We start from the raw sequence: 1,099,900 nt of genomic DNA, 5'->3' as shown, positions 1-1,099,900 counted from the left end.
GGTAACTTTGGCTAAAATAAAATAAAAAACTACAACAAAAAACGTGGGTGAATTTTGTAAACCCACATTTTTTAATCAAAGCATTTTATTTATTTTTATTTATTTTTTGGGATGGAATTTTCTTATCTAATCGGATTTATTTCAGTACCCATCAACTGACCTACTATGTCTATCATTTAGTCGGTGTACCAGAAAATTGCACACTGACAAATGCGTGTTTGGAGAAAAACCTGCCATAAAAATGTGTTTTTTTTTTTTTTTTCTTTTTAACTTGTTAACCATCCATAATGAATACATTATAAGGGGAAAACAGTAACAACAAAAACAGTTTATTTAACTGTTGCTCCCACAAATTATCTAACACGAGTCTAATTGTTGTTGATGGTGGTGTGTATTCGAGCCAGTTACAGTGTTGATTATACTTGGTAGTTGCATGAACATGAGGTTTTGGAGCATTTTCTTGTATGATATATTTTAAAACTTTGAAACCCTGAAACTTCTGACCAAAACATCATCTGAGCAGCTTCCATTTCATTTGCACCCTCTGATATTCTCCCCGCTGTGTACCAGTTGAATAATGGAAATATCTACAGCACCTTGCCATACTAGCTGTGAGTTTGAGGTAAATTATATTTCTAATTCGCACATAGGCTCAGAAGGACATTACATCGCCGTTGTGCAAGAAACCCTGTAGATTTATGTTTACTTTATGTTCGTACGGCCTCATTCTAATGTTTGTGTGGATTCTAAATTCATAAACTCTAATGCTGAGTTGAGGCACTGTTGTACAGTGCATGTGTGAAAATAGCCCTTACAGAGCGATAACACACATTATAGATTCTATAGAGCATTTCGAATGTTATCTGCACCTATGAGATGCAAAATAAATTTGAATTCATTCAGTTCATGATCTGCTCCTGATTTGTAACTGCAACTGAAAATGAGCCCGGTAAGTATGATGCAAGTATAACAAAACCAAGCAGCATATAAAGCACTGTGCTTAATACCTGTGCTTGAAAAATAAATAAATCAAGACATGAAGGCAAAACGGGGAATTACCAGTATAAAGACTTCAGTGAAGATGTATGGTTTTGCCCAAATTTTAAAAATATATATTTTCCTATAGTAAAAATTTTACAAAAAACTGCATTGTATTGTTTTTTTTTCTATTTTCTGTGGGTTATTGTGGTTTTCCGGTTTGTCACGGTTTTGCATGATTTGTTTTGTTTAGTTTTTTTTTTTTTTTTTTTTTTTTTTTTTACAAAAATGGGAGATAGCCACTAAAACATTTTTCAGTTGCCACCTGGTTTTCAAAGACCCCTAACCATCAATGCCATACAATAGATACCCTAGTAGTTAATCAATGGTAAAAACAGTTTAAAATACCGATTTAAAAATGTAATTGTGTATTCATATGCAAATAACTAAAGGAAATCAAGGTGAACAAGATCAATATTTTGTTTAGGCAATGTAAGGCTTTTTTTTTTAATTTTGAAAAAAAAAAAAAAATCTTTTCTATTGAGCAAATTTTGATAAAAACATTGAATATTTCATGGTTATTTTTTTTGGTCAGGGTTTTACATTTTTGTTGTTGTTTCTTTTCATAATTTGTATGTTTTTTGATAAATAAAAATGCGAAAAACACCAAAAAAATGGGGGAAAACGAAAAAGGTTTTTCACCAGTTATCACCTGGTTTTCAAAGATCCCTAACCATCAATGCCAAACATTGGATACCCGAGTTGATCAATGGTAAAAACAGTTTAAATTACAAATTTCAAAATGTATCTCGCGCAACATTTTTTGTGCAATTCACATCATTCATTTGAAAAAAAAAAAAAAAACTAAAGGAAATCAAGGCGAACAAAATCAATATTTTGTTTAGGCAATGTAGGCTCTTCTACATTTTGAGAAAAAAAAAAAAAGTAAAAACATTCTTTTCTATTGAGCAAATTTTGATATAAACTTTGGAATTCACTACCACCCAACCTCAGGAACACACTCACTCCCCCTTTTTCAATCGAAACTCAAAACTCACCTGTTTAATTTGTCTAATTGTTTTTTAAATGATTGTACGGCAACCTTGAGTGCCAGAAAGGCGCCTTCAAATAAAAATTATTATTATTAAATATTTTAATGTTATTATTTTTTTCCTTCAATTTGTCGTGTTTTTTGTTTTGTTTTTTTTTCGCAGTGTTTTTATGAATAAAAATGCATAAAACGCCCAAAAATGGGGAAAACCGAAAAACGTTTTTCACAGTTTGTACCCAGGTTTCAGATTTCAAAGACGTCTATAACTGCCAATGCTAAAGGTACATCAGTGTGGATATATCTCTCAATTCAAGTGGGGGTTGTGAAAAGCTACAGAATAGCAGAAGAAACCATCCCCAGAGTTTCTCCAGAAATTGCATTCTCTAGTTTAAATGAGTTGGTAACCAGTAGACATCCAATACATTTGAACTGGGAAGCCTGGGCTGCCAGACCCTCCAGTACAAATGGATTGTACGTTGTCTACTAGGGACAAACTCATTTAAACTCATGGCGGAAGTATGTAAAGAACTACATGATTGGACCATCTATCTAATACGTATAGCATAAGTTACCTACGTACTGTATCTGTTTGGAAAGTCATCTCGTGTTGGGTTCCATCCCAGAGACTGCGACAACAATGCATAAAGACCGTACATTTGTAAGCGTGTTTGGGGCACGCTGCCTTAAATTCAATCCCTATCACTGGGAATTAATTCATCTGGCACCAGATAATCACATTTGCACTTGTTGGTAGGGGAACACAATGAAAAATCTGCATCCTGAGGTGTAATCCTGATTTACTTCTCCAGGCAACCATTTTGCTTTTTTATTGTTGTAACTGAGAACATTGTCAGAATTACAGATGGCACCTTTGGCCAAACACATCTAAGTAGTACTAGACATTTTATTTTAGCTTTGAGTGCTGCTTAAAATGTGATTTTATTTGCCGTCAGTGGTGGAGGATTACCACGCCGTGTTTAAGAAGCATACCTACATCAAGTCAGCGTCAAAGAGTTTGAGATATTGCTGAGAGAATTTAATTAATCCACACAAACTTAATTTCATCAAAGGGGAAGGAACTTGTCTGGTTGGAGTTAATTGCTTTTTTAAATAAATAAATAATTAAACGCATGTCAGTCGTAGCCACAAGGGGTAGAAAACAGAAAAGGAAAAAAAAATACAGTATGCTATCCAAAGAGTGGCAAGTTCAAGATGATCAACCTGAGGGACATTATTCAAAATCCAATGTGGTAATGGATTCCCCTATATTTGTTGTAGAAGTCCTGCAGTGGTGAAATAAGTTTTATAACTTTTATCTTCCATTTTGCTTATCATCACGTGGGTCGCAATGGGGATGGAGCCTATCCCAGATAGCTATGGGCAGTAGGTCGGGTACACAAATAAATTACTGTAGTGATCCCCCGCCAGTGGTGGAATGTAAGAAAGTATATTAATTTCATTACTGTACTTACTGTAAGTACTTTTTTGTGTATCTGTATTTTACTTGAATACAAATATGAAGTGAAACTTCAAATGGCTAAATACCCCCTAAATATGGAACATGATTCCATTTCTTGTTTTATTTGATACGATTGGTGCATGTGCAAAACAGGTCAATAAATCACATTCATAAAATTATTAGAAAAATATTAACGAAGGTGAAGCCACAGACTTCATAACCTATTGACATGACACGGGAAACGGGGTCGATCCGTAGGGGGCCTATTTTCCAAAACCAAAGCTACTACCGACTTAAAACCAAAATAGCCACCTACCTTCGCCATATATGAGTCTCCATGAGCAGCGGCATGAAAAAAATCCAAGTCGTTCCCTTATAAAATCCCAACTAATTAATTTTTATGTAAGTATAACAAAACTTAAATGGCTGTAAAATTCTCAGATTTTACACTAGATGCACAAAAATCCCCAAATGCAGAGGTAATCGCCTATATTTTCAGGATCGATAGCAATATCTAACATATATAAGCTTTTGACCAAAATAGCAAACATTTTTTTTTTTTTAATTTACTGCAAGTTTTTAACAGCTAATAAATCAACTAAACACCGGAACTTAATACTTGAGGAAAAAATGCACAGCTTATTTTAGACATAAGCGGATTTTAAAGGGGGGCCGGGGGGGGCGGCCCCCTCTGGTGGCCAAAAAGTGTCATTGCATGAAATTGACTTTCTTATATACATAAAAGTTGTAAAGCAATAAAACTTCAACCAAAATGAGTGAAATGAACAAAAAAAAAAAAAATTTTATAATGGGTCAAAATTATTTTTGGAACAGATCATGTGACTAACACCTTAAATGGTCATTTGCTTTGCATATAATTTAAAAAAAAATAAAAAATGAGAGGGCAATTTTATTTTTCAAATGATTTTTTTCTTTTCCTACCCATAATATGGCCCAAACACGAAAAGGATTGCTTAAATTAAAGAAAACTTTTTTAATGAAAAATTGAGTGTTTAAATGCAAATGCATTTTTCAATCTCAAATATGTTTTCGCATTCAAAAATGTTATCAACGATTGAAATTTTATTTTTTGATTGAAGTGATTTTTCTTTTTGAAAATATATTTTTTTAAGCAACTTATTTTTTGATTGAATAAAAATACAAAAACGTCCTAGCCAAAATGTGGCCCAAACACAAATCAACATTAATTCAATCAAAAAAGTTGCTTCAATCAAAAAAAAAAAAAAAAAACTTTAATCAAAAAAATAAAAAATAAAAAATCAGTCAACGAAAAATAGCTTTCACATGCTTTTTTTTTTTTTTTTTTTTTTTGAGTTTCAAATTTATTTTTGCAAACACTTTTTCTTTTTTTTTTTAATTGAAGCGACTTTTTTTGGGATGAAAATATATATTTTGATTGAAGCAACATTTTTTTGTTTGTTTGAAAGCAACAGTTTTTTGATTGAATAATAAAGACACAAATCTACCTCCATATGGCTCTGCCCAGGGGATACAGTTTTTGACTGGGGTAACTACATTGGCACGACACCAGCGGGCGTACCATATTCAATGGATGACTATCTTGGCGAAAAGTTGCCTCAGCAGCCTGATTTAGAATTCCCCTCAAGAACTCAACTTATTATTATAAATAATCTTGTAAGTTTATTTTATTGCTGACACTGCGTTTCGGGGTCATCAACATGGTGCCCCCCCCCCGCCCCAAAAGTCAAACTCCGCCTATGATTATAGAATAGAATAGCCCTTTATTATCATTATACAGTTATACAATGAAATTGTGGAACATTCCTTTACAGTGCAGGATAAGTTAAAATCTCAAAAGTGACGTGCAAGTATGAAATCTAAATAAACATAAATATGAAATGCGTATGAGATAGTCCTATAATTCAGGCAGTGCAAATAATTGATGTGGTGTTACCAGGATGTGAGCCTCATCTTTCAACAATCACATAACCTTTTTCTATGCCTGTCACCTCGACTTGTACAAGTCCCTGTTCCTCGCCGTCTCCTTTCTGCCCTCCTCGACTCTGCTCCTTTTCCTGCCAGCCGGCCACTCCAAGACCTTGTTCTTCCTCGCTTCTGAAGTCACATCCTTGAAGTTTGCACCAAAACAGTTTAAGAGGACCGCCAGGAACTCTAGCAGGTGCTCTTGTGCTTCCTGCACATCAGGGAGTCTCACAGCGACATTCCAAAGGATGCCATGTGGTTCATGGGGAGATATGGCCACTTGAGGACCACCCGGCCCGTCTCCAGGTCTCCCTTGTCCTCTGGAACATCTCCAGGATGTCGGCTCTGTGTGTCCCTGTGCTCATCCTTGCCCGTGCGTGTTGGGGTTGACGACCGCCATGATGAGCCCGACGCTCTGCTTCTCAATCGAAGAGCGCACCAGCACCTTCTGGGTCAACTTGTAGCCGGCCTTGACAGACTTGTTGTTCTCCCACCTGGCCAGCACCCTCTGACTCGAGAATCGGGCTGTCCTCATCCTCTCAGGCTCCTAAAAACAGGTTTGTTTTACAAAGACAGGTGTTTTGATTCATCTTTTTTTATAAAGTGAATAATGCTGGCCACTGACTTCAGCCCCAGGACACCTGGGCAGCACCACACAGCCGTTATTGTGGAAGCTGCTTTAGATGTTCTTCCAAAGGTGCATGGGGTCAAAGTAGATGAAGATGTGCTTGTTGCCATCGGCATAGGGGTTGGTGTAGGACCATGGTATTTCACTGAAAGTTATTAGGTTGAAATATTACATGAAATAAAACACGTAAAAGCTGATTGTTTTTTAATATGGATGCACAAATGTCTAAAATAAAATCTAACAAAATCTCTACAAAATCCAACATGGCCACCGTAGCAAAACAATAGGCTTTTTCCGTTGAAAATTCTTGTGAATAAATGCTCAAACCCCTGAATTCTTTATAGATATGGATTTAAAAAGTCTCGATTCTCGAGTCGAGGTGACAGGCATAGAAAAAGGTTATGTGATTGTTGAAAGACGAGGCTCACATCCTGGTAACACCACATCGATTATTTGCACTGCCTGTATACACATTTTATATTTATTTAGATTTCATAGTTGCACGCCACTTTTGAGAATTCAACTTATCCTGCACTATAAAAGGATGCGCCACAATTTAATTGTATAACTGTATAATGATAATAAAGGGCTATTTTGTAATAAATTGTGATTGTATATAGAATTTATTAATCTATTTACATATTATTTATCATTGATTCTGCATGTTTTCCTCAAGTACCTGTATTAAGTTTCTGATGTTAAATTGAGTCATTTATTAGCTGTTGAAAACTTGCAATAAATAAGAAAATATGAAGTTGCTATTTTGGTCAAAAACTTATACGATATGTTAAATATTGCTATTGATCCTGAAAATATAGGTGATAATCTCTGCATTTGGTGATTTTTGTGCATCTAGTGTAAAATCTGAGAATTTTATAGTCATTTTAATTTTTGTTATACTTGTCTAAAAAATATTTAATCGGGATTTTATAAGGGAACGACTTTGAATTTTTTTATGCCGCTGCTCATGGAGACCCGTATATGGCTAAGTTAGGTCCCAGTTTTGGTTTTATGTTGGTACCAGCTTTGGTTTTAAAAATATTTGAATTTGAAGTTTTTTAAAATAGGCCCACGACTCTTGTTTAGCCCAAAGTAGCGGACCACTGGGCTCTTGCCTCATGCACACCTCAGCGCACATTCTGGACAATCAGGTCTTCTCTGTTTTTAAGAGATCACATGAGGGTTTGTCTCACACAGCTGTGACTGCTCCAATACCAGTTTGCGTGTTGATACCCGAAACTGTTAGCAAGGTAATCGAACTATACAGAGAACAATACTTCAGTTTAGAGCTGTCAAATTTATCGCGTTAACGGGCGGTAGTTATTTTTTAAATTAATCACGTTAAAATATTTTACGCATTTAACGCACATGCCCCGCTCAAATAGATTACAATGACAGCACAGTGTCGTGTCCACTTGTTACTTGCTTGTGTTTTTGGGTGTTTTGTCGCCCTCTGCTGGCGCTTGGGTGCGACTGATTTTTTTGAGTTTCAGCACACTCTGCTGACGTGATTATATGTCAACGCGAACTCATACAAATACAGTGCTATACAGACCAGCTAATGTCTGCATCCAGTATTCAGTGGCAGTTCTCACATTCTCATCACACTGTTTGTGTCTTATACATGCGTTGCTTGTGAGTTGCATTCTTTCTTTGTATATATTCATGAGCATTGTGTAATTATTGGTGATATACATTTCATTTTGTTTACATATATGGTGCAATGTAGTTACATTATTTGTTGCTTTGTTAGCTAATTGGCTAGTGCTACTGCTCAAATGGACACGTGTGTGTATACTTTGTGTTACTTTGTGACTTGTGCAAGTTATTGACACAATGTTTATTATTTTCAGTTTTACAATAATCGAAAACGTGCTCATGTCAAGAGAATTGATGACTACAGTAAAGCCCATTTAACTTTGCCTCAACGTCTGATTCCTCTTTGGAGCTTGTATTGTTCGCTATCTGTCAATTTGTGTACTCACAGACATTGAGGACAGAATACAGAGCAAAAATATTATTCCTATCTCTCAAAAAAAATAATGTTCACAAAAAGAAAAGTGCTTCTATCTGTATTAATGAGGCTCAGACTTTGGACAAACTATTCAAACATTTCGTTTAGCTGTCGTTTAGCTCGACAAATAGACTGGATGGCAATATTCAGTCACAATTTACAAACGATCAGAGGTCTCGTACGTTGTGAAGCCAGCACTCAAATGATGTATAATGGATGAACAATTAAACAGGGAACTACGGCGTCGGTTGAGGGACAAAACACACTCATTGGCTTGATTTCTAAGTAATTTAAAACTCGCCATTGACACCTTGTGGTGTATTTCAATCACTACCTTACGTAGTTAAAGACACTGTGGAAGAACGGCAGGGAGCCCATGTGACGTTACCGCTCGGCGACATCAACAATGGCGAGCTACTAGTTTATTTTTTGATTGAAAATTTTACAAATTTTATTCAAATGAAGACATTAACAGGGGTTTTAATATAAAATTTCTATAACTTGTACTAACATTTATCTTTTAAGAACTACAAGTCTTTCTATCCATGGATCCCTTTAACAGAATGTTAATAATGTTAATGCCCCCTTGTTGATTTATTGTTATAATAAACAAATACAGTACTTATGTACAGTGTGTTGAATGTATATATCCGTCTTGTGTCTTATCTTTCCATTCCAACAATAATTTACAGAAAAATATGGCATATTTTATAGATGGTTTAAATTGCGATTAATTATGATTAATTAATTTTTAAGCTGTGATTAACTCGGTTAAAAATTTTAATCGTTTGACAGCCCTACTTCAATTATTTTTCAATATTTTCCTTGAGAAAATACAATAACTAACAAACAACGCTGTTAAAATCATATATCAGGACTACCAAAATTGACAGCATGCCGGACAAATGATCACAGATTAGTTGAAGGATTTATTAGACCTGATCATGATGTGTCTGTGTATGAGGCAGAGGTGGAGTAGAACATCAAAAAGCAGCAGGTGATCCTCACTAGGCTCACACCAACTTGCATGTAGTCACAGCATGCAGCTGGCAATCTCCACAAGGTCCCAGGAGTGTGCAACCACTCCTTCAGTCTAAAAATAAAAATGCACTCATCCTTGTGGATGATGTACAGTTGAGTTTTTCGAAAAAAGCAAATACATGATTGGACGTCTTTGAATAGGAGGCATATATATTTGTGCCTTCCCGTATTTTGGAATTTGGAATGTAAAAGATTATTCCTGTTGGATAAAATATCCGCAGAGCAAAGCTCCCCACATAGACAGTATTACTGTTTTTATATTTTTTTCACGTCCACTTATGGCAATGCGATTTGACTGAATGACACTTCCAACTTCAACAAGCGCCCTTTCGACTTGACCCCAAAGTTAATAGTTGCGTGAATAATCAGGTTTGTTCGACAAAAAAAGCCCCATATGTTTTCAATGGCAAAACCTAAAATTTCTAAAATTAAGTAGTCTGACATTTTTTGTGCCATTCCCATTATTCACTTCTAAAAGAAAGAAAATCAGGAGAGCAAGGTAAACCATGCAATTATTTTTTTTTGTTTTTTTGTTTTTTTACAAAAAAAAAGCAGTTCTGATAAAATTTGGTCAAAAAACATTACTATTGTTTTCCAAGGGGAAAATTTTTGATATTTTTGGTTTTCCATTTTTTGGCGGGTTTTTGTGGTTTTTGAGATTATCGTGGTTTTCGCGTTTTTTGATTTTTTTTTTTTTTTTTTTAATCACCTTTCTTTTGTTTTTTTGTTTTCCCTCACTGTTTTCACGAAAAATGCAACCAAAAAAAATCGCAAACACAACTTTGGCAGTTTCCCTGTTTATTTTGCGTTGCTCCTGTTTTTACTGTTTTTCAATGCCTTTAGCGGCTATGTCAGTCAATGCCAAATGATTGATTCATTAGTCAGTTTCATCAATGGAATCAATATCTGTTCATTCAAATGGGAATTGAGGAGAAAGTTACCGGCCAGCAGGGCATAGCAACCCCAAGCAATTGCTCCGAAAATTGCATCTCCTAATTAAATTAGTCACTAGTTGTCATTAGCAGACAGTGTAAATTTTGCTCATTTAATACCATCATTAACTCAGTGCCATAGATGATGATGGATGTCTGAATATGTGGCTGTTTTCATCCTTTTGCTGTGAATCTAAGGGCGCATTTACACAAGCACTGTTTGCTCCGTTTTAAACGGACCAGAGTCCTTTTTCTCAGATAGTCCGCTTTGTTTTGTAAATGCGAACGCGCATCCGAACTCATATTCGGACCAAACAACCGAACTCTGGTCCACTCAAAAATCCTGGTCCTCGGTCAGCGTAGAGCTGTGATGCTCTAGGCCGTGACGGTACACACGCAGAGCATCCTGAGAAGCTATTCAAAATCATTGATGGCAAGATGACAGACAGTTAGCTCCGGCCAAGTGTTGTTTTGCCGCACTAAGCAGTTGCATTTGATACACAGAATCAGGTTCTAATGTAGCGATTGTGTTTTGCATGCTGTTGCTTAACGTACCATGTGTCTTGCTCTCCTGGAAGTGGCGATAAATTCACAGATCACAAAGTCATGAAAGTGAGACCAAATGCATACCTACGTGATTTGAGGTACCCTTTTGTGGTTTAATTTTCCCCTATGCATATTTTATATTCTCCAGTTCGCACGGCATTGAGTCGGGAGGGAGCGATCCCTCCGCTGGCCGAGTGGCGACTTGGTATGCTATGCTACATTACATTTTTTGTTTTGTTTTGTTTTTAATTCGAACTTACATGCATACAAACTGCTTCACAAAACAGTCATTCGACAAAAAATCGATACATACAGATGCACGTTTATGTTAGCATTGCAAAATAAAAGAGTAATTTTTAAAAAATGGAAAACTATATGCAGTTTAACATGTAAAAATAATGCTATGCACAATTACGTGCAGCATCACAGCACCACACTGTGATGCGCCACGCTTTCTTCGCTCCCAGGAGTCAGGTATTTCCTTTTCCATTGGTCCAATCAATGAGTGTGCCTTTCGTCCACGTGATGCTACTTGGAAGGTTCGGTTGGCACAGTGTGAAGCTGAACTTTTTCAGAAACTCATTTGCAAGTAATGCTGCAAGGTAGCTCTCCAACTGGACCCACTTGGTCTAGTGTGAAAGAACCCTAAATTAGCTTTGCACTAGTAGACATCCAATCAATTGAAATAGGGGTCGGCCACCCCCTCCCACTTGAAATGGGATGGTCCTCTATTGCCGTCAATGGCCTGAGTTACGCATCCGTCCTGTACAGAGGTTGCGCTAGACATTTTCGTTGTCTGTCATTTTGAATGACAGGGTCATAAAAATCCGGTCATAATCTATTTTTACCAGTCACTTAAATTTTTAAAATGACAATGATGACATATTCAATAGTATTTAGTTTTCATTCATTTTAATCAATATTGTAACGCTTGCTTGGCGGCGAAAAATTAGATACGGAAGTCGTATTTTTCTCCCTCTTTTTACTCTGCTTACCGCCAACAACACCAACAAAACAACAACTCCACTCCCAAAGAAAAAGAGGCAACTATATAGACCCCAATCACCAACGTCACACAATGATCTTAATTGTGGTTGTCAGCCCAAAATCTTCTAAATATATATTAAATGCATCTTACCAGATATAAAATGACTACTACATAGTCTGTGGTGATTGTTTGGTGCCCAGATTTCTTGTCGAATTACAGCAGTCCATCTTGCTCTCCTCTTCAGGTCTCTCAGAATACGGTAGAACTTTAAGTCTCTCCGTCTATCTTCTCTGTTACTGCAACCTACCGCCACACACGCCTTCACCATTTTGATCATTAATGTTAACGAGCAGAAAAACACGCCGTAATAGGAGGCATGTACGTAGCGGTAATGTGTAAACACGACGAGCTGACGGACAATATGGCGGCTCCAGTCAGGGGGGCGGAGTTGTGACGTTATGTGATTGGGGTCTATAGACAAGTTTCCTGAGCGAAATATGGGCGCCGCCATCTTGGAAAATGTCTGCTTCGCACTTCCGGTCCGGTTGACGTAGCAGTGTATTAGCAGTGTATTGACGACAATAAAACTACGAAATCAAGCCAGAGCAACCCATGGAATTTTCAAAAATTGATTCAGCACGAAGATGAGATTGGATGGCAGTTCGTGTCACTTCGTTGATCATTCGTGGACAAAATTATTAACAACGGTCAGCCTGTGTTAACGTGAGGAATAGATTGATACTACGGCCATTAGTGACCAAAATGTGGTGAAATTACAAGTTATATTACATTTGCCGACTGCAGAAGGGCTGACATGGATTGTTCTGTTACAAGGAAATGCTACAAGGTTATGTACATATGATATAAACACAAATAGTATGTCATTCTTTTTTTATTGCAGGCATTGATCGCAATAAAACATTTTGACATGATTCCATTTCTTGTTTTATTTAAAACGATTGGTGCACTCCAAAACAGGTCAATAAATCACATTTATAAAAGTATTACAAAAATAGCATACGAGAATGTGATATCAGACCGCAGAGCTCCGGAGCCTCTTGAACAAATAGCGACATCACGGAGGCCCTCGGCGGCATTTAGATGTGCTTTTTTCCCGTCCTCGGTAATTCCAGCTCCAATAGCACATATTTAAAGATGCTGCCGTTCACAAGTTCGTAGTTGGATCACGGCGATCTCGGCGAACCACCGTCTGTCACAATTCCTGCCTTTCTCTCGGCCTCTCCCGGGAGTCGAGCTGTCATCATCATTGTGGAACGCAAACGATATATGTTCGATATATGTCCATCAACGTACAAGTCAAGTTGTCTTCCCTTTTTAGCGTTTCCCAGCTGTAAACAAATGAATAAAAACTTGTAGCACTTGGATTTATGCGGTGCATTCAAACACGATTAGCAACAGGCAGCTAGCAGCAGTAGCAGAAGGTAGTTGTAGTAAAAATGATTAAACTTCGTAATTACAATCATCATCGTAATATCAATAGCAAAGGCAACAAGTCGTTTCATGCGCCAGATTTTAGGTTTCGTTTTTAGAGCACATTACCTTCCATAATAGCGGGGGCATGACTGCAGGAGCTGTCAGTTTTGTACATCTCCTTCCCTCCCTCCTGTATGACGAGTACGAGCACCCATGGTTTGGAAATCGACATGGTACGAAGCATGGAGGCCTTGGCTTGGTTCTCCACCCGCCTACATCAAAATAACATTCCCGGGATCTTGTATAAAGACCTTCCAACTTCGATTCCATCGCCATTGACTTCAATGGTAAACAGGCGGAAACGGAAGGGGAAGGAAGACATAAGGAAGTAAACCGGAAGTACCTCGGAAACTTGTCTATGCACAGGTGGCAATCTAGTCCACCAATTGGATGACGTGCTGGCACACCGGGTGCACCAATAAGAACCTCGCGTTGATGTGTCAATCACGGTGCCGCCGCCGGACCCCGGTGACGCTACAATATTCTGACAGAATAGCCAACGACGTCATGCATTAAGAGAGACAATAGCTAATTAATATGCTCACTCGCCACCCTGTGGTCTGGGGTGTGAATTGCAACCTGTCAAAATGACGGACGGACTTCAGTTTTTTTCCGTCACCGTTTTAAAAAACCGGTCAACGACGGAAAATATTCGGTTAACGCGACCCCTGGTCCTGTAGTACTGCTGATCGGCAAATGTGCAGACGACGTCACAAACAATTAGAGAGGAAATATCCATAATACAGTATTGTTTAAAAATCTAAACCTCCAACTCTACTAGGACAGGGGTCCCCAAACTTTTTTGCACCATGGACCAGTGTGATTTGGGTCTTTTTTTTTTCACGGACCGGTGTTCCGTCAAATTTTGCACCCTTATAAAATTTTCCTCCCAAAGCTTTTGTGGCGGTCAAAAAGCCCTCTTTTATATTCAGTCGGACTCTCAATGTTATCCAACGGTGCTAAAAAACTATTTACATCATAAACATACATGTGCAACACGAAAATGGCGTAAATCAACGCTTAACGACACGGCAAAGTCATTAAGTGAGAGAGCTGCGTGCAGTTGTGTGCAGCTAACATAGCAAACGTAAGTTAATATTCCTTTCTTTAAAGAAAGTTTGTAGTGTTTACTTTTGAATCGCTGCATTTGCGGCCATTTTTAACGTCACGCGCATGGACAATTTGTCAGAACACTGGCAATGTGCAGCAGAAAAATACAGCAAATATAAAAATAACATTTGCTTTTAGCCCCGTTGTGTTAAGTGCAGGGAAAAAATAACTCACCCGCTGAATCAGTGGGAGGCCTGAGCTTGTTTCGTTGAGACGAGTTGGTCCCATCAAGTGTGATTGGAGAGTGAGAAAGCCCGCTTCACAAAGATACGATGTTGGAAATTGTAGCACGGTTTTTAATGCTCTCCTCGCAACGTCAGGATATTCCGGAATGACTTTAAACCAGAACCTCGGTAGAGTTGTTGTATCAAATGTACGATTAAGGTCGCCGTCATTTGTGATACAAATTGATCCTCCAGTTGCACAGACATGCTTGAATCACTCGTTTTATTCATAAACGGGTCACGAATCCACTCCTTTGCAGTTCGTGTATCCTTTGGCTCGTCAGGTGCCCCTTTCCCCGTAAAAAATCTGTCCAAAGACGTCTGTTTTTCATTCATTCTAGTGTGGGGGCTAATTATTTCTGGGAACAAATGTGATGCGCCTTCCCTACGTCAGACATTATCATCGAGGACAAGCACACATAGATATACAAAACAAGATGTACTGCTAGCAGTCCAGTCAATGGATTTCTATGACGACATTCCATCCTGTAGTAAAACTACAGGATGACAATGTCTGACGTAGGGAAGGCGCATCACATTTCTTCCCAGAAATAATTACCCCCCACTCTAGAATGACTGTTAGTGGTTGCCTAAATACATATTTGCCCCACTGTATATAGAGTAGAAAGGGATACTGGTGTGTTAAGGGGCACAGGCCATTATGCAGTCCTTAATAAATCATTATTTCTTTTGCGGCTCGGTACCAAATGCGTCACGGACCGGTACCGGTCCGCGGCCCGGCGGTTGGGGACCCCTGTACTAGGACATAAAAAATAGAAGAGCTTTTAGTTTCTCGTTTTTCTCTTCCCTTAAAAACGGAAAGTGTACATTTGAGAGTTCTACCGTGTCTCATCTCAGATCAATATTGTCTTTCTAGTGAAAAGCTTTTGATCAACTGCAAGTTTAGTGTTCCACCCGCTGACTGTCGTTCTTGGTGCGCTATCAAAGAAAAAACTTGAACGCTTATTATATCTGACCTTCTCCAGAGATTTTTTTAGTTAGCAGATGATGAGAGCTAATAGTGCTCTGAAAAGTCATCTGGGATGAGTCAGATTTGATGCTGACAGCAGCAGTGTTGACCCTAATGTCTTAATTATTACACTAAGGTGCATTAAAGTATAACTTGTCATGCAAACTTCATGAACTTTTTTTTTTGGTTTGAAATACTTCAAATTATATAGTTCTATGTCTTTCTGATTCTTTACCAAAACATATTAAAATAAATGACGCAAAAGAGGCCCTGCAGTGCAGTAAGAATCAATAAATAAACAGAGCTTGGCCCAACAAACTGAGCTGTCATTGAAATCTAGTTAGAAAAATGGCATAAATAAGAGATGCAGGCACCATTAGGTATTACTTTATTAATCTTTTATTGTAATAGATGGGCTTGGATAAGGGCTAACTTCGGAATGACATAAGAAAACTGAGTTTAAACAGTAATGATGTATGGTAGAAGACAATGAAAAATAATATTTAAATGCAACATTGACGAATGACCTCCCAAGAATGTGAAAATTGCGTGTAGCTTCTTGGAAATGAACTGTGAAGGTGAACTCTGTGCTCGACTCTCACGTGCACAATGCAGGTGTGAAGGGGGACAGTGTACACACATTTTTTGTTCCTCTTTTTTTTTTTTTTTTTTTTTTTAACACACGTTCATTCGCCCCGCCCAGTCAAAATCGATTGGATGTCTACCGCCGTCAATGGCACTGAAATATGAACATTCACAGCCACTCCTCTCATATCAAATAGATGAGGTGTCTATAACTGTCAATGGCAGTGAAAGAGTACAGTGGCATAAAAAAGTATCTGAACATTTTGGAATTTTTCACATTTCTGCATAAAATCGCCATCAAATGTGATCTGATCTTTGTCAAAATCGCACAGATGAAAAGTCTTCTTTTACTAAACCTATAAATGTTTGGGTGTATTTTCATATTTTAATGATAGTATGCAAACAATGAGAAGAGGGGGGGAAATAAGTAAGTGAGGCATCAAATTTAATATTTTGTGCTCCCCCCCTCCTTTGGCAGCAATCACTTCAACCAGACACTGCCTGTAACTGCAGATCAGTGTGGCACATGGATCAGGACTAATCTTGGCCCATTGTTCTCTAAAAAACTGCTGTAGTTCAGTCAGATTCCTGGAATGTCTGCCATGAATCGCTGTATTTAGGTCATGGTGCAGCATCTCAATGGGTTTCAAGTTAGGACTTTGACTTGGCCACTCCAGAACTTGTATTTTGTTCTTCTGAAACCATTCTGAAGTTGATTTACTTCCGTGCTTTGGTATTGTCTTGTTGCTGCATCCATCCTCTTTTTAACTTCAACCGTCTGACAGACAGCATCTAATTTTCCTGCAAAATATCCTGATAAATTTTTGAATTCATTCCTCCATTAATGTTTGCAAATTGTCCAGGCCCTGAGGCAACAAACAGCCCCAAATCATGATGCTCCTTCCACCATGCTTCACAGTGGGGATGAGGTGTTGATGTTGGTAAGCTGTTCCATTTTTCCTCCACACATGACGATGTGTCTTACTCCCAAACAATTAAACTTTGGTTTCATCAGTTCACAAAGTATTTTGCCAAAAGCTCTGTGGAGTGTCCAAGTGCTTTTTTGTGAACATTAAACGAGCAACAATGTATTTTTTTTAGATAGCAGTGGCTTCCTCCGTGGAGTCCTCGCATGAACACCATTCTTGACCATAGTTTTACATATAGTTGATGTGTGCACAAAGATATTGGACTGTGCCAGTGATTTCTGTAAGTCTTTAGCAGACACTCTAGGGTTTTTTTTTTTTTTTTTTTTTTTTTTTTAACCTCTCTGAGTATTCTGTGCTGAACTCTTGGCGTCATACTTGGTGGAGGGACACTCCTTGGGAGAAAAGCAACAGTGCCAAACTTTCTCCATTTCTGACAACTTCTCTGACTGTCAATTGATGAACATCCAGAGATGGTTTTGTATCCTTTCCAGCTTTATACAAATCAACAATCCTTGTGATTGCAGGTCTTCAGACTGCTCTTTTGACCGAGCCATGGTGCACATCAGACAATACTTCTCATCAAGACATTTCTTACCAGGTGCATGTTTTACAGTGGGCAGGGCAGCTTTAAACCATGCATCAATGATTGGGCACACACCTGATTTAAAATGTTTGGTAAAATTGGTTTCAGTTGCTCTTTAAGTCTCCTAAGGTAGAGGGTTCACTTACTTATTTTCCCCTTCTGTCATTGTTTGCATGCTATCCTTATTAAAATATGAAAACCTATAAATCTTTGTGTGGTTTTAGTTAAAGCAGACACTGCATTTTCAACTGTGTGATTTTAACAAAGATCCGATCACATTTGATGGTGATTTTATGCAGAAATGTGAGAAATTCCAAAAGGTTCAGATACTTTTTCAAACCACTGTAGATATTCAATTAAAAAAAATGTATTACTATTACTAGTAGCTTCCAAGACTATTAGTAGTATTAATACTTTAATGCTAATTAACTATAAACACACAAAACTCATTTTACCATTGCTTGCTAGCTTACTGGCTGCTAGCTACACATCAGGACAGTTGTTCAATCCTGGCTGTTATGTGCCAACGGCACCATAACGGAGAAAAAAACTTGGCCGGGCGTGGTACAAATGATGGCGCTGAGCGGGGGTTGTAGCAAACAGAAAAAAACAATTTTATTTCCAAACAAAAATCAAAATGTGCAAAAGCAAGTAGTTACAGAAAAATAATTGGCAACATAACTAACAAAAACATAACTGAACCCAAATTGTTTAGCTGGCAGCAGGCAGTATCCAGCGCCCGTCAGGCTGGCCGGCCAGTCTTATATACAGGGCTGATGACAATTAGCAGCAGCTGGGCGACCTGGGGAGAGAAAATGAGGGAGAGTGACAGAACTACGGCCTAGTGCCGTAACACTGGCAATAAATAAAGCTCTGTAATATATTGAAAATTGTCATCTCGATGAATGAAGATGCATCTATCGGATTGGCATATGCGAGTAATATAGATTGAACATTTGTCAGTACTAGCGTTTGAATTAGCTATGAATGGAAGCCTATGCTACCATTTGTTTGTGTTGTCCCTCCAACATACGCTATGCATAACTGTTTGTCAGAAGCGATTGCTCTAAGCCTGCAAGGGAAGCTCAGCTTCCCTCAAAATGTCATAAAATAAGTGATCAAAAGTATACTGTTGTGTGTACATGTCATTGACTAAACATGCGCTACAACGCGCTCAGCTTTTGTTGAGAATTAACTTATCATTGGTTACGATGTGGCTTGCTTTTCATTCATTAGCACAGCTTCACAGTCATTGAAACAGTGTGGAAGCAGTGCTTGTCCAGAGTTAGGAGTACATTTTTCCACTACAACAGAACAAAAAGAGTCATTGGCTAAAGGCTAGTTTATCCCGCCTATCGGGCACTCTGTATCTTTGGGGATCTACTGTATGGGCACACTGCAAAACACACCTTCTTAAAATTAGTTAAATTCCTTTGTTTTCAGTGTAAATCAACTAGAAATAAGTGATAATATCTGCCAGTGCTTCCACAAAATTTTACTCAAATTTCCCAAAAAGAGAAAAATAGCTAGCTGAAAATAAGCATAACAGATTTATTTTAAGCAATGCATCAGTATATTCAATCTTAAAAAAAATAAAAGCTTGTCAGAAATGTTCTCAATTCAATAAGGGATATTGTTCAAAACATTATTTGAAAGGACATTTTTCGTGATTTAGGTGAAAAATGGCCAACATTTAGATGTATGAGCTTAATAAGAACAAATAGTACCGTATTGGCCCATATATAAGACGGTGTTTTTTGCATTGAAATAAGACTGAAAAAGAGGGGGTCGTCTTATATTCGCAGTCTAGACATTATACCCATTCACAACGCTAGATGGCGCCAGATATCATTGAAGCGATGTTCTGTCATGACAGATATCAGCTACTCTCAAGTTTAACCAGTTTGCATTATTTTATTGCAATGTTTTTCCTTATTCAGATTTGTTTCAATACTACAGTTACAGTTAGACTTCACTTTGATGGTCAAAGCAGTTATTGCAATTTTGTTGTTTTATCACAATAGATTGGTTTATTTACATTTCAAAAACCAGAAGCCATTCATTTACGAATGTGATTGCACTTTAGTTTACATATTTAAATGTTCAGATATTAAGATTTAAATGAGGCAAAATAACATGCTTTTTCTTTCAAATATATTGTTATAATCATTTGTTTCGGATGTACTGTAATTATATTCTGTATAAGAATTAATTTGTTCAAAAAGTCTCTTTTCAAACTTGAGTCTTGAAAAAGAGGGGGTCGTCTTATAATCAGGGCCATCTTATATTCGGGCCAATACGGTAATATTTACTTAAAGTAAGTGGAATAGTCTGAAGCATTAATCTGTATTCTTTAATACTCAAAACAAGATGGAGAAAACTATTTGACGCAATTAAGAAAAATAATCTGATTAAGACCTGGCCCGGATATTCTGCTTCTCTGCATGATGATTGGATGACCTCGCTGAAGCTGAATCCCTTTTAGATTGACAGGGAAATGACTAAATCGGTGATCTTGTCGTATTAAAATCCGCAGGAGGCATTTTTTGAATTTTCATTCTGTTGTTCTGAGTTGAACTGGAGACTTTCATCATCATCCTAGCGACACTTGCATTGTTAAAAACGAATAGCGAAAAATCGAGATTATTTCTGCTGTTTTTTCTTTATTAGCTACTTGTGTTTCGAGACTTGACTTTTGGCAGTCTAGTTTCTTTCCCTACTAAGTAGCGGGTGCCGGTGAGCCCCTCAATCACAAAACACTCACAGAAGGACACACTTTGAGCTTCCCCTCATTGAAAGACCTGTATCCGCCACTGCTGTTCACATACTGTAATTGTGGGTAGTATAAGTATAATTGCTCTAAATCAGTGGTTCTTAACTGGTGTTCGACTGAACGCCAGGGGTTCGGTGAGTAAGTTTAAGGGGTTCAGCGAAGGTAAAGAAATGCAAAGCCCTATTTAATACGCTGAATAAATCTTAGCAAAGTGGCTTTTTAGACCAGGTTTGGACTGGTTTGCTCCCAATTTACAGGCTTGATCCATTTCTTTTAACTGCTAGTCTTCGATCTGATGGGAGAAGGAAATGGTTTGTTCAGTGGAAGGTTTACTCACACTTGGTATGAGGGAATACAACAGACCAATGGGCAGCTTGGTCTCATATTTTGACCTGTTTATAAAACATGCTGTCAAAATGAGAAGATTTTTAATTAGGATTTCGCTAAATTATTAGCTTGCTAGCTGAGATAGATTGGTTTTAAATTTTACCATTATCTTATTCCGAAGGGTTCAGTGAATCCACATGTGAAACTTGTAGGGTTCGGTACCTTTAGCAAGGTTAAGAACCACTGCTCTAAAGGCCAGCTTCTTTCATGACGGATTACAGAGGTTCATTACAGAAAACTTTACCAAAGACAAGGGTCAGAGCATTATGATTCAGTGGTTACCTTGTTTTCTATTATTTCTGGTTGATAGAAAATCGAGACAACCACAAAAATGTGGACAATAGCTTAGACCAGAAAGGCAGCAACAAGCCTTCTCGCTCACTTTGCAAGCACAGAAACACAATAAAATACCACCTCCATAGCTATGTGGTTTCACAGCAGAGGTGTTGGCTCTGCACTATTGATTGGACAAATGAACAAAATAAAAATGGAAGTGAGCAATGGGAGTTTTCACACTTATTAGTCTCTTCTGAGGAGAGTGGCAACATACAGAGCACCTCTGGGTGTCTTGTGTCAACACCTCCCTTCCATAAAAAAAAAAAAAAACTTAGTCATGGGAATGAGTCAGTGGCGGAAGGAAGACTAGAGGGTGGAAAGTCACATTATGAAGTCATAGGTAAACCCGCTTCAATTCTGTGTAACAATTTGAGTATTTTAATTGGAGCATACACACATTCCCATTTTGAAGTTGCATGAACAGTTCTTAAAGTGAATTGCCACAGTATAACTTCGTAACTGGTCTAACTGTTACAGAAACTTAAGCTGAGGGAGAGTGGAAGAAAGTATGTCGACCAAGGTGAGGAAAAATGAAAAGATGATGTTGAATTGTAATACTTAGATGATTAAATTCCAAAGAGTGGTCAGTCCTGGTTAATGTTTTTGAGTTTCTTTGAGCAGGCACGTCAGTATTTGGGAGACATTGCTAATGACCCCCCTATTACAGCCTCATTATACGGTGCTGTGTGGCATTTTCACAAAACCTTTCTCTTTTTTTTTCATTTTGAAAACACGATGGCTTCCGATTGCAAGCATGTTAAAAAGGTCACTCGTCCAAATAAAGGCCAACAATGCCAAAGAATTTCCCCATACGTAAACACTCGACAACGCATGGGGCTTGCGGCACACACGGAGATCAGCTTGACGTAATACAAGCTTTGGCCTTTAATTAAATAGCAGTGAATTGATTTTTTTTCCTTCTTCCAAAAAAAGGTTTGCAAAAGTAACTTCTCTTCATTGTGGCGTAATGAAATTGTAAACAAATATCACTGGAAAATTTGATGCATGGAAGTCTTCGTTCTGTTTAGTGAAGTTAAAATATTAATTTTGGTAATTTGACGTCTATTATAATTCCTGATGGTTCAATAGGACACTGGCATGCATGATGCATTTGAGAATGTCTGCCATTGACAGTAACAGATGTCCAACCCATTTTAACCTGGGAGGGTGTGGAAGCAAAGGATTTAATTTTTATTTTATTTTATTTTATTTTTTTTTTGCCGTTTTTGCAGGCAAAAAAATAAAACATTTTTAGTTTTTCAGGGAAACCGGGCAGGCAGGTGGTGTGGGACCAAATGCAGGGAAACAAAAGGCAGCAAGGCAGGTGGCGGTGAACTCAAAAAACGTTTTAATAAGAACTAACAAAAGCACAAAGTACAACCAAAAGTACTGGGGATCAAAAATGCAAGGTTCAAACAAAACTTACTTTATCGGAGGAACTAATACATGAGGGCTTGGACAGGACTTCGACATCGACGTTGACATAAACAATGATGCAACAAGGAGTGAAAAGAAACTGGGAGCTTATAAACACACACACACAGACAAGGGGTAACGACGCCAAGAGGAACAGGTGAGCACAGGAGGATGCAGATTGGAGGATACACTAGGAGGTACAACAGGTGATATCAATGGGCAATCACAGGGACAAGTCACACTAGGAGAAAACCAACACAAAAACTAACATAGTTGAAATGAGGAAAATAGGAAAAACCATAAACGACGTCCAATCCATTTGAATTTGGAGGGCTGACATTCATTCATTTGTTGCCAACCCTACAAGTTCAAATGAATTGGACGTCCAGTAGTGACTCTCATTTAAACTCAAAACAGAAGACTTGGATGCTAAATACAGTGGGGCAAATAAGTATTTAGTCAACCACCAATTGTGCAAGATTAGAGAGGCCTGTAATTTTCAACATGGGTAAACCTCAACCATGAGAGACAGAATGTGGAGAAAAAAAGAAGAAAAAAAAACAGAAAATCACATTGTTTGATATTTAAAGAGTTTATTTCCAAATTCGAGTGGAAAATAAGTATTTGGTCACCTACAAACAAGCAAGATTTCTGGCTGTCAAAGAGGTCTAACTTCTTCTAATGTGGTCCAACGAGGCTCCACTCGTTATCTGTATTAATGGCACCTGTTTTAACTCATTTTCGGTATAAAAGACACCTGTCCACAAGCTGAGTCATTCACAGTCCAAACTCCACTACGGCCAAGACCAAAGAGGTGTCGAAGGACACCAGAGAAAAACATTGTCGACCTGCACCAGGCTGGGAAAACAATCTGCAATAGGTAAAACGCTTGGTGTAAAGAAATCAACTGTGGGAGCAATCATTACAAATTGGAAGACATATAAGACCACTGATAATCTCCATCAATCTGGTGCTCCATGCAAGATCTCACCCCTAGGCGTCAAATTGATAACAAGAACGGTGAGCAAAAATCCCAGAACGACACGGGGGGACCTTGTGAATGACCTACAGAGAGCTGGGACCACAGTAACAAAGGCTACTATCAGTAACACGATGCGCCGCCAGGGACTCAAATCCTGCACTTCCAGACGTGTCCCACTGCTGAAGCCAGTACACGTCCAGGCCGGTCTGCGGTTTGCTAGAGAGCATTTGGATGATCCAGAAGAGGACTGGGAGAATGTGTTATGGTCAGATGAAACCAAAATAGAACTTTTGGTAGAAACACAGGTTCTCGTGTTTGGAGGAGAAAGAACAACATATTGCATCCGAAGAACACCATGGCCACTGTGAAGCATGGAGGTGGAAACATCATGCTTTGGGGCTGTTTTTCTGCAAAGGGACCAGGACGTCTGATCTGTGTAAAGGAAAGAATGGGTGAGGCCATATATCGAGAGATTTTGAGTGAAAATTTCCTTCCATCAGCAATGTCGTGGCTGCGTCTTTCAGCATGATAATGATGCCAAACACACAGCCAGGGCAACAAAGAAGTGGCTTCGTAAGAACCATTTCAAGGTCCTGGAGTGGCCTAGCCAGTCTCCAGATCTCAACCCCATAGAAAATCTGTGGAGGGAGTTCAAAGTCCGTGTTGCCCAACGACAGCCCCAAAACATCACTGCTCTAGAGGAGATCTGCATGGAGGAATAGGCCAAAATACCAACAACAGTGTGTGAAAAGCTTGTGAAGAGTTACAGAAAACGTAACGTTTGGCCTCCGTTATTACCTACTACGGGAACATAACAAAGTATTGAGATGAACTTTTGGTATTGACCAAATACTTATTTTCCACCATGATTTGCAAATAAATTCTTTAAAAATCAAACAATGTGATTTTCAGTTTTTTTTCCACATTGTGTCTCTCATGGTTGAGGTTTACCCATGTTGATAATTACTGGCATCTGTAATATTTTCAAGTGGGAGAACTTGCACAATTAGTGGTTGACTAAATACTTATTTTCCCCACTGTAATTGGATGTCTATCATAGTTGATGGCTATGAATTTGCATTTATCTTGTTCATGAAGTTAACTTGAAAGACTCGCACTCATTTCCACTTTAAGTCATAATAGCATGCCCCAGTATGAGGTACAGAACACGTAAATGAGCCATGAGATGCATTAAAAAAAAGTGGCAGGTGCTGGCTATGACCATGGATAATCATCGTGTTGCTTGCGTGAAATATGTAACATCAGTAATGGGAGGCCATGGTGAAGTCAATGATGTGGTAATAAATACATTTATTTGTGGGAATGGCTTTCAAAATAAGCAGGTGATGAGGTATAAAACTATTTGCATTTATTTCTAATGGATTCTTCAGTGCAGAAAAATAAGCAAGTTAAAATTTTTGGAAAATGGGGCCAACAGATGAGATGCAGTGATCACACAACAATGGTAGCAACCAATTTTTTTTGTCAGTTTTGAGATGCCAAATGAAATATTTACTGTATACCTTTTATGTACATGAGTGGTTTTTATGGCCTTTTTAAAATTGGGGCGTTTTTCTTTTTCTTATGACTATTAGCCATCAAGGTGAAAACATATGTAGGTTTATACCAGAAGCCCTGAAGTACAAAAGATTTCACCCTCAATATATCCCCTTTTAAACTCACTCATTAGCACCTCCTATTCCTGTTCTAACTAGACTTTAACACTCAAAGCAAGATGGAGAAAATCATTTGACTAGATTCAAGAAAAATAATATGATTAAGACATAAATTTGCAGTGCGTGTGGAGTTTGCATGTTTTCCCCGTGCCTGCGTGGATTCTCTCTACACTGCAAATTTATATCTAAATCTAGTCAAGTAATGTTATCCATCTTGTTTTGAGTGTTAAAGTCTACTTAACAGATGAATGCATCAGATTATTCCACTTTAAGTAAATATTACAGTGTTTCCCCTAGGATTTTTTGAAGCTGTGGTGGTGGTGGGCCGAGTCAGTCGGACAACACCATCATGTGCCGCGGCGAATTTGTTTCATATCATGACAAATAAGATTTTTTTGACATTTATGTTTTTTCTAAGAACCTTAACCTTTGCAAAGTTTGCATCCTGCCTGCGAATATTTGATTTTCCTGGACATAAAAAATAAAAATAAATAAAAAGGGAAATCAGCAATAAATGGTCCATTTTTAGTGAGGCGTGCTGCAAGATTGTCCCCCTGATTCTCAAGTCTGTCTTCACCTACACAGGAATAAGAAAATCAAATATGTCTAATTTACATTAGTCAATCCAACATCAGTTCAAACTGAAGTCTTTGTTGGAGTTATTTTTCTGATTGTTAGTGCAAATTCATTTCATGATTTGTTTCAATGAGATGAAAAATACTTCTTTCAATGTAAATGCGCCATCTGTCTTGTAATTTTTTGTATAAGGAATATGCCAGGTTATAGACAATAATAATAATCTCTATAGTTTATAGACAATGAACCTTTTTCAACACCAGAATTTAAGGTAAAATAATACATTTATGAATTTATGGCTATTAAAAATAATAGGTACAGGATTCTTAACAGTCATCTTGATTTGTGTGGTACAGCCACGGCTTGAACTTTGCCATTTCTGTCCATGTTGGGTCCCTGCTAGATTCTCTGTTTTTCTTTTTTTCTTAGTTGAGAGTTCTCCTACACCGAACTGTGCACTTTCCTGATCTTAGTCTCCAGCTGTGATCTTGCCTCATTTGAAAACTTTATATAAACATTAAAATACACCGCTTGCCATAACCATTTCTTTATTTCTACTCCTCAGAATGTGAGAGCTAATATCTTCGTAACTGGGGAGCGTGAGCCTCCCGTTCTGAAATATTTAATTAGCTTCAGACGCTAATTAATTATTTAGGAACGCGACGGTCCAGATCACCACAACAATAATTGTCATTTTGTTAGCGGACCCTCGTATTCAGGAACATTTGTCTTTCCAAAAAACTGTACTTCGAAATCCTCATCTGAAATTACGAGTGACGTCAGCGCCGAGCAAATGCTATGCTAGGAGGCGACGATTCGGGTCAAAGACACGCCATAAAGAACTTAAACGTTACGTCAATGTCAATATTAAGGTCGTTTTTACAGTATAAGACAGAAGTAAATTTCCTAACTTCAAATGCCTCTCTGTGGATTTTTTTCCCCATTTCAATCCCCGTACCGATGTACTCGAGGCGCAAACTTTCAGTAGGAGAACGGATGCGCTTTTCAAAATAAAGCGTGTAAAGGAACAATTTATGTTTGTCGTGCTATTTCAGACGATTTATGCATAAAAATGAGCTTCTTGTGTCCATTTAGACGTCATGTTGAATAATACAAATTAATAATTAGAAGATTTTCCAAAAAAAAAAAAAAATCTCATTTGCAAAGTGTGGCACCTTTTATTTTGGTGTGGCGCAGCGCCACGATTTTTAATATACGGGGGAAGCCTGTATTACTATTTGTTCTTCTTCAGCCGTACATCTAAAAGATGGTCATTTTTCACCTAAATCAAGGGAAAAAAATTTCAGCAAGCTATTATCCATATTTCAAGAAATCTAAGTGCACTTGAAGCACTGGTAGATAACTCATTTCTCGTAGATTTACACTGAAAACAAGGGAATTTAATTCGTTTTAAGGAAGTAGGTTTGGTTTTGCAGTGTGGGTACTAGGGGTGTGGATCTCCATTACTGTGGCGATTAGATATGCATCTCGATTTCCTGCCAGCGATACGATATAATTTGCGATACACAAATCCCTGCCCGATACGATACTTACAATTAATCCATGTTTTCGATACGATGCGATATGATTCACCCTCCATCCCAATTTGATATGATACAGTACAACCTGTTCCCGATACGATGTGATGCACTTCGATAAAGTGCGATACACCTGTTTGTGGTGCTTTTTGATAAATTAGTTCAATCAAATGCGATTCAGTGTGAAGCAATAATATATATCGCATTTTATCTACTAAGCAAGCAAACAAACAAAAAATAAGATGGCAATTAATGTTACAAAAGGCTTTGGTTTATTAATATAAGAGTAAAACAAAACAAATAACGATAGCTTAAACGTGTAAACGGTACAATAACATTAATCAGTCTTAATGAGTGACTTAAAGTAATACTTTGCAATGTCTACATCCCTGTTTGCCAGACAAAACCTAATATGAAATGCACACAACTGCATGTGCAAAGAAAACGACAAACAACTTGGTAGTGGCATCTGCTGTATACTGACCACTCTCACTGAGTGTCTTAAGTGCAATGTCCACCTATATCCCAAATAGTAATATGAAAAACAATAACAAATAATGGCCTTTCACAATTAGGTCTATCTTTAACAAATCACAACTGCTTGTGAAAAGAAGAATACAAAAAACTTGGCAGTGACATCTGCTGTAAACTGACCACTCTCACAGAGGCTAGGTTCATACTACAGGTCTCAATGCACAAATCCGATTTTTTTGTCATATCTGTTTTTTTGGCGTGCCCGTTCAGACTGCCTTTGTCAATTGAGACCATTCAAATATAACGCATGCGCACTAATTCGCAGTCCGACACGCGCTGAGCAAGAAGACCCGCATGCGCAGAAGCATCAAAACAAATGGCCACACATGCTGGCTGTCATCCGTCATTCCAGGGATATCATATTTTGCTTTTCAAAAAGAGGACACAAATAACGGACATAAATAATCCTCTTTTAGGCTTATAGTCAACGTTTATACGGATCGATAGCATGCACTGTCCGTGCATGTCACACACACATACGGGCAGTTTGCCCCGACTCTCGGCCGTGTAGCAATGTTGAAATATTGCTCATATAGAGGAGAGAGAAAACTGATCATTCTCAGGCTTATCCTCAATCCATTTTTATTTTTTTTATGACTGTTGTCAAGCCTGGCCCTTCCCCAAAAGCCGTGTTCAATGCAAGCTAGGCGCTAATAACGCACAGCTGTACCGCTACCGTAGCATCTCTCTCGCGCTTTGATATTGCTGCATGAATTCCGATTTGGGAGACTTGACAGTACAGCCAGCCACGACATTATGGAAAAATGTGGCCCAGATCGGATTTGAACCACATACGAAAGTGACCCAGATCGGATTTGAAATGGTCCAGTTCTATGCGACTTATCACGTTCAGACCGTCAAGTTAATGCCTCACTCGAGTCGGAAAAACACAAAAAAATTGGATTCGTGCATAAAGACTTGTAGTATGAACCTGTCTTAAGTGCAATGTCCATACATAAAAAACTATAACAAATAATAACCTTTCACAATTAGGTCTAACTCTGACAGCATTGCGCAGTGACGCAGTCATCTCCGTTTTTACTTTTTCATACAGAGCAGGGACTTCTGTGAAAGTCGACCTATCTGGTATTTTGTATCTGGGTTCTAATACCTTATAGTCTAATAGAATAGCCTTCTCCTTCAACAACATTATGAGGCTGGATGTCATTGCAGATGGAAAATGCAATGGCCTCAGTTATCTCTTTAGCACGGGTAGCGCTCGCTGGAAAAGTAGTAGCTTTACTGTTCTTGCCATAATAATCAGTTATCTTCTCGTTCTTCTCACCAGTCTTGTTGTTAGCCCGATACCATACTGTCTCTTCAAGTGAGTTCCCATGTTTGTTGTGCTGCCGTTGTAAGGTTTAGAAGCGCTGCATTCTTTACAAATAACGCGAGTCTTATCAAGTCTGCCATCTTTGTTGTAAAATCCATAGTACTGCCAAACGACATATTTGAACTTTGAGGGTGCATTGAAAATCTGATCCGCTTCAGCGCCACTGCTGCTACCCTCCGCCATGTTAACTTGTAGCACTAGCTAACAGAGAGAGTGTGTGTGCCCTGTCTACGGCTTCCGTCCGTATTGAAACAAATCACAAAATAGTGATGGTCCATTCAAGACACCTCGGAAAAAAGGACAGAATGCAGTGGTAAATATCGATGAAACATTGAAGATTACCGATGAAAACACAGCGAACAAATATATCTTGATTTTACGCCGTCTTTGCACCGATATACACTGAATGAATCAATACACTCGCGTCGCGCACCTTTTTATCTCGACCACAATCCATATCGATTATTTTCCACACCACTAGTGGGTACCCAAATAGCAGGCGACTGCTGATCATCGTCAGCAGCTTACTTAAACCGGTCCTTGGCCTCAAATCATCGCCAGATTAACAACTCACCTACAGGTATGGGACTTTCAGCTAACAAAGAATCTTGTAATTCTGATACTGATCTAATTTTTGTGTTTCCTCCGCACCCCTAGATCCTGTACTGCTTGCCTGGCAAAACATCTTCCTGCCCGTTCACCTGTTCTATCACCAAACTGCCCACCGGATTCTTTGGACACTATCTACCACTCCCTCTCATCGTCAATGAATTAAGTCCCCCGTTACCCCAGAACCTTAACAAATATGATATGTTGTATACATTCTAAAAATGTCATCTATAATGTGAAGTTGCTTGTAATTTGTGAAAAACAATGTTGTATTATTGTTGTATGTTGCATTGATATGTTAGCATTAATAAATGGCATGAAAAAACTTCATTAATGCTAATAGACAAATTTAATTTGCAATATAAACACATTACAGTATGATACATTGGACATTTAATACTGAAAACGGTTTTGGCCCAGATTGGGTAACGTGTGCCATATTCGGGCCATACATTAATGTCGTGTCTGCTACTTTGGACCAATTCTGGCCCAAAACTGGTTGCTGATCCGGCAAGTGACTCCTTATTGAGTTTGGGTCATTCTTCAAAGAGACGCTGGGGCGGATTGCGGCGGCCCATGTCCGCTCCAGGTATATTTTGCTATCTGGGTACTCCGGCTTCCTCTCACATTCAAAAAACATGCACGGTAAGCTGGTTGAAAACTCCAGATTCTTTCTCTTTTCCAAATTGTCTGTCTCTCTGCCCTTTGATTGGCTGGCAACCAGTTTAGGGTGTATAATGCTTTTTGCCCGTTGTTAGCTGGGACAGGCTCCACCACCCCGCAACACTCTTGAGGATAAGCTGTCCATTTGATGAACGAAAAAATGAATTTCACCAACCAAAATTCGTTTGATTCAAACTCAAATCACACATACAGTGGGGCAAATAAGTATTTAATCAACCACTAATTGTGCAAGTTCTCCCACTTGAAAATATCAGAGAGGCCTGTAATTGTCAACATGGGTAAACCTCAGCCATGAGAGACAATGTGGGGGAAAAAAACAAAATCACAATGTTTGAATTTTAAAGAATTTATTTCCAAATTAGAGTAGAAAATAAGTATTTGGTCAATACCAAAAGTTCATCTCAATACTTTGTTATGTACCCTTTGTTGGCAATAACGGAGGCCAAACGTTTTCTGTAACTCTTCACAAGCTTTTCACACACTGTTGCTGGTATTTTGACCCATTCCTCCATGCAGATCTCTTCTAGGGCAGTGATGTTTTGGGGCTGTCGTTGAGCAAAACGGACGTTCAACTCCCTCCACAGATTTTCTATGGGGTTGAGATCTGGAAACTGGCTAGGCCACTCCAGGACCTTGAAATGCTTCTTACGAAGCCACTCCTTTGTTGCCCTGGCTGTGTGTTTGGGATCATTGTCATGCTGAAAGATGTCTCATCTTCAATGCCCTTGCTGATGGAAAGAAATTTTCACTCAAAATCTCTCGATACATGGCCCCATTCATTCTTTCCTTTACACAGATCAGTCGTCGTGGTCCCTTTGCAGAAAAGCAGCCCCGAAGCATGATGTTTCTACCCCCATGCTTCACAGTTGGTATGGTGCAATTCAGTATTCTTTCTCCTCCAAACACGAGAACCTGTGTTTCTACCAAAAAGTTCAATTTTGGTTTCATCTGACCATAACACATTCTCCCAGTCCTCTTCTGGATCATACAAATGCTCTCTAGCGAACCGCAGACGGGCCTGGAAGTGTACTTTCTTCAGCAGGGGGACACGTCTCGCAGTGCAGGATTTGAGCCCCTGGAGGCGCATTGTTTTACTGATAGTAGCCTTTGTTACTGTGGTCCCAGCTCTCTGTAGGTCATTCACTAGGTTCCCCCGTGTGGTTCTGGGATTTTTGCCCACCGGTCTTGTTATCATTTTGACGCCACGGGGTGAGGAGGGTGTTGAAAGTCCGTGTTTCCCAACAACAGCCCCAAAACATCACTGCTCTAGAGGAGATCTGCATGGAGGAATGGGCCAAAATACCAGCAACAGTGTGTAAAAAGCTTGTGAAGGGTTACAGAAAATGTTTGGCCTCCGTTATTCCCAACAAAGGGTACATAACAAAGTATTGAGATGAACTTTTGGTATTGACCAAATACCTATTTCCCACCATGATTTGCAAATAAATTCTTTAAAAATCAAACAATTAGATTTTCTGGGTTTTTTTTTCCACATTCTGTCTCTCATGGTTGAGGTTTACCCATGTTGACAAGTACAGGCCTCTCTAATATTTTCAAGTGGGAGAACTTGCACAATTAGTGGTTGACTAAATACTTATTTGCCCCACTGTATGTGTGACCTTGACTTGTGACATCACATTGTCGGATGGCATCATTGAGGAACAATCCCCCAGAAAATGTATATTGATAATAATGAAGTTTCTTAAAAAAATATTTACACAATACATTGGAAACTGAACATAACGTATTGTGATAGTGCGTATTGTCACTTCATATCATACCATAAAGATGTACCAGTAATATTGCCCTTCTTTAAGATTCAATGGACTTGGATAGCTGACAAAGACATGTTCCTATCCAGCCAAGGGTATCCTAGACAAATGCCTGGCGGAAAATTCTTGGTAAATTCGAAAGTTTTCTTGTTGTATTGTTTAAAATGCCCTCCAGTCAGTCCCCTCTTGAGCCACTCTGTGAATTGTGTTTTTCTCCAGTGGCTCTGTGTCTCAGATTCGTCCTCCCCCTCTGCTTTCCTTAATGCCCGTCCTCTCGTGCTCTTCTCGCTCCACTGGCCTCCTCTGCCTCCGTCTTTAGCTCTCAGCTCTTCATTTCCTGGAGCTACACCAGCCAATCTGGCACCTCTGCGTTTAGTAACTGGTGTGTCCTCCTCTTCAAGAATTGTACCTCTGTTTTTTTGTTGTTGTTTTTTCTGGCGCTTGGAGCGTCCTTGGGGCCGTCATCGCGCTGGGGCTAGAGAATTAATGTGATGTTTAGATATGAGCGTATCGTCCATCATCGTGAACTATTTCTAGTGCTTTCTCTTTCCTCTGCTGTCTTTGTGGGTGGGTCCTTTTTTAGCCACTCAAAAGACAAATGATGTTATAAATTTAAAGATGCCATCAAATGTGTTGTCACTGGATAAAAAGTTGCATTTACCATGTAGCAATTTGTATGCAGAGGAATCTCTCGACCTGGAATGCCTCAACTTTTTCAGTGCCATTGACGGTGATAGACGTCCGATCATGTGGCTCTTTTCATCCTTCTGTTGTGAATGGAAATTAGTTCGTCACTAGTAAATGTCCTATCCATTTGCAGTGGACTGACATAAAATGTAAAATTCATTAGTTCAAATGAATTACACTTATAACCGTACATGCCAGCTGATAAAATGTGTTAATAGCAGGGGAAAAAAATCTAAAGAGTAGGAAAGTGAAGGGCAGATAAATCCATCTCAATGTGGAATAAATAACAAGCAAAAAATGTTTTGGGGACACTCCAAGATCACTTCCCTTTTCCTATTGATTTTTGGGGCATTCCTGGTTAACTTCCTGGTGGTTTTGTTGTATTTTTGCATTCAAACACTTTTTTTTTTTTTTTGATTGAAGCGACTTTTTTTTTTTGATTGGAAAATACATATTTTGATTGAAGGAACTTTTTTTGTATTTAAGGAACTTTTTTTATTTGATTGAATAATTAAAAAAAATCTATCTCCATATGGCTCTGCCCAGGGGGTACAATTTTTGACTGGGATAACTACATTGGCACGACACCGGCGGGCGTACCATATTCAAATGGATGACGATCTTGGCGAAATGTATTGCCTAAGCATCCTGATTTAGAATTCCCCTTAAGAATGATTGGAAACAAAAAATGCTCATTGTAAACTTATTATTATATATATTCTTGTAAGTGAATTTTATTGCTGACACTGCGTTTTGGGGTCATCAACATGTTGTGCCCCCCCTGCCTCAAAAGTCAAACTCCGCCTATGGTTTGGTGACATTTATAGGTCTCTGTTGATTATGGCTTGATGCATTTATGTGTCACTTTAATTTTTAATTTTTGTTAATTAAGTTAATTTAAGTCCATTTTTAGTAATTTTCAGTTGATTTTTGGTTATTGTCACGTCGTCGAAGTTGGTTTCCTAATTAAAACATATTTATTTATTTCATAGTATTTAACTCATTGCCTGGTAATGAGTTAAATACGAGCCCCGGACAGCAGTTTTTCAACCTTTCATGAGCCACGGCAAACCTTTTTTATTTAAAAAATCCTAAAGCACACCACCAGCAAAGATGTAAAAAATAATTTCTGTAGCCTATATTAACAATTTAATGTCATTTATTGAATAGGATTCACAGAAACACAAAGAAAACCACATTTTGTCATCATATTTTTAGTCACTCAGTGTGACACCAGGCCTTTTTCTATTGTAGTAGGTATCACTGCATCCCCAATAAAAGTTAATCCCTCTATGCTTAGTTCTTCTTTACAGTCCAGTGTAAATCCCAATAAAAGATTTGCTTGTTTTGCTAATTGCCTCAGACAAGAGATACTCTTCGAGAGGAAAGTCTTTGCTTCCTTTTGATCACCAATTTTGTCCATTGTCCAGTTCTGAGTTGGCATCTTTCCTTTTTAACATCTTTCCTCAAACCTCTTACATCGCTGTCACCGTTATAGTTCCGCTAGCTAGCCGCTAGCCCCAATTCCACTCTTACCTCATACACATTACTAAACAAAGTAATTAGTTACCTATTGACACCTAGTGATAAGGAAGAGTATTACATGAATACCACCCATTGTCCGGCCAAGACACTTCCCAGATAGCAAAATTGAACTGGAGCGGACATGGGCCAGATGTACAGCCAATTTTGGCCCATTTTCGTGAAACGGAGCCGCCCAAGTGTTTTTTTTTTTTTTTTTTTTTTTTTTTAAACAATGGGCCAAACTCAGTATGGGTTCACTTGCCAGATCAGCAAACAGTTTTGTGCCAGAACTGGTCCAAAGTAGCAGACACAACATTAATGTATGGCCCGAAAATGGCACGCGTTACCCAATCTGGGCCAGTACTGGACAAGATGTAGTCCAGATTCCCAGAAAGCAAAATATAACTGAAGTGGACATGGGCCAGATGTAATGCAAATTTCGGCCCAATTTCGTGAAACTGATCCACCCCAAATTGAATTCACTTGTCAGATCAGAGAACAGTTTGGGCCAGAACTAGTCCAAAGTAGCAGAAACCCCACTGTATGGCCCAGATAAAAAGATTTCATTTACAACTAGCAATTCCACATTTAAGATGATCCATTTTTAGACTGTAAACGACATATTGTATTTGTTAAGGTTCTGGGGTAACGGGAGACCCAAGCACAGAGACGGAAGCCAAACTTGCAGTGATAGCAAGAGTTTATCGTCAGTGAGATGGAGTGTTCGATAGTGTCTGAAGAATTCGGTGGGCAGTTTGGTGGTATAACGGGAACAGCTAGGCAGGTGTGCTGGCAGGCAAGCAGTACAGGATCTAGGGGAAAAAAAACAAAAATGAGCTCAGTATCAGAATAACAAGGTGCTTTGTTAACTGAAAGCTGGAGTCGCAAACTAGTAGAGTTCAGTTATTGATCTGGTACTGATGTGATGCCAGTACCGGTTTTAGTTAGCTGCTGACGATAATCCCTAGCACCTGGTCCTTGGCTCACCCATCTGAACAATCCTGCAATAAAAGCAGTGACACACATAAACACACACAAGGAGGAGGCACGGGGCTCAATGAGCAGCGGCCCTAACAGTATTCAAACATTCACAGCAATACAGAGTAACTGCTTTCTCCCTTCATATGTTGTTCTGCAACAAATTTTGAATCAACTCGCAGACATGGCAGAACACTTGAATACACCGGCCACTGAGAGAAAGCTAAAGGGTTTCACAAGTTACCTAGCAGCCTAAGGTTCTGAGCTGTAGACCTAGGGTTGACAAATATTTGTGATTTCTAATGATTTAATGATAAAGGACTATCAATAAAATACTGAAACGGTTTGGTAAGATGTTTGCCATATTCGTGCCATTCATTAAAGTGGAGGGATGACAAATATTTGTGATTTCTAATGATTTAACAATACAGGACTATCAATAAAATACTGAAACGGTTTGGTAAGATGTTTGCCATATTCGTCCCATACATTAATGTGGTTTCTGATACTTTGGACAAGTTTTGGCCCAAACTGTTTGCTGATCCGGCAAGCGAATCCATAGTGAGTCTGGCACATTGTTCAAAAAGACACTGGGGTGGATCCATTTTATGGAATTCGGCCAAATTTTGCAGTACGTCTGGCCCATGTCTGCTCCAGTTATATTTTGCTTCCTGGGTAATGTAAACGCTCAATTGAATAACTTGTTTAACAGTCATGCAGTAACTTCAAAACATGATAATGACTTTGAATAAACCACTCACCATAAAAATTTGCCGGCCGCCAGGATGTTTCCTGACTCCTGCGTGTTTTCCTGTTTAGGGTCGCAGCGAGAATGCCCACTTTCAGAGTGCACGCTACTGTGATGTCATACATTGATCGTTAAATATAGATTTTTACCGTGTCCGGTCTGCACTGTCCGCCCTGGGACACTGCGTAACCCATCATCTGGACTGTCAGATTGATTATCCCAGCCGCATTTGGCGCACTGACATTCATCGAGTGGTATTGCTATGTGAATCTGCCGAGCTGAGGCCGGAGCCGGCACACAGTCACCTCCTATTGGGGTTGGCAATAAGCACATTTTTTGATTCATTCTCAAAAAACGTTTTAGAGCAATTAGGTAAGAGTGAATTTTCCACGGCACACAAGACACTACGCCAGGGCACAGCAGTGTCTTGAAAAACACTGCTCTACAGGGTTAATTTATAAAAATGGAATTGAAAAACTCGTCATGTATTTTTTTTTTTTTTGAGCCCTCATCCAGTTTGAAAACAGCATCTGAAAATATTTCACTCCCTATAGCCTAATTTATTGTTGTAATGCCACTGTATAGCATAATCTAAGACGCCAATTAACACATGTTTCGTTCCTGAGACAATAACCACATTGAATGTTAGGGTAGCGTGTAAATTTAATCTGCAGACACTCAAAAGAAAGCCGAGGCAGAAAAGGGAGCAAGGACTGTGACAGCTTAAATAAGCCGCTCAATTGTTTTAGTGGCAAAATGCAAGCGCAGCACAATGCGCCACCTGAATGGCGAGGACAATAACACGACAAACAAAAATGCAGACGCTGACGTTTCTTCTCTTCAAAGCCTTTTATCAAGTTGGAGCAACGTTACCTAGAATGTATTATTTACGTTTGGGTTCTGATTTTAGCTGCAAAGCTAGTGTGGTTTTGTAATATTTTCTTTTTTATTATTTATTTATTTAAAGAAAAGCTAGCCGAAGCCGATTTTATGTCAATTTTTCGATTTGAGCTTTAATTCGGAAGGGTTTTCTGTCCTTTTGAAAATCTGTAGAAACTTCACTCCCGTCTCCTGATATTTGCTGCCGTGGATCCGTCATCATTTATGTTTGCCAAGGCATTGAAAAGTCTTCATTTGTAAATCTTGGCAAAACAATAGCTGACCAGTGTTTTCTCTGTCTTTGCTAAGTAGCTTGAGGCTTTTCCGCACATTCAAGTTCTTTCATCATTCCTCCTGTTAGATCTACAGTTGAGCAAGCCACCTTTTATTTCCATAGGAGCCTGGCGTCGTTCCACCAACAGTACTTGGGCCCAAGGGGATTCCATCTGTTCCCTATCCTCAAGGGCCGATGCCTATTAAAGATATAATGATGGCGGGTCCTCATCGCAAACTCTTTTTATGCCATTGAATCTCAATGCTCCATGGCTAAATGTTTTCTTTTACATCTCGTTAATATGATTTATAACAAAAGAATAAGTGGGAGGGTTGGCAGCGAATTAACACAGATCCAGTGGATTGGCCATCTACTCGTGACCAGTGTTGTCAGTAACACGTTACTAAGACTGATTACTTTCTTTGAGTAACAAGCAATCTAACGCGATCATTTTTCCAAACCAGTAACCTGATTAGTTTCCTTAGTGTCTGTGCATTACGACTTTGTGACACCCTCATAATGTATGCAGAATGAAGAATACTGTAGTCAAGAGCGAAGACCATTTTGAATAGAAAATGTTGCTCTTGAGTTTGGGAATGATATCACATGTCACGTTTTCCCATCGGAGGACAAAAACAGGTCACGTGTATTACCATGCCATAAGCGCTGACAGTCTCCGACCATAACGACTTAGCCTAGCTACCTCATCAGAACCCGAACAGTCAAAAGAGGCAGGAGAGGTACCACAAACGGCTGCATTTTCTCACTGGAAATACAGCCATCACTTCACATTTTTGTCCAGTAAAGATGACAAAAATATCTCCGAGCTTTGCGAACTTTGCACTGGCTCAAAAACACTGTGGACCGCTAAAAACCACTTGGAATTACAGCACAGGGTTATTCAATTCAAAGCAAAGCCAAGGTTGACATTTGTTTGGGGGCAAAACATGTTGATGGACAAACCTCATCATTTGTGCATTTTCTATATTTTCACTACTATTCAACATTGTAAATTCTCACTGAATATATCAAAACTATGAATGAACATGTGGAATTATGTACTTGGCAAAAAAAAAGTGAAATAACTGAAAATAGGGTTCATATTCTACTTCAAAGTATCCAACCTTTGCTCATATTACTTTTTTGCACAATTTTGACACTTTCAATAAGCTTCACTTCACAGGTATGCCTAATTAGGGTTAATCAGTGAAATTTGTTGCCTTTTCAGTGGGTTGGGAGAATAATTTGTATTGCTTTGAATGAGGTGTGTCCAAACCTTTGGCCTGTACTGAATATATGTATATATATATGGCGTAAAACACTCAGGTGACTTGAAGTTCAGCTCTGAGACTCCCAATTTGGCCAAATTTCAAAATTGTCCGATATGCATGTGTGATACATCATTGGAAAGCTTAAAATCTCAATTTTCTGGGGGAAGAAAATTTTGAACAGGAGGGCATTTAGAAAAAAATAAATAAATAACAGCAAAACTCTATCTGGAGGTGAGAACACGCGAGAGCAGAATTACAGACGCCATGACTTTAAGATATTATTGCGTACTTACCTTGTTTCGATCCAAAAACTCCATGTAGCATGTATCACCGAGTGTCAAGACACAGCTGTGAATAGTCACAGCTGGATTATGGGGGGATTTTACGGGTGAAACATGGTAATATAACAAGGGTCGCGATGCAGAAATCGCAGACATCAAGGAGTGGTCGAGATTTTCTTTTTCATATATTTACCCAATTAAACTTTTTTTTTTTTGATCGATTATTAATCATCTAACATATCAGAGAAAATGCGACAATAACAAAAAATAAATAAAATTAAGCGATAGTTATGAGGTAAAGATACGTGACTTTTTTTACAGACACCATTTTCTTCATTTTGACGTATTTTGTTTAAAAGTTTAAAATATGCGAATGAACAATTTTTTTCAAAGTTGTTTTTTTTTTTTAAACGAAATTTTAGACATCAATTAATGATTCCAAGCTAAAAATGACAGACATTTTGAAAAACAAATATAATTAATTACCTTTGTTTGATGGCTGGGTTGAAACAAAAGCGGTTGTGCGACGTCTGTAAACGGGGGTTTCCAGGGTAAAACGGAAAAATTAAAAATAGTTAGGGGGCTTAATGCACCATGAATCTGCTATGGCAGTATATAGACATATTGTTTTATCAAACACAACAGTTGTTTTGGCTTAAAATACAAGTTTTTTTTTAAAGAGGAGTGCAAGGGCAGAAACTGCTTTTTCAGTCTGGTCTGTGTTTTCCGCCATATACATCTTGACACTGTTGGTTTTCAATCGTCGGTTCAAGCTCAGTTGTTATTGAAGCTTTTGAAAGCTTAGGTTTAAAGAAATTCTAAATATCCATCTTTCTTCCTCAGGTGTGGTTTTGGCTAAGCAAAGCAAAGGACCGTCTCTAAGGTGCTAGTCACATGATCTGTTCGAAAAATAATTTAGGCCCATTATGAAATTCTTTGAAGGATTCTTGTTCATTTCGTTCATGTTTGTTGTTTGTTCATTTACTTTACAACTTTTATAGACAACATTTTTACAGCCTGATCTTTATTCTAAAGGGGAAGTTCAGAATTTTTGACATTAGGTTTTGAAGCAGCAAAGCAAGAAAAAAAAAAAAAAAAGGTAAAAAGTATAATTGATAAATTACTTTTAAAGTAACAGTTACTTTGATGATAAAGTAATCAGTGAACTAACTAGATCACTTTTTTTAGGGGGAATCGGTAATCAGTAATTAAATTACTTTTTCAAGTAATCTGTGACAACACTGCTTGTGACAAACTCAATAGGTTTGTTCCCGTTTTTCATTTTTTAAATTTTTGGCTTTTTTTGTTGTTATTATATGTGTTGTTGATTTTTGTTGGTTTTCTTTCGGTTTATTTGTTGTTTCTGCGAGAGGTTCCTCAGTTATTTTTAGGTTTACCATTTTTTGTGGCTATCCTGTTTTGCATTGTTGTTGTTTTTTTCAATTTTTCATGATTTTTCACTGAATTTTGTCGTGATTGCCATTTTTCATGTTTTCTGCGATTTTTCTATATTTCTCAAGCTTTTCACAATTTTTCACCTGGATCCAAGTCACAAAAAAAAAACAAAAAAAAAAAACTGTAAAACCGCAAAAAGAAATTTGAGGGAAAAAAAAGTAAAACCTAAAATACCGTGAAGAAAAAAAAACAACATTTGTAACATTAATATGCGAAAAAAGATGAAAGGGGAAAAAAGGAAAATGTGAAAAAAATGAGCATCACTAGTAGACGTCCATTTCATTAGACCTGTGAGTGCCTTGCAGCCAATTCGTTCAAAAAGAGCCACGTGAATGAATGTAATTGCACAGTATTCTGTACATGTAACTCAGGTTGCTGTAATTTGTAAGTTTTTATGCAAGCACTAATGAAGGCATATTTTTATTTTTTATTTATTTATTTTTTTACTGTTTTCCTGTCTTTTTTGGGGGGCTATTTTTCAATCAAATATTTTGAAAAATGACAAAAATGGCAAATATATGTTTTTTTAAAAAGCCTGCAAATGGGGAAAAAAAGCTTATACCAGAAGAAAATAATAATAATAATAATAAAATAAAACCTGCAAAACAATGAAGATAAAAAAAAAAACTCCCAAAACGCACCAAAAAATTGAAGATCCGTTTTCACTGTTTAAGTTTAAAAAAAAACAACACTTTTCTTCTTTTCTTCTTTTTTTTTTTTTTTTTTTTTTTTTTTACTCTATTTGCTGCCATTTCTCCCTGTTTAAATCAATTAGACGCCGATCCCAATCAGTGAGAGTGAATGAGTTAATGATATCATAGGAACAATATTTATAATTGTCTATAAAAGACAATGGCTGTCATAATTGAAAAACCATTGTGCAGTAATTTGGTTATCGCGTAGCAGATGGTGAATTTTGCTGCTCCAAACGTCCCATATGTGAAGAGCATGTCACGTTTGGTTCCTGCAGTATTTGTGTGCAGGTAGAAGCGCCCACAGCGAGAACCACCTGTTCTCTTTTGTCCCACTAAATCCCATCCCACACTGGGTGGTAAATCCCCCTTGGAGTTGAGACGGTCAGCTGCACTGGTCATATTTTCCCAGTCTATGTGACAGTGAGGCATGGAGGTCATTAGCTGTTCGTGCTTTAGTTGTACGAAGGTAAACCCATAGGAGGTTTAGAGTGGATGGACGGTGCCTGGAAACCTTAGTCCATGGCATTCCTAAGAGGTTTTATGTCTCTACCAGTTGATATTTGTCTTCATTATCCTTTCAGAGCTTGTGTTGTTATCTCAAATTTCTTATTTGTTCTGGAAGTATTAAGGGAAGTTTTTGTTTTATGTCAAAGCTAAAGCTGTGGTGTCTTCTTACTCTAAGTGGAAATGGGAAATGATTTAAGATACACAAATGGACAAAATTGGTACGGGAAAAAAGCAACACAGACTGGTTAGTGCAATAACATCAAGATGCACAGAAAGAAATTTAAGGAAATGTGGTACATTCATACAATATCTATGAAGACGTCAAACCGAGTTAAAGGGGAAGTTCAGAATTTTTGACATTAGGCTTAATCTTTGAGTTAGCGAGAGTTTAATTAGTCTGTGGAATTGACTTCAACAATTTCCGTGCAGGTTGCCAGTTATTTGTTAGTCTCAGTGCTCTGGAGTGGCTAAGCTACTGCGAGTCAATGGTCCTATCTTAGTATGCCAATAAAAAACAAGATATGCACGCATGAGAATCATTGATGACCCGTGCAATAAATAGTGTTGGCCATGCTTTCAGGAGAAAGTTATTAAAACTTACCATTGCATGTCAATAATGGTAGTATGAACAGCAACATTTGTAATCCAGCAGCTCTGCAGGGAACAGGCTGCAGATTGGTGTGATATTTTTTCCACCGGTGTGTAGCCAGCAGCAAGTAACCACAGCTTATACTGTATTTTTCCTCGTTCTTCATAGGGAATTTGTGGAAACTTTCATTTGGCCATTTCTTCTGTCTGTTTCCACAGCCTCTAAATGCACATTTCACCATGTTGCCGTTGTTCAGTCAAGACTCAGTAAACTGATGCTGCATTTGAGGAAGGTGGGAAGTTGGACTTTTCCAACCTCCGACCAGGAAAAGTATAACTGAAACGCCACTCGAACTGGGAGACCCTAGTCGCAAAGTCGGAAAAAAAAAAAAAGTACCCCGACTTCACGAGTTACTTCAATCTGACGTCATTCGACAAAATAATGTTGCCCATTGAAATCAGACTGTCAATTATAAAACTAAAGAAGGCAGTTTACACTGTGTGCTGTTTACCCCAGCAGTCGTTTTTCCTCCATTATTTGATCGCTTACTAGGAGGAAGGTTTGCTGGAGGTCAAATGTCTTTTGATTGCCAAAATAAAAAAAATAAAAAACTTGTTGTGATCAACTATCTTGCTGTTTACATTAGCTTAGAACGCTTTAACCCTTTAACACCTAAGCCTTTTTTGGTCGAATTTGCATGCATTTGATGTTGCCTTTATATTTCAAAGAAAACATTGTTTACAATGGCCAAGTTGGGTCCCTTTTTTCAGGACACATTGAACTTCATGTCTAAACTGTTGTTTTCTTCACTGACCAATTATAATCCACATTTTGGACCCAAACAGACAAAAAAATTTTGAAGTTTTGAAGCTTGATAATATTTATTCAACTTGTTAGGATAAACATTCAATAGAAAAAAATAAGATTGAATAGTTTTATGTTTGACAATTCAACACAAACAGCAGGTATGGTCATAGGCGTTTTGGCCTTTACACATACTATGGTCAAAACAGGTTATATACTGTGCAAAATAGTAAGAAAAAAAATTATATTTTCATCTAACACAAAAAGGGTTTGGAAGATATCTCTTTGTGAAGTTAGGTGTTGTACCCATCACCTTATCAAAAGTATATACGTACATGCAATCAAGCTTCTCGAACACACATCTACATAAAAATTGAAAAGATTATAGTGAAGAAAAAAATATATATAACATTTTAAAAAAAGCATTTTAAAAAATATTGACAAGTAGTTCAGTTCAATTCAAATTTTTCAGGCATGCGACCCAATAAAGTTATTATTATTATTTTCTTTTTTTGCGCACTCAATAAAGCTTCTTCTTGAAAAGGTCACGGAGCTGCGTCACACACAACGTCACACAGCCTACTCTTTCGCCGTTTGCGCGCTGCTGTCACTTCTACTCGCCGAGACGCCAACTCATCCCAAGAAAACAACGACAAATACGGTTCATGTTCTTCCTTGAGTTAATGAAATAATGCATTAGCTTGCGCTAAATGTAGTTTTAGATTCATTCTGCACGTTTCAAAGTCGCTCGCTCAAACCAATCGGCCGTTGCTTGCTTCGCATGCTTCCCTTTCAATAGTTGGCGCCTCGCTCAGAAATTTATTAAAAATGATCACATTCGGTTCGTCCTTCTTGACATCACAACGGCTCTTGGGATATGTAGTCTTTTGTGCTGCTTTCGGTTTTGAAAAAGGACAAGAAATGATGGAAATATGGAGATGGATACACGGTCCATGCAGCGTTTTAATGCATATTTATGAGTGCAATAAAACTATAAAACTCAAATGACATTATCTCCGGTTTTTCTGGGCCGATTGACTTCAAATAAAAACTAGTGTGGACATCAACTTCCGCACTTTCAAATGAGACCAACCAGCGGCACGTGGGTGGGTGACGTAATTACAGCGTGACAAAGCTTCAAAGACGATATGCGTAAACGCGTCGCTGCCAACACGTTCAGTGTTAAAGGGTTAAGGTCGCAACTGGTACCATCCGAGTGGGATAAGTCCAACTTTCCACCTTCCTTGAATGCAGCATGAGCACGATTGGCCGAAGCACTCCTCTCTATTGTTGTCACATTAAGCAGCTAAAAAAAAAAATAGTCCTGCAGAATAAAATAAATTACGGCAGTTTAGTGTGACATTGTTTTGGCCGCATGGATATTTGGAACAATGATCTGCATTATGAAATTATTTGACCATGTTAGATCCGTTAATATAATTGACTCGCGCTAGCTTAGCCACTCCAGAGCCCTGAAACTAACAAATAACTGAAAAACTGGACGGAATTTGTTGAAATCAACTCCGCCAACTAATTAAACCGCCACTAACTTGAAGTTTAAGCCTTCTTAACCACCACTTTAAAATAATCGAGATTTAGATTATTCAGATTTTTTGGGGCGTTCGTTTCTGTTTAAAAGTAGAGTTGTCAAAAGTATCAAAATATGGATACTGAAATGTTGTGTCCAGATATGATATTTAATGGCAAAAGCATCGGTACTTGGTTATTTGTTTTTCACATTAAGGGTCACCACAAATTTTTTGTTATTGGGTAAATTTGATTTTGCACTATTTCTAATAGTGATCGTAATGGAGTATGTTTTTGCAATTTGCATCTTAACCCATTGGCTGGAATTGACGATGCGATACGTCCAATTCATTTTGACTGTTCTTTCATCACTCCCAGTCAAAATGAAAGGGACATCTAGCGCCGTCAAGGTTCATGTTTCAAAACTGGGAGGACTGGCTATGAATACTCACCTTTCAGTGCCATTGACGGCGTTAGATGTCCAATTAATTTTGACTGGGAGGGACGAATGAATTGTCAGAATGAATTGGGCGTCTTGCACCCTCAATGGCACTGATAGGTGAGCATTCATAGCCAGCCCTCCAGTTTCAATGAATTTGACCAAAAACTATTAACTGCCACTGACAAAAATACACACTTTTTTCCCCGCACTGAAAAAATAACTGGTGAATTTACTTGATAAAATCATTGTAATAATTTGCACTTACTTTTATCAAGTAAATTTTACTGCTTGCAATATTAAGTTCAGTTCACTTAAAATATACTGGAAGTGACTTAAAATCAACTGCACTGAAAAAAAAATACTGGTGGATTTACTTCATAAAATCATCAACAATTTGCACTTACTTCAATTAAGTAAATTTTACTGGTTGTGAACTGAACTTAATATTGCAAGCAGTAAAATGTACTTAATAAAAGTAAGTGCAAATTGTTGTAATGATTTTATCAAGTAAATCCAACAGTTATTTTTTTTTTTTCACTGCAGTTGATTTTAGGTCACTTCCGGTACATTTTAAGTGAACTGAACTTAATATTGCAAGCAGTAAAATTTACTTAATATAAGTAAATGCAAATTGTTACAATGATTTTATCAAGGAAATCCACCAGTTATTTTTTTTCAGTGCAGTTGATTTCAGGTCACTTCTGGTACATTTTAAGTCATTGTGGGATCACTTCCATTACATTTTGGGCAACCTCCTGTTGATTAGAGGCAAACATCTGGGTAATTGCTCTATCTGGTGGTTTTAGAGCACTTACGGTTCACTTTTTGATGATTTTTGTGTCATTCTCGGGTCACTTCTTGTTAATTTTGGGGAGGCGGGAGGGGTTCAAGAAAGTTTGTCACCAATGCCTACCAATGGAGAAATATTGAAAGAATTAAAATGAACATTTAATGTAGTTTTTTTTTTTCTTTATTGTTTACACAGTATTGAAAATGGTATTGAACATTTCTTTGTATCGATATTGAATTGAAGACTTTAGTAGCATGACAAAAGTAGTTAAGTCAATTAAAATGATTAATTGTCGCAGTGAATCAGCACCGTTTGAAGCGTCACCTTCCATTATTATGTACATTCTCTTAATTGCTAAAAGTCACTATGCCATGTAATAAATAATTTGCATTTTATAGTTAATGAAGAGTTTCAGTAAGGGAGGGAAGTACTTTGGTTCATCTTGGATGCCATCCACCATAATTAGTTCCTGAACAAAGTGGCTGCATCCTCAGGCTTAATAGGGAGCAATCAATGCCAACACAAACAGTGTGTCTGTTTTCTTGCGTGTTGCTATGATTGTTGTTTGGTTGGTTGACATTGCTGATTCCTTTATAGGCTGTGCTTATGAATGCCACTGGCAGATCGAAAGCTCCTTGCTCTGAGACAGATCCATGCACACACCTACGCACACCTATTCCATGATTCATGTCAGACACTTGGTGACAAAGATGGGCACGATGTATACAATGCAAACATAATTTCTTCCCCTGTCAGTATCTTCTCTTAAGAGTGAGACGTAAAATTTAGCTAACACCAATTGCACATCTACATCGAAATATTCCACCTACACGCGCTTTGAAAATCTCATTTATTTTCTATGGGCATCCGCGAGCACTCCACAATGAACTCTGTGAACAGAATGAATCATTTTTGTGTGCGGGTTTCTTTTATGTTACCTCTGTAATGTTCCGCTTCTCAAATGAACATTATTCATTAAGTGTACAATGGCATTAAACATATTAGATATATTGTGTATTCTGAGACTATAGACAGTCTGTGAATATTATTGCTTTGACTTTGTAATGCAGAAGGTTAAATTGAAAATGGATTCACAATTTGTATGTCAGGGGTTGAACCGTTTCCTTGCAATAAAATGGGATTTCAACTAAAAATAAAAAAATGCTGTTGACCTTCACAACTTGGAAAAACAACAACATTAACATTTAATGTGCCTTCATTAGTGCTTGCATAAAAACTTACAAATTACAGTGACCTGAGGTACTTGTATAGAATACAATTATATTTGTTCATGTGGCTGTTTTCATCCTTCTGCTGAGAATGTAAATTCGTTTTTAATAAGTACATGCCCAATCATATTTAAACGAATGTTCATTGGCTGCCAGGCCCTCACCGGTTTAGTGGATTGGACGTCTGCTAGTAACACATAGGTTTTTCCATGTTTATTTGCGTTTTTTTCCCCACACATTTTTCTTTTTCTTTTTTTTTTGGTCGGTTTTTCGAGTTTCAAGGTTTTTTTTTTCTTAAGTTCCCTTTAGTTTTTGCCTTTTGTCTTCAATTTTTTTTGTAGTTTTCCTTTTTTTGTGTTTTTTTTGTTGTTGTTGTTGTTTTGTTTTCAATTGTGATTTGGATCTGGGTGTAAAATTGTGAAAGCGTGACAAAAAACTGCAGATAACACGAAAAATTTCAAATGCAACAAAATTGATTGAATAATTGTAAAAATCGAAAACCCGTAAACAGGATAAGCACATAAAATGGAAAACCTCATAACTCTGAGGACCCCTACTCTCACAGAAAGTGTAACTAAAACCGCCAAAAAAAAAAAAAAAAAAAAGAAACCTACAGAATTTTTTTTTTTTTTAAATACAATTAATTTGTTGCAAATATACGTCCAGTCCATTTGAACTGGGTCAATTTGGTTATTCTAAAACATTTATTTCAACCTGTTAATGTGATGACTCATAAGCCTGCACAATATATCGGTGAAACATCGCCATCACATTGTGCGCATGCGTAATAGTGTAATCGCAGGATGTGCGATTGTTTTTTTTTTTTCTTCATAAAAGCAGCAATTGTCAAAGACATGGCTTCCTGGATCGCCTTTTATATACACCAATTTTCATCATGCACAGATAAACCCCCTTTGCCTGGATTAAATGGTATTAAATGGAATACTAGGGATGTCCCAATTGCATATTTTTGCGTCAGAGTCCAAATCACCTGATTGAGAATCTGTCGATACCGAGTCTCGATCTGATAGCGAAAAAAAGGTTTTGTTTTTTTTCATAGTCTCTAACCAGATCAAAGCTACAAAAAATTGTTAACTTTAAGTACCGAACGCCAGCTGTGCTGGTGACACTAGTGACCAAGAAAAAGTGTGGTCTCACTGCTTTTCATGAGGGAAGGGAGAGAGGCTGCATGAACATGAAGCTGAAAAACATAAATGTATTTTCTTTTAAGTTAAAAACCCTATCCTCCTAACCCTATTCAGAATCTCTGAAAAATGGCGCGATTTCTGATGAAGTAATCGGATCGGGACATCTCTAATGAATGCAATGTTCGCATAGTGAGTCAACCCTTTAAGTGCCCCTAAATACCCCTAAATCTCAAAATAACTATCCAAAAACATGCATCATACGTTATATTAATAAAATAAAGTTAAACATAAGATAGATATAGATAGGCGGAATTTGACTTTTGGGGCAGGGGGGCACAACATGTTGATGACCCCGAAACGCAGTGTCAACAATAAAATTAACTTACAAGGATATTTATGATAATAAGTTGACAATGAGGCTTTTTTGTTTCCCCTCATTCTTGAAGGGAATTCTAATCACGCTGCTTAGGCAATCATTTTTGCCAAGATCGTCATCCATTGAATATGGCACGCCCGCCGGTGTCGTGCCAATGTAGTTACCCTAGTCAAAAATTGTATCCTCTGGGCGGAGCCATATGGAGGTAGATTTGTGTCTTTATTATTCAATCCCAAAAAAGTTGCTTCAATCAGAATATACTGTATATTTTCAACCAAAAAAAGTCGCTTCAATAAAAAAAAAAGTGTTTGAATGCAAAAATAAATTTGAAACTCAAAAAACTAAAAAAATAAATGCATGTGAAAGCTATTTTCTTTGCTTTTTTATTTTTTTATTTTTTTTAGATGAAGTCCAGTTTTTTTTATTATCATTATTATTATTAAAGCAGCTTTTTTGATTGAAGTAATGTTGATTTGTGTTTGGGCCACATTTTGGCAAGGACATTTTCGTCTTTAGTATTCAATCAAAAAATAAGCTGCTTCAAAAAATATATTTTCTAAAAAAGAAAAATCACTTCAATCACAAAAAAGAAAAATTTCAGTCATAGAAAACGTTTTTGAATGCGACAAAATATTTGAGATTGAAAAATTTGCATTTGAAGACATAAATTTTCATTGAAAAAGTTTTCTTTGATTGAAACAATCTGCGTTTGGGCCATATTATGGGTAGGACATTTGTGTAAAAATCATTCAATCCCCAAAAAAGTTGCTTCAATCGAAAAAAAATATTTTCAATCAAAGAAAAAAAATCATTTGAAAAATAAAATTGCCCTCCATTTTTTTTTTTTATTATTTGCAAAGCAAACGACCGTCTAATGTGCTAGTCAAAATATAATATAATTTTGACTCATTATAAAAATATCTTTTTTTGTTCATTTCATTCATTTTTGTTGCAGTTTTATTGCTTTACAACTTTTATATATAAAGGAAAGTCAATTAAATGCAATGACACTTTTCGGCCAGGCCTCCCTGCCCCCCCCCCTTAAAATCCGCTTATGCATAGTTCTTCTTACAACTGACATTTATTAGTTATCGTCAAACTATGAACACACAATTAGAAAAATACAATCATGACAGCATACAATAACACTATAAAGTAAATTAATAAAGACATATTTGCTTAAAAAAAAAACATACCTTAATACCTGCACAATAATACCAAGGGAAATTATTTCCAAGTCTTGGGCAATTTAACAAGGAAAACGGTAGCTACTAGTGGCACCGGTCGGTCCAGCGGTGAAAACAAACTCTGCTCAAAAAGCTAGCAAACTAGTAGGGGAACGGGGCATCGCCGTGCCCGCGCCGTTTACCATCTCTCTGCCATCTTGAAATGTTAACTGGCATCCACCCCCACTTCCCAACATGAAAGCAACACTTGAAATTAAAAAAGTGCTGGTGTGACACCAAACAAGTCCGAGTCCAACAAAGAAAAGCGGACTGCACATACGTATAGCATAATGAAATACAAGATAGGCATAGCAATTAGAGCTCAACCATTTAGATTAATTAGACGTAATAAATAACCAAATTAAATGACAAATAATATAATGTAGCCTATTTACTACCATCAATGCTGAGAAGTGGCGGACGAGACACTGTTACATGATTAAAAAAAAAACAAAAAAACATGGGAGACACATTGGCGCACGAGACTCCTGCATTGTGAAGTCGAAATCACATAAGTCGTGTACGTCGTAACCCGGGGACTACTTGTATATCATAAACTCCCCAAAAATCATAAGTCAGTTTTTTCTAATATCGTTCAGCCCACTTGCATTTTTGTTGAAGTAATCAAAAAGCTAAAAGCTTCAAGGTCCCGAGGTATCCCTCTGTTGTGCAGCTCTCCAAACAACACTGGTCCCTTTTCATAAATCTCGTATAAGTGAACATCTGTTGAACAATATCGAAGAATGAGAGGTTACTCTCGGGAGGCTATTTGAGGGGGTTTAAGTGCGTATGCCTCCACCCTTGTTAGAGGAACGCCAAAAATGCTTAGCTTGTTAACCTGCCTCACTGTGTCGTCAGGAGACTGAGGTTATGATGACTTTCCTTTTTGTTTTAATGTTATTATTTCTACTCCTACATCCTGATGTTAGGCCAATTACAATAGAGCCAAAAGAAAAAATAAATATTTGCAAGACTGTTGGCAGTGGTTGCCCCATTCATTGACTGTACTGTATATTTTCTTGACAGGGACTCTACACGTTTTTAATTTTTTTTTTTTATTTATGCTTCTGCGTTGCGGTGACTGCGCAGCCACAATGTAGAACCTACGTCATGATTGAGCATTTGAAGGTCTGCGTCAATGGAACGCGTTGCTTCGTAATTCACAGCCAAGCCACTAGAGGGGTGTGGCTTTGTCTTTGTACGGTTTTGGGAGACTTGTCGAATTCCATCAGTTTTCCTTAGGTCATGGACAGCAATGGATCGCGTGTCTTTGGAGTTGCAGCTAATCAATAGTGAACAGCAAATGTTGTTAATGCTGCTGTTGAGTCGTAGGCGACACAGACGTTTGCGGAGGTGTTTGAATGTTTGAAAAAGGCGGTATTGTGCTGAACCGGAGACAAAGTTCTGACCGGACCATTCACAGTCCTTTGACATCCACATCACGATGCGTTGAAGTGACGCATAGTCAGGATTTTTTTCACCGCAACGGAGAAGCATAAATCAGCCTCAATAGTAACTTTAAAATAAAGAAAGCAATTTCTGGAGACATTGGGGGAGCTTTACTCCCCAACAGAGGTGGGTAGTAATGCGTTACATTTACTCCGTTATATTTGGTAACTTTTTGAGAAAAATGTACTTCATAGAATAGCTTTACCATGCAATAGGCATATGCCAGTATGAGATTTTGCCGGTATGATAACCTTAAACAAAAATACCGCAGTTTTACTGTATCACGGTATTGCAATTATGTCTCTAAAATGTGTTGAGATGGAAAAAAAAAAAAAACATTTCTATTGAACAAGATTTTATTTTTCGCAACATATTTGCTAATTGGAACATCAACATAAATACAATGTTAAAAAATATAGAAGATTTAAAAAAATAACTGAAATACTTTAAATAAAATTGAAATCAATAGAACCTATTGACTAAATCCAACGCTACAGCTCAAGTTGCTCAACATTCGAACAAAAATAATTATTTTCCATAAAAAAGTCAAAACACTTCTGAATAAAAATTAAAAAATATATTATATTGCAGGCACTTCACTGACTTTAAAGCTGCATCTCAACATTTTTAGAGACTTGCACATTTTCTACATATTTCTCTCAGTCCAAGTGATAATGCAGGAATGTGAGTATATTCACTCTTTCGGGGTTAATATACCATTACTATTATTAATATTAATTGAATATTAATGGAGAGTGAGAGCAAGAGACAGAGCGCGTGCGTTTGCCAGGCACAGCCAGACTGTTGTCCCTGTATTTTTCAAACACTGCGAGAACAGTCTGGGATCCAGCCCATTAACGGCCTCTCGAGCAAGCACAAAATGAACCGTCCAATCACATTCGTTTATTTGCGTGACGTGCTCTTAACGAGCAACGTCACTCTTCTGCCTCAGAAGTTGTCTCCACAACAACACAGATGGCGAACAGGAGAGCCGAGAATATGTTCCAATCCACGGTAAAATCAGTTTTAAATGACAAAAAACACATCGACACAAGTCATTGACAACAGTCTGTCTCGCGCTAGCCATGTTGAATAAACTTCGCTCTCCTCGTATGTTTACTTCCGCGCGCAAGTCCCTCGTCGCTTTACTAATGTCACGTTCGCCCGTCGCTGATTGGTCCACTCTGCTGTCTGTTTGCTGTGCCTTGCTCTGCCCTGGAAATTTTATCCGCTGAATGGTGGCCAGACTCATTAGCTGGAACAGCGGTGAGTCTGGTGTACTAGGCTATCCGTGCGTATGACCCGTATCATTATTTACACATTAAACACATACACACCCTCTCTCAACACAGAAAGTCGCCTGAGAGAAAAAACACCACAGGCTGTAATATGATGAATGTTATTTTCAACAGATGTTTACAATGGCGGAAAACTTTACAAAAGTACTATTATACCCCTTTCCCATTAGCCATAAAACCCATGTCAACCCACTAACAATCGGCTTTTGGTGACAGTGGGAAAGGTGCAGCGACCCGCCTCAACCCGTGTCAATCAACCCGCCAAGCGACCCGCGTTAAAATCACCTCGGCTCTGATCGTCATGCAGTGTAAAAGTAAAACCCCGGGTCAACAGTCAACACCCTAATCTACGTGGAAACGTAGGCTCTTACGTGATGCGTCATAACAACGTGCCAGTCGCCTCCCATTTAACATGCCCCACAACCGTAGTTACGTCGATGCTCATAACAAAGCTAGTAGAAGAAGAAGAATTAACGTCGCCTACGTTGCCTCAGCACAAGCAGAGCGTTGATCTTTTGCTGCATTTCGATCATTTTGAGGGCAGTAAAAAGCATGAAAACAGAGAACACAAATGGAAAGTAGGCTTCCATGTTGCTCTGCATTGTTTACGTAATTGAACTGAATGAATTCGGTCGCATTTGTCGACGCGCATTTTAGCGTGGTGACGTCACGTAACCTTACGCACGGCTGAGGAGGGGTGGGTGGTTAGACGGGTGAAAAAAAAAAAAGAAAAGGCACGGCTTTTTTTTTTGTCAATGGGAAAGATGCCAAATGCCAATTGCTAGTGGGTTGTATTGGCTTGGAAAAAACGCGCGTTATTAGTCGTCTTGCATGCTAACTAGCCACGTTAACACGCTTACGTCATGTATTTTTTTGACCATCGCTAGACACACGAAACATACTGGAGTGAACTCTCGTAGCTGGTGGGAAACGTTCATGACGACGTACACTCATGTTAAAAGTTGTATAAAGTGAAGGATAATGGTCATGTAAATGTGAAATCATGTTGGAGGAGTTGCCTTCACGTTGGCTGTCCTTCCTCCTCTAAGCCGCGGCCGTCTGTTTCTTTTCAGGAGCTGAAATACTCCCATACAAAACTAGACTTTTTGAGGGGGTTTTGAACAAGCTAAGGTGTATTTTTGACAGGACTGTCACCGACAGAGCAAAAACTGGAGGGGAAGGGGTGAGCGCTGTCGCTCCAAGTCATTTTTCGCTGCATTTTTGGAACATAAAAAATAGCTAATACCGTACAACGGTATGAAGGAAAATTTTAGTGGTTTTGAAACCGTGACATTTTCATACCACGGTAAACCTTGAAAATGGTAACCGGCACATGCCTACCGAGCAACACTTTTTACTTTTACTTGAGTAGATTTGAAGAAGACAAGCTACTCTTACTCCACTACTTTGAGCTACACTACAGCTGTGGCATTTTTCCTCTTTTAGCTACAGTTCATATTGACTTCATTTTTCCCAGAAATGCCAGCAGTGTATGTCTCAGTTTCACCAATGAGATGTCACATCAATAAACACATGAATTCATTATACCATTCAGAGGTAAGAATGTTTTTCTCCACCTGAGGACACTCATGGTCTTTGGACAGATAATTGGTCATAGTGTTGTTCTGGTCTGAATTCAATGATTGTTGTGTCATCTTTTTGGCATAATATGGTCATGTAATAGATTACAGCACTGTATAATAATAACAGTTCATAGAGTTGTGCTGAGAAAAAAATGCATACCATCATTAAAAAAAAAAAGAAATTGTAAGCAGTTGCTCACAATGTTACTCATTACTTGAGTATTCTTTTGAAATGACTTTTTTACTTGTTCTGAGTAATATTTTGGATAACAACCTTTTCTTTTGAGTAATGTGATTTAGAAGGAACACCACCCTTACTTGAGTAAAAATTTTGTCTACTCTACCCACCTCAGCTATCCCGTTTCTGTAAATTTTAGGTCACTTTCTAGTCATTTTGGAGCATTTTTTTATGTTACCTCCTTGTCCACTCTTTAGCAATTCAATTGGAAATTTAGTGTGGTCAATGGCACTGAAAACTCACAGCCAGCCATTCCAGTTTATATGAAATAAATATCGTTGTCAATGAAAGGCAGTGAGTTCATTTTGGATAACTACCTCGTTTAGGGTAGTTCTAGGTCACTTCCTGTTGATTTTGGGTCACTTCCTGTAAATATTAGGGTGTTTCGTATTCACTTTCTGTACATTGTGGATGATTTCCTGTTAATTTTGGGTCATTTCCAGGTCACTGCCTGTTGGTTTTGGTGCACTTAAGGGTCAATCGCTGCTAATTTTAGGTCACCTATACATTTTCAGACATTCACAGTTGAATTCCTGTTAAATTTTGAGACTATTCGAGTAAGTTTTCTTATTCAAAAAAAAAAAAATTAAAAAAAAAAAAAAAAAAAGGGTTACCGTTTTATTTGTATTGCTATACTTCCTTTGGAACAAAAACATTTTGCTTTGTGGAGAGCTTTATTCTAAAAACAAAAAGAATAATTGTTATTAAAATCTCTGCAGTATTAGAAAAATACACATATACAACCTTTATTTTGCATGACATCAAATTAGTTATGCTTCTCAAAATGTTATATCTTACAACATTTGAGTGGAATTGGTTGAAGCCCCCTCATAGCATTAATGAACAAATCAAAATTGGTGTTGGTAATTCAATTTATATCTAACTGTTCTTCTATGGATGCGGACGTTAGGTGGTGATTATGCTTAATTACGTATTTAAATGAATTGCAACGAGACAGTGCACACGTTAATTCTCAACAGACGTGCTCAATAATTCGCGTTCCTTTCACAGGGACAAGTAAGGCCCTGCTTCTGAAGACATTGGAACTGCTGAATTTTCCACACTTGAACACACACCGCTACCCAAGAGTTCAGTGTCAGCGTAATTAAAATGCATGACTACCCACGCAGTTGTACCTTGTGTATGCGCAAATTAGCATGAATGATTTCGCTCTGCATTGTCCTCATTAAAGACCTTACATGACTGTACTGTTAACTCAATGCTACTACTTGTTTTCAGAGCTGAGAAGTACTTGTAGATTCTTCCAGATGGTTCTGTCATCCAAAAACAGATTTCATTTAAACTTATTTGATAAATTTTGCTAGTGTTGTACCCAGGGGCGTCACTAAACCTGAATCAATACTGGGGCACAGCGGGGCACTGGCGAACAAGCCACAAAAAACAAAAAAAACAAAAAACAAAACCTGCACTTATCTATCATAAAAAATCAGAAATAGCAATTTAAACTATATACAATCAAACCAAAATACAAGTTTCTGTTAAAAAAAAGTGACATTTGTTTTTCAGCTGTCAGTATTCAAAATAAAAAACGGGACATACCATGTTAATAGTCATTTCACCTCTTCTAATGCTCATCAACTTCCATCTCTCCTTTACCTCTTGCTACACTCTGCTGTGTGAGGTATGTTAATAATCAGTGTTTCTCAACTTGTAGGTTGTAACCTAAAAGTGGTTTATGTTGTCTAGGTGGGTTACCTAACTTACCTCTCTCATTCCTCCTTGCTAATTTATCCTTGGTGCGAGCAAATAACTTTCTAATATCCTTTTGCAAGAGTAATGCTTTTTGAGTCAAATATAAATTAAAAAAAATAATGCATCTTGTTACAAATTACAAAGACTGCAGTAAGAAATAACATACTTGTAAAACTACAGAGCCCCCCAGGTGCCAGGGTAGAAAAAACAACAACAAAAAATCATAGCATATCTGTACCCACAGTTTAGTCATCTGTGGGTACCGATTACTAATCTGTGGGTACCGTTTACTAATCTGTACCCACAGTTTACTAATCTGTGGGTACCGTTTAGTAATCTGTACCCACAGATTACTAAACGGTACCCACAGTTTAGCCATCTGTGGGTACATTTTAGTAATCTGTACCCACAGTTTACTAATCTGTACCCACAGTTTAGCAATGACCCAGAAACAGTAGTCACCAACGTTTGGTACAGATTAGTAAACAGTGTGTACAGATTACTAAACAGTGTGTACAGATTACTAAACTGTGGGTACAGATGAGTAAACTGTGGGCACAGATGAAAAAACTGTGGGTACATATTAGTAATCTGGTGGTACAGATTACTAAACTGTGGGTAAAGATTAATAATCTGTGGGTAAAGATTACTAAACTGTACCCACAGATTGCTAAACTGTGGGTACAGATTAGTAAACAGTACCCACAGATTGCTAAACTGTGGGTACAGATTAGTAAACAGTACCCACAGATTACTAAACTGTGGGTACAGATTAGCTATGATGTTTTTTTCTTTTCTACCCTAGCACCCGCGGGGCTCCGTATAAAACAACTGGAAATTGTGATGTACATACAAAATTGTTAGAGGTTATATCCCAAAGATAGGCAGATAATTCATACATATTGCTTCCATTCATTTTGGTCAGATAAAAAAATAACAATAAATAGCATCAGTATTGATAGTTTAAAATACCACATAATGTATTAACACAATATTAAACAAAACTCGAGTGAAAGCATGTCAATCAAATCGCAGTTAATTGTCATTTTATTCATAGCCAGTTAGCGAAAAGATGGCAGCTAATCTCATACTTCAACTTGCGACCAGAGTAGTTTACCGCAGTTCACTGCCTAATACGTAAAGAGTAAAGCTGAACCATTTAAATTCACAAGGGGAACATGGGAAAAGGTGACCAAACAAATATCAACAAGGATGGGCAGTTTATCTGGCACTAACCTGTAAAGCAGATTGGAAGAAAGTAATTTGAACTGTCAACGGTATGATTGGCACACGCACCGTAATATTGATGCTGCACTAACGTGTTGTTGGAGTAATGGAAAAGATGATTCTCTATTAAATGGTGTCTGTAAAAAGAGATGTGATGTATTGTTGGAGCATTAAAATAGGTTACTCTTCTTTGCAGCAAGTTATGTTTTTAGCCCACATTATGACTTTACAACACATAAGAACAATTTTCCCACTTTGGAACTCAGGTGTCCAGACACATATGAACGCAGCATATCTCTCCATTTCTCCGTTGCTACCCCCTCCCTTTGGAACTCTACTTTCTAAACCCATCCGTACCTGTTCAGACCTTCCTACATTCCAAAAAAATCATTCAAAACTCTCCTTTTTAAACTAGCTCTTAACTTGTAATTATTTTCTTTGTTGTTTTGTTCTGCTCACGATGTTAGCTGTTTTTATTTGTTTCAACTGTAAAGCGTGTTTGAGCATTGGTAAAAGCACTCTACAAGTAAAATGTATTATTATTGTTTTTATTATTATTTTACTGGTAAAATTTATACTGGGGCAAAACAGATCAATACTGGGGCACTTGCCCCAGTGAAATATGTCCGGCGACGCCCATGGTTTCACTCATACCATTTTTTGGGGGCTCCTTATACAGATTTTGAAAGCTGACTGTGTGGTATTGGCCAATACCATACTGATAACGCAATTTTTCAGAAAAAAAAAAAAATATACAAAATACATAATTTTTTTCTATATACACTGAATTTCTCCATGCTCATTTGAATGTTTGAATGTCTGCCATTGACGGCTCTAGACGTCCAATCCTTTTGAAGTGGGTGGGCTGGCAGCGAATAAACAAATTCTCATTCGCTCCCACTTCACTCTAAAAAAAAAAATCCACTGGCTCTACTTAAAAAAATGATTGTAACAATTTGCATTTAATTTAATTTGCATTTTAAGTAAATTCAACTAAGCCATGATTAAGTACTTCCCTTATAAATTTTATAACTGGACTAACTCAATTAGTATAGTTGAACCATCATTATTTATTGTCCTCTACAAGCTTTATTGTGTAGAACCAACTCAATTTTTAAGTCCAAGTTTAAGCATTAATAAGAGGTAAAATTACTTCATTTAGGTTGCTATAACTCCTTCATTTTAATTTCTCAACTCAAAAGTTGATGCAAAATGGTACTTAAATTTATTGAGTAAGAGTAACTTATTTTTCTAAAATAAATTGGACATGGCAACTCCAGTTTTATTTGGAAAAAATATATATATATTTCAAAACTCAAAAGAATGGACAAAATAAAAGTGCAGAGCAAAACCAATATAAACATCCTAAACATTGTCAACAGTTCACTTCAGGTGCAGGTATAAACGAAAAGTGTACATCCAGTACTTTGATACACAGATATGGCACAACAACACACAGTGCAAAACAAGTGTACAACAAAATGTTTGCAAATGTACAAACAATATAGGGTGATTGAAAAGTAACTCCTGTTTTAAGATAATTTATTTAAATGTTGTAAACATTTTTGTAATTTTTTGAGTATGCTGCTTGATGTATGGCAATGAAATCTGTTTTCATTTTCTTTCTGACTGCAAATATTGTAAGGATGTTTCAAACCAGTTCAGCAGTTTCTGCAAAAGAAAAAAACGTTAGTCCACTTATATGATGCAAAAAGATAGTTGACCAACAGTTAGAAGAAAAACAAGCTGTCACAGGTGGGCAGCTATGTCTAGTGCAGCAGTCTTATAGTGATAACTTACTGTCTAAAACTTTCTGAACAGTTGATTGCAAATATTGCCAGGTTGTTTCAAACCAGTTCAGCTGTTTCTGCAAAAGAACGGGAAAAAAAGTTAGTCCCTTTATATGATGCAAATAGATTGTTGACCAACAGTTAGGAGGAAAAACAGGCGATCACTGCAGAATCAGCAGTTGCTCTAGTTTTATTTGCAGAATATATTAACTGTTCAACTTTTACCGTAGTCTGTAGGTTGTCCGTAACCTACTACACAGTACACACTGTGGTAAAGAACTGCTACACACTGCCACCACTGAGCAGAGAGCCGGAAAACATGGATGAATAACAGACAATTATTGCAAAAGGTTGATACTCCCCCCATTTTTTTTTTAAAATTGCAAAGCACTCCTTTCTCATCTATACAAATCTTTAAACAAAGTGGCTTTATTATTTTCAAACAACTTTGCATACCCTTTATTTACATCACTCAAACACTGTTTGACTCACTTAATAAGGTAAGATCAATAATGGAGAACCCTTTTTGGACATTACTTTCACAAACAACTTGCACAAACAAAAAATATGAACATTGACATTCTTTGTAATACTAGATAAATTCATTTGAACACCGATTTTCTGGATAAAAAAAACAAACAAACAAACAGATAGCCAATTTTGCCTACTCCATTAATTTTATTGTCAGGGGTAACTTATTCAGTGTGGTGTTGTGATATCTGAAGTCGAGGATTATACGACTTAAACTTGCTAATTTAACAAAGAATATCTTTACGCACACACAAAACGACAATGTTTGCATATGTGCAAGTGGACTGATGGTTACTGTTGTACATAAAGTTCAGAAAATAAATAAAAAATATATTTACTCACCGAGAGAAGTTCATCCAAAGGTGAATTCGAGGTTCGTCCTAATTGCCGTTTTCTTCCACCTGTTGGCTGGCGCAAGCTCGAGGCAGAAAATGGCCAATTCTTTTCCCGTGGTAATATACACATGTGATGGGAATTTAGGAAGTTGCACCAACTTAATAATGGAATAGAAATTAAATTTCACTCACTTAATCTTTCCCTTTGTTACGTGAAAGCAGAAAAGCTTATTCAAAAACAATATACTTTTAAGTTAATACGTCTTTCTTAATATTTAATTTTGATTAACTCCATAAAAGAAGTTACCAACTTAATAAAACAATGAATAGTAAAAAAAAAGTCATTTTTATGTTGAAAAAGCTTATGTTTTCAAGTCATACCAACTAGCCTCATGAATCATTTTTTAGAGTGTTCCAAAGGTTTGTACATCGACTAGAGATAGACCCATTTAAATTCACAGCAGAAGGATGATTGGACACCACACTATCAAGGGAAGGGCTGTTTTTACACAGAGGTGCGGAGCTGGCGGCCATCGAGATCTCGGAAACTAGACCTCAAAGAGTACATATTGCGCAACATCAGCACATTATTTCATAGTACTACTGATACCAATGACATAATTTTAGTGCCGTATCAATACAGATACTAGTATCCGTATTGATAGAACACTAATCCTTGGTCAGCTTGAGTATCAGAATTGATTATTATAATGATTAAAGTTTTAAATACCATACAGATCTGGGCTGCTTCCAATGCAACTCATCAGTCAGATTTTATGAATCACAGCGAGGACATTTTACTCTCTATTGGACTTCACGCCGGAAAGACAGCCAACTGGGGACACAGGCGCCTTTTTCAGGGAAGCCAATTTGTCTTCGGAGAATTTAATTTTGCATTTGCAGTTAAATTAGGAGATGTTTTAATTGCATCTGACAATTGAGATGAAGTCACTCACTGTTGTATGCAATAAGTGAAAAGAACTTTTTTGGAAGGACAGTGGAGAACATTTTGACAATATTTGCTCCCATTTCCAAAGTATCATCCATATATTCTGACATTTTCTACACACCTGCACCAATAATTTGGAACTTGATAACACCTAGAAGAAAATATTCAGACCAGGGGCGGAACTTAGGGGGGCGCTTGGGGTGCCTCTAAAGGGCCCGGTTTGCGGACATAAAGTGGGCGTGATTGGGAGAGGGGAGGGTCAAAAAGAGAGGTAAGATGATGCATACAGCTGTAGTATAGTTAATTTCCACTTGCAAATACACACACACACGAGGGACGTTAGTCTTGAGGTGCCGGTGAATAATTGTCCACTAGTGCTAGTTCACATTCGTTCCGACATTGATATACAGTAGACTTTAGATGATGATGCACTTACTGTATTATTACAAAAGTAAAGCCATCTGGTAACATCTTTCATTGCCATTGACGATGATAGACATTTAATCATAAATGTTTTATCACGAGTAGACGCCCAGTTAATTTAAACTGGGAGTTTAGCAGTGAATTAACATTTGTTCATTTGCTGCTAACCTTCCTACTTCAAACTGATTTCTATTAACGTAAATGGCAGCCAATGAGATGAAATATTATCACCTTATTCTTAAATTATGGTAATTATATTTTCCTATGAGTCAATATGTTTTCATATATTTACACCCCATCTGACATTAAATTGCAGTATTTTGTATGATAATTAACTTCTTTGTTTGAGTTAAGACATGCAGAGAATGACTAAAAATAGAGAAAAATGCCAAGTTGGGGCCTTAGGTCATTAAATCATAGGTTTAAAGTGGCAGGACGGCTTGATTTTAATCCATATAATTTTAATAATGATAAGGGATGTACCGATCGCATATTTTTGCCCCCGTGTCCCATAATACACTGTATTATGGGATATTTACACCAAACGACATTAACCGGTAACACTTTGACAGTGGCATCATACGACTGTCATAAGACCAAATGGACCACCATGAAGCTTTGAACCAATGAGCTGCAAAGGTTCATTACTTCAAGAATTGTCATTTGGCCATCACTGCTCCCATGGAGGAGAGTGTCAACCTCTGCTGCCACCTGCTGTCAGCACTGTTGTTGTCCAACATGCCTCCTAGCATGCATTGCAGCGTTAGACGTAAATAACAATCTAAATTGATGTTCTATGCTAATTGTTTCTTCAGTTACTGTTACAGTTGTTTCAGTAATTGCTAGTTATGGTATTTGGTAACATTTAATTTTACAGTGGCGCCATAAGACTGTCATTAGACAATCATAATTAGGACATGATACTGTCATGAGCATTAATGAATGCTTATAACAGATGTCATTTAGTGTTATCTGGCAAATTATCTCACTTTTGAATAGATGGAAAAGATCAAAGCTGGACATAAACAGAGTTAGTGACATAATTTGCCAGATGACACCTAATGACATCTGTCATAAGCATTCAGTAATGCCCATGATAGTGTCATGTCACAGTTATGACTGTCTTTTGACGCTGCTGTCAAATAAAGTGTTACTTACTAACCCAAATAAATCAACAAATAAGCCGCACTGGACAATAAGATGCAGGATTCAAAATGAAAGACAAAAGGAGCGGCTTATAGTCCGAAAATTACAGTATGTATTTTTTTAATTAACAAACCCGATCCTTTTCACCCGATTTCGATCCCCTGAAAAATGGCGCGATCAGCACGAGTTCCGAACATGTGATTGGATCAGGACAGCCCTAATAATGATAATAATAAAACAATAACTTTCTACGTGAGTTTCATTATTAATTTTAAAGACCAACTATTATACTTTTTTTTAACCGCCCCAAAATCTATAGTCGCTACACCGCAAATTTATAATGTCTTAATCAGATAATTTTTCTCAAATCTAGTCAAATAATTATCTCCATTTTGTTTTAAGTGTGTAAGACTTGTTAACAGATTAATGTTTTAGATTATTCCACTTTAGGTAAATATTACTATTTGTTCTTAGAATGCCCATACATCTAAAAGTAGGTAATTTTTCACCTAAATCAACAAAATATTTCTCTCAAATAATGTTTTGAACAATATTTTTTTTTAATTAAGATTTCTGACAAGCAAGCTTTTTTTCAAGATCAAATATACTAATTTACTGCTTAAAAGAAGTCTTCTTTTCAGCTGGCTATTTTTCTTATTTCAAAAAATCTGAGTTAAATTTACTTGAAGCACTGGCACATAATTTCACTTATTTCTAGTAGAATTACGCTGAAAACAAAGGAATTTAACTAGTTTTAAGGAGGTGTGTTTTTGCAGTGTATGTCAACTAAGTATGTTCCCAAACCTCAAGGGTTTAAAAATAGCCGCACTATTTTGCAGACGCCTTTCAAAAAATGCCTCGTTTTTTGAAGTTCGTTTATTATTTGAATGATTAACATCACGGCAAATCCATCTTAATTAATTTGGCATTGCCAACGTATCACCAACAACCACTAAAACAGTGCTTTTCCCTGTTCATATATTAATATTTTGCTAACCAATTTATCAAAGAAAGTTAACATTATATTCATGTTTTGTTTTTTGTTTTTTTGTTTTTTGTCGAATACGTACAGCTCCAGCCAGAAATGTTTGTTGGAACAGCCAATTTGCAAATGTTCTTTTTAACTCCCGGTTTTGAAAAGAAGGGAAAACAACAAATTTACTGGACCATTTATCTTCGTATTTATGGCTTCTAGAAGTTTTCCCTTTCACGACAATGACATACAGTATATTTAGGTTAAATAGGGTGAACAAATACAATAGTTGGGCTTTAAATGAGGTAATATTTGCAGCAAAAAGGACGCTGTGGGCTATAGTACTGCGATGTCCAAAGCGAGGGCAATATCTAAGTGTAAAATTAAAAAAGGAAATAATACCTCAATGCAAGTTTTTAATAAAAGTTTTTTTAAAATCTTGTATCAGTCTCTGGGCAGGAAGCATCTATTATTTTACTAAGAAAAATAACCTGCAAAGACAAGTCGCCTCCGCCTGAACCAAATTCATTTAGTTGCATGTCCGGTTATTCGAAATGTGTCTTCGGGTCTGTGTGATTTATAGTCAGATGGTGGGCCAGGAAATGGTAAATGCACCGATGTGTGTTGTGCCAGCTCAGGCGCCACCTGCTCACCAGCATGTCCACGAGGAATCGCCGCAATCTATTACAAGCTCTCTCTGGAGCACAGCTTGCTGTGTCGCTGCATACCCAGTGGCTAACTTGGAAGACGGCCCACTAATTGCAAAAACATCCCCGATACACACATGGCAAAATACTTCTAACAGATACATCGTCTTTTATATGGAAGCTCAATTCACTCTGCTTCAAACATAAAGGTACATTATGGAGGTTCATTCAAATGATTTACTCAATATGGAGACACATTTAATGCAAGGCATGATCCACAACTGATAACGCGGTTACACTTACACATCAACAGGATTGTTTTTTTTTTCACTTTCACTCAACAGTTACCCTTCGGCATTTAAACACTGCAGCTGTCCTACAGTATATGTTAAAACAAACACTATGTCAACAAATCCTTCCATACGGGATTTGAAGGAATAAGACTTGCCTCTTAATCCAATTGTTAACAGCAAATATTTTAAAACTAACTTGACTTTACTTTGTTTCAGTTCTGTGGCTGCCATTGACAGCAATACATGTCCAATCCATTTGAACTTATGGTGCTTGCAGCGACTGAGCAAATGCTTATTCACTGCAAGCCTCCCAGTTCAAATGGATTGGCTGTTTAACAGTGATTATTGATATCATATATCGTGAATTCATTGGGTATATAAGCATTTCCCAACCTTTTTGATCTTAGTTACTCTTTTTACATTGAAAAGATCTGAAGTTGGTGTGCCACCAGCATTTTAAAAACTCTGGAGCCCATATTAACACAAGGCAAAGCAAATTTAATTGTATAGCACAATTCAACACAAGGCAATTCAAAGTGCTTTAGATGAGGATCATAACACTCCCATTAAATCAAAAGAAACTAAAAACAAAGACAATCAAAACAGGAAATAAAATTATACATAAAAATCGCATTAAACCACGCATGGAAAAAAAAACTAATAATAATTGAAATCAGAAATGGAAATAAAGCAGAGAAGGAATTAAAAGCAAATAGCTTGGAATTTTGAAATATACAGACAGTTATGGATATGCTGTGATTAAAAAAGAAGAAGAAAAAACATTTTTATGACTGATTTAAAGGAAATAACAGTTTGAGCACACTTCAGATCTTCAGGTACAGTGGGGCAAATAAGTATTTAGTCAACCACTAATTGTGCAAGTTCTCCCACTTGAAAAGATTAGAGAGGCCTGTCGTTGTCAACATGGGTAAACCTCAACCATGAGAGACAGAATGTGGAGAAAAAAAAACAGAAAATCACATGGTCTGATTTTTTTTAAAAGAATTTATTTGCAAATCATGGTGGAAAATAAGTTCCACCTTTTTTTCCTTTTTTGGCCCAAAAACTTCTGTGTTCTCCACATTTAACCGGAGAAGATTCTGGCACATCCATTCATTGATTTGATGAATGCATTTACTCAGGGAGACTAAGGGACTATAATCATATAGGGATACAGAAATGTAGAGTTGTGTGTCATCTGCATACTGTAGGTGTCAGAGGAGATGTCATAGTCTTCCATGACCTGAGTTAAGGGAAACATAGATGTTAAATAAGAGTGGTCCAAGAATGGACCCTTGAGGGACCCCGCACGTGAATTTGGTTCGTTCTGACTGATGGTTTCCGATTGACACAAAGAAATCCCTGTCATGTAAATAACATGTGAACCACTGAGGAACTGTGTCAGTGAGCCCCACCCGCTGTTCCAATCTGCTTAGTTGTGATCAACCGTGTCGAATGCGGCACTGAAATCCAATAGTAACAGAACAGATGATTTGCCTGCATTGGTATTCCGACAAATATCATTTAGGACTTTGATAAGCAAAAAAGGTGCTTCAATATCTCTTGCTTCATACCAAATTTACGTCGGCAAAAGTAGTATATGTCTGCAAACCTCAAAAAACTTGTGCTTCACGTAGCGTAAAGAATAAGTCATTTAATGACAATCTAGTAACTTTAACTTTTTTTTTTCCTCCTCATATTATGGCAAAAGCAGTTTTGTGTTCACACAGCCCTTACATCGCCAAACTTTGTAGCCCATGAAACCAAACAACTTCCGGTTTACGGGACGTGAAAATAAGCAACAAAACTTACATTCCGCAAATGCTGATAATAACATTTGGCCCAAGATCAGACAACAATTGAGAGGGTGCGTACATGGGTTTATTATTGCAAATAATACAAACCCGCGATCGCGGAAAAGGGGGAATAACAAAATGGGTTAGTTGACAATAGGTCAATTGGGATCAAATAACATTAAACTAAGCGGTGGGCAGTGAGCCAATAAGACAACAAAAATGAAACACTCAATACTTGCACAAGGTAGAGGAATCACAAAACAAAAAAACATCTGACGAGCAAGCCAGCAAATCCAAGGAACCTTGAGAGCACAAGTGTCGAATGGCGATCAGCAAGTTATTATCTCGGTACCGTTATCTTGGATCGCCGGATAAATTCTCTTTGACATATTAGTGCATTTATTTTCCAAGCAAATTTGAGCACCAATCATCGCAAAGCAGGTTCAACATCACTCCCCAGGTTGCCAGATTGTAATCACAAGAAAATGGATTTTTGCATAGATAAACGACAATGCGCGCCACATTATTCACGATGCTCTATTAACAACATATAAAATGTGGTTGCCAGATTGGGGGCCCCCTAGTGATGGCCCTAAGCAGCTGCATAGTCTGTGTTTAGGCTGGGCTGGCCTTGCTCATAACTATCGCTTAATTGTATTTTTTTTTTTGTTACTGTATCATTTTTTCCGATATGTTAGATAATAGATAATCGATCCAAACCAAGAAAAACTGAAAAAAAAACATTTAAGGGGTAATTATATGAAAAAGAAAATCTCGACCACTCCTTGATGTCTGCGATTTCTACAATGCGACCCTCGTTATATTGCCATGTTTCACCCATAAAATCCCCCAAAAATCCAGCTGTGGGCATTCACAACTGTGTCTTGACACTCAGTGATACATGCTAGATGGAGTTTTTGGATCGAAACAAGGTAAGTACGCGATATTATCTTGTTAAAGTCATGGCGTCTGGCTGTTTAAATTTTTTTTTTTCTAAAAATGCCCTCCTGTTCCAAAATTTTCTTCCCCCAGAAAATGGAGATTTTAAGCTTTCCAATGATGTATCACACATGCATTTCGGACAATTTTGAAATCTGGCCAAATTGGGGGTCTCAGAGTGGAACTTCAAGTCTCATGCATCTTTTCCGCCATATACAGTTATCAATATGCTGTCATGGTAAACAATTACGTTTTTAGCCCTGATTGAAAGTAGCTAACAGTTTGAGCACACTTCAGACCTTCAGGTAACGTGTTCCAGAGGTGACGAGCATATAATTAAATGCTGCCTCACCCTGCTTGGTTCTTGTTCTTGGAGCATCCATCAGACCGGTTCCAGACCACCTTAGGGGTCTAAATGCTTCATAGGGGTCAAACAAGTCAAGCATGTATTTTGGTTCAAGGCCATTAAGTGTTTTGTAGACAAGCGTTAGTATTCTATAGTCTGAAACTGCCCATATCGTATTTTTTTACCATATCAGCAATATTTAGAGACCACATAAAAATATGACTTATAGTTGAAGTGCAACTTTAAGTGATAGGAAAACATACAAGACTTCAAATATGAAACGGTGATCTTTCTTTCAAAGTCTAGTTTAATGTTGTGTGTTTTTCTGCTTTTTGTTTGTTAGCATAAACCATTTGCTATTGTATTGCCTCCAGATTAAAAGCACAGGCACCACAGGAGGCTCACACATTTAGTTTTTTTCCTCTGGTTATTGTTTACTGCTTTTGATTCTCAGAAGGCACTTTAACCTACTCATCAAAAAATTTCCTTTTGATTCACCGGCATGGGTTCTAAATAGGAAAAAAAACATACCGGTAGATACATATATTTGCTGTCCCTGCAAACAGAAAATAATGTCATATGCTTACAAAAGCCTGATTGTTCTTCTTCCATGCTGAGATTTTCACAATTATTCTGGCAATTTCAAGGTGGTTACTATTTATTTCAAGTAACTATTGTTCAGGGGGGAGTACTTGTTTATGCCATTTATTCTCAATATAAGAGATGAATTCTGGCTCGTTTGAAAAGTTCTGCCTTAACAGCATGTTGCTTTCAATGCAATTGACAATGATAGACATCCAATCATGTGGATCTTTTCATCCTTCTGCTGTAAATCGGAATGAGTTTGCCATGGGTAGACATCCAATCCATTTGAACTGAGAGGGTCATTGGACATCTAACACTGTCAATGGTAGCAAATGCGTTAAAATATGATGACCTTATTCTTAGGTTATGGTGATTGTATTCTTCTAAGCTTCAAGTATTTTGCATGATAATTGCTTCCATATTTTCCATATTTTAGGAGTATACTGTATATACTGTACTTGTGCATGCTTGTTTACCACTATTTTCAATGGGCAAGATTTGCGAAAAACTTTTTGTTTTTGAGGTTTTTTGTTGCGTTTTTGTTATTTTACGCATTTTTCAGCAAAATCCGCAAAAAAAAACGGGGATACCTTTCTTTCACAACTTCTGCATTTCGCAAAAATGAGAGGAAACCTCAAAAACAGTTTTTAGGTTTGGTTCCACCCAATCGGTGCCGTTTTATAAGATGTTCTAATACTACCCGGCATGCACACAGATGCACCAGGTGGTGCTCAAGCACTGGCCCTTGCCCTCTTAACCGAGCAGGTGCCCCTATCAAGGTTATTAAGTCATGTTAGTAATGCGTGAGCCCCCAAGCGCCGCAGCCATAATCACTGTGACAGCGCCCTCTATCCTCCAAACGGGGAAACACGTCACAGCACAGTAAAATAGCTTACATCCATGCTCTCTCCTCGCCCCTGCCTGCAGCCCCGACACAGAGGTAAGAAATAATGTGAATGTGTATATGCCGTCCTAAACCTCAGTTGCTTAACTATTTGTCTCGTGAAGTAGCCATTGTCTATGTGCAACTCTCTAAATTAGACGAATGCCCAGTCCCACCTTTTAAAAAAGCTAGGCTAGCCGCTCGCCATAAATCAATTAATAGCTGTAACATGGCGACTAGCACACAACCAGAGGGCAAAAACCACAAAAATAAATAAAACTATATCCTGTAATGCCCTCGGCTGGGAGAGGAGAGCAGTCAGGAATGGCTTCGCTCACTTTACTGTGACAACAATGAAAACAATAATACAGTGGGGCTGCTGCGGAGTGCGACTGCTATCACTACCTCCCAGTCAGTTCTCTCTCACTCGCTCGCTTCCCCCTACGTCACAGCCAGGACGTCCAGAGCATCTCTTAAAGGGGCTGCACATAGTTACGGACATTATAGACTTATAGCTCAATATTTAGTCATGTGTTTGCATGTTTAGTACGAGTACTGCTACTTCGGGGGAATGTTGCTGCTAAACAAAAACTAATAAGACTCAAAGTAAACGCACACAGAAAACATTTTCAGGTAGTCCCCGGGTTACACCGTATCCGACTTACGTAATTTCAACATCACGATGCCGTGTATAGTATTGATTTTTGTTTTGTGATGCATGGTTTTATTTTGCGCAAGAAGCATAGAGCAGGTGGTACTTCTGCAAACGAGTAAGAGCACATGTACACACTAAGAGGAACGTATTTGCACACACGAAGAAGAGCGTGAGTACACACAAAGAACAAATTTGCGCACACAAAGAGGAGCGCATGCACACACATGAGGATACGTCATTTGCTCCCACAAAGAAGGGAAAAGAGCTGCAAGCCTGCGCGCACAATTGTTGCTTGCGAAGCATCCACAGAGGCAACACCTGTGTATAACACTTTTTAGTACTGTTTAATGTGCGTTTTCAGTTGTGGTCGAATACTTGGGGCGAGTTGATGTGATTGTATTTGATGATCTGCGGATGCTAACTGATGCACGCTAATCTTTCGTGTGAATTATTATTGCTGTATCAGCAGCTAGTTATAAACGCAGTTTTTAATTGCTGTTATTGAAGATTAAACTGATTTAATTTCATTTTTATTTTAGTTTCATTATGCACGTGTTGATGTCGTGAGCAGCTGAATGCCCAGAGGAAAAGAAAATCTGAAAAGAGATCTCCAAAATATCTCATTTATTTCTCCTAGACAGCTGTGAGATCTGTGTGACGCCAAACTGAGACTAAGGTTTATTTCTCCTGTGTCTCAGTTTTTTCTCTGGAGCAATAAAATGCACTAAATCTCAATTTAGTCTCCTTTTAAGTTTCAGAAGAGATCTCAACGAGCTCTCATATAATTCTCAGAGTTTCTCAACTTTTGTGTCTATTTGTGATCTCAGGCAGAGAAATCAGAGAGATCTCTCGATGAGCTCAGTCTACTCTTATCACAACTTCCGTTCATGCATCTCATTCTGAACTCAGACAGAGCAAATGAAGAGCTCTCCACAAGCACTCGTTGGATTCTCAGGCAATGCAAATTTATTTTTATAGAGGTTTTTGTATAGCATAATTCAACACAAAGCAATTCAAAGTGCTTTACATCACATGAATAACCACGATCAGAGATAAAATGATTTTAAAAAATTAAAAACATTAGTTCAAAAGAAATTTATAACAAAGACAATGAAAAGTCAATGATAAAAAAACTGTTGAATATTCTATTAGCAGCTTCTAAGAAATCTATTTCTAGGGGGGAAAAAAATAAAATCACCAACTGTTGAGGAATGGATAGATATTGTACATGAAATTTACGTCATGGAAAAGCTGTCATTTTAACTTAAATTAGAGATTGATACATTTTATTTCATATGGTACAAATGGACAAACGTGAAACCAATTAGAATGGATTTCAATTGATGCTCAACAGAGAAAGTACCACCTTACTTTTTGGGGGGTAAGAAAACAATATCAGATGTGCTCCCAAATGTTTTAAGTTGCTGTATGTTGTTTATTTATGTACTTTTTAATTAATTAATTATTTATTTAATTTCTTTTTTGTTGTTGTTTCCGTTAAAAAAGTAATGTATCGAGAAATGGACTATCGTCATTCACTGTTGTAAGTACAATGTACAGTATATTATTGTTGAGAATCTAAATGATATTAAAAAAGAAAAAAAAAGAATTGAAACAGGCAATAAAATTATACTTAAAATGAATAAAAAACAAATTGCTTGAAGGTTAAAATATATAGACCGTTATGGATATGCTGTGATAAACAAAATCGTTTTTAGTCCTGATTTAAAAGGAGCTAACAGTTTGAGCACACTTCAGACCTTCAGGTAACTTGTTTCAGAGGTGAGGAGCATGATACTAAATGCTTCCTCACCCTGCTTGGTTCTTGTTCTTGGAACATACAACAGATCGGTTCCAGATGACCTTAGGGGTCTCTATGATTCTTTTGGTCCAAGGCCATGAAAGTGTTTTATAGACGAGCAGTATCAATTTCTAGTCTATCCTTTGACTCACTGGAAGCCAGTGTAATGATTTCCAAAACTGGTGTAATGTGGTCCAGTTTTCTTGTACTGTATTTGTAAGGACTCTGGCAGCAGCATTCTGTACTAGCTGCAGCGTCCTGACTGATTAAAAAAAAAAAAAAAAAAAAAATCAAGACCTGTAAATATACTGCTGCAATAGTCCAATCTCCTGAAAATGAACCGCACAATCAAACTTATCTGTATCCTTTATAGAGGAGCAATATTCATGCTTTACTGGTGTCAGAAATGGAGCTGCAGGGTCAATGAAGTTGGGGATGACGGGATAAAAAAGCATAGATAGTTCATAAATATGATTTTACATATAGAAGTGCACAAAATATGGTATGCAATTTATTCAGAATGAAAAGGGTTATAGTAATTGAATAATTATAAAGTATATTATATATGAAGAGATAGTTATTATATATAAAGAGAAATTGATTAACATATAGTTAGAAAAAAATCAATAATCATAATGAAAACGATCACGGTGGTACATTTACAAACCGGTAGGTACAAAATGCACAAAGGAAAACTCTTACTGACGTGTAATAATGTTACCCTTCTAAAATTGTTATTATGATGGTGTTATAAGGTCATTAAATTTCATAAAAACTAAATAATATGATATTGAATTAATGAAGATGTAAACATTTCAGTTAGCTTAAATTAAAATGAAAACAAGGCTTTAAAAACTCCAAGAACTGAAAATGTATTGTATATTAATAAAGCCAAATAAACTCAATTTATGAATATTTAAATTTTTTTTTTTTTTTTTTTTTTTAATTAGCCTCATGTAGTCATGCGTATATAAAGAACAGTTTTGTAAATTAATTCTTACTTAAAATGCAGCTGAAATCACTCAGCGTTGACCGGCGCTGCAGCGCTGTTTTCTTCATGCACTGTCAAGCTGTATGTGGCGCGAAACACTGTGAACTTTCAACCCTGAAGATAATGCAGACCTAACGTCTACATTGGAAGAAAGCGCCATCAGTCACAAATGCTGCTTCGTCATTGGTTAACTCATAAGGGGGAGGCTGACCTAACGACGTCAAGTCGTACTACTCATCAAGTTGGTGTCAGGAAGAATGGAGGAAGAAGCCGTTTCAGGACAAAAAAGAGGGTAAGTAACATCTTTGTTGAACGGAATTTGGGTATAATTTATATGGCTTGTGTTTATGCTAGTTCTGATAGTTTTTTTTTGGGGGGGGGGGACTGGTCGGCAATAAGTGGCAAATAGTGAAGCTAGCTAGCTAGCTTGGGGGGGGCCATGAATTTACTGAAGTAAATATATTCATGTAAAAATATTAACTTTGGAATTATTTCTACAAACAGTGGCCCTAGACAGTCTTGGAGTTACATAAATTGTGTACAATTGGAACATCTTCTCATTGCAGTGAGACCCATTTTCTCTAGCTTCATGCAACGAGTTTACATTGGGGTGACCAAAGGGTGATAGAGTAGGCAAAAATTTCACTCATGTAAGAGTAGCATTACTTCAAAATAATATCATTTTTCTTTTTTTATTTATTTATTTTTTAACAATTGTATTTTTTTTCCTGAGCGCAACATTATCTGTATGAACTGTTGTTTTAATGATACTGTAAAATAATCCATTGCATAACCACATTAAGCCAAAGGGGGGAAAAAATCATTGAATTCCAATGAGGAAAAAAAATCTATAAATGAGGCATTATTCGTCCAAAGAGCATGTGTGCCCTCTGGTGGAGAAAATAGTTCCTAGTTTTAATAGTGAAGAGTTCCTTCATAATTACTCATTTGAAATTAAAAGGATCATATCGCCGGTTTTCCATGGTCAATTATCTGCTCAATGCCCCCCTCCCGCTCTCCTTCAATCTCCCGACCCCTGCGCTCGCTGGTTTGTTTTCTCTGAGCTCTATGTTTGACACACACGTTACAATTGTGCCATAAAGCCAGACGGCTGGCGGAAGTACACCAATCGGCTGAATTGGACGGGAGAAGGATGACTTCTTTGGAAACAGCCAAGGGAGATTATTTTTGGCAAAATAAATGTTGCATGTTGAAAAACATCTGGGAAGCCTATCTGAATTTGTGTCTCTGGATATGGAGATTATTTTGTAGTATAACGGAATATTCTATCCATACAGAGAAGGCATACTTTAAAACTGTAGTTATAAGGCATCTTTGAGTAAATTCTGTGTATCATTTAAGTACCCCGAGGACATGCTGCTCTGCCTATTTTTTGGGAAATCAAAATATGGTCACCCTATTAACATTAAAAACTTGAGACATAGGGAATTGAGAAGGTGCATATTTTCACGATATATTAGCAATAAAAAGTTTTTTTTTTTAGGAGCAGTGTACAGAAAAGAAGAGCCCAACAACTTGTCCAATAAAAGTGCAATTCTTACAGAAATCTTAACATCATGGATCATCATGGATTTTTACTTTAATGTATCTTTGTTTTACGATGATTGGTATGGGGGATTTTAAATGATATTTTTCAGTCTTCGGTGGTCTAATATCGTTAAATGAACACAATGTGTGTATCTAAAGATATTAAGAAGTTGCTGTACCAAATTATGAGATGTGATGACAGTGTAAAACCAAATAAGACATTGAACCACTTTTTAAAATTAAAATGTATTATATTTCACAGATTGAATGGCCCAGCAGGAAATAATAAAAAAGAGATGCCCAAAAGAGCGCGATACCCACCGAAGAAGATGAGCTTTTATGACCCAGACCCTGACTCACCCAGAGATGACCAAGGTGGTAATTGAGTTATTATCTTACTACACGGCTTATCCAATTTTTAAAGTGATTGTTATTTTTAACTTGCATTGGACACTATAATAACCATTTTGTTTATTAGTGTCTGATCACTGGGATTATTATCAATATTGGCAGTTTAGTGAACAAATATTGATTTACAGGATTTTTTTAAAAAGAAATGTCTAGAAAAGGGAGCGTAACATCCCTTGAAACTATATTTTGGTGACAGAATTTTGCAACTCCATTCGTACAATTATCTCTACATGGGGGGGTGGTGATTGATTGATTGAAAGATGTTCTTTTAAAATCAAAATTATCTCGTTGAGGATAAGCGACTCAGAAAATGGGGGGGGGGGGGATTCCATTATACGCATCAATTTGCAAAAAGCTTTTTAATTGTTGCGACCTGCAGACCTATTACTACTTGATTGCAATTTTAGACTTTATTCTTTAAAATGTTTTGACAATTTTCTGAACTGTTTTAGCTGCCCATTATTTGAAATGAGAAAAAGTAAAAAATACAATGAAATGCATTTGATATATATATTTGATTTGCAAATTAATGTTTCAACCGGCCTCGAAAAATTTTCCGTTCGCATGTGAACGCTGATTTTTCACACACAAAAAAAGTCATCATTGGGGCATCAAAAATTCTGGGATGATGAGTGGCATAAAAGTTGTATACAGAATTTGGGGGGGGGGAAATTACGGTTCCATGGAAATTTGCCAAAAACGTTCCATTCATTTTTAATGGGATGCCACGTCCTAATTTCTAATTCACTTGTAATGTAATTTACATCGCATTGATGCCGTTGACGGCCATGTATGTCGAATCTATTGATGCCAATGCACCTGGATTCCACCGACGGCCATGGGCGTTTAAATTTCCCATTCATTTCCATTGTCATTCACATTGCATTGACACACAAGTACTCAATTGCCGATGAGGGCTATGTACGTCCATGCCATTGACAGCCAAGTATGTAGATTCTATTGACGTCAATGTACTTGGACTTCATTGATGCATATGTAAGTCGAAGCCATTGACGGTCATGGACGTCCAAATTTCCCATTCATTTCCAACCTCGAAAGGTCCCCAAACCAATCTGGGCAGGGCTAAGATCTGTATCTCCACACAGCAAAGCCCCATAGTAATTTCTCCAGAAATTACAGTTTCTAGTTCAATTTCTAATTTGTGCTTTCTTTTATACTGGCAGCTTACACCATGCGCTGCAGTACGCTGGATGATTGGACACCAGTCGAAAAAAGCCTTGATCAACAAATGTCGCATGAGGGGTACAACATAAATTCTAGATGTACTTAGACATTTGTTGCAGTGTTCAAAGCCCTAATACTGCTGGGCTTAGAGACATAATTTTTGTTTGCTGTCTTAAAAACTGTGTTGAACTTTTGTTAATATTATGGCTGTTAATGTTATTATAGCTATTTGAAATGTTGTAAATTGTTTGCACTTTGTTTTTTGTTGGTGTTAATTAAAAAATGTTTGCCCGCCTGTCTGCCTTGCCTCCATTTGCCTTCGTTTGGGTCCGCACCACTTGCCCGCACACATTCTTTGACCAAAATTCTCAACAGTACTCAATTTTCAAGTACAATGACTGTGTTGGAATTCACTAAAGCCATTTGTTCTAGAATAATAAAGCCTGATGGCTTTGGGTGTAACTTCTGTATCCCTCTGTCCTGCAGTGACGAGAGAGTAGTGTCCACCATTGTTTCTTTGGTCCATCAAGATGTTATGAAGTGGATGATCTGTGTTTAGAATGGTGAATCCAGTCAGGTGGGAGGAGAGGGTCACATGATTTAAGTGTCTCGTGTGTGTGCGCGCAGACGCGCGCGCATGGAAGGGAGAGTGAGCGAGAGACTCGTATATTTCTCCATAGTAGCTCCAATAATGGTCATTTTCTTTTTCAAAGGAGAAAAAGGAGTCATTAAAAACACTGAATTGAGATTAGCAAGGTATCTCCCTTAAGTCTCAAGTATGATTCCCTCTAATTTATTGTCTCACCTATTTCTCCTAGTGAATTTTAGGAGAAACATCTGAGAAACATTTTAGACAAAATAGAAACTGCAATGAGGCTAAGATGAGAATCTCAAATTTATCTCCCGAGCTATAGAAGAGCAAGCTTTGAGCAATAAAATTTTCCTCTGGGTGAAGTCAGCAAACAACACGGACGTCTGACATAGTCATTTTGGAAACTTAGCTCGCTGTCTAGCTAGGACTTAGCTCCAACATCTTGGCGAGGACAGCGCAATGCGGATAATACATGTTTTTGGATAGTTATTTGGGGTACTTAACGGGTTAATTCCAACTACGCGGAAATTCAGGGAAAGGAATTCGTTTGTAAGCCAGAGACTACCTGTATTTGAAACTCACCTGGAGGAAGTGAAACTGAGTGTCTGGCGTAGAAAGTAAATAAGCTCCAAGAAAACTGTAGGCTCCTCGTTTGAGTATGGGCACACAGATACACTGTTATAAAAACAATGCAGGTTTAAAGCAGGCTATAAGCATCATTTGTTTGCTAAATGCCAAACATAAAATTAGCTGTGTAGTGTGTGCCCCTGTTGTAATGTCACCAAGCAGGCTCATTCATATTATTTTTTTGTTTTCATATATATATTTACCACTTGCTGCAGCAACCATGTCTCAAAAGGAAATAAGAACATTAAATTGTTTTGTTGACCCCTGCTAGTTTGGAGTAGGAATAAATATGAAATTGAGTACTACATCTGAAATGTTTTTTTTTTTTTTTTCTTTTTCATTAATTCACATTGTTCTAACGAGGCAGCCAGGCTGGCAGTTACATACACTTGAAAACCCCACCAAATTGCCTGTGCACGCCACTGTATTCCATCAATGTCAAACATGGCTATGTCCATCAATGGCAAACAATGAATACAAGACAACAGATATATCAGCACATACAATGCCTATATCCGTCATTCAAATGGGAATTGGGGAAAAGTGACCGACCAGTGGAGTATATCATGTCTCTAGAAATGGCATCTTCTCGTTTAAATTAATTTGTCACGAGTAGATGTCCAATCCATTTGAACTAGGAGGGTAAATGGATGAGACGTCTATCGCTGACAAAAATACTTTTATATGATATTTAACAGCATTTACACAAAATGTCCACAGCTCAGCAAAGTGAACTTTGATAACTTTGTGAAAAATGAGACATGTACAGTGGTATGAAAAAGTACCTGAACCTTTTGGAATTACTCACATTTCTACATATAATCAACATCTAATGTGATCTGATCTTTGTCAAAATAACACAGATGAAAAAGTAGTTTCTGCTTCAACTAAAAGCACCCAAACATTTATAGGTTTTGATATTTTAATGAGGATTGCATCCAAACAACGACAGAAGGGGGAAAAATAAGTAAGTGAACCCTCTGCCTGAGGAGACTTTTTACCAATTTAACCATTTTTTACCAAACAATTTAAGTCAAGTGTGTGCCCAATCACTGATGAGTGGTTTAAAGCTGCCCTGCCCTGCCTTGCCTACTATAAAACACACAGCTTGGTAAGAATTGTCTTGATGAGAAGCATTGTCATGTGCATCATGGCTCCGTCAAGAGACCTGTCTGAAGACCTGCGATCAAAGATTGTTGATTTGTATAAAGCTTGGAAAGGATACAAAACCATCTCTAAAAGTCTGTATGTTCATCAATCAACAGTCAGAGAAGTTGTCTACAAATGGAGAGAGTTTGGCATTGTTGCTTCTCTCCCAAGGAGTGGCCGTCCACCAAAGTTGACACCAAGAGTTCAGCGCAGAATACTCAGAGGTAAAAAAAGAACCACAGAGTGTCTGCTAAAGACTTACAGAAATCACTGGCACAGTCCAACATCTCTGTGCACTGATCAACTATATGTAAAACTATGGCCAAGAATGGTGTTCATGAGAGGGATCCACGGTGGAAGCCACTGCTGTCTAAAAAAAACATTGTTGCTCGTTTAATGTTCGCAAAAAGGCACTTGGACACTCCACAGAAATTTTGGCAAAACAATTTGTGGACTGATGAAACCAAATTTGAATTGTTTGGGAGTATCACATAACTTCATGTGTGGATGAAACATGGAACAGCTTACCAACATCAACACCTCATCCCCACAGTGGAGCATGGTGGAGGGAGTATCATGATTTGGGACTGACACAAAATATTAAATGTGATGGTTCACTTATTTTTCCCTTTCTGTCGTTGTTTGCATTCTATCCTCATTAAAATATATGTATAAAAAATAAAATAAATAAATAAAACATAAATGTTTGGGTGGTTTTAGTTCTGTGTGATTTTGACAAAGATCAGATCACATTTGATGGTGATTTCATGCAGTAATGTAAGAAATTCCAAAAGTTTCAGGAACTCTTTCATACCACTGTACACGTCTCATTTTTCCAAGTTCAATTTGCTGAGATGTGGACATTTTCTGCAAATGCTGTTAAATATAATGTAAAAGTATTTTTGTCAACGACAGACGTCCAATCCATTTAACCTCCCAATCCAAAAGGATTGGATGTCTACTAGTGACAAATGAATTTAAACGAGAAGATGCTATTTCTAGAGAAATGATCAACTCCACTGGTCGGTAACTTTTTCCCCAATTCCCATTTGAATGACAGATATAGGCATTGTATGTGCTGATATATCTGTTGTCTTGTATTCATTGTTTGGCATTGATGGACATAGCCATCTTTGACACTGATGGTGTCAAAAACCAATAAATGTTTGGGTGGTTTTAGTTTAGTTTACAGTGTTTTTTTATCTGTGTGATTTTGACAAAGATCAGATCACATTTGATGGTGATTTTATGCAGTAATGTGAGAAATTCCAAAAGGTTCAGATACTTTTTCATACCACTGTACATTACTAGCAAGACATTTCTATAAAGACGCTTTTATTTAACAAAACATATTTTACTGTTTTTTTTGTTGTTGTTGTTGGAGGAGGAACAGGACAGTTTCCAGGAAGGTTCCCTGTAATAGATACAAATTTAAGTAAAAAGAATTTGACAGAAAGCAGGTTTTGATGGAGGGTGATGATGCTACTTTTTCCACAACAGAGAAATCTTTTATGGTAGCTATAATATGGCCAGGTTGTTATTTTCTAAAATCTCTTTGATTTGTTTGAGTTATCAAAAAATGAAAGGAAAAATCTGAGCATATTATTGAAGAAAGCAAAAAGTACAAGCTTTGAGGTGCAATTGGATGCTTGTGTTTTGGTCTTTTGACTACATGTCTTTTGAGTTGTATACAGTAATGAACATAAAACATTTCTGAGTTGTGTTGTACCGATTAATTGCCAAAAGATAATGTTACTCTTCAAATGCTACATGCACTGCAAACACAAACCTCCTTATAATTAGCTAAATTCCTTGTTTTCATTGTAAATGTATTAGAAAAAATTGAATTTATCTGCCAGTGCTTCAAGTAAATTTTATTCTTACATTTGTTGTCATAAGAACAATACCTAGCTCAAAATAAGCTTAACACTTATTTTAAGCAATAAATTACTGTATTTAATCTTTTTAAAAGCCTGTTTGTCAGAAATGTTCTTAATTCAAAAATAGATATCGTTCAAAACATTATTTGAAAGCAAATTTGTCTTGATTTAGGTGGAAAATTACCAACTTACAGATGTATGAGCTTCAGATTCAGAGATTTGTCATTGACACCAGCTCTCACAAGATGACAACAGATGCAACAAAATTCCGTTCAATGAGTGAGCATCGGGGCGCTGCAGACTTTGTTCTGCGCCGCCACTTCTCTCTGTTCTTCAGAAATTAGAGAGCAAGTTACAAATAGACACACATATATCATACAACATAGCAATGGTATGACACGACGCACAGGTCACGCGCATGGGTTTTTTTGTACGAAAAAAAAAAAGAACGTCCAGTCATGGCTGGAGGGATTGGGGGGGCATCAGTGATGGTGAGAAAAAGGCAGTGGTAGACTGAAGGGGGAAGGGGTTGTGTGTGAGTGTGTGTGCGCGCAAGTGTATCAGTATTTGTACGTGTCTGTAGACAAAATAAAAGTGGCAGAGACCTGCAACCGGCCTTGGGAAGAGATCAAGGGCAAAAGATAGGAACATCTGCGCGGCTCTCCCCAGGAGAAGGGAGGGATGGCGGAAGATAAGGGAGTTTGGAAGCGAAAGGAAAATTATGATCAAATTAAGCCGAATAAGTAATTTATCATGTCCAAATATTGTTGGTTTCCAGTCAAATTCGCGCTCCTCATGGCGTTGGCGAGATCTCAGGTCCCCTAGGTCATTGCCAATAGTAGCGGTCTGCCACGACAGTTCAGTCACCTGCCCTGACAGTTCCGTCACCTGACGCAAGATAGTATCCACTTTTCTCCAGCCCTCCTCGGACCGAACCGTGAGTCCACGGAGCCAGTTCTCGGTCCGACCCTCGACACAATCTTTCAATGTCTTTAATCGCACTGTTTTAACATGGTCAATTTGTTGATTTACTTGAAAGTTGCCGTCTTGGAAACTTTCCGGTAGAGGAGGGCACCTCCTAAGCCAAGCAAAAGAAACGCCACAACCGTCACGCCAAACAGCCAAATATCCTCGATGTCTTCTATGGACAGGACAGTAAGACACACTGGTTTCCAGTGATCCCATGAATCTCTCACATAACCAGCGGCGAAGGTGCCGTCCGAGCAAAACGGCTCTCCTGGTGCACCGTGTCTTGCTGAAAAAATCTTGTCAATTGCACAGATAGACCAACTAATCAGATCAATTTTTGTATGAAAGACCAGTGCGGTTGAGCCACAGAAGAAACACAAAAAAAAAACAGACGGACTGATTGACGAAGACGAAGATAACAGCAAGCAGCTACAGGGAGGAAAAACATGTCCGCCCCCATCGAAGGCTGGAAGAAGAACATAAGAACAAATAGTAATACCGTAATTTTCGGACAATAAACAGCTACTTTTTTCTCCTCATTTTGAATCCTGCGGCTTATAGTCCAGTGCGGCTTATTTGTTGATTTATTGGGTTAATAGGTACAGTGTATTTGACTGCCAGAAGACATAATTATGACATAACACTATCATGGGCATCAATGAATGCATATGACAGAGGTCATCAAGTGTCATCCGGCAAATTATGTCACTAATTCCATTTATGTCCAACTCGGATCTTTTACATCCCCATTCAAAAGTGAGCAAATTTGCTGGATGACACAAAACGATATTTGTCATAAGCATTTATTCATGCTCATAGCAATGTCATGTCATCATTATAATGTCCTTATTCCAGTCTTATGGCGCCACTGTCAAATAAAGTGGCAAATAATGAAGCAACTGGAATAGTAACTGAAGACATAATTTGCATATAACATGAATTTTGATTGTTTACATCCATAGCGCTGCAATGCATGTTAGGAGGCATGTTGAATGACAACGTTGACAGCAGGTGGCAGCAGAGGTTGACTGTCTCCCTCAAAGGAGTATTGATGGTAAATGAAGCTTTTTGAAGCAATGAAGCTTTGTAGCCAATTGGTTCAAAGCTTCATGGTGGTTCATTTGGTCTTATGACAGTCTTATGATGATTCTGGCAAATAAAGTGTTACAGGTTAATATATTTTGGTGTAAATATCCAATAATACACTGAGCACAGTTGCGGCTTGTAGTCCAGTGCGGCTTATCTATTGACACATGCCATTTTTGTGTCAAATTTGGCGGGTGATGGCTTTTAGTCAGGTGCGCGTTATAGTCCGAAAATTACTGTATTTACTTAAAATGGAATAATCTGACGCAATAATCTGTTCACTCGTCTTTAACACTCAAAACAAGATGGAGAAAATGATTTGATTATATTTATGAAAAACAATCTGATTACCGTACAATGTTCTAAAATTGCAGTCACTTCAATGTAAATTATGTGAATGTACTACATGTACTATGTATTACAGTACATTTCAGATTTGAATAGATCCAAGTTTAATCAGGTGGTGTTATTTATTTGTAAAGTAGGTTTGAAATCATTACAGTGCACATATTGAGGAATAAACATTCACATTTACAACTCGTGTCGGTTTAGTCTTCACTTGGAATGTGGAAAGAAGCCAGAGTAATTGGAGAAACTGTGTCTCCATTCATTTTTGGAGGAAAAGATTTTTAAAACTAGTGATTTGTGTTACGAGTGAAGTCACAGAGATACTGTCTGCATACTGTCACTGTCTCTACTGTGTATACATGCCACACGGTATCTTCCTTATGACACATTCAATTAACTTACCTCCGATTCACACGACGCCAATAGCATCAAATCTCTTTGAAAGTCTAACTGGGAAAAAAAGCGAGAAGGCAGGTTATCAATATCCCAAAGGTACTTTCGAAGAATGACTTTTTTTTTTAATAACAGTAGTGTGCTTTCCTCATCCTTTTGATGTGTGTTGTACACCCTGTAATTGATTCCGCTCACTCCCATCATGCTTTTGCCTGCAATTTGCTTCGCAATATGCCGCCCTGAACTTTGGGAACCCCATAGGATAATAGGAAAGCTCCCCGGCCTTCCAAGTAAGTTTTTTTTTTCTTTTTTTTTTTTATTCCTCTGTACTTCTACTTGCGGGACATGGATGGAATGAAAGGCATTATTTGGAAAGTTAGCATGAGTGACTACTGTTTTGCGGCAATGAAAGTTCTCTGTTAATTCACTGGCTAACAATGGCGGCGTTAGATGTCCAATTTTCGGGGGAAAACAGTGAAAAAAAATTCTCGCTGATCTCCCGTCTTTCGCGGTAGTCGTGGTTTTTGCCTTTTAAGTAGAAACTGCTAAAATTACGTGGACTGAAAGCTCTCTGTGGCTTCTATTTTGAACTCCACTTCTAATTGCCAGCCTTACTGTACTGTGCTGTGCGTGTATTTGTATTTGTTTGTACTATGAGTTGTGGCATTCAATTTGCCCGTTTTTTCACACTAACAATTGGAGGAATCTATTCATGAACGCCACTCTTGGGCATGGATGTTCACATTTGTATACAGCAAAAAATTTTGGGAAGAAAATATCTTGATGCAGAGTTGCAGATATTGCTTATGTAATTAAATGGGCATGTTTGTTACGAGTGTGTGATTTACAAAAAAAAAAAAAGCTGGTATGTTCATTTTTAAATAGGTCACAAATCCTAAGAAAAAAGAGAAAGAACAGGCAATGAAGTTAATCTTTTCTTGTTTTTAAGACTTGAGTGAGGCCTTCCTCTCTACCAGCCAGCAAGGAGGGGGATTAACCATAAAATCTTATTCCAGCAGAAAAAAACCAAACATATTTTTGCCACATACCACCCACATTTTTTTCACAATCTGGAAAGCAAATATGCCAAGTCAAAGTCTAATTGAATCATTGGAATCCCAATTCCAATGATTCAATTAAATATATCTGGCGGAACACACTCAGGTGACTTGAAGTTCCGCTCTGAGACCCCAAATTTGGCCAAATTTCAAAACTGTCCTGTATGCATGTGTGATACATCATTGGAAAGTTTAAAATCTCAATTTTCTGGGGTAAGAAAAATTTTGAACTGGAGGGCATTTTAAAAGAAAAAAAATTGAAACCCCTAAACCCTAACTCGAGAAGAGAGGGCATAATTAAAGACACCATGATGTTAACTGGATATTATCGGGTTATTACCTTGATTCGATCCAAAAACTCGAGTAGCATGTCTCAACGAGTGTCAAGACACAGCAGTGAATGGCAGCAGCGATTTTATGGGTGAAACACGGGAATATATCAAGGGTCGCAAAGCAGAAATCGCAGACATCAAGGAGTGGTCGAGATTTCTTTTTCGACTATTTACTCTTTTATAAGTTTAAAAAAAAAAAAAAATCTTGTTTGATCGATTATTTATCATCTAAAATATAGAGGAGATTGCGACCGTAACAAAAAAATACAATTAAGCGATAGTTATGAGGTAGATATTCATGACCTATTTACAGACATTTTTTTAATGTGATGTAATTTGTTTAAAAGTTTAAAATATGCCAATAATTTTTTGAAGTTTTTTTTTTTTTTTTTAAACTAAATATTAGATATCAATTAATGATTCTAAGCTAAAAATGAGACATTTCAAACAATAAATATAATTACCTTCTAGCTTTTTATGGCTGGGTTGAAACAAAAAGCGGTTGTGCGACGTCTGTAAATGGCGGTCTCCAGGGTAAAACAAAAATAGTTCATGGGCTTAATGCGATATGAATCTGCTATGGCAGCATATAGACATGGTGATGGTGATATCGATATATATTGTGGAAAACACACAGGTGACCCCCAACTTGGCCAAATTTCAAAATTGTCCTTTATGCATGTCTGATACGTCATTGGAAAGCTTAAAATCTCAATTTTCTGCCTGAAGAAACATTTTGAACAGGAGGGCATTTAATTTTTTTGTTTTGTTTAATTTTGTAAACAGCGAAACCCTAACTGGAGGTAAGAGCATGGGAGAGCATAATTAAAGACGCCATGATTGTAACGAGATATTTTCGCGCACTTACCTCCTTTCGATCCATGTAGCATGTATCATCGAGTGTCAAGACACAGCTGTGAATGGCCACAGCCGGATTTTGGGGGGATTTTATGGGTGAAACATGGTAATATTATAAGGGTCGCAATGCAGAAATCGCAGACATCAAGGAGTGGTTGAGATTTTCTATCTCATATATTTACCCTTTTAATTGTTTTTTTTTTTTCCTTTGTTTTGATTGATTATCATCTAAAATATTGGGAAAATGCGACAGTAACAAAAAAAAATACAATTAAGCGATAGTTATGAGGTAGATATCCGTGATTTATTTACAGACACTATTTTTTTCATTGTGATGTTTTTTTTTTTTTTACGTAAATAAGCTCCGGCTGCACTTCCTGGATTTTCCATTTTCGGGGGCTGGGAGGGGGCACTAACCGCGAAAAACGAGAGATCACTGTACATGCCAAACAGCTCCAACTCTGGCTTAATCCATCCAGCTTTCTTTTAAGGCTGCGTACGGACTGCAAGCATCTTACTCCAACCAGATTCCTCCTCAAATCTGATTTTTAGGGCTGATGTTCACACTATTTTAGCAAGTGTACAAATCTGGGCTTGTTCAGACAATGACTTATTATTGACCCATCTGACAGGTTAATGCGGCACTGAAACCACCATCCAGCGTACAAGGACACAGACAATCAAACCCCACCCCCCGAGCTGTTCAGATGGAGAAGTATCTTGTCCATATCGGGATATGAAACTACCTCGCATATGTGGTTTCAATCCGTCTTGCATTAAGACTTCTGTGCTTTGTGACTGTTAACGCTACAAAAGAGTCATCCGGTTTCAATCTCGATGGGGTAAAAATCAAATTCTGGCTGCCAGACTGAACAAGGCCCAAGATGTCTATCTTGCCCCTTTCACACACACCCGAGACAGCCCTTATGTGTGAAAGCAATTTCCTGCGTTGACGCACATGGAGATTACGCGGACATTTACCGAGTCACGTCTTAGGATAAAGTCTGGGACTTTCCCGGGAAGCAGTATGAAGGCTGATGACGTAAATATAATGGCAGGCTGGTTGTAATTTCCTCTTTCTTCGCAGTAAGTTGAAAAGCGGGAAACAGACATCACAATTATCAACATGGAAAACTGGAAATGGCAAAATTAAACTGAAAATATAACAACATTAAATTGCTACAGGATCGTAAAGCTGAGGAAGAGAGTCCATTGTCCATCTTTGGAAATGTGTGGTTTATTGTGCTGCCGATGCCTACCAAAAATGACGTAATGTCCGGGTTATAAAATTGCAACAGCCGCCCTTCCCGCACAAAGAGCGCCGAGTTGGCAACGCGGGACAAGTCTGTGAACGTGTCCAACCTGCGTTATTCCCAGGATACCTCCCCATATCTGAAAGCCATGACACGATCAAATCCCGTGTCACCTTACACAGGAATTTAACGGAATATAAGTCTGAAAGGGGACTCTGTTATACACTTACTTCCATGAAGATATTTGTTTTGCAATGCCAGGGAAAAGAGAAAAAAAAAAAAACAGATCTCGCGATATTGAAGTTGTGATTGACCTGTAAACAAGCGACGGCAATCAATTAAACACTGTCCTTGCTGATCTGTTGATAAAATAAAATAAAAAAAAAAAACGAGTTGGAAGTGGGAGTGGGAACCTCTTGGTACTTTACAATACGATTTGCAATACAAAGCTAACGATAACGCTGATCTGACGATATGGCGATACAACGATTATCAATACACTGGTCAGGAAATAATTCTAGGATATTCCACAAACAACTGAAAAACAGAAAAACAAGATTCTGCTGTGAATTAGAGTTATCACTAGCAGACGTCCAATTCATTTGAAGTGGGAGGGGTGGCAGCGAATGAACAAATTCATTCGCTGTCATCCCTCCCACTTCAAATGGATTGAACATCTCTGGCCGTCAGTGGCAGCCAATGCCAGGCAATGAGGTAATTTTGGGCCATTTAAGGTCATGTACCTGTTGATGTTTAGTTACTTCCTGTTGATTTGGGGGTATTTTATGGGTCACTTCCTGTTTATTTTGAGTTACAGAACAGGAAGTGACCTGAGAATCATCCAAATGAATAGGCAGTGACTCAAACTCAAGAGGAAATGACCTGTAAATGCCCTAAAATGAACCGCAAGTGACCTGTGAATGCCCTGAAAATCGGACAGAATGACTGTGAATACTTTGGTTTCGAATGAACGCTCCCAGTCTAAATGGATTGGGTGTCGTGCACTGTCAATGCAGCCTAAAGCCTGAGTCATGCTCCCGCATTGCGGTGACGGGGCAGCGACTACGGCTTCATTCGACATTCGATGGTTCTCCGGCCAGGTGACGCATTGCTCTGTAATTCACCGCCAAGCCACTAGAGGGGTGTTGTGTTACGTTTGTACGGTTTTGGGGCATGCTTGTTGACTTCCTCTTGTCTAGTTTAACGGAGAAAAAATAAACAATGCAAGATGGAACGCTTCAATGTGGATCTTTAGCTCATCAACATTGAACAAATGTTGATCATACAAATGTTGAGGCGCAGGCGACGCAGAAGACGGTTTCGAGGTGGTCTGTCCAACTTTTGATGCCGCAGAGAGTTCTTCTAGCCTTGGGTGAAAACCAGCTAGCTGTGACGGCTAGCTTCAAACTGGCATCGAGCACTGCGTCCAGCGTTTTGTCCGAGGTCTGCAAAGCCCTCCAGCCCGATTTGTTTGCCGTGTCCTACAACCAGCCAGTGGGAAGCCATAGCAGATTTCTGGCATCTGTGGAACCTCCCAAACTGCGTTGGAAGCCTTGATGTTAACGTTATCATAAAAAGCACCAAGGCACTCTCAATCAGTGATGATGTATCGTGTGTGAACTCTCTGTTATTGAAAATTAAAGATCAAAACAACTCTTTTGACACCAAACCTGTGCTATATTCTTCATATACTTGAAGTGTGACATGTAAATAAGTCACAGACTTGCAGCAAACATATGTACACAATAAATGATGAAATGCTCAAACCAAAAATACAACATAAAGTGATAAAAAGCTGGCAGTTTTTGGCCGACTGGGATACCACTTCGTGTGGCCACTCGATTCTGAACACACACGTCTCGGTGGTTCTTCCATTTTTTTTAATTCAATCGTTGACCTTGCCATTTAGCAAACTTTATGATGTCTTGACAAGACTTGCTCTTCGATGATACTCCCGTCGGCTTGGTCCATTTTTTGTGTCTAGAAAAATGTTTTACAATGGTGGTGATTTCGTGCTGAATCGGAAACAACAGTCTGTGCGAACCAATCACAGTCCATTTCCCCCACGTCATATGCGTTAACGTGACGCTAGGGTTTGAAAAATCAATAGGACCGCGTCAGGCTACGGTGCAGGGTCGTAAATCGGGTCTGACGCGGAAGTATAACTCGGCCTTAAGAGTTAACTGAGACACTATTATGGTGGAAGATTTTGGTAGCAACATGTTGGTTCCTTTTTATTTTTTGACATTGACACCTTTCTAAACGATATCTCGATTCTTGGCAGGAGCATATCGATAACCTTTTGGGACACAAAGTATCACGATATATCACCGTTTTGATATTTTGTCATACCCCTAATCTCAAATGGTGAGGTCTGTTTCTGTTTTTATCTGCTAGCCAACAGGTGAAGACACTGCAGCACTTAGCTAGCTAAATTCAGCTAACATGTTAACCACTTAAAAATGTAGGGTTCTTTTTTTTCATGCTTGCAGCCAAGCAGCATCGCATATATTACGTCTCTGGGTTATCTAAATCGGACTGAGCACACCTTCTTTTGGACCAACTGGCCCTTTTGTCCAGCAGCGCCTCTCCCCGACGACAAGCACTTTCAGTGAAGGGGTTGACTTTGAATAGCATGGAGGTGAGAGCAAAAAAAGAGGCCCAAGATCAGAGAATACAATCAAATGACAAGTAGAAACTAGAGAGGTAAAGACAAATACATTAGTTGAAAGTTCCCAGTAGCTATACAGTATTTAACTATTTCATGTCCGGTTATATGGCTCTTTTCATCCTTCTGTTGTGAGTTTATCACTACTAGACGTCCAATCCATTTGAAGTGGGAGGGTGCTGTCAATGGGAGCCAGTGACTTCAACTACAATCAGAAAGCCGTCCCAATTTTTGTGTGCTTCTTTCATTCATCTTGTCGTGCATTGCAGTTCTCTTTCTGTGGTCAACTGTGACTCACTCACTCAGCTTGTGTGTGTAACTGTGTGTGTGTTTTGCAGTATTGCAAGGAGAAGCACTCAACAGAACTGCTTGTGCATGGACCTCTGCTGCCACCCAGAGGAATGGGGATGATTATTGGTTCCCCTAATTTGTCAGGAGGGAAGTTACTGAGAGGTGTACGGCAATTTTTTGCAAGTAAGTTTCAAAATTCTAATAAGGCAAGGTTTAGATATACTAGTTTACCTTTTGAGAATAACACATTATCCTTACAAAAATCATGAGAGAAATTAGTTTCAAAAGCCAAGCAGAGTAGTTTTTCACTGAAAATAGAGAGATATTAAAAACTAATTGTACAAAAAAATTCAAAAGAAAATATCAATATATAACTTATGATAATACATTTGTTTGTGTGCATATGTGTACATCTGTATCAGATGCCAACTCGGTGTTGAGCAAGCTAGATCTTGTAAAACAGGGGTCCCCAACCTTTTTTGCACCACGGACCAGTGTGATTTGGGTCTTTTTTTCACGGACCGGTGTTCTGTCAAATTTTGCACCCTTATAAAATTTTGCTCTCAAGGCTTTTGTGGCGGTGAAAAAGCCCTCTTTTATATTCAGTTGGACTCTCAATGTTATCCAACGGTGCTAAAAAAAACTATTTACATCATAAACATACATGTGCAACACGAAAATGGCATAAATTAATGCTTAACGACCAGTGTTGTTGATAACGGCGTTACAATATAACGGCGTTACTAACGGCGTTATTTTTTTCAGTAGTGAGTAATCTAATTAATTACTTTTCTCATCTTGGCAACGCCGTTACCGTTACTGAGGCGGGAAAGGCGTGCGTTACTATGCGTTACTAAGTATAACTCAGGCTTTATAAAATTTTGCACCCAAAGCTTTTGTGGCGGTGAAAAAGCCCTCTTTTATATTCAGTTGGACTCTCAATGTTATCCAACGGTGCTAAAAAAACTATTTACATCATAAACATACATGTGCGACACGAAAATGTCGTAGATTAATGCTTAACGACACGGCGAAGTTGTTAAGTGAGAGAGCTGCGTGCAGTTGTTGTGTGCAGCTAACATGGCAAACGTAAGTTAATATTCCTTTCTTTTAAAAAAAAAAGTAGTGTTTACTTTGGAATCGCTGCATTTGCAGTCAATTTTAACGTTACGCGCATAGAAAATTTGTCAGAACACCGGCAATGTGAGGCAGAAAAATACAGCAAATCTAAAATTTGCTTTTAGAATTTGCTTTTTTTTGTGTGTGTGTTAAGTGCAGGGATAAAATAACTCACCCACTGAATCAGTGGGAGGCCTGAGCATGTTTCCTTGAGACCAGTTGGTCCAATCAAAGTGTGATGGGAGAGTGAGACAAGCCCGCTCCACAAAGATACGATGTTGCAAATTGTAGCATGGTTTTCAATGCTCTCCGAGCGATGTCAGGATATTCCGAAATGACTTTAATCCAGAACCTCAGTAGAGTTTTTGTATCAAATGTACATTTAAGGTCGCCGACTCGCCGTCATTTGTGATCCCTACAAATTGATCCTCCAGTTGCACAGACATGCTCGAATCACTCGGTTTATTCACAAACGGGTCAGGAATCCACTCCTTTGCAGTTCGTGTATCTTCTGGCTCGTCAGGTGCCCCTTTCCTCGTAAAAAAATCTGTCCACAGACGTCTGTTTTTCAGTCATCTTTGAGTGGAGGCTAATTATTTCCGGGAACAAATGCGATGCGCCCGCCCTACGTCACATATTCTTATCCAGGTCAAGCGCACATAAATATCCAAAACAAGATGTACTGCTAGCAGTCCAATCAATGGATTTCTATGATGACATTCCATCCCGTAGTATTATATCTAGAGTAGACATGGATACTGGTGTGTTAAGGGGCACAGGCCAAAGTTAATTTGGCCGTTATGCAGTCGTTAATAAATTATTATTTCTTTTGCGGCCAAATCTGCATGGACCGGTACCAGTCCGCGGCCCGGTGGTTGAGGACCCCTGTTGTAAAATACAGCCAAATAGCTCAACTCAAACAAAGCCACTTCAGCTGGGTTGAACTTAACATTGAAAAAGTAATATTGGAGTACAACTGAACCCCAAAATTCCTATCTGTTTTTTTAATAGCACAAAAAGCTGGCATCGGAACTAGGGTCTGTGTAGAATTTTTATATCTGCTGTAAAATATCTATCTGAATGTATGTGTAAATTGACTTTATTCCTAGAAACATTGGTCTTCCTAGCAGATACAGTAAATTATTTTTCAGTTCAGTTCAGTTTCTTGAAGTGCTTGGCAGAGGTGAGGCGTAACCAGGGATGAAAGTGGCTAGAATTTCTTCCCGGAACTCCCTGACATGAAGGTCGCCACGGAGACAGAATTTTTTGTTTGTTTGTTTGTTTTTGGGTGCGGGGGTGTCGAACCTCCCAAAAAAAACACTGAAATGCAAATAAAACTGCTTTTGGCGCAGTTATTTCTATAACACAAACACACAAAAAAAGGGAAAACAAAAACGGCAGTAACCCCAACTTCCAACTCCTAATTTTTATTTTCCCTCATTTCCTCACATCTGAATGCAAACCCTCAATTTTAACTACTTAAGAACATTGAATGTATATTAAAATTAAAGCTAATGCAAACATTTTAATGTTTAAAATGAGAAAGATATAAGTAACATACATTCACAAAAATAAGCACAAATGACTTATATTTTGCACAGTGAAATGGAAAAAAAAAAATGAAGATCATTCAAACATTGACTTTTCTAAATTGTAAGGAAATGAAAAAGTCTAAAAGCCTAAAATAAATCAACAAAAATAAGTCCAAAGTTCACAGTGACAGGGAAGATGTTCTGAACCTCTCCATCAGAGCAATTAACATAAAATAAAATAAGCCTCTTCAACTCTGTCCTTTCTCTTAAAGATCTGATAAATTTTCTGTTGCATTGCCCTTTTTAATTGCATCAATTCAACAAGCTTGAGCTTGTTCTTTGTTTTAGTTTGATGTTTAAGATGAAGTTGTTAACTACTGTATCTCTCCTGATCACATGGCAGTATGTCAAACAATTGAGCGGACAACTGAGTTCAAGGCAGTTTGCTTTGCTGCGCGCATGCGCACATAGACGCGAATCGTCAGACTCTGGTAACTGTAGCAGCCGGGGAAAGCTCCGTGCTGTCCTGGAATACATAAATAATAAATATTGGTGGAAACGGATGACGCTACACAAGCACTTCAATATGCTTGTTGTTAAGACTTGTGTTGTGTGTGAATCTAATGTTGGTAGATTGTTTTCTTCTTGGAGATGAGATGCGTGTGTTGCAGCGTAGCAGGGTTTTTTGTTTTGTTTTGTTTTTTTACATAGGGTTTTGACAATCGCCGTCATGTTTTCGGGATTAAAGCACCATTCCGCTCCTGTTCCGGCCCTGAATCTTATACCGGAACGGGGTTCCGGACCATTTGTTTCACACCTGGTAATAATGTGTTACATTTACTCTGTTAAATTTACGTGAATAACTTTTTGTGAAAAATTTACTTTTTAGAGTATCTTTACCACACATTACTTTTTACTTGAGTAGATTTTTGAGGAATACACATTACCCTTACTCTGCTATTTTGAGCTACACTAGAGTAGTTGCATTTTTTTGTCTTTATTTTACATATTGACTTTACTTTTGCCAGAGATCCCGACAGTGTCTCTCTCAGTTTCACCAATTAGACGTCGAAACAGTAAACACATGACTCCATTAACCCTAACAATGTTTTGCTCCACTCGAGGATACCCATGCTCTTTGGACGGGTAATGGGTCATAGTGTTGTTTTGGTCTGAACTCGATGATTTTTGTGTCGTCTTTTTGGCATGATACGGTCATGTAATACGTAGGTTAAACAGTGATCCCTCATTACTTCACGCTTCAAACTTGTCCATCGTGGATTTTTTTTTTTTTTTCAGTAAAATACATAAATAAATAATTACAGATGAGCTGTCCCGAGCCGATTGCACTTTCTCACGCTCACTCCCTCTCTTCCGCTTCCTGCTCTTTGTTCGCCAGAGAGTGAACTGAACTTGCTTATTAAAGTAAACAATGATTGACAGACGGTTAAGCTTAGATCTTGCCAGAGACTCGACCTTCAAAGCGCATCATACATCAATCATCGTTTAACTTGTTAAACAGTTGTTGTGGCAACTCATTGTACGTAAGTGAGCAGCTGGAGCGGATTTTTTTTCCCTTTTTTCTTTTTTTTTAATGGATTGTACGTGTACTTTATTCCTTGTTTAACAAAATTCCATGGGTCAGTAACATGTTGAAAACTCATCATAATTATTACATTTAAAGTGCTTGCAAAACATTTATCAAAATATATACACTACCGTTCGAAAGTTTGGGATCTAAGCGACCTCAAACATTTGAACCGGTTCAAATGTTTGAGGTCGCTTAAACCCCAAACTTTTGAACGGGAGTGTATATATACAGAAATGTTTTTTAAATTATATTTTAGGGACAAAGGTAAAAAAAAAAGAAAAGAAAAAAACATGTCTTATACTATATGTATCTCTATCCAATGACAGATCTGAATAAACAAATTGAACAGTTGGGGGGCGCTACTTTTGTGGTTTTTCATTTATCGGAGAAGGTTCTGGTCCGCATTAACCTTGAAAAATGAGGGATCACTGTGGTACTGTATAATAATAGCAGTTCATAAAGTTATGCTGAAAAAAATATCTATCCCATTATTTTAAAAAATCTGATATTTTAAGAAGTCACTTTATGCATTACTTGAGTATTCTTTTCAATGAATACTTTTTTACTTGTACTTGAGTATCATTTTGGATGACTACTTTTACCTGAGTAATATTATTTAGAAGTAACGCTACTCCACCCAGTATGGTGCGCGATGGGAATGAGAAAAAAAACTACCTAAAATGCTTTTATTTTTTAAAATATAAGGCGGAAAACACAGACAAGACTGAAAAAAGCAGTTTCTGCTCTTGCACCTCTCTTTAAAAGAAACTGCTGTATTTTAAGATTAAGCAACTGTTGTGTTTGATAGAACAATATGTCTATATAGTGCCATAGCAGATTCATAGCACATTAAGCCCCCGAACTATTTTAATTTGTCCGTTTTACCCTGAAAACCCCCGTTTACAGACGTCGCGCAACCGCTTTTGTTTCAACCCAGCCATAAAACAAAGGTAATTATTTATATTTATATTTCAAAATGTCTTGTTTTTAACTTAGAATCATTCATTGATGTCTCATATTTCGTTTGAAAAAAAAAAAAAGACTTTAAAAAAGTATTCATTGGCATATTTTAAACTTTTAAACAAATTATGTCACAATGAAAAAAATGGCGTCTGTGAAAAAGTCACAGATCATAATTATCGCTTAATTGGATTTTTTTGTTACTGTCGCATTTTCTCCGATATGTTAGATGATAAATAATTGATCCAAACAAAAAAAGTTGAAAAAAAAAACGTTTAAAAGGATAAATATATGAAAAAGAAAATCTCGACCACTCCTTGATGTCTGCGATTTCTGCTTCGCGACCCTTGTTATATTACCATGTTTCACCCATAAAATCCCCCAAAAAATCCAGCTGTGCCCATTCACAGCTGTGTCTTGACACTCAGTGATACATGCTGAATGGAGTTTTTGGATCGAAACAAAGTAGGTACGCGATAATATCTCGTTAAAGTCATGGCGTCTGTAATTCTGTTCTCGCGTGCTCTCGCCTCCAGATAGGATTATGCTGTTTCAAAAATATATTTTTTTTAGATGCCCTCCTGCTCAAAATTTTTCTTCCCCCAGAAAATGGAGATTTTAAGCTTTCCAATGATGCATGCATATCGGACAATTTTGAAAGTTGGCTAAATTGGGGGTCTCAGAGCGGAACTTCAAGTCACCTGAATGGTTTCCGCCATAAACAATAGAACTTCTATAAATAAACAAAAGCAACCCCATTGGCTGATATTTAATACATATACTCAAAGTTTTGATAATAACAAAAATGAACAAATAAAACATCAAATTATAATATATATAATATGAACTTTGAACCCTGTGCAGCAACAGCTTGAACATGAAAATTTAACAATATTCAAGCTTAAAGTTTTGGCTAGAAAAGTTACCTCACCGATATTTTCTGCAGGACTTTTGTTCCAGTAAAAATAGCAAACTGATTTTTCAGGTATAGATGCAACGTTCATTGTTTTAAGAGCATTAACATATTAGATGTAATTCTTGCAACATACGCTGTCTCCATGCCGACACGCAAGTTTGGATTTATCCACTTGCCTTTGTCCATTGGTAACATTAAGGGAGAAGCAAAAAAGTGTTCCAAAACAAGGAGACTAGAACACTAGCACACCCGCAGGCCACTCACACGTAGCCCTCTCATTCAATATTTTCTGGCACTGCAGAGACGGAGCGCTAGTAAAAAGTTTTATGAGAAATAAATGCATAAAACAAACCGAAACTGCGCGAGTGAAGCGAACCGAAACCTTTCAACATAGACTCCACCATCAGTTGACAAGACAACTCCCACAGACATTGCGCCATGCCTTCCCATAGCGGCTCACCCAAGCAAAACGTTGAGTTAGCTTTCACTGTGATTAACTCAAACACACGCTGCATTCTAACGCCAGATTTAGGTGGAAATAGGACAAAGGTTTCCTGCATACAATCAGGCAGGAGTGTCTCAAGAGTGATTTGGTCGAGGATTCAAGGCAATTATTAAATTAAATAGCACAATGCATGCACTTTGAAACCTTGTGAAAAATCAATGGATAAAATTTGTGTAACTTTGGCTTGAAATATTTACGTAAAATGAATGAAAACTGCCTGTTTTTTGCTTTTAACCAAGAAATTAGACTGTTTTACATTCATAATTATAGAAATCCCGCGATTTAAGATTTTATTTACAAGATTTTTCAACTTAAAATGCTTTTTGTTTTGTGACGGCCGCCATGTTGGATAACACAATACCGTAACTTTGGCTTGAAGTATTTGCTTAAAATGAACAATAATGTTTTTTGCTTTTAACCACAAATCTAGACTATTTCATGCCCATATCTATAGAAGTTCTGCGATTTAAGCGGTTATTTACAAGAATTTTCAACTTAAAAAGCTCTTTGTTTTGTGACGGCCACCAAAGTGGAATTCAACCTACCGTAAATAAGTTGTGGTTGTATCTAGAAAAATGCAAATTTTGCTGTTTTGAGCAAAATTAAGCTGTTCTGCATGCTTTCCTCAAGTATTAAGTTTCTGATGTGAAAATTGAGTTATTTATTAGCTGTTGAAAACTTTTTTTTAAAAATTAAGTTGCTAATTTGGGCAAAAAAAAAACTTGTATGTGTGAAATATTGCTATTTATCCTGAAAAACTTGAGACTTTTACAGCCATTTTAAGTTTTGTTGTACTTGTATAAAAAATAATTGGAATTTTATTAGGGAACGACTTGGAACTTTTGATGTCGCTGCTCATGGAGACTCATATATGCCTAAGGGAGGTGCCTGTTTTGATTTTAGGTCGCTAGCGGCTTTGGTTTTATTTAAATTTTAAGTTTTTAAAAATAGGCCTCCTACAGATCGGCCCCGAGCCCTGTGTCGGGTCAACTGATAGTTAAGCCTATGCCTTTCAATACACCAATGTGAATCGCTACAACACTATTTTAGATAGAGATATTGTTTTGTGTGTTGCGCTGTTCGCATCAATTATACGATAAATAGGTAAACACACACCATGTTTTTGTTTTGTTTTTCTTTTGGTCATGTGTGGGAACTCTCTCAAGATAAACATCACTATGTGTGCAATCCGCTTTAGATATTAAACACCAAGTTACCCCTTAGTCTAATGAGGAGAAGCACACACCGCCTTCGTAATCCACCCTTTGCTTCACCACCTAAATAAATTGTGTCGTCTCCACGGAATACAGCAAAGGCCTTACGTTTTAATTTGCCGATGTCGACGCAAATCACGCGAGATAAACCTTTAAAATAATTACAAAGCTGTTAAGCCCTTTAGCTTCCGACGCGCTGAGTTGGGCTGACCACTGGGATCAGGGATTTACAGACCTTCTGCTGACAAATGTAGCGTGAGAACAAAGCATTTGGGCTCGCTGTGATGTCTGTCCTTTGAAATATTTTTGCAGTAAGGTGCTTGCTACTAAGGCAACAAAATGCGCAATTGCATCCACACATGCGACAAGTAAGTGTAGGGTATGCTTTGTTTTTGTTTTTTACATGTGTTATCAATTTGGTAGCTCCTTGCTGACAGCTGGAATACATGACACTCACCGCTCAAATATTGCCTCAAAAAGTGGTTACAATCTTTTGAACATCTGTGGGTGCAGATTAAAAAAGAATAAAATAAAACAAAATAGTGTAAAATAAACGATCAGACCGAGGCAGCTCAATAATGTCATAATAAGAAGACAAAGACAAGAACAACTGTTTGATGATCTTACTTGAGAAACTTTTTTAGAGGCTTAAGTCATGTCAAGACGCCACTCATGTTGTTACAGTTCTAATTTGTGGTTGTGTGTACACCAGTAGTTCTCAAATAGTGGGGCGGGCCCCCAAAGGGGGGCGCAGAGCAATGCCAGGGGTGGCACATGTAACCTCCAGGAACATACTTTTTGGATGGCAGTGGCGCTGTTATTTTCAGAGTGCGAACAATATTTTTAAACCAAGCAAGTGCACACAGCAAAGAGCGCTGGAGAAATGACAAAGCGTATGTAGCATTTGGCTTTGACTTTTATTACAGTAGGAGATGAGGAAATAACATTAATTAATTAAAAAGATTAGACACCGATCACATTGATAGGCCGCTAGATTTTTTTTCAGCGAAGAAATGCCGAATATTGCCAACAATCGTCCCGCTTTATCAGTGTTACATCAGTAACCAGCGAGCGCTGTTACCATCATATTAGGTGGCATAATATGCTCAGTGCAAAATAGCAAAAATAAAAACTGTCCTTCTGTCCAATGACAATGTTGTTTTTGTTCTATTAAATTTAGTTTTTTCGGTCAAATAGTTTGACATATTGTTGTCATGAGTTAAATTGCTATACAATTTGGATTTATAATTATTTATTGATTTTATTAAATTTCATTTTTTCGTATTAAAAAATGTATCCTGAGTGTATTTTTACAGTTTGGATGTGACTTTTTAGGGCCCGAGCACTAGACGTGCGAAGGCCCTATTGTTTTGCAAAGGATTATTATTATTATTATTATTATTATTATTCTTCTTTTTTCAGGGCAAATGAAAATGGCCAATTTGGAGGCCTGAACATGCACGAAAAGTCACCAAAATTTGCACATACGTGCCGCTTCGCGTAAATTTCGATAATCTTGTGTCGTTTTGAAAAAATGTCAAAAAATGGCTCAGTGGCGCCCCCTTTACCCTTAAAATTTTCAAAAAGGCCTCTCCTCTCAGGTTTTCAACGTAGAGCAATGAAATTTGGGGAGTAGATACCTTATGCCTAACTGTTCAAAAAAGCCTCTTGCACCCATATTCCAAATCCAACAGGAAATCGGATATTTTGGATCAAATGTGAAATTTTTATCGGTTCACAGTTGGGGTTTACATTTGGAGGCCTGAACATGCACGAAAACTCACCAAAATTTGCACATACATGCAACTTTGCGTAAATTTTGATAATCTACAAAAAAATTTAACAAAATCGCTCAGTGGCGCCCCCTTGAAATTTTCAAAAAGGCCTTTCCTATTAGGTTTTTTCAACGTAGAACGATGAAATTTGGCGAGTCGATACATTGTGCAAAACTGCTCCAAAAAGTCTCTTGCACCCATATTCCAAATCCAACAGGAAGTCGGAAATTTTGGATCAAATGTGAAATTTTATCGATTTACATTTGAGACCTTGTCGCTGAAGAAAATAGTTGGATCGTCTTCAAAATTGGTCAGAGTATTCAGGAGACATATGAGATCTTAAGTTTTCAAAATGGTGTGTTTTCACTCAAGGGTCGGGCCTGGGCGTGGTCCCAAAGTCGGCCATTTTTGGGCAAAATACCAAATTCAGAAAATGATTAAAAACTCCGTGATACAACGTTCAATCTTTTTCATTTCTAGCATGTATATGAGATATCCCAGCCTGAACACGACTGCATTGAAATATTACCCATTAGGCCTGGCGCCCCCTAGTGGGAACAGGAAATGGCCTTCTTTACGAGACAGGCTCCTCCTCCAAGGGAAAAAAATCTATTGACCTCAAACCTGTTTCAGGGGAGCCTCAAGACATGTGTTCAGGTCCCTGATAAAAAATATTGAGGTTTCGTTGAAGCGGAGAGGTCCAAACTGGAAGTGAAAATGACCGTCAACAATTTGTCTCGCCAAAAATTTTGAACAGTCATAACTCGGCAGATATGCAACATATCTGCGCCAAACTTTCCGTGTTTGTTGAGAGTCATACCCTGAAGGTTCTTGTAGGGGTCATTTGCATCAACTCTACAGTGCCAACTAGTGGCGAAAGAAAGAAGTTTTAAAAAAGGCCTTTCCTATTGGGTTTTTTCAACATAGAGCAAGGAAATTTGGGGAGTAGATACCTTATGCAAAACTGCTCCAAAAAGTCTCTTGCACCCATATTCCAAATCCAACAGGAAATTGGGTATTTTGGATCGAATGTGAAATTTTCATGGGTTCACAGTAAGAGTTTACATTTGGAGGCTTGAATATGCATAAAAACTCACCAAAATTTGCACATACATGCGGCTTTGGATAACGTTCGATAATCTTGCAACGTTACGAAAAAATTTAACAAAATGGCTCAGTGGCGCCCCCTTGAAATTTTCAAAAAGGCCTCTCCATTTAGGTTTTTCTAACATAGAGTGATGAAATTTGGAGAGTCAAAACTTTGTGCAAAACTGCTCCAAAAAGTCTCTTGCACACACATTCCAAATCCTACAGGAAATCGGGTATTTTGGATTGAATGTGAAATTTTTATCGATTTACAGTGTGCACATTTTACACCTTGGCACCTAGGGAATTAGTTTGATCATTCTCAAAATTGGCGAGCCTGTTCATGAGGCATATGAAATCTTAAGTTATAAAAATGGTGTGTTTTCATTCACGGGCCTGACCTGGGCGGGGTGCCAAAGTCGGCCATTTTTTCGCCAAAACACCGAATTCGGAAAATGACTGATAACTCCCTCATACAACGTTCAATCTATTTTAAATCTGGCATGTGTGTGAGGTATACTAGCCTGAGCAGGACTGGATTGAAAATTTACCATTTGTGCCTGGCGCCTCCTAGTGGGAACAGGAAATGCCCTTTTTTACGGGACACACTCCTCCTCTAAAGGGAAAAAATCAATCTACCTCAAACCTGCAAAAGGGAAGCCTTAAGACCTGTGTTCAGGTGCCTGATGAAAAATATTGAAGTTTCGTTGAAGCGGAGGGGTCCAAACAGGAAAGTGAAAATGACTGTCAACAATTTTTCTCTCCAAAAACTTTGAACAGTCATAACTCGGCAGATATACAACATATCTGCGCCAAACTTCCCGTGCTTGTTGAGAGTCATACCCTGAAGGGCCTTGTAGGGGTCATTTGCATCAACCCTACAGCGCCAACTAGTGGCAATAGAAAGTCACTCGTTTTTCCAATACATGTCCAGTTCTTTTCAGGTTGGTCATTGTAGTTTCAAGACCTATTAAAATACTTATTTACGGCCCATGTCCACGTGTCTCTGTCTGTTGCCGTGACGACCCTTTGTTCGCCATTTAAAGGAAATATTTTTTTTCAGAGACTCAGGCAGCTTATAGAGCCACAATAGTTGGCACACTTGGTCGAATTGGCCCAGTTAGAAGATTAATTTTAGTTTTGAATAAGGGCTTGGCTGCACAGCTCAGTAGTGGCTCCTTTTTTGTAGTACTTTCTCCAATAGGGGTTTTTATCTCTTGGGTGTGGGAATGTAAATAGGCGACTTTCGAGCATGTTAGGTTCTAATGAGATGATTAGAGAGGAGGATCTGCCACCGCCCTGACCTGCACACAGTCCGAGTTGCGTGACGTCCGAGTTGCGCTAGATCGCGAGGGCCCGTTCAGTCCTGCTTGCAGGCCTAGTTTTGTTTGTTTTTTGATACAGGGAAAGTGATGCGCTTTAAGTCTGCTCTGTTACCAACAAAACAATGTTAATAATGTCATACTTTATTGTAAGTTGATCAATATTACTTTTTTTAATATTAAAAAGGGCACAATGTTATGCAGAGGTGTACTTATTAATAATTTTATAAACAAATGGTACTATTGACAGTGGCGGCAGAGAGTTGGGGGGCCGCGAAACGTTTACGTCTTCCTGGGGGGGCGTCACAGAAAATAATTGAGAGGCACTGGTGTACACTATCATTTTGAGCTATTTTTCCGTTATTTGTGGACGGATCACTATGAATTCTGGTAGGTATATTCTAGGAATGTAAACCCTTCAGTCCTAGGAGCCCAATTTATGTTTTTATTCATAGATGATTACCGTATTTTTCGGACTACAAGTCGCACCTGAGTATAAGTCGCACCAGCCATAAAATGGTCAACGAAGAGAAAAAAATCCATATATAAGTCGCACCGGAGTAGAAGTTGCATTTTTGGGGGAAATTTACTTGATAAAATCCAACACATAAAATATCTTGAAAGGCAATTTAATATAAAAATACAATAGAGAACAACATGCTGAATAAGTGTACAGTGTACAGTGCATGAACAACAAAATGCGAATATACTGTCCTCACCAGGACGCTAGGGCTCGGTCCTGGCTATTCAGCGGGCTAAACTCCCAAATGACGATGCTGAACGTCCGTATAATTTGCTGAATCAATTTTGTCCTCGATACCAAACAGGTTCGCATCGACGTAAATAAATGATAATTAGGTGCTTTTACAGCAATGACATGACACAAACAGTTAGCATGCGTTCGCTAGCATTAGCGCATCGTTCAAACAAACACACAACTGGCTCTAAGTGTCCGATCACGGGTGGAAGAAACACAACAACAACAAAAAAGATGATACACACAGGCGTTGCCTCTGTAGAGATATTTTACAAGCATAAACAAGTGTTTCTCTCTCACTAAGTCGCCCACTCACTCAGAGCTAAGTAGCTGTCGGTCTTCTTCTGACGTGTGAGCGCTCTTCGTCACGTAAACAAGTGCGAGTGCGCCCCCACGGGCGTGAAAGTGCCGCAAACTAAAAGCATGCTTTTCAATATAAAAAAGTGAATAATACAATTGAACACACATTGTCAAAGGCAGAACGCGAACGTGGCCATAGCTATTAAGTGTTATTCAGATAACTATAGCATAAAGAACATGCTAACAAGTTTACCAAACCATCAGTGTCACACCAAAACACCAAAATAACATGTGAAATGATATCATAATGTGTTAATAATTTCACACATAACTCGCTCCTGAGTATAAGTCGCACCCCCAGCCAAACTATGAAAAAAACTGCAACATAGTCCGAAAAATACGGTAATTATTTGCTGACTTATTGGTGCTGGTGTTACCTGTAGGTTTTAAGTTGGCTAGTGGAAGGCATGCGTATACAGCGCAGGTAGGTTATGAGTTATTTTGAAGGCCGCAACTCATCCTCATTTGATTTAAGGACAGAAGGAGACACAAAGCTACTAGATAAAACACAGTGGACCCCGTGGGCTGACATGTTGATTAATGTGCAATGTCCTAATCAAACAACTAGCTAAATAAATAAACTAAATAAATAAATAAAAATACAGTGCCATTTTTGGACTGTATAGCGAAAGAAAAGAACGTGTCCGTGCACCACTTCCGGCTTCTCAGCCCCGACGTCGACCAGACCGCCTTATGAGCAGTGATTTCTGGGGAGAGTCGCTGCAATAGACCAGTGACTCTGTGATACCAATGCAGGTGGAATTAATGGGTTGAATTTGTGTCGGATCAGATAAAACAATTTACAAACAGGAAGCGCTTCAACACCAATTTCGTTTTAAAAATTTCATTTAGTTGGAAACAGCACTGAGAAATGTGGTTCACATGTTTTCATCTAGTTTTCAGGTTGAGGTTTCAAATTTCTTCCTGCGTGGTTTCTATTTTTATTACAAGCTGAATGCTTGTCAAGTTGCCACTCAAGCAGTTTTTCTTCTTTTTCTTCTTGTGGACACTAACTATTAGGTCCTGCTCCACCATCATTTATCAACTGATTGCCTTGAAACTTGGGAGGTATGTACAGGGGCGGACTGGAGAGAGGGACTGACCCGGGAGTCATTGAAAGACCGGCCCACTTCATGGACGGTGTTGGAAGCCATCCAGCCGGCAACACACCTACCTGTACCTTGATGGAAAAAAACAGCATTTGTTTGGACAGTAATCATATACCGTAATTTCCCGGATATAAGGCGCACCCGTGTATAATGCGCACCCCAAATTTACTTGTAAAATCTAGGGAAAATTATTGTACCCGTTTATAACGCGCACCCTAATTTTAGCACCAATAAATAGAAGAATACAAGAAAACAGAGCTCGTGTACAGATACAGAAATGTCATTTTACTGACTGGTGAAACAGAGCACAAGCATAGCATATTGGTAGTTCAAAACATTACGATAAACTGACAATATTTACGGTAATAATATGATTTGACAAATTGTCCAACTTACCAAAATCTAGGAGAAAACAAAACAGATGTGACTTTTCTTTTAAAGGCTGCTGTATAACTTGCTCATTTCATCATGATGAATAAATGTTTCTTCTATGGATTGATACGGTAAAATGAAAGTGAGAAAGTAAGTTGGAAATTCGAGAGAGCTCATTGCTGTCGACATGACAGTAACAATATGAACTATTGTTATTTGGGTTTGAGTTTCCTGTGGAACAGATATAGTTGACGGACACACACAGGAAGTCTGTGTTGTTACGTTTGTTATGGTCCGAGTTGCGGAGCTGCAATAAACGTTGACTCAAATGAGTTCAAGAAACTAAATTCTGCGCTTTATGAAAAGTGAAAAAAGCAGAATTTAACACAGATGAAATCATTCGGCCAATCAGAGTGAAGTATTACAGAAACAAAATGGTGACGTCACGTACCGTAATGGTCGGCAACGGATCGCCGCATACGTTTCTTCAACACAACGTGGCCGTGTCAATAAAAATAAAATCGGTATACCGTAATTTCCAGACTGCAAGCCGCTACTTTTTTCCCTTATTTTCTAATGCGGCCAATTTGTGCATTTTTCTGATGGCCGCCCGGGGCGCTCCAGCATGGAATGTGGGAGTCAGACACGTGGAATATAAGTGTCGAGGAAGACGCTTGTTTGCACTATGACCGGTGGTTTAACTTTGTACGTTGTGCATGAATAAAGGTGGCGGACCCTCTTCTTTGTGCATGAGTAGAATTGGCAGATCTGCATCAAGGAGAACGCTAGAAAAAATTAATTTGGCCATCCGAGTTGTATGGGAAGTTTTGACGACTCGCGGCGAGAGATCATTTGCCAAGACTCCCCTCATGCGAAGAGCAGCTATTGCACAGGTATGCCAGGGGAGCCTGGCAGCATGAATCAGTGTGAAAGAAGTCCGCCGTCACCAGCGGGTTTCGAGGGGCCAGTCTGCTGCGTGCCGAAGAGGACAGCACGGGCTCAGGAGTGCATTTGCCTCATTATGGGAGACATTGAAGGCGACGGCAAAGGAGAGACTGAGCAGGTGCGTGGCGAAGTGTATCTGAGCGTCTTCATATCCGACACTGAGGGTGAAGACTTCCATGGTTTGAGTGCACAGGAGGAGGATGAAGATTGCTAACAAAGACTTTTATGTTTTTAATAACCAGCCCAATTTGTGCTGTACCGTCGTGCTGATGCTATGTAACTTCCGTGCCACTGCTATATAACTGTCGTGTTTGCTGGCGCTGTTTGGAACGAAAAGTTAAGGTGTGTTATTAAAATGTTGAAAACTGTGTGTATTTCTTTGTCAATATCTCATGTTACTAAGTGGGCACACGCGGCTTATAGCCAAGAGAGGCTTATGTATGTACAAAATGATTTTTCCTTTAAAAATGTACTGGGTGAGGCTTGTAATCAGGGAAGCCCAATAGTCCAGAAATTACGCTATATAATATATGTGTGTGTGTGTTTATAATGCGCACCGTGATTTTACAAGTTGATTTGGGGGGGGGAAAGTGCACATTATATTCGGGAAATTATGGTAGTTAACAAAAACCTGAGCCCGTAATTATATATAGCTAGTGATTTTAAAGCATGTAGTGATTTTAATATCAACAGGTCATTGATACAATAAACTATAACATGAGTAAACCATTAATTAGAGAACTATGAGGGGCCGTACAAGACATTTTTCATTCTGGCCCTCTCACACACATACATTCTCCTTTCACATACATATATATTCACTCTCACACACATACATTCTCCTCTCACATGCATACATTCTCCTTTCACATCCATACATATTTACTTTCACATTCATACATTTTTACTTTCACATTCATACATTTTCACTCTCACATTCATACATTTTCACTCTCACATTCATACATTTTCACTCTCACATTCATACATTTTTACTTTCACATTTATACATTTTTACTTTCACATTCATACATTTTTACTTTCACATTTATACATTTTTACTTTCACGTTCATACATTTTCTCTGTCACGTTCATACATTTTCACTCTTATATTCATACATTTTTACTTTCACATTTATACATTTTCACTCTCACATTCATACATTTTTACTTTCACATTTATACATTTTTACTTTCACGTTTATATATTTTCTCTCTCACATTCATACATTTTCACTCTTATATTCATACATGTTTACTCTCACATTCACACATTTTTAGTCTGTGAAATGTATGTTTGTATAAATAAAATATATGTGTATAAGAGTGAATATATATATGTATGTGAGGAAAGTATGTATGAACGTGAGAGGAGAATGTATGTATGTATGAGTGAAAGTATAGTGAAAACGGAAGGAGTCTAGTTGAAACGGAAGCCAGCTCTGATTGGCTAGCTCTGACTGGTAAGCTCTGATTGGCTGAGAACCTGACGCGGGTTACTGTTCATAAAATAACAACTAAGGGTCAGCATGGAAGAGGACGCACAATCACTTCGGCAAGCAGTTGGACTTTTGCAAAACATTTTGTCGACCCCAGAAACTGTAACTTCTTTGGCTTCCTGTCTCGAGCGGCGGCAAAGGACACAATCAACTGCACCCAACAATGCTAATTATGACGCAGTTGAAAGTGAAATGAGAGACATTTTTAGACCGAGCAACTCTCGAACCTCTTCAACTGTCCAAGCGAGAGCTAATATGACCCGCTCGTAAACTACTGCGGTCAAGCCACCTTCCACTCGTAAAAACGAAGTCAAGCTAGCCGGCCCTCATTTGGATCATTGTTTGCATTGTGTGCATTACAGTAATGCAACGCGCTGGCTTCATAATGGAACGCGGTGGCTTCACAGCGCAAGTCCCCCGGAGGCTTCACAGCGCTAGTCCCTTTATTGAAAAAAATAAATATGAATATATAAAAAATGGGAAGCCACCCAAGAACGGGTCCACTTGAGAGAGGCACTCAAGCACCCCGAGACCAAAACTAAAGTATTGTGGTATAAAAAATAATTTAGGAATTCCGAGTAATACTACTTAGAAAATTGCTAGTTATTTCTGTCATTTACCCTTATTTCAAATATTAATTAAAAAATATCTGGCTGATATCCCAGGACGGATCCACTTCTGAGGTATACTAGACGACCCCAAGACTCGAACTAAAGTACTCTGATAAAATTCTGATGTATCATTTCAAAACAAAAGTACTTTGAAAATTGCCCATTTTTGCTGTAATTTCGACTGATTTAAAAAATTGATTTAAAAAAAATCTGGCTGATATCCCGGGACGGTTCCACTTCTGAGGTATACTAGACGACCCCAAGACTCGAACTAAAGTACTCTGATAAAATTCTGATGTATCATTTCAAAATAAAAGTACTTTGAAAATTGCCTATTTTAGCTGTCATTTCGCCTGATTTCAAAAGTTGATTAAAAAAAATCTGGCTGATATCTTTCCTTACATACATATATATTCACTCTTATACACATATATTTTATTTATACAAACATACATTTCACAGACTAAAAATGTGTGAATGTGAGAGTAAACATGTATGAATATAAGAGTGAAAATGTATGAACGTGAGAGAGAAAATGTATAAACGTGAAAGTAAAAATGTATAAATGTGAAAGTAAAAATGTATGAATGTGAGAGAGAAAATGTATAAACGTGAAAGTAAAAATGTATAAATGTGAAAGTAAAAATGTATGAATGTGAGAGTGAAAATGTATAAATGTGAAAGTAAAAATGTATGAATATAAGAGTGAAAATGTATGAACGTGAGAGAGAAAATGTATAAACGTGAAAGTAAAAATGTATAAATGTGAAAGTAAAAATATATGAGTGTAAAAGTAAAAATGTATGAATGTGAAAGTAAAAATGTATAAATGTGAGAATGAAAATGTATAAATGTGAAAGTAAAAATGTATAAATGTGAAAGTAAAAATGTATAAATGTGAAAGTAAAAATGTATGAATGTGAGAGTGAAAATGTATGAATGTGAAAGTAAAAATGTATGAATGTGAGAGTGAAAATGTATGAATGTGAGAGTGAAAATGTATGAATGTGAGAGTGAAAATGTATGAATGTGAAAGTAAATATGTATGGATGTGAAAGGAGAATGTATGCATGTGAGAGGAGAATGTATGTGTGTGAGAATGAATATATATGTATGTGAAAGGAGAATGTATGTGTGTGAGAGGGCCAGAATGAAAAATGTCTTGTACGGCCCCTCATAGAGAACTGTAACCTGATAAAAGTACACATGTAGGAATTTCAATTCAAATTTTGTAAATATTGCTGCTGTAAAATGCATACTGTACTTTTAAGTGTGTGAGGAGTCAGAAAGGTCCACTAGTAATGTTCACCACCCTTGGCCAGAGGTTTTTCAGAACTGTGAATTTACAGTCCCACGAAAATGAGAACTGTAACCAGATAAAAAAAAAAAAATCACATGTAGGGTATTTAATTCATTTTTCTAAACATTAGTACTGCAAAAAATGCATAGTTTTGAGTAGCCAGAGAGGTCTACTACTAATATTCACCATTCTTGGCCAGAATTTATTCAAACTAGTGAATTTACAGTACCACAAAAAGGAGAACTGTAACCTACCAGCTACTAAAACGACCTGTTGCTCAGAGGAATCACATAAGATTGTACTGACGTGATAGCACACGTAACGCGAAATGTAGATGGAGCCGTGTTAAGCTCAAGCGACTTTATTTACTCTTTAAATGATGACAATGATGGATGGCGTTATATATTTTGGAGTGTTGAGAGTTTTCTTATCAGTTGGGAAAAACACGACCACATGGCAGTCAACTGCTTGGATTATAGGGTCCGCTCATTTGACCACGGGAACAGTAACGTCTGCTAGTTTGACCGCAGTTTTATGACCCTACGTATTTCTCCCGACACAACCCACCGAACCACCGGGGAAATCCCCGGTATCCCCGTATGCCAGTCTGCCCTTGGCTATGTAGCATGGGCCAGTATCTATCGATCTAAGGAGCCAAATTTTATTTATTTATTTTTTATTTTATGACAGCTGATGAATTAATTGTGGACTTGTTGCTTGTAGGTTACGAATAAGGTTGTAGGGGCAGTGCGGATTTATAGTTGTCTGTAGGTTACGAGTTTGCCAGAAGAGACAGCTGGGAACCTAACTTGTTTTTTTACTCATTGGTTGACATTGATGCCACTTAACGTCTAATCCATTTGAACTGGGAGGTTGACAGTGAATGAACAAGTGTTCATTTGCTGCAAGAACTTCCACTTCAAATGTACTGGCCATCTAGGAGCGACAAACTCATTTAAATTCACAGCAAAAGGAGGACAACAGCCACATTATTGGACATCTCTTTGTCAATGACACTGAAAGAGTTAAACTGTTACTATCACAGTCCACTCTTTGCTAAAACCAATATAGTAGAGGAATACCGGTGAGAGATAAAAAGGAGCCGAGTTATACTTAGATGTCACTTGGATACCCACACTGTAATAAGGACTCCTCTGAGGGCTTGTGTCAAGGGTGAGCGTTGATTGGTTCTAAATGGACTGTGACAGGAGATCACTGAGATTAGTATCATTGATGGCATAGGATAACAACATGAGGCACTAGAAAGTGCAATATCAGGATGAGGTCCGTGTAATGGTGAAGTGATGACGCTGATTTGAAATGTTGTAGATTTAATTGAAACGTAGGAAATTTGCAATGTGAGCACAATCTATAATTTATTTTTAAAAATATATATTCTTCTGGAATGATGTTGGACTTCTGTTTGAAATATTGAACATTTTGAAGAACTGTATGATTTGATTATGAAATTGTGAATCTGGGGTATAATTTTAAAAATATATACCGTAAATTGTGGACTAAAAGCCATTACTTATTCCCCTCATTTTGAATCCTGCAGCTTGTATTCCAGTGCGGCTTATTTGTTGATTTATTTCGGTTAATAGGTAACACTTTATTTGACAGTGGCGTCATAAGACCATCATAATTATGACATGACACTGTCATGGGCATTAATGAATGCTTATGACAGATGTTATTTTGCGTTATCTGGCAAATTTTGTTACTAAATCCATTTTTGTCATGCTCGGATATTTTACATCCATTCGAAAGTGAGATCATTTGCCGGATGACGCTAAATGACATCTGTCATAAGAAGTGCCTTATAGCCTGGAAATTATGGCACTTACTAATTCAGAAAATGTTGGATGCAAAATGTGGAATTCATCAAAAAATGGGAATTTTCCTTACGTAGAGTATAATCCCAATTTTCTTAATGAGAAAGTGAATCGGAGCAAATTCATTGGGGTTTTAGTCCATTTTGAAAAAGACAAGACAAAACAAACATGATTAGTGTATAGAACTAAAGTTTCACATTTGAATTACTGGAATTTTTCTGGACAACAAGGTGCACCTGACTATAAACTGAACCCTCCAATTTTTACAAGAATACTGTATTTATTCATGTATAAACCACACAAGACTGAAAGCCGCAGTTGTTCACATTTTATTAGTGGATATATACTGTATACATCAAAAAGCATGCACCTCATTATCCCATAAAAATCCAGATAAAACATGAGGTACCCTGGACTATAAACTATAGGGTTCAGAATTTTGAGGAGAAGGTAACATCTTATTGTCAGAAAATTATGGTAAATTAAGTACAGTAAGTATAGTGGTATGAAAAAGTATCTGAACCTTTTGGAATTTCTCACATTTCTGCATAAAATCACTATCAAATGTGATCTGATCGTTGTCAGAATCCCACAGATGAAAACACAGTGACTGCTTTAACTAAAAGCACCCAAACATTTATAGGTTTTCATATTTTAATGAGGATAGCATGCAAATAATGACAGAAAGGGGAAAATAAGTAAGTGAACCCTCTGCCTGAGGAGACTTAAAGAGAAATTGAAACAATTTTTTACCTAATACTTTAAGTCAGGTGTGTGCCCAATCACTGATGAGTGGTTTAGAGCTGCCCTGCCCACTATAAAACACACACCTGGTAAGAAGTGTCTTGATGAGAAGCATTGTCTGATGTGCATCATGGCTCGGTCAAAAGAGCTGTCTGACGACCTGCGATCATGGACTGTTGATTTGTATAAAACTGGGAAAGGATACAAAACCATCTCTAAAAGTCTGGATGTTCATCAGTCAACAGTCAGAGAGGTTGTCTACAGATAGAGTTTGGCACTCTTGCTTCTCTCCCAAGGAGTGGCCGTCCACCAAAGATGACGCCAAGATTTCAGCTCAGAATACTCAGAGAAGTAAAAAAGAAAGCTAGAATGTCTGCTAAAGAATTACATAAATCATTGGCACAGTCTAATATTTCTGTGCACACATCGACTATATGTAAAACTAGGGCCAAGAATGGTGTTCATGGGAGGACGCCACAAAGGAAGCCACTGCTGTCTAAAAAACATTGTTGCATGTTTAATGTTTGCGAAACGGCACTTGGACACGCCACAGAAGTTTTGGCAAATATTTTGTGGACTGATGAAACCAAAGTTGAATTGTTTGGGAGTAACACACAACGTCATGGGTGGAGGAAAAATGGAACAGCTCACCAACATCAACACCTCATCCCCACAGTGAAGCATGGTGGAGGGAGTATCATGATTTGATTATCAGGATGTTTTGCAGGAAAACCTGAGGCTGTCTGTCAGACAGTTGGAGCTAAAAAGAGGATGGATGCTGCATCAAGACAATGATCCAAAACAAACTTCAGAATGGTTTCAGAAGAACAAAATACATGTTCTGGAGTGGCCAAGTCAAAGTCCAGACATGAAACCCATTGAGATACTGCGGTACGACCTAAAGACAGCGATTCATGCCAGACATCTCAGGAATCTGACTAAATTACAGCAGTTTTGTAGAGAAGAATGGGCAAAGATTAGTCCTGATCGATATGCCAGATTGATTTGCAGCTACATGGAGCATCTGGTTGAAGTTATTACTGCCAAAGGGGGGGGTGGGTGGGGGGGGGGGGGGGGTGCACAAAATATTAAATCTGATTGTTCCCTCCTTTTTTCCCCCTTCTGTCATTGTTTGAATACTATCCTCATTAAAATATGAAAACACTATTGTTTGGGTGGCTTTAGTTAAAGCAGACACTGTTTTTTCTTCTGTGTGATTTTGACAAAGATCAGATCAGGTTTGATGGTGATTTTATGAAGAATCGTCAGAAATTCCGAAAGGTTCAGATACTTTTTCATAACACTATAGGTTGCAAAATGCGTTACACTGTAGCCATCTATAATGATGTACATTGTTCCACTTTGTCACCCCTACTTCCATTATACCATACGTCTCAAACTAATTGAGCTCTAAATAACGACCATATTGAGGTGGTGCCTTCAGGGTGCAGCACACATGTTCTGATGATCCCGGATGCAGTTTGTGCAAAAGATCAAACCGGCAATTCATCAAATCTTCCCGAGCCGGACATTCATAAAACATGCCTTCCTTCGCTAGCATGTAATAAGTCACATAATACATTTTTTATCATCTAACTGATATTGAGAGCATCACTGAGGCAAGAGGGTTCCATCCATATTTTAAATTATGAATAGCACCACACAAATTTTTACATTCAGTGCATCGCCGCTTTAAAAACACGGTTCCTCTGACCTGTGTAGATACCTTAGCTAATCATTTTACCTTGGACCATAAAAGATAACTGCATTACGACTGCCTTTTTAATTCAAGTAGCCCACGTGGCATGCTCACGCGCATATTTTAACAATTGAAGACGCTTCCCCTTTCACAGCCTTCTTGTTATCGGCGGTAAACTGCCCACCTTGTTATTACCTCCATGTATTTCCAATTATTTTATATGTGAAGAAGGGCAAAGGGACAAACGGAATGGAGAGGAGTGCCTGGTGCGTTCAGGCACTTTTGTAATGCCACGGGCAGGTTATAAGAAAGATAAATAGTGTGACACCTTAATAGAGCAACGCCGTTATCCTTTATGAATAAAGTGAGATTGCTTCATAAAAGCTGCCGTTGGTGATTAACGACAGAGCCGAACATCGTGCATCGATCCTGTATGCTAAAGGTACTCTTGTGTTTGCATCAGTTAACAATACAACAAATGGCATTAAAAGCGGAATGTACTGCAGGTTAACTCATTGGCTGAAAATTGACAGTGATGTTTAATTTCTTAAATCAGTTTATAACTAGCAGACTTCCAATACATTCAAACTGGGAGGGACAGCAGCTAATGAATGTTTGTTTATTCGCTGCCAACCCTCCCTGTTCAAATGGGTGGACATATACTATAGTGACAAACTAATATAAAGAGTTTTTATTTCAATTTTAAGAGCCACATGATTGGATCCTTCTAGTTCAAATGGTTCCATCCATTTGATAGACCATACACGAATTGGTCTATTAGCACCAATGAGTACCGTATTTTTCGGACTATCCGTCGCACCTGAGTATAAGTCTCACCATCCAAAAACTGCGCAATGAAAAGAAAAAAAACATATCTAAGTTGCACCGGAGTATAAGTCACATTTTTTGGGGGGAAATTTATTTGGTAGAATCCAGCACCAAGAACAGACATGTCATCTTGAAAGGCAATTTAAAATACAATAGAGAACAACAGGCTGAATAGGTGTACGGTATGCTAATATTACATGATGCTAGAAGTTAGATCGGGCCTAAAAAAATCCAGCCGGACCAGCCCGCGGGTATAAAGCCCGATGAGGCCCAAGCCCGATCAATTACCGTACTGGCCCGGATATAAAACGGTGTTTTTGCATTGAAATAAGATTGAAAAAGAGGGGGTCGTTTTATATTCGCGGTCTCAACATTATACGCATTCACGACACTACATGACGCCAGATTTCATTAAAGCGATTTTCTGTTATGAAAGATCTCGGCTACTCTCCCTATTCACGACGCTAGATGGCGCCAGATATCATTGAAGCGATGTTCTCTCATGACAGATCTCAGCGACTAGTTTAACCAGTTTGCATTATTTCATTGCAATGTTTTTCCTTATTCAGATTTGTTTCAAGACTACTGTTACAGTTAGACTTCAAATTGATAGTTAATGCAGTTATTGCAATTTCGTTGTTTTATCACAATAGATTGGTTTATTTACATTTCAAAAACGAGAAGCCATTCATTTACGAATGTGATTGCACTTTAGGTTACATATATAAATGTTCAGATATTAAGATTTGAATGAGGCAAAATAACATGCTTTTCTCTCAAATGTATTGTTATAATTATTTGTTTCAGATGTACTGTAATTATATACTGTATAAAAATTAATTTGGTGTTCAAAAAGTCTTTTTTCAAACTTGAGTCTTGAAAAAGAGGAGGTCGTCTTATATTCGGGCCAATACTGTAGTGGTCCTAGCCCACACTCCCCTCTACTGGCTTTTATTGTTTTTACACTTCCTGTTATGTGGCATGAGTTCAACCTTGGCAGGCTGGGTGTGGCAGACCTGGGAGTGCACCTGCGGCTCATCGCAATCAACACTGCTTATAAGGCGCGGCCTGGGCAGCAAGCAGGTGCCAGATGATTCCGCCAGTCACCATTGGTACATCGGCCAACTAGCCTGTAGTTTTTGATGATCATTCATTGAACTCTTGACTAATCTTGTTTTTTGCCATCAGGACACCCACCCTCCAAGCCCTCGCAGCCACAGCCTGAGCCACAGCCACAGCCAAAGCCACAGCCATAGCCATTGTTCAATAAAAACCCTTCACTCCACTTCCGTTTCCTGGTCGCACTTTGGTCCGCATCGACTTTTCCAAGTTTGCCGTAACAAATACAGTAACTTGATTTGCTTCCCCCAACCCGAAAAAGTCGGAAATTTTGTTTTATTTGTCGGCACGAGCCTGGGAAAAAAAATGAAATTTTATATTTTATTTGTGGGGACTCAGGAGAAGGAGGAAATGCGGGGATGCGATGCGTGGTTGCGTTTTGTGTGATCATGTTTGTGACGATGTCAGTGCATATTTGCATAATGATAACAAATTAAAGCCTGTCTTATGTAACAAATTCTCCCAGTTAAACAAGACTGTAAGATGGATATTCAATAAACACTTATATATTTTATATTTGCGCGTCTGTTCTAACAGGCAGATAGTGGATTTGACATTTATTTTAATCTCCACGAGTTGGCAGAAAGTTTTCTCAATGTTTAAATAGTCTACAAATTTTTATGATCATTATAAATGCATTCACATAACGAAATAACGCTGGAAAAGTTAACTATATTTCTCGTATGAGACCAAAGCGCCACATTCGTTTACATTCAGCGAAGACGACACAGATTTCCGTATAGCATCTTCAACAATCAGTTACCATATCCCACTCCTACCGCAGTTGTTTGCTTTTCAATTCCCCTGTCTTTAGTTTTTTTTCTTTCACTCCTATACAGAACGCAGATGGCGAAAAAACAAACTCCTAGTTTTTTATGATATCTACAAAGACAGTCTTCGCAAATACAACCAGGAACTGAAAAATGCTAGACAGTCATATTTTTCAGAGATCATTAGTAGAAACATTAACAATACCCGCACATTGTTTTCTGTTGTTGACAAACTGACAAACCCACAAGCATCAATACCTCAGGAATTGGCATCTGAAGTGTCCTGTAATAATTTCGCAGCATTCTTTACACACAAAGTACTAAAGATTAGACAGACTGTGTGCAACTCCAGATTAACAAATGTTACACTAAATGTCTCCCAAAATGTCCCCCACGTCAATCTTAGACAGTTTAGCCTCTTGGACTATGCCACTTTAACAGAAATTGTGTCGAAATTAAAGCCCACAACATGCTGCCTTGACATCCTTCCTTCAAACTTTTTCAAAACTGTTCTTCATTGCATAGCCCCAGACATACTTCAGATTATAAATACTTCTCTCCAAACAGGAGAGTTTCCTCAGACTTTAAAAACTGCAGTAATAAAACCTCTCCTAAAAAAACCTAATCTGGATGCCTCAACCATTAGTAATTACAGGCCAATATCAAATCTGACATTCCTGGGGAAAATTATCGAAAGGGTTGTGTTCGAACAGATCCAGAATTATATGATGCAAAACAATCTTTTTAACTCATTTCAGTCTGGATTTCGACCACAACACAGCACCGAGACTGTGCTTATCAAAGTCCTAAATGATATTTGTCGGAATACCGATGCAGGCAAATCATCTGTTCTGCTAGCCTGGTACACCAGACTCAACGCTGTTCCAGCGATTGAGTCTGGCCACCCTTCCCACGGAAACAATTTCCAGGGCGGAGCAAGCCACAGCATACAGACAGCGGAGTGGACCAATCAGCGACGGGCAGACCTGACGTTAGAAAAATGGCGACTTCAGGATGACGGACTTGCGCGCGGAAGTAAACATACGAAGAGAGCGGAGTTTATTCGACATGGCTAGCGCGAGACAGATTGTTGTCAGTGACTCGTGTCGATGTGTTTTTGGTCATTTAAAACTGATTTTACCGTGGATTGGAACATATTCTCGGCTCTGCCGTTCACCGTCTGTGTTGCTGAAGGGACGACTGTCGACGCGCAAGAGTGACGTTGCTTGTGAAGAACACGTGACGCAAATAAACAAATCTGATTTGTCGATTGATTTTGTATCTGCTCGAAAAGGCCGTTAATGGGAGGGGTTCCAGACTATTTCTCTCAGTGTTTGAAAAATACAGGGAGAATAGTCTGGCAGAGCCAGGCTACTGTTCTGCTACTATTGGATCTCAGCGCCGCATTTGACACGGTTGATCACAACATACTACTCAGCAGATTGGAACAGTGGGTAGGGCTTACTGACACTATTCTTCAGTGGTTCACATCCTATTTACATGATAGGGATTTCTTTGTGTCAATCGGAAACCATCAGTCAGAACGAACCAAAATCACGTGTGGAGTCCCTCAAGGGTCAATTCTTGGACCACTCTTATTTAACATCTATATGCTTCCGTTAGCTCAGGTAATGGAACAGTATGACATCTCCTATCACGCCTATGCAGATGACACACAACTGTACATTTCTGTGTCCCCACATGATTATAGTCCCTTAGTCACCCTGAGCAAATGCATTCATCAAATCAATGAATGGATGTGCCAGAATTTTCTCCAGTTAAATGTGCAGAAGACAGAGGTGATCATTTTTGGGCCAAAAAAGGAAAGGTCAAAGATAAGCAGCCAACTTAGCACAATGTCACTTACAGCTACAAATCAAGTCAGCAACCTTGGCGTAATTATTGACTCAGACCTAAAATTTGATAGCCATTTAAAGTCCGTCACTAAATCCGCTTATTACCACCTAAAAAATATAACCAGAATTAAGGGGCTTCTGACTCAACAAGACATGGAAAAACTTATGCATGCATTCATTTTCAGCAGATTGGACTATTGCAACGGTATATTTACAGGTCTTGATAAAAAATCAGTCAGGAAGTTGCAGCTGGTACAGAATGCTGCAGCCAGAGTCCTCACAAATACAAGGAAGCTGGACCACATTACACCAGTTTTGAAATCGCTACACTGGCTTCCAGTAAGTCAAAGGATAGACTACAAAATACTACTGCTCGTCTACAAAACACTTAATGGCCTTGGACCAAAATACATGCTTGACTTGTTAGAGTCCTATGAGACATCTAGACCCCTAAGGTCGTCTGGAACCGGTCTTCTGCATGTTCCAAGAACAAGAACCAAGCAGGGTGAGGCAGCATTTAGTTATTATGCTCCTCACCTCTGGAACAAGTTACCCGAACGTCTGAAGTATGCTCAAACTGTTAGCTCTTTTAAATCAGGGCTAAAAACGCTTTTGTTTAGCACTGCATATCCATAACTGTCTATATATTTCAATCTACCTGCTTTCTATTCCTCTTGTTTTTATCTCCATTGCTGATTTCAATTATTATTATTAGTAGTAGTTTTTGTTTTATTTTTATTTTATTTATTTATTTTTATTCCGTGATTAAATGTGATCTTTTGTCTTTGTTTCTACGTTGTGTTGATTTAAATGTGATTTTTATGATCTTCATGTGATGTAAAGCACTTTGAATTGCCTTGTGTTGAATTGTGCTATATAAATAAATTTGCCTTGCCTTGCCTTGCCTATAGCTGCTCCATATCGAAAAGGAAATACCAGGGTGCTTGCAGAAGGCGCCAGGGCGCGGGAGGGGAAGATTGAAAAGAGAGCCACTGCGTTCACGTGTGCAGGCATGCACAGCACCTTCTCTGTTTTATCCAAATTATTTATTTTATGTAACATTCAAACAACGTTTTAGTATAAATATACAGTGGGGCAAATAAGTATCTATTCAGCCACCAATTGTGCAAGTTCTCCTACTTGAAAAGATTAGAGAGGCCTGTAGTTGTCAACATGGGTAAACCTCAACCATGAGAGACAGAATGTGGGGGAAAAAAAACAGAAAATCACATTGGTTGATTTTTAAAGAATTTATTTCCAAATTAGAGTGGAAAAATAAGTATTTGGTCACCTACAAACAAGCAAGATTTCTGGCTGTGAAAGAGGTCTAACTTCTTCTAACGAGGTCTAACGAGGTCTAACAAGGCTCTACTCGTTACCTGTATTAATGGCACCTGTTTTAACTCATTATCGGTTTAAAACACACTTGTCCACAACTTCAGTCGGTCACACTCTAAACTCCACTATGGCCAAGACTGAAGAGCTGTCGAAGGACACCAGAGACAAAATTGTAGACCTGCACCAGGCTGGGAAGACTGAATCTGCAACAGGTAAAATGGTTGGTGTAAAGAAATCAACTGTGGGAGCAATTATTAGAACATGGAAGACATACAGATAACTGATAATCTCCCTCGATCTGGGGCTCCATGCAAGATCTCACCCCGTGGCGTCAAAATGATAACAAGAACGGTGGGCAAAAATCCCAGAAACACACGGGGGGACCTAGTCAATGACCTACAGAGAGCTGGGACCACAGTAACACAATGCGCCGCCAGGGACTCAAATCCTGCACTGCCAGACGTGTCACCCTGCTGAAGCCAGTACACGTCCAGGCCCATCTGCGGTTCGCTAGAGAGCATTTGGATGATCCAGAAGAGGACTGGGAGAATATGTTATGGTCAGATGAAACCAAAATAGAACTTTTTGGTAGAAACACAGGTTCTTGTGTTTGGAGGAGAAAGAATACTGAATTGCATCCGAAGAACAACATACCCACTGCGAAGCAAGGAGGTGGAAACATCATGCTTTGGGGCTGTTTTTCTGCAAAGGGACCAGGACGACTGATCTGTGTAAAGGAAAAAATGAATGGGGCCATGTATCGAGACATTTTGAGTGAAAATCTCCTTTCATCAGCAAGGGAATTGAAGATGAGACGTGGCTGGGTCTTTCAGCATGACAATGATCCCAAACACACAGCCAGGGCAAAAAAGGAGTGGCTTCGTAAGAAGCATTTCAAGGTCCTGGAGTGGCCTAGCCAGTCTCCAGGTCTCAACCCCATAGAAAATCTGTGGAGGGAGTTGAATGTCCATGTTGCCCAACAACAGCCCCAAAACATCACTGCTCTAGAGGAGATCTGCATGGAGGAATGGGCCAAAATACCAGCAACATTGTGTGAAAAGCTTGTGAAGAGTTACAGAAAACGTTTGGCCTCCGTTATTGCCAACAAAGGGTACATAACAGAGTATTGAGATGAACTTTTGGTATTGACCAAATACTTATTTTCCACCATGATTTCTCAAATAAATTCTTTAAAAATCAAAATATGTGATTTTTTTTTTTTTTTTTTTTAACACATTCTGTCTCTCATGGTTGAGGTTTACCCATGTTGACAATTACAGGCCTCTTTAATATTTTCAAGTGGGAGAACTTGCACAATTAGTGGTTGACTAAATACTTATTTGCCCCACTATATGGATATATATTTATTTTTAAAAAAGTTAGAGAGAAAAGTCGGCCCGACCCGACCGTAAATAATCACACATAAGTCGCTCCAGAGTATAAGACACACCCTCTGCCAAACTATGAAAAAAAAACTGCGACTTATAGTCTGAAAAATATGGTAAGTCTCATAAAAAAATGAAAAAAACAAAAACAAACTGTATGTCTTTCAGTCTCATAAACCAATGCTGACTTTGAGTGTCCACACATCAAGGCTTTGGGATCTCCCTCAATAAACATTGCTGTTAATCAATTCTACTGAGAGTGCGGGCTAAATATTGTTGGAATACTGATGCTATAATCACAGCCAATATTGTGAGGCATTTTGGAATGATGCCAGATGTAAAAGCAATGCAGCCTAACAAACTGTGCTCAATTTGCCAACTCATTAGCCTAATTTGTTCAGGTTTCTTGTTTTTTTTTTTTTTTTTTTTTTTTTTTTTTGTAAATTGGCTGCATGCAGATGGGATATACTTAACATTCACTTCAGGTACCTCACTTTTGCCTTAACATATTGTCAGATTAGTGCCTTGTCTCGAAGGCTAATTGTTGGAGGTTTTCATTCTGTCGGAAACGTTTAGTCACTATGATATCACTTATTAAATTACAATATGATTTTTAAATCATTTAGCCTCAAACAGTACCTAGGTTTTAAGACTGATGCTGAACGATGGGATGATTGCTTACAATATACAGTGGTATCTCTACTAACAAACATCTCTACAAATGTCATTTTCAGGTTACGGCACGTTTAAACGGGGAAAATGTTGCCTCTTGTTCAAAAAGAAATTTCAGGTTACTAGAGGTAAAAATACAATACAATACAATACTATAAAAGTAGGGTGAGAAGCTCGGTCATCCAGGAGGGACCCTGTGTCGAGCGGTTACTCCTCCGTATTGAGAAGGGCCAGTTGAAGTGGCTCGGGCATCTGGTTTGGATGCTTCCTGGATGCCTCCCTGGAGAGGTGTTCCGGGCATGTCCCACCGACAGGAGGCCCCGGGGACGACCCAGGACCCACTGGAGAGACTATGGCTAGGTACATACTGCAGGTCTTTATGCACAATTCCGATTTTTTTGTCATATCTGTTTTTTTTGGCGTGCCCGTTCAGACTTCCTTTGTCCATTGAGCCAGTTCAAGTATTACGCATGCACACTAATTCGCAGTCCGACACGCGCTGAGCAAGCTGACCCGCATGCGCAGAATCATCAAAACAAATGACTACACATGCTGGCTGTCATCCGTCATTCCAGGGGTATCATATTTTGATTTCCAAAAAAAGGGACACAAATAACAGACATTAATAATGCCCGTTTAGTTTTATTTTCGAAGTTGATGTGGATTGATAGAATACATGCACACGCATGCATGACGCACACATAAGCCTTATGTGTACGTGTCAGTTTTCCCAGACTCGGCCATGTAAGCAGTACTGAATAATCAGGCTTATTATTTACTTCATTTTATTTATTTATTTATTATTATTTTTTTTTAATGACTATGATCAACCCTGCCTCCTGCGTAGAAGTCGAGTTCAAGCTAGGCGCTATACTGCTAATGCACAGCTCTCGCTCTTTGCTGGCGTCCATTTCTATGCGACTTGTCACTTTCAGACCGTCAAGTTAATGCCTCACTCGAGTCAGGAAGACATGAAAAAGTCGGATTTGTGCATTAAGACCTGCGGTATGAACCTAGCCTATGTCTTTCGGCTGGCCTGGGACCGCCTTGAGATCCTGCAGGAGGAGCTGGTTGAAGTGGCTGGGTGGAGGGAAGTCGGCTTCCCTGTTAAAGCTGCTGCCCCTGCGACACGACCCCGGACGGACGGATGGATGGATGGATGGATGGATGGATGGATGGATGGATGGATGGATGGATGGATGGATGGATGGATGGATGGATGGATGGATGGATGGATGGATGGATGGATGGATGGATGGATGGAATACTGTAAAAGATACGTATGTACTTCCTGCTTTCTACTTTTAAATATCACCTTATAAGATCCTTCTGCCCTATTGGTCATAATCTTTCTCATCATGCCTCTGTATCGGGATTTTGCTCTCCTCTTGGCCTATTGCTGGTGACGTTTCAATTTGGGTGTCGCAGTATGATGGCGTGCACAGGCACGACGGTGTTATTGTTGATGTGGCGGGTCGACGTCTGAGCCAAATGAGCACAAGGCTCCTCATGTTTTTGTCTCACGAAGAGTTTTTTTAAAGTGATCCTCGATTTTAAAGACATGTAGGCTCTAATAAACCACAATTGTTCTCTTGTATTAAAATATGTCGTTAGAAACACATAAAATGTTAAATCAATGGAAATATTTTATAATATTTAGTGCATATTTTGACCGATAGTTGGCGCCATGTTCTGCGGGCGCAGAGTGATGACGTAGATGATATTTTTCCAATCGTGTAGCGTGTGTACAACAACTGTGTATTACTGGCTTAACTCGCGAAGTAAAATGCCACGATGTGCTGCTTATGGATGCAATTTCGAGTCAAATGGAAACAAGGAGAGTGATGCGAGTCTCCACAAATTTCCTGTTGACAAGTAGAGGAGAAAGGTTTGGGAAAATACCTGTAGACAAGCAAATCTTCCCAAACAACCAAGGCTTTGGTTGTCGCCATTTTTCTCCTACCGCGTTTGAGGATTTTAGTAGATGACAACTAATGAAAGATCTCACCGGAGCGGCTAGATATAAGCGCAGACTAAAACCAAATGCTGTTCCAACTATTTTCCCGCACAAGAAGCCTCAGCCTGCTCGGATATCGAGTGAAATGCGCGCAATGAAGCGAGACGGACGAGACACTCTGGCCGCCCTCTTAAGCACCCAAGCCGCTCCTGTCACTACAGCGGGAGGCGAACCTTCGGGCGTACCGCTAGTCACAGAGGAAGCTAATAATTCACCTCTACTGTCAGTTCATCAAGCAGTAAGTGTGTGTGTTCAGTATTCAGCTAATATGAGTGATGCTGCCACTCAAACTGATCAAAGCACGTCCAATGCAATTCATTCAATGCAACACAAATGTCCCAACCCCATTGATAAAGCAATAAATTCTCATCACCGGAATGGTATACATGTGAAGTCAAAATCCATTTTAGGGGACTCCCTCTGAAAGCTCATCGCGAGAATGGCAAGAGTGCCAAACAGTAATCAGAGAAAAGGGTGGCTACTTTGAAGATACTAGAATATTACACGTTTTTAGTACACAATACACACGTGTGCATTTGTAGCAAGTTATAACATAATTCACAGGCGGAAATTATGTTGGCACGTTGTGTGGTTGGGGGGGGGTACTTTGTGAAGGGAACAGCTGGAAATAACGTTACCTTCCGCGGGTCACATGCCAGACAGACACTGCTATTTCTTGCAGCCTAAATGTCAATAAAACAACGCGGATTAGCTCCGTGGTTTGATACTCCGCCTCCTTCCCTAGCTCGCCACACATTCATAGTTTTATTGCCTTCAGTGAGAGTTTATAATGTCAATGGTCAAGAAAATAAAAAGGCACGAATGCCAAGGTGTTTTGGCCTGTACTGTATGTAAAGCATACGACAGCTCTGGATGCTAACAATCTACACAATTATATTGGAATGAGTTTGATGACGCAATAACTCACCTTGAAGATCTGCTGACAAAAACCTGAGTTCTCGACAACATACGGTCTCTCGCTCCGTTTTCATCGAGATGCACTTGCCACAAGTACACCAGAAGTTTAGCCCAACTCTTGCCTCATCAGGTATTTCTTGCTCTGCATTTCGCCTTTGCTGCTCGTCTTGTGAATGACCGACAGTGCTGTCCTGCTCTTCACTTTTCCGCTCTGATTCAAATTGGAAGGGACGAACCGACCACATGTTGCTAATGAATGACACGCTGAAGTCCGGCAGCGGGACTTGTGACGTCACAGCATTGCGACGTCAACAACCATGGCGAACAATCAGTTAAAATAATTTTACAAATTTTATTAAAACGAAAACATTAAGAGGGATTTAATGTCAAATTATTATAACTCACACTAAGATGTATCTTTTAAGAATTACTTGTCTTAAAACTAGAGGATCACTTTAAGACAGTACTTCTCAAATGGTGGGGCGCGCCCCCCCAGGGGGGCGCAGAGCGATGCCAGGGGGGGCGCGAGTGACCTCGGGGAACATGCTTTTTTTTTTTTTTTTTTTTGCCGTACTAGAATAACGTGTACTTGCACATCCACTCCGTGGGTGGCAGTGGCGCTCTCATTTTCAAAGTGCGTGCAGTATTTTTGAAGTAAGCAAGAGCACACGGAAGAGAGTAGAGACTCATGCAGAGCTGGACTCACGCAGCGACCCACTGTCTTCTTCGGTTCTCACGTGTCCGGCCGAGAAGTGCCGTTTTCGGCTTGGGATCGTCACGACCACCGCCCTCACCTACGGTTCTCCCTCGGCCGCCGAGAATGCGCTTTTTTCGGGCCGTTTGCCTTTGACTTTTAATATAGTGGAAAATGAGGAAAGACCACTGTTTACTGAGTCTAAAAATGATTATAGCGGAGAAGCCAAATCAGTTAAGACGCCACTTAAAGACATTAGACCTCAATCTCATTGATGAGCCGCTTGACTATTTTTCAGCGAAAATTTGCCGAATACTGCCAATTTTCACAATCGTCCCGCTTTGTCAGTGTTATATCAGTAAACCAGTGAGCACTGTGGTGAATCAGCGAAAATAAAAACTTTCCTTCTGTCCAAAGACCCCCCCCCCCCCCTTCTATTCAGTTTTGTTTTTTTTTCGGTCAAATTTTTTGGCATGTTGTCCTGAAGAGTAAATGTTTCTAATCAATTTGAATTTGTTATTATTTACTGATTTTATTACATTTTATTTTTCAGTATCAAATGGTCAGAAATGTACCTTGAGTGTATTTTTACAGTTTGGATGTGACTTTTTTTTTAAATTTTTTTTTTTAACTTCAGGCAAATTGATGCGCGTTAAGTCTTTTCTGTTACAAGCAACACAATGTTAAAGAAGTTATACTTTATTATAAGTTGATCTATGTTACTTTTTTTCTTTAATAGAAAAAAAAGGACACAATGTTAGGCTGAGGCGTACTTATAATAGTAATATAGACGAATGATACTATTTACAGTGGCGGCAGAGAGTTGGGGGGGGGGGCGCGAAACATTTACGTCTTCCTTGGGGGGGCGTAACAGAAAATAATTGAGAAGCACTGCTTTAAGACCACACATGGTTCATAACATTAGTAGCACATTAGAGCATAGGTGTCCTTGCGCTTTTGTGTCATGAAGAGTGAGATAGGCAATTGGCACCATCGATCTCGTGAAGGAGGACATTGCCTCACTTAGAAGGTAAGATTTTTTTTTTCTTTGCATTTTCTATTATCTATTTGACTACAGGTACTAACGGGTGGGTTAGGTATATGGAATGATTCAAATGTGTTTGGCCGCTGTTTTATTACGGTTTTACCCCAATTATCAAATTTAACATGGCTTGTCAGTTGTGCTTGGAACATGTAATTTACTATTACTAGTTACGGATTTTTTTTTTTTTGGTTAAAAGACTACTTCCAGAACCAATTAATGTCGTAGGTAGAGGTACCACTGTAATCAAGGTTTTTTTTTTTTTGTATTAAATGGTAATGTGATGAATTTGAAGTTAAGGCCTCTTCACACTTGCTTCAGCCCAGTGTGAAGAGCGGACCACAGAAAGCGAGAAAACGGGAGGAGCCACTGAGCCTGACATAGAAAGGAAGTGAAAAGCAGAAAGCTCTGTAATATAGTCCCAAGCCCCAATGCGTTCATCTTTCATTGTTGCACAAGAAAACAGCTACCTTTCCTATTTCAAGGAGTAGGGGGCATTATAATTAAAGCTGCACCGATACCGATGCCAGTATCGGCAGGGGGCGCCGATCCGGCCCGAATTGGTGGTATCGGTATCGACGAGTACCAACATTTAGGGCGCCGATACCATCTACTGGCATCACTTGAACGCAAATGCACTGTCCTCCCCACGTGAGCTAACTTCCCAAATCCCAATGCATGACATCTGTATGTCTTTGTCTCGAAATTACCAAACGAAATTAACTCATTCGTCTTCAATTTTAACGATGTAAACTACAACGCATATCCGCGATGTTACGCTGCTCATCTAACATAGCATTCACAAACGATTAGCATGCGTAAGCTAACGCCTGCTATTTCAGCGCCGATGGGATCAGAAAGGTTAAAACCGTGGGAGACTAAGCAAACTCATGGTTTCATGATGAACAATGAGTGGCAAATTAAGAGCACCGTACTTCAAACTCGTCCTATTTATGAAAGTCGATTGTCATATGCTGGTATTGTGCAGTAATGAGCAGAAGTGACTTCTGTGGCCAGAAAACACTCAAGCGGCGCAGCGCGCACACTAGATATCATCAAATAGCAGCCTAGATGTCCTATGTTAGATCCCATGCCAACTCTCGCGTGCACAAACTAGATATCATCAAATAGCAACCTAGATGTGTTACATTAGATCCCATGCCATTAGCTGCGTGAGCCCAGAGCGACGCGTAGTCCATATACTACATTGATGAATTAGAAACTGCCATGACTGAATGGAAGTTAAGCAGGCCAAATCAATCCATACTAGTGACTATAGATAATGCTGCAAATACTGTTAATTCAGTACATGTTACAGATGGACTCGGACCACAAATAGGATGTTTTGCTTATATGGTAAATATAGCTGCTAAGAGAGCTGCAGCAATCAACAGTGTGCCCCACTTTACAAACAGTAAAGATTGTTCTCAGCACTTATATACAAAATTTCTCCAGATCCGTAAGAAGTAAGCACATAAATATTATGCACTAAAATGCGTTTTAATATAATGTTATTTTGGCTTGTTAGCAAATAAAAAAAAAAATAATAATAACAGTTGTATTTTCTGTTTCAGAGCACGTATTGAATTGTATCGAAAATCGTACCGAATCCCTTATACATACATACATACATACATACAAACACACACACACACACATATATATATATGTGTGTGTGTGTTTGTGTGTATTTTTATTTTTTTTTTTGCTAACAGAGTGGTATCGGAATGGTATCGGTATCGGCCGATACTGCACAGCCAGGTATCTGTATCGGGCCCAAAAAATGGTATCGGTGCAACACTAATTATAATAGCAGTGTAAAGAGTTTTGGAGAGAGGGTGAATAGTTTTTCTGTTGTTCGTGAACTACGTTTTCACACAAACGCACATCGAGGTACCATTTAGCTTAGCAAGGAGAGGTATGAGAGTAATTTTTCGAGTGTCCCAGACCTCGTGAACTTTTAGAGAAGCGCATTTATCAGGCTTTCGTCAGCCGTGTTTTGCGTATATCCGTCCGCCGAAACAGCCTGACAGCACAGATATATAAGTACGCCTGCCCCGATGCAATTGGATGTGTTATTGATGTCAGCGTGGCGGCGCTCTGACAATAGAGCAAGGCTTTATTTTGGGTCCTGCATCTTGGTGCAAATTCATTCATACGTATTTGCGGTTCCACACAAAACCACCGCCCACCACTCACTTTCGCCCAGAAGTCACTACTTCACACACAATGAATGGGTGCCGCTGAACCCTTCAGACTAGGCGGCCGCTAGTCTGAAACAGCCTTTAAAGTTGGTTAATTTGTGTTTCAGCACAGTACAGAGGTCCCCACCTTGCCAACCTTTTTTGCACCATGGACCAGTTTCACATAAGAAATTGTGATGGACTCGCACTACAACTGGGAGGTCTCAAAAACTTGCTTGCTTTGTTTTTGTTGTTATTGTTCTTGGGGAGGACACTAACTAAAATTGCCTTTCTTCTGTTTATGGTGGATTGGAATGAAATTCAGTGGGTATGTTCTTGGGATGTATATGCATTGATCTTCAGAGCTGGATTTATTGTTTAGCTTTTGCTTGATTAATTGGAGATTTATTGTTCCCTTTAGGTTCAAGGTTAGCAAGTGGAAATAGGTAGAGTGCTCTTTGGTTGTACTTTTAATGTATCTAGGCTGTTTAGATGTTTAGGGAATGAGCTCGGCGGTAGTAAATCATTAAAAAAAAAAAAAAATCAATAAAATTGAACTCACCATTCATGGGAGGCCTATATATATTTCTTTTCAACAACTTGGAATTATTGCTTGTCACACAGCATAGCACAATGTAATACTATAATAATAGAAAGTAATAATGAATAAAGAACAGGTAAAAAGAAAACAACTTTTGTCTCTGTTAGAAACTAAATTTAGACTCTTTAAATTAAGTTATGACTAGTAAACATCCAATATATTTGAAGTGGCAGTTACAGTCCAAAGAACCTGAATATAAGGGTGCCATATAATTTGAACCCATCTACTTGTGATGATGATGATGACGAGGCTGAGATTCAGATCAATGAGCCAGTCAGGCTTGAATCGATTTTTGTGTGGCTTTAGCGGGAACGTGCACCCTTCTAGTTTGCTTTCGTTTACCATGAGAGCTAGGTTCGGAAGGCAAAGCCGTTCTCTCATCCACATCCGCCCACGTTCTTCATCCGCACACCCACTCTGCCCTCTCTCTTACTCTCTCACCAGGCTAAAGAGTTTTGCCAGCATTCCCTACAGCATGGTAAAGTCATTGCACCTTTTGACAGAGATGGAGAGGATTTATTTTCCGGCACTGTTCTGGATTCATGCTGCGAGAGGCGCAGGGGGCATGCGGATCAATACCTCCTCACAAGTGCTGTAGCTGGGATTCTTGTAGATTGTCAGCACTCATATACAGGAGAGTCTGTAGAAGTCTTTAGCAAGTGACGGCCAGTTTCTTACTTTGGCTAAAAGACTGAGGAAGCAGCAACAACCTAACACTATTGTACGCTTTGCAGTATTGGTGCAAGCCCAATAGTTGACCACACTAATGACATTTAAAGCTGAAGGTCAATTATTCACTAATCTTGCATTTTGTCAGTAACTTTTTCAGTGCCATTGACACTTGTCATCCTTCTGCTGTGATTTTGTATTAGTCTGTCACTAGTAGGTATCCAATCAATTTGAACTGCAAGGGTTGGCAGCTAATGACCATCCATCCAGGGCCAGTCCTATGCAATCCTGGGCCCATGAGCAAAACCGTATAGTAAGTGTCATTTGATATCTAGCATAGGGTAGAATATAAGACAGGTGAGTAACTCGATGCCAGTTTTGTTCTGTACAAATTAAAGTTAATAAGCGTAAATTGAATCAATATTTTGGTCACAGACTACCATCTAGACCAGCAAAATGATAACGATGAACATGATGATTCGATTTATTCATTACACAGCCCAAAAACCAACGCGAAATCCTTCATAAATACTGCAGGTACAATCCCAAATAGCAATTACACGTAGCAAAAATTATAAATGCAAATCGTAATAATAATAACAATAATGGAACAAATCGGGTTCTAATGTGGCGGTTGTGTTTTGCATGCTGTTACTGAACACACCGTATGACTGACAAGAGGGTGAGAGAGGTGCGATAGATTGGGAACTTTTTACTTTCTTTTTTCACGTTCTGTTGTTGTTGTTGGCATCAGCTACGGCAGACAGTAGACATGTTGTGTTGCACAAGTTCTTAAATAAATTATTTTAAAGCTGGCGACTTCCTTTCCAAAGTTACAGTACAGTACAGTACAGTAATACAGTAATAATAACTGTCACCTTAAAGTGCCTGTGGCAGCATAGAAAAACAATCTTAAATAGCATTATTATGTGTTATTATGTATTAGAATATTTTAGGACAATTCGACTACAACAATTTGGCAAAGCGCAGATGACGACAAATTAGTCTTTTAATCCCACATTTACACCTGCCTGTCTTTATAGCGCTTTATCGTCCCCAGTTGGATGATGACGTCTGCAGGTCACGATTTCATCTGATTTAGAATTCAGCCCATTGAGGGGGAATATTCAGAACGAGGAAAATGAGCAGCATAATGTCATCATTGTTTCAATCTCTCTACTCCAATATTTTTAAAAGCGCATTCTCGTTGGGCACGTGAACAGAATCAGCCAGCCAAACTGGCTGACGCCAGGGCGGGGGGCTGCTCGTGGCAAGCTGAGGAAAGCATATTCTGGGCAGGCACGTGAATAGGACCGAGCGGACTGGATCTGCCAGCCAAACCGACCGACGTTGGAGCGGGGGGCTGCTCGTGGCTAAGCCGAGGAAGGCGCATTCTCGGCGGGCAACCGAATATGACCAAGTGGGCTGAATCAGCCAGCAAAACCGGCCAAAGTCTAAGCGGGGGGCTGCTCAAGGCCAAGCCAAGGAATGCACATTCTCAGCTGGCACGCCTTTATTGGCCGGCGACCATGGTGTGCGACAATCCGCCGGTCGTTGGCCGTGTGGACAGGGAGTTTTTTAACCCACAAAATGCAAGCCACCTCCTTATTAAAATGTGTGCCATGATCCCAGTATTTGACATAGTATAAAACACGGAGCTTACCCACCTCACAATGGTCCCACAGTTGTCATACTTGTTTTGGCTATTATCCACGGTGAACAGGAACTTTTCAAAACTCAAAAAGGTGCACACACACCTCTCCCTGGTGCAGCAACAAAAGCCTGCAGCACATTGGGCTGGCGTGATGCGAAAAATAAACGAAAAAATCCGCAAAATCATCTGGATGCGCAGTTGTTCTGCATACAGTAGTACTGGCTGTATACTGAAGATGATTATCCCGCTGATGTCACATTCGCATTCTTCATCAATCCAGGCAGTCACTCATTTTCATGGCGCGGGACTTTAAAAAAATTAAATAAATATATTGATCGCTTCCACACACATCCATACGGTCCATTTCATTAAGGAGCAAAAAATACCGCGTGAAATACTAAATAAACATGCTTTTTGCTGTCATAGACACTTTAACTTATAAAGACGATCGTAGACATATTCCAGCCGTATTGTCGAGCCAGTTCACTGACGCGCACACCACGCTCATATTTTAGTATCATTTCCTTATTTATTTTAATGGTAAGCGTCATCCTATTCCTTGTTTCCCCACCACCTGTACTAATCTTCTTGCGACCCATGTTAATTTCTCTCACAAGAAAATCCGCTGTGCTGCTGTCTTGCAGGAAGACAGTGAAATTGTGACGCTGTTATAAATCGTCATATTTGAAGCATGTCATCATATGTCCAGACAAATGACATGTCAGATTTTAAGTCGGATGTCGAAAGGATCTTATGTTGAGGTGTTCATACGTCGCGATACTACTGTACATACATACTTTATGTGTAACAATCCCACAATTCCAACTCAGCAACCTGTTCAGTGACCCTTGTTAAAGAAATGAAAGATGTACTTGGGCAAACCTTCTTTTGGCACAGTTATTCCCAAGTTCTTTATCTTCATGACATGGCCCCAACCTAATACTGTACTAGTATGTACTGTATTTAATTTCCACTTCAAATGAGTCCACCGAGTGATTGAGCCAATCACCGCTGCGACTCCCAGCCATCTGTCTCGCAGTGTGACGTCAAGCGCAAATTTTGCTTGAACAAAATAAAAGTCATCACAATCTGTGCCATCTGCTTCACCCTGCTACCTGTTCCCCGTATTTTACCTGGGTGTTGGAAAAATGGCAACATTTTAATTTTCAAGTATTGATTAAATATATAAGTTATAATGTTTTCAACACTTTGGAAGCTAACTTTTATAACCAACATTTAATTGGAGATTTGAATGTAGCTTCACGTCCAAAGTGCTAGAGAGAATAGATGGTGGTTTTCTCTTATTTTTTTCCTCAGTATTTATTCTACCTAAAGATATAATTGTCTGACTGCTGACAAACAAGTTCTGCAGTTAATTCTTTTTAAGTAGTTTGCGTTCCATTTGTAGCACATTCTCGGCATTCAAAAACAAGATAGCTATGTCCAATTATGTCTTTAATTTGAAACTACTATCATCTGGACTGACATTTTGTCCCTTACTTACATGCAACTCTAATGAAAAGATACGCTAAAATTAAATTGGCTAATGGAGTTGATGTAGAGGGGAATGGCAATAATTACACTGGAATTGGATCTTCTTTCACCATTCTCCCCGAGTCCCCACACATGGGGGGAAAGCCGAACTTGAAATTTCAAGTCGACCTATTTCATTTGCATTTGATGCAAATGCAAGTTATCGTCGAAAACTAAAAATTTGAAGTAAGATGAGCTTATGTTAATGGGTACCACAGATAGAAAAACATGTAGTTCTTAAAAGATAAATGTTAGTAAGAGTTCTAATAATATGATATTAAAACCCCTCTTCATGTTTTTGTTTTAATAATATGTGTAAAATTATTTGAACTAGTAGGTCGCCATTGTTGTTGACGTCGCACGGCGGTGACATCACATGGCCACGCTGTTGGACTTCCAAATGCTCACTCTTTAACTACATTAACATGTCATCGGTTCTGCCCTTCAAATTTGAACCCGAATGGAACATTATTCAGAAGGACAGCAAAAGCAAAATGAACAGGAAAAACGGGGTGAGAGGAGTAGCATTCATGTGTCAAGTTTGCTAGTGACAGCACTCCCGTGCTCTAGTGACGACAGCAGGAGAGTGTTTGATGTCAAAAACTGTTTGCAGATCTTCACAGTAAACTATTGTGTGATCCAACTTATTCCAATATTATTATGGAGATAGTTAGCATCCAGAGCTGTCGTGTGCTTTACATATGATTAGGGTATAAGGTGAAACACAGCAGTTTGATTATTTTTGCTGATAGCCCGGAGCCGTGCATCAAAACACACAAAAACGTTTGCCTCTACCAATACGTCTAATGACGTCTTACCTTATTTTTGTCACATAAAAGCAGATGTCCAGATTGTTGATCATCCTGCTTCCATCATGCTGCTGGTTGCTTCCTGGTGAATAAGCAACACGGAAAACAAATAAATGTATTAAACTTTGGTTGCTGGCTAGTCCTATCATTTTGCACATTGAGATCTAAGAGGCAGAGAAAGGTGAGTGGATACAGGCGCTTATTCGCATAAGCTTCATCAACTCCTTCACAACAAACATACGTATCATATAGTGAAAATACAATAAAAATAATATGTCTCTCAGAAAAATAATGTTCACAAAAAGAAAAGTGCTTCCATCTGTATTAATGAGGCCTTATTCTCATACGGTTATAATGCAAAGAGAACTGGCATTCATAAATTCACAATCAAAATAGAAATGCAAAATACACATAAAACTTACTCAGACTTTGGTCAAACTCAAAACATTTCAGCAACTCGTTTAGCTCAACAAATACACCGCATGGCAATATTTAGTTACAATATACAAACTATGATGCTGAGAGCCATTATTAGGAGTCTTGTTTGTTGTGAAGACAACACTCAAATGAGGGTAACAATGGACCTGCACTAAACAGGAAACTACGGCGTCAGTCGAGGGACAAAACGCACTCATTGGCTTGAGTACTTATTAATTTAAAACTCGCCTGACACCTTGTGGTGGCCATGTGACGTCACCGCCCTGCGACGTCAACAACAATGGCTAGCTACTAGTTTATTTTTTTATTTAAAATGTTACAAATTTTATTAAAATGAAAACATTGAGTGATATTAATATCAATTTTTTTTTATTTTTTATTATTAATATCAAATTATTATAACTCTTGCTAACATTTATCTTTTAAGAACTACATGTCTTTCTATCCGTGGTACCCTTGAAGTACCGTGAACGGAACTCAACATTTTAAGTAAAGTGGACTTATATTATTAACTTTTAAAAGTGTACTTTTAATATTAACTCATTGGCTGCCATTCTGCCATTGACAATGATAGCTGTCCAATCTATTTGGACCGGCAGGGCTGCCAGCAATCGGAAGATCACATTCGATTAACGAATTTTCATTCACTACCAACCCTCCCACATCTCATGGATTGGACGTCTACTAGTGATAAACTCATTTGGGATGAAGATCAGCACCTCCAAATCCGAGACCATGGTCCTCAGTCAAAAAGGGTGGCATGCCCTTTCCGGGTCAGGGATGAGATCCTGCCCAAGTTGAAGAGTTCAAGTATCTTGGAGTCTTGTTCACGAGTGAGGGTAGGAGTGAGCAGGAGATCGACCGGCGCATCGGTGCAGCTTCTGCAGCGATGCCGTCTCTGCACAGGTCCATAGTGGTGAAGAAGGAGCTGAGCCAAAAGGCGACGCTGTTGATCTACCAATCGATCTATGTTCCTACCGTCATCTATGATCACGAGCTGTGGGTTGTGACTGAAAGAACACGATCCCGAATACAAGCGGCCGAAATGAGTTTCTTCCGCATTTTGAGATGAGAAGCTCGGTCATACGGGAGGGACTTGGTGTTGAACCTCTACTCCTCTGCGTTGAGAGAAGCCAGCTGAGGTGGCTCGGGCATCTGATTAAAATGCCTCCTGGATGCCTCCCTGGAGAGGTCATTCGGGGACGACCCAGGACACACTGGAGAGACTGTCTCTCGGCTGGCCGAGGAACGCCATGGGATCCTGCTGAAGCAGCTGGTTGAAGTGGCTGGGGAGAGGGAAGTCTGGGCATCCCTGCTAAAGCTGCAGCCATTGCGACCCAACCACGGATTAAACGGTAGATGATGGATGGATGGATGGATGGATGGATGGATGGATGGATGGATGGATGGATGGATGGATGGATGGATGGATGGATGGATGGATGGATGGATGGATGGATGGATGGATGGATGACTTCATTTTTAAGAGTGACGTGATTGGCTGTTGATTATCATACTATGCGCAACAAACAATAAGAGTTTCACTGTAGCATACATTAAGGCAAACTGCTGCAATCAGGGTCTCTGTAAACTTTTCACTATTCTAAGCACAACACTATTTGCACACAATCACCCAGAGAGCTATTGATTTGGACTGTACTCCATCAATCTTCACAACTGTGACCAATTTTGAACGCGAGGACTAGCAGTAAGATGCATAGAAATCTGACCACTTGCGTTTCCAAGACAACTCGTGTTTGCCTTTCAATAAGGTAGCACGTTAAAAAAAGAATATAAAATATATTCAGTAACCTCCGCATGGACTCAGATTTATGAAATCTACCCTTCAGCTGGTGATGGGGTAAGGCAAAATCCAATTATATATATAAAAAAAAAGGCTTTATACAGAAGTCAAAGGTCTGAAATACAGTATATCAAATTCCAACAAAAAAGACTGCCTTCTGTTTATTAAAAGGTTGGTGTCTCATTTTGTTTGGGGTTGTTGTTTTATTTTGTCTTGGTAATATTTTTGAGTTGCCCAAAGTAGGCGTGGTGAGGAGCTTATTGATCTGATATCTAATTCATTTAACCTCTTGATACCTGAATTTCCATGAAATTACATTTCTAAAGTAAATAAAAAAGAAGGAATTGTTTTAATACATTCCCCCTTTTTCTTCATTTTAAAAATATTTTTCAAACTTTTTTTTTTTAAATTTTTATTTTTAATGAATTTATTTTTAATCAAACTGCTATATTTAGTTTTAGTTTTTTGTATTTACTTTTTTTTTTTTTTTTTTTTTTTAGTCTAAGGACTTTCATATTTTTAGCTGTGCTTTCTTTCTCTTTAATTTTCTAAGTATTTTTATACTCAAACTATTTTTATGTACTCATGTATTCCCCCAATGCTTTTGATGGAAACTAGTATATGTTAAGTATAAATTCAGGCATCAAATGTGAGGTCAGGTTTAGAATGATTGTGTGTGAGTGCCATTGACGGCGCTCGATGTCCAATTGCCTCTCCTAGTCAAAATCAACTGGATGTCTTCTAGTGAGAAACTCATTTTAACTTTACAGCAAAAAAAAATGAAAATGGCAATGATGTCATTGTACATACTTTATTTTTCAGTGACCCTAACCCAACAGAGAAAACTATCGCCAATGAATTGTGTCAATTATCACAGCACACGAAAATGTATTATATTCACGCACATCAGCGGGTTTTAAAGAGCATAGTCGTATTGTTTTGTCAGCTCTCTGAGGCGCCATTCATGTGCAAATCAGCCCTGCCTATTCTTGGAATAGTGCAAAAGAACCTTAGTTTCTGAAGCAAACAGATAATAACAGTGTGCACATGTATCTTCCAAAAGAGAGACATGAACATGCAATGGTCCAGTATTCCCTCTGAGCCTCTGAACCTTTTTTTCATGACGCTTTGATTGTTAGCTATTCCTGTCATGTACAAGCTATTGTCAAGGCTGTATGAGGGCTTTTATTCATGCCCTTCTTACTTTCATTGGCCAAGAGCCGTCATTGCTGTACTTGCCTTGTTGGTAACTGCGAAAAAATATTCTTCCATTATTGTTGGTTACGGTTTGGAAAATGAAATAGTGTAGGGTTATCCACAGTTCACGTGACAAACATTGGTAATATTTGGCAACCGATAGAGAATAGAACAAATGTTTTAGGTTAGGGCGTTTACGTACAGCATATCGAACAATAATTTTTCAAAGGTTTTCTTTTTTAGCCACAATTTAGACGATCGGTTCAAATATGTCCAAAAGCCATGTCTAATATAAAAACCTGAATAATTACAACTCAATTAACATTTTTTTATGTGATCTAATTTATTCTTCTTATTATTTTTTCTCTCTCTAAACAGCAAATAAAAATTTAACATCGAAACAAAATTTTTTTTTTTTTTTTGCATCCAAGCAAAAATTTTTACATTGATGCCATTTCTTAATTACATTGAAGCAAAAAAAACAACATTTTTTTGCATTGAACAAAAAAAATTTTCAAAGCAAAAAAAAGAAAAAAAGTTCAGGTCGCAGCAAAAAAATAATTTAAAAAAACAAATAATTCCGCTATTTTAAACGTGCGTTGTGCGGCTCAATTTTCCAGGTAAAGAATTGCAACAATGGAGCGTGTTCACCCGTGGGGCATGTTAATTGAGTTTTACTTCGAAATAGTCCTAAAATATGATGACATAAGATCAATTCTTGATGCTAAGCACGGTTTCCAAATAAGCAGAAGATATTTGAAGCGAGTCTTGAATTCAAACGGCCATTTTCGTCGGAAAACGTTCTGTGATTTCGCGGTCCTTGTTGATTTCAATAGCAACCAATTGCTATACCGCGCACAGCTACACTGTTACCGATGAATGTCCAGCAAATGCAGAGAACATGGACTACAAGTAAGAAAAGAGGACGTTCGTCTGGTTATTATCTTCCAAGATTTTTTTTTTTGCTTCGATGTTAACTTTTATCTCCCATTTTATGTTTTCTTCAATGAAAAAAAAAATTGCCTCGATGTGAAAAAAAAATATTTTGCCTCAATGTAAAAAAAATGTTTTGCTTCGACCTCTACTTTTTGAATTTTAGTTTTTTTTTTTTTTTTTTTTTTTTTTTTTTTGCTTTGACAGAAAAGAAAACTTTCGTTTCCCTTTAGGAGCACTGTTGTTATTTTTTTCTTTTTTTCAACTTTTTTTTTCCCCCTCTGTATTTTTTTCTTCTTCCATGCCACCTTAGGGGCTCCATAGACTATAAACTAGGGTGACCAAACGTCCTCTTTTGCCCGGACATGTCTCTTACGTGCTCTCTGGAGGGTCCGGCCGGGTTTCATAAATTCATGAAAATGTCCGGTTTTTATGATTTTTCACGGGACCAATTTGAAGAGAATCCCTTCGGCCGCCAGGAGGCAGCGCCTGCCTGCGTTGATGTGGCTCCGACTAGTAGGGGCGGGAGAAGGAGTACATCTTCTTCTTGTTTTTTGTTGGCAGTTTACCCTTTTTTTCTTGTGGAATTACCACCATCTAACGACAGTTGACAGTTTGGGAAGAAATCAGACTACAGCAAGGAGTTTTAAGACGTGGCTCCATACACCTTTCTGTAGGTTTCTCATAGCCTACGGTGTATGCGTATTGACTGGACTACATTTCCATGTGTCTGCATTATATATATATATATATATACATATACATATATAAATATACACGTATATTTTTTAATCATTATTCTTTTTTTATAATTTTTTTTTTTTTTAAGGTTTGATTTTTTTTTTTAGGAAGAATAAAGCCTGTTGAGTAAAAAAAAATATTTTCATATAGTGTATAATATATACTATATGGCAATAGGCCTATGTTTTTTTTTTTTTTTTTTTTTTTTAAATAAAACTGAATTTTTCTAACCAGACAGAGGAGGCACACTTTAAATATATTAGTTAGATAGGCATCTTTGAGTGGACTTCAAGTAAAATTCAAGTATCTCGAGGCCGGGCCGAGGGTCCTCTTTTTTGGAAATCAAAATATGGTCACCCTACTATTAACCTTATTTTAGAGCTTTTATTTTGTCTGTTTTTATGCACTAGTTTCTCCTATACAGTAAAGTAGTTTTTGTTTTTTTGTCAAAAAAGACAAAAAGGTGTCCTTTCAGCATGCACATGAGTGAGTATACAACTGTTAGCCTGTGTTGATGCATTTCCTCTGACATTTAGGATGGCTTTGCTACTATTGTAATGATTAAACGACTTCATCATAATAACCAATTTTGCAGGCTGAAATGAAGGTGCCCCAAGTCATTTGGCTCCAGCAAAAGAACTGTTTTTCTGTATTTTTTTCCTCTTTTGTTCTGCAACCTTTCTCTCTGTAAACATGCTTCACTGAAGTCAGCCTGCAGTCATGGCTTTAAAGGTAGAACAACGTTGCCCCCTGTTGGTGACGTATCAGAATTGAGGAGGGGGGGGGGGGGGCAGCACCGGCTTGGCGGAGAGGTGGCTTGCTGAGTCTCATCCTGGAAAACAGCCCTTGTCTGCGTTTGAAGAGGGTTTGTGCAGTCGGGTTGAACTCAGCCAAGCAGAATATTGCTTTGCTTTGCTGGGGCCGTCAGCAGGTGACAGCTGACCCAGCATATATCACAGGCGAATGATGTGTATGAGTGTTGTGTGGGGAGGGGTAGGATGGGGGGGAGCGAAGGCAGAGCGGGAGGTCACCCAGAGGCTATTTTGGTGGACATTTACAATACACCCTTCTTAAAATGAGCATTCACTTATTCACTTCCAACCATTCCACTTCAAATGGATTGGACGTCTAATGTAGTCAGTGTCTGAATTCAGGGTCTACACACTTCTGTTGAACGGTATGTCTGCGGATTGCAAGATGGGAGCGTGACATAAAATGAGCTGGTAACGTGTCGCTGACATTAGGCTATAGCTAACGCGATTTGTAACCCTAACCTCAACCATGCCCCCCGTCAATGTGGCATCTTGTGGAAGCTAACGGGAGAAAGCTATTTGGCTAATGATTTTCAAGCACAAGAATTTAGCGGAAATTAGGTGCCAATCAGGGAAATTTTGAGGAATGCGTTTATTTGATAACCTATGTGCGTTCTCGTTTTGTTTTGTTGTGACGTGTATTAAGAGCATCGTTAGCGCAGCGCTGTCGATGTTTTGCTAGAACACACAGTGCGTGCAGGCGTTCTATCAACATATAACATTTGAAGAGTAAACATGTATGATTTATGTCTGTTATTTGTGTCCTCTTTTTATGAAATCAAAATACGCTCACCCTAAAACGCCCCCATTTACAGACACGCTACCATGGGCGGAGGTGCCTAATGGATGCAGTTGGCGGAGGATCCTTATCCCTGGTAACCGAATGGAACGGTCTAAACTTTGGTGTATTTACAGAATCCGTCATGTAAAAATGACATTTTCTTTAGATTAAATAAAATATAAACTTATGAAGCAACCTCTGACCCAGGGGTGGAACTTGCGACCACACCCAGGTCCAAGCCTGTATACAGGCCCTGGTTTGCAGGCATAAAGTCGGGGTGGTTGATTGAGGGGAGGGTCAAACAGAAAGCAAAGATGATGCGTGGAGCTATAATATAGTGTTTTAAGTGTTAAAATATTTCTGTCAGGCCCCCTGCTTGGCCAGTTATCTGGTTGTCTCCCATGCCCCTGTTGGACGATCCACTCGGGTGGGGTCCCGTTATTCCTCACCGCCCTGGCCCCTGTTCACATTTGTTCCGCCACTGCTCTGAACTGCAAACATTTTTATAGCATCATTCAAGTTAACCATTACTCAGCACTAATGGTCACTTTTTAAGCGAATTTAAGGATTTTGGTTTATCACGCGGCGTTAGACGTTCAAATAAAGAAAAACAATCCTACCGTTAAAAGCTTATGTGAAATCTTTACTTTCATTTATAGGTCATGGCACCTGTAGATGCCGGATTTAAGATTTTCTTTCAGCCGTGGCAGCAGCACGAAAAGCATTCTTGGTTACTGCTGTTAGCTGAATACATTTGTGTTGCGTCATCCAAAATCGTCTCAAAACGGCTGATGCGGAAGACCTGTTATGAGTGCGTGAGAGGAGTTTCCTTGAGCTTTAATGGATTAGGGCAGACTTTGCGCAGTCTTGTGACGTAACTGTTACTAACTTTTAATGGACACTCTGAATGTGCAGACCCTGAATTGGGACATAGCTAATGATTTAATATCACCACTATGACTACAACGACTGCAACCATTCAACCTGTAAAGATCCAAAGTCAAGGCAGTAGGCAGAGACTGTTTGTGCGTAACAAAGTAGAAAATTAAAAAGTGGCTGTGTTGTGCACGTCCGGCAGCCCCTCGCGACATGCATGATTCAAATGAAAAGGCTGTCATCTAGCCCTGCATGCGCCTGATAACGAGTCATTCGTTTGAACTATGTGTATTGAAGCATATAAAGCAATGAGTGGCCATGCAGGGTCTCCAGGCGCACTTTGGGAAGCACAGTGCACAGACATGTCTTATTTTCATTAAAACATTTGGGAAACTCATGTTAATTTTGGGTTCTGGTAACACATTGGCAATTGAAAACATGTTCTCGCGGAGTTTATATATACAACATCTAGCTAGCTTTGTTGACAAATAAGTTTTTTTCATGCAAACAATTACTGCAACTCTAGGATTTAGTATGATAAAAGCATAGATAAGCAATTGACTGTTGAATGTTTAATGGCATAAATCAACATACTACATCGCCACCACCAAAATAAAACTGTGATAAAGCGAGGACACCTGGACAAAAACATGCAGTTTGTACTATACGTATCAATATTTTTCTAAACATCTAAATTATAAATAAAATGGCAAGTTACAATATACAGGTCGCTCACAACTCTTTTTTTTAATTATATTTTTTTAATTACAAATAATCAAATATTTACACCACGATTCGACCGCAATAGCTTCGGCTAAACGACTTTTGTTACGCTCATATCGCAGTGCATTTTGCCTAATTCAAATTTTTTGTTCAGTCAGATATTGTTATGTACCTGTTCACAAGCATCCGAATTCAAAGGGGGACAGGAACGCGTCTGTGACATCACATGCAAGCGCACGGTGACACATCGTCACCATAGGTGGAGTTTGACTATTGGGGCACTGTTCGTGAGGTGAGGTTCTAGGGCTAGTTCGTGGTAAGGACTAACTGTAGCCAGGATGGTGTGCCGGTCAGAGCACAGGAAAAAAGGCGTTGAAACCACTGCTGCTTTAGAATGGCTTTAATTTGCCTTAAATTGTCCAAATATTCCTTGATGTACAAATGAGGAATTTAACTCCACAGGACGTGAAGTATAAACCCAGGTATAAAACCAGTCTGAAACAATAAAAGGAAAAAAGGAAGGATTGCACAGATTAAAGATGCTCAATGTGCTCAATGCTCAGTTGCTTACTAGCCAACACTAGTAAAAACCAGGCCTTGTCAGATAGCGACACCCACAGGAAAACCGCGGGAGAACAACTTAAGAAAATAAAATACACCTTAATCCAAAAATAATAGGAAGAGGGCTGAGCCTTTATTACAGCCGCCCCCAAATGTGCATGCACATTTGCTTCCAAATAAAGGCATCTTTTCACAGAAAGTCTACTCTTCACCGGATGGAAGAGCTGGCAACGACACCAGGCGAGCAACGGGACGGGTGTAGACATGACCTTTAACGTCCACATCAGCTGACCTAATACACCCATCATCACTCCTGTGGACCTTGGTCACCTGTCCAATGGGCCACGAAGCTCGGGGAAGCTGTGGTTCCACAATCATGACGACGGCCATCTGGCCGCCCCATCAGCAACGTGTTCGGGGTCACGGGATCGATGTCGGCAACATCACTGGAGACGTATCCAAGTGGTTTGGAGTTGAGGATAGATTCTACTTCCAACAGAACGGTGAGGAGGACATCTTCGTGGACTGGTTGTGCTCCAACGCCGGTGTGCAGAGCAGCCTTTACGGAGCGGATCTCCCGCTCCCACACTCCACCAAAATGAGGGGCTGCCGGGGGGTTGAAGCAGAATTTGATCTTTTGAGAAGCAAGTTGTTGCTGCAGGGTGGGAGCCATGTTAGCGAAGGCCTCTTTGAGTTCGCGCTCTCCGCCCTTGAAGTTGGTCCCCTGGTCGGACCATAGCTCGGCAGGGACTCCCCGTCGAGCGATGAATCTGCGTAGAGCCATCAAGAACGCGTCGGCATCCATACTCTGCAGGAGGTCCAGATGAACTGCTCGAGTAGTCAGGCACTTGAAAATTATCCCCCAGCGTTTCTCATGACGTCTGGCCACTTTAACCAGCATCGGCCCAAAACAGTCAACTCCAGTTGAGTAGAAGGCAGGCTTGAAAAGTCTAAGGCGGGCGGTTGGGAGATCCGCCATTTTGGGGATAGATGGTCTAGCTCTCCATCGTCTGCATTCTACACAGGAATGCTGGTGTCGGCGAACTGCTTCTCTGCCTCGGAGGATCCAGAAGGACCTACGCATTTCGGCGTAGACTCGCTCTGGACCGGGATGATTTAGGTCTGCGTCATACTTCTGGATGAGCAGCTTAGTGACAGGATGTGAGGGGTCCAGAACAATTGGGTGCAATACAGAGTCACTGAGCCCTTCAGAACGTCGTAGTCGACCACCTACCCGTAACAAGCCAGAAGATCTGTCCATCTCAGGGGATAAGGTCAGCAGGCGACTTTTAGAGAGGACTGGCTTCCCCTCGCTCAACAGCTTAAAGTCCTCAGGGAATGACTGTTGTTGGGCCTGCAGCAATACCTCTCTCTCAGCACGCTGGTACTCACGTGCACTTGGTGAGGACCCAGGTGAGCTTTGTCCCTGAAGCTCCTGGACTTTGGCTTGGATTAGCTGCTGCCATGTATCATACACCGGACCACTTGAACTGGTGGGTGTAGTAACTGCCAGGGCGCAGAAGGTGGCCTTGCGGAGTTCAGACGAGTCGGCAAGTGGCTCTGTCACGGGCTTCTCGGGCCAGGTGTCCGAGCTCTGTTGGAGGAAGGGGGGTCCCAAAGACCATCTGTTAGGTTTTGCAAGGTCTCGCAGGGACTTACCCCGCGTCAGGTCGTCGGCAGGATTATCGGCTGATCCGACGTAGCGCCAGTTGCAGTCCTGAGTGAGCTCTTGGATCTCAGTTACTCTCGTCCCAACGAACACTTTGAAACGGCATGGCTGGGATTGTAACCATGCCAGGACAGTAGTGGAATCAGACCACAACACTATTTGAGTCACTTCCAGGGTCAACTCTTTCTTGAGGAGGTGGGCGAGCTGTGCCGCTACCAGTGCTGCACAGAGCTCCAGGCGGGGAATGGACTGTGTGCGTTTGGGAGCGACGCGTGATCGTGCAAGGATGAAGGACAGCTGCACGCGACCCTCTCCATCTTCGGTTCGTAGGTAGGCGACAGCTCCATACGCCTTTTCCGAAGCATCAGCAAAGATGTGAACTTCGTAGGACGTGCTCTCCAGCTTGGACTCTGTGGAAACATAGGGACGGGGAAGAGACACAGCAGGTAGGTATTCAAGCTCACCCTCCCAATTAGACCAGGCCTGCACCAATTCAGAGGGGAGGTTTGCATCGTCCCACCCACGCTGTCTGTCCCAAAGCTGCCTAACAATAAGCTTGGCTCGAGTAGAATAGGGCAGCAAATAGCCAAGGGGATCATACTGAGAGGCTAGGACTTTGTAGATATTTCTCAGAGTCAGGGTTTCATAGGATACAGGCCTGTGCTTGTAGCTCAAAGAGTCTGTCTCCCAGTTCCAACTAAGGCCTAGAGTGGATTCTTGGGGGTCAGCATTGTCTTGAGTTAACCACTTGTCCAAACTCTCTGACCGAGCCTCCTGAGGAAGGTGGCTCAGGACAGTTGCGTCGTTGCAGGCCCACTGACGCAAGTCAAACCCCGCTGTGGCTAACAGGGCTCGAAGGCGAGTAACTAACGACTTAGCTTGGTCTGGGGTGCGTAGGCTTTGTAGACAATTATCTACATAAAAACAGTTCTCCACGGAAAACTTGAGGTCGCCCTCAGTCTCACCTGAATTCTCCACATGGCACTGCAGAGCATAGGTTGCGCAACATGGACTGCAGGTTGTGCCGAAAGGAAGAACATGCCACTCAAATACTCGGGGGGTTTCATCCACATTCAAGTCTCGCCACAGGAATTGGAGTAAGGAGCGATCCTCAGGGAGTACGCGGACTTGGTGAAACATGCCCTTTATATCTCCACTGACAGCTATCGGGCGCTCGCGGAATCTCAACAATACCCCCAGTAAGGAAGCTCCGAGGGTTGGGCCAGCCAGGAGGTATTGATTGAGGGACTGTCCAAGGAATTGGTGAGAACAGTTGAAGACTAGGCGGCACTTCCCATAATGGCTGACAAGATGGTGAGGAATGAACCACTCTTCTTCATGTGGCGTCTCTGAGGTGACTTCACGTACTGCACCGGAGTCTAGGAGCTTCTGTATCTCTTTCTTATAGGCTTCAGCCTGGGTAGGATTTTTCTCTAGACGTCTTTCGGTACTGCGCAGCAGTGGCATAACAGAGTCTCTAGTGGCTTTGAGGAGCGGCATGTCTGGATGGCGAAGCAGGAGTGTAGCATACCTTCTTGTGCCTTCCACATTGACACGTACAGTTTTAGCTTTGAGCAGAGCCACCGCCATTTTGTCTTGCTTTGACCGCATTACTTCCTTCTCTGGTCGATGAGGGACCGTGTCCATTTGCCACAGCCCCTCAACATGTTTGTACAGCTCTTCAAGCTGGGGTGGGGAAGAGGTGAACAAACACTGTACTGAGTTGGTGTGCCGCCCCATGGGCTGAACTGGGCCTTGGAGAGTCCACCCTAGTCTGGTGTGGATGGCTGCAGGGCTGCCAGGCGGACCTAACCTGACTGGTTGGATCGGTGTGACTAGGTGCGGCTGATCTGATCCAATCAGAAGTGACGGTTCCGCTTCTGTGAAGGCAGGAATGGGAAGGCCTTGGAGGTGTCTGAACTTCTGCTTAAGGCGTTCCACCGGGTAGGTGTGTTTGGCGAGGCTAAGGCGGCTTGCAGTGAACGCACCTTTGATCTGGTAGCTTGTGTGAGGATTGGTAGCGGAGGAGATGCGGAACGACACTGTATATCCAGGAAGCACCTCAATGTCTTGCCTCACTGTGCGCAAGGGAAGGTCTTCGGGTATGCCTTTAATGCCCAAAGCTTTGACTGCACTCGGTAGGAGCATCGACCTTTCAGACCCGTCATCTAAAATTGCAAAGGTGTTCATGGTCCGGGCTCCGTAGTGAATGAGGATGGGCACAACCTTTAACATCACTTTATTCCCTGCGTCTGGGCGATCGAGGTAGAGGGAAAGTGAGGAAGAGCTAACTAAACAGCTCTCTTCTTTAACTGCCACTTCTTGGGGGCCCCTCTCTGGCTTGGCATTTATCTCATGGAGGGCGAGTAGGTGCTTGCCCTGGCAACGGCTGCAAGGCTTCTTCAATGTGCAATGGACCGCTAAGTGGGCGCGTGCGCAACGCCAGCAGCGTTTATTAGTCTGAATCCATTCTTTCAGCTGCTCTTTGGAGAGCTTGGCAACCTCAGTACACTGACTAAGATAGTGTTCGTTGCTCTCACAGTAGGCGCAGTAGGCATTGGACTTAGACTTCACTTTATTGGCTTTACTCTGTGAGGGGTAAACCGCGGACTCACCGGCTCCATGCAGGACACTCACTGTTTGTTTGGCAGTCCGGCTATCATTCCTCACGTTTGGCCGCTCCCTGCTAGCCTTGATACCAATTTGACTGTCGAACCCCTGACACCACGACTCATAACGAAGCCACTTAGACAGGTCACAGAGGGTGTGGCTAATTCCTGACTGCTTGAAAGTGTGTCTTCGAAAGTCTGCACGCTGTTCGGCGGGAAGTTTGCTTAATAGGCGTGCCACGTGCGAGCCACACTTCAGTTCGATTTCCCCAGCTGGACCGAGGGTCTGCAACAGGCCCACCAAGGATTGTATCTGGAGAGAAAACTTTTGAAATGCGGCAATGTCACCTCGCTTGACCTCCGGGGCTTCTAGGACAGCAGCTATTTTGCGAAGGGCAAGTTGATGCGGTTGACCAAACTTTTCATGGAGGGCTGCCATGGTATCAGAGTACGGAGTGGGTGAGTTCAAATAGGCGTCAGCAATAAGCCTGGCTTCTTCCAACCTAAGGTGATCTACCAGGATTTGGTAACGGAACAGCTCGGTGGCATTGCCTGGAAGCAGGTTTTCTAGTGCTATACGCAGTCTTGCGAACTCACTAGGGTCTGGGTTGCTGAACTTTGGAATAGTGGGATTTGGCCCTCTATAGACTGACTCTGATATCATGGGTGACACATGGCTACTAGGAGGACAACTGTAAAGGTTTGAAGGGTGCTGAGCTGGTCGTGTTGAAGGCCATGTCATGGGGTTTGCTGGAGCGGGCATCGAACACGGAGGAGGTGGAGCAGGCCATTCGAAGTCGTGCGCTTGTTCTTGAGGAGAGGAGACGTGAAGGAACTGATTGGTGACATCTTCTCTTTGATGGAACTGTCTGTTACTTGGCAGATCTGGTTCAAGCTTAGGCCAGGGTGGAGGAGGCAAATCATGTTCTTCCCGAAGGTCTGCTTGGAGGGAGTAGCTAATTGGCGCTACAGCACTGGAGGGATGCTCTGGTATCGCAGCAGTGCGAGGAGGTTGAGCCATGTCCGTCTTCAAAGAGCGGGCAATGTCTATCAGTTCCTTGATCTCATTTCGGGCTTCATTAAGTTGCTGCATGCCTGACTTGAGCCACTGTTGTGATTGGTGCAACTTTGCATTTTCCTCCTGCATTGCTTGGAGCGCTTGAGGAAAGTGGTGGTAGCTGTCATATGAGCTGTCCAAAGGTGATGCTCTAGATGGGGTTCCATGCAGGTTGTCCCATTCTGCGTTGGTCCACCGATGACGACTTGGGGCTAGCTGAGGCGTCTCGAGGTGAGCAGCATTCCCATAAGATTGACGGTGGGGAGGTGTCCGGAATGGGGTGGCTTGAGCTTGGTACTCCAAGAAGGGTTGTGGTGGTCCAGCTCGTGAGTGGCTTCCTATGTAATCCACTTCATAGTCGCGAAGCGCAGGAGGAGGCCGGGTTTGTCTCTTAGGTCTCACAGCAGGGTTCACTTCTTCCACTGGGTCCATCCTGATTACAATTATCCGGCTCGAAGGACCAAAATGTTCGTGAGGTGAGGTTCTAGGGCTAGTTCGTGGTAAGGACTAACTGTAGCCAGGATGGTGTGCCGGTCAGAGCACAGGAAAAAAGGCGTTGAAACCACTGCTGCTTTAGAATGGCTTTAATTTGCCTTAAATTGTCCAAATATTCCTTGATGTACAAATGAGGAATTTAACTCCACAGGACGTGAAGTATAAACCCAGGTATAAAACCAGTCTGAAACAATAAAAGGAAAAAAGGAAGGATTGCACAGATTAAAGATGCTCAATGTGCTCAATGCTCAGTTGCTTACTAGCCAACACTAGTAAAAACCAGGCCTTGTCAGATAGCGACACCCACAGGAAAACCGCGGGAGAACAACTTAAGAAAATAAAATACACCTTAATCCAAAAATAATAGGAAGAGGGCTGAGCCTTTATTACAGGCACAGTGGGGGAGCACAGCATGTTGATGTCCCTGAAACGCAGTGTCAGCAAAAAAATTAACTTACAAGTATATTTATGATAATAAGTTGAAAATGACAGTTTTTTGTTTCCCATCATTCTTGAGGGGAATTGTAAATCAGGGTGTTTAGGACAGCTATACTTTTCGCCAAGATCGTCATCCATTGAATATGGTACGCCCTCCTGTGTCGTGCCAATGTAGTTACACTCGTCAACAATTGTATTTCCTGGGCGAGGCCACTGCTCTGCACTGATTTCTGTGTTTTGGTGATGTAGTCAGCCACAAGGTTTTAAAACATGGCCCATCCATAATTTTCTGTCGTATAATGTAACATACGTACTGAACGTAAAAAAATGTTTTACGGTTTTGCTTGTAGGATGACCTATTACTGTTGTTACTGTAATTCAAGTCCAGTATGGAGTTTCTCGAGCTTAATAGACGTCGATGTCCAAAATATATATTTGTGGTTCTTTTCTGCTTAAATTAATTGCATAACTCATAACTAATGTTAGTGTGTGGGCTCCCGCGGCCAAGGGATACCATTTTTGACAGGGGTAACTACATTGGCAAGAGACCGGTGGTGGCCCTGTTGTACAATTAGCGTCTTTAGTAGGGCAAATTGAAACTCCACTCACCCTTTTTGCGGTGCTCTCTGGCGTTTCATGGTCCACATTTTCAATCGGTGGTTCTTGCTCAGTAGTTGTTGTCATTTTTGAAAGCTTAAGTTTGAAAAAATGCTTGGGTGGTTTTGCCTAAGCAAAGCAAATGACCGTCTAAGGTGCTAGTCACATGATCTGTTAAAAAATAATTTTGAACTATTATAAAAAATATTTTTTTTTGTTCATTTCATTCATTTTTTTGTTGTTTGTTTAATTGCTTTACAACTTTTGTACACAATATTTTACCGGGAAACTCTTAATTTTAAAATACTATCTAGGAAAGTCAGTTACTTGCAATTACACTTTTCAGCCACCGGGACCCCCCCCCAAACTCTGCGTATGATCGTCACGCGTAATGGTGTTTACGGAAGTAAATATGGTCCCTCGGCCATCATGCATTTTTTCAACTTTTGAGGATTTTATGCTCCCAACTGCATGTGCTTTATCAAGTAGCAAAAGGTATTTTTGCACTTTTGTCTGCTGTTGCTTGTTCACGTCTATTGTTTGTTTTTTCAAACAGCAGTGACATATTTCACTTGTTGATGACATATAGATCGGATGTGTACGGATGAACGTTCATAGTGCATCGGATACCTATCTGATTTCTATCCAGAGGCCCAGGACAGATTTGAAAAAAAAATCTGAATTGTACTGTTCATACTTGGGGCTGGGAACCTCTAGGTACTTCCCGATATTATTTGCGATACACTGCTCACGATGATCTCACAAAGTGGTGATTCATTAATTATTAACATGGGTCAGGAAATCCATACATACAGTACACTGTATTGTGATATGTCACCATATCGATATATTATCGCATCTTTAGTTTATACTGCATGAACATATCAGATACGTGTCACATATGGGCGAAGAAATGGAATCGACCTGTTGCATTATTGTAGCCTTTAAAATTGTTTAGTTAACACCTCCTTATGATCAATGCTATCAAGAAGTGGCGAGAGCTGGCAATTAGTGCGATGGTCTGTGCTGCACAGGCAGGGCAGTAAAATCAATCAGTTATCAGAAAAAAAGATAGAAAAAGATATTCTAAGTCCATTTTACTGTGAAAATCCACTCGTGCGGTGTTTGTATTGCTAACTCCCAAAAACCTTACTACACATTGTTTTAAGTGTTGTATTATTCTTCCTAATTAAGATAATGAAGTCCCTCTTTTTAATACCTATTCCCAATATGAACGTTTTTATCTGATGCTGTGGCAGGAAAATAAATGTGCAGGCAACTTATTAGGTTGCTGCATTATCAGCTGCTTTAATTGCATCTGGTGTCCATATAATTAGTTGGCCTTGGTTCCATAGCGGTCAGTGTGTGGGAGGACTTTGTCATCGGGAGCTGCAAATTAGGACCCAGGTCATGCTGATGAGGCAGCGGTGGTGGGGGTCGATGAAGAGGGAGGGTTGATGGGTGTGCGCAGTGACCGTTTGAAAGTGATACTGTAGCTTTTCCAATAATATCTGGCGCATTTGTAATGACTCAATCAGACCTTTTTGTTTTTTTAAGTGCCTCACAGTTACACTAATACGTTAGACATCCAATCCATTTCAAGAGGGAGGACTGACAGCGAATGAACAAATGTTCATTCCAGTTCAAATAGATTGGACTTCCACGAATGATAAAGAAATAATAATACTATCCCCCTTATGCCTCTTAATGCCTGAATTTAGATTTAAGAAACATATATAAAGTAGGGCTGCAACTAACAATAGTTTATAATCGATTAATTGGGAAAATTAATTGGGAAATTAATTAAACGATTAATCGATTAATTGGATAAATGTCCATTTTTTCAATACCTAACCCTAACCCTAAGGACATAAAACTTGTTAAAGTTTTTAAATAAAGGTTCTGAGTATTAACATAAAAATAATTTCTCAGTACACAAATCAGACAAACGTCCTGGTCATTCAAATTGAAAAAAAAAAAAAGTGCAGTGGGATGACATATTTTTTGTTGTGGTCAAAGCGCTGATTTAAATTGTGTCAATTCGCAGATATTTTTTCAAACAGCAAAATCAAATGAGGAGGAGGCGGACTGTAATGGATCAAGTTTCCTTTATCAAACAGTTGTTCATAAATAAATCCAACTGCAAAGCACACTCTCTTGCATGACGATTACAGTTTGAATGGGAGTTTGTGTTGAAAGAAGATGCTAAGGAGGTGCTATGCATATGAATGTCTTTATGTGTGTGGTTTCTTTATAAAAAGAAATGAGACAACTTTACTATTTAACAACAACTCAAGTGCTAATATGCTTTTCCAAAATACATCACAATACAAACGGACACCTAAGACATTGATTAACATAATCGCTATATAGCTTAGCGCTCATTGCTACGTTGTAACATTTCATTAAAAAAAGAATACAAACAATACAATTGGCTTCATTTACTCACCTCTGACGGACGCACAGTGGAACTAACAAAACAAAAGACAATCTAACTCTTGACACGTCGTAATAACATTGATTTAACAACCCAACCTGACTGTAGCAGTGACCTTACTATCTCTCTCTTGCTCTAATCACTGGCACACGCAGCCTCACATTACACACAAACAAGGACTCAAAAGGGACTGCTCACAGCTTCCGGCATAAATCCATTATCAAATTTGTTGGCAACTAAATTATTTATAGATTTTAATCGATTAGTTGTTGTTGCAGCCTTAATATAAAGCATCGTGGAATAAATAATTACATCAAATTAACATTCATTCAAAAAAATATAGAAAATCAATATAAAATGAGCTAAAAATGTCAAATTCCCAAATCAGATTATTAAAATGAAAATAAGAGATAATCAGAATAAACGATAATTTCAAACATTAAAAAAAAAAAAAAATATATATATATATATATATATATATATATATATATATATTCATATATATATATATTACTAAATTCCTCCTTTTAATTTATATTTGCTCCAAAAAATATTATTTTATATTTTGAAAATTGTTTATTTACTTTCTTTGTTTTTTGTTTTTTTTCTTCTTTTTTTCCATTTGTGATTTTCCAATTTTGGTTTTATTTTTCAGTTTTACGTTTCTATATTTTGTTTTTGTTTTATAGAAGTTATTTTCATGTACATACTGTACTTATGTATTCCCCAAGTTCTATTTTATGTATATTTTTTATGTAAATTCAGCCATCCAAGGGTTAATATATTGTATTTTTGTGTACAGCAACAATTTCTGCTCCAACTCTCCAATCATCTTCCCATCACAAGTTCAAATGTAGCAGTATAACAGAGCTAGCGATAAGAAATATGCCTGTGTGTCAGTTAGTGACAGATGGGGAGGTTGGTGGGTGGGAGTCAGTCGGGGTTGATTCTGGAATTAACGGCGAGAAGCAAGGCCAGAGTGTTGAGAGTAAGGCCGCATACAGCAGACCTTGCCGGCTGTCCCGGCGCTACCTTCTGTCACCAGCAAGACAAACGGATGGGCGGCTCAGCGGGCCAGGATGCGCAAGCTATACCTGGCTTGACAAGAGTATGACGGAAGAGAGGGTGAGGCGGGGGGGAAGTGGGTCACCCAGAGGTAGATCTTGTTCCACTTGGAGTCACTATCAATGACGAGCAGCATGGCCTTGGATGACAAGAGTCCATGACTCTGTCGTGCTGTAAATTTTCTTCACGGCTCCACTGCGGCAGCCATAAACATGTTTCTTGCCTCCTGTAATGTGCAAATACAAACCATGACCTGCCTTGGACCCAATGAAAAATACAATTACTGCAATTTTTGGACTGAAAACGGAGACTATTTGAACCTTTCCACATAACAAAGTGGGTTACAGTATTTGAGGATTTTTTTAAAACAAAGGAGCAGAGGTGGGTAGAGTATCCAAAGATTTCAGTCAAGAGTAGTGTTACTTCTAAATAGTTTTACTCTAGTAAAAGTAAGTCGTCCAAAAATTTACTCAAGTACAAGTAAAGAATACTTAACTAATGAGTAATATTGTGAGAAACTGCTCACAATGTGTGATTTTTTTTTTTTTTTTAATGATATATTTTTGTTCTCAGAACAACTTCATCAATATGAACTGTCATTGCTATACTGTACTATAGCCCAGTAGGCCCCAACTTTTTTTGCACCATGGACAGGTTCCGTGCCAATGGAGGTATCCCCGTCAGAAAGTGTTTCCAATAATCGCAGGTTCGAGGAGGAGGTGGAGCCTCAGCGCTGCGCTTGATGTGATTGATTTCAGTGTTTTGATGTTGTAGTTATCTCATAGGTTTTGCAACATGGTCAATCAACAATTAGTTCACCATGGGAAGCACATCCTTGTTTTGATATGTCATGCCTGGCAACTGGGGGATATATGCCGCAGCCAGGGAAAACACTTTCTGACGGGGATACCGACTAATACATTGGCACAACACTGGCAACGTGTGGCAGAAAATTATAGTAAATATAAAATAACACGATGGGGCTAAAACTAACATTAAGTGCCGGGAAAATGTAACCCATCATATGCTGAATCAACCTTTATTAATAAAACTTCATCGCAAATATCCTTGATCGCATAATGAGTTCTTCTCCAATCGTGAAACGTTTCACGAATGATGCTCTTAGTGCATTCTCTTTTGTTGCCTCGTGTGGTAGCTTTTAGCCACATATTATGCAGAATAGACTTGGTTGTAGGCTCCTCTTCTGGCTCAACAGATGGCCTTTCCCCTGTAAAAAAAAAGCTGTCCAAAGATGTCACCGCCAGTAGCGTTAAAGTGTAAGATCGGGCCTAAAATAATCCAGCCCGATCCGACCCGGCCCGCAGGTATTAAAGCCCGATCCGGACAGAGCCCGCTCATTTAACTTGATTTGTAGGCCCGAGCCCGAAAAAAAAAAAAAAAATTGTTTTATTTGAAGGCGCAAGCCCGACCCCCCCCAAATTTTTAAAAAATGTTTTATTTGTATGCCCGAGCCTGGAAAAACCCCTGAAATGTTATGTTTTATTTGTGAGGACTTAGGAGAAGGAGGAAATGCGGGGATGCGATGCGTCAGTCAGACCTAGACAGAGCACTGCTTGGAAAAAGGGACTGGTTATGTTTTGTCTGATTACATTTGTGACGATGCCTGTACATAATGATAACAAATTATAGCCTGTCTTTTGTAAAAAAATTCTCTAAGATGCATAGTCAATGAACATTTATATCTTTTATTTATTTGTGTGTCTGTTCTATTAGGCGTATAGTGGATTTGACAATTTTGTTTGAGTTGGCAAAAAAAGTTTTCTCAATGCTAAAATAGTCTACATATTTTTATGATCATTAGAAAGGCATTTACACAACAAAATAACGCTGGAAAAGTTTGTTAAATATATTTGTCGTATGAGAGCAAAGCGCCACATTTGTTTACATTCAGCGAAGCCGACCACGGGTTTCTTTATAGCATGTTCAACAATCAATGTGAAGCCTTTCCCTACCCCACTCCAACCGGTGCATGTTTCCTTTTTCAATCCCCCGTCTATCTTTTTGTTTTTCAATTCTTGCAGCGCCATATTGAAAAGGAAATCCCAGGATGCAGACTCGCGGAGGGCGCCAGAGCGGGAAGGGAAGATTCAAAAGAGGGTTGGGTCATGGCGTTCACGTGCGCAGGCATGCACTGGCTCGGCGGCTCCTGTTTGCAATTACCATACAGCACTGTCTTTGTTTTATCCAGATTATTTATTTTATAACAAGTATTTCTTAGGTTAACATCCATACATCGTTTTAGTATACATATATAAAAATATATTTATTAAAAAATAGTTAGCGAGAGAGAAGTCCGGCCCGAACCAACCCAACCCGGACGTAAATAATTGACATTTTGGGCCCGACCTGGGCAGAAATTTGGGTTGGGTTCGGGTTTAAGATCTGGGCTGCAAACATCCCAGTAATGGCGGCCAACCACTAGATGGCAACGTACGCAAATCTCTACTCGGATTAGTCAGGAGGCACAGGCCATATTGCGGTCGCTAACAAATTATTTATTATTTCTAAAAGTGTAATGACCCAAAGTACCGGAGTAAGAGTAGTGTTTCTTCTTCACAAATCTACTCAAGTAAAAGTAAATGTATTGTGTGGTAAAACAACTCTAAGAGGTACATTTTTACTCAAAAAGTTACTCAAGTAAATGTAACAGAGTAAATGTATCGCGTTACTACCCACCTCTGCAAATGAGCTTAATGTTTTGGTGTGGCATAGAATTTTTTTGTCTTATGGGCTGACCAGCGTTTAGTCAGGTGTGCCCTAATGTGTGGAAATTACAGTATTTTTTTAAGTAAAATTTGGTGTGTGTGGCTTATAGTCAGTATAGTCAATTATAGTCTAATTTAAAGTGTATTCCATAGAACTTCATAGTAGCCTGCTTATTTTTTGTTGTTGAGTATTTATGATTAGGTGTTGCTTGAATTACTGATTGAATGAATAAAAGTACTTTGACACAAATACACACACACGTCATATGAAGGGTAACATCCCCAAAGGGTAGTGTATACCAAAACTCCCATATGGCACCTTAAAAGTGTCCCATCTCCAAAAGGCATTTAGATCTACTCTCTAGTTCTCACTTATAAGAGACACATCAGTGTGGAAAAGGATCAAGAACAAGAGCCCACAAGGGGCAAAAACACAAACTTGCTGGTAAGGAATAGTTGAAAATATGACTGACAGCAGGAAAATAGATAAAATAAAATGTGGATACACTTCAATTTTACTGTCAATACTAAGGCAGAGTGTGGTGTCTGCTAGATAGACTCTGATTAAGCTGGCTTCACGAGTGAACTACACACAGAAGGCTCTTTGCAGTGAGAAAAATAAAGACGAGCATTTGAACCTGATATTAGGTGAAGGTGTCTAATGCATCTGCATCTTGCTGCCTATGCTGGAGAGTGCATTATCTTGTCAAACTTTTAGTCCCTTCTGAGCGAATCAAAACAGTGTAAGCATAAAACTGTCAGACGACTGCTATAAAGAAACTAGCATCTAGAAATCTGAAATTAAGATAATTATAGGCATTTTAAATGGTCACAGGTGTGATTCTTTTGTACTTGACTTTGAACGTTATTGGTTTATTCTCACCATAGTCACATTCCATTTGAAAGATTGTGCACTATAACTACTGTAATTTCATTATTTTTACTTCCCCTCATGGAAAAAAAAATATTTTACTTTTTCTCTCGTCTGAGTTGTTCCAGTCATAGGTCACATAATAGTCGAGAAAGTTTGACAATTATTTTTCTTGGACTCATTTTTCACAACTTGCAATGCTATTATTAAAAGAAGGGTTATTTAGACTTATTATAGATTCGCTGTACGTTAGCAGACCACTTTCTGGTTCGCAGGATGCTGTGAGAAGACTGGAACATAGTTTTTTTTTTTTTTCTTGATTATGATTCTGCAGCAAATGGTTAAATTTAGTTTTAAAAATCCTTTTACAAAGTGAAAAGTCATGTCTTACCGCAATTATTTCTTTTTCCTATCCATCTGTTACTTGTTACTGTTATTTTGTTCTACTATGACTCACAGCAACATAAAAATAGCTTACCTAAGGATGCTTAACAGTATCTAAAGGGGGAATTAACACTTACAAAGTAGTTACTTCTGATAGGCCGACTGAATATATAGCATTTAATTTCAGTGTTATTAACTCATTGGCTACCATTGACGAGATAGATGTCCAACCTATTTGAACTTGGGGCCCCTCGAATTAAATAATGAATGTTAAAATAATAGTATCGCTAGGCTAACATGAAGTATTAACAGTTCATTTCTTACATGATGACGACAGAGAAGACTTTACTTCAATGGAAGATAAAGGTCAGCCCCCTCAGTTAGAAAATCTGTTTAACATCTCCGTCTCAGGTGAAGCTTGTTGTCCGTCAAATTCAATTTGGCCACATTACGAAAGCCGCCAACGCCGTCTCTTTCAGGTCAAAGCAATTTCCACTGCCATAAATCTCAAATAACCAAGTGCGGAACCTTTTTAAAAAGCTCTCAGTCAGCTAATAAAAATGCAGCTCTTCCTTGTTCCGCTCTCTTGTTTGTTGCAGCTCGCCGACAGACATCGATCCCACATGATGATGTCTTGTTACTGTTTGGCCATTCAAGAGAGACGCGGCTCGATGGAATCTATCAACCCAAGTGTGGCAATCGCTTCCAGGCGGGAGCAGGCCTCAGCACTTTTTACGCACCTTGAACGGAAACGGCAACAAAACTTTTGCCCTTTAGGCTAATCTTTGAAGCTAGCGGCTCAATTAATGAGTCGCTGAAGCGTTTTACATACCGCGGAAGGTAAATAAATGTCAGGGTGGCAATTTAGCGCGTTGACGATAGCTGGAAACCCGCTGACCACATACTTACTGGCATAGAGCAACATTAAGATGAGTTGTGTACATTTCTCTGTTGTGAAACAGCAAAACTTTTCTCATGAAACAACCCCATAGCTAACCTATTTTCCGCACTATAAGGCGCACCTAAAAGCCTTCCATTTTCTCAAAAACCGACAGTGCGCCTTATAACCTAATGCACCTTATACATGGATCAATGCTGATTAATCATGGCATGACATTCTCTTTAGCGAAGCTCCAGCTAGGGGATACAAAATGCAACCCTAACCACTATTACTACTATTGCACCTTATAATGCGGTGTGCCATTAATCTGAATACCGTTTTAAAATAGGCCATTCATCAATGGTGCGTCTCATTTGCCGATGTGCCTTATAGTGCTAAAAATATGGTAGTTTGTTTAACTAATTGACTGCTATTGACATCGCAAGAAGTCCAATCCATTTTTACGGGAAGGTGAATGAACATTCGTTCATATAGACGTCTAGCACCGTCAATTGCAGGTAAACTAGGGCTGCTACAACTGACTAATCGATTTGCAGGTGAATCGTCGCGTAGTTTGACAGTCAATAACCATTTAGAGATATTGCTAACTTAAAAATTGTCCCTTTTTTTGGGATACGTTTAAAAAAAGTCTTTGTTGTTTTCATTTTTATGTCCAAAAAAAAAAACTGCTGGGAAGCATAGGCGGAGCTTGACTTTTGTTTTTTTTTGTTTTGTTTTTTTTTTGTTTTTTTTTAAACCTGTCCTGTTCAGCTGTTTGACACAGAGAATGGAAGTCTAAGTGCCCGGATTCTGAACAGTTTTAATGTTTCACATTGAGAGTCTGACATACTCCCATTGTGATGATTCAAAATACCTTTTTATTATGACAAAGCAGCGAACAGGAAGGGATTATGGGGGGACAGAAGAAAAGAAATACAAGAGAAGAAAGAAAAGAAACACATACACAAACAACAACAAGAAATACATTGAACATCTAAACTAGTTACTAATATGCTGGTGCTATCGTCAGCGAGATGTATTTCCGGTTTACACCATGTGGGGGCCTATTGGCCAGTGAAAGAGGAGAATGGGGGTGGGGGTGTCTATAAGACTATAAACTAAGTGATTGAAAGGGGTAGAGTGTACACAAATCAGTTCTGTGATCTAGAACCCAGTAATCGTGTGAATCTCTTATGAGTGAAAGCCCGTTGGCGACCAACCCTACGCCGCCGCATCGCCAATCCCGGCACCGGAACCCCCAACCCGAGCATGCCCTACCACATCCAGCAGCACGCAAGCCCCACCGGGCGCGCGACAGCCACGCAGACGGGCGGAGAGACCGCGCGGGCACCAACCCAGGGCCACGGCCCACACCCAGCCAGCCCGGGGAGGGAGGGCGGGCGGGGGGGCGGGGGGATCCACGCGCAGCCCATCCCTCCTCCAACCGCCCAGCAAAGGAGCCACCGTCACCCCCCCCCCGGGACCCAGGGTGGTCCCCCGGGCCACCCGCGCGCCCATCAACCGGCCTTCAGGGATGGCAGGAGGGGACGCATCACCAACCCCACGCCTACACCCACCCCCGCCCGCCCACCCGGACCACGAGCCACAGCCACAGCCCCCCAACCGGCACGGCACGCCACGGGGCCCCCAGCGGCCCACCAAGCCCCAGGCAAGGCAGGGTCCCCCGCCGGTGCAGGCGACACCCAGCTGATACACCGGCGCCCAGCCAGCGACCCGCGACGGAGCGCAGGGCGGACGCCCAGCCAGAGAAGAGAGGGGAAGGCGGAGGCAGGAGAACGCCCAGGGACTGCCATGGGGCGACGCAAGATCGGAGACCCGACCCCCCAACCCACTCCCGCGGCCGGCAGCCGAGGCAGAGGGGAGGCCACACCCCGGGAGCCACGCCATATAGAAAAAGTGTGGGACCCACCTACCACCCTATTACTGTGGCTGCCAGGTTCCCGACTGGCAGCCATCACCCAGCACCGTGATGGGGGTGTGAGGGGAGGGTAGTGCAATGTATGCATTAAAATAGGAGAGCTTGGCTTGGGGCAGTGGGACCGCAGCATGGAGTTTCTGTCCAGCCGCCCGTCCCACCGCCCTTTGCCAGAGCTCTCCTGTGGAGTATGATGTGTGTGGTGCATTTAAAAAAGGTGCAGGAATGGCGGGGCCCGTGGTGAGGAGGCAGCCATGAGGGCCCCCCCCCCCCCCCAGCAGGTCCCAACCATCCCACAACCTTGGTGTGTGGTGCATTAAAAACAGGGGGGAGTCGGGCTGGGACTGTAAAGCCCCGTCCCAACTCTCCCCGGAGAAATGTATGAGCATGTAAGTGCCAGGGTGAAAAATATTTACAGTGCCGAAGTGAGAAGTGCGTGAGTTAAGAGGCAGGCTCCCGCGGGCGTGGCCCCGTCCACCAGAACCACCGGCCCCAGGGCGGAAGAAGCGTCAGGGCCCCGATCAATCCCCGCCCCAGAACACCCACGGCGCCTCCGCGACCGCCCACCCCCCTCCCACCCACCAAGCACCCACCCCGCACCCCGAGCAGGCGCCACACCAAGCGCCGGCGACCAGGGGGCGTCCACCCCACCGGCAAGGGACAACAAGCCTCACCCTAGGCCCCGCGGGCCCCAAGAGGCCCCGCTAACGACCCCGCCGGCCGGGGGGCAGCCGCGGCCGCCGCGGCCCAGGGAGCCGGACAGGGCCGGAAACAGACCAAGGGGAGAGAAGCGCACCCCCCACAACCCACCCCCGGGCCAAGAGGGGCGCGCGGTATGGCACCAGAGGGCACCTCCCCGGCACCCGGTACAGGGAGACGCGGCTCCGGCCGGGCGGACCTGGGAGGGAACCATGGCTGCCGCATACACCCCCCGGCCCCCACCCCAACCCCAACCCCACCCCGGCCGGCCGGGGAAGGGCCGCGGCCCCGGACCGGCACCCGCACGGCCCCCCCACCCGCCCACGACACCAGCGCGCGCCCGACGGGACCCCCCGCACAGCCAGACGCAACCGGACAAGCCCCGGCCGAAAATCCCGGGGGCCAAGACCGGCGGCGGGACGGCCCAGGGCAGGACGCCAACAAACTCCACCTGTAAAGCTGATAGAAGAAGAGGTTTATCAAACACCATTAGATGTATGCCAAGGACCAGTGAAGTGTATTATTTACGCATAGTTCCTTAATTGTTCCAAGTCTGATAAGTAATATATAGGGTGTTCCAAAAAAAGTTGCATATGATCCCCAGTAGCTGGGGAGCTTGACTTTTGGGCCGGGGGGGCACAACATGTTGATGACCCCAAAACGCAGTGTCAGCAATAAAATTAACTTACAAGAAAATGTATAATAATAAGTTGAAAATTCACATTTTTTTGTTTCCCATCATTCTTGAGGGGAATTCTAAATCAGGCTGCGTAGGACAGCTAAACTTTTTGCCAAGATTGTCATCCATTGAATATGGTATGCCCGCCGGTGTCGTGCCAATGTAGTTACCCCAGTCAAAAATTGTATTCCCTGGGCAGAGCCATATGTATTTGTGTCTTCATTATTCGATCAAAAAAATGTGTTTGAATACAAAAATAAATTTGAGACTCAGAAAAATGCATTTGAAATCTATTTTTCTTTGGTAAACATTTAGTTCTTTTCATGTTTTAACTGAAATTAAACAAAAACAATGGAAGAAACGAAAATATTCTAAAAAATTAAAATGGGAAAATGGTTAATATTCTCAAATTTTTGGACTTTGGAACTCTTACATCATTTTTATTTTTCTGAAAACATGAAATCAATGCACATGAATTACTTTTACAGGCCACACAAAATGGGAGGATCTGGCCTCCGAACCACCAGTCTGACATCACTGACTTTAATGCTCAATTAAATTCTGAATTGCAGAGTTATAACAATACTAGTGCTGTACGATATGAAGACATGCGTATATCGTCATAAAGATATACAGTGGTACCTCGACATACGATCGCTTTGACACATGATCTTTTCGACATCCGACGTAAAATTTGACTCGCTATTGGTTTCTTTATCCGACGGCATGCTCGAAATACGACGATTTTTGACAGCGCCGCAGTTTCTTTGTGTTGCTGGAAGACGGACGCACAGCAGATTTTCTTGTGAGAGAATTCAACACTGGATCCAAAAAGGTTGGTGCAGGTGGAGAAAAAAAGAAAAGGTGACGCTTACTTTTGAAATGAAGATGTAAATGATGGCAAAATAATATAAGCATGGTGTGTGCATCCATGAACTGGGTTGACAATTAGGCTGTACAATGTTGACTTCGGCCGGCGGCCCTCCTCTGTTCGCCAGTCTTTATTTAGTTTAGGTGACAATTCTTATTGTGATAACATCCCCAAAGAAATCGCCAACTTCGTCAGGTTTCTAATCATTATTCCATCAACTCGCTGAGTGCCCGCTGCTGTTGACGCCAGGATCAAAACAGAAAGTAAAATCGAACCTTCTTGCTCACCATCACGTCAGCCCCAAGGTGCGTTCAGGTACAGCAACAAAAGTACGCCACAATAGAGCCCAATTCGTTACATTATTACTAGGGCTGTTAAAAAGAGTTAATCACAGCTTAAAAAGTAATTTATAATAATTAATCACAGTTCAAACCATCTCTAATGCAATGGAAAGATGACACAGGAGGGACATAAACATTCAACATACTGTACATAAGTACTGTATTTGTTTATTATAGCAATACATCCATAAGATCGCATTAACATTATTAACATTCTCTCAGTTAAATTCTTAAATTAGAGATCTAGCCAAGGAAAAGTCTGAGTAAGTTTTATGTGTATTTTGCATAGCTATTTTGATTGGGAATGCCAGTTCTCTTTGCAATGAGTGCTTTTCTTTTTGTGAACATTATTTTTTTGAGAGATAGGAATATTATTTTTGTTGTGCTTTCACTAAATGATACTGTAGCGACTTAACTGTTCGGCCCAAATGCATGATGGGAAGTTGGGCAACCATGGCTGTCAGTGGTGGCTGCAAATGGTAGAAAGCAGTGGTGTCCAAACTATTCCACATAGGGCCGCAGTGGGTACAGGTTTTTGTTCAAACCCATCATGAGGAAAACCTTTCACCAATCTGGTGTCTCACAAGTGCAATCAGGTGATTGCAGTCAGGTGCTGTTTGTTTTAGCACAGACTTCATTGGTTAAACTGTCTGTGCTCGATTGGTAGGAACAAAAACCAGGACACACAGCGCCCCTTGAGGACAGGTTTGGACACCCATGGTATAAAGTATGTTCTGCGTTGTGTTCAATTAGGTGTGTTAAGAAAAAGAACGTCTCCTGCTCCGCCCAAATGCATGATGGGAAGTTAGGCAACCATGACTGTCAGTGGTGGCTGCAAATTATATAAAGTATGTTCTGCTTTGTGTTCAATAAGGCGTCTTAAGAAAAAGAACGTCTCCTGCGCCGCCCAATGCATGATGGGAAGTTGGGCACCCTTGACTGTCAGTGGTGGCTACAAATGTAAACTGTTTGAGGCAACGCATGAACAGGTCATTCCGTGCATGCGTTAATTGCGTCAAATATAAATATTGTATTATTGTTGTTCTGATTTTTATTCATAATTTATTTGTTTTGCTCTTTGTAATTGCTATTTGCAATAGTAACAGCAGTATTTATTAAGGATTTGGTGTAGGTTTTTGGGCTCTGGAACGTGGAACGAATTAATGGAATTATAATGTATTCTTATGGGAAAATCCTGCTCAACATATGACCATTTCGACTTACAAACAACGTCCTGGAACGAATTAACTTCCTCGAGTGCACATTTTGACCAGGAGATGGCGCCCCAATTTGGACAAAATATGCTGCTATCCATGCGCACTCACATTGTAAATGAGAAGTGTAGGCATAAGAAACAAGCTAGACAAAGCAGCATCCATTTCCACATCTTGACAAGTAGAGGTAGTCTAACCTAAGACGAATCAATGTTTGTAATATAAAACAGAAGAGGTTATTAATTTTGGTTTGATGAGGTCAAAGGTCACAAATGCCAAAAAAGACATTTTGTGAAAAGTACTAGGGTACGATATAAAATACAATAAGAGAGGGTGATTACATGTTGATGCATGATGGCAGAAAGGTCATAAATGTACACATAAGGAGTAAAACATGGGGATGCTTTGAATTTGGCTGCTTAGACAGATATCTGGTCTCTCAGAGCGCTCCTCTTGTGTTTTATGACTTTGCACTATTTTAGTGCTACAACATGTGCAAGGGAGCAAAAAACAAATTCCTGCTTAATGTTAAGTGGAAATTTTGGTGATCCAAAGGTTTGCTGCTGCATTGCTTGACTGAAACAAACAAACAAACAAACAAACAAACAAACAAACAAACAAACAAACAAACAGTGCAAACAAATCTCAGCTTTATGCAAATCTGAGCCCCCTAAAGCGCACTGTGACAATGTTGCCCTTAGGCTTTTTCTCCCTATATTGAGATGTCAAGGTGTGGGATTTTTTTCCCCTTCCTTTTCCTTTCGGTCCATTTCTTTCTTTTTTTCCCCCTGAACATCACACAGTGTACAGCAGGGTAAAAAGTTAAGAGTGTACAACATTCGTGTGTCTTCTTTGTAAATCTAGTCCTCTCTCTTGCGCGAGAAATGAACCAGAAAGACGACACTTGTCGTTTCCCAGCGGGTGAAAGCTATTGCATCAAATATTCTCTATAGAGTGAAAGATACAGAAGAAATGGCTCACACTTGCCATGAGGTGTGTTTTTTCTAACACCTTTCGAGTGGTTAGTCTGCACTCATTCAACTAGAAAGGTAACATATACTGTAGGAAGATCACATATATACAGTATATAATAAACAGTATACTGTATATAAACTGTATATTTGTAAGCTGCCAACATGTCAATATGATCCTGTGAAAATACAATTACTGTACTCAAAAAGCAAAGCAAGAAACCCAATTTAAAACATCCCAAAGACTTAAATTTCTTGTAATTGCCTTTAAGAGGCATGCAAACCTGTTGTTCCAAGCAATATGACGGAAACGATGATGATGATGATGATGCATTTATAGATTGTCTCATTCTCATTCACTGGTGCAGTAAACCAGAGTGAATTCCACCATGGTGGAGTGAATATTCTGTAATTGGAACTGGGACCTCTCAGGTGAAACATTGAGTTGCAACAGTGGGATTAATTTAACTTGCATTTCATGCGTGTTCAAAAAGTTTTGGGAGACCTGTTTAAATGGTAGTATTGTTTGAATGACAACAAATAATGCAACGTGAATGCGGTAATTCACAACCTGACCAAGTTTAGCTTACTACTGTACAGCAAAACTAAAATATAGTAAAATTACTTGTTTTAATTAAAATTCTAACGTTCTGGATTTTCGTACATGTAGAAAGTAAAGTTTATATAAACATAAATATATAACAAGTTGAGTAGGATGAAAGTGTTGTGATCAAAACCAAGACAATTTTTGCTAGCAGATGTAACTTGAGTTTTGAAGACCAACGACCTTTGGGCATCAAGACCAAGAACACGACTCAATTGAGACCAGAACACACGGTAATCAAGACAAGACCAAGACTTTTGGAATTTGAAACCGAGACCAGGACTTCAAAAAGACCAGAATTCAATTGAGAACAAGACAAGACCGAGACTTTCAGCAGCTGTGACCAAAACCAGATAAAGACCGAGATGATATTAATACCGTTAAAGTCCATTTTAAAACATTGACTGCACATTGTCCTTGTTAACTCATTGGCTTCATTGGGGGCACTCGACATCCAATTTTGACTGTGAGGGTATTTCATTCACTCCTCTCAGTCAAAAAATGAATTGGACTTCTAGCGCTGTCTTTGGCACTGAAAGATGAGCATTCACAGTCAATCTTCCCAGTTGAACACTGGAAGTCCCAGGGTTTTTTGGCTATAAGAACCAGAAAGGCATCAAATTACCCCGATACCAAACTAACTACTTGGCTTTGTCAAAAAATAGACCACTCAAACAAGCAATCAAGCAGACAACCCCTACACACTCCCGTGGAGTCGCTGCCTAGGTGTGAAGGCGGGGTTTTACTCTGGATAACTGCAATTAGCATCTTGAATATTTGCAAATCCAGGGCTACCTTGGCTTTGTGAAACACGGAGGAACACAGACATGGCCAGTCGCGTGTTCTACAATAAGATTGACATGGCAGCACTAACTGCATATTTGTTGTATTAGGCATGCACCGGAAGGCAACAGAGACGGGTGGACTCCTTGGTGGGTCTTGCAAAGGATTTGGCTCTCATGTGTGTCGCAAAGAAGGCGCAGAAGGAAAAAATTGCTTCGGCAACAACCTCCAACACCTAGCCCCGGGAAAAGGGCAAAGTGTCATTTGTCACCACGTAAAAAATGTTTTTTATTACATCGTCCCTTGTAAATATATAGTTTCTTTTGTTGTCTTTTTCACATATGTTTCGTTATTGAATAAAACGCGTTTTTGTGCAAAAAATGAATTGTGTTGTGCACCATCAGCAATATGACAATTATAGCTCCATACATACAAGAAACAGTGCAACTAAATATTCAGTGAGATTGAGACAGCTGTTCTTTCTCAATGCTGTAATGTCAGACAGTCCTCCGGAAACAGGCAGACCTGCCCTGCAAACAGTCAAGATGCTAATTGGAGCAATCCAACCCTGTGGTTTTGCGAGTGTGAATGGGAATGACTAATGAGGACCTCAATGCTCACAAAAAATATGCTGATTAGTCAGATAACCCTTCTCTGGATACAAACGTGATTTGTATCAACTGATCCACCCTTGGTAGTTCTTTTTTAAATAACGTATTGGTCCGAATATAAGACAGCATTTTTTGCATTGAAATAACACTGAAAAAGAGGGGGTCGTCTTATATTCGCGGTCTCGACATTAAACCCATTCACGACACTAGATGGCGCCAGATATCATTGAAGCGATGTTCTGTCCTGACAGATCTCAGCTACTCTCCCCATTCACGATGCTAGATGGCGCAAGATATCATTGAAGCGATGTTCTGTCATGACAGATCTCAGCTACTCTTTTTAGTTTAACCAGTTTGCATTATTTTACTGCAATGTTTTTCCTTATTCAGATTTGTTTAAAGACTACAGTTACAGTTAGACTTCACTTTGATGGTTAATGCAGTTATTGCAATTTTGTTGTTTTATCACAATAGATTGGTTTATTTACATTTCAAAAACCAGAAGCCATTCATTTACGAATGTGATTGTACTTTAGTTTACATATTTAAATGTTCAGATATTAAGATTTGAATTAGGCAAAATAACATGCTTTTTCTCTCAAATATATTTTTTATAATCATTTGTTTCGGATGTACTGTAATTATTTTCTGTATAAAAATTAATTTGGTGTTCAAAAAGTCCAAACTTTCCAAACGTGAGTCTTGAAAAAGAGGGGTCGTCTTATAATCAGAGCCGTCTTATATTCGGGCCAGTACGCTAAACGGGATGCCTATTGTTGTCAATGGCTGGCAATGAGTTAGTCATTTTTGGTCACTTTCTGGTTACGGGTCACTTCCTGTACACTTTCTGTACATATTGGCCAAACCATTGTTTTTTTGTCCAAAACTGCCTAATAACTTTTGTGCACCTTGATGTGAATTTTCTAACATGTGGATTATGTGAATTGGACCAAAACTGCAGAACAGATTGGATATTGAATTTTTCTTTTGTAAGCCTGTCCTGTTCAGTTGCTAAGAGACTGAGATTGTTAATCTGAATGTATTTACAGTGGCACCCCCAGCGGGTGGCCAGGGGTGGCCTATAAATTTGTTGGCTACCCCACTGGCCACCCCGCTTGCCAGTAAATTGTAGATTGTTGTAGCATCAGTTATGCACTTCATCCCAAATGCAAATCTGCCAGCACCTGCTTTTCCCCTATAATTATTTTGTTTTGTTAAATGTACACCTTATGCCTAATATATACATAACCCAATAAAACAGAATTGTTGTGGAACTCAAAATGTTGACTGGACAGTTATGGACTATGCACATTAAATCTAATTAATTAGGTCTAGTTAATTAGTAACTAGGAGTGTCAAACGATTAAATTTTTTAATCGTGTTAATTACAGCTTAAAAATTAATTAATCGCAAGTAATCGCAATTCAAACCATCTATGAAATATGCCATATTTTTCTGTTAATTATTGTTGGAATGGAAAGATGAGACACAAGATGGATATATACATTCAACATACGGTACATAAGTACTGTATTTGTTTATTATAACAATAAATCAACAAGATGGCATTACCATTATTAACATTCTGTTAAAGCGATCCATGGATAGAAAGACTTGTAGTTCTTAAAAGATAAATGTTAGTACAAGTTATAGAAATTTTATATTAAAACCCCTCTTAATGTTTTCATTTTAATAAAATTTGTAAAATTTTCAATCAAAAAATAAACTAGTAGCCCGCCATTGTTGATGCCAATAATTACTTACACAATGCTCATGGGTTCTGAAGCTTATAAAATCAGTCGCACCCAAGCGCCAGCAGAGGGCGACAAAACTCCGGAAAACACAACAATTACACATTTCACTGTGCTGTCATTTTAATGTTTGAGCGGGGCATGTGCGTTAATTGCGTCAGATATTTTAACGTGATTAATTAAAAAAATTAATTACCGCCCGTTAACGCGATAATTTTGACAGCCCTATTAGTAACATAAAATATTACACAATACATTAAAGTATATCAGTAGCTGTGTCCTTAAGTCTTTGTGATAGTTTTCCCCAGACCTTTTTACTGCAATAATATAATGAAAACCTGAAATTATGGCTGCTAGTCTTGGTCTGCCACCCCAAGATTGTAAGTGGCCCCATCTGGCCACCCCTATGAAAAATTTCTGGAGGCGCCACTGTGTATTTATGATCTGAAGAGTTTTAATGTGCCACATGGGAGTTTGGTGTACTCCCATTGTGGTGGTTTATATTGTTTATTCAGAGAACACAGTGAACAGAAAATGGTTTTGAAGAACAACAAAAACAGAACATTTAGTGTTATTGCCAAAGAAATTGAATGGTGTTTTTTTTGCCCCCCCCCCCCCCCCCCAAAAAAAAAAAAAAAAAAAAAAAAAATTTGATGTTACTGTGAAGGGCGTGGGGGGCCCCCACAAAAAATATGCATCTGCAATGCTTGGGTGTTTGACATTTATAGAAATATTGTAGAATACAATTCTGTATTTGTTCCCCTTATTACTCAGTGCTGAATGGGTTCAAAATGATTGATCACTAATGCAATGCTCTATTTACTATGGTTGAAATCGAGCCCGCATGACGCGAAAAGGGGGCGACTTGTGTTTCGGATTCCCTAGTTTCCCACCTCCTCGTTCTCACCTGTGCTGCCGCCTCCTGGACGGCCGCGGATCACCGTGTGCAAAGCGAGCGCCTGTTTGGGCTGCTTGCTCCCTCTTCCTAAGTGCGCGACCACTAGGCTAGTCTCTTTCAAAGCTGCAGAAGCGTGCACAAGGAGCTGAGAGGGCAAATGGCAAGCACCGCGCCGCTGATGCTCCTCTTCCGCGTGCTCCTCGCGGGGCTGGCGCCGACCACCGCGGGCGCCGTAGACGAGGGGACGCTCGGCGGAGAGGGACCCGCCGCTGGGACTCCGTGCGAGCTCAAGAGCGTTACCGTCTCCACGCTGCCCGTGCTCCGGGAGAACGAGTTCAGCTTCACCGGTGTAAGCGCCTCCGGGAGCTCGGTCGGAGGAGGCGGAGGGGGCGCCTCTGCCGGAGCAGGTGGCACCGCCGGAGGAGGAGGTGGGGAATCGCGGCTCCTGTTATTCGTCAGGACGGATCTACCTGGGCGGATTTCCGTAATGGATGATCTCGACAACACGGCTCTGCCTTACTTCGCACTCGGTAAGGACCGCTCTGATACTGAATGCCCTCACCACACCATAAATAGCAACACGGGCGCATGATTATGATCATTACGGCGGTCATTCCAAAAAATAAATCTAATTAATGAGTTACGAGTTGGATTAATGGATAGTTATCATTTAAACAATTGATCTTCTCTTCCAGAAGAATTCATTTAGTAAGTACTGGACTGTACTAGTTGTTTACGCAAATTTTAGTCATTATGATTAAAGATAGGGAGCAGTCTGTATTAGGGTTGTCAAAAGTATTGAAAAGTATCAATTCTGAATTGTTGTATCCGGATACGATATTCGATTGCAAAAGTCTTGATATTTATTTTGTTTTTGCACAACCACAGGTCACTAGAAATTTGTTGAGGTAAATTTGTTTTTGCACTACTTTTGGTAGTAATGGTAATAGAGTATATTTTTGAAGTTTCTTGGGAACTCATTAGCTGCCATTGACAGCGCAAGACGTCCGATTCATTTGATGTGAAAGGATGACACTGCCAGTTTCCCAATTCAAATTGATTGGATGTCTATTCGTGACAAACTCATTTCAATTCACAGCAAATAATTTAAACTCTTTGCCTGCCATAGACAAATGAAAGTTTGACGAACAATTATTCACCCCCTCCCAGTCAAAATTAACTGGACGTTTAGGGTTTAGTGCCGTCAATGGAAAACTGGTTTGATTTAGCTGAATCTGGTATAAAGAAAACAAAAAACATGATACATTTCTTAGTATAGTTACTATCCCAACAAGTTTAGTTTTTTTCTCGTAAATATACAACTACGTAATTTTTTATTTACAAAATATGAAAACATTATTCTCTGAGAATTTCCATTTTTTTCACAGCACTTCACTTAAAAAAAAAAAAAAATCAAATTGTATTTTATCATGATTTTATGCTTACACAAACATGAATTTCAACACTAATATGACTTTCCTTTCACCAAGTTCCCCATTTTTCCTGGATTAAATATTCTCATATCACCAGCCCATCGTCACATTAAAACTTTATTGTAATTCCATGTTGTTGTGCTCATGCTATTATTGAATATTTCGTTGACCGCAAACGTTTTTCCTTTAAGTTGCTATCTCGTATCTTCTCTTCAGTACTGCTCTCTGCATGTTGTAGCTCCAATACGATTACATTTCATGCACACCCTCGCCCTCGCTGTGCCCCAATCAAGGGATGCAATTTGGTCCTGCAAATATGCATGAAATTGATATTTTTCTCTCACACTAGTGTAGCTCATGCACACAGTCGCACAGTGGCTGGTGTTAAGTTCCACTCAATGAGATGCTTAGCTAGTGTTTTCACTGTCGAGCAATATGAGAACACAGGCACACGCAGAGATGAGGGAACAGATGTAAATGGCACCCTACTGCTAGTTTGACAGGTTTGAAATGTTTTACTTTTAAAACGATCATGGGTGTAAAGATTTAGAGCACTGCTGTTTGTCCAGCAGCTTTGGGGCGCAGTTGGTTGAGCGGGTTATCTAGTGATCGAAGGGTCAGACTTTTAAATCCTGGCAGTCTACTGTTGAAGGTTCCTTGAGCTAGATGCTGAACCCTAGGAGGAGGAGTGCCAACCGACATGTACATTTTTGCGGCGGATGGCTGCCGAGGAGGGTTTTGCTGTTTATTTATTTATTTATTTATTTTTAATGCCCTCCAGTTAAAACATTTTCTTCCCCCAGAAAAATGAGATTTTAAGCTTTCCAATGATGTATCACACATGCATATAGGACAATTTTGAAATTTGGCCAAATTGGGGGTCTCAGAGTGGAACTTCAAGTCACCTGAGTGTTTTCAGCCATATACAGTGTATATATATTAGGGCTGTTAAAATTATCGCGTTAACGCGCGGTAATTAATTTTTTAAATTAATTACGTTAAAATATTTGACGCAATTAATGCACATGTCCAGCACTGTCCCATGTCAGACAGTATTCTGCCTTTTGGTAAGTTTCACAGCAAGGTTTTTTGTGCTGTCTAACAGCGAACTCTTGTGGTCGCTTTGCGACATGGTTTATTGCTTTCTTGCCAGTTCAATATGGCTGCACGACGTCTCGGGCTGACGCCTACTTTGTAATGTTGTGCTTATATGATCCTTGGACAAGATTTGTCCGTAAGTATGGTTGTTGTAAAGAATGTACATATTATGTTAGTAAGCGAAATGTTATATTTTTTGTATGAGACGCTTTTTGTTTATGTTTAGTGAACCTGTATAGCGTGCTAAGCTAACATTGTTGCTAATGCAATGCTTGTGTACTTTTTTTTGTAGTTTCACTACGGTCTAAAGAGAACAATGGTTTGAGGCCATTTTATTAATAGATCAGATGAAAAAGGAAGAAGTCTGATTATTAAGGCGTCGTTCACTAGCTGTCTAGCTTTGGAAAAAGTAGACGCTTCCGAGTGAGGACAGCATAGACAGATTTAAATGACAGTAGAGTGAAATGCCCACTACAGTCCTTATATACCGTATGTTGAATGTATATATCCATGTTGTGTTTTATCTTTCCATTCCAACAATTTATTTTACAGAATATATATATAATTTACAGAAAAATATGGCATATTTTATAGATGGTTTGAATTGCGATTAATTGCGATTAATTACGATTAATTAATTTTTAAGCTGTAATTAACTCGATTAAAAATTTTAATCGTTTGACAGCCCTAATATATATATATATATATATATATATATATATATATATATATATATTTTATATTTATTCTAACTTGACATTATACTAATGTTCCAATTTGCTAAATACAGTGGGGCAAAAAAGTATTTAGTCAGCCACCAATTGTTCCAGTTCTCCCACATAAAAAGATGACAGAGGCCTGTAATAAACTTCATAGGTGTACCGCAACGATAAGAGACAGAATGAGAAAAAAAAAAATCCAGAAAATCACTTTGTCTGATTTTTAAAGAATGTTTTTGAAAATTATGGTGGAAAAGAAGTATTTGGTCACTTACAAACAAGCAAGATTTCTGGCTCTTACAGAGCTGTAACCTCTTTAAGAGGCTCTTCTGTCCTTCACTCGTTACTTCTATTAATGGCATGTGTTTGAACTCATTCTCAGTACAAAAGACAACTCTCCACAACCTCAAGCAGTCACACTCCAAACTCCACTATGGCCAATACCAAAGAGCAAAGGACATACCAGAAACAAAATTCTAGACCTGAATCTTGCTGGGAAGACTTAATCTGCAATAGGTAAGCAATTTGGTGTGAAGAAATCAACTGTGGGAGCAATTATTAGAAAATGGAGAACATGCAAGACCACTGATCATCTGCCTTGATCTGGCGCTTCCCGCAAGATGTCACCCTGTGGGGTCAGAATTATCCCAAGAACAATGAGCAAAAATCACAGAAGCTCGTGAATTACCTGGGGAGAGCTGGGACCAAGGTAATAAAGGCTACTATCAATACCACACTCCGCCAACACGAATTCAAATCCTGCAGTGCCAGAAGTGTCCCCCTGCTTAAGCCAGTACACGTCCAGGGCCATCTGAAGATTGCTAGAGAACATTTGGATGGTCCAGAAGAGGACTGGGAGAATGTCATATAGTCAGATGAAACAAAAAATTGAACTTTTTGGTAGAAACACAACTTCTCGTGTTTGAAGGTAAAAGAATGCTGAATTGTATCCATACCTACTGTGAAGCATGAGGGTGGAAACATCATGCTTTACCACATTTTTTCTGCAAAGGGACTAGGTCACCTGATTCGTGTAAAGGAAAGGATAAATGGGGCCATGTATTGTGAGATTTTGAGTTAAAACCTCCTTTATATTGCCCAGGAAACAAAGAGTGGCTTCGTAAGAAGCATTTCAAGGTCCTGGAGTGGCCTAGCCATGCTCAACCATATATGAAATCCTTGGGGGGAGTTGAAAGTCTGTGTTGCCCAACGACAGCCCCAAAACATCACTGCTCTCGAGGAATCTGCATGGAGGAATGGGCCAAAATAACTGCAACAGTGTGTGAAAACCTTTGAAGACTTACAGAAAGCGTTTTGACTTCTGTCATTATCAATTAAGTGAATATAACGAAGTATTGAGATGAACTCTTGTTCTTGACCAAATACTTATTTTCCATCATAATTTGCAAATAAATTCTTTTAAAAATCAGACAAAATGATTTTCTGGATTTTTTTTACTCATTCTGTCTCTCATCGTTGAGGTACACCTATGAAGAAAATTACAGGCCTCTGTCATCTTTTTAAGTGGGAGAACTGGCACAATTGGTGGCTGACTAAATACTTTTTTGCCCCACTGTATGTTTTGAAAAATAAAAATCCTGTTCAATGGAAAAAAAAGGTATTTTTTATAAACCCAGATATCTTTAAGTAACACATTTTAGAGCTGTAACTGCAATACCGTGATACGGTGAAATGGTGATATTTTGGTTTAAGGTTATCATACCGTCAGAATATCACACCGCAAATGCTTAAGGTCAGCGAGGATGGGCAACAGAAAATTTAGCACGCGGCAAAAGATAGCGAAGGGTGTCCCAAACAGTTGTTATCAGAATTTTATTACCGTATTTTCCTCACTGTATGTCGCATCGCAGTATTAGGCGCACCTTCAATGAATTGCCTGGTTTAAAACAGTTTTCATATATAGGGTGCACCGCATTATAAGGTACAGTAGTAATAGTAGTGTTTGGGGTTTCATCATACATCCACTAGATGGTGCTGTGCTAAAGAGAATGTTATGCCATGATTGACCAGTATTGATTCATATGCAGTGGTACCTCGTCATACGATCATTTCGACACACGATCTTTTCGACATCCGACGTAAAATTTGGCTCGCCATTTGTTTCAGCATCCGACGACATGCTCTAAATATCTGATGATCTATGACAGCACCGCAGTTTCTTTACAAGACAAGACCTACGCATGGCATATTTTCTCGTGAGAGAAATCAACATGGGTTCCAACAGTGTCAGTGCAGGTGGTGAAAAAAGGAAAAAGCTAATGCTTACTATTGACATGAAGATGGATATGATGGAAAAATATGTGTGCGCATCCTTGATATGGCTCAACAATACAGCTGTAGACTGTCTATCTCGGCGGTCCACCTCTGTTCGCCAGGCTTTATAAGTTGCCAGTTATTATTGTGGTAACATCGCTAAAGAAATCACCAGCTTCTTTAGGGTTCTAATCATTTATTCCATCAACTTGTGCAACACAACACGCCTAGTGTTCCCCGCAGCAAGTAAACAAAACGAAAGTAAAAAGGCTCACGCCGTCAAATCAGCCGCGCGATGCGTTCTGGTACACCACGCAGACATATTTGCCACATTAGAACCCGGTTTGTCACATTATTACATGTATTATTATATTATTATTCCAATTTTTATTCAGAATTAATTTTTTTGCTCTTTGTAATTGATATTTGCAATAGTAACATCAGTATTTATTCAACATTTAGTGTAGGTTTTTGGGCTGTGGAATGAAATAATGGAATTATTATGTATTCTTATGGGAAAATCCTGCTCGACATACGACCATTTCGACTTACAAACAAGGTTTTGGAACGAATTAACTTCGTATGTAGAGGTACCAGATATAAGGCGCATCGGATTATAAGGAACACTCGGTTTTTGAGAAAATGGAAGGTTTTTAGGTGTGCCCTATTGTGCGGAAAATATGGTACAGTACTTTAATTTAGGGTTGTGAAAAGTTTTGAATTCTCTCTTTTCCAAAATGTTGTATCCTGATTTGGTATTTGATTGCAAAAGCATCAATACTCCATACTACGCATGGAGGTAGAGATGTCAGGGTGAAAAGGGCACACAAGCTGTGGTACATCAACTAGAGAGTAGGGTTGGAGTCAGTGCCCAACGCAAGGGTAGTCAGAAAAAAAGAGTAGCATATCTCCAACAACTAGTCTAAAACCCAAGTGTTTACAGGTGCAGTAAGTTACTGCTACAACTGTGGTTCTTAACTGGGGTTCGATCATGAGTAAGCCTCAGGGGTTTGGTGAAGGTTAAGAAATACAGAGCCCTATTTTGTACGCAGACTAAATCTAGGCAAATTGGTGTTTTAGACAAGGTTTTGGGTTTAATTGCCCTTAGTTGTTGGTTGTATTGAGTTCATTTTGCCTACACTTATAGATTAGTCATTTTTTTTTCTTTTATTCCAGACAATAGTAGGTGGTTTAATTACCTGGTTTGCTTGTAATTTAAAGGCTTTATTCGGTTTCTTTCAAATGCTAGCCCGCTGTCTAATGGGAGGAGTAATCGGTTTGCTCAGTGGAAGGTCGACTAGCACTTGATATGAGGAAGTATAACAGACCTACAGTGAATTGCGTGGATAATTAAAAAAAAAAAAGTGTCATTTTACGCTATGAAAATAGTATGTGATGCAAGGATGCGACAATAAAATGAGATTGTAGACATGGAAACAAAAAAAGGAACAGTATGAAATGAGTTTGAGTTCATTTACCGACGTGAAAATCAACCGTAAAAAGAAAAATAATTTGTTGTAAATTAGAAATCTGGAAGAATTTTGAATAGGAATACACTTAGATGTTAGCTTGCTAGGTTTTGAATTTGTAAAAAAAATGGCTTTATTATGAAATTCCGAAGGGTTCGGTGAATGCACCTGTGAATTTTTTTAAGAAAGGTTAAGAACCACTGTGCTACAACATTCCCCTAAATTATTCAGTAATTTTTACGTCTTCTTACTCATTTAATATTATTATAATTTTACCCTTGTTTAATTAATATATTGTTTTTTGAATTTTTAAAATAAAAAAATACAACCTTCCTTGCCACTTCATAGAGAATAGCGGACGGAAAAATGGTAGCCACTGAGAACGCCATGCCTTTAAGTGACTTTTTTATTTATTTATTTTTTTTATAGACTATATTTAGCCTGCTGTGTTATTTTAATCTCTTCCCTTGGTCTTAATTTTCCTTCAGAGCTGCTGCAGGGAGGCTAACAGGCTGGCAGGATGGTGAAGGGCTGCGAGCACTAAGCTAGTAAATCACTTTTTCTGTTCTCTTCGATAGGAGAGAAAAAAGGGGGTTTTCTATGCTGTCGGGCAGCCAGCTAGCAAATTTACAATTCAAACCAGTTTACTACATTAGCTTAGCATCCCTTCATTCATCAGAGTCTGAATACCGACAAACAGTGCTACCTCAGAGGTTGAATATTGTATATTATTAAAACTTTAATTGTTGATGTTGATTTATATTGTCTATTTTCCTCTATAATTAATAACAAGGTACAAATACACTATGCAGACTGCTACCTTACCTTCGACTCAATAGCTAAATACTGGAAAATAAAGGTGCAACAATGAATCGATCAATCGACAAATAATTGATTAGCAAATTAATCTACAACTATTTTGATAAACTATCGTTTAGGACTTTCTTCACCTTAAACTTGTCTAAATTCTTGAAATTATAACATATATATAATTTCTCAGTTCCCAACGAATTTGATAATTGATACAGTTGTTGACTACAGTTAGGTCAGGAAGCTATAATAAAATACTATTTTTAAAGGAAATAGTCATGTCTTCCTTGTTACTTACAACATGCCTAAAACAACTTCAAGGTAAATTGTGAAGGTAATTGAAAAGTGACATTTATCCGATTAATCGATTATGAAAATAACCGTCAGTGGCAGCCCTACTAGAAAAGATACAGTTGATAGTAGTATCTTGGACTGTTAGACTCTACCCGTTCACACAGACGCACACATCACATCTTTAGTCGCTCTGCACCTAATGCACTTTAAAACCCTACAAAATCTTTATGTGGGTGTTCATGAGTGTTTTTGTGCAAATGGCAAACAGCCATAAGCACGCTATTAACGTATGTTTCTGTGTAGCTGCGAGGTCGTCAACATCAGTGCGATGAGTCTCCAACAGCACAACAATATTCCATGTTAGATATCTGATATAATGGAAACAACACAACTTGACATTTTTCGACTATATTAGCTCTTTGGAAGGTAGCAGTTGATGAATAGTTAATATTTTAGGTATAAATAAGTAATGTATAAATAAAGCATAAATAATTTAATGACTAATTAGAGGATTGGCCCAATCACTTATTCTTGTCAGTGTCAACTAATTTTGAAAATCTGCAGATACTTTCAGTATCTCAGTATCCCCTTAACGTTATACTAAAAGATGACATGTTTCTGAAACCCCCAGCACCCGGCCAAGCACCGGGGGAAAAAAGACCACTCAAAAAAGAGAAAGTCACCGGAGGGAAATCCAATATGAAAAGAAATGGTGCGAAAGTTTCAGCCCCAGTGGCGAGACCTCTGGAATTGGCTCGGCTACGCTTAGACATAAAAAAAAAAAAAAAAGACGTTTACTGTGAGGTGTCCAGATCAGTTCCCACATATGCAGACAAGTAAATAACCTATGGTATGAACTGGGGCTGCAGGTATCGAATATTTTAGTAATTGAGTAATCGACTGAAAATTCTATTGATTAATCGAGTAATCGGATGAAATATATATATATATATTTTTAGGTAAAGAGCAAATATAAATATACATGAGAAATCAAGACATTTCAGTTATATATTGAACCACTTTCAGTCAATCATTGTCTTTATTTTCGATGTACATTGTTGAAAACAGCCAACAATTGCATCTCAGATGTGACTAGAATAAATGTTGGCCAATTCTGGAATGATTAAGGGTGTGATTATTGAATTGGAATAGCATTATTTGCACTAGATGTTTTTTTCACTGTTTTGCTGCACTTTTCATGAAATCTACCACAAAAAAAAAAAAAAAAAAAAAAAAATAGTCATTTTATTCAAGCAAATTTTTGTTTTTTGTGATTATTGGGATCAATAACTAACGCGTTGACCTGGGCCAGTGGTTTGATAGTGGGGCCAGTCAAAAGCCGCTGGCCCACAGTGGCTTATTGTCTACCCTAGCAATACATGTCCAATCCATTTAAAGTGGGAGGATTGGCAGCCACCCTCCCAGTTCAAGTGGACTGGACATCTACCGATAAACTCATTTAAATTCACAGCAGAAAGAAGAAAAGAGCTACATTATTGGACGTTCACCCGATTCCGATCCTCTGTAAAACCAATGATTTCTGACCACGTGAACAGAATTGCAGTTACAGTATTTTGTTATATTGTTTCTATGATTTGTAAAGGGATGGCAGCACTTCACGCTTTGACTATTTTCCCTCAGTGACAAATGATAAACCCCTAGCAGAGGTCTGTACTCTCCTGTACACTCCTGGGGGTGTCAGCAGAATTGTAGCAAAAACTAATCAATACAGCAGATTTAAATCAAATGCGTTGGAAGTGATCAGTCTTTAGCTAAGGAAAGATGCCGAGGAAGGGTGTTTTCAGTTGTCTGAAATTTCGTCAAGATTTCAAGAGGTTGTATCAATTTGAGGTTGCTGCTTATTAGCTGAACGCTGCGCAAACCACAAGAGAAGGATTGTCTTGTGTCTCTTCCTCCCATGTTTAAGCACTGTCCTGGTTGAGGGAAGGAATGAATTGTTCAGATGGGACCGCAAGTACTCTTCTGTTTGTGTGCCTGCTCAGCTTTGATTTATGACCACAACTGTCATGGAAAATGGATGAGCAGTGTCAGAGAAAGATATTGGGCTTGCCCCCCAATCCATCCGCTTTCCATGCTCCTTTCCATTTTGTTATGCATGCAAGGTACTCAGTCTATTTGGGCTGCCCTGCCCAAGTGGTGCATTTAGGCACCTTGGTCATGTTGATTCATATTTTGCAGACTTTTTTTATGTGCAGCATAATTGTGCACATAGGGAGTGTGATAAAAACCAGCAAGGCTGTGTAATTTTAACCACACTTTCCGCTCTGGGATGATGGAGAAGAGCTACGTGAAAGGACACCGAGCCTTTGTAGTGATATATATTTTTTTCTGAATGATACTCTTTCAGTGCAACTGACGATGATAGACATCCTAATCATGTGGCTGTTTTCATCCTTCTGTTGTGAATTTAAATGAGTTGGTTACTAGTAGTCGTCCAATCCATTTGAATTGGGCGTTCTCACAGGTCAAGTGGTTGGACGTTTAGAGCCGTTAATGGCAGCCAATGAGTTCAGATGGGAATTGTACATTTTTCTTGATAAAAGGGGCAGAAATTTTCAGATTTGTCATTTTAGTTTGCATTTCCATTCAAACGTGGACGTTTACCTTTATGTACTTACTTTAATTTGGGGAATTTAAAATGCAACCCCCCACACACACATGCACACACACAGAAATTGAACCCTGGTTTATTATAGTCCAGTCTGGCTTAAATCAGTATAGTATCATCATATCTTTTCCATTACCATCACCATTACTGTGAAAGAATTTATACCATATCAATTTTAGAACGTATCGCTCACCACTCTGTCTCTTTGTAAAGCAGTTCCTCTATGACCCACCCAAATATGTATATTTACATGCAATCTGTGTAAAATAAATATCATTATAATATAACTATTACTAGAGCTGTGACCGAAAATTAGGTGCCGAAAAGATTCTGCCGAAAAAGGCTAAAATTGCATTTTATATCTCATAGACATCACATGTATATAGATCTAGATGCAAAATGACACTCGCCGGCGTTAGTAAACAGTCGCCATCTTAAAGCAGTAGACTTCTCAGTGCTGCAGCTTTGTCAGGTTTTTAATCATTTATTTCATAACTTGTGCAACATGAATATTGTCCGCCCCAGCTGAACAAAGTGAAAATAAAAAGTCCTCCCTCCCTCACTCTGTCAAATCAGCCACACATTGCGTTCAGGTACACCACTCAAAACCCATCGGCCACATTAGAATCCCATTCGTTACATATTACAGGTGGAGGTGGGAATCTTTGGGCACCTAACAATTCGATTACAATTACGATTCAGAGGCTCCGATTTCATTATAAATGGATAATTGATGCACCCCCCCGCTTTTAATGTTTTGTACATTGGTTCCAAAATTGTTCATAAATCCTCTCAGGCTAAACCAAACTACTGTTTTAGTATCAAGTTAAAAGTTAAAAACGGTAAATAAAATACTCAAGTGCCCATTCTGTATCAGCAGCTTTAAACTACATACATTTAATTTGATGTTGTGAACTTGTGAATCAACCGTTAAAGTTGTTAAAATTGCTCCCGTTATTCCATAATTTCCCTTCTGTCTACTGTCTACTTTCGACATGTCAAAGTTTCAAAACTGTTTCATCATTTAAAGATAGATTCAAGTCAAGATTTTACCGATTTAGGGGTATTTTAAATAAAAGTAATTAGGTTCGCTACAACAGAGCCTACTAGAGAGGTCTATTGCTTTAAGATGGCGGCTGTTTACTAGCGCCGTCGTCTGTCATTTCACATCTATTTCTAAATACAGTATATGTGATATCTACCCTAGCCGTATGTTGTCGTATGTTTTCGTATGTTTGTAGCAACTAGCAACTGGATGCTGTTTGTAGAGGCTGTCTGCCGCAGTCAGGTATTATTATTATTGTTATTTTTTTAATCTAGCGGCATGAGTTGAGCGTGATATTTACTTTCGGTCCATTCCTCATTGCGTCCCAAAGACCGCGCTGACTGTGTTTTATTTCCGCTTTACCTGGTATAATTCAATAATCGGAATTTGGATGTTTGTGAATCGTTCTCGAATTTTCAACGGCCAAATCGCGAATAATCTAAGAATCGGAAATTTCCTCTAATTACAGGTCTTATTACTAATATTATCTTATTATTCTGATTTTTATTCATAATTTATTTGTTTTGCTCTGTGTAATTGCTATTTTTCAATAGTACCAGCAGCATTTATCAAGAATTCAGTGTAGGCTTTCAGACTGTGGAACAAATTATTGGAATTATAATGTATTCTTATGGGAAAATTCTGCTCGACATACGACCATTTGGATTTACAAACAAGGTCTTGGAATGAATTAACTTCGTATGTAGAGGTACCACTGTAATCAGTTTTTGGTTTCGGCCAAGAATTCTGCTTTCTGTACATCCCTAATTATTACTAGCTAAATACTAGTCTTTTTTTTTTAAACCTGCAGATGGGTTACTCTTCAGCTGTTTCAAACCCTATTTCTTCCATCTAATGTAATCTTGTCCCTCACCTTTGATCCATTTTTCTGAGCCAGAAAGTCTTTTACAATATCCCTTTTCTTATATATTCTTTGAGTGGAATGTCACGCCTTTCTCGCTCTCTTGTTCCCTGTCGTTGCATCTTCTTGAACATAATAAACACAAACATTTTTTTCCTGAGATGGTAGATGAAAAGCAGCTGAGATATAAGAAAAGAAAGGCCTTCACTGGTGAAAATGTTGTGCATTCGGATGAAGTGTTATCTTAGAGCAGCAGGTTCCAAATCAAAATTCATAAACTTACTTATATGTTCAGTATACACTCCCAAGTGTGTGTGCATTGAATACATAATTTGACACTGATTTATAAGGGCAATTTAGTTGAGGCACTTTTTTTCTACCTTGAGACTATTTGATATGCCCCTGCTACATAATGGAACGCCCCAAGTGGCAAATAATGTGTAATGTGTCTCTTAACTTTATACGCGGGGAGTTTGGCTGCCGTCCCATCACGATATGGACACAAACACAGCTGGATACTTATAGCTTAGCTCTAATAAGTAAGAAAAGATGCGTGCATATGTAGACACAAAACATTGACGGCGATAGATGTCCAATCCATTTGAACTGGGAGGTCTGATAGCATAGCCAACGAGTTAAAAGGTCTGAGGTTAATTCGTAAGGATAAGGCGCTTCATCCCGGCCATTTTGGCAAATCTCATGATTCTTCAAGACAAAAGGAATTACCCAAATCGCATCACTATCATAATTGCACACGTGACGGGCGACATGAACAGGAAAAAAGGGGGAGCCTTTGTTCTCGTAAGCCCATCACAATGATGTTTAAGACCCATTAAATTCAATTCCCGCCAGAATTTCCACTGCACCTTGGAAGTGTTCCAGCTGTGGTGCATCATCGTCGCCTGGTCCGATTTTGAATCCTGCAACGGGTCGCATTTGCTCTTGTGACACGCATTTTGTTTTTCCCGTTCGCTTGCATTTGCACATTTGTCCAACTTGGCTTTTATCTGCAGAGGGACACACGCGCCATAAGTCTTCTTTGTACCCTTCCCATTAGTCAGTCGAGTAATATCATCCCATTCACAGTCATGACATTTTCCTTGCTGTGTGCGGTTGGTGAGATACAAAAGAAATCAACCATAATGGCTGAACTGTGCTGATAAGAGTACCAAGAGCAAATCTAGCCTTTTAAAGAAATGACATAATGTCAGGATTTTGATTACAAAATCCTTAGGACAATGCAGTGATGGTTTCCTTAGGAGGGCCATAATGTCAGTCGATCCATATATAATATATACAGTATGTATTAGGGACGCAACGATACAGTTAAGTTACGGTTCGGTACAATTTTCAATACAGGGGACACAATTTTCAGTTCGATTCAATACATTTAATGCTCAGAAACAAAAAAAGTGTTATTTTTTTCCCGATGTTTTATTTTGCTAACAAGCAAAAATAGCAATGCCATCATATAAACATGAATTTTATCGCATAATATTTATGTGCTTACTTCTTACTGATCTGAAGAAATTTTGTATAAAAGTACTGAGGACAATCTTACTGTTGTAAATTGAGGCGGGGTGCAATGCAATGAGCAAACTGCCAAATTTCCAGTGTATGTCAGAAAAGGGAATTTTGCTTCCATCATGGACGACTGCGGATTAACTCACTTCGTGTAAATTGGCTTGAAGTTCGGCGGCTGTCAGACGGTTCTTCACAACTACAAGAATGAAGAGATTTTCCGTGAGGAATTGGGCAGCATGAAGGACATTACAGTGAAATTGCACATTAAACCAGGAAGCAAACATGTGTTTATGAAGGCAAGGACCGTGCCGTATGCAATTCGTGACAAAGTCAAGGCTGACCTGGATGCGTTGGTCAAATGTGGTGTTTTGGAGCCCGTTCTCACCAGCGAGTGGGCAACACCAACTGTGCCGGTTCCGAGGAAGAACGGCGGAATTCACACATTGATGGATGATTTGTTTGCAGGTCTGAACGGGGGTCAAAAATTCAGCAAAATTGACCTCAACGAAGCTTATCTGCAGATGCACATGGACAAAGAATCACGGGAATGGCTGACAATTAACACACACAAGGGAAAGAAATTTCCCAGGAAGTTTACTCTGTTAACGGATCACAGACCGCTGACAACGATTTTGGGACCTCATGCAAGAATCCCTTCGCTGGCTGCTCCACGTCTTCAGAGGTGGGCTTTGTTGTTATCAGCTCATACGACATCAAGTATCGTAAATCTGATTTGCATTGCAATACTGATGGACTTTCGAGGTTGCCGCTTCGTGTCACAAAACATGAACCTACCTCAGTGGACATATTCTATTTCCGAAATGTTGAACATGCACCAATTGCAGCTTCGCAAGTGAACTGTGCAACTCTGAACGACCCCGAACTGTCAGTCATCATGGACATGGTAATTAAGGACAAACCAAGTGTGAGAACACCGCTCTCAAACCTTTTTTGTATAGGAGGTGGGAACTTTCTGTTCAATCGGGTTGTTTGCTGTGAGGGAGGAGAGTGATTGTGCCACAGTCACTGAGTGCTAAAATGCTTGTGCAACTGCATGCAGGTCACAGTGGTATTGTTAAAATGAAAGGAATGGCGAGAAGTTATTTTTGGTTGCCAGGATTGGATAAACAGATAAAAGAGACGGTAAAAAAAATGTTCATCTCACCAGAAGATTCGCAACAATCCACTTGCAGTCCCACTTGGCACAAATCCCACCCGGATTTTCCTCAGGACCCTTGGATATATTGACTTTGCGGGCCCTTTCGAAAATCGAATGTTTATGGTTGAAACCCATAGTAAGTTGCCAGAGGTAGCTATCATGAAATCAACCACAGCGGAAAAGACAATTAAGAAGTTTCGGAGCCCTTGCACAACTTGTGTCAGATAATGGGCCCCAATTTGTGTCAAAATAAATGGTTGAATTCCCGCAAGCCAATGGGGTTCAACACATCAAGTCGGTTCCCTGTCACCCAGCAACCAACGGCTTGGCAAAGAGGTTTGTGCAGACCCCCAAACATGCTCTCAAAGCAACCCAAGGGTAACACAAGGTACACTCCATCAGAGACTACACAAATTTCTCCTCAAATACTGAACATCTGTGCATGCAAGTAACCAAGATATCGCCAGCGAGCCTAACGTTTTCTCGAGAGCTACGTACTGGCATGGACCTGCTGAAACCACCAACCCTGAGAGAGATTGTTCAAATGGATCAACGGAAACAAGTCAAGTCCAGAGACTTGCATTCTAAGAACAGTTCTTGCACCCGGTGACTTGTTATGGCCTGGAGTTATCAGAGTAAGGAAAAGTGGTCCCCTGCCACCATCATTGCTCAAACTTGGCCTGTTTCCTACACAGTTCAGACAGCTGATGGTGTTTGGCGTCACCATGTGGATCAATTGTTGGGAACACCAGACACTACTCCAGAACTGTCTATTGATTGTGATGATCCTAGCAGCGTAATTATACCAGAAATGTTTAGCTTACCGGAAATGCCAAAAACACCAGAAATGTCTAGCTTACCGGATGTGTCAAATCCAAACAATCCTGCTGTAATTGTGTCTAATTCAAACAATGCACCAACGGAACCTGAAACGGTATTGTAACTAACGAACCTGCATAACTAGATGCCAAATGAGAGACTCGGCAGCGTTAGATCATGTAAAGAAAACAGGATGCAAAATGACAGACTTGCTAGCGTTAGTAAACAGCCGTCATTTTAAAGCAGTATATGGCTCCGTTAAAATCAACAGTATTAAAACGATTTTTGTTTCAGAGTAGACATGTGCCGGTTACCGGTTTCACGGTTTACCGTGGTGTGAAAACGTCGCGGTTTCAAAACCACTAAAATTTTCCGTCATACCTTAGTACGGTATTCGCTATTTTTCATGTGCCAAAATGCAGCCGAAGTGGCTTGTTGCGGCACCGCTCACCCCTTCCCGTTTGTTGCCGTTAGTGTCACTAAACAGCCAGCAAACCCAAAAACAAATCCTCCAAACACAAGGCGTACTTTTCTTCAATTTATTGAGCTCTCAAATCGTGGTGAAATATACAAATAAATACATTTAAAACGTTGTGCAATTGTATTTTTCCACGTGTGATTAGGTTCAACAGGATAGCAGTAGCATCATTAAAAAGTTCCCCAAAAACAAAACACACATTTTCCTTTCAAATTCAATATACAAACTAACTAAAACTTACAAAGACGAATGTTAGCCTAGGCTAAACTGGAGAGCAGCTTCTTCTATGTCTCACAGCCGCGGAGTGAGAGAAAAGCTTGAATGAAGGGTGGAAAGAAAAAGAATAGCGTCAAAGATCGCTAATTGAGAGAGGAGGTCTCACTCCTCACTTTTTTTTTTTTTTTTTTTGAGATGAAACCTTTCCTCAACAATATTTACATTTTAACTCATTCATAAAACTAACTTATACATTTTTAACTAACTTATTAACTTATGAATTCTTTGTTCTTTTTAACACAAAGGCATGGCATCATGTAGACTAGAGTTAACACAGTGGCTAAAAATGGCGAAACTTCACTTGAGCTTCCCCCCTCAAAAAAAGTCATACAGTATATATTTTTAATTTTATTTAGAAGTGTTTTTACTTTTTATAGCAATTATTTTGTTCTTACTCTAATATTGAGCAACTTGAGCTGTGGCTGTGGGTATAGTCTAGGTTCTATTTATTTTAATTTTATATAAAATTTGTTATTTTTTGTTAAATTATTTATTTTCACATTATATTCATGTTCCAATTTGCAAATATGTTTTGAAAAAATCCTGTTCAATGGATTTTTTATTTTTTTTTATTTTTTTTAAACCCATACATCTCAAAATTTTGGAGCTATAATTGCAATACCGTGATACCGTGAAACCGCGGTATTTTTGCTCACGGTTATCGTACCGTGAAAATCTCATACCGGCACATGCCTATTTCAGAGTCTGTTGTGTTGCTTATTTGGAAAGATGCAGCCATATAAAGCATTCCATTACTTTTTTTCATGAACTCGTAGCAGTGAAAACATATCTTTGCCAGACGCTCTCATCTCTTCTTCTCCGCATTATACATACACTCCTACAGCACCACTCACTGGCCTAAATGGTATTGTCACAACATAAACATTGCATGTGTCTGTAAACAAAACAGAATCGGTTTTTACAAATAAGGAAACCTTAATATTTGGCCTCATCTACATCTAATTATAATTAATAGAATTTATACTAATGCTTTGTCATAGCTCCCAGCTAAGGTAGTTGTATGGCAAAAGAATAGGATTAATTGTTTTCTCCGTGAGCTTTTGAAAAATAAACATCTTTGTGAAAGTGCACTCCTGTAGAAAGAAACTTGATCACATTCAAGTTCAAAGACTGATATTTATATACAAGTTAAAAATAGCCCTGTGAGAAGTTCATATAATTAATAAATTTCATATTTTATTAATAATAAATAATAATAAAATAATAAAATAACAATAATAATAAATTTTGAAATTCATACAATTAAAAAAAATAGAGAAGACATTTTTAAACTATACATTCTTTGACCCTGCCTCTTTTTTGACCCTGGCTCTTATAAGAATCGGAATCGAGAATCGTTCGGAATTGGAATTTAAACATGGAACCAGAATCAGAACCTGAATCAATTTCAAACGATGGCCAACCCTGATGACAATCAATTTTCATAAACAGGACAAGTTTGAAGTACAGCGTTTTTAATTTTCCACTCATTTTTCATCATGTAATGTACCGTTACCGTGTGGTAGCTCTCAGTGTCCCGGGATGTGCAGCTGTCTGTTGTCAAACCGTGGTTGTTCGTAGGAGCCAAGTCGGTAACAATGTTTTGGCAGACTTCGTTGTAAATATCCGGAGAGACAGTCTTTGTGAAATATGTACGGGAGGGGATAGTATATCGTGGCTCAACAGTTTTAATAATGTACGAAAAACAATTTTCATTGAATTTCATGTTCAACCGCAGAATAAGGCTGCAAAGGTTTGGCAACAAATGTTCCAACAGCATGTGTGATTTTCTCATGTCATTGGAGGTGAAAGTGTACTTCATTTGAAAGGCGTCCGCTATGCTGTTCTGAGATTTGGGGTCACGTTACCGGCTTGTCCTCTGCCCCGCTTGCAGATGACTTGTCTGGGTGATGGTGGCGGAGATGAGTGGTCATAATGGTCATGTTGCCCGGGATGTACGGTATTGTTATTCGGCAATAGTTTTTAAATTTAATCACCATTTTCCATAATCACCCAAAATGCTGCCACACAGCGGATCTGTACAACGTTGAGGACGCCTCCTCAAACTTTTTTTTTTCCTCGTTAGCCATCATTCTCTGTCCGTCACAAAGAAAAGCAGCGTGTTTGACTCTACCCTCGAAGCAGTTTGGGGGAGGAGGGGAGAAGGGCTGCTTGTGGGGAGGGAGGAGCTTTCTCTGAGCTTTTCAAGACAGAGCGCTCGGCTTTGGCTGCGACCCGCACATTATAGCGAGAAAAACGTTCGGAAAATACATTTTGGGAGCTTTTCATTTGGATCGAATGTTTTTGCGTATTGAATCGAAGAGGGCGTATCGAAAGGTTCAATACAAAGTTGAGTATTGTTGCATCCCTAATATATACACTCATCGGCCACTTTATTAGGTACACCTGTCCAACTGCTCGTTAACACTTAATTTCTAATCAGCCAATAAAATGGCGGCAACACAGTGCATTTAGGCATGTAGACATGATTTAAGACAATCTCCTGCAGTTCAAACCGAGCATCAGTATGGGGAAGAAAGGTGATTTGAGTGACTTTGAACGTGGCATGGTTGTTGGTGCCAGAAAGGCTGGTCTGAGTATTTCAGAAATTGCTGATCTACTGGGATTTTCACGCACAACCATCTCTAGGGTTTACAGAGAATGGTCCGAAAAAGAAAAAAATATCCAGTGAGCGGCAGTTCTGTGGGCGGAAATGCCTTGTTGATGCCAGAGGTCAGAGGAGAATGGCCAGACTGGTTCGAGCTGATAGAAAGGCAACCGTGACTCAAATAACCACCCGTTACAACCAAGGTAGGCAGAAGAGCATCTCTGAATGCACAGTACGTCGAACTTTGAGGCAGATGGGCTACAGCAGCAGAAGACCACGCCGGGTGCCACTCCTTTCAGCTAAGAACAGGAAACTGAGGCTACAGTTTGAACAAGCTCATCGAAATTGGACAATAGAAGATTGGAAAAACGTTGCCTGGTCTGGTGAGTCTCGATTTCTGCTGCAACATTCGGATGGTCGGGTCAGAATTTAGCGTCAGCAACATGAAACCATGGATCCCTCCTGCCTTGTATCAACGGTTCAGGATGGTGGTGGTGGTGTAACGGTGTGGGGAATATTTTCTTGGCACTCTTTGGGCCCCTTGGTACCAATTGAGCATCGTTGGAACGCCACAGCCGACCTGAGTATTGTTGCTGACCATGTCCATCCCTTTATGACCACAATGTACCCAACTTCTTATGGCTACTTTCAGCAGGATAATGTGCCATGTCATAAAGCTGGAATCATCTCAGACTGGTTTCTTGAACATGACATTGAGTTCACTGTACTCAAATGGCCTCCACAGTCACCAGTTGTCAATCCAATAGAGTGTTTTTGGGATGTGGTGGAAGATGGAGATTCGCATCATGGATGTGCAGCCGACAAATCTGCACCAACTGTTTGATGCCATCATGTCAATATGGAGCAAACTCTCTGAGGAATGCTTCCAGCACCTTGTTGAATCTATGCCACGAAGAATTGAGGCAGTTCTGCAGGCAAAAGGGGGTCCAACCCGTTACTAGCATTGTGTACCTAATAAAGTGGACGGTGAGTGTATATTTAACTTATTTGGCTGCCATTGATGGCGCTCGCGACGTCAATGCCAGGTGAACTACGGCCTCCACAGGTATTGACAAATTGTTTAGCAAATGAATTCCATCTAAAATCTATTTGAAATCTATTTTGGTAGTCAATAAACCATTTCGAGACTTTGTTGACCTCAAAATTAAATAATATTCGCTTCTTTCCCATTTTTTAAAATTTCTCTTGTTTTGAAAAAAAAATGGGTGGGAAACAGTAAATATATATATGTACATATATATAAATTAGGGCTGTCAAACGATTAAAATTTTTAATCGAGTTAATTACAGCTTAAAAATTAATTAATCGTAATTAATCGCAATTAATCGCAATTCAAACCATCGATAAAATATGCCATATTTTTCTGTAAATTATCTATATATTCTGTAAAATAATTTGTTGGAATGGAAAGATAAGTATCAAGATGGATATATACATTCAACATACGGTACATAAGGACTGTAGTGGGCATTTCACTCTACTGTCATTTAAATCTGTCTATGCTGTCCTCACTCCGAAGCGTCTACTTTTTCCAAAGCTAGTGAACGACGCCTTAACAATCAGACTTCTTCCTTTTTCATCTGATTTATTAATACAATGGCCTCAAACCACTGTCCTCTTTAGACCGTAGTGAAACTACAAAAAAAAAGTACACAAGCATTGCATTAGCAACAACGTTAGCTTAGCACGCTATACAGGTTCACTAAACATGGACAAAAAGCGTCTCATACAAAAAATATAACATTTCGCTTACTAACATAATATATACATTCTTTACAACAACCAGACTTACGGACAAATCTTGTCCAAGGATCATATAAGCACAACATTACAACGTAGGCGTCAGCCCGAGACGTCGTGCAGCCATATTGAACTGGCAAGAAAGCAATAAACCATGTCGCAAAGCGACCACAAGAGTTCGCTGTTAGACAGCACAAAAAACCTTGCTGTAAAACTTACCAAAAGGCAGAATACTGTTTGAGCGGGACATGTGAGTTAATGGCGTCAAATATTTTAACGTGATTAATTAAAAAAATTAATTACCGCGTGTTAACGCGATAATTTTGACAGCCCTAATATAAATATATGTGTTAAGTTTATTTCTTTAACATTTAATGTTTTTGAAAAAAAATGTTGGTGTCATCTATTATGTTAAATTGCCAAACTTACACATTTTAAATGATATTCTAGTTTTTCAGGTAGTACTGTATATATATGACGAAAAATTAGTCTCACGCCTCCAATTGCTAAGCTAAATGAGATCTCTTTGTGTGGAATTATAGTTCACAGCAACAACAACAAAGATGATTCTATTCTCGCTGAAACTACTTTGCACGGCTTACAGTCTCTCCTACTCCTTAAAATAAGACTCGGTGTTTTCTTGTGCAACAACTGGAATTGATCAAGAGCCAAGTGAGTGGACTGAGTTCTAGCGTCGACGAAGCTGAGCGATGTCGCTCCCAGCTGGATTAAATGGTGACTGGCAAGAAGGGATGTTGAAACCGTGGAAAAACGTGACAAAAAGAGGAAGCGGTTGCGCCATAAACTAGGGCTGTCAAACGATTAAAATTTTTAATCGAGTTAATTACAGCTTACAAATTAATTAATCACAATTAATCGCAATTCAAACCATCTCTAAAATATGCCATATTTTTATGTAAATTATTGTTGGAATGGAAAGATAAGACACATGACTGATGTATACATACAACATACTGTACATCAGTACTGTATTTGTTTATTGTAACAATAAATCCACAAATGGCATTATTAACATTCTTTCTGTTAAAGTGATCCACGTATAGAAAGACTTGTAGTTCTTAAACGATAAATGTTATAGTTACAAGTTATAGTAATTTTATAATAAAACCCCTCTTCATGTTTTCGTTTTAATAAAATTTGTAAAATTTTCAATCAAAAGTAGAGTTAATATAATAAGAATAAAAATAACAATAATAAAAATAGAGTGAAAAGTTTTACGTGTATTTTGCATAGCTAAATTGATATGGAATGCCAGTTTATTAAGCATTGTTGTTTAACTGTGTGTCAGAATAGTGCCTCATTACTATAAACTAAGGTACTTTTCTTTTTGAGAACTTTTTTTTTTTTTTTTTTTTTTTTTTTGAGATATAGGAATATTATTTTTTTTGTGCTTTCACTAAACGATACTTATGTTTGTTATGAAGGAGAAGCTTATGCCAATAAACGGCGCGCCTGTGTCCACTCGCCTTTACTGTATAACATATACAGGGGGGAGAACAAGTATTTGATACACTGCCAAAACCCATTGGCAGTGTATCAAATACTTGTTCTCCCCACTGTATCTGTACATATCTTACCCAAAATAAAACAAGAGACACATAATTGCCACCAAAAGAAAGAAAACTTACCGAAATATGTGTGGAGCACAAATAGCAATTTGCATTGCATTGTGAATACAGCATAAACGTCTCACAACTACTAATTCTCCCACGTTTAGAAGACATAACATGAGTATGGAACGGCGCTGCCCCCAAGCGGCCGGTGGCATTCTCTTCACTCTGAATGTCCATAAACGGCGTCATTGTAATGTTTTAGGCAATATGCCAGCGGGTGCGTTAATTGCGTCAAATATTTTAACGTGATTAATTAAAAAAAATAATTAACGCCCGTTAACGCGATAATTTTGACAGCCCTATAAACGTATTGTGTGTGTAGCAGCGATGATGCATTTATTTTATTTACCTTCATTTAATAATTGATATATTTCTTTGATACCTCAGAATACTTTCAAACTGCGAACATATTGGCTGTGAGCCAGTTGTGTTAACTCGCTATGTTTTGATCACGTCATCACAAGAGGACTATGGTTCTTCACACTTTTCGGTGGTAAACTTTCGGTCTTTTAACTAAAAAATTTAATTTTAGCTGTATTTGGCTGAGAATTTACGGTCACATATCTAATATATATAATTGTTATTTTCATTTAATTATGTATTCCCCCAGTACTTTTTGATCTTTATTTGTTAAATGCAAATTTAGGCATAAAGGGTGGAAAAACTCAGGAAAAACCAGCAAGTGTTCTCTAAACAAAAACAGTAAACATTCTCAGATTTTTGTGCTATGGAAACGTTGCATCCATTTTATTTTGGCAAAAAAAACATGAAATTGATGCACGAGAACTACTTTGCTGAACCACACAAAATCAAGCACCCCTCTGGCCCCTCTGCTACGAGTTTGACACCACTGGACTAAATGGTCGAACCAGTATTGACTCTGCAATTACTATCATATCAGCCGTTTGGGATAACGCGCATCTTTCCCAGTATGACAATGCTGAGCGTTCTCAGTAACCCTGAATGGAGGATTAGGCCTCACATGCGCATTGGTATAACAATCCTCATTTTACCTCCGCTTTTCGTTTGAAGACGCGCAACATGAGCATTTACAGGTATTTTTTCTGGAGGTAGATTAAACTCGGATCTGTCAGCAATTGCCCTTAGAAGTAAGAACACAGGCAAGCGTTGCCTCCCGAGGTTGCGGCTCGCTGAGCCGTCTGTAGACATGTTAAATGCCCAAGGTGAGCACTGGATTTGTAGCCCATTATGTTGCCATAGGTATTTATAGAGGAGATGGTTAAAATCACATCATTCACTGTAAGTCCTCCCAGTTTAAATGAATTAGATGGCTGTCATTGTCAATAGCAGCCATTGAGTTTGGTAAATACCCTTTTTAACTCTGAAATAAAATAACTTAGTTTAATTATTTTTTGCTTAAAAAAGGAAATAGGCAGTCAATATTCTTATTTCATTCCACCAAACTAATACCGTATCTTAAAAACAAACAAACAAAAAAAAAAACAAATGCAACTATTCTTTTATTTTTATTCATTTTATTTTTTTTTTACAACGTAAAAAGGACATTTTATTTACCGTAATTTCCCAAATATAAGGCGCACCCATTTATAATGCGCACCCCAAATTTGCTTGTAAAATCTAGGGAAAATAATTGTACCCGTTTGTGACGCGCACCCTAATTTTAGCACCAATAAATAAAGAATACAAGAAAACCGAGCTCGTGTACAGATACAGAAATGTCATTTTACTGACTGGTGAAACACAGCACAAGCATAGCATATTGGTAGTTCAAAACATTACCATAAACTGACAATATTTACGGTAGTAATATGATTTGACAACTTCTCCAACTTACCAGAATCTAGGAGAAAACAAAACAGATGTGACTTTTCTTTTAAAGGCTGCTGTATAACTTGCTCGTTTCATAATGATGAATAAATGTTTCTTCCATGGATTGATACGGTAAAATGAAAGTGAGAACGTAAGTCTGAAATCCGAGAGAGCTCATCGCTGTCGACACTGTGACATATTGGTATTCTATGTTATGTTGTTCTATGTTGTGGCACTGTTGGATCCATGCTGCTTTATTGTCATATCTATGTTGTGATTGTCTATGAGCCAGAGGGCCGCTGAGGCTAGACAAAAGAGCGCCGCATTATAGCCGGAGTGTCGGCATTTAAGTTCATTGAAAGCAAGAAATAAAACGTTGAACACGGCACTCGGAGTATTCTAGTTTTTTTCAAGACAAGATAAAACAGACACGACAGTAACAATAAGAACTATTGTTATTTGGGTTTGAGTTTACCGATGGACAGATATAGTTGACAGACACGCACAGAAAGTCTGTGTTACGTTTGTTATGGTCCGAGTTGCGGAGCTGCAATAAACGTTGACTCAAATGAGTTCGAGAAACTAAATTCGGTGCTTTATGAAGAGTGAAAAAAGCAGAATTTAACACAGACGAAATCATTCGGCCGATCAGAGTGAAGTATTACCGAAACTAAATGGTGATACCACGTACCGTAATGGTCGGCAACGGATCGCCGCATACGTTTCTTCAACACAACGTGGCGTGTCAATAAAAAAAAAAATCGGTTTATATATTTATATATGTATGTATATATGTATATAGATATATATGTATATATATTAGGCATGTGCCGGTTACCGGTTTCACGGTTTACCGTGGTGTGAAAACGTCGCGGTTTCAAAACCACTAAAATTTTCCGTCAGACCGTAGGACGGTATTCGCTATTTTTCTTGTGTCAAAAATGCAGCCAGAAGCGGCTTGGCGCAGCAGCGCTCACCCCCTCCTGTTTGTTGCTGTGTGTGAGAGTGACGCTATCGGCTACACAGCCAGCTAACCCAAAAACAATTACTCCAAACATAAGGCGTACTGTTCTTCAATTTATTGAGCTCTCAAATCGTGGTAAGTTTAATATACAAAATGAATACATTTAAAATGTTGTACAATTAGATTTTTCCATGTGAGTAGCTTCAACAGATTAGCACCATGGGAAAAGTTCGCCAAAAACAAAACACACATTTTCCTTTCAAATTCAATATACAAACTAAGTAAAAGCTTACAAAGATGAATGTTAGCCTAGGCTCAGCTGGGAGAGCAACTTCGTTGAGTGTTACAGCCGCAGAGTGAGAAAACAAGCTTGATTCGCTTTAATGAAGGGGAAAAAGTGATAGCATCAAAGATCGCTAATTGTGAACGATGATCTTGCCCTAAGCACAAATCCACGTTCGCTGGATCAAGGTGAGACCTCACTCCCAATGTTTTTTTTTTTTTTTTAGATGAAACCTTTCCATTACAATATTGACATTTTAACTAACTTATACATTTTTACCTAACTTATGAATTCATTATGTTCTTTTTAACACAAAGGCATGACATCATGTAGACTAGAGTTGACACAGTGGCTGAAAATGGCGAAACTTCACTTAAGCTTTTCCACCCTCAAAAAACAAGTCATGCAGTACAAATTTTTAAAAATTTTATTCAGAAGTGTTTTTACTTTATAGAAATTATTTTGTTCTTGCTGTAATCTTGTGCAAATTGAGCTGTGGCTGTGAGTATAGTCTATAAATTATATTCATTTTAATTTTATTTGAAATATTTTTTTATTGATAATTTATTTATTTTAACAATATATTCATGTTCCAATTTGCAACTATGGTCTGAAAAAAAAAAATCCTGTCAATGGAAAAAAGTTTTTTTATTTTTTTTTTTAACCCATACATCTCAAAATTTTTGGGAGCTATAGTTGCAATACCGTGATACCGTGAAACCGCGGTATTTTTGCTCACGGTTATCGTACCGTCAAAATCTCATACCGGCACATGCCTAATATATATGTATATATATATATGTGTATATATATGTATATATATATATATATATATATATATATATATATATATATATATATATATATGTGTGTGTGTATATATATAATATATTTCAGTCTCCATCCATTTACCCGTTTATAATGCACACCATGATTTTACAAGTTGATTTTGGTGAAAAAAAGTGCGTTATATTCGGGAAATTACGGCAATGGTTATTGATGCTAATTTTAGTGTAATTGGAGGCCATCAAAATAATTTTAATCTTTTTAATTTTGTTTTCATTAACATTTTACTAATGTAGATTTTTATTTATTCATTAAAATAAAATATAATTATAATCCTGGCCTTTATCTATCTATCTATCTGTCTGTCTGTCTGTCTGTCTGTCTGTCTGTCTGTCTGTCTGTCTGTCTGTCTGTCTGTCTGTCTGTATGTATGTATGTATGTATGTATGTATGTATGTATGTATGTATGTATGTATCTGTCTGTCTGTCTGTCTGTCTGTCTGTCTGTCTGTCTGTCTGTCTGTCTGTATGTATGTATGTATGTATGTATGTATGTATGTATATATATGTATGTATATATATATATATATATATGTGTATGTATGTATGTATGTATGTATGTGGAGATCATATTTTGGGTCATGTAGCCCAAACTTTATATGCATTTTATTGAATTCATTGGCTGCCATTGGCGGTGCTAGAAGTTGAATTCATTTAAACTGGGAGGAGGGAATGAACAATCGTTCTAGTGCCATCAGTTGCACTAAAATATGAGCCAATTTAAATAAATTGGACGTCTATTCTTTTCAATAGCAGACATTGAGCGAGTACAACATCAACATATGTGGATAAGTGGAGTAGGGTTTCCCCTTCATTGAAGAGATTGTGGCGCACCGCCACACTAAAATAGAAGCCGCCACGCTTTGCAAATGAGATGTTTTTTTATTTATTTCTAATTTTTTTTTTCAGGCCGTTTCAAACTAGCAGCAGCCGAGTGTGATGGGTTCCGCGGCAACCTATTCATTGTCTATTGTCATGTCCGTAACTAAGCGCGGCCTCCATAAGGGGCGATCATATTGGGGAGCTGTGACGCATGGGGAAGCGAGTAGGAAGAATGGAAGAACGGGACAGTTAGCGAGAGATAGTGGTTGCATGTCGCAGCAGCCGCTGTTATTTTGTTATTGTTTTTCTTTATTATTGTTACTCAAAATAGAACCTTGCTCTATTTTCAGAGCGCCGCCGCGCTAACGTCAACAATGAGGTGCAGGCGTACTTATATCTGTGCTATCAGGCTTTTTCGGCAGACGGATTGACACAATCACAGCTGATGAAACTTTCATAAATGCACTTTTTTTCAAGTTTCGCAAGCTCTGGGACACTTGAAAAATGACTCACATACCTCTCCTTGCTAAGTTCATACCTCCCAACCTGAGGCCGTTGGCAAACTTACAAATAGTGATGTATGCCCTTTCAAAATGGTGACTAATCTTACGTTTTGTAAAGCGTGAAATATGAAACAAAAATAAAACTCAGTTTTTAAAATAATATGAATTTATTGGTAATATTGTCACATATAACCTGGTGCAATCAAAGAACAATATCTTCAGCTACATTATTACTAAAATTTAACAGTGACTTTTGTTATAATTGTATGTAGCTCTTTTAGCAATTTCTATCATGTCTTTTGATGGCTCCACTTCATGGCGCTTCAGCTCGCAATTAATCGACTTGTGGGTAGTTCGTTAGTGTGTCCAATTTTAAATTAAAAAGGTCTATTGATAAAATTAACTTACAGATGCAATCTTTGAGTCAGGGAACATTTCTATTGCTCTGACAAGTGATCAGCAATAGTTGCAGGCAAATTGTGTTCGGCAACAAATTGGTGGAATAAAATCTACGCTTTCGTCACTTTTCATTCGGCTGACTTCATCTTTATGACCAGTGTTGTTAATCTGACTTTAAAAAATTAGTTACAAATTACTTCTCCCAAAAAGTAATTGAGTTAGTAACTCGGTTACCTGAATGTAAGAGCAATTAGTTACTTGGCAAAGTAACTGGTTTTACCTTTCATTTGTAAAAAGTTAAAAATTTACTTAGGTTCGCAAGGAAGGTTCACTACAGCAGAGCCTTTCTGAGAAGTCTACTGCTTTAAAATGGTGGCTGTTTACTGATGCCGCCGAGTCTGTCATTTCGGATGTAGTTCTATATGCGTGTGATATCTAGTGTAGCATCAACTGGGCGTAGATTGTAGGCCGTCGGCTACAGTCAGGAAATATTGGAGCCACCTAGCCTAGCATCGCGTTTGCAACAGGGTCAAAACACTCTTCCCTCCTTCCCACTCCCGCTCTTCTCTCTTCGTGTCTGACATTTCTCACGTCATTCAACCAAACTTAGTAACGCACATTGTCTCTTTGCCGAAACGGTGACAAAATTCGAACGGAGAAAAAAATGTAATGCACGAAAAACATACAGATTTTGAACGTACAGCGTACACATTTAAAAATCAGTGCTCACTTGTACAAATTAAGGTGAAACCGTACAACTTGACAGGTATGTAAGTTAATGGTACCGAGATGTGCGTTTATGTGGAAATGTAGTTCACGAACAACAACAAAAAAATATTCACCTTCTCGCCGAAACTAGTAAAACTTTTTACATGGCTATTAGAATTTCCCCCTACTCCTTGAAATGGTTCCGTTAATGGAAGGAGTATTATTGCTGTGGTAATGTAGTACGTACTACGGCCAAGTAAGAGGAAAAAGAAAGGGGGTCTGCAACCCGCGGCTCTGGCGCTGCCCTAGTGGCGCCCTTGAGCTTTTTCAAAGATTTTTGAAAATTGAAAAAGATGGGGGAGGGAAATATATTTTTGTTTTAATATGGTTTCTTTAGGAGGACAAATATGACCCAAATATTCTTTCAATTCATTAACACCGTAATAAGGTTAAACTTGAGGTGGCATCGTACAACAGAGTAGTCACGTGGTGCGTCATTCTCTATAGGATCCACTGCAGGGAAAATAAACATTTAACCATGAAGGTGAATTATGTAGTTGTAGCCAACTGAGTCATTTTGATAGTAGGCTAATATAGCTAATATTGATATATACAGCTGGTGTTGTTTTCATTATAAGGCTTATACAAGGCTTTTAATTTTTTGCGTCTCCAGGCATACTGTATCAATTTTTTTTTTTTTTTTTTGGCTCTTTCAACATTTTGGGTGCCGACCCCTGGACTACGAGATGTAAGTCGTAGTACTGCTGCGAGAAAAAAAGTCGTATTATTACGTGGGGTAACTCAGTCAACTGTAATCAGCTACGCATATTACGTACATGTACCGTAGCTACGACTTTAGCCTGGCTAAAGAAATATTTCAAATATACTGTATCTTTGTTATGGTTCTTCTTAAAGATGCACGATAATATCGGTTACCGATAATTATCGGCCGATAATGGCACTTATGACGTCAAACCGATAATAGCGATTTTAAAAAATTCAACCGATAATGCAATCCGATAATTCTATACTTTATTTAGCCTTCAAATGTGTGCAACCGACACAGTTTTGGCGAATTCTGGGCCGGCACCCCAACCCCTCCTAAAGGTATTTTTTGTGCAATTAAGTAATTAATTTATAAGTATTATGAATATTAATTAATATACAATGATTCGACGTTGGAATCTACTGCTTGCTCACATTTGATGTGAAAAAAGTAGCAATAAATTGCAATTTTGCATGGTAACATTTCCTCTTTTTTATAATTTAAATTTGTATATCTGTATATCTTCGGCTTGACCTTATCGGTTATCGGCTGGAAGGAGGAGTTGATTATCGGTTATCGGTATCGGTTGAAAAATGCATTATCGTGCATCACTAGTTCTTGTTGGGAAAAAAAAAATCGCCTTTGCATGTCATGGTGAGGCTGTCCGACTCCGATGCCACCCGCCACCACAGCTTCAAATAATCCTAGGGGAAAGCCAGTGGAGTGACAGCTCTTTATCTTTTTTTTTTTTTTTTTTTTTTTTTTTTTTGTTTTGTTTTTTTGTTGTTTTTTTTTTAACTAAAAATGTATTTAATCAATAACTTGTAGGTTTTTTTTTTTCTGGTGCGCTCACATCACGATAAAATGCAATCTTGACACCAAAACAGCAATTTGAGTCAAAACGCAATAAACAACACCAACATTACTCAGCATCTGTCCCTCCTCCCGTCCTGCATCCTCTTTGTTGTGCTGCTGCTGCCACAGTGATTCACAGCCTGCAGCCGTCCTCCATGGAGAGGAGAGGCTGCCAGAAGTTTGGTTTACAAGAGTTGGCCTGTTTTTTTTTTTTTTAAACCTGGATTCTGTAAAAGCTGGAGCAGTGCCTAATTCGAATGAAAGCATGTTTTATGTTTGTTTATAGAAATAGGTTATCCAGAATTAGCTGAGTAAAATAGTCTTTAATGTCATCTATATATTCCAAATAGTCTTAAACCTTTTCAGGACCGCGTTCAATACAGTGGCCAGCTGTTCAAAAGTTAACTTTTAAAGTCCTTTAACCCCTCAAATATGAATCATTATTGTATTTTTTTTTCTTTTTTTTTTTTTTTCTTTTTTTTATTGTTACACAATTAGGTATATGTATAATTAAATGCACCGTTAATCAAAGCTAAACTTATGAAATCAAAATGAATGAAAACAGAAATACACTGGTTGCAGCCTCATGTAACACTCAAAGATTTTTATTTTGTCATTGTACAGTGGTATCTCGACATACGACCCTTTTGACATCAGACGTAAAATTTGACACGTCATTTGTCTCGACATATAACAACATGCTCGAAGCCCGCTGATTTAAGAGAGCGTCGCAATTTCATTGTTTTACCACAAGACTGACGCACGGCGGATTTTCTTGTGAAAGAAATCAACATGGATCCCGACCAGAGGTTGCGCTAGACTTTTTCGTTGTCTGTCATTTTGACTGACAGGGTCATAAAAATCCGGTCATAATCTATTTTTACCCGTCACTTAAATTTTTAAAATGATAATAATGACATTGTGGTGACCCTTTGTTTGGCATAATTCACCTTCCGTACTTGTGTGTCCATTTGGCCGAGCGCGTTACCGGCTACGACACAGTCACGTGACAGAGACACTTAAGAGCCGCACGCGTTCCGGCTTGAATATGAATAGAGAGTTCACAGAGAGCAGCAGAGCTACAGAGGCTGGACACAGCAATTCGAGCTAACAAGACTCTTAACATTGCATACCGCTTCAACATATTCAATAGTATTTAGTTTTCATTTATTTTAACTTAATATTCTGTCCGAACAAGCTTAACAGAGAATCCACACCGTGCCATCACACATCAAGCAGATGAATATGTAACTTTTTCTCCGCAGTGACAAAAACAGCTGACTATGGCCCCAGTAGGTAGGCTACATATGGAACAATGAAATTAACAGTTCACCTGCTGTGGCCTGAACGCAGTCTGACACCTTCCTACTGGTGCGCATGGACTTGAATTGCATGCCTGCTTGTGCAGTCCCTCTTTTTTCACCTCTTTTATCAACACCATCGTCATTTTGGGGCTTTTTGAAGAAACTTCGGACACTCAGTTGCCTTGACATTTTTCAGAGTAAGGCCAACGACGTCATGCATCAAGAGAGACAATAGCTAATTAATATGCTCACTCGCCACCCTGTGGTCTGGGGTGTGAATTGCAACCTGTCAAAATGACAGATGGACTTCAGCTTTTTCTGTCACCGTTTTAAAAAATTGGTCAACGACGGAAAATATTCAGTTAACGCGACCCCTGGTCCCGACTCCCAAGAAGGTTAGTGCAAGTGGTGTAAAAAGGAAAAAGTTGATGCATATCATTGAAATTAAGATGAAAATGATAGAAAAATATGACCGTGGTGTGCGCGTGAGTGAATTGGCTCAACAATAGGCAAATGCCGGTATGATATTCTGATGGTAAGTTAACCTTAAGCCAAAATATCACGGTTTCACGGTATAGCAATTACACCGCTAAAATGTGTTACTTTCAGATATCTGTGTTTAAAATAAAAAAATAAAAAATCCATTGACCAGGATTTTTATTTTTCAAAACATTAGTGCCAAACGTCAGTGCTTGGCACTGACGATGCTAGACGTCCAATCATTTGGAATCCAATTGTCTTTCTTCTGTGAATTTTTAGTAAATTAGTTCTAGGTTATAAGACTTACTTTCATTTATTAACGTAAATGCGATATTAATTATTCAATAGAAAATAGAGCAGATGTTTTACCCGTCACCGTCATATAATTTGATGATTTCAGGAAACTTAGATCATAATAGAGTGCTGGTGTTCGCAGTGTGTGCCTTCCATCCATTAGCCCAATTGCGAGATCTCTGTTCCATAACGTGACCGCAATCGGGACAAATGCACAATTAACTCAGTAATGAGACAGCTCAACAAACAGTATTAATGGGTTCATTCAGAGCAGCGCTTTCAAGCAATCAGCATTTAAGTTTTAGTCTGGTAAATACAGCCTCCACTATCAGATGGCGACTACTTTACCTTAGCTGAATTGACGAATGAGATCCTCCAGTTTGTTAATGAATAGTTTTGAAAATAAGCCTTATTATACATGAGCCTATTCACTGTGACACTTGGAAGACATTTGTGACTCCCATTGTCTTGCACTATTTGTTTACAAATTCTGTCAAAAATTTTCATTATGATAAAAACAGTTGCCTTTGCAAAGTGTGAGCTATTGTTTGAAAGATAATTGCATTGCATTTCTTAACACATTGTACGTCATTCTACTTTTTTTATACCATATTTTTTAGAACACATCACTAATACACACACAATTGCCAAGGGCGTTTCAGTTAACTCATTCCCTGCTATTGACTTCAACAGACATCCAATTCATTGAGACCGGGAGGACTGGCTGTTAATGCTCATGTTTCAGTGCCATTAACGGCGCGAGACGTTCAATTCATTTTGACTGGGAGGGGCGAATTAATATTTGTTCATGCGTCATCAATGTCAGCCAAGGAGTTAATTTAATGTACCGGAAAAAAGTAAATACCTGGGCAATGTCAGTCCAAACAAACATCAGAAGCAGCACAATTTTTCATTATCTCCCGGGAAAATACCCCAAATCTGGGCCTAGTGGGTCCAAAGATTTGCACAAAATTACACTAATACCTAGCTAAAACATTTAAACATCAGGTAAACAAAGTTTATTAGCATCGAAATCCAAATTTTCTATTTTGTGAGGAACAGGTCAACTTATTATTCAAGTACTGCAATTCCTAGAGCATAATGGTGAAAGTTGAGATATTTTCTGTTCCTCTTGGGGTCTAGGTAAAAAAAAATGGGTCAAAAGGTCATTCCCTGAAATGTCCCAGACAGGCATCTGATGATATTTTTATATAAATTGGGAACATTCAGAATGTTACCAAGATCATTAAATTTTATCCAGTGGTTTTGAGTTTACTTTAAAAGAATACATGAATAAACATAGCCAAAAAAAATTGTAATCGTGATCAATTTTGTAAACGGTACGATTGAACTATCATTTTACGTGTTGTCTTCTCATGAGGCCCAACAACCATGCCAAATTTAATCAAAATCGGAGTCTAAAAGTCTAGAGGAGGGGTGTCCCAAACAACTATTTTTGTCCTGATTAGTCTGCTGACTGTTTTTACGATTAGTCGACTTATCTAAAATACAGTATATACAGTGCCTTGCAAAAGTATTCGGCCCCCTTGAATCTTGCAACCTTTCGCCACATTTCAGGCTTCAAACATAAAGATATGAAATTTAATTTTTTTGTCAAGAATCAACAACAAGTGGGACACAATCGTGAAGTGGAACAACATTTATTGGATAATTTAAACTTTTTTAACAAATAAAAAACTGAAAAGTGGGGCGTGCAATATTATTCGGCCCCTTTACTTTCAGTGCAGCAAACTCACTCCAGAAGTTCAGTGAGGATCTCTGAATGATCCAATGTTGTCCTAAATGACCAATGATGATAAATAGAATCCACCTGTGTGTAATCAAGTCTCCGTATAAATGCACCTGCTCTGTGATAGTCTCAGGGTTCTGTTTAAAGTGCAGAGAGCATTATGAAAACCAAGGAACACACCAGGCAGTTCCGAGATACTGTTGTGGAGAAGTTTAAAGCCGGATTTGGATACAAAAAGATTTCCCAAGCTTTAAACATCTCAAGGAGCACTGTGCAAGCCATCATATTGAAATGGAAGGAGCATCAAACCACTGCAAATCTACCAAGACTCGGCCGTCCTTCCAAACTTTCTTCTCAAACAAGGAGAAAACTGATCAGCGATGCAGCCAAGAGGCCCATGATCACTCTGGATGAACTGCAGAGATCTACAGCTGAGGTGGGAGAGTCTGTCCATAGGACAACAATCAGTCGTACACTGCACAAATCTGGCCTTTATGGAAGAGTGGCAAGAAGAAAGCCATTTCTCAAAGATATCCATAAAAAGTCTCGTTTAAAGTTTGCCACAAGCCACCTGGGAGACACACCAAACCTGTGGAAGAAGGTGCTCTGGTCAGATGAAACCAAAATTGAACTTTTTGGCCATAATGCAAAACGATATGTTTGGCGTAAAAGCAACACAGCTCATCACCCTGAACACACCATCCCCACTGTCAAACATGGTGGTGGCAGCATCATGGTTTGGGCCTGCTTTTCTTCAGCAGGGACAGGGAAGATGGTTAAAATTGACGGGAAGATGGATGCAGCCAAATACAGGAACATTCTGGAAGAAAACCTGTTGGTATCTGCACAAGACCTGAGACTGGGACGGAGATTTGTCTTCCAACAGGACAATGATCCAAAACATAAAGCCAAATCTACAATGGAATGGTTCAAAAATAAACGTATCCAGGTGTTAGAATGGCCAAGTCAAAGTCCAGACCTGAATCCAATCGAGAATCTGTGGAAAGAGCTGAAGACTGCTCTTCACAAACACTCTCCATCCAACCTCACTGAGCTCGAGCTGTTTTGCAACGAAGAATGGGCAAGAATGTCAGTCTCTCGATGTGCAAAACTGATAGAAACATACCCCAAGCGACTTGCAGCTGTAATTGGAGCAAAAGGTGGCGCTACAAAGTATTAACGCAAGGGGGCCGAATAATATTGCACGCCCCACTTTTCAGTTTTTTATTTGTTAAAAAAGTTTAAATTATCCAATAAATTTTGTTCCACTTCACGATTGTGTCCCACTTGTTGTTGATTCTTGACAAAAAATTAAAATGTTATATCTTTATGTTTGAAGCCTGAAATGTGGCGAAAGGTTGCAAGGTTCAAGGGGGCCGAATACTTTTGCAAGGCACTGTATGTATGTATATATACTGTATGTATATATATATATATATATATATATATATATATATTACTAATTTAGCAATGCAAATTTTGTTGACGCTTATGAATTCACCAAAAATATTTTGGAACACTTAAAATCTTTATTAAAGTACAAATAAATATGTAAATAACAATAATAAATCACAAAAAAACAATGAGGTCAAATGCTGGTAGCATTAACTAGTGCAAAAGAATGGCATCTCATTTTTTTGTTTGCAAATGCTGTTAACCAGCAATTTTTCATGTTTGTAGCGTCACCTTTTTAACCACAAGTTTGCATTTTGGAGAAGACTGCCAATGTTTTATAGCAGGCTAAAGTAGGTTGGCATTTTTCCCATTTGCCTCAATGTGGCAATGCTAACGTTTACAGTGTAATATAGATGTGTTTACTATTTTACTATTACTATTTACTATTTTGTATGTCTGAACTTTTAATTCTACTGCGTGTTGATGACCAATAAACATCTGTGAAAAGAACTGGAGTCTCATATGCCCTCAACACACACGTGTACACGCACGCACTCAGTGATAAAACGCAGCCGTGAAAATTAACACCCTCATTTTTATTCATCGTGCGATAAATGGACTTATTGCATACCGCGACAAGCTTAGCAACTTCAATAAAAAATGTCGGACTAAAAAAATGGACTTACGATCTGCCCGCTTGTTGTCTCCTGTCGTCTTCCAAAATTACAACTGAGTGACGGCGCTTTAGGTGTTCATTCACGACCGACATGCAGCCAAGCTTGGCATTGACGAGATAGGAGTCATAGGACACAACAGTGTACCCTCCTTTGTTATGTTATCCTGACTGTGGTACTTCCCAAGGTTTCTCATTTCTCCCAAAGAGTTTTGGAGTTTTTCCTTGCCGACATGGAGGGTCAAAGGATGGGGGATGCCCTGTACTTGACCTTTATTTATTTCATCTCTATTTAATTCATCTGCTGTTTCTGACTGTGTATCATATTGCCTCTGCAAAGCCCTTTGAGACAGTCTTGTTGTGATATAGGGCTATACAAATAAAATTGAATTGAATTGAATTATGTTGAAATAAATCAATGTTTTGGCCACTATGGTGTGCTTTTTTGGCTTTGTGAAGCTTTCCCCTATTTCATACCGAGCGTCTGCGATTCTCAACTTTCCACGCATGAATATATTTTTTAAACCCTTCATTAACCGTCAACGGGATGTTGTGCTCGTCGACGCATTTACATCATCGATGACGTCGACTAGTCGGGACAGCTCTAGTCTATAGTGACAAAACGTTTGGGTGTATTGCCTTGGGATGACTCCAGGTGCATTATTTTGCTAAATACATAATCAGAAACTAGGAGGTATTCATAGAGGGCTGATCAGGTAAAGTAAGTGAAGTTAAATATCATGTGAAAGTAAATATCACACAAAGCTCTTCCAGTGGAGTCAAGGGATAAAACTCAAATTGATCACAAAGCCTGAGTTGACATTTAATTTTTCACACCGGGGCTGCGGTTGAAAATTTGGCTAACCCGGAGGTTAGCTGCACTTAATGGAGGCGCTATGTTATTTCTTTAGCCTCACTTAAACCCAGAGTACAGTTTATTGCCTCTATTACTGTCCCAGTTTCCTCATTTACATTCGTAGAACAGTCAGCTTTTGGGGGTACTCAAGAGATAATATTTGAAACCCAAGATGAAATGAAGTGGGCTGCACGGTGGTGTTGTAATGAGTATTGAAGCTAAAAGTATTGATACAATATTGGATTGCAAAAGCATTAATAGTCATTTGGTTATTACTATTTTTCACACGCATGGTCACCGGAAATTTGTTGTCATGGGGCAAATCTGTTTTTGCACTATCTAGTAATGGTAGTGGAGAATATTTTTGCATTTTCCTAGTTAATTCATTGGCTGCCATTGATGGTCGATTCTTTTTGATGAGGAGTGGCGGATGAATGATGAGCCTTTGCAAACACCCCCCCCAATTTAAATGCATTGGATATTTGTCGTTGTCAATGAGAAGCAATGAGTTATTAATTTTGGGTCAACTCCTTGTCAATGTTATGTTACTTGCGGAATCACTTCTCATTTTGAGGGAATTGAGGCATTCTGGGCTCAAAACCAAAACATACAGATTTTTTGGGTCATTTTCTGTTGATTGTAAGGCATTTCTGGGTCAGTCCTAGTTGTTTTGGAGGCATTTGCGGGTTACCTCCTTTTAATTTTGGGGCAATTTTTTTTTTTTTAAGGGGATACAAATAATAGCGAAACACCAAAAGATAATTAAAAAATCAACCATTGAACTTTTGTTTTAATTTGGGTAGTATCAAAAACCTTTTTTGTGACGCGTACTGTGTGGTATTGGATGGAGTCAAAGCCTGATATGCATTAATAATTTCTCTTTTGGAATCAGTCCTCTGCACTCCCAGTCCCACACCACCCAACTAATGGGATTTGTCCTTTTCACTATTATGATGAAGTAGGCAAATGATTGTTTGAATGCTGCGACTCATCAATCATATTAATTGCATTTGTATGCCATTAATGGATGATATCTGCTTGTGGGTAAGCCCTTTCGTCTTTTATCCTAATTGATATGTAACCATACTTTTTTTCTTTCATTTCCCCCTCTCCTGATGCCGCAAGTGTTTTGTGATGGAGCCAAGTTTGGCACTTGCTTTGACTACTTAATGCTATCCGTCAGTGGATTTGAAAAGGCTTCTTAGTTTCCAACCTATTGATCCACTTGCTGTTAAAGGTTACATGGCTTAAGAAAGTCAACATCTCATATACAAGGATCAAAACAAACACATTTTAAGGACATTGATTTTTCTTATGCCTTCCAGACAAGTTGTGGGTGGAAGTGGAATGCTTTCAATCAAATGGCATCTTCTATTTCCTGTCTTACTGAGATCACATTTATTAGATCTAAAATTCATTATATGCTGATAAGGCCTGAGCGATAAATCAATTCGGTGAAATATACATTAAAACTAATGTCTTTTGATATCATTTTTCATTTACAGTGAAGAAAACAAGTATTTTGACACCCTGCTATTTTGTAACTTCTCCCACTTAAAAATCATGGAGGAGATAATCTAAAAAGAAAAATCCAGAAATCACAATACATGATTTTTTTAACAATTTCTTTGTGTAATACAGCTGCAAATAAGTATTTGAACACCTGTCTATCAGGTAGAATTCTGACCCTGAAAGACCTGTTAGTCCGCCTATTAAAAGTCCACCTCCACTCCATGTATTGTCCTGAATCAGATTCACTTGTTTAAGATTGATGGCAGTATAAAGACACCTGTCCACCCCATACAATCCGTAAGACTCCAACTTGTTACATGGTCAAGACCAATGAGCTGTCCAAAGACACCAGAGACAAAAATGTTCACCTCCACAAAGCTGAAAACGGCTACGGAGCAATTGCCAAGCAGCTTGGTGAAAAAAGGTCCACTGTTGGAGCAATCATTAGAAAATGGAAGAAGCTAAACATGACGGTCTATCTCAATCGGAGTGGAGTCTCATGTAAGATATCACTTAGTGGGGTCTCAATGATCCTAAGAACGGTGAGGAATCAGCCCAGAACTACACAGCAGGAGTTGGTCATTGACCTGAAAAGAGCTGGGACCACCGTTTCCAAGGTTGCTGTTGGTAAAACACTAGACGCCATGCTTTGAAATCATGCATGGCACGAAAGGTTCCCCTGCTTAAACCAGATCATGTCAAGGCCCATCTTAAGTTTGCCTATGACCATTTGGATGATGCAGAGGAGTCATGTTTTGTGGTCAGATGAGAGTAAAATAGAACTTATCATAATATCATAAGTCCACTAACTGTGTTCGGAGGAAGAAGAATGATGAGTACTATCTCAAGAACTCCATCTCTCCTGTTAAGCATGGGGGTGGTAGCATCATGCTTTGGGGGCCTTTCCTGCGCATGGGACAGGACGAGTGCACTGTATTAAAGAGAGGATGACTGGGGCGTGCCTGGGTCTTCCAACATGACAATGACCCGAAGCACACAGCCAGGAAAACTAAGGAGTGGCTCCATAAGAAGCATAACAAGGTTCTAGCACGGCCTAGCCAGTCTCCAGACCTAAACCCAATACAAAACCTTTGGAGGGAGCTCAAACTCTGTGTTTCTCAGCGACAGTCCAGAAACCTGATTGATGGGTGGGCCAAGATCCCTCCTGCAGTGTAAGTGCAAACCTGGTGAAAAGCTACAGGAAACGTTTGACCTCTGTCGTTGCAAACAAATTCTACTGCTCCGAATATTACATTTGTTTTCTCAGGTGTTCGAATACATTCAAAATCGTACATTGTTATTTCTGGATTTTACAGTGGACATGCACCTACGATGAAAATTTCAGACCCATTCTTGATTTCTAAGTTTGAGAACCTTTTTTCAAATACTTGTTTTCTTTACCGTATCTTCTGAGCTGCTTATCCTCACGAGGGTCGCTGGAGCCTATCCCAACTAACAACGAGACTGTTTGCCAGGCAGTTGCAGGACACATAGAGACAGACAATCATTCACGCACACACACACTCACACCTATGGACTATTTGGAGCATTCAGTCAGCCTACCATCCACGTTTTTGTGATGTACGGGGAGAAAATTCAAACTCCACACAGGGAGGCTGGAGCCGGGATTGAATCAACAATTTGAATCAACCTGCTGCCATTTGATTTAATTCATTAGAATGAAATCCCCTCAAACATCATTTTGCCTGATCACCACACAGCTACTTATGGTTTTAAGCAAGCTAAAGCTCTTTAATATTTGAAACCTTATCTATCACTATTATTGGCACTTGCTAAAAACACCAGTTTACGCTGATTTGCAGACTACATTAATGGAATTGTAAGCCACTGAAAAAAAATTCACACTTGAGCCCAAAGTATACCGGACACGATTGCAGTGCGTGTCCGGCACAGTTCCGTGTTGACTGCGTGCTCCGCAATACGTCAAAAATTGGCAAAACATACCAGCTGCGCACGGCTGCGATCCGGCAACTCCGTTCTGTCGTGAGCTCTCGCGTGATCACGCACGATAATGTGGCATTAACAACAACAACAAACACACGGAGTCTGTACTCATCAGTGAAGCAGAGAGAAAGGTGGACTTGATTTGACTGAACATTTTTTCCCAGATTTATTTTTGCTTTTAACATAAGTTTGTGATTGCCTTGCACGGCCAGACTGTTTTCCCTGTATTTTTCAAACACTGTGAGAGTAGTCTGGGACCCAGCCCCTTAGTGGCCTCTCGAGACCGAATGAAATCGACCGTGCAATCAGATTTGTTTTTATGCGTGACGTATTCTTAACGAACGTCACTCTTGCGCATCAGAAGTCATCTCCACAACAACACAGATGACGAATGGAAGAGCCGAGAAATTGCTCCAATCCGCATTAAATTCAGTTTTAAATGACCAAAAACACATTCAGTCGCTGAAACACCAGCAACTGTCTCGCGCTAGCCATGTTGAATTAACTTCTCCGTTCTCTGCTCTCCTCGTAAATTTACGTCCTCTTGTCGTTTTACTAACGTCCAGCTAGCCCGTCGCTGATTGGTCCACTCTGCTGTCTGTTTGCCGTGGCTTGCTCCGCCCTGGGAATTTGATCCGCCGAACGGTCTCCAGACTCTATACCTGGAACAGCGGTGAGTCTGGAGTTCCAGGCTTAGTTTGTGAGACTATTTAATTACTGTTTTGAATCACATTAACAACAACAACTTGCATGAAAATTCTCCATCCGTCCTCATAGCTTCTGCTATAGCATTCCACATATATTGTTTCATTGAATGTTTTCCAAGGCACCCTGAAGTGCACGCAACGGTGATGTTGTTTTGGTCATGTGACGCGGGAGTGACAGAGAGAGACACAGGTTGTAGAAGTTATTTTATCGCCGTGTGTTAATAAAAAGTTGTCAGCACGTCCTGTGTTTGATATCTTCACCAGAAAAACACACAAAATAAGACACTATGCAGCTTCCTTTTTAATGTTGTCCTTATAAAAATGATCTGCTGCATCATAATTCACTTTGTGACTTCCCACCATCCGCGTTCTTCGTCCATGTTCCCTGGTATTTAAACCGTGAATAAGCACCTGGGCTCTATGACTGCCATTGACGATGCTCAACGTCCAACCCATTAAGACCAGGAAGTGCGAATGAAAGGTAGGTAATTCGAAACCAGAGCATTCAATTTTCTGGGAATTCCCAGGTCACTTCCTGTTTTGTAACAGGAAGTCAGAAAGAAATCAGAAGTTGGTTTTGGGTTGCAGAACAGCAAGTTGATTTTGGGTTACAGAACAGGAAGTGAGCCATAAAATGTCCCAAAATCAACATAAAGTGACTGAAAATCAAAAGGTAATGACCTGAAATGTCCCAAAATGACCTCGCTGCCTGGCATTAGCTGCCACTGATGGCCATGGAAGTGGGAGGGGTTCATTCGCTGTAACCCTCCCAGTTCAAATGGATTGGATGTCTATTACTGCTAAACTTAAAGCAGAAGGATAAAGATGGCTTTTTTTTTTCTGTTCATTAGTTTTTTTGTAGAATGATTTGCTGACCAATGTATCGTTAATCGTTGTATCGCCATATCGTGAGATCGTCGTTATTGTGAGCTTTGTATTACAAATCGTATCCTATCGTGAGGTACCAAGAGGTTCCCACCACTAACAACAAGTAAATAATAATAATAAAAAAAGATCTTTATATTAAATCTACATTATCGGTAAGGCATTTTTTTGCAGTGCAATAGTACCATTGAGTGGCAAACACTGACTATTAATTGTCAACTATTTTCTTTAGATAATCATGACTATTCGACTAATCTTGGAAATCTTATGCATCACTTTTGGATAAAGATTTCCCTGCCCTCTTGACACACAAAAGTAAACACAAATTGGGTGTAAGCGATGCTCTAGAATTGCATTTCTCGATTGATTACGGTGAAACAAAACTGCAACACGGCCTTTTTTGGTCTGCTTCCTCAGAAATCCTCTTGAATTAAATAGAATTAAGAGGCAGTGCCCCAGTGGCTGGGTACATGCCCCCAATTTAATACAATAACGATTGCAGTTCTCCATGACTGAGCTGATTTTCTTTTTTGGAATCCTCTGTTTTCTAGTGTGAATTTTACTCCAACAACCGTTGAGCAATTTCCACCTTCTCTTAATTTTCAGCGTATTGTGTGAACCTAATAAGATTTGGGGTTTCCAATCAGGCTAATGGTAATTGTTCCAACAGAAGACTACTGTTCATTACTCTTTTGCCGCTTTGGCCAATATGTTTACAACCGTGACTCTGAGCCTTTCCCATTTTTTTCATCATAAAATACAGAGGTATGAAAACATTTGGCACCCCTGATAATTTTCAAGATTTTCCTTTATAAATCCGAGAACATTATTGATAGGCCTGATAATATATCATATTTTTGGCACAATGTCGTTGGATTGGGATGTGCGTGTATTAAGGGTGTAACGGTACATGTATTTGTATTGAACCGTTTTGGTACGTGGTGCTCGGTTCGGAACGGAGGCGTACCGAACGAGTTTGTGATGAATGTAACCCTTACTTTTCGAGGCTGTTAGTCGATCGGGTTACAGTTTATTTGTGTAGATTATATTTACTATGTCTTCTCTACTGTAATGAGGGCCAACACGGTAGGACAGTATAACCCAGGAACGTCAACGGCGCGACAACGTGGCCGCCACGAGAACGCAGTGAAACGCAGGCGTTCAAGTCAATCAGCCAATGCACACCAGTCGCAGTGCGGCCGCGTGTTAGATGCGTCCCAGAAGCCGCTCAACACGACGCACTCGAAAAGAACGGGTTTATTATTTGACGCGAGACGCGACCCTCCTGCGTCAATACTACTACCGGTAGCTAGGATCGGGCAGACCGGAAGTCACTCGTGTAAAAATACGGTGGATTCGGTCGATTTTCAAACTAATATGCAATCGTAACCCATTTTTTGAGTCCATCAGATCTCTTGAGTGGTAGATCGGGGCACAGTTGACTTGTCTTTGTTGATTTACTGCTGTCTTCTCTGCTATAATAATAACCAACACAGCCCCGTGTTCAATACAAAACCCTCCTACCACAACAAAACAACTAAGAACTAATATTCACATAGGAACTAAAGTTATACAACATAAAATATACAATATAAATTTATATTTTATTTGTTTATATTTTACCTCACATTTGTAAAATATGAACACATGATAAAATAAATAATAGCCCATTTAAATAAATTGAAATGAGCTAAAACACCTGTAATTACACAATAAGAATAATACACAGATGCTGCTTACACAATTAAATTTATTAATTTCTGTGTGGCGCTTTAACTTGAGAAAATCCACCAATAGAGCTTTTGAAAACCGTTCATAAGAAAAAAAATGATTCATTGAGGCATTTCATTCGTAAAATACATGTTAAAATCTTTGTCATTGGAATTGCCTTTCTCTTTAGCACAGGACTTCTTTTTTCTTCTTTCTTTCAGAAAGAAAGCTGACCAATATGCAGGGTCTAAATGGCAAATTGTTGTTGGATTATCTTTAAATACCCGCTACATTTTGAGCAGAATTCTAGCTTTGTATAGGCTAATGTTCCTATTGTTGAAAGTACAAAAGTGTGTAATAAACAACTAACACATTTATATTTTGCTTTTTTTTTTTCTTACTGTACCGAAAATTAACCGAACCGTGACCTCAAAACCGAGTTATGTACCGAACCGAGATTTTTGTGTACCGTTACACCCCTAGCGTGTATGTTTCCACTCCTGTTTTGCCAGTATGCAAAGTTTTGTTACTGTTCTATATTTATTTCTATATTTTTCCGTCACTGAGTGATAAACCTTACTATGGCAATTAGCAAATGTTTGCATTCTACACTTACGTTTACAAGTTCTGGAGAGGCCTTTTGGGTATTCAGGATACCCGCGGGGTATTAAAAGTATTAAAAAAGCATTGAATTTAGTTTTCCATCATTAAAGGTATTAAAAGTATTAAATTAGCTGTCGTAAGTCTGGAATTTTTTCACCGTGGTTTTAATTTTTTTTTAATCTCAGTGCAACCTAAATTATATCCGTGACAAAGTTTTTTTTTTTTTTTTTAATCCATAACGAAGATGACGCGTAGAATTTTTACGATGCACTGCACCTCGTGCGCGCGCCGTTAGCATCATTAGCATCAACATCACAAGAGCAGGCAATCGCACAGTACCGCAAGGAACTGCTCAGATGCCTTAGTTGTTATGTTTGACGAAAGCCTCAACAAGACGACCAAGTCCAAACAGTTGGACCAGCATGTGAGGTATTGGATCGGCGACCAAGTCGCATCCAGATACTTTGGGTCGCAGTTTATGGGTCATGCGAAGGCAGTGGACCTGCTTAACATTTCAAAGTAAGTTGCCAATAGGGAATGGGACGTACTACGTCATTGTTTGGACGCGCCTCCATGCTGGTAATATGATTCACTTCCGGTCCGGCAGACTAAATGCGGATTGTAACGTGGGGTAGTGCGAAACTAACTCCTTCAGTGTTTTAGAAAGAAAATATGGGTGCTTATTGTTGCGTTACCGGGTGCAACAGCGTCTCCTACGACAAAAAAAAGGGGTTAGGAAAAATGGACTCACTTTTCACCGTTTTCCTGCATGGAAGACCAAATATCAGATCACGAAGGTACGACGGATGGCTGGATTGCAGCGGTTCGTCGGAAAAGCATTTCTTATGATCATATTTCTGCTGGAATGAGAGTGTGTTCCTGTCATCTCTACTCTTGTAAGTTGAACGATTTATCCACTTTTGGAACGATTTGTCCACTTTTGGTTTCAATACGTTTTTGTTTTTTACACCGTTGTGTAAACCTGCTTCGGTAGCAATGCTTGCCTACTACGACTCACCTACCTGTTGTGTTCCTAGGTAAACCTGCTGACAACACATCCCTATTGGTCACCATCTCTCTTCTTGGATCATTTGACAAAGAACATTTGTTCAATGGAGTGGTTCCATTTGTCCTGTGTCGGACTCAAACAAGCCCCTGCAGCAGACGCCATCTGGGTCTGCCCTTCTTGTCGAAAATCTGCGGGCTTTAACTTGTGAAAATGCAAGAACTTTAATGCACATATTTATTCTGCCTGGCTGTTTAACTAAGGCCAGTGAAGTGTTTTTTTTTTTTTTTTTTAACCACTTTGCTAAAGACACGTTTCATTGTAATGTTGAATTTATATATTCTATTATTATTTTTAATTTATAATATTCTTATTTGCACTAATGTAGACTTTAGACTGTCAATTCAAATAGTGTTGGAAAAGTTGCAATATGGAAAATAGAAATGCAAGAACTGTAAAGTACATATTTATACACCATTATTTACCTAAGGCCACTGGATGTTTTTTAACTGCTTTGAAAAATACAGGTTTTGTTGTGATCTTGTATTTATATTGTATATAGCTTTTTATAATGTATTATGTATTATAATATTTGCTGCCCCCTGCCAGAGTGTGGGCCATTTTGTACTAAAAGGATTTTAAATCGTCAGTTCAAATACTGTGTTGGAGACTAGTACTTGCAATACTTAAAATGGAAATGCAAGAACTTTAAAGCACATATTTATTCTGTCTGGCAATTTACCCAAGGCCAGTAAATAGTGTTTTAAACTACTTTGACAAAGACACGTTTATTGTAGTCTTGTATTTGTGTATTACTTATAATTTATTATATAATATTTGCTGCCCCCGTCAGAGGGTGGGCCTTGTTTGCACTAATTTAAAGATTTTAAACCGTCAGTTCAAATATCGTATTGGAGAAATTGCATTACTTGAAATAAATCTATTGCAATTTATCAATCCCAATTCTTGTCTACAACACTGTCCAAAAATTGTCAATGCATATTCCAAATAGAATAACAAAATTAAGTCACCTGACTTTGTAATTATTACACATGTTTATTATGAAGACCTGAAGTAAACAACAAGCAGTTACAGTTTGTCAAGAAGTTGTTCGAGTCATGTTTTGGTATTCATATTTTATTGACTTTTCACAACAACACTTGGGCTCGTGTTTGTAAGAGCACAGCAAACAGAAGTTTCAGCGTGCACTCTTCGCCTTTCCAACCTCTCATAACACTCTGATGTGGTGCGCTTGACCTCAGAATAACCCAAGAAGAGATATGGTGACCAATCGGGATGTGTTGTCAGCATTTCATATGCAGGTTTTCCTAGGAACACAACAGGTAGGTGAGGAGGAGGAGTAGGTTAGCATTGCTACCGAGGCAGATTTACACAATGGTAAAAAAAAACAACAAAAAAAAACGTATTGAAACCAAAACGGATAAATCGTTCAATTTACAAGAGTAGAGATGACGGGAACACACTCTCATTCCAGCAGAAATATGATCAAGAGAAACGCTGCGCCCCAGCCATCCGTCGTGCCTTCGTGATCTGATATTTGGTCCTCCATGCAGGAAAACGGTGAAAAGTGAGTCCAGTTTTCCTCGCCCTTTTTTTTTGTCGTAGGAGAAACTGTTGCACCCGATAACACAACAATACACACTCATAATTTCTTTCTAATACACCGAAGGAATTAGCTTAGCACTACCACACGTTACAATCCGCATTGAGTCTGCCGGAACGGAAGTGAATCATATTACCAGCATGAAGGCGCGTCCAAACAATGACGTAGTACGTCCCATTCCCTATTTCTCCAATTAAAATGTGTTAGATGCAATAATGTATTTCTGCACGGTTTGCCTTTCGAATGAATGTGAATTTCACAGTTTTAACTCAAGAGTTAGCCATGTTCAATAGTGTATTGGCAGGTGCACTAGCCTTAGCATGGATAAACTGGAGTTGTAGATTCACCATCACTCTCAGATACACAACACGGTTGACACTGTCTATTATTGGAACGAGTGCGGGGTAACGTTGATCTGAATAACATGGCATGGTGATAGGCAAATTATGATGTAGGTGACACCTCCTGGTATATTTAATTGTCTTTCTTGATTAAAAAAGAAATGTCTTCAATAGCTAACAAAGGATTAACATGTGTTTTGTATACTTCTTGTAATGTGATTAGAAAAAAAAACGATTACCAAGGGAAATGGTCATGTGTAACTTTTTTATTTTGTGGTAATTAATGGTAAACTATTGCAATTTTGTGGCTGTTTTTTAAACTTTCACTGCCAATTGCAAGCACTTTACAGTTAAGGTGGCCAACTTGACAATCACCTACCTACCACCTTGACTTGGTCCTCTTAAAAGGGAAACCTGTTGTATTGCAAATATAATTTCTGAAGTTGCTTTACAATAATATTGTAAAAACCATTTTATCCTGGTAAAAAAAAAAAAAAAAAAATCTGAAAGACCTTATATTTAAATGTGTTTTAATTGTATCTTCAATAAATGTGCATTCTTTTGTCAAACACACTTAGTAATTGAGGTTAAATTTGATGTTCAGTGCTTTATTTTTTTAATATGATTCAATATTATCTAAATAATGGGTGCGAGAAAAGTATTAATTTTTAGTTGAAATGGCATTAAAAAAGGTCTTAAAAGTCTTGAATTTAGATTTATCAATCCTGGGGGCACCCTGTTATTGATAGGCTTGCTGTCCTATAATTTCCAAGTTAATAAAGTTATTTCATGGACCAAGACTACAAAAGTCTCCACCTGTTGCACAAATGTTTTATCTGCTGACAAAGCACCATAAAGGTTTATTTTTTATTTACTTTAGTGCTCATTGTTCAGGGGAACACATCGTCAATGACATTGACTGACTGATTGATTGTGATTGACTCAAATTATATTTATTTGAAGAAAATAAATATGGGCACTTTTTTTAAGTCAAAACCAGAGGTTGCGCTAGACTTTTTCGTTGTCTGTCATTTTGACTGACTGTCATAAAAATCCGGTCATAATCTATTTTTACCCGTCAATTACATTTTTAAAATGATAATAATGACATATTCAATAGTATTTAGTTTTCATTCATTTGTAATTAATATTCTGTCTGAACAAGCTTAACAAGAGGCAAACAGACAGCGAAGTGCACCAATCAGCGACGGACAGTTAGCAAAGCGACGAGGGCAGGACGAGGGACTTGCGCGCGGAAGTAAACATACGAGGAGAACGAAGTTTATTCAACATGGCTAGCGCGAGACAGACTGTTGTCAATGATTCGTGTCGATGTGTTTTAGCTCATTTAAAACTGAATTTACCGTGGATTGAAACATATTCTCGGCTCTGCCGTTCGCCATCCGTGTTGTTCTAGAGACGACTTTCGGCGCGCAAGAGTGACGTTGCTCGTGAAGAACACGTCACACAAATAAACAAATCTGATTTGTCGATTGATTTTGTTCCTACTCGAGAGTCTGTGTCCCAGACTTGTCTCTGTGTTTGAAAAATACAGGGAGAACAGTCTGGCCGTGCTAGGCAAACACTCAGTTGCCTTGACATTTTTCCGAGTAAGGCCAACGACGTAATGCATCAAGAGAGACAATAGCTAATTAATATGCTCACTCGCTGCCACCCTGTGGTCTGGGGTGTGAATTGCAACCTGTCAAAATGACGGATGGACTTCAGTTTTTTCCGTCACCGTTTTAAAAAACCGGTCAACGACGGAAAATATTCGGTTAACGCGACCCCTGGTCAAAACTGTTCTTTTCTTTGTTTTGTTCATTATAATAATGTTCATGTCATTATGAAAATTCTTGTTGGGTGAAAGCCAAATCTATGCTGAATCCACCACTAGTATTTTTGAAACTCAAGTGAATATACGTTTAAAAATTATATGTATATTATCGGTTATCGTATCAATATCGGCCTTAACTCATTCACTCCCAGCTATTTTCACCAGCGCAACCCCCTTCGCTCCCGGCCGTTTTACTACATTTTGACTAATTTTGCAAAGCCCACAGAAAAATCTGTTCTACTGCTATATAAACATGGAACCCACCAAAAGAAAGATTAGACGCTCTTTTTTTTTCAGCAGGAAAAAAGTTAGTTCATATCTTTTTGCATTCCTTAGAAATCAGCATCTGAAAATAGCTTAGTCTGATGAACAAAACTGAGAAATTGAGCTTTTTGTAAAAGCATACATTTCAAACAGAACTTTGACTTTAACACAGATATTTTTTGCTTTTTTGACATCCCAAACATCTGAATAATGTTTTCCTTCTACAAAATAACATATACAACAAGACAAATAGAGCTTTTGATACCAAAGTAACAATTTATTTACACATAACTAAACTATTGACCTGAGAGATGAAGTTTAAGATAAAGCTGCAGATACACAGCTGTATCTGCAGATGGGGTAAATTTTTCCCTCATCACCGCCTGTCCTGTCTCATCAAGATAGATTTTTTTTTTTTAATCTTTCTTTTGTAGTGACCACTACCTCATAACACAATTCACCTAGGAAACTTGTGTGGGGCATGTGCCCTGTATTTTCCATCGTTCTCCACATTTTTCTCACGCTTCTTACTACTTCCAACTTCCGTTTCCTGACTATTTCTCTTCATTCATTTCCTTTCATGGTCCGATATGAAAAGATACCAAATGGGCTACTGCCCTCCAGTGGCCAGTTTTATTGCTTTAAAATGTGCTTTGGAGCAAAGTTGCATCAGAACCTAGAGATTTCTCTTGTAAAAAAAAAAAAAAAAAAAAAAAACGTAAAAGGCGTATGAATACGTTTTTGGGACACTGAAACAATTACAAATAGAACGTATTTCTACCTTTTTGGGAGCAAATGAGTTAAGGAGCAGGAAGTTATCGATATGGGTATCGGTTTCAAAAAATGGATATTGAGCACCCCTATGAATTGGTTAGATTGTATAGATGAGCGATCATAGACCTGACACAAAATTAGTCATTTTACCTGGCAACGTTCTGGCTGTATGAAACACCAAAATTAAAAATAAAAAAATAAAATAAAAAAATTGGTCGTTGGGAGAGGCGTTTGAAATTTCCAGTTCTTAGATTATTCGTGATTCGGCCGTGGAAGATTCGTGAATGATTCACAAACATTCCTCCGATTATTGAATTATATACTATAAGTTGCTACAACTAGAGCCTCTATTTCACCATTTTGCAATGATCCCTCCGTTCCCATGCGCTGTTCAGCTGTTTTCGCCCAGTTTGAGCAAGTTTCTTCTTCTTTTGTCGAAAACATTGTTAGTAATATAAAGCCCTCCGGTTCCCCCTCCGATGTAATTCCCCCTCGCTTATTTAAAGAGGTTTTTGACATCATTGCTCCACACGTCTTAAAAATTATTAACTGTAGTCTCCTTACTGGCACATTGCCATGTGACTTTAAGCATGCAGTAGTAGAACCTTTATTGAAGAAGAGAGGAAAACATGGTGTTTCATTTCATTTGTATGCTGATGACTGTCAGATCTATTTTCCATTGGCGCAGAATGGCACTTTCTGTCAACTTATTGAATGCCTCAACGATATAAAGTCGTGGCTCTCATGTAATTTTTTAAGTTTGAATGACAGTAAGTCTGAAGTCATGGTGTTCAAACCGAGTAGCCAGGCCTCCCTGAATGTTGACCTCGGTTCATTGTCTCCGTTTCTTAAGAATTATGTCAAAAATCTAGGGGTCCAATTTGATGCTGATTTTAAATTTGAGAAGCAGATTTCTTGTGTTGTTCGGGACTGTTTTTATCAGCTTCGCCAGATTGCTAAGGTGAAATCTATTGTTTCACGCTCTGATATGGAAAAATTGATTCATGCTTTTGTCACAACTCGGCTGGATTACGGTAATTCTTTGTATGCAGGTGTCGGTCAGGCGGCACTGGCCCGTCTGCAACTTGTACAAAACTCTGCTGCTCGACTCCTAACTAGAACCCGCAGGCGTGAACATATCACCCCAATTTTAGCATCTCTTCACTGGCTCCCGGTACATTACCGAATACATTTTAAGATATTATTATTTGTTTTTAAATGTTTGAATAATCTTGCGCCGCCATATTTGTCAGAACTGCTTCAGCCTTACAGTCCAACCAGAACCCTCAGATCAGCTGACCACCTGCTTCTAGCAGTCCCAAGATCAAGGCTGAAGCTTAGGGGTGACCGTGCATTTGCGGTGATGGCGCCCAGGCTGTGGAACCAATTACCACTTACTATTAGACAGGCCCCCTCACTTACGGATTTTAAATCACGTCTTAAAACATTTTATTTTTCGTCAGCTTTTAATGTGCAATGACAGTTTATGACCTCGTCTTTTATTTATGTTATTTTATGTGTTTGTTTTATCTTTCAAAGTTGACTTATTTTGCTGTGTTTTGCTATGTAAAGCACTTTGGTCTCCTTGGCGGATTTTTAAATGTGCTATACAAATAAAGTTGATTGATTGATTGATTGATTGAAGAAAAAAGTTATGGAATCATGAAAAAAACTACAACAAAAGAACACTTAACACACCACTAGTACTTTGTAGCGTCACCTCCGTCTTTTATAACAGCTGCAGATGGCGTCATTGTGCATCATTCAACTACTTGGCAAACTTTGCACAAGGAAATGCTAAGTAAAGTTGAAGAAGCCTTTTCTGCACTTGAGGTAAAGCATATTTAGACAAGCCATGTTAATTTTGTAATAAGTGTACTGTGGACAAATTTGAATGTGGTTCCATCATGCTGTGTGGCCTGTGCAGATACTAGCAACCTTGTTGAAAGTCACATGGATTACAGTCAGTATCAGCAGATTCTGGAGAACACATTTTTTTGGGTAATTTCTTCTAATTCCCCATGTACTGACCCAGTTATTTATTTTTATTTTGTTGCATAATTAATTCATTGGGTGCCATTGACGGCGATAGACGTCCAATTTGAACTGAGAGAGCTGGCAGCCTCCCAATTCAAAAGGATTGGATGTGTAATTGTGACAAATTCTTTTGAATTCAAAGCAGAAGGATCAAAAGAGCCACATGATTGGTCATCCATCAGTTGTGTTTCGTCCAAATCTAAAACTGCTGCTCAACAGACTGTAATTCTTTATCTACATTTGCAATGTCAGGTTTTGTCACGTCGCCGCCAATGGCTCAAGGGCTATTGCATATTTTATCAACATGGAGTGCCGAACACCTTTGAATTGTGAGGTTGTGACAAGAAAGGTTTATTATACTCTTTTCTTGTCCTCTTTCTAAAATTCTTTGTTTTTTTTGCGCAACCTTTGGGAGCTTAATACATTTCGCCGCAATCCACTTTTCGGCTAAAGATTATAGATGGTGGCTTTCAAACACTTACCGAGATGTAAAAAAAACACCCAGAGGAGCATTTTGTATGTTAATCTAACACTTTAGTTTTTAATGAGTTCAAGAGAGCTTTTGCATTGCTAAAGCAAAAAGCTATACAAATTGTGCCCTTACTTTCCTCATGACTCTGGAGTTAACTGCACTTCTCAAAATTAACTAGATTGACATAAAATAGGCCTTTGATAGCCTTCACCCTGATATGCTTAGAAAAAGTTTGACATTTAATGCTATTCTTGACATATTTATGGGTTCAAAGAGCCTGTACATGAGACGTGAAAGAGACAAGAAATTGCTGAGATTTTCATATTCACACACTAGTAGACAGGGCTGGATGTTGTCTCCCATTACCTTGTCGTGAAACACAATGCAAAATTCCTGCATGACGAGAGAATAGCTTCACAAAAATAATACATTGGGATTGTCAGCAGCCAAGGTTTGGCTCGCCATAAGCAATTGGAAGACAAAAGTGATATATGCTGTATATATGGTGAATTATTTTCAACAAAAAGCATGTGTGTATGACTCATATTAGGCCTGCGCAATATATCGTTTTAATGTCACGATCGCGATATGTGCATGCAGAATAGTCAGGGGTTAAAGTGAGCCAGAACGAGGCGGAACGGCGTACCGAAATGAACTTTTCAGGCGGAACGTTGTTCCAGCTTTCGGTGCTTTGATCCCCAAAATAACGGCAACTGTCAAAACCCCATGTTTCAAAAAAACGCTGCCACACTGTCACACACCACACGCATTTCCAAAAAAAACAATCTGCTAACGTCAGATTTACATTCACAAGTGTTAACAACAAGCATAATAAAGAGCTTGTGTAGCGTCATCCATTTCCACCGATATTTACGATTAATTTATTTACTCTCCGTAGTTCTTTCCAGCGTCTCTCTGTATCTGACAAGTAGGGGTTAGCTTGGGCCTAAAAAATCCAGTCCGACCCGGCCCGGGGATGTCAAAGCCCGACCCGGCCCGGGGATGTCAAAGCCCGACCCGGCCCGATTAATTAACTTGATTTGAGGCCTGAACCCGAAAAAATACCCCAAAATTTTATGTTTTATTTGTTAGGACTCAGGAGAAAGAGGAAATGCGGGGATGCGATGCGTGGTTGTGTTTTGTGTAATCACATTTGTGACGATGCCTGTCCATAAGGATAACAAATTAAAGCCTGTCTTTTTTAACGAATTCTCCCAGTTAAACAATAAACATTTATATCTTTTATATTTGTGTGTCTATTCTATCAGGCATATAGTGGATTTGACATTTATTTCAATCTCTTCGAGTTGGCAGAAAAAAACGCAAATTTTCTCAATGTTTGAATAGTCTATATATTTTTATGATCATTATAAATGCATTTACACAATGAAATAATGCTGGAAAAGTTTGTTAAATATATTTCTCGTATGAGAGCAAAGCGTCACATTCGTTTACATTCAGCGAAGCCGACACAGGTTTCTGTATAGCATCTTCAACAATCAATTTAAAGCCTTTCCATGCCCCACTCTCCTTTTTATATTCCTTGGTGAACATCCATACATCGTTTTAGTATACAGTACATGTATAAATATATATTTATTTAAAAAAAAAAAAAAAAAGAAAAAAGTTAGCGAGAGAAAAGTCCGGCCCGACCCGAACGAAAATAATTGACATTTTGGGCCCAACCCGGCCTGAAATTCGGGTGGGATTTGGTTGGGTTCGGGCTTAAGATCTATCCTTTACAACAACAAAAATAAAAAATGCTTGTTGAATTAAAGGTGCAATGGAACGGAAAATTGATCAGATATTTAAGAGAAAAGAGTTGAGTTGAAAAGAGTTTTATTTTAATTGGGTTTTATTTTAATTGGGTGGTTCAAAACACCTTTCGTGTTAATGTGCACTTATTTTGTTCCTTTATGTAAGGCTACTTATTTCCTTATGATTAAAAAAGGTCTGTTTGCTTTGTTTTCAAAATATATTCCATTTCACTTTGCATAATATAAGTCATTTGCACTTTTTTAAAGAAAACAATGTATTTTATATCTTTATTATTAAAAAAAGAAGTGTTTACAGTATATTATCTTCATTTTTAAATTATATCCTTAGTTCTTGAATAGTTAAAATTGAGGTTTTGCTTTTAAATTTGAGGAAATATTAAAATTAGATGACGTTTTAGATGGAATTTTGTAAATCAGTGAAAAAATACTATTTTGAATGGAAATCAGTTTCTGATTTATGCCTTGTTCCAGTGTAATGCAGCAGCCGAATGCATGTATGAAACCTAATAATTCATTCATTCATTTTCTGAGCTGCTTAAGCTCACGAAGGTCACGGGGGCGCTGGAGCCAAGGGAGTTCCAGCAAGAAATTCTAACCACTTTCACCACTGACAATAGTCCTATCGCAGGATGTGCGATTGTTATTTTTTTAGCTTGAACTTTTGGTGTGCTTCAAAAAAAGCAGTAAGTGTGCCGAGACATTATCTTTTGTATACAGCAATCTTCATCATTTACAGATAAACCCTTTTAGCCCGAATTAAATAGTATTATATGAAAACAACCATATACTGTATCTCAGTTTTGCTCTTTCAGTTCTTAAATGAATGATCCATCCATCCATCCATCCATCCATCCATCCATCCATCCATCCATCCATCCATCCATCCATCCATCCATCCATCCATCCATCCATCCATCCATCCATCCATCCATCCATCCATCCATCCATAATCTGCCACTTAATCCGGGGTCGGGTCGCGGGGGAAGCAGCTTTAGCAGGGAAACTGAGACGTCCCTCTCCCCAGCCACTTCACCCAGCTCCTCCGGCGGGATCCCAAGGCATTCCCAGGCCAGCCGAGAGACATCTCTCCAGCGTGTCCTGGGTCGTCCCCGGGGCCTCCCGCCAGTGGGACATGCCCGGAACACCTCTCCAGTGAGGTGTCCAGGAGGCATCCGAACCAGATGCCCGAGCCACCTCAGCCGGCTCCTCACAACGAGAGGAATGAATGAATGAATAATGAAAAAATTAGGGCTGTCAAAATTATCCCATTAACGGGCGGTAATTAATTTTTTTAATTAAACACGTTAAACTATTTGAGGCAATTAACGCACATGTCCCGCTCAGACAGTATTCTGCCTTTTGGTAAGTTTTACAACAAGGCTTTTTGTGCTGTCTAACAGCGAACTCTTGTGGTCGCTTTGCGACATGGTTTATTGTTTTCTTGCCAGTTCAATATGGCTGCACGACGTCTCGGGCTGACGCCTACGTTGTAATGTTATGCTTATATGATCCTTGGACAAGATTTGTCCGAAAGTATGGTTGTTGTAAAGAATGTACATATTATGTTAGTAAGCGAAATGTTATATTTTTTGTATGAGACGCTTTTTGTTTATATTTAGTGAACCTGTATAGCGTGCTAAGCTAATAATGTTGCTAATGCAATGCTTGTGTACTTTTTTTTTTGTAGTTTTACGACGGTCTAAAGAGGACAATGGTTTGAGGCCATGTTATTAATAAATCAGATGGAAAAGGAAGAAGTCTGATTAATAAGGCGTCGTTCACTAGCTGTCTAGCTTTGGAAAAAGTAGACGCTTCGGAGTGAGGACAGCATAGACAGATTTAAATGACAGTAAAGTGAAATGCCCACTACAGTCCTTATGTACCGTATGTTGAATGTATATATCCATCTTGTGTCTTATCTTTCCATTCCAACAATTTATTTTACAGAATATATATATAATTTACAGAAAAATATGGCATATTTTATAGATGGTTTGATTTGTGATTACTTGCGATTAATTACGATTAATTAATTTTTAAGCTGTAATTAACTCGATTAAAAATTTTAATCGTTTGACAGCCCTAGAAAAAAATATAATCAAAGTAAATTGAAGCACCTTATAATGCAATAATAAAAATTACAGAAACTAAGATAACATTTCGATAATTAATTGTTTAAAGAACATAAAATAAAGACAAAAAAATAAGAAAAACAAGAGGGGAAACTCAGGAAAAACATCTCATAAAATACTGAATGCAATACACTAATACAATAACATGGTAAGTCAACCAAAGTTTTCCCAAACAGAGCTATTTAAGTCATCTGGTGAAAATTCTTCAAGTTTTATTATTGCAATATACAGTATATCGCAATATATCGCAAACCCCCCAAAAGGCGCAAAACCCTAACCTGTAAGTTTTTCCAATATCGTTCAGACCTAACTCATAACATGTTTACATTATACACACACCCTCTCTCAACACAGACGGTTGCCTAAGAGAAAAAAACAAACAAGTTTTACCACCGCAAGACACACTAAACGCGCTGGAGTTTCGTAGCTGGTGGGAATTGTTCATGATAGTGTTTACTAACATTTATTTTGTGTGAATACGAAATCATATTGTAGGTATTGCCTCCTCGGCAGCCACCCTCCGCAAAAATGTTTTACTAGTCGGTAGGCACTCCTCCTCTAAGCCACGGCCGTCTGTAACTTTTCTGTATCCGTAGTATTCACATACAAGCGATCTAGTTTTCTCGACGTGGGGAAAAGTTCAGGAGTTTCACCTCCTCCAGCCATCGTGTAGCAGCGCTGACTCACTGACACTTGGCAACAACCGGTGGGGGAGGGTTGAGCCTTACAGCTGCAAGTGAAGGATTTCTCTCTAGATTTTTGGAACATCAAAAATAGCTAATACTAAAGATGCACGATAATATCGGTTTCCGATAATTATCGGCCGATAATGGCAATTATGACGTCACACAGATAATCCATATAAAAAAAATTAAATGCAATCTGATGCAATCTGATAATTATATACTTGATTTAGCCTCCAAATGTGCGCAAACGAAGCAGTTTTGTCCACTTCTCCAATTACGCCTCCTCAACCCCTCCTCTCTCTGAAGCCCCTGAGGGGGAAGGGGTTGAAGAGTAAGGCGTCATAGAGGAGGCGGAGTTACACAACAGAGTTGAGGCAATATTATGGTGGGTCTCACTATTGTTGATTGTTTTCCGTGTGGTAAACAAATGTCGCTCTCGCCATCTGCAAAACATGCACTGCAGAAGTTCCTTGAGGCGGAAAGAAAGAGTCCTCATTCAACACCACTAACCCAGCAGCCATTTAAAACTGCATCACAAAGATTTTTTGGACGAATACGAGGCTGCTGCTAGCGCGAATGCTACAGCTAAACACACATAAACAAGATAAACTACGGGGCTTGTGACGTTAGAGAGACGCTGCGGCCTTCCCTTCCCGGAGTCGGGTTGTTTAGGAATGCAGCCCAAAGCTGGTGGAAAACTCCATTTAGGGCTAAACACCGGCAAGGTGACTGATAGTCGACAAGTAGCTGTCTTCGGATGGAGCCCGCTGCTCTGGCCGGTCCGGCAGGCTGCCGGCCGGGCGGGCAGGCGGCGTGAGTCCGATTGCCCGGCGGCGGGACCTCCGGCGAACACCCCGGTTTCTCGAGCGTTCCCCCACGGCGTGAGGGACGCGAAGCGCGCGCTTCCGTACGGAGCAGAGCCATGCCCCGAATACGCCGCGGTGAGACGGCCGGGGCGGTCATAACACCAGTACGAGCGTAGTTGCCGCTGCCACTCATCTCCGGTTCACCTCATCGTGCACTACGGCGGCCGGACGGACTGAAGGACACAGACGGGAGGGGATGCCGGACGAGAGACTTTTTTTTTTTTTAATACCGAAGTGACCGGAGAGCCCAAGCCCCGGATAAAAAAATAATGCAATTTATACCACCACCATTTTTCGTGAAAAACGTGCCGATTACATGAATTTTACCACGGACATTTGGACAAGTGATGTCAAGTAAGCATGCTTGGGCACAGTGGTTAGATGATAATTGTAACATGCATCAAACCACTCACAAGAAGTCAGCCAGTCAGTAATGCATTCAGTACGCTTAATCAGATCATTGTTCTTAAATCTAGTCAAATAGTTTTCCCCATCTTGTTTTGAGTGTTAAAGACTAATTAACAGATGAATGCGCCACAATTTTCCACTTACTTGAAGTAAATATTACCATTTGTTCTAAGTACACCCATATATCTCAAAAAGGTCATTTTTCACCTAAATCAAGAAAAAAATGCTTTCAAATAATGTTTTGAACCATACCTATTCCTGAACATTTTTGAACATTTCTGACTTTTTTTTAGGATTAATAATTTATTGCTTAAAATTAGGCTGTTAAGCTTATTTTCAGCAAGCTATTTTTCTTCAAGAAATCTGAGTGAAATATACTTGAAGTGCTGGCAGATAATTTGATTTACACTTAAAACAACCTGTTGAGTTTGAGTCACTACCTATTTATTTGGGTGATTCCCAGGTCACTTCCTGTTCTGTAACTCAAACATGAAGTGACCCATAAATAACTGAAAATCAACAGGTAAATGTCCTTAAATGGCCCAAAATTACCTCATTGCCTGGCTTGGGCTGCCACTGATGGCCATAGACGTTCAATCCATTTGAAGTGGGCGGGATGGCAGCGAATGAACGAACGTTAATTCGCTGCCACCCTCCCAGTTCAAATGGATTGGACGTCTACTAGTGATAAACTCATTCCAATTTACACTAGAAGCTTGTTTTTCTGTTTATTAGTTGTTTGCAGAATATCCTACAATGATTTCCTGACCAATGTACCAATAATTGTTTGTATCGCCATATCGTCAGATCATCGTTATCGTGAGCTTTGTATCGCAAATTGTATCGTATCGTGAGGTACCAAGAGGTTCCCACTCCTAGTTAGGAATGGCTTACTTTTAAAAGCATTTTTGGGCAACTTGGGTATTTACTCTGTAAGTAATTGTTGCCAAAAGTTTACCATTACACAATGTCAGAAAATCTGTCTTTATTTAGATGTTGGAATTTAGTACTTGTTCACATTTGATGGTGAAAAAAGGAGCAATAAATTATATTTTTGCACAGTAATATTTTCGGTTATCGGTATGGGTTGAAAAATGTATTATCGTGCATCACTAGCTAATACCATAGGGACGGTATGATGGAAAATGTTTGCGGTTTTAAAACCATGACATTTTCATACCACGGTATACGTTGAAACTGGTAAGTGGCACATGTCTAACTACCAGATAGTAAATTTTGAATCTACACCAGTAGAAGTCGAACTGGTTGCACATTGAAGTAGTATCATTACTAAACAACCACAAAGATTCATGTCATTCATTCATACGCCTGATAGTGACTGTGCCTGCGTCATTTTCTCTCGAGTCTTAAGGAAGGAAAAAGAGGCCTTTATTAAAGAGAGTAATATCGATAAAAGAGTTTGATAGCTAGGTGTAATAGAATAGAATATACACATTTTAGTAGTCCAACCTTGAATCCATTAAAAATATATATTTCATGCTAGCAGTAGGCAATGGTACTATATGAGTATTCATGGGACAGGTGCATTTGATTATTAATAGACTTGTTCTGACCATTAACACTTGGCGGGCTGCCTTGGATGCATTTAACATTATCATTAAGTAGCTGGGGAAGATTGCGTCAATGCTTCATGGCCATGATGAATAAAGGGTGATGTCCTTTCAGGCATAGGTTAGTCGCATACATAAGTTATTTATGGGGATAGGTTAGCGGCAATAGGGGTGTAAATGATCATGTTTCAGTGCCATTGACAGTGGGAGACGTCCAGTCCATATTGAATGGGAGTCATAGAAGTTTAAAAGAATAGCGTATTGCACGTAACACGTCACTTTTGCTCATTAATATTCATTACGTCAGCAACTGTTGTTGAGGGGGGGTCAAACTTGCGTTTGTCCCTCATGCTAGATGCATGTAAATAGTGTACGAACGAGATGTTTACTGAGCTAAACCTGCCAAATTTAAAGGTAAAGATGTGGAATAACATACAATTGTTCAGTTAAAGAGATGAAAAAGACGGGAAAAAGAGCCCACTTAATCCAGAGGTAGCTTTTTTATCGACACCTTTTTCTTTTGTGCATTGCCGTACGCCACTGACAATGACATTCTCCTGTTTCAACAAGCTAGCCTTTACCACCAGTCTTTTTTATGTTTTATATCTTCTGGTTGTCTTACGTCTCTGACCGTTCTTGGGAGAAATTTATATTGCTATTGTTGTGTAGCGATCGCAAATGCTACTCAGTGACAGCCAACGAACACTTTTTATTTTTTCACTAATAACAAATCTTTATTCTATTCATTTATATACACTTCCCCCTTACTAAGGTTGTTTCTTTACATCAGAAAAGGTAAAGCTTCGGGAAACGTATGAAGAAAACATTCTTCATATGTCGTAATGTCTAGAGTCGTCTCCACAAGTTCCATAGCAGCAGTGTTTACTCGGCATGTTCTTTTTTGAAAGATTACCCACAGAAAACAAGCAGTACTAGCATGGGTTGTATGCGAGCACTCTTCCATGTTGACCCACCTCTCTTCCAGTTTACGATGGTGACGTCACGGAGCCTTGCGGTCTAAAAATAGCATTCGTACGGTACGCTTTTGGATTTCTATTGTTCTCAATGGCAGGCAATGAGTTAATTTTGGGTCACTGTCTGTTGATTATTTGTGAAAGATTTTGGGCTCTGGGGTGAGCCAAAAAAGTGGAGGGGAAAAAATGAATATTGTAATATATATACTTTGGAACGCATGCCCTCATTGACAATCTATATGGACACTAAGTCAAATTTTCTAACATTATTTTGTTGTTGGACTCACTATTAGAACAGATTGCCAAGTGTACACCGTCAATACGAATCAATGCACCAGTCATGCGAATGGAAAGAAATCTACTTCCAGAACTGTGATCCCTATCATTGGAGGAGAAAATACACTGGGGACTTGGCTTCAAATAATAACTCCGGCAGAAAGCACAGTAGGGGAGACAAATCTGGGAAGAGAAAAAAAAAAAAATCACACTGTAAATGTGCATCACTGCGGAAGGCTCCTGGTTGACGCTTAGAAAAGTGTACACCATTGTTCATTCTTTCATCCCTGCCAGCTCTCACGCTTCAAGTGGATTGGACATCTACCACTGTCAATTGCAGCTGTAGAGTTGATATCAACCAATTGATGTACTAATTATGGGATTTTTATGCAAGTGCACCGATACCATTTTTTTGGGCTTCCCAGAATCGATACCAGGCTGTGTGGTTTCTGCCGATACTGTATCGATTTCACATTATTTATTTTTTGAATAAATATTTTTCTTTCAATACTACATTTCTTTATACTCACTTGAATGTGAACTAATTCTATCATGGTTTGGACATACACTGCTTAAATCATTGGCTCTTTCAAAAAAAAGTTTTTCATTCACTGCCATCACTCCCGCTTCTAATAAATTGGACGTCTATGTCAAAGGCAGCCAGATTTCACAAACAAATGCAGGAATATCCTCATTACCATTAATGTCAAGACAACGGCAAAATTAAAATTTACCCCATGACAACAAGTTGGTAGTCATTAGTGACCTGTGGTATGCAAAAACAGATAACTTAGTACTTAGTATCAATACTTTGGAAATTAAATATCTATCCGGATACAACATTTCAGCATCGATCCTTCCATATTTTTGGATATTTTTCAGGCAAGTTTTACTAGCAGTTCTGGCAAGCACATCAGGCTGCAAGGTGAAGACACTGGTGGTCAAACTGTAAGTTCAAGTACCGTAGTCCTATTTTTAGAAACTCATTTTCTTCCGTGTCTTTCTTGCCCACTTTCCTTTTTCTCATTAGAATCTAAAATAGAAAATGTGACCTTTTGCTTTCCACTTTTTTCCTCAATCCAACATTTCCATTTGTGGTACAGTCAGGGGCAAATGGTTGTCAACCTGTCATTTCTACGACAGTTATAGAGTAATGTCATTTCATGTGCCGGTGAGTGGTAAATTACAGTTTTATTAGAATTCTCCAGGGAAGGTATTGGCTTTGTTGGAAAAAAAAACAATTTAATGTCATTGAAGGTGACTTCATTCATTACTTTACAATTTAAATTGGTGATGCACAATAATGCATTTTTCAGCCGATACCGATAACCGATAATTTCCTCCTCGTTCCAACCGATAACCGATAATGTCAAGCCGATAATTTTATTAAAAGATTTATGTAAAATTTTAAAGTATATACAAGAGAAAATAATACTGTGCAAAAATATTATTGCTCTTTTTTTCCAGCATCAAATGTGAACAAGTAGTAAATTCCAACATCTAAATAAAGACAGATTGTCTGACATTGTGTAATGGTAAACTTTTGGCAACAATTACTTACAGAGTAAATACATAAGTTGCACAAAAATGGCTTTAAAAAGTAAGCCATTCCTAACGTATAACATTACTACACAGCAAAAACTTAACTCCTTAAAACTAGTTAAATTCCCTTGTTTTCAGTGTAAATCTATTGGAAATAAGTGAAATTAACTGCCAGCACTTCAAGTATATTTCACTCAGATTTCTTGAAGAAAAATAGCCAGCTGAAAAATTCAAGAATATGTATGGTTCAAAACATTATTTGAAAGCAATTTTTTCTTGATTTAGGTGAAAAATGACATTTTTTTTAGATGTTTGGGCTTAATAAGAACAAATGGCAATATTTAGTTCAAGTAAGTGGAATAATCTGGCGCATTCATCTGTTAACTAGTCTTCAACACTCAAACAAGATGGGGAAAATTATTTGACTAGATTTAAGAAGAATGATCTGATTAAGACGTAATAAAATTAAAGAGTACTGAATGCATTACTGACTGGATGACTTCTTTGTGTGGTTTGGTGCATGTTAAAATTATCAACTAACCACTGTGCCGTCATGATAAACATGCTTTCTTGACATCACTTGTGTAAGTGTCTGTGGTAAAACTGATGTGATCGGCATGTCTTTCACGAAGAATTGTGGTCGTATAAACTGCATTATTTTTTCATCCAGGGGTTTGGCTATCGGGTCATTTCGGGAATTTCCTCCCGCCTGTGCCCTTCAGTCCGCCCGGCTGCCAAATTAGCACCCGCGCCAGGCCTCTGTCTTGAACCGGAGTGGCGGCGGTAGCTAAGTTCGTACTGGATATCCGCCCGCCCCAGCCGGCTCGCTGCGGCATATTCGGTGCATGGCTCTGCTCTGCCCGTCGAGGGCGAGGCGGCGGCGGCGGCCTGCCGGATCGGCGGGCTCTGTCGGAAGACAGCTACTTGTCGACTATCGGTCTCGTGAGGTGTTTAGCCATAGATGGGAGTTTACCACCCGCTTTGGGCTGCATTTCCAAACAACCCGACTCCGGGAGGACCGCAGCGTCTCTGCATCGTCACAAGCCCCGTAGCTAGAGTTGCCACCTGTCCCTTAAAATAAGGAACAATCAGAAATTGGGAATTAAATGTTGCGTTCCGTATTGAACTATTATGGAAGATAAATGAATAGATACATTTCTATGCATTTTAGGAGTTTTGGGGATGTCCCTTTTTTTTTTCTGCCCGTACAGCTTTGGGCGCGAGCGAGGCGTCCCGTATTTCTTATTTCTGAAAGGTGGCAACCCTACCCGTAGCTTCCTTTAGAGTTTATTTGTGTTTACAATAGCTTTAGCATTCGCGCTAGCAGCAGCCTCGTATTCGTTCCAAAAATCATTGTGATGCAGTTTTAAATGGCTGCTGGGTTAGTGGTGTTCAATGAGGAAACTTTCTTTACGCCTCGTGGAACTGTTTTGTAGATGGCGAGAGCGTTGTTTATTTCATTTCACACACGGGAACAGCAACGCACGCTAGTGAGAGCGCCTCAACACTGATGTGTAACACCGCCTCCTCTATGACGCCGTACTCCTCAACCCTTCCTCCCACAGGGGCTTCAGAGAGGGGAGGGGTTGAGCAGGCGGCGGTGGAGAAGTGGAGAAAACTGCTTGGTTGCGCACATTTGGAGGCTAAATCAAGTATATAATTATCGGATTGCATTATCGGTTGATTTTTTTTTTTTATCTGTATTATCTGTGTGACGTCATAATTGCCATTATCGGCCAATAATAATCGGTAACCGATATTATCGTGTATCTTTAATTTAAATCACTTTCCTAGGGTCAATATGTGTAGACAAAATGTGTGATGTTCAGCCCCATTTTTTTTTTTTTTTTTTTTACAAACAATTGTCAATAAATGTAAATGCTGGATTTTCCGTTGTCCATTTGCCTATTACTTTGTACTGAAGCAGATTCTTGATAAAAGGGATAAGTGGAGAAAAAAATGGGGGGTAAATTATAAACATTAAACATTTTAAAAATCAAAAAATGGGAAAATTAAAAATGATTAATAATTAATAGGAACATATTTACTGTAAATGGAAGATTTCTGCTTGAAGTGGACATCTATTTCCGTCAATGGCAGCCAATAGGTTTCTACATGGTAAAGTGTTTTGGTTCTAGCAATGGCTGTGCAGTCGAAGGCAGGTAAACTTAGTACGGGGGTCAGACTTATCTTATTAGCCAGCAGCATTTGGGAGGGGTTGCTGAAGCACACATGTTCAGAAAAAGACACCTCACTAAAGGTTGACTTTAGTTGTGTTTAATTTCACACTTGATGGATTGTCAATATTCCATAATATGCCCTATTCACATTCTCTCTGTCCGAATGTTCTGAACTTCCAATGCTGGTGTTTTGTTGAGCAGAACGTTTCTCTTGATTGTTAAATTGCGGTCTTGTTGTCCAATACAAGTCACAAATAAATACCATGTCTTATGGTCTCTCAAATGGATGAAAATATATTTTCGTTTGGGTTCTGGTGTTCTTAAGTTTAAGACCGTTTTTATTTAAATGCAATGGTGTCAAAGTAGTGGCAGAAAATATAAGATAGAAGAGTAAAATGAAGCAGATACAGTGTAAAGGAAGATATTTCTTCTCCTTTTCCTTATTAAAGAAACAATTTCAAAATAAATGTAAAAATTATATATTTTTACTGTTCCTTACCTTTAATTGGAGTTAATGTCTCTAAATCGTTTTTTGACTATCGAAATAGATTCATTTGTCGATTGTGTTAGCCGTAGTTTACCTGCCAATGACTCTGCAAGATGTCCAATCCATTTTGACTGGAAGGGGCGACTGACAGAATATTCATTCGCCCCTCGCAGTCCAAATGGATGGGACGTCTAGTGCTGTGAATTGCATCAAACCCTTTTATCATGATCATCATTAAGTCAAATCATCATCATCGTATGATTAAATGTACTGTAGACACGAAGTTGGAATTGATAGTGAACCGTAAAATTCAGCAAATAGGTCAAAAATAAAGACATCTCTATGCCAGAGGCGTGATTACAATTTGTTCACAGTAAAGCTGAATTGGATTTCATAGTCATTTATTTAAAAGCGTGATGAATAATGATCAATTCAAAAGGCTAATGAGTTGCAATAAATTGGGTGAAAGACAGGTTGAGGCCGTAAATTAAAAAAAGAAAACGGGAGCTGACATGAAATGACCATAGGATTTTGAAGCATTACTTTCTGTCTACTCCAAAAGAGCATTCGATGCATATAAATTATGGGGAATGTTGTGGTACACCATCAATATAAATTCACTGCTTGGCGTTGGCTGGAAAAGTATACTGTGGCATAGTTCACAGACCATGTAAACCGCTAAAATTGACTTTGTGTGTCTCCACAGTTGATTTGTTAAGAGCTTACCCAGAAAATGGTGATGCATTTGCCATGGAGAAATATTTTGCAACGTTGTGATCCCTTTACAAATTTGTGAAGTGGTGCCCTGAAAAATTTGTACCTCATCTATGGTTTTCTCTTGACCGTATATAAGTATGTATTTCGTTTTTCGGTCTTTTGATATATTGTGACTCTCACATCAATGTGAAATTCTGTAAATCTGTACCAGTACATTCCCCACATGATATTAAAAACATTTTACTCTGAATATCTTTTATACTGACCAGCTTGAATTGGTTTCAGTCACTGTGTCTGTCTGTAATATTTGATAAAGAGCATACTCTGTAAAAATCAGAACTAGCACCTCACTAACGTGTTTACTGGATAGCTTTCCATTTTCCATATTGGAAAAAACTTACAATGCGACTTTTGGGAGTTTGTGATATACAGTGGTACCTCTACATACGAAGTTAATTCGTTCTAGGACCTTGTATGTAAGTCGAAATGGTCGCATGTCGAGCAGGATTTTCCCATAAGAATACATTGTAATTCCATTAATTTGTTCACCACCTATACTAAATTCTGAATAAATACTGATGTTACTATTGCAAATATCAATTACAAAGAGCAAAAGAAATACATTTTGAATAAAAAGTGGAAATAATAATAGAAATAATAATAATACCTGTAATAATGTAACAAACCAGGTTCTAATGTGGGGAATGTGTTTTCATGGTGTACCTGAACGCATCGCGAGGCTGACTTGACGGAGTAAGCCTTACTTTCACTTTGTTTACGTACTGCGGGAGACACTAGGCTGTTGTGTTGCACAAGTTGATGGAATAAATGATTAGAAACCTGAAGAAGCTGGCAATTTCTTAGGCGATGTTACCACAATAATAATTTCCTCCTTAACTTATAAAGACTGGCGAACGGAGGAGGACCGCCTTGATAGACCGTCTACGGCTGTATTGTTCAGCCATATCACGGATGGCCACCCCACGCTCATATTTTTCTATCATATCCATCATATCCATCTTCATGTCAATAGTAAGCATCACCTTTTCCTTTTTTGTCACCACCTGCACTAACATTCTTGGAACCCATGTTGATTTCTGTCACAAGAAAATCCAGTGTGCGTCAGTCTTGCAGGAAAACAAAGTAACTGTGGCGCGGTCATATATGGTATTTCGACCATGTCGTCGGATGTAGAAACAAATGGCGAGTTGAATTTTACGTTGGCTGTCGAAAACATCGTGTGTCGAAGCGATCGTATGTCGAGGTACCACTGTATTTCGATATATAATGCTATATTAAAACTGTAATAATCATACCTGTCAAGTTGTACGATTTCGGCGTGATTTGTACAAGCGAGCACTGATTTTTAAATGTGTACGCCGTACTTTCAAAATCTGTACGTTTTTCGTGCATTACGTTTTTTTTTTTTTTTTCTCCCTTTGGATTTTGTCACCGTTTCAGCAACGAGACAATGTGCGTTACTATGTGTTACTACGTTGGTTGAATGACGTGAGAAAAGTCAGAGACATGGAGAGAGAAGAGTGTTTGTTGTGACGCTTTAGCATATGTGATGCTAGGCTAGGGGGCTCCAGTATTTCCTGACTGTAGCCGACAGCCTACAATCTATGCCTAGATATCACGTCGTAGAACTACATGCGAAATGACAGACTCGACGGCATTGGTAAACAGCCGCCATTTTAAAGCAGTAGACTTCTCAGAAAGGCTCTGTTGTAGTGAACCTTCCTAGCGAACCTAAGTAACTTTTTATCTAAAATACTCCTAAATCGGCAAAATCTTGACTTGAATCTGTCTTTAAATGATGAAACAGTTTTAAAAATTCCACGTCGAAAGTAGACAAGGGAGCTAATGCAAAAACGGAAGCAATTTCAACAACTTTAACAGTTGATTCACAACATTAATGACTTCCAAACATAGCAAAAGTTACGTTTTTTTTTTTCCCATTTTTTTTTTTTAATGAAAAAAAAAAAAAAACATGAAAGATAACACCAGTTACTTTGCCAAGTAACTAATTACTCTTAGATTCAGGTAACTGAGTTACTAACTCAATTACTTTTTGGGAGAAGTAATTTGTAACTGTAATTAATTACTTTTTAAAAGTAAGATTAACAACACTGGTCATAGAGATGAAGTCTGCAGAATGAAAAGTGATGAAAGCGGAGCTTTTATTCTGCCAATTTGTTGCTTAACACAATTTGCCTGCAACTATTGCTGATCACTTCTCAGAATTAGCAAAAGAAATGTTCCCTGACTCAAAGATTGGATCGAGAAGTTAATTTGATCAATTTAACTACCTTCAAGTCATAACTGAATTGCGAGCTGAAGTGCCATGAGGTGCAGCCATCAAGACATGATATAAATTGCCAAAAGTGCTAAATACAATTATAACAAAAGTCACTTAAATTTTAGTAATTATTATGTAGCTGAAGATATTGATTGTTGTTTGATTTCACCAGGTTATCTGTTACAATATTAACAATAAATTCATATTATTTTGAAAATTGAGTTTTATTGTTGTTTCATATTGTACGCTATATACAACGTTGTAAGATTAGTCACCAATTTGTAAGGGCATACGCCACTATTTGTAAGATTGCAAACGGCTTGTTGACAAGGTTGACAAGTATGAATAATTTTCACCAGATGACTTGAATAGCTCTGCTTAGGAAGATTTTGGTTGACTCACTATGTTTTTGTATTATTGTAATGCATTCAGTATTTTATTACCGTAATTTTCGGACTATAAGGCACACCTGACTATAAGCTGCCACCCACCAAATATGACGTGAAAACGACATTTGTTCATAGATAAGCCGCGCTGGACTATAATCCGCAGCTTTCCTCATTGTATTATGAGATATTTACACTAAAAGATATTAACCAGTAACATTTTATTTGACAGCGGCATCATAAGACTTTCATAAGGATCGCGGAAGTGGTGAGGGATTCCAACGCAGACAACAGGGAACGTGAGTGGGGATATACCAAGTTTATTAAACACACGATGATTGCTCAGACGGAAGGAGGAGTTGTTGCAGGGGGAGGGGGGGCACCGTAGATGCCAACGTGGTTTCCCGGCGCCTGTCAGGTTTGGTGGGTCACAGAGTAAGCGGAGGTATCCGACGAGGGGCGCGCTGATCAGGTCCAAGAGGCGAGAAAAGGATGTCATGAACTGGAAGTCAAAATCAATGTGTATAATAGGAGTGCGGGAAACAACTGACTATAAGAAATACGACAAGTTGATCTGGCGATGTGGTGGTGCGTTCGGTGGCTTTTAAAGCTGGCTGATTGTAACTGCTCACAGCTGTGGCCGCTCCACCTGTCTGACCTCCTCACCTGAGGTAGGGCTCAGGAAGGAGGGGAAGAGGCCCTAACAATGATGCTTTGAACCAATTGGCTGCAAAGCTTCAGTGCTTCAAGAAGCTTCATTTGGCCATCACTGCTCCCTTGGGGGAGACATTAAACCTCTGCTGCCGCTTGCTGTCAACACTGTTGTCGTCCAGCTTGGCTCCTAGCGTGCATTGCAATGCTACAGATGTAAATAACAATCAAAATTCATCTTCTGTGCTAATTATTTGTTCAGTTTCTCTCTACCAGTTGTTTCATTAGTTGCTAGTTGTGGTATTTGGTAACACTTTATTTGACAGTGGTGCCTTAAGACTGTCAAAAAACAACCATAATTATGACATGACAATGTCATGAGCATTAATGAATGCTTATAACAGATGTCATTTAGTGTCTCGCTGCAAATGATCTTACTTTTGAATGGATGTAAAACATCCGAGCTGGACATAAATGGAGTTAGTAAAATAACTTGCCGGATGACAATTAATTAGTTAAAAATCCTGTCAGGCTAAACCAAACTACTATTTCAGTATCAAGTTGACAGTTCAAAACAGTACATAAAATACTCAAGTCCCCATTCTGTATCAGCAGCTTTAAACTACATTCAATTAATTTAATGTTGTGAATCAACCGTTAAAGTTATTAGAATTTCTCCCGTTATTCCATAATTTCCCTTCTGTCTACTTTCAACATGTGAAAGTTTTAAAACTCTTTCATCATTTAAAGATAGATTCAAGTCAAGATTTTGCCGATTTAGGAGTATTGTAGATCAAAAGTTAATTAGGTTCGCTCCAACAGAGCCTTCCAGAGAAGTCTACTGCTTTAAGATGGCGGTTGTTTACTAACGCCGGCAAGTCTGTCGTTTCGCATCTAGTTCTCTATACATTTTCTGACGCCGCCGTCGTCTGTCATTTTGCATCTAGTTCTATAAATGTGTATAATTTACTGTAGCATTATGTGGCCGTATGTTTGTAGCAACTAGCAAATGGGCGTTGTTTGTAGTGACTGTCGGCCGCAGTCAGGTATTATTGGTTTTTTTTTTTTTTTTTTTTAATCCAGCGGCATGAGTTGAACATGATAATTACTCTCGGCCCGTTCCTCATTGCGTCCCATAGACCACGCTGACTGTGTTTTATTTCTACTTTACCTGGTATAATTCAATAATCGGAATTTGGATGTTAGTGAATCGTTCTCGAATCTTCCACGTCCAAATCGCGAATAATCTAAGAATCGGAAATTTCATACGCCTCTAGTCATTATCGCCAAAAATAGACCTGTTCCTGCAATGCAGCTTTTGAGCTGATTTGCTCTGACTTGCAATATCAATATTAATGAATTTATATACAGTAAGCAGTCTTAAATGTCACAACCACTAGTCTCAAGTATTCGTAGATATCTTTACATTTGAATAAAAATTTTCATGCTACTGTGGCACTTCTCTTTACACTGGATGGTTTTAGGTTGTAGAACTTGATACATTTAACATTTGTGGCAGTTCAGTTTGTCAATTAAAAGAAAGTGGTTGTGGGGAGGACGTGTCAAAACTGTTTTTTTTCACCAAATAATTAAAAATGTTTTATATCATGGCATATCGATATTGTGATATAAAATGTCCTATATCCTGATTAAAATTTGGTTTTATGTGGAAACATATTTGTTAATTGCATTTTACAAAGCCATGTTTATGATAAGAATATTTTAATAGTTTTAGTCAAGTTGAACAAATGGCCGTGAACTTGGTGATAACAGCCTCGCGTGTGGCCTCTGCCACTTTTGTGTCGAAATCTCCACGGTCCTGCACAGCTTTTCGCTTATCTACTTTTACTTTTCATTTTCATTGTCAATGTTGTCAGTATCTACAGCTGCGGGCTTATACAATAAACGATGATTGTGAAACTGGGCTCGTATGCTGACGATAAGCCTCTTAGGTAAATAAACTATCACGCCAAGTTGACTCGCGTCCCCACCCCGTCATATTGTTGAGTGACAAAGGGGGACAACAACAAAAGAGGAGCATTCAAGGGGATTGGGATTAAGGTCTTTTGAGTGGTATTTGTTACTACTGTTTTTTTTTTTTAAATTTAGCTAAGGGGATTGACTGCATTTTAAAGAATTTGAGGACACCCGTATTTGGATTGGTATTTTAGTACTGACCATTTGACACATTTGTTTATGGAAGACACCAAATGGTCTACGTGCTGACTTTAGAGACCTGAATTTTTGCAATCCCATTAACTCGTGGTATGCACTCTGATAAATGGTTTGGTCAAGGTTGAAATGCAATCAAAAGTTGTTGTTTTAAGGCAAAGAAATAGCTCCTCCACCCAACGCTGCAGCATGCCTTCCATGAAGTTAAGTGACCAAACTGTCTTTATTTTAACTTATTCACTGCCATTTGGGATTGGACGGCTAGTGCTGTCAATGGCAGCCAAAACGGAACTTAAGCCGCTTTCACACTAGCACTGTTTGGTCCATTTTAAACGGACCAGAGTTCTTTTTCTCAGATAGTCAGCTTCGTTTTGTAAATGTGAGCGTGCATCTGAACTCTGGTTCGGACCAAACAACCAAACTCTGGTCCGCTCAAATCATGGCTCTCGGTCCACTTTAAGCAAACCCTGCGTCGCTTGTGAATGCAACCGGACCCGGTTGCACTTTTGCTACTTTATATCTAGCGTCACAGTGCGGAGCTGTGATGCCTGGCTGTGAAGGTACATGCAGGGCATCCTTGGAAGCGGAAGTACAGCGCGGAGGATATTCAAAATCAACAATGGCAAGATGACAGACGATTAGCCATGGCTAAATGTTGTTGTGCTGCGCTAAGTAGTTGCATTTGATACACAGAATCGGGTTCTAATGTTGAGATTGTGTTTTGCGTGCTGTTGCCGAACGTACCGTGCGAGAGTTTGTTTTCCGAAATTTCCAGGTTTGCGGTGAATCAGTAACAGGCACACTTTTGCGCAATAGATGATGTTTATTGATTAGAAAATGCAGAATAAATGAGATTTATTGATTACAATCCCACAAAAGCAAGCAAACGAGTATCAACAAATCTCAACGATGACGCTAGATTTGTGTTTGTCAACCCGTTACAGCACAACAAAATGTCCCTTTAGCAATGAAATTCGCTTACCGTGACAAGTGAGTGGGAAGCCAGCAACACTCCAGTAAAGCAGCAAAGGAACAAAGCCAGGCGATCCGTACGCGACTCGCTGGCGGACTTCACTGGTCGCCCGGAAATGTTCGGTTTTTGTAGGGACGCACCCAACTTCCGCCCCCGAGCCCTGTCCAATCACAAACATTTAAGCTACTTTTGGTTCAGCCCCCTTGAAAAGGGCTTTTCACATGGGACAAATGAGCTGTGCTGCAACAGATGCAACAAATGGTAAATAATGGGTGCAAAACAAGTTATCTCTATGGGACCCAGGCGTGTAACTATGGGACCCAGGCGTGTACTATGGTGAAAAACAAGTTATCTCGTGAGATTCTCAAGCGCATCTCCTAACTTTAGGAACAAGGTGAAAAACAATAGAAGTTGTTACAATCTATGTCACAGAAGCAATCATACATCACTAAAACATAATGTAATATTTTCCCCCATCAGAGTGATAGGCCGAGACAGGCGGAGCCTCTCCGGGCAGCCGTTTTGTGAGTTCCGCTTTCCTGGAAGTGATGCAAATTTGAAAGTCCAAAAAGTCACGACAGTGAAAGTAAGAGCGAAAGCGCGCCTGTGTGACGTGGGTTACTTTGCGGTTTTCTTTCGTGGTTTAATTTTCTACTATGCATTTTTTGTATACTACAGTTCGCTCGGCATTGAGTTGGGACGGAGTGACCCCGCCGCTGGCCGAGCGGCGACTTGCTATGCTATATTACTTTTTTTTTTTTTTTCAAACTTACGTGCATACAAACTTCTGTTTCACAAAACAGTCAGTTGACAAAAAAAAATGACACATACAGTTAGAGCTGGGAATCTTTGGGCACCTAACGATTCGATTACGATTACGATTCAGAGGCTCCGATTCGATTATAAAACGATTATTGATGCACCCCCCTCCTTTTTTTTTTTTTTTTAAATAAAGTTTTGTACATTAGTTCCAAAATTGTTCAAAAATACTCTCAGGCTAAACTAAACTACTATTTCAGTATCAAGTTATCATATAGCAGTAAACAAATATACAAAAATAACATTAAATAAAAAAACTCCAGTCCCCATTCTGTATCAGCAGCTTTAAACTACATTCAATTAATTTAATGTTGTGAATCAACCGTTAAAGTTGTTAAAATTGCTCCCGTTATTCCATAATTTCCCTTGTATCTACTTTTGACATGTGAAAGTTTTAAAACTATTTTAAAGATAGATTCAAGTCAACATTTTACCGATTTAGGAGTATTTTAGATAAAAAGTTAATTAGGTTTGCTTGGAAGGTTCGCTACAACAGCATTGCAGGGAAGTTTACTGCTTTAAGATGGCGGCCGTTTACTAACGCCCGCATCTAGCTTTTTGCAGATGTGCTGCTACCGCTACCGAGTCTATAATCATCTAGTCCTATATAAATGATATCTACCGTAACGTTATGTAGCTTAGCTGTACTTGTAGCAGCTTTTCGGTAGCAGTCAGGTATGTTGTTGTGTTTTTTTATCTCGTGGCATGAGTTGAGCTAGAGCCGTGAGTTGAGCGTTGGCATTACCCAAGGGGCCGGTTAATGAGAAGCATAATGTTTAGCTACTCCCGCTCCGTTCCGTTGTAGGCGCACTATCCTATTCCCCTCACTATCCACTCGCGGGGGCCTGCGCTTGTCAGTGACGTTCCTTATTCTCGGAATGAATATACAACTTTAGCATTTGTTAATAATACGCTCTGTGTGTAGTATCATCCATCGATGTTCCTTTTTAAATTAGCACTTTTAAGCGAACGCAAGAAGTAACAACGGGAACATTTTTAAACAGGCATTTCACGGGAGGGCATTTCGACTCTTCGGCCAATCACGGTAGAGCATTTCGACTCTTCGGCCAATCATATAGCGAGAGCGAGTGGATAGTGAGGGGAATAAGATAGTGAGCCTACACCGTCACGAAGACCGCGCGGCGCGCTGAGTGTGTTGTACTTCCGCTTTACTTGGCATATTTCAATAATCGGAATTTGGATGAACACCATGTTCAAACATAGGGGTGTCCATATGTGCACTTGGCACCAGGACACCCTAGGCCGCAGTTCGATGATCGACTTCGTAATCGTGTCATCGGACTTGCGGCCGCATGTTTTGGACACTCGGGTGAAGAGAGGGGCGGAGCTGTCAACCGATCACCACCTGGTGGTGTGTTGGCTCCGATGGCGGGGGAAGATGCTGGCCAGACCTGGCAGGCCCAAACGTATTGTGAGGGTCTGCTGGGAACGTCTGGCAGAATCCCCTGTCAGAAAGAGTTTCAACACCCACCTCCGGCAGAACTTCTCCCTTGTCCCGGGGGAGGTGGGGGACATTGAGTCCGAGTGGGCCATGTTCCGCACCTCCATTGTTGAGGCGGCCGATCAGAGCTGTGGCCGTAAGGTGGTTGGTGCCTGTCGTGGCGGCAATCCCCGAACCCGCTGGTGGACACCAGCGGTAAGGGATGCCGTCAAGCTGAAGAAGGAGGCCTATCGGGCCTTTTTGGCCTGTGGGACTCCGGAGGCAGCTGACAGGTACCGGCTGGCCAAGCGGACTGCGGCCTCGGCAGTCGCCGAGGCAAAAACTCGGACATGGGAGGAGTTCGGTGAGGCCATGGAAAACGACTTCCGGATGGCTTCGAGGAAATTCTGGTCCACCATCCGGCGTCTGAGGAGAGGAAAGCAGTGCACTATTAACACTGTGTATAGTGAAGATGGTGTACTGCTGACCTCGACTCGGGACGTCGTGAGTCGGTGGAGAGAATACTTCGAAGCCCTCCTCAATTCCACCGACACGCCTTCCTTTGAGGAAGCAGAGTTTGGGGACTCTGAGGTGGGCTCTTCGATCTCTGGGGTTGAAGTCACTGAGGCGGTTGGTAAGCTCCTCGGTGGCAAGGCCCCGGGGGTGGATGAGATCCGCCCGGAGTTCCTAAAGGCTCTGGATGTTGTAGGGCTGTCATGGCTGACATGCCTCTACAACATCGCGTGGACATCGGGGACAGTGCCTCTGGATTGGCAGACCGGGGTGGTGGTCCCCCTTTTTAAAAAGGGGGACCGGAGGGTGTGTTCCAATTATAGAGGAATCACACTCCTCAGCCTCCCCGGTAAAGTCTATTCAGGGGTGCTGGAGAGGAGGGTCCGTCGGGAAGTCGAATCTCGGATTCAGGAGGAGCAGTGTGGTTTTCGTCCCGGCCGTGGAACAGTGGACCAGCTCTACACCCTCAGCAGGGTCCTCGAGGGTGCATGGGAGTTCGCCCAACCAGTCTACATGTGTTTTGTGGATTTGGAGAAGGCGTTCGACCGTGTGGCTAGGGGAATCCTGTGGAGGGTGCTCCGGGAGTACGGGGTACCGAGCCCCTTGGTAAGGGCTGTTCGGTCCCTGTACGACCGGTGTCAGAGTCTGGTCCGCATTGCCGGCAGTAAGTCGAATTCGTTCCCAGTGAGGGTTGGCCTCCGCCAAGGCTGCCCTTTGTCACCGATTTTGTTCATAACTTTTATGGACAGAATTTCTAGGCGCAGCCGAAGCGTTGAGGGGGTCCGGTTTGGTGACCTCAGCATTGAATCTCTGCTTTTTGCAGATGATTTAGTGCTGTTGGCTTCATCAAGCCGTGACCTCCAACTCTCACTGGAGCGGTTCGCAGCTGAGTGTGAAGCGGTTGGGATGAAGATCAGCACCTCCAAATCCGAGACCATGGTCCTCAGTCGGAAAAGGGTGGAGTGCCCTCTCCGGGTCGGGGATGAGATCCTGCCCCAAGTGGAGGAGTTCAAGTATCTTGGGGTCTTGTTCACGAGTGACGGTAGGAGGGAGCGGGAGATCGACAGGCGAATCGGTGCGGCGTCTGCAGTAATGCGGACGCTGCACCGGTCCGTAGTGGTGAAGAAGGAGCTGAGCCGAAAGGCAAAGCTCTCGATTTACCAGTCGATCTACGTTCCTACCCTCACCTATGGTCACGAGCTTTGGGTCGTGACCGAAAGAACAAGATCCCGGATACAAGCGGCCGAAATGAGTTTCCTCCGCAGGGTGTCCGGGCTCTCCCTTAGAGATAGGGTGAGAAGCTCGGTCATCCGGGAGGGACTCGGCGTCGAGCCGCTACTCCTCCGCGTAGAGAGGAGCCAGCTGAGGTGGCTCGGGCATCTGGTTCGGATGCCTCCCGGACGCCTCCCTGGAGAGGTGTTCCGGGCATGTCCCACCGGCGGGAGGCCCCGGGGACGACCCAGGACACGCTGGAGAGACTATGTCTCTCGGCTGGCCTGGGAACGCCTTGGGATCCTGCCGGAGGAGCTGGTTGAAGTGGCTGGGGAGAGGGAAGTCTGGGCTTCCCTGTTAAAGCTGCTGCCCCCGCGACCCGACCCCGGAACAAGCGGAAGATAATGGATGGATGGATGGATGGATGGAATTTGGATGTTTGTGAATCGTTCTCGAATCTTCCACGGCCGAATCGCGAATAATCTAAGAATCGGAAATTTTGCACACCTCTACATACAGTACATATGCTCGGTTACATTGTCATTGCAAAATAAAAGACTGTAATATAAAACAACTACCGTAATTTTCGCACTGTAAGGCACACCTGACTATAAGCCGCCATCCACCAAATTTGGCACGAAAACGCCATTTGTTCATACATAAGCTGCACTGGACACTGGAGCTGTCCTCACTGTATTATGGGATATTTACACCAAAATATATTAACCGGTAACACTTTATTTGACAGCGGCATCGTATGACTTTCATAAGACTCGGGTGTCCCAAATGACTAATTTTCTCCCGATTAGTCAGCCGACTATTTTTACGATTGGTCGACTAATCTAATAATTTCTTTTTTTTAACTAACTTAATAATGTTTTTTTTAAGCTTATTAAGTACCCGTCTAAGTACAACATGTGGAATTGTGTGTTCATAGTCTACTTCTCTAAACAAAAAATAGGGCAATAAGAAAACTGACATTCCAGTCTGTTCCAACCCTGATCTATTGGAAGCCAAGACATTTCCTAGCTGACTTCAACTCCCTATTTCTTACACACAAAACGGCAAGCCGCAAAAACGCCAGCTTAGATGGGTTGTGTGAATGGGGCTATTAACTTTCCTCTCGCCTTCATAAAACTTCATCATTACTTTTTACTATGATTCTTGATATATGGCTGCAAACGTCCTGGACATACTGTCCTGTACCTTAACTCTTTCAGTGCGACTGACTATGATAGACAACTACTCGTGTGACTCTTTTCATCATACAGTGAATTTAAATGAGTTTATCACAAGTAGATGACCAATCCGTTTGAACTGGCAAGGCTATCAGCGAATGAACATTAGTTTGGAGCAAACCAGTCGGCCAAATTCAAAGCATCATCATCTTTCTGACCTCTCTGACCTTTGAACCTTTTTCTTTGCATTACCTACCCTGCCAAGTTGAGTTAACTTGATCACATATTAGCCCATTTATTGTGGAACCTTTTCTAAATCCTGTCACCTTTGACCTCATGACCCCAAAACTGAATCACCTCTTTTGTTTCGTACAGCAAACATATCGTACAAGTATGATAATTAATCAATTCATTAGGTCTTAAGTTATGGTCAAGAGAAATATACAGTACAAACACGTACAGAACTGAATACATACAGTGAATTTTAATGAGTTTTTCTCGTGTACACGTGCAATACATTTGCCTGGGAGGATGGCAGAGAACGAATGAATGTTCGTTCATTCACTGCCAGGCCTCTCAGTGTAAATGTCTATTGCTGTCAATGGCGGCCGATGAGTTAAAGATGCTTTCATGCTATGCACAGATGTATTACTCATTTAAAATTGGTTTAATTTAAGTGTCAAGACACAGCAATCTTTTTTACACATCATTTCTGTATTTCACTTAGTACAAATTGTGAAAAATGTTTGTCCTCAACTGATCCTGCTTTGAGGCTCTTTGCTGTGTCTCATTAAGTAGAAATATTTGTGGAACATTAGGTACTGTTTTGAGTTCCTTCCATGGCCTTGAATGCTAAAATGACTTGGTAAGATTTAAAGTGGTGTCACAACATTGAGATATTTCTTTCTAATAAAGTGCCAAGCCCATTGTTGTATCTGATTGAAGGGCACATCATTTAATTGCAAACTTTTTTTTCTTTTTTCTTTAAATTAATTCTGATTCACGGATCAAGCACCAATTCCAACTCTGCCTAATGGCTTTGCTATAATTGTCACTAAAACTAAAAAAAAATATATACATTGGGTTTCAAATAACTTGTTCTGATTAGATAACGATAAAACCTTAATTCATTCCTAGAGGTAATTTGCAAGAGTAAGTTATGGTTCAAGTGAATGGAAGCAAGATATTGCAAAAGCATTTTTCCTCTACTCTTGATACTAAAATAGTAAAAAAACGATTGAGCCGTAAATGCGCCAAATCAAACAGGAAGTGACCCGAAATCCACAGTGACCCTAAAATAACCTCAAATCAATAGGAAACGACCAGTAGACGGGAAATGACCCAAAATTACTACCTCATTGCCTGCCATTGACAACATCCAATTCATTTCAACTGAAAAGACTGGCTGTGAATTAAGGGAGTGCCAAAAAATCGATTATTGGATGCATCGCGATTCGACATGTGACGATTCGATTACGATTCATAAATGTTCAGAAACGATGATTTTACCTAATAACTTTATGACAGCCGCTCGTAGCGGAATGAAATTCAAGACACGTCTGCATGCACAACGTTATGATGGATGCTGCCGGTTACTGAGTGAGAGATTTACACCTTTTCAAAAGACTGGAAAATAAATTTGTGTATGAGACAGGCAGGGACCCGGTGGTCGTTCTTCTATGCGCAAGTTAGTTTTTAGAGCGAGGGGGGGGGGAGAGATTGTTGCTCCTTGTCTTTCAGTTTTCCAGCAGTAGGTTCAAGTTGTGTTAATTAGATTAAGTCCCTAGTGTTTTGCTAAGTCCCGTGTCCATCTATTAGAGGTGAGTACACGGACCCTCTTGTACTGCCTTTATTACTAGCCTTTATTGTTGTTGTTTTTGAGATGTTACTAATTAGCGACTTGTATTGCCATGTCAAGTTGTTCATTCTTTGGTGGTGTACAAAAATTATTCCAGGTGCAGAACATGTAAAACCAGATTAAGTACAGCAGTAACACTCCAAACATGCGAAACGGTACAGAAATCTGTGAAAACAAAGTATAATGGTTAAAAGAAGTCTTATTTCTAAAGACACTTTGTTTGTTGAAAAATGAAAATGTGGAATTCATTCAACCAGTGTAAATTTTATTGTATTGTTGAAAGAAATAAGTACTGCTGTTTGAAGCTGCTAATGTTTTTGCACCTTCTTGTTAAAAAGAGCATCTTGTTTTGTATAGGCATGTTGAGAAATAAGTACTGCCTTTAAAATGGTTAATGATTTAGCACGTAAAAAAAAAAGCAGTTTAAGGGCAGCTTTTTGTTGTATGAGCATGTTTCCATCGTTCCTGTTTATTCATTAGGATATTTTTTCATAAATAAAGGACATACATTTGTTTGGCTATTTTATTAATTTGTAATGTACGACGCATCGATAATTGTGATAATCGTGATAACCGCGATCATCATCAGTACCGTGATCATCGGTCAATAATCGAATCGTAGCACCCTGAATCGTAATTGAATCGAATCGTGGAGTGCCTAAGATGGAACACCCCTACTGTGAATGCTCATCTTTCAGTGCCATTGACGGCGCAAGACGTCTAATTCCTTTTGATGAACATTCGTTCATTCACTCCTCCCAGTCAAAATGAAGTGGATTTATTATGTTGTCAATGTCAGCCAATAAGTTAACAAGCAAAATATCCTCCATTACTAAGGATGTCACAATCGCATTATTTTGCACCCGAGTCAGAGTCACCTGATTTTGAGAATATGCCGATCAAGACTCCCAATTCAATACCGAAAAAAGTTTTATTAAAAAAAAAAAAAAAAAAAAAAAAGTTTCAAACATGTTACCTTCTCACTGTGCCGCCTTCATAATGTGAATTACTGTTGAACAAGAATGATGTAGGAAAATGCTTGTCTTTATTATCTTAGATTAGATTCAATTTCCTTTTATTGTCATTGCAAAAAAACACCGCAGTGAGGTTTATGGCAGCGAAATTTTGTTGCTTGCTTCCGGCTAAATGCTTCATTGAGTGATTCCATTCAAATCCACTCACACTTTGACGCTCAGGCTGCTGAGCCTTTCACTTACACAATAAGTTGCCACAGCACACTACCGCTAATGTTTAACAAGCTAAATGATGATTGACACATCTGCGCCTTTAAAGGTAGAGCTTGTTCTACAACAGACGTGCCTTACGTCAAAAAGACAACAATATTCTTTGAATTATTTCACTGTGTAAAGACACATAGTTTTCATGGTCAGCAGCATCAACTCCACCATGAATGTCGAGCTCTAGCTGTAGCGATGATGTGCCATATTTTACTTTGTTAAATTTTTTTAAACATTTACTGTCCCACCGTGCCACCTTCAGAATGTGAATTATTTTTAAATAAGAATAATGTAGAAAAATGCTTGTCCTTTTCAAATACTTCATAGAGTGAGTACACTCAAATCCACTGAGAACAGCCTCTCACTTACACAATGAGTTGCCAAAGCACACTACGCGAGCGTTTAACAAGATAAACAATTTTTTTTGTTGTTGTATTTTTTGTTTTTTTTCCTCAAGTGGGAGCTTCCAAGATCCTGGTAAATACAATCTGCATGCCGTGCACAGAGATGTCGAGCTTTCTGAAGCAGCAGCAGAGTAGATTAAAAACGTGAAGTATGTGCCGAAAAAGTTAATGATGCACGTTGATACGACACACATAAATGCAACATCAATTTAAAAAAAATCGTTAGAAAGTTGTATGGACTTACAATCCGTTAGCTTGTTGTTTCTTGTCATCTTCCAAAATTACACCTGGGTGACGGCGCTTCAAGTGTTCTTTCATAGCCGACGTGCTACCGTGGTATGCAAGCTCAGCTTGGGAAAGAGTACACACAGTGGCACCGTCCATATTTTCCTTGAAATAGTTCCAGGCTCTGGCCATTCTGGTCCGCTTTTTGGGCTTTATACTGCTTTCACCGCTTGCATCGCGAGCGCCCGCCATTCTAAACTTTATCCGCATGTATTTTATTCATTACCCATTGACAGTATGTTTTGCCCGTCGACACATTTACGTCATCGATGACGTCGACAACGTCGATTAGACGGGACAGCTCTACTCTAAATCTTGCCAGGTGTGGCTAAAGTGCCTCCAGCACTTGCAAATATAAGATGCAATCTTACAAAAATTGTTTCCTTACCAATACTCGCAAAGTCCAATCTCACAGATTATTTTCTTACAGAGATCAAATGACATTTTGTTTTTAAGAAATGTTTATATAATCACTACCATTTTCTTGAACCATCCTTGACTTTGTATGTTTTTTTTTTTCATGGGTGCGTGTGTGTGTAATTCTCGTTAGTGACAGCCAAGTTAACATAGGTTCACGCACATCTGATGTCACCCACCTCTTGCCTCTGGCCTCACCTCTCCCGTTGGTCAGGAAGCATTGTAAAAAGGGGAGCGTGTTTGACACAGCTGGAGGATGACGCTTTACAGTGTGCCACTGATTCATCTCTCACGACAGGCAACCAAACTCAGCATGCCGGCAGCATCGGCATCATTAATCAGACAGGACGTTGTCGTGACCACTGTAAATTAATGAAGTCTTTAAAAATCAAAGTTGACACATTATTGAAAAGGCGTGATTTAATATTTAATTTTTACTGTGAAAGATGCATGCTTCCAATTGCAAAATATTTTGATCCCCGATCTGGTCTACGACTGAAACTAGAACTCCAGATGCTAAATTTGTCTAAAGCGGTTTAATATCATTGTTCGAAATGGCATTTTACCTGCATAAACCATTTTCTGTTTCACCTGGATTGCTAATCGATCCTATCCAACTGTTTTCTTTGTCAAGGTAATTGATGGAAAAGGTCAGGTTATTGATGACAAAAGGTCAACGGTTTTTAAAACGTTGGCAGCACAAATTGTATCTGCTAAATGAGACCATTTGCATGCAGACTCGTTTTATTCTTAATGTATGAATACATTGGTTCATGGCCCTATCTTAGCAGAATCAAAATACAGTGATTTCAAAGAGTACTTTAAATGAATATCAATAACCTTTTAGCATTGTTATAAAAATGATGTAACTAAAAATGTAATAATGATTTTTTCTTCGCCCGACTTTTTTAAGGGCCCTGCAAATCCAAAATGAATATGACATGTAACTCCACCATAGGCACGTAACATGAAAAAAACAACAAAAGCTTTTAAAAAAAAAAAAATGTTTTAAATGTATTATTATTAATTTTTTAATCATCCGCAATACATAAAAAAAATTAAAAAAAACTCGAATTAATGCATTACATCGATTTATTGCCTAAGCCTAATTACTGTATTACTGAGTTTTACGGGCCGTTTACATTAGAGATCGACCGATATGGGTTTTTCAGGACCAATACCGATTATAGACCCTACCCACCGACGTCACAAAACCACGTGCTCGCTGTATGGCTCCGCCCACTTGTCCGTCATTTTGTCTCTGTATTAGCATTGGTTTCAATTGATCGAGGAATTTAAAATGCATTTCATGGAAGACCCGGTGCTTTCTGATGCCGTAAACTCACTGGATGTGTTGCATAAAAGGCGTTATGTGGAAAAGCTTCGTTCTATACAGTCGCCAGATCCATATTTGATGCCCAAATCGATGTTTTTCGACCCACTGTCTTCGCCCTGTCTGCCTGACATCTGCTACGCTGATATTTACAAATTATCTTGTCCACACAAAATCAGCCTATTCTCACGAAAATTTGAAAAACTTCAAGAGCTTGGAGGCTTATAAATACTTCGTTGCTGGTTGGGTGAAACAGGTCCTCGTCCACGAAAATTCGGCAGGAATCTATCTTGTGCTTGGAAAGGTGAGTTATGAAACTTTCAATTCAAAATCTTTTGTTATTGCTAACATCCACTGTCAAGTCTAATGTATTTCATGTCGTTTGTCAATGGAGTTAAGGCTTTTAATGTTTATATGGTTTAGCGATAGCACTCTCACTACATACATACGTGTATGTTGTCGGCGATTAGCCTAGCAATGATCTTAATTGTGGTTATTTGTCAGCCCAAAACCCTCTAAGTATATCTTAAATGCATCTTACCGGATATAAAATGACTACTACATAGTCTGTGGTGATTTTTTTGGTGCCCAGTTTTCACGTCGAATTGCAGCCGTCCATTTCGCTCTTCTCTTTGGATCCCTCGGAATACGGTAAAACTTCAAGTCTCTCCTTCCATCTTCTCTGTTAGTGCAACCAACAGCCACACACGCCTTCACCATTTTGATTATTAATGTTAAGGAGCAGAAAAACACGCCGTAAATAGGAGGAATGTACTTAACCGTAATAGGTTAACACTATGTTTTGACGGACAATTGGGCGGTACCATTCAGGAGAGCGGAGTTGTGACGTCACGTGGGTAGGGTCTATTAGTAGGGTTGGGAATCTCTGTTGGCATGAAGCCAATTCGATATGTATCTAGATACACAGGTTACGATTCAATTAAAAAACAATATGTTTTTAAGGCAGAGCGATTCGATACGATTCGATGCAGTTTAAGAATGATACGGTTCGATACAGTGAGAAAACGATACGAAACTAAAGATTTGTTGTTTGTTCTCACAGTATTTTAAACGGATAAAAAAAGACCAAATTTCTACAAGCAAAATTAAACAACAAAAGTTCATACCAATGTATGTTTATTTTTGAGACATGAAAAAAATAAGGCCAACTAGATGACCATCATTTTGTTGGCTGGGATTGATAATAAAATAAAACTCCAGTGACAGACAACAATAAAGTGCAGTAATTCAATCTCTGTATTTCCTGGTGTTTTGAGCACAACAGGTAGGTAATTTAAGTGCAACATCTCAACGTAAACATCTTACAAACTAAAATTATTTGCAGGAGCTCTAGAATAAAAGAATTAAACCTGCTAGTGTTATCATAATAAATAAATAAAGCATAATGCTATTATTCTTTACCTCTGGTATAATTGGCGGAATAAAAAGATGGCATTTTAGCCAGATAGGCCAATAGTCATTATTTTAACCTGATACACAGCAAAGTCATTCACTTATGCCTGTGCTTCCACATCACTGTCCATATCTTTTTTGAAGGGCAGATTTTTCTTGAGGAAGATCAACTGATCCACATGTTCATGTTTAAGTAGACTGCATTTCGTGAAAACAATATCTCCAGCAGGTCGTGCCATTGTAGTGGGTTATTTTTCAGGGTTAAAAACGCACGATCTCTGTCCCATACAAATCTGGCTGCCGTCTTCACTTCAAAGTCCAACGTGCGTTGAAAAGCAATCGCCGTCATTCGTAACTTCCGCCCGGCAAGCTGGCGTCAGCACTTATGTTGTTTGTCCATTGTTTTAGCATGCGCGACTGTGGTTTTGTTTGCTCTGGCGTAGTTATGACACGCCCGTCACGATCGAAATGCATGATGGGAAATGGAGGCAACCACGACTGTGGTGGCTGTTCATGTTATGTGATGTGTGCTGTCTCACTTGAAGTGCGGCGATCGTTGAGGTCGAGCAGTGGGGAAGGCAGCCGGCAGCATTATTGAAGTACAAACTAATTATGTGTCATTCATTTACACATTGCTTGGTACATAAAACTAGCAAAGCAATGGTATGAACGCTGATAGCCGGTTTTTGTGCCCCCGATAGTCTAGTCCTTGTTGTACTATCAACACATCTAAGACTTACAGGCTATTTACTGTCGAATAGTTAGGTTAGCTATCGATACAGCCGTATCGCTCGCCTGTAAAACAGGATATCCGGTCGTATCGGTTTATCGTTTTCCAGCTTAATTATTACCGTAATTTCCCGAATATAAGGCGCACCCTTGTATAACGGGCACCCCAAATTTACTTGTAAAATCTAGGGGAAAATTATTGTACCCGTGTATAACGCGCACCCTAATTTTAGCACCACTAAATAGAAGAATACAAGAAAACAGAGCTCGTGTACAGATACAGAAATGTCATTTTACTGGTTGGTGAAACACAGCACAAGCATTGGTAGTTCAAAACATTACCGCAAACTGACCATATGTACGGTAATAATATGATCTGATAACTTCTTGAACTTACCAGAATCCAGGAGAAAACTTTTTTTGACTTTTCTTTCAAAGGCTGCTGTCTAACTTGCTCGTTTCATCATGATGAATAAATGTTTCCTCCATGGATTGATACAGTAAAATGAAAGTAAGAACGTAAGTCTGAAATCCAAGAGAGCTCATCGCTGTTGACATGACAGTAATAATATGAACTATTGTTATTTGGGTTTGAGTTTCCCGAGGGACAGATATAGTTGACGGACACAGGAAGTCTGTGTTGTTACGTTTGTTATGGTCCGAGTTGCGGAGCCGAAATAAACATTGACTCAAATGAGTTCAAAAAATTAAATTCTGTGCTTCATGTAGAGTGAAAAAAGCAGAATTTAACACAGACGGAATCATTCGGCTGATCAAAGTGAAGCATTACCGAAACAAAATGGTGACGTCACATACCGTAATGGTCGGCAACGGATCGCCGCATACGTTTCTTCAACACAATATGGCCGTGTCAATAAAAAAAAAAAAAATCGTTTTTCATATATATATATACTTCTGTCTCCATTAAGAGTGTGACAATATCTCGATACAGCGATATATCGTGATATTTTGTAACCCGATCGGTTAGCGATATGCTCCCGCCAAGTATCGATAGTTTTATTTGACATATTGGCCATTGGATGCTTTAAACTGCTCAATATTTGTTGAGCAATTCCTTGGCAGTCCGCTAGGGGCGCTGAAGAGTGGCGGTGAAGGTAAAGTGCGCACAAGTTGTCTACAGAAGAAGAGAGGAAGCTCCAAGTGGGTTGAAAACAATAAAAAAGCTTTGTGGGAACGGTGGAGGAAAAAGTGACAACAATATTGTTACAAATCACACATGTGGACACACTTTAGATTTTACACCAACAAGAAAGAAAAGAAGTAAGGTGAACAAGGACTTTGCTGTATGCAAGACTTGTCTAACAATAACGTTCACTGGCAGCTGGTGGCAGAGTGGACACGGATTTCTTCTCTGCTTCACTTTCATCACTTGAGGTAAGAAAGGTTTGCAATGTGATTGATTTATTAATTTACATGTATTATTTTGATGACGATTGGTGTTGAGTGATATAAAATAAACCAGGACCCTAAACTGGATGAAAATGAATATCGAACAAGCCTACATGAATTTACTGATTTATTTGATATTATTTGAGAACCACTTTCCATCTAGTTTACTACACAAACTGATATTACTGCCATTTTCATGCAATAAGCTATAAAAATGGTTTGAATAGCTTCCAACATATATAAGGTGATGTGCATGATAATTAATGTAGTGTACACATTAAAAATAGGTAATTGTTGTATTTTTAATTTATATACATTCAATTCATATTTTTAATTCACTTAATACTTCTAACACAAAAAAATCAGGATTTTCACTTAAAAGCTATTAAGTAACTAATATTTTTTGTTTTATTTTGTTGTTTTTAAGGTGAGGAAGAATATGACTGACTGAGTCCGACATCTCAAATGCTGAAGCAGATGGTGGAAGTGCTCAAACCAATGCTTTTGGCAACAAAGGTCATATACGAATAAAAGACCCACCAATTTTATCATTGCCCCACTCCAATCTCAACTGTTGACTGACACCGACAGCACTGTTAATTTTTTTTTTTTTTTAAGATTTAAAACTTTAAAGAAATTAGTGATGCACGATAATACATTTTTTAACCGTTAACGATAACCGATAATTTCCTCCTCATTCCAACCGATAACCGATAATGTCAAGCCGATAATTCTATTAAAATATTTATGTAAAATTTTAAAGTATACACAAAAGAAAATATTACTGTGCAAAATTATAATTTATTGCTCTTTTTTTTCCAACATAAAATATGAACAAGTCGTCAATTCAAACATCTAAATAATGACAGATTGTCTGACATTGTGTAATGGTAAACTTTTGGCAACAATTACTTAAAGAGTAAATACCTAAGTTGCACAAAAATGCCTTTAAAAGTAAGCCATTCCTAACATATATAACATTAATACACTGCAAAACACACCTCCTTAAAACTAGTCAGTTTTAAGTGTAAATCTTTTGGCAATAAGTGAAATTATCTGCCATCGCTTCAAGTGTATTTCTCTCAGATTTCTTGGAAGAAAAATAGCTAGCTGAAAACAATCTTAACAGCCTTATTTTAAGCAATACATTATTATACTTAATCCTAAAAAAAAAACTTGGAAGAAGAAAAGATTTTGAATAATATTTGTGGCTACAGAATATTATTGTTATTTCATTACAACAGAAATGTGCATATTTAAATTGATAAGTGTTAATAAGTGCCAATAAGTTTTGATTATCTACTGTGACTGTAATTGAGCAGACAAATAAGTTAAATTAATTTGAAAAGTGATTGCTAATGTTATATGCTTTGTTGCTCACTGTGAAAATGATTAACTCAAAAGAGCGAGATGTTATGTACCCATTCTGCAGCGCTTTGTTTACATTTGCGGCATTCATGACATTTGCTTTACAGCAGCTAAACTGATACACGGCAGTACTATTTGGATGGTGTTGGAGCTCACATCTCCGTGCGTGTTGTTTTGTGCCTGAGTTTTGTTAAGCCGAAAATAAAGGCAGTGCTACAAAGTCATCTGACCGCTCGTCATTTTACATACTGAATGCATTATTGACTGGCTGACTTCGTTTTCTCCATGTTTAAATTATCATCTAACCACTGTGACGCCATGATAAGCTTGCTTACTGGACATCACTTTTTAACGAAGAATGGTGGTCGTATAAACTGCATTATTTTTTTTATCCAGGGCTTTGGTTCTCGGGTCATTTAGGTTAAAAAAGAAAAAAACAAAACAAAACATGTATTGTCTCGGCGGCGGCGGCAGCTACGTTTGTATTGGATAATCCGCCCGCCCCAGCCGGTTCGCCGCGGCATATTTGAGTCCTGGCTCTGCTCACACGCCGTGGGGGAACGCTCGAGAAACCGGGGTGTTCGCCGGAGGTCCCGAAGCTGGGGAACCGGGCTCGGCCCGGCCCGGCCCGCCAGAGCGGCGGGCTCTGTCGGAAGACGACTACTTGCCGACTATCGGTCTCCAGTCGTGCCGGTGTTTAGCCTTAGATGCGAATTTACCACCCACCTTGGGCTGCATTCCCAAACAGCCCGACTCTGTATCGTCACAAGCCCTGTAGTTTAACTTAGTTAGTGTTTACAATAGCTTTAGCATTCCCACTAGCAGCAGCCTCGTATTCGTTCCAAAAATCTTTGTGATGCAGTTTTAAATGGCTGCTGGGTTAGTGGTTTTGAATGAGGACACTTTCTTTCTGCCTTGTGGAACTTCTGCGGTATATGTTTCGCAGATGGTGAGAGCGTCGTTTTTTTTAGTAACAGCTGCCATAATATTCAACTACTTCTTGTCCTGTAACTCCGCCTCCTCAACCCCTCCTCCCTCAGGGGCTTCAGAGAGGGGAGGGGTTGAGGAGGCGGCGTGCTGAATTCTTCGGTTGCGCACATTTGGAGGCAAAATTAAGTATATAATTATCGGATTGCATTATCGGTTGAATTTTTTTATTATCTGGATTATCTGTGTGACGTCATAATTGCCATTATCGGCCGATAATTATGGGTGACCGATATTATCGTGTATCTTTAAAAGAAATTAAGGGTGCCATTCATCATGATCTCTCCAAGAGATATCAGTGTTTGTGGTTTGTTTCCTCTATATGTGCAGGTACACAATTTGCAGTAGATTCATATTTTACAGCAATGATGCACAGAAAATGTGTCACTGTTTAATAAATGACTTAAACAGTACTTTTTCTATTTTTAAATATCTTTTTTTTCCTTTCAACAGTTATATCGTAAAATATAATGTATCAAATTTCTGACCAATATATCGATAATCGCTGTATTGTAATATCATGAGATAATCGTTATCGTGAGCCTTGTATCGCGAATCGTATCGTATCGTGAGGTGCCCTGAGGTTCCCACTCCTAGTCTCCATCCATGTACCCGTTTACAATGCGCACCATGATTTTACAAGTTGATTTTGGGGAAAAAAAGTGTGCGTTATATTCGGGAAATTAAGGTAGTAGTTAAAGGTGCTGAGTGGCGTGGCTCAGTGGTAGAGTAATTGTCCCCCAACCCAGAGGTTGTGGGTTCGATTCTCCGCCCTGATGAACACGTCTAAGTGTCCTTGAGCAAGACACTGAACCCCACGTTGCTCCTGGTGCTGCGGCACCAGTAGGTGGATGGTGAGATAGTGTAAAGCGCTTTGAGCGCCTTGAAAGGTGGAAAAGCGCTATATAAGTGTAACACCATTTACCATAACCGATTTTTGAAGCCGATATTCATTTGCAGTAAAAGTGTAAAAATCGGCGTTGAAAAATTGAATAATACGAACACTGAACTTCTTTGAAATGTTGAAAGCATGTTTTTTTGAATCACACAAATATAAAATAATAGCTCCAGAAGTGCCTGAATTTGAGGTTTCTCTCCAGAACTTCTCACACAAGAAAACTTTTCCTCTAACTCTCCAGTGTATTTGAGGACAGCTTCTTCTTCGGATGCTCTGCCTCTGCCGCTTGGATGGTTGGGTGGTTCTGTGGTAGAGTAGTTGTTCCCAATCCAGAGGTTGTAAGTTTGATTCTCCGCCCTGATGACCTTGTCTAAGTATCCTTGAGCAAGATAATAAAACCCACATTGCTCCTGGTGCTGCATCACCACTAGGCACAGTAGATGAGGATATAGTGTGATGCGCCAATACAACTCCATTTATCATTACCATTTAACGGATCAGAGGACAGGGTTAATACTAGAGCAGGAGAGAGAGGCGCGGCTGTATCTGAGCCGAAATAACTTAGCTTTAAACTTATTTTTTTTTCATATCGGCCGGTCCGATTAATTAAAAGGGTGATACAGTTATACGTTAAATTTTCAAATACAGTGGTACCTCAGAATACACAAAATCCTTAATAAATATAGCTGCTACTATTACAAATAACAATTCCACAGAACAAAACAAATAAATTATATATAAAAATCTGAATAATAATGTTAATAATAATGATAACTGTGATAATGTAAGGAATCGGGTTCTAATGTGGAGGATCCATTTTGCTTTCACTTTACTTTCACTTTCATGTTCTGTTGTTGGCGTCAGCTGTGGCGGACAGTAGGCGTGTTGTGTTGCACAAGTTCTGAAATAAATTATTTAAAACCTGACAAAGCCGGCCGATTTGTTGGCGGATGTTACAATAATAATAATTGTGACCTTCACTTATAAAGACTGGCGAACGGAGATCTGATTAGGACTGTCGAGATCACAGACATCATTCATGGATGCACACACAGCGCTCATATTTTTCTGTCATTTCCATCTTCATTTCAATGGTAAGCGTCAGCTTTTTTCTTTTTCACCACCTGCACTAACATTCTTGCAACCCATGTTGATTTTCTCTCACAAGAAAATCCACCGTGCATCCGTCTTGCGTGAAAACAATGAAACTGCGGCGTTGCCATAAAGTGTCATATTTTTAGCATGTCGTCGGAAACAAATGGCGAGTTACATTTTACGTCTCATCTCGAAAAAATCGTGCGCTGAAGCGATGGTATGTTGAGGTACCACTGTATCGGTGCCGATTTTCGGCCCGGTAGATAATCTGTCTATATCTAGTTTACATGGAAACGCTCCTAGAATATGAAATATTTCATGTTTGTATTTATATGGTTCCGGCTACATTTGAACGATGTCGCAATTCTGCATTAAAACGAAGTAGTGTTCATGCCAGGCCCTAGGGGGCAGTGCAGTTTTACAAGGCAATAACCAATGATGCACTTCATTGACAACAACCTTGTCAGCCCTGAAGACAACATACACACCCACTTGATGCAATGGCATCTACGCATATTTTTCTTTTGCTTCAAAAGCCACAAAAATGTGAACATTCAATATATTTAAATTAAACATATTATGAAAACAAACAATCCAATATTTGCTGTTTTGAATGTTTAGTAGTAGCGACGGCGCATGCCAGAAGTGACGTGTGCGAGAGCTGACGTCATTGGAGCGAGAGCGCTCCATTTATTTGGTTGCGGAGCAAACCCCGCAATTGAATCGTTCCGCTGTGGAGGCCGCTTTTGCGTCCTCGCCTTCCGTTTTCGCCGTCACCCTGTAAAGGCCACACAATTGTTGCGTCTTGGTGTTGCAACGTCACCATGTAATTGGCCCCTTAGATCAGAGAGATGCAGTGTTTCAGTGTTATGCACATCTTATTGATATGATTCAGTTCTAGCTGTTGTTCAGAAGTACCAAGGGCAGGCAAATATGTATTTTGTTCGCACTTTACAAACACACTGATGTGGTTTAGTTCCACCATAAAAAAAAAAATATATATATATATTTAAATACTGGATTTTCATTTTAGTCTATCTCTGCAGTGCTTGGTAGTAATGTGCTTTCGTAAACACCCATTTGTCTGTCAAGTGGAATGTTTTGCTTGCAAGAAATGAGATAACACAGTCTGCACAGTTGCAGTAAGAATCATGATTTCAATATTGCCAGGGATATTTTTGTTTGTAAGGATGTGAAGTAGCTGCGATCACTCTGTCAATTTTGCAACAGTTTGTTAAATTAATATTCAGTACCTGAGAGTTTTCTAGTTCGTGCTTCAGCAGTCACAATTCTTGGGTACGTTTTACAGTCAACTGAAACTGTAATCAAAAAAGGGGACAGACGCCATCTGACTGTGTGAACATTTTCACCTGTATTGTGACTGGACTGTAAATACAAAACAGCATTCCCCTTTAAAAGGAGCCACGGATAGAATGACTTAGAGTTCTTTAAAGATGAATGTTATTATGAGAAAATAATTTCAAATGCAAACCCCTCTTGATGTTTTCGTTTTTATACAATTTGTAAAATTCATTAAACTAGTTTGTCATCATTGTTGTTGACATCGCAGGGCGGTGACGTCACATGGTTATGTTGCCGAACTTGCAGAGTATGACTAGCTACATAAACAACTCTCTCAATTTGAAACCGAGAGGTCAATCAATGAGCTTGACAGCACTGTCAAGATTCCACAAAAGGAGCAGCAAAAGCAAAATTAACAGGAAATACGGGATGAGACGACACAAGAGTATGACAAAACCGGTGTTCTGCCAAAATGTCCTAAACCGGTGAAATGTCTACAAGAGGCGAATTTGACACGTTACAGTACTACAGTGTGCTTTCAGCTTGTTTTGTTTAGATTCATACAGACGGAACATAGTAAAGATACCTCAAGAAAATACCTACCATATTTTTCGGACTGTACGTTGTACCTGAGTATAAGTTGCACCAGCCAAAAAATGCGCAATGAAAAAGAAAAAAAACATATATAAGTCTCACCGGGGTATAAGCCGCATTTTTGGGGGGAAATTTATTTGATAGAATCCAGCACCAAGAACAAATATATCATCTTGAAAGGCAATTTAAAATACAATAAAGAACAACAGGCTGAATAGGTGTACAGTATGCTAATGTTACCTGACGCTAGAAGTTAGATCCGGCCTAAAAAATCCAGCCCGACCCGACCGGCCAGCGGGTATTAAAGCCCGACACTTTGCTTGCCCCAGCCCGAAAACCCCCAAAATGTTATGTTTTATTTGTAGGCATGAGCCCGAAAAAAATATATATTTGTGAGGACCAGGGCCGGCCTAGCCTATATGCAGACCATGCAGCTGCTTAGGGCCCCTGACCACTAGGGGGCCCCCAATCTGGCAATTGTTTAATTTATATTCTATTTTGTTTACTACAGTTTGCTATATTTGACTTTTGTGAGTTTTGATACATGATTACAAGCTTAAAAAAACATAAAAGTTCTTCTTTAACTTTTCTTTTCTCTTTTAGAAAAAGGTTTGGCGCTATCTACTGTAAGTACTGACAATCATTTGGGTTGAGAAGTTTGAAGTATGCAGTGCAACAAAATCTGATTAATATACAAAATATGGACGTATGGGTTGGATTGCATGTATGGGTTTCACAGTACACTGTGACGAAATGGTGGGCCAAAAATATGGGCCCCTTTGCATTATTTTGCTTAGGGCCCCCAAATGGCCTGGGCCGGCCCTGGTGAGGACTTAGGAGAAGGAGGAAATGCGGGGATGTGATGCGTGGTTGCGTTTTGTGTGATCACGTTTGTGACGATGCCGGTGCATATATGCATAATGTTAACAAATTAAAGCCTGTCTTTTGTAACGAATTCTCCCAGTTAAACAAGACTAAGATGGATATTCAATAAACATATATATCTTTTATATTTGCGTGTCTGTTCTAACAGGCAGATGGTGGATTTGACATTTATTTTAATCTCCTAGAGTTGGCAGGAAAAAAAAAAACGCAAGTTTTCTCAGTATTTAAATAGTCTACATATTTTCATGATCATTGTAAATTCATTTACACAACAAAATAACGCTGGAAAAGTTTGTTAAATATATTTCTCGTATGAGACCAAAGCGCCACATTTGTTTGCATTCAGCGAAGTCAACACAGGTTTCCTATAGCATCTTCAACAATCAATTTGAATCCTTTCCATATCCCACTCCTACCGCAGTTGTTTGCTTTTAAATTCCCCTGTGTTTATTTTGTTTTTCACTCCTATAGCTGCTCCATATTGAAAAGAAAATACCAGAATGCTCGCAGGGAGTGCCAGGGCGCGGGAAGGGAAGATTGAAAAAAGAACCACTGCATTCACGTGCGCAGGCATGCACAACGCCTTCTCTGTTTTATCCAAATTATTTATTTTATTTAACATCCATATCATTTTAGTATAAATATATGACTATATATTTATTTTTAAAAAAGTTGGCGAGAGAGAAGTCGGCCCGACCCGACTGTCAATAATCACACATAAGTCGCTCCAGAGTATAAGACGCACTCTCTGCCAAACTATGAAAAACCTGCGACTTGTAGTCCAAAAAATACGGTAAATGTATTAATATCAAATAAGGGTGGTTTAAATACGCTACGTGACTAATGTGGTCAACAGATGAACAATCTGCTTTAAAGTGCCTACGAAAGGATAAAAAAAGTCTCAAATAGCATTATTATGTGAATTAGAATTATAGTTTGAGATGATTTGGCTTTTGTCATTTCCTTACCCTGGATTCGGAGAACTTAAACAAACCAGGAGGCGTGACGGCTAGCCGACATGCTATGCCATATCAAGTGATGTTTCAAAGTCTATTCTCGGCTTTCGAAACGAAAGTCACTCAAAACTACCTGGGATGAATTCACATGATGGCGGGGTTGACGATTGTCTTCGCCGATCGGTGACCTGCCCGGCGGCGAGCAAGTTACAGCAATTACGTGCAGTTGTTGTGTAGCTAACATGGCATGGTGTCTCTGAGGAGAACTTTTCAACATGTCCGTTCTTGATCAAGCGTAAGTAAATAGTCCTTTATTTAAAGAAAGTTTGTAGTGTTTACTTTGTAATCGTTTTATTCACGGACATTTTTAACACAAAGTTGTAATTTCTCTTCGGGTGGAATATTTGACAGAGCACCGGGCACACGAAGAGGGCAATAAACAGAGTATAGCGCTCTCCCGGCAAGGGGATGTGCGACAAGCCGCTGGTGGTCAGCCGAGTGGACAAGGAGCATGTCAGCCACAAAATGCAAGCCACCTCCGTATTAAAACATGTACCATGATCCCAGTATTTGACATAATACAAAACATGATGTTTACACACTTCCTCATAAGTCCACTGGTCCCACAGTTGTCGCACACTTGTTTTGGCCGATCTCTGGGTGAAACCCAAAAAGCCTCAAACGCCTCTCCCTGGTGCAGCTACAAATGCCTGCAGCCGTTTGGCTGACGTGATGCAAAAAATAAACGAATTAATCATCAAAATCAGCTGAATCCGCAGTTCATCTGTGTGCTTTAAAGCAATGTTGTGTTTTGAGACACTGACCCGGGTGACGCCACATTCACATTCGTCCTAAAACCGACACTGGAGCCGGAAGTAACTCATTTTCATGGTGCGGGATACAAAAATTGAATATATAAAACGATCGCTTCCACACGCATTCAAGCGGTCCATTTCATTCATGAGCGTAAAACACCGCGTGAAATATGAAATAAACATGCTTTTTGGTGTCATACGCACTTTAAAGCTACCACAAGAAAACACATGCTTAAAATATGAGAGGGAAACACATGCAAAAAGTATTTTGAGGCAATGAAAAGGTAATAAAACACTTCATAAGAACACAAATAGTAAGTACTCACCGCTTTTAACCGATGTGCACATGTGTTGGACATCTCGCCGCGTGGAAGGAATTGCGGTAATCTGTTAGTATTTGTCTAGTGACAGGGACAGACAACGTCATCACCCCGAGCATCCATTGCACGCATAAAACATGGCACCCTCCATAGGTCAAAACATGTACTAAATGTTATATATTTTTAAATCAATCAATATTTTATGTGTTTCTAATAACATATCTTAGTAAAAGAGAAAAATTGTGGATTATTAGAGCCTACTAGTCTTTAAATCCTTGATCCTAAATGATCTAAATCCTAACTTTAAAACTGACCCAATCTCTGCTGATTATTAATGCATCGGGGTGATTCCAGTGCACCCTAGTCTTTTATATTAGCAAGGTTTACACGGAAGTAGCCAAAATAAAGGATTAGCCTCTTCTAATGTGTTTTTTTTATTACATTGTATCCACCCACGTTGGCACTGGGATACGACAGTGGACAAGCTTTATATTATGCTAAGAGACACTAAGAAAGATGTGGAATCAGCTGAGGTCTTGTTAATGGGATTGCAGTGCTCTAGAAGACGCCTTATGCACTCAGTGGATAAGGGGATTGTTTATTCCGTTAATATGTCACTTTAAATACATTAGGAGGAGGAGGCTTTTGTTTTTTTTGGCACTTTGCCCCACTAATCCATGAGAGCACAGGAGACAATGTGTGTATAGATTTGTGCATAAATTAGGCTAGAATAGTTTTTCGAGCGTTGGTTAATGATGCTTATTACCTGTTGTAAACCGGCATTATGTTTTGAATTACACAGCACATGGTGCGCAGGGGCCGCTATCGCGCTGTGTGTATGGAATTTAAATGTTGGAAATGACCTTGAAAAATGGGAAAATGTGCGCATAACCGACAAAAAGCAGTTTTTGTGCATTTGGTCGACATTTTTCAAAACTCCCCATTTTTATTTAATCCTTATGCATACACTGTGGTGCTGTATGGAATGACAAAATAATATATGACCAGAATGATATTTTTCTATTGACTTTTTACATGTCTATCTTCAGAATTGCTATAGACCTTTGCTTGCAATGCAAATTTTGACCTGTAGATGGACATTTGCACTGACTTGGTACATTGATGGGATTCTGCATGCCATAGTAGTACCACCATTCTGCCTCAAGATATTTTTCAACAGTTGGCCAATTGGCTCCTCTTGCCAACCTTATGTGAGTAATGCATGCAAGAAAATTGAAAATAGCAACACATCATGCTAAGGGTGGTAAAAAATATCAATTCAGAGATACTGTATATTGCGATATTACAACACACAATTCTCATATCGATTCAAAATCCTTTCCGTGTCAATCCTTACACGTGTGTTTTTGGAGGAAATAACCAATACAGGGGCTGCACTTCTACTCCCATCCTCTAGTTGGCAGCGCACAGGTGCATTGCCTTGCCCTCTGCTGAAGAAACAACAAGATCTCGCAAGAGTTACCCCATAGTCTGGCGGGATTTGGCGCCACGGTGTTTGAATTTAGCAGGAGATATGTGAATCCCCGAAGCACCTTTATACATCTGAAATTTGGGCTCATTTTTGCGAATGTCTTCTGCTGTTCCCGCGATCCGACCCCGGATTAAGCAGTAAATGATGGATGGAAAATACCGTATTGGCCCGAATATAAGACGGTGTTTTTTGCATTGAAATTAGGCTGAAAAAGAGGGGGTCGTCTTATATCCGCGGTCTAGACATTATACTAGGGCTGCAGCTATCGAATATTTTAGTAATCGAGTAATCGACTGAAAATTCTATCGATTAATCGAGTAATCGGATAAAACAAATATATTTTTAGGTAAAGAACAATTATAAATATACATGAGAAAACAAGACATTTCATCTAATCTTGAACCATTTTCAGTCAATCAATGTCTTTATTTTCGATGTATATTGTTGAAAACAGCCAATTGCATCTCAGATGTAACTACAATAAAAAAAGACTAATTCACTGCTTTCACTCAAAAAACTTTTACATCTTATTAAAAAAAAAATATATATATATATATATATATATATATATATATATCTTACCTAAAAATGCCGTTACGCTTGATAACACACATCACTTAAAAGTTAGGATTTTTTTCCCACGTGTTTCAATTGAATTTCTATTTGTGTCAAGCCATTTTTAAGTTCTAGTTAAGTTTTCAGTTAGCCTAAACTGTAAGTCCTGATATGATTTTGAGTTTTTGCAGTGTTCAAAATAAATGTATGATACAGGCTGTATTGGAGCACATTAGGGACCAGTGCTACTTCGTGTTTTTATCCATGAGGATATACAGTATGTACAACAAAATAACAATTGGCTAATGTAAAAAGCAAAAGTCCGCTAGTTTAAATGCTAAATAATGCCAACTTTTTTTTTTATTTTACAATGCTCTTAACAAATAGTTCAAACACAGATTCCCACAAAAAAAAATGACCAAATATACTTTTAAACTAAATAACGAATGCATTAAAAAACATTAGCTCAAACAAAAACTTAGCTTATGTTGTTCTTAAAAGGGAGCAGCTGGATTCAGCTATGTGAAATGATGCAGACTAGAGGGCAGTGTATCCACCCATATCAATAAAACGGAGGGCAAACACTTTCAAAACAAACCATTACAACGCCACTTTATTTAAACGAATACTCGAGGCAGCAAAATTTAATTTGAATATTTTTTTTCTAATCGAATACTCGAATTCATCGATTAATCGTTGCAACACTAGACAAGTGCTACACCGTATGCAAGCTGTGCAATGCAAAATAAATACTGCGGAAACAGTTATTTTTGGGCTGTTGGCCCTTTGTTGGTTGGTATACCTGCTCAAGCTAATGTTTTGACCTGCCATTTTTTTTAATTAACATGCAACATCCTGTGAGATGTTTTTCTCTCTTCTCATTTCTAGAATACTGCATTTAAGCAGGTTTGGATCAAAGATGGTTTGCACTAAAGCATATCTGAAAAAGAGAAAATGTTATAATGAAAGCCATATGTTGTTCAAATAAAACAAAAACATGTTTTTGAGATGACATTTCAAGAATAAAATTATAATAATATACTTTTATATCAATTTCGATTTTTTTTTTCTAACGTTAAATACAAATACAGCAATAATCGCCTTAAAGTGCATTATCGGGATTGCCGATATGCGGCAATACACACCCCTGCATAATACACATAACACCATTCGTTCAAATGTCTTAATCTACAGCAGTCTTAAAAGTCAAAACCACGAGTCGCAAGTATAAATAGGTAATTGGTTATCTTTACATTTGAGCAAAAATATGTATGCTACTCTACTTCTTCTGTTAACGCTGAACAGTTTTAAGTTGCAGCACTACTTGATGCCGTTCTAGTCAGCCCTTAAACTGGGGTGTCAAACTCGTCTTTGGTGTGGGCCACATAGAACAATTTTTTGTTTTTTTTTTCTCAGATGGCCATTATGTCGGCCAACTCATAAATATTTAACTCGAACATTCGTTTATTCTCCCATCCCAGTCAAAATGGACTGGACGTTTAGCGCCATCAATGTCACTGAAAAATGAGCAGTCTTCACAATTTAAATGAATTGGATGTCTATCGTCAAAAGCAAGCAATAAGTTATTTATATACACTGTAAATAAGGAATTGTGGTATCACCAAGTTAAAAAAAAAACGTAATGAAAAAGCTTTCGATAAATTATAAAATATACAATATGGCTTTCACTTTTCTTAGATTTTAATATTATTTTGAGAAGTTTGACAGGCAGTTGGTGCAGAATTTCTTTAAGCCACCTGCTGTTACTGGCAGACCTTGGCTGAGTTTTGTGAGTCTCCTTTCCCCTTCATGCTGAGGCCGTCTCTTAAAATATGATTGCTTTTCTGTCTGAGGTGCTCGGTTCTGCAGCCGAGGAGCTCAGATTGACTGCAGTTGGTGCTGAAGTGGGGATTGAGTGTGGGCCTCAGAGATAAGATGGGAGTGGTTATCAGAAATTACATATTCTGCAAGATGACTGTGTTTTCCACGGAAATGGTGTGTATAATTTTTTGTGTTACAAGAGAATTCTTAGTTTATAAGTCTCTAGAAATAGTCAACTTTCCAAACGTACTTCTTGAACACTTGTCTTTGAGTTGTTGGCGGTATTAGGATCTACAGGCACGATTATTTAAATGAACCTCTTGTTGTCAAAGTTATTATTATTATTATCATTATTATTATGTTTTTAGATTATTGGCTGCCATTGAGAGCCAATCCATTCTTACTGAGAGGGCTGGCAGCAGTCAAATTGGATTGGATGTTAATCATCATCCTTGGCAGTGAAACATGATCTCTCAATGCCAAGCATCCCAATTAAAATTAATATATCTGTCACTGTCAATGGCAGTGAATGAGTTAATATTTGAAGAGTAGGCATGTGCCGGTTTAAGATTTTGACTGTATGATAACCTTAAGCAAAAGTACCGCAGTTACACGGTATCACGATATGGCAATTATAACGCTAAAATGTGTTATTTTGAGATGTACGGGCCATTGAACAGGATTTTTTAATTTTTCACAACAATTTTGCATATTGGAACATTGACATAAATATAATGTTCAAATAAATATATAATATAACAAAAGAATTACAACTGGAATATTTTAAATAAAACTGAAATAAATAGAACGTATAGACTAAACCAGTGCTTCTCAATTATTTTCTGTTACGCCCCCCCAAGCAAGACGTAAATGTTTCGCGCCCCCCCCAAACTCTCCGCCGCCACTGTAAATAGTATTATTCGTCTATAAAATTACTATTATAAATACGCATCTGCCTAACATTGTGTCCTTTTTTTCTAATAAAGAAAAAAAGTAACAGATCAACTTATAATAAAGTATAACTTTATTAACATTGTTTTGTTTGTAACAGAGAAGACTTGACGTGCATCAATTTGCCTGAATTTAAAAAAAAAAAAGTCACATTCTAACTGTAAAAATACACTCAAGGTATTTTTGACCATTTGATACAGAAAAATAAAATGTAATAAAATCCCTAAATAATAACAAATTCAAATTGATTAGAAACATTTACTCATGAGGACAATATGCCAAAAAATTTGACCAAAAAAAAACAAAAATGAATAAAGGAAAAAAAGAGTGTCCTTGGACAGAAGGACAGTTTTTATTTTTGCTGCTCACACTCAGTATTACCTCCTTTGCAATGGTGTGGAGTCATTATTAGTGACGAGATTTGTCGTTCACTTGAGCAAACGAATCCATTCCGGTTCGTTCAGTAAAAAGATTCGTTCAAACAAATCGTTCAACGAATCGTTCGCCCCCCTCATCTCCCTCCCCGCCCAAACGAATCGTTCGGTTACTGAACGGGAAGTGACGTTGCCGAACGAATCACCAAAGACCGCTTCGCAGTATAACTGAACGGGAAGTGACATTGCTTGGTCCCTCCCTCTCTTCCACATTGACCACTCGTCGTAGTTTCAGAAATGAGTGACAGGCGGTATCATTCTGCTTTCACAGACAGCCTCGTCTCCCTCCTGCTGCTGCAAAAGCGAGGGAGAACTTCCGCGTCGTCTGTCCTAGTTCTATGGGCTCAAAGTCATGGCTCGTGCTTGCATTTCGATTTAGGACACGGTTAAACATTTTCCTTTTGTGAGGGGAGTAGGGGGCGGGGGCGCACGGACTTTCTTTAGCAGGTTCTTGATCACACATACAATCACATATACAGCATGTTTGCTGTCACGAAAATAAAAATACATCGAAAGTTTAATTTCTGAATATGGAACGACCAACACATCATATTTACATCTCGCTCTGTTGTATTTTTGTTTTTTAGTATTAAGATGATCGTGTTGAATTTTTGCACTGGTATTAATAAATAAAATAATCCGGTCAGCTCCCCTGTCGTCCCCGCATCTCAGATCGTCAAATGCTGACGAGAAATAATTGTTTGCTCTTTACGATGTCGCCTTTCTACTCTCATTAGTCTGTTAAGAAAAATGTAGACATATTGCGACATCTCCCGTGTCCGCGTGCTTTGTTTTTTGGGCGCTTGAGTAGCACATGATGGACGGATTGACATAATTTGTCAAACCAACCAACACCCGACACGCTGACACGAAAAAAAAAATTAAAACACTCGGGAAAAAATTGACATGTATATACAGTTTCATTGCAAATCAGTATTATGGTGATCATACTAAATATTTTTTTCTGTGCACATATGAGGTAAATATCGCTGCCATGAAGCCTCCATATAGTGACAGTTCGCTGCCCGCTTCACTGCCGTCACGCGACCGCAGCTCAGCTTTTGCTTGCCTCGTAGCTACCCGTGTTTTAAATTACTGTAAATTTGATAGTATGTCGTCATAGGCAGTCACGAGTTTGTTGAGAAAAGTACTACTCTAAACAATGCTCGCTAGATTTGTGTGGTGTTTTTGTCTGTTTGTGCAGCATTTGATAGGCTCCACGTTAACAAATATGTGACAAAGTCATTTCCTTTCATTTTCTGATTCATTCACCGCATAGTCATTACTGGAAAATCAAGTTAGCAGCAAGCTAGGTCAGGAACCGGAGGACCGAGTCACTGAACGGGAAGTGACAAAACTCAGTCTTGCCCCCCTGCCTGCACGCTGGCTGCTTATTGGCCACACGTGGACGTGAGTGACAAACGCCCTGATTCTGTTTCCGGTCCCTCCCCTGCCCGCGATGAGGCTGGCGTCTGATTGGTCGTGTGCGATGTCAGAAGACGCTGCCGCTTGCTCAACGCCCTCCCACGCAGCGAACAAGCACCAACTTCATAGAACGAATCAGTGCAGATGATGATTAGTTCGGTCTCGTTCACCAAAACAATTCGTTCAAAAAGAACGAATCGTTCGCGACCGATACAACACTAGTCATTATGCAATGAGCATGCTAACAATGCTCACTGGTTTACTGATATAACCCTGACAAAGCAGGACTATTGTTGGCAATATTCGGCATGTTTTCGCTGAAAAACAATCAAGCGGCTTATCTATGAGATTGGGGTCGAATGTCTTTAAGTGGCGTCTTAATTGATTTGGCTTCTGGCAGTCCGCTATAATTATTTTCAGACACAGTAAACAGTAGTCTTTCCTCATCACCCCACTGTATTAAAAGTCAAAGCTAAAAGGCAAACGGCCCGAAAAAAGCGCATTCTCGGCGGCCGAGGTAGAACCGTAGGTGAGGGCGGTCGTCGTGACGATCCCAAGCCGAAAATGGCACTTCTCGGGCGGCGACGTGAGAACCGGACAAGACAGCGGGTCGCTGTGTGAGTGAGTCCGGTCGGAAAACGGCTTTCGAAAACGGCGGCGGCGCACTGCTCTTCATGTCTGTTTTCTGTGTGCTGAGTGCTCTTCCTTAGTTCAAAAATACTGCACGCGCTCTGAAAATGAGAGCGCCACTGCCACCCACTGAGTGGATGTGCAAGTACACTTTATTCCAGTCCGGCAAAAAAAAAAAAAAAGAAAAAAGCATGTTCCCCGAGGACACATGCGCCCCCCCTGGCATTATTTGAGAAGTACTGGACTAAACCCACAGCCACTGCCTAAGTTGCTGAACAATAAAACAAAAAGAAATATTTGTCGTAAAAAATGTAAAAACACTTTTAAATAAAATATATGTATATCAGGCACTTCACTGACTTAAAATCTCCATCTCAACATATTTAGAGACTTGCTCATTGTCTACATATTTCTCTCAATCCAGGTTATGATGGAATGTTAGTATGTTCACCTTTTCCGGGTTAATATACCACTACTACTATTAATATTAATTAATTTAATAATAATGGAGAGCGAGTGTGTCGCCAGAGAGAAAAAACATGACAGGCTGTGTTATGAAAATGTTATTTTAAACAGATATTTACAATGACGAAATAATTATGGTTATCCACAGTCCCGGATTGTGCGGGGCATCCCACAATGTAAGAAGTTCCGATCGGTTTCGTCGGCAGCGGCGGTACCAATCGGAACTTCCTATGTTCCGGGTTGTACCGCACAATCCGGGACTGTTGGCAAGTACCCTATGGCGAAAGACTTAAGAAAAGTTGGCTAATGGTAGAGAGGAACCCAATTAGCCGTTTTGGAATGCTCATTAGCCACATTATCTGCCTCATTAACGAGCTAGTTACGTGACGCCGTAGTATTTGTTTTACTTACGCTAGACACACTAAAAACGCTGGAGAGAACTCTCGTACCTGGTGGGAAACATAAATGAAAGGCGTTCACTTATCTTAAATTTTGTATAAAGAGACAGATGATGTAAATGTGTAAATGTGAAATCAAGTTTGAGGTGTTGCCCCCCTTTGCAGCCACCCTCCGCAACCAAGTCTTGCACATGGGATGTCCTTCCTCCTCTAATCTGCGGCCATCTACTTCTTTTCGGCAGCCAAAATTCTCCCATACATCATTGACGGACATAGCAACAACCAGAGGGGGAGGGTTGAGCGCTCCCGCTCCATTTGTCGCTTCATTTTTGGGACATAAAAAATAGCTAATACCGTACTACAGTATGACGGAAAATTTTAGTGGTTTTGAAATCGTGACCTTTTAATACCACGGTAAACCTTGAAACCGGTAACCGGCACATGCCTATGGAAGAGTTCATTTACAAATAAAGATAGCTCCATTTTTGTGCGTGTATATATACAGTGGGGCAAATAAGTATTTAATTAACCACTAATTGTGCAAGTTCTCCCACTTGAAAATATTACAGATGCCTTTAATTGTCAACAATGAGAGAAAGAATGTGGAAAAAAAAAAACCTAGAAAATCACATTGTTTAATTTTTAAAGCATTTATTTGCACATCATGGTGGAAAATAAGTATTTGGTCAATACCAAAAGTTAATCTCAATACTTTGTTATGCACCCTTTGTTGGCAATAATGGAGGCTAAACATTTTCTGTAACTCTTCACAAGAGTTCATCTCATCTTCAATGCCCTTGCTGATGGAAGGAGATTTTTGCTCAAAATCTCTCGATACATGGCCCCATTCATTATTTCCTTTAGACAGATCAGTCGTCCTGGTCCCTTTGCAGAAAAACAGCCCCAAAGCATGATGTTACCCCATGCTTCACAGTGGATATGGTGTTCTTCGGATTATCCAAATGCTCTCTAGCAAACCGCAGACGGGCCTGGACTTGTACTGGCTTCAGCAGGGGGACACATCTGGCAGTGCAGGATTTGAGTCGCTGGCAGCGCATTGTATTACTGATAGTAGCCTATGTTACTGTGGTCCCAGGTCTCTATAGGTCATTCACTAGGTCCCCCCGTGTGGTTCTCGGATTTTTGCTCACCGTTCATGTTATCATTTTGACGCCACGGGGGGGAGATCTTGCATGGAGCCCCAGATCGAGGGAGATTATCAGTGGTCTTGTATGTCTTCCATTTTCTAAAAATTGCTCCCACAGTTGATTTCTTTACACCAAGCGTTTTACCTATTGCAGATTCAGTCTTCCCAGCCTGGTGCAGGTCTACAATTTTGTCTCTGGTGTCCTTCGACAGCTCTTTGGTCTTGGCTATAGTGGAGTTTGGCGTGTGACTGACTGAGATTGTGGACAGGTGTCTTTTATACTGGTAATGAGTTAACACAGGTGCCATTAATACAGGTAACGAGGGGAGCCGGGTTAGACCTCGTTAGAAGGTTAGACCTCTTTGACAGCCAGAAATCTTGCTTGTTTGTAGGTGACCAAATACTTATTTTCCACTCTAATGTGGAAATAAATTATTTAAAAATCAAACATTGTGATTTTCATTTTTTTTTCCACATTCTGTTTCTCATGGTTGAAGTTTACCCATGTTGACAATTACAGGCCTCTCTAATCTTTTCAATGAGGAGAACTTGCACAATTGGTGGTTGACTAAATAATTATTTGCCCCACTGTATGTATATAACTATACTACGTATATAACTAGCATATAACTATACTATGTATACTTACAGTATGGCCTCCGTTATTGCCAACAAAGGGTACATAACAAAGTATTGAGATGAACTTTCAGTATTGACCAAATACTCATTTTCTGCCATGATTTGCAAATAATTCTTTAAAAATCAAACAATGTGATTTTCTGGGGTTCTTTTCCACATTCTGTCTCTCAATGTTGAGGTTTACCCATGTTGACAATTACAGGCCTCTATAATATTTTCAAGTGGGAGAACCTGCACAATTAGTGGTTGACTAAATACTTATTTGCCCCACTGTAGATTGTTTTACTATTACAGGTGATTGCTCTAGGACTTAAAGAGAAGCTCAGCTAAAATAAAAAAATAATAAGTGATCAAATGCATACTGGTAAGTGTTCTGTTGTCATTAACAAAATATTTTCTACAACACGCTCAACTTTTGTCCAGAATCAGCTTCTTATCACTGGTTACGACGTGGCTTACTGTTTGTTCATTTGCACAGTCTCACAGTTCTTTCAAGAGTGTGGACGCTGTGCGTCTCGAAAGTTGAGAGTGTTGTTCCACTACTGCGAAAGGAGACAAGTTATTGGCTAAAGGCTAGGTTTGTGCCGCCCATCGGACGTGGTGCATCTCTGGAGGTCTATGGGCAGAGGCTTGGCTGGTTCCTGTACGCTCTGTCTCTCTGCATGATGATTGGATGATCTGTCTGAGGCTGAATTGCTATTTGACTGATAGCGAAATTAGCGAATCAGTGATCTTGTTGTTTAACATCCGTGGAATAATTTTTAAAAATTTCATTTCGTTGTTCCGTTGAGTTGAACTGGAGACTTTCCTAATCATCCCAGCAACACTTTTGTTGTTAAAACAACCAGAGGAAAATTGAATTTCTGTTTTTGGTGTTTTTTTTATTTTATTTTGTAGCTGCTTGTGTTTGTAGACTGACATCTTTCACTCTAGTTTCTTTCCCTACCGAGCAGCGGGTGCCGTTAAGGCCCCCACTGTCATGGAGCACTCACATGTGTACTGACTACGAGCTTCTCCTTGAAATACCAGCATCCACCACTGGACTTGACTATGCAAATATAACTTAACAAAAATGTTTTTCATAAAGTAACTTGATTAAAAATAAAAAAATTTGCCATTTACATTTAATTTTTTGTCAAAAGCAGATAAATCAAACTCACATTTTATCTGTTTTTTCAAATGCGTTTGTCTAACACAGCATTTGTTCGCTGTGTACTTGAACTGGCCACTTAATCCAAAATTGTCAAACTGTAGATGCAAAGGAATGAACATAACCGATGTGCAACATGATGCCGTCAGAAATGACTGACATTCCGAGAATTGGCAATAAGAAGCCCGAATGAAATGTTTCATTACTTCATAGTTTTGCTTTGCATTTTCCGTTCATTATTGTGACCTCATTGTAACCGTCCCTGCATTCTTGGTGAATTTATCACACTGCCTACTCCTTCTCAAATGAATTATTGAAACTTCACTTGCTTTCTGTGCTGTCAGGATTCAATGCTATAGGCAGACTCAACCTGCAAAAAAATGCTCTGCCACATATTGAATGACACACAGCAGAGTGCCCTCTGGGTTCCAGCCTTCATCCCGGTAAATGCCGATGATGCGGGCTTGTTGCCGAGCTGACAAACTGTCACAGAGCTGTCGGCCTTGAACAATCAGTGAGCGTGTCAGTGCGATGATCACCTTTTACGTAGAGGAAGAGGATTTGTTGTGTGTGGGTGGGCAGCGAAGTGTTCTTGCATGTATGAACCATAGCGTCAGTCATGTCAGGACTGTCTGTCAGAACACTCGAGGTGGCAGGATCCCAATCTTGACAGTTTTTCAACATGCCCTCTGATTATGCCTGACAATCCCGGGTGATTGCTGATCTTAAGAGAAATGGGGAGTAAATGGTCTAAATTTGAACTGTCAACATCACAGTGTAACCAGGAGAAGGTCACTTATGAAGGTCAATGTGAAATAAGAGACTCCGGTAACTCCGGTCTACTAGGTTTAATGAAAACTGACCTTGAAGTTCCATTCCGTTACAGTTGCCAGTGTATTTCTGTATTTTTCTGACACCCTCTTTAGGATGGAGAGCTATGCATACTAATTGATTATTCAATCATTAAGTATTGATCAATTTTGAAACTGATTGTCTAATAATTGCAACTGGCAAAATGACTGCAACAAGGAGAGGCACTATTGATTTCCTCAAGTCATTTGCTGTCTAATGGGAAAAAATGGAACAACCGCTTAAAAAAAAAAACTTTTTGTAAACTAGTATTTGCATGTTATCCATTTGAAATGGGAAGGCCAGCCCTCCCACTTCAAATGGATTGAACATCTCTCACCGTCAATGGCATTGATGAATTAAGCTTTGTTTTTTTTTTTTTTGTACCTTAGTAGTAACTGTGGTTTTTAAACATCATTTTTCTTCACTGCTTGTACGATCGAGGGTCCTGGAGATATAAACCCAGATTTCTTAACTGTTTGGCAAATGTGTTTATCCCCTCCTCCATTGAGAATCGATGAAAAAGTTCATTAATGCGTCACTATGGCCTGTCCTTGGATTCAACCTAGTTTATACGCGCAAATGCACACATGACTCTCATATAGTCTCACAAATGAATTACAAGCAGGCTTTGAGGCATCGCACACCTTTTATCCCAGTGATGTCTGGCATGGAGCCCAATGACATGACTTACTGTAGAAATACAAGGACTAGAGTTTTCAAAAGCAGTGTTGTTAATCTCACTTTACAAAAGTAATTAATTATAGTAACGAATTACTTCTCCCAAAAAGTAATTGAGTTAGTAACACAGTTACCGCAACGTAAGAGTAATTCGTTACTCGGCAAAGGAACTGACGTTACTTTTCATGTTCTACACGTTATTTCATGATCCATTCTATAACGTCTTTCACATCAAATATATTTATAGTAACTGATTGAATTGAACTCTTTTTCAACCCCCCCCCCCCCCAAAATAAAATAAATATAAATAATAAAAATAAAATTTCACCTATAGAAGTGTAATGGTATACAAACTTTAACTTTCAAATGCTGTGAGAAAAACACCTTTTTCTGTTATATTGAACTGTGACTTGTGTGTACCATCATACCCCTAATATATAGACAGTGGTGTGAAAAAGTATCCGAACCTTTTGGAATTTCTTACACTTCTGCGTAAAATAACCATCAAACGTGATCTGATCTTTGTCAAAATCACACAGATGAAAATAAGGTGTCGGCTTGAACTAAAACCACCCAAACATTTATAGCTTTTCATATTTTAATGAGGATAGCATGCAAACAATGACAGAGGGGGGACATAAGTAAGCGAACCCTCTGCCTAAGCAGACTTAAAGAGCAATTGAAACCAATTTTTACCAAACAATTTAAGTCAGGTGTGTGCTCAATCACTGACGAGTGGTTTAAAGCTCCCCTGCCCGCTATAAAACACACACCTGGCAAGAATTGTCTTGATGAGAAAAAATTGTCTGATGTGCATCATGGCTCGGTCAAAAGAGCTGTCTGAAGACCTGCAATCAAGGATTGTTGATTTGTAAAAAAAAAAAAAAGCTGGGAAAGGATACAAAACCATCTCTAAAGGTCTGGATGTTCATCAATCGACAGTCAGAGAAGTTACAGAAGTCTACAAATGGAGAGAGTTTGGCACTGTTGCTTCTATCCCAAGGAGTGGCTGTCCACCAAAGATGACCCCAAGTGTTCAGCGCAGATTACTCAGAGAGGTAAAAAAGAACCCTAGAGTGCCTGCTAAAAAAATAAATAAATCACTGGCACATATCTCTGTGCACACATCAACTACTGTATATGTAAAACTATGGCCAAGAATAGTGTTCATAGGAGGACTCCACGGAGGAAGCCACTGCTGTCTAAAAAACAGTGTTGCTCGTTTAATGTTCGCAGAAAGGCACTTGGACACTCCACAGGAGTTTTGGCAAAATATTTTGTGTACTGATTGAACCAAAGCTGAATTGTTTGGGAGTAACACACAACGTCATGTGCAGAGGAAAAATGGAACAGCTCACCAACATCAACACCTCATCTCTACCGTGAAGCATGATGGATGGAAGAATGAATTCAAAAGTTTATCAGGATGTTTGGCAGGAAGACATGAGGCCGTCTGTCAGACAGTTGAAGCTAAAAAAAGGATGGATGCTGCAACAAGACAATGATCCAAAACACAGAAGTAAATCAACTTCAGAATGGTTTCAGAAGAACAAAATACACGTTCTGGAGTGGCCAAGTCAAAGTCCAGACTTGATCCCCATTGAGATGCTGTGGCATGACCTAAACACAGCGATTCATGCCAGACATTCCAGGAATCTGACTGAACTACAGCAGTTTTGTAGAGAAGAAAGGGCCAAGATTAGTCCTGATCAATGTGCCAGACTGATCTGCAGCTACAGGAAGCATCTGGTTGAAGTTATTGGTGCCATAGAGTTGGCCACAAAATATTAAATGTGATGGTTTACTTACTTATTTTTCCCCTTTCTGTCATTGTTTGCATACTATCCTCATTAAAATCTGAAAACCTATAAATGTTTGGGTGGTTTTAGTTAAAGCAGACACTGTTTTTTCATCTGTTTGATTTTCACAAAGATCAGATCACATTTGATGGTGATTTTATGCAGAAATGTGAGAAGTTCCAAAAGGTTCAGATACTTTTTCATACCATTGTATATACATTTTTCAATATGCAGGTGAAGCTTGAATCTCTTCCCTCTTCTATCTTTGCTCTATTTGTTTTGATTTAAAAAAAAATAAATAAAAATAAAATAAAATAAATCCTACACGGTTTATGGATACTTCATTCAAGAAAACTTTAGGGCAAGTGACTAGTTTTGCTAATCAAAAAGAAATTATTATTATATTGCAGCCTCTACAAGGTAAAGCCCACTCAGGCTACGTCTACACTAGGACAGATAATTTTTCTCCAGGGTATTTTACCGACTATTTTTATACCTGTCCACACTTCGTTTAAGGTGCGTTTAAGGCCCCGCCGCTTCTGCAAGGTATGCCTGCATTTGCGCAAACTACACATGCGTAGAAAGGAGAAGCCTAATGTGTTACATCATCGCCCGTGCGGTTTACTTCTGAACCGGAAACTCATTACTTACCCGCGGCAAATATCGAAATCACAAAATAATGACAGTCTAGAATGTGTAGTGATCACTGTTTTTTTTCGTGATCGCAATTGAACGCATCATTCAGGAGCAAGAGTGAAAGGAGAGCATGCTCGGCTTTTCGCACCAAAAACAGTGATGGCATGACGTCCCTTCCTGAGTATCGGAATGTTGTACGGAGACAGCAGTCCATATTGGGCGGCGCGTAGGCGGTGAGTAACATTACCCGCCTACATTATCCGTCTCACAACTAATCCGGATAAACGGCATACTAGTGTAGCCGACATGCCGTATAGTCCAACTAATTACACGTATAAGGCCATTATCCATCCTAGTGTAGTCCTTAGTGATGATAATGCATTTTGAACTGGAAAACAGTCCATTATTTTAAATTAATCGTACCCACTTGAACGGCACGAACTGTGTGTAAAAAGTTTCCCGTTTAACATGGCACTCGCCATGCTAAATGCTAATGCTAGCGAGAACGTGAATGCTATGCTAATGCTCCGAGCCACCTAGCATCTCGTTTGCAACGGAGTCACAACTTCCTTCTCCCCTCTCCCGCTCTGCTCTCTCAGTGTCTCTCAGACATTTTTGCGTCATTCAACCACCTTAGTAACGCACGCCGTTACATCCTCAGTAACTATAACGGCCTTGCAAAGATGGGAAAAGTAATTAATTAGATTACTCACTACTGACAAAAATACCGCCGTTAGTAACGCCGTTGTACTCTATCACCGTTATTAACAACACTGGTCAAAAGTATTAATACTGAAGATATTAATGATGATATTAATACTGATTGTATCTGGATACAATATTTGATTGCAAAAGCATTGATAGAGTGAGTTTTATTTTGCACTACTTTTGATCGTAATGAATGATATTTTTTCATTTTCCCTGTAAACCCATTGGATGCCGTTGAAGGCGCTAGATGTCCAAATCATTTTGACAGGGAGGGGGTGAATGAACATTTATTCGCACATTCAACTCTCCCGGTCAAAGCTAATTGGATGTCTAGCATGTCAATTCATAGCAATTCCTTTCAGTTTAAATGAATTGGATGTCTGTTGTTGTCAAACCAAAAACTGAAATATATCATGAAAATCAACATTCTTTTTCAAAATGAGTTGAAAATCTTAGCGTTGTGACAACAGTAACAAGGACACACTCGCAATCACCTACTTTTGTGCTTAAATAACACGCTTACAACTTTTGCAATTGCTAGTTATGAACGTAAATAATGCACTCCTAGAAATTTTCCTCGCTGACATCGGTGCATTTGAATGTACTGCAAAACTTTGCTTTTTTTCCCCCCACATGCAAATCATTTTCAATTTGAATCAAAGTGACAAGTTGTTTAAAGCCATCCGAGCAATGTTCCGTAGCAGATTTGACACGAGTGTTAAAGTTATAAGGCAAGGGTACATCTCACTGGCATAAAGTGCTGCTTTTAATGGAGGGTGGGGAAAGGACCAATTGGCACCCTGCCAGTTGAGCGGGACAGGAAAAAAAACAGCTTTGCTTGCGGGGGTTTCAGGTTTTAAAATCTTCACACGCCACAGAATTTTATCATATGTTGTGTCAGCAAAAGCGTAGACGGTCTAACAGGTTTATTACAGTGGCAGAAAGTGCACCTTCTGAGCATTACAAGGACTAAAAGGTGATTTACTGGGAAAATAGCCACATAGGAAATCCATGCTTCTTTTCATTCAGTCTAAAACTGTGACCTTTACTTCTATTTTTGGAGCGGTAGGTAGCGGTTGAAGTTGACCTGTGTATTTTCAACATTTGAAGGAAGTATCGGAAGGCTATTTTATACTGCCTTTAAAACTGACCGACTCGCTAACTGGAGGGCATAAAGTTACCTTGGAGACCTTTCACCTTTGTAGGCGAGATGGCACTTGAAAGGCATTTTTGTAGAAGCAAGCCTTTTTCATGTTTCGCTGTCAGTTATTCAGTGTTACCGCGAATCATTGAAAAGTCCTAAAAGGCATTGATGGCAATATGATTAAATTCAACGAGAATCTTGACTTTGCAGGCCTTTTGATGATGTGTATACATACACTGCTGGCCAAAAGTATTGGCACCCCTGCAATTCTGTCAGATAATGCTCAGTTTCTCCGAGAAAATGATTGCAATTACAAATGCTTTAGTTGTAATATCTTCATTTATTTCGCTTGCAATGAAAACACAAAAGAGAATGAAAAAAAAAAAAAATCATTATCATTTTACACAAAACTCAAAAAATGAGCCGAACAAACAAGTTGGCACCCTCAGCCTATTACTTGGTAGCACAACCATTAGACGAAATAACTGCGAACAACCGGTTCCAGTATCCATTAATGAGTTTCTTACAATGCTCTGCTGGAATTTTAGACCATTCTTCTTTGGCCAACTGCTCCAGGTCTCTGAGATTTGAAGAGTGCCTTCTCCAAACTGCTATTTTCAGATCTCTCCACAAGTGTTCTATGGGATTCCGGTCTGGACTCATTACTGGCCACTGTAGAAGTCTCCAGTGCTTTCCCTAAAACAATTTTCTAGTGCTTTTTGAAGTGTATTTGGGTCATTGTCCTGCTGGAAGATCCATGACCTCTGACGGAGACCCAGCTTTCTCCCATTGGGCCCTACATTATGCTGCAAAATTTGTTGGTAGTCTTCAGACTTCATAATGCCATGCACACAGTCAAGCAGTCCAGTGCCAGATGCAGCAAAGCAACCCCAAAACATCAGGGAACCTCCGCCATGTTTGCCTGTGGGGACCGTGTTTTTTTCTTTGAAGTCCTTGTTTTTTTTTCCTGTAAACTCTATGTTGATGCCTTTTCCCAAAAAGCTCTTATTTTTGTCTCATCTGACCGGAGAACATTCTTCCAAAATGTTTTTGGATTTCTCAGGCTTGTGGGGTATCCTAACATAGAGTCCCTTTTAATTCAGACCCCGGCAGATAGTGCGGGAGAACATTCTCACAAAATATTTTTGGCTTTCTCAGGTAAGTTTCGGCAAACTCCAGCCTGGCTTTTTTGTCTCTGGGTCAGAAGTGGGGTCTTCCTGGGTATTCTACCATAGAGTCCCTTTTCGCCGATGGATAGTACGGGTTGACACTCTTGTACCCTCGGACTGCAGGACAGCTTGAACTTGTTTGGATGTTAGTCGAGGTTCTTAATACACCATCCGCACAAACTTCGGTTAAAATTTCTCATCAATTTTTGTTTTCCGTCCACATCTAGGGAGTTTCGCCACTGTGCCATGGGCTTTACACTTATTGATGACACTGCGCATGGTAGACACAGGACCATTCGGTCTTTGGAGATGGACCTGTCGCCTTGAGATTGCCGATGCTTCCTCACAATTTTGCTTCTCATGTCCTCAGACAGTTATTTAGTCTTCTTTCTTTTCTTCATGCTCAATGTGGTACACACAAGGACACAGGGCAGAGTTTGAGTCAACTTTAATCCATTTTAACTGGCTGCAAGTGTAATTTAGTTATTGCCACCACCTGTTATGTGCCACAGGTAAGTAACAGGTGCTGTTAATTACACAAACTAGAGAAGCATCACATGGTTTTTCAAAGGGTGCCAATACTTTTGTCCGGCCCATTTTTGAAGTTTTGTGTAAAATGATAATGATTTAATTTTTTCCCCCATTCTCTTTTGTGTTTTTCCATTGCAAGCAAAATCATTGAAGATATTACTACCAAAGCATTTGTAATTACAATCATTTTCTGGTAAGAGTAAAACATGCTGGACTTATGTCACTTCCCAGGGGTAGACAATAAGGGAAATTGAAGTTTACTGGCCCCACTAGCAAAACCACTGGCCCAGGTCAACGTATCGGTTATTGATCCCAATAATCATGAAAAAGAAAAATTTTCTTGCAAAACATAAATAATATATATTTTTAGGTGGATTTAATGAAAAGTTCAGCAGAACAGTGCAAAAAACATTAATCTAGTGCAGATAATCCTATTACAATTCCATAATCACATCCATAATCATTCCATAATCACTCCAGTATAGCCAGTTCTCACTCCATATCCTCCATCATTTTGCGCTAAAATGATGTTAATGATTTTGACTATTTTTGTGTATCGTCGGTGTGTAGCAAACTGGCATGTGGCGTCAGCATTTACCCGTTTTCAACTTTACGGGGTGCACCACAGACACATGAACACAAATAACCAACCAGAAACATGAATAAACCCAAATCAACTCCACTGACCACTTACCAATATATTTGAATGTTTTTGGGAAACAAACACACGAAAAAAAAACATTTTCTTGGGAGCTGGGAGGTGGGGCTGCGGGAGAGTTATGTGTGAGAGATTTGCTATGAGAATTGTAAATATGATAGCATTTGTAGCATTTAAATTAGCTGACTTTTTTAGGCAAATTAGGCTAATTTCATCTACTAAATTTACATATTGATCAGACTACATGAACGTTTGAACATCTTTGTGTCAAGTGTTTTATTGTTAAAAGATGTGTCTTTTTAAACATAATCGTACATATGTGTGTTACAGCTTTATAAATTGTAAAACGTAAAGGAAGTAAAAAGTTCCAAAAAGCACAACTGACTTGTTTGCAGTCCGTAAAATGAAACAACTTCACGTTTAGTGAGGACAGAAAATGTCATCTTCATAAAGTAAGGTAAAAAATAAGATACTGCCAGGTACAATAAGGTGCTGTTTATGCAGCTAAAAAAAATGACTGGAGACAAAATGGCGGATGAGACTCCTGCGTCTTAAAGTTGAGATCACGTAAGTCGAGTACGTCGTAACCTAGGGACTACCTGTATTCATATAATACCGTTTAATCCAGATTAAGGGCTCTATCTCTATATATAAAAGGGATCTAGGAGGCCATGTCTCAGCACACTTGCTGAAGCAAAACAAGTTTATGTGTTCAAAACAAACCAAAAAAAAAAAAACTATTGCATGTCCTGCGTTAGGACTATTGCGCACGCGCACATTGCGATGGCGATGTTCAAGCTATATATTGTGCAGGCCTACTGGGGATTTCAGAAACATGTCGTCTTGCCGTATAACGTGAGGTGGATACTGAGATACTGACAATCAATCAACACAAGTAATCAGGTTGTGCATGTTCACGCGGGAGCAAATGAGCAAACGAGGTGTTTTAACGCCCCACGGAGAGCAACGGTTGGCTGCATAGACTGTAAAATTGTCTTTGATCGGGATAGTGTAAGGCCATCAAAACACGGAACCACTGGAAATTAATGTGAAATAATAATTATTTTTTATTTTTATTTTTTTAAATCGACACATTATTTTTACTGCCGCCACCAGGCCAGTGTTGGCGCATTCTGATAGCCCTGACGGTTTTAAAAGTACGTGCGGATCACCGGGCTTGCAATTTTGTAAACCAGGGGTGCCCAAGTCCGGTCCTTGAGAGCCCCTATCCAGCTTGTTTTCCATGTCTCCCTTCTTTAACACACCTGAATCAAATGATCAGCTCATGAGCAAGCTCTGCAGGAGCCTGATAACAATCCTGATTATTTGATTCAGGTGTGTTGGTCGGAGGGAGGCATGGGAAACAAGCTGGATAGGGGCTGTCGAGGACTGGACTTGGGCACACCTGTTGTAGACCCCTGCTTCCTGATTGTCTTTATTACTGACGTGGTGCTAGTTCAGGGTATGTCCTGCAGGTGGGCGTGACATTTAGCAATGACTGGGAGTCACTACTCGACGAGCCGTGTTTTTTCTTTCCGAAATAGGGCTGAATGATATTGGAAAAAAAACACATTGCGACTCTTGGGGGTTTGCGATATATTGCAATATATATTGCAATAGTAAAACTAGAAGAATTTTCACTAGACTTTGGTTGACTCACCATGTTTTTGTATTAGTGTATTGGATTCAGTATTTTATTAGATTGTTTTTCCTGAGTTTCCCCCTTGTTTTTCTTATTTATCCTTGTATTCTAAATTTGTTTCTTCATTTTATATACTTTAAACAATTCACCATATTCTTGATTATAAAAATGTTAGTTTCTGTAATTCTTTTATTGTTGTGTGATAGATTTGAAGCAACACTAGGTAACGTTTCAGTTTTGGTCGATTTTAGCGACGCAAGTGGACAAAAGTGGTAGTGTTTTGCCGTAAGGAAGACCGCGTTTCCCATGACAGCCAGCGCACAGTGTCGTAAAATCCTAATCACCCGGTCGCCTGCACATGGATTGAATGACATTTCTGTTTCCAGCAGCTGTGTGAAGGATGAATAGTAATGAGGTAATGAATCCAGTTGTGGCTAAACAATAGCATATGACATATGTTGAAAATAAGAAAGGTTTGATTTTGTACCTTATACCTCCACCGGCACTCTGGCTAAGGGGTTTATCAGTGAATGATGAAGATTGCTTTATCTAAAAGGGATACAGGACACACTGCGTTTATGAAGCGAACCAAAAGTGTACGTGTTAAGAAAATAATAATAACAATCCTATATCCCGCGACAGGACTATTGCGTATGCGAACATCGCGATGGTGATATTCAAACGATATATTGTGCAGGCCTATTCCAAAATTTTGTTTTGTTGTCGAGCTGGTTTTTATTTTAATTTGAAAATACATTAAAAAAGCTTTTCCGTACAATCCAAATCTAAACTAAAATATAATTTGTGCACAACCTTAGCCGATTCATTTTATAGGTTGAAGATCAGTCATGTTGTTTTTGTAGTTGTTGTTGATGTGTACACTTTTATTTTGAGCTATCCCTCTGTTATCCGTGGACAGCTCACAATGAAATTTGGTCGGTATATTCTAGGCACGTAGCTGCATTGATCTTCGTTACCTGATTTATGTTTTTTTGTATTAGGGCTTGATTGATTAGGATAGACTCAATGTTCTTTGCGAATATGGAGGATAAATAAATAATGGAAGTGTTTCTTATAGTCCAGTGTGGATTATTTATGGATTTTTACAGGCTAATGAGATACATGTATTTTGGTGTAAATACAATGTTGACACTTGCATCTTATAGTCCAGTGCAGCTTATACTCTACATGATTTTTTGGGGTCATTCTTTTTGCTGCAAGTCACTGTTAATTCTCATCATTGACTAAACCCTGCTGATTTTAATAGATAATCTTGGCCGTTTTCTGACACAACTGACCCCGACCACGCACCCTGCCTGCATCTCGAGGCAGATCCCTGCTAAGCCTCCCCTGACACCGAAGCCTGGAGTCAGTAGGTTAATAACCAGCCGCATTTGGCGCCATTCTTGATTTGCTACCTGCCCTGCTGATGGATGCCACGAGATGTCTGCTTCCTTGTCAGCCGGATGATAAAATACCAGATCACACACAGCCACATCACGTGTTTCCCACCCTAAAGCCTTGCTCTGGCACCTTTCTTATACCTCATTACCCTTTTAGAAAGCTTGAGATTCAAGTACAGCAATGCCATATGGTTTGAAGGGGAAAAAAAAAAAAAAAAAAAAAAAAAAAACATTATTTATGAACGAGTCAAAATGCATTAGATATCTTTGGCCATCAATTCCATTGTAACATGAACATTCACAGCCAGTACAGCACTCCCAATTGGAGTTTAATACTGTACTACGAAATTAAGAAGAAAAATACATTTAAAATACATTAAAAAATATATAGTTGAAACTGTGATTTATTTTAAATTGTTTTTTTAATATTTGCCTTTTTTCTAACTATCATTTTAGGTGATGAAGAAAATGTTAATTTTGTGGCCAATATCAGTGTTTTTCAACTGGTATGCCGCGGCACACTAGTGTGCCTGAGAGATTGTCAGGTGTGCCGCGAGAAATCATCCAATATCGCTTTTTTTTTTTCTTTTCTACATCTTCAGGCAGAGTTGCAGTAGGAAGGAAGGAGTAGGTATAAAGTAAGCTTGAGAACGATAAACCGATACGACCGGATATCCGGTTTTACAGGTGAGAGATACAGATGTATCGATAGTAAAGTTACCATTCGACAGTAATTAGCCATTAAATATTCACTGAACCGATAGTAACGTAGAGGTAGAATTCGGCTATCGCGAGCACAAGAATCGGCTTCTAATGCATTGCTTAATATGATAATAATTTAGCTTTTACTTCACATGCTGTGCTTGTGTCATTCACCACACAGCACACTTAGATCGAGACCACATGCATGATATAATATGGACAAGCACTACTCACAGTCGTGGTTGCCTCAACTTCCCATGCATTTCGGCAGAACCGCTACTAGTTGCCGTCATTACCCGATTGTCTCGGGCGTGTCATAACAACGCGAGAGCTAACAAAACCACTGTAATGCACGGTCCGTAGCATTTTCTTTAGAGCCCAAAACGAAACTAGTAGTGGCAACGAAGTAACATGCTAAAACAATGGACATTGTGATCACCGACGCCAGTGACGTGGAGCGATTGATTTTCAACACACCCATGAAAACAAAAGTCGGACTTTGAAGTGATGAAGCCAGCCAGATCTGTTCGCATGGGACAGAGCTTGTGTGAAGTGTGGAACGGTACAGAGATCGTGAGTTTTTAACCCTGAAAAATAACCCACTATGATGATGGAAAGGGCGGCATATTGTTTCCACGAAACGCAGTCTACTTAAACATGAACATGTGGATTAGTTGATCTTCTTCAAGAAAAATCTGCCCTTCAAAAAAGATATGGACAGTGATAAGGAATAAAAAATGAGGAAGCACAGGCATAAGTGAATGACTTTGCTGTGTATAAGGTTAAAGTAATGATTATTGACCTGTCTGTCTAAAATGCCATGTTTTTATTCCACCAATTATACCAGTCGTAAAGCATAATTTATTATTTATTTATGATAACACTAGCAGGTTTAATTATTTTTTTTTCTAGAGCTTATGCATATAATAAATATTGTAAGATGTTTATGTTGAAAGTTTGCACTTAAATTAGTTACCTCTTATGTTAAAAACACCAGGAAATACAGTAATTCAATTACTGCACTTTATTGTTGTCTGTCACTGGATTTATATTTTATTATCAATCCCATCCAACAAAATGACAGTCATATAGTAAGCCTTATTTTTTTTTTTTTTTCATAAAAAAATAAAACATAACATTGGTATGAAATTTTGTTGTTTAATTTAGCTATATTAGAAATGTGGTCTTTTTTATATGTTTAAAATACTGTACAAACACACACAACAAATGTTTACTATCGTATCATTTTCACTCTATCGAACCGTACTGTTCTTACACTGTATCGAATTGTATCGAATCGCCCGGCCTTAAAAATGTATCGTTTTTTTAATCGAATCGTAACCTGTGTATCTAGATACATATCGAATCGGCTTCATGCCAGAGATTCCCAACCCTAGTATAAAGTTGTGGTCGTATGCAGATGAGCGACGTATTGCTGTTGTTGCGTTCAATAACTGCTTGGATTTCTTGCCATCAGCCAACTTGCTGTCCGCGATAATGTGGACCCCAGCACATCTACTGTGCATCATTTGATTAGCTTTGTCAAAAGTCAATATACAAGAAAGTGTCCTTTCCATTTTATCCATATGTGACGACCGTCAATCCTCCCCCTGTGTTTTCTTCCAACACATTGTCGAGGACAGCAAGGTGGCAAATGGCAAGACATCCCAGCAGTTCTTCAACGCATTATGAGCAGCTATCCTAAATGTCATCTCCAAACGAAACACCCGTCCCATCAAAACAAGTCGAGGGATTATTTCGTTCGCCTTCATTAAAACAGAGAAACAGGCAACATTTTTTATAAAAACTACAAAGGTAAATGTTACCTTGAACAGTAACATTTACAAGGTAAATTAACAAGGTAAATGTTAATGCATCTTACTTATTACTTATAAATCCAATCTAGCGGGCGTTCACCTGTCACGTGCAGGATAACGACATTCAACAGTCACTTCAGATTTTTCACTTGTGGAAACAGGTTCCAATACCGTTGCAGGTTCCATTTGTGCATTGTGTGAATTAGACACAATTAGAGCAGGATTGTTTGGTTTTGACACATCCGGTAAGCTAGACATTTCTGGTAGAATTACACTGCAATCATCCCAATCACTAGACAGTTCTGGAGTAGTGCCTGGTGTTCCCAACTATTGATCCACATGGCGATGCCAAACACCACCAGCTGCCTGAACTGTGTAGGAAACAGGCCCAGTTTGAGCAATGATGGTGGCAGGGGCCCACTTTTCCTTATTCTGATAACTCCGGGACATAACAGAGTCACCAGATGCAAACGCTCGATTCTTGGAATATAGGTTTGTGTCCTTGACTTGTTTCCGTTGATCCGTTTGAACAATGTCTCTCAGGGTTGGTGGTTTCAGCAGGTCCATGCCAGTACGTAGCTCTCGAGAAAACAATAGGCTTGCTGGCGATACCTTGGTAGTTGCATGCACAGATGTTCGGTATTTGAGAAGAAATTCATGTAGTCTCTGATGTAGCGTAATTTGCCCTTGTGTTGCTTTGAGAGCATGTTTGAAGGTCTGCACAAACCTCTCTGCCAAGCCGTTGGTTGCCGGGTGATAGGGAGCCGACTTGATGTGTTTGAACCCCATTGGCTTGCAGGAATTCAACCATTTCTTTTGACACAAACTGGGGCTGTTATCTGACACGACCGTTATATATGAAACTGCTAAACATCTCTCCTAACTTCTCAATTCTTTTCCGATGTTGTCTATTTCATGATAGCTACCTCTGGACACTTACTATAGGCATCGATAGTAAGCAGCAACATTCGATTTTCGAAAGGCCCTGCACAGTCAATATGAATGCGGTACCAAGGGTCCTGAGGAAAAACCCAAGGATGCAGTGGGGCTGCAGGTGGAATGTTGTGAATCTTCTGGCAAGGTGAACAACTTTTTCCCGTCTCTTCTATCTCTTTGTCTTATCCTGGCCACCAAAAATAACTTCTCGCCAGTTCTATCATTTTCACAATACCACTGTGACCTGCATGCAGTTGCACAAGCATTTTAGCACGCAGTAACTGTGGCACGATTTCTGTCCCCGTCGTCCGAGCTGCCATAGGTCCAGATGTGTTCGTTGCCAGTTTTTGTTATGTACTTCCTTAATCTAAGTACATGAAAGGCCGCAACTTGAGTGGAACAACATGATAAATCACATATGGGTTCTTTTATATTGTAATACCACACCCACAGGGAGCGCACAGCTATGGCAACAGCAGTGTGACATAAATAGGTTACAATAGTAAAACATACATATATTATACCTCAGCATATCGATATAAAATGGACCATATCGTGATAGCACTAGATGTGATGGTAATTAGTTTGTCCAAGTTTCCATCACTGTTGGTTTAAAAAGCTCCCAGTTCTGCTGAATTTATAGGCACTAGTCCGGAGCTAATGCATTTTTTATATTTACTTCAAATTGCACAGTGATTAATTCAGATAAGACGGATTCCCTGAACGGCGAGCCGGCATTCCTGCCCCTGCAGCAGACAGGCAAATAATTGAGCTTGATACGCCTATTGTTTTTCCATTAGGGGATATTCTTTCTCAAAATGACAAGAACATCAGATATGATATGAAAAAGAAATGTGATTCATTCATTATATTTTTTTATGCTTGAGCAAGTTTTTGAACTCCAACGTAGACCAATTTCTGACTAATTCTGGCTCCTCTTTATCTGCGTGCAAATTTTGCACGTGGTGAGGTTTGACTGTAATTCTCCCTAAGCCAACGTTATGACGGTTCAAATCAGCTTATTCAAATGATCCCTGGCTGACGCATTTATTTTCTGAGTTTGAACTAGAGCTGAAAGATTAATCGATTTTACATTGAAATAGCAGATTTAGACATTACAATTTTCCTATAGGATATGCAGGGCTTACTAATAAATTTGTTCTTTTCTGCCCCTTGTTAACTCATAAATTGCCATTGACTGAGCTAGCTATTTTATTTTGATTAAGAAAAGCGAATGAACATTCACTTTAATGTCTGACCAAATGTGAGCAGTGCATGTTCATTAGCCCCTACCAGTCAAAAAAAATTGGACATCTAGCGCCGTCAATGGCACTGAAAGATTGGATGTCTATTAGAGGTGTGCAAAATTTCCGATTCTTAGATTATTCGCAATTCGGCCGTGGAAGATCGAGAACGATTCACAAACATCCAAATTCCGATTATTGAAATATGCCAAGTAAAGCGGAAGTAAAACACACTCAGCGCGCCGCGCGGTCTTCGGGACGCAATGAGGAACGGAGCGAGAGTAGCTAAACAGCATGCTTCTCATTACCTGGCCCCTCGGGTAATGCCAATGCTCAACTCACGGCTCAAGCTCAACTCATGCCACGAAAAAACACAACAACATACCTGACTGCTGCTACAAAGTACATCCATATAATGTTACAGTAGATATCATTTATATAGGACTAAATGCAATATAGATTTGTTAGCGTTAGCAGCACATCCACAGAAAGCTAGATACGGGCGTTAGTAAACGGCCGCCATCTTAAAGCAGTACAATTCCCTGCAAGGCTGTTGTAGCGAACCTTCCAAGTAGAGCTGTCCCGACTAGTCGACATAGTCGACGTCATCGATGACGTAAATCCGTCGACGAGCACAACATCCCGTCGACGGTTAATGAAGGGTTAAAAATATATATATGTGCGGAGAGTTCAGAATGTTGGACGCTTGGTATGCAAGCGGGAAAAGCGGCACAAAGCCAAAAAAGCGCACCAGAGAGTCCAAAACATTGACTTATTTTTAAAGAAACAAAGGAGGGTACACTGTTGTGTTCTGTCTCTTCAATGCCAAGCTTGGCTGCACGTCGGCCGTGAATGATAACAACAGGAGACTGTAAGTCCATCTAACTAACTAATGACATGTTTTATTAAAGTTGCTAAGCCTGTTGCGATATGCAATGAGTCCATTTATCGCATGGTAAATAAAATTAAGGGCGGTCATTTTCACGGCTGCGTTTTATCGCTGCGCGTGCGTGCATCCATTTGTGCGTGCGTGCTGATGGCATATGAGACTCCAGTTCTTTTCTCTCATCAACACGCTGTAGAATTAAAGTTCAGACATACAAAATAAGAAAACACATCTATATTAAACACTATATACGTTAGCATTGCTACATTGAGGTGAATGGGGGAAAAAAGACGACCTACTTTAGCCGGCTATAAAACAGGCAGCCTTCTCCAAAACTTGCAGTCAAAAGGTGACACTTCAAACATGAAAAATCGCTGGTTAACAGCATTTGCAAAATGAAAAAAATGTATTACTGACACCACATGCAATCACAAAAAGTGTTGTTTTTTTTTTTGCGGAGTGTAAAGTTTAAATTAGCGGTTTAGCTAACGCACTTCTGGTGAACATTTCAAAATAAAAGCATGTTCGTCATATAAATAACGATTTCTGGAGTTAATCCCACATACTTCAGATTCTACACTAAGAATACATTTAAAATGACACCCTTTATGAAAAGTCTGATTGGCAATGAATAATACTATTATATATAGTACTACATTATACTATAATATTAATGCTAGGTATTTTTTTTAAAGAATTGTTTTGAATCATTTTGGAAAGGTGAAGTCAGTGTTCTGAATCTGTTCACATTCCATTCTTTTGCACAAGTTAATTCTATCAGCATTTGAAGTCATTGTTTATTTGTGATGTATTATTTTTATTTATCTGGTTATTTGTACTTCAATTAAGAATTTAAGTGTTCCAAAATGTTTTTGTGAATTGATAAGCGTCAACAAAAATTTCATTGCTAAATTTGTAAAAAAAAAATAATAATAATAATAATTTTAAAAAATTATAAGATTAGTCGACTAATCGTAAAAATAGTCGGCTGACTAATCGGGAGAAAATTACTTGTTTGGGACAGCTCTACTTCCAAGCGAACCTAATTAATCTAAAATACTCCTAAATCGGTAAAATATTGACTTGAATCTATCTTTAAAATAGTTTTAAAACTTTCACATGTCGAAAGTAGACAAAAGGGAAATTACGGAATAACGGCAGCAGTTTTATCAACTTTAACGGTTGATTCACAACATTAAATTAATTGAGTGTAGTTTAAAGCTGCTGATACAGAATGGGGACTGGAGTTTTTTTATTTACTGTTATTTTTGTATATTTGTTTACTGTTATATGTTAACTTGATACTGAAATAGTAGTTTGATTTAGCCTGAGAGTATTTTTGAACAATTTTGGAACTAATGTACAAAACATTTAAAAAAAAAAAAAAAAAAGGAGGGGGGTGCATCAATAATCGTTTTATAATCGAATTGGAGCCTCCGAATCGTAATCGTAATCGAATCGTTAGGTGCCCAAAGATTCCCAGCTCTGATGTCTATTGTTGTCAATGGCAGGAAAGGAGCTAATTTTGGGTCACTTCCTTGTTTATTTTACGGTACTTTCAGTCTACTTCAAGTACATTTTTGGGCTTTCTGGGGCCACTTCATGAACATTATGCATCAACCTGTTGATTTTAGGGCATTAAATCTTCCTGTTGAAATTGGGCCATTCCAGATATGAAAGGAAGCAAACGTAGCTGCCTTTTGAAACCAAAATTAAATATTTGGGTTTCCATGTTTTTAAGGTATTATGTAAATTCATGTTTTTGATATGACTTTGTAGAATTTGCACAGAAAACAATCGTAAATCGAATGGAAATCAATAGGGCTGGGACGATCCGCTTTTGTCATGATCCGATCCGTATCCCTATACCTTTGTGGTGATTTGATACGTATTGCGATACTTCAACTGTGGCAACATATTACCTTTTAAAATTTATTAAAACACAGAGGCATGTATCTTTGTTTAAACTTGATGAGATTTGACATTTATTTATTTTTTTTTACATAGAAAAGTGCAATGGCTGTTGCAGCAACTGTTCCTGTGCAAAATTGAACAAAAATGATTTAAAACACTTCACATTTTATATCGAGTCCCGATCCGATTTCGGAAAAAAATTGTTCAAAAAAAGAAAATAATAAATAAATAGTTTTAAACATGTTACTGTCTCACTGAATTATTTTTAAACAAGAATAACGTAGAAAAATACTTGTCTTTTTTAAATACTTCTTAACTTTAACAAGCAAGCAGCAGTGCACTGGTGAGCAAGAAAAGCAGCAGGAGGGATCGGGACATCTCTAGTTTGTTGGCTTGTTGCCGGTGCTGCGTTGGCGCAACGCATTAGAAGTATGTAAAGTATCGATACTCATAAAAAAGTATCGTTACTTGAATTGTGAGAAAAAGGATTGCGATATATCGCTGGATGATATTTTTTCCCAGCTCTAGAAATCATACTATTGGAAAGAAAAATCACAATTCAGCCTCAGTTTAAACGTAACATTAGAAAAATCTCTGCTCTCTTGCTTTGCAGAGATGTCGGGCAGGGGGGAAGACATTGCCCAGGTGCACTGGAAGCAGCAGTGGCTGGAGAACGGGACACTTTACTTCCACGTCTCCATGACGGAGTCAGAAACAGCGGACCAGACCACACAGGCCTCTGCACGGGAGCCAGTATACGTCACACATGAACACATGCATCTGTTGCACATCTCGGTAATGGTAAGTAGGAGAATATTGTATCTTACCTATTAATTCATTCACTCCCAGCCATTTTCACCGGAGCAAGGCCCTTCGCTCCCGGCCGTTTTACTGGATTTTGACTGATTTTGCAAGGCCCACAGAAAATTCTGTTCTATTGCTTTATAAACATGGAACCCACCAAAAGAAAGACTAGACTCTCTTCTTTCAGCAGAAAAAAAGTAAGTTCATATCTTTTTCCATTCTTTAGAAATCAGCATTAGAAAATAGCTTAGTTTGAGCAATTTTCCACTTTCCGATGAAAAAACGGAGAAAATAAGCTTTTTGTAAACACATACATTTCAAACATAACTTTGACTTTAACATGACTATTGTTTTGCTTTAGTTACATCCCAAACATCTGAATAATGTTTTCCTTTTACAAAATAACATGAATAACCAGACAAATAGAGCTTTTGATAGTAAAGTAACAATTTATTCACTCATACCTAACTGAGAGATGACGCTTGGTGGCCGCGACAGCGGGTTAAACTTTTCCCTCATTGCCGCCTGTCTCATAACGATGGATTTTCTTTAGTCTTTCTTTTGTGGTGACCACTGCCTTATTCGCTTGGGGAACTTGTGTTTCTGGGGGAGAACTGGTTTGGCCTTGCGCATTTCCGTGCGGGAAACAGGAGGGTGCGGGGGACGCGAGCGGCAAGCCTGTGGAGCGGGCTCTGGTAGGCGAGCAGTACGGTCACAACTACGCTGTGCTGGTTGAATCAGGTTGGGGGGATCTTACCAAATGTGCTACTGCCCTCCAGTGGCCAGTTAAAATGGGTTTTGAGCTTTGTGCATTCTATATAAGATACATGGGAATCTGTACATGCCGATTGTAAAGAAAAAATGCAAAAGACGTATGAATATGTTTTTGGGACACTGAAGCAATTAAAAATAGAACACATTTATACATTTTTGGGAGCAAATGAGTTAAAGATCGACTAATGGGTTTTTCAGGACCATTACCGATTATTATTATTAGTAGTTAGAAGGCTGATAATCGATTTTTGGAGCCGGTATTCATTTGGAATAAAAGTTTACAAACTTGCATAAAAAAATTGAATCATTCAAACACTGAACATAGACTTAATGTCTATGCACTGAACTTCATTGAAATGCCGAAAGCATGTTTATTGAATCACACAAATAGCAAATAATAGCTAATAATAGGTTGTGGGTTCAATACGCTCTGCACCCTGCTGAGCTTGTCTGAGTATCCTTGAGCAAGATAATAAACACCACGTTGCTCCTAGTGCTGCGTCACCAGTAGGTAGATAAGGATATAGTTGGAAGCACTGTGAGGACCTTAAAAAGTGGAAAGGCACAACACAAGCGTAACTCCATTTACCATAACCATTTAACCGATCAGAGGACAGGGTAATTACTAGTGTAGGAGACAGCAGGCAGCAGAGAGAGGCGTGGCTGCATCTGAGCCGAAATAATTCAGTTTTTAATTGATTTTTTCATATCGGCAGGTCAAAAAAAAAAAAAAAAGCTGATACTGATATACAGTGGGGCAAATAAGTATTTAGTCAACCACTAATTGTGCAAGTTCTCCCACTTGAAAATATTAGAGAGGCCTGTAATTGTCAACATGGTTAAACCTCAACCATGAGAGGCAGAATGTGGAAAAAAACACCAGAAAATCACATTGTTTGATTTTTAAATAATTTATTTGCAAATCATGGTGGAAAATAAGTATTTGGTCAATACCAAAAGTTCATCTCAATACTTTGCTATGTACCGTTTGTTGGCAATAACGGAGGCCAAACGTTTTCTGTAACTCTTCACAAGCTTTTCACACACCGTTGCGGGTATTTTGGCCCATTCCTCCATACAGATCTCCTCTAGAGCAGTGATGTTTTGGGGCTGTCGTTGGGCAACACGGACTTTCAACTTTTTAGTTGAATTAGCTAATTATGACTTCAGTTTAGGGCTGCAACTAACAATTATTTTTATAATCGATTAATTGGCCAATTATTTAAACAATTAATCAGATAAATGTCACTTTTTTCAATTACCTTCACAGTTTAAGTTGTTTTAGGCATGTTGTAAGGAACAATGAAGACAAAATCCAATTTCAAAGCACACTCTCTTGTATGACAATTTACTGTTTGAATTGGAGTTTGTGTTGAGACTCTTTAAAATGTTATATGAATGGGTTTATGTGTGTGGTTTCTTTATTAAAAAAAACAAACTTTACATTCAACTATCTAACAATAACTCAAGTGCCAATATGCTTCGCCAAAAACACAATACAAACGGACGCTTAGGACACTGATTAGCATTATCGCTAACTAGCTTAGCGCTCCATGATTAGTAGTAATGTCTCATCAACAAAGAATACAAACAATGCAATTACGTAGCTTCAATACAAAGCAATTAGCTTCAGGATCTAACAACAAAAGACAATGTAACACTCGGCATTTCTAATATTATTGATTCAGCAACCCAACCTGAGTGTAGCAATGAACTCTCTCTCTCTCGTGCTCTAATCACTGGCACGCACGCACGCAAACTCACATTACACACAAGAACCTAAACGGGACTGCTCATAGCTGCCAGGGAAAATGGATTCTCAAATTCGTTGGCAACTAATTTATTCATCGATTTTAATCGATTTAATCGATTAGTTGATGCAGCCTCATTAAGAAGCTAATTCAGATAGTAAGATGTCTGAAAATTGGCAAAAATGTGAATTGGTGTTTTGCAGATTTTTACACGTGCTACTTTGACTTAACAATAATATAATGAAGAAATCTGATATTTACAACTGAAAAGTGTTTTATATGTTATAATTTCAAGAATTTAGACAAGTTTAATGTGAAGAAGGTCCTAAACGATTAATCAATCAATCAAATTTATTTATTTAGCCCTTTACAAAACCTGAAAGGTTCTCAAAGTGCTTTACAACAAAGACAAACATGGCTCAAGATAAATAAAAGTCAGATTGCAAATAAAACAATAAAACAGATAACATTTGAAAACATTAACAACCCTTAAAACCAGGCTACATTAATCTGGGGAAAAGGTGTGTTTTTAACCGAGATTTAAAAAGACCTACATTCGTAGTGTTGCGGATTTCAGGGGATAGGCTATTCCACAACCTGAGGGCAGCAGTTTTAAGGAGGTGTGTTTTTGCAGTGTTGCTGCAATAGGAATCTTGATTGTCCTTATTGTCTGAACAGTTTTAATGTGTGAGTTTGTTGTACTGTACTCCCATTGCGGTTGTTCATTATGTTTTATTTATAAAGTCATCTATGCCACAACTGGACCTTACCCAGGTCAAAGCAGGATTCTTCCTATGGTTAAAGCAGGACTCTTACATATATCTAGGAATGGGAACCTCTAGGTACCTCACGATACAATACGATTTGCGATACAAAGCTCACGATAACGATGATCTGACAATATAGCGATACAACTGTTTTCGATACATTGGTCAGGAAATCATTCTAGGATATTCTACAAAAAACTAATAAACAGAAAAACAAGCTTCTGCTGTGAATTGGAATGAGTTTATTACTAGTAGACGTCCAATCCGTTTGAACTGGGAGGGTGGGAGCGTATGAACGGCCATCCCTCCCACTTCATTTTTTTTTTTTTTTTTTTTTTTAAACCTGTCCTGTTCAGCTGTTTGACACAGAGAATGGAAGTCTAAGTGCCCGGATTCTGAACAGTTTTAATGTTTCACATGGAAAGTCTGACATACTCCCATTGTGATCATTCAAAATACCTTTTTATTATGACAAAGCAGCGAACAGGAAGGGATTATGGGGGGACAGAAGAAAAGAAATACAAGAGAAGAAAGAAAAGAAACACATACACAAACAACAACAAGAAATACATTGAACATCTAAACTAGTTACTAATATGCTGGTGCTATCGTCAGCGAGATGTATTTCCGGTTTACACCATGTGGGGGCCAATTGGCCAGTGAAAGAGGAGAATGGGGGTGGGGGTGTATATAAGACTATAAGCTAAGTGATTGAAAGGGGTAGAGTGTACACAAATCAGTTCTGTGATCTAGAACCCAGTAATCGTGTGAATCTCTTATGAGTGTAAGCCCGTTGGCGACCAACCCTACGCCGCCGCATCGCCAATCCCGGCACCGGAACCCCCAACCCGAGCATGTGCAGCCCATCCCTCCTCCCGCCGCCCAGCAAAGGAGCCACCGTCCCCCCCCCGGGACCCAGGGTGGTCCCCCGGGCCACCCGCGTGCCCATCAACCGGCCTTCAGGGATGGCAGGAGGGGACGCATCACCAACCCCACGCCTACACCCACCCCCGCCCGCCCACCCGGGCCACGAGCCACAGCCACAGCCCCCCAACCGGCACGGCACGCCACGGGACCCCCAGCGGCCCACCAAGCCCCAGGCAAGGCAGGTCCCCCGCCGGTGCAGGCGACACCCCGCTGATACACCGGCGCCCAGCCAGCGACCCGCGACGGAGCGCAGGGCGGATGCCCAGCCAGAGAAGAGAGGGGAAGGCGGAGGCAGGAGAACGCCCAGGAACTGCCACGGGGCGATGCAAGATCGGAGACCCGACCCCCCAACCCACTCCCGGGGCCGGCAGCCGAGGCAGAGGGGAGGCCACACCCCGAAACAGACCAAGGGGAGGGAAGCGCACCCCCCAAAACCCACCCCCGGGCCAAGAGGGGCGCGCGGTATGGCACCAGAGGGCACCTCCCCGGCACCCGGTACAGGGAGACGCGGCTCCGGCCGGGCGGACCTGGGAGGGAACCATGGCTGCCGCATACACCCCCCGGGCCCCACCCCAACTGCACCCCACCCCGGCCGGCCGGGGAAGGGCCCCGGACCGGCACCCGCGCGGCCCCCCCACCCGCCCACGACACCAGCGCGCGCCCGACGGGACCCCCCGCACAGCCAGACGCAATCAGACAAGCCCCGGCCGAAAATCCCGGGGGCCAAGACCGGCGGCGGGACGGCCCAGGGCAGGACGCCAACAAACTCCACCTGTAAAGCTGATAGAAGAAGAGGTTTATCAAACACCATTAGATGTATGCCAAGGACCAGTGAAGTGTATTATTTACGCATAGTTCCTTAATTGTTCCAAGTCTGATAAGTAATATATAGGGTGTTCCAAAAAAAAGTTGCATATGATCCCCAGTAGCTGGAAACCAAATTGTCTATGAGTATCCTTGTAAAATAAGGCCATTGACCGACTAAACTGTGAAGGAAGAAAAATTATTTATTACATGCTGTTGGGAGTGTATAAAACAGTTCGGATTTAAACATGTCCAGTTTCCAGCTGCAGAAGGATGCATACAACTTCCCTGGACACCCCGCATACATCCATTTATGTATACATTTCTATTATTTTTGTGGCATTCCTTCGCAGGTGAGAGAGAATCCTTATTCTATGTTCATCATTCTTGCGACCGTTTCCCGCTGTTGTTCGTATTTGTCCATTTTATTTGTCTGTTTGGCAGATATTTTCTCTAATGTTATATATTCAATGATTAGATTTAGCCATTGGTTAATGCTAATGTTTTGTTTGTTTTTCCAATTCAACAATATTGTTTTTTTGGCTATCGTTAGACTTGCTAGTAGTGGACGGGTTTAATGGATAGAGATATTCACTGTATTCAGATCGCCAAGCATACAAAGAGTTGGAGACAATGGAATCCTGCAGTTCAATAGGAAAGAGAGTTTCTTCGTTACCTGTGCCCAGAAATCTTGTATTGGTTTACATTGCCAAAGAGCATGAAAGTATGTATCTGAAGTATCTTCGTTGCAGCTTGTACATTTATTGGATTGGGAGAACCCCATTTTGTGCATTTTAGATTGAGTAATATGCCATCTGTGCAGTATTTTGAACTGTATAAGCTGAAGGTTCTTATTCTTTGTCATTATAAATGCATTTTTACAGATGTTGGACCAATAGTTATTATCTAATGTTACCGAAAGTTCGTTATTCCATTTTTCGATTGGTAGGCAAGTAGAGTTGTTACATGAGAGGGCTTTATATACTTTTGAAAGTATTTTTTTTTGTTGAGGATGTATATTTATTATTTTATTTACGAAAGATGGTGGGTCTAACGTACGCGTTAGTGATGGAAATTTGCTTCTGATGGCTGCCCTGATTTTATTGTATTGAAGGAAATTGACCCCTTTGATCTGGAAATCTTGTAATATTTTTTCATATGACATGAATGTATTATCTTTAAACAAATGCTGTAACTGGTTTATTCCCGTATCATCCCATGTGCTGAAATAAATAGGAATTTTATTAACTCCAAAGTCTGGGTTGTGCCAGATTGGTGAGAATTTACACGGGGCTTGTTGTGATTGCGTAATTTCCATACCTCTCCACCAGGCTTTCAAGGTACATGCTATCATTGGGTTTTTGAAGCAGCTATGGTGCGTAATACTAGAACTAATAAAGGGGAGGTTTGCCAATTGTATTTGGTTGCAGTCTGTTTGCTCTAATTCTAGCCATGACTGTTGTTCAGTGTTAAGGTATAACCACCTAATAAGATATTGTATTTGGTTTGCTATATAATAGTGTTGGAAATTAGGGGCCTCTAGACCCCCCTCTGGTTTATTTCTTTGCAATTTGGCAAGGCTAATTCTGTTTTTCTTGTTTTTAAAGTAGAATTTTGTGACGGCTGAGTCTAGGTCTTGAAACCATTTTTGAGTGGGTTTAAAGGGGATCATTGAGAACAAATAGTTTATTTGTGGTAATACTTTCATTTTGACTGTTGCTATCCGGCCCAAAAGTGAGATGGGTAGATTATTCCAGTGTGTCAAATCTTCACATATTTTTGCTAGGAGGGGTGTATGGTTTAGTTTAGTTAATTCTGTAAGTTTTGGTGAAATGTTGATTCCAAGATACTTTATATTCCCTATTGGAATATTGTGATTTTGATTTGCAGGATTCCATGAGTTTGTTGATAAGGGCATTATAATTGATTTTGACCAATTTATAGCATAATCTGATATTTGTGAAAATGTCTTTATTAGTTCAAAAGTCTCATGTAGGGAGGATTCTGTTTTTTCTAGATATAAAAGTATATCGTCTGCGTATAAGTTAATTTTGTGTTCCGATGTGTGCGAGCAGATCCCTTTGATATTAGCGTTTTGTCTTATTGCAATTGCTAATGGTTCAATAAATAGAGCGAATAATAGGGGTGAGAGTGGACAGCCTTGTCGAGTTCCCCTTTGAAGACAGAAACTTTGTGAAATGACCCCGTTTGTGTTTACAGTGGCTTTTGGGGCGTTGTAGAATATTTTTATCCAGCGGATAAATGGCTCACCGAAGCCAAATTTTTCCAAAACTTTGAAGAGAAAAAACCAGTTGACTTTGTCAAATGCTTTTTCTGCGTCCAAAGAGAGGATAATTGCTTTCTGTCTATAATTCTGTGCAATATTAATAAGATTTAACAAGCGTCTTATATTGTTTGTAGAGTTACGTCCTTTAATAAAGCCGGTCTGGTCTTTATGAATTATAGTGGGAAGAGTTTGTTCTAATCTAGTAGCTAAAGCCTTTGCAATAATTTTAATATCTGTATTCATTAAGGATATTGGTCTATAGTTTGCTGGTTGGGTTAGGTATTTCCCTTCTTTTGGCAGTAGTTTGATTACTGCAGTGTTCATATTGTCTCTAATTTGACCCTTGGCACTGATTTCTTGAACCATTCTATAGAAAAGTGGTGCCAGCATATTCCAAAAGTGTTTAAAATATGATGTCGAGAACCCGTCGGGCCCCGGTGCGCGACCTTTTGGCATGTCCTTTACGGCATTCCATAATTCAGCGAGGGTAAGTGGGGTATCTAGCAATTGTTGGCTTTCTTCAGTTATTTGGGGGATGTCAAGATTATTAACGAATAGGTCAATGTCTTCATTATGATCGTTTGTCCCCGAGTATAAGTTTTTGTAGTAGCTATAGAAAGTTTCGTTAATTTTTTCTGGTGATTGTGTTATTATGCCGGCTGAATCTTGTATTGTTGTAATTAATGTTTTTTCTTTGTTACGTTCAAGTTGGTTTGCTAAATATTTCCCGGATTTGTTATTATGCTCAAAATTGGTAGATCGTAGTTGTTGTAACAGAAACTCAGTTTTTTTAGACAGAATACTATTGAGCCGTTCTTTGGCGCTGAAAAGTTCTTTTGTGGTATTGTCTGTGGGATTATTGGCGAATTCCTCCGTCAGTTGTTTGATTTTCATTTCTAATTCGTTTTCCAGCTTCTGTTCATGTTTTTTTTTATATGATGAATATGAGATAATCTTGCCTCGAATTACGCATTTTCCTGTTTCCCAAAGCAATGACGGTGAGATGTTTGGGGAATCGTTAAGTTCCATAAAGTCTTTCCATTCTTTCTTAACGAATGTATCAAATGCTGGGTCATCTAATAAGGAATCATTACAGCGCCAGGTTGCGTGGGGTATCGTGTGGGAGTCAGTTTTAAGGGCTAAAGAAATTGGTGCATGATCACTGATGATTATTGGATGTATTCTTGGCGAAATATTATTAATAGCGGAATTATTCGCTAGAAAAAAATCGATTCTTGAGCACGAACCATGGGCTAGGGATTGAAAGGTATATTCCCTTTTTGTTAAATGTTTTGCTCTCCAGACGTCACTTAAGCCAAAATCGTCCATATATTTCCTAATGGTTCTTGCAGTTTGTGACTGTTTAGTGAGTTTATAATTGGAGCTATCTATACTTGGATCAAGTGTAGTGTTAAGGTCCCCTCCTATAATAATTGTTGAGTTCACTGACATGTCACTCAGTTTACCAAAGATATTGTGGAAGAACTGTGTATCCTCGTTGTTTGGGGCATATATGTTCACTAATGTGAACAGTTTATTACTTATGGTAGCTTGTACTATTATGAATCTACCTTCCGGGTCAGCAATTGCACTATTTAATGTGTATGAGATTCTTTTATTTATTAATATTGATACTCCTCTTTGTCTGCTGTTATAGCTGGCTGAATACATCAAGTTAAAATTTGAGTGTTTAAGATATTTCTCTTCGGATTTGGCTAGATGTGATTCTTGCATGAAGAAGAGGTCTGCCTTTAATTTGGTGATGTATTCCATAATTTTAGTTCTCTTTGCCTGCGATCGGAAGCCATTCACATTAAATGAAACAAAATTTATATATGTCATATGCGGATATTTCTAAGTATCTTAAGGAAAGTAATGATCTCAGGATGTGTGTTATAATATTTGGTCCTGAGTGTCATCAACCATTCACATTCATTGGAAGCCATACGAGTATGTAATAAATCAAATTCTAATAGAAATGAATGCAATTTTTTGTAAACCGCTTGGCATAATTCACACGACATTAAGACGTTGTTAGAAGGATTAAATACATGGGTAGCATCATCACTAAACATTACAATTTTAAAGCGTGTACTTAGTGTGTGTTTGAAAACAGCGGTGTGGAAAAGGTGAGACAAATAACCCAGAAAAAGAAAAGATATGAGCGCCAGTACAGAAATGTGTAGTGTGAGACATGCGTGACTCTTAAAGACTAAGTGATTATCATGCAACCCTGATCGGTACGTGTGCATTGTTGAAATAAAATCGACTTAATACGGCATTGTGTACATATTGGAAGTGCTTAGGAAGTACAGACAAAGTGATTATCATGCAATCCTAATCTACACATGTGCCTTGCTCAAACAAAAAAAAAACACTTAATTCAGCATTATATACGAACTGGAAGTGTTTCGAAGGTACAGACAAAATAGTTATCATGCAGCCCTAATCTACATATGTGCCTTAATCAACCCAAAACAATTTAATTCAGCATTATATGCATACTGGAAGTGTTTAGGAATAGCAAACTAAGTATTAAGCATCCCTAATCTATACATATGTCTTGCTTAAATCAAGACAGTTACATTCAGCATTGTATGCATAATAGAAATATTTAGGCATTACTTATCGGTCAGAATAGCCATGGGGTGAGCACTTGGTCTCGGTATAGTTGACCATCAATGAAAAGTTTGTCAAGCGTGATAATTGCACGTTTGCCCTCTGCTCTGGACCGCTTCAGAATTGGATAGAGGATTTTCCGTCTTTCGTTGATCTCGCGCGGGAAATGATCATTCATACCGAATCTTGTTCCTTGTAATTCTCTTCCTTTGGATTTCACCAGTACTTTCTGCTGGTAGAGCTCGAACTTGGCGATTATTGGACGCGGACCGCTTCCTCTTGGCTTCCCAAGACGGTGTACCCTCGCAAACTTGATCGAATCCACCATTTCCTTGGGCAGCTTGAGAGATGTTGCCATAAATGACTTAACGAGGGCTTCTGGTTTGTCTACTGTATTTTCTTCGATGCCAGAGAAAATTAAATTGTCCCTCATGCTCCTTGATTGAAGGTCCAAAATAGATTCTTTCATTATCTTGTTCTCTTTTTTCAGGGATTGTAATAGACCTGTCGTCGACTCGAAGGCGCCTTTAAGGATATCGTTTTGCGACTTGAGATATACTACCTCCTGCTGAGTAAACACGAGGCTTTCTTTTAACTCTTTAATCTCGGCTTGAAGGATTTCTAATGCTATCGATATTTTCTTATCGATTGATCCAATTCCCTCGCTAAGTGACTTTGTGTATTCGGGTGGGCTTGCTAACAACAGATCGTCGGTCGATGTAGCCGAATCAATAGAATCTGCCTTTTTACGCTTCGCCGGGAGATCACTGCATTGACTGGATGTTGCCATGGCGTTTCCTTGATGTGTGGCGGAGTCGGAGAAAAAAGGTAAATCACGATCGTGAAAATTTTTAGGGAAAAATTTGTTTAAGTCTTCTTGAGCAAAGTTATTTGCTAGCCTAGCCAGTTGATTGCGTCATGCGTATACGGAGTCTCGCGAGAGTAACGACGTCACAGCATGCTCCTCCTACCCTACTCCATCCCTCCCACTTCAAACAAATTGAACGTCTATGGCTGTCAGTGGCAGCCACTGACAGGCAATGAGTAATTTTGGGCCATTTAAGGTCATTTACCTGTTGACTTTCAGTTACTTCCTGTTGATTTTGGGGTATTTTATGGGTCACTTGCGGTTTATTTTGCGTTTCAGAACAGTAAGTGACCTGGGAATCACCCAAATAAATAGGCAGTGACTCAAACTCAACAGGAAATGACGTGTAAATGCCCTAAAATGAAAAGCAAGTGACCTGTAAATGCCCCAAAAATTGGACCGAATGACTGTGAATGTTCTGGTTTTGAATGAACGAACATTCCCAGTCTAAATGGATTGGTCGTCAAGCACCGTCAATGGCAGCCTTTTTTTTTTTTTTTTTTTTTTTTTATTTAATTGACACCTTTTTAAAACGATATCTCGATTCTTGACAGGAGCATATTGATAACCTTTTGGGATACAAAGTATCAAAATATATCACCATTTCGATATTTTGTCACACCCCTACATATAACACATCTCATGAACAACAAGATTTTTGTCTTTTTCATTTTATGCGGGAATTATATTAAAAGTAAACTAATGAAAATTGCTGCTGTTGTTTCGTTCTTTTAATAAGCCATGTAACTTGCTATAGTCCAGGTTTTTGAACAGGCATGTGTACCCAAGGGTACACATCTGATGTCGCTCACCGTGGTCCGCAGTGTGCTCAGGGAGCTTGTGTGTCTGCTCAGACATATGAAAAATTAGAGGGAACATTGCTATGAAGTGTTCTAAACGAGAGACAAGGACTGTATGGTCGACCGTATCGAATGCTGCTGTGAGGACAAGTAAAACAAGGATGGCTGGGTTTCCACTATCCACAGAAAGAGCAATGTCATTATGCACTTTTAACAGTGCTGAGTCAGTGCTGTGTCTGGACCAGAAGCCTGATTGGAACTTGTCAGGGGTGGAGTTTGTCTTTAAGAATGTTTGCAATTGAATTAAAATAAGTTTTTTTAAACGTTGGAAAGGTAAGACAAGTGGGTGACGGGTCTAAAATTGGACAGCACAGAGTCTAGATGGGTTTTTTTTAAGAAGGGGTCTACTACAGCATGTTTGAAGGCAGCTGGGACAGAACCGGAACTGAGAGAGGTATTCATGAGAGCCAGCGGGCTTGATCCAAGGCAACTAAAGACTTGCTTGAGAAGCTTAGCTGGCATTACATCTAAGGGACAGTCAGTGGCTTTTATGTTTCATTAATTTGTTATCATAACAGTTGTCGATCAATTTGGTAATTGATTAGTCTTGATTAACCGATTAATTGTTGCACCTCTACTTAAATTTAATGTCAATGCATCAAGTTTGATGACCAACATGGCCACCCTAGGCGATTAAAAGGTAAGCAGTGTTCTACCAAGCCAGGATAGCAATTGTTTTACATTTGATTAGGCAGTAATTTTGTATTTAAAAAAAAAAAAAAAATATATATATATATATATATATATATATATATATATATATATATATATATATATATATATATATATATATATATATATATATATATATATATATTATTTTTTTTTTTTTTTTTTTTTTTTTAATTTTTGTTTTGTTTTTGTTTTTGTTTTTTTTTTGTTTTTTGTTTTCAAGCAAACGTGTTACAGGGAAAATGTCAGCATTGGCAGATACTAAAAAAGTATGAATGGGAAAAAAAAAAAAAAAAAACCCTTCATCTTGGGCATATTTTTTTTTTTCAATGGGTCTGTGATATTTGGATTGCACTTTGCTAACGATCAAAATTTAGAGCAGACCTGTCTCAGAAATAAAATAATAATAGTAGTTGTACCATGTCAAACCATATCAAATCATTTTAGCTTGAGATATTAACCTCTTCGTTTATTTTGTGATGAAGAAGTTAAAAGATATACTGTACTGGTATTACCATAATTCTGATGAAATGAAACGTTTTCCAGTGACTAAAATGTCAACTCATGAGCAAATCAAGTCGTTAAAACCCCTTGTACACCATACAGGTAGTGTCATTTTATCCCACATTCTGGCTTCCCTTGTAGCGTAACGTGTGTTTGAGTGGGTGGATGGGGATGGCAAGGAGGAACGTGGGTGTGAAAGGAAGAGAGTTGGGAGAAAGATTGCTTGACTGACAGTTTACTGCCTAGAAGAATAGAGTCCTCAAACTGCAGTCTGGCCCTGAACTGACAGTAGCAGACATAATGATGTTCACTCGAATAGCCAGAGGACACCTTTGGGCTGGTAGGCCAAACAGCCACACGTTAAGATTCCGACTGCCTCTGTGTGATTCCTCATTGGATTTCAGCCCCTATTCCTGAAATGGAATTCTGACACTCTGGTACACTCTTACTTTTTAAGGATGCCTTTTCATATGTCTGAGACTTTACCTTACTCACTGCTGTGTCTAGTTTCTGGCACAAAGATTTTTGCTCAGGGAAACTAAGGCTACGTTCATACTAGGCCTGAACGATATTGGGAAAAAAAAAAAAAAAACTATTGCTGCAATTTTTGGGGGGTTTGCGATATATTGCGATATTATTATTTTTATTATTTATTTATTTTTTAAAATAATTTTTTACTTATTGACTTGAATACCTGTTTGGAAAGACTTTGGATGCCTCATCATGACCACACTGTACTGTATTCCATTGTTTTTCGCGGTTAATAGTGACCAGAACCCGCCGCAATAAGTGAAAAACCGCGAAGTAGCGCATAACCAAATGAGTCCTGTTGTCAGATTATTGACAAAATTAAGGCAAAATTCAAAACACTGTAACTAATCTATGATATTGTAGTAGAAGTACAATTCAACCAAAATTTGACAATGCTCCCCCATACATATTCACTGGCTTCAACACCCATATAAATGTCATTTCACTTTTTGACCAAAACAAATCTTGCGCTATAATCAAGAGGAAATGACCCAGAATTGCCCCAAAGTCAAGAGGAAGTGAACACAAAAACATTCATTCCTATTCAGGGTTTCCCTTAGGATTTTTTTGAAGCTGTGGTGGTGGGCTGCTGAGTCGGACAGCCTCACCATGTCATGCCACGGCGAAATTGCGTCCTATCATGACAAATGAGATTTTCCCCCCCCCCACATTTTTTCCCAAAAAGAACCATAACAACAATATTTTTGAAATATTTCATTAGCCAGGCTAATGTCGTAGCTCGCAGCTACGGTACATGTACGTAAAATGCATAGCTGATTACAGCTGCATTACCCAATGCAATAAAGGACTTTTTTTTTCTCGTAGCAATAGTATGACTTACATGTTGTAGTCCTTTTTCCCCTTTTATTTGGCCCAAAGTTGGAATGAGCTCAAAACCCAGTGTTGAATTCCATCTCCACCTTTAAAACAATGCTAAAAAGCATTCTGATCAGTAAACTATAAATATTCCAACATACCTAGTTTATAAATTCTCCTCTTCTAGGGAAGTATTTCTTTTGTGTGTGTGTAATTAGTATGTTATTGTATGTGGATACTATAATATGTGACAATTCACTCTTTCTGCTCCTCATAATTTTTCTTATGATTGTCTTATGGTACGCAGGCTCCTGGCTATAAGCTCTGAGAAGCTTCTTTAGGAGACCTGACTCACACATGATCCTAGCTCAGCATCATGACATGATGTACACTTTGTGAACATGAATGTGTGTGTGAATAAATTGAAATTAATACGGACGACATTACCACAACAAATACAGTCCTTCTGTTAACGGACCCATTTAAGGAGTAGGGGGAAATTCTAATAGCCGTATAAAGAGTTTTACTAGTTTAGGTGAGAAGGTGAGTTTTTTGTTGTTGTTGCTGTTGTTGTTCGTGAACTACATTTCCACATAAACGCACGTCGAGTTACCATTTGGCTTAGCAAGGAAAGGTATGAGAGGGCATATTTCGAGTGTCCCAGAGCTTGAGAAACTTGAAAAAAAACCCGCATTTATCAAGGTTTCGTCAGCCGTCAGCGCGTATATCCGTCCACCGAAACAGCCTGATAGTACAGATATAAGTGTGCCTGCCCCTCTGTTAATGGATGTGTTGTTGACGTTAGCGCGGTTGCGGTCTATTTTGGGACCTGCCTCTCGGCGCAAATTCATTCAAACTTGCCGTTCCGTCCAAGACGGCCGTCTACCGCTCACTTTTGCTAAAAAGTCCTATCCAAAATACTGTAATGCCCTGGATAGGGGGGAAGAAGGAGAGGAGTCAGTATTGGCCCACTTTATTGTGGCAACAATAATAAACGATAACAAAATAACAGCGGGCTGCCGCGACATGCAACCTCTATCTCTTGCTATCGCTTATGTTCTTCTGTTCTTCCTACTCGCTTCCTCCTACGTCACAGCTCCTCAGTCTCTGTAGGGGGCTGTGCTAAGTTACGGACATAACAATACACAATTAATAGGTTGCCGCTGAACCCTTCACACTAGGCTGGCGCTAGTTTGAAACGGCCTTAAGTTGGCGTGGCGGCTTTTTATTTTGGTGTGGCGGGGCGCCACAATCTGTTATATGTAGGGGAAACCCTGCTATTGATTTTCTACTTTTGCTAGCGAAAAAATTCTCAGTGATGGTCATTATTTTTGTCAACAACAACAACAACAAAAAACTTCCTCAAATTGCCCCCAAATTAAAGGCCAAGCTCAGAATTTTAGACATTAGGCTTCATCTTCGAGTTAGCGGGGGTTTAACTAGTCGATGGAGTTGATTTCAACAAATTCTGTACAGTTTGTCAGTTATTTGTTAGTTTCAGGCTTCCGGAGTGGCTAAGCAAGCAAGAGTTGAAGGAGCCTGCTTAGCGTATCAACAAAAAACGTTAGTAACAGAGCTAACGTAGTCAAATACATTAAAAATACAGATCATTGTTTGAAATACCCATTCGGCCAAAACAATGTCACACAAACAACTATAATTCATTTCATTTTGCAGGACTATTTTTTTCGATGAGTAATACGACCACATAGAGAGATGTGCTTCGACTACTTGTGCTCACTCCAATGGGGAATCCTTTTCTTTCCCATCACAATTAAAAAAAAAAAAAACATTACAAATATTGCTGTTCATACTACAGGGGTTGGACAAAATAATGCAAATGCCTAACAATTTGGCATCATAATCATTGAACATAATTGTTAAAGTACGGCATTCTAATAAAGTTGAGCATCTCGTATGGCGGGCACAATCCCCAGACCTCAACATTATTGAGCATTTATGGTCAGTTCTGGAGATTGACGTTGATTTCCACCGCTGTCGTCGTCGTCAGCAAAGAGGCACAGACAGCCCTCTCCCCAGCCACTTCCAATAGCCCGTCTGGGAGAATCCCAAGGTGTTTCCAGGCCAGCCAAGAGATATAATCTCTCCTGCGTGTCCTGGGTTGGCCCTGGCTTCTCCTCCCAGTTGAACATGCCTGAAACACCTCCCGAGGTAGGCGTCCAGGGGGCATCCTAACCAGATGTCCAAACCACCTCAACTGGCTCCTCTCGACATGGAGGAGCAGCGGCTCTACTCCGAGTCCCTCCTGGATGACCGAGCTCCTCACCCTATCTCGTAAGTCTGAGTTATGCTCCCGCGTTGTGGTGACGGCACAGCGACTACGGCGTCATTCGACATTCGATGGTTCTCCGGCCAGGTGACGCGTTGCTCTGTAATTCACCGCCAAGGCACTAGAGGGGTGTTGTGTTATGTTTGTACGGTTTTGGGGCATGCTTGTTGACTTGCTCTTGTCTAGTTTAACGGAGAAAAAATAAACAATGCAAGATGGAACGCTTGAATGTGGATCTTCAGCTCATCAACATTGAATAAATGTTTATTCTACAAATGTTGAGGCGCAGGTGACGCAGAAGACACTTTCGAGGCGGTCTCTCCAACTTTTGATGCCGCATAGAGTTCTTCTAGCCTCAGGTGAAAACCTGCTAGCTGTGGCGGCTAGCTTCAAACTGGCGTCGAGCACTGCGTCCAGCGTTTTGTCCGAGGTCTGCAAAGCCCTCCAGCCCGATTTGTTTGTGTCAGGTAACGCGGGCGGGCAAGGTGGACCCAAATGCAGGGAAATGTAGGCGAGGCAGATGAGTGGTGCAAAAATGATTTAATTAAAGCCAACGAAAAACAAAGTACAAAACAAAGGATGTGGTAATCAAAAGATAGCACTGAGGCAAACAAAACTATCACTAACAAAAGACTGTTTTGAGGGTTTTGAATAATGCTGACCAGACCATGGACGTGAGACATTGACGTAGACAGGCTTTGACAATGACGCAACAAGGAGTGAAAAGAAAATGGGAGCTTATATACACACGCGTAGACAAGGGGTAACGAGACAACGAGGAACAGGTGGGCACAGGAGGATAGACTGGGAGAAGGCACATCAGGTGAAATCAATGGGCAATCACAGGGACAAGTCACACTAGGAGAAAACAAACACAAAACCTAACAGTTTGCCGTGTCCTACAACCAGCCAGTGGGAAGCCATAGCAGATTTCTGGCGTCTATGCAACTTCCCAAACTGCGTTGGAAGCCTTGATGTTAACGTTATCATAAAAAGCACTGAGGCACTCTCAATCAGTGATTATGTTTCGTGTGTGAACTGTCTGTTATTGAAAATTAAAGATTAAAAAAAAACTCTTTTGACACCAAACCTGTGCTTTATTTTTCATATACTTGAAGTGTGACACGTAAATAAGTTACAGACTCAAAGCAAACATATGTATACAATGAACGATGAAGTGCACCAACCAAAAATACGATATAAAGTGATAAAAAGCTGGCAGTTTTTGGCCGACTGGGTCACCGCTTCGTGTGGCCACTCGATTCCGAACACACACATCTCGGTGGTTCTTCCAACTTTATGATGTCTTGACGAGACTTGCTCTTCAATGGTACTCCCGTGGCTTGGTCCAATTTTTGCGTCTAGAAAAATAATGTTTTACAATGGCTGTGATTTCACACTGAACCAGAAACAACAGTCTGAGCGAACCAATCACAGTCTATTTCCGCCACGTCATATGTGTTGACGTGACGCTAGGGTTTGAAAAATCAATAGGACCGCGTCAGGCTACGGCGCAGGGTCGTAAATTGGGTCTTCTTTGACAGCGCAGGTCTGACGTCTGCAGACCTGCCCCAATTCGCCCGTCGATCTCACGCTGATCTCATGGACCCACCCGCAGGGTCTGGTGCATCGTGGATTGCATAGCAGACCAAGGTGGGGACCTGGGCGGTCTGATCACCGGTTGTGGAAACTGGCTTTTGGATTTCCACCGCCATAATCTCTAAAAGAGTGAGAGGGTATTCTAACGGAAGAAAGGCTTAAAATTCCTTTGGAAACAATTCACAAGTTGTATGAATCAATACCTTGTTGAATTGAGGCTGCAGTTACTGCAAAAGGCGAACCTACGCCATATCAAATTAGTTTTTGTTGATTTTTTAAAGATGTTTCCATTATTGAAATACCAATGGTAAGTTTTAATAACTCCATCATGAAAACATAGCCAACACTTATTGAATTCATGCGTCATTGTTGATTGTCATGTGTGCATATTGTTTTTTATTGGTATGCTAAGCAGCCACCATTGACTCGCACTAGCTTAGCCACTCCGGAGCCCTGAAACTAACAAAACACTAACAAACTCTACGGAATTTGGTGAAATTAACTCTACCGACAAATTCAACCCCTTCTAACTCGAAGATTAAGCCTTATGTCAAAAATTCTGAATTTACCCTTTACCCAAAGGTGACCCAAAATGCACAGTGGTACCTCTACATACGAAGTTAATTCGTTCTAGGACCTTGTTTGTAAATCGAAATGGTCGTATGTCGAGCAGGATTTTCCCATAAGAATACATTATACCGTATTGGCCCGGATATAAGACGGTGTTTTTTGAATTGAAAGAACACTGAAAAAGTGGGGGTCGTCCTATATTCGCGGTCTAGACATTATACCCATTCACGACGCTAGATCGCGCCAGATATCATTGAAGCGATGTTCTGTCATGACAGATCTCAGCTACTCTCAAGTTTAACCAGTTTGCAATTTTTTATTGCAATGTGTTTCCTGATTCAGATTTATTTCAAGACTACAGTTAGACTTCACTTTGATGGTTAATGCAGTTATTGCAATTTTGTTGTTTTATCACAGTAGATTGGTTTATTTACATTTCAAAAACCAGAAGCCATTCATTTACGATTGATATTGCACTTTAGTTTACATATTTAAATGTTCAGATATTAAGATTTGAATGAGGCAAAATGACATGCTTTTTCTCTGAAATATATTTATGTTATAATCATTTGTTTCGGATGTGCTGTAATTATTTTCTGTATAAAAATTAATTTGGTGTTCAAAAAGTATTTTTTTAAACTTTAGTCTTGAAATAGAGGGGGTCGTCTTATAATCATGGCCGTCTTATAGTCGGACCAATACGGTAATTCCATTAATTCGTTCCACAGCCCAAAAACCTACACTAAATCCTTAATAAATACTGCTGGTACTACTACAAATGGCAATTACAAATTGCAAAACAAATAAATTATAAACAAGATTGGAATAATAATATAAGAATACGAACAATTCATGTAATAATGTAACGAATCGGGTTCTAATGTGGCGGATGTTTTTTGCTGTACCTGAATGCACTCCGTGCCTACCTAACAGCGAGAGGGAACGGTGCGGTTCAGAGTTTACTTTCACTTTAAATGTTTTGTTGAGAGCACGGTCAACTGCGGCGGACAGTAGGCGTTTTGTGTTGGACAAGTTCAGAAATAAATGATGAAAAAACCTGACAAAGCTGGCAATTTCTTTCAGGATGTTACCACAATAATAAGTGTCACCTTAACTTACAAAAACTGGCGAATGGTGATCGGAGGCGGACCGTAGAGATATTAGACATTCTACAGCTGTATTGTTGAGCCAGTTCACGGTTGCGCACCCCAGGCTCATATTTTTCTATCATTTGCATCTTCATTTCAATGGTAAGCGTCACATTTCTTCCTTGTTTTACTACCTGTAACAACCTTTTTGAAACCTGTGTTGATTTTTTTTCACAAGAGAATCCACCGTGCGTCCGTCTGCAGAGCTGTCATGCTGTCGTATTTCAAGCATGCCGTCGGATGTACAAACAAATGGTGAGTCAAATTTTACATTGGATATCGAAAAGATCGTGTGTCGAAGCGATCGTATGTCGAAGTACCACTGTACAGGAAGTGAACGGAGACTGTCCCAAAACCATCAGAAAATGACACATAAGTGCGCTAAAACCAACACGTAGTGATCTATAAATGCCCCAAAATAAACAGAAAAGGATCCACAATTAACAGGATGTGACACTAGGACTAACTAACCAGTCACTGACAATGACAGACAGAGAATCAATCTGAACTGGAAGGATTGCTCATCTTTCAGTGCCTTTGACAGCGCTTGTTCATTTTTCCTTACTAGTATAAATGGACTGGAAGCCTAGCTCATGTTTGAGCTCTGCAAATATTTTCATCTTGAAGTATGAAGTCAGATTCTCTTAACTGTGAAAATTTTATCCACATCAATTACAGCATGACACGATAGCCAAACAGTTGTGGCTGCCGGTAAAATAGTGTCAATGTAATTTCAACTCACAAGGCTAACTGTGTTCTAAGTTGCCCACCTCTAAACAAAAATAGTCGGCGATTGTCCATTTAAAAAAAAAAAAATCATATTGCCTCATTTGCTCTACTGTAGTTGCCCGTGCGCCCACGGTCATGTTTTACTATTGAGCGTATGCAGCGCGTAAGGATAGGAGAATATTCTCAGCCAAGCGCGTCCTACACCCCTGAAATGGCCTTCTTATAATTAAACAGTCACGGGTGATGTATGGCCATCCGGTCATCGAGGAAGAGGAAAATTGCAGAATTGGCGGCCTGAAGAGATGAATGTTCGCCACGCTACTTTTTTAATTGCTCCCACTTTTAATTGTTTCAGTCACCTCTGTACACATATAGTTTATTGCACCATATGTCTAATTAAATGTGCACACTGGGCCCTTTTCTTCATTCTGACATTAAAGCTTTTCGATGAAGAATTATTGGACACGTGATTTGTGCTTATTGTTCTAATATGGCACATTAATGTGCTCCTGTCAAAGGGAAGCTTTCATTTTGAGGCATTCGGGTTAAGTGGATTCAAGGCAGTGGCTCCAATATGCCAATTAGCAGCTTTTAGCTTTAACCCACCTAAAAAATGAATCAATAAATAAATAAACTGTGTTAAAGGATTGTCTGTAATCATTTGCTACATACTACTTTCAAACATCCATCCAAAAGTATAAGCAGAGTGAAGTGCCGGTTTTTAATTTTTTTCTGTATTCTGAAAACATTTGTTTTGACAGACAAAATCAGAAAGACAAGAGGTCAGATGTTTTATTCAATGCATTTGCATTTGTGTCTGTTCCACAACTGTGGATAAAAACGAGCTCTGTGAGGCTGCAAGAAGTTGGTAAGCAAAGTAAAGCTTCCTACATATAATATTCGTCATTTTTTTCCCGTTCGCTTTTTCGACAACACACACATTTTAACATATTCTCGCCATTCTGACTTTGAAACGCTCCAAAAATTCATGTGCCGCAGACTTTCAATTTTGTTCCCCACGTTTATTGTAAAAACGTGTGTTTTAATCTTACATTTATATCCTATATCCTAAATGTTAAATCAGGAAATGGTCGGAACTAAATATTTAGCTTAATATGCAAATCCACATGACTGGGGACCTTAAGTAACAAAATAAAAGCTGGTGGAGCAGCTCAGACTGTCTGTTCACGTTGCTTGAAAATGAATACAACCTACTCAGTGGTGGCAGTCTGCTCTTGGACATGAGTCATTGTGATAATAACAATATATCGGTAAAATACATATTTAGGAGAAACTATTTAAAGATTTTTTCGTGTGCTCCAGCTTTTATTTTCTTACTTACGGTCTCCAGTCATGTGAATTTGCATATTAAGCTAAATATTTAGTTCCAACCGTTTCCAGATTTAGCATTTAGGATATAGGATATAGATTTAAGATTTAAATTAAAAATTTAGTTCTGGATTTAAACATCCAGGTCCAAAACCTCTTATTTAAAAATGAATATTTAGGTTGCTAAATAATGTTGTAAATGTGCAAAAAAAAAAAGTGACTCTGTGTGGCGCTAAATGTGAGAAAATTGTCGTAATTTTCAGCATGTGCTGCTTTACAAACGGCGCCCCATATGTGCCTGTATGAGATTTTGACGGTATGATTAAGCCTGTCGCGATATGCAATAAGTCAATTTATCGCACGGTAAATAAAAATGAGGGCGATCATTTTCACAGCTGCATTTTATTCCCGCGTGCGTGCGTGCGTGCATATATTTGAGACTCCAGTTTCTTTCACAGATGTTTAGTGGTAATCAACACACCGTAGAATGAAAGTTCAGACATACAAAATAAGGAAACAAATCTATATTAAACACTGTAAAACGTTAGCATTGCTACACTGAGGCTAATGGAAAAAAGACAATGTACAAACCACTTTAGGCTGTTATAAAACATTGGCAGTCTTCAAATCGCAAACTTGCAGTTAAAAGGTGACACTTCAAACATGAATAATCGCTGGTTAACAGCATTTGCAAATGAAAAAAAAAAAATCTATTACTGACGCCACATGCATGACGAAAAGAGAAGTGCACTCCTTTTTTTACGGAGTGTAAAGCTTACGGTTAGCGATTTAGCGAACATACTTGCGGCAAACATTTCAAAATAAAAGCACGTCATGTTCAACATATAAGTAACAATTTCAGGAGTTAATCTCACATACTTCAGATTATATACTAAGAATAGCTTTAGAATGAAAACTTTTCATGAAAAATCTGATTGACAATCAATAATCTGGCTTCAAATTTGCTATAGTGCACCTTGCAGAACACGATGACAGTTATTTTAGATCAAATACTGTGTAAACACTTTTGACACTAACTGGCAGAGAACAAAAATGGCATTGGGATTCACATCTATTTCATATTCTGCACTTAGCTAGCATTGGCTGTCTGACTTTTTTTAAGGAGGTTTTGAAAAAGCTCAGGTGTAGTTTGGACGGCGACAGCAGTGTCACCGACACACAGGACAGAGCAACAACCAGAGGAGGAGGGGTAAGCGCTGCTGCTCTAAGCATTGTTGGAACATAAAAAATAGCTAATATGGTACTCTTGTATGACGGAAAATTTTAGTGGTTTTGAAACCATGACGTTTTCATACCACAGTAAACCTTGAAACCGGTAACGGCCACATGCCTTGACAAGGAAGTGACCCGAAAATGCCCCAAAATTCATGGAAGTCACTGAAAAGCTATAGGAAATGACCCATGTGAGAGACAGCATAGCATACACATGTAATTCTTTCAGGAATTGCATTTAATTTTTGTACAAAATATTGTTAAACATTATAGTTAAAATAGTGAATTGATTCATGTAATTCAATTAAAGCCGTAGAGTGAATCAAGTGCACTGTTTTATGACATTTTTTTTAATGAATGAGCAATGCACGGTAGATTTGCAGCTCCTTTATGGTAAACTACTGCATACATGCAACCTAATTCTGCTTACTATAACAGAAGAACTTCAGCACTATTGTCATAACGGGGCAATCTATCAGGGCTGTTTTGCGGTTGTCAAATACATGGTAACTATGGCTCCTTTACTTTTAATAGCCTGGAGGGCTCATTATTTATCCAGACTAAGTAGCGTTATATGAGTTACGATTAAAGTTTTTGCGGCTCTCGTAAAGGCTCCTTGAATATGACGCGCTATTGTTTATGTCATCAATCTCACTCGCGCTTGCTAAATTGCTATTGGGTTTAATCATCCGCTTCCAATGGAAGCTTTTTGCTTGAGTGATGCCCCCAAAAAACATCACCGTCACTTAGCTAGCACGATTCGCTACGATTTCTCGTCAACACTGACGGTGGTCAAGGATAGTCTTTCCTGCATTGTTCTACTTCTTACCTACAAAAGAGATGATGAAGAATTGCTATTGACTCTTTCAGTGCCGTTGACGGTGATAGATGTTCAATCACGTGGCTTTTAAAAACCAAATTGAAATTCTTTAAATGAGTTTAAGACTGGAAGACGTCCAATCCGTCTGAACTGGGAGGGTAACAGCGAATGAACGCTAACCAACCCATTTCAAACTGATCACACGGTTGCTAGCGTCAAACTTAAATTCTAAGCAAAATGAGGATTGGACGTTTATCATCAACAAGGCCATTAAAAGAGTTAACCTATCACATATTTTTGCACTGAATCGATGGAATAATATCATAATCTGTCAACTCATTTTCCAATCAGTTTAATTCATGCAATTAATCTACAGTGGTATGAAAAAGTATCTGAAATTTTTGGAAATTCTCACATTTCTGCATAAAATCAAATGTGATCTGATTTTTATCAAAATCACACAGTTAAAAAAACAGTGACACATCGATCAGGACTAATCTTGACCCATTCTTCTCTGTAGTTCAGTCAGATTCCTGGGATCTGTGGCATAAATCGCTGTCTTTAAGTCATGCCACAGCATCTCAATGGGGTTCAAGTCTGGACTTTGATTTGGCAACTCCAGATCATGTATTTTGTTCTTCTGAAACCATTCTGAATTTGATTTACTTCTGTATTTTTGATCATTGTCTTGTTGCAGCATCCGTCCTCTTTTTAACATCAGCTGTCTGACAGTGGCTTCTTCCGTGGAGTCTTTCCATAAACACCATTCCTGGCCATAGTTTTACATATAGTTGATGTATGCACAGAGATATTGGACTGCGCCAGTGATTTCTGTAAATCTTTAGCAGACACTCTTGGGTTCTTTTTTTTACCTCTCTGAGTATTCTGCGCTGAGCTCTTGGTGTCATCTTTGGTGGACTCCTTGGGAGAGAAGAAACATTGCCAAACTTTCTCCATTTTTAGACTTAACTTCTCTGACTGTCAATTGATGAACATCCAAACTTTTATTAACGGTTTCGTATCCGTTCCAGGTTTTATGAAAAAACATCAACGATCCTTGATTGCAGATCTTCAGACAGCTCTTTTGACTGGTCCATGATGCATATCAGACAATGCTTCTCATCAAGACAATTCTTACCAGGAGTGTGTTTTATAGTGGACAGGGCAGCTTTAAACCACACGTCAGTGATTGGGCACACACCTGACTTAAATTGTTTGGTAAAAATGGGTTTCAATTGCTCTTTAAGTCTCCGAAGGCAGAGGGTTCACGTACTTATTTTCCCCCCTTCTGTCATTGTTATCCTCATTAAAATGTGAAAACCTATAAATGTTTGGGTGATTTTAGTTAAAGCAGACACTGTTTTTACATCTGTGTGATTTTGACAAAGATCAGACCATAACTTGTGATGGTTATTTTATACAAAAATGTGAGAAATTCCACTGTATGCAATAACATGTCGTCACTGGTGGAAAAAAAAAAAAAAAAAAAAAAAAAAAAAAAAAAACATGATCATTGGCTGCGAATGAGCCACTGATAGATTAATCTATCACATTTGTTTATGCAATTAATCGATAGATTAATCTCTGGATCCACAAAATGTCATATGACATTGTGAGATTAATTCATATGTACATTCTAACGCGTCAGTGGCACAAAACATGATGATTGGCAGTGAATGAGTTAGTGATGGTTAATCTACGGAATGTTTTAGTTTAATTGATGGATTTCATAGATTCATCTGTCTACTAATTTTCAAATTAATATCATTTTTTGACTATTGTGTGAGTGGCATTAAAACATGATCATTGGCAGTGATAGATTATTCTATGGAATAATTTGCTATTCTATCGCCCTCAATGGTAAAGAGTTAAGTCATAAACCCATTTTATCCTGTGTGGCAGTGCATTATCCTAATATTTTATGCTAAAAAGTCTGCAGTCAGTAAATGTTTTATGATAGCAACACTATGAACTTGGAAGACATTTTTATTTGTGATTTACATTACCTACATGGAAAATAGTCCGAGCTTTATCAGAAATTCCTACCATGAAGTGCTCATTGTACAATTTCATTTTTCTACAAGGCACTACTTTCAAGTTGCAAGATCGTGAATGTCATGAATTGATGAAAGAACCTCTTTGGCGTGCTTTGAGCTTCTAAGGCAAGAGCAGCTGAAATGTGCTCTTTTTCGCAATGTAATGTGTGACATTACAGCTCTCACATCCACTGAGAAAGTAAATTTAACTCATTGCAGGTGCACCCTCTCGTTGGGTTTCCTATTGGAAGTCACAGTGGCTATTTGAGGAGAGACCACTTCTCATTACAGATGCATTAAAGGCATTTGGGTACACCCGCTACTTTCATCTTTTCATATCCCCAGTTTTATCAGGTCTGATTTAATGTCTACCGATTAGGGCTGCAACGCACGATTATTTTCATAATCGAATAATCAGACGATTAATTTAACGATTCATCAATTAATCAGATAAAGCCTCACATAACACACAAAGAAGAACCCAAACGGGACTGCCCATAGCTGCCGGCAAAAATCGATTATCAAATTAGTTGGCAACTAATGTAGGTATTAATCAATTTTAATTGATTTATTAGTTTAAAGTGCGTATGACACCAAAAAGCATGTTTATTTCATATTTCACGCGGGTTTTATGCTCCTGAATGAAATGAACCGCTTGGATGTGTGTGGGAGCGATGGTTTTATATTTTACATTTTTGAATCCCGCGCCATGAAAATGAGTAACTTTCGGCTCCAGTCTCGGGTTTAGGACGAATACGAATGTGTCGTCACCCAGGTCAGCATCTCACAATACAGCATTGCTTTATAGCATTCAGATAGACTGCGGATTGAGCTGATTTTGCAGATTAATTCGTTTATTTCTGACACCACGCGAGCCAAATGTGCTCCGGAAAGTTGTTGCTGCGCCAGGGAGAGGCGTGTAACCCTTTTTGGGTTTCAAAGGTTACCATTTACCACGGATATTGGCCAAAACAAGCCCTACTACTGTGAGTAAACATCATATTTTGTATTATGTCAAATACTGGGATCATGGCACACGTTTTAATACGGAGGTGGCTTGCATTTTGTGGCTGATTGTCCACCGAGAATGCCACTCGGCCGACGACCAGCGGCTTGTCGCACACCCTCCCGGCTTATTGCCCTCTTCGTGTGCCCGGTGCTCTGTCAAATTTTCAACCCCATCAGAAATTGCAGCTTCCTGTTAAAAATGGCGGCAAATACAGTGATTACAAGATAAACACTAAAAACTTTCTTTAAATAAAGGACTATTTACTTACGTTTGATCATGGGCGGACATTTAGAAAAGTTCTCCTCAGTCACATCCTGCCATGTTCGCTGCACAACAACTGCACACAGCTCTCTCACTGTTTACGTCTTTGTCGTGTAGTAAAGCATTATTTTACGCCATATTCGTGTTGACGATGTGGCAGCTACGCGCTCCTCCGACGTTGGCTGGTTTGGCCAGCTGCTTCCCTGGCAAACTAGCTCTCCTGCCCACAGCATGGGAACGAGTCCGCCGAACTTGCAATTGACAATCCTGCCGCCGAGTGATGTGATCCTGGGAAGTTTTGTGTGATTTTTCACTTCGAAAGCCGATAATAAGATTTTGAAACATCACTCAGTTTCTGTTAGCATGTCTGCTAGCTGTCACACCTCCTGGCTTGTTTACCCTCTCCGAAGTCAGGGCAGGGAAATGACAAAAGCCGGACTAACTCCGGTGGCATAAAATATAGTTTGGGAGGTGCGAGAAGTGGACAGTTTTGACCATTATGGAGTAATTTTGCTATGTCGTACTGAATAAATGCATTTTTAATATTTCATATTCCATTTAGCACAAGAGTGTTATTTGTCATGACCATACCATTTACTTAGCAATTGGGGAAAAATGCTTCGATGAAAAGACTATCCTGTAGAAATATTGGAATAGAGAGACTGAAACAATGACATTTTGCGGCTCTCTACGTCACATATTCCTTGTTCTGAATAATTCGCCCTAAATGGGCTGAATTCTAAATCAGATGAAACCATGACCCTGCTGACATCACCCTCCTGTTGGGGACGCTAGAGCCCTATAATGGTAGGCGTGGCTAAATGGCAGATTAAAAAAACTAATTTCTCGTCATCTGCGCTTTTCCAAATTGCTGTATATAGTCGAATGGTCTTAATAATACAGTATGATTCTATTTCGCATGATAATGCTATTTAAGACCTTTTTATCCTGTGTTATCCTTTTATGTAATAGTTGTTACAGCCTTACTACCGATGTTAATTCGGCCTTCTCATTTGAAATAGATTGGACACCTAAAGCAGTCAATGGCAGCCAATGAGTGAAATTAGCATATGTGAACAAGTTTAAGATTTTTTTTTTTCAAATACATTTAAAACAGAAAGAAGAGTTAAAGCAGTCTCATGACTCACAAGTGAAGAGCAATCTGTATGTCGATGGCATTTACAAATTCTGTATAAGAAGCTTTGACATTTAGATAATGCCTAGCATTTGCTTGTTTGTCTGTTGGAGCCTGTAATTACCTCTAAAATAAAAATAAATTAATAAATAATACATTTCCAGATTACCCTGCACCGCTGCTTTGAAGTACCGTATGATTTTTTTTTTTTTTTAAAGGGATACATATTGGTACCTCTACATACAAATGTAATTTGTTCCAGGACCTTGTTTGTAGTCAAAATGGTCATATGTCGAGCAAGATTTTCCAATAAGAATACATTATAATTCCATGAATTTGTTCCACAGCCCGAAAACCTACATTATCCTATAAATCCTTAATAAATACTGCAGGTACCATTAAAAGTGGGAATTGCACATAGCAGAACAAATAAATTATAAATAAAAATCGTAATAATAATAATTCCTGTAATAATGTAACAAATCTAATGTGGCGGATGTGTTTTGCGTGGTGCACTTGAATGCACGGCGTAGTTGACGTGACAATGAGATAGAGAGTGCGGTAAATTTTACTTAATCTTTCAATGTCCTGTTTTTGGGGGCGTCAACTGCGACGGACAGTAGGCCAGTTGTGTTGCAATATGTTGCACTTCTCAAATAAATGATTAAAAACCTGACGAGGCTGACAATTTCTTTGGCGATGCTAACACAAAAATAATTGTCACCTTAACTTATAAAGACTGGCGAATGGAGGTCGGAGGATGACTGTTGAGACGACCGTATTGTCGAGCCAGTCCAAGGACGCGCACTCCACGGTCATATTTTTCCATCATTTCCATCTTCATTTCAATGGTAAGCGCCACATTTTTCCCTTTTTCATCACCTGCACTAACGTTCTTGGGAACCATGTTGATTTCTCTCACAAGAAAATCTGCCGTGCTGCCGTCTTTCGGGAAAACAAAGAAACTATGGCCCTTTCATAAATTGTCATATTTCGAGCATGTCGTCCGATATAGAAACAAATGACAAGTTACTGTTACTGTTACACTGTTATGATGCGGGTATGTTTTGCATGCTGTTCCTGAACAGCATGTGTGTGTGCCTGTGCAACTGACGAGAGTGAGAGGTGCAGTAGAGTGGGAAGTTTTTACTTTTTTACATGTTGCTGTTTGTGTCGGCTACTGTAGTATTCCAAAGATCTGAAATAAATTAGTGATGCACGATAATGCATCTTTCAGCCGATACCGATAACCGATAATTTCCTCCTCGTTCCAACCGATAACCGATAATGTCAAGCCGATAATTCTATTAAAAGATTTATGTAAAATTTTAAAGTATACACAAGAGAAAATATTACTGTGCAAAAATATTATTGCTCTTTTTTTCAACAATTACATACAGAGTAAATACCTAAGTTGCACAAAAATGGCTTTAAAAGTAAGCCATTCCTAACGTATAGCATTACTGCACTGCAAAAACACAACTCCTTAAAACAAGTTAAATTCCCTTGTTTTCAGAGTAAATCTATTGGAAATAAGTGCAATTACCTGCCAGCACTTCAAGTATATTTCACTCAGATTTCTTGAAGAAAAATAGCCAGCTGGAAATAAGCTTAACAGCCTTATTTTAAGCAATAAATTATTATAAATAATCCTACAAAAAAAAAAATAAAAAAAATACCTTGTCAGAAATGTTCTTTATTCAAGAATATGTATGGTTCAAAACATTATTTGAAAGCATTTTTTTCTTGATTTAGGTGAAAAATGACCTTATTTTTTTATGTTTGGGCTTAATGGCAACATGGCAATATTTAGTTCAAGTAAGTGAAATAATCTGGCGCATTCATCTATTAACTAGTCTTCAAAACAAGATGGGGAAAAATTATTTGACTAGATTTAAGAAGAATGATCTGATTAAGACGTCATAAATTTAAAGCGTACTGAATGCATTACTGACTGGATGACTTCCTTGTGTGGTTTGGTGCATGTTACAATTATCAACGAACCAGTGTGCCGTCATGATAAACATGCTTACTTGACATCACTTGTCCATATGTCCGTGGTAAAACTGATGTGATCAGCATGTCTTTCACAAAGAATCGTGGTTGTATAAACTGCATTATTTTTTCATCCAGGGGTTTGGCTATCGGGTCATTTCGGGAATTTCTTCCCGCCTGTGCCCTTCAGTCCGTCCGGCTGCCAAATTAGCACCCGCGCCAAGCCTCTGTCTTGAACCGGAGTGGTGGTGGCAGCTAAGCTCGTACCGGACACCCGCCCGCCCCGGCCGGCTCTCTGCGGCATATTCATGGCTCTGCTCTGCCTGCTGAGGGTGAGGCGGCGGCGGCAGCCTGCCGGATCGGCGGGCTCCATCGGAAGACAGCTACTTGTCGACTATCGGTCTCGTGAGGTGTTTAGCCATAGATGGGAGTTTACCACCCGCTTTGGGCTGCATTCCCAAACAACCCGACTCCGGGAGGACCGCAGCGTCTCTGTAACGTCACAAGCCCGTAGCTTCCTTTATAGTTCATTTGTGTTTACAATAGCTTTAGCAGGGTACGAGGCGCTAGCAGCAGCCTCGTATTCGTTCCAAAAATCTTTGTGATGCAGTTTTAAATGGCTGCTGGGTTAGTGGTGTTCAATGAGGAAATTTTCTTTACGCCTCGTGGAACTTCTGCAGTGCATGTTTTGTAGATGGCAAGAGCGTAATTTATTTCATTTCACACAAGGGAAAATCAACGCACACTAGTGAGAGCGCCTCAACACTGATAACACCGCCTCCTCTATGACACCGTACTCCTCAACCCCTCCTCCCACAGGGGCATCAGAGAGGGGAGGGGTTGAGGAGGCGGCGGTGGAGAGGTGGAGAAAACTGCGTGGTTGCACACATTTGGAGGCTAAATCAAGTATATAATTATCGGATTGCATTATCGGTTGATTTTTATTTATTTATTTATTTATTTTTATCTGGATTATCTGTGTGACGTCATAATTGCCAATATTGGCCGATAATTATCGGTAACCGATATTATCGTGTATCTTTAAAATAAATGATTAAGAACCTAACGATTCCTTGCCGATATTACAATAACAATAATAGTTGTCATCTTAACTTATAAAGACTGGTGAAGGGAGGTCGGAGGAGGACCGTCGAGATCGTACACTTATTCTGGCCGTATTGTCGAGCCAGTTTACTGACGCGCACACCACGCTCATATTTTTCATTTCCATCTTAATTTCAATGGTAAGCGTCACCTTTTTCCTTTTTTGACCACCTGCACTAACCTTCCTGGGACCCATGTTGATTTGTTTGATATTTTCAGTGCAATGTTTCCGTAAATAAATACAGTAACACCATATTATTAAAACATATGTAAACATATGAGTCTTATTCTTAACTCATTGTCTGCCATTGAAAACATTAGATAGCTGCCACCTTCTCAGTTCAAATGGTTTGGACATCTACTTGTGATAAACTCATTTAAAGTGCGTACAAAAGGAGAAAAAAAGTCTTAAGTAGGATTATTATGTGAATTAGAATCATATTTTGAGACAATTCGATTACATACAACAATTTAGCAAAGCGCAGATGACGAGAAATTAGTCTTTTAATTTGCCGGTTAGCCACGCCTACCATTATAGGGCTCTAGCGTCCCCAACAGGTGGATGACGTCAGCGGAGTCACGATTTCATCTGATTTAGTATGCAGCCCATTGAGGGGGAATTATACACAATGAGGAAAACGCGACGAAGAGAGCCCCAAAATGTTATTGTTTCAGTCTCTCTACTCCAATATTTTTACAGGATGACTTTTTATCCAAGTATTTTTCCCCAATAGCTAAATAAATGGCTTGAGAAGGATCAGTCAGCCTGTTGAGGGGGAATTATTCAGAACGAGGAAAACGTAACAAAGAGAGCTGCAAAATGTCATTGTTTCTGTCTCTCTACTCCAATATTTTTACAGGATATTATTTTTATCCAAGTATTTTTCCCCAATATGAAATGGAATATGAAATAATAAAAATGCATTTATTCAAGACAACATGGCAAAATTACTCCATAATGGTCAAAACTGTCAACTTCACCTTTACTGTTGCACCTCCCGAATGATATTTTATGCCACCTAAATCGGGTTCATATCATTTCCCTTCCCTGGCTTCGGAGAATGTAAACAAACCAAGAGGCGTGACAACTAGCCCACTTTCTAACCCGAACCGAGTGATGTTTCAAAGTCTTCGAAGCGGAAATCACACATAACTAGCCCGGATCATTTCACATGACGACTGGGTTGTCGATTGTCTTCGCCGATCAGCAAACCGACCGGCGGACAGAAATTTACAGCTCGTTTCCCTGCTACAACGGACAGGAGAGCTCGCGGGGGAACATGCCCATCCATGATCAAACGTAAGTAGTCCTTTATTTAAAAGTTTTACTTTGTAATCGCTGTATTCACGGCTATTTTTAACTCAAAATGTTGCAATTTCTGATCTGTCTGCAAATTTGACAAGATGCCAGAAACATGAAGAGGGGAAAAAGCCGAGTATAGTGCTCTCCCGGTGGGGGGATGTGCGACAAGCCGCCGGTCATCGGCCGAGGGGGCAAGGAGCATGTCAGCCACAAAATGCAAGCCACCTCCATGTTAAAATGACCCCAGTATTTGACATAATACAAAACACGATGTTTACTCACTTCCTGGTAAGACCAATGGTCCCACAATAGTAGGGCTTGTTTTGGCCAATATCCACCAGTGAATGGGAACCTTTTGAAACCCCAAAAAGGCACACACGCCTGTCCCTCGTACAGCAAGATTTTTCCGCAGCCGTTTGGCCGGAGTGTTGCGAAAAATAAACATATTAATCCGCATAATCAGCTGAATGCTTAGTCCTTCTCATACAACAGTACGGCTGTATAGTGAAGAGGAATCCTTCCTCCGTAAACGTCACAGCGCCCTCTTTCTCAACTCAAGACTATTGCCGGAAGTCACTCATTTTCATGGCGCGGGATTCCAAAAACTAAATACCGTATTTATTGGGCTACAAGTCGCACCTGAGTATAAGTCGCACCAGCCATAAAATGCCAAACGAAGAGAAAAAAAACAAAAAACAATATATAAGTCGCACCAGAGTATAAGTCACATTTTTGGGGGAAATTTAAGATAAAATCCAACACATAGAACAGATATGTCATATTGAAAGGTAATTTAATATAAAAATACAATAGAGAACAACATGCTGAATAAATGGACAGTGTACAGTGCCTGAACAAAATGCGAATATACTGTCCTCACCAAGACGCTACGGCTCGGTCCTGGCTATACAGCAAACTCCCAAATGACGATACTGGACGTCCGTATAATTTGCTGAATCAATTTGGTCCTCGATAGCAAACAGGTTCACATCAACGTAAATAAATGATAATTAGGTGGTTTTACAGCAATGGCATATTTTGGTTAGCGTGCGTTCGCTAGCATTAGCACATCGTTAAAACAACCACACAACTGGCTCTTGTTATGAACGGCAAGCCGTTGATGTGGATCCCAAAAACAGACAAGGAGATCAGGTAGAGCTAATGTTTGTATTTAATAAGTACAACAAAAGGGAGCACGCCAAAATGCGAGTAGAACTGAGAGAGCACGCCAATAAACGCGGATATAATAAAATACAACAAAGGGAGCACGCCAATAAACGCGGATATAATAAAATACAACAAAGGGAGCACGCGAATAAACGCGGATATAATAAAATACAACAAAGGGAGCACGCGAAAAATGCGAGTTTAACAAAGTACAACTAAGAGAGCACGCTAGAATGCATGAATATAACACAGTACAGGAATCTGACTACAAAGCCCAAAAGAGCACTAAAGTAAAGATGACCAAACCAGAATACGACCGTAGAACGTCGGGAAACTCGAAGGATGACGATGAACACACAGGCGGTAAGCAAGGCAAATAGCAAGCAATAGTCCGACACTTGCAGATGGTGACAAGCTTCCTTAAATACTGAGCTTTCCTAATCAAGCACAGGTGTGTCGCATTACCCCGCCAATCTGGCTCAATCAGGTGCTGCATAAAGGAAAGAAAAAGAACTGAGACACACACAAATATGACAGAACCCCCCCCTCAACGAACGCCCCCTGGCGGACCACCTGGTTTCGTGGGATGAAGGGAGTGGAAATCCCGCAGCAGCGACGGATCGAGGATCCAGGAGCGGGGGACCCATTGGCGTTCCTCCGGGCCATAACCTTCCCAGTCGACCAGGTACTGCACCCCCCTACCCCGCCTCCTAGAATCGAGAATGGAACGCACCGTATACACTGGCCCACCGTCGACCACACGAGGAGCAGGAGGAGGCACTGGCGGGGGGTTCAAGGGACTGGTGGAGACCGGCTTGAGCAGGGAGACGTGGAAAACCGGGTGGACCTTCATGGAGCTCGGAAGCTTCAGCCTGACAGAGACCGGATTCACCACAGCATCCACAGCGAACGGACCGACGTATCTCGGGCTCAGCTTCTTAGAAGTCCCAGCGAGGTGCAAATCTCGTGACGACAGCCAGACCATCTGGCCCGGACGATAGACCGGAGCAGGCCTTCTGTGGCGGTCAGCAATCTGGCGGTTGCGGGCCGCCGTGCGGACGAGTGCATCCCTTGCGTTCCTCCAGACTCTATGGGCCCTCCGCAGGTGGACCTGGACAGACGGCACAACTACCTCCGCTTCTTGCGACGGAAACAACGGGGGTTGGAACCCGTACGCGGTCATGAATGGCGACCTCCCAGTGGCTGAGCAAATGAGGGTGTTGTGGGCATACTCCACCCACGGGAGATGTGATGACCAGGAGGCCGGATGCAGCTGACAAACACAGCGAAGGGCGGCCTCCAGCTCCTGGTTGGCCCGTTCAGTCTGTCCATTCGACTGTGGGTGATAACCGGAAGACCGGCTCGACGTGGCCCCCAAGGCCTTGCAGAACGCTCCCCAAACTTTCGACACAAATTGTGGCCCCCTATCGGAGACAAGGTCACTCGGAATGCCATGACTCCGGAATACGTGCGCCACCAACAGGTCAGCAGTCTCCAAAGCAGAGGGCAACTTGGGGAGTGCGATGAAATGCGCCATCTTTGAGAACCGGTCCACGACGGTCAAGATGACAGAATGACCCTTTGATCGCGGGAGTCCAGTGACAAAGTCCAGTGCCACATGGGACCAAGGGCGAGATGGGACAGGCAGTGGATGCAGCAATCCAGCTGGAGGGCGGTGAACTGCCTTGCCTCGAGCGCAGATGGTACAAGCAGCAACATAGTCCATGACGTCCTTGCGCATACCCGGCCACCAAAACCTCTGTGAAATGAGGAAGAACGTGCGGGACACACCCGGGTGGCAGGCGAACTTGGAAACGTGACCCCACTTCAGCACTCCTGCACGTTGAGCATCTGGAACGAATAACTTGCCCGTGGGGCAGCCTCCAGGCACAGTTACACCCCGCAGGGCCTCCTCCACCAGACGTTCGATCTCCCACCGTAGTGCCCCTACAATCAGGTTGTCAGGAACGACCGGCTCGTCGGAAGGCCCTTCCTCCACTGGCTCATGGATCCTCGAGAGTGCATCGGGCTTTCCATTCCTTGACCCTGGACGGTAAGTAATAATGTAGTTAAAGCGGGTCAGGAACAATGACCAACGGGCCTGACGAGAGTTGAGGCGCCTGGCTGCCCGAAGGTACTCCAAGTTTTTGTGGTCCGTGAGTATCTGGAACGGCTCTTCTGTCCCCTCCAACCAGTGCCTCCATTCTTGCAAAGCCTGCACAATGGCGAGCAGCTCCCTGTTGCCGACATCATAGTTCGCTTCCGCCGGGCTGAGGCGGCGGGAGTAGAAAGCGCAGGGGTGCAGTTTCTGGTCGACCGAAGACCTCTGGGACAGGATGGCCCCCACTCCGGAACTCGATGCGTCAACCTCGACCACAAAAGGAAGATTAGCATCAGCATGGACCAAGACAGGTGAACTCGTAAACGCTCGTTTTAGGCCTACAAATGCGGCCTCTGACACCGTTGACCACATAAATGGCCTTTTTTTAGAGGTCAGCCTAGTAAGAGGCTCGGCCCTCATGCTATAATTACGGATGAAACGTCTATAAAAGTTGGCGAACCCGAGAAATCTTTGTAATTGCTTACGCGATGTCGGAGTTGGCCACTCGGCCACTGCCTGGATTTTAGCGGGATCGGGCCTGAGCTGTCCCTTTTCCACAATGAACCCCAGAAACTGTATTGAAACTCTGTGAAATTCGCACTTCTCTGCCTTGACAAACAATCGGTTTTCCAGAAGTCTTTGGAGAACAAGGCGAACATGTTGCCGATGTTCTTGCAGGCTTCTTGAGAATATTAAAATATCATCCAGATATACGAAACAGAATATGTTCAACATGTCACGCAGTACATCGTTTATGAGACTCTGGAACACGGCAGGTGCATTTGTGAGGCCGAAAGGCATAACAAGGTACTCAAAATGCCCGAGCGGGGTTTTAAAAGCGGTTTTCCACTCATCTCCCTCATGAATCCGGACCAAGTGGTAAGCACTGCGCAAATCTAATTTTGTGAAAATGGTGGCTGATTTCAATGGGGCGAAAGCTGAATCTAACAACGGTAGCGGGTATTTGTTTTTAATAGTAATGTCATTGAGACCCTGGTAGTCAATGCACGGCCTAAGACCCCCATCTTTTTTGCCAACAAAGAAAAACCCCGCCCCCAACGGAGAAGATGAAGGGCGAATAAGGCCAGCAGCCAAGGAAGAGGAGATGTATTCCCTCATTGCCTCCTGCTCTGGTTTAGAGACCTGGTATAACCTTGAGTTGGGCAGCGTGGCATTGGGCAGAAAGTTAATGGCACAGTCGTAAGGGCGGTGCGGCGGTAAGGTTTTAGCATGCTCTTCACTAAAAACGCGCTTGAGATCATGATAATCAGAAGGAACATTGTCCAACTTAACTGGCTCTGTAGCAGTGTGTGCTTGACTGGGAAGCAGACACGCCGACCGTAAACAGTGTGCATAACAAAAAGTACTCCAAGTTACCATTTGCGTTTTAGCCCAGTCAATATTGGGGTTATGTACTTTCAACCAGGGGAGCCCCAGCACTACTGGAGCAGATTTACACGGCATTACCAAAAAGCTACGGACCTCAAAATGATTTCCGGACAGTTTTGTTTTGAGCGGAGGCGTAATAAACCTCACGTCCGCCAGGGGTCGCCCATCGAGATCTAAAACCCGTTTGGGCCTAGCGAGTCTTATTAATGTACATTTAAGAGCGTCCACAACACTCTGGTCAACAAAACAATCATCAGCCCCCGAATCGATTAGAGCAGAAAACTTAATATTAACCCCACCGTGTGACAATTCACCCGGCAGTTGCAGTCTCATAACACCTTGGGGTTCGCTGGGTTCCTTTATCACGTCGCGGGGCAATTCACTTGACTGATTACTGTCATGTACGAACCCCGGCCCCCCTCGGGCGAGGGGAACCCCTGGGACCGAAGATCCAGATAGACGCGAAGGGACAGCGTCACAGGCGGCGATATGGTGCCCCGGCGAGCCACAATAAAGACACAAGCCTGCCTCCAACCGCCTCCGTCGCTCCGCAGCAGAAAGGAGCCCGCCACCGAGTTGTGTAGGCTCCCCTCCTATCGGGACCGGACTCCGCGTCGGCGTAGAAACGAACGGCGGTTTGACGAAGCTGTCCCCACGGACCGCAGTCGGACCGCTCCGCGGCGAAGACCAACGACGTCTCCGAGGCTCCATGGCACGTTCCCTCTCACGCGCTTTCAGGCGATTGTCCAAAAGCACGGACAAAGAAATCAGGTCTTCCAGATTCGATGAATCATCCCGAACCGCCAACTCGTCCTTCACCGCAGAAGACAGCCCACGCCGAAAAATCCCACACAGCGCCGCTTCCCCAAAACCGCACTCAGCGGCCAAAATGCGAAACTGAATAGAGTAGTCTGCAACAGTTAGATCGCCCTGAAAAAAATCCAACAGGCGGCTGGCTGCCTCCTTGCCTCTAACTGGATGATCAAAAACTCTTACAAACTCAGTCTCAAAAGTTTCAAAAGAATTACGGATCGCGGGCCTTGTGTTGCTTACCGCCATGGCCCATGTAGCCGCTTTACCGGCGAGGAGACTCATTACATAAGCTACACGGGATCTGTCACTCGCAAACGTACAAGGCTGCTGGTCAAAAATTAGGGAGCACTGATGCAAAAACTGTCGGCAAGCACCTGGCTCTCCCTCATAACGATGAGGGTGTGGCAACATCGGCTCCCGAAAAGAAGCCGACGGGCTCATCGGGGGCGGGGCGGGTAGATCGGGCGCCGCAGCAGCGTCAATTATACCACCGGGCTTCACAGGCGAAGCCATATTCGCAACTCTTGTGGTGAGCGAGCCGATCACATCCACTAATTTGCGTATCGATTGCTCGTGTTGACTGATCATATGGTAGTGACCAACGAGAGCACGGCAAAGACCCTCCGAGTCCGTGGGATCCATGTGGTCGGACTATTCTGTTATGAACGGCAAGCCGTTGATGTGGATCCCAAAAACAGACAAGGAGATCAGGTAGAGCTAATGTTTGTATTTAATAAGTACAACAAAAGGGAGCACGCCAAAATGCGAGTAGAACTGAGAGAGCACGCCAATAAACGCGGATATAATAAAATACAACAAAGGGAGCACGCCAATAAACGCGGATATAATAAAATACAACAAAGGGAGCACGCAAATAAACGCGGATATAATAAAATACAACAAAGGGAGCACGCGAAAAATGCGAGTTTAACAAAGTACAACTAAGAGAGCACGCTAGAATGCATGAATATAACACAGTACAAGAATCTGACTACAAAGCCCAAAAGAGCACTAAAGTAAAGATGACCAAACCAGAATACGACCGTAGAACGTCGGGAAACTCGAAGGATGACGATGAACACACAGGCGGTAAGCAAGGCAAATAGCAAGCAATAGTCCGACACTTGCAGATGGTGACAAGCTTCCTTAAATACTGAGCTTTCCTAATCAAGCACAGGTGTGTCGCATTACCCCGCCAATCTGGCTCAATCAGGTGCTGCATAAAGGAAAGAAAAAGAACTGAGACACACACAAATATGACAGCTCTAAGTGTCTGATCGTGGGTGGAAAACGCACAACAACAACAGAAAAAATGATACACACAGGCGTTGCCTCAATAGAGATATTTTTAAAAAAGCATAAACAATGAACATAGGTCTGCAGCCGTGTTTCTCTCTCACTAACTTGCCCACTCACTCACTTCTTCTGGCGTGTGAGCTCTCTTCTTCACATAAACAAGTGCAAGTGCGCCCCCACGGGGGCGTGAAAGCGTCACAAACTAAAAGCATGCATTTCAATATAAAAAAGTCAATACAATTAAACACACATTGCAAAGGCAAAACGCGAACGTGGCCATAGCTATTAAGTTATTCAGATAACTTAAACATAAAGAACATGCTAAAAAAGTTTATCAAACCATCAGTTTCACTCCAAAACACCAAATCAACATGTGAAATGATATCATAATGTGTTAACAATTTCACACATAAGTCGCTCCTGAGTATAAGTCGCACCCCAGCCAAAATATGAAAAAAAAAAAAAAAAAAAAAAAAAAACGCGACCTATAGTCCGAAAAATAAGGTAAATATAGCAATCGCTTCCACAAACATCCAAGCGGTCCATTTCATTCAGGAGCATAAAATACCGCGTGTATAATGAGATAAACATGCTTTTTCGTATCACAGGCATTTTAAATTAAAAGCAGAATCATGATTAGACATCTACCATCGTCAATGGGACCGAAAGAGTTAAATCATCTTTAAATAAATAGAGCAAAAACATGAAACCGGTGTCCTATGCATTGAGTTCAATGAGCACTAAACACGTGAAAAACATATCTTCAGGTTGAGGTAGTCGCCTCAGCGCTTTGGTGACATTTCACTGTGATTAGACGTGCAAAGTCAATATTTATAGCTGTGTCACAAAGGGCCGATGCTCCAGCGTGTTGATAACGAGGCAATAAGAGAGCCTGGACAATGAGCCCCTTGGGGTGACTGACTGATTGAGAAATGAAAAGGGCAGCGTTTGTTATTGCAACAATACCAATGTCGGCGTATGAAGAAATACACCTTAAACACTCATGGGTCCAACAGCACAATATGTGATTAACAGTTTGAATCCGTGACTAGACCTTCTTGGCGGTGACTTTGAAAGTGATTTATATAATTGGTTTTGCCTTTCCCTCATGATCCGCGACCTACTCTTCGTAGTTGGCTGACCTTTTAGCATTAAAGCATCCTTGTCAGGCAGCTGTGACCGCTTGTTTTCTTCCTTAGGGCTGTAATGATACAAAAACCCCTGAAAGTTCATGCATTCGCACCTACCAGTTAAAATGAATTGGACGCCAAGCCATACACTTCATTATCAGTTGACGGAAAATGGGGCTTCTCCGTAGGGAGCTTGTTTTCAAGAACTTAAAATTCAAATCTTTTTTAAATCAAAGCTGCTAGCGACCTAAAACCAAAACAGGCACCTCCCTTGCCAAAAAATCGATAATTAGATGCAGTACGATTCGACACGTGATGATTCGATTACGATTCATAAATGTTCAAAATTAATGATTTTCCCTAATAACTTTATGACGGCCTTTGTAGCGGAACGAAATTCAAGACACGTCTGCCGCCCGGACACGTTTAACGGACGTACGCGCAACATTATGATGGATGCTGCCGGTTACTGAGCGAGAGATTTACTCATTTTCTAAAGACTGGAAAATAAATTTGTGTATGAGGCAGACAGGGACTCAGCGGTCACGCTTCTGTGCACATGTTATTTTTTAGAGCGAGAGGGGAAGAGAGATAGTTTGTTGCTCCTTGTCTTTCATTTGTCCAGCAGTAGGTTCAAGTCGTGTTAATTGATAAAGTTCCGTGTCCGTCTATCAGAGATGAGTATATGAACCGTCTTGTACTGTTTAGCCTTTATTGTTGTTGTTTTTGAGATGTTACTAGTTAGTACCGAGCGCTATGCTAATTAGCGACTTCGCTAATATGTATTTCCAAGTTGTGTGTTGTTTGGTGGTGTACATAATGTTTTTGCACCTTCTTGTGAAAAAGATTATCTCAAGGTCAGCTGTGTGTTGTATGGGCATGTTGAGAAATAAGTACTGCCTTTAAAAAATTAATGTTTTGGCACCATCTTGAAAAAAAATAAATAAATAAAAAAAAATGTTTAAGGGCAGTTTTTTGTTGGATGAGCATGTTTTCATCCTTCCTGTTGAATCATTAGGATATTTTAAATAAATAATGGACATAAATTGATAAAGTTCCGTGTCCGTCTATCAGAGATGAGTATATGAACCGTCTTGTACTGTTTAGCCTTTATTGTTGTTGTTTTTGAGATGTTACTAGTTAGTACCGAGCGCTATGCTAATTAGCGACTTCGCTAATATGTATTTCCAAGTTGTGTGTTGTTTGGTGGTGTACATAATGTTTTTGCACCTTCTTGTGAAAAAGATTATCTCAAGGTCAGCTGTGTGTTGTATGGGCATGTTGAGAAATAAGTACTGCCTTTAAAAAATTAATGTTTTGGCACCATCTTGAAAAAAAATAAATAAATAAAAAAAAATGTTTAAGGGCAGTTTTTTGTTGGATGAGCATGTTTTCATCCTTCCTGTTGAATCATTAGGATATTTTAAATAAATAATGGACATAAATTTGTTTGGCTACTTTATTAATCAGTAATGTACGATGTATCAATAATCGTGATAATCGTGATAACCGCGATAGCCGTGATCATCGTCAATACCGTGATCATCGTTCAATAATCCAATTTTAGCACCCTGAATTGTAATTGAATCAAATCGTGGGGTGCCTACCCCTATCCCTTAGGCATATATGAGTCTCCGTGAGCAGCGTCATCAAAACATTTTAAAATCGTTCCCTAATAAAATCCCGATTAGATTTTACGCTGGATGCACAAAAATCACCAAATGCAGAGATAATCACCTATATTCTCAGGATCAATAGCAATTCCACATATCATCTAAGTTTATGCCCAAAATAGCGACTACATTTTTTTTCAATTTAGTGCAATTTTGACATTTTTCAACAGCTAATAAATCACCCAATATTCACATCAGAATCTTAATATCTGAGGAAAGCATGCTGAATCATCTTAATTTTACTCAACAAAAGCAAATTTTGCGTTTTTCAATATAATACAATCACTAATTATTTAGGTTGAATTCCGATGTCACTGTTGCCTCAGCGCGTCTTGCCATCTGCCCCTGTCGTTTTTAGATTTGAAATGTTACATAAAATAAAACACGCAAATGGCAATTTTTTTTTTTGTATGGACGCAAAAATGTCAAAATTACTAATTTTTTGACAAAAAACGGGCGGTTGGCCAAAAATTACCTGATTATCAAATGTAAAGTTACACTATTGTGTATGGAAACAAAGTCTTACAAGGCGACCACCACAAAATAAAGCTTTTTTAAGTTGAAAATTCTTGTAAATAAATGCGTAATTCTCTAATTTCTATAGGTATGAATGTAAAACAGTCTAGATTATTGGTTAAAAGCAAAAAAAAAAAAAAAAAAAAAAAACAGGGCAGTTATCATTTAACGTAAATATATCAAGCTAAAGTTAACGCTAATTTTTTCCATGAATTTCATTTTTTTCACATTGTTCAAAGTGCATGCATGGTGCTATTTTATATCATAATTATTTTGAATCCTCAACCAAGTCACTCTTGAGACACTCCTGCCTGCTTTTATGCACTAAAACATTCATCCTGTTTCCACCTAAATCCGGCGTTAGAACGCAGCGTGTGTTTCATTTTACCACAGAGAAAGCTTCCACGACGCTCTGCCGGCCCGGCCCCCTACGGAAAGCCGTGGAGCTGTCTCGTCAACTAATAGTGAAGTCTATTGTCAAACGACGTCAATGGTAGCCAAAGAGTTTAACAAGGAAATTGCAAAAATATCCTCCATTACTATCAAGAATAGTAAAAAATCAAATTTACCCTGGATGGCAACACATTTCTGGTTATACAGCATTTCAGTATCGATACTTTTGACACAGGACTTACAAGAAAATATCTCGAGAAGGTAACACAATAACTGGTGGAGGAAGCAGAGAAAGAAAGCTTTGTCTCTGGCAAGGGAAGGAAAAGTAGAGCTGGGTAAGGAACTCCTAACCCCAAAAGCCACTGAGGTAGAACATCTATCACCTTCAGGGGATGACAGGCGAACAATCCTGTCACTGCCCTGCCACCATGAGATGTTCCATGATTAAAGGGGGCGAAACGTAATTCCTAGCTGATGACCTTCCAGCTGAACTGTGCCTCGCAGGAAAGCCCATCTATTGTACCTGCACATTGACTTTATTTACTTATATATTTTTGATTTAATTGTAATAAGAAACCAATTTTGCTGAATTTGCTCCATTTTCAGCAATGGAGTAAAAATCCCCCGACACTTATATGCCGAAATACAAATGTAACGCTAATATATTTTGCAATCTTTCAGGAGACTATATTGCTCACTGCAGTAATTGTTATGTTTTCATTTCCCTTATAGCGGCAATTAAGGATGAGTACGCTCTTAATAAGAAAACAGACAATTTAACGTACATTGCACTGTGTTGCTAAATAGATATGAGGCTACGCGGCATTACAATTATTGTGAATAAACAAAGCAACAACTATGAATTCAGAATACATGCACTAATGAAAACGTGTTGAAGAGCTTTCATACAAATTAAGTAATTATATTAGTGAAGTAAATTCAACACATACACAGTCAAATAAGAAAAGTGGAATGTTACATGAAAAAACATTTAAGATGGGGTTTAAAGATCTCAACATTTAGTTGCCAGCCCCCCATAAATATGTAATTTCCATTTAACGTCTTTAACTACATATACAGTGGAACCTCGACATATGATTGCATCGACATGCTACCTTTTGACATCCGACATAAAATATGACTCATCATTGGTCTCGACATATGACATCATGCTCGAAATATAACAACTTATAACTGGGTTGGAATTTCATTGTTTTCCCACAAAACGGACATACATATTTTTCTGTAAACTATTGTTGGAATGGAAAGATAAGACTGATATATACATTCAACATACTGTACATAAGTACTGTATTTGTTTATTATAACAGTAAATCCACAATGTGGCATTAACATTATTAACATTCTTTCTGTTAAAGGGATTCACGGATAGAAAGACTTGTAGTTCTTAAAAGATAAATGTGAGTACAAGTTATGGTAATTTTATATAAAAACCCCTATGTTTTCGTTTTGATAAAATTTTAAAATTTTCAATCAAAAAATAAACTAGTAGCTTGCCATTGTTGACGTCACCGAGCGGGACGTCACAGCCGTTTTCCCACAGTGTCTTTAACTACTTAAGGTAGTGATTGAAATACACCACAAGGGGTCAAGGGCGAGTTTTAAAATAATTAGAGAGAAGTTTTTCTAGTTAGTTTTTGCCTTTTACTGACGCCGTAGTTTTAGGGTTCATTGTACCTTACGTTCATTTGAGTGTTGACTTTACAAAGTACAAGACCTCTGAGAGTTTGTATATTGTGACTAAATATTGCCATCTAGTGTATTTGTTTTGTCTTCTTTCGGCAGAAAAAAAAAGGTTGCTTCAAATCTTTTTCCATTCTTTAGAAATCAGCATTAGAAAATAGCTTAGTTTGAGCAATTTTCCAATTTGTGATGAAAAAAAACGGCAAAATTGAGCTTTTTGTGAAAGCATACATTTCAAACATAACTTTGACTTATACCCAGCTATTTTTTGCTTTAGTTACATCCCAATCATTTGAATAATGTTTTCCTTTTACAAAATAAAATAAACAGGAAGACAAATAGAGCTTTTGATCACAAAGTAATAATATATTTACACATAACTAAACTATTGAACTGTTGAACTATTTGCGCACATAACAACGCTCTCAGCTGCTCCCGTGGCTAATCTGATGAGTCCGGATCAAGATTGGTCTCACTTTTTTCATCATCTTCATCATCTTCATCGTTGGTTTCAACCTCGGGCTAAGGAGTAACGCAACGTGAGCTCCGCAGAATGCGTGTGGAGCCTGACGCCGTTGTGGACATCACCGTCTGTCTCATCAAGATAGATTTTTTTGAATCCTTCTTTGACGATGGTTTCATTTTCTTTTCAAGACACTCCTCTAGTGTCGTTTGCCTTTTTTTGCCCAATCATTCTCCACATTTTTCTCAAATTCTCACGCGTCTTCACAAGATCCCTCCAACTTCCGTTTCCTGACTATTTTTTTTCACTTCCTTTCTTGGCCCGAGATGAGTTCTTACCAAATACGCTACTGATCTCCAGTGGCCAGTTTTATTGCTTTAAAATGGGTTTTGAGCTTTGTGCATTATATTTTAGATAGATCGGAACCTATAGATGCCTCTTGTCAAAAAAAAAAAAAAAAAAAAGACGTATAAATACGTTTTGGGGACACTGAAGCAATTAAAAATAGAACATATTTATACGTTTTTGGGAGCAAATGAGTTAATGGCAGCATTGCACTTTCATTGTTTTCCCGCAAGAGTGCAGCACGGCAGATGTTTTTTTGTGAGAGAACTCAACATGGGTCCCAAGAAGGTTAGTGTAGTTGGTGAAAAAAGGTGATGCTTAGCATTTAAATTAAGATGGAAATGATCAAAAATATGAGTGTTGTGTGCGCATCAGTGAACTGACTCGACAATCTAATATGTCTATGATCTCGAGAACGGCTCTCATTATTGGAACATCGGCAAGGAAGTCGCCAGCTTTTTATTCATTCATTTGGAACTTGTCCAACACAACACGGCCACTGTCCGCCGTAGCCGACGTCAACTACAACAGAACGTGGAAAGAGAAAGTAAAATCTCTGCGGCACCTCTCTCACTCTCTTGTCAGTCACACGGTGCGTTCAGGAGCAGAATACAAAACACAACCGCCATATCAGAACCCAAGTCGTTACATTAGCATTATTATTATAATTATTATTATTATTATGATTTGTATTTATAATGTATTTGTATGTATGTGTTAGGGGTGCACGATATCCATTTTTTTTAAACCGATACCAATATTGATAACTTCCTGCTCCTCAAAGCTGATACCGATATCGATAACCATTACTAAATATATAATTTTTTAAATGTATAACCTGAGTTTTTGAACACCTGGACGTTTAAAAATAGAAAAAAATAGATTTGCCTTTGATATCATCAGATTTTACATAATGACATGAACAAAACAGTGCGTTTCACCTCTGCACTGCCCGACAGCCAGCTAAGAATGAATGCATTTCCATAAACCACAAGGATTGGTCTTTTCTTGCTTTTATGGGAAGACACTCGTCTTAATATAGTGAAAGTACAACAGAAAAATACACATATTCAATACTCAATATACAACAAACTGCACAATACACTTATATACACAACTATTATATGTATAGCATAGCACACTAGCTTGAGCTGCTAAAGCATTGGCTGGCTTCTATAGCACAACTTACGAAGTTCTGTACATATGACCCTTCACCACAGAAGTAAACATATATTGCACATCCATATGTTATAGTAAACATAAAATACTTACATATATTTACGAGGCGGAAACGTATCAGAAAGCATTCACGACTGTCAATGCTACCGCTAGACACCACAATGTGTAAGTGATTGAACCAAACTACTGTACCCAAAAAATTGATGCATTGAATTATTCTGACCAGCAGGTGGGAGCAATGCCCAGCAAATGGTCAACTGATTTCCCATACTAGAGTGTAAACTGTAAAGCCAGAACAGTACATATTATCGGTCCTATTATAAATGTTATTGGATTTATCGGGATGACATCATAATTCCTATTATCGGACCAATAATTATCAGACCAATAATTATCCTGCACCACTAGTATGTGTAACTGTTATTTGTATTTGTACCTGTAGTATTTATGAAGGATCTGGCCTAAAAGGATCAGCGTTTGTTGGCTGTGGAAAGAATTAGTCAAATTTTAATGTATATATTATGGGAAAATTCCACTCGACATACAACCATTACAACTTACAAACTAGTTCCTGGACCAAATTAAATTTGTATGTAGAGCTTACACTGTATTAAACAGAAAATTTAAAAAATGTGTACTACAGGAAAAGAGCTGTAACGGTAGAAAATTTGTTTCCAGGGATGATGAATTGAATGAATGAATATGATGATTTTTTTTTTTTTTTTTCTCTGAATATTGGTACAAAATATGACTCGCTCCTCAGTGATACGTTTTTCTCTTCATGGAAACCTTTAATGTAAAACAAATGTGATTTAAAAAAAACCCAAAACATTTAATTATAAAACTGGTAGCTTGATGATAATAATTTGTTTTGGCTTTTGTAAAGTTAAACCCTGGTTCGGCTTGTTAATAGCTGAATGTGTTGTGTGAAAAACGATTAAACTCAAGGTAAACGCTGAGTTGTTTTAACAAATATTTGAAAGATTCTGTCTCATATTGTTGACTAACTGACATAAATTATATAAAAAAATTGTAAGGATACAGTTTCACAGTGAAACAAACTGAAAATGGGTCAGGTATTAAATGGATGTTATTGCTGCCGCTTCAGCTGTCCCTGAGGACCATAAAGGCTTATATCATATTTCTGAACCCCGGAGTCACAAAAGTGTGTTCAATCTTATTAATTTTTTTGGGCCCGTTACCATTTTGAAGGATCTTCCTGCTTGACAAACATGGCATTAACTCTTTCAGTGCCATTGACGTTAATAGACGTCCAATTATGTGGCTCTTAAAAAGCTTGTTAAAACACTTTTAAGCACGTTTGTCAATTTGAGTTGTTCAGTTCGTTTGAACTGGGAGGGATGTCAGCGAACTAACGTTCAAATTGCTTGGACGTCTATCACTTTAAATGTCAGCCGTTGAGTTCGCAAATGAACATCATCAACAAGCCAAGCAGTCTCCTGATCATCCCTATGTAGTGTTAAATTGTGTTAATAAAGTAATAAAGAGTGTTAATAAAATTAGATTAATCGCAAAAGTAGTAAACAGATTAATCAATCAAACTCATGTATTGGGAAAAAAATGATTGCATACAGTACATTAATCCATTGCTGTCATTGTACATGTTTTAGTCCCACTGATGTGTTAAAATTAGATTTTAAAAATCATTTAAAAAAAGAGGACCATGACACCCATTGATTAAGCACAAAGTTATTCCATGTGTTAATCCATCATGAACTCATTAACTGCCCATGATCATGGTTTAATGCCATTGACGTGTTAGAACGCACAGATTCATCTCAATACCAAATCAATGTTTGTCTGGATTCAACAGATTAATCTCTCAGATCAATCGATTAAAATAAAACATCAGACCTCCTAATTCAAATGGATTAGACATCTGTCACAGTCATTGGCAAGCAATGAGTGAATACATAATCAGGCTTTTTTTCTGACTTTAATTGCAGGGAGGGGATTGGTCAAATGTTGTCTAAATATCGATGCTTGCACCCCGATTACCACAATAGAAAAACATTTAATGCACCAGAACATATTAAACACAGGCCATGTCCTTGAACTTGTAAATCCTTGCGCTGTATATTCATCATCGTGATGTCAACCTCTTCTATAACTAAGTGAGTTATCTAAAAGCGAAGGTGTTTAAAAATTTTTTTTTTTAAAATAGACTCCATATACATAGCGGAAGAAAGTCAAGTATGACATTGGCACATAATGTGTTCTCCTTTCCCACAATATAAAGACAAATAAAGTCCAGGTAGTCCCCGGATTACGAACAAATTCCTTTCCTACGCTGGCGATGTAACCCAAATTTCCGTTTAAATCGAAATTAACCCTTTAAGGACCCCACAATACCCCTTAAATCTTTAAAAAATATATATATATATTTATTAAACATCATATTAATAAAATAAGATTCTGTACTTACCATCAATGCTGGTGGATGGTGAACATGGTACACTGAGCGCGCCGGCTTGTTACAATTGGAGACACAAGAGTTCTTTTTTTACTGATGTTTAATGGAGTTTTACTTTTAAACCACAGACACATCGTAGAACACTTTGGCCTTCTAGTGAACAAACAGGTAAGTCGATGTGACCTTAGGAAGCTTATTTACAGTGGAATGAAACATTTTCTGAACCTTTTGGAGTTTCTCATGTTTGTGCATAAAATCACCATCAAATGCGATATGATCTTTGTCAAAATCACACAGATGAAAAAAGTGTCTGCTTTAAGTCAAACCACCTAAACATTTATAGGTTTTCTTATTTTAATGAGGATAACATGCAAATAACTTCAACCAGACGCTTTCTGTAGCCACAGATCAGTCTGACACATCGATCAGGACTAATATTGGCCCATTCTTCTCTACAAAACTGTTGTAGTTCAGTCAGATTCCTGGGATGTCTGGCATGAATCGCTGTCTTTGGTCATGCCCACAGCATCTGATTGGAGTCTTGACTTTGACTTGGCAACTCTAGAATGTGTATTTTGTTCTTCTGAAACCATTCTGAAATTGATTTACTTCTGTGTTTCGGATCATTGTCTTGTTGCAGCATCCATCCTCTTTTTAGCTTCAACTGTCTGACAGATGGCCTCAAGTTTTCCTGCAAAACATCCTGTTAACTTTGAATTCATGCTTCCAATAATGATTGAGAGGTGTCCAGGCCATGAGGTAGCAAAACAGCCCCAAATCATGATGCTCCCTCCACCATGCTTCACGGTGGGGCTGTGTTGATGGTGGTGAGATGTTCCAATTTTCCTCCACAAATGACATGGTGTGTTACTCCCAGACAATTGAACTTTGGTTTCTTCAGTCCTCAAAATATTTTGCCATAACTTCTGTGGAGTGTCAAAGTGCCTTTTTGCGAACATTAAACTAGCAACAGTGTTTTTTTTAAACAGCAGTGGCTTACTCTCTGGAGTCCTCCCATAAACACCATTCTTAGTCATAGTTTTACATATAGTTGATGTGTGCACAGAGATATTGGACTGTGCCACTGATTTCCGTAAGTCTTTAGCAGACACTCCATGGTTCTTTTTTACCTCTCTGAGTATTCTGCGCTGAACTCTTGGCATCCTCTTTGGTGGACGGCCATTCCTTGGGAGCAAAGCAACAGTGCCAAACTCTCTCCATTTGTAGACAACTTCTCTGACTGTCGATTGATGAGCACTCAGACTTTTACAGATGGTTTTGTATCCTTTCCCAGCTTTATACAAATCAACAATCCTTGATCACAGGTCTTCAGACAGCTCTTTTGACCGAGCCATGATGCACACCAGACAATGCTTCTCATCAAGACCTTTTCTTACCAGGTGTGTGTTTTATAGTGGGCAAGGCAGCTTTAAACCACTCATCAGTGATCAGGCACACACCTGACATAGGGGCCATTTACATGGTGACTCTCTGAGAATACGAAAAAATTTGCATTTATATAGTTCCATCTCCATTCAACAATGTCGCAGTTCTGCATGAAAATGATGTAGTATTCATGCCAGGCCCTAAAGGGCAGTGCAGATTTACAAGGCGACAGCGAATGATGCACCTTGACCCTACCAAGCTCCTCAGCCCGAAAAAAAAAAAAAAAACATGCCCGCCCACTCCAAGCAATGGTATTTTTCTTTTGCTCCAAAAAGGCAATGGTATTTTTGTTTTGCTCCAAAAGGCAAAAATGGAAAGATTCAAAATATTTAAATTTAAAGAATATTATTAAAACAGTCAATTAAAGCCGAGGTTCCGCCATTTGCTGTTTTTAATGTTTAATAACATCGCCGTCATCAAAGCAAAGGCGGTGTCAATTCATTTGAATGCGCTGCGACCCCTGTAATTGAATTCTTCCACTTTGGAGGTAGGATTCAGAATTTTACGTCTTCGCCGACACCATATGCACGCGAGGCCATTCCACTACTCAGTCATTGCGTGTTCGTGTTGCAGAGTTGCCATGTAAACTGCCCCTTAAAATGTTTGGTAAAAATTGGTTTGAATTGCTCTTTAATTCTCCTTAGGCAGAGGGGTCACTTATATTCCCACTTCTGTCATTGATTGCATGCTATACTCATTAAAATATGAAAACCTATAAATGTTTTGGGTGGATTTAGTTAAAGCAGACACTGTATTTTCATCTGTGTGATTTTGACAAAGATCAGATCACATTTGATAGTGATTTTATGCAGAAATGTGAGAAATTCCAAAAGGTTCAGATACTTTTTCATACTACTGTAGAGCTTGATTTCAGTAACAGACAGAAAGCGACCTGATTAGGTGTGCACTCACTGTAATTAAACTTATGCATTTCATCATTTTAAATGAACCTTTGAACAAATTATGAACAATACCGTCCCAAGAATTGTACAACGACAACATGAATACAAAAGCACTGCACAAAATAAAAATAATAATAATTATAAGTTGCACATTAGGGCTGCAACTAACGGTTATTTTCATTATCGATTAATCTGACGATTAATCAGATAAATGTCCCTTTTTTTCAATTACCGTCACAATTTATCTTGAAGTTGTTTTAGGCATGTTGAAGTAACAAGGAAGACAAAATGGATTTCCTTTACCAAATATTTTTTTAGAGCTTCCTGACATAACTTGTCTACAAATGTATCAGCTATCAAATTCGTTGGGAACTAATTTATTATTCGATTTAATCAATCAGTTGTTGCAGCCTTATTAAGAAACTAGACAGCAAGATATCTAAAAATTGGCAAAAATGTGAATTTTTGTTCATATCCTACTTTGACTTAACAAAAATGTAATGAAGAACTCTTACAACTGAGCAGTTATATACTTGTTATAAATTCCAGAATTTAGACAAGTTTAAGGTCAAGAAGGTCCTAAACATTTAAATGTTTATCACAATAGAAGATTCATTTGCTAATCGATTAGTTGTCGATTAATCAATTAATTGTTACATTTCGATTGCGCATCATGTAAATTTTCAATTAACCTTAGTGAGACAACGAGTCCTCTTATTGGCGAAAAAAATATTTGCAGGGAAACTTGACAGCTATTACACAGAGAAAAATATGGAGCTCAAACAGACACTCTACACTGTTATGCGTAAAAAAAAAAAAAAAAATGGGGGCAAAATGGCCAACGAGATTCTGGCATCGTAAAATTGAGTACGTCGTAACCCGGACACTACCTGTACTATGTACTATTAAAGTAACTTTTGTCACTTCACTGTCCATTCACTCAATTTTTGATGCTACGAAAATAAAAATCCCTAAATTAAGTTTTATTTTAAATTTAAATTATTTAAATTATTTAAATTTAAAATTATTTTTAATTCTTTCATTGTTTCTCCACTGCAAAAAAATAAATCCTCGAATTGCCTCAAAATTAACACGAAGGGCCCCAAAATCATCAGAAAGTGACCTGGAAGTACCCCAAAACCCGAAAATAACGGGTAGTGATTGGAAAATGCCCCAGAATCTTCAGGAAGTGAACCAAAATTAACTCATTGCCTGCCATTGACAACGAAAGACATGTAGATCATTTAAACTGGGAGAAATGGCTGTGAATGTGCATCTTTCAGTGCCTTTGGCCATAAATTGGACAACTAACACAGTCAATGGCAAGCAATGGGTTAATAAGGGGCAGGAATGAACAAATGAATTAGTTAGCTCAACACATCTTGGGAAGATTGCGATGTCTAAATATGCAATACAGATACAACATTACAGCTTCAATGCCCTATTCTTAACTCTGGAAGCACAACAGCTGTGAAAGGGAAAACGTGAGATGCATGCCAGCGAGCATCCGGAGGATATACAAGTAGTATCCTTTCCCTTTTACAATCACTCCAAGTAGGACCCAAACATGTGAATAATATGATGACATACAGTATGCACTTGGTGGCATTTGGAGTGATATGAGCAGTGCTCTGTAACCAATGAAGGAAATTAAGCTCTCATGGCTGCCCCAAGTGTACTATTCTCCTCATATCTATGCTCAGTGAGAGGGAAAATACCTGTATTGTGAAATTACACAGCTGTTGCATAGAAACACTCGCACATTATAATATAGATATTCCAGACAATGCCTACATGTCATTCAAATTGAAGGTCATGCCCATCTAGGCAACCACAGTGCAGTGTTATGCATAGACCGTAGTTCTAACAAGTGAAATTGAATGTTTTGCTCAAATTACTATCATTTTGGTGGAACAAAATTCATTCCAGTACACTGGTGGGTCTTTCTAAACGGAAAATGCAAATGGGAATAATATAAGCAATGTAAATATCCCATCCCAGGGAATAACCATCATCATAAAGAAAGATTTATTGACCATGCAAACAACATTAGAGATAGAATAGGTTATATGTATATTTGTTAAATGGAAATCCAGGCATCAAGGGGCTTTGTTAATCAGAAAGCAGTAAATCTGTTCTTAAACTCTGATTTATCTTTACATAAATTGTGAACAAACTGCTAACATGATTTAATGAGCTAGAATCCCCCGCCCCTCACCCCTAGCTTCACTTATATAAGTATAACACCATTTGCCATTTTGTTACAAATAAGAAAAAGCAAAACTTTGCACTGTTAAATGTTTATGTTTGCACTTGCTTTTCGAATGCAGTATTTAAAGATGCAAAATCATCCATCTCGATTCATTTTTCTTTATACAGTGGTACCTCTACTTACGAACGTCTCGGCATACAGAATTTTCAGGTTAAGACACGCCTCAATGGGGAAGATATTGCCACTTGTTACAAAGGAAATTTCAGGATACGAGAGGCAGAAATACAGTATTGCTTGTACTCGCAGCTCCTGGAGTTTACTGAATGTAACATACTTATTGCTGCTCTGCCATTGGCATTTGCTTAGCATTCCTGGCATCCAGTTGGCTAAGATGGACCTCTACTGTATGTGTATGTCTGAATCCCAGCATCCTCTAAATTCATCCCTCGTGTTCCGAGAGCTTTACATTAGTATATTAACTTATATTCTTTACTCTATTCTTGGTGTTTTTACATTAAGCATTTGTTACATGTTTTGTTGCTTTTTTATACATTATAAAAGATTGATGTCTGAATTTTGGTGGGCTTGGAATGGATTAGGGCATTTACATGGAAAATGTGTCCCTAGTTCAAGAAATTTCATTAGGAAACTACTTTCAGAACTAATTAATTTCGTAATTAGGTATGAGTTTCTAACGGTATGATAACCTTAAAGTGCCTGTGACAGCACTAATTTTAAATAGCATTAGAATGTGAATTAGAATCATATTTTGAGACGATTCAACTACGGTATATACAACAATTTGGCAAAGCGTAGATGACGAGAAATTAATCTTATATTCTGCCGTTTACACCCGCCTGTGATTATAGCGCTCTAGCGTCCCCAGCTGGATGATGACGTCAGCAGGGTGACGATTTCATCTGGAATTCTGCCCATTTAGGGGGCAAGATTCAGAATGAGGAAAATACGACAAAGAGCAGCAAAATATCATGAATGTTTCAATTTCTCTACTCCAATATTTTTACAGGATATTCTATTTATCTAAGTATTTTCCCCAATTGCGGAGTGCTGCTTGTGGCCAAGCTTAGGAAAGCACATTCTTTGCGGGTACACCTTTATCGGCCGGCGACCATGGTGTGGGACAAGCCGCCGGTCACTGGCCGTGTGGCCTTCTCGGTGGACACTCGGTGGTTTACTGTGGAACCGCTGCATTCGTGGCCATTTTTAACACCAAGCGCATGCACAGAACCGCAAAGTTGCCATTTTTGATGGGGAGCAGCAAAATTTGTCAGACCACCGGCGCGGCACTCTGCTATTCTACTCGGCACTTGTATTCCATGAAGCCGGAGGTGTTTAATCTTACTGGTCGTACAGCCACCTCTGCATGATATAGTTGTATTGCAAATGTTGCACTGAGCTGACTGGCCTTTTTTTTGTTGTTGTAAAGTTGAAAACTTTTGAGCGCCTTGTACCGTGTCCATGGTTGTAATCAAGTTGCAGTGCACAAACATGCGCTTCTTGTGGCATTTCTTTGTGGTTGTCGGCAGCAGTGTTTTCCTGCTCGGCGGTCAGGGCATCCAAACATGGAATTGGAATATAAAAATTTGAACGGTTAGAACCAGGTCCCATCGATGCTCAATGCCCAACCCTACTCACTTATTTGGATTAAATGTCTATTGTTGTCAATGACAGGCAGTGAGTTATTCATTTTGGGTGGCATTTTTTATTTTAAGGGTACAGAGGTCAATTCCTGTTGCTTTTGGTCAATCCCGGTCTATTTTTAAGGCATTCTGGGGTCACTTTCTGTACATTTTGGATTATTTCCTTTTGATTTTAAGGCATTTTCTGGTCATTTCCTGTCCATTGGACACTTCCTGTTAGATTTGGGTCATTAGCTGTTGATTTTCGGTCACTTTCTGATTATTATGGTGTAGTGGAATCAGGTATAATTTACTGCACTTTTTTGCCTTCCTTTTAATTTTAGAGCAATTTGAATATGTTTTTATATTTTTTTTTGTGTCCAAAAATAATGACCTGTCCGTTTGAATGGGAGAGCCCAGTTGTTTAGAGCCATAAAGAAGCCTGAGCTTGGACGTCTATCACCGTCAATGGCAGCCAGTTCGTTAATACGGACATTCTCTGACAAAGTGGTCTTAACACAACAAGCTTGTACCATATTCATCAGGAATGAAAGCAATATTTAAAGAAAACAAATGATTTGAAGGCTGAACAGGAAATTGCACTGGAAGTGAGTTATGGTGAGCCATGCAGCTCATTACTCATCTTCTCTCAGACAGAATGACAGCTGAAATTAAACCACTGCTGCCAAGCATGGTGTCTTACTTCAAATATTCCACCGTTCATATTTCCATTTAGGTTCCCAGAATAGACATTGTTTTAGTTTGATGTATTTAAATGTAAAGGTCTTTCTTTTTTTCTTAACTGTTTACTTTGATGATTTTCTCTCCATTGTTATGCTGCTGCCATGCTGATTCTTCAAAAAACAAAGTTGCTTTTCTTCAAAACAAATGGAAGGGCAACTTGGGGGTTGTGCATTAAAAAAAAAAAAAAAAAAAAAACATATATAAAACATATACCGGTATATATTTTTTCTTTTAAGATGCCATCCACAAAGAGATTAATGACCGCGTTTGTCTTCGACACCAGCCGGCCTAAGGTTGCCTCCGCATATCGGCACAGCATGATTTATAGACATTTACACGCGCACGAGAGTGGAGAGGGTGCTGTTGTTTTTCTTCATGATTATTGTATTTTAAATGTTGTGATAAATGACCCTCCCCGTCTGAATGTTTATTCACATTTCAGTTTCCGTATGTGGCTGTTTACGATTACTAGACCACAGTACATTATACGCATACTGTACATGCTTTGGCTTCTTTATAGCGGCTCTAAACGGCTTATTCCACATTTTCTCTCGCATTATCAACATATGTCACCCTTTAATCACATTGCTGAATCACAAATCTGTTGAATATCACAGCAATATGTTCCTATAGGAATGAAACCCGTCTAAGAAAGGGCAAAGAATTGTTTTCTTATCTGTAGTTACATTGGAAAGCATAACAAAGAAACGCTGCCCTTGGTCCAATAGTAAGAGATGACACAAAGGGATCCTATATGTCACTTTCAGAAAGAATGTACTGCAACATTAGCAGGTAATGCAACATGCTACCTACCTGGATTGTGGTTTTCAAACACAGGAAAATGTAGCGATACTTACAGTACCTGGCTCGATAGCTTTAACCTGCAGTGGGTATGACACCATGCCTGTTTACTTTTATTAGATTCCGTTGAAGAAATAGAGTTATTATATTATATTTCACTTCCTGTTGATATAAGAGTATTTCTCTGTCACTTCCTATTGTTTTTTTCTGTAATGTCCTGTTGATGATGGGTCACTTCCTGTTTTCTCGTATTGATTTTGGGTCACTTCCTTTTCATTTCGGCCATTGCCATGTCACCTCTGGGGCATTCTTGGGTCACTCCCTGTTAATTTAATTTCAATTTTAGCCCAGATAGCAAAATATAACTGGAGTGGACATTGGCCAGATGTATTGCAAATTCCGGCTCAACTTCGTAAAACGGATCCGCCCCAGTGTCTTTTTGAACAATGGCACACCAAAAAAACACCAAAAAAAAGGAGTCACTTATCGGATCAGCAACAGTTTTGGGCCAGAACTGGTCCAAAGTAGCAGCCACTACAATAATGTATGGCACACGTTACCCAATCTGGGCCAAATTTGTATCAAAACCGTTTTCAGTATTGAATTTGGAGTCCATTTTGTTCAACGTATGATACTTTAATGTGTTTGTAATGCAAATTAAATTTGTTGAATAAAAGCAATAATGGCACCACTTCTTTTTCATGTGATTTATTAATGCGAAAATATTATTGCAACACAGCAATATAACATTGTTTTTTTGTTTGTTTGATTGTTTTTAATTGGAACAAGCAACTAAATTAACCCATTAATTCATTTGCTCCCAAAAACATATAAATACGTTCTATTTTTAATTGTTTCAGTGTCGCAAAGACATATTTATACGTCTTGTACGTTTCTTTTTAAAAAAAAGACATCTCTGGGTTGTGATTCAATTTAGCTCCAAAGCACAAAGCTGAAAATCCATTTTAAAGCAATAAAACTGGCCACTGGAGGGCAGTAGCGCATTTGGTAAGACCCATAACCCGATTCAACGGGAACAAACGGCCAAGCCGCACGGCGGAAGACGACCGAATGGATGCCAGGCGGCGGACGACCGAGCAGAACAACTGGTAGGATGCCCGCGATGCCAGGGGCTGGATGACCGAGCAGAACGACCTGGACCACGAGTGCAGCCTTTGAGTCCGTGCTGCTCGCGGGCAGAACCCACAGACTCAAAAAAATTCATCTTTATGAGACAGACAGCAATGAGGTAAAAGTTTAACCGGCTGTCGCAGCCAGAACAGCGTCATCTTTCAGTTAGTTATGTGTAAATAAATTGTTACTTTGCTATCAAAAGCTCTATTTGTCTTGTTGTTTGTCTTATTTTGTAAAAGGAAAACATTCAGATGTTTGGGATGTAACTAGAGCTAAAAAATAGCTAGCTGTGTATAAGTCAAATTATGTTTTAAATGTATGCTTTCACAAAAACCTCAATTTCTCTGTTTTTTTTTCATCAGAAATTGGAAAATTGCTCACACTAAGCTATTTTCTGAAGAATGAAAAAATATATGAACTTACTTTTTTTCTGCTGAAAGAAGAGAGTCTAATCTTTCATTTGGTGTGTTCCATAGAACAGGCATAGACATAGAACAGAATTTTCTGTGGGCCTTGCAAAATCAGTCAAAATCCAGTAAAACGGGCGGGAGCGAAACCATCAGTGTCACACCAAAACACCAAGATAACATGTGAAATGATATAATAATGTGTTGATAATTTCACACATAAGTCGCTCCAGAGTATAAGTCGCACCCACCGCCAAACTATGGAAAAAAAACTTATACTTATATATGCGACTTATAGTCAGAAAAATACGGTAATTCATTGACGATGAGAGGCAGTGGTAGATAGTGTCCATAGAATGCGGTGGGCAGTTGGGTGATAGAACGGGTGAACAGTCAAGCAGGTGTTTTGCCAGACCAGCAGTACAGGATGTAGGGGGGAAAAACACAAAAATGAGCTCAGTATCAGTATTACAAGATTCTTTTTTAGCTGAAAGTCACATATGTGTAGGTGAGTTGTTAAACTGGCGATGATGTGAGGCCAAGGACCGGTTTAAGTAAGTGAAATTCCTGGATCACTTCCTGTTATGTTTGTGTCACTTGCTGTCATTTCCAGATGATGTTCTGTTCATTTTGTTTTACTTTCTGTTGATTTGATCTTGGGTCACTTTTGGTTTATGGGCATTTTATCTCGATATTCGCGAGTGGGAAGCACAAGTTAATCACGTTACTTACGAGTAAGCCTGCACAATATATTGTTTGAACATCGCCATCGCAATGTGCGCATGCGCAATAGTCCTATCACAGGATTTTTTTTTTTTTTTTTTTTTTTTTTTTTTCTGTAAATGTAAAAGTTTGTTTTTCTTCATAAAAGCAGCTTTATGGATCCCTTTTATATACACACCAATCTTCATCATTCAAAGATAACCCCCCTTAGCCTGGATTAAACGATATTATATGAATACTAGGGATGTCCCGATTGCATATTTTTGCACCTGAGTCCAGGTCACCTTGTCCATGAGAAACCAGTTCAAATGGATTAGAGCGCTAAACGAATTTAAAGAATTTTACTTCAGGTCTGAATCTGTTCATTAATTCATTGATTAATGCACAATGTTTTATTTTATCTTTGTCTTCAGGGTGGCCTCATTGCCCTGCTACTGCTTATACTCCTCTTCACCCTGGTGCTGTACACCCGTCACCGATGGTGCAAGCGCCGCAGGATCCCACAAAAGAGCGCCAGCACCGAGGCCACCCATGAGATCCACTACATCCCCTCAGTACTGCTTGGACCCCAGGGCCGGGACAGCTACCGGGGCTCACGGAGCACCCACCAGCACGGCAGCTCCGTCATCGGCGTGCCTATCCGAGAGACGCCAATCCTCGACGATTACGACTGTGACGACGAGGACCCGGTGGGACGCTCGTTGAACTCCACTCCCAACCAGCTGCACAACAAAGTGAACGACGGGACGATCCAGAAGGACTATGGAATCGGCATCAACTATGGCGAACCCACTGATATTAAGGAGGATGATCTCACGCATTCTTTTCACAAACGAAGTAAGTGCACGGGGGAAATATATCATTTCATATATCAGGCAGTACGGGAATAACTAAAAATCAGATGACATAGAAAATAATAGGTTTATATGTACCACAGGATTTAGTTTCTTGAACTCATTTGAGTCAACGCTTATTGCAGCTCCCCAACTCAGACCATAACAAACGTAACACAACACAGACTTCCTGTGTCCGTCAACTATATCTGTCCCTCGGGAAACTCAAACCCAAACAACAATAGTTCCTATTGTTACTGTCGTGTCGACAGCGATGAGCTCTTTCGGATTTCCGACTTCAGTCTCACTTTCATTTTACCGTATCAATTCATGGAGGAAACATTCGTTCATCATGATGAAACGAGCAAGTTATACAGCAGCCTTTAAAAGAAAAGTCACATGTTTTGTTTTCTCCTGGATTCTGGTAAGTTCAAGAAGTTATCAGATCATATTATTACTGTACCTATTGTCAGTTTACGGTAATGTTTTGAACTACCAATGTGCTATGCTTGTGCTGTTTTCACCAGTCAGTAAAATGACATTTCTGTATCTGGACACGAGCTAAGTTTTCTTGTATTCTTCTATTTATTGCTAAAATTAGGGTGCGCGTTATACATGGGTACAATAATTTTCCCTAGATTTTACAAGTAAATTTGGGGTGCGCGTTATACACGGGTGCGCCTTATATTCAGGAAATTACGGTATTTCTTGTATGTATTTTTTGTATGAAAAATAAGTATTTTGTTGTATAATGTACTTTTTTAAATTTTTGTTTTGTTTTGGGTTTTTTAGTTTTATTACGACTACTCTTTTTACCACTAATATTTTACCTGAACCCCTTGATACCTGATTTTCATTTAACACATACACTGGGGGAATACATTTAAGTATACATAAAAATAGTAATAAAAATATATTGTAGAAATGTAGAAATTGAATAAAACAAAGTATATAAAATTATAAATAAAGTATACAGTGGACACGTTTCCTGAGTGAAACATGGCCGGCGCCATCTTGGAAAATTTCTGCTCCGAACTTCCGGTTTAGAAAGAACAACATGCATTGCTGTTGAAGTAAGCAGTATGTTGACAAAGATAAAACTGCAAAATCAAAGCAGAAAAACCCATGGAATCTCCGAAAATGGATTCAGCACAACGTAGATGAGATGTAGATTAGATTGTGTAATTGTGCTAATCACTTCGTTGATCATTCGTAGACAAAATTAGAAAAGCCTGTCAGCGCGTGTTGACGTAAGGTTTAGATCTGGGGTGCCAGGCCCCACCCTGGAGAGCCCCTATCCAGCTTGTTTTCCGTGTCTCCCTCCTTTAACACACCTGAATCAAATGATCAGCTCATCAACAAGCTGTGCAGCAGCCTGATAACGATCATGATTAGTTGAAAACTAATCATATTTTTAATGATAGTGTTATTTCAGGAATAACGTTTAATTATTAACTCTTTCAGTGCCATTGACAATGATATACATCCAATATGTTGTGGATTGAAAGGAGTTTGTCACTAGTACATCCAGTCCAGTCCAGTCTATTCAAAACGGGAGACGGGTAGCACATAGGGGTGTAACGGTACACAAAATACTCAGTTTGGTACGTACCTCGGTTTTGAGTTCACGGTTCGGTTGATTTTTGGTACAGTAAGAAACCAAAATGCAAAATATAAATATGCTAGTTGTTTATTACACACTTTTGTGCTTTCAACAATACGAAAATTAGCCTATACAAAGCTAGAATTCTGCTCAAAAAGTAGCAGGTATTTAAAGATAATAATCCAACAACAGTTTGCCTTTCAGACCCCGCGTATTGGTCAGCTTTCTTTCTAAAAGAAAAAAGAAGAAAAACGAAGTCCTGTGCTTAAGAGAAAAGCAATCCCAATGACAAATATTTTAACATGTATTTTACAAATGAAATAACTCAATGAATCATTTTTTTTCTTATGAACGGTTTTCAAAAGCTTTATTGGTGGATTTTCTCAAGTTAAAGCGCCACACAGAAATTAATCAATTTAATTGTGTAAGCAGGATCTGTGTATTATTCGTATTATTTAATTACGGGTGTTTTAGCTCATTTCAATTTATTTTATTTAAATGGGCTATTATTAATTTTATTATGTGTTTATATTTTACAAATGTGATATAGTATTCATTCACATTGTATATTTTATGTTGTATAACTTTAGTTCCTATGTGAATATTAGTTCCTACTTATTTTGTTGTGGTGGGTGGGTTTTGTATTGAACACGGGGCCGTGTTGGTTATTATTATAGCAGATAAGACAGCAGTAAATCAACAAAGACAAGTCAACTGTGCCCTGATCTACCACTCAAGAGATCTGATGGCCTCAAAAAGTGGGTTACGATTGCATATTAGTTTGAAAATTGACCGGATCCACCGTATTTTTACACGAGTGACTTCCGGTCTGCCCGATCTTAGCTAGTAGTATTGACGCAGGAGGGCCGCGTCTCGCGTCAAATAATAAACTCTGCTGTTCTTTTCGCGTGCGTCGCGTTGAGCCGCTTCTGGGACGTCTAACACGCGGCCACACTGCGACTGATGTGCATTGGCTGATTGACTTTAACGCCCACGTTTCACTGCGTTCTCGCGGCGGCCACGTTGTCGCGCCGTTGACATTTCTGGGTTATATACTGTCCTACTGTGTTAGTCCTCATTATAGACGAGAAGACTGAGTAAATATAATCTACACAAAGAAACTGTAACCCGATCGACTCACAGCCTCGAAAAGTAAGGGTTACATTACATCAGAAACTTGTTCGGTATGCCTACGTTCCGAACCGAGCACCCCGTACCAAAGCGGTTCAATACAAATACATGTACCGTTAGACCCTTAGTAACAAATTAATGTTTGTTCATTCGCAGCTAGCACTCCCAGTTTAAATCAATTGGAGATCTATCGCCATCAATGGCAGCCAATGAGTTATAAAAGTAGATAATGTTGTATTTTGATTAATATATGCTCATTAGTAGTTGTCCTCTTTTCATGGACAAGCTTCCAGATGGTCAAGTTTGCACACTTAACATTGGCTCTGGTTAGGGCCACCCACATTTCCTGCTAGCACAGCATGTACAGCTCATCTTTGGGCAGATATCACAGGGAATGTTCATCCACCCTTCTCAGTCAAAATGGATTGGATCTATAGCACCGTCAGTGCCAGCCAAATAAGTTAAATATATTTTGATATTTAATGACTGCATACACACTTGAATGTAAAGTAATTGCTATCATGGCTTTAACTCATTGGCTTCCACTGACGTTAATAGACGTCTAGTCCATTTAAAGTGGGAGGGCTCGATACGATTTGAATCTGCAATTCATATGTGTTTTTCAGTTCCATATATAGATTTTTGACCTTCACAATTTTTAAATCCACAAATAGGCCTGTCCTGTCGCGATAACAAATTTTAGTAGGCAATCTATTGTCTCAGAAATTATTGCAATATGCAATATTATTGCCTGTTTTTTTTAACCTATTCAACCAGAAATATAGTGACAATATGTCCTAATAAATTACCTATTGAAATGCAATACATTTTTATTCTTACATTACGTGCTTTTATTTTGAAATGTTCACCGGAAGTACGTTTGCTAAGCCACTAACCGAAAGCTTTACACACAGTAAAAAAAACAAAAACAAAAAAAGTGCACTCCACTTTCGTCCAGCATTTGGAGTCTGTAATATAATTTTTTCTTTTGTTCGCATCGCTTGCAAATTATTTTAATCCAGCGAGTTTTCATGTTTGAAGTTTTAACTAAAATTTTAGGTTGTGGAGAAGACTGCCAATGTTTTATAGCAGGCTAAAGTGGTTAGTACATGTCTTTTTTCCATTAGCGTCATTGTAGCAATGCTAACGTTTTACAATGTTTAGTATATAAGTGTTTCCTTATTTTGCATGTCCGAACTTTAATTCAGCGGCGTGTTGATAGCCAATAAACATCTGTGAAAGGTACTGGAGTGCAATCAACACACACGTGCCGAGTGACCGCAGTACACGCATGCACAAATGTATGCACGCACGCACGCACGCACGCAGTGATAAATCGCAGCCGGGAAAATTACCGCCCTCATTTTTAGTACTGTGCGATACTTTGACTTATTGCATATCGCGACAGGCTTAGTGGGAGGGCTCGATGTGATTTGAATCTGCAATTCATGTGTTTTTCAGTGCCATGAATAGATTTTTGACCTTCATAATTTTTAAATACACAGTATATCTGCAATTCCCACGTGTTTTTGAGGTGCGTGTAGGTCTCTGAAGGAAAGCTAAAGAAAAGAAAAAAAAGCCAGCAAAAAGGAAAAAGGAAAACATTTCAGTCCTAGAGATTGTTCTCACTTTAACCTCTGCATTAAAATGTGCACGGTTTAAAGAATGTGCAATGCTAACCATCTTCGTCTTTAGTTTGATTTTGAATGAAGCATCCTATTGAAGAGCCACTCGACAAGAATGAATCAACTTAAAACTGACTACGGATTCAAGATCTTTTTTTATTCATTTATTTATTTATTTTATTTATTTATTTTTTTTTACCATTGCAATTCGAGCTCAAGGTGAAGTGTTAACATTATTTGTTGAAGTTTTCTATTCATTAGAAAAAAAAAACATGGCACAAAAAAATGGTTTAATAGTTACTTGACACTGAAATAACATTCGATAGCTGGCTAGCTTTTTTTTTTTTTTTTTTTACGTCACATTTCCACCAAGCAGCACAATTTGGTATACGACCGCATTTTGTTCTGTTGGGTTAATCTCTGGGATTATTTTGGTGGGATGCAAACTGTGTTATATTATAGCTCTTGGAAATGAATTAGGAAAGCCAAAGAAAGACACTGATGGTGGATTTATGTCTCTAAATCCTCTTTGCCCATCATGGACCATGGTATTCTTTACTGTGAGACACAAAACTAGTGGCCTGTTTACATGGTGATGCTGCGACACCAAAACACACTTTTGATTCCGGCCATATTAATGAAACACTCTCGCTCCGATGATGTCAGCACTCGCACATGTCACTTTGGACATGTTGGAATGTCGGCTTTAGTTTACGGTTTTTATTTTTAATTTAATTACGTATATTTTATGCTCGCATTTTTGTTGCTCTTGAAGCAAAAGCAAAAAAAAAAAAAAAAAAAAAATGCATTAACGCCATTGCTTCGAGCGGGTAGGTATATTGTCTTCCGGGCTGTAAAACTGACCTGCCTTCTAGGGCCTGGCATGAATACTACATCATTTTCACGTGGCATAGCGTACCGCACGTAACATGTCACCTTTGCTCATTAATATTCATGATGTTAGCAACTGTTGCTAATGAGGGTCAAACTTGGGTTTGTCCCTAATCCTAGATGCATGTAAATAGTGTAAGAACGAGATGTTTACTGAACTAAACCTACCAATTCTGTCTGGAAATGTTGTCCCTGTTGCCAAATTCACTGATAAAGATGTGGAAGAACATACACATTTTCAGTTAAAGAGATGGCTTGAGTATTGAGGGCTGAGAAAGACGGGAAAACGAGCCGACCTGATCCATAGGTAGCTTTTTTATCGACACCTTTTTCTTGTGTGCATTGCCTTACGCCACTGACGATGACATTTTCCTGTTTCAACAAGCTATCCTTTACTACCATATGCCCTGTCTTTCTTATATATTATATCCTCTGGTTGTCTTACATCTCTGATCATTCTTGGGGGTAAATTATATTTCTATTTTTGTGTCGCAATAGCAATACTCCGTGACAGCCAATGGACTTTTTAATTTTTTTTCATTAATAACACATCTTAATTCTATTAATTTATTTACACTTACTTCTTTCTAAAGTGGTTTCTTTACAACAGAAAAGGTAACAACAGTGGCAGTCAGATACCATTTTAATTTTTTACAGGTCATTCATTGTCAGACTGAAGCAACACTGCAAAATGCCACGCTAAAAAATAAGGACAAATATCAAAATGGTTTACCTCTTCGGAGCAGGCTGTGGCAGGCAATGGATCAGCATTTTCATCAGTAAGACCATGGCCCCCAACAAAATGTTTACTGCATATGAAGGAATGGCTTCACCTTGCTGGCGTGAAGCTGGTCTTTTGGAAACGGGAAACATATGAAGAAAACATTCTTCATATGTTGTAATGTCTAGAGTGATTTCTACAAATTCCATAGCATCAGTGTTTACTCAGCATGTTGTTTTTTGAAAGATTACCGGTAGAAAACAAGCAGTACTAGCATGGGTTGTATGCGAGCGCGCTTCTATGTTGACCAGCTTCCGGTTAACAATGGTGACGTCACACAGTCTTGCAGTCTAAAAATATCATTTGTGTGGTACGCTATTGGGACAACATTTGAATGTAGAGGAAACCAAGATGGAACCACGTGAATGCAAACAGGAAATTTGTTGTATTGTTGGAGCGTGACCATGTAAACGTCTTCATTCTTTTCACAACCCAACACTAAGGTTGCAAAAGTGTTGACAAATATCGACGTATCGAAAGTTGTATCTGAATATGATATTTGATTGCAAATGTATTGATATTCAGTTATTTATTTCACCTGAAATTTGTTACAGGGTAAATTAGATTTTGCGCTACTCTTGATTGTAATGGAGGATACTGTACAACCTATTGTCCATGTACGCCTCTAGACGTCCAATATGTTTTGACTTGGAGGTTCTGTTAAAGGCACTGAAAATGAGCATTCACAGCCAATCCTTCCAGTTCAGTTGAATTGGACATCACTCGTTGTCATTTGGCAGGCAATGATTTAAGTTTGGGTCACTTGTTATTTTTAGGAGACTTAGAGGTAACTTCCTATATTGATTTTGGGGTCACTTCCTGTGCATTTTAGAGCATTTACAGGTCACCTCCAGTTAGGGGTGTAAAGGTACACAAAAATCTCGGTTCGGTACGTACCTCGGTTTTGAGGTCACGGTTCGGTTCAGTTTCGGTACAGTAAGAAAACAAAATGCAAAATATAAATGTGCTAATTGTTTATTACACAGTTTTGTGCTTTCAACAATAGGAACATTAGCCTATACAAAGCTAGAATTCTGCTCAAAAAGTAGCGGGTATTTAAAGATGATAATCCAACAACAATTTGCCTTTCAGACCCCACATATTGGTCAGCTTTCTTTCTGGAAGAAAGAAGAAAAAAGAAGTCCTGTGCTAAAGAAAAGCAATCCCAATGACAAAGATTTTAACATGTATTTTACAAATGAAATGCCTCAATGAATCTTTTTTTTTTTCTTATGAACGGTTTTCAAAAGCTTTATTGGTGGATTTTCTCAAGTTAAAGTGTCACACAGAAATTAATAAATTTAATTGTGTAAGCAGGATCTGTGTATTATTCTTATTATTTAATTACAGGTGTTGTAGCTCATTTCTTTTTTTTTTTTTTTAAAACCTGTCCTGTTCAGCTGTTTGACACAGAGAATGGAAGTCTAAGTGCCCGGATTCTGAACAGTTTTAATGTTTCACATGGAGAGTCTGACATACTCCCATTGTGATCATTCAAAATACCTTTTTATTATGACAAAGCAGCGAACAGGAAGGGATTATGGGGGGACAGAAGAAAAGAAATACAAGAGAAGAAAGAAAAGAAACATACACAAACAACAAGAAATACATTGAACATCTAAACTAGTTACTAATATGCTGGTGCTATCGTCAGCGAGATGTATTTTCGGTTTACACCATGTGGGGGCCAATTGGCCAGTGAAAGAGGAGAACGGGGGTGGGGGTGTCTATAAGACTATAAGCTAAGTGATTGAAAGGGGTAGAGTGTACACAAATCAGTTCTGTGATCTAGAACCCAGTAATCGTGTGAATCTCTTATGAGTGTAAGCCCGTTGGCGACCAACCCTACGCCGCCGCATCGCATGTTGTAGCTCATTTCAATTTATTTTATTTAAATGGGCTATATTTTATTATGTGTTTATATTTTACAAATGTGATGTAGTATTAATTTATATTGTATATTTTATGTTGTATAAATTTAGTTACTATGTGAATATTAGTTCCTACTTGTTTCGTTGTGGTAGAAGGGTTTTGTATTGAACCCGGGGCCGTGTTGGTTATTATTATAGCAGAGAAGATATAAGATCTGATGGACTCAAAAAGTGGGTTATGATTGCAAATTAGTTTGAAAGTCGACCGGATCCACCATATTTTTACACGAGTAATTTCCGGTCTGCCCAATCCTAGCTACCGGTAGTAGTATTGACGCAGGAGGGTTGCGTCTCGCGTCAAATAATAAACTCTGCCGTTCTGTGTTGAGCCGCTTCTGGGACGCGTCTAACACGCGGCCACACTGCGACTGGTGTGCATTGGCTGATTGACTTTAACGCCCACGTTTCCCTGCGTTCTCGCGGCGGACAAGTTGTCGCGCCGTTGACGTTTCTTACTGTCCTACAGTGTTGGTCCTCATTATAGTAGAGAAGACGGAGTAAATATAATCTACACAAAGAAACTGTAACCCGATCGCCTCACAGCCTCGAAAAGTAAGGGTTACATTACGTCAGAAACTTGTTCGGTACGCCTCCGTTCCGAACCGAGCACCCCGTACCGAAATGGTTCAATACAAATACATGTACCGTTACACCCTTACCTCCAGTACATTTTGGGCCACTCACTGTTACCTTTTAGAGCAATTGTAGAAAGTTTTTGTCGTAAAAAATAATGACCACAAATGCAGGTTTTTGTTTTGCAGGTCCGAATTGGAAATTCAATAGGAGTGAATGGAAACATTTTTGTGGGAGTTGAATGTGCCATTGGAAATGAATGGAGGCATTTAACATTTATTTTGTCAAATTTTGGAAGAAATGTACATTTTTGCCAAAAACCTTTGTGGACCTTGAAAATTAGTTTTTTTTTTTTTTTTTTTTTTTTTTCCCCCCCCAAATGTTTTTGGCATTGGAAATGAATGGGGCATTTTTTATAAATGTTTTTGGCATTGGAAATTGAAGGAATCTGACCTTTCAGCCAGAATGCCGGAATCACGCCAGCCGAACCGCCGGACCCGCGCTGGTGCAGATTTAACGACTCGGGCCGGCGAGATCCCGGCCAAAAGGCCAAACTCTGCATGTTCACCTTAGTCTTAACCCCTTGTATTGACTCCATTTTGAAAGCTGGAAAAAGACTTCGAAGGACAAATGGACAGTTTATTCAGGTCGACAGCAATCATACAGCACGGAGGTACCCAGGTGAGGATTCAGGATCACCATATCCAGTGTTGTTAATTTTACTTTAATAAAGTAATTAATTACAGTTACAAATTACTTCTTCCAAAAAAGTAATTACATTAGTAACTCAGTTACCTGAATGTAAGAGTAATTAGTTACTTGGCAAAGTAACTAGCGATCATTTTCATGTTTTTTTTTTTTTTCCTCAAAAAAAAAAAAAAAAAAAAAAAACAGGTCACAAAATGTGAGGTTTAAAGGGTTTTTGGGACAATTGGCCCTAGCCCAATTGTTTACCCTCCGCTTAACTAGACACAAGGGTATTGCGATAACTAGACAGTAACCTTTGCTATGTGTGGAAGTCATTTAAATTTGTTACTCAATCGTTAAAGTTGTTAAAATTGCTCCCTTTATTGCATTAGTTCCCTTCTGTCTACTTTCAACATGTGTAAGTTTTAAAACTGTTTCATCATTTAAAGATAGATTTAATTCAAGATTTTGCCGATTGAGGAGCATTTTAGATAAAAAGTTACTTTGGTTCGCTTGGAAGGATCTCTACAACAGAGCCTTCCTGAGAGGTCTACTGCTATAAGATGGCGGCTCTTTACTAACACATGTAGTCCTTAAAACATGTTGCCAATGCAGCCGTGTCTGTCATTTGCATCTAGTTCTATAATATGTGATATCCACCGTATCATGTGGGCATAGTTTGTAGGCTATCGGCTACAGTCAGGTATTATTGGAGCCACCTAGCATCTCGTTTGCAACAACGTCTTCCCCACTCCTGCTCTGCTCTCTCATCTCCATGAGTCTGTCTCTCTCACTTTTTTTATTCAACCAACTTAGTAACGCATAGTAACACACGCCTTTCCCGCCTCAGTAACGGTAAAGGCGTTGCCAAGATGAGAAAAGTAATTAATTAGATTACTCACTACTGAAAAAAATAACACCGTTAGTAACTCCGTTATATTCTTACGCCATTATTAACAACACTGACCATATCACAAGCCAACAAAAGGTCTTTTTGAAGGCTCCCGAGGGGCGGGTTGTGGGCATAAGAAGGGTATATGTGGGCGTTGTTTAGGATTATTGTCTGTTTGTGGATTGGACAGGAGGATTCAGGAGTTACTGTTGTGAAGGCAACTAGGGTTGTGGATTTTGCCACCTCAGCACAACGTGAGCGCTGAGAGTTCACTTCTCGGTCGTGGGTTCCTCCTTATCGGATGTTCTTTGTCAAGACAAGATGTCCCGTCATCTGTTCTGGACTGTCCGGAAGAACTGATTGCAGGAGTTAGTGGTGAAAACATGGGCTTGTAGATGTCTTGCCTCGTCAGCGTCTATCTTGCTCAGTCAGTTGCATGACGCACGCGATAAGAAGACGTCATGTATCTCCTATGCCCTATGTCAAATATATTCTGCTTGTTTTCATTAAACTATGATATAACTATTTATTTTATATTGAGTACGTTACAATCAAACTGTAAATATGAAAAGATATCATTCCCTGATTGATTATATTAAGTGTGTTAGACTAATCCAAACAGTTGAACGGTAAATATGAGAAAAGATACTATTCCCTTCAAAATGAATGAGGCAATAACTAAATAAATAAGACTAATATATGTGAGGAACTTCTTCACAAAAACCCCACCTAGGCACAGTTGATCATCCAATGCGGTCATGTAGAGGCAGATAGATGTGAATTATTTTAGGATAAATCAGGAGCAAGCTGCCAGGAAGTCCAGGTATAGTGCTTGAGAAATGAAGACTTAATAGAAATCTGATCTGCCGTCAGATGCAGTTTGGTCAGGACAAACAAAAATATAAAAATAAAAACCTTTCCCAGTACAAATGGATTCACCACAGATCAATATATGCAAGCTGATTGTGCGGACCTTTTGTGTAAGATTGTTATGAGCACTGGCTTCTGCTGTTCACCCACAAAATGACATTTAATAGATCTATAATTAAGTTAGCATGGTACTTTGCACTGCTGTGAATTTCGATGGTTGAAAAACAATAACACAAAGAAGCACATAATTGGTAAGTAGACTGAAACATGTTTATAGTTTATTCATTATTTTTTTACAAACAAAAGTACTAAACAATACACATAATACACAGCGGAAATGGAGCACAGAGACATTATTCAAATATAATTACAACATGGTGCCAATTTTTCACATACCCAAGATGATTCATTACACACAAAGACAATTAGGTTAATTTACTACAATGCAAAGCAACATCGGCCTCCCTGGAATCGCATGTTGACCAATGACAGGTTGCAGGAGGAAGGAAAATAATATTTGTGAATTATCGGTCGTGCATCCTTTTTTTTTTTTTTTTTTTTTTTTTGAAAAATGATGGTGAGTCAATGGGGGGGGTTTATGTGTCGCGGATGGGACATAGATTATCAACATATGTAACGAGAAAATATATCTTCTCGTGAAATTGTGTGGGATGCATGCTCTTCTGATCCATAAACATTTGTGGATTTTTAGTCAGTTTCTGTTTCTGGGTCATTTTCAGTAGATTTTGGGGCATTCCAAGATCACTTCCTGTTGATGTTGGGTCCGTTTCTGTTCATTTCGAGGCTTTTCGAGTCACTTCCTGTTAATTTTGGGTCATTTGCTGTTTATTTTGGAGCATTCCTGGAACAGTTTCTATTAGTTTTGGGACATTTCGAGTCACTTCTTGTCGATTTTTGGTCAATTTCTGTTGTTTTTTTAGAGCATTTGGGTGTCACTTTCTGTAGATTTTGGGGTATTGTCAGATCACTTCCTGTTGATGTCTGGTCAGTTTGTGTTAATTTTGGGGTGGATCTGGGTCACTTTCTGAATATTTTTGAGCATTCCCGGATCACTTCCTGTAGATTTTGGGTCACTTGCTGTTGATTTTGGAACATTCCTAGAACAGTTTCTCTTAGTTTTGGGACATTTCGAGTCACTTCTTGTCAATTTTTGGTCAATTTCTGTTGTTTTTTTTAGGGCATTTGGGTGTCACTTTCTGTAGATTTTGGGGCATTGTCAGATCACTTCCTGTTGATGTCTGGTCAGTTTGTGTTAATTTTGGGGTGGATCTGAGTCAGTTTCTGAATATTTTTGAGCATTCCCGGATCACTTCCTGTAGATTTTGGGTCACTTGCTGTTGATTTTGGAGCATTCCTGGGTCAGTTTCTCTTGATCTTGGGGCATTTCGGTTCACTTCTTGATGATTTTGGGTCACTTGCTGTCGAGTTTGGGGCATTCCGCGATCACTTCCTGTTGATTTTGGGTCACTGTTGATTTTAGGCCATTTGTCGGTCACTACCAATTCATTATGCGCCACTTCATGTTGAGTTCGAGTAATTTCAATGTGTCTTCCTGTTGATTTTGGGTCAGTTTCGGTAGATTTTAGGGATTTCGAGTCACTTCCTGTTAAGTTTGGGTCACTTGCTGTTGATCTTGGAGCATTCCTGGATCAATTTCTCTTGATTTTGGGGAGTTTGGGGTCATTTCTTGTTGATTTGGGGTCCCTTTTAGATTTTGGGGCATTCCCGGATCACTTTCTGTTGATTTTGGGTCACTTTCTGTTGATTTTGGGGCATTAGTCAGTAACTATCAATTGATTATGAACCACTTTAAGTTGTGCTTGAGTCATTTCCTTTTGTCTTGATTTGATCAGTTTTGATTTTTGGCCATTATATTTTGACATGCACAAATTGGAAGTGCAGTATATTTTCAATGGATATTCACTATACTGGTATACATACAGTATATTCACATGTATAATAAATTAGATCTTTCTTTTTTACTCGTTGATTACAACTGAGAGCGATAGATGTCCAATCCATTTGGGTTTGGAGGGCTATTATTAAAAAAAATAAATAAATACATAAAAAATTAATAAATAATAACAAAAAAAAAAAAAAAAATTGATGTCTATCACCGTCAATCGCATTGAAAGATTTATACTGTGGTTTTCTCTCAATTTGCTGCTTTGTTCAAAACGGGCTCGACAGTGTGTTCTGACTGCACTTAACATACTGCCGACGTCTGCATATGAATGAGAACGACGCGTGTCCATTTGATCCCTTTAACTTTTAAAATTGCATTGCGCCACTTACAAAGGCCATCAAAAATGCATGCAAATTTACTCTAAGACTGAACATTTGTGCTTTATGCTCGACTGCTTTTCTTTCAACCGTCTGGCATCAGCAGAATACCACCCTCCCTCAGGACCGAGATGGACTTTCATTTGTTAATTGATTTCACTTTCTTATCCCAAAGGGACTTAATTAGACATGGGGTAATGTGACATTATAGTCATGCGTGGTCAAATGATGGCTCCAGGCATTATTTAAAGCGATAGTAACTCATTTTTATGTTAAAAGCACAATGTGATTTTTGTAAGCAATCCTCCAAAGTTCAAAACTGAGAAATTAGCACTAGAGTTTGTTGAATTTTAAGCAAAATGGATGACATGCAACACAGGTTTCAAACTTGCGGCTGGCAAAAGTAACTGGATGCATCGACTTCATGTTTCTCATGTTCATGTTATTTTCCCTTCTTTTTCTAAACAAAATATGAAAATAAATTTTAAAAAATGGAGTACGGTTTTCCATTTTACCAGTTAAAATTAATTTACCGTATTTTTGGACTATAAGTCGCACCTGAGTATAAGTCACACTAGCCATAAAATGCCCAACGAAGAGGGAAAAAAAAACATATATATAAGTTGCACCGGAGTAAGTCTCATTTTGAGGCGAAATTTATTTGATAAAATCCAACACATAGAACAGATATGTCATCTTGAAAGGCAATTGAAAATATAAATACAATAGAGAACAACATGCTGAATAAGTGTACAGTATGATAATACAGTGCCTTGCAAAACTATTCGGCCCCCTTGAATCTTGCAACCTTTCGCCACATTTCAGGCTTCAAACATAAAGATATTAAATTTAATGTTTTTTGTCAAGAATCAACAACAAGTGGGACACAATCGTGAAGTGGAACAACATTTATTGGATAATTTAAACTTTTTTAACAAATAAAAAACTGAAAAGTGGAGCGTGCAATATTATTCGGCCCCTTTACTTTCAGTGCAGCAAACTCACTCCAGAAGTTCAGTGAGGATCTCTGAATGATCCAATGTTGTCCTAAATGACCGATGATGATAAATAGAATCCACCTGTGTGTAATCAAGTCTCCGTATAAATGCACCTGCTCTGTGATAGTCTCAGGGTTCTGTTTAAAGTGCAGAGAGCATTATGAAAACCAAGGAACACACCAGGCAGGTCCGAGATACTGTTGTGGAGAAGTTTAAAGCCGGATTTGGATACAAAAATATTTCCCAAGCTTTAAACATCTCAAGGACCACTGTGCAAGCCATCATATTGAAATGGAAGGAGCATCAGACCACTGCAAATCTACCAAGACCCGGCCGTCCTTCCAAACTTTCTTCTCAAACAAGGAGAAAACTGATCAGAGATGCAGCCAAGAGGCCCATGATCACTGGATGAACTGCAGAGATCTACAGCTGAGGTGGGAGAGTCTGTCCATAGGACAACAATCAGTCGTACACTGCACAAATCTGGCCTTTATGGAAGAGTGGCAAGAAGAAAGCCATTTCTCAAAGATATCCATAAAAAGTCTCGTTTAAAGTTTGCCACAAGCCACCTGGGATACACACCAAACACGTGGAAGAAGGTGCGCTGGTCAGATGAAACCAAAATTGAACTTTTTGGCCACAATGCAAAACGATACGTTTGGCGTAAAAGCAACACAGCTCATCACCCTGAACACACCATCCCCACTGTCAAACATGGTGGTGGCAGCATCATGGTTTGGGCCTGCTTTTCTTCAGCAGGTACAGGGAAGATGGTGAAAATTGACGGGAAGATGGATGCAGCCAAATACAGGAACATTCTGGAAGAAAACCTGTTGGTATCTGCACAAGACCTGAGACTGGGACGGAGATTTATCTTCCAACAGGACAATGATCCAAAACATAAAGCCAAATCTACAATGGAATGGTTAAAAAATAAAGGTATCCAGGTGTTAGAATGGCCAAGTCAAAGTCCAGACCTGAATCCAATCGAGAATCTGTAGAAAGTGCTGAAGACTGCTGTTCACAAACACTCCATCCAACCTCACTGAGCTCGAGCTGTTTTGCGAGGAAGAATGGGCAAGAATGTCAGTCTCTCGATGTGCAAAACTGATAGAAACATACCCCAAGCGACTTGCAGCTGTAATTGGAGCAAAAGGTGGCGCTACAAAGTATTAACGCAAGGGGGCCGAATAATATTGCACGCCCCACTTTTCAATTTTTTATTTGTTAAAAAAGTTTAAATTATCCAATAAATTTAGTTCCACTTCACGATTGTGTCCCACTTGTTGTTGATTCTTGACAAAAAATTAAAATGTTATATCTTTATGTTTGAAGCCTGAAATGTGGCGAAAGGTTGCAAGGTTCAAGGGGGCCGAATACTTTTGCAAGGCACTGTACATGATGAATGAACAACGAAATGCAAACATGGCCAGTATGTTAACGTAACATAGCTATTAAGAGTTATTCAGATAACTAAAGCATAAAGAACATGCTAACAAGTTTACCAAACCATCAGTGTCACTCCAAAACACCAACATGTGGAATGATATAATAATGTGGTAATTATTTCACACATAAGTCGACCCAGAGTATAAGTCCCACCCCCAGCCAAACTTTGAAAAAAAACTACGAATTGTAGTCCGAAAAATACGGTAATTGACAAAAAGAAAATGTTTTAAAAAAATTTCTCTTTCTGTTAATCATTATATTTTTGTTTACATCTTTTTATTTGAGTTTTTTAACAGAGTTCAAAACATCTCAGCCAAAACGAAAGTAACAGAATAATCTTATTCATGGTCCATTTGGTAACAGCGGAAAGGTAAACGTTTAGTCTTTGTCTTAATTCCAAAGTTGTGTTTGGCTGTGTCATAAACAGGTCCTTATCTTTTTTACACAGACAACATATACATCACTAACGAAAGAAAAAAAAAAAAAAAAAAAAAAAAACACAGGGAGACGACACACACAAACACACGCACCTACACAAAAAAAAAAAAAAAAAAAAAAAAAAAAATGGAAATAAATTTAACCATAAATAAATGAAAGAATAATAACCAAGAAACAAAACGCATGAAGTTTGACAATACAATAGGTAGCAGTGATATTATAATAACAAAAAATAAATAAAAAAAATTCAAAATTCAAAATAAATGTTACATTAATTATTAACTAAACTAACTAAATTTGACGAAATAAAAAGGGAAGTGGGGGGGGCAGGGCTTCTAGTCACTTTCTTGAGAGAGTGTGAGTCCATCTAGGTAGTCCTTAAAGGGCTGCCAGGTTTTGTGGAAGATGATAATAATAATAAGATAATAATAATCTGTTAATCATTATAAAATGTACCGTACATATACAGTGTGACCCCCCAAAAAATGTATACACCCTTTTGCAGCTGGTAACACGACGTGGTCACACTTACTTTTCATACATCAATACATTATTTTGGGATATATTTACTTTGTTTAAAGTTGAGTTTGACTCTCATCATTTATTCAATGGTTTTAATCTCTAAAAATGATTTAAATCATAAATGACATTATTTGTATCACATTTCCTACCGTCAACAATCACACAAACAGGAAGAAGGAGAATCTAGCATGATTAGCTTGCTGTGCCGTAATAATTTCACCTTCGTCACACCAACTGTCTAATAAACCGTGTTAATTTGCGTTCAGCAGAATGAAGGATATTCCATCTGTCCACAGCATGTCTTGGTTAGGTTCCATCTCTTCAGCCTCCTTCAGCGTGAAGGGACACATCCATATTTCATTGTGGCCCTGTGGCGAAAGAAGTGAGCTATAGATAGCACAGGATCCATGCGACATAAACAGAGGCTAGACCCTCAAGTAAGTGGTGGCAAGAGCAGCATAGTGAGTCAACAAACAAAACAGGACGCTGCAATTATAAGCTTTCCGGAAACGAGGAAATGAAATAAATGAGAAACATTATGTTAAAATCTCAGTACTGTATACATTAGGGGTATGACAAAATATCGAAATGGTGATATATCGTGATACTTTGTATCCCAAGAGGTTATCGATATGCTCCTGTCAAGAATCGAGATATCATTTTAAAAAGGTGTCAATTGAAGAAAAAAAACAAAAACAAAAAAAAGCTGCCATTGACGGTGCTCGACGCCCAATCCAATTAGACTGGGAACGTTCATTCATTAGGCTCGAGAGTATGACGTGGCACTCGCGAGGTTTCCGCCCCTATCGCCATGTTGGAAGCAGGAAATTCGGTGTCAGAACTCCGGGAAACATAAACAGTGAGGCATTTCGACTCAGGTCGCTCTTTAAAAATGATTGGAAATTATTGTTTGGTAAAGAATTGCAACAACCGATCGAATAGAAAGGAGAATGTACAGCTCGACGGAACCCCGTTGAGTTTCTTCCGGATCCCTGCATGGAGAAAAGGCGAGGGAAAGCTCATTTCTGAACTTACTAAACGTCCAAGAATGGCATGGGTGGCCTCGATCAGAAGGAAGGGCATAACGTTTGATTCTCCAGTTACACACAGAGTTTGCTCTATGCACTTCCACTCCGGTAAGTTAATTTCGTTTGTCCACGCAAATTTCGGTAACTTTATGCCCCAGTGTAGCTATAGCTACAGATAAACAACTAGATGCATACATGTGCATTGTCTTCAGAAGACATAATTCCTGTCGTTTCTAAATGAAAAAGCTGCAACATGTTGCCGTGAGATAGTGGCAAAGAATTTGTACACAGGCTACATTGTCTGCAACAAATCTGTTTTCTAAAACACAGCATTGATTTGTCACTTAACTATCACAGCTCAGCACAGCACAAATTCAGATGTTCATGACAATGAAAATGTAAGCACACATTGCCGACCTTTGCAAGAACGATGGTGTTGCAGTTTGCTACGGTCATAATGTGCAGGTCCTGCACCGATCCGCAGCAAAACTGTTCATAACTTTGTAGCGATTTGTAGTTTCGGAATTGCTGATGAGTGTAGTAACCAAACACTAAATACAGCATGATGTCCATTTTGCGTAGTGGTGGAAGCTTGTCGACATCTTTATTCAATTTGTGTTCGGCTAACTGGTAAGGGTCAACATTGTTCACATCCTTAAGTTTGCTCACATATCTGTCCTTCGCCGTGGTGACAAGTTCGAACTGTATCGAACTAGCAAGTTTTCCTTACTTTTTTCCACTTTTGGCACTCGTAGTTGAATTGCATTTGCCGTTAAGTTTAAATGTCCCGTGATGCAGACATGCTTCCAATATGGCTGCGTTGTCGCAAATCTCGCATGATCCCGTGCTGCTGTGACGTAAACACTCGAGCCTAATTCAAAACCAGAGCATTCACAATCTTTCGGTCCGATTTTCGGGGCATTTACAGGTCGACGCCCAATCCAATTAGACTGGGAACGTTCGTTCATTCAAAACCAGAGCATTCACAATCATTTGGTCCGATTTTCGGGGCATTTACAGGTCACTTGCTTTTCATTTTAGGGCATTGACAGGTCATTTCTTGTTGAGTTTGAGTCTCTGCCTATTCACTTGGGTGATTCCCAGGTCACTTCCTGTTCTGTAACGCAAAATAAACAACAAGTGACCCCTAAAGTACCCCAACATCAACAGGAAGTAACTGAAAATCAACAGGTAAATGACCTTAAGTGGCCCAAAATTACTCATTGCCTGACATTGGCTGCCAATGACACCATAGACGTTCAATCCGTTTGCAGTTTGAGGGATGGCAGCGAATGAACGAATGTTCATTCACTGCCACCCTCCCACTTCAAATGGATTGGACGTCTACTAGTGATAAACTCATTCCAATTCACAGCAGAAGCTTGTTTTATCGCTATATCGTCAGATCATCAGTATCGTGAGCTTTGTATCGCCAATCGCATCGTATCATGAGGTACCAAGAGGTTCCCACTCCTCGTATACAGGTATACTGGGAATAGGGACCGAGCATTAGGGAGATATGTCTGTTTTGTATGCATTAGGGATGTCAAACGTATCGAAAACTATCAAAGTATCAATACTGAAATGTTGTATCGGCATACAATACTTTAGGGCTGTCCCAAATGACTAATTTTCTCCCGATTAGTCAGCAGACCATTTTTACAATTAGTCGCCAAATCTAATAATATATAGTATATACCAGAGGTTACGCTAGACTTTTTCGTTGTCTGTCATTTTGATTGACAGGGTCATAAAAATCCGGTCATAATCTATTTTTACCCGTCACTTAAATTTTTAAAATGATGATAATGACATTGTGGTGACCCTTTGTTTGGCATAATTCACCTTCCGTACTTCTGTGACCATTTGGCCGAGCGCGTTACCGGCTACGACACAGTCACGTGACAGAGACACTTAAGAGCCACACGCGTTCCGGCTTGAATATGAAGAGAGAGTTCACAGAGAGCAGCAGAGCTACAGCGGCTAGACACAGCAATTCGAGCTAACAAGACTCTTAACATTGCATACCGCTTCAACATATTCAATAGTATTTAGTTTTCATTCATTTTAAATTAATATTCTGTCCGAACAAGCTTAACAGAGAATCCACACCGTGCCATCACACATCAAGATGAATATGTAACTTTTTCTCCACAGTGACAAAAACAGCTGACTGTGGCCCCAATAGGTTGGCTACAGTCAGCTGTTTTTGTTTTGAAATTAACAGTTCACCTGCTGTGGCCTGAACGGAGTCTTACACCTTTCTCCTGGTGCGCATGGACTTGAATTGCGTGCCCGCTTGTGCAGTCCCTGTTTTTTCACCTCTTTTATCAACACCATCATCGTTTTGGAGCTTTTTGAAGAAACTTCGGACACTCAGTTGCCTTGACATTTTTCAGAGTAAGGCCAACGATGTCATGCATCAAGAGAGACAATAGTTAATTAATATGCTCAATCGGCACCCTGTGGTCTGGGGTGTGAATTGCAACCTGTCAAAATGACAGATGGACTTCAGTTTTTTCCGTAACCGTTTTAAAAAATCGGTCAACGACGGAAAATATTCGGTTAACGCGACCCTTGGTATGTAGTTTTTTTTTTTTTTTTTTTTTTTTTTTTTTTTTTTTTTTACTAATTTAGCAATGACATTTTTGGAACACACAGAACACTGACTTCACCTTTCCAACATGATTCAAAACAATTCTCAAAAATTATATCTAGCAATAATATTATAGTATACTACTATATATAATAGTATTATAATAATTATTCATTCCCAATTTAGCAATGAAATTTTTGTTGACACTTATTAATTCACAAAAACATTTTGGAACAATTAACTCTTTATTCAAGTACAAATAAACATGTAAATAACAATAATAAATCACAAATAAACAATGACTGTTCACCAAGCCTCCTCCTAGTCTCTGCTTGGAAAAAACATTTTTCTAACCCACTTAAGACTTGCTACAAAGAGTAAACAACCACGTTTGCTGATTTTACATTATTGGTGTTGATTTGATGGGCCAAATGCACGTTGCTTTTTTTGTTTGTTTTGTTTTTGTTTTTTTGTTGTTTAAAAAAAAAAAAAAAAAAAAAAAAAACGGTCCTTTTCAGCTGCTTGACACGGAGAATGGAAATTTGAGTGTCCAATTGGTCTGAACAGTTTTAATGTATCACATGAGAGTATGACATACTCCCATTGAAATGATTCAACATCCCTCATTTATTAGTAGAAAGCAGCAAACAGGAAGGAGTTATAAGGGGACAGAAGAAAAGAAGGAGAGAGGGAAGAAGTACAAACAACAAGAAGAAATACATGGAACACCCTACACTAACTATGAATATGTTGGTGCTATTGTTAGCCAGTTGTATTTCCAGCTAATACCATGTGGGGGCCCTGATGACCAAAGAAAAAAGAATGGGGGGTGAGTCAGAAAGATTAGTGATTGGGAGGGGTAGATTGTACACAAATCAGCCATGTGAGGTGTAGAACCCAGTACTTGTGTGAATCACTTGTGAGTCTGAATATGCTGGCATCCTATTCTATGCTATCTGATCGCTAATCCTGACGCCAAGTTTTACTACTTGAGTGTGTTTAATTACACCTAGTCATGCGTCAATCCCATCAGACATGTGACATTCATGCAGACGAGTGGGATTGCCGGCGGGAGCTGCCCCAGGGCTGTGACCCTTCTCCAGCCAATCGGGGGGCATCCCATTGCTTTATGTTCTTGCTCGGACAAGCATGCGGCTGTAAAATTTTGCACCCTTATGAATTTTTTTCTCCCAAAGCTTTTGTGGCAGTGAAAAAAACCTGTTTTATAATCAGTTGGACTCTCAATGTTATCCAACGGAGCTAAAAAAAAAACTATTTACATCATAAACATACATGTGTAACACAAAAATGACCAAAATTAATTTTTAACTACACGGCTAAGTCGTTAAGTGAGAGAGCTGCGTGCAGTTGTTGTGTGCAGCTAACATGGCAAACGTAAGTTAATATTTCTATCTTTAAAAAAAAGTTCGTAGTGTTTACTTTGGAATCGCTGCATTCACGGCCATTTTTAACGTTACGCACATGCCAAATTTGTCAGAACACCGGCAATGTGCGGCAGAAAAATACAGCAAATATAAAATAATATTTGTTTTTAGCCCCGTCGTGTTAAGTGCAAGGAAAAAAAAAATAACTCACCCGCTGAATCAGTGGGATGCCTTAGCTTGTTTTGTTGAGACAAGATGGTCCAGAGATGGGGGAATGAGAGAAGCCCGCTTCACAAAGATAAGATGTTGGAAATTGTAACAGTTTTCAGTGCTCTCCTCGTGATGTCAGGATATTCCGAAATTACTTTAATCCAGAACCTCGGTAGAGTTGTTGTCTAAAATGTACGTCTAAAGTCGCCGTGATTTGCGATCTCTACAAGCTGATATTCCTGTTGCACAGACATGCTCGAATCACTCGGTTTATTCACTTACGGGTCACAAATCCACTCCTTCACAGTTCGTGGGTCTTTAGTGATTGGGAAGTAGCTTAGATTTTGTTTTCTTTGTGCTTATAGGCTCATTTTCTGGCTCGTCAGGTGCCCTTTTCTGAGTAGAAAATCTGTCGTCTGTTTCTCAGTCATTCTAGTGTGGGGGTTAATTATTTCCGGGAACAAATGTGATTCGCCCACCCTACGTCAAACATTATTATTAAGGACAAGCGCACATATATATACAAAAGAAGATCAATCAATGGATTTCTATGACGACATTCATTCCTGTAGTATTATATCTAGAGTAGACAGGGATACTGGTTTTGTTAAGGGGCACAGGGCAAAGTTAATTTGGCCATTATGCAGTCATTAATAAATTATTATTTCTTTTGCGGCCCAGGACCAAATGTGCCACGGACCAGTACCGATCCGTGGCCTGGCGGTTGGGGACCCCTGATCGATTCTAAAAAGATTTGAAAGTGACAGCCCTTATTCAAACAAAACCATAGCAGCTACTAAAATTGCACAACCTAAATTGAATATTGTTACCACCACCAATTTTCAAACCTGTTTTCAACAGCAGTGATTCAGTCTTAGCATTTTCTGCGAGAGTACCCTTGTTTGTTCAGTTGCAGAGCTGAGTTGGTGTAGTAGCCAAAAAAACAGAGTATAAACAAATCATGCAGTTAAAAATGTTTTGATTTTAAAAACTGGATTTGTGTCAAAAATCATCTGCATTAACCTTCAATAATACCTAGATGACAATATTTTTGGAAAATTAAGACTGTTCTTTCATGCTTCTTATTGATGATGATAGATGTCCAATCATGTGGCTGTGAATATGAAGTCTGTCACTAATACACGTCCAGTCCCTTTGAACTGGGCTAGTAGCACATATTTGTTCATTCGGATGGATTGGATGTCCATCGCCGTCCCTGGCAGCCAATGAGTTAAATACTATATGCTTTTTAGGTTTCAATACAGAGAATATTGCTTTGACTGCTCCAAAAAGTACCTTTTGAATGCAGTGCCTCTCTGATGTGTGAGCAGTCATCACTGTGAACGTTGCCTGGGGAGTTGATGGGAGTGCCAGCAACAGCGTAGAACATACTCTCCATCATCTTCCGTCTTTTCCCTAGTGGCACCGAAGAGCATTGGGATGCCTTTGAGCATGTCGGTTTCCAGTTTACGACCCATAAAAATATTAGAAGTAGAGGTCAGCGAGAGAATTCCAGACACATTGTGTTGCTTTGTAGTACAACACAATTGGGACTGGACTGTCTACAGTCCTTTCTTTGTTTGACAGTGAGCAATTTGAAGCAAAAAATACATTTCCTTGGGCTATTCTATTTCTTTTTCTATCCGTAACTGCATGAGTGTCTGTAGTTGCCATGATATTATGCGTCGTACACTATGACCATCTCTTAGCACTCATCTGCAATATCTGAGTATATGTTAAATGGTAGTTCTAAGAATAAGAATAGAACCAATTTAGAATTTTACTGGTTAGGGTTGTGACAGATTATATATCAATATGGTGATCAGTGTTTTCACTAAGATTACAGTAACCCGTTAAGCATTACTATAATTTCATTACTTTCTTCAGTAACGAGTATTCTAATGTGTTCATTTTCCAAACCAGTAATCTGATTAGTTTCCTTAGTGTCTATGTGTTACTGTTTTGTTATAGCCTCATAATGAATGAAGAAAGAAGAAGATTGTAGTCATTTATGAAGAGCATTTTAAATTGAAAATGCTAGAAAGGTTCCCGTACGTGTTCGTTTCCATTAGTGCTGCAGCTATCAATTATTTTGGTAGTCGATTAATCAATGAACTAGTTTGTTCGAATAATCAAGTAATCGGATAAGGAACATAAAAAATTAAAATACCTGAGCTAAGCCTCAAACGGTATAAAAAAATTATAAATAAGGATCTAACTACAACGAAAGAACAATTGACTGACTTGCATAACACAAGTCAGCTAGCTTAAATGCTACAAAAAGCTAACTTTTTAAAAAATTTAATTAATTAATTAATTAATTTATATATTTATTTATTTTTTACAATGCTCTTAACAAATGGTTCAGGCAATATACCTATGAACTAAATTACGAATGCATTAAAAAACCTTTGCTCAAACAAAAACTTAGATTACGTTGGTCTTAACAGGGAGCAGCTGGATTCAACTATGTGAAATGAGGCAGACAGTATCCACCATAATCAATAAAATAAAATGCAAACACTTTCAAAATAAACCATTAAAATGCCACTTTAAATGAATACTCGAAGCAACAAATTTTAATTTGAATATTTTTTTCTAATCGAATACTCAAGTTAATTGGTTAATCATTGCAGCACCAGTTTCCATGTTAACCACTCACAGTTACTTCCTGTTTTGGTCTCGAGTTACACGCGCTGAGTGTTTTGGGACCGAGAAAAACGGGTGCCAACACGGGTGCACATTCGAGCCGAGTGCAGCCACTTGTTGAGATGCGCGAGGTTTAATCAGTGGAGTTGATTTCAACAAATTCCGTGCAGTTTGTTAGTTATTTGTTAGTTTCAGGGCTCCAGAGTGGCTAAGCTAGCTCAAGTCAATGGTGGTTGAAATCAATTCCATCGAGTAATTAACCCTTCACTAACTGGGATATTAAGCCTTATATGAAAAATTCTGATCTTCCCCTTTAAAGTGCCTGTGACACCATAAAAAAATCTTAAATATCATTATTATTTGAAATGAAATCATATTTTGAGATGATCTGACTACATACAACAATTGGGCGAAGTCCAGTTAACAAGAAATTAGTCTTTTAATCTGCCATTTAGCCCCGACTGTCATTATAGTTCTCTAGCTCCTCCATCTGGCTGATGACGTCGGCAGAGTATTAGTACAGTAGAGTATTAGTATAGTACGATTTCAGCTGATTTAGAATTCAGCCCATTGAGGGTTACAATTCAGAACGGTGAAAATGCGACAAAATGCCAGTGCAGCAAAATGTCATCATTATTTTAATCTCTCCAATATTTTTGCAGGATATTCTTTCTATGTAAGTATTTTTGTCCCAATTGCGCAATAAATTGTATGGTCATGACAAATATCAGTATTGTGCTAAATGGAATATTAATTATTAAAAATGCATTTATTCAGTACGACAGCGTAAACAAAACAGGAGACATTAAAGCTAGGCGACATGCAAACCCAAACCGAGCGGCTTTTCCAAGTCTTTTCCTCGCCTTTCAAAAACAAAAAAAATCACACAAATCTACCCCGAATCTATATATTTGAGAACCTGAGACGATACGGGGTACTCCCTGGGCCTAAGCCGAGGATAATGCTCTATAGGCCGGCACACCTTTATCGGCTGGTAACCATAGTGTGTGACAAGCTGCCGGTCGTCGGGCGAGTGCCCTTCTCGGTGGACAGGGAACATTGTCATTGTTAGGTTTTGTGCTGGTTCCCTCCTAGTGTGTTTCTGTGATTGCCCATTGATTTCACCTGTTGTTCCTGCTCCTCGTGTAGCCGTCAACCTGCATCCTTCTGTGTCACCCATCTGTTCCTCGTTGTCTCGTTACCCCTTGTCTCTGTGTGTGATAAGCTCCCAGTTTCTTTTCACTCCTTGTTGCGTCTTTGTCTGTGTCAAAGTCAAGGTCCTGTCCAGGCCCTCGTGTACTAAACCCTCCGATAAAGTAAGTTTTGTTTGAACCTTGCCTTTTTGATCCCCAGTACATTTGGTTGCACTTTGTGTTCTTGTTAGTTATTATTAAAACGTTTTTTTGAGATCACCACCACCTGCCTGGCTGCTTCTTGTTTCCCTGCATTTGGCTCCACACCACCTGCCTTCCCGCGTATTCCTGACAGTCATCCACAAAATGCAAGCCATCTCCTTATTAAAACGTTTGCCATTATCCCAATATTTGACATAACATTAAACATGTATCTTACTCACTTAGTCATCCGTCCAATGGTCTCATGATTGTCAGACTTTTTTTGCCCATTATTCACAGTGAACAGGATCTTTTGAAAATCCAAAAAGCCTCAGACCAGACCACTCTCCCTGGTGTAGCAACAAAAGCCTGTGGCACATTGGGCTGGCGTAACGCAAAAAATAAATAAATCCGCAAAATCAGATGAACCCGCACTCCTTATGCATACGATAATAATGGCTGTATTGTGAAAATGAAGTCCACTGACATCACATTCGCCTTCCTCCTCAAACCGAGACCATGGCCGGAAGTCTCCCATTTTTGTAGGGCAGGATTTAAAAAAAACTTCCACATACATTCAAGCGGTCCCTTTCATTCAAGAGCATAAAAATACGGTGTGCAATATGAAATAAACATGTTTTTTTTGTGTCACATGCAGTTTAAATTCAGTTATCGGAGAGTCAATCACATACGATGACATTTACTGTTGTCATTGTTATGTTGAGGTGGCAAAGAGATTAAATGGTAAAAGGTAACTGATAAATTACTTTTAAAGTAACTCAGTTACCTTGATAATAAAGTTATCAGAAAAGTAGATTACTTTTTTAAGGCGTAATCAGTAATTAAATTACTTTTTCAAGTAATCTGTGACAACACTGATGGTGATATGTTGTGATACTTTGTATCCCCATGAGTTATGGATACACTCCCACCTAGAATTGATGTCATGTTTTTTGCAGCAAATGAACAAATGTTCAAATGAATCAGACATGTACTAGTGACAAACTGATTCAAATTCACAGCTTAAGTATGAAAAAAGCCACATAATTGAACGTCTGTCATCGTCAATGAAAGAGTCCCTGAACAAGTGAATAATCAAGCGCTATCTTGAATTAGGCTAGTTTCAGCTAGCTGTTTATTATTAACAATTTGTAAGTAGTGCTCCCATTCTTACCCGCCTGGTTTTTAGGTCATCTGAGGCTGACAATGCTATCTATTGGTGATATATCACCAGTCTCCCCTAGTTTTACAATTACAATATCATTTTTATTTTGAGGGAGAACTCTTATTCCTGCTCATCTCACTTGTTTTTATTTCACTTCAGTTTGTTTTTCCAAAATATGGCATCCGTGTCAAAACAATGACACTACAAAACACGTTGGTGTGTATAATACTGCATTTGCACACACGGCATCTGTTCTGCTTCTGTTTCATTATTATACAAAGAACTTTCTGTGCATGAAAGAGTGCTATATATTTAAAAGTAGGTATTATAATTTAGTTCAGTGTTTGGGTTTTCAGCATTGTTTTGCTTAATTTCAATTTCTGCCAGTCATGTTTTGCCAGCCCTTTTAATTTTTTTCTTTGGACGAAAATAATAACTTTAGTAAAAAGAAAAAAAACAACAGAAGATTGTACTTTTTTGTATTAAATGTGGAAGAAAAAAATATGCTTTTCAATAAAAATTAAATACTAAATAGTCTTAGTCATATTTTAGTCATTTCAAATTGTTTTCGTCTTCATCTAATGTTAGTCTACGAAATCTCATACAAATTTCGTCTAGTTTTAGTCGACAGTTACTCAAGATGCTTTTGGCTGTAAAATTCAAATTCAAAGTTTTAGTCAACAAATGAAATAAAGGTTTCCTACAATTTCAAGTGAAAATAGACAGACAAGCACACATTGCAGCGTCTTCTAGAGCAATGTCCACTTTGTTATGATAATACACACTCAGCAGGGAAAGCAGTACATTGTTTTCAATTAAACTTACCTACAGTGGGGAGAACAAGTATTTGATACACTGCCAATTGGCAGTGTATCAAATACTTGTTCTCCCCACTGTATAAGCCCCGAACTGGATGTAAGAAAAAGTTGTCCGAGCGTTTAACATCCTCTAGACCAGGGGTGTCCAAACTATTCCACATAGGACCCCGGTGATGCTGGATATCACCAATCTATTGTCTTACAAATGTAATCAGTTGATTGCAGTCAGGTGCTGATTGTTTTACCAGAAACTTTATTGGTTAAACTGTCTGTGTTCGATTGGTAGGCACAAAAACCAGGACCCACACTGGCCCTTGAGGACCGTTTTTTTTTTTTTTTCAGTGGAAATGGAACTGGTGCTCGTTCTGTTTTTGTGCTTGGGTGAGCATTGGCCTGTCTCATCAGACCATAGGACATGGTTCCAGTAATCCATGTGCTTTGTTGACATGTCTTCAGCAAACTGTTTGGGGGCTTTCTTGTGTAGCGTCTTCAGAAGAGGCTTCCTCCTGGGGTGACAGCCATGCACACCAATTTGATGTAGAGTGTGGCGTATAGTCTGAGCACTAACAGGGTGACCACCCACCACTTCAATCTCTGCAGCAATGCTGACAGCACTCCTGTAGTGAGTCACATGACATTTTGGAGGGAAAATGACAAGCAGTACTCAATTTGGACATTTAGGGATGTATGTTTTTTCAAATGGGTGTACTCACTTTTGCTGCCAGGGTTAGGCAACAAAAGATATTAGTTTAGATATTAATGGCTATTTTTAAGTTATTTTGAGGTGAAAATAAATGAACTCTGTTATATAAGCTGCACACAGACTACTTTTCATTGTGTCAAAGTGTCATTTTGTCAGTGTTGTCCCATGGAAAAATATACTTAAATATCTGCAGAAATGCGAGGGGTGTACTCACTTTTGTGATACACTGTAAGTGGCTAGGGTTTGGAATCGGATTGCTTCTGCCCAACAAATGTGGTTATTTCCAAACTCTACTTTGCAGGACCCTCTAACTCAATAGTGGATGATAAAATATTCAAAACTTCACATACATTTTGCAGGACTGTATTTACTTGCTTGTATTTACTTTACTTGCTACACTGCTTGGACCTCATTTCTTGTTTCCCGTGTTTTTTAGACACTCCCTATATATCAAGCATCATTTGGCATCTCAACAATTTTGTCTGTCTTTGTACCCGCCTCACCGCTTAGCCTGCGCTCAGGTATCTGTCATTTCTGGAAGTGGTGACATCAGTGCTTCCTCAGAGTGTTATACTTGACTTCTCCTTTTGGAACAATGGCACATCGGACATTTCACATAGGGAATCAAAAGCTTTGGCTTAAAACACCCTCATTTCATCCTTATCGATCGACCGTGCTATCATTTGCTCTCAAGGCGTGAAGGAGAAGGCAAAAACAAAGCAAGAATGACACAACTTGATTACCATGGTTGAGCTGTGTGTGCATGTGTGAATTATAAGCAGCACCAAAAGAAAAAAAAAATGTGAAGATGCAATTTTTTAGGTTCATTTTTTTTCCACTCTGCAGACTTTTTTCTCCTTCAAATTAAAACAGCAGGGTTCCAATAATCTTCAGAAACCTTCCCCGCCATTTCCCTCGTCACTGCATCGGCTTGCTTGAATACAAATGGTGCTCAGCTGGCAGCTCGAACACCACAATAAAGATGAATATAAGAACAGGACAAGACTGCATGTGAAAGGGAGATGCCTTTAATTTGGCATTCAAACATTAACTCATTGACTGCTACTGACGTTGCTAGACGTTTAATTCATTTTTACTGGGATGGGCGAGTGAATGTTCGTTCATTCGCTCCTCCCAGTCAAAATGATTTGGATGTTTAGTGCCATCAAGGGCACTGAATGATGAGCATTTATAGCCATGGAGTCTCCCCAGTATAAATGTCTACAATTTTAATTCATTTTGTTAACAATGATTGGTATTATAATTTATCATTAATTGCATTATGCTAACTTAATATACTGCAGTCTTAAAGATCAACACCACTATTCACAAATATTAGTAGATTAGGTTTGAAATTTTCATGGGAGGTGCATGTCAACTAAGGGAAAATCCAGAAATCACAGTTTATGATTTTTGACAATTTATTTGTATTATATTGCTGCAAATACTGTTAGTATTTGAACTAGTGCTGCAACGATTAATCAATTCACTCGAGAAATTTGATTTAGAAAAAATATTTGAATTAAAATTTGCTGCTTCAAGTATTTGTTTAATTAAAGTGGCGTTATAATGGTTTGTTTTGAAAGTGTTTGTATTTAGTTTAATTGAACTCATTTCACATGTCTGAATCCAGCTGCTCCCTGTAAACTGTGTCTAAGCTTTTGTTTGAGCGAATGTCTTTTCATGTATTTGTGATTTAGTTTATATGTATACTTAGCCGGTTTTTGTTGGAATATATGTTTGAACCATTTGTTTGTTGCAATGCAAGTTAGGTAATTGTTCTTTTGTTGTACTTACATTCTCAATTAATTAATATTTTATACTGTTTAAGGCTCATCTAAGGTATTTTATTTCTTTATGTTCCTTATAAGCTTACTCGATTATTCGGACTAATTGTTCATTGATTAATCGACTACTGAAATAGCCAATAGACCCCACTCACATGACGTCACAACCACGCCTCCGCGCCGTATTGTCCGTCAGCTCGTCGTGTTTACACATTACCGCTACGTAAATTCCTCCTATTATGGCGTGTTTTTCTACTCTTTAACATTAATAATCAAAATGGTGAAGGCGTGTGTGGCGGTTGGTTGCAGTAGCAGAGAAAATAGACGGAGAGACTTGAAGTTCTACCGTATTCCGAGACACCCGGAGAGGAGAGCGAGATGGACTGCTGCAATTCGACGAGAAAACTGGGCACCAAGCGATCACCACAGACTATGTAGTAGTCATTTTATACCTGATAAGATGCATTTAATATATATTTAGAGGGTTTTGGGCTGACAACCACAATTAAGATCATTGCGAGGCTAATCGCCGACAACATACAGTTTCAAATTCAAGATGTTTATTTCTTCCGCCATCATTATTTTTTGAATAATATTTAGCTGGTAACAAGTGAAAGAAGCTGGCCTCGTCTACGGATCATCAGTTAAACGGGTGTACAAACTTTTTGCAAAGGGGACCAGATTTGGTGTGGTAAAAATGTGAGGGGCTACCTTGGCTGATTTACGTAGAACAATATATTTAAACAATTTTTAGCAAGCCCATCAATGTGTCACATTTGCTTTATTATTATTTTTTTAAATTCATAATTTTTACAATTTGCTTTATTATTATTTTTTTAAATTCATAATTTCAACAATCTCGCCTTTGTGGCGTTCTCTTTAGACACTCGGGCTCTTGCGAAATATTGCTGCTGTGAAATTAAACTAGCTTCAAGTTGCTATAATTTCTCACTGCGTATCTTCCTTGTAATGTTGTCGTACATATCAGCGTGTCTTGTTTGGTAACATCGCGTCACATCGAACTCTTTGAAAACGGCGACTGTCTCTGTGCAAATGAGGCAGACACAGTTGTTGCGTATTGTATTGAAGAAATAGTCCAATATCCACCTATCCTTGAAGCGTTGGCCATCGCAGTCAACTTTTTTTTTTATTGATTGTCACCATTTTAGAAAATTGAAAGTAAAGGGTCGCACGGGGTAATGCTGCTTAGAGTGCTGCTCTTAAAATTTTTCAAAGTTTTGTGAGAATAGGCTGAGTTTCTGTTGACAAGATAGTTGTAGATATCAGGGAAGCAGATGTCAGGCAGAGACGGCGAAGACAGCGGGTCGAAAAATATCGATTTAGGCATCAAATATGGATCTGGCGAATGGATAGACTGAAGCTTTTCCACATAATGCCTTTTATGCAACGCATCCAATGAGTTTACAGCGTCTGAAAGCACTGGGGCTTCCATGAATTGCACTATAAATTGCACGACAAATTGAAACCATTGAGAATACGGATAAACAATGACGGACAATATGGTGGCCGGATACAGTGACACGTCATTGTGTGACGTTGGTGAGTGGGGTCTATAGCTGCAACCCTAATTTGAACACATGTCTATTAGCTAGAATTGTGAGCCTCAAAGATCTGTTAGTTGCCTTTTACAAGTCCAACAAATAAGTGGAGTGGAAATACACTTTTTAAGTCTGACTTTTTGACTTCTTTGAGGCGGTTAGCTGCATATAAACACCTGTCCATCCCATACAGTCAGGAAGACTCCAATTACTAACATGGTCAAGACCATTGAGCTGGCCAAAGACAGAATTGTAGACTTTACAAGGATGGAAAGGGTTACGGGGCAATTCCTGAGCAGCTTGGTAATATCCAAGATCCACCATTGGAGCAATTATTAGAAAATGGAAAATGGAAGAAGCCAAACATGACTGCAATCTCTCTCGGACTGGGGCTCCATGCAAGTGACTCTAAGAATGGTGAGGAATACGCCAAGAACTACACAAGAGGAGCTGGTCAATGACCTGAAAGGAGCTGAGACCACCATTTTCAAGGTTACTGGTGGTAATACACTATAACGACATGGTTTAAAATCATACATGGCTTGGAAGTTTCCCCTGCTTAAACCAGCACATGTCCTGGCCTATTTTAAGTTTGCCTTTGACCATTTGGATTATCCAGAGGTGTCATGGAAGAAAGTCATGTGGTCATATGATATCAAAATGGAACTTTTTGGCCTTAATTCCACTCATAGTGTTCGGAGGAAGAAGAATGATGAGTACCATCCCAAGAACACCATCCCTACTGTGAAGCATGGGGGTGGTAGCGTCATGCTTTGGGGTTGTTTTTCTACATATGGGACTATTTGACTGCACTGTATTAAGGAGAGGATGACTGTGTTTCTCAGTGACAGCCCGGAAACCTAATTTTTGTGTGGAGCAGTGGTGCAAAATCCCTGCTGCAGTCCGTGCAAACCTGGTGAAAAGTTACAGGAAACATTTGACCTCTGTAATTGTGATCAAAAGCTACTGTACCAAATATTAATATTGATTTATTTTCTCAGGTGTTTAAATACTTGTTTGCAGCAGTATAATCCAAATAAATTGTTAAAAGTTCTTACACAGTGATTTCGGGATTTTTTTTTTTTAGATTGTATCTCAAAGTAGACAAGCAACTACCATAAAAGTTTCAAACCTGACCAGCATTCCTAAGTAGAAGAACTTCGCAATGTGTTCGAATACTTATTCTCCTCGCTGCATATTGATATGCTGATTTAAAATGGTCCATATTGTAAACAGATGTTTTTTTTTTAAATATATATATATAGCACAGCCCTAAGTTTGTGACGGTAATTCAGGATTTTCCAAATGTCACTATATACTGTAAGGTGCTTTATTTTTCTCGTATCATTTGGACAGGATGTCAGTTTTTGACCGTTTGGATTTTGTGGCTTTTATGAGCACAGCATAATACTTTCCTGTAAATCAAGAAAATTTGTTATTTAACCAATTAGACATCATTGAGATTAAAACCTCTTTTTGTTGATGAGCAGTGTTTATAATGTACGTTAACTCATTGGCTGCCAATGAAGGCAACAGACATCCAGTCCATTTAATCTTGCAGGGCTGTCAGCGAATGGGGGAAAAAAAAAAAAAAATCTGGCTGCCGGCTTTTCCATTTCAAATGCATTAGAAGTCTACGAGTGATAAACTCTTTTCAATTCACAGTAGAAACCAACTACTGACTGGCATGACTACTACACCACATTTACTTGGATTTGATGTGTTTGAACGGTGATGGATTTCCAAACCTGGTTGCGTGAACATATAGAATTTTGATTCTGGCGAGGATTGTTTTTATTTATTTTAATTTTTATGATGCATAATAATGCATGCCTTACCTCACTCACACTTTCTTTGCTTTTTCATGTGATTAGCAAAACAAACAAAGTGACACACAAAGTGAAATATATTAGTGTGACTATGGGAAATCAGATCTAATGATGATGGTTACTTAAATCTATAATAAACTTCTGAAAGCATCAAAATCAGTGTGCATGTTGTGCATGAACGGCATATTTTCGGGCAGCGATGTGAGGGAGGATGGAAGGCTACATTCAGATCTTGCTAACATCTTCAAAACTGTAAACTCTTAATTTGTAGATGAGTCAATTTAGATCACTATAATCCACTCTAAGAGCCTCATTGTGAACTGCTTCAACATGCCTGAGGGGGCAAAGCTTGGTGGGAGAACTTCCGATTGTTACTTAATTTTGCTGACTTTCGGTGGAGAGGAAGCATTCCTTCCTGAGTCAGTAAGGGTCACATGCTATTATTGGAGCGTTACAAAGGTGTGGTTAAAGGTTTTACTGTCTACAGGCGGCATTTCCTATTTGCTGCATTAGCAATTCAGCTAAATTTATTCTCAGTCTTGTTCATTATTCTCTTTTGGGGTCAACATGTTCAAGTCGTAGTCTTTTATCAGATGGAACAGCACGTCCTGGAGCTGTGAATGTTTTTATTTTTGTTAATATGAATCAGTGTTGTTAATAACGGCGTTACAATATAACGGCGTTACTAACGGCGTTATTTTTTTCAGTAGTGGGTAATCTAATTAATTACTTTTCTCATCTTGGCAACGCCGTTACCGTTACTGAGGACGGAAAGGCATGCGTTACTATGCGTTACTATATTGGTCGAAAAGTCTGAGGGAGACGGACTCACCGAGACGACAGAGCAGAGCAGGAGCGGGGAGGAGGCAAGAAACTTGTGACGCCGAGCAAACGCGATGCTAGGTAGCTCCAATAATACATGTTGTAGCCGATAGCCGGTGTTCTGACAAAATTTGCAACCCATCAAAAATTGCTACCTTGCGGGTTTTGCGCATGCGCGTAACGTTAAAAATGGCCGCAAATGCGGTGATTCCAAAGTAAACACTACAAACTTTCTTTAAAGAAAGGAATATTTACTTAAGTTTGATCATGTAAAGACATGTACAAAAGTTCTCAGACACATCCTACCATGTTAGCTGCACACAGTAACTGCACTCCGCGCTCTCACTGTTAACAACTTTGCCGCGTCGTTAAGTATTAATTTACGCCATTTTCGTGTTGCACATGTATGTTTATGATGTATCTAGTTTTGTTAGCACTTTGGATAACACTGAGAGTCCAATTGAATGTAAAAGAGGGGTTTTTCAGCGCCACAAAAGCTTTGGGAGCAAAATTTTATAAGGGAGCAAATTTTGACAGAACACCGGACAAACTACGCCCGCATGTTATGGTAGATATGGTAGACATGGTAGATATCACATGTACTGTATATAGATATAACTAGATGCAAAATGACAGCCGCCATCTTAAAGCAGTAGGCTTTTTAGGACGGCTCTGTTGTAGAGAAGAACCTCGCGAACCTAAGTAACTTTTTATCTAAAATACTTCTAAATCGGCAAAATCTTGACTTGAATCTTTCTTTAAATGATGAAACAGTTTTATAAACTTTCATATGTCGAAAGTAGAGAGAAGGGAACTAATGCAATAATGGGAGCAATTTTAACAACTTTTAACAGTTGATTCAGGGTAAAGGGTAAATTAGGGTAAAGAATTGGGCTCGGGCCAATTGTACCAAAAACCTCCACAAAAAACTTCACATAGTGTGGCCAATGTTTTTTTTTGTTTTGTTTTTTGTTTTTTTTTGAGGAAAAAAAAAAAAAAAAAAGTAATTATCACCAATTACTTTGCCAAGTAACTGATTACTGTTACATTCAGGTAATTGAGTTAGTAACGCAATTACTTTTTGGGAGAAGTAATTTGTAACTATAATTAATTACTTTTTTTCAGTAAGATTAACAACACTGATATGAATGAACAGATGTATCTGATTATAAGCCTACTTTGTTGCCCCTCGTTGTGCATTTTCCAAGTTAGGTTAGGTAAATATTAACGAAGCATAAGGCAACACTTATTGAATACTAAATACAAATGTGATTACTATGATCCAGGTAGCATTTAACATATATTAATATTGCAAAAGGTGAACAGGGATTGTGGTAGAGAGCAGGTTTGAATCATTCACTCTGGTGGAAGGAAAAAAAAACTGCGAAAATCGTATCCGTCAGTCACTGACATGGGGCTGAAATTGGCTGCAGCCCCCCTGCAACCCTGCACAGGATAAGCATTATTGATGATTGATGGGCAGATAGCTGCGTATATGGATGAATGCATGGATGCTGGATGGATTGTGTTTCAGCAAGACACTATAGCATTGTTCGCTCCAGTTATGGCTTTGCTGTGATGTATAAAATATATAGGTTTGTACCAAATGTGAAAAGACAGTTCAAAAAGTTGTAGTTCCTCCTTATAGCTGCTAAAGAATAAAACATGACCAAGCAGTATACTGTTCAGCTGAAGTAAGCTATGACAAAACAGTGAGTCGTCGTTTTTCGCGGTTTATGGGGACACCCCCCGTGCCATAATCGAAGTAGAGGTGTAGCTTATTAACATTGGAAAAAAAAGGAACAATGTTGGCGTGTTCTACTGTATGTATTCATTCAGATTTTGCATTGGAAAGAGATACACATAAGACGTTTTCCCCCTTTTTATCTCCATAGTATAATTCTTAAGATTAAGCACTTCATTGAGTGAGTCCTCTCATATCAACTCATGCTACTTAGAACAGCACACAACACAACACAATGAGTTGCCATAGCACACTAAAGCTAATGGTTAAGTTAAACGAGTCTTTGAAAGGCAGTACTCTCAAGCTTCCCTGGCAAGTTCAAAGCAGCTCCCATGTGACTCATCGTTAACTTTTACAAGCTGCAGCTGCCTGGTAAAAAAGAAAAACATCAGGAAGGCGAGTGAGAGGCTGTACGTGAATAAAATCCTTCTATTTTTTTTTTTTTTTTTTTTTTTTTCAATTAAAAACAAATCTGCGATGAAGTCATGAGGGACCACTGTATACAGCAGTGGTGTCCAAACTATTCCACATAGGGCCACAGTGGGTGCTGGATTTCATTCCTACAAAACAAGATGACATCTTTTCACCAATCTGGTGTCTCATAATTGTAATCAGTTGATTGCAGTCAGGTGCTGCTTGTTTTAGCACACACTTCATTGGTTAAACGGTCTGTGCCCGATTGGTAGGAACAAAAACCAGGACCCACAGCGGCCCTTTCGGACAGGTTTGGACACCCATGGTATACAGTATATCGTCAAAACGAACTTTCTATCGGCATTTTATATGCATATTGTAATTCTCGTGATGAATACACCTTGACTTGCAATGTATATTTTGGCCAGCAGATGGTGCCCAATTTGTGCTGACTTGCTACAAGGATGAGATTTTATATGCCATAATGGTAGTAATCAGCTTCAAGATTTGCTCCCCCTTCCAACCATATGTGAGTAATGCATGCAAAACAATTGAAAATAGCGACTTTTAATCCACTCAACACAGACGACACAATTTGTCCAATATCAATATTAATTAATTTTTTAATTGTTTTATGCTAATATGATACAAAGTAGTCTTAAAAATTAAAAGCAACAGTGACAAGTGGAGTTGTCTGTATATGACTTTTTAACTGATAACCTATGTCCCGATATTGTCCTACTCCAAAAATATGATACCGATATCAAACCGATACCGATACATGCGTTTGCAGACTTAACATAATATGGCTAGTTGTATTGTAATGCCCCACTGGATGCTTTACAAATGATAAATGTAACAATTTTAAGGTTTTAATGGGGTGCCAAAACACCAGAACACAAGCAGGCAATAAGTGGACATGACAGCACTGCCATATGCATATTGGCCCAAAACTGATAAGGCTGATATTATCCGATATCATTTTAAAATGCTTTTATCGGCCGATATTATCAGTTACCCCATAATATCTGACAACTGTAGTCACAAGTGTTAATAGATAATTTGTATCTTTTGAGCTTAATCATGAAAATAAATCCTATTTAGTGCTAGTTTGGATTAAAAAAAAAAAAAAAGAGTCCTGATAGAATTTGACGTCACAACCAGAATGAGCTTTAGATTTTTGCACTCTGCGAGCATGCTACACGAAGATTTTGTCGACTAGGCCTATGTACTAGCGCAGTACAGTGGTACCTCTACATACGAAGTTAATCCGTTCCAGGACTTTCTTTGTGAGTGGAAAGAGTCGTATGCCGAGCAGGAGTTTCTCATAAGAATACATTATATTTCCATTAATTCGTTCCACAGCCCAAAAACTTACACTAAATCTTTAATAAATACTGCTGGTACTATTAAAAATGACAATTACACACAGCAGAACAAATAAATTATAAATAAAAATCGGAATATATGAGAACATGGCAGGGCTTAGAAGCAGACCTATCTTTGTGGTTGACCAATCCAAATTAGTAGATATTTTTTCCCTCCTTTCCCTGCATGTACTGTTTGTCTTGAGAAGAACAGAGAGACAGAAACCATCTTTGGTCCCTGAAGAGCTTTGATAGGCGAAATCCCTAGTCTCAGAGCCCTAATTTGTGTCAGAAAATACAGGCAAAGCTCCCTGTGTCCTGTGTTTGAAAGTGGAAGTAGAAGTGCTCCTCTGTGTAACATGGCCAACACTTGCTTGTAAACCCAGGTACGAGCACTTCAGTTTAAAGCATTGCCAGGAGCAAAAAGATAGTCATTGTCAAGCCATCAAGAATGTTTTCTTAACGGACACAAAAAAGGTGTCAGTCTGAAACGTTTTTTTTTTTTTTTGTGTGTTCTCTCCTTGCCATTAAGGCAAGAAGTAAACGTAGCTCCCCATGGAGTGGATGGAGAAAAACATACTTTTTCTCGAAACATAAACAGTGACACATTACACTATAAAAGGGGACATTATTCTGTCAGATGCGTCCTTCAGGGGATTTAAGATTTGAGATTTAGGGATCCAATACTAAATATGTGCAATTTTATACTACTGCGTACACATGCACAGTTTTGTCTTTTGCAAGAAAATGGATAAATACGCACAGTAAATTTACCATGCGAACATGGAATTGTTCAGTGGATCTCATCTATTGAAGCACTTCAATTTAGTCGTGTTTCAGATTGATTTCTCTTATAGACAATACGAGTACAACTAGAAAATGTAATTCCCGGAGAAATTGCGTGGGGATGCTTTGCCCTCCAATGGGTCACTTCTTGTAGATTCATTTTGGAGGATTTTCGGTTCACTTCCTTGTTAACTCATTGACTGCCATTGACGGCACTAGTGGTTAAATACATTTTGACAGTCAAAATCAATTGGACCTAGCACTGCAAGATAGACATTCACAGACAGTCCTCCTAGTTTGTGAATTAAATGAATAAATTAAATGTCTGTTGTTATGCATGGTGGCGATGAGTTCATTTTGGGTGACTTCTTCATTAATTTTAGGGTGCTCACGGGAAGGCATGTGCCGGTATGAAATTCTGACGGTATGATAACGTTAACTCATTGTCTCTCAAAAACGTATGAATACATTCTATTTTTAATTGTTTCAGTGTCCCAAAGACGTATTTATACGTCTAACTTTTTTTTTTTTTTCAAAAGAGACATCTCTGGTTTCTCATTCAATTTAGCTCAAAAGCACAAAACTGAAAATCCATTTTAAAGCAATAAAAATGGCCACTGGATGGGAGTGAATGAGTTAGAGTGGGTATGACAGGATAAAAAAAAAAAAGTCTTAAATAGCATTATTATGTGAATTACAATCATATTTTGAGACAATTCTACTATATGCAATTATTTTTCCCCAATGCTAAATAAATTGTATGGTCGTGAAAAATAACAGTCATGTGCAAAATGGAATATGAAAAATGAAAAATCGTTTATTCAGTGTGACATGGAAAAATGACTCCATAATGGCTTACTGTCGCACTTCCCAAACAATATTTTATGCCACCGTAGTTAGTCCAGCTTTTGTGTTTTCGCTGCCCCGGCTTTGGAAAATGTAAACAAATCAAGAGGCGTGACAGCTAGCCAACCGAGTGACGTGTCAAAGTCTTATTTTCGCTTTTCGAAGGGAAAAATCACACAAAACTAGCCCCGATCAGGTCACACGGCGGCGGGTTTGTTGATTGTATTAAAAAGTGTGCCATAATCCCAGTATTTGACATAATACAAAACACGATGTTTACTCACTTCCTCGTAAGTCCAATGGTCCCTTAGTTGTCACACACTTGTCTTGGCCGAACTCGGGGTGAACGGGAACTTTCTGAAACCCAAAATGGCTCACGGGCCTCTCCCTGGTGCAGCTACAAAAGCCTGCAGTCGTTTGGCTAGCGAAAAATAAACAAATTAATCCGCAAAATCAGCTGAATACGCAGTCCTGCATCTGCATGCTATAAAGCAATGCTTAATTGTGAGATGCTGACCCGGGTGACGTCACATTCGCATTCGTCATAAACCCGAGACTGGAGCCGGAAGTTACTCATTTTCATGGCGCAGGATTCAAACATTTAAATATATAAAACGACAATCACGATTTTTGGTGTCACACGCACTTTAAGCCAAAACGGTTTCAGGGTATCACAGTATTGCAATTACTGCTCTAAAATATGTTACTTTGAGATAATTGGGTTAAAAATAAATACATAAAACATATATATATATATATATATATATATATATATATATATATATATATATATATATATATATATATATATATATATATATATATATATATATATATATATATATATATATATATATATATATGATAAATGCAGTCATTTAGGGGAGCCTAAACCTACAGCCACAGCTCAACATTATTAGCATCAGAACAAAAATAATGTAATTATTTTCCATAGCAAAGCTCGTGTGTATGTCTATTATCATGTTTATGTTATACACACATTCTCTTTCTCAACACAGAGAGTTGCCAGAGAGAAAAAAACAAAACAAAACACATTTTACCACCACTAGACACACTAAACACTCTCATACCTGGTTGGAAACGTGTTTACTAACCTTTAAATTTTATAAATGCAAAATCATATTGGAGGTATTGCCTCCTCGGCAGCCACCCTCCGCAAACATGTCTGTCGGCCCGCCTCCTTTAAGCCCCGGCTGTCTGTAACTTTTCTGTAGCCAAAGTATTCCCATAACAGAGATTTTGTTTTCTTCGATGGAGGGAAAAAGTTTAGGAGTTTCACCTCCTCCAGCCATCGTGTAGCACAGCTGATTCGCTGACACTGAGCAAAAACCAGTTGGGGAGGGTTGAGCCTCACAGCTGCAAGTGAGGGATTTCTCCATGCATTTTTGGGACATAAGAATTAGCTAATACCTTAGTGACGGTATGACAGAAAATGTTTGTGGTTTTCAAACCTTAACATTTTCATACCACAATATACCTTGAAAACAGTAATCGGTACATGTCTGCTCACGGGTCACTTCCTGTTGATTTTAATCTCACTCTCCGTTGATTATGGGGCACTTATGGCTCATTAAAAAAAAAAAAAAAAATAAAAATATATATATATATATATATATATATATATATATATATATATTTTTTTTTTTTTTTTTTTTTTTTTTACTTTTTATGAATCACTTTCTGATCATTTTGGCACACTCCTGGGTCTCTTCCTTAGTATCCTGGGGCACTCCAAGGACATTTTTGTCAACAATAATGACTGCCAATAGAGATTTTTTTTTTTTTTTGGTCCGCGTTGAAAATCTATGAGAGTGAATTAAAACATTTTTGTGGGAATATTGAATGTGTGTTTGGTAATTATTGGGTTTTTTTTGTTTGTTTTGTTTGTTTGGGTTTTTTTTTTTTTTTTGTATTGGAATTGTATGTTTGCCAAAAACTGGCTGATAACGTTTGTGCTTTGCAAAACATCCCAAAAGTTTAAACACCACAATGATAAAATGCTCACTGCAAATTTATAATGTCTTAATCATATTATTTTTCTTAGTCAAATAATTTTCTCCATAGGTGTGTTTTTGCAGTGTACTCAGCAGGCAATGTTTTAAAATTTAGCTTTGTAAATGTTTACTGAATTGTTGATTTGTTTGATTTTTCTTGCCTAGATTTGCAGTACAACGAAAATTCACGCCCACTGTTCATATCTGTAGTTATGTGAACAATGGTGTTATTGAATTACAGTAGATTTATTAGGTATATCATAATCTAGAGAGTTTGTTTATATTAATTGGTGTTATGGGTAAGATTATACACAAAACCTGTGTAGCAGTAAGACATTTTACCCGCTTGAGCTCAGCTTTTTCTTTGCATGTTTCTATTTACTGAAATGCTTGATTGTGATCCAAATTGAATTCCTGCTGAGAATCCACGTTTGTTAGATGTATAGATCAAAAAATGTTGATGAAAGCTGAGGGGGGTTGGCAAAGAGTCGTGTGATCTTGTTTTGAATGTGCAAATTTATAACACAGTAATTTAGAGTGGACAGTTATTTGGCACTACAGTTACTTGCTTTTTTAAAAAAACAATGTAAACATACAGATATTCAACATATTTGGAATTGTTGATGTTTAAATGTTATATGAAATCCAACATTGTCGGCATTCCTCGGCTGTTTTGAGTTGACCTACAATAGGTCATACCATTATTGTGGGTGGCTTTGCTTTAACCTCAAATGTTCATTTGCCGTTCCCAGTCAAAATGGATTGGATGTCTAGCCCTGCCAATGGCAGCCAATGAGTTGGCAAAGAAGAAAATGCCCCAAAATTAAGAGGAAGTCAGCGAGAATCTACAGTAGGCGACTGATAGGAGAGAGAGCAAAGCAACACCACACAATTGCATCTTGTAATTCTTTGCAAGATCATTGCTATATAGCAGTTGACTTTTATACCCTCCCTTTTTATCTTTTCTGGTTTAAAGGAAAGTGAGTCGAGCAGCCTTTTCTCTCTCTTAACTGTACAGTCACTTTGCCCAAAGCGAGGTGTTCTAGAGTCATCAATCAGAATGACTGAGACTGAGCCACAAGAGGGTGCATTGACAAAATCCCTGTAGAGATGAGGCAATGTTCAATTGATGAAATCCTTTGAAAAGCTGAAAAAAAAAAATCACATGTATATAACTCATGTTAGAAAACTAGTTCTTTTAAACATGCCCATAGACTTCATAATGTATTGACGGGACACGGGGCGCGGGGCCGATAAATAGGGGGCCTGCATTGTTGGCGAGGCCGTCAAAGCTGACCGAGTGGAATCACAAACAAAGAGCTTTTTTCGTTTAAATTTCATAATGAATAAATGCTCAAATCCCCAAATTCCTTATAGATATGGACGTAAAACAGTCTCGATTCTTGGTTAAAAGCAAACAAACAAACAAACAAACAAACAAAAACGTGCAGTTAGCATTTATTTTACGTGAAGATGTCGAAGTACAATGCTACTCTGTTAGTGAATGTAGCTAGCGGCTGCCTAATGTAAACAGAGCTTTTCGGGTGAAAATTCTTGTGAAGAAATTATTAAATCCCCGAATTCAACAGGACAAAGAACTCCTTTTTACCAAGTGCAATTAGGCTGCTAAATTTGCACAATTCTTGCACCGAGATTTGAAGCTGTCTATAGCATATTTTTTTAATTGTTGTCTTTGTTATTTTATGTGTATGTGTTATCGGTTGTTGTGTTATCTGTGTGCTCACCTGCTGTAAGATAAGTTTCCCTGCCTTAGAGGACAATAAACTTGAACTTCACTTCTTTATACTAGTAGATATGGACATAAAAAGTCAATTCTTGGTTGAAAGCAGAAAAAAAAAAAAAAATGGACAGTTGGCAGTTAGTTAGGCAAAACAATCTTGCAGTTAGCATTTATTTTACGTAAATATGTAGAAATACAATGCTAGTCTGTTAGTGAATGTACCTGGCGGCCGCCTTATGTAAATGCTTTTCCGGTGAAAATTATTGTGAATAAATCCTTAAATCCCCAAATTCTTTATAGATATGGACGTAAAACAGTCTCGATTCTTGGTTAAAAACACACAAAAAAAAAAAAAAAAAAAAAAAACACAAAAAAAAAAAAACACAAAAAAAAAAAAGTGCAGTTAGCATTTATTTTACATAAATATTGCCAAGTATTATGCCAATACAGTATCGGCTAATTTCTCCCATTGATTTTTTTCCCAACGTTTCAAAATGCATGCATGCTACAACAAATATATTAATTACCTTGAATCCTTGAACAAATCACTCCTGAGACAATCTTTCCTCTTCGTATGTGGTCCAGCTTTCGTACTTTTTCAACAGAAATCCGGCGTTAGATCGCTGCGTGCGTTTGTGAATAGCTCCTCTTGATGTGGGCGGCCCCCTACTTGAATGCGAGGCGCAGTGCATGACCGATCTGACACGTCAATATCATTATGAAGACTATGGCATGCCCAAGAATTGACTTTAAGGAAAATTCCCTCAGTATTTTCGAAAAACATATTTTGACTGTCATGATGCATCAGACATTTTCACTCATGTCATTCTCTGCTTCAGACACTGACCCAAGCAGAGAGGCAGTGGAAGATTTGATGCAGCGGTTCCAGGAGAGCTTCCGTGTTCCCAAAACACCACCAGACATTTCTCGCTACCAGCACGTCACCCACAGTTCATCTACTGGCCGCAGGAGGGTCCCCAGCCACACAAGAGGTAGGGACACCAGAGGACTTGCTGGTATATACTCTACATGTGTACTGTACTTTATTTTTCCCAAACATTTACAACACATCTTATTTATGAATTCTGGTTGAGTTTACCTCATTGGCTGCTTTTGACGGTATGAGACAGCCAATCCATTTAGACAGTGTTTTTATAAAACAACCACCTATTCTTGGACAACCGTAATTTTCTATAAACCGCTATTTTTTTTCTCCATTTTGAATCCGGCAGCTTATAATCCAGTGCAGTTTATTTGTTGATTTATTTTGGTTTATAGGCAACACATCCCTCCTAGCATGCACTGGAGCGCTACATATGTAAATAACAATCAAAATTCATGTTCTGTGCCAATTATTTATTGTTACTGTTCCAGTTGTTTCATTAATTGCTTGTTATGGTATTTGGTAACACTTCATAAGACCATCATAATTGTGACATGACACTATCATGGGCATTACCGAATGCTTATGACAGATGTCATTAAGTGTCACCCGGCAAATTATGTTGCAAACTCCATTTATTTCCAGCTCGGATCTTTTACATCCATTCAAAAGTGATATAATTTGCCGAATGACACTAAATTACATCTGTGGTAAGATTTCATTAATGCTCATGACATGTCATAATTATCATTTTCTAATGACAGTCTTAAGGCGCCACTGTCAAATAAAGTGTTACCAAATACCATAACTAACAATTAATGAAACAACTGGAATAATAACTGAATACACAATTAGCACAGAACATGAATTTAGGTAAGTTTTTTTCAACCTTTTCTGTGTCACGGCACATTTTTACAATGGAAAAAATCACGCGGCACACCACAAACCAAAAATGTTTCAAAATTACTTTCTGTACAGTATGTTTAATTATAAAATAATTTATCAATATTTATACTTACTCAGTGTGAAACTTGAGCCTGTATGAATGAACACAAAGCCGATATCCTGGCAGGAATCTTCGTCAATAGCGCTTAGTCTCCATTTTTAAATTTTTTTTTTTATTTTTATTATAGCAGTCAGGCTTGAAAAGCTCAAAATTGTCAGACAGGGGGACTTTAGAAATGTCTTTAATCGCATCAGGGGCAAGATTCTCACTGACAATGGCTTTGCAGGCAGGTAGAATTGTCTCTTTTTGAATTCAGCAACAGTTTAGCAGGAGTTCTGCAACAAGGTAACGGGCTTTGAGGACTTTTTCATTTACCTTTCTAGTGTTTTCTCTCTTTCGCCTCATGGTGGCGAACAAAATAGTCAATCGACTTGTTTTGAAACGAGAGCAATTGCAACTGCTTGCATCACGTTCAAGAACTGCTCGGATTTTTAGCCATCAGCTACCTTGCTGTACTCAACAATGACTTGGAATAAAACACAGGGGGAGGATTGACGGTCTCACATACATTATGGATGAAATGGAAAGGACACTTCCATGTATATTGACACTTAACGACTCTAATCAAATCATGTACAGTAGACGTGATGGGGTCCACATTTTCGCGGACAGCAAGGTGGCTAGCTGAAGGCTAAAAATTGGTGCAGTTCTTGAACGTGACACGATCGATATCTTGCTCATTTGCACACGACCGCAAGCTTCTACCTACTCATCCTTTCCGACTGCAACTTGTAACACTTGGTAAGTAGGATGCGTGCCAAAAAGTAACAAAAACGGGAGAAGCTTCCACTTATGCACATTTATTCACAAAATAATAATAAATCCACTTTGACCACTCGTCACTCGGGAGCTCAGCGGTTCGCACACTTCAACATAAAAGTAAGCAGCAACAGTCTCAGAAGAAGACCATAATCAGTGTAAATAAAGCAGTGCCACCGCGTGGTGGATGTCGGGCGGAACATCATTTAAGGAGGTGACTGTTACAAACTCCACCCGACGACGTAACAAAAAAAAAAAAAAAAAAGAAAGAAAAAAGAAAAAATAAATAAATAATAACACTAGTGTGCCGCGGCACACCGGTTGAAAAACACTGATTTAGATTATTTACATCTATAGCGCTGCAATGCATGCTAGGAGGCATGTTGGATAACAACAGTGTTGACAGCAGGTGGCAGAAAAGGTTGACTGCCCCCCAAAGGGGGCAGTGATGGCCAAATGAAGTATCTTGAAGCAATGAAGCTTTGAAGCTAATTGGTTCAAAGCTTCATGGTGGTTCATTTGGTCATATGACGTCATATGTCATATGATGCCGCTGTCAAATAACATGTTACCGGTTAATATCTTTTGGTGTAAAAATTCTATAATACAGTGAGGACAGCTGCGGCTTATAGTCCGGTGCGGCTTATCTATGAAAAAAAATACCGTTTTTGTGTCACATTTGATGGGTGCTGGCTTATAGTCAGGTGCACCTTGTAGTGCGAAAATTACGATAACTACCAAAACACATACTCTGTGAATACTATACATATGATTGAGTTTAAGACCTCTGACCTATTTTGTTGGCGCATAATTGTATGATATGGTTCAAGTAAAGTGCTCAAGATAAAAAACAAATACATGATAACAAAACAAGTAAAAAAAATCAAATAAACAACTAAATAAAAAAAATACATTATATTACAATTCCTAATAATAATATAACAATAATAATGATGTAACGAATCAGGTTTTAATGTGGCGGTTGTGTTTTGCATGCTATTCCTGAACGCACAGTGTAACTGATGACAGAGTGAGAGAGTTGCGTTCAAGTTTTTACTTTCACTTTTCATTTTGTTGTTTTGTTTGCATCGGCTATGGCGGACAATAGCCGTGTTGTGTTGCACACGTTCTCAAATAAATGATTAAAAACTTGACGATGGCGTCTTCCTTGCCAATGTTACGACAATAATAATTGTCAATTTACAAGGACTGGTGAACGGAGGTCGGAGGAAGACCGTCAAGATCGTAGACACATTCCAGCCGTATTGTCGGGCCAGTTCACTGACGTGCACACCATGCTCATATTTTTTGACCGTTCATCCATCCCATTCATTTTCTCCCGCTTATCTGAGGTTTATAGGCCAGATTGTGGTCATTATCAGATTATTAATTTTTTCAAAAATATAACAACTCTAGTGTAGCCCAAAGTAGCGGAGTAAAAATTGTGTTTCTTCTTCACAAATCTACTCAGGTAAAAGTGAAACTACTCTAAGTACATTTTTCTCAAAAAAGTTACACAAGAAAATGTAACTGAGTAAATGTAATGCACTTCCACCCATGTCTGGTTTTCGGTCTGAGAACCTACCCAGAGTTTGTTATTAACTGTTACAAATGCTGGATGAGACATCATCATATAATGTTTAAGAAATCATAACTTGCTCTTATCGTACTTTTATTTACAACAAATGATTCCAAAATTAGGGTTGATCTCATATACCTCGAGTTATCTTTTATGACAGATAATGCAATTATTATTATTATTATATTTTTTGTTGTTCTTGTATTGTTTTTCATTCTGCATAGATAAATATATAAATATGCATTTTCCCTGAATGTCATTGAGTTCTAGTGAAGCAACAAGTATCAATAAAAAATACAGTTACAAGGTGAGGTCGAGGAACTATTATGTATCATTTACAATGAATGAATGTCAATAACACAGCCTCCTACGCAACACAGAGTTCACTAAACAAAGAATGTTTTCTCTCCAGAATTACATTAACTGAAACTACGTTTCATAAGGCTGTTTGTGTGTGCATTGTGTACAGTACATTGCTAATATATGTCAGTGGGAGCAACAGCAAAACAAGCCTGGTGCATTCTGTACAATACAATGTAGAACATTCCGCATTTGAGTAGGTGGAAGAACATGTCGTACAGCATGGATATTATGGATAGGTGGCGGCCAGGGTCTGAAGCCAGAATCACCCCCCCCCAAAAAATAAAATGATATTCTGTGACCAATGTCCTTTGTTTGCGCCCAGTGGGCCTCTGATTTAACAGTAAGTGACCTAAATATGTACAGGAAGTGACCCAGAAATGCCATGAAATCATTAGGAAGTGACCCACAAGTTTCTCAAAACCAACAGAGAGTAACACGAAATCAAGAGAAAGTGACCCGGTGTAGGCGCACTATCCTATTTCCCTCACTATCCACTCGCGGGGGCCTGCGCTTGTCAGTGACGTTCCTTATTCTCTGAATGAATATACAACTTTAGCATTTGTTAATAATACGCTCTGTGTGTAGTATCATCCATCGATTTTCCTTTTTAAATTAGCACTTTTAAGCGAACGCAAGAAGTAACAACGGGAACATTTTTAAACAGGCATTTCACGGGAGGGCATTTCGACTCTTCGGCCAATCACGGGAGAGCATTTCGACTCTTCGGCCAATCATATAGCGAGAGCGAGTGGATAGTGAGGGGAATAGGATAGTGAGCCTACACCGGAAATGCCAAAAAATCAACAGGAAGTGAGGAACGAACGTGAAGCGACCCGGAAATGCCTTACAATCAACAGGAAAATATACAGAAGTAACCCCAATCAACAGGAAAATATACAGAAGTAACCCCAGAATGTCTCAAAAAGTCGGAAGTGACCCAAAATAAACAGGAAGTGATCCGTAGTACCCTAAAATTAACTCGTAACCCACAATTAATATAACTCATTGCCTGCCATTGACGGCGATAGACAGCCAATTAATTTAATTTGGTAGCAGTTAATGCTCATATTTTGGTGCCATTGACAACATGAGACGTACATTCATTTTGACTGGGAGGAGCAAATGTACATTTGTTAATTGTGTGTCATAGACTTCACCATCAGACACGGGGCTCGAGGCTGATCTGTAGGGGGCCCGAACTAGTGACTTAGGTTTTTTTATTCAGTGCAACTTTTCAACAGCTAACAAATCACTCAATTTTCACATCAGAAACTTACAGTGTATTACAAAAGTGAGTACACCCCTCACATTTCTGCAGATATTTACAGTTGTGGTCAAAAGTTTACATACACTTGTGAAGAACATAATGTCATGACTCTCTTGAGTTTCCAGTAATTTCTACAACTCTGATTTTTCTCTGATAGAGTGATTGGAACAGATATTTCTTTGTCACAAAAAACATTCATGAAGTTTGGTTCTTTTATGACTTTATTATGGGTGAACAGAAAATAGTGATCAAATCTGCTGGGTCAAAAATATACATACAGCAGCCAAAAATATACATACAGCAGCGCTAAAATTTGGTAACATGTCCCTTGGCCATTTTCACGTCAATTAGGCGCTTTTGGTAGCCATCCACAAGCTTCTGGCAAGCTTCTGGTTGAATCTTTGACCACTCCTCTTGACAGAATTGTTGCAGTTCAGTTAAATTTGATGGCTTTCTGACATGGACTTGTTTCTTCAGCATTGTCTACAAGTTCTCAATGGGGTTTAAGTCAGGACTTTGGGAAGGCCATTCGAGCCATTCCATTACCACTTTTGATGTGTGTTTGGGGTCATTGTCCTGTAGGAACACCCAACTGCGTCCAAGACCCAATCTTCGGGCTAATGACGTTAGGTTATCTTGAAGAATTTGAAGGTAATCCTCCTTCTTCATTATCCCATTTACTCTCTGTAAAGCACCAGTTCCATTGGCAGCAAAACAGCCCCACAGCATAATACTACCGCCACCGTGCTTGACGGTAGGCATGGTGTACTTGGGGTTAAAGGCCTCACCTTTTCTCCTCCAAACATATTGCTGGGCATTGTGGCCAAACAGCTCGATTTTTGTTTCGTCTGACCAGAGAACTTTCCTCCAGAAGGTCTTAACTTTGTCCATGTGATCAGCAGCAAACTTCAGTCGAGCCTTAAGGTGCCACTTTTGGAGCAAGGGCTTCCTTCTTGCACGGCAGCCTCTCAGTCCATGGAGATGCAAAACATGCTTGACTGTGGACACTGACACCTGTGTTCCAGCAGCTTCTAATTCTTGGGAGATCTGCTTTTTGGTGATTCTCGGTTGAATCTTCACCCTCCCGACCAATTTTCTCTCAGCAACAGGTGATAGCTCACATTTTCTTCCTGATCGTGGCAGTGACAAAACAGTGCCATGCACTTTATACTTACAAACAATTGTTTGCACTGTTGCTCTTGGGACCTGCAGCTGCTTTGAAATGGCTCCAAGTGACTTTCCTGACTTGTTCAAGTCAATGATTGTTCAAGTCAGTCACTCACAAGAAATTGCTAATTCGTGTTGCTGTATGTATATTTTTGACCCAGCAGATTTGATCACTTTTTCTGTTAACCCATAATAAAGTCATAAAAGAACCAAACTTCATGAATGTTTTTTGTGACGAAGAAGTATCTGTTCCAATCACTCTATCGGAGAAAAATCAGAGTTGTAGAAATAACTGGAAACTCAAGAGAGCCATGACATTATGTTCTTCACAAGCGTATGTAAACTTTTGACCACAACTGTAAGTATATCTTTTCATGGGACAACACTGACAAAATGACACTTTGACACAATGAAAAGTCGTCTCTGTGCAGCTTATATAATATAGTTAATTTATTTTCCCCTCAAAATAACTCAAAATATAGCCATTAATATCCAAACCCCTGGCAACAAAAGTGAGTACACCCCATAGAAACTTCGTACATCCCTAAATGTTCAAATTGAGTACTGCTTGTCATTTTCCCTCTAAAATGTCATGTGACTCGATACAAGAGGTCTGTCAGCATTGCTGCAGGGATTGAAGAGGTGGGGGGTCTGCCTGTTAGTGCTCAGACCATATACCGCACGGCCACACTCTACATCAAACAGGTGTCCATAGCTGTCACCCCAGGAGGAAGCCGCTTCTGAAGACGGAACAAGAAAGCCCGCCCGTCTCATCAGACCATACGAAATGGTTTCAGTAATCCATGTTCTTTGCTGACATGTCTTCAGCAAACTGTTTGCAGGCTTTCTTGTGTACTGTCTTCAGAAGAGGCTTCCTCCTCAAAGTGTCATTTTGTCAGGGTTGTCCCATGAAAAGATATACTTAAATATTTGCTGAAATGCGAGGGGTTTACTCACTTTTGTGATACACTGTAATAGTTCAGGAAAGCATGCAGAATCATCTCGATTTTAAAAGCAAAATGTGCATATTTCTATATACAATCACAACGTATCCGAAGTTACTTTTGCCTCAGCACGTGTTTTCAGAATGAAATGTTACATAAAACAAGTAAAATGTGATTTTATTTTTTTTTTTGTATGGATGCAGAAATATCTAAATTACTATTTTTTGGCAAAAAACAGGCAGTTGGCCGAAAATTACCTTATCATTTGAATGTAAAGTTATGCTATTGTGTATTGATACAACATGGAGGCCATCACAAAAGAGCTTCTTAAATTGAAAATTCTTGTAAATAAATGTGTACATCCCATAATTTCTATAGATATGAACATAAAAAAGTCAAGATTCTTGGTTAAAAGCAAAAAAAACGGGCAGTTATCATTGATTTTATGTAAATATTTTAAGCTAAAGTTACGCTAATTTTTTCTCATTCATATTTTTTTTTTTATGTTTCAAAGTGCATGCATGGTGCTATTTTATATAATACGGTGGGGCAAATAAATATTTAGTCAACTACTAAAAAGTGCATGCATGGTGCTATTTTATATAATACGGTGGTGCAAATAAGTATTTAGTCAACTACTAATTGTGCAAGTTCTCCCACTTGAAAATATTAGAGACGCCTGTAATTATCAACATGGGTAAACCTCAACCATGAGAGACAGAATGTGGAAAAAAAAAAACAGAAAATCACATTGTTTGATTTCTTTAAAGAATTTATTTGCAACTCATGGTGGAAAATAAGTATTTGGTCAATACCAAAAGTTCATCTCAATACTTTGTTATGTACCCTTTTGTTGGCATTAACAAAGGCCAAACATTTTCTGTAACACTTCACAAGCTTTTCACACAATGTTGCTGGTATTTTGGCCCATTCCTCCATGCAGATCTCCTCTAGAACAGTGATGTTTTGGGGCTGTCGTTGGGCAACACGGACTTTCAATTACCTCCACATATTTTCTATGGGGTTGAGATGTGGACACTGGCTAGGCCACTCCAGGACCTTGAAATGCTTCTTACGAAGCCACTTCTTTGTTGCCCTGGCTGTGTGTTTGGGATCATTGTCATGCTGAAAGACCCAGCCACGTCTCATCTTCAATGCCCTTGCTGATGGAAGGAGATTTTCACTCATATTCTCTCGATACATGGCCCCATTCATTCTTTCCTTTACACAGATCAGTCATCCTGGTCCCTTTGCAGAAAAACAGCCCCAAAGCATGATGTTTCCACCCCCATGCTTCACAGTGGGTATGGTGTTCTTCAGATGCAATTGAGTATTCTTTCTCCTCCAAACACGAGAACATGTGTTTCTACCAAAAAGTTGTATTTTGGTTTCATCTGACCATAACACATTCTCCCAGTCCTCTTCTGGATCATCCAAATGCTCTCTAGCAAACCGCAGACGGGCCTGAACGTGTACTGGCTTCAGCAGGGGGACACGTCTGGCAGTGCAGGATTTGAGTCCCTGGCGGCGCATTGTGTTACTGATAGTAGCCTGTGATACTGTGGTCCCAGCTCTCTGTAGGTCATTCACTAGGTCCCCCCGTGTGGTTCTGGGATTTTTGCTCACCGTTCATGTTATCATTTTGACACCACGAGGTGAGATTTTGCATGGAGCCCCAGATCGAGGGAGATTATCAGTGGTCTTGTATGTCTTCCATTTTCTACTAATTGCTCCCACAGTTGATTTCTATACACCAAGCGTTTTACCTATTGAAGATTCAGTCTTCCCAGCCTGGTGCAGGTCTACAATTTTGTCTCTGGTGTCCTTCGACAGCTCTTTGGTCTTGGCCATAGTGGAGTTTGGAGTGTGACTGACTGAGGTTGTGGACAGGTGTTTTTTATGCCGATAATGAGTTAAAACAGGTGCCATTAATACAGGTAACGAGTGGAGCCTCGTTAGACCTCGTTAGAAGAAGTTAAACCTCTTTGACAGCCAGAAATCTTGCTTGTTTGTAGGTAACCAGATACTTATTTTCCACTCTAATTGGGAAATAAATTCTTTAAAAATCAAACAATGTGATTTTCTGTTTTTTTTTTTTTTTTTTTTTTTCAAATTCTGTCTCTCATGGTTGAGGTTTACCCATGTTGACAATAACAGGCCTCTACTCTTTTCAAGTAGGAGAACTTGCACAATTGGTGGTTGACTAAATACTTATTTGCCCCACTGTAATTACCTTGAATCTTCGACCAAATCTCTCTTGAGACACTGCTTATATGCAGTAAAACTTCCGTCCTTTCCCACCTAAATCCATCGTTTAAACGAAGCATGTGTTTTAGTTTAGAGCAGTGAAAACTGCACGACACTCTGCCTGGTCGGGCCCCCTACGGGAAGGTGTGGCGTAATGTCTGTAGGAGCTGTCTAGTCAACTGATGGTGAAGTCGATGTGTGTGTTAACTAGAGATGTCCCGATCCGATATTTGGATCGGATCGGACGCCGATATGGGCAAAAAAAAATGCGCATCGGTATCGGATCGGCCGTCACGGAAAAATTCCGATCCAGACTTCCGATCCAGTTTTTTTTCTAAATCCGGTCCGGGTTTTACAGCACACCAACTTACATAATCCATTCCAGTTTTTGCTTCAATTTCCCTAAAATCTGGTCCGTATTTTACGGCACACCTTTAACACACTACATTACTGTCTCCCAGTTTACCGAGAGACTTTATCGGTAAAAATGTCAGCTGTGTGGGATCATTTCACCTTAAAGGACGACAAAGACGAAGAGGCAGAGTGCAACATATGCCACAATAAAGTCAAGCGTGGTGGTAAAGCTGTAAGAAGTTTTAATACAACCAACCTAATCAAGCATTTAGCGAAATACCACCGCAAACAATATAAGGCGTATGTTGAGAAAACCGAAGACAAAAAGAAAGGTCCTACGCAACTAACACTGGCAGAAACTTATGCTATGCGTGACCAACTGGCACCCGACAGTCCCAAAGCCCAGGGAATAACAAGAGTCATTGCCGAGGAGTTCATTCTGGATGACGAGCCATTATCTCTCGTGAGAAAAGACGCACCATCCAACACTTAGAACCACGGAACAGCATGCCCAGCCGTCATTACATCCTTGAGTGATTCGGCCGTGGAAGATTCGAGAACTATTCACAAACATCCAAATTCCGATTATTGAAATATGTCAAGTATAGCGGAACTACCGTATTGGCCCGAATATAAGACGACCCCGATTATAAGACGACCCCCTCTTTTTCAAGACTTAAGTTTGAAAAAAGACTTTTTGAACACCAAATTAATTTTTATACAGAAACGACCACGGAAAGCTTTTCTCTGACTGAGCATTTTTTAGGCGATCTTTTTGAGCTCTCCATCTCCGTACATTACACTCTGTGACACCATATTTCACAGCCGCTTTGCAGTTGTTTGAAGACACCGCCTCATTTATCACCATCAACTTGAAGTTTGCGTCATAACTTCTCCTCAGCTGCCGGTGTTCTGCCAAAATGTCCTACATCGGCGAAACGTCCTACATTAGTCGAATTTGACACCTAAATTACTACCGTGCGCTCTAAACTTGTTTTGTTTAGATGCATACAGGAATAACGTACTAAAGAAATGCCTGCAGAAAATACTTAAATGTAGTTATGTCAAATAAGGACGATTTAAATACGCTACGTGACTAATGTGGTCAACTGCTTCAAAGCTAACACAAAAAAACACAATGGTTAAAAGTATGAGAGGGTAATACATGCAAAAAGTATCTTTGAGGCTGTGAAAAGGTTCTAAATAACTAAATAAAAACAAAAATAGTGAGTACTCGCCGCTTCCAACCGATGTGCGCATGCGTGTGAATGCATATGCAAGCGCCCTGAGCATTGTGTAGGACGTTTCGCCGCGTAGTAAGGAATGGCCAAACACCGGTTAACCTGGCCAATCTTCGACCCACTTTTCTCCAAATTGTCGCGAAGTTTCTCCATTTTCGGTTATCTCTTCTATTACCGGCATTTTCTTCTCTTTTCCTTCTTACCACTTTCTTCTTCGTGTCAGGGGTTCGCTTTGGCCGCCCGAGTCGCGTTCAGCATTCGATTCATTGATGACTGGCGCCATCAAGCGTCGTGAATGGGTATATGTCTAGGCCGCAGTTTTTTTTTTTTTTTTTTTTTTTTTTTTTTTTTTTTTTTTTTTAGACCGCAGTTATAAGACGACCTCCTCTTTTTCAATCTTATTTCAGTGCAAAAAACATCGTCTTATATTCGGGCCAATACGGTAATACACAGCGCGGTCTTCGGGACGCAATGAAAAACGGGCCGCATTGCGTCCCGAGAGTAAACATCATTCTTGTCATAGACGCGGGTAATGCCAATCAATGCTCAACTCACGACTTTAGCTCAACTCATGCCGCTGGATAAAAAACACAAGAATACCTAACTGCTGCTGATAGCCGCTACAAACTACGTCAACATCTTTTACTGTAGATATTCGATTCGCAAAATTAAATGAATTGAATGTAGTTTAAAGCTCCTGATACAGAATTGGGACTTGAGTATTTTATTTACAGTAATGTTTTAAAATGTTAACTTGATAGTGAAATAGTCGTGTATTTAAACTTGAGAGGCTTGAGAGGGGTTTGTGGGATTTTCCACTGAGGTTGTTTGTGTGTTTTGCTTTTTTAAGACAGTTTACAATATTATTTGCACGTTTTACTGACTGACTATGCCATTTCTGTTTGTTATTTATAATGTTTTGTGTTTGTCATTGAATAAACAGGTCAGTTTCTTATTACCAACCGGTGTGTGTTATTCAAACTCACCTAATTCAGCTGGCTAGTCGTTATCAAGAGTACTAAAACTCTTTTCAACATGAGTCTGACATCTAAGTAAAGAGGCTAAATAACTTTAAACTTTAACACATGCTCAGATAGGCCGGTATCGGTATCGGCCAGTATCGGTATCGGATCGGAAGTGCAAAACAATATCGGTATCGGATCAGAAGTGCAAAAACCTGGATCGGGACATCCCTACTAACAGGAGAAATGAAGAAATATTCTTCATTACTATCAAGAGTAGAGCAAAATCTCATTTATTGAATTGAATTTACCCCATGACAACACATTTCTGAAGGCCCGTGGCAGTGCAAAAAAATAGAAATGAGTATCGATGCTTTTGCAATAAAATATTATTTTGCAACATTTCAGTATCAATACATACTCTTTTATATAATGACAAGGTACCAAGGTGTAAGCAGTTGCAATGTATGCACAAGGAGGACATGATGTCTCAACAGTCACTCAGCTGGAAAACTCCAGGAACGGTTTTGTCTGCTCAGCTTAGCCCCACAGCTGTTAGCCTGCCCTAACTCTGGTGTGTCATTAAAATTCTGGTTTGGAGTTTTGCATCGGGATGACAAATTCACACTCCTGTGTCAGCATGTGTTACCCCAGTTTCTTGCTGTATCATCTTTCACACAGACTCCTAAAACCAACAGCAAGATTAGAGTTTAGCGCTAGTGCACAGTACTTCATACTACACAGTATTGAAAATATTTTTTGCTTTTTACACCCTATGAATTTAATTTGAAATGTATATTTGTTTCACCTGTATATTTGTTTCAGCTGTATTCACTTTTGCCTGCGTGTGGGTGTTATTTTCCATTTATTCTGGAAATTGCATCCAGCCACAATATGTACTGTATATTGTATAATGTCACAATACAAATCACCTTCTGCGAATACATTAAAATGACTCAGATGTAAATGGTGTAGTTTTGCCGTTTCAAAATATTATCCCACTCTGGTGTTATACTGTACATATTTGGTAAATTGATCAAATCAGGCGCTTCTCACATTACAGGCATAACCTCATAAACGTGGATGATGAAATACTTTCTGTGATGTTTGTTCAAATATTCTGTGTGAGTTGGAGAGTGTTGGATTGACAGTGATTTGTTTTGGCTAAGCCTCTGTGGTGATAGATTATGAGTAGGTGGGCACTGTGACACGCTGTATACTTTTGGCCATCATGCATGCATGCATGCAAAAATATGCAGAACAGCATAACACCGAAGACAGGCGCACCAGAAGTTAAATACCGGGTCTACTCTAAATCCTTTTTTGTGAATCGAAAGCCCACCGGATGGTCTTTAACAGCTTGTGTTTGCTTTTGATATCAGTCTTACCAGATCCTTCTTAGATGTACATGCCAGCAAAACCTACAAACCTACAAGCAGGTTATCCCTCAATAAATATAATTTCCATACTTACACATGGGCTACATTATACAACATCAGGTAATGACTCACAATCATACACACACCCAAGCACACACATATGCACACACCATTTTATTAGCACAGCACAGTTTCTGAAGACAGTGAAGTGTGTAAAAGGCAAGGAAACTTAAATTTATTTGTATAGCACAACTAGGCATGTGCCAATATTAGAGGTGGGAATCTTGGCGCACTTAACAATTCGATTATGATTACGATTCAGAGGTTACAATTCGATTATAAATCGATTATTGATGCACAACCCCTCCCCCCTCCACAGCTATTAGCTGATTTTATCGTTCCTCGTACATTAGTTATAAAAATTGTACAAAAATCATCTCAGGCTTAAATAAACTACTGTTTCAGTATCAAGTTAACTGTTCAAAAAGGTAAATAAAATACTCAAGTCCCAATACTGTATCAGCAGCTTTAAACTACATTCAATTAATTTCATGCTGTGAATCAACCGTTAAAGGTCTTAAAATTGCTCCCGTTTTTCCATAATTTCCCTTTCTTCTTTCAACATGCAAAATCTTTAAAACTCTTTCATCATTTAAAGATAGATTCAAGTAAAGATTTTACTGCTTTCTGAGTATTTTAGATAAAAAGTTATTTAGGTTGCTCAGAAGGTTCGCTACAACAGCCTTCCAGAGAAGTCTACTGCTTTAAGATGGCGGCTGTTTACTAACACCGGCGAGTCTGTCATTTCACATCTAGTTTTCTATACATGTCGTAACGCCGCCGAGTCTGTCATTTTGCATCTAGTTCTATATACAGTGGGGAGAACAAGTATTTGATACACTGCCAATGGGAAAACCCATTGATACACTGCCAATGGGAAAACCCATTGGCAGTGGATCAAATACTTGGTCTTCCCACTGTGCATGTGATACCGTAGCAGTATGTGGGTGTAGTTTGTAGCGGCTGTCGACCGCAGTTAGTTATTGTTTTTTTTATTTAGCGGCATGAGTTGAACGTGATGTTTATCCTTGATCCGTTCCTCACTGCGTCCTGAAGACCGCACTGTCTGTGTTTTAGTTCCGCTTTTCTTGGCATATTTCAATAATCGGAATTTGGATGTATGGGAATTGTTCTCGAATCTTCCACAGCCCAGTCGTGAATAAGCTCTGAATCGGAAATTTCGCACACCTCCTGCCGGTATGATATTCTGATGGTATGATAACCTTAAGCTAAAATATCACAGTTTCAAGCAGTTACTGCTTTAAAATGTGTTACTTTGTGTTATTTTTTTCCGTTGAACAGGATTTTTATTTTTCAAACCATATTAGCAAATTGCAACATGAGTACAGTGGTACCTCTACATACAAAGTTAATTTGTTCCAGGACCGTGTTTGTAAGTTAAAATGGTTGGATGTCGAGCAGGTTTTTTTCCATAAGAATACATTATAATTCCATTAATTCGTTCCACAGCCCGAAAACCTACACTAAATCCTTAATAAATGCTGCTGGTACTATTACAAATGGCAATTATACATAGCAAAACAAATACATTATTAATAAAAACCGGAATAATGAAATAATAATAATAATTCCTGTAATAATGTAACGAAATGGGTTCTAATGTGGCGGATGTGTTTTGCGTGCTGTACTTGAATCCAGAACGAACTGCGTCGCTGACGTGATAGAGAGAGGGAGCGGTTCGGTTGAGCTTTTACTTTCTCTTTTAATGTTTTGTTGAGAACACCGTCAACTGCGGTGGACACTGGGCAGGTTGTGTTGCACATGTTCTGAAATAAATAATATAAACCTCACAAAGCTGGCGTTTTCTTTGGCGATGTTACCACAATAATAATTGTCAGCTTAACTTATAAAGATTGCCGATCGGAGGTCGGAGGAGGACCGTGCAGATAGGCAACATTCTACGGGCGTATTGTTGAGCCAGTTCACAGATGCGCACCCCGCGCTCATTTTATCCTTTCCATCTTCATTTAAATAGGAAGTGTCACATTTTTCTTTGTTTCAACACCTGCACTAACCTTCATGGAACCTGTGTTAGTTTCTCCCACGAGAAAATTGGCTGTGCGTCCGTCTGCGGCGCAGTCATGTCGTCGTATTTCGAGCATGTCGTTGAATGTAGAAACAAATGGTGAGTCAAATTTTACGTTGGATGTTGAAAAGATTGTGTTTCGAAGCGATCGTGTGTCGAGGTAACACTGTATAATGTTAAGTTAAAATAAATGCAAAAAATAACAAATATTCTAAATAAAATTAAAATAAATAAAATCCTTAAGGTGAGCGTAAACCCACAGCTACAGCTTGACAATATTATCATCAGAATAAAAATAATTAAAATATGTTCCATAATTTTGTGTATGAATTGTATCATATTAACATTATACACACGCTCGCTTTCTCAACACAGACAGTTTCCGGTGGGGGGGGGTTACCACCGCTAAACACACTAAACACGCTGGAGGTAACTCTCTTAGCTGGTGGGAAACGTTTATGATTGTTAGGTTTTGTGTTTGTTTTCTCCTGGTGTGACTTGTCCCTGTGATTGCCCATTGATTTCACCTGTTGTGCCTGCTCCTAGTGTATCCTCCAATCTGCCCGAAGTGCAGTGAATGATAGTGTTTACTAACCTTTAATTTTGTATAAATGCAAAATCATATTGGAAAAATTGCCTTCTAAGCAGCCACCCTAAGCAAACATGTCAGTTGGCTCTCTTCCTCTAAGCCGCGTCTGTCTGTAACTTTTCTGTAGACAAAGTATTACTAGACCACCGATTTCTTCGATGGAGGGAAAAAGTTCAGGAGTTTCACCTCCTCCAGCCATCGTGTAGCACAGCTTACTCACTGCCACTGAGCAACAACCAGTGGGGATTGAGCCTTGCAGCTGCAAGCGAGGGACTTCTCCCTGCATTTTTGGTACATAAAAAATAGCTAATACCTTAGGGACGGTATGACATAAAATGTTTGTGGTTTTGAATCACTGGCATTTTCATACCACTGTATACCTTGAAACCGGTTATCGGCGCATGCCTAATCAAAACTAGAGACCAAGCGCTCATGAAAATCGGCAAGACAAAATTAAAAAATAGGAATAAGAAAATAAATAAATAAAAATTAAAATTTAAAAAATCTGCAAACTATTTGAAGATCATGTGGCCAAAATATATAATTAAAGCAACGTAACTCAGTTATTCAAGTTAAAAATATAGACAAAATATTGTAATATTTTAATGGAAGATAAATTGGGTAAATTAAGGGATGATTTGTTGAACACATTTTTTATGTTAAAAAGTTTTTTCTACAATTCAATCACTGCCAGCCCAGTTCATGCATAGTATTAACAGGGTTTATAAAAAGTGAAAACCATTTATATTAAAAAGACCCACGCGAAAAACAATCACAATATAGACCATGTTATATCAGGATATGGATATGCCAAAATTTAATATATTTTTAGTTATTTGGTGAAAATTATGCAAAAAATATAATAACCACTCACTCACTTTATTTTTTAATTAACATTAGAGGAATACTTGGTAATCTTTCAGTTTTGGTCGATTTTAGCGACACCGATGAACAAAAGCAGTAGTGTTCAGTACTTCTCAAATGGTGGGGCGCGCCCCCCCAGGGGGGCGCAGAGCGATGCCAGGGGTGGCGCGAGTGATCTCGGGGAACATGCTTTTTTTTTTTTTTTTTTTTTTTTTTTTTGCCGTACTAGAATAAAGTGTACTTGCACATCCACTCCGTGGGTGGCAGTGGCGCTCTCATTTTTTATAGTGCGTGCAGTATTTTTGAAGTAAGCAAGAGCACACGGAAGAGACTCATGCAGAGCTGGCCTAGTGGCCTCACGCAGCGACCCACGGTCTTCTCCGGTTCTCACGTGTCCGGCTGAGAAGTGCCGTTTTCGGCTTGGGATCGTCACGACCACCGCCCTCACCTACGGTTCGCCCTCGGCCGCCGAGAATGCGCTTTTTTTCGGGCCGTTTGCCTTTTGGCTTTGACTTTTAATACAGTGGGAAATGAGGAAAGACCACTGTTTACTGAGTCTAAAAATGATTATAGCGGAGAGTCTGAAGCCAAATCAGTTAAGACGCCACTTAAAGACATTAGACCTCAATCTCATTGATAAGCAGCTTGATTGTTTTTCAGCGAAAACGTGCCTAATATTGCCAATTGTCACAATCGTCCCGCTTTGTCAGTGTTATATCAGTAAACCAGTGAGCACTGTGGTGAATCAGCGAAAATAAAAACTTTCCTTCTGTCCAAAGACACCCCTCCCCCATTCAGTTTTGTTTTTTCGATCAATTTTTTTGGCATGTTGTCCTGAAGAGTAAATGTTTCTAATCAATTTAAATTTGTTTTGTTTGTTTTATTTACTGATTTTATTACATTTTATTTTTCAGTATCAAATGGTCAAAAATGTACCTTGAGTGTATTTTTACAGTTTGGATGTGCCTTTTTTTTTTATTTTATTTTTTTTTTACCTTAGGCAAATTGATGCGCTATAAGTCTTTTCTGTTACAAGCAAAACAATGTTAATAAAGTTATACTTTATTATAAGTTGATCTATGTTACTTTTTTTCTTTGATAGGAAAAAAGGACATAATGTTAGGCTGAGGCGTACTTATAATCGTAATATTATAGACAAATGATACTATTTACAGTGGCGGCAGAGAGTTGGGGGGGGCGCGAAACATTTACGTCTTCCTTGGGGGGGCGTAACAGAAAATAATTGAGAAGCACTGCTTTAGGAAGACTGTGTTTCCCATGAGGACCAGCGCACACCCGAACAGTGTCGTAAAATCATCAATGAATGAAAAAGTCAATCTCCCAGTCGCCTGCAGATAAATTAATCAACATTTCTGTTTCCAGCAGCTGTGTGAAGGATGGAAAGTCATAAAGTAATATACACTTGTGGCTAAACAATAGCATATGATAGTTAGCAACCGTGTGGCTTCATATGGCTAACCCCACCACCTCACCCGAACTCGTCAGCGCTGATGAGTTCGGTTGGGGTGCCTTGCCATTCAAAGAGTTGTCAGTCGACATATCACAAATGTCATGAACATATTATATAAAGGTTGAAAAGTTACCTAGTCTTGCTTTAAAGTGATCTGCCAAACATTATTTTTCAAGAAAAGTTTGAATCGTCATTCATTTTCAATAAGACAATGTTTGACAAGACAAACGTTGAATTTATGTTGTGTTTGGGGATCATTCATGGAATAGAGTTCACTTCTAAATTGACCAATGCTCATTCAAAAACAGCAGTCAAAAACACATAAAATGATGGATAATGCAAAAATGCAGTTAGGCTTCATCGATTCATGTTGCCTAAGATGCATTTTTCATGTGCTTTTCAATGATGCAGACTTCTCTTATTAGCACTATCTGCCTCTCAGATGTCATGTTGTGCATATAAGTGACTAATCGGCATACTCCCCCTTTTGTTTGTGATCATACTTGCTGTCGCGCATTGAGTTTGACTAGGACATATTTAGCTGGTGTCAGAGAGGCTGAGATGTCGCCTTAATGTGATTATAGCCATGTGAGGGCCGCTGCTGCTGTCGGCTTCATTTACCCGCTCACTTTGTCCCCAGACGAGCGCACGTGCTCTCAGCGTGACTAACGCACATGCAAAAACAGACTCGAGTTGACACTTGCTGTAAATCCAACATCTGCGGATTCAAGAATAAAATTAAAAGTGTCACCAAAGTCACATCAAACTTTGCATGCGCTTGTGTGCAAAAAGCCTTTCATATACATGCAGTATTTAGGAACACGAGAGCACCCAAATGCAATATATATGCAAGTAGTTGCAATAAAGAATGATGCTTTTCTCTCATTTGGTATGCGGCGCATAATTTTCCGCTCTTCTTATTTATCCTCTTGAAGTAAAGAAGTAAGAAAAGTAAAGAAGACATTGATACTGTAAAAAATAAATAAATGAAATGTATTGAAACCCCTTGATGCTTGAGTTTACATTTAACAAATATACATTAAAAAGGGGGGAAATACACAAAATGCATGAACATGATATATACACACAGAGGTACCTTTACTTATGACATTAATTGGTTCTGGAAGTAGTCTCGTAACCCGAAAATTTCGAAAATAGAGACACATTTTACATATAAATGCCCTAACCCGTTCCAAGCATGACTGATAAGCCACATTAAATTTTAGAATTCGGGTGAAATCGGAATAAAACGACAGCCAAACACATTTGAATCATTCCATATACCTAACCTAACTTTTAATACCTGTAATGAAGTAGAAAATATAGGGTGGGGCAGAGCAGCTTGCTAATTTAAATTTGGCGCCCTGAATTGATGGTTGCTCTGAGGATGGTAGGGATGGATGTATTTGAGTGGGTGGGGCTTAAAATTAGGTTCTTAACTTGCATTATTTATGTTGCATTTATTTTTCAGGAACCCCAGTGAGCATCATGAAGTGGACGAAGTTGGAACACACTTTTGCTGTTGAGGCATTTTTTTCAAATGGCCGCTCAATCGTCGCAACTCAACTTACATTTCGTAAACATTTCAATATAGCCCCCCATGGTCGTGTTCCTGGCTGTCAGTCGTTTTTTTCATGGGTATACAACTTCAGGGAAATGGGTGAAGAAAAAGAAGAAAAAAAAAAAAACCTGGCCTACCACAAACAGCAAGGTCACTCCAAAACATTTACGCGGTGAGACAATCCGTCTTGAGATCTCCCCGGCGGTCTGCCTACAAACATGCATCTGCTCTTGGGTTGTCTGCTTGTTCTGTGAGACGAATCCTCCGTGAAGAATTTAAATTTCATCCCTACAAATTAGCTATGGTGCAGGAATTTATCCACACAATTTTATTGCTTGCTCGAAAAAAATGCCTCAACGGCAGAAGCGTTTTCCAACTTCGTCCACTCCATGATGCTGACAAAGGTTCCTGAAAAACAAACACAAAACATTAACGCACGTTAAAAACCAAACTTTAAGCACCACCCTCTCAAATAAGTCCATCTCTACCATCCTTGGAGCAACCATTGCTTTAGAGCGCCAAATTTGAATAAGCTAGTTGCTTTGCCCCACCCTGTAGAACAAAAGGAAAATATATCTCACCTTTTGAGTGAGGACATGTCCTCTTTCACGAGATCGATGGTGCCTATTGTGGTGCCTATTGCCTATCTCACTCTTTGTGACATAATTATGGGGATACCTAATGTGCTAATGTAATGAACTGTCTGTGCACTTTAAAAAAATGTGAACGTTCGTGAAACAAAAACACAAAGAGCCTTTTAGCTCATTTGGCTCAGACGTCGACCCGTTATGTCAACAATAACACTGTCACACCTGCACACGTCATCATACTACGACACCCAAATTGAAACATCATCAACAATAGGCCAATAGGAAAGCAGAATTCCATTACTAACCATGATGGGAAATATAATGACCAATAGGGCAGCAGGATCTTATGGTGCGATATTTAAAAACAGGAAGTACATACATATCTTTTACAGTATGATATAGTATTTCTACCTCTCGTAACCTGAAATTTCTTTCTTAAGAAGAGGCAATATTTTCCCATGTAAACCTGTCGTAACCTGAAAATAACGTTGGTAGAGAACGTCGTAAGTCGAGGAACCAATGAACTGTACATATTTAAATTTTTTTTTTTTTTTTAAATCACTATTTAAACATCACAAACATTAATAAAAATGAATAATTCATGGATACATTCCGATTCATTTTTGATTTTTTTTTTCTTCTTAATTTTATACATATAGAAGTAAAGTACATTAATTTTATATAATTATTAGAATTTGTAAATATGTTTCTATATTTTCCGAACCTTTTTTCCCAAATTATTTTATTTTATTGTATTTGAGGATTTTCTCATATTTAGCTGTATTTTTCGATTAAATGGTCTCTATTTAGTTTTTATTAACACTGATCCTTTATTTATATTTGTTAAAGATCAATTCGAGCATCAAGGGGGCAAATTTCCTGGAGGCAATAAAAATTGAGATTGTCGAGTTTATATGAATAAAACGAGCTCATATTGTCTTGCAGCTGTCAACCCTTCACATATTTTATTGATCCATAATCATATGGCCTCTCTGGGAGAGACATTACTTAGCCTGCAGAAATTATGTGGCTGTTTCAGTCAACAAATGAGGGTGAATTACATTAAAATGCAACAGTATGGATTATATATCATGCTAAGAATCATAACCTTTAAGCAAAAGAAGAGTTAAGTTTTATGAAGTTTTCGTAGTTCATGAACACTTATTAGCTTACTTCCAATGTAATCAAAGTTAAAACACTGTGTAACACATATTCAAAACCATATTAATATTTCAACTAATTTGACTGGTCACTCTACCCAAAAGGATGATAGACACCCTGGTGACGTCTGGTGTCCAATCATTTATCTGCTATGGATTGGTTTGTTACTCGTAGAAGTCCAATCCATTTGAAGCGGGAAGTTTAAAAAAATTAACATTAGGCTAAATGATCGAGTTAGTGGGGGTTTAATTCGTCTGTGGCGTTGATTTCAACAAATTCAGTGCAGTTTGTCAGTTATTTGTTACTTACGGGGCTCTGGAGTGGCTAAGATAGCATGAGTCAATGGTCCCATCTTAGCATGTCAATAAAAAACAATATATGCACATATGAGAATTACCGATGACCAATGCAATCAATAGTTTTGGCTGTGTTTTCAGGATAAAGTTATTCAAACTTACCATTGCATGTCAATAATTGTAGTATGAACAGCAACATTTGTAATCCAGAAGCTCTGGAAGGAACAGGTCACAGAGTGAAGTCATATTTTTTCCACCGGTGTGTTTATGTTGTAGCCAGCCACAAGTAACCACAGTTTATATTGTTCCTTGTTCTTCAATGGGAATTTGTGGAAACTTTCATTTGCCCATTTCCTCTGTTTGTTTCCATGGCCTCTAAATGCACATTTCACCTTGTTGCCATTCTTCAGTCAAGACTGATGCTGCATTCATTTTTTCGAATTTTCCAGCCTGCGACGAGGAGACATATCATTGGAACGCCACTCGAACTGGGAGGCCCTAGTCACAAAAAAAATAAAATAAATAAAATAAAATAAAATAAAATAAAATAAAAAACGTACCCGACTTAACGAGTTTCTTCAATCTGTCGTTACCAGGCAAAATTTTGCTGCCCGTCGACAAACAGACCGTCAATACTAAAACAAAAGAAGGCAGTTTACAGTGTGTGCTATATACCTTAGCCATCGTTTTTCCTCTACTATTTGATCACTTATGAAAAGGCAGGTTTGCTTGAGGTTAAAATGTCTTTTGATGGTCAAAATAAAAAAATAAAAATAAAAAAATAAAAAACTTGTCAAAATCAGCCATCTTGCTGTTTACATTCGCTTGGAACGTTTTGAGCAACTGATACCATCCGATTGGGATAAGTCCGACTCTCTGCCTTCCTCGAATGCAGAATGAGCACGAGTTGCCGAAACACTCATCTCTTTTGTGGTCGCATTACGCATAAAATTAAAAAAAAAAAAAAAATTAAAAAGTGCTGCAGAATAAAATGAATTACAACAATTTTGTGTGACATTATCTTGGCTGCATGGATATTTGGAGCACTGATCTGCATTTGAAATTATTTTGACTATGTTAGAACTGTTAATATCGTTTTTATTGACATGCTAAGATAGAACTATTGACTCGCACTAGCTCAGCCACTCCGGAGCCCTGAAACAAAAAAAAACAACTGACAAACTGAACGGAATTAAACCCCCGCTAACTCGAAGATTAAGCCTCATGTCAAATATTCTGAACTTCCCGCTTTAAACAATTTCTGATCAAACCATGATAGCAATTAATTTACAGTCTAGTGAATGTGCAGTTATTTAGTTTTATAATAAAACAAAAATATAGACAAGTTTCCTGAGCGAAACATGGGTGGTGCCATCTGTTAAAATTTCTGCTCCGAACTTCTGGTTTAGAAAAAAACTACGTGAATTGCGGTTGAAGTAAGCAGTGCGTTATAAAAGTTAAAACCGCAAAATCAATACACTCCTAGAAGCGCCTATATATATGGGTTGAAGTGGAATGTTTTGAGCAGCATCCAGCTTCAAAGCTGGATCTACCTCGCCTTACGTCTTAGATCGAAACCAGCTGCAGATAAGAAGTTAAGGATGTGATTCAAACCTAAAGATACAGTTGTGGTCAAAAGTTTACATACACTTGTGAAGAACATAATGTCATGGCTCTCTTGAGTTTCCAGTTATTTGTACAACTCTGATTTTTCTCTGATAGAGTGATTGGAACAGATACTTCTTTGTCACAAAAAACATTCATGAAGTTTGGTTCTATTATGACTTTATTATGGGTGAACAGAAAAAAGTGATCAAATCTGTTGGGTCAAAAATATACATACAGCAGCGCTAATATATGGTAACATGTCCCTTGGCCATTTTCACTTCAATTAGGCGCTTTTGGTAGCCATCCACAAGCTTCTGGCAAGCTTCTAGTTGAATCTTTGACCACTCCTCTTGACAGAATTGGTGCAGTTCAGTTAAATTTGATGGCTTTCTGACATGGACTTGTTTCTTCAGCATTGTCCACAAGTTCTCAATGGAGTTTAAGTCAGGACTTTTGGAAGGCCATTTGAAAACCTTAATTCTAGCCTGATTTAGCCATTCCATTACCACTTTTGATGTGTGTTTGGGGTTATTGTCCTGTTGGAACACCCAACTGCGCCCAAGACCCAATCTTCGGGCTGATGACGTTAGGTTATCTTGAAGAATTTGAAGGTAATCCTGCTTCTTCATTATTCCATTTACTCTCTGTAAAACACCAGTTCCATTGGCAGCAAAACAGCCCCACAGCATAATACTACCACCACCGTGCTTGACGGTAGGCATGGTGTACTTGGGGTTAAAGGCCTCACCTTTTCTCCTCCAAACATATTGCTGGGCATTGTGGCCAAACAGCTCAATTTTTGTTTAGTCTGACCGCAGAACTTTCCTCCAGAAGGTCTTATCTTTGTCCATGTGATCAGCAGCAAACTTCAGTCGAGCCTTAAGGTGCCGCTTTTGGAGCAAGGGCTTCCTTCTTGCACGGCAGCCTCTCAGTCCATGGGGATGCAAAACACGCTTGACTGTGGACACTGACACCTGTGTTCCAGCAGCTTCTAATTCTTGGCAGATCTGCTTTTTGGTGATTCTCGGTTGAATCTTCACCCTCCTGACCAATTTTCTCTCAGCAGCAGGTGATAGCTTGCGTTTTCTTCCTGATCGTGGCTGTGACAAAACAGTGCCATGCACTTTATACTTACAAACAATTGTTTGCACGGTTGCTCTTGGGACCTGCAGCTGCTTTGAAATGGCTCCAAGTGACTTTCCTTACTTGTTCAAGTCAATGATTTTTCAAGTCAATAATCACTCACAAGAAATTGCTAATTCGTGTTGCTGTATGTATATTTTTAACCCAGCAGATTTGATCACTTTTTTCTGTTAACCCATAATAAAGTCATAAAAGAACCAAACTTCATGAATGTTTTTTGTGACAAAGAAGTATCTGTTCTAATCACTTTATCGGAGAAAAATCAGAGTTGTAGAAATAACTGGAAACTCAAGAGAGCCATGACATTATGTTCTTCACAAGTGTATGTAAACTTTTGACCACAACTGTATACAGTACCTAAAAGATTGCTTGATTGTTCTTATCACTTCATTGATCATTCGTGGACAAAATTATAACAACTTGTCAGCCTGTGTTGACGTGAAGTTATGCTTTGACATAATTGTGCCATCCTACACGTACTGATTAGCAACAGGCTAGCACCAGATACATCATAAGTACATGTGTTGCAGCCACAGCAGTACAGTAGTTGTAGTAAATAATATTAAAGATCCTCATAATTACAATCATCATTGTAATAACAATATCAAATACAAAAAGTCGTTTCATGCGCAAGATTTTAGCTTGAGTATTTTTTGAGCATTTGACACATGAAAATGCAGCTATAGAAAGAACATACTTTCCATAAGACAACGGCAACTTGGCTACAAAAACACCTGGTCTTTGTGGTCGCACAAGCTCGGTTCCACATCTACCTTCATGAACATGTTGTGCTCCCCTATGGTGATGATGGCAGATGGATGCAGTATTTCCAAATTGTTTTTTTAAGGGGATTTTGATGAGTTATGTTACTCCAGCTCCACTGTTGTTTTGGATGGAAAAAAATGTAAAACGGAAGTCCTGAGCAGAAATGCGGAAGTAAAGCGGATGTACCTCGGAAACTTGTCTATATAAGTACTGTACTATACAGTGGGGCAAATAAGTATTTAGTCAACCACCAATTGTGCAAGTTCTCCCTCTTGAAAATATTAGAGAGGCCTGTAATTGTCAACATGGGTAAACCTCAACCATAAGAGACAGAATGTGGAAAGAAAAAAAAAAAAAACTGAAAATCACATTGTTTGATTTTTAAATAATTTATTTGCAAATCATGGTGGAAAATAAGTGTTTGGTCTATACCAAAAGTTCATCTCAATACTTTGTTATGTACCCTTTGTTGGCAATAACGGAGGCCAAACGTTTTCTGTAACTCTTCACAAGGTTTTCAAACACTGTTGCTGATATTTTGGCCCATTGCTCCATGCTGATCTCCTCTAGAGCAGTGATGTTTTGGAGCTGTCGTTGGGCAACACGGACTTTCAACTCCCTCCTCACCCCGTTGCGTCAAATGATAACAAGAATGGTGAGCAAAAATCCCAGAACCACACGGGGGGACCTAGTGAATGACCTACAGAGAGCTGGGACCACCGTAACCAAGGCCACTATCAGTAACACAATGCGCCACCAGGGACTCAAATACTGCACTGCCAGACGTGTACCCCTGCTGAAGAAAGTACACGTCCAGGCCCGTCTGCGGTTTGCTAGAGAGCATTTGGATGATCCAGAAGAGGACTGGTAGAATGTGTTATGGTAAGATGAAACCAAAATAGATTTTTTTGGTAGAAACACAGGTTCTCTTGTTTGAAGGAAAAAGAATACTGAATTGTACCATACCCACTGTGAAGCATGAGGGTGGAAACATCATGCTTTGGGGTTGTTTTTTTGCAAAGGGACCAGGACGACTGATCTGTGTAAAGGAAAGAATGAATGGGGCCATATATCGAGAGATTTTGAGTGAAAATCTCCTTCCATCAGCAAGGGCATTGAAGATGAGATGTGGCTGGGTCTTTCAGCATGACAATGATAACAAACACACAGGCAGGGCAACAAAGGAAAGGCTTCGTAAAAAGCATTTCAAGGTCCTGGAGTGGCCTAGCCAGTCTCCAGGTCTCAACCCCATAGAAAATCTGCGAAAGGGAGTTGAAAGTCCGTGTTGCCCAACGACAGCCCCAAAACATCACTGCTTTAGAGATGGAGGAGGAGTGGGCCAAAATACCAGCAGCAGTGTGTGAAAAGCTTGTGAAGAGTTAAAGAAAATGTTTGGCCTCCGTTATTGCCAACAAAGGGTACATAACAAAGTATTGAGATGAACTTTTGGTATTGGCCAAATACTTATTTTCCACCATGATTTGCAAATAAATTCTTTAAAAATCAAACAATGTGAGTTTCTGTTTTTTTTTTTCCACATTCTGTCTCTCATGGTTAAGGTTTACCCATGTTGACAATTACAGGCCTCTCTAATATTTTCAAATGGGAGAATTTGCACAATTAGTGGTTGACTAAATACTTATTTTCCCAACTGTATATCAGTATCAGCTGGGTGTTGGAATCGGTACCGGGAGCCAAGAAATTGTATCCTATATGTAACACCAGTTGGCAATTCCCATTTCCTCAACTTTCGGACTTGGAGATTGTCAAATTAGCATGATCATACTTTATTTTATATATGAGTTGCATATGAATAGTTTGAAAACCTGCATTCTGTGCACCGTACGTATCAGTGAACACCAGTACAATTGGTAAATAGACTCCATGCACTGTGAGTACACTCAATAAACGAACTTTCTCAGGTCACAAATAAAAGTCATGATGAAACTATACTTGAGAGAAAATAAAACCTGAAAAAGAGCCATCATGAATTAGCAAGGGGAAGCAATTTCCCTAGTGCATTAGCAGCTCACTGAACATCAAAATCAATTTCAGGTTTATTCACAATACAGTCACAACTCCCTTTATCGGTTCTGTTTGGTATTTAACAGTCAAATATTCCATTGCATTGCTTGCCCTTTAAGTGTTTAAGTGGTTGTCTTGAGTGCTCAATATGCCTAATCCTTCCAGCAACAATATTCGTGAGAAACAAGGGTGTTTATTTTAAATTAAACAACCTATAAGCCTTGAAGATGCATACAGTATGTGTTGTTGTATTAAATAATGGTTGTTGAATTTTAAGAGTACCACAGAATAACAACAACTGACCATGGACGCCACCACTTCTATGTCCAATTCTGCTTTACAGTCTGTTTTTCTGATGATGTAGTAGGATTACGTGATGAAAACGATCTGCTTAAGAGTGAATTTGCGTTTGCCAACCCAACTTCTCGTCTCGCTAATGTTCGTATCATCTGGTAAAAATTGCATCCTTACTATAATAGCCATTACCATTGGTACCTTTTGGGCTATAGAATAGTCAGACTTCAAATACTCCCTTTCCATTAGAGGGGATAATGGCCATTTAGGGGGGTTCGGCTGATAATATCTAGAGAGTTATGAGAGAGTGCGCGTGTGTGGTCTAAGATCTACTGTAGATGACAGTCCAATTGTGTTTCCAGGCTACTGCAGCGTTTTGATGAATATAACACACAACCAGCATACATTGGAGATCACACTGAACAAAAATTGTTTAGTACAGATTTTCTTAGCTTTTTTTTCAGCAGCACTTTTGCATGTTTTTAATGGGGGGGGGGTGACAAAAAGTCATTAATTTCCAAAGGAGTTAAAAAAAAATGCCAATTGTCCTGCAATTTTTTTGTTCTCGTTCACATAAGTCACAAAATAAAAAAAAACGTAAAATTCCACCAGAATTCGCCACTCCCCGTCTGATCGGATTGGATGTCTAGCGCTGTAAATGGCAGCCAATGAGTTAACCAGGAAGTGACCCCAAAATTAGGCAAAGCATCTCCACACAATTTGTCCAGAAATGTCATTTTCCAGTTACTTTTTAAACAACATTATCACTATATTCTAAGAAGCTATCAACTGATTATTCCAATTTTTTTGTACCCAACCCTCCATTTCACCATATCTCCTCAAGGTTCTGCAGACCTGTTTGGTCCTCAAGGAGAATCGGGGTCAGAGCCCGAGGATGACAACCAGATAAAGTTTTACACCGAGCAGAACAGAGGACGACGGCGCAGCAAAGGTGAGAAGTGAGATACCTCGCGGTCGGCGTGAAATGGGAAGGATGAGCAAGGAGAAGGAATTTAAAGATAAACACGTCAAGCTCTTAAGCCTGAACACACATTTGCTGTTGGCGTGCTCGTGTACAAACACTGAAGTGTGTCGGGTTTGCGTCCATAAAGCAAATGTTTGCTAGCGTGAGTGCACATGCTTTTGTCTACTCAGTAGGCTTTTATAGTAATTGAGAGACCCCATTCTCAAGCCCTGCGACATCACCCACAACCTCAAAGGGATTAGCTGGCCCAGCACTTTTCCTGAAGGCTGAACACTTTTTGTCCCTTCCCACTTTCATTCAGTCATTGTCCTCATTCTGGATCCTTCATTTTTGACCTTCAGATGTTTTCGGAATTATCTTTTAGAAACAACATACGTAGAGGTATTTACCCAATTTAACTACACAGCCTATTAAGCCTCTTTTCCATAGGTTGCAACAAAAAAAATAGATTAGATAGATAGATAGATAGATAGATAGATAGATAGATAGATAGATAGATAGATAGATAGATAGATAGATAGATAGATAGATAGATAGATAGATAGATAAAATTGATTAATACATTAGTTGCCAACTAATTTGGTAATCAATTTTTGCCGGCAGATATAAGCAGTTCCGTTTGGGTCCTTGTTTGTGTGTAATGTGAGGCTGCGTGCACTTGCCAGAGATTAGAGAAAGAGAGAGACTTCGCTGCTGCTGCTGTTGGGTTGCTTAATCAATAATATTAGAAAGTGTTGAGCGTTAGACTGTCTTTTGTGTTGTTAGATCCAGTGTGCCTCCATCAGAGGTGCGTAAATAAAGCCAATTTTATTCTTTGTATTGTTTGTTGATGAGACATTACTACTTAGCACGGAGCGCTAAGCTAGTTAGTGACTATGCCAAACAGTGTCTTTGGTGTCCGTTTGTATTTTGTTTTGGAGAAACATATTTGTGCTCAAGTTATTGTTTGATAGTAACGTTTTCTCGTTTCTTTTTATAAAGAAACTGCGTAAACCCATTAATATAACAGCCTAAAGTCTCCTTTCAACGCAAACTTCCATTCAAACTTTGAATTGTCATACAGGAGAGTGTGCTTTGAACTTGGATTTAGATTGTGTTTATGAAGAACTGTTTGATAAAGAAAAACTCATTCATGACAGCCTGCCTCCTCCTTGTTCAATTTTGTTGTTTAGTTTGTTTAAAGAAAATAAATGACTCATTGACACATTTTTTTTTAAATTGTGTGAAATTTCCGGTTCTTAGATTATTCGCGATTCGGTGGCTGAAGATTCGAGAACGATTCACAAACATCCTTATTCCCATTATTAAAATATGCGAAGTAAAGCACAACTAAAACACAGTCAACGCGGTCTTCGGGATGCAATGAGGAACGGACAGAGAGTAAACATCCACATTACACAACTCATGCCGCGAGATTAAAAAAAAACACAAAAAAAAAAACACTGCAGACAGCTGCTATAAACAACACCCATTTGTTACAAACTTCGCCCACATTGATACAAACTATGCCCACATAATGCTACGGTAGATATCACATGTATATAGAATTAGATGCGAAATGATAGACTTGGCGGCGTTAGCACATGTATAGAGAACAAGATGCCAAATGACAAACTCGCTGGCGTTCGTAAACAGCCGCCATCTTAAAGCAGTAGACTTCTCAGGAAGGCTCTGTTGTTGCGAACCTCCCGAGCGAACTTAATTAACTTTTTTTATCTCAAATAGTCCTAAATCGGCAACATTTTGACTTTAATTTATCTTTAAATGATGAAAGTTTTAAATCTTTCACATGTCGAAAGTAGATTTTAACAACTTTAACGATTGATTCACATCATTAAATAAATTGAATGTAGTTTAAAGCTGCTGATGCAGAATGGGGATTTGAATATTTTATTTACTGTTTTGAACTGTTAACTGGAACTGAAATCGTAGTTTATTTAAGCCTGGGAGGATTTTATATACTATTTTTGTAACCGATGTACGAAAAATTAAAAGCAGCTAATGGGGGGGGGGGGGGGGGGGTTGTGCATCAATAATCGATTCATAATAGAATAATTGTACCCGCTGAATTGTAATCGAATTGTGAGGTGCCCTAAGATTCCCACCTATACAATTTATATTAGCGCTTTACCCACAAGAAGAAAAAAAAAATCTCAATCAGCAGCACTTTTTTTTTTCAATGAACAGGACTTTATACTCAGAACCTTTATTTAAAAAAAAAAAAAAAAAAAAAAAAAAACTAGAGGTCGACCGGTTACATGGACTTTTTTCCAACATCACCCATTGGCCGATTACAAAGAAGAAAAAAAAAAAAAAAAAGAGCCGATAAAAAATGATTTTTGTCAGGAATCTGTGTGGGCAACTGTGGCCGCCACTGACTGACGGTAGGACCCCGGAAGGACCCCGCTGCAGCTTGAAGGCAGGCTGCTACAGGAAGCGTAAGGCTTGCCTGTTTTGTAAATATTGTAACATTTTTTTTTTTATCTTGCATGAGAGAATATGCAATTTTGCTATAGCCTTTTGGGGTGTTTACTGAGTGATGCTTTAACTCGAAATGTAACTTGTGGCGTTAGCGTAGCATTCACGTTAGCTTTAGCATACTTCGGTTTAATGGGTTTAATTTATTTGGAAATAATGTACCGTTCTTGCTGAGTGTGTATAATCATAAAAAGAAGTGCTGCGTTCGTTGGTGTGGTAGCACTAGACTGAATTAATCCTTCAAGTCTCAGGTCATCATTGTCAAAATTGAAGCTAGTTTTATGTACTTAGAACAGTGCAGTTGTCGACTACAGTTAAGTCAGGAAGCTGAGATAATTTTTTTTTTTTTTTTTTGTCTTCATTGTTACTGAAAACATGCCTAACACAACTTCAAGTTAAATTGTGAAGGACATAGAAAAAAGTGACATTTATCTGATGAATCGTTTATGTAATTGTCCGATTAACAATTAATTAATTGACAATTACAGGCCTCTCTTTATCTCTTATTTTCAAGTGGGAGAACTTGCACAATTAGTGGTTGAATAAATACGTATTTGCCCCAATGTTTATATGTTATAAAAATAATTGTTAGTTGCAACCCTAATATGCACGGTCAAACACTGAGAGTTGGACCAGGTTAGGTAGGTTATTACATTCCCCGGATGCTTACTTTGGGAAATGGAAGCCGTGACAAAGCCAAAGGGCAACCAAAATAATCAATTTGTAAAGTTGTAATTGGAAATAACACAATAAATCCCATCCGAAAACATATATATTTTTTATTTGCCCCTCAAAGTCCAAATGGATTGGACGTCTAGCGCTGTCAATGCCACGGAAAGAGTTCAATGGGTGTCCTATAATGTTCGGCTGTGTTATTAACTACTTCCATGGTGTGTCTCAAGTGCTGCCAAGGTTCTTTATCCTGTATTTTTTATGTAACTGCATTTTGGTATGAAAAGATATATGACGTGAGTCCACTCATCAGTTGAAGACTAAATAATTGCACAATGAGCAAGCTGCTCATCCTTGTGTCTCTTTGTTTACCTGCAGGCCAACCACACAGCCCTCTAAACAAGGTCACCCTGACGCTGATTACCATCAGCACCTGTGTCGTTGCCATTGTCTACGCCACGCAGGATTCCTGCCCACTCACGGTCAAGGTCACGCTCCATGTACCTGAACACTTTGTCGCAGATGGTAAGTACAACCCATTCATGAGACAAGTTCGTACAGATACTCTGGTCCTCAGTGCTCAGCCAAATATTTTAGCTGCAGACCTGCTGGGCGATGCGGAACAAAAGTCATATCATAATATACAGTGGTATGAAAAAGTATCTGAACCTTTTGGAACTTTTCACATTTCTGCATAAAATCCCCATCAAATGTGATCTGATCTTTGTCAAAATCACATGGATAGAAAAAACTGTGTCTGATTTAACTAAAACCACCTAAACATTTATAGGTTTTCATATTATTATGAGGACAGTAAGCAAGCAATGACAGAAGGGCGAAAATAAGCAAGTGAACCATCACATTTAATATTTTGTGGCCCCCCCTTTGGCAGCAATAACTTCAACCAGACGCTCCCTGTAGCTGCAGATCAGTCTGGCACATTGGCCCATTTTTCTCTACAAAACTGCTGTAATTCAGTCAGATTCCTGGGATATCTGGCATGAATTGCTGTGTTTAGGTCATGCCACAGCATCCCAATGGGGTTCAAGTCTGGACTTTGACTTGGACACTCCAGAATGTGTATTCTGTTCTTCTGAAACCATTCCAAAGGGTATTTACTTCTGTGTTTTGGATCATTGTCTTGTTGCAGCATCCATCCACTTTTTAGCTTCAACTGTCTGACAGACGGCCTCAGGGTTTCCGGCAAAACATACAGATAAACTTTTGAGTTCATTCTTCCATTAATGATTGCACGTTGTCCAGGCCCTGAGGTAGCAAAACAGCCACAAATCATGATGCTCCCTCCACCATGCTTCACGATAGGGATGAGGTGTTGATGCTGGAGAGCTGTTCCATTTTTCCTCAACACATGACGTTGTGTGTTTCTCCCAAACAATTCAACTTTGGTTTCACCATTCCACAAAATATGTTGCCAAAACTTCTGTGGAGTTTCCAAGTGTCTTTTTGCGAACATTAAACGAGCAAGAGTGTTTTTTTAGACAGAAGTGGCTTTCTCCGTGGAGTCCTCCCATTAACACCATTCTTGGCCATAGTTTTACATATAGTTGATGTGTTTACAGAGATATTTGACCGTGCCAGTGATTTCTGTAAGTCTTTAGCAGACACTCTAGGGTTCTTTTTTACCTTTCTGAGTATTTTGCGCTGAACTCTTGGTGTCATCTTTGGTGGACGGCTACTCCTTGGGAGAGAAGCAACAGTGCCGAACTCTCTCCATTTGTAGACAACTTCTCTGACTATCAGTTGATGAACATCCAGGCTTTTAGAGATGGTTTTGTATCCTTTCCCAGCTTTATAAAAATCAACAATCCTTGATCGCAGGTCTTTAGACAGCTCTTTTGACAGAGCCATGATGTACATCAGACAATGCTTCTCATCAAGACATTACTTACCAGGTGTGTGTTTTAAAGTGGGCAGGGCAGCTTTAAACCGCTCATCAGTGATTGGGAACACACCTGATTTAAATTGTTTGGTAAAAATTGGTTTCCTTAGGCAGAGAGTTCACTTACTTATTTTTCCCATTCTGTCATTGTTTGCATGCTATCCTCATTAAAATATAAAAACCTATAAATGTTTGGGTGGTTTTAGTTAAACTAGACCAGTGCTTCTCAATTATTTTCTGTTCCCCCCCCAAGGAAGACATAAATGTTTCGCACAACCCCAAACTCTCTGCTGCTACTGTAAATAGTATCATTAGTCTATAATATTACTATAAGTACACCTCTGCCTAACATTGTGTCCTTTTTTTTCTATTAAAAAAAAGTAACATAGAACAACTTCTAATAAAATATCTTTATTAACATTGTTTTGTTTGTAACAGAAAAGACTTAACGCGCATCAATTTGCCTGAATAAAAAAAAAAGTCACATCCAAACTGTAAAAATACAGTTAAGGTACATTTTTGACCATTTGATACTGAAAAATAAAATGTAATAAAATTAGTAAATAATACTAAATCAAAATAGATTAGAAACATTAACTCATGAGGACAATATGCCAAAAAATTTGACCGAAAAAACAAAACTGTATAGAAGAAAAAAAAGAGTGTCTTTGGACAGAAAGACTGTTTTTATTTTCGCTGCTCACATTATCACATCCTTTGCACTGGTGTGCAAAGCGGAGCCATTGTTGGCAATATTCGGCACGTTTTCCCTGAAAAACAATCAAGTGGCTTATCAATGAGATTGAGGTCTAATGTCATTAAGTGGCGTCTTAATTGATTTGGCTTCCGGCTGTCAGCCATAATATTTTTGAGACACAGTACACAGTGGTCTTTCCTCATCTCCCACTGTATTAAAAGTCAAAGCCAAAAGGCAAACGGCCAGAAAAAACGCATTTTCGGCGGCCGAGGGAGAACCGTAGGTGAGGGCGGTCGTCGTGACGATCCCAAGCCGAAAATGGCACTTCTCGGGTGGACACTTGAGAACCGGAGAAGACAGCGGGTCGCTGCGTGAGTCCGACCGGAAAACGGATTTCGAAAACGGCGCACACCGCACAGCTCGTCATATCTCTTTTCTGTTTGCTCTTGCTTAGTTCAAAAATACTGCGCGCGTACTCTGAAAATGAGAGCGCCACTGCCACCCGCTGAGTGGATGTGCAAGTACACTTTATTCTAGTACGGCAAAAAAAAAAAAAAAAAAAAAAAAGGTCACATGTGCCACCCCTGTCAGCGCCCCACTATTTGAGAAGTACTGAAGTAGACACTGTTTTTTAGAGGTGCCAATCTTGGGGCACCTAACAATTCCATTATGCTTACAATTCAGAGGCTCCGATTCCATTATAAATCGATTGTTGATGTACCCCCCCAAACACACACACACACACACTTTTAACGTTTAGTACATTTCTTCCAAAATTGTTCAAAATCCTCGCAGTTAAACCAAACTAATATTTCAGCATCAAGTTAACTGCTAAAAACAGTAAATAAATAACAAGTCCCCATTCTGTATCAGCAGCTTTAAACTACATTCAATTAATTTAATGTTGTGAATCAACCGTTAAAAGTTTTTAGAATTGCTCCCATTATTCCATAATTCCCCTTCTCTCTACTTTCGACAAGTCAAAGTTTTAAAACTGTTTCATCATTTAAAGATCAATTCAAGTCAATATTTTACCAATTTAGTAGTATTTTAGATAAAAAGTTAATTAGGTTTGCTACAACAAAGCCTCCTAGAGAAGTCTACTGCTTTAAGATGGCGGCTGTTTACTAACGCCAGCAAGTCTGTCATTTCGCATCTAGTTCTCTATACATGTTCTAACGCCGCCGCCGTCGTCTGTCATTTCACATTTAATTCTAAATGTATGTGACATATACCCGTATGTGCCCGTATGTTTGTAGCGTCTAGCAACTGGGCGTTTTCTGTAGCTGCTGTCGACCGCAGTCAGGTATTATTGTACTTTTATCTAGCGGCATGAGGTACACGATATTTACTCTCGGTCCATTCCTCATTGCATCCAGAAGACCGGGCTGACTGTGTTTTAGTTCCGCTTTACCTGGTATAATTCAATAATCGGAATTTGGATGTTTCTGAATCTATCTTGAATCTTCCACGGCCAAACTGCGAATAATCTAAGAATCAGAAATTTTGTACGCTTCTACTGTTTTTACATCTGTCTGGTTTTGAGAAAGATCAGATCACATTTGATGGTGATTTTATGCAGAAATGTGAGAAATTCCAAAAGGTTTGAATACTTTATCATACCACTTTATTCAGGCTGAATATGGGTATACAATTTATATCCCAATACTTTCCTTGCAAATATAGAGCAAATGTTCAGTTCATGTCAAAGCCAAATATGACATGTCACAGGTCATTTTATTCAAACTAGCTTTTCCAGTGAGCAGTGGCAACGTCCAACACATACATAAATAGATCACCTTCTTCCTAGCCTTGTTCATAAAAAATGTTCATTTGTTCAAATATTAAATGTAAACATAAATACTTTATAAGAACAGGAGTACCTTATTTGAAATTGAAGCTCAGTACGGTGTGCATTTCAACTATATCGATTGTACGATATGGTCCAATTCAAAATCACATATAAAAACATATCAATATCATTTTAATATTGATATATCGCCCAGCCCAAATCCTTACTAAATACTCTTGGTCTGTGACATTGTTGACGCATGTACATCTGCTGTGATGTTTTCTGCCACGCGTGACGTCATCATATTAAGATATTTCAAATTTCATATTACTACAATAAATGCAAGGATAGTATCGGCGATAGTGTGATAGTGTGAACATCATCTTATCACCGAATACTAAGTTCAAATTCTTAAATAGGTAGATAACCTTTAGTTGGAAAGAGTCTGAAAGTGCTTTGAACAATATTGTTTTTCTCAGTTGTTGTGCTGCTGTTTCCCAGCAAACATTTGGTATGCTGCAAAAGCAGAGAAAAGCAGTAGTTTGAAAGGTTTGTGGATGTCAGTGGACGATTGAGCGGACAGGTATACAAGCTAACAAACCCAAAATAAATAAATAAAAACAAGTGCAATGTTTTTGTGTATGTTTGAGCATGTAAGGGAGGTGGCGCAGTGTTGGGAGGAATAGACCACTGTTCCACAGCTTCCAAAGATGTAAGCCACACTCTAGAAATTCTTTAAAGTGGGGAAATAATGAGTGATGGAAGGTAGCTTGGAGACAAGTGATAAGGATGTGTATCGGTATAAACAACAAACCTCGACAGGAGAGACTAATGGTCCGTGACGGCATAGCAGGCAGGAGAATGGCAACAAAAACAACAAAAGAACGAAGAATGCATGGTGTGAAAGTCCAACAGTGCAAAAGCCAAAAAAAGGCAGAGCAAACACAAAGGTTTTTTTTACCCCACATAATTTGCTTTACATATTTATTAATATAGTGCAGTGAAATATGTGAAGAAAAAATCCTCTCACGAGCCATTTTATATCACAATATTGATATGGAAAGATTCAATAATTATTCAACAATTAAGAGAGATATCTAGGGCTGCAGCTATCGATTATTTTAGTAGTTGATTAATCGGTGCACTAGTTAGTTCGATTAATTGAGTAATCAGATAAGGAACAGAAACTAATTAAAATACCTGAGCAAACGGTTAAAAAAAAAAAAAAAAAAAAAAAAAAAAAAAAAAAAAAAAAAAAAGATCTATGTACAACAAAAGAACAATTGGCTAACTTACATAGCAAAAGTCAGCTAGCGTAAATGCTATTGAACTAGCGTTATGTATTTATTTATTTATTTACAATGCTCTCAACAATTGGTGCAGACACATATTCCCACAAAAATGGCTATAAATACTTATAAAATAAATTATGAAAAAGCATTAGTTCAAACAAAAAATGTTGGTCTTAACAGGGAGCAGCTGGATTCAGCCATGTGAAATGAGGCAGACTAGAGGGCAGTGTATCCACCCAAATCAATACAACTGTTTTCCGAAATTTCTGAGTTTGCAGTGAGTCAGCAACAGGCACACTTTTGCGAAATATACAATGTTTATTGATTAGAAAATGCAGAATAAATGAGATTTATTGATTACAATCCCACAAGAGCAAGCAAACAAATATCAAAACAAGCATAACAAGTAATAACGTTAACGTTAGATCTAGTTTGTCAATCCCAGAATCCCTGCGCTACCGTTACAGCACAACAAGATGTTCCTTAGCAATGAAAATTGCTTACTGTTGACAAATGAGCGGGGAGCCAACGCTCCGGCAAAGTGGCGAAGGAGCAAAGCCGAGCAACCGGTACGTAATCCTCTGGCGGACTTCACGGGTCGCCCAGAAATGTTCGGTTCTTGTAGGAACGCGCGCCTTGGGGGCGGGGATGACCAACCCCCGCACCTAGGCGGCACGCGCCTTGCCCAATGACAAATATTAAAGCTACTTTTGGTTCAGCCCCTTGAAAAAGGGCTTCTCACATGGTCAACAAGCTGTGCCGTCCAGGTAACAGATGTTCTGTCCCCGCGGTAAATATTATGGGTGCAAAACAAGTTATCTCGTGAGATTCCCTCCTAACTATGGAACCCAAGCGCGTTAAAAACAATTCTGTGGTCCAAAACAAGTTATCTCGTGAGATTCCTTCCTAACTATGGAACCCAAGGTGAAAAACAACAACAGGTGTCGAAGTGGCGGAGTAAACAAGGAGAAGTTGTTACAATCTGGGTCACAGAGGCAATCATACATCACAAAGGCATAATGTGCTAATGTTAAGGCATCACATAATATTTTCCCCCATCAACAACTAAATGCTAACACTTTCAAAACAAACCATTACAAAACCACTTTAATTAAACAAATATTCGAAGCAGCAAAATTTAATTCAAATTGTTTTTCTGAATTTTTTAATTATTTTTTTTATTTATTATTTTTTTTAATCGAGTAAATTTGCTGCAACTTAAATCACTGTAAACATAAGCAGCTAGTAGTTTCGACTTTTAAGCCTGCCATATATGAAGTTATGATAAAATCATTGATTAACAATTTAATATTAAAACTGGAACAAATTATGCTGCCTGTGTTCTGTGTGTATTATACAGTGCCTTGCAAAAGTATTCAGCCCCCTTGAATCTTGCAACCTTTTGCCACATTTCAGGCTTCAAACATAAAGATATGACATTTAATTTTTTTGTCAAGAATCAACAACAAATAGGACACAATCGTGAAGTGGAACAACATTTATTGGATAATTTAAACTTTTTTAAAAAATAAAAAACTGAAAAGTGGGGCGTGCAATATTATTCGGCCCCTTTACTTTCAGTGCAGCAAACTCACTCCAGAAGTTCAGTGAGGATCTCTGAATGATCCAATGTTGTCCTAAATGACCGATGATGATAAATAGAATCCACCTGTGTGTAATCAAGTCTCCGTATAAATGCACCTGCTCTGTGATAGTCTCAGGGTTCTGTTTAAAGTGCAGAGAGCATTATGAAAACCAAGGAACACACCAGGCAGGTCCGAGATACTGTTGTGGAGAAGTTTAAAGCCGGATTTGGATACAAAAATATTTCCCAAGCTTTAAACATCTCAAGGAGCACTGTGCAAGCCATCATATTGAAATGGAAGGTGCATCAGACCACTGCAAATCTACCAAGACCCGGCCGTCCTTCCAAACTTTCTTCTCAAACAAGGAGAAAACTGATCAGAGATGCAGCCAAGAGGCCCATGATCACTCTGGATGAACTGCAGAGATCTGTAGCTGAGGTGGGAGAGTCTGTCCATAGGACAACAATTAGTCGTACACTGCACAAATCTGGCCTTTATGGAAGAGTGGCAAGAAGAAAGCCATTTCTCAAAGATATCCATAAAAAGTCTTGTTTAAAGTTTGCCACAAGCCACCTGGGAGACACACCAAACATGTGGAAGAAGGTGCTCTGGTCAGATGAAACCAAAATTGAACTTTTTGGCCACAATGCAAAACGATATGTTTGGCGTAAAAGCAACACAGCTCATCACCCTGAACACACCATCCCCACTGTCAAACATGGTGGTGGTAGCATCATGGTTTGGGCCTGCTTTTCTTCAGCAGGGACAGGGAAGATGGTTAAAATTGACGGGAAGATGGATGCAGCCAAATACAGGAACATTCTGGAAGAAAACCTGTTGGTATCTGCACAAGACCTTAGACTGGGACGGAGATTTATCTTCCAACAGGACAATGATCCAAAACATTAAGCCAAATCTACAATGGAATGGTTCAAAAATAAACGTATCCAGGTGTTAGAATGGCCAAGTCAAAGTCCAGACCTGAATCCAATCGAGAATCTGTGGAAAGAGCTGAAGACTGCTGTTCACAAACACTCTGCATCCAACCTCACTGAGCTCGAGCTGTTTTGCAAGGAAGAATGGGCAAGAATGTCAGTCTCCCGATGTGCAAAACTGATAGAAACATACCCCAAGCGACTTGCAGCTGTAATTGGAGCAAAAGGTGACGCTACAAAATATTAACGCAAGGGGGCCGAATAATATTGCACGCCCCACTTTTCAGTTTTTTATTTTTTAAAAAAGTTTAAATTATCCAATAAATGTTGTTCCACTTCACGATCGTGTCCCACTTGTTGTTGATTCTTGACAAAAAAATTAAATTTCATATCTTTATGTTTGAAGCCTGAAATGTGGCGAAAGGTTGCAAGATTCAAGGGGGCCGAATACTTTTGCAAGGCACTGTATATGTTGCTATTTTGGATTGTCGTGTATGCATTACTCACATACAGTTGGCAGGTGGTGCCAATTAGCTAAGTATTTAGTGGTGATAGGGAAATCTTGAGACCGACTGGTTGTACAGAGTAACCCAAAAAAACATTAACAATCCAATAAAACCAAGAGTGATGGAAGAACAATAATTTATTCATAGTATTTGAAGGCTTAAAACATGCCATTTTAAACAATTATGGTATTTTCGTTTAAAAATTACGTTCTTTAAAGAAACACTTGGTATTTTTTTCAGTTTTGGTCGATTTTAGCGATGCCGGTGGACAAAAGTGGTAGTGTTATGCCTTAAGGAAGACTGCTTATCCCATGAAGACCAGTGCACACCCGCCAAGTGTTGTAAAATCATCAATCCATCAAAAATCAATCTCCCGGTCACCTCCAGATGGATTAAACAACATTTCTGTTTCCAGCGGCTGTGTGAAAGAAGAATAGTAATAAGGTAATTAATCCAGTTGTGGCTAAACAATAGCATATGATGGTTAAAGTGATCCTCTACCTTAAGTACATGTAGGCTCTAATTAACCACAATTGTTCTATTGTACTAAAATATGTTGTTAGAAACACATAAAATGTTAAATCAATGGCAATATTTTATAATATTTAGTACACAATTTCACCGAAAGTTGGCACCATGTTTTGCGGGCTCGCAGTGATGACATAAATGGGATGTTTCCAAATGTGTAGCGTATACAACAATTGCATATTGCTGCTTAAACTTGTGAAGTAAAATGCCACGATGTGCTGCTTTTGGATGCAATTTCCAGTCAAATGGTAACAAGTTGAGTGACGTGAGTGGTCAAGGTGGAATTATTATTTTTGTGAATAAGTTTGCATAAGTGGAAGCTTCTCCCCTTTTTGGTATCCTACCTACCACACGTTACAACTGGCGCCCAGACATTTTTCCTGGATCTTCAGTCAAGTAAGGGATCTGTCTAATTTCTGGATCAACGGTCCCACTGCGGCGGTAATATTGGTTTCGGATCGGTCTAATTTCTGGATTTGTCGGTCCCACAGCGACTTTTCGGATAGTCTATTTTGTGGATTTGACGGCCTGATCGCGTTTGCATTATTACCATGAGATCGGTCTAATTCCTGAATCTTCGAGTGAGTGAAAAAACGCAGATTTGGATTACTATTGCTATCTTTTATGTTGACTATCGTGGGAGTTTTCCCAAAATCATACCAAATAATTAAAGCACTATGGCACGCTACAGTGACGACAGTGACTCTGACACGGTACTTTTATGTTGGAGTTCGTCTGGGAACGCATGTGTGCGTACCGCTGAGCTCCCGAGTGACAAGTGGTCAAGGTGAAAATATATTTTTTTTGCGAATAAATGTGCATAAGTGCCTGTCGTCGCGGCAATCCCCGAACCCGCTGGTGGACACCAACGGTAAGGGATGCCGTCAAGCTGAAGAAGGAGGCCTATCGGGCCTTTTTGGCCTCTGGGACTCCGGAGGCAGCTGACAGGTACCGGCTGGCCAAGCGGACTGCGACTTCGGCAGTCGCCGAGGCAAAAACCCGGACATGGGAGGAGTTCGGCGAGGCCATGGAAAACGACTTCCGGACGGCTTCGAGGAAATTCTGGTCCACCATCCGGCGCCTGAGGAGGGGAAAGCAGTGCACCATTAACACTGTGTATAGTGAAGATGGTGTACTGCTGACCTCGACTCGGGACGTCGTGAGCCGGTGGGGAGAATACTTCGAGGCCCTCCTCAATTCCACCGACACGCCTTCCTTTGAGGAAGCAGAGTCTGGGGACTCCGTGGTGGGCTCTTCGATCTCTGGGGTTGAAGTCACTCAGGCGGTTGGAAAGCTCCTCGGTGGCAAGGCCCCGGGGGTAGATGAGATCCGCCCGGAGTTCCTGAAGGCTCTGGATGTTGTAGGGCTGTCGTGGCTGACACGTCTCTACAACATCGCGTGGACATCGGGGACAGTGCCTCTGGATTGGCAGACCGGGGTGGTGGTCCCGCTTTTTAAGAAGGGGGACCGGAGGGTGTGTTCCAATTATAGAGGGATCACACTCCTCAACCTCCCTGGTAAAGTCTATTCAGGGGTGCTGGAGAGGAGAGTCCGCCGAGAAGTCGAATCTCGGATTCAGGAGGAGCAGTGTGGTTTTCGTCCCGGCCGTGGAACAGTGGACCAGCTCTACACCCTCGGCAGGGTCCTCGAGGGTGCATGGGAGTTCGCCCGATCAGTCTCCATGTGTTTTGTGGATCTGGAGAAGGCGTTCGACCGTGTGCCTCGGGGAGTCCTGTGGGGGGTGCTCTGGGAGTACGGGGTACCGAGCCCCTTGGTAAAGGCTGTTCGGTCCCTGTACGACCGGTGTCAGAGTTTGGTCCGCATTGCCGGCAGTAAGTCGAATTGGTTCCCAGTGAGGGTTGGACTCCGCCAAGGCTGCCCTTTGTCCCCGATTTTGTTCATAATTTTTATGGACAGAATTTCTAGGCGCAGCCGAAGTGTTGAGGGGGTCCAATTTGGTGAGATCAGCGTTGAATCTCTGCTTTTTGCAGATGATTTAGTGCTGTTGGCTTCATCAAGCCATGACCTCCAACTCTCACTGGAGCGGTTCGCAGCTGAGTGTGAAGCGGTTGGGATGAAGATCAGCACCTCCAAATCCGAGACCATGGTCCTCAGTCGGAAAAGGGTGGAGTGCCCTCTCCGGGTCGGGGATGAGATCCTGCCCCAAGTGGAGGAGTTCAAGTATCTTGGGGTCTTGTTCACGAGTGACGGTAGGAGGGAGCGGGAGATCGACAGGCGAATCGGTGCGGCGTCTGCAGTAACGCGGACTCTGCACCGGTCCGTAGTGGTGAAGAAGGAGCTGAGCCAAAAGGCAAAGCTCTCGATTTACCAGTCGATCTACGTTCCTACCCTCACCTATGGTCACGAGCTTTGGGTCGTGACCGAAAGAACAAGATCCCGGATAAAAGCGGCCGAAATGAGTTTCCTCCGCAGGGTGTCCGGGCTCTCCCTTAGAGATAGGGTGAGAAGCTCGGTCATCCGGGAGGGACTCGGCGTCGAGCCGCTACTCCTCCGCGTAGAGAGGAGCCAGCTGAGGTGGCTCGGGCATCTGGTTCGGATGCCTCCCGGACACCTCCCTGGAGAGGTGTTCCGGGCATGTGCCACTGGCGGGAGGGCCCGGGGACGACCCAGGACACGCTGGAGAGACTATGTCTCTCGGCTGGCCTGGGAACGTCTTGGGATCCCGCCGGAGGAGCTGGTTGAAGTGGCTGGGGAGAGGGAAGTCTGGGCTTCCCTGTTAAAGCTGCTGTCCCCGCGACCCGACCCCGGAACAAGCGGAAGATAATGGATGGATGGATGGATGGAAATGTGCATAAGTGGAAGCTTCTCCCCGTTTTGGTACTTTTATGCACATATCCTACCTACCACGCGTTTCAATGTACAAGACATGGATTACACTAGATTCCAGGATTTGTTCCCGTCAAACTGTTGGCTTGTAATCTATGTAAAACATACGACAGCTCTGGACACTAACAATCTACATAATTATACTGGGATAAGTTTGAAAACGCAATATTTTACCTTGAAGATCTGCCAACAAAAAACAGAGTTCTCAACAGCATACACTCTCTCACTCCGTTGTCAATGAGACGCACTTGCAGCGAGTAGAGTACATCACCAGTGTTGCCCAATTCTTCTCTTATAAGGTACTGTATTTCCTGTTCTCATTTTGCCTTTGATGCTCGTCTTGTGAACGACCGACAGTGCTGTCCTGCTCTTCACTTTTCCGATCTGGTTCAAATTGGAAGGGCAGAACCGACGACATGTTGGGGTAGCTAAGAGTGACACGCTGGAAGTTCGACCCGGTGACGTCACGCACTGCGACGTAACAAGAATGGCGACCTATCACTGAAAATAATTTTAGAAATTTTATTAAAACGAAAACATTAAGAGGGGTTTTAATATCAAATTATTATATCTCATACTAATATTTATCTTTTAAGAATTACTTGTCATAAAGATCGAGGATCACTTTAACAACCGTGTGGCTAACCCCCCTACGTCGGGGGGCGTCACACCAGCAAGTGAAAGCTGGGCCAATGTTTATTTTGTATATCCTAGTAGCATCTCTGTTACTTTTCTTCCTCAGACAGAACTTTTTGTCTCTTTTGTTGCTCTGCCATATTTCCAGTGTTCGCACAAAAGCGTTCGCATCAACTTGTCTTTTTGGGTTCTAAAAGAGGTGTTATTCAACTACAGTAATTTTCACACTTTAAGGTGCACCTGTCTATAAGCCGCCACCCACCAAATTTGACACGGAAACAGCATTTGTTCATAAATAAGCCACACTGGACTATAAGCCACAGCTGTCCTCACAGTATTATGGGATATTTACACCAAACGATATTAACCGGTAACACATTATTTGACCGGTAACACATTATTTGACAGCGGGATCATATGACTGTCATAAGACCAAATGAACCCCCATGAATTCATTGCTCAAAAAGTTTCATTTGACCATCACTGCTCCCTTTTGGGGAGTCAACCTCTGCTGCCACCTGCTGTCAATACTGTTATTATCCAACATGCCTCCTAGCATGCATTGCATCACTACAGATGTAAATAACAATCAAAATTCATGTTCTGTGTTCATGATTTCTTCAGTTACTGTTCCAGTTGTTTCATTAATTGCTGGTTATGGTATTTGGTAACACTTTATTTGACAGTGGTGCTATAAGACAATCATGATTATGACATGACATGACACTGTCATGAGCATTAATGAATTCTTATGACAGATGTAACTCGGTGTTATCCGGCAAATTATCTCTTTTAAATGGATGTAAAAGATCCAAGTTAGACATAAATGGAGTTAGTGACATAATTTGCCGGATGACACTTAATGACATATGTCATAAGCATTTAGTGACGCCCATGATAGTGTCATGTCATAATTATGATGGTCTTATGGCAGTCTTATGACGCCACTGTCAAATAAAGTGTTACCTATTTACCCAAATAGATTAACAAATAAGCCACACTAGACTATAAGCCGCAGGATTCAAAATGAAGGAAAAAAGTAGCGGCTTATAGTCCGAGAATTACGGTAGTTGTCAGTTGACATATTATCGCAAATGTTATGGAAATATTTTATAAAGGTTGAAAAGCTACCTAGTGTTGCTTTAAATGGTGTCCTACAGCATGATTGCATTCTTGAAATCTGCTGTTGACCACTGTTGAAAAAGCGGGTATTTTTGCCTATTGGCAGACATGAGCAGTGGCAACACTGTGAGGCAGTGACCATGACCAAGTAATCAATCTGCCATTTTAATGACCATGGTGAATTAAGGATGAAATTCACAGTATCCCAGCTTAGATAAGGCATCAACGAGGAATATCAATAGGGAGATTTCAAGAATGCATTCTTACAGTTGGATGACATTTAAAGACATCATTAAAAAAAATAATAATAATAAATAAATAATTCCATAATTTTTTTTCTGAAATAGGATGTTTTAAGGTTTCAATTATGATGAATGAAATATTTTTTCTTCCATCACTCCTGGTTTTATTGGATTGTTAAAATGTTCCCCTTTTTTGGGGCCACACTGTACTATTATGACATATTGAATGCAAAAATGTATTAACCCAGCACAAATTGTGCTTCATTTGGTCTATTTATGCCGATAATGACAATTGACATGAAAAATGTTAATTGAAAGTTTTATGTCGTTTTGGCATTACAAATTGCTATCGTACAGCAATATTCCCACCATGTGTCGATATTTATATGATGTTTTAGCACTCTTACCCTGGTAGTGCACCAAGCACGTCTACGGCGCGACAACGTAGCAGCCGTGTCAACACAGTGAAATGCGGCCGATAAAGTCAGTCAGCCAGTGCACACCAGTCGCAGTGCAGTCGCGTCGCACTCCAAAAGAACGGCAGAGTTTATTATTTGACGCGAGACGGGACCCTCCTGTGTCAGTACTGCTAGGATCGGCCAGACCGGAAGTCACATGTGTAAAAATACGGTGGATCCAGTCGATTTTCAAAATAATATGCAATTGTAACCCTTACTTTTCGAGTCCATCCGATCTATTGAGGCTGTGAATAGATCGGGTCACAGTTTACTTGTTTTTGTTGATTTACTGCTGTCTTCTCTGCTATAATAATAACCCAACATGGCAGGACAGTATCAACTCTGCTTTCAATCTCTGTGCGGTGTGCACCAGTACCTCTGTGTTCAATACAAAATCCTCCTACCACAACGAAACAAGTAGGAACTATTCACATGGGAACTAAAATTATACAACATAAAATATAGAATATAAATGAATTAGTGCTGTCAAATTTATCACGTTAACTGGCGATAATTCATTTTTTTAATTAATCACGTTAAAATATTTTACGCATTGAACGCAAACGCGGAATGACCCGCTCCTGCATTGCTTCAAACAGAACACAATGACGCCAGTTTTTTTTTAACATTGAGAGCTAAGAGGCAGAGTAATGCGAGTGGACTCAGACGTTCATTGGACTGCGCCGATTACTGGCATAAGCTTTGGCAACCTTTCACAACAAACATAACTATTGTGACGAGCGACGTGGGAAAGAAAGACCGAAGATGATCTTTTTCTTAACACGCTTCATTGAACACAACGCATAATATATACCATCTTTAGCCACCACTGACAGTCATGGTTGCCCAACTTCCCATCATGCATTTGGGTGGAACAGTTAAGTCGCTACAGTATCATTTAGTGAAAGCACAACAAAAATAGTATTCCTATCTCTCCAAAAAAATAATGTTCAGAACAAAAAAAAAACAACAACTCTCAATTCAAAGAGAACTGGCATTCCCAATCAAAATAGCTTTGCAAAATACACATAAAACTTACTCCGACTTTGGTCAAACTCTATTCAAATATTTCGTTTAGCTCTACAAATACACTAGATGGCAATATTTATTCACAATATACAAACCATCAGAGGTCTCGTACATTGTGAAGTCAACACTCAAATGGATGTAAGGTACAAACGGCGTCAGTCGAGGGGCAAAATGCACTCGTTGGCTGGATCTCTAAATAATTTAAAACTCGGCATTGAGACCTTGTGGTGTATTTCAATCACTACCTTACGTAGTTAAAGACACTGTGGAAGAACGGCATATATAAATATATAAATATATAAATAATAGTCTATATAAATAAAATAAATTGAAATGAGCCAAAAGACCTGTAATTAAATAATAAAATAATACAGAATTCCTGATTACAAAATAAAATTTATTAATGGTGGCACTTTAACTTGAGAAATTCCATTCACAAAGCTTTTGGAAACCGTTCATAAGAAAAAAAAAAAAAAAAGATTCATTGAGGAATTTCATTCATAAAACACATGTTAAAATCTTTGTCATTTCTCTTCAGCACAGGACTTCTTTTTTCTTCTATCTTTCAGAAAGAAAGCTGACCAATATGCAGGGTCTGAAAGGCAAATGGTTGCAGTATTATCTTTAAATACCCGCTACTCTCGCGCGATCTTGCAATCCTCGCGTGAACCGATCGAGCCGCTCCACAGATGCTCTGCTCGGAAAACTTGTCCTATGGAAATTGGCGGCGAGCATCACTGGTGTGTTGTCACGCAGGCATCGCTGACGCGCCGTAGACGTGCCTGGTGTGTTACCGGGGTTACTCTGCCATTGACATCGACGTGCATTGAATGAACAAAATTTCTTTCATATCCATTAAAATGTATTTGACGTCTACTAGTGATAAACTCAGCAGAAATATGAAAAGAGCTACATGACTGGACCCACATATATCAAGCGTTTGGGGTTATAGGGTAAAATATCCGCCCCATACATTTCACCTAACCATAAAATCTGGTAAGCTTACACTGATTTGACACACAGTTGGATCACAAATGTCACACTCCTTGTTAACAGTCGAATCTCAAGTGTCATAATAGTTATATCAGATCACATTTCACAGGTGGTGTTTACATGGCAAAATATATCCCTTCACAATGCTATTTACAATTCACAAAGTACACCGCTAGTGTTCACCCACGTCCAAATGTAGTGTGAGAATGGAAAAATAATTGCTACAAGCAAAGTGAAGCCAACACGGCAGGCCTGTGAATATTGTTGAAATATGTTTGCAAGAAAAAAACAACAACAAAAAACAAGCCAGTAACTTCTCTTGCGCTTTTTTTACATTTAGATTCAGTGGCTGTTTTAGTACCTCCATCTGTATTCATCCTTCCATGACTTGAAAGGGAATATTAATGTGGTTTCTACCTTTTGTGTCCTACTGTGGCTCTGGAATAGGTTTTAAATTGACCTTTACAAAGCGACGTGTACTCCCTCCGAATGCCTTCACCGGTCTACCTACCTTAACCGTAAAAGAATCTTTATGTTCGGCACGATCTCCCTCAGCGCCCTCATTGAAAGTAAAAGTCGTTGGCATCAATTAAGGATAATCTTGTTCAGTGATCAGAGTTTAATGATTGGCCCGGGAGCAATAAGAAAGAAAGGTAACTCAGTGCCAATAAGCACATTCCCTCCACTGCAATTATCAAGGCACTTCCATAAATACAAGCATTATAGGGCTCTCATTTAAATACAGTGGTGGCATAGGGGTGGAAAGAGTACCGAAGACATCTACTCAAGTACAGGTTCAGTGGTACCTCTACATACAGATTTAATTCGTAATAGGATCTGGTTAGTAAGTCAAATTGGTCGTATGACGAGCAGGATTTTCCCATTAATATATTATAAAACGATTAATTTATTCCACAGCCCAAAAACCTATGCGAAATCTATAATTAAAACTGCAGGTACAATTAAAAATAGCTATTACACATAACAAAACTATAAATAATAAATGAATAAAAATCGGAATAATAAGATAAAAATAACTCATTTGCTCCCAGTATAAATATGTTCTATTTTTAATTGTTTCAGTGTCCCAAAGACGTTTTTATATGTCTATTACGCTTATTTTTTATTTATTTTTTTTTTTTCATAAAAGACATCTCTGGTCCTGATTCAACTGAGCTCCAAAGCACAAAGCTGAAAATCAATTTTAAAACAATATAACTGGCCACTGAAGGGCAGTAGCACATTTGGTAAGACCCGCAACCCGATTCAACAGCAATGAATGGCCCGGCAGCACGGTCGGAGTGCTGTCGGAATGATGCCAGGCGGTGGACGACCGAGCAGAACAACCGAGAGGATGCCCAGGATGCCAGGCACTGGACGACCGAGCAGAATGGCTGGGACCACCAGTGCAACGGGCTCGCCGAGCAGACCCCGCAGACTCAAAAAAATCCATCTTTATGAGACAGGCAAGGATGAGGGAAAAGTTTAGCCGGTTGACGCAGCGTCATCTCGGCGACAACAGCGTCATCTCTCAGTTAGTCAAGTGTAAATAAATTGTTACTTTGATATGAAAAGCTCTATTTGTCTTTTTCTTTGATATTTTGTAAAAGGAAAACATTATTCAGATGTTTGGGATGTAACTAAACCAAAAAATAGCTGTGTTAAAGTCAAAGTTTAGTTTGAAATGTATGCGTTTACAAAAAGCTCATTTTCTCAGTTTTTTCATCAGAAATTGGAAAATTGTTCAAACTATTTTCTAATGCTGATTTCTAAAGAATGGAAAAAGATATGAACTTACTTTTTTTTCTTCTGAAAGAAGAGAGTCTAATCTGGGTTCCATGTTTACATAGCAATAGAACAGAATTTTCTGTGGGCCTTGCAAAATCAGTCAAAATCCAGTAAAACGGCCAGGAGCGAAGGGCCTTGCTCTGGTGAAAATGGCTGGGAGTGAATGAGATCATGATAAACGTAACAAATCGGGTTCTAATGTGGCCGTTGTGCTTTGAGAAGAGGTGCTGAAGAGTGGGAAAGTTTTGCTTTCTCTTTTCGTGTTCTGTTGTTCTCGGCGCCAACTATGTTATTGTGTTGCACAAGTTCTGCAATAAATGAGTAAAAACCTGACAAAGTTGGCGACTTCCTTGCCGATGTAAAAATAATAGTAGTGAGAGTCCTACTCGAGACCGTAGACATATTCCGGCTGTATTGTCGAGTTGAGCCAGTTCACTGACGTGCACACCACGCTGATATTTTTCTATAATTTCCTTCTTAATTTCAATGGTAAGTGTCACATTTTTCATTTTTTCCCCACCTGCACTAACCTTCTTGGTACCCATGTTGATATAGCTCAAAAGAAAATCCACCGTGCATCCATCTTGCGGGAAAACAATGAAATTGTACCCCTGTCATAAATCGTCATATTTCGAGCATCTTGTCATATGACGAGACAAATGACAAGTCAAATCTTACGTTGGATGTCTAAAGTATCGAATGTCTAAAGGATCACATGTCAACGCAGTCGTTATGTTGAGGTACCACCGTACTGTTACTTTGGTGAAATTTTGCTCAGGTTAATGTGAAGGTACTGGTGTAAAAATCTACTCAAAAGTTTCTTGGGAAAAAAAAAAATTGAATTGCTCGACAAGGCAAGCACATAGGAAAATGCTCTGTTATTTGCCTGCTTTATTTTAAAACTATTGCTCGGCTTTGTTATGTTTATATACAGTATATTCTGTACATTTGTTATATTTTGTTGTATTTTCATTCAAAAAAAAAAAAAAAAAAAAAAAAAAAAAAAAAAACTCCCAAAATGTATTAAAATGTATATACAGTCATGTGACCACTATATGCATTGTCCTTCATCACCATTCTTTTAGAGAATTTGGGGCAGTTTAAACAATGCCCACATGCCTACTTTTAAAGTTTTTATTGCTGTTTACACAGGAAGTAGCTTCGTCATTGGTACGGGCAGCTCCTTGGATGTTTCCAACTGGCTCAACCCAGCCAAGCTCATCCTATACTATCAGACCAATTCATCGACACAGTGGGTCCGAGACTACTGTGGCCAGAGGACCACAGACCCATGTGAGCAGATTTGCGACCAGGATACAGGTTGGTGAAACCAAACATGCATAAAGTGATTCACACATTTGATTTACATGAGTCAAACCAAGCAATAAATGGATTCATAGTATTATTTTTCAATGCCATTGATGTTTATCGTTGTCAATGGCAGCCATTGAGCTGGTTCATGAATTAACATTTCAGCTGTTTGAACAGTAGGAAACTTGTCGATGTGTTTTCCACATTTGAGTGTTGTAAGTGGAAATAATCTTTATTTATTATGTGGTCAGTGTAAAAACATTACAGTTTTATTTCTTTATAGAGTAAATGTTTATTTTTGGTCATTAAAAAAATGTAATTTCTGAGAAATTGTGTGGGTTTGCTTTCATGCTGGTTGGTAAATCTTGTAGGTCGGTCGATACCACACAGCCGGGTGTTGAAATTGTTATCAGCAGCCAAAAAAATGGTGCAACAGTAGATTTAGGATAATTTCATGGTGATTCTGGGGCAATTGTGAGTGACTTCTTGTTGATTTTGAAGTATTCCATTTTAATAATTCCAGCTATCAACTTAATTTATCAAGTAAATAATGTTATTTTGATTGAGGTTTTAAAATGATACCGCATGATATCGACATCGGTTTTGGGCCAATATGCATATGGCACTGCCTTATTGGCACTATGCACTTGATACAAAAAAATGATGTTTGCACTATTTTGATTTCAACAGTAAATATAGTGATGCAATATAGGCACTTCTCCCAGAACTTGAGTAGTGATGGAGCTTTCGATTATTAGTTCATTCGAATAATCAAGTAATCGGATTACAAACATTTAATGTGTTGCAGAATAAATATAATGAGGTGTAAAACAAAGAAACAAGTGTTTATGCTTGCAATAACATTTACTTTGGCTTGCGAATATTGCACTTTCAAAAGAGCATTAAATGTAAATACAAAATACAATTCCTGAGTGTCTTCAAACGGTGCAAAATTGCACTTTGATTTCAGAAGAGCAAAAGTGAATTTCAAAATAAAGTTAAAATACCATAGCTTAGCCTCAAATGGTAGACAAAAAAAAAAAAAAAATTAGGATCTAAGTACAACAAAAGAACAACTGGCTAACTTGTATAGCAAAAGTCCGCTAGCTTAACTGCTATAAAATGCCACTATTTTTTTTTTTTTTACAATGCTCTTAACAAATCAATCAAACACACACTTCCACAAAACAAGTGCCTAATGTATATATAAACTAAATTACGAGTGCATAAAAAAATCATTTGCTCAAACATAAACTTACCTTAGGTTGGTCTTAACAGGGAGCAGCTGGATTCAGCTATGTTAGATGAGTTATGTCCTTTTTACTGTTCCACTAAATGGCAGTGTATCCACCAAAATCAATCATCAATACTAAATGACACTTTCAAAACAAGCCATTTCAACGCCACTCTTAATTAAATGAATCATCGAAGCAGCAACACTTGTATTGAAGCTTTTTTTCTAATCAAATTACTCGATATAATTGATTAATCGTTGCAGCATTAATTTGGACACCCTCAAAGTTGTTGCATTTAACATTATTAAAGTGCGTATGACAGAATAAAGTCTTAAATAGAACTATTGTGTGAATTAAAATCATTTTTTGAGACAAATCAACTATATACAACAATTTGGCAAAGCACAGATGACGAGAAATGAGTCTTTTAATCTGCCGTTTAGCCCCGCCTGCCATTACAGTGCTCTAGCGTCCCCAGGATGACATTAGCAGGGTCGTGATTTTATCTGATTTAGAATTGGGCCCATTGAGGGGGAGTTATTCAGAACGAGGAAAATAAGACAAAGAGAGACGCAAAATGTCATTGTTTCAGTCTCTCTACTCCAATATTTTAACAGGATATTATTTTTATTCCAAGTATTTTTTCCCCAATGCTAAATAAATTCTATGGTCATGACAAATAACAGTCTTGTGCTAAATGGAATATGAAATATTAAAAATGCATTTACTCAGTATGACATAGCAAAATTATTCCATAATGGTCAAAACCGTCGACTTCAACTTTACTGTCGCACGTCCCGAACGATATTTTATGCCACCGGAGTTAGTCCGGCTTTTGTCATTTTCCTGCCCCTGCTTCGGAAAATGTAAACAAACCAGGAGGCGTGACAGCTAGCCAACATGATAACCTGAACCTAGTGACGTCTCAAAGTCTTATTTTCGCTTTTCGAAAAATCGCGAAAAATCACACAAAACTAGCCCGGATCATATCACACGGCGGCGGGGTTGTCAATTGCCATCGCCGATCGGCAACCTGCCCGGCAGCGAGCAAGTTACAGCTCGTCGTTCCCCTGCTGCAGGCAGGAGAGCTCGTTTGCCGGGAAGCAGTTGGAGAATGACCGCCGGACAAATCGGCCGACTTCAGAGGAGCATATAGCTGCCACATGGTCAACATGAATATGGCGTAAGTTAATGCTTAATTACATGGTTAAGCCGTAAACAGTGAGAGAGCGGCGTGCAGTTGTTGTGTGCAGCTAACAAGGTAGGATGTGTCTCAGGAGAACTTTTCTACATGTTCGTCCATGATCAAACAAAAGTAAATATTCCTTTATTTAAAGAAAGTTTATAGTGTTTACTTTGTAGTCACTGTACCCGCGGCCATTTTAACACAAAGTTGAAATTTCTGATGGGGTGGAAAATTTGACGGAACACCGGAGGGCAATAGGCCGAGTACAGCGTTCTCCCGGCGGCCACACTAAAGGTCGAGGGGGGGGGTGTGACAAGCCGCCGGTCGTTGGCCGAGTGGCATTCTCGGTGGACAAGGAGCATTGTCAGCCAAAAAATGCCAGCCACCTCCGTATTAAAACGTGTGCCATTATTCCAGTATTTGACATAATACAAAACACAATGTTTACTCACTTCCTCGCAAGTCCAATGGTTCCACAGTTGTCGCACACTTGTTTTGGCCGATCTCGGGGTGAACGGGAACTTGTCGAAACCCAAAAAGGCTAACACGCCTCTCCCTGGTGCAGCTACAAAACCCTGCAGCCGTTTGGCGGTGGTGATGCGAAAACTAAACAAATTAATCCTCACCCATCCAAGCGGTCCATTTCATTCAGGAGCATAAAATACCGCGTGAAATATGAAATAAACATCATAAGCATCACAGCATCACAATACAATTAGCCATAATATATTAAGTCCACGACCGCATATATCGGTATTGGTTTGATATTCGTATAGGATTTTCGGAGTTGGACAATATGGGGATATCAGTTAATGGTTAAAAAGTCATTATCGGACAACTCGAATAATGAGTTAACCGTAGCTTAATATGCTACAATGAGCTTCTAATACTCAAAATAACAGGTTACCACCCCCAAAAAATGAGTTGTGCTTAGTTTAAATTTTAGTTTTATTTTTTTACAGTGCATGGTTTAGATGATAAATTAGTGCATGGAAATAATATCAGTTGTTTTGGGTCTGGGGGGAGAAGGAGGTTAGCGTTAAGATTATGAATGTAAATGCAATCCATGGTTCCAGGTATGAAATAAAACAGGTCCACAGTATAAGTCATGAAAAAAAGGTCCGTGGTTCCTTGTTCACATACTTATGCAAGTCAAACATTTCTAAGCATATTTGCACTGACATTAAAAGGACTCTAAGCAAAGCTTTGAGTGCAGAGTGTCATGTCGTCGCTTGAGTGGCGTAAGTCCCGCTGGTATACCGTGCCCACTACATCAAACCTAAGCTCATTAGAATGGATTACATCTGTAATGTATGTGAATTAATGTCACAGTGGTCAAGGACACGTTGAATGCTGATGCATAATGGATTAAAGCAACAGATACTTGCATCCGTCCTTATGCATCAAGATGCCAACAATGAAGTTTGAGGATTTTGCAACATTGAGGATCACCTATTTATACATACCGAGAGCAGTAATCGCCCTATGATTCAATTTTGAAGTGACTTACTCTATCGGAGCTTGCTACATTCAGAGATTCTCCTTGTATCAGTTCTTCTTGTCTCCTTGTCTCTCCCAATTTACTTCCCCTTTCATTTGTCCTTTTTCGGCGGCAAGATTATTTGATGAGTGATTGCCCTCAAGTACGTTGTGTCTCCTCGGGGGATCGACCTAATCTGTCCGCTAGTGAAAATTAAAGGTGCTCTTCACAAGAGCGTTCTATTTCCATCACTCTCCTCTGCCAGCGCTGCAACATAACATCCCAAACAATCACAGCAAAATAATGATTAAAAAACTCACTCGGCCTCTTCTTGAGACTGTATAAGTGAGGGTTACTCTTGATCTTGGCTGGAAAAGTGGCATAAATATTAAACGGCATATTAACTAATGATGTGCTGTAAGATTGGAGTCTATTTTGTGGGTGGTACTAGTTTAAAGGGTGTTGTGAAGACTATTTTGAAAATTAATGATTGGTTTCTATTGAAAATCTCTCGGAGCATTCATAACTCCTGTTTCAGAGGAATGAGCAAAGCGTAAAATGAAAAGTTAGCATAAATTGATGTTACCAAATATGTATGTAAATCTTTCAGTGTCATTGACAATTATGACAATCAAGTGGCATTTAATTATCGTTTTTCTGTGAATTTAAATGAGATTATCGCTAATAGATGTACAGTCCATTTGAACACGGATGATGGCAGCAAAGAAAGTTTGTTCATTCGCTGCCAAGCCTCAAGACTCAAGGCTGTTCGTTTTATGAATTAACAGCAATGTTGTTTCTTATTTTATCTTTAAATTAGACCCAGAATTGTGGTCCAAGTTTTTTAAATTATTATTATTGTATACTAATACTGAACTGTCGTTCAATATTAGTATACAATAATATTACAGCTTGGTTTTTTTTTAACCACTGATGAATAACATTATGGGAGGAATAAGGTGCTGCAATGGGACTTTATATTCAGTGTCTTTTCAGATTTTGCCAGTAATATCTTCAGTTTATTTTTTATCCTATCTTAATTGTTAACAATATCAGCACTTGCGTAGATTTTATTCAGTTCCTCACTAAGATTGAATCTTTTTAAATATATATGTGAATGGAGGCACATTTTAAATGTAAATGCTTAAATCCGTTCCAAGCACTACTATTTTTACTACTATTTTCATAATTGTGGTAAGACTGGAATAAAACAACAGTCAAACACATTTGAATCATTCCATTTTCTAACCCAGGGGTTTGCAACCCAAAATGTTGAAAGAGCCATATTGGAACAAAAAAAAAAAAAAATGTCTTGAGCAAAAAAAATACATAAATAAATACAGGCTTACATAAGCCTTATAAATGGAGGCAACACATGCTGTATGTATCTGTATTAGCTATATTAGCCTACTATATAAATGAAGTTGACTAAAAATACGTAATGAGCCTTCATGATTTAATGTTGATTTTCCCTGTAGTGCATCCAACGCACAATGTGACTACTTGGTTGTATGATGCTACATCAATTTTAACTTCATCACAATGTTAATAGATTGTTTCATTGTTTTTATGAAATTAAAAAAATGCAATAAAGAAATCAGGTTTTTGATGTCATTTTAATTTGAGGTTTCGAAAAACAACAAAATGGAACGTGTGTAACATACCCCTTATACGGGCATGTCTTTGATTTTCTGAATTATCTCGGTTTTGTTTTCGAAGTCTGGAAATAGGTGTTCTGATATGTTTATGTGTCTACCTCCTTCATATACTCACCATCTGTGAACGGTTTTCCATCCATTATTATCTCCCGGGTTGCAGCAAAACTTGCAGAAGTAGTGGAGTTTGGCAATGCAATCCACTTCTTGAATCTATTTTTGTACTTTTCTAAGTCTTTCAGAAGTAATACAATCTCACTTTTTCTCTCACTCCCAACTGGGTACTCGGCAGCAAATGTAGCATGCCTTCCCTGGAAATGTTTTTCCACACGACCTTTTTTGTTATTTGACAACGTCTTGCCACAGAGTAACATTCAGGCAATACTTCCTCATTAGCAATGAATGCAAATGATTCGGTCCAAGAAACGTTGAATCATCTGTTCTCCTCAGTTATTTTTCTCTCTTTCCCTTTCTGATCCATTGCCAATCACAAAGCCGCCGGTTTGTTTAAAATAGCCACCTGCCTGGCATCCAGCCCTGCTGGAAGAAAAGTGTGTTGCAGGCTATGACACAAATCTTCGTTGACAGAAATGTTGTAATGTAATATTTATTCTACACATTTTTACATCATTGGAAAACGTTAAGAATGTTTGCATCATTTTTGTCTTCCTACAGAAACCATATCAAATAAAAAATATATATATATATTTCCCTCAACCATCTTTTTCCAACTTCAAACATTTTTGAAAATGCTCCAGGGAGCCACTAGGGCAGCGCTAAATAGCCACATGCAGCTTTTAAAACACGGGTTGCCAACCCCCAATCTAACCTAACTGTCAATACCTGTAATGAAGTAGATAATAGAACAAAATGCAAAGAGAAAAAAAGAAAAAGAAAAAAAGAAAAAAAATGTATCTTACCTTTTGAGTGGGGCAATGGCCGTATTCACGAGATTGATGATACCTATCTTTTTGTGACAGAAAAATGCAAGGAGACCTTTGCTCTAATGTGCTAGGAATGTAATGAACCGTCTTTTGGCTTAAAAAAAAAAAAAAAAAACTTCGTGAGACAAAAACACGAGGAGCCTTGTGCTAATTTGGCTCAGACGTTACAGCAACAATAACACCATCGCGCCTGTGCATGTCATCACATTGTGACACCCACATTGAAACGTCATCAATAATAGGTCAATAGGAGAGCAGCATACTGAAGGGATTGGGCTGGGAAAGATTATGACTAATAGGGTAGCAGAAGCTAATGGTGCGACATTACAAAGCAGAAAGCATAAAGTAAATACTAGAGATGTCCCAATCACATCATTTTCAAAGTATCGGAATCGGCAAAAAAATATCGGACATGCCTTTTTTAAATATATATATATATATATATATATATATATATATATATATATATATATATATATATTTATTTATTTATTTATTTTTTTAATTGAATCGTTTTCTAATTGTATTTAACGTTACAGACTTAATGTGTTACACTCATCCAGAGTCTTTAGTTTAGGCTTAAAGTAGGGTTATCAAATTTATCGCGTTAACGGTAATTTTTAAAACATTTATCACGTTAAAATATTTAACGCAGTTAACGCATGTGCTGCACGACCCAAGCATTGTCGCGTTCAATCTTTAATGGCGCCGTTATACCTATATATAGAGCTAAAAGGCAGCGTAAAATGAGTGGAGTGAATTTTGGCAGCCTTTGGAGACTTTTTTTAATTGGCTAAAGCTTTACAATCCCTCTCCCAACGATTAGAAATATAGTGGGACGCAATGTGGGGAAGAAAGGTAGTAGTCGATCTTTTTCTTAACACCCTATGTTATTGCCCAACGCAGAGAAGTTATATCAATTGGTACCACTACGCACAGTCATGGTTGCACTTCCCATCATGCATTTGGGCAGAACAGTTAAATGGCTACAGTATAATTTATTGAAAGCTCAACAAATACATTAGATGGCAATATTTAGTCACAATATACAAAGTCACATTTATCCTTTAAGAATTACAAGTCTTTCTATCCGTGGATCCCTCTCACAGAAAGAATGTTAATAATGTAAATGCCATCTTGAGGATTTATTGTCATAATAAACAAATACATTACTTATGTACTGTATGTTGAATGTATATATTTGTCTGAAGTTTATTCATTTTTTTCTTAATGCATTGCCAAAATGTATATGATCGGGAAAAATTATCGGGAATGATTGGAATTGAATCGGGAGCAAAAAAAAAAAAAAAAAAGAAATAAAAAAAAAGGAATCGTACCGGGAAATATCGGGATCGACAGATACTCAAACTAAAACGATCGGGATCAGATCGGGAGCAAAAAACATGATCGGAACAACCCTAGTAAATACAGTGGTACCTCTACATACGAATTTAATTCGTTCCAGGACCTTGTTTGTAAGTCGAAATGGTCGTATGTCGAGCAGGATTTTCCCATAGGAATACATTATAATTCCATTAATTTGTTCCAAAGCCTAAAAACATACACTAAATTCTTAATAAATACTGCTGGCACTGTTACAAATGGCAATTAAACATAGAAAAACAAATAAGTTATAAATAAATAATTCAGAATAATATAAGAAGAAGAAGAAGAATTAATAATTATTCCTGAAAATAATGTAACGAATCGGATTCTAATATGGCGGACACTTTTTACTGTCCCTGAACGCACCGCGAAGGTGACGTCTCCAGTGAGATAGGTCGGTGCGGTAGAGATAATACTTTCGTTTTCCTGAGAGCAGTCAACTGCTTAAGACAATGAGCGTTTTGTGTTGGATAAGTTCTTAAATAAATGATAAAAACGTGACAAAGCTGGCGATTTCCTTGGCAATGTTACCACAATAATAATTGTCACCTTAACTTATAAATAGTGGCGAACGGTGGTCATAAGAGGATCATGGAGCTGTATTGTTGAGCCAGTTCAGGGACGCGCACCCCAAGCTCATATTTTTCTATAACTTGCATCTTCATTTCAAAGGTAAGCATCACTTTTTTCCTTGTTTCTCCAACTGTATCAACTTTTTTTGAAAACTGTGTTGATTTCTCACATAAGAAAATCCACCGTGGGTTCGTTTGCAGTGCTGTCATGTCGTCGTATTTCGAGCAACTCGTCGGATGTAGAAACAAATGGCGGCTCAAATTTTACGTCGGATGTCGAAAAGATCGTGTGTCGAAGTGATCGTATGTAGAGGTACCACTGTACATATCTTTTACAGTATTGAATATTATTTTTGCCTCTTGTAACCTGAAACTTATTTCTTAACTTGAGGCAATATTTTCCTGTTTCAATGTGTTGTAACCGAAAATAATGTTTATGGAGACGTTCGGAAGTAGAGCTACCACTGTAATCATCAGGTTTCTAACTACCGTAATTGGATTATTATTTTTCATTTTTAAAGTCCCACCCTTAATAATTATGCAATCAACCTAGAGCATAAGCTAACAGTTAAAATTAGTAATCAGTGTGCTCTACTTCAACGATGACGCCTTAATAATGTGATGACTCCAGTTATCATTTTACTACGATGAGGTGTCCCCATTATTAGCCAATTCATTCTGCCACACAGTTAAACGCCCTACTAAGGAGGAATATATTGCGGCATCGATCATCATAAGTATCCTCGTAAAAAGACACGTGAACCTCCTTGCTTCCTTTGTTTTCCTAATTAGAAATGATGTCTTTAACTTCACTTGCTTGAACCTAAACTGAATTGCCTCTAAGCACCAACCCCTGTTTTTGTGCTAAAAATGTAAGCCTCCAAATACAAACATTAACTAATGAGACATAGTGAGACTGGTTAGATCATAACCATCAAACACAAAGTAGGGTTTGTATTACATTTATTTCCGACATTATTTATATTCTAGCATTTTTGTGACGATTTAAGGGTTCACTTTTATTAGAAAATTCACATTTTAATGTCTTTTACAAAGAGAGTTGAATCTCTGTAGTGCCAAGCTACCCATCAAGTGTGACATTTTATAGCTGAGTAAATCTCTTGTTATCTGCCCATATCCAGAAATATGTCCAAAAGCAAACCATTCTAAAATTTGCTAAATTGTGACAGCACTGTATCATGCATGTCACATAGATATAAGGATTGACAAGTGTACTTACCAACTTACGTGATTTCGACTTTCCGGCACCGGAGTGTCGTCTGCCATTTAAATTTTTTTTTTTTTTTTTTTTTTAAATAATGTTTACTTTTGTTTTGTGACACATGCTTTTATTTTGGTGCAGGACATATAGAGCAGGTAGTACTTCCACGCGCGAGTAGGAACACATGTACACACAAAGAAGGACATATTTACGCACACGAAGAAGAGCGCACGCGCACACATTAGGAAGAGTGCATTTGCTCCCACGAAGAAGTCGCGCAGCAAAGTAAGAGAGAGAGGGTATATATTACAGCTGCAAGCCTGCACACATTTGTTGCTTGTGAAGCATCCACAGAGGCAACACCTGTATATAAAACCTTCTGTACTATTTATTGTGCGTTTTCAATTTATGTCAAATACTTGGGGAGAGTTTATGTGTTTTTGATGATGTGCGGACGCTAACTGACACATGCTAATTGTTTGTGTGGATTGTTATTACTGTATGAGCAGCATATAAACACAAATTTTAATTGCTGTTATTGAAGATGAAACTGATTTAATTTCATTTTTAATTTAGTTTCATTCTGCAAGTGTCGTGAGTACCAGCTGGGCCTCCGCTGGCAGATTATATTGATAAAATATGAAAACACGGCACATCAAATCAGAGACATGAAAGGCATGTTGCTCATTGTCCATTCATTTGGATTATCTTTAGTAAGAAACAATTTATTACAAACAATTCCACTGCAGTGACCGTTTTCTTTATTTCATTAAATAATATTTTCAAGATTAATAAATAAATCTATGCTTGTTTACATGTATTATTGTATGTCATTGAATACCAGTTAAATATTTCACATTTACTTTACAATTGAAATATGCCTCATCAATTCTCAAAAATGTTCTCTATGTAAGCATTTCCATATTTTGCCTTCACTGTTCATCAAAATAATGTCTTAATAATAGGCACTCTATGACTGACTTAGGTCGCTTGCAGTTGAAAACTATTTACATACACAAAGTTAATATTTACAATCAATGAAAACACATAACGTAACATGGCGACCGTCTCGCGTGTCAGTTATATTACGTTCCTTGAATACTGTAGTCCTATATACTGCATCAACATGCTATTAGTGTTAGCATTGCTGTTAGCTTGCTACATTGCTACATGACTATACTACTTCCCCAATGTTTCATGTGACAGTATAAATTAAAATAGGCCCACAAATGCCCAGGAGCCAAAAAGGTGCTAACAAAATAAAACAAAGTTATGAGGTTAACCTCAAGGATAGCAATGCTAACAAACATTGTACAGGGGTGCTTTAAAACATGCTAAAACGAAAATAACTATTGAAAGCACATCACTCACACATCGTCATTGCTTAGAACTTCATATAGTCATGAAAGAAATGGAAACTAACCTGTTAAAATTCGGGAACATGGCACATCAAATCAGCGACATGGAAGGCATGTTGCTCATTGTTCATTCATTTGGATTATGAGCTTCCACCATTGTACTTGCCAACTGTTCCCCGTGACTCGCTGATAAGTGCTGCCACCCAGTGTCAAAAATCAATATCCCAACAAAATACTTTTGGGGATGTCACGCAAGTGTTGGTGTCATGAGCAGCTGAATAAAGTCAGCAAACCACACGGACGTCTGACATCGTCATTTCGGAGCTTAGCTTGCTGTCTAGCTTAGCTGCAATGTCTTGGCGAGGACAGTACAATGACATACAATACATGTTTTTGGATGGTTGTTTTGAGATATAGGGGTATTTAGGGGTACTTAAAGGATTAATTCCGACTAACGGGAAAATTCGGGTTACGTCGCCAGCGTATGATCGGAACTAATTCATAACCCTGGGACTACCTGTATTTATTTAAATATTATAAGAGACTGAAGGTCTGTCAATTCACCACTCAGGTTTTTGTTGTTGTTGTGGATGCTACATTTAAATCCCAACTTCTCTGTCATATTTGAACTGATTTTCTTGATACCTAGTAGCTATTTTACATGGGGCCGTATCCACCGATCGTCGAGCACATTTTATTGTATCTGGGCTTATTACTTGATTGTAGACCTATTGTACTTAGGCATGTGCTGGTATGATACTCTGACGGAACGATAACCTTAAGCATAAATATCACGGTTTCACAGGATTCACTTTGAGATATCTGGGTTTTAAAAAAAAAACAAAAAAACAAAAACTTTTTTCCATTGAACAGGGTTTTTATTTTTCAAAACATTTTATCGAAATGTAACATAAGTATAGTGTTAAGGTAAAATCAATACAGTTTAATTTTCTAAATAAAATTCAAATAAATGCAGTACTTTAGGTGAGCCGAAACCCACAGCCACTGCTCAACATTATTACCATCATAACAAAAATAATCAAATTATTTTCCATAAAAAGCACGTGTGTATGACTCGGATCATGTTTACATTATAAACACACTCTCTTTCTCAATACAAACAGTTGCCAGAGAGAAAAAAAAAAAAAAAAAAAAAATTACCACCGCTAGACACACTGAACATGCTGGAGTTAACTCTCATAGCTGGTGGGAAACATTTATGACAGTGTTTACTAACCTTTCATTTTGTATAAATGTGAAATCATATAGGAGGTATTGGCTCCTTGGCAGCCATCCTCCGCAAACATGTTTTACATGTCGGTTGGCCCTCCTCCTCTAAGCCGTAGCCGTCTGTAACTTTTCTGTAGCTGAAGTATTCCCATACATTGGATATAATTTTCTTCGACGGTGGAAAAAAGTTCAGGAGTTTAACCTCCTCCAGCCATCATGTAGCACAGCTGACTCACTGACACTGAGCAACAACCGGTGGGGGACGGTCGAGCCTTGAAGCTGCAACCGAGGGATTTCTCCATGCATTTTTGGGACATAAAATATAGCTAATACCTTAAACATATATACATTTCTAACTGTACCATCAGGTTCCAGGTTATCCAGTCGAGTGCATGTCCTTCATCCTGTTAGTGTGCTAAGGCACACTCGTTGCTTGTTATTAATTGGCTACCAATGATGGGTATAGACGTCCAATCCATTTGAACTGCTAGGGTTAGATGAATGTTCGTTTGCTGCCACCCTCAGCGTTGAAATGGTTTGGATATCTACTACTACTGATAAACTCATTAGTGCTGCGGCGACTGATCACCAGGGTGATAGACGTCCAATCCATCATTTAAAGTCACAGCAGAAAGACAAAAAGGGCCGCATGATTGAACGTCCATCATCGTCAATGACACGGAAAGAGTTCAAATAAAAGCTTTACGAACACAGTCTCTTGTTGTTTGCAGCAAGGAAAAAAAATCAAGTACTCCAAATGATTTATAAGATAGGTCGAAGTAATAATCCACTAAAAATACAATATGGCTTTTTATAAAAGTCTATTTTTTCTGTTATGGACTATGTGGTCCAACCACATATCATAATAACAAGACTGATGCTTTGAAACATGCTGCTATTACTCATCAGATGGAATGCTGTCTAGGGTGCAACTATTATCCTGCCTTCTCCAAACTTTATTGCTTCTTATGTTGCTTTTCAGAAAAGCACCATTTACCAGACAAAGGGCAATCGGAATATTTGTTGCTGCTCTTTAACTGCATTCTATATGGCTGCCGCGTCTCCCCTTGAGCGAGCGGTGAGCCTATAAACTCAGCCAGTAAATTATTAAACAGCAGGTGATAAAATGTGAATGGTGTTGCCTGCGTGACCATTACGCATTTTTCCACCGTTGTGCTTCCAAAAGTGCGCTAAGCTAGGGCGGCAATCACCATTTATTCTGAGAACAGTCAAGTGTTTCGCGAAATCTGACCTAGGACGCCACAAATGCCATCTTCTTGAAAGGGCTCATGAATTCTATGTAGCTTTTGTTTTATTTACATGGCAGAGTAAAAAAAAAAAATGTACACACTGATGTATATTGCTTTGGATTGAGTAAACACATTACTGTAGGTGTGGGACAACAACAACAAAAAAATCTACTTAATGTGCAACTTTGTAATTAATTAATTTAATAATAATAATTTTGATTGATACTATTGCCCCCCAAAATATTGAAATATCTTAGTGAATGACTGAATAAAATATACTACATAGGCATGAATTTAGTTTGTATAGGGCTATATGAATAAATTTGATTTGATTTAACACACACACATTTTACACACGCATTTTAAGGGACTATACAGAGTTTATTTGGCCTAAGGTGTAACTGCAGCTTGCGCATGGTGCGCACGCTTGTACCAGCATGAACATAAAGCCACAAGAGTTTATCTCATCAAATCAGCACCAGAAACATGAAAAAATGTTAATAGTAAGTCTTAAGTGGGTCATAAAAGTGCTTTTGCCAAGCGTGTGGACATGCACACCGCACAGGCGCGTGTTCGCCTAGACTTTTTGACCTGAACATTCTCTATTGAAGGTAAGAAAAAAGGATTTTTTTCATGCAGTCTCGGTTACAATATGTTGTGTTTATTCATCAGTGTATTGGTGTCGCATGCATGTCGTAGAAAGGTTTTTTGATCCATTCTAAAAATCCTGTGCAGTCCCTTTTAACAAGAATTGCATAAGAAACAATTGAAAATATCGCTGGCCAAATTTGCAAAGTTACAGAACAGAAAGTGTCATTAAGACATTTTAAAATGATTATATTTAAAAAGCTAAACTATCCAAAAAAAAAAAAAAAAAGTAAATAACTCTGGATCACACAGTTTATTGTCTATTTAGGGCACTTTGTATAAAAATGTATATATAAATATACAGTAAAATATGTATAAGTACAGCCTTGAGGGCAGCAGCAAAAGAACGAATGTTGATTCACGGCCAGCCCTCACATTTCAAATGGATTGGACGTCCACTAATGATAAACTCATTTAAAGGAATACTTGGTAGTTTTTCAGTTTTGGTCGGTTTTAGCGACGTGGTTGGACAAATACAGTAGTGTTTTGCTGCTGTGTGAAGGATGAATAGTAATAAGGTAATGAATCGAAGGAAGGGGGGAAGTGACGTGTGCTGTAAAGCAGTCAGTACATTTTTTTTTTTTTTTTTTTTTTTTTTTTTTTTTTTTTTTTTTTTTTTTTTTTGTGGCAGCATTCCTGCCACCATCCTCAAAGTTAATTAGGGCCAGTGAAAGCAATGCAGACGACCTAAAAATAGAAAAGAGGTGTCATTCAGCTAGTTGTCAGTTGACATATTATCACAAATGTCATGAAAATGTTTTTTAAAATGTTGAACAATTACCTAGTGTTGCTTTAAATTCATATAATTGTCAAGAGCACTGAAAGGGTTAAACCATATGCCATAGCATTCAAATTCATCATTTCTCCTGAATATGGTGATTAGTTGTTGTCAATCTTTTTGTTGTGGAAAACTATAGCTGGTAAATTAAATTCTACTGTTCTGAATGCTAATTTATTCAGCTGCTGTCAATAAACAAATATCTACCGTTTCTTTTGCTTTCCATCTCAGGAGAATGCAGCTGTCACGATGGCTATTCCCCAGATCTAGTCCATACACATCTCTGTATTCGAAGTGACTGGGGTCAGAATGAAGGGTAAGCCCCGCCTGCATGTTTAAATCTACCATACATGATAACACTCAGTTAAAAAATAAACATAAATCAAACAAGGAAAATACAATCCAACAGTCAAGATTGATTATTTGATATTCAAGCAAGAGTAAGCACAATGAAGGAATGTTTTAAATTATTAAATGTTCATGATAAGGATTTTATAGTATGAGTAGATAGCGTTTTGTGAAAGATCATCTGGTGTGCCATACAGTATATAATTTAACAAGTTAGTTTGAAAATCATTCAGATCAAAAATCTGCTTTTTCAAATATATCATTTGGGCAACATATGGAGACATTCAGAACAAGAAATCACACTAGAAGATATAATTGTATCATAAACTCATTCAAAGAGAAAACTATTAGCTACATCGCCATATCATAAGAAGTGGAAATAATATTTAATTGCCCAGTGATGGATGAATTTCTGTTTAGAAATATATACATAAAGCATTGGAGGAATACATAAGCACATCAAAATGGTATTAATAACAATTTTATACAGTGGTGACTCGACATACGAACACATCGACATTCGATTTTATTGACATCAAATATGAATCGTCATCTGTCTCAATATATGACGAAATGCTCGAGATAGGACGATTTACGACAGTATCGCGATTTCATTCTTTTACTGCAAGACGGCACATGTCGGATTGTCTAGTGAGAGAAATTATCATGGGTCCCAAGAAGTTTAGTGGAGGCGATAATAGTGGAGAAAAAAAGAAAGAAGGACATGCTTACCATTTAAATAAAGAAATAAATCAGGAAAATATGTGTGCTCTGTGCGTGTGAAAGAACTGGCTAGAGCTAGACAATCCTGCCGGAATATGTCGACAATATCGACAGTCAACCGTATCGTCCTCTACCTCCATACCCGCCATCTCCTTTGATGACTGTTCACCATTCTCTATACAGTGGTATGAAAAATTATCTGAACCTTTTGGAATTCCACACGTACGCATCTGCATATATTCACCATCAAATTTGATGTGATCCTTTTCAAAATTACACAGATATTAAAAAAAAAAAAAAACAGTGTCTGCTTTAACTAAAACCACCCGAACATTTATAAGTTTACATATTTTAAGGAGGATAGTATGCAAACAATGACAGAAGCGGGGGAAAATAAGTAAGTGAACCATCACATTCAATATTGTGTCAGCAATAAGTGTCCAGACACTTCCTGTAGCTACAGATCAGTCTGGCACATCGATCAGGACTTTTCTTGGCCCATTCCTCTCTTAGAAAACTGCTTTACTTCAGTCAGATTCCTGGTCTGGCATGAATCGCTGTCATTAGGTCATGCCACAGCATCTCAATGGGTTCTGGTCTGGACTTTGACTTAGGCACTCCAGAATGTGTCTTTTGTTCTTCTGAAACCATTCTGAAGTTGATTTACTTATGCATTTTGGATCATTGTCTTGTTGCAGCATCAATCCTATTTTTAGCTTCAACTGGACGGCCTCAGGGTTTCCTGCAAAACATACTGATCAACTTTTGAATTCATTCGTCCTTTAATGATTGCAAGTTGTCCAGGCCCCGAGGCAGCAAAACAACCCCAAATCATGATGCTCCCTCCACCATGCTTCATGTTGGGGATGAGGTGTTGAAGTTAGTGAGCTGTTCCATTTTTCCTGCACTTATAACGTGTGGTACTCCCAAACAATTCAACTTTGGTTTCATCAGTCGACAAAATATTTTGCCAAAACTTCCAAGTGCCTTTTTGAGAACATTAAACGAGCAACAATGTTTTTTGTTTTTTTTTAGACAGCGGTGGCTTTCTCTGTGGAGTCCTCCCATGAACACCATTCTTGGCCATAGTTGTACATATAGTTGATGTGTGCAGAGAAATATTGGACTGTGCCAGTGATTTCTGTAAGTCTTTAGCAGACACTCTAGGGTTCTTTTTTTACCGCTCTGAGTAATCTACGCTGAACTCTTGGTGTCATCTTTGGTGGACGGCCACTCCTTGGGAGTAAAGCAACAGTGCCAATCTCTCTCAATTTGTAAACAACTTCCCTAACTGTCAATTGATGAACATCCAGACTTTTACAGATGGTTTTGTATCCTTTCCCAGATTTCTACAAATCAACAATCTTTGATCATAGGTCTTTAGACAGCTCTTTTGACCAAGCCATGATGCACATCAGACAATGCTTCTCATCAAGACATTACTTACCAGGTGTGTGTTTTAAAGTGGGCAGGGCAACTTTAAACCATTCATCAGTGATTGGGAGCACACCTGACCTAAAATGTTTAGTAAAAATTAGTTTCAATGCTCGTTAAGTCTCCTTAGGCAGATGGTTCCCTTACTTATTTCACCCCTTCTGTCATTGCTTGCATGCTATCCTCATTAAAATATGAAAACCTATAAATGTTTGGGAGGTTTTAGTTAAAACAGACACTTTATTTTCATCTGTGTGATTTTGACAAAGATCAGATCACATTTGATAGTAATTTTATGCAGAAATGTGAGAAATTCTAAAAGGTTCCGATACTTTTTCATACCATTGTAAGTTAAGGTGACTTTTTGATTTCCTATTTATTTATAATTTGCTTTGCTCTTTGTAATTGCTTCATGGAATTGTACTTGCAGTAGATATTAAGGAGTCATCGTAGGTTTTTGGGCTGTGGAACGAATACAGTGGTACCTCTAGTTAGGGACGTCTCTACATACAGAATTGTCAGGTTAAGACACGCCTCAACAGGAAAATATGACCTATTTTTACGAAATAAATTTCAGGACACGAAAAGAAAAAAAAATACAGAATGGCTGTTACTCCAAGCTCCCAGAGTATACTGAACATAACATATGTATAGCTGCTCTGCCATCGGCTACTGTCTAGCATTCCTGGCATCCAATTTGCTAAGAGGGACCTCAACTCCATGTGCGTATCCCAGCGTCCTATTCATATCGGCCCTCGTGTTCCGACAGCTTTACATGAGTGCATCAACTTTTATTCTTTATTCTTGTTTTGTAAATCAGGCACAATTTTATGTTTATTGTGCAATAATCCAATTGTAAAAATATATTAGTTGCAATTTTATGCATTATGAAAGATTTATGTCTGAATTTTGGGGGATTTGGAAGAGATTAGGGCTTTTACATGGAAAATGAGTCTCTACTTACATGATTTTCAAGTTATGAAAGTACTTACAGAACCAATTAAGTTTATGTCGAGGTACCACCGTATTTCAAATTATAATGTGTTCTTAAGGGCAAACCATTTCAACATACAAACCAGCTAAAAATGAGAAAATCCTCAAATACAAATAATAAGATAAAAATAGTAAAAGAAAAATATAAGTTAATACTGCAAGTATGTTTTAAAATAAAAATAAGAAATGCCCCCCCAAACTGTTTTCATTTTCTTTTGTCCATTTTACAAAAATCTGGGAAATGTCTTGATTTTTTACACGAGTCCATAAAACACATTTAAATCTGACCTTAAAAAATGCATGATCCTGGCGAAGAAATAAAATGAGTCAAATGAGCCATGCGGCCAACTGCGACAGTGTTTAATGTTTCACATTGCCATTCACCTCTGCCTGTCACGTCCTGGATCCGGTCCAGCCGCGGATCGAGTTTCCATTCACCGTTTTGTCGGAAGACTGTTGACAGACAGTAATCTTAGCCATGTGCAAACACAGCTTTTGACGTGTCTATTTTATCTAGGTACCATAAAGCCTCTTCCATCTGCTACAATAAATTTGTTGTTGGGTTGTAAGAGTGTGGCTGTGCAATGACATCACTCTTTCTCCTTCTGCAAAGACCTTGGCCATACGCTAACTTGGAGAAAGGTTATGACCTGGTTACAGGCGAACAATCCCCAGAGAGGATCTTCAGGTGAGTTGTGGAATGTTAATACTCAGCTATTTATTTGTTTTAGCACTAAAATGATTGTCCAGAAATGTGTTCTCATGGGGTTAATTTGATTTTGCACAATTCTTCATAGTAAGAATATCATTCTCATTTTTAAGTGTACATAGCATGTAGCATAAACTCCACCATCAGTTGACAAGACAACTCCCATTGACATTGTGCCACGCCTTCCCGTAGGGGGCCGACCCAGGCAGAACCTTGAGTTGGCTTTCACAGTGATAAACTCAAACACACGCTGCGTTCGTGTATTTGAGTTTATCACTGTGAAAGATTTTTTTTTTTTTTTTAATTGTCATCATCATCGGTATCATTGACAATCATTGACAATTACAAAATGTGATATGATTTGCCCGAAGGAACCAAAGAAGAAGACAAAGGCGGATGGGAAGAAGCATATGCTTATCAGTTTCCCGTCCCCCATACAACTAAAGACACACATTCAGACATGGTACATACATCAGATGGCCACAAAACTGTACAATAAACAATCTAGGTTTAGTAACTCAGCGTCCAGTCAAGCAGCTCGATTAATTTCAGGGCGTACAAGGTTATGGCTTTGTCATGTCCCTGATATTTTTGCATCTGTTTGCTGTGGGAACATTTTGTTGTGGTTATGTGTGTGGCAAAAGTGATTATGTGTTATCACAGCCAGTGTGAGTAGCGACTCAAAATGCTTTTCTTATAAGTCTCTTAAAAGGATACATTGCTAAGGTGCACATGGTGGCAACAATTGGCGCACACAAAGATCACTGTAACAATTTCATCAGGCATGACGTCTCCACAGCGAAAAACATGCTTATTATTCGTTTTATACAGTATCGTTTCCATATACTCAGTAAACTAGACATTTGAATCAGGAGCTCGGTAGACACAGCAGATAATTATGATTTTACGTGTCATGTTATATCCGTGCAAATTAAAGTCAGAGCCTTTGTTATCTTTAGTAGATAATCCTTAATGTGTTCAAGATTCTTGTAGAGACTCCTGCCGTTGATAAGTTTCAGTTTACCGTCCACATCCACGAGTTGTTATACTGGTCCGCTGTGTAGTATTTACAGTTATCCAGCTATTGTAGGAGTTTCTCGTTTTCAGCGCGAATTAACTGGAGCTCTCTGACGATTTCTTGATTCTGGTTTTGAATCAAGCCAGTCAAGGAGACCTCCAACTTCTGTATGGAGGATTTTATTTCATCCAAGTCTCCAGGTTTCAAATTCTTTGGAGCCATAGTGGGAGTCGAGCTTGCTGGCCCTGAGCGCTTATCGGTTAAGATAAGAGAGTGCTTCAGGAGCTCAGAGTGCGTATGTACACGGTGAAGTTCAGCCACAGAATGGATTTAGGTGGAAATACGACAAATGTTTTACTGCATACAAGCAGGCAGGAGTGTCTCAAGAGTCATTTGCTTGAGGTTTCAAGGTAATTATTACCATATGTTTCAGACTATAAGTCACAGTTTTTTTCAAAGTTTGTCAGAGGGTTCGTCTTATACTCTGGAGCAGAGGTTGCGCCAGACATTTTCGTTGTCTGTCATTTTGACTGACAGGGTCATAAAAATCCGGTCATTTTTACCCGTCACTTAAATTTTTAAAATGATAATGATGACATATTCAATAGTATTTAGTTTTCATTCATTTTTAATTAATATTGTAACGCTTGCTTGGCGGCGAAAAATTAGACACGGAAGTCGTGGTATTTTTCTCCCTCTTGTTACTCTGCTTACCGCCAACAAAACAACAACTCCGCCCCCAAAGAAAAAGAGGCAACTATATAGACCCTACTCACGTGACGTCACAGCCACGCCCCCGCGCCATGTTGTCCGTATACTCATCATGTTAATGCATTAGTGCTTCGTAAATTCCTCCTATTATGGCGTGTTTTTCTGCTCGTTAACATTAATAATCAAAATGGTGAAGTCGTGTGTGGCAGTCGGTTGCAAAAACAGAGAAGATAGACGGAGAGACTTGAAGTTTTACCGTATTCCGAGAGACCCGGAGAGGAGACTGAGATTGACGGCTGCAATTCGACGAGAAAACTGGGCTCCAAACGACTACAACAGATTATGTAGTAGTCATTTTATATCTGGTAAGATGAATTTAATATATATTTAGAGGGTTTTGGGCTGACAACCACAATTAAGATCATTGCTAGGCTAATCGCCGACAACATACACTCAGACGTTGTGAATGAACTACCTGAAAATTTATAATTATAAGGGGATAATCAGACAGTTGTCATACAATTAATTTGCAATTTCACTATTGAGGTCAAAAGCCAAAAAATAAATTCAACTAGGGACAATCTGGAGTAGTGCTATCGCACTTCGTATTCATTACGTATTATATATGTATGTAGTGAGAGTGCTATCGCTAAACCATATAAACATTAAAAGCCCTAGCTCCATTAACAAATGACATGAAATACATTAGACTTGACAGTGGATGTTAGCAAGAACAAAAGATTTTGAATTGAAAATTTCGTAACTCACCTTCCCGAGCAAACGATAGATTCCTGCCGAATTTTCGTGGACGAGGACCTGTTTCACCCAACCAGCAACGAAGTATTTATAAGCCTCCAAGCTCTTAAAGTTTTTCAAACTTTCGTGAGAATAGGTATAATATTTTGTGTGGACAAGATAGTTGTAAATATCAGGGTAGCTAGCAGATGTCCAGCAAATACGGCGGAGACAGCGGGTCGAAAAACATCGACTTAGGCATCAAATATGGATCTGGCGAATGGATAAACTGAAGCTTTTCCACATAACGCCTTTTATGCAACGCATCCAGTGAGTTTACGGCATCAGAAAGCACCGGGTCTTCCATGAAATGCATTTTAAATTCCTCGATCAATTGAAACCAATGCTAATACAGAGACAAAATGCCGGACAAGTGGGCGGAACCATACAGCGAGCACGTGGTTTTGTGACGTCGGTGGGTAGGGTCTATACAGAAACCTGTGTCGGTTTCGCTGAATGTAAACGTATTTGGCGCTTTGGTCTCATACGAGAAATATATTTAACAAACTTTTCCAGTGTTATTTCGTTGTGTAAATGCATTTATAATGATCATAAAAACATGTAGAGTATTTAAACAATGAGAAAACTTGTTTTTTTCTGCCAACACGACGAGATTGAAATGAATGTCAAATCCACTATCAGCCTGTTAGAACAGACACGCAAATATAAAAGATATAAATGTTTATTGAATATCCATCTCACAGTCTTGTTTAACTGGGAGAATTCGTTACAAAAGACAGGCTTTAATGTGTTATCATTATGCATATATGCACCGGCATCTTCACAAATGTGATCACACAAAACGCAACCATGCACGCATCCCCACATTTCGTCCTTCTCCTGAGTCCTCACAAATAAAACATAAAATTTCATATATTTTTTTCGGGCTCATGCCTACAAATAAAACATACAATTTTGGGTTTTTTCGAGCTCAAGCAAGCAAATCAAGTTAATTGATCGGTCTTGGGGCACGTCGGGCTTTAATACCCGCGGGCCAGTCGGGTCGGGCTGGATTTTTTAGGCCCGATCTAACTTCTAGCGTCATATAATGTTAGCATACCGTACACTTATTCACCCTGTTCTCTATTGTATTTTACATTTCAAGATGACATGTCTGTTCTTGGAGCTGGATTCTATCAAATAAATTTCCCCCAAAAATGTGAGTTATACTCCGGTGCGACTTATATATGTATTTTTCCTTTTCATTGGGCATTTCTTGCCTGGTGCGACTTATACTCAGGTGTGATGCATAGTCCGAAAATATGGTATATTAAATAGCACCATGCATTTAATCTAGCGGATTTTGAAACGTGAAAAAAATCAATGGATAAAATTAGTGTAACTTTGGCTTGAAATATTTACGTAAAATAAGTGATAACTGCCGGTTTTATGCTTTCAACCAAATATCTAGACTGTTTTACGTTCATATCTATAAAAATTACGTGATTTAAGCATTTATTTACAATAATTTTCAACTTAAAAAGCTCTTCGTTTCCTGACGGCCGCCATGTTGGATTACACAATACCGTAACTTTTGCATGAAATATTTAAGTAAAATTAACGATAACCGGCAGTTGTTTTGCTTTTAACCAATAATCTAGACTGTTTTACGTTCGTATAAATAGGAATTCCGCTATTTAAGCATTTATTTAAAATAATTTTCAACTTAAAAAACTCTGTTTTGTGACGGCCGCCAAGTTGGATTTTGTGTCTCTATGCAATAGCGGAATTCAACCTAAATAAGTTGTGATTGTATATAGAAAAATGCACATTTTGCTTTGTTGAGTAAAATTAAGATGATTCTGCATGCTTTGCTCAAGTATTAAGTTTCCGATGTGAAGATTGAGTGATTTATTAGCTGTTAAAAACTTGTACTATACTAAAAAATATTTAAGTTGTGTTTGGGGGGGAAAAAGTTATATATGTTAAATATTGTTATTGATCCTGAAAACAAAGGTAATTTTTTTTTATTGTAGTGTAAAATTTGTGAATTTTATAGCCATTTTAAGTTTTGTCATACTTGTATAAAAAAAAAAATAATTGGGATTTTATTAGGGAATGACTTTGAATTTTTTTTTTCATGTCACTGCTCATGGAGACTCATATATGCCTAAAGGAGATGCCTGTTTTGCTTTTAGGTCGCTAGCGGCTTTGGTTTTGAAAATATTTGAATATGGAATAAGTTTTTGAAAATAGGCCCCTTCGGATCGGCCCCGTGTCCCGTCAGCTGATAGTGAAGTCTATGCATGTAGCTAGTGCTGAAAAGATTAATCGATTAACTCGAGGAATTTGATTAGAAAAAAGCTTAAAATGATATTTTGCTGCTTCCAATATTTGTTTAATTAAAGTGGCTTTGTAATGGTTTGTTTTGAAAGTTTTTGCATTTAGTTTGATTGAATTTGGTGGATACACTGCCCTCTAGTGGCAAAAGTGAATATGACATAACTCATGTAACATGGCTGAATTCAGCTGCTCCCTGTTAAGACCAACATAAGTTTTTGTTTGAGCTTACCTTTTTTTATGCATTTATAATTTAGTTTTGAGGTATGTTTAACTTTTTTGTGGAATTATGAGTTTGAAATATTTTTTTAAGAGCATTGTAAAAAACATTTTATAACAGTTAAGCTACCGGACATTTGCTATGCAAGTTAGCCAATTTTTCTTTTGTTGTACGTAACTCTCATTTATTTATTTTTATACCATTTGAGGCCAAGCTCAGGTATCTTTATTTAGTTTTAAATGAAAGTGCAATTCTGCATAGTTTGAAGAAACATTTTACATCTCCTAAAATATATTATTCAATGCATTAAACGTTCCTAATCCGATTTCTCAATTATTCGAAGTAACTAGTTGATAGATTAATCGACTACTAAAATAATCGGTAACCGCAGCCCTACATGTAACTTTTTTTTTTTTTTTACTACCGTTTGTCTCTGAAGCCTCGTTTTATTTAGTTGTATTCCACTTTTATACAGTATAATAAAAAGGGAAGATTTTCCAAAATTCACAAGGCAAAATTGAAATGGAGCTTTAGGAAGATCTTAGCATGAGGTGAGCACCCGTGATTTTGTCCAAATGGTTTATGTTTGCTAAAAATGGGAGCAAAGAAGGTCGCCCTGCTTGGCCATCGAAGAGAAAAGCTTAATCTGAAAAGGGAGTTGGCTATATAGATAGGAAGATTTGGAAGAATCCAGCAGTTCCTTGCCCGGATGAACTGCAAGGGGGGAAAATAGCACTGTGGCAAATTTAACAGGAAACATTTAATTGTGTTACAAATATATATTTTTCCTGATACTAACGGGTTACTGAAGTGTGGCATCCAAGAAAATATTTTTGGCAAGTAGGGCATTTTACATCTGCAAATTATGATAAGGATGTTGCTGTTTATTTTTTAAGGGTTTTTCTCCCACCTGCTAATAGACATCAAACAGCACATGATAAAAAGTCTGGTCATACGCCGTGCTCTTAGTGAGACCTCATCTCATTTCCTGTCTTTGGCACCTTGGACTCCTGTGGAGTTTAATCTTTTTTTTCTTTCTTTTTTTCCCCCCTTCCTGTCACTTCTTCCAGCAAAACAAACAACATCCCTCTCATTTAAAACCCCTTGATGCCTGAATTTACATTTAACACATCAACAATAACAAAAAATGTGTGGAGTACATACGTTATTACATAAAATTAGTCATTTGTAATATATTTATTCATTCACCCCTCCCAGTCATATGGATTGGACATCTAGTGCCAATAATGGCAGACCATGAGTTAAGTGAGAACACTAATAAGAGTTAAACTGAAGTAAGGCTGGGCGATATGGCCTAAAGTTGAGCAGATTTACCTCGATAATGATAAATGACGATAAATTCGCCCAAGCGGACTGTTATATAATTAGAAAATCTGAATCAATGCGTGAAACATAAATGAAACACAAACACAACTCTTTCTTGTTGATTTATTTACCAGATTTCAATTTAACATATTTAATCAATTGTACATGCAGTCTAAACATTAAGTATGTAACAATTTCTTGTAAACCATAAGAATTCAAGTATGAGCATTTATAACAGCTTGTATGACTTGAACATTGTGCAACATTATAAAAATCAATACAACGACTGTGCAACCATGTCATTGCAACACAAATGACTTGCAATTTGAACAAAACACTTCAAACAGACAATTTATTGTTAATGGCTGCTGTGACATAATTACTCAACACAATTGTTTACTTGAAGGTTTCAGGTTTTTTTCTCCCCAGAGCATTTTTTAATACATGCACGCACACAAGCACCCCCTACACAGACACACTCACGCATTAAAGCTAAATTGCTCTTTTGCCAATAAAACATTTAAAATTTGATCATGGCAGTAATGACACAGAATGAAGCAAGCACATACAGAAAAATAGCTGTGGCCATTAAACGGTCATATTGTAGGCTTCACTGTTGCATTATAATTCATGCTGAATGCTTTACCCTCATAAAATATATCAAATAAATCACACACACACACACACACACGGACACAAAATAATGCAACATACTAATTGCTAGATGCAGTCCGTGCCCAATCCACTCATTAAGTTCAGTTGTTTTGACAAGGTTAGAGCCTCTTTCTGACTCCATCACGTTCATTTTATAGCATTTTATAGCCGCTAGCGTTAGCCTATGGCCTGGCTACCAGTAGAAACCACCCTCTCCTAAAATTGTGAGAACCAGGGAGGAAAGCGGGTGAAAGCCCGTTTGGAGGTCGCCAAGAGTCTACTTAATGTCAGGTGAAAGTTTGGTGAAGCTCCCTTAAGCCCGACTCCATGACATTTGCTTGTAGCAATAGCCGCTAGCGTTAGCCTACCGGGCTTCTGTTTGTTTCAGTTCCTCATAACCACGTGACTTCATACATAAGCTGCTTTCTTAAAGGGGAATGAACATAGTCAAACAACACAGAGTCCAAGTGGGATGAAAAGAGTATATTTTTTGTTTTATTAGATTACCAAATTTACCGACATGGTTAAAATTACATTGGTCATCGTGAAGAATTTCGGTAACGGTAAATTTTCGGTATACCGCCCGGCTCTAAACTGAAGTCCAGTTTACTTAAAATATTGATTTCAAACTACTTTACTTGACCCTATGGGGTCGGTGAACACGCCGGCGCGTCCTGTGCGCATATCATCTTTCAAGCCACATAATTTGGTGATTACATCACCCTCGTGGTTGTGGTACACCCAGAGCCATGGAAAACAGAGTTGCGACACATCCATAGGGATCCATTATACGATTTTACTTCCCGGAAGTGGAGCCTCGGGTAGTTCCAAACATCACTTCGTCGAGGGCGGACCACATTCATATGAATTGCTGGTTGCAAGCATATTAGGAGGTAAGTTAATGAAAAAAAATGATTCCTTTTGAATTTTCAACAGTCTGTATTCTATCATAGGCACTTTATGATGTACGTATATTTTGAGCTTTATTTGGATGTGCGTGGCGTAATTATTCATACATTTTATTATGGTTGACGAGTGATTTTCTCCTACTTTTTAAGCTGACTGCTAACTGGGAAGGTATCGCGAGGGATAAAGCGATTAAGTCACTACCTCTTTTGAATTGTCAACTCCTTTTGTAGGCCATTTGTTACGTACACACTCATCTGTATTTGTGAGTACAGTATTGGTAGACCGGCTTTCACATGGTTATTAGCTCGATCTTCTAAGCTTTGAACCAAGGAGTCACGCTCATGGAAGAGTAGCAAGTCAATGCATGACAACCTGTATTCTTTACAGCAAAGTTTGACATTATAATTTAGAGATGTGTATAGATTGAAAAGTGATGTCAACAAATAATAGACACACATTTATAATAGAAAACTAATTTCATGTATATTATTTTTTTAGGTTACATTTTTATGATCCACTTCATGCTGCTGCTTCTGCTGGGGAAAGCTGCTGGTGCCTGCTGATGGTGACTGCTGGCTGTGGGCACTAAGCCCATTTTTAAAAAAAGTATTTTATTTCATGTCTTCATGGCTGACCATTGCCATCCATTTTTTTTTTTTTTTTTTTTTTTTTTTTTTTTTTTTTTTTTTTTTTTTTTTTTTCTGCTCTTGGTGATTGGGGAAACCATCCTGCACAACCAACCATCACAGGCCACTGATCTATAAAATGTTAGGTGTAAACAATGAACCATGACACCAGTTTCACCAATTGTTAAATAAAAATGTGATTTTCTTTATCAAAGGGTAATAAGTTTTTATTGTTATACATTACATCATGTCAAGGAAAATAATAAAATGTTGTTCATGTCTTGTCATTTTATTTGTGTTGCATGGGTCCAAACTAAATTAAAAATTCCTCTAACAGGTTTGGTTTTGCTAAAATTAGAAGCTATATGCAAAATTTAGTTCAAAAGTCATGCAGGAAATATTTGTTAAATGTCATTTCTTTGTCTTTCAGGTCAAACTAAGTCTATAAAATAAGAAGGGACATGTACACACACACACACACACACACACACACACAGAAGTCGATTTCCCGTGCTAATGCTAACACAAACATGAAACTTTCATTCCACGACATTGGAAAGTTCCTTTCTGCGTAACAGTTTACATAGTTTTCAGTTGTCCCCTTACACCTCCAAATGTAAAACTAACGTTTACGTATATGTTGTATTGCAATGACATAATCAAACAAGTACTTAGATACGTGATTTTATCAATTTCCCATAAATGCCGCAATCACCATTGGAAACCATTACAGCGCTGCTTGTGGTTGGAGCTACTAACCCCCTACATTAACCACGTGATCGCCGGCGGCGATATCAGAGAGTGTCGCAACTCTTTCCACAGCTCTGGGTAGACCTAATTCGAAAGGGCGGAAGTTAAGCTTACACTCTCATTTTTGCTTAAAGTCAATAGACAAAGTAAAACAGGACTTTTGAGTTTTACAGTTTTATTGCCCTCATAAATAAAACACTGCACGGACCATGTGTTTAGGCCCATATTGTTGTCGTTTATTGTCCTTTTTCCAATCGGAAAGCACCAATGAGAACTACATATCCCATGATTCTATTCTGAGTCACACCAGAAACGACAATTGTCACACATGAGGTCGGGGAGGTGTTTTGAGAAGAGGAGAAGGATTGAATATCACCGATAGCGAGTGGGAGTTGTGCGCGATCGAGTTTAGAGCGTTTATTAGGAGGAGATGATCCGTAAACTGCATTGTGCTTTATTTCAACAATGTAATGAAGAGGATGATAGAACCTGTTTTTGATCATAGTTTGTAAGCGGCCAAAATCACCTATGGCCATACCTGCTTTTTCTGTTGAATGATTAAATATTAAACTACAGGTAGTCCCTGGTTTACGACATACCTGCCTTACGTGATTTTGACTTTACAACGCCGAAGTCTCGTCCGCCATTTTATCTCCAGTCTTTTTTTTTTTTTTTTTTAGTACCATACACAGTACCTTATTGTAACTTACAGTATCTTATTTTTTTTACTATATTTCATTAATATGATGTGTTCAGTCCTCTCCAAACATGAAGTTGTTCAGCTTGATAAATAGCAAACAAGGCAGTTGTGGTTTTTGAAGCTTTTTACTTTTCACTTTTGAAAATGTGAAAAGCTGTAACACATATGTACACTTATGTTCAAAACGACACACATTTTAACAATCAAACACTTGACACAAAACCACTGGTGTTCAAATGTCCATCTAGTCTGCTCAATACGTAAAGTTAGTCGATTAAATTTGCCTAATATACCTAATTTACCGCTAGCTTAAATGCTATGAATGCTAACGTATTTACAATTGTCATAGCAAATAACTCACATATAACTCTGCAAACTGTAGCTCTAGACTTAGTTACAAATTCATACAGAAATAAATTAGCTGAAACAACTTACAGCCTTATGTGGGCCAAAGCAGAGCGCAGCTGCCCTTGTTCATGTCAGACGAGTCTGCTCCTGAGTCAATACAAGGTGAGAGTCCAGTCAGACCCAATGCTGCCACCAGAGGGCAGTGTATTCTCCATCATTAAACAAAATACAATACAGTACTTTCAGAGTATTTGGGGGTATTTAAAGGGTTAATTCTGATTCACTCAGAAATTCAGGTTATGTTGCCATTGTAGGAACAGAACTCGTTCGTAAACTGGTCTTTCAAATGAATGTGGAAAGAGGGAAGTGACGTATGCCGTTAAGCAGTCAGCACATTTGTAGTGTTTTTGTGTGGCAGGGTTTCTTCTACCCTCCTCAAAGTTCATTAGTGCTGGTGAAAGCAATACAGACCCCTTCAAGATGTAAAAGAGGTGTCATTCATCTAGTTGTCAGTCGACATATTATCACAAATGTTATGAAAATATTTTCTAAAGGATGAAAAGTTACCTAGTGTTGCTTTAAAGGGTTAAAATGTTTTTTAACAATGTTGATTTTTTTAAGCTTTAAAACTTCACGATCGTGCAACTCACAATTTGTTTAGCGTCCTTCCGTTGTCACCCATATGTTAGATGTTCCACATTCTTCCAGCTTTCCTTTTACATAAACATGGTGTTGTTGCATGGTGATGTTTGTCAGACTTGTGTTTTTGTTTTTTGCTTGAACGACATGTCATGATTGTGCTAACACAGATCACTCTACAGTCTGGGCCAAGGCGTGTGGCTGCCGGTCAGCAAGAGCTTTGTGATGCCGCCGGTGGAGCTGTCCATTAATCCCATTGCCAGCTGTAAAACAGACGTGCTGGTGACCGAAGACCCGGGAGAAGTCAGGTGAGTCAGACCTTGCTTGTTTTTGCTTCGAGATGTGAACAGTCATTCATCTCCAACCAGAGGTTGCGCTAGACATTTTCGTTGTCTGTCATTTTGACTGACAGGGTCATAAAAATCCAGTCATAATCTATTTTTACCAGTCACTTAAATTTTTTAAATGATAATGATGACATATTCAATAGTATTTAGTTTTCATTCATTTTTAATTAATATTGTAACGCTTGTTTGGCGGCGAAAAATTAGACACGGAAGTTGAATTTTTCTCCCTCTTTTTACTCTGCTTACCGCCAACAACACCAACAAAACAACTCCACTCCCAAAGAAAAAGAGGCAACTATATAGACCCCAATCACCAACGTCACACAATGATCTTAATTGTGGTTGTCAGCCCAAAATCTTCTAAATATTTATTAAATGCATCTTACCAGATATAAAATGACTACTACATAGTCTGTGGATCGTTTGGTGCCCAGATTTCTTGTCGAATTACAGCAGTCCATCTCGCTCTCCTCTTCGGGTCTCTCAGAATACGGTAGAACTTCAAGTCTCTCCGTCTATCTTCTCTGTTACTGCAACCAACCGCCACACACGCCTTCGCCATTTTGATTATTAATGTTAACGAGCAGAAAAACACGCCGTAATAGGAGGCATGTACGTAGCGGTAATGTGTAAACACGACGAGCTGACGGACAATATGGCTGCTCCCGTCAGGGGGCGGAGTTGTGATGTCATGTGATTAGGGTCTATAGACAAGTTTCCTGAGCGAAATACGGGCGCCGCCATCTTGGAAAATGTCTGCTTTGCACTTCCGGTCCGGTCGAGTAGCAGTGTATTAGCAGTGTATTGACGATAAAACTATGAAATCAAGCCAGAGAAACCCATGGAATCTTCAAAAATTGATTCAGCACGACCTAGATGACACGTAGATGAGATTGGATGGCAGTTCGTGTCACTTTGTTGATCATTCGTGGACAAAATTATGAACAACGGTCAGGCTGTGTTAACGTGAGGAATGGATTAATACTACGGCCATTAGTGACCAAAAGTTATATTACATTTGCCGACTGCAGAAGGGCTGACATGGATTGTTTTGTTACAAGGAAATGCTACAAGGTTATGTACATATGATGTAAACAAAAATAGTATGTCATTCTTTTTTTTATTGCAGGCATTGATCGCAATAAAACATTTAGACATGATTCAATTTCTTGTTTTATTTAAAACGATTGGTGCACTCCAAAACAGGTCAATAAATCACATTTATAAAAGCATTGCAAAAATAGCATACGAGAATGTGATATCAGACCGCAGAGCTCCGGAGCCTCGTGAACAAATAGCGACATCACGGAGGCCCTCGGCGGCATTTAGATGTGCTTTTTTCCCGTCCTCGGTAATTCCAGCTCCAATAGCATATATTTAAAGACGCTACCGTTCACAAGTTCGTAGTTGGATCACGCCGATCTCGGCGAACCACCGTCTGTCACAATTCCTGCCTCTCTCGGCCTCTCCCGAGAGTCGAGCTGTCATCATCATTGTGGAACGCAAACGATATATGTTCGATATATGTCCATCAACGTACAAGTCAAGTTGTCTTCTCTTTCATAACAGCATTTCCCAGCTGTAAACAAACGAATAAAAACTTGTAACACTTGGATTTATGCGGTGCATTCAAACACGATTAGCAACAGGCGGCTAGCAGCAGTAGCAGAAGCTAGTTGTTGTAAAAATGATTAAACTTCGTAATTACAATCATCATCGTAATATCAATAGCAAAGGCAACAAGTCATTTCATGCGCCAGATTTTAGGTTTCATATTTTTAGAGCACATTACCTTCCATAACAGCGGGGGCATGACTGCAGGAGCTGTCAGTTTTGTCCATCTCCTTCCCTCCCACCTGTATGACGAGTACGAGCACCCATGGTTTGGAAATCGACATGGTACGAAGCATGGAGGCCTTGGCTTGGTTCTCCACCCGCCTACATCAAAATAACATTCCCGGGATCTTGTATAAAGACCTCCCAACTTTGATTCCACCGCCATTGACTTCAACGGTAAACAGGCGGAAACTGAAGGGGAAGGAAGACATAAGGAAGTAAACCGGAAGTACCTCGGAAACTTGTCTATACACAGGCGACAATCTAGTCCACCAATTGGATGACGCGCTGGCACACCGGGTGCACCAATAAGAACCTCGCGTTGATGTGTCAATCACGGTGCTGCCGCCAGACCACGGTGACGCTACAATATTCTGACAGAATAGCCAACGACGTCATGCATTAAGAGAGACAATAGCTAATTAATATGCCACCCTGTGGTCTGGGGTGTGAATTGCAACCTGTCAAAATGACGGACGGACTTCAGTTTTTTCCGTCACCGTTTTAAAAAACCGGTCAACGACGGAAAATATTCGGTTAACGCGACCCCTGTCTCCAACAATACTTGTTGAGATCTAGAAACTAGGGCTGTCAAACGATTAAAATTTTTAATCGAGTTAATTACAGCTTAAAAATTAATTAATTGTAATTAATCGCAATTCAAACCATCTATAAAATATGCCATATTTTTCTGTAAATTATATATATATTCTGTAAAATAATTTGTTGGAATGGAAAGATAAGACACAAGATGGATATATACATTCAACATACGGTACATAAGGACTGTAGTGGGCATTTCACTCTACTGTCATTTAAATCTGTCTATGCTGTCCTCGCTCCGAAGCGTCTACTTTTTCCAAAGCTAGACAGCTAGTGAATGACGCCTTAATAATCAGACTTCTTCCTTTTTCATCTGATTTATTAATAAAATGACCTCAAACCACTGTCGTCTTTAGACCGTAGTGAAACTACAAAAAAAAAGTACACAAGCATTGCATTAGCAACAACGTTAGTTTAGCACGCTATACAGGTTCACTAAACATAAACAAAAAGCGTCTCATACAAAAAATATAACATTTCGCTTACTAACATAATATGTACATTCTTTACAACTACCATACTTACGGACAAATCTTGTCCATGGATCATATAAGCACAACATTACAATGTAGGCGTCAGCCCGAGACGTCGTGCAGCCATATTGAACTGGCAAGAAAGCAATAAACCATGTTGCAAAGCGACCACAAGAGTTCGCTGTTAGACAGCACAAAAAACCTTGCTGTAAAACTTACCAAAAGAATACTGTCTGAGCGGGACATGTGCGTTAATTGCGTCAAATATTTTAACGTGATTAATTTAAAAAATTAATTACCGCGCGTTAACGCGATAATTTTGACAGCCCTACTAGAAACATAACAGTTTATTACATACAATTTATGAAGCACATTTAAATTGTTCCAAACTACAAAAAATCAGTCTTACAATCAATATGTTTAGTTTCTACTGCTCTTACAATACAATACTCCCAAAAAAATAGCCAATACCATTTTTGAAACAGGATTTCACCGTTGGTGATCATTATTTTTGACCAAATTATCAGGAAGTGACCCAAAATGTACAGAAAGTGACTTGTAAGTGCCCCAAACACCAACAGAAAGTGACCCAGAAATCAACAGGAATTGTCAAAAAAAAAAAAAAAAACCTTAAAATCAACAGAAAGCCACTAATAAAAATAATGTGACCTGGAAATGTCCCAAAATGTACAGGAAGTGACCCAAAATTAACTAAATGCCTGCCCTTGGCAACAATAGACATCCAGTTTATTTACACTGGGAGGCAATGTTCCCTCTCATTTTTCACGTCTGATCAGACACACACGCTCCCTTAGCACACTACAGACCACGGTGAGCAACATCAGATGTGTACACGGTGGCCACACACCAGTATCAAGCCAGTTCGAAATCTTGAATCATAGCAAGTTAAATGGCTTACTAAAAGAATGACATTACAATTTTCATTATTTTACTTTTAATATAATTGATTTGACCCACTTAAAATGAAAAAGACCAAAATCTTATTGTTCGTGAGCTGTGTACTATGTTATATATGAGAGTCCTACTTTGGCCTGGGTAAGGTCCAGTTGTGGCATGGGTGAGTTAATAAATAAAACATAATGAACTACCACAATGGAAGCATAGTATATAAAATTCCCACATTAACACTGTTCAGACAACAAGGACACTCAAGATTCCTATTCTCCGTGTCTGAGCAGCTACAGCACAAAAACACCTCCTTAACACTATTTAAATTCCATTGTTTTCAGTGTAAATCTAGTAGAATTGAGTAAAATTATCTGCCAGTGCTTCAAGTAAATTGTAGTCACTTAGAATTCTTGAAATAAGAAAATTAGCTAGCTAAAAATGAGCTTAAAAGACGTATTTTAAGCAATAAATTAGAATGTGGAATCTTTAAAATTCTTTGACAGCTCAGAAATGTTCTTAATTCAAGAACAGCTATTGTTCAAAACATTATTTGAATGCAAGTTTTACTTGATTTAGGTGAAAAATGACCAACTTTTAGATGTAAGGGCTTAATAAGAACTAATAGTATTATTTACCTCGCCTGGCACGGCCAGACTGTTCTCCCTGTATTTTTCAAACACTGAGAGAAAAGTCTGGGAACCAGACCATTAACGGCCTCTCGAGCAGGTATAAAATCAATTGATAAATCAGATTAGTTTATTTGCGTGACGTGTTCTTAACGAGCAACGTCACTCTTGCGCGTCGGAAGTCGTCTCCACAACAACACAGATGGTGAACAGGAGAGCCGAGAATATGTTCCAATCCACGGTAAAATCAATTTTAAATTACCAAAAACACATCGACACGAGTCATTGACAACAGTTTGTCTCGCGCTAGCCATGTTGAATAAACTCAGCTCTCCTCGTATGTTTACTTCCGCGCGCAAGTCCCTCGTCATGCCCTCGTCGTTTTACTAACGTCACATCTGCCCGTCACTGATTGATCCACTCCGCTGTCTGTTTGCTGTGGCTTGCTCCGCCCATGAAATTGTATCCGCTGAATGGTGGCCAGACTCAATAGCTGATTCTGACTATAAATTTGCAGTGTATGGACAGGTTTATTAAAAAAAATATATATATATCTCAGTTTCACTGCTTGTTCTTCAGTTTTCTACTTACTCTGACAGCCATTCCATTTTAAAAGAGCCACATTTTTTTTTATACATTGGCTTGATGAGTGTAGTATAGTTGCCATTCCTTTCGCCACAATAAGGGGTTAGCATTTGCATTTCTAAACTCTGCTGCAATGTTGTTAACTAGCTAACTTGCATGGTGCGTAAGGGCAGGGCACATATGGACAACACTGTCAATGCTGCGATTGGTTGCGTAGTGCAAGTGAAATTAACTGTGTAGTATTAATCGCTAGACACCTGCCGCTCATTGAGTTGCAAAATAAACCTTAGTAGACAATAGTTGAATAAACCTTTGGCTCTCAAAGGTCAAAATATATTGTGCTACATTTGTGAAATTAAAACATGTATAATACTAGCTCAACAGTAAGAAAGTAAAAATAAATTCATAATAATAAACTCTAAACGAACTGAATAAACTTTTTTAAACATCTTAAAGGCCAAACAGTGCAACTTTCATGAAATTGTAAGCAAAAATAATTGACTACAGCATCCTGTCTATTAAGCTCCTTTTCCATGCCCCAGCAGCAACATACATGCTGACTTACAGATTACTTCTACAGCACTTTTGAATAGGCTTGCCACCCGTCTTTTAAAATAAGGAATGGTTCGTTTAAAAGTTGTGGTCCGTATTGAAGCAATACGGAATATATATGAATAGATATATTTCTATACATTTTAGTTTATTACCCTACGTAATAATATGACTTTTCTTCTCGTAGCAATAGTATGACTTCTGTCTCGTAGTCCTTCTTTTTCTTTTTATTTGGCCCTAATATGTACTACATTAGCACAACAATAATAGTCCTTCTGTTAATGGACCAATGGCGTAAGTTTGCATAGGGAAGTTAAAGACGCTCAAATTTTCCCCACCAACTTTTAAGCAACCTTATTTGCATTATATAATGAGTTCAGTTATAGAGGTCATCTTGATTGTCTTCACATATTTTGTAACGATAGAATTGACCCTACCATTATTAAGTGTATTACTTTCATTATGTTCAGACTTATACTGATACCATCGTTTTCCGTCAAACGATTGGCTGATGACTTGTTAAATTCCCTTATTTTTAGTGTAAATCTACTAGAAATAAGTGAAAATATCTGCCAGCGCTTAAAGTAAATTTTACTCAGATTTCTTGAAATAAGATTATTTTCAGATAGATATTTTTCTTAACACATTTATTTTAAGCAAAATGTGAGTATATCTCACCTTAAAAAAAAAAAAAAAAAAAAAAAGCTGTTTTTCGTCAGAAATGTTCTTAATTCAAGAAGTGATATTGTTCAAAACATCATTTGAAAGCATTTTTCCACTTGATTTTGGTGAAAAATGAACAACCTTTAGATGTATGGGCTTAATAAGAAAAAATGGTAATATTTACCTAAAATAAATTGAATAATCTTACCCATCAATCTGTTAACTAGTCTTTAACACTCAAAACAAGATGGAGAAAATTATTCCAATAGATTTAAAGAAAATCATCAGATTAAAACGTTAAAAAGCGCATTTATCAAGGTTTCGTCAGATGTCATTGTGTATATCCGTCTGCCGAAACAGCCTGATAGCACAGTACGCCTGCCCCTCTGCTATTGAATGTGATGTTGACATTAGCGCAGCGGCGCTCTGTCCGCCTCTCGGTGCAATTTCATTCAAACTTGCCGTTCCGTCCAAGACAGCCATCCACCACTCACTTTCGATGAAAAGTCCGATCCAAAAGACTGTAATTCCCCGGATGGGTGGAAGAAGGAGAGGAGTCTGTATTGGCAACAATAATAAAGAAAAACAATAACAAAATAACAGCGGGCTTCCGTAACATGCGACCGCTATCTTGCCCATTCTTCTTCTCGCTTCCCTCTACGTCACAGCTCCCCCTCCGATCGTCTCTTGAGGGGGCCTTGCATAGTTACAGACATTACAATACACAATGAATAGGTTACTACTGAACCTTTCAGCTGCCGCTTGTTTGAAACAGCCTTAAAAAATAAATTAAAAATCTCTTTTCCACGGTGTGGCGGCTTTTATTTTGGTGTGGCGGTGCGCCATAATATTTAATGTGTAGGGGAAATGCTGGATTTCCCCCCGCCAATACTAATTTTGGTATTGGTGCATCTTTAGTATTTTTGAGCATGAAAATGCAAGGATACCTTCCAAAACACAGCAGCAACATGGCTTTTTTGGTGGGACGAGCTTGGTTCCACATCTGCCTTCTTGAACATCTTGTCCTCCCCTGTCGTGATAATGGCAGATGGATGCGGTATTTCCAAATTGTCTTTTTAAAGGGATTTTGATGAGTAATGTTACTCCAGCTCCACTGTTGTTTTGAATGCAAAAATTCTAAAACATAAGTTGCATGCAAATATAAGGAAGTAAAGCGGAAGTACTTCGTAAACTTATCTATATTAAGAATGAAAAGAGCCACATGATTGGACGTCAGTCAATGTCAATGCCACTGAACGAGTTTAACAACTTTAACTGTGTTAAAGATTAATTGCTTTTAAGAAACAGCTACATATTCAACATACAAATACACAAGGACTTTTATTCTCCTTTTAACGACTTAATAAAAGCCCACTTCAGGTAGCACAGGCTACGTGATTAGTTCCTGTAACACGGCAGACATGTCAGACTGTCATGAATAATGCAATGACGTCTCATTATCCAAAGAATTAATGTCCCGCGGGAGAGTTTAGCGTCTGGAGCTTTTGGAGACAGTCACTGATGTCATTTTTGACATTGTATGTAACGTTGATGATTAAAACTGTTAAATCATTCTTTTGTCTCAGTTTATCAACTACTGTAATTTTTCAGACTATAAAGTGCACCTCAATATAAGATGCACCCACCTTACTTCACCAGAAACCTGAATATGTTCATATATAAGGCACATACTGTATATTCACACCAAAAGACATGAAGTTTAATAACCTATAAAATTCCATACATTTTTAGAACTGGACTATAAATTCTTGGGTCCTGAGCAGGGGAAAAAGTGGATTATAATCACAAATTTGTGGTATTTGTTTCATACCTTTTAGCTACTAAATGTAGCATGATTACGGATCCACCAAAATTAAACTTTTTGGCCAAAACCGAAAGTGAAAACTGGAATTCATTATTTTCAAAACTCTTTGAAAACTTTTATTTTACCAGCATTTACATGTGCACATAGTTTTCACGGTGACTCGACTGCAAACGAGCACAACTAAACGGTGCATTCAACGCTAATACCAGAAAAGTTTCAAAATGATCCCTTCAAGTTACCCTCAGGAAGCACAACGTATATTCAGTGCCACCCTCCCACTTCAAATGGATTGGGCGTCTACAAAGATGAACTCAATTTTCAATTCATGGCAGAAGCATAAAGAGACCTTCATCGCCATTACCATAATGGCCTCAGGGTGGTCATGTTGGTAGGAGCGGCATTCCCATCAAAGTCGTTATTGACATAATGGTAAGTCTTAATTAGCTAATTTCTCAACTTATTTTTAAAAAAGAGAATTTTGTCAACGTCAAAACATGTTCAATTAACTATGTGCATTTGCTGCCACCTTCTCACTTCAAATGGATTGGACATCTACTAGTGCTAAAAGTAATTTCAATGTACAGCAGAAGGATGATTGGATGCCACACGATTGGACATCTATAATCACCTTAGGGTGGGTGACAATTGCCCCTTTTATTACAGTTGTGTGTGTAGCTGGTGGCCATTTTGGGTTGGGGTGACCAGATCTGGAAAAGTACATATTGTTTTATTTTGTCATCTGACATATTGTCATATAGTCTTGTTGATACCGAGTTCTGTCTTGGTACCAGTGGAGGATTAGGTGCTCAGTTTTTATACTTAAGTAAAAGTACTGATACAGGGGCAAAAAAATACTTGAGTAAAAGTACAAGTATCAAAAAAAAAATAAAAAAATAAATAAATACTCACGTAAAAGTACAAAAGTACTTGTTAGAAAATGAACTTTTCAATACAAGTATTTTCTCCCGATGCGAAAATGGGATCTACAATGTATATATGGCGGAAAACGCTCAGGTGACTTGAAGTTCCGCTCTGAGACCCCCTATTTGGCAACATTTCAAAATGGTCCTATATGCATGTGTGATACATCATTGGAAAGATTAAAGTATATATTTTAAACTAATTATGATTAAAGAATGTGAATGCAAGATACTGAGAATAAAAGGCTCCATATGCATAAATGAAACATAATACTATCTATGTATTGTATTTAGCCTTGAAGCCTATGGCCTAGGCTTTATGATTTAAGCATGTAATGTATCTAATACATCGATATAATCCCATAATAAGCAATCCAAACGGCAACAAGGGTCGAAAAGATAATGGACAACATGCTAGTCAGTTAGCCTGCTGTGTCGATAATTCTCGCGCTAGCGTTCGACTACAATATACAGTACGTATATATACTGTATTAATATTCTCGAGGTTAGAGCATGAGAGAGCATAATTAAAGACACCGTGATTTTAACGAGATATTATCGCGCGCTTACCTTGTTTCGATCCAAAAACTCTGTCGTATGTATCACCGAGTGTCAAAACACAGCTGTGAATGGCCGCAGCTGGACTTTGTGGGGATTTTATGGGTGAAACACAGTAATATAACAAAGGTCACGATGCAGAATTCACAGAGAACAAGGGGCGGTCGAGATTTTTAATTTTTTTTTTTTCAAATATATACCCTTTTTAACGTTTTATTTTCAACTTTTCTTTGTTGGGATCGATTATTTATCATCTTAAATATCGAGGAAAATGCAACAGTAACAAAACAAATACAATTAAGCAATACTTATGAGGTAGATATCCGTGATCTATTTACAGACACTATTTTTCTAATTGTGACAAAATGTGTTTAAAAATTTAAAATATGCAAGTGAATAATCTCTTATTCTTTTTTTTTTTTTTTTTTAACTTGATAGACTAAATATACTAATACTAAATATTAGACCTCAATTAATGATTCTAAGCTAAAAATGATAGACATTTTGAATAATAAATATATTTACTTATCTTCTTTTCATGGCTGGGTTGAAACAAAAGCGGTTGCACAGTGTCTGTAGACGGAGGTCTCCAAGGTAAAACGGACAAATAAAAAATATGCTGCCATAACAGATTCATGGCGCATTCAGCCCCCAAACTATTTTTAATTTTCCTGTTTTACCCTGAAAACCCCCGTTTGCAGACGTCACGCAACTGCTTTTGTTTCAACTCAGCCATAAAACGAAGGTAATTAATTATTTTTATTATTCAAAATGTCTGTCATTTTTAGCTTAGAATCATTAATTGATGTCTAATATTTCATTAAAAAAAAAAAATAATAAAGACTTTAATCAATTATTCACTCGCATATTTTAAACTTTTGAATAAATTACGTCAGAATAAAAATAATGTTGTCTGTAAAAAAGTCACGGATATTTCCCTAATAACTATCACTTAATTGTATTTTTTTATGTTACTGACACATTTTCTCTGATATGTTAGATGATAAATAATTGATCCAAACAAAGAAAAATGGAAAACAAATGTTTAAAAGGGTAAATATATGAAAAACAAAATCTCTACCACTCCTCGACCCTTGTTATATTACCATGTTTCATACATAAAATCCCCCAAAAATCCAGCTGTGGCCATTCACAGCTGTGTCTTGAAACTCGGTGATACATGCTACATGGAGTTTTTGGATTGAACTAAGGTAAGTACGCGATAGTATCTCGTTAAAGTCATGGTGTCTGTAATTCTGCTCTCATGTGCTCTCACCTCCAGATAGGGTTATGTTTTTTAAATGCCCTCCTAATCAAATTTTTTCTTCCCCCAGAAAATTGAGATTTTAAGCTTTCCAATGATGTATCACACATGCATATCGGACAGTTTGGCCAAATTGGGGGTCTCAGAGCGGAACTTCAAGTCACCTGAGTGTTTTCCGCCATACATATATATTGCAAGCAACTAACAGGTGCATACACCCAGCTACTGTACAAGAGTGTGTTGCACCCATCTGAAGGTGGGCTGCCCTCACTGTAAGTTTTTATTGGTTAGTATCTTGCTCACCTGCCTAATCTTGTTTGTACTCATGTTGCTGGTTCTAGTGCTCAATTATGGTATATTTGCACAGGGCTTATTGATTGTGCTGGAGGCATGAAAACGAAACTGAATTCACAATGAGGAAAAAAAAAATAATAATAAACAAAAGTAACTTGTAACACAGGCAACAATTTGAAAAGTAATGGAATAAAAAGTACAGATACTTGCTGTAAAGTGCAGTGAAGTAAAAAGTAACCACTTCATATTTGTACTCAAGTCAAGTACAGATACACAAAATGTACTGAAGTACATTAACGAAGCAGTTCTACTTCGTTACATTCCACCACTGATTGAAAGACAATGGTAGAAAATACCTATCATTCACTGTCTTGTCTATTCTATTTTCTTGGAACAAAGGTGCTTTTGACCTCTCTGGCATATTTTTTGGTTTGTTTTTGACAGTTGAAAGAGATACTCTAGAGAGGCAACAGCCGCATGACACTATGTGATGAATGACTTCTCTCAGTGCGATCAAGTGAGACATCAAAATGTGACATTAGTCACTGTGAGTGACACCAGAAACAAATACATAAATCCTACCTGCACAATCTCAAATGTTATTTTTTTATTTATTTATTTTTTTACTCTATCCCCTGCTATCTCGCTGATGTTTTTCATTTGCTGCTTTTACCCTCAATGCTGACATAATGTTTGCGTTAAAAATGTGCAATATTCAACACCAGTCAGCATATGCGAAGGGCATTAATCAAGCGTCGGGGGCGCACCAAAAACATGTTCTGTAATCATGGCGGCACACTGCTATAACTTTGGGCAGTACCCCTCGCTCGTTTATCATCTGCACAAGCAAGTGGCACGCATAGAGATTTATAGCAGTAGTACATTAGTCACTGTTTAGATGCAGTGAATATGCTTCGAGGGCAACCGAGTTTTGAAAGAATTGATCTTACTTTGCCCGTTTGGAAACACCACCTGGAATAAAGTGTGTTTGTTCGATATACTCCAGCTTAAAGATTTTAGCAGCAGCAGTAGATCACATAGTTTAAGTAGTGTTTATGTGGAAAATCAATGTTTTGGGTTTTTATTTTGTTTGTGTGAACTCTTGTGTGAATCATTGACGATGATAGACATATATTATGCGGGTGTTCTCATCTTTCTGCTGTGATTTTAAATGAGTTTGTCATGAGAAGATCTGGAAGCTAGCCGCAATAGAACATACGTACACTACATTGATGCTAATATACAATGGAATATGCCACTCAAGCGCGAGCAAAAATTAGCATCAATATGCCTCAGTGTTGTTTTTGGCAGCCCTAATAATTTCTGTCTTAGTTTTAGTCTTTTGTACGATAATACTTATTAGCCTTAGTAATATTTTCGTCATGTCAATATAAGTCTGTCTTTGTCTTGACGAAAACTCTAGTTCTATTCAATGTTGACTATATATGTTTTTGTCTGTAAAATAAAAAAAAAATAAAAAATAAAAAAAACTCCAATAATAAAAAAATTAAATAGAGGTTTCCAATTACCGTAATTTTTGGACTATAAGGTGCACCTGACTATAAGCCGCCAACCACCAAATTTGACACGAAAAAGACATTTGTTCATAAATAACTGGACTATAAGCCGCGTCTGTCCTCATTGTATTATGGGATATTCACACCAAAAGATATTAACCGTATGATGCCACTAACATCAGCATCATAAGACTGTCACAAGACCAAATGAACCACCATGAAGCTTTGAACCAACTGGCTGCAAAGCTTTATTTCTTCAAGAAGCTTCATTTGGTCATCACTGCTCCCTTGGGGGAGACAGTAAACCTCTGCTGCCACTCCTGTCAACACTGTTATCATCCAAAATGCCCCCTAGCATGCAATACAGCGCTACATATGTAAATAACGATCAAAATTTATCTTATGTGCAAATTATTTTTGTTCAGTTACTGTTCCAGTTGTATCATTAATTGCTACTTATGGTATTTGGTAACACTTTATTTGATAGTGGCGCCCTCTGCCAATTATAATTATGATATGACACTGTCATTAGCATGAATGAATGCTGATGACAGATGTCGTTAAGTGTCATCGGCAAATGATCTTGCTTTTGAATGGATGTAAAATATACGCGCTGGACATTAATGGAGTTAGAGACATAATTTGCCGGATGACACTTAATGACATATGTCGTAAGCATTCAGTAATGCCCATGATGGTGTCATGTAATAATTATGACGTTGTTATGACAGTCTTATGAAAACACTGTCAAATAAAGTGTTACCTATGAACCCAAATAAATCATCAAATAAGCTGCACTGGACTACAAGCTGTAGGATCCAAAATGATGGGAAAAAAGTAGCGGCTTATTGTCCGAAAATTACGGTATTTCAAATTAACATTGAGAGACGAGCACATATCGTAGCATCTTCAAGGACAACGCCAACTTGGTGATAACACACACTTATCAGGAAAACAACATATTATTTTCAATTAATTGTACCCACCTGGACGCCATGAACTGTATAAAAAAAATTTTAAAAAAAAAGTTGTCCAATAGTTTTAGAGGACGCTAGCCGATAACATTACCCTAATGCCAACACAAATTCTATACTAACGCTATGATATACATTTAGTGTGTGACTCAGCAAAGACCTTTAAAGGCTAAAGCAACATTGCATGTTCTCGCTGGCCAAACAAATATTACTGTGTATGAATGTGTGCAAGCCTTGAGACTGGAAATTACACTGCACTGGTGAGTGGAGGGCAGCACGTCACATGAGTGACACAACCAGAAACTGCTACGAGAAAGCTGACTACAAATCGAATGTCAGGGGCGTAGGAAGTCACTCACAGCAGGGATTGCTAAGGATCTGTTTTTTTTTTTTTTTTTTACTGTTTCCCATCCAAAAACAACTGTTTCGGTCCAAATTTGTTCGCATTTTCTCCATTTTCCTTTTTGGACTCAACGGTCTAAATCTGCAGCAAACCCTTCCTCGATGGACTGTATTACAGAACCATCATCACTATCATCTTCATTTTCGACCTTGCTGACTGACACCTACAGCACTGTTAATTTTTTTTTAAAGATTTAAAATTTTAAAGAAATTAAGAGTGCCATTCATCATGATTTCTCCAAGAGATATCAGTGGTTGTGGTTTGTTTCCTCTATATGTGTAGGTACACAATTTGCAGTAGATTTATATTTTACAGCAATGTTGCACAGAAAAGGTGTCACTGTTTAATAAATGACTTGAACAGTATTTTTTTCTATTTTGATTTTTTTTTTTTTTTTTCCCAACCGTTGTATTGTAGAATATCATGTATCAAATTTCTGAACAATATATCGATAAGCGCTGTATCGTGATATCGTGAAATAATCGTTATTGTGAGCCTTGTATCATGCATCGTATCGTGAGGTGCCCTGAGGTTCCCCCTCCTAGTTTGTTCTTCCAGCCTGGCTTTCATCTATGGAGATGGTCTGGGTTGATAGGGGGCGAGCCGGCAGTGTTGTTTTTGGCAGCGCTTTTAATTTTAGTCTTAGTCGTTTGAACGATAATGCTTATTCGTCTTAGTCATATTTTATCCATATTAAAATGTGTCTGTGTTCGTGTAGTTTTTGTCGACGAAAACTCAAGACTAATTACGTCTAGTTTTAGTCAAAGTTTACTCAATATTTTTGTCTGTAAAACTAGTAAGTTTCACTCCAAAAATAAATACTTTATTATTATATACAGTGCTGCTCGAAAGTTTGTGAACCCCACAGCGATGGTCAGATTTTTTGTAAAAAAAACTAAAATAACCTTATTAAATGTTAAGTTATACCCAAATCCACAATACTGACATTCCAAATAATGGACTGAAACAAAAGAAATAGTTATATTGTCATTCTTTATTTAACAAAAGTGGTTGATTTAAGAAAAACTCAGATATCATGTGTGCAAAAGTATGTGAACCCCTTCAGTTAATAGGATATTGCGCCTCCTTTTGCAGAGATTACCTCAACCAAACGGTTTCTGTAGTGACTAATCAGCCTCTCACATCTACTTTGGGGGATTTTTGCCCATTCTTCCTTGCAGAACGCAGTCAGTTGAGAGAGGTTTGATGGGCGTCTGGCATGAACAGCTCGCTTCAGGTCCCGCCACAGCATTTCAATGGGATTTAGGTCAGGACTTTGACTGGGCCAGTCCAGAACACGAATCTTCTTCTTTTTCAGCCATTCCTTGGTTGTATTGCTGGAATGCTTTGGATCATTATCATGTTGCATGATCCACCTTCTGCCAAGCTTTAACTTCAAAACAGATGGCGTCAGGTTATGTTCTAGGATTTGACAATATTCCTCAGAATTCATGATTCCCTGGACTATGTGGAGTTGTCCAGGTCCTGAGGATGAAAAGCAAGCCCAGATCTTGACATTCCCACCTCCATGCTTCACTGTTGGGAGAAGGTTCTTTTGGTGGTATGCAGTGTTGACTTTTCGCCAGACATGGCGGTTTTGGTTGTGACCAAACAGTTCAATTTTGCACCTACATCAGTTGATGAAAACTCTTTTTAATTTAGTCTCGACAACACAACTGTTAAAAAAACAAAAAAAAACTACTGAATTGATTGATTAGGAAATCAGGTTGAAATAATAGAAAATTCCAAAATGTTGAGGGGGTTCACAAACTTTTGAGCAGCACTGTATTATTATTATTATATAAATACTACATTATTGTCTCTTCATCATCATGAAAAAATTGTTCATCGACAAAATATTTTCGTTATAGTCATAGTTGATGAAAACAACAATGCGATCCGGTCTCGGTGAAGGACGACCGCCCTGTTTCTCCTCATTTGTGGTTGCCATCCTACATCCCACTTTTGACACCAATATAGCGCGTGTAAGAATTGGCAGCTCACTTTTTACTGTTTATTTTGCTGTTTATTGTGTCACGTTGCCGCATCAAACACACCAATAGAAGGGGGTCGCGCTGACGCTTTGCACCAATTCCTAGTGACACTACAATAGTTTCCTTAGTCATTTTAAGATACTATATTTAATTGTTTAGAGATACACAAGCACTGTACATCCTATGCAAATGACCTATATACATTTTGTTTTGTTCAAATTTCAGTAAAAAATATAAACATTATTTACTTTGAAAGACTGGATCTAGCTGTTTGGTGCGTGCTAAATGGCATGGCTTGATCCGGCCGGAGGTAGACCGACCAGAAAATAGACCTCGTCTGTATATTAGTTTTGACGGACGGGAGAGGCGGGACTCAGGCGGGTCTGGATCTGAGCTGAGCGAATCATGTAGACCACCTCGTATTGACTACAATACAAATGTATTTGTACTTCCTCCCGTGTCACCCACCTGTACCTCCTTGTCTTGTTACTCCTTGTCTGTATGTATACAACCTCCCCGTTTTTGTTGAGTCTTTGTTGCGAAATTGTTCCTACTCATGTCTGCGTTTGATTCCCACATTTCTCTGTGACCTTGTCCTGCTTCGAACCCTGTAAGTTCCTTGATACCAGTTTGCCATTGCCTTTTTGAACGCTAGTCGTCTTGTTTGTACTTTGTTTTTTGTTGGCTATAAATTAAAACATTTTCGCACCGCGCCTGCGTGCCTTACCTGCATGCCATTTTTCTGCGTTTGGGTCCACATCGCCTGCCCGCCTGACATTTTTAAAACAAAATAAAAGTGGAAAAGTGTCCCTCCCAGTCAATAAATATTGGGTGTCTGGCACCGTAAATGGCCAATCGCAAATGAGTTCAATTTGAGCTCTATAAAGGTTGTTTTCAATCCTCTGTTCTATAGTATAAAATATAGTAAAATATAGTATAAAAGGAGGGGGAGAACTTTTAATGGCGTACCGCAAGCAACATGTCACTGCCGCTCATTGATATTAATGTTGTTAGCTACTGTTGCTAAGGGAGGACATACCACTGTTTGTGCCCAATAGGAAATAAATGGAAATCATGTACGAAGGAAATGTTTACAGAGCTAAACCTATCAATTCTCTCCGAAAATGATGTCCCTGGTGCCAAATTCACTTGCAAAGATGTGGAAGAACATAAAAATGTTCAGTTAAAGAGATGGCTGAGTGTCGATGGCTGAAAAAGACGAAAAAAACGAGCCAACCTTAGCATAGCCTTAGATTTTTTTATCGACGCCTTTTTCTTACGCGACTGACAATGACAGTTTCCTGTTTCAACAAGCTATCCTTTACCACCAGCCCGGTCTTTCTTTTGTATATATTATATCCTCTGGTTGTCCTATCTCTCTGACCGTTCTTGGGGGTAATTTATATTGTTAGTTTTGTGTAGCAATCGCAAATGCTACTCAGTGACAGCTAACGAACACTTTTAATTTTTTCATTGATAACAAATCTTAATTGTATAATTTATTCACATTTCCCCCTTACGGCACAAAGTCACTCTAAAAAATAAGTTAAAAATATCAAAATGGCTTACCTCTTTGTCCTCTGAAAGACTACGCCAACCCAACAAAATGTTTACTGCATATGAAATGTGAATGGATTCACCAAGCTGTCGTTAAAAGTCTGTACAAGCTGATTCATTCTTTTACTCATTTTTTCGAGTTTTTGATCTCGGGAAACGTATGAAGAAAACATCATTCATATGTCGTAATGTCTAGAGTCATTTCTACAAGTTCCAAAAAAGAAATGTGTGATCGGCATGTTCATTTTTGAAAGTTTACCGGAGAAAAGTTGCAGAATTAACATGGCTTCTCTGCGAGGGCAGGTCTAGAATGTCCCACTTCTGCTTTACTTCGGCTTTACGATGCGACGTCACGGTCTAAAAATAGCATGCGTGCGGTACGCCATTCATCAATTTATTTATGCTTTTATTTCCTGTTTTGACTTTGTTTTTAACTATCTTACTGACTTAATGTCACATTTATGCATCCTTTTTCATTTTTTTTTCTATTTCTTAATCGTGTCCCGCTGATTTTAATGTGATGTAAAGAATTTTGAATTACTTTGTGTTGAATTGGGCTACACAAATAAACTGTGCCTTGCCTATTCTGTGGTGTAACGTTCAAAATAACAAAATAACAGAATAACATTCTGGCTGATATTTTTTTAATTTGGATTCTTTTGAAACAGGAATCCTGATTGATTGTTTCTATCTTTAACTCACTCTAGTGAAAGCCAGTTAGCATGCAGCTCACAGCTGAGCCAAAGTTATTATTTTTTGGCCTGCTGCACGTTCCCTACCCTGCATTTAGCCGCTATATTAAGGAGTCATTTGTCAGCACGGGGGAGGTCCTGGCATAAAGAATGTATGTCACATATCGCCTTTTCGAGATTGCAAATATTGAGAAGCTAAACAAAAAAAACAAGATGAAGTGGTAGAAGAACATAATAAAGTTCGGTTGCTGTATTACTGTGATAAGCAAACTTGAATCAGAAAACAGCAAGCGGTTTTTAGGTCATTATCTATAAATAAAAATTGCCCATATGGCACATAATTAAGGTCGCTGGAGAGTTTCGAAATGCAACTTTGCATGATACGCTTTATGTGCTTCTGCACATATTTTTGTTGCTGGCGTGATATTTAGGTTTGAAGCTGACAAAGTAGTTGTCACACAATAATGAGATGTTCTTTGCGGAAAAAATGGGGGAGAAGTTGGAGATTGAATTAAGGCTTTGCAGTCATGTTTAAAGAAAAGTTAGTGTTGGATTTTTTTAAACTCTACATCTTACTTTTTACATCTGAAGCATAGCAAATAGTTTTCCTATGGGAGATAAAGTAGAAAAGCATACAGCGAGAAAGCAACCTAAGGCTCCCAATTAGTGCGAGACTATTCAGACCTCTTGGTCTTTATTAGCGTGTATGATAGCAGGTCTCTTGAAATCAGCGTCTATAGAATTTGCTGGTCATATTGTTTGTCTTTGTACTCTGCAATCGTTAATGAATGTACAGTGTGTCAACTACTGTCCAAGTATAAATTTGTTCACCATCATGCATAATTGTGATGGATTCAAATATTTGAGTCTCTGAACAGGGACAAGGACTCATTGGCTGTCATTGACTGTGACAGACGTCTCACCCATTTGAACTGAGGCTACGTCGACTCTAGCAGTGCAACGGTTTGCTGTTCAAAGCCGAACCGTACGGTTCGCCCTGTACGGTTCAATACGCCTTTATGAACCGCGCCTTTTCGGTTTTGCAATTAATTTATTCCGAACGCTTGTGGAATGAATTGGTCGAGCTCTGTGTGCCTGTGTGTGACGTGAAGCACAGTTGTGGAGAAATTCCCGCCCCGCAAGTAAATGTCCGATCGCTGTCAAGCACCTGTGTAATAGAAGCAGAGAAACGCCCTCTCTCGCTTACGAGCGAAATGAAAGTGAAACAAGAAAGAAAACAAAACGCTATGGCGAGTGGAGGAGTGGAGGGACCAAATTTTGAGGAAGCACCGGCCTCTTTCAAATCTGTGTTGTGGCAACATTTTCGGTTTCCCCGTGGACTACAATGCGGAGGGAGATAAAATATTGAAAAAAATAAAAATAAAATAACTACCCCGTAGAGGACACCAGTGAAAACACACGGCAGGCTTCGTTAATTTATTTTGCAACGCTTGACCCGTGTTACATTGTTCCCTCGCGGACATATTTCTCCAACAACGTAATCCCCGACATTTATGAAATGGCACGCAAAGCCATCGAAGATGATTTCGCTAAAGCACATAGTTTCGCCCTGACCACTGATAGTTGGACGTCCCGTGCTACAGAGTGCTACTAACTAACTGTGACGGTCCACTATAATTCATACCTGTCAAGTTGTACGGTCTTGGCGTAATTTGTACAAGTGAGCGCTGATTTTTAAATGTGTACGTTTCTCGTGCATTACATTTTTTTTTCCTCCGTTCGGATTTTGTCACCCTTTTCGGCAATGAGACAATGTGCGTTTATATGTTGGTTGAATGACGCCAGAAAAGTCAGAGACACGGAGAGGGAAGAGTGTTTGTTGTGACGCTGTAGCAAACGTGATGCTAGGCTAGGTGGCTCCAATATTTCCTGACTGTAGCCAACAGCCTACAATCTACGCCTAGATATCTCATGCATATAGAACTACATACGAAATGACAGAATCGGTAGTGTTAGTAAACAGCCGCCATTTTAGAGCAGTAAACCTCTCAGAAAGGCTCTGTTGTAGTGAGCCTTCCTAGCGAACCTAAGTAACTTTTTATCTAAAATACTCCTAAATCGGCAAAATCTTGACTTGAGTCTATCTTTAAAGGATGAAACAGTTTTAAAATGTTCACATGTCGAAAGTAGACAGAAGGGAACTAATGCAAAAACGGGAGCAATTTTATCTACTTTAACGATTGATTCACAACATTTAAATGACCTCCAAACATAGCAAAGATTACTATGTTTTTTTTTTTTTTTTTTTAAATAAATGGAAAAAAAAACATGAAAGGTAACACCAGTTACTTTGCCAGGTAACTTTTTTACTACTGTGTGTGTATTTCAGTAGTTAGTCACTACACTAGCCAAAGAGCTAAGAGGCATTTTAACAGTCGAAAATGTTTACATTTTAAGTGTTTATTTCACTTTCTTAATAGCAAAATAAAGGCAGTTAAAAAAAAAAAAAAAAAAAAAAAAAAAACGCAAACTGAAACCGTGATCCCAAAACTGAGGCTAACTGAACCGTTGCACCCCTAATCGACTCTAGGACGGATAATGCCCTGAGATGTTTAATTTAGTATACCATATGGCATGTCGGCCACACTAATGTACCTCTTGTCTGGATATTTTATTACACAGAGGAGAGGGCCGTCTAATTATCTAAAACTCCAGTCTAAAACGGTCTAGTGTAGCCGGGCAATCTGTGTAAAAATTGTAGCCAACGGTTTAAGTTGTTTTATTAACCGCGTCATCGCCATTTTTTTGTGTGGCATTACGGCAGTGCTTCTCAATTATTTTCTGTTACGCCCCCTCCCCCATGGAAGACGTAAATGTTTCGCGCCCCCCCAAACTCTGCCGCCACTGTAAATAGTATCATTTGTCTATAAAATTACTATTATAAGTACGCCTCTGCCTCACATTGTTTCCTTTTTTTTCTATTAGAGAAAATAACAGAGATCAACTTATAAAGTATAACTTTATTAACATTGTTTTGTTTGTAACAGAAAAGACTTAACGCGCATCAATTTGCCTGAATTAAAAAAAAAAAAAAAAAGTCACATCCAAACTGTAAAAATACACTCAAGGTACATTTTTGACCATTTGATACTGAAAAATAAAATCAGTAAATAATAACAAATTCAAATTGATTAGAAACATTAACTCATGAGGACAATATGCCAAAAAATTTGACCGAAAAAACAAAACTGAATAGAAGAAGAAGAAGAAGAAAAAAAAAAAAAAAAAAAAAAGGGTCTTTGGACAGAAGGACAGTTTTTATTTTCGCTGCTCCCAGTATCACCTCCAGTTTACAATGATGTGGGGTTATTTTGCACTGAGCATGCTAACAGTACTCACTGGTTTATTGATATCACACTAACAAAGCGGGACGATTTTTGGCAATATTCGGCACGTTTTCGCTGAAAAACAACCAAGCGGCTTATCAATGAGATTGGGGTCTAATGTCTTTAAGTGGCGTCTTAATTGATTTGGCTTCCGGCTGTCCGCTATAAATCATTTTTAGACACAGTTAACAGTGGTCTTTCCTCTTCTACCACTGTATTAAATGTCAAAGCAAAAAGGCAAACGGCCCGAAAAAAGCGCATTCTCGGCAGCAGAGGGAGAACCGTAGGTGAGGGCAGTCGTCGTGACGATCCCAAGCCGAAAATGGCACTTCTCGGGCGGACACGTGAGAACCGAAGAAGACAGTGGGTTGCTGCGTGAGTCCGGCCGGAAAACGGCTTTCGAAAAACCGCGCACAGGTAGTCTCCAGTCTCTTCCGCGAATCCATGTGCTCTTGCTTACTTCAAAAATACTGCGCGCACTTTGAAAATGAGAGCGCCACTGCCACCCACTGAGTGGATGTGCAAGTACAGTGGTACCTCTACATACGAAGTTAATCCGTTCCAGGAGCTTGTTTGTAAGTCGAAATGGTCGTATGTCGAGCAGGATTTTCCCATAGGAATACATTATAATTCCATTAATTCGTTCCACAGCCCAAAAACCTGCACTAAATCCTTAAAAAATACTGCTGGTACTATTACAAATGGCAATTACATATAGCAAAACAAATAAATAATAAATAAAAATCGGATTAATAATATAATAATAATAATAATTCCTGTAATAGTGTAACGAAACGGGTTCTAATAAGGCGGATGTTTTTTTCTGTACCTGAAGGCACCGCGGCGCTGACGTGACAAAGAGGGAGGGGAGTGGGTGAAAGTTTACTTTCGCTTTCAATGCTTTCTTGAGAACATCGTCAATTGCGGCAGACAGCAGGCGTTTTGTGTTGAATAAGTTGTGAAAGAAATGATGAAAACGTGGCGAAGCTGGCGATTTCTCTGGAGATGTTACCACAATAAGAATTGTCAGCTTAACTTATAAAGACTGGCGAACGATGGTCGGAGGAGGACCGTGGAGATGTATTGTTGAGCCATTTCACGGATGCCCACCCTACGCTCATATTTTTCTGTCATTTGCATCTTCGTTTAGAAGGTAAGCGTCAACTTTTTCCTTGTTTCACCACCTGTACCAACCTTTTCTGAAACCTGTGTTGATTTGTCACACAAGAAAATCCGCCGTGCATTCGTCTGCGGTGCTGCCGTTGTCGTCGTATTTCGAGCATGTCGTCGGATGTAGAAACAAATGGCGAGTCAAATTTTACGTCGGATGTCGAAAAGTTCGTGTGTCGAAGCGATCGTATGTAGAGGTACCACTGTACACTTTATTCTAGTACCGCAAAAAAAAAAAAAAAAAAGGTCACACGCGCCACCCCTGGCATCGCTCAGCGCCCCACTATTTGAGAAGTATTGCATTACGGCATCGTAAACAATGGAGGCGAATGGTACAGATGTGGCTTTCCTGCTCCTTTTTTACAACTGAAAGGGCTTGTAAATTTGCTGCTTGAATACGTCCAGAGAAGACATCAAACAACGCCGAAAAATTCTACGCTTCCGGTTTAAAGGTGACCCACGCGGACAATGACGTCACACACGAGGCTGCTCTTTTTTGCGCAGGTGTCCCATGCAGGACCGTGGCATTTATAAACCCACCTTAAACGTGGTGCGGACGGGTATAAAATATTGTCCAAATTAAAAGTAAAAAAATTATCCATCCTAGTGTAAACGTAGCCTGAGTGTGCTGGTAGTGAATGAACAAACGTTCATTCGCTGCAGGCCCTCCTAGAGCAAATGGATTTGATGTCTACTAGTGACAAATTATTTTAAATTTCACAGCAGGATAAAAAGAGCCACGTGATTGGACCTCAGTCATCATCAATGGCACTGAATGGGTTAATTTGGATTTTCTTTAGAAAAATGTAGGAATTTTTGGAAAATTGTGGTTTTTCGATTTCTCATGGTGGACTCGTTTTTCAGTTTGCGTGATTTTTCGTGTTTGTTTCCAATTGTTAGCATTTTCTCAATTTTTTAGTTGGTTTATTTTTGTTTTGTTTTGTCTGTTAATATTTTTCTTAAAGTTTGCCGCACCAATTCATTCCAAATCTGAACTTAAAAACCGGAAAATATAATAGTCCTTGGGTTAGGGTTAAGGGTTTGGCGACGAAACCTGAATTTACGTGTAAGTACGAATAACTTTTTAAGTACCCCTACATCTCAAAATAATGATCCAAAAACATGTATTATACATAGGGTTGGGCATTGAGCAACGAGTATCGATGGAAATCGGTTCTAACACTCTGATGCTCCCGGAATCGTTCGAATTTTAAAATTTTGATTCCTTGTTTCGATGCCCTAACCGCCGAGCGGAAAAAAATTGCTCGAGTTCAAAGACTGATATTTATGTACAAGTTAAAATTAGCCCTGTGAGAAGTTTGTTTGATTTAAAAAAATCATTGAGAAGTTATAACTTTAATATCAACTTTAATATACATTTTTTTGACGCTGCATTTTTTTTCTTTGACCCTGCCTCTTAAAAGAATCGGAATTGAGAATTGTTCGAAACCGGAATCGAAATGTGGAATCGAAATCGGAACTGGAATCGTTCAATTTCAAACGATGTCCAACGCTAATTATACATCACTGTACTGTCCTCCCCAGCTGTCGGCGCTAAGTCCTAGCTTCGACAACGAGCTAGTCACACCTCCGTGTGGTTTGACGACTTCATTCAGCTGCTCATGGCATCAACACTTGCAGAATGAAACTGAAAGAAAAGGCAGCTTCATCTTTTATAACATTAATTCAAATTTCCGTTTATAACTAGCTGCCTATACGGCAATAGCAATCCTCACAAACAACTAGCATGCATGAGTTAGCGTCCTCACATTATCAAAAACACATAAACCCGCCCCAAGTATTCAACCACAATTGAAAACGAAACAATAAACATTACAAAAGGTGTTATATACAGGTGTTTCCTCTGTGGATGCTTCACAAGCAACAAATGTGAGCGCATGCTTCCAGATGCCGTCTTTCCCCTCTCTCTCACTCGGCTGCAGGACTCGCTTCTTCGTGTGTGCGCACGTGTTTCTGTGTGCGCAAATACATTCTTCTTCGTATGTATGTGCGCTCTTACTCACGTGCGTAAGTACAACCTGCTCTACGCTTCCTGCGCCAACATAAAAGCATGCATCAGAAAACAAAAGTTAACATTATTTAAAAAAGAATAAATAAATAAACGACCGCCGATAAAATGGCAGACGAGACTCCAGCGTCGTAAAGTCGAAATCACGTAGGTCGGGTACATTTTAAATCAGGGACTATCTGTATAGCATAACTGAAAAAAAACACACAACTCAATCAACAGTAAAAGAAAAAAAAAAAAAAAAAGTAACGTATTGGCCTGAATATAAGACAGTGTTTTTTGCATTGAAATAAGAATGGAAAAAGAGAGGGTTGTCTTATATTTGCTATTTAGACATTATACCCATTCACGACGCTAGATGGCACCAGATATCATTGAATTGATGTTCTGTCATGACAGATCTCAGGTACTCTCCCGCTTCACGACGCTAGATGGCGCCATATATCATTGAAGCGATGTTCTGTCATGACAGATCTCAGCTACTCTCAAGTTTAACCAGTTTGCATTGCTTTATTGCATTGTTTTTCCTTATTCAGATTTGTTTCAACACTACAGTTAGTTAGACTTCACTTTGATGGTTAATGCAGTTATTGCAATTTTGTTGTTTTATCACAATAGATTGGTTTATTTACATTTCAAAAACCAGAAGCCATTCATTTACAAATGTGATTGCACTTTAGTTTACATATTTAAATGTTCAGATATTAAGATTTGAATGAGGCAAAATAACATGCTTTTTCTCTCAAATATATTGTTATAATCATTCGTTTCGGATGTACTATATATATATTTTTTTTCTGTATAAAAATTAATTAGGTGTTCAAAAAGTCTTTTTTCAAACTTGAGTCTTGAAAAAGGGGGTCATCTTATAATCAGGACCGTCTTATATTCGGCCAATACGGTAAATGAAAAACTGCAATTAAATGTGAGAAACTTAAGAGTTTGTAGACATTCAATCCATTTGAAGCTGGAAGGCTGGCAGGTATTGAAAGAATGTTGCTCAACAAATTGTATCACATTTTGTCCCTATATTGAATCTTTTCGCCTCCTAACTGAACCAAATCGTATTCGAACCATTATGGCTTTAAACATGCAACATAATAAATCACAACCCATCTAGATACATGTCAAATCTGTCTCACGCCAAAGATTCCTAACATAGTAAATAGGTTCATGGTCTTGTAGGAGTTCACAATAGTCTCTACAACAACTTTGCAAACTCTTATCGTGAAAAAAATGTTGTTGAGCAGTGCAGATCTACTTTTACAACTTCCCTGCTTCGGACAAATTAACAGCAGTAAAAAAATACGACAAAGACCGTGAAATCCTCCCTATTCAGCAGTATTTCTGTCTCGCCATCATTACGATGTTGTAGCTTTTTATAGAGGTGAGTCACTCTCAGGACACTGGGTGGTCTCTGTTGCGCTATTATTTGTTGTTTCTTTACAAATAAAAATGCAGAGGTCGCTCACCCCGTCAGCCACTCTGGAAAGCAGCCGCGCGAGTATGGAGCATGGTGGGGAATACTCATGTGAAGCCTGACATTCACGGTCGAACTGACTGTTTCTCAGAAGGAATTCATAAAACTTGTTTGATGTTATTGATTTTTTCTTTTGTTTGTGGTGACTGATTCACCTGGCGAGCGCAGTGCTCTTGTAGTTTGTAATGCTATCTCATGGGAGGAAGTTTTTTTTTTTTTAGTTTATGATTGTCCATCTTAGACGTTTTTTATGCAGGTACTTCTTGTGGAAATGCGTGTAGTTGTTTGTGTGTAGTTAATTCAATACTCCTTCTCTATTGCAACTAATCACACTATCAAGTTTAACACATTAGCTGCCATTGACGAAGCTGGACATCCAATTCATTTTGCCCCAAATTGTACATGAAGTGACCCAAAATCAACATGAAGTTACCCAAAATCAACAGGCAGTGATCCATAAGTAACTTAAAATAACAAGGGAGTGACCCACAATTAAATAATTGCCTGTCATTGACAACGAAAGACATCCAATTTATTTAAACTGTGAGGATTGGCTGTGAATGCATGAATCTTTCAGCACCATTGATGGCGCTAGATGTCCAATGTAGAGCTGCAGCTATCGCTAATTTTAGTAGTCGATTAATCGATGGACAGGTTAGTTCCAATAATCGAGTAATCAAATATGGAACATAAAAAATTAAAAATACCTGAGCTGAGACTCAAACAATATTTAAAAAAAAAAAAAAAAAAAAAAAAAAAATGTCCGCTAACTTAAATGCTATAAAATGCTAAGGTTTTTTTTTTTTTTTTTTTTTTTTTTTTTTTTTGTGGTTCAAAGACATATTAAATATAATAACATATAAAAATGGCTAAATATATCAATCAACTAAATTATGAAAGCATTTTAAAAAGCTCAAACAAAAACTTTGTTTGTCTTAACAGGTAGCAACTGGATTGTGAAATAAGTCATATTCACTGTTGCCACTAGAAGGCAGAGTATCCACGCAAACCAATAAAACTAAATGCAAACACTTTCAAAACAAACCATTACAACACCACTTAATTAAACAAATACTCAAAGCAGCTAAATTTAATTTGCATCTTTATTTCTAATCGAGTTACTCAAGTGAATGGCTTGATCATTGCAGCAGTAGTCCAATCCATTGACGAGATGCAAATGGATTGGACGTCTAGTCTCGTCACTTGCAGCCAATGATTTAAAGTTAAACTGGTGAACTTTTTTCAACCATTATAAAATATTTTCATAACATTTGTGAGTTGAACGACACCTCTGTTATGGCCTGAGGGGTCTGTATTGCTTTCACCGGCACTAATAAACTTTGAGGCGGGTGGCAGGAACCCTGCCATACAAAAAAAAAAAAAAAAAAAATGTGCTGACTGCTTTTCGGCATATGTCATTTCCCCTTTTCCCCATCAGTTAAAAAGACGGAAGTCGATGCGAACACTTTCACATATTTTCTGCAAAGATGGCAGAGCAACATTAGAGACGAAAATGTTTGTCCAAGGAGACAAAAAAAGAAAAAGGGCCGCTACCAGGATAAAATGACACTCAAGAATAGACATTGGCCAGGCTTTTACTCACTGGCGTGACACCTCACCCGAACATGTCAGCAGGGGCGTAGGGCCAGTGGGGGCATATGGTACAAAATCAAAATTTTTTTTTTTTTTTTTTCCTAAATTTTAAACAGTGTAAAATGATATTGTCTAGCCACAACTGGATTCATTACTTCATCACCATTCATGCTTCACACAGCTGCTGGAAACAGAAATGTTGTTCAATCCAACTGTAGGCGACCGGGAGATCAGGTTTTTACAACACAGTGCGCTAGTCCTATTGGGAAATGCAGTCTTCCTTAAGGCAAAACACTACCACTTATGTCCACCTGTGCCGCTAAAATCGACCAAAACTGAAAGTGATCGAAAATGCCCTAAAATTAATAGAAATTGATCGAAATATCGAAAATTTGTAGGAAGTGACCCAAGGGAGAGCAAAGTATCCCCACACAATTTATTCAGAAACTGCATCTTCTAGTTGAAGTTTAATTTTCATGGTTTAAGTGTGTCAGTGTTGCATCCTGTCATGAATTAAAGAAATTGCCTTAAGGTAAAAGCTGTGCTGTCATTTTAGAAGACATTTCTTCTGCAGCCTGACATAAGACAAGTGTGCACATTTTTTTTGGTGTGTGGTTTTAGCGTCTTTTTTTCTCCCTCCCACAAAAACAAACAAGCAAAAAAAAACAAGACTCATTCTTTTTCATTAAACATGGATGCATGACTCACATCTTAATTGCACCAGAAGCTGCAAGGTTATAAGAAACTACTTTCCAGCTGGCAAGGGATTATGTTCAGCTACTTAAGCATTCCGTTCCATTTGTCATTTATACTTAGAAAACTTAAGGCATCTTCATTTTTTTTTTGCCTTTATTTATCTTTAAATACAGGGACGAAGCCATGATGTCTACATATTTTGAGACAGTTGAGGACTTGCTAGCGTCTTTTGGCCCTGTCCGTGACTGCTCTACAGACAACGGAGGCTGTAAGAAGAATTTCAAGTGCGTTTCGGACCGACAGTTGGACTCATCTGGCTGCATGGTAAGCATTTTTTTTTTTTTTAATTGATAACTGGATATTTGAAGCCCACTGAACATCTTATATACAGTATATGCTACCTCTGTTGTTCGCAAGGAACCGGTCGCTAGCGAGCTATAGCTAGCTCTAACAGAGTGCTCTGGAGTCATCAATGTTGGTTTCGGGAAGGGTTTTTTGTTGCCATTAAATCAACAGGTTGGGGAGGTGCTTGGCATTTTATTTTTTTAACTATTAGTGAAAACTACACATATTTTTAAAAAAGTAACAGGCAAAGCAAAATCTAGCTAGAATATTTCAAATCCACCATTCGGTTTGGCGCATGTTGCCAGGCAGATTTTGTGGGTCTGAATCCGGATTGTCCGGGATATTTGTGAGAATGCTTTACAAAATTATTGGATAAAATTTGTATTTATTTTCCGTCCACTTTATTCTATACACTGCACAGTCCACACGCTTTGACAGATTTGCATCGCTGCAACTTCCAAAAATTCAGTTTTGGTTGCCCCAGAAACGCCAGGGTTTTTGTCAATTATTGTTTCCAATGACAAAAACATGTAACTTTTTTTTTTTTTTTTTTTTTTTAAACATGGTACTTGTACCACAGTTTTTTTTTTTGTCACAATTACACAAAAGTATTAGCACATTGTTGGGGGGCAAAAATGTACAATTCCACCAAAATTTGACAAAAACTTGCCCTTACATTTTCATTAGCCCCATTTTTTTCCAATGGCATATTCAACTCCCACAAAAACATTTCTATTCAATCCTATTGATTTTCAACTTGGACCTGCAAAAAAATTCAATCGGTGTTCATTATTTTTGCCAAAAAAGCAATCAAATTGCCAAAAGTAATAGGAAGTGACCCAAAATGTCCAGAAAGTGATCCGTAAGTGCCCCTAACCAGCAAAATATGACTCAAAGTCAACAGGAAGTGACCCAAAAATGCTTTACAATTAACAAAAAGTGACCAATGACATGATCTGACCCCTAAAAAAAATCATTGCCTGTCATTGACAATGACATTCATTTCATTTACACTGAGAGGATTGACTATTGAATACTCATCTTTCAATTCATTTGTTTATTTGCCCCTCCCAGTCCAAGTCATTTGGACACCTAGTGATGTCAATGGCAGCCCATGAGTTAACAAGTAAGTGAGCCAAAAATGTGCCAAAATAGTAGAAACTGAACGAAAATCTACTGGAAGTGAGCAAAGCATTACCATACTATTTCTCAAGAAATTAAATTTTCTAGTTAGGAATGTGTTTACTTGACAAGTTTGTCCACTATTCTATATCCTACTACCTTCCTTACTACAAAATATGGACTTGATACAGTGAGGAAAATAAGTATTTGAACACCCTGCGATTTTGCAAGTTCTCCCACTTTGAAATGATAGGTGGGTTTGAAATTTTCATGGTAAGTGCTTGTCCACTGTGAGAGAAAATCACTGTGTATGGAGACTGGCTAGGCCCCTCCAGAACCTTGATATGCTTTTTACGAAGCCACTCCTTGGTTATTCTGGCTGTCTGCTTCGGGCCACTGTCATATTGGAACACCTAGTCACGACCCATTTTCAGTGCCTGAACTGAGGGAAGGAGATTATTCCCCATCTCACAATACAGTATATGGCCCTGGTCATCCTCTCCTTAATACAATGCAGTCGTCCAGTCACATCTGCAGACCCCTATGCTTCAAAGTAGGGATGGTGTTCTTGGGATGGTACTCATCATTCTTCTTACTCCAAACACTATGAGTGGAATTAAGACCAAAAAGTTCAATTTTAACCTCATATGACCTCATGACTTTCTCCCATGACTCCTCTAGATCACCCAAATGGTCAATGGCAAACTTAAAATGGGCCAGGATATGTGTTGGTTTAAGCAGGGGAACCTTCCGTTCCTTGCATTATTTTAAACCATGGCGTTTTAGTGTATTACCAACAATAACCTTGGAAATGGTGGTCCCAGCTCCTTTCAGGTCATTAACCAGCTCCTCCTGTGTAGTTTTTGGCAGATTCCTCACCATCTTAGGATCATTGAGACCCTACAAGGTAGATCTTGCATGGAGCTCTTTGGTCATGACCATGTTAGGAATTTGAGTCTGCCTGATTGTATGGGGTGGACAGGTGTTTATATGCCACTAACCGCCTCAAACAGGTCAAAAAGTCAGACTCAAAAAGTCTACCTCCACTTATTCGTTGGGCTTTTTAAAGGCGACTAACAGGTCTTTGGGGCTCACAATTCTACAGGCATGAAAATCTCTCACCTTTCGGCGAAATTCGCCGTTTTGAAGTAAAAAATGGCGACCTACGTGAATTGCGTAGATCCGAGGAGAAATTATTTTTGGGAGGGGGGGGGGGGTCGGGAGGTTTTATTTAATTATTATTATTGTAACGAATCGAGTTATAATGTGGCGAGGGTGTTAGCATGTGTTCCGAATGCACCGCATGACGTAGAGGGGTGAGGGAGGTGCGGGAGAGCGAGGGACGTGCCTTCCGTGTTTACATTTGTTCTGCCGGGGGGAGATATGTGTGTTGGCTGCGGCAGATAGCAGTCGTGTTGTTCAATAAGTTTCCACAAATAAAGAATTTCAATCTGATAAAACGGTTGACTATTATCAACGTTACATTATTATTATCATCATGTGATTAACTTAGTACGTAAACTGAGCACTTAAGAAATTGGTTCTTTAAAAAATGTCACACTTGGACAGTCAGCAAATCCTTCTAGATGCTTCGCTGACGAGAACCAATCATCGGCCCAAGGTGCGTTCCATTATTCCAAACGCGCGCACTCCTTACTGTACATGGAGTGCTCAGAGAGCCTTTGGGTGGCATTGCGTAGCTGCGAAAACCAAAAGCAGGCCTTATCCGCACCGGGGCAGACCAGAGCGCAGCATACACACTTGCCTGTATTTGCCAGCAGATTGAATTTGGTGAGTAATGGTTTCAATCGTTTTCACATTTTGCGATATAAAAAAGTTACTGCCATTCGTTGCAGCTTGCGTTGAACACTGCCAGAGCTAGCCAAATCTCCCATGAAAAAAAATAGCTCCCGTTAAATTGGCGTCAAGCTTGTGTATTTAGCGGTAATATAAACGAAGAAACACACTGTTGAGTCAAATTAAGCGGCATGCTCTCGGATGGAGGTGGCGCCTCACATCGCTCCCGTCGTCCGCCGGAGACGCGTTATTTTCGGCTTGGATTTGAGCTGACGGCCGGTGTCGGCACAACACCGGCCCGACGAGTGGTGGGAATGAGTCCTGCTTCTTAAAGCTTTTCAGAAATACAGGGATCCCTCGTTTTTCGCGGTTAATGGGGACCAGAACCCGCCGCAATAAGTGAAAACCGCGAGGTAGCCCCCCATTTTTTTGTGCGTGTTCAATGCATTTATTCAGATTTTACATTGGAAAAAAGATACATATATGACATGTTTTTTTCACTTTTTTCACCAAAGTATCATTTATTAATGGTTTTCAAGCACTTCAAAATGTAAGAATTATGATAAGTTTTAAACATGTTACTGCCCCACTGAATTATTTTTAAACAAGAATAAAGTAGTAAGAAAATGCTTGGCTTTATTAAATGCTTCATAGTGAGTCTACTCAAGCCCTCTCAGGCTTTGGTAAACGGTGATTGACACGTGTGCAAAGTTTTTCTTTTTATATATATTTTTTTGTTTGAAGCAACTTATTTGATTGAATAATAAAGACACAAATGTCCTAGCCAAAATGTGGCCCAAACGCAAAACAACATTACTTCAATGGAAAAATTTGTTTCAATTAAGTAAAATAGTTTTCAAATGCTTTTTTTGTCTCAAATTTATTTTTGCAATCAAAAACAATTTTTTTTAATTGAAGTGACTTTTTGGGGATTAAAAGTATATACTGTATTTTGATTGAAGCAACTTTGTTTTTGATAGAAGTAACTTTGTTTTTTGATTGAATAATAAAAACACGATTGAATAATAAAAACACAAATCTACCTCCATCGTTATTGAGAGAGAAAGAAATTAAGAAAGCTTTAAAACTAAAAGCCACCGGGGAGTCTGTTTTTTTGTTTTTTTTTTAATATTTATATTTCATTACATAGACATGCCTCGTAGGGAAGGGAGATTGAGGGATAAAAAAAGGAGTTAGATGAGGCTGCTAAAGGCAGTGGATACCTCATCAGCTGGGTGAATAGCAGACCTGGTAAGAACAAGTTTGCAAGGATAGTCGGGTATTAAATACAATTATAAACACAATTACAATGTTATGTTTCTATAAGATTTTATGTCATTGCTTTATTAATCATTAGGTGCTAGAGTTGTTAAGTATGGATAATAATGAAATAATAGTTTTAAGAAAACTGTGCTGTTGGTGGCTCAGTGACCATCTAATGTGGTTTGTTCTCAGATGAACAAGTTGAGGAAGGAAGTTTTGATGCAGAGGTTGAGGGAAGAAAATAGGCAGACTGACTGAGTCAAAGCCAGAAAGTGTTGATGACAGTTTTGATTTCTATTCACTGTTGCCCCCTCCCAATTAAAGTATGTCACAGTCGCAGCCAATAATTATCTAAAGCTGGTTAAAATTGAAGTTATGTTGTTTTAAGGTGTATTAAATACTTGTTCATGTGCTCCTTTTGATCTACGAGCACCCGCCCCTCCACCGGTCTCTGCACGGCCCTGCTGAAACACAGTGTGGGTCGACAGAGCTCAATATTTTGTTGGGGTGTACAGTGTACTGGAACATATTTCCTCCACACCCTTCTCACCTTTTTAACCCCTGACCCATTTTCATGCCTGAATTCTAGCGACTACACAGGTGTTCAAATACTTATATGCAGGAGTTTAATACAGATCAATTGTTCAAAAATCATACTCTGGGATTTCTGGGTTTTTCTCGTTAGATTGTCTCTGACAGTGGACAAGCACCTACCATGAAAATTTCAAACCCACCCATCATTTCTAAGTAGGAGAACTTGTAAAATTGCAGGGTGTTCAAATGCTTATTTTCTTCACTGTAAATAGCAAAGGAGCACGGTCAAGTCCAACATGGTCAACTTGCATCTGAATCAAGGATCTCAAGTACCAGCACGGCGTGACGACTTAAAGTGAAAACAAGAATTTATTGGATTAAAACACTTTCACATATAGGCAAACAATCTTAAGAAACTGGACAAAAGCCTCGAACACTTGATGCTGTCAAGTTCAAAACCCAAGTACGTAGAGTTTGTAAAGATGCTGCCAAGGTAAAATACTTCCAAACAACATCACACACCATGCACACGGTGAATACAGAAGGAGTGGTGGTAAAATATAATAAATAAATAAATAAAACACTGGCAAAGCCCTCCAGTCTTCAAAGATTAACTAAAAAAATCAGACACCGTATTTTTTCTTCACTTCTTGTTCTCGTTCTCAAAGCTCATTTGGGTGGGTGTTTCAACTACCCTTGTCAGAGTGGGTGCTAGCAAAGCTGGGATATGCTGCATGGAGGGCTTAAAATCCATTATGGGAGTCCTTCAAGGCTGTCGGCAGCACTCAAGACATTTGGAATCCATTTGTAGGGAATTAAATTCTTGTCGGAGACAGTGTAGAAGTTTTCAAGGTATTTTGTCCTTGTCCAAGATGAGGTTTTATTTTGGTTATTATAAGGCGAGCTAACCTTAGCTCAGCAATTCAAAATCACTACTCCTTATGGATCCTCATTACTTGTTTGAGCAATTACTATTTATAGTATACTACATTCTAGCAGGATTTAGAGTGACAATGCAAAGGCTTCCTCAATATCAATATCCTCAATATAATATAGTCATTTGATGATAGTCTAAGTTCACCTGTCTCAGTTTCAACAATTTATTAACACATATTTAATAATAAATAATGGAATTAAATAATAATTTACTCTAATCAAGGGTGGAAAAAGAACACAAAGAAATCTACTCAATGTATTGTTACATTGATGAAATTTACTCAGGTAAAAGTGTTAGTGTAAAAATCTACACAAAGTGAAAGTAAAAATTAGTTAATTTAAATTTACTCAAGAGAGGGCCATTTGCACAAATTGAGTGCTGCTGTTATGTACTATATAGTATGTTAGGCATGCTAATGATTAGCAACAGTATGCCCCTCGGTAGCATAATCATCTCTCACATGTCTCAGATGGTTTCACCAATAGTAGCTAGTAGAGGTGGGAATCTTGGGGCACCTAATGATTCGAGGCTACGATTCGATTATAAATCAATTATTGATGCACCCCCCCCCCCCCCCCCCTGCTTTTAATGTTTCGTACATTTGTTAAAAAATCCTCTCAGGCTAAACCAAACTACTATTTCAGTATCAAATTAAGAGTTCAAACCAGTAAATAAAATACTCAAGTCCCCATTCTGTATCAGCAGCTTTAAACTACAATTCATTTTGTGAATCAACCGTTAAAGTTGTTAAAATTTCTCCCGTTATTCCATAATTTCCTTTCTACTTTCGACATGTCAAAGTATTTTAGATAAAAAGCTAAAAAGCATTCTGATCAGTAAATACAACAACTCCAACATACGTAGGTTATAAATTATTTTCTAGGGAAGTATTTCTTTTCATTTATTGTTATTATTATTATTATTATTATTTTTTTTTTTTTATATATATATATTTTTTTCTGTATGTGTGTGAATTAGTGAGTGAATTAGTGAATGAGAACACTGTAAAATACGACAACTCACCCTTCTGCTCATCTGATCTTTTTTTTTCTTCTTTGCCTTGATGTACGCAGGCTCCTGACTATAAGCTTTTAGTAGCTTCTTAAGGAGACCTGACTCACACATAATCTTGGTTCAGCACTATGATATGATGTACAATTTGTAAATATGAATATGTGTAAATAAATTGAATTGAAATTGAAATTGAAATTGAAAAAAGTTAATTAGGTTCGCTACAACAGAGCCTTCCAGAGAAGTGTACTGCTTTAAGATGGCGGCTTTTTACTAACACCGGCAAGTCTGTCATTTTGCTTCTAGTTCTCTATAGATTTTCTAACGCCGCCGTCGTCTGTCATTTCGCATCTAGTTCTATATATATGTGATATCTGCCGTAGCATTATACGGTCGTATGTTGGTAGCAACTAGCAACTGGGCGTTGTTTGTAGCGGCTGTCGGCCACAGTCAGGTTTTTTTTTTTTTTTTTTTAATCTAGCGGCATTAGTTGAACATTGCTCACACTCGGTCCGTTCCTCATTGTGTCCCGAAGACCGCGCTGACTGTGTTTGAGTTCCGCTTTACCTGGTATAATTTAATAATCGGAATTTGGACGTTTGTGAATCGTTCTCGAATCTTCCACGGCTGAATCGCTAATAATCTAAGAATCGAAAATTTCGCACACCTCTAGTAGCTAGACACACTGACTCATTCCAGTTGCTATTTGAAACAGTGTTATAATAATACTCATTAGCTGTCATTTGAGTTTGGATGGCTGGCATTGGATGGTCATGTGTCAGTGCCACTGATTGCGATCAACGTCCAATCCAATTGAATTGAACAATGAATTGGACGTCTATTGCCGTCAATGGCAGCCAATGTTTATTTCTGAAATAATTTTAAAGTTGATCCAACAGAAGGTTGGCTGTTGATCAGCTTCTTTAGTTTCAGTGTTGGATGTGGTAGTTCAACAAAATTACAGTGTGGTGAATGTAAAAATAGCTAGCTTTAAAGCAAATCTGATCTATCACTGCTTATGGAAGTTGAATAAGAGTTAAAGTGTGTATGACACCAAAAAGCAAGTTTATTTTATATTTCATGTGGTTTTTTATGCTCCCGAACGAAATGGACCCGTTGGATGTGTGTGGAAGCAATCGTTTTATATATTCAATTTTTGAATCTTGCGCCATGAAAATGAGTGAGTTCCGACTTTAGTCTCGGGTTTAGGACGAATGTGAATGTATCGTCACACGGGTCAGCATCTCACAATACAGCATTGCTTTATCGCGTGCAGATGGACTGTGGATTCAGCTGATTTCGCGGATTAATTCATTCATTTTTCGCATCACGCCAGCCAAACGGCTGCAGAAAATTGTTGCAGAGGCGTGTGAGCATTTTGGGGTTTCAAAAGGTTTCCGTTCACCGCGGATATTGGTCAAAACAAGCCCTACTACTGTTGGACCATTGGACTTACAAAGAAGTGAGTAAACATCGTATTTTGTATTATGTCAAATACTGGCATCATGGCAAACATTTTAATACGGAGGTGGCTTGCATTTTGTGGCTAACTGTCCACCGAAAATGCCACTCGGCCGACAACCAGCGGCTTGTCACACACATCCCCGCCAGGAGAGTGCTATACTTGGGTTATTGCCCTCTTCGTGTGCCTGGTGTTCTGTCAAATTTTCAAACCCATCAGAAATTGCAACTTTGTGTTAAAAATGGCTGTGAATACAGCAATTACAAAATAAACACTACAAACTTTCTTTAAATAAAGGACTATTTACTTACGTGTGATCATGGACGGAAATGTAGAAAAGTTCTCATCAGACACATCCTGCCATGTTAGCTGCACAACAACTGCACACTGCTCTCTGTTTACGTCTTCGCCGTGTAGCAAAGCATTATTTTACGCCATATTCGTGTTGACCATTTGGCAGCTACGCGCTCCTCCGACGTCGGCCGATTTGTCCGGCGGTACTCTCCAGCTGCTTCCTCGCGAGCTCTCCGGTCCGTAGCAGGGGAACAAGCTGTAACTTGCTCACCACCAAGCGGGTTGCCGATCAGCGAAGACAATCGACAACCCTGCCGCCGTGTGACTTGATCCGGGCTAGTTTTGTGTGATTTTTGGCTTCGAAAAGTGTAAATAAAACTTTGAGACGTCACTCGGTTCGGGTTAGCATGTTGGCTAGCTGTCAGGCCTCTTGGTTTGTTTACATTCTCCAAAGCCGGGGCAGGGAAATGACAAAAGTCTGACTAACTACGGTGGCATAGAATATCGTTTGGGAGGTTTGACAGTAAAGGTGAAGTCGACAGTTTTGACCATTATGGAGTAATTTTGCCATGTCGTACTGAATAAATGCATTTTTATTATTTCATATTCCATTTAGTACAAGACTGTTATTTGTCATGACCATACCATTTATTTAGCAATTGGGGAAAAATACTTTGATTAAAAGAATATCCTGTAAAAATATTAGAGAGACTGAAACAATTACATTTTGTGGCTCACTTCGTTGCATTTTCCTCATTCTGAATAATGCCCCCTCAATAGGTTGAATTCTAAATCAGATGAAACCATGTCCCTGCTGACATCATCCTCCTGTTAGGGACGCTAGAGCCCTATAATGGTAGGCGTGGCTAAACGGCGGATTAAAAGACTAATTTCTCGTCATCTGCGCTTTGCCAAATTGTTGTATATAATCGAATCGTCTCAAAATATGATTCTAAGTCACATAATCATGCTATTTAAGACTTTTTTTTTATCCTGTTGTACGCACTTTAAATTCAAGTGAAAGTATTTATTTATTTATTTATTTTATTATTATTATTATTATTTTGTATTTTTATAAATTTCACACCCAAAAAGCAAATATAATTACCGTATTTTTCGGACTATAAGTTGCACCTGAGTATAAGTCGCATTTTTGGGGGAAATTTACTTGATAAAATCTAACACATAGAACAGATGTCGTCTTGAAAGGCAATTTAATATAAAAATACAATAGAGAACAACAAGCTGAATAAGTGTACAGTATGATGTTACATGAACAACGAAATATGAATATACTGTCCTCACCAGGACGCTACGGCTTGGCCCTGGCTATCCAGCGAGCTAAACTCCCAAATCACGATGCTGGACGTCCGTATAATTTGCTGAATCATTACCGTCCTCGATACCAAACAGGTTCGCATCAACGTAAATAAATGATAATTAGGTGCTATTACAGCAATGACACAAACGTTTAGCATGCGTTCGGTAGCATTAGCACATCGTTCAAACAACCACACAACTGGCTCTAAGTGTCCGATCGTGGGTGGAAAACACACAACAACAACAGAAAAGATGATACACACAAACGTTGCCTCTGTAGAGATATTTTACAAGCATAAACAATGAACGTAGGCTCTCTCTCTCTTTCTCTCTCTCTCTCTCTCGCCCACTCGCTCAGAGACACAGCATAGCTGTCAGTCTTCTTCGCGTTAACAAGTGTGAGTGCGCCCCCACGTGGGCGTGAAAGCGCCACAAACTAAAAGCATGCATTTCAATATAAAAAAGTCAATAATACAATTGAACACACATTGCCAAAAGCAGAACGCGAACGTGGTCATAGCTATTAAGTTATTCAGATAACTATAGCATAAAGAACATGCTAACAAGTTTACCAAACCATCAGTGTCACTCCAAAACACCAAAATAACATGTTAAATGATATCATAATGTGTTAATAATTTCACACATAAGTCGCTCCTGAGTCGCACCCCTAGCCAAACTATGAGAAAAACTGCGACTTATAGTCTGAAAAATACGGTACTTACTTTGCTCTGCTGACTGTGATGCACATTATACCGTCGCAAACTGACAGCTCGGGTATTGGAGATGAATCTCCCTCTGGATTTGCCCTATTTTTCTTTTTTATATGCCTAACAAATTCTAGCATCAACATTCCAAGTTGAGTATGGTGTCTGTATTAAATATAGTTGTTTTTTCTTTTGAAGATTGAAGTGCACATGATATTTTTGTTGAAACCTAACCTATCCAGTAGTTCCTGCAATTGTTATTAATGCCACTAAGGGATTTTCCTGGTCTGCTGGTTCCCTTGAAGTATTTTCATTTTACTTATTCATGTATTTTTAAGCACCACAATGTAGCAGGGCTCATAATATTTTCGTTTACGCTGTATTCAGCTGTTGAAGGTGTCATCATGCTCGAATGTTTAGATGCCAAAGCAGATGGTGTGATATTAATGGTGCATTCCCACTCAGTTGGTGTTCCTTAAGGGACAGCTCAGCTACAGTTGTTTAATCGCGGATTCAAATCCATCATTTTGACCTGTTTTTAGGGAATTAGCTGTCTCCGATCTCATTTTGCAGCTTCTGTACTTCCGAAATATTTCAATTGTGTGGCCATGACAAAATGTCTGTTCAAAGAGCTTGATAAGGATAACTGTGTGGACCCAAAGAAATATTGTTGCATTGATACAATTTTTTGGCTCCGAATACCGATACGTGTGGTATCGCCCAGTGTGAATACTGTACTGATACCAGGTTTCTAAAAAAAACATACACATTTTCTTTTTCATACTAAATTACTGCATACATAGTTGGCTGCAAAATGGTTGCTATCATGGCCAGTGTTGTTAATCTTACTTTAAAAAAGTCATTAATTACAGTTACAAATTACTTCTCCCAAAAAGTAATTGCGTTAGTAACTCAGTTACCTGAATGTAAGAGTAATTAGTTACTTGGCAAAGTAACTGATAATTTTCATGTTTTTTTTTCCCCCTCAAAAAAAAGAAAGAGGGGAAAAAAAAAAAAAAAATGTCACACTATGTGAAATTTAAAAGCTTTTTGGGACAACTGGCCCTAGCCCAATTGTTTACCCTAATTTACCTTGAATCAGCCGTTAAAAGTTGTTAAAATTGCTCCCATTATTGCATTAGTTCCCTTCTGACTACTTTTTATATGTGTAAGTTTTAAAACTGTTTCATCATTTAAAGATAGATTCAAGTCAAGATTTTGCCGATTTAGGAGTATTTTAGATAAAAATTAGGTTCTCTGCAACAGAACCTTCCTAAGAAGTCTACTGCTTTAAGATGGCGGCTGTTTACTAACGCATCTAGTTCCTATACTGTACATGTTGTTAATGCCCCATGTCTGTCATTTCGCATTTAGTTCTATATCTATGTGACGTCTAACATATCTACCATATCATGAGGGCGTAGTTTGTAGGCTATCGGCTACCGTTAGGTATTATTAAAGCCACCTAGCATCGCGTTTGCTTGGCGTCATAACTTTTTTGCCTCCTCCCCACTCCTGCTCTGCATGTCGTCTCGAGTAGTCCGTCTCCCTTAGACCTTTCTCGCGTCATTCACTCAATATAGTAACGCACGCCTATCCATTCTCAGTAACGGTAACGGCCTTGCCAAGATGAGAAAAGTAATTAATTAGATTACTCACGACGGAAAAAAATAACGCCGTTAGTAACACCGTTATATTGTAACGCCGTTATTAACAACACTGATCATGGCTGTGTCAAACACTGCTTAACTCGTTGTCTGCCATTGGTAGTGCTATATGCCCAATCCATTTGAATTAGGAGGACTGACAGCGAATGACTGGACATCATTTTAGAGCAGTAATCTTATGCATTGGACTTCTCTGCCGCATTTTTCCCTCACTACCCTTTTCAAATTCACCAGTTCTGTGCTTTAAAAAAATAACATGAATTATTCCATCCCTTTACTTTCACACCTTTAGCCAGGTATTGCAAATTGGATGATTATACAGCCAAACTGGAAGAAATACATGTCTGAGTGATGTCTCACATGAATTCTACTTACATACCGCACATATACTGCTCACATAAGTTAAAGGAACAAAGTGTTCCTTTGGGTTCCTTCAAAAAATGCATTTGGAGGCATCCAATGGCAACCATTGCGTTAACTGTATTGCAAATGCAGAACTAAGATGACCACACTTTCAGTTTTTTCCTAAACCTTCCCAGTCAATGAATTAATATTGATTTTGTAGCAAATTGTTTTGTCTGTTTTCTGTGTGGCTTACATTTGTGGCCATTTTAATTGTCTTGCATGCATTCCTCGTGGATGGCAGGTGGGGGACAACAAATTGGCTATTGAGCGGAGATAGGTGATCCCAAAATTTTAGCAAGTCAACGCAGATTGGGCGCTAACAGCTGACCAAAATGTGCATTGCAGGAACAGGCCTCTATATGACGATAATGATAATACATTTGTACAATGTTAATAGAACGTTTTACAGTACATGTATATCGTTTTGGCGTGTATCTAATATGTACTCTGGTCAATGTACAAAACCAATAGTTGACGAGGAATTGGAATGTCTTGTGTTGAGTCACGAGCTTCTTTTGTACTTTGTGAGTTAAACCTTGACATCTTTCCGTACATGGTGTGTTTCTATATAGCACAACAAAAGCAGCTCCCGCTCTTTGTTTGCTGTGTAGCCGCCTTTTCTGAGAAAGCAGCTTTTAAATACCTTTTGCCATCAAGCTGAACTACACAGTCTGATAGAGTTGCAGGACAAAGCAACCTTCAGTCCTCATTTGTTATGTTGTCACCATCGGCGAGAGCAGAGTAAAGCCAAGGCGTTATTTAAGCCACAGCCGCGTTCCTCGGGGCACACAATGAAGCAGTGGTGGGAAGGGGGGATGGATGCAGAATGGAGCCATTAGCTAAGTGTATATATGCACAGATTGTTTTTATTAGCTTGTCGCCGCTTAACTTTTTCAGTGTCATTGCACTGATAGGCATCCAGTCACGTAGTTCTTTTCATCCTTCTGTTGTGAATTTAAATGAGTTTACCACGATTAGACATCCACACCATATGAACCTGGAGGGTAGCAGCAAATGAATGTTCGTTCCATTACCAACGACTGAATGCTCATCTTTCAGTGCCACTGACGGTGCTAAATGTCCCAATTTATTTTGACTTGGAGGGGCAAATGAACGAGCGAATAAATTGGTCTAGCGCTGCCAATGGCAGCCAATGAGTTAAATGTAAGGTGAATGCAAAAATAAGATTATCACACTTTCAACTTCTTCCTACACTTTGTCAATCAATTTATATTATTATTGAAATGAATTGTTGCATGTGTTGTGTGCAGTTGATACTGTATGTGTTGATATAGTCAATTGTCTTGCACACATTACTCACATACGGTTGGCAGGAGGAGCCAATTTGCTAACTATTGAGTGGAGATAGGGACTTTTTTTATGCCGATTCGTGGTACTACTATGGCATATTATATATATATATATATATATATATATATATATATATATATATATATATATATATATATATATATATATATATATATATATATACACTAGTATGTACTAGTACCATCAATGTAGTATGTCAGCGCAAATCTGTGGGCTAAAATGTGTATTGCTGGAGCAGGTTTCTTCACATCGATAATGACAATAACAATGTAATATGGCGATAGAAAGTTTTATTTCATTTTGTCTATATGTACAGTTAGGAAAATAAGTATTTGAACACCCTGCAATTTTGCAAGTTCTCCCACTTAGAAATGATCACTGTGAGAGACAATATTAGAAAAAAAATCTAGAAATCACAGTGTATGATTTTTTTTTTAACAATTTAATTGTAATATACTGTTGCAAATGAATATTTGAACACTTGAGAAAATCAATGTCAATATTTGTTACAATAGCCCTTGATTATAATTACAGAGGTCAACCGTTTCCTGAACTGCAGCAGGAATTTTGCACCACTGCTCCACACAGATCTTCTGTAGACCAATCAGGTTTCTGGAATATCACTAAAAAATAGGGCTGTCAAACGATTAAAATTTTTAATCGAGTTAATTACAGCTTAAAAATTAATTAATCGTAATTAATCGCAATTAATCGCAATTCAAACCATCTATAAAATATGCCATATTTTTCTGTATATTATTGTTGGAATGGAAAGATAAGACACAAGATGGATATATACATTCAACATACGGTACACGAGTACTGTATTTGTTTACAATAAATCAACAAGATGGCAATAACATTATTAACATTCTGTTAAAGTGATCCATGGATAGAAAGACTTGTAGTTGTTAAAGATGAATATTAGTATAGTATAATATAGTTATAGAAATTTTATATTAAAACCCGTCTTAATGTTTTCGTTTTAATAAAATTTGTAAAATTTTCAATCCAAAAATAAACTAGTAGCCCGCCATTGTTGACGTCAATAACTACTTACACAATGGTAATGGATGCTGAAGCCAATAAAAGCAGTCGCACCCGAGCGCCAGCAGAGGGCGGAAAAACTCCATAAAACACAATTGACAAGTTGGCCTTTCACTATACTGACATTTAAATCTGTCTGAGCGGGGCTAGTGCGTTAATTGCGTCAAATATTTTAACGTGATTAATTTAAAAAATTAATTACCGCCCGTTAACGCGATAATTTTGACAGCCCTACTAAAAACAAAAAAAAAGTTTGAGCTTCCACCAAAAATTTTTTTATTGGGTTTAGGTCTGGTGACTGGCTAGGCCCCTCAAGAACCTCGATTTGCTTTTTACGAAGCCACTCCTTGGTTATTCTGGCTGTCTGCTTCGGGCCATTGTCATGTTGGAAGACCTAGTTACGACCCATTTTCAATGCTCTACCTAAGGGAAGGATATTATTCCCCAAAATCTTACTATACATGGCTCTGGTCATTCTCTCCTTAATGCAGTGCAGTGGTCCAGTCCCAAATGCAGAAAAATGCCCCCTAAACCATGTTTTGCCCCCTCCTCCCGTGCTTCACAGTAGGGATGGTGTTCTTGGGATGGTACTCGTAATTCTTCTTCCTCCAAACACTATGAGTGGAATTCAGACCACAAAGTTCAATTTCAATCTCATATGACCACATGACTTTCTTCCATGACTCCTCTGGATGATCCAAATGGTCAGTGGCAAACTTAAAACAGGCCTGGACATGTGCTGGTTTAAGCAGGGGAACCTTCCGTGCCGCGCATGGTTTTAAACCATGACGTCTTAGTGTATTACCAACAGTAACCTTGGAAAAGGTGGTCCCAGCTCCTGTGTAGTTTTTGGCTGATTCAACACAATTCTTATGATCACTGAGCCCCTACACAGTAGGTCCTGCATGGAGCCCCAGTCCGAGGGAGATTGACAGCCATGTGTAACTTCTCCCATTTTCTAATAATTGCTCCAATGGTGAATCTTATGTCACTAAGCTGCTTGGAAATTGCCCCGTAACTGTACAATTTTGTCACTAGTTTCTTTTCACAGTTCTTTGGGGTGTATGGGGTGGACAGGTGTGTATACGCAGATGACCGCCTCAAACAGGTCAAAAAGTCAGACTCAAAAGTCCACTTCCACTTCACTTATTTAGGAGAATAAGTGGAGGTGGACTTTTTAAAGGCGACTAACATGTCTTTGAGGTTCACAATTTTAGCTTATAGACAGGTGTTCAAATACTTATTTGCAGCAGTTTAATACAAATAAATTGTTAGAAAAATCATACACTGTGATTTCTGGATTTTTCTTTTTATTGTCCCTCGCAGTTGACAAGCACTTACCATGAAAATGTCAAACTTATTTTCTTCACTGTATTGTCATATTTTCCAGCACTATCTCAGAAGTTATCATGTAAGAGGACTGTCTGAAGTACAAGGTTTAACTTTAAGAAACTTTTTTGTGTGTGTCTCCATCTAACTGCTTTCAGAGGATTTTGAGCCTCGCTTGTGAGTCGTAAAATGTGTTATGAATTCAAAGGAATGCTAAGTCCTGCTTATTAGCTCATCAGTGTAGTTTCCTATAGATTGACTGTCTCTTAATTGAAATACAAATAGTGTATGATAAAGAAAAATAAAGCTTATTTATCTAATGATGGTAAGCAGCAGTGCCGTCTAAACATTTGTTCATGTGGATCTGTTATGCACATTTGGTTGTTTTTAATGTGTGCTTTGCTTTGAATTGCTCCATTTTTCTAAAGTTAATTAGTGTGTGTGCTTTTTCTTTAATCCCCTCAAGTGTACTCAGGAGTGAAACATAATTTTGCTGGTAATTATCGCCGAAGTGAATGTCTCGTTTGTAATTGCCCTGTGAGATCGTGCGCACTGCAAACACCTTTACCAAGTTTGCTTTATGACAAAACTCAAAATTGGTTTCAAGGGTTTACAGGAGATTATTAAAGAACTTTGAATATATAGTTTGTTCTTTATAAAAAAAAACAAGATGTGCTCTTTGCATATTGTCTTTGTAACCATTATATTCAACTTGTCTTACAGTATAAGCTCTAAAGTTAAACATGGCTTGTTTCAGTTCCGCAGCAAATTTTATAGTCATTTTCCCATCAAGTATTATGTAATAATCACAATGTTTTATAACTACAATTTGGCCAGGCAATTGTTACTAATTTTAATCATGAGTAATTGCATGAAATTGATTACAATTAATCACATTTTGTAAAATGATGAAGTTAAAAGTAAATTATCACATTTTATTGTAAATGAAATTTTTGAAGCCGATAGTCATTTGCAGTCAGTGTAAAAAATTGAATAATGCAAACACTGAACTTCATTGAAATGCCAAAACAGGTTGTTTTTTTTAAATCACACAAACAGAAAATAATACAGTGCCTTGCAAAAGTATTCGGCCCCCTTGAATCTTGCAACCTTTCGCCACATTTCAGGCTTCAAACATAAAGATATTAAATTTAATTTTTTTGTCAAGAATCAACAACAAGTGGGACACAATCGTGAAGTGGAACAACATTTATTGGATAATTTAAACTTTTTTAACAAATAAAAAACTGAAAAGTGGGGCGTGCAATATTATTCGGCCCCTTTACTTTCAGTGCAGCAAACTCACTCCAGAAGTTCAGTGAGGATCTCTGAATGATCCAATGTTGTCCTAAATGACCGATGATGATAAATAGAATCCACCGTTGTGTAATCAAGTCTCCGTATAAATGCACCTGCTCTGTGATAGTCTCAGGGTTCTGTTTAAAGTTCAGAGAGCATTATGAAAACCAAGGAACACACCAAGCAGGTCCGAGATACTGTTGTGGAGAAGTTTAAAGCCAGATTTGGATACAAAAAGATTTCCCAAGCTTTAAACATCTCAAGGAGCACTGTGCAAGCCATCATATTGAAATGGAAGGAGCATCAGACCACTGCAAATCTACCAAGACCCGGCCGTCCTTCCAAACTTTCTTCTCAAACAAGGAGAAAACTGATCAGAGATGCAGCCAAGAGGCCCATGATCACTCTGGATGAACTGCAGAGATCTACAGCTGAGGTGGGAGAGTCTGTCCATAGGACAACAATCAGTCGTACACTGCACAAATCTGGCCTTTATGGAAGAGTGGCAAGAAGAAAGCCATTTCTCAAAGACATCCATAAAAAGTCTCGTTTAAAGTTTGCCACAAGCCACCTGGGAGACACACCAAACATGTGGAAGAAGGTGTTCTGGTCAGATGAAACCAAAATTGAACTTTTTTGGCCACAATGCAAAACGATATGTTTGGCGTAAAAGCAACACAGCTCATCACCCTGAACGCACCATCCCCACTGTCAAACATGGTGGTGGCAGCATCATGGTTTGGGCCTGCTTTTCTTCAGCAGGGACAGGGAAGATGGTTAAAATTGACGGGAAGATGGATGCAGCCAAATACAGGAACATTCTGGAAGAAACCCTGTTGGTATCTGCACAAGACCTGAGACTGGGACGGAGATTTATCTTCCAACAGGACAATGATCCAAAACATAAAGCCAAATCTACAATGGAATGGTTCAAAAATAAACGTATCCAGGTGTTAGAATGGCCAAGTCAAAGTCCAGACCTGAATCCAATCGAGAATCTGTGGAAAGAGCTGAAGACTGCTGTTCACAAACACTCTCCATCCAACCTCACTGAGCTCGAGCTGTTTTGCAAGGAAGAATGGGCAAGAATGTCAGTCTCTCGATGTGCAAAACTGATAGAAACATACCCCAAGCGACTTGCAGCTGTAATTGGAGCAAAAGGTGGCGCTACAAAGTATTAACGCAAGGGGGCCGAATAATATTGCACGCCCCACTTTTCAGTTTTTTATTTGTTAAAAAAGTTTAAATTATCCAATAAATGTCGTTCCACTTCACGATTGTGTCCCACTTGTTGTTGATTCTTGACAAAAAAAATTAAATTTCATATATTTATGTTTGAAGCCTGAAATGTGGCGAAAGGTCGCAAGATTCAAGGGGGCCGAATACTTTTGCAAGGCACTGTAGGTCCAGAAATATCTGAATTTCCAAGACTTAGAAACATCTCTTATAAAGTTGAAGAACAGGTTTGATAAATAGCTTTCTGAAAAGTTTCTAAAGGAAAGAAAGCCCTGATGACTTCGTCTAAGTATCCTTGAACAAGATACTAAACCCCGCATTGCTCCTGGTGCTGCAATCAGGAGTAGGTGGATGAGGATATAGTGTGAAGCACATTGAGGGCCTTAAAAAGGTGGAAAGGCGAAACACAAATGTAATTCCATTCACTATTACAATTTAACCTATCGGAGGACAGGGTATATACTAACGCAAGAGACACAAGGCAAGAGAGACCAGCATAGCTGCATCTGGGCCAAAATAACCCAGTTTTATATTGTCTTTTCATATTGGCCGGTCGCATTATCTCTACGCTATATATTGTCTTCTAAATTATTGCCGATATGCAATATTAATATATATATATATTTTTTTTAACAATTCATCCACTAATGTAGTAACACTACATCCCATAATCACCAATTCAAATGCAATCAATTGCTTATTCTTAAATAAAACACAAACTATATTAAAAAATGATACATATTAAAAAAAAACAAAAAACAACAACAACAAAAAAAAAGACAGACAATGCATAACGAGTCAGCTAGCTAAGAATATGAAATAGGTGAGAAACCCAATGGCATTGTTGTTCTCTGCCCATTATAGCCCATCATGAGTGTTTATTTGATCCAAAACGACTGTCATCTTGTCCAGCAAAGTGCATATGTAAGAAAAATTGGCGCGGCATAATTCATTGCCAATCAGATTTCTCATAATGGATGTCATTTTAAATCTATTCTTAGTGTAGAAGATGAAGTATTGTCACGTTGGGGATCCATGAAGGACCCAAATGCAGGGAAAATGTGGAGGTGTGACAAGGTGAACTCAAAATGGTTTCAATAACAAAAGTCCAAAAAAGCAAAGTACAAACCAAACTCAAGAAGAACAAAAGACTGGGGATCAAAACTTACTTCAACCGGAACGGGGCTTGAATGGAGCTACAGACACATGGGTTAACATGAAATTGACAATGACGCAACAAAAACCAATAGCACATGGGGAACTCAATCCAGACATGGGGTAACAAGACAATAAGACACAGGTGGTTGATACAAGAGGCAGCGGATTGGTCGAGACACAAGGGACAAGCTACAACAGGTGAAACCAATGGATAATCGCATGACAAGACACACTCGGGCACAAACCTAACCCAACTCAAGGCAGGACAAGTATTTGAGATTAACTCCAGAAATGTTTATTTACATGTTGAGCATGATGTGCTTTTATTTTGAAATTTTCACCGGAAGTACGTTCGCTAACCCACTAACCGTAAACTTTGCGCTCTATTAAAAAAAAAAAAAGAAAGATGTTTCGTCATGCATGCATTTTTTTTTTATTTATTATTTTTTTTTTTTTACCCCGAATCGTTTGCAAATGCTGTAAACCAACAAGTGTTCATGTCGAGGTGTCACCTTTTAACAACAATTTTGAGTTTTCATAGTTTTGCTGGGGGTGCGACTTATACTCAGGAGCGACTTATGTGTGAAATTATCAACACATTATGATATCATTTCACATGTTATTTTGGTGTTTTGGAGTGACACTGATAGTTACATAAACTTGTTAGCATGTTTTTTATGCTATAATTATCCGAATAACTTACTAGCTATGGCCACGTTCACGTTCTGGCTTTGGCTATGTGTGTTCAATTGTATTATTGACTTTTTTATATTGAAATGCATGTTTTTAGTTTGTGGCGCTTTCACGCCCCCGTGGGGGCGCACTCACACTTGTTTACGCGAAGAAGAGCGCTCACACGCCAGAAGAAGACGGACAGTTACGCAGCGCCTCTGAGTGAGTGGGCGAGAGAGAGAGAGACGGCTGTTCATTGTTCATTGTTTATACGTGTAAAATATCTCTACAGAGGCAACGCCTGTGTGTATCATCTTTCCTGTTGTTGTTAATGTGTGTTTTCCACCTGCGATCGGACACTTAGAGCCAGTTGTGTGGTTGTTTGAACGATGTGCTATTGCTAGCGAACGCATGCAAACCGTTTGTGTCATTGCTGTAATAGCACCTAATTATCATTTATTTACGATGATGCAAACCTGTTTAGTGTCGAGAACGAAATTGATTCAGCAAATTATACGGACGTCTTTTGGGAGTTTAGCTCGCTGTATAGCCAGGACCGAGCCTTAGGTTCCTGGTGAGGACAGTCTGTTCGCATTTCGTTGTTCATGCACTATACTGTACACTTATTTAGCATGTTGTTCTCTATTGTATTTTTATATTAAATTGCCTTTCAAGATGACATATCTGGTCTATGTGTTGGATTTTATCAAGTAAATTTCCCCCAAAAATGTGATTCATACTCCGGTGCGACTTATACATGTTTTTTTCCTCATCGTAGGGCATTTTATGGCTGGTGCGACTTATACTCAGGTGCGACTTATATTCCGAAAAATACGGTACGTTGTCTTTGTTCCATTAGCCTTAATGTAGCAATGCTAACATTTTACAATGTTTAACCCTTTAAGGTCTGGGCCTAGTTTGTCTGATTTTGCATGCCTTTGAAGTTGCCTTTATATTTCAAAGAAAGAATTGTCTACGATGGCCTGGTTTGGTCCCTTTTTTTGTGACACCTTGAACTTCATGTCCAAACTGTTGTTTCCTTCACTGACCAATTATAAATCATTTTGGGCCCAAAAAGACCAAAAATTCCAAAATCGTTTTGTCAAAATGTTTAATATTGATATCCAATTGACAACCAAACATGCGGAACGAACCGTTTTGAAACTTTGTAATATTTATTCAACATATTTGGATGAACATTCAACCAAAAAATTTTAGAATAAATAGTCTTATATTTGACAATTCAACATAAACAACAAGTATAGCCATAGGCATTTTTTGCCTTTATACGTGCTCTAGTCAAAACAGGTTATATACAGCACACCAAACAGTGAAGAACAGTGAAAAAATATATACCATCTAACACAAAAAGTGTTTAGAGGCCATCTCTTTATGAGTTTAGGTATTGCGGCCCATCACCTGATGAAAACTATGTACACACAATCAAGCTTCTTGAACACACATTTATATACACAAATTGAGAAGACTGATTGTGGGGAAAAAAAATATATATATAACATTGGAAAAAAAAGTATTTTCAAAAATATTTACAATAAACAAGTTAAATTTTTTTGAGGCATGCCACTCCGAAAAGCAGTTTTCGTCCTGGAATTATACACAGGGCTACATCACACAGCCCACACTTCCATGGGGTGTCGGTCCTCTTTCCACCCTTCCATTTTCATTTCACTTTACTTTCATTGTCACTATAAATGTACATGAAAAAAAAAGTCAGTATTTATGAAAATAATAAAGTAAAAAATAAAAATATATACATCAATAAATAATAATGGAAATCTATATGTATGACAATAGAAAGAATACCATAGCTGAATATGTGCTACATCCCTAATCTTCATATAGAAAGAAGAACACCACAAATTATAAATTCCTGCCTGCGATACACACAGTGCACGTACGACTTTGATCTGATATGCACATTTTATTATTATATACACAAACACACACTTATATTGCATCAAAATTAACCTTGTCTCGCAATATCAAAAGAAACTTTCAAAAGAAACTTTTTCAGCATAAAAAAAAAAAAAGTGAGTTGCTTACCTCTGCTCGTCAACGGCGTCACCCACGTGTTCAAATCTGTGACTATCTTCACTCGAGGACTCTTCCGAAGAAGACGATGATGACGAATTTGGACCATCCTCTTCCTCAAGTTGATCAAGAAGCACAATTGCTTGCGCTAAATTTAGTTTTCATTTCATTCTCAAAGTCACACAAAGTCGCTCGCTCGAGTCAAACGGCCGTCGCTCGCCACCTCGCTGCTTCAGAACACCCCTCCCTCTCGTTCGGTGGAACCTCGCACGGCAATTATATTTATAAAAAAAAAAAAAAAACGCATTTTGTGCTTCTACTGTGACTTCGAAAGGGTTCGTTTGATTCGTGTTTTTTTCATGGAGCTTCCGTTTTGAAAAAGGACAAGAAATGATGGAAATATAGACATAAACAAATGATCCATGCAGCGTTTTAATGTTTTTTTGAGAGGACAATAAAACTATAAAACTTAAATGACAATATCTCACGTTTTAGTTGGTCGATTGACGTCAAATAATAACGAGAGTAAACCGCAACTTCGGCACTTTAAAACGAGACCAACCAACGGCATGTGGGTGACGTAATTAAAACGTGAGGGCGCTTCAAAGACGACGTGCGCTGAGGACGCGCCGGCGCGTCCTTCGACTCTCAAGGGTTAATATAGATGCGTTTCCTTATTTTGTACGTCTGAACTTTAGTTCTACGGCGTGTTGATGACCAATAAACACATGTGAAAGGAACTCACATGCAATCAACACGCACGTGTGTCGAGTGCACTCAGCACAAGCAAACTCTCACACGCACAAATGTATGCAAGCACTCGGTGACAAATCGCAGCCGGGAAAATTACCGCCCGCATTTTTATTTACGGTGTGATAAATTAACTAATTGCATATCGCGACATGCTTAGTGTTGTCATAAATGAAAAATAGCCTAGGTATAGTAAATCACAATGAGACAATGAAATAATGCGTATTTAAAATTAACAAACTCTGACTACGAAGACATCTTGCCTGTTTTCGCTGTCTCGCTGACTTTGCATTGCTTCAATAGAAGATTATACAGTTCATATTTCTAAAAACAAAAAAACATATTCAGTCTTGGCTCCCTCGCTTGTCTGCAGAGTGTTTGGTGAGGCACAGAGAATGATTACTAACTTTAACTCATGCTATTCAACTACTGAAACGATGTGAGACCGCAAAATTACATTGCCCGTTATGATGAATGACTCCATTTTAGCTCTGCTAAAGTTAATACTGTATTACATTTTCGAGACACAAAAAATGGATCTAACTCTCTCATCCATGTATTTTTTTTTTTTTTTACCCTTTCAAAAAGGTGTTGAAATACTTGTGTAAAAAGAATTTAATTAATGTGTTGCTTTATGTCTGCTTGCGGAGGACTCCAGGCAATTTACTTGTCACAAAGGTCTGATTTAGAATGGAGGGCCTGGCAGTGATCAAACTATCCCAGTCCAAATGGATTGGACATCTATCGTCGTCAGTGGAACTGAAAGATGATTATTTAATGCCAGCCATCTGAGTTAAACTGGATTTTATCTCTATCACTGTCAATGGATGTGAATGAGTTGTTTTGCGTTGCGATGTTAACAATAGAGTGGTAAGAAGTAGAGTAAAAGATTCCCAACTTGGGGGTTAAAAATGACAAAACAATGTGGCTGACGTGAGTTTAGTATGACATCCTGATTTAAAAGCAAAATGTGTGTAGTTGAGACAAAGCCTTTGTAGATTTTTACAAATTAGGCAAGGGTGTAACTAACATTTGTTTTCGTTCACTATCCTGATTTTTATTCTGCACGCAGCATAGGGATGAATATACTGTGAATAGCTGGTTTTATGTACTTCTCATTAATTTGTGACCAGTCCAAAGTGTCTTTGAAGCGCCTTGTGATCTCCCTGAGAAAGACTGGCGTTATAGAATATGGATGGATAGATGGTTCTATAACAAAGTGGGTCAACATGATTTTGTGTGGATTTATTGCCCGTATGTATTGTTATGCCCCATTTAGGGGTATCCAGGAAAGAATATTAAATATGTTTGTCCCCACGCATAAACATAACAACAACATAAATAGCATGATAAGTGAATTCAAAGATTACATGTGTTTTAATTAATTTATTTATTTTTTGACATTTTTCTTTTTTACATTTTGGGAACTTGAACTCAATTACAGTCAGCCGTCTTCAGAGCAGCCAACTCTACTGTATAGTCGCAGGCCTTATTGAGAATGGGCTTACGTAGGGTGTAGGTGTTAATGGTTGTGAGATCTGTGTGGTGTCCGCACACACACACACACACACATTTCTAACTATTTCTAACATCCTATCTGATTTTTAAAATGTGAGAAATCACACACATGATGAAGAGGAGGTCTCCAGATGACCAACACAGCCTATCACACATATTACGATATCTCCATTAACAATTGTCTCCTCCCACGAACCAGATGTCTTGGCTGATGCTAGAAATTAGTTACATTTTCAATTTTTTCCATTTGAATTGTTACATTTGTTTCAGATACATAGCAAATATATAACCATTTTTCCCTATCATTGTAAATGCGAGTATAATGAGACTGTATCACCTAACTATATCAGGGCATAGACTTCATAATATATTGACAGGACATGGGTTGCGGGGCCGATTAATAGGGGGCCTATGTCCGCCAATGCTGACCGAGTGGAAACACAGAGCATTATACATTAAAAGTTCATGTGAATAAATGCTTAAATCCGTGAATTCTTTATAGATATGTACGTCTCGATTCTTTGTTGAAAGCAAAAAAATGGGCAGTTAGCACTTATTTTACATAAATATGTTGAATGTGCTGCTAGTCTTTAAGCCACTGTGGCGCCGCCTTATCACCACAAAGAGTTTTTTACGTTGAAATTTTTGGGAATAAATGCTTAAATTCCTGAATTCTTAATAGATATGGACATAAAACAGTCTCGATTCTTGGATAAAAGCAACAACCAGGCAGTTAGCATTTATTTTAAGTAAATATTGCGAATTATGATGCCAGTGCCTTAGCGGTTAATTTCTCTCATTGATTTTTTTCAGTGTTTCAAAATGCATGCATGGTACGAAAAATAGAATAATTGCCTTGAATCCTCAAGGAAATCACTCCTGAGACAATCCCTCCTGTTTGTATGTGGTACAGCTTTCGTACTTTTTCAACTTAAATCCGGTGTTGGAGAATAACTGTGACCGACTTCGACCGACTGATGCGGAGTGTAGGACAGCCCCCTACTTGAAAGTGTGGCGCGGTGTGGCAGGAATGTGACCCGTCAATATCATTATGAATCATATCAATCAATCATATGATGATTAGGGTTGGGAAATATCTACTACAGGTAGTCCCCTGGTTACAACGTACCCAACATTTGTTTTGTTATGTATGCTTTTATTTTGGCGCAGGAAGTGCTGAGAAGGTAGTACACACGATTAACCCACGCTCACACACGCAGGAGCATATTTATGCCCCAAAGAAGTGGTCCAGAGACGAGTGAGAGGGGATAGTTGACAGCGGCAATCCTGCTCGCACATTTGTTGCTCGTGAAGCATCCGCAGAGGCAATGCCTGTATATAACACCTTTTATACTGTTTATTTTGCGTCTTTGATTGTGGTCGAATACTTAGGCAACTTTTTGTGATTGTTTTTGATGATGTGCAGATGATAATTTACACCTGCTAACCTTTGTGTGGATTGTTATTTCATTTTTATATCAGTTTCAAGTGTTGATGTCATGAGTAGCTGAATAAAGTCAGTAGATCACATGGATGTCTGACATCGTCATTTCAGTGCTTAGCCCGCTGTCTAGCTAGGACTTAGCTCCAACGTCTTGGCGAGGACAGCACTATGATCTATAATACCTTAATTTTCGGACTATAAGGCGCTCCTGACTATAAGCCGCCACCCACCAATTTTGACACGAAAACGGCATTTGTTTGTAGATAAGCCGCACTGGACTATAAGCTGCAGCTATCCTCACTGTATTATGTGATATTAACACCAAAAGATATTAACCGGTAAACACTTTATTTGACAACGGCATCATACGACTGTCATATAAATAAATAAACCACAATGATTTTTTCAAGAACCTTCATTTCACCATCACTGCTCCCTTGGGCGAGACAGTCGACTCCTGCTGCCACCTACTGTCAACGCTGTTGTTGTCCAACATGCCTCCTAGCATGCAGTGCAGCACTTCAGATGTAGATAACAATCAAAATACATGTTCTGTGCTTATTATTTTTTCAGTTACTGTTCCAGGTGTTTCATTAATTGCTAGTTATGGTATTTTGTAACACTTTATCTGTGGCGTCATAAGATATTAGACCATTATAATTATGACATGACACTGTCATTAGCATTAAAGAAGGTGGAACAGATGTCATTTAGTGTTATCCGGCAAATTATCTCACTTTTGAATAGATGTAAAAGATCTGAGATGGACGTCAGTGGAAATAGTGACATAATTTGCCGGATGACACTTAATGACATAAGCATTCAGTAAGGCCCATGATAATGTCATAATTATGACGGTGTTATGACAGTGTTACGACGCTGTTGTCAAATAAAGTGTTACCCACTAACCCAAATTAATCAACAAATAAGCAGCACTGGACTATAAGCGGCAAGATTCAAAATGAAGAAAAAAAGTAGTGTCTTACAGTCCGAAAATGACGGTACCGTATGTTTCGGACAATATGTCGCAGTTTATTTTCATAGTTTGGCTGGGTGTGTGACTTATACTCAGGAGCGACTTATGTGTGAAATTATTAACACATTATTATATCATTTCACATGTTATTTTGGTGTTTTGGAGTGATACTGAGGGTTAGGTAAACTTGTTAGCATGTTCTTTATGCTATAGTTGTCTGAATAACTCTTAATAGCTATGGCCACGTTCGCGTTCTGCCTTTGGCAATGTGTGTTCAATTGTATTATTGACTTTTTTATATTGAAATGCATGCTTATCGTTTGTGGCACTTTCACGCCCAAGTGGGGTCGCACTTGCACTTGTTTACTACGCAGCGGCTGAGCGAGTGGGCGAGAGAGAGAGAGAGAGAGAGAGAGAGAGAGAGAGAGAGAGAGAGAGAGAGAGAGAGAGAGAGAAACACGGCTGCGAACCTACGTTCATTGTTTATGCTTGTAAAATATATCTACCTGTCTGTATCATCTTTTCTGTTGTTGCTGTGCGTTTTCCACCCGTGTTCGGACACTTAGAGCCAGTTGTGTGTTTGTTTGAACGATGTGCTAATGCTAGCGAAGGCATGGTAAATGTTTGTGTCATTGCTGTAATAGCAGCTAATTCTCATTTATTTACGTTGATGTGAAGCTGTTTGGTATCGCGGACGAAACTGATTTGTATTATTTGTATTTTTAGTTTCACTCTTCAAATGATGATGTCATAACGACAGCCAAAATAAAGTCAGCAAATTATACGGACGTCCAGCATCGTCATTTGGGAGTTTAGCTTGCTGTATAGCCAGGACCGAGCTGCAGCGTCCTGGTGAGGACAATATATTCGCATTCTGTTGTTCATGCATCATGTGACATTATCATACCATACAGTTATTCAGCATCTTGTTCTCTATTGTATTTTTATATTAAATTGCCTTTCAAGATGACATATCTGTTCTATGTGTTGGATTTTATCAAGCAAATTTCCCCCCAAAATGTGACTTGTACTCAGGTGCGACTTATAGTTGGAAAAAAACGGTACTTGTTTTTGGATAGTTATTTTGAGATTGAGGGTACCTAAAGGGTTGTTTCCAATTTACTTGGAAATTTGGGTTATGTCGCCAGCATAGGAACGGAACTCGTTCGTGACCCGTCAACCGCCTGTAGAGACAAACTTAATAACCACAATGGGACATCTGTTATCGTCAATGGCATTGAAAGATGTCCAACAATCAGGTTCAAATTCTGTGAGATTGTCAGTCCAGTATTATATCCTGGAAAGGTCAATTTATTAGTCAAAATGTGTTTGTATTAAAAAAAAAAAAAAAAAAAAAAAGTTGAGTCTTTGATCCACAATGCCATTTTGTTCAATTAACACCGCTCTGATAATATAAATCAAAGAATACAAAAGTATGTGGGGCTGTTGATATGACATAAAACAGTCTTCAAATGTGAAACATCAATCCGTGAACAGGCTGGGGAATATACTAATTTAGCTGTTTTTTTTTTTTTTTCCTTTTTTTTTTCTCTAAAACTTCTTTGATTTCCTCTTTTGACAGTCACTGCTCACTCCTCCACTCTGATCTTTGCTGCTACCTGCACCTCCTTAGTGGCTCCTGATTAAAATGCATGTGCTGACCTGTGTGCCTCGCTCACTTCTTCTGTCTCCCTTATCACCCCGCTTCCCTCTCTTCCTCCCCTTCCTCTTTGCCCGTGTCTCCCATGCAGTGTCCTAATGGGCTGAGGCCGATGAAGGATGGCGCCGGTTGCTATGACTACTCCAGGGGCATCGACTGCACGGACGGCTTTAACGGAGGATGTGAACAGCTATGTCACCAGCAGATTGTGCCCCTCGAAGATGAGCCCGGGTCCAGCAACGTGCTCATGTACTGCGGGTGAGAATTTTTAAAAAGTGATATAACTTTGCCTTCCAAAAATTCCAACAAATATTCATCATGCAGAACAGAACATCAAAATATATTCCAGCGGTCATAAAATGCCGATTTTGAGGCTGAACCAGTCCAGTGCATTAGTTGTCTCTGGGATGTCGTGGTGCAACTCCCTGTCGCTTCGTCGGGATTCTCATTAGAGTGATGTAAATGCCACAGTTCATTGCATATGTCACAGATCCGTATGGTAATAGGGACTGTTAATTAAACTTTGGACAAAAGCCCTTTCATTGACTGTCATCCTTTTGGACAATTTCAAGTGACTTACAAAGGGCAAGAGAATGTTACGATGGCTATCTGTTTATCTAGTTGCATAACTTATTAGGGTGTTTAAAAGTATAGAAATGTATCGAAGCATCGATACTGAAATGTTATATTCGGATACAATATTTGTTTGCAAAAATATTGATACTTGGTTACTATTCTATTTTACACTACCACAGATCTCCAGAAATGTGTTGTCATGGAGGAGATTCGATTTTGCACTAATAATGAGGATGGAGGATATTTTGTCATTTTCCTTGTGAACTCGTTGGCTGCCATTGATAACACAAGACGTCCAATTCATTGTGACCGGGAGTTGCGGATGAACGAATAGGGATTCACTGCCAGTCCTCACAGTTTAAATGAATTGGATGTCAGCCTGAACAATATATTGTTTAAACATCGCCATCACGATGTGCGCATGCGCGATAGTCCCATCGCAAGGACGTGTGATATATATATATATACATATATATATATATTTTTTTTCCAATCCACAAACCTTCGATCTGCTTCATTCGCTCGCACAGCCTCTCTCACCCCCTTTCCCAGCTCTCAGTCACTGCGGCACTTGCTTATTAAAGTTAACGATGGCTTTGATCTGGTCAAAGAAGCCGGGCGGCAATCTGTCAATCATCGTTTAACTTGTTAAACAGTTTCTGCAAAGAAGCGCTGGCTGGGATGAATGTGTGTGTCTGTGGGGGGAGAATGTGGAGACGTTCGAGACATATAAAATACACGCCAGGAGTGATTATGAGGAGTTTGTAATTTCTACATGTCACTCCAAGAGTCACAGCCATGTTAGGTAAACAGAAGCATCTAATAAAGCCAAGCATTTTTCTACTACAGTACTTTATTCTTGTTTAAAAATGATTCAGTGGGACAGTTATGTTTAAAACTGATCATAATTATTACATTTGAAGTGCTTAAAAAGCATTTATTAAAATATAATATATATATATATTTAAAATCATACCTTGGGGGGAAAAAAGTGAGAAAAAACATGTCTTGTGTGTATCTTTTTCCAGTGCTAGATCTGAATAAATACATTGAGCACACACACACAAAAAAAAAAAAAAAAAAAAAAAAAAGAAGGGGGGAGGGGGTGTATGTGCTACTTCGCGGTTTTTCACTTATCGCGGCGGGTTCTGGTCCCTATTAACCACGAAAAATGATGGAATAATGTACACTGTGGTCATGATGAGTCATCCAAAATCTTTCCAAACAGCTATTCAAGTCATCTCGTAAAATTGCCTTAAAAAAAAATATATATATATATATATATACATTTGTTTAATATCGCAATATAATATCGCAATATATCGCAAACCCCCCCAAAAAGCAATACTTTTTTCCAATATCGTTCAGGCCTATTTGGATGTCTATTGTTGTCAATGGCAGTTAATTTTGTGTCATAGACTTCATAATATATTGACAGGACAGGGGGCCGATTAATAGGGGGCCTATCTCCATCAAAGCTGACCCAGCGGAAACACAGACAAATAGCTTTTTCCGTTGAAAATTATTGTGAATAAATGCTTAAATGCTTAAGTTAATTATGTGGCAAAACAATGACCACAATTGAGCATTATACAATCTATCGCCATTAATACCATAAGTCAGGGGTGGCCAACCCTGGTCCTTGAGAACCGCAATTCAGCTTGTTTTCCATGTCTCCCTCCTCCAATACACCTGAATCAAATTATCAGGCTTGTTATCAGGCAATTGCAGAGCTTGCTGATGAGCTGATCATTTGATTCAGGTGTGTTAAAGGAGGGAGACATGGAAAACAAGCTGAATTGTGGCTCATGAGTATGAGGGTTGGCAGCCTCTTCCGTAAGACCTGTTCCTGTAATGCAATATTTTGGCCAACAGATGTCGCAAACATTGTGCTGACTTCCTTCCGTGATTGGATTTCATATGCCATAGTGGTACCACCAATTGGCCTTCCTAGTTAGCCCGTTGGCTTCTCGTGCCTACCATAGATGAGTAATGTATTCAAGACAATTGGCAATAGCAACGCATATAAACACATAAGACAGACATCACAATTTGTTCCATTATCAAGAATAATTTATGCATACATAATTATGTATAAATAATAAATATTTATCAGGCGTGTCACAGTTCAGAAAACTGACCTTACGGATCGGATCACGGCTCGTAAGTCATGGATCGGATCATTTATTGAATAAAAAATTAAAATGAATAGACCACTAAATACATCTTGGACCTCTATTTTTTTTTTTTCTTGTCAGACAAAATTTTCAACACAAAATGTCCACGACGGTCATTTAAATTACAACAAGTGCAAAATAACCCTTGACTTTGTGTTTCAAACATGGACTGCGAATAGCAAAACAACTTAAAAGTGCAAGTGAAGGCACAACCTTGGCACATCTTTTTTAACTATGGAGAACACAAGTGCAAAATATATCCACATCTTAAAAGAGTACAAATAAAGAATAATAGCAAATAGCAAAAAAAAAAATGTTTTCGAAAAGATGAGAATGTCCACATTGTCTGAGGAGAGTGTTGACCTGTTTGCAGTTCATTTGTGCCCTGCTGTAGAAAACACTCTTTCACTAGCCACTGAAGTACCAGGCACAGCGAGATAGCGTCTTGCCATCATCTGTTGGGAGCGCAACGTAAGGCATCAGGGATAACTCGTTCAGAATTCCTTTTCTTTTCATTTTCATAAAGACGCGGCACGATTCTCTCACTGAAGTGGTTGCGCGACGGGATATGATAGATAGCGTTGCTCAATCACATTCATCATATGTCTAAACCCTTTGATTTGTACAACGGAATATGGCCTCAAATATGCAGCAATAAATATCCCAATCGCAATTGCTTCTGTAATGTCTTTAGCCTGGGCAGATTCTGCCTCAAAGGGCTGCTTAAATGCCGTGGCAATGATCGGTTTTTTAGCATTAGCAGCCTTAGCCTTGCCTCCAGCCACGTATGTGGCCATCACGCGAACACGAACACCAACCTCCCCCCCGGTCTGCTGACTACTCGCATCCCGAACCATTGAGAGTGATACGATCTGTTCATTGAAAATCTGTGTTTCGTGACACCTTCAATATTATTATTAAATGGCGGAAAACACTCAGGTGACTTGAAGTTCCGCTGAGACCCCCAATTTGGCCAAATTTCAAAATTGTCCTATATGCATGTGTGAAACAACATTGGAAAGCTTAAAATCTCTATTTTCTGGGGGAAGAATTTTTGACAGACCGGCATTTTTTAACACCTGAAATGCAGGTCATATCAGGTGAGTGAAAAATAGACTTTTTTGAGACCTTTGAGATTTTCTTTAAGTTTCTCATTTAAAAAATGGTTTTGGACACCCATCCTGGTAAATAATAAATAACGAACACTTCAAGAGTATCCCCTTTGTCTACTCAAGTCTTTGATAATCAATATGCATGTATTAAGACATATGGGTGGCTATACAATAATAAAGGAAATTGGTGTGTGAGTAAATATAGATTTAATTTAGCCCTGTGTGGTATTTTGTAAATAAACACGGCTAAACAGGGGGTTAGCTGTATAGTTAATGATAACTTTACTGCATACCGTTTTTGATTTGGCTTGATTTTAATATGTGCAAAGAAAAAAAATTTGCAGGGGAATTATAGGTGTGAAATTCCAATATCATAATATTTTAATTTTCGCAGTGGGTTTTTAAAATATTTTTTTCAATTATGATTAAATAATGTGAATGCGTAATATTTATAATAAAAGGCTCCATATGCATAAAGGGAAAATATACTGTATATGTGAGTACATAACACTATCTAATCATTGTATTTAGCCTTGAAGCATAGGACATAGACTTTATGATTTAAGCATATAATATATCTAATTCATCGATATAATCCCATAATAAACTATCCAAACGGCAAGAAAGGTCAAAAAGATAATGGATAGCATGCTCGTAAGCAGTGTTGTTAATAACGGCGTTACAATATAACGGCGTTACTAACGGCGTTATTTTTTTCAGTAATGAGTAATCTAATTAATTAATTTTCTCATCTTGGCAACGCCGTTACCGTTACTGAGGCGGGAAAGGCGTGCGTTACTATGCGTTACTAAGTTGGTTGAATAAAAAAAAGTCTGAGAGAAACGGACTCACGGGGACGAGAGCAGAGCAGGAGTGGGGAAGACGCCGTTGCAACCGCGATGCTAGATGGCTACAATAATACCTGACTGCAGCCATAGCCGACAAACTACGCCCACATGACACGGTAGATATCATATTATAGAACTAGATGCAGTTTCAGACACTGCTGCATTGCCAACATGTTTTAAGGACTACATGCGTTTGTAAACAGCCGCCATCTTAAAGCAGTAGACCTCTCAGGAAGGCCCTGATGTAGAGATCCTTCCTAGCGAACCTAAGTAATTTTTTAAAATCTAAAATGCTCCTAAATCGGCAAAATCTTAACTTAATTCTATCTTTAAATGATGAAACAGTTTTAAAACTTACACATGTTTAAAGTAGACAGAAGGGAACTAATGCAATAACGGGCGAAATTTTAACAACTTTAACGATTGATTCACAACTTTAGATGACTTCCACACATAGCAAAGGTTACTAGCTAGTTATCGCAATACCCTTGTGTCTAGTTAAGTGGAGGGTAAAGAATTGGGCTTGGGCCAATTGTCCCCCAAACCCTTTAAGCTTCACATTGTGTGACCTGTTTTTTTTTTTTTTTTTTTTTTTTTTGAGGGAAAAAAAAAAAAAAAAAAAAAAAAAAAACTAGTTACTTTGCCAAGTAACTAATTACTCTTACATTCAGGTAACTGAGTTACTAACGCAATTACTTTTTGGGAGAAGTAATTTGTAACTGTAATTAATTACTTTTTTAAAGTAAAATTAACAACACTGCTCGTAAGTTAGCCTGCTGTGTCCATAATTCTCGCGCTAGCGTTCAACTGCAATATATGTCTTTGTGGCTTTCCTGTAACTCCAGGTGAGAGCATTAGTGAGCATAATTAAAGACACCATAATTCTAATGAGATATTATCTCGTACTTACCTTGTTTCTTTCCAAAAACTCAGTGTAGCATGTATCACCAAGTGTCAAGACACAGCTGTGAATGGCCATAGTCAGACTTTGTGGGGGTTTTCTGGGTCAAACACGGTAATATAACAAGGGTCACAATGCAGAAATCGCAGACATTAAGGAGTGGTCCAGATTTCAATTTTTCAAATAGTTACCCTGTAAAACGTTTTTTTTTTTGTTTTGTTTTGTTTTTTTTTTTCTTTGTTTGGATCAGTTATTTATCATCTAAAATATCAGGGAAAATGCGTCAGTAACGATAGTTATGAGGTATATATCCGTGACCTATTTACAGGCATTTGACAGAGACATTTGTCATTGTCACGTAATTTGTTTAAAAGTTTAAAATATGAGAGTAAATTATTTTGAAAAGTCACCGGGGGGGGGGTTTAATAGGGGGTCACCAGGGTAAAACGGACAAATTAAAAATAGTCCGGGGGCATAATTTGCCATGAAACTGCTACAGCAGCATATAGACATATTGTTCTATCAAACACAACAGTTTTTTTTTTTTGCCTAAAATACAACATTTTATTTTGAAGAGGGGTGCAAGAGTAGAAACTGTTTTGTCTGTCTGTGTTTTCCGGCATGTATAACTTATTAATAAGTATTATGCTAACTTAATTTATATCAGATGTAAAAGTTAAAACCATTTGTCGCTGCAGCACCACTTGATGCATTCAAGTTCGTCAATTCAAAATTTAAAGTGATTGGGGGGAAAAGATTTAATTGTTGAATTATTTTTCACCAAATAATAAACATGTATCATAGTATATTGATATTGTGGAATAAAAATTGCCCAAATAGGAGTTGTTGTTTTTTGTTTTCCCATTTTGCACAGCAGCACTAACAGTACATCAATCCCCCAGTTGTGTGCAGGAGTACAAACTGGCGGCAGATGGTCGTTCGTGTCTGTTGCAGTCCGACAACTGCGAGGGTCCAAAGTGTCCACGGCAGGCAGTCCACTTCAATGCCACCTTGTTTGGAGAGATGCTGCGAGGATACAACAACAAAAGCCAACAAGTCAACCTGGGGCAGATCTTCCAGATGACTTTCCGGTAATTAGTGTGCATGTTTACAGGGATATTATTTACAAAGTGGTACAAAGTATTTTTTCAAGACCTGAAAAAAGGTCTTCTTGTTGGTGGCTGCACTCGACTTATATTGTAATTTGTTCCAATGCTTTCATTTAGGAATTCTGGCATCATTTCTCATTTTTGTTTTTTGTTCGGGTTGAAAGTGATTCATATTTTGGATATCATTCACCGTTCAAATGGGTTGGTTGTATATATTGTATTTTTTTTTCAATGAGCGTGCTATTAGCTATAAATATAATTTTTAATGACACAACAAAGTATACAATATTTAAGAGAGTTTAAAGGGGAACTGAAGAGGTTTTCAGATTTCGCTCTTAAGTGTTTTACTCAGTTGAATTGTATTAAATGCGTCATTCGCTCTCTCAAAAAGTCACTTAAAAAAAAAATAATAATAATTGACCGCGTAGTTTTTGAGTTATGGCCATAGCAACACCATAGCAACGAGGGACGCGCCGTCCTGCCGACCCCTACCTCGTGACGTAACTTCCAGGAAGCCTCGCCACCACTCTGAACACGGAAATATAGCACCACGCTATCCTCGCCATATATTGCAAACATTTTCTGGGTTTTACTCGCGGGATTCGTCATGCCATCTCGATGTGTAGCGATATGAATTACTCACAGGAAGACTCGAGACTCTAGGAGTGGTCCAAAAAAAAAACTTCTCCTGCAAAGGTTTGGACCGTTTTTGTTAGCATGCATACAGGTCCCCAATCGGCTCATTGTTTTCATCATTTCAGCCACGACAGCTTTGAAAACCTACAACAATGCAACCTTGGTTTTCCAAAGACGTAAGTAGAACATTAATGGCTTTTTTTTTTTTTTTTATAAACGAGGGAGACTCCTACTGCCAGTTTGTTGAAGTGCGACATTTTTTATTTATTTTTTTGCTGTTGGCCTGTCGTAAGTAGATAGGTTGGCTGACATGTCGTCTACTCATGTGATTTTATTACTATATCAATAGGTGTTATGTAAATTCAAATGTCCCCAGCACCAAATAGGTCCTTGGCTCGTTTTTTTATATTTCAACATCAAGGTCTGCCTATTTGAAGAGGGAACAATAGCATCAAATAGTTGCTGGTATGACTGGGGCATTATTATTTGATCACCAAGAAATTATTATTAAATTAAAATTAGGATTCATCCAATATTTTCATGCTGCTGTGATTTTTTTTTCCCTCCAGGAAGCCAAACATAAAAAATTAAGTGGCGGAAACCCTCAACACGATGAAAAAAGCGTTGCAAGTCAGTTGCCACCCAGTTTCCCAAAATCAAGAGAGAGTGGGTCGAGTCATATGATGACCGAAGTGATGCGGTGTCCAGCGATGACGACTGAAGAGATCCTATGAGGCCTGCCAGATGCTGAATTTCTTCCGTCTGCGACATCAGATGACGATGATTTAGGAGAAATAAATGTAGCAAATTTTGATGACATGAAATCATAAACTAGTCATATATACAGTACACATTTTTTTAAAGAAAAATCAAGTTACCTTCATATTTTAATGATAATGCATTATCTTTGTATAGAGAACACTTCATGCTACAGAAAAGAGTAAATACATATTTCCCACTGCCGTTATCATTTTTCAATGTTCCGCTAGTCCGTTGCTATCCTAACTTTGTGTTGCTTACTGAAATTATGCTCTTTGATGTGTGCCGTTGTGTGCTTGGTATAACATGTTGTGTCACAATCTGACAACGAAAGCTAATGCTGATTCAACATAAACCTGGTATCATTATTGCGGCCTATTGAATATTTTTTCAGAATGTAATATAATTACAATATTTTATATAACAATAGAATACATTAAACAGTCAACAAAATGTGTCAATGTTGTTAACAATTTATGGTTTTATTTTTTTTAATGAAATTCATGCCCCTGTCAGTGCTTCAGCCTCTGCAAGTTTGGCTCTCACGTCTGGGATCTCCTGATGACACAGGCATACTCTTGGAAGGGTAATTACTTGATGGTTTACAGCAACACCTGGAAAATAAAATGGTTTTGTCATTTATTTTAAAATACCAATAACATTTCATTCATTTAGCCACATTTGGGCTAGCTTTACCATATTTAGATCGGTAGGAGCTGTCCCATTACCTAATATCCAGTTTTAGCTATGTGTAGAGCATGGAAAAATATACAACCATGTAATCGCATTCTAATAAAAAAAATCACGATGCTGGACTTACCACTCACTCTCCCGTTCGTGAAGTGTCGAGCTTTCAATTGGCATCATGACGCCATCTGCTGTGTCAAGTAAATCGCCGTCATCTGACGCCTCAGGTTCAAACATGTAGGGATTAATTGTAGTTCATCTTTCCTGGGAGCCTTTGCCATCGGTAGCGTCACGAAAGAGCGATCCTGAATGGTTACCTTTGGTGGAAATATCACTGACATCGTTGTTGCTGCTATGTTAGCTGTGGGTAGTCTTCTGTTGCCTACGTCACACTTCCGGGTTTGCGAAGGGACCATTAACGGAGTGCAAAAAAAATAAAAAAACGCAAATTATCCTTACAATTACGTGTTGATAATGTCATGGTTGTTTTGAGGAACTTGTCCCAAGTTTATATTCATAAAATTACACCAAAATCCGGAAAGGTCTTCAGTTCCTCTTTAAGAGAGAGTAAGAGAATGAATACAAAAATCCTTGTTAGCACATTGATATACAGTTGTGGTCAAAAGTTTACAAACACTTGAAGAACATAATGTCATGGCTCTCTTGAATTTCCAGTTATTTCTACAACTCTGATTTTTCTCTGATAGAGTGATTGGAACAGATACTTCTTTGTCACAAAAAACATTCATGAAGTTTGGTTATTTTATGACTTTATTATGGGTGAACAGAAAAAAAGTGATCAAATCTGCTGGGTCAAAAATATTCATACAGCAGCGCTAATATTTGGTAACATGTCCCTTGGCCGTTTTCCCTTCAATTAGGCGCTTTTGGTAGCCATCCACAAGCTTCTGGCAAGCTTCTGGTTGAATCTTTGACCACTCCTCATGACAGAATTGGTGCAGTTCTGTTAAATTTGATGGCTTTCTGACATGGACTTGTTTCTTCAGCATTGTCCAAAAGTTCTCAATGGGGTTTAAGTCAGGACTTTGGGAAGGCCATTCGAAAACCTTAATTCTAGCCTGATTTAGCCATTCCATTACCACTTTTGATGTGTGTTTGGGGGTCATTGTCCTGTTGGAACACCCAGCTGCGCCCAAGACCCAATCTTCGGGCTGATGACGTTAGGTTATCTTGAAGAATTTGAAGGTAATCCTCCTTCTTCATTATCCCATTTACTCTATGTAAAGCAGCAGTTCCATTGGCAGCAAAACAGCCCCACAGCATAATACTACCACCACCGTGCTTGACGTTAGGCATGGTGTACTTGGGGTTAAAGGCCTCACCTTTTCTCCTCCAAACATATTGCTGGGCATTGTGGCCAAACAGCTCGATTTTTGTTTCGTCTGACCACATAACTTTCCTCCAGAAGGTCTTATCTTTGTCCATGTGATCAGCAGCAAACTTCAGCCGAGCCTTAAGGTGCCGCTTTTGGAGAAAGGGCTTCCTTCTTGCACGGCAGCCTCTCAGTCCATGGAGATGCAAAACACGTTTGACTGTGGACACTGACACCTGTGTTCCAGCAGCTTCTAATTCTTGGCAGATCTGGTTTTTGGTGATTCTCGATTGAATCTTCACCCTCCTGACCAATTTTCTCTCAGCAGCAGGTGATAGCTTGCGTTTTCTTCCTGATCGTGGCAGTGACAAAACAGTGCCATGCACTTTATACTTACAAACAATTGTTTGCACTGTTGCTCTTGGGACCTGCAGCTGCTTTGAAATGGCTCTAAGTGACTTTCCTGACTTGTTCAAGTCAATGATTCGCTTTTTCAGATCCATGTATGTATATTTTTGACTCCGCAGATTTGATCACTTTTTCTGTTAACCCATTATAAAGTCATAAAAGAACCAAACTTCATGATTGTTTTTTGTGACAAAGAAGTATCTGTTCCAATCACTCTATCGGAGACAAATCAGAGTTGTAGAAATAACTGGAAACTCAAGAGAGCCATGACATTATGTTCTTCACAAGTGTATGTAAACTTTTGACCACAACTGTAGCCATTATGTCAACTAACCAGCTTTCATAACAGGGAACTAATGCAACTAATCAAACAGACTTACAAGGTGCACTAAATTTATGTCTTAAATATGTTTTTCTCTCCCTGTATTTTTGCTGTCAGCCCCCAAATACAAAGTAATTACATCACACAGAAACAAACTCTCTCTCGTGGAATAATCTAACAACTGATTATTTCTTGAAATACTTCTCATTTTGTTAGTTTTGAACACTGCAAGATACCGTGTTGTGGAGTGACAAGCCCACTAGTCTTGTGAAGACTTAAGATTGAGATGTTATCCCCTCTTGGCGGTAAAACGGGTCGTATTCCTCATCCCAGGTGTGGCGTGTCGATAAAACTTACATGTGGCGAAAACGCTCCCATAATCACAAGACCGTGATGATGATAAGAGTATCTCTACAGAAGTACGCCCGGCCTGTATCGTGCTATTTACTCACTCAAATGCACACTAGGCTTTTCAAGGACACGGCATCAGTGGGATGCCTCCCCAATTCCCCACCCGCACGCGTCATGATAGCTGTGCTTGGCTAAACACACCCTTAGGCTTACCGGTCAGTGGGTAACAATATGATTCAGGACTGTTTGAAATATTCATGATGCCTATATATGCACCTTTGTCTCATGAAGCAGCCTCAAGGGGATATATTAAACATGTGTTTATATATTCATTTTTTATATGTAGGAATATGTTTTACTAGCCGTATGGCTCGGCGATGCCTGGCATGCTACTTGTGCTAGGATGTTGGAGCAAAGGTTTGTTAAATCGACACATAAGAAACCTCGAAATACGGGCTTCCCCATTATTTTCTTTTTAATGTATGTTGGATGAATTTATCAAGCAGTATGGCCCAGCGTTGCTCAGGTGAAAAAGTGAAAATTGGCATTTTCTATGCTGATTTTTGTAGTTTTGAATATATTTTGCACACTAAATGAAGGCCTACAGAGATCAAACCCATCGAAGAACACTCCCAGACTCATAAAGTACAACTGTGTAAAATTTCATCAAAATCCCCCGAGCCATTTCGACGTCCATAAAACACGAACACAGAGAAAGCCACACAGACAAACTTGCCTTTATAGAGATTAAGATATCAAGCCGAAAGGAATCTCTTTATTAATACAGTGGTCCCTCGACATACAATCACATCGACATCAGAGGTGGGTAGGGTAGCCAAAATTTTTACTCAAGGAAGAGTAACGTTACTTCAAAATAATGTTACTAAAGTAAAAGTAGTCATCCAAAAAATGTACTCATGTACAAGGAAAAAAGGATCCAGTAAAAAGAATACTCACGTAATAAGTAACATTGCGAATAACTGCTTTTTTTTTTTTTTTTTTTTTTTAAACAATGGCAATTTTCTCTCAGCACAAACTTATCTGTATGAAATGTTGGTATGTTACTGTACAATAACCTATTACATAACCACATTAAGCCAAAGAAATACACACAAAAAAATATTTGAATTCCGGCAAGAAAGAGAAAAAAAATAGGACAGAAATGAAGCATTATTCGTCCAAAGAATATGAGTGCTCTCTAGTGGAGAAAATAGTTCCTAGTTTGAACAATGAATACTGTAGTTCCTTCGTAGTTACTATTATGAAATTAAAAGGATCATACTGTATCGCAGGTTGTCCGTGGTCAATCGTTGCCAAATAAAAACTGGGAGAGAGGTTTAAATACATGCTTTCGAGTCATGTTGAGGGCAGCACTCTATGTCAAATACTATGGTACATACAGTGGCATAAGCAGATTTTAAGGGGGGGGGGTGCCACCCCCCCCCCCCTCGGTGGTCGAAAAGTGTCATTGTATGTAGTTGACTTTCCTATATCAGGGTACCCGCGGGTTATTAAAAGTATTAAAAAGTCATTGAATTTAGTTTTCCATTATTAAAGGTATTAAAAGTATTAAATTAGCTGTTGTAAGTCTGGTATTTTTTCACCGTGGTTTTAATTTTCAAGAACATCTCAGTGCAACCTAAATTATATCCGTGACAAAGTTTTTTTTTTTTTTTTTTTTAATCCATAACGAAGATGACGTGTAGAATATTTACGATGCACTGCACCTCGTGCGTGCGCGCCGTTAGCATCATTAGCATCAATATCACAACAGCAGGCAATCGCACAGTACCAGGCCCGGAGTGGCTAATCGGGAGAACCGGGACAGTTCCCGGTGGGCTGGCCTGATGTTTGGGCTGGTCGTAATACACATTTTTAACGAAGCTTTCAGTTCAAGTGCATGTGACACGAAAAAGCATGTTTATTTCATAATACACGCGGTATTTTATGCCCCTGAATGATATGGACCGCTTGGATGCGTGTGGAAGCGATCGCTATATTTATTTAGTTTTTGTAATCCCGCGCCATGAAAATGAGTGACTTCCGGCTTCGGTCTTGCATTGAGGAGGAGGGCGCTGTGACGTGTACGGTAGAAGACGTTCTCTTCACTATACAGTGTACTGTTGTGTATGAGGACGAAGGATTCAGCTGATTTTGCGGATTAATAAGTTTATTTTTCGCATCACGCCAGCCAAACAGCTGCAGAAAAATCATTCTGTATGCGGGAGAGGCGTATGCGCCTTTTTGGAGTTTCAAAAGGTTCCCATTCACTGTGGATATTTACTGTGGGACCAATGGACTTATGAGGAAGTGAGTAAACATCTTGTTTTGTATTATGTCAAATACGAATACAGCGATTACAAAGTAAACACTACAAACTTCCTTTAAATAAAGGACTACTTACGTTTGATCATTGATAGGCATGTAAAAAGCTCTCCTCATGCTCATTAGCAGCATGTTAGCTGCACAAAAACACCAGCCACCCTCCTCCGGGGAACTAACTGTAAATTGCTCTCCGCCGGGCGGTTTGCCGATCCGCAAAGACAATCGACAACCGGGTCGTCATGTCAAATAATCCAGGCTAGTTATGTGTTATTTTCCGCTTCGAAGACTTTGAAACATCACTCGGTTTGGGTTAGCATGTCGGCTAGCTGTCACTTCTTCTGGTTTGTTTACATTCTCCGAAGCCGGGGAAGGGAAATGACATATGTCCGATTTAGGTGCCATAAAATATCGATCGGGAGGTGTGACAGTAAAGGTGAAGTCGACAGTTTTGACCATTTATGGAATAATTTTGCCATGTCGTCTTGAATAAATGGATTTTTATTATTTCATATTCCATTTAGCACAAGACCGTTATTTGTCATGACCATGCCATTTATTTATCAATTGGGGAAAATACTTGGATAAAAAGAATATCCTGTAAAAATATTGAAGTAAAGAGACAGAAACAATGACATTTTGACACTTCGTCACGTTTTCCTCGTTGTGAATAGTTCCCCCTCGACGGGCTGACTTGTCCTTCTCAAGCCATTTATATAGCTATTGGGGAAAAATACTTGGATAAAAAGAATATCCTGTAAAAATATTGGAGTAGAGAGACTGAAACAATGACATTTTGCGGCTCTCTTCGTCGCGTTTTCCTCGTTCTGAACAATTCCCCCTCAATGGGCTGAATAGTAAAACCGATGAGCTCAGTCTACCGCTGACGTCATCCACCTAATGGGGACGCTAAAGCCCTATAATGGTAGGCGTGGCTAACCGGCAGATTAAAAGACTAATTTCTCGTCATCTGCGCTTTGCTAAATTGTTGTATATAGTCGAATCGTCTCAAAATATGATTCTAATTCACATAATAATGCCATTTAAGACTTTTTTTCTCGTGTCGTATGCTCTTTAAACTATTTACTAACGGCATCACGCAACCCCACTTTGCGAGATAAATTGTGGCCCTTCTAGCATTCCGTAGTTTGAAATTCGATACCCCGCAACAGGCACCCATTCTCTAATGCCTCCTGCTCTGCCTGTGGGAAAGAGTAACATGATATCATCCTGTTGACTTGATTCTGGAAAAACTTAATTTTGGGTTTTAATGGCCGAAATGGGACCCGTTGAGGCAGCATGACGAGCGTGAACCTGTCTGGCTGTTGGCGCGACCCATTATCGTTGTTTTTGAGCATGTTTGGATAAAAGTACAGCGATAAACCGTAAATTAACATGCAGAATGAAATAATTTTAATGAGAGCACCACTAAAACTTCCACCATGGAGGCTCCAGGCACTATTTATGGGCACAAAGACGGAGGATTGGGGTGAAATCCACGTTCTCAGGCAAAACATAAGTTGGGCATTTTAACCCAAAACATTGCACTCTGAGGTGGACTGATGAGCGTGAACTGCCCTGAAATACACAGGTGTCTGTACTGTATAAGTGCATTGGGAGACAACCGTTTTGGTGAGTTCAATTATTCTTTCAATCAATCATTCAATCTTTCACATTTAATTGCGGTAATTTTATGTTATGAATAATATGAAAACACTCATAAGTAATGATATATTACATTAATTTTTTATTTATTGAAAACTATATACAGTACGCCCCCAAAATTTTTAATATCAGGTAAAAGTTAAACCAACAAAATTGAGTATGTCAATTTGCATGTACCACAAACCAAAAAAAAAAAAAAAAAAAAAAATGAATATGATGAAAAGCTTTAGTTTTGTACACACTTGCCACATGTGTAATTCAAAACACCTGCAAAAGGTTCCTCATTCTTTAAAAAGTCAGTCTAATATAAGATAAAATTCTAGCTCGTACCCCAAAAATAAAATTGTAACTTCACACAGAACCTGCGCTTGAGCCCTTGATCTCAGAACTGTCAGTAGACATGCTCTTCCTCTGTGCCTCCCTTTTTACAAGTTATTTGGGGAAAATTCATATTTGATTCATCTTTACAAGTGTAAAGGAAAACTGTTCTTGTTTCTAAGGAGGCTTAAATTTGATGAACTCCTGTGCTAATAGGTGTATTTAAAAATTGAAATATATATTTTATGCATTTTTAAAAATTGCAAGTTTACTATTGACAGCATGCGATTAGTCGCAATTTTAAAAAAATTAATCGCTTGACAGCACGATTATTATTACAATATTTTAATAAGGTAGGTCATGACATAAAGAGGGCCGGTCTGTGGCACGAAACTTTTTGTTTTCATTGTATCTTAAATAAATGTGCATTCTTTTGTCAAACACACTTAGTAATTGAGGTTAAATTTGATGTTCAGTGCTTTATCTTTTTAATATGATTCAATATTATCTAAATAATGGGTGCGAGAAAAGTATTCATTTTCAGTTCAGATGGCATTAGAAAAGGTCTTAAAAGTCTTGAATTTAGATTTGTCAATCCTGGGGGGACCCTGTATATATATATAAAAGTTGTAAAGCAATAAAACTGCTATAAAAAGGAACTGAATTGACTGAAAATATTTTTTTTTTTTTGATTGAAGCAACTTTTTCTGGGATTGAATGATTTAGACACAAATATCCTACCCATAATATGGCCCAAACACAAAAAGGATTGCTTCAATCATAGAAAACCTTTTCTATCAAAAATTAAGTGTTCAAATGCAAATTTTTCAATCTCAAATATTTTTTCGCATTGAAAAACTTTTTCTATGATTGATTTTTTTCTTTTTTTGATTGAAGTGATTTTTCTTTTTGGAAATATATTTTTTTATAAAGCAACATCTTTTTTTTTAATGAATAAAAAAAGGCAAAAATGTCCGAGCCAAAATGTGGCCCAAACACAAATCAACACTACTTCTATCAAAAAACTTTTTGGAGTTTCAAATTTATTTATGCATTCATTTTTGATTGAAGCGGCTTTTTTTTGGGGTTGAAAATATATATTTTGATTGAAGCAACCTTTTTTGATTGAATAATAAAGACACAAATCTACCTCCATATGGCTCCGCCCAGGGGATACAATTTTTGACTGGAGTAACTACATTTGCACGACACCGGCGATCACACCATATTCAATGGATGACGATCTTGGCTAAATGTATTGCCTAAGCAGCCTGACTTAGAATTACCCTCAAGCATGATTGAAAACAAAAAACGGTCATTGTCAACTTATTATTATAAATATTCTTGTAAGTTCATTTTATAGCTGACACTGCGTTTCAGGGTCATCAACATGTTGTGCCCCCCCTGCCCCATAAGTCAAACTCCGCCTATGCCGCAGACGTACTCATGGCGGATTTTCTTGTGAGAGAAATCAACACAGGTTTCAAAAAGGTTGATACAGGTTGTGAAACAAGAAAAAAGGTGACGCTTACCATTGAAATGAAGATGCAAATGATAGAAAAATATGAGCTTGGGGTGTGCATCCGTGAACTGGCTCAACAATACAGCCGTAGAATGTATACGATCTTGCAGGTCCTCCTCCGACCTCCGTTCGCCAGTCTTTATAAGTTAAGGTGAGAATTATAATTGTGGTAACATCACCAAAGAAATTGCCAGCTTCGTCAGGTTTTTATCATTTATTTCAGAACTTGTGCAACACAACACGCCTATTGTCCGCCGCAGTTGACGGTGTTCTCAACAAAACATTAAAAGAGGAAGTAAAATATCTTCCGCACTCTCTATCTCACTGTGACATCAGCTACGTGGTGCGTTCAAGTACAGCACGCGAAACACATCCGCCACATTAAAACCCAATTCGTAAGGGATTATTCATTATTATTATTATACTGTATTACTATTATTACGATTTTTATTCATAATTTATTTGTTTTGCTATGTGTAATTGTCATTTGTAATAATACCAGGAGTATTTATTAAGGACTTAGTGTAGGGTTTTGAGCTGTGGAACGAATTAATGGAATTATAATGTATTCTAATGTGAAAATCCTGCTCGACATACGACCATTCCAACTTACAAACAAGAACTTGGAACGAATTAACTTCATATGTAGAGTTACGACTGCACTTCATTTTTTACGGTGCTTTCAAGACACCACGTGATTGAACAGGCTGGCGTGATCGTAGAACGGCAAGCTTGCATCTGATTGGTGTAATGGAGTCATGTGATTGTTGTTGTGATGTCTCATTGGTGAAATTATGAGCGCTACTCTTGGCATCGCTGGCAAAATAAATAATAAATCTAATAAGTAGAATAAAGAGAAAAAATATAGGGACTCTGGTGTAGCCCAAAGTAGCGGAGTAAGAGTATTGTTTTTTCTTCACAAATCTACTCAAGTAAAAGTAAAAAGTATTGTTTAGTAAAACTACTTCATTTTTCTCAAAAAGTTACTGAAGTAAATGTAACGGGAGTCAATGTAACTAACACGTTACTACCCACCTCTGATTGACATACAATCCTTCCGACATATGACGTAAAATTTGTTGCTCGTCATTTGTCTCGACATATGACGACATGCTCGAAATATGACGACTTATGACAGTATCGCAATTCCGCAAGACGAACGCACGGTGGATTATCTTGTGAGAGAAACCAACATGGGTCCACTCCCAACGAGTTTATTGCAGATGTTCAAAAAAGGAAAAAAGGTGATGCTTACGATTGAAACATTGATCATGTGGCTCTTTTCATACTTCTGCTGTGAATTTAAATGAGTTTGTCACCATGATTAGACAGCTAGCAGTTGCTACCATTTTTAAAAGGATTTTACGTCTACTTGTGACATTAAGACTTTAACATTATTTATTATTTGCTATTTTCACCGTTTTTTGGGGGGGAATTTTTTTTGTGTGATATTTTCATAGTTGTTTGAGATTGCTCCATTTTTGTGGGTTGTTCTGGGTTTTTTAAATTTCTTCAGTGGATTTTCCGATTTTTCATGGTTTTTCAATCCAAGTTCGGATCTTGACAAAAAATGTAAAAAAAAATTATGGAAAACGGCAAATTAAAAAGAACCAACAAAACTGTGGGAAAAAACTCCAATCTATTGCCATCAATTTCATCCAATGACTTAACAATAAAAATCTGCCAGTATTTTTACTTGCCATAGTTACATTTTGTGTCTTCATAGTACACTTCAAGATACTTCTGAGACGACAGCACTCTTAAGCATCCAATTAGAGAATCCTCTGATTTCCAACCTGCACCATCTTCTGTACACTGTAAACTGTACAGACAGAGTTCATTCTACGTGATAAAGGCAGCTTGCCCTAGCAAGGAGAATCGCAAAACTAAAACATATATAGTAGAGTTATGGGAGTTGAATGTGTGGGCGAGCCAGAGAGAAGTCAGAGGTCATGGACTATTCACTTGCTGTTTTCTGCTTGAGAGCTGAGCTGTTTTGTGCATGTTTTGTTTCCACTGTGTGCAACAGATCCTTGACATAATGTAGTATATTACATATTAATGTATTTCTAGACTCAAGGATAACATTTATGTACAGTAATTGATGCATTTTAAAAGCTAACTTCAAACTCATTCAGTGTCATCGACGATGATAGACGTCTAATCATGTGGTACTTTTAATCCTCATGCTGTGAATTTGAATTAGTTTGTCATTAGTAGACGTCAAATCCATTTGAACTGGGACGGCTGCCAGCGAATGAGCATGCATGATCATTTGATCGCTTCCAGCCCCTCACTGTTAAAATGGATTGACGTCTATTGCTGTCAACGATGGAGATTTAAATATCATTCAGTAAATTGTCACTTTTGTTTCAAAGTTGACACCGGTTCAAATGTCTTTGGTAGGGCTGCAACTAACGATTATATTAAAGTGATTAATCGGATGATTAATTAAACAATCAATCGATTAATCTTATGAATGTCACTTTTTTTTTTTTTAAATTACCCTCACAACTTAACTTGATGTTGTTTTAGGCATGTTACATGTAACAATTAGGCCAAAATGGAGGACATTTTCCTTCAAAAATAATATTTAATGACACCTTCCTGACTTTAGTCTACAACTGTACTGTTTTAAGTACATAAAAATAAAATTGAGTACATAAAAGTTTTTAATAAAGGTTCTGAGTATGAAACATGAAAGTAATTTTCCAGTACATTGGTACCTCTACATGCGAAGTTAATTCGTTCCAGGACCTTGTTTGTAGTCGAAATGGTCATATGTCAAGCTGGATTTTCCATAGGAATACATTATAATTCAATAAATTTGTTCCACAACCCGAAAACCAACACTAAATCCTTAAAAAATACTGCTGGTATTATTACAAAGGGCAATTACACATAGCAAAACAAATAAATTATGAATAAAAATTGTAATAATAATACAGTATTATAATAATAATAATAATAATGATAAATAATTCCCTTTAATAATGTAACGAATCGGGTTCTAATGTAGCGGATGTGTTTTGTGTGCTGTACCTGAACGCACCACGTTGCTGACGTCACAGTGAGATAGAGAGTGCGAAAGAGATTTTACTTCCTCTTTTAATGTTTTGTTGCTGGCGTCAACTGCGCCGGACAGTAGGCGTGTTGTGTTGCACAAGTTGATGGAATAAATGATTAGAAACCTGACAAAACTGGTGTCTTCTTTGGCGATGTTACCACAATAATAAATGGGGACATTCTACGGCCGTATTGTCGAGCCAGTTAACGGATGCGAACATCACGTTCATATTTTTTATCATTTCCATCTTCAGTTCAATGTTTTTTTTTTTCCTTTTTTCACCACCTGCAGTAATCTTCTTTGAACCTATGTTTATTTCTCTCACAATAAAAATCTGCCCTGTGTCCATCTTGTGGGAAAACAAAGAAACTGTGGTGCTAAGGGTGTAACGGTACATGTATTTGTATTGAACTGTTTCGGTACGTGGTGCTCGGTGTCCGAACAAGTCTCTGACGTAATGTAACCCTTACTTTTTGAGACTGTGAGTCGATCGGGTTACAGTTTCTTTGTGTAGATTATATTGACACTGTCTTCTCTACTATAATGAGGATCAACACGGTAGGACAGTATAACCCAGAAACGTCAACGGCGCGACAACGTGGCCGCCGCGACAATGCAGCGTTAAAGTCAATCAGCCAATGCACACCAGTCGCAGTGCGGCCGCGTGTTAGACGCGTCCCAGGAGCGGCTCAGAACGACACACGCGAAAAGAACGGCAGAGTTTATTATTTGTTTTATTAATGTTTGTTTGTTTATTTATTAATTACTTTTTGAGTCCATCAGATCTCTTGAGTGGTAGATCGGGGCACAGTTGACTTGTCTTTGTTGATTTACTGCTGTCTTCTCTGCTTTAATAATAACCAACACGGCCCCGTGTTCAATAAAAAAAAAAACTCTTACCACAACAAAACAAGTAGGAACTAATGATTACATAAGAACTAAAGTTATACAACATAAAATATACAATATAAATGAATACTATATCACATATGAGCTAAAACACCTGTAATTAAATAATAAGAATAATACACAGATCCTGCTTACACAATTAAAGTTATTAATTTCAGTGTGGCGCTTTAACTTGAGAAAATCCACCAATAAAGCTTTTCAAAACCATTCATAAGAAAAAAAAATGATTATTGAGGCATTTCCTTTGTAAAATACATGTTAAAATATTTGTCATTGGGATTGCTTTTCTCTTTAGCACAGGACTTCGTTTTTCTTCTTTCTTTCAGAAAGAAAGCTGGCCAATACGCGGGGTATGAAAGGCAAATTGTTGTTGGATTATCTTTAAATATCCGCTACTTTTTTAGCAGAATTCTAGCTTCGTATAGGCTAATGTTCCTATTGTTGAAAGCACAAAGGTGTGTAATAAACAACTAGCACATTTATATTTTGCATTTTGTTTTCTTATTGTACTGAAAATGAACCGAACCGTGACCTCAAAACCAAGGTGCGTACCGAACCGAGATTTTTGTGTACCGTTACACCCCTATGTGGCGCTGTCATAAATAGTCGTATTTTGAGCATGTCGTCAGATGTAGAAAGGAATGGCAAGTTAAATTTTACTTCAGATGTTGAAAAGATCGTGTGTCGAAGAGATCATATGTCGAGGTACCACTGTACACAAATCTAAGGATGAAACATATACATAATTTCCCAGTACACAAATCAGACAAATCTCTTGTTCATTCAAATAAAAAAAGTGCTTCTGATTGAGGCAGACTATAATGAATCAGTTTTCTTTCTTAAGCTGTTGTTCATAAATACAATCCAAATCCAATTTCAAAGCACACTCTCTTGTATGACAATTTACTGTTTGGATGGGAGTTTGTGTTGAAAGGGGACTAAGCTATTATATGAATGGATTTATGTGTGTGGTTTCTTTTTAAACCAAAATCCGACAACTTTACTATCCAACAATAACTCAAAACACAATACAAACGGACACTTAAGACACTGATTAGCATAATCGCTAATTAACTTATTACTCCGTGACAAGTAGTAACGTCTCATCCGCATATAATACAAACAATACAATTGGCTTCATTTACTCACCTCTGACATAGGCAAAGTGGATCTAACAACACACACGACTCAAGACAATCTAACTCTCGCATAAATATTATTTATTCTTCAAGTAAATCTGAGTGTAGCAGTGAACTTTCTCTCTTGCTGTAATCACTGGCGCACGCGCGCAGCCTCACATTACTACGGTGGCCAAGAGGTGTCAGACGAAATGCAAAGACCAAACACTTTGCAAATAAAAAAAGCACAAATTCCAATTGCAAATGCTCTACAAAAGAAAAAAAGCATGAATACAAGCTGACACAACACGACTCCCACTTGCCAAAGCGCGACTGCAAATTGGCAAAAGCACAAACTCCAATTGCCACAACAACACGAGTGCAAATGGCTCGCAACGTGACTACAAAAGGCTCGCAAGGCCTTTATGAGGTCAAAAGGCCAAAGCTCAACTGCAAAAAGCCACAGCACGACAGCAAGAGGATGACCCGGAAGTTAAAAAAAAAAAAAAAAAGACAACACTTTGTATATTTCTATTGTGCTTTGTGACCATCTCTACGGACATCCCTGAAGTTGCCCCTCCCACCGTCAGACACAAAATTTATATAAAAATTATGTAAATCGATTGTGCTATATAAAGTTTTTTTTGTCCTGCTATCGTTTGAGATATGACTTTTATAAGTTAATCTGAGGTCACTCACCCTCTTACTTTGATTAAAAATTGTGTCAATTGTTTATGCTGTAAAAAAAATTGTCGTTTGTGCTACTATTGTTTTATAGATATGGAGATATTAATTTCGAATGAGGACATCATAACTCCTATGGCTGACGGAACGTAGCAACTCTCTCAATAACAGAGGGATATCCAAACAACTAGCATGAACGTATCAGAAACGAATGGCACCACTACGAGTCCATTTTGCAGTAAATGAGGGGCTGAGCGCGACTTCATCACTCGAAATTCAAATCTCAAGCCCCCCATTTACTGCAATGGACCCAAATTTGTTTGTGCTAGTTTTTGACACCCCCGTTATTGAGAGAGTTGATACGCTCCATCAGCCACGGTAGTTATGATGTTCTCACTTGAAATTAATATCTTAATATTTGAGGATAGCAGCATAAACGACATTTTTTTTTACAGCACAAAAGATTAACTCTTGCCGTCATGCAGTGGCTTTTTGCAGTCGCGCTTTGGCTTTTTGCAGTTGTGCTTTGGCTCTTTGCAGTTGAGCTGTTGCTTTTTACATTTGTCTTGCGAGCCATTTGTATTTGTGTTATCGCAATTGGGGTTTGTGCTTTTGCCAACTCACAGTCGTGCTTTGGCAAGTGGGTGTCGTGTTGTGCCAGTTTGCATTAGTGTTTATTTTTTTCTTTTGCAAAGCATTTGCAATTGGGGTTCATGATTTTTTCTATTTGCAAAGTGTATGGACTTTGCATTTCGCCTGACACCTCTTGGCCACTGTACATTACACACAAGATCGAAACAGGACTGCTCATAGCTGACAGCAAAATTTGATTATCAAATTATTTGGCAACTAATTTATTAATCGATTTCAATTGATTTCATCAATTATTTAGCAGCCTTCGTCTTTGGTTTTAGGGTTACGACACTTAATGAAATATGTCATAAGGTTTCACTCATGTTTATGACAAGTGCCATGTCATGATTATCAGTCTTATAACACTGTCATAGGGACCTTCAAATAATATGTTACCATTCCACTTTTACTAGTATTAAATGTTAGCATAGTCTTCATCTCAGTCTAAGCAGAGCACACAAGACTGTGATATCACCACCCGCTTCCTGCTAATTAAACACGTGTATTACCATGTGTCAGCTCACTAAAACACTTATGTCACTTATCAAAATCCATTGTGACTTGTTTGTTTAAAGAACAAAAGCTTTGTCTTCAAACTGACTCTATCCCTGTGCACTTGCTCTCATTTAAAAAAAATATTTTCCTACAGTGATATGTAAATGCGGGTTATTATTCACCTAATTCCCCCTTCCTCCCATCCCACTTTGATATGCAGATGCAAGTTGTATCCCGTAGCCTTCAACTTCTGCTTTTTGCCATTTCCCACATCAGCAGAGGCCTTTGGCAATGCAAAATGAAATATTAGATGATGGAGATGAATCTTATTTGACTTTTCCAGCTGTAGCCTCACAGGTATCACATTGTATTAAAAAAAAGGAGGAGGGGTTGGGTGGAATGCATGATTTATAACTCCATTGCATACATTTTGTCTCAAATTGATCTCACTTGACGTGCGAGCGGGGTATGGGAATGAATTTTTGCACCAATGGAATTACAGAACATTACCATTTCTCGCAGACGCTGTCTTTCCTGGGTTGTGATAAAGTTGTGTGCCTTATTGTAAATGTTACGGTTGAAAGCAATTCTATTATACCTTGAACGCTATAGGACTCGGAATGTGGCAATATTCTAACTGAACACTGTTAGAATGTGTAGTCGCTATTTTCTAACATATATTCTGCTCATAAAACACCTTGTTTGGGTCCTGACACCCTCAATATATTGTCAAAATGTACTGTATGTGTCAAAAGGTTACGACTGTTTGCAGCAGGGCTTTTGCTATAGTGAGCTCAGGAGCGATACCGGGACCGATACAGCACTAAAAAGACGTCATCGGTAAATGACGGATACTAAAAAGAGAGCAAGCTGATGCTGCGCAATATGTACTTTTTGAATTCTAGTTTCCAACCGCTGGTCGTGATACCAAAGATATGGATGCCGGTAGATAAAAAGAGGAGAACTTGTTACTAAGGATGTTACGATAGCATATTTTTGCACCCGAGTCAGAGTCCAAGTCACCTGATTTTGAGAATCTGCCGATAACGAATCCTGAATCGATACTGCAAATAGCTGTTTGCCAATAAATTGATTTTTGGATTGATCGAGATTCGACACGTGACGATTCGATTACGATTCATAAATGTTTAAAAAACGATAATTTTCCCTAATTTATGAAAGCCGCTAGTAGTGGAACAAGACACGCCTGCTGCCCGGACACCTTAAGGCAGGGGTCCCCATCTGCCAGGCCGCAGACCGGTACCGGTCCGTGGCGCATTAGCTACCGGGCCGCACAGAAATAATAATTTAATAACGACCGCACTGTGGCCGAATTAACCCTGTGCCCTGCTTAACACACCAATATCCCTGTCTACTCTAGATTTTATACTACGGGATAGATTAGAATGTTGTCATAGAAATCAGTCTATTGGACTGCTAGCTGTACATCTTGTTTGTGTATATAATATATCTATGTGCGCTTGTCCTCGATAATAACGTATTACTAGGGCGCGGGCGCAGCACATTTGTTCTCTGAAATAATTAGCCCCCACACGAGCGAAGATGACTGGAAAACAGACGTTTTTGGAGATATTTTTTTACGGCGAAAAGGGCACCTGACGAGCCTACAACCTCGAAGACCCACGAACTGCGAAGGAGTGGATTCGTGACCCATTTGTGAATAAACCCAGTGATTCAAGCATGTCTGTGCAACAGGAGGATCAACTTGTAAAGATCGTAAATGACGGCAACCTTATTAAAGGTACATTTGAGACAACAACTCTGCCGAAGTTCTGGATTAAAGTCATTCCGGAATATTTTGACATCGCTACGAGAGCATTAAAAACCTTGCTACAATTTCCAACATTGTATCTTTGTGAAGCGGGCCTGTTAATTCATGCTTAACGACAAGGCGAAGTCGTTAATGGTGAGAGCGGTGTGCAGTTGTTGTGTGCAGCTAACATGGCAGGATGTATCTGTGGAGAACTTTTCTACAAGTCCTTCCATGATCAAACGTAAGTTAATATTCCTTTCTTGCTTCATTGAGTGTTCACTCAAATCTGCTCCAGCAGCTCACTTACACAAAATGAGTTGCCACAGCAACTGTTTGACAAGTAAAACGATCGTTAACACATGTGGCCCTATGAAGGTCAAGTCTTAGGCAAGATCAAAGCTTAACCGTCTATCAGCCATCGTTTAATTTAATAGGCAACTCCAGTTCACTCTCTGACGAACAAAAGGCAGGGAAGGAGGGAGGGAGTGTGAAACTATACGATCAGCTCGAGACAGCTCACCAGGTTTACATGCAGTTTACATGGTGACTCTGCGACACAAAGACGCAATGACTGAGTAGCGGACTCGCCTCGCGTACATATGGTGTCGGCGAAGACGAAAAATTCTGAATCCTGCCTCCAAAGTGGAAGAATCCGATTGCGGGGGGTTGAGGGGGGCTTCCTCGGCATGCATATCAAAGGCTCCTGCAGTGCGAAACCGCGCCGTTAATGTCAGCACTCGTACACCTAACATTGGGCGTGCGCAGCTTTGCTACTAAACATTAAAAACAGCAAATATGGTGGAATGTCGGCTTTAATATACTGTTTTAATAACGTTGAACGTTTCATTTTTGTGCCTTTTTGAACAAAAGCAAAATGACATTGCCTCGAGTGGACGGGCATATTTTTTTCCGGGCTGAGGAAGCTTGGTGGGGTCAAAGTGTATCATTCTCTGTCGCCCTGTAAATCTGCACTGCCCCCTAGGGCCTGGCATGAATACTACATCGTTTTCATGCGGAATTGCGACATTGTTCATATGGAGACGCGAATGCAAATTTGAAATTTTTCGTATTCTCAGTGAGTCACCATGTAAACAGCCCCTTTAATTGAAAAAAAAATCCACGATGGACTGGGGGCGCGAAGTTTGAAGCACGAAGTAGCGAGGGATCACTGTACAGTATATTGCCATGGCTCCACACTTTTTGCACTGGTTGCACTGATGAGCCTAACTTTTTTCTTTAGGTGCACCAGTACAAAATGTAGGCGCACCCACCCACATTTATCATCTTAGCACCTTTAACACCATACTTTTTTTCCACTCTCCATAACATTCATATAATTCACTCATCTACTGAACAGCTTATTCTCGTGAGGGTTGCAGAGGTGCTGGAGCGTATCACAGCTAACTCCAGGCAGAAGCCGGTGTACACCCTGACCAAGTTGCCAGCCAGTCCCAGGGCACAACAACTGTATCACTAGTAAACGTCCAATCCATTTGAAGATGGCAGCGAATTTGCGTTCCTTCATTCGCTGCTAGCCTTGTCACTTTTTGTGCCTTATCAGTACCGATACTGATATCGGTACAGGTGCAACACTAGTATTTTTTCCTATTTTAATAATGGTGGTTCAGCAGCAGGAAGCCCTCACAAGCCTTGTACACACAGTTGGACTCGCAAAGTTTTGGAAGCCAAGAGATGGCAGATGTCCTAAGGCTTGCTCGAACCCAACAAGTCAAAATCTTATGTAACGGGAAAAATGCATTTGATCAACTGCAGATTTCTCAAAGCAAGACACACTGCTACAGCATATGTAATTGGCGACTCTCGCTTCCCATATGTTCAGCTGTAATTCCCAGTAATTATCTCCTTTTACTGCAGAGTGCCAGTCGGTATGAGGCAATTTCTCAGCAATTTCCCTCCCGCTTAATTAGTAGCCATGAGACAATGAGCAGGATCGTAGGTGGTGCAATAAACTGTTAGAGTGTGACGGAGAAAAGATTTGATTGTTAAGCTCGTATATGATGACATTTTGTGTGCATATCTTTCCCCTATGGAAATTACATGTAGAATTTTTGAAGTATTGTACTGTTGTGTGTAGCAACAACACATTTCCATTGGTGAATGCCTTCCGTGAGAGCTTCCAAGGTCAAAACTGCTCTTCCAAATTAACTCATTGGCTGCCATTGACAGAGCTAGACTTGCAATCCAATTGAAGTAGGAGGGTTCAACGCTGCCATTTCAAATGGATTGGATGTCTGATGGTGCCAAACTCATTTAAATTAACAGCAGAATGATGAAAGGAGCCACATTAATAGACATCTATCATTGTCAATGACACTTAAAGAGTTAATTCCACTTTCTCTTGATGAACTCAGTTTTTCACAGTATGCGCATTTGTTTTTTTGTTTTTTTTAGCTTACCGTAATTTTTGGACTATAAGGCACACCTGACTATAAGCGGCCACCCACCAAATTTGACACGAAAACGGCATATGTTAATAGATAAGCCGCACTGGACTATAAGCCGCAGCTGTCCTAACTGTATTATGGGATAATAACACCAAAAGATATTAACCAGTAAGAATGTATTTGTCAGGGACATCATAAGATGTCATAAGACCAAACGAACCCCCATGAAGCTTCGAACCAATTTTGCTGCAAAGCTTCATTGCTTTAAGAAGTGTCATTTGGCCATCACTGATCCCTTAGAGGAGATAGTCAACTCTGCTGCCACCAGCTGTAAACACTGTTGTCGTCCAACATGCCTCCTAGCATGCATTGCAGTAAAGATACACGATAATATCGGTCACCGATAATTATCGGCCGATAATGGCAATTATGACGTCACACAGATAATCCAGATAATAAAAAAATTCAACCGATAATGCAATCCGATAATTATATACTTGATTTTGCCTCCAAATGTGCGCAACCATAGAATTCAGCACGCCGCCTCCTCAACCCCTCCCCTCTCTGAAGCCCATGATGGAGGAGGGGTTGAGGAGGCGGAGTTACAAGACAAGAAGTAGTTGAATATTATGGCGGCTGTTACTAAAAAAAAACTACGCTCTCGCCATCTGCGAAACATGTACCGTAGAAGTTCCACGAGGCAGAAAGAACGCGTCCTCATTCAAAACCACTAACCCAGCAGCCATTTAAAAATGCATCACAAAGAATTTTGGAACAAATACGAGGCTGCTGCTAGCAGGAATGCTAAAGCTATTGTAAACACTAAGTTAAACTACAGGGCTTGTGACGATACAGAGTCGGGCTGTTTGGGAATGCAGCCCAAGGCGGGTGGTAAATTCGCATCTCAGGCTAAACACCGGCACTACTGGAGACCGATAGTCGGCAAGTAGCCGTCTTCCGACGGAGCCCACCGCTCTGGCCAGTCCGGCAGGCCGCCGCCGCCTCGCCATAGGCGGGGCGGGACGGGCCGAGCCCGGTTCCCCGGCCTCTGGACCTCCGGCGAACACCCCGGTTTCTCGAGGTTCCGGGGTTCTCGAGGTTGGTTTCTGTTCCCCCACGGCGTGCGAGCAGAGCCAGGACCCGAATACGCCGCGGCCAACCGGCCGGGGCGGGCGGATTATCCGGTACGAATGTAGCTGCCGCCGCCGCCGAGACGAAACACGTTTTTTTTTTTTTTTTTTACCTTAATGACCCGAGAACCAAAGCCCTGGATAAAAGAAATAATGCAGTTTATTCGACCACCATTCTTCATGAAAAAGTGATGTCCGGTAAGCAAGCTAATCATGACGGCACATTGGTTATAAGATAATTTAAACATGGAGAAAACGAAGTCAGCCAGTCAATAATGCATTCAGAATGTGAAATGACGAGCGGTCAGATGACTTTGTAACGCTGCCTTTATTTTCGGCTCAATAAAACTCAGGTACAAAACAACACGCACGCGGATGCGAGCTCCAACTCCGTCCAAATGGTACTGCCGTGTAGCAGTTTAGCTGCTGTAACGCAAATGTCGTGAAAGCCGCAAATGTAAACAAAGCGCTGCAGAATGGGTACATGACATCTCGCTCTTTTGAGGTAATCATTTTCACAGTGTGCAACAAAGCATATAACATTAGCAATCACTTTTCAAATTATTTAACTTATTTCTCTGCTCAATTCCAGTCACAGTAGATAATCAAATTCTTAAATCAATATTCTGTAGCCACAAATATTATTCAAAATCTTTCCTTCTTCAAGTTTTTTTTTTTAGGATTAAGTATAATAATGTATTGCTTAAAACAAGGCTGTTAAGATTATTTTCAGCTAGCTATTTTTCTTCCAAGAAATCTGAGAGAAATACACTTGAAGCGATCGTAGATAATTTCACTTATTGCCAATAGATTTATACTTAAAACTGACTAGTTTTAAGGAGGTGTGTTTTGCAGCGTATTAATGTTATATATGTTAGGAATGGCTTACTTTTAAACGCATTTTTGTGCAACTTAGGTATTTACTCTGTAAGTAATTGTTGCCAAAGGTTTACCATTACACAATGTCAGACAATCGTCATTATTTAGATGTTTGAATTGACGACTTGTTCATACTTTATGTTGAAAAAAAGAGCAATAAATTATATTTTTGCACAGTAATATTTTCTTTTGTGTATACTTTAAAATTTTACATAAATCTTTTAATAGAATTATCGGCTTGACATTATCGGTTATCGGTTGGAATGAGGAGGAAATTATCGGTTATCGGTATCGGTTGAAAAATGCATTATCGTGCATCACTACATTGCAGCGCTACAGATGAAAATAACAATCAAAATTCATGTTCTATGCTAATTATTTATTCAGTTACTGTTACGATTGTTTCATTAATTGCTAGTTATGTTATCTGGTAACACTTTATTTGACAGTGGCACCATAAGACTGTCATAAGACCATCTTAATTATGACGCTGCCATTAGCATGAATGATAATTATCTCACTTTTGAATGGATGTAAAAATTCAGAGCTGGCAAAAAAAAAATGAGTTGGTGACATAATTTTCCGGATTACACTTAATGACATCCATCATAAGCATTCATTATTGACCATGACAGTGTCATGTCATAATTATGAGGGTCTTATGACAGTCGTATGAAACCACTGTCAAATAAAATGTTACCTATTAAACCAAATAAATCAACAAATAAGATGCACTAGACATTAAGACGCAGGATTCAAAATGAGTGAAAAAAGTAGTGGCTTATAGTCTGAAAACATTTCACATTTTCCACGAGATTACCATTTTATTTAAAGATTTTTTTTTTCCAGTTTCTTGCCTGGATCTGAATCTGGACCGAAAAACAGAAAAATGGAAAACCACATAAAAAGAAAGTGGAAAAAAACAAAAATTGTGAAAAATGTAAACTTCGGAAAAAAATAAATGTGACAGAAGTTTTTTACTAGTAGACGTCCAATCCATTTGAACTGGGAGGGTTGGCAGCGAATGCACAAACGTTCCTTAGTGAAGCTCAAACGTTCATTCGCTGCCAGCCCTCCCAATTCAAACGGATTGGACGTCTACTAATGTCAAGCCCAAGGAAGGATGAAAACAGCCACATGATTGGATGCCTATCATCGTACGTGGGAGCAAAAAAAAAAAAAAAAAAAAAAAATATATATATATATATATATATATATATATATATATATATATATATATATATATATATATATATATGAATAATGTATAAAACGTAAACGTTAGAAAAGTAAGATGAAAGGACAGAGACGGATTGCATCCCGCAGGGTGATGCGAAATTGCAAACAGTGCCTCTGCGAAGTTCACTGCCTCGCCAGGAGTTCATTAATCAATACTAAAACCGTCCAGCTTCTAATTCCTACTTTTTAGCCCAAGTCAAAAAATGACTCCTCTCAAGGGCTTTTTTCTTCATTAAAACCTAGCAGGTAGCTGAGGGCATCTATCAACGCCAAGCATTGTTAGCTACCTCCTGTGAGGCAACTCCATCAAATGTTGACGCTTTGATGCCTTATGTAGAATATTCTCGTTTGTCACCCTACGGTCTACCGCTGGTTCGACTGACAGCTGCGCGAGGGGATTGTTGCAGTGCACTGTCTAGATCCGGCCTAATCGGCGCTTTTTTGAATTACTTTTTTTTTTCAATATACTGAATATCAATGGAGGCAATAAAAGTACCAAACGTACATAACTCTGTATTCTCCCACAAAGAGTCACATGTCGCCTCAATCTCCTACCTAATACTTGAAGATAATAACTTTCCCTATTAGTTATTAACTCAGTGAATGCCATTAAATGACGATATACATTTGTTCATTCACTGCCAACCCTCTCAGTTCAAATGGATTCGATGTCCACTAGTGACAAAAGTAATTTGAATTCACAGTAGATCCCGGTATGGGAACCACTGGTTACTTCACGATACAATTTGCAATATAAAGCTCACGATAACGACGATCTCACAATATGGCAATACAACAGTTATCGATACATGGGTTAGGAAACCATTCTAGGATATTCAACAAAACAACTAATATGTAGAAAACCAAGTTATTTTCATCCTTCTGATATGAATTGGAATAAGTTCACTTATAGACGTCCAATCAATTTGAACTGGGAGGGTTGCAGCAAATACTGCCATTTTAAACAGATTGGAAGTCTATGGAAGTCAGTGGAAGCCAATGGAAGGCAAAAGGTTCATTTTGAGGCATTTATAGTAATTTCCTGTTGATTTTTGGTCACTTCCTTTTCCTTTTTAGGGCATTTACGGGTCACTTCCTGTTAATTTTGGGGCATTGACAGGTCACTTCCTTTTGATTTTGGGTTACTGAAAAGGATGTGACTCAAGAATGTCACCAAATGAGTAGGAAGTGACTCAAAATCAACAGGAAGTAACCTGTAAATGCCCTGAAATGAACAGCAAGTGACCTTTGAAGTGCCTGTGACACGAAAAAGCATGTTTATTTCATAATACGTGCTGTATTTTATGCTCCTGAATGAAATTGACCGCTTGGATGTGTGTGAAAGTGATCGCTATATTTATTTATTTTTTGAATCCCGCGCCATGAAAGTGAGTGACTTCCATGTGTTCTCCCCACTGTATATAGTCGAATCGTCTCAAAATATGATTCTAATTCACATAATAATCCTATTTAAGACTTTTTTTCTCCTGTCTTACGCACTTTAAATGCCCACAAAAGACTGGCTGCAAATGGTCTAGTTTCAGTGCCATTGAAGGCGCTCGACATCCAATACCTTCAAACTGAATTGGATGTCGAGCGCTGTCAATGGCAGCCAATGAGTTAATGTAGACACTATTCTTATGGAAGATTTGGTAGCTCCCTGTTGGATCTTCTTTTTTTTTTTTTTTTTTTTTTTTTTTTTAAACAGTGATACTTTTTTAAAGAGAACCACGGATAGAAGGACATACAGTTGTTAAAAGCTAAATCTTTGTACGAGTTATAATAATTTGATATTAAAACCCCTCTTAATGTTTACGTTTCAATAAAATTTGTAAAATTATTTTAACTAGTAGGTCGCCATTGTTGTTGACGTCGCAAGGCAGTGATGTCACATGGCCACGCTGCCGGAATTCCACGTGTCACTCTTATTTTTTTTTTTTTTTTTTTTTTATTGTGTCACTCTTTAATTATGTAAGGTAGTAATTTCAATGTGCCGCAAGGTCTCAATGGCCAATATTAAATTAATTAGGGATAAAGCCAATGATTGTGTTTTGTCCCTTGACTGACGCCATAGTTTTCCTTTAATCTACAGTGGGGTGTATGGCAGAGATAAAGGAGAGTGGACACAGGTGTTTATTGGCATAAGCTTCAGCAACTCCTTCACAACAAACAACTGTCATATGGTGAAAATACAACTAAAATCATGTTCACAAAAAGAAAAGTGCTTCAATCTGTATTAATGAGCATTCACAAATTCACAGTCAAAATAGATATGTAAAATACACATAAAACTTACTCAGACTTTGGTCAAACTCTATTTAAACATTTTAGCAACTCGTTTAGCTCAACAAATACACTGGATGTCAATATTTAGTCACAATATACAAACTATGATGCTGGGAGCCATTTTCACAAGTCTGTTATGTTGTGAAGACAACACTCAAATGAACGTAAATAACAATGGACCCGCATTAAACAGGAAACTATGCATAGCAATATATCACCTTTTCGATATGTTTTCACACCCCTAGTAGAGGTATGAAAGAGCAATATGATTATGTGTCTAGAATAGTCAATGGCATTGAAAGTATTAATATTTATGGATATTACTATATTAACTAGAACATGCAATATCTGGAGAAATTGTGTAGGGATGCTGTACTCTGCTGGTCGGTAAACTCCCTGTCGACTTTGGGTCACTTCCTAATAATTTTGGAGCATTTAGGGAACTTTCTGTTGATTTTGTATCACTTGCGGGTCGCTATCTGTTTTATTTTTAGCCATTGCTAGGCCACATTTTAGGTAACTTTGTATTGATTTTATAACATTATAACATTTAATAACAATTTTTAAAAATTATTCGGAGTGAACGGAAATATTTATGTGGGAGTTGAATGTGCCATTGGAAATGAAAGGTGGCTTTGAAAATGTCATTTCGTGTTGATTTTGGGGCATTCACGATACATTTGCTCTTGAATTTGGGTCACTTCCTATTGCTTTTTACTTCACTTTCTGTGGATTTTGGAGTATTTACATGTCGCTTTCTGTTGATTTTGGGTCACTTCCCTTTGTTTTGTGTCAATTCAAGGAGGTATTTCTTGAAAAAGGAAAATTACACTTTTTGTGAGTTGTTTTGTGCCAGTGTAAATTAATGTAGTTATTGTACATCTTGGAAGTGTTTGTAAAATTTTTCGTAATTAACGTTTTTGACAGAAAAATGAACAATATTTTTCGTGAGCCTTGATTTTGTGAAATTTGCATGGAACTCATACAAAAACCGTAGAAGAAGCATTTCAATACTTCCAGTGGCACATACAACACCCATAATTTACAAAGAGGAAATGCAGCCAAATCCACAGATAGTAATCCACAAATGCCCTAAAATCAACAGAATATGATTTAAAAGGAACAGGAAATGACTATGGATTCTGGAATACTCCAAAATCAACAGGAAGTGATAGACATTCAATTCATTTGACCTGGGAATGTTGGCAACTAACGAATGGATATTCATTTACTGCTAGGCCTCCCAGTTCAACCCACAGTTGTTTACGGACCAGAAAAGCACGGACCAGAAAAGCACGTATTTCCATGCAATTTCTCCAGGAGTTGCATTTTCAGGATTTGAATTGCTGTTTCATTTTAGACTACATCCTTATCACAGCCTCCTTTTTCCCCTCCGGTCAAACTGACTGCAAGTTTGCGGTAAGCCTCTTTGGCAGCAGCCATTATTAAGCCAGGTTTGCTCTAGGCACTGCCTCGCCTCTTACGAGCTGTTGACCAGTGAACAAATGCCTCAGGAATGAAAGCTCAAGGACAAACAACCCACCGACACTCATGACAAGAAGCTGCTAAATTACCTTCTTGTGCTCACCTAGCAACTGTGATATTGACAGCTGCTATTGTCATGTAAGAAAAAAATAATATGTGTCGACTAGTGACAAACTCATTTAAGTCTGTCACATTTATTTGCTGTTTTTTGCATTTTCCTCACGTTTTCAAATTTTGTGTGGGTGTTTTCTGAGTTGTTTGAGTTTTCAGTTCCCTGCATTTTTTTGTGCTTTTTCAATGCAGATTCCAACCCTGGTGGAAAAACTGCAGAATCAGGAAATAAAAACAACAACTCTAAATTAACTCTTTAGTGCCATTGACAATGACAGTGTTTCAGTCATGTGGCATCTAATTATTATTCTGCTGTGACATTCAATGAGTTTATCACTTGTGGAGGTCCAATGCATTTGAACTGAAAGAGAGGCAGCTAAGGCTGCAACAACTAATCGACTAAATCGGTTAATAAATTAGTTACCAACGAATTTGAAATCGATTTTTGCTGGCAGCTATGAGCAGTCCCGTTTGGGTTATTTTTTGTGTGTAATGTGAGGTTGCGCACGCGCACCAGCGATTACAGCAAGAGAGAGTGTTCACTGGTTCACTCAGGTTTATTTGATGAATCAATAATATTTACGCGAGAGTTTGATTGTCCTTAGTCGTGTTTGTTTTTAGATCCAGTCTGCCTCTGTCAGAGGTGAGTAAATGAAGCCAATTGTATTGTTTGTTTTCTTTGTTCAATTCAATTCAATTCAATTCAATTTTATTTGTATAGCCCTCAAAGATGAACAGTGTTGTTAATAACGGTGTTACAATATAACAGCATTACTAACGGTGTCATTTGTTTTCAGTAGTGAGTAATCAAATTAATTACTTTTCTCATCTTGGCAACGCCGTTACCGTTACTGAGGATGGATAGGCGTGCGTTACTATTTTGGTTGAATGACGCAAGAAAAGTCTAAGGGTGATGGACTCACCGAGACGACAGAGCAGAGCAGGAGTGGGGAGAGTCAAGGGAGTTTTGACGCCGAGCAAACGCGATGCTAGGTGGCTCCAATAATACCTGACTGTAGCCGATAACCTACAAACTACGCCCACATGATATGGGAGATATGGTAGACATGGTAGATATCACATATATATAGAACTAGATGCGAAATGACAGACATGGCGGCGTTAGCAACATGTACATTATAGGAACTAGATGTGTTAGTAAACAGCCACCATCTTAAAGCAGTAGGCTTTTTAGGAAGGCTCTGTTATAGAACCTTCCCAGCGAACCTAAGTAACTTTTTATCTAAAATACTCGGCAAATCGGCAAAATATTGACTTGAATCTATCTTTAAATGATGAAACCGTTTTAAAATTTCCACATGCCAAGAGTAGACAGAAGGGAACTAATGTAATAATGAGAGCAATTTTAACAACTTTTAACGGTTGATTCAGGGTAAATTAGGGTAAAGAATTGGGCTAGGGCCAATTGTCCCAAAAACCTTTTACACTTCACATAGTGTGACCTATTTTTTTTTTTTTTTTTTTTAAACAAAACATGAAAATTATCACCAGTTGCTTTGCCAAGTAACTAATTATTCTTATATTCAGGTAACTGAGTTACTAACGCAATTACTTTTTGGGAGACGTAATTTGTAACTGTAATTAATTACTTTTTAAAAATAAGATTAACAACACTGTTGATGAGACGTTACTACTTAGCAGAGAGCGCTAAGCTAGTAGTGATTATGCTAATCAGTGTCTTAAGTGTCCATTTGTATTGTGTTTTGGAGAAGCATATTAGCATTTGAGTTATTCTTAGATAGTAAATTTGTCTCATTTTGTTTTTATAAAGAAACCATACTCATAAACCCATTCATATAACAGTTTAGAACTTCCTTTCAACAGAAACTCCAAATCAAACTGCAAATTGTCATACAAGGGAGTGTGCTTTGAACTTGGATGGTATTTATGTACAACTGTTTGATAAAGAAAACTGATTCATTCCAGTCTGCCTCCTACTAATTTGATTTTTTTGTTTAAATTGTTTAAAGAAAATAAAATGAATCTGACACAATTTATATCAGCGCTTTTCCCCTCAAGAAAAAAATGTCAATCAGCAGCACTTCATTTATTTGAATTTGAAGAGTTTTGTATTATTTGTGTACTGGGGAATTATTTTTGTTTCATCCTTAGATTTGTGTACAGTGGTACCTCGACATATGATCTCTTTGACAGACGATCTTTTTGACAGCAGGCGTAAAATTTGACTCGCCATTTATTTCTACATCTGACGACATGCTCGAAATACGACGATTTATGACTGCGCCATAGTTTCTTTGTTTTCCCACAAGATGGACGCAGGGCAGATTTTTATTGAGAGAGAAATAAACATGGGTTCAAAGAAGATTGCTGCAGGTGGTGAAAAAAGGAAAAAAAAACATTGAACTGAAGATGGAAATGATAAAAAAATATGAACGTTATGTCGGCGTCTGTTTACTGGCTCGACAATACAGCCGTAGAATGTCTCCAATCTTGACAGTCCTCATCTGACCTCCGTTCGCCAGTCGGTATTGGGGCCAAAATATGGTATCGTGCAACACTACTTACTACATGCCAAAAACAACTTTGTTAAATTTTGAAGGTAATCTAAAAAAGTGACATTTATCAGATTAATCGATAAATCGTTTAATTAAACAATTTTCCATTAATCAAGTATAAAAAAAATAATTGTTAGTTGCAACCCTATTGGCAGCAAATCCGTTAATTCACTGACAACCCTTCCACTTCAAGTGGAATGAACATCTAGCTCCATTGATTGCAGTTCCATTTTTTTTTTTTTTTTTGTATTGTGGTTGCTATTTAGGGCGGAGAGTTCAGGATCTTCAAGGTTTGTTCATGGTTGTCTGTGTTTTTTTTTTTTTTTTTTTTACATTTTTGTGATTTCCTTTTAGATTTTTTGTAAGGTTTTCGTAATATATGCAGTTTTTCATGTTTATTTCAAGTTTTGTGTCGTTCATTCGCTGTTTTCATCCTTCCACTGTCAACTGAAATGAGTTTATCACTAGTAGATGCTCCCCAGTTCAAATGGGTTGCACACACTGGCAGGCAATATGACATCTGTCTCCTAAGGGAAAGCAGAATTCATGTGAGACTGCACATGCAATCTCTGTATTCTTATGTATATATTATTTTTTAATACAAAAGTGTAAAAGTAATGTCTCCCACTTAGCTGCACAGCTAGCTGCCTTGCATTCTCCTCTTCCCGTCTTTCTTCACTCTGCATTAGGAAGTGCAGTCTCTATGGTAATGCTCCCAGCCATTTGAGTTCATTTCCATACTGTGTAGAACACAGGCAGCTGCCAATGTTGAGGTAAAAAGAATGCATATTCATACTGCTTTACCCTTGTATATACAACTCAGGGGAGGAATGTAATTTGTTTGTGTACATTCTCTACAAAGATGTGCCAAACTTATGGTACGCGGGTCGGAAAATGCACAACAGGGTGTCCAGGGGTTGTTCCGCCCGACAGGCATGTATGTGCCTTTGGAAATTAATGGACCATTGGAAATGTAGATGGAATTATTTGTCAAATTATGGCAGAACCGTGTGTGATTTTTTTTTTCTTCGGAAAACTGGCTGATAAGTTTTGTGCATCTTGATTTTGTGATTTTTTTTTTTTTTTATGTGTGAATTGTGTAAATCGAACAAAAACATTTTTTTGCCATTGGAAATTAATGGGGTTTTTATGTTTTCAATTTTAAGAGCAACATTAATGTACGGCTATCATCGTTAATGGCACTGAATGAATTAGTCCCAATTTAATTTGGTTTGAAAGACACTTTCACCGCACGTCACATACATATACTAGTATGTACATAGTGTACAGTATGTAGAACAATATTTCTTTTATATGGCAATAGTTATGCTACCATGTGAAAAAGTAGCATATAGAAATACTGTTGTTGGTAAAAAATGGCAAATATGAACTTGTGAACCCTTCCCTTAACTTTTTTTGGAATTAGTTTGCTTTCCGTTTTGTTATGCGCTTTCCTTTGACACACCAGCTAATTATCCCATTCATTGTTGAATTGAAACAGTGAGGCAGGCAGCAGAAATTGCAGGCGTGCTGTGACATTGCTGTTTTGTGTCTGTGTTTTTTTTTTTTTTATGTTTTACGCCACTGGATGCATGGAGACAAAAGATTGCGAGATGGCTGATGTCTTCTTTACTCCGACACAAAAAGAAATTATGATAATCTCCCTGCAGCTTCAACATCTCTTATCTCTTTAAAACGATCAAATCCTTGGAAGAACGAGGATTTTTTTCACATAGCATAGGAGATGGAGCAAGATATGGGATATACTAGTATGGAGATGTTGTTTGCTTTAGGGTGCATTTACACTGCTGGATTTTAAACCCCCATACAAATTAATGACTATCAGATCTTTTTTTCTCACTAATACTTTCCAATGACACATACAGTGCTGCTCAAAAGTTTGTGAACCCCCTCAACATTTTGGAATTTTCTATTATTTCAACCTGATTTCCTAATCAATCAATTCAGTAGTTTTTTTTTGTTTTTTTAACAGTTGTGTTGTCGAGACTAAATTAAAAAGAGTTTTCATCAACTGATGTAGGTGCAAAATTGAACTGTTTGGTCACAACCAAAACCGCCATGTCTGGCGAAAAGTCAACACTGCATACCACCAAAAGAACCTTCTCCCAACAGTGAAGCATGGAGGTGGGAATGTCAAGATCTGGGCTTGCTTTTCATCCTCAGGACCTGGACAACTCCACATAGTCCAGGGAATCATGAATTCTGAGGAATATTGTCAAATCCTAGAACATAACCTGACGCCATCTGTTTTGAAGTTAAAGCTTGGCAGAAGGTGGATCATGCAACATGATAATGATCCAAAGCATTCCAGCAATACAACCAAGGAATGGCTGAAAAAGAAGAAGATTCGTGTTCTGGACTGGCCCAGTCAAAGTCCTGACCTAAATCCCATTGAAATGCTGTGGCGGGACCTGAAGCGAGCAGTTCATGCCAGACGCCCATCAAACCTCTCTCAACTGACTGCGTTCTGCAAGGAAGAATGGGCAAAAATCCCCCAAAGTAGATGTGAGAGGCTGATTAGTCACTACAGAAACCGTTTGGTTGAGGTAATCTCTGCAAAAGGAGGCGCAATATCCTATTAACTGAAGGGGTTCACATACTTTTGCACACATGATATCTGAGTTTTTCTTAAATCAACCACTTTTGTTAAATAAAGAATGACAATATAACTATTTCTTTTGTTTCAGTCCATTATTTGGAATGTCAGTATTGTGGATTTGGGTATAACTTAACATTTAATAAGGTTATTTTAGTTTTTTTTACAAAAAATCTGACCATCGCTGTGGGGTTCACAAACTTTCGAGCAGCACTGTATCTGATCTCTGTACTCTTAATAAAACAATCCGTATGAACACTGGTTGAAAACACAACCCTCCCCCCAAAATGGATTGGATGCCTATCGCCATCAAAGGCAGCCAATGAGTTACCGTCATTTTCGGACTATTGGGCGCACGACGAAAACCACCACCCACCAAATTTGACACAAAAGTGGAATTTGTTCAAAGATAAGCCGCACTTGACAATAAGCTGCAGCTGTCCTCACTGTATTACGCCAAAAGATATTAACCAATAACACTTTGACAGCGGCATCATAAGACCAAATGAACCACCATGAGGTGGTTCATTGCTTCAAGAAGCTTCATCCCTTGGGGGAGACAGTCAACCTCTGATGGCACCTACTGTCAACACTGTTGTTGTCCAACATGCCTCCTAGCATGCATTGCAGCGCTACAGATTTAAATAACAATTAAAATCCATGTTCTGTGCTAATTATTTCTTCAGATACTCTACATACACTTTATTTGACAGTGGCGCCATAAAACTGTCATGAGACCATCATTATGACACTGCCATGAGCATTAATGAATGCTTATGACTGATGCCATTTTGTGTCATCCGGCAAATGATCTCCCTTTTGAATAGATTTAAAAGATCCCGAGCTGGACATGTTCGATGGACGTTACGGCCGATGAAACTTTGATGAATGCACGTCCTTGGAATTTTGGGACACTCGAGAAATGGGTCCCACGCCTCCAGTTGCTAAGCTAAATGAGATATTGATGTACGTTTGTGTGGAACTGTGATTCACAACAACAACAAAACACTATTCCGTTCTGGTTATGGTGTTATACTTATATAGCGCTTTTCCACCTTTCAAGGCGACATGTTCCCGCCGAAACTAGTAGATCTCTTTACAAGGCTATTAGAATCTCTCCTACTCATTAAAATAAGATTCGCTGTTTTCTTGTGCAACAAGAGGAATTGATCGAGAGCCATGCGAGTCCAAGCAACGACGAAGCCGAGTGAAGTCGCTCCCAGCCGGATTAAATGGCGATTGGCAGAGGGGGTGTGGAAGTCGTGAAAAAAGATGTGGCAAAAAGAGGAAGTTGTGCAATAAAATGATTGTACTAAACCACAGCAAATGCACATGTATGCATTTAAGTACTACTTTATTTGTATAATGCTCATTTGATTGAAGCAAATCATTAAAATCCAAACTACTCACACACAAGCTCAAATGCACTGTACTCGATGATTAACGAGTGTGTAGCAGAGATGAAGCAAATTTATTTTTCTTAATTTAATAATTTATATATTTCTTTGGTACCTCAAAATACTTCTAAACCACAGACATGTTGGCAGGTAGCCAGTAGTAGCCAGCTTGTTGTTGCTTGCCGGGTTTTGATTACGCCATGACAAGAGGACTACTGTTCTTCACACTTTTTAGTGGTAAACTTTGTTTTTTTTTTTTTCTTTTTCTTATAACAACACAGCAAACAGGAACGGGTTATGGGGGAACAGAAGAAAAGAAACACAAGAGAAGAAAGAAAAGAAACACAAACAACAACAAGAAATACATTGAACGTCTACAGTAACTACTAACATGTTGCGCTATCGTCAGCTAGATGTATTTCCGGTTGACACCATGTGGGGGGCCTGTTGACCAGGGAAAGAGGGAGACGGAGGTGGGGGAGTCTATAAGTGAAGTCATTGAAAGGGGTAGAGTGTGCACAAATCAGCTCTGTAAGCTAGAACCCAGTAATCGTGTGAATCTCTTGTGAGTGTAAGCCAGTTGGCGACCGACCCTACGCCGCCCAATCGGCAATCCCGACACCGGGACCCCCCACCCGAGCGTGCCCTATCACATCCAGCAGCACGCAAGCCCCACAGATCATGCAACAGCCACGCAGACGAGCGGAGATGCCACGTGGGCGCCAACCCAGGGCCACGGCCCCCACCCAGCCAGCCCGGGGAGGGAGGCGGTCAGGGGGTGGGGTTCAGCGCAGCCCATCCCTCCTCCCGATGCCCAGCAAAAGAGCAATCCCCCCCCGGGATCAAGGGTGGTCCCCCGGGCCACCCGCGCACCCATCAAGCGGCCTTCAGGGATGGCAAGAGGGGACACACCACCAACCCCACGCCCACCCCTGTCCACCCACCCGGCCCACGAGCCGCCGCCCCCCAACTGGCACGCCACGCCACGGGACCCCCAGCGGCCCACCCAGGGCAGGGCAGGGTCTGCCCCCCGGAGCAGACAACATCCAGCCGATGGTTTAGATTAGTGGTAAACTTTCGGGCTTTTAACCGAAAAACTAAAATTTTAGCTATATTCGAAAATTTTAGCTATATTCGGCCGAAGGTTTTCAGCGCCGAATTTTCGGTCACGTCTCTATTATTTTCTAACAGAAACTGATGCAAAATCAACAGGAAGTGAATAGGAATGCCCCAAAATTAACAGGAAGTGACCCGAGAATGCCCCGAAATCAACACCTGCAAACACTCCCATTTCAAACAGATTGGACTTCTACTCATTCAAATTCACAACAGAAAGAGGAAAAGACCCACATGACTGGACGTCTTTTATCGTCAAAGGCACTGAAAGAGTTAAACACCTTGTCGTTGACTGGACTAAGTTTCCATTTTAGACAACATCTTGCAGTGCCATTGAATTGAGGGATGTTTTTTCTTTCCTGAGCAAGCACACCCCTGTGTCAAACATCCGTTCAGCTTATCGTCGACGCCACAGCCTTTCTTCTGCCTTCATTTTTAACTGCCCTCTGACCTGCATCATTTCAAAAACACTGTCGTTATCCCAGGAGGTAGCCAAAGGAACGTCTGAGTGATGTGCTTTGTCCACATTTTGGACTCGGCGGTTACTCCCTCTCTGTGGCAAAGTGGCCGGCGTCCTACCCCTTCCCGACTTCATAGCAGTACCCTTTCTTGTTTTCTTGCCTCAGACTAACACAGAGTCATCTTTCTCGCTTCGGCTGGAAACATAATCACTTCCTTTCCACCTCCTGAACTCCTACTCCATGCCACGAATTACTTCTCTGATCCTGCATGCATTCTTGTGTGTGTGCCTGTGTTGTGCATTACTCCAAAATACATTTGCCTGCATTAGATTTAATTGGCAATTTATGAAAGCATGAACTCATGCATCGCCATTGACGGTAATAGATGTCCAATTCATTTGGACTGCGATAAACTTGCAGCTATTATTCAATCGCTTCCAAACCGCCCAGTCCAATCAGATTGAACGTCTTTTGCCGTCAATGACATACTTTTATAGAGCAAGTGATTATTTATTGTCATTTAAAAGCCTCCATGAATTTGAATTATTTATTATAATTGCATTATTTTCATTATTTTTTTATTGATGTATATATTAATAAATTAAATAAATGTTATTGAAAAAATACACTTTATGGAAAATGCCATTTCTGGAAATTTGCTCTGCTGGTTGGTAAACTTTTGCTGCTCATTTCCTGATTATTTTCGGTGACTTCCTGTTAGGGACATTTATGGATCATTTCCAGATGATTTTATTTTACCAACATCTTGTGGATTTTGGGTCACTGTTCCTTCTTGTTAATATTGGCTAGGGTGACCAAAATCTCCTTTTTTGCCCGAACTTTTCATGTCCTGTCCGTATCGTCCAGCCAGGTTTCATAAATTCATGAAAATGTCCGGTTTTCATGATTTTTCCCGGGGCCAATTTGAAGAGAATCCCTCCGGCCACTGTGAGGCAGTGCCTGCCTGCATTGACGTGGTTCCTACTGGTAGGAGGAGAAGGAGTAGTTCCTCTACTTGTTTTTTGTTGGCAGTTTACCCCTTGTATCATGGGGCATTAACGCCATCAACTAGAGCTGATCGATATTGAAAAAAACTGACATTGCGACTTTTTGGGGGTTTGCAATATATTGCGATATATATTGCAATATCAAAACTACCCGTACAAGAATTTGGACAGATACTTTGGTTGACTCACCATGACCATATCGTATTCATATAATACCGTTTATTCTAAGCTAAGGGGGGTTAATTTGTGAATGATGAAGATTGCTGTATATAAAATGCAGAGGTGGGTAGTAGCGCGTTACATTTACTGCGTTACATTTACTTGCCTAACCTTTTGAGAGAATTGTACTTTTTACTGAGTAGATCTGTGAAGAAGAAATGCTATTCTTATTCTACTACTTTGGGCTACACTAAGTCATTACATTTTTCCTCTTTTTTCTACATATTGACTATATTTTTGTCAGAGATGCCAACAGTAGTTCCACCAGTTTCACCAATGAGATGTCGCAACAATAATCACATGACTCCATTATACCGATCAGACTCAAGCTTGCTTTTCTTCTATCACGCCAGCGTGTTCAATCACATCTTCAAAGCACCGTAAAAAATTAAGTATTTACTGTATGTGCTGAGGAAAAAAATACCATATTTAAAAAATAATAATAATACTAAAAATCAATTACTCACAATGTTACTCATTACTTGAGTATTCTTTTCACCAAATGTTTACCTGTACTTTAGTACATTTTTTGGGGATGATGACTACTTTTACTTGAGTAATATTATTTTGAAGCAACGTTACTCTAACTTGAGTACAAGTTTTGCCTACTCTACCCAGCTCTAATAAAAGGGATCCAGGAGGCTACGTCTCTGCACACTTGCTGCTTTTATGAAGAAAAACAAAAAAACAATTGCACGTGCTGCGATTGGACGATTGCATATGCACACATTGCGATGTTCAAACGATATATTGTGCAGCCCTACCATCTACTGGGTTGACAGTTTGGCAAGAGATCAGGCAGTTACAAACTACAATAAGTTCATGCTGTTATAATTTATAAAAATGTTTAGTTGGCACATAGCTTACTGTGTGTGTGTGTGTGTGTGTATTGACAGCACTACATTTCCATGGGTCATATTAGTTTTTTATTTATTATTATTATTATTATTATTATTTATTTATTTATTTATTTATTTATTTTTTTGCGTTTTTATTGTTTGGTTATTTTTTACGAAGAATAAAGCCTGTTGAGTAAAAACAATATTTTCATATAGTGTATACCGTATTTTTCGGACTATAAGTCACAGTTTTTTGTCATAGTTTGGCTGGGGGGTGCGACTTATACTCTGGAGCGACTTATGTGTGAAAGTATTAACGCATTATTATATCATTTCACGTGTTATTTTGGTGTTTTGGAGTGACACTGATGGTTTGGTAAACTTGTTAGAATATTCTTTATGCTATAGTATTATTATATAGCTGTATCACGTTAACATACCGGCCACGTTCGCATTTTGTTGTTCATGCATCATGAAACATTATCATACTGTACACTTATTCAGCATGTTGTTCTCTGTTGTATTTTTATTTTAAATTGCCTTTCAAGATGCCATATATGTTGTATGTGTTGTATTTTATCAAGTAAATCCCCCCCCCCCAAAATGCGATTTATACTCCAGTGTGACTTATGTTTTTTTTTGTGTGTTTTTGTTTTTTTATGTTTTCGAAAAATACGGGTATCTATCTATATATATATACATGTACAGTATATAAAACTGATTTTTTTTTTATCCAGATGGCGGAGGCACACTTTAAAAATATTAAAATGATATCTTTGAGTAAACTTCGAGTAAAATTCAAGTATCTCGAGGCCGGGCCGAGTGTCCTCTTTTTTGGAAATCAAAATATGGTCACCCTAATAGTGGCTTATTTCCTGTTGATTAAGCATAAACTACAGGTTACTTTCCTTTGATTTGGGAGCTTTGGCCACATTTCATGCCACTTTCTATTGAGTTTGGGTAATTTCAGAGTGACTTCCTGTTTTTTAGGGGGGGGTCACTTCCAGTAGATTCTGGAGCATTTCCATGAGAAATAAACTTCTAATAAATAAATATATGAATATAATATCTTGATTACTCCTTGATGTCTGTGATTTCTGCATCGCAACCCATGTTATATTACCATATTTCACTCATAAAATCCCCCCAAAATCCAGCTGTGGCCATTCACAGCTGTGTCTTGACACTCAGTGATACATGCTACATGGAGTTTTTGGATCGAAAAGAGGTAAGTACGCAATAATATCTCGTTAAAATCATGGCATATTTATTTATGCTCTCGCTTGCTCTCACCTCCAGTTAGGGTTTTGCTGGTTTTTTTTTTTTTTTTGGTTTTTTTTTTGCCCTCCTGTTCAAACTTTTTCTTCCCCCAGAGAATTGAGATTTTAAGCTTTCCAATGATATATCACACATGTATAAAGGACAATTTTGAAATTTGGCCAAATTGGGGGTCCCAGAGCGGAACTTCAAGTAACCTGAGTGTTTTCCGCCATATACATTATATCTCATAATATTTGAATTAATGCCCCGTAAATGGTTAAAGCTGTTAGAACAAGAAGGATGTGGTTCACATATTCCTTAATTTGTGTGCTTAAAGTGTTAATCTGCCAACACTCAATGCTCAGTGTAAAAACTTGATTTTTAAAGCAACTCTGGTTCGCCTATCACCGTCAATGGCAGCTAACAAGTTAATAGCATTTCTCCCTAATCAGAGCGTAAGAACGTGCTGCAGTCTTACATAAATTGTAAAAAAAATAATTAAAAAAATGAATGTGATTATGCCTGGATCCATCCTGAAAGCAGGGTTCTTGTCTTTTACTGCAGAGAAAGACTGACCTCTGGTGGAAGATTATATTATAGCACTGTCTCCCTGATCGACATATTTATCATGTAGTTTTGTATTTGCTTAACAGTAATGTGTTTTCTCAATACAAATCATTTTTAGGACTAATATTTACTCTGTGAAAAACAAGGAAATGCATGAATGAATAATATGGATATAATAAAATTTGGGTATGTTAAAACTCATGTTAAGAGCTATCCTAATATGCAATGTGGGTTAACTCTTTCAGTCATTTGATCATTCGCTGCTATACCACCCAGTCCAAATTGATTAGACATCTATCGCTGTCAATGGCGGCCAAAGCATTAAGAGTCACTAATGAACCTCACATGCATTTTTTCCATAACGTGAATGGGTGCTGGAGTACCTGAGCAAAGCAAAGCTCCCCATGGATAAAATTGAAGAAATGTTTATTTGTCCCTTCCAGTCTAATGCATTGGTCACCGAGCGCCATCAATGGCAGCAAATGAGTTAATTAGCAGACACTTGACAATGACTTATTTGTGATGGCCCGACCTTCGTATTTGTATTCTGTACTCGATTACTGTGTGAGGAATTAGGGTGTCTTTGTCAGTGCTCGCCACACTTGGATCCTGGATGGCTTACAGTGTTGGCATTGTTGAACAAATTCATTGCCTGGATATGCAGCCATCACTGAAAGGCATAGAGGCAAACCTGTTGATGGTAGCCTCTATTGAAAAGCAGGAATAATTAAATAAAGCATGTAGACAGAGTGAGATGCAGCTGAGGACAACAAGGAGCAAACTATAGTTAGACTCCATTAAGGGAAGAATGGTGACACTGACGATAACTGGTAGTGACATACAAAGAAATTTTTGGATAAGCTTTTTGCAGGTTATCTTGACATGCAATGTTTCAACTCAAAAGGTATGTAGGGTTAAAATGAAGTTCTCTTTTGGCAATTTTACAGGGGAACTTTCCGACCTTGACTTTTGTGTGTATGATGTCGATATGGGCCATTTTATATCATAATATTTTCAATTGTTTGGTGAAAAATTGAATTGACATTAAACTGACATCTCACGTGTTAAATGCTTTAAGTAGTGCTGCAAGCTAAAACTATTCAGTTCAAACAGAAGTTGCATACTTTTTATTTATTTATTCTTTTTATAGGGACAGTGCACGTTGATGAATATTTTTTATTTATTTATTCTTTTTATTGGGACAGTGCACGTTGATGAATATCAATGAGACACATCCACATATTTTTGCTTAGAATGTGAATGTATCTAATAATCTACTAATGCTTGTAAGTGATTCAGTGTGTGTATATATATATATATATATATGGCGGAAAACGCTGACTTGAAGTTCTGCTCTGAGACCCCCAATTTGGCCTAATTTCAAAATTGTCCGATAGGCATGTGTGATACATCATTGGAAAGATTAAAATCTCAATTTTCTGGGGAAAGAAAAATTTTAAACAGGAGGACATTTAGAAGAAAAAAAAAATTAAACAGCAAAACTCTATCTGGAGGTGAGAGCACGCAGGAGCATAAAAACAGACGCTATGACTTTAACGAGATATTATCGCGTACTTAGCTCTTTACGATCCAAAAACTCCATGTAGCATATATCGCTGAGTGTCAAGACACAGCTGTGAATGGCCACAGCTTGATTTTTGGGGGATTTTATGGGTGAAACATGGTGATATAACAAGGGTTGCGATGCAGAAATCGCAAACATCAAGGAGGGGTCGAGATTTTTTTTTTCATATATTTACCCTTTTAATTTCTTTTTAACTTTTCTTTGTTTGGATGGATTATTTATCATCTGACATATAAAAAAAAAATGCGACAGTAACAAAAAAAATACAAATTAGTGAAAGTTATGAAGTAGATATCCGTGACATTTTTACAGACACCATTTTGTTCATTGTGACGTCATTTGTTTCACAGTTTAAAATATGCGAGTGAATAATTTTTTAAGGTATTTTTTTTTTAAATAAATACTAATATTATAATTTATATAATAATAAATATTAGACATCAATGAATTATTCAAAGCTAAAAATGACTGACATTTTGAATAATAAATATAATTACTTACCTTCTTTTTATGGTTGGGTTGAAACAAAAGCGGTTGTGCGACATCTGTAAACGGGGTTTTCCAGGGTAAAACGGACAAATTAAAAGTAGTTTGGGGGCTTAATGAAACATGAATCTGCTATGGCGGCATATAGACATATTGTTCTATCAAACACAAAAGTTATTTTGGCTTAAAAGTTAGCTGGGCCAGCACCTCCGTGACCCTCATGAGGAAAAGCGGCATCGAAAATGAATGAATGAATGAATGAATACAGCAGTTTATTTTAAAGAGGGGTGCAAGAGCAGAAACTGCTGATGCTCGGTTTGAAATGCAGGAGATTGTCTTAAACCATGTCTACATGCCTAAATGCACTGAGTTGCCGCCATGTGATTGGCTGATTAGAAATTAAGTGTTAACGAGCAGTTGGACAGGTGTACCTAATAAAGTTGCCAGTGAGTGTGTGTGTATATATATATATATATATATATATATATATATATATATATAGATATATATATATATATATATATATATCAGGGGTCGCATTAACCGGATATTTTCCGTCGTTGACCGGTTTTTTAAAACGGTGACGGAAAAAAACTGAAATCCGTCCGTCATTTTGACAGGTTGCAATTCACACCCCAGACCACAGGGTGGCGAGTCAGCATATTAGCTATTGTCTCTCTTAATGCATGACGTCGTTGGCTCTTCTGTCAGAATATTGTAGCGTCACCGGGGTCTGGCGGCGGCACCGTGATTGACACATCAACGCGAGGTTCTTATTGGTGCACCTGGTGTGCCAGCGCGTCATCCAATCACCCAATCACATGATGTCACAACTCCGCCCCCCTAACCGGAGCCGCCATATTGTGTGTCAGCTCGTCATATTTACACATTACCGCTACGTACATGCCTCCTATTACGGCGTGTTTTTCTGCTCGTTAATATTAATAATCAAAATGGTGAAGATGAGAGCGAGATGGGCTGCTGTAATTCGACAAGAAGTCTGGGCACCAAACGATCACCACAGACTATGTAGTAGTCTTTTTATATCTGGTAAGATGCATTTAATATATATTTAGAAGATTTTGGGCTGACAACCACAATTATCATCACGTTGGTGATTGGGGTCTATATCGTTGCCTCTTTTTCTTTGGGGGCGGAGTTGTTGGTAAGCAGAGTAAAAAGGGAGAAAAATACCACGACTTCCGTGTCTAATTTTTCGCCGCCAAGCAAGTGTTACAATATTAATTAAAAATGAATGAAAACTAAATACTATTGAATATGTCATCATTATCATTTAAAAATTTTAAGTGACGGGTAAAAATAGACTATGACCAGATTTTTATGACCCTGTCAGTCAAAATGACAGACAACGAAAATGTCTAGCGCAACCTCTGATATATATATATATATAAACCCCTCACCATCTGCCCCAGTTCCCAATATCCAGAGGCTAAGCACAAGGAGGGAGGCCGAGGGTTAGTTAGCATCAGGACCACTATCCAAGATGAAACATCCAAGCTCCACGAATGCATCACCAACATGGCCCCAAGAGATGAAGCACTTAGTGAATGTCTCTGGCACTGGAAACTGGAAAAGGCGTAGTTAAAGGAACAATCATAGGAGGAAAAACCTGTGCCTGGGATGTACCACCAACAAATAACTGAAGTGGCAGATCTGAACAAGTCCTACCAAAGAGGGCTGGATTGAAAGACAGCACGACGCGCTAATCATGGCAGCAAAGAAACACGCCCTAAACACCAGAGCAATAGAAGCTCAGATATACCACACCAGGCAGGATCCCAGGTGCAGACTGTGCAAATAGGCCCCTGAAACAGTCCAACACATAATAGCAGGGTGTACGATACTGATAGGAAAAGAATACATAAAATATCCATAATACATAACCAAGTAGCCGTTATCCTGTACAGAAACACCTGCACAGAGTATGGACTGGAGACCACTGTATTGGAAGGAGAAACAATTCTCAATTGCATTACCTTCTAGGAGGCCTTTATTGATCAAATCCTCTTCCTCTGAATCCATTCTTTACACACAACTGAAGTAGTGCAAGCCTTTTATTGTTTTAATATTGATGGTTTTGGCAAAAAAAAGTCAAGAAATACCAAAAATCCCTATCACAAAAAATTAGCATATTTCATCCGACCTATACAAAAAAGTGTTTTTTAATACAAAAAAAGTCAACCTTCAATTAATTTTTTCAAGTTATGCACTCAATACTTGGTCGGGAATCCTTTTGCAGAAATGACTGCTTCAATGCAGCGTGGCATGGAGGCAATCAGTCTGTGGCACTGTTGAGGTGTTACGGAGGCCCAGGATGCTTCGATAGCGGCCTGAAGCTCATCCACAGTGTTGGGTATGGTGTCTCTCGACTTCCTCTTCACAATACCCCACAGATTCTCTATGGGGTTCATGTCAGGAGAGTTGGCAGGCCAATTGAGCACAGTAATGCCATGGTCAGTAAACCATTTACCAGTGGCTTTGGCACTGTGAGCAGGTGCCAGGTAGTGCTGAAAAATGAATGAGATACTTTGGGTCGCAGTTTATGGGTCATGCGAAGGCAGTGGACCTGCTTAACATTTCAAAGTAAGTTGCCAATTTCTCCAATTAAAATGTGTTAGATGCAATAATGTCTTTCTGCACGGTTTGCCTTTCGAATGAATGTGAATTTCGTAGTTTTAACTCAAGAGTTAGCCATGTTCAATGGGGTATTGGCAGGTGCACTAGCCTTAGCATGGATAAACCGGAGTCATAGATCCACCATCACCCTCAGATACACAACACGGTTGACACTATTATTGGAACGAGTGTGGGGTAACGTTGATCTGAATAACATGGCATCGTGATAGGCAAATTATAATTTAGGTGATAGTAAAACACCTCCTGGTATATTTAAAATTTTTTCTTGATTGAATAAGAGCATGGATTTTCTCTATCTGATTAAAAGAAATGTCTTCAATAGTTAACAAAGGATTAACATGTGTTTTGTATACTTGTAATGTGATTAGAAAAAAACAATTACCAAGGGAAATGGTCATGTGTAGCTTTTATATTTTGTGGTAATTAATGGTAAACTACTGCCATTTAGTGGCTGTTTTTTAAACTTTCACTGTCAATTGCAAGATTTTCCAAGCACTTTACAGTTAAGGTGACCAACTTGACAATCACCAGTTAAGGTGACCAACTTCACAATCACTAACCTACCACCTTGACTAGGTCTTCTTAAAAGGGAAACCTGTTGTATTGCAAATGTAATTTCTGAAGTTGCTTTACAAAAATAGTGTAAAATCCATTTTATCCTGGGGGAAAAAAATCTGAAAGACCTTATATTTAAATGTGTTTTAAATGTATCTTCAGTAAATGTGCATTCTTTTGTCAAACACACTTGGTAATTGAGGTTAAATTTGATGTTCAGTGCTTTATGTTTTTTAATATGATTCAATATTATCTAAATAATGGGTGCGAGAAAAGTATTAATTTTCAGTTGAAATGGCATTAAAAAAGGTCTTAAAAGTCTTGAATTTAGATTTATCAATCCTGGGGGGACCCTGCTGTACCCCAGGTCAGACTCTTCTGCCATTTCCAGCACACACTTGTGCACGGTGGCTCTGGATGTTTCTACTCCAGACTCAGTCCACTGTTTCTGCAGGTCTCCCAAGGTCTGGAATCGGCCCTTCTCCACAATCTTTCTCAGGGTGCGGTCCCTTCTTCTGATTGTGCAGCGTTTCCTGCCACACTTTTTCCTTCCCACAGGCTTGATACAGCACTCTGGGAACAGCCTATTTGCTTAAAAATGTCTTTCTGTGTCTTAGCCTCTTGGTTGAGGCTGTCAATGATGGCCTTCTGGACAGCAGTCAGGTCGGCAGTCTTGCCCATTATTGATGTTTTGAGTAATGAACCAGGCTGGGAATTTTTAAAAGCCTCAGGAATCTTTCGCAGGGGTTTTGAGTTAATTCGTTGATTCAGATGATTAGGTTAGTAGCTTCTTTAGAGTACCTTTTCATGATATGCTAATTTTTTGAGAGAGGGATTTTTGGTTTTTCTTGACTTTTTTGCCAAAATCCTCAATATTAAAACAATAAAAGCCTTAAATTTCTTCAGTTGTGTGTAATGAATCTAAAATATATGAAAGTCTAATGTTTATCAGCACATTACAGAAAATGATGAACTTAATCACAATATGCAATTTTTTTTTTTTTTTGAAGGACTAGTATATAGTTGTGTTTTTGTTGCATTGCCGGGGTGGAGGGAAAAGGAATAAAGAGGGTAAAAAGTGAGTAAAATTCCTGTGTAGTTTTCGCTGCCAAACGTTCACTTTGCAAGCGCTACAATATTGATTCATAGACTTCACTATCAGTTGACAGGAAATGGGGTTTAAAAAAAAATTAAAAAACTGTTAAGTACTGCTATTGATCCAGAAAATATACGTCATTATCTCTGCATTTAGGGATTTTTGTGCATCTAGCGTAAAATCTAAGAATTGTATAGCCATTTTAAGTTTTGTTATACTTATATAAAAATACTTAATTTGGATTTTATGAGGGAACGACTTTGAATTTTTTGTTGCCGCTGCTCATGGAGACTCATATATACCTAAGGGAGGTGCCTGTTTTGGTTTAAGGTAGCTAGCGGCTTTGGTTTTGACAATATTTTAATTTCAAGTTTTTGAAAATAGGCCACCTACAGAGCCACCGATTCCCTCGTCGTATTTAGATCGAAATTTTACGTAAAATAAAACACATAAAACCCAAATTTGTTTTTGTATGGACGCAGAAATGTCTAAATTACTAGTATTTTGCCAAAAAACGGGCAGTTGGCCAAAAATGACCTGATTTTTGTAATGTAAAGTTATGCTATTGTGTACAGATACAAAATCCAACATGGCGGCCGTCTCAAAGCAAAGAGCTTTTTAAGTTGAAAATTCTTGAGAATTTCTATACATATGAACGTAAAACAGTCTATATTATCAGTTAAAAGCAAAAAAACGGGCAGTTATCATTCATTTTACGTAAATATTTCAAGCTAAAGTTACTCTGAATTTTTTCAATTTAATTTTTTTCACAATGTTTCAAAGTGCATTCATGGTGCTATTTTATAAAGTAATTACCGTGAATCCTCGACCAAATCACTCTTGAGACACACCTGTCTTCTTGTATGCACTTAAACTTTTGTCCTGTTTCCACTTAAATTTGGCGTTAGAACATAGTCTGTGTTTGAGTTTATCGCAGTGAAAGCCACTACGACGCTCTGCCTGGCCCAGCCCCCTACGGGAAGCCGTGGCGCAATGTCTGTATGAGCTTTCTCGTCAACTGATAGTGATTCTGATACTGATTGATCATAGAACGAATCGTGTTGTCTGTAATCTGTGTGGATTATATGATTTACTATTTCCAATTGTTTTGCATGCATTACTCATCTACAGTAGGCAGGGAAATACAATTGGATACCTAGAGACATCTTGAGGCTGATTGGTGGTACTACTTCGGCAGATGGAATCCCATCACTGTAGCAAGTCAGCGCAAATTGGTTGCCGTCTACGAGCCTAAATTGTGATTGCAGGAACAGGTCTATTTTGGCGATTATGAAGTTAGATATGTAAATGCCAATAGAGTTTTTTTTTTAAAAATATTTTAGCGATGTATCTTGTCCTATTGCACAGCACTATACCAGAGTAATCAAACTGGGTATTGGTGGGTCACACTCTGTTTTTAACCATTTCTAAAATCAATGTGTTAAATGTGAGCATTAACCACTGTAATCTCTTTGGAGCACTTCTTCACTCGTCCTGTCTTTAAGTCAATTATGCCTCTGTTGTAAGAGCACGGCTCAGTGCTTGGAGAAGGCAATGAGGGAGGGTAAAAAATTGCGACCATGAAGAGTGAATCACTGTCCCCCGAGTCTCCACGGCACACATTCTCAGCTCCCACACTCGCATCTATAAAAGTGGATTATTACGGGGAATAGTTTTCTGCTCCTCGCCTGAGCTCCCATAATGCAGTGGGAAAACTTGTCCCTGTGTCAAGAAAATGAAACTGAGCACCCATCATTTGGCCGTTAAAAAAAGAAAAGAAAGAAAAAAAAAAAAAACTAAAGCAGTTTATCCACTGTAAGAAAGCAGTGTGTATAGGAGAATATTTTGTGATGTTATTGTTTACATTTCTCACAATGCATCATGGTAGTGTTTGTCAAGAACAAGTCTGACTAGGGATGACCCTAACGCATATTTTTGCACCCAAATCCGTGTCCGGGTCACTTGATTTTGAAATTCTGCCAATACCGAGTCCTGATCCGATACCGAAAAAAAGGTGTGTTAATTTTTGTTTTTATTTGAACAAAACTTCCAAACATGTTACAGTACTGTACTTTTTTTACAATACTTCCACTTCCGCTTTTGTATTGCGGAGTATAAAACGTACTGTATATATTTTTGTATCTTTATGCAATGCTATTGTATTTCTGGATTATTTTGTAAATTTTTAGCCCTTAAAAAGTAAAAGTAATATAAATTAAGCCTGAACGATATTTGAAACGTTTTTCTTAAGGTGAACCAGCACAAAATGTAGGCACACACACGCCATACTTTTAATCACTCTCCATAGCATGTAACATTAATTCAATCATCTTCTGAACTGCTTATCTTCACAAACGTCAAAGGAGTGCTGGAGCCTATCACAGCTAACTCCAGGCAGAAGGCGGTGTACACTCTGAACACCATTCAGGCACACACTGATACCTACGGACAATTTGGAGTGTTCCATCAGCATACCATGCACATTTTTTTTTGGAGGATGTGGTAGGAACCTGGAGAAAACCCACACTTCTTTTTAAACAAGAATAACGTAGAAAAATCCTTGTCTTTATTAAATGGTTCATTGAGTGAGTGCAACTCAAATTCACTCACACTTTGACGCTCATGCTGCTGAGAACAGCATCTCGACAACAAAGATTGACTACACTAAAATGTGTGCTTTTGATCTTCGAGCTATTGAGCCATTCTCTCGCCAAATCAAAGCTACAAACTTGTCAATCATCGTTAACTATAAGTACCAAACGACAGCTGCACTGGTGAGCAAGAAAAGCAGTAGGAGGGAGGGTGAGAGGCTGTAAGAGCATGGACTAACAGAAAAACATAAATATTAGGGCTGTTAACGATTAAAATTTTTAATCGAGTTAATTACAGCTTTAAAATTAATTAATCGTAATTAATCGCAATAAATCGCAATTCAAACCATCTATAAAATATGCCATATTTTTCTGTAAATTATTGTTGGAATGGAAAGATAAGACACAAGATGGATATATAAATTCAACATACGGTACATAGGGACTATTTGTTTATTATAACAATAAATCAACAAGATGGCATTAACATTATTAACATTCTTTTAAAGCGATCCATGGATAGAAAGACTTGTAGTTCTTAAAAGATAAATGTTAGTACAAGTTATATAAATTTTATATTAAAACCCCTCTTAATTTTTTCGTTTTAATAAAATTTGTACAAATTTCAATCAAAATATAAGCTAGTAGCCCGCCATTGTTGATGTCAATAATTACTTACACAATGCTCATGGGTGCTGAAGCCTATAAAATCAGTCGCACCCAAGCGCCAGCAGAGGGCGGCAAAACTCCATAAAACACAATTAACATGTGGGCATTTCACTGAACTGTCATTTAAATCTGTCTGAGCGGGGCATGTGCGTTAATTGCGTCAAATATTTTAACGTGATTAATTTTAAAAAATTAATTACCGCCCGTTAATGCGATAATTTTGACAGCCCTAATAAATATACTTTTTTAATTAAAAACCCGATCGCTTTCACCAGATTCCGATTCCTCTGAAAAATGATGCGATCGGATCAGGACATCCCTAAATCTTACTGATACTGATAGGGTTTGTGAGGCGCAGTTTGTTAATTGAAAGTTTGAGTGACCAATTGTTATTTAAAGAAAAGATTAAACAAAAATCCATTTTCAGCACGTGTTTGTGCCTCACTGAGGAAATTGACACAACATTCCTTAAAGTAATCATAGGGCTTTGAATTAATTCATATACAGTATTTGTTCTGGAGATGTCTGGCATGAATTGCTGTCTTTAGGTCATGCCACAGTATCTCAATGGGGTTCGAGTCTGGACTTTGACTTGGCCACTCCAGAGTGTGTATTTTGTTCTTCTGAAACCAATCTGAAGTTGATTTACTTCTGAGTTTTGGGTCATTGTCTTGTTGCAGCATCCATCCGCGTTTTAGCTTCAACTGTTTAACAGATGGCCTCGGGTTTTCGTGCAAATTATCCTGATAAACTTTTGAATTCATTCTTCCATTAATGACTGCAAGTTGTTCCGGCCTTGTGACTGCAAAACAGCCTCAAATCATGATACTCCCTCCACCATGCTTCACGGTGAGGATGAGGTGTTTGATGTTGGTGAGCTGTTCCATTTTTCCTCAACACATGACATTGTGTGTTACTTCCAAACAATTCAACTTTGGTTTCATCTGTCCACAAAATATTTTGCCAACTTCTGTGGCTTGTCCAAGTGCCATTTTGGGAACATTAAACAAGCAACAATGTTTTTTTTTTTTTTTTTTTAGACAGCAGTGGCTTCCTCCATTGAGTCCTCCCATGAACACTATTCTTGGCAATAGTTTTACATAGAGTTGATGTGTGCACAGAGATATTGGACTGTGACAGTGATTTCTGTAAGTCTTTAGCAGACACTCTGTGGTTCTTTTTTGCCTCTCTGAGTATTCTGCACTGAACTTTTGGCGTCATCTTTGGTGGACGGCCACTCCTTGGGAGAGAAGCAACAGTGCCAAACTCTCTCCAGTTGTAGACAACTTCTCTGACTGTCGATTGATGGACATCCAGACTTTTAGAGATTTTGTATCCTTTCCCAGCTTTTTACAAATCAACAATCCTTGATCATGGGTCTTCAGACAGCTCTTTTGACTGAGCCATGATGCACATCAGACAATGCTTCTCATCAAGACAATTCTTACCAGATATATGTTTTATAGTGGGGAGCGCATCTTTACACCTCTCATCAGTGATTGAGCACACACCTGACTTAAATAGTTTGGTAAAAATTGGTTTCAATTGCTCTTTAAGTCTCCTTAGGCAGAGGGTTCACTTACTTATTTTTACCCCTTCTGTCATTGTTTGCATGCTATCCTCATTAAAATATGAACACCTATAAATGTTTGTTTTAATTAATCCAGACACTGTTATTACATCTGTGTGATTTTGACAAAGATCAGAACACATTTGATGGTGATTTTATGTAGAAATGTGAGAAATTCCAAAAGGTTCAGATACTTGTTCATACCGCTGTATATGTATTTTTTTCCCATCCATTTTTAAGGTGTGCACAGCCCATAGCCTTCTCACCATTCCAACTTTGAAACATTCCAAAAATTCACACAACACAGCCTCTCATTTGATTTTATCCCTTACATTTACAGGTGTCGTATTCATTTCCAATGGTAAATACATGAAAATTTTACATTTCAAAATGTTTTTCGTCCTACATTTTTCATCCAATCAACATAATTTACACATAATAAAGTTTAGAAAATCAAGGCACACAAATTTTTTATCCATTTTTCCCCCCAAAAAATGTATGGTTCCACCAAAATTTGACAGAAAAATATCCACATTTATTTCAATGGCCCCATTCATTTCCAATAGGAGAAAATGATCTTATATCAAGGCAAGGCAGATTTATTTGTATAGCACAATTAAGCACAAAGTTATTCACAGTGCTTTACACCACATAAAAATCCAAAACAGGAAAAAAAAAAAAAAAAGAAAAATCTACAGGACATGACCCAGAAATACCCTCAAATCAATACGATATGAGCCAATATGTGCATAAAGTTACGCAGGAATGCCCCAAAATGTGCAGGAAGTAAGCTCCATTTAGATTCGGAGCACTGGCTATAAATGCTCTTCTTTCAATGCTTTTGATGGTGCTAGAAGTCCAATCCATTTTCACTGAGAGGGTGAATGAACAGGTCTAAATGGCTTTGGACGTGTAGCGCCTTCAATGGCAACCAATGAGTTAACAAGGAAATGACCTGAAAATGCCCCAAAATTAATAAGCAGTCACCCATAGGCTACCCAGCCAACTGTGCACACACCGGAAATATGTCAACAAGCTGTAAAATGTCCTGTAAAATTGTCCCGTACAAGTTTTATTTGTCCTTTGTTGTAATAGGAAAAAGTACATGGGGTCAGTGTTTGTCTCCATTGTCCCCCCGAGTATTCACAAAAAGTTAACTACTATTACATTTCATTGTTCCTTTTCCCCCCCTTGAGTATGCGCAGATGCTTCCAAAAGGTGCAAGCAACAGGAGAAATGCCTTCGGAGGCACTATAATTAATTTAGTAGTGCCCGCCCGTGCACCGTGTCTCACTTCTCTTTGAGGTTTCTTCCTTAAAGGGAGTTTTCCCCGTTGCTTCTTTGAAAGCTCCACTTTTGAGCGCATTAGTATGCACCAAAGGTTCACGAGGGTTAATCTTCCTTGTTGCTCCCCACAGAGATAACAACTTCGTTAAGGACTTCCCCCAGTTAGCCGACGGCCTCATGGTTCTCCCGCTGCCAGTGGAGGAGCAGTGCAGAGGCGTGTTGTCTGAACCGCTGCCAAACTTGGACCTCCTCACAGGTGATTTTGTTTGTTAGGTGTATCGTGTACCAAGACTGCATGCAGATTTGGGGGGAGTGCAAGTGTTAGATGGACACGCTAATAAATCGATGAATTAAACATTTAACAAGAGCTGTTTTAAACCAAATGGGACCAAATGAAGTCGTGCTACAATAAAAAACAAAACTTCCACAATGTGTATTATTGAATGAATGAGCGAGTGTTCATTTGTTTCAAACTAATGTGCTGGTGTGAGATTCTGACTGTTTTCACAGTGTCACAGTATTGCAATTAGAGCTCTAAAATGTGTTATTTTGAGATGTCTGTGTTAAAGGGTATTATAATACTAAGGGGCTGTGAGATATCAATAGAACCGTTATGTGGCAAGATAACAAATATTAATAAAATTAACAAAAAAATAAATCACATTCATGAGCAATTACCGAAAATAGATCGAAAATTACGAACATTTCCAAAAGTATTCCGGAAACAGCCGAATGGGGCGGAGACGTCACAACAAGGAAACAAAAGGTCGAGGCAGGTGCCATCGTTGTTTATCGACGAGAGAGTTGCGTTCGTGTTTTATCAAAAAATCGCTAAAATGGTTCAAACCTGTAATGCTATGTGGTGTACAAATAGCCATTTGTCGCAATGTAGTACCCATGAGTTCCCGAACGCGAGAAAAAGAGCTGGACTACGCAGACAATGAGTAAAGTTCGTCTGTGCTAAGAGGGCTAATTTTGCAGACCCAGCCTCCGGCACGGTTTTGTGTGGTGCGCATTTTACACCTGAAAGCTATTCGAACTATGGACAATGGAAATCAGGTTTTGCTAAGACATTGCTGCTGAAAGCAGATGCGTTGCCCACCATACACGCGCAGCCACCAAAATGTCCCGAGATATCAAGAAAGAGGACGATGACTGGCTCTGATGAGACCACCCCACCATCCCAGGTAAAGCAAAGGAGGGAAATGGCCAGAGTGAGTACTTTTATAATAAAAAACATCACGCATTGGATATAGGACTGGACACATTATATCTATATATTAGTATAGATTATCGCTCGTAAAATATATAGAACAAATCTTCTAATCGCATTCATATTTGTGTCTGTTGGCAGAGTGAAAACCTATAGTAGCACAATAAATGATAATTATTCCATACATTACTTTATTTTGCGGTCACGGTGTATCAGCTTCACAAAAAGAAATGCAAAACAAACCTTTCGGTGTTTCCCACACAATCCCTTGCCGGTGTTTCATCAGTGTGATTGCTCCCCTCAATGATTCTTTCATTAGGCTGCATTGGCTTTCGTTTGGGCTCAAATTGATAACCCAAAACACCAAAGAAAAGTTCATAACTCTCCTCGTTACCATTAGAAGAACGTTCGTTACGTCGGATTCGTCGCTGCAACTAGAAACAAAATTGTCCGCCGTCATCGCCGCCGTTCAGTACTAAGCACTGAGCCTGTTGTTTTCTTGGATCTCGGGGGCGGGTCCTTTTAGCTTCACAATCGATCCAAATTTCTATCATTTTCTTGGTTTTGCGATGTGTGTAATTACACGAAGTGGCATGATATGAATCCAAAAGGCATGCTTTTATGGATAAATGATGGAATATTGGCATTTCCCCAGGTGTTGTAATACCCTTTAAAAACAAAACTTTTTTTTTTTTTTTTCCATCGAACAGGATTTTTATTTGGCAAATTGGAACATAAGTGTAATGCTAAGTTCAAATTAATTTTTAAAAAATAACAAAATATTGTCAATTAAATTCAAATAAATGCAGTTCTTTAGGTGAGCCTAAACCAACAGCCACATTTCAACATTATTATCATCAGAAAAAAAAAAATTATTTTCCACAAAAAAGCATGCATTTATGACTCATATCATGTTTACATTGTACATACACTCTCTCTCAACACAGTCGCCAGAGAGAAAACACCACAGGCTGTATTATGAAAATGTTATTTCGAACAGATGTTTACAATGGCGGAAGACTTAAATATATGTAGGCTAATGATAATGAGGAAACTTGTTAGCCATCTTGTTATGCTAATTAGTCACGTTATCTGCATTGTTAACAACCTTACGCTATAGTATGTTTAACACTGCCAGGCACACTAAACACACTGGAGTTAACTGTCGTAGCCGATATTCCTGACAGCGTTTACTAATCTTTAATTTTGTATAAAGCGGTGGTCACATATATGCGAAATCATATTGGAGGCATAGGCGGAGTTTGACTTTTGGGCCGGGGGGCCACAACATGTTGATGACCCCAAAACTCAGTGTCAGCAATAAAATTAACTTTTAAGAATATGTATAATAATAAGATGAAAATGAGCGTTTTTTGTTTCCCATCATTCTTGAGTGGAATTCTAAACCAGGCTGCTTAGGACAGCTATACTTTTCGCCAAGATCGTCATCCATGGAATATGGTACGCCTGCCGGTGTTGTGCCAATGTAGTTACCCCAGTCAAAAATTGTATCCCCTGGGCGAAGCCATATGGAGGTAGATTTGTGTCTTCATTATTCGATCAAAAAAAAATGTTTTGCATTTGGACCACATTTTGGCTGGGACATTTGTGTCTTTATTATCCAATCAAAAAATAAGTTGCTTCAAACAAAAAATATATATTACAATCAAAAAATAAAAATTTCAATCATAGAAAAAAGGCTCAAAGGCTCAAATATTTGCATTTGAACACTTAATTTTTAATTTAGAAAGTTTTCTTTGATAGCCTTTTTGTTTTTGGGCCATATTTTGGGTAGGACATTTGTGTCTAAATCATTCAGTCCCCCAAAAAGTTGCTTTAATCCCCCAAAAAATATTTTCAAACACAAAAAAAAGTCATTTGAAAGATCAAATTTTCCTCCCCTAATTTTTTTTTAAAAATAATATGCAAAGCAAATGACCGTCTAAGGTGCTAGTCACATTATCTGTTCGAAAAATAATTTTGACCCATTATATATATATATTTTTTTTTTTCATCTCATTCATTTTTGTTGTTTGCTTTAATGCTTTACAACTTTTATAGGAAAGTCTATTACATGCAATGACACTTTTTGGCCACCTGGGGGGTGCCTGCCCCCCCCCCCCTTAAACTCCGCTTATGATTGGAGGTATTGCCTCCTCTGGCAGCCACCCTCCGCAAACATGTTTTACATGTCAGTTGGCCCTGCTCCTCTAAGCCAGGGCTGTATGTTACTTTTCTGTAGCTGAAGTATTCCCATACCAGCGACGGGGAAGTTGAGGTGTTTCGCCTCTTCCAGCCATCGTGTAGCCTAGCTGATTCACTGCAATCGGAGGGGCAGGGGAAAGCCCTGCAGATGAAAGCGAGGGATTTCTCCCTGTATTTTTGGGACAACAAAAATACCTACTATATAAACATTTTAGTGGTTTTGAAACCATGACGTTTTTATAACATGCATTCAATGAAACCGGTAACCAACACATGTCAGTTGCAAACTGTCGCAGTCCAAATGGATTGAACTTCTAGTGATAAATTCATTTCAATTCTAATCAAAAGAATGATTGAATGACACATGATTGGAATTCTATCGTCGTCAGTGGCACTAAAAGAGTTAAAGTCAATGTTTTGTTCCTGTTCATGAATTTTTAAATATTTGTATTATTTTCTCCATCGATATTCTGCTTGAGCTCATGTCCTGTCGTGTATCGTTTTCAGGTGATGCCAAGTTTAATGAGGCTTCAGGCTATCCCATGGTACAACAGTGGCGAGTGCGGAGCAATCTATACAAAGTCAAGCTCAGTTCCATCACCCTGGCTTCAGGTCATTATAGTATATTGGGCAATGCTTGTCAACCTTTTATTTATGTTTAATCAGCTGATGAAAATTTTAAAAACCCCAACAATTTTTATTTAACTAATGATTTTCATTACATAATACTGCATATAATGTTCAGCAGTCTAGCTGGCTAGCTTTAGCCATATAGCTAGGCCTACATATTTATACACAACCGTGTAATAATCAGTTTTTAGAAAAATAGATGCGCCTGGCAAACCCAATTCAATGAGGCGTCTAGTATTCATTGTCTATGGTTGAATCTATTTCGACTTCCTTGGAGGTGGGTAGTAACCCATTACATTTACTAAGTTGCATTTACTCAGTTACATTTACTTAAGTAACTTTTTTAAATAAAATTACCTTTAATAGTAGTTTTACTAAGTCATACTTTTTACTTTTACTTGAGTAGATTTGTGAAGAAATATAACTGCGATACTTTGGGCTACACTAGTCGTTACATTTTTATTCTCTATCTACATATTTTACTTTTTTTTTTTTTTTTTTTTGCCAGTAATACCAACAGTAGCTCTACCAGTTTCACCAATAAGACGTCGCCACAATGATCACGATTTCATAATACTAATTTGACTTAAGCTTGCCATTCTATGATCACGCCGGCCTGTTCAATCACGTGGCATCTTTAAAGTACCTTAAAATATATTTATATATATTCATATCAATATTTGATATAGAGTGCTGCCCTCAACATGACTCGAAAGCGCAGATTAACCTTTCTCCCAGTTTTTATTTGGCACCGATTGACCACAGGAAAATGGAGACATGATCCTTTCAATTTCATACTAGGAACTAAAGTATGAAGGAAATATTCAGGATTCAACTATTCAAACTAGGAACTATTTTCTCCCCTAGAGGGCACTCATGCTCTTTGGACAAATGCTTCATTTCTGTAGATTTTTTTCACGCCGGAATTCAATGATTTTTTTTTTTTTTTTTTTTTTGTATTTCTCTGGCTTAATGTAGTTACGTAATAGGTTATAGTACAGTACGATAATAATGGTTCATATACTAGTCCTCAAAAATTAGCATAATGTAATAAAGTTCATTATTTTCTGTAATGTACTGATTAACATTAGACTTTCATGTATTTTAGATTCATTACACACAACTGAAGTAGTTCAAGCCTTTGATTGTTTTGATATTGATGATTTTGGCAAAAAAGTCATGAAAAAACAAAAATCCCAATCTCAAAAAATTAGCAAATCATGAAAAGGGACTCTAAAGAAGCTACTAACATAATCATCTGAATCAACGAATTAACTCAAAACCCCTGCGAAAGACTCCTGAGGCTTTTAAAATTCCCAGCTTGGTTCATTACTCAAAACATCAATCATGGGCAAGACTGCCGACCTGACTGCTGTCCAGAAGGCCATCATTGACAGCCTCAAGCAAAAGGCTAACACACAGAAATTTCTGAGCTAAAAGGCTGTTCCCAGAGTGCTGTATCAAGGCACCTCAGTGGGAAGCCTGTGGGAAGGAAAAAGTGTGGTAAGAAACGCTGCACAATCAGAAGAGGGGACCGCACCCTGAGAAAGATTGTGGAGAAGGGCCGATTCCAGACCTTGGCGGACCTGCAGAAACAGTGGACTGAGTCTGAGTGGAAACATCCAGAGCCACCGTGCACAGGCGTGTGCTGGAAATGGCAGAAGCGCCTGACCTGGGCTACAGAGAAGCACCACTGGACTGTTGCCCAGTGGTCCAAAGTACTTTTTTCAGATGAAAGCAAATTTTGCATGTTATTCGGAAATCAAGGTGCCAGAGTTTGGAGGAAGACTGGGGAGAAGGAAATGCCAAAATGCCTGAAGTCCAGTGTCAAGCACCCACAGTCAGTGATGGTCTGGGGTGCCTTGTCAGCTGCTGGTGTTGGTCTACTGTGTTTTATCAAGGGCAGGGTCAATGCAGCTAGCTATCAGGAGATTTTGGAGCATTTCATGCTTCCATCTGCTGAAAAGCTTTTATGTAGATGAAGATTTCATTTTTCAGCATGACTTGGCACCTGCTCACAGTGCCAAACCACTGGTAAATGGTTTACTGACCATGGCATTACTGTGCTCAATTGGCCTGCCAACTCTCCTGACCTGAACCCCATAGAGAATATGTGGGATATTGTGAAGAGGAATTTGAGAGACACCAGACCCAACACTGTGGAAGAGCTTAAGGCCACTATCGAAGCATCCTGGGCCTCCATAACACCTCAGCAGTGCCACAGGCTGATTGCCTCCATGCCACGCCACATTGAAGCAGTCATTTCTGCAAAAGGATTTCCGACCATGTATTGAGTGCATAGCTGATATAATTAATTGAAGGTTGACTTTTTTTTTTGTAATAAAAACACTTTTTGTATTGGTCGGATGAAATATGCTAATTTTTTGAGATGGGGAATTTTAGTTTTTCTTGACTTTGTTGCCAATATCATCATTATTAAAACATTTAAAGGCTTGAACTACTTCAGTTGTGTGTAATGAATCAAAAATATATGAAAGTCTAATGTTTATCAGTACATTACAGAAAATAATGAACCTTATCACAATATGCTAATTTTTTTTAAAAGGACCAGTAGATAAGTTTGTGCTGAGGAAAAAAAAATACCATTGTTTAAAAAAACCAAAAAAAGCAAACATTGTAAGCAGTTACTCAATGTTACTCATTACTTGAGTATTATTTTCACCAAATACAGTGCCTTGCAAAAGTATTCAGCCCCCTTGGACCTTGCAACCTTTCGCCACATTTCAGGCTTCAAACATAAAGATATACAATTTTAATTTTTTGTCAAGAATCAACAACAAGTGGGACACAATCATGAAGTGGAACAAAATTTATTGGATAATTTAAACTTTTTTTAACAAATAAAAAAACTGAAAAGTGGGGCGTGCAATATTATTCGGCCCCCTTGCGTTAATACTTTGTATCGCCACCTTTTGCTCCAATTACAGCTGCAAGTCGCTTGGGGTATGTTTCTATCAGTTTTGCACATCGAGAGACTGACATTCTTGCCCATTCTTCCTTGCAAAACAGCTCGAGCTCAGTGAGGTTGGATGGAGAGTGTTTGTGAACAGCAGTCTTCAGCTCTTTCCACAGATTCTCGATTGGATTCAGGTCTGCACTTTGACTTGGCCATTCTAACACCTGGATACGTTTATTTTTGAACCATTCCATTGTAGATTTGGCTTTATGTTTTGGATCCTTGTCCTGTTGGAAGATAAATCTCCGTCCCAGTCTCAGGTCTTGTGCAGATACCAACAGGTTTTCTTCCAGAATGTTCCTGTATTTGGCTGCATCCATCTTCCCTGTCCCTGCTGAAGAAAAGCAGGCCCAAACCATGATGCTGCCACCACCATGTTTGACCGTGGGGATGGTGTGTTCAGGGTGATGAGCTGTGTTGCTTTTACGCCAAACATATCGTTTTGCATTGTGGCCAAAAAGTTCAATTTTTAGTTTCATCTGACCAGAGCACCTTCTTCCACATGTTTGGTGTGTCTCCCAGGTGGCTTGTGGCAAACTTTAAACGAGACTTTTTATGGATATCTTTGAGAAATGGCTTACTTCTTGCCACTCTTCCATAAAGGCCAGATTTGTGCAGTGTACAACTGATTGTTGTCCTATGGACAGACTCTCCCACCTCAGCTGTAGATCTCTGCAGTTCATCCAGAGTGAACATGGGCCTCTTGGCTGCATCTCTGATCAGTTTTCTCCTTGTTTGAGAAGAAAGTTTGGAAGGACGGCCGGGTCTTGGTAGATTTGCAGTGGTCTGATGCTCCTTCCATTTCAATATGATGGCTTGCACAGTGCTCCTTGAGATGTTTAAAGCTTGGGAAATCTTTTTGTATCCAAATCCGGCTTTAAACTTCTCCACAACATTATCTCAGACCTGCCTGGTGTGTTCCTTGGTTTTCATAATGCTCTGTGCACTTTAAACAGAACCCTGAGACTATCACAAAGCAGGTGCATTTATACGGAGACTTGATTACACACATTTGGATTCTATTTATCATCATCGGTCATTTAGGACAACATTGGATCATTCAGAGATCCTCACTGAACTTCTGGAGTGAGTTTGCTGCACTGAAAGTAAAGGGGCCGAATAATATTGCACGCCCCACTTTTCAGTTTTTTATTTGTTAAAAAAGTTTCAATTATCCAATAAATGTTGTTCCACTTCACGATTGTGTCCCACTTGTTGTTGATTCTTGACAAAAAAAATTAAATGTCGTATCTTTATGTTTGAAGCCTGAAATGTGGCGAAAGGTTGCAAGATTCAAGGGGGCCGAATACTTTTGCAAGGCACTGTATTTTTTTACTTGTATTTGAGTACGTTTTTCAGACTACTTTTACTCTTACTCAAGTAAAATTAGTTTGAAGTAACGCTACTCTTGAGTAAAAATTGTGGCTACTCTACCCACTTCTTGTCTTCCTTGACTGATTAGGTTTCGCAAAGGTTCTCAAGACGTTGTCGGGTGACAGTACACGTGAGGAGCTGCTGGCGTTCTTGCAGCAATATGGCAGTCACTACGTTTCAGAGGCACTGTACGGCTCAGAGCTCAGCTGCACTATCTACTTCCCCAACAAGAAGGCCCAGCAACAGCTGTGGCTCCAGTACCAGAAAGGTGAGACAAAACAAACACAATATCTGTCAATTATTAAGGCTTTTATTTAACTAGATTTTAGATTTGCTACTCCTTCCCATTAAATTCCCATACCCAAAGTGACATAAATTTTTCCCCACACAAGTCGGTTGGTCGAGCTTCTATGTGAGAAAGACAGTTTAAGAGGTCTTTATTTTTTTTTCTTTCCATTTTTAAGGCCCCACTTTTAGCAATTATCAACAACTAGCTCTGCTAGCTAGCTACCACAGCTATTCATGGCAGAATATGATTTTATCCAGATATAATATGCAATCATTTTATTGAGAAATGTTTATTGCACTCAAGAGAATCAACAATACAAACATAGATTGAACCAGAATTTATCTTTAGTCCATGTGTTCAAGACAATTCACATGCTCCAGAGCACCTGAGAGTCATGGAGGATGGAACTATTGCAAATATTATCGTTTGCAGGATAAAATGACACTTAACAAAAATGTTGGACTTAAACACAATGTTCAGTACGCACACAAGGACACTTCATTTTTTAGATTTTTTGTTTGTTGTATTCTAAACTTTAATGACTGACCTCTGTGAACTACAATGAAGTATTAGGGCCACACTTTATCATAGCTCCCAGCCAAGGTAAGATAATTTATATCTTTACATAATATTGAACTCAGCTAAATTTGCTGCACTGCATCCAAAAATATTACGTAACGTTCAGAATGTACGGTAAGTAAAGTTTTCGTTTTTTTCCCTTGTAATATTACGAGAAAGTCTTTAATCACGTAATAGTACGTAAAATTGTTGCATTACTACTTCTCGTAATAGTGTTTAAAGTTACGTAGTATTATAACTTTAATCTCATAACTTTTCTCTCGCAGTATTGCAAAGTATTACGACTTTCTCTTCGTGTGGCCCTAATACTGTCATAGTGAACTACTTACAATAGATGAAGTGCTTAAGTAGTTGATTAATGTAGATACAAGACAATAATGAAAACTTCACAACAAGGAATCTCCTATTCACTTCATTTAAATGTGTATGCAGCTGGTAGTGCAGTCATATTTAAGGCTCAAATGATGTGCTCTTATGAACACAACCTGGGCTAGAAGGTGCATATCATCATTACAGGAGGCATATTTTCCATGTAATATATAGGTATAAGTTCCCCAAACCTTAAAAGTCTTTGTAAAAAATGTTTAAGATGTTTTAGGGGTAGTAAGGTAAAGTGTCAGCGCATCTATTTGATCCTGTATTTTAGTGACACAAACACTAATATTTGGCTCAGTTTTTTAAGAGTGTATTATTGCAGTAACAGTTTGCTGTTATGTACAACTGGGCTGCATCATATAATCCATTTCTAATATTGTGTGTGGTATTTTTAACTACAGATACTGCAAACAAGAACAACAATAATAAACAGGTGTACCTAAGTGGCGCGCAAATGTAGGTAAACAATGTACATGTGACAGTTGTGGTACCGGTATGGCCTAAAATTAAAATGTCTGATGTCTTTCCCCAACAAAAATTTGACTAATGGTTTTGATTTTTTTTTTTTCCTCCATTTTTTAAGAAGACAAAAAGAACAAAAGACATCGCAAGCTCGAAGTTTAACTCTTTATAAGGTACGCATTGAACTAAGTGATGGAGCGGGATGTCCAAACCATTATGACTGGGAGGGGCGGATAACCATTCATTCAATCGCCCCACAGAGTTCGAATAGATTTGACATCTAGTGCCGTCAATGGCACTGAAACAGAAAACTGAAAATTCGGTGCCAGCCATCTTAAAATGCATTTGATGTCGATCACTGTCAATGGTAGTGAATGTGTTAAATATGATGATATTAGAGAAATCAACTTTAGATTCATATTGAAGACCATAATCAGAATATATTTGTTCTTATTCATTCTTTTGTTGTTATCAACTTTTTACAGTCCCTCCCCCCATTTGTGTTTTTAGCCTATTAAGTCTATTGAATAACTAGTTGCTCAATTTTCTTTTTGGCAAAACAATTTTAAATTATTATATATGTTTTTCAACATCTGCAACACCAACAAAAAAAAAACACTGAATTAATTCGTAAAATCGAATCTTTCGAAGCGTAGCAGAAATGTGTGTCATGAATATGCTAGACAAATGAAATCTTGAGTCTATGACGGACCATGGTTGCCATGTGAATAGTTAGTAAATGACAAGCAAACACTGACGCCAATCAGTATATTAGCATCATTCATAAGGCCTGTTTATCATGAAATATAATATTTGGTATCCAAAGTCATTCCTAAATGCGGTTTTAGCTGATAAATAGAATAAAATCCAGTACAGATGTTAGAAGAGTTACAAAATCAAAAGATATATGCATCAATTTAATCGTCCCCTTTTTTTATCATCCAAAAGTCTGCAGAAATCAAATTCAGTTAATGACACTTGTGATGTTGTGCCTGCAGATATAATAAAAAATGTGGCTTTATTTCCCTTAACTGGTTTAAGGGAAGTAAAACTATTACTTTAAAATAATGATCATTTCCCACTGAATGTTCTCATCTCCTGTTTTAGTGCTCATACTATGCCAATCACTGTGCTTCATCTTATTTTGACATTGTACAACAAAATTTTGAACCCTCTCCATTAGATTGGATAAAATCTACACACAAGAACCACGTTTAACAACAGTGAATTAATAATTTACATTGGCTTTATACTTTACACTGCAAGTATGAAAGAAAACCAACCAAAACCACATGACTAATGTAATATTCCACAGCTTATGTTCACAGCAAACGAGCCACTTAGCGAGCGTAAGACAGAATACTACATGCACGCTCCCTGAATGTTACCGAATACAGCATAACAAAGTCAAACTGCACAGTAAAACTTTAAAGCTATCAAGGTGCTATTAATACAAGTTGGTGTCCAGAATAAAGTGCTTCATAGGCTAGAAGCCCAGATATAGCCGCTTTCAGACCACTAAATTACCATTTAATGTGACCCGGGATTTGCCCGTGTCATGGCTTTCAGACATGGGAAGGTGTAGAGGGAATTACTTGGGTTGGACATTTTCAGACTTGTCCCATGTTGGCGACTCGGCGCTCTCTGTGCAGGGAGTGCTGGGGACGGGATTTTAGAACCCAGACATTGCGTTATTTTTGGTCGGCATCGGCTACAAAATAAACCACACATTTCCAGATGTCTCTTCCTCGGCTGTAACATCCAGTAGCAATTTAATTCCGGTATATCCCCAGTTTGCAATTTTGATGATTGCGATTTTTCTTTGCCGATTTTAATCTTACTGTGATGAAAGAGGAACTGACGATCGGCCCGGCATGATATTTGTGTCATCAGCCTTCACGCTGTGACCCGGTATTGGGCTGCTTTCATTCATGCCGCGTCCCGGTTAAATCCTGGACATTCTACTGGGAAGCAACCCGGTTAATGTACGCGTCAGTCAACCCGGGAAATTCCTTTCAGACATAAGGGCTACCCATTTAAATCCCGGGACTTAACTGGACTTCAGCGTATGTCTGAAGCCTTTTTCAGACTAATATCCCGTTAAATTCCCATGTAAGATGACGTGGGATTTACCCGTGTCACGGCTTTCAGACGTGGGGAGGTGTGCCGGGAATTACTCGGGTTGGAGACTATCAGATTTGTCCCGTGTTGGTGACTTGGCGCTCTCTGTGTGGAGGGAGGGCGGGATTTTATAACCCGGACATTACATCATTTTTGGTCAGCAACAACATAAACCAAACATTTCCAAAGATGGATGATGGACTGTCCTCGGCTTTAAGATTTAGTCACAATTTAATTTTGTTGTTACCAGCTTAATTTTGCTATGTATCCATTTTGCCATGTTGATAATTGCGATTGTTTACCGATTTTCGTCTCACTGACAAGAAAAAGGAAATGGCGATTGGCCCGGCATATTTACGTCCCTGGTTAAATCCCGGACATTCTACTAAGACACGACCTGGTTAATGTACCTGTCATCTCTGTGTCAGTCGATCCGGGAAATTGCTATCAGACATAACGGCTGTGCGTTTAATTCCGGTATTTAACCGGAGTTCAGCATGTGTCTGAAAGGGGCTTAATTCTCATGTGAATGCAGTTGTAGCTGTTCATGTGTTGCAAATTCAAACCAATTATGGAGAAACACTTTTGATAAGACACCCTGTGCCTGTATTCTTAAATATAAAGTTGATTGCATGCTCATTAACCCTTTATAGGGCATTTGACTATTTTGGGATAGTTAAAAAAATGCATCATAATGACCTGACATTGACATACATGAACATAATACTTAATGCTTTTATCAATTAATTAAATGTTAATGAAAACAGAAATACACTTTAGTTATGGCCCCAATGACATGTTGATGAATAGTAAATTCAATAGCATTAAGAACATTAAACAATTCTGTTTTTAATCGAACAAATGAGCAAAAGAATAAATATTTTAAATAAAAATAGTTTATAAGAAAATGTGTTATGTTTTTCCTTAAATTAAATTTAAATGAAAAAATAACTACGTTTAAAAGTAATAAGAGACTGTTTACTATTACCTGCCATTGACAATGATAAACGCCCAATCACCCCTCCTGGTCAAAAATGGACTGGACATGTAGCGCCATCAATGGCAGCCAACTAGCGCCCTATAAAGGGTTAAATAACATTGGATGTTTTTTTTTGTAGAGCTTTTTTGAGGTAAACAATTTTATTTTATTGACCAATATAAATTCTTGTTAGCTTAGGAGGTGGATGAGTGCCTTCTTTGAATATACGTGTAGACTTTGACACAGTGGTCCCAGCAGTCCAGCACCAAAAGCTGCCCTTTAGGCGTGGTGGCGACCCCCACAGGACAGTTCAGTCCTTCCTGTATGAGAATTTTGAACCCCCCCTCTTTAGGAAACTGCAGGATTTCCTTCCTACCGCTGTCCGTCACCAGCAGATCACCGTTGGTATCTACGCACATGCCAGTGATGCAGCAGAAGTCCTCAGCTTCTGAGAAAAAATGGCTAAATTGCTTGCCCAGCTGGCCATCGGTACCTACCGAGCCAATAGAGAAGCCCCCCTCAAGGTGGGGCTCGTTGTGGCGTTTCTCGAAGTTGAGCGCCAAGCCTTGGGTGAAGTACACAGTCCCGGCGGCGTCGCACGTCACGAACTTGGGCCGCACCGCCGAGCATAGCCTGCTGTAGCTCACCACTCCAACGTTGCGATCAACCGTCAGGCACCACAGCTTTCCGCCTTCCACGTCCGACACCACAAACTGTCCCGACGGCGTCGCGGTGATGCCCCAGGGCTTTATAAGTTGATTTTTGTGGCAGGCCACACACTGCCCATCCATGGTGTACACTTTGACCGAGTTGTCATAGTTGTCGGTGATCCCGATCAGGCTCTGAGGTGTGACGGCGATGGACAAGGGCATGAGGTTAGGCAGATCAGCGCCAAGGAAGCTCATGACAAAGCTGTCGATGCCGCTGGCGTTTCGGCGGATTTCACGTTGGAAGCCTTTGCGGTTGAAGATTTGAATGCGGTAGTTGCCTCGGTCGGCTATGAGTACCTCGCCTTGCTGGGATACGCAGATGCTAACCGGTAAATTGAAAGAACCAGGGAGAGCGCCCTTGCAGCCCATCTTCTTCACAAACTGGCATGTTGGAGTACCCGTACCTGCACATGCCCCTCCCTGCGATTCTCCCCCTGCGTCCATGGACTTGGACTTAAAGGTGCCAGGTGAGCTACTCGATGAGTCATCTACCGCCGCGACCATGTCGACATCGCGGTAAAGATCCAACGGAGGTCCCGTTGCACCACCTACGGCCTCATTTAGGCCCTCAACATTGCCTTCTATTGCAACCTCCAAAGCACATTCCGAACTGTCCGTGTCCACTGTGTACCTGCTCGTGACCAAATGTCCTACGTCTGCTGGTTTCGAGTGTTCAGTCCGGATCAATTCCGGTTCATGCAGCTGAAACACGGTGGGTAAGGTGCTCCTCAGGTTGAGCTCCTCGTCATCACACCCGCCACTATCATCCTTGAGCAGGCTGAGGTCGCTCTGCCTCACTCGCATGGTCAGATAATCACAGCACGAGATAACCTTCACCTCTGCAATATTCAGGAGATACGTTTGTTCCTCCAGGACCTGTCCGTTAAGCTTCTCTATCTCCGCCATTGACATGGAGAAAGTCCTCCTAGAGCGACTGAGGTCCTCTTGAAGCTGCAGCTCGGCCGTTGTGTAATCCCGCTGCACCGCTCGGTACTTTGCTTTTAACGATCGGGTAATGTTTTCAATAGCCGTCTTTTTCTTCTGGATTTCGCTCATGATATCACGCAGAGCGGACAGTTTGCCGCCCAGTTCTTTCCGACGTTGCTCGGCAGCCGTACGAACTGGCTGGACGTTGTGACCGCGTTGTAAATGGCCTTCGCCTTTACAGAACTCGCAAAGGACGGTGGAGCAGTCGTGGCAATATTGTCGGGGCAGGCGGCTGCCGCAGGACGCGCACATGAGAGCAGCGGTCGCACCGCAGGTCGTAGCGCAGTCGAGTATCTTGAGCACCGTGAGATTGTCGGCCAGCTGCGTGATACTGCTCATGCGCGAGACCTTGCTGCAAAAGGGGCAACGCACACCGTTGATGGTGTTGGCCAACAGTCTCTCAAGGCAATGGCGGCACACAGTGTGTCCACACTGAAGGAGTTTAGGCCTAATTTGGTCCTCGTTGAAGGTCTCCAAGCAGATGGGACATTCAAGGACCTCCCTCATTAGATCTGGATCAAGTGGGTAAGATGCAGTTGCCATTCTGGTTTGTGTCTGGAAGAAAGAAAAGTGTGTGACGAAAATGTATTTTTGCAATGTATTGCTTTATTTTGCCGCCAAGAATTGACATATAGTTTTAAAAAGATGGCACTGCTTAAAAAAGGAATCAACAGGTTGCTACTCAAAATTTTCAACAGAATAGTGTCTTTTAACACCGACTGGCATGAACAAGTGACCCATGTATTTATGATTATTGTATCGTCATGTTGTGATATAATTATTGTGAGCCTTCATTGCAACTTGTATTATATAATGAGGTGTGCAATGCTTCCCAACCCATAAACTTCACTATCAGTTGACAAGACAGCTCCCACAAACATTGCGCCACGCCTTCCCGTTGGGGGCCCACCCAGACAGGCTGAGTTGGCTTTCACTGTGATAAACGCAAAGACACGCTGCGTTCAAACGCCGGATTTAGGTGGAAACAGGACAAATGTTTGAGTCCATACAAGAAGGCAGGATTGTCTCAAGAGTGATTTGGTCGAGGATTCAAGGTAATTATTATATAAAAGAACCCCATGCATGCACTTTTAACTTAAAAAAGCTCTTTGTTTTGAGATGGCCACCAAATTGGATTACACAATAGCGTAATTTTTAAGTATGGGGGTGGGTCAGTGATGCTGTGGGGTTGTTTCGCTTCCAAAGGCCCTGGGAACCTTGTTAGGGTGCATGGCATCATGAATGTTTTGAAATACCAGGACATTTTAAGTCAAAATCTGTTGCCCTCTGCCCAAAAGCTGAAGATGGGTCGTCACTGGGTCTTTCAGCAAGACAATGACCCTAAACACATGGCCAAATCTACACAGAAATGGTTCACCAGACACAAAATCAAGCTCCTTCCATGGCCATCTCAGTCCCCAGACCTCAACCCCACTGTGGGGTGAGCTGAAGAGGAAAGTACAGAGGAGAGGACCCAGGTCTCTGGATGATTTAGAGAGATTCTGCAAAGAGGAATGGCTGAAGATCCCTCTTTCTGTCTTTTCCCATCTTGTGAAACATTATAGGAGATTAGGTGCTGTTTTGTTGGCAAAAGAGGGTTGTACAAAGTATTAACACCAGGGGTGCTAATAATTGTGACACACATTATTTGATGTCAAATAATTATTTCTTTATGTGGGATTTTTTCCCCACTGAATAAATGCACTTGTATTGAAGGTTGGATTTTTCTTTCTTTTTTTCCATTAAGGTCCCATATTATTTAGAAAAATTTTTTATTAGAAGCTAAAAAACACATACTTATTATAAATCCAATAATTATGGGGGGCACTGCATATGCCTAATGGGGGTGCCTGTTTTGGTTTTAGGTCGATACCTGCTTTGCCCCCCCCCCATTGATATGCCCCGAGCCCCATTTCCTGTCAACTGATAGTGAAGTCTATGCCCAACCCTAGTTATCACTGTCAGATGCATTTCTAAAGAAGAAGAAGAATAAAAAAGAAAAACAGTACCAGTTGCTGAAAGCCTTTTTATAAGACCTTATTTGCACAAATTCAAGTGGACTATGGACCTGTAAGACTTTGGAATTAAAAAAAAAAAAAACACCCAAGATTTAATTTTGGAATCTTAATGAAGTAGTGCAGAGCCAGCATCACAGTCAGAAATTCTGATTTAAGTATGTGAAAATGTTGGGTTTTTCCCCCTTATCAATCAAACAATCATAAAACAAACAGGTGTCTTACTCTTTAGCAGCTATGATTGTCCATGAAAACAAAGGTTTAGGGTTGGAAATAGTAGTGGACCATTGTTATTTGTTACCAACTTTGTTGCTCAAAACGCTGCAAATTGAAATGGTCAGATTAAACATGTTTAGGATTATCTACATATTTCACTTGTCTAATAGTTTCAAATAATTTATATCACATAATAATGTAATGTTGACACTTAAATCAAAATGTTAATCAGTGAACATTTAAACATTTACTGTTTTAGGGATGGTATACAGTTTATCAATAATCTAGACATAAATTGCACTCCATAAATTTGGAACCACTATCTTTGAAGTTGCATAACATAAAGCATTCTGTTGTTTCAACACTAAACAAACATAGGCACTCCAAAGGGGGAAAAATCCGTACGCGTGAAGATTCGCCTTTTACTACTACACTGTAATGATAAACATGATTTTTTGGGACACAAAATGAATAGAAACACGATCGAATGACAGCTTGTGTCAATAACCGAGCCGATTGATCCCAACGCTTGCAAACAGAGTATCTCGGCATCATTCAAAGCTAATTCTAGAGCAGCTTTCATATATGGCTAAATAACAACACAGGCCACATAGCAAAACAAACGTCTCTCCCGGTAGCAGGCGGGACAGTAACTCCGTATTCAAAACGACTATTTTTGAATGACCGTGCATTCAAAATGTGCTTTTTCTAAGATGATTTTGTGAAAATAAATTACCTTAGATGCTATCAGCTATCAAGTAAAGTGGTCCTTTACACCTGACGTGCGGCTTTAGCTTCTGTTACAGCGTCCGCCTGAGAGACTGCAGTGGCGATGACGTCATTTACGCATGGCTACGCGCTACGTAATGTGCATGCTTTAAAGCGTGTGCCGTGATTGGCTGCTGCCGTGTAGTCCCGGTAACGCCTATGTCCGCAATCGAGACGTTCAAAAAGTAAATTATCTGCAGTATTTTGTATGTTATTATTACTATTGTTATTGTATTTTTAAGTTAGCCTTTTTTATTCAATTTTGTATTGAACCTTTGTTGTAGCCAAAAAAAAAAATTTGCAGACAGCAGAAGAAAACACGGACAATTAAACCAACAACATTATTAAAAAAAAAAAAAAAAAAAAAAAAAAAAAGATAAAAAGACACACAGCAACCTTTGAACGACACCAAACAAAGGAAAACAGTCACAAAATAATTAACAATTGCAAAAAAATCTGCTCGGGTATGTGTGTCATTAAAATGTAATTATCCTTTAATAATCTTTTTTTTCTGCAGCAAATGTGTTATTTTTCGCTCCCGGTCTTTCAGTGCCATTGACTAAAATATACGTTCAACCATGCGTCTCTTTTTATCCTTCTGCCCTGAATTTAAATTAGTTCGTCATTAGCGAATTAATGAATGTTCGTTTGCTGCCAGACTTGCGAGTTCAATGGATTTGATGGCTATCTTTTTTTTTTTTTTTCTTTTTATAACGAAGCCATCCAGACGCACTAAAATTATGTCATCGACTCTGACTCAGAGTAGTAATTGCATAAATCAGCCACTGGGTGGCAGAATAAGGCTTTTATTTGATTCACTAGAAACAGAATTGCTGCACGGTTTGTAAATGTAGCAGAACACCAAGTGCTCAGTGGTAATATTTATTATAATTGTATAAAGTATGATTGATTATAATCCTATTTATTACATTAAATAGTATGGAATTACCTTTATATGGAAAATAAATTACATTTGAGTCCTGTTACTGACTTTCGGCCAGTTCAAGTTGTTGAAAATTAAAGTATGGATTCAAAATACGTTGCAAATTGAATATTTAGTACGCACTATAATTTATACAAGCAATTAATTCAGCATAATAACTACGCCATTAAAGCCCCATTCATAAAGACCAAAATGAGCTACAGAATCAAATAGTTGCAGCGTATTTAACAGATCCAAGCTTTTAAATGGTTATCTGAACCTTCCCAACGTCTGTTGCATTACTGTGGAACACACTTGACACCTTGTCCACGTTGCCCTTGGCAATGCAACCCCAACCATTAGTGTTGTGTCCCAGATGAGTAATTATACTGATACCCGTCAACAACGACATTTTAATTCACAAGCATGTGTGAGATCAATGGTTGGGGAAATTGACAACATTTGTCTTGTCTTATGTAAGCGTTGACAGACAACTGTTATGTAAAATGAACACCTATCAAGCAGTGATGATTACTTTAAATCCATCAAGGTATTTGAAAGCTTTAGAAATGTGTAATTGTGGTATATTTAGAAGAAATATGTTTAGGTTTGATAATTGACTATGATAGATGTCGCTATTAGACGTCCAATCCATTTAAAATGGGAGGGCTTAAAGTGAATGGACATTATCTATGGGAAATATATACAGGAAATGATAGCCAAAATTATAAATAATATGCAAAGTGTCATGTAATGATGCTTCGAAGGGGGTATTTATTTGGTTTCAAGGCCATTAAGGGTTTTGTAGACCTACTGCTGGTCTACAAAAGATTTTATTGTCTATCCTTTAACTCCGAGAGAAGCCAGTGTAATCATTTCCTGACCGGTGTAAGATAGTCCATTTTCGTTGTATTTGTACAAACTCTGACAGCAGCATTCTGGATTAGCTGCAGCATCCTGATTTAATGTTTGTTAAAACCTGTAACTATACCATTGCAATAACCCAGTCTACTAAAAATTAAGTCATGGATACATTTTCCCATGTCTTGTTCGGACAGAGGAGGAGAATTACTGCACAATGAAACTTCAGTGACTCAAAAATATGTAGGTTCTACAAGCTGTTCTGGTAAAAGGTCCATGGTTGGTTGTCAACAGAGGTGGGTAGAGTAGCCAAAAGTTTTACTCAATAAAGAGCAGTGTTGCATCAAAATAATGTTATTCAAGTAAAAGTCAAAGTAGTCATTTGAAAAATGTACTTAATTAGAAGTAAAAATGTATTTGGGGAAAAGAATACTCAAGTTATGAGTAACCTTGCGAGTAACTGCCTTCAATGTTTGATTTTTTTTTTTTTTTTTTTTTAAACAATTTCTTTTTTCAGCACAAATTTATCTATCGAAACTGTAATTATTATATTTTGAAGAAGAAAATGATGACCAACTACATAACCACATTAACAGAAAGAAATACAAAAAAAAATCATTGAATTCCGGCGAGAGAAAAAAAAAAAAAATACAGAAATGAATTGCAGGGGTGCCAATACTTTTGGCCAGCAGTGTATCTCTGGTTTTCCGTGGTCATTTGGTGACAAATAAAACTGGGAGAGAGGTTAAAAACTGCTCTTTCGAGTCATGTTGATGACAGTGCTCTATGTCAAAACTATATATATATATATATATATATATATATTTTTTTTTTTTTTTTTTTGTTTTGTTTTGTTTTTTTTTTTGTTATTTACGCCACGTAGCTGAACAGGCCGGTGTGATTATCGAACGGCAAGTTTGAGTCTGAACTGGTTTAATGGAGTCATGTGATTATTGTTGCGACGTCTCATTGGTGAAACTGGTAGCGCCACTGTTGGCGTCTCCGGCACAAAAAAACTAAGTAAAATCTAATATGTAGAAAAATGTAAGGACTAGTGTAGCCCAAAGTAGCAGAGTAAGAGTAGCGTTTCTTATTCACAAAACTACTCAAGTACTGTAAAAGTCAAAAGTACGGCTTAGTAAAACTACAAAAAGTTACTCAATTAAATGTAACGAAATAAATGTAACACATTGCTACCTACCTCAGGTTGTCGATACCATTGCCTTGATGTGACATTGAAACCCTCTGTCTGCTTTTCTGCTTTTACAAAGCTTATAGAAAGTTTGATTTTAAAGTTCATTTTTTAACTCGACCCTGATCTAGGACATGAACCATTTTACTGTTTAGTTATGTGTATTATTCTGTTTTCTGTTGCAGAGGCAACAGAGCAAGGGGTTGGTGGTGGCGGCGGGCGTCATGAGCTCAAGTCTATGCCCTTCATTAGCTACCTGACAGCCTTGCAGAAGACACAATTGTTGTCTGATGATGCAGTCAATGGCGTGGAGATCCGCTGCGAGGAGAAGGGCAGCTGCCCGCTCAGCTGCCACCTGTGTCACCATCAGGCTGGGGTGCCAGGAGGAGTTGCCGCGAGGGGCCGCAGCAGGGGCGGTGAGCAGCCTTCGCCTGTCCCCGTCCTGTTGGAAGTCAGCCGCGTGGTGCCCCTCTACAGTCTGGTCCAGGACAATGTCACCAAAGAGGTGAAACCCTTATTGTCATAGAATGTTCATTAAATAAATAATCAGTGCCATATAGATGTCCACTGATGTGGCTCATAAAAACTAAAATAACACTCTTTAAATAAGTTTATCATTAGTAGACGTCCAATCCATTTGAACTAGGAGGGAGGACCACCCAGTTCAACTGGATTAGACATCTGTCAACGTCAATGGCAGCCAATGAGTTAATATAAACTTATATTATCAAAATATGTATTGGCTCTACTAAGCACAGCCCACATGCGTTGATTGATTCAGACCGTTCAAACTTCAAAACGACACATTTTTTTAAAAATTTCGCCCCTAAGTCACTGTTGCACCAAAAAAATCCTTTCTGTTGGCAAAAACATACCAGTTTAAAGTCCTACTTCTCATACACTTTCATCATTCACATAATTCACATTGAAAAAAACTGACAGAATCAAGGTGCACAAAAGTTACGAGTCAGTTTTTAACAAAATGTACAATTCTACCAAAATTTGACAAAAACTACCAAATATATTTTCCAACTGCCCAATTCAACTCCCACAAAAACATGTCCATTTTCTCCTACTGATTTTCAACTTGCCCCAAAATCAACCAGAAGAGACCAATTAATGCGGAGTGACCCGGAAATGCCCCAAAATAAATGCAGTGATATGAAAAAATATCTGAACCTTTTGGAATTTCTCACATTTCTGCATAAAATCACCATCAAATGTGATCTGATCTTTGTCAAAATCACACAGATGAAAATACAGTGTCTACTTTAACTAAAACCAACCAAACATTTCTAAGTTTTCATATTTTAATGAGGATTGCATGCAAACAATGACAGAAGGGGGGAAAATAAGTACCGTGAACCCTCCGCCTAAGGAGACTTAAAGAGCAATTAAAACCAATTTGTACCAGACATTTTAAGTCAGGTGTGGGCCCAATCACCGATGAGTGGTTTAAAGCTGCCCTGCCCATTATAAAACACACAACTGGTAAGAATTGACTTGATGAGAAGCATTGTCTGATGTGCATCATGGCTCGGTCAAAAGAGCTGTCTAAAGACCTGCGATCAAGGATTGTTGATTTGTATAAAGCTGGGAAAGGCTACAAAAACCTTCTCTAAAAATCTGGATGTTCATCAGTTGACAGTCAAAGAAGTTGTCTACAAATTGAAAGAGTTGGGCACTGTTGCTTCTCTCCCAAGGAGTGGCCGTCCACCAAAGTTGACACCAAGAGTTTAGCGTAGGATACTCAGAGAGGTAAAAAAGAAGCCTAGAGTGTCTGCTAAAGACTTAAATAAATCACTGGCACAGTCCAATACCTATGTGCACACATCAACTATATTTAAAAATATGGCCAAGAATGGTGTTCATGGGATAATGTCTAAAAAAAACAGTGTTGCTCTTTAATGTTCACAAAAAGGAACTTGGACACTCTACAGAGGTTTTGGCAAAATATTTTGTGGACTGGTGAAACCAAAGTTGAATTGTTTGGGAGTAACACACAACGTCATGTGTGGAGGAAAAATGGAACAGCTCACCAACATCAACACCTCATCCCCACCGTGAAGCCTGGTGGAGGGAGCATCATGATTTGGGGCTGTTTTGCTACCTCAGGGCCTGTACAACTTGCAATTATTAGTGGAAGAATGGATTCGGAAGTTTATCAGGATGTTTTGCAGGAAAACCTGAGGTCGTCTGTCAGACAGTTGAAGCTAAAAAGTGGATGGATGCTGCAACAAGACAATGATCCAAAACACAGAAGTAACTCAACTTCAGAATGTTTTCAGAAGAAAATACACGTTCTGGGGTGGCCAAGTCAAAGTCCAGACTTCAACCCCATTGAGAAGCTGTGGCATGACCTAAAGACAGCAATTCATGCCAGACATTCCAGGAATCTGACTGAACTACAGCGGTTTTATAGAGAAGAATGGGCCAAGAATAGTCCTGATCGATGTGTCAGACTGATCTGGAGCTACAGGAAGTGTCTGGTTGAAGTTATTACTGCCACAAAGGTAGGGCCACAAAGTATTAAATGTGATGGTTCGCTTACTTATTCCCCCCCCCCCCCCCCCCCGCTCATCGTTTACATGCTATCCTCATTAAAATATATATTTTTTAAAAACCATAAATATTTGGGTTTTTTTAGTTACACCAGACACTGTTTTTTTCATCTGTGTGATTTTGAAAAAGATCACATCACGTTTGATGGTGATTTTATGCAGAAATGTGAGAAATTTCAAAAGGTACATAGATACATCTGTCATACCACTATAGGAAGTGACCAAAAATCTACACAAATTTCTGCTGAAATCACATTTTTTAAATTTAGGAATAACATCGTAATTTAATTACCATATTATAACAACACTATTTATTTGAAAGACACCACTGACACATATTATTTAATGTGTCTTAGAAATATATATAGCAGCTCAGCTTCTTATGGAAATTTCGAAAAGTCTGGCATTATCATGATAAACTTATTCTTGTGGCATTTTTTGTGACCAAATGACTTTTTTAAAATTATTATTATTACTTACTCAATTTTGCATGTTTCACAAAAGTGATTACAACATATTTTTGAACAAAGTGGCAGTTGCATGCTATCGCCTCAAGGGGGCATTGGATCGTTAATTTTTGGTAATGATCCCTGCGATCCAGCCGGTATAAAAAGATGACATCATGGTTTTTGCTCCCTCTGAGCAAGTCAGTCCCTTTTGTGTGCAGAGTGTGTGTATGCCTAAACAAGACCTGACAGCCAAATGTAATACAGTATCAGGATAATTGTGAAATGTTTGGACTGTGAAACCCAATCATAGAAGATTGCTTTTCCATAAGACAACAAAGGAGAAAAAGACACGGGGGGTCAGGTTATGATGTCACAATGAAAACAAGTTTACTCCATTTTTGCTTAAAATCTGGGTTCATTTTTCTATTGTCGTGTCTATCTGCAGTGCATGTCTTATATGTGTGCAACCCCAAAGAAAAGCAGGAACAATCAATAGCAGACAGTCCCTAGCGGGTCTCATCGATAACTATACGTGAAGCGGAGCAAAAAATGTCTCCTTTCCACCTATTTTCTAACAAACCTCCATAGCTATGGTTTTGCGGTGTACGGAGTGAGACGTACAGTATGGGGAGAAGGAGGAGGAGGGCTGGACTGCAATGGATTGCTCTTGTGAGGTAGCTCCAGGCAGGATTATTAGCTTCTTATTGATGTCATCGACCCCTCGGGAGGGAGGGGAGTCCATCACTCGCCTCTTTTTTTCTCTCTCTCTCTCTCTCTCTCTCTCTCTCTCTCTCTCTCTAACTCTCTCTCTCTCTTTCTCTCTCTCTCTCTCTCTCTCTCTCTCTCTCTCTCTCTCTCTCTCTCTCTCTCTCTCTCTCTCTCTCTCTCTCTCTCTCTCTCGCTCTCTCTTTTTATACTTTCTTTTGCTTCTGTTCGGCCCCTGCAAGTGGTGCTGCTGCTAGTCTGAAAGGTGCACTAAAAGGTACATATAACATGTATTGAATTAAAGTCACAAAAATGCACACATCTGGTTGTGCGTGTGGATGTGTGCGTATGTGAGTGTGTCTTTCTCACACACACACCTTTGAGACTTCTTTCTACTTGACTGCCTCGATCAGGAAAGACAGCTGCCATGTTGCAAAAGCTTTCGCCGTGATGAGCTTCTTCTTCTCTTATTTATTTATTTTTTATTTTTCAGCTCAACTGCATGTGCAAGCAAAAGGGTACTGTACAGGAGTAGTTTCTCTGCCTAGAAGCAGGTGGATGATGTAAGGCAAGGTGCAAAGGGAGCGCAATATGAATGTCGTTAAAAAAATCAACACATGCAGTACAGAGAAAATATAGACATTGTCTGCCATTGACAGCGATTGACGTCCAATACATTTGAAGTGGGAGAGTTGGCAGCGAATGATTTGTTCTTCCTTTGCTACCTTTTGGTCACAGGACTTCTTCTAGAGATGAACTCATTTAAGTTTTTTGTGTTTAACTTTTTTTTTCCCCATAAATGTTTTTCATGTTTTTCAGACTTTTCATTTTTTGAAGTTTTCCGATTATTTTTAACAGTTTTTCAATTCCTAATAGTTCTTGCAGTTGTTCGGCCACATCCAAATCTGTTGATTTGATCATGGGTGACTTTGCTTTATGGGTACAGTGGTGCAAATAAGTATTTAGTCAACCACTAATTGTGCAAGTTCTCCCACTTAAAAATATTAGAGAGGCCTGTAATTGTCAACATGGGTAAACCTGAGAGACAGAATGTGGGGGGAAAAAAGAAAATCACATTGTTTGATTTAAAAGAATGTATTTGCAAATCATGGTGGAAAATAAGTATGTGATCAATACCAAAAGTTCATCTCAATACTTTGTTATGTACCTTTTGTCGGCTATAACGGAGGCCAAACGTTTTTCTGTAACTCTTCACAAACTTTTCACACACTGTTGCTGGTATTTTGGCCCATTCCTCCATGCAGATCTCCTCTAGAGCAGGGATGTTTTGGGGCTGTCGTTGGGAAACACGGACTTTCAACCCCCTCCACAGATTTTCTATGGGGTTGAGATCTGGAGACTGGCTAGGCCACTCCAGGACCGAGTGCGAGTCAATGGCCCCTTACTAGCATGTTACTAAAAGATGATACTAACAGATCTAACATAGTCCAATAAATTCAAAATGCAGAGTGTTGTTCAAAATACCCATGCAGCCAAAACAATGTCACACCAAGCTGCCGTAATTCATTTATTTTCTGCTAGACTACCTTTTTAGATGCATAGTGTGACCACAACAGAGAGGAGTACTTTGGCCACTGGTGCTCATGCTGCATTCGAGGAAGGTGTGAAGTCGGACCTATTCCACTCGGATGGTACCAGTTGCGACCTCAAAGCGTTCCAAGCGTTTTTTTTTTTGGCTATCAAAATACATATTAACCTCCAGCAAACATGGCTTCTCGTAACCGATCAAATAGTGGATGAAAATGACGGCTATGGTTAAAAGACCACACTTTAAACTGCCTTCTTTAGTGTTACTATTGACGGTCTGCTTTGCGTCGGGGAGCACATTTTGTCAGGTGATTTCTGATAGAACTCTTGAAGTCGGGGTACTTTTTTTCTGACTTCGCGTCTAGGGCCTCTCAGTTCGAGTGGCGTTCCAAGATATTAATGCTGGTCAGAGGTTGGAAAACTCTGATTTCTTACCTTCCTCGAATGCAGCATCAGTCGAGTCTTGACTGAAGAACGAACATAGTGAAGTGTTCATTTAGAAGCTGTGGAAACAGACAGAAGAAATGGGCAAATGAGAGTTTCCAAATTCCCTATGTAGAACAAGGAACAATACAAACTGTGGATACTTGTTGCTGGCTACGACATAAACACACCGGTGAAAAATATATCACTCCGCTCTGCAACCTGTTACCGACAGAGCTACTGGATTACAAATGTTCTTCATACTGCAGTTATTGACATGCAATGGAAAGTATTAATAACTTCATCCTGAAAACATAGTCAACACTAGAGGTGGGAATCTTTGGGCACCTAACGATTCGATTACGATTACGATTCAGAGGCTACGATTCGATTATAAATCGATTATTGATGACCCCCCCCCCCCTGCTATTAGCTGCTTTTAATGTTTTGTACATTAGAAAAAAAGCCTCACAGGCTTAAATAAACGACTATTTCAGTATCAAGTTAACAGTTAAAAACAATAAATAATATACTCAAATCCCCATTCTGTATCAGCAGCTTTAAACTACATTCAATTAATTTAATGTTGTGAATCAACCGCTAAAGTTGCCATAATTTCCCTTTTGTCTACTTTCGACATGTGAAAATTTTAAAACTATTTTAAAGATAGATTCAAGTCAATATTTTACCCATTTAGGACTATTTTAGCTAAAAAGTTAATTAGGTTCGCTTGGAAGGTTCGCTACAACAGCCTTGCAGGGAAGTCTACTGCTTTAAGATGGCGGCCGTTTACTAACGCCCGCATCTAGCTTTCTGTCCATGTGCTGCTTTCGCCACCGAGTCTATTTTGCATCTAGTCCTATATGAATATGATATCTACCGAAACATTATGTGGACGTACTTTGTTGCAGCTGTCGGAAGCAGTCAGGTATGTTGTTGTTTTTTTATCTCGCGGCATGAGTTGAGCTAGAGCCGTGAGTTGAGCATTGGCATTACCCGAGGGGCCGGATAATGACAAGCATGATGTCTAGCTACTCTCGTTCCATTCCTCACTGCGTTCTGAAGACTGCGCAGCGCGCTGAGTGTGTTTTACTTCCGCTTTACTTGACATATTTCCATAATCGGAATTTGGATGTTCGTGAATCGTTCTCAAATTTTCCACAGCCGAATCGCGAATAATCTAAGAATTGGAAATTTCGCACACCTCTAGTCAACACTGTTGATTCCATGGGTGCTATGTGATTTTCATGAATGCATGTTTTTTTTTTATTGGCATGCTAGGACAGGCTCATTGACTCGTGCTAGCTTAGCCACTGCAGAGCCCTGAAACTAATAAATAACAAACTAATTGCACGGAATTTGTTGAAATCAACTTCACCGACTAATTAAACCCCCGCTAACTTGAAGATTAAGCCACATGTCAAAAATTCTTAACTTCCCCTTTAACCATGGAGTTTATACGATTGATCATGATTGAAAATTTTTAATTTCTTGACAGTTCTAATAAAACAATCATATTTTTTGAGCTGTTAGTGGAGGGGTTGTAGTTTTCTTTTTTAACAGTCAATAGTTAAACTTTTGGTGAATGGGTTCTTCTGTCCCATTTAGACATCTTTCTCACGTCATATCTTCTCCCGCACTAAGTTCCAAATGGTAAAAAAAGTGGAATTTTCTGGACATAAAAAACAAAAATTAAACAGCAAAACCCTAACTGAAAGTGAGAGCACGCGAAAGCATAATTAAAGACCCCATGATTTTAAAGATATAATAACGCCTATTTACCTCTTTTCGATCCGAAAAACTCCATGTAGCATGTATCACCGCGTGTCAAGACATAGCTATGAATGGCCACAGCTGGGCTATTTTATGGATGAAACATGGTAATATAACAAGGGTCGCAATGCAAAAATCGCAGACAAAAAGCAGTGGTTGAGATTTTCTTTTTCATATATTTACCTCTTTAAACGTTATTTTTCAATTTAAATTTGTTTGGATCGATTATTTATCATCTAAAATATTGGGGAAAATGCGACAGCAACGAATAAATTACAATCAAGCAATACTTATGAGGTAGATATCTGTGACTCATTTACAGACGCCAATTTTTGCATTGTGAGCTAATTTGTTTAAAAGTTTAAAATATGCAAGTGAATAATTTTTTTAAGTCTTTTTTTTTTTTTTCATATTTATGTCTAAATATTAGACATAAATTAATGATTCCAAGCAGAAAATGAGAGACATTTTGAATAATTAATATAATTAATTAGCTTCTTTTTATCGCTGGGTTGAAACAAAGCGGGTGTGCGACATCTGTAAACTGGGGTTCCCAGGGTAAAACAGACAAATTGAAAATAGTTTGGTGACTTAATGCTCCATGAATCTGCTAAGGCAGCATAGACATATTGTTCTATCAAACACAACAGTTCTTTTAGCTTAAAATACAGCAGTTTATTTTAAAGAGGAGTGCAAGAGCAGAAACTGCTTTTTCAGCCTTGTCTGTGTTTTACGCAATATATGAATGTATATACGTATATTTACAGTGGTACCTCTTCATACGAATTTAATTCGTTCCAGGACCTGGTTTGTAAGTCGAAATGGCCGTATGTTGAGCAGGATTTCCCCATATGAATATGTTATAATTCAATTAGTTCGTTACACAGCCCAAAAACCTAAGCTAAATCCTTCATAAATACTGCAGGTACAATTACAAATGTGATTACACATAGCAAAACAAACATTAGAAATACAAATTGGACTATTAATAATAATATAATATTACTATAACGAATCAGGTTCTAATGTGGCAGTTGTGTTTTGCATGCCCGTTCCTAAATGTGCCGTGTGGCTGACGAAAGAATGAGAGCGGTGCGGAAGAGTGGGAAGTTTTTACTTTTTTTTAATGTTGTTGCTGGCATTGGCTACGGCGGACAGTAGCCATATTATGTTGCACAAGTTCTGAAATAAATGATTAAAAACCTGAGGAAGCTTACGACTTCCTTGCCGATGTTATAATAATAAGAAATTGGAAATAAAAAAGTGTTTTTATTGTCACCTTAACGTATAGAGACTGTCGAACGAAGGTTGGGAGACAGCGGGTGGATTAAAGGAGGATACATCTGCTTGAGGACCGTTGAGATCGTAGCTATATTCCGGCGATATTGTCGAGCCACTTCAGTCACACGCACACCACGCTCATATTTTTCTATCATTTCCTTCTTAATTTCAATGTAAGCGTTACCGTTTTCTTTTTTTCACCACCTTTACTTGCCTTCTTGGGACCAATGTTGAATTCTCTCACTATAGAAAATCCGCTGTGCATCCTTCATGCGGGAAAACAATGAACTTGCGACGCTATCGTAAATCGTCAAATTTCGAGCATGTCGCCACATGTCAAGACAAATGAGTCAAATTTTACCTGGTATGTCGAAAGGATCTTATGTTGATGCGATCGTGTGTTGAGGTACCACTGCACATGTTGATAATAATTTTTTAAAAAAACATGATTGTAGCCATCGTTTGCTACATAAAAACTCCAATACAGTATTTTATAAAATTGGAACAATGTGTAAAACTCTCATTGGCTGCCATAGATGACAATAAGCGTCCAGTCCATTTGAACTGGGAGGGTTGGGAGCAAATGAACGAATATTCACTCAGCACTAAGTTGAACTGAAGGTATTTTGTTTCACCAACTGATTGATTACAAGAACAAAATAGAACAGATAAAAAACTTAGACTCTTAGATCACCCGTAACAATATCCTGTGCGAGCTTACTCTTTACCACAACTGATGATCACTTTATAAATCAATACTGCGGGCCAGCTGGCCAGTGTTTTCTTGTATTAGCCGCTAAAGATGGACAGTAATATGGTCAGCTTATAGAAGTCAAATTGATTAATACATTCTAGGGGTCACAGCGGCTTCTGTGGCCTTCTTGTAAGTCACATCAGGCTTCTACGAAAATGAAAGATCCAAATGGTTTTTCGGTGCCAGCGTGTCTGTCGGGGCGCTACGTGACGTCAAGGCTTGGAATTTTGCAGCTGGAGTTGTCGTTGATGTTCAAGGATCATCGTTGCTCGAAGTCAGCTTAATTCAGTTTGGTATTGATAGAGGCAAAGGGGTTAAATGAGGCCTATTTTTTAAAAAAGGCAGAAATTGAGTGACATCAACTAATCCTGAAAGCAAATCTTGGACATCCAATGCCTTCTTTGTCAAAATATCTCTTTTCCAAAATGTTTGTAATGATTTGTCTCCCATTATTCCAGGACACAATGTATATGCTTCGATAGTGTTCTGGGAAATGTATCAACGGATAATCAATAAAGTAAAAGATAGCATCCTCTTATCTAGTAACCGCAATGTACACAAGCCCCTCCCCTGCTTCTATATGCATTCCATTACTTTCCCAAACCATTTTTTACTGACAACATTTATGACTTTATAGTTTTTCTTATGCATGAAAAATTGGTGGTGGACCAACTACTTACTTAGGCTCTCATACCCGGAAAACTTAAGTAGTCTTACTGTCCGATGTGCTTTACCCTGTTTGGGAATTATTCCAGGTTGTGAGTGATAACAAGACACATTTTTAGTTGTATAAGTAAAATGGAGCTTTACTAGATTTAGATTTTTTTTTTTTACCATTGTCATTTAGTGCTGTCCGAAAAACTATCACCACATGAACCATTTTGTATCATCATATGCTAAGGTATCATGCATTTTAATCATTGGGTGAAAAATAATACATTACTTATGACAGACTTAATTTTTGAATTGACATTAAACTGACCTACCTCTAATCTTAAATGCATTTGTATAATGTATGCTCAAATGTAAACATATCAACAGTAATCATATACAAATACTTGTGACTATTGATTTTGACTTTTAAGACTGCTGTTAGCATAATATAACATTACGGTAACTAGAAAATGCCATTTCTGGAGAAATTGCGATTGTAGCTTTGCTTTCGATGGTTAACCCCTTGCGGTCACTTCCTGTTGATATCAGGTCACTTCCTTTTGATTTGCGGAAATTTCAAGGTCCCTTCCTGTTGGTATGTGGTCACTTCCTATTGATTCGGAGACATTGTTGATATTTTTACGTACATGGCCCTCAATGGCATGGACTTATATATGCATCAATGGAAGCCAAGTACATTGGCATCAATCGAATTGAGACACGTGGCTGTCAATGGCATAGACATACATTGCCGTCCTTAGCAAGGACATAAAGTACATGGCTGTCAATGGCTTGGACGTGCATGACTGTCAACGGCATCGACATACATTACTGTCATTGGCAAGGACATACAGTACATGGCTGCAGTGCTTAATTTGTAAATCATAAGGTGACGGAAGACAAAGTACATATGATAGTGTAGGGATGACGAGACGGGCACAGGTCCTAGGAACATCCGCAGAAAATGGGGCTGAAAACAACACCCAAATGCCCACTTGCTATGCTGTGGGACTTACAAGCCTCAATTTCAGATAATATCCATGGTATAAATGTTATGACAACAATTTATAATTATTTAGGCTATACTCTTCACAGCATGGGCATTTGCCCACACAACCACAATGGGACTTACAGTACACAGTCAGCAATTAGTTTCTCAATAGGTCTAACTTGTAAGACATAAAAAAAAAAAAAAAACACAAACCCATTCTTTTGTGAGTTTCACCCCCCCCCCCCACGTATTCTCTGCCCCCAAAAGTTCCCACCGCATTACAAATTGTGCAGCCCAAATCTGAATTTCCCATAAGGGTACTGGCCTGTTCCTCCGGCTGTTGGTGGTCCACCTGACTGCTGGCGCTGAACCTGACCAGCTGCTGCCACGGTAGCAGCCTCCTGGCCCGGCTTGGCTGGCTGTCCGGGAACCCTGCTGCGGCGCTAGCCTCCTGTTGCACCTGGTCCACCCCGTTAGCATGATCGCTGCAGCTGCCTTCATCGCTGGTTGTTGCTTTTCTGACTCATTTTCTGACGTACATGGAAATGACATCACATTAGAAATGAATGGGAAAGTTTTGGGCGAATTTTGGGGGAACTGTAGGTTTTTGGGAAATTCTGTATACAACTTTTTTGCCCCTAACCTTCCTGAAATTTTTGATATATATATATATATATATATATATATATATATATATATATATATATATATATATATATATATATATATATATAAATTTTTAATCGAGTTAATTACAGCCTAAAAATTAATTAATCGCAATTAATCGCAATTCAAACCATCTATAAAATATGCCATATTTTTCTGTAAATTATTGTTGGAATGGAAAGATAAGACACATGACGGATATATACATACAACATACTGTACATAAGTCCTGTATTTGTTTATTATAAATATAAATCCACAAATGGCATTATTAACATTCTTTCTGTTTAAGTGATCCACGGAAAGTAAGACTTGTAGTTCATAAAAGATAAATGTTATAGTTACAAGTTATTGTAATTTTATATTAAAACCCCTCTTCATATTTTCGTTTTAATAAAATTTGTACAATTTTCAATCAAAAGTAGAGTTAATATAGTAATAATAATAAGAATAAAAATAACAATAATAAGAATTGAGTGACCAAACTCTGAGTAATGCCAGTTCACTTTGCATTGTTGTTTAGCTGTGTGAGAATAGGGCCTCATTACTACAGACTGAAGTGCTTTTCTTTTTGTGAACATTATTTTTTTTGAGAGATAGCAATATTATTTTTGTTGTGCTTTCACTCAATGATGCTTCTGTTTGTTGTGAAGGAGTTGCAGAAGCTTATGCCAATAAACGGCGCAGCCCAAAGAACGCCTGTGTCCATTCGCCTTTATAACAGATATATCTGTGCATATCTTACCCAAAATACAACAAGAGACACATAATTGCCACTAAAAGAAAGCAAACTTACCGAAATATGTGTGGAGCACAAAGCAACAGCATAAACGTGTCACAACTACTAATTCTCCCACTATTAGAAGGATTAACATTAGTATGGTATGGCGCTGCGCTGCCCCCAAGCAGCCGGTGGCATTCTCTTCACTCTTAATGTCCATAAACGGCATCATTGAAATCTGTTTGAGGCAATGCCAGAGCGGCTCATTCAGCGCATGCGTTAATTGCGTCAAATATTTTAACGTGATTAATTTAAAAAATTAATTAACGCCTGTTAACGCGATAATTTTGACAGCCCTAATATATATATATATATATATATATATATATTCTTTTTTTTTTTTTTTTTAACCCGCATTTTGGCGCGAACGGTAATTTTTGGGGGATCATTCGAAAGATTCTCTGCGTTTGCATTACGTGCAACGCTACAATCAATAAAAAAAAAAATATTGATATTTGAATGAATTCTGTTGTCTGTGTGAATTACATGCGTTGCTATTTTCAATTCTCTTGCATCTATTACTCACATACAGTTGGCAGGGGGAGCCAAATGGCTAATTATTGAGTGGGAATCTGACATCTTGAGGCCGATAGGTGGTACTAATACCTCATAGGAATTCCCACCATTGTACCAAGTCAGCACAAATTGGGCGCCGTCTGCTGGTCAAAATATGCATTGAAGGAACAGGTCTGTGATAATAATGAAAGATAGACATGTAAATTGTCGAAAAAAAGTTTGACCATTTTGGCGATATAGTAAATATCGTCATATTGTGCATACTAGAGTTATGCGTATAGATGTGAAATATATTTGAACTTAGAGGACCTTCTTGGACTTCATGGACTTTAAATGGGCAACCTAAGGGGAAGCTTGGGGGGGAAAAAAAGTAATGAAAGAAGAAAAGGACCATTGGATCGTTTGAACTCACCGTTGCATTACCCTCTTTCAAACCCCGCCACACCAATCCCTAAAACCACAATTACAATCCCTGTTTATCTAGCGGAGATCAGCATGCATTACTTGTCAAATATAAACACAACGGTAATCACTTTGTCTATTTTTCACATATGCTGCCATGCAGCAAAGCGTGCAGAGCCATGTGGGCTCTTTGTTTCTTTCGAAGAATTTGAAGGCAGCAGACCAGTGTACAAGGGGCCTTCACTAAGGGGCGTTAATCTAACAAAACGACAAAAACCTTAATTCCAATACATAATACTCACTGTAGGATCATATAAACTCAATCCGTTGTAACTGCCAGCCTTCGCAGTTCAAATGGATTGGACGTTTACTAATAACAACACATTTACATTCACAGCGAAAGACCCAGGTGATTGGACGACTTGCATTGTCAATCTGGCCACAGTTGTCTACTTTGCCAGTTAGGACCGCAACCCGAATTTCCTCGGCTTCGCGCCATCGGAATGAAACATCAGTGGAAATCAATAATTAATTTGGCATGTCCGTCTTGTGAGGAAATCGCAGTCGTTTTCAAGTAGCATTTCTCGCCTTTAGAGAAGTGTTTCTAATGGTGAACAAAAGAATGGCTTCTCTTTGTTATTTTATGTTAGGCGCCTGGTTCCTAGCGATAATGTTTCTGTGTGGTTCCGGTGTCCTATTTTCGTGACTGTGATCAAGCGCTTGTCTAGAGTTAAGTAAAGGAACATAAATAAAGCGAGTGCTCCATTGATCCAACTGTGTAACAGGGGGAGCCAGAGTGCTTGTGAACTCCCCTGAACTCCTTCTATCGTGCCTGTGGCTTTAAGGGAAGCCCTGACATTGTATTTCACTAGCTTCACACTACAATTGGCATTTTATTGCCTTTTAAACAATGATTAGCTCCCTATATTTTTCCCCCTTTCATTTTTAACGCTTAATAGGGCACTCGTTTAAATACTAGGAAATTTAACGAATCGTTATTGGGGGAAATAAACATTTCAGTTTTAACTCATTTTAAATACAACAAATCAACAGGAAGCGAGCCTATATCTGCATTAAGTGACCCAAAAATGCCTCAAAATTAATAGAAAGTAAACCGATATCAATAGGAGGTGCTGCGGAAATATTGCAAAATTAACAGTGTTATCATATATCAACAGTAAGTGACCGACAGTGGTATGAAAAAGTATCTGAACTTTTGGAATTTCTCAAAATTCTGCATAAAAACATCATCAAATGTGATCTGATCTTTGTCAAAATCACACAGATCTAAAAACAGTGTCTGCTTTAACTAAAACCACCCAAACATTTATACATTTTTATATTTTAATGAGGATAGCATGCAGACAGTGACAGAAGGGGGAAAAATAAGTAAGTGAACCCTCTGACTAAGGAGCAATTGAAACCAATTTTTACAACAACAAAAATTAAGTGAAGTGTGTGCCCAATCACTGATGAGTGGTTTAAAGCTGCCCTGCCCACTATAAAACACACACCTCGTAAGAATTGTCTTGATGAGAAGCATTGTCTGATGTCAGTCAGAGAACTTGTCTACAAATGGAGAGAGTTTGGCACTGTTGCTTCTCTCCCAAGGAGTGGCTGTCCACCAGAGATGTTGCCAAGAGTTCAATGCAGAATACTCAGAGAGGTAAAAAAACGAACCCTTGAATGTCTGCTAAAGACTTACAGAAATCAAAGGCACAGTCCAATATATCTGTGCATACATCAACTATACGTAAAACTATGGCCAAGAACGGTGTTCATGGGAGGACGTTCATGGGAGGACTCCACGGGGGAAGCCACCGCTGTCTAAAAAAAACATTGTTGCTCGTTTAAAAAAAGGCAAAAAGGCACTTGGACACTCCACTTAAGTTTTGGCAAAATATTTTTGGGACTGATGAAACCAAGTTGAATTGTTTGGGATTAACACACAACGTTATGTTTGGAGGAAAAATTGAACAGCTCACCAACATCAACACCTCATCCCCAACGTAAAGCATGGTGGAGGGAGCATCATTATTTGGGGCTGTTTTGCTGCCTCAGGGCCTCAAAAACATGCAATCATTAATGGAAGAATGAATCCAAAAGTTTATCAGGATCTTTTGCAGTAAAACCTGAGGCCTTCTGTCAGACAGTTAAAGCTAAAAAGAGATGGATGCTGCAACAAGACAGTGATCCAAAACACAGAAGTAAATCAACTTCAGAATGGTTTCAGCAGAAGAAAATACACGTTCTGGAGTGGCCAAGTCAAAGTCCAGTCTTGAACCCCATTGAGATGCTGTAGCATGACCTAAAGACAGTGATTAATGCCAGACATCCCAGGAATCTGACTGAACTACAGCAGTATTGTAGAGAGCAGTGGGCCAAGATTAGTCTTCATCGATGTGCCAGACTGATCTGCAGCTAGAGCAAGTATCTGGTTGAAGTTATTGCTGCCAAAGGAGGTGCCACAAAATATTAAATGTGATGGTTCACTTACTTATTTTCCCCCTTCTGTCATTGTTTGCACAGTATCCTCATTAAAATATGAAAACTTATAAATGTTTGGGTGGTTTTAGTTAAAGCACTGTTTTTTTCATCTGTGTGATTTTGAAACATCAGATCACATTTGATCGTGATTTTACGCAGAAATGTGAGAAATTCCAAAAGGTTCAGATACTTTCTCATACCACTGTATGTCAACAGTAAGTGACCTAGAACTTCCCCAGAATTATCAGAACGTGACCCGATTTAATTATTAGGTGAAGCTGAAATTCCCGAAATTCAAAAGAAATTGACCCCACAATGCCTCAAAATGAACCCGCAGTAATCCACAACCAACATGAAGGAATATAACCCGCCAGCATGAAAAACCATTACCAAACAATTTAACCAGATATCACATTAATTAATAACTAATTGCAATAACTTTTTTAAATGTCTAAAAATAATCACTTGTCCAATTAAAGGTTATTGAAGCAGCACAAAGATATCTAAAAAGATGATGTCATCTCATTTCATATGCACTCCTCCTGCCGTCACTGTAGACAGACGACCACGCAAGCATCCATGTAGAACGGGTGGGTGGGCCGCTTTCACACTCCATCACGAAAGTCACAGTGCATTTATGATATCCTAGTGTAAGCCTGACGATGGTAGTGAGATGTTCCTGGCTTCCGTTAATTGGGGGCAGTGGAATTGAAAAGGTCCTTCTGTCTCCATGCGTGAACTGCACTTTCTATCTTAGTCATAAGTGTGAGACATTTTTTTTTGTACATATTGCTGTTATACACATGGGAAACTACTCGTTTAAGACTTTACATATATATATATATATATATATATATATATATATATATATATATATATATATATATATCCATGCTTTGTTTTTTGATTCCGCAAAAATATCATCTCATAGGAAGAGTATAATGAGTCATACGTGTTTGCTCAGACTATGGGGCAAAGTGGGAGTACACTTAGATGGACAGGCAGTGCATGTTCCCTGAGATAATTGCATTTCTCTCACCTGTTACCCTTTGCAGGCCTTCAAGAGCGCCACAATGAGTTCATACTGGTGTGCCGGAAAGGGCGACGTCATTGATAACTGGTGTCGCTGTGACCTGAGTGCCTTCAGCAAAGATGGCCTGCCTAACTGCAGTCCCCTCAGACAGCCCGTGTAAGTGTGAGGTGATGGCATGTCACCCCGGAATTCATGCGAGTACTAGAGTGATTTTATGGACGGATGCACGAATGCGCATTCTACACACGAACTTTAGGAAGTTAGGCACACAAAAGACAGTTCCTGACTATCTGCTGTGAACTTAAAAGAGTTTGTCGCTTGGAGACGTCCAATCCAGTTGAACTGATGGGGCTTACAGCGAATGAACGAGTGTGGTCAGCCCTCCCAGTTCAAATGAATTGGACATCTAACGCTGTCAGTGGCAGCCAGTTATTTACAGCGTAAAACAGTTTCGGCACATTTAAAACCTATTACACATGTATTGATGCTAATTAAAATGGTTGAAATACTGTTGTCACGATACTAAAACTTTCCACTTGATATCGATACTCAATAAAAAAAACTCGATACAATTTTCAATATTCCTTAAAGGCAGTGCTTCTCAATTATTTTCTGTTATGCCCCCTTCCCTCATGAAGACATAAACGCTTCGCCACCCCCCAACTCTCTGCCACCTCTGTAAATAGTAGTATTTGTCTATAAAATTATTTTATTCCACACTTTGCATATTATTGTATCATTTTTAATATTAAAGAAAAAATGTAGATCAACTTACAATAAAGTATAACCTTGTTAACATTGTTTTGTTTGTAACAGAAAAGGCTTAAAGTGCATCACTTTGCCTGAATTAAATTAAAAGAAAGTCACATCTGAACTGTAGAAATGCACATACAGTAAGGTACATTTTTGACCATTTAATACTTAAAAATAAAATGTACTAAAATCAAGAAATAATCATAAATTCATATTGATTGGCAACATTAACTCATGATATGAACAATATGCCAAACCATTTGACCGAAAAAAACTAAAATTAATAGAACAAAAATTTGCTTTTTTGCACTGAGCAACTTGGTACGCCACCTTATATGATGCTAACAGTGCTCGCTGGTTTACTGATGTAACACTTACAAAGTGGGACAATTGTTGGCAATATTCGGCGTGTCTTTGCTTACAAAAATAAAAATAAAAATCAAGCCGCTTGCCAATGTGATGTGATTGGGTTTTAATGTATCTAAGTGATGTCTTAATTGATTTGGCTTCCTGCTGTCAGTTTTAAACATTTTTAGACACAGACTGGGCTTTCCTCGTCTCCCACTGAAATAAAAGTCAAGGCGAAATGCTACATACGCTTTGACACATTTCCTAGTCTTAGCTCTTCCTATTCTCAGTGCTCTTTGCTGTGTGCTCTTGTTTGGTCAAAAAATACTGCAACCCAGAGTGGATGTGCAATTACACTCTAGAAATACTGCTTAAAGGGCAGGTGAAGAGCTTTTCGGATTTTGTTGTAATTTTACGAATATAAACATTGGACGAGTTCTTCGAGACAACCATGTCATTTCTAGCGTGTAATTGCAAGGATAATTTGTTTTTGTTTGTTTTTTTAAGTTTGTTAGCACTCTATCAATAAAGCATTCCGAAACTCGGAAGTGTGACGTAATTCCCCAAACGCAAAAGAAGAATATCCACAGCGAGCATAGCAGCAGCAACGATATCAGTGATATTTCCCCCGAAAGTAACCATTCAGGATCACTCTTTCATGACGCGAACGATGGCAAAGGCTCCCAGGAAAGATTATCCACAATTAATCCCTACACGTTTGAACCTGAGGCGTCAAATGACCACGATTTACTCGGCATAGCAGACGTTGGTGATGACACCAGTTGGCAGCTCGACACTTCACAAAACCAAGAGTGGTAGTCCTATGTCTAGCAATGTGATTTCTCTCTGAGCCTTTATCTCCCCAATCATTCGGAGATATAAATATCAGTGATTGCAAAAAAAGAAAAGTAGTTATATAGATCTAGTAATAAATTAATCAAATTGACAAGTATGAATGAACAAACAACCTGTCAGCTGTCTTTTGACAGGCAAGCAACAACAGCAAGAAATCAGTTCGGGATCAAGTAATAAACGTATCAAATTGAAATGAATAGACAACCTCTCAGCTGTTTTATGACAGGCAAGCTACAAAAAAAACAAACAAACAAAAAAAAAAAAAAAACAGGTCGCTCTTCAACGAACAGGCAGTTGGGTTTGCCCTCCTATATCAACAGAATTGCAATAAATTTTAAGAATTAGAAAAGCCAGTAAGGGTCTACTTAAGTCTTTGAAAAACCAAGGTTGTATCTTCCTAGGCTTTCAAAGCTATCGTCGCTGAAATCTTGAAAATACAGATGCAATCGAGGAGCCGGGGAGAAGTTTTTCTGCTAGACTGTCCATATCCATGCAAAAGAAGTTTTTTTGGGCCACTCATAGAGTCTCAAGCCTTCGGGTAAGGTGAATCTTCGCATGTTGAGTCTCGCAAGTAAAACCCCGAATATATATATATATATATATATAACTTTTTTATTGGATAGCTGGTGAAGTCTTCGGGCAATTACATCATCAGGTAGTTATCGGCAGCGAGGCGCATCCCTCGTTGCGAAGGTTTTGCTATGGCAGTAACTCAAAAACTACGCGATCAACAGCGAATGATGCAATAAATACATTTTAACCAAGTAAAACGCTCATGAGTTAAAGTCTTCATCTTCCCTTTAAGTTAAAAAAAAAACCCAAATTAATGTATTTTTCTTTAATTAACTCTCTCAGTGTTTCTCAACTAGTGGTGATGATTTTTTTACCAAAAAAATCTTCCTTGAATTGTCCCAAAATCAAAAATACGTGACCCAAATTAAATCAATAACTGCCACTGACAACGATAGACATCCACCCAAAAAAGTGTATTTTTCAGTGCCATTGATGGCGCCTCTCAGTCAAAATGAATTTGACGCCTAGCGCCATCAATAATAGCCAATGAGCTTCCTTGGAAAATACCAAAATATCCTTCATTACTCTTAAAGGGATCCTCTGTTTTAAGACAAGTAATTCTTAAAAGATACATGTTAGTATGAGTTATAATAATTTGATATTAAAACCCCTCTTAATGTTTTTGTTTTAATAAAGTTTGTAAAATTATTTTAAGTGATAGGTCGCCATTGTTGTTACGTCGCAGTGCGTGACGTCACTGGTCCCGTTGCCGAAATTCCAGTGTGTCACCCGTTAGCTTTCACAACATGTCATCAGTTCTACCCTTCCTATTTGAACCAGATCTGAAAAGTGAAGAGCAGGACAGCACTGTCGGTCGTTCACAAGATGAGCTTCAGGGAAAAATGCGTGCAGCAAATACCTGATATGACAAAAGTTGGGCAAAACTGGTGATGCGAGAGAGTCCTGTTGGGAAGTCCGGTTGGGACCGAGAGTGTATGCTGTCCGGTTTTATTAGCAGATATTCAAGGTAAGCATATTGCATTTTCAAACTTATCCCAATATAATTATGTAGATTGTTAGCATCCAGAGCTGTCGTGTGCTTACAGTACAGGCCAAAGAGCACACCTTGTGTAATCCATGTCTTGTACATTGTAACGCGTGGTACCTAGGATACGTGTATAAAAGTACCAAAAAGGGGAGAAGCTTCTGCTTATGCACACATTTATTCACAAAAAATAATATTTCCACCTTGACCACTCTTCACTCGGGAGCTCAGCAGTACGCAAACACGCGTTCCCTGACGAACTCCCAACATTGTTGTAAGGTCCACGTCAGAGTCACTGTCGTCACTGTAGCGTGCCATATTACTTGAATTATTTAGGATGATTTGGGGAAAACTCCCACGAAGAATAGTCAACAAAAAAGATAGCAATAGTAATCCAAATCCGCGTTTTTTACTCACTTGAAGATCCAGGAATTAGACCGATCCCATGGCAATGTCACAGCCACAATTAGGCCATCAATCCCACAAAATAAACAGATCCGAAAAGCCGCTGTGGGACCGACGAATCAAAAAAATGGACAGATCCGAAACCAATATTGCAGACGCGGTGGGACCGTCGGATGCAGAAAATAGACGGATCCTTTACTTGACTGAGGATCCAGGAAAAATGTTCGGGCGCTAGTTGTAACGCGTCGTGGGTAGGATACGTGCATACAGGGACCAAAAAGGGGGAGAAGCTTCCACTTATGCACATTTATTCACTAAAAATAATAATTCCACCTTGACCAGTCACTTCACTCCCCTTGTTTCCATTTGACTGAAAATTGCATCCAAAAGCAGCACATCGTGGCATTTTACTTTGCGAGTTTAGGCAGCAATAAGCAATTGTTGAACACGAAAGATACCAATGACGTCATCACTGCGAGCCCGCAAACCATAACGCCAACTAACAGTCAAAATATGGACTAAATATTATAAAATATTGCCATTGATTTAACATTTTATGTGTTTCTAACAGCATATTTTTGTACAAGAGAACAATTGTGGTTTATTAGAGCCCACATGTATTTAAGTTAGAGGATCACTGTAATATCAAATTTACTCCATGACAATAACAACAAATAATAGAGTATAGATACATTTACAATCATATACCTTATTTAGATACAGCATTTTAAAATTGATACTTGGATACTTTTCGATACTCATGACATCTCTAGGTTGTACTCCTCATGTGCTACATACAAACTACAGTATCTGTAAAACCTACCTAACTTATTTGCTGCCTATGACGGCAATAGATGTCCAACCCATCCCTACCCATTCAATTGGATTGGACGTCTACTAGTGACAAACTCATTTTTATCCACAGCAGAAGCATGATTGGACATCAGTCATCATTACATCATGACTGAAAGGGAATGCAACTACAAATACTGTCCAAACATTTTTCAATTGTCCGGTGGTATGAAAAAGTATCTGAACCTTTTTGAATTGAAAAATCACCATCAAATGTGATCTGATCTTTGTCAAAATCAAACAAATGTAAAAATACTGTCTGTTTTGACTAAAACCACCCAAACATTTATAGGTTTTTATATTTTAATGAGGATAGCGTGCAAACAATGACAGAAGGGGGGAAAATAAGTAAGTTAACCCTATGCCTAATTGAAACCAATTTCTACCAAACAATTTAAGTCGGGTGTTTGCCCAATCACTGATGAGTGGTTTAAAGCTGCCCTGCCAACTATAAAACACACACCTGGTTTAAAGCTGCCCTGCCAACTATAAAACACACACTTGGTAAGAATTGTCTTGATGAGAAGCATTGTCTGATGTGCATCATGGCTTGGTCAAATGAGCGGTCTAAAGACCTGCGATCAAGGATCGTTGATTTGTATAAAGCTGGGAAAGGATACAAAAAACATCTCTAAAAATGTTGATGTTCATCAATCGACAGTCAGAGAAGTTGTCTACACATGGAGTTTGCCACTGTTTCTTTGCTCCCAAGGAGGAGCCATCCACCAAAGTTGATGCAAAGAGACGGCGCAGAACACTCAGAGAGGTAAAAATGAATTCTAGAGTGTCTGCTAAAGAAGCTGAAGAAGCTGATCTGCAGCTACAAGAAAAGTCTGGTTAAAGTTATTGCTAGAGTGTCTGCTAAAGAAGCTGAAGAAGCTGATCTGCAGCTACAAGAAAAGTCTGGTTAAAGTTATTGCTGCCAAGGGGTGGAGTCACAAAATATTAAATGTGATGGTTCACTTACTTATTTTTCCCCATTCTGTCATTGTTTGCATACTATCCTCATTAACATGTGAAAACCTATTTTTGTTTGGGTGGTTTTAGTTAAAGCAGACAGTTTTTTTCATCTGTGTGATTTTGACAAAGATCAGATCACATTTGATGGAGATTTTATGTAGAAATGTGAGAAATTCCAAAAGGTTCAGACACTTTTGCATTCTGTTTTTACTTACTTTACACACAGTGTCCCAAAACTACTGGAATTGGGGTTTCTTACGCATCTTTACATTGTAGTCTCTTTTATTATTTCTTAATTCCTGTCATTTATTCTTGTCTTTTTTCAGCTTGCGACTAGCCCCTTATCTGGAGCCCTCAAGCACAATGGTTGCCTTAGAGTGGCTAGATGTGGAGCCCCTGATTGGCTGCAAGGTTTCGGACTACATTATTCAACATAAACGTGTAGAAGACCCCTCTGAGGCAGAGGTCTATACAGGTATGTACAAGTACTGAAAAATGTCATATCTGCGGATCAGAAAAAATTACGACTTCTCTACCATATACGGTACATTGTTTAACTGAATTACAGAATCATTCCCTAAACAAAACACAATAATTGAGAGCCTTAAATAACTCTCAGAAAATGAAATTGTGGAAAATTATCATTGTCTAAATGTTGTTTGCATACATGTTTATTTCCATTTCAGAAAATAATTTATTTTGAAACCTTTAGATGCATGTGTGACTGAGCCCAAATCTCTTCCATAAGTCAAAAATGACCCACATGTACTTTCTATGAAACACAATGGAAATCTATGATTTTGATCCACAATAAATGACCTGGGGGATCACAGGAACTTTTTTTTTTTTTTATCAGCGAAAATAAAGCAAAGCTCAATATACAAAAAACCTCTAAAAAATGGAGGATTTTTTGTTTTTGTAACCCTCCTAGTCGAATTAATTGTCTAGCGCAGTGGTTCTTAACCTTGCAAAAGGTATCAAACCCCATGAGTTTCACCCGGGCATTAACGGAACCCTTTGGAATTAGAATTTTTTTATTTATTTTTTTTTCCCCAAATTCAACATTGAAATATCTAAGCTAGCTAGCTAAAACATAAGTGACTTTCCATTCAAATGTCTTCTCATTTAGATACCATGCTTCTAAACAAGCCAAAATGTATGTTTTTATCTTTATTCCTGCATCATCATCGGACCACTAGACCAACACTAGCTCAATGTGCACATCTTAGAATTTTTCAAATTTGGAGGAATATATCTAATATTGTTCAACATTAAACTGCATGGTTGCATTAACCTTGACCGTGCAGTTACTGTCATGTTTACATCTCAAATATCAAATTTAATGAAACACTCTGCACAAAATGATCACCAAATTTGTACACAGAGTAAAAAAAAAGTTGGGGGGAAAAAAAAAAACATGATTCTTCTCAGAAACCCAAGAAACAAACAACAGTGTTAAATTACAACAAATAATTTTGCCTTTTGATTTGCTTTTCACGTTGGAAAGTGAAATTAAACTCGAATCATTTCAGTTTCCATTTTTGTTTTCATGTAGACATTGTCGCATACTAGCCTCATATACTGTTTTCATGGCATAAAATGTGATGCAAATGTTTTTTTTTTTTTTTAATGTCAACGCAGTGCACGCCACCCGTAGGTCTGTTGTACATTCTCATACCAAGTGAGAGTCAACCTTCCACTTAGCAAACCAGTTTCTCCTCTCATCAGATAGAAGTCTAGCAGTTGAAAGAATTGGAATGAAGCCTGTAAAATGGGGACTAACCGGTCCAAAACGCCACTTTGACTTTGCCTGGCACGGCCAGACTGTTATCCCTGTATTTTTCAAACACTGAGAGAAAAGTCTGGGAACCAGCCCATTAACGGCCTCTCGAGCAGGTACAAAATCAATCGAAAAATCCGATTCGTTTATTTGCGTGACGTGTTCTTAACGAGCAACGTCACTCTTGCGCGTCGGAAGTCGTCTCCACAACAACACAGATGGTGAACAGGAGAGCCTAGAATATGTTCCAATCCACGGTAAAATCAGTTTTAAATGACCAAAAACACATCGACACGAGTCATTGACAACAGTCTGTCTCGCGCTAGCCATGTTGAATAAACTCCGCTCTCCTCGTATGTTTACTTCCGCGCGCAAGTCCCTCGTCCTGCCCTCGTCGTTTTACTAATGTCACGTCTGCCCGTCGCTGATGGTCCACTCCGCTGTCTGTTTGCTGTGGCTTGCTCCGCCCTGGAAATTGTATCCGCTGAATGGTGGCCAGACTCAATACCTGGAACAGCGGTGAGTCTGGTGTACCAGGCAAACTTTGCCTGATTTAGTCAGCGTCCAAAAATAGGGCCCCGCGTGTCTTAACCTTCACCAAACCCAACTGACTCATCAAACCCCTGGGGTTCGATCGAACTCAGGTTAAGAACCACTGGTCTAGCGCCATCAATAGCCTCTTTCGTACTGATCAGTTACAAGAACTTAGTTGTATTTATAAGAACTAAATACTGAATTGCGAATTAGGCGGTTTTCGTTACAATCGGCCACAAAAACAAGGGAGGGGGCAGTGTGACGCGGAATTCCGCCACCTGGAACAGTAATGGGGGGGTTTCGGTTGTCGGTTCTCCCAATCACGTCGTACGGTTCCTGCTAACTCCCCAAACTCCACCAAAAGCCCTATTGATCAGGATCTGAAGGAATTCTTGGAGCTACGCAGCTCCTTCATTGTGGAAACAACACATTTCCGCGGTTCTAACAACTAAACTGTCCTATGAACTGAAGTGCCAAAGGGCTAATGGCAGCCGATGAGTTCAAATAAACACTAATCTAGTGAAAAATTTGGTTGAAATTATCAACCAATTGGTTCCTTTTTTTAAAAATTGAAATATTTTTAAAATGGTATATCAATTCTTGGTGGAGCACATCGATAACCTATTGACCTACAAAGTATCGCAATATATCACCATATGGATGTATTGTCACACCCCTATGAAAGAAGCAGATATGGGATTGATACCTATCCAGTGGGGCACAATCATTGGTGACCGCCGTTTGCTGCAAAGTTGCAAGGTTGCAAGGAGCTGTGGCTCTTCCAAGGGACTGAGCTGTGAGTCAGAGGAAGGGTGATAGAAATTGAGTAATATTGGTGTGGAAGAAGTTGGCTTTAGTCATTGGGAGGTATGGACAGGCCATCCATCACCCCTGGGAGGAGTGCTGATGAAGCATGGGCCCCAGCAAGGTGGTTGGAAGGGGCAGATGGTGTGGGTGACTCACTCAGCTATGTGCCAGTCACCGCTATAAATCATGTCGTTGCAGAGCGTGTAATACACATTAGACGTCTTTATCTTCATTTTTTGCCCTTTTACCCTTTTCCATTTATGTAGATGCTCTGCTTCAGCTTTGGAAAACGATACAAATAGAATGATATATATTTTAGGTGTGGAAAGCATTATTTACGATTAATCAATTACAAAGATTTACCGATTTTAAAAAAATATAGATATTTTTTACGTTCCAAACATGCAGCCTTTTTCATTCCTGCTATACTACCTACCGGATTTTGTCAGACTTTTAAGTTGCACTTGAGTATAAGCCACAGCAGCCTTAAAAAAAAAAAAAAAAAAAAACACAGGTCGCATTTTGGGGGGAAATGAATTTGATAAAATGCAACACAAAGAACAGACATGTCATCTTGAAAGGTAATTTAAAATAAACATTTTTTTTTTTTTTATGGAGATACATAGGCTTTGTCTAATAGTGTACAGTATGCTAATGTTACTTGACGTTTAACCAACAAACTGAGAACGTGCCCAGTATGTTGACGTAACATAGCTATTAATAGTTATTCAAATAATTAAAGCATAAAGAACATGCTAACAAGGGTTCCAAACCATGAGTGTCACTCAAAATCACTAAATCCAATTAAACATATGAATTGATATAATAATGTGCTAATAATTTCACGCATGAGTCGCTCCAGAGGGTAAGTCGCACCCCGGTCAAACTGTGAAAAAAAAAAAAAAACTGCGACATACATTCCAATAATACAGTAAATGAAACTAAGATACCTTGATTTAAAAAAAGATGGTTTTCGCAAATGCACTGTATATAATTATTATCAGTTAAGTGTTAAGTGTTTATTTTCACTCTTTTAAATAGAATTGCACTTTTCCAGAGTATACTATTTGATTCTTTCATTCACTAAAATCCTTTCAATAAAATTTAAAAAAAAAAATGAATTAAAAAATAAAAGATTTATGGCACAAATACTGCTATGTGATTATGCAGAATAATTAATTATACAAGCTATAATTCAGGATATCCGAGGGGTTCTTAAAATGTCTTTAAAAAAAAAAAAAAAACAATAATTTGAATTTAAGGCCTTAAGATGTTTAAAATCTTCCTAAAATCTCATAAAAGGTCTAAAATACAGTATTGAAAGGTCTTGAAGATTACTTTATTACTTAACTACTAATACTAATCATAGTACTTTCATGCTCATTTGTATCCCAGTGTGAAAGAGATGTGAAAAAATCCATATAGAGTGGATTTCTCACATTTCTGCATAAAATCACCATCAAATGTGATCTGATCTTTGTTAAAATCTCACGGGTGTAAAAACAGTGCCTGCTTTGACTAAAATACCCCAAACATTTATAGGTTTTCATATTTTAATAAGGATAGCATGCAAACAATGACAGAAGGGGGGAAAATGAGTAAGTGAACCCTCTGTCTAAGGAGACTTAAAGAGCTATTAAAACCAATTTTTACCAAACAATTTTAGTCAGGTTTGTGCCCATTCACTGATGAGTGGTTTAAAGCTGCCCTGCCCACTATAAAACACCCACCTGGTAAGAATTGTCTTGATGAGAAGCATTGTCTGATGAGCATCATGGCCCGGTGAAAAGAGCTGTCTGAAGACTTGCGATCTGTGATTTTTTTTTTTTTTTTTTTTTTTTTTTTTTTTTTTTTTTTTTTTTTTTTTTTTTTATAAAGCTGGGAAAAGATACAAAACCATTTCTAAAAGTCTGGATGTTCATCAATTGACAGTCAGAGAAGTTTTCTACAAATGGAGAGAGTTTGGCACTGTTGCTTCTCTCCCAGGGAGTGGCCGTCCACCAAAGATGACGCCAGGAGTTCAGCGCAGAATACTAAGAGAGATAAAAAAGAAGCCTAGCATGTCTGCTGAAGATTTATAGAAATCACTGGCACAGTCCAACTTCTCTGTGCACACATCAACTATATGTAAAACTATGGACAAGAATGGTGTTGATGGGGTGACTCCACTGGGGAAGCCACTGCTGTCTAAAAAATACATTGTTGCTCGTTTAAAAAAGGCAAAAAGGCACTTTGACCCTCCACAGACGTTTTGGCAAAATATTTTGTGGACTGATGAAACCAAAGATGAATTGTTTGGGAGTAACACACAACATCATGTGTGAAGGAAAAATGGAACAGCTCACCAACATCAACACCTCATCCCTGCCGTGAAACATGGTGGAGGGAGTATTATGATTTGGGGCTGTTTTGCTTTCTAAGGGCCTGGACAACTTGCAATCACTAATGGAAGAATTAATTCAAAAGTTTATCAGGATGTTTTGCTGGAAAACCTGAGGCCGTCTGTTAGACAGTTGAAGCTAAAAAGAGGATGGATGCTGCAACAAGACAATGATCCAAAACACAGAAGTAAATCAACTTCAGAATGGTTTCAGAAGAACAAAATACACATTCTGGAGTGGCCAAGTCAAAGTCCAGACTTCCATCATCCACAGGCATCCACATGACATCCCAGGAATCTGCACATCTACAGCAGTTGTGAGAAGTCGGCCAAGATTAGTCCTGATCGATGTGCCAGACTGATGAAGTTATTGCTGCCAAAGTGGGGAAGGGGCACAAAATATTATATGTGATGGTTCACTTACTTATTTTCCCCCCTTCTGTCATTGTTTGCATACTATTCTCATTAAAATATGAAAACCTATAAATGTTTGGGTGGTTTTAGTTAAAAGCAATTTTTTTTTTCATCTCTGTGATTTTGACGAAGATCAGATCACATTTGATGGTGATTTTATGCAGAAATGTGAGAAATTCCAAAAGGTTCAAATACCTTTTTATACCACTGTACTAAGTAATTCCGGGCCTCCAGTTTTCCTTCAAATCTTCTGTACATTTTTTGCCAGTATCAATGTGAAATAGGGCTTAAATTTTTTCCATTATGGTCTCTAACTCATTCACTCCCAGCCATTTTCACCAGAGCAAGACCCTTCGTCCCAGCCGTTTTTCTGGATTTTGACTGATTTTGCAAGGCCCACAGAAAATTCTGTTCTATTGCTATATAAACATGGAACACACCAAAAGTAAGATTAGACTATCTTCTTTCAGCAGAAAAAAAGTAAGTTCATATCTTTTTCCATTCTTTAGAAATCAGCATTAGAAAATTGCTTAGTTTGAGCAATTTTCCAATTTCTGATGAAAAAACAGAGAAAATGAGCTTTTTGTAAACGCATACATTTCAAGCATAACTTTGACTTTAACACAGCTTTTTTTGCAATAGTTACATCCAAAACATCTGAATAATGTTTTCCTTTTACAAAATATCATAATGAACTAGACAATTAGAGCTTTTGACAGCAAAGTAACAATTTGTTTACCCATGACTACTGAGAGATGACGCCTGTTGTCGCCGAGATGACGTTGTTGTTGCCGCGTCTGCCCTGTAAACTTTTCCCTCATCGTTGTCTGTCTCACAAAGATGGATTTTTTTTTTTTTTTTTTTTATCTCTGCGGCGTCTGCTTGGCGAGCCCGCTGCACGGTGGTCTCAGTCGTTTTGCTCCGTCGTCCGGAGCCTGGCATTCCAGGCGTCCTCTCGGTTGTTTTGTCCGGTCGTCCTCTGCCTGGTATGCTGCTGCCAGTGCTCCGACCGTGTTGCCCGGCCATTCATTGCTGTTGAATCGGGTTGTGGGTCTTTACAAAATGCGCTACTGCCCTCCAGTGGCCAGTTTTATTGACAATTGAAAAATAGAACATATTTATACGTTTCTGGGAGCAAATGAGTTAAGAAAGTCCTAAATTTGGCTTGTTGAACCCTGCAAAGACTCTGTAATTATGAGTCTTTTTAATCAAGTCCCACTGCATTGACGTCAATTATTGTAAATTGAAAGACACTGAAAATGTTAAATTACTCTCTTGGAGATGTTTCATCACTATTCTTTCAGAAGGCTTCCACTTTAACATTGAATACTAAAAACGACAGCTTGCTGAAGGCTGCTTTTGTTCTCCGGCGATCATGATATGTGCTTGGATGGCAATACAGGGGAAGATTTATGAAATAATAGGGGCCTCTTAAAATGATGAGATCTTGTTCTCTGGACTCAGCAAATAATCGCGCAGAGCGTCAAGAGATATAATTTTCTCACACTTACAGTGACTTATTTGGAAATTATTGGATTGGTACTGGCCGATCTTCCTGCTTGGCATCTTCTTAGGGATAAGCTTCTAAGGGGCTTCCTAGGAAAATGGCAGACAGCTTAGAGTGAAACCCAACCACTCGAGCCAAGTCAACCTCGCTCACCTTTAGGGCATGGAGTGACACGAGACTATCGCCCCGTTAGTTATTGAAAGTTTTGATGTTGACAGACAAGGAAAACACACATTCCTTAGCTAACCAAGCTTCTACCACTGGCCACAAGCAGCCCTAAAATTCTTTGCTCAGGGGCATCTTTGTGGTTTTCTAGAGTCCTTCATTTTTTTTCCTTATTCATATTTTCCAAGTCTCTGTGATGATTTTAAATAGTTGTGCTTTCTCTTGACATCTTACATCTAAAGGGCGGGTACACACACTAAAGGATTAGTCGGCTGATTTACAGAAACCCATATTTGACAATCCTAAGGAAAAATTCTGATCCAAAGCTTTAGTCGGGGCTCATACTTGGAAGGAATGGTGTGATGTTTGGGTTTGGCTCCTTTGTCACATTTAAGATAGGGATGACTCTTTTATGTTATAGTTGCATTTAATTGTTCAGTGATTGGAGCACAAGGCATGTCCTCATTAACAGTGTTGTTTTTGGCAACCATTTAATTTTTTATCTTATTCTTATGGATGAAAATACTTATTAGTCTCAGTCATTTTTTTAGTCATTTCAAAATGTGTTCGTCTTCGTTTAGTTTTAGTCAACAAAAACTCAAATTTCGTCTTGTTTTGTCGACAATTCCCAAAATGTTTTCGTCTATAAACTTCAAAAGTTTTAGTCCATAAATAAATAAATAAAAGGTTTCCAACAGTTTTGAATGAACATGAAAGAGAAGCACATAACTATAGAGTCTACAAGGATACCACCATTTTCATGATAATACACACTCAGCAGGAAAACAACACATTATTCGTAATTAATTAAATTCACCTGGATGCCAAAAACTGTATGTAAAATGTTTTCCAAGAGTTGAGGTGAAACAGTCACTGCGCTTAATGGTAATGCTAACACAAACACTATGCTAATGCTACAAGTTAGTTTAGTGTGTGATGATCACTCAGCTTAGACATTTAAAGGCTAAAGCAACATACATATTTAGCCAAGATAAGAAAGCAAAATCTTACCAAGCAGCACCTGACAAATGTTTCACAAAAGGAGCCTGGAATGGGCACCGGCCGGTGAGTAAGCGTGTGTGTAGGCCGGGGGGGGTGGGGTAGCACATCACATGAGTGACACAACCAAACACTGCTAAATGTGTGCTCACTACACATACAGTGCCTTGCAAAAGTATTCGGCCCCCTTGAATCTTGCAACCTTTCGCCACATTTCAGGCTTCAAACATAAAGATATGAAATTTAATTTTTTTGTCAAGAATCAACAACAAGTGGGACACAATCGTGAATTGGAACAACATTTATTGGATAATTTAAACTTTTTTAACAAATAAAAAACTGAAAAGTGGGGCGTGCAATATTATTCGACCCCTTTACTTTCAGTGCAGCAAACTCACTCCAGAAGTTCAGTGAGGATCTCTGAATGATCCAATGTTGTCCTAAATGACCGATGAGGATAAATAGAATCCACTTGTGTGTAATCAAATCTCCGTATAAATGCACCTGCTCTGTGATAGTCTCAGGGTTCTGTTTAAAGTGCAGAGAGCATTATGAAAACCAAGGAACACACCAGGCAGGTCCGAGATACTGTTGTGGAGAAGTTTAAAGCCGGATTTGGATACAAAAAGATTTCCCAAGCTTTAAACATCTCAAGGAGCACTGTGCAAGCCATCATATTGAAATGGAAGGAGCATCAGACCACTGCAGATCTACCAAGACCCAGCCGTCCTTCCAAACTTTCTTCTCAAACAAGGAGAAAACTGATCAGAGATGCAGCCAAGAGGCCCATGATCACTCTGGATGAACTGCAGAGATCTACAGCTGAGGTGGGAGAGTCTGTCCATAGGACAATAATCAGTCGTACACTGCACAAATCTGGCCTTTATGGAAGAGTGGCAAGAAGAAAGCCATTTCTCAAAGATATCCATAAAAAGTCTCGTTTAAAGTTTGCCACAAGCCACCTGGGAGACACACCAAACATGTGGAAGAAGGTGCTCTGGTCAGATGAAACCAAAATTGAACTTTTTGGCCACAATGCAAAACGATATGTTTGGCGTAAAAGCAACACAGCTCATCACCCTGAACACACCATCCCCACTGTCAAACATGGTGGTGGCAGCATCATGGTTTGGGCCTGCTTTTCTTCAGCAGGGACAGGGAAGATGGTTAAAATTGACGGGAAGATGGATGCAGCCAAATACAGGAACATTCTGGAAGAAAACCTGTTGGTATCTGCACAAGACCTTAGACTGGGACGGAGATTTATCTTCCAACAGGACAAGGATCCAAAACATAAAGCCAAATCTACAATGGAATGGTTCAAAAATAAACGTATCCAGGTGTTAGAATGGCCAAGTCAAAGTCCAGACCTGAATCCAATCGAGAATCTGTGGAAAGAGCTGAAGACTGCTGTTCACAAACACTCTCCATCCAACCTCACTGAGCTCGAGCTGTTTTGCAAGGAAGAATGGGCAAGAATGTCAGTCTCTCGATGTGCAAAACTGATAGAAACATACCCCAAGCGACTTGCAGCTGTAATTGGAGCAAAAGGTGGCGCTACAAAGTATTAACGCAAGGGGGCCGAATAATATTGCACGCCCCACTTTTCAGTTTTTTATTTGTTAAAAAAGTTTAAATTATCCAATTAATTTTGTTCCACTTCACGATTGTGTCCCACTTGTTGTTGATTCTTGACAAAAAATTAAAATTTTATATCTTTATGTTTGAAGCCTGAAATGTGGCGAAAGGTTGCAAGGTTCAAGGGGGCCGAATACTTTTGCAAGGCACTGTACAATAAGAAAATACCACACATTGTGAATTTATGACGGAAACTATGGCAAATGTATAATCTCGTTCTCGTGTCGTCAGATTACAACTGGAATACACCTCGTTATGTTTTAGTCTCCCAAGACACGTTTTCAGGTCGTAATCGTGACGTCATCGTCAAGAAATATTTTCGTTATCGTCATAGTTGACGAAAACAACAATGCTCATTAACCTCTGATACAAATACATTAGGGGAATACATTAATTCATAACAATAGAATTAATAAAAAATTCTAAATATAGAACATTGAATTGAAAAATACAGCTAAAAAATAGCGTATTCCATAAGCATAATCTTCAAAAGAAAAAAATATTACATATTATAACACATTATATTATAAAATTTTAAAAATTATAAATTTTTTCATTTCAAAAATGAAATTGGAGGAATTTATTAATAGATTGAACATTTTTCGCTGCCAACCCTCCCAATTCAAATGGATTGAACGTCTACTAGTGACAAACTCATTTAAATTAACAGTAGATAAGATACCACATAATTGGATGTCTATCATTGTCAATGGCACTGAAAGAGTATTTTAATTACCGTATTTTCCGCACCATAAGGTGCACCTAAAAGCCTTCAATTTTTTCAAAAGCCAATAGTGCGCCTTATTATCAGATGGATCAATATTAGTTAATCATGGCATGACGTTCCCTTTTACGCAGCTTCATGTAGTGGATGCATAATGCAACCTCAACAACTACTACTACTGCGCCTTATATATGAAAACAGTTTTAAAATAGGCCATAGTGCGCAAAATACGGTATTCATTTTTAGATATTATATATATACTTTTTGAATTTGTTTTTATTTTTAACTCAAATCAAAATGAGGGGTAAACATTTGACATTTGTTTATATTTTTTAAAACTGTATATTTTTATGGGGATTGCCGAAATTGTATGCAAATTTTATTTGCATTCGAAACATGTTTGTGCAACACACAAAATAATATGGCGGGCCAGACCTGGCCTCCGGCCCAACAGTTTGACACCTGTGGTTTAAGGAACGACGCCTCCAATGTCCATTGGAGTAGCCTGGCTGCAATTGTCTAGTGTCAATGCTAAGCAAAGCACCTGCATCCAGAAAACGTTATCCGTCTGAAGCTCCAGGAAAAAAATGTCTTGGGGTCGCCTTTAGGAAGCAGCTGCACACGCAGTTCATGCAAACATTAAAGCATGAGTCATGCAGTCAAGTGTGCACCCTTTGAGGAATGTGCACAGCATCATGTCAGTGGATCCTCAAGCCTTGTTTTGAATGCCAGAGCTGTCTAGACTACAGTATAAAGAGGAAATGGTACATGTCCTGTAGTACATATTGTCAAAGGTCTATTAAGTGACAAACTCAGGTTATGGTCATAAGTCAGCCATTGACTGATTAGGTGAATGCTTTTTAGTGTACTTTTTCCCACACTGATTCAAACGATTTAACAAGCGTCTCTCTTTCAACTCGTGTTTTTTCATCTGTAGCAGCTTCCTGAATGGATGTAATCATCCAAGTCCTTTGGTATCTTGCCTATGAATGCAATGTATTCTAAAGGCAGTATCTGAAAAATAAGCTAATGTGACTACCTCCTGTATGATTTAAACTCCAGGAATTATTTTTTTGGGTCTGCTAATATCATTGGCTGCACTTTGCCTGGCACTGCATTGCTAAGCATAGTGCGCATCCGCATTGATCAACACGTCGAACTTAGTTAATGCCAGAAATGTTCCCGTCTTCTGCCCAGTCTCGACAAGCGTTGGCCGTGAAATCTCTTCACACTCTTTGCATGCAGACACGCAAATCCGCAAAGTGGAACAAGATCCGTCCCGTGACGCTCGTTGATGTGATTTTAAAAACATTCTACCCGTAGAAAATCATATGAAGTGAATTAGGTTGATTCATTGTAAAATCCTAATGGACCATAACCTGAAGGTTTTGTAGGACAATGTTTAACATTTCAGATAATAATAATAATGATAATAAGTACAAAATGCAATTTCTGGAGACGTTGCGTAAGGATGCTTGCTTTTCTGATCTGTAAATTCTCGTGGATCACTTTCTGTTGACTTTGGGTTACTTCTGCTTTCATTACCATTGACAATGATAGACACCCAATCATTTAGCAGCCAAACATGAAAGAACAAGAAAGCCATGAAACATCGAAGACTAAAGGCAACAAAATTAACACCGAAAACTGGGTAAAACTGGAAAAAAACAATGCAAAAAATACAAAAAATCCCAACAAAATACGTGTTGTCGGTGGTAGCCAATAAGTTAATTTTGGGGCATTTACAGGTCACTTTTTGTTCATTTAACAGGGTTTATGCTTGTCATTAAAAAGCATTAAAAGTCATTAAATGTATTTTGTCAAAATTCAGGCCTTAAAAAGCATTCAAATGCATTACACTAAATATTCGAGGCATTAAAAACTGAAGGTTAACTTGATGGTTATTTTGTTTTTTCCACATAATTCGAGTTATCTGATATTGTCGCGTATCCGATAAAAGCATTTAATATGATATCTGATAATATCGACAACCGTTTTGGGCCAATATCCATGTTGCCTTCAAAGTAAATGTAGAAGCCTTCTGCCTTCGTACAAGGACTAGTCACTGCTTAGCACAGCAGTTATGCTTATTGACCATTAGATGTCTTCAAACTAAGATGCTTGAAAAATGTTATGTGAGCAGACCGTTTGCATTCATGGTGCAAAATTTGAATGAACAATAAATGATTGAAAGATAATGAAATATAAACTCATCACATCCCTCATTCACTGTACTGAAGCTGTGTGCCTTTGTTGTTATTTTGAGCCAGAAGCACTACAGTGGTATGAAAAAGTATCTGAACCTTTTGGAATTTCTCACATTTCTGAATAAAATCACAATCAAACGTGATCTGATCTTTGGCAAAATCACACAGATGTAAAAACAGTGTCTGCCTTAAATAATACCACCCAAACACTTATAGGTTTTCATATTTTAATAAGGATAACAAGCAAACAAAGACAAAAGGGGGAAAAATAAGTAAGTGAACCCTCGGCCTAAGGACACTTAAAGAGCAATTGAAACCAATTTTTACCAAACAATTTAAGTCAGGTGTGTGCCCAATCACTGATGAGTGGTTTAAAACTGCCCTGCCCACTATAAAACAAAACACCTAGTAAGAATTGTCTTGATGAGAAGCACTATCTGATGTGCATCATGGCTCGGTCAAAAGAGCTGTCTGAAGAACTGTAATCAAGGATTGTTGATTTTATATAAAGCTGGGAAAGGATACAAAACCGTCTCTAAAAGTATGGATGTTCATCAATCAAAAGTCAGAGAAGTTGTCTACAAATGGGCCGTCCACCAAAAATGACGCCAAGAGTTCAACGCAGAATACTCAAAGAGGTAAAAAAAGAACCCTAGAATGTCTGCTGAAGATTTACAGAATTCACTGGCACAGTCCAATATCTCTGTGCACACATCAACTATATGTAAAACTATGACCAAAAATGGTGTTCAATGGAGGACTCTACAGAGGAAGCCACTGCTGTCTAAAAAAATGTTTTTAAAAAAACAACAAAAAAAACATTGTTGGTCCGTTTAATGTTTGCAAAAAGGCACTTGGACACTCCACAGAGGTTTTGGCAAAATATTTTGTGGACTGATGACACCAAAAATGAATTGTTTGTGACTAACATACAACATCATGTGTGGAGGAAAACGGAACAGCTCACCAACATCAACACCTCATTCCCACTGTGAAGCATGTTGGCGGGAGCACCATGATTTGGGGCTGTTTTGCCACCTCAGGGCCAGGACAACTTGCAATTATTAATGGAAGAATGAATTCAAAAGTTTATCAGGATGTTTTGGAGGAAAACCTCAGGCCGTCTGTCAGACAGTTGAAGCTAAAAAGAGGATGGTTGCTGCAACAAGACAATGATCCAAAACACAGAAGTAAATCAATTTCAGAATGGTCTCAGAAGAATAAAAGACACGAGATGCTGTGGCATGACCTAAAGACAGCGATTCATGCTAGACATCCCAGGAATCTGAGTGAACTACAACAACTTTTTGTAGAAAAGAATGGGCCAAAATTAGTTGTGATCGATGTGCCAGACTGATCTGCAACTATAGTAAGCATGTGGTTGAAGTTATTGCTGCCAAAGTGGGGGCCACAAAATACTAAATGTGATAGTTCCCTTAATTATTTCCCCCCTTCTGTCATTGTTTGCATACTGTCCTCATTAAAATATGAAAACTTATAAATGTTTGGGTGGTTTTAGTTAACGCAGACAGTTTTTTCATCTGTGTGATTTTGACAAAGATCAGATCACATTTGGTGGTGATTATACAGAAATGTGAGAAATTCCAAAAGGTTCAGATACTTTTTCATACCACTGTATGTGAGCCATATGTGATTTGGCAGTGCTATTATTGGCACCTGGCACTTGCATTTGATCCAAAAAACTGATGTTTGCAATTTTTTTATTTCAACAATAAAAATGCTGGTACAATATCAACACATTTTCCATAACTTCAATTGAAGTTCTTCTCTTATTTTTGACAGAATGAATATTGGAAAATCTTGAGGTTGTTGCATTTATCATTATTCAATTATCCAGTGGAGCATCACAATACAATTAGCCATAATATATTAAGTCCACGACCGCATATATCCGTATCGGTTTGATATCTTGATCAGATTTTTGGAGTTGGACAATATCGGTTATTGGTTAAAAGGTAATTGTCGGACAACTCTATTTACAATTTGTGTGTGTGAAACTATCTGCAGTCAGCCATGTGCATTAAATTAGTTTAAAGTGGCATTAAAAAACATTCAATGAGATTTTCTTTCTTCCTGTAGAAAACCTGTTTAAGGTCACTTCCTGTTTATTTTGGCACATTACAGGTCATTTCCTGTTAATTTTGTGTCACTTTCTAATCATTTTGTGGTTTAGATCACCTACTATTAATTTTGGGGCCTTCTTCCTGTTCATTTCTAAAAAGAAAATAACGACATGAGTGTGGCACCTGTATGTCCTGTTGGAAATGAATGCAGGTACTGGAAATGTATGGGAAAGCTTTTGTCAATTTTTGATGGAACCATATGTTTTTGCAAAAACCGGCTGATGTTATATGCAGCTTGATTTTGTGGATTTTCCGATGTGTGATCTAGTTGAACCAGGCAAAAATTGTTGGACAAATAGCATCAGGGAAATATTAACTGTTTTTGCCATTGGGGCTTTTATGTCCCCCCCAAAAACAAACGTTTTTGTTTCAACATTGAACGTTAGGGGCAAAATTGCCTCTGTTTTGCAACAGCCCTTCTAGAGGGGAAAAAAACAGACCCCGAGCTAATAAAAATCACCAGGCGTCGGAGGAATCACCTGTTCCCACAACTGTAGCGCAAGAGGAACACTGACTCACAGAGATGAAGTGCAGGTGAAGATGAGGTCACGGCAGATGGCAGTCGATCATCCCAAGTGCTGAATAAAAGCAAATGTAAAGGTGAGTTGTGATGGCATTTATAGTCTTCAAATATGATAACTCATCCCCATTGGCATGTAAATTGTGACTCGCTGAAACACAGCGTGCAGTCTCGAGTGACTGTAAAAGTGAAAGGACTCCAAACATGAGCTGTGTTTGAATAGCGAGCAAAGAAAAACATCACCCCGGCCTGTTTCTTCCTGTTTCAAGAATAGGAGATAACTCATTTCAGACCTGGCTTACAGCAGAGTGACAAAGGTCGACCGCAGTGTGTTCCAGGTCTCTGATCAGACGACAAATTATTCTCTCTCAGTGGAATGACTTAATCAATTTGAGGCTCACATTTGTGAGAGGTACAGTTGGAGAGGTATGGTTATGGAAAAAAACAAGTGCTGTCATTTAGTATTAGTTGACTAGTAAAAGATGCACACAGAAATGTGGCTCTTGTTTTTTAACTTGTTCTTTAACAGGGTTAGGGTTGCAACTGATTAAAATATAAAAGTACAAGGGGAAAAAAAAGCAATAAATGTGGAAAATATCAAGATCAGAAACTGAATTGGAGAGAGCAATCTTGACTGAGATGCATGGGCCAACCATGGGGATAATTTGCTTGAATGAGCACGACAAACTGAACTCATTGGCTACCATTGGCTGCGCTAGATGTCCAATCCATTGGAACTGGGAGCGGCTGGCTGCCAGCACATCCCAATTTTGGTTCTTAATTGACTTAACTTTTTCAGTGCCATTGACGATGATAGACGTCCAATCCATTTGAACTAGGAGGGTTAGCAGCAAATAAAAGTTACTTCATTCGCTGCCAGCGCCTTCCAGTTCAAATGGATTATATGTCCACCAGTGAGTGACTAACTCATTTATATAGTTTTGGTTCTTAATGGACTTAGGTCTTTCAGTGCCATTGACGATGATAGAGGTCCGATCCATTTGCACTGGGAAGGTGGCAGCGAATGAATGATGGTTCATTTGCTGCCAACCCCACACTTCAAATGGATGGGATGTCTATCATTGATAAACTCATTTCAGTTTACGGAAGAAGGATGAAAACAGTCGCATAATTGGACACACCCAAAAAAAAACAAAAAAAAAATTAGTAAAACTGTTAAAACACTGGGGAAAAAACTCACTTAGTTTGTCAATAGTAAATTTCCAATCAATCCAGGAGGGTGGCAGTAAACCTCTCTTCTAGTGCTGCAACGATTAATCGACTGACTCGAGTATTCGATCAGAAAAAAAGATTTGAATTAAATTTTGCTGCTTCGAGTATTTGTTTAATTTAAGTGGCATTGTAATGGTTTATGTTGAAAGTGTTTGTATTTAGTTTTATTATTGATTTGGGTGGATACTCTGCCTTCTAGTTTGCCTCATTTCCCATGGCTGAATCCCTGTTATGTTTATGGTGTTCCCTGTTAAGACCAACATAAGCTAAGTTTTTGTTTGAGCTAATGTTTTTTTTTTTAACACATTTGCTATTTAGTTTAAAGGTATTTTTTAGCCGATTTTTGTGGGAATATGTGTCTGAACCATTTGTTAAGAGCATTGTAAAAAAATTAGTAGCCTTTAAACTAGCGGACTTTTGCCAAGTAAGTTAGCTAATTGTTCGTTTGTTGTACATAGATCCTCATTTATTTATTTTTTATACCGTTTGAGGCTCAGCTCATGTAATTTAATTTTTCATGTTCCTTACTCGATTATTCGAACTAATGGTTCATTGATTAATCGACTACTAAAATAATTGATAGCTCTTCAAATTGATTGCATGTCTACTAGTGGATTAAAATTCACAGCGAAAAAATGAAGAGCCACAAGATTGGACTTCTATCATCGTCGGTGGCACTGACAGTGTTAAATAGTCTTTTTAGTAGGGATGTCCCGATGGGATATTTTTGCATCCGGTTCGAGGCACCTGATTTTGTGAATCTGCTGATACCAAGTCCCGATCAGATACTGAGAATAAAAGTTTTTTTTTTTTTTTTTTTTTTTTTTTTTTTTTTTATTTGAGCAAAAGTTCCAAACGTTACAGTACTGTATTTGTTATAGTACTACCTCTTCCACTTTTTCCAGAAGTGTTGCAGAGAATAAAATGTATAAAGAGTGATCCCCCGATACTTCGCGCTTCAAACTTTGCGCCCTCAGCCCATCGCTGATTTATTTTTTATTTTTTTCCAATTAAAAAATAAATAAATAAATACAGATGAGCTGTCCCGATCCGATCGCTTAGTCTCACTCTCCCTCCTGCTCCTTTTCTTGGTCAGGCAATGCACTGGAGTTGCTTATTAAAGTTAATGATGATTGACAGACGTTAAAGTTTGATCTTGCCAGAGATGCCTGGAAGCCGAAACGTCAAAGTGCCGCAGGCGTCAATCATCGTTGAACTTGTTAAACAGTTGCTTTGGCAACTCATTGTGCGTATGTGAGCAGCTTGAATGGATTTGAGTAGACTCACTCAATAAAGCATTTAATAATGACAAGCATTTTTCTTCTTTATTCTTGTTTAAAAATAATTCGATTGGTCGGTAACAAGTTAAAAACTTATCGTAATTATTAGGGCCCAAGCACCAACTGGCGCGAGAGCCATATTGTTACATTTGAACTGCTTAAAAAATGTTTATTAAATATAAAAATAAAGCAAAGTTAAAAGTTTGCTTTTTTAAAAATATTTCTCATACTTATCTCTTTCTGATACTAAATCGGAATAAATTCATAGAACAAAAAAAAAAAAAAAAATGTGTGGGGGGTTCCGGTCCCCATTAACCACGAAAAACAAGGGATCACTGTATTTTTGTATTTTTTGGCAATGGCATTGCATTTCTGGATTATATGTAACTTTTTAGCCTTATTCCACAGTTACTTTTTGCATTGCTTTTTTCCTAAGGTGCACCAGCACAAAATGTAGCGCAACCACATTTTTCATTGCATCACCTTCAACGCCATACTTTTAATCACTCTCCATAACAATCGTATAATTCATGTGAGTCCACTCAAATTCACTCACGCTTTGACACTCACACTGCCGAGAACAACAAAGATTGACTAAACGATGATTAACACATGTGTGCCTTTGAGCATGCCCTTGATCTCGCCAGATCAAAGCTACAAACCTGTCAATCATCGTTAACTTCGAGTAGCAAACTCTAGCTGCACTGCTGACCAAGAAAAGCAGCAGGAGGGAGGGTGTGAGGCTGTACGAGCATGAAACAGAAAAACATAAATACTTTTTTTTAAATTAGAAACCCAATCTTTTTAACCCTATTCCAATCCTCTGCAAAATGACTCAATCGGCCACGTGATGGGATCGGGACATCACTACTTTTTAGTATGTAAATATACAAATATGGTGCCCTAGTGCAAAATCCTTTATATTGAATACACCACAGAAAAGCATTCAATGTATATGAACAATATATAGATCTTAATATTTTGTACTTTGTAGCTTTTTCTCTTGGGATTGCCCTTTGGAAGCACCCCCTAAAAGCACTGGGGTCTTACCTTAATGGCCCCTAGATGGCACACCAAGCCAGGGGCAGCAATCCACAAGCAGTCGTTTGAATATGCAGCACTGCTGCATTAGTGTAAACTTGGTTAAAGCCACTACTGATGAGCAAATCATAATTCCTGCAGTCTGGTTCTCAGATCTTTTGTCTTAAAAGTATTTTAGTAAATTCATTGATCTTTCAGGCATGGCCTTTTAACCTGCAGTTTAAACCTTTCAATAAACTTCCTAATATGAACCCGTATGGATTGGCCACATTGTTCAGCAGTGGTATGTAGGTCACTCCAGAGTAGGGTAGGGGTGTGACAATATATAGAAAAGGTGATATATCGTGATACTTTGTAGTCCAAAAGGTTACTGATATGCTTCTAACAAGAATCACTATATTGTTTTAAAAAGATGTCTCTGTTTAAACAAACAAGGTTGCTCCCCAAATCTTCCATTAGAATACTGTCACTGGCTCACTGGCTGTCATTGATAACATTCAATTCATTTTAACTGGATTGGACGTACAGTCATTGACGACTGGTACTGAAACTAGAGCATTCACAGCCAGTGTTTTTTTGGGTTACTGAGGCTCAAAATCAACAGAAAGTAACCTCTAAATGCACCAAACTCAAAAGTGACCCGTAAATTAACTGATTGCCACTGACGGCCATAGACGTCCAATTCGTTTAAAGTGGGAGGGTGGCAGCAGATGACCATTGGTCCATTCGCTGTCATTCGCTGCCATCCCTCCCATATTAAACGGATTGGCCGTCTATTAGTGGAAAACTCATTCCTATTTGCGGCAGAAGGATGAAAGTAGCTTGTTTTCCTGTTCATTAATTGTTTTGTAGAATATCCTAGGATGATTTCCTGACCCACGTATCGATAATTGTTGTATGAGTTAGAGTTTCACTTCCTCCAGCCATTGTGTTGCAAAGCTGACTCAATGACACTGAGCAACAACCGCTGTGGGTGGGTTGAGCCATGCAGCTGCAAGCGAGGGATTTATCCCTGCATTTAAATACAGAATTTTTTGACGGTTTTGAAACAGTGACATTTTCATTGCCTGGTACACCAGACTCACCGCTGTTCCAGCTATTGAGTCTGGCCACCATTCAGCAGATACAATTTCCAGGGCGGAGAAAGCCACAGCAAACAGACAGCGGAGTGGACCAATCAGCGAGGGGGCAGACGTGACATTAGTAAAATGACGAGGGCAGGACAAGGGACTTGCGCGCAGAAGTAAACATACGAGGAGAGCGGAGTTTATTCAACATGGCTAGCGCGACACGGACTGTTGTCAGTGACTCGTGTCGATGTGTTTTTGGTAATTTAAAACTGATTTTACCGTGGATTGGAACATATTCTAGGCTCTCCTGTTCACCATCTGTGTTGTTGTGGAGACGACTTTCGACGTGCAAGAGTGACGTTGCTCGTTAAGAACACGTCACGCAAATAAACGAATCTGATTTGTCGATTGATTTTGTACCTGTTTGAGAGGACGTTAATGGGCTGGTTCCCAGACTTTTCTCTCAGTGTTTGAAAAATACAGGGAGAGCAGTCTGGCCGTGCCAGGCAAACGTTTTCATTCGACGGTATACCTTAAAACCGGTTATCGGGACATGCCTACTTTGGGTACGATATTTGATTGCAGAATACTTCTATATTTGTACTTTCTGGTATCACAGGTCACCAGAAATTGGTTGTCATTGGGTAAATTTGATTTTGCACTACTCTTGATAGAATGGTAACAGGATATTTTTGCATTGTCTTTTCTTTGGCTGCCATTGACTGTGAGGCACGAATGAACTATGTTCTGTTCTGGGTAACTTCCTGTGTATTTTGGTCACTTTCTTTTGATTTTGGGGCTTTTTTAAAAATTATTCGTAACATTGAAATGGGTGCCATATAAAAGGTTAAAATTCTACTCAGATTACAGTATTCTTGGCTCGAACATTTCTGTTTATTGCATGAGTGTGCTGTGTGTTATGTAGTAAAAATCTACTATTGATAGGAATTAATGGCTCTTCAACGGGCAGCCAAGTACGTTGTTCCTCTTCTTTTTTGGCCAGCACCTCATCAGCTCGGTCTGTCAGCGGTCTGGTTGCCATTATCATTGGTCTTTGCATCACGGTGCATCTAAGTGTGCTCACAAATATTCAACTGCACTTATACTCTTTATTTTATTCTTTTCTTCCCCTTCCAAACATGCGCCTCACTTGTGCTCGTCAGAGTCGCTATCATCACATAAAGGAGATTAAGGAAATTACAATATCAAGAGTGGTAACCATGATTTTATAATGAAGTGAAGACAACTGCCTTCTGCTGGAACCTGAGTTTCGTGTTGTGGTTAAATGGTACGTTCATTCGCTGCCAACCCACCTATTTCAATTGTATTGGACGTCTACTAGTGGCATCACATTTCATTTTTTTTTTTTTTTTTTTCCCAAGTTGTTCAGGGTTTTTGTGTGTTTTTTTCCCCAGTATTTTGTGGCTTTCTTTTTTTTTTTTTTGTTTTTTGTTTTTGTATTATTTTTATTTGATTTTAAAAATGCCAAAGACATGAAAAACGGCGAATAAACACGAAAGACGCAAACAGTGAAAAATCGCGTAAACCACGAGAAATTAAAAAAAAAAACTTTAATTTAAAAATCACCAAAAAGGAAAACTGTGAAAAACTGATAATTTGCGAAACCGTGGAGGAAAAAAATGCTTGAGAAAAACCTCAAGAAAAAAAAAACACAAAAAATTGCAGGAAAATCATGAAAAATGCAAAATATAAAGTAATGGGGAAAATGAAAAAAAAATATGAAAAATAAAGCCCGAAAAAACTTAAATGAGTTGACATTCATTTTCCGACAACCCTCCCAGTTCGAATGGATTGGATGTCTGCTAGTGACAAACACATTTTGTTTTTGTTTTTATTTTCCTTTGTTTTTCATGGTCGTTGTGTGGGTGTTTTTCCTCAGTATTTTCTTTCCTGTTTTTTGAAATTTTTCAATTTTTCCACCCAGATGTGGATCTGGCTGTCAAACTGCAAAAGAAGAAATAATAATAAGAAAAAAAAAAGAAAAAAAAACATGAAAAACAGCGAATGAACACAAAAAAAGATGAGCAAACAGTGAAAAATAGCGGAAACAACGGGGGGAAAAAAATTAAGAAATGTAAAATTTTAAAATCACCAAAAAGAAAATCTGCGACAAACTGATAATTCACAAAAAACTGAGGGGGAAAAATGCTAAATCTGAGAAAAACCTCTACAAAAAAGCAAACAAATTGTGGGAAAATCACGAAAATTGCAAAAAATATAAGCTAATGACGAAAAAGAAAAAGAAAACATGAAAAACAAGTTCAAATGGACGTCTAGCACCATCAATACCAGCCAGTTAGTTAAAAAGGGTAGAAGGGGGAAAAACAAGCATCACTGAGGATGTAGAAATTGGAAAGAATGGGTAGGCAGAAACCCCTTGGCCCACTGCCTGCGATCTGCAATCTGCTGATGGCGAGGCTCGTGACGAGGAGGTGCACAGCATCCATTTTTAGCGATGAGGTCATCTTTAATTAACAAAACAAAGAGAGTCAGCTGTGTCACTCCAATCTGTTATCTGCACCCGTGCTCAAGGACGCTGGTTATCTCCATATAATTCAATCTCTTTGAATGAGGGCTTATCGACAATTGTGCGATGACCGAGCGCTTACATTAACAAAGGGAGCGGGATACCTCGTCGGGGAATAAAGGAACGAAAAGAGACCTTCCAAATGTCATAGGCACGTCTGGCAAGGAAGGTGCAAAGATCGAATTGCAAGTCGCATTTTATGCTGCAAAATTGTGAGTGTGAGATGACATCATTCCTGACCAGCCTCCAGTTCCGCTGCCTCTTTTCTTGTGCCTGTTATTCCCGACGGACCATGGCTTTTCTACATTTTCATACAACCGCTTCACACTTTCAGCCTATCTTTGCAGTCGCTCTGTCTTGGCCCAAAAAAAATGTCAGATGTAGATGTGACACAAAATTGACATGTAAGTATTTAATTTGCTTTGAATATGCACACGTGCGCGAACATAAGGACGTCGTCTCGAGAAAGTGGGATTTAGGGACACCAAATTTGTGGCTGACAAAGCAATTGCATTTAGGAAATAGCATTGTCAAAAGTATCGTAAAGTATTGAAGCATCAATTAGGGCCACAGGTACCGATTATCTAAGTAGTCGATTAATCGATGAACTAGTTTGTTCGAATAATCGAGTAATCGGATAAGGAACATAAAAAATTAAAATACCTGATCCTCAAACGGTATAAAAAAATAAAAAATAAATGAGGTTCTAAGTACAACAAAAGAATAATTGGCTAACTTACATAGCCAAAGTCCGCTACCTTAAATGCTATAAAATACTAACATTTTTGGGGTTTTCAATGCTCTTAAAACTGGTTCAAACTCATATTCCCACGAAAAAACGGCTAAATATACCTATAAATAAATTAAGAATACATTAAAAAAACATGAGCTCAAACTAATACTTAGCTTATGTTGGTCTTAACAGGGAGCAGCTGGTCTCATCCATGTGAAATGAGTTATGTCATATTCGCTGTTGCCACTACAGGGCATTATATCCACCCAAATCAATCAAACTAAATGCAAACAGTTTAAAAAGAAAACCATTGCAACGCCACTTTAATTAAACGTATACTCGAAGCAGCAAAATTTGATTTGAATATTTTTTCTGATCGAATTACTCGAGCTAATCGATTAATCGTTGCAGCACTAGTATCAATACTAAAATGTGGAATCAGATATGCTATTTGATTGCAAAAGTGTCGATACTCAGTTATATGTTTTTACACTACCATAAGTCAGCATTAATGTGGGGTAAATTAGATTTCACACTACTCTTGATAGTAATGGATTTTTGCCTTTTCCTTATTATTTTAATGGCTCTAATTGTAATAGGTGGGGCGAATGTGTGTTCGTTACTTTGCCCCTCCCAGTCAAAATAATCGGACTTCTAGCACTAAAAGATGCACATTTACTGGCAGTCATCTCAGTTAAAATCATTTGGATGTCTATTGTTGTCAAGAGCAGGAGATTAAGTAGTTTTGGTTCGCACTCTGTAGAATTTGGGAATTTCCAGGTCACTTTCTATTGATTTTAGGTGACTTTCTGAGTATATTGGGGCATTCCCCGGTCACTTCCTGTACCTTTTGGGTCACTTACTGGTATTTTTTTTTCCAATAATAATGAAACTAATGGAGAAGCACTGGAAGTGTCGAAAGAATAATGTAGTGTGTAAAATTGTATTGATTATCAATTTATTTTGGGGTAGTATTGCTATCAAGTTGAACATTTTACTACCGTGACAACAGTTCGAGGAAAGGTGATGACGAAAGCCAGGAGCTTGTCCTCATTCGTCACGTACACGAGGCGCCTTCCACTTAAGCATTTTATTAGGCGCTTTTCATAACGATTTTGGCACCTTCTCTTTTCCTTTTGGAAACTCACCGTGAGAGACAGGAAATACAGACGTCTGATGTTACAGACTAGGTAAGCCACTAATCATTCCCATGCAGTCAAAACATAACATGCAATTTACTGCAAAACAAACTGCAGTTGCAGTAACTGTGTGGGGTGTTTTCCTGCATTTGCAAAGCCCGTAAAGCTGTACGGTTACTCTGAATTACTGTTGTCACAATACTCAAACTTTCAACTCCATATGGATACTCAAAAAATACAATTTTCCATACCACACAAATAAAAATAAATGTTGTTTTTTCAATTACCGTAACTCTTTCAGTGTTCCTCCATTGTGGTCAAACTTTTTAGAAACTAACCCAAAATCTAAAGGAAGTGAAGCAGGAATGCCGCAAAATCATTAGAAAGTAAGAGAAAATGACCAAAAAATTACCCGTGAGTGCCACGCGTAACCAACAGAAAGTGACCCAGAAATTCTCCAAAATCATCAAGAGGTGATTAATGTACAGGAAATTTTCCCATGAATGTAAGAACCCTAAAATTAACACAGTGAACAAAAATGATTAACTCATTGCCTGCCATTGACAACAATAGACAGCCAATTCATTAAAACTAAGTGTGGCAGTTAATGCTCATTTTTCAACGGTATTTACGACTCGAGACGTCCAATTCATTTTGACCAGGAGCAGGGGTGGACTGAAACCCAAAATATGGCCCTGACATTTCTGTCCTGGGCGGCCCACCTTGTACAATATGTGTGTGTGTATACAGTGTATATACAGTGAGGAAAATAAGTATTTGAACACCCTGCGATTTTGCAAGTTCTCCCACTTAGAAATGATAGGCGGGTTTGAAATGTTCCAGAAATCACACTGTATGATTTTTTTCACAATTTATTTGTATGAAACTGCTGCAAATAAGTATTTGAAACACCTGTCTATTAACTGGAATTGTGAGCCTCAAAGACCTGTTAGTCTCCTATAAAAAGTCCAACGAATTAGTGGAATCGAGGTGGACTTTTTCAGTCTGACATTTTGACCTGTTTGAGGCGGTTAGCTAAAAGTAAACATCTTTCCACCCTATTCAATCACTAAGACTCAAATTCTTAACATGGTCAAGACCAAAGAGCTGTCCAAAGACAGAATTGTAGACCTCTACAAGGCTAGACGTTGGTTACGGGGCAATTGCCAAGCAGCTTAGTGATATAAGATCCACCGTTGGAGCAATAATTAGAAAATGGAAGAAGCTAAACATCATTGTCAAAGTCCCTCGGACTGGGGCTCCATGCAAGATCTACCTAGTAGGGTCTCAATGATCCTAAGAATGGTAAGTAACCAAGAACTTCACAAGAGGAGCTGGCGAACGACCTGAAAGTAGCTGGGACCACCATTTCCAAGGTTACTGTTGTTAATACACTAAGACGTCACGGTTTAAAATCATGGATGGCACGGAAGGTTCCCCTGGTTAAACCAGAAAATGTCCAGGCCCGTTTTAAGTTTGCCAATGACCATTTAGATGATCCAGAGGAGTCATGGGAGAAAGTCATGTGGTCATATGAGATCAAAATGGAATTTTCTGGTCTTAATTCCACTCAGTTTTTGGAGGAAGAAAAATGAAAAGTACCATCCCAAGAACACCATCCCTACTGTGAAGCTTTGGGGTGGTAGCATCATGCTTTGGGGGTGTTTTTGTGCATATGGGACCAGATGACTGCACTGTATTAAGGAGAGGATGGCCAGAGCCATGTATATTGAGATTTTGGGGAATAGCCTCCTTCCCTCAGAACATTGAAAATGGGTCTTGACTGGCTCTTCCAACATGACAATGGCCCGAAGCAGACAGCCAGAATAACCAATGATTGACCTTGGAAAACACATATCAAGGTTCTGGAAGGGCCTTGCCAATCTCCAGACCTAATCTCAATAGAAAATCTTTGGAGGAAGCTCAAAGTCAATGTTTCTCAGTGACTGCTCAGAAACCTGATTGATCAAGAGAAGATCTGTGTGGAGCAGTGGTGCAAAATCCCTGCTGAAGTCTATGAAAACCTGGTGAAAAGTTACATGAAACGTTTGACCTCTGTAATTGTAATCAAAGGCTACTGTACCAAATATTAAAAATAATTTTCTCAGGTGTTCAAAACCTTATTTGCTGCAGTATAATACAAATAAATTGTTTAAAAAATCATATACTGTGATTTCTGCATTTTTTTTAGATTGTTTCTCACAGTGGACAAGCACCTACCATGAACATTTCAAACCCACCCATCATTTATAAGTGGGAGAACTTGCAAAATTGCAGGGTGTTAAAATATTTTTTCTCACTATATATATATGTATGTATTAGTACTGTCAGTTTAGTGCATTATTGACGGAACAATAAGTAGGAGCGGGGTGATTTGTGTCTTATGTAAAAGATGTCTTGTCTCTGAAGCAACTCTAGACTCATGTATCACCTACTTGACAACCTTTGCCCAAGGTAGCACTTATTAAACATAGTTATTTTCCCGTAAAACTTCAAAGAAAACCAGAGTGAGGTGATGCTAGCGTAGCGTAGCTTGTTGAGTGTTTTGAATTTTAAATTGCTTGACAGCTCTAATACAGTATATGTATGGCGGAAAACACTCAGGTGACTTGAAGTTCCGCTCTGACACCCCCAATTTGGCCAAATTTCAAAATTTGTGCGGGTGATACATCATTGGAGAGCTTAGAATCTTAATTTTCTGGGAGGGGGGGTGCGGTGGGGTGGAATTTTGGACAGGAGGGCATTTAAAAAAATAATAATAATTTTTAAACAGCGGAACCCTAATTGGAGGTGAGAGCATAATTAAAGCCATGATTAAAGACATGATATTTAAAGCCATGATTTTAATTAGATATTAACGCGTATTTACCTTGTTTCAATCCAAAAACTCCATGTAGCATGTATCGCCACCGAGTGTCAAGACAGACTGTGATTTGCCACAGCCGGATTTTGGGGGGATTTCATTGGTGAAACATGGTAATACCGTATTGGCCCAAATATAAGACAGCCTTGATTATAAGACGACCCCCTCCTTTACAAGACTCAAGTTTGAAAAAAGACTTTTTGAACACCAAAGTAATTTTTATACAGAAAATAATTACAGTATATCCGAAACAAATGATTATAACAATATATTTGAGAGAAAAAGCATGTTATTTTGCCTCATTCAAATCTTAATATCTGAACATTTAAATATGTAAACTAAAGTGCAATCACATTCGTAAATGAATGGCTTCTGGTTTTAGAAATGTAACTAAACCAATCTATTGTGATAAAACAGCAAAATTGCAATAACTGCATTAACCATCAAAGTGAAGTCTAACTGTAACTCTAGTCTTGAAACAAATCTGAATAAGGAAAAACATTGCAATAAAATAATGAAAACCGGTTAAACTTGAGAGTAGCTGAGATCTGTCATGACAGAACATCACTTCAATGATATCTGGCGCCATGTAGCGTCGTGAATGGGTATAATGTTAGACCGCGAGTATAAGACGACCCCCTCTTTTTCAGTCTTATTTCAATGCAAAAAACACTTATATTCGGGCCAAAACGGTATAACAAGGGTCGCGATGCAGAAATCGCAGACATCAAGGAGTGGTCGAGATTTTCTTTTTCATATGTTTATCCTTTTAAACTTTTTTTTTTCTTTGTTTGGATCGATTATTTATCATTTAACATATCGGGGGAAATGTGACAGTAACAAAAAAAAAAATATATACAATTAAGCGATAGTTATGAGATAGATATGCGTGTCTTATTTACAGAAATCAATTTTTTTCATTGTGACGTAATTTGTTTAAAAGTTTAAAATATGCGAGTGAATAATTTTTTTAAGTCTTTTTTTTTTTTTTTTTTTTTAATGAAATCTTAGACATCTATTAATGATTCTAAGCTAAAAATGACTGACATTTTGAATAATAAATATAAGTACTTATCTTCTTTTTATGGCTGAGGTGAAACAATATAGGTTGTGCGATGTCTGTAAACGGGGGTTTCCAGGGTAAAACGGACACATTAAAAATAGTTTGGGGGCTTAATGTGCCATGAATCTGCTATGGCAGCATATAGACATATTGTTCTATTAAACACAACAGTTCTTTTGGCTTAAAATACAGCAGTTTATTTTAAAGAGGGGTGCAAGAGCAGAAAATGCTTTTTTTTTTTTTTTTTTTTTTCCAAATTAAAAGCCACCAGTTTTAATACCGTATTTTCCGCACTATAAGGAGCACCTAAAAGTCTTAAATTGTTCCAAAAGCCGACTGTGTGCCTTATATATGAATCAATATTGAGCTGCAACATACCTCAGAGCAACTCAGAGCACAACTCCATCTAATGGATGCATAACGTAATCCAAGCCTCAATTGTAGCGTCTATACTATGTGCCTTATAATGCGGTGCGCTTTATATATGAAAGAAGTTTTAAAATAGGGCATTCATTGAAGGTGCACTTTATAATGATGTGCGCCTTTTAGTGCGAAAAATACGGTAATCAGAACCTCGCTGACTCCTCTACTCCTTTTTCATCGGTCTGGCTTAAGTAATAGAGAGAGACAGGTGCACAGGATTTTTATTTATTTATGAGTAATTTGTTTTATTTATTTATAATTTATTGTTTTTTTTATTGATTTTGTTTTATATTAATTAAATAATTAGTGTGTATTTTTTGCTGCTACAAATTTTAAAACATGCTTAACAGTTTAACATAAGATCAAATGTGAAAAACCATTATTCGTCCCACCGTAGGGAAATGTATAACTACAAATATAAATAGCTATGATTTTTAAACATTGTGGAAATAATAGCTATAAACTGTACCACATGTAAACTGACTATGGAAAACTAAAACAACTCTGTAAATTAGAGTCTACTCTACTCATTGATTAATCACTCTCTTTAATAATCACTTTAATCACTCTATGTGTATCACTCTCATTACACACACGCACACATGCACAAGAAACATGGCGGCGGCTTTTCGTGAAAGTGCCAGTCGACGTACCTGCTTTTGCTGACACTGTACAGGGTTTTGTGTGAATAAATATGTCAGTTATTCTTCCAAATTTCGCCGCATCAACCTGTAGGCTTTTCAACCGCGTCTGTGCACTTCCCTCTCATTCAATTCTGTGTCGGCGGGATGAGTGGTGCACTGAGATATTTCATTGGACTAATAAAAATTGGACCAATGAATGGGCCTCGTGCCACGGCCGATAAACTTTATTATTATTGAACAGCATCACCGGCCTAAAAGTATGGGTCGGCCCACCGAGAAGTGCCCGGTACACCCGAGGACCAGTCCACCTCTGACTAGGATGTACGAATGGGCCCTTCCAGTCAAAACACATTGTATGTCTATTGCCATCAATGGCAGCCAATGAGTTAATACCTAAAAATAAAAATAAAAAAACATGTTCGAGCTAAGGTTGTTAATCTTACTTTTAAAAAATTAATTAATTACAGTTACAAATTACTTCTCCAAAAAAGTAATTGAGTTAGTTACTCAGTTACCTGTATGTGAGAGTAATTAGTTACTTGGCAAATTAACTGGTGTTAATTTTCATGTTTTTTTTTTCCATTCAAAAAATAGTTTTTGCGATAACTAGATAGTAACCTTTGCGATGTTTGGAAGTCATTTAATGTTGTGAATCAACCGTTCAAGTTGTTAAAATTGCTCTACTTATTGTATTAGTTCCCTTCTGTCTACTTTTGACATGTGTAAGTAGGCCTGTCGCGATAACAAATATTAGTGTGCGATAATTATTCTCATAAATTATTGCGATATGCGATATTATTGCGCCCCCCCAATTTTTTTTTAACCAATTTACAATAACACAGTGAGAATACAGTATACATTAATAGATAAATTCAAAAATACTTTTTAAGAAATCACAACTAAAAACAATAGACCTCTTAAGTAAAAAAAACAACAATATTGATACCACACAGCACCACAGAATAAATAAAATGTGTTAAAAAAAAAAAAAAGAGAGAGAAAAAAAAATTGCACTTAATAACTTAAGCATTTAGGCAAATGAAAACTTTTCCCCGTCATAGCTTCTGCAATGGAGTTCCATAGGGATGCAACGATACAGTTACGTCACGGTTCGGTACGATTTTTGATACGGGGGTCACAATTTTCGATCCGATTCAATACATTTAATGCTCTTTAAAATAAAATAACAATTATATTTTTTGTTTCGGGTTTTTTTTTTTTTTTTTTTTTTTTTTTTTTTTTTTTTTTTTTGCTAGCGAGCAAAAATTTAATTGCCATCATATAAACATGCATTTTAGTGCATAATATTTACTGTATGTGCTTACTTCTTACTGATCTGAAAAATGTTTGTACAAAAGTGCTGAGAACAATCTTTACTGTTTGTAAAGTGAAGCAAGGCACACTGTTGATTGCTACAGCTTTCTTAGCAGCTAGGTTTACTACATGAGCAAGACATCCTATTTGTGGTCCGAATCCATCTGTGTCACGTACTGAATTAACAATATTTGCAACATTATCTGTAGTCACTGGTATGGAATGATTTGGCCTTCTTAACTTCCATTCAGTCATGACAGTTTAGAATTCAATGGACTACGCAACCCACAATCACTCTGTGCTCACGTAGCCAATGCCATGGGTTAAGCACATCTAGTGTGCCATTTCATGATATCTAGTGTGTGCGCGCATTAAAAAAGTTAACAAGCGCCGCTGAAGTCACGTCTGCTCATTACTACACAACACCAGCATATGACACAGCGCTCTTAATTTCATTCAGCTGTTTATTGTCAAAGCGAGGTTGTTCGTAGCAGCCTAGTCGGTAACAATGTTTTGGCGGACTTCGTTGTAAAAATCCGGCGTTGTGCCGAAAAACAGCCACCCGCGTGAAATGGCACTCCTAACGGGAGCGCCCACACGTCAACGACACCGGCGCGCTGTAGATTGTCCACAGTCACTCCGGAGCACTGATGCGGCCGGTATACGTTGAACAACAGGATATAATGGGAACGATTGGCTCCGGCGCTACTTTTTGCCGGACTTGGAACGAAGATGCATTTTGCGCAGTTGGTAACGAGGAATCCGAACTTTTAACAGCACGTCTGCCGCACGCACGCACGCACGTGCACGCGAGGCGATAAATCGCAGCGGAAAAATTACCGCCTTCATTTTTATATATCACGCGATAAATGGAATTATTGCATATTGCGACAGGCTTATGTGTAAGTTTTAAATCTGTTTCATCATTTAAAGATAGATTAAAGTCAAGAGTTTGCCCATTTAGGAGTATTTTGGATAAAAAAGTTACTTAGGTTCGCTAGGAAGGTTCTCTACAACAGACCCTTCCTGAGAATTCTACTGATTTAAGATGGCGGCTGTTTACTCACGCCAGCGAGTCTATAATTTCCCATCTAGTTCTCTATACATGCGCTAACGCCGCCGTGTCTGTCATTTCGCATCTCGTTCTATATACACTACATGTTACATCTACCATAGCATCATGTGGGCTTAGTTTGTAGGCTATCTGTTACAGTCAGGTATTATTAGAGCCACCTAGCATCGCGTTTGCAACGGCGTCACAACTCCCTTGCCTCCTCCCCACTCCCACTCTGCTCTCTCGTCTCCATCAGTCCGTGTCTCTCAGACTTTTCTCACATCATTCAACCAACGTAGTAACACATAGTAACGCACGCCTTTATATCCTCAGTAATGGTAACTGCGTTGCAAAGATGAGAAAAATAATAAGATTACTCACCACTGAAAAAAAATAACACCGTTAGTAACGCCGTTATACTATAATGGCCGAGTTATGCTTCTGCGGCAGACCTGCGCCGGCAAGGCAGACCCAATTTACGACCCTCCGCCGTAGCCTGCCATGCACCTCAACAAAATCTTTGAGTTATGCGTTGTCAACGCGTGGTGATGTGGCACAAATGGACTGTGATTGGTCCGCTCAGACTTTTGTTTCCGGTTCAGCACAAAGTTACCACCATTTTCAAACAAGGTTTGGCTACACGCAAAAATGGTCCAAGCTGACGGGAGTATCATCAAAGCGCAAGTACGACAACTTATACAATGTCTCATCAAGACATTACGAAGATTGCCAAATGGCAAGGTCAGCGATTGCATAAAAAAATGGAAGACCACCGAGACAAGTATGTGTGTGCTCGGAAGCGAATGGGCACCCAAAGTGATGACACAGTCGGCCAAAAACTGCCAGTTTTTTATCACTTTATGTCGTATTTTTGGTTGGTGCACGTCATCATTTATTGTGTACATATGTTTGCTGTGAGTCTGACTTATTTACAATTGACACTTCAAGTTTTGGTGTCAAAAGAGTTGTTTTGATGTTTAATTTTCAACGACAGTTCAAAAACTTGATACATCATCATTGATTGAGAATGCCTCGGTGCTTTTATGGCAACGTGTTTACCGTCAAGGCTTCCAACGCAGTTTGGGAAGTTCCATAGCCACCAGAAATTTACAGTGGCTTCCAGCTGGTTGGTTGTAGGACATGGCAGAAAAAATGGGCTGGAGGGCTGTCCACAATGCTTTGAAAACCTCGGGCAAACACTGCACATAGTGCTCGACAACAGGTTGAAGCTAGCCGCCACAGCTTGCTGGCTTCCACCCGAGGCTAGAAGTCTCCGTGCGGCATCAACAGTCAGACAGACCACCTCCGAAACCTTCTTCTGCATCGCCTGTGCCTCAACATTTGTATGATCAACATTAGTTGTTCAATGTTGATGAGCTGAAGATCCACATTCGAGCGTTCCACTTCCGTTGGCATTGTTTATTTATTTTTTTTTTTCTCCGTTGGCATTGCTGTGTAACCAGAAGAAAACTAGAGGAAGTCGACAAGTCCCCCAAAACTGTACAAACACAACGCCACACCCCTCTAGTGGCTTGGCGGTGAATTAGAGTAACGCGTTCCCTTGCCGCAGAACTATCGAATGCTCATTGACGCCGTAGTCGCTTCGCCTCACTGCAATGCAGAAGCATAACTCAGGCTTAACGTCGTTATTAACAACACTGGTTTGGGCAAACAACACAGGCCAAAATCTATTGACATAAACCCCCACCCAAGAGGGAATACTGTAAGTGCTATAGAAAATGTATGCATGTCAGTATGTAAACTTGAAGCCCACCCAATAGATCCTACTATATATTGAGGGTTCCTGGGAAAGAACCATTTTTTTCCTCCAACATCAAGCGCAAAATTAAAAAGAAAAGCATTTAATTTCCATTTGTTATTTACACACACCGAATGGCATCTGCTACCAATTTGTGGTGCGGCTATAACAATTGACAGATGCATCGACAGTCACAGAAAAGTCAGCAAGAGACAGTACAGTCACACCACAAAGAAAGGTGGGTTTTATCGTAAATTGAAACCAAAATTACAGCGAAAGGAACAGTGCTGACTGCGTTAATGGATGTGTAATTCATTTTAAAATACAGGCGGGAAGCTGTCTAGCAAGTTACCACAAGGTTAAAATAGGCAATATCATAGAAATGTTCACAGCACAGCAACAAATTATATTACTCTGTTATGGCATATGATTGTTCTCATTCATCTAAAGAGGACATTTTAATATATATTCTTTCTTAGTGTTTCATACAGTGTTTAGTAAATGTATGATATATGGTATATAAAAGCAGAAGAAGCAAAGCCAAACCATCAATGAGCTACTTCCTGCTAGAACCAGATTAACAGATGCCATGGAGAGGCTTACGCAAGAGGAGCATGACTCAGTAGGCCTCTCATTGGGTTTATATGGTTCAAGAGTGTGTGGTAATGACGTCTACTCACTTAGGCCCATCCTGAGTGGATTTTATTTACGCAGACAGGCATTGTTCTAACTATTAAAATACTGACTGATAACAGTTATGCTTCACACAGCGCCATTGACATACTTTTCATGCTTTCTTCACTCTCATATTGTTCATCTCCTCTGCTTTTGTGCATGCTAGATTTAGTTGTCTTACTCTATTTTTTGAAAAAGGGAGCTTAGATCAAAGGTACGATGGCGACAAAGCAATTCAAGAGTTAAGAGTTTATTGTGGGGATGCTCCCTAACATATAAAATTCATAATTTCCACTTTTTTGGCACAGCGCACAGACCACACTTCTTTTTTCTAGAATGTTTATCCAAATCTGCTCATTTTTTCAGTTTCACTCAAAAAGTGGCTGTTTTTCTTTTACGATATATATATTTTTTAAACTGACCGTTTGTCTTATTTCACTTCCAAAACAAGTGATGTTTTTGTTTTTTTAAAAAAAAAAAAAATCATTTAGAGTTGAATAAGCAGCGGGTAAAATACATTCAATTTCAGATATGAATAAGAATGGGTTAACCTTCAAAACAGTAACAGCACGGGAATGGATTTTGGAAAAATCTTAAGATTACTCACGTTTATTTCTACAAAAAGGTCAAATCACTCATTCTTGGAGTTATTTTCCATCCCTTCTTCAACTTCTCTTCTTACCTCGTGGTCTGCAGCCAGATTAGTCTTGCATTTACAAGTTGGCACTTGTATTATAAATGCAAACTAAGCTGCCCTTTGCCTGTGTGTAGAAATAGTTGGAAATCTAACCTTTTCACAGCTTTTCAAATGTTTTGATTGCTCCCACCTTTCCATCATTTGCAAGAGTTCTGGAAAATTGCAATATGGATTTCAACAACAACACCAACAACAAAGTTAATTAATTAATGTAATATCTGCCACCCTTTAAAAGAAGCACAGATTTAAAGTATTATATACACAGTATATACAGTATATGTATTTTTTAAATATATTAAAACAATTAATGCCTAGATACGTACTATGTAGAGTACTTACAGCAAACACACTCTCTTTGGATTTTGCCTCTAACATTCACGGTTAAACCAAAAACAGTTTTTTGTTTTTTTTAGGGCTGTCAAAATTATCACGTTAACGGGCGGTAATTAATGTTTTAATTAATCACGTTAATTACACATTGACGCATTTAACGCACATGCCCCGCTCAAACAGATTAAAATGACAGTACAGTGTAATGTCCACTTGTTACTTGTGTTTTTTTTTGGTGTTTTGTTGCCCTCTCCTGGCGCTTGGGTGCGACTGATTTTATGGGTTTCAGCACCATGAGCATTGTGTAATCATTGACATCAACAATGGCGAGCTACTAGTTTATTTTTTGATTGAAAATTTTACAAATTTTATTAAAACGAAAACATTAAGAGGGGTTTTAATATAAAATGTCTATAACGTGTACAAACATTTATCTTTTAAGAACTACAAGTCTTTCTATCCATGAATCGCTTTAACAGAATGTTAATGTTAATGTCGTCTTGTTAATTTATTGTTATAAAAAAACAAATACAGCACTTATGTACAGTATGTTGAATGTATATAATCGTCTTGTCTTATCTTTCCATTCCAACAATAATTTACAGAAAAATATGGCATATTTTATAGTTTGAATTACGATTAATTAATTTTTAAGCTGTAATTAACTCGATTAAAAATTGTAATCGTTTGACAGCCCTAGTTTTTTTTTTTTTGCTTGTTTTTTTTGTATTTTTGACATAAAAAAGCCTCATTCATATCCAATTGTAAAAACTGAAAATGTTACATTTTGCAAATTCTACTATTCTGTCAAATCCACATAATTCATACATTAAAACATCAACAAAATTAAAAGGCATAAAAGTTATCAGTTTTTGGCAAAAAAAAAAAAAAAAAAAAAAGAAACAAACATACAATTTGCCAAAATTTGACAAAAACTCTCTCAAACATTTCAATGGCCCCATGTGTTTCCAGTGTTACATTCAACACCCATTCTATCCTCTTGATTTTAAACTCGGACCTGCAAAAAAAATCTCTGGAGTAATACATATGACGTCATATCCTCTTCCGGGTTTTCCGATAGGCGTGTATCCCTCTGTGAAACTCTGTTGAGGTTAAATGGACCACCAGGATCTACAAGGAAAAAACTTTCAATTTTGAAAGGTATAATGAAGAAAAATATTATTTACAACAAGGCAATGTGTAACATTGCAATGTGCAACACATATTTCGAATATAACTATGGACTAATCAGAGCAAAATGACCGGAAGTACACTGTCCTTCAAATGCTAGAGTTAAAGTACGCATCAAGGTACACGCTCTGTCCTGTATTGTCATGAAAAACAAAAATAGTGTTATATTTGGAGAACAAATGTATACCGTTATGGTGCTTTTCAAGAATATATAGAGAAACGTATTCCCCTGCCTCTCCTATTTTCTGAACAATGACAATCCCGCTCAGGGTACTGTGGGTTGTCATTTTGATTACGGAAGACAACATACTGTACAATGTGGGACATAAAAAGTTTGGGTGAAGCTTTAAAAAAAAGCATGTTCAAAATAATGATCATTTGTTTTCTTGTTCTTCTCTGTGTACCGGTACTTTATTTTCACTATGTGTATTATAATTTTGTGTTCTGTCAATTTTGTTTGCATTTTCACATTATATTTGGAGTGTTCATTTGGGAAACTGCTATTTTCGAGGGGACTTTGAACACACCTCAGTTTAGGTTTGCACTTTTAAAAAAGGATTAAAATTACATTGCCAATATTTTTTGTTTTTCGATGTGCTTTTATCACTCAAAAATGCACCTAATTCAGGTTTGAGTAAAATTATTTCATTATACTTACTGTAATAATTTTAAAAATAAGAATAAATAAGCACTTTTCACATACAAAAAAAAAAAAAAATCAAAAGTGAAGCTTATCAGGCCAGGCGGCTCGACCAATAAGGTGTCCCATATTTTTTTTTATTTTCAGGGAGTTGGCAACCGTTGTAGCTAAAGTTACTGTTTGCATTGTATGACGCTGGGCTGCTACTGAGCTGTGTTAAATACCCTAGTAATGGCGGTCACCACTACCGAGTGATGTCTACAAATCTCTACTTGGATTTGTCTGTAATCAACATTTCTAGATTAAGTAGGAATGGAAGGTAGGAAACGCTCATAATGCTAGGTAGTCTGTGACTCAAATGTCAAAGAAATAATGGGTCTTAATTCAGTGACGTGCGGTCAGGGGAGGCAGGTGAGGCAGAGCCTCACCTGTCATCATGACAAAAAAATAATTATAGCATCAAATTTATATTAATATTTGTCCATTGCTCTTTATGTATAACTCATTTCAAACATTTTTTATAGTCAAAATCGCTGAATTTGCCTATTTCCTGTTCAAATAAAGAAATGAAACGAGAGGTGCGGCAGAAACGAGTAAAGCCTCACCTCTGAATGCGCAATCCATAACAAACTGGGTTGATACATGGAATTGGAGCGTGCTGGTTGCCGTACATCTGCATGTCGCCATTATAATGTTTCCAGATACGTTTATTTGACCTGATTTTCCACAGTCTGGCTAATGTCTTTAACCCTTAAAGTTTAATGTTTGTTAGCGACATATTTAGTTTTGCTGATGGGAAATAAAACCGCAGTGAAAAGGCACAGGTTGCGGCAGATAGTACTCTGCCGCACTGAAAGGGGGCGTACGTGAAACTGGACTTTCTGTCAAAAGTGGACGCGATTAACAACACCGGAGCTAAAAGGTTTGCTTCAAACTACGGGACAGAAGATAGCTCGCGCTTTTCAAACGGACTGGTACACCCGAAAAGACTGGCTATGTGGCTGTCCTTCGAAAAATCGCCTTTGCTGCTTTCCCTGCCTTTTCTTCTCAACTTGTGCCAATGTCTGGACTAACACGAGATATTGTGACATTAAAAAACTACCACGAAGCCTCAGCAAACATGAGAGCTCGACCACTCACATTCAAAGCCTGATTGCTTTAAAAACTTTTGGAAGCTCAAGGATCGATTTGGCTTTGACGAAAAGCGGAAGCTCAACGGTAGCATCCACAATGCCAAGGTAAAGGAAAACCGAAAGAGTTTGAAAGACCTCATTAATGCAACCTGCATCCTAGCTAAACAGGAGTTAACATTTCGTGGTAACGATGAGCGTGTAAGCTCTTCTAAACGTGGCATATATGTAGAACGATTACATGGTTTTGCTGAGAAAGATGAAAGGTTAGCTAGACATTTGGACACATCCACTGTGTTTTCTGGCTTGTCAAATAGAACACAGAACGATCTAATTGAAGCAATCCTCTCCATTGAGGCGGAGAGATTTTTTAAAGTAAAGGAAAATAAGGAGGACTTTTACAAAAAGGGCGTAAGTTTGCATAGGGACGGTAGGGACATAACACTACCAACTTTTCAGGATGCTAAAATTGTCCCCACCAACTTTTAAGCAACCTTACCTTTTTTGCATGATATAATGTTCAGTTATATAGAGAATTTAGATCTTTCAATAGTTCCATATGTTGTTAGGATAGAATTGACCCTACCGTTATTAGGTGAATTATTTTCATTATGTTTATGTTTGCTAATAAAAACCAGACATTTATTCAGGAAGTTTTCAAAATGTTTCTTTAGTATTTTTTAAAACAAAGTTTTGAATCGAACAGTGTATCATCTGAACCAATGCACGTAAAGTTATTATCAGTAGATAAGAATTTATTTTGCATTGATCATTTTGCCTATTAATTTATTAGGTTCATATACATGAGAAATGTGGCCCTTTGCCGCCTTCATCTAATCTGTTTGGTCTTATTAATGTCCCGTCCCCAGCAAAAAGTGTACCTACATGCAGGTTATGCTGTTATATCGTCCCTACGAATGTTGAGACCAAACCCATGCCCTTCCAAAGTAATGGCGGTTTTTGTGGTGAAGGACAGGCGCAAGACCACAAACAGTTTTCATTTCAATCTTATTTAAAAAAAAAAAAAAAAAAAAAAAAAAGAAAAAAAAAAAAGCTTAGACTAAGAAAAATACAATAGAATATTTTAAAACTAAATTTTGGACTTAGATAAAATATTCTTTGTTTTTCTTTTCACACTTTTTGTTTAGAAATCTGTAATAAATTGATTAAAGTATCAGAATTAAAAGTTTTAAAAACAACTGAATATTTCACTGAAGGTCAGAATTGAATTCTGTGGTTTTGTACACCACTCTTTGCTCTCATTTATGTTGCATGAATTATAGAATTGCGACGGCCAACACATAGAGGTTGTAGAGCAAATGCATGTTATTTTCTTACTTTTACGTATCGATATGTACCGTGTGTGTGTGTTTTGTGAAGAATGCTGATGAGATATGAAATAACCAGTAGCCAATTGAATAAGCTACCCTTTTTGGTTTATATATTTGGAAATCTGACACTAAAGGAGTTAGTGCCTCACCAACCATGAACCTCACCGCACGTCACTGGTCTTAATATGAAAAAAGGTTCAAAGCCACCGACAGAAATGTATAGGGTATAGCATGATGCACAGTCACACATTTAAGTTAAAATGATAACACAAGAAATCAATTGCTACGGTTACTTTGGATAATTCTATCAATTTTCTAATATTCTACTATTATATCATTATTCTAAAATACTGTAATAACAAAACTAAGGGTGTGATACACACAGGCAGACAACATCACTAGCATTGGTTAATAACATAAATTCCCAAGCAAATTTAAGATCAATTCCAAATGGCAAAGCATAAAAGACATAACATTATCAAGACAAATGGAAAAAAATATTAATGGGGATTATGGGGCAGTGCACACAATCCCCATTGAACAAATACTCAAGAAAAAGTATTAATGTTAACTTGTACTTTTCGATTTTAAATGACTTTTGTTGGATTATGGGGCACTACATACAATAACCATTGAACAAATTCTCAAGTATTGTGTGTTGTTTTTGACAGGCCTTTTAATGATTGTGATTTCAGACTTAGTCTTTTGGATGAAAATACATATTAGTCTTAGGCTAGGTTCATACCGCAGGTCTTAATGCACGAATCCAATTTTTTCATGTTTTTACGACTCGAGTGAGGCATTAACTTGACTGTCTGAACGGTAAAAGTTGCATAAAAGTGGACCATCTCAAATCCAATCTAGGTCACTTTCTATGTGGTTAAAATCTGATCTGGGCCACATTTTTCCAGAATGTGACTGCGGTCTGAACTGTCAAGTCCCCCAAAATTGGAATTCGTGCAGCAATTACGTCAGCAAAGAGCGAGAGAGACAAGGCGCTACGATAGTGGTGCAGATGTGCATTAGCGTTAGCGCCTAGCTTGAACGCGGCTTTTGAGGAAGGGGCGGGCTTGACAACAGTCATAATAAAAATAAAATGGGCTGAGGATAAGCGTGAGAATGCTCGTTTTTCCCTCTACTCCAAATGAACAACATTCCAAGATTGCTTACACGGCCGAGAGTAGGGGCAAACTGTCCGTATGTGTGTCTGTCATGCACAGTAGGTGCATGCTATCAATCCATATAAACTTTAAATATAAAACTAAACTGGGATTATTTAGGTCTATTATTTGTGTCCTCTTTTTGGAAATCAAAATATGATCACCCCTGAATGACGTAGAGCCAGCATGTTTAGTCATTTGTTTTGATGCAGGTTAGTTTGCTCTGTGCATCTCAGACTGCGAATTAGTGCGTACGCGTGATACTTGAATGGGCTCAATGGACAAAGGCAGTCTGAACGGGCTTGCCAAAAAAAAACAGATATGACAAAAAAATCGGAATTGTGCATTAAGACCTGCGGTATGAACCCAGCCTAAGTCATATTTTAGTCATTTCAAAATGTGTTCGTCCTTATCTACTTTAAGTCGACAAAATCTATTCAAATTTTGTCTAGTTTTAGTCTGGATACTCAAAATGTTTTCGTCTGTAAAATTCAAAAGATTTAGTTAAAAAATAAATAAAGGTTTCCAACAATTTTGAATGAACATAGACAGACAAGCACATATTGTAGCGTCTACAAGGGCAACACCAACTTGGTGATTATAATACGCACTGAGCAAAAAAAAAGCAGTACATCATTTTCAAATAAACCCATTTAGAAGCCACAAACTGTATGTAAAAAAAAATGTTGTGTTTAAGACTGTGAAGTCTGGGATTTTTTTTTATGCCATTATTAGTCTTACCTGAAGTTGCAAGCAATCAGTATTTCCCAGTAATTGCTCATTTACTAAACAAAACAGCTGAAGTGGTCGATGAGCTAATTGCCATTTTGCTGACTTTCCTCTAGATTTACCAGGAAAGCCAAGTGGCTCTGCTTTAAACTGGCTAGTGTTTTAAGAGGACACTCGCCATTCTGAAGCCAATGCTAACGTGAATGGTACGCTAATGCTAGGAGTTACATTTAGCGTCTGATGAGCACTCAGCACAGACCTGTAAAGGCTAAAGCAGCATTGCATATTCTCTCTTGCCAAGATAAGAAAACAAATCTTACCATGTTTCCAAACAAGCAAAATGGAGCGCAGCCTAGCTTTAGACACATCCTAAACACCGGTGAAGAGAGTGAGGGAGAGGTGCAGCACATCTCAGATGAGTGACACGACCCAAACAGTGCTATGATGCAAGCTGACGTTATTCCAGTTGCAATGTGAAAATGTCACGCATTGTGAACATATGACAGAAACTATCGCATTTCTGTTTCGTTGTTGTCTCGTCAGACGAAAACTGGCATATGTCTCGTTATGTTCTAGTCTCCCAAGCCATGTTTTTAGCTCGCCATCATGATGTCACAAAAATATTTTTGTTGACGAAAACAAGCAACCTATAGTGATCTGTCGAAATTTCACCAGAAATTCTTTTTTTTTTTTTTTTTTTTAATTAGCGAATAAATGTTTTTAATCTTAAACATCACTTATGATTCTGTCCGATGTCATCTTCCTGCCAGGTGAAGTGTTGAGCCTGTTGGACGATCTCTTTTCGGGTTTGGGATCATCCTGTGTCGTGCCCGGGAAAAGGAGCGGCGAACATCCACACACACTTCTTTATTCCATCGTCTTCAAGTGCCTGGAGCCTGACAGTCTCTACAAGTAAGTTGGTTGCTCTTTGCCAAGTTTGGCTGGAAAAAGTAATCGCCCTGTTTCGGTTGATTTCATTTTTGCCGCGTGGTCATTTTCATGATGCAACTCGAAGCATTAGTCACGTTTCCTGAGTAAAAGTCAAAAAAGTATTGAGCAGTTCGTTACTATGATATGTCATTGGGCAAAATATCAAGGTACTGTTGGCTAAGTTACAGTTAACTCACTTGAAATGTTTAACAAATCCAAATTTTAGACAGAACTGGAAGGTGTCTCTGATATCATCGACTTTAAGCCAAGCCTTTTTGAAACCTAAGCTTCAAAAATTTATTTAAAAAAAAATCTTCACAATCCGGATATTTTAGTGAAATTGCTACCTTATTGTATTACAGAAAAAGGGACATCGGGTCACTTTGTAACGCTCTGGTATTATTATTACAATAAAGCATGAGCGCTGCAGGAGGCCGTGCAGACATTTGGCTATGAAAATTGACGCAGAAGATCTCCAACACTTTTTGTAGTGGTCGCAGGTTTGCCAAAGCAAATGTCTGAGGAACATCTGAGCAAAGTGAACACACATCAGTTTGACTCACATCCATTCAGAGGTAGTAATACATAGGCTGGTTGGTCTGCCTCCTATCTGGGGTTTCTTGCACTTAGGAATGACCGCAAGAAACTCCAAAAGTAATAATCGTGCTTGAGCACCGCGCTATGAAGTGCACCAGATACTAAAACAAGAACAGACATTCTAGAACGCAGGGAGGCATAATTACACATATCCAGATCCATAAAAACGCTTTCTTCATTTCTTATAGTCGACGGTTAATGTACAGTGGTATGAAAAAGTATCAGAACCTTTTGAAATTTCTCACATTTCTGCATAAAACCACCATGAAATGTGATCTGATCTTTGTCAAAATCACACAGATGAGTGTGTACTTTAACTAAAAGAACCCAAACATTCATAGATTTTCATATTTTAATGAGGATAGTATGCAAACAATGACAGAAGGGGGAAAATAAGTAAGTGAACCATCACATGTAATATTTTGTGAGCCTCCGTTTGGCAGCAATAACTTCAACCAGATGCTTCCTGTAGCTGCAGATCAGTCTGACACATCCATCAGGACTAATCTTGCCCCCTTCTTCTCTACAAAACCGCTGTAGTTTTGTCAGATTCCCGGGATATCTGGCGTGAATCGCTGTCTTTAGGTCATGCCACAGCATCTCAGTGAGGTTCAAGTCTGGACTTCGACTTGGCTACTCCAGAACATGTATTTTGTTCTTCTGAAATCATTCTGAAGTTGATTTACTTCTGTGTTTTGGATCATTGTCTTGTTGCAGCATCTATCCTCTTTTTAGCTTCAACTGTCAGACAGACGGCCTCAGGTTTTCCTGCAAAGCATCCTGATAAACTTTTGAATTCATTCTTCCATTAATGACTGCAAGTTGTTCAGGCCCCGAGGTAGCAAAACAGCCCCAAATCATGATGCTCCCTCCACCATGCTTCACGATGGGGATGAGGTGTTGATGTTGGTGAGCTGTTCCATTTTTCCTCCGCACAGGACTTTGTGTGTTACTCCTAAACAATTCAACTTTGGTTTTATCAGTCCACAAAATATTTTGCCAAAACCTCTGTGGAGTGTCCAAGTGCAAACATAAACACCATTCTTGGCCATCGTCTTATACACAGTTGATGTTTGCACAGAGATATTGGACTGAGCCAGTGATTTATGTAAGTCTTTAGCAGACACTTGAGGGTTCTTTTTTTTTTTACCTCTCAGAGTATTTTGCGCTGAACTTTTGGCGTCATCTTTGGTGGACGGCAACTCCTTGGGAGAGAAGCAACAGTGCCAAACTCTCTCCATTTGTAGAGAACTTTTCTGACTGTCCAATGGTGAACATCCAGAATTTTAGAGATGGTTTTGTATCCTTTCCCAGCTTTATACAAACCAACAATCCTTTATCGCAGGTCTTCAGACAAATATTTTGACCGAGCCATGATGCACATCAGACAATTTTTCTCATCAAGACAATTCATACCAGGTGTGTGTTTTATAGAGGGCAGGGCATCTTTAAACCAATCATCAGTGATTGGGCACACACCTGACTTAAATTGTTCGATAAAAATTGGTTTCAGTTGCTCTTTAAAGAGCATACGACAGGAGAAAAAAAGTCTTAAATGGCATTATTATGTGAATTAGAATCCTATTTTGAGACGATTCGACTATATACAACAATTTAGCAAAGCGCAGATGACGAGAAATTAGTCTTTTAGTCTGCCGGTTAGCCACGCCTACCATTATAGGTCTTTAGCGTCCCCAACAGGTGGATGATGTCAGTGGTAGACTGGGCTCATCAGTTTTACTATTCAGCCCATTGAGGGGGAATTATTCAGAACGAGGAAAATGTGACGAAGAGAATCGCAAAATATCATTGTTTCAGTCTCTCTACTCCAACATTTTTACAGGATATTATTTTTATCCAAGTATTTTTCCCCAATAGCTATATAAATGGCTTGAGAAGGACCAGTCAGCCCGTCGAGGGGGAACTATTCACAACGAGGAAAACGCGATGAAGAGAGCTGCAAAATGTCATTGTTTCTGTCTCTTCAATATTTTTACAGGATATTCTTTTTATCTAAGTATTTTCCCCAACTGCTAAATAAATGGCATGGTCATGACAAATAACAGTCTTGTGCTAAATGGAATATGAAATAATAAAAATGCATTTATTCAGGACGACATGGCAAAATTACTCCATAATGGTCAAAATTGTCGACTTCACCTTTACTGTCGCACCTCCCGAACGATATTTTATGACACCTAAATCGGACATATGTCATTTCCCTTCCCCGGCTTCAGAGAATGTAAACAAACCAAAAGGCGTGACAGCTAGCTGACATGCTAACCCGAACCGAGTGATGTTTCAAAGTCTTCGAAGCGGAAAATCACACATAACTAGCCTGGATTATTTGACATGACGAGGTTGTCGATTGTCTTCGTGGATCGGCAAACCGCCCGGCGGAGAGTAATTTACAATTTGTTCCCCGAAAGAGGGTGGCTGCAGTTGTTGTGCAGCTAACGTGCTGCTAATGTGCATGAGGAGAGCTTTGTAAATGCCTATCAACGATCAAACGTAAGTAGTCCTTTATTTAATGAAATGTTGTAGTGTTTACTTTGTAATAGCTGTATTAATATTTGTCATAATACTAAAGAAGATGTTTACTTGTTTCCTCGTAAGTCCAAAGGTCCCACAGTAGTCGGGCTTGTTTTAGCCAATATCCACGGTGAATGGGAACCTTTTGAAACTCCAAAAAGGCTCGTACGCCTCTCCCTCATACAGAATGATTTTTCTGCAGCCGTTTGGCTGGCGTGATGCGAAAAATAAACGTATTAATCCGCAAAATCAGCTGAATCCTTCGTCCTCATACACAACAGTACGCTGTATAGTGAAGAGGACGCCTTCTACCGTACAAGTCACAGCGCCCTCCTCGTCAATGCAAGACCGAAGCCGGAAGTCACTCATTTTCATGGCGCGGGATTCAAAAAACTAAATAAATATAGAGATCGCTTCCACACACATCCAAGCCGTCCATATCATTCAGGAGCATAAAATACCGCGTGTATTATGAAATAAACATGCTTTTTCGTGTCACATGCACTTTAAGTCTCCTTGGGCAGAAGGATCAAGGTTTCCCCCTTTTGTAATTTTTTGCATGCTATCCTCATCAAAATATTAAACTTATAAATGTTTGGTTGGTTTTAGTTAAAGCAGACACTGTTTTATCATCTGTGTGATTTTGACAAAGATCAGATCACATTTCATGTTTTTTTTTTTTTTTTTTTTTTTTTTTTTTTTTTTTTTGCAGAAATGTAAGAAATTCCAAACGGTTCAGATACTTTTTCATACCACTGTCTTTTTTGGCAGTGTACAAAGAGCATATGCCTGTGAGTGTTGTTACAGTACTCTTCTTGAAGGATTGTTCAAAGTCTACCATTAGCAGCATGGTATGTTCCATTAAATATGTAACAGCAGATCAGCAAGATTGAACTCATTTTTTGTTCAGTTCTATTTTTTTTTATTTTTTTTTTATCGTCTACGATCTTGATCTCATAATCACCCAACCTTCCTACTAGTTTCCCTGCATTTGCTAGCTTGATCATCTGTGGTCACTGCCCATACTTGGTATCTATTTCTTAAGGGCACCTTTATTCCTGTCTTTTTGCAGATAGAGAAGTCAATCTCATGTTTTAGACTAGGCCCACATGTTGTTGTGGCTCTCACTGGAACAAATGATTCTAATGTTTATTGGCCTTGGTCTGTTTTGAGAAGCTCAACTTTGCCCCTTGCCCATAAAAAACAGGTCCATGTCTTAAATCTGTGAGAACAATGTCTCAAATGACAGTTATACTATATGGCATACTGTAGTTATTAAATGACATCAAAGTTTTACAATTAGATCATAAGAAAAAATATCTAAACATCTTTTATTACACTGACACAAGTAACTGTTAAAACACATAAACTACTCTGTAGCATTTCCTTTATTCTGTCACTTTATTTTACGAGCACAGTAACACAGTTCTATGAGTTACAGTCATAATGGCTTTCCCAAAAGCTTTATTAGTAGATAAGACTATTTGGGGAATGACCAATGGGTTCATCTAAGGAAATCTACTTTTTTCTTTTAAAACAAGGCAAATGTCAAACTTTGTTTCACCGTTATCTTTGGTTATGCATTCTTTTAAAGTTGTTTTGGAGCGATAAGGGTTGAATTGATGTCGAAATCACCTCTGGGGGCACATCTGTTTGCAGCCAACCCCACTTGTCGTCAAGTCGCCTGATAAAACCTCCACTGGAGTTGGCTTAAGATTTGATCATTACCACGGCTGCTGTGGCAGTTGGCTTTCTCTTGTACTGGAGCCAACACCGTCAGACCCCCATTTTCAGTGTAATAATCATAAATGAGTGAACTTTCTTTTTTTGATGCCTAAGCTGCTAATATGCATAAAAATATCAAACATAAAAAATGATAAAAAGAAATGCAGTGGTACCTCAACATATGATTGCATCTACATACACCCGTACACACTTTTGACACCCGACGTAAAATTTGACTCGTCATTCGCGATATATGACGACATGCTCGAAATACGAAGATTTATGGCAGTGTTGCAATTTCATTGTTTTACCGCAAGACGGCTGAACTGCGTAATTTCTTGTGAGAGAAATCAACATCGGTCCCAAGAACGTTAGTAAAGGCGGTGGGAAAAAATTACCAGTGACGCTTAGCATTGAAAGTGAAGTGGAGATGAAATGATAGAAAAATATGAGCGTGGTGTGCGCGTCAGTGAACTGGCTTGACAATATGGCCGAAATATGTCTACGATCTCGACGGTCCTCTTCCAACCTTATTTCGCCAGTCTTTATAAGTTAAGGTGACGATTATTATTGTAGTAACATCAGCAAGGAAGTCGCCAGCTTGTCAGGTTTTGAATAATTTATTTCAGAACATGCGCAACACAACACGGCTACTGTCTGCCGTAGCCGACACCAACAACAACATGAAAAGAGAAAGTAAAAACTGTTCTGCACCTCTATCACTCTGTCGTCAGTCACACAATGTGTTCAGGAACAGCATGCAAAACACAACCGCCACATTAGAACCCGATTTGTTCCATAATTTTTATTATAAAATTATTACTCCGATTTTTATTTATACAGTTATCTCTTTGTTTTGCTATATGTAATTGTACCAGCAGTATTTATTAAGGATTTAGCATAGGTTTTTGGGCTGTGGAACGAATTAATCGAATTATAATGTATTCTTAAGTGAAAATCTCACTCGACATACAACCATGTCCTGGAACAAATTAAATTCATATGTAGAGGAACCACTGTAGAAGAAAATATAGAAACTTAATTGAAAATATCAATTTGAAAATAAAACATTTAAGTTATATATGAGTTTTAATTTGAAAACATAAAAATACAAATTAAGGAGGAAAAAATAAACTCCTTCCTTTTATGATGCATTAGTTAAAAAATGTAATATATTTTGTAGATTAATTTTCAACATTTACTTTTATTTTTTATTTTTATTTTTTAATAGAATTTCCTGTTATTTTAGGACTTTCAGTTTTAACAGGATTTACAACTTTTATTTTCATTATTCAGTCCAGTGGTACCTTGACATACGATCGCTTGGACACACGATCTTTTTGACATCCGACATAAAATTTGACTCACCATTTGTTTCTACATCCTCCATCATACATGCTCAAAATACAATGATTTATGACAGTGCCACAGTTTCTTTGTTTTGAAATTTCTGAGCGAATAGGCTATTCCCAGAGTGCTGTATCAAGGCACCTCAGTGCAAAGTCTGTGGGAAGGAAAAAGTGTGGCAGGAAATGCTGCCCAAGGCAGGGTCAATGCAGCTAGCTATCAAGAGATTTTGGAGCACTTAATGCTTCCATCTGCTGAAAAGCTTTATGGAGATGAAAATTTCATTTTTCAGCATGACCTGGCACCTGCTCACAGTGCCAAAAGCAATGGTAAATGGTTTACTGACCATGGCGTTACTGTGCTCAGTTGGCCTGCCAACTCTCCTGACCTGAACCCCATAGAGCACAGGTTTTGAAACCGATTCCAGAAAGGGCCTAGTGGGTGCAGGTTTGCTTTCCAACCAATGAAGAGGACACCTTTTCACCAATTAGATCTTTTACATGTGTAATCAGTTAAACTTTGTCAGGTGCTGCTTGTTTCAGCAGGAAGTTCATTGGTTAAACTCTCTGCACGTTATCGGTTGGAACAAAATCCAGCACCCACTAGGCCCTTTCTGGAATCTGTTTGACACCTGTGCCATAGAGAATCTGTAGGATATTGTGAAGAGGAAGTTGAGAGACACCAGACCCAACACTGCGGATGAGCTTAGGGCCGCTATCGAAGCATCCTGGGCCTCCATAACACCTCAGCAGTGCCACAGGCTGATTGCTTCCATGCCACACTGCATTGAAGCAGTAATTTCTGCAAAAAGGATTCCCGACCATTTATTGAGTGCTTAGCTGATATAATTAATTGAAGGTTGACTTTTTTTGTATTAAAAAACCTTTTTTTTGTATTGGTCGGATGAAATAGGCTAATTTTTTAGATATGGATTTTTGGGTTTTCTTTTGCCAAAATCATCAATATTAAAACAATAAAAGGCTTGAACTACTTCAGTTGGGTGTAATGAATCTAAAATATATGAAAGTCTAATGTTTATCAGTACATTACAAGAAAATAATGAACTCTATCACAATATGCAATTCTTTGAGAAGGACCTGTATATTTGTTAACTGTTTGGCTGCCTTTGACCGGACTAGATGTGCAATCCATTTGAAGTGAGTTGGTCAGTGAATGTGGCCCACACCTCTGGCATAGCTATTCTATCATTTCCTGCACCCGGAACTGGTCGCCAGTAAATACAAAGCACATTACTCAGAAATACTACTGAAATACCACAGTCAATTTAAAATTGCAAGATAACCTGTTCAAATACACTAAATTTGGTCTTTTTGAACTTTTAACTTGATCCATAAATCAACGATACATTTCCTGGTGAGATTAGAATTGCTATTTCCGATCCACTTCATAAAACTGCTCAGATTTTGACATCAGGAGACTTAATTGATACCAAACAATTGATGAACATTACCTTGCTATTTGCCAGCATCCGTAAATTCTGCCATTCACCGCCTTGTCGAAAAAGTTGCGCAGGAATTACTGAAACTGTTAAAGTACATTTTCGTTTAGTTCTCTGTCAAGGGAGCTGTTCCATACAGAAAATAATTGCCAACAAAGAAACAATTTCTATACCATCAACAACTGTTGCTGAATGAAGTTTCTAAATTTAGTCAATTGGAATACATTTGGATCGCTAATCCTCTGTTGGCAATGAATTTGAGCAAAGCTTTCTGTCTGAAGAGCTCCCAATATGCCCCTCAATTCCTTATTTTCACAAGTCAGATGGCCTCTTGACTTATGAATCATTGTGATTGATGCATTTGTACCTCCCGGTTGTTTTTGACTGTGTGCATTGTTGGACAATGTCCTCATCTCCTGCAAACTGCCCAACATCATCCTGATTACTCCTCAGCTGCTTCTAATTGTCTACGAAAGTGAGTCTCCAGACCAGACAGTTTATTTGTTGGAATTCCTTTACCACCCCATCCATCTTCTTGTTGGCCTGTGTGAACTGTTTCGTGTCCTTTTGTTTTCCCACCCTATGGGATTAAATGTAATCCACCACATTATGGAACCCTGGCCTCAGAAACCCATACAAAAGTATTGTAGAAAGATAGTAACTCACTGGCTGCCATTGATGAGTATAAACGTCCAATCCATTCAAAATGGGAGGGCTGGCAGCAAATGAAAATTTTTTTTCATTTGATGCTAGCCAGACTATTCTCCCCGTATTTTTCAAACACTGTGAGAAATAGTCTGGGACCCAGCCCATTAATGGCCTCTCGAGCAAGGTACAAAATCAGTCGTCCAATCAGATTTGTTTATTTGCGTGACATGTTCTTAACGAGTAACGTCACTCTTGCGCGCCGAAATTCGTGTCTACAACAACACAGATGGCAAACGGGAGAGCCGAGAATATGTTCCAATCCGCGGTAAAACCAGTTTTAAATTACCAAAAACACATCGAAACAAGTCATTGACAACAGTCAACATGGCTCGCGCTAGCCATGTTGAATAAACTTCTCCATTCTCCGCTCACGCTAATTACTTGTCGCTTTAACAACGTCACGTCTGCCCGTCGCTGATTGGTCCACTCCGCTGTCTGTTTGCTGTGGCCTGCTCCGCCCTCGGAATTTGATCCGCAGGACGGTCGCCAGACTCAATCGCTGGAACAGCGGTGAGTCTGGTATACCAGGCAAACATCATACTGTACACTTATTCAGCATGTTGTTCTCTATTGTATTTTTATATTAAATTGCCTTTCAAGATTACATATCTGTTCTATGTGTTGGATTTTATCAAGTAAATTTCCCCTAAAAATGCAATTTACATGTTTTTTTCCTCTTCATTGGGCATTTTATGCCTGGTGCAACTTATACTCAGGTGCGACTTATAGTCCGAAAAAATACGTTACATTTCTATGCATTGTAGGAGTTTTGGGGATGTCCCTTTTTTTTGTCACCTGTACGGCTTTGGGCGCGAGGGGGGCGTCCCTTATTCAGGGTACCCGCGGGTTATTAAAAGTATTAAAAAGGCATTGAATTTAGTTTTCCATTATTAAAGGTATTAAAAGTATTAAATTAGCTGTCGTAAGTCTGGAATTTTTTCACCGTGGTTTTAATTTTCAAGAACATCTCAGTGCAACCTAAATTATATCCGTGAGTTTTTTTTTTTTTTTTTTTTTTTAATCCATAACGAAGATGACGCGTAGAATTTTTACGATGCACTGCACCTCGTGCGCGCGCGCCGTTAGCATCAACGTCACATCAGCAGGCAATCGCACAGTACCAGGCCCGGAGTGGCTAATCGGGAGAACCGGGGCAGTTCCCGGTGGGCCGGCCTGACGTTTGGGCCGGTCGTAATACACATTTTTAACGAAGTTTTCAGTTAAACTATTTACTAACGGCATCATGCAACCCCGCTTTGCGCGATAAATTGTGGCCCTTCTAGCATTCCGTAGTTTGAAATTCGATACCCCGCAACAAGTTCCCTCTCATTCTGCAATGCCGCCAGCTCACTGCGGGAAAGAGTATCATAATATCATCCTGTTGACTTGATTCTGGAAAAACTTAATTTTGGGTTTTAACGGCTGAAATGGGGCACGTTGAGGCAGCATGACGAGCGTGAACCCGTCTGGCTGTTGGCGCGACCCATTATCGTTGATTTTGAGCATGTTTGGATAAAAGTACAGCAATAATCCGTAAATGAACATGCAGAATGAAATATTTTTCATAAGAGCACCACTAAAACTTCCACCATGGAGGCTCCAGGCACTATTTTTGGGCACAAAGACGGAGAATTGGGGTGAAATCCACGTTCTCAGGCAAAACATAAGTTTTAACCCAAAACATTGCACTCTGAGGTGGATTGATGAGCGTAAACTACCCTGAAATACACAGGTGTCTGAACTGTATAAGTGCACTGGGAGACAGCCGTTTTGGTGAGTTCAATTATTCTTTCAATCAATCATTCAATCTTTCACATTTAATTGCGGTAAATTTATGTCATGAATAATATGAAAACACTCATAAGTAATGATACATTACATTATTTTTTTTATTTATTTAAACTATATACAGTATGCCCCCAAAATTGTGAATATCAAGTAAAAGTTGTTTTATTTTGGTAGATTAAACCAACAAAATTGAGTATGTCAATTTGCATGTTCCACAAACCAAAAAAAAAAATATATGATGAAAAGCTTCAGTTTTGTACACACTTGCCACATGTGTAATTCAAAACACCTGCAAAAGGTTCCTCATTCTTTAAAAAGTCAGTCTAATATAAGATAAAATTATAGCTAGTGCCCCAAAAATAAAATGGTAACTTCACACAGAACCTGCGCTTGAGCCCTTAATCTCAGAACTGTCAGTAGACATCCTCTTCCTCTGTGCCTCCCTTTTTACAAGTTACTTGGGGAAAATTCATATTTGATTCATCTTTACAAGTGTAAAGGAAAACTCTTTTCTTGTTTCTAATGAGGCTTAAATTTGATGAACTCCTGTGCTAATAGGTGTATTTAGAGATTGAAATATATAATTTATGCATTTTAAGTTTACTATTGGCAGCATGCGATTAGTCGCGATTTTAAAAAATTAATCGTTTGACAGCACGATTATTATTACAATGTTTTAATAAGGTAGGTCATGACATAAAGAGGGCCGGTCTGTGGCATAAAACTTTTTGTTTTAATTGTATCTTCAATAAATGTGCATTCTTTTGTCAAACACACTTAGTAATTGAGGTTAAATTTGATGTTCAGTGCTTAATTTTTTTAATACGATTCAATATTGTCTAAATAATGGGTGCGAGAAAAGTATTAATTTTCAGTTGAAATGGCATTAAAAAAGGTCTTAAAAGTCTTGAATTTAGATTTATCAATCCTGGGGGGACCCTGTTATTTCTATTTCTGAAAGGTGGCAACCCAACTTTTGAAACAGGTCTCAAATGACTGCGGCATTTCTTTCAGTAAAAGACAATAATAAAAGTGAAGTAGGCGAAGTGAGCTGACCTTTCTCTTGGTAGCAGTTGCTGCTGTTGTAGCCTCAAACTTTTTGTGTTTGTTCACGTTTCATCTTCAAATGTTTTATCAGGTTCGAGGTATTGAAACTGGCCGATTTAACTCCCCCTCTCAAAACTTTCAGACCGCAAATCTTTAATGCAGTTATTGTACTCGACGGAGATTACAGACTAAAATATGCCCAGACCACCGACATTTTCCTCCCGTAGTTTGTTTTTCCTACATATGAAAAAGCTGCCCCGGCATTGGTTAAGAGTGGCTCTTGGCCAGCTTTCACTGGTCATTGAGTAGGCCAATAGCAATAGCTGCATGGTATGCAAAGTGATCACTTGTCATCACACAACAAGTGTAGTGAGCATCAGGAGAAAAAAAGGCTGCGGTCAAGTGTTATAATACTGGACCGGTAAATGGTATCGGTGCCCTCTTTGTTGGTACTCGCTGATACCGATACCACCATTTCTGGCCGATCGCCCCCCCTGCCGATACTGGTATCAGTATCGGCGCTTCTTTAGTTCTAAGTACATGAAACTTGTTAAAGTTCTTAATAAATGTTCTGCATATAAAACATTAAAAGACATCCTCAATAGACAAATAAGACAAAAGTCCTGTTCATTAAAATAAAGAAAAGTGCTGCTGATTGACATTTGTCGTTTGGGCAAACTGCTGATATATATTGTCAATGACTAAGCCTCCGAATGAGGCAGACTGTAATGAATCAGTTTTCTTTGTCAAATCAAAGAGTTGTTTTTCAATACAATCCAAATCCAATTTCAAAGCACTCTCTCTTGTATGACAATTTACAGTTTGAATGGGAGGTTGTGTTGAAACGAGAGTCTAAACTGTTATATGAATGGGTTTATGTGCGTTAGTGTGTGTTTAATTTTTTTTTTTTTTTTTTTTTTTTTTTTTGGTTTTTTATTTTATTTTCATTTTTTGAGGTTGCAGTTTTTTTTTTAGTTTTTATATTTATTTTTTGTTAGTTCTCAAGTTCTTTTTCGGTCAGTCTTCCTTTTTTGCACTGTTATTTTTAAATGTCTCATGATTTTATGCATTTTTTCACTGTTTGCACATATTTTTTGTGTTTAATTATATAATAATGGTTGTTTGGTTTTGTTTCGTTTTCCATTTTTTTCTCCAGCCTGTGCCAAATCTGGATTAAAAAAACCACACACAAAAAATGGTTAAACCATGAGATATTGTTTGTTTTTTTATTAAATGAAGTTGACCTCTCTCTCTCTCTCTCTCTCTCTCTCTCTCTCTCTCTCTCTCTCTCTCTCTCTCTCTCTCTCTCTCTCTCTCTCTCTCTCTCTCTCTCTCTCTCGCTCTCTCTCTCTCTCGCTCTCTCTCTCTCTCTCTGGGTTAAAAATATTTGACTCTGTTGTTTTGCTAATGAAAAAAGTGGTTAATACAACTGATTCAAAAATTCAAGCTTTTTTTACTCTTTCTCTGCTCGGCAGTACATCAACTCTCTAGTGTTTTCATTTCCTTAAGCTTCCTCTTTCTTTTCTTTCCAGCGTATTCCTCATCCACATCCAAAATGTAATAAGCTGATGGCCAGTTGAAACTGTTGTCAAAAAAAGTTAGTAGGTATTGCTGGTGGATTGCAGCATAGTCCGATTCCTAGCGGGAGCCCAGTTTGTTCGCCAAGGCAGATAAAATAGTTGAAGAAAATCAACAATCTTCAACTATCTGCTCAATAGATTTTCGACCGCTGATTTTCAAGATGCTGTCACTGTTATTTTGGGCCGTGACGTTGCTTCTGATCTACAAGATTTGAGGATTTCTAAGCGGTCAGATATTCCGAGCTGCCATGAATTCTTGCAACAGTGAGAAACAATTCCATGCAGCTCAAATTGATTTGTGTGTCTGCCGGCTTGACTGATGTGCGTCCAAAATGCTGATGTCATGGAAAAGGCGTCCCCTTCTGCCCTGGCATCCACCCGCATGCCAAAAATACTGTCCTAATTGATCCTCGCTCTCTCTGTCTCTCCACTTTCTAACAGGCATTCTCTCTTGTTGGACTTTCTTGTCCTGTCATCTCTTGTTTGGGCATACCTTGCCTGTCTCATTAGATTACGTGGAAACAGCTCACTTTAATAGCGAGATTGTTCATTTGTACGCTAATCCGGCATTTGTCCGCCTCGTTGCTTGCTGAGCTTTGACCGAACCATGGCACAAGGTCACAATCAGTCAGACGCCAGACCACTCCGTGTGTGTGTCTGTTGGATTAAATCACCCAGCCTGTGGGGTCTTGACAATTTCACAGGACCCCAAGCGCAGGTTGCCGGATCGGAACGACAGTCTCCAGTCCAATCACACCGTAAAACCCACCCAGTTCAATAAAAAACAGTGCAAATTACAACCTCCCGTTCAAAATCAAATGTTACCATTATGCAACTCTATGTATATTTTTGTAGTACAACTAGAAAAAAAAAATACGTCAACAGAAGGGGACACATTCTGGTGTAATCATTGCTGTTTTGCCGATAAGCATTATGCGAGATGTAGTTCTTCTTGGAAACGGTTAAAGGAGGCATCTCGCCTATTTTCCAAGCATATGGTATTATTCTACAGCATATTATGAAAGCTATCTATTTCATAGACAAACTAATATAAAAGTGTGTTTGCGTCATGAATTTCTCACACGGCTCGTAATGGGACTCTTGTCTCTTTTAAAAATTGATCCCTTACCTCTCTCTATCAACTTCTCCGGTTTACTTTCATTTCAGAGTCAGTTTCCTAAGGAGAGGCATTTCAATAAAAGACGTTAGCTGACAGTTTGACTCACATCCAAATTTATGAATATAGATAATGCAGTAGACATTTCTTCACACACTGAAAAACACACCTCGAAAACTTGTTGAGTTCTCTTGTTTACAGTGTAAATGTACTATAAATAAGTAAAATTATCTGCCAGTGCTTCAAGTTAGGGGTGAAATTATCTGCCAGTGCTTCAATTTAGGGCTGAATGATATTGGAAAAAACTTATATTGCGATTTTTGAGGGGTTTGCTATATATTGTGATACATATTGCAATATTAAAACTAGAAGAATTTTCACCGGATGACTTGAATAGCTTCGCTTAGGAAGACTTTAGTTGACTCACCATGACCACGTTGAATTCATATAATACAGTTCACTCCAGGCTAAGGGGCTTCGTCTGTGAATTAAATCCAGAAGGCCACGTCTCAGAAATGTTTGTTCTGCTTCATAGAAGCAGCAAGTGAGCAGTGTTCAAAAACACATTAAAAAAAAAAAAAAAAAACAATTGCACATCCTGCGATAGGAATATTGTGCATGCACATATCGCGATTGCTATGTTCGAATGATATATTGTGCAGGCCTACTTTAAGTAAATTTCACTCACATTTCTCGAAATAAGAAAGATAGCTAGCTGAAAATAAGCTTAAAAAACCTATTTTAAGCAATAAACTAGTATATTTAATCTTAAGCTTGTTTGTTAGAAATGTTCTGAATTCAAGACCAGATCTTGATTTTTCTTGATTCAGGTGAAAAATTAACTACTTTTAGATGTATGGGATTGATAAGAATCACAAAAACCAGAAGCCATTTATTTCCGAATGTGATTGCACTTTAGTTTACATATTTAAATGTACAGATATTAAGATTTGAATGAGGCAAAATAACATGCTTTTTCTCTCATACATATTGTTATAATCATTTGTTTCGGATGCACTGTAATTATTTTATGTATAAAAATGAATTTGGTGTTCAAAAAGTCTTTTTTCAAACTTGAGTCATGAGAAAGAGGGGGTCGTCTTATAATCAGGGCCGTTTTATATTTGGGCTAATACGGAACTCCATATATGAAATTCCATGCAAAATCATGCAATAAATCATACATCGGGGAGACAAGGAGGAGCTTTATTACAAGAACTACAGAATACAAGAAGGAGTGTGAAAAGGAGACAACAATAAGACAGACAAGGGCAATAAAAGAACAAGCACAACTGGAACATCACAAGTCAGCTATCACCGATCACTGCAAAATGCAAAAGAGAAACTAGGCCTGCAAGCAGGACTGAACGGGCCCTCGCAATCTAGCGCAACTCGGACAGTGTGCAGGTCAGGGTGGTGGCAGATCGTCCTCTCTAATCATCTCATTAGAACTTAACATGCTCGAAAGTCGCCTCTTTACATTCACACACCTAAGAGATAAAAACCCCTATTGGAGAGAGTACTACAAAAAAGGAGCTAATAAAGGGTCGTCACTGCAACAGACAGAGACGTGGACATGGGCTGTAAAATAAGTATTTCAAAAGGTCTTGAAACTACAATGACCAACCTAAAAAGAACTGGACATATATTAGAAAAATGAGGGACTTTCTATTGCCACTAGTTGGCGCTGTAGGGTTGATGCAAATGACCCCTACAGGACCCTTCAGAGTATGACTCAACCAGCACGAGATGTTTGGCGCAGATATGTTGTAGAAGTTATGACTGTTCAAAACTTGTGGTGAGACGAAATGGCTTCAGTCATTTTCACTTCTCCTTTTGGACTCTTCTGCTTCAGCCAAACCTCAGTATTTTTCATCAGGCACCTGAACACATGTCTTATGGCTCCCCTGATGCAGGTTTCAGGTGAATATATTTTTTTCCTTGGAAGAGGAGCCTGTTTAGTAAAAAAAGGCATTTCCTGTTCCCACTAGGGGGCGCTAGGCCTAATGGGTAATGTTTCAATGCACTCGTGTTAAGGGTGGGATCCCGCACATACATGCCAGATATGAAATAGATTGAACGTTGTGTCAAGGAGCTATTAGTCTTTTACTGAATTTGTCATTTTGCCGAAAAAATGGCCGACTTTGGCACCACGCCCAGGTCAGACCCCTGAATGAAAACGCACCATTTTGAACATTTTAGATCTCCTATGTCTCCTGAATAGTCTCACCAATTTTGAAGATGATCCAACTAACTCCCTCTGTGACAAGGTCTCAAATGTGCACCCTGTTAATTGATAAAAATTTCACATTCGATCCAAAATACCCGATTTCCTCTTGGGTTTGGAATATGGGTTCAAGAGACTTTTTGGAGCAGTTTTGCACAAGGTATGGACTCCCTAAATTTCATTGCTCTACGTTAAAAAAACCTAATTGGGACGCCTTTTTGAAAAATTCAAGGGGGCGCCACTGAGCCATTTTGTTACATTTTTTTTGTAACGTCGCAAGATTATCGAAATTTATGCAAAGCCGCGTGTATGTGCAAAATTTGGTGAGTTTTCGTGCATGTTCAGGCCTCCAAATGTAAACTATACTACAAATGGATAAAAATTTCACATTCGATCCAAAATACCCGATTTTCTGTTGGATTTGGAAAATGGGTGCGAGACTTTTTGGAACAGTTTTGCATAAGGTATGGACTCCCCAAATTTCATTGCTCTACGTTGAAAAAACCCAATAGGAAAGGCCTGTTTTAAAACTCCTTTCTGTCGCCACTAGTTGGCACTGTAGAGTTGATGCAAATGACCCTTACAAGACCCTTCAGGGTATGACTCTCAACAAGCACGGGAAGTTTGGCGCAGATATGTTGTATATCTGCTGAGTTATGACTGTTCAAAGTTTTTTGCGAGACAAATTGTTGACGGTCATTTTCACTTTCCTGTTTGGACCCCTCCGCTTCAACGAAACCTCAATATTTTTCATCAGGCACCTGAACACAGGTCTTAAGGCTCCCCTGATGCAGGTTTGAGGTCAACAGATTTTTTTCCCTTGGAGGAGGAACCTGTCTCGTAAAGAAAGGCATTTCCTGTTCTCACTAGGGGGCGCTAGGACTAATGGGTAATATTTCAATGCACTCGTGTTAAGGGTGGGATACCGCACATACATGCCAGATATGAAAAAGATTGAACGTTGTGTCAAGGAACTATTAGAATTTGTCATTTTGCCGAAAAAAAATGCCCAACTTTGGCACCACGCCCAGGTCAGACCCGTGAATGAAAACGCACCATTTTGAAAACTCAAGATCTCATATGTCTCCTGAACAGTCTCACTAATTTTGAAGATGATCCAACTAACTCCCTCGGCGAAAAGGTCTCACATGTGCACCCTGTAAATCTATAAAAATTTCATATTCGGTCCAAAATAACCGATTTCCTGTTGGGTTTGGAATATGGGTGTAAATGATTTTTTGGAGCGGTTTTGGACGAGGTATAGACTCCCCAAATTTCATCGCTCTACGCTGACAGACTCTAATGTTATAGGCCAATTTTAAAATTTCAAGGGGGCGCCACTGAGCCATTTTGTTACCTTTTTTTGCAACGTTGCAAAATTATCAAAATTTACAATTTTCCGCACGTATCTGCAAATTTTGGTGACTTTTCGTGCATGTTCAGGCCTCCAAATTGGCCGTTTTCATTTGCCCTGAAAAAAAAAAAAAAAAAAAAAAAAATTAAATAATTAATAATCCTTTGCAAAACAATAGGGCCTTCGCACGCTTAGTGCTCGGGCCCTAAAAAACATTATGGACTGGGAAAAGGCCAGAGTCATCCGTATCGAAGAAAACAAACATCAGCGCTGGATCAGGGAGGCCATTGGGAACCGCAAACGGAGCCTGAGGACCATCAAAAGGGATGAGAGGGCTTACACACTCTCTACTACCTGGAACAGCATCCTGGAAGAGTGAATGGTCAGCAAAGGGCGTGACTCGCCTGTCAATCTGACAGGTGAGTCATGCCTTTATCCTTCAGCTGATAAATATGCATCACATCAAGTCCAGTGACTCAACAACTAAACAACTTAAACAACCTAAAACATTGTCTGTGATTAAATAAAAATCCAACTAATCTATAATTGTAGACAAAATGAACTCAATACAACTAGAAAAACAAGTTTATTATTATTATCTTCATATAGCATTTGTGTCAAACGACAACCTACAAACAAATACACAGAAGAAAGATTAAAGTTGTCAATGGCACTGAAAGAGTGAAATGACGCCCAAAGTGGCAAGTAATTCATAGACGTGTACCGTATTTTTCAGACTACAAGACGCACCTGAGTATAAGTTGCACTAGCCATAAAATGCCCAACGAAAAGAAAAAAAACATATATAAGTCGCACCGGAGTATAAGTCGCATTTTTGGGGGATAAAATCCAACACATAGAACAGATATGTCATCTTGAAAGGCAATTTAATATAAAAATACAATAGAGAACAACATGTTGAATAATTGTACAGTGTACAATGCATGAACAACGAAATGCGAATATACTGTCCTCACCAGGACGCTGCGGCTCAGTCCTGGCTATACAGCGAACTCCCAAATGACGATTTTGGACGTCCGTATAATTTGCTGAATCATTTTGGTCCTTGATACCAAACAGGTTCGCATCAACGTATATAAATGATGATTAGGTTGTTTTACAGAAATAACATAAACGGTTAGCATGTGTTCGCTAGCATTAGCACATCGTTCACCCACACAACTGGCTCTAAGTGTCCGATCGCGGATGGAAAACGCACAACAACAACAGAAAAGATGATACACACAGGCGTTGCCGCTGTAGATATATTTTAAAAGCATAAACAATGAACGTAGGTTTGCAGCCGTGTTTCTCTCTCGCTAATTCACCCAGTCACTCAGAGCTACGTAGCTCTCCGTCTTCTTATGGCGTGTGAGCGCTCTTCACGTAAACAAGTGCGAGTGCGCCCCCACGTGGGCGTAAAAGCGCCACAAACTCAAAGCATGCATTTCAATATAAAAAAAGTAAATAATACAATTGAACACACATTGCCGAAGGCCGAACGTGAACGTGGCCATAACTATTGAGTTATTCAGATAACTATAGCATAAAGAACATGCTAACAAGTTTACCAAACCATCAGTGTCACTCCAAAACACCAAAATAACATGTGAAATGATATCATAACGTGTTAATAATTTCACACATAAGTCGCTCCCCCCCCAAAATTTGAAAAAAAAACGCGACTTATAGTCCAAAAATACGGTATGTCATTTTAATTAACATATGACCATACCTTTGCCACGTTTTACACTCCAAGTGTCTACTTAAGATTGTTTGTGTCCTAAATTCAGTAACTACACCCATGGGGTCTTGAGTCTCTTGACAAATTCACAGGGTCCCACAGTGTGAGGCCAGATATTTGTGCGTGTGTGTGTGATTTTACTATTATACCTGTGAGGTCTGACAGATTTGTTAGACTAAGGTGTTTGTAGTGACGTCTTAAGGTCATTCGTTTGTGTCTGTACATATTGAATGACTTATACCTGTGGGGTCTGACAGGTTCACAGGGACCGAAAGTGTTGCACCAGACAAGAGGCCTCTTAAAACCGTGTGCGTGAATAAGTGTGTTCCTGACTTTGCTCTTTTTCAAGGACACTTTTGGCACTAAAGAGCAGCTAGTTTGAAGGGGAGCTTGTTAAAATAAGGACAAAGGCCAAGCCTGCTGTTTAGTAGGGAAACGATTGCCTTTTCGGGTCAAGATTGGGGTTTGTTTTTGGTCACTTGCGCATGGTGTTAGATTTATGCCACAATCCCATGTGCGTAATGGTGCAAAGAGAATATGTTTTGTTTGCACAACAGTGTGTTTTTGGAAGAGATTTGCAATCCCATTGCAAAAAAAATCAAAGTCTTAGAAGGAATATGTGTTCCCTTTCCTAACTTCAGGTTTGACATTCTCGTAGCAATCCTGACCACGATTTGGCTTCTTTGTGCTCCCAGGCGAGCGTTATCATTATTTGACACCCTGTTTATTCGACCCCCTGTGCTGTCTCTCAATTCATCCTAAAAATGAAACCCTAACGCTGCCAAAATAAGTTCCTTTCAGTTATACGCAAATAAAGTTAACAAAAACACTCCCCTCCAGTTTCACATATTTTCATGTCAGTCGACACAGTTGTTGACTATATCAGCATCTATTTTCATGGTCAAGTTGTTTAGAGACATTCTTGACCTCAGAAAAATTTACATTTTTAGGGAAACAGTTAAGGAATAAACAGCAAGTATTCTCTTTTTTTTTCATTTCTTTAGTTAGTTTTTTTAAATGGTAACTGGTCTCTGATTTCTGGACTGTAGAAATTTTACATAGATTTTATTTTTGCAAAAAACATGACACCTGATTTACATTCGCAGGCCATAAAAAATGATGTTGCGGGCCAGACTTGGCCCCTAGGCCACCAGTTTGACACCACTATAAATAATCTGTAGGTGTGAGGAGTTGTTTGTCTATTTGGGCCTTGCAATTGGCTGGCAGCCACCTCATGCGCACAATAAATGATACAGATCATAAGTTAACTGGATGTGAACGTCTTTACACTATGAGCCGTTATCCATCTCGTGTCTCAAACCAGCAAACAAAAACATCTACACAGTGGAGTCCCCGGAGAGACCTTAAAGTCTTGGCAGAAACTATTTTATAACTGCACATAACAACTTTGTAATTGCCGCTGGAGTAGACTGAAGCCAAGTTTTAAAATACAGCTATGAAATGTTGGCAAACAAAGACGTTGGGTTGCCTTGATAAAATGTCTCCTTTCACAAGAAGAAACACAAAGAATTGAGTAACCCTTCTACTTTTATATTGCGTGATGCTTTGCTCTCCTATTATTGGTCCTTCCTGTTGATTTTTGGTCACTTCCTATTTATTTTGGGGCATTTTCTGTTCACTTGTTTGACTCACTGATTCCCATCGGCGGTGTTAGACGTCCAATCCATTTGGACTGGAAGGGGTGGATGAACATTCGTTCTCAGTCCAAAATAATTCGATGTCTAGGCCCCAAAACCAACAGGAACCAGCTAATCTTCGTACAGGAAGTGACCCTGGAATGTCCCCAAAAACATCAGAAAACAATATCAACAAAAAAGTAGGGATGCAACGATACAGTTAAGTCACGGTTTGGTACGATTTTTGATACAAGGGGCACGATTTTCGATTCGATTCATTATATTTAATGCTCTAAAACATGTTTTTTTTTATTTTGCTAAAAAGCAAAAATAACAATGTTATCATATAAAAATGCATTATAGTGCATAATATTTATGTGCTTACTTCTCACTGATCATAAGAAATTTTGTATAAAGTGTTGAGAACAATCTTTACTGTTTGTAAAGTGAGGCGGGGCACACTGCTGATTGCTATTACTCTCTTAGCAGGTATGTTTACCACATGAGAAAAACATCCTATTTGTGGTCCATCTGTGTTGCGTACTGAATTAACAATATTTGCAGCATTATCTATAGTCACTGGTATGGATTGATCTGGCCTGTTTACCTTCCATTCAGTCATGGCGGTTTTTAAGTCATCTGTGTAGTGTATAGACTACACGTCCCATGATCACTCTGGGCTCACGCAGCCAATGGCATGGGATCTAACGTAGCACATCTAGGTTGCTAGGAGGTCACGTCTGCTCATTACTGCACAATACCAGCATTTGACAAACGACTTTCATAAAAAGGAAGTGTTTGAAGAACAGCGCTCTTAATTTGCGACTCATTGTTCATCATGTAACCGTGAGTTAGCTCTCTGTGACCCACGGTCTTAACCTGTCTTTAGTCAAAGCAAGGTAATTCATAGCCTTGAAGACAGTAACAATACAATTCAACAATACAGGCGGACTTTGATTAACATGTTCGAGTGGGAATAGCATATCAGCTCACCCAACATGCTGCCAAACAACAGCTCTGTACGATTTTGAAGCCGGCAGGCCCCCTCCTAAAGTGTCCTTTTTTCCTCACAAGTAATGATCCTCGTGCACCACAGCTCCCACCTCTTGGCAGTTTGGGGGAGGAGTGGAAGAGGGGGGTTGCTAGCGGCAGAGTTTGTTTATTCAAGGTAAACCTGTGCCGAACATTTTAGCGAGACAGATGACAAAAATAAAGTCTGAAATCATTCATTTGGATCGAATGTTTTTGCATATTTGATCGAAGAGGGTGTATCGAACGGTTCAAAATAAAACCGAGTATTGTTGCATACAAGTAAGTGCCCCAAAGTCAACAGGAATTCCGTCAAAATTTGACAAAAACGTCCCCGTACATTTTCTGTTGCACATTTAATTCCTACAAAAATGTTTTTCACTTCTATTGATTTGCAACTTCCATCCATCCATCATCTTCCGCTTGCTCGTGGGAGCAGCAGCTTTAACAGGAAAGCCCAGACTTCCCTCTCCCCAGCCACTTGTCCCCAGGCCAGCCGAGAGACAGTCTCTCAGTGTGACCTGGGTCGTCCCCGGGGCCTCCCGCCGGTGGGACATGCCCGGAACACCCCTCCAGGGTCCAGGAGGCTTCCGAACCAGATGCCTGAGTAGCGGCTCGGTGCCGAGTCCTTCCCGGATGACCGAGCTTCTCACCCTATCTGTAAGGGAAAGCCCAGACACCCTGCGGTGGAAACTCATTTCATCCGCTTGTATCCGGGATCTTGTTCTTTCGGTCGCGACCCACAGCTCGTGACCATAGGTGAGGGTAGGAACATAGATCGACCGGTGAATCGAGAGCTTCGCCTTTCAACTCAGCTCCTTCTTCACCACTATGGATCATTGCAGAGGCCACATTACTGCAGACGCTGCACCAATCATTCACCTGTTGATCTCCCGCTCCCTCTTACCCTCACTCGTGAACAAGACCCCACAATACTTGAACTCCTCCACTTGGGGCAGGATCTCATCCCCGATCCGGAGAGGGCACTCCACCCTTTTCCGACTGAGGACCATGGTCTCAGATTTGGAGTGGTGATCTTCATCCCGGCCGCTTCACACTCGACTGCGAACTGCTCCAGTGAGAGTTTGAGGTCACAGCTTGATAAAGCCAACAACACTACATCATCTGCAAAAAGCAGAGATGCAATGCTGAGGTCACCAAACCGGACCGCCCTCAACGCTTCAGCTGCGCGTAGAAATTCTGTCCATAAAAATTATGATCAGAATCGGTGACAAAAGGCAGCCTTGGCGGAGTCCAACCCTCACTGGGAACCAATTCGACTTACTGCCAGCAATACGGACCAAACTCTGACACTGGTCGTACAGGGACCGAACAGCCATTACCAAGGGGCTCGGTACCCCGTACTCTCGGAGCACCCCCCACGGGACTCCCCAAGGCACACAGTCGAACGCCTTCTCCAGATCCACAAAACACATGTACACAGGTTGGGCGAACTCCCATGCACCTTCGAGGACTCTGCCGAGGTTGTAGAGCTAGTCCACCGTTCCACGGCCGGGACGAAAACCACACTGCTCCTCCTGAATCCGAGATGCGACTTCCCGATGGACCCTCCTCTCCAGCACCCCTGAATAGACTTTACTGCGGAGGCTGAAGAGTGTGATCCCTCTATAATAGGAACGCACCCTCCGGTCCCCCTTCTTAAAAAGTGGGACCACCACCCCGGTCTGCAAATTCAGAAGCACTGTCCCCGATGTCCACGCGATGTTGTAGAGCAGTGCTTCTCAATTATTTTCTGTTATGCCCCCCCAAGGAAGACCTAAATGTTTCACGCCCCCCCAAACTCTGCCACCACTGTAAAAAGTATCATTTGTCTATAATATTACTATTATAAGTACGCCTCTGCCTCACATTGTCATTTTTTTCTATTGCAGAAAAGAACAGAGATCATCTTATAAAGTATAACTTTATCAACATTGTTTTTGTTTGTAACAGAAAAGACTTAACGCACATCAATTTGCCTGAATTTAAAAAAAAAAAAAAAAAAAAGTCACATTCAAACTGTAAAAATACTCAAGGTACATTTTTAACATTTGATACTGAAAAATAAAATCAGTAAATAATAACATTCAAATTGATTAGAAACATTAACTCATCAGGACAATATGCCAAAAAGTTTGACCGAAAAAACAAAACCGAATAGAAGGGGAAAAGAGTGTCTTTGGACAAAAAGACAGTTTTTATTTTCGCTGCTCGCCGCTCACAGTATCACCTCCAGTTTGCAATAGTGTGGAGTTATTTTCCACTGAGCATGCTAACAGTGCTCACTGGTTTACTTATATAACACTGACAAAGCGGGACGATTATTGGCAATATTCGGCACGTTTTCGCTGAAAAACAACCAAGTGGCTTATCAATGAGATTGGGGTCTAATGTCTTTAAGTGGCATCCTAATTGATTTGGCCTCCGACTGTCCGCTATAATCATTTTTAGACACAGTAAACAGTGGTCTTTCCTCACCTATCACTGTATTAAATGTCAAAGCCAAAAGGCAAACGGCCCGAAAAAAGCGCATTCTCGGCGGCCGAGGGAGAACCGTGGGTGACGGCGGTCGTCGTGACGATCCCAAGCCGAAAATGGCACGTCTCGGGCGGACACGTGAGAACCGGAGAAGACAGCGGGTCGCTGCGTGAGTCCGGCAGGAAAACGGCTTTCGAAAACGACGCAAAGCTCTTTATATCTCTCGTCTGTGTGCTCTTGCTTACTTCAAAAATACTGCGCGCACTTTAAAAATGAGAGCGCCACTGCCAACCACTGAGTGGATGCGCAAGTACACTTCATTCTAGTATGGCAAAAAAAGAAGAAAAAAAAAGCATGTTCCCCGAGGTCACATGTGCCACCCCTGGCGCGCCCCACTATTTATTATTCCAAAAAAACCTACATGGTATGCTGATTGAACATTCCAAATTTTCCGTAGGGGTGATTGTGTGCATGAGTGCTTGTGTGTCTATATGTGCCCTGCGACTGGCTGGCAACCTGTTTAAATTCACTCACGCTCACGCTGCCGAGAGCAGACTCTTGACTAAACGATGATTACCACATTTGTGCCTCTGATCGTAGAGCTACCGAGCCTTTCTCTCACCAGATTAAAGCTACAAACCTGTCAATCATCGTTGACTTTAACTACCAAACGCCAGCTCCACAGGTGAGCAAGAAAAGCACCAGGAAGGAGGGTGAGAGGCTGTACGAGCATTAGGCAGAAAAACATAAATATATATTTTTTAGTTAGAAACCTGATCCTTTTCACCCAATTCCGATCCTCTTAAAAATGGTGTGATCGGCCCGATTTCCGATTTCGTGATCGGAACGGGACAGATTTTAATAGGCTGGTAAGTGCTATAAAACCAACAGGAATTTCTCCAAAATTTGACTAATACCTTCTCATACATTTGCAACGGCACATTTATCTCCTGCTAAATTGTTTCCTTTCACTCCTATTGATTTTCAACTCACACCTGCAAAAAAAAAAAATCTTCCATTTTTGATCATTATTTCTGACCACAACAACACAAATGTCCTCAAATTGCACCAGAATTTACAGTAATGGAGGGGACATGAACTAGAAATGTCCTGAAATCTACAGGAAATGATCAAAAAGGTAGTGCAACATCTTAAAATGTATAGCACCATCAATAGCAGCCAATGAGTTAACAATGTGGTTGATTTTTCACCAAATATTGAACCAGAACTATGAGTGCAATAGTCTGAAAATATAAGATGCCCTGCCCAGTCAGCCGCTGGATAAACGAGCAGACATTCAGTAAAAGTTTCCATGGGAGGATCTGCGCAGGTGCTTTCACTTATACCGGTTGTTGGACTATGCGGCCAGACTGAGGTTTGGCATGACCACACTTGGATATAAGATATTACGAGGTGACACAGGTGCGACAAAACAAATAGAAACTTTGGGGAAATGTCATGGGTTTTCCCCACAGAATGCTTAATATTTTTTGTGTTTTTTATTGAAAATAACTGCTAGAGTTCTTAACTTTTTCAGTGCCAATGTTGATGATAGATAGTACATTCGGGGGCTCATTTCATCCTATCCGTTTATTAGCAGCCACTCTCCCTGTTCAAATAGATTGGACTTCTCATGTTGACAAACATTTTTTTTGTTTTTCACGTTTATTTGCGCTATTTTGCATTTTCCTTGCCCCCCCCCAAAAAAATATTCATGTTTTCACACTTATTTTTGTGTTTGTTTTTTGTCACTTTTAACCTTTTTTTTTTTTGTATGAGGGGTTCTGCGGTGGGTGTTATGACTTTTCACAGTTTTGATCCAGATTTGTATTTGCAAAAAAGATGAAAACTATGAAAAAAAAGGCAAATAAACATGAAAAAAACATGAGAAATTAAAAAATAAAAATAAAGAAAATACAATGACAGAAACCCGGAAAAAAACAAAACTCAAAAACTGTGAACATCAAGCAACTATGAAAAAAGGAAAATATTAGACAATGGATTGTCCAGCCAAACCGGCCAACGTCAGAGTGGGGGGCAGCTCGTGAGTCGTGGCCAAGCTGAGGAAAGTGCATTCTTGGCGGGCACGTGAATAGGACGGAGCGGCCTGGATCGGCCAGCCCCTGGCAGCAAGCAAGTTACGGCTCGTCGTTCTGCTGCGGCTACGGCGGGCTGGCAGTTCTCATCGCCGGGAATTAACGCCAAAAATAGCCCATTCTCAGTGGACAAACCGGACAACATCAGAGGAGGGGGCTGTTCTTGGCTAAGCCGAGGAAAGTGGATTCTCAGCGGGCACACGAATAGGACCGAGGGGGTAGAAGTGGTCTTCTCGGTGGACAAGGAGCATTGTCACCCACAAAATGCAAGCCACAACCTTATTTAAACATCTGCCATGATCCCATTTTTTGACATAATATAAAACACTTACTTACTCACTTCCTCGTAGGTTCAATGGTCCCACAGTTGTCAGACTTGTTTTGGCCATTATCTGTGGTGAACAGGAACTTTTTGAAACCCAAAAAGGCTCACACTCCTCTCCCTGGTGCAGCAACAAAAGCCTGCAGCACATTGGGCTGGCGTGATGCGAAAGATAAACGAAATAATCAGCAAAATCAGCTGAATCCGCTGTCATTCTGCATACTGTAGTATTGGCTGTATACTGAAGATGATTAACCCGCAGACGTCACATTGCATTCTTCGTCAGTCCAGGAAGTCACTCATTTTCATGGCGCGTGATTAAAAAAAAAATACAGTATATCGATCACTTCCACACACTTCCAAGCTGTCCATTTCATTCAGGAGCATAAAATGCCGCGTGAAATATGAAATAAACATGCTTTTTGCAGCCATAAGCACTTAAAAGTGCATGTGACACAAAAAAAGCATGTTTATTTCATAATACACGCGGTATTTTATGCTCCTGAATGATATGGACCGCTTGGATGTGTGTGGAAGCGATCGCTATATTTATTTAGTTTATTTGAATCCCGCGCCATGAAAATGAGTGACTTCCGGCTTCGGTCTTGCATTGAGGAGGAGGGCGCTGCAACGTGTACGGTAGAAGGCGTCCTCTTCACTATATAGCGTACTGTTGTGTATGAGGACGAAGGATTTTGCGGATTAATACGTTTATTTTTCACATCACGCCAGCCAAACGGCTGCAGAAAAATCATTCAGTATGAGGGAGAGGCGTATGCGCCTTTTTAGAGTTTCAAAAGGTTCCCATTCACCGTGGATATTGGCCAAAACAAGCCCAACTACTGTGGGACCATTGGACTTACGAGGAAGTGAGTAAACATCTTGTTTAATATTATGTCAAATATAAATACAGCTATTACAAAGTAAACACTACAAACTTTCTTTATGTAACCCGAGTCTGTTCTCTGCCGCCCCGCGTTCCGCTCCCACCTCTGACAAGGCTGGGACGCGAACCCGCGCGCCGCGACGATTCTAGTCGGCAGGCAAGTTCGGTAACCACTGCGCCAATAAGCTCGAGCCAACGGCGCAGCCGCTAGCGTCCTTACATGAAGGAATCGGCGGGGAGGTTTCCACGTGCTTCAACGGATACACTTTCTGTGTACCCGTTACACTCTCCCCCCGAAACCTTCGCTGCCGATACCGGACGAGCCCCCATTTGTAACCCGAGTCTGTTCTCTGCCGCCCCGCGTTCCGCTCCCACCTCTGACAAGGCTGGGACGCGAACCCGCGCGCCGCGACGATTCTAGTCGGCAGGCAAGTTCGGTAACCACTGCGCCAATAGGCTCGAGCCAACGGCACAGCCGCTAGCGTCCTTACATGAAGGAATCGGCGGGGAGGTTTCCACGTGCTTCAACGGATACACTTTCTGTGTACCCGTTACACTCAAATAAAGGACTACTTACATTTGATCATTGATAGGCATGTAAAAAGCTCTCCTCATGCACATTAGCAGCACATTAGCTGCACAACAACTGCAGCCACCCTCCTCAAGGGAACAAACTGTAAATTGCTCTCCGCCGGGCGGTTTGCCGATCCGTGAAGACAATCGACAACCCAGTCGTCATGTCAAATAATCCAGGATAGTTATGTGTGATTTTCCATTTCGAAGACTTTGAAACATCACTCGGTTTGGGTTAGCATGTCGGCTAGCTGTCACGCCTTTTGGTTTGTTTACATTCTCCGAAGCCGGGGAAGGGAAATGACATATGTCTGATTTAGGTGTCATAAAATATCATTCGGGAGGTGCGACAGTAAAGGTGAAGTCGACAGTTTTGACCATTATGGAGTAATTTTGCCATGTCATCCTGAATAAATGCATTTTTAATTATTTCATATTCCATTTAGCACAAGATTGTTATTTGTCATGACCATGCCATTTATTTAGCAATTGGGGAAAATACTTGGATAAAAAGAATATCCTGTAAAAATATTGAAGTAAAGAGACAGAAACAATGACATTTTGCAGCTCTCTTCGTCACGTTTTCCTCGTTGTGAATAGTTCCCCCTCGACGGGCTGACTGGTCCTTCTTAAGCCATTTATATAGCTGTTGGGGGAAAATACTTAGATAAAAAGAATATCCTGTAAAAATGTTGGAGTAGAGCGAATGAAACAATGACATTTTGCTCATTTCCTCGTTCTGAATAATTCCCCCTCAATGGGCTGAATAGTAAAACCGATGAGCCCAGTCTACCGCTGACGTCATCCACCTGTTGGGGACGCTAAAGCCCTATAATGGTAGGCGTGGCTAACCGGCAGATTAAAAGACTAATTTCTCGTCATCTGCGCTTTGCTAAATTGTTGTATATAGTGGAATCATCTCAAAATATGATTCTAATTCACATAATAATGCCAGTTAAGACTTTTTTCTCCTGTCGTATGCTCTTTACCGGTTATGCTTGCAAGCATTAATTTTTTCCTTGCCCGTTTAATGCAAATCGTAATCTTAAAAGTGAATGGATTTTACTTGGTCCATTTCTTCCATTGCTTCCTTTTTTCCTTCAGCATGCTACACCTTGACATTTACAAAGACCACATAAAGGTGAGACAGATTGTGCATCTGAACTCCACCATCTCAAATTATTTCCAGTGTCACATTATCGGAATACAAAGGGCTCCTGAAGTCTGTCTCTGAACCTTCCCTACTATTTATGTAATAGCTGACATTTCCCTTTTAACTTTGCCCTCATACAGTTCATGATGGGGACGAGTCAGACCCTCTTTTAATCCTTGATAGATACAATAAAATGATGAAATCTTGTGGATCCTAGCAAGTATGCATATTTTAGAACCGTAAAGATGGCGTGGAGGAAGAACACGGCACTATGCTGGCAACGAAGGAAGGGCAACAAATGGGACGGTCACTTTTGGTGTATCAGTGGACTGCAATAGAAGCTCAGCTTTCCCTAAAGTGTCAAAAAAAATAAGTGATCAAATCTATACTGTTGTGTGTACCATGTCATTGACTAAAAATGGGTTACAATGCGCTCAACTTTTGTCAGTGCTTTAAACAGCGTGGACGCAAGCATTTTACAGAGTTGAAAGAGTGTTGTTCCAAAGCAGCCAAACGAGACAAGTGATTGAATAAATGCATGGGCTTACCCAGTCCATCACACCCTGGGTGTCTCTGGCAGTAGGTGGGCCTCGGCCAGCAAGGACTACGCACTTTATGCATGATGATTGGATGATCTGTGTGAGGCTGAATCCCGTTTTGATTGACAGTGAAATGAGCAAAGCAACAATATTGTGGTGGAAACGTCCTTGTTGGTATTTTTTAATTTTCATTCTGTTGTTCTGAGTTGAACTGGAGACTAAAAGAAAGCCCGCAAACAGTTTGCTGAAGACATGTCAACAAAGCATATGGATTACTGGAACCATGACCTATGGTCTGATGAGACGGGCGGGCTTTCTTATGTACCGTTTTCAGAAGAGGCTTCCTGTTGGGGTGACAGCCATGCACACCAATTTGCTGTAGAGTCAACATATGGGGGTGACATCCATGCACACCAATTTGATGTAGAGTGCAGCGTATGGTCTGAGCACTAACAGGCTGACCCCCCACCTCTTCAATCTCTGCAGCAATGCTGACAGCACTCCTGTAATGAGTCACATGACATTTTGGAGGGAAAATGACAAGTAGTACTCAATTTGGACATTTAGGAATGTACGTAGTTTCTATGCGGTGTACTCACTTTTGTTGCCAGGGGTTTAGATATTAATGGCTATATTTTGAGTTATTTTGAGGGGGAAATAAATTAACTCTATTATTTAAGCTGCATACAGACTACTTTTCATTGTGTCAACGTGTCATTTTGTCAGTGTTGTCCCATGAAAAGATATCAGCAGAAATGCGAGGGGTGTACTCACTTTTGTGATACACTGTACATAATAATTAGGGCCCGAGTACTAGGCGTGCAAAGGCCCTATTGTAATGCAAAGGATTACGTACTTTGGTGTGGGGGTCACGGTATGGTGCAGGTTCAGTATGACAGGAAAAACTGCTTTTTTCTCACAGCATTTGAAAATAAAAGTTAATATACCGTTATACTCTTTTATAGGTGAAATTTTAAAAAGAATGTAAAAAGTTCTATTCAGTCAGTTAATATAATGCGGAAAACACAGACAAGACTGCAAAAGCAGTTTCTGCTCTTGCACCCCTCTTTTAAATTAACTTCTGTATTTTAAGCCAAAAAACTGTTGAGTTTGATAGAACAATATGCTGCAATAACAGATTCATGGCGCATTAAGCCCCCAAACTAGTTTTAATTTGTCCGTTTTACCCTGGAAACCCCCGTTTACAGACATTGCGCAACAGCTTTTGTTTCAACATAGCCATAAAAGCCATAGTAAGTAATTGTATTTATTATTTGAAATGTCTGTCATTTTTAGCTTAGAATCATTAATTGATGTCTAATATTAAGTTTTAAAAAAAAAACACTTTAAAGAGCATATGACATGAGAAAAAAAAGTCTTAAATGGCATTATTATGTTAATTAGAATCATATTTTGAGACGATTCGACTATATACAACAATTTAGAAAAGCACAGATGACGAGAAATTAGTCTTTTAATCTGCCGGTTAGCCACGCCTACCATTATAGGGCTTTAGCGTCCCCAACAGGTGGATGACGTCAGCGGTAGACTGGGCTCATCGGTTTTACTATTCAGCCCATTGAGGGGGAATTATTCAGAACGAGGAAAACGCGACAAAGAGAGCCGCAAAATGTCATTGTTTCAGTCTCTCTACTCCAATATTTTTACAGGATATTCTTTTTATCCAAGTATTTTTCCCCAATAGCTATATAAATGGCTTAAGAAGGACCAGTCAGCCCGTCGAGGGGGAACTATTCACAACGAGGAAAACGCGACGAAGAGAGCTGCAAAATGTCATTGTTTCTGTCTCTTTACTTCAATATTTTTACAGGATATTCTTTTTATCCAAGTATTTTCCCCAATTGCTAAATAAATGGCATGTTCATGACAAATAGCAGTCTTGTGCTGAATGGAATATGAAATAATAAAAATGCATTTATTCAGGACGACATGGCAAAATTACTCCATAATGGTCAAAAATGTCGACTTCACCTTTACTGTCGCACCTCCCGAACGATATTTTATGACACCTAAATCGGACATATGTCATTTCCCTTCCCCGGCTTCGGAGAATGTAAACAAACCAGAAGCCGTGACAGCTAGCCGACATGCTAACCCGAACCGAGTGATGTTTCAAAGTCTTCGAAGTGGAAAATCACACATAACTATCCTGGATTATTTGACATGACGACCCGGTTGTCGATTGTCTTAGTGGATCGGCAAACCGCCCAGCGGAGAGCAATTTACAGTTCGTTCCCCGGAGGAGGGTGGCTGGATTTGTTGTGCAGCTAACGTGCTGCTGCTAATGAGCATTAGGAGAGCTTTTTACATGCCTATCAATGATCAAACGTAAGTAGTCCTTCATTTAAAGGAAGTTTGTAGTGTTTACTTTGTAATCGCTGTATTCATATTTGACATAATACAAAACAAGATGTTTACTCACTTCCTCGTCAGTCCAATGGTCCCACAGTAAATATCCACGGTGAATGGGAACCTTTTGAAACTCCAAAAAGGCGCATACGCCTCTCCCTCATACAGAAAGATTTTTTTGCAGCCGTTTGGCTGGCGTGATGCGAAAAATAAACGTATTAATCAGCAAAATCAGCTGAATCCTTCGTCCTCATACACAACAGTACACTGTAGCGTGAAGAGGACGTCTTCTACCGTACACGTCACAGCGCCCTCCTCCTCAATGCAAGACCGAAGCCGAAAGTCACTCATTTTCATGGCGCGGGATTCAAAAAACTAAATAAAAATAGCGATCGCTTCCACACACATCCAAGCGGCCCATATCATTCAGGGGCATAAAATACCGCGTGTATTATGAAATAAACATGCTTTTTCGTGTCATAGGCACTTTAAAAAATTATTCACTCGCATATTTTAAACCTTTTTAAAAAATTACTGTAAAAAAGTCATGGATATCTACCCCATAACGATCGCTTAATAGTATTTTTTTTTTTGTCGTTACTGTTGCATTTTCCCCAATATTTTATATGATATAATCGATCCAAACAAAGAAAAATTGGGGAAAAAAAACATTTAGAAGGGTAAATATATGAAAATGAAAATCTCGACCACTCCTTGAAGTCTGCGATTTCTACATCGCGACCCTTGTTATATTACCATGTTTCACCCATAAAATCCCCCAAAAATCCGGCTGTGGCCATTCACAGCTGTCTCTTGACACTCAGTGATACGTGCTCCATGGAGTTTTTGGATCAAAAAGAGGTACTTACGCGATAATATCTTGTTAAAATAATAGCGTCTTTAATTATGCTCTCGCGTGCTCTCACCTCCAGTTAGGGTTTTGCTGTTTAAAATGTTTTTTTTTTTTAAATGTCCTCCTGTTCAAAATGTTTCTTCCCCCAGAAAATTGAGATTTTAAGCTTTCCAATTATGTATCACACATCCATATAGGACAATTTTATAATTTGGCCAAATTTGTGGTCTCAGAGCGGAACTTCAAATCACCTGATTGTTTTCCGCCATAACCATATTTGATGTGAAAGACGTTATAGAATGGATCATGTAATAACGTGGAGAACATGAAAAGTAACGTTAGTTACTGCCACGAGCAACTAATTACTCTTTCGTTGAGGTAACTGAGTTACTAAATTACTTTTTGGAGGAAGTAATTTGTAACTGTAACTAATTACTTTTTTAAAGTAAGATTAACAACACCGCCTACAAGTCTGAAATTCACACACAAGATACAGTACATCAGTGAAGAAAAAAAAAGCAAAAGACTGACATCCTTGGCTGTTAACGTTACTTCAAAAAAATGTCAATCAACATCTTTAGCAGTGAATGAGATAATAAAGCTATACTTGTTTTCAGGTTCACTCTCTATGCAGTGGACAGCCGGGGCAGTCACTCTGACTCCAGCTATGTTTCTGTACGGACGTCCTGCCCAATGGTTGATGATAGCCGAGCAGAAGGTACAAAGTTTCTATTTTTGTGTGTGTTTCCTTGTCAAGCCCTAACTAAGACAAATTGTGAAAGTCGTCTTATGATACAATTGAGCAATGTTCCAATTACAGTTTCTCAAATGCCGGGTGGTTTTGTTTTTCTTCTTTCTGTAATTTATGCTAATAAATCATGAAGTTGGGTCTGCGTTTCTAGAGGAAGCACATCTGAAGGACATAAACTCACAAACTTGTTTTCCCTGCTATTGCACTAACTTAAATGACCTTGGCAGTGAACTGTTTTGGGGGGAAAAAATGAAGGTTTTTTGTTTTTTGGGTTTTTTTTAAACTGCAAACCTGACCTAACATAAACCCAAACGTTCAAAATCGTGGACTGACATTTTTACTTGGTTTTCCATTGTTCTCAAAGAGATCGCAGACAAAGTGTACAACTTGTACAATGGCTACACAAGTGGCAAGGAACAGCAGCTGGCGTACAACACCTTGATGGAAATCCCTCCCCCATTGCTCTACCGAGTTCAGCACCACTACAATTCCCTGTATGAGAAATTTGGCGACTTTGTGTGGCGCAGCGAGGACGAGCTAGGCCCCAGGTAAGGTTTTTAAGAGGTGTGTTAAATGAGTTTGTCACTGGTAGACGTCCAATCCAGTTGAACTGGGAGCAAAAACGCACAAAATAAAAACCATTCACTTTGTTAATTTTGAGGCATTTTGTTTCATCTTTTTTTTTTTACATTTAGGGCAGTGCTTCTGAATTTATTTTCTGTTACGCCCCCTTCAGGAAGACGTAAACGTTTCCCACGTCCTACTCTCTGCCGCCACTGTAAATAGTGTCATTTGTCTAATTTTTATAAGTACACCTCTGTATAACATTGTCCTTGTGAACTTTAAAGAAAAAAAGTAATATAGCTCAACTTGGAATAAAGTATAACTTTATTAATATTATTTTGTTTGTAACAGAAAAGACTTAAAGCGCATCAATTTGCCTGAATTTAAAAAAAAAAAAAAAAAAAATTCACATCCAAACTGTAAACATACACTCGAGGTAAATTTTTGACCATTTGACTCTGAAAAATAAAATCTAATAAAATCAATACATAATAATAAATGTAAATTGATTAGCAACATTCACTCAAAGTACAATATGTCAAACAATTTGACTGAAAATACAAAAATTAATAGAACAAAAAGGACAAAGTTATTAGACGGGGACAGTTTTTATTTTTGCTGCAGGCCGTATTAGCTCCTTTGCTATGGTGTGGGGTTATTTTGCATTGAGCAACTTGATATGCCACTTTATATGATGCTAACAGTGCTCGTGGTGTACTGATGTAACATTCACAAAGCGTGACGATTGTTGCCATTATATTGTTTTCGCTGAAAAAAAAGTTTATCAACGTGATTGGAGTCTAACGTCTTTAAAGGGATCCACAGATAGAAAGACTTGTAGTTCTTAAAAGATAAACGTTATTACGAGTTAAAATAATTTGATATTGAAACCCCTCTTGATGTTTTCGTTCTTATACAATTTGTAAAATTAGTTTAACTTGCCATTGTTGTTGACATCGCAGGGCAGTGACGTTACATGGTTACGTTGCCGGGCTTTCAGAGTATGACTCTAGCAACATAAACATGTCATCTGTTCAACCCTGTCAATTTGAACCCGAGAGGAACATTATGAGCAAGACAGCACTGTCGATATTTCAAAAAATTGAGCAGCAAAAGTGAAATGAACAGGAAAGACGGGATGAGGAGAGATGATAGTTGGGGGAAAAAACGGTGTTCTGCCAAAATGTGCTACACCTGCAAATTTGACACCCAAAGTATTACCGTGCGCTTTCAGCTTGTTTTGTTTAGATGCATACAGAGTAGAGCAGGGCGGTAAACCGAAAATTTACCGGCACCGAAATTCTTCACGATGACCGGCGTAATTTTGACCATGACGGTAAATTCGGTAATTTAATAAAACAAGAAAATATAGTCTTTTCATCCCGCTTTGACTCTGTGTTGTTCGGCAATGTTCATTCCCCTTTAAGAAAGCAGAAAGTGTGCTTACGTATGGAGTCACGTGGTTATCAGGAAGCCAAACAAACAAGAGCCCTGTGGCTAACACTAGCGGCTAACGCTACAAGCAAACGTGATAGAGTGTGGCTTAAGGGAGGTTCTTTCAACCCGACATTAAATAGACTCTTGGCGGCATCCAGACAGGCTTTCACCCGCTGTCCTCCCTTGTTCTCATGATTTCCAAAGAGGATGCTTTCAATGCTTTCTACTGGTAGCCAAGCCACAGGCTAACGCTAGTGGCTAACGTCGGATAGCGGCTCTAACCTTGGTGAAACAGCTGAACTTAATGAGTGGATTGGGCACGGACTGCATCTAGCAATTAGTATTTCACGTTATTGTGTATCTCTGTCTATGTGTGATTTCTGATGGCTGTTGTGACAGTAAAGCATTCAGCATAAAGTACAATCCAACAGTGAAAATTTTAATATGACTGTTTAATGGCCCCGGCTATTTTTCTGTATGTGCTTAATTCTGTGTCATTAGATCAATGCAGCTTTAATGTGTCTGTGTGGGGGTTGATGTGTGCTTGTATGTATTAAAAAATGCACTGGGGAAAAAAAAACTGAAACCTTGAAGTAAACACTTGTTTTAAGTAAATATGTCACAGCAGCCATTAACAATAAGTTGTCTTTTTGAAGTGTACTGTTCAAACTGTAAGTAATTTGTATTACAATGACATGTTTGCACAGGCATATTGATTTTGACAATGTACATTGTTCAAGCCGTACAAGCTGTTATAAATGTTCATACTTGAATTCTTATTGTTTACAATAAATTTTTATATACTTAATGTTTAGACTGCATGTACGATTGTTAAACATATAAAATTGAAATCTGGTAAATAAATCAACAAGAAATGGTTAATCTGTATTTCATGCATTGATTCAGATTTTCAAATTGTATAACAGTCCGCTTGGGCGAATTTATCGTCGTTTATCGTTATCGAGGTAAATCTGCTCAATTTACCGCGATACGTGCTTAAGGCCATATCGCCCAGCCCTAATACAGACAGAACAATCTAAAGATGCCTTATGAAAATACTTAAACGTAGTAATATCAAATAAGGGTGGTTTAAATATGCTACGTGACTAATGTGGACAACATATCAACAATCTGCTTTAAAGCTACCACAAGAAAACACAATGCTCAAAAGTATAAGAGGGAAACACATGCAAAAGGAAATAGAAGGTAATAAAAGACTCAATAAAAACACAAATAGTAAGTATTCGCCACTTTTAATCGATGAGTGCATGTGTGTGATGTCTCGCCGCGTATAAGGAATTGTAGTAACCCTGTAGTATTTGTCGAGTGACAGTGACAATCTACGTTAACACACTCCATTGCAGGTATAAAAACATGGCGCCCTCTGTAGGTCAAAACATGTACTAAATATTACAGATTTTTAAATCAATGGCAATATTTTGTGTGTTTTTGATAACATATTTTTGTAAATGAGAACAATTCTGGCTTATTAGAACCTACAAGTCTTTAAATTCCGAGGTTCCCTTTAACTGATGTCTTAATTGAATTTGCTTCATGCTGTCCGCTGCCAACATTTTTTGACAGAGATTACATACTGCTGTTTCCTCATCTCTCACTGTATTAAAAGTGAAGCCAAACGCTACATACGCTTCGTCATAATTAATCAAATTTCAATATGCCGTAGCTACGCCGTCGGCCAGACGCAGAACCCTAAACCATGCTTTAGCTCTTCATATTTCCTGCTCTTTGCTATGTGCTCTTTTTTGATTGAAAAATACTGTGCACACTCTGAGCACCGCTGCCACCCACTGAGTGGATGTGCAATTACACTGTATTCTAGTACAGCAAAACGTATGTTCCCCAAGGTCATATGCACACCCCTAGGCATCTCTTTACGCCCCCCAGACTTGAGAAGGACTGATTTATGGTCACTTCCTATTTATCGGACACTTCCCATTGATTTTTAGACACTTTATGCTGTCATTTTGGAACATTTCCGTGACTTTCACTGTCCATTTTGGGCCATCACAATTAAAATGGATTGGACGTCTGTGGCTGTCAATGGCAGCCAAATGAGTTAAGCCCAAAATAAGATAAGAGAAACTTGGATTCTTGATCTATAACTGAAGTTGTATAGCGAGCAAAAATTGGAAAAATTTCTCCTACTAAGTATAAACAATTATTGCTGTCAATTGCCCAGTTAGGTGATCTAGGATGTGGTGAAGCACTTTAGATGATTGGTCAAAAAAAGAATGGCCCCAAGAAACAAACACAGTACTCGTCCAGGCACCAACGGTCCCCAGGAATTCCCCAGCAGGGCAGCACGGTGGCTAGTGGTTAGCACGTCCGCCTCACAGTTCTGAGATCAAGGGTTTAATCCTGGGCTCCGGCGTTCCTGTGTGGAGTTTGCATGCTCTACCCGTGCCTGCGTGGGTTTTCTCCAGAGACTCAGGTTTCCTCCCACATCCCAAAAACGTGTGGTTGGCTGATCGAACACTCTAAATTGTCCATAGGTTTGAGTGTGTGTGTGAATGGTTGTATATCTCATTGTGCCCTGCGATTGACGAGAAACTGATTCAGGGTGTACCCCGCCTACGTAGTTAATTGGGATAGGTTCCAGCATCTCCACGACCCTCATGAGAAAAATCAGCATGGAAAATGAGTGAGATGAGTCAAAACACGAATGGTCACAAGAAACAAACACAATCTTGCCTGGCACAGCCAGACTATTCTCCCTGAATTTTTCAAACACTGTGAGAAATAGTCTGGGACCCAGCCCATTTACGGCCTCTCGAGCAAGGTACAAAATCAACAGTCCAATCAGATTCGTTTATTTGCGTGACGTGTTCTTAACGAGTAGCGTCACTCTTGCGCGCCGAAAGTCGTCTCTACAACAACACAGATGGTGAACGGGAGAGCCGAGAATATGTTCCAATTTGCGGTAAAACCAGTTTTAATTTACCAAAAACACATCGAAACAAGATCTTGACAACGGTCAACATGGCTCGCGCTAGCCATGTTGAATAAACTTCTCCATTCTCCACTCACACTAATTACTTGTCGCTTTAACAACGTCACATCTGCCCGTCACTGATTGGTACACTCCGCTGTCTGTTTGCTGTGGCTTGCTCCACCCTGGGAATTTGATCCGCCGGACGGTCGCCAGACTCAATCGCTGGAACAGCGGTGAGTCTGGTATACCAGGCAAAACACAATCAGTACTCCTCCAGGCACCAACGGTCCCCAGGAATTCCCCAGCATCTTCATGGATTTAGTTTAACAGGTCTATTTATAGCCACATTCTTATCAACAAAAATACTGATTTTGAAAGTATTTGTATGCATCAGTCTGGATTTTTCTTTTTTCATAAGTAGGAACATATTAGAGCTAGAAGAACAGACTTCCGCTGAAGCAGCCAAATTCAAAGCATCGCTATGTTTGACAGAGTGGGCACGCCATTCCCTCATGCACCAAAATGTCATCAGGCTTTCTCTTCTCGCCCACCATGAAAATTTGAGTTAAATAACAGTTCAAGTTGTCACGAAATTCCTTTTTCTGACCTCTGTGAACTTTGACCTGATAATCCAACAAATCCAATCACCTCTTCTGTTTCATATTACAAATACATCCTTCAAGTTTTATACATAACCGTCATTTGTTTTTCAGTTATCCTGAAGGCAAACATTTTTATTACTCCGGTGAGCTTTGACCTAATTGGCCCAAAATTGAATAACCTCTTCCGTTTCATATTCCAAACATATCCTGCAATCAGTGTTGTTTTCATGAATGATGACTATAACAAAAATGTTTTGTTGACGAACAAATTTTTCATGACGATGACAAGACGATAACGAGCTGAAAATAAAATGTGTCTTGGGAGACTAAGAGCGTATTCACACCTGTCCTGTTTGGTCAGGACCAAACCAAAAATGTTTGTGGTGTGCACCTTTTGGGCTGGTGTGAATACAAAACAGCGAACTCTGGTGCGTACTAAACAGCTGGTCCGAGAGGTGGTCTCGGTTCCCTTCCAAGCGGACTGTGGTGCGGTTCGCTTTAAGTGTGAAAGCGACTGCACTGTGGTCCGGACTGTTAAAATCACATACCTTTTTGCACATAACAGGCCTCCGTAGCCAGGAAATGTTGTTTGGTTAGAATCACAGTCTGTGGTTAGCAGTACGTTGGCTAATATGAGTCGGGATTCACCGTGAAGCAATGAGGAGCGGAATATCTACTGTCCTTGTAAAATGAACATGGCATCAAAGGCCATTAATGGTCCAAATTTCCAACAAATGCTTGTAATTGGATTTTTAAAAAAAAATCATTATGAGCACGTTTGCAGGACTCGGGAGCTCTGTGGTTATTTATTTCCTTTTTTTAACGTGTTATTCCGCCCAGATCGTTATGTCCAATTATTGAACGATTTTTTCCCATGCGTAGGTTTGTGGTCAAATCCTGGGTCGCTTGCTCAATTTGCATTGTGAAAATGAACCACATAAAAAGAGTCCAGACCAAAAAAAAAAAAAAAAAAAACGAACTATGGACTTTCCTGGTGGGCTTGCCACCCGTCCCTTAAATTTGGAGTCGTTCCGTTATTGGGAATTAAAAGTTGCGTTCCATATTAAACCAATACGGAATAGATATGAATAAATAAATTTCTATGCATTTTAGGAGCATTTTAGGAGTTTTGGGGATGTCCCTTCTTTTTCGTCTGTACGGCTTTGGGCGCATGGGAGGAGTCCCTCCTTTCTATTTCTGAAAGGTGCCAACCCTTCAACACGCCATAAAACATAACAAGACGAATACCAGTTTTCGTCTGATGAGACGAATGGTTTCTGGCACGTGTTCACAATATGTGACATTTATATGTAGTTAGCCTGCACCGTAGCAGTGTCTGGTTGTGTCACTCATTGTGATGTGCTGCGCACCCCCAAATCACCAATGTCTTCTCCAGTCTCCAGGCTTGCTTGTTTTGAAACACATACAGACTTTATCTTGGCAAGAAAGAATATGAATTAATGTTGCTTTAGCCTTTAAAGGTCTGAGCTGAGTGATCATCACACACTAAATGTAACTCGTAGCGTTAGTATAGTATTCGCGTTCACGTTAGCATTAGGCTAATGCTAATGTCAAGCGTCCTCTTAAAACAGGGGTCATCAAACTATTCCACATCGGGCCACAGTGGGTGCTGGGTTTCTTTCCAACAAAACAGGACCAATCTGGTGTCTTACAAGTGTAATCAGGTGACTGTAGTCAGATGCTGCTTGTTTAAGTAGAAACCTCATTGGTTAAACGATCTGTGTTCGAACGGTAGGAACAAAAAACAGGGCCCACAGCGACCCTTGAGGACCTGTTTGGGCACCCTTGTCTTAAACTCTCGGACAACTGTTTTTTGCACCATGTTCATGGCGTCCATTTGGGTATAATAAATTGAAAATATTGTATTGTATATTGTATATTGTTTTCCTGCTGAGTGTGTATTATAACCAAGTTGGCGTTGTCCTTGTAGACCCGACAATATGTGCTCGTCTGACAATATTCATTTGAAATAGTTGAAAACTTTTTATACTATTTTATTTATTTATTTTTCGAAAACTTTTGAATTTTACAGAAGAAAAGATTTTGAGTAAACGTTGACTAAAACTTGACGAAACTAGTCTCAGTTTCCACAAAAACTCGATGAAGACAAACACATTGACTAAAATATGATTAGGATTAACGAGTATTATCGTCCAAAAGACTAAGACGAAAATTAAAAGCGATGCCAAAAACAACACTGCCTCCTGCAATTTTTATACTAACTCTTATATTGGCTCCCTTAAACAACACTGCCTGCAATTTTTATACTAACTACTATATCGGCTCCCTTGTTATCTTGAGCATATATTTCTGACCTCTGTGACATTTAACACTTGACATCACTACCTCAAAATTTAATCTCTTCCGTTTCAGATTGCAAGTTTGAAAACAACTCCCTTATTCGCTCTTGAGTTATCTTGAACACAACCATACAGACTGAGGTTGTCCGGATCCAATATTTGGATTGGATTAACCGCCGATATGCGCAAAAAAATGTGCATCGGTATCTGATCGGCCGACGCGGAACAATTCCGATCCAGACTCCCGATCCAGATTTTTGAAATCCAGTCTGGGTTTTCCAGCGCACCGATTTACATAATCCATTCCAGTTTTTGGTTTGGTTTCCCTAATATCCGGTCCACATTTTACGGTATAAAAATACTCCTAAATCGGCACAATCTTGACGTGAATCTATCTTCAAAACAGTTTTAAAACTTTCACATATCGAAAGGAGACAGAAGGGAAATTATGGAATAACAGGAGAATTTTTAACAACTTTAACAGGTGATTCGCAACATTAAATTGAATTATAAATTAATTGAATGTAGTTTAACCCTTGAGAGTCGAAGGACGCGCCGGCGCGTCCTCAGCGCACGTCGTCTTTGAAGCACCCTCGCGTCTTAATTACGTCACCCACATGCCGTTGGTTGGTCTCGTTTTAAAGTGCGGAAGTTGCGGTTTACTCTCGTTGTTATTTGAAGTCAATCGACCAACTAAAACGTGAGATATTGTCATTTAAGTTTTATAGTTTTATTGTCCTCTCAAAAAAACATTAAAACGCTGCATGGATCATTTGTTTATGTCTATATTTCCATAATTTCTTGTCCTTTTTCAAAACGGAAGCTCCATGAAAAAAACACAAATCAAACGAACCCTTTCGAAGTCACAGTGGAAGCACAAAATGCGTTTTTTTTTTTTTTTTTTATAAATATAACTGCCGTGCGAGGTTTCACCGAACGAGAGGCAGGAGTGTTCTGACGCAGCGACGGGCGAGCGACGGCCGTTTGAATCAAGCAAGCGGGCGAGCGACTTTGTGTGACTTTGAGGATGAACGGAAAACTAAATTTAGCGCAAGCAATTGTGCTTTTTGATCAACTTGAGGAAGAGGGTGGTCCAAATTCGTCATCATCGTCTTCTTCGGAAGAGTCCTCGAGTGAAGATAGTGACGGATTTGAACACGTGGGTGACGCCATCGACGAGCAGAGGTAAGCCAACTCACTTTTTTTTTTTTTTTTTTTTAATGCTGTAAAAGTTTCTTTTGATATTGCAAGACAAAGTTAATTTTGATGCAATATAAGTGCGTGTTTGTGTATGTAATAATAAAATGTGCATATCAGATCAAAGTATAATTTGTGGTCTTCTTTCTATATGAAGATTAGGGATGTAGCACATATTCAGCTACGGTATTCTTTCTATTGTCATACATATAGATTTCCATTATTATTTATTGCTGTATATATTTTTATTTTATACTTTATTATTTTCATAAATACTGACTTTTGTTTCATGTACATTTATAGTGACAATGAAAGTAAAGTGAAATGAAAATGGAAGGGTGGAAAGAGGACCGACACCCCATGGAAGTGTGGGCTGTGATGTAGCCCTGTGTCTAATTCCAGGACGAAACTGCTTTTCGGAGTGGCATGCCTGAAAAAAATTTAACTTGTTTATTGTAAATATTTTTGAAAATACTTTTTTCCCCAATGTTATATATATATTTTTTTTCCCACAATCAGTCTTCTCAATTTGTGTATATAAATGTGTTTTCAAGAAGCTTGATTGTGTGTACATAGTTTTCATCAGGTGATGGGCCGCAATACCTAAACTCATAAAGAGATGGCCTCTAAACACTTTTTGTGTTAGATGGTATATTTTTTCACTGTTCTTCACTGTTTGGTCTGCTGTATATAACCTGTTTTGACTAGAGCATGTATAAATGCAAAAAACGCCTATGGCTATACCTGTTGTTTATGTTGAATTGTCAAATAAAAGACTATTTATTCTAAATTTTTTTGGTTGAATGTTCATCCTAACATGTTGAATAAATATTACAAAGTTTCAAAACGGTTCGTTACGCATGTTTGGTTGTCAATTGGACATCAATATTAAAAATTTTGACAAAACGATTTTGGAATTTTTGGTCTTTTTGGGCCCAAAATTATGATTTATAATTGGTCAGTGAAGGAAACAACAGTTTGGACATGAAGTTCAAGGTGTCACAAAAAAAGGGACCAAACCAGGCCATCGTAAACAATTCTGTCTTTGAAATATAAAGGCAACTTCAAAGGCATGCAAAATCAGACAAAATAGGCCCAGACCTTAAAGGGTTAAAGCTGCTGCTACAGAATGGGGACTTGAATATTTTATTTACTGTTTTAAACTGTTAACTTGACACTGAAATAGTCGTTTATCTAAGCCTGAAAGGCTTTTTGTACAATTTTTGTAGGTAGATGGCAATGTAGTGTAAAGCGCTTTGAGCGCCTTGAAAGGTGGAAAAGCGCTATATAAGTATAACACCATTTACCATTACATTAAAACACATTAAAACATTAAAAGCAGCTAATAGCTTGGGGGTTTAGTGGGATTTTCCACTGAGGTTGTTTGTGTGTTTTGCTTTTTTAAGACAGTTTACAATATTATTTGCACGTTTTACTGACTGACTATGTCATTTCTGTTTGTTATTTATAATGTTTTGTGTTATCACTGAATAAACAGATCAGTTTCTTGTTACCAACCATTCTGTGTTATTCAAACTCGCCTAATTCAGCTGGTTAGTTGTTATTAAGAGTACTAAAACCCTTTTCAACATGAGTCTGACAACTACAGTGGGGCAAAGAAGTATTTACAACCACTAATTGTGCAAGTTCTCCCACTTGAAAATATTAGAGAGACCTATAATTGTCAACATGGGTAAACCTCAACCATGAGAGACAGAATGTGGAAAAAAAACAGAAAATCACATTGTTTGATTTTTAAAGAATTTATTTGCAAATCATGGTGGAAAATACTGTAAGTATTTGGTCAATAACAATAGTTCATCTCAATACTTTGTTATGTACCCTTTGTTGGCAATAACGGAGGCCAAACGTTTTCTGTAACTCTTCACGTGCTTTTCACACAGTGTTGCTGGTATTTTGGCCCATTCCTCCATGCAGATCTCCTCCAGAGCAGTGATGTTTTGGGGCTGTCGTTGGGCAACACGAACTTTTAACTCCCTCCACAGATTTTCTTTGGGGTTGAGATCTGGAGACTGGCTACGCCACTCCAGGACCTTATAATGCTTCGGGATCATTGTCATGCTGAAAGACCCAGCCACGTCTCATCTTCAATGCCCTTGCTGATAGAAGGACATTTTCACTCAAATCTCTCGATTCGTGGCCCCATTCATTCTTTCCTTTACACAGATCAGTCGTCCTGGTCCCTTTGCAGAAAAACAGCCCCAAAGCATGATGTTTCCACCTTCATGCTTCGCAGTGGGTATGGTGCAATTCAGTATTCTTATTCCTCCAAACACGAGAACCTGTGTTTCTACCAAAAAGTTCTATTTTGGTTTCATCTGACCATACCGCATTCTCCCAGTCCTCTTCTGGATCATCCAAATACTCTCAGCGAACCGCAGACGGACTTGGACATGTACTTTCTTCAGTAGGGGGACACGTCTGGCAGTGCAGGATTTGAGTCCCTGGCGGCGCATTGTGTTACTGATAGTAGCCTTTGTTACTTATTTTCCACCATGATTTGCAAATAAATTCTTTAAAAATCAAACAATGTGATTTTCTGGGTTTTTTTTCCACATTCTGTCTCTCATGGTTGAGGTTTACCCATGTTGACAATTACAGGCATCGCTAATATTTTCAAGTGGGAGAATTTGCACAATTAGCGGTTGACTCAATACTTATTTGCCCCACTGTAAGCAAAGAGGCTAAATAACTTTAAACTTTAATACATGCTCAGATAGGCCGGTATCAATATCGGCCAGTATCGGTATCAGATCGGAAGTGCAAAACAATATCGGTATCGGATCGGAAGTGCAAAAACCTGGATCGGGACATCCCTAATACAGACATACGGAAATGAATACAAATACTCCCGTAGTTTTCAACTACTAACAGAGGTAATGAGCAGCTACCAGAAAGTCGGTTCCGAGGTCGCCCCCTTACTCGCTCTTCCCATTTGTGTGTTTTTATTGCGTAGGCTATTTATTCAGCATCATAAATGTTTTGTCTCCAGTTCACACGCTTGTGAATCTCTCTTGATTATGTGTTTGGTATTCGGTTTTGTCAGACATTTTCAAGGGGAAAATTTTCCCCCAAATTTCAGCAAATAAGTGAAAAGGATGTCTGTACTCCTTTTACTTAACTAAAGACAGATGTTGATGCTCAGCAGATGCTGCTTTTCAAAACAAATGGAATTTTTCCCCCTTTTCCGTATGTGTTTTCCTCATTTTAGAATCCCCACTAGCTTAACAACCTTGAATTCAAACCTGACAGTAGGTGTATTTGCTTGTTTTTCTGCATTGCAAGCATCTTTCTTCCATTGGGCTTTTGCGTCGTAAACAGTGGCAAGCAGCAGACTCGCGTATCCAGACTCTTTGTTTCACTGACTCCACACAGCTGCCTTTGGTTGGGTGTTCAACAACATCGCTATCTGACAATTCAACACGCAGCTGCATGTGATAGTTTTGACTCAGACTGGCAGGCAGTCAGACATGATTCCTCCGGTTCAGAATCAGACAATGTGCAAATGCTACTATAAATATTGCATGTTGCTGATTTTTGCGCATCCGTTTGTTTGTGGTTTCAATGTTTCATTGATAACACAGTTGAAAGAATTTAGGGTTTTTATTTTTTAGAACGATTGTCATTGTGCAAACAGCTGGAAGAAGAAAAAAAAACCTTTAAACATTTATGTTTTCATTCATTCATTTTCCATGCCGCTTATCCTCACAAGTGTCACGGAGGTGCTGGAACCTATCCCAGCTAACTATGGGCAGTAGGCAGGGTACACCCTGAAGTGGTTGCCAGCCAATTGCAGGGCACAATGAGACAAACAACCTTTCATGCATACCTATGGAGAATTCAGAGTGTTCAATCAGCCTACCATGCATGTTTTTGTGATGTGAGAGGAAACCGTAGATGGGGAGAACATGCAAACTCCACACAGGAAGGCAGGAGCCCAGTATTGAACCCTTAATCTCAGAACTGTGAGGAGGATGTGCTAACCACTTGGCCACCGTGCCACAACCCAACATTCGTTATGTTTAAATAATAAAATGACTTTTTTAGGTATAAAATTGTTGATAAATTCAGCCTCTCTGAAGGGGGAAATTGTATATTGTTCATGTTCATTTAGCAGGTACAGTAAAGAAAATAAGTATTTGAACACCCTGTTATTTTGTGTATTTATTAAGTTCTCCCACTTAGAAATCATGGAGCGGGTCTGAAACTTTCATCGTCACTGCATGTCCACTGTGAGAGAGATAATCTACAAGGAAAAATCCAGAATTCACAATGTGTGAATTTTTTAACGATTTATTTGTAAGATACAGATGCATATAATATTTGGACACCCGAGAAAACAAATATTAATATTTGGTACAGTAGCCTTTGTTTTTTAATTACAGAAGTAAAATGTTTCTAGTTTTTCACCAGGTTTGCACACACTGCAGGAGGGATATTGGCCCATCCATCAGTCAGGTTTCTGGGCTGTCGCTGAGAATCACAGAGTTTGAGCTCCCTTCAAAGGCTTCCTATTTGGGTTTAGTTCTTCTTAAGGAGCCACTTCTTGGTTTTCCTGGCTGTGTACTTCGGGTCACTGTCATGTTGGAAGACCCAGGCACCTCCATCTTCATTTCTCTGACTGAAGGAAGGAGGTTGTTCCCCAAAATCTCACAACACACGGCCCCAGTCATCCTCTATTTAATACAGTGCACTCGTCCTGTCCCATGCGCACAAAAACACCACCAAAGCATGATGCTACCACCCCCATGCTTCACAGTAGGGATGGTGTTCTTGAGATGGTACTCATCATTCTTCTTCCTCCAAACATGATTAGTGGAATTATGACCAAAAAGTTGTATTTTACTCTCATCTGACCATAAAACTTGCTCCCATAGATCATCTGCATCACCAAAGGGGAACCTTCCGTGCCATGCATGATTTCAAACCATGACGTCTTAGTGTATTACCAACAATAACCTTGGAAACGGTGTTCCCAGCTCTTTTCAGGTCATTGACCAATTCCGGTCATATAGTTCTGGGCTGATTCCTCACTTTTATTAAGATCATTGAGACCCCACGAGGTGATATCGTACATTGAGCTCCACTCCGATTGAGATTGACCGTCATGTTTAGCTTCTTCCATTTTCTAATGATTGCTCCAACAGTGGACCTTTTTGAAGGTGAACAATTTTGTCTCTGGTGTCTTTGGATAGCTCTTTGGTCTTGGCCAGGGGTCAGTAACCTGCGGCTCTTTAGCGCTGCCCTAGTGGCTCCCTGGAGCTATTTCAAAAATGTTTGAAAATGGAGAAAGATGGTGCAGGAACACATTTATTTTTAGTTTTAATATGATTCCTGTAGGAGGACAAACATGACACAAACATTCTTCTAATTCATTAATATTGCAATGCAAAAGTGAGGCGGCATCGTACCACAGTGTAGTCATGTGGTGCATCATTCTCTATAGGATGCATTGCAGGGAGAATACACATTTACCATATTTTCTGCACTGTAAGGTGCATTGGAGTATAAGGCGCACCTTCGATGAATGGCCTATTTTAAAAACGTTTTCATGTATAGGGCGCACTGCATTACAAGGTGCAGTAGTAGTAGTCGAAGTAGTAGTAGTAATTGGCGTAGTGTTATGCATCCACAAAATGGAGCTGTGCAAAATGGAATGTCATGCCATGATTAACCGATATAGATCCATACAGTCCCTGACAAAAGTCTTGTCGCTTATCCATTTTGTAGAAACAACTGTTAATAACGTGACTTTTAATTATTCATTTGGCTCATATGAAAGCTAAGACCCTCCCAAATGATGTTGAATGTACAAAAATAATATTTGTTTCACTGAAAAAAGATTTATCATTTAATAAAGACTAGAGCTGAAACGAGTACTCGAGCAACTCGAGTAACTCGAGTTTAAAAACTGATCCGAGTAATTTTATTCACCTCGAGTAATCGTTTATTTTGACAGCTCTAAGCATCACGTTTTGCTCGGACTACTTTTAATGCGGGACAACGCGCTGTCACGTGCGTAGAGGAAGAAGGAACAAAAAAAAACTTACTGCAGCTGACAGCCGCCACAAACGACGCCGACGTTGCCAAATACTAGCCCGCACGATGCTACGTTGGTAACAGCTAGCGTCTGATGTGTCTCATAAAGATCACATGTATGTTGAACTAGATGCGCAATGACAGACTCGGTCGCGTCTGGGCAGCGTTATTAAACAGCCGCCATCTTAAAGCAGTACAGCGCTAAGCGCTAATAAAGAGCGCTAAGCGCTAATAAATAAGATTAACGTTACTGTCGCTACTAGCTCACGTAAAGTTAGCCCTGCGGAGGACTAGGTTTCAATTAATTATGACCACTGTCGTTGCGTGGCTAACGCGTCTTACATACAGGCTTTAAGATAACATAGCATTGTGGAGTGATGAGGGTGTAAAATAAAAACTTAATCATGCTAACTATCAATTTTAGCTCAGGAGTCATTGCTGGAAAAAGCACCAAGTAGCACTGGTCCCTAATGTGCTCCAGTACAAGCCTGTATCATACATTTATTTTGAACACTGCAAAAACTCAAAATCCTATCAGAACTTACAGTTTAGACTAACTTAAAACTTAACTAGAACTTAAAAATGGCTTGACACAAAGAGAAATTCAATTGAAACACGTGGGAAAAAATCCTAACTTTTAAGTGATGTGTGTTATCAAGCGTAACGGCATTTTTAGGTAAAATATATATATATATATATATATATATATATATATATATATATTTTTTTTTTTTTTTTTTTTTTTTTTAAAATAAGATCTAAAAGTTTTTTGAGTGAAAGCAGTGAATTAGTCTTTTTTTTTTTATTCTAGCTACAATATACATCGAAAATAAAGACATTGATTGACTGAAAATGGTTCAAGATTAGATGAAATGTCTTGTTTTCTCATGTATATTTATAATTGCTCTTCACCTAAAAATATATTTGTTTTATCCGATTACTCGATTAATCGGTAGAATTTTCAGTCGATTACTTGATTACTAAAATATTTGATAGCTGCAGCCCTAATGAAGACATGAAGGTCAAATTTTGGCAAGACAAAGGTTTTGCCGCCTACACAAAGTAGTGTGAAAATTGAACAAAAAATATACTTCAAATACAAAAATATGTTACATAACATAAGCGAATTAAGTAGTGGTGCTGTGAGATCCAAATTTAATATTTTGTATGACTTCCATGGGCTTCGGCAAGGATTCATACAATTTATTGATGAAGTCATCAGGAATATCACAGAAAGCAGTCTTGCCTCCCAGAGTTCATCATCATTCTTGGGTTTCGTCTTCCATGCTTCCTCTTTCTTCCTACTCCAGACATGCTCAATGATGTTCATGTCTGGTGACTGGGCTGGCCAGTCCTGGAGGATCTTGATCTTCTTTGCCTTGAGGAACTTTGAGGTAGAGATTGAAGTATGCGATGGAGCACCATCCTGCTGCAGAATTTGTACCTTTTAATGGCTAGGAATGTAGGAGGCAGCTGAGATTTGTTGATATTTCAGACTATTTTTGTTGCCTTCCGCCCTGCAGATCTCTCGCACACCCCCATACTGGATGTAACCCCAGACCATGATTTGCCACCACCAAACTTCACTGTTTTCTGAGTGAATCTCGGATCCATGCGGGCTCCAGTAGGTCTTCTGCAATATTTGCAGAGACTGTGGTGTAATTCAATGGAAGATTCATCTGAAAAATCCACCTTTTGCCACTTTTCCAGCGTCCATCCTTTTGATGGCAAATGCCACACAGTTTTTTAATTGTCTGCACCCTGAGAGATCTGCAGGGTAAAATAGCAAGAAACCTTAGCTGCCTCTTACATTCCTGACCATAAAATGGGACAAATTCTTCATTATAAGGCTTTCATTTTTTTGCAGCTCCAGACATTTTTGTTTTTTTGCTCCAATTTGGCTCTTTCAGCATTTTGGGTTGCCGACCCCAGGTCTTGACCATGTTACAAGTTTGAGTCTTACTGATTGTATGGGGTGGACAGGTGTCTTTATGTTACTCTCGACCTCAAACAAGTGCATCTGATTCAGGATAATACATGGAGTGGAGGTTGACTTTTAATAGGCAGACTAATAGGTCTTTATGGTCAAAATTCTAGTTGATAGTCAGGTGTTCGAATACTTATTGGCAGCTGTATCACACAATTAAATTGTTAAAAAAACATGCATTGTGATTTCTGGATTTTTCCTTTTAGATTATGTTGAACATTTCAGAATCCTATGAAAATTTCAGACCCCTCCATGATTTCTAAGTGGAAGAACTTGCAAAATAGCAGTGTGTTCAAATAGTTATTTTCTTCACTGTTAATAGTTGGCAAAAATGTGGATGGATTTTATGTGGTCTATGTTGATCATGTGGACTTCCAATTCAGTTTTGGTAACTTCCTATTGATTTTGGGGCATTTCCAGGTCACTTTTTCATGATTTTGGGTCACCTACAACTTTATTTATGGGGAAAATGCCATTTTTTGTCAAGTATTTTTTTTTTTAATTGTATGGTTTCGTCAAATTTTTAATGTTTGAATGTTAAGTTACTGCAAGCCTTCCCAGGTGAAAATGGATTCGACTTCTACTAAAGTCAAACTCATTTAACATTCTTCTATCGCCATCAATTAGAGCCATTGTGGCAAAAAAATGTGGGGTAACAAAATTAGTGTGTTGTTCATTTTTTTGTCATTTTAACAGAAAAGCCAACCTGATCCTCCGAAGGGTGGAGAAAATCAGCCGCTATTGCCGCTCCCTCCTGCGCAGCACTCACATCCAAAGCCGCACTGATACCATGGCCTACGTTTACTGCCGTAGCGACAACGGCCGAACACCTGACGGCAGCACCGTGTGGAGCAGCTCTTTACACGAAGGCCGCACCGCCTGCACAGAGAAGCTGATTTCTGTCCAGCGCAATACGTACAGCAACACCAAACTCCGGTGAGACACGAGAACAGAGATATGCTTGCGTGTCGTGACGTCACTGACTGAGGCATCAGCAACAGGTGCACGGAAAACAACAATTATGAGTGACTTCCCTGAAGCATGAGACGCGAAAACATCACGTTGTGCAACAAACGAGAAGAGCAACGTGAACATGTAGATACATGAGGAAGGATGATAGAAGATCATCCTCAGCCAATCAATTGTTGGTTTAAATATGTTGAATGTAACATTGTCCGTTGCTTTGTTCATACTTCTGGAAGCGCTTAACTCATTATCTGCCATTTGTGGCAATAGACAAACCACAGTTATATTAAAAATGATCTGTTTTTACATTGACCACATAGTAGCTATGGTGTATTAGCATTAGCAAAAATTCAGGAAACGGATTAACAACCTTTTTATTGTTAAAACAACATTGAAATTATTTAATATTAACCAATTGACTGCCATTGACAAATTCTAACCCTCCCAGTTCAAATAGATTGGACGTCTATCATTGTCAGTGGCAGCCAATGAGTTAAAAAAAAATATTGCAATGGCTAAAATGTTTTAATTCAGCAAGGACATGCCAACTGTGCCACTCATTTGTACCTTAAGTGGTCAGATGCTGAAAAAAAAGGTTTATCAAGAACAATTGCTTACAAACATGTTCATCTTACACTAGTGGGATTAATTTAGAAAAGCTCACTGGAATTTAATGTCTGATACACAATGACAGCTATTGTGCGCAGGGATATTTTTGTCCCTCGTGGTGAGCATGTGGGGTAGCCATGACGAGACGTTGCTCATAGGCGAATCTGCTCTCCATAGAAATACCGTTCCAATATTTGAACTATCATGCCTAGGGTTGGGCATCAAGCATCGGTGGGATCCGGGACTAACACTCTGATGATCCCGTTCGAACTTTGAAAATTTCATTTCGGTGCCCTGACCGCCGATCGGGATAAAATAGCTGCCGAACACTACGAAGAAGAAGCCACAAGAAGCGTGTGTTTTTGCATTGCAACTTGATTTCAACCATGGACACGATGCGGCTGCGCTCAAAAGTTTGGCTCAACTTCACAAAGAAAAATGACCAGTCATCTCAGTGCAACATTTGCAACACTGCTATATTGGCAAAGGTTGCTGCACAACAAATATGATTAAACACCTCAGATTCATGTGCCAATTAGTGCATAGCTGAGTGCCGCGTATTTGACACACTGCACTAGTCCTCTAACCAGTCGGAACCAGGTAGGTAAAACAATAAATTACGTCTGTCTTCTGCTGCCCCCGCAACCCGACCCCGGATTAAGCGGTAGATGATGAATAGCTGTCTGGAATAGTATGAGAATAAGTCGTATTATTACATCGGGCAAATATAGCTACAGTATATAAGCAGCTACGAACTGCTCGTTGCCGCCTCCGTTAAAATCAACAGTATTAAAAGCATCTTTTGGTTTAGAATCGCTTTTACAAATAAGAAAATCCGCATTATTTTACCTCATCTACATCAAATTATAATCAATAGAAGAATTTATACTGAATTTTCGTCGTAGCTCTGAGCTAAAGTACATGTATGTACTAGTAAAGTGCGTAGCGGCTCACAGCTACCTTACCCCTATGTAAAATTTGCAACTTTTTCTCGCTTCCTCATATTTATGCATTCAAGCTTTATCTACACCCAGTGAACATGTGTTCTCCACTGCAGGAGACACTATCCGTCCAGAAAGCTCACAATTATTGCCAGAGAAGGCAGATATGATCATTTTCCTCAACAAAAACTGTTTCTAATGTTTATGTATACTGTACCCACTGCTAATCTGGAATGGGTTTTTTTACAAGTTGTTTTTATGTTTGTTGGTTTCATATTCTGCACCACGTTAGCCCATAAGACACTCTAAAACATAGCCAAAAGAATATGTGTAAATGTTTTCTCTGTGGGCTTTTGAAAAATAAACATCTTTGTGAAAGTGCACTCCTGTAGAAAGAAACTTCATCATATTCAAGTCCTAAGATTATATACAAGTTAAAAATAGCCTTGTGAGAAATTCATAGTTAATTGAAAGTTTATCTTCTTAATCGAGAAGTTAAGAAATGAATATAAACTATGCAATTTTTTTTACCCTGCCTATTAAAAAAAATCGGAATCAAGAATCGTTTAGAACCGAAATCGAAACGCGGACTCTGAATCGGAACCGTTCAAATTCAAACAATGCTCAACCCTAATCATGGCAGAATGCAGAATATATGGAGTTTTTAATGATTTGTGATTTATGTCTGTGTTTAGCATGGAGCTTGTTAATAATTAAGGAAAAAAAATTCTATAGGATTTGGAGAGAAAATATTACATTGTAAATTTGAAGTCAATTTTTTGAACCTTTTTTTTTTTCTTAATCTAATTTCTCCCAAAGCCAAGAGCTCTTACTGCTTTGAATGTAGTGTTTACAGAAATGTATGTCCATGTTTTATTGTCTTGTCGCAGGAACTTATTTATGAACTTTAAAGTGTTTTAACTGTCCGTACAATTTCCTACATTTTTTTTTTACCACAGGTATAAACTGCCCAAAGCAGAAAAATACTTATTTGTAAAATCTAGGAATCAATCACTCTTTCCTTCTGTGTTTATTTATTTTTTTACCTAGACAATGCCTTTATTTCTATTTCGGGTATTACATCTCATGTTATATAAATTGTAAAATTAAATTATATATTACATTGTACACTTGTATAAAGCTGTATTATGTGGATTTATTGTCATTTTATTCTCAAGAATGTGTAATATTAAAAAAAAAAAAAAAAAAAATGTAGATACAGAAAAATGCATTGTTTTTTGATAAATGTAATCTAATTTACCTGGGGGGGGGGATGAAAAAAAAAAGGCCAGAGGTGTGTACTCGAGTCATGTGACTTGGAGTCAAGTAAGACTTGAAGTCAGATAAAAGACTTGCAACATCTTTTGAATTTGAACAACGACTCATGATTATAGACTTGAACACCTTTGACTCGTAGAGACTGGCTTGTTCCACCAAAACACAAAAGTTTAAAATGAATACAAATACAATGGGATAATCATAATTCATCTATCAGGCATGAAAATCACTCACCTTTCGGTGAAATTCGCTGTTTCGAAGTCAAAAAGCGTGACCTACGTGAATTGTGTAGATCCGAGGAGAAAATGTTGAGGGGCGGGGGTCGTAAATCCATCTAACTAAGGACATGTTTTATTGAAGTTAATAAGCCTGTCGCGATAAACTACGAGTCCATTTATCCCAAGGTAAATAAAAATGAGGGCGGTCATTTTCACAGCTGCGTCTTATCACCGCGTGCGTGCATACATTTGTGCGTGCGTGTAGATGACATATGAGACTCCATTTGTGTCCAGATGTTTATTGGTCAACAACACGCAGTAGAATTACAGTTCACACATACAAAATAAGGAAACACATCTATATTAAACACTGTAAACATTAGCATTGCTACATTGAGACTAATGGGGAAAAAAGACAACTTACTTTAGCCTGCTATAAAACATTGGCAGACTTTTCCAAAACGAAGGTGACACTTCAAACATGAAAAATCGCAGGTTAACAGCATTTGCAAAAAAAAAAAATGAAAAGAAAAAAAAAATCTTTTAGTGACACCACAAGCAATGACGAAAAGTTCTTTTTGTGGAGTGTAAAGTTGTTACCGGTTTAGCGAACGTACATCCGGTAAACATTTCAAAATAAAAGCGCGTCACGTTTGTCATATAAATAACGATTTCTGGAGTTATTCCCACATACTTCAGAATTAATACTATAATATGTAAATACTATAATACTACAGAATTCAGATTTTACACTAAGAATAACTTTAAAATGACATCCTTTAAAAAAAAATATGACTGGTAATTAATATTAGAATTATTATAATACTATTATATATAGTAGTATGCTATAATAATAATGCTAGACATTTTTTTCATAAGAATTGTTTTGAATAATGTTGGAAAGGCGAAGTCAGTGTTCTGAATCTCTGTACATTCCATTCTTTCGCAGTAGTAAATGTTATCGGCTAAGTTTGCACAATATATCGTTTGAACATCGCCATCGCAAAATGCACAATAGTCACATCGCAGAACGTGCAATTTTTTTCTTTTTTTTTTCAACATTTAAACTTTTGTTTTACTTCATGATCGCAGCAATTGTGCAGATCCTGGATTAAACTGAGTTATAAAAATTAGCGCCATTTTTCAGAGCATCGGAATTTAAAAACAACATACATTCCTTTTTTTCTACTTCTTGCTCATACGGCACCACAGTGTCTCACTCTACCTCCTGCTAGGCAGCGCGACCAAACTGTTTTTTCTTCGTCCACAGTGCAGTTATCCCAAACGGAGCTATTCAAGTTATTTGGTGAAAATTTTCTCGTTTTAATATCGCAATATAATATCGCGAACTCCCCAAAAATCGCAATGATAGTTTTTTTTCCGATATCGTTCAAGCCTACTATCAGCATTTGACCTCAGTGTTCATGTGTGATTAATTATTGTTATTTACATGTTTAATTGTACTTTAATAAAGAATTTAAGTGTTCCAAAATGTGTTTGTGAATTAATAAGCGTCAACAAAAATTTCGTTGCTAAATTAGTTTTAAAAAAAAAAGATATATTAGTGGACTAATTGTAAAAATAGTCGGCTGACTAATCGGGAGAAAATTAGTCGTTTGGGACAGCCCTACCGGAACATATTTCCTCCACACCCTTCTCACCTTTTTAACCCCTGACCCATTTTCATGCCTGATCTATAGTTTGTTATTTAATTCATAATTGAAACATTTATTACAGGATTTATGCCAGGAAGAAATGTCCATTTTTGACTATCTCTAGATTCATATGATTCATTTTTTTTCTTTTCATTTAGGATATTTATTACAGAAGGAACCGTCAATACCAATGTTGGATGGTCTCTTGCCGCAGGTGGTGGTCCGCTACATTTGTTAAGAAGTGTTGATTTTAATAAACTACAGCATGAAACGTCTTTTCCGACATAATAATGCAGCTTTACGGCCCCAAATTTGAAACTCAAGTCGTCAATTCTCCCATCGCCTCGAAGCTTGCGGCGCGTTGCCCCTCTATCAAGAGAAACTGAAGAAGTCCTTGTTGATACATGGCCTCCAAAGAAAGCACTAACACATGTTGGAACACCCACATCCAAAACCAATTGCATTCACGACTTCAAAACCAATGATCTGCAGCACATATTTCTTCAATGACTGCGAAGGACGACTGAAAATGTTTTAACGTCTGTCACATCCTATTACTGATAGTTGATGCATTTAATACGTTATGTTTCTTTTCACCTCTGTTTTGTTTTGCCGAAGAATTGTTGTTGTTTGAGACGCACCCACCAAATTTCACAAGGAAATTATTATTTGTTCATAAGTATAACACCATTTACCATATCTACTGTAAGACACACTATGTCACACAGGTGTCAAAAAAGAGAGAATAGTAGTGACTTACCTGAAAATGCCTGAAAATGACAGTACCGTAATTTTCGGACTACAAGGCGCACCTGACTATAAGCCGCCACCCACCAAATTTGACACGAAAATGGTATTTCTATATACAGTTGATAAGCCGTACTGGACTATAAGCCGCAGCTGTCCTCACTATAATATTCGATATTTTCAACAAAAGATATTAACCGATAACACCATATTTGACAGCGGCATAATAAGACTGTCATAAGACCATAGGGACCGCCGTGAAGCTTTAAACCAATTGGCTGCAAAGCTTCATTGATTCAAGAAGCTTCATCTGGCCATTAAAGTGCGTACGACTGAAGAAAAATAGTCTTAAATAGAATTATTATGTGAATTAGAATCATATTTTGAGACGATTCAACTATATACAACAATTTAGCAAAGCGCAGATGACGAGAAATTAGTCTTTTAATCTGCCGGTTAGCCACGCCTACCATTATAGGGCTCAAGCGTCCCCAACAGGTGAATGACATCAGCAGAGTCACGATTTCATCTGATTTAGTATGCAGCCCATGAGGGGGAATTATTCACAACAAGGAAAACGCGACGAAGAGAGCCGCAAAATGTCATTGTTTCAGTCTCTCTACTCCAATATTTTTACAGCATATTCTTTTTATCCAAGTATTTTTCCCCGATTGCTAAATAAATGGCTTGAGAAGGACCAGTCAGCCCGTTGAGGGGGAATTATTCAGAACGAGGAAAACGCGACGAAGAGAGCTGCAAAATGTCATTGTTTCTGTCTCTCTACTTCCAATATTTTTACAGGATATTCTTTTCATCCCAGTATTTATCTTCAATTACTAAATAAATGGCATGGTCAAGACAAATAACAGTCTTGTGCTAAATGGAATATGAAATAATAAAAATGCAGTTATTCAGGACGACATGGCAAAATGACTCCATAATGGTCAAAACTGTCAACTTTACCTTTGCTGTCGCACCTCCCGAACGATACTTTATGACACCTAAATCGGGCTTATGTCATTTCCCTTCCCCAGCTTCGGAGAATGTAAACAAACCAAGAGGCGTGACAGCTAGCCGACATGCTAACCCGAACCGAGTGATAAAAGTCTTCGAAGCGAAAAATCACACATAAGTAGCCCGGATCATTTCACATGACGACTGGGTTGTCGATTGTCTTTGCCGATCGACAAACCGCCCGGCGGAGAGCAATTTACAGCTCGTTCCCCAGAGGTGGGCGGCTGCAGTTGTTGTGCAGCTAACGTGCAGCTAATGTGCATGAGGAGACCTTTTTACATGCCTATCAATGATCAAACATAAGTAGTCCTTTATTTAAAGAAAGTTTGTAGTGTTTACTTTGTAATCACTGTATTCGCGGCTATTTTAACACAAAGTTGCAATTTCTGATCGGGTGGAAAATTTGACAGAACACCGGGCACACCAAGAGTGCAAAAGCCGAGTATAGCGCTCACCCGGCGGGGAAATGTGCGACAAGCCGCCGGTTGTCGGCCGAGGGGACAAGGAACATGACAGCCACAAAATGCAAGCCACCTCTCTATTAAAATGATCCCAGTATTTGGCATAATACAACACACGATGTTTACTCACTTCCTCATAAGTCCCATGGTTCCACAGTAGTAGGGCTTGTTTTGGCCAATATCCACTGGCGAATGGGAACCTTTTGAAACTCCAAAAAGGCGCACACGCCTCTTTCTCGTACAGCAAGATTTTTCTGCAGGTGTTTGGCTGGCGTGATGCGAAAAATAAACGTATTAATCCGCAAAATCAGCTGAATCCTTAGTCCTTCTCATACAACAGTACGGCTGTATAGTGAAGAGGACTCCTTCAGCCGTACACGTCACAGTGCCCTCTTTTTCAACTCGAGACTGTTGCCGGAAGTCACTTATTTTCATGGCGCGGGATTCAAAAAACTAAATAAATATAGCGATCGCTTCCACACACATCCAAGCAGTCCATTTCATTCAGGAGCATAAAATATCACAGGCACTTTAGGGGAGACAGCAAACCTCTGCTACCACATGCCGTAAACACTGTTGTTGCCCAACATGCCTCCTAGCATGCATTACAGTGCTACAGATGTAAATAACAATCAAAATTCAATTTCTGTGCTAATTATTTCTTCATTTACTGTTCCAGTTGGTTTATTAATTGCTAGTTATGGTATTTGGTAACACTTTATTGACAGATGTCATTTTGTGTCATCCAGCAAATTATCTCACTTTTGAATGGATGTAAAGATTCGAGCTGGACATGACTGGAATAAGTGGCATAATTCATAATGTCATTAATACCCATGATAGTGTCATTTCATAATTATGACGGTCTTATGGCAGTCTTACAATGCCGCTGTCAAAGAAAGTGGTACCTATTAACCCAAATAAATCAACAAATAAGCCGCACTGGTCTATAAGCCACAAGATTCAAAATGAGGGGGAAAAAATGGCGGCGTATAGTCCGAAAATTACGGTAGAAGTGTAGACTATCGTAATTTTCGTTCCCATCTATAAGTTGCATTCAACAGATTTCACAAGAAAACTATTCATTCATCTATAGGCTATATTGGACTATAAACCACAGGTCTCAAAGCAGGGTAAAAAAGCAGCTTGTACAGGGGTCTAAAATGTTCATGGATACTATAATGGTGCTCAGTACACACATGAGCTGCATTGAACTATAAGCCACAGGGTTCTAACCAAGGTTGAAAGTCGCGGTTTATAAGTAGTTTGAAAAGCATGGTGTATGCAAAAGCGGAGTTTAACTTTTTGGGTAGGGGGGGCACAACATGTTGACGACCCCGAAACACAGTGTCAGCAATAAAATTAACTTACAAGAATATTTATAATAATAAGTTGACAATGAGCGTTTTTTTGTTTCCCATCATTCTTGAGGGGAATTCTAAATAAGGCTGCGTTGGTAATACATTTTTGCCAAGATCGTCAACCTTTGAATGTGGTACGCCCGCCGGTGTTGTGCCAGTGTAGTTACCCCAGTCAAAAATTGTATCCCCTGGGCGGAGCCATATTAAGGTGGATTTGTGTATTTATTAATCAATCCAAAAAAAAAGGTGCTGCAATAAAGAAAGTTGCTTCAATTAAAATATATATTTTCAATAAAAAAAGTCGCTTTAATCAAAAAAAAAAAAAAAAAAAAGTGCTTGAATGCAAAAATAAATTTGAAACTCAAAAGAATGGATGTGTAAGCTGTTTTTTTTTTTTTTAATTGGATTTTTTGGGGGGGATTGAAGCAACTTTTTTGTTTGAAGTAATGTTGATTTGTGTTTGGGCCACATTTTGGCTGGGATATTTTTGTCTTATTCAATCAAAAAATAACTATCTTCAAAAAATATATATTTTCAAAAAGAAAAATCACTTCAATCAAAAAAAAAAAGAAAAATTTCAATCACAGAAAACATTTATGAATGCGAAAAAAAATTTTGAGATTGAAAAATTTGCATTTGAACACTTAATTTTTCATTGAAAGAAGTTTTATTTGATTGAAGCTATCCTTTTTGCATTTGGGCCATATTATGGGTAGGACATTTGTGTCTAAATCATTCAATCCCCCAAAAAGTTGCTTCTATCAAAAATATATATTTTCAAGCAAAGAAAAAAATCATGAAAAATAAAATTGCCCTCCCCAATTAAATTTTTTTTTTTTTTTTTTTTTTTTTTAAATTATATGCAAAGCGAATGCTCGTGTAAGGTGCTATTCTCATGATCTGTTAAAAAAAAAAAAAATTAATGCCATTATAAAAATATATTTTTTTATTCATTTCATTTTCATTTCATTCATTTTGTTGCAATTTTATTGTTTTACAACTTTTATATCTATAGGAAAGTCAATTTCATGTAATGACACTTTTCGCCCCCCCTCCCCCCCTCAAAAATCCGTTTATGGGTGCATATTTTTGCACATTAAGCCACATGCTGTGAATATAACCCACCAAATTTCCCAGGAAAGCAAGGTAGTCCCCGGTCCCACTGGCAATATATCGCGAATTTCCGCGTAAATCGGAATTAATCCTTTAAAGGGAGTCACGGATATCGACTGGATAGGGTAGTTCTTAAAAGATAGACGTTATTATGAGTTAAAATAATTTGATATTGGAACCCCTCTTGATGTTTTCGTTTTTATACATTTTGTAAAATTAGTAAGTCGCCATTGTTGTTGACGTCGCTGGACAGTGATGTCACATGGTTACGCTCCTGGGCTTCCAGAGTATGACTCTAGCGACATAAACATGTCATCTGTTCATCCCTTTGAATTTGAACCCGAGAAGAACATTAATGAACATGACAGCACTGTCAATATTTCACAAAACGAGCGGCAAAAGCAAAATGAACAGGAAAGATGGGTTGAGACAAGACGAGAGTAGGGAAAAAAAAAACGGTGTTCTTCCAAAATGTACTACACCAGCAAAACGTCCTACAAGAGGTGAATTTGACACCCAAAGTACTACCGTGCGCTTTTAGCTTGTTTTGTTTAAATGCATACAGACAGAACATATGCTACGTGATTAGTGTGGTCAACACATCAGCATTCTGCTTTAAAGCTACCAGAAGAAAACACAATGCTTAAAAGTATGAGAGGGAAACACATGCAAGAAGTATTTTGAGGCAATGAAACGGTAATAAAAGACTCAGTAAAAAACACAAATAGTAAGTACTCCCCGCTTTTAACCGATGAGCGCATGCGTTGGATATCTCGCCACGTAGAAGGAATTGCAGTAACCCGGTAATATTCGTCGTGTGACAGTGACAATCACCTCAAGCGTCCGTTGCACCCTTAAAACATGGCGCCCTCCGTAGGTCAAAACATGTACTAAATATTTTAGATTTTTAAGTCGATGGCAATATTTTGTGTTTCTGATTAAATGAATGTTTTACTCGGTTAAATTGTATTGAATGCATTATTGGCTTTCTCAAAACTCACATTACCAATTTTTTTTTAATTGACCGCGTAGTTTTTGAGTTACTGTCCTAGCAACACCTTAGCAACGAGGGACACGCCTCGCTGCCGGTTGCTACCAGATGATGTCTTTTCTCCATGACCTCGTCAGCACTCCAATACGAAAGTATAGCACCACGCTATCCTCGCCATATATTGCAAACATTTTCTGGGTTTTACTCGCGAGATTCATCATGCCATCTCGATGTGTAGCTATGAATTGCTGACATGAAGTCTCGAGACTATGAATGGCCCAAAAAACCTTCTTCTGCAATGATTTGGACATCTTTTGTGAGAGTCAAGCGGAAGAACTTCTCCCCGGTTCCTCGATCATGTCTAAGTTTTCAACATTTCCGCGACAACAGCTTTGAAAGCCTAGGGGGATACAACCTTGGTTTTTGAAAGACATAAGTACACTGTAAAAAAATTCAGTGTAAAATAACGGTAAAGAGCTGGCAGCAGGGTTGCCATTTCTATACTGTTATTTTACAGTCTTGGTAATGTAAAAATGTTTCACAGTAATAGTCCGTTATCCAGAAAAACTGTTGATTCCTGTATTTATAGAAAATACAGTAAAAGTCCGTTAGCAGGATTGCCATTACCAGACTGTTATTTTACAGTCTTGGTAATGTAAAAATGTTTCACAATAATAGTCCGTAATCAAGAAAAACGGTTGATACCTGTATTTATAGAAAATACAGTAAAAGTCCGTTAGCAGGATTGCTATTACCAGACTTATTTTACTGTCTTGGTAATGTAAAAATATTTAACAGTAGTAGTATAATCCAGGAAAAACTGTATATTCCTGTATTACCAGAATTCACAGTAAAGAGCAGGCAACTGAGGAGCTACAGTATGCTGCGTTTTTAACGATATACTGTGTTTTAACGGTATTTGGGAAAATGACTACAGTCTATGAATGCATATATTTCATTCTAGTACAGAAAAATAATGCTGATGTTTGGTGCGAAACAGAACAGGTTTTATTTCATCGTGTTGGCAGGCAGTGAAAACGGACAGGAACCAGAGAGATGGTGCAGTCAGGTCGTGTAGGTCAGGCTGAAGATCTGCCGTAATCGGGTCAAGCAGGACAGGTTGAGCTCAATGGAGTGCTGGCATAGTCTGGTCAAGCAAGACAGGCTGAGCAAGTTGATTGGGCTGGAACTCTGGCGTCGTCGGGTCAAGCAGGACAGGCTGGGTAGGAAGTGGTGATCGGTCAAGGACAAATCCCAAATTACCCCTAAACAATATACTACAATTGTCCAAACATTTCCACCGGTGAGTCAAGCCATGTGGTAATGGCTGCTGCTGGCACATTTCATCTTTTAATTCTGCTGCTTACCGGCTGCCTCTCTGGTTATCTTTTGCCAATGTTTCCAGCTGCACAGGACTGCAAGTGTCAATAGCCAAACCAGGCTGCCATCTTCCTTTCCTGCTTTTATAGCTCTGGGTTGCTCATGGGTTGATTGGCCAATCTCTTCCAGCTGTGCATCGTTTCCATAGTGCTTGCATGTCGGTGATTTTCCAGTTCACGCCCTGGTTGTCTGCTCAATGCTTATTTGTTGATGTTTATCAGGGTTCGACTTTACAATGCGTGAAAAATCCTTGTCCATAATACTCCCTTTCTTTGCATGGGTTCTTCAATATGAAGTAAGAGTTTGTAAAAAATAAATAAATAAATTGAAGCAAAAAAGCACCTGTCTTATTTACTCCAAATGTAAACATTGGTCTCATGTATGATGTGGGGACAAAGTTTGTCCCAGCCAGTGACGTTTCCACAGTAATTCACCGCCATACCACTAGATTGGTGTGGCTTTGTCTTTGTGTGGGTTTGGGGGACTCTTGTCGAATTCCTTTATTTTCCAACGGTCATTGACAGCAATGGCAATGGAGATGGAACGTGTGCATTTGCAGCTGCAGCTGAATAATATTAAACAACAAATGTTGTCAATACAAATGTTGAAGCGTAGGCGACACAGAAGTCGTTTGCGAATGTTTGAAAATGGTGTTGGTGTTGTTGTTGTGCTGAACCGGAAACAATGTTCTGACTTTTTGGAGGTGCACGTCAGGCTATGGCGTAGGTCCGCCGTCACCGCTACACAGAAGCATAAATCAGTCTTCAGGGTAATGGAATACTACAATTTTCGGAGAAGGGCCAGTTTAGATCAGAGTGGGATACAACAAGAAACATACAATATATGGGAAGAATAGAATGGAGGTGACACCAAATAATATAATAATATAACCTATAGGCCAGGGGTGGCCAACTCTGGTCCTCGAGAGCTGCAATCCAGCTTCAACACACCTGAATCAAATGATCAGCTCATCAGCACGCTCTGCAGTTGCCTGATAACAATCTTGATTATTTGAGTCAGGTGTTTTAAAGGAGGGAGACATGGAAAACATGCTGGATTGCGGCTCTCGAGGACCAGGGTTGGCCACTCTTGCTATAGGCCAACAAAACATCCAGTCTAGTGTTTGCGTTGATGTGATTGTGTTGTAGTCTGATGCTCAACTCCCATACATCATCCGCTACAGCTAACGCTAATGCATTTAGCTAATATTTGCAACATCAAAATTTAAAACTACTAACATTATCAAAACATAAACATACTACATTTATTAAATAAATAATAATATAAATAGAGAAATAATTAAAAATACATTTTATCGTATTGTAACTCCACTGTTGGATACATATGAGACACTCTGATTTTGCCTTTTTAACCGCTCGCTGGCAAACACCTTTTATTTATTTCCCCAAAAAATTTTCTCATCTGCATCTTCTGCAAAACAATAGAAAACTGCCTTCTACTGGCACTCCAGACGAATAAACATCAATATTATATATCGCTATCCAGCAATCCTCTTAACTTTAGTTTAATATAAAATATTTTAGGTAATATGAGTAAGACTTAATTAACTTACCGTTTATAAATTAGTACACATAAATCCGAATATAAGTTGAAAAACAAGCACTGAATCGCAGCATATGTCATCTAAAGTCATCCTCTGAAGAGTCTCCAACATCCAAATTATGGGTAATTAGGTTCTCCAGGATTTGATGGCAAATTATTTTTTATTTTAATTTAAATTGGCAAAAAAAAAAAAAAAAAACAGTCTATATTGCCACAAAAGATGTCAGATTTCTGACCATGCTCCAAATTTCCAGTCAAAACTCAGTTTCCCAAAAATACGGTGGTGTTATGTAATTGAAACATTAACATACCGTTTACAACATTTGTCTTGTTGCTTTAATGCTGGTAACCCACAATACATTGCTAATTACCCACAATGCATTGCTAACTACAGTAATTAACTGTTTAACACGGAAACGGTATTTTAGTGTTCAAAATCGGCCGTAAATTTACAGCAATTTTTTACAGTGTAGACTCTTTTTGGATCTTCTCATTCTGAAATTTGATGCAATTCTGTTGATATAGGAGGGCAAAACCAAACTGCCTGTTTGTCGTGCCTGCGACCTGTTTTTTTGTTGCTGTTGCTTGCCTGTCATAAGATAGCTGACAGGTTGTCCATTCATGTCAATTTTATACATTTGTTACTAGATCTATATAACTACTTGTCTGTTTTTGCAATTATTGATAAATATATAACAGAATGACTGGGGAAAGAAAGGTTCAGAGAGAAATCATGATGCTAGACATATCCTACCACTCTTCCTTTCGTGAAGTGTCGAGCTGCCAACCGGCGTCATCACCAACGTCTGCTGTGCCGGGTAAATCGTCATCATATGACTCCTCAGGTTCAAACATGTAGAAATTAATTGTAGATAATCTTTCCTGGGAGCCTTTGCCATCATTAGCTTCACGAGAGATCCTCAATGGTTACTTTCGGTGGAAATATCATTTATATCGTTGCTGCTACAATGCTCGCTGTGGCTAGTCTTCTGTTTCCTTCTGGATGTTACGTCACACTTTCGGTTTTGGGATGGGACTATTAACGGAATGCAAATATTTTTTTTTTTTTTTTTTTTTTAAAGAAAAACACAAACTATCCTCAACATGGTGACATGACATGGTTGTTTTGATGAACTCGTCCAAAGATTATATTTGTAAAATTACACCGAAATCTGAAAAGCTCTTCAGCTGCCCTTTAAAACTGACATTTATTCATTTGTCACTGTCAAATTATGAACACACAATTGGAAAATAAAATACAATGTTGACAAAGACCGTATAATAGTGCTATAAGGTAAATCAATAGAGACATATTTGCTCACAAAACCATACCTCAATGGCTGCACAATAATATCGAGGGACATAAAGTCCAAATCTTGGGCAATTCAACAAGGAAAGCGGCAGCTATCAGTGGCACCGGTCAAGAGGTGAAAAAGAGCACTGCTCAATAAGCTAGCGGGCTAATAGCGAGGAGGCATCGCCGAGCCCGCGCCGTTTACCGTTTCTCTGCCTTCTTGAAATGTTAACTGGCGTTCACCCCCGCTTCCCAACGTAAAAGCAACGCTCGAAACTAACAAAAAGTAGAGCTGGCATGATGTCAAACAAGTCCGAGTGCAACAAAGGAAAGCGGACCGCACATATAGTATGATGAAATACACATAGCAATTAGAGATCAACCATTTAGATTGAAGAAATAACCAAATTAAATGTCAAATAATATACTGTACTTACTGTCAATGCTGAGAAGTAGCAGACGAGACACTGTTACGCGACTGAAAAGGTAAAAAAAAAAAAAAAAACGACAGGAGACAAAACAGCAGACAAGACTCGGGCGTCGTAAAGTCGAGATCACTCAACTCGGGTAAATCATAACCCGGGGACTACCTGTATCTGAAGCTGCACAGGATTATAAGTCGCAGGTTTCCAAGTAGGGGAACAATGTGGTGTCTTACAGTCTGAAAATTACGATGTATTTTATGTATTGTACATCCAGTAAATTTGGGAGTGTAGTGATCCCTCGCTACTTCGTGCCTCAACTTTCGCGCCCTCAGTGCATCACGTTTTTTTTTTTAAATCTTGTGATAAATATCTTGTTATTAGAACAAATTAGTTCTAAAAACATATTTACATAACACTTTACATCTACGTATGTATGTACAGTAATTATCGGACTATAAGGCGCACCTGACGGTAAGCCACCAACCACCAAGTTTGATATGAAAACGGCATTTATTCATTAGATAAGCCGCATCGGACTATAAACCACAGCTGTCCTCAGTGTATTATAGAATATTTACACCAAAAGATATTAACCGGTAACACTTTATATGACAGCGGAGTCACAAGACTGTGATACGATCGTCATAATTATGACATGACACAGTCATCTCTTTTGGCATTATTTTTTTTTTCTCCATTGGCATTGTTTAACCGGAAGAAAACTAGAGGAAGTTGACAAGTCCTCCAAAATCCTAAAAACACAACACAACACCCCAATAGACCCTACCCACGTGACGTCACAACTCCGCTCTCCTGAATGGTACCGCCCAATTGTCCGTCAAAACATAGTGTTAACCTGTTACGGCTACGTACATTCCTCCTATTTACGGCGTGTTTTTCTGCTCCTTAACATTAATAATCAAAATGGTGAAGGCGTGTGTGGCTGTTGGTTGCACTAACAGAGAAGATGGAAGGAGAGACTTAAAGTTTTACCGTATTCCGAGGGATCCAAAGAGGAGAGCGAAATGGACGGCTGCAATTCGACGTGAAAACTGGGCACCAAAAAATCACCACAGACTATGTAGTAGTCATTTTATATCCGGTAAGATGCATTTAAGATATACTTAGAGGGTTTTGGGCTGACAAATAACCACAATTAAGATCATTGCTAGGCTAATCGCCGACAACATACACGTATGTATGTAGTGAGAGTGCTATCGCTAAACCATATAAACATTAAAAGCCTTAACTCCATTGACAAACGACATGAAATACATTAGACTTGACAGTGGATGTTAGCAATAACAAAAGATTTTGAATTGAAAATTTCGTAACTCACCTTTCCAAGCACAAGATAGATTCCTGCCGAATTTTGGTGGACGAGGACCTGTTTCACCCAACCAGCAACGAAGTATTTATAAGCCTCCAAGCTCTTGAAGTTTTTCAAATTTTCGCGAGAATAGGCTGATTTTGTGTGGACAAGATAATTGTAAATATCAGCGTAGCAGATGTCAGGCAGACAGGGCGAAGACAGTGGATCGAAAAACATCGATTTGGGCATCAAATATGGATCAGGCGACTGTATAGAACGAAGCTTTTCCACATAACGCCTTTTATGCAACACATCCAGTGAGTTTACGGCATCAGAAAGCACCGGGTCTTCCATGAAATGCATTTTAAATTCCTCGATCAATTGAAACCAATGCTAATACAGAGACAAAATAACGGACAAGTGGGCGGAACCATACAGCGAGCACGTGGTTTTGTGACGTCGGTGGGTAGGGTCTATATTGGCTTGGCGGTGAATGACAGAGCAACTCTTTCACATGCCGCAGAACTATCAAATGCTCATTGACACCAAAGTCGCTTCGCCGTCACCGCAACGCAGAAGCATAACTCAGGCTTTAGTGTATTACCAACAGTAACCTTAGAAATGGTGGTCCCAGCTCCTTTCAGGTCATTGACCAACTCCTCCTGTGTGGTTCTTGGCTGATTCCTCACCATTCTTAGGATCATTGAGACCCTAAGAGGTAGCTCTTGCATGTAGCCCCAGTCCGAGACAGATTGACAGTCATGTTTAGCTTCTTCCTTTTTGTAATAATTGCTCCAACGGTGGCTCTTATATCATAAAGCTGCTTGGCAATTGCCCCATAACCTTCTCTAGGCTTGTAGAGGTCTACAATTCTGTCTCTGGTGTCTTTGGATAGCTCTTTGGTCTGCACATAGTAGCAGTTGGATTATGACTGACTGTGGGGTGCACAGGTGACAATAATGAGCTGAAATGGGGGGTGGGTGGGTGGTCACTCATTGGGGAAACTCTTTTAGAGTCATAATTATTGCTGATTCTCAGGGGTACAGACGTATGAACCCCGGTAAATTACAAATCAATTATTTAAAAAAACATACAATGTGATTTCTGGATTTTTGGGGGGATTTTTTTGTCTCTATGAGTGGAAATGCATTTATGATTTAAATTTTCAGACCTCCACCTATTTCCTGAGTGGGCGAACTTGCAAAATCACAGGGGGTGCAAATACTTCTGCTCCTCACTGTAAAGTAAGTAAGCCTCACCCACCAAAATCCCAGGAAAGCACTGAATGTGTGTACATATGTTGTAATTTTCAGTCTATAAATCACTACTAACACACACCACTCTCTCCCGCTTTGACCTCTGTGGCTCAGAGTCCAGTGCGGCTTGTATGTGAACAAGAACTGTTTTCTTTGGTGGGTGTGATGTTGTTGGTTTCATTCAATAACTTTCAATGACTCTATTAATTCATTAGCTTCCACTGATGGGGATCTACGTCAAATCCATTTGAACTGGGAGGGTTGGCAGTTAATGAACATTGAGAATGAACGTTCAACGTTCATTCGCTGCAAGCCCAAACTCATTGGAATGCAACCCTATTTCTTTGCAGTTAGCACAATCCATAAGGCAAATATTTGCATTAGCGCTTGAACTAACACACCACTTGGTCTCTCTAATTGATATCATTAAGCAAAAAAGGTGGCCATGCCTCCCTGCGCGTGCGAGCTGCCGGGAAAGCGTTTTCTTTTTCCACCTCCCCTCCACAAAATCGTTCCTTTAAGCTCCCCATCTCGTTTCTTTCCAGTCATGCAACATTAGGGGCCACTTTTAAAATCAGTAGCTCGGTGTTCATTCTCACGGAATTAGGCCACGGTCATCAAAAGGCGCGCCAGGAACAACACTCTCATTTCCGTACCGACGTATCTGTGATGTTGTCGCAACCACCCGCAAATATCGGAATTCTGCAAGGTCAGCCTTTGTCGGTCATATTTACGTGATGTACAGTTGTGTTAAAAATTATTCAACCTCCACAGTGGATATGTGTTTTTGCAATTGTGACATTCTTTTTTCGTCTTGTTTATAATCACATCAAATAATGATATCAAATAGACAAATACAACTGAAATAACAAAAATATTTTTGGGAACATTCCAATTAATGGCCTTTCTGTGATTACCTCATTGACAAAATTATTCAACACCCTCAAATCCACCACTTTTAAGAATAAAGGTTTCCATCAGGTGTTGTCAAACAGCTATACAGTGGTATAAAAAGTATCTGAACCTTTTGGAATTTCTCACATTTCTGCATAAAATCACCATCAAATGTAATCTGATCTTTGTCAAAACCACATCGATGAAAATACAGTGTCTGCTTTAACTAAAACCACTCCCACATTTATGGGTTTTCATATTTTAATGAGGATAATGTGGAAACAATGACAGAAGGGGGAGAGTAAGTAAGTAACTTTAATAGCGATTGAAACCAATTTTTAACCAAACATTTTAAGTCAGGTGTGTGCCCGATCACTGATGACTGGTTTAAAGCTGGCCTCCCCACTATAAAACGCACACCTGGTAAGAATTGTCTCGATGAGAAGCAAGTCTGATGTGCATCATGGTTTGGTCAAAAGAGCTGTCAGAAGACCTGCGATCAAGGACTGTTGATTTGTATAAAGCTGGCAAAGGATACAAAACCATCTCTAAAAGTCTGGATGTACATCAATCGACAGTCAGAGAAGTTGTCTACAAATGGAGAGAGTTTGGCACTGTTGCTTCTCTTCCAAGGAGTGGCCGTCCACCAAAGATGACGCATAGAGTTCAGCCCAGAATACCCAGAGAGGTAAAAAAGAACCCTAGAGTGTCTGCTAAAAACTTACAGATATCACTGGCACAGTCCAATATCTCTGTGCACACATCAACTTTATGTAAAACGCTACTGTAGCTGAAGCGAAAGATGGAGAAAAATCCCCGGGTGACAGCCGAGGAACTACGACAGGACAAGCCATAGAAAGGTATTCAGGTTTCATCCTGGTCAATAAGACGCACACTGCAAAATGATGGCTTCCATGCAAGAACTCCCTGGTGCGCCCCCTTGCTGACACCAAAGCACAAGAAGTATGCCAAAAACCATGTGGACAAACCAAAAAGATTTTGGGATACTGTTCTCTGGAGTGATGAGACCAAACTGCGACTTTTTGGGCCAATGCATCAAAGGTACGAGTGGAGGAGAAAGAATGATGCCTATAAAGAAAAGAACACCCTATCTACTGTGAAGCAGTAGTGGGGGGTCAGTCATGCTCTGGGTAGGCCTGTCACGATAACAAATTTTAGTGTGCGATAATTTATCTCATAAATCATTGCGATATGCGATATTACTGCCCCCCCCCAATACAGTATATATTAAGAGATTAAGTACACCCATTTAAACGACATAAGAAATCACAACTAAAAACAATAGACCATGCCTCTTAAGTAAAAGACAATATTAATACCACACAGAATAAATAAAATGTGTTTTTCAGGAAAAAAAAAAAAAAAAATACAATTGCAGTTAATTATTTAAGCATTTAGGCAAATGAAAACTTTTCCCCTCATAGCTTCTGCAGTGGTGTTCCATAGGGATGCAACGATACAGTTAAGTCACGGTTCGGTACGATTTTTGATACGGAGGACACGATTTTCGATCCGATTCAATACATTTAATGCTCTGAAAGAAAAAAATATCAACTGTATTTTTTGTTTTGTTTTGTTTTCCAAACGAGCAAAAATTAAATTATCATCATACACAGTAAACATGCATTTTAGTGTATAATATATATGTGCTTACTTCTTACTGATCCGACGACATTTGGTATAAAAGTGCAGAGAACAACCTTTACTGTTCGTAAAGTGAAGCGGGGCACACTGTCGATTGCTACAGCTCTCTTAGCAGTTCGGTTTACTACATGAGCAAGACATTATTTACTATTTGTGGTCCAAATCCACCTGTGTCATGTACTGAATTAACAATATTTGCAGCATTAGCTATAGTCACTGGTATGGAATGATTTGGCCTTCTTAACTTCCATTCAGTCATGGCGGTTTATAATTCATCGATGTAGCATCTGGACTACGTGTCCCATAATCACTCTGGGATCACGTAGCCAATGGCATGGGACATAGCACATCTAGTTTGCTATATCATGATATCTAGTGTGTGCGCGCATTAAAAAGTTAGCAAACGCCACAGGAGTCACGTCTGCTCATTACTGCACAACACCAGCATATGACAATCGACTTTCATAAACAGGACGAGTATGAAGCACAGCGCTCTTAATTTGCCACTCAAATATCCAGTGTTGTGCCAAAAAATAGCCGCCCCGCGTGAAATGTCACCCTGACGGGAGTGCCCACACGTCAATAACACCGGCAAGCCGGAGATGGTCCGCAGTCAATCCGGAGCACTGACGCGGCCGGTATACGTTGAACAATAGGATATAATGGGAACGATTGGCTCCGGCGCTATTTTTTGCCGGACCAGGAACGAAGATGCATTTTGCGCAGTTGGTAACAAAGAATCCGAACTTTTAACAGCATGTCAGCCACACGCGCGCACGCACGTGCACGCGAGGCAATAAATCGCAGCGGAAAAATTACCATCTTCATTTTTACTTATCGTGCGATAAATGGAATTATTGCATATTGCGACAGGCTTAGCTCTGGGGTTATTTTGTTTCTTCAGGGAATCTTCAGCCTGTGCAAATTCAATTCAATACCAGCAGATCTTGGATGCAAATATCATGCAGTCATCGACACACCTGAGGCTTGGGTGAGGATGGACCTTCCAACAGGACAATGATCCTAAGCATACCTCAATATCTACCACATCTTGGTTGCAAAAGAAGTGCTGGAAGATTCTGGAGTGGCCATCACAATCACCAAACTTAAATCCCATTGAGAATCTCTGGTGGTACTTGAAGAAGGCAGTTGCAGCACGCAAGCCCAAGATGTTAATGAACTGTAGGCCTTTGCCCATGAGGAATGGGCAAAAAAACTTGTGTCAGGCTATGCTTCAAGTCTAAAGTATGTTATTGTTGCAAAGGATGTTGTACTAAAGTTATACATACCTAAGGGGTTATATAATTTTGTGAATGACGTAATCACAGAAAGGCCATAAATTGGAATTTTCCCCAAAATATTTTTGTTATTTCAGTTGTATTTGTATATTTGACATGTCATTATTAAATGTGATTATAAACAAGATGAAAATAAATGTCAAACTTGCAAAAACGCATTTACTATAGGGGTTGAATAATTTTGAACACAACTGTAGTGGTTTTGCAATTGAAATTCTTCCCAATAAGTTTTAATTAAAGCAAGTTTATTTGTATAGCACAACTCAACACAGTATACCGTTTTGGCCCGAATATAAGACGGCCCTGATTATAGGACGACCCCCTCTTTTTCAAGACTCAAGTTTGAAAAAAGTCTTTTTGAAAACCAAATTAATTTTTATACAGAAAATAATTACAGTACATCCGAAACAAATGATTATAACAATGTATTTGAGAGAAAAAGCATGTTATTTTGCCTCATTCAAATCTTAATATCTGAACATTTAAATATGTAAACTAAAGTGCAATCACATTCGCAAATTAATGGCTTCTGGTTTTCGAAATATAAATAAACCAATCTATTGTGATAACAAAATTGCAATAACTGCATTAACCATCAAAGTGAAGTCTAACTGTAACTGTAGTCCTGAAACAAATCTGAATAAGGAAAATATTGCAATAAAATAATGCAACTTGTTAAACTTCAGAGTAGCTGAGATCTGTCATGATAGAACATCGCTTCAATGATATCTGGCGCCATCTAGTGTCGTGAATGGGGAGAGTAGCTGAGATCTGTCATGACAGAACATCGCTTCAATGATATCTTGTGCATCTAGCGTCGTGAATGGGTATAATCTCTTGACCGCGAAAATAAGACAACCCCTCTTTTTCAATCTTATTTCAATGCAAAAAGACTGTCTTATATTCGGGCCAATACAGTACATCACATCACACCGCAAATATTTACTAAATATTCCTATGGTCATTTTGAATTAGTTAATTTGTCAGGAGTAGACGTCCAATCAGTTTAGTGGGCTGACAGCCAATGAGTTAAAATGGACAAACACACGCCTCCTCACTTTAACCAGTGTTTTATTTCTACACAATAAATGACAGCAAAAAAAAATCGACATGATATTCATCTTTATGACTCTTCCTTATGAAAATATAGCACAGATGTAACATGTTTTGCCATGTACCAGAGCACCAAAAAATTAAAGAGATAAATGCAACTGTGAAGAAAACAAAGACAGACATCCAAGGAAAACATAAAAAGTCCAACTTTTTGTATATGTGCCGGAAAAAGTGCATACTGTAAAGAAACCAAAGAGCAAAGAAGACATCAGAGGGACGACCAATGGCCTCCTTTACAGTGTTGGTGGAGACCGTTAGGCATATCTGACTCATACAGTCCAAAGTGAGGGCAAAGAACTTACTGTCTGGGTGCCTGAAACAAACATTTATATGCATAACAAAAATAAATCATCAAAACAAAGCAACTGAGTTGCTACTGAGGTTCCATTTCCACCCAGAAGTGATCATTTGGGTTCCATTCATCTGGACGGCAAATAAATATGACTCACTGGATATGATTGACGGTCTAGAAAGCGGACAGTACTTCTACAAAGCCATGATGGACAAATAAATGCTAACTGCGAGTGGGCGTTGCAAAGCATCTTGGGTTATTTTTTTTTCTCTGTGTTTTACTGGCGATACTTTGACACAATATCCAACATCTTTTGTATAATAGGATAAAAACCATCCAAGAGCTACTCCCAAACAGTTAGTACATTGTTTTTGCAAATACAATCATCATATAATACTACTATTTACATCTTAAAATATATTTGTTGAGCAATCAGGTACGAAACATTGCAGTAATACCACTAGATATCCACGTAATATGCAAATACACTTCTTTTTCTATATATATACTTTAAAATAAGAATAAACAAAAGGACACATCACCTTTTTTTGAGGGAGACAAAAAGTGGACTAAGTCTAGAACCAGAGGCCTGTGAGAGGTACTTCATGTGTTACAATACACAAATAAAAATATCTTCATCGAGATGGCACATCAGTATTTTAGGATCTGAGGGGCTTCAAACACTCCCATACTTCTTTGTCTTATAGTTTACCGTATTTTGACATGCATAAAGAAAATCAGGTGTTAAATTTGAAACAAAGTGGCAACTGTTGGTATATATGGAGCGATATCAAAGCCTGTCAGGAAAGCGAGCCGGACTCCAAACATACAGTATTAGTGTATGTGATAAGCCAGGCGCTCGGCCAAAGAGAAGTGTGTTCCTTCAGCCTGCACTTCAAACATCTCTTTAAGCTGCCCAAACTTCCTCTCTCCTTTTTTACGCAGGGCCCCGCTCCACACTGGCCGCCCTGTGCCGCCTTGAGCTGACAGTGACAGATGAGGCAGTGTGTCAAAGGGGTAGGAGGCTGCAGGAGCAGGGGCAATGGGACGGCCGCCCTACTCTCCGAGAAAAAAAAAAAAAAAAAAATCGGATTCATTGGCCCCCGTGGCCTACGTGTCGCTTTGCCACGGGGTCCGGCCCATGTGAGTACACATTTTCACACCTGGCCAAATAGCTGCCCAGGCCAGGAAAAGCAGCCCACCCAATCCCTTACCTTTCTTTCTAACCCTCCTATTTTTTTTTTTTTAATCTGAATCCAAGAACACCCTGCACCACACTCTAAGGAACGGGCTACCTTTAAAAGCACCATTCTGTTATGACAAACTAACTTGATTGAAAATCTAACGTGAACAAAATCAGAATACGACAGGTTAAAACTTGAGGATATTGTTTCAACCTCTAAAAAGTTAACAAGGGAGTCCAATAAAAGTCTCTGATGTCAGATACTATTAAATTACCTCCCCCTCCTCCCCATTGGCAAACATTTTTATTTTAATAGAAATATTTTCCATTCTTTTAATCGGTTATATTTTACATAAGAAGCAGGCAGTGTCTGATGTTTTTTTTTTTCTTTTTCTTTTTTTTACATGTAAGGGTTAAAAAAAAAAAAAGTGTTCCCAGAGCAGAGATGTTGCCAGATTGCAAGAATGATGGACATACAATGTAAAAAAATAACTTACATTGAAATTAAATATAACTTTAAAAAAGCATAACACTCTTAATAAATAGTTCTACTATGTACATCATCGGTATGATAAGCAAAACAGAAAATTATATATATATATATATATATAAAAACATATTAGTGTTGCACCGATACCTTTTTTGGTTCCCGATACAGATCTGACAGCTGGCTGTACCGATACATTTTAATATGTACTTTTTAAAATTTGAAGGTGCAATATGGACTTTTTTACTCGCCACTGCTACTTCTGGCCTAAAGCGTACCTGCCCGTGTTATAAGTCCGTGCATGCTTGTATGAGCACGAACATAAATCAACTACTGTTTGGCCGATCAAATCAGCACCATAGAGGTAAAAACACCAAACGTGATTGTTTACTGTTAGTTGCAAATCAAGTGGGTTAGAAAAGTGTTTTTGCCAAGCGGAGACTAGGCTAAGGGTCGAAGAAACAGCTCAGTTTCTATTGAATGGGGAAAAAAAGGCTTTTTGGGACAGTCTCAGTTAAAAAGTCAGTGTTCTATGTACTTATCAGGGCATTGTTGGAGCATCCATGGAGTAAAAAAGTATTTTAAATTAACACAAAAAATTCTGTGTAGTACCTTTAATACTAAATTACTGCATACTGACTTGAAAGCTATTATGGCTTGGTCAGACACTGCTTTTTTCCCTTTAAACTAATTTCAAATGAGAGCAGAAGGATGGATGATTGGATGTCACAGAATTGACTGTCTATCCATGGACTTCATAATTGTATTGACGGGTCACATCCATCAGCCACTTTGCAACGCCTTCAAGTAGGGGGCTGTCCTACAGTCCGCTTCAGTTATTCACAGTCGGTCGCAGTTAGTCAACACATGCAGGGATCCAACGCCGGATATGGTTGAAAAAGTACGAAAGCTATACCACATACAAACAGGAAGGATTTTCTCAGGAGTGATTTGTTCGAGGATTCAAGGTAATTATTATATTTTTGGCACCAGGCATGCATTTTGAAATGTTGTGAAAAATTATCCATGGGAGAAATTAGCAGCTACAGCATTGGCATTATACTTCGTAATATTTACGTAAAATAACTGCTTTTTTTTGCTTTTAACCAAGAATCAAGAATGTTTTACGTCCATATCTATAAAGAATTCAGGGATTTAAACATTTATTCACCAGCGCTTTCACCGGAAAAGCTCTGTTTACATATGGCGGCTGCCACACTGACTGACAGACTAGAATCACACTTTCACATATTTACGTAAAATAAATGCTAACTGCACGTTTTTTTTGCTTTCAACCAAGAATTGAGACTGTTTTATGCCCGATATATAAAGAAATTCAGGGATTTATGCATTTATTCACATGAATTTTCAACGGAAAAAGCTCTCCGTCTGTGTTTCCACTCGGTCAGCTTTGACGGGGATAGGCCCCCTATGAATCGCCCCCATGTCCTGTCAATACATTATGAATGAAGTCTATGGTCTATGATCTTCTTTCGTTACAACTGTGGGGGTAGCTGGCGACCCTCTTGGCTCAATCTCGGGCAACCAGCGGTTTGAAACTAGATTATGAAAAAAGTACATATTTCGCAGCATTGACCCGTTATTTCTTAGTATTCACCGATGATGTAATGTTAGTCCCGTATCGCTACCGGTACTGGTGCAACATTAATATACATAAGGTATATAAGCAGCAAACATTACAGGCATGAGGTACAGTGAGGGTTCCTGTGATGACGACAGTTTTGAGGTGACGTTCTATCCGTGCGTGGATCGCTCGGTGTCTATTGTTTTAAGGGATACCTTCTCCAAAAAGAAAAGTCATATTCTGTAGCCTTTGGATCCAGGCGTGGAGTTATGATACAGGTCACTGTGAGTCAAAAAAACAAAACGGTCCGTTGAAATGGCAGGAGAGTGGTGGATGTTAAAGCTGTGGTCATCAGCATGAAGAAGTAAGACTCCCCTCCCCCCACTGGTTACAGTTCAAGGTAAAACAGCCATATCCAGAGTAGTAATATTACATTATATAATAAAATAAAGACATGTCTTCTGATAAATGCAATCTTTAAAGAGAACATCTTAATCTGTTAAAAACAAAACATAACAATTGTGATGTATTCATCTATCGTTTCCTTCTCTTATGACGTTTCTCGGCCAGAATATACAGTTTGAAAGATCAAGGCGAAATAAACTAATGTGCAGTTGTACGATCTGATATGTTGAAATCTAAAATGTACAGTGGAACCAAACCAAAATGATCAAACAACTGAGCATGGATTAAATGTTTTGACTGGTCGTGTTTCTTTGGACTTTTTTTTTGTGTGTGTGTGATGCCACAACAGAAGCATAACTGTGATGGCACAAGATCATAACAGTAGCAAATTAAAAGTTATTGTGCAAGCAGTGTGTGGTTTTTTTCTGTGACTGTTTGGTATGGACAATAAAAAAGATGGGGTGGTGTTCAACCTTAGGGTTCCACTGTATATGCCCCAGAGGATATTTGAAACCTTGGTTACACTTTATTTGAATGTCTCATATGACAGTCTTATAAGAATGTCATAATCATCACGTGGCACCTGTCATGAATATAAACGAATAAATGTCAATCAGTAAATTATGTCACTTCCCTGCTAAGAAACCCAACATATGCTGGTTTTATGAACCAATACTAAAAACACAACATATCCAGCAGAACCTTGCTGGATTTGTTGTGGTTTGGTACTGGTCTTGCTGGTAGACAAACATGTATAAGCTTGATTTCCAAGTAGGATTTTAATGCAACATTGGCATTACAGTGGTACCTCTACATATGAAGTTAATTCGTTCCAGGACCTTGTTTGTAAGTCGAAATGGTCGTATGACGAGCAGGATTTTCCCATAAGAATACATTATAATTCCATTAACTCGTTCCACAGCCCGAAAACCTACACTAAAACATTATTAAATACTGCTGGTACTATTGCAAATAGCAATTACACTGAACAAAACCAATAGAATATGAATAAAAATCGGAATAATAATGTTAATAAAAGTAATAATAATGGTAATAACTTTAATATTGTAACAAATCAGGTTCAAATGTGGTGGATGTATTTTGCGTGGTGTATCTGAACGCACCCATAGACTTCATAATGGTATTGACGGGTCAGATCGGTCATGCATTGGGCCTCATCTTCAAGTAGGGGGCCGCCCACATCAAGAGGAGCTATTCACAAACACGCACGCAGCGATCTAATGCCAGATTTCTGTTGAAAAAGTATGAAAGCTCTACCGCATACAAACAGGATTGTCTCACGAGTGATTTTTCGAAGATAAAAGGTAATTATTATATTTTTCGTACCATGCATGCATTTTGAAACGTTGTGAAAAAAATCAACGGGAGAAATTATCTGTTACTGCACTGGCATCATAGTTCACCATATTTACGTAAAATAAACGCTAACTTCATGTTTTTTTTTTTTGTTTTTTTGGTTTTTTTTTGCTTTTAACCAAGAATTGATTGTTGTTTTACGTCCACATCTATAAAGATTTCGGGGATTTAAGCATTTATTCACAAAAATACATAAGGCGGCCGCTAGCTACATTCACTAACAGACTAGCTTTGTACTCCGATATATATACGTAAAATAAATGCTAACTGCAAGGGTTTTTTTTTGCTTTAAACCAAAATTTGCGACTGTTTTACCTCCATATCTATAAAGAATTCGGGGATTTAAGCATTTATTCACAAGAATTTTCACAGGAAAAGCTCTGTTTACATAAGGCGGCCGCTAGCTACATTCACTAACAGACTAGCATTGTACTTCGACATATTTATGTAAAAATCAATGCTAACTGCACTTTTTTTTTTGCTTTTAACCAAGAAACAAGACTGTTTTACGTCCATGTCTATATAGAATTCAGGGATTTAAGCATTTATTCACAAGAATTAAAAAAAAAAAAAAGCACTTTGTGATTCCACTCGGTCAGCTTTGACAGCCTCGCCAACAATGCAGGCCCCCTATTTTTCCACCCCGTGTCCTGTCAATACATTATGAAGTCTATGACTATGGCTGACTTGACAGAGTGACAGAGAACTTTTTACATTCACTTTTCATGTTCTGTTGAAGGCGTCAGCTGCAGCGGACAGTAGGCATGTTGGGTTGTTCTAAAATAAATGATTAATAACCTGACGAAGCTGCCGATTTCTTTGGCAATGTTTACTTATAAAAACTGGTGAACGGAGAAAGACCGCAGATATCGTGGACATTCTATGGCCGTATTGTCGAGCCAGTTCACGGACGCGCACATCACGCTCATATTTTTACATCATTTCCAACTTTGTTTCAATGGTAAGCCTCACCTTTTTCCCCTTTTCACCACCTGCACTAACATTGTTGGAACCCATGTTGATTTCTCTCACATGAAAATCTGCCATGCGTTTGTCTTGCGGGAAAAAAGAAACTGCGGCGCTGTCATAAATCGTCGTATTTAGAGCATGTCGTCGGATGTAGAAACAAATGACGACTCAAATTTTACGTCGGATTTCCAAAAGCTCGTGTGTCGAGGTACCACTGTATTTTTGCATTACGGTTAACACAGTTAATGACATCTGTCACAAGCATTTATTCATGTTCATGACAGGTATTATGTCATGATTTTGGCAATCTTATTACACTCTCATAAAAAACATTGAAATAAAGTTAGCAAAACCTCTATAGCTTCTGGTGTTGCAGCTAGCTAGCTAGCGGTTAGGAACTCGATCTTAAAAATCTTGCGCAGCATGGACACGCTATTTCTTGGTACTCCCCAATTCCGATTATGTCATTTTAGTGCCATATCCGTACCGATACTAGCATCGGTGCAACACTACTAGCTATATTTAATGCTTTTGATTGCAATATGCCAAGCAAGTTTAGGAAAGATTATGGATGATCTCATAGCAACACGTAGAGAGGAAAAGGACCAAAAATCATACACGTTGTCGCAGATCACCATTTGGATATTAGCAGCTTCTGTCCAGTTTTTTTTTTTTTTTTAAAGACATACTTTTTCTTTTCTTACATGGCAACTTAAAAAGTGCAGTAAATCAGGTCATCATTACAAAAACTAATCGAATATAACATTTGGTAAAAATCAAAGACAAGAAAAAGATAAAGTGAAGTCATATTTACACAATATTCATTTGTATTTTTCTTTTTTTTTTTTGGCGGAAATTAATACCTTGTGACTGTGTGTCTTATGTACTATGTGCCGTCAGTCATACATTGCCACTTGCCTGTTGTGTGTATATTCTTGACTAATGAGGATGGCGTGGTGCTATAGCAGCTTGGCAAGAGTCTAATGAGAGGTCATAGTCATGTGACTGAAGCAGCAAAACATGGGCCGATGAGCCAAGCAGCATCACTGTTTTTTACTGTTTGTTTGTTTATGTGTCTGTGCAAAATGGAACGCCAGAAAAGAATCGCAACAAAAACTAGTTTCGACAGACGTCTATACTTTGCATACAAGCCCTCTTTTACATTGTGGTTCAAATTCTAGGTGTTTGGAGCTTCTTGTTAACTCATTGCATGCATTTGACAATTCATTTCAGTTGGGAGGAATGGCTGTGAATACTCATCTTTCAGTATCATTGAAAAATTTAAAGCAGCACTTGGAAACTTTTCAGTTTTGGTTGATTTTAGCAACGCCGGTGGCCAAAAGCGGTAGCGTTTTGCCTTAAAGCGTAAGTTCAGGATTTTTGACATTAGGCTTAATCTTCGAATTAACAGGGGTTTTGTTAGTTGGTGGAGTTGATTTCAACAAATTCTGTTTCGTTTGCAAGTTATCTGTTAGTTTAAGGGCTTCAGAGTGGCTAAGCTAGCGCGAGTCAATGGCACCATTATAGCATGCCAATAAAAAAAGCGATACAGGGCTACGAACAGATCCAACATACTCAAATAAATTCAAAACACAGATCGTTGTTTCAAACCACCCATGCGGCCAAAACAATGTACATCAAACTGCCATAATTCGTTTCATTCAGCAGGACTATTTTTTGGATGTGTAATACGACCCCAATAAAGAGGAGTATTTCGGTCATTCGTTCTCACGCTGCATTCAAGGAAGGTGGGAAGTCAGACTTAACCTGCTTGGAGGGATTTTGCGACCATTTGCGAACTCAAAGCGTTCCAAGCAAACGTAACCAGCAAAGATGGCTAATCGCCACAAGTTTTTTTTTTTTTTTTTGGCCTTCAAAAGAAATTTTGACCTCTAGCAAACCTGACTTTTCATAAGCGATCAAATAGTGGAAGCGTCCTCATGATATTTTTCCAGATCATAGGTTGGAAACTCTGACTTCCCACCTTCCTCGAATGCAGCATCAATCTGTTGCATTAACTGCCGGCTGGCAACATGGCAAAATGTGCATTTAGAGGCTGTGGAAACATACAGAAGAAACGGGCAAAGGAAAGTTTCCACAAATTCCCTATGAAGAACGAGAAAAAATATAAATTGCTCCTTGCTGCTGGCTACGACATAAAAAATCAGCGGTGAAAAACAACCCAATGTGATATCACTCCGCCCTGCTCCTCTGCAGCGTTTCTGGATTACAAATGTTGCTGTTCATACTGCAATTATTGACATGCAATGTAAGTTTTAGTAAGATTATCCCGAAAACATAGCAAACACTATTGATTGCATGGGTCATCGATGATTTTCATGTGTGCATATGTTGTTTTAATTGGCCTGCTATAATGGTGCCATTGACTTGCTCTAGCTTAGCCACTCCGGAGCTCTGAAACTAACAAATAACTTGCAAACGAAACGGAATTTGTTGAAATCAACTCCGCTAACTAACTAACTAACTAACTAACTAACTAACTAACTAACTAACTAACTAACTAACTAACTAACTAACTAACTAACTAACTAACTAACTAACTAACTAACTAACCCCCGGCTAACTCGAAGATTAAGCCCAACGTAAAAAATTCTGAACTTACGCTTTAAGGAAGACTGCGTTTTCCATGAGGACCAGCGCTGTGTTTCCCATGAGGACCAGCGAACACCTGCGTAGTGTCGTAAAATCATGATGGTGGGCTGCAGATGGATTAAACAATTCTGTTTCAAGCGGCTATGTAAAGGATAAAAAGTAATAAGGTAATGAATCCAGTTACGACGGTTAGCCGTGTGGCATAAGGGCAGTTTACATGGCGACTCTGCGACACAAAAACGCAATGACTGAGTAGCGGAATCGCCTCGCGTGCATATGGTGTCGGGGAAGACGGAAGGCGAAGACAAAAAAAATCTCGATCCTGTCTCAAAAGTGGAAAAATTCAATTGCGGGGGATTCAGGGGGGCTTGCTGCGTAAGAATATCAAAAGCTCCCGCGGCAAGAGACCGCGCCGATAACATCAGCACTAGTGCACGTCACATTGGGCGAGTGCAGGGGTGCTATTAAACATTAAAAACAGCAAATAAGGTGGAATGTCGGCTTTAATTTACTGTTTTAATAATATCTTTAAATTAAATATGTTGAATGTTTCATTTTTTTGCCTTTTTGAACAAAAGAAAGATGCCATTGCTTCGAGTGGGCGGGCATATTTTTTTCCGGGCTGAGGAGCTTGTGGGGGTCAAAGTGCATCATTCGCTGTCGCCTTGTAAATTTGCACTGCCCCCTAGGGCCTGGCATGTATACAATATCGTTTTCATGTGGAATTTCGACTTTGTTCGAATGGAGACAGGCCCATATAAATGCAAATTTGAAATTTTTCGTATTCTCGGAGAGTCACCATGTAAACGGCCCCTTAGTGTGGCTAACCCCCCACGCCCCACCCCTAACCCACTCAAACTCGTCAGCACTGACGAGTTTGTTTGGGGGGGGGGTCACGCCAGCGAGTGAAAGCCAGGCCAATGCTTACTCTTGAGTATCCTTTTATTCGTGTAGACTCTCTTGTTTTTTCCTCCTCGGACAAAACTTCTTGTCTTGGTTGCTCTGCAATCTTTGCACAATTTGCGCGAAAGCGTTAGCATCGAATTCTGTCTTTATAATGAATGGGGAAAGGGGGAAATGACGTATGCCGTAAAGCAGTCAGAACATTTTTTTTTTTTTTTGTGTGTGTGGCAGGGTTTCTGCCACCCTTCTCTAAGTTAATTAGTGCTGGTGAAAGCGATACAGACCCCCTTAACATATAAAAGACTAGTTGTCAGTCGACATATCATCACAATTGTTATTAAATATTTTATAAATATTGAAAAGTTACCTAGTGTTGCTTTAAGTGATCAAAAATTTTGTAATCATATTTTATTTTCTATTAATTTTGCTCCACGGACTGGTGAAGGGAAGCATTTTGGTGCCACTACAGATGAACCTTTTAAGTTGAACCATAGATGGTCAGATGTCTCTGCTGCTACTAGCGCCAACAAAGCTTGCCATTCCCTTCATCAGACTTTATCATAAACTCTTGGAATTTTATAGATGGATAGGGTTCTATCTGATGTTGAGTACCCGTACAAAAGAATAATTTTAAAATGATGTATAGCCATTGTTTTGTGTTATGCTCGCGCCGATTAGATGTTTTCAACCAGCACTTAGATTACTTTATGAAGGCTCCGCTCGATGCTTGATGCCATTACAAAAGAACAGTTTAAGGCTAGCCGTGGGTGTTTTGACATATTTAAAGAGGACGGATAGCCACAGTGTGCTATGATAAAGCCTTGCTACGTCAAAGCCCTGAGTTAATCAAATAGCCTATCAGGGGAATTTTTGACAGGACTTAGTACGCTGCAAGCATAGTCAAGGTAAAATAGATTTTAGATTTTTTTAAAAAAGTGTTTTATGGTTTCAGACTGTTTGCGGTGTGTGGCTCCCTCTACAAGCCGCTGCATGCAAGCTGCGGACACACTCGGCGTGTTGATGTTAATTTGGTTAATAGATATATTTTTGATTGATCAAATATGTTTTCTGGAACATGTCTCGATTTATACATGCACACTTGCGGCTTATAGTCAGGTGCGGCGTGTACATGGATTTTCTTTGTTAAATTTTGTGATATTTGGGTTGTTATTTATTCAGGTGTGGCAATTACGGTAGTTTTTCAGTATGAAACTTTCACACTTTTCCAGAACTCTTTTCAGTACGATTGACGATGATAGATATACAATCCATTTGAATTGGGAGGAAAAGAAATGAAATCAAATTCAAAACTGAGGAAAATGCGAAAACCTCTCACTTTAAATGGATTGGACATTGACAACACTAGGCTGAAAAGAGATGATTGGACGCCTATCCCAGTCAATGGCGATTAATGCTTTAACTAACAGAAGAGGCGGGACTTAGTGAAAGGCAGTTCCGCGAAAATCAATTGTATCGACTAGAACAAACAAGTGCACTTAAAAATCCCAGCAAAGGATTTTTCTAAAAAAAATTAAAAAAAAAAAAATTTAAAAACGTGTACATTTACAAATACTCCATCTACTTAAGTCCTTTTTCTTCATGGTTTTCATCCAGCCCTTTCTTATCGTGAGGCAATCATAATGGTTACATTCTAAACGACAGCTGCGATCATTGTACTTTTTTTAGCTTTTAGTTTGAGACTAAAAATGCCCAAAAATCATCTCTGCGCAGAGTTGTTTTCAGTGACATTCCTTAATGGTCGTGGTAAATGTGCAATGTATATTTCTTTGATGTAGCACATTTTACATGAACATGCAAATGTGAGTAATGTGTAGACAAACGCAAATCCATCGTGTAACAGCAGATGCAGTAGCAGAGCCCGCACGGACGTTGTTTTCATTACATGCTTTGAGTTCCTCTCGGAAAAAAAACGGACTTTGCATGGGAATATTGTTTCTGCGGTCGCGGGGTAATTACTTGATAGTTTCTCTGACTATTTGTTTCTTTTGCTCTGGTAAATGTGTGTGGAATGTGTGGAGTGTAAATGAGACTATCGTTCCCCGCCGAGCGAACTGGAACCTCTGATGTGCCGATGAAGAAACACATGACAGAAATTAAAAGAGATACAAAATGTCTGACCACTCGTGCCAAAACCTCACGCCTTCAAAACATGTCTGAGAAACATGTGTCTCCATTTCCTTCATATTTATAATTATTGATCCAGCAACCCCCTTCACTAACCTTGCACATTTGGAATCTCATTGTGTAATTGTCGGGCTTGGGCGGTAATCTAGACGCTAAACAAAAGGCGTGCTACAGTTCCTCAGCTTGCCTTGGATGTCATTTATCATTTCCTTTTAGTTGAGGGATGAAGTTTTCAGTGGCATCTATGGAGTCCCGTCATCATTTGATCTTTTCATAATGTGGATCGAGGCAGAGGGGTCGCGAGGATGGAGAGGTATGCCTGTTAAAGCAGCATGTGCAGGAAACCGGAGGATGAGAATCAGGGGGAGTTGTGGAGGTACCAACTCAGCCACTCTGGGTGTGTTGTTGAAGTAAAGGGTCTTGGGACATTGAACAAAGGCCCCCTCTCTCTCTCACCCTTCCATTTTAGGTTCGGTCACCCCAGTGAAAGGACATTCTCTTCCCGTTTGTTCTCTGTAGCATTTGGATCCCGACAGGAGCACTCATCCCTTATGTTACAGGACATGGGAAATGGAATCACCTAAGAGGGAGATAGAGAGAGAAAAAGTGAATTCACATAAAGTTAACATACCTCTAATAGTGATACTTTTCCATAGCACATTACAGCGATCCCTCGTAACTTCGCGCTTCAAACTTCACTCCTCCAGTCCATCACGGATTTTTTTTTTTTAATTAATAAATACAGATGAGCCATCCCGAGGCGATCACGTAGTCTAACTCTTCATCCTGCTGCTCTTTGTTGCTGAGGGAGTGCACTGGAGTTGCTTATTAAAGCGATGATTGACAGACGATTAATGTTTGATCTGGCCACGAATGTTCGGAAGTTGTAGCTTCAAAGTGCTGCATGCGTCAATCATCGTTTAAGTTGTTAAACAGTTGGTGTGGCAACTCATTGTGTATAAGTTAGTAGCTTGAGTGGATTTGAGTGGACTCATTCAATGAAGCATTTAATAAGAGAAGCATTTTTGTACTTTATTCTTGTTTAAAAATAATTTGGTAGGACAGTAATATGTTTAAAACTTAATTATTACATCTGAAGTGCTTAAAAACCATTTATTTAAAAAAAAAAATATATATATATATATATATATTAGACGGCACCGTGGCAGAATGTTTAGCACGTTCGCCACACAGTTCTGAGATCAAGGGCTCAATCCCAGGCTCCAGCCTTACTGTGTGGAGTTTGCATGTTCTGCCCGAGGCAGTGTTGGTTTTCTACAGGTACTCCGGTTTTCTCCCACATCCCAAAAACATGCAAGGTAGGCTGATCAAACACTCTAAATTGTCCCTAGGTAGGAGTGTGTGTGCGAATGGTTGTTTGTCTCCGTGTGCACTGTGATTGACTGGCAACCGTTTCAGGGTTTACCCTGCCTACTGCCCATAGTTATCTAGGATTGGCTCCAACACCTTCGCGACCCTTGTGAGGATAAGTAGCTCGGGAAACGAATGAATGAATGTTTTATTTTTTATTTTATTATTATTATTTTTTAATACTTTGGGAAACAAACATGTCTTATATATATATATTACTGGTGCACAATAATTATTGGTCCGATAATACAGTATGAACTGTGCTGCCTGGCTGGGAAATCAGTTGACCATTTGCGGGGCATTGCTGCCACCTGCTGGTCAGAAGAATTCACTGCATCTATAATTTGGCCCACAAACTCATTGACTTTACACAGTGCTGTGTCTAGCGTTAGCATTGACAATCGTGAATGCTTTCTGTTACTTATGTTTCCGCCTCGGAAATATATGTCTGTAAGTATTTTTACTATAACATATGGATGTGCAATATATGTTTACTTCGGTGGTGAAGGGTCATATGTACAGAACTTCATAAGTTGTTGTGTTATAGAAGCCAGCCAATGCTTAAGGCTAGTAGCTCAAGCTAGTGTGCTATGCTATACATACATATAATAGTTGTCGTGTAATGTTAGTCCTGTCAGCATGCTTGGTAGGATTTTATACTATGCAGAGAATAAACCTCATACTTTATTGAATATGGGTTCACTCACTGCCGTTTATATTGATTATTTTAAGGCAAGCCATTAATCCTTTTTGTTCTACCATATTTGTGTTATGAGGAATGAGTGATAAACCTTACTATATAATGTTTACAGTGTTAGTTATAAGTTAGTAAGTCATTGAAAGGCCTTTTGGTCATTGATAGGCTTGCTGTCCTAACCTGTCTCCCAGGTTAAGAAAGTTATTTCATGGACCAAGACCACAACAGTCTCCTGTAACACCAAATATTTTTATCTGATGACAAACCACAATACCTGTTGGGTTTATGTTTTAGTTCAGTGCTCATTGTCCAGGAAACACATCTTCAATTACATTGACTAATTGATTGTGATTGACTCAAATTATATTTATTTGAAAAAATAAATATTGGCACTTTATTTGAAGTCAAGACTGTTCTTGTCTTTGTTTTGTTCATTATAATAATGTTCATGTCATTATGGAAATTCTGGTGAGATCAAAGAAAAATCTATGTTGAATCCACCATTATTATTTTTTTAGACCTCCTGGTGTTCAAAAACTCGGGTGAATATACATTTAAAAAATTATATATTTACTATCGGTTATCGATATCGGTATCGGCTTTGAGGAGCAGGAAGTTATCGGTATCGGTTTCAAAAAATGGATATCGTGCACCTCTAATATATACAGGATATATATATATATCTTTCCAACGCTAAATCTGAATTAAATACATTGAACATTGAACACACACAAAATTGAGGGGGAGGAGCTACTTAGCGGTTTTTCACTTATCGCAGCAAGTTCTGGTCCCCATTAACTGCGAAAAATGAGGAAACACTATACCTTCAAAGTGGGAAAATATGCTGCTAGTTGACACACAAATACAAATTGAAAGAGAACAATTCTTCTGTAGATTATGTTAACTCTTTGGCTGCCATTGACTGAAGTAGATGTCCAATCTAGTGCTTCAACGATTAATCGATTAACTCGAGTATTCGATTGGAGAAAAAGATTCGAATTAAATTTTGCTGCTTCGAGTATTTGTTTAAAGTGACGTTGTAATGGTTTATTTTGAAAGAGTTTGCATTTAGTTTTATTGATTTGGGTGGATACTCTGCCCCCTGGTCTGCCTCATTTCATATGGCTGAATCCAACTGCTCCTTGTTAGGACCAGCATAAGCTAAGTTTTTGTTTGATCGTATGTTTTTTTTTTTTAATGCATTCGTAATTTAGTTTATAGGAATATATAGCTGATCTTTGTGGGAATATGTGACTGAACCATTTGTGAAGTGCATCGAAAAAAATGTTAGCGTTTTATAGCATTTAAGATAGCAAACCTTTGCTATGTAAGTTAGCCAATTGTTCATTTGTTGTACCTAGATCCTCAGTTATTTATTTATTTTTTATATCGTTTGAGGCTCAGCTCAGGTATTTTAATTTTTCATGTTCCTTATTTGATTACTCGAGTATTCGAACTAACTACCTAATCGATTAATTGACTACAAAAATAATCGATTACTGCAGCCCTAGTCCAATCCATTTGAATTTGGAGGGCTGGCAGGGAATACACGAATGACACAGTCATGTGTCACACTGTTTACAAAAGTAAATATGGTCCCTTCAAGATGACTCACTTTGTTGTTTTGTGTCACTGCTTGCTTATTTCGGGGAATTTACGGGTTCAGGTATTCCCCGGATTATGAACAAGTTCCGATCCTGGGCTGGCGACACAACCCGAATTTCCGCGTAAATCAGAATTAGGCTTTTAAGTACCCCTAAATAAACCTGAATCTTAAAATAACTATCCAAAAACATTTATTATATATCATATTGCTAAAATAAAGTATTAAAAAAAAAAAAAAAAAAAAAAGATACTGTGAGGTATGTTGTGTTAAATGCTGTGATATTCAATGACTTCAGGCTTTACTCGTGACTGACTCGCCTTCCTGAGAGAAAAGGGCCCTGTAAGACCGTGCCGCTCATTTAGTATTGTTTGTTAATTTTCACCTAATGAAGATTGGTTTCCACCATCCTCAAATAAAAAGACAAACGGAAAATGGTTCATACATTTGAGTGAATCCGTCTGTTCTCGGCTAACGCCACATCCTTTTTCAAGTTCGGAGCTTCACAGGGACTTAAATCAGAAACTTGACAATTGTATTAAATAGGAAAACAATTATTACTGTATTTGAATCCAAAGATCAAACAATATTTACTCTAGAATATTTATCTTGTTGGGAAAATTTCATATCCACAAATCTAAATTTCAAAATGCATATCCAAACTAAATTATTCTTGATTGAAGCTGACTTATATTTCACATCACCTAACATGATAACAAACAAATAATGCAAGTCTACTTTTGGAGATCATACAGAAATATTCGATATATAACGTATATTTTATTTTCTTTCTGTCTTCATATGAACAGGCAAAAATTGTAAATCATGTACATAAATGTTACATGAACTGGTTGTTTTGTATTATAATTTTGTAATTTGTACTACACGGGTTGGGGACGTCACAACACAACGCTTGGGTTGCACGAACTGTTTGGGGTGTTTTTTTCTTTTGTGTCAATAATGGACGATTTATATGAATTCTTTTAATATTTGAAGAAGGGAACATACAACATCAGTACTGCGAGCAAGCAAAAAAAAGAACAATTAAAATAACAAACCATAAAACATTATAAAGGTTGAGTCCGATGCAGGGTTAAAAGCCAGGGAATAAAACTGATTTTTTTTTTTTTTTAGAACTAGTTTTGAGAAAGACCGTGCTGGGCTCTGATATTTAATGTCCTCCAACATGAGAGAGACTGTTGTGCGCACATGTCTGCGCTTTTTTATTTAACTTTCACATTTAACGATTAATAATCTCTGAACGTGTGATATCATTAACGCTTTACATATGCATTTTTAAACAGGCACTTTTAAGCGAATGCATTACTACGACATCTGGCACACTTTTAAACGGGCATTTTAGAGGAGAGCACGGCTCTGGGAGAGCATTTCGACTTTTCGGCCAATCATATAGTGAGAATAATGGAACGTCACTCTTGAGCCCAGGTCCCCGGGCAGATTGTGGAACCTGACCAGATTGTGCAAATTTATACCAAAAAAAAAAAAAAAAAAGACGAAATGGCAGAAAGTTGACATCAAGTAAGTCAGGTACGTCAGGTACTTCCACTTCATCTTTTAGCATTCCTGGTTCAGTTCCAAGAAATTTCATCTTGATTTTAGGGTCATTTCTGATTGACTTCCTGTTGAAATTTTCGCTTCACTTTCTGTTGATTTTGTATTGTTTCTGGGTGATTTTGTGTTCATTTTGGACACTTCCTCTTGATTTTGGGTAATTTCTGGGTTTCTTTCTGTTGAATTTTGGGAGATTTTCATGAAAAGTCAACTCTGGTTATTGTCCCAAATCAAGGGCGTAGGTTTGCATAGGGACGGTAGGGACAAAACACTACCAACTTTTCAGGTTGCTCAAATTGTCCCCACCCACTTTTAAGCAGCCTTATTTTTGTTATAGAATGACTTCAGTTATATAGGTCATTTAGATTGTCTTCCCATATGTTTAATTGTTGTAATTGACCCCACCATTACTAATTAAAAAAAAAAAAAATTGTTCAGACTTACTGTACATGTATCTCTTTTCACTTGCTGAATGTACCGGTCCATTTTTTTCCTCCTAAATGCACATTCGATTGGCTGATTAATTGACCCACCCCACCACCACCACACATTAGATATTAGAGATATTAGGGATATTAGAAGTTTTTAGCAGCAGCGGCCACTGTAAGAAATGTAAAAATATGTCAATGTTGTGGAAGTGGGGAACACACCACTAATTTTGCTACTCAAAGTCTGACCTGTATTTGTGTTAGCGTGAACTTGCTAATCTGCAAAAGTCGAGTGGGAAGCTGCTTAGAGAGAAGTGTCCTACTACATGTGTTTATTACTGTTAACGTTAAATTAACTGTGAGAAATGTAGAGAACCGAGGTTTACACCCTTCGCCCCAATTATACTTTTTATTTTATTGATGTGGTCTTAAAGCATCTTACAAAGGAGCTTTTTTTGAGTTTGGCTGTGCTTGTGGACAAGAGCAGTAGTGTTTTACCTGAAGGACAGCTCCATTTTTATTTATATTTGTTATTCCCTGACAAAGAAGTTTTTTCATTTATATTTGATTTCTTTATTTAGACAATGTTGAGGGGTCTTGAGACAAATGTTTATTTATTTTAATTCCTGGATAGTTAAGAGATGATTAACAAACTTGAATTTATTGTGTAAGTTAATATAATTTATGTTTAAATAATGTAATTTAAATTTGCTCATAAAATCCGGACATTTTTTCTGGAAGTTTTCAAAATGTTTCTTTAGTAGTTTTTGAAAACAAAAGTTTTAATTGAACCGTGTAGGCTGAACCAATGCGCATAAAAGTAAATGCCCAGTCCCCAGCAAAAAGTGTACATGCAGTTTATGCCATATCGCCCCTACCAATGTTGAGACCAAACCTACGCCATTGCCCCAAATAACACTCCATCCAAATGAGTGACTGTAAAGGGTTAAAGCAATAAATGACCATACTTATCGGCTGCCGATGACGGTGCTAGACGTCCAATCCATTTGAAAGGTTCATTCGTTACAAGACTAGTTCAAACGGATTGCAAGTCTACTAGTGATAAACTCATTTAGATTTACAGCAGAAGGATGAAAACAGCCACATGACTGGACGTCTATCATCGTCAATAGTCCTGATATATTTCATAACATTTTTCCAGTGTGGCCCTTTTTCTCCTTCATGCTCTGCTACCCAGACCAAGTCAATTTTATTCCATATTTTCAATTTAGTGAAGGGAACAGCCAGTCAGCTTTCATTAATGACACCTGAACTAAAAACCACCCCAAACTCTGTGGTGTGTCAAGCTGGATTAGTCTTATTTTAACATCCGCATTTCATACTGGGAACCATTGTACTAAAAAAGTTCACAACCACTTAACCTCTAATAAGAAAAAGTGATGCTGGCAGCAGACCCCCAGATTGATCTGATAAGGCACCAGGACACCATTTTTTTTTTAACATACCACTGGTCTGCTGTTTGCCTTTGCATGACTTGGACCACATGTGTTCCTGCTTTGGCTAAAGAGAAGAGGGGGGTAGTACACTTTGTGTACCAAAACAGCTGAGGCCAACCCCGCCAGAGAGTACGGCAGACTAGGTGGCAGCAGCTGGTGTTTTTTCCTCTGACGTCGGATGGTTAGCGCAATGGCTACTGGGCCAACAATTTTGTTTTAAACATGTAGATGTCCCTAAAACGGTTAATTCCCTGGAGAACCATCCTGAATTCAAGAGTAAAATTCTTGATTTCGCAGCTTGAATGTTTTTTAAGCAGGCATTAAAATTGCCCGAAAATTCGTAAGTTATAAAGCCAAACAAATGCAATGATAATGTAAGAATTTTCTAATGAAATTATTTGCAATCAAAACCTATGAAAAATGGTGATTATAAATTAAGAAATCACTAATGTCACCTTTAGGCAAAGGTTCATTAGCTGCCATTCCTCCCACTTCAAACGGACTGGATGTCCGTACTGTTGATAGTCATTTAAATTCACAGCAGAAGAATGACTGGCTGCCACATGATTGGATGTCTATATCTTTGGAAGGATAACAAAAGGCCTTTTTTTACGGCGGCGTACGTAGCTAGTGGCCATCTTTAGACTAGAAACCAGATCTCAACAAGTACATGTTGCGTAGCCATATATTCTTCATACTTGCCAATACCAATAGCCACTTTCGGAACCTGAATACAGTGGAACCTCTACATACGAATTTAATTCGTTCCAGGACCTGGTTTGTAAATCCAAAGGTTCGTATGTCGAGCGGGATGTTCCCATAAGAATACACTATAATTCAAGTAATCGTTCCCCAGCCCAAAACTCTATGCTATTATTATATAAAATTGGGTTTGAATGTTTCAGTTGTGTTTTGCATGCTGTTCCTGAATGCAACGTGTGACTGACTATAGCGTGAGAGGGGTACGGCAGAATTTTTACTTTCTTTTTGCACATTGTTGTTGGCGTCGGCTACGGCGGACAGTAGCTGTGTTGTGTTGCACAAGTTCTGAAATAAATGATAAAAATTCTGACGAAGCTGGTGAAGTCCTTGCCAATGTTATAACAATAGTATTTGTCACCTTAACTTATATAGACTGGTGAACAGAGGTCTGAGGAAGACCATCGAGATTGTAGACATATTCCTGAGCCATATCACTGACGCACACACCACGGTCATATTTTTGTATCATTTCCATCTTAATTTCACCACCTGCACTAACCTTCTTGGGACCCATGTTGATTTCTCTTACAAGGAAATCTGCTGTGCGTCCCTTTTGCGAGGAAAAAAAAGGAAAAAAAAAAGAGAAATTGCGACTCTCATAAATCGTCATATGTCGAGATAATGACGAGTCAAATTTTACGTCTGATGTCGAAAGGATCATACGTCGATGCGATTGTATGTTGAGGGACCACTGTACTCAGTTCCTATAACTTTAGGCCTCTCCACTAATTATTGGAACTATCTCAGCTGGCAGTCGTGTTCGCACATGGCTACTGCACCTGATACAAACTGTTATGATGTAGTCTGCGCCAGTGACGCATTATTTTTGTAACATTATTTTATGTTTGAAGGGAATAGTTTCCATCGGCGAGCAAATCCAGCGCATAACTACGAGACTGTAAAAGTACACAGATTTAGTACAGGGTAGTTTTTTTTTCAAATATGACATTTCCTCGAGACGCGCGAGTATGGAAGAAGTGTAGCTGATGATTTCAGCGAATCACCAAATACCTACGTAATTGCGTTCCTACGGCCACACTGTAAGTGCCTACATTAGAATAGGAACTCAAATTGTTCTCTGAACACGAGTTCCTGGTCCCTAGTTCCTGCAGTGCTGGCCATAATTATTGGCACCCCTGCAATTCTGTTGGTTAATGCTCAATTTCACCCAGAAAATGATTGCAATTACAAAGGCTTAGGTAGAAATATCTTCATTTATTTTGCTCGCAATGAAAAAATGCAAAAGAGAATGGGAAAAAAGAAATCTTTATCATTTTACACAAAATTCCAATATGGTCTGGACAAAAGTATTGGCACCCTTTGAAAAATCATGTGATGCTTCTCTAATTTATGTAATTAACAGCACCTGTTACTTACCTGTGGCACATAACAGGTGGTGGCAATAACTAAATCACACTTGCGGTGAGTTAAAATGGATCAACTTTGACTCAACCTTTGTCTTGTATCCTTGTTTGTACCACATTGAGCATGGAAAAAAGAGATAAGACCAAAAAACTGTCTGAGGACTTGAGAAGTAAAATTGTGAGGAAGCATGGGCAATCTCAAGGCTACAAGTCCATCTCCAAAGACCTGAATGTTCCTGTGTCTACCATGCGCAGTGTCATCAATAAGCGTAAAGCCCATGGCACTGTGGCTATCCTCCTTAGAGATGGACGGGGGAAAAAAAATGATGAGAGATTTCAACGAAAGATTGTGCGGCTGGTGGATAAACAAGCTCGACCAACATTGAAACAGGTTCAAGCTGTCCTGCAGTCCGAGGGTACAACAGTGTCAACCTGTACTATCCATCGGCGTCTGAATGAAAAGGGACTCTATAGTAGGATACCCAGGAAGACCCCACTTCTGACCCAGAGACTTAAAAAAGCCAGGCTGGAGTTTGCCAAAACTTACCTGAGAAAGCCAAAAACGTTTTAGAAGAATGTTCTCTGGTCAGGTGAGAGCTTTTTTGGGAAAAGGCATCAAAATAGAGTTTACAGGAAAAAAAGGAGGACTTCAAAGAAAAGAACACGGTCCCCACAGTCAAACATGGCGGAGGTTCCCTGATGTTTTGGGGTTGCTTTGCTGCCTCTGGGACTGGACTGCTTGACCGTGTGCATGGCATTATGAAGTCTGAAGACTACCAACACATTTTGCAGCATAATGTAGGGCCCAGTGTGAGAAAGCTGGGTCTCCCTCAGAGGTCATGGATCTTTCCAGCAGGACAATGACCCACTTCAAAAAGCAATGGAAAATGGTTTGAGAGAAAGCACTGGAGACTTCTAAAATGGCCAGCAATGAGTCCAGACCTGAATCATGTGGAGAGATCTGAAAATGGCAGTTTGGAGAAGGCTCCCTTCAAATCTCGGAGACCTGGAGCAGTTGGCCAAAGAAGAATGGTCTAAAATTCCAGCAGAGCATTTTAAGAAACTCATTGATGGATACCGGAAGCGGTTGTTCTCAGTTATTTTGTCTAAAGGTTGTGTTACCAAGTATTAGGCTGAGAGTGCTAATACTTTTGTCCGGCCCATTTTGGGAGTTTTGTGTAAAATGATAATGATTTTTTTTTTCCCCATTCACTTTTTTTGTTTTTTTCATTGCAAGCAAAATAAATGAAGATATTACTACGAAAGCATTTGCAATTGCAATCATTTTCTGGGGGAAATTAAGCATTATCTGACAGATTTGCAAGAGTGCCAATATCTTTGGCCAGTACTGTACATGTGTAAATGACGTCATCGTCCCCCAAAAGTTTCTAAGAACTGCTGGTAGTTCCTACGGTGGGAAAGCGGCTAATGATGTCATTTTAGTACCGTATCGCATCGGTGTAACAGGTCAGTCTAACGCATTTAAAAGCAAAAGAAAAAAATAAAGTTCTAGATTGCTAATTTTCCTCACAATTTGTGCTAAATTCTCATAAGGACAGAACTCAATAGAGCACACAGTTTGCAGCATGTTTGCTGCTTTTGGAGTAAATTTGTAAAACAAAAACCAATATGTGCTGATGCTGACCCCCCTTTGAAAGTGGTGGATAAAATGAGTTGTTTGTGTGCATGGGCTGTTCTTCAGACCAGGTGGACAGTGTGGGCAGTGCCCTGAAGCCTCCTAAGAAAAAACACATTTGCAAGGGATGATTTTTACAAGACCGGAGGCCGGACACACATCAGAAACAGCTGTCAACGGCATATGACGCCGAAAGCTCCCGGCTTCAGTTTAGTTAGTGTCTCAATTTCGGTTTATCTTTCTATTCCTACTCATAGCCCGCTCCCACTTCCGTACTTCACCTCACTTTCCATTCAAGGCCATTTCTGTTTATCTCAATATCTAGCAAATGATGGTGGGTGGCAAATTTGAACTGTTTTCCTTTGACCTTGACCCTAAGGGTGGCGGGGGCCAGCAGCCACATCTGGCCCTGAGTTGAGGGTCTCTCTTCAGGGTGGCTGGGAAATTGCTGGCTGGCCTTGTGGGCCCGGGGCCCCATATCCCAGGACTAGAGGGGGGCTTTGGGGTTGGGGCGGGACACCCAGTAACTGCTACATGAAAGACCGTCTGGTGGTTGTTGACCTTGTCAGAGCCTCATCCCTCCATCTCTGCTACAGGTAAAAATAACACAGCGTCCCTCTCATTTCAGTCCACTGTGTGTGTGTGTCAGTCGTTGCTTGGAGGGTGGAAGGTATGAAAGGCTTAGTCGTAGTTCAACCCAAATGGACTTTATCAAAGGCGGCTTTAGACTCTTTAACTGATGTCCTTTTTAGATTACTTTTTCAGACTCAAACGCTGTTTTAAGGGCAAGGACTAGTGTTGCACCGATGCATAGAGCACTAAAATGATGTCACAGGTATTGGGAGTTCTAAGAAATAACATAGTCAAGCTGTGCAATACGTATTTTTCATAATCTAGTCGCCCCACTCAAGATGGCCCCCAGCTACACCCTCCCTCTTCAAATGGATTGTGGACGTCCAGCGCCAGCAACGGCATTTAATTACTTAAAAAAAACAACTTAAAAAACGACATTTGTTCTTCCATGACCAAGATGCACCCACCCACGAATTGGTTTACTACAAGTAGAAGTCAAGTTCATTTGAAATGGGAGTGCAGCTGAACGCAATATTTACAGCATATTTACATTCTGTTGATTTTTAGTCCATTTCCAGCTCATTTACCTGTTTATTTTAGGTCACTTCCTGTTAATTTTGGTGCAATTTGAGGAAGTTTAATTGTAAAAAAAAATATATATATATATATATTGACATTGGAAGGCTTTTAATGCTCATGTTTGAGTGCTATTGACCGCGCTAGATGTCCAATTCATTTCGACGGGGAGGGAAGAATGAACAGATGTTCATTTATCCTTTCCCTGTCAAAATGAGTTAACGGCAGACAATGAGTTAACATAGTCACTATTTTAGTGGAAAAGTGGTAGCATCTGTCACTACCCGATCATGACGGCCTACCGGATTGCTACTGCGCATGCGCGAACCAACGAATATAGGACCCGAAGCCTTCGTACATTTTTACACTAACACCGTTTCTTACATATTTCTTCACAAAGACAAATAAAAAGGCTAGTTAAGCTATAGGTATCTGGAAAAACCTTGTAATTTATTACAAAGTCTGTAACATTTAAAGTTTTTGGTTTAAATTTTAACAGCATGAATGGTCTCGAAGGGTTTTATCAGGGTGAGGGGAGTGGAAGAGAGTTAAGTATGTAAGGAAATCACTTTTTAAATTCTTGAAAGACATTAAGTTGCTATATAGATCGCAAGGGTGGAGGAATGGGTGCTGCATATTTTCTACATTAGATGACGGTATGCACCTGATAATTGCTTGCAACTCCGCCATTAATGACAACAAGAAGAATTTTAACGCGTGTGTGCAGTACGGCGACACAATTGCAACCGGCTGGTCATGTGATTGCGCTACGTCACTTCCTCTGTTGGCTTTTTGCTTATAAATGCGAGAGATTCAGACATATAGATTATTCATCGAATGGTCTGGCATGTGAGTTGAATTATAATGCTTTTATGTGTCGGAACTTAACATATAAATCACCTCAGGGAAATTGTGCCACGTAAAAAAATCTTTTGATTAATGGCGGCTTGCAAGCAACTTTCAGGTGCATACCGCCATCTAGTGTTCAAGAATATGCAGCACCTATGCCTTCACCCTTATGATTTATACATAAACGTAATGTCATTCAAGAATTTAAACAGTGGAGTTTAAACAGTAGTAAACCCTTCGAAGTGTATATTTATGGTTTAATCTATCAGATACATATCTATATCTCCCGTCATCCCTCGGGAGAAAATGGCGACGGTTCGCACATGCGCAGCAGCAATCCGTCGGGATCCGGTAGTCGTCATGATTGGGTAATGATAGCATCCGGTTCATTCCTTTATTAAACAGTGACATATTTTTAAAACAATATATCGATTCGCGGTGGGAGTATATTGATAACTATTGGGATTAGGGCTGTCAAATTTATCGCGTTAACGGGCGGTAATTATTCATTCATTCATTCATTTTCCATGCCGCTTATTCCTCACGAGGGTCGCGGAGGTGCTGGAGCCTATCCCAGCTAACAACGGGCAGTAGGCAGGGGACACCCTGAACTGGTTGCCAGCCAATCGCAGGGCACAAGGAGACACACAACCATTCACGCACACACTCATACCTACGGACAATTTAGAGTGTTCAATCAGCCTACCATGCATGTTTTTGGGATGTGGGAGGAAACCGGAGTTCCCGGAGGAAACCCACGCACGCACGGGGAGAACATGCAAACTCCAAACAGGAAGGCCGAAGCCCGGGATTGAACCCTTGATCTCCGGGCGGTAATTAGTTTTTTAAATTAATCACGTTAAAATATTTCACGCAATTAACGCATGGACGGAATGACCCGTTCATGCGTTGCCTCAAACGGTTTACAATGAAACCGAAAAGGATGAGAAATGCGAGTAGACACAGGTTCATTGGACCGCGCCTTTTATTGGCTTAAGCAGCCACTACTAACAGTCATGGTTGCCCAACTTCCTATCATGCATTTGGGCGGAGCAGGAGGCTTTCTTTTTCTTAATACGCCTAACTGAACACAATGCAGAACATAATGTGTACCATTTGCAGCTACCACTGACAGTCATGGTTGCCCAACTTCCCATCATGCATTTGGGGCGAACAGGTAAGTCGCTACAGTATCATTTAGTGAAAGCACAACAAAAATAATATTTCTATCTCTCAAAAAAATAATGTTCAAAAAAGAAAAGAGCTCAATGCAAAGATAACTGGCATTCCCAATCAAATAGCTATGCAAAATACATATAAATGTTAATAATGTTAATGCCATCTTGTGGATTTATTGTTATAATAAATAAATACAGTACTTATGTACAGTATGTTGAATGTTTATGTCCGTCTTGTGTGTTATCTTTCCGTTCCAACAATAATTTACAGAAAAATATGGCATATTTTAGAGACGGTCTGAATTGCGATTAATTACGACTAATTAATTTTTAAGCTGTGATTAACTCGATTAAAAATTGTAATTGTTTGACAGCCCTAATTGGGACACAATGTATCGCGATATATCACCATATCGATATATTGTCATATCCCTAAATCTAAATGAGTTTGTCGTTAGTTGACGTCTAATCCATTTGAAATGCAACTAGCAAAGTGCTCGGTTCTTGTGGCAGCAGCGCCTCTTCGTGCTGCAACGGGCTTTGTCTGGATCGCGCAGCAGTCATTGGCAAACGGCACGATTGGAAGTGTAGTTTAGCTTCTGCAATGCAACATCTGCTTCTCTGGTTTGGCCTCTCCTTCTGATTCTGGCGAGGGTCTGCAGTTGTATTCCTGGCATATCGTTCTGTATGTCTGGCTGTATTTATACAGCAGTCTATGCGTCTCCCTGGATATTTCACTATGTCTGACTGGGAAGCGTCTTTATTGCCTCTGTTAAATTAGGATGTACAAGAAACATGTCGCGCTTTTCCGGCAGTGCAAATGAACATCTGTGCACCGCTTCTGTCCACTTCCATGTTTCATTTTACCTGAGTGCAAATAATCCATGACCATCAGCAGTTTTTCTCATCAGAGCAACTACTTGTTTATGGTATTGGAAACAGCAGTGAGTACCCTTGTTTCAAGTGTTCTAATAACTCATTGGATTACAAATATGTCACCTTCATCAATTTTAACTCGCGAGCCAAAAACTTCGCTACAGGCACACTGACACAATGAGTTATTACGGCAATAGAGCTGCTTTTCCAAATCATGCTTGCAGGTATTTTACATTGGCGTCTTTTTCTTCTTCTTGAAAGAGTTTTGTCTCAGTGCGCCAAGGATCACTTCATCGCCCTTCAGAAAGAGATTGTTGGGTGATGAAGGCTTTTTATTCATGATGGTTCAAAGGGAAATTGTCAAAAGGAATTGACCTTTCAGTAAGATCATTCCACCTTAGAAACTGCTTCCAGGTCTGTGGGGATTTCTGGAAGTGACATTTCCACTGTCTGCAGTCTGAGAAATATGCTAGACGAAAAATCCATTTGAACTGGGAGGGGCGAATGAACGACTGGATTGGAGGTCTAGCACCGTCAATAGCACTAAAAGGTGAGTATTCCCAGCCAGTCCTTTCAGTTGAGAGAATTGTATGCCTATGGTTGAAAATGGCAGGCAATAAGTTAATTGTGGCGCACTTCATTGTTAAATTTAGGGTACTTATGGGTCACCTACCATGCATTTCATACAGGGTTCGATCACTGTGCCAGCCCACCACTCAAATTGGATTGGACGTCTACTGCTGTCAATGGCAGTGAAACGTGATCACCCAATGCCAACCTTCCCTGTTAAAATGTATTTATTGTCTATAGACATGTGCCGATTACCAGTTTCAAGGTATACAGTGGTATGAAAACGTCAAGAATGATTTCAAAACCGCAAAAATAATCTGTCATACCGTCCCTAAGGTATTAGCTATTTTCAATGTCCCAAAAATGCAGGGAGAAATTTTGCGCTTGCAGTTGCAAGGTTCAACCCTCCCCCACCCCTGTTGCTTAGTGTGAGTGAGTCAGCTGTGCTATACGATGGCTGGAGGAGGTGAAACTCCTCAACTTTTTCCCCCTGTCGAAGAAAACAAAATTGCTGGTATGGGAATACTTCGGCTACAGAAAAGTTAGACGACTTAGAGGAGGAGGGCCAACCGACATGTAAAACATGTTTGCAGAGGGTGGCTCCGAGGAGGCAATACCTCCAATATGATTTCGCATTTTTACAAAATTAAAGGTTATTAAACACTATCATGAACGTTTCCAACCAGCTACAAGAGTTAACTCCAGTGTGTTTAGTGTGTCCAGTGGTGGAAAAATGTTTTTTTTTTTTTCTCTCTATGGCAACTGTCTGAGTGATTAAGAGAGTGTGTGTATAATGTAAACATTATATCAATCATACACACTTGCTCTTTATGGAAAATAATTCAGTTATTTTTGTTCTGATGGTAACGACGTTGAGCTTGGGCTGTGGGTTGATGATCACCTAAAGGACTGCATTTATTTTAATTTTATTTAAATATTTCAGTTATTTTTCTTTTTTAAATTTTAACATTATACTTATGTTCCACTTCGTTAATATGTTTTGAAAAACAAAACAATTGTTAAATGTAAAAAAAAGTTTTTGTGTATAAGGTGAAACCTTGATATTTTGGCTTAAGGTTATCATACAGTCACAATCTCATACCGGCCCATGCCTAATTTTCTGTAACTGTCACTCGCTTTGGATGAGTTATGGAACACATGCAACAAAACAAACCAGAGGTATGAGGATTTTACCAAAAAAAAAAAAAATCTTATTTTGTGCTTTACAACTGATTTGAAAAGTAGTAGGAATTTGTGATTAAGGTTATCATACAATTACAATCTCATACCGGCACATGCCTAATTGTCTGTAACTGTCACTTGCATTGGATGTGTTATGGACAGTGTTGTTAATAACGGCGTTACTAACGGCGTTTTTTTTTTTCAGTAGTGAGTAATCTAATTAATTATTTTTCTCCTCTTGGCAACGCCATTACCGTTACTGAGGATGGAAAGGCGTGCGTTACTATGAGTTACTTACTTGAATCACGTGAGAAAAGTCTGAGGGAGACGGACTCACCGAGACGACAGAGCAGAGCAGGAGTGGGGAGGAGGCAAAAAAGTGACGCTGAGCAAACGCGATGCTAGGTGGCTCCAATAATACATGACTGTAGCCAATAGCCTACAAACTACACCCACATGATATGGTAGATATTGTAGACATGGTAGATATCGCACATATATATATAGAACTAGATGCGAAATGACATGGCAGCGTTAGCAACATGTACAGTATAGGAACTAGATGCGTTAGTAAAGAGCTGCCATCTTAAAGCAGTAGACTTCTTAGGAAGGCTCTGTTGTGGAGAACCTTCCTAGCGAACTTAAGTAACTTTTTATCGAAAATACTCCTAAATCGGCAAAATCTTGAATCTATCTTTAAATGATGAAACCGTTTTAAAACTTCCACATGTCAAACGTAGACAGAAGGGAACTAATGCAATAATGGGAGCAATTTTAGCAACTTTTAACGGTTGATTCAGGGTAAAGGGTAAATTAGGGTAAAGAATTGGGCTAGGGCCAATTGTCCCAAAAATGTTTTAAACTTGCCACGTACGTGTGACGTATGTTTTTTTGTTTTTTTTTGTTTTTTTGAGGAAAAAAAACATGAAAATTATCACCAGTAACTTTGCCAAGTAACTAATTACTCTTACATTCAGGTAACTGAGTTACCAACGCAATTACTTTTTGGGAGAAGTAATTTGTAACTATAATTAATTACATTTTTTTAAAGTAAGATTAACAACACTGGTTATGGAACACATGCAACAAAACAATCCAGAGGTATAAAGATTTTGCAAAAAAAAAAAAAACACTTCACCACTAATTTGCAAAATAGAAGGACTTTGTGATTTTTTTTGTTTGGTTTTTTTGCTTTGTGGAAACCACTGCTGTACTAATAAACCCTTCTACATGGCTACAATTTTGGATAGCTTTTTTCAAATTGGGAAAAAAGCCTTATGTTCCCCCTCCTTAATAGAATTCCGAGGTATTGGATCAGACTAGGTCTCTCATGCAAAAATATGTGATTGGCACTTCATTATGGTATATGCTTAATTTAACATCAGAAAACTGCAAACACGTTTCACAAACAGGGTGATTGGGTTCTACCTTTGCTCAGCTGTAGAGAAAAACCCCAAACCTCCTTCATAATATCCCTGAGTCTTGTCCTACTTAAATGCCCTCAACCACCAAAGTTGGCATTTGAGTTACTTATGCTGAGCTGCTGTTTATTCAATTGTTGGCAATTACAGTGGATTGCAGTAGCCTGACGAAAACATGAGAAGGTAGGAAAGTAACCCTGGATACCACTGGCGAAACACAACTACTGAATATTTGGTGCGGCTTCTGACCTCAGACACTTACCAAGTGAAAATACTTAATAAGTGAAGGCAAACATATTTCAAATACGCACTTCATAACATCTCTGCCTGTAACATCAGATGTATGAAATGGTTTGAATTATAATCCGCGGCGGCGAGCGAGAGAAAAAGTGAGGTGGTCAGTGCTGGCAATGGCGGCCCATCAGCTTGGACACAAACATCAGTCATGACACATTACAAATCGCGAATTGAGCCTTCCTGTGCCAGAAGGAGAGCTGTAAACAGCGCTGAGAAACTGGGAGGCAACTCGAGAGCCGACCACCAAAGCAGACAGAAAAACATATAGTCTCATTTAGCAAAAGTTGTTTTAGAGGGGCCAAGCCATATAACTATATAATTGCTGCCCTCCACATACTGCGTCAAGCATCCAAGAGAGGAATTTCTTCCAAAATTGGGATGTGGAGGGAGGGGGTCTATATAAAAAAAGGGGGGTCTGGTGCAGGCAACACTCAAAAGGCATTACTCCATACGCTTGCCTACTCTCATCTATTCCCTCTCCAAATCCGGCTGACAGCTTGCAACTATTAACGCTAGATCCAGAGTTGACCTTACATGCAGCTAGACCTTGCACCCTCAAAGCCCCTGGGGGTGGAATAATACACAACAAGTCATCCAGAACTCAAAGGGGGAGTCAGCAAATGAAATCCAATACATGTTTTGTCAAATCCAGGAATATTTCCTCATGATCTGTTAGCTGTCCATAAAAAAAAATGTCTAACAAAGTGGCCTGGACTGAGCGAGACAATAGTTTTTCTGCCAATTGCTCTAAGGGGGTGTCCATGGTCATGTACTGTTTCTGCTGGCAACTCCCTTTCTTCCACGTCCTCAAACAAAAAAATAAATAAAAAAATTGCCTCTTAAGCATAAAAATTAAAACTGGGCAATAGGTACCCATTTTAATCACGTGAGGTTGACTGCAATTAATCGTATTGTCATACACACAATCTGGAAATGAATTCAAAAGTAGTATAAAGCACACGTTTATGATAAAAGCTAAGAGAAATGTGTGTTTTAGCTTGAAAGTGTGATCATAGTTAATCTTGTGCGATTATTCACGATTCAAATGTTGTGAACAGCCCTAGTTAAAGTCAAATGTAAATCAGCATTATATACTGTATTAACACTGCCTACTTGGCAGAGATGGGTAGAGTAGCCTAAAATTGTACTAAAGTAAGAGTAGCTTTACTTCAAAATAATATAACTCAAGTAAAAGTAAAAGTAGCCATCCAAGAAATATACTCAAGCACAAAAAAATATCCAGTGAAAAGAATACTCAAGTAATGAGTAACATTGTAATTTCTTATTTTTCTTTTTAAACATTTTTTTTTTTCTCAGCACAAACCTGTCTGTATGAACATTTTTATAATGATACTGCACAATAATCCATTACAGAAATAAAAAAGGAAAAAAAATCATTGAATTCCGGCAAGAGAAAAAAAAAGACAGAAATGAAGTGCCCTCTAGTGGAGAAAATAGTTCCTAGTTTGAATAGTGAATACTGTAGTTCCGTCATAGTTATTGTTATGAAATTAAAATGATCACATCTCTGGTTTGGCGTGATCATAGAATGGCGAGCTTGCGTCAAATTGTTGAAATGGAATCGTGTGTTCATTGTTGCGAAGTTTCATTGGTGAAATTGGTAGAACTACACTTGGCATCCCTGGCAAAAAAAACTAATAAATCTAATGCAAAGAATAAAGAGGAAAAATGCAATGAATCTTGTGTAACCTGAAGTAGTGGAGTAAGCGTAGTGTTTTTTCTTCACAAATCTACTCAAGTACAAGTAAAAGTACAAGGGGCTTAGTAAAACTACTCTGAGAAGTACATTTTTCTCAAAATGTTACTCAAGTAAATGTAACGGAATACATGTAACGCGTTACTACCCACCTCTGCTACTTGGTATTAGTGTTGCATTGACACTAATACTAGTATCGGTAATAGTGCGCAAACAATAAATTGATTAACTCGAGTTATTCAATTAGAAAAAAAGCATTTTAAAGGTTTGTTTTGATTTTTTTTGCATTTAGTTTTAGTGATTTTGGGTGGATATGCTGCCCTTTAGTGGCAACAGTGAATATGACATAACTCATCCAAAATGCCTGGATCCAGCTGCTCCCTGTTCAGACCATCATAAGGTTGTAAGTTTTTGTTTGAGCTAATATGTTACTTTATGTATTCTTAATTTAGTATAGAAGTACAGTATATATACATTTTTTGTGGGAATACAGTATGTGTTTAAGGGCATTTAAGGGCATTGTAAAAAAAAAAAAAAAAAAAAAAAAAAAAAAAAGTTAGCATTTTATAGCATTTAAGCTACCTGACTTTTTCTAGCCCCTAAATTTAAACCAAAAGTTCATTTTTATAGGTCACAAACTGCAGGCACGCATTGGACATCAGCAGTTTCGGCGTGCAAAAAATTATAATACAGGATTTAGTTGAGTTTTACAATCTTGGACTCAACTAAAGAGATATTACTGCATTACTTGCACATCGTCACCATTACATTCTCTTGGAACGACATTATGACTTGGCTAGTAGCTTACCTTTGGAACAGTCATATAGGCCAACTTACCTTATCATCTTTAAGCTAGTTTATATCCCTCTGGTACATTTAGCATTTTTAAGAATTCTGATAAATCCTGCTCTGTCGCCATTCTGCCTCATAGGCAGCCAGACAGTTGGAAGCAATGCATGTGCATTGTGAGTTTCTCGTGGGCACCATTTGTTTTCTCGTGCTTGCCAGATTGTTTCTGATGCGCACCAGATAGTTTCTAGTTCTCACCAGATTGTTTGTCGTGTACACCGGATAGTTTTTCTAGTGCGCACCACATACTATTTATTGCGCACCAGATGGTTTAAATTTATTTTATCTCTGTCGATGTCCCTTTAGGGGCTCCATATTTTTCTATGCAAGTTAGCTAATTGTTCTTTTGTTGTACTTAGATCCTCATTTATTTAATGCTCTTTTGAAAGTGTAATCTTAGCAAGTCAAAATAAATAATATTGCAAACATAAACTTATTTGTTTTACATATCCTAAAATGTATTCTTCAATGCATTTAATGTTTGTAATCCAATTACTCAATTATTCGAACTAAGTGATCAATAGATTCATCGATTACTTAAATAATCGATAGCTGCAGCCCTAATCGGCACTAAAATGGCGCTATCGCTATCAGGATACAAAGAAATAATGTGCCGATGCAGCGCAGTATGTACTTTTTATCATTTAGTTTCCAACTGCAGGTTTCCCTATCCAAAATGGGCATCAGGTACAATCATCCTCCTGCTGTGATTTTAAAGGAGTTTATCACTAGTAGACGTCCAATTCATTTGAAGTGAGAGGGTGGCAGTGAATGAACGTTTGTTCATTTGCTGCCAGTCCTTTGCCGCACTGAAAAAGTGGATGGTAAAAAAAAAAACCTGAATGTTACATTAGGGCAAATAGGTATTTAGTTGACCACTGATTATGCAAGTTCTCCCACTTGAAAATATAAGAGAGGCCTGTAATTGTCAACATGGGTAAACCTCAACCATGAAAAACAGAATGTGGAAAAAAAAACAAAAAAAACAACAAAAAACAGAAAATCACATTGTTTGATTTTTAAAGAATTTATTTGCAAATCATGGTGGAAAATAAGTATTTGGTCAATACCAAAAGTTCATCTCGATACTTTGTTATGTAACCTTTGTTGGCAATAACGGAGGCCAAACGTTTTCTGTAACTCTTCACAAGCTTTTCAAACACTGTTGTATTTTTACCCATTCCTTCATGCAGATCTCCTCTAGAGCAGTGATGTTTTGGGGCTGTCATTGGGCAACATGGACTTTCGACTCCCTCCACAGATTTTCTATGGGGTTGAGATCTGGAGACTGGCTAGGCCACTCCAGGACCTTGAAATGTTTCTTATGAAGCCACTCCTTTGTTGGCCTGGCTGTGTGTTTGGGATCATTGCCATGCTGAAAGACCCAGCCACGTCTCATCTTCATAGCCCTTGCTGATGTAAGAAGATTTTCACTCAAAATCTCTCGATACATGGCCCCATTCATTCTTTCATTTACACATATCAGTCGTCCTGGTCCCTTTGCAAAAAAACAGCCCCAAAGCATGATATTTCCACCACCATGCTTCACAGTGGGTATGGTGTTCTTCGGATGCAATTCAGTATTCTTTCTCCTCCAAACAAGAGAACCTGTGTTTCTACCAAAAAGTTCTATTTTGGTTTCATCTGATCAATAACTCTCTGTAGGTCATTCATTAGGTCCCCCCGTGGGGTTCTGGGATTTTTGCTCCCCATTCTTGTTATCATTTTGACGCCATGGGGTGAGATTTCTTGCATGGAGCCCCAGATCGAGGGAGATTATTAGTGGTCTTGTATGTCTTCCATTTTCTAATAATTGCTCCTACAGTTGATTTTTTTACACCAAGCGTTTTACCTATAGACCCTACCCACCGACGTCACAAAATCACGTGATCGCTGTATTGTTCCGCCCCCTTGTCCGTCATTTTGTCTCTGTATTATCAATTGATCGAGCAAATTATAATGCATTTCATGGAAGACCCGGTGCTTTCGGATGCCGTAAACTCACTTGATGCGTTGCATAAAAGGCGTTATGTGGAAAAGCTTCTGTTTATCCATTCGCCAGATCCATATTTGATGCCTAAATCGATGTTTTTCGACCCGCTGTCTCCGCCGTATTTGCCTGACATCTGCTAGCTACCCTGATATGTACAACTATCTTGTCCACACAAAATCAGCCTATTCTCACGAAAGTTTGAAAAACTTTAAGAGCTTGGAGGCTTATAAATACTTCGTTGCTGGTTGGGTGAAACAGGTCCTCGTCCACGAAAATTCGGCAGGAATCTATCTTGTGGTTGGAAAGGTGAGTTACGAAATTTTCAATTCAAAATCTTTTGTTCTTGCTAACATCCACTGTCAAGTCTAATGTATTTCATGTCATTTGTCAATGGAGCTAGGGCTTTTAATGTTTATATGGTTTAGCGATAGCACTCTCACTACATACATACGTGTATGTTGTCGGCGATTAGCCTAGCAATGATCTTAATTGTGGTTGTCAGCCCAAAACCCTCTAAATATATATTAAATGCATCTTACCAGATATAAAATGACTACTACATAATCTGTGGTAATCGTTTGGAGCCCAGTTTTCTCGTCGAATTGCAGCAGCACATCTCGCTCTCTCCTCTCCGGGTCTCTCGGAATCTGGTAGAACTTCAAGTCTCTCCGTCTATCTTCTCTGTTATTGCAACCGACCGCCACACACGCCTTCACCATTTTGATTATTAATGTTAACGAGCAGAAAAACACGCCGTAAATAGGAGGAATGTACGTAGCCGTAACAGGTAAACACAATGTGTTGACGGACAATTGGGCGGTACCAGTCAGGAGGACGGAGTTGTGACGTCACGTGGGTAGGGTCTATTGCAGATTCAGTCTTCCCAGCCTGGTGCAAGTCTACAATTTTGTCTCTAGTGTCCTTCGACAGGTTTTTGGTCTTGGCCATAGTGGAGTTTGGAGTGTGACTGACTGAAGTTGTGGACAGGTGTCTTTTTTACCGACAATGAGTTAAAACAGGTGCCATTAATACAGGTAACGAGTGGAGCCTCGTTAGACCTTGTTAGAAGAAGTTAGACCTCTGTGACAGCCAGAAATCTTGCTTGTTTGTAGGTGACCAAATACTTATTTTCCACTCTAATTTGGAAATAAATTCTTTAAAAATCAAACAATGTGATTTTCAGTTATTTTCCACATTCTGTCTCTCATGGTTGAGGTTTACCCGTGTTTACAATTACAGGCCTTTCTAATCTTTTCAATTAGGAGAACTTGCACAATTGGTGGTTGAATAAATACTTATTAGCCCCACTGTATATGTGGGACACTGCAGTAAATATCATACTAGCTACAACCAGTGTTATCAGCGTTTACTGTAATCTGATTACTTTCTTTCAGTAACGAGTATAACGCATTCGTTTTTCCAAACAAGTAATCCGAATAAGTTAGTTTCCTTAGTGTCTGTGTCTTACTACTGTTATTGCCTCATAATGTATGTATAGTGAAGAATATTGTAATCATGTACGAAGAGCATTTTGCTCTTAGAAAATGCTAGAAAAACGTTCCCGGTACGTGTCTCCACGGTAACCGCTCACACAGCCTCACAGCTACTTCCTGTTTTGGTCACACGCGCTAAGTGTTTTAGGACTGAGAAAGGCGTGGGACAGGCTGCCAGTACGGGTGCACATTTGAGCCAAGTGTTGAGATGTGCGAGGTAATGTTGATCTGTGTACATCCATGAATGAACAGATTTTTCTTTCATTCTGGAGGGTATCAGTGATCGTTTTGACCCCATACATGTGCGGCCATTTCGTAGCTTTCGTTACAATCACTCCAAGCATTTCTATCCATCATATTCGTGTTGCACATTTATGCCGTGAGGTGGCGTGTTCGTTTAGCATCTTTGGGATGTGTCGTAAGTCCGACTGAGTGTAAAGTGCTTAATTGCTGCCATGTTTTGTGGCCAAATTGACCGGGTGTGTGTATGGCATACTTCCGGGTTGTACGCGTGTGTATCCGCGCACGCCCCCACCTTTGCGTTTTTTGCACAGTGCAATTAATTCATTTGTGTGTTGTTGATTATTGTGCCGTCAATTTGCGTTGTTTTACACTGATATGCTGTAAATCCTAACCTGAAATTCAGAATTTTTTAGATTAGGCTTAATCTTCGAGTTAGCGGGGTTTAATTAGTTGATGGAGTTGATTTCAACAAATTCCATGCAGTTTGTCAGTTATTTGTTAGTTTCAGGTCTCCGGAGTGGCTAAGCTAGCGCAAGTAAATGGTGTTGAACTCCATCGACTAACTCGAACATTAAGCCTTATGTGAAAAAATTCTGATCTTCCCCTTTAAATTCAATTATCGGTAAGTCAATTACGCTCTCTGACTCTCTGATTAAGGCGGAAGTAGTCACTGAAACATTTCAGGTAATTAAAACAACCTAAAATTAACTACCGTATTTTTCGGACTATAAGTCGCAGTTTTTTTTCATAGTTTGGCTGGGGGTGCGACTTATACTCAGGAGCGACTTATGTGAGAAATTGTTAACATATTATTATATAATTTCACATGTTATTTTGGTCTTTTGGAGTGACACTGATGGTTTGGTAAACTTCTTAGCATATTCTTTATGCTAATAGTTATCTGAATAACTCTTAATGGCTATGTTACGTTAACATACCGGCCACGTCCACATTTGGTTGTTCATGCATCATGTTCACCATTGTATATTAATTTCAAATTGCCTTTCAAGATGACATATCTGTTCTATGTGTTAGATTTTATCAAGTAAATTTTCCCCAAAATGCGACTTATACTCCGGTGCGATTTATAGTACGAAAAATACGGTAAGTCAATTACATTTGATGGCATTTTTCTGTCGTCATTCTTATGTTTAGGCGGCAAAGGGAGAAAAATTGCTAAGAAGTAAATGATAAATTACTTTTAAAGTAACTTAGTTAATTTGACAATGAAGTCATCACTAAAGTAACTAGATTACTTTTTCAAGTAATCTGTGACAACACTGGCTACAACACTATACTGCAGCGGGTGTTGAATAACTTTGGACATAACACTAGTACAATAGATGATGTAGTAGCGCCTCAGACTCATCGGAGAAATACGCCGTGTCTTCCTTTGTATGATGTCACAAAATTTACTTGGCTGGTAGCTGACGAAACTAGAGTCATTTTGCTTTCACACCCTGCGTTGGAAACAAGTTAAGATTAGGATTTACCGTTCCAAACCAGACCCATGGGAGCAGAGTGAACTTTTGTTGCAGACTATTAACTCACAGGCTTCTTGAAGTGCCAGTATGGTATTGATAATGTGTTTTGGCAACAATTAATAAGGCAAAATGACTCCAGGATGAGGATTTATAGGCGTAACGGTTCTCATTTAACATATTGCCTTCAATATATTTATTTTTAATAAGTACTCTATATTATTTACGGTGGCACGATTTGCCAATAGTAACATGTAATCTAAAAAAAGGGGAAAATGAGTTCATGTGCAGTACACTGTACGACTAACCTTCTTGGTCTTGACAGTGGATTGGCAGCAGTCTCCTCCGTCGTAGTTACAGAAGGCTCGGTTGTTTACTGCATCACAGTAGTTGTCCCCCATGAATGGCTATGTAAAAAAAAACAACACTCATTTCAGTACTGTAATAATTGCTCTAATGGTTGTTTCCTGTGCGCAATAAATGCCCTTTTACATCCTTCATCTTTTAATGTGATTTTTTTTCTCTCTCTATTTGGACCAGAATCGTAAATCTGACTGAGAACGCAATAAACTATACAAAAAAAAGGAGGGGGGTGGACTCTCCAATGAGGAGATTTATTAGGGTGGCCTGACCCTTTCCACTTGAGTTAACAAAGAGGATATCCAATTGGTCTAAAGTGCGCACATCATATAATTCTTGCATACAGTGCAGGGGAATTCCTTCACACGTGAATGCAACATTTGCAGAGGACAGACAGTGTTTGATCTGTTGACCTCGGACTGACTTACAAATAAACTGAAGACTTTAAAGCCAGTGACCGGCTGTCTGGATTTAACTCTTTCAGTGTCAGTGAAGATAGGCGTCCAATCATGTGGCTCTTTTTATGAGCTCCTGTGAATTGAGATGAGTTTATCGCTTGTAGACATCCATTGTCGTAAATGGCAGTCAATAGGTTAAAAGGAAAGATCAATTTATATAATATAATATATCATTTATATTTTACTGAGTGCTGTTGATTGCACTCGGTGAGGATTAAGCTTGTAAAATTAAATGAAAAAATGCAATTCATTGTGAAAATTGCTTAGTTGTGCGTGGCTCAGCTTGTGGGTAACTTCCTTGTTAATTTTGAAGTCACATCCTTCTGATTTTGGGTCACTTCCAATACGTTTTGGGGCATTGCCTAGTCACTTAATGTTCAATTTGGGTTGTTTTCCTTTAATTTTGGGCATTTCCAAGACAGTTCCTGTTTATTTTGGGGAATCCCCACAACACTTCCTGTTGATTTTAACTCACTTCCTCTTCATTTCGAGTGACTTACTGTTCAGTTTGTTTTTGTTGTGTAAAAAAAAAAAAAAATACATTCTTCTGTGTGTTAAACGTGACATTAGTAATGAATGGAGGCAAATATATGGGGGAAATGTTTTTTGTCAAATTTTGTCAGAACTGCACATTTTATCAAAAACCAGCATATAACTTTTGTGCACATTGATTTTGCTAATATCTTGATGTGTGAATTATACAGGGTGGGGCAGAGCAACTTGCTTATTTAAATTTGGCGCTCTGAAGCGATTGTTGCTCTGAGAATGGTAGGGATGGACTTATTTGAGAGGGTGAGGCTTAATGTTTGGTTCTTAACATGTGTTACTTATTTTGCGTTTATTTTTCAGGAACCCCAGTGAGCATCACGGAGTGGACGAAGTTGGAACGCACTTTTGCTGTTGAGGCATTTTTTTCAAGCGGTTGCTCAATCGTCAAAGCGCAACGAGCATTCCGTACACAAAAAGAACCCTGGCCTCACATGAACAGCAAGGACACCCCAAAACATTGACGCGGTGAGACAATCTGTTTAAAGATCTCCCTGATGGTCTGCCGGCAAACATGCATCTGCTCTTGGTTTGTCTGCTCGTTCTGTGAGACGAATCCTTCATGAAGAATTGAAATTTCATCCCGACAAATTAGCTATGATGCAGGAACTTAATCCACACGATTTTATTGCTCGTGAAAAAGCATGTGAGGCGCTTTGGGAGCCAGGTTTCTTTTTCTTTACATCACCCGTTTCCCTGAAGTTGTTTACCAATGAAACAATCGACTGCCGGCCAGGAACACGACCACTGGGGGCAATATTGAAATGTCTACAGAATGCACGTTGTGTTGCAACGATTGAGCGACTGCTTGAAAAAAATGCCTCAACAGGGAAACTGCGTTCCAACTTCGTCCACTCCGTGATGCTCACTGGGGTTCCTGAAAAATAAAGACAAAATAAATAACACACATTAAGAACCAAACATTAAGCCTCACCCTCTCAAATAAGTCCATCCCTACCATTCTCAGAGCAACAATCGCTTCAGGGCGCCAAATTTAAATAAGCAAGTTGCTCTGCCCCACCCTGTATAATTCACAAATCAAGATACGCCCTGTATGAATCGAACAAAAACTGTAAGGCATTTGGACTTATAAAAATTTGGCGTAACTGTGAACGATAAGGGCAAAATTGAAAGACACCTTTTGTTGCATGAATTTGTGGAACGTTTGGAAGTTGGAATGTTGTGAATCAGTCAAAGCGTGTCGGCGATGCCAAAACAGTGGACGGAAAAAAAAATATGAGTATTACATGTGGGGAGCTTTGATTTGCAAAACATCCCAAAATGTATTGTATTTTTAAATAATAATAATAATACATATTCTTGCTTAGGGCTTTGTTTCTCATAGTGAGCTGTAAATAAATTTGATCTTACATCGCATCCTTTGAAGCAGTGGAGCAACTCTGGGTGGGGATACCACTTCAGTCCCATTGTACAAACAATACTCTGTAAGACAAATTGTGAAGAAAGGTGGAATTAAGTTATTAAAAACCGACAGAACAATTGAACATAGTCAATAAAACATTCTATTCAACAAATGACTTCAAGACAAGGCGTGCTAAAACAAAAGTTAAAAGTTCTCGTGCTACTCAAGTACTGCTTTTGATTTACAGTGACCCGTTTCGACCTCAGTAGACGAGCAAAAACAACTCATTTTGACAAGATATAACCTGATAATAGTTGTTGTTGTTTTTTTTTCATATAACCAAACCAGTCATAGGAGCGGGGGATCAGGCAGGGGGGTTCGAGGTCAAGGAACGGAGAGCGGGAGAGGCAAAACCACACACGCAAAAGTAAAGAGCACAATGTTCTCAAATATCTTCACAGAATGCGTGGAATCCTATCCCACTGTGCTCGTCCTTACGATGCAGCTCATGGGAGGTGTGCGTGGAATGTGTCTCTGAAAGAGAGCGTGTAGACGGTAGTTCTGTGCAATATGAAGTTCAAAAATGAAACTAAATCCTGCTGATTCCCCAAATCACAGATTACGATGTTCATTACCATTAACGGCGGTAGACATCTAAAATGTAGAAAAACATGAACCCGACACAAACCTAAAAAAAAAAAAAAAACACGGGAGAATCACGCAAACCTAAAAAAAAACCTTCATTTATTCGACGCCAGTAAATGAATTGGCCATCTACTAGTGACAAACTCATTTCAATTCACAGCAGAAGCATGAAAACAGCCATATGACTGGACGTCTATCATCGTCACTGGCACTGAAAGAGTTAAACTAGGCCATGGTAACAAAATGTAATTGTAATTAAGTGTGAGATTATTTGTGATTATTCAAATTCTGTATAATAATGAATTTAAAAGTAGTACCGTATTTTTCGGACTATAAGTCGCGTTTTTTTTTTTTCATATTTTGGCTGAGGGTGCGACTTATACTCAGGAGCGACTTATGTGTGGAATTATTAACACATTATGATATAATTTCACATGTTATTTTGGTGTTTTGCAGTGACACTGATGGTTTTGTAAAGTTGTTAGCATGTTCTTATGCTATAGTTATCTGAATAACTCTTTATAGCTATGGCCACGTTCGCGTTCTGCCTTTGGCAGTGTATGTTCAATTGTATTATTGACTTTTTTATCTTGAAATGGATGCATTTAGTTTGTGGCGCTTTCACGCCCACGTGAGGGCGCACTCGCACTTGTTTACGTGACACGCCAGAAGAAGACGGACAGCTACGTAGCTCTGAGTGAGTGAGTGAGTTAGCTAGAGAGAATAGACGGATGCGAACCTACTTTCATTGTTTATGCTTTTAAATCATCTCTACAGAGGCAACGCCTGCGTGTATCATCTTTTCTGTTGTTGTTGTGTGTTTTCCACCCGCGATCGGACACTTAGAGCCAGTTGTGTGGTTGTTTGAACGATGTGCTAATGATAGCGAACGCATGCTAACCTGTTACTTATTACTAATAGTACCTAATTATCATTTATTTACGTTGATGCAAACCTGTTTTCTATCGAGGACCAAATTGATTCAGCAAATTATACGGACGTCCAGCATTGTCTTTTGCGAGTTCGCTGTATAGCCAGGACAGACCGTAGCGTAGCACAGTATATTCACATTTCGTTGTTCATGCACTGTACACTGTACATTTATTTAGCATGTTGTTCTCTATTGTATTTTTATATTAAATTGCCTTTCAAGATGACATGTCTGTTCTATGTGTTGGATTTTATCAATTAAATTTCCCCCAAAAATTCGACTTATACTCCGGTGCGACTTGTATATGTTTTTTTTCTCTTCGTTGGGCATTTTATGGCTGGATCGACTTATACTCAGGAGCGACTTGTAGTCCGAAAAATACGGTAACTAGCAAAATTATTTTTAAATGTACTGCCATATTAGTCATTTGTTCATTTGAATCAGTTTGTCACTAGTCCACGTCCAATCCATTTTAATCAGGAGGGCGGGTATTCGCTGCCAACCCTCTCTGTTCAAATGGATTGGGCGTGTATCACCGTCAAGAGCAATCATTGAGTTAAAGTGCCTATGACAGCAAAAATCATGTTTATTTCATATTTCAGGCAGTATTTTATGCTCCTGAATGAAATGGACCGCTTCAATGTGTATGGAAGCCATCGATTTATATATTCAATTTTTTGAATCCCGCGCCATTAAAATGAGTGACTCCCGAATTGAGGAAGAATACAAATGTGACGTCACCCCGGTCAGCATCTCACAATACAACATTGCTTTATAGCATGCAGATGGACTGCAGATTCAGCTGTTTTTGTGGGTTAATTTGCTTATTTTCCGTATCACGCCAGCCAAATGTGCTGCAGGTTTTTGTTGCTGCACCAGGGAGAGGCGTGTGAGCCTTTTTGGGTTTCAAAAAGTTTCCGTTCACCACGGAGATTGTCCAAAACAAGTCCGACAACTGTGGGACCACTGGACTTACGAGGAATTGAGTAAACTACGTGTTTTGTATTATGTCAAATACTGGGATCATGGCACATGTTTTAATAAGGAGGTGGCTTGCATTTTGTGGCTAACAATGCTCCTTGTCCACCAAGAAGACCACTCTGCCAACAAGCAGCGGCTTGTCACACACACCCCTCGGTCCTCTTGTCATGCTCACAGAGAGCGCGCTATACTCGGCTTATGCTCGTGCAGCCCCCTGCTCTCATCTGCGGTTCTACACATCAACTTCCAGCCCCCTCTTCATGTGACCGGCAATAGACCACTATCCTCGGGTTGGGCTCGAGCAACCACGCGCTCCTCTGCTGATGGCCGGTTTGTCAGGCGGTCATTCTCTAGCTACTTCCCCGGCAACGAGCACTCCGTCCCGCAGCAGGGGAACTACGAGCCGAAACTTGCTCGCCGCCGGAGGCTGGCCGATCAGTGAAGGCTGTCACCCTCGCCGCCGTGTGTGACATGAGTTGGGGTAGTTTTGTGCTATTTTTCGTTTTCAAAAGGCGAAAAAGATTGGAACAGCCGCTCGAGGTCATTCTCCAGCTGCTTTCCCGGGAACGAGCACTCCTACCTACAGCGGGGGAACAACGAGCTGTAACTTGCTCGCCACTGGGGGGTTGACTGACTGGTGAGGACAATCAACCCTGCCACTGTGTGAACATGCCGGCTAGCTGTCATGCCTCCTGTTTTATCTACGCTCTTTCCTCCATCTCCAAAGCCGGGGCAGGGAAATGACAAACGCAGGACTAACTCCGGTGGCATAAAATACCGTTCGGGAGGTGCAAGAAGTCAACAGTTTTAACCATTATGCAGTAATTTTGACCCGTCGTACTGAATAAATGCATTTTTAATATTTCATATTCCATTTAGCACAAGACTGTTATTAGTCAAGACCATGCCATTTATTTAGCAATTGGGGAAAAATAAGATGAAAAAATAACATCCCGTAAAAATATTGGAGTAGAGGGATTGAAACAATGACATTTTGCTGCTCTCGTCGTCGCATTTTCCTCGTTCTGAATCTTCCACCTCAAAGGGCTGAATTCTAAATCAGATGAAATTGTGACCCTGCCGATGTCATCCTTCAGCTGGGGACGCTAGAGCGCTATAATGACAGGCGGGGCTATACGGCAGATTAAAAGACTAATTTCTTGTCATCTGCACTTTGCCAAATTGTTGTATATAGTTGAATCTCGTCAAAATATGATTCTAATTCACGTAATAATGCTATTTAAGATTTTTTTATGCCGTTACAGGCACTTTAATAGACGCTTATATTCAACTGAGGCACTGTATACAAGATCAATTAATGTTGTTTTGGTTAGATCAGTTTAACTTGGATTAGCACTTCAGTCAACAAAACTATGTTTTATTCACCACTCTCTTTAGAACAACTCAAAAAACAATTGAAAAAGAATCCAGACACTACAGAAGAACAAACAGAAGTTGAATGAAAAACTGGAGGGGAACCAAATTTTCCACTGGACAGCTCATACGGCGTTCTATCATGCATTTTAACACACAAGTGAAAGAAAAAGCACCCTTGTAGTCTAGGAGCGTCTGTGAATCTACCCTTTAATAAAGCCTTCAACACATGAACAAAAACATTCATTACATGTCAATCAAAGAGTAAGGAAATACCATTAAGATCTCCAGTGCTGCTATAAACATAAACTCTTCCAAATAAAACTGTATCCTGTGTTCTCAGTGCAGGTCAGAGCACTATAAATCCAACCCATCCCAGCGGGATAAAATAACCACTTCACCTCGAAATAACACCCCTAAATAATAACCCCCCCTATGAGCCTTAATCTAAGAGAGTTGACATGGTTTTCCTTTGCGGCCGCAAACAAAAGCTGTTTATTATTTCGCCAATATCAGCGGTGCGTACAGCAAGATGCGGCTTAAAGAATGATGGAGCACCTCAATTCACTCAGGAGCCGAAACTTTCTGCCCCTACTGTACATTCCGCTTGTTCTCATTGCTAACGCAATGATGTCATCCAGAAAGCCCTTCCCCTCCCTTTCTCTCTCACTCCTTTCGCTTCTCTCAGCAGGGCCGTAAATCATGATAATCCATGATGGTTGCCTGGCTTCACCCCTCACTATCTATGTGATCCTCACCCGCTCCAAGCCTCCCGGGGCACTGATACCACGTAAAAATAGATCCCCATCTCAGCACCACCTTAGACGATGTAATAGATATATAGAAAATGACTAATTCCGCTAGAAGCTCGACAGGCTAATTTTGCTGATAAAGGGGAAGGCGGGAGATTGGGTGGGGGGCCGCAGAGTCGTTAGCGACACGGGGCCGAGAGAAAGTGGAGGGACGCCTAAGTGGGTCACGGTGAGAACTGAACTACAATTGGTTTAACCCTTTATAGGGCAAGTCGCTAGTTTTGGTCGTTTTTAAATAACTTTAATATCATAACCTGTTATTACATAATTATGTTGATATTATTATTATTATTATAAAGTTTTATTCATTATTAAGTATATTTATGAAAGAATAAAATGTTAATAAAAGCTAAATTTACTAGAAAATGTCATTTCTGCAGGAATGGTGTGGGGATACTATGCACTGCTGGTCAGTAAACTCCTGCAGGTAATTTCTTGTTGATTTTGCGACATTTTTGGGTGACTTCCTGTTTATTTAGGTTCAATTACAGGTCACTTCCTCTTGATTTTGGAGCATTTCGGGGTCTCTCCCTGGTGATTCCGATTCATTTCTGGAAGATTCCAGGATATTTGGTCACTTTCTGTGGATTTGGGGTCGTTTGTGGTTACCTTCCTGTTGATTGTGGGGTCATTGTTGGGTGACTTCGTTTTTTTGTTGGTCAGTTCTGGTTTATTTTGGGCCATTTCTGGATGACTTTGTTTGTTTTGGTCACTCCCTGTTTATTTTGGGGCATTTATGGATAGTTTATTTATTTTTTTAAATCATTAATAGTATTTAAATAGTTCAATAACTAACTTAACTCATTAACTGCCATTGACGGCTATACACGTCCAATCCATTTGAACTGGGAGGTGTTGTCACCGAATGAAAGAACATTCATTTGCAGCCATCCCTTTTAGTTCAAATGAATTTGGATGTCTACTAATGATAAATGGGAAAGAACCACATTCTTGGACGTTATCATCTTAAATGACACTGGTATCACCATTAGTGAGTCCTATTTTCAAGTCATTGACTATTTAGAAGTGAAAGAATTAATTCATAATCTTCCAGCTAAAGGACCAAACAATCAAAATGCCTACTTGTATGCAATCCACTGAGCCAAACTCCAACAGCAAAGGCACACGTCTCAATTTACCATTTAGCACAAATCATATCAATTACGCACATCCATGAAAAACAGATCATTTAATGTCCTCGTGACTGCTGACTCAGCGTGACTCTGAAAAGGGTTTTAGAAAGAAAGCAAACCTTGACAATAAAGCCTAGCCACGAATATATCACCCATAAAGTTAACCCATATACCCACACCTAAACTGTGTGTAACGACCTAACATTAGCTCTTAACCTCACCTAACTACTAATCCAGTTTGAAATTTGGCCAAATTGAGGGTCTCAGAGTGGAATTTTAAGTCACCTGAGTCTTTTCCGCCATATATAAATATTTAAATGTTGGCGTCAAGTGGGTAATTATGTATTTTTTAAGATGTATAATTAATCATTGTATTTTTTATATTCTTTTAATATACTTTTTTATGAATAAAATAGCATTTAAGTCATTGCCAAATGAACGTTCATTCCCAGTCAAAATGAACTGGACGTCCAGCGCCATCAATGGCATTCAATGACTTGAATGAATGCTCTTTAAACTCAAAGTGCAATTTATTCCATTCTGAGAATAACACAGGATAAACCGATGTGTAAGTTTGACTTGTCTGCGCATTCTAAAAATATCAGTCTTGATCGCTATTAGGTATTTGTCAGAGGGTAACACCATGTTCTGAAAAATGTCTGAGGGGTTGCCACGTTTCGGACCAAAACATTTGGAAGATAAAAGCTGAGTACATAGTGACGGACGGTGCGAGGATGTCGACACCATACGGGAAATTCCTTAAAGGAGAGTTGTGGATCACAGGCCTTTGTCAAGTGCGTCTGTCACAACAGCGAAGCGGACTAACTCCTTCAACGTACCTTGACCTTGTGTGGGTTTCTCCAATGCTCCTCGAGTACACTCGCCACAGTCATGTTGCTAGGGAGTATCACTACGTCGTCGCTGATCTTCCTGCACTTCAGATCACACTCCTCGCCTGCAAGAGATGGCAAATCAAAGTCAAAACAACACTCGTATTTAAAAAAAATAAAATAATGGAATGTATGTCCAACTTGTTGAAGTATAGATTTTTTTTATGTAATGAAGCATAGATAGAATAAATTAATACATTTCAAAGTACTGTTTTGCAAAGCCCAAGCTCCTCAGTTGTTTTCCTGCTGTTATTGACAGGAAATCTGTTGGAACTTAGATATTCTGTCACTGCATCAATTGCACAGCAATTGTTCAGCCTTCCTACAGTAGTGGTATCCTTGCATTGCTTCACAGCTCTGTGTATTTAGTCATGCGAAAAAAAATAGGACACCCCATTAAATATTCAGTTCTTTATTAAGAAATGTTCACATATCAATGTCTGATTTTGTTTCTCTCTGGAAAAGAAAGTTATTTAATTCCAGGTAAAAAAGAAAAATTAACATTGTTTTATTTATTAAACCAAATATATCAACAAAAATGGATATTCTAACTGAGGAAAAAGTTATGACACCCTACCACCTAATAGCTAGTGTTACCCCCTTTTACCCCCTTAACTTCAGTGAGACGCTTTTTGTAGCCATCTACCAGTCTTTGACATCGGTCTGAAGAAAGTTTGCCGCTCTCCTCAACGCAGAATACTTTCAGCTTTGAGATGTTTGAGGGGTTTCTTGCTTGTACAGCACATTTCAAGTCATGTGGTGGATTTACTGGTATTTTTTGGGTCATTGTCGTGTTGCAGGGTCCAGTTTCACTTCAGCTTTATTTTTTCACCGATGATTTCACATGTTCCTCAAGCACCCTCTGATACATGATAGAATGATGATGAATTCTAGGATGTTGAGCTGGCCAGGTCCTGCTGTAGCAAAGCATCCCCAAACCATGACACTTCCAGCTCCATGCTTCACATTTGGTATGAGGTTCTTTTCCTGGAATGCCGTATTGGGTTTACGCCAAACATGTCCTCTGTTCTGGTGTCCAGATAATTAAATTTTAGATTCATCTGTCCAAAGAAAATGATTCCAGAAGTCCTGGTCTTTGTCTACATTCACGCTGGCAAACTTCAGTCTGGCCTTCATGTTCTTCTTGGAAAGCAAAGGTTTCCTCCTTGCGCACTTCCTATGAAGGTTAAACTTGTGAAATCTGTTTCTGATTGTAGAAGCATGTACTTTCACATCAACAGTAGCAAGAGCCTGCTGTAGGTCCCGTGATGACATTTTAGGGTTTTTGGAGACATCTTTTAGCATCTTGCGGTCTGCTCTCGGGGTGAACTTTCTTGGACGGCCTGACATGGGCATGTTGGCAGTTGTTTAGAATGTCCTCGACTTGTAGACTATTTTCCGGACAGTGGAATGGCTGGTTTTATATTCTTTTGAGATCTTTTGAAATACCTTACCAGACTCATAAGCATCTCCAATCTTCTTTCTGAAGGCCTCAGACAGCTCCTTTGATCTCACCATGGTGTTCTCTCTCACTTCAACAGTCAGTCATTGTGTGAAATATTCTGTGTTGAGGAGTTTAATAAACTTTCTTTACACCGATGTCAAAGACTAATAGGAGCTACAAAAAGCGTCTCACTGAAGTTATTTCAGCAAAAGGGGGGTAACACTAGCTATTAGGTGGTACGGTGTCCTAACTTTTTCCTCAGTTAGAATATGCATTTTTGTTGATATATTTGGTTTAATGAGTAAAACAATTTTAATTTTTGTTGTTCGCCTGCAATTAAATCACTTTCTTTTCCAGAGATAAAGAAAAACAGGATCAGACATTAATATGTGAACATTTCTTAATAAAAAACGGAATATTTAATGGGGTGTCCTAATTTTTTCACATGACTGTATATGACATGTACACATTAGAAAAATAAAAAAGTTATGCTATTTTTATACTTTCAGTAGACATCTATTAAAAAGAGTTTCTCCCATGTTAACAGAAAGGGGTCGGATTCGATTTGGTTGCATTTATTTGCAATTAAATCTTTACCTGTTTTTTATTTTCTTTTTTACATTGATTGCTTGTGGTACAACAGTAAAATACTGTAAAGGACACTCTCAGGGATTATGAGGAAGTGCTTCTATAGCAAAATGTGTTGTCTTTAATATCACTGGCTGTTAGATGCTCAAATGTAAAAACTAAAGCTAAAATTTTAACCTGTTATGTTACATTTGACCTCTAAAGCACTATATGCTACGGGGCTAATTTTTGCTTCCATTTCAAGCTGTACGAGCTATCTGTATGTATTTGTACAATTTACATTGAAGTGTAATTGTGTAAAAAAAAGCAGAGCTTCATGGAGTGTGATATGTAAGATTAGTGGACAAAAATAGTATTGCAACCAGGATCAACATAGTTTGGTTTGGTTTTCAGTTGTCTTCATTGACCGGACGCATATCCAAATCATATACTTGTTTTATTTCTGACTTTGTCATGGTAATTCAGACTTTTTGTAAAACTTGTAGCAGCCTTAGTTTAAGAAGTCAAACACAGAATGGATCTTGTAATTGGCTGACTGGTGTTGGGTGGGACAACTATAGTAAACAGAATCAAAACAATAACAATTTTTACGGGCTGACAATCAACTTTAAAAATGTTTAAAGTGTGTTCAAAGCGCCTTTAAATATTGCATGAAATAAAAATACAGTTCATCGGAAGCAGAACATTTTCAGCAATGTATTACCATACATCATCAACACACATCGTTATTAGAGGTGGGAATCTTTTGGCACCAAATGATTCGATTACAATTCAGAGACTCCGATTCGATTATAAATCGATTTTTGATGTTAACACCACCTCACCCCCCGCGCTTTTAATGTTTTGTACATTAGTTTAAAAATTGTTCAAAAATCCTCTCAGGCTAAACCAAACTAATATTTCAGTATCATGTTAACAGTTTAAAACAGTAAATAAAATACTCAAGTCCCATTCTGTATCACCAGCTTTAAACTACATTCGATTAATTTAATGATGTGAATCAACCGTTAAAGTTGTTAAAATTCTCCCGTTATTTCATAATTTTTCTTCTGTCTACTTTCGACAAGTAAAAGTTTTAACACTGTTTCATCATTTACAGATGGATTCAAGTTATGATTTTGCCGATTTAGGAGTATTTTACATAAAAAGTTAATTAGGTTCACTACAACAGAGCCTTCTAGAGAAGTCTCTTGCTTTAAGATGGCGGCTGTTAACAACGCAGAAACTACTAAACGGCAAGTCTGTCATTTGCATCTAGTTTTTTTTACATGTTCTACCGGCGCCGTCGTCTGTCGTTTTGCATCTACTGTAGTTCTACATATATGTGATATCTACTATAGCCGTATGTTGCCGTATGTTTGTAGCAACTAGCAACTGTGCGTTGTTTGAAGCAGCTGTCGGCCCCAGTCAGGTATTGTTTTTTTTTTTTTTTTTTTTTTTTTAATTTAGCGGCATGAGTTGAACATGATATTTACTCTCGGTCCGTTCCTCATTGCCTTCCAAAGACCGCGCTGACTCTGTTTTAGGTCTGCTTTACCTGGTATAATTCAATAATCGGAATTTGGATTTTTTTGAATCGTTCTCGAATCTTCCACGGCCGAATCGCGAATAATCTCAGAATCGGAAATTTCGCACGCCTCTAATCGTTATCGCAAATTTTCTTGAAATGTCATGAAGGAATTTTGAGGCTTTATACCCACCTATGCCATGTCCATGCCTGCATGAGTATTGAACATCAGGATGCAGGTTTTGAGGTAAAGAACACTGCCCTTTGCTGGTAGGGCAGAGGCGGAAGGACCCCGTCCAGTTGCCGTCCTTCCTGCAGCGGATTGCATTGGATCCCACTCCCTACGAAAACAACGCATACATCAACCCGCTGGGCCAACTGCCAAGGCAATGACATTATCTGAGAACACCATGCCATCATCCTGTTGCAAAAAGGAGGAAATACAATCTAACTTTTATCTGGCATCCAAGCCATGGGTCTTGAGAGGCAGAGACGATTAAAAGGTGTATACATTTCAGAATTCCATAGCAAGCAGGGCTGTTGTGAAAATCGATAGCCTTCTGTATAGAATAGCATCAAAGTAAGGGTTGCGATGGGAGTCTATAAGTAAAAAAACAGCCAATGGAACAAGTAAAAAAAAAAAAAAAAGGCATTCATTCATGGTCAGACTTTTTTTGTGGTGTACGTCCAAACGTGGTGTCCAAATATATTTCTGCTGTGAATTTTAAAGAGTTTATCACTAGTACACGTCCAATCATACGCTGCCTCGCCTCCCAGTTCAAATGGATTGGACGTCTATTGCCGTCAATGGCAATTAACGAGTTCATTCATGCAATAACATTAAAGTAGGAAGGTTGTTGATTGTTTTACATCTTACTTTAAGTGTTGCAAGTGACTTCCATTACTGTGTGCTAAAAAATAATATATACAGTGGTATGAAAAAGTATCTGAACCTTTTGCAATTTCTCACATTTCTGTGTAAAATCCCCATCAAATGTGATCTGCTCTTTGTCAAAATCTCACCGAATAAAATAGTGTCTGATTTAATTAAAACCACCCATACATTTATAGGTTTTCATATTTTAATGAGGATAGTATGCAAACAATGACATAAGAAGGGAAAAATAAGTAAGTGAACCCTCTGCCTAAGGAGACTTAAAGAGCAATTGAAACCAATTTTTACCATACATTTTCAGTCAGGTGTGTGCCCAATCACTGATGAGTGGTTTAAAGCTGCCCTGCCCACTATAAAACACACACCTGGTAAGAAATGTCTTGATTAGAAGGATTGTCTGATGTGCATCATGGCTCAGTCAAAAGAGCTGTCGAAGACCTGTGACTAAGGATTGTTGATTTGTATAAAGCTGGGAAACCATCTCTGCAAGTCTGGATGTTCATCAATTGACAGTCAGAGAAGTTGTCTACAAATGGAAAGAGTTTGACACTGTTGCTTCTCTCCCAATGAGTGGCCGTCCACCAAAGACGCCGCCAAGAGTTCTGTGCAGAATACTCAGAGAGGTAAAAAAAGAACCCTAGAGTGTCTGCTAAACACTTCCAGAAATCACTGACACAGTCCAATGTCTCTGTGCACACAACAAGTATCTGTAAAACTATGACCAAGAATGCTGTTCATGAGACTCCACGGAGGAAGTCTAAAAAAACATTCTTGCTTTGTTAATATTAAAAAAAAAAGGCACTTTGACATTCCACAGAAGTTTTGGCCAAATATTTTGTGGACTGATGAAACCAAAGTTAAATTGTTTGGGAGTAACACACAACGTCATGTGTGGAGGAAAAATGAAACAGCTCAGCAACATCAACACCTCATCCCCACCGTGAAGCATGGTGGAGGGACCATGATGATTTGGGGCTGTTTTACTGCCTCAGGGCCTGGACAACTTGCAATCATTAATTGAGGAATGAATCCAAAACTTTATCAGGATGTTTTGCAGGAAAACCTGCGCCCGTATGTCAGACAGTTGAAGTTAAAAAAAAAAAAAAAAAAAGATGGAGTCTGCAGCAAGACAATGATCCAAAACACAAAAGTAAATCAACTTCAGAATGGTTCAAGAAGAACAAAATACACGTTCTGGAGTGGCCATGTCAAAGTCCAGAATTGAACCCCGTTGAGATGCTGTGGCCTGACCTAAATACAGCGATTCATGCCAGACATCCCAGGAATCTGACTGAACTACAGCAGTTTTGTAGGGAGTGTTAGTTAGATAAAATTGGATGGGCCAAGATTAGTCCTGATTGATGTGCCACACTGGTCTGCAGCTACAGGAAGCATCTGGTTGAAGTTATTGCTGCCATAGAGTTGGCCACAAAATATTAAATGTGATGGTTCGCTTACTTAGTTTTCCCCTTTCTGTCAGTGTTTGCATACTACCCTCATTAAAATATGAAAACCTTTAAGTGTTTGGTTGGTTTTAGTTCAAGCATACACTGTTTTTCCATCTGTGTGATTTTCACAAAGATCAGATCACATTTTAAGGTGATTTTATGCAAAAATGTCAGAAATTCCAAAAGGTTTAGATACCACTTTTCATATTTTTTCACTTTTTCATACCACTGTAATAAACATTTTTAGAGTAAATCAACTGTCTAGGTAGCTCCTGGAAGTCAGAAGTGAGGCCTACATTTACACCTCAGGAGATTAAATAAGGCCAAAGGGCCAACGACGAGAGAACTGACACTTGAACCGGGCAATTATATTTTTACATTTTATGTTTACGTATTTACTGTTCATCTCTCCGTATATATCGCAAAGAACGGTCAGTCAGAGAGGAAAGGAGTTCGTAATGAAGACCATGTTTTTGGTTGATCTACAAGTGGCGTAACGGGGAAATGCATAAAAGAAAAGAAAAGTAAGGAAGACAAAGAGAGGAAAGAGATGGACAGACCTGCTTGCATGGAGCGTGCAGCAGCCTCACCGTGTGGGCGGAGCCTCCATTGACGGCATTAGCGCTATTACCGGCCTGGTCTGAGCAGTTGAGCCGGCAAATGCTATCAAAGCGGAAGCCGTCGGTACAGTGGTAGGAACCGTGGAAGATGGGCGGCGGGGGCTCGCAGGTCACTGGTTCACACGCCCCCTCCAGCCAACTGCCATCTTCAGTGCACTGACGCTTAAATGCGCGCCTAAACAAATCCAGTTATAACAGAATATTGAGAAAATGTAAAAAAAAAAAAAAAATCAGTTTCTATTTACTGCCATTGACAGTGACGTTAAAAGATTTGAACTGAAATGGCTAGTATTAAATGATCATGTTTCAGATCCATTGACACAGATATATTTCCAATCCATTTGGACTGAGAGATGGGCTGGCAGCAAATAAACGTGAACAAATGTGCAAAAATGACGTAATTTTTTTTTATAAAAATGAAAAAAAAAAAACATAAAAAATGTTGAAAATTATGCAAAACTGGAAAAAATTTGGTCAATCAAAATTTGGGCTACTTTGGCGGGCCGTTGTAATCTTGGCTGAGGATTTCAAATGTTTGCGTTTTCAGCCCCATCTCAGTCGTAACGATATGGACATTTAGGAACATTTTTGTATTTTCACAGGTATCGTTGTCATGTAAACAGCCCTTAAGTTTCAGTGTTGTAAACCATAATTTGACAACATTACTTTGTGTTCGATGTAAAAACAAGCGAAAAAACTGGTTTGTCTATCACCGTCAATGTCAGCCAGTAACTTGATCAAGAACTGCTTCCATTTTTACCTCTTGGGTTTGTTAGTCACATGGTAGCCTGGCCTGCACTTGTACTTGCACAGTGTTCCCACTTTGAGCCCCGTCTCGTTGCAGCGTTTGGTCTGAAGTACAGCATTGGGCACGGGTGGAGGAGCGGGGCAGCGAAGCTCGCACAGAGCCTCTGGGAAGGACCAAAGACCATCCTCGAGACAAGTCAGAGTATTGTTGGTACCTGGTAAAGGAATTACAGCAAAACAATGTGCAGATTAAAGGACCATTAAAAGGTTAAAATGTTAGTGGCGTCACACGCGCTTGGCTCCTGATCCCAATTCTGATGTATGGTATCGGCCAACACTGTATAAATAACCCCTTTTTTTTTTTTTTTTTTTTTTGGATATGCAAAATAATAATTTGAATGTAAACTAATTCTATCATGGCTTGGTCAGACACTGCTCAACTCATTGGCAGCACTAGACGTCCAACCCATTTGAAGTCTGGGTCTAGCAGCAAATGAATGAACTTTCATTCGCTGCCACCTGACCAAATGGATTGGACGTCTACTCGTGATAAACTGATCTAAAGTCAGATCAGAAGAATGACTGGAAGCCACAGGGTTGGATGTTTATCATCATTTTGGGAAGGCCAACAAGCGATTTCTTTTTTACAGCGGCATGCTAGCTGATGGCCATCTTGGGTATGGCAAGCAGCGTTTGTAAATTAGGCACGTTATTTCTTAGTATCCCCCGATACCAATTATTTCATTTTGGTCTCATATACACTGCTGGCCAAAAGTATTGGCACCCCTGTAATTCTGTCAGATCATGCTCAATTTCTCCCAGAAAAATGATTGCAATTACAAATGCTTTAGTCGTAATATCTTCATTAATTTTGCCTACAATGAAAAAAACACAAAAGAGAATTAAAAAAAAAAAATCATTATCATTTTACACAAAACACCAAAAATGGGCCGGACAAAAGAATTGGCACCCTCAGCCTAATACTTGGTAGCATAACCTTTAGACAAAATAACTGCGAACAACCGCTTCCGGTATCCATCAATGAATTTCTTACAATACTCTGCTGAAATTTTAGACCATTCTTCTTTGGCCAGGTATCTAAGATTTGAACGCTGCCTTCTCCAAACTGCCATTTTCAGATCTCTACACTGGTGTTCTATGGAATTCAGGTCTGGACTCATTGCTGCCGCCTTTAAAAGTCTCCTGTGCTTTCTCGCAAACCATTTTCCTGTGCTTTTTGAAGTGTGTTTTGGGTCATTGTCCTGCTGGAAGAACCATGACCTCTGAGGGAGACCCAGCTTTCTAACACTGGGCCCTACATTATGCTGCAAAATTTGTTGGTAGTCTTCAGACTTCATAATGTCATGCACACTGTCAAGCAGTCCAGTGCCAGTGGCAGCAAAGCAACCCCAAAACATCAGGGAACCTCCGCCATGTTTGACTGTGGGGACCGTGTTCTTTTCTTTGAAGGCCTTGTTTTTTTCCCCTGTAAACTCTATGTTGATGCCTTTTCCAGAAAAGCTCTACTTTTGTCTCATCTCAGAACATTCTTCCAAAACGTTTTTGGCTTTCTCGGGTATGTTTTGGCAAACTCCAGCCTGGCTTTTTTATGTCTCTGGGTCAGAAGTGGGGTCTTCCATGGTATCCTACCATAGAGTCCCTTTTCATTCAGACGACGACAGATAGTATGGGTTAACACTGTTGTACCCTCGGACTGCAGGATAGCTTGAACTTGTTTGGATGTTAGTTGAGCGTCTTTATCCACCATCTGCACAATCTTTGGTTGAAATCTCTCATCAATTTTTCTTTTCCGTCCACATCTAAGGAGGTGAGCCTCGTGCCACCGGCTTTACACTTATTGATGACACTGCGCACGGTAGACACAGGAACATTTAGGTCTTTGGAGATGGACTTGTAGCCGTGAGATTGCCTATGCCTCCTCAAAATTTTACTTCTCAAGTCCTCAGACAGTTTTTTGGTCTTATTTCTTTTTTCCTTGCTCAATGTGGTACAAACAAAGATACAGGACAGAGGTTGAGTCAAATTTAATCCATTTTAACTAGCTGCAAGTTTGACTAGTTATTGCTACCACCTGTTATGTGCCACAGTTAAGTAACAGGTGCTGTTAATTACACAAATTAAAGAAGCATCACATTATTTTTCAAAGGGTGCCAATACTTTTGTCCGTCCCATTTTTGGACTTTTGTGTAAAATGATAATGATTTAATTTTTTTACCATTCTCTTTTGTGTTTTTTTTATTGCAAGAAAAATATATGAAGAAATTAGTACCAAATAATTTGTAATTCCAATCATTTTCAGGGAGAAATTGAGCCTTATCTGACAGAATTGCAGGGGTGCCAAAACTTTTGGCCAGATGTGTACTAGTATCAGTGCAACACTAGTTGTTAGCCATGTCATCTTGCTCTGTATCTCCTCCATTGCAATCATAAAAAATGCATAGCTTACCAAGATCCTAATGTGCATGAAAATTTAAATATGAAAACAATGTAAGAGAGGACATCGGCCTCATCTGTTTGCTTGTCTGACACTCCCAAGAGGAGAGCAATAGATTGCACTTAGCTTTGCTCCAGCTTGCTTATCTTTCTTCTTTTTTTTTTTCTCATTTAGCAAACCTCATTGAAGGTATTTTAAGGGCAACTGGGAAATAAACATTTATACATCCACAAGCAAGGCTGGTCAGCTCACCTACAAGCTGGGCAGGTTCACGGCACTGGAAAGTGCTCTTCTTGCCATAGGTGGTGCCCTCGGGGAATTGGAAATGGGCCGGGTGAACGTGGTATTTGTCAGGCAGACCACAGTCGACAGGCTCGCACGACACCTGTTTGTTCCACTTGCCGTTTGTGCAGGTAATGGTCACCAAAGAATGCGACTGAAAATAAGCACAGGTTATGATTAAAAGAAAAAAAAACTAGGCTAGAAATTACTTGCAGAATCAAATTTCACCATAAAGTGTAGCAAAATATTTGACAGTTTTACACTTGTAGACTTCCAATCCATTCAAACGGATTGGACATCTCGCGCCATCACTGGCAGCCAATGAGTTAAATACTCATGGCTCAGCAGGCGTGAGTTTGACACCCCTGCTCTAAGTTTTCAACACTGTAGACGAATAAAGATCAGCACATATTTTACATTTCATTTAGACTTCATAAACACTGTGAGAGCCAATCAGAGATTGGACTGACTTAAACAGTTGATACCCTTCAGACTTAACACAATGCAGGCTGACTTGGGTGGCAGTGCGTCAGTTTCTGGGAAACACACAGGATGTTTTGCAATAGAAATACCACGAAAGTATTTAAATTCCTGTGCCTCCATCTCATTCCAATATTTTCTTTCTTTAAACAGGGAGGCAATTAGTTTTGTTTGGTGGGGAAAAATACAAGAAAATTATGCAGTGACAAAATGATTTGACATACCAAGCTAATGACTTTATCTTAGCTGCATGATTTACTAATTGGCAGCCACCAAAGAGATATTCATAAATATAATCCCGACCAGTCTGGGACTCTCAACGAAAGAAAAAGACTAAAACATTTGTGCATTTAGAGCGATTCGGCAGTCAAAGCTCGGGATAACACAACATTAAACAGAGTAATTTTAACATTTACCTCTGCAGTCATAGACAACAGAGGAGCATGATATCCATTAACATTTCAAGTTAGCACAACGTAGGCCTAAAATTTGAGGTTAGGTTGTGCATTGACTTCACTATCAGTTGACAGGACACAGAGCTTGGGGCCGATCCGTCGGGGGCCAAATTTCAAAAACTTAAAAATCAAAATATTTTCAAAACCAAAGCCGCTAGCGACCTAAAATCACCAAATGCAGAGATAATCATCTATATTTTCAGGATCAAAAGCAATATTTAACTTATATAAGTTTTTGCCCAAAGTAGCAACTTAATTTTTAAAAAATTTAGTGCATGTTTTCAACAGCTTATAAATCACTCAATTTTCACATCAGAAACTTAATACTTGAGGAAAGCATGCACAATCATCTTAATTTTACTTAACAAAAGAAAAATTTGCATGTTTCTTTATACAATCACAACTTATTTAGGTTGAATTCCACTATTGTGTATACAAAATCAAACATGGCGGCCGTCACAAATCAAAGAGATTTTAAAGTTGCGGCTTTTCTATGGATATGAATGTACAACAGTCTTGATTCTTGGTTAAAAGCAAAAAACGGGCAGTTATCATTCAATTTACAAAAATATTTCAAGCCAAAGTTACACTAACTTTATCCATTTATGTGGTGACATATGGCACTTTGCCCTTTTCCCAGCGCTAGGTGGTGGAAGTTGCTGCCTAAGCAATTTTTCCTTCTGCGCCTTCTTTGCGCCCACATGAGAGTGAACCAATTCCTTCAATTCCAATTCTCTTGCCTTCCAGTGCATGCCTGATACAACACATTTCAGTGCTGCCATGTCAATCGTATTTTAGAACCCGGCGACTGGCCAATTTCGTTTTCCTTCGTGTTTGACAAAGCCATGTAGTCAGTTTGGTATCGGGATCATTTGAAGGCTTTCTGGTATTTCTTTATAGCCAAACTACCCCCCCCCCCCGGACTTCCAGTGTTAGAGTTAGTTAGCACACCCTAAATTTCAAGGTAGCACAACCTACATTTCATGTTACTGTAACTTAAAATTTCAAGTTATCATAAAGAACCTTTTAAGTTCTGCTTGTCAAAACTTGATCGTTCAAGTTTGTAAAGCATGAAAAAACATTCATTCGATGCCACTCTCACTCTTCAAATCGGTTGGACGTAGTTTTAATTTAGTTCTCAAGAACCACATAATGGACGTCTATGACTGGAAATAGCACCTAAAGAGTTAAAATGGAAACTCTAAATATGAGGGGAGAATATGTGATATTTTGAAATTTTTCACAATTGAAACATCCGATTTCTGGCTGATTTGCCTCGTAGAAATAGCTACGATTCCTGTAAATTAGCTGGCTTGTGGTATTCTATTCACAGGGATGAGAGCAAAATTCGAAGCGTCTTCCAAACCTCAAGTGTTTTCATCCTCTTCTATTAACAAGCAACATGTTACACAACGGGAATGCTAAAATTTACAGCCATGCCAACAAATCTCGCAACAAAGCTGGGAAAGTTTTATCATTTTGACATCCCGCGCTGGCTCAGACTAAATAAAGGAAAATCTGTGTTTTTAACATGAATTTTTCCATTTTTTTCCTGCTTTAAAGAGGATCCAAAAGTAAACGTCACGCAAATTAGCAGACGTTTCATTTGCAACGCGAACCCCTTATTTCTCTGCCGTCATTAATTTGACGCTTTCATCTGGATCCCAGCACATGACACCGCATCACACTGCATAACAGTATCAGGTTCACTCCAAATAAATAAACTCCCAGCGAGATTGGACGCTTACGACGCAACACATGCGTCCCATGTGAGCGCGGCTGCCGTAAAAGCAGTCATTTATCTCCCGAGAGCTAATATGTTTACAAAGAGTATGCATGCAACGTTCTTCAAAGCCGTCCGATGACAATGTTGCACCGTTAAACGACTGCGGTAGGCAGCTATAGGACACATAACGCTGCGAGCGCCTCTATGCGTGTAAATTTGTGGGAAGTTTCCCTCCTTTAAAAACTTTACAGCTGACTAGCGCTCCTCCAGTAGCCACTTTAACAACCTTTGGCCACTCCGTCTAATTTGAGCCAGGCAGCCTATTAGACGCAAGAACCGACGGCGTCTTCATTCAAGCCAGAGCCTTTTTCTCAAGTGGCACACAAACACATGAGCACATGGGAAAAGTATGGTGGCGGCCTATAGTGCAGTTGTATTCCTTTAATATGTTCTTATGGCACTGTATAGATATAGTGTTAATACAAGTATCAGTACCGATTGAAGTCGTTAGTATTGGCGAGGACTAAAAAATAATGACCCGATGCTATGCAATATGTGCTTTTTGAAATCTAGTTAGCAATCACTGGTCACCCGTCCCATGACGGCTGTCCAATCATGTGGTGTCCAATCTACCTACTACTGTGCATTTCAACGGGTTTATAACTAGTAGACGTCCGATCCAGTATCATTGTCAATGGCAGCTACTGAGTAAAGTGATTCATTAAACTATTTATATGCAGTGGTACCTCTACATACAACGTTAATTCGTTCTAGGACCTTGTTTGTAAGTTGAAATGCTCGTATGTCGAGCAGGATTTTTCCATAAGAATACATTATAACTCCATTAATTCGTTCCACAGCCCGAAAACCTACATTAAATCCTTGATAAATGCTGCTCGTACTATTGCGATTAGCAATTACACAGAGAAAAACAAATAAATTATAAATAAAAATAGGAACAATAATATGGCAGAAAACAATGACAAGGCTGAAAAAGCAGTTTCTGCACCTGCACCCTTCTTTAAAAAAAACTGATGTATATTAAGCGAACTGTGTTGTTTGATAGAACAATATCCTGCCATAGCAGTTTCATGGTGCATTAAGCCCCCCGAACTATCTTTAATTTGTCAATTTTACCCTGGAGACCCCCGTTTACAGACACCGGCAACCGCTTTTGTTTCACCCAGCCATAAAAATAAAGTAAGTAATTAAATTTTTTATATGAAATGTCTATCATTTGTAGCTAAAAAAAAAAAAAAAAAAAACTTTACAAAATTATTCACCAACATATTTAAAATTTTTAAACAAATAAGATCACAATGAAAAAAATAGTGTCCATAAATAGGTCACGGGTATCCACCACATAACTATCACTTAATTGTATTTTTTTTGTTGGTCACATTTTCCCCGATATTTTAGATGATAAATAATCGAGCTAAAAAAGGAAAAATTGGGGGGAAAAAAGCAACCCTTGTTATATTACTGGGTTTCACCCATAAAATCCCCAAAAAGTCCGGCTGTGGCCATTCCCATCAGTGTCTTGACACTCAGTGAGACATGCTACATAGAGTTTTGGGATCAAAACAAGGTAAGTACGCGATAATATCTCGTTAAAATCATGGTATCTTTAATTATGCTCTCTCATACTTTCACCTTGAGTTAGGATTTAGGGTTTAATTTTTTTTTTTTTTTTTTAAACGCCCTCCTGTTCAAACATGCATATAGCACAATTTTGAAATTTGGCCAAATTGGGGGTCTCAGAGCGGAACTTCAAGTCACCTGAGTGTTTTCCGCCATATGATAATGGTACTAATGATAATAATAATAATACCTGTAATAATGTACTTAATCGGGTTCTAATGTGGCAGATGTGTTTTGTGTGGTGTACCTTAATGCACCGCGTGGCTCACTTTGACAGAGAGTGAGAGAGAGAGAACTTTTTACTTTTCATGTTCAGCAGCGGCGGACAGTATGCATGTTGTGTTGCATAAGTTCTGAAATAAATAATTAAAAACCTGACGAAGCTGGCGATTTTTTCACGATGTTACCACAACAATAATTGTCACCTTATCTTATAAAGACTGGTGAATGGAAGTCGGAGTAGGACCGTTGAGATCGTAGACATTTTACGGCCGTATTGTCGAGCCAGTTCATGGACGCGCTCACCATGCTCATATTTTTCTATCATTTCCATCTTCATTTCAATGGTAAGCCTCACCTTTTCCTTTTTTTCACCACCTGCACTAACATTCTTGGAACCCATGTTGATTTCTCTAAGTCTCTCTCTTGCGGAAAACAAAGAAACTGCGGCGCTGTCATAAATCGTCGTATTTCGAGCGTGTCGTCGGAAGGAGAGACAAATGGGGAGTCAAATTTTACATCGGATGTCGAAAAGATCGTGTGTCGAGGTACCGCTGTACTACGAATTTAAAAAAAATTAAAAAAATCAACAGTAAGTGTCCCAAGATCAAGAGAAAGTGATCCAGAAAGGCCCACCAAATCAATAAGGAGTGACTAAAACAAACATAAAGTCATCCAGTAATGGCCCAAAATCAACCAAAAATGCCCAAAGAAAACATGAGCTTACCCAAAATTGACCTAGAATCAACAGTAAATGAACCAAAAATGACCCAAAATCAACAGAAAGCGGCCAAGTATACTGGAATTATCCAGAAATGAATCAAAATCAACAGGGATTGACCCCAAAATGCTAAAAAAAAAATAAAGAGGAAGAGACCTGTAATTGAACCTAGATCCACCTAAATCTGCTAGCGATAAACCCATTTCAATTCAGGGCAGAAGCATGAAAAGACCTTTCATTGCTCATACCAAGATGGCCTCAGGGCTTTTGGAAAGTAGATCTTGTAAAGTACACATTGTGCAGCATCGGCACTGTATTTCTCAATACTTTCTGATACCGGTGATGTAATTTTAGTGCCATATTGGTACCGATACCAAGATTGAATTTGCTGGTCAGATTTTGTTTTGTTACCGAACCGGCTGTGGAGGCGTTCCCGACATCGCACCTGCAGTATATAAAACGCAGGCGATCCAAGAGAAGGGTGCCGAAATATTGCCTTGCTGGTCGCCATTCGACTTCTTGAACCTTAGAGTCGCTTAGCACTTTGTAAGTTCGCCCTTGCCTTGGGTTTTGGTCGTCTGCCGCTCTCATTTTGCTTTCCTCTAACTTGTGCCGGTATTTGAGTGTATTTAGTTGTTTTATTGGCTTTCTGCCTACCGCATGGTACACCCTCGCGTTTATAGTATTGATCCCTGTTGACCTTCTGTCACGTACCCGTTTTGTTATTTCCCCTTTTCCGCAATCGTGTGTTTGTTTAGTTTTGTATTTAATAAACCCTTGAACACATCCCTTGGTTGTTCGTAGTCTGTTTTGAGGTCCAACTTTCTTTCTGCATTTGCAGACCCTGACATAAATAAACAGTAAATATTCTATTCATTTTACATTAATCTTATTCTAGCGGAAAACATGAAGTCAATGCATGTGATTTGCTTTTCCTGGGCAGGATTTGGCCCCCAGGCCGCCAGTTTGACACCCTTGGTTTAATGGAAACAGCCATATGTGATTATTCCGTTCGTTATTTTGATGATCTGACGCACTAAAACAGCAAAGGAAACACATTTTCAGCGTAAATTTGGACACGCGTAGACTTGAACCTCCTATTGAACAATAAAACGGACTCCCGCTGGTATTTTGGCTGAGGTTGACTTTATGTCGAGCCAACCGCTGTTAAGAAAAAAAAAGATTTGTGTGCAGAAAAAAACGTAACATCAGAGAGTTTTTGAGTGACAAAACCTAATAAGGATTTGGACTCTGGCAACAATATAAGCTCTCATTGTAACCTAATGAATGAGAAAGTGAACCAGAATCATTGAGGGATTTAAGCACATCATAACCTTTTTTTTGGGTAATGAAATCCACAAATACATTAGAGACAGCTGTTTTGGAGATTTATGAAATAGCATTTTGCACTAAAAACTTAAGAGCGAACCCTTCCGTGCGTTATACTGGTACCACAATTAAATTCAATTTTCAAACTGTACTGAAATACAGTCCCTTACTCTCATTGAGTAAATGATTTCACCAAATCAATACATTGGGTGAATTTCCTACAGCTAAATGCAGAAAAGACAGAGGTGATCAGTTTTGGCCCAAAAAAGGAAATCTCAAAGATCATTGCTCACCTTGGCTCCGTGTCATTGACTTCTACAAATGAAGCCAGAAATCTTGGTGTAATTATTGACTCAAACGTGAACTTCAACAGCCAACTAAATTAATTGGCTTCTGTCTAAAAGAGACATTGAAAAACTTTACTTCCATGTAGTAATTTTTTTAAGCAGATTGGGTTATTGCAATGGTGTATTTACAGGTCTTATGTTGTTATGTAATGTTATTACATTATTATGTTGTTATTTTTATTATTATCGCTTTGTAGGTTGACTATTTGTGAATGAAAGCAAAACTTAACCCTATAAAGACCACACCACCACATACATGGACATTATACTTTGGATCATTTAAGCCACAATGTTAACACGTGGTATAGTAACAAATACAAGGGCGTACGTTTGGTCCAATATTGGTAGGTACGATATAACAGTATAACCTGCATTTACACTTTTTGCTGGGGACAAGACATCAATAAGAGCAAACATATTAGGTGAACGAGGGTCAGGGCTACATTTTTCACGAATATGAACCTAATTCATTGATAGGCTAACTGATCAATGCAAAATAAATCTGTATGGACTAAATTTCATATGTATTGGTTCAGGGGATTAAACCATTCAATTTAGTTCAATTCAGTTTTCAAAAACTACTAAAGAAACATTTTGAAAACTTCCAGAATAAATGTCTGGATTTTATTTGAAATATTTAAACATGACCTAAATTATATTATTATACACAATAAATACAATTTTGTAAATAATCTCTTAACTATCCAGGAATGCAAATAATAAACATTTGTCTTAAGACCACTCAACATTGTCCGTCTAAATGAATAAACATAACTGAAAAAACTTCTTGGTCAGGGAATATCAAAAATAAATAAAAATGGAGCTTTCCTTCTGGTAAAACACTTCTGCTTTTGTCCACAAGCAGAGGTAAACTCAACAAAAAATGAACGCTCCTCTTGGCTGCTTTAAGACCACATAAATCAAACAAAAATGAAAATTGGGGAGAGGGGGGTAAACCTCGGTTCACTACATGTCTTACAGTTTAATTAATCCTAACAGTAAAAAAACACAAAGGAGGACACTTTTCTCTAAGCAGCTTCCTACTTGAGTTTTGCAGGTTAGCAAATCACACAGTTTTATGTTATAACAACTCTGATGCAGGTCGGACTTTCAGGAGCAAAATTTGTGGTGTGTTCCCCATTTCCACATTGACGTCTTTTTACATAACTTTTAGTGGCTGCTGTTGGCAGAAAAAAAACCCTTCTAATATCCCTCCTCTTCGAAGGAGGAGGAGGAGGTGGTATGTTGTCGACATGTTGTGTTTCTGTCGGGGCTATGAGTGCTTTTGTCTGTAGTGTGTGTGTGTGTGGGGGGGGGGGTCAAGTCATCAGCTAATCAAACGTGTGTTTTAAGGGAAAAAATAGGACTGGCACATACAGCAAGTAAAAAGGGGTAAACGTAAATCTGAACATAATGAAAATAATTCACTTCATAATGGTATGCACAATTGTACGGAATACAGAGCTTTAATAGTCATTGACACAAGGCATGGCAACGAAATGCTCACTCATGATATCCTTAGAACATGTGGCATAACAATCCAAATTACCTTTATAACTGAAGTCATTATATAATGCAAATAAGGTTGCTTAATACTTGGTGGGGATAATTTGAGCATCCTAAAAAGTTGGTAATGTTATGTCCCTACCATCACTATACAAACCTACACTGTTGTTCAAATGTGGTGACCCAAAATGGGTATGTGCTCTCCAGGTCTCGGTTACAATTTTTCTTCTTCTTCTTATTCTGTTTTATATATTAATCATTGTTTATTTTTATGTTTTTGTAAAGAATAAATTACTGTGATTGGAGACCAGTTCAGGGTGTAGTTAGCTTGGATAGGGCTCCAGCACCCCCATGACCTTCGTAAGGATAAGTGATTCGGCAATGAGTGAATTGATTAATAAATAAGTACAGTTATACATTAATTACATATACAGTGGGGCAAATAAGTATTTAGTCAACCACTAATTGTGCAAGTTCTCCCACTTGAAAAAATTAGAGAGGCTTGTAATTGTCAACATGGGTAAACCTCAACCATGAGAGACAGAATGTGGAAAAAAAACAGAAAATCACATTGTTTGATTTTTAAATAATTTATTTGCAAATCATGGTGGAAAATAAGTATTTGGTCAATACCAAAAGTTCATCTCAATACCTTGTTATGTACGCTTTGTTGGCAATAACGGAGGCCAAACGTTTTCTGTAACTTTTCATAAGCTTTTCATACACTGTTGCTGGTATTTTGGCCCATTCCTCCATGCAGATCTCCTCTAGAGCAGTATTGTTTTGGGGCTGTCGTTGGGAAACACGGACTTTCCACTCCCTCCACAGATTTTCTATGGGGTTGAGATCTGGAGACTGGCTAGGCCACTCCAGGACCTTGAAATGCTTCTTATGAAGCCACTCCTTTGTTGCCCTGGCTGTATCTTTGGGATCATTGTCATGCTGAATGAGCCAGCCACGTCTCATCTTCAATGCCCTTGCTGATGGAAGGAGATTTTCACTCAAAATCTCTCGATACATGGCCCCATTCATTCTTTCCTTTACACAGATCAGTCGTCCTGGTCCCTTTGCAGAAAAACAGCCCCAAAGCATGTTTCCACCCCCATGCTTCACAGTGGGTATGATGTTCTTTGGATGCAATTCAGTATTCTTTCTCCTCCAAAAACGAGAACCTGTGTTTCTACCAAAAAGTTATATTTTGGGTTTCATCTGACCATAACACATTCTCCCAGTCCTCTTCTGGATCATCCAAATGCTCTCTAGCGAACCGCAGACAGGCCTGGAGGTGTACTGGCTTCAGCAGGGGGACACGTCTGGCAGTGCAGGATTTGAGTCCCTGGCAGCGCATTGTGTTACTGATGGTAGCCTTTGTTACTGTGGTCCCAGCTCTCTGTAGGTAATTCACTAGGTCCCCCCGTGTGGTTCTGGTATTTTGCTCACTCTTCTTGCTAACATTTTGATGCCACGGGGTGAGAACTTGCATGGAGTCACAGATCGGGAGAGATTATCAGTGGTCTTGTATGTCTTCCATTTTCTAATAATTGTTCCCACAGTTGATTTCTTTACACCAAGTGAAGAGTGAAGAGTTACAGAAAACGTTTGGCCTCCGTTATTGCCAACAAAGGGTACATGACAAAGTATTGAGATGAACTTATGGTATTGACCAAATACTTATTGCCACCATGATTTGCAAATAATTTCTTTAAAAATCAAACAATGTGATTTTCTGTTTTTTTTTTTTCCACATTCTGTCTCTCATGGTTGAGGTTTACCCATGTTGATAATTACAGGCCTCTCTAATCTTTTCAAGTAGGAGAACTTGCACAATTGGTGGTTGACTAAATACTTATTTGCCCCACTGTATATTATACATATGTATATATATATATGTGTATACAGTATATATATATGTATATATTCAAAAGAGAATACTTACTTTAACAATTTTCCTGCCATTGACAATGATAGAAAATCAACTGATTTATCCTAGGTTCAATGGCTTTCAGTGCCGTTGATGGCGCTAGAGGTCCAACCTATTTTGGGGCCGTTTACATGGTGACACTCCGAGAATACAAACAATTTCAAATTTGCATTTATATGGTTCCGTCTCCATTCAAACAATGTTGCAATTCCGCGTGAAAACAATGTAGCATTCATGCCAGGCCCTAGGGGGCAGTGCAGATTTACAAGGCGACAGCCAATAATGCACTTTGACCCCGACAGCCTCCTCAGCCCGGAAGACAACACACTGGCCCACCCCAAGCAATGGCATTTTTCTTTTGCTCCAAAAGGCACAAAAATACATACATATTTTAATTAAAAATATTATAAAAACAGTAAATTAAAGCCGAATTTCCGCCATATTTGCTGTTTTTAATGTTTAGTAGCACTGCTGCTCACGCCCAATGTGACGTGTGCGAGTGCTGACGTTATCGGCGCGGGAGCTTTCCAAAAATGTGGATGTGGAGCAAGCCCCCGGAATCGGATCTTTCCACTTTGGTGCCCGGATTCAATGGTTTGCGTCTTCGCCTTCCGTTTTCGTCGAAACCACATAATGGCGAGGCTATTCCGCAACACAGTCATTGCGTCTTGGTGTTGCAGAGTCGCCATGTAAACTGCCCCTTTAACTGAGAGGAGGTGAATGAACGTTCATTCGTGCCCTTTCAGTCAAAATGGATTGGTCGTCTAGCACCATCAATGTAGGCCAATGAGTTCAATGAGTGTACTACAAAGGCTTATGAAACCTTTGTGGTGTAAATTCACTACAATTGCAGAAAACAAAGAGAGAAAGAAAGAAACCTGTTTTCATATCTCAAAAGATATATTCACTGGAACATGGTGTTCCTAATCCAGAGTAAAAAATCTTCTGAAAGATGACCTGACTGACTGCCTAGTTAAATATCCTTTCACTAAAATGAGGAAAGTGTCAATGTGGCTGAGAAGAGTGCTTAAATTTATATTGGACTTATTGGCCTCTGGGACATTCCACTGGCTTTTTGACTAAAGGGAGCCTATAGCGGCCCCCTCGCCCGGCCACACACATTTGCAGGTCACACGTAGACACCATGCGGCACCGACTTAATGAGACTTAAGAGGGTCTGCTGGTCACACATCTAATACGAAGTCTAGCTGACTCGATCACGTACAGAACGGTTGTAATTTGGCTCGCCGGGCACTTTCGAATGCTGTGCTGTATTACAAGCCTATATGAGGATTTGCGAATGCCAGTACTCTGTGTTCCCTTACCACTTGAAAGAAATGCAAATGGAAAACAGAAAGCCACGACATTTCTATAAATGCAAAGGATAGGGAAAAAAGATCCAAGAGTGAATTATTCCAGAGAAAAAGGTGTTCCTGGATCCTTTTTGGCGTCAGAGACACAACTGGTAAATGGAGGGAGATAAGACGGCTCTGCATGCTGAACTTTTCAACTTAAAAAACAAGGCAACCACAATCCATGAGAAACCATATGGTTTGCTTTCAAATACAAGAAAATGCAATTTCTGGAGATAATTCGTGGGGATGCTTTGCTCTCCCATGGGTCACTTCTTGTAGATTTTTAGTGTAATTCCTGTTAATTTTTGGGCACTTTCAGGTCATTTCCTTGTAAACTCATGGGCTGCCATTGACGGCTCTAGACATCCAATCCATTAGAACTAGGAGAGATGAATGAACATTTTTTATTCATCCTTCCCAAAAAACAATATTAATACAATAAATAAATAAATAAAAATACTCACGACTCCACTTTCGATACCGCATAGACCCCCCAAATAGTAATTTTTGCAACTAAATCTTGTTTAAGTGTTTTGATGGCCATTGCTTTTTCATTGAGTTATGCCAAAATTAACAAGACGTTAAGCAAAATTTGGAGGTACACCAAAATCATCAGAAAGTGACTTAAAATCAAAAGGTGGCCCGAAATCTATAGGAGGTGATGCAAAACTGCCTCAAAATTAGCAGGAAAAAACCCAAAATTACATGGAGTGAGCCCAAAAATATCATGTACAGTGGTACCTCTACAAACGAAGATACTAGTAATTCGTTCCAGGACCTTGTTTGTAAGAAATGGATGTCGAACGGATGTCGAGCAGGATTTTCCCATAAAAATACATTATAATCCCATTAATTCATTCCACAGCTGGAAAACCTACACTAAATCCTTAATAAAAGCTGCTGGTACTATTGCAAAGAGCAATTACGCAGAGCAAAACAAATAAATTATAAATCAAAATCAAAATAAAAATATAACAATGTTAATAATAATAATAATACCTGTAATAATGTGACGAATGGGGTTGTCATGTGACGAATGTGTTTTGCATGGTGTACCTGAACGCACCGTGCGGCTGACTTGACAGAGGGACTGTGGGAGGACTTTTTACTTTCACTTTGTTCAGCCCGGGCGGACAATAGACATCTTGTGTTGCACAAGTTCTGAAATAAATGATTAAAAATCTGACGAAGCTGGCGAATTTTTGGCGATGTTACCGCTCTAATAATTGTCACTTTAACTTATAAAGACTGGCAAACGGAGGTCGGAGAAGGATAGTCGAGATTCTTGACATTCTACGGCCGTATTGTCAGTTCACGGACGCGTCCACCATGCTAATATTTCTGTATCATTTCCATCCTGATTTCAATGGTAAGCCTCACCTTTTTCCTTGTTTTGCCACCTGCACTAACATTCTTGGAACCCATGTTGATTTCTGTTGCAAGAAAATCCGCTGTTTGTCTGTCTTGCAGGAAAACAAAGTCACTGCTGCGCTGTCATAAATCGTCGTATTTCAAGCATGTCGTCGGATGTAGAAACAAATGGCGACTCAAATTTTGCATCGGATGTTGAAAAGATCGTGTGTCGAAGCGATCGTATGTTAAGGTACCACTGTGGTTTTTATAATGTACGATGAAGTCATCCTAAATTAACTCCTTGCCCACTATTAACAATGCTAGACATCCATTTCATTTAAACTGGGAAGACTGGCTGCAAATGCTGATCTTTCCGTGCTATTGACACCGCCAGGCATCCAATCCATTTTTACTGTGAGGGGTCGAATAATTTGCCCCTCCCATTCAAAATTGACTGGACGTTTGGTGCCGTCAATGGCAGCCAATTGAAGTGACCGGCAATTGCCCTAAAATTAATAGGGAATGACTGAAAAATCTACAGAAAGTTACCCATGCGAGAGCAAAGCATCCCCGTGCAATCTCTAAAGAAATTTCATTTTCTGGTCTACGTATTTTGTTCTTTAATGTTGTTGAACTTCCTTTGACTTTTCAGTAGAACGATGCCTCATGACTCACTCTGCTTTTCACATCGGGATGTAAAAACGGGTGTTCCCAGTGTTTGCCTTAAATCTCCATCATGTTTGTGTTGTTTGTCCGGTGTTTCGACACATGTGCGCTGCTGTCCCAGTCATAGGAAACCCACATCCTGCCCTCATTCAACCCTGCTGGATTCTATAGTGTAATTACAAACATCATTCTGTCAGCACAACTACTTTGCAGCATCAGCTCTATTATCGGTGACATGTGAGCTGAGCAGAGTGATTTAGGCGCCCCGAGTGACAGGACAACGCTCATTTAAAAATCATTTTGCAAATTTATGCCGATGTTTTCTGGCACTTGATTGTCTGTCTGTGTACTTAAATAACATGTGTAGCCAAGTTTGTAAGTCGAGAGGGACAAAGATCATCATTGGTATGATCCGAACCATATTAATGCAGCAAGAGTGACTCCTGGCTGAGCATTTGAATACATTTCTTTGAGTACAGGGTAAATGAATGATGATTAGTTTTTCAATATTTTTTAGGAGATACAACTCTTGTTTCATTGCAGTGTAAATTGAGCGGAAAACGTTGCATGAAGTTGTGCCTTTGTACCAATTAGTGCTGCGCGATGCAGAAAAGATCTCCTATCAAGATAATGGGCCATTTTATACCACGGTTTCGTGTGAGCCAAGATATAATACCATTTTATCTTATACAACATTTGTGGCAGCTTTCCCCCAACTTTATTTTTGAATAAACATTAAACGGATCTGCCACAAATCTTAAATGCATCAAGGAGTGTAAATGGAAACAGCACAGTACATTTTTTTTTTTGCTCATATAAAGACGTCCAATCACCACTAACACTTGTAACTAGTGTTTTTGACTTTTAAGTGATATTTAGTTAGCATAATATAAAAAAATAATACTGTAAACACTGTAAATTGGATTATCCGTGTTCTGTGTGGCTGTACAGTATGTGCTGCTATTTTCAATTATCTTGCAAGCATTACTCACATACGGTTGACAGAGAAGTCGATTTGCTAACTGGTTAGTGGCGACTGGGACATTTTGAGGCTGATTGCTGGTACTGTACTAGTATGGCATGTGGAATCCTACAATGCAGCAAGTCAGCGTAAATTGGGCGCCATCCTCTGGACAAAATATGCTTTCCACAAACTAGTCTATTCATGGCAAAAATTCCAATAGACATGGAAAATGTCAATCGAAAAAAAATATTTTTTTGGCGATGTATATATCATCATATCGTACAGTACTAGTGCGAATGTTGAGCTCTCAATAGTTAATCGTTTTAATTGCAATTCATCGTGTGGGATTAACTGGGATTAATTGCATTCTGAATAATAATGAATTCAAAAGTAGAAATGACCACACTTTTGTTTTAAATATACTGCCATTGCAGTTTCGCTAGCTAGCCGCTACTGCTAGCTCTGATGCCACTCTTACTAAAATACACATCACAAAAGTACCGTATTGGCCTGAATATAAACGTTTTTTTTTTGCATTGAAATAAGACTGAAAAAGGAGTCGTCTTATATTCGGGGTCTAGACATTATACCCATTCACGATGCTAGATGTCGCCAGATATCATTGAAGCGAATGCTGAACTTGAGGGGTAATGTTCTGTCATGAGAGATCTCAGCTACTCTCATGTTTAACCAGTTTGCATTATTTTATTGTAATGTTTTTCCTTATTCAGATTTGTGTCAAAACTACAGTTACAGTTAGCCCTCACTTTGATGGTTAATGCAGTCATTGCAATTTTGTTGTTTTATCACAATAGACTGGTTTATTTACATTTCAAAAACCAGAAGCCATTCATTCACGAATGTGATTGCTTTAGTTTACATATTTAAATGTTCAGATATTAAGATTTGAATGAGGCAAAACAACATTTTTCTCCCAAATATATTGTTATGATAATTTGTGTTAGATGTACTGTAATTATTTTCTGTATAAAAATTAATTTGGTGTTCAAAAAGTCTTTTTTTCAAACTTGAGTCTTGAAAAAGAGGGGGTCGACTCGTCTTATAATCAGGGCCGTCTTATATTCGGGCCAATACGGTATTTAGCTACCTATTGACAAGATTTTTGCTCAAATAACAAATATAAAGACGTCTAATAACCACTAACACTTGTAACTAATGGTTTTGACTTTTAAGTGATATAGCGTAAAATCAATATTAATTAATACTGGAAATACATTGGGTTGTCTGTGTTCTGTGTGGATGTACAGTATGTGTTGCTATTTTCAATTATCTTGCAGGCATTACTCACGCACGGTTGACAGAAGAGTCGATTTGCTATCTAGTGAGTAGTGATAAGCCGATTGGTGGTACTGTATTGGTATGGCATATAGAATCCTACAATGCAGCAAGTCAGCGTAAATTGGGCGCCATCTTCTGGACAAAATATGCTTTACACAAACTACCGTAATTTCCTAAATATAAGGCACACCCGTGTATAATGCGCACCCCAAAGTTACTTGTAAAATCTAGGGAAAATTATTGTACCCGTTTATAACGTGCACCCTAATTTTAGCACCAATAAACAGAAAAATACAAGAAAACAGAGCTCGTGTACACATACAGAAATGTCATTTTACTGACTGGTGAAACACAGCACAAGCATAGCACATTGGTAGTTCAAAACATTACCATAAACTGACAATATTTACGGTAATAATATGATTTGACAACTTCTCCAATTTACCAGAATCTAAGAGAAAACAAAACAGATGTGACTTTTCTTTTAAAGGCTGCTGTATAACTTGATCGTTTCATCATAATGAATAAATGTTTCTTCCATGGATTGATACGGTAAAATGAAAGTGAGAACGTAAGTCGGAAATCCGTGAGAGCTCATCGCTGTCAACACGACAGTAACAATAGGAACTATTGTTATTTGGGTTTGAGTTTCCCGAGGGACCGATATAGCTGACGGACACAGGAAGTCTGTGGGCTTACGTTTGTTATGGTCCGAGTTGCGGAGCTGCAATAAACGTCGACTCAAATGAGTTCAAGAAACTAAATTCTGTGCTTTATGAAGAGTGAAAAAAGCAGAATTTAACACAGATGAAATCATTCAGACGATTAGAGTGAAGTATTACCAAAACAAAATGGTGACGACACATACCGTAATGGTCGGCAACGGGTCGCCGCATACGTTTCTTCAACACAACGTGGCCGTGTCAATAAAAAAAAAAATCGGTTTATATACTGTATATATGTAATATATATATATTTCTGTCTCCATCCATGTACCCGTTTAAAATCCGCACCATGATTTTACAAGTTGATTTTGGGGAAAAAAAGTGTGCGTTCTATTCGGGAAATTACGGTAGTCTATTCATAGCGAAAATGCCAATAGATATGAAAAGTGTCAGTCGAAAATTTTATATTGTTTTGGCGATATAGTATATATCATCATATCGTACAGTACTAGTGCGAATATTGAGCTCTCATTAATTACTCACTTGAATTGCGACTAATCGCGTGAGATTAATTGCGAATAATTGTATTCTTAATAATAATGAATTTTAAAGTAGAAAAGACAACAATTTTATTTTTAATATCCTGCCATAATAATTATAGTCTTAACTCTTGTTTGCTGCCATTGACAGTGAGAGGCTGCCCTCTCAGTTCAAATAGATCAGATGTCTATTGTAGTCAGTGGGAGTCAATGAGTTAATGCACAGTTCAAATAGTTAACTCTGAGATTAACTGTGATCAATCACTGTCTGTAGGATAATTAATTAAAAAGTAGTACTCAGCGCCTCCAAGTTTAAATAGATCGAACATCACAGACAAGTATTAACATATGTTAACTCTTTCAGTGCTTTAAATTTGACATTCGTTCATTTGCTACCAGCGCCTCCCAGTCCAAATACGTAGATCGCATTTCTATCACTGTCAATGATAGATATAGTACATTTACAAGGGCATACTGGGATATGCGTGCCAATGTGAATGCATACAAATGGCCAGAAGAGAGCATCTGCTTGCCTCTGCACTTATTTTGTCACCTGCCAGTACTAGAATCCCCAGGGTGGGTGGCTGCGGTTGGAGGAAGGGGATGACATCATCCAGGTAGACAAAGTGCGATCCCGAGGAGCCGAGGCGCCTCCCCTCCGCACACGTGAGCGCCTCATACCCGTTCAGTCCCTCGCCGGGAATGCTGCGCCATCACCTCAGACAGTCATTTTGTGTGGCTGCCGCTCTGCTGGGACTATGACATCATCGCATAGTGTCTACTCCCCCTCCTCTTCTCTCCTCTACTCTCCTCTCCCTCCTTCCTTCCCTCCCCCTACTTGCTTGCTCCATCTTTCCACACACACACAGTGAGGCTACTGTTAAAGTGCAGAGATTTGCTACCACGCCAGCACATAAAAGGCACTTGCATGTACGAACCGACACGCATACGGGAAATTGCACTCAATGCCCTGCATAAACAAGATACACACAGATGGAGATACATGTACCTGACAAGTAAATAAACAGGAGAGTTGACACCAGACCGTAAAGCTTTTGGATTGGCTTCAAGATGCTGAAAAGGCTAATATAAATGCTTTATACCTTAGTTTACAAGTGAGTATAAATTGGCGGGATGTCGGATATTGGCTTGATGCTCAGCTCTTACATGCTCGTATGCTGCCTCAAAGCTACATTTGTGACTATATCACAGTTGCAGTATGTAGAGCACAACCATGAAAACTCACCGTTAAAAGATCGCAACTGACTTTGTCTAATTAGTGACATTCTGCAAATGAGATAAGTCTGACAAATAATCTCTAAAAATCAATGGAAACACTTTTGTCATTCTAATTGCTGAAGTAGCTGGCAATGGCAGGTCATTATCTACTACAGCTCAAACTTTCACAACTTATGTCTTTTGGGAGACAGTTAAAAGAGAAAAATAGTCCAAAATGACAAGGATATTCTCTAAAAATCAATGGGAAAACCTCTCATTCTAATTGCTAAAGTAGCTGACAATGGAAGTCCACCACCGACTACAGCTCAAACTTTCACAGCATCTGTATTTTTGGTAAAGTAGGATAAATCTAAAGCAGTGTATTTCAACCAATGTGCCGCTGTACACTACTGTGCCTTGGAAAACCATCCACTTTCACCAAATTAATGTAACAGTTTTGGGAAAATGAATCTGCAAATGTGCAAAATCTGATGTCTGTGCTGTCCAGTGTTTGGCAATCTGCCAATACTCTTCCATATTAGTAGGTGTCAATAGGTAGCGAATTACTTTGTTTTATGATGCATATAAGGTAAGAGTGGCATTGGGGCTCGCGGTTGCGGCTAGCTAGCGAAACTATAATGGTGGCAGCGATGGTAAAGGTCTTTTAAAAAGGAAATATGCTAACTCAAAACTGGACAAAATTCATTGCATGGCGGTCGAAAGTAAGCAAAGAACATTTCCTCACGGGGTGTCTCTGCTTTAAGGCAGTAAGCAAAAGCTATCTTTCATTGGGCTTTACACTGGAATGTAAAGAATAACTGAACAGAGTGATATCTACTCCAATACAGCCCAGGTGTCACACTGAGTGAGTAAAAATATGATTGTAAAATGTGGTTTTCTTCATGTTTGTTTGATTCCTATTCAATAGACTACCTTATATCGTTAATATAGTCTACAGAAATTCATTTTTAGTTTTTTTTTTTTTTTTGCTGGTGGTGTGCCTTGGGATTTTTTTTTTAAATGAAAAAAGTATGCCGTGGCTCAGAAAAGGTTCAACAACACTGATCGAAAGGACAAAAATAGTCAAATACTGAAAAACAATATTAAATAAAAATCAATGGAATCCCCTAATCTCGTTCTGATAGCTCGAGAACAGTGGTTCTTAACCTTTCTAAGGGTTCCGAACCTAATGAGTTTCACACGTGCGTTTACCGAACCCTTTGGAATTCGAAAAATCTTTTTTTTTTCAAATTCAAAATTCATATATCTAAGCTAGCAACCTAAAACCCAAGTGAATTTCCATTCTAATTTCTTCCCGTTTAGACAGCATGATTTTAAACAGGCCAAAATGTATGTTTTTATCGTTATGCCTGCATCATCATTAGACCACTAAACCAAGACTGGCCCAATGCCAATCTTAGCATCTTTCATTCAAATTTGGAAGAATATATCTTATATTGTTCAACATTAAACCTGCTACATTAACTTTGACCGTGCAGGTTCGGTCATGTTTACATTTCAAATGATATCAAATTTAATGAAAAACCCTGCACAAACTGATCGCCAAATTTGTATACAAAGTCATTAATTAAAAAACAAACAAACAAACAATAAACATGAATCTTCTCACAAATTCAATGAACTGTGAATTTACAACAGCTAATCTTGCTTTTTTTTTTTAATTTGCTTTTTACATCGGAAAATGAAAATAATTCACAGCTTCTATTTTTTGTTTTCATGTCGACATTCTCCTTTTATCAAATCCTTGCCTCACATACCCTTTTCATGGCGTAAAATGTGACGCAAATATTGATTTTTTTTTTTTAATGTAAACTAAGTGCACGTTACTCGTAGGTCTGTTGTTCTTCCTTATACCAAGTGAGAGTCAACCTTCCACTGAGCAAACCAGTTTCCCCTCCCATCAGATAGAGGACAAGCAGTTGAAACAATTGGAATAAAGGCTGTCAAATGGGGACTAACCAGTCCAAAATCTGGTCTAAAACGCCACTTTGCCTAGATTTAGCCAGTGTCCAAAAATAGGTCCCTGTGGGTCTTAACCTTCACTGAACCCCTGGGGTTCGATTAAATCCAGATTAAGAGCCACTGCTCTAGAAGCTGGCAATAGAAGCATATTATCTACAACAGCACAAACTTTTACAACATGTCTTTTGGGAGACATTTGCAATGGAAGGCTACCACTGAATACTGTTCAAATTTTTGAGTCTTTTTGATGAAGTAGGAAATACCTAAAGGACAAAAACAGTCTCAAATTCACAAAAATTAGTAATTAACAATCAATGGAAACAATTTCTTCTTCTGATGATTGTCAGCTGAGAATGAAAGGCCACTACCTACTACCGTACACTGAAATGAATCTGATATGAAACTGCAATATGAGAACAAAGTATCTAACGTAGCTTTTATGTGCAGCCGCATACATATAATAATTAGAAAAGTGAGAAGACTTTCCCAGACTTTAGTAAGGATTGCATCCTTAATAGATGTCCCCGATATGTCCTCTGCGCAATGACCCGGTCTGCACTGTACATGTGCATAAAGCGCCACATGGGAATAATTACACGAGTGGAGCGGAGCGGCACATTTACATTCTCGTGCACATCCCCAAACACGATAGTTCCCCATTGAGTCCGAGCGCGCCGCTAATTGCATTAGGTTTTGATTGACGGCGTACTTTGGGGCTATTCATCAATGCCAATTCATTTAGTGATAAATTGTGTTTTTTTTTTAGAGTGACGGGGGCAGGGATGTGTGGAGAAAGTAGTGGGGAAGGACGGTGGGAAATAGGGAAGACAGTGTGGTGCGCGCTGTATTGCGTATAATAAAAAGTCATTTAACTCTTTCAGCGCCATTGACAATGATAGACGTCCAAATCATGTGGCTCTTTTCTTCCTTTGATTTGAATTGAAATGAGTTTGTCACTGGTCCATGTTCAAGCTAGTGGAGAAAATAAGTATTTGAACACCCTGCTATTTTGCAAGTTCTCCCACTTACAATTAATGGAGGAGTCTGAAATTTTCATTGTAGGTGCATGTCTACTGTGAGAGAGATCATCTACAAAGTAAAATCTAGAAATAACGATGCACGGTTTAAAAAAATAAAATGTGTGATACAGCTGCAAACAAGTATTTGAACACCTGTCTAGTAGCTAGAATTCTGACCCTGAAATACCTGTTAGTCCGCCTATTAAAAGTCCACCTCCATTCCATGTATTATCTTGATTCAGATGCACTTGTTTGAGGTCGATACCAGCACAAAGACACCTGTCCACCCCATATAATCAGTAAGACTCAAACTTCAAACATGGTCAAGACCAAAGAGAGACACAATTGTTCACCTCCACAAGGCTGGAAAGGGCTACGGGGCAATTGTCAAGCATTTTGATGAAAAAAGGTCCACTGGGTTAGAGTTGGAGCAATCATTAGAAAATGAAAGACGTAAAACATTACGGTCAATCTCAATCGGAGTGGAGCCCCATGTAAGATATGACATCGTGGAGTCTCAGTGACCTTATGAAAGATGAGGAATCAGCCCAGAACTACATGACAGGAGTTGGTCAATGACCTGAAAAGCGCTGCGACCACCGCTTGAAAAGGTTGCTGTTGGGAATACACTAAGACGTCATGGTTTAAAACCATGCGTGGCACAGACGGTCCCCCTGCTTAAACCATCACATGTCAAGGCCCGTCTTAAGTCTGCTATGACCATTTGGATGATGCAGAGGACTCATGGGAGCAAGTTTTGTGGTCAGATGACCTCCTAACCGTGTTTGGAGGAAGAACAATGATGGGTACTTTCAAAAACACCATCCCTACTGTGAAGCATGGGGGTGGTGGCATTATGCTTCAGGGGGTGTTTTTCTGCGTATGGGACAGGACGAGTGCACAGTATTAAAGAGAGGATGACTGGGGCCCAGTATTGTAAGATTTTGGGGAACAACCTCCTTCCTTCAGTCGGAGCATTGAAGATGGGTCATGCCTGGGTCTTCCAACATGACAAAGACTCGAAGCACACAGCCAGGAAAACCAAGAAGTGGCACGTAAGAAGCATAACAAGGTTCTAGCATGGCCTAGCCAGTCTCCAGACCTAAACCCAATAGAAAAAGAGCTCAAACTCTGTGTTTCTCACCGACAGCCAAGAAACCTGATTGATGGGTGGGCCAAGATCCCTCTCGCAGTGTGTGCAAACCTGGTGAAAAACTACAGGAAACGTTTGACCTCTGTAATTAGAAACAAACGCTACTGTACCAAATATTAACATTCACGTTCTCAAGTGTTCAAATACTTATTTGCAACAATCGTTAAAAAAATCATACATTGTGATTTCTGGATTTTTCTTTTCAGTTGTTCTCTCTCACAGTGGACATGCACCTACGGTGAAAATTTCAGACCACCCCCCCATGATTTCTAAGCGGGAGACTTTGCAAAATAGGATGTTCAAATACTTATTTTCTTCACTGTATTTGAACTTCTGGGGCTGGCAGTGAATCAACATTAATTTAACACAAAATATTTACAGGAAGTGACCCGGGAAAGCCCTCAAATTACCAGAAAGTGACCCAAAATCAGCTTTCAATTCCAGCACTCCCAATTCAAATGGATCGGACATCTATTAGTTACAAACTCATTTCAGTTTTTCATGTTTATTTTTTTTTTAATTTTTCTCAGTTTTCCCCATCTTTTTTTTAAAATCAGTTTTTCAGTGCCCCCCCCCAGCTGTTCTATTTTTCACTGTTTCTGTGTTTTTGTGATTTTTCAGTTTAGCTGGGTTTTTTTCTCCAGTTTTTCAATGTTTCCTTTTTTTTTTGTGTAGGTTTTGTTTTCCATTTTTTGCCAGTTTTCCTATTCAGATTCGGATTCTGCTGCCAGCCCTCCCAATTGAAATTACTCCAGCATCTAAAAAGTGACATAGTCATTTAGGTTTTTCAGGTTTATGTCATGTGTCTGGCCCTTCTCTACTAATTGTCAGTATATTCTATTACACTCGTGCGTCACAAGGACAGTGTGCTCCTTAATGCGTCACAAAGAACAACTGAGAACAAAAACATGATAGTGACCAGCTGTCTATATAAGGCTAGGATGCATAGCATTCAGTGGCAGGTCGTCAGCGACTACCAACATCAATAAAATCCTCTGTTCGCGATAGGCAACTGGTTCCGCCATCTCGTACATGAGTTTATTGCGTTTTTTCGCATTTTGCGCTGTTTTTGCTATTTTTGTTTTTTCTGCAGTTCATTTTTTAACGAGTTTTGTATTTTTTGCAGCTTTTCAGTCCCCCCTCCCTCAGTTTGTCATGGTTTTCTTGTTGTCTGTGGTTATTTGATTTTTATATGGTGTTTCAATTCCGATTCAGATCTGCTGCCAGAATGGAAGGGACATCTACTCGTGATTAACTCATATAAATTCACAGCACTGAAAGAGTTAATATATGAAAATAAACGTCTGTGAATTTTAATTCACCTGGCTTTTGATGATGTCATCATCTTGATGGATCTGCAGTACGTATCCCGAGTTGCAGGAGATGGTGCAACGGTCGCCGTTGTAGAAGTGGTGACCAGTGTTGCTGCACTTGAGCTCTGCATTGCGGATCAAGGGCTCCTGGCAGTCGATGGCTTCACACGAATAATGTACACAACTGTGAAGGTGGTGAGAAGTGGAAAAAAAAAATGAAATTTGTAATCGTAGTGCATTTAACGGGGGAAATAACACTGCAAAACATCAGCGGCCACATTCATCCATCAATGACCGCTTTACATATTAGATCGATAAACCACACGGCGACAGAAGATAGCCATATTTGGTATGAAAAAATGGGGGAGGGTAGTGGAAGACGCAATGTAGAGTGACGTGTGAATGAGGAGTGACAAGATGTGAGGACTATGTTGGCGTTTAATGCTCAAGGAATCCCTGTACACTTCACAGAGGGTGTGTGTGCGAGCGTGTCGGAGGGCAGAAATTGAATCTGTAGTTTTATCTCCTCGGCCATTTCTGTTTTACAGCCTCCCTTGTAGTCGTAATATTTCTGGTTTAAGTGCTTTTCCCCCCTTTCCACTGAATTATGGGCTGACTAAGTATGTACTATATACGTGCCCATTCCCGAAGGTTCCATCCAGTGTGAGAATTTAACCTTCATTAATGCAATGAAATATTTTTTTAAATCACAATTTAAAAAAGGCACTGAAAGGTAACACTTGGGCCATAAAAGGGCAATTTTAGTATTTCAGGAGCAGGATTGTCATAAGTATCAAATAGTACCGATTAAGGAAATCCCCGATACGATCACGTGATCATAAATCAGGCTGATCGTTCCATTTTTCAGAAGATCAGGAATCAGGTGAAAAGAATCGGGTTTTTAATTATTTATTTTTTTATTTTATATTTTTTTTCAAAATCAAGTGACTTAAATATGAGATCGGGACATGCCTTGTATTGATATAGAAATGTTGTATCTGGATTCAATATTTGATATACTCAAATTTGCGCAGCAAAAAAACCTGTGACCTGAAAAAGCCTCAAAGTCTACAGGAAGTGACCAATAAGCAAGAAGTGTCCAGAACTAATCATCAATAGAAAATTGTCCTAAATGTGCTGGAAGTGACCTCAGGATGCCTCAAAATCTGAGGGAAGTGACCAAACCTAGATAGAGAACCTAATGGGTGGCCTAAAATTTTAGTCAAGTAAGAGTAGCGTTACTGCAAAATAATATTATTCCAGTAAAAGTAAAAGTAGTCATCCAAAAATTGTACTCAAGTGCAAGTAAAAAAGTACTTGTTGAGAAGAATACTCAAGTAATGAGTAATATTTTTAGTAACTGCTTATATTTTTGTTGGATTTGTTTTTTTAAACAACGCTATTTTTTCATGAGCACAAAGTTATCTATATGGACTATTGTTATAATTATACTGTACAATAACTCATTACATAACCGCATTAAGCCAAAGAAATACAAAAAAAAAAAAAAAAAATCTTAAATCTTACTCCTAAATGAAGCTTTATTCGTCCAAAGAGCATGACTGCCATCTGATGGAGAAAATAGTTCAGAGTTTGAATAGTTCCTTAATAATTGCTATTTTGAAATTAAAAAAAAAAAAAAAAAAAAAAAAAAAAATATATATATATATATATATATATATATATATATATATATATATATATATATATAAAATATCTCTGGTTTTCGTGGTCAAATAGTGACAAATAAAAACTGGGAGAGAGGTTAAAATCCGCGCTTTCGAGTCATTTTGAGGGCAGCGCTTCTATGTCAAATACAGTGTTCTTCATTTTTTTACAGTGCTTTAAAGACCCCACATGATTGAACAGCCTGGTGTGAAGACAGAACGGCAAGCTTGCGTCTGATTGGTATAATGGAGTCATGCGATTATTGTTGCTGGTGAAATCAGTAGAGCTACCCCGGTAATACACCAGGCACGTCTCTACTCTTGGTATTGCTGGCAAAAACAAAACAAAACAAAACAAAACAAAAAAAATCTAATATGTATAATAAAGAGGAAATATGTAACGACTCTTGTATAGCCCAAGGTAGCGAAGAAACAGTAGCGTTTTTTTATTCACAAATCTAGTCAAGTAAAAGTAAAAAGTACAGTAGTATAACTACTCTTACAGTGCTGGCCAAAAGTATTTGCACCCCTGCAATTCTGTCAGATAATGCTCAATTTCTCCCAGAAAATGATTGCAATTACAAATGCTTTGGTAGTAATATTTTCATTTATTTTGCATGCAACGAAAAAACACAAAAGAGAATTTAAAAAAAATTTAATAATTATTATTTTACAAAAAACTCAAAAAATGGCCCAGACATAAATATTGGCATCCTCAGCCTAATACATGGTAGCAAAACCTTTAGACGAAATAACTGCGAACAACCGCTTCCGGTTTCCATCAGTGAGTTTCTTACAATGCTTTGCTGGAATTTTAGACCATTCTTCTTTGGCCAACTGCTCCAGGTCTCTGAGATTTGAAGGGTGCCTTCTCCAAACTGCCATTTTCAGATCTCTCCACAGGATTCAGGTCTGTACTCATTGCTGGCCATTTTAGAAGTCTCCAGTACTTTCTCTCAAACCATTTTCCAGTGCTTTTTGAAGTGTGTTTTGGGCCATTGTCCTGCTGGAAGAACCATGACCTCTGAGGGAGACCCAGCTTTCTCACACTGGGCCCTACAATATGCTGCAAAATTTGATGGTAGCCTTCAGACTTCATAATGCCATGCACACAGTCAAGCAGTCCAGTGCCAGAGGTAGCAAAGCAACCTCAAAACATCAGTCAACCTCCGACCATGTTTGACTGTGGGGACCGCGTTCCTTTCTTTGAAGGCCTTGTTTTTTCCTGTATACTCTATGTTGATGCCTTTTCCCAAAAAGCTCGACCTTGTCTCAACATTCATCCATAACGTTGTTGGCTTTCTCACGTAAGTTTTGGCAAACTCCAGCCTGGCGTCTTTTATGTCTCTGGGTCAGAAGTGGAGTCTTCCTGGGTATCCAACCATATAGTCCCTTTTCATTCAGACGCCGACGGATAGTACGGGTTGACACTGTTGTACCCTCGGACTGCAGGACAGCTTGAACTTGTTTGGATGTTAGTCGAGGTTCTTTATCAACCATCCCCACAATCTTTCGTCGAAATCTCTCGTCGATTTTTCTATTCCGTCCACATGTAGGGAGGTTAGCCACAGTGCCGTGGGCTTTACACTTATTGATGACACTGTGCACGCTAGACACAGGAACATTCAGGTGTTTGGAGATGGACTTGTAGCCTTGAGATTGCCCATGCTTTCTCACAATTTTGCTTCTCAAGTCCTCAGACAGTTCTTTGGTCTTATTTCTTTTCTCCATGCTCAATGTGGTACACATAACGACACAGGACAGAGGTTGAGTCAACTTTAATCCATTTTAACTGGCTGCAAGTGTGATTTAGTTATTGCCACCGCCTGTTATGTGCCACAGGTAAGTAACAGGTGCTGTTAATTACACAAATTAGAGAAGCATCACATGATTTTCAAAGGGTGCCAATACTTTTGTCCGGCCCATTTTTGGAGTTTTGTGTAAAATGATAATGATTACATTTTTTTCCCATTCTGTTCTGTGTTTTTTCATTGCTAGCAAAATAAATGAAGATATTACTACCACTGCCTCACAGTTCTGAGATCAAGGGTTTAATCCCAGGCTTCGGCCTTCCTGTGTGGAGTTTGCATGTTCTCCCCGTGCCTGCGTGGGTTTCCTCCGGGAACTCCGGTTTCCTCCCACATCCCAAAAACATGCATGGTAGGCTGATTGAACACTCTAAATTGTCCGTAGGTATGAGTGTGTGCGTGAATTGTTGTATGTCTCCTTGTGCCCTGCGATTAGCTGGCAACCAGTTCAGGGTGTCCCCTGCCTACTGCCCGTAGTTAGCTGGGATAGGATCCAGCACCTCCGCGACCCTCGTGAGGAAAAGCGGCATGGAAAATGAATGAATGAATGAATATTACTACCAAAGCATTTGTATTTGCAAACATTTTCTAGGAGAAATTGAGCATTATCTGACAGAATTGCATGGGTGCCAATACTTTTGGCCAGCACTGTAGAAGTACATTTTTCTCAAAATGTTGCTCAAGTAAATGTAACGGAGTATATGTAACGCATTACTACACACCTATGCCTACTAGTACCCTAATTCACAGTCATCCATTCACCCCCTACCAGTCCAAATTGGGAATACCCCAAAATTAATACCAATTGACCCATAGGAGAGCAAAACATATCTGAACAAGTTCTCTAGACATTTTCTAGTTTCTAGCCTTTAAAACCTCTCCAGTATTAGGAAAATACACACATTTTTACAGGAATAAAATAAGGTGTGTATGCTAAAATCAAAATGCAAAATGAACCATTAAAATACAGCACTGTATTCAAATGCTATCCAAATTCAATAAAACACCAATAAAACAGTTAAGGACTATGTATCGGAGGTAAACGGGTACCTTGTACTATTATTTGGAATCCTTTTGTCATAAATTTGAATTTAACCACCCTCTATTAAGCCTCCCTTTCTGCTTTTCCCAATGAAAAGTGCATCGTATAACACGATAATTAACAGACTGGCACGGAGCAACTCAACGGGAGAACGGTGTGCACAAAGTGATGTTTAATAGCTTTTGCTGTTGTTAACAACTCAGACCAGGGGGGAAATGAAGGGAGGTGGGGGGGTGTAGGGTTGGAGTTTTTGGAGTGTTCCAGGAAATTTGCGTGAGGGAGGCCGCAGCACCGGAGTTGGAGGCACCCAAAAGGGGGAGAACTTGGCAGAGAAGATGGCAAGTGGGGGTTCAATGCACTAAGTTTTTTTTTTTTTTTTAATGCCTCGAAAGTCGCCCTAAAACTGAATTGACCTCAACAATTTACTTTTACATTTTTCTTATTATCTGCCATTGAGGATGAAAATAATGAAAAAAAAAACTCATTAAAAGTTCATTAAAATATAACTTTTAATTTTTTTTTTTTTTTTTAATTTATGTTGTATCGAAAATGGTATTAACTAGAAATCTTTAGTGTCTTGACAACAGTAGAACGGAGACATTATTATGAAAAAGCTAAATTTTTGTATATGGTAAAATGATAGAAATCACGGTTAAATTTAACGATACTGAATCATTTTTACATTACACTGTATATTGCCTGTGAGTAATATGTTGGCACATTTTGCATACTCACCTTTGACCAGTCGGGTTATAGATCTCGTTACTCTGGCAACCGCTGATGGTGATGGGGTCAAAGGACTGGAAGGAGCGCAGGCCAACACCAGAGATGGCCACCAAACGGGAAGCAAATGTGACCAAAATGGCCGTGGTGTGGTAGAAAGCCACTGACAAGTCATGGCTGACCGGAATCACCAACGGGTTTGTACGGCAGCTCAGTCGCCACTCGCCTGTGAAGAAGCACCGAGCATTTTTAACACCAAATCCAGATATATATGTTGTATAAATCTGTCACTTTTTACTATTTGGAAGAATGATCCTAGTCTAATACTGGAAAAATGACTGGCTGCACTACATGTCCCACAATCTAAAGTATGTACAGTATGTAGAGAACATTGACGAAAAGAAAAAAGAAAAGGAATGTGAAGGTTCTTGCCAAGACTATGGATTCCTTCTTTAGTGTCCACCAGCTGAACAGTGATGTTACACTGAGTCTGGTCGATGTAACCCGTCCCATCAGCCGCCAGGTGAATGATCACTGCAGCTGCCACCATTGGATGAGAGAAGTGGGCCTGAATAAGGGAAGTTGAGATGAGATTTCTAATGAGGGACACTTTTTCAGTTCTATTGACGATGAGAGATGTCCAATTATATGGTGTTTAATCATCACAGGGTTTCCCCTACACAATAAATATTGTGGCGCACCGCCACACCAAAATAAAATCCGCCACGGAGTGCAAAAGAGATGTTTTTTTTTGTTTTTTTTTTAAGGCCGTTTCAAACTAGCGGCAGCTTACTGTGAAGGGTTCAGCGGCAACCTATTCATTGTGTATTGTAATGTAATTATACGAGGCCCCCTTATGAGACGATCGGACGGGGAGCTGTGACGTCGAGGGAAGCGAGAAGGAGATAGTGGTCGCATGTCGCGGAAGCCCGCTGATATTTTGTTATTCTTTTTCTTTATTATTGCTGCCACAATAAAGTGGCTAAACCATTACAGACTCCTCTCCTTCTTCCCCCCATCCGGGGCATTACTGTATTTGGGATCGGACTTTTCGGCGAAAGTGAGCGGTGGAAGTTTGAATGAATTTGCGCCGCTGCACTAATGTCAAGAACGCATTCAATAGCAGATGAGCAGAGCTGTTACAGCGGACGGATATACGCAATCACGGCTGACGAAACCTTGATGAAAGCGCTTTTTTCCCCAAGTTTCGCAAGCTCTGGGACACTGGAAAAATGTCTCACATACTTCTCCTTGCTAAGCTAAATGGTAGCTCGATGTGCGTTTGTGTGGAAATGCAGTTCACGAACAACAACAACAACAAAAAAACTGTTCACCTTCTCACCAAAACTCGTAAAACTCTTTACATGGCAATTAGAATTTCCCCTACACCTTGAAATGGGTCCATTACAAGGGCGTAGGTTTGTTCTCAATATTGGTGGGGACGATATAACAGCATAACCTGCATGTACACTTTTTGCTGGGGCCAGGACGTTAATAAAACCATACTGATAGGTGAACGGGGGTCAGGGCTACATTTCTCACCAATACGAACCTAATTAATTGATAGGCTAAATGATCAATGCTAAAATAAATCTGTATTGACTTGTACTAACTTTCACACTGCATATTTATAACGTTTTAATCTGATGATTTTTCTTAAATCTATTTGAATATTTTTTTCCATCTTGTTTTGAGTGTAAAAGACTAGTTAACAGATTAATGGGTCAGAATATTCAATTTACTTTAAGTAAATATTACCATTTGCTCTTATTAAACCCATACATCTAAAGGTTGGTCATTTTTCACCAAAATCAAGGGGGAATATGATTTCAAATAACGTTGTGAACAATATCACTTCTTGAATAAAGAACATTTTTGACAAAAAAAAAAAACTTTTCTTTAAGATTAAATATACTCACTTTTTGCTCAAAATAAGAGTGTTAATATTATTTTCAGATAGCTGTTTTTCTTATTTCAAGAAATCTGAGTAAAATTTACTTGAAACACTGGCAGATAATTTCACTTATTTCTATTAGATTTACACTGAAAACAAGGGAATTCAACTCATCAGCCAATCAAATGTGCGTTTGAGGGGAAAAAATTGTTTCATTGTAAATCTGAACATAATGAAAGTAATTCACTTAATAATGGTAGGGTCAATTCTATCCTTACAAAATATGCGAAGACAATCTAAATGACCTCTGCAAATAAGGTTGCCTAAAAGTTGTTGGGGACAATTTGAACATCCTGAAAAGTTCCTAGTGTTATGTCCCTAACGTCTCTATGCAAACCTATGCCATTGGTCCATTAACCGAAGGACTAGTATTGTTGTGTTAATGTAGTACATATTAGGGCCAAATAAAAGGAAAAAGAAGGACTACGAGATGTAAATAGTACTATTGCTACAAGAAAAAAAGTTGTATTATTACATAGGGTAATGTAGCTGTAATCAGCTACGCATTTTACGTACATGTACCGTAGCTGAGAGCTACGACATTAGCCTGGGTAATGAAATATTTCAAATAGATCTTTGTTATGGTTCTTCTTGGGAAACAAAATGTGAAAAAAAAAATTGTCATGATATGACGCAATTTTGCCGTGGCACAACATGGTGAGGCGGCCAGACTCCAATGCAGCCTACCACCGCAGCTTCAAAAAATCCTAGGGGAAACCCTGCATCCTACTGATGGCAAATTTATTTGTATAGCACAATTCAACACAAGGCAATTCAAAGATCTTAAAATCACATGAAGATCCACGAGCAGAGATAAAATGATTGTAAACATCACAATAAATCAAAAGAAAGTTAAAACAAAGAAAATTGAAAAAGGAAATAAAACTATACATAACGACCACATTAAATCATGAATAGAATTTAAAAAATTAATAATAACTGAAATCAGAAATGGAAATAAAGCAGAAAATGAATAAAAAGCAAATACTGTTGTTTGAAATTTGATTAGACAGTTATAATGAATATGCTGTGATAAACAAAAGCCTTTTAAGCCCTGATTTAAAGGAGCTAACACTTTGAGCACACTTCAGACCTTCAGGTAACTTGTTCCAGAGGTGAGGAGCACAATAACTAAATGCTGCCTCACCCTGCTTGGTTCTTGTTGTTGGAACACACAGGAGATCGGTTCCAGACGACCTTAGAGGTCTAGATGCTTCAAAGGGATCCAACAAATCAAGCATGTATTTTTGTCCAAGGCCATTAAGTGTTTTGTAGATGAGCAGTAGTATTTTACAGTCTATTCTATGAACTCATTGGAAGCCAGTGTAACGATTTCAAAACCGGTATAATGTGGTCCAGTTTCCTTGTATTTGTAAGGACTCTGGCAGCAGCATTCTGTACTAGCTGTAAGTTCCTGATTTTTTATTAACACCTGTAAATATACCGTTTTAATAGTCCGATCTACTGAAAATGAATGCATGCATGAGTTTTTCCATGTCTTGTTTAGTCAGAAGCCCCTCAATTCGGCTATATTTTTTAGGCGGCAATAAGCAGATTTAGCGATGAACTTTAGATGGCTATCAAATTTTAGCTCTGACTCAATAATTACGCCAAGATTTGTAGCTGTGAGTGACATTGTGCCTAGGTGCATGTTTATCTTTGACCTTTCCTTTTTTGGCCCAAAAATGATCACTTCTGTTTTCCCCACATTTAGCTGGAGAAAATTCGGGCACATCTATTCATTGATATGATGAATGCATTTACTCAGGGAGACTAAGGGACTGTAATCATGCAGGGACACAGAAATGTAGAGTTGCGTATCATATGCATGGGTGTGATAGGAGACGTCATACTGTTCCATGTTTTGAGCAAGGTGAGGCATATAAATGTTAAATAAAAGTGGTCCAAGGATGGACCCTTGAGGAACCCCACATGTGAATTTGGTTCGTTCTGACTGATGGTTTCCAACAAACACAATGAAATCCCTATCATGTCAATAAGATGTGAACCACTGAAGAACAGTGTCAGTGAGCCCTACCCTCTGTTCCAATCTGCTGAGTAGTATGGTGCGATCAACCGTGTCAAATTGATGTGAATTGTAATTAGTTTACCGCAAGTAGACAACAAAAGACACTTCTGATAGTCTCCGTGGCCCTAAATTAATTTATTCCTAATAGCCACAGTTGATAAAAATAAAAGTTTCCCATTGGATTCCATAGAAAATGCACACGGATCATTTTTGACTCACTTATGGAAGAATAGGCCCATCCAGTCACTCATGCGTCAAGGGTTAACTGGGAGAGCCAGCAGTGAATGAGTTAAGTGTTTTTCCTCAAAGGCATATCCAGTTCTCTTATATTGCACCATAAATGCATGTGGCCGTGTTATGTGGCCACACTTTATTATATATTTTCTTTCTATTCTAAGCCAAATGCTTAAAGTTAATGTTTCATGAATACAGTGTGTCATAAAACCGAGACATACAGTACGTCTAAGGCTTTAAGCTTAAGTTCTATATGTTTAAAGCAAACAGCCACTTTAATGAGGAAATGATGTAATATTGCACCACATGGGCCCTGGTTTCAAAATGTGATAGACCATCATGTGGCAAACATGTAATACTGATCAAAACTGACAATTCATTCACATATGTGTTGCGCCATGTTTAGGGTTGCCAACTCCCAGAAAAAAAAGGGACACTTTATAGAGCTGGCCGGCCCGATACCCGTCACCCTTTATTTTATTTTTTTTGTATGTGAAAAGGGATTTTTTAAAAATTAATAATTATAATATTATAATCATTTTACTCAAACCTGAATTAATTCTTTACATATTTGAGTGATATAAGCACATGGAAAAACAATCATTATCAACATTTTTAAAAAGACCAAACATAAACCCTGAGGTAAACATTTTTTTTTTTTTTAAAACAATTTAGGTGCATTCAAAGTCCCCTCAGCAATAATATTTTTTGCAAATGATCACTCCAAATATAATGTGGAAGTATTGAGTGAAGCTTGAGTAAAAAGCATGTTCAAAATGATGATAATTTGTTTTTTGGTTCTTATCTGTGTACTATATTTTCACTAATTGTATCATATATTTGTGTTCAGTCAATTTCATTTCCACGGTGGCTCTGAAGTACAAAAAACAACGGCAAATTAAAAAACACAAGGACAAATCGCATAACAAAAAAAAAACTAATAAAAAACACAACAGCAATTCACTTAACAAAAAAAATTACGAAAAAACAATGACCAATCAAACAACACAACGGCAAATCACATAAAAAAAAAATAAAACAATTCAGAAAACAGAAAACAAATTATAAAACACAATGGCAAATCACATAACAAAATAAATAAATAAAAAAACACAACGACAAAAATAAAAATGAAATTACATTAAGGAACCGGAAAAGGAAGGTACCAGTCAAAAAGTACACTCATCGCTAATTGGACGAATCTACCATCAAGTGTAGGTACTGATGAACTAGGAAGTTATTCCACGTCTGATGTACTACCGTATTGGCCGGAATATAAGACGGCCCTGATTATAGGACGACCCTCTCTTTTTCAAGACTCAAGTTTGAAAAAAGACTTTTTGAACACCTAAATATTTTTTTACAGAAAATAATTACAGTACATCCGAAACAAATGATTATAACAATATATTTGAGAGAAAAAGCATGTTATTTTGCCTCATTCAAATCTTAATATCTGAACATTTAAATATGTAAACTAAAGTGGTTTTTGAAATGTAAATAAACCAATCGATTGTGATAAAACAACAAAATTACAATAACTGCATTAACCATCAAAGTGAAGTCTAACTGTAACTGTAGTCTTGAAACATCTGAATAAGGAAAAACATTGCAATAAAACAATGCAAACTGGTTAAACTTGAGAGTAACTGAGCTCTATCATGACAGAACATCGCTTCAATGATGTCTGGCGCCATCTAGCGTCGTGAATGGGTTTAATGTCTAGACCGCGAATATAAGACGACCCCCTCTTTTTCATTCTTATTTCAATGCATAAAACACCATCTTATATTCGGGCCAATACGGTATTTGAAAATGAGCATTAACAAAAAAGCGAACGTGGCTTCTGCTGTAAATCCATCCATACATCTTCAACTGCTTTGAATATATTTATTCAGGACGTGCATATGAAGTAAAATATGCCGGCACCGCGATGGTGTGTCAGCGCGACTTTCCTATTGGTGCGTTCGATGTGCCAAAGCGACGCTCCCACTGGCTGGATTCGCAGGCACAAAGACTTTGTGTGTTAACTGACACCACAATTGTAAATAGCAATGATTAAAAGCGGGAATATACTTCCCTGAATTAAACATAAGAGTCAGGCTCACATTTGACGCAAACTTTATTTACACTGCCGCACTCACCCCTGTCATGTAATCAACTACTACCCCAATAGCAGGCGACTGCGTGTCAGATCCGCATAGCAATCACACCCGCTTAACGTCAGTGCGTCAGATGCGGCCCGGATCACCACTATGGTAGTTTTGCCTTAATTGTCACCTTGATTGCACAGATGGGTGAGCCTGAGACCAGGAGCCACTGATCATCAGCAGCAGCTCACTTAAACCGGTCCTTGGCCTCACATCATCACCAGATCAACAACTCACCTACAGGTATGACTTTCCGCTGACAAAGAATCTTGTAATCCTGATGCTGAGCTCATTTTTGTGTTTCCCCCCTAGATCCTGTACTGCTTGCCTGGGAAAACGCCTGCCTGTTCACCTGTTCAATCACCAAACTGCCCACCGGATTCTTCGGACACTATCTCACATTCCCTCTCATCGTCAATGAATTAGGTCCCCAGTTACCACCGTTTTTCAAGGGACGGTTGGCAACCCTTGTCATGTTTCATGATAATATACAGTTCTTAACATTGTAGCAGCAGTACATTGCACTGACATAGTCGAGTTATACCTTGAGCCAGTAGATTCCCCAGGGAGTTTTGCGGGCCTCGTGACATGGGAACCAGGCATATTGGGAAACCCCGTCAGATAGGTCGAACACCTTGGACTGACATGTCTAAGGAAAGACAGGGACAAGAGGACACATAACATCAAAATGTACTTCTATTTTGACAAGCAGTTGTATTAGACAAAAGTATGTCCTAGTAAATTGCTATTCATGTCCAATATACAGTACGTACTTTGGTTTAGCGGGTCATCAACTACCAGACACCATTGTACCTGAACAAAGCCCATTTGGTACCAAGGCCCATCATGTGAAAGTAGAATTTTGGGCCCCCTGTCAGGCATTGCTTCATGTTCATGCAGGTCGTGATGGTTTTGGCTTCAGTTACATCATCGGTGCATTTACTAATGTAAGCAGTGACTGTCTGTGCGTATTCCTCAGTGTTGATGTGCTGGTTGTACGTGGCTGCATGTCTAAACATATCTCAGTCTGTGGTGGAAAAGCAGTCCAGTAGTGCTGAGGAGGCACCCGCTTGCCACACTTTGATCTGCTTTTGAACCGGTTCGGCAAATTTCACCCGTGGCCTGTATGCACGCTTTAGCATAGCAGTCATGTGGTAAGAGGGGAAAGGTTAGGCTAAGGGTAGCCCGTGTGAGTCTTACCACTCTTGAACAAAGCTCAATCTGATGGAGAACATGCTAGCTTGTCGAGTACAATAGAGAGTCCAATATGTATAATAATTTCCGGGAGCCATGAAAATGTTGGTTCACATAAAACCATTTGTGGTGGAGTCTGCTTTAATTGCCACTACAAGGCCCTCCAGTAGAGTGTTGCCACAGACCTTGTCATGAATGTCAATAATTCTTATGAAAGTATGGTCAAAGCAATGTTGAGAAAACAGCAAAGATGGAAAACAAAGACAAATGACAACGAGAAAAATGAACCCAGGGACTAAGGTTTAGCCAATACAAAGGTGAACGGAGGGCAGATACCCAAGGACGACCAGTTAAGCACGCCGTCCTGAGTTAGTGAAATGAGACACCCGTAACCGGAGATTTTTGCTAAGGAGGCTACTGTAAGATTCTGCCACTGTGGAAAAACTGGCCCCACCACCTATCTGCCCATATATCTGTCCCTTGAAATTGTTGACAGGGCCCAAGTGCTTGCCGCTGATGTGGCAGAAATGGAAATTCCTATGAGAACGCAATTCCACTTTTGTGGACAGAGTCCCATGACACTGTGGTGCAACCAAACAGTTTGTTTGTTGTTTAATAATTGCTGAGAAGAGTGCAAAAGTTGAGTGTAAAACACCCTTGAATCCAATAATTTGAACCAGAGACAGAGTAGCAATTACAACCAAACCATTATGCATGACTTGGGGCCCTATTTTCATAGGCTGCAAACGTGCCAGCGCAAACCACACCACATGTGTCCTTGGGTAAATTGATGAGATCTCCCTGGTACTTCTTCTTACCTAGCTCGAGCAAATCAGTTTCTCCTGTCAAGTAGAGGATGAGCTATGCTGCTGTTAAAGGCAAAGGAAAGAACCCTGCTTATTCATACAAAAGAGTCAGCTGTGTTCATTCCTCTAAAGCTAGGTTCATACTGCAGGTCTGAATGCACGAATCCGATTTTTTTCGTGCTTGTCCGACTCGAGTGAGGCATTAACTTGACAGTCTGAATGGGACAAGTCGCATAGAAGTGGACCATTTCAGATCCGATCTGGGTCACTTTCGTATGTGGTTTAAATCCGAACTGGGCAACATTTTCCCAGAATGTCGCGGCGGTCTGAACTGTCAAGTCTCTCAAATCGGAATTAAAGCAGCGCGAGAGGCACGGAGGACGGCAGCGATGTAGCTGTACAGCAGCGTTAGCGCCTAGCTTCAACTCGGCTTTTTGGGATAAGGCGAGCTTGACAACAGTCTTTCTGTGTGGTAAATGAGCAGTACTGTATTTCAATATTGCTTACATGGCCGAGAGTCGTGGCAAACTGACTGTATGTGTGTGCGTGCGACCTCAACACATACTATGATGCATTCGCACAAAAAATCGAAATTGTGCATTAATACCTGCGGTATGAATCTAGCCTATGTGGCTTGCAAAAAGTTTTCGCACCCCTTGAATTTTTCTATGTTTGATAACGTTATAAGCATAAAAGATATATTTTATTAAAATTTCATGTGAAAGATGAGCACAAAGTGATATAAAATTGTGGAGTGGAAAGAAAATGATACATTATTATTATTATTATTATTATTTTTTTTTACATATTAGAAAAACTGACATCTAATCTTAACAACACTCGTTCGTTCGACCATTTCCTTGCAAAATGGATTGCACATCTCGCAGTGTCAATGCCAGGTAAACGAGTGCCACCATAATGAATTGACTAATCAATCAGCAAATTAATCCTTATCTATTTTGATGGTCAAATAATCCGTTAAGAAACCTACTTGACCTCAAATCCTTTTTTTCTTTTTGAGGTTCTTAATAACATTTTTCTTTGTTTATTCTTTATTATTTTCCTTTTCAAAAAAGTGGGACTCAGCAAATATTCATTTTAATTTGTTTTCAAAGTTTTGTTTTTTTCAATTAGAAAAAGAAAAGTTGTAAATATTATTTTGTAGATTCATTCATTTTAATTTTTTTATTTGATTTATTTACATTTTTTAATAATTTCTCCAACACTATTCCATTTCCTTTTAAAAAATAATGTAGGAAGCTGTAAATATTCTTTTTTAAATGTGTTTTTAAATTGGATTTTTCAATCGAAAAAAAAGAATAGTTTCATCCATCAATTTTGTTAAAAACCGGGGAAAACAATAACTACTCTCCGATTTCTAGAGGGCAGAAATTTTCCGTAAATTTCCTGCTTGCAAAAAAACATGAAGCTGATGCCCACGTTTTACTTTCGAAGGCCACACAAAAAGACAAGACGGGTCAAATCTGGCCCCCGGGCCACCAGTTTGACATCCCTGCGTTAGAACATGCCGCTTTTGGTGTTGTACCACTCACACAAACTACCGTGTAATCTTGCCCACCCGTCACCTTTTGTGTGAACGGCCGTCTTGGCTGAAAATACCACATCCTAGAAAGATACGGTTACAAATGCCTTTGACAGTTACTTATGCCTCCAGGGGTGGGCTGACTGGTCAGCACTGATACAGTTTGACTGTGATAGCGCTAAAGGCATCTGTTTTTCATTCAATTCATGTATTTTTCTTTATTTTTTCATTTTTATTCTGCTGAGTGAAACACTCACGGCAATGACATTTTAGAGGGAACCTGCCTCAAATTTGTCAATAATAGCTACATTACTGAGCAGATGTTTGTCCGGTTTTGCAGACTTTGGCTTTCACAGATGCTAAATTGGCTGGAGTGGCCTTGGAATATTAATAATTGTTTCCATGTGGTTTATTACTCAACCTGTTATAAAGGGACTTCTATAAATGTCTGTGGGATTCTGTAGCCCTCCTTTCGACGCGTTCATCAACAAACGTTCGTTTTTTACAATCCTGCGGGACAAATTTTTGGCCTTTATTATTAGCTGATCATTTCTCAAAGGAGTCTAAGGAATGTTTCCCCGCAGCGTTTGAAGAATCCGACATTTAGCTATAGCACAACTGTATCAAATTAAGCTTCATTGGTTTAAAAAAAAAAAACTGTGCACGTGCACAATGGGATTGGTTGTGTGCAGACTTTTGTTTTTACACCTCATATTACAAAGTAAATACATTGACAAAAGTGAACCCATTTCAACTGAAAATTCTGTCTGGTTTACAAGCAGACTTGTTGTTCATTCTGATTAAAATCATTCCATTCATTGTGCATACTGAAGCTCTCAGGTGAACTGTTTACGTGGTACGTGATTATTCCGACAGAGGCGGGGCTAGTGGACGGACAAGCCAGGCAGTTGTTTTGGGGCCCCGGACAATAAAGGGGACCCCTATGTCTGCCAAAATGTACTCCAAAAATTGGCCATTTGAACTGACATTGCAGTAACAAACCCTTCTTATGGCGCTCAACCCATAGCAACATGCACTTGATGCTGTTTTAAGTTAAGTTTTAAGTGTATATGTTTATTTTATTTGACTTTGTTTATTCATCCTGTTAAATTCTTTTCTATTAAAACATTATCTATTTTGTCTTTCAATGTGGCCTTATATCTTGTTATTCATAATGTACAGGAAGTGACCCTGAAATGCCCCCAAACTGACAGGAAGTGAATCGATATACCCACCAAGACAGCAAAGCTACCATTGCAATTTCTTCAGAAATTGAGAATTTTCTAGTTTATTACGCATTTATGTGTGCAAAAAAACAATTTTTTGTGGCATGCACGGGTGGGGTGGAGGCCCCAGGAATTTCTTGCTTGGAGCCCCATGCAACCTTAGCTACGCCAGACTTTTCCGATTTAGTGTTTACATGCGCTATAATGTTTAATAGGAACAACTATTTTACATACACGTGATAGACGCAGAGGCAATAATCACGTGATTTTGCGGTCCGTCCCATCTTCGCAAAGCTCTTTTAGAGCTTGCATAAAAAAAAAAAAAATAAATAAATAAATAAATAAAATTTTTTAAACTCTCCTGACGCAGACCAGTGACACATGCGTTTTTTTAGGTACCGTATTTTTAAGGCGTAAATGTCACTGCTCATTTACACAAGGAATATTCCACCCCAGTAAATCAGAATTAAATTTCAAACGGATTTGGTTTGTTTATTCCGATTAAGGTGTTCATATGGAGTATGGTTTTATTCGCTTTGGTCTTATATTCCATATACAGGTAGTTCCCGTGTTACGACGTACTCGACTTACGTGATTTCGACTTTACGACGCCGGGAGTCTCCTCTGCCATTTTGTCTCCAGTTGTTTTTTTTGTGTGTGTTTTTTTTTTTTTTTTTTTTTTTTGTCACGTAAACAGTGCCTTATTGTACCTTACAGTATCTTATTTTTTTGCTTTACTTTATTAATATGACGTGGTCTGTCCTCACTTCACGTGAAGTTGTTAAGCTTGACAGACAGCGAACAAGGCACTTTTGACAATTTGTAATGCTGTAACACACATATGTATATTTATGATCAAAACGACAGTTTAACGATAAAACGCTTGACACAAAACAATTGGTGTTCAAACGTCCATCTAGTTTGATTAGTATGTAAATTTAGTAGACTAAATTAGCCTAATTTGGCTAACAGAAGTCCGCTAGCTTAAATCCTATGAATGCTAACATATTTACAATTCTCATAGCAAATTGCTCACAGTAACTCCACAAACTGCAGCTCTAAACTTATTTACAGATGCATTTACAAACATATATGAGCTGAAACAACTTACAGCCTTATGTGTGCGAACGCAGAACCAGAACGCAGCTGTCCTTTATCCATGTGAGACGAGTCGCTGAATAGTCATACAAGGCGACAGTCCAGCCAGACTCAACGCTGCCACCAGAAGGCAGTGTATCCTCCATCATTAATCTCTTAAGTATTTTATGTATTTTAACTTTCCTTAAACGTTCAGTACTTTGTCTATAATTTGTTTAAATGTTTTTTTAAATGATTGTACGGCGACCTTGAATGCGAGACAGGCGCCTTCTATTAAAATGTATTATTATCATTATAGAATTAGGGCTGTTAAAATTATCGCGCTAACGGACGTTAATGAATTTTTAAAAATTAATCCCGTCAAAATATTTGATGCATTTAACGCACATGCCCCGCTCAAAGAGATTAAAATGACAGCAAAGTGTCATTTCCATTTGTTACTTGTGTTGTTTGCTTTTTTGTCGCCCTCTGCTGGCGCTTGGGTGCGACTGATTTTATGGGTTTCAGCACCATAATTATTATTGACATCAACAATGGCGAGCTACTAGTTTATTTTTTGATTGGAAATGTGACAAACTTGATTAAAACGAAAACATTAAGAGGGGTTTTAATATAAAATTTATATAACCTGTAATAACATTTATCTTTTAAGAACTACAAGTCTTTCTGTTTATGGATCTCTTTAACAGAATGTTAATAATGTTAATGCCATCTTGTTGATTTATTGTTATAATAGAGTACATATGTACAGTATGTTGAAATTTATACATCCGTTTTGTATCTTGTCTTTCCATTCCAACAATAATTTACAGAAAAATATGGCATATTTTATAGATGGTTTGAATTGCGATTAATTACGATTAATTAATTTTTAAGCTGTGATTAACTCGATTAAAATTTTTAATCGATTAACAGCCCTATATAAAATACAATACTTTTGAACTTTTTATAGTTACTTTGAGATTTAGGGGTATTTAAAGGGTTGATTCTGTTATTCGCGTATATTAGGGTACCGACGACAGCATAGCAAAATGGAACTCTTCGTAACCCGGGGACTTCCTGGATACAGTAATTGGAATATTTGGCTCCATGTTAACCTAACTCATGTCGCTAAACGGTTTAGTAACTATCAAAGTGAATAACAAATCATTTGCTAATCGATTAGACCAGGGGTCTCCAAGCCGGTCCTTGAGGGCCGCTGTGGGTCCTGGTTTTTGTTCATACCGATCAAGCACAGACATTTTAACCAATGTGGTTTCTACTAAAACAAGCAGCACCTGATTGCAATCAACTGATTACACTTATAAAACACTAGATTGGTGAAAAGGTGTGGTCTTGTTTTGTTGGAGTGAAATCCTGCACCCACTGCGGCCCTATGTGGAATAGTTTGGAGACCACTGGGTTAGACAATCAATCGTGGCGGCACTAGTTAACCTATCATTGACGACGCTAGACGAACATTCGTTCATTTGCCCCTCTCATTCAAAATGCATTGGACGTCTAGCACTGTCAATGGCAGCCAAAAGAGTAAAATATTTATATGTCTAGGCTGAGACACTTTGCAAATAACATGCAGATATTTGCCCTGCTTCATTCTTGATATTGGGAACAACCGCCCGCTAGCAGACCTTTCAATTGATTGCTTGATTAAAACGCTTATAATATCACAGCAGGAGCGTTTGACTAAAGACAGTACACAGAATATTTATAGCATCGAGGCGGAGAGATGCAAGCGAAAAAGACCGCAGTTTAGGATGATTTAAACTGGTAAGAACAGTGATGTATTGCACTAGCTGTTATCTACCATAGGATGACTTTCACAATCAAGGTCCTTGAATTTTCTTAAGGCTTTAACCTTTCGACACATAAATCGTTCAAAAAAGAACCGGTCACATTTTTTTCTCGAACTATCTTGGTAATGAAAATCATTTTGTTTCATATTCTAGGAATTCTTCAAAAACATGTTGCTATTATTGATTCATTCACCTAGCTTTTATACATTTTAGGAAATTGTAGTTTTTGTATTACTTCCCAGAACATATTTTCAATGGAATCCAATGGGAAAGTAACAACTGTAGCTGTCAGGAATTAATTAACTGAGCACCACACAGACTACATCAGAAGTGTATTTTGTTTTGTTTTTTTGCAAGTCTAGAACATTTACATCATGTGGGTCCAAAGTCTGACCCATAGGCCATTTATGGTCCGGTGTCTATATTTTTGATGCCCAAATGTGATACTCAAAAAAACGTGATATACCTCCCACCCCCAAGAAGTGAAAAAATGTAAACCTCCCCAAAACACTGCTAAAAACTGTCCATACTTTTTCCGCAGTTTTATGGTTCTTTGGTTGTCTGTCATAATTGTTTTCTATGTGTTTGGCAAATTTTCGTGGTTTTCCGATTTTTCGTGGTTTTTGCAATTTTTTCTGCATTTTTTTGAGGATTTTATGTTTTGTTTACATTTAGCTTTATGTTTCTTCACCATTTGCGATTGTTCACGGTTAGGGCCACGTACATATAAGCGCCAGGCCTAAAAACACTTCTGATACAGTGTCTGTGATCCTAAAGTAATATATTCCTTACAGAATTGATAAAAAAAATCAAAGGTTCCCGTAGGATTCCATAGACAATGCATACAGGTCATTTTTGACCCACATGCAGAAGTGCAGGTCAGGTCATTCATGCATCTAAGGGTTAGCAACACCATGTAACATATATTTTTTCCCAGGTTTAAGTGGTATTTCCTAGTTTGTCGCATTGACATATAAAAACACTTTTGTTTCTCAAAAAGTTTGGGTTTGTGGTCACAACTTTGAAATTCCATTTTCCACTTTTCTTTACTGTTGTATGTTGATATATATACACAGTGATGCCTCATTTTTCGTGGTCAGTGGGGACCGCCCCTTAGGACAGATCCGACTTACGCGATTTTAACTTTACGAAGCCTCTTTTTTTATTTTATTTTTTTTTATTTATTTTTGTTGTTGTTGATGTTGACTATTGTTTTGTGATGCAAGCTTTTATTTTGACGCAGGATGCATAGAGCAGGTTGTACTCCCTCACGCTAGAGCATTTACACACCTGCCCACCCCACACGCGGCAGAGACGGCACACGTGAGAAAGCAGCCGTGTGAAGAGGTGACAGCCTGCGCACACATTTGTTGCTTGTGAAGCATCCAGAGGCGAAGGCTGTATATAACCCATTTTATAAAGGTTATTGTGCGTTTTCATTTGTGGTCCAATACTTGGGGTGAGTTTATGTGATTGTTTTTGATGATGTGCAGACGTTAACTGATACATGCTAATCATTTGGTATTGCTGTATCAGCAGCTACTTGTAAATACAAATTTGAATTGCTGTTATTTAAAATGAGACATTTAACCTAATTCAATTTTAATTTCATTCTGCAAGTGGTGATGAAATGAGCATCTGAATAAAGTCAGCAAACCACACGGACGTCTGACATCATCATTTCGGAGCAAGGAATTTTGACAGCCCTAATATACAGCACCTATCTATCTATCTATCTATCTATCTATCTATCTATCTATCTATCTATCTATCTATCTATCTATCTATCTATCTATCTATCTATCTATCTATCTATCTATCTATCTATCTATCTATCTATCTATCTATCTATCTATCTATCTATCTATCTATCTATCTATCTATCTATCTATCTATCTATCTATCTATCTATCTATCTATCTATCTATCTATCTATCTATCTATCTATCTATCTATCTATCTATCTATCTATCTATCTATCTATCTATCTATCTATCTATCTATCTATCTATCTATCTATCTATCTATCTATCTATCTATCTATCTATCTATCTATCTATCTATCTATCTATCTATCTATCTATCTATCTATCTATCTATCTATCTATCTATCTATCTATCTATCTATCTATCTATCTATCTATCTATCTATCTATCTATCTATCTATCTATCTATCTATCTATCTATCTATCTATCTATCTATCTATCTATCTATCTATCTATCTATCTATCTATCTATCTATCTATCTATCTATCTATCTATCTATCTATCTATCTATCTATCTATCTATCTATCTATCTATCTATCTATCTATCTATCTATCTATCTATCTATCTATCTATCTATCTATCTATCTATCTATCTATCTATCTATCTATCTATCTATCTATCTATCTATCTATCTATCTATCTATCTATCTATCTATCTATCTATCTATCTATCTATCTATCTATCTATCTATCTATCTATCTATCTATCTATCTATCTATCTATCTATCTATCTATCTATCTATCTATCTATCTATCTATCTATCTATCTATCTATCTATCTATCTATCTATCTATCTATCTATCTATCTATCTATCTATCTATCTATCTATCTATCTATCTATCTATCTATCTATCTATCTATCTATCTATCTATCTATCTATCTATCTATCTATCTATCTATCTATCTATCTATCTATCTATCTATCTATCTATCTATCTATCTATCTATCTATCTATCTATCTATCTATCTATCTATCTATCTATCTATCTATCTATCTATCTATCTATCTATCTATCTATCTATCTATCTATCTATCTATCTATCTATCTATCTATCTATCTATCTATCTATCTATCTATCTATCTATCTATCTATCTATCTATCTATCTATCTATCTATCTATCTATCTATCTATCTATCTATCTATCTATCTATCTATCTATCTATCTATCTATCTATCTATCTATCTATCTATCTATCTATCTATCTATCTATCTATCTATCTATCTATCTATCTATCTATCTATCTATCTATCTATCTATCTATCTATCTATCTATCTATCTATCTATCTATCTATCTATCTATCTATCTATCTATCTATCTATCTATCTATCTATCTATCTATCTATCTATCTATCTATCTATCTATCTATCTATCTATCTATCTATCTATCTATCGATCGATCGATCGATCGATCGATCGATATACATATATATATATATATATATACACTCACCGGCCACCCGGCCACTTTATTAGGTACACCTGTCCAACTGCTCGTTAACAATTAATTTCTAATCAGCCAATCACATGGCGGCAACTCAATGCATTTAGGCATGTAGACATGGTTTAAGACAATCTCCTGCAGTTCAAACCGAGCATCAGTATGGGGAAGAAAGGTGATTTGAGTGACTTTGAACGTGGCATGGTTGTTGGTGCCAGAAGGGCTGGTCTGAGTATTTCAGAAACTGCTGATCTACTGGGATTTTCACGCACAACCATCTCTAGGGTTTACAGAGAATGGTCCGAAAAAGAAAAAACTATCCAGTGAGCGGCAGTTCTGTGGGCGGAAATCCCTTGTTGATGCCAGAGGTCAGAGGAGAATGGCCAGACTGGTTCGAGCTGATAGAAAGACAACAGTGACTCAAATAATCACCCGTTACAACCAAGGTAGGCAGAAGAGCATCTCTGAACACACACTACATCAAACTTTGAGGCAGATGGGCTACAGCAGCAGAAGACCACGCCGGTTGCCACTCCTTTCAGCTAAGAAAAGGAAACTGAGGCTACAATTTGCACAAGTTCATCGAAATTGGACAATAGAAGATTGGAAAAACGTTGCCTGGTCTGATGAGTCTCAATTTCTGCTGCGATATTCGGATGGTAGGGTCAGAATTTGGCGTCAACAACATGAAAGCATGGATCCATCCTGCCTTGTATCAACGGTTCAGGATGGTGGTGGTGGTGTAATGGTGTGGGGAATATTTTCTTGGCACTTTTTGGGCCCCTTGGTACCAATTGAGCATCATTGGAAGGCCACAGCCTACCTGAGTATTGTTGCTGACCATGTCCATTCCTTTATGACCACAATGTACCCAACTTCTGATGGCTACTTTCAGCAGGATAATGCGCCATGTCATAAAGCTGGAATCATCTCAGACTGGTTTTTTGAAAATGACAATGAGTTCACTGTACTCAAATGCCCTCCACAGTCACCAGATCTCAATCCAATAGAGCATCTTTGGGATGTGGTGGAACGGGAGATTCGCATCATGGATCTGCAGCCGAAAAATCTGCACCAACTGTGTGACGCCATCATGTCAATATGGACCAAACTCTCTGAGGAATGCTTCCAGCACCTTGTTAAATCTATGCCACGAAGAATTAAGGCAGTTCTGAGGGCAAAAGGGGGTCCAACCCGTTACTAGCATGGTGTACCTAATAAAGTGGCCGGTGAGTGTATCTCTCTCTCTCTCTCTCTGTCTCTCTCTCTAAATATATATATATAACTCATTCATTCATTTTCCATGCCATATATATATACATATATATATATATATATATATATATATATATATATATATATATATATATATATACACATACACACACACACACATATATATATATATATATATATATATATATACATACATATACATACAAGTGCTGTCAACTGCCGCGTTAACGGGCAGTAATTCATTTTTTAAATTAATCACATTAAAATATTTTACGTATTTAACACATGCGCGGAATGACCCGCTCATGTATTGCCTCAAACAGATTACAATGACGCCGTTTTTTGCACACTGAGAGCTAAGAGGCAGAGAAAGGCGAGTGGACACAGGCTTTCATTGAACCGCCCGTTAAATGACATAAGCTTCGGCAACTCCTTCACAACAAACATAAGTATCATTTAGTGAAAGCACAACAAAAATAATATTCCTATCTCTGAAAAAAAAGATAATGTTCACAAAAAGAAAAGCACTTTAATCTTTATTAATGAGGCCCTATTCTCACATAGTTAAACAACAATGCAAAGAGAACTAGCATTCCCGATCAAAATAGCTATGCAAACTATATACATATAAATATACATAAAACTTACTCAGACTTTGGTCAATATTTAGTCACAATATACAAATTGATTTGCTATGGATTGCGGTCGCAAAGTTTGAAGCGCAAAGTAGCGAGGGATAACTCCATATACATTTTCCTCCTTATTTTATAGCCTTAGTTTGACCTGAAACATGAAGAAATGACATTGAACAGAAATATTTTCTGCATAACCAGGACGTAAAATCTGAAATTTCGAACAAAGCCTTTAATTTCAGCAAAACCAAACATTTACTTTTTTAGTGGCACTTTTTCATTTAGTTTGAACCCGAGCATTACAAATAAAATGATTACAAGCCTGGAACAAAATTTATTTAGTTTTCTGTAACATGGTCTAATTGGTTAATAATTTTCAGGGTTACACCAAAATGACTCTATTATATTGAATACAGGCACCACAACTTTAAATCATCCTGTTCCTGTACGCTCAAGATTTACTACGTGAAGAGAATTGACACACACATCCTAAGAGATCCAGTCTTGAACCCTAACCTCCAACTCTTTATGGCGGTAGCCCCAGGACTACACCCTGGACTTGTCGCCAGTCAGTCGGAGTGTGATGGTGAATAGAGCATTGAGTGCAAATCGATCTTATGCCAGCTGTGTTGAAGTCAGCTTTGTGAATCAACGCACTACGAACGGAACGATGAATGAAACAGTCAGCCAAATGTCAGTTTACATTTTATTGGCCATTTTACTTGAAATGCCTCACTTCTGGCGATGCAATGCCACTTTCGGCTGTCTTAATCGTGTCACCAGTTTTTAAAGCGTCTCAACAAACCGTTGTGACTCACTGGTGTGTGGAACTTGTTTTTTCTCTCGACTGGCTAAATGCGAAAGAGAATGCCAGCGACTGTTGTGCGATCAACCACCATAGACCTTCCAATAACTTAATTCCTGCCATGACAGCAGGAATAACATTGAGTGAAAAATAGCATTGACTTCAAATATCTTAAACTAAAAAATGCAATTTCTGAAGAAAATGCTGAGGATGCCTAGTTCTCCCATGGGTCACTCTCTGTATATTTTCGGTAAATTCTTAATAATTTTGGGACATTTTCGGGTGACTTACTTGTTAACTCATTGGCTGCCATTATATATTTGCTTGGCTCTGACTGTACACTTTCCTACGCATGCAAATTTTCAGTGTAATGAGTCCGAGAGTTGCACTTTCGCTCTTTTTCTGCTCGACTTCCTCTCTTCTCCATTGCCCTATGGCTCCACATTAACGCTGCTGTTTGCTAAAGTGATGTTTAACAAACATTAGTCGGTCAGTCGGTTGTCTGACCAGCCAGCTGGTACAAATTAAGACCACATGTTTCTTTGTACAGTGTTATTCCAAGTAGGCACCTATGACTGCATTTTTGATAAGATATTTCTACTTTGTGACATTTTTTTAGATTGCCGAAGGGAGTTTATTCATTTATTGTGGGCAAACATAGTTAAGAGCAAAGACTAAAAGATGCAATTTCTGGAGAAATTGCGTGCTTTGCTCCCTCATTGTTTAATTTCATGTAGCTATCTGGTAACATCCAATTAATTTGTGGGCATTTTTGGGTCTCTTCCTTCTTAACTCAATGGCTGCCTTTTTCTATTTTACATTTTTTTTTCCTAATGGTTTGGGCACTTTTTTAGGGTTTTGCAGTATTTCTGTTTAATACTTTTTTTTTTTTTTTTTTGCAGGATTTGTTGTTTTTTACCTTTTATAATAAGGAAAATAAGTATTTGAACACGCTGCGATTTTGCAAGTTCTGAAGAAAAAAAAAAATCCAGAAATCACAGTGTATGATTTTTCCTAAAAATTAATTTGTATTATAATGCTGTTACACCTGTCTATTAGAATTGTGAGCCCCAAAGACCTGTTAGTCGTCTTTAAAAAGTCCACGAATAAGTGGAGTGGAGGTGAACTTTTTTTAGTCTGACTTTTTGACCTGTTTGAGGCTGTTGGCTGCATTTAAACACCTGTCCACCCCATACAACCAGGAAGACTCTAATTCCTAATGGTCAAGACCAAAGAGCTGTTAAAAGATACCTGCGACAGAATTGTAGTACTCGAAAAGGCTGGACAGGGTTACGGTTCAATTGGCGAGCAGCTTGGAGATATAAGATCCACCGTAGGAGCAATTATGAGAAAATGAAAGAAGCTAAACATGACTGTTAATAGGACTCGGGCTCCATGCAAGATTTCATAGGGTCTCATTGATCCTAAGAATTGTGAGGAATCAGCCAAGAACTACACAGGAGGAGTTGGTCAAAGACCTGACTGGAGCTGGGACCATCGTTTCCAAGGTTACTGTGGGTAATACACTAAGACATCATGGTTTAAAATCACGTATGGCCCGGAAGGTTCCGCTGCTTAAACGAGCACATGTCCAGGCTTGTTTTAAATTTGCCAATGACCATTTGGATGATCCAGAGGAGTCATGGGAGAAAGTTATGTGGTCATATGAGATCAAAATGGAACTTTTTGGTCTTAATTCTACTCAGAGTGTTCGGAGGAAAAAGAATGATGAGTACCATCCCGAGAACACCATCCCTACTGTGAAGCATTGGGGTGGTAGCATCATGCTTTGGGGGTGTGTTTCTGCATATGGGACTAGACGACTGCACTGTACTAAGCATGAGTTATACTTCTGCGTTGCGGTGACGGCGTAGTGACGATGTAGACCCTACGGCGTCGATGAGCATTCGATAGTTCTGCGGCAAGGGTAAGCGTTGTTCTGTAATTCGCCGCCACGCCACTACAGGGGTTTTGCGTTGTGTTTGTGCAGTTTTGGGGGACTTTTTGAATTCCTTGAGTTTTCTTCCGGTTAGACAACAATGGCAACGGAGATGGAATGCTTGAATGTGGATCTTCAGCTCATCAACATGGAGCAACAAATGTTGATCATACAAATGTTGAGGCGCAGGCGACGCAGAAGACTGTCTCGGAGGTGGTCTGTACGACTGTTGATGCTGTACAGAGACTGGTAGTCACATTACAAATTTTAGCATCAGGTCTGAGTCAGCAAGCTGTGTTGTCCAGCGTTTTGTCCGATTTCTTTGCCGTGTCTTACAACCAGGCGGTGGGAAGCCACAGCAGATTTCTGGCGACTATGGTACTTCCCAAACTGCGTTGGAAGCCTTGATGGTAAACACGTTATCATAAAAGCACCGAGGCACTCTCAATCATTGATGATGTGTCAAGTGTGTGAACTGTCTGATGTTGAAAATTAAACATCAAAACAACTCTTCTGACACCAAACCTGTGCTTTATTCTTCATATACTTGAAGTATAAAATGTTAATAAGTCACAGACTCACAGCAAACGTATGTACACAACGGCAGTCTAAATGGACCAGTCACAGTCCATTTGCATCACGTCCCCACGCGCTGATGTGACGCCTAGTCAGGATTTTGTGGAGGTGCACGTCAGACTATGGCGGTGGGTCGTAAAATAGGTCTGCCTTGACCGGGTAGGTCTGCCGCAGAAGCATAACTCAGCCTTTAAGGAGGGGATGACTCGGGCCATGTATTGTGAGATTTTGGGGAATAACCTCCTTCCCTCAGTTTGAGCATTGAAAATAGGTCGTGACTGGGTCTTACAACATGTCAATTGGCCCAAAGCAGACAGTCAGAATTACCAATGAGTGGCTTCGTAAAAAGCATATCAAGGTTCTGGAGGGGCCTAGCCGGTCTCCACCTAAATCTATTAGAAAATCTTTGGAGGAACCTTCAGCTCCGTCTTTCTCTCTGTGACAACCCAGAAACCTGACTGATTAAGAGAAGCTCTGTGTAGAGCAGTGGTGCAAAATCCCTGCTGCAGTCCATGCAAACCTGGTGAAAAGTTAAAGGAAACGTTTGACCTCTCTAATTGTATTCAAATGCTACTGTACCAAATATGAACATTGATTTTCTCAGTTGTTCAAAAACTTATTTGCAGCAGTATAATCCAAATAAATTGTTAAAAAATCATACACTGTGATTTCTGGATTTTTTTTTTTAGATTGTCTCTCACAGTGGACAAGCACCTACCATGAAAATGTCAAACGCGCCCATCATTTTTAAGTAGGAGAAATGTGTAGGATGTTCAAATACTTATTTTCCTCACTGTATTTCATTTTCAATGATTTGTGACTTTTTTACGGTTTTTGCGAGGAGGGGGTGTTGATTTGATTGATGATTGATTAAGGCATTTATGGGCCTGTTCATTTGTCACTTCTAGTAGACTTTGAGGCTTTTGCAGGACACTTCTAGTTGATATCGCTTCACTTTTTACCATCGGAAATTAGGTCATTGGAAATAAACGGGGATAGTTTTGCCAAACTCTGGTAGAACCGTACATTTTTGGCAAAAACTACACAACTTTTTTTAACCGGAATTGAAATGGTGGATGACTAAAAGTACAAATATTATACAGAATGTGGGAGGCATTACTTTGCAAAGCATCTCCACAATTAAAGGAAGGAAACACTGTTGGTAAAGACAGGCTAATGTCAATAATAATGAGTTCCACAGAGTGATGTACTCTATCTGTGGGCAGGACAAACATACAGGTAGAAAATGGACAAATTTCACCATCTTTCACTCTCATTACAAATTGTTCAGATCTAACACCATCGTGAAGGAATTTCTTTACTAAGGTCCTCTTTACTATACTTTGAGAAAGTGACTGTTTGAATGTTGGCAAGCCCTCTCCATATTACTCCATGTCACTCCTTCCAAAGTCAATAATTAGGGTACTTGCTGTGATATATTAACAAGACTGTTTGTGCCAACGACTTAACAAATGACTTGTAGATTCAACACGAATACTTGACAGCAGGTAAGCATGTATTTGCTGGGTACAAAGTTTAAGTTGGTCAGCATGAAGAATTAGGTGAATCCATCCATTGTATAAAAAAAAAAAACTATTCTACACTGTAAAAAACAACAACTTCAACACATTTGAATTTACGTTTTTCAGTGTCATTGACGATAGATGTGGTCTTTTGCTGTGAATTGAAATGAGCTTGTCTGTTGTAGACAACTAATGCATTAGAACTGGTGTGTGTGTGTGTGTGGGGGGGGGGGGTAAGTGCGGGGGCTGTTTGCGTATTTTTCGAGGTTGAACCACAAAAACATGGAGCCAGACTGGCCCTCTCTCACTCTCACTCTATTTTTTTTATTATTGTATGTTCTATCATGTATGGGAGTTACATTACAGGATGTTGTTATTTTTTTTTCACATCAATAATTTTGTTTAAACTTTGAAGTTACAGTATGTCATCCAACCTACAGCAGTCCATATATTTCGCCTATCAATGAAATTACAAATGAAAACCCCAACAGATTGACAGAACGTAAACAGAGTTATAATACCTTGTATGAATATATTTGCCGGTTAATTGTATTTGAGTGCACGGTCAAATGTCTGGGTACAAAGTACTTTACACAATGGCCAGTAATTTAACAGACGTGCTGTTATGTTCCCTTATGTTTGTAATGTGCGTATGCAGGAATTACTGAGCACTAAACATGATCCTGTTATTACCCATTGGAAACAAATACAAATGAGTCGGGCACATTTCTGACTCATCTTTGAAAAAAAAGGGCCAGAGAGGCACTTTGGTTGCTGTAATTACTGTCTGTTTCCGAGGCTGACGTGCATGTTGAGCATGCATGCATCTTGTGAACAAGGTGCTTTCCTAAAATGGCTTCATAGATATATAGTAGGGGATTCAAACGGGGAAGACTTTTAACTCCTTCAGGTGTAAGGATATATGTATGTGTATATTATATATACAGTGGGGAGAACAAGTATTTGATACACTGCCGATTTTGCTGGTTTTCCCACTTGCAAAGCATGTAGAGGTCTGTAATTTGTATCATAAGTTCTCTTCAACTGTGAGGGACGGAATCTAATACAAAAAAACAGAAAATCACGTTGCATGATTTTTAAATAATAAATTTGCATTTAATTGCACGAAATAAGTATTTGATACATCACAAAAATCGAACTTAATATTTGGTACAGACACCTTTGTGGCTATCACAGATACCAAACGTTTCCTGTAGTCCTTGAAAAGGTTTGCACACACTGCAGCAGAGATTTTGGCCCACTCCTCCATGCAGATCTTCTCCAGAGCCTTCAGGTTTCGGGGCTGCTGCTGGGCAACATGGACTTTCAGCTCTCTCTCATGGATTTTCTATCGGGGTTAGATCTGGTGACTGGCTAGGCCACTCCAGAACCTTAAAATGCTTCTTACGGAGCCACTCTTTAGTTGCCTTGGCTGTGTGCTTTGGGTCGTTGTCATGCTGGAAGACCCAGCCACGACCCATCTTCAGGGCTCTCACTGAAGGAAGGAGGTTGTCAGCCAAGATCTGGCGATACAGAGCCCCATCCGTCCTCCCCTCAATACGATGCAGTCGTCCTGTACCCTTGGCAAAGAAGCAGCCCCAAAAAATGATGTTTCCTCCTCCATGTTTCATGGTTGGGATGGTGTACTTGGGGTTGTACTCATCCTTCTTTTTCCTCCAAACACGACGAGCCGAGTTTAGACCAAAAAGTTCAATTTTGGTCTCATCCGACCATATGACCTTCTCCCATTGCTCCTCTGGATCATCCAGATGGTCAGTGGCAAACTTCAGACGTGTCTGGACATGCACTGGCTTCAGCAGCGGGACCTTGCGTGCGCTGTAGGATTTTAATCCATGACGGCGTAATGTGTTACCAATGGTTTTCTTCGAGACAGTTGTTACCTTCTCACCAAGCTGCTTGCTTATTTTCCTGTAGCCCATCCTCGCCTTATGCAGGTCTATTATTTTATCCCTGATGTCCTTCAACAGCTCTTTGGTCTTGGCCATTGTGGAGAGGTTGGAGTTTGTTTGTTTGTTTGAGCATGTGAACAGGTGTCTTTTATACAGGTAACAAGTTCAAACAGGTGCAGGTACCTCCGGTAATGAGTGGAGAACAGGAGGGGTTCTTAAAAAAGAACTAAGAGTCGAATTATTTACTAATTGGTAATGTATCAAATACTTATTTCATGCAGTTAAATACAAATTTATTATTTAAAAATTATACAATGTGATTTTCTGGATTTTTGTATTAGATTCCGTCCCTCACAGTTGAAGAGAACTTATGATACAAATTACAGACCTCTACATGGCTTGCAAGTGGGAAAACCAGCAAAATCTGCAGTGTATCAAATACTTGTTCTTCCAACTGTACATACACTGCAGGCCAAAGTATTGGCACCCCTGCAATTCTGTCAGTTTCTCCCAGAAAATGATTGCAATTACAAATGCTTTTTTGCATAATGCTTATTTATAAAATTATTATTTATAAAATTATTTATAAAACACAAAAGAGAATGGGAAAAAATTTAAATCATTATCATTTTACACAAAACAAAGTATTGGCACCCTTCGAAAAATCATGTGATGCTTCTCTAATTTGTGTAATTAACAGCACCTGTTACTTACCTGTGGTACATACCAGGTGGTGGCAATAACTAAATGACACTTGCAGCCAGTTAAAGTAGATTAAAGTTGACTCAACCTCTGTCCTGTGTCCTTGTGTGTACCACATTGAGCATGGAGAAAAGAAAGAAGACCAAATAACTGTCTGGGGACTTTAGAAGCAAAATTGTGAGGAAGCATGGGCAATCTCAAGGCTACAAGTCCATCTCCAAAGACCTGAATGTTCCTGTGTCTACCGTGCACAGTGTCATCAATAAGTGTAAAACCCATGGCACTGGGGCTAAACTCCCTACATGTGGACGGAAAAGAAAATTGACGAGAGATTTCAATGAAAGGTTGTGCGGATAGTGGATAAAGAACCTCGACTAACACCCAAACAAGTTCAAGCTGTTCTGCAGTCCGAGGGTACAACGGTGTCAACCTTTACTATCTGTCGGCATCTGAGTGAAAAGGGACTCTATGGTAGGATACCCAGGAAGACCCCACTTCTGACCCAGAGACATAAAAAGCCAGGCTGGAGTTTGCCAAAACTTACCTGAGAAAGCAAAAAACATTTTGGAAGAATGTTCTCTTGTAAGATGAGACAAAAGTAGAGCTTATTGGGAAAAGGCATTAACATAAGAGTTTACAGGAGGAAAAAAACGAGGCCTTCAAAGAAGAGAGCACGGTGCCCACAGTCAAACATGGCGGATGTTCCCTGATGTTTTGGAGTTGCTTTGCTGCCTCTGGCACTGGACTGCTTGACCGTATGCATGGCGGTATGAAGTCTGAAGACTACCAACAAATTTTCCAGCATAATGTAGGGCCCAGTGTGAGAAAGCTGGGTCTCCCTCAGAAGTCATGGGTGTTCCAGCAGGACAATGGCCCCAAACACACTTCAAAAAACACTAGAAATTGTTTGATAGAAAGCAGTGGAGACCATTAAAGTGGCCAGCAATGAGTCCAGACCTGAATCCCATAGAACACCTGCGGAGAGATTTGAAAATGGCAGTTTGGAGAAGGCACCCTTCAAATCTCAGAGACCTGGAGTAGTTGGCCAAAGAAGAATGGTCTAAAATTCCAGCAGAGCATTGTAAGAAACTCATTGATGGATACCGGAAGTGGTTGTTTCCAGTATTTTTGTCTAAAGGTTGTGCTACCAAGTGTTAGTTGTAAAATGATAATGATTAAATTTTTTTCCCAGTCTATTTTGTGTTTTTTCATTGCAAGCAAAATAAATGAAGCATTTGTAATTGCAATCATTTTCTAGGAGAAATTGAGCATTATCTGACAGAATTGCAGTGGTGCCAGTACTTTTGGCCAGCACTGTATGTCTACTAAGACGCTTCATGAACACCAGACGATGTATGCTGTTACGAACCAATCAGTGTTTAGCTCAACTCGACAGTCTCAGGTGGTTCGTGTTATTTGCAAAGATCTAAGAGTCACACAAGCATGCAACCGACTCCACCGGGAAATGAAATACGCTACTGCAGCACCAATCAAAATGATTCTGATGTGCTCCCATTACAATGCCTTAAAAATATGGTGCTTGGCTTGAGTGGGATTAAGAACTAGCCACTGACCAGCACACTAGTGTGTGTATATGAGTGTCAGTTTGCATGTATGTAGGGGGTTTGTGCACATTTCAGATGAAATAGCAAGTGGGTGATTTCTCCAGAGATGTTTGCTGCCCAGGCAATCTCTGACGCAACCCCCACAGGCGTCCCTTGAGAACGCCACCCTTAATTATACATAAGCGACAGAAGGGGATAACATTTGAGTCCTCTCAGACTGCCAGAAAGTGTTTCTATATGAAGTTCATTCGTGCTAAAGTGTTGTATTAACTCTTTCAGTGCCATTGACGGTGATGGACAATCATCTTGCTCCTAATAACTAAATTAAAACTCTTGAAATTAGTTTATCACTAGAAGACGTCTGATACATTTGAAATTGGACTGCTGCCTACATTAGCATCAGCATGGGCATCATTGAGCCATCTGTTAAAAGAAAGAGAAAGAACAAGCAAGGGAGAAACGAGCACCACTTTCCAAGCACCATTTCTTGGTTTCGCGGAATTTTGGTGAGTGCCTGTCGTGTGAGGTAACGTCCTGTCACCCAGTCCCACCCGTACCCGCTGAGGCTCACCGTCTCATTGGTGTGAGGCTAATGGCGGTGACGTCGGGGGCCTGCTGAGAGCGAGGCCGTTAAGCGCTAACGACGGAGGGCAATTATGCAGCTTACCTAAGTCCGTCTCATCAGGGGAGCCCGGGCGGTAGCGAGCGCCGACCGCAATCTAACATATAGGAATCGGCGAGCGTGCGACGGCGGCGAGTTGAAAACAGATGGGTCTGCTGAGAGGATAAATGTCCCTCAGTCAGCGGTCCCCTTTGCTGGGTAGAACAAGGCCAGAACCTTGCATATTAACAGCTTGAAAATGTTACGCGGGGTCAACAGTGCCACGAAAAAAAGCACGTTGACCGCACTGAGGTTTTTGCATGGCAGAGCCGCAATAATAATTGAAACAGGAAAAGCAAAAGGGAAAAAGGAACGCCATCCCAGAGGTTTCTTTTTAATGTTACCACATGCTTATGTCACTGGCACGCCGCCTGACGAGGTCTGTGCGGTTTGAGGGAATGTTGGCGAGGGAGTCCGTGCCAAAGGAGCTGGCTTTCCCGCTGAAAGCGGCAGCCCGGCTACTGTTTTTTCTGTGTGTGTGTGTGTCTGAAATGTGAGTAGGTGCTCTGCAGTAGCCTTTTACACGTTGCTTCTGATTGCTTTTTTTGGGGCGATGTAAGAGAAAATTGGGCCACCTATTTTCTGTTGTAGCATTTGTTTGCTCAAATATCTATCTGGATTACACGAATGCGTCAAGGTTGAGATATATGAAACCTGGTGATAGAGTTTTCAAAATCATTGAAAATTATCAAAGTAACAATATTGAAATGTTCTCTTCGAATAAGATATTAGATTGCAAAGTATCAATACCTGGTTATTTATTTGTTTTTGCACTACCAAAGGCCACCAGATATTTTTGTCATCGGGGAAATTTGCTGCCGTGGGTGGAGATAATTCGAACTGAGAGGTTTAGCAGCGCATGAACTAATTTAAATGCAGAAAAAATTCCAAAAACCTGAAAACCTTGAAAAATATTACCCAAAATAAATGACCAAAAAATGGTGCAAAATTAGACAAACACAGAGAATGCAAAATACAAACAACAATAAAGACGTAAACTACGAAAACGTGAGAGACCGTGAAAAATCACAAAACTGCCCAAAAAATGGGGGGGGAGATACAGGGGGAAAAAAATTTATTATATTATATATATATATATATATATATGTATATATATATATATATATAGAGAGAGAGAGAGAGAGAGAGCGAGAGAGAGAGAGAGAGAGAGAGAGAGAGAGAATACAAAATATTTTTTAAAAATGTGGAGGAAGTGACCTTTAGGATTTCTCGAAATGCACAGGAATTAAATTGAAGTGACCCGATAAGGCCACAAAATCAATAGGAAATGAACTAAAACTCATTCTCTGCTATTGACAGCAATAGACATCAAATTCATTTGGGGCCGCAGTGGATGCTGGATTTCATTCCAACAAAACATGTCTACAACTTTTCACCACTCTGGTATCTTACGAATGTAATGAGTTCATTTCAGTCAGGTGCTTGTTTTAGCTGAAACTTCATTGCTTAAACGTGGGGTCAGCAACCTTCGGCTCTGGAGCCACCTGCGGCTCTTTGAACCCTCCAATACGGCTCAGTTCTATACAGTTGGTAGCTGGAGTTGTCTTGGGAACAAAGGGTCTGCGGTTCGATTTCCGGCAATGACTGTCCACTGTTGAAGAGCCCTTGGGCAAGGCTCTTAACCCTAATTTGCCTCCAATGGGTTGGCAGTAGCACCAATGGTGTGAGAATGTGTGCGTGAAAGGGTAAATGTGTGCTAATGTAAAGCGCTTTGGGTATGGTAACCATGTAGATAAATGTGCTATATAAGTACTGTCCATTTACCATATGAAATAAATGAATATTTCATTTTATTATCTTCCCTTTAGTAGGCGGTTCAAGTTTGGCTCACTGTTTTCCATGTTTATTAACAGAACACTTAAGCAGGTCATACCATTTACAGGCGAAAAGACTTGTAGGTACGCCTACCGAGTGGCACCCATGACTTTACATAGATGGCGAATTCATGAATTGAATGTGAATTCTGCGAGACTGTTCTGTGAATAAAACTGTGTAAAAAGTGAGCACTTATTCTGTTTCCTAAAATGAGGCAAAACTCCTATGTTACGTGAAATATGGACCACAGAATATATATACAGTATGTGTACGTAATTATACTGTATTTATATACTTTGGTATGAAAAAGTATCTGAACCTATTGGATTTTCTCACATTTCTGCATAAAATCACCATCAAATATGATCCCATCTTTGTCAAAATCACACAGATGTAAAAACATTGTCTGCTTTTACTAAAACCATCCAAACTTTTTCCAAGGTTTACATATTATTAATAAGGATAACATGCAAACAATGAGAGAAGGGGGAAAAATAAGTAAGTGAACCCTCTGCCCAATGAGACTTAAAGAGTAAGTGAAACCAATTTTTACCAAACAATTTAAGTCAGGTGTTTGCCCAATCACTGATGATCGGTTTAAAGCTGCTCTGCCCACTATAAAACACACACACCCCGAAAGAAATGTCTTGATGAGAAGCTTTTTCTGATGTGCGTCATGGCTCAGTCAAAAGAGCTGTCTTAAGACCTGCGATCAAGGATTGTCGATTTGTATAAAACTGGGAAAGGATACAAAACTATCTCTAAGTCTGGAGGTTCATCAATCGACAGTCAGAGAAATTGTCTACAAATGGAGAGAGTTTGGAACTGTTGCTTCTCTCCCAAAGAGTGGCCGTCCACCAAAGATGACGCCAAGAGTTCAGCGCAGAATATTCAGAGAGGTAATAAAAAGAACCCTAGAATGTCTGCTTAAGACTTACAGAAATCACTGGCACAGTCCAATATCTCTGTGCACACATCAACTATATGTAAAACTATGACCGAGAATGGTGTTCAAGGGGGGAATCCACGGCACTTGGATACCCAACAGAAGTTTTGGCAAAACATTGTGGACTGATGAAACCAAAGTTGAACTGTTTGGGAGTAACACACAACGTCACGTGTGGAGGAAAAATGTAACAGCTCAACAACATTAACACCTCATCCCCACCGTGAAGCATGGTGGAGGGACATCGTGATTTGGTGCTGTTTTGCTGCCTTAGGGCCTGGACAACTTGGAATCATTAATGGAAGAATGTAGTCCAAAGTTTATCAGGATGTTTTGCAGGAAAACCTCAGGCCGTCTGTCAGACCGTTGAAGCTAAAAAACGGATGGATGCTGCAACAAGACAATGATGCAAAACACAGAAGTAAATCAATTTTCATAAGGCTTCAGAAGAAGAAAATACGCGTTCTGGAGAGGCCAAGTCAAAGTCCAGACTTGAACCCCATTGAGATGCTGTTGCATGACCTAAAGACAGTGATTCATTCCAGACATCCCAGGAATCTGACTGAACTTCAGCAGTTTTGTAGAGAAGATCGGGCCAAGATTAGTCCTGATTGATGTACTGATCTGCAGCTACAGGAAGCGTCTGGTTGAAGTTATTGCTGTCAAAGGGGGCGGGGGCACAAAATAGAAAATGTGATCGTTCACATCCTTATTTTACCCTCTTCTGTCGTTGTTTGTATACTATCCTCATTAAAATACAAACACTTATAAATGTTTGGGTGGTTTAAGTTAAAGCAGTCACTGTTTTTTCATCTGTGGGATTTTGACAAAGAACAGATCACATTTGATGATGATTTTATGCAGAAATGTGAGAAATTCCAAAAGGTTCGGATACTTTTTCATACCACTGTATAAGCAGTCAATTTGACGCGATCATTTCAAGTGTCAATATGTGCGTGCGGCTCCCAGTGTTGTCCTTTCTGTGGAAACGTTGTCGAAATGGCTCTTTGAGTGTTAAAGGTTGCCGACCACTGGGTTAAACTGTCTGCTCGATAGGTAGGAACAAAAACCAGGACCCACAGCGTTCCTTGACGAATGCGCATCTTTCAGTGCCATTTATGGCGCTAGAAGGCCGTTTCATTTTGATTGGGAGGAGCACAGGAAGGAATTAAGTGAACGTGTAGATTTATGAATAAAAAGCACACATGCTGAACTTGAGATTTCATGCAGAGACACGATCACTCTTTCTCCTCAAGTGCCTTCTTGTGTTGTTGTTGCCTTTCAAGCATCCGCAAAGATTCATATCACAGTCGCACACGACATCAACGCTGTTGTGGGACATCAAACGCAACTGATCCACAAAGCCAACACAGTACTTGTTTACCAGATCGAGGGGAAACGATGTGTTATCCTCAACGAGCTCATTCAGAATATAAAAAAAGAACACCGTTTGCAATGCCGCAAAAATGTGCTGTCCTCTATCAGGATATCTCAAGCCAGACTTTATCAAAGAGCTTTGAAATTAATCCACGTTGGATGAAGCGAGCTATTAACAGGACAGGTGACGTGATGTAGTTAAAAAAGGAAAAAAAGAAGGCTCATTTGCACTGCCGGTTTTTCAAGTGCTTGACAAATGGCGCACATTCATCCTGGGGAAAAGAGACGTATAGAATCCATGCCAAGGAGCACTTAGGATGTTGATGTGCATGTTAGTTATGGCCTCACCTCCCTTTCTTGAGAGAAAACAAGCACTATAAGGACAGCAATGATACACGGAGATGGATGTACATTGGTATGAAAAAGTATCTGAACCTTTTGGAATTTCTCACATTTCTGCATAAAATCACCATCAGATGTGATCTGATGTTTGTCAGAATCACACAGATGAAAATACAGTGTCTGCTTTAACTAAAACCACCCAAACATTTCTCAGGGTTCATATTTTATTGAGGATAACATGCAAACAATGGCAGAAAGGGGAAAAATAAGTAAGTGAACCCTCTGCCTAAGAAAACTTGAAGAGCAATTGAAACCAATTTTTACCAAACATTTTAAGTCAGGTGTGTGCCCAACCAGTGATGAGTGGTTTAAAGCTGACCTAACCACCATAAAACACACACCTGGTAAGAATTGTCTTGATGAGAAGCATTGTCTGATGTGCATCATTGCTCGGTCAAAAGACCTGCGATAAAGGATTGTTAATTTGTATAAAGCTGGGAAAGGATACAAAACCATCTCTAAAAGCCTGGCTGTTCATCAATCAACAGTCAGAGAAGTTGTCTCCAAATGGAGAGAGTTTGGCACTGTTGCTTCTCTCCCAAAGAGTGGCCATCTACCCAAGATGATGCCAAGACTTCAGCGCAGAATACTTGGAGAGGTAAAAAAAGAATCCTCGAGTGTCTGCTAAAGACTTACAGAAATCACTGGCACAGTCCAATATTTCTGTGCACACATCAACAATATGTTAAACTGTGGCCAAGAATGGTGTTCATGGGAGGACTCCAGGGAGGAAGCCACTGCTGTCTAAAAGAAAGTTTGTTGCTAGTTTAATGTTCGCAAAAAGGCACTAAGACACTCCACAGAAGTGTTGGCATATTTTGTGGACTGATAAAATCAAAGTTGAATGCTTAGAAGTAACATACAACTTCATGTGTGGAGGAAAAATGGAACAGCTCACCAGCATCAACATCTCATCCCCACCGTGAAGCGGGTTGGAGGGAGTATCATGATTTGAGGCTGTTTTGCTGCCTCAGGGCCTGGACAACTTGCAATCATTAATGGGAGAATGAGTTCAAAAGTTTATCAGGATGTTTTTCAGGAAAACCTGAGGCCGTCTGTCAGACAGTTGAAGCTAAAAAGAAGATGGATGGTGCAACAAGACAATGATCCAAAAAACAGAAGTAAATCAACTTCAGAATTGTTTCAGAAAAACGAAATACATGTTCTGGAGTGGCCAAGTCAAAGTCCAGACTTGAACCCCATTGAGATGCTGTGGCACGACCTAAAAACAGCAATTCATGCCAGACATCCCAGGAATCTGACTGAACTACAGCAGTTTTGTAGAGAAGAATGGGCTGATCGATGTGCCAGACAGATCTGCAGCCACAGGAAGTGTCTGGTTTAAGTTATTGCTGTCAAAGGTGGGGGGGGCACAAAATATTAAATGTGATGGTTCACTTACTTATTTTACCCCCTTCTGTCATTGTCTGCATACTATCCTCTTTAAAATATGAAAACCTAGAAATTTTGGGGTGCTTTTAGCTAAAGCAGACAGTTTTTTCATCTGTGTGATTTTAACAAAGATCAGAACACATTTGATGGTGATTTTGTGCAGAAATGTGAGAAATTCCAAAAGGTTCAGAAACTATTTTTATACCACCGTAAGTGATAAGCCAGACTCACAAATGTCCCTGCCAAGCATAGGAATAACTTTTTTAGCATTGTGGCGAATGGCATTTCCTTTAGGTCCAATGAGTTTTTTTATGTTTGCTTTTTTTGCACCGATACCATTTTGGGGCCCCTGACCCCGATTTCAATACCTGGCTGTGTGTTATCAGCCAATGCTGATATTCTTACAATATTACATTTACATTTTTTTAAATACTAAATAACTGCATTAAATGTGAAGTATATGGAAGGATGACTAGACGCTCTATATTGGACGACCATCATTGTTCTGTTTTCTTTTTTTTTTTTTTTTTTTTTTTTAATACGGCTGTGTGTGTAGCTGGCTGCCACCTTGGGTCAGTGGGTCCTTTTGTCCGATTCACATAATTCAGGATATTGTGGGAAGTGTACCCAGAATACCTAAAAAAAATACAGAAAGTGACCCAAAATCAACAGGAAATGAGCCAAAATAAACCCAGTGCCTGCAACTGACAATGGTAGACGTCCAACTCATTTAAACCATGAGGATGGCTGTAAAGGCTCATGTACCAGTACACGAGTTAATGTACAATTGTCAATTTTAGGGAAAATAAAGGATTTTCAGTGTGCCTTATAGTTAAAAAAAAACATGGTAATGCATGTTGAACAATGTTCATTTTTGTTTGTTTTTTTCGGGTTGGATTAAAAATTTGGACATTTTCCACTGGATACCGACTTTTTGGACATTATATAAGTGCATGGATTAGCAGAGGAAGTGACACAGATTAAGTGAGGTGTACCCAAAGCACAAAGTTCTGAACCCAGAGAACCTTTTCATAATAGCAGTTTAGCCATCCAGGAAAGGGTCAAACTTAATCTCATTTATGCACAGTCACTCAACGTGCTCAACGTTGGCCCACATTTGCTAGCCAGCTACATTAAGTGAAAGAAGAGAGAAATTATTCGTTAGCATGTTGTGGTTAGTTACAGGGTTAGCGCTAGGGTCAGTTAGGGTCAGGGTTAGCAGTATGGCTATGAATAGCGATAATCTTAGTTATACTTCAGCCTTTAAATGGCACACATTTAAATACTGAATGTTAAAATAAAAATTAAATAATGTTAAAAACTTTTGAGTATTAATGAGGACCATGATCAAGTTTTATTTTTCACGGAAAGGCCTCAAAATCAACAGGAAGTGACCAAAATTAAAAGGAAGTGAACCAGAATTGTCCCAAAATCAACTTGAGCTGACCCAAAAATGCCCCAGTTTTGTGATTAAGCTTTTGGTGTGAAGACTAACGATGCATATTAGAGTTATGCTTACATTAAACAAAGTGTGGCTAGATGGTGAATTTTTTTTTATTGGATTTGGAGGCCTTGAATTCTGCGAAGACATTGAACATTAAAGAGAAATAATAAACAGGGACTTGAAGGAGAGGGGTTTGTGTAGCGCATGTCAATGCCCCAAAGGGAATTTGAGAGTTAAGCCCTTCCACATACGTGAGGCTTTGTGTCTACTTGATATATGCATTGCCTTAATGATTTGTGCGATCGCGGCGCAACGGCAACAGATCAATGCTTCCACCACGCTCGGGTGAAATCAATGGCGTCATGTCCCGTCTTCTGGAAGCATTACTTTAATGAGAGAGTCAAATTTATGCGAGGGGGGGAATCTAATTAAACGTCCCAATCTTTAAAATGACTTAACTGGCAAACCGGCAAAAGAAGTTGTTTAACAAAAAAAAAAAAAATGTAATATATGGATCAAACAGAGATGCTCAGAAGCTATAAAAAGATGGTTGAGCAAACAACAGATTTTTATTAACCCTTGCTGAATCAAAATGTCAAAATTGAGAGAGATCGGGTGGTACCTGTGTGTTTAAATTACTATTGCCACAATACTAAAATTTTCAACTCAATATTGATACTAAAAGAATAGTACTCAATACCATTTTTGATGCTGCATGGAAAAAAATGTTGTTGAATTGCCCCAAAATTGACAGGAAGTCAACCAAAATATACAGGAAATGATGAGGGAATGCCCCAAAAATCATCAGAAAGTGACGAAAAATCAACAGAAAATGACCTGTTAATGCTCCAAAACGAACACAAAGTTACCCAAAATTAAAAAGGAGTGACCCGCAAATGCTTTGAAATCAACAGGAAATTACCCAAAATGTAAAGGAAGGACCCCAGACTGCCTCAAAATGTACTGGCAGTGACCCCAAATCAATTGCAAGTGATTTGAAATGAACAGAAAGTGATCCAGAAACGCCCCAAAAACATCAGGAAGTGACCAATGAACAGGAAAAGACCCGGAAATGCTCTAAACCTATCAGGAAATGATCCAAAATGTACAGAACGTGACCGCATAATGCCTCAAAAAGTGTCGTCAAGTTACCCAAAATCAATGGTAAATGGAGTGATAGAGTGAGCCCTCGTTTGTCGCAGTTAATGGGGACCAGAACCCGCAGAGATAAGTGAAAACCTGCAAAGTAACGCCTCCTTTTTTGTGTGTGTGTGTTCAATGTATTTATTCAGATTTAGCACTGGAAAGATATTTATTATATACAACACGTTTTTTCACATATATGCATATATATATATATATATATATATATAAATGTATATATATATATATATATATATATATATATATATATATATATATATATATATATATATATATATATAAATGTTAGTACAAGTTATAGAAATTTTATATTAAAACCCCTCTTAATGTTTTTGTTTTAATGAAATTTGCAAAATTTTCTATCAAAAAATAAACTAGTAGCCCGCCATTGTTAATGTCAATAATTACACAATGCTCATTGGTGCTGAAGCCCATAAAATCAGTCGCACCCAAGTGCCAGCAGAGGGTAACAAAACAAAAAAACACAAGTAACAAGTGTACATTGCACTGTGCTGTCATTTTAATCTGTTTGAGCGGGGCATGTGCGTAAATATTTTAACGTGATTCATTTCAAAAATTAATTACCGCCCGTTAACGCGATAATTTTGACAGCCCTAATATACGTATATGTATATATATACAGTGGTACCTCTACATACGAATTTAATTCGTTCCAGGACCTTGTTTGTAAGTCGAAATGGTCGTATGTCGAGCAGGATTTTCCCATAGGAATACATTATAATTCCATTAATTCGTTCCAAAGCCTAAAAACATACACTAAATTCTTAATAAATACTGCTGGCACTGTTACAAATGGCAATTAAACATAGAAAAACAAATAAGTTATAAATAAATAATTCAGAATAATATAAGAAGAAGAAGAAGAATTAATAATTATTCCTGAAAATAATGTAACGAATCGGATTCTAATATGGCGGACACTTTTTACTGTCCCTGAACGCACCGCGAAGGTGACGTCTCCAGTGAGATAGGTCGGTGCGGTAGAGATAATACTTTCGTTTTCCTGAGAGCAGTCAACTGCTTAAGACAATGAGCGTTTTGTGTTGGATAAGTTCTTAAATAAATGATAAAAACGTGACAAAGCTGGCGATTTCCTTGGCAATGTTACCACAATAATAATTGTCACCTTAACTTATAAATAGTGGCGAACGGTGGTCATAAGAGGATCATGGAGCTGTATTGTTGAGCCAGTTCAGGGACGCGCACCCCAAGCTCATATTTTTCTATAACTTGCATCTTCATTTCAAAGGTAAGCATCACTTTTTTCCTTGTTTCTCCAACTGTATCAACTTTTTTTGAAAACTGTGTTGATTTCTCACATAAGAAAATCCACCGTGGGTTCGTTTGCAGTGCTGTCATGTCGTCGTATTTCGAGCAACTCGTCGGATGTAGAAACAAATGGCGGCTCAAATTTTACGTCGGATGTCGAAAAGATCGTGTGTCGAAGTGATCGTATGTAGAGGTACCACTGTATATATATATATATATATATATATATATATATATATATATATATATATATATATATAGAGAGAGAGAGAGAGAGAGAGAGAGAGAGAGAGAGAGAGAGAGAGAGAGAGAGAGAGAGAGAGAGAGAGAGAGATGTTCACTATTTTTCCCAAATTATAATTTTAAAAAAATACTTTTATGTATATACATATATATTTTAATAAATGTTTTTTAAGCACTTCAAATGTAACAAATATAGGTTTTAAACATGTTACTGTCCCACCAAATTATTTTTAAACGAGAATAAAATAGTAGAAAAATGCTTGGCTTTATTAAATGCTTCATTTAATGAGTCCACTCAAATCTGCTCAAGCTGCTTATTTACACACAAAGAGTTGCCACAACAACTGTTTAACAAGTTAAATGATGTTTGACGCTTGCGGCGCTTTGAAGTTCGCTTCTCTGGCCAGATCAAACATTAAACATCTGTCAATTATCGTTAATTGTAATAAGCAACTCCAGTGCTTTCACTGCCTGACCAACATAGAGCAGGGAGGGAGGGAGTGTGACTACAAGATCGGCTCGGGACAGCTCATCTGAATTTTTTTTAATTGAAAAAAAACTCCACGATGGACTGATGGTGCGAAGTAGCGAGGGGTCACTGTACTTCTATAGCGCCTTTCCACCTTCAAGGCCCTCAAAGTGCTTTATACTACACCCACCTACTGGTGACACAGCACCAGCAGCAATGTGGGTTTCAGTTCATGCTCAAGGATACTTAGACGAGTTCATCAGAGCAGAGAATCGAACCCACAACCTCTGTCTTAATAGAAATAGGCCAATAAATGATCAAGGAGGTGACCCAAAATAACTCATTGCCTGCCATTGACAACGATAGACATCCAATTGATTTTGAATGGGAGGAGCGAATGAACATCGAAATGAATTGGCCATCTAGTGCTGTCAAATGTTGACATGGAAAACGCCAAAAATATCCTCCACTAGCATTACTAACAAGAGTTTACTTTCCACCCCTCTAAAGGTGGAACGACAAGTTGTAGGAGATGAATGGGTGGTTGCGATAAAAAGCTTAGAACATTACCTTCGTAACAGCGGGATAACCAGCTGCCACCTCGCCCGAGCAGTAGGGTTTCTTCTCGTGGGAAACTTCAACAGCGGATGCCCACTGGTCCAGGAAGCCACTGGGCGTGTAGAGGCCGCAGTCTCGAACGCCAGTCTCTCGCTCAAAGTCCTCGCATACGCCATCCCCGTCGTAGTAGTAGCACATGCTCGGTTCCTCTGCAAATTTCAGGAGGACAGAAGATCTGAGAACATACAAAACGCACCCTCCAGGTCTTTGAGGAATATGCCTTTGATCCTTATATCTTTGCGGTGAGAAGACAACAAACCAGCAGAGAGGAAAAAGAAGCTACGTTCCCGAGAGGTACAGAAGGAAAACAAATAAAAACAATTAAATAAAGCAAAGTGTGATAAGACGAAGGAGGATACAAAAGGGAGTTTGGTTGTTGGTTGGGAGAAAAAAAAATCATTATCTGTGCATGAAAGGATGAAATTATCAAAAACCCAGTACAATCAAAATTTTGATGCAACGGATTGCCTTCAATTGTTTTATAGTTCTGGTAATTTATCGGGGTTTACAGAGTAAATATCCCACCCAGGGGTCAAAGCCTGGAAGTGGAAGCTTTGGGTCTGGAAGAGAAGGACCTCACTGCTCACAGCTTGAGCGCTGTCAGCCTGTGGGGTTCCATTTAGGGGAGTTGGGAGAAGAAAGACGGCATTCCGTGCCAAGTTGGCCAGGGCCTCCTTCTCGAAATTCCAGCCCTCCACAGCAGCAGTCCAAAAAACCGAAAGTGAGTTCTGCGCTCTGCTGGACGGCGAACTGAGGGGCTACCGAGAGGGCATGCAGATGCCTCGCACTCAGTCGGAACGGAAGCTAAAAGCAGGGTCGGGTGTTTGAGTTGGGATTAAATTACGGAAAACGTAAAAGAAGGGGGGCCCTGAGACCATGTTTTCGTTGGTCGTTTTTTTTCCTTCAATCAACAATTTACGACCTTCAACTAGCCTGCTCTACCAAACCAATTACAATGAAACATTCCGAGTCCAACTCCTCGGGACAAATATGCATAGCATATGCAAAACCTAAGAGAGAATTTTTACTGCCAGTGTGTTTTGCAAGATTTTGCTTGGCATGTAGAGAATTAACTCTGGCTCTTTTTTCTTTCTTTCTGCAATGCTAGCACTAAAGACCATAACTGGCTAACTTAACTATTTCAGTGTTATTGAGGATAATGAAGGTCCAATCAAGTTGCGTCCAATCAACTTTCTGCTGTGAATTCAAAGGCGGTTATCGCTGGTAGTTTGTTCATTCGCTAACATCCCTCCCACTTAAAATGGATTTGACGTCGTCGGTCAACGCCAATGGTGACCAATTATTGACAGTAATAATGGTTGACCCTTTACATAGCTTTAATAATTATTCTGATTAATATTGACATCATTACTATATGATATCATATATATGGCGGAAAACGCAGACAAGACTGAAAAAGCAGTTTCTGCTCTTGCGTCCCTCTTTAAAACAAACTGCTGTATTTTAAGCCAAAAGAATTCTTTGTCTTGTTGAAGGCCTACACGGCCGAAACATGTCGGCATTTTTTAATTTGTACAAAGCCAATGACTGAATAAAGGCTTTTTTTTTTTTTTTTACTTCTTGAGTGCCTCGGTTTTTTGAATTATTAAGCCGAAAGAATTGTTGTTTTGATAGAACAATATGTCTATATGCAGCTATAGCAGATTCATGGCCCATTAAGCCCCCAAACTGTTTTTAATTGTCCATTTTACCCTGAAAACCCCCGTTTACAGACGTCGCGCAACTGCTTTTATTTCAACCCAGCTATAAAAAGAAGGTAAGTGCGGTAATTATATTTATGATTCAAAATGTCTGTCATTTTTAGCTTAAAAATCATTAATTGATGTCTAATATTTCGTTTAAAAAAACAGAACGACTTTAAAAGATTATTCACTCGCATATTTTAAACTTTTAAACAAATTACGTCACAATGAAAAAAATGGTGTGTGTAGATAAGTCACGGATATCGACCTCATAACTATCGTTTAATTGTATTTTTTTTTGTTACTGTCACATTTTCCCTGATATGTTAGATGATAAATAATCGATCCAAACAAATAAATATATGAAATGGTAAATATATGAAAAAGAAAATCTTGACCACACCTTGTCTGCGATTTCTGCATCGCGACCCTTGTTATATTACCATGTTTCACAAATGAAATCCCCCAAAAATCTGGCTGTGGCCATTCCCAGCTGTGTCTAGACACATATATGCTACACGGAATTTTTGGATCAAAACAAGGTAAGTACGCGATAATATCTTGTTAAAATCATGGCGTCTTTAAATATGCTCTCACCTCCAGTTATGGTTCCACTGTGTAATTTTTTATTTATTTATTTTTAAATACCCTCCTGTACAAAATTTTTCTTCCCCCAGAAAAATTGAGATTTTAAGCTTTCCAATGATGTATCACACGTGTATATCGGACAATTTAGAAATTTGGCCAAATTGGGGGTCTCAGAGCGGAACTTCAAGTCACCTGAGTGTTTTCCGCCATATATATATGATTAATATATATTATATTATTATACATAATTACAATACTTTGGTCTTGTTTTTTTTTTTTTTTTTTTTGCCACAACCGGGTGATTATGAGGCATTTTTAAATGCACTCCTTATTAATTCTGGGGAACTTTCTATTGATTTTGGGCATACGTGGAGATTAAGGAGGGACCGGGGCATAGCCCCTCCCTAGTGGCCGAAAATGTCATTGCATACAATTGACTTTCCACTAATGGAATTTGAAATTAAGACTTTGACGGTGAAATGTTGTCTATAAAAGTTGTAAAGAAATAAAACAAACAACAAAAATGAATGAAATGAACAAAAATATATTTTTATAATGGGTCAAAATTATTTTTCAAACAGATCATGTGACTAGCACCTTTAGAGACGGTCAATTTCTGCCTAGCACCCCCCCCCCCAAAAAAAAAAAAAAAACAACCTGAGGACAGAAGAGCCAACATGGAAATACGTATCTTTTCCTAACCTAAGCTTTCAAAAGCGACAACAACTACTGAGGGAGAAAGAAGGATTGAAGATGTGGACAATGAAACACTGGAGAGCACCGCCACAACGGTGAGCGGGGTTTCAATTTGCTCCACTTAAAAAGTTAACCCTGAAAAAATGGGAAAAAAAAAAAAAAAAAAAAAACTTTCATTTTCAACATATTATTATAAATGTTCCTGGCTGGAATATTCAGTCAAAAATGACGCGCTGTCTACCTCTCCACTAGGTAAGACAGAAAAACGCAAGCACAAACACACAACTGGGATGCCTGTATGTACGAGCAAGGGTTAAGCTACTATCCGAGCATATATCTGACACCGCGTTTCAGGGTCATCAACATTTTTGCCCCCTCTGCCACAAAAGTCAAACTCTTCCTATAATTATAAGGGCAAGTATATGACTTACCGTGTTTTTCGGACTATAAGTCGCAGTTTTTTTCATAGTTTGGCTGGGGGAGCGACTTATGTATGAAATTATTAACACATTATATCATTTCACATGTCATTTTGGTGTTTTGGAGTGACACTGATGGTTTGGTAAACTTGTTAACATGTTCTTTATGCTATAGTTATCTGAATAACTCTTAATACTGTAGCTATGTTACGTTAACATACCGGCCACGTTCACATTTCGTTGTTTCGGGGCTAACCACTTTTGAAATGTTCATTTTATCTAAAATATTTTATGTACAGCCTGTAGGGGGTGTCAGAGGTAGCAGACAGCATGTCCCATCATAATGTCCAGATATTGTGCATAACTAATACGCACGCACGCACACACTTGAGCCCTGCAGTTGGTGGAAAAACAGCACGGCCAATGCAGTCATCCGGCAATCCGATGAGAATTAAAGCGGCCACTTCACAGAAGCGCCCACATGCGTGTGCCCGCTCGCACGCCGTGTACACGCGCAAACACACGCGCGCTCACAAAGAGGGAGGAAAACAGGGAGGGAGAGGGGGACTGCTGCAGGAGAGCAGCACAGGAAACCCATCCATCTATTGGTGAAAAAGAATGTCGGATATGCCAACCATTTAGCTGTGTAAAGTAAGATGAGTCACCTCTTGGAAGCATAATGATTTCCAGACTTTTTAAAAGAAGGGCAAAGCTTTTAGGGTGTCTGACTGTATATGGATGGACTCTAAGGCAACAAAATATGAATGATAATTGACTTACCAACACAGTTGAAGAAAGGCTCTTTCTTGCACTGGCTGGAGCAGCCGTCACCATTCATGGAATTCATGTCATCACACTCCTCTCCTTTGGAACTAACACATCAGGAGGTGGTTAAGGAAACGTCCACACTCGGACTTGCCAAACAACATACAATGAGACGTCATACAGGAGAGGAGTCTCTCCGTGTGTACACTCACACTACGCAATTAGGCACCCCTACACAAGGAACTAACACTGGAAAGGTGTAGGTAAAGTAAAGGACCTTAGAGTCAATAAAGTATAATGTTTTGGTAATTAATATCAATTGAGGAGTCCAACTTGAAGAAATTTCTGGACATATTGCGTGGCGATGCTTTGAGCTTTTGGTCCGTAATGTTTTCCCAATAGTTTGAAAACAAACAAACAAAATCGCTAAAACTGTAAAAAAAAAAAAAAAAAAAAAAAAAAAAAAAAAAAAAAAGAAACAGGACATCAATATACCTAAAAAACGCAAAATACAAAAAAAAAAAAAAAAAAAAAAAAAAAAAAACTGGGAAAACAGAATTGTACACATACTGACGACTAAAATACAAAATATATTTCGTTTTTCCAAACGCTTCCACTAGCTTTATGCTAATATACAATGGAAAAGGCCCTTTCAGTGCTAACTAAATTTAGCATCAGTTTGTCTTATTCAAGTCTCAAAGGAATATTAACATATTAACACACTCAAACGCCACATTTCTTTTCCTAGAAATGAAATATAACAACACTCACAGGCCTATGCTCTTTTTTTCATGGCCAGAAACAAGTCATATCAACAGTGTTGTTAATAATGGTGTTTTTTTTTTTTTCTTCAGTAGTTAGTAATTTAATTACTTTTCCCATTTTTGCAACGCCGTTACCGTTACAGAGGATGTGAAGGGGCACGTTAGTGTGTTACTACAATGTGGTTGAATGAAGCGCAAGTTGTTTGATTTTGTCACACATCCGCCTGCCTGCCTGCCTGCCCTGGAAAGTGCCAAGTGGGAGTGGGGGGGAAGGAAGGGGGTAGTGACGCCGTTGCAAACACGATGATGTTTGGCTAGATCAGACATGTCCAAAGTGCAGCCGGGGGGCCAAATACAGCCCGTGGTCAAATTTCATCCGGCCCCCAGCCTCTGTCATAAGATCAGTAACGTCTGGCCCGCACACAGACTTAATAAATTGGTCAGCAGTACTGCTACCAGCATATGAAGTAGCTTACACACTAAATGCTGCTCCTCATTTACCCACTAAAAGGCAGCAGCACTCCAAGCAACATTACCCGGTGTGATCCTTGACTTCCAATTTTCTAAAATGTCGACAATCAACAACAACAAAAAGTTGACTGTGACGGCTGACGCTTCAAGGATAGGTGGAAATTGGACTATTTCTTCAATAAAATACGCAACAACTGTGTCTGCCTCATTTGCAAAGAGACAGTCGCTGTTTTTAAATAATTCAATGTGAGGCGATATTACCAAACAAGACACGCTGACATGTACAACAAGATTACAGAGAAGATACGCAGCGAGAAATTGAAGCAACTTTTAAAGCTAGTTTAATTTCACAGCAGCAGTATTTCGAAAGAGCCCCAGAGTCGAAAGAGAACGCTAGTTGCGAGATTGTTGAAATTATTAATAAAAAAAAACAATAAAGCAAATGTGACACACAGAATGGCTCGCTAAAATTTGCTTAAATATATTGTTCCGCGTAAAGGACATCAGCCAAGGTCGGCCCCCCACATTTTTACCACACCAAATCTGGCCCCCTTTGCAAAAAGTTTGGACACCCCTGGGCTAGATGGTTTGGAGTGTTAGCATAGCATTCGCGTTCTTGTTAGCATTAGTATTTAGTGTGGTAAGCGTCAAACTCTCGGGCAACATTTTTTTTACATACAGTGTGTGGCGTCCAGGTGAGTACAGTTCACAAGTGGTTACAAGTACAGTATTGGCCCGAATATAAGACGGCCCTGATTATAAGACGACCCCCTCTTTTTCAAGACTCAAGTTTGAAAAAATACTTTTTGAACACCAAATTAATTTTTATACAAAAAATAATTACAGTACATCTGAAACATGATTATAACAGTATATTTGAAAGAAAAATCATGTTATTTTGCCTCATTCAAATCATAATATCTGAAAATTTAAATATGTAAACTACAGTGCAATCACATTCGTAAATGAATGGCTTCTGGTTTTTGAAATGTAAATAAACCAATCTATTGTGATAAAACAACAAAATTGCAATAACTGCATTAACCATCAAAGTGAAGTCTAACTGTAACTGTCGTCTTGAAACAAATCTGAATAAGGAAAAACATTGCAATAAAATAATGCAAACTGGTTAAACTTGAGAGTAGCTGAGATCTGTCATGACAGAACATCGCTTCAGTGATATTTGGCGGCATCTAGCGTCGTGAATGGGTATAATGTCTAGACCACGAATAAAAGACGACCCCCACATTTTCAGTCTTATTTCAATGCAAAAAACACCTTCTTATATTCGGGCCAATACGGTATCTCCAATTCTTTTAAACTGGGAAAGTTGGCTATGAATGCACATTAGAGTTGACCGATATTAAAGCAGATAAAAGCATTTTGAAATGCTATCGGATCATATCAAAATCGTTTTTTCATTATCGGATTTGGGACAATATGAATGTTGCCTTCAAAGTGAATGTAGAAGCCTTCTGCCTTTGTTCAAGGGCTGGCCACAGCTTAGCAAAGTTGTTATGCTTATTGATATAGTGGTGCAATATAGGCACTTTTTCCATAACTTCAGTTGAAGTTGTTCGATTCATTTTCACAGAATGTTTATTTGGAAAACCTTGAAGTTGTCACATTTATCATTATTAAAGCATCCAGTGGCGCATCACAATACAATGGAGCTATCGCAAAACAACACCCCCAAATCTGAAAATGTGGACATCTAGCCATGTATTTGCTACGTGTTGTGACTTAAAACATCATTTTTCTAAGTTTGAAATAGTAAAATAGCAAAAACCAGATGGTATAATGCTTTGTGTGGGGTACCTGTAATTCCGACACCAGGTAGACTGAAAGATTGGGGGGAGAATATTTTTTGTGTGCCTTTTTCAAGTCAAAAAACAAGGCTCATCTAATGCACGCTATGGATAACACTCTGTCGTCGACCACGTTAACAAATGAATGTCAAGACAGTCAACCAAGGACACTTACAGTGCCTTGCAAAAGTATTCGGCCCCCTTGAACCTTGCAACCTTTCGCCACATTTCAGGCTTCAAACATAAAGATATGAAATTTAATTTTTTTTGTCAAGAATCAACAACAAGTGGGACACAATCGTGAAGTGGAACAACATTTATTGGATAATTTAAACTTTTTTAACAAATAAAAAACTGAAAAGTGGGGCGTGCAATATTATTCGGCCCCTTTACTTTCAGTGCAGCAAACTCACTCCAGAAGTTCAGTGAGGATCTCTGAATGACCCAATGTTGTCCTAAATGACCCATGATGACCAATGATAAATAGAATCCACCTGTGTGTAATCAAGTCTCCGTATAAATGCACCTGCTCTGTGATAGTCTCAGGGTTCTGTTTAACGTGCAGAGAGCATTATGAAAACCAAGGAACACACCAGGCAGGTCCGAGATACTCATGTGGAGAAGTTTAAAGCCGGATTTGGATACAAAAAGATTTCCCAAGCTTTAAACATCTCAAGGAGCACTGTGCAAGCCATCATATTGAAATGGAAGGAGCATCAGACCACTGCAAATCTACCAAGACCCGGCCGTCCTTCCAAACTTTCTTCTCAAACATGGAGAAAACTGATCAGAGATGCAGCCAAGAGGCCCATGATCACTCTGGATGAACTGCAGAGATCTACAGCTGAGGTGGGAGAGTCTGTCCATAGGACACCAATCAGTCGTACACTGCACAAATCTGGTCTTTATGGAAGAGTGGCAAGAAGAAAGCCATTTCTCAAAGATATCCATAAAAAGTCTCGTTTAAAGTTTGCCACAAGCCACCTGGGAGACACACCAAACATGTGGAAGAAGGTGCTCAGGTCATATGAAACCAAAATTTAACTTTTTGGCCACAATGCAAATTGATATGTTTGGCGTAAAAGCAACACAGCTCATCACGCTGAACACACCATCCCCACTGTCAAACATGGTGGTGGCAGCATCATGGTTTGGGCCTGCTTTTCTTCAGCAGGGAAAGGGAAGATGGTTAAAATTGATGGGAAGATGGATGCAGCCAAATACAGGAACATTCTGGAAGAAAACCTGTTGGTATCTGCACAAGACCTGAGACTGGGACGGAGATTTATCTTCCAACAGGACAATGATCCAAAACATAAAGCCAAATCTACAATGGAATGGTTAAAAAATAAATGTATCCAGGTGTTAGAATGGCCAAGTCAAAGTCCAGACCTGAATCCAATCGAGAATCTGTGGAAAGAGCTGAAGACTGCTGTTCACAAACACTCTCCATCCAACCTCACTGAGCTCGAGCTGTTTTGCAAGGAAGAATGGGCAAGAATGTCAGTCTCTCGATGTGCAAAACTGATAGAAACATACCCCAAGCGACTTGCAGCTGTAATTGGAGCAAAAGGTGGCGCTACAAAGTATTAACGCAAGGGGGCCGAATAATATTGCACGCCCCACTTTTCAGTTTTTTATTTGTTGAAAAAGTTTAAATTATCCAATAAATTTTGTTCCACTTCACGACTGTGTCCCACTTGTTGTTGATTCTTGACAAAAAATTAAAATTTTATATCTTTATGTTTGAAGCCTGAAATGTGGCGAAAGGTTGCAAGGTTCAAGGGGGCCGAATACTTTTGCAAGGCACTGTATGTTTGCTCAAAGGTAAGTTAATGATCGATTTGTTAAAAAAAAAAAAATAAATAAAAAAAAATATATATATATATATATATATATATATATATATATATATTTGATAGCATGTAGTAAAAACGTAGACTTAACTATTAACGTTAGTTTGCTAACATTTGACTGCTACTTGTTTACTAGCCCGTCACTACACAAATCGAATAAAATATAACTAATCAAAGTTGTCAAGACCCCAGAACTGAAAGTCCAAAGTAAACACCACAAACCTTCTATAAAACATGGAAGCTGTACTTTTACGTTTGGTCACGGACGCACACGAAGGAAAGCTGTAGCCATGCACACACCTAACATTTTGCTGCGGTCTACTCGAATGCACGCCTGTCTCAACTTTGAGCGTTTATTTATGTCGTATTCATGTTCTACATGTATGTTTATGATGTAAGTTGTTTATCTAGCACCTATGGATAATATTGATAATCCCACTGAATGTAAAAGACTGCTTATTCATCGCCACAAAACCTTCGTGAGAAAAATCTGACAGAACACATGACATAATGTTACTAAGTAGTTAACATTGCAGCTAGATAGATATTCGGCCTTTGGGGTTTCTCATTTTGAAGTTGAGAGTCAAAATTAATTTAAAGAAAACAAACAAACAGACAAAAAACATTTCATTAATAAAAATGTCTATTGCCAGCTGTGGTAATGCTAATTCGGAAATTCGAATGTAAAAGACTGCTTATTCATCGCCACAAAACCTTCGTGAGAAAAATCCGACAGAACACATGACGTAATGTTACTTAGTAGCTAACGTTTTAGCTAGATAGATATTCGGCCATTCGGGTTTCTCGTTTTAAAGATGAGAGTCGAAATTCATTTAAAGAAATCAAACAAACAAAAAACATTTCATTATAAAATGTCTATTGCCAGCTGTAGTAATGCAAATTCGGAAATTTGAACTCCCGCCATCATCCATAAATCGTTCATACACTAAATCACTGTCACTGAGAGAATATGACAGAGCTGGTTGGCCGAGTTTTACAAGGGGACGGGGCTTTTGTGAGAGGTCCATTAGCCATAATACAGTACGTTAAGTCCATGATCGCATACATCGGTATCGGTTTGATATTGTTTTCGGATTTTTGGAGACAATATCGGTTACCGGTTAAAATTATCAACATGTTATGATTGGACAACTCTAATGCACATCTGTCAGTGCCATTGACAGTGCCAGGTGTTCCAGTCCATTTTTACTGGGACAGGCTGAATGAATGTTCATTCGCTCTTCCCATTCAAAACTGACTGGCTGTCTAGCACCGTTAATGGCGTCCAATGAGTTGTATGAGTGCTCTGTAAGGGTGTAAAACCAATAATCATAATAAGTGTTTAAAACACCACTATTTGTGATTTGAGCTGACATGAGACTGAGGGCAACAACAAAGAGGATCACTACAACCATGAGGAAACTGGGCGCTACACTACTTCACTTACAACTATTACAATTTCAAGCTCATTTTATCATAATTATTATACAAAGTGCCTGGTATCAAGCCTTGGCTCACCTCTGGATCTGTCCATCTCCGCAGTAGGTTGCCCCTAGTTCATGAACCAGTGGTGGTGAAGGCTCACTTTCACTCCGACTGGAGATGGTTTGGACTCTGTAGGTGTATGTGACATGCGGGTCTACATCCCTAGAGAGAAGAAAACCCAGACAGAGAGACAAATGTAAAAAAAAACGTCTGCGCATTTCAGGAAAACGGGAAGCCTCGAAGCAACGTCAGAGAAGAACCGCAATTACAAATAGATTATACGCTGCAAAGACATTTTGGGCCAGCCCGGTGGAAAACTGCGTGTCGGGACACTGTGAGTTGCGGCATCGTTTTAGCTGCGACTCTTCTACGAGCCAAAACACACGATGCCCACAGACGCTCCCTTTGCTTGTGCATCATAGCGAGTCAAAGAACCATCATGAGGAACACGCAAGCGGTATGGTTGGAATTATTGAGGACTACTCACTTTACGGGTGTATGTCGTCATGACGGTTTCTTGAGTCGGCATGATAAGGAAGGCTGAAAATAAAAGGTCTGAAAGGAAAAAAACAATACTTAAATGAGAAAACTATAAACAAACCATTTTTTTAGATAAAAAGGAAAAATCAATTGATGAATGAAAAACTGAAAGCCATAAGCAAACAAAGTAGAAAACTGTAAAAATGCAAGCGAGGGTGCTGTCATGTCTTGACATGTCCTGGTTATGTTATGAAAAACCTCTTCTTATTTGTATATTATACCCTTTATTAATAATATGTAGCATCCTCATTTGCAAATGTCCCATTTACAGTTTTTTATTTGCTTATAGTTGGGTTTATCATTTATAATTGATTTACTGTTTATGGTTGTGGTTTCTCATTTAAGTCTTGCTTTTGGCTTTGAGAGGCCATAAATAGTTCATTGATGTGCGCGAGACAAATAAATGTAAATGTTTCAGATGTCGTTTTATTGTTTCTCACAGTCAGCAATGATTGTTATTGTTTTTTGAAACAGATGCTGCCATCTTCGCGGGACTATATTGTTGTGTCGCTTATTTATGGATGTCATAAAATGTTGCTTCAGACATGTTGTCATTGCATTGTTTCACAGGGTACAGACAAAATAACTATGAGAAAGTACGCTCCCGTCTTCTTGCTGTATCTTGTTATTCCCTATAGGTAAACAAATATTTAGAAATATGATTGTTTTGTTTTAAAAGTCGGGTATATACTGTAGCTATTAACTCATTCAATGCCATTGACAGCAATAGATGGGATGGTTGGTATCAAATGATCATATTTCATTGACGCGATAGAAATCCAATCCATTTGGATTATGAGGGGCGAATGAAGGTAGTTATATTACAGTATAAAACAGTGACAAACGAAATTTAACTGCAAAAAAAAAAAATTGCAAAAAAATCATGTAAAATTAGAAAACCGTTAATTCAATTCAATTTTATTTGTATAGCCCTAAATCACAACAAGGTTGTCTCAAAGGGCTTTGCAGAGGCAATATGATACACAGTCAGAAACAGCAAATGAAGTGAACAAATATGAATAAATAAAGTTCAAGTCCTGGGCATCTGTTAGTTCCTGTTAAAAGGCTTGCTGCTGCATTTTGGACTAGCTGAAGACCTTTTAAAGAACTTTTAGGACAAGCAGCAAGTAGGGAGTTACAGTAATTCAATCTAGATGTAACGAACGCGTGAATTAATTTTTCTGCATCGTTTTTAGATAAAATATTTCTAATTTTGGCTATGTTGCGCAGGTGAAAAAAGGCCGTTCTGCAGGTTTGTTTAATATGAGCTTTAAACGATAAGTCTGGGTCAAATAGAACTCCTAGGTTTTTAACTGTTAACATTTAAAAGCTGCAAAAAGGTGGGGGAAAAAAAACCTGCAAACGCAAAAAACGAAGGAACTATAGAGTATATATACAGTATTAATATCTAAATATACAGTCATGTGAAAAAATTAGGACACCCCATTAAATATTCAGTTGTTTATTGATAAATGTTCACATATCAATGTCTGTTCTTTATCTCTGGAAAAGAAAGTGATTTAATTTAGGTAAACAAAAAAGAAATAACATTTTTTACTCATTAAACCAAATATATCAACAAAAATGCATATTTTAACTGAGGAAAAAGTTAGGAAACCCTACCACCTAATAGCTAGTGTTACCCCCTTAACTTCAATGAGACGCTTTTTGTAGCCATCTACCAGTCTTTGACACCGGTGTGAAGAAAGTTTTCCCCACTCCTCAACGCAGAATACTTTCAGCTGTGAGGTGTTTGAGGGGTTTCTTGCATGTACAGAACATTTCAAGTCACCCCATAGCATCTCAATGGGATTAAGATCTGGGCTTTGACTCGGCCATTCCAGGACTCCATTTCTTCTTAGCCAATCCTTGGTGGATTTACTGGTGTGTTTTGGGTAATTGTCATGTTGCAGGGTCCAGTTTAGCTTCAGCTTTAATTTTTTTCATGGATGATCTCACATGTTCCTCAAGCACCCTCTGATAAACAATAGAATTCAAGGTGGATTCTATAATAATGAGCTGGCCAGGTCCTGCTGTGGCAAAGCATCCCCAAACCATGACACCTTCATGCTTTACAGTTGGTATGAGGTTCTTTTCCTGGAATGCTGTGTTGGGTTTTACGCAGAACATTTCCGCTGTTCTGGTGTCCAAATAATTCAATTTTACATGCATCTCTCCAAAAAACCTCATTCCAGAAGTCCTGGTCTTTGTCTACATTCACTCAGGCAAACTTCAGGCTGGCCTTAATGTTCTTCTTGGAGAGCAAAGGTTTCCTCCTTGCACACCTCCCATGAATGTTAAATTTGTGTATTTTATTTCTGATTGAAGAAGCATGGACTTTCACATGAATAGTAGCAAGCGCCTGCTGTAGGTCCCGTGATGACATTTTAGGGTTTTTGGAGACTTCATTTAGCTTCTTACTGTATGCTCTCGGGTTGAACTTGCTTGGATGGCCACACCTGGGCATCTTGGCAGTTTTTTTAATGTCCTCCACTTGTCGACTATTTTCCGGACAGTGGAATGGCAGATTTTATATCCTTTTGAGATATTTTGAAATCCCTTACCAGACCCATAAGCGTCTACAATCTTCTTTCTGAAGGCCTCACACAGCTCCTTTGATATCACCATCCTGTTTTCTCTCACTTCAACAGTCAGTCACTGTTGAAAGTATTCTGCGTTGAGGATGGGGCAAACTTTCTTCAGACCAATGTCAAAGACTTGTAGATGGCTACAAAAAGTGTCTCACTGAAGTCAAGGGGGTGAAAGGGTGTAACACTAGCTATTGGGTGGTAGGACGTCCTAACTTTTTCCACAGTTAGAAAATGCATTTTTGTTGATATATATTGGGTTTAATGACTAAAACAATGTTAATTCTTGTTGTTTACCTGCAATTAAATCACTTTCCTTGCCAGAGATAAAATAAAAACAAGATACTGATATGTGAACATTTCTTAGTAAAGAACTGAATTTTTAATGGGGTGTCCTAATTTTTTCACATGACTGTATGTTCACAATAAAAGAAAAAAAATAGTTTCCTACTTGTTAAGCATGATAAAAAGTATATTTCCTTGTTTAATGTGTAAGAGGAGAACACATACAGTATATGTTTTGTTTAATCATAGCTAGAGTAAGGGGGTGCGGGGTAAATGTTTGGGGGCACAATTGGTAAATGAAGTCCAAATAGGACCAACAGATACAGTAGATTGTTTCATGTGGACCATCAAGTTTTGTGGGATTATCCTATGGAATTACAAAAAAATGCAAAGATGTTGTAGTGTTTTAATGTCTAGCAGAATGTACAGTTCTCTTGACTTGGACGCTAAGGACTGATTTTGATTACTGTGCTTGGCAAATTTGGGTAAAGTGAAATAGTATGATGATGCTTTATTTAGCGCATCCCTGATACTTAACTGCTCTTATTTGGTCTACGCATTCCAGAGTGACAAAAGCTTGCCTATATTGTACAATGCAAAAAAAAATGTGCCATTTATCAATTTGTTCCCCAAACGCACGACATTGGTATGTGGTGGCTCAGCTTGAAAGCAGGAAAGTATAAATAAGCCCACATATTGAATTAGCTTAGCATATTAGCATCTTTTTAAACTTCACGTTTACAATATTCCGCTTCTGTAAATGCCTAAAAGCTATTCCAACAATGAAGCAAGGCTGATGCCCACTGGGTCATGACTCATGTCCTGCTTTGACCACATTTGTTCGGGAAGCCAGCACCTCCATCACAATGATAGCCACTGTGGCTAACAAAGCTTCACTTACACACACGCAAAACGATGATCGGTTTGATGATTCAATGGAGTCCCACAAAATTGACCACAGCACATCCTGTCCTGGCAACACTTGGACAATGGCGAGTTTGATGGAAGACAAACACAGAAACAATGGGCTGCAGTCAATGCGGTTGTGTAAAGATCAAGTCTTTATTTCATTTTTCAATTCCTTGCTGTTGGACTGAAATGACCGAAACGACATCTTAGTTGTGGGATAAAGAAGTTTTTCACCAGTCAGGTTGGATAGTTAAGCTTTAGTGTTAACAGTTTAACCACAAATTTAGCAAAGCCAGAAATGAAAGCTGAGTTATGCTTCTGCTGTAGACCTGCGCCGTCAAGGCAGACCAGATTTATAACCTTCCGCCGTAGCCTGACATGCACCTGCACAGAATCCTGACTGGGCATCACGTCAACCTGTGGTGACGTTATGCAAATGGATTGTGATTGGTCCGCCCAGACTGTTGTTTCCGGTTCAGTGCGAAATCACTGCCATTTTAAAACATCGTTGTGCTGAAAAAAATGGACCAAGGCGACGAGAGTATCATCGAAAAGGTACGCAAATACGACAACCTCTACAATGTCTCGTCAAGACAATATAAAGATTGCCAAATGGCAAGCAACTCGTGGAAGGAGATTGCTGAAAATATGGGGCTGGAGGTCAGCGATTGCATAAAAATTGGAAGAACCTCCGAGACATGTATGTAAGTGTTCGAAAGCGAATGGCCACACGAAGCAGTGACAGTCAGCCAAAAACTGCCAGCTTTTTATCACTTTATGTCGTATTTTTGGTTGGTGGACTTTATCATTTATTGTACATATGTTTGCTGTGAGTCTGACTTATTTACATTTTACACTTCAAGTATATGAAAAATAAAGCACAGGTTTGGTGTCAAAAGAGTTGTTGTTTTATATTTAATTTCCAACAACAGACAGTTCACACATTTAATACATCATCACTGATTGAGAGTGCCTCCGTGCTCTTATGATGTATGATGTGTTTACCATCAAGGCCTCCAACACAGTTTGGGAAGTTCCATAGCTGCCAGAAATCTGCTATAGCTTTCCACTGGCTGGTTGTAGGACACGGCAAAGAAATCAGACAAAACGCTGGACAATGCAGCTTGCTGGCGTCCACCCGATGGTAGAATTCGTAATGTGACTGCCAGTCTCTGTGCGGCATCAACAGTCGGACAGACCACCTCCGTAACCTTCTATTGCGTCGCCTGCGCCTCAACATTTGTATGATCAAAATTTGTGTTGATGAACTGAAGAGCCACATTCAAGCATTCAATCTCCGTTGTCATTGATATGTAACTGGAAGAAAAATAGAGGAAGTCGACAAGAGTCCCCCAAAATCGTACAAACACAACGCCACACCCCTCTAGTGGCTTGGTGGCTTGGCGGTGAATTACAGAGCAACACGTTTCCTTGCCGCAGAACTATCAAATGCTCATTGACGTCGTAAGCTCTACATCGTCACTACGCCATCACCGCAACGCAGAAGCATAACTCAAACCAGCATTGGAAAAATGTATCCATCCATTCATTTTTTCTAGATTGGATTATTGCAATGGCATATTTACAGGTTTTAACAAAAAAATCAATCAGAAGGCTGCAGTCAATCCAGAATGCTTCTGCCATATTTGATTAGTCATGAAATAACTGCAATTGCCTCCGCTAAGTCAAAGGATAGTTTATAAAATATTACTGCTGGTCTACAAAACAGTTAATGGCCTTTAACCAAAAATACACGCTGTGTGGCATATTACCTGAAGATTTGATGTGCTCAAACAGTGAATTCATAACTGCCCTAATGTTCAAATAACCAATTGCATGACGTTTGCGTTTCCATTTATTTGTTTTTATTTCAATTTCCTGTTTTGCTTTTGTTGTGAACTGTCTTACTGATGTACTGTGACTTTTATGTATCCTTTTATGTGTTTTTATTTCTATTACCAAATTGTGTCTTGCTGATTGTCACATGATATAAAACACTTTGAATTACCGTGTGTTAAATTGTGCAATAAAAACAAATTTGCCTTGCTTAGAACCCGATGGCAGTCAGCCCATCCATGTCCACATTCCAAAATGATTTTATGAAAGACTCTAAATTGTACTGTAATTTTCAGACAATAAGGTGCTCCTGACTATAAGCCGCACCCCACAAATTTGACACGAAAAGGACATTTGTTGATAGCAGTGTTGTTAATCTTACTTTAAAAAAGTAATTAATTACAGTTACAAATTACTTGTCCCAAAAAGAAATTGCGTTAGTAACTCAGTTACCTGAATCTAAAACCAATTAGTTACTTGCCAAAGTAACTGGTGATAATTTTCTTTTCTTTTTTTTTCTAAAAAAAAAAAAAAAAAAAAAAAAAAAAAAAAAAAAAAAAAAAAAAAAAAGGTCACACAATGCGAAGTTGAAAGGGTTTTGGGGACAATTGGCCCTAGCCCAATTCTTTACCCTAAACTTAACTAGACACGGAGGTATTGCGGATATTGCGATAACTAGATAGTAACCTTTGCTATGTGTGGAAGTCATTTAATGTCCTGAATCAACTGTTGAAGTTGTTAAAGTTGCTCCTGTTATTGCATTAGTTCCCTTCTGTCTACTTTCGTCATGTGTAAGTTTTAAAACTGTTTCATCATTTAAAGACAGATTTAAGTCAAGATTTTGCCGATTTAGGAGCATTTTAGATAAAAGGTTACTTAGGTTCGCTAAGTTGGTTCTCTACACAGGAGCTTTCCTAAGAGGTGTACTGCTTTAATGCTAGTTCTTAAGATATGTTGCTAATGCCACCGTGTCTGTCATTTGCATCTAGTTCTATAATATATGATTTCTACCGTAGCATTATGTGGGCGTAGTTTATAGCTATCGGCTTCAGTCAGGTACTATTGGAGCCACTTAGCATCGCGTTTGCAACGGCGTCCCCACTCCTGCTCTGCTCTCTCGTCTCCGTGAGTCCGTCTCTCTCAGACTTTTCTCGCGTCAACCAACATAATAACACATAGTAACGCACACCTTTCCCGCCTCAGTAACGGTAACGGCGTTGCCAAGATGAGAAAAGTAATTAATTAGATTACTCACGACAGAAAAAAATAACGCCGTTAGTAACGCCGTTATATTCTAACGCAGTTATTAACAACACTGGCTGATAGATAAGCCGCACTGGACTATAAACCGTGCCCACCAAATTTGACACGAAAACTACTTGTTCATGTATACGCGGCACTGGATTAAAAGCCGTAACGGTCACTTCTGCAATCCTCTTTGTTTCTTAGGACATCCACCACACGGTGGCGCCTCTTTATGTTCACTTTCTTCTTCAGTTGCTACCTACTTTTTGGGGAGTCAAGTGTGATCATTTGTGCGTGGTCCATTGCACTCCTGATTGATGAGTGGTTGAGCTGGATTTATTTATTTTTTGTGTATTAAAAGTGCATAAGTGGAGGTCTGCTCCCTTTTTTACTTTTTATGCACTCATCCTGCCCTGCCACGCGTTACAAAGCACACCTAACCATAGGCAGAGTTCGACTTTTGGGGCAGGGGGGCACAACATGTTGATGACCCCAAAACGCAGTGTTAGCAATAAAATTAACTTATAAGAATATTTAAAATAATAAGTTGACAATGAGCGTTTTTTGTTTCTCATCATTCTTGAGGGGAATTCTAAATCAAGCTGCTTTGGACAGCTATACTTTTCGCCAAGATCGTCATCCATTAAATTTGGTACGCCCGCCGGTGTCGTGCCAATGTAGTTACCCCAGTCAAAAATTGTATCCCCTGGGCGGAGCCATATGGAGGTAGATTTGTGTCTTCATTATTCAGTTTAAAAAAATGTGTTTGAATACAAAAATAAATCTCAAACTCAAAAAAATGCATTTGAAAGCTTTTTTTTTTTTTGATTTTTTCTTTTGATTTGTCTTATTTTTTTTTTTATTATTATTAATTGAAGCAACTTTTTTGATTGAAGTAATGTTGTTTTGGGTTTGGGCCACATTTTGGCTAGGGCATTTCTGTCTTTATTATCCAATCAAAAAATAAGTTGCTTTAAACAAAAAATATATATTTCCAAATGAATAATCACTTCAATCAAAAGTTGTTGAATGCGAAAAAAAATATTTGAGACTCAAATATTTGCATTAGAACACTTAATTTTTAATTAAAAATGTTATTATTATTATTATTATTATTATTATTATTATTATCATCATTATTGTTATTTATTATTAATATTATGGGTAGGACGTTTGTGTCTAAATCATTAAATCCCCAAAAAAGTTGCTTCAATCAAAAATAATATTTTCAAACAAAGAAAAAAATTATTTGAAAAATAAAATTGCCCTCCCCTATGTTTTTTTATCTAATAATATGCAAAGCAAATGACCGTCTAAGGTGCTATTCACATAATCTGTTCAAAAAATAATTTTGACCCATTATAAAAATATCTTTTTTTCGTTCATTTCATTCATTTTTCTTGTTTGCTTTAATGCTTTACAACTTTATACATATATATATATGAAAGTCAATTATATGCAATGACACTTTTCGGCCACCAGGGGTACCCCCCCTTAAACTCCGCTTATGCACCTAACGGCTATTTGGCAATTTTTTAAACCTGATATCTATAGGACTGGTAGTGAAAGTTCCCCCAGTTCAAACGGATTGGACGTCTATCACCGCCAATGGCAGGCACTGAGTTAGCTTAGGTGCCAAGAGTATAAAATGTATTACTAAATACAAAGTTTACCTGAAAAGCTTCCTATTTTAGTGATTAGATATGAGTCTCATACAACAAAAGACTTCTCTTTGGTTGATGTCATGTGATAAGCAAGCAAGACAGGTTTATTTATATATTGTAGGAACAGTTGAATCAAAGTGATTTACAGTAACAAAGGAGTATAGTAGCAATAAAGCAATGACAGACTATAAGGCTGAATAACAATAACCATGAGTATGTGTTAGATCAGTCAAGTTTGAATCTCCTAATCATCCAGTTGTGGACCCTCTGGATTTCTGCGACAAACAATGCTAAAACAAGTATAGCGTAATCCTTTAATATTGATACATTTCCTAGAATTCCTTTTAAAAGCTTTGCTTTTTTTTTTCAAAGAAAAGGGGCACAGCTGCCCTATTTAGCGCAGTAGGAGTACAAAAGCGAACTCTTTCATTGCTATTGCTGCTGACAGTAATGTTTGGGGACGGTATAGATTAAAGGCAAAACACTTGTGTTCCGTTTACATGCCGGCAAAGAAGTCAGCCATACAAGTCTTTATCTGTGATAAGATTTCATCCTTTTGTGGATTCAGACATTCTTCTCAAGAAGCTTGTCGGAAAGGAATGAAGGTGTTTTATCTTTAGTCCCAGTCTAGTACAATGTGAATGAAAAAATACCTTGCAAAGTTTGTAAGTGTACCGGTATTTAGATTAAGTGAGTGCTGTTGTATGTTTTTAGTTTGCATATGATGGTATTTTTGCAGCTGCTTTGTGGTCTTTGCTAACAGATCTTGGATAACAAAAACAGACCAACTCAGTCTCTGTAATAACAACAAACAATGTAAGCGTTGTTTTGTCAATAATGGAGTCGATATAAAGTCATTGACTGCCATTAATGGCAATAGGCCAAAATAAACTTGGACGTCTAGTGCCGTCAATGCCAGCCAATGACTTAACATAGACATTATTCTTGAGGAAATTTTTGGCAGCAACATACAGCATTTTTTAAATGATATATATATAATGACGACATATCGATTCTTGGCGGGAGCATATCGCTAAACTATTGGGATATACTGTCACACCCCTACTCGGATCTTTACCATCGTCAAAGGCACTGAAAGTCATTGGAGTGATTTACCAAAAAAGGAGGAATTAAAAGGGTTGGTTTCATCGCGTGTACTTTTCAAGATGGCGTATCTTCATTGATCTGTGTTTATTAGACCTTTCAGCAAAGGAGCCATCGGAATTGTCTTGGGACGGGAATGAGCTGTCAATCCCAGGGTCTTTCCCAATTACAGAGAGGTTGTGGGGAGTTACTTCTCTGGGAGGTCCCCTCAAATCAGCTCTGAGATAGCCTTTGACCCAGTGACAGCTCTGAAACCCACATCACCGAGAGGATTAGCCCATCGACTGGGGTGCCTCAGCTGAATGGGGGTCAGACCAACCCCCATTCTCAACCCCCTAATGTTCTCCTCCATCAACTATTGGCCCTCTCCGATGATTTAACCCCAAATAGTCCAACCTTCAACCTTATGCATCTCCTCTTCATTTCACACGTCCTGATTTTGCACCATAATTTATCCTTTTGCTTTGACCTTCCAGCTTTGGGTCATTCCAAACAAACTACCACCCAAGAACGGAGGTGAAAAAATCCAATTGCTCCTTCTGCTCAGTTTGACCCAGCTCAGGTAAAGGCCAGCAGCCTGACAGTGAAGATCAATCACGGTGCACCCCCCAAGAAGGAGGAATCCTTTGTGATAAACAAGAAGCAGAAACACTGTCTACTTCCTTCAATTCTTTCCTGATGGCACCAGGATTATGATTTTCAGAACATCCATATGTGTTCTATTCAAAATTAAGTCAGTAGTGTTTTCTTCATTGCAACAATACATTTTTGCATAAGGCGGAAAACACAGACAAGGCTAAAAAAGCCGTTTCTGCTCTTACACCCCGCTTTAAAATAAACTGCTGTATTTTGAGCCAAAATGAACTGTTGTATTTGATAGAGCAATATGTCTATATGCTGCCATAGCAGTTTCATGGCGCATTAAACCCCCGAAATATTTTTAATTTGTCCGTTTAACCCTGGAGACCCCCGTTTACAGATACTGCGCAACCGCTTTTGTTTCAACCAAGCCATAAAAAGAAGGTAAGTAATTTTGCTTATTATTTGAAATGTCCATCATTTTTAACTTAGAATTATTAATTGATGTCTAATATTCAGTTAAAAAAAAAACTGAAAAGTTTTTCACTCGCATAAACGTTTAAAAAAAATTACATCACAATGAAAAACAGTGTCTATAAATAGGTCACGGATACAGTGGGGCAAATCAGTATTTAGTCAACCACCAATTGTGCAACTTCTCATACTTGAAAAGATTAGAGAGGCCTGTAATTGTCAACATGGGTAAAACTCAACCATGAGAGACAGAAGGTGGGAAAAAAACAGAAAATCACATTGTTTGATTTTTAAAGAATTTATTCCCAAATTAGAGTGGAAAATAAGTATTTGGTCACCTGCAAACAAGCAAGATTTCTGGCTGTCAGAAAGGTCTAACTTCTTCTAACGAGGTCTAACGAGGCTCCACTCGTTACATGTATTAATGGGACCTGTTTTAGCTCATTATCGGTATAAAGGACATCTTTCCACATGCTCAGTCAGTCACACTCCAAACTCCACTATGGCCAAGACCAAAGAGTTGTCGAAGGACACCAGAGACAAAATTGTAGACCTGCACCAGGCTGGGAAGACTGAATCTGCAATAGGTAAAACGCTTGGTGTAAAGAAATCAACTGTGGGAGCATTATTAGAAAATAGTGGACATACAAGACCACTGATAATCCCTCGATCTGGGGCTCCATGCAAGATCTCACCCCGTGGCGTCAAAATGATAACAAGAACGGTGAGCAAAAATCCCAGAACCACACGGTGGGACCTAGTGATTGACCCATAGAGAGCTGGGACCACAGTAACAAAGGCCACTATCAGTAACACAATGCGCTGCCAGGGACTCAAATCCTACTTTGCCAGACGTGTCCCCCTGCTGAAGAAAGTGCACGTCCAGACCCGTCTGTGGTTGGCTAGAGAGCATTTGGATGATGCAGAAGAGGAGTGGGAGAATGTGTTATGGTCAGATGAAACCAAAATAAAACTTTTTGGTAGAAACACAGGTTCTCGTGTTTGGAGGAGAAAGAATACTGAATTGCATCCGAAGAACACCATACCCACTGTGAAGCATGGGGGTGGAAATATCATGCTTTGGATGCTGTTTTTCTGCAAAGGGACCAGGACGACTGATCTGGGTAAAGGAAATAATGAATGGGGCCATGTATCGAGAGATTTTGAGTGAAAATCTCCTGCCATCAGCAAGGGCATTGAAAATGAGACGTGACTGGGTCTTTCAGCATGACAATGATCCCAAACACACAGCCAGGGCAACAAAGGAGTGGCTTCGAAAGAAGCATTTCAAGGTCCTGGAGTGGCCTAGCCAGTCTCCAGATGTCAACCCCATAGAAAATCTGTGGAGGGAGTTGAAAGTCTGTGTTGCCCAATGACAGCCCCAAAACATCATTGCTCTAGAGGAGATCTGCATGGAGGAATGGGCCAAAATACCAGCAACAGTGTGTGAAAAGCTTGTAAAGAGTTACAGAAAACGTTTGGCCTCTGTTATTGCCAAAAAAAGAGTACATATCAAAGTATTGAGATGAACTTTTGGTATTGACCAAATACTTATTTTCCGCCATGATTTGCAAATAAATTCTTTAAAAATCAAACAATGTGATTTTCTGGGTTTCCACATTCTGTCTCTCATGGTTGAGGTTTACCCATGTTGACAATCACAAGCCTCTCTAATAGTTTCAAGTGGGAGACCTTGCACAATTAGTGGTTGACTAAATACTTATTTGCCCCACTGTATATACCTCATAACTATCGCTTAATTGTATTTTTTTTGTTAGTGTCACATTTTCCTTGATATTTTACATGATAAGTAATCGATCCAAACAAAGAAAATTTGAAGAAAAAAAAAAAACGTTTAAAAGGGTTAATATTTGTAAAAGAAAATCTCGACCACTCCTTGATATCTGCGATTTTTGCATCGCGACCCTTATTATATTATCGTGTTTCACCCATAAAATCGCCAAAAATTCCAGCTGTGGCCATTCACAGGCGTGTCTTGACACTCGGTGATACATGCTACTCGGAGTTTTTGGATCGAAATAAGGGAAGTACGCGATAAAAGCTTGTTAAAATCATGGTGTCTTTAATTATGCTCTCCCATGCTCTCACCTCGAGTTAGGGTTTATGAGATTAAAATGTTTTTTTTTGTTGTTTTTAAAATGCCCTCCTGTTCAAAATGTTTCTTCCCCCAGAAAATTGAGATTTTAAGCTTTCAAATGATATATCACACATGCATATAGAACAATTCTGAAATTTGGCCAAATTGGGGGTCTCTGAGCGGAACTTCAAGTCAGTTTTCCGCCATAATGCAATAATACTACTTCTGTCACGATACTAAACTGTTCACCTTGATATCGATACTCAAAAAATACTCTATACCATTTTCGACATTACGTAAATTAAAAAAATGTTATTTTATAATGAACTCTTTCAGTGTTTTTCTATTGGTAGTCAATATTTTTTACATCAAAAACTTTCCATCTTTAATACTTGTTTCCTAGATTGATCTTCTGTCCCGTGTATAGATAAATGTTGTACCACCGTATCGTGGGCTAATCGTTATCGTGAGCCTTGTATCGGTAATCAAATCGCACATATCGGGAGGTACCCAGATGTTCCCACTCCTACCTCTGACCAGTGACAACATTCCATATGCACTCAAGAAGGTAAACAGTCCACCAGTGCCACAGACCTCGACCGCGGGAATGCAACCGCAGTACACGGAATACACCGCAGCTTTTAAACAACCTACAGTACGTCAATAATACCTGAGGTGTGCCAAAGCCTCCCCGCATATAAAATGCATCTTACTTGGTGAAGTCTTTGGAAGACCTCCATTCCAAAAATTCAGAGTTGTTGTGAGGACGCTTCACATAACGATCATCGCACCATCATGCGTAACACGTATACTCGCCCTTTCAAGTCTTATCAGGCAATTTACCTTCTCATGTGAACCACGCTGACAGCACGATAGCAAGATGGCACAACACGCATCGGTGCCACGTATAGCACAAATCTTTGACGAGTCAGCGCATTCCGCTGGAGCAAAGCACTAAACTCTCACCACAGTGTGCACATAATACTTTCAACAAGCCATCTGTTTGCCCTTCCTTCACGGAACAAGGGAAAAACAAATGTGGGCAAAGATTGACCTGCGACTTTGGAATTTCATGTCCGACCGCAGGTTTTAAACTGCAAAAGCGATGGATTGCTCATTTTCCACTGTACTGCAAAAAAATCAAAGTCTTAGCAAGAATATGAGTCTAGTTTCTGGTGAAAAAAAAATCTAATTACTCTTAAAATAAGAACATCGCTTAAAAAGGGCTTATTTTGAGACAATTTGTACCTCTTCCATCGGCAGAGTTGTTTTACCTGTTATTAGCAAAAAGTAACAAGTGAATTTTTTTTCTCGTGTGGGTGCTGAAAGGGAAATCAAGAAATACGAGACTATGCTTGTGAGGGTAGTTCTGTCGTACAAACACACAGCCACTCAATAGGGCAATGGGACAGTTGGGGGAAAAATGGAAGACCAAGAAAAATAACAACAACAACAAAAAATGAAAAGTGAACAAGGTAAAACCATGAAAAACAAGAATTGTGGCGAAAAAAGTGAAAAACTGTCAAACTGAGACAACTGACAGATATACTGTACTTGTCTTTGGCATATCCTTCTTTACTATTGAAGGACATAGGCGGTTTAACCTTTGGCATTGAAGATTACACCATTAAAAATGTTAGGTTTTTTTGAAAACCTGTGAAAAATCGGTGAACCACATAAAACAGTACCAAAAACCAAAAAAAAAAAAAAAAAAAGCGAAAAATTGCTAAAACCATGGAGGGAAAAACCACAAAAAACCATGGCAAGAGATAAGCCCCTTTCAGACTTATATCCCGGTAATTTCCCATTTAAGCCTATGCAGGATTTACCTGTGTCATTGTTTTCAGATAAGGGTAGATGTCCCGGGAATTACCCAGGTTGAGCACTTTCAGACTTGTCCCATGTTGGGGACTCGACCCTCTCTGTGCGGGGAGGGCGGCTGGCAGGATTTTATAACTGGGACATTACATTTTTTATCGGCATCGGCAACAAAATAACACACATTTCCAAAGATGGACTGTCTCTCCCTCGGCTCTGCGATTCAGCAACAATTCAATTTTGTTGTGTTTCATTTTGCTATTTCCAGTTTGCCATGTTGATAATTGCGATGTTTGTTTACCGCTTCTCGTCTTACCGCGAAGAAAAAAGGAATCCCCAATTGCAGACGACTGCTTGCCGGATCCAGCCTCAGCTCTCCAGATCCACATAGCAATCACATGTGCTTAACGTCAGTGCGCCAGATGCGGCTTGGATCATCATTATGACATTCCAAATGAAAGGTTATGCACTGTTCCGGGGTGGACCGTGCAGACCGGGACGCGCACAAAATCTGAAATTTAACGGTCGACGTGTGACGTCACTGTCAGCGCGCACCTGAAAGGCAACTACCAGAGGAGCACGCAGAAGTCACGACACATAAGCAGATGGCAAATTTGTATGGCAAGTGCTTCATTCAAAGTCATAATTGCGTTTTGAAGTCACGATTTGACTGTTACAAAAGTTATTCAACCGTGTATTCAAGTGATCTGCCATGTCTGCAAGTTAAGTCAAAATTAGTTTCATAACAACATATGCAGGGAGAAGGCATTTACTCTATGTTGATGTAAATGTTTCAATGTTTGAATACTATTATTCAAACTGAGCCCCACCTCCTTATGTTTGTGTATTTGTGTCACTAGCCACGTTTACATGCTGACTGTTATTCATACCGATTCAAATCATTCCGAATGGAAATTTCACATCAGCTGTTTATATGTCACTTCATCTATTCCGATCCAGCGTTTACGTGTGTCTGCCTTTATTCCGAAAGGACGTTTGACAACTGCCATCTGACATGCGCAGATTAATCAAAACAAAGCGTCACGTTGCAAAACATGGAGATCGATCGTCAGATCAGCTGCTGTTTTAACTTTGAGTGGAAACGAAACTTCAGAATGATACGCCGTTCATTTAAAAAGTTGTGTGGGTGCGCTGTGCGTGTGCTTGGAAGCCATGTTGCAAGTGACGTTACTTACGTCACCAAGTGACGTCGCCACGTCAGTACGGAGCATGTGCAGAAAGAACGCAACCAGACACCATTCCGCTTCCCTGTTTACATGATATAATGTGACTTCTAATCGGTTTGGGAAAAGGAATATTCCACCCCTGTGAATCGGAATGAAATTCCATTAGGTTTGGGCCTGTTCATTCCGAATGAGGTGTTTATATGTGTCACATGCCAAGCACATAACAAAATGAGGGGAGCCGAGACAAAAGTATGGGCCAATTGAATGATTTATTCAACATAAGATTTAAACAACATAATAAACAATGAAGGTGTGTGTATGGGTGTAAAGTCAGTGGTGTCTGCTAGGTATGGATGCAAATGGATATGTATGTGGGAATCTAACTAAAGTCCCAAAACAACCAAGGAAAACCAACGACCAACCTGGAGGGGAGAGCAGAGAGAAAGATTAGCCTGGCACCCAGGCCTTTTAAGCCCAGGTGCCTTCAATCAAATCACCTGGCCTCTGCCTGATTAGGGAGCCACCCATACCAGGCAGGGCAGGGCCGTGACACCCCCCTCCTTAAAATGAGGGTTCCACCCTCACCCCAAAAAAGCCCAGAAAACTAATCAAAGTTCCCTAATGAAAACCATACCGATCCAAGGTGTGGTTGTATCCCCAACTGGACGTCCGCACCTCCAACCCAGCAGCCCTGGTACCTAGGGAGCAATTTAAGAGCAGGAGGAGCAGGCAACCAGCTGAGTGAGACAAAACACAAGTTAGTTCAGAGGAGCACGGGAAAGCGCGTCCGCCACAACATTGTGTAAGGTGTCTAATATCTAAATTATAAGGCTGTAAGAACAACGCCCAACGCATAAGGCGCTGGTTAGGATTTTGCAGTGATCTCAGAAAGGTGAGTGGATTATGATCAGTATATACAACCAATAGTGTCAATCCGGAACCGACATAGACTTCAAAGTGCTGCAAAGCCCAGATGAGGCCCAAAGCCTCCTTTTCAATCACCGAATAATTCAGTTGATGTTTATTAAATTTCCGGGAGAAGAAACTAACTGGGCACTCAATGTTAGATTCATTGTCCTGTAACAAAACAGCACCTGCCCCGATCAAACTAGCATCAATGTGCAATTTAAAAGGTCTGCCAAAATTTGGAGCTGCCAACACCGGAGCTGAGCACAGTAGAGCCTTGACAGAGTCGAAAGCCTCTTGACATTGGGTGGACCAGGCAAACTTGACCTTGGCGCTCAACAAGTTTGTCAACGGGGAGACCACCACAGAAAAGTTCTTACAAAAAGAACGGTAGTAACCCGCCATTCCCAGGAAGCGCATGAGCTCTTTCTTCGTGGTGGGCTGAGGAAACTGTTCCACAGCCTGAACTTTTGCTTCCACTGGGCGCACGAAACCTTGACCAACAACTTTACCAAGGTAAGTGACTGTAGCCTTGGCAAACTCACACTTTGCCAAATTTATGGTCAACCGGGCCCACCTTAGTCGATCAAACAAGGCTTCAACTCGCTGGACATGCTCCTCCCAGGAATCTGAATAGACGACCAGGTCGTCCAAGTACACGGCACACCCTTGCAACCCAGAGACCACATGGTTCATCAGCCTCTGGAAGGTGGCGGGAGCATTCCTGAGCCCAAAAGGCATCACTGTGTAAGAAAACAAACCAAATGGTGTTATAAAGGCAGCAATTTCACGAGCTCTTTTAGAAAGAGGAATTTGCCAGTAACCCTTTGAAAGATCAAATTTACTTACGTACTTTGCAGACCCCACCTGATCAATACAGTCCTCCATCCGTGGAAGGGGATAGAGGTCTGCTTTGGTCACACTATTAAGTTTCCGATAATCGGTGCAGGGCCGAAAAGTAAAATCTGGCTTTTTGACCAAAAGACAAGGCGATTCCCAATCAGAAAGGGTTTGTTCGGCAATACCATGGTCCAACATGTACAGCACCTCGGACTCCAACTGCTGCTTCTTCTCCTCGGAAACCCTGTAAAACCTCTGTTTAATAGGCTTAGCATCTCCGATGTCTATGTCATGTTCAATTAAATGAGTACGCGTAGGTATATCAGAGAACAGAGCCAAATATTTCCTATTAAATTAATTAACTGGACCTGTTCTTCCACACCTAAGTGGTTTACTAAGGTACCGAGATTTTCTAAGGTCTGCGAATTCTTCAAACGACCCCTCAAAATCTCATCTGAAGCTTAACTAGTGGCACTTCTCCCTCTCCCTCAACTTGAGGACTTCCAGGAAAAGCCACCGGCACAGCAGCCAGCGTGGATCTAACCACCCGACCATCCACCCTGTCAAAATCACGAGAATGATAAGCCTTCAGCAGGTTGACATGAAATAATTGTGAAGACTTCCTTCTACCAGGTGTTTCAATCAGGTAGTTTAAATCAGAGACCTTGCGCAGGACCGTAAAAGGACCAGAATACTTTGCATGAAACGGAGAACTAACCAGCGGCAATAGAGCTAGCACCTGGTCACCAGGACTATATTCGCAGAGTTCTGCCTCCCTGTCATACAGCCGTTTCATCCTGCTCTGAGACGACGCCAACTTTTGTCTAGCAAGCTCATCCGCACGGTAGAGCTTGAACCTGAACCCATTTACAAAGTCAATAAGGTTCTGGGGAGGTTGCTCACCCAAAGTCCCCTCCTGTAAAACAGCCAATGGGCCCCGAACCTTTTGCCCAAAAACTAATTCATTCGGGCTAAAACCCATACTCTCCTGCACAACTTCCCGAGCAGACAACAAAAGCCAAGGTAAACCCTCCTCCCAATCAGCGGATAACTCTGTACAGTATGCCCGTAGTAGGGACTTCAATGTTTGGTGAAACCGTTCCAATGCCCCCTGACTGAGCATGATATGCTGTTGACATATTATGTTTTACCTTTAACTGTTTCAACACCTGAGCAAAAATTTTGGAAGTGAAATTTGAACCTTGATCAGACTGAATGACTTTGGGAATACCAAAGGTAGAAATAAACTGAGTCAATGCCTTAGCTACAGCTCTGGCAGTAATTGTCCGCAAGGGGAATGCCCTAGGATACCTAGTTGCCTGACACATAACGGTAAGCAAGTAGCTATGACCCGACTTAGAACGTGGTAAAGGCCCAACGCAATCAATGAGCAAATGCTCAAACGGTTGACCTATTGCTTGTATTGGATACAAAGGAGCTGGCTTTACCACCTGATTTGGCTTACTGGTAAGCTGGCATGTGTGACAGGTTTTAATAAAATTGGATACATCCCTTCTCAGGCGTGGCCAGAAAAAATGACGCAAGATTCTATCGTAGGTCTTCCGAACGCCAAGATGGCCGGCCACCTCGCCATGTGACGTTTCAAGAACCTTAGTCCGCAGGGAGGTTGGTACAACAATCTGGAAAACTACATCTCCCAAACCCTGCTCCCCATGCGGGACCCACTTTCTAACTAAAAGGTCATTAAGAAGTAACACTGAGCACTGTCCCTCACTACAGCCTCAGGTACCACCTTATCAAAAAGTCCTGCTAAAGACTCGTCACCCTTTTGTTCAGCTATCAGTGCCTCCCTAGAATCTGTCAAATGCTCCAACTTAAGGCCAGTTGGCAATTCAAGATTTTCCGGCTGGCACTCTTTACGCCGAGACGCCGCCCGAGTAACCACACAATTTGGAATGAACTCAGGAGATACCGCACCCTCCAGGACCGAGTGTTCTGGACCATTGAAGTGCGGCTCCTCCACCCACACACGCCCGCCAGCAAGATCGTTACCCAAAATCAGGTGAATGCCCTCTACTGGCAATCCGGTCTAACGCCAACCACCACATCACCCTCCACCAAACTGCATCTCAAATGAATTCTATGCAAAGGGGACGAAAATGGTACTAAACCCATACCACGGACTAAAACACATTTACCGGTATCTGACTGTTTTGAAAATGGCAACACAGACTCTAAAATAAAAGAATCTAAAGCCCCTGTATCCCTCAAGATCTTAATAGAAGACCTTTGCCCCCCACCTACCAGTGACACAGACCTCTCAGAGATGAAGGCCGAAAAATTGCCCTGCGGATTGTGCGAGCCGTCATCAGCACGTTGACAAAACTCTTCACGTTCGACAGACACAGTAAGAGAATCAGTCATCGGACCTGCTACCACAGCAGGCTTAAATTGCCCAGATCTTTTAGACCTAAGAACAGGACAATCTTTCTTCCAATGCCCATCCCCCAAACAGTACCTACAGGTATTAGTGCCAATGAATCCCTTGGGACCCCCCTTACTAAATTTGGATTGAGACTTTTGGGCAGAAACCCCAGGCATGGATGTTGGAGCACCACCTTCCGTAAAACTTCCCACATTCGGCGCAAAACGACGTTTATGTGTCAAAACGTACTCATCCGACAGGATACCCGCCTCGCTGGGTGACTTAACCTTGCGTTCATTTAAGTACGTAGCTACAAAATCGGGCACTGAATTTTTGAACTGTTCTAACACAATCAAATCCGACAAATCCCGCAACGTAACTACTTCAGCCGCAGCACACCAACGATTAAAAGCACCTGTCAAATCACGCGCAAACTCCGAATAGGTTTGCGATTCCTGCCTTTTCCTATAACGGAAACGCTGACGATAAGCCTCCGATACAAGCTCATAAACTTTTAACACTGCAGCCTTTACTGTAGCATAGACCCTGCTGTCCTCAACACTGAGAGCCGAGAACGCCTCCAACGCCTTCCCCGTCAACGCACACTGAAGCAATGTAGTCCTGTCTAAATCCGACCAAGCCCTACTATCCGCAATGCGCTCAAACAAAGCGAAGTACGTGTCAGGATCCGCCTCATCAAATTTGGGCAATAATCGGAGGTTTTGTGCAACATCAAACTGAGGCCCTCGATCAACCCCCTGTCTATTAGCACCTCTTAACCTCTCCAATTCAAGCTGCATGTGCAACAATTCCCTCTGCTGCTCAAAACTTAGCATAGCTTGACCGGACCGAAAACCTGCCCCGAGTGGCACCAGGTTGACCAAACACACCAATATCCACCAGTCCCTGCTTTAAGACGTCCCTGACTGTTTCTTTTAACTTCCTATCGACAATGCTAATTTTATAGTACTCAGCAATTTCCAATAATTGCTCCTTAGTACACAACTCCAGCACCACCTCGGAAGGAGACTGAATAAAGCTAGTAAAAACGGCAGACATATTAAGTGACTGACCAAACAAAACCAATCAAAACAACTCACCTGCTGCCCTGTCTGAGTTTTTTTTTTTTTTTTTTTGGTGGAGGAGCCCCCCCCCCCTCCAAATAAAACTAACTGATCCTAGCCTTCGTGCAGACTGGCGGGAGGATTTTAATCACCAGTGACCCTACTGGCCACTGTACCAATGGGGCTTATGGGCTCCTGCTACGCAGCCACCCACAGTAACCCACAGATGTGAACCCAAGCCGATGAAAGGGAAAAAGGAAGTAGGGATGCTCTACCCACCGTGCTGCCGCCTAAAAAAAACACCACGAGCCTCCTATTGAGACCCGCTGATCACCTAACAAGGGAGGACTCCCACCTGGCCGAAACTCAGAACGAGGCCCAAAGCGAGCTATCAACATAACACAAAGGGAACCTATGCTCAATGCTCTCACCCCTATTACAGGCCCAAACCAGACAAGCTCCCCTTACACAAACAATTGAACAAAAACCACCAAAATTATAAACAAACTCCAAACATATTTCGATAACACTAATCCAAAAACGTACAACACTAACCAAAGCTCAAACAAGCACCAAACCAAACTACCAAATTAACAACTAAGGACGAGCCCCCACTTGTCACATGCCAAGCACATAACAAAATGAGGGGAGCCGAGACAAAAGTATGGGCCAATTGAATGATTTATTCAACATAAGATTTAAACAACATAATAAACAATGAAGGTGTGTGTATGGGTGTAAAGTCAGTGGTGTCTGCTAGGTATGGATGCAAATGGATATGTATGTGGGAATCTCTAACTAAAGTCCCAAAACAACCAAGGAAAACCAACGACCAACCTGGAGGGGAGAGCAGAGAGAAAGATTAGCCTGGCACCCAGGCCTTTTAAGCCCAGGTGCCTTCAATCAAATCACCTGGCCTCTGCCTGATTAGGGAGCCACCCATACCAGGCAGGGCAGGGCCGTGACAATATGGAACACATTTATTCGGTTTGAACAAATATTCCGATTGTAATTGGAATATTTGGCTCCATGTAAACGTGGCAACTGCCTTGATTGCACAAATGGGTGAGCCTGGGGCCAGGTGCCGCTGATCATCGTCAGCAGCTTACTTAAACCCGTCATTGGCCTCAAATCATCACCAGATCAATACCTGACCAATGTGACTTTTAGCTAACAAAGAATCTTGTAATCCTGATACTGAGCCAGAGGTTGCGCTAGACTTTTTCGTTGTCTGTCATTTTGACTGACAGGGTCATAAAAATCCGGTCATAATCTATTTTTACCCGTCACTTAAATTTTTAAAATGATAATAATGACATATTCAATAGTATTTAGTTTTCATTCATTTTTAATTAATGTTGTAATGCTTGCTTGGCGGCGAAAAATTAGACACGGAAGTCGTGGTATTTTTCTCCCTCTTTTTACTCTGCTTACCGCCAGCAACATTAACAAAACAACAACTCCGCCCCCAAAGAAAAAGAGGCAACTATATACACAGGCGGCAATCTAGTCCACCAATTGGATGACGCGCTGGCACACCGGGTGCACCAATAAGAACCTCGCGTTGATGTGTCAATCACGGTGCCACCGCCAGACCCCGGTGACGCTACAATATTCTGTCCGAACAAGCTTAACAGAATCCACACCGTGCCATCAAGCATATGAATATGTAACTTTTGCTCCGCAGAGACAAAAACAGCTGACTGTGGCCCCAGTAAGTAGGCTACATATGGAACAATGAAATTAACAGTTCCCCTGCTGTGGCCTGAACGCAGTCTTCCTCCTGGTGCGCATGGACTTGAATTGCATGCCCGCTTGTGCATAATCAAATGTCTCAAGTGGGATTCCTTCAGAGGCTATTGTCATGAGGTTTTGGACTTTTGCCTCGGACAGACGACTTAGTTCGGACACTCAGTTGCCTTGACATTTTTCCGAGTAAGGCCAACGACGTCATGCATTAAGAGAGACAATAGCTAATTAATATGCTCACTCGCCACCCTGTGGTCTGGGGTGTGAATTGCAACCTTCCAAAATGACAGATGGACTTCAGTTTTTTCCGTCACCGTTTCAAAAAACCGGTCAACGACGGAAAATATTCGGTTAACGCGACCCCTGTACTGAGCTCACTTTTGGTTTTCCCCCCCTTGATCCTGTACTGCTTGCCTGCCCGTTCACCTGTCTATTACCAAATTGCCCACCAGATTCTTTGGACACTCTCTGCCACTTCCTCTCATCGTCATAGAACTTTTTGTACCACTGCCAGTTTACTTCTGATATTTGCTATCTGAAAATGATAGGAGGGAGTGCTCACGGTTACGGCTGGGTAGAAATTCCATGCAGCGGTCCCACTGCCCCAAGCCGAGCGCTCCTATTTTAATCCATACATTGCACTACCCTCCCCACACAATCCCATCACGGTGCTGGGTACTGGCTGCCAGCCGGGAACCTGGCAGCCACAGTAATAGAGTGGTAGGTGGGTCCCACACTCTTTCTCTATGGCGTGGCTCCCGGGGCATGGCCTCCCCTCTGCCTGGACTGCCGGCCGCGGGAGTGGGGGAGAGGTCGGGGCTCCGATCTCGCGTCGCCCTGAGGTGGCTCCTTGGCGTTCTCCTGCTTCTGCCTTCCCCTTTCTCCTCTGCCTGGGTATCCGCCCTGCGCTCCGCTGCTGGTCGCTGGCTGGACGCCGGTGTATTGACTGGATGTCGCCTGCTCCGTCGGGGGACCCTGCTCTGCCCTGGGCCTGGTGGGCCACTGGGGGGTCCCGAAGTTGGGGGGCTGCGGCTGTGGCTCGTGGGCCGGGTGGACGGACTGGGGTGCTCTTCCTATCCCTGAGGGGCAGTTGATGGGAGCGCGGGTGGCCCGGGGGACCACCCTGTATCCCGGGGGGTGACGATGGCTCCTTTGCTGGGCTGCGGGAGGATGGATGGACTGCGCTGACCCCGTGGCCCTTGGTTGGCGCCTGCGCGGTGTCTACGCTCGTCTGTGTGGCTTTCGCGTGTTTGGTAGGGCTCGCGTGAAGCTGGATGTGATTGGGTGCGCTTGAGTGGCGGGGTCCCGGTGCCGGGACTGGCGGTAGGGTAGCGTAGTGTCGGTTGCCAACGGGCTTACACTCACAAGGGATTCACATGATTACTGGGTTCTAGATCACAGAGCTGATTTGTGTACACTCTAGCCATCCCAATCACTTAGCTTATAGACTCACCTCACCGCCCTCCCCTCTGTACACTGGTCAAAAGGCCCCCCCACATGGTGTCAAGGGTTCTAGCTAGTTCATCTCGCTAACGATAGCACCAACATATTAATAGTTAGTGTAGGCGTTCAATGTATTTCTTGTTGTTGTTTGTGTTTCGTGCTAATGTAAGGCGCTTTGGGCATGGTAACCATGCATATAAATGCGCTATATAAGTACAGTCCATTTACCATTTACCATTTTTTTGTGCTTTTTCTGTCCCCCCATAACCCTTTCCTGTCCGCTGCTTTGTCATAATAAACAAGATATGGTGAATGATCACAATGGGAGTAACTCATACTCTCAATGTGAAACATTAAAATTGTTCAGACGAACCGGACACTAAGACTTCCATTCCCGTGTCAAACAGCTGAACAGGACAGGTTTAAAAAAATATATATATATGATAAACTACAACACTACAAAACCATGAAAAAAAAAAAAACTGACAAAACGAAAACCAACAAAATCCCTAAAACAGAACAAACAAAAATGTTAAGTAGTGTCTGACCAAGCCATGATAGGAATGTACTGTTTTTATTTATTTTTTTTTAATTCAAAATTGTGGTACCGTATTGGCCCGAATATAAGACGGCCCTGATTGTAAGACGACCCCCCCCCCTTTTTTCAAGACTCAAGTTTGAAAAAAGACTTTTTGAACACCAAATTAATTTTTATACAGAAAATAATTACAGTACTTCTGAAACAACTGATTATAACAATATATTTGAAAGAAAAAGCATGTTATTTTGCCTCATTCAAATCTTAGTATCTGAACATTTATATATGTAAACTAAAGTGCAATCACATTCGTAAATGAATGGCTTCTGGTTTTTGAAATGTAAATAAACCAATCTATTGTGATAAAACAACAAAATTGCAATAACTTCATGAACCATCAAAGTGAAGTCTAACTGTAACTGTCGTCTTGAAACAAATCTGAATAAGAAAAAACATTACAATAAAATTATGCAAACTGGTTAAACTTGAGAGTAGCTGAGATCTATCATGACAGAACATCGCCCCAATGATATCTGGTGCCATCTAGCATCGTGAATGAGTATAATGTCTAGACTGCGAATATAAGATGACCCCCACTTTTTCAGTCTTATTTCAATGCAAAAAACAACGTCATATATTTGGACCAATACGGTTTTAGCACAGTATCAGCACTGGCCGATACCACGCACCCGGGTATCAGAATTAGGAGCCAAAAAATTGTATCGGCTCAACACTAGTACAGTGGTACTTCTACTTACGAAATTAATTGGTTATGAAAGTAGTTTCGTCACCTGAAAATTCTGTAAGTAGAGTAAGAGTAAGTTTTCCATTTAAATGCCTGAGTCCATTCCAAGCCCTCCAAAATTCAGAGATAAATCTTTTATAATGCATCAAAAATATGTATTAAATACATGTTACAATTAGATTATTGCACAATAAACATAAAAGCAGAGTGGTGCTTAATGTAAAAAACCAAGAATAAAGAATGAAAGTTAATACGCTCATGTAAAGCTGTCGGAACATGAAGGGGCAAATGAAGAGGGCACTTCGATACACAAATACACATACAGTAGAGGTCCCTCTTAGCCAATTGGATGCCAGGAATGCTAAGCAATAGCCAATGGCAAAGCAGCTATAAGTATGTTACGTTCAGTAAACTCTGCGAGCTGGGAGTACCAGCCATACTCTATTTTCGCCTTTTGTATCCTGAAATTCCTTTCGTACCAAGAGGCAATATTTTCCCGTTGAGGTGCGTCTTATCCTGAAAATTCTGTATGTAAAGACGTTCGTAAGTAGAGGTACCACTGTCTGAATATTTGTAAACAAGCACCTGTGCTCTGTCAGTAATTTTAAAGGTACCGAACTTGGACTGACGGGGAGACTGTTTGAACAAAACTCTTGAGTTTGGTTTTACTCTTCAGGGAGCATCACAAAGAGCACAGACAGTTGAGTGAAAAAGCAATTTACCTACCAGGTCACTCACCTGTCTGTATATCGGCGTGATGGTTCATTGAATATGAGACCGTGCGGCGCGTGGGTAAAGGCCGGCTGGCGCAGCAGACGGTATCGCAACGGTTGGCAGTCGTCACACAGTGAGCAGTCTGGCTTAGATGCCAAGAGGGTGGCGTCGATCTCTAGGTTCTGCTCCATGGTGAAGAATTGTACTCCGTAGATTTCCTCCTCAACGTCCAGTTTTAGTGTGAGCGCAGTGTCACAGAAGACGTTGCTAGGCCCCAGTGAGATGTTGTTACCGTTGACGGTAAGCAGCAAGATGTTGTGGATGGCCGGTAACGCAGTTTCTTCAAGGCTGAAGAACGTGACCCAGACGGTCAAAGAGTCCGGCACCAGCGGGTGAAGGAACTCCAGCTGGAGCATGCAGCCCTGGAGGGGGCACTCAGAAAAGCCAACATTGCCCTGCTCATTACCAGAGTTGGGGCTCCAAGTGCGCACGCTGGGTTCGCAGGCCTGCTCGACATCAGGAGGACCTGTGAAATATAAGCGCAGAAATCAAAACAAGACTAGAAGTGGTTTTGGAATTGAAGACACGAAATCAATATCTCACTAGTAGACGTCAGATCCATTTGAACTGAGACATCTGGCAGCGAATGAGCCAGTCCTCCCACTTGAAATGGACAGTGAGTCTACCGGTGTCCATGGCAGCAAATGAGTTAAGATATTTTAGGGCAGTTTGGAATTTGAATGAAAAACTGCAAAAAACTCAGTTGTTGCATTTTTCAAAACTTTTTCACTTTGTAGCGGTTTATGCATTTTTTGTTTTGTTTTGTTCGGGTTTGTGCAGTTCTTTGTGGTTAAATTAATCACTAGTATTAATAATACAGTGATCCCTCGTTTTTCGCGGTTAATGGGGACCAGTACCCGCCACGATGAGTGAAAAACCACGAAGTAGTGCACCAGCCTCCCACTTTTTTTCCCAAAGCATGATTTAAAAAAAAATATGCATATATATATACAGTGGGGCAAATAAGTATTTAGTCAACCACTAATTGTGCAAGTTCTCCCACTTGAAAATATTAGAGAGGCCTGTAATTGTCAACATGGGTAAACCTCAACCATGAAAGACAGAATGTGGAAAAAACTCAGGAAATCACATTGTTTGAGTTTTAAAGAATTCATTTGCAAATCATGGTGGAAAATAAATATTTGGTCAATACCAAAAGTTCATCTCATTACTTTGTTATGTACCCTTTGTTGGCAATAACAGAGGCCAAACGTTTTCTTTAACTCTTCACAAGCTTTTTACACACTGTTGCTGGTATTTTGGCCCATTCCTCCATGCAGCTCTCCTCTAGAGCAGTGAAGTTTTGGGGCTGTCGTTGGGCAACACGGGCTTTCAACTCCTTCCACAGATTTTCTACGGGGTTGAGATCTGGAGACTGGCTAGGCCACTCCAGGACCTTGAAATGCTTCTTACGAAGCCGCTCCTTTGTTGCCCTGGCTGTGTGTTTGGGATCATTGTCATGCTGAAAGACCCAGCCACGTCTCATCTTCAATGCCATTGCTGATGGAAGGAGATTTTCACTCGAAATCTCTCGATACATGGCCCCATTCATTCTTTCCTTTACACAGATCAGTCGTCCTGGTCCCTTTGATGAAAAAAAAGCCCCAAAGCATGATGTTTCCACCCCCATGCTTCACAGAGGGTATGGTGTTCTTCGGATGCAATTCAGTATTCTTTCTCCTGTGTTTCTACCAAAAAGTTCTATTTTAGTTTTATCTGACCATAACACATTCTCCCAGTCCTCTTCTGGATCATCCAAATGCTCTCTAAAGAACCGCAGACGGGCCGGGACGTGTACTTTCTTCAGCAGGGGGACACGTCTGGCAGTGCAGGATTTGAGTCCATGGCGGCACATTGTGTTACTGATAGTAGCCTTTGTTACTGTGGTCCCACCTCTCTGTAGGTCATTCACTAGGTCCCCCCGTGTGGTTCTGGGATTTTTGCTCACCGTTCTTTTTATCATTTTGACGCCACAGGGTGAGATCTTGCATGGAGCCCCAGATCGAGGGAGATTATCAGTGGTCTTGTATGTCTTCCATTTTTTAATAATTGCTCCCACAGTTGATTTCTTTACACCAAGCATTTTACCTTTTGCAGATTCAGTCTTCCCAGCCTGGTGCAGGTCTACAATTTTGTCTCTGGTGTCCTTCGACAGCTCTTTGGTCTTGGCCATAGTGGAGTTTGGAGTGTGACTGACTGAGCATGTGGACAGTTGTCTTTTATACCGAAAATGAGTTAAAACAGTTGCCTTTAATACAGGTAACGAGTGGAGCCTCGTTAGACCTCGTTAGAAGAAGTTAGACCTTTTTGACAGCCAGAAATCTTGCTTGTTTGTAGGTGACCAAATACTTATTTTCCACTCTAATTTGGAAATAAATTCTTTAAAAATCAAACAATGCGATTTTCTGTTTTTTTTTCTTCCCACATTCTGTCTCTCATGGTTGAGGTTTACCCGTGTTGACAATTACAGGCCTCTCTAATCTTTTCAAGTAGGAGAACTTGCACAATTGGTGGTTGACTTTATACTTATTTTCCCCACTGTATATACTGTATATAATATTTAATTAACAAATAAATGTTTTTTAAGCAATTCTCCAGGTCTCTGAGATTTGAAGGGTGCCTACTCTAAACTGCCATTTTCAGATTTCTCCACAGGTGTTCTCTGGGATTTAGGTCTGGACTCATTGCTGGGTACTTTAGAAGCCTCCAGTGCTTTCTCTCAAACCATTTTCTAGTGCTTTTTGAAGTGTGTTTTGGGTCATTGTGCTGCTGGAAGACCATTGACCTTTGGGGAGACCCAGCTTTTTCACACTGGGCCCTACATTATGCTGCAAAATTTGTTGGTAGTCTATAGACTTCATAATGCCATGCACATGGTCAGCAATCCAGTGCCAGAGGTAGCAAAGCAATCCAAAAACATTAGGGAACCTCCACCATTTTTGACAGTGGGGACCATGTTCTTTTCTTCGAAGGCCTCGTTTTTTTCCCCCTGTAAACTCAATGTTGATGCCTTTTCCCAAAAAGCTCTACTTCTGTCTCATCTGACCAGAGAACATTCTTCCTAAACGTTTTTGGCTTTCTCAAGTAAGTTTTAGCAAACTCCAGCCTGGCTTTTTATGTCTCTGGGTCAGAAGTGGGGTCTTCTTGGGTATCGTACCATAAAGTCCCCTTTCATTCAGACGCTGACGGATAGTACGGGTTGACACTGTTGTACCCTCGGAATGCAGGACAGCTTGTTTGGATGTTAGTCGAGGGTCTTTATCCACCATCCGCACAATCTTTGGTTGAAATCTCTCATCAATTTTTCTTTTCTGTCCACATCTAAGGAGGTGAGCCACAGTGCTTTACACTTATTGATGACACTAGCAACTGTAGACACAGGAACATTAAGGTCTTTGGAGATGGAGTTGTAGCCTTGAGATTGCCCATGCTTCCTCACAATTTTACTTCTCAATACTCAAACCGTTTTTTTGGTCTTATTTCTTTTTTCCATGCTCAATGTGGTACTCACAAGGACACAGGACAGAGGTTGAGTCAACTTTAATCCACTTTAACTGGCAGCCAGTGTGATGTAGTTATTGCCACCACCTGTTATGTTCCACGGGTAAGTAACAGGTGCTTTTAATTACACAAATTAGAGAAGCATCACATGATTTTTCAAAGGGTGCCAATACTTTACCGGCCCATTTTCGGAGTTTTGTATAAAATGATAATGATTGGGATTTTTTTTTTCCAATCTCTTTTGTGTTTTTATTCATTGCAAGCGAAATAAATGGAGATATTACTATCAAGGCATTTGTAATTGCAATTATTTTCTAGGAGAAATTGAGCATTATCTGACAGAATTGCAGTGTATTATTATTTTATAATTTCATTTTCTAAAAATCATTTGATTTTTTTTTTTTTTAGTGTTTTAAACTTGGAGTCACACTCACTTCATATTTGAAGTAAGCTCACAGCTAACTTGCATTATCCCAAGTGACGTACGCTCACATTCAGCAAGCGCTTTTAGAAGCCAGTGAGCGGCAGACACTATGTTCTCCCCCGATTTTCTTTTGTGCACTTCCAAGCTGGCGAACGACGAAGCCATTTGCTAACCTCATTTCTGGGCACTGTGCAAAATTCCACTGTTTAATCAAGTGAACACTGAATATGCTTTCCAAGCCACATTATCTCAACACATTTATGTTTGTACTGTAACTGCGTGTGTGGCCAGAATGGAGGTAAGTGAAAGAAGAAAGAATGTAGAGGGGGGCAAAAGTGAGGCTGGGAGAGAAGTATTGGCTGAAATACTCGCATTTTGCTGCGTGACCTCTTCCTGCAGGCCTCGTTTTCATTTAGTTTGCAAGGATCAAGATACCGCTACTCAAATGTTTAGCAATGCAAATGTTAGCATAGTAGCTTAACTTGTTGGTTCAAAACCGCAGTGATTGACAGGTTATAAAACCACAATAGAACATATTTTAATTGACTTTTTGTTTTTTAAATTTGAACTACGGTAACATTTTGGTGATTTTTTTTTTTTTACCACTACTTTTGACTTAGCTCATTAACTGCCGTTGGTGGCACTAAACATCCAATCCAATTGAAGTTGGAGGGTTGGCAGCCATCCCACCACCCAGTTCAATGGATTGATTGTGTACTAGCGACTACTGGAAGTGACCCTTGAGAATCCAGCAGATCAAAGCATTCCCATGCAGTTTCTCCACAAATTTCATTTTCTGGTTAATTTCTTTATTACTAACATGTTATTAATTTATACGTTTGAAAATAAGGAATAATAATAGGGCTGCAGCTATCGATTATTTTAGTAGTCGATTTATGGATTAATTTCGAATAATCGAGTCATCGGATAAGGAACATGAAAAATTAAATTACCTGAGCTAAGCCTCGAACGGTATAAAAAATAAATAAAGGAGGCTCTATGTACAACAAAAGAACAATTGGCTAACTTACATAGCAAAAGTCTGCTAATTCAAATGCTATAAAATGATAACTTTTTAACAATGATCTTAACAAATCGTTTAGACACATACTCCCACAAAAATAGGCTAAATATACCTATAAACCAAATTACAAATGCATTTAAAAAAAAACATTAGCTCAAACTAAAACGTAGCTTATGTTGGTCTTCACAGGGAGCACCTGGATTCAGCCATGTGAAATGAAGCAGACTAGAAGGCAGTATATCCACCCAAATCAATAAAAGTAAATGCAAACACTTTCAAAATAAACCATTACAATGCCACTTTAGTTAAACGTATACTCAAAGCAGCAAAATTTAATTCGAATCTTTTTTGTTCTAATCGAATACTTGAGTTAATCGATTAATCGTTGCAGCACTAAATAATACAAAAATAAATAAAATAACACAATAATAATTCTGAACAAAACCACACCTACCCCCAGTTATACGAGAGTGTGCACACAGGTGCAACTATTATATTTTTTTTCACCTTTGATCTTAAAAATATATAGACAAGTTTCTGAGTTAGCATATTTTTCGGACTATCAGTCGCACCTGAGTATAAGTCGCACCAGCCCAAAAATGCGCAATGAAGAGGAAAAAAAAAACACAAGTCGCACCGGAGTATATGTCGCATTTTGAGGGAAATTTACATGATAAAATCCAACACATAGAACAGATATGTCATCTTGAAAGGCAATTTAAAATTAAAATTAAAATACAATAAAGAACAACATGCTGAATAAGTGTACAGTATGATAATGTTACATGATGCATGAACAACGAAATGCGAACGTGGCCGGTATGTTAATGTAACATAGCTATTAAGAGTTATTCAGATAACTATAGCATAAAGAACATGCTAACAAGTTTACCAAACCATCAGTGTCACTCCAAAACACCAAAATAACATGTGATATGATATAAAAAAATGTGTTGATAATTTCACACATAAGTCGCTCCTGAGTATAAGTCGCACCCCAGGCCAAACTATGTAAAAAACTGAGCTTATAGTCCGCAAAATACGGTACTTCCACTTTACCTCAGCATTTCTGCTCCGTACACCTGTTTGCATGTTATTTAACATTGACTCCAGTGGCATTACTCACTAAAAGCCCTGAAAAAACCCTATTTTGAAATACTGCATCCTTCTACCATCTCAACATGGGAAGACGACATTACGAAATGGCAGAGTGTGACCATGTAAAATATTATCTTATTTTATTCACTCTATGTCAGTGGATGGAAATGCCATCAGGAACCTGAAAAGCTCCGAGGCATTCCAGTACCTGCTCAGACACAAAGTTGGATGTGTCCTCATACAAGAACACGGGAATTTTGTCTTCATGATGGCGGATGCAGAACCAAGCCAGTGCCTCAATGCTCTATACCACAAAGCATGGGTGCTGGTAACAAAGGAGGGAGACGTCGAAACTGCAGGCTGTACATGTATGTCCCGGGCGTTTGTGTAGTCACGCTGCCGCTGTGTTATGGAAGGTATGTTCTCCGAAAATACGAAACCTAAAATCTGGCGCATGAAACAACTTGTTGCCTTTGCTATTGATATTACAATGATGATACTACAACTACTAATACAACTACTGCTGCTTTTGTAGCTGCTACTACAACAACACATGCTAACTACCACTACAAACATATCATTTTTTAGGTGGAACCTGTAGGTTTAGAGCAGCGATCCACATTTTAAAAAAAATGTCTGCTACTAGTTTCTGATTTAAGGTGTATGGTGGGGTACATCCACAGTGGCACTTTGTAGCTGATCAGTGATAAAAATATTTCCCTTCAAACCATTCTTTTAGGCGTTTCCAGGCGTTCGCACAGCCACACACAGCACAGTAAGTCCGGAACCCTCTTTTACCTTGTGCTGAATCCATTTTTTAGAGAATCAGTGGGTTCCTATGATTTGATTTTGACTTTGTCAACACACTGATAACTTCAACCGCAACTCTTTTTGTTTTGTCTAAACCGGAAGTTCGGAGCAGAAATTTTGCAAGATGGCGCTGCCCATGTTTCGCTCAGGAAACTTGTCTATATTTGTTTTAATTGAGTTGTACTCATTATAGATTGCATTAACTTGTTGGCTGCCGTTGAGTCATAGATGAGCGATAGATGTCAACTAGAGACAAACCGCAAAGAAAAATGAAATGAAAAAAAAACTGCCTGTACCACCCCAAAAATAATTGAATAAAATAAAATCTGGAAAAAATAAAATAAAATCTGTGAAAAATGCAAAAACTGCTGGGAATTAGGGAATTAGGGCAGGTTTTCATTCAAATTCAAAACAGCCCTGAGATATCTTAGCTCATTGGCTGTCATTGACGCCGATAGGCGTCTACTAGTAGCAGACTGATAAAATCCCAAAGAATGGCAAAAACCCCGAAACCATGAATAATCACCCCAAAAATCATTAAAAACTAAAAAGCCATGAACATTTTAAAAACTGCAAAAATTGGAAAAATGCATAATTTTTTTTTTTTTTAAGTTTTAAAAATTAAATACAGCAGAGATCCAATCCATAAGAACAGCTCAAATGGTTGATTGATTGACTGGATGGTTCGACGTCTATTCGTGACAAACTTATATAAATTTATAGCAGAAGGATAAAAGAGCCACATATAGTCATGGATGAAATTATTGGCACCCTTGGATTTTTTTTTTTCAGAAAATACAGCATTTCTCAGATTTCTCGAGAAATTAATGCAATTACAAATCTTTTCAGTGTGAAGGTGTTTATTTCTTTGATGTGCATTGGAAAAACACCAAAAAAAGCTGAGGAAAAAAGCCAAAATTGACAAAATTTTAGACCGAGGTCAAAAAAATGGGCTGGACAAAATTGTTGGCGTCCTCACCTCAATATTTGGTATATGTATATATATTAGGGCTGTCAAAATTAACATGTTAACGGGCGGTAATTAATTTTAAAAATTAATCACGTTAAAATATTTAACGCAACTGACGCATGCGCGGAACTAACCACTCAAGCATTGCCGCGAGCAGACTAAAATGGCGCCGTTTGAAGTATATTGAGAGCTAAGCAAGTGGAGTGGATGCAAGTGCACCTCCAAGGGGCCACTGTTATTTTCAATGTGACCGGCATTGTCAGATTGAGCAGTGAGGAAGAAAGTGGTCAAGCGAGTCAGAGAGAGGGAGCGAGAGAATAGACAGTAGAGATAGTGCGCCGTTAGCGCAGGCTTAAAATGCTGCGTCCCCCGCATGCTTTTGTTTTGTTAATAAAAGTACCCATTTAAAGCAATCCAACGCCTTTCGGTACTTATATGCACGCCGCCACCTTCCTAAGGAGGAAGTCGGGCAAACCGAGCCAATCGACGATGAAGAGCCAACCTGGACCGCCGGTCCACTCCTCACTATGGCGAGGAGATGAAAGCACCATCAATTACCAAAAGGGGCAAATAGGTAATACAGACATTAATTGGAGCCGCGCTATTTATTGGTAAAGATGTAGCATTTCATACACAACAATTACAATTATTGTGGTGCGCGAAATGGGGAAGAGTGACTGGTGATAATCTTTATCTTAACACCATGTATTATGAACAACGCAGAGAAGATATACCATTTGTAGCCACCATTGTGACTCATGGTTGCCCAAATTCCCATCATGCATTTGGGCAGTTAAGAACATTTAGGTCGCTTCAGTATCATTTCGTGAAAGCACAACAAAAATAATATTCCTATCTCTCAAAAAAATAATGTTCACAAAAAGAAAAGCGCTCAATGCAAAGAGAACTGGCATTGTACTCACATTTATCTTTTAATTACTATAACTTGTACTCACATTTATCTTTGAGAATTACAAGTCATTCTATCCGTGGATTAGAGCCTAGTTCGGGCCTAAAAAATCCAGCCCGACCCGACACGGCCCGCTGGTATTGAGGCCCGACCCGGCCCGAGCTCGATCACTTAACTAGATTTGCAGGCCCGAGCCCGAAAAACCCGATTTTTTTTTTTTTTTTTTGCGGAAAAAACCCAGCAGCAGCAATTTATTTTCATTTCTTCGAGTTGGCAGAAAAAAACGCAAGTTTTCTTAATGTTTAAATAATCTACATATTTTTTTTAGAATTATCAAAGCATTCACACAACGAAATAACGCTGGGAAAGTTTGTTAAACATATTTCTGAGTGTGTGGGACATTGTTCTCACATGGACGCGCCTCTCTGACAAGGAGAGGGAACAGGAGAGGGCGGCGCCTCGGCCGTGCAGCGGGAGGACAAGAAGAAAAAGCGGCCGGCGCCACGGCGTTCGTGCACAAGCACAAGCAAAAGCGCAATACAGAGAGCATGCTCTCCATTTTTTTTTTTTTTTTTTTTTTTTTAATAATTTATTAGTCCGGCATGGCGGCTCGACCCGACCTGACCCGAACGTGAATGCTTAAATTGTGGGCCCGACCCGACCCGACCCGACATTCGGGTCGGGTCGGGCACAAAATCTAACCTCTACCGTGGATCCCTTTCACAGAAAGAATGTTAATGTTAATGCTGTCTTGTGGATTTATTGTTATAATAAACAAATACAGTACTTATGTAAAGTATGTTGAATATATATATCCATCTTGTCTTATCGTTCCATTCCAACAATAATTTACAGAAAAATATGGCATGTTTTAGAGATGGTTTGAATTGCGATTAATTGCGATTAATTAATTTTTAAGCTGTAATTAACTCGATTAAAAATTTTAATCGTTTGACACCCCTAATATATATATGTATGTATATATATATACATATATGTATGTATGTGTGTGTGTATGTATATATATATATATATATATATATATATATTATATATATATACATATATATATAAATTAAGTATATACAGTATATTAATTCTTATAACCATCAACAAGTTTAGCGCACTTCTCAGATAGAATTTTGGACCACTCTTCTTTTGGGAACTGTTCCAGGTCTCTCAGATTTGAATTTTGATCCGGACTCATCGATGGCCACCTCAGAATTCTCCAGCGCCTTGTCTTCAACCATTTCTTTATGCAATTTGAGGTATACCAGTATACTGGGTCATTGTCCTGTTGGAACATCCATGACCTCTGACGCAGACCCAGTTTTCTGACACTACACCCTACATTGCGGCCCAAAATATTTTGAAAGTCTCCAGATGTCATGACTCCTTGTCAAACATGGTGGATGTTTAATGATGTTTTGGGGTTGTTTTGCAACCTCTGGCATTGGGTGCCTTGACAGTGTACAAGGAGTTATGAAATCTGGAGACTATCAAAATGTTTTGGGCCGCAATGTAGAATGTAGTATCAGATAACTTGGTCTGCATCAGAGGTCCAAACATACCTCAATTAGCACCAAGAAATGGTTGGAGACAAAGTGCCGTACACTTCTGAAGGGGCCATTGATGAGTCCGGATCTAAATTCCTTTGAGATAATCTGATCTCAAAATTGCTGTTGCAAGAAGGCCACCCTTCAAAATTCTAATCTGAGACCTGGAAAAGTTTGCAAAAGAAGAGTGGTACAAATTTCCATCTGAGAGATGCGCGAAATTGGTTGATAGTTATAGGAAGCAGAGGCGTAACGCCCCATTAGGCATACACAGGGAATTGCCTAGGGCCCCCAGCCAGCAGGGGCCCCCAGAGGGCCAACAGATTTGGCACACAAAGTTTTAGCACACTCAGCTTCACCGCACTGTCGTAGCTACAAGTCTTGAGAGTGATTCAATACCATGGAACCATTTGGCAGATTATCTGACAATTCTGTTATCAGTCCCAATTAGCATATATGTTTAAGCAAGTCCAATCAGTTTTAACACTACATGTATGTGCAAAGAGTGATTCACCAAGAACTTTATGAAAAGTCCTTGCTGTAATATTTTATGTTAGTCTTCACAGGCCACCTCATTATTCATGTGACTACTTAAAGAAATGGTGATTTTTCCAAGAAAGTCTATTAATGGGTCTATCGTATTCCTCGATGAATACTCTATAAGAAAAATATAACATATATGCGTCTAAAATAATCCTAAACGATTTTATTAACAATTTTAATACTCCTTTTAGCAAGGTTCCTTGGGTATGTGGTATGCCGCTGCGTACGTTACCAGTCCTGTTATTGTCCTACGTCACAAGCGCTGCATATTCTGAGAACGAGAATAGGCCTAAGCGTAAGGTGCGCATTTCGAGCAGAGGACGGCCACCCCACCTGTTAGAGGATTAATCTGCGCGTCCATGAACGAATGTAAGTATTTCCTCTTCATGCCATAAAGTTCTTATGATAAGTTAGACACATTTTTCCTGTTATGTCGGCTGGTTGATCCCACTCGTTCTTGCTGCGTCGAGGAGAGCGTTCTTTACATTATATTCGCATTGCACATTTACTTTAAGAGGGAAGATGTTAGTTTAGCATCTTAAAATGATGTTGTACATCCATATGAGTGTAAAGTGCTTAGTTTTCGCCACTTTAATGGCTAAAATGACCGCACGCAGCGCGCACCCGAACACCCCCCCCCCCCGTGTTCATTTTACTGCGCAAATATGTATGTGTGTCACGTGACTCAGAGTGGGAGTGGGCGGCGATCGGGCCTTTTTTAAATTGGCAAAATGAAGAGAAGTTATCCGTCTGGAAATGTAAAAAGAAAGAAAAAAAAAACAGAAGAGGAGAAAAGGAAGCAAGACAGCGGTGAATGTACTATGTTACTGTAGTTTTATGTCCTAACCATAATGTAGTAGAAGCCGGGCACCTTGAGTGTCCTAAAAAGCGCTCTATGAGACTGAGGCGTTATTATACTTTTATTAAATATGCTATTGCTCCAAGTCCAACTGTCCACCTTGCTTGCACATGCTCGAAGGGCCCCATGTTGCTTGTTGCCCTTGGCCCCCGGGGATCCTTGCTACGCCTCTGATAGGAAGCGATTGTTTTCTGTTATTTCTTCTAAAGGATATGCAACCAAATATTGAGTCGAGGATGCCAACAAATTTTGTCCAGCCCATTTTTGCATTCTGTGTAAAATTGTGTACATTTTCGCTTTTCTCTTCAGCTTTTTGTGTTTTTCCAATTCAAATACAAAAAATAAACACATTCATACTGAAAACATTTGTGATTGTGTTAATACCTGGGAGAAATTGTGTATTTTCTGGAAAAATCCAGGGATGCCAATAATTTCGTCCATGACTGTAATTGCATCTACATTTCTGTCAATGGCACTAGTTAACACAACAGTTAATACAAATACAACATTATTATGCTGTGTACAGTAACCATGAGTTCTCCTGAACTTTTATAATAATAATAAATATTGTTATTGTTTCCATCATCATTGTAAAGATCTGTCATCCATGGATAGATGCCGGGCTTTGTCTGCCATTGAGAAAGGAGGGTAGGCGAACAGTGGGATATGTCCAGACATGCACACTTCTGCTTTCTAGGAAGGCGCTCTCATGGTGAATGACTCACTGTCACACACTGTTAAACACTCCCAAGGCAGACGAGATAATCCCACCACACGCACGCACGCCCCTCGTCTCCATCCCCTTCAGATCCCACCAGTGCGCACACTTGACGGAGGCAAAAGACACTGACTAAACAGCTGGAAAATCAGTGTCACATCATGCTGTAATTGGATTATTCAGAGGAGACACTGTCATAGCTGTTAGAATTATTGTACTGTATAAGGATCAGATTAGAGCTAGTGTTGCACCGATGCGAATTCCAATACCTGTACGGTACTGGCCGATGCTGTACCAATACCCAGATTTTTTGAAAAAATACAGTATACAAAATATATATATATATATATTTTTTTTTTTATACTAAATTTCTTCATATTCACTTAAATGTAAAGTAGTTCTATCCTGGTTTGGTCAGCCACTGCTTAGATTGTTGTCTGCTATTGAAGGTGCTAGAATTTGAAGTGGGAGATATGGCAGCGGATGAACAAATGTTCTTTCGCTGGTGGGAGGGTGCATTTTAGCCAGAGGAAGAACAAATTTGTTATCCCTATGTTATTGCTGTCTGAAGTGAGCCGCGTTCAATTCCATGGTCAAGTCAGCTGCACTTTCTTTTCAGTTGCGTTTCACTTTCAGGTTTTACCACGCTGACAACGCATGTGGGTTGTGTTTGTTTTCTAAGAAAAATCATGACACTAACATCATGCAGGAGTATAGCCCTGTGGTGTCCGCGCTTGCCTGTCTTGCGGGAAATGTGGGTTCGAATCTTAATGGAGACCTTCATTTAATTGGTTTTGCGGCTCGTTTTGTGAAATATCGACAGTGCCGTCCTGTTCATCACTTTTCCGCTCTGGTTCAAATTGGAAGGGCAGAACCGACATGTTTAAGTACAGTCGTGTGAAGAATTAGGACACCTCATTAAATATTCAGTTCTTTACTAAGAAAAGTTCACATATCAATGTCGGATCTTGTTTTTGTTTATCTTTGGAAAAGAACAAAAAATAACATTGTTTTACTCATTTTACCAAATATATCAACAAAAATGCATACTCAAACTGAGGAAAAAGTTAGGACACCCCACCACCTAATAGCTAGTGTTACCCCATTTGGCTGAAATAACTTCAGTGAGACGCTTTTTGTAGCCATCTACCAGTCTTTGACATCGGTCTGAGGAAAGTTTGTCCCAGTCCTCAACGCACAATACTTTCAGCTGTGAGATGTTTGAGGACTTTCTTGCATGTACAGCCCATTTCAAATCACCGCACAGCATCTCAATGGGAATAAGATCTGGGCTTTGACTCGGCCATTCCAGGACTCTCCATTTCTTCCTTTTAGGCCAGTCCTTGGTGGATTTACTAGTATGTTTTGGGGCATGTTACAGGGTCCAGTTTCGCTTCAGCTTTAATTTTTTCACAGATGATGTCACATGTTCCTCAAGTACCCCCTGATTCAGGATAGAATTAAGGTTGGATTCTATGATGAGGAATTGGCCAGGTCCTGCTGCAGCAAAGCATGCCCAAACCATGACACTTCCACCTCTATGCTTTACAGTTGGTATGAGGTTCTTTCCCTGGAACACTGTATTGGGTTTATGCCAAACATGTCCTCTGTTCTGCTGTCCAAATGATTCAATTTTAGATTAATCTGTCCAAAGAACATTAACTTTGTCTACATTCACTTTGGCAAACAGTATGGCCTGCATGTTCTTCTTGAAGAGCAAAGGTTTCCTCCTTGCAAACCTCCAATGAAGGTTCACCGTGTGAAGTCTGTTCCTGATTGTAGAGGCATGCACTTCACATCAACAGTAGCAGGAGCCAGCTGTAGGTCCCATGATGATATCTTAGGGTTTTTGGAGACTTCTTTTAGCATCTTGTGGTCTGCTCTCTGGGTGAACTTACTTGGACGGCCTGACCTGGGCAAGTTGGCAGTTGTTTTGAATATCCTCCATTTTCGGACAGTGGAATGCCTTATTTTATATTCTTTTGAGATCTTATGAAATCCCTTACCAGACACATAAGCGTCTACAATCTTCTTTCTGAAGGCTTCAGACAGCTCCTTTGATCTCACCATGGTGTTTTCTCTCACTTCAACAGTCAGGGGTACACCAAACTAAATTTGAGGTTTAAATAAGGCAAGCCTCCTTCAAAACAATGGGTAATGATGTTCTAATCATGTGCACCTGATGTGACCTGAACACACTCAACAAGCTAGGCCACGGTAGCACCACCCATGCTTTGGGTTTTAAGTTTTACGGGAAAAATGTTATGTTATGTTTTATAATGGCTTCCTTGGGCCAAGGTTGACAGGTATGTGCTAGAGTTGTTTCAGTTACAAGATATTTTTTTTTTTTTTACAAAAGGTACAAATCATCATGATTCTTTCTTGTCCCGTCAGTAACACAAGGTGGGCCGTTCAGAGTAGAAATGCCTGTGCCATTTTCTGGTTCCACTCCACCCCTGCCAACACGCCAGATATGCTGATCATTGCTCAATTTAGACCATTGTAAAACTGAAGCAAACAACTTAGCATAAGCTACATACGCTAACTACAGTATATAGACAAGTTATTGTCAAAATCTACAAATGTCTAATATAAAATATACAACATCTCGTGCAACAAGAAAAATATGCACTGTACTGTAGCCAAACAAATTTACGAACAAAACTTGCCCTAGGAAGAAAAAAAGACCGAATGGGTACATCGTGCTGCCATCTTGGCTTTCACAACAAACAATGTTGGCAAGTGACCTCCAAAGGGTGTTCTAAGGAGTGCGCAAAACAACAGTAGTTACCAGAAGTTATAGTTAAGTTATAGTGATGACGGAGAGAAATTTGAGGGCTTCCATCCATGATGATAAGGAAGAGTTACCGTAATACAGTTAAGAAACAAAAACTACAAACTTAATATATTTACCACATTGGCATTGTTCGTGTTGTGTACTTAGTTGTTAAGTTGTTACTCAATATAAATACAGTCAATATTATTTTTTTTATTCAACAATTTGTTTCCTTTATTTTGGTATCAAAAATTCGTCCAAAAAATGCAACAAAAAAAACCTCCCATATTGTGGTGCAACCTATATGCGGGTCAACCTATAGACCTACCTACTTTTTTAACCACAAACTAGAGGTGCAACCTATATGTCGGAGCCACCAATAGACGATTATATTTGGTAGGTATAGTTTTGCTAGAAACCAGACTCATATTCTTGGTAAAACTTCTACTTTTTGCAGAGTAAAAGAAGAAATTTATAAATGCATAGAGCCTTACTAGGATACACCCTATCACCATTTCTTACAAAGTGCACATATGCACCTATACATACAGGAAATTACACCACATTCACTCACGGGCACACACACTGCTGTTTCCAATCAAGCCTAGATCATTTCCTTGTGAATGACGTGATCCACGCGCATCTCTTTTAAATGTTTTGGTTGCTTTTACACAACCTCTGGTGCTCTCAACCTCATGTCCACCCGGGCTTTTTTTTTTTTTTTAATTATTTTTGGTGGGTGGGGGAGGGGTGCTTTTTTTCCTGCCAGGGTATCAAGTCGTATACATTTACAAGAGGTACAAGAGGACTGCGCCGCCGTCTCATGAATACATGCGTACATGCGTGGCAAAGCGGCATCGCTCATCTTCAGAAATGAGCATTGTGTTATATTCTACATGCAAATGCATCAATTTGCAGTCATGAATGGTGCATTAGGAGACCATCTAATGCTGCAAACACGTTATTTACCCAAAAAGGCACCATGGAAGCCAACAGCAAAAGTACATGGGAAAAGTTAACTCCTTCAGTGCCATTGACTATGACTGAAGCTCAATCATTTGGTTCTTAAAAACAAATTAAAACTCTTTAAATGAGTTTCGCCGACATCCAATCCATTTCAAGTGGAAAGCCTGACAGTGAAAAAACGAATAGACATCTATCACCGTCATTTGTAGCCAATGAATTAAATGTACTCTTACTTATACTACAACCCCTAACAAAATGTGTGGGGCGGTGTGGCTCAGTGGTAGAGTAGTTGTCCTCCAACCCAGAGGTTGTGGGTTCAATTATCCACCCTGATGAACTCGCCTAAGTGTCCTTGAGCAAGATACTGAACCCCACATTGCTCCCGGTGCTGCGTCACCAGTAGGTGGATGGCGAGATAGTGTAAAGCGCTTTGAGAGCCTTTAGAGGTGGAAAAGTGCGATATAAGTGCAACACCATTTACCAAAAAGTATGGAATCACCAGTCTCGGACGAGCACTCACTCAGACATTTTATCATGTAGAACAAGCTCTGATAAAAAGCTTGAAAAAAGAATTAGTTCAAAAGCGCAACTCTTTAGCATTCAAAAACACTAAAATAAATGAATAAAAACATTGTGGTGGCCAGTAAATGTTAATTTTATAGAGCAAGTGCAGGGAAATATATATGGAATCACTCTATTCTGGGGAAAAATATGGAATCATGAGAAACAAACAAAGAAATAACAATCAAAATACATGTCTAGTATTTAGTAGCACCATGTCTGGCTTTTATGACAGCTTGCGGTCTCTGAGGCATGGACTTGATGAGTATTCTTCATCAATTTGGTGCCAACTCTCTTTGATTGCAGTTGCCAGATCATCCTTGCAGGTCGGAGCCTTGCTGTGGACCATTGTTTTCAAATTCCACCACATGTTAACAATAGGGTTGAGATCTGGGCTATTTTCAGGCCATGACATTGACTGGATGAGTCTTTCTCTTAAGGAATGCTTTAACAGTTTTAGCTCTGTGGCATGATGCATTGTCATCTTGGAAAATGACAAACATATTTTCCATTGAAAGGATAAGAAAGCTGTCTAAAATTTCAACGTGAACTTTTGCATTTATTGAAGATTTAACCACAGCCATCTCCTCAGTGCCTTTGCTTGACATGCAGCCCCATATCATCAAGGACTGAGGGAATTTTGATGTCTTCCTCAGACAGTCATCATTGTAAATCTTACTGGAACAGCACCAAACAAAAGTTCCAGCATCATCCCCTTGTCCAATGCAGATTGTTGACTCTTCACACCTTGTCCAATGCAGATTCTTGACTCTTGACATGGTTGATTGTCATTTCTTTGTTTGTTTCTCATGATTCTATATTTTTTTCCTCATTATGGAGTGATTCCATATATATTTCTCTGCACTTGCACTATAAAATTAACATTTACTGACCACCACAATATTTTTTATTCATTTCTTTCAGTGTTTCTTAATGCTAAAGAGTTGCACTTTTGAAGTAATTCATCTTTTTTTATAGCTTTTTATCTGAGTTTGTTCTACATGATAAAATGTCTGAGTGAGTGCTCGTCCGAGACTGGTGATTCCATACTTTTTGCTAGGGGTTGTAACATGGCTTGGAATCAGCAAGAAATTATCGAAAATGTATAGCAAGTGACCCATCGGTGCCCCCAGACTACCACGAAATGACCTGAAATCAATAGGAAGTGACCTGGAAATGCCCTAAAATCAACAGGAAATTATCCAAATTCATGAGAACTCAAGGCACTTTACCAAGCAATAGTAATGTTTATGCATTTGTATATGATGTTGTATTAGCGCTTCAAGTGCCATTGACGATGATAGACGTCCAATCATCCTTCTGCTGTGAATTTAAACGAGTTTGTAACTCGGAGACGTCCAATCCATTTGAACTGGGAGGGTTGGCAGTGAATGAACAAACATTGTGAGGCATTTATAAACGGCAGTACTATTTAGCCAATAAAATGCATGTATTTCAGATTGTCCTGCCCACTTGTCACTAATTGGCTACCCACTGTATGATGTGTGTCTGTCTGAGAAAAGCTTTTTAATATATATATATATATATATATATATATATATATATATATATATATATATATATATATATATATATATATATATATATATATATATATATATATATATATATATTAAAAAATACAAATTTGGAAATATCAGAGTTGGGAATTGAGTAGATAAATAGAGCATGTTGGACATGCTTAGACATGCCTCTCACACACGCATAATGCCTCATGTTAAGTCAAGGTTCAGTGATTTTAAATAACCTATAGATTACAGTAGTAGACAAATCCCGCCCAGATACAGACGATACATTAAATTTGGATGTTTGGCAATGTGCCTGAAATGAGCGTGCGCGTACATTTGATATAAATTGTCGGCCAGCACTAAAGTAGTCATTAAAAGGTGTAATAGCGCGTGAGTAATAGGTCTTGGTTGGACAAGCATTTCAGCATGTATACTATAAACATGAATAAGATCCTAATCACTGTTGTCATAAATATAAATATTACTGTTACACATTGCGTGATCATTAATTGCATTGATTTTTTTTTGTCCTATGTTTGTTTTTTAATGTACAGGATCATGACCAGAGTACTTAAAAGATTTAGAATTGTAGAGGGCTGGGGTATATGCCAAAGTACTATATATTTTTCATTTTAAATGTTAGTAAAATAACTATTGATATTTCTAAATTCGGTGTGTTAAACATTTATAAAACTTTTTTTTTTTTTAAATAAACACTAAAAACCAAACAAAAACAAAAAAAACATTTTTCTTTTTACAAGTTTACAAGTTTTGGGGAATATTTCTTCTCTAGTTTTTAAGCCGTTTTTTTTTTTTTTTAATTGTATGTTTTTTCGACCAATTAATTTGATTTTTTTAAAAATTATTATTATTACTACTCAGTCCCACAATTGAAAAACATACAGACATTACAAAAATCTAGTAACTTAATGAACACATTTTTAACTAAAAAAAAAAAAAAACAATTATCCGAATAAAGCTGTCAACAATACAAAATTCTTTAAGACTGTTGTTGGAGGTCTGTGCACGCAGTGCAATTTTTGTTCCATAAAAGCAAAGAGCATGTACTTGGTGCGAGCACTGCCAAAGTGATTCAGTGGTTAACAGATGGGACACAAAGTATTTTAATAGCATAAATACCTCATTTTGGTTAAGTTCTTAGAAAGGGGATTCGCTATCAATGCACTTAAAAAGAGTAATCTGAAATCCCACTTATGTCATCTTTTATTGCGCTTAAATCCCATGATTTTTAATGGGGGAATTTAATTTAAGACAACGTCTTTGACATTAGATGTGGGCTTGAGTCCTCACGCTACATGAATAGTGGCACCTTAAACCCTGATCCATTGGGAGTCTACCTAATGTTTCAGAAGTGAGTCACTAAGCGAAATGTTTGAAATGTTGGAGCACTGAATCAGAAAGACAACTAAACAGCAAAACGGAAAGGCAGTTTGGAGTCTTCTTCTAGTTTAGATAGTGCTGTGCATATTACGAGATGGGCCATTTTATATCACAGTACCACAATGCACTACATTTTTCCACTTTATTTTTGAACTGACATTAAGCTGAGATGTTAAATGTATAAAGTAGTGCTGCAAGCAAAACCCACCCAGTGTAAACAGAAGCAGTACAGTAGCATACATATTATTGCTCAAATATAAAGATATTAAAATATATAATAATAATAGAGGTTAAACAATTAATCGATTAATCGACAACTAATCAATTAGCAAATAAATTGGCAACTATTTTGATAACCGATGAATCGTTTAGGACCTTCATCACCTTAAACTTGTCTAAATTCTTGAAATCATAACATATATACAGTGATCTGTATGTGTTGCTATTTTCAATTGTCTTGCAAGCATTACTCACATCCGGTTGGCAGGAGCCAATCGGCTAACTATTGAGTGGCGACAGGGATATCTTGAGGTCGATTGGTGGAACTACTACAGCATATAGAATCCCAAAATGTAGCAAATCATTGCAAATCGGGCGCCATCTGCTGGCCAAAATGCACATTGCAGGAACAAGTCTATTTATGGTGATAATGACCAAAGACATGTAAACTGTCAATTTTTATATCCTTTGGGTGATAGACATTGCCATATCTTACAGCAATAGTAGGAGATATGAACATAAATGGTCGTTTACCTTCGGCTTCGAGTGGAGACCAGTGTCCAGACGGGGCACATGGCCTTGGCGATGATGAATTGGAGGCATATTGCAGCAGAACTCCCCCCTCAGTGCATTTATCGCACACTGATCCCAATTCTCTAGGAAACACAAGAGACAGACACAGCAACCAAACTTAGATACAGGCCAAAACCAACAAACTGTTTAACCTAAAACATAGGTTAGTTGCAAGGAACGTTATTCAGTTCAACAAGTGAGCAGAGGTGGGTAGAGTAGCCAAAAATTGTACTTAAGTAAGAGTACCATTACTTTAAAATAATATTACTCAAGTAAAAGTAAAAATAGTCATCCAAAAATGTACTCAAATACAAGTTAAAAAAAAAGTATTTGGTGAAAAGAATACTCAAGTAATGAGTAACATAGTGAGTAACTGCTTATAAATTTGTTTGATTTCTTTCTTTTTTTTCTCAGCACAAAGTTATCTACATGAACTGTTGTTACAAAGATACAGTACAATAACCCACTACATAACCACATTAAGCCAAAGAAATACAAAAAACAAATCATTAAATTCTGGTGAGAGAAAAAAAATGACAGAGATGAAGCATTATTTGTCCGAAGAGCATGAATGGCCTCTAGTGGAGAAAATACTTCCTAGTTTGAATTGTGAATAGTTACTTCATAGTTATGATCCATTATTTTTCGCAATAGAAATATCTCCAGTTTTTCGCTGTCAATTGGTGCCAAATAAAGACTGGGAGAGAGGTTAAAATCCCCGCTTTCGAGTCATGTTGAAGGCAGTGCTCTATGTCAAATACTTCACTTTTTACGGTGCTTTAAAGACGCCACGTGATTTAAGAGGCTGGCGTAATCATAGAACAGCAAGCTTGCGTCTTATTGGTATAATGGAGTCGTGTGACTATTGTTGCGACGTCTCACTGGTGAAATTGAAAGAGCTACTCTTTGCATTGCTGGCAAAAAAAAAACAATAAATCTAACATGTGGAATAAAGAGGACAAACTTAACGACTCTTGTGCAGCCCAAAGTAGCGAAGTAAGAGTAGCATATTTTCTTCACAAATCTACTCAAGTAAAAGTAAAAAGTATGGCTTAGTTATAGACTTCATAATTATTGACGGGTCAGATTCCACCTTCACTGCGCAACACCTCTAAGTTGGGGGCCACCCTACAGTCCGCTTCAGTTATTCGCAGTCGGTCGCAGAGTCAACACATGCAGTGATCCAACGCCTGATTTAGGATTGAAAAAGTACGAAAGCTGTACCGCATACAAACAGGAAGGATCGTCTCAGGAGTGATTTGTTCGAGGATTCAAGATAATTATTATATTTTTCATACCATGTATGCATTTTGAAACGTTGTGAAAAAAATTTAATGGGAGAAATTAACCGCTACGGACTAGGATCATTCTTCGACATATTTACGTAAAGTAAATGCAAACTGCCCTGTTTTTTTGCATTTAACCAAGAATCGAGACTCTGTTCTGATCATATACTTAAAGAATTCAAGGATTTAAGCATTTATTCACAAGAATTTTCAACGGAAAAAGCTCTATGTTTACATATGGCGGCTGTTAATTTACCTATAGACTAGCCTCATACTGTAGTTCGCAATAGTTACGTAAAATAAATGCTACCTGCACGTTTCTTTCATTTATTTATTTATTTTTTGCTTTTAACATATAATCATGACTGTTTTACGTCCATATCCATAAAGATATCAGGGATTTAAGCATTTATTCACAAGAATTTTCAACGTAAAAAGCTCTTTTTCTGTGATTCCAATCAGTCAGCATCGCCAACACTGCAGGTCCCCTATTTATCGGCCCCGCGCCCCGTGTCCCGAAATTTGAGATGCCAATGTGTGTATTTTAACCCCCAACCCCTCACTCCATTTATTTATTTCTGGACGTCTAGTGCCAGCAATGGCAGCTAATGAGTTAACAATAGAAAAAAATGGAACGATAATTAAATCTGATCATAGTTGCATTCATTATATATTGAGACACAGTTTTATATATATATATATATATATATATAAAATTCTAAAATTGCATTCGTACAAACAAATGCATCACCAAAAATAGACCTTTCAAGCCCTTCACTGTAATTGACAATCGGGAGGTAAGTAAATAAACACCTGCCTCTCCTCTTGCAATATCCACTTAGGCTACAAAGCATCCCATAAGACTAACCAAGTCAAATTCACTTAAGACTAACCAAATCAGTGCATAGACTACCTATCCAGGTCATTTCACCTGTCGTAAAAGTGTCCGGAAATGGGTGGGAACCATTCCAAGGTGACCGATTTATGATGCTGCTCCACCACCTGGGGGGGCATCGGCACGGGAGGTGGTTTGGAGGCTGGTTGCCACGTCTGGTAGACCAGGTCCAGGTAGCAGTGCATTCGGGCCACTTGATTCAGGGTGAAGGAGTCAGTACAAGAGTCATCTGTCGGTAAAAAAATGGTAGACACTTACACCATTACATACGATTGCAAAATTTACAGTATATATTGTACAGTATGTAAACTCAATGTTAACTCATTGACAGCCCATCTATTTCTAATGGATTGGACGTTTTATTGATTGCCATCAATGACACTGAAACACTGTCAGTGGCAGTGAATGAGTTGAAGTAACGCTAGGTAATGTAACGCAACATAATGTAACGCAACATATGTAGCACAACGTATATTAAAGCAAGTTGTAGTAAATCATAACTAGAATATAAAAATTCTGGACAAATTTCGAGTGGATGTTTCACAATTTTCACAATTTCTTGTGGTCCGTGTTGATTTTGGGGCATTTATAGGTCACTTAACATTGAATTCAGGACAATGTACATTTTTGCCAAAAACAAGCCGATCACTTTTGTGCACTTTGATTTTATGATGCGTCTATCGGACAAAAACTGCAGATTAAGTCATATTTTTAAAAAATAAATTTTTATGTTTTTGCTATTGGAAATTAATAGGTACAGTATTTTTTTGCGAAAACTGTGTTAAAGAGTGTTAATGGAGGACAGGGTAGCGTAAAACAGAAAAAAAACACTAACCCGGTTCCTCACCTGCATAACTCATGTAGTTGTTGAAAGGTGTTTGCGTGAAATGTGGAGATCCGCAAGTTTCATTTCCCGGCTCAGGATCATGGCAGCCTTTAAACTTAGGTGTTGGGTTGGTGTCGGCGCACAGATCTCCAGTCTCCATGGAAGGCTCGGTCTCCAAACAGGCGTCATTGCAAGACTCGATCTCCGAGATACCTCGAAAGACGTGGTAAAGGCCCAAACTGTGACCAACCTCGTGGACCATGGTGTCGGTGTGGCCGAAAGTGCCGTAAAAGGATGGATTTAGCACAATTCCACCTAAGAGAAGGAAATATAGGATGTAAATTAAAACTCGAAACACTTCTTTTCCATTATTAACGTCAACGGCATCTTTCAGTGCCGTTGACAGTAATACAGGTAAATTTGAGACTGCATACACCTGCCACCATTTAAATGATTCATTAAAAGTCTTCAATGAAGTTCAGATGTTCTAGTGGGCTTTTTATCTTTAATTTTCTGTATCACTGACCATAAGAGTGTTAATATTATGGTGGCTTTATTTTTTCCAGACACGAAATACTGACTGTTGAACAGTACGCATACATTTTTAAATCCACCCTAAAAGCATGCCATAAACAGTTAATATTATGATGTCGTGCATTATTTCGGGCTGGGTTGGATGTCAAACGGGTGGAGCGGCCGCAGGTGCAGGCAATGTCCAACAGCCACCCATAGACGTCCTATTTGTATTGACGGGTCACATCCGTCAGCCACTGGGCAATGCCTTCAAGCAGGGGGCTGTCCTACATTCCACTTCAGTTATTCGCAGTCGGTCCCAGTTAGTCAAGACATGCAGGGATCCAACGCCGGATTTAGGTTGAAAAAGTATGAAAGCTGTACCGCATACAAACAGTAAGGATTGTCTATGGAGTGATTTGCTCGAGGGTGCAAGTTAATAATTATATTTTTCATACCATTCTTGCATTTTGAAACGTTGTGCTAAAAACCAATAGGAGAAATTAGCTGCTACAGCAATGGCATTACACTTCGCAATATTTACGTAAAATAACTGCTAACTGCACGTTTTTTTGTTTTTGTTGTTTTTTTGCTTTTAACAAAGCATCCAGACTCCTTTACGTCCATATCGATAAAGAATTCAGGGATTTAAGCATTACAAGAATTTTCAACGGAAAAAGCTCATTGTTGACATATGGCGTCGGCTAATTTCCTTTCTAACTAGCCTCATAGTTTGCAATATTTACATAAAATACATGCTACTCTCATGGTTTTCTTGCTTTTAACCAAAAATCGAGATTGCTTTAGGTCCACATCTATAAAGAATTCAGGGATTTAAGCATTATTCACATATATTTTCAGCGGAAAAAGCTTTTTGTTTGTATGTATATGCCGTCCGCTAATTTCCTTACTGACTAGCCTCATAGTTTGACATATTTAAGTAAAATGAATGCTACCTCCACGTTTTTTTTTTTTTTTTTTTTGCTTTTAACCAAGGATCGAGACTTTTTTTATGTCCATATCTATAAAGAATTCAGGGCTTTAAGCATTATTCACAAGAATTTTCAATGGAAAAAGCTCTTTGTCTGTGTTTCCACTCGGTCAGCTTAGACAGAGGTAGGCCCCCAATGAATTGGCCCCACGCCCCGTGTCCCGTCAATACATTATGAAGTCTATGAGCCATCTTTACAAGGCAGAGGAAGCCCCATCTCTTCGCCCGATCAACTCGCCTGGTTTTGCCATCAGTTGCTTCTCGCATTCTTACATGATATTGCTGATCCCCGGCTCACGACTACTTTGCTCTCGCCTCAGGTCCTGGTTTATGCATGCTCCCTGTCAGATTCCACGCCTGCCTCCTTCTGAGCTTCTACGTCTCACGCAGGCTCACCTACCCCGAGTAGCGCAACCTACACCTGCCACATTCATTCATTGTGTTCGCCAATAAAATATTACTTGCCACCAGTGTTGTTAATTTTACTTAAAAAAAAGTAATTAATTACAGTTACAAATTACTTCTCCCATAAAGTAATTGCGTTAGTAACTCAGTTATCTGAATGTAAGAGTAATTAGTTACTTGGCAAAGTAACTACTGATAATTTTCATGGTTTTTTTTTCTCAAAAAAAAAAAAAAAAAACTGGTCACACAATGTGAAGTTTAAAGGGTTTGGGGGACAACTGGCCCTAGCCCAATTCTTTACCCTCCACTTAACTAGACACAAGGGTATTGCGATAACTAGATAGTAACCTTTGCTATGTGTGGAAGTCATTTAAAGGTGTGAATCAACCGTTAAAGTTGTTAAAATTGCTCCCGTTATTGCATTAGTTCCATTCTGTCTACTTTCAACATGTGTAAGTTTTAAAACTGTTTCATCATTTAAAGATAGATTTAAGTCAAGATTTTGCAGATTTAGGAGCATTTTATATTTAAAAAAAAAAAAAAAAAAAAAAAAAGTTACTTAGGGTCACTAGGAAGGATCTCTACATCAGAACCTTCCTGAGAGGTCTACTGCTTTAAGATGGCGGCTGTTTACTAAAGCATGTAGTCCTTAAAACATGTTGCCAATGCAGCTGTGTCTGTCAATTGCATCTAGTTCTATAATATGATATCTACCGTATCACGTGGGCGTAGTTTGTAGGCTATGGCTACAGTCAGGTATTATTGGAGCCACCTAGCATCGCGTTTGCAACGGCGTCTTCCCCACTCCTGCTCTGCTCTCTCGTCTCCGTGAGTCCTTCTCTCTCAGACTTTTTTTTATTCAACCAACTTAGTAACGCATAATAACGCACGCCTTTCCCGCCTCAGTAACGGTAACGGCGTTGCCAAGATGAGAAAAGTAATTAATTAGATTACTCATTACTGAAAAAAATAACGCCGTTAGTAACGCCGTTATATTCTAACGCCGTTATCAAGAACACTGCTCACCACAACCCGTTAGTCTGCTCTGGGATCACCTCCTGCTCACACACCCCTAACAAATGATGTCACTACCCATAGCAAAAATTTGCTACTCATCTGTTGCTTAATCTCGTCTCGTGAGACGAATTTGATCATCTCAAATTTTTCTCATTCTCTGCTTATTTGAGTTTGTGCTCCCAAGGGCACCCTTAGGAGCAAGTGATGAGTCAAAGACATCATTGAGACAAAAGATATTGATTTGAGAAAATCAGATTTGAGCAATATTTGAGAAGAGAAATTCTCTTAATTAAAAATGGAGTTATACTTGTACAGCACCTTTGAGGCATTCAAAGCACTTTGACACTATATCCTCATCTACCTGCTGGTGACACAACAATGTGGGGTTCAGTGTCTTACTCAAGGATACTTAGATGAATTCATCAGGACAGAGAGTTGAACTCACAACCTCTGGGGTGGGGAATGACTTCTCCACCACTGAGCCCCGCACAGGCTCAGATGCATTGTGCTCGATGTGATGCGGCACATCAATGGAAAGCAACTTCAGAAACAGCATGTAGCAGCGATGAAGAAAATGTATTATATTTTGGTTCATTTAATAATTTATATATCTCTTTGATATTTCAAAAAAAACAAACTTCCAAATCGCAGACATGTTGCCTGTGAGCCTGTAGTTTTAGCGAGACATCGTCAGCCAGCGTGTTGCCTGTTTTGATTCCGTCATCAAAAAGAGGACTAAGATTCTTCACACTATTTTGTGGTAAACTTTCAGTCTTCGAAACCAAAACCCGATAATGCATTTGTAGCGGCCGATAGTTTTCGGCGCCGAATTTTCGGTCACATCTCTAATATTTACATTGAACAAGATGAACCAAATGAACCAGATGTTATTTAACTATTTGACCAATTATAATATTTTCTCGGATTTTGGCATGAGATGAATTAAGATGTGATTGGACATGTCAGAGCAGACACTACTCTTTCTTACAATGAAAGAATCTTGAAAACCCAAAATGAGCAATTGCAGACTGGAAGGAGATCAAATTGAGAAATATTTGTGACAGGCACAATATAAGGTTGCTCCGCGAGGTCAGTAAAAGAGGCAACTTTGAGCTAAGTTGAAGAAATAAAATACTTTGCTCATCCATATCTTTCACTGAGACATTACTGAGATCGTGACTCCAAGTAAGGAGATAAAATTGAGACTCATTTGAGATCGACACAAGTACTCATAGTTGTCTCTTGGAGAGATCTTGAAAGGAGACAACTGTGAGACTTTATTGAAAAATTGTGCCAGTAGAACTATTTTCAAGACCTTCACATGTAATGCTCACTATGAGACATACTTATCATGTGACAAATTTGAGAAAACTGAGAAAACCACTCTGGTCTCGCTTATTGCTGAATCATTTCTCAGAGATGTAAATGAGACATGAGCAAGATCTCATCTTCAATTTTGCTTTGCTATGGGTAAAAACCTGGTCTGGGAGACTAAAACACAATGAGACAAATGCCAGTTTTTGTCTGAGATAAGACGACAAGATGAAAATGTGACGTAGTTTCTGTCATATTTTCACAAGGCGTCAGATTTTCATATTATACGTGGAGTACGTCAACTTGCATCATAGCAGAGTTTGGGTCGTGCAACTCATGTGAGAAGTGCTGCGCCTCTCCCTCACACTCCTCATTGGAGTTTAGGATGTGTCTAAAGCTAGGCTGCTTGTATCTTGCTTGTTTGAAAACACGGTAAGATTTGTTTTCTTATCTTGGCAAGAGAGAATATGCCTTGCTACTTTAGCTCTTAAAGGTCTGTGCTGAGTGATCATCCGAAGCTAAATGTAACTCCTAGTGTTAGCGTAGCATTCACGTTCACATTAGCATTAGCTTCAGAATGGCGAGCGTCCTCTTCAAACATTGGCCAGTCGAAAGCAGAGCTACTTGGCTTTTCTGGTCAGTAATTCTAGAGGAAAGCCAGTTGGCGAAACGGCATTTAGCTATAAGCCTACTTCAGCTGTTTTGTTTGGTGAATGAGCAATTGCTGGGAAATACTGATTACTTGCAACTACTGGCTAGACTCTAATAGCTGAAACAAATCCCAGACTTACCAGTGTTAAACTCTCGGACAAGATTTTTTGCATACAATTGTGGCTTCCAGGTGGTTTTATTTTATTTGAGTGTATATTATCATCACCAAGTAGATGCTACAGTATGTGCTTATGTGGTTGAAATTGTGATAAACCTTTATTTTATTTTTGGACAAAAAATTTAAGAATTTTACGGATGAAAACATTATGAGTAACTGTCGACTAAAACTAGACGAAATTTGTATGAGATTTCGACGACTAAAACTAGACGAAGACAAACACATTTTTAAATGAGTAAAATATGACAAAGACTAAAACGTATGTTCATCCAAAAGACTAAGACAAAAACAACACTGCTGTTGAATCTTTGTAAGTGCATGTGCCATATATTATTGTGTGTGCCATCTAACCTAAATGCGTGAGGGCTTCTTTGTCCCAGGGCCAAGTGGCAACCCCCGCAAGATCTTCATCAGAAGAGTTGGCGAAGAAGACATTCAGGTGAGTCGAACCATCCAAGCGCAGAATCTCTTTGAGTTCCTTCACATCCAAATAGGCCCTGGGAAAAGACAGTGAAAGCACATAAAAATCCAGCTGTTTTGTTTAAAAGAACATAAAAATCATACCGAAAAGGAAGTCAGAAGAGGATAATGTCAGAAGAATGGGAATAAACTCTTTGTCTGCAATTGATGGGGGTAGATGTCATATCCATTTGAAGTAGGAGGCTGACAGCGAATGAACATTTGTTCACTTGGTGCCAGTCCACCCACTTGAAATGGATTTGACATCTGCTGGTGATAAACCCATTTCAACAGGAAGCAGAAAGGTTATTGAAGAATATGGCTCTTTTCATCCTTATGCTAATCTTTTTTTTTATATATTTTTCATGGTTTTTCCCTGCTCTGACAGTTTAGTCATTTTCACACACATATACAGGGTAATTCCCATGGAAGGTGACGCGGGATTTACCCGGGTCATTGCTTTCACGCATGTAGAGATGTCCCGAGAATGACGCGCGTTTGACACTTTCACAGACTTGTCCCGTGTTGCCCACTGGCGCTCTCCGTGCAGAGAGGGCTGCTGGCGCGATTTTATAACCGGGACATTACTTAATTTTTGGTCGGTATCGGCTGTCAAACAGTGTTTTTTTTACAGAGCCGTTTGTGGGAGCGCTCCTGACGTTGTAACTGCAGCCAATTCAAGCTCATCAAGACCGTATTCAAGCACAGGCCATCCAAGAGAAGGGTGTCGCGATATTAACTTGCTGGGCGCCATACGACGCCTCTGCCACCCTTGTTTTTAAATCCCATATGTTGTGCTGGTATTTGAGTGTATTTGTTTTGTTGTCTTATCAGCTCTCTGCCTACGGCTTAGGTTAGTATTATTGATCCCTGTCTATCTACTTTCACGGACCCATTGTGTTATTCCCCCTTTTCCGCGATCGTGTGTATTTTTGTTTGTATTTAATAAACCCTTGAACGCGTCCTTCCATTGTTTTCAAGCTTTCAAGTACAACCTTGTTTCCACAGTAGCGGACCCTAACATTGGCAACAAAATAAACAACACATTTCCAAAGGTGACGATGGACTCTCTTCCTCGGCTCTATGATCCTGTAGCAATTTAATTTCGTTATGTTTTCAGTTTAATTTAGCTATTTCCAACTTGCTATGTTGATTATTGCGATGTTTGTTTACTGCTTTTTGTCTTACTGCGAAGAAAGAGGAAGTGAGTATCGGCCCGCCATGATACTTACGTCATCAGCCATCGTGCTGTCACCCGGGAATTTAACGCCTGCTTTCACGCACACCGCTTCCTGGGAAAGTCCCGGACATTATACTAAGACGCGACCCGTGAAATGTCCGCGTAATGTCTGTGTCAATCAACCCAGGTAATTGCTTTCACACATAAGGGCTACCTGTTTAAATCCCACGATTTTCCCAGTATTTCAGCGTGTGTGATAGGGGCTTTTTTTCAGTTTTCTCTATCTTCAAGGGTTTTTCAGTTTTTGAGGTTTTTCACTGTTCTCTATGGTCTATTTGGGTTTTCTCGTGGTTTTCGAATCTTCGCCCATTTTTCGTGGCTTTCTGTTTTTTTTTTTTTTTGTTTTTTTCGTGTAATTCGTGTCCTTTGTCTTTGGAGCTTTTTAATTCTACTGTATTTGATTCTTTCACTGCCACTGGCGATAGACTTCGTAACATGTGGCCCTTTTTATCCTTTAACTGTGAATTCAAATGAGTTTATCACTAGTAGACGTCCAATCCAGAGAATGAATATTCGTTCATTTGCTGCCAACACTACTTTTTAACCAATATCCAATATCCCGATATTGTCCAATTCCATAAATCCGACACCGATTTATGCAGTCTTGGACTTAATATATTACGGCTAATTGTACTGTGATGCCTAGGTCAAATGGTCTGCTCACATAACAAATCTTAGTTTGGAGACCTCTAATGGTCAATAAGCACAACTGCTGTGCTAAGCTATGACCAACCCTTGTCCAAAGGCAGAAGGCTTCTACATTAACTTTGAAGGCAACATGGACATTGGCCCGAAACCAATAATGAAAAACCGATGTCGATATTATCAGATATCATTTTAAGATGGTTTTATCGGCCGATATTATCGGCTACCTGATAATATGGGACAACTCTATATTGGATGTCTAGTATCGCTGTCAATAGCAGCCAATGGGTTAATATGTACTCATACTTGTAGTAATTAGGCTAGGGAATTTGAGCAACTAAATATTAGCACATAACGGATGAGCGAGTGACTAAATGGAATTAGAGAACAAAATGTAATGCAGCAATGCAGTTTAATTTTAAAAACGCTCAAACCATTTGTCATTCTCGCAAACGAAGAGGAAATTGCACCATGTCAATGCGTTTGTCTAGGAAGTGCAAGAAGCCAATAAACAGCAACCCAAAATACAACAGAGGGCGTTCAATTTCCTGGTTTGTAACAACACTGATAGCCAAGCCGCAATGCCTTGTGAACATCATGCGGACACATGTTTTACGTTGGGATGACAACCAGTTCAATAAAACATTTGGTGATTATTTCGTTTGAATCCTGTGATCTCTTGAGGCGTTCTTTATTTCGACAAGCCACCAATTAATTGTAGTGAAGTATTGTCTTCAGATGTGTGGCCCAGCATTGGAGAAAACGCGGCAGTGATAACTGCGAGCATTCAGCGCCACGATAAGTTATATCGTCGCAGTCTTCGTTTTATGAACAAATTAAAGCCTGGCCACTGGCCCTGGCAGGCAATGTCAGCAAGCGCAGCCATCGCTAGTGTCAATAATCTAATGCATCTGCTAGAGGTTTGTTTTTTTTCCTCAAAACAACACAAAACACAACAGACAAAACACAGTCACAACAAATTACATCGCCTTGGAATGTTTTGACCTAGTACGTGTGATCCTCTCGCCTGCTATAATCAGTGTTTCAGTTTATAACTTTTGTGTTCTTGGATCATAAGATTAAGTATGACAACAGTGAGGCTAAAAAGAAGAGGAGGGGGAAGCATCGCCACGTACAGCTGGGAAACAAACATACTTTCAAATAAACAGTTCCGACCCGCTGGTGAAAATGTGGACTAAGTGGAGAAAATAATCTCTCGTAATCTCTCCCGAGACTTTATAAACTGCGCGCTGATGGGTAGTCATTCTAAATGGCTGCTTGTGTTTGTTCTTTTGACCATCTGAAGTCTTTGTAGATGAAGATGAGGTGAAGGAAAATGAAATGTTTGCCAAGTAACGATGTGCAGCATGATTATCTCATTGGCTCGCATTGACGGGAATAGACGTCCAATCCATTTTGACTAGGAGTTGGATGGGACGTCGTTGACGTCAACAGCAGTGAAACAGGAACATTCAAAGCCAGTCCTCCTAGTTTAAAGCTTTGGATGTGTATCGTCATCAGTGGCAGACAATGGGTTTTAGGGAAGGCCTGAGATATCTTAACTAATTGGCAGCGATAGACAGCCAGAAAAGTCATGGGTTGACAACGTATGAACTAAAAGCAAAAAAAAAAAACAAAAAACAAAAAAAAGCGAAAATGTCCAACTATAATCACGGGGAAAAAAACGTAGAAATGTTAAAAAAAAAAAAAAAAAAAAAAAAACATGCAAACACGCAAAAAAAAAAACACAAAAAAAACACCTAGAACAGAGATAGACATTCAATCCATTTTGACATGAAAGGCTGTCAATGATCGTCCGATTGCTGCCAGCCCCCAGTAATAACGGATTGAACATCTATGGTCGCCAATGGCAGTGAAACATGACAATTCACAGATAGTCCTCATAGTTTACAGTTTTTCTCACTTGCTTTGGTATGTTTCTCAGATCAGACTTGCAATTCTCAAAACTACTTGTTCAATCCTCACAACATCGCATCACTAGTTCACATCAAAAAAAGCAGTTTCTCATTACTTTGAGCAAGTTGTGGTTGTTTTTGTGCATCCATGCAAATGATTTTATACAATTCTCTGCTCTTTTCTACATTATCAGTTGCATCTGCCATGATGGTCAAAATGGATGATCATGGGTCTCTATTGAAGTCTTTACATGCAAAAAGCATGAACATGTTGTCAGAATATGTCAACATGTGTGCGCATTTTCTTTAATTATTTTAAGTACCTTATCTTAACCTGTCAAAATTTGTGATAGTTTGGAACAATGTGGGTTTCCACCACTCCAACATAATCAGGGAATGGGTTTGACCCACAACCGAATGGTAATGGATTTTCTCCCACCATACACCCCATACCTCAATCTCATATAATAATTTTTCTCCACATGGAAATGGCAAGTATATGATCGCCAGCCTCACACACAGATGACTCCAGTGACATCACAGCAGATGCCTGCACAGGCTGGATATGGCATTATAGAAGATTCTTCCCACGCTGTATAGCAAAAGAGGACATCCATTGTGACGTGGATGAAAATTTGTGGTTCAACGGGGAGGAATTTCAAGATGTGTAGAAATAATAGGGAAAAAATCCCAACATGTAGCACTCAAAGTTGAGTTGTGCCAATTGTCTTATGTTCACATTTCTAATTTTGCTTTTGTTTTTTGTTTTTTCTTTGTGTTACTCAGTGCTGTCTTTTGCTTTCTGTATCACAGTGACATGGTCTGTCAGGAAATTGTAATGACAGTAAAAGTGTAAACTGAATCTTGCCCAGTCTTATGCAATCAATCTCCCACACACAAAGGTGGAATTTGCAATTTTCATCAAAACTTTCGTGAACCATCTTCAACATCAGAGCCTTCCACCAGAGTAACTGTTCAATTGAGAGCATGACTAAGCCGTTTGACTGTCTTGTCTTTACACAATGAAACAAGGAATTGTCATTCCGACAGCATTGACATGTTCATTGACACAGAAATTTCATTTTGAGCGATAGACTATGTATTTTGCACTCAAAAAATTGTTTTTGTAGGTAATCCATGTTGTTTTGCTACTTGTGCGACATGTTGTGAGGATTGAACAAGTAGTTTTGAGAATTTCAATTCTGAGAAACGTACCAAAGCAATTGAGAAAAACTGTAAATAATTGAATGTCTATAGTTGTCAATAGCAGGCATTCCAACTTAAAACAGCCCTGAGATATAACTAATTGGCTGTTTGATCAGATTTGTGCTCCTATTGACAAAATAGTATCTTGTAAGATTGTATGGTTGTAATTGGGCTGTTTTTTAATGAACGAGACCGTCTTTCCGATCTGGCGACCCTCATGGCAATATGTACCTAAACTCCAAAACTGCATTTTCAACCGTATAGACTGCAACGACAGGATGGAGCGTCATCAAGATTTCCACACGGTGAGGACTTTTCCCTCAGCCCCCAAAATGCCGTCTCTGTCTAAACGATACGGACATCTGGAAAAGTTTTTTTTGCGTTTTTCCTCCGTTAACGTTATCACATAAACAGCCCTTAAATCCATGTACTTCCATGTACATCAAAGCCCTAAATTTTCTGAGTATACATTGAATAGAGTAAGCTCGGAGTCAGTAAGGTGTAAAATGGCACATTTATTTCACTCTGGTGGCCGATATAACTTCGATATTCAGAGTGGGTTAACATCACAGCCCTTAACATTATCGTTCATATCCGCCTTTATTACTAAATGCTCACCCTCAGTCTCTGGCACATTTTGATTCCTAATAACCCGGAGAGAATTTAGAATTGGGAATGATAACAACATCAACCAGGAAGGGCAACAGGATAAAGTGGCCGGCAAAAGAGCCCCCAAATCTCCGAAGTGGTCGCTTTTAAAAGGGCACTGGAGTAGCGCTCTTAGAACTTTGGCAACATCTTCATTGCTTCCTTCCGTGACTTAACGACCACCATCTAGCCAGAACGTAAAACGTTGAACTCCCCGGCGTAACGTATTTCCAAAAAGATATAATCCGAAAATCCATTATCCCATCCGAGAAGACTAATGGCCTCCAACGCAAAGGGCGTTTACCTCCCTGAAAGCGCAGGTGAAATCTCGACAACAGGTGTTTTTATAAGTGCGCTAGGGCTTTAAAGGGGAAGTACAAAGTCCTGGTATTTACGAACAAGCACTCCATTATGTTTTATGAGACGGGGCTTAATGGTTTAGACGACCAACTGTAAAACACCCAAGTCAAGGGCCCGGGAGATTAGCTAAATACAGCGGGGAGAGGGAGTGGAGGAGAGAAGGGGTGGTCCATCCATCAATCTGCCACGCTGAGAGGTATTGACTCATGAGTAGGAGAGACAGAGGGAAAACGCATGACCTATTAGCCCACGGGTGTCAAACCGGAGGCCTGGGAGCCAGATCAGGCCAACTGCGTCATTTTGTGTGGCCCTTCAAAGGAAATCACATGCATTGACTGTATGTTTTCGCTGAAATTAAATGTACAAAATACAATTTATTCTTCAATAAAAGAATTTTAAAAAATAATAATAATTATAAAAAATACTGTTCAACACCTTTTTAAAAGAAAAAAATGAAATAAAAATGGGGATAAATTATTTTTAAAAACATTCAGTAAAGAAAAGAATGAAAAATAAATTGATGTATAATTATATAAAAACATTTACAATTTTCCGTTTTATTTGAATTAAAAGAACAAAAAATAGAAATCCATTAAAAGCTAGAAACTGCAATTTTTGGAGAAATTACTATGGGCTTTGCTGTGGGAGATACAGATCTTAGCCCTGCCCAGGTTGATTTGGGGACATTTCAGGGACATGTCCTGTTGATATCAGGTCACTTCCTGTTGATGAGGGGACATTTGGGAGACATGTCCTGTTGATATCAGGTCACTTCCTGTTGATGAGGGGACATTTGGGAGACATGTCCTGTTGATATTAAGTCACTTCGTTTTGATTTGGGTACATTTCTGGGACATGTCCTGGTGATATCAGGTCAATGCAACGTAAATGCCATTGAAAATGGTGATATCAGGTCAATGCAACGTAAATGCCATTGAAAATGAACGGGAAATTTGGACGTACATGGCCGTCAATGGCATCAACTTACATATGCGTCAATGGAATCCAAGTACATAGGCATCAATAGAATTGACATACATGGCCGTCAATGGAATTGACGTGCATCGTCCTCATTGGCAACTATGGACATGGGCGTCAATGCAAAGTAAAAGGCATTGGAAATAAATGGGAAATTTAAACGTCCATGGCCGTCAATGGCATCGACTTACATATGCGTCAATGGAATCCAAGTACCTTGGCATCAATAGAATTGACATACATGACCGTCAATGGCATCTGTGTACATGGGCGTCAATGCAATGTACAGTAAATGCCATTAAAAATGAATGGGAAATTTTGACGTACATGGCCGTCAATGATATCGACTTCCAAATTCATTAATGGAATTCAAGTACATTGACATCAATAAAATCGACATACATTGCCGTCGATGGCATTGACGAGCATCCTCCTCATTGGTATTTGTGTATATGGGTGACAATGCAAAGTAAATGGCATTGGAAATGAATGGGAAATTTGGACTTAAATGGCAGTCGATGGCATCCCATTAGAAATGAATGGGATAGTTTTTAGCGAATTTCTGGGGAACCGAGAAAGTTTTTTCCAAATTCTGTATACAACTTTTATGCTCCTCACCGTCCCAAAATGTTTCATGTCCAAATTATGAGATTAGGTCAAAAATTGTAGGACTGAATACATTTGAAAAAGAACAATTTTTTTTTTTTTTTTTTTTTCAAAAATCCGCGTTTACGGGTGAACGTAAAATTTTTCGGGGCCGTCCGAAAAATTCCCGGTGTCACGTGAACATTCCGGTCATTTCGATATTCAAACGGTGTCGATCGGTCAAATGGTTCGGGCTGTGCTCCAAAAGAAACGTGGAGAATAAGATGCAGAATTAATATGAATAAAGTTGAGGAATTGTTTTATTATCTGGGGCTTTTATCTGGGCCTTTGCAAGGCTAAGCCCCATACATGTATAAGAAAAGAGTATTTCCTGTTTCCCAATTCACACGGAAATGCCCCAAAATCAACAGAGAGTGACTGAAAAACAACAGAAAATGACAAAATCAATAGTAAATGTCCCGGAAGTGTCCCAAAACCAACACAAAGTGACCCAAAATGTACGGGAGGTGACCCAAGAATCCCGCAAAATCATGATGAATTGACCAAAAATCTACAGGATGGGACCCAGAAATCCCCAAAATTAAGAGTAAGTAACCCAAATTGAAGAGGAAGTCAAAGCCTTCCCACTTAAAACATATTGAACATCTAGCAACATCAATGAGGGCCAGTAATTTTAAAATAGGCAGTCATACTAGAGAGATGAAAAGCCACAATTATCCTCCAAGACTGTAGAAATTGAAAAGTTGAAAACATCCATAAATCATACCGTAATCAAAAAAATAATTGTACAACAAGTAGTCAATTGAGCAAGATTATTCTGAATGAGAATTTCGCCCCTGTTTTTCTTTCTTTTCTGGAATGCGTCAAACTCCACGCCCACATGTCAAATACCCAGGAGATTTGGACAGTGAAAGCCAGTTGTTGATGTCTAAATCAAGTAGATTGTCCGCCGCTTGATGAATGGGCTTTGAATGATGACTAAGCTGGAAGGGATGTAAAGCCCTCCTGCTTTTACTCACTCTGTGTTGTTAATTGTGGGGGTGCTATTGCAATGACAAAAACATTTAAAGTTAAATATGTTACTTGTCCTACAGTTTTTTGTCAAGTTCACATAATTCACATATCAAAACACATTTGACATTTGTCAGTTTTTGTAAAATTGTAAAATTCCTCCAAAATTTGAAAAAGAAACTGTCTCATAAATTTCCAATGGCCCATTCAACTACCACAAATATGTTTCCATTCACTAATTATTTTCAACACAGACCTGCAAAAATCTCAATTGGTTGTTATTATATAAAACACTTCCTCAAAAGTCCTCACAATTACTAGGAAGTGACCCAAAAGGTACAGAAAGTTACACGAGAATGCCCCAAAATCACCAGAAAGTGACCCGAAAATCAACCGATAGTGACCTGTAAGTGCCCCAAAGCCAACAAAAAGTTACTGAATCAAACAGGATGTGACCAGGAAATGTCCCAAAATCAAAAGGAAATGAACTAAAGTGTACAGAAAGTCACTCAGGAATGCCCCAGAAATGTCAGAAAGTGACCCAAAACCAACAGAACATTGACTGAAATCAACAGGGAGTGATGTAGAAATGCCCAAAAATGAACAGTAAGTGACCAATGAATAGGAACTGACCGGGAAATGCCTTAAAATGAACAAGAAATTGGTCAAATTTACAGGAAGTGGCCCAAAAGGCACAGAAAGTGACACGGGAATGTCCCAAAGTCACCAGAAATTTACCCAAAATTCAACCGAAAGTGACTCCTAAGTCCGCCAAAGTCAACAGAAAGTGACCAAAATAAACAGGAAGTGACCAATGAAAAGAAACTGACCTGGATATGCCTACAAATTAACAAGAACTTGGTAAAATGGACAGGAAGTGGCCCAAATTTAACTCACCTGCCATTGACAATGACAGACATCAAAGTCATTTAAAATAAGAGGACTGATATTTCAGTGTCATTGATGGTACTGGATGTCCAATCCTTGCCTGGTACACCAGACTCACCGCTGTTCCAGCTTTAGAGTCTGGCGACCGTTCGGCAGATCAAATTTCCAGGGCGGAGCAAGCCACAGGAAACAGACAGCGGAGTTGACCAATCAGCGACGGGCGGACAGGCAGTTGATAAAGCGACAAAAAAACTCTAGCGCGAGGGAATTAACATACGAGGAGAGCGCAGAACAGAGAACGGAGAAGTTTATTCAACATGGCTAGCGCGAGACAGACTGTTGTTTTTAGAGACTCGATGTGTTTTTGGTCATTTAAAACAGAATTTACTGCGGATTACAACAAATTCTCGGCTGTCAAGTTCGCCATCTGTGTTGTTGTGGTGATGACTTCCAACGTGCAAGAGTGACATTGCTCGTTAAGAAAATGTCACGCAAATAAACGAAACTGATTGCACGGAGGATTTCTTTCTGGCTCGAGAGGCCAATAAGGAGATGGGTCCTGGACTCTTCTCACAGTGTTTGAAAAATACAAGGAGAATAGTCCAGCGGTGCCAGGCAAGTTCAATCCATTTTGACTGGGAGGGGCAAATCATTAGCCTCTGCCAGTCTAAATGAATTGGACGTCTTGTGCCGTCAACGGCAACCAATGAATTAACAAAAAAGTGACCCAAAAGTGCCACAAAATTAATTGGAAGTGCAGGAAGTGACAACGGGAAAGCAAAGCATCACCACGCAGTTTCTCCAGAAATTGCAATTTCTCTTTAAATGTCATTATTTACAGTAGTCCAAGCTTCAGCTATTATTATAACTAGACAACTTCAACACCTGCAAAGATCTACTGTAATTTTCGCACGATAAGGCACACCTGAGTCAAATCAAATTTGGCACAAAAACGCCATTTGTTCGTAGATATGCCGCGCTGGACTATAAGCTGTAGCTGTCCTCACTGCATTATGGGATACTTACCCCAAAATATATTAACCGATAACACTTTATTTGACAGCGGCATCATGCGACTGTCATAAGACCAAATGAATCACCATGAAACTTTGAACCAATTGGCTGCAAAGCTTCATTGGTTCAAGAAACTTCATTTGGCCATCACTGCTCCCTTGGGGAGACAGTCAACCTCTGCTGCCACCTGCTGTCAACACTGTTGTCCAACATGCCTCCTAGCATGCATTGCAGCGCTACAGGTATAAATAGCAATCAACATTCATGTTTTGTGCTGATTATTTCTTCAGTTACTGTTCCAGTTGTTTCATTAATTGCTAATTATGGTATTTCGTAACGCTTTATTTGACAGTGGCGCCATATGACTGTCATTAGAGAATCATAATTATGACATGTCACTGTCATGAGCGTTAATGAATGCTTATAACAGATGTCATTTAGTCTTACCTGGCAAATTATCTCACTTTTAAATAGATGTAAAAGATCCAAGCTGGACATAAATGGAGTTAGTGACATAATTTGCCAGATGACAATGAGACTATGCATAAGCATTCAGTAATGCCCATGATAGTGTCATATCATAATTATGACGGTCTTATGAGAGTGTTATGATGCGCTGTCAAATAAATTGTTGACTATTAACCCAAATAAATCAACAAATAAGCTGCAGGATTCAAAAAGAAGGAACAAAGTAATGGCTTATAGTCCGAAAATAAATGATTATCTCCTGATTTTGGTTAATGATAATGTCCTCAAAGCTACTGTTTTTTGTAAACCTGGGGGGAAAAAATGCTCGTATTAGAGAGTTGGCAGAGACCCTTTAACAAATATTCCAACTATCTTCAATTTTTGCCAACTTTTAGTCACCATTTACAGACTACAGCAACCGTAACGCAAAAAGAAATGATTTATGAAGGTCTGCATGTTCTCGAGTAGCCACGCCGAATACCACGATTGGGACGTTCACGTGCAGTACACCTGGAAGCCGACATGAAAAAACAGTTCCTAAGAAGTTTCCTCACTGTTTTTCATTGGAAAATCCAGGCTCCCTTGTTTAGGGACCCTCACCTGCCTCCTAAGGAAACACGTCTGTGCGGTTTCCTGGGGAGAGCGGCACGTCTAGAATAATTTCCATCGCTACAAGCGAAAGTCATTCTGTTCTGGCTTTCCTGACCTCTATTTGCCTTTACGCTGTTTACAATCTCACTCTTTCCAAATCAACGGCCGCCTCCAATCAAGACGGCTTAATTAGGACCAGTGGCTACAGGAAACAAAGTAGGAAAGGTGGGGGAGAGTTGTTGAGAAATGTATACGCACACACACAAAAATGATCCGTCTGGCCTATGTATTTGCTACCAGGAGTCGCCCCGTAGCATTTGTTTTGCCGCGCTCGTGTGCAGAACGCTGATTGAACCAGGCCGAGGTAAGATTGTACTAGCTGCCCCCGGAGGATTTCTCAGGCCACACAGGCTGGGAGTTGAGTTACAACTCAGCCGCAAACCAAAACAGGGATCCTACAGCTCAAGGCAATTTTACATTCAAGACTTTTTTTTAATGATGATGGAAACTAAGCCTTTCAAGGACAGTGGTCACACACAGTGGTCAATACTGGTCTAAGCCCATTGATGCCTGAATTTACATTTAACAAACATACTGTAAATTAGTGGTTCTTAACCTTGGTTCGATGGAACCCCAGGGGTTCGGTGAGTAAGTCTAAGGAGTTCAGCGAAGGTAAAGAAACGCAGGGCTCTATTTTCATACGTTGATTAAAACCAGCCAAAGTTGCTTTTTAGACCAGGTTTTGGACTGGTTTGCTCCCAATTTACAGGCTTAATACAGTTATTTTAAGTGCTAGTCCTCGATCTGATGGGAGGAGGAACTGGTTTGCCCAGTGGAAGGTTGACTCACATTTGGTATGACCAATGGCCAGCGTGGTCTCAAATTGTGACCCGTTTATAAAATATGCTGTCAAAATGAGAATTTTGAACAGGAATTTGCTAAATTATTAGCTTGTTATCTTAGATATATCAGTTTTGAATTTGAAAAAAAAAAGCTTTTATTATGTACCTAATTCCAAAGGGTTCCGTGAATCCGCATGCGAAACTTGTGGGGTTCGGTACCTTTAGCAAGGTTAATAATGACTGCTGCAAATTGGATAATACATAAGTACTAGGGATGTCCTGATTGCATATTTTTGAACCCGAGTCCAAATCATCTGATTTTGAAAATCTCCCGATACCGAGTCCCGATCCAAACCAGAAAAAAAGTCTTTTTTTTTTTCAAATTAGAACAAAAGTTCCAAACATGTTACACTGTACTGCACACTGGTAACTCTACAGATGAATTTAATTCGTTCCAGGACCTGTTTTGTAAGTCGAAATGGTCGTAAGTCGAGCGGGACTTTCCCATATGAATTCTTTCCACAGCTCAAAAACCAACGCTAAATCTTTAATAAATACTTCTGGTGCAATTACAAATAGCAGCTACACATAGCAAAACAAATAAATTACTGTAATTTTCCTAATATAAGGCTCATTTGACAATAAGCCGCCATCCACCAAATTTGACATGAAAATGGCATTTGTTCATAAATATGCCGCGCGGGACTATGAGCCGCAGCTGTCTTCACTGTATTATGGGATAATTGCACCAAAAGAAATTAACCGTTAAAACTTTATTTGACAGTGGAATCATAAGAATGTGTAAGACCAAACAAACCACCATGAATCTCAATTGGCTGCAAAGCTTCATTGCTTCAAGAACGACTTAACTTTGTACGTATGTAGCATTACCACTGTATATACTTTTTATGTACTGTATGTTTGTTAAATGTAAATTCAGGCATCAAGGGGTTAAGACATTATAATACCAAATAATGCCTTAGTTTTAAAATAATGAATTCAATGCCTTATAAGACTTTTAAAGGATCGGCCGGAGCCCTGCAAAGGGTCAGGAAGCAGAAGAATTTGACTTTCGAGCAAATCTCGATTTAACTTTTAAATACTTTGTCTTTTACCAAAAAAATTTAACTTTTGATTAATCGAGAAAAACTAAAGAGACTTGGAGTGGTCTTACTTGTGTGGAGAAGAGCGGTTGAAGCAGGTCTTCGTTACGTCCGTCACATCGGGATCGCAACAGTCGCCGAGGTCGTAGGAAAAATTTTCCCAGTTACATTCAGGGTCGCACACACCGTTGCCCTGCTTGCTCTCTGGGCAGCGGCTGCGGTGGCCCGACACGCAGTCCCCGGCATCGAACCCGGTAAGCGGATGGTTGCATTCTGGGTCGCAGGCGTCGTCGCCCACTTTGCTGATGTCACAATTTGCTAGAATCAGTCTGTTTCGGAGAGACGAGTTGGTAATGTTGTGAATGCTGAGTTCCCAGCTGATGTTGTAGGGGTTGAAGGCATCATTAAGCCGCTGATGCTGCAAGCTGATCTGGTGGTCCGACACAGTTGGCTTGGTCTGCGTATCGTCCCAGATATTTATTACGCGGTAGCGTACTTTCTTTGGGCGGCGGAAGCTGGAGAGCTGGTTGTAGTTTTTGATGACCTCAACGTTGTCACAGACTGTTTGGCCGCAAGCCGGAGGCTCTAATGTTGTGTCTAATAATCCTTCGACATTTCCTCCGGCCACCTGAAAACCCGTTCGTCCACTTCCCCTCTCCTCCGGCTGAGGGAAGCTACCGTCTTTCACAGTCAGCCATTTCCTTGCCGGGTGCTCAAAAGTTTCACGTATGACCAGCTGAGGTAGATCTTGCGGATCCTCGTTGCCGCGCATGTCCTTGATAATTTGCCTCTGACCTCGAGCGTGCCTCCACAGAGCCACCCTTTCCACTGCTCCCCTGTAGTTATGATTCAACGCGTTCCCTCCGATCATCAACACTTTGCACTTTTTGGTCAGGTGACTGAAGACGTCACCCGATTGCTCTCGGCTGACGCCAACTTGGGCGCCATTGACGAAAAGCTTCATGTAGATGCCGTCATAGGTGACGGCTAGATAGGCCCACTGATTTGGTGCGTAGTGAGCATTGGAGTGGATAGTGGTTGCCTTGTGGGCACGATCTGTCTTCAGGGAGAAAAAGAAGCGGGGGTCTCGGTTGCCATGTTCACTGACCGACTGGATGCCGAGCAGCCAGCCTCGGTCACTAGAGGCGTAGAAACATTTGTCGTAAAGGCCTGGGAAGACAATGGGAAAGAAAACGTGTTAATACGTGAGCATGTTTAGTAAGCATTTGACACAGACTTGATTATTTCATATCTATATACAGTAAGGAGCAGAGGTATTTGCACCCCTTGTGATTTTGCAAGTTCGCCCACTTGGAGAATAGGTAGAGGTCTGAAATTTAAATTATAGATGCATTTCCACTTATAGAGATATACTCTAAAAAAAAAATCCGAAACTCCTATGTATAATTTTCCAATCATTTATTTGTAATTTACTGGGGTTCATAAGTATTTGTACCCCTGAGAATCAGCAATAATTATGACACTCTGAGTTGTCATTCTACCTTAAAAAAGTCCACCTTTACCCTATGAGTAACCACCCAGCCACCACCCGTTTTAGCCCATTATTGTCACCTGTGCACCCAAAAGTCAGTCATTATCCAACTGCGACCATGGGCAAGACCAGAGAGCTTTCGAAATATACCAGAGATAAATTTGTTGAGCTCCACAAAGCTGGAAAAGGCTATGGAACAATTGGAAAGCACCTTGGTGAGAATAAATCAACAGTTACAACATTTGTTAGAAAATGCAAAAGGCTAAACATGACTGATAATCTACCTTGGACTGGGGCTCCATGTAAAATCTCTCCTCATGGGATATCACTTATGATGAGAAAAGTGAGGGCTCAGCTTAGAACTACACGGCAGGAGCTGGTCAATGACCTGAAGAGAGCTGGATGCACAGTTTCATAGGCTACTGTCCAGTAGAACACAATGGTGCAATGGTTTAAAGTCATGCATTGCTCAGAGGGTTCCCCTGTTGAAGCCAGTACATGTGACGGCCCATCTGAAGTTTGCCAGGGACCATCTGAATGATGCAGAAGGGGTCACGGGAGGAAGTCATGTGGTCAGATGAGACCAAAGTATAACTTTTTGGTGCAAACTTTACCTGTCGTGTGTGGAGGAAAAAGAACGATGAGTACAATCACAAGAACACCATCCCCACTGTGAATTATGGGGGTGGAAACTTCATGCTTGGGGCTGCTTTTCGGCAAAGGGGGACAGGACGACTGGACTGTATAAAGCAGAGGTTGAATGGTGAAATGTGTCGTAAATTTTTGAGCAGTAACCTCCTTCCTTCAATTAGAGACTTGAAGATAAGTCATGGCTGGATCTTCCAACATGACAGTGATCTGAAGCACACAACCAAGCTAACCAAGGAATGGCTGCATAAAACCTTATTAAGGATCTTGAGTGGCCTAGCCAGTCTCCAGACTCCAATCCAGTAGAAAATCTTGGGATGGATTTGAAACTTCATGTTTTTCAACGACAGTCCCAAAACCTGACAGATCTAGAGAAGATATGTGTGGAGGAATGAGCCAAAATTCCTGTTTACATCTGTGAAAACCTATTGAAGAACTACAGAAGGCGTCTGACGTCTGTAATTGCAAACAAAGGCTTCTACACTAAATGTTAGCACTGATTTTCTCAGGATTACAAATATTTATTAACTCCTGTAAATCGCAAATAAATTATCGAAAAATCATACAATAAGAGTTCCAATTTTTTTTTTTAGATTATATCTCTACAAGTGGAAATGCATATATGATTGGAATTTCAGACCTCTATCTATTTTCTAGGTGGGTGAACTTGCAAAATCACAAGGGGTGCAAATACTTCTGCTCTTCACTGAATATTATCTATCCCATAACAACTGAAAGCATCAACGCTATTTTAGGGAGGGACAAGATACAATAAGACACACTAACAAGCAGGGATGAACCGGACTGAAAATTCTTGGCTGGAACCAAAAACCGAAAATGAGAAAACTGATAATGCTTAGAAACAGAAAATCAATATTAATTTGATAAATGCTGTTGCACTGATATCAATACAACTACTCTAGCCCTGTCAATGGCAGTCGGTGAATTGACAAGGAAGTGACCCAAAAATACCCAAAAGTTGCCCATGGGAGAGCAAAGCATCCCTACGCAATTCTTCCAGAAATTGCATTTTCTAGTTACCAAGTAATATTATCCTCATAAAACACCAGATAACGGTTAACAGACACTATTCTAGTGGAAAATGTATCGCTTCTCGGTCTTTTGGCTATCAAGTGCAGTACCATTCGTGGAAAATTTTGGTAGCAACCTGTCAGTTCGTTTATTTAGTTATATATTTTTAAAATGATGTATCGATTCTTAGTAAAAGCCTGTCAGTCCAACATATCACGATTTGTCACCATATCGATATATTGTCACACCCCTAACCAGGGGTGCCCAAACGTTTTCATACCAACTGACTTTCAAGTGCCACACAAAATGACGTGGTGGCCCTGATCTAGTAAGCCACTTTGACACCTGTGTTAGTTTTACACCTGCGTTATAAGGGAATCAAGTGAATCCCATAAGTTAAAAGACATGAAAACTCAGGTGGAGAAAACTAACAGCAGCTGCTCTGGACTGACAAGTCCAAGCTTCAAATATTTGGCCACAACACAAGAGAGTCTGTTAGCCGGAGGGAGTAAGCATGGTACAAATATTATGTCTCCGCAGGCAAACGTGAAGCATGGCAGAGATTCCATGCAATTTGGGGGGGTTGCATTTGTCCAAATAGAGCTGTGGATTTGGTCAGATATTGTGGTCTTGTCTTATCCGTCACGCGAGATCACACGTGATCACCCGGCTACGATGGGTGCAAACATACATATGAGAATATTGTGCTTTACTTAATCAAATCCAATGTATTTCAAAATATCTGAATCATTTCTGTAATTATCAGACAGCACACAGTATGTGTAGACAGGCGTCAAATTCAAGACCCAGGGGCAAGATCTGGCCCTACACGTCATTTTGTGTGCATGGTTCTTGCAGCCTTTTAAAAGTCAAATTTAAAGTTTTTTTTAATGACATTTTAAAGACTATAAAAATCTAATTTAAAACCAAAGCATTTTGCAAAAATTTCTAATAAGGAAAAAAAATATATTTCACCTCAACTGGTGTTTTTCTCCTCTCAGGTGTGACTCGATGGCTTTGACCCCCCGTTATCCGTGACAAAAAAGTCTTTCTGCAGACTTTTGCTCTAGGGGTGGGAATCTCTGGGTACCTCCATATACGGTACGATTTGCGATACAAGGAACATGATAACGATCTTGCGATATGGCAATACAGCAAGTATCGTTAATTGGTCAGGATATCATACTAGGATATTCTACAAAACAACTAATAAACAGAAAAACAAGCTCTTTTCATCCTTCTGATGTGAATTGGAATTAGTTTCACATTCGTTCATTCGCTGCTTTCCTTCCCACTTCAAATTGATTGGATGTCTATGGAAGTCAATGGCAGCCAATGCCAGGCAATGAGCTCATTTTGAAGCATTTCACGTCATTTCCTGTTGATTTTCGGTAAATTCCTTTGCCTTTTTTTTTTTTTTTACCTGTACTGTTCAGCTGCTTGACACGGAGAATGGGAATCTGAGTGTCCGGTTGGTCTGAACTTGGGCTGCAGCTATCGATTATTTTACTAGTCTATTAATCAATGAACTAGTTCGTTCGAGTAATAGAGTAAGGAACATAAAAAATGAAAATACCTGAGGTGAGCCTAAAACGGTATAAAAAATTAAAAAAAAAAACATAAATAAGGATCTAAGTACAACAAAACAACAATTGGCTAACTTACATTGTAAAAGTCTGCAAGCTTAAATGCAATAAAATGCTAACTTTTTTTTTTTTACAATGCTCTTAACAAACATTTCAAACACATCTTCACACAAAAAACAGCTAAATATACCTATACACTAAATTACAATTGCATTAAAAAAACATTAGCTCAAACAAAAACTTAACTTATGTTGGTCTTAACAGGAAGCAGCAGGATTCATCCATGGGAAAACAGTTATGTCATATTCACTGTTGCCATCAAAATTATCAGTATGGTTGACATCAAAATTTTTTACGTCAAGTGACGTTGAAACAACGTTGCTCTATGGTATGCCAGACGATGGTTGGGTTAACATTGTTTTATAGTTGATGAACTAATGTTGTCAAATAGTTGATTTATGATTGACCGGGAAATGATTGAAAAGTCATTGAATTATGGATAAGCAGGTGTTTTGATCTAAGACATAACATTGATTGAGCGTTGTTCCAATATTATTGATAATCAAAATGACGTTTAGGTTTCGTAAGGATTTCAACGTTGAAACAACATCAATTGAGGGTGCAAAAATAACGTTGATTCAACGATATAAGATCAACAGCGGAATGTTGATCCAACATCTTTTCAATGTCGGTCTGCTATCTGGGTAGTGTATCCACCCAAATCAATAAAACTAAATGCAAACTTTCAAAACAAACCATTAACCAAACCACCATAATTAAACGAATACTCGAAGCAGCAAGATTTAATTCGAATCTTTTTTCAAATCGAATTATTCGAGTTAATCGATTAATCGTTGCAGCACTAGTCTGAACAGTTTTAATGTATCACAAAGGAGTATGACATACTCCCATTGTGATCATTCAATGTGCCTCATTAATAGACCCCAATCACGTGACGTCACAACTCCGCCCCCCCGACTGGTGCCGCCATATTGTCCGTCAGCTCATCATGTTTACATATTACCGCTACGTACATTCCTCCTATTACTGCGTGTTTTTCTGCTTGTCTAAGGAATCACCACCTAGTCAACGAACCCAAAAACCATTCTGACAATCGTTAACATTGATTAATCAAAATGGTGAAGGCAAGTGTTGCAGTAACAGAGAAGATGAACGGTCATTTCAGTAGTTGCTGTGTGCCCATTGTTAAAAGGGCAAATCTCGAAAGCAGCACGGTTTGTTTATTTCGGTCCATGATGTGTTTGTGTCGACAGCCGTCAGACAGCGGCGAAAACATCAATATGATGCCAACACGATCGCAGACATCATCAGAGGGAGATTACGAAGTTCGTCGCCGCGGTCGCGCAGCAAGAAGGTGAGCGCAACAACAGGTGTTGTGCCGAAAAATTGCCGCCCTGTGTGAAATGTCCCCCCTGACGGGAGCGCCCACACGGAAATGACTTTCTTGTACTGTGAATATGTATTATTTGACTCTGCTTGAACTAATAAATGTCATACCTGTGTGATTGTCATTGGGATATGGTCGTGAAAACCTGTAGACTAATACAGTTCTGTTCAAAGATGGTTATGTGGCCCAGTCCACGATTTGTTACTAAAATACAGTACTAATATTTTGTGTAATTTAATTATTTAAAACTGATCTTACAGTCGTAAATCCATTACTGTAATGCGTCCATGAAAACATTTGATGTTTTCACATCAATAAAGCGTTATAAATAAGCGCTCCCGTTAGGGGGGACATTTCACGCGGGGCAGCTATTTTTCGGCACACACCGGCCCGTTGTCGATCAAGTTTCATTTTACAATCGTGACAACGGTGACGCTCAGCTGACCAAATGTCGGTTTATATTCGGGCCGGTGCCGATTTTGGGTACCCGTCTCCTCATCATGACATAAACTGGAGTATGATTGGAAATTTTGTGGTCTCAGGACGAGCTCTTGACACACGGGACCGGACGGGAGGAAACATCGGTTTGGGCATCAAATATGGATGTGGCGACTGGATCGACCGAAGCTTTTCCAAATAACGGCTTTTATGCAACTCATACAATGAGTTTACAGCGTCTGAAAGCACCAAGGCTTCCATAATTTGCAAGTGAATCCACCTTTAGAAACTACGATCATTGAAAATACAGACACACAATGACGGACAATATGGCGGCACAATACAGCAATCACGTGATTGTGTGACGTTGGTGATTGGGGTCTATTAGGAGAAAGCAGCGAACAGGAAGGGGTTATGGGGGGGACAGAAGAAAAGAGAGAAGGAGAGAGAGACAGAAGAAGCACAACCAACAACAAGAAATACATTGAACACCTACACTAACTATGAATATGTTGGCACTATCATTATGTAGTTGTATTTCCGGTTGACACCATGTGGGGGGCCTGATGACCAAGGAGAAAGGGGAGGGTCAGAAAAATAAGTGATTAAGAAGGGTAAAGTACACACAAACCGGCCATGTGAGGTGTAGAACCCAGTACTGTATTTGTGTGAATCCATTGTGAGTGTGGATATATTGGCATCCTATTCAATTCCTTTTCCTGTTGAGGCATTTACAGGTCACTTTTTATTGATTTTGAGGCATTTACAGGTGACTTCCAGTTGATTTTGGGTTACTGAAAAGGACGTGACTCAAAATCAATAGGAAGTACCCTGTTAATGCCCTAAAATGAACAAAAAGTCACCTGTAAATGGCCACAAATGAATACTCTGGTTTCAGTGCCATTGACGGCGCTAGATATCCAATCCAGTCAAAATGAATTGGCCATTGAGCTAACGTAGACACTATTCCAATGGATGATTTCAGGTAGCAACCTGTTGGTTCCTTTTTTTTTTTAAACAGCGCCCCCTTTTTTTTAACGATATATCGATTCTTAGTGGGAGCGTATAGATAACCTTTTGAGCTACAAAGTATCGTGATATATCACCTTTTCGATATATAGTCACATCCCTACTTTGCACTGGGCACTGTTGGTATTTTCACCAGGGGCCAACCACCTCTTACATAAACAATCTTCCATCCGTTTTTGATTGAATTTACACTTCTCTCACCTCTACTGCCGAGAATAACCTGGAAATGGCATCATGGAGACAACTTCAGTCGCTGACGTACGGTGAGGTTGTGGACAACGTACCATATAACATATATTAATCCCAAAATGTCATATTTAATACATGTCCATTAATAAACCAAATACGCACCAGTAGAAGTTTTATGGCAGACTATAGGGATTTCCCTGGCATTAAACGCATCGTCTGGAAATTGAATACCTACTGCAATTTTCAATTAAATTTAAGATAATTATTTATGCTAATCTGGAGTTTAAATTGAAGACCTTTTAAGACTTTTTAAGGATTTTTTTTTCTTAAAAGAAAATTTAAATTTCTAATCAGAGAATATTTACTATACTTCAACTTTGAAAAATAAAAAGTAAATATTATTAATTTAACATTAAAAAAAAAATTTAAAGAAAGAATGTTTGTTGAAGAATGTACTGTTTTTTTTTTATTAAAAACAAAAATAAAAAGAGAGCATTGACTGTTTTTCTTCCTTTTTAAAGAAAAAAAATAATAATAATATATATTTTTTAAGTGTAAACAATTTTTACAATTTACAAAAAAAAAAAAAAATAAAGACACTATTTACTGTATGTTCCTTTTTCTATTAAGCGAAAATAATAACGATTGGGGGGGAAAATGTTAAAGGATTAATAGAAAAATGTAAATGTATATAGAGAATATTCACTATTAAGAGATTCACAAAGTTTTGTCAATTTTTAGGTCAACAATGCTTAAAGAAAATGAATACACTATCAAAATAATTGTTGATTCATTTGATCATCCATTAGCTGTCAATTGGTCGTTGCAAGCAAGTTAGCAGACATAACGACCGTGCAAAGGAAACCATGGCTACGATATGGCCCGCAACAAAGACGAGTTTGACACCCCTCGTTAATATGATTTATTTTTCTCTCATATATCTGAGGGTGTGCTGTCCTGGAAATTGGGTTGAAGTGCATGTTTGGATAAGGGAAACTCCATGGAAATCTCTCTGTATAGGGTTTTCGTGAACACTGAGCGCATTTAAAGTTGTTAGTGTAAATGTCCCTTGCCAGCTAAGTAGCCAGAAAAGGCCAGTTTTCTGCTGAAGCCTTGTTTTTGTAGAGGCACCAAAACACCTTTTTCCTGTTTCACTTGGACCATGTGTGTCAGCTCCAGCATGGTAATGTGTTTTCACTTCTTAGGGGATCTCTGAATGCTAACTGTTTGTTTGTTTAACGCTTGTTGAGGTACGCATGTGACCGGCGCACACGCTCGGGCCCACGAGGGTTCAAAGTGAATGTGAGTTTGTAGCTTCGTGGACATTTTGCAAAAATTCAGAGTGACCTTGAAACGTACAGGGCAAATGGAGACGAATTATGTTGCGATTTTATCGGCATATTCTCATTCGGAAACGGGTGGGCGCTGCTGCTGCTGCTGCTGCCATTCCAATTAACTCTTTCAGCGCCAGTGATGATGCTACACGTCCAATCATTCGGCTCTTTCCATCCTACTGGTGTGAATTTAAATTTGTTTATCACTAGTAGACGTTCAATCTATTTGAGCTAGGAACTCCTATTGGCATCAATGGCAGCCAATGTGCTGATAAGGAAGTGACCTGAAAATGCCCCAAAATAAAGAGGAAGTGGCCCATGGAAGAGCAAAGCATCCCCATTAATTCCGCTAGAAATTGCATTTTGTAGTTCCCAAGTATTGTACACATAACAGCAAACAAGTTAGCTTAAATGAGGCTAGAACTTCTTTGCCAATGCTCCTCTATTAGTGTGCTACAGTGGTATGAAAATGTATCTGAACCTTTTGGAATTTCTCACATTTCTGCATAAAATCACCATCAAATGTGATCTGATCTTTGTCAAAATCACACAGATGAAAAAACAGTGTGTTTTAACTAAAACTATCCAAACATTGATAGGGATCATATTTTAATAAGGACAATATGTAAACAATGAGAGAAGGGGGGAAATAAGTAAGTAAGCACCATTCTTCTCTACAAAACTGCTGTAGCTCAGTCAGATTCCTGGGATGTCTGGCATGAATATCTGTCTTTAGGTCATGCCACAGCATCGCAATGGGGTTAACATCTGGACTTTGACTTGGCCACTCCAGAACCTGTAATTTGTCCTCCTGAAACCATTCTAAAGTTGATTTACTTCTTTGTTTTGGATCATTGTCTTGTTGCAGCATCCATCCCCTTTTTAGCTTCAACTGTCAGACAGACGGCCTCAGGTTTTCTTGCAAAATTTTTGAATTCATTCTTCCATTAGTGATTGCAAGTTGTCCAGGCCCCGAGGCAGCAAAACAGCCCCAACTCATGATGCTCCCTCCACCATGCTTCACGGTGGGGATGAGGTGTTGATGTTGCTAAGCTGTTCCTTTTTTCCTACACAATTGACGATGTGTGTTACTCTCAAACAATTCAATTTTGGTTTCTTCAGTCCACAAAATATTTTGCCGAAACTTCTGTGGCGTGTCCAAGTGCATTTTTGGGAACATTAAACAAGCAAAAAAAATTTTTTTAGACAGCAATGCCTTCCGCCTTGGACTCCTCCCATGAACACTATTATTGGCCATAGTTTTACGTATCGTTGATGTGTGCACAGAGATATTGGACTGTTCCAGTAATTTCTGTAAGTCTTTAGCAGATACTCTAGGGTTCTTTTTTATCTTTCTGAGTATTCTGCGCTGAACTCTTGGCGTCATCTTTGGTGGACGGCCACTCCTTAAGAGAGAAGCAACTGTGCCAAACTCTCTCCATTTGTAGACAACTTCTCAGACTATTGATTGATGACCATCCAGACTTTTAGAGATGGTTTTGTATCCTTTCCCAGCATTGTACAAATCAACAATCTTCGATCGCACGTCTTCAGACAGCTCTTTTGACCGAGCCATGATGCACATCAGACAATGCTTCTCATCAGGACAACTCTTATCAGGTGTGTGCTTTATATTGGACAGGGCAGCTTTAAACCACATCAGTGACTGGCCACACACCTGACTTAAATTTTTTTGTAAAAATCGGTTTCAATTGCTCTTTAATTCTCCTCAGGCAGAAGGTTCACTTAGTTATTTTTCCCCCTTCTGTCATTGTTTGCATGTTATCCTCATTTAAAATATGAAAACCTATAAATGCTTGGTTGGTTTTCATTAAAGCAGACACTGTTTTTTCATCCGTGTGATTTTGACAAATATCAGATCACATTTAATCTGAAATGTTTAAGAAATTCCAAAAGGTTCAGATACGTTTTCATACCACAGTAGCGATCACTGGTTTACATACTATTGACTATAAAGTACAGAGGTGATGGGCCTGGAAAACATGGTAAATTGGCATAAGTCAAATGTAATCTATATTTCTAACTAGGAAGTCAAAACTAAAACTGAAAAGAGATTACCGTATTTTCAGCACTATTAGGCGCACCTAAAAGCCATCAATTTTTTCAAAAAAAGACAGTGCACCTTATAATACAATATCTTTTAAGTATATGGATCAATATTGGTTAATCATGGCATGATATTCCCTTTAGCGCATCACCATCTAGTGGATGTATAACACAAACCACAACCAGAACCACTACTACTACTCCTACTCGTTTATAAAGCAGTGCGCACTATATAAGAAAACTGTTTCAAAATAGACCATTCATTGAAGGTGCGCCTTTTACTCCGATGCGCCTTATAGTTCGGAAATTACGGTATTTGTCCCTAGACTAGTTTTTTTTGTTTTAAACATTTATGTTTTTAAAACTAACATGGTCATCTTAGAATTAATCTCAGTAGCAGTAATCAATACCTATTGTACTGATCATGCTATTCCCATGAATTTGTTCTACCATCGATCAGGCTAAAAGTGAATACTAACTTTGATCTGCTTCTCATTAGACAGTAACCAGCTCCAAGATGCATTGATTAACGAGGTAATTCAACGGAGTAATGTTCAAAAGGAGGACGGCAGCTCGGGTTCAGCGTCAAGGTCAGAACTAAAGGTGGATGACGTTCGCCGGCTTTTCACTCAGCTGTAGGGGAAAAAGCCCTCCATCTGTCAGCTAGTGCACTCAAGGCTACAAGGTGTGCTCCAATGTTCGTAAGGCTCCTCGTGTAAACAGCTGTCATAATTCTGCCATGCTCAATTAATCTAACACACTACACTTTTCCAGAACCTGCCTTCGGGACTAGCCTTGCGCGTACAGTGCGCACACACACACACACCGACGCACACACTCGTAACCAGTGTATTTGAGTCCATTTGTGTGGATATATGTTAGTGTTGCACTGATATCATTTTTTGGCTCCCGATACCAATTCCAACAACCTGAACCGATGTGGTATCGGCCAGCATTGTTTTTTATACTGTTTTTTGTAGTAATTGGTATCATGGCTTGGTCAGACACTGCTTAACTCATTGTCTGACAATGATGACATTAGACGTCCAAGTGGGACGGCAAATAAAAGAACGTTCATTGGCTGCCACCCTCCCACATCAAATGGGGTTGGATAGCTTCTAGTAATACTTGTTTCGGCAGAAGCATGTAAACACCTTTCAATGCCCCAACCAAAACGGCATCGGGGCAGCCATGTTGGGAGGGACGACGTTCTCATCAAAGTCACTACATTGACATTATAATCTATACATGGCGGAAAACACTTAGGTGACTTGAAGTTCCACTCTGAGACCCCCAATTCGGCCAAATTTCAAAATTGTCTGATCTGCACGTGTGATACATCCTTGGAAAGCTTAAAATGTCAATTTTCCGAGGAAAGAAACATTTTGACCAGAGGGCATTTTAATTTTTTCTTTTTTTTTTTTAAACAGCAAAACCCTAACTGGAGGGGAGAGCACACGAGAGCAGAATTACTGAAGTTTGCTGAAGACATGTCAACAAAGCACATGGATTACTGGAACCATGTCCTATGGTCTGATGAGATGGCCGGGCTTTCTTGCGGGCTTTCTTGCGTACCGTCTTCAGAAGAGGCTTCCTCCTGGGGTGATAGCCATGCACACCAATTTGATGTAGAGTGTGGCGCATGGTCTGAGCACTAACAGGCTGACCCACCACCCCTTGAATCTCTGCAACAATGCTAACAGCACTTCTGTAATGAGTCACATGACATTTTGGAGGGAAAATGACGAGCAGTACTCAATTTGGACATTTAGGGATGTACGTAGTTCCCATGCGGTGTACTCACTTTTGTTGCCAGGGGTTTAGATATTAATGGCTAGATTTTGAGTAATTTTCAGCGGAAAATAAATTAACTCTATTACTGGTATATAAGCTGCACACAGACTACAGAAATGCGAGGGGTGTACTCACTTTTGTGATACACTTTACATTACAAAAAAATAATAATAAATCCTGGGGCAGCCCTGAATTTGAGGTTTCTTATGTGTCGATTTAACAAACGTTGGCCCCAACAAACCAGTACAAGTAGTTTGCCCGAGCCATACTGCTGGTTAAGTCATCACTACCTTAATTCTCAACCGAAGTTTATGTTTAAATGTCTAAGCAAATGTTATTTACTCAGTGGCTGCCTTTGACGGCGCAAAACGTCTAAGCTCTTTAAAGTGGTAGGGATGAACAAATCATTCGCTGACAACCTCCGAGTTCAAATGGATTGGACGTCTGCTAGTGATAAAGTGATTTAATTACAAAAAATTAATAGCAAATATTTAACATGTTAATAAAAAAAAATAAATAAAAAAAACGTATTTTAATCAGGCTATCTTGCCAGGTTATGATATATCATCCACTTTCGTCCGCACTCATTGAGGGATTTGTACGCATTCCAAAGGCCGCCTTGCATTCGTCTCAGTCCAACAAAAACACCCTCAGGAAACAAAAGGCTCAAAAAAAATGTCAGGCGTTATTAACACACACACGCTACAAAGAAATACGTCGACAAACAATGACGAGTGTGTTGACTTTGTCACCTTACGAGAGGTGAAAGAACTTTTGTTTCCCTGAAGAACGACGGAAAAATCCGCGGATATTTAATCCAAAACATGAAAGAAATAAAAAGATATTGATGATAAAAATGTCATGACATCACGTATTGAGACTTTAAACATTTAACTAGACTGTCAGGCTTGAATATTCCCGACTACTTCTTGGAGTCTTTGCACTTGAGAGTCTGCCAATAGATTCAGTTAAAAGGGTTTGGGTTATTGGACCCAGACAGCTTTTTTTGCACTGTAACATTTTATTGTGACATTGACATCCCATTAAGGTAGTTGGCGGTGCTCATATTCGCTCAATGGTGCAACGAATAAGAGTTCAGTTTGAGATAATGATCGCTAATGTTAAGTATATTCTTATTTTACGCTTTCAGTGATAGACGTCCTATCATGTGGCGTCCAATCAACCTTCTGCTGTGAATTTAAATGAGTATATCACTAGTAGACGTTCAATCCATTTGAATTATGAGAACTAGCAGCAAATGAATGCTCCTACATGGGAGGGTGGCAACGAATGAACATTGGTACATTCGCTGCTGTCATGCCATGTTGCTTCATTTTATTTTGAAGTCTTTGCCCTTTTCATAGTCGCCTACTTGCATTTCCTCTCGTCACCTATTCACCTATTGTTTCAACCTGTTCCCCATTACCTTGTGTGTATATAATGCCCTAGTTTCCCTTGTCTTGTGCAGAAGTGTCTTTCTACTCAGGTTAGTCACGTCAGCCTCTCGTCATAGCTTTCATAGTAATCCTGTATATTATCCTATATTTGGAGCGCTTTGTGTTTGTACATTTTGATCATAGTAATTCAGACTTTTTCCTCCTTTTGGGGCGTTTTTCATTTTTACCTTTCCTCCCTTTTGGAATGCTTTGTGTTTGAACATTTTGATCCTAGTCATCCTGACTCATTCCTCCATTGGAGCGCTTTTTGTTTGTACTTTTTTCATCCCCGCATGTCAGCGGGAGAACCTTAGTTTTCATTGATAAACTTTTTGCCTGTACTCCGCATCTGAGTCCCGCAGCTGCCACACAGTCTACTTAAAGTAGATTGGACGTCCAGCGCCGTCAATTGCAGTCAATGAGATATCACGGGAAAACATGGGACAACTGTACCAAAACTGCAAAAACCACCAAAAAAGAAATAAATAAAAAAACATAAAAATCCCGAAAAAGACCCAACAAATGTAGGAACGTAGGAAAAAAACTGCAAAAAACCATGAACATCTAAAAAGAAAAATTTGAAAACTACGAAAACAGCGAAAAAAAAACTTGAAAAAAAACCGTGTAAACCGCAAACTATATTTAAACAAACACAAATTTAATGAACACATAAATGAACGTTCATTTGCTGCTACCTTCCCAGTTCAAATGGACTGGAAGTCTTCTAATAATAAAGTTATTTCAATTCACAGCAGAAGGATGATTGGACGCCACATGATTGGACGTTTATCGTCGTCAATGACACTTAAAGGCCTAATACAGTATTGCATAATAAATATCATTTAATGTCACTTGAAAACACTATTTCAGAAGTGTTTATCAAACTAGTCGCCCTTTGGTTTAATCATCACCCCGAAAGTAGTTCTCAGTTTCCAAAAGGTCTCTGACCCCTGCCCTAGACCCTGCACTTTCCCAGCCATTCCTGCGACGCCTTGAAGGATTCTTCCATGATCCTCTGCAGCGCTGTCATCACCGCTATCTTGATGTCATTCACGTCTTTAAAACAACCTTCCATGACCCCGTAGCGCTTGGGAAAACCGCGCGAGACATCACATAGAACCAGGTTTGCATACAACCAAAGCAAACCAAGTACCAGGTTACAGTACATATATCATCTCAGCAAATATCAGCTGACGTATGCATGGAATTCTCCCTAGAGAGAGTCTTGGTTCACCTTGCCATTTATTTTCTTCTTCCCTTGATGTGGGACGACGCGGCGTGACCCGGATACGGGGCTAATAGGCCACAACAAAGTTTGCATAACATTTGGACACAGAACTTGATGTTCTGATTGTGTGTAACAGATGATTTTGTTTTTTTAAAGCTGCGATCAATTCTGACCACATGCAGCAGCACTTAGTTTATGAAAAGCACAAGACGTACCCAGACATTTGATCTGATGAGTGTTAACGGATGCCTATTGACATTATTTGAATGGCAAAATTGTATACTTTGCCAGAATGCTTTAAAAAGCCCCTTCATGTACACACTAATGGATGCTTTTTGGTCAAAATTACCACAAGGAACACAGCAGGCAAGGGACAAGAGGCTGTACATGTTACTCAATCATCAAACAATTGTGAGGCTCTGCATGAGGATCATGCAGCTCAGAGTAATATGCTTTTCGTAGTCTTATCAAATCTGCTAACGTTATCATAACACTACGCTAGGTTAGCTCAGTGCTTAAACGTACGATTTTTCTGCTAACATCCCAGGTCGTAGACACAATCCCATCATTGTCAAACTGCGGAGGCAATTTATTAAAATCAATTTATCATTGAATATGTCGAAACAAGGAGCTTGAGTTCAGCCTACATTATGTTGCACTTCTCAGCTTCAACACTAGATGGAGCTAGTCACTTAAACAGTGCCTCTCCATTAGCTTAAAATTAGTGTTGCTGATACAGCATTAAAATGACAGCATCGGTATGGGATGTACTAAGAAATAATGGGCCGGTGTGGCAAAATAAGTACTTTTCGAGATCTAATTTCCAACTGCTGGTCTTCCTACCCAAGATGACCGCCAGCTAAGTATGCCACCTTTAAAAAAAGATAGTGCTTGTCGCCCTTCCCAAGATAATAACAGACATCCAGTCACATGGCATCAAATCATCTTTCTGCTGTTAACTTAATGAGTTTATCATTAGTAGAGATGTAAGTAGAGACATTCCATTTGAAGTGGGAGGGCTACACTCCCACTTGAAATTGACTGGACGTCTAGCGCCATCAATGGCAGCCAATGAGTTTAGCATCAGCGCTTTATTTCTCAGTACTCCACAATACCGATGACATCATTTTAGTTCCGTATCAGTACTGATTATCAGCTCAGCACAACTTTAAACATTATCACGATTGCATGATGCTATCTTAATATTAGCTTCCCGTGATAGCTAGCATAACATTTTCCTCCCAGTCATGTTTACATCCGTTTCCTTTATTTCCATGTGTGCTGAATTGTTGCTCATCACAAACCATATATTTGTAGTTTATTTAGACAATATCCTTGTACATCTTGTTTAGCTTGTTGCTTTGTAGCACTCAAAAAATAGAAATAAAAATAATAAATAACTACATATTGAGCATATTGTTTATACCGTATTGGCCCGAATATAAGACGGTGTTTTTTGCATTGAAATAAGGCTGAAAAAGTGGGGGTCGTCTTATATTCAGTGTCTAGACATTATACCAATTCACGGCGCAAGATGGCGCCAGATATCATTGAAGCGAATGCTGAACTTGAAGAGTAATGTTCTGTCATGACAGATCGCAGCTACTCTTAAGTTTAACCAGTTTGCATTATTTTATTGCAATGCTTTCCTTATTCAGATTTGTTTCAAGACTACAGTTCCAGTTAGTCCTCACTTTGATGGTTAATGCAGTTATTGCAATTTTGTTGTTTTATCACAATAGATTGGCTTATTTACATTTCAAAAACCAGAAGCCATTCATTTACGAATGTGATTGCACTTTAGTTTACATATTTAAATGTTCAGATATTAAGATTTGAATGAGGCAAAATAACATGCTTTTTCTCTCAAATATATTGTTATAATCATTTGTTTCAGATGTACTGTAATTTTTTTCTGCATAAAAATTAATTTGGTGTTCAATATGTCTTTTTTCAAATTTGAGTTTTGAAAAAGAGGGGGTCATCTTATAATCAGGGCCGTCTTATATTCGGGCCAATACGGTAATATTTATAGTATAACATACAATTCATTCATTTTCCAAGCCCCTTATCCTTACTAGGGTCACGGGGGGGCTGGAGCCAATCCCAGTCAACTATGGGCAGTAGGCAGGGTACACCTCGAATTGGTTGCCAGCCAATTGCAGGGCAAAAGGAGACGAACAACCATTCACACACACTCATAACTAGGGACAATTAAGAATGTTCGATCAGCCTACCATGAATGTTCTTGGGATGCCACGGCGCCGCCACATACAATGTACCTACATACAGTATTTTAGCCAGAGCAGTTATTTTTGGACGGAGCAGTTTATTATTTTTTTTATTGTTACTTTTATTGCAGCTCTGCAGGGCTGAGAGGTATGCTATTGCAGGTATGTTGTATATTTAAGTACTGTATGTATAGGCCATCTGACAATATTGGTTAATCATGGCATGAAATCCCCTACAACGCAAAGCCATGTAGTGGATGCATTATGCAACCACTACTACTACTGCGCCTTATATTGTGGTGTGCCCTATATATGAAAAACATTTTAAAATAGGCCATTCATTCAGGACGCGCCTTATACTCCGATGCGCCTTATAGTGCAGAAAATATGGTACTTGAACTTTTTCACCCTTTTGCGATTCTCTGAAAATGATCAGGCCTGATTTCTGATCACGTGACTACATTGAGGACACCTCTACTCGGGAAACTATGTTGCCGCTATTTTCAGGTCGCCAGATGGAATAATAGTTTTTCCAACTTTCCAAATGAAAAATTATAACATAGGTAAACTCAGGTCAAAAATTTGAAAGTTTAGAAGACAGATTGAGGAAAAAGGGGATGTGAGGGGGGGTGCTGGGGACACAGTAAAGGAGAAAACTGCAATGGTCAAAACAAGTCAGTCTCGAAAACAGCTGCTGCAAACAAGCCCGGTGGATCAAAACAAGGGGATGGGGTATTTGCAGAAGCTTGATTTAAAAGATTAAGCTTTATTGGGAATGTTTGATCATATTTGCTCTTAGGGTACCCCTGTTTTGTCCCAGCCCCCAGCATGACAAGTAGTGAAATATTTTGGGTAACAAAACAATATTTGTGATGGAATCATGTTCCATTTTATGTTTTCATCTTTCTGCTGTGAAGTTCAATGAGTTTATCGCTCGTAGACATCCAATCCATTTGAACTGCGAAGCTGGCAGCAAATGAATGTTCGTTCATTCGCTGTCATACCTCATAAGTTCAAATGTATTGGACGTCTAGAGGTGTTAACGGTAGCCAGTGAGTTAATGTTGAGATTAACTGCCACCGCAAACTCTCAGAATGATTTTCTCTCACCTTTTGCAGAACATCTCTGCCAACTGGACACTCTAGAATGGAGATCTAGACTCATCTTTGGTGTCAAACTGGTGGCCCAAGGCCCAGATCCGGCCTGTCACATTATTTTGTGTGGCCCATGAAAGTAAATCAAATGCATCGGCATGTTTTTTCTCTAAAATAATACAAAGTATATTCATTCATTAATTCATTTTCCATGCCGCTCATCCTCACAAGGGTCGCAGAGGTGCTGGAGCCTATCCCAGCTAACTACAGGCAGTAGGCAGGGTACAACCTAAATTGGTTGCCAGCCAATTGCAGGGCACAATGTGACAGACAACCATGTATTTATTTATTATATATTACATTTATTATTATTATTTGTTATTACCACAAGTGATTTGCATAAAGATAAAAATGTATGTTTTTCTATCTTTTTAATTTAAAAACAAACATTTAAAAATAAAAAAGATTACCGATATTCTCCGCTTTTCTAAATTCAAAATATAAATATATGATTACAATGAAAAATGAATGCATAATATGTAGAAAGAAGAATATTTAGGGGTTTCCTCTTTAAAATGTATTTATTTATTTATTTATTTTTAAGTTGAAAAGTTAAGTCGAACATTTACTGTTTCCCACTACTAAAAGAGAAAAAATATGCTTAAAAGTTTTTAAAAAGGATTTGGACAATTTTGTGGTCAAGGTTATTGACTATTAAAATAGTAATTGGATATTCATTTGCTTTTTGAATAGTCAATTACTTGTGGCGCCACTACTTTACCTGCTGTTGACGGCGCTAGACGTCCAATCCATTTTTACTGGGAGAGTGGAATGAACCAATGATGTTCCCAGTCAAAATGGATTGGGCGTCTAGCACCGTCAATGGCATCCAAATAACTTAAATATTTATGACTTGTCCAACATAATGGCCCTCTGAAGGAAACCTTAACTACAATGTGGCCCACACGACAAATAACACACCACTGTGATTATTTGTGTGTGAAGCCAGACACGTAAAAAGAAAAGTCAATTTGCTCATATGGTTGAGTGACAACCCCCCCCCCCCCCCCCAAAAAAAAAAAAAAAAAAAAAACGTGCAGTATACGCGCGAAGAGGTACTGGGTTCATTCCAGTTCAAAGGCAGCCAAGCAGTCATCTGTACAACAACGTAATAGCAAGCCTTTAACGTGTTGTGCTACGCCCCCTATTGGCAAGTGGAGAATGAGCGTATTTTCCCGTGGACTGTCAACTGCTTTTAACACATCGACTTTAGGTATCTGTACGCACGGCTGCAGACCTGAAAAGCCAACCCGGCGCATTAACAGCGATGCATTGGAATGGTCACGTGACTGGTGCGTAAAAGTAAATATTAATAAATTAATTAATAAACAGTAAATCTTGCAGTCAACCTTTTTTAACGATGTCCAAAAAATGCGCAACGCGCGCTACACATCCGATTCTCGTGTCGTGCTCGCGCCGCCAAACTTTTTTGCCCATTACATCATAGTTTTAAAATAGCCAAGTGGGCTTTTGGAGGAATACGTCTGTCTGTCTCTCTGTCTGTCTGAACGCGCGGCGACACCAGCTGACGCGCTAAATCGGCTCCATCCCTGGCGAGCCGCATGCAAGTGATGCAAAGTTGAAACGTGCCCTCGCTGACATTGAGCATAAAAACCACGTCGTGATCTTGCAAAATAGATGAAATAAAAGCATGTTCCCACCTGCTATCACAGTGGGTGATCGCTGACCTCCCTCCGGTTTGATCCACATTTCAAGTGTGAAGTTTCCTCTGGGGATCTCCACGCCGGGCTTCAGCCGGAGTTGATCGCCCCTGCCGGTGAAATAAACCGCCTTGCCCCGCTCAGGGGAGCTCGCCTCCGGCTGCGAGGAGGAGCGCCGACGCTGCCGGAGCCCTCTGCGCTCCAAGCCGGCCAGGGAGCGCTTGCCCCGGGGCAGACGCGTGGCGCAAGCCCCCGGGAGGGTCGCTCTCGTCTCTCTCATGCGCACCAAGTCCCTCTTGGATCTGCCTTTTCGCCGCTCCACCGTCCCGCACTCTGATCCAAAACAGAGGATGAGAATCACCAGGCAGGACACCCAAGGAGATGTCCAAAGTTTCATTTTTTCACAATGGAAAATGCCAGCAAATATGACATCCAAACCCAAAATAAAAAAAATATAGTCCACAATTCCTCTTCTATTTGGAGTCCTCTTCTTTTTTTGCGGTGGAAAGTGTCTAAATAAACCTCATAAAGCTTTGCTGTTTTCCCCTTCTCTTTATAATGCTAAGCCACGACCCCCTCCCTTCTTAAGCAAAACTACTGTGGAGACATTGAGGGGACACGAGGAATATTTGATTCATGTATGTGTTCCACGGTGCCTTTTCAATGGGTTCCATTTAGCCAAAGGGATGACTAATAACTAATCAATCAAGGAGAGGGGGGTACGGCCGCTGCCCCCCCTCCTCGTCCCCCCCCCTCCCCCTTTGGACGGTAGGAGTTACTCGCAGAGATCCACAGTTGTCCGCCAAGCTGCTGTCACACCTTTTCCCCCCTTTCTCCTTTCTTATTAGTGAATTATTTATCCCACCCATAAAACAGAAAAAGACATTTCACCAATTAAAAAAAAGCTTGAGAAAGTGACAGCGATGCGACCTCTCATATTTATTCAAATAAATCCCATTCGAGAAAAAAAAGCACCAAAAAAAAAAAAAAAAAAAAATCCACACTATCTTTGGAATAAGAAGTCAAAAAAGTTGCAGCGGACCGGGAAAGTGGGCGCAGAGCCGCAGCGGTGCCGTTCTAATAACGCGCGTCTGAAGCGGACACATTTGTGCGCGCCAGTCGCTCCTCGCTTGTAGAGTCGGTCGCTTCCCGACCGCGTGCGTGCACGCAGACGCGTGTGTATATTCGAATAGAACAACTCGTGTTTCAAATTGAGTGTGTATGTGGTCTTATCCTCCATCGCTCTACCCCAACCCCCTCCCTCAAAGTGGGAAGTCACACACGCACACAGGTAGGGAACTCACTGTCCACTGCATGCTGAGATATGGAGATGTTTCCTGCGTGTGCTGTATCCCCCTAGTGGCTACAACCTGAACTAGAGTGTCGTGAATTCACTGTAAAATCCATGTGAACCAGACCCGGCTGCAGAAAAAAATTACAGGGGGGCATTCCATTTTTTGTTGTTGTTGTTGTTTTTTTTTTTTTTTTTTTTGGGGGGGGGGCACTTCTTTAACGTAAATTTAGCCTGAACAGTGGCATTATTACCCGTACATTAGTACGTAAGAGCATGGAATTTTTTTCTGTCGCTGAAGTCACAAGTGGTAGTTCATCGTAAAATCTACACAAACGAAAACATACCTGTCAACCCGAGGCCGTTGGCAATCTTACAAATAGTGACGTATGCCCTTACAAATTGGTGACTAATCTTACAACGTTGAAAATAGCGTGCAATATGAAACAAAAATAAAACTCAATTTTTAAAATAATAGGAATGTATTGGTAATATTGTAACATAACCTGGTGCAATCAAAGAACAATCAATATCTTCAGCTACATCATGATTACTATAATTTAACAGTGACTTTTGTTATAATTTTATAGCACTTTTGGCAATTTCTATCATGTCTTGATGGCTGCACTTCATGGCACTTCAGCTCGCAATTCAGTTTGACTTGAAGGTAGTTCGTTAGTGTGTCCAATTATAAATTAAAAAGGCCAATTGATAAAATTAACTTACCGATGCAATCTTTGAGTCAGGGAACATTTCTTTTGCTAATAAAAGGGATCAGCAATAGTTGCAGGCAAATTGCGTTCGGCAACAAATTGGCAAAATGAATATTCCACTTTCGTCGCTTTTCATTCTGTAGACTTCATCTTTATGACCAGTGTTGTTAATCTTACTTTTAAAAACTAATTAGTTACAAATTTCTTCTCCCAAAAACTAATTGCGTTAGTAACTCAGTTACCTGAAGGTAAAAGTAATTAGTTACTTGGCAAAGTAACTGGTGTTACTTTTCATGTTTTTTTTTTCATTTAAAAAAAAAAACATAGTAACCTTTGCTATGTTTGGAAATCGTTTAATGTGAATCAACTGTTAAAGTTGTAAAAATTGCTACCGTTTCTGCATTGCTTCCGTTCTGTCTACTTTCGATATGTTAAAGTTTTAAAACTGTTTCATCATTTCAAGATAGATTCAAGTCAAGATTTTGACAATTTAGGAGTATTTTAGATAAAAAGTTACTTAAGTTTGCTAGGAAAGTTCACTACAACAGAGCCTTTCTGAGAAGTCTACTGCTTCAAAATGGCGGGTGTTTATTAACACAGCCGTCTGGCATTTCGCATGTAGTTCTATAAGCATTTGAAATCTGGGCGTAGATTGTAGGATGTCGGCTATAGTCAGGAAATATTGGAGCCACCAAGCCTAGCATCGCGTTTGCTACAGCCTCACAACAGTCTTCTCTCAGTGTCTCTGACTTTTCTCGCGTCATTCAACCAACGTAGTAACGCATCGTAACGCACATTGTCTCGTTGCCGAAACGGTGACAAAATCCGAACGGAGAAAAAAAAAACATAATGCACAAAAAACGTACAGGTTTTCAATATTCAATAATCAATAGGAAGTAACCAAAATTTATTGTCCGAAGTTAGCCAAAATCAAAAGGGACCCAAAATTAACAGAAAGTGCATGGCTGTCACCCCAGGAGGAAGCCTCATCTGAAGATGGTACACAAGAAAGCCCGCAAACATAGACCATAGGTCATGGTTCCAGTAATCCATGTGCTTTGTTGACATGTCTTCAGCCAACTGTTTGCGGGCTTTCTTGTGTACCGTCTTCAGAAGAGGCTTAATCCTGAGGTGACAGTCATGCACACCAATTAAATGTAGAGTGCGACGTATGGTTTGAGCACTAACAGGCTGACCCCCCACGTCTTCAATCTCTGCAGCAATGCTGACAGCACTCCTGTAACGAGTCACATTTTGGAGGGAAAATGACAAGCAGTACTCAATGTGGACATTTAGGGGCAGTTTACATGGCGATTCTGCGACACAAAGACGCAATGACTGAGTTGCGGACTCGCCTCGCGTGCATATGGTGTCGCTGAAGACAAAAAATTCTGAATCCTGCCTCCAAAGTGGAAGAATCCGATTGCGGGGGGTTGAGGGGGGCTTCCTCGGCATGCATATCAAAGGCTCCTGCAGTGCGAGATCGCGTCGTTAACGTCAGCAATCGTACACGTCACATTGCGCGTGCGCAGCGGTGCTACTAAACATTAAAAACAGCAAAAATGGCGGAATGTCGGCTTTAATTTACCGTTTTAATAATATTTTAAAATTAAATATGCTGAACATTTCAATTTTTGTGCCTTTTTGAGCAAAAAAAAAAAATGAAATTGCTTCGAGTGGGCGGGCATATTTTTTTTCCGGGCTGAGGGAGCTTGGTGGGGTCAAAGTGCATCATTCTCTGTCGCCCAGTAAATCTGCACTGCCCCCTAGGGCCTGGCATGAATACTACATCGTTTTCATGCAGAATCGCGACATTGTTCAAATGGAGACGCAAATGCAAATGCAAATGCAAATGCTAATTTGACATTTTTCGTATTCTCGGAGAGTCACCATGTAAACGGCCCCTTAGGGATGTCTGTTTTTTCATACATTTTTTCATTGTACTCACTTTTGTTGGGGAATTGATATCAATGGCTATATTTTGAGTTATTTTGGGGGGAAAATAAATTAGCTCTATTATATAAGCTGCACACAGACTACTTTTCATTGTGTAAAAGTGTCATTTTGTCACTGTTGTCCCATGCAAAGATATACTGAAATATCTGCAGAAATGCGAGGGGTGTACTCACTTTTGTGATACACTGTTGATTGGACCTCTACCATACTTAATTTCAAGCATATCCAGTTCCACAAAAAAATCTAAAAAGAATGAAATATAGAAAAAGAAATGCCACAAAAAAGTTAAAGGGATCCACTGTTAGAAAGACTTGTAGTTTTAAAAGATAAAAAAAAAAAGTTTTTAAAAAAATGATATTTAAACCACTCTTGATGTTTTTATTTTTATACAATTTGTAAAATTAGTTTAACTAGTAGGTCATCATTGTTGTCGATGCCGCATGGCGGTGACGTCACTGGGTTACGCTGCCGGGCTTCCAGAGTATGACTCGCGTCACATAAACATGTCATCTGTTCAACCCTTTCAGTTTGAACCTGAGAGGAACAATGATTATGCCAGCAGAGTCGATATTTCACAAAACGAGCAGCAAAAGCAAAATGAACAGAAAAGACGGGATGAGACTAGACGAGACGAGAGTATGACAAAACCAGTGTTCTGCCACAATGTGCTACACAAGCGAAACGTCCTACAAGAGGTGAATTTGACACCCAAAGTACTACCGTGCGTTTTCAGCTTGTTTTGTTTAGATGCATACAGACAGAACATACCAAGGATGCCTTAAGAAAATACTTAACGTAATAATATTAAAAAAGGGTGATTTAAATACGTTAAGTAACTAATGTGGTCAACAGACCAATCTGCTTAAACGCTACCCCAAGAAAACACAATGCTTAAAAGTATGAGAAGGAAACACATGCAAAAAGTATTTTGAGGCAATGAAAAGGTAATTAAAAACTCAATAAAAACACAAATAGGAAGTATTCACCGCTTTTAACCGATGTCCACGTGTTAAATGTGCCACGTAGAAGGAATTGCAGAACACCGGTAGTGTTCGTCTGGTGACAGTGACAAACTACGTCATTACCCATTGCGCGAATAAAACATGGCGCCCTCCATAGGTCAAAACATGTACTAAATACTGTATTATGGATTTTTAAATCATTGGCAATGTTTTATGTGTTTCTAACAACATACTTGAGTAAAAGTGAATAATTGTGGCTTATTACGCTAGGTTCATACTGCAGGTCTTAATGCACAATTCCGATTTTTGGTCATATCTGTTTTTTGGGCGTGCCCGTTCAGACTGCCTTTGTCCATTGAGCCCATTCTAGTATTACGCATGCGCACTAATTGACCCGCATGCGCAGAAGCATCAAAACAAATAACTACACAGTGTGCGTGCATGACGCACACACAAGCCTTATATGTGTGCGCCAGCTTGCTCGACTCGGCCTTGTAAGCAGTACTGAAATATTGCTCATTTGGCGCACAGTAAGAAACCGAGCATTATCAGGCTTATACTTTTCTTCATTGTAGTTTTTTATGACTGTGGTCAAGCCCGCCTCCTATGTAGGAAATGCCCATTTCATGCTAGGCGCTAACGCTAATGAACAGCTACATTGCTTCTGTCTTGCGTGCTGCTCTCTCTCTTTGCTGACATACTTGCTGCATGAATTCCGATTAGGGAGACTTGACAATTTAGACCGCTGCCACATTCTGGAAAAATGTGGCCCAGATCGGACTTAAAGTGCATGTGACACGAAAAAGCATGTTTATTTCATAATACACGCGGTATTTTATGCTCCTGAATGATATGGACCGCTTGGATGTGTGTGGAGGCGATCGCTATATTTATTTAGTTTTTTTAATCCCGCGCCATGAAAATGAGTGACTTTCGGCTTAGGCCTTGCACTGAGGAGGAGGGCGCTGTGACGTGTACGGGAGAAGGAGTCCTCTTCACTATACAGCAGTACTGTTGTGTATGAGGACTAAGGATTCAGCTGATTTTGCGGATTAATACGTTTATTTTTTTCGCGTCACGGCAGCCAAACGGCTGCAGAAAAATCTTGCTGTATGAGGGAGAGGCGTGTGCGCCATTTTGGAGTTTCAAAAGGTTCCCATTCACCGTGGACATTGGCCAAAACAAGCCCTACTACTGGGGGACCATTGGACTTACGAGGAAGTGAGTAAACATCTTGTTTTGTATTATGTCAAATACGAATACAGCGATTACAAAGTGAACACTACAAACTTCCTTTAAATAAAGGACTACTTACGTTTGATCATTGACAGGCATGTAAAAAGCTCTCCTCATGCACATTAGCTGCACATTAGCTGCACAACAACTGCAGCCGCCCTCCTCCGGGGAACGAGCTGTAAATGTCTCTCCGCCGGGCGGTTTGCCGATCCACAAAGACAATCGACAACCCAGTTGTCATGTCAAATAATCTGGGCTAGTAATGTGTAATTTTCCGCTTCGAAGACCTTGAAGAATCACTCGGTTCGGGTTAGCATGTCGAGTAGCTGTCACGCCTCTTGGTTTGTTTACATTCTCCGAAGCCGGGGAAGGGAAATGACATATGTCCGATTTAGGTGTCATAAAATATCGTTCAGGAGGTGCGACAGTAAAGGTAAAATCGACAGTTTTGACCATTATGGAGTAATTTTGCCATGTCGTCCTGAATAAGTGCATTTTTATCATTTCATATTTTTTTCTGAATAGTAAAACCGATGAGCCCAGTCTCCCGCTGACGTCATCCACCTGTTGGGGATGCTAGAGCCCTATAATGGTAGGCGTGGCTAACTGGCAGATTAAAAGACTAATTTCTCGTCATCTGCGCTTTGCTAAATTGTTGTATATAGTCGAATCGTCTCAAAATATGATTCTAATTCACATAATAATGCTATTTAAGACTTTTTTCTCCTATCATATGCTCTTTAAACAACATACGAACGTGACCCAGATCAGATTTGAAATGGTCCACTTCTATGTGACTTGTCCCATTCAGACCATCAAATTAATGCTTCAGTCGAGTCGGGAAAACACGAAAATATTGGATTCGTGCATTAAGACCTGTAGTATGAACCTAACCTTGGAGCCTACAATTTTCTAAGTCCAATGTTCCCTTTATACGGTGAAAAACCTACCGGTAAAAAAAATACTTAAATGGGAGAAAAACGTGGAAAACAACAAAAAACCTCGAAGACTGTGAAAACCATGAAAAACTTGTAACTTTTTTTTTTAACACAAAATAGAAAAAACATGAAAAGCAGCATAACCCACGGGAAAAAAAGAACGAGTTCATTCACTGCCATCCCAGCCAGTTCAAATGGATTGTACGTCAACTAGTCACAAACTCAGCTACATAATTTATTAATGGAGCAAGCCAGTGACAATTTCCTCATGCTAAGCTAAAATGTTCCATGTGCTAACTTATCACGACTCACTACTGTACTCCAAAAATCTGAACATGAATATTTACATCATGTCTTACTAGTTGTCTGCAACAGGCCAGTTCAGATTCACTACTCTACATTTCCATACAAGTAGCGTCTTTCCATGGACGTGACAGACACATGCTTTAAATTGTCTTTCCATCGACTTTGCATGTAGTGTCTGTCCACAGAGACATTTCATGTGGTGTCTTTTTTCCATAGAGACCGTCATGCGGAATGTGCCTCGTGCGCCTTCATTGCTGTTTGTTGTAAATGTGTGTTGCCACCTACCATAAAAGGCAAGCGGGAACAAACATTCAATATTTGCCTTCTTCCTTCTTGTGTTGTTGCAACTTGGGGCCACATATTTCCCTTTGTGTCTCTTGCGCAGGCTGGGTGGAGGTTGGTAGAGACACTTGAGAGGGGGCATAATAACATACTGGCATATTGTTTAACTTTTTCAGTGCCATTGACGACGATAGACGTCCAAGCATGGGATTTTTTTTTAATCCTTTTGCTGTGAATTTCAATGAGTTTGTCTATAGTAGATGTCAATGTCAGCCAATGAGTTAACATTTTTAAGGAGACAATAAGAGTAAAAGAAAAAGAAGGCCAAAACAAGGTTTACCCCCAAGATAGCAAAATATAACTGGAGCAGACATGGGCCAGATGTACTGCAAATTTCGGCCCAACTTCGTAAAATGGATCCGCCCCAGTGTCTTTTTGAACAATGACCCAAACTCAGCAAGGAGTCAATTGCCGGATCAACAACCAGTTTTGGGGCAAAACTGGTCCAAAGTAGCAGACACAACATTAATGTATGGCCCGGATATGGCACCGGCCATTTTATTAACACTCGATTGAATAACTTGTTTAGCAGTCAAGCAGTGACTTTAAAATGAGATTATGACTGAATAAAGCACTTACCATACAAATTTTCCGTCCGCTGATATGTCATGACTTCTGTGTGCTCTTCTGTTTAGTTTCATTTTCAGGTGCGCGCTGACAGTGACGTCACATGTCAAGAGTTTGAGCACGTCCGGTCTGCATGGTCCACCCTGGAACAGAGCGTAACCTATCATTTGGACTGTCATTGTGCTGATCCGGGCCGCATCTGGCGCACTGACGTTAAGCGGGAGTTTTAGCGCGCGCGTCCGGTCTGCACGGTCCGCCCCAGAACAGCGTGTAACCCACCATTTGGACTGTCATAGTGCTGATCCTGGCCGCATCTGGCGCACTGATATTAACCGGGTGTGATTGCTATGCGGATCAGGGGAGCTGAGGTCGGATCCGGCACGCACTCACCTCCTTTTGGGGCCGTTATAACGCATTGAACTAAACTCATTGGCTTCCATTGACGGCGTTAGACCTCCAATTCATTTTGATTGAATTAAATGGCACTGAAAAATGAGCATTAAAGAGCAGATGAAGAGTTCGTGTTGGGTCCGCAAACGCGGAAACAAAGGTTGGACCTCAAAGCAGACAACAAATAACCGAGGGACGCGTTCAAGGGTTTATTAAATACTAGGGCTGTCAATCGATTAAAATTTTTAATCGAGTTAATTACAGCTTAAAAATTAATTAATCATAATTAATCGCAATTAATCGCAATTCAAACCATCCCTAAAATATGCCATATTTTTCTGTAAATTATTGTTGGAATGGAAAGACACACGACGGATATATACATACAACATACTGTACATAAGTACTGTATTTGTTTATTGTAACAATGAATCCACAAATGGCATTAACATTCTTTCTGTTAAAGTGATCCACGGATAGAAAGACTTGTAGTTCTTAAACGATAAATGTTATAGTTACAAGTTATAGTAATTTTATATTAAAACCCCTCTTCATGTTTTCGTTTTAATAAAATTTGTAAAATTTTCAATCAAAAGTAGAGTTAATATAATAATAAGAATAAAAATAACAATAATAAAAATAGAGTGGCCAAAGTCTAAGTTTTACGTGTATTTTGCATAGCTATTTTGATATGGAATGCCAGTTCATTTTGCGTTGTTGTTAAACTATGTCAGAATAGGGCCTCATTACTATAGACTGAAGTGCTTCTCTTTTTGTGAACATTATTTTTTTGGGGAGAAATAGGAATATTATTTTTGTTGTGCTTTCACTAAACGATACTTACAGTGGGGAGAACAAGTATTTGATACACTGCCAATGGGAAAACCCATTGGCAGTGTATCAAATACTTGTTCTCCTCACTGTATGTTTGTTGTGAAGGAGTTGCCAATAAACGGCGCGGTCCAAAGAACGCCTGTGTCCACTCGCCTTTACTGTATAACATATATCTGTACATATCTTACCCAAAATACAACAAGAGACACATAATTGCCACTAAAAGAAAGAAAACTTACCGAAATATGTGTGGAGCACAAATAGGAATTTGCATTGCATTGTGAATTAGGCTCGAGCGTATGACGTGGCACTCGCGAGGTTTCCGCCGCTATCGCCATTGTGGAAGCGAGAAACATAAGCAATGAGGCATTTCAACACAGGTCGCTCTTTAAAAATGGTTGGAAATTATTGTGCGGTAAAGAATTGCAACAACCGATCGAATAGAAAGGAGAATGTACAGCTCGACGGAACACCATTGAGTTTCTTCCGGATCCCTACATGGAGAAAAGGCGAGGGAAAGCTCATATCTGAACTTACCAAACGTCGAAGAATGGCATGGATGGCCTCGATCAGAAGGAAGGGCATAACGTTTGATTCTCCAGTTACACACTGAGTTTGCTCTATGCACTTCCACTCCGGTAAGTTAATTTCGTTTGTTTACGCAAATTTCAGTAACTTTACGCCCTAAGTCGGCCTGTTGTTAGCTATTGCTAAAGCTAAACAACTAGCATGCATACATGTGCATTGTCTTCATAAGACATAATTCATGTCGTTGCTAAATGAAAAAGCTGTAATATTTTGACGTGAGAGAGTGGCAAAGAATTTGTACACAGGCTACATTTTATGCAGCAAAAGATTTGTACATCCGTGGTCACAGACTAATGTAAACACACATTGCCTACCTTTGCTAGAAAGATGTGTTGCCGTTTGCTATGGTCATAAAGTGAAGATCCTGCACCCATCCGCAGCAAAACTGTTCGTAGCTTTGTAGCGATTTGTAGTTTCGGAATTGCTGATGAGTGTAGTAACATATACCAAACACTAAATACAGCATGATGTCCATTTCGCGTAGTGGTGGAAGCTTGTCGACATCTTTATTCCATTTGTGTTCGGCTTGCTCGTGAGGGTCAACATTGTTCACATCCTTAAAATTGCTCACATATCTGTCCTTCGCCGTGGTAACAAGTTTGTCTCTGTATCGAACTGGCAAGTATTCCTTACTTTTTTCCATCTTTGGTTGCCGCTAAGTTTAAATGTCCCGTGATGCTTCCGCAATGGTTGCGTTGTCGCAAATCTCGCATGATCCCGTGCTGCTGTGACGTAAACGCTCGAGCCTAATACAGCATAAACGTCTCACAACTACTAATTCTCCCACGTTGAGAAGAAATAACATGAGTATGGAACGGCGCTGCCCCCAAGCGGCCGGTGGCATTCTCTTCACTCTTAATGTCCATAAACGGCCCCATTGTAATCTGTTTGAGGCAATATGGGAGATGGTCATTCACCCAAGCGCCAGCAGAGGGCGGAAAAACTCCATAACAACAAGGAAGCGTTTCACTGTACTGTCATTTAAATCTGTCTGAGCGGGACATCTGCGTTAATTGCGTCAAATATTTTAACGTGATTAATTTAAAAAATTAATTAATGCCCGTTAACGCGTTAATTTTGACAGCCCTATTAAATACAAAACAAAACAAACACGCAATCGCAGAAAACGGGGAATTAACAAAACGGTTCCGTGAGATAAGGTCGACGGGGATCAATACTATAAACGCGAAAGTAAATACAGTCAAATACCTGCACAAGGTAGAGGAATTCAAAACGAAAGCAGCAGACGACCAAAACCCAGGCGGGGTGAAATTACCAAAATGCGAAGTGGCCATGAAAGTTTTCGAATGGCGACCAGCAAGTTAATATCTCAGGAACCTTCTCTTGGATCGCTTGCGTTTATATTCAACTGTTGATGAGCTGGAATTAGCAGCAGGTGCAATGTCGGGAAAGGCCCCACAGCCGGCTCAGTAAAAAAAACAAAACTAGCATTCTGACTAGCAGCAGAATGCGACAGTTTGTTTTGTAATTTGACAAATTTAAATGTTGGACGAGTTCATCGAAATGACAATGTCATTTTCTAACCTGTAATTGCGTGAAGTTGCGTTTTTTATTTTTTTTATTTTATTTTTTATAGCACTCCGTCAATACTGCCTTCCCAAACCCGGGAGTGTGACATCATTTACAGAAGGCAACAGAACACATGGCAGACTTTATCTATAGCAACACCAACTATAGTGATGCTTCCAGTGAAAGCCGTTCAAGATCACTTTTTCGTGTCGTTTAAGATGACGAGGTCTCCCAGGAAAGATTATCTACAATTAATCCTTACATGTTTGAACCTGAGCTATCAGATGACGACCGTTTACTCGGCACCTCAGACGGTGGCGATGTTGCCGATTGGCTGCTCGACACTTTACGAAAGGAAGAGTGGTAAGCCTATGTCTAGCATAGTGATTTTTCTCTGAAATCTGAACTTTTCTTTCCCCAGTCATTCTGTGATATACAGTGGTATGAAAATGTATCTGAACCTTTTGGAATTTCTCACATTTCTGCATAAAATCACCCTAAAATGTAATCTGATCTTTGTCAAAATCACACAGATGTAAAAACAGTGTCTGCTTTAACTAAAACCACCCAAACATTTATAGGTTTTCTTATTTTATTGAGGATAACATGCAGACAATGACGGAAGAGGGGGGGGATAAGTAAGTGAACCATGACATTGAATGTTTCGTGTTTCCTCCGTGGAGTCCTCCCATGAACACCATTCTTAGTCATAGTTTTACACATCGTTGATGTGTGAACAGTGATATTGGACTGTTCCAGTGATTTCTGTAAGTCTTTAGCAGACACTCTAGGGTTCATTTTTTTACCTCTCTGAGTATTTTGCGCTGAACTCTTGGCGTCATCTTGGGAGAGACGCAACAGTGCCAAACTCTCTCCATTTGTAGACAACTTCTCTGACTGTCGATTGATGAACATCCAGACTTTTAGATATGGTTTTGTATCCTTTACCAACCTTTATCAACAATCCTTGATTGTAGGTCTTCAGACAGCTCTTTTGACCGAGCCATGATGCACATCAGACAATGCTTCTCATCAAGATGATTCTTACCAGGTGTGTGTTTTATAGTGGGCAGGAAAGCTTTAAACCACTCATCAGTGATTGGGCACACACCTGACTTAAATTACTTGGTAAAAATTGCTTTCAATTGCTCTTTAAGTCTCCTTAGGCAGAGGGTTCACTTACATAGTTTTCCCCCTTTTGTCATTGTTTGCTATCCTCATTAAATATGAAAACCTATAAATGTTTGGGTGGTTTTAGTTAAAGCATACACTGTTTTTACATCTGTGTGATTTCGACAAAGATCAGATCACATTGGATTGTGATTGTATGCAGAAATGTGAGAAATTCCAATAGGTTCAGATACTTTTTCATACCACTGTAGATCTAGTAATAAATGTATCATATTCACATGAGTAGACAACCTGTCAGCTATCTTATGACAGGCAAGCAACAACAACAAAAAACAGGTTGCACTTTAATGGACAGGCAGTATGATTTGCCCTCCTATATCAACAGAACTGCAGCAAATTTTAGAATTAGAAAAGCCAGTCTTTGAAAAACCAAGGTTTATTCTCCAAGGCTTTCAAAGCTGTTGTCGCTGATATTTTGAAAACAAAGACGCTATCGAGGAGCCGGGGATAAGTTCTTCCACTTGACTCTCACAAAAGATGTCCAAACCCAAGATTTTTTGGGCCACTGATAGAGTGTCGAGCCTTCGTGTGAGCAATTCATCGCTACACATCGAAATGGCATGATGAATCTCGCAGGTAAAACTGAAAAAAAATTGCAATAAAATGCGAGCTTAGCATAGTGCTATTCTTCCGTATTGAAGTGCTGGTGAGGACTTCTGTAAATTACGATATCAGGTAGCGGCCGGCCAATAAAATTTAACCGATTAAAATGCTCAAGAATTGAACTCTTTCCCTGCCATCTAACTTTCTCTTTTTAAATAAATTTGACTTCTATCAATGTCAGTGCCAGGTAATAAGTTATTATTTTGGGTTAGTACCTTTCGGGGCACTTACAGGTCACTTTCTCATGATTTTTGGGGCATTCATTCCCAGGTCACTTCTGTTAATTGGATCATATGGAGCATTTTTGGAGTATCGATATCGAGTTGAAATTTTTACTATTATGACAAATGTAGTAAGAACACCCGACCAACGTTCAAGTAGGGAAGTTTCGATATGCCGCGCCGTTGTACGTTTTCCAACTCCCGTGGCGATGCGGTTGCTCATTCTCACTTGTGTTTAGAGAAAAGCGGTTGCGGCGTGCTCCCGCAATAATCCCACTGCGTCATCCGAGCCACTGTAGAGCGAGCAGCAGCAGATAAATAGGAGAAAAAACACAGCCTCATAATCCATTAATGCACTGAGCTTAATCTGTGACTGTTTTAAAGAGCAAACCTAAATGCTCTCGCCTTTTGGAATATTGGGGCTGATTTTACGCAATCTACGATCAAGGCTAAACAATGTTCAAACATATTGGTGAATATTGACCGAAGAATGAAAACAACCCTTGGTATTTGACATCTGCACCGTCAGTGGCAATGAAAGCATTCACAGCCAGTCCTCCCAGTTTAAATGAATTGGATGTCTCTTGTTATCAGTGGCAGGCAAAGAGTTATTCTTGGGTCACGTTCTGTTGTTTTGGGGTAATTTTCTGTATTTTATGGACAATCCCAGGTTTCTTCCTGTACATTTTTGATCATTTCTTGTTGATTTTAGGGCAATTTGTGAAAACTTCTTGTTTATTAGTCACTTCTTGTTGATTTTGAGGAATTTCAATGCCATTTCCTATTGATTTTGAGTCACTTTCTTTGGATCTCTTTATGATTATCTTGACATTTTGGCTGATTTCCTGTTTATTTTAGAGCATTTACGGGACATTTCGTGCTCATTGGTCACTTCCTGTTGATTTTGGGGGCATTTCCACGTCACTTCCAGGTCTTTTTCTGTTAGTTTTGGGGTCATCTACAGGTCACTTTCTGTAGATTTTTTATCACATTCCGATGATTTACGGTCAGGGCTACTTTCTGTACATTTTGGGTCACTTCTTTTAAATATTGGGGCAACTTGAGGAAGTTTTTTTTTCCGGGGGATCAAAAATGATTACCACCACTGGAGATTTTTTTTTTTTGCAGGTCCGAATTGAAGATCAGCAGGAGTGAATGGAAATTTTTTTTGTTTTTGTTTTCTTTTTTTTTTTGAGTTACCGTATTGGCCCGAATATAAGATGGCCCTGATTATAAGACGACCCCCTCTTTTTCAAGACTCAAGTTTGAAAAAAGACTTTTTAAACACCAAATTAATTTTTATACAGAAAATAATTACAGTACATCTGAAACAAATTATTATAACAATATATTTGAGAGAAAAAGCATGTTATTTTGCTTCTGTTAAATCTTAATATTTGAACATTTAAATATGTAAACTAAAGCGCAATCACATTCCTAAATGAATGGCTTATAGTTTTTGAAAGGTAAATAAACCAATCTATTGTGATAAAACAACAAAATTGCAATACTGCATTAACAATCGAAGTGAAGTCTAACTGTAACTGTAGTCTTGAAACAAATCTGAATAAGGAAAAACATTGCAATAAAATAATGCAAAATGGTTCAACTTGAGAGTAGCTGAGATCTGTCATGACAGAACATTGCTTCAATGATATCTGGTGCCATCTTGCGTCGTGAATGGGTATAACGTCTAGACCGCGAATACAAGACGACCCCCACTTTTTCAGTCTTATTTCAATGCAAAAAACACCATCTTATATTTGGGCCAATACGGTATGTATATACTGTGTATATATATACAGTGGGGAGAACAAGTATTTGATACACAGTCAATGGGAAAACCCATTGGCAGTGTATCAAATACTTGTTCTCCCCACTGTATATATGGCGGAAAACACAGACAAGGCTGAAAAAGCAGTTTCTGCTCTTGCACCCCATATTTAAAATTAACTGCTGTATTTTAAGCCAAAAGAATTGTTGTGCTTGATAGAACAATATGTCTATATGCTGCCATAGCAGATTGATGGCGCAATAAGGCCCCGAACTATTTTTAATTTGTCAGTTTTACCCTGGAAACCCCTGTTTACAGATGTCGCGCAACTGCTTTTGTTTCAACCTAGCAGTAAAAAGAAGGTAAGTAATCGTATTTATTATTTGAAATGTCTGTCATTTTTGGCTTAGAATCATTAATTGATGTATAATATTTAGTTAAAAAAAAAAAAAAGACTTAAAAAAAATATTCACTCGCATATTTTAAACTTTTAAACAAATTACACCACAATGAAAAAATTGGTGTCTGAAAAAAAGTCACGGATACCTACCTCATAACTATCGCTTAATTGTATTTTTTTCGTTACTGTCGCATTTCCCTAAATATTTTAGATTATAAATCATCGGTCCAAACAAAGACAAATTGGGAGGAAAAAAAAGTTTCAAAGAGTAAATACATGAAAATGAAAATCTCAATTACTTCTTGATGTCTGCAATTTCTGCATCGCGCCCCCTGTTATATTACCATGTTTCACCCATAAAATCCCCACCAAATCCAGCTGTGGCCATTCAGAGCTGTGTCTTGACACTTGGTGATACATGCTACATGGAGTTTTTGGATCAAAAAGAGATAAGTACGCAATAATAACTTTAATAACTTTAATTATGCTCTCGTGTGCTCTCACCTCCAGTTAGGGTTTTGCTGTTTAAAACAATTAAAAAAAAAAATGCCCTCCTGTTCAAAATTTTTCGTCCCCCAGAAAATTGAGATTTTAAGCTTTTCAATGATGTATCACGTGCATATCGGACAATTTTGAAATTTGGCCAAATTGGGGGTGTCAGAGCAGAACTATATATATATATATATATATATATATATATATATATATATATATATTTTTTTTTTTTTTTTTTTCTACACTGCCAATGGGTTTTCCCATTGACTGTGTATCAAATACTTGTTCTCCCCACTGTATATATATATATATGTGTGTGTGTGTGTATATATATATATATGTGTGTGTGTATATATAGATAGATAGATAGATAGATAGATAGATAGATAGATAGATAGATAGATAGATAGATAGATAGATAGATAGATAGATAGATAGATAGATAGATAGATAGATAGATAGATAGATAGATAGATAGATAGATAGATATACTGTATAAGATATATGATCTTTATTCAAGAGTAAAACAAACAGAAATATGACATAAGAAAACAGTTGAATGTTTATGTTTCATTGAAAATGTACGAGAAAAATTTTGAGAGTTTGACAAGTTTTTTTTGTGTGCCTTCAACAATCAACTCTAGGATGAGTAGCATTTTTACAATTTTAAAATTGTTTAAAATTGTTTTTCACCTTTGGAAAAGAATGGGCCTTTTCTTCGCCAAAAAACATGAACACTAGAAACTTAATGGCTACAGAACTTGAATTTTAGGAATGCTTCGAATTTGTAATGGTGTGAATCGGTCAAAACGTGCGGGATATGCTGCATGCCAAAAAAATGGCTGGGGAAAAAAAATACAAATTTTATACAGTATGTGGGGAGCTTTGCTTTGCAAAGCATCCTCACAATAACCCATTAAGGCTCTTAAGAGTATAATCCCAACTACAAACTCACAGCCGCAGCTCAAACTTTCAGCCATCCCGTGAAAACTGTCACGCAGAACATTTACCTCCCCTCCCCACAACCACCAACTCAAAAGAAAAGCATTGCACCACGAGCCAGCGGCGCAGAGGTGTTGTTTATTACTTTTAACCAACAGCAAAGATTACGGGAAATGTATACGCTATACACCACGTAAATCAGGTTTAATCTTTGCTAATGCTTTTGACAGCTGTCATTTTTTTTTTCAGATGCGCTTAGCATGAAAGGGCAATCAGTTCAGATGGACACTGGAGCATTTATATTGTATGCACACTGGACACGAGAAAAAAGCAGGACACAGAACTCCAAGTTAGCATCTAAGCTAACGTTAAAACTGCAAGCGTTATCCTTGATTCTTAACCCTTGATGAGGCAAGTGATTATTTTTCATAATTAAAAAAAATATATATGATTTTTTTTTTATATTACCTTATTATCTGTCATTCAAAACAATAGACATCCAAATCATTTAAACTTGGAGGACTGGCTGTGAATCCGCATGATTGAGTGCCATTGATGGCGATAGACTTCTAATTAATTTTGACTTAGAGGAGCGAATGAACGTTAACGCCTGTCCCGACTGGCTCGTAAAATGCTTTTCGCATCTGGTTCTATAGAAATGTAATATCTATGGGCTATTTTTTTTAACTAGGGAATAGGGCGCACCAGATATGTCTGAAGGTTGCAACAACAAAAAATATGGCAACGGATGATCTAAAGCAGAATAAAGCAATAATTAGAAGGTCACATTTCAGCATTAGACTGCTTAGCTCAGTGTGGATGTCAGTGTGTAGTTGAGTCATTTCATCTCATATTTCTTGCCTTGAATGATGTCTCCCATGTGCATTCCCATCAGCACGTTATGATCTATTACATTTTACTGTGTTTTTCAAAAAAAAAAAAATTATTATATCTATATTTCATTCCAGGGACTTAGACATCCCCCCTGTCGTCCACTTGATCTTCCCTCATCCACATGCTCCAGTATTCATTAGTCATAGCTTCCAGCTGCTGTGTTTCAAACACACAAGTGTTCCACCGATACAAGTATCGGTACAGCAATAAAATGACGTCACTGGTATCCGAGAGTGCTAAAAAATTACATGCCGATGCTGCGCAATATGTACTTTTTGATATCTAGTTTCCAACGGCAGGTTGCCCTACTCAAGATTAGGGGTGTGACAAAATATCAAAATGGTGATATATTGTGATACTTTGTATCATAAAAGGTTATTAATATGCTCCTGCCAAGAATCGAGATATGAAAACACTCAGGTGACTTGAAGTTCCACTCTGAGACCCCCAATTTGGCCAAATTTCATAATTGTCCGATATGCATGTGTGATACATCATTGGAAAGCTTAAAATCGCAATTTTCTGGGGGAGGAAAAATTTTGAACAGGAGGGCATTTAAAAAAAAATTTTTTTTAAACAGCAAAACCTTATCTGGAGGTGAGAGCACGCGAGAGCAGAATTATAGACGCCATGACTTTAACAATATATTAATATAAATATTATCGCGTACTTATCTTGTTTCAATCCAAAAACTCCACGTAGCATGTATCTCATATAAATAACATTTTAAAATTGTAAAAATGCTACTCATCCGAGAGTTGATTGTTGAAGGCACACCAATAAAAAAAAAAACTCGTCAAACTCTCAAAATCTTTCCCGTACATTTTCAATAAAACATTCAACTGTTTTCTTATGTCATTTTTCTGTTGGTTTGTGTGCTATGGACACCCTGTTTTACTCTTGAATAAAGATGATATATATATATATATACCCGTATTTTTCGGACTATAAGTCGCAGTTTTTTTTCATAGTTTGGCTGGGGGTGCGATTTTTACTCTGGAGTGACTTACAGTGGGGCATATATATACACACATATTATATATATACATATATATATATATATATATATATATATATATATATATATATATATATATATATATATATATATATATTATCGCGTTAACGGGCGTTAATTAATTTTTTTAATTAATCGCGTTAAAATATTTGACGCAATTAACGCATGCACTGAATGAGCCGCTCTCGCATTGCCTCAAACAGATTTCAATCACGCCGTTTATGGACATTAAGAGTGAAGAGAATGCCACCGGCCGCTTGGGGGCAGCGAAGCGCCGTTCCATACTAATGTTATTCCTTCTAATAGTGGGTGAATTAGTAGTTGTGAGACGTTTATGCTGTTGTTTTGTGCTCCACACATGTTTCGGTAAGTTTGCTTTCTTTTAGTGGCAATTATGTGTCTCTTGTTGTATTTTGGGTAAGATATGCACAGAGATATATCTGTTATAAAGGCGAGTGGACACAGGCGTTCTTTGGCCTGCGCCGTTTATTGGCATAAGCTTCTGCAACTCCCTCACAACAAACAGAAGTATCATTTAGTGAAAGCACAACAAAAATAATATTGCTATCTCTCAAAAAAAATAATGTTCTCAAAAAGAAAAGCACTTCAGTCTGTAGTAATGAGGCCCTATTCTCACACACCTAAACAACAATGCAAAGTGAACTGGCATTACTCAGAGTTTGGTCACTCAATTCTTGTATTGTTATTTTTATTCTTATTATTATTATATTAACTCAACTTTTGATTGAAAATTGTACACATTTTATTAAAACGAAATGATGGTTTGAATTGCAATCAATTGCGATGAATTACAATTAATTAATTTTTAAGCTGTAATTAACTCGATTAAAAATTTTAATCGTTTGACAGCCCTAATACATATATATATATATATATGTATATATATATGTATATATACATATATATATATATATATATATATATATATATATATATATATATATATATATATATATGTATATATATGTATATATATATATATATATATATATATATGTATATATATATATATATATATATATATATATATATATATATATATATATATATATATATATATATATATATATATATATGGCGTAAAACACTCAGGTGACTTAAAGTTCTGCTCTGACACCCCCAATTTGGCCAAATTTCAAAATTGTCCGATATGCACGTGATACATCATTGAAAAGCTTAAAATCTCAATTTTCTGGGGGACGAAAAATTTTGAACAGGAGGGCATTTTTTTAAATTGTCTGAAATAGCAAAACCCTAACTGGAGGTGAGAGCACACGAGAGCATAATTAAAGACGCCATAATTTTAAAGAGATATTATCGCGTACTTACCTCTTTTCGATCCAAAAACTCCATGTAGCATGTATCACCAAGTGTCAAGACACAGCTGTGAATGGCCACAGCTGGATTTTGGGGGATTTTATGGTTGAAACATGGTAATATAACAAAGGTCACGATGCAGAAATCGCAGACATCTGTGGCCTATACTACGAACTGAGTTCAACCTCCCCAGAAGTAATCCAGTTTACCAGCGGGTAACCGGAGTTGACAAAACCTGGTTGTCTAGTTTGTGGTCAGTCGGTGCTACGACGCTGATTATGAGGTTGATGAGTCGAACCTGTGTCAACCCAGTCAGAGTTACTGCGCGTTCACATAAAAGGGGGCGGAGACCAGAGTCAAACACTACTTGTGACGATGGCACGGGCACCTTACTTCACGGAGGAGGAATGCGCGATGATCATGCGGAGTTATGAGGAATTAAAATCCACCCTCACCGCGAAATCGAACATCGTTTCAGCGAGTAGAGCGCGACGGGTCTGTTGACAGCGAATTTACAGATCGTGTGATTTGTGAATGCGTCAATATGCCAGTTTACTTATGTCCATGCAAAGAAATAAAGCCTGCTGTCAGGACTATAAAATAAAATTTGGTACGTTAACAGTAAAAAAATAATTTATCGCGCATCACCACATGAAGCAGGATAATTGTATGTTTAGTCCCATTGACTGTATGAATACGTATGTCTTTTTTTTTTTTTTTCCTTAATTTGGGCCTAAAAAATCAAGCCCGACCCTAGCCCGATCAATTAACTTGATTTGCAGGCCCGAGCCCGACCCGACCCCCCCCCCCCTCCATAATTTTATGTTATCTTTGTGAGGACTCAGGAGAAGAAGGAAATGCAGGGATGCCATGCATTGTTGCGTGAATTAAAGCCCGTCTTTTGTAACGAATTTTCACAGTTAAACAAGACTGTAAGATGAGTATTCAATAAACATTTATATCTTTTATATTTGTGCGTCTGTCCTATCAGTGGATTTGACATTTAATTTAATCTCTTCGAGTTGGCAGAAAAAAACGTTTTCTCAATGTTTACATAGTCTACATTTTCTATGATTATTATTAACTCATTTACACAACGAAATAACGCTGGAAAAGTCCGTTAAATATATTTCTTGTATATGAGAGCAAAGCTCCGCATTCGTTTACATTCAGCAATTTCAACGATAAATTTGAAGCGTTTCCATACCCCACTTCGAATCGCACGGCATACAGTGTTCTTACGCAGATATTCAGCATCACCATTGGAATGCATATATTGTCCCTGGCGAAAGAGCGCACGGAGAGGCACACAATCTGCCCGTTTGTGAGGGCCTGACTTCGGTGGGTTACATTATAGTGACGTCCGCCTCGATCAGTTGGCACAGGTAAAGAATTCCCTCAGCTGAAAATCTATATCTTTCATGGAGAACATCTTCCGGGTACGCCAGCGGATTCTGGCGGTCTCCAAAAACCCGTGCCCTCCGAAGAGAGCCCCTCACAATCCGCGCGCCAATGTCGTATGGGTCGTCCTGGTACGCTGTCATTGTCAGGAGGACACGTCTGCGGAGGAGTGCTGTTTAAATATAGCGTGGTTAATTAGAATTCTGGGGTTAAGCAAGATCTAACTCTGAGACGACCAGGTTTGTCGTGTGGCGTGTGTTGCCATGGCAACACTTCTCGGTTCCAACATATCCACCTTTCGTAGTCTCGCTTAGCTGCGAACTTAGGTCGCACGTGATGAAGTTACTCTCGAAGTTACCCTGCTAAGCCAGAAAACTGGCTTCGTAGTATAGGCCACAGGGAGTGGTTGAGACTTTTTCATATATTTACCTTTTTAAACGTTTTTTTTTTGTTTTTTTTTTTAATTTTTCTTTGTTTGGATTGATTATTTATCATTTAACATATCGGAGAAAATGCAACAGTAACAAAAAAATAAAATTAAGCAATACTTATGAGGTAGATATCCGTGACTTTTTTACAGACACCATTTTTTTCATTGTGATGTCATTTGTTTAAAAGTTTAAAATATGCGAGTGAATAATATTTTAAAGTCTTTTTTTTTTTTTTTTTAAACGAAATATTAGACATCAATTAATGATTCTAAGCTAAAAATGACTGACATTTTGAATAATAAATATAATTAATTACCTTCCTTTTATAAATAGTTTCCTAAAATAGTTCGGGGGCTTAATGCGCCATGAATCTGCTATGGCAGCATATTGTTCTATCAAACACAACAGTTGTTTTGGCTTAAAATACAGCAGTTTCTTTTAAAGAGGAGCGCAAGAGCAGAAACTGCTTTTTCAGTCTTGTCTGTGTTTTCCGCCATATCGTTTTAAAAACGTGTCAATGTCTAAAAAAATAAATACATAAAAAGGAACCAACAATTTGCTACCAAAATCTTCCACCATAATAGTGTCTCAGTTAACTTTAAGGCTGCATTGACGGTGCACGACGCCGAATCCATTTAGAGAGAGTAAACTAGCGCATTCACAGTCATTCTGTCTGATTTTCGGGACATTTATAGGTCACTTGCTGTTCATTTTAGGGCATTTACAGGTCATTTCCTGTTGAGTTTGAGTCACTGCCTATTCATTTGAGTGATTCCCATTTCACGGGTCACTTCCTGTTTATTTTGAGTTACAGAACAGGAAGTGACCCGTAAAATACCCCAAGATCAACAGGAAGTAACTGAAAATCAACAGGTAAATGACCTTAAATAGCCCAAAATTACCTCATTGCCTGGCATTGGCTGCCACTGACAGCCATAGACGTTCAAGGGATGGCAGCTGCCACCCTCCCAGTTCAAACGGATTGGACGTCTACTAGTGATAAACTCATTCCAATTCACAGCAGAAGCTTGTTTTTCTGTTTATTAGTTGTTTGTAGAATATTCTAGAATGATTTCCTGTCCAATGTATCAATAATCGTTGTTTCGCCTTATCGTCAGATCATCGTGAGCTTTGTATTGTAAATCGTATCGTATCGTGAGGTACCAAGCGATTCCCACTCCTACTTAGGATGGCCACCACCGACGCATGTCACAGTCAAAAAAAGGTAACTAATGAGTTAAAGCAGTGTCTGACCGAGCTATATTAGCTATTACTGAGCATGCAGTAATTTAGTATTAAAAATACGGTATATATTTTTGAATACATGGTATTGGTACAATGTCGGCATCAGTCAATACCACACATCCAGGTGTTGGAATCGTTACAGGAAGCCAAAAAAATGGTATCAGTGCAACACTAATACAAACCAGTAACAGTTACAACCAGTAAGTGACCCGCAGGAAATCAAAGAATCCTCACGCAACTTAAACAGAAATTGCACATACCCGTATTTTTCGGACTATAAGTCGCAGTTTTTTTCATAGTTTGGCTGGAGGTGCGCTTTTTACTCTGGAGTGACTTACAGTGGGGCAAATAAGTATTTAGTCAACCACTAATTGTGCAAGTTCCCCCACTTGAAAATATTAGCGAGGCCTGTAATTGTCAACATGGGTAAACCTCAACCATGAGAGACAGAATGTGGAAAAAAAAAACAGAGAATCGTATTTTTTGATTTTTAAAGAATTTATTTGCAAATCATGGTGGAAAATAAGTATTTGGTTAATACCAAAAGTTTATCTCAATACACTGTTATGTACACTTTGTTGGCAATAACGGAGGCGCAACGTTTTCACAGCTTTTCACACACTGTTGCTGGTATTTTGGCCCATTCCTCCATGCAGATCTCCTCTAGAGCAGTGATGCTGGCTTCAGCAAGGGGAAACGTCTGGCAGTGCAGGATTTGAGTCCCTGGCAGCGCATTGTGTTACTAATAGTAGCCTTTGTAACCGTGGTCCCAGCTCTCTGTAGGTCATTCACTAGGTCCCCCCGTGTGGTTCTGGGATTTTTGCTCACCGTTCTTGTTATCATTTTGACGCCACGGGGTGAGATCTTGCATGGAGCCCCAGATCGAGGGAGATTATCAGAGGTCTTGTATGTCTTCCATTTTCTAATAATTCCCCCCACAGTTTATCAACTTTACACCAAGCGTTTTACCTATTGCAGATTCAGTCTTCCCAGCCTGGTGCAGGTCTACAATTATGTCTCTGGTGTGCTTCGACAGGTCTTTGGTCTTTGGCCATAGTGGAGCTTGGAGTGTGACTGACTGAGCTTGTGGACAGGTGTCTTTTATACCGATAATGAGTTAAAACAGGTGCCATCAATACAGGTAACGAGCGGAGCCTCGTTAGACCTCGTTTGAAGAAGTTAGACCTCTTTGACAGCCAGAAATCTTGCTTGTTTTTAGGTGACCAAATAGTTATTTTCCACTCTAATTTGGAAATAAATTCTTTAAAAATCAAACAATGTGATTTTCTGGGTTTTTTTCACATTCTGTCGCTCATGGTTGAGGTTTACCCATGTTGACAATTACTGGCCTCTCTAATCTTTTCAAGTAGGAGAACTTGCACAATTGGTGGTTGACTAAATACTTATTTGCCCCACTGTATGTGTGAAATTATTAATTATTATTATTATATCATTTCACATGTTATTTTGGTGTTTTGGAGTGACACTGACAGTTTAGTAAACTTGTTAGCATGTTCTTTATGCTATAGTTATCTGAATAACTGTTATTAGCTATGTTACATTAACATACCATCCACGTTTGCATTTCGTTGTTCATGCATCATGTAACATTATCGTAGTGTACACTTATTCAGCATGTTGTTCTCTATTGTATTTTTATTTTAAATTGCCTTTCAAGAGGACATATCTGTTCTATGTGTTGGATTTTATCAAGTAAATTCAAAAATGCGACTTATACTCCAGTGCGAATTATGTATGTTTTTTTCCTCTTCGTTGGGCATTTTATGGCTGGTGCGACTTATACTCAGGTGCGACTTATAGTCCAAAAAATACGGTACTAGTTTAAATTTTTCAGGAGTCAAGAAAGTACAGCTTCAAAAACGGGCAATTTTTTAGGTTCAGTACACGTGAGGGGAAACTCAGGGCTGTTTAACACTAGCAGCAGGCCAGTGTGACAAATGACCCGAAGCAAGCACAAAATGGGAGGAGCCACATACAGTAGGCTGATGTAGACTGTCAGGAAGCGAAAAACAGACTCCTATTTACTATACAGTGATCCCTCGCTACTTCGCGCTTCAAACTTCTTGCCCTCAGTCCATCGCGGATTTTTTTTCCATATAAAAACAAATAAATAAATAAATACAGATGAGCTGTCCCGATCCAATCGCATAGTCTCACCCTTGCTCCCTCCCTCCCTCCCTCTCCCTGCTCTTTGTTCGTCAGGCACTGCACTGGTGTTACTTAATAATGTTAACAACGCTGACAGATGTGTTTGATCTTGCCAGAGTCACGAACGTCAAAAGGTCTGCATGCATCAATCATCGTTTAACTTGTTGAACAGTTGCTGTGGCAACTCATTGTGTGTAGGTGAGCAGCTTGAGAGGATTTGAGAAGACTCACGCAATGAAACATTTAATAAAGCCAAGCATTTTTCTACTACTTCTTTCTTGTTTAAAAATAATTCGGTGGGACAGTAACATGTTTAAAACCTATATTTGTTACATTTGAAGTGCTTAAAAAACATTTATTAAAATATATGTCTATATAAATGTTTTTTAAATTATACTTTGGGAAAAAGCATGTCTTATACAGTATGTATCTCTTTACAATGCTAAATCTTAATAAATACATTGAACACACAATATTGGGGGGGGGGGCGCTACTTCGCTATTTTCATTTATCGCGGCGGGTTTTGGTCCCCATTAACCCCGAAAAACGAGCGATCACTGTAGTCCCAAGCACCAACGCATTTTCATTGGTGCACAAGAAAACAGTGATTTTTCCTATTTCAAGGAGTAGGGGAGATTATAATGGCCTTGTATATGGCTCGTTTCATTGAGAAGGTGATTTTTTTGTTATTCAATGAACCACATTTCCACACAAAAGTACATCAAGATATCATTTAGCTCAGATAGAGGAGGTGTGAGAGCCCCAGTGTCACAGAGCGCGTGAAACTAAAAAAACAAACTAACAAAAAAAACCCACATTTCTAAAGGTTTCCTTGGCCGTGATTTGTGTGTATCTGTCCACCAAAAGAGCCTGATAGCACAGATATCAGCCTGCCTCTCTGCTGTAGATGTGTTGTTGACATCAGCGCTGTGAAAACAGAACACATTTGTATTTTGATCAAAAATTCAAGCAAGACTGCCGCCACTGCTCACTTTCGCTGAGAAGCCCTCTACCACAGGGGTCCCCATCTGCCGGGCCACGGACCGTGCCGCAAAGAAAAAAATAATTTAATAATGACCGCATTCTGGCCGAATTAACCCTGTGCCCCTGCTTAACACACCAATATCTGTCTACTCCAGATATAATACTACGGGATAGATTACAATGTTGTCATAGAAGTCCATTGATTGGACTGCGATCAGTACATCTTGTTTGTGTATATAATATATCTATGTGCGCTTGTCCTCGATAATAGCGTATTACTAGGCTGCGGTGCAGCACATTTGTTCCCGGAAATAATTAGCCCCCACACGAGCGAAGATAACAGGAAAACAGACATCTTTGGAAATATTTTTACGGTGAAAAGGATATTTTTACGGCAAAAAGGGCACCTGACGAGCCTACAACCTCGAAGACCCACGAACTGAGAAGGAGTGGATTCGTGACCCGTTTGTGAATAAACAGAGAGATCGCAAATGACGGCGACCTTATTAAACGTACATTTGAGACAACAACTCTACCGAGGTTCTGGATTAAAGTCATCCTGGAATATCCTGACATCGCGACAAGAGCGTAGAAAACCTTGCTACAATTTCCAACATCGTATCTTTGTGAAGCGGGCTTCTTAATTAATGTTTAACGACAAGGCGAAGTCGCTAATGGTGAGAGCGGTGTGTAGCTGTTGAGTGAAGCTTACATGGCAGGATGAATCTGAGGAGAACTTTTCTACAGGTCCTTCCATGATCAAACTTAAGTTAATATTCCTTTCTTTCAAGAAAGTTTGTAGTGTTTACTTTGGAATCGCTGCATTTGCGCATTTTGCTGCTATGTTTAACGTTACGTGCATGCGCAGAACCGCATCGTTGCAATTTTTGATGGGTTGCAAATTTTTTCAGAACACCGGTCCGTGAATAAAAAAGACCCAAATAACACCGGTCCGTGGTGCAAAAAAGGTTGGGGACCCCTGCTCTACCACATACACAATGAATGGGTTGCCGCGCACTCTTTCACACCGGGCTGCCGCTAGTGTGAAACGGCCTTCATGTGGAATTTCCAAGAGGGTGCGTAGCTTCAAAAATTTAACAATATCAGTTTTCTCAAGGCTGTGCACTCAGGAAAAAAGGGGTGTGGAAAATGTTGAAAAGGGTTCGTGGCTTCAAAAGTTCGAGAATGCCCTTTTTTAATAATATCTTTTTTAAAAAAAGGTTAAGAGTTTGTCAAGTCTGTCAGGATGTTAAAAGGGGTTTGTGGCTTCAAAAGTTGGGGAATGGCTGATCTAAAGGATTATGAAGCAATAATTCCATGCATGGTTTGGCTCACAGGATACAGTTGAGTCATTCCATGTGATTCATAGGCTTTATCAACACTAAGTTCAATGTAAATACTCTTTTGTCACCGGACCAGACGCCTTCAAATGTACCGTTAAGTGAAAAGTCATTGTAGTATTTAAAAAAAAAAAAAAAAAAAGAGAAGATGTTAAGGACACTTTAGAGTGTTTTGATTTGTTGGTATGTTTATATGCAAGGTTTGGCTGACAGAAGGCTACCAATGTTTCAAATGATACTAGTTGACCCGTGATCTCTTTGTAAGCATACTACACCCCCACCTTAAGCCAATGAACTTTTTAACTCGTTCAGTGCCACAGACGATGATTGACGTTCAGTTGTGTGGCGTCCAATCATCTAGCTGTGTTTATCAGTTGTAGACATTCAACCATTTCAACTGGAAGGGCTGGAAGAGAATGAAAATGTGTTTATTTTCTGCCACTCTCAGTTCAAACGGATTGTCTATCGAAGAATATGCCTCAGACTAGATGAAGAATTATCTATTTTCTTGCTCCCTCACTCATCCAGCCATGATAGGCAATGTACTGACCTCGAGTCCACAAAAAATGCTCGGACATGTCAATCCGGTTCACTGGTCCACACAGAGCACTCAACTTTGCGTTTTTATGGACGAGCGTCAGCACAAGCGTAACGAGCGCATTAAACATCTCCATATGGACGTCTCCTAGCGTCTAGACGGAGGGGCAGTGGTGTTGGCGAGCGCTGGTGTGCTGACTGCGCCATACTCGACGCATATAATTCTTCCCCTGCAAGCAGCGCCATTCAAACAAGGTTCCAACAGCCTTGGTTGCGGTCGCCGAGCCATAATGGATTAGCATTATTTACTACACGGCTCACTTTCAACAGCCGCGGCCAAACTCCAGGATGTGGCTGTGTTGTGACGGCAACTTTTTCATTGCCGGGGCCTTCCTGTTGGACTAATTCATTACACTTTCTCCCTTTCAAGAAATAATTGATCTTTACAAAAACTTCCCGTAAAGGTTGGCACCTTAACTATTTCGTCTATAATGCCGTCTAACAGTTTGGGAGTGGCTATAAAGTTTGTGAGCTCATTAATTTTCATCATGAACTTTCATAAAGAGACCATGTCCAAAAATACTCAACACCTCCACTGGAAAATACCTTTCAAGTAAGGATGTTGATTTTGACTAACAAGAAAATCCTGATGTATTTTTTCTCAAACTCAATTTTCGATATTGATTACGATTTCTTGGTAAAATAAAACTAATGACAAATTAAGTATTCAGAATGTCTTCTATTTTAACTTATTTTTTCTATATTAGAACTGAAAGTGCCCGTGAATTTAATTCTGTTAATACACACAGAACAGAGATTAAGAACATTTTATTTGAGCTCTGTTCTGAATTAAAGCAATAATAAAAAAAGAAAGTGCATAGATCATTTGAAACAAAATCAAATATGAGGAAAGGTAGTCAGTCAGTCTGGAAACCAGCTAGCCAGCCAGTCTATCAAGTCAGTCAGGTGAAGTAGCTAAGCAGCCAGTCTCAGGATGATGTACTGTCATATTTCACTCTGGTCATAATTACATAAATTAATGATTAGTGCAAAACTGTCACTCAATAATAACAATATGCAAGGTGTCAATCACATTGTCAAAACAAACAGAAATATGCACCCCAGTGAAGATAACAAACAGAATGATCCCTTGGGGTTATAAGCACCTCATCTTTACAAAAGACATCAGGTCAAACACATTAATAAGCCAATGAACAATGTGCATATGTTCAAATTTTAAATATAGACCTATGAATTTTGCCAAAATATGTTATTGTTTTAAAACAAAAAACAACATAGCATGCTTTTAGTTACTGTAATCTAGTAGCAGCAATCTTGACAAGAAAACGAGACAGAGGGAAAGACACGCACAAGCTCTTGCAGTCAGTATAGTGCAATATACACTCAGCCAGATGTGGCGCTAGATTACTGTCTGTCGTTGTGTTGCACATGAAAGTGTGCAAACAAAGTAAATGAGGAAGTGATGGATGTTTCAAGGCTGCATGTTTTATTTAACAATCCACTACAATCCTTCTACATATACAAAAATATTATAAGTACCTCATACATATAACATCATACGTACGATACATTTACTCATGGCGTTATGCAATTTGTGTCCAAAGTTAGCTGGACAAAAGTAGCAGATTTGCCCGTAGCCATGGTTGTAGTTGTTCTTGTTCTTTAAAGACCAAATCTGAAGTAAGGTTGGCCAACCATGTTTTTGAATAATATCAATGGCTAAACAATTATAAGCATGTTTTCGTTTCAGATTCTGTGTTTAACCCATAGCAACGCCCTTGACAACGAAAATGCTTTTCTTCGACAATCTTCGGAAATGACATCAGACAGAGAACTGCGAGGGAAGTCCGCCATAGAACAGTATTGTTGCATTGCTTCTCGGTAAGATGCCACGGCGGTGTGTGGCAATGTATTGTTCTCAATCTAAAGAAAACTTGTATGAGTGGCCAAAGGATAGCAGGGCATAGCGAATGAATTTCACGCCATCATCGAGTAGTGTTCTCTGCTGCAAACACTTCGAAGATGCCTGCTTCCTCAACTGGTCTGCTTACGATCAAGGATTTGCAAAAAAGTAAGTGTGATTTTTGGATAGATGACTGATGACTTTGTCAAAGCAGAACTGCCAACTGTTGTGGAATGAACAGTAGAAGGTAGCGACGTTAGCCGAAAAGTAACTCGAGGCAAAACCCCAATCATGTTGTGGAATGAACAGTACAAGCTAGCGACGTTAGCAGAAAGCTAACTCGTGGCAATCCCCGATCATAGTTGTATTGAGTTCATTTTGCCTACACTTATAAGTTGGTCAAAACTTTTCTTTTATCCCAGGCAATAGTAGGTGGTTTATTTACATGACATGTTTCGGCGAACACTTCCGCATTCGTCAGAGGGTCTGAAGGCGGAAGTGTTCGCCGAAACATGTCAGGTAAATAAAAGCTAACGTCGCTAGCTTCTACTGTTCATTCCACAACACGATCGGGGATTCGTCAAAACTTTTCTTTTATCCCAGGCAATAGTAGGTGGTTTATTTACCTGACATGTTTTGGCGAACACTTCTGCGTTCGTCAGAGGGTCCGAAAATATTTGCTGAAAAGAATACTCAAGTACCGAGTAGGCTAACTGCTTGAACATGAAGTCTGATTATTATTATTTTTTTAAACAATGTAATCAGACAAAAAAAATAAAATTATATGCAGATGCCTGCATCTTCAAATTTTAAAAATAATAACAGCCTATATCTTACCAATCTTGTAATCTCAATGGGTCTTGTCCCATTCCATGTCAGGTCGTGTGGGCACATTGTTTGCATCCTGATTCGCGTCTGGCTAATAGATGTAAGGTTCAACATAAAATTCCAACCTCCTCACTCTTCCTCCAACTCTTCAAAAACTTGGATCTCCTCACTTGCGCTCGAACTATCCCTTAAATCGCTGTTTGAATCATTGTTTGAAGGGCTTTGTATAGCGGCCGTATGGAGCGCTGCCATCGCTGTTCTCGGTGTGACGTATCACTTCCGGGTTTGTCCCCTTTCAGGCTCGAACTTCGGAAACGCGATTATTTTGTCAAATATACAACATATAAATTATTTTTTCATGCATTATTTGTTGAACAATGTTTAATTACTTTAATTGTGAACTTATTTGGCATTTTATGAAATTACTTCACATTTGGTCTTCAAGACGGCGCACTTTCTTTGGAGGAAGCAGAAATGCAGATGAAACTATGGTGGCTTAGATAAACCAAAATGGTGCGGTTTTGAAAAACGAACGTGCTGATTTGAATGTTTTTAACTTCGTTTCCACCAGAAAAGTCGGTTTCGGTTCAAAATCGATTAATCGAACCGTCTTACTTTCAAGTACAGTGGAATCTCAAAGTTTCAACATTATTCATTCTTATGAAGTGTTAAAAGTCTAAAACAGAATGCCTCTATTGAAAGACTTAACTTGTAAGCGTGCGCTTAGAAACAAATGTATTTATAGGCTACATTAGCTAATGTAGTTGGTATTGTCCATGTAGAACATAATATGCTGTGTATATGGTAACCCCTTGGACTTTGCTAAAATGGATGCTATTGCTAATGCTATTTGCTAACATTAACTGTTAATGCTAAACGCTAACGCTAATCATCGTGTGCAACAGCGAGCATTTGCTACTCAGTGGATTTTGTGATTAGAGTGTGTGTGCAAGTCGTATTTGCAGTGTGTTTTATGTGTTTTGCAATTTCCGCTTTATTTTTTGCAGGCAATGGATACACAAAAATAAAATCAGGTTTGGGAGCAATTTCCCCAGCGAAGGCCAAAAAAAGCCAAGTGCAGTATTTTGTGGCAACACTGTCGGTATGGGAGAAGCTGTTTATAAAATTAAAAAAAAAAAAAAAAAAAAGATGAACATATCAAACCTGTGGAGTCATTTTGTGAGCTTATTAAGTTAAGAAAGAAGCCTGAAAGGGTTTAAACCCAGTACATGCACTGAAAAAAATTGCCACTCAGGTAGCTGTTTTATTGTACGTATACTGTATTTTTATTTTTTTTTTACTGCTTCTTACCCTGTTCTGTACATTTTGTTTTACTTGGTTGTCTATCGACAAGTAATTAATAATAAATAATTTCTTGTTTTATTTGAATCCATAGGTGCATGTGCAAAACAGGTCAACAAATCAACAAAAATGTGATATCAAACAGCAGAGCTCCAAAGCCTCGCCAAACTTTCCCCCGACATTATAGTCTCTAGACGGGCTTTCTCCTGTTGTGCTCGGTAATTCCAGCTCCGACAGCGTATCTTACAGTTGCTGCAGTTAAAAAGCTCGTAATTGGATCTCGGGATCGAGCTGACGGTCCGCCACGAGGTGAGCCACCGCCTCCAGCCCCGGCCTCTCAGCCGCTCCCGGGTAGAACAATGTAGTCTCGATATATCTCCATCAGCGTACAGTAAGTGTTGCTGTGAGGCATATCAACTTATCTTCCCTTGCCTAACAGCATTTTCCACCTGTAAACAAACGAACAAAAACTTGTAACACTTGCATTCATGCATTTAGGGCAGGGATGGGCAAACTATTCCACAAAGGGCCGCAGCAGGTGCGGGTTTCCATTCCAACCCATCAAGAGGAAACCTTTTCACCAATCTGGTGTCTGGCAAGCGCAATCAGTTGATCGTAGTCAGGTGTTTCTTGTTTCAGCAGAAACCTCATTGGTTAATCTGTCTGTACTGGATCAGTTGGAACAAAGACCAGGACCCACTACGGCCCTTGAGGACCGGTTTGCCCACCCCTGATTTAGGGTAAGAAGCCCATGTATAACTTGTAGTAGATAAGTGTTTGTTTTCCATTTCTTTATCGTTGTATAAATAGAATTAGTACAGCTAATAATGTCTCATCTGTGACGCAAAACAGAATTGTAGTCAAATCGAACATAATTGGCCATCCTGCACATAATGATTAGCAACAGGCTAGCAGCAGATAGCAAGTACTGCAGCCACAGCAATACAGTAGTTCTAGTAAATAATATTAAACATCATAAATACAACCATCACCCAAACACATAACACTTACATTTATGCGTTGATATAATTGTGGCGTGGTACACGTACTGATTAGCAACAGATTAGCAGCAGATACAGTAGTTGTAGTAAATAATATTAACGATCATCATAATTACAATCGTCACTATAATAACAATATCAAAGGCAACTAGTCATTTCATGCACAAAATTGTAGCTTTCGTATTTTTTGAGCACCGGACACATGAAAATGCAGGGACAGGAAGAACATACCTTCCACAACACAGCGGCAAAATAGCTACAGTACATTACTTTGTGGTGGCACGAGCTTGGTTCCACATCTGCCTTCATGAACATGTTGTCCACCCCTGTCGTCATGATGGCAGATGGATGCGGTATTTCCAAATTGTCTTTTTTAAGGGATTTGAATGAGTACCACTGTTTTTTTGGATGGAGAAATTCGAAATCGGAAGTTGCTTGCAGACATAAGGAAGTAAAGTGGAAGTACTTCGGAAACTTGTCTATATGTTTCAACAATATACATTTGTGTATATTGTAGAAACATATAAATTGGGTACTTTCATAATTAACGTGCTTTTAAAGAAGTTATCAGGGCCTCAAATATCGACTTACAAGATAAATCTCATACATAGGCAATCTGCAAATAAACCTGTATATATTTTTTTATTCAGTATTGGCCTTTGAAAAAGTATAGGAGCCTCAAATATTGGCTTACAAAATCATTTTCAGGCATCGGCTGATTTTTTTTTTTTTTAATCAGTATTGGCGGTTGAAACTCTCAAAACCAGTCGACCTCTGCTGATGAAGGCCATAGAATGAACATCTTTTACATGTGAGACAAACACATAGGTGAAATGGAACATTCACCGCCACCCATTTCCAAGTAAGCCCTGTGACTGAGAATTTCCGAGGAGTTTTAAAAAATTCATGTCCGAATGGAAGTTATGCGACCTGTCAAAAAAGTGACGTTTGACTGGAGGAGGCCCGAATCGTGGCCGCTGTGCCGAAAGGAGGTCAAGGTTAAATTTTTTGCTGCGGCACTATAAATAACTCCCTAAAGCATGGTCGCCCCCGGGCCTTCCCCCATCCTTTCCAACCACACAGATCTCACTGTTATCATTTATTCATCGTCACCATGATCCAGACGTTCCGTGCAGCTGGAAAAAGCAAGCGTGACATTCGCATTGTGGACTGTCGGATTTAGGGAAACAGGCTTGTTTGCTCTTTGCACACAAGCATCATTGCCAGCACCCTTTGAGAGTGTGTAACTTGGCAGCAAAGTTACTATATGGGTCGCGAGTTATAGTCAAACAATCTGCTCCTCCTGCCATTTTACATCCCATCCTCTAAAATGCCTTCCATTCCATCTTTATGATATTACCATTTGTGTTGTGATTGGTGCATTTTCTATTACTAAAAAATGTCATTTCTGTAGACATTGCATGGGGATGTTTTGTATTTGCTGTAGATATTCGGTCACTTTCGATTAATTTTGGGGCATTTTCAGGTCACTCCGCTAGACGTCCATTTCATTTTCAACTTGGAGCCTCCCAGTCACAGTACCCGTCAAAAAACAATTGAATGTCTAAAGCCGTCAATGGCACTGAACGATGAGCCATAGACTTCACTATCAGTTGACGGGACACGGGGCTCGGGGCCTATCCATAGGGGGCCTATTTTCAAAAACTTAAAATTCAAATATTTTCAAAACCAAAGCCTTTAGCAACATAAAACCAAAACAGGCACCTCTCTTAGGCATATATGAGTCTCTATGAGCAGCGAAATCAAAAAATTCAAAGTTGTTCCCTAATAAAATTCCTAATGAGTTATTTTTTATACAAGTATAACAGTCTGTAAAATGGGTATAGAATTCTCAAATTTTACAGCAGATGCACAAAAATCACCAAATGCAGAGATACTCACCTATATTTTCAGGATCAATAGCAATATATAACATATCATATAGGTTTTTGCCCAAAATAGCAACTTAATTTTTTTTTTAATTTAATGCAAATTTTCAACAGCTAATTAATTACTAAATTTTCACATCAGAAACCTGAGGAAAGCATGCAGAATCATCTTAATTTTACTCACAAAAGCAAAATTTGCGTTTTTCTATGTACAATCACAACTCATTTAAGTTGAATTCCACTAATGTGTAGGTAAACAAAATCCAACATGGCGGCAGTCACACAACAAAGAGCTTTTTAGGTTGAAAATTCCTGTAAATGAATGCTTAAATCATGGAATTTCTATAGATATGAACGTAGAACAGTCTAGATTCTTGGTTAAAAGCAAAAAACAAAACAAAACAGGCAGTTATCATTCATTTTACATATATATTTCAAGCTAAAGTTACACTAATTTTCTCAGTGGATTTTTTTCACAACGATTCAAAGTGCAAGAATGGTGCTATTTAATATAATAATTACATTGAATCCTCAACCAAATCACTCTTGAGACACTCCTGCCTGCTTGCATGCAGTAAAACCTTCATCCTATTTCCACCTAAATCCAGTGTTCGAACACAGCGTGTGTTTGAGTTTATCACAGTGAAAGCCACCTCAACGTTCTGCCTGGGTCAGCCCCCTACCGGAAGGCGTGGCGCGATGTCTGTGGGAGCTGTCATGTCAACTGATAGTGGGGTCTATGGATGAGCATCCAGCCAGTCTTCCCAGTTTAAACAAATTGGATGTCTACCATTGTAAATGGTAGGTTCATTTTGGGTCACTTCTTTGTTAATTTCAGGACATTTCTGGGTCACTTCCTGTTCATTGGTTACTTCCTATTGATTTTAGGGAAAATCTGGTTCCTGTCCTATTTTGGCTCATTTCTTGTTGGTTTTGGGACATCTACGAGTCACTTTCTGTTGATTTTGGTTCACCTTATGATGATTTTGGGGGCCTCCCCCAGTCACTTGCTGCTGATTCCAGTGTCACTTTTTGTACATTTTGGATTATTTCCTATTTATTTTAGGGCATATCCAGGTCACTTCCTGTTCATTGGTCACTTCCTGTTGATCTAGGGGTATTTACGAGTCTCTTCCTATTGATATTCGGTCTCTTTCTGATGATTTAGGGGGTATTCTAGGGTCACTTCCTGTGGATTTGGGTCAATTCCTGTTAATACTCAGGGATTTTTTTTTTTTTTTTGCCAAAAATAATGACAACCAATGGTGATAAAAAAAGCAATAGACAAGTTTCCTGAACGAAACATGGGCGGCACTATCTTTGACATTTTCTACTACGGACTTTCGGTTTAGACAGAACAACACGAAGTGCATTTGAAGTAATTGGTCTGTAGACTGCGTAGTTAAACTGCAAAATCAAACCATGGGAACCCACGGAATCTCCAAAAATGTATTCAGCACGACGTAGATGAAGCTCCAGGACTTTCTACTGTATGTTGTGCGTTTGTTCTTATCACTTCATTAATCGTTCGTGGACAAAATTCTAACAAGCTGTGCAACCTGTGTTAACATGAGGTGCAGATTGACACCTCGGCCATTTGACTGACCAAAATGAGGCAAAATTACGAATTATATTAAAGTTGCCGAATGCAGAAGGGCTGACACCGATTTTGTTGTTACAAGGAAATACTATAAGGTATTGTTCATCTTTTTAGATTATTATGAGCTCATCACACATGTACATATAAACACAAATAGTATGATATTCTTTTTCATTGCAGATATTGAACGCAATAAAACTTTCATTCACATGATTCCATTTCTTGTTAAGTGTATGTGCAAAACAGGTCACTAAATCACAAATTATAAAATTATTAGAAAAATACCAACAAAGGTGGAGCAATAGTCGAGCCTTCCATCGTCAAAGTAGAATGCACGTAGTCTCAATAGGTGTACATCAACGTACAGTAAGTGTTGTTGTGAGTCGCATCATCAAGTTGTCAGTAAACAGACGAACAAAAACTTGTAACACTTGCATTTATGCGTTAAGGGTAAGAAGCCCCTGTATTACTTGTAGTAGATGACAGCTAATGATGTCTCAGCTGTGACGCAAAAAACAGAATTGTAGTCAAATAGGACATAATTGTGCCTTCCTACAGATACTGAGTAGCAACAGGCTAGCAGCAGATAACATGTGTTGCAGCCACAGCAGTACAGTAGTTGTAGTAAATAATATTAAACATCTTCATAAATATAATCATCATCGTAATAACAATATGAAACACAACAAGTAGTTTCATGTGCAAGATTTTAGCTTTAGCATTTTTTTAGCACTGGACACATGCAAATGCAGGGATAGGAAGAACATACCTTCCATAACACAGCGGCAACACGGCGACATAAACACCCGGTCTTTGTAGTGGCATGGGCTTGGTTCCACATCTGCCTTCATGAACATGTTGTCCTCCCATGTCGTGATGATGCCAGATGGATGCAATATTTCCAAATTGTCGTTTTTGAAGGATTTTGATGAGTGATGCTACTCCAGCTCTACTGTTGTTTTGGTTAGAGAAAGTGTCAAACGGAAGTTGCGAGCAGAAATGTGGAAGTACTTCGGACATTTGTATATAGGAGTGAATGAAAACATTTTGTGGTAGCTGAATGTATCTGAATGTATGTAGCGGAATGTCCTGATCCGATCATGTAATCGCAAATCGGGCTGATCGCGTCATTTTTCAGAGGATCGGAATGGGGTGAAAAGGATCGTTTCTGCTTCATGCTCGTTCTGCCTCTCACTCTCCCTCCTGCTGCTCTTCTTGGTCACCAGTGCAGCTGGTGTTTGCTACTTAAAATAAATGATGGTTGACAGGTTTTGTAGCTTTGATCTGGCGAGTGAAGGCTCGGTAGCTCCACGATCAAAGGTACAAATGTATTAATCATGGTTTACTCAATCTTCATTGTCTAGAGGCTGTTCAAGGCAGTGTGAGCGTCAAAGCGTGAGTGAGTTTGAGTGGACTCACTCATATGAATTATATGAATGTTATGTACAGTGTATGGCGTTAAAAGTAATCCAATGAAAAATGTGGGTGCCCCTACATTTTGTGCTAGTGCACCTTAAGAAGAAAATTAGCCGCAGCAGTGCAACCAATGCAAAAAGTAAGTGTGGAGCCTTGGCAATATACATATCTCGCAATGTTAATTTTTTTCAAATATCATTCAGGCCTAATTTATATATTTTCCTACTTTTTAAGAGTTCAAAAGTAACGACATAATCCAGAAATACAATTGCCTTGCCAAAAGATACAAAAATAAGTTTTATACACGCAATACTCCTGGAAAAAGATGAAGAGGAAGTACTGTAAAAAGTACAGTACTGTAACCAGGGGTGAAAGTGGCTAGATTTTCTTGCCGAAACTCCCTGACATATCCTGACATAAAACTGCTTTTGGCACAGTTATTCCTATAACACATACAAACAAAAATATGCTTGTCATTCAAAATTGTTTTTCAATAATTTGCAAAATAAAAGTTAACAAAAACAGCAGTAACCTCAACCACCATCTCCTATTTTTTCCTCCACATTTCCTAAATGTAAAACTAAAATTTTATCTATTTAAGTACATTCGATGTACATTAAACTGAAGCTAATGTAAACATTTACTTTTCGTTTTTTTCTTTGATTAAGATATACATCAAACGTTCCTCCAGTACAATCAATATGTATATTTAGTCAATCGAATCAGCCCAATCTGCATAATAAAGTCCCCCAGTTTAGATGTTACGAATGCTAACGTATTTACACTTCTCTCATAGCAAATCGCTAAACATAACTGAACAAACAGTATCTCCAAACTTAACCGCAAATGCCGACAACAACATATATCAACTGAAACAACTTACAGCCTCATGTGGGCCGAACCAGAGCATACTGTAGCTGTCCTTTAGCCATGTCAGACACGTCTGCTTCTCAGTCATAAAAGGTAAGAGTTCAGCCACACCCAACGCCGCCACCAGAGGGCATCATTTGACAAAATACAATACTTTAAACAAACCCTCACGCATAGGGTTTTGACAGTTGCCGTCATATTTTCGGGTTCAAAGCACCGTATACCGGAATGGCGTTCCGGCTCGGAAAGTCATGCCGGAACTGCGTTCCGGTCCGTTCCCGCCCACTTTCATCCCTGAATGTAACATGTTTGGAACTTTTGTCCAAATAAAAACAAAACAAAAACCCAAAATCGAGTGACTCGGACTCAGGTGCAAAAATATGTGATCGGGACATCCCTAGTAGTTTCCGGAACGTTCTGAGGTTGGAACGGTGTGAATTGGTCAGCACGTGTGTGCTGTGTGCGGACGGAAAAAAATGTTACATATTTGCAAAATTTCCTCTGCACGGCATCTCCACTATCATGTTAGCACTCACAGAATTGTGCAGGTGTCAGACCCGTGCCACCCATAAGGCGAGCTAGGCAAATGCCTTAGGGCGCAGCAGCATCCAAAAGGGCATCAAGAAAAATATTCAAATAATATTTGATGATAGCAGTATTCAAAAAATTATACAAAACAATAAAACAAAACAACAACAAAACTGTTCGTAATAAGTCTTTAAATAATAATGAAATCATTTTTCTAGTGCGCCTTCTGCCCGTTTGACTTTTTCCTGTGATGCGATAATTTCACCACAGACCCTAGTCCCACCACCCAGCAGATCTGTGAGGTACCTGAAGGTGCTATTTTTAGCCTCTGCAATTGAGCGACGTTAAGGTGACAAGTCAACTTCATGAAAAGACAAAAGCCCCCCGGGTCAGAAGAAAAAGAAAGACTAGATCATAAACGTGAAGAAAAACAGTGGTTTGTTGTGGTTGATGATTTTTTTTCAACAGCATAAGCACGTACAGTGGGGCAAATAAGTATATAGTCAACCACTAATTGTGCAAGTTCTCCCACTTGAAAATATTAGAGAGGCCTGTTATTGTCAACATGGGTAAACCTCAACCATGAGAGACAGAATGTGGAGAAAAAAACAGAAAATCACATTGTTTGATTTAAAAAAAAAAATATTTGCAAATCATGGTGGAAAATAAGTATTTGGTCACTACCAAAAGTTCATCTCAATACTTTGTTATGTACCCTTTCTTGGCAATAACAGAGGGCAAAGGTTTTCTGTAACTCTTCACAAGCTTTTCACACACTGTTGCTGGTATTTTGGCCCATTCCTCCATGCAGATCTCCTCTAGAGCAGTGATGTTTTGGGCTGTCGTTAGGCAACACGGACTTTCAACTCCCTCCACAGATTTTCTATGGGTTTGAGATCTGGAGACTGCCTAGGCCACTCCAGGACCTTTTATACCGATAATGCATTAAAACAGGTGCCATTAATACAGGTGATGAGTGGAGCCTCGTTAGACCTCGTTAGAAGAAGTTAGACCTCTTTGACAGCCAGAAATCTTGTTTGTAGGTGACCAAATACTTATTTTCCACTGTAATTTGGAAATAAATTCTTTAAAAATCAAACAATGTGATTTTCTGTTTTTTTTTTGTTTTTTTCCCCCACATTCTGTCTCTCATGGTTGAGGTTTACCTGTGTTGACAATTACAGGCCTCTCTAATCTTTTCAAGTAGGAGAACTTGCACAATTGGTGGTTGACTTAATACTTATTTTCCCCACTGTATATCTATCTATCTATCTATCTATCTATCTATCTATCTATCTATCTATCTATCTATCTATATATATATAGATATATAGATATATATATATAATATTTACTAAATACATGTTTTTTAAGAAATTCAAATGTAATTTTTTTTTAAAAAATGTGATTTTCTGTTTTTTTCCCACATTCTGTCTCTCATGGTTGAGGTTTACCCATGTTGACAGTTATAGGCCTCTCTAATCGTTTCAAGGAGAATTTGCACAATTGGTGGTTGACTAAATACTTATTTGCCCCACTGTATACTTAGTGCAACTGCAAGCTAGAGGTTATTTACATAGAATTTATTTGACTTACTGCTAAAGCAAAATTATACTGTATCATTAGCCAGGCTTGTTTTTAGAAATATTTTCAGTATTCAGCCAGCTGTGGATTAGTTTCAGCTAAATTTACTCCTCCTCCCATTTTAGAGAAATTTGGACAAAGTGTATGGGGGACTAAAATTGTCTTGTTTATTTTCATGTGATGTGAACCACTTTCACCTTGTGTTAAATTGTGCTTTTCAAATAAATTTGCCTTGCCTAAAAGTGCCAAGGTTAATTAAATAAATACACCATTAAATAGGCATTTAATAATTTCAAAGTTCTGTGGTATGGGGGACTAAAAGTGCCACGGATTTAAATGCAAACAGTTGTTATTAAATGTGTCATTAATTCATTGAAATGCCGATCACGTTCATGTAAAAAAATATTCAATTTATTAAAAATATTTTTTTTTTGCTAAAATATATTATTTACCGTATTGGCCCGAATATAAGACGGTGTTTTTTGCATTGAAATAAGACTGAAAAAGAGGGGGTCGTCTTATATTCGCGGTCTAGACATTATACCCATTCACGACGCTAGATGGCACCAGATATCCTTGAAGCGATTTTCTGTCATGACCAGGGGTCGCGTTAACCGAATATTTTCCGTCGTTGACCGGTTTTTTAAAACGGTGACAGAAAAAACTGAAGTCCATCTGTCATTTTGACAGGTTGCAATTCACACCCCAGACCACAGGGTGGCGAGTGAGCATATTAATTAGCTATTGTCTCTCTTGATGCATGACGTTGTTGGCCTTACTCGGAAAAACGTCAATGCAACTGAGTGTTTGCCTGGCACGGCCAGACTGTTCTCCCTGTATTTTTCAAACGCTGAGTGAAAAGTCTGGGACACAGCCTCTCGAGTAGGTACAAAATCAATTGACAAATCAGATTTGTTTATTTGCGTGACGTGTTCTTCACGAGCAACGTCACTATTGCGCGCCGAAAGTCGTCTCTACAACAACACGGATGGCGGGAGAGCCGAGAATATGTTCCAATCCGCGGTAAATTCAGTTTTAAATGAGCTAAAACACATCGACACGAAACATTGACAACAGTCTGTCTCGCGCTAGCCATGTTGAATAAACTCCGTTCTCCTCGTATGTTTACTTCCGCGCGCAAGTCCCTTGTCCTGCCCTTGTCGCTTTGCTAACGGCACGTCTGCCCATCGCTGATTGGTGCACTCCGCTGTCTGTTTGCCTCTCGTTAAGCTTGTTCGGACAGAATAATTAAAAATTAAAAATGAATGAAAACTAAATACTATTGAATATGTCATTATTATCATTTCAAAAATGTAAGTGACGGGTAAAAATAGAGTATGACCGGATTTTTATGACACTGTCAGTCAAAATGACAGACAACGAAAAAGTCTAGCGCAACCTCTGGTCATGACGTCTCAGCTACTCTAAAGTTTAACCAGTTTGCATTATTTTATTGCAATGTTTTTCCTTCTTCACATTTCAAGACTACAGTTACAGTTAGACTTCACTTTGATGGTTAATGCAGTTATTGTAATTTTGTTGTTTTATCACAATAGATTATTTACATTTCAAAAACCAGAAGCCATTCATTTACGAATATGATTGCACTTTAGTTTAAATACTTAAATGTTCAGGTATTAAGATTTGAATAAGGCAAAATAACATGCTTTTTCTCTCAAATAATTTAATAAATACATTGTTTTAAGCAATTGTTTAGGATGTACTGTAATTATTTTCTGAATAAAAATTAATTTGGTCTTCAAAAAGTCTCTTTTCAAACTCGAGTCTTGAAAAAGAGGGGGTCGTCTTATAATCAGGGCAGTCTTATATTCGGGCCAATACCGTAATTCATTATGATTGGATAGTCCTGTGTAGTGGCAGTGCTTCAAGAATTTTTTTTTTTTTAACCACGTCCATCAAAGATAGTGGCCGGATCCAAAAGACAGGTACAGTAGGCTGCAAGAATTTAGGCGCTATTATGGTTATGTCATGCTGGTTTCACAATCAACAGCTATTTGACTAATATAATGTAACATTCCACTTTCTTCTCTTTTTAAATGCTCTTCTGAAATATTTTCCTTCTACTTGGGTGATTTTTTACAGCGACGTTATCCACATCAGCACCAAGTCCAAGCCCAAGTCCAGGAAAGAAGTGCACCTTCCAAAACAACTGTCATATGAAAGGACAATAGATGCTTTTGCATCAGAAAAGACAAAGACAGTAAGGTTATAGGTCAAGGTGAAAAAAAAGTTGCATTTCAAAGTCTTCTGTGTGTCTCTATATACAGTAGGTTTGTGTGGGTGGGTGTTAATTATATTGTAATAACAATTGTAATTTATTTGATTCATTTGTTTTTAAAGTGTTTTTATTGGTGCTTTTGAATAGTTATTAGAGCATTTTTATTTTCTGCACTTGTTCGTTGTTGTCTTTTTTTATGTAATAAATTACAAAGAAATAATATGCTTTTTCAGTGTGAGTGTTTCAATATTTGTGGTGAAAATAAGGGGGGGGGGGGGCAACAAATATGTTGCCTAGGGTACCAAATTGGTGAGGAACAGCCCTGGCAGGTGTGCCTTATATTTTGGACAGTGCGTGATGAACGTGTTGTTTGTTTGAACTGAATATTCCACCAGTCAGTCAAATTTTGAGTGATTTAGCATCCAGCAGGATTTCTATTCTATATCCTCTCCTCTCATTTTCCATTATTTGTAACTCCTTTTGGCTCCAACTATTCCTGTGGGAGAATAATTCCCTGGCACGGTCGCCAATTGGGCAATTTTCATTTGATAGGATGCTGAAAAATGACCCGTTTGTTAGCTTTGATAATTAGAGTTAATGGATCATCGCAATTTTCCAAAGTCTGGCTTGAAAAGGGAATGAGCTTGCAATTTGGATACATGATTCATGATTTATAGCTAAATGGGAGTAAGCGTAGCTAATCGCTGAACTATTGGATGCATCTCTGTTTTTTTTCTCTCCATGGTAACGTGTCAATGCGCTAATATGATCTTAAACAACTCTGAGTATCTTAGTGTGTTTGTGTGTGGGCGCACGAGTATGCGGACGCGCTTTCCTCGGTAGGTGTCGCAGATGTGGGAAAGACGCGAGGGGGCTCCAGGTGCATCGTGATGACGCACATACATGTCTGAGTCCTTGGCAGCGTCCTTCGAAACCAGGGGAAAAGCACAAGACAGGAGGCAGGTTTGTTAAACAAGGTTTAAAGATTTCTGACGTCATTTAAAAAAAAATGAGCAGATTGATCAAGCTTTATTGATCTGCTACGACCTTTTGACCTCTTGATTGATGGTAGGTCCTATAATGAGGCCCCGGATCAGAAGGTATCGGCTTTAGGAAGGGCTACCCATGGGAATGGTAGCTTAAACACACAAACAGTGTGGCTCAATCAACTTAGCGCCATTGTTACGTCGCCGTGCCCCCGATAACCCCAATTTGCATAATCGGCTTTTTGCATTGTGTGGCCCAGACACATTAAGGTGCGGCATTGCATTGTTGACTGTGAATCAGCATGCACCCATTGTTTGCTCATCTGCATTGTTTACTTATGCCACAGCATGTGGTTTTCAGCTTTACCCCGCCCGCTAAACGCATTACGCTACCTCCTCCGCCCCGCGTATACGTTACAGACGCGCATCGCGGCGACGTCAACAACACGCACAATTTTGTTGAACTACCGATTGCACACTTCAGCAGGCGAGTCATTTTACTTCACGTCGTCTAACGTTAGTTGGCTACTGTACGCATTCGGGACGTTCCATCTATTTTCTTGTCAGCGTTCGTGGAATCATACATCCACCATGTTTGATCTCTACCAAGAAGTCACAATAGCGAATGCATATTTTGTGGCTCTTGTGAATTTAAACTTACGATGGAAGATTAAAGCCAAATAAAGGAGAAGGGGGAAAAAAACGGCTACGAGAATAAAGTCACAGTGGTACTACGAGAAAAAAAAAATGAAAATATTATTTCATAGGGTAAACACCTACATATGTACTTTACGTACATGTACCTTAGCTGGGAGCTTCGACAAAGCATCAATAAAAAGCTTGCTGATAGTTTGATGTAGGTGAGCCAAAAGATAATAAACTTCCTTATTTACGAAGCAGATTCTAAAATATAAACTCAGGAGATGCACAATATTATTCCAATTCGCTATTACGTCACTTACGTCATAAAACTACTACATTGCTGGAAGGTACGATGAAGTGTTGGTAGCCTATAAATCATTCTATTCATAATGATTTGAGCACATGATTTGATGTAGATGAGCCAAAACATGAAGGATTTCATTTTCATTATTTGTAAAACCTATTCTAAAACACAAGATGCTTTCAATATTGTGGATTTTAATGTAGGTGAAGCACTATGTAAAGTAAGTAGCATTAGCCCAACAAAATAATACAACTTTTATTCTCGTAGTAACAGTTCTTCTTTTTCCTCCTAGTAATAGTATGACTTTTTTCTCGTAGTTGCAGTTTGACTTTTTTTCTCGTACTATTTACGATGAGAATAAAAGTCGTATTATTTTGTTGGCCTAATGTAGCTGAATAAACTGCTACTTACTTTACATAGCACTTCGCCGCCATTCAAATCCACAATATTGAAAGCATGTTGTGTGTTAGAAACGGTTTTACAAATAAGGAAAAGGAAATCCTTCATATTTTGACTCATCTACATCAAATCTTTATCAATAGAATGATTTATAGGCTACCAATACTTTGTCGTAGCTCCCAGCTAAGTACAACTGCTGGTCAAAAGTTTTGGCACTACTGCAATTCTTTCAGATAATGCTAAATTTCTCCCAAAAGATGATTGCAATCACAAATGCAATGGTAGTAATATCTTCATTTATTTTGCTTTCAATGAAAAAACACAAAAGAGAAAAAAAATTGAATTATTATCTTTTTACACAAAAATGGGCCGGACAAAAGTTTTGGCACCCTCAGCCTAATACTTGGTAACACAACCTTTAGACAAAATAAATGCGAACAACCGCATCCGGTATCGGTCAGTGAGTTTCTTACAATGCTCTGCTCGAATGTTAGATCATTCTTCTTTGGCCAACTGCTCCAAGTGTCTGAGATTTGAAGGGTGCCTTTTCCAAACTGCCATTTTCAGATCTCTCCGCAGGTGTTCTCTGGGATTTAGGTCTGGACTCATTTCTGGCCACTTTAGAAGTCTCCAGTGCCTTATCGCAAACCATTTTCTAGAGCTTTTTGAAGTGTGTTTTGGGTCATTGTCCTGCTGGAAGACCCATGATCTCTGAGGGAGACCCAGCTTTCTCACACTGGGCCCTACATTATGCGGCAAAATTTGTTGGTAGTCTTCAGACTTCATAATGCCATACACAGTCCAGTGCCAGAGGCAGCAAAACAACCCCAAAACATCAGGGAACCGCTGCCATGTTTGACTGTGGGGACCGTGTTCTTTTCTTTGAAAGGCTCGGGTTTTTTTGTTTTGTTTTTTCCTGTAAACTCTATGTTGATGCTTTTTCCCAAAAAGCTCTACTTTTGTCTCACCTGACCAGAGAACATTTTCCAAAACGTTTTTGGCTTTCTCAGGTAAGTTTTGGCAAACTCCAGGCTGGCTTTTTTAATGTCTCTGGGTAAGAAGTGGGGTCTTCCTGGGTATCCTACCATAGAGTGCATTTCCATTCAGACGCCGACGGATAGTAAGAGTTGACATTGCTGTACCCTCGGACTGCAGGACAGCTTGAACTTGTTTGGATGTTAGTCGAGGTTCTTTATCCACCAGCCGCACAATCTTTCGTTGAAATCTCTCGTTAATTTTTCTTTTCCATCCATATCAAGGGAGGTTAGCCACAGTGCCATGGGCTTTACACTTATTGATGGCACTGCGCACGGTAGACACAGAAACATTCAGGTCTTTGGAGATGGACTTGTAGCCTTGAGACTGCCCATGCCTATGCCTATGACCTGCCCATTTTGCTTCTCAAGTCCTCACAGACAGCTATTTGGTCTTCTGTCTTTTCTCCATGCTTAATGTGGTACACACAAGGACACAGGACAGAGGTTGAGTCAACTTTAATCCATTTTAACTGGCTGCAAGTGTGATTTAGTTATTGTCACCACCTGTTGTGTGCCACAAGTAAGTAACAGGTGCTGTTAATTATACAAATTGGAGAAGCATCACATGATTTTTCAAAGGGTGCCAATACTTTGTCCGGCCCATTTTTGGAAATTTGTGTAAAATAATTATAATTCATTCATTCTCTATTTTGTTTTGTCATTGCAGGCAAAATAAATGAAGATATTACTACCAAAGCATTTGTAATTGCAATCCATTTCTGGGAGAAATTGAGCATTATCTGACAGAATTGCAGGGGTGCCAATACTTTTGGCTGGCAGTATAGTATAGCTTTACAACGTAAGTGACATAATAGCGAATTGGAATAATATTGTGCATCTCCTGAGTCTGTATTTTAGAATCTGTTTCATGAATAAGGAAATTCTTTATCCTTTGGCTCATCTACATCAAATTATAACCAATAGATGGCTTTCTTTATATTGACGCTTCGTCGTAGCTCCCAGCTAACGTACATGTACGGAAAGAGCGCAGCAGTTACACTATATCATAATACCACTTCTCAGGGTACCTGTACGACTTTGATCTTGTAGTCCCCCCCCTTCCTTTATTTGGCCCTAATCCGCCGTCTAATCAACTAGAGGTCAACCGATGTCAATTTTTGAAAAATAACTTCAGCTGATTGGCTATGTCTAAAGCCGATTTTGTAAGCTGATATTTGAGGCCGATGTGTGTGTGTGTGGTTGTTTTTTTTTTTTTTTTTTTTTTTTTTTTTTTTTTACAGTAGTTTGATTATGAGCGGTAATTGAAACACTCATCATACATGTTCTTCTATCATATAGGCTATATTTAGGTCGATGTATGCACTTGAAAAGTGTCCATATATCGGCCCGATACTTCGGCTGACATATGTTTTGGTCAGCCTTTATATAAAAGTTAGCCTATTATATCGGCTGATATCGGCCAATCTTGAAACTTGGGCAGCATATCGGTCAACATGTATAAGAAAGATTAACACCGAAACAGCTAATTGTATTATTTCGGCTATATATAGGCCGAAGGCAGAACTTCAAAAAGGTCAGTATGAAGACACTATTTTTTTCTCTAGATTTGTACCATGTGACTCCTATGATGAAGTGGCTTATTTATGGATTTTTGGGGGGGACAAACGAGGTTCTTATTTTCTCGTTGAAATTAGTGTCATACCAACACAGTTATAACATGACATGATCTTTGGTATTGGGGTACAAAGAAATAACGTGAAACGTGCAAACTACGAAAACACAAAAAAATCGCACACACAAAAAAAATGCAAAAACAGCAAAAAACATTAAAAACTGTGCAATTGACAAAAAAATATTTAAAAACGCAGAACGTAAGAATGATGGAATGGCTGCAACTATGATCAGATATAAACGAGTAAGATTTTTTTTTTTTAAAAACATGAAAACAAAAAAATGATGAAACTTTAAAAACTAGAAAAACGCAGAAAACTGCAAAAGAATCATGACTACTGAAACACCATGAAAAACCACGTAAACTGCGTAAAATATGAAAAAACGCACAATGACCAAAGGTTGCAATGATTGCAACTATGATCACATTTAAATTACAGTTGAATTTTTTAAAATGTATTTACTGCCACTCTTCCCAGTTTAAATGGACTGGACATCTATCGCTGTCAACGCGTATGTACTGTATATCTACAGTACATGCAGAGGCACGCATCAGTGCAGTGCGGGCAAGCTGCCAGATGCAGGCTGGGGGCTTGTGAGGTCACGGCCTAGGTGGAGTGTTAGCAGGAACGACACCTGACAGCAGGCCGGCCGGATGCGCCCTGACACTTCTGTACGTTCGTGTCACTCCTGATAAGTCAGGTGCTCCATACAGGAAGGAGATGAAGACGAGGAAGAGGAGAACGCCTTCTTCCTTCCTGATTGTTCTTGCTCAGTCAGCAGACAAACAGGACCTCCTGGTCCGGATCCAGACGCCTTCTTATACGGCCCCACGACTATTAGATTAGCCTGATGAATGTTCCCAACCTATCCCTTACATTTTTTAAATTATAGCTGTTGTAAATATGAATACATGAAATTAAAAAATGAGAGGGGAAAAAAAAAATTTCTAACACAAATTATGACTTTAAATTAAATCTATAAATTTTACAGAACACAGCATTTAAATTTTAAATTACATAAAAGGTTCTCTCCCTTTTTTATATATACATATATATGTATCTAGCTCATACATTACCACTAATGAATGGTTCTACAAAGGGTTGAAATGAGAGAACCTCTGAATCAAATTGCTGGACATTAAAACATGAAGGCACTGCCATCTAGCGGTTGTTAATAGAAAGGCCACTGCAAATTTCCCTAGCATTGGTTTCCGATTTTCAAATCAATCAACCTAAAAAAAAAAATCACAAAATTGACATTTAGTGGAATAATAATCTCATCTACAAAGTATTCTATTCAAAAAGATGACTTGGTTAGCAATCTGGTCTTATTTGGCTGAACATAAAGCTAATTCTGTTGTGTAAATGGCTTCTGCTACAAGTTCATTCTGCCTTCCAGTGGCAGAATAAAGGCCTGGACAATTAACCGATTTTAGGAATTAAATCGAGTATTTTTTATTATTAGGAATATGTAAAAAAAAAAATATATATATATATATATATGTATATTAGTCTGTTTTTTTTTGTTTGTTTGTTTGTTTTTTTGTTTTTGCCAAAAAGGAAATCTAGAAACCAATTGTCCATCCATCCATTTTCTCCCACTTATCCTAGGTCATTTCGCGGGGGCAACAGCTTCAGCAGGGAAGCCCGGACTTCCCTCTCCCCAGCATTCATCCAGCTCTTTTTAGGGAAACCCAAGGGGATTAAGTAGATTATTCCATGAGAAAGTTTGTTTCATTGAGAAGTAGGCATATTCAGGTATGATGACAGTATGATAACCTTAAGCCAAAATATCAGTTTCACGGTATTGCAATTACAGCTCTAAAATGTTACTTCGGAAAAAAAAAAAACAAAAAACTTTTTTTTCTATTGAACAGCATTTTCATTTAAAAAAAAAAAAAAATCGAAAATTGGAACAAAAGTAATGTTATTGAAATAAAATTTAAAACATTAACTGACATCTTCTAAATAAAATTAAAATAATGCAGTCCTTTAGGTGAGCCTAAACCCACAGCCACAGCTCAACATTATTACCATAAGAAAAAAAAAAAAAGTATTTTCCATAAAAAGCACACGTGTTTGACTTGTATCATGTTAACATTATACACTTTCTCAACACAGACAGTTACCAAAGAGAAAAAACACATTTTACCACCACTAGACACACTAAACACGCTGGAGTTAACTCTCGTAGCCAGTGGGAAATGTTCATGACAGTGTTTACTAACCTTTAATTTTCTATAAATGCGAAATTATATTGGAGCTATTGACTCCTCGGCAGCCACCCTCCGCACACGTTCTAAATGTCGGTTGGCCCTCCTCTAAGCCGCAGCTGTCTAAGTTTTCTGTAACCAAAGTATTCCCATACCAGCGATTTTGTTTTCATTGACGGTGGAAAAAGTTTAGGTGTTTCACTCCTTCCAGCCATTGTGTGGGAGATAGTTAAGCATTACAGTTGCAAGCGAGGGATTTCTACATGCATTTTTGGGACATAAAAAAATAGCTGATACCCTACTACGGTATGACGGAGTATGATGAAATTTTTTGTGGTTTTGAAACCTTGATCTTTACATACCATGGTATACCTTGAAACCGGTATTTGGCACATGTCTATTGTTAGGTTATTACTGTGTATTTGGGGCTGACAGCAGAAATAGGGGAAGCTAAAAATATATTTAAGATGGAAGTTTTGCAAAAAATGTTTTGTTTTTCACATTACTTTTGTTGAATTTTTTTCCTATCATTTAAAGGGCAAGTGATTTTGGGTGATTTAAAAAAATGTATAAGAAAACAAAACACTTTGTTGAAGAATGTTTTGTATTCTTCATTTTACAATATCTGCCTACACTTCTTTGCAAGATTGCTACAAATACAGTGCTGGCCAAAAGTATTGGCACCCCTGCAATTCATGTCAGATAATGCTCATGCCTGGTAGGAACATCTTCATTCATTTGGTTTGCAATGAAAAAAAACACTAAAGACAATTAAAAAAAAAAAATCTATCATTTTACACAAAACTCCATAACGGGCTGGGCAAAAGTATTGGCACCCTCAGCCTAATACTTGGTAGCACAACCCTTTAGACGAAATAACTGAACAACCGCTTCAGCTATCCATCAATGAGATTCTTACAATGCTCTGCTGGAATTTTATACCATTCTTCTTTGGCCAACTGCTCCAGGTCTCTGAGATTTGAAAGGTGCCTTCTCCAAACTGCCATTTTCAGATCTCTCCACAGAGGTTCTATGAGATTCAGGTCTGGACTCATTGCTGGCCACTTTAGAAGTCTCAGTGTTTTCTCTCAAACCATTTTCTAGTGCTTTTTGAAGTGTGTTTTGGGTCATTGTCCTGCTGGAAGACCCATGACCTCTGAGACCCAGCTTTCTCACACTGGGCCCTACATTATAATGCAAAATATTTTGGTAGGCTTTAGACTTCATAATGCTATGCAGACGATCAAGCAGTAGGGTGCCAGAGGCAGCAAAGCAACCACAAAACATCAGGGAACCTCCGCCATGTTTGACTGTGGGCAAGGAACAGCAGATTTATTTGTATAGCACAATTCAACACAAGGCAATTCAAAGTGCTTTACATCACATGAAGATCATAAAAATCAACATGTTCTTTTCTTCGAAGGCCTTGTTTTGTTTCCTGTAAACTCTATGTTGATGCCTTTCCCAAAAAGCTCTACTTTTGTCTCATCTGACCAGAAAGCATTCTTCCAAAACGTTTTTGGCTTTCTAAGGTAAGTTTTGGCAGCTCCAGCCTGGCTTTTTTATGTCTCTGGGTCAGAAGTGGGGTCTTCCTGGGTATCCTACCACAGAGTCCCTTTTCATTCAGATGCCGACGGATAGTCTGGGTTGACACTGTTGTACCCTCGGACTGCAGGACAGCTTGAACTTGTTTGGATATTAGCTGAGGTGCTTTATCCACCATCCGCACAATCATTCGTTGAAATCTCTGGTCAATTTTTCTTTTCTGTCCAAATCTAGAGAGGTTAGCCAAAATGCCATCGGCTTTAACACTTATTGATGACACTGCGCACGGGAGACACAGGAACATTCAGGTGTTTGGAGATGGACTTGTAGCCTTGAGATTGCCCATGCATCCCCACAATTTTGCTTCTCAAGACCTCAGACAGTTCTTTGGTCTTCTTTTCTCTATGCTCAATGTGGTACACGCAAGGACACAGGACAGGTTGAGTCAACTTTAATCCATTTTAACTGGCTGCAAGTGTTATTTAGTTATTGCCACTGTCTGTTATGTGCCACAGATAAGTAACAGGTGCTGTTAATTACACAAATTAGAGAGGCATCACATGGGTGCCAATACTTTTGTCTGGCCCATTTTGGGAGTTTTGTGTAAAATTATGATTTCCCCTCCACCCCTTTCTCTTTTGTGTTAATTCATTGCAAGCAAAGTAAATGAAGACATTACTACCAAAGCATTTGTAATTGCAATCATTTTCTGAGAGAAATTGAGCATCGTCTGATAGAATTGCAAGGGTGCCAATACTTTTGGCCAGCACTGTATGTGTTTTCGCAAGCACCCTGCCAAGTCAGTACAAAAGTTGGATTTTTCAAATTAAAGATCAGTCTTGAATTTGTCCAATAAGACAATTTAACTACACAACACTTCAGACACAGATTAGGAGTTTATTCACACATCACATACTACAGTGGGTTATGTAGTCCAGAAACAGTTTTGAACAGCGCTGCCATTAAATGACAAAAACAACAACAACCAAAAAAAGACACTGAACCCTTACTTTGCCATTATATAAAAATAGTGTTGCTACAAAAGTATAAATTAGGTTTACTAATAAGACAACTCAAGAGGGAATCTACATAGGAAAAAAAAAAGACAAGGATCAAACGTGTCGAGTAACAGTAGAAAATGAAGAAAAACGCCTATAAAATAGGATTATAAGCAATACACGGTTATAAACCTGATTTGATAATGCAGACAAGAATCCAAAAAAAGAACACATCTCAGTGTTAGCATATTTTACAATTGTTGTCTGAATAAGTTAAAATCAAACTTACAGCGGCTTGGCTAACAGTATCTAAGTTGAGTTCTTCGATCATAAGAAAAAAACTTTATATTTTATTTTCCTTGAAATGCTACTGTAGAAAAAAGAGGTATGTTATCGGAGCTCCCTACTGTGTCTCTGAATTGACGGTGCCCCCTCGTGGCATAAAAACAGCAGTTCTCTCATATTTACATAATACATCCTCAGGAACGGATGACGTCGACCACACATTCGCACCAGCCTTCTGATCAGCAGTACCTTGGCCGCCTTTCTCCTAACCCTAGAGGCTCAAAATCGGTCTGACATTTATAATAATAATAATAATAATAATTTAAAAAACTGGCTTCAAACTGTATCATATAATCTCATTAAAACGCATGCATATTTATTTTTTTAGATAGAATTCCCATTTAATGGCAACATAAAAGAATGCAAGTTCTAGGGTTCGACTACGTTGACGCAATCGTCATGATGTCAACTAATGGCATTTTTGTCCCAGAGCGTATAAATACATACTTTAGAAATGCTATTAGAGATCCCTTCATCTATTTCTGGTGCAGGAAAAAAAAAAAAAAAAAAAAAAAAAAAAACCCTTCAAATCATTGAATTTACGTATCTATTTTAGGACAACGAGCAGCAAATATACCTTTTGAATATTGAGGTAAATCATTAAATTGGTGTATTTGAAATGACAAACATCTTGTCTCATCAATGGTTCTCACATAAGGATTAATAATGTCTAAGAATGGTTGACAGTTTAGCGTTGAGGCGAAATGGAGTGCAATGACTTACTGCAAACAGCAGAGGCGCCGGGGTTTACTCAACTAGCTTATAGTCCACAGAAGACCAATGAGGTAAACTTTGCGATCGGTTAGGTCAGGGGTTCCCAACCTATTCCACTAAGGCACACTGTGGGTGCAGGATTTCATTCTTACCAAACAAGATGACAACACTTTTTCCCCAATCTGGTGTTTTACAAGTGCAATCAGTTGATTGCAGTCAGGTGTGGCTTGTTTTAGCAGAAGCCTCATTGGTTCAACTGTCTCTGCTGGATCGGCTGGAACAAAAACCAGGACCCACAGTGTGCCTTGAGGACTGGGTTGAAAACCCCTGGGTTAGGTTACGTAGCATTTAACCCTTTGATGCCTGAATTTTACAACTTTATCGTTCATCTTCCGTGCTACTTATACTCACAAGGGTCGCGAGGTTGCAGGAGCTTATCCCAGCTAAAAAACAACCAGTCACACTAACAGTCATACCTAGAGAGAGTTTGGAGTGTTCAAAAGGGAAGAAACCGTAGTAGGTGGCGAAAGCCCATGCAAGCACAGGGAAAACACGCAAACTCCACACAGGATGGCCAGAGACCTGGATTGAAACCTTGATCCCAGAACTGTGAGGCGGACGTGCTAACCACTCAATCACCGTGCTGCCAATTTAACGAATATACATCAAAAAGCATTGGGGGAATGCATAATGCACATGCAAATAACATTTAGATAGGAAAACAACTAAAACTTAAAATAATAATAAAAATTATAATATACAAAGTGAATCTAAAATATTTAAAAAAGACCAAATATATTTAATATAGAAAATTAAAAAGGAGTTAACCAATTACTCCTTTAATTATAATACATTTTAAATTTTGTACATGAATTTTGAATTTCCTACATTTTTCATATTTTTATTTTTAACTTTCTTTCATTTTTCTTTGTCTAGTATGCATATTTTTAATTGATAATTTTATGTACTTATGTATTCCTCCAATGGTTTATGTATATTTGTTAAATGTAAATTCAGGTATCAAGCGTTAAAAGGGCACATGTGTATTGGAAAATCAGCCCCCCGTCACCATAGTAACGAATGCCAGACTGGCTATTGACCCAGGATGAGAGCAGAGGCTCTGAATAGTCTAATTTCAGGAAGACACAAAATTAGTGCATGTGGAGTTCTATCTTTTTCAATACTGAATGTGTACTTTAAATAAAAACACACAAATGTACAGTAAATACAATAGCTGCAAATTGGTTCAAAAAAAAAAAAAGTGAAAATAAAAATAAAACCCCTCAAATGTCTACAATTACCATAAATTCATTAAAATAAAGAAATCTATTTATAAACTTAAATCTTAAAGCCGTAAAGCTTCTATTCAGTCATCGATTAATTGCCCAATAATTAAAAGTCACGCCAAGAAATCTTGAATCATCAAATTTTGCTTGCAAATGATCAGGTTACCCTTCAAAACTCACTAAATAAAAATGTAGTTTTGAACGACAAAATTCAGTTTGTCAAAAACCTATAAAATATATTTGTCATATAAAAAATTACATTTAAAAAAATGGTGTGGTGTCTACAGTATGGGTTTATTATTTTTATCATCTTATTTTTCTACAGATTACTCCAGTATTAAATTGAATACTGCAGAATACATTATCATATAAAAGTACAAAAAAAAAAAAAAATCAGGAAACTAGAAATCTTTCAGTGCCATTGATGTTGGTAGATGTCCTGCAGGCATCATTCTAATGCCAGTCCATTTGAATCGGGAGGAAATGAGCGTTCATTCATTTACTGTCAACCTTCCTTCTTCAAACCGATTAGACATCTATCACTGTCAATGAGTTAAGGAGGAATTATTCAGCACAAAAAAAAAACAAAAAAAAACTTGGATTTATTATGTGTCGATTGTGAACCTTGGTGACTGATCGTGATGGGAATCTACTGGCGACCAATTTAGGGTGTACCCTGCCTATTGCTCATAGTTAGCAGGGATAGGCTTCAGCACACCCGTGATCTTAGAGAGGATAAACTGATCGGAAGATGACTGAATGAACAAACCATGTTATCTCACTGAACTAATTATGACACTATAATTCATCTACTATGACTTATTTGAAACAATTCCCCCCTTGAAGAAATTGTTTAAGCACTGTATGTTGCAAGTATCTCGGGTTGCCATGAGTATATTAAATATTTGAATAATCATCACACAGCGATGTTTTGTTTTTTTACAGAAATAACTGTCATAAGTGCCTGAAACAGCTTCAGAAGTGTGTATCTAGCTATAGGAATCAGTATCCAAGTATCTAAGAAGTAGCTCTCAGTTTAAAAAACGGTGATGATATCACTCCCAACAGTGTGATGACTTTAAATTCACAGCAGGATGGTTGGATGCCACGTGATTGGGCATGCATCATTGGCACTGAAAGAGTTAAATGTTGCTTATTTGTAATTTACTTATTGAACAGTAGTTTGTAAAACTTTTGCAATACATTTTAAAACAAAATATTTGATAAACCGGTCGGGAGAAAAAAAAAATCAATCGCGAAAGCCCTAGACTGTTTTAAATGATGCTACAATCCTTATTTTTAGGGTGCACGTGTACCTCAATATTGGGGTCCAAGTACAGCGAGGAAATGGCACGCTCAATGATTTCTGTCCGAGAGATTTCAGTTTTCATTTCCACAAAAAGAAAGCCATTGACACTTTACAAAGAGTTTTTAGTACATTCTTTTCTGTTTCCTCTATGAATCATACAACTTATTGCCTTTAAGTAATCAACACATGAAGCCCCACTTTAGGAAGACTAACCTATAGAGATAAAAAACAATTTAAAAAAAGACAAAAGGTTCCTATATTATTTACCAGAATGATGGCTATTCAAATGAATGTTTACCTGTAAATATCACAGTGGAAAAAACGTTAGCTAAAAGCAACAGCAGGTTAGCATGTTTCTTAACAGTGACGTAGATAAAACTGCCTTGCTGTTTGAATACATTAAATACCCAATGTATGACACTTGTTGTTAACGCAATAAAAATCCCATAGGCTCACTGTTACGCAAACCTACAAGTCAAGCAACGCGGCCATCAGATGTAGCGGAATGAAACGGCGCCTCGTTTCGCAATGCATGAATGATACATTGGGCTCTTTGCACAGAACCCCATGACATTGCGTTCTGTTTTCTTTTGCGTTTCGGTTTTGTCACACTCAAAATCTTGAGTTACCGGTCAAGTTTCAGCCTTTTAACTTATTGGCTGCCTTCGGCAGCACAGTGATAGACGTCCGATCCATTTTGACTGGGAGGGTTGGTAGCGATCATTTGATCGGTGCCAGCACCCCAGTCAAATTAGAATGCAAAGCGCTTATTTGACAGCCCAAAGGTTGTGCTCTTCAATATTTTGAATCTGGTTGCATTACAATTTTTGGTCACCAATCTTACATATGGCTCCTTTACGAAGTAGTCGATATTTGGATTACAAACATTTACTGGATTCAGTGGTGTTCATTTAAGTAAAATAGGTTAAAAAAAAAAAAGGGTGAAATCTGATTTTTAAAATGCAAATCCTCAATCGCAAGTCCTGTAAAAACAGCATTAGGAACAATGCCATTCTATTTAGAATGTAAAAGACCCAGCAGCTTTATGACCATGCGGGTCTTTTTGTGCCAAGAGCCCATTTTGATGTAGCGTAAATGTAACGTAAATCCAACGCAAAAACACAACAAGCGGATAAGGAAATGAGGAAGGAATAAAGCTTGTTTTCAAAGAATACTACACTTTTGCAATAAATGGGTTTGTGGTTAAGCAGATTTTGGGGAGGCTGCTTGATAAAAAAGAAAGGAAAAAAATCCATAAATTTGGTAGTGAGTCGAAAGGTGCAAAAAGGCAGTAAAAAATTCTGAATCCTTTTGTGAGAAAATTATCTGTCTACTGCATAAACTACAGTATTCATTTCCTCCAACCTTACTGACCTTACCTGTCATCCCGCAAGTCTAACAGCATGTAGCCTTTAAAGCAGTTGAGTCTTCAGGCCAGACTGGAGAAGCTCCTCTGACACTCAAACAGCTACTATTTTGTCCCAAAAAGCACAGAACTTCTCCATATCTGTGTGTTGTACAATAGGTGATGAGCATTATTGTTCCGAGCGCGTTCTACTTTAAAAAAAAAAAAAAAAAAAAGGCCATTATTTGTCTGGCCATACACACTTATGTTTCACGTCTTTCTAAGCCTATATCAATAAGTCTCTGGTGGGAGGTGAAGGTTTGGTCAGTTAGCCCATGTTGGAGCGAAGGAAAATTAGTTTGTTCATTTCTTCAGCGGTTACCTGCTGCCTCCTTTTCATGGCCAAGCTCTGCTCGCACACAGTTATGCATTCGCTCCGTACGCCCACCGCAGGCACAGCCAGGAGCCACAGGGCCAGGCGGGCGAGCCGAGGGAATTTGTCGCCCACCGTCGAGCTCCAGTAGTGGAAGAGATCGGTGGTGCCTTGGAGGAGAGGCTCCGCCAGGTACTGGAAGATCTCTTGCCTGACCAGGCTGTGACTCTCATCATTGCCGGACAAAGTCACCCTCGTGAGGCCGCCGTTGTTTCCGGCTCCTTCGACTCGGGTTATTTTGGGCATCGGCGGGCCGTCACTCTCCCGTTCATCGCCACACGACGCCCCGGAACCGGTCATGCCCCCGTCCCTGGGTTCGGCAGTAAGTTCACATGCTCGGGAAATGATGTCCTCATGCTGGTAAGCAGGAACTGAACGTAACTTCAGCTGAGGGTCCAACACCATTGCTACCTGGTGGACCCGCTCAACCTGTGGAGAAGTGGGATGTTTTTGGCATCATTATGATGGTTTATCATGATTCGTAAAGTCTTAAGGTTTTTTTTTTTTCAAGTTTCCCTCTGTCAGTCTTTCAGATGACTAAAGGTGGGAATCTTGAGGCACCTAAGAATTCGATTACGATTTCGGAGGCTACGATTTCATTATAAATCGATTATTGATGCACCCCCCCCCCCCCCCCCCCTCAGCTATTAGCTGCTTTAATTTTTTGTACATTACTCACAAAAATTGTACAAAAATCAATTCAGGCTTAAATGAACTACTTTTTCACTATCAAGTTAACAGTCTAAAAAAGTATATAAAATACTCAAGTCCCCATTCTGCATCAGCAGCTTTAAACTACATTCAATTAATTTAATGTTGTGAATCAAACAAAGTTGTTTAAATTGCTCCCGTTATTCCATAATTTCCCCTCTGTCTACTTTTGACATGTGAAAGTTTTAAAATTGTTTCATCATTTAAAGATAGATTCAAGTCAAGATTTTACCGATTTAGGAGTATTTTACATAAAAAGTTAATTTGGTTCGCTCAGAAGGTTCGCTACAACAGCCTTTCAGAGAAGTCTACTGCTTTAAAGAGCATATCACACGAGAAAAAAAGTCTTAAATGGCATTATTATGTGAATTAGAATCATATTTTGTGACGATTCGACTATATACAACAATTTGGCAAAGCACAGATGACGAGAAATTAGTCTTTTAATCTGCCGGTTAGCCACGCCTACCATTATAGGGCTTTAGCGTCTCCAACAGGTGGATGACGTCAGCGGTAGACTGGGCTCATCGGTTTTACTATTCAGCCCATTGAGGGGGAATTATTCAGAACGAGGAAAACGCGACGAAGAGAGCCGCAAAATGTCATTGTTTCAGTTTCTCTACTCCAATATTTTTACAGGATATTCTTTTTATCCAAGTATTTTCCCCAATAGCTATATAAATGGCTTGAGAAGGACCAGTCAGCCCGTCGAGGGGGAACTATTCACAACGAGGAAAACGCGACGAAGAGAGCGGCAAAATGTCATTGTTTCTGTCTCTTTACTTCAATATTTTTACAGGATATTCTTTTTATCCAAGTATTTTCCCCAATTGCTAAATAAATGGCATGGTCATGACAAATAATAGTCTTATGCTGAATGGAATATGAAATAATAAAAATGCATTCATTCAGGACGACATGGCAAAATTACTCCATAATGGTCAAAACTGTCGACTTCACCTTTACTGTCGCACCTCCCGAACGATAATTGATGACACCTAAGTCGGACATATGTCATTTCCCTTCCCCGGCTTCGGAGAATGTAAACAAACCAGAAGGCGTGACAGCTAGCCGACATGCTAACCCGAACCGAGTGATGTTTTAAAGTCTTCGAAGCGGAAAATCACACATAACTATCCTGGATTATTTGACATGGCGACCCGGTTGTCGATTGTCTTCGAGAATGTTTGGGCGTTGTTTGAAATGGCTGTCGGCCACAGTCAGGTATTATTGTTTTTTTACCTAGCGGCATAAGTTCGGTCCGTTCCTCGTTGCGCCCAGAAGACCGCACTGACAGTCCATTGAGCCCTTAAATGTAGTACGGATGCACACTAACTCGCAGTCCGACACGCGCTGAGCAACCTGACCCGCATCCACAGAAGCATCAAAACAAATTACACATGCTGGCTCTACGTCATTCTAGGGTGGTCATATTTAGATTTCAAAAAAGAGGACACAAATAACAGACAAAGAATCACCGTTAGTTTTATATTCAAAGTTTACATAGATTAATAAAACGCATGCACCCACTGTGCGTGCATGACGCACACAGATACCGACTCTCGGCCATTTTAACATTATTGAAATATTGCTAATTTGGCGCACAGAAAGAAAACTGAGCTTTCTAAGGCTTACGCCCCCCCCCCACTTAATTTTTTTAAATGACTGTTGTCAAGCCCGCCTCTTCCCTAAAAGCAGAGTTCAAGCTCGGCGCTAATGCTAATGCACAGCTCAAATCGTTGCCGTAGCTCCTGCCTCACTCGCTCTTTGCTGACGTAATTGCTACATAAATTCGAATTGGGAGGCTTGAAAGTTCAGACTATTGCCACATTCAAGAAAAATGTGGCCTAGATCAGATTTTAACCACATACGAAAGCGAACTAGATCGGACTTGAAATGGTTCACTTTTATGCAAACTGTCCTGTTCAGACTGCAAATTTAATGCCTCACTCAAGTAGGAAAAACACGAAAAAATCAGATTTGTGCATTAAGACCCTTAGTATGAACCTAGTCGTATTGTCTATACGTAGTTGCCTGAAAAATAATTCTACTTACCAGGAGCTAGGCAAACCTCTTTTAGATTAAATAACCTTGTAGAAAGATTGAATATTGCAAATATCAGCCAACAGCGCCAGTTCAATGGTTATGTGAAATTATATTTTTAGATCACACGTACTTTTAAGAGAGTAAGCAGTAGTGATGCTGGATGTATCATAATGATTTATAGAAGGTTAAGATTTTATACAGGTTTTTTTGAAGTATTATTTTGTTTGAGAAGTGAAATTTTGTATTTTAGGTTGTTGATTTGTCTTCTACCCGAGGACATTGTTCTAAAAGCATTGTTTCTCGTTGGAAAGTTCACTTGTGACTTGCAACGAATGTGAAAACGTTAGAAACACAAAATACCTTAAAGTTCTCCTTTAGGGCTTCTAGGAAATAATGGCACAGTTTGCTGGCCATGCCGGTTCCTGCTTCTCCGGCTTTGGAAGTGAAGAACTTCTCCAAGCGAAGGTAGACGGGAAGCACTTGCTGCAGGGTGGGTCTCCTCTGGCTGCTCAGCTCCAGTGCTGCCAGGCGCAGAGGAGCCAACAGGCATGTCAACGTGCCTAGCAAATGCTTGTTCAGGCCCTGGAGCAGCGGTGCTGTGGACTTGTTGCGTCCGTATGTCTCGCAGATGTGCTCAAAGTGGGCGTGGACGTTCAGAAGTGCCTCGGTCGTTTGGTCCCAGCACGGAGGTGTGGGGCACTGGGCGGCACTCCCCTGAGCTCCTTCATTGGTGCTTGGGGAAGTATTGGTGTACTGCTCCTGCCTGACCCCCAACGTAGTGGAGGCGGAGATGTCCTTGCATGTGGTGAGGAGTTCGGCCAACTCATGAAGTCCACGAGCCTGCAGGCTTCGCTTACCCAGGACGGCCTGGACCACAGCGCCGAGCGAACAACCCGCACAGCGCAAGCATATCCGGCCCCTTCCTCCGAGCGCCCCTAATCCAGCCGCCGACACCAGACGGGGCTCTGACACATAGACGGTGCGAATGTCTGACATCACAAACTCAGACAGCACATTCTGGACCCAGTGGTGAATCTGCTCCGGCCCTTCCCTGAGCTCGGCCTCCCGCACGCCTAGCACATATCGTTTGAGTCTCGAGCCCTCCACCTGGTACGCCGTCAGAACATAGCAAGCGTCCGGTCCTGAGGCCTGGGAGTGGCAGGTGACTGCGATTCCTAGCGAGGCGTTGGAGCCAAGAGCGCACGTCACCTTAACTTTGACCTGGTTGTACATGCGGGGCAGCTGACGAAGCGCCAAGGCACTCATGTTGCCGAGGGCGTCACGAGTGGAGTAGGCACCGTGACGTGCCCCCGTGTCCACCAGCGTTTGCGCCAGCTTGAGGAAGTCCTTGCTGTTGAGCACGTTGAGCATGTTCAAATCAGAACACATTACCCGTAAGAGACGCTCAGCCACCTGCAGACGCTCCTTCTCAGGTAGCCCATTATTTTCTGGATGGAAAGAAGCATCAGTTAGGATGATGGAGGCAATAAAAATAGATCATAATGAACCTACCTACTTCTTTAATCCCAGTTTAAATATTTTTGTCATCTTAAGTAGGGATGTCCCAAATGTATCGATTTATTTTTAAGTATTAATTCATTAGCTGAAATTGACGGCGGTAGACCTCCAATCCATTTCGACTGGGAGTCCTGATTCAGGGTTAGTGTCACGAAAAACCCTGGAAATTCGCAATTTGTGATTTTGGGGAAAAAGCAAAAGCTATTTTTTGTGTGTGTGTGGGGGGGGGGGCTCAAAAAGTCAAATATGTGATCACATAAAATACAAATTTTGAGGGGATGTAATAATTTTGTAAAAACGTACGAGTGACATTGTGGTTCCTCTGGACGAGACTTTGAGGTTGAATCTGTAGTTTGACTGAGGGGTGGTGGGCCTGAGCTGGAGTCACTCTCCAGAGCGGCTCCTGAGGACCCGAGGCTGAGGAGGGTTTTGGAGAGTCTCCTTTGGTATGGTTCTCGTTGTCAGCTGAACACAGAGGAAGAACATCTGTCAGATAAGATAGCTCGCTCTTGAAATAAACCCTTTATCAATCATGTGGCTCTTTTCATCCTTCTGCTGTGAATTTAAATGAGTTTGTCACTAGGACACGCCCAATCTATTTGAATGATGAATGATCATAATAGACAAAAATTATCGGAACCAGTAGTCCAAGAACCAGATCTGCAACAACCACATTGGCGAAATTGATGCCTCAAACATGTTTGTTTGTTAAGACTTCCGCATGTATTGCAGTCACTTAAATTCTGTGTTTGCTTCGCTGCTGAGCTTCGACATGCATTTGTGGAAGTGGACTCACCAGCGTGCGACTGCATGTGCTCCAGCAGGTTGTTGTAGAACTGGAACTGGATGCCACAGGCACCACAAGTGTAGGGTTCTAAAAATCACAAGGCCCAGAAGAGAGTTGACTCTCTCATCGGTGACAATAATGCAAATATTAATGCATCTGTCCACTCAGTTGCCTCTTTCACAGCTCTTTGCCACCTGTAGGCCTAGAATACCAACTATGTCTCACTAATTGCAGTTTTTTTTTTTTCTCCTCCTACAGCTGAAAGCTTTTATGGAAGACGCAGCTTGCAAAATCTTGAACACTTTGGAGAACAAAATGTATACATATCGGCCTGTACTTTACTGGTTGGTTTTATAGTGTTTATTTGATATTCATGTTGACTGAGGGGAGGCTAATTGTGACACACTTCAAAAAGAGCAGGCCCAAGCCTCCTTCACGTGTAGAATTAACTCATCTTCACCCCATGAATATTCTAACCCCAGCGATGATGAATGCAGCAAAAATGTGGAGAACATGCACAATGGCTCAAAGAGAACCCAAACTGAAAGGAAATGGAGAGTGTGTGCGTGGACCGTGTCTGTATATTTTAGTAAGGTTCGGTGCATGCACAAAGGGCTAGCACTTACTCTGAGGTGTAGGGAAAGAAGTGGCCACCAGAGGGCTCGGCGTGCCTGTGAAGAGAAGGATGAGGGTTAATCCGATATTATCCATTGAGGTGCGTGCTTGCCTCATTTATTTCTCCATCTTAATTAACCATGCAAAACTGCGTGCCAGTGTCCCATTGGCATTTATCGTAAACAAGTAGCCAAGTAGGTTGCTTTCACTGCCACAATTTATTTGAGACATAAACCTTTGGATGCATTAGTGAATGGACGGGTCACTCGTCCAAAAGTGGGGCAAAAATGCCCCGTATGCATTTTCTATGGAATCCAAAGGGATTTTTATCAACTGTGGCTATAAGGAACAAATTACCTAGGGAATAGAATAGAATAGCCCTTTATTGTCATTATAAAATTGTACAATGAAATTATGGAGCATCTCCCTTTACAGTGCAAGACAAGTAAAAATCTCAAAAGTGACTTGCAAGAATAAAATTATAAAATCTAAATAAATATAAAATGTGTATTAAATTGGGAGGAAAAAGCATATGGATCATTTTTTACCCACTTATGGAAGTTTGGTCTGGTGATACAAAAACTACTAATTCTTAAAATGTATAAAAGCCAAGGAAAAAAATTAAATGTGATATCAAAAATATTTTTCAAGAGATGTGAACAATGTGTCCGGGTCATTTCTGACCCACTTATACATTTAAGTATTTACAATTCAGGAGTAAACATATCATTTTGTATGAAGGAAAGTTTTTCAAAATGACTCACCACTTGAATTCTGTGAACTGTTTGTGTCAACCAGGCTGGACTGTAATGCATTCTCCAGTTTCCATCTGAACTGACTGCCTGCATAAAAGCAAAAACAGCAAACACTCCTAATGGATGTGTATATTTCAAAGATTTTTTTTTATAATGTTGAAAGCCACCATGAAAATCAATGATATGCAATTTTAACCCAAGTTTACAGTACGCATCAAAAGTTGTGAATTTAATCAGGCTCCCAGGATCTCATCAAAAGATTCCAAATGTTAATATCACATTTAAATGATCTTGAATTATTGCTCTTCACTTCATCTTTTTGACCCACAAAAAAGAAGGGTAGGAACACGCACATGCTTTAAATAGCTCTTTACTGCAAAGTGCTCATCAGTTAAGAAGTTGCACAAAGCTTGAGATTGTCACGTAGCAAAAAAACAATGCACGTAACCTATAATTAAATAAATATGAATAAGTATTTATATACAGTATATTTAGGTACATCTTTAACTCATTGGCTGCCATTGATGGAACAAACAGAACAAATGTATATTCGCCCCTCCAAGTCCAAATAGATTGGACGCCTATCCTCGTCAATGCGAGACAATGAGTTAAATACTATGGGGGTAATGGGTGGGGTGGGGTGGGGTGGGGGGGTTATGTTTCGTTAAAAAAAGTGAATTTCAGTTTTTTATTCATTTTAAATTTGCTCATAATAAGATGTTATTAATTTATAATTTATGTATGCTTTAAAAAATTCAATAAAATAGCGGTAATGATTCTTAACAAAAATACATACCGGTATGTATAATTAAAATTGAGATCTGGGGTCCACACATGCGAACATCACTTGTATACCAATTGTTAATATTGTAGCCTGCATGACCCAAAATATGGCATGTCTTTATGGGGTTATTATTTTTTTAAGATTACTAAAAATAATCATGTTATATTACCTGCCTTGTCTTATCTATGTGTGTACAGACCAAAACTGTACAGGATAAATAGTTAGCACACTACTTAACGCAGGTAAGGGTTTTAATCATCATTATTAAGTGATAATGTTGCCAATTCTAAATTTCTTGATAACTGGCTTAGTGCAAAGAAAATTATAGTTGTGGTTAACAAAATTAACAATAATTGGAATCCCTCATAGGATCACTTTCAAAATAAAAGTGTGGGATGTACTACTTTTTAATTAATTACTGGACTGTGTGTACACCAATGCAATTAATCACAATTATTTGCAAGGCCCTCAAGCGCTAAATTATATATATATATATATATATATATATATATATATATATATATATATATACATATATTAGGGCTGTCAAACGATTAAAATTTTTAATCGAGTTAATTACAGCTTAAAAATTAATTAATCATAATTAATCGCAATTAATCGCTGTTCAAACCATCTATAAAATATGCCATATTTTTCTGTAAATTATATATGTATATATTCTGTAAAATAAATTGTTGGAATGGAAAGCTAAGACACAAGATGGATATATACATTCAACATACGGTACATAAGGACTGTATTTGTTTATTATAATAATAAATCAAGATGGCATTAACATTATTAACATTCTGTTAAAACGATCCATGGATAGAAAGACTTGTAGTTCATAAAAGATAAATGTTAGTACAAGTTATAGAAATTTTATATTAAAACCCCTCTCAATGTTTTCGTTTTAATAAAATTTGTAAAATTTTCAATCAAAAAATAAACTAGTAGCCCACCATTGTTGATGTCAATAATTACTTACACAATGCTCAAGGGTGCTGAAGCCTCTAAAATCAGTCGCACCCAAGCGCCAGCAGAGGGCATCAAAACTCCATAAAACACAATTAACAAAACTCCATAAAACACAATTAACAAGTGGGCATTTCACTCTACTGACATTTAAATCTGTCTGAGCGGGACATGTGCGTTAATTGCGTCAAATATTTTAACGAGATTAATTTAAAAAATTAACTCATTCACTCCCAGCCATTTTCACCAGAGCAAGGCCCTTCGCTCCCGGCCGTTTTTTCCGGATTTTGACTGATTTTGCAAAGCCCACAGAAAATTCTGTTCCATTGCTATATAAACATGGAACCCGCCAAAAGAAAGATTAGACTCTCTTCTTTCAGCAGAAAAAAAAATTAAGTTCATATCTTTTTCCATTCTTAAGAAATCAGCATTAGAAAATAGCTTAGTTTGAGCAATTTTCCAATTTCTGATGAAAAAACGGAGAAAATGAGCTTTTTGTAAACGCATACATTTCAAACATAAGTTTGACTTTAACACAGCTATTTTTTGCTTCAGTGACATGCCTAACATCTGAATAATGTTTTTCTTTTACAAAATAACATGAACAACTAGCCAAATAGAGCTTTTGATAGCAAAGTAGCAGTTTATTTACACATGACTACTGAGAGATTACGGTTTGTCGCCGAGATGACGCCGTTGTCGCCACGTCAGCCGTGTAAACTTTTCCCTCATCGTTGTCTGTCTTACAAAGATGGATTATTTTTGCGTTTCTGCGGGGTCTGCTTAGCGAGCCGCTTTACTAAGGGTCTCACTCGTTTTGCGCAGTCGACCATCGCCTGGCCTTCCAGGCGTCCTCTCGTTGCTTTGTTCGGTCGGAGCGCCGCCTGGCATCGTGCCGCCAGCGCTCCAACCATGCTGCCCGGTCGTTCACTGCTGTTGAATCGGGTTGCTTGGTCTTGCAAAATGTGCTACTGCCCTCCAGTGGCCAGTTTTATTGCTTTAAAATGGGATTGGAGTGTTGTTCTTTGTTTCTCAGATACAGTGGAAGGTATATATGCTTCTTATTAAAAAAAATAAATAAATTAAAAAAAACGCAAAAGACGTATAAATACGTTTTTGGGACAGTGAAGCATTTAAAAATAGAACGTATTTATACGTTTCCGGGAGCAAATGAGTTAATTACCGCCCGTTAACGCGATAATTTTGACAGCCCTAATATACATATATATGTATATATATATATATATATATATATATACACACACACACACTAACCGGCCACTTTATTAGGTACACCATGCTAGTAACGGGTTGGACCCCTTTTGCCTTTAGAACTGCCTAATTCTTCGTGGCATAGATTCAACAAGGTGCTGGAAGCATTACTCAGAGAGTTTGGTCCATATTGACATGATGGCATCACACAGTTGGTGCAGATTTGTCGGCTGCACATCCATGATGCGAATCTCCCATTCCACCATATCCCAAAGATGCTCTATTGGATTGAGATCTGGTGACTGTGGAGGCCGTTTGAGTACAGTGAACTCATTGTCATGTTCAAGAAACCAGTCTGAGATGATTCCAGCTTTATGACATGGCGCATTATCCTGCTGGAAGTAGCCATCAGAAGTTGGGTACCTTGTGGTCATAAAGGGGTGGACATGGTCAGCAACAATACTCAGGAAGGCTATGGCGTTCCAACGATGCTCAGTTGGTACCAAGGGGCCCAAAGAGTGCCAAGAAAATATTCCCCACACCATTACACCACCACCACCAGCCTGAACCGTTGATACAAGGCAAGATGGATCCATGCTTTCCTGTTGTTGACGCCAAATTCTGACCCTACCATCTGAATGTCGCAGCAGAAATCGAGACTCATCAGACCAGGCAACGTTTTCCCAATCTTTTATTGTCCAATTTCGATGAGCTTGTGCAAATTGTAGCCTCAGTTTCCTGTTCTTAGCTGAAAGGAGTGGCATCCGGCGTGGTCTTCTGCTGCTGTAGCCCATCTGCCTCAAAGTTCGACGTACTGTGCGTTCAGAGATGCTCTTCTGCCTACCTTGGTTGTAGCGGGTGGTTATTTGAGTCACTGTTGCCTTTCTATCAGCTCGAACCAGTCTGGCCATTCTCCTCTGACCTCTGGCATCAAGGCATTTCCGCCCACAGAACTGCCGCTCACTAGATATTTTTTCTTTTTCAGACCATTCTCTGTAAACCCTAGAGATGGTTGTGCGTGAAAATCCCAGGAGATCAGCAGTTTCTGAAATACTCAGACCAGCCCTTCTGGCACCAACAACCACGCCACGTTCAAAGTCACTCAAATCACCTTTCTCCCCATACCGATGCTCGGTTTGAACTGCAGGAGATTGTCTTAAACCATGTCTACATGCCTAAATGCACTGAGTTGCCACCATGTGATTGGCTGATTAGAAATTAAGTGTTAACGAGCAGTTGGACAGGTGTACCTAATAAAGTGGCCGGTGAGTGTACATATACATTATATAATAATCATTGCCCTGCCCCAATATAGACAAGCATAACAGGCCGGGAAAAAAAATATGTCCTTACTCTTTATCTTATCAGTTTGGCTGTGGCTAAATTTACTCATGTCCAAGCTCCCGCACTCTTGCACCTGAGATGCCTTCACATCAAAGGAACCTAATAACAGAAACACAAACATAATACACTTTAACGGGGGCATAAATACACACAAGCTTTGAGTAGTAAAAAAAAAAAAACAACAACAACAAAATGAGGCTCTTGATTCATACATAGCACTGTGTGATATGGGATACGATCTGTCATGATATGGGCATTTTATATCATAATATAATAAATTTCTAATTATTTGGTCAAATTTCCTGCAATCCATTTTTGAATTCACATTAATGTCAGCCCACACAATGCACAAGATGGGGCAAAGGAAGACATCACTTTTATAAGACAATCATTAAATGTTCATTATTTAAATTGAATTTTACACAGGTGCAGAGAACACTGTGGCACTAAAGAACAATAAAAACAATAGAGCGCTCACTCATGGGTGTGTGGAGGGCAACGTGCTCTTGGTATGGGTTGAAATATTTGTACTGCTTCCCGCAGAACTCGCAAACAAAACTGCCCGTTTCTGCAGAAGAGAAGAGATACATCTTTTTTTTTCTTAAATCAAGGTTAAAATAAAACACTTGTTCGACAGTACTGTATAAAGTATAAAAACAGCAGTTATTAAAACAACTCTGGTTGAATTAAATTTAAAAAACATTAATGCCATTAGGACAGTTGTTGATTTGTTTTCTAATGTCAATGTTTTAAGTGGAAATATGCCAAAACTATGTGGTAAATCTGAAAACAGCTCATTTTTAAAGCAACTCTGTTCATTGTCAACGGCAACCAATGAGTTAAAGATCCATTCAAGACAGATCATGATGCACCTGAACTCATTATGGGGTGAAGTGTGTAGAAATTTGGGAGGAGAAATGAATTTATTCAACTTGGTAATGAGGCTGTACAATGACTAAAAATAGCTAAAAAATGTTAAAAAATGAAGCGCTTTGAATACTCAATATACACCAGTTTTCCTTTACTGAGGATGTACTTTATAGTGGTTTTAGTATGTGAGGTACATACAAATGTTGTGAAGTGTGAAATTAAGACATTAAATGTCCTACTTGGTCCAACTTTATGATAGGATTCAACCGGCTCCTCCTCTTTAAGGCCATCGATGGGTATCATGACCTGCTCATAAGGATCTAAAGGAGACAAAACAGAGGATGGATCCCAATTTAATCGCGATGGCTCTGAACAACCTCTACAATGTTTAAAAAGTACAAATACAACCTTATGGAACAAAATATATATAGTGTATAATGTATCTGGGAATTAAAGATAAAGTACATTCTAAACACTCTACTATAGAGTCCACCCAAGTTATTGTTAGTCTGATTTAGGCCTACCACAAACGATTACTTTGATAGTTGATTCATCGCAGATTATTCTTTCAATTCGTTGACTAACCGGCTCACATAGCTACGATAAGGGGTTTATTATTATATTACTCTGAGCTGTATATTTTTTTGTCATTGGTTATCTTACGTTGCATTGTTTATCAAAGCAAATGTCTGCATACATTTCATTTTGATTAATTACAACAATAATTATCTCCGTTCATCGCATACAACATTACTTAGAGAATACCATAGTTAAGTCCCCCCGCCCTTTTTTTTTTAATTAATGAAAAATATACAGGGTGTTCCAAAATAGTTGACCCCATTATAAATGCCCATATCTCAGAAACTACTAGATGGATCTTAATGAAACTAAATACACTTTATGTTGAAGATCATACGTTTTATTTGTTAACTTTACAAAGAAAAGTATAAATATTTGTTGGTTCTATGACAGATTTTCATAAATGTTCAATATGAGCACCGCCTGTGACTCTGCACACGTAGAGTCGGTATTCGAGCTCGTGCCAAACTCGCTGAAATTTCTTGAAAATTTTGGTGCCAAGTCCTAAGTTGTTTTGTATTTGGTGCCTTCTTTGCAAAATTTGTGAAGAAGGCACGGTGCACTGTCTTCGGTGACTGAGTCAGAGCATACTCTAACACGCACAATGCCTTTTCTTTTGAAGTGAATTGCATTTCTTAACCTGAAAAGAGAGAAATGCCAAACGTTACACACAAAAACTTGAAAAGCTTCTACACAAGCTGTGAAAATGTGAGGTAATTCCAACGAAAATTGCCCGACGAAATGGGGTCAAACATTTTGAAACACCCTGTATTTACTGGTTTTTCCCTTATTTAACAATAGCAGAATGGCCTGGCATTCTCAGGCATACTACTTGTGCTGGGTTGTTGGGGCCAAGGTTTGTTAAATCAACACAAAAGAAACCCTGAAATCAGGGCTTCTCCATGATTTTTTTTTTTTTTTTTTTTTTTTTTTTTTTATGTATGCTGCTTGGATTTATCGAGCAGTAAGGACTGGTGTTGCTCGGGTTAAAAAGCTAAAATTGGCATTTTCTATGCAAATTTTTGGAGTTTCGAATTTTCCGCACTTAATGGAGGCCTACAGAGATCAAACCCATCCGAGAACACTTCCAGACATAAAGTACAACCCTGTATAATTTTGCTAGCTATTTTGGCATCCATAAAACACGAACATGCAGACAGCCTCACAGACAAACTCGTCTTTATCGAGAGATTAAGATATCTTACTAATGTTCCAGAAAATTGTACATTTCTTTTCAATCCAGCATCCTATTGTGGAGTAATCAAAGCCACAACGTATCATCACAGCACATTTAGATTTGTACATGAAACCGTAAAGTTTGAAACCCAACAATGACATTACAGCCGCACTAACGCATCTTTTGCCCCAAAGATGGCGCTGTCGCCTTCACAATCAGGGATATTCTATGCTAATTTTTGGAATTTCGAATTAATTTTCCGTACTAAAAAACCCCATCTAAGAACAATCCCAGACACAAAGTACAAAAGTGTAAAATTTAGTCAAAATCTGCCCAGCCGTTTCGTAGTCCATAGGGAATTAACACACACGGCAAAGTTCTATTTATATATAACAATAATATAACAATAGGTTTCCATAATTTTAATTAAAAAGAAAAATGTAAAAATACATATATATATATATATATATATATATATATATTAAAAAGATGTTTTTTTTTTAATAATTAAAAAGAATATTAGCAGATTTTATGTCCTTATTAAATTTAGAAAATATGTAATAACAATAATTCAAAAATAAACAAGATAATATCTATCTTTAAGATAAAGGTCAACAATGTCAATATTGTTGGGAATTAATTTGAAAGTTAATTAGTCAATTAATCGTGGTAGCCTTAATTTGGCTATAAATATACTTCAGCCATGAATGAAGATTTCTGCAAGGATCATTTAGTTTTATTGTATTTTCACATTTTGTCTATTCCAGATATTTCAAGTGGCAGCAGTGTTTTTTCGTCAACGATGACGATAACGAAAATATTTCGTCGACGAACAGTTTCTCATGACGATGACACGATAACTAGCTAATAATGTGTCTTGGGAGACTAAAACATTACAAAACGAATGCCAGGTTTCGTCTGACAGATGAGAACGAGACGAAAATGCATCATGGTTTCAGTCACATGTTCACATGTGTGTGACATGTGTAGTTACCCTGCATAATAGCAGTGTCCGGTTGTGTCACTCATGTGACATGCCAGTGCCCACTCCAGTCTCCCCATTGCTTGTTTTGAGACACACACAGTAAGATTTGTTTTCTTATCTTGGCAAGAGCGAATAGGCTATGCAATGTTGCTTTAGCCTTTAAAGGTCTGTGCTGAGTTCCCATTACACACTAAATGTAACTCGTAGCGTTTGCATAGCATTCATGTTAGCGTTAACATTGGCGAGCGTCCTCTAAACTCCGACAACTTTTTATTTATCTATTTATTTATTTTACAAACAGTTTGTGCCATCCAAGTGGGTATAATTAATTGAAAATAATGTACCGTTTTTCTGACGAGTATGTATTATCTCCAACTTGGTGATTGATCTGTAAGTGCTAGGAGATGCTACAATTGGGGTTGTCCCAAACGACTAATTTCCTCCCGATTAGTCAGCCGACTATTTTTACGATTAGTCGACTAATCTTATATTTTTTTATTTTTTTTATTTATTTTGTACTACTACTAATAATAATAATAAATCACAAACAATAAGGTCAAATGATGCTGGCATTAACTAGTGCAAAAAAAATAAAATAAACGGAATCACTGAGACTTCACCTCTTTAACAGGAGTCAAAACAATTCTTACTCTTTTTGTGGAAGTCATTGTCTATATTGTTCTAAATGTTAAAATGAATTGCAATGTCCCGGACAACCATTTTCAGAATACTTTGTGTGAGTTCAGATGCTTTTTCTGGTGTGCATTCCGCATTTTTGGGGGAGGGGAAAAACTGTTCAACTTTTGTTTGTTTTAACCTGAAAATAGATAAAGTAGAGGGCACACTGAAATATTACCACAACTATTTTGAATGAGAGGCACACATACTCACAGTAACAAAAAATAAGTATATAGAATTAATTTTATAGTATACTACTATATGTATATACACAATGATACTTTATAATATAAAGTGACTAACATTAGTGCAGTCATAGATTACAGTAAGCAGGCCAGTGCTGTTTCCATATATATTTTCATTATATTATGTATATACAGGATGTATGTATATATTTTCCCCAAGTGGGAGCTTCCATGATCTTAACAAATTTAGTAATTTAAAATATATATATATACATTAATTATTTCATTAAATAAAAATGCACGTTGATACGACGCACATAAAGGTAACTTCCATTTTTAAAAATTGTTAGAAAGTTGTATGGACTTCAATGGTTCGTTCATAGCCGACGTGCTACGAGCTCAGCTTAGCAAAGAGTACACACAGTGGCACCCTCCATATTTTCCTTGAAATTATTCCAGGCTCTAGCTATTCTGGTCCGGTTTTTTGGCTTTATGCCACTTTCATGGGTCACCAATTCTGCCCTTTTTGGTAATTGGCGGTATTTTCAACTCCATGCCATAATGAGGAGTGAACCGGCGATTCACTTGGCTCGTTGTCATTGGTTCGGCCCATGTCCTCCTCAGGAAGGCGGCGGCGTTCATAAAAACACAGAGAGGCGTCGGATGGCTCTTTATCGATACTTTTACTGTCCAAAACAAAAACGCAGGGGCTGCAGCCACTGAACTCCGCGCTACCCGCGCAGTCGCGCACTTTCTAAACTCACCGATCTCACTCCCTCTCTTTCGCTCACTCTCTCTCGCTCGCCCACTTTCTTCCACTTTGCTCAATCTGACAATGGCGATCACATTGAAATAACAGCGGGCCCCTTGGGGGTGTTAGTAACAACCGCTTGCATCGCGAGCGCCCGCCATTCTAAACTTTATCCGTATGTAATTTTTTTTTTTAACCCGTCAATACCCGTCGACGGTATGTTATGCCCGTCGACGCATTTACGTCATCGATTCAATTCAGTTCAATTCAATTTTATTTGTATAGCCCTCAATCACAACAGAAGTCTCAAAGGGCTTTACAGAGGCAATATGATACACAATTAGAAATGAAGCAACAAAGATGAATAGATACAGTTCAAGTCCTGGGTATCCCCTATCCTTAAGACTAGAGCTGGGAATCTTTGGGCACCTAACGATTCGATTACGATTACGATTCAGATGGTCCGATTCGATTCTAAAACGATTATTGATGCACCCCCCCCTTTTTTTTTTTTTAATATTTTGTACATTTGTTCCAAAATTGTTCAAAAATACTCTCAGGCTAAACCAAACTACTATTTCAGTATCAAGTTAACATATAGCAGTAAACAAATATACAAAAATAACAGTAAATAAAAAACACCAGTCCCCATTCTGTTTCAGCAGCTTTAAACTACATTCAATTAATTTAATGTTGTGAATCAACCGTTGCTCCCGTTAATCCATAATTTCCCTTTTGTCAGCTTTCGACATGTGAAAGTTTTAAAACTATTTTAAAGATAGATTCGAGTCAATATTTTACCGATTTAGGAGTATTTTAGATAAAAAGTTAATTAGGTTTGCTTGGAAGGTTCGCGACAACAGCCTTGCAGAGAAGTGTACTGCTTTAAGATGGCGGCCGTTTACTACGTCTGCATCTAGCTTTTTGTAGATGTGCTGCAAACGCTACCGCTACCGTAGTGCATCTAGTCTTATATAAATGATATCTACCGTAACATTATGTGGATGACGTACTTTTGTAGCAGCTTCAGGTATGTTGTTGTGTTTTTTTATCTCGTGGCATGAGTTGAGCTAGAGCCGTGAGTTGAGCATTGGCATTACCCGAGGGGCCGGGTAATGAGAAGCATGATGTTTAGCTACTCTCGCTCCGTTGCTCATTGACCGCACGGCGCGCTGAGTGTGTTGTACTTCCGCTTTACTTGGCATATTTCAATAATCGGAATTTGGATGTTTGTGAATCGTTCTCGAATCTTCCACGGCCGAAACGCGAATAATCGGAAATTTTGCACACCTCTACTTAAGACCCTCCATGCCGGCAAGGAAAAACTCCAAAAACTCCAGAGTCAATTGGGAGAAAAATGAGAAACCTTGGGGAGTACCACAGTCAGGAGAGATCCACTCCCAGGACGGATAGACAGGAACCCCAGAACTGCTAATGGGAATTAGCAAGCGAAGTTATAGTCCGTAAAAATACAGTGGAGTAAAGGAGCAAGAAGAGGTCCCTCTAGTCAGATGAGACGGGGGTAGGATGACGTCGACAACGTCGACTAGTTGGGACAGCTTTAGCTACAATATTTGCTCGTCTGTCAGTGTTCATTCAAAATAGTTGGAAACCTTTATTCATTTATTTACTTTTTTGAATAAAACTTTACACACAAAAACATTGAGTAAATGCCGACTAAAACTAGACGAAGACAAACACATTTTGAAATGACTAAAATATTACTAAGACTAGTAAGTATTATCGTCGAAAAGACCAAGACAAAAATTAAAAAGGCTGCCAAAAACAACACTGAGAAGCAGCAATTTTCTATGTTACCATCCACTGCATGCAGGTCACGGTGTTCTTGGAAGCAGCTGTAATATTTATACTTCTTGCCGCAGATGTCACAGGAGTAACGGAAGCCACCTGAAGATAGTAAAATATGAAAGAAATTGTTGAAAATATTTTTATTCAGTGCCACACAGACAAACATCTCCCTATCCTGGCAGACATTTTATAGAAGGTTACATTTGCAGGTATTAGTGTTGGGACTCAATGAATGTTTTTGTATTTATGAAGGTAATTCATTCAGAGTGTAATAATATAGTAAACAACCTCTGCCAATAGCGTGTTTTAATGTCCACGTCCCTTTGTACAGTTGTTGATTTTGTGTTTTTTTTTTCTTTTGCATGCTGACCCCATTACATTTTGGTCACAATCACAATTTAATCTATGGGCTGAAGAAAATGGCTTGATTGTCAGTAATTGTTTTTTGGTTTGTTTGTTGAGGCTCTGTTTTCACAGTCATGTTATTTTGCAGAGAACTTCCCCCCAAAAAAGTGCGAAGCAAAATATAATGATGGAAAAAATATTTTGATGGATGATCGATACTATTTGAGGAGGTATACATGGGAAAATTCTGACACCAATGAAAAAAAAAAAGAAAAACATAACAGGCAATATCTGAATTCATTTGGGAATCATTAAAGTATACCCATTTGGTATTAAATATGGATTTGGTATTAAATATGGCAAAGTGCCGCTGCCATTTTGGAATCGTCAGAGACATGAAATATTATATTCTCCAAAACATAATTTAATGTGTAAATAATCATTCATTTTCCATGCCGCTTTTCCTCAAGAGGGTCATGGAGGTGCTGGAGCCTATCCCAGCTAACTACAGGCAGTAGGCAGGGTACACCCTGAACTGGTTGCCAGCCAATCGCAAAACACAAGGAGACACAACCATTTACGCACACACTCATACCTACGGACAATTTAGAGTGTTCAATCAGCCTACCACACATGCTTTTGGGATGTGGGAGGAAACCGGAGTTCCCGGAGAAAACCCACTCCACACAGGAAGGCCGGAGCCCGAGATTGAACCTTTGAGCTCAGAACCATTAGGCGGAGGTGCTAACCACTCAGCCACCGTGCCGCTGTGTAAATATTAAGTAAAATAATTAGTTGTGGGATGAAAAGCATGTAACCTCACTTTGACGAATTTAATCCATTGTAATTTATTGCCAAACATTCTTCTGCTTTAATCATTCAAAGTAACCTTTTAGTTCAACAGTACATGAGCTTCATTTTTAAATACAAATGGTGTTTCTGTCAGTGTAAAGAAAACTGGGATTTCATGTCTCTATCCCATGCTGAGACAAACCTTGAATTGTCTCGCGGAATTTCTTGATTCTGTAGCTTGAAAGTTGTTTTTCTGCGGGCCGGTATTTAAAAAAAAAAAAAAAAAAAACTAAAATGACCAGTTAGTAGGCAAATTAGTGCAATAATGATGAAAGAATATTCTAACGAATTTATTTGTAATCTGCATTCGTTGTAAATCTACTTCTGGTGTGGCGATTTTTGTATTCGTGTTGCGGCTATTAGCATTTGCATTTTTTTCTTTTACAAAGTGTTTGGTATTTGCAATTTGCCTAACACATACCAGCCACCCTAAGTAAGGCGACAGCTTGATAAAAAGATTTTTTTAATTTATTTATTTATTTTTTAAAGCGGCCTCCTTCTCTTTCCATAACAAGCAGCCATTTTCCCGCGACATCTAGCCGGGATGAAAATTACAGCTAAAATGAAATATTCTGCACCTTGCCCTATATTCTGCAGAATGTTTTCCGAGGAAGGTGTTGAAATCTGTGGTGAATTCCACCATTCCTGCGGGGACTATGTAATGATTACAGAGCGCCATGATGTAGGAGTTTTACCAATCCTAATATAAAAAAATACAAACTGTTAAAGGGACACTCACTGTTGGGCGTTGGTGGAAGATCTGCAACCATGCTCTCAGACTCTGTAACAAAGGAGGAGATCTTAGACCGATATCCAAAGAAACATGTACATTTTTAAAGATTTGTTTTCATAATTTAAGTCATTCAAAAATAATTTTTTAGGAACAATCTGCCCAGGTTATGAAATTTCAGTCAAGGTCAAGGTGAAATTATGATTATTTTAATATTCAGTAATAGACCATCTAACATGAAAGTGGGATTTTGAATAAGATTCATTTATCATCTGTACTGCTTATGCTCACAAGGGTCGCGTGGGTGCTGGAGTCAATCCCAGCTGATTATGGGCAAGAGGCGGAGTACACCATGGACTACCGTAATTTTTGGACTATAAGCCGCTACTTTTCCCTCATTTTGAATCCTGCGGCTCATAGTCCAGTGCAGCTTATTTGTTGATTTATTTGGCTTAATAGGTAATGCTTTATTTGACAGCAGTGTCATAAGACTGTCAAAACACCGTCATAATTATGACATGACACTATCATGGGCATTACTGAATGCTTATGACAGATATCATTAAGTGTCATCCGGCACATTATGTCGCCAACTCCATTTATGTCCAGCTCAGATCTTTTACATCCATTCAAAAGTGAAATAGTTTGCCGGATTACACTAAATGACATCTGTTATAAGCATTCATTAATGCCCATGACAGTGTCATCTCATAATTATGAGTCTTATGCTGCAACAGTCAAATAAAGTGTTACCAAATACCATAACTAGCTATTAACGAAACAACTGGAAAATTAACTGAAGAAATAATTAGCACAGAACATGAAGATTCATTGTTATTTACATTTGTAGCGCTGTTGGCTGACAACAGTGTTGACAGTAGGTGGCAGCAGAGGTTGACTGTCGCCCCCAAGGGAGCAGTAATGGCCAAATGAAGCTTTTTGAAGCAAAGAAGCTTTGCAGCCAATTGGTTCACAGCTTCATGGTGGTTCATTTGGTCTTTGACAGTGATGCCGCTGTCAAATAAATTGTTACCAGTTAATTTTTTGGGGTGTAAATATCTCATAATAAAGTGAGGACAGCTGTGACTTAGTCCAGTGTGGCTTATCTATGAACAAATGTCGTTTTCAGGTTAAATTTGGTGGGCGGCAGCTTATAGTCAGGTGCACCTCATAGTCCGGAAATTACAGTAGTAATCACAGGGCCCTAATAGACAACCATTGGTGCCCAAATTCACACCTATGGACAATTTGTAGTAATCAGCCAGCCTTGTATGTTTTGGGGATGTTGGAGGAAACTAAAGTACAATAATTTTCACACTATAAGGCCCACCTGACTATAAGCTGCCACCCACCAAATTTGACACAAAAACGACATTTGTTCACAGATAAGCCACACTGGACTATAAGCTGTAGCTGTCCTCACTGTATTATGGGATATTTACACCAAAAGATATTAAACAGCGGCATCATACGATTGTCATAAGACCAAATGAACCACCATGAAGCTGTGAACCATTGCTTCAAGAAGCTTCATTTGGCCATCACTGCTCCCTTCGAAAAGACAGTCAACCTCTGCTGCCACCTGCTGTCAACACTGTTGTTGTCCAACATGCCTCTTAGCATGCATTGCAGCGCTACAGACGTAAATAACAATCAAAACTCATGTTCTGAGCTAATTATTTCTTCAGTTACTGTTCCAGTTGTTTGATGAATTGCTAGTTATGGTATTTGGTAACACTTTACTTGACAGTGGCGCCATAAGATTGTCATTAGACAATCATAATTATGACATGACACTGTCATGAGCAATAATGATTGCCTAAACACAGATCACTTTTCAATGGACGTAAAAGATCTGAGCTGGACATAAATGGAGTAAGTGAAAAAAGTATATGTTATAAGTATTGAGGAATGCCCATGATAGCGTCATGTCATAATTATGACGGTTTTATGATGCCGCTGTCAAACAAAGTGTTATCTATTAACCTAAATAAATCAACAACTAAGATGCACTGGACTATAAGCCGCAGGATTCAAAATGAAGAAAAAAAGTGGCGGCTTATAGTCCAAAAATTAAGATACCCAGAGATTTTGAAGTCAGCATGGATTTGTTTGACTAAAAAGAAAAACATCCACACAATACATACAACAACATTTTAAAGCAACAGACAAGAAAATGTTGTGGATGTGTTCATGAAAGTAATTAAGCAAGCTGTCGAGAAAAAATTGTGATAGAAGTGATTGGTTTCCGCATCGGACGTCTATCATCATCACTGGCTTTAAAAGAGTGAAACAAACAAATCAAAATAATCGGATATCAAATGTTTCGTTCTTACCTCTGTGTGCCCTGACATGCGTCTGAAAGCAGTTGTAATACTTGTACTTCTTCCCACAAACCCCGCACACATAGGAACCTATATAAGAAAATAAATTTCATCAGTACAGCACATATTAGGGGAGTAAATCACGTTAGGATACCAATTCGTTGGATAATGATTTCCTTGCCCATATGCACCATGTATCTTTTTTTTTTTTTTTTTTTTTTTTAACCATGCAGTGTGAACAGTGCAATTCTAATTTTATTTCAAAACTGGGCTCGTTCGTATCTGGATAAAAATCCCGATATCTATCGATGCATCTGCAGTATAAACACAGATATGCACAGATATGCGTATATGACCCATACGTCGTCAAGTAAAATATGTCACCAATGTTTGACCAAATAAAACTACAGACGTGAACAAGTACCGTATTTTTTCGGACTATAAGTCGCAGTCCCCCTCCATAGTTTGGCTGGGGGTGCGACTTATACTCTGGAGCGACTTAAGTGTGAAATTATTCACACATTATTTTATCATTTCTCATGTTATTTTGGTGTTTTGGAGTGACACTGATGGTTTGGTAAACTTGTTAGCATGTTCTTTATGCTATAGTTATCTTAACTCATAATAGCTATGTTTCGTTAACATACTGGCCACGTTCTCATTTCATTGTTCATGCATCATGTAACATTATCATACTGTAAACTTATTCAGCATGTTGTTCTCTATTGTATATTTCATCATGTAATTTCCCCCAAAAATGCAACTTATACTCTGGTGCGACTTATATGTTTTTTTCCCTCTTCGCTGGGCATTTATGGCTGGTACGACTTATACTCAGGTGCGATTTATAGTCCGAAAAATACGGTAATGGTGGACGAATGCGCAGAAAATACTTTTCCTTTTGTGCAGTATGCACATGAAGCTACCATGTTGAAAATATGTTAGATCCAGTAAAATCCTCAAAACTGCCAAAAAACGTAAAGGTGCAAACCTCCCTGATAGACCATTTTTACTTTCATTTTACGTCACGTGTCACAGTGCACATGCGTGTCACTTCAAGGCCACATTCCATTCACACTGCAAGTTGCATGTTTTGGCAATATGAGCGGTGAAAATAATACATAAAATGTGTTACCAAACATTCATTCGCTACTCCCCTCCCACTTCAAATGGATTAGACGTCTACTAATAATAAACCCATTTAAATTCACAGTGGAAGGATGATTGGACGCCACACGACTGGACATCTATCATCATCTCGAAGAGGGCAACAACTGTCTTTTTTTTTTTTTTTAAGGCAGCGTTCGTCACTGATGGTTGGAATTTAGATCTCGAAGAGTATATATTGTTCAGCAACGGCTCTTTATTTCTTAGAAATCCATTATCCCAGTGAGGTCACTTTAGTGCCGTATCGGTCCAACACTAATTATTATTATCTTTTTTTTCTTCCTTTATTTCCACTAGTACTTGTAACTCATCTTGGGTCCAGTCAAGTTTGGAAAACCTTGAAGTTAACTAAATGGGAGCTCTAAACATGTGTGCAGTATGTATACATGTGGTCACACACCTATGCATGAGTCTGTGCTCTTGGTTGGAGGAGGAGTACCAAGGGCAAACATACCCTCGGTCTGGCCCCTGCGAGATCCGCCTCCACTCAGTTTTGCGTCGTTTCCGCCGATGACGACGCAGATTTCTGCTGGGTTGGCGTCACCGAATGTGCCATTGGTCGTCTCCGCGGTGCCCGGTTCCTTCTTGATCGTGACTGGAGATGAGCCACGTGCCTGGGTGCTGACGGACGTGGAAGGTGGACCATTGCTCCCACTGCTCCCCGGGTCCTTGTCGGCATTGGGTGACTCTTGAGCACTCATGACTAACCCTGGGCGATAAAATGAGAATGATAATCATCGTCATATAATTTTTGTCAACATAAATAATAAAACCATTCGATAAAAGTCCATAGATTTAAACTTTAATTACACCACCCGAACACCGGGGGCGCTGATGCGCCATGAACGCAAGGTAGGTCTGAGAGGGTATTCAGTACAGGAGGGAACGTCATGACCTGCCAGAGAGAAGTACTAAAGCTGGATACTGTGGACAGACTTATTTTTCTGGCCTGTAACCTTTAAAGCAATGGCTGTCTTGTTTATTTGTAACATTTATTTAAACTGAACATTTGTCCATTTATTTTACTGACATTATCAGACACCTTAAGACTTCATGCACAAAAGGCTTTAACATGTTGCTAAGTGTAAATTAAAATAAGTTTATTTTTGGTTATTTAATTTTTGGGGGATTGCATGTCTACCTTAGATTTTGTGCAATGCTGTGCATTTTGATTACCTCATGTGTAATGTTCTGCATGTTTTTAACTTCTAATTTGGTGCAATGTTCCACCTATTTGTGAACTGCTGTGCAGTAGTTTGTCACCATGCATCTTTGTTTTGACATTAAAAGATTGGTCCGGCTGTGGTGCAGTTGGTAGCACAAGTTGTCCTGGATAGAGCAGGTAGTACTTTCGAACACGAGTAACAGCGCATATACACACGAAGAACGTATTTGCACCCATGAAGAAGAGCACATGCGCACACTTGAAGAAACAAGTCATGCAGATGAGTGAGTGAGTGGGCAAAGATGACACATTTACATTTGTTGCTTGTGAAGCATCCACAGAGGCAACACCTACATATAAAATCTTTTGTACTGTTTATTAAGCATTTTCAATCGTGGTCGAATACTTGGAGAGACTTTATATGATTGTTTTTTTATGATGTGCGGACACTAATAGATACATGCTAACCGTTTGTGTAGATTGTTATTGCTGAATCAGCAGCTAGTTACAACCGCAAATTTGAATTGCTGTTGTTGAAGATGAAACTGATTTGTTTCATTTTTATTTTAGTGTCATTCATCAAATGTTCATATCATGAGCAGCTGAATAAAGTCAGCAAACTACACGGACATCTGACATCATGTCAGAGCTTAGTTTGCTGTCTAGCAGGGACTTAGCTCCAACATCTTGGCGAGGACAGTACAATGACGTATAATACATGTTTTTAGATAATTATTTTGAAATTTAGGAGGTATCTTGGGGTACTTAAAGGGTTAATTCCAACCTACTTGGAAATTCAGGTTGCGCCGCCAGTGTAGGAACAGAACTCATTCGTAACCCGGGGATTACATGTACTCTCTATTTACCTTTGGTTAAAGCAGCATATTGTTTTGTCAACTTTTACTCAGACGCAAAATTCAGACTTCTAATTTGAGAGAAAAAAGATGTCCTAATTATCGTGATAATTACCGATATCAACTGATGAGAAAATCTTTAAGGTGATAAAATTTGTCATATCGCCCAGGCCTAGCATGAGTCTCTGCTTTTGGTTGGAGGAGGAGTACCAAGGGTAAACATACCCTCGGTCTGGCCCCTGCAAGATCTGCCTCCGCTCAGTTTGACGTTATTTCCGCCAATGCATATTTCTGCCGGGTTGCTGTCTCCAGATTTTTCATTGGTTGTTTCCGCAGAGCCCGGTGCCTTCTTGATCGTGACTGGAGGTGAACCAGGCCTCTGGGTGGTGATGTCAGATGTGGATGGGGGACCATTGCTCCCCGGTTCCTTGTTGGCATTGGCTGACTCTTGAGCACTCATGACTAACCCTGGGCGATAAAACAATAACTATCGTCATATAAATTTTGTCAACATAAATAATAAAAACATTCGATTATAGTCCAAAGATTTAAACTGTAATTACACAATCCGAACACTGGGGGCGCTGATGTGCCGTGAAAGCTAGCGCTGAGAGGGTATTCAGTATAGGAGGGAACGTCATTACCTGCCACAAGCAGCATTAAACCCTGATACTGTGGATTGACTTATTTTTCTGGCCTGTAACCTTTAAAGCAATGGCTGTCTTGTTTATTTGTAACATTTTCAAACGGAACATTTTGTCTATTTTGTTGACAATGTCAGACACCTTAAGATTTCATGCACAAAATGTTTTAACATGTTCATTCATTCATTCATTTTCATGCCGCTTTTCCTCACGAGGGTCGCGGAGGTGCTGGAGCCTATCCCAGCTAACTACGGGCAGTAGGCAGGGGACACCCTGAACTGGTTGCCAGCCAATCGCAGGGCACAAGGAGACATACAACCATTCACATGTTGCTAAGTGTAAATTAAAATGAGTGATTTGATTTTGGGGGGGAGATTTTTTGATTAACTATTATGCAATGTTCTGCATTTTTGTTAACTTTTAATTTTGTACAATGTTTTGCATATTTGTGAAATGGTGTGTAGTAGTTTGTCACCATGCATCTTTGTTCTGACAAGATTGGGATGGCTGTGGCACTGTTGGTAGCACAAGTTGTCCTGGGACCGGAGGGTCAGCAGTTCAATTCCTGGCTACCAGTGCCCACTGTCGAAATACCCTTGGGCAAGGAACTGAACCCGAATTTGCCCCTAATAGGTTGGCAGGGCCTTGCATGGCAGTAGTAAATGCGTGCTAATGCGCTTTGGGCATGGTAAAAAACATGTAGATAAATGTGCCAAAGAGTGAGTACTCTCCATTTACCATTGTTAAAGCAGCATCTGGTTTTGTCAATTTTGACTCAGGGGCAAAAATCAGACTTCAAATTTGAAAGAAAAAAGATGTGATAATTATCAATATCAACTCATAAGAAAATTTTCACCATAACAATTTTTGTCATGTCGCCCAGGCCTACTCATGACTCCGCCTTCTCTGACGCTGAACTACTGTATGATTAACGATGGACAAGTATGATGAAAGAAGGCAAGATAATTGAATAATAATTACCTGTGTTCAGGCTAAGAAAGGGCATTGACAACAAGTCATTTTGCAACAAATTGTTGAATGAAAATAAGAGCCTGTTCCATTTTTGTCAGAATCCAGACAGCGTTCACCCCTTTTTCTTTTGTTAATGAGACAGAATTAAAAATGCCCTTTTTCTTAATTTTTCATTGAATAATTCATGAATCCTAATGAAAGAAAATATGGCATAGAAAGGTGTTGATTATCTATGAAGGTGCTGATCTAAAATTGAATTGTTTGGCCTTGGTTGATGTTTGCATTCTATCGAGTATTCACATTGCAACGCAATGTATCGCTCCGCTTCACAAGTTGAGTGTTGTGGCAACCTTATTTTCCACGAAAGACAAGACGTGCAGTGGGAAGTCTTCCCAATTTTTTTCTTTTTAAGTTTGATCTAAATAACTGCATTTGAATGTAAACTAGTTTTGGCTCGATCAGACCCTGCTTAACTCATTGTTTGCCATTGACAGCAATAGAGTACATTAGAAGACCGGTCGTCTTTCCTCATTTTAGAAAGCGCGAAAAGGCCACTTTTTTTATGGCGGCATTCGTTGCGGTGGCGATCTTGGGTGGGACAATTACCGGCTGGAACACGGAAACCAATTTTCTAAAAATAGCGCAGCATAGGCATGTTATTTCTTAAAGGGTACCACGGATAAAAAGACATGTAGTTCTTAAAAGATACAAGTTAGTACGAGTTATAATAATTTGATATTAAAACCCCTCATAATGTTTTCGTTTTAATAAAATTAAAAAAAAAAAAAAACTAGTGGCTCACCATTGTTGTTGACGTCAGAGCGGTGACATCACATAGCCACGCCGCCGTACTTCACAGTGTCACTCTTTAACTATGTAACGTAGTGATTTAAATACACCAGAATGTGTTAATGGCAAGTTTTAAATTAATAAGAGATCAAGCCAATGAGTGCGTTTTGTCCCTCGACTGACGCCGTAGTGCAGGTCCATTGTAATTTACGTTCATTTGAGTGTTGTTTTCACAACAAACCCCTGATAATGGCTCACAGCATCATAGTTTGTATATTGTAACTAAATATCGGCATCCAATGTATTTGTTGAGCTAAACGAGTTGCTAAAATGTGTGGTTATGTGGTTGACTCAGTCAACCTGAAATATTTCATATGGTTGTCCCGATTACATATTTTGCACTCGAGATCGAGTCAGCCGATTTTGAGGATCTACCAATACCAAGTACCAAATCCGATACTTCAGTAAAGTATGTGATAGGATAAAGCACATCCAAATGAAAAATACTTCCATATTGTAAATTTATCACTCTTGCACGAGCTTACCATTAGTTTCCTATGGCAGTTAGCATAACATTCTCCTGCCGATGGTGTTCAATACAACAAAATATTTTATTTTTTGTTTGACAATATCTTTGTAGATCTTGATTATATCATTGCTCAGTAATCTTTTAAATTTAAAAATAAATTAATCTTTTTTACTCGATTCCGATCCACTGAAAATGACAATTGGGCCCAATATCCGACCACGTGACTCAATCGGGGACATCCCTACGTTTAATAAAAGACAATTACATTTCAAATATACAGTACTGTTTGTTACCGGGTTACGAACGATCTCAGTTCCTACACTGGCAAAGTAACCCTAATTTCGGCGTAAATCGGAATTAACCCTTTAAGAAAGGTCAAACAACAATACTCCCAATATGGTAAATGGAGTTACACTTGTATAGCACCTTTACACCACCTCAAAGCGCTTCACACTCTACCCTTATCTATCTACTGGTGACGCAGCACCAGGAGCAGTGTGGGATTCAGTATGTTGCTCAAGGATACTTAGATGGGTTCATCACAGCGGAGAATTAAACCCACAACCTCTGGGTTGGGGAACAACTACTTCACCTCTGAGCCACACCACCCCGACCACGAAATCTCAAAATAACTACCCAAAAATATGTGTCATATTAATATGATAAAGTAAAAAAATAGAATACTGTGAGGTAAAATAAGGTACTGTTTATGCGAGTAACAAAAAAAAAAAAAAAAAACACTGCTAGAGACAAAATGGTGGACAAGACAAGCGTCACGTGGTCATGAATAGTAGCATGAAGGTAAATTCGAGTCTTTTATATACAGGATTTCAACTCAAAACCTTTTAAGTAGCTAATATTTTTTGTTTTATTTTGTTGTTTTTAAGGTGAGGAAGAATGTGACTGAGTCCTACATTTCAACTGCTGAAGCGGATGGTGGAAGTGCTCAAACCAATGCTTGTGGCAACAAAGGTCATATACGAAGAAAATAGACCCACCAATTCTATCATTGCACCACTCCAAGCTCAATTGCTGATTGACACCTACAGCACTGTTAATTTTTTTTTAAAAAGATTTAAAATTTTAAAGAAATTAAGGGTGTCATTCATCATTAGGGTTGGGCATCGAGCATTGATGGGACCTGATTTTAACACTCCGGTTCTCCCCGGAACCGTTCAAATTTTTAAATTTCAATTCCATGTTTCGATGCCCTAACCGCCGAGCGGGAAAAAAATGCTGCTGAAAACCACGAAGAAGCCACAAGAAGCACGTGTTTGTGCATCGCAACTTGATTACAACCATGGAGACAGTGCGGCGGCGCTCAAAAGTTTGGCTTAACTTTACAAAAAAAAAAAAGGCCAGCCACCTCAGTGCAACATTTGCAACACAACTATATCATGCAAAGGTGGCTGCACGACCAATTATGCACGGTCGGCTTCATGGAATATAGCCTAAATGCCAAGTGCAAAGCTAACTGAGTGCTATGTACTTGACACACTGCACCGTCAGAACCGGGTAAGTAAAACAATACATTATGTCTGTCGTCTGCTGTTCCCGCGATCTGACCCCGGATTAAGCAGTAGATGGATGGATGGATAAATAGTACGAGAATAAATCGTATTATTACATTGAGCTATAGTCAACATCATGTATATAGAACTAGATGCAAAATGACCGAGTGGGCGGCATTAGAACATATAAAGAGAAATAGATGCGGGCGTTAGTAAACAGGCGCCATCTTAAACCAGTAGATGCCTTTGTCAAAATCAACAGATTTCGAATCTGTTGTGTTGCTTATTTAGAAAGAAGCAGCCATATGACAGCATTCAATGACTTATTTAATGAACTCGTAGCAGTGAAAACACAGCATCACATCACAAAGCATCCTAGCCAGACGCTCTCATCTCTTCTTCTCCGCATGATACGTACACACTACTACAGCGCCACTCACTGGCCTAACTGGTATTGTCACAACATAAACATTGCATGTGTCTGAAAAGACAACAGAATCGGTTTTACAAATAAGGAAACCTTATTATTTTGCCTTATTTTGATCAAATTATAATCAGTAGAAGAATTTATACTAATGCTTTGTTGTAGCTCCCAGCTAAGGTACATGTACGGCAAAAGAATATAAGTAAATGTTTTCTCCATGAACTTTTGAAAAGAAACTAGGGCTGCAGCTATCGAATATTTTAGTAGTCGCTTAATCGATGGACTAGTTAGTTTGAATAATCGAGTAATCGGATAAGGAACATGAAAAATTAAAATACCTCAGCTGAGCCTGATTTTTTTTTTTTTTTTTTTTTTTAATGAGGATGTATGTACAATAAAACAATTGGCTAACTGACAGAGAAACAGTCCGCTAGTTTAAGTGCTATAAAATGTTAAAACGCAAAGTTTTTTTTACAATGCTCCTAACAAATGGCTCAGACACATATTCCCACAAAAAGCGACTGAATATACCTATAAAGTAAATTATGAATGCATTAAAAAACATTAGCTCAAACAAAAGCTTAGCTTACGTTGGTCTTAACAGGGAGCAGTTGGATTCAGCCATGTGAAAAGAGGCAGACCAGAGGTCATTGTATCCACCCTAATCAATAAAACTAAATGCAAACACTTTCAAAATAAACCATTACAACGGCACTTTAATGAAAAGAATACTCAAAGCAACAAAATTTAATTGAATATTTTTTTCTAATCGAATACTCGAGTTAATCAATTATTCGTTGCAGCACTAAAAGAAACTTCATCACATTCAAGTTCAAAGACTGATATTTACATACAAGTTGAAAATAACCCTGCGAGATGTTCATATAATTCATAAATGTCATATTAATTGTAATATTAATAAATAATAATAATAAATTTAAAATTCATATAAATAATAGTAATACATTTTAAACTCATCTAATTTAAAAATAAAATCGAGAAGACATTAATATAAACTAATACATTTTTAAACTATAGATTTTTTGACCCTGCCTTTTTTTTTTTTTTACCCAACCCCTTAAAAGAATCGAAATTGAGAATCGTTCAGAACCGGAATCAAAACATGGAACCGGAATCGGAACCGAAATCGTTCAATTTCAAACGATGCCCAACCCTATTCATCATGATCTCTGCAAGAGATATCAGTGGTTGTGGTGCAGGTACAAAATTTGCAGTCGATATATATTTTACAGCAATGTTGCACAGAAAAAGTGTCACTGTTTAATAAAAGAGTAGAATGTATCAATTTTCTGACCAATATATCAATAATCGCTGTATCGTGATATCACGAGAGTCATTATTTGGGAGCCTTGTATCGCGTATCGTATTGTGAGGTGCCCTGAGGTTCCCGCTCCTAATTGTCACTGGTAGGCAATTAGTCAAATTGGGTCATTTCCTTGTTACTTTTATGGTACTTGCAGGTCACTTCCTTAATTATGGGCCACTTCCTGCATATTTTGGAGCATTCCTGGATCACTTCCTGTACATTTAGGATTATTTCCTGTTGATTTAAGGGCATAACCATTTCCCTTCCTGTTCATTGATCACCTCTTTTTGATTTGTGGGCATTTTCGCATCAGTTGCTGTACATGTCAGGTAACGTTTGTTGTTTTCTGAAGATTTGGGCCAATTCAAGGAAGTTTTTTGTCAAAAAATAATGACCGATGTATGGCAATGCATTAAAGACTTGAAAGATCTGTTAACAAGAACAATGTAATAATATAGTGTTGCTATTTACTTACTGAAATATTGCACTGAAATATTCTTATCTAGGAGGAAGACAAGGGGTTTTGACAGATTTTCTGTTACAGTGCGAAAAAAATAAAAGTATTTTTCCATTCAGGAATAGCTTGTTTTTCCCTTTAATAGCTGTGTCATAGAATATCCTAGATTGATTTCATACACATGTATCGATAATTGTTGCATCACCAAATTGTGAGTTGATCATTATTGTAAGGCTTTTGTCGCAAATCGTATCGCATTGGGAGGTACTCGGAAGTTACCAGCCCTAGTCAATATGCATGAAACAGTGGGGAAAAATTAAATTCCAAAGGAGGTCACCTTTAAGAATGAGCATAATATTGGTATACCTGATGAAATGCCTAATATAATGGCCATATATTTGATTAAAGTGCCGCTCCATGTACAGTAAAGGAGGAAATCAATCACTCATAGGAACAAAAAATAAGACTAACACTAACAGAGGTTGCCGTTTTACTTCGCCCCCTAAAAAACATCTCTATCCTTTGCAAATCAAACACTCTGGAAAGGAAAATCCAAATATGAAATCTAAATTTGCTTAAGGGCTTAGGAAAATGTTTGCCATCTCAGGGGGGAAGGGGAATAAAAATAAGGGCAAGTTAAAAATGGAGGACAGACAGGTCATTTCAATCACAGCTTTCTCTTCGGTGGTTTTTATTATTTCGATTCGAGAGTTAAATCTTTCCATCATCAAACTCAACATTTTCTTGCCTCTCGTAATAAATGTTTTCTAATATGGAGCTCGACCATCATTTGAAAAAGCAATAACACGAGGAAATACATAAATCCCCCACCGGCAACCCCTATTCTAACATACTGTATACACACATCAGAGACTACGCAACAAACTAGTGTCTAGTAAAATTCCAGCGGTATTCACTCCACAAACCCCCATAAAAACATTTTCAATCTATATGTTAATGCTGTGAATTAAATTTTAATAAGAGGAGATATTGAAAAGCAGACTTGAATCATGCAGAAATAAATCCAGAAAGATCAGCGCCCTAAAATTAGAAATTCAAGACGGCGTCCGACCCGCTGCCAGAATCCTTCTAGGCTGGCAGATTAAATTTTTGATGGAAATCAAAATTACACTGCAAACATACGCGGGCGCGGCAAACCTGGCACCATTGTGATTTATGGATTCATTAAACCTGCGCCATTTTCAGCACTCCCCCATTTTTTTTTTTTACCACTCACACAAATTACATTTGCTTTGCTCAATTTTTTCCCCGGAAAAGGGTTCTACCTTCACAAAATGGTCAAGCAGAAAAAAAATATATATTAAAAAAAAAGGATTTTGTGTACATAACCACAACGCGTAAACAAGCCCAATTTTCACTGCTGCAGCAAATGAATGTCCTGATGCATTATTCATCAAACCAATAAGGTTCATTTTTACAAGGAAAGAGAGAGGAAGAAATATGAGCGGAAAGCACGCGATTTTATGCGGCGGCCCTAACCCCTGAAAAGCAATTTCCCAGGGACTAATATAAATTAAGCAATTTTCAGACATTTTCAGCACAGCCGCTAAGAACACAAGAGAACAGTGGATGCCTGCTATGCTCAAAATGGATTCTAAAAGGCTCATTTTAACCCACATCACTCATCCGGAATAGTGCTTAAAAGGACTGGCGGAGAATCAAAAGAAAGCAAATCTTCCTTTTTTTAGAGAATACAAACTCGGGTAGCAAGTTGATATCAACTAAAACGGAAACTCGCTGGCTGCGACTTGACAGAGTGCTGTTGTTTTTACATAAGCCTGGAAGTTCAGCGATCTGTTCACCACTTTCAGTATTACTCAAAAGTCAATGTTGCTAAAAAAAAAAACAATAACAACATTAACTAAAAAAATGACATTTCTGGAGAAATAGAATGGGAATGCTTGGCTCTTCCTCGAGATTTTTGGTCATTTCCTTTAAAAAAAAAAATTGGCATTTTCTGGTCACTTCCTTGTTAATTCACCGGCTGCCATTAAGTCTGATCTATTTGGACTGGAAAGGGCAAATGAACATATCGTCATAGCATAAACTACAACTACAACCATAGCTTAAGTTGGATAACAGTCAGTCACTTCAAAAGGTGAACGTTGGAATTGAAACTAAGTACATTTGTAAACCTATGCCTCTATGAGTCTAACGATGTCAGACACCAGCAAGAAAATGCATCACCGACATGTAGTTATTGATATTAAATTTCACATCTCTGTATTATATACATCTATATAAATGAATAAATGGCAGAAAACACAGACAAGGCTGAAAAAGCAGTTTCTGCTCTTGCACCCATCTTTAAAATAAACTGCTGTATTTTAAGTCAAAAGAACATTTGTTTTTGATAGAACAATATGTCTATTTGCTGCCATAGCAGTTTCATAGTTCATTATCCCCCTGAACTATTTTTAATTTGTCCGTTTTACCCTGGAGACCCCTGTTTACAGACACAGCGCAACCACTTTTGTTTCAACCCAGCCATATGAAGAAGGTAAGTATATATTTATTATTCAAAATGTCTATCATTTTTAGCTTAGAATCATTAATTGATGTCTAACATTTAGTTTTTTAAAAATACGACTTTATAAAATTATTCACTCGCATATTTCAAACTTTGAAACAAATTGCGTCACAATGAAAAAAAATAGTGTCTGTAAATAGGTCACGGATACCTACCTCATAACTATCGCTTAATTGTACTTTTTTTTTATACTGTCGCATTTTCCCCAGATATTTTAGATGATAATCGATCTAAACAAAGAAAAATTGGAGAAAAAAAAGTTTCAAGTCACCTGTTTTCCGCCATTTTTTTTTTTATCAACACCTAGACCGAACGAAGAGGCTTCAACAGCCAAAATTTGAGAAAATGGTGCACTGTACATTGTTTTCATTAGGAACTAGCAGTATGGCCCGGCGTTGCTCGTGTGAAAATTGATATTTGCCATGTTAATTTTTGGAGTTTTGAATTAATTTTCTGCACTACATGGAGGCTTACAGAGATCAAACCCATCTATGAACACTCCCAGACTCTTGAAGTACAACTGTGTAAAATTTTGTCAAAATCCGCCCAGCTATAAAACACAAACACACAGACAAACTCACCTTTATAGATATAATATATCCAGCCAAAATGAATTCCTTACTACTAAAATTGTACATTTTCTTTTTTTTTTTTTTTTTAATCCAGCGTTTTGTTGTGGAGACCTCAAAGCCACAACATATCATCAAAGCATATTTAAACGTGTACATGAAACTGTATAGTTTGAAAGCAAACTACGATATTGCAATGGCAAGAGACACTTCTTTCATCCAGAACATGGTCACATCGCCTCCACAATCAGGGATTTTCTATGCACATTTTTGGAGTTTCGAATTAATTTTTTCCACTAAATGGCGGTTTACAGAGATCAACCCCATCTAAGATATGCTCATCTTTCAGTGCTATTGAGTCATTTACCAGTAAAATGGATTGGTCGTATAGACCCGTCAATAGCAGCCAATTAATTAAAAGAACTGTGTTTCTTAGTTTCAACTGAAAGTAAAAAAATATATAAATAGATAGCGTTTGGTGTTTTTCCATTTAAAAGTATACACATTCTTTTTTTGTAATTAACAAATAAGAATTTTTACCAATTACAGTTAACTTTTGTTTTAAATTCTTTTTTTTTTTTTTTTTTAATTAAATAAAGTCAGAAACAAACATAAAACCAGGTTTCTTCTGGATCCAATTCAGTATGCACATTTGGAAGCAATTCTAATTAAACATGAAAGACGCTTTTCAAACACTTCTATGTGAAATTGTATCTGGTTTGGGGGAGGGTAACACTAAAAACAAGATTTACCCAGATATGATCCAGACTAACCACGAGGAAGCAATTGAAATATTACATGGATAATCTCTTTTAACATGTTCAGTTACTTTCATCTCTTTCAAATCTCATCAAAGTAACTTGTACAGCAATTTGTTTGAATCCTATTGCAACCTTTGCTTTTTGTCAATGTTTTTGATTTGAATTTGCAAGGTTATTTTCACTAATAGATCATAGATTGTGGTTGTTCAATCAATAATTATGCACATGGCAAATGTTTAAGCCTTAGTGCACACAATCAAAAAATATTTTTAAAAGAAATCCGGATAAAGACGAAATTTCTATAAATAAAAAGGCAGATTTTCCCTGAAACATTCAGTACAGTTTTGCAGCAAACTATTTATCATTAACTTAAAGGTCAGCATTCAAATTACCGCCTTGCAAAATGGCAACCAGACACAAAAAATAAATAAACACAATTAAAAAAAAAAAAAAAGGGGGGGGGGGGGGGCAAATGGGAAAAGCCTGCCCCGGATTAATAAGAAAAAAAAGATCCCTGCTAGTGATTGTTTTTCCTGCCCTCATTTTTTGCTGACATTCTCTTTCTACATTTCTCAGTCCACTTTGTACTATTTTGGGTTTTGCATGAAAAAAAGGTCCCAATCTCTAGAAAATAACAAATAGTGTATGTGATTAAATCTTTCCTCCTCGACCAAAACGAAGGGAAGGAAATCTGGGGGAAAACCCAGAAGCTATGGATGCAACAACGCAGTTAGGAGTTGAATTTAGTAGCTTTGTCGTCTATAATTTTGCAACATTTGTTACTTCGGCAAAACCATTCAAGGCCCGGGGGCTCCTGCAGGGAACAAAACACAGGGGAGGGAGAAAAAAAAAGCTGACTTGACACCCTGCTGATGAATGCAGATTTTTTTTTTTAAAGGTCAGTGTGAATTTATTAGGTTGACCAATAAAGTACTTAAATTTCCACTCGGGAAAAAAATACATATATTGTAATTTGACCAATTCCTTACAGATTTGAGACAACAAATCCCAAACTGATCAAATTATGTTGACTGATTTAATTCATCCAAATGGCTGCCTACAGGTGGCGCCAACGAGTCGCAAATTAAAAATATTGAAAAAAACAGCCATCTTTTCCGTCCAAACACCATTTTAAGATATTTTTACGCGAGGATACTAAAGTGGTGTGGTATCCGCCTGTGAAGCAAGTTAAGCGTTCAAAGAAGCACCGAGAAGCGTCTTAAATGTGGCTCGAGAAGGGGAGGCAACTCCGGAGCCCTGCTCAAATTTGATGGAAAATTCACAAAAAAAAAAAAAAAACATGGCTGCAGGAGGTTTTTTTGTGTGTGAATAGATTGTTCCCCCTTCCTCTTCGCCCTTCAATTCGCCACCATAGCACGTTCATAGCTTCGGTTAGCTGCATTTCCACCGTCACTCGACTTAAAAGTTAAAATTTCAAAATACAATTTTGCGACAAACGATGAAAATTGCTCCTCTATGATGGCTGCACCTGGTTTGGAAGCCAAGCACTAGCTCCGACTGTAGCTGGCGCGTCCATTAGTCAAGTGGAGCAGCCATAACTTGACGTTAGCTTACTACCGTAAAATGTTGACTTATTTTTTACCTTGAAATTTGTAAGCGACTTGACATACCTCCAAAAGCTCCGCAGATCATGCGAAAATACTCCCGACGAAAAAGCCTCTCTCCCCGGCCAGGGGTGACTGCAACAACGGCTTCCTCCTCCGGGGGAGTGAAAATGTTAATTAGTTATGAGGAAATTCAAAAATGTTAGAAATTTCCCTCCAGTCTTGTGTGCCCCCCCCTCGCCGCCTCGAGACGCTACGTTACATTTTTTTTAGAGCAAATAACGTAACGCGTCTTCAATCAGACGACAGTCCGGACCGTGCGGGCTTGTCCGATTACGACGCTTGCACTGGGGGAGGAGGTTGTGTCGCTGTTCTGGAGGGTTTTTTTTTTTTCGTCCGCCATGCACAAGGGCAGATTCCAAAATTGCAGCGCCGGCCTGCAATAGCACACATTAAAAAAGGAAAAAAATGGTGGGGAGAAAAAGTCTGGGCAGAAGAGGAGGTGTGTTGGGGGGGGGGTTGGTCGACCAGGAAGTTTTGCTTCGTGGGAACTGGAGAAAGACTTTGAATGCCCCGTCTTAATTATCTGTTTAACAATTCTTCTAGGTATGTTTAGAATGTTTTATTATTTAAAAAAACGTTCCATGTACATTCAAACGCTGCTTTCCTTGCCTCTTGGACAAATATAACGACCACCGTCAACAAAGCTGTAAAAATGTAGTCAACTACTCAACAGTAACGTTTTTGTTGGCCAACATTTTTTTAATTTTAAAACCTTATTCTGGGACTATATTATTTTTATTTTCGTGTAGACTACAACGTTTGTTTGCGTCAACTGTGGGATTACAAATACAAGACAGAGAAATAACCCATCACTTTAATCATTTTAAAAGGTTTAATGTTTATACTGTAGATGTTAAATATATATAAATAAAAGAGTAGATGTCTAATAGGGAAGTTGGCGGCGCAAGTCACTGCTGTCCATCTTGCGTCGGGGTCTTCTACGGCGGGCTCTAGTGTAGTGGAAGTAAAGAGTGATTTTTTTTCACTAAGATATGCTTAACTCGCTGAATTGTAGACGGATATACAAACGCTTTAGTTAATAACAAACTCCATCAATGTGGCTGAGAGTGTCAGGCTGGATGTGGGGGGGGAAAAAAAGTAAATAAATAAATAAATATATGATATACATATATATATATATATCATATATATATATATATATATATATATATATATATATATAAGTCTACAGACCCCAAACCTTTGAGCTGTAGTGTGTCATATGGGATTTTTCATTATGTACACTACGGTTCAAAAGTTTGGGGTCGCTTAGACCCCAAACTTTTGAACGGTAGTACGTATATACAGACATACCAGTATATGGCAGAAAACACTTAGGTGACTTGAAGTTCCGCTCTGAGACCCCCAATTTGGCCAAATTTCAAAATATGCATATGTAACACATTATTGGAAAAGCTTAAAATCTCAATTTTGTGGGGGAAGAAAAATTTTGAACAGGAGGCAATTTTAGAAAGAAAAAAAAAAAACAGCAAAACCCTAACTGGAGGTGAGAGCATGAGTGAGCAGAAATAAGGACGGCACGATTTTAATGAGATATTATCGTGTACTTACCTCTTTTCGATCCAAAAATTCCATGTAGCGTGTATCACCGAGTGTCAAGACACAGCTGTGAATGGCCACATCCGGATTTGTGGGGAATTTTAAGGGTGAAACATGGTAATATACGTAACAAGGGTCGCGATGCAGAAATCGTAGACATCAAGGAGTGGTCGAGATTTTCTTTTTCACATATTTACCCTTTTAAACTTTTTTTTTTTCAATTTTTCTTTGTTTGGATTGATTATTTATCATCTCAAATAACGGGGAAAATGCGATAGTAACAACAACAACAAAAAATACAATTAAGCGATAGTTATGAGGTAGATATCCGTGACTTATTTACAGACACCATTTTTCTCATTGTGACGTAATTTGTGTAAGTTTAAAATATGCAAGTGAATAATTTTTTAAAGTGTAAAGATGGATGGATGGATGGATGGATGGATGGATGGATGGATGGATGGATAGATAGATAGATAGATAGATAGATAGATAGATAGATAGATAGATAGATAGATAGATAGATAGATAGATAGATAGATAGATAGATAGATAGATAGATAGATAGATAGATAGATAGATAGATAGATAGATAGATATAAACCACCAATTGTGCAAGTTCTCCTACTTGAAAAGATTAGAGAGGCCTGTAATTGTCAACATGGGTAAACCTCAACCATGAGAGACAGAATGTGGAGACAAAAAAAAAAAAAAACAGAAAATCACATTGTTTGATTTTTAAAGAATTTATTTCCAAATTAGAGTTGAAAATAAGTATTTGGTCACCTACAAACAAGCAAGATTTCTGGCTGTCAAAGTGGTCTAACTTCTTCTAACGAGGTCTAATGAGGTATAACGAGGCTCCACTCGGTACCTGTATTAATGGCACCTGTTTTAACTCATTATCGGTATAAAAGACACCTGTCCACAATCTCAGTCAGTCACACTCCAAACTCCACTATGGCCAAGACCAAAGAGCTGTCGAAGGACACCAGAGACAAAATTGTAGGCCTCCACCAGGCTGGGAAGACTGAATCTGCAATAGGTAAAACGCTTGGTGTAAAGAAATCAACTGTGGGAGCAATTATTAGAAAATGGAAGACATACAAGACCACTGATAATCTCCCTCGATCTGGGGCTCCATGCAAGATCTCACCCCGGGACGTCAAAATGATAACAAGAACGGTGAGCAAAAATCCCAGAACCACACTGGGGGACCTAGTTAATGACCTACAGAGAGCTGGGACCACAGTAACAAGGGCTACTATCAGTAACACAATGCGCCGTAAGGGACTCAAATCCTGCACTGCCAAACGTGTCCCCCTGCTGAAGAAATCATACGTCCAGGCCCGTCCGCGGTTCGCTAGAGAGCATTTGGATGATCCAGAAGAGGACTGGGAGAATGTGTTATGGTCAGATGAAACCAAAATAGAACTTTTTGGTAGAAACACAGGTTCTCGTGTTTGGAGGAGAAAGAATACTGAATTACATCCGAAGAACACCATACCCACTGTGAAGCATGGGGGTGGAAACATCATGCTTTGGGGCTGTTTTTTTGCAAAGGGACCAGGACGACTGATCTGTGTAAAGGAAAGAATGAATGGGGCCATGTATCGAGAGATTTTGAGTGAAAATCTCCTTCCATCAGCAAAGGCATTGAAGATGAGACGTGGCTGGGTCTTTCAGCATGACAATGATCCTAAACACACAGCCAGTGCAACAAAGGAGTGGCTTCGTAAGAAGCATTTCAAGGCCTTGGAGAGGCCTAGCCAGTCTCCAGATCTCAACCCCATCGAAAATCTGTGGAGGGAGTTGAGAGTCCGTGTTGCCCAACGACAGACCTAAACATCATTGCTCTAGAGGAGACCTGCATGGAGGAATGGGCCAAAATACCAGCAACAGTGTGTGAAAAGCTTGTGAAGAGTTACAGAAAACATTTGGCCTCCATTATTGCCAACAAAGGGTACATAACAAAGTAGTGAGATGGGGGACGGTCCACCGCAAGGCGAGCCACTGTCTGTTCCAGCCTCTCGGCCGCACCGGGGGTAATTGTAGTAAATACTATTAAAGCTCATCATAATTACAATCATCATCGTATTAACAATATCAAAGGCGACAAGTCGTTTCATGCGCAAGATTTTAGCTTTAGTATTTTTTGAGCACCGGACACATGAAAATGCAGGGATAGCTAGCAGACATAAGGAAGTAAAGCGATACCTCGGAAACTTGTCTGTAACTCTCCTCCATTCTCCTTTAGAGCATGAGAGTGTGTTGTGTTTGCTTTGCCTTGTTCTATTTTCAGATTCTTTCTGTCTTTTTTTTAATGTATGTTCAAAATAAAAACAGTTAATTAATGTTTAAGTACTGGATTTGGAAATTCAATATGAACTTTATGCTAATTTTGGCCAAAAATTGATTTATGGGCACACTAAAATTTACTGATAAAAATCATATGCATGCTTAATGGTTCATATTTTGGTGAACATGGATTGACTGTACTAATTATACATATTTCAGTCTTATGAACACAATTATGAACACTGAATTTAGTGTTAATGACGGTTTTTGAACGTACAAACCAATTAAACGCTAATTAGTCTTCTCACGTGGCCTTATTCAGCCAATCATGTCGGCATTTCAGACAGTAACTTGATTGGACGTCTGATGCCGTCAATGGCAGGCAGTCCTCTTCACATGAACTGGACGTCTATTGTTGTCAGCCTATAGGACTACTGTAAACTACGTTTAGGTAGTCACATATTTAATAAATTCGGTTTTTCACGACGTTTATCCTCTTGTTGCATCAATTTAAAATAACCAGCAGAGAGCAGCAACACACTTAAGAAAACTTGAGAGTTGGCCCAAAGTGGATGGAGATAAAATAATAATAATAATAAAAAATAATTCATTTACAGTATGAAGTCATGAGTCGCCGCACTCTTTGTTGGTACTGCTGTTTTGGCTTGCATTAGAGTTGGTTTCATTGCTGAAGTAGACTTAGTTGTTAATTCTTCATTAATTTATGCACTTTAATAACTCTTTCAGTGCCACTGATGGTGAAATATGTCCAAGCACGTGGTGTCCAATCATCCTTCTGCTATGAATTGAAATGAATTTGTCACTAGAAGACATCCAATCCATTTACTGGATGGGGATTAGTCTATGATTTACATTTAACTCAACTCCATATCACCCTTACAAGGACTAGCGCTAAAATAAATGGCAGACTGAATAAACATAAACATTTGTTAGTTATTTAAATACACAGTTTTTAAAATAAAATCAATCAGAAAAAAAAACGGCATCCCAATATGTTTGTACGACGAAAATCCAGTGTCCCCAATGCCACAATGCCATGCTCCTCCATAATGTTTCACAACTCAAGGGTAGTGTGATAACCTCCTTTTCTTTCAAGGAGCCACATAACCAGGTGACAAAGCTAGACAACAGTGGTTCTATTCCTTCTTCACTGGCCTATTTTGGATTGAGCACAGCCAGACCTTGGAAAGTTCAACCAACAGTTCAACCAATGTGGAGGTTTCTTGCTTTTGAAAATTAAAAAGTATATATATTAGGGAATTAACAAATGCTTTTTTTTTTTTTTCCTTTTCTTTGTCGCAGACAACGTTTAAAAACATTTGTCATCCTCAGTACATTTCAGTAAATAAATACATAATAGTAACCCTCGTAGAAAAGTAATTGTGTTTCATAAAGCATCGCTGGCCAATGACAATGGTCGACGTTCAATGGCGTACCGCACGCAACACGTCACTTTTGCTCATTAATATTCATGACGTTAGCAACTATTGCCAGGCGGGTCAGGCTCACGTTTGTCCCTAATGCTAAATGCATGTAAATAGTGTACGAACGAGATGTTTACTGAGCTAAACCTACCAATTCTGTCGAAAAATGATGTCCCCTTGTGCCAAATTCACTGGTAAAGATGTTGAAGAACATAGAAATGTTCAGTTAAAGAGATTGCTTGAGTGTCGAGGGTTGAAAAAGATGGGAAAAAGAGCCGACCTGATTCAGAGGTACCTTTTTTATCGACACCTATTTCTTGTGTGCATTGTCTTACGCCACTGACAATGACATTCTCCTGTTTCAACAATCTGTCTTTTACCACCATATGCCCTGTCTGTCTTATAAATTATATCCTCTGGTTGTGTTACGTCTCTGACCGTTCTTGGGGGTAATTTATATTGCTTTTTTTGTGTATTGATCGCAAATGCTACTCAGTGACAGACAACATTTTGTGTATTGATCGCAAATGCTACTCAGTGACAGACAACAAACACTTTTCATTTTTTCATTAAAAACAAATCTTAATTCTACTAATTTATTTACACTTCCTCCTTACTAAAGTTGTTTCTTTACAATAGAAAAGGTAACAACATTGGCAGTCAGATACCATTCTAATTTTTTTCAGGTCATTCATTGTCAGACAGAAGCAGCACGGCAAAACGACACGCTAAAAAATACAGTGCCTTGCAAAAGTATTCGGCCCTCTTGAATCTTGCAACCTTTCGCCACATTTTAGGCTTCAAACATAAAGATATGAAATTTAATTTTTTTGTCAAGAATCAACAACAAGTGTGACACAATCGTGAAGTGGAACAACATTTATTGGATTATTTAAACTTTTTTAACAAATAAAAAACTGAAAAGTGGGGCGTGCAATATTATTCGGCCCCTCTACTTTCAGTGCAGCAAACTCACTCCAGAAGTTCAGTGAGGATCTCTGAATGATCCAATGTTGTCCTAAATGACCGATGATGATAAATAGAATCCACCTGTGTGTAATCAAGTCTCCGTATAAATGCACCTGCTCTGTGATAGTCTCAGGGTTCTGTTTAAAGTGCAGAGAGCATTATGAAAACCAAGGAACACACCAGGCAGGTCCGAGATACTGTTGTGGAGAAGTTTAAAGCCGGATTTGGATACAAAAAGATTTCCCAAGCTTTAAACATCTCAAGGAGCACTGTGCAAGCCATCATATTGAAATGGAAGGAGCATCAGACCACTGCAAATCTACCAAGACCCGGCCGTCCTTCCAAACTTTCTTCTCAAACAAGGAGAAAACTGATCAGAGATGCAGTCAAGAGGCCCATGATCACTCTGGATGAACTGCAGAGATCTACAGCTGAGGTGGGAGAGTCTGTCCATAGGACAACAATCAGTCGTACACTGCACAAATCTGGCCTTTATGGAAGAGTGGCAAGAAGAAAGCCATTTCTCAAAGATATCCATAAAAAGTCTTGTTTAAAGTTTGCCACAAGCCACCTGGGAGACACACCAAACATGTGGAAGAAGGTGCTCTTGGTCAGATGAAACCAAAATTGAACTTTTTGGCCACAATGCAAAACGATATGTTTGGCGTAAAAGCAACACAGCTCATCACCCTGAACACACCATCCCCACTGTCAAACATGGTGGTGGCAACATCATGGTTTGGGCCTGCTTTTCTTCAGCAGGGACAGGGAAGATGGTTAAAATTGACGGGAAGATGGATGCAACCAAATACAGGAAGATTCTGGAAGAAAACCTGTTGGTATCTGCACAAGACCTGAGACTGGGACGGAGATTTATCTTCCAACAGGACAATGATCCAAAACATAAAGCCAAATCTACAATGGAATGGTTAAAAAATAAACGTATCCACGTGTTAGAATGGCCAAGTCAAAGTCCAGACCTGAATCCAATCGAGAATCTGTGGAAAGAGCTGAAGACTGCTGTTCACAAACACTCTCCATCCAACCTCACTGAGCTCGAGCTGTTTTGCAAGGAAGAATGGGCAAGAATGTCAGTCTCTCGATGTGCAAAACTGATAGAAACATACCCCAAGCGACTTGCAGCTGTAATTGGAGCAAAAGGTGGCGCTACAAAGTATTAACGCAAGGGGGCCGAATAATATTGCACGCCCCACTTTTCAGTTTTTTATTTGTTAAAAAAGTTTAAATTATCCAATAAATTTTGTTCCACTTCACGATTGTGTCCCACTTGTTGTTGATTATTGACAAAAAATTAAAATTTTATATCTTTATGTATGAAGCCTGAAATGTGGCGAAAGGTTGCAAGGTTCAAGGGGGCCGAATACTTTTGCAAGGCACTGTAAGTAAAAATATCAAAATGGCTTACCTCTTCGTCCTCTGTAGGAGCGTGGCCCCCAAGAAAATTTTTACTGCATATGAAGGTGAATGGCTTCACCTTGCTGCCGTTAAACTGGATTTTTGGACGTCCACGCAAGTTGATCCATTGTTCACATTTTTTCCTCTGAGATTTTGGCTTCGGAAAACGTATGAAGAAAACATCCTTCATATCTCATAATGTATAGAGTCGTTTCTACAAGTTCCATAGCAGCAGTGTTTACTTGACATGTTCTTTTTTAAAAAGTTTACCGGCAGAAAACAAGCAGTACTAACATGTGTTGTATGTGAGGGCGCTTCTATAATGACCCACTTCCGGTTTACGATGGTGATGTCACACAGCCTTGCGGTCTTAAAATAGCATTCGTGCATTACGCTTTTCATTTAAACTGTGAGGAATGGCATTGAATGGTCATGTTTGAGTGATATTGACAGTACTCAATCAATGTTGGGTCACTTCTTCGTTAATTTTAGTGTACTCAGTGGTCACTGACTGTACATTTTGGGGCATTCTGGCATCACTTCCTACGCATTTTGAGTTTGGGGCATTTCTGGGTCATTTCCTGTGTATTGGCTACCTTCAGCTGATTTTGGGGCATTTGCATGTCACTTCCTTTAGATTACAGGTCACTTTCTGTTGGTTTTGGTGCACTTAAGGTTCATTTTCTGATGATTTTTGGGCATTCCTTGGTCACTTCCTTTTTAATTTGTGGGCATTTTCAGTTCGCTTACCCTATTCTCGTGGGAAAAAATTGTGTGGAAAAATGTCTATGCCTCTTCATTAAACAGTGACATCTTTTTAAAGATTCTCTGCCGGAGCCTATCGATAAGCTTTTGGGATACAAATCATCGCAATATTTCACTATTTCGATATATTGTGACATGTGGCAACTTTACCTGCACAAATGAAGACTTATTAGCTGTAAAGCTGGAGTGATCAACAGGATACGAAGCAATCTGAGCTCAAGTTTCTGCCTCACTTGACCATCTGCAGATTTTTGGCAAGGATATTCTTTGTTTTTCCATCATAGTTGGGATGCTTTGTGATCAGACTTGAGTTTCCTGGCTTTGTTCTGACAGATGACGGTAAAGACATTGTCAGCCGAATCGAATTAAAGCAAATTCATTCATTCATGCGGTCCCGATTTCACCCTGAAGTGACTCACTTTTGGCTGTACAGCAAAGCAGAAATGTCATTGATCAAAATTTAGTGTATGCCTGTTTTAGTAACAATGACCACATCTTTGCAAAATGAGCTTTCATTTGCATTTCTTAAAAAAGGTTAACTTTCTATTTTTAGCCTCTAGGGAGGTGAGGAAAAAGGGAGATTGCTGAAGAGATGACTCACTTCTGGCCTGAATGACCAAATAATGACGCTGACAGCTGGTGGTGAAAAAAAAAAAAAAAAAAAATCTGAGAATACAAGGTCACAACCATGAGGGAACTGAACATAACGGCTACAAATTTGTATCATGCTGATTCTAAGCAACATACTTTGATAAGAGACTGTCCTGAATGTGCCCTACTGTTCTGAACAGAACAAAAAAATCTTTGCACAGGCCCTCACATTGTAGAAGTGGAATTCAACCCCGACAAAAAATGTAGAAAGAAGACCCTGATCCTCTATTTTTTGAGGCGGCGTATGTAGCTGGTGGCCATCTTGTGAAGGGCGGCTGGCAGTTGGAAATTATAAATCTCAAAGAGTACATATTGCGCAGCATCCGCACGTTATTTCTTAGTACTCCCCGATGCCAATAATGTCATTGTAGTGCCATATCGATATCAATACTAATATCAATACTGGCATCAATACCGATACTAATATCGGTTCAACATTACACATAACGTTTTCACAACCCTGTCCTCCCAAGATGAATGTACAGTGGTATGACAAAGTATCTGAACATTTTGGGATTTTTCACATTTCTGGATAAAATCACCATCAAATGTGATCTGATCTTTGTCAAAATCACACAGAAGAAAAAAACAGCGTCTAATTCAACTGAAACCACCAAAACATTTGTAGGTTTTCATATTTTAATGAGGATAGCATGCAAACAATGAGAGAAGTATAAGTAAGTGAGCCCTCTGCCTAAGGAGACTTAAAGAGCAATTGAAACCAATTTTTAACAAATAATTTAAGTCAGGTGTGTGCACAATCACTGATCAGTGGTTTAAAGCTGTCCTGCCCACTATAAAACACACACCTGGTAAGAATTGTCTTGATGAGAAGCATTGTCATATGTGCATCATGGCTCGGTCAAAAGAGCTGACCCCATTGAGATGCTGTGGCATGACCGAAAGAGCGATTCGTGCCAGACATCCTAGGAATGTGACTGAACTACAGCAGTTTTGTAGAGAAGAATGGGCCAAGATTAGACCTGATCGATGTGCCAGACTGATCTGCAGCTACAGGAAGCTTTTGATTGAAGTTATTGCTGCCTAAGAGGGGAATGCACAAAATATTAAATGTGATGGATTTAGTTAAAGCAGACAAAGATCAGATCACATTAAATGGTGATTTTATACAAGAATGTGAGAAATTCCAAAAGGTTCAGATCATTTTTTAATACCACTGTGATTTGTGATGGTGTCAACCGGCATTTTTAGTCCTACAAAGTTAATGGTGGTTATGTAACAACCGCAATCCTGGGCAAGAGGAATCCCTGACATCAATTATCAGTCTAATGAATTAGCAAAGGCGCTTCTCAAGGTGTTTGCAACAGTCATTTACCCATTAGCAGTGCACTCCTTTGAGACATCTCTTAATGAATAAACGGCTAGTATGCAGATACACGTGTGTTTGCTTGACCTATGCGTTGGCCTTTTATAAATGAACACTCTATATTAGGCAGCTCATTAAGAAGACGACTAAACTATAACAGATGAACACATCTCAAGGACAAATTGTGCCACTGACGTAATACTTGGTGACGTCTTTATAAAGACTTCATGGTCTGATTTTTGTTTGGGAAATACACACACATATATATCACACACAGACGCACACACATACAAAGATACAGTGCCTTGCAAAAGTATTCGGCCCCCTTGAATCTTGCAACCTTTCGCCACATTTCAGGCTTCAAACATAAAGATATGAAATTTAATTTTTTTGTCAAGAATCAACAACAAGTGGGACACAATCGTGAAGTGGAACAACATTTATTGGATTATTTAAACTTTTTTAACAAATAAAAAACTGAAAAGTGGGGCGTGCAATATTATTCGGCCCCTTTATTTTCAGTGCAACAAACTCACTCCAGAAGTTCAGTGAGGATCTCTGAATGATCCAATGTTGTCCTAAATGACCGATGATGATAAATAGAATCCCATGTGTGTAATCAAGTCTCCGTATAAATGCACCTGCTCTGTGATAGTCTCAGGGTTCTGTTTAAAGTGCAGAGAGCATTATGAAAACCAAGGAACACACCAGGCAGGTCCGAGATACTGTTGTGGAGAAGTTTAAAGCCGGATTTGGATACAAAAAGATTTCCCAAGCTTTAAACATCTCAAGAAGCACTGTGCAAGCCATCATATTGAAATGGAAGGAGCATCAGACCACTGCAAATCTACCAAGACCCGGCCGTCCTTCCAAACTTTCTTCTCAGACAAGGAGAAAACTGATCAGAGATGCAGCCAAGAGGCCCATGATCACTCTGGATGAACTGCAGAGATCTACAGCTGAGGTGGGAGAGTCTGTCCATAGGACAACAATCAGTCGTACACTGCACAAATCTGGCCTTTATGGAAGAGTGGCAAGAAGAAAGCCATTTCTCAAAGATATCCATAAAAAGTCTCGTTTAAAGTTTGCCACAAGCCACCTGGGAGACACACCAAACATGTGGAAGAAGGTGCTCTTGGTCAGATGAAACCAAAATTGAACTTTTTGGCCACAATGCAAAACGATATGTTTGGCGTAAAAGCAACACAGCTCAATACCCTGAAGACACCGTCCCCACTGTCAAACATGGTGGTGGCAGCATCATGGTTTGGGCCTGCTTTTCTTCAGCAGGGACAGGGAAGATGGTTAAAATTGACGGGAAGATGGATGCAGCCAAATACAGGAACATTCTGGAAGAAAACCTGTTGGTATCTGCACAAGACCTGAGACTGGGATGGAGATTTATCTTCCAACAGGACAATGATCCAAAAAATAAAGCCAAATCTACAATGGAATGGTTAAAAAATAAATGTATCCAGGTGTTAGAATGGCCAAGTCAAAGTCCAGACCTGAATCCAATCGAGAATCTGTGGAAAGAGCTGAAGACTGCTGTTCACAAACACTCTCCAGCCAACCTCACTGAGCTCGAGCTGTTTTGCAAGGAAGAATGGGCAAGAATGTCAGTCTCTCGATGTGCAAAACTGATAGAAACATACCCCAAGCGACTTGCAGCTGTAATTGGAGCAAAAGGTGGCGCTACAAAGTATTAACGCAAGGGGGCCGAATAATATTGCACGCCCCACTTTTCAGTTTTTTATTTGTTAAAAAAGTTTAAATTATCCAATAAATTTTGTTCCACTTCACGATTGTGTCCCACTTGTTGTTGATTCTTGACAAAAAATTAAAATTTTATATCTTTATGTTTGAAGCCTGAAATGTGGCGAAAGGTTGCAAGGTTCAAGGGGGCCGAATACTTTTGCAAGGCACTGTATATAAACTCTCTTTTTTTTCTTTAAAACCTGTCCTGTTCAGCTGTTTGACACGGAGAATGGAGATCTGAGTGTAGGACATACTTCCCTTGTGATCTTTCAGCGTACATCGTTTATTAGGAGAAAGCAGCGAACAGGATGGTGTTATGGGGAACAGAAGAAAAGAAGGAGAGACAGAAGAAGCTTAAACAACAACAAGAAATACATTGAACGCCTACACTAACTATGAATATGTTGGTGCTATCGTTAACTAGTTGTATTTCCGGTTGACACCATATGGGGGAACTGATAACCAAGGGAAGAGGAGAGGTGGAGTGTCTGAGAAATAAGTGATTTGGAGGGGTGGACGTTACACAAATCAGCCACGTGGTCTAGAACCCAGTATTTGTGTGAATCCTTTGTGAGTGTGAGTATGTTGGCTGCCTATTCTACTGTATGCTGTCTCATCGCTAATCCTGACACCGAGGTTTTCTACTTGGGTGAGTCTAATTTCACCTAGTCATGCGTGAATCCCATCCGACATCTGATAGTCTTGCAGACGAGTGGAGATGCCGTGTGGTTGCCGCCCCAGGGCCATGGCCCTTCTCCAGCCAATCAGGGATTGTCATCCCCCAGGGATCCAGGGTGGTCCCCCGGGCCTTCAGGGATGGGATAAGGGGACGCGCCACCACCCCCCACATCCACCTGGCCCACAAGCCAAAGCAGGACCCCCGGCCGGAGCAGGCGATACACAGCCAACCTACCAGCATCCAGCCAGCGGCCCGCGCCACAGCGCAGGACTGATACCCAAGCAAAGAAGAGAGTGAAAGGCGGAAGCAGGAGAATGCCCAAAAGCCGCCCCGGGGCGGCACGAGATCGGAGCCCCGACCCCCACGACCCCGCGGCGCAGCCCAGGCAGAGAGGAGGCCATGTCTCGGGAGCCACGCCATAGAGAAAAAGTGTGGGACCCACCTACTACACTACTACTGTGGCTGCCAGGTCCCCGACTGGGAGCCGTTACCCAGCACCATGATGGGATTGTGCTGGGAGTAGAGGCGTGCGAAATTTCCGATTCTTAGATTATTCGCGATTCGGCCGTGGAAGATTCGAGAACGATTCACAAACGTCCAAATTCCGATTATTGAGTTGTACCAAGTAAAGCAGAACTAAAGCACAGTCAGCGAGGTCTTCAGGACGCAATGAGGAACGGACCGAGTGCAAATATCATGTTCAACTCATCACTTAAATATTAGTTTGGTTTAACCTAATAGGATTTTTAAACTATTTTGGAACTAATGTACAAACCATTAAAAGGGGGAATATGATGAATGTGGTGCAACAGAAGGCCAGCGGCAGCCACCGCGGCCGGAGACAGGCCAAGGGGACGGAGGCGCAACCCCCCCACCCCCGGGCCGGGAGGGGCACGCGGTATGAAACAAGGAGCACCTTCCCGGGTACCCACTACGAAGACACGTGGCCCAGGCTGGGCCGACCAGGGAGGGCACTCTGCACCCATCCCCCCCACGTATAACTATATGTAAACTCTTTAAAGGTAAAAAATGCTGTTGTCATCAGCTTTTATGTCGGTTTTCCACTGTTTGGGAGCAGTCGACTGACACATGCTGTTTAGTTGGCATTATGTAAAATGAAAAATGCTGGACCGAAGTGTTTCCATACTTACATTTTGTGTCACTTGTCAATAAAATAGTCTTATGACTTTTGCATGATTGTGTCATCAGCTGACCTGCTATTTTCAGCGGTTCCTCCCTGTTTGCGTATCACATTCTTTTGCTGTCTTTGTTCCCACTCCCGCCTCATTTCTGAATGAAAATGGTCAAGGCAGCTACCACTGAAGCCTTCACCGGCTGCTGTTACCCAACATTTCAATGTTTATTTTTCACTGCAGTACTCTGTATTATCAGCACCCGTACGTGCAAAAGTTACACTCGCATTGGCCGTTTCTTCATTGTAAATGTACAAAATGCTTTTGACACCAGTGGGAATGCAAATAATACATGCTGGGTATTGTGCCTCAAGTTATTTTGGGGGGAAATTGTCAACTGATTCTGAGCCCTGGTGTTTAGGACTGTTTTCTATTTTTTTCTGTCCACTTTTTAGGCACGCCACACAACCTACATCCTTGGACTCATTCACACCTTTCAAACGTCGAAACGTTCCAAAAATTCACGTGAAACCGGCTGTCTTTCAATTTAGCCCACAAGATTAATGTTTTTTTTTCTAAATGCAAAATCATAAAATTTAACATTTTCAAATTGCTGCTAAAATGCTCTGTAGTTTTTGTCCAATTCACATAATACACGCTCTCAAAAAATATTCACAAAATTAAGGTGCATAAAAGTAGCCTTTTTTTTTTTTTTTTGCAAAAACGTTAGATTTCCAATGCCTCCATATGATCATGTTGTTTATCAGAAAAATTTGAGGAATGAAACCATTCTGGTGCTAGTTGAATGTGCTATCGGAAATCAAGGGGGCCATTGAAAATGTATAGACCCTACTCACCTACGTCACAAAATGACGTGTCGCTGTATCCGGCCGCCATATTGTCCGTCATTTTTTAGCCCTACTCTCAATGGTTTCAATTAGTCGTGCAATTTATAGAGCAATTCATGGAAGCCCCAGTGTTATCTGACGCTGTAAACTCATTGGATGTGTTGCATAAAAGGCGTTATGTGGAAAAGCTTCAGTTTATCCATTCGCCAGATCCATATTTGATGCCTAAATCGATGTTTTTCGACCCGCTGTCTTCGCCGTCTCTGCCTGACATCTGCTACCCTGATATTTACAACTATCTTGTTCACACAAAATCAGCCTATTCTCACGAAAGGTTGAAAAGCTTTAAGAGCTTGGAGGCTTATAAATACTTCGTTGCTGGTTGGGTGAAACAGGTCCTCGTCTACGAAAATTCGGCAGGAATCTATCTTGTGCTCGGGAAGGTGAGTTACGAAATTTTCAATTCAAAATCTTTTGTTCTTGCTAACATCCACTGTCAAGTCTAATGTATTTCATGTCATTTGTCAATGGAGCTAGGGCTTCTAATGTTTATATGGTTTAGCGATAGCACTCTCACTACATACATATATAATATGTAATAAATATGAAGTGCGATAGCACTACTCCAGATTGTCCCTAGTTGAATTTATTTTTTGGCTTTTGACCGCAATAGTGAAATTGTAAATTAATTGTATGACAACTGTCTTATTATCCCCTTATAATTATATATTTTCAGGTAGTTCATTCACAACGTCTGAGTGTATGTTGTCGGCGATTAGCCTAGCAATGATCTTAATTGTGCTTGTCAGCCCAAAACCCTCTAAATATATATTAAATGCATCTTACCAGATATAAAATGACTACTACATAATCTGTGGTAATCGTTTGGAGCCCAGTTTTCTCGTCAAATTGCAGCAGCCCATCTCGCTCTCCTCTCCGGGTCTCTCAGAATCCGGTAGAACTTCATGTCTCTCCGTCTATCTTCTCTGTTATTGCAACCGACCGCCACACACGCCTTCACCATTTTGATTATGAATGTTAACGAG

General features: G+C 39.0%; 4 protein-coding genes and 2 long non-coding RNA genes across 12 annotated transcripts; 2 read left to right on the top strand and 4 right to left on the bottom strand.

Annotated features, from left to right (window-relative positions):
* Positions 1–167,679: 167,679 nt before the first annotated feature.
* Positions 167,680–741,578, top strand: LOC130905518 (astrotactin-2-like). 2 transcript variants are annotated; one of them, XM_057819019.1, is made up of 23 exons: positions 167,680–168,104; positions 294,903–295,090; positions 354,860–355,283; positions 399,612–399,764; positions 428,242–428,349; positions 431,911–432,057; positions 451,036–451,203; positions 466,370–466,454; positions 470,250–470,324; positions 481,504–481,629; positions 510,402–510,552; positions 539,657–539,823; positions 546,082–546,270; positions 599,475–599,599; positions 603,269–603,373; positions 607,831–608,010; positions 620,404–620,723; positions 637,265–637,398; positions 643,300–643,448; positions 685,610–685,751; positions 719,548–719,648; positions 720,046–720,229; positions 737,499–741,578. In XM_057819019.1, exons 1-23 carry the CDS (start codon positions 167,732–167,734, stop codon positions 737,740–737,742), a joined length of 4,038 nt encoding a protein of 1,345 aa, XP_057675002.1. In that variant the 5' UTR covers positions 167,680–167,731; the 3' UTR covers positions 737,743–741,578. The 2 variants fall into 2 exon arrangements, with proteins under 2 accessions (XP_057675002.1, XP_057675001.1); XM_057819018.1 differs by having other exon boundaries at positions 481,492–481,629.
* On the bottom strand, positions 539,244–544,341 carry LOC130905521 (uncharacterized). Its single transcript, XR_009061105.1, has 2 exons — positions 544,283–544,341; positions 539,244–539,817 (listed from the first exon to the last, which is right to left on the bottom strand). It is a non-coding gene; the product is annotated as an uncharacterized LOC130905521 (long non-coding RNA).
* On the top strand, positions 546,637–548,922 carry LOC130905520 (uncharacterized). The gene is made up of 3 exons (XR_009061104.1): positions 546,637–546,984; positions 547,050–547,100; positions 547,494–548,922. It is a non-coding gene; the product is annotated as an uncharacterized LOC130905520 (long non-coding RNA).
* On the bottom strand, positions 609,933–617,340 carry trim32 (tripartite motif containing 32). The gene is made up of 2 exons (XM_057819020.1): positions 617,212–617,340; positions 609,933–614,799 (listed from the first exon to the last, which is right to left on the bottom strand). Exon 2 carries the CDS (start codon positions 614,785–614,787, stop codon positions 612,742–612,744), a length of 2,046 nt encoding a protein of 681 aa, XP_057675003.1. The 5' UTR covers positions 614,788–614,799; positions 617,212–617,340; the 3' UTR covers positions 609,933–612,741.
* An 18,734-nt stretch (positions 741,579–760,312) lies between the features above and the next one.
* Positions 760,313–998,487, bottom strand: pappaa (pregnancy-associated plasma protein A, pappalysin 1a). 3 transcript variants are annotated; one of them, XM_057818700.1, is made up of 24 exons: positions 998,056–998,487; positions 995,942–996,072; positions 987,619–987,951; positions 966,963–968,061; positions 953,268–953,413; positions 947,869–948,162; positions 947,058–947,250; positions 944,802–944,923; positions 924,367–924,868; positions 897,664–897,792; positions 891,262–891,353; positions 887,028–887,224; positions 854,006–854,110; positions 847,527–847,662; positions 847,107–847,320; positions 841,864–842,038; positions 817,953–818,136; positions 815,259–815,460; positions 814,439–814,673; positions 811,729–811,876; positions 807,946–808,061; positions 801,239–801,310; positions 798,812–798,910; positions 760,313–772,895 (listed from the first exon to the last, which is right to left on the bottom strand). In XM_057818700.1, exons 2-24 carry the CDS (start codon positions 995,970–995,972, stop codon positions 772,791–772,793), a joined length of 4,929 nt encoding a protein of 1,642 aa, XP_057674683.1. In that variant the 5' UTR covers positions 995,973–996,072; positions 998,056–998,487; the 3' UTR covers positions 760,313–772,790. The 3 variants fall into 3 exon arrangements, with proteins under 3 accessions (XP_057674683.1, XP_057674681.1, XP_057674682.1); XM_057818698.1 differs by lacking the exons at positions 995,942–996,072; positions 998,056–998,487 and having other exon boundaries at positions 987,619–988,746; XM_057818699.1 differs by lacking the exons at positions 995,942–996,072; positions 998,056–998,487 and having other exon boundaries at positions 814,469–814,673; positions 987,619–988,746.
* Positions 998,488–1,041,079: 42,592 nt separating this feature from the next.
* Positions 1,041,080–1,084,415, bottom strand: znf618 (zinc finger protein 618). 4 transcript variants are annotated; one of them, XM_057818885.1, is made up of 15 exons: positions 1,084,009–1,084,415; positions 1,072,069–1,072,311; positions 1,070,279–1,070,533; positions 1,068,670–1,068,747; positions 1,066,343–1,066,384; positions 1,064,416–1,064,505; positions 1,058,482–1,058,562; positions 1,057,851–1,057,940; positions 1,057,382–1,057,471; positions 1,053,067–1,053,144; positions 1,052,314–1,052,358; positions 1,051,697–1,051,774; positions 1,051,204–1,051,365; positions 1,049,743–1,050,830; positions 1,041,080–1,047,054 (listed from the first exon to the last, which is right to left on the bottom strand). In XM_057818885.1, exons 1-15 carry the CDS (start codon positions 1,084,028–1,084,030, stop codon positions 1,046,521–1,046,523), a joined length of 2,976 nt encoding a protein of 991 aa, XP_057674868.1. In that variant the 5' UTR covers positions 1,084,031–1,084,415; the 3' UTR covers positions 1,041,080–1,046,520. The 4 variants fall into 4 exon arrangements, with proteins under 4 accessions (XP_057674868.1, XP_057674867.1, XP_057674870.1 ...); XM_057818884.1 differs by having other exon boundaries at positions 1,070,225–1,070,533; positions 1,084,009–1,084,414; XM_057818887.1 differs by lacking the exon at positions 1,051,697–1,051,774 and having other exon boundaries at positions 1,070,225–1,070,533; positions 1,084,009–1,084,413.
* Between the last annotated feature and the right edge of the window lie 15,485 nt (positions 1,084,416–1,099,900).

Source organism: Corythoichthys intestinalis, chromosome 17 (genome assembly GCF_030265065.1).
Source record: "Corythoichthys intestinalis isolate RoL2023-P3 chromosome 17, ASM3026506v1, whole genome shotgun sequence".
NCBI classification, from domain to species: Eukaryota; Metazoa; Chordata; class Actinopteri; order Syngnathiformes; family Syngnathidae; genus Corythoichthys; species Corythoichthys intestinalis.
The sequence above is the reverse complement of the archived record's forward strand: the minus strand, read 5'-3'. Positions and strand labels throughout refer to the sequence as shown.

What these genes read in the sequence shown, in the direction of transcription:
- LOC130905518 (XM_057819018.1), top strand. Translation starts at nt 167,732, where the DNA reads ATGGCAAGCACCGCGCCGCTGATGCTCCTCTTCCGCGTGCTCCTCGCG. An exon ending in GGTCCCCAGCCACACAAGAG is followed by an intron (nt 399,765 to 428,241) that starts GTAGGGACACCA and finishes TATCTCCTCAAG; the next exon opens with GTTCTGCAGACCTGTTTGGT. An exon ending in GAGGACGAGCTAGGCCCCAG is followed by an intron (nt 720,230 to 737,498) that starts GTAAGGTTTTTA and finishes TCATTTTAACAG; the next exon opens with AAAAGCCAACCTGATCCTCC.
- trim32 (XM_057819020.1), bottom strand. Translation starts at nt 614,787, where the DNA reads ATGGCAACTGCATCTTACCCACTTGATCCAGATCTAATGAGGGAGGTC.
- pappaa (XM_057818698.1), bottom strand. Translation starts at nt 988,015, where the DNA reads ATGAAACTTTGGACATCTCCTTGGGTGTCCTGCCTGGTGATTCTCATC. An exon ending in AGAAGCCCTCACGCATTTAG is followed by an intron (nt 948,163 to 953,267) that starts GTTAGATGGCAC and finishes TCCTTCTCTTAG; the next exon opens with GTGGAATTGTGCTAAATCCA. An exon ending in CCACTGTCAAGACCAAGAAG is followed by an intron (nt 772,896 to 798,811) that starts GTTAGTCGTACA and finishes TCTCCCTCTTAG; the next exon opens with GTGATTCCATTTCCCATGTC.
- znf618 (XM_057818884.1), bottom strand. Translation starts at nt 1,084,030, where the DNA reads ATGATCTGCGGAGCTTTTGGAG. An exon ending in CAGTTCACAGAATTCAAGTG is followed by an intron (nt 1,052,359 to 1,053,066) that starts GTGAGTCATTTT and finishes TTCTCTTCACAG; the next exon opens with GCACGCCGAGCCCTCTGGTG. An exon ending in CCCTAAAGGAGAACTTTAAG is followed by an intron (nt 1,047,055 to 1,049,742) that starts GTATTTTGTGTT and finishes ACTTCTCCACAG; the next exon opens with GTTGAGCGGGTCCACCAGGT.